Here is a 1,153,433-nt window from a genome sequence, read left to right as displayed (position 1 = left end):
TTCCGAGTGCTGTTGCCTAAGCCTAGATGAGAGACGCACTTAAAGGGACCCCCCGGACAACCATTTATCTGTGTCTGCTACATGCTTGCGTACCGCTCTAAGGGACAGCAAAGCTTTAGCAGTACACGCTCTGGTTGCCCTGTTTTTGGATGCCACAGCATTCTTCTTGCCAGGGAGCCAGAGCTGTCCCTAGGAATGCGATGGCTAAACACTGCCCTGCTGCACTTTCTGCAGCAGTGTGTGAAGGCTCCTTTCATGGCCCACCACAAGATTGACACCGAGCTCATTCTTGAGACCCTCTTCCTGTGTGTGGGAGCAAGACCCAACCAACCGCACACTACAGTAGAGAGATGCTTTTGGAGACTGGCCACCAATTCTGACTGGTGGGGCCGGCTGATTATGGAGTGATGGGACGACCAGAAGTGGTTCCAAAACTTCCACGTGCAAAAAGCCACCCCTGCCCTCCAACAATGCGACACCCACCTGCAGCCCGCCATCCCCTTTGAGAAGCGGGTTGCCATTGCCATCTAGAAGCTTGCCACCCCAGACAATTACCAGTTGGTGGGCAACCAGTGCAGAGTGGGGAAGTCCACCCTCAGGACCCTCCTCATGGATGTAAGGCACTCTCGGGCTGCAGTCCCTGCAGGTGTGGGGGGAGTCCTGGAAAGAGGGACCCTAGGGAAAGGGAGATGGGAGGGTGTGGGAGTGGGCTGAGGGCGAGGGTAAGCCCCGTCCCTGGGGGGTTGTGCGATCCTACCCTTACACAGCCCTGCTGGGGATTAGCGTCATAGGAGGTGGCTCCTGGGATGTTTGAGGGAGGGAGGGGAGGAGGACAGGCACTCCCAAGGGCTCAGGCACTCCCTCTCATTCTCTATTTTGTGTGTTTGTCTCCTTCTGCAGGTGGTGAGAGCCATCAACTCCATCCTGCTGAGCAGGGTCTGCCTGGGAGACCTAGACCCAATCGTTGCAGGATTTGCCACACTGGAGTTCCCTAACTGTGGTGGATTGATCAATGGAACACACATCCCAATCTGTGCACCAATTCATTGAGTGGCCCAATACATAAACCGCAAGGGCTATTTCTCCATGCTGCTGCAGGCCATGGTCGACCACCAAGGACAGTTTACTGACATTTTCATGGGGTGGTTGGGCAGGGTGCACAATGCCTATGTGTTTAGAAACTCAAGCCTCTACGGGAAGCTGGAGGCTGTCACATTCTCTCCAACTTTGGTGTTGGAGATGTGCAGATGCCACTGTCCATCATAGGGGACGCGGCCTACCCCCTCATGTCGTGGCTTATAAAGCCTTATAGTGGCCACCTGGACCCCAACAGGGACCAATTCAATGTCCACATAAGCCGGGCCTGAATCCAGGTGGAGTGCACCTTCGGGCTCCTCAAGGAGCGGTTCAGGAGCCTCCTGACCTGACTGGAAATGGGGGAGCACAACATCCCTGAGGTGGTGTCGGCACATTGAGTCCTCCACAATATTGTGGAGAGGAAAAGAAAGGCCTTTCTACTGGGCTGGGGGGCAGAAGCCGGCCGTGAAGAGAGGGCCTTCAAGCAGCCACAGACAGCTGCCATCTGCCATGCCCATCAGTGTGGGTGCACATTCAGGAGGCCCTGAGGGAAAGTTTATCTCAAGGACCTCAGTAACTCTCCCCAGGGCCTCCCTACTATGGGCCTATCCCTTTCCCACCACAACCTCTCCTTTGCCCCTTCCCTTCAGTCTCAATAAACATACCTGTTTTGCTTTGAACAAAACAAACTTTGTGTTTTTCTTTCAATAAAATAAACTGGGGAAGAGAGGGGCTGAGAACCTGAGGGAGGAGGGGGAGGGACTGAGAACCTGGAGTGGGGAGGAAGGAGGCAAGCTCAGGGCTGGAAGTGGCATGTGGGGCAGCTGGAAATACCACCTCAGGTCCGGGGACCTTGGTGAACTTGGCGTTGGGTGGGGCCTGGGAGAAAAGAGGTGTACTGGGCAGGTGGGAGGCTGCCAGGGGGTGGGAGCAGAGGCATCACTTGGGGGGTAGGGGCATAGTGGGGGGGGAAAGAGGGTGGGAGGCAGAAGCAGGGAAAGCAGCCAGATATGCCAATATTTCCCACATGGTGGCACGCATATTGTTGCCCTGCTGCACAAGCTGGTCCCATATGTAGCTCCACCACTCAGTATCCTCGCAGACCTTCTGCTCCAGGGTCTGTTGCATGTCACACAGGATGCCCACATGCTGCCTCAGAGGTCCTCCTGGACCCTCATGAGCTTTTGGGTCCCCCAGGTTGTGCAGCTGCCTCAGCTGGCATGGATCGTCCCTCAATGACGGTTGGTCTGGCTGTGGAGAACAAAGAGGGAGAGGTGGTCAGTCATCCATTCAGACACTGTCTTTGAGGCCATGCCCTCCTCTGTGACCAGCAAGCAACAGTCCACAGTCCAGACGATGAGGATGTCCTGGCAGCAAGGCCATGTGTGGTCTGCACAGCAGCTCCTGCCTCACAGGGAACCCAAGGTGCCCAGGGGACCATATTTCTTTCTTCCCTCTTGGCCCCTCCGATGGACAAGCAGGCAAGGGAAGTATCCAGTTACAGTGGGATCCCATTAGTGGGAGAGGGGCCTGGAGCAGCCTGGCCCTTAATGGGGCTCATACACACACCTTCGCTTGGGAGCACTGTCTGCAGGACTGAGTGGATCCTCGCATGGGCAGGCATGTTCGTGTGCTGTGTGAAGCACTCCTCAGTCAGTATGGGGTCGTGCGTGTGCCCTTGTACTCAGCCTGCTTTCAGTGGTGGCTGGTGGTGGGAGGGCATCCTTCCAGGGCATCCCTCCCAGGGGTCAGACGTGTGTGTGGCCTCCCCTGAGCTCATAAGCAGGGAGTGCTCCAGGGCTGCTTCCTGAGGCTGCATGATGCAGACTGGTGCTGCAAGTACTTCCATGTGCACAGACTGCAGCACGCTGTCCAGGCTAAGAAGGCCGAGCAATGATTGCACCTCATTCCCTCTGCACCCTGCTTTCCTGCTCTGTGTGTGTGGAAAACTGAGAGCACTCACTTGATGATCCCTCCCCACCATCAGAGGATGCCTGGGACACGTCCAGGCCCAGGGGTACTAGCTCGAGGGTCAGAGTCATGGAGCTGGCTGTATCCTTCTCCTCCTCCTTCCCTTGCTATCTCTTGTCCTTCTCCTCCTCCTCAGTGAGATCTGGGTGGGCAATGACAGCATCTCAAGCTCTGAGTCCACTACCGTTGGTGGGGAAAGAGCTTCCCCTCCCCTCAGGATCTGGTGGAAATCCTTGTAGGAGGGGCAGGTGTGGGGTCCTGCCTTGGAGCAGGAACTGTGCTCCCTCACCCTGGCATAGCCCTGGTGGAGCTCTTTAACCTTACTACAGACCTGTTCTAAGGTCCGGTGGCAGGGAGTCCCCTCTACCAGTACCTTTGCCATACGCCCATAAATGTTGGCATTTCTGCATTGGGAGTAGAGATCTTTCAGGGTCTCCTCCTCCCCACACAACTCAAGGAGGGACGGGAACTCTGCTCTGGACCAGGAGGGTGCACACCACTTGCTACCCCTGGCAGGGTCTGGGGAGTCGTGGTGTTGCTCCCTGAGAGGGCCAGGGGGAACTCAAGGGTCTTGTGGCCAGGCCATGGATGGCAATGCCTGTGCCAGGGAAAACCACACAGTTAGGTGCTGCTCCCAGAGATGGATTTCTGCCACAAGGCTTGTCCAGGGTGTCTGCAGATTTAAGAGCTGGCAGGAGACAAGAGCTATAAAGTTCTGTTTAGTTTGGATGGAGTGTCCATCAGGGCACCTGTGTTATTTCCTGAAGGCCTCTTCTTTTGAAAAAAAAAAGCCTCTTTTACATCCACATATGCCTTTTTCTGAAAGAGCTCTTTAGGAAAAAAGGCATCTTCCTCATAGAAGGAGGTTTACCGCTGTTGGAAAAACCTCTCCCTTCTTTTGACTTTCTGTTAAAAGGATGCAATAGCAGTGTGGACATAAGTGTAGTTGTTCTGGGAAAATGGCCATTTTTCCGGAAAAACCCTGTAATGTATACATACCTTCAGTTACAGATACTCCACATATGCCTTTTCAGTTTCTGCTGAGCATGAGGCTCCTTAGCTTCTCTGCATCCTTGGCCTGCTTCCTTCTTTTGCTGCTCATTTGCCATGTAGCTCCCCTAGTGGTTCTTCTGTTCCCATTTCCCAACTCACTGTCTGGCCTCTGCAGCAGCTCACCAGCACATCCTTCACTACTCTGCTTCTGGTTTGCTATGAAGTGCCCAAACCCATCCTGCTATAATGCTCCCTTCTGGAGAGAAAGGTCAGTTCCTGGATTACACTCTTTGGCTGTATCTAGACTACATTCTATTTTCGAAAGAGGATGTACAAATTCCTGCGGCTCTCACTTTCAGAAGTGGATCTTTCAAATGTGAAAGTAATCTGGACAGGTTTTTCTTCAGAAAAAAAAAATTTCAAAAAAACTGCTCTTCCTTTAAAAATGAGACTTAAGTGATTTTTTCCTGAAAAAAACGCATTGAGACTACTTTCACTTTTGAAAGCTCTGCTTTTGAAAGTGAGATTGGAAGAAGATATGCAAATTCCCACAGAATTTGCATATCCTCTTTTGAAAATAGAATGTAGTTTAGATGTACCTTTTCAAAGAGTTTCTGCTCCTCCCTCTATGGCCTTGAGGAAGGAGTGGGTTTTCTGTTCCACCCAGAGGGTACTGGTATGGCCCTCTCCTTGAAGGCTGCCTGAAGTTCTGATTGCCTCATGTGAAAAAAGTATATATTAGAACTTGAAAAGGTACAGAGAAGGCCAACAAAAATGATTAGGGTATGGAACAGTTTCCATAAAAGGAGACGTTAAAAAGACTGGGACTGTTGAGCTTAGAAAAGAAAAGACTGAGAGGATATCTGTTATAGGTCAATAAAATCATGTTTGTGCAGAAAAGTGAATGAAGATGTGTACTCCACCTCTTCAACATAACAAAGAACCAGGGGTGACCCAATGAAATTAATAGGTGACATATTTAAAACAAACAAAAGGAAGTATTTCTTCATATAACACAGAATAAATATATAGCCAGGGAATGTTGTGAAGGCCATAAGTATAAAAAGGTTTAAGAAAGAATTAGCTAAGTTCATGGATGTTAGATCCATCAATGGTTATTCGCTAAGATGGTCAGAGACGAAATCCAATTGGTTCTCCTGAACTTACAAATTTCAGAAGCTGGGACTGGATGAATTAAGCTTATAGTTATAGGAATTTGCTAGGTAACTCATAGATATAATGTAAAGTGATTGGAAGACAACAGATAAGGGCATATCTTCACTCGCCACCCTTGTAAAGACCAGTAAATCGAACACTGAGGGCAGCTCCGGCTGGCACCTGTACGCCTAATATGAAAAATATTTAGGCATTGTTGAATGTTTTAGATAAAGCCAGTTAATTATTTAAGTTCCACCTAATTTTTTTTTTATTTATTCATATATAATGATTCTAAAAAAGCTGAGCCAAGAACTAACCGTTTTCTGCACCCCATTATCTTAGGAACATTTCTTATTGCAGAAAATAACTGTTATGTCTTAGAATGGATTTAGAAGTGTCATTTGGAGAACATGACTAGAAGTGAGATTTCAGTGCTAGATATCACTAAGCATAACAGTATATTATGTAACATTTATAGCTCTCTTTTGTGCAATGGATTTCTATGCTGATTAACTGAAAAATTCTATCATTGTCATTTTGTGGCCCAGAGTGCAATGTGATGTTATTTAAAAAGATGTATAACCTTCTTGCCTGCCTATTCCTGTTGACACCATTAAATAGGACGTACATACATCATCATGACTGTAGCAATGGCTCTTGTTGATCTAGTTATAGTATTCAAAATATTTCATTAAATGACACAGTGACATTTTTTTAAAAGAGCAAGAAAAGGAGAGAGAGAGAGAAAGAGAGAGAAACATTTAGCCTTAGTTTCATATCTCTATTGCACAACCGTACAGTACATTTATAAGGTAATATGTAGGGAGGTCTAATCACCAATGGTAGTATTCTCAGATTAATTTGCAGTGAAAAAGTTCTCATGTTATGTCTCTTATTCTCTGCTCTATTGCTCATTTATAAAAACAAACATTAGCCATGAAGACATAACTGCCAATTTAGGCTAACGAAGACAAATGAGATAATGAGACCAGTGGCAGCTTCGAGTTGACAAATCCAGAACAATGTCCAGCTCTAGTTAGAAAGCTTTCTTTCCCTGCCAGCAGGGCTATATGCTAAAACTAACTAATTTGCCAACCTTGGCCCAGTATTGTTTGATAATGGCAGAGCATCCCAATTTATTACAGATGTGACATTAATTTGGATACAGACCATAGCTAGAGTTAATAATCTATGTAATTCTTCATCCAGAAACCAATCACAAACAAATGCAAGGGAAAGTTTACTTAACAACAAAAGATATTGAGAAAAATAAGATAGAAGCAGAAATAAATAACTATAAATAAAACCCACACCACCACTCAACTTTCACCTGCTCAGATCCTATTTACAGTCTCCTTTATTGCCCTTTCACTAGTGCCAAAAGACAACTCAGAGTGTTTGCTCAAAATCCATATCCCAGACAAAAAGAAAACATCAGACCTTTTGCTTTCTCAAAGATCTGTAATTCAGTGAAAAGCTTTAGATTTGCTTGAAATATTCATTTTAAACTTGGTTCTATCACAATTGTTGTAAAAGACATTTTAAAGAATGATAATTATTTTTTTCCTTTTCTAAAATTTCATAAATTAAATAATTAGAAATGTAGTTCTGTTTTCATAAATATTTTAATGGGAAAGATTGGATTAATATCAGTTTACTGCAGATACAACCCTTTAATAAGGATAGAAAATAGATATCAAGAGCATTAAAGGACAATAATTCAAATTTGTCCATTTATATGAATTCTAACAGTCTTTTAAGTGAGAGAACATTTTTCTTTACATTAAAAAAGTGTTAAGTAAGGTACAATCACACAGCGTTCTCTCAGGCAGACCTCCTATCGACTTCAACCAAAATTATACCAGAGTTAGGTCTGGAGCATTTGGACCTGTGAAAACTGCATTAGTCTTATGTCAGTGCATAAAGGATCTTATTTCATTAAAGTCAATAGAAGATCCTACTAACTTCAATGGCAGCTGGACAATGCATGGAATGATGCTTATGGACGTAACAAAGATATTTTAATATCTCTGTTTACTTGAGTAGAGGATGGTATTTTATGTGGCCTGGTATTCTCTGCAGATGAGAAACAAAACTCCAGATAACTTCAATAAGTGTAAGATTTGATCAAGCTCAAAACAAATTTTGTCCTACCTTTACACAGGTGTAAATTTCATGCAGAACAACAAGGATTACACTTGTTTAACTGAAGACAGAATTTAGATCCCACTATTAACTGATCCAGTCACATTTAAATGCTGCTGATATCCACAAAGGATTAAACAAAAGACAACTATTAAAATACTTTCAGAAGATGCACCTTCAAAATTAAAATTGGAGCATGAATGGAATTTTCCTAAAAATGTTGACTTCTACAGACAGTAATAAGAGAAATAAATTGTGTTAGTAGTTTCTGTGCTGAGTATGCATATGGGAAGTAGGTGTGATCTGGTAATAATTTTGTGACCTTTTGATTATGTAGTATGATGTGCCTGATATGTTAAGTGATGTTACAAGTTTGGTAAGGCAATATTTGATTGCAGTAGAACTGCTACTGATGTCAGTGGGAATTACATATAAGTTCATGGAAGAAGAGCAGCAAATGACCCTTACTTTAGGATATCTCACAGAAAAAATTGTTTATGCATTTGCTCACATTTTATCTAAAATTTGCCCATCCACTCACTCGTCATTCAAATAACAATAAATATAGAAATGTCACTTCCCTCGTATGATAATCTAGCTATGCTAACATTCACTTTTTGTATAGATCAGGAAAATTGATCATGTTCTGTAAGTAATGTATTTCAAAAGAGAATGTTTCAGACAGGAGTGCATTTTGACTTATTAAATGATATAAAAATAAAATAAGGCCTTCTTTTGTGAAGGCATTATGTTAATGTCAGGTAATTATATATATGACCAGTCAGTCAAAATAGACCTGTCATCTGTAGTGCACTTTAATTTTGCTTTAACTGTATTCTACTATATTTTAGACAATGTTTATTCTAGAAATTACTCCTGTGTTTGCTGTGAGTGCCATCCCTCACTGTGTTTGGTTCAACCTTTTAAAGAAGTTGTCCTTCTCTAGGTGCAGCAGCCCTCACATGTGCACTGAATTGGAACAACAGAGCTCATTAAACTCTTTGGGTGTGTCTAAATAGCAGGGCTTAACTCGAAATAAGCTCCACTAATTGAGCTACATCAATTGTGTAGCTTATTTTGGAATTGAAATTGGGAGCATCTACACAACACTTATTTAGAAGGAGAGCACTCTTCCTCCAACTTCCCTCACTCTTTGTACAATGAGGCTGTGTGTACACTCGCGCAATCTTGCGCAAAAGCAGCCGCTCTTGTGCAAAAACTTGCTGTCTGTCTACATTGGCTGCGTGTTCTTGTGCAAGTAAACTGACATTCTAAAGTATGAAATCAGGGCTACTTGCACCAGAACTCTGATGCTCCCACTCAGGAATAAGCCCTTTTGCACAACTGTTCTTGTGCAACAGGCCAGTGTAGACAGGCAACATGAATTTCTTGCGCAAGAAAGCCCTATGGTTAAAATGGCCATCAGAGCTTTCTTGCCCAAAGAGTGTCTACACTGGCATGGATGCTCTTGTGCAAAAGCACATCTCTTGCAGAAAAGCATATGCCAGTGTAGACGCTCTCTTCTGGAAGAGTTTTTGCAGAAGAACTCTTCCGCAAAAGAGTTTTTGTGTGAGAATGCGCCAGTGTAGACGTAACCCGAGGGCTACAGGAGTCAGAGTACAAAGTCCTCCAGCTTGCCAGTATTTCAACATTATTTCAAAATAACTGCCTGCTGTGTAGACACGGACTAAATTATTTCGAAATAATGCTAGTTATTTTGAAATAATGTTGCTGTGTAGATATATCCTTCCTGGCCAGGGTGTGAAAGGTTCCCATCACACATCCCATGCTCCTCTTCACTACTGGATGACTTCTGAAGGGAGTCCAGTGACATGTAACATTCAATATTTGACATCTATAGGAAATAATTTCTAGCCACCATGTCTAGCAATCTTAACCTGCTGAGTTGACTCACTGGCTCATTCTTATAACAACCATCTCTTTGCAATAAGCATCTTGTGTACAACCATCTTGTGTACACCTTGCAACAACCATTCTTACAACAACCAGCTCCTTGCAGAAGAAGTAACAATAGTTCAAATTAGGAGCTTTAATTTGAACCACCTAGCCCGTGCCACGTGTAGCCGCTGGCAGGGAGTTCAAACTACTGGGCATTTAAAAATGGCGACGCCGGGAACATGCAAATAAAGCCTGGGATATTTTAATCCTGGGCTTCATTTGCAAGTTCAAATGACTACATTAGCCACCCTAGTTCAAACTAGGGTGGCAGTGTAGATATACCCCTACAGAATAGTTATTCAGACACCAAAAACAGCCCTAAATTAAACAATCTCAATGGCTACAAAAACACAGATATATTGTGTGAGTTTAGAGATATGTTTCATCTTGAGAAATTGTGTTATTCATATTGATGTTATTCTTTTGAACTTTAAATGTAAGAAGCTTTCTAATTTCAAACTGCATTGTAATGTTTGATGTAACCCTATTCTGGGGTATAGGGAGAGATCAGCAAGCATCAAAGCTGTAGTTTCAATGTTAGCTTGAATTTGGGAGTGATTTGACCTTCCCTATATTAGTGATATGGCTGGAGTACAAACGTATCAGTTGGTATTGACACTGATATTGCTCTGTTACTTTGAGGCTTCTTCTAGTTTGTGGCTTCTATTGACTCAACCAATGAATTATATACTGGGTAACTGATGTAGCCACTCTATCATCATAGACACGAAGCACATTCATCAACTGCAAAGATGATAAAAAGGGTAGCCCAAAACCAGAAGGCTGGCTGCTTGCTCTTGAATTCTATTGGGGCTGAATGGGGAGCTCAAGACACTGCAAGTTAAACAGCCCTGGATAATAACATATTTTGGAAAAAAAGGGGGATATTTTAGGTTATAGGGTTATTCTGATGTGCATGACTGATGCATTGTCTTAAGAGGCTCAACTATTTCAACAAAGTGGTGTCTTGACATTAGCTGGTGTGCCTGAATGTGGCTTTAAGATGAATTTTTGAAGTAAGATGTGTGGATAGTTGACAGCACAGTAATGTGGCTAAGTCCCTATCTTCAGGCCTGATGACTTGGGGAGCCTTGTTAGCCCAGATTTGAAGGCTTTGGGGCTGATGACTAAGCAAATTGCTCCAGAGCCAGGGGGTCCATTGCAGATGGGGGGTGCTTCAGCCTGGATGGAGCAACTGCCACCGTTAGGGGGCCCGGCCCAGTGGGCAGGGACACTCCAGCCGGCTGGAGCAGCCCCTGTCCACAGCAGGCCTGGTCCAGTCGCACTGCAGGCAGAGGCACATCAGCCCAGATTATTAGATAAAATGTATAGGGAATTGGTTTATCTGATACTATTTAATCAATCTAATAATCTGATGTAGGATAAAAACTTCTGAGACAGGCTATGATATTCTGTTAAGAACCCTATTCTAAATTTCAATTCTGGAAGGGTATGTCTACACAGCAGTTATTTCGAAATAACTTTACTAGCGTCTATACAAGCCAACTGTTATTTCAAAATTAATTCAAAATAGCAGAGGGCTTATTTCAAAGTTGTTAAACCTCATTCCACGAGGAATAGCACCTATTTCGAAATTGCTATTTCGATAAAAGCGCTGTGTAGACGTTTATTTTGAAATAGAGGGCCTCCAACTCTTCTCAGGGTGCCCTGGTGGCCACTCTGGTCTCAACCAAAAAAACTTCTCTCCCTCCCCCTCTCCCCGGAGCCCTTAAAGGAGTAAAGTCTGGCCACAGTGCCTGTGCCAGCTCCAAGCCTGCCAGCCCAAAAAACAGTCTGTCCTGCCACTGACCCAGTGGCCCCAATATAAGCCAGCAAGCCACTGGCAGCCAGCCCTCCACTACTCCCCAGGAGTGATCTGCCAGCTCCCAGGAGCCTGCCAGCGGCTAGAAAAGGCAGGCACCTTCCTGGTCCAGTGTGGAAGTCATGGACCTTATTCAGGTTTGGGGGAAATCCTCCAACATCCGTGATCTCCACACTAGATGGAGGAATGCTGCTGTCTATGGCAGGATATCTGACAGCATGGCCAGCAAAGGCTACAACCTCACCCAGGAGCAGGTGCGGATGAAAATAAAAGAGCTTCAGCAGGCATATGCCAGGGCCACAGGGGGCAGCTCCCAACCAGAGGCACTCACACCATGCTGCCCCTATTTCAATGCCCTGGTCCGCATCCTGGGGGGCGGGTTTGTCCATACCCTCCTGGTAGTCGTCAACCCTGGGGAAAAGGGCCCTGACCAGGGCATTGAGGAGGAGGAGGAGGAGGAAGAGAGCCAGGAGGCTCAGCAGACCAGATGGAGTGTGCTGAGCAGCACGACCCCCGAGCTGCCCCAGTGGACTTGTTGCCGGTGTCATCCGAGGCCAGGGAGGCAACAACAGGTCAGTGCCATCATTGCCCCCTTATCCGGGGAGGGGGGACGGAAACCAGGGACTGCGCGTGTGGGACTTGCTGTCCATGGATCACGCAGCAATTTGTGCATGTGCAAGCATGTGCCATGCCACCCCTGTGCACGTGGCCCCAGCTGGCTGCCACACAGAGGCCTTACCCTGTTAGCCACATGCATGTGTGAAGAGACATGACATTCTCCTGACTCTGAGGTGGGACAGAGCAGGATGCCCTCCCTCCACAAGGCCACTCTATACAGAGGCAGGGGACATCTCTCCTCCACCCCACCCACACTACATACAGCATGGCTGTGTTCTTGGGGCAGCTTCCACTCCCAGGGATAGCAGGACATTCCAAACAGGGTCTCTGTGCAAGCACATCGGCTCTGATGGTGCAGGGACCGGTCATCCTCACGTTGCAGAGGGGGGCTGGGATTCACCCACTGTGTCCCCAGGGATAACTGACCACTTCTCTTGTTTCTCCACAGCCGCACCAGCTGTGCGTGCAGGGCTCACCACACCACCCAGGACATGCTCCCGCACCCGAGGGCTCTGCAGGACCACCCGTGCAGTGGAGGGGTACCAACAGCACCTGGGGGCACTGCGAGCCCTGCACTGCACCCTCCAACACTGGGTGCAAGAAGACCTGCAGCTCTGGCAGGAGCAGCTGTCCCAGGGCTGTGCCATCTGCCAACACTTGCAGATCCTGGTCCAGAGTGGGCTGCCTCCTGCCGCTCCAGCGTCTGCTGCCTCCCCAGCTACAGCTCCTCCTTCCACTCCTTCTCTCCCTCTCTCTTCTCCCTCCATACCCTTCCCACTCTCCATCCCCTCCCCATCCCCCTAGGGATGCCAAGGTCCCCGCACCAGCAGTGCTCGGAAAAAGTTGGCCCGATGAGACCTCCAACCCTGAGCCCTGAGCCCTGAGCTTCCCCTCCCCGTTTTTCCCCTTGCTTCCCCCTTCCAGCTCCCTCCTCCCAGGTTTCCCCCCCCCACTCTCTCTCCTCCCTTCTCCCACCTCCTTTCCCCAGTCTCACCAGAGTTTCATTCCCCCTCCCCAGTGCTGTTAAACAAAGAGAGTTTGTGTTCATGAAAATCTGTGTATTTTATTTCACATCAGGAAGGGGGAGACGTGAGAGAGGAATGAGGCACAAGCCCCAGTGGGGCAGACCAGGGAGACTGTTAGTGCTCCTCAGGGTGAAAGCTCTCTTGCAGGGCCTCCTGGATACTGACAGCCCCCCAATGGACCTTCCAGATGGCAGCCTGCAGAAAGTGCATCCAGGCTCACAGCAATGCGTCCAAGAGAAGCACCAGAGTACCCAGGGGCAGCTCTGGCTCCATGTTGCAGAGTGCTGTGGTGTCCCGAGTGAGGGCACGCAGAGACAAAAATGCTTTGCTGTCCCTCATCGAGGTGGGCAAGCAAGCAGAGAAACCTGAGAACTGTCTGTCTGGGGGAGGAGGGGCATCCCTTTAAGCACAGGCCTCAGATAACGTCAGTCAGCAGCCACACAAAGTAACTCCTGACCTGATGCCCTGCCTGAACTGGTTCCGACCGGCCTTAAATGCAATTCAGCATCCACTCAGTGTGGACACGCTATTTCAAAATAGCAAAATGCTATTTCAAAATGCCTTTTGTGGGTAGACACGTTATTTCAAAATATGTTATTTTGAATTAACTGTTTCAAAATTAGATATTTCGAAATAACGCTGTAGTGTAGACGTACCCAAACAGGCACACAAAACATTTATTTCTATGTCAAAGACACAGTACATGAAGGTTACCTCTCTCCCTCCCCCCGTTTAGCCCATCAGAGGAAGGTCATCATAGAGCTAACGACAACGGGTGAGAGAAAGGATATAACACATTCAATGGTGCTAGGAACAAATGCTTACTATCTCTGTTTTACTCTCCAGGTGCAACAGCAATGGATCACATCTGTGCAAAGATACCTTCCTGAAGTTAACAGACACATTGCCACTTAACACATAACTGATAATTAATATCTACTTGTTTAAATACTTGTTTAACTAGATATAAGGTATTCTGTAAGCTATGGGAGGAAAGCACTATGTAACCTTTAGATTATTGCTCTCCTTTTGCCTCAAGATTAGCATCTATCCAGGGGCTCGGATTCTCCCCCCATCCCCCGCATCACTTCATCCACCCATTAAGCATCCTATATAATTAGTTGTAACCTATCGTCTGGCAGTGTTCACCAAGCCTAACAGTGAAGTGACACTCCACCAGCGCTGTGTGTAATAAACTCTCATGCTAGCTTCATACACGGTGTCCAGATTCTGTTCAACATGTGATTACTTTGGTGATTTGATATTTGCCTACTTTAATTCAACTTATTTATATTTATTTCATTTTATGCTCATTGCATAGTTATTTAGTTAATAAATTACATGAGATAAATACCTTCTGCCAGGATATTTCTTCACTAAACATCAGGATAACACCCTTAAGCACCCTGGTAGTAGATAATAGATAATCATTTGACCTTTTTAGTGGTGGTCCAAAGAAGTGGTCCAATATTCCTCCCTCTATGTTGAACTTTAATGCATAAATGGCCTATGGGGTGACCAAAGTTACTGTCCCTCTGAGCCACAGATGACAATCTTCAGAAGTTTGAGAGATGGGGCCCATCTGCCAGGATCTGGGGATAAGGACTTCAGCCCCACTTCTGCTGAAGCCCCAAGCCCTCACAGCTGTGCCCTCAAGGTGAAACCTCAAGACCACCTTCCCTGCTGGGTAAAAGCCCTTGCACTCCATTGCAAGACAGAGGTTCTGTGGTCCCCCCACATGAGTCTGGTAGGTAGAGAACTGAATGTATGCGGGGGCTCCATGAGCTGCATTTTAATAGTAAAATAGCTGCATGTGACTTATGAGCCCTATGTAGTTTAATGGCTGATTGAGGTGGTCATGGAGCACAAATAGTGCCCTTTCTTGATAGCTGAATGATGCTGTTACTCCTGGGTAAAGCGATCAGTCTACCACTAATAATATCTACTTTAATACAGGGATAATTGGAGAGAAAGGATGGTCTTGTATTTAAGGCCCTGGAATAAGAATCAGGAGAACCGGTTTCAACCAATGACTCTTCCATGGGCTTTATGGCCTTGACCAAGTCATTTAAGTACTCAAGAAAATCCATAGAAGTCACTGGAATGAGTGCTCTGGGCTTTGAAGTAAGTTCTTTATCTCTCTTTGCCTCAGTTACCCACGAGTAAATTACTTTGTCTATCTTGTCTATTTAGATAGTAATGACTTAATGGCAAACACTGTCTCTTACATGTCTTTAAAGAGCCTAGCACAATGGGGCTTCAAACTCCGTTTTGGCCAATAGGTGCTACTGCAATGTACTCAAAACAGCATATAGATGGGAATTATTTCTTTTTTATCCTCCATGTCCACTATATCAAATGACAGTTTGCAAACTATTCAAAATTTCTGTATTTCTCAGGGAATTTGCATCTAATAAAACTGGGGTCAAGTATCAGAGAGGTATCCGTGTTAGTCTGAATCTGCAAAAGCGACGAGGAGTCCTGTGGCACCTTATAGACTAACTGAAGTATAGGAGCATAAGCTTTCGTGGGCAAAGACCCACTTCGTCAGATGCATGACTGATGAAGTGGGTCTTTGCCCACGAAAGCTTATGCTCCTACACTTCAGTTAGTCTATAAGGTGCCACAGGACTCCTCGTCACTTTTAATAAAACTGGGGTTGCTTTTGGCACAACATATAGTTCATAGATTTTTTTCAAAATATGTTAGCATGCTGTTCATTTAAATTCCAGGTATTAATGATATCCCTGTCTTCATCATCAACTCACAACAACTTTGTAAGTAGTTTTTATTCAAACTCACACTGAAAATCTTGTTGTAGCCATCAGTAGTTCAAGAGGAAGAGTGTAAGCACACTGATGAGTATTGCAAATAATTGTAGTGTATTCTGTAATAATATTGAGCTTTGAGCAATTGCGTCTAGACTTTTTACTAGATATATGCAGGAGTTAATAATTGAAATACCACTTTCACAAATAATAAATTTGACAATTGGTTGAAAAATATTGAGTTTTTGAGAAAATAAACAAACAATTGTGTTTAATAATACTTTCACAAAAGGGCTATCATTTTTTACCTTCTCTAAAAAAATATGACAGTAAAAAATGTGCTATCCAGCATGTTACCAACCAGAAACCCCCCATGGACTGACATTTCTGATGGTCAATAGTATTTGGATGGTAGGGGCAGGCAGGTTCCCTACCTGTCTCTGCATGGCTCCCCAGTAGCAAAGACAGTAGAGGAAAGGATACGAGGCTCTGTACACAGTCCCCTCCAAGCTTTAGCTTCACCCCACCTGCCCTGCCCCAAGCATTGGCTCTGCAGTTCTATTGATCAGGAACTGTGAACAGTGGGAGCTGCAGGTATGATGCCTGCAGACTGAGGCAGTGCAATGAGCTGCCTGACCACCCCTTCACCCAGGAGAAGCAGGGTCTCTGTCTACACTAGGGTTTAAACTTGTGTTAAAAAGATTATTGTTTTCCCTGTGAAGTCATGGCCCAGCTGGATTATCACTTTCCTACCATCTGTTTAGCAAATGCACAAGAGGAAGAAGAGACATTGCCTCTTCTATGGTCTACACTTAAAACTTGTATAGGCATAGCTATGTCAGGGGCATTAATATACTATACCCCCAGGCAACAGAGCTATGCTGACAAAATCCACATTGTAGATGCATCAATGCTGATAGAAGAGTACGTCTGTTGACATTGCTAATGTCATAGGGGGAGGTGATGCTTCTACACCAACAGAAAAAACATGTCTGTTGGCATATACTAGAGGGCTATGCTGGCTTATGTTCCGTAGTATAGACATAGCGAGTGACATGTTGCTGCTTTCAGGGAGCCACTTGAAGAGAGCACCACCTGAATTCAGCAACCTCCCCTGCCCTGAGTCTCTCCTGCTCCCAAACTTCCTACCTCTTAATTAACTATAATGTTTCACTTTCCAGCACCCAAGTCAGACTCCCAACATGCTGGATAACAACACTTTTACTGTACTATGTCTTCAGCATATTGTATCATTGACTAGTACAACTTCAGTAAACACTGCTGTAGTTCCTAAGAACACCGATCATGGATCAGGTCATCATTGTGCTAGGCACTGTACAAACACAGAACAAAAACCAGTCTGAGCTGAAAATATATACGGGGTACAAAGTATGCATGGGTTCAAGATATTTATTTAGGTAAGAATTTATACAGTGATTTTCCATGGTAATCATGCATAAGTACTTTAACCCAGTAGAGAGAAAAGAATTATCTATATCTATACTCTAAATATGTGCTTGAGCTAACCCCTCAAATATGTATCAGAGGCTAGGGGAAAATCTCTCTCTCTATGTATGTGTGTGGATATAGATATAGATATAGATATAGATATAGATATAGATATAGATAGGGATGGAGGGACCAAAAGAACATCTTCAGTGTCTGTGTCTAGCATAAATTTCTTTGAGATGGCAATAAAAAGTTGAAAAGTAACTCTGCCACTTTGTAGAGTTTTCAGTAATTTTCTGAGACGTTTGAAATATTACCCTAATATCCAACATTTGCTGTATATTTGGAGTCTCCTGGTTGCATTTGTCCTACTACATGGGAATTATCCTTCAGTCTATGTCTAGACTGCAAGCTTCTTTTGGAGGAAGCTTTTCTGGAAGAGATCTTCTGGAATAACTTTTTTTGAAAGAGAGCATCCACACAGCAAAAGCACAACAAAAAAGCGATGTGTTTTTTTGAAAGATGGCATCCACATTGATTGGACACTATCTCATATTTAATTGTTATTAGTATGGATGGAGTGGCCACCAGAGCCTCTTCTTTTGAAAGAACTCCCTCTTCTGCGTCCACACATGCCTTTTTCTGAAAAAGCTTTTTTTGGCAAAAGGCTTCTTTTTCATAGAAAGAGGTTTACCGGTGCCGGAAAGCCCCCTCCATTCTTTTGACTTTCTGTTGAAAGAATGTAATAGCAGTGTGGACGTAAGTATAGTTTTTCTAGAAAAATGACCGTTTTTCTGGAAAAACACTGCAGTGTAGATATATCCTCACTGCTCACAGAATGACCCATAATATTTATATTATATGTATTAGTATGACCTATATTATTTAGATAGGATAGGTGATAAAGAAATAAAACACAATTACAGTACTTCACCTTACTCTTTAGACACGCTGTTATAAATCTCCTTCCATGTCCCACATATATACATCTTATGACTGTTCTTGATTGTTCAGGAATGAAGTGTAACACGAATCTGTCTTGTGAAGATTCTATAAACTCATATACACACATATATATTTATGAGCATGAATAGCACTGATTATACATAAAATTGAAAATCAAGATTACCTCATTATGTGGATCAGGAACATAATGTTATGTTTATATGAATTCCCAATTCAGCAAAGCATTTAAACTCATACTTAAGCCCCATTTACTTCAGTGGGAGGCAAGCTTTACTGGATCAGAGCCATGAGGATGAATACAGTATTGGTGCAGTGACAATTTCTCAAACAGTGAAGTTTCTCTTCAACATATTCATCCTTTTTGTGTGCATGTGGCTTACTCAGTTTATAATTTTTCATACATTTTAAAGTCCATACCTTGCTTCTTCAATTTAAAAAAACAAAAAAGATCACCCGCTGCCCAATGTTATCTTAAAATTGGCCCAACATTTTAAGGGTTCAATTTAGGAAAGCATCTCGTTTCAGGAAGGATGCTTAAAATGTGTTTGTAGATCATTTCAAATGAAAGTCAGAATTGCCACATAATCAAATTACTTCAGGAGCTTGATTTTTAAAGTTACAATATGAAATGCTATGAACGTTTTGATAAACCATGGGTGTTAATAACTCTGTCAATATTTGCATAAAGTTAAGCAAGTGCTTAAAGGCTTTTCTGAACAGGAGTGTTGTGGGGCTGATATATCCTGTCTCCCTTTGGCGTAGGAAAGAGTCATGCCACTGATCTCAGAGCTATGCAGCTCAGGACTGTGTCCTTTAACATAGCCTTTAATAGTAGGGTGGTTACGGCTCAATCCCCCAACTTGCATCTCTGCATGTATATATGGGGGGCCAGCTAGCAGAATAAACTCTGTAAAACCAGTCTCTGGCACTCCCAGAGACAAGGTTATCTGGTTTCAGTCTCCCCGAGAGCCAAGAAAAAAAAATTCGCTGCCACCATCCAAATGTTCTTAAAAAGATATAAAATAACCCCCTTTCCAGGGAAGAGATCACTTGGGAATCCCCTCCCTGAGGCAAAGATTTCCTCCCACCCCTCTAACCTCCATTTTGCTTGGACTTGAGAAAACAAACAGAGGGACTCTGCAGAGAACAATGGACCCTGCCTGGGTAACTAGGCATGTAAACTTCAGGACACAACAATCAACCAATACCGGCTAATCAAAACAAAAGGGAAACTCGTATTATCAAAACAAAACAATTGTTACAACCATAGTAAAATGACTAGGTGGTAAATAGCCATGAAATTACATAGACTCAGGGAAAATTCCTGAGCTGTAATTTATAGTTACAAAACAGAAAAACAATTAGCCAGCTCAGACATGATTTCAAAAACCCTAAACAAGGAAAACAATAAATCCTGACGGACTATGTAAACTTTTCCCTACTTACACAATTCAAGAAGTCCGTTCTTAGAAACAGAACGTGTCCCGCATCTCCCTCAATACCTGGGAGAAACTACTTTGATCTCACACAAAGAAGAGAGAGAGAAAAAAAACCCTCTTTCCTGATTTGAAATTCCTATCTGCATTTTTATTGGCTGACTGCCCCAACCCCTTGGCCGACACTTTTGTTAGGTACCTGAGTTAACACCTTAGTGACCTGGTGCTGGTCAGCATGCCTCCTGTTCATGACAGGCCTAATGGCCAATATTATGGCCTTTTCTTCCCGGACAGTGTTCCCTAATGGCTAGAGTCAATTCTATAGTCTCTGCTGTCAGGAGGGCAATGAAGCCCAATGGCCAAAGTCAATCCAGCAGAAATATTGTAGTCCCTGCAGTCAGGGTAGTACAGCCCAATGGGCAGAATGAAGACAACATGCCTCTCCACCGAGTCTCAAGTGAGGGCCCTGTCAGTGGAGGCCTTAGCCACCACCAGCTCAATGGAGATCTGACTGAAACGCGCTGAACCCTCATTCAATCCTATCACCGTTTCCCTGTAAAGTTCTCTTGGGTCAGTTCCTATGTATGTTTCTGGAGTCTTTTGTTTCTGTGACTCTCCAGACTCTGCAGCATCTTCACATCTGTGTGTCGGTTTCGGTCCACCCAGTTGACCTCTGTGCCTCGAAGTGCAGGACTCCTCTCCAGGAGCTAATGAGGCACTTCCTTCCCCTCCATTTTTCAGCCCATATTGAGGTGCACTGCTACCTTTTATATTCTGGCTCAGCAGAGCTGGGGGGGAGGGGAGTGCCTCTTGTGCCTATGGAGGGCTGGATCCCTGTCACAAAGGGCATAAGTATGTAAAAAGAAAAGAAAAAGAAAAACAAGCTCTGGTTTTAGATCAGTGGAAATATTTGTAATGAAAACACTTTATTTTAAATAAGTGTAGTCCGTTGGGTGGGAAGTGACCTCTGGCAGGACGGTTGAGTGTGGCATGGCTCCACCCACCAAGGTTTAGTGAGATACTCCTCCGTCTGTGAGTGCCCAATCTCCATCACTGCAATAAGTAAACATTTCCTTGGAGTGGTGGAAATCCAGTCTGTGACATATTAAGAATCTGTTAAGTAAACCTCACTATAAACAAAATAAAACGGACATCATTAACATTCATTGGCTGGGTTGAAGGAAAGGTAGACGGTAAGGAAAGAAAATTAAAGTAAAAATAAACCTGGACTTTGATATTTATTTCAATGTTAATACCCTAAGATGTATTTGAAATTAAGGGAAAGAAATTCATTTGTTTTAAAATACTGTTTTGAAATTCATTTCTACTCTTTAATGGGGTATATCTCCAGTATGCAGTCTATTTTGTAGATGATAGAATTATTGTTTAAATTAAATGAGTGAATCCCATGCCCTCTTAAAGAGGGTTGAAGTCTGGGCAAGATATGTAAAGGCTCAACCAAAACATAAAGAGCAACAAGAAGACGTTCTACAAATATATTAGAAGCAAGAGGAAGACAAAAGACAGGTTAGGCCCATTACTCATTGAAGAGGAAGAAACAAAACAGGAAACCTGGAAATGGAAGAGGTACTTAATGACTTCTTTGTTTCATTTTTCACCAAGAATTTTGATGGTGATGTGATGCCTAACATAGTGAATGCTGGTGGAAACAGAGTAAGTTTAGAAGTTAAAATTTAAAAAATATCAAGATAAAAATTACTTAAAGTCATCAGGGCCTGAAGACTGGAAAGGGGCAAACATAGTGCCCATCTATAAAAAGGGAAATAAGAACAACCCAGGAAACTACAGACCAGTCAGTTTAACTTCTGTGCCAGGAAAAATAATGGAGCAGGTAATTAAGAAATTAAAATAAGGTCATAGGTAACAGCTAGCATGGATTTGTAAAGAACAAATCATGTCAAATCAATATGATAGCTTTCTTTGAGAGGATATCAAGCCTTGTGTATAAGGGAGAAGCGATGGATGAAGTATACCTAGACTTTAGTAAGACATTTGACACAGTCTCACATGACCTTCTTATCAATAAAGTAGGCAAATACAACCTAGATGGGGCTACTATAAGGTACATTCATAACTGGCTTCTCAGAGAGTAGTTATTAATGGTTCAAAATCATGCTGTAAGGGCATAATAAGTGGGGTTCCTCAGTGGTCTGTTTTGGGACCAGTTGTGTTCAATCTCTTCATCAATGATTTAGATGATGGAATAGCTGAGCGTCTTGAAAATGTGTGTATTTAGCAGCATGTTCAATGGATGTCAGACAAGGGTGATAACAAAAGATTTGAAGAGAAGGATAATGGCGTTTGAGAGGCATTGTTATAGAAAGATCCTGAGAATAGGATAAATGCAGAAGGTCATCAAAGAGGAATTATATAGGAAGATACGGAAGAAAGAGAACCTACCGCAGGGCTACGTCTACACTGGCCCCTTTTCCGGAAGGGGCATGTAAATTTCACCAGTCGTCATAGGGAAATCCACGGGGGATTTATATATCCCCCGCGGCATTTAAATAAAAATGTCCGCCGCTTTTTTCCGGCTTTTAAAAAAGCCGGAAAAGAGCGTCTACACTGGCCCCAATCCTCCGGAAAAAGCGCCCTTTTCCGGAGGGTCTTATTCCTACTTCAAAGTAGGAATAAGAGCCTCTGGAAAAGGGCGCTTTTTCCGGAGGATCGGGGCCAGTGTAGACGCTCTTTTCCGGCTTTTTTAAAAGCCGGAAAAAAGCGGCGGACATTTTTATTTAAATGCCGCGGGGGATATTTAAATCCCCCGCAGATTTCCCTACGACGACTGGTGAAATTTACATGCCCCTTCCGGAAAAGGGGCCAGTGTAGACGAGCCCCAGAAGATTATACAGCGGAAGTTATAGCTATTTGGGCATAGCTGCAGAATGAATGACGAGCTAAAAATTAAGACCGTGGTATTCAGCATAATGGATGGTCGGAATAGGAGAGGCAGACCCCACAGAGAATGGGTAGATGATATAGTAGATTGGTGCGGAGCTAGTCTACAGAAACTAAGCTACTCTGTACTGGACAGGGAAAGATGGAAGGAAATAGTGAGGGAGGCATCGGACACCAACAGGTGTTGAGCCCATGGTTGTTGATGATCATGATGATGATGGTGATGATAGAGAGTAAGATTATTAAGTTTGCAGATGATACCAAGCTGGGAGGGGTTGCAAGTGCTTTGGAGGATAGGGCCATAATTCAAATAATCTGGACAAACTGGAGAAATGGTCTGAGGTAAATAAGATGAAGTTCAATAAGGACAAATGCAAAGTAGTCCACTTAGGAAGGAACAACCACTTTCACACATACAGAATGGGAAGTGATTATCTAGGAAGGAGTCTTCTTCTTCTTGGACTGAACCGTCGATCAACAGATCTCATCTTCTATGATGCCTTTGGTGAACAGCTAAATGCCTTTGGTTTAGTTTACAGATAAAAAGCCACCAACTGCAGGCACTGTATGTTCTTTTTGGATCCTCCACATTTCCTGCAATGTTTGGATACACTGATTCTCAAAGCAATTAAAAGCCTGTACAATGATTTGTCACCAGGACAATCTGTCCTGAACTAGAGTTTCCAGATCATTGGGAGATATGCCTCATGACTTCATATTGGTCTTTAAGATGTTTTTATAGCACTTATATTGACCACCGATAGATCGCTTTCCATGAGCAAGCTGGACAAAGAAGACCATCTTTGGTATCCGTGTATCATCCATCCTCATAACATAACCAATCCAGCAAAACTGTTTGTTCATAAGCATTGCTTCCATGCCCATGACACCACACAGCTTAAAAACCTCCATATTAGGAATTTTGTCCCACCTGTTCACATGGGCAATCTTCCTCAGACAATGCATATGGAACTGATCGAGCGTCAAAACATGGTGATATATTGTCCATGACTCCGAGCCATACAGCAGCACATTCAGGACAACTGCCTGATAAACTGCTATCTTGTTATGGAGTTTAATACCATGATCATTCCATAGGCATTTGGTCAATTTTCCAAAGGCAGCACTGGCTTTGGCTAGTCGAGCAGATACTTCATGATCTACATTTATGCTAGAGGACAGAACTTAGCAGGTAGCAGAACTTGTCAACAGCCTTAAGAAGTGTACCAGCAGCAGTGCTGGAGTGCTGGGCTCTTTCTAGGCAGGCTGAGGCATAACTTCTGTCTTCTTGAGGCTCACTGTGAGTCCAAAACAGTGAGCAGAAGTAACAAAGCAATCAAACAGCTCCTGTGCATCCTTCACTGAATAAGCCAGCAATGCACAGTCATCAGAGTACTGCAGAAAGGAATATAGGGGTCATAGTGGTCAAGCTAAATATGAGTCAACAGTGTGGCACTGTTGCAAAAAAAAAAGAAGCGAACATGATTCTGGGATGCATTACCAGGACTGCTGTCAGCGAGACATGATAAATCATTCTTCCGCAAGGCGTACAGATAGTTCGGAATGGCTAGCTAGTTCGAACTATCTAGCCCATGCCACGTGTAGCCGCGCGGCACGGGGTTCGAACAAGCCGGCTTTTAAAAATGGCGGCGCCGGCTTTATGCTAATGAAGCCCGGGAAATTCAAATCCCGGGCTTCATTAGCAAGTTCGGTATGCATACATTACCCCGCTAGTTCGAACTAGCGGGGTAGTGTAGACATACCCTACGATGCTTGGTCCTGCCATGAGAGCAAGGGACTGGACTCGACGTCTCGAGGTGCCTTCTAGTTCTAGTGTTCCATTCTATGATTTTATAAATATGTAAGCAAAATGTAGCATTTTAGTGTTTAAATAAGAATATAAGAAGAATAATGAAGCTTATAAGCCCTATATAATCTTCCTTAGTGTACCCTGCCAGCCACGCTTCAAGATTAACAGGAAGAAACAATTGAATTCTTATGGTCATTTATTTTACCTTTGGAGAAAGTTTTATTACAGTGTTTACTAGATGGTCTTGCTTCTTGCCTGGATTACAAATTAAGTTTGTTTTTTGCCTACATTGAAAACTAAGTTGTGTTAGGTGGTTTTTTTTTATTTTATTTTTTGTAATCTTTTTAGTATCTGTATAGGCTTTTCTAAAATATAATCCAGTCTGAAATTCTCTGTAAAATTTGGTGTGATTAATAATGTGTGCAGAGTTAGGGATAAGTGTGAAATTCATCACACATATACAGATGGTCAAGAAGGAGAGAGAGACTTGGGGTACGTCTAGACTACTGCGTTTTGTCGACGGAAGTTTTGTCGACAGATACTGTCGACAAAACTTCCGTCGACAATTTGCGTCCAGACACATGGAGTTCTGTCGACAAAGCAAGCCGCTTTGTCGACAGAACTCCGTAGTCTGGACGCAGTGTTACAGGCAATAACACCTTCTGTCGACAGAGTTCTGTCGACAGAAAGTGTTATGCCTCGTAAAATGAGGTATACCAGCGTCGACAAAACCGCAGAGTTCTGTCGATGTTATGTCGACAGAACTCCGCGGTAGTGTAGACGCTGGTATTGTTTTGTCGACAAAAGTCCACTTTTGTCGACAAAACTAGGTAGTCTAGACACACCCTTGGACAGACTAGGAGACAATCAGAAAAGATTCCTTATTGTGCCTGCTGTTAAATAAGTAAGAAAAAACGACAACTTTGGACATGAGGATAATGATGGGAAAGCCCAACAATAACCATCAAATGCTAGTAACATTGGAAAAAATCCTTAGATTAATACTGCTAGATCCTTAGATTAACCAGATCCTCACTTGTGCTCAAGTTAACTAGACATTAGATTGAGTTGAGCCACTACAGACTGGTGACTATAAGATCATCGGCAGGACCTGTGTCTGTGTGTTAGTGTGTGAATGTGAATTGTATTTTTAATAAACACGGTATAATGCATTTTCTCTAAAATGATCCTATGTGAATCTTATAGGCACGATAAATATACAATACATACAATTTGTTAAATCTCAGTGATGAAAGTGATGACGAGTGGACTGCTGTCAACTGCAAACTGGAGTTCTAATTGATATTAATAAGAAATACCATTGCAATGAGAATGATTTTACTTTTAGAATTTAAATGATATTTCAGTTTGTCACAGAAAAAAGAAAAACATGGTGGTTTTCACTAATGAACATTATGTGTGCTTTGATTAACTAGTGACGTACTGGAGTATTCCACACGACAGCCTTCATTGTGCTGTGACTTTACAGTGAGATCTCTTTTTGATTAAGCAAAAAAAAAAAAAAAAAAAATCACACCATTTGCAGAATTTACACAACCTAATCTGAGTATTTTCAAACATCTTGAAGTGAGGGCATTTTTTGATTGGCTGTACATATTCTGAAAGTAAAAGTTAATTTCAGTAAATATCTTATCTAAAGAAATTTAAATTGCCATATCAGATTAATCCAAGTTATTTGCTTTAAATAATTTATCTATACAGTTAGCTATTTTTTTCGACTAGCAATTAATATCATAGGCTTGTTGTTAAGACTCCTTCCGCTCATATCCCTTATGAGTAGTTAGGTGTGCTATATTCATCAGGGATATATTAAACTGTGTAATGTCAAATTACCTTATACAACTGCCAAGGCTGGATCTGTGTTATATTATAAGTAATATTGGTCATTCTCTATTATAGCTTGGTTAATACTTAAATAGAAATGGAATTTGCTTCACCTGCATTTGCACCCAATTTGTGCTTGAATTCTGTAAATATATTGTCAGAGTGAGTTTAAATTTATATTAGATAATATGAATTTTGAAAGTAGAAACTTAAGTATTTGTTTGGATAATTATATACATCCAAATAAAAAATAAAATAATGCCATATGATTGTGGAAAAGAAAACAAAAAAAAAGCAAAAAAAAAAGTTGATCATTTTGTGTACAAACAGCATCTGGAGGGTGAAAGAATGTTCTGAAAGGATATGAATTATCAGAACAGAATCTCCATTTTCAGAGCAGTAGCAATGCACTAAAGGGAAGCTAGGGAAATGATGAAAAAATTCCTGAAAGTAGTATTGATATTTACTTGCAGTTATGCTACTGGGCCACTAGATGACTCTGGGGTGTATTGAAAGTTCCAGAAATGGCATGATCTCTGGTAAAGGAAACAGGGAAGGTATGAAACTACAAATAAATTGCTGGGAAATCTTATGTTACTACATGTATACGTTTTCTTTAATAAATTACTCAAGCTGAAGGATCATCATGGGTTGGGATATTATGAAAAAGTGCTAAACAGCAGGTTGCCATTTACACACTGAGAATAGTCATCAACATTGAGGCTACGTCAACACTGCGTCAGTTTGTTGAAAGAGGAAATGCAAATGGAGTGCTCATTTGGAAATCTCATGCTCTCATTTGCATCTTCTCTTCCGATCCTTTTTGTGGAAGAGATTTTTGTGATAAAAAGCCCTGTGTAGACAGAACTATTTGTTGGAAAAATCCTGTTTTGCACAAGATCCTATAAACCTCATTTTTTGAGGAATAAGGTATGTTGTGCAAAAGGGTTTTTCCCCAAAATGGCCCCATATACATAGGGCTTTTTAGCTCAAAAACCTCTTCTGCAAAAAGGATCAGAAAAGACTATGCAAATGAGAGCGCTCCATTTGCAAATGAGTGCTCCATTTGCATTTCCTTTTTTTACAAACTGCTGCAGTGTAGACCTAGTAAGAACAGAAGCAAGGAAACCCCAGGGTATCAGAAAAACAACTAAAAGCAACTTAGTAGAAAATAATTTGTACTTTAAATGATCACTAGCATTCAGATGAGACAGTGGACATTGGGTATGTTATTTGTCTGTGAATTACAAAACTAGGGAAAAGGAAATTATGTTAGTATTTGTTTTCTTTTATATTTTATAGCTTTGGGAATGTACATTTATTAAAGATTATATGCAGGTTACTGGTATCTAGTATTATGACTCTACAGACATATAGGAACTTAATATCCACTAGAAAGAACACAATATGGGTACATCTACACTTGCTCCCTAGTTCGAGCTAGGGATGCAAATGTAGGTGACTGAAATTGCTGCTGAAGCGGGGATTTAAATATCCCGCGCTTCATTAGCAAGATCTCGCCAGTGAGTTACTCCGCTCAACAGCTGATTCAAACCAGGAAGTGCGCACCGGGACGTGTTAGTTCGAACCAAACCCCTTGGTTCAAACTAACGTTACTCCTTATTTTGTAACATCCTGGCGCACGCTTCCTCGTTTAAATCAGCTGTTGAGCGGAGTAATGCGCTGGCAAGATCATGCTAATGAAGCGTGGGATATTTAAATCCCCGCTTTATTAGAAAATTTGGTCGCCGGCATTTGCACCCCTAGCTTGAACTAGGGAGCAAGTGTAGATGTACCCTATGTGACCACAGAAAGAAGAATAAAATATAACTCAGAAAGACCCATAATGTGGCTTAAGAACTATATCTGCATATTCCTACTAATTATTCCTGGAAGACATGAAGTAAAAAAGCTGCATATGACAGGCTTGAGAACTTTTGCTTAGATAAAAAGAGAACTTTTTTATATTTATGATTTCATCTACTTTTATTTCCACATTTGGAAGTTGTTTTTAGTAAATCCTTGTTTATGTTCTTCTGTCTTTGAGGAAAAGTCACTGACAAAGTTGTTGCAAGGAATATGGTAATCTCTGAAGTTCTTGGGCTTCCTTGACCATGTTCGAGAAGTTTATAAAACTGGATATATGGTAGAAACGTCACTGGTTACACTTTTCAATTAGCTCTTCCTGGTAAAGGACAAAGTTGAATATCTACCAAGATTTTTTAGATTTGTCAGTAGCATTTGATGCCACTCATGAGATTATGTTATCTCAGCTGTGAACCTTAGAAGGAAAAGATTGTGCTGCTTTTGAGTGGTTTCATTTGTTTCTTTTCAAAGACTAATTTTGCTAGTTACTGCTGATTCTTTTAAAGATCTTTTAAATTTTTCCATGATTTAGATTATATGCTCTTTAATGTAGGAATTGTGTGTGTGTCTATACATCCTGAACAGCACCAAATATAATATTGCAATTAAACAAATATTTTGGCCTATTTTCATGCAATACAAAAGGATGGGAATGGGAAGCAAAAAACGTTGTCTGTTTTTTGTACAAATAGAAATCTAGGATGGAGTTTGCAAAACACCATGAATTCCAATGGAAAAAAATGAAAAAATAGAATTTACTCGGTTGATTTTTGCCGTATGTAGATTTGTGTCTCCCAAATTTTGATTTCAGTTCCTGACTTCAGTTCCTGTATCAAAAGCAAGACTCAAAGTGAAGCAAGCAAGCTTTGTTATGCTCTATTCATAATACATATGTAAAGGTTTGTGAAGGCACTACTCTCTGAGCAGCTGCTACAGATTTTGGTATGAGGCAAATCATGAAACTTATTTCTGAAAAACATAGTGATGCTCATCTACAGAAAGGAGCAATGCTTTCATATTTAGCTCAGGGGTGGGGAACTGATGGCCCGCAGGCTGGATTTGGTCCCTGCTTTACTTCGAGTCATCCTGTGGTGAGGCTTTGGGCTCCCCCCTCTCAATGGAAAGAACCAGTGCTTGTGATCCAGCCCTGCAGCAAGTCTCTGAGCCTTAGCCCCTCCACTCCCTCAGGGCTGAAACATGGGTCCTGGATCACTCCACTGTGTGGGGAGTCTTGAGCTTTGGTGCCCCCTCCCCATTTTTATTTATTGCTTCTCACTTGTGTGTTGCACATGACCAAATTGTCTATGGGTCAGTGGCCACTCTGTTAGCTAAAAGGCTTAGTGTGCCCACACACTTTTTACACAAAATGTAGCTGGTTTTTCATTCCAAGTTCAAACCTCAAAAAAAATAAAATAAGGGCCCTATTCAGGTATGGGTGAGGGATGGGAGGTGCTGTCCTTTTCTAATCATCCTAGCATTCAGTAACTAAAGGGTTAAACCCATGTAGCTAGGAAATGTTGGCAGGGAGCCAGAAGAACCAATGGGTAGAAAGTGTTGAGATTTGAATTGAAAAGAAACCAGCTTGCTGCTTTTCTTTTGTGGGAGTTTTAAACCAGGAGCTATTGAAAAAATGATGAACTAAAACTGTCAGGGATACCCATGCCCGGAAAAGTAATACCTGTGCCTAGATGGACTGGACCTTGAAGATATGAAATGGAAGTGGTAAGGAATGTTTATTTAGCTGCAACCAGGTTTTTCTCTTTGTTATGTTGTTTGGTTAAACTCATCTGTGCTGAGTCCATGTGCCCCCCCCCCACTGTACTTAAAGCTGATATGAACTGATATGATGTGCAGATTTTTATTTTTGTATTGTATAAATGCTATTTTCAGTAAAATCTGTAATGGTAGCCATCATCTTAAATTAATGTACTTTGAAGGAGTAGAACAAAGGACAGTTGTTGCTGATTCTTTTGTAAAGAGGGTCTAGATGGACAGTTCTCCCCTGACAAATAGGAGGGAGGGGATGACACTTCCAGAGCAGACTGTATTTTCATGAATACAGCTACTCTGTTTAGATATCCAGCAGTCAGAACTGTGCTCCTCAAAATAACCAAATTTGACTGGTATTAGGTAACAAATAACTTTAGTATTGAATGCAGAGCTGGCCAAATGATGAGAGTTGCTCAACAAACAGCAAACTGGTGTCTAAATTGAATACAGAGATAGTGAAATGTTGTTACCAATTTTTTTTGGCATTATTGCCGGAATACAAGGAAGCAGGATTTTACTTAACTTGTCCGAAATGAGGAGATCACCCTCAGATGAAAGGATTTTGCTAAGCCAGGGGCCCTATGAAAGTAAAGAGTAGGGACAGGTGTCCCAGCTGTGAGGCTGTTTGCGCTCCCCTATGGTCATCCCTAGACTGCTTTAGCCTATTTCTCCCCAGTGTTCCAACGAACACTTATATAGGCTTCATTAGGAACTTCTTCCTTATTTTAAATGCTCAATCAGAGTTGAAATCAGTTGTGGTACAACTGCGTTTCTGTTCTGCCTGCTAACAACAAACAGCTAAGAGCTGAAATCCCTTGAGATGGAGCAGTACTTCTGCCCTGTCTGTAGAGGGATGAAAATTCCTAAGAGACTGATATGCAGAAATCATAGCAGAGGCAGGTGGCAGCAAAAGGTGACTGACAGTCTGCTTGAGAAAAAGTATCCTCAAAAACAGGTGCAATGAGTGGCCAGCAGAGAGGCATGATGATTAGGAAGCCAGCAGAAGTGGCTGATGGGTGGCCAGAAGGATAGCTAACAAAATGAGGCAGCTAGTGAGTGCTGGGCAGCGGAGCAAGGTAGGAAGTGAGCTATGTAGGTAAACCTCTGAACTCTGGGCTTCTATTGACCAAGGGTAGCAACTGAGAGAGGAGTGCAGAGAAGGTTGGAGTTTGAAGGGGAAAGGAACTTTTTAGCCTACTTTGTGGTCTTTTACTCATGGATTATGTTAATGGACCCCGTGTGTAGTATTTGTCCAAATTAATGCTGAGTTACGACCTTCCTTTTATTAAAGTTTTCTTTTCTACACTGAGGTTCTGCGCTTGTGACTAGGGAAGTATCACCTCTCAGAGGTGCCTAGCAGTAGTATGTTGTAGTTTTATGAGGACAGTAGCTGGGGGCTTGAGCCAGATCTTTGTTTTATCAATGAGAAGGAACCTCTAGATACTGAGGCTGGCCCTGCCTCCTGCTGGCTCCACTTGGCAGAAGTTACACTTTTATTCATGTTATGGTCATTTTAGGATAGGTTATGGCCTCTGTAGCCTGACTTGATTGTCCAGATGTGAATACACAGCTACAGCAACAATGACCTTCAATGATCATCCTAAATTAGCCAATAAGGTGCAGCTTTTGCTCAGAGTTTTGAGTACTTACGTTCCTTGATTCCCGTGGCAATGGGTACAGGGAAACAAGATAAAATGAGAAGTTCTATTAGACATATTTTGTAAAGAGATGCTTTGAATGGGCTCATTATTTTTTTCTTTTTATGTCTCAGGAAGATGAGAATATTGAATCAAGGTGTCGGTCTTCTCTTCTTGATGATTAATGTGAGGTTGGTGGTTTGTAAAGTATCAGACGTCCATGATTTAATTGAGGATGAACCCCTGGCTGCATACATGGCTAAAAATTCATTCTACATTGCAAGACTCATTTTGTCACAGTTGTCTCTGGCCAGGTATTTGATACATCATGAATTCATGGGCACTAATGAAGAAGTAGCAGGGCCATATTATTTGCATCAAACCTTATGTGCACATGCGTGCTGATTTTCAAGGATCCTGCAAAACCTGTCTATTTGTGTGCACATTTTGGGTTGGCTCCAGCATATGGACTATGGAATCTGTGTTTATTTTTGGAGTTTGGGGTTTGCTGTGATTTAAATGTTTTTGAGGGATTTTTTTGTTCTATCATTGATTGCTGGCTGTTTTGTAGTTGACTGAGCATGGACTGGCTTTGGTCATTAGTTGTTCTTTGTGAATTATGATTGTAATTCTCTTCCAAAGCACTTACAGCCTTTGATTAGTGTCTCTTTACGCTATGGTGCAGAAATGAAAACAAACAAAAAAAAGTACTACATTTAGCAAACAAGCTACATCTTTGGGATCTTTGGGATCCTTTAAACTCAGTTAGTTTAGGTATGTGTAACTTTGGCACATCTCCAGACCAAAACTCGCCTATGGTGGCATTAGGGGATTGGGATACCAGCCAAATGAAGCAGTCGGCAGCCTGGCTTGTGGTCATGCAACTGTGCAGTTAACAGTTCCACCTGGATGGTGAGGATTCAGCAAGATAGCAGATAGTCTATATATGAGGCCTCGAAGAAGAGTGAGGGCTGAGCACTTAAACCATCATCTGGCTGGAGTGAGCAATAATGGTCAATGGCTCAGGCCTAAAGTGAGGGCTGAGTACTTAAATGGTTTCAGGCTCCAGACACTTTGCTGAGTGCCAAGCAAACAAATCATATTTCCTGCTTAGCAGGCATTCATCAGTGTGCATGGGGCAGGGGATAGGGAAACCTAAGCCGATCCTGCTGCACCAGATACCAGCCTAAGGTCCAAGAAATGTTAAGTGATCCCATCATGGCTCCAGAGGGGAAATGCCTCACTCTTTAGTACACCAACAGGACCAAAGTTTTCCTGAGCTACTTCCTACCAGCTCCTGGTGGCACTGCTGCATTACCATTGAGATCTGTCTTTTAGTCTTGTAATCAGGCAGTCTTTCCTCCACTCTCTCTTTGCAGTCACCGGTGTCCTGGGGAAGTGGTTTGCCATTTTTTCCCAGCTGAAGGTCATGGGCATGGGAGAGAGTTCAGCTCCCTGGGAAGGACATTGGCCTCCTTCCCCAATCTAGCCCTGTCTGACCTAGAGGGATCTGCTCTTATATTTCTGCCCCTGCACATCTTGAGGAGGTGTTGGGGGGGGGGGGCTATCTGTGCCCAATAGGGGGATTTAACCCTCTCTACACTGCAGGGGCATCACTCTGCTTTTCTATAGTATGATGTGTTACTTCACCTTGGTAGTAAGCAGAGATGGGCCACCACGATAGACAGAAAGTTGAAAGAACAGAAGGGATTTTCTGACAGCGGTAAACCTCTTTCAATTAGGAAAAAGCCATTTTCCGAAAAAGCTTTTTCAGAAAAAGGCATGATTGGACGTGGAAGAGGATGTTTTTTCGAAAGAAGAGGCTTTCAGGAAATAACACAGGTGCCCTGGTGGACACTCCATCCACATTAATCAGAACCCTATCGTTCCTGTCTCCTGCCAGCTCTTAAAGCTGCAGACACCTTGGACAATCATTGTGGCAGGAAGCCGGCTCTGGGAGCTGTACCTCACTGTGCGGCTCTGACTGCCACCCACTTTTGTACCAATGGCCCAGCCTCAAGCCCCCTGAGAGCCTGCTGGCCCTCACAGGGAGCAACACCAGGTCTCCCAGGATCCAGCCAGGGGCACCAAATGACATGCGCCCTCCTGTTCCCTTCTCAAGTTGTGAGGGGAGAAGGACACCCTACCAGATCTCCGCTTCTGGTAAAGAAACACCAACATCTCTGGCTGGATGGCCAAGGCCAAGGCTCTGGCTGAGAGGGGACATTCCTACCCCCCCCCCCCCGGACACTTGAGCAAGTCAGAAGCAAAGTCAAAGAGCTCTGCCAGGGCCAGGGGGCACAGCTTTCATTCTGGGGCACAATCCCACTCCTGCCCCTACTTCAAGGAGCTCCACCAGATCCTTGGGCATGGGGAAGTGCTTTCCCCACCTGTGGTGGTGGACTTGGGGCTCGAGATGCCCATCGCTGCCATCCTTGAGCTTCCTGCTGAGGATGAGGAGAATGAACAGCAGCTGCAGGAGGAGGACACATCCAGAGAAGGACACAGCCAGCACGGTCACCCTCACCCTTGAACCAGTACCCCAGGCTCTGGAGATCTCCCAGGCATCCTCTGGGAGAGTGATCATCAGGTGAGTGCTCTCAGTTTGTCTCACACACAGAGCATAGGAGGTGGGCACAGAGGGGATGGGGTGTGATTGTTGCTCAGTCTGGACATCATGCTGCAGTCCAGGCGTATGGAACCACGTGCAGCACCAGTTTCCACCACGTGGCCTCAGGAGGCAGCCCCAGAGCACCCCTGGGATCCTGCTTACAGGTTGTGGGGAGGCCCCACAGCTGTCTGACCCATGGGGGGGTACCCCTGCCCTCCCATGGGATCCCTCCCATCACCTGCCAATGCATGTGTAACCACCACCAGGTGGATTTGAACTTGGGACCTCTGGAGATGAGTATAGGAGCTTCTACCTTCTGAGCTTAAAGCCAGCTGGCTCCCAGCCCATGCTGCTGACGTCTCTTGATCTTAGCTGTCGCTGTGGTCTAAGTGCCACTGCATGGTAACCACACTAGGTGGTTACCATGCTAACCACACATGCACGACCCCACACAGACCGAGGTGTGCCACACATGGGCAGAGAATCATAGAATTGTAGGGTTGGAAGAGACCTCAGGAGGTCATCAAGTCCAGCCCTCTGCCCAAAGTAAGACCAATTCCAACTAAATCAACCTAGCCAGGGCTTTATCAAGCTGAGACTTAAAAACCACTAGGGATGGAAATTCCACCACTTCTTTAGGTAACCCATTCCAGTACTTCACCACCCTCCTAGTGAAATAGTTTTCGCTAATATCCAACCTAGACCTCCCCCACTGTAACTTTAGACCATTGCTCCTTGTTTTGCCATCTGTAACTACTGAGAACAGCCTCTCTCCATCCTTTTTGGAACCTCCCTTCAGGAAATTGAAGGCTGCTATGAAATCCCCACCTCACTCTTCTCTTCTGAAGTCTATATAAGCGAAATCCCTCAGCCTCACCTCATAGGTCATGTGCTCCAGCCCTCTAATCATTTTGTTTGCCCTTTGCTGGACCCTTTCCAATGTGTCCACATCCTTTCTATAGTGGGGGGCCCAGAACTGTATGCAATACTCCGGATGTGGACTCACCAGAGCCGAATAAAGGGGAATAATCACTTATCTAAATCTGCTGGCAATGCTCCTCCTAATGCAACCTAATATTTCATTTGCCGTCTTGGCTATAAGGGCACACTGTTGACTCATATCTAGCTTCTCATCCACTGTAATCCCCAGGTCCTTTTCTACAGAACTGCTACTTAGCCTTTCAGTCCCCAGCCTGTAACAATGCTTGGGATTCTTCTGTCCCAAGTGCAGGTCTCTACACTTGGCTTTGTTGAGCCTCATCAGATTTCTTTTGGCCCAATCCTCTAATTTGTCCACGTCACCCTGGACCCTATCCCTGCCCTCCAATGTGTCTACCTCTCCCCCTAGCTTAGTGTCATCTGCAAATTTGCTGAGGGTGCAATCCATCCCCTCATCCAGGTCATTAATAAAGATGTTGAATAAAAGCAGCCATAGAACTGATCCTTGGGAAAGTCTGCTAGAAACCAACCAGAAACCTGACATTGAGCCGTTATTCACTACCCATTGGGCCCGATAGTCTAGCCAGCCTTCTATCCATCTTACAGTCTATTTATCCAAACTATGCTTCCTTAACTTGCTGAGAAGAATGTTGTGGGAGACCGTATCAAAAGCTTTGCTAAAGTCAGGGTATATCACATCCACTGACTTTTCCATATCCACAGAACCAGTTACCTCATCATAGAACCTAATGCCTACTTGTGCAAGGCACCACCCGCTCCTGCGGACAGCACTGCCAGGTGCAGGTGATTTTGTGGGCCCCATAGAAGGACCGGCTGCTCCAGGCCCCTCTACTGCCCTTGGGATCCCACTATGGCTGGACACTTCCCTTGCTTGCTTTTCTGTGGGACAGGGGCAGGGGAAAGTATCAAGTGTGTTCCCCTGGGCACCTCAGAGCCCCTGTGAAGCAGGGCCCATTGTGTAGGCTACACATGGTTTTGCTCCTGGGACCTTCCTGTCCTGCAGCCCGAGGACAGTTGGTCATAGCTCACAGAGGAGGCCAGGGCCTCAGGGACAGTGTTTTCATGGATGACTGACAGCCTCTCCTTCTTTATTCTCCACAGCTGGACCACCTGACCCTGGGGCATCTGCAAACACACGAGGATCCAGGAGGACTTGATGAGACAACACATGGGTGTCCTGTGCAACATGCAGCAAATCCTGGCCCAGAAGGTCCAGGAGGACGCCGAGTGGCGGAACTGCATGTGGGACCAGTGTGTGCAGCAGGCCAACATGTGTTCCATCGTGCAGGAAATAATGGCACGCCTGGCTGCTGCCCGTGCTCCTGCCTCCCATCCTCTGGCCCCCTTGCTACGCCCATTCCCCCAACACCTGCCCCCCCCTTAATGCCCATTCCCCACCCATTCCCCCCCAAGTGATGCCTATGTTTCCTCCCTATGCTATGCCTGTGTCCCCTTTCCCTGCCTCCCGTGCCATTCCTTAACTCTCTTCAGCCCCCCCTGCTGCCCACTTCCCTGTGTCCCAGGCCCCACCCAACACCAATTCACCAAGGTCACCAAACCCCAGGTGGCACTTCCAGCCGCACCACGTGCCATTCCCAGCCCTGAACCCCCCTGCTCCCTACCCCATCCAGGTTCTCAGCCCCTCTTCCTTCCTCCCCCATCCAGGTTGTCAGGCCCCCTTCTCCCTCCCCCATCCAGGTTCTCAGCCCTGTCCTCCCCAGTTTATTTTATTATGAAAAAAATATGGAGTTTGTTTTGTTCAAATAAAAACAGGTATGTTTATTCAGAGTTCAGGGAAGGGGAACGGAGGGGTTGTGGTGAGAAAGGGATAAAGGAGCAAGGCAGAGGCCCCTAGTGGGGAGGCCCTGGGGAGAGTTACTGGGGTCCTTGAGAGAAACTCTCCCTCACGACCTCCTGAATGTGCACCCCCACTGATGGGCCTGGGAGATGGCAGCTGTGCATGGCTGCTCAAAGGCCCTCTCTTCCTGGCCGGCCTCCTCCTGGCCTACCCTTTCCTCTCCACAATGTTGTGGAGGACACAACACACAGAGACCACCTCAGGGATGTTGTGCTCCCCCACATCAAGGCTGGTCAGGAGGCACCTGAAACTCACTTTCAGGCACCCAAAGGCACATTCCACCTGCATGCAGGCTCGGCTGAGGTAGGCATTGAATTGGTTCCTGCTGCGGTCCAGGTGGCCGATGTACAACTTCATCAGCCACAGCATGAAAGGATAGACCGCATCCCCCACAATGCACAGTGGCATCTGCATATCTCCAACTCTAAAGTCACGCTGGGGGAAGAATATGCCAGACTCAAACTTCTGGTAGAGGCTGGAATTTCTAAATATGCGGGCATCATGTGCCCTGTCCGACCACCTGACGAAAATGTCAGTAAACTGTCCATGGTATTACGTAGCCATTACCAGGGAAATAATCTCTTGAAATCAGATGTTATTTCTACACTTGAACCTTCTAAGAGTTTCATGAGATTTTCTGTGCTCCAGTAGGTGATGAAGATGCAGAGTTTAGGATCTTCCATTTAAAATTCTGTTTAGCCCTGTTAAAAAAAAACACTGTTGTGATATTGCTTTTATTCACTATTAATAAAACCCCAACATACTAATGGTTTGCTATTCATTTAAAGACTCTACCTAACCTATCCCTTATGTACTTTATATAGTCCTTGTAGCACCAAGGAGAGGAGAGAGGTGTTTCACAGATTAAGGGGAATAAGAACAATTAACAATTAGGCTACTTAGCTTTATAATTACATAAACTGTAGAAGTACCATGTCAAAAACTTGTTTCTGGTATCTGGGGCTATTGGGCAGCATGCAAAAATAATTGTTCCTCTGTTAAATGTTGCTTATGTAAAGTTAAATTGCAGACACAATTTTTGTGTATGCATCTCTTTTTCTAGTTAGTTTCTCATAACAAAATTCACCCAAAAGCCTGGCTACTTTGATCATGTGCTTTTGACAGGCAGCTTTTGTTTTCCTTTAGGCTAATATTATTCTGTGTGTGTCATTGCTGGTTGTGTCAATCATTCTGCTTCACAGTAAGGGATGCAAGAGTAGTGCAGAAAATGGTAATTTAAATGTTCAATTAATTTAAAACATATTCCATTATATCATAGCACCAAAATATATACTATGAGACCCATAATGGCTGGGATAAGGCCTATTGTCCATACTCATGAGCGTCTTCCCAAACTTAAATCACATTGGGTACATCTACACTTGCTCCCTATCTTGAGATAGTGTACCGAAATTACTAATGAAGTGCGGGATTTAAATATCTCTCACTTAATTAGCATAATCATGTCCGGGTGCCATTTTGAAATCATGTTATTGTGAAATAAAACGCCTCATGTAGCAGCGTTATTTCGAGAGAATAATGTATATGAGGAATAACAGTTCTTTTGAGAGAAGGGTTTTCTCTTGAAATAACGCTGCTACATGGGACATTTTATTTTGCAATAATGCCATTTCAAAATGGCGCCTGGACGCGATTATGCTAATTAAGTGGGGGATATTTAAATTCAATGCTTCATTAGCAATTTCTGTACACTATATTTGTATCCCTATCTTGAGATAGGGAGCAAGTGTAGACGTACCCATACATAGTGGTGGTTGAAATGACCTGAAGACGTAATCACTTTTACAAGGAGACTATCCCTTTGCAGGTCAGTTTTGAAATTACCATGAGGTACAGTTGAAGAATTCAAAAACTTTTCATTAATGCAGAGTGGAGAAAAGATGAAAAAGAGGAAGACAAGTACATAGGTGCCACTGTGAATAAATAATGTATTGAGTGGTTCACTGTCAAATTGCAGTGATACCCAAGAATTATGCTGAATAACATTAGCAGGATGAGGGGTGATGTGATGGTCCAGGATGGTAACATACATATGGCATCATTCAGACAGGTTTTTTTAAAGCTCCCTTCCGCTAATTCAGATAAACTGCTTGGCCATACCTTTTTGGAAGTGGTGAACTTTTATAAGTACCCAGAAACAACCTAATGTCGGAACTAGTAATGCATTAACTTGATGCAGAGCACTGTGAGGTAACAATAAACTTTTGAAGGGTCTCTGTGGTATATTTTCTTGCTTTTGGGTGAATGAAACACATACAGTGGTTGTTGCACTACATCAGTAGAATTAGTTTCTAGGGATTAGCATAATGTCATTCTATGAATTGTCCTTTCCATTTTACTGTTGCTGTGTGGATGTTTGTTCATAGAAAATCCTATCAATCATCTTGGTTCATTAAAGGACTGCTTAACCAGCATAGTTCTGTATAACATTTTAGCATCGTTTTTAAACTGTGCATGGAGAACTCGGGCCTGTGCAGTTTTTTATTCAGTAAAACTCCCTCCTTTGAGAGGTAGACTAGATTTACATGAAGACTGATTATGCTATAAAAACTTCTACACTTTTCATTAAAAAGGAACATTTTTATATGGAACAGTTGTATCTGAGGTAGCAAGGAAAATGTTTTGCCAGTGCTATACCAGTGGAATGATATCCAAGCATTGCCTAATAACCTATTTCAATATGAAGTTTTTGGAAAGCAATATGTCGGAGAAACTGGCTTTCATGAGTACAATCTTAACTAACAACTCCAGCCTGCCTCCAATAATAAAGCCAGTAAAAGCCAAGAAAAAATGCAGCTCTTCCCTCACAAGTAATATTAGCAATATGATCTGCATCCCTCTGGAATTCTGGACTCTCACTAAGTTATGCTGTGACTTCTTGTACTCAGAAGTAGCATGATGCCAGGGTTCATTCTCTGAAAGCTAAAAGAGTCTCTGAAAGCTTGTAACACATAGGTCATTTTTTCAGCACTTAAGTTAAAGTGTGAAAGTCTCATCATTGAGCTCTTAAGGAGAATATGCCAAATGCCTGCAAATGTGAAGATGAAGCCTAGCTCCACTGGAATCACTATTTAAATTCCCATATACTTCAAAGGAGCCAGAATTTCAGTCGCAGTGGATAAATGGTAGCTCAAGCTGTACCTATGCTTGCCACCTAAAGAATCGTGTCGTTAGCAACAGCTAAAATGCAGGGAGATGATTTTGGGTTAGCTTGCTTTTCTTTAGTTTTATTCCTCCTCCTCCAGTCTGTTTCCACAAATCGTCCTTCATTTATGTTTCCCTGGGTCCTTTTTTATATTGGTTTATGTTTCTAATTTTGATGGCTGGCTCTGTCATTTCAACTTGTTTTATGCACCTTAGAAACAAAGGCACTAAAAATCCATAGTATATTTTGAGTATCCAGTGCCTGTGGGGTTTATAGAAGTATATTGTATTTGGTATTTAATTGCTGTAACATTCTTTAATAAGATTTCATAGGCAAAGAAAATATTCAGATGTTTCCTCAGATAAAAACCGTTCTATAAAATGACCTTCCTGTATACAATGAGACTCTGATGAAGTTAGTTATAAAGGATGTGAGCTGAAAATGCATACACCTGACAATGGGAAGAGGCAGCTGGGCACTATATAAATGCAACTCTTTCCTTTCTCGGTCTTATTAGGTGATATGTGTGAGGGTATGTTTATACCAGCAAGTCCACCTTAGTAGTTGGAAAAAGTGACAGGACTAAACTTTGGTCGCTGTTAATGTTTCTTGTTCATTCATTCCTGCTTCCATATTGGGGGGAAGTGGGGAAGGGAATTAACAATTTTTATTCTGGGTTTAACAAAGCCCAGAATTTGAATATAAGGTTATATCTCATTTGTAGTGCATAGGGATTGTTGAGTTGTTTTTGTTTTGTTTTGGCTCAATTCCATTTAATCTGTAGATGGCAGTCAGTGCTACGTTTACAAAAAAGAATCATCCAGCATATTCAAAATGGACTTATTCCTTTCTATGACATATTTTCCAAAGTCTGAATTAATTTTTAATTTTTTTAGAAAAGGAACTTTATAGAAGGGTATTCACATTATTTAGTTTTAATCATTCTTGAATATTTGAGGTAGCATCTGGAAGGGAAAGGTTCCTTTTGAAGCAAAAAAGAGTTTCTGTTCTAAAGAGTTTGCAAATTAAGGGACAGTGCTGTCCAGTGAGTAGGGCACTGGACTGGATCACTCATTTGTGCCTCACTTTCCCTATTTCTGAAGTTTGATAATAAGACTTATTATCCTTTGTTAACATCCTTTGAAAGATGGCAAAGTATTATACAGTAAAACTCCATTGGTCCGGCATCCAATGCTCCGGCACTCCTGATGGTCCGGCACCATCAGGAACCCGGAAGTGCTCTGTCTGCAGGACAATTGGAGCTGCTCTGTGTCCGGCTTCCCCAATTCAGCCACTGCTGAAACCCCAGACCCCTCATAGCCCCCCCTTCTGATAGTCCGGCTCTGCCCCAGGCATCCCTGATTCAGCCACTGCTGGTCAGTTTCAGCAGCGGCTGAGTCTGGGACGACTGGGGCAGAGCAGCTGGGGTGCTGCTGGGTTGGTCCCATAGTGCTGCCCCTCGGGGTTGCGGAACCAACCCGGCAGCACCCCAGCTGCTCTGTCCCAGGCGTCCCCAAGAGCAGCTGGGGTGTTGCCGGGTTGGTTTCGCAGCGCCGAATGGTGGTGCTACCGGACCAACCCAGCAGCACCCCAGCTGTTTTGCCTCAGGTGTCCTGGATTCAGCCGCTGCTAAAACTGACCAGCAGCAGCTGAATCGGGGATGCCTTGGGCAGAGCCGGACTATCAGAAGGGGGGGCTATGAGGGGTCTAGGGTGGCATCCCCCCCCACTCCAGACCCCTCATAGCCCCCTCTTCCGATAGTCCGGCATATTTGATAATCCGGCACCCCCTGGGTCCTAAAGGTGCTGGATTATCGGAAGTTTACTGTACTGTGTACACTTGGAATTAGATATTCAGACTAAAATAGTGTCAAATAGGTCTGGGAAGCAAGAAAAATCCTACTGAATTGCTTTATTACTAGGCCTTAAGGCTAAAACTTGTTAGACGGCAAGGGTTTGATTAGGGTTAATGAGAGAATGTTGTAACAGAATGGAACACTAACTACACTGTCAAGTGTAAGTTTGTGCTAAGCAGATGCAGAATGAATAAGAGCTGTTAATAATAACTGCAGCTTTTTCCTCCCGAGAAGAAATAAAGAGAAACTCTTTACACTTACAAAAATATTGTTGGCATAGAAAATTTTGATTTTCATGTGGAATGAAATTGCCTTCAAAGCACATTTCATTTACCATAAATTCTTGCCTTCCTTTGCTTGGTTCATGCTCAAAAACTACAATTAACTGTGTCTGTGATCACAAAGCCAAAGCAGTCAAGGGTAATAATTTCCATTGCAGTGGCTTTTTGTGCTCTTACGAATTTAATATAGAGATAGTGGGAAATATATTAAAGGGTTAAATTGCTTAGTAATATTGCCCCCTGCTGGGCATATCTTTTATACAATTTTAATGGCAGATTTTTTGGGTGAGCTATGTACAGACTATATTATTGATGGATGTGAATAAAGCTGGCTGGTTGTTTTATGTGCTTTTTTGAGGGTAGATAATTTTTGTATGTTTTTGAAGGGTTAAAGAATAACTATAAGGGGAAATGGTAAATGAAAATAAAAGAAATGTTCTAAAACACCCAATTACTCATTTGATTCTTTTGTATTAATAGATGACTCATGGGAGATCATAGCAAATGTTTATTCTTATACTGACTTTTTCAGAGGTGTGTATGTAATGCTCCAAATTCATCCCTGCATTAGCATTCATTGTGCATGATTATTGTAGTATAACTATAAAGATTGACTGGGGATTCTGATTTCTTCTTCCCATCTCATTGATTATGAATAAAAATTCAAATGACTTTTATGTTGCCAGAAATCCTTATTGTTGACTATATTTTGTTAGCACAATAAACCATAAAAACTGCAAGCTGGACAATCCTGAACAAGTATTAAAGGCTATTGGACATGAAAGAGGAATGAAGTATGAACAATATCCTGCATTTCTACTTGAAGCGTATGCCCCCTGTGAAATTAGCAAAGCAAACAGCTGCACACTCAAAATCAAGGGTGACCAGTAGCCTCTGGAATGGCAAGGAGCCATGCCTAGAGATGCTCAGATAAACTATCTTGCAGCCTGTCAGTGGTTTACCCTATTGTCCAAGGCGCACAGAAAGATAGACAAGGGATATGGCTTAACTAGGCCTCCACTTTATTATCTCCTGCAAGGTAATTCATACAGTGTAGGTCATTGGTCATTCCTTAATAATTTCCACATAATGGATAGAGTCCATCAGCTCCACATTTAGTTTCCAGCCCATTGCTGGGATCTCTGCTCCCTTCCTTTACATAAGAGTTAAAGGGCTGGGACAAGGGGGTTGCCTCTGTGCTGTATCAGATTTTCCATCTTGGTTCCCCAACACCTGCAGAGGATACATTCCTCTAAATCTACTTCCAATTTTGGTTTATTAGGGTGTCAGGAGTCCCTGTGCAAGGATTTCCTGCACTAGACACCTGCCACAAGAAGGCACCAGCTGTTAGCATTGATGTTTGTCCTCAACCCTCCCAAACATAGGCCAACAATATATTCACTCTTCAACCTGAGATGTGTACCTCATTGTCAATGAATAAGTTAGGTACTCAAGCTGATATTTTTGGTGGGTAACTACCAATCCTCCCTGTTCCCAATGATTCTCACACCACAGGCCTGTCACCTGATGGCTTCATCCCCCCGTACTTTCCTCTGCAACATTATGACAATTTTAGAGTCATCCTTAGAAAAAATCCTGGATCTGCCCTAAAGCTCTTTGTGCCCTGATGCATTGAGTCATCCCCTTATGAAATCCCAATTCATTTTCATTCAGGTGTACAATAATTATTTAAAATGACTGCTTCCTGGGAGCCAAAGGGGGCACAAAGACATCAGCTAATCTCACAGCTTGCCCCTCCCAGTGCTTAATTTGTTTCAGGGATTGTAAGGACTGAGACTAGCACCTCTAGACATGGTCACTCATAGCCCTAGTGCTCTGGGCTTGCTTGCTGCATTAGTTGTGAATGTCAAATAATTAGATCTCTGCAGAGATACAAAATTGGCATCTGTATTTGCATCTGCAAAAATGATCCATGGATACCCACATCTGCAGTTATGGTTACCCATGGCTATAAAGAAGATATCCCCACATTTTCAGGGTTCTAAATAATTTTTTTAACTGTTTACACATTTGTAGCTACAAAAATGAGCCACAAATATCAGCATCCACATCCACAGATGCAAATTCAGAGCAGATATCTGCAGATCTACAGTGTTCTAAAAATGATTGCATGAACCCTGACACCTCTTTCATTACAAATCAAGTACTATTCGCTCCTACCATACCATCTCAATTCTCCTCACCACTGAGTCCTTTCTGGGCCCACACATCAAAACATTAGCTTGTAACAGGGCATCTGCCCCACATGGCCCATAAGGAGTCATAAGCTCTAGAGAGTCTGGCACAAGAAGCAGCCAATCACAGAAGAGCTCACAAGAGCAGCCAATCAGGGCTGGACAGGCCCATATAAGAAGAGTTGCAGTACAGAGTAGCTTGAGTGCCATATAAGAACAGCAGCAGAAGACATTTGGAGTATTTGGTAGGCCCAGTTCCTCCCACACCCATTCACTGCTGAGGAAGTGTCTAGACTTAACAGTCTGTAATACTATCCCTAGAAGGCCAGAACATGAACTGTGGCCCAGACAGAGGACTGTGCCCTGAAAAACAAGACCAAAGTCCTCAGAATGGCATGGGTGCCTGGAGCAGAAGTGACGGCAGCAAGGCTTCACCAGAAGAGGTTCCATTGGTGAACAGTGTTAATCCCCAGAGAAGCCAACAGGAGGTGATGCATTTGTGAGTCATACCTTGTCACACAACTCCTATGACCCTTCGTCTTGTTCCATGACATATGTCCATCCAACCATGCTAGCGCAGAACTGTTTTGCCTATGTAACCCAGCAGCAAACTTCCAGGGGGAACTGGCCATCTTCCTAAGAGTCAAATGCACAGTATTACGTCTCCACATACCATTACCAACTGCTGTGACACATTCATGTAGTTCTGAAGAAAGGGATGAAGAGAAAGATTTTAGCACACAGAAACCATTGAATTATCTTAGCTGACAGGAAGATCTCTTTGCCGGCATGCATTCAAATGCTACTATTCATAGGCAACCTTGTTGTGCTCCTATTCCAAGATGTGTGATGGATGTAATCCCTCTAATCCTGAAAAAAAGAGGGAGATTCTACTTCATTGCAGGATCCTATGGCACTGCTTAAGGGATTGCCCAGCAGTCTTAATTTGTCTCCAAGAAACTGGGGCTGATCATGATTGAGGAGGCAGCAGTTGTCAAGTGCAAAATACCTATCCCACTGGCACCACCTGTGGTGGGAAATTATAGATGGCCAATCATACATAGCAATCTTCTTGTATGACCCATTCCTCCAACCCATCTCTACAATCCTGCAAATTTATTAACAGGGAGTAGAATCGGCCTATCTCTCAGGTGTCTCCAGACTAGCCAGCTTAGTGAGAAAGATCTCTTTGTGTTTGATTTACTGGCAATACTTCACTGAAATAAGGAGGATTGTATCCTGCGCTGAGTCCATGCTGGTTTAAAATAAAAGTGTATCCAGATTTTTCATCACCTGCAAAGCTGATCTTACCCAAACAGTACTGCACTTCCTGGGGTCCAGTTACCAGTGTCAGGTAGAGAAGAAATTTAAGGCATGCCCTCTCTGAGGGTGAGGCTCTGACCTTGAGCTGTGTGCTTATGAGTAAACCATATCAGGTACTTCAGATAACTCTGTATTCCTTCCCCAGGAAGAGAATCCTCTCTTTTTATTTTACTCAGGGATGGCTGGTGAAGGAGAGTGGAGGGAGCGGGCATGTGACTTTCTGCCCTGAGACATCTCCATGTATCAATTCTCTGGACTATGAATTTAAAACTAAAAGGAGTATTTTGAACAATGGACTTCCAATCTTTTGGAAGTTACCAGAGAGAATAGTCAACAGGCTAGTCCATCACTGCTACACACCCAATCTAAGCACATTGCAATTATTTGAAAGTATATACATGTGATCTACTAATCATTTTAAGTTTATTATTTTCTTTTATTAATGAATATTTAGTATATTGGAAGAGGGATATATGTGTACAGCCTGTAAGATATATTGACCTGGGGGCAAAGTGACTGATCCTTTGGGATTGGTCAAACGTTATGTATGGTTTTCAGTAACCTCTAACTATATTAGATCTGTTTGTCTATATGGGTGCCAAGGGATGGAATTCCTAAAGGGAACTGTATTAGGCTTCTTTTTAGTCCGGTGGTGCTATAGAAGCTTCTTTGTTACTGGTTTGAGTAATCTAATTATGTGTGTGACTTGCGCAGTGACACCTACTCCAGGCACTTCTTCACACTGAGATTTCCAACTGTTGTTTTGTCCCTTTACCTCACAGCTCTGTGCTTCAGGGAGAGCCCAGTAAGCAGGGCTGGATTACCCAATAGGCAGACTAAGCACATGCTTAGGGCACCAGCAAAGCAGAGGCCCCCAAAAATGAGCTTTTACAGTACAGTATTGTTTTTATTTTGAATTACATATGTGTGTGTGGCGGGGGAGGGGGGACACCATAATCTTTTCAGTGCTTAGGGCCTCTTAAGGTCTTAATCCGGCCCTGCCAGTAAGTCACCTGCATAGTGGTTGCATCCCCTTCCTCAGCTTTTGAAGAGAAGGGGAAAGTACCCACACTCATCAACTTCTTGCTTCCCTCTTTTCTGCTGCACGTGCTCTTGCTTACAGTTTGGGAGAGATATTGGACTAGGTGTCAGTTCCTGCCCATCTCTCAGGGACCACTCACTCACCCTAGCTAAGGAAAAAACTACCATTGGGGGGAAGACACCAGTGTTTGCTAACTGCTGCATGCCTGTGCTGGCCACTGCTGCCCTGGCTCTGTCTGGTCTGACCCCGAGGTTATTTTCAGCCAGTCATCCCTGGGAATTCTTCATATGGGATAGAGCACAATTGCATGTATGGGTGGCCAGCTTCTAATGTGCTTCCCACTGTTTACCAGGCATGAAAGGGTCTTGTGCAGGATAAGATGGAGGTTATATACACTCTCTGCATTGTGCAGGAGACAATAGCATACCTGAGCTCCACCAGCCTACACACCTGCTCAAGTGGTGGCTTCCCTCCTCCCAATTATCTCCCTCTCCTAGCTCCAGAGGAAAGAAGACACTACTTTTCCCCTCCCCCCGCCAATCCAGAAAAAAAGCTTTCCAGTTGGCAGGGTTTCATTTTAATAGAACATTGCAGAACAATAAACCATCTTGGACTTTGATCTTTTTGTCATTTAAAAGTAACTGATGCAAGTTATAGTCAAAATAACCACTAGCTGTTTGAGTATTTCATTTACCAGAAAGTATCTAGTACAGGTGTAATAGGAGTTATGCATTTTCATCAAGGGGGAGAATATGTGCTAAATATTTTAGGTTCCATTTTGAGGGAAGGAGAACCCACCAACTACTGTATTACACATGACAAGTTTTCTGCAGAAGCCAAGCAGATTTCTGGTATTTACGTGCTGAAAATAAACTTTTGAAAGTTCTGTGTTGCACAAGAAAATGGCTAATTACACTCAGCTATCTTCCCTTTTAACTGATGTAATTTTTTAAAACTTGAAAGTAATTTATTAAGAACATATGTATTTCCACTATGGCAACAGACACTCCTTCCTCCAAATAATTAACAACTGCTATTTATGTGCTTTGGGAAAATAGAGGAGTCTGGAAAATAAATATTCTTATGGAATAAATCAGGCACTCTTGAAAATGACATCAATGTAATCTAAGTGAGTTATCTACAGACCAGTTTATACTGTAAGGGCTTTTAAGCTTCTGAGCTGAAGCTTTTGTTTTATGGCAAGTTATTATACAGTAAGTGCACAAGAGACAACATGATACGATTTCAAAGACTAATCTTGACAGATCTTCAGCATTCAGATTGCTTGTTCTGGATGCAGGAACAAGTATTTTACTTTGTTATATTTTTGTTTACAATAGTGATTTACCATTCATTGTTCTGAAAACATTCATAAATTTGCAAATAAATGCATATAGGAAATTGGGCTTTCTTGAATCATATGTGAATTGATGAATTATGACAATTTTTTGTTGATTCAGGCACATAGCAATAGCACCCTTATTTTACGGGGAACCCATCCCATAAAACAATCCCTCCAACCTCTTTCTCTATGTGTATAATATATATAGAAAGTGATGGTTTAAAGATGAATCGATCTTAAATGTATGCTATTATACCCCATATATGTTGTTGTGATTCCTACATCTTTGTGCTGTGTGTGTATGTGTGCATGTGTCTGTGAAAGAGTGAGAAAGAGAGAGGTGTGAGTGGGTATAAACCATATACATGTCAGTATTCAGTGGTATTTAATTGACAATTCACCACTCATGATATTGCAGCCATTCTAAGCTCATGCTATTTGCTAATGAAATCGTTCAAACATATCACATCATCAAGTACACATACTGGCTACGTCTAGACTGTAAGCTTCTTTGGAAAGAGGCTTTTTCGAAAGATGCTTTGGAAAAAGCCTCTTTTGAAAAAGAGCATCTAGACTACAACCAGTACTTTTGAAAAAGCAAGCTGCTTTTTCAAAAGAGAGCACCCATGCAGTCTGGATGCTTTTTTTGGAAAAAGCGCAGTTTGCATTCCATAGCGCCATTTTTCGAAAGAGCACTTTCGAAAAAAGGCATTATTCTTCATAAAACCTGGTTTTCCATGGTCGACAAAACCGCCACAGTCTTTCAATTTACTGTCATCAGAACACGGAGGCAGTCTAGATGCAGGTAAAGATTTTTTGAAAAAAGACCACTTTTTTCGAAAAATCCCTGTAGTCTAGACACACCCACTGTGTAAAAATACTGATCACCCCTCTTGAATGTAATATCAAGACACTCTTTTTGATCTGTGCATATTGTTGCTTTGTAGGTGAAAGAGTCTTTGATGTGAAAGCCACAGGTTACTCTTCCTATAGCAATGTTGCACTTAGTCCCTTCTCAGTGGCAACACGCTGAGTATGGCATCCCAGCTTCCTAAAGGAAAAAAATTTTGCTATCCATGGATGTTCCTGAGATATTAGACCTCAATGTTGTGGTTTTTGTATTGATAGAACAATTATTTTAGATAATGTTAGAGACATTTAAAAGAATTATCTAACATTTTAAAAGAGACTGCATTACATCAAAATTATAATACATCAACTATAATACATCAACAATAATACAATTATAATACAACTATAATGCAATTATAATACATCAACTATAAGACATCAAAATTATAATACATCAATTGATAAAGACAGCATTTCTATATTTCTGCCTCTAATGTAGACTAGTATTTGGCCAATCAAATCTCTAGTCATGGTGCTATATGGCATCCCCGCTATAAGTTGCCCCGGTATACAGCCGTTCTGCTCTAAAGTCATTGATGCTTGTAGGAAATGATGTATTATAAGTCCTCTCATTCCCCACTGTTAAGTGGTGCAAAAAAACCCCACCCTAATTTGCACAAATGGAAGTCAGCCACGGGAAAAAATTTCCCCACTTTAAGTTGTTTTGTTATGTTTTTGTAAAGTATCTTGCATTTATATTGAGGATGGCCTGTAGCAGGAAAAACATATTCAAAGCACTCCATAGCATATTTACATTCCATTAAAAAAATCACTGGGACTGATTCTCTACTGATTAACTAGGCTGATTATACCTGATGTACACGCTAATAAATTTTAAATTAATTGGTGGGTGATTCAAAAGTTAGGAAGTTTAGAATTTTATTACATTCAAAGACATTAGATTCTTCAACTAAGGCAATTGGCCTTTTCATAGGAACATGGTGAATAAGAAATTACAGGTCTTGCCATAAACTCAGAAAATAAATTTCTTAGTCTAATATATAACAGTAAATTTAGTGTAAAATTGCAAAATTTGCTCTTTCCTTCTTTCTCCTTCCCCTCTCCCTTAAATAAATCTTATTTTTCAAAATTTAGACCATAATCTGTAAGGATATGTTTACACTACAGCGTTAATTCGAGTTAATTAAGCTAATTTGAATTAACATGTCTACACACAAAATGCAGCTTGAATTAGCATTTTGCTAATTTGAAATACTGCATCCACACTGATTGGAGACAGAATCGGATTTAAGGCCAACCGGAACCAGGTCAGGCAGGGCATCAGGTCAGGAGTGTCTCTGTGTGGCTGCTGCCTGACGCCTGTGCTTAAAGAGACACCTTCCCCCGCCCCCTGGGCATCCGGTTCTCAGGTGTCCCTGCTTGCTTGCCTGCCTAGATGAAGGGCAGCAAAGCATTTGTTTCTCTTCGTGCTCTGGTTCCCCTCACTCAGGACACCACAGAACTCTGCAACATGGAACCAGAGCTGCCCTGGGGACTCTGGTGCGTCTTGTGGACATGTTGCTGTGAGCCTGGCTGCACTTTCTGCAGGCTGCCATCCCGGAGGTCCATCGGGGGGCTGTCAGTATCCAGGAGGCCCTGTGGGAGAGCTTCCACTCTGAGGAGTACTAAGAGCCTCCCTGGTCTGCCCCACTGGGGGCTTGTGCCTCATTCCTCCCTCCTTCCACTTACCCCGCCCTAACCCCCCTTCCTGATGTCAAATAAAAACACATTTCTTGCCAAAAACAAGCTCTCTTTATTGACTGAAACTGGGGTGGTAATGAGGGTGAGAAAGGGGAGGGAGAAACCTGGGAGGAGGGAGCTGGAAGCGGGAGGCAAGAGGAGGAAGTGGGAGGAGAAGCTCAGGGTTGGGGGTCTTGCCGGACCAACTTGATTTTAATGAAAAGCTGCGCCTGGGTTCGCATGTAGTCTTTGGTTGCCAGGCTGGCAGCTTTCCTGCCATAGATGGCTGCGTTCCTCTGTCTAGTATGGAGATCATGTACACTGGGGGCATACCCCCAAACCTGAGTACAGTCCACCCTGATCTCCACCCTGGACCAGGAAGGCACCCACCTTCTCTGGGCCCTGGCAGGCTCTTGGGAGCTGGCAGACTGCTCCTGGGGCACAGTGGAGGGATGGCTGCCAGTGGCTTGCTGGCTCATGTTTTGGGGCCACTGGATCAGGGAAGTGACTGCTGGCTCTGGGCTGGTAGGCTTGGAGGTGGCACAGGCATTGTGGCCAGAGTCTGCCCCTTTAAAGGCTCCAGAGCTGTGCGGGGAGGGAGAAGAGTTTTCCTGGTTTGGCCCAGAGTGGCCACCAGGGGAAACTGGGAATGCTGGAGGCCAGCTAATTCGGACTAAGCGCCTACACAGCACTTATTCTGAATTAGCTAACTCGAGTTTGGCATTACTTCTCATAGAATGAGGTTTACCAAACTCAAATTAAGCACCCCGCTCTTTCGAATTTAATTCAAAATAGCGGTTTGCTTGTGTAGACACTAGGGGTATGTCTACACTGCCACTCTAGTTCGAACTAGTGTGGCTAATGTAGTCATTCAAACTTGCAAATGAAGCCTGTGATTTAAATATCCTGGGCTTCATTTGCATGTTCCCGGGCACCGCCATTTTTAAATGCACCGTAGTTCAAACTACCTGCCCGCGGCTACACGGGGCAAATTAAAGCTCCTAATTCAAACTACTGTTAAACCTCCTGCAAGGAGGTTTAATTCGAACTAACTAGTCCGTGCCGTGTGTAGCCATGGGCAGGTAGTTTGAACTACGGGGCAGATTTAAATCCCGGGCTTCATTTGCAAGTTCGAATGCCTACATTAGCCACCCTAGTTCGAACTAGGGTGGCAGTGTAGACATACCCTAAGGGTAGTTCGAACTAGCGGGGTAATGTAGGCATACCGCAATTGCAAATGAAGCCCGGGATTTGAATTTCCCGGGCTTCATTTGCATAAGCGGGGTGCCACCATTTTTAAATCCCCGCTCGTTCGAACCCCGTGCCGTGCGGCTACACGCGGCACGAACTAGGTAGTTCGAACTAGGCTTCCTAGTTCGAACTACCATTACTCCTCGTGGAATGAGGAGTAACGGTAGTTCGGATTAGGAAGCCTAATCCGAACTAGCTACTCCATGCCACGTGTAGCGGCGCGGCACGGGTTTCGAACTAGCCGGGATTTAAAAATGGCGGCACCCGGCTTATGCAAATGAAGCCCGGGAAATTCAAATCCCGGGCTTCATTTGCAAGTGCGGTATGCCTACGTTACCCCGCTAGTTCGAACTAGCGGGGTCGTGTCGACATACCCTAAGGAAGTTAATTTGGAATAACAGCTGTTATTCTGAATTAACTTTGCAGTGTAGACATACCCTAAGCTTGCCTTTTGGGCCACATCACTAAAAGTTAAAAGTGATAGCCCTGATGGATAACTTCCTGCAATTATTTTTGAAATGTTATAACATCCTTGAAGACATTTATGTGTTTAACAAAGTTCAACAAATTCTCTTCTTCACACCTCCTTTTTGTCTCAAAATACCATGAGATGTAGACAATAAAAATGCTCGTTGTATAGGTAACATCATAGCAAATTTCCTACTCAACAATTCTTCCAAGTCTGGCAAAGTAATAAGAGGATTTTTTTCTGCATCCACCTTTAAGCCTATTACTTAGTAGGGAGCTCCTCTCAATCTTCCTTTATTGTATTTGATAATATTAGAGCTATTAAAATCTATTTTAATTTGATCTTATTTTTTTTAATTACAACAGACTGTTTTTCCCCATCTGTTCCACTGAAGTGTCTATGATCTGAATTTTAGGAAAAAGAATATCTCATTTGCCTTCTACTGTTTAAATAAGTTGATATAATGTATTTAATATAAAATCTTTCTCTTCATCTGCTGGTGAAGCCTGATCAAAAGGGAGACTAGGTAGGTATGCTGGTGGGGCAAAAGACTTTAGAGACAATGGAATTTTTGAATAAGTCAGTATCTTTTCTACTTCCTTTCATCCAGATAAGTTGATGCAAATGCTTATGTATAAATATGGAGAGAGTAATTTTTCAAACAATATTTGTGTATTTTAATTCCTTTTTAATCAATAAACAAGAAAACCCCTTGAAAGTTTAGCTTATTCATAATAAGCTAGATCAGTGGTTCTCAAACAAGGGTATCCTTATCCTTAGGACCACACAGAGATCTTCCAAAGAGTACATCAACTCATCTTGATATTTGCGTAGTTCTTTATTTATCAATATGTGTCCAGGAATGGAAGGGGTGGAGGGGTGGTATTTGAAGGGGCAAGCATGGCAATTGCCCAGGACCCCATGCCACAGAAGACCCCATGAAGCTAAGTTACATGCTTCAGTCCATTACAGCAAGACTTGGACTTTGGCTTGAATGAATGATAAGATCCAGGAAACATAGTTCTAGCTGAGTCTGGAAGCAAAAGCCAATGTAAGGTGATTAAGCAATAGGTAATCTTTTGTTTTGGCAAAGTACCTCCCAAGCTCAAATTTAAACAGGAGACTAAGCATATTTGTTCCTTTCTTATATGCATAGTTAGATTTTCACTGCTGTGGGTTTTTGAAAGAAACACATACAATCTTTCTCTCTATATAAAAATGTTTTTTCTGCCAGATGACACAATGTTCCTGCTGGACAACAGAATAACATCATCACATCATCAGCATCAACAGGCTCTCTCAGCAAAGTGAAAGCGACCAGAGAGAGGGTGGTAGGCGAACACAGCAAGCATAAGGCGCAGCCCCATACAGTTTGGATCTCCCTAGTCCGGCACCCTTAGGAACTGACTAGTTCCAGTTGAGGGATTTTGCCAGACCAGGGGAGGTCATTTTTGGACCTCCAGGCCTGGCTGCTGACCCCACTGCCCTGCCAACCCGCTGGACAGCCGTCGCTATCCTGGCTCTGCCAGGCAACCTGGCACTGGGGCTCCAGGCAGCTGCATGCACCGCACTGGGATTTCCTGAGCAGCCCACATGTCGCATGCTGGGGCTCCCTAGGCAGCGAGGTGCATGCTGTGTACTGGGGCTCCCAGACCTACTGGGCAGCCCCACTGGTGCGCACTGGGTGGCCCTGCCATCAGTTCCCTGTGGGAAGACCACTGTCCTGCTGGCCCTGCAGGGATCCTTACTGCTGACCCTCCACTGGGACGCTCTGGTTCTGCAATGTCCATACCGGACCATGGATGTTGCCGGAGCAGAGAATCCCGGTTAAGAGAGTTTCAACCTGCAGTATGTTTAAAAAATATTCTTCACTGAATTTATCTCCGAAGTCTATCCAACATATTTTATTTGATAATAAAATATTAGTGCCAAAAACTACTTGACTGCTTACGTTACAGATTCTTATACATCTTCTCAATTTTTGCACAATCTCCTGGGCATTTTAAGTTACTTTTGTAGTGCTGGTTGTCAGTATCATCTTCATTCCAAAGGGTTGATGACATGATATAGTGTTCCCTAGCTTCTCCTGTGGAGTTTTTCTAAATGTTAAGGGAGTGCTGTAGAAAGAAAGTCAAATCACAAGCCCCAGAAATAAGATATTGTGCTACCAAGTGAAGTATTGATCTAAAAGTGTGCTTTACATTATGTCAGCACCCTTTGTGAATGAAAGACCAACTCATGACATACTATTGTGGAATCCCTGGAACACTTGCACAATTGCATTTTCTAGTTCACTTAATTTATACTATTATACAGAAAGTCCTATGGTTCAGTAACCTGATTTGATTACTTATCAACTCTTATAGTAAAAATGCCTTTTCATGGGAAAATTCACTCCTCTAAGACTCTTAAGGTACATCTAGACTACAGGCTTTTGTTGACAGAGGCTTTGTCAACAGATAAGGTACGTCTAAACTACATGGCTCCGTCAACGTAGTCATTTAGATTTGTTTGTTCGGCAAAGGGAAATGAAGCCGCGATTTAAATAATCGCAACTTCATTTACATTTAAATGGCTGCCCCGCTCTGCCAATCAGCTGTTTGTCGGCAGATCGGGGCAGTCTGGACGCTCCCCTGCCGACATGAAAGCCTTTTATCAACCTCCCTGGTAAACCTCATCCTACGAGGCATAACGGGGAGGTCGATAAAGGGCTTTCAGGTCAGCGCGGGAGCATCGAGACTAGCATGCTGAGCCGACAAACAGCTGATCAGCCGTTTGTCGACTCAGCGCGGCAGCCATATAAATTTAAATGAAGCCGTGATTATTTAAATCGCGGCTTCATTTCCCTTTGCCGATCAGCCTAATCTACATGGCTCCATTAATGGAGCCATGTAGTTTAGACACACCCATACTGTTGACAAAGCTTCTGTCGACAAAGAGCGTCTAGACTACATCCAGTTCTATCGACAAAGAAAGCTGCTTTGTTGACATCAGAGTGTAGCCGCAAAGGACAGTGTAGATGCAAGAACTCTGTCAAAAAAAGGCATTATTCCTCGTAGAATGAGGTTTACCACCATCGACAAAACTGCCGAGTTCTGTCGACATTATGTCGATGGAACTCAGCGGTAGTGTAGATGCAGGTATAGTTTTGTCGTCAAAAGTCCACTTTTGTCGACAAAACACTGTAGTCTAGACACACCCTTAGTAAGCATTAATGAGTTAAGCCTCAAACATTCCTTGAAGGCAGGTCAGTGAGAAAGACATAGGAATTACTTGAAGAAAGAAAATGATGTGAAAAATGGCAGCTCTTTGAAGGGGCAAAGAAACCTAATTCAAAAGTGTGAGGAAAAATGCCTTATTCAAATGGCATTTTGGGGGAGGGGGTCTGCAGTGGAATGTAATTGCCTAAATGTAAATTTAGGTGTTACGGTGAGGAGAGTACCCCTAAACTTGTTTTATTTTGATCACAAATGGCTAGTACTTTGGGATTTACCTGGCTTCTGAAATAACACCACTGTAAAATCATTGTACACTGAGGAGCATTGACTCATGCTGAATCACGGGAAAAAATACAACTTACTACCTCACCAGTGCTATTTCTTGCATCATTCAACTTTTTTTTGAGGTTTTTCATTAGAATATTGACCTGACCTCCACCCTTTTTCAGTCTGTGAGATCAATCACTAACATAGTAAAAGATGGTACAGCTGCAGGGCTCCTGAGCATAAGAACTGCCATACTGAGTCAGATGAATGATCCATCTAGCTCAATATCCTGTCTTCAGGCAAAGGCCAGTACAAAATTCTTCAAGAGGAAATGAACAGAATGGGGGCATTTATTGCATGACCTAGCCCTTGTCATTCAGTTCCCTGCTGGCATTCACAGTCTTAGAGACACTCAAGATTATGGGGTTGTGTACCTGACCATCTTGGCTTAATAACCACTGAAAGAAATATCCTCCATGAACTTATATAAATTCTTATTGAACCCAGTTTTGCTTGTCTCTTTCCAACATTCCCTGACAACAAGATTCACAGGCTGACCATGTGATGAATTACTTCATTATGTTTGTTTTAAAACTGCTGCCTGATAATTCCATTGGGTGACTCCTGGTGATAATATGAAGAAGAACATAGATGTCCTTATTCACTTTCTCTGTGCCATTCATGATTGTACATAAAATCTTATAATATGGTATAGTATACTACCACTCAGCAAAAGTTTTCTCTCCTTAAAGTCTTTTCAGCTATTCAAAAACTTCTCTTCTGGCCTTCCACACTTTCACAACTTCTGGTGATCAACAGTGACATCCAAGCATATATCAGTTAATGTGGCTTGTGTGTTCACACCAAGATCCTATGAACTAAGCCTCTCCGCATCCTCATAGCATTAGAAACCCTTTCCAGGCTGTGGGCAGCTATTACTATGTACTTCATTGTAGAACTCCACAAACCAAAAGACTGTACAACAGTACTCACTGTACTGGGCCAACTAACCAATATGTGCCCAACTACCCTCAACCCAAGATGCACGTCTTTCTTCTCCATGAGCTATCTAATAATATGACATTGGCTTGAGGCCCATAATTTTTCTCATGTTTTTGGTGTTAGGTCCTCCAGCTGCTGAACATTTGTCATGTATCTTCAGATTAAGAATGGACTGAAAAGGTGAACCTGCTGCAAGAGCAGAATTGATTATGTGTTATTAAATGTTATGACGACAACTGTTCTGTTCACCTTGCCTATGCTTATTTCAACAATGATCATGTTACCAGTGGCAAAGCCCTTTCATTGGCAACAAATGGTTTCACCCCCATTTTAGTCTTGTTCTACCAATTACCTCCCAGAGTCCTATAGTTACCAATGCAGTTTGGCAGATGTGTTACATCCTGGAAGCTTGTTAATCTTGTCACCTTGTTAAGACTTAGTGCACAGTCAACCTGTGGAACTCCTTGCCAGAGGATGTCGTGAAGGCTAAGACTTTAACAGGGTTCAAAAAAGAGCTTGATAGATTCATAGAGGTTAGATCTATCAATGGATATTAGCCAGGATTGGTAGGAGTGGTGACCCTAGCCTCTGTTTGTCTGGAAACACAGCTGATTCGAACCAGGAAGTGTGCGCCGGGACGCGTTAGTTCGGACTAAAGCCCTTAGTCCAAACTAATGTTACTCCTCGAATCAGCTGTGATTCGAATTAGCGCGCCGGCGAGATCATGTTAATGGAGCACGGGATATTTAAATCCCCGCTTCATTAACTACTTCGGTTGTCTCCATTTGCATCCCTAGTTCGAACTAGGGATGCAGTGTAGACGTACCCTACGTCTTCTTCTTCTCCCTCTTGAAACTTGTTCTCAGGCCATACACAATCATCTCATCACTTATTCAGGACCAAGGCCTGTTGTTTTCAAAGTTTATAGCCCTGATGTACAGTCTTGGGATCATGCACATGTCTCTGATCTGGTGGAAGCCTGCGTCAAGAGCCCCCCAGACAACCTGGCCTTGCTATCCTCCAGGGTTACCCTTTATGGGACCACAAAGGTACAACATGCATCTAGTGGTTCCTGAGTGACCGCCACATATCACTATGGGTACGTCTAGACTACAGGGTTTTGTCGACGGAAGTTTTGTCGACAGATACTGTCGACAAAACTTCTGTCGACATAGAGCGTCTAGACACATTCAGTTCTGTCGACAAAGCAAGCTGCTTTGTCGACAAAACCCTGTAGTCTAGACACAACCCTACAAGCAATAACACCTTCTGTCAACAGAACTCTGTCGACAGACGGTGTTATGCCTCGTAAAATGAGGTTTACCAGCGTCGACAAAACTGCTGAGTTCTGTCGACGTTATGTCGACAGAACTCAGCGGTAGTGTAGACGCAGGTATAGTTTTGTCGACAAAAGTCCATTACTCAGTAGTGTAGACTTGCAAGTAGGAATAAGAGATCCTCCGGAAAAGGGCTTTATTCCGGAGGATCGCGCCAGTCTGGACGCTCTTTTCCGGCTTTTCCCCAAACTGGAAAAAAGCGGCGGCCATGTTTATTTAAATCCCGCGGGGGATATTTAAATCCCCCGCGGATTTCCCTATTCCAAAGTTAGAAATTAGCATGCCTCTTCCGAAGAAGGGGCCAGTCTAGACGTAGCTCCCATGTAACGTTTCTGACTTGGCTGTGATTGACGGGCCATGAATCTTGTGAACCATAGCATTATAGGATGTGTTGCCAACAAAGAGCCTGACTGAAAGTGTTTGTGAGATCCCTGATTGGTCCAGGAGCACTATTTATGTCTGGAAAAGACACCAGAAAGTTGTTTGAAGCTAGGAGGATCCTTGTCAGGCTACTCTTTCTCCTTGCTTTGGTTCCTGACTTACAACTCTGGCTCTGACTCTCATCTCTGGTTTCTGGACTCAGACTCTGGATAGACTCTTGGCTCTGGCTCTGAACTTTTGGCTTTAGCCTTGGGTGCTTGATTCCAGCTTTATACACTAGGCTTGAATGCTAGCACCCCAGCTGCAACAGTGAATTGCTGAAATTCACTCAAGAAGTCTGCAACATAATTGAACTCACATCCTTTGAATCCCAGTTCAATGACTTTACCATAAAATGCCCTTATTCTGAAATATTGACTTTTTAATAGAGACCTCTACCTAGAAACGAATAGAAAAAAACTGTTTTAAATATAAATCAGTTTTTGTTTCCTCTTCCACCTATCCTATCAACTTAACCAACAATAGAGCTGGTGGAAGCTATGTGGAAATATTTATATGGCTAATTAAACACATGAATATCATTCACTTTTTATCTCAGGGAGACATTTTGTAATACAATGAGGTGTTGATAGTGATTGGTTCTGGTACATAGTGTGATTCTGCTCATTTTGATAGGTTAATAACTATAATTTAATGTTTAAAATATTGAATCTTTTTGTTGCAATAGCTTAAATGAGACATTATTACTCATACATAATAGCTCTAAGCTTTTTAAAAACTTTGGAATACTGCTCGCAATGACACTAAGTTAGTCTATAAATTTTTAGAAGAAATCGTGTTACACTGTACTTTGAAAGGACATAAATATCCACAGCATTCCTCACTTTCCTTGACATTACACAGTTCATATGTCTTTTCACCAAGGCACAGAAGTATAAATAAACATATTGTAAATCTGAATGCACTTTGTCTCGAAATGCTGTTATTTTTAAATACAAATTTCAGATCTGTCACATTTCCAGCTTATATGTTTGACACTCCCTGTCACTGTGGAACTGATATACTGATCTAATAATAAAGTATGGGCAAAATTTATTGCAGAATGTTAAAAGGGACTAGAATTACATTTTAAAGTAGAGACAAAGAATGTCTTAGACTATACAGTGCTAGACTAAGAAACTGATATTTATTTGCCTGGTGGTGGAGTGTTGCCTACTGCAGTAGGGTTTACTTAAACATACAGTACAGGTTGGCTAACCTAACTTCTCTACTAGCCAACGATGGTGTGTATTCAGGGTCATAGCTCCTTCTCCTCACCTGTAACGTGCTGATTCAGGGAGTCGGTGCTTTAAAAACTATTTGCTTTAGTTAAAGTGTTGTAGAAAATAAACAGGAGTGGGCATAGTTATAGTCATCACATGGTTACTTCTATTCATCATATACGTGTGTATATAACTAAATCAGGGTTTAAGGGGAGTTGAAACAAATGAGTGTATTTACATACTAACCTGGATAAAAGAGTGTCTCTGTGGTTAATTTGTTGCTCACTCAAATGGTTTGGGGTTTGAGGAGGAACAAATATCTGCAGTAAAGAAGCTTGTCTACTCCATCTGCCTCTTGTCCTCCTGGTCTTTTCCAGCAATTGGCAACACAAACAGGATCCCAGGAGAGAATCATGCCTGGTCACCATATCTCATCATGGATGTAATGACTAAGTTGAATGGGCCCTTTACTACAACAGGTTGGTGGGGAAATGGAGGGATCCTTATGCAGGTCCCTCGAGGGGAAGTCAGGACTGCCAGGACATCAAGGGGTGAGTGGAAGCTTCCCTTAGGCCAAGGTATCCCCAGGAGAAGGTTATTTTATTGTGGGCTCTTTATGAGGATCTATCAGATTTATGGGATAAGGTTACAAATCTTAAACTAGGCATACATTGCTGTGGAACATCACACCTTAAATCATCACAGTATGCTGAGAGTCAGAATGGCTAAAAATTGTATGGATGATTGTAATCACCTTTAGTCAGAGAACCTGACCCAGAAGGGGCAAGTGGAAGCTTTTAAGCAAAATTCTTGTCCCTCTAGCCCTGTCTTTTCAAAGAGAGTATACAGACATAGGACATTTGAGAATATGTAAGAAAAAGAACCAGGAGATGGGAGTTGGTTGGGGATCCCACCCTCTTTACTAAAGTGGTTGTGGAACAATCCTGTATCTGTGGAAAGGAACAGTTCAACAAGAAATGCAAGATCAGGAATACTCTATTCATTCCCTTTGAAGCATCTGTCACTGGCCACTGTCAGAAGACAGGATTCTAGGCTAGAAGGACTATTGGTCTGACCTAGAATGGCCAAACATATGTACTCCCATTAAATCTGCAGAGAATAGAATTAGGTAAACAGAAGATGATACTTCTCCTAGGCTATGTCTAGACTGCAAGCCTCTTTTGAAAGAGACTTTTTCGAAAGATACTTTTGAAAAAGCCTCTTTCGAAAAAGAGCGTCTAGACTGCAAGCGGAACTTTCGAAAAAGCAAGCCGCTTTTTCAAAAGGCAGTCTGGATGCTCTCTTTTGAAAAACCCCTGTTTGCATTCAAGAACGCCTTTTTTCGAAAAAGCTCTTTCGAAAAAAGGCGTTCTTCCTCGTAAAATGAGGTTTACCACCGTCAAAAGGAAAGCCGCGTTCTTTCGATTTAATTTCGAAAGAACGCGGCTGCAGTCTAGACGCAGGTGAAGTTTTTTTGGAAAAAGGCTACTTTTTCGGAAAAAAACCCGAAGTCTGGACACAGCCCTATTAAAGCCAATGACAAAATCCCCATTAATTTTCATTGGTCAGGATCAATCCCATTGTGAGCATTTATGAAAATACTGTTCTATGAGTTGACAATCTGGAAGCCCTTATTACATCCACAGAGAGGATGTCTCAGATATACATATCCAAGTCTGTTGACATTGTTATGCTATATTCAATTTCTTACATCTGTTAGGAACATTCAGTTTTCTAGGGTAGAACAATTTTGTCTTGGTACTTACCTTCACTTCATTGTTTTCCTGAGGTAGTTCTGCTCTTACAAAGGAATTCTATATAGTCCCGTCCTGTGAAATGGTGAGTGCTTCCTCCTTTTCTGTTTCTCCTGCAGGGCCACATCTAAGAGCTGTGAAAATAATATTTTAATATTGGTTGCACATTGACAATGTACTTGGTCCTGGACAAAATGTAGAAGAAATTCTCTATCATTGGGCACAATAATAGAAATGAAAGTTATCTCAAAGCAATGGGAAAACTGCAATTTTCTCTTAAAATACTGAGACTTCTTTCAATAACAAATTTTCTTTTGTTGTAGGATTCTCACGGCTATTTCTTGAGAAATGCAGAAAGCCATTTGATTTGTACTTTGTGATTCACTCTTCCACAGTGGGATACAAGAATATCTCAGTTTTCATTTTCATCTAGTGAATTTTGAATCAGTTTTCTACAGAATTGAATGGCTAACTGAGCTGCTGATATTATTTAGCTTACCTGTGCTTACAGCTTTATTTTAAGGGATTTTTTGTCTAATCATATTGTGTTTATATTTCTCTAGATATCACATTATGGAGTGTTCAGATCATCTCCCTGATGATGGAGCTTTTATACATTTTTATGCATGATAGGCCTAACTACCCAGACATCTGTTGGAAAAGGAATGCAGCAAACACAAAATATCCAAGGAGTCCTTGGAACATATTGGGGGCAACATTTTGTTTCAGAAAGTGGACGAAACAATCTTCATAACAGCTGTCTTAACTGGGTTCTCACCAACAGGAAGGAATTGCTCGCAAATCTGTGGATGGAAGGCAATTTTGTTGAAAGAGATCATGAAATTATAGATTTCATGGTTTTAAGGAAATGAGGGAGTGAGAAGAAGCTGAATAAAAGGACTTCCTAAAACAAGCTTTTGCAGACACAGAGAACTAGTATGTAAGCTCCCATGGAAAGAAAATCTATAGGAAAAAGGAGGTCAGGGAAGCTGGCTGGTTCTCAAGGAGACCATATTAAAAGACTAACCGCAAACTATCCTGATGCAAAGGAACAATAGGAAGAATAGGAAAGGGTATATATGGGTATGTCTACACTACCCCGCTAGTTCGAACTAGCGGGGTAATGTATGCATACCGCACTTGCTAATGAAGCCCGGGATTTGAATTTCCCGGGCTTCATTAGCATAAGCGGGGAGCCGCCATTTTTAAATCCCCGCTGCTTCGAACCCCGTGTAGCGCGGCTACACGGGGCTCGAACTAGGTAGTTCGGACTAGGGTGCCTATTCCGAACTACCGGTACACCTCGTTTCACGAGGAGTACCGGTAGTTCGGAATAGGACCCTAGTCCGAACTACCTAGTTCGAGCCCCGTGTAGCCGCGCTACACGGGGTTCGAAGCAGCGGGGATTTAAAAATGGCGGCTCCCCGCTTATGCTAATGAAGCCCGGGAAATTCAAATCCCGGGCTTCATTAGCAAGTGCGGTATGCATACATTACCCCGCTAGTTCGAACTAGCGGGGTAGTGTAGACATACCCTATGATACTTTAATGACCTGAAGATCTAAAGAAACCCTACAAAAACTGGAAAATTGGACAAAATATTAAGGAGAAATACAAAGGAATAGTACAAGCATATTGGGACAAAATCAGAAAAGCTAAAGACACAAAATGAATTACTGTTATCAAAGAACATCAGAAGAAATAAGAAGATATTCTTTAAATGATTTAGGAGCAAGAGAAAGATGTAGGAAAGTGTGAGTCCATCATTTAGAGGGGAAGGAGAGCTAATAATGACCTCAAGAAGAGCCAGGAGTCAAATGAGTTTCTCCAGACCTCAGAAGGAGAAGAGAGTGGTGAGGGCTAGGAACAAGGACTAACATCTCTCCCAGCCTTCTCTTGAAGGAAAGATCTTGCCCTGCTGCTGCTGCACTATCTCCTGATTAAGAGGCCTGCCCCATTGGGACTAAGAACTTTCAGCTGCAGGTGTTGCCTGCAGCCATTCCCAGGGGCAGGCTGCCCCAAAGGGGTGAGCGAAAGGGGGCTGTCCTTTGGAGGAGCCTTTCGGGGCAGACCAAGGGCAAGGGTGTGTGTTGTGGTGGTGGCTTTGTGTGATATTGCATAATTTTTGAGTGTGAGTTTGTGTGTGCTGCACACTTGCTCGTTGTGTGGTGGCCTTTTCAGTCCCTGGCGAGAGCAGGGAGGGCAGGGGAGGGTTCTTGGTGAGAGGAAGTTCCCTTACCTACCTACACTGAAGATCAAAGAATGGTTGTGTTTTCTTTTTTCGTTATGTGCTTTGGCACAGATGGGATGGCTAATGGGAAGGGTTCTGATATCATTGTGGCAGCTGTGACCAGGGCCAGACGGAAGCATGGGCGAGCAGGGAAGCTGCCCAGGGTGCTGATGAGGGGCACCTGATGGCAGCTGTAAGGGGCGCGCGGAGTCCCTTACAGATGCCATCAAGAGCTGTGCGTCCAGCTCCTGCAGCGCCAGCCCCGTGGTGCCAGCCAGCAGCGTCCTTCCTCCCACAGCTGCGGGGCCCTGCACCGCCCAGTGCCTGCGCCAGCAGCGCAGGCCAGGCCAGGCTGAGCAGTGCAGTGCTGCACGCCAGTGTCCGTGACCGGCCTGCGCATGCTTCGAGCGTCCTGGGGATGGGCCCCAGGCTGTGCGCCAGTGGCTGTGGCTGGAACGTGCATGTGCCGTGTGTCCTGGGGGGGCAGGCCTGTTCACCCTGGGAGGGCGGGCCCATGCCCCACAGGCAGGCCCACACATGCGCCCTGCGCCTGGGGGCAGTGCTGCGCGCCCGGGCCCAGGGCACCAAAAGGGCTCGGGCCAGCCCTGGCTGTGACAGGTAGGAGAAGATATAGCAGTAGGATCGGACTGAACAGCTAAGGGGAATGTGATTTAGACAGTCAATGGTTGGGGAGGTGGGATGCGATTGTCTATCGAGATACCATTTCACTGGCTAGGGACTTAGTCCAACAAAGTGTTAGATTCAAGTGTTTGTACTTGATGTTGGGTGGCCAGGGTAGGTTGGGCATGCTGCTGTACAGTATACAGTCTGCTCAAGCTGGCCGAGGTAATCTTGGACGTGGCATGGAGGATCCAGAGGCTTTTGGTCTTGGGGGACATTAATATTCACACCCAGGCTGTCCTGTCTGGTCCATCCTGAGATTTTATGGATACCATGATGACCCTAGGTATATCCCAAGAAGTAAATGCCCCCGTGCATGTTGCAGGTCATACACTCGATCTAGTCTTTTGGACTAAGAGTGATAGAGTTCTAGGGATAAAGGATGTGTATACACTCCCTTTGTCATGGACTGATCACTACCTGGTCAAGTTTAGACTATCTGCTTACCCTCCCCTCCACAGAGGTGGGGGACCAATTAAGATGATCCACCTTCAGAGGCTGATGGATCTGGAGGGCTTCCTGAGGTCCCTGAGGGATTGCTCAGACATTATGGCAAATGCCTGTTGATGCCCTAGTCGATATATGGAACATCGAGGTAGCCCAGGCAGTTGATATGATTGCTCCTAAAAGCCTTCTTTGGGCTAATTGAGCCAAGTGTGCACCCTGGTTTTCTGAGGATTTGAAGGCAGCAAAATGGTCTGCGCAACGGCTGGAATGCCACTCGAGGAGAACTAGAGCTGAGTCCGATCGATTGAGGATTAGAGCCAAATTGCGAGCTTAATCTGTGGCAGTGCTGAAAGCGAAGAAAAGCTACTTTTCTACCTGTGTTGCATCCGTCCAATGCCGTCCAGCGGAACTGTTTCGGGTTGAGTGGGGCTTGTTACAGTCTGGAACTCATGAAGAAATGGAGGAGCTCTCAGCTCCCCGCTGTGATCTGTTCACAAAATATTTTGCAGATAAGGTTGCTTGCATTTGGTCTGATTTGGACTCTGGCCGCTTCGTAGGTGGAGCACAGAATGTGTTGAGCACACCACCCAGTTGTTTTTCTTTGGAACAGTTTCAGCTATTGCAGACTGAGGATGTGGACAAGGTGCTTGGAGGAATGCTACTGACCATGTGCTAACTCGACCCCTGCCCTTCATGGCTTATTAAATATAGCCAGGAAGGAATGACTGGCTGTGCCCAGGGGTTTATTAATGCCTCTATTAGATCTTGAATGGTTTCCGCTGCCTTGAAAGAGGCGGTGATAAAACTGCTACTTAAGCCTTCTCTGGACCCACATGATTTAAATAACTATTGCTTAGTTGCTAATATTCCCTTTTTGGGCAAAGTACTTGAGTGGGCGGTGGCATTGCAACTCCAAGCTTTTTTGGAAGAAACGGATTATTTAGATCCATTTCAGTCTGGCTTTAGGCCGGGTTTTGGAATTGAAACTGCCTTGGTCACCCTGGTAGATGACCTATGCCGGGAGATAGACAGGGAGAGTGTGTTCCTGTTAATTCTCTTGGACCTCTCAGTGGCTTTTAATACCATCAACCATGGTATCCTTCTGGAACTCCTGGCACAGTTGGGTATTGGAGGCATTGTCTTGCAGTGGTTCCCGTCTTACCTGTTGGGACACTTTCAGAAGGTGGAGTTAGGGGACTGCTATTTGACCTCATGGCAATTGTGTTACGGGGTCCCTCAAGGTTCCTTCTTGTCCCTTATGCTGTTTAACATCTACATGAAGCTGCTGGGAGAGGTCATAAGGAGTTTTGGAGGATGGTGCCATCAATATGCAGTTGACACCCAACTTTATTTCCCTGTGACATCAGAACCAGGTGTGGTGGTGAGTGATCTAAACTGGTGTCTGGAGGCGGTGATGGAAAGGATGAAGTCAAACAAGCTGAAGTTGAATCCAGATAAGACTGAGGTTTTGTGGATCAGGAGGCCATCTGTTCAGGAATGTGGCATAGTACCTGCTCTAGAAGGAGTTACTTTCCCCCTGAAAGAACAGGTACACGGCTTGGGAGTCCTTCTGGGCCCTTTTTTAACTTTTAAGAGCCAGATTTTTCAATGGCCAGGAGTGCTTTTGGGCAGCTTTCTCTGATCAGCCAGCTGCAACCCTTCCTGAACAAGCATGGGTTGGCCACAGTGATCCATGTTCTTTTTACATCCCGACTGGATTACTGTAATGATCTTTATGTGGGGTTGCCTCTAAAGAGCCTTCGGAAACTTCAACTGGTTCAGAATGTGGCTGCTCAAGTTTTAACTAATACTCGTTATATGGAGCACATTACACCAGTGCTCTAGCAGCTGCACAGGCTTCCGGTTTGTTTACAGGCACAATGTAAGGTCTTGGTTATGACCTATAAACCTTTAAATGGGTTGGGTGCAGGGTATCTGAAGGACCATCTTCTTCCATATGAACCTGTCCAGGATTGAGGTCAGCTGGGGAGGCTCTACTCACTGATTCCCCACTTATGGAGATATGATTAACATCTATGTGTAATAGGGCCTTCTTAGATTTTGCTCCCAGGCTGTGGAATTCTCTTCCTTGGGATATTTGCATGGTGCCAACATTAGCATTATTTTGGTATCAGGCTAAAAACACCCTTTTCACTCATGCTTGTATTGGTGTTTGAGTCTCTGTGTGTGTGTTCCTTCTCTCTCAATGCTTTTAGCAGGTTTTATGTCCTTCTGGGGCCTTGTATTTTAATTTTCTATATATTTGTATTGTGTTTTAAAACAATTTGTAAGGCGCCTTTAATATTTCAAATAGAGAGGCGGGATAAAAATATTTTAAATAAATAAATAAATACATAAGACACAGGTGTTTAATGCCTATTGTGCTTTTGTCTTCACTACACCAATTGATAGCAAACAGATATTCAATGGACTTAATAGTATCAATAAGGGAGAAGGAACACAATCCAAAATAGGACAAGAGAACAGGTTAGAAATAATGTAGGTAATTTAGATGTATTTAGGATGGCAGGGCCTCATGAAATTCATCCTAGGATACTTAAGGATTGCTGAAGCAATCTCAGAAAGTTTATCAATTATATTTAATAACTCATAGAGGATTGGTGAGGTCCCAGAGGACCAGGGCAAACAAGGTACCTATTTCTAAAAGGGGTAACAAGAAAAATACTGGAACAAATGATTAAATAAATTAATTTATAAGCAGAAGGAAGAGGCAAAACCAACCTTATTTCCCTCTTTGTGAAGGTTAGTGACATGTTGGATGAGGGAAATTAGTAGGCATGATATAGTCTGATTTTAGTAAGCCTTTTGATACAGTTCCACAATACATTCTCAAAAGGAAATTAGGGAAATGTGTTCTAGATGAAACTGCTATAAAGTGGGTGCACACAAGTGACTGAAAGAGTACTTACCAATTATTTGAGGTCAAACTGAGAAGGCATAACTAATGAGGTCTTGTGGGGGTCATTTATGGATATGGTAATAGTCAATATTTTCATAAATAACTTATAAAATGTTCAGATAAAAAGCCGGAAGGTGGTGCAAACGACTTTGGAGGACAGGATTAGAATTCAAAGTGATCTTGACAAATTGGATAACTAGTCTGAAATCAAAATGAAATTCAATAAAGCCAAGTGCCACGTACTATACTTACTAAGAAAAAATTAAATGCATAACTGCAAAATGGGGAACAAGTATAAATTCAGAGTATTTATTCAGAGTATAAATACTGCTGAATAGGGTCTCAGGATTATACTGGACTACAGATTGAATGACTCAGCACTGGATTGCAGCTACAAAAATGCTAATCTTTTTGGGTATTAGGAGTATTTTATATAAGAGATATAAGGTAATAGTTCTGTATGGCTAGGCACCGAATAGGCCTCAGCTGGACTACTATGTCTAGTTCTCTGTGCCACTTTTAGGAAAGATACAGATAAATTGGAGAGAATCTAGAGAAAAGAAATAATGACGATAAAAGCTTTAGAAAATTTAACTTGTTAAGAAAGATTAAACAAACTGTACATCTTTAGTCTTGAGAAAAGATTGATACGACAGGTTGAACCTCCCTTGTCAGGCACGCTCAGGACCTGACCGGTTCTGAATGAGGGAGTTTGCCAGACCAGGAAAGGTCAATTCTGGTTCCCCATTGCTCTTCCTAGTACTTCCAGCCTCCCAGCCATGCTCCTAGTGCCGGTCCTGGCTTTACTCCCCAACCATGCTTCCCTGTCACTAGAGGTACTCCTTGGCCCCAGCTGCAAGATGCTGGCCCTGGACCACCAGTCCTGGCCACACTCCTGCCCCTGCCATGCTCTCCAGTCCCAACCACTCCTAGCCCTACTGCTGGCCCTGGCCTCTGCCGGACTCCCATCCGGTCCCCGCTCCCAGATACTGGGACTCTTTGGTCCAGCAATATCCATGGTCCTCCCAGGTCACAGATATTGCTGGATCAAAGAGGTCCTACCTCTAATGCAATCCTTGGGCTAGTTTGGTAGCACACAACCTGTCTTCTGGAGGAGTAATTTCAGGCAAGTGCAAAAGTTATTTTCAACATTCATTCTCAGCTGGTGAGGGCTAAGAATCCATTTTTACAAAGGTAAAAGAAGGATTGGAAGAAGGATTTGCTAAGTGTGGTTAGTCAATTTGGGAAATTCACTAGACACATGTAACCAGAATTCAGCAACAGGCATTGCTTCATCGACACATTTCAGATTGATGTTCTTTCTTAGCTCAATAAGCTCATCCCCCTGTTTAGGAATCACTTTGAGTAATTCCATATTAGTGGATAAAAAGGGATTTGTAATTCACATAATTTCATTATTGTTTGCCATGTCATTGATATAGATTCTAAACTGGTAAAGAAGAAAATCTATGTACTCTATCATAATAGCACATGAGTTCATCAACGTTCAAAAATTGCTGAAGGAGCGGAAACATGTTCACGTTCCCTTTCAGCTCTCATTTCTACCATAGATCCAGTATCTTTAATGAATACAATTACTTTGTTTGACAGTGCACCAAGTATTGACTGGTGCCTTTGCATGCTAATATTAAGTGGATTCAGGTGATCAAAGATATCAGCAAGAGAAGCAAGCCAAGTACAACAGTTCTCTTCTAAGGATCTGCTTCTGATTTGTGCAGTTTGGCCTCCAAAAGCATCTTCAGAAACTCACAAATAATATGATTCACAACTCTTCCCTTAGAAAATCATCTTGTCTCAGTATACAAGGCTATGATGATACAATTCACCCATTTCTGCACATATTATGCACACAGACACCAAAGTACATTCAATGGGTGCACATAGATGAAGGCAACAATTTTGATGTGTCTTGTGAAGTACATCTTTAGGTCATGTGGCATCTTTCTTATGACTAGGTTCTCCCTGTGAAACATACAATGCATTACATTCACGGGTACTGCAACATTTTGCGTTTTTTGTTGTTGTTGAAATCCCATTACACTTCCTTGTCATGGCAGCTGGACTGTGTATGCACACACCATAACCAGGATAAGTAGAAATGGTATCCCTAACCTGTGTTTCTCTGAAGGTCGGTGACAAGGGAGGGATCATGTGAGGCTTGCCTGTTGTGATCCCTCCCTCTGGAGCATCTGTTAGTGGCCACTGTCAGCAGACAGGATACTGGGCTAGATGGACCTTTGGTCTGACCTAGTATGGCCATTTTTATGTTCTTATGTTCTTACACTGCCCTTAGTCTAGGTTGTTGCTTGTCATGAAATTATCCAGACACTTAAAAATCTCATCACTTGTTTTTGTCAGTAGTGATCTGCAAAACAGCTTCTATTTTCCCATCACAGATGTATTGCGCATAAATCAACAGCTGAACCTCATCCAAAGATTTGTCCAATAGTAAGCTGTATTTCCCACTTGTTTGAATCCTGTGTAACAACTGGCCTTTTGTGTCAGCTGCAACATCTGTAATTCCCCTTTTAATGATGCTGTTTGATTCTGTCACATTCTTCAGTTTATTAGCAGCTTCATCCCTAACATTTCACAGCATATATCAATTGTAGCTGGCATCAGTAAAGTTTCAGCAATTGTATGTTGCTTTCTGTTTTTAGCAATTCTAATTGCAACCTCGTTAAGATGCTTTGAGAGCCTTCTCTTCCAGAGATGACACAGTTTTTTTTGTTTTGTTTTAGTAAGCAGTTCCACTTCCTTTCAAAATACTCCACTGGCTTGTCAATGTTTTCAGCATGCAAAGACCTCAGATGTCTTATAAGTTTTGCCAGCTTAAGTGCTTCGTTAGAAAGTATTTCTCCACAAATTACACACTGAGGTCTTGATTCTCCACTGACACATATGTGCATAAAACCAAGTTTAATATATCTGTCATCACTTTTCCTCAGTTTTTGTTTATTAGAGGGGGGTTGAATTTTGCTTCTGTCTTATGTGAAATGTTTTCTGCTTCATGAACTACCAAAGTACACTGAGTGGTTTTACGAATAACAAACTTATCCATGATATATGAGTGGTGCCAAGTTGCTATCAAATGCCGACTAAAAATGTCAGCACATAGTATGTCCTATATTGTTGCTGACACATTCACTGACCCCCTTGATTATGCTGGTAGACTCCTAAAAGTCTTGAGACCTCAGATTAAACACCACTACTCTAGAGCCCATGGTTGTGAATCAGCATCACAAAGCCATATTTTTAAAGGGGGACCACAAGGGTTAGCTAGTGTAATCCCCTGCCAAGATGCAGGATTTATTGTATCTAAAGCATCCAAAACAAATGTCTGTCCAGCCTCTTTATTAAAGCTCCCAGTGAATAAGTTTTGTTGTCATTGGGAACTATATGAAGTACTACTCACAGCAGATAATAGTTTAATACATATCCTGTCCTCTGAGATGCTAGCAGATTTAAGTGTGAAGTCTGACCCTTTGTGCGCCTCTCATTTTTGAAAAAGGATTGCAGATGCCCAGTTAAATGCCATGTGATTTCTTGGAGTGGATTGTAATGTGGGAAAAGTGGGCCTCTTCTCTATATTTGTTGATTTGCATATGAGGAGCTAACATAGCCAGGTCTGGTCAGCACATGATATCTAGTTCTGTGTTGTCTTATTGGTGTGATGACAGATTGGCTTTTGTGTGCTAGCTCTAAGACAACAACCCAAACTGATGGGGAAATGACTCCTTTGTTTGTACACCATGTTGCGCCTATCCAACCAATATACTTCTTCTGTTCTAATTCCTCCTTGCTTCCTCATTTCACTGACATCCATTGCCCCATACATAAGGAAATAGTAAGACTCTGGTTATATAATATAACTGACATAATATTAAAGGCATATTTTCACTATGGGCTGGTTTGATGGTCAGCGATAATTCCAGTGAGGACCGATTTATCATGTCTAGTACAGATGCGATAAATTGACTACCAAGCACTCTTCTGTCGACTCTGGTACACCATCAAAACGAGAAGTGGAGTCAACAGGGGAGTGTCAGCTGTTGACTTACCGTGGTGAAGACAACACAGTAAGCAGAACTAAGTATGTTCACTTCAGCTACATTGTTCATGTAGCTGAAGTTGTGTAACTTAGGTAAACAGCCCATGGAAGTATAGACAAGGCCTAACATTTTGTATAGATGACTAACTCCTTAGCTTCACAGAATAGCAAACCAACAGTGCTATAGGCAAGTGGCTTTCCTTCTTCTTCTTCCATACTGTGATGGGCTAGCCCCGTCCCCCTTACCGCTCATGGTCAGACTGACCGCCTGTGCCGAGAACGGGGAGCCGGGCAATCTCCACCAACACTGCTGCGCATGCATGGACTGCCGGCGGCCGCATTTAAATGTGGCGCCCGCTCACCTGAAGGTGGGGAGCGTCCGCGCCGCAGAGGCAGGAGTGGAGGATGCCGAGGCAAGGGCGGGGGCAGCCACGTCCCAAGGGGGGAAGAGTGGGGAGGCTGGAGACACCGGCATCAGGGCTGAACCAGCCAGAGCCAGAGGCACCCTGGCCGGCTCAGAAGAAGACGTCGGTCAGGTGACAGAGGGTGACGCCAACCCCGGGACAGAACCAGAGAGGGCCAAGCACATAGAAGACCAAGCAGTGGCAGCCCGGAGAGGGGGGACCAGCCCGGAAACTGTCAGAGGCCACTGAGGTCCTGGGAGACCCGAATGCACAGCAGACCGGCCTAATCCTCCACCCAGACCGTGGAACTGGGATGCAATGCTGACCAGACCGACGCCACTTCGGGGACCACAACCCCGCAGACACAGCCTCTAGTGGAGGTAGGAAGGAGACCCAGGATGGGGTGCGCTGGCGGGAGCAGCCAACAATAATTCCTCGAGAGGGGTGATGAAGAGCCGATGACGTGATCCTCACCATTCGGGTAAGGGCCAGACATCCTACCCTTAGAGTCCTCGGGACGGGGCTCGGGAGCGCGGGAGGGACCGAGCACCCCTACGCCACTCCGGTGGGCTCGAACCACTATCCAGCTCCCGGTAGCATTGGAGGACACCTGCCCGTGGGAGGACTGTCTGCCTGGCAGGAGATAGACTGAGTTTATCCTCAAAGTCTGTGCAGGGGCCCTGGGAGAAAGGGGGGGGGGGTTCGGGCCTTAACGGGATTCACCCTGGTACGTAGGAACCCTACCCCGACCGGAAGGCCTAGAGTAAACTGTCAGCAGGCAGAGTGGGGCCCCTCCGGGAAGTCAACGTGGGTCCGCCACCACCCCACAATCCTTTGGGACTGAGGGAGGGGGGCAACCCCTTGACACATACTTTAAACTGTTGATTTTCTTTTTCTAGAATATGAGTACATACTTGCCCTTCCAAGTGGTAGTGCTTATTAGAGGAAAGATTGCCAAACCTACTGGAAAAAATAAGTAGGGGAAATCTAATTTTGCACGAGGCCAATGAAACCTGATTAACAAAGTTGCAAAGCTGACACTAGCAATCCAAAAGACAAAAGTTCTAGTGAATTTGATTTAGTGCCAATATGCCTACCTGCTGCTGACTGTGCTAGACTATGGTCTTGTCATTGACTTTTATGCCATAATTTAACAAATAAGGGTTCATTCTTTCTGGATGGTGCCATCCTTGGAGCAATATACTAATAGATCATCAGCTGCTGATGATCACTAATGATGAAGCACACTAATATATCATTAACTCTGTCACACAGGTGGCTTCACAAATTAATTTCATCAGAGCAATGACCTGTGATGATGATGCATTACCCAGAGGATGGTGTTTTTCAGGAAGAATGGGCTTTGGTCATCTTTTTCTAATCAAATTTCTATTTAGATTTTCTGTGGCTTCATTCACATACCTTGGGATAATACACACTGACTAATCAAGGTAAACATGTGCACAGCAAATCCAAGAAGATCTGGCCTATACTAAAATGAGATCTCTTCAAACTTAAAAAATACTACAACAAAAATAGAAATATGAATAAATATCACAGGTTTCTTCTGGCATACTATCAGCACCATCTTGTTGTGGAGGAAAATGTTAAACTATGCCTAATGAAAATATAAAATAAAAAACATAATAATATTTACCTTTCACAAGTTAAAAGAAACAGTAAATAATTTATTAAAATAATCTGAAAAACTAAGTGAATAGGAATATTGCCTGAATTCATATAGTAGACTGTGCTTAAGTCTTCTGTCTCCTTTTCTTCATGATGAAACTATAGAAAGACAACTACTCAGCTATGGCTTCAGGCAGGGTTCTTAAGGAAAAAACAGATCTTCCCACTCTGAGTATGGTGTATCTTACAATATACCACTATATTGTAGAATAGCCTCTCATGAGGAACCTACCTTCCATACTTTCATTAACAGGCAACTCTGTTATCCTGAGTTATTCTCCATTCCCAGTTTGGTATCCTGCCTCCTCCAGAAACCTGCTTATTTCTCCCCACTTTTCATATCATATCATGAATAGGGTCCTACCAAAGTTACAATCCATTATGGTCAATTTTATGGCCATTGGATTTGAAAGTTGGTAAATTTCATGTTTTCAGATGTTTAAACCTGTAGTTTCACAGTTTTGTACCCATGGAGGTCCCAATGCAAAAGGGGTTGGGGGAGGAGCAAACCTGTTGTATGAGGATCATGGGATTGTCACCCTCAATTTTTGCTACCTTCAGAGTTGGACTTTCCCTCCTCTGTCCAGCCAGAGCTAGGAACCACCTTTTTTCTGAGTGCTCCCAGCAGCACAAGAAAGATCAGACACAACTCCACAAGTTTCTTACAGCTCCAGGAATCTCTGGGGTTGCTGCTCAGGCCCAGAGTGCATCCTCTAGGAGCGGGAAGCACCCAGAGGTGAGTCAGGTCTCCCCCACACTTCTGAAAGCAGCTGTGCAGGCGATGGGCAAGTCTTGTCCTTTCCCAGCCTTGTTAGAACTAGGTGTCCCCTTTGCCAGGAGTACTCCTAGAAACCAGGGGACATTGAATTTTATGGGAAAGGGTTTATTTCATGGTCCATTTGGTAGGGCCCTAATTATTGTGCACCAGAGCACTTGTCCTCAGAGATCAATTTTTCTACTCCCTAGGAGTCAAACAGCAAGTATCTGGAATCAGTGCTTAGATTCTGTCCTTGTTCTCCCTGCTGGAGATCAGAGCACTAATTGTCTGGAATTAGAACTTACCTTCTGTTTGTGATTCATCAATATTTCTACATCCCTCCTCCCAACTACAAAGAGCATTTTTCATTGGTGCAATTCTTTCTGTGCCATGTGGCACACTTGTCAGAAAGTGGGGATGTGGATAATACTGCTTGGGCAAGGGAGGAGAAATCCAAGGACATGAAAACACCATCTTATGCAAGAACTGAGTCAGTCCACCTTCATGCATACTATTGAAATGAAAATTAATCATTGATGTTGTACTGTAAGTATGTGAGCATAATATGTGGGATTGTAATTTCTCTCTGAGAGTGAGTCATCTCTTTGCAAGGACATGCCACTTAGGTGAGCACTGGATCTAAATCTTCTTAAAATTTAAAAGTAAAATATGTATTCCACAGAGAATGGAAGTGAATTTGTGAAACAATGAATTCTGTATGGATTGTTGAAATGGGAGAGAAAAGTTCTATTATAGTAAAAAATGACTGCAAAATGGTATCATGGGGCTCCATTTTATTGTCTGTCAAAGCCTGCAGATCAAACATGTTCCGTTTCCAAATCAAAAGACGTCTTTTCTTCTAACTGCTAGCACTGCAAACAAAGCCTGAGTTCTGAGAATTGAGGGGGTTTCTTTTTCTACTTGTGCAGACAAGGGCTGGAGGAGGAGAAGGAGAGTGGGGATTAGGGAGGAATTTCCCTTAGGGTATGTCTACATTACAAAGTTTTATCATAAAAATGGCCGCTTTTCAGACAAAATTTGAGTAATGTCCACACTGTAATCGTGTTCTTTCGAAAGTAAATAGAAAGAACAGAAGGTTTTTTCCGACGGAGGGACTCCTCTTTCTACGAGGAAGAAGCCTTTTTCTGAAAGAGCTCTTTCAAAAGAAGAGGCCTCCAGGAAATAACACAGGTGCCCTGGTGGATACTATCCACCCATACTAATCACAACTCTATAATTCCTGTCTCCTGACAGCTCTTAAAGCTGCAGGCACCTTGAACAAGCCTTGTGGCAGGAAGCTGGCCTGAGAGCAGCACCCTGAACGTGCAGCTTTCCCTGCCACAGGCCTTGCTACCCATGGCGGAGCCACAAGTCCCCTGTGACTCCCTTGGCCCTTGAAGGGAGCAGCCTCAGGGTACCAGGACCCACCGAGGAGGACCAAGAGGTGGGCACCCTCCTAGTGAGAGCATAGATCCTATCCCTCTTTGAGCTGTGGGGTGAGGAGGAGACATTGCAGGATCTCTCCTCCAAGCACTGCAATGCCAAAATCTTCAGCCACATAGCAGAGTCACTGGCAGAGCACGGACACCTACCCTGGACCTTAGAACAGGTTCAGAATAAGGTGAAAGAGCTCTGTTAGGGATACGTGAGGGCCAGAGAGCGCAGTTCACACTCAGGCTCAGGACCTCACACCTGCGCCCATTACTAGCAGCTGCACCAATGCCTAGGGGGTGGGGAAACATCTTCCCCACTTGCAGTTGTGGGTTGCGGCCTCGAGACCCCTGTTGTTGCTCAGCTGGAGGTCATGATGGAGGAGGAGGAAGAGAAGGAGAAGATGGAGACTAAAACCCTGTCCCTGGAGCCGGTGCCTGTCAGCCAGGACATCTCCCAGGCCTCCTCTGATGCCTAAGAGGGATCTTCAGTTTGTCACACACAAAGAGTGGAGGAGGCGGGCGCACAGGGGGCACACAGGAGAGCGTCACTCCAACTGCTCAGGCTGGACATTGTGCTGCGGTCTGTGCATGTGGAACCACGTGCAGCATTAGTGTGTGGGATGCGGACTCATTAGGTAGCCCCTGAGCATGGATGGGATCCTGCTGCCAGGCTCAGGGGAGGCCACACACACATCTGGCTCCAGCAGGGGGCTCTCCCAGCAATTGCTATGGCAGGAAGCAGGCTAGCCACAAGGGCACAGGCATGACCCCAGACATGCGGAGGAGTGCCATACACAGCATGCAAGCATACATGTATATGCAATGTACCACCTGCTCCTGTGGGCAGTGCTGTGAGCTGCAGGTGTGTGTGCGGACACCAGGGAGGGCTTCCGGCTCCTCTGCCACCCATGGGATCATACTGTGGCTGTACACTTCCCTTGCCTGCTTGTCTGTGGGCCGGGGAGGGGGGAAGGGAGGGGTGAAGTGGGCAGCATGGTCCCCGGGCACCATGGGGCCCCTGTGAGGCATGGCTTGCTGTGAGGCCACACATGGTCTTGCTCCTGGTATATCCCCCTCCTCTGCCCCGAGGACTGTTGGTCACTGCTCTCAGAGGAGGACACAGCCTCAGTCAGGAATGACTGACCTTCCTCTCTCTTTTTGTGTTCTTCACAGCCGGACCAGTCAGGTCTGAGGGGCAAGCTACACCACCCATGCCAGCTGCCACAGCCCAGGGGACCCAAAAGCATGACAGGGTCAAGGAAGACCTCATGTACCAGCATGTCTGCATCCTGTGCGATATGCAGCAGACCCTGGCACAGAAGATATGTGAGGATGCTTAGTGGCAGAACTGTGGCTGAGAACAGTTCATGCAGCGGTGTGATAGCATGTGTGCAGTTATGAGAAATGATGGCACAGACACCTGTTGTCACTCCTCCTCCTTACCACCCTCCTGCTCCCCCTGCTATGCCCATTCTCCCTCCCCCTGCCTCTCATGCAATGCCTCTGCTCCTTACCCAAGCAATGCCCATGCCTCCTCCCCAAGTAATGCCTATGCCCCCTCTCCTTGCCCCCTACCATATCTGACCCCGCTCCAGCCCCCCCTCCCACCCAACCCGCTGTGGTTCCCGGACCTACCCAACCCAAATTCCAACAAGGTCCCCACATCCGAGGTGGCATATCTAGCTGTCCCCCTTGCCACTCCGAGCCCCCTTCCTCCTCCAGGTTATGAGCCCTCTTTCCCCCCCCACACACACCGCTCTCCTTGCCCTCCTTTTTTAAATGAAAGATAAATACAGACTTCATTTTTTTTAAACCAAACAGGTATTTTTATTGAGAGGTCAGGGAAGGGGTAAAGGAAGGGGATATGTTTGGAAAGGGATGGGCAGCAAGCCAGAAGCCCCTGTTGGGAGGCCCTGGGGAGACTTACTGGGCTCCTTGAGAGAACCTCTCCTTCAGGACATTGGCATCCCAGCCTGATGGGCCTGGCGGATGGCAGTTGTCTGCAGCTGCTTGAAGGCTTGCCCCTTGTGGCCAGTGTCTGCCCCCACTCCAGGAGGAAGGTTTCCCCCTTCCTCTCCACAATGTTGTGGAGGATACAACATGCTGTGACCACCTCGGGGATGTTGTGCTCCCCCACGTCCAAGTGGGTCAGCAGGCACCTGACCAGCACCTGAGGTGGCCGAAGGTGCACTCGGCCTGGATCTTGGCCCGGTTCAGGCGGGCATTAAATTGGTTCTTTTTGAGGTCCAGGTGTCCAGTATAAGACTTCATAAGCCATGGCATCAGGGGGTAAGCCGATGGCATCTGCACATCCCCAACTGCTAGTTCATGGTGGGGAAAGAATGTGCCCGCCTTCAGCTTCCCATACAGGCTAGAGTTCCGAAACATGAGGGCATTGTGTGCCCTGCCCAATCACCAAAAAAATATCTGTGAGGTGTCCATGGTGATTGACCAGAGCCTGCAGCACTATGGAGAAATAGCCCTTCCTATTAATATACTGGGCCGCTCGATGATCCTGTGCATGGATCGGTACGTGGTTCCTATCTATGGCTCTAGCGCAGTTTAGGAAACCCAGGGCAGCAAATCTGGCCAAGATTGGGTCCAGATGTTCCAGGCAGATGACCTTCCTCAGCAGACCCTCACCACCTGCAGAAGTAGACAAACAAAAACACAAAACAGAGAATGAGATAGGAGTGCCTGAAACCCTTGAGAGGTGCCTGCCCCCCCCCTGATCCCCTTACCTCCCCCAAATACCCCAGGAACCACTCCCAATGAGTGGGTGAGGGCTGTGGGGGGGGGGCAGGATGGCACAGCCTCCACCCCAACTCCCAGTGCCACTCCACCCCCTCCAACCCTCCTTTCCCGAGGGTCCCCCTTTTCCAGGACTACCCGTCACAGGGACTGCAGCCCAAGAGTGCATTAAGTCCATGAGAAGGGCCCCAATGGTGAACTTCCCCACACCAAACTGGTTGCCCACTGACCGGTAGCTGTCTGGGGTGGTGAGCTTCCACATGGCAATGACAACTCCCTTATCCAGCTTTTAAGTGTTGATGTGCTCTTTCAAAATATGTTCTTTCGAAAGAAGCTTTCAATCTAGATGTAGCCTTAGTCAGTATGATCCAACTGTTTACAGAGTACAACCCATACACACTGTCTTCAATTTCTTTGCAAAGGTAACAGGAACATAATAAAAAATACAGTCAATGATGCACAAGAAGGAATAGAATTCACCTTATTGTAACACAGCTATGCTGGCTCTTTGGTACTAAGATAAATAAAAAGTAGTACATAGTTTTCTCACTGATCTCAGCAGCTGGGATTATGAATACTCCCAAGGAGCTCTTTTGAGAGGGGAGGTGCTCTTTTTACCCAGCCAGTTTTCCAAGTACAACTGTACTCAAAGAAAGAAGTCCACAGAGGCAGGCAAGCGATAGATTTGAAACTGTAAGGTCTGACTGTAATTATTTTACACTATAAGGGGGGGGGGGCTGTGTTTGTGGGAATGTGTGTTAAGCTTTAGCTGTATATTGCTGGATATAATGTGTAGCATGCTGTTTATTTCATTTTAATAATACACTGTGCGATCATTTTCTCTTACGTTGTTTCTCCCAGATTGTTTTATCCTTTTGCTTGTTATGCTAAGTAGAAAGTCTGTTGTTTTTCATTTCATAGAACTCCCAGACAACTGTTGCAATTGTCTCTAATAAACTGATCATAAAACTGATTGGAAAATTAACCATCTTCATCTCTGTATGATCTTCACAGGTCCAAATCAATCTGTTTCCAAAAGTGTCTGTCACTCGGTGCATCTGGCGGGGGAAAATCTTCATGAATGATCTCTGGTTTCTGATCCCTGGTGCTGTGAATGATAAAGGCCAGACCTGGGGGAGAGAGACCAGGAGAGAGAGAGGTACTGTTGATACCTGATTCCTGAAAGTAAAAATGAAGAGAACTAATTCTTTTCTGGGTATCAACTGATACATGAAAATGAGAAGGACTAATTCTTGTCTGAGAATGCACTAAAATGGCAATGGTACAAGGAAAAAGCATATATACTGACCTGCTGGATCCATGCATCAAGAATATTGACAAAGGGAATGGCCCATTGCAGCAAATGTCTGATAAGCAGCACAAGACATAACTAGAGTCTCTTTTCTTCCATTCGAATTTGCTGAATAAATAGTGCTGCTTGAATTTATGTTCTGATAGCCCCCATTGAAATTTCATCTGAAAATTTGTCATTTCAGTCCTTTATTAATATTAGTCAGCAGTGTGATGCTGTTGCAAAAAAAAGCAAACATGATTCTGGGCTGCATTAACAGGCGTGTTGTGAGCAAGACATGAGAAGTCATTCTTTCGCTCTACTCTGTGCTGGTTAGGCCTCAGTTGGAGTATTGTGTCCAGTTCTGGGCACCGCATTTCAAGAAAGATGTGCAGAAAGTGGAGAGGGTCCAGAGAAGAACAACAAGAATGATTAAAGGTCTAGAGAACATGACCTATGAAGGAAGGCCGAAAGAACTGGGTTTGTTTAGTTTAGAAAAGAGAAGATTGAGGGGGGAAATGATAGCAGTTTTCAGGTTTCTAAAAGGGTGTCATAAGGTGGAGGGAGAAAACTTGTTCATCTTGGCCTCTGAGGATAGAACAAGAAGCAATGGGCTTAAACTGCAGCAAGGGAGGTTTAGGTTGGACATTAGGAAAAAGTTCCTAACTGTCAGGTTGGTCAAACACTGGAATAAATTGCCCAGGGAGGTTGTGGTATCCCCATCTCTGGAGATATTTAAGAGTAGGTTAGATAAATGTCTATCAGGAATGGTCTAGACAATATTTGGTCCTGGCATGAGGGCAGGGGACTGGACTTGATGACCTCTCGAGGTCCCTTCCAGTCCTCGTATTCTATGATTCTATTCTATGACTCTATGATTAACCTTTCCATTATTTACATTGTGATGAATCTAATAAACAGCAGACTGCCACACCCATCAACCTCTCTTCATTACATATCCTTTTTTCTTTTCACAAGATAATAGTAGGAGGCTGAAAACTCCATGAGCCAGAAGTGAGTGACTGCTTTTGGAAAACAGCCGCTGAATGCTAGGTAGGAACTTCAGGGAAGACAGATACAGGGAGAAATCTAGAGGGAACTGCACACCAACTAGGTTTCAGCAGATGGCAGGGAACTTATATGGGGCAAGGTTTGAGAAATTATATACTGGTCCAGGTCTGTGTGGAACCTATGGTGAACAGCAGCAACTGCACAGGAGGCTGGTGTAGACGGGCCCTAATGAGAGAGATACCACTAATTGATCTAATATACCTCTAATGTATCTAAGTCATGGCACAAGCTACTAGGCTTGCTTCCTGGCAAGCTACTAGGACCCGAGAGGTGCACTATAGCACAAAGCAGCTATGATGATTTTATCCTTCCTTTTCTGCTGACTCTGTATGCCAATGCATATCTTGTTCAAGGGTGAAAAGGGTACAAACTGAACAACAAACTCTGCCAGAAGCATATTCATACCAAGCTGTAATGAAACTCTCATTGAAGAGTTAATTGCCTGAGAAGAGTCAATTAAATTGGGCTTAAATTAAATTAAAACAAAACAAAAGTCTTGTTCAAGTTGTGCTTGCAGCTCTGCATACCTACTCAGTGAGAATACAAGAGCAGTGGTCATAAGAGCAGGTAAGGACGAGGATCAATAGCTAAGTGCTGTATGACTTAAGCTGGATTTTATTAGGATGGATCATCAGGAAAAAAAATCAGGAGCTACTGTCCAAAATGTGTGAACCCTTAAAATCTTTTTTTTTTAATCAGAACTTGACTTTGAGTAAATTAAATCCATAAAACATTGCCAGAAAAATTAGCTTGAGCATCCTTTGTTTCTTTTTTGTTCTAGAAAGAGTGGCAGCAGCAGCCAGAAGTCTCAGGCCATTCTGAATTGCCAGGCGCTGGTGCAGCTGCCCACTTGTTCCCTACCCCCCACCCAAACAGTGGTTCTGAATACCATAATCCAACACTGGGTGAGAATGACCTTCATTACTAAGAATATCTTGCTGTAATGCTGTCATCTGGTTTCTTGATTTGATCTGTAATAGCAACTGTGTGTTGCTAACTGATATTAACCCTTAATGTATTCATAGATGTGTGCGGATTCTGTCCGCCATCGAAATCCTGCTGCAATCTGTCTAGCCTACAGAACAGAAATCTGATCCTCTTTTTGAGGTCCAAATTTGTTTAGGTTTTCATCAAGAAGATTGATGGTGAAAGGATACCTAAAATAGTGAATGCTAGTGGAAATGGGTTAGGTTTAGAAGTTAAAATAATAATAAAAAAGAACAAGTTAAAAATTATTTTAAAATGTTAGATGTCTGCAAGTCACTAGGGCTTGAAGAAAAGCATCCTAGAATACTCAAGGAGCTGATAGAAGAGATATCTGAGCCTTTAGTTATCATTTTTGAAAAATCATGGAAGTTGGGAGAGATTCTAGAAGACTGGAAAAGGGCAAATACAGTGTCCATCTATTAAAAAGGGAAATAAGAACAACCCAGGAAACTATAGACCAGTCAGTTTAAATTCTGTGCCAAGGAAGATAATGGAGCAAGTAATTAAGGAATTAATCTGGAAGATAATAAGGTGATGGGTAACAGCCAGCTTGGCTTTGTAAAGAACAAATCATGTCAAACCAATCTCTTAGCTTTCTTTCATAAGATAACAAGTCTTGTAGATAAGGGAGATACAGCGGACAGGGTATACCTAGACTTTAGTAAAGCATTTGATATGGTTTCTCATGAGACTCTTATCAATAAACAAGGGAAATACAACACAGGTGGGGCTACTATAAGGTGGGTGCATACCTGGCTGGATAACCATTCTCAGAGAGTAGTTTTTAATGGTTCAGAGTCATACTGGAAGGGCATAACAATAGGGCTTGCAAACAGGGGCTGTTAACAGGCAGTTTGGAGAGGGAGTTGGGAAGGGGGTGAGATACACTCACCATTCTTTAAAATCTTTTCACTGCACTCCTGCCCTTCAAGGACACATTTAATAACAACTGAGGATCTCTCAGAAGGGAGCCAGATATGGATGGTGATAGGTCTGCTGCTGTTACCTGCACAGCATGTGCCATGTTTGTCTTCTTCCCAGAATACAGAAGGGATTTCATCTGTACTAAGTGCATGCTAGTCACCATTTTGGAAGAAAAAATTAGAGGACTTGAAGGCCAAGTATCGACCCTACGTTCTATCAAAGAGGATGAAGACTTCCTTGATAAAAGACAGCGTTTAATCCTGCAGGCACAGCAGGCTGAAGAGCCAGTCAGGGCAATACAGGATAAGGAAGAGAAGTGGCAGCATGTTACCTCTAGAAGGAGAAGAAGGCCAACTCAGGTATCCCCCATTCCTGTAGAGGTAAGTAACCACTATCAGGCTCTATCCACAGGCAGAGAGGTGGAGAATTCTTTGGCAGGGACCTCTCAGGGAAGAAATCAGAAGGGAACATCATCTACTGGAAGGCCTGGAATGCATAGTCCTAGGGATGGGGGTTCCACAACCACCACCACCAAAAGAAGAAGATGGGTAGTGGTGGTCAGGGACTCCCTCATAGGAGGAACTGAGTAATCCATCTGCCGTCCAGACCTGCAATCTCAAGAAGTGTGCTGCTCACCAAGAGCTCGCATACAGGATGTGACTGAGAGTCTTCTGAAAGTGATTAAAACTTTGGATGACTATCCCTTCCTGCTTCTCCATGTAGGAACTAACAATACGGCCAAGAATGACCTTTTGAGCAGGTCACAGCAGATTATGTAGTGCTGGGAAGAAGGATCAAGGAATTTGAAGCACAAGTGGTGTTCTCGTCCATCCTTCCGATTGAAGCAAAAGGTCCGGGTAGGCATCGTCAAATTGAGGAAGTAAATGCGTGGTTACGCATGCGGTGTCAGAGAGAGGGCTTTGATTTCTTTGACCATGGGACTCTGTTCCAGGCACAAGGATTGTTAGAAAGAGATGGGATCCACCTAATCAAGAGAGGAAAGAGTATCTTCGCAGGCAGGCTTGCAAACCTAATTAGGAGGGCTTTAAACTAGGATCACTGGGGGACGGTGACCAAAGCCCTGAGGAAAGTGAGGAAATTGGACACTGGGAAGAATCACAAGGAGGAATGAGCAACAAAAGAGAACCCCAATTTGGATGGAGAAGGTAGGGCGATCAACTGGTTATCTAAGGTGTTTGTACACAAATGCAAGAAGCCTGGGAAACAAACAGGAAGAATTAGAAGCTCTGGCCCAGTCAAAGAACTATGCTTTGATTGGAATAATGGAGACTTGGTGGGATAACTTGCATGATTGGAGCATTTTCATGGAAGGATATAAACTGTTCAGGAAGAACAGGCGGGGGGAAAAAGGAGGCGAAGTTTCATTGTATGTAAGAGAGCAATATGATTGCTTGGAGCTCCAGTATTTAGAGGGAGAAAAGACTGTAGAGAGTCTATGGGTTACGTTTAGAGGTGGAAGTAACAGGGGTGATGTTGTGGTTGGGTTCTGCTATAGACCACCGGATCACGTGGATGAGGTAGATGAGGCTTTCTTTGGACAACTGAGAGAAGCTTCCAGATCACAGGCCCTGGTTCTTATGGGCGACTTTAATCATCCTGATATCTGTTAGGAGACCAATACAGCAGTACACAGACAATCCAGGAAGTTTTTGGAGAATGTTGGGGATAACTTCTTGGTACAAGTGCTGAAGGAACTGACCAGGGGTCACGTGCAGCTTGACCTGCTGCTCACAAACAGGGAGAAACTAGTAGGGGAAGTAGCGGTGGGTGACAAACTTGGGAAGCAGTGATCATGAAATGGTAGATTTCAGGATCCTGACCAAAGGAAGAAAGGAGAGTAGCAAAATATACACCCTGGACTTCAGAAGAGCAGATTTTGACTCCCTCAGAGAACTGATGGGCAGGATTCCCTGGCATGCTTACATGAAGGGGAAAGGAGTCCAGGAGAGCTGGCAGTATTTTAAATAAGCTTTATTGAAGGCACAGGAAGAAACCATCCCAATGCGGAGCAAGAAAAGCAAATATATTAGGGAACAGATTGGCTTACCAGGGACATCATTGGTGATCTTAAACACAAAAAGGAAGCTTACAAGAAGTGGAAACTTGGACAGATGACTAGGGAGGATTATACTGCTCGAGAATTCAGGGGAGTTATCAGGAAGGCGAAAGCGCAATTGGAATTGCAGCTAGCAAGGGATGTGAAGGGTAACAAGAAAGGTTTCTACAGGCATTTTAGCAATGAGAGGGTGATCAGAGAGGGTGTGGGGCCCTTATTGCATGAGGGAGGTAACCTAGTGACAGATGATGTGGGAATAGCTGAAGTACTCAATACTTTCTTTGCCTACGTATTCACGGACAAGGTCAGCTCCCAGACAAATGCACTAGGCAACACAGCATGGGAAGGAGGTGGACAGCTTTTGAGGGGAAAGAACTAGTTAGGAACTATTTAGAAAAACTAAACATACACAAATCCATGGGCCCGAATTTAATGCATCCAAGGGTACTGAGGGAGTTGGCAGAAGTCATTGCAGAGCCTTTGGCTATTATCTTTGAAAAAGGGAAGAAGGACAATCCAGGGAACTATAGACCAGTCAGCCTTACCTCAGACCCCAGAAAAATCATGGAGGGGATCCTCAAGGAATCCATTCTGGAGCACTTTGAAGAGGGGAAAGTGTTCAGGAATAGTCAACATGGATTCACGAAGAGCACTTCGTACCTGACCAATCTGATTAACTTCTATGATGAGGTAACTGGCTCTGTAGATATAGGAAAGTCAGTAGATGTGATATACCTTGACTTTAGCAAAGCTTTTGATATGGTCTCCCACAATATTCTTGCCAGCAAGTTAAGGGAATATGGATTGGATAAATGGACTATAAGATGGATAGAAAGCTCGCTAGACTGTCGGGCCCAACAGGTAGTAATCAACGGCTCGGTGTCAAGTTGGTGGTCGGTTTCTAACAGAGTTCCCCAAGGATCTGTTCTTGGACTGGTTTTGTTCAACATCTTTATTAATGACCTGGATGTGTGGATGGATTGCACCCTCAACAAGTTCGCAGATTACACTAAGCTAGGGGAGAGGTGGATACTCTGGAGGGCAGGGATAGGGTGCAGAGTGACCTGGACAGATTAGAGGATTGGGCCAAAAGAAATCTGATGAGGTTCAACAAGGACAAGTGTAGAGTCCTGCACTTGGGACAGAAGAATCCCAAGCATTGTTACAGGCTGGGAACCGAATGGCTAAGTAGCAGTTCTGTAGAAAGGGACCTGGGGATTACAGTGCATGAGAAGCTAAATATGAGTCAATAGTGTGCCCTTGTAGCCAAGAAGGCTAATGGCATATTGGGGTGCATTAGGAGGAGCATTGCCAGCAGATCCAGAGTAGTGATTATTCCCCTTTATTCGGCTCTGGTGAGGCCACATCTAGAATATTGTGGCCAGTGCCCACTATAGAGAGGATGTGGATGCATTGGAGAGGAGGGCAATCAAAATGATTAGGGGGCTGAAGCGCATGACCTATGAGGAGAGACTGAAGTATCTGGGTTTGTTTAGTCTTCAGAAGAGAAGAGTGAGGGGGAATTTGATAGAAGCCTTCGACTTCCTTTAGGGAGGTTCCAAAGAGGATGGAGAGAGGCTGTTCTCAGTAGTGACGGATGGCAGAACAAGGAGCAATGGTCTCAAGTTACAGTGGGAAAGGTCTAGGTTGGATATTGGAAAAAACTATTTCACTAGGATGGTGAAGCACTGGAATGGGTTACCTAGGAAGGTGGTAGAATCTCTATCCCTAGAGGTTTTTAAGTCTCAGCTTGACAAAGCCCTGGCTAGGTTGATTTAGTTGGGACTGGTCCTGCTTTGGGCAGGTGGCTGGACTTGATGACCTCCTGAGGTCTCTTCCAGCTCTATGATTCTATGATTCTCCAGGGGTCTTGTTTTGGACTGGTTCTGTTCAATATCTTCAATCATTTAAATTTAATTCTCATTATGCATAAAGAGTATGCTTATTAAGTTTGCAGATGTTACCAAGCTACAAGGGGTTGCAAATGCTTTGGAGAATAGGGTCATAATTCAAAATGATCTGGATAAACTGGAGAAATAGTCTGAAGTAAATTGGATGAAGTTTAATTAGGACAAATGTAAAATACTCCACTTAGGAAGGAACAACCCATTTCACACATACAGAATGTGAAGTGATTGTCTATTTAGCCCAAGGTCCAGTGTGTTTCAGAAGTAACCCTGGAACTACAAGTTGTGGACTACAAACTGCGACATGTTGGGAGAACTTCCTGGTTCCTGCCAAGAAGTTCCCACTGCCCCCAACAGGGTCTCAACAAGGACTGTGCTAGAAGCAGCATACAGGTTGCATGCTGAGAGAAGGGGTTGCTGAACTGTTTTCCTGTTCTATGTTTTTCAGAATAAATCCTGTTCCTGGTGATTTGTCTGAGTGGGTTGGGTCTGAGGTTCACTCACACATACGCAATACAGAACGCAAAGCACACCAAGCAGCCTCAGGCCTAGCCTCCAACAGTGGTGTAAGAAGTCACAAGGCTTCCCCTATGCTGAATAACCTCACACTGAGCTAGACAACAGGAGGGGTTACATCTAGAAATGAGAACTGCAGAAAGGGATTTAGGGGTCATAGTGGATCATAAGCTAAATATGAGTCAACAGTGTGAGGCATTAACAGCAGTGTTGTGAGCAAGACATGAGAAGTTATTCTTCTGCTCTTCTCTCTGCTGATTAGGCCTCAGTTGTAGTATTGTGTCCAGTTCTGGGAACCACATTTCAAGAAAGATGTGGAGAAATTGGAGAAGGTCTAGAGAAGAGCAACAGGAATGATTAAAGGTCCAGAGAACTTGACCTATGAGGGAAGATTAAAAGAATTGGACTCGTTTAGTTTAGAAAAGAGAATACTGGGAGGGGACATGATAGCTGTTTTCAAGTATGTAATGGTGTTACAAGGAGAAGGGGAAAAAATTGTTCTCCTTGGCCTCTGATGATAGGACATGAAGCAATGGGCTTAAATTGCAGCAAGGGAGATTTAGGTTGGACATTAGGAAAAAGTTCCTAACTGTCAGAGTGGTTGAACATGGGAATAAATTGCCGAGGGAGGTCATGGAATTTTCATTACTGGAGATATTCAAGAGAAGGTTAAATAGGCATCTGTCAGGAAAGATTGAGTAGGTGCTTGGTCCTTCCATGGGAGCAGGACTTGACTCGATGATCTCTCAAGGTCCCTTCAAGTTCTAGTATTCTAGCATTCTATGATACTATGAAAGGAATACCCTACGCAAGGAAGCTATCTATAGCGACAGGGACTAAATTAAACAACTTTCTCTTTAAATATTAATGAGCAATATTGCCTCATCTGAAGTTATAAAATGTATTGTAACAGTTTAAATCACTTGAAACAAATCATCCTTTAACACATAAATGCTGTTTAATGAATGGGGCTAATTGCTCTAATTTAACCCAACATGAAATATTTTACAGAATGAAATTTCTGCCTGTACTGGGGTTAGACTCTGTGGGATTCCACTGTCATTGTGACAATGTTGATTTTTTTTTAAATATTGATTAAAAAGATGATGAAAGATATTTTCAGTGAAGGAAAATGAAAAGAGCATAGGCATTAGATTCTTCATAAATCAAGATTAACCATGCAGTGCATTTCAATTAAAAATACAACAGCTTTCCCAAGTTTTCAGTTTCAGTGCTCAGCATGGGGATGCCTGGGTTCTAGACTTGTGTTTTCCCTTTTGAATTAATTGCAATGGAGTACTGTAGTTCTTCTGAATGAGTTTGTAATGTGAATATATTTTTCCTTGATGCTTATTAAATTGAACAATGGGAATGCCTCAGTGCAATATTTTAATTTTCTTCTCTGATTATTTGTATCAATGGCAAGATGGCATTCAGATAGAATTACAAGTATTAGATATTGTTGAAGTGACTTTAGTTTTATATTTTTGGAGCAACCTGACACTTAGCTTTTATAGCCACTGTGACTGCAACACTAAAGCACAACGGAATAATTGTTAACTGTCATGAACACAATGTATTTCTAATCATATTCCATCAGTGACATGTGTTTACCATTGTTAAATCATTTTGGCTGAAAAACAGAGGCTAGGCATAGAATATAAAAAGGCCATTTCTTCTATTTCTTTGCATTATTCATAAATGCAGTACCTTGTCAGCACTTAGAGTGTAATCAAAACATAAATGATGTATGAATATTTTGTGTTTAAACTGCATGTATGATATTCCTAAGTTATACAATATAATGCATTAGCATTTTTCCCCTTTTTGAATCAGTATAAAATTTAACTATGAATATCATAATTTCTGCTAAGGTAAGAAATTAAATTGTTTCCTTTGTTTTATGACTGAAAACAATCTGTCAAAAATAACAAAATAAAAACCTTTTTTTACCAGTTTCAATCACTTTTCATTAATAAAATTAAATCTTCAAATCATTTATATTGGTAGCACTTCTGAACTAAGACTGTTGAAAACTATTTTAAGGCATTCTGGGTGTGTCTAGACTACAGGGATTTTTTCCAAAAAAAGTGGCCTTTTTTTAAAAAATCTTTACCTGCATCTAGACTGTTGCCGCATTCTTTTGAAAGTAAATCTAAAGAACACGGCAGTTTTTTCAACCGTGGAAAACCTTGTTTTATGAGAAAGAATGCCTTTTTTCGAAAGTGCACTTTCGAAAAAAGGCGCTATGTAATGCAAACTGTGCTTTTTCAAAATAGAGCATCCAGACTGTAATGCAGCTTGCTTTTTCGAAAGAGGCTTGGAGTCTAGATGTAGCCTAAGAGATTAAATAACAAATAATTATTTGACACCTTTTTTTGTATAAAGAATGGAATGACCATAAACATGATTTCTGGAATTTAGCTCCTTAAAATATTTGCCTATACATCGCAATCTGAGATAATAGAACTCCAAATCCAGGAAAAATTGGAGAGGTACACAGGTGAAATAAGATTGCATATGATATAATTCTATTAAAGTGGAAGAGTAGAAGCAATGAATGGTGTTGAGAACCAACTTCCCAGAATCAACATACCACTTTTATGGGGAGGTAACAGAAAAAAAAATATTATTCCTGGCATGCAAACTGATTTCCTGCCAAGTTTTTGAAAAGTGACATCTAATTAAACACTCTTCGGAAAGTTTAATTTTATATAGGTTGAACCTTCCAAATCTGGGACTCTCTGGTCCAGCAACATCTGTGATCTAGAATGGCCATGGATGTTGCTGGTCAAAAGAGCCCCAAGAGCAGGAACCAGCCTGGAGAATTTAGGATTGGTGGAATCCTGGCTGAGCCAGCAGCGGTTGGGCTGGGAAACCTCAGCGTCAGCGGGGCCAGGTGACATTGGGGAGCCTTTGCCCAATTGAGGAATCATGGAATAATAGAACACTAGCACTGGAAGGGACCTTGAGAGGTCATCGAGTCCAGTCTCCTGCCCTCATGGCAGGACACAGAACCTTCTAGACCATCCCTGATAGATGTCTATCTAATCTGCTGTTTAATATCTTCAGAGATGGAGATTCCAAAATCTCCCTAGGCAATTTATTCCAGTCTTTAACCACCTTGACAGTTAGGAAGTTTATCCTAAGGTCCAGCCTAAACCTCCCTTGCTGAGGTTTAAGCCCATTGCTTCTTGTCCTAACCTCAGAGGCCAAGGAGAACAATTTTTCTTCCTCCTCCTTGTGACACCCTTTTAGATTCCTGAAAACTGCCACCCCTCTCATATCCCCCCTTAGTCTTCTCCTTTCCAAACTAAACAAGCCCTATTCTTTTCGGGTATGTCTACACTACCCCGCTAGTTCGAACTAGCATGAGGAAGCCTAATCCGAATTAGCTACTCCATGCTGCGTGTAGCCGCACGGCACGGGGTTCGAACTAGCTGGGATTTAAAAATGGCGGCGCCCGGCTTATGCAAATGAAGCCCGGGAAATTCAAATCCTGGGCTTCATTTGCAAGTGTGGTATGCCTACATTACTCTCCTAGTTCGAATTAGGAGGGTAGTGTAGACATACCCTTCGTCTTCTTTTGAAAGCTCATCGCCTAATAAACCATCTTGTTAGTCTTTAAAGTGCTACATGACTACTTTTTTTGTTTTATCATGATCAGACTAACACAGCTTCTTCTCTGTTACTCTAGATCTTTAATCGTTCTTGTTGTGCTTCTCTGGACCTTCTCCAGTTTCTCCATATCTTTCTTGAAATATGGTGCCCAGAACTGGACACAGTACTCCAATTGAGGCCTAATCAGTGCAGAGTAGAGCAGAAGAATGACTTCTCGTGTCTTGCTCACAACAGTCTTGTTAGTGTATCCCAGAGTCATATTTGCTTTTTTTGCAACAGTGTCACATTGTTGACTCATAGCTAGCTTGTGGTCCACTATGAGCCCTAGATCCCTTTCTGCAGCACTGCTTCCCAGACAGTTACTTCCCATACTATGTGTGTGAAATGTATTGTTCCTTCCTAAGTGTAGTCCTTTCATTTGTCCTTATTAAACTTCATCCTATTTACCTCAGACAGTTTCTCAAGTTTGTCTATATCTCAAAATATACAAAGATTTCTAAATATAATCAAGAAATCCCCATGCTGCTTGGCATAGAGAAACTCAGAGCTGTTTATTATTGAAGCTGATATTATTTTTAAATCTAAGAATATCTCATTTGTGTGAGGATGTTTCCCATTTCAACCTTGTAAATAAATCTCTTATTTCTTTTCTTAGTTAATAAATCTTCAGTTAGTTCATTACAAGACTGCCTATATGCATTGTTTTTGGTTTAAGATCTGAGTACAAATATCCTGGAATCAGTGACTGGTCCTTTGGGACTGGGAATACCTGAATATAGTTGTGATTTTTGGTGTAAAGTGATTATATGTCATAGAGTCCAGGTTGCCTGGGTGGTAACATAGATTTTAATACCAAATGGGATTGTAACTTCATGGCAAGATGGCTATAGTGTTTTATGAGTGCATGCTTCTCAATGGTTTTGTGAAATTTGATAATAGAGTATACAATCAGTTTGGGATTTCTGACCTGCTTTTTAATCATCTGCCATAGATGACACTCCCAGTCTTCAGTCAATTCAGTCACTATGACAGGGACTGCTTAGATGCATAAATATTTTCAAGTTTTCTTAGAGCTTCCATCCAAGGTGAAATCCTGTCTTACTGAAATCATTGAGAGTTTTGACCTTGATTTCAAGAAGTTGGAATTTGAAACATGAGTGGCAAGTTGGCCTTTTTCTGGCCCTCTTCAGGGGGGAAAATTAATGCTCCCAGACATTCATGGGAGTAGGGCTCTGAGGATTCTTATACTAGATGTACACAAATAACCAGGGTCCAAAATATCTGTAAATCAATATGCCAATAAAATTAGAATTTTGCATCTCTTCTTCCCAAACTGGGAATGTTTAAAAGAAAATTTAACCCACTGCCTATTTGGAGTTCTAGATTCAGATGTAAACCAGCTCCTCATTCTCTCAAAACAAACTTGACCAATCAAAAAATCTGCAAGTCAGAATTCACAGTACAGGGTCAGGTCACCAGTTGTTGCTGGTATTAAAATGCTGATTCTTGGGTTAGTGAGTAGTTCCATATCTTCTTCTTCTTCTTCTTCTTCTTCTTCTTCTTCTTCTTCTTCTTCTTCTTCTTCTTCTATTAATATGCATTACCATTATACTGAGGAGTCATAGTCTTGGACTATACCCCTTTGTGTTAGATGATGTACAAACAGAGAATAAAATGCTGGTCCCTGCTCCCAAAGAGCTTACAAATTAAATATAAATGAAGAGACAACTAATGGAGACAGGCAAAAGGATGGGGAAGTATGAGGAAACAATGAGAAAATACTGATTGGGTGATAGGCAGTACTGTTAGCACACCAACAGTCTAATGACTGTCAAGTGTTTGGTAGGTTCTGTGTCAAAGAAGAATATTAAGAACGGATTTGAAGGAGGTGGATGAGTCAATGTTTTTTATGTTTACTGAACACTCCTCCCAAAACAGGAGAGGCAGCATGGGAGAAAGCACAATGATGCTTGTTAGAATAGGCAGTGGAGGCAGACATCACTGACTGATTGGGACCAATAATTTATAACTCAGTAATACAGGAAAGATGTTAAATAGAACAGGGTAGACAGTCAAGGGTTTCTCAAGAAAACGCAAGCACCTTATGTTTGATGTGACAGAGAATGGAGTCCCTCTGGAGGGATGCACAGAAAGAGATCATGGGGTCAAAGCCACAGATTAGGAAAATAATCTTTATAGCAGCTTTCTGAGCTCATGTGAGCTCAGAACTGGATCAGGAAGACAGTTTTAGCTGTAAGGATGGATAAGAGAGACCATATCTTGACCGTGGTCTACACTAGGGCATTATTTCAAAATAACCCCCCTTAGGATGAATTAATAAGTAAAGCATCCACACTACCAAGCTTGTTATTTTGAAATAACGGGCTGCTTATTTTGAAGTCTGTACTCCGCTTTCCTCTGGGAATAATGCTAATTTCAAAATAGTTATTTCCAAAATAGGGGTAGTATGGACGTCTGGTGATTCTATTTTGAAATAACTACTCCCGAGAGTAATTCAAAATAATTACTCCCCAGTGCTTCTTAGGGCTCTAAGTCAAGGTAGTGCATGCACATAAATGGAGCCTGTCTTGGACTTTTTGAGTTTTCCGTGTGGTGGGGACATGCTATTTTGATTTTGTAAAATCAGGAGTTATTAAGTCGAATTTCGTTATTTTGAAATAATTTCCTAGTGTAGACATGACCTTGGTGATGTTATACAGAAAGAATCTTCAAGTTTTAGATGTAGCCTGGCTTTGCGGTTCTAGAGAGAGGGCTTAATTGGAGATAATGCCTGGATTTTGGATCTCTGTGACAGGCAGGATGGTCGTGTTGTCCACAATGTATAAGAAAGGAGAGGAGAAGATGTTGCTGAGTGGGTAGGTGAAGAGGTCTTTTTTTGCTTTTGTGTGTTTCTGTCTTGCACACTAAACCCAACCACACTTATCTATACATCATCTCTATAAACTACTAATAGGAGTTCTGGAATATTTTGGTGTATTCTCTTTCCATTGTTCGAGACCTGCACAACAGAACTGTGGCAGCTTCTCAAGCCCTTGCAGCTTCCATTCTATGGAGGAATGAGAAGGATTTGGCTTCTAATGTATGTGTATGTATAAACATGCATACATAGTGACAAATTCATATTTTTATTTAATAGGGTTGGTTTATTTAAAAAATCAATTTCAAAATGTTTTTATCCATATTTCTAATTTTATTGAAAAAAATGAAAGATTTTGTGAAAAAAATACTTTCTATTTCAACCAGCTCTACTTTTTACCAGCAAAAATATAATAAAGCTGGTATAATGGGAATAATAATTAACAGTGTACTGAAACAGAATGGGAAATTGAAATCAACCCTTTATGGTGCACAATGTTCTTAGTTCAACACAGGAGATGGATTAAGACAGTTTCTATGCAACCCCTTTACCTTAGAAATCTAGCATAAAATAAGGGTTAGAGGCAGTCTTATGCAATCCAAAGTGGGTCTGAAAAAAAAAAAGTAGTTCAGTTAATTGAAGGGGAGAAAATGATTGACCTAGATATTTTATAGAAAGCTTTATATATATATAAAGCAGTCCCTGACTTACGTCGGATCCGCACTTACGAACGGGGCTTTCTCGCCCCGGAGGTCGAGGTGGCGGATTGCTACCTGCGAGCTCCGGGGCGAGAAAGCCCCATTCGTAAGCTGCTCCGGTGCCCCTGGTCTGCTGGAGACCGTCTCCAGCAGACCAGGGGCACCGGGCGGGTTCCCGCGCTTCTGAGGCTTTGCCAGAGCAAAGCCTCAGAAGCGCAGGAACCCACCGCTGCTGCCGCTTCAGTCCCGGTGCCTGTGGTCTGCTGGGGACGGTCCCCAAAAGACCACAGGCACCGGGACTGAAGCCGCAGCCGCGGCGGGTTCCCGCACCTCTGAGGCTTTGCTCTGTTAAAGCCTCAGAGGCGCGGGACCCCGCCGCCACTGCGGCTTCAGTCCCGGTGCCTGTGGTCTGCTGGGGACCGTCCCCAGCAGACCACAGGCACCGGGACTGAAGCCGCAGCAGCGGCGGGGTCCCGCGCCTCTGAGACTTTGCTAGAGCAAAGCCTCAGAGGCGCGGCACCCCGCTGCGGCTCTGCTCCCGTGTCCCTGGTCTGCTGGAGGGAGGGGGTGCAGCTAGTGTGTCCCCCCCCAGCAGACCAGGCTTTTGTTTTGGACCCTGGGGGTATGTCTACACTACCCCGCTAGTTCGAACTAGCGGGGTAATGTATGCATACCGCACTTGCTAATGAAGCCCGGGATTTGAATTTCCCGGGCTTCATTAGCATAAGCGGGGAGCCGCCATTTTTAAATCCCCGCTGCTTCGAACCCCGTGTAGCGCGGCTACACGGGGCTCGAACTAGGTAGTTCGGACTAGGGTCCTATTCCGAACTACCGGTACTCCTCGTGAAACGAGGTGTACCGGTAGTTCGGAATAGGCACCCTAGTCCGAACTACCTAGTTCGAGCCCCGTGTAGCCGCGCTACACGGGGTTCGAAGCAGCGGGGATTTAAAAATGGCGGCTCCCCGCTTATGCTAATGAAGCCCGGGAAATTCAAATCCCGGGCTTCATTAGCAAGTGCGGTATGCATACATTACCCCGCTAGTTCGAACTAGCGGGGTAGTGTAGACATACCCTGGGGCAGAGCAGCTGGGGCGCTGCCGATTGGTCCTGCAGCGCCGCTCTGGGCACTTACTGGACGAACCCGGCAGCACCTCAGCTGCTCTGCCCCAAGTCCTGATTCAGCCGCTGTTGGTCAGTTTCAGCAGTGGCTGAATCAGGACGCTTGGGGCAGAGCAGCTGGGGTGCTGCTGAGTTGGTCCAGTAGCGCCGAGGAGCGGTGCTACTGGAGCAACCCAGCAGCACCCCAGCTGCTCTGCCCCAGGCTTCCTGGAATCAGCCGCTGATCAGTTTCAGCAGCAGCTGACTTGGGAAGCTTGGGGTTCTTAAGTTGATTCTGTATGTAAGTCAGAACTGGCGGTCAGTTTCAGCAGCGGCTGAATCTGGATGCCAGTTCCGACTTACATACAGATTCAACTTAAGAACAAACCTACAGTCCCTATCTTGTACGTAACCCGGGGACTGCCTGTATATATATATATATATATATATATATATATATATATATATATATATATATATATATATATATATATATATATATATATATAAATTACCCCTATCTAATTACATGCAATTAAAAGACCCTTATTTCAAACCCTCAAGAAATGGTGGTCTTCCAGAGACCACTTACAGAGATCGAAAATGTGATAATGAATTCTAGGAGGTTCCAAGGACATCATTTTAAAACAATGTAGTTAATGTATTAAATTTGACATGGAAGATAAATGTAATTGCTTAGGGAAAGGGAAAATTGGGATGTTTCTCTTTCAGCAGTGGTCCTTCATTTGGCATAGGGGAGCTTCCACTTCTATATGTGTGAATAGAGAAGAAAATCCTTATACACTGCTAAATTCAATGGTAACAGACACTCTGTGATTTAAAGAAAATCTACAAAGATGTATTTGGAGGCTGCTGTAGAGAGTGCACGGGCATGAATGATACTTTTATCCATATTTTGTGGGAAGTCCCAAAGCACAGGAATCAATTATTTTAAATCATATAATAGATAGAAAGAATTTGAAATTTAACAATGGGCCTATTGGTCCAGACTTGGAACTTAAAAGATTAAAAAAACCCATCCACTGCAAAATACAGACTTTCTCTTACAACCTCAGATAACATCAGGAAAGAATTTTGGAAAACGAGCGAACCCAAAGATAAAGTGTCATTGTAATGAGAGCAGAGGATATTTTTATGGAAAAGTGCGCTGATGAGCTGAGAAAGGCAAAAGCAGATTTTTCACACATCCAACTACCATTTCTAGAATATAATAAACGAAGAGTAGAGCAATAAGGAGATCTTGAAAAGTAGACATTTTGTTTTCCTGTAAAACAAGTTAACCTTTAGCCTCTGTTCTAATAATATATATATTATTATTTATAATAATAATTGCTGTATCTTAAACTTCTGCTTCTGTACTGCCTCTTACTTAAAATTTTGTCAGTGTTTAACAGAGTTTGAAATTTGTTTCTCTCGTATCTGCTCAGGCTACGTCTAGACTGCAGGCTTCTTGCACAAAAAACTTTTATCGGAAGAGATCTTCCGCAAAAACTTCTTGCACAAGATCACGTCCACACTGCAAAAGCATATCGAAAAAGAGATTTGGCTTTTGCAAAAGAGAGCATCCAAACTGCATGGACGCTCTCTCGAAAGTAAGCTCTGAATGGTATGCACAGAATGGCCATCAGGGCACGTGTGCTTTTTCCTCTTTCCTCTTTTTGCACAAATCCCTCTCTTCCCTGTCCATACATGCCTTTTTGCGAAAGAGCTCTTTCGCAAAAAGGCTTCTTCCTTGTAGAAAGAGGAATACCAATAGCACAAAACCCCCTCTGTTCTTTCAATATACTGGATAATGCAATATACTTTCCTCTTGATGTCTTGTGCTATAATACAGCTCCTATAAGTGTTCATGGCATAACACTTTTGACTGATTACAGGCAGTCCCCGGGTTACGTACAAGATAGGGACTGTAGGTTTGTTCTTAAGTTGAATTTGTATGTAAGTCGGAACTGGTACATATTGTAGGGGAAACTCTAGCCAAACATTTCTCCAGAGCTCAGTTTTATTCTCCCACACCTCATTTCCCTCAGTCCTTTATTCTCAAATTGAGGTGTCTGCTGAGAAAAGCCACTCCGCGTCTCCCTGGTCTGCTGGGGTGGGGGGAAGTGCTAGCTTCGCGTCTCCCTGGTCTGCTGGGGGGAAGCAGCTAGTGCGGGGTTGCCTCACCCCATTTGTAAGTAGGGATCCGATGTAAGTCAGATCCATGTAACCCGGGGACTGCCTGTATTGTGTGAACTGTGAATCTGCTTTATGTGACTAATTTGTGTGCAATGTGATTAAAAATATTCCCTCAAGTGCACTAATTTGGTTCCATTATTGAATAATTAAGGTATTTGTAAATAAAAATCTATCAGCCAAGTTTATTCATTAGTATCAATTGTTATGTGCATATTATATATAAATACTTGTATAAACAATGTGGGTTCGTCTACACTGGCCCCTTTTCCGAAAGGGGCATGTTAATTTCACAGGTCGTAATAGGGAAATCCGCCGGGGATTTAAATATCCCCCGCGGCATTTAAATAAAAATGTCCGCCGCTTTTTTCCGGCTTTTAGAAAAGCCGGAAAAGAGCGTCTACACTGGCCCCGATCCTCTGGAAAAAAAGCCCTTTTCCGGAGGATCTTATTCCTACTTTGAATAAGTATGGAATGAAGTAGGAATAAGATCCTCTGGAAAAGGGCTTTTTTCCGGAGGATCGGGGCCAGTGTAGACGCTCTTTTCCGGCTTTTCTAAAAGCCGGAAAAAAGCGGCGGACATTTTTATTTAAATGCCGCGGGGGATATTTAAATCCCCGGCGGATTTCCCTATTACGACCTGTGAAATTAACATGCCCCTTTCGGAAAAGGGGCCAGTGTAGACGTAGCCTTCATGTATAGGTGTGGACTTGCACAAATAGAATGATATGTGGTGTTTAAAATATTGTAATCCATTACAACATTATATAATCCAAAGACAAATATTGATTTCTTAACTTTTAATGAGAGATGGCAGAGGGAAGAGGAGAGGCAACGGTTGCTTGCCCTTAAATAATCTTTGTGCCTTTTTAATCTGAACCTTCTTAGGTGACTGGAGAAGCCTCCAGAGTGACAGTCCTTAATGACAGGCCTATCTAAGTTAGACAACCCTCCCACACTGCCTGGAATCTCTCCCATGAAGCATTGTGCTGCCCTGCTCCAGACACCGTTCTCCCATCCTTAGCATGCATCCTGTGGCATAATTTGTGAGTGGGCAGGAGGGTCTACAGGTTCACTGAACTCCTGGGCAAGATGGGTATGGACCTGGCTTTGTACCCCAGGAATGCGTGGGGCCTTGGGCAGAAGTGCTGTCCAGAGTGCCCTGTACCTCCATCAGACAGCCTTTCAGCACCACCTGGAGTGCTCTGCTTGGAGCTTTGGCATTGATTTAAACGGTGTGGGGCTCTGTCTGCCACCTCTTCTTCAGTAGCAGTGTCATTAGCAGCCAGGAGCTCTGGGCCTTTTTGAAGTGCCAGGCTTCAGGGCAGTTACCCCCCTGTTGCCTACTCCTGTTGGCAGACATGGTGAGGGGAGTCACAATAGGGTGCCTTCATAGACAAAATCTTTCCTCAGCTAGCATACCTATATGTTAATCTGGTCTGTACATGGGCCAGAGCAAGTGAAGGTATGGATGAAACCTCTCTTGAGTTACGGCTGCAAACCAGTATTGCTTCAGTGGTTCCTTGCACTTCACCATCTGTGGCTACGTCTAGATTGGCATAATTTTCCGCAAATGCTTTTAATGGAAAAGTTTTCTGTTCAAATCATTTGCAGAAAAGAGCATCTAGATTGGCATGGATGCTTTTCCGCAAAAGCACTTTTTGCGGAAATGCGTCTTTGCCAATCTAGACGCGCTTTTGCACAAAAAAGCCCCGATCGCCATTTTTGCGATCGGGGCTTTTTTGCGCAAAACAAATCTGAGCTGTCTACAATAGCCCTTTTGCACAAAAGTTTTGCACAAAAGGACTTTTGCCCGAACGGGAGCAGCATAGTACTTCCGCAAGAAGCACTGATTTCTTACAGTAGGAAGTCAGTGCTTTTGTGGAAATTCAAGCAGCCAGTGTAGACAGCTGGCTAGTTTTTCCGGAAAGCTGCTGATTTTCTGGAAAAACTGGCCAGTCTAGACACAGCCTGTCTGTATACATTTGGGCTGCGTCTAGACTGGCATGATTTTGCGGAAATACTTTTAACGGAAAAGTTTTTCCGTTAAAAGCATTTGCAGAAAAGCATGTCTAGATTGGCACAGGCGCTTTTGCACAAAAGCACTTTTTGTGGAAAAGCCTCCGTGCCAATCTAGATGAAGTTTTGCGCAAGAAAGCCCCGATTGCCATTTTCACCTTTGGGGCTTTTTTGCGCAAAACACTTTTTAGCTGTCTACACTGGTCCTCTTGCGCAAATACATTTGCACGAGAGGGCTTTTTCCTGAACAGGAGCAGCATAGTATTTGCACAAGAACACTGACAATCTTACATTGCCTTGTTGTTTCTTGTCCTTGTCTTAGATTGGGTCTGTGCACATACAGCAGCTAAACTCTGCGGAACTCATCTATAAATGGAACTTCTAGGTACTATGAAATAATTATTAAATAATAATGTCATTACACATATTTTATAGCCCATTTTAATTTTGGACAGCAAAATTTCTTTAGCTTGAAATTGTCTATCTGGCTACTGAACATACATGGAGGATACCAATTTGGTTTACAAACTGGCATCCTCTGTACAGTGTGACCTTCTATGTGCCATGCATACAAAATCATGCTTTAGCATACACGTGTGAAATGCATGCCTTACTAAACATGTCATTGCATGTTATTGCTTGGCGGGTACTTTTTTAAGACAGCCTCTATTTTGTTTCCTTGCTTTTCCACTGGAGAGTTTCCTGTTCCCATGCCACATGGTGAGCTTCTGGGAAGAACAGTGTTCATAGTCAATGGCCCTGCCACTGGAATCTCCATTGGTTCAGTGTGGATACAGCCATTCACTGTTGATGGTCCTTGCTGGGTCTGAAACAGCTTTCCAGATATAGCTTTTTCACTAGATGTCCAATTTCTGCTACATAACAAATGCTCAAAGCTGCACTAAAGAGTACATTTAAAATATGGAATTCATAAATTGACACTGACCTATCCCACAAGCTGTCCCACCAACCACATTTTCATAATACTTTTCCCTCCTCTGTGACTGTGTCACAAACAAAACACCAACTAGTGGAATATATGGGGGAGAAACTGAGGCTGGCTACAGAGCATAAAGAGCTGATGTGGCACAAAATAAATATACTGAGGAAATACGGGTCCCCCCACACTCATTTTTAATGACTTTAAGCTCCTGTAGTGAAAACAGCATAGCTGGGCCAAGGATTTGGAACTTTGGAAAATTAAAAAAAAAATCATTTTTGAATGTTTAATTGTTATTTAAAGCTAGACATGTTTTCTATTCAGAATGCATAGAAATCTCACCTTTTAAAGATTTGGGCCATAGTGCTGCAACGTGTTGAAATCAGATGTACTGCTCCAGCTATATGGAGTACATCTGACCTTAATCATACCCTTCTTGGTGGCAGTAGTTTGACCAGAATAAGAAGGCAAATGAATGACTAAAACATGGGAGAGGGTTGACAGCAAGGTGCAACTTTATTAATTATACCTTGGAGAGTGGCACTTTATTGCCAGCTCCAGCTCTCATGTAAAAGGTATTAAATTGGTTCCAGTATGAGTTACAGGCCATTTATCACAAACCTTCCAATAATTTGGGGTAGACCCTTGAAGTCTATGCCAAAGACTCAGTTCAGTTGTGAAATCTTTTTGCCTTCTCTCCCCACATTGCTAGCATGAAGACTGCATGAGAGGAACCAAAGCAATGCAGCAAATTCAATGGGCGAGGAGATGAAGAGCAGCCCACTTTCCCTACCATGCATATGTTCTTCTGTGATCTCCCTGCTATACTGTAAAGGATGCTCCCATCTAAAGCAGGCATTATCTACAAGAAAGGAGGGGACTGTGACCGTACTTTCATTTGAGAGATGGTTCTTGATTTGATTGTCAGCTCCTATGTACAACTGTCAACTAATAAAATGTTGCAGCTGTGACTTTTAATTATTTTTATACTCTGCTTTAATGGTTGTTTTATATTTGAAGTATATGGTACCTTGAACACCTCAGTGGCTATATTATGAACATAGATACACCTACTCCTTCATTTACTGGCTGGCTGACACATTCCAAAAGCGAAATCCTGGCATTATTGAACTTAGTGGCAATGAAGCCCTTCAAGGGCCAGTATTGCATTCTAGATTGTCAAGGTTTCTGTAGGATGCTGTTTTAATTCAATAGCTGTATACATAAGTGCAATACATCCACTCACTTGTCAGTTTCCAAACACTATACTATCTGTTCCACTTCCCATATATATATCCAGAAATTCCATAGTCCCAATTGGGGCTAAGCACAAACCAACAGATATAGCTATCAGAGTTGCTAATGAGCCAGAAACCCCATCCTCTGTGAGATAGTCAGCCACATACTTTTATACTTGCACTCTGATGTGAAAACATATGTTAATATTAATATTTTATTCAGAATGAAATGAACACAGGGAAATACGACAAAAGCAAATAGAAAACCTTGAACAGCAGCTATTAGAGCTGCTGCTAGAAACCAGAAAATAAGGTCAATATCACTGCCAAGGGCTGGGTAAGCAGTGGAGTCATTAAGAATGACAAATTACCCTCCATATAATATTTTATTGAGAATTTGACACCCTCTAAGAACCTCCTGCTCTGCCATATGCAAAATGAAAATGATATAATTATATTGTTCCCTCTTGTGTTGCAAACCCTATTTAATCATCTTCAGCTGAATTTCACCCCCATCAATGCTTTTAGTAAAGTCCTCACCTCCTCCATCATCTCATAATTGTGAAGCCTGCTTTCTACTGTGAGGAGACACTGAGAAAAGCTGCTGGAAGCCATGGGCCAAAGTCTGTATTTGTGGTATGAATGTGGCATTAAATGAGTTGAGGACAAGGGTGAAAATCCAGGTTGTGATTCTTGTTAAAATAAATAGAGCTGTCAGTCTGGGGCTGAGTATTGTGATTTTGAAAGCAATTGTATACCTCTGTCCAGCTTGGAGATGCCAGTTAGAAGGGTTCCTCTGGCCTGACACATATTACATGTTCCAGACAGGCAGATTAAACAGACAGGATCCAAGGACCTTTCACAGTTTTTCAGTTCTGTGGGTAAAAAGGACCCAAAGGTGGATGTGTAGATAGACCCTCAGGATACATGTGCGTAACTAGGTTGGGTATATTGGAGACATCTCTTATGGAGCTAATGGACTTTATAGGGCAAGAAAGCCACTTTACGTTATCTAGTTGCCTTTAGCTTTTTAAAATTTCCATAGGTCTGGTTTAGTAGCACTTTCCATCTCAAAATTCTTCATTTTTGTTTGTTATATGGCTTCCTGATCCTCTTCAGAGCCAGATCCAAAGTTGGGATAAATCAGCATAGTTCTGATGGAGGAGCTTCATCAGCGTAGTTATGCTAATTTATTCCTCCGGAGTATGTGGCCTGATATATGTAAGTTGAGTAACTTTCATTTTGCAAACTCACAGAATGCCAAATAAATGCAAATGAAGCTACTTTACCATGTATATATTTTTTCTTGGCAAATTAAATCTTGTGAGTAAGTCACACAGAATATTGCCCATTGAATATGTCATAGGTATATATTGATATATAACATTGAAAAAATGTAGCAAAAGATGATATTGCTTTACTCTAGTCAAATATACTGGTCAAATATACTGTTTCTTATATAGTGTATGCAGCCTATAAAGCTGCAGCCTATAAAACTTTACACTTTACATTTCAATGCCAATCTATATCTGAATCACAAAAAAGTAAACTGAAATAATATTAAAGGCTACTTCTGCTCTCTATAAAGTTACTCCAGGTATTTTTTTAATTTAAATCTGGAGCTGACATGACATGTATAGTAGCATATGTCCCCTGGTACCTACTCACAACATATACACTGCTAAGTGCTTTTATGGAGCTTCTCTCAACAGACATTACTGGCATTAGAGCTGATTTCAATAAAGGAACTCTTGATTTATAACAGTGTAAATGAGATAAAAATCTGGGACTTCAGGTTTACTTGGAGTTTTCTTCCATTAGAAGGATTTGTGGTTACTACAGACACAGTACATCTCCTAAATCCACACAAATGATAACTTGGCAGTGTCCACTTGAACATAATTGAGCAATATCTTGAATATACTTTTTCAAATAAACCTAAACCAATTTTATTAAGGTGTTATAACATCTACTTTCAGGTTGAAACTTATGACTGTTGATGGTACTTGGAAAGAGGAATTGCAGAAAGATGAAGCCTTTCAAATACAAAATGTTGACATAAACATAACTGTGGCAGCCTCAATATAACACTGTATTATCCTATGATATTAAGAATTTATATGAAACTGAAAATGATCAGTTTTGATACAATTTTTTTCAATGAAGACAAGCAGTACAGTCATGGATATTTTTTTCATATTTGTTTTTACTTGTCCAAATCATAGTCTTGGTCACCCCAAGAACCTCTATTACTGTTAGCCTACTTTAATGGAGTAATACCAGATGTAAAAAGGGCAGAATTGTTGCCAGGGTCTAACAGCTATTTTAACTGCAAAGATAGGAACAGATCCTCAACTAGTGTGAAGTGGCATTATTTCCACTGAAGCAAAATGAACGTGGCTGATTTACATCATCTGAAGATCTCACCCATAACAATTATGAGTGTTGCAGAATTTTGTACAGTATGGATTAGTTTGTGAAGTTCACTACAGCAATACAGATTTTTTTTCGCATGAACATGCAAGTAGATTATCACAAGTGCATATTTTTCAGCCGTCATCAGGTGTGTGCTCCTACCTGCTTGACTAAAAGAGGAAATCAATTAAATGAGGTCAGCTGGAAAACCTGCAGATACAGTGCATTATTGCAAACTCTCAGGTGAGTTTGTAGATGTTTCCTGTGAGAAGGATTTTATATAGCTCATTAATACTAAATATTAATACCAAATAATAAAAATAAAAATCCTTTTTTTATCTACCTGTCTAAGAAGCTGAAACTTCTAGATAACCAAAAGCCATACCTAAACATTTTTCAGACTCTTGCCCCAGGTCACATACAAAAATGGACTTGGGCTCTGAAGTCACATACAACTTCTGATAATGTTACTCACGTAAAACGTGAAGGGCAGTAGAAAACTAGTCCCTGATACTTTGTCTATTTACATTTTAAATGGTTTTTTTACTTTTAAAATTTAAATAATTTTATTTGAGGAGACCATTTAAATAAATATTCATTTTCAAAGCTGGCTTGATTTAGAAACTGTCTTGCCCTGGTCTGATTCCCTTTGCTTGGTCTCTAGAATAACTTTTATTCTCCCAAGTTTGGAACATGCCCCACTGGCTTAATTTTCTCCCTTTTCATTTCTTTAGTGAAGGATTGTGAATAGCATGTTACAAACCCATTTTGTACAAAGATGGCGAATGCTGTAATGGATACTCACAAAAGAGGCAGTTACGTGCGGGATAAAGATAATTGTCTTAGCTTGAATACTGGTGCCACCCGCTTTATAAATCTCTAGTTTACAATGTTTGTATTGAATATAAAATGAAATTATACACAGTGATAGGAAACTATGTCTTGCATTAGTTGGCCATTTGTTTTTGCAAATTATTTTAAAATTCAATTTACTTTTAAGACAAATTATTCATATATACATTTGTTAGATATGCGCGTTCTCCTGACTTTTTTTCTTAAAATAGTTGTTCCATCAGTAAATTTTACTTTATCTCTATTTGTGTGATTCAGTCCTCTTTTCTCTCTCAGAAGAAGTGGGCATAGCAAGATGACTGTGACAAATCTTCCTGAATGCCACTCCCCAACCAGCGCTGTCACCTCTGCATGCAAGAGAATTGTTCATTTCCCAAGCCTACTCATTTCTTGGACTCTACACTTTGGGTGTGCCTACACAGCAAAGTTTTTTTGGAATAATGACTGTTATTCCAAAATAAATATGTGAGAATCTACACTGCAATTCCATTATTTTGAAATAATTTTTAAATAACAGACGGCTAATTCTGACTTTTGTAAACCTCAGTCTATGAAGAATAACGCTCATTCCAGAATAGTTATTTCAGAATAGGGTCTGTGTAGACATTCCATTTCTGCTATTCCAAAGTAGCCCCTCAACAGGACCATTCTAAGTTATTCCTCCTGGGGCTCTAAATTGAGATAGCATGTCTATATTTGGGAAGGTTGTCTCAGATTAATTTTGAGGATTCCCTGCAGTGCAGATGTACTATTTCGAAATAACTATTCCAGAATAGCTTGTTCTGATATAACTGTACAGTGTAGATGTAGCCTCTGAGTGCTAAAAAGAAGTGACAATCTGTTACCCTTACTCATGTAGTGTGTGGTGTATTTCTTCACAAGTAGTCCTGTTCACTTAAATGAGACAACTCACATAGGTATTACTCTGAATGTGGATATCAGAATATAGATCAAATTTCCATTTATACTGGCATCTTTTGCATTTTCCAATAGAAAATGAAGAGGCACCATTGAACACAAATCCACAGTTTGGTGGAAGTAGTAGGTTATTTGACCTAGAAATCCTCAGATTTCATCATTCATCAAAGACAAAATTGTTCAACCTTACCTACCTTCCTGCTCTCATTGTCTTCATTAGAATAATCATTAATATTAACACATATCATATTCTTTGGAGTTTTTTTAATTGTACATCATAGGTTGGATGCTCAGTATTTTTCCACTGACTGCAATGGAAGTCCACCACGCTGTTCTGGATATGGCCGAGATGGTCAGTGGTCACTGGAAGTATAGCTCAATGGTTAGTGGACTATGTCATCCTCAATGTGGAGAGAGATTGACTAGTAGGGTAGCCCAGGTGTTCTCACACCATCAGTTTCTGACTCAGATCCCTGCAAAGGTAAGCAAAGATTAAGCATCCAGGGGCACCTGAAGTCTGTCATACTGGGCCACTTCCTACCACCTCCTCTATGTCCAAATGTTACAGTCTGTTGTGAACAGATAACAGAGAAAGGTACTAACTGCACCTTCCATGTAGGCCCAGCAGTTAGCTCCTCTCATCGGGTATGTCTACACTACCCCGCTAGTTCGAACTAGCGGGGTAATGTAGGCATACCGCAATTGCAAATGAAGCCCGGGATTTGAATTTCCCGGGCTTCATTTGCATAAGCGGGGCGCCGCCATTTTTAAATCCCCGCTGGTTCGAACCCCGTGCCGCGTGGCTACACGCGGCACGAACTAGGTAGTTCGAACTAGCGGGGTAGTGTAGACATACCCACCTAGATGAAGACCCTTGTAATGCTCTTCTCAGGATTCCCCATCAGGTCGGTCTCTCTGCCTGGTCAGTTCCTGTCTGAGGTCTCTGGTTTCCTTTTAAGTTCCTACCTCTACCAGCAGCATGCTCTGCAGGTGTGGCTGGGCAGAGTTGCTTGGACCCAAAGGTGCTCTTAAACATCTTGGCTACATCTAGACTGGCATGATTTTCCGGAAATGCTTTTAACGGAAAAATTTTCCGTTAAAAGCATTTTCGGAACAGAGCATCTAGATTGGCATGGACACTTTTCCGCAAAAGCACTTTTTGCGGAAACGCGTCAGTGGCCAATCTAGATGCGCTTTTCCGGAAAAAAGCCCCGATCGCCATTTTTGCGATCGGGGCTTTTTTGCGGAAAACAAATCAGAGCTGTCTACACTGGCCCTTTTGTGCAAAAGTTTTGCACAAAAGGACTTTTGCCCGAATGGGAGCAGCATAGTATTTCCGCAAGAACACTGACAATCTTACATGAGATCGTCAGTGCTTTTGCGGAAATTCAAGCGGCCAGTGTAGACAGCTGGCAAGTTTTTCCGGAAAAGTGGCTGATTTTCTGGAAAAACTGGCTAGTCTAGATACAGCCCTTTAGTTCCAGTGATGGGTTTATACATGCCATCACACTGGCTCATACTATTTTTTTTCTTACAGAATCCAAAACAATTACAAATGTCTAGACCAGTTATTCTAAGTGAGATGCAGTTTAGGTCTTGTTAAATGGATAAGATAAGAAAAGAAAGGCAAAGTTGGGGAGAACGTGATATGTCAGGGCACACCTGGACTAAGAAAACAAGTTGTATATTAACATCTGTTAGCTCTCATGTGTAAACTGACATATTCTGAAACATCACTTAATGCCAGTTGTGGAGAAAGTCAGGGTGATATTTGAAAATGTGTTTAAAAATGTAGGGTCCTACACAAGCAGTGAGCATGTTTTTAAACATCACTGCCTTTGGCTACAGTAAGTGTTAAGTATTTTAAAACACAACTTAAAATCCAAGTCTAGACAAGCCCAGAGAATAGAAAATTCTTGGCTTGGCCTTGAACTGCTGTTTGCCTGCTGCCATGCCCTGAACCAGGGTTCAGCTCTAAACTGTTTGTTTGTCTGTTAACTTCCGCAATGCCTGCTGCGCTCTTCTGTTCAAGAACATAAGAACATACATTTCAGAGGGGTAGCCGAGTTAGTCTATAACAGGAAAAACTAAAAAACAACAAATTGTCTGGTTGCACTTTAAAGACTAACAAAACATGTAGATGGTATCATGAGCTTTCATGGGCACAGCCCACTTCTTCAGAAGATGGGAGAGTTGAAAGTCCAGAACCAAGAAATATAAGAACAGCCATACTTGGTCAGACCAAAGGTCCATCTAGCCCAGTATCCTGTCTGCCAACAGTGGCCAATACCAGATGCCCCAGAGGGAGGGAACACAACAAGTAATCATCATGTGATCCCTCTCCTGTCATCCATTACCAGACAAACAGAGGTTAGGAACACCATTCCTACCCATCCCGGCCATCAGCCATTGATGGACCTCCATGAATTTATCTAGCTCTTTTTTGAACCCTATTAAACTTCTAGTCTTCACCACATCCTCTGGCAAGGAATTCCATGGGTTGATTGTGTGTAGCGTGCAGAAAAACTTCCTTTTGTTTGTTTTAAATGTGCTACCTATTAATTTCATTTGGTGACCTAGTCCTTATATTATGGGAACAAGTAAATAACTGTTCCTTATGTACTTTTTTCACATCAGCCATGATTTTATAAACTTCTGCTTTAGTCTCCTCTATCATCTTCCCTCTTAGTCTCCCCTTTTCTAAGCTGAAAAGACCAGGAAAGTTCATGAAAGGACCATCCCTCTTAATCTATGACTACTTACTCTTCTGAAGAGCCTTTGGTGAGGGATCTTGTCAAAGGCTTTCTGGAAATCTAAATTCACTGTGTCCATTGGATCCCCCTTATCCACATGCTAGCTGACCCCCTCAAAGAACTCTAGTAGATTAGTAAAACATGAGTTCCCTTTACAGAAACCATGTTGACTTTTCTCCAACAAATTATGTTCATTTATGTGTCTGACAATTTTATCCTTTACTATAGTTTCATCTAATTTGCTTAGTACTGACATTAGACTCACCAGTCTGTAATTGCCAGGATCACCTCTAGATCCCTTTTTAAATATTGAGGTCACATTAGCTATCTTCCAGTCACTAGCTTCAGAAGCTGATTTAAAGGATAGTTACAAATCACAGTCAGGGACGGCTCGAGCCATTCCTGTGCCCCGGGCAGCGGGACGGCTCTGTCCCCGGGCACAGGGTGCATGCGCAGCCCTGTCCCCCGCCATGCTGCATACCTTACAGCTGCTATCAGGTGTGATGTGCCTGATGACAGCTTTAAGGGGTACCATGCAGCTCCCGGCCCTGGGCGCATGGCGCCCCTTACAGCTGCCATCAGGTGCCCCCCCATAGGTTGGCGCCCCGGGAAGCTGTCCGGCCAGCCCCCCCATTAATCTGTCTCTGATCACAGTTAATAGTTCTGCAATTTCACATTTGTGTTCTTTCAGAGCTCTTGGGTGAATGCCATCTGGTCCCCGTGACTTGTTACTATTAAGTTAATCAATTTGTTCCAAAACCTCTTCTAATGACTCCTCAGTCTGGGACAATTCCTCAGATTTGTCATCTTAAAAACATGACTTGAGTCTGGAAATTTCCTTAGCATCCTCAGCCATGAAGACTGAAGCAAAAAATTAATTTTGTTTCTCTGCAATGATTTTATCATCTTTGAGTGCTCCGTTAGAATCTTGATTATCCAAGGCTTTCTGTTTCTGATGTACTAAAAGATATTTTGCTATTACTTTTTGAGTTTTTGGCTAGCTATTCTTCAAACTCCTTTTTGGCTTTATGTTTTAATAATATATATTTTTATTATATTTTTGCACTTAATTTCACAAAGTTTATGGTCCTTTCTATTTTCCTCACTAGGATTTGACTTCCACTTTTTAAAAGATATCTTTTTATCTGTCACTGCTTCTTTTACCTGGTTGTTAAGCCACAATGTCACTTTTTTAGTTTTCTTACTGTGTTTTTTAATTTGGAGTATGCATTTAAGTTGGACCTCTATTATGGTGTCCCTGAAAAGTTTCCATGCAGCTTGTAGGGATTTTATTTTTGTCACTGTACCTTTTAATTTCTGTATAACTAACCTCCTCATTTTTGTGTAGTACCCCTTTCTGAAATTAAATGCCACAGTATTGGTCTGCTGAAGTGTTTTTCCCACCACAGGAGAGCTTCTTTGACCATTGCTCTAAGTCTTGAAGCACTGACGGCACTAATTCCAGGGAGGGAACATTGCAAGCATAGTAAAAGTGACTTGTGAGGAAAAGATCTCACACAGAAATATGGAGAGTTGTACCAATCTTGACAATTTCCCTTCACATGTTGTAAATCTCAATGATAGCATGATCTAGTGAAAGTTTTGATCTCTTAAGTAATCCATTAATTCTCCGGTGCCTTTGAAAATTCATTGCATAAAACATTGATGTATTTACATACTTTCCCATAGTCTACTGTCACCAAATTTGGCTCTGAATCAGTGCTCAGTGATACCAGTGTTATGTTGGTATGATGTCATTCAGTGAAAGGTGTCACTCTGGCATAAATTTGATGTAAACAGTAGTGAATTAATCCCTTGATAAGATTCTTAACTTTAAATTACAGTTGCTTTTTTCTCTGAGGAAAGTTCTTTTATTGCATATATGCTACATAATATTTAATTTAATTTAAAATTTGAGATAATGATATATATCAGCTAGGTTGTCTATAGTTCAAATCCATGCTATCATGCCTAAAGTAATATGTCTGATTTTTTTATTTGGTCTGCTCTGTTTCAGTAAACCAAAAGATACTGAGTTGTGATTTTGACCTTGGTCTCACACAGGAATTGAATTTTCTCCCCACCATGGAGTTTTATTAGTATAGTGCAAACCACATTTATTTACAACAAATACTGTGCAAGGTGAGGTGGAAAGAATGAAATTGCTTCCATAAAGATTTTTAGATATCAGGATGCTCCTGACAATGTGGTTAAAGTTCAATTCCTGGCAAGGTACAGTAGGAAGGAATTTAATTCTAGCATTTTATAAATGATGTCAGCACGTTTTTGACATTACTATAATGTTGTAAAAATGAGCCTGGATCTCTTACAAAATATAGGAGGTAAACTGAATTCCTACCAGGGGACAAGAAACAAGAGTGCCTATTACAAACCTGCTCGGTCACTGCTATCTGTCAAGAGTGAAACCCTGACAATAATTTAAAGTTCACAGCTTCCTATCATATGTCTAGGCTCCTGGGAATTCAGTGCTGTTGAGCAACAGTACACTAAGTGCTGGACTGATTGTTCACAGCATTGTCTTTTACAAGACAACCTAGATTGACTATATCCTTCTCACCTACTCATACACCCATTCTCCTCTATCCTCCCCCTCAAAATGGTAGGAAATACTAGGGGTACATCTACACAGCAGAGTTATTTTGGAATAACGTTCATCGTTCTGAAATAATGTGATGCACTACCTATGCAAGAAGCCTGTTATTTTGAAATAATTTTGAAATAACAGGCTTCTTACTCTGACTTCCTGTAAACCTTGTTGTATGAGGATTAAGGAAGTCAGCAGAATAGCTATTTATTTCAAAATAAGTGCTGTGTAGACAGCACAAATTGCCTAGCTTATTTTGAGTTACACACTACTTTGTAGACATAGTTCAGTAAAAAAAGTGGACCTGTTACTCCTTGTAACAGGGTTCACTCACCACTGGGATGCCTGCTCCTAGAGATGATGTCAGTGGTTACTTTCATCTCCGTGTCTGCAGAGTTGCCTATGGGTGTCTTGAGGGATAAAGGCTTCTATATCCATTAAAAATATGACAAATCTGGGCAGATGGAGAAACCCATATAGAGTAGTCAAGTTTAATGTTTTATATTATATTGTTTTAATTAATACAATATTCTCCTACACTGTGAATAATGTACACGGCATTTTGCAGACCCATAAAACACAGTGTAATTTCCTTAAGCAGCTTACAGTCCAAAACTTACTTTCCAAAGGGTCCTTCTTACACAGACCTTCATAGTCTTTTAGATGGAGTCCATCCAAAGTTCATGCAGTCAGATCCTTTTGCAGGAGGACAATATTTCATATTATCTAACAGATGTACACCTTGCCCTGCATAGACACTAAATATCCTTGAATATATTTTAAGAATAGTAAGTCAGTTCCTATGTCCTTGGTCTGCATTTTCTCTTCCAGAATCCGGCATTGTATTGAATTGTCCATTACTAGCTGATGCCATCCACTCTGCGTTTAACTGTGTTTCAATGGTATTGGGCTATATTGTTTGGGTAGGTGGTTTGAAATCTTTCAGAACGAAAATTAGTGGAAAATATCATTGTGGTGTCTTTCCCATACTGCAGTGAGAAGAATGAAAAGAAACGCTTTCTGTCTGTCCTCTGCATTGTTCAGCTATTGCTTTGATTGTTAATGTATGAACACCAATAGTATCTCAGCTGAAACTTTGCTTTTTGTCACTCATATATGCATTATGAGGCTATGTAAATACAAAACTGTTTTGTATTCGGTAGACAGGATACTGGGGTAGATGGATCTTTGGTCTGACCCAGTATGGCCATTCTTACGTTCTTATGTTCTTAAAAGAAGTGTTGTGAGCTGTAATTCCTGAAGGGTATATCTACACAGCAAAGTTATTTCGAAATAACAGCCGTTATTTTGAAATAATTTTACTAGCGTCTATAAAGCCAAACCGCTATTTCGAAATTAATTCGAAATAGAGGAGCGCTTATTTCAAATTTGTTAAACCTTATTCCATGAGAAATAACGCAAAATTCAAATAGCTATTTTGAAATAAGTGCTGTGTAGACACTTATTTCTAAATAGGGGGCCTCCAGCCTTCACAGGGTGCCCTGCTGGCCACTCCAGCCTCAACCAAGAACACTCCTCTCCCTCCTCCCTCCCTGGGGCCCTTAAAGGGGTTGACTCTGGCCACAGTGCCTGTGCCAGCTCCAAGCCTGCCAGCCCAGAGCCAGCAGTCACTGCCCCTCACCCAGTGGTCCCAAAACATGAGCCAGCAAGCCACTGGCAGCCAGCCCATCACCACTCCCCAGGAGTAGTCTGCCAGCTCCCAGGAGCCTGCTGGGGCCTGAAGAAGGTGGGTGCCTTCTTGGTCCAGGGTGGACATCATCGACCTTATTCAGGTTTGGGGGGATGCCCCCAACATCCATGATCTCTGCACTAGATGGAGGAACGCGGCCATCTATGGCAGGATAGCTGCCAGCCTGGCCACCAAAGACCACATGCGAACCCAGGAGCAGGTTTGCATGAAAATCAAGTTGAGACCCCCAACCCTGAGTCCTGAGCTTCCCCTCCCCCTTCTTCCCCTTGCTTCCCCCTTTCAGCTCCCTCCTCCCAGGTTTCCCCTTCCCCTCTCCAACCCTCTGTTCTCCCCTCTCCCACCTCCTTTCCGCAGTCACACCAGAGTTTCATTTCACACACACACACACACACACACACACACACACACACACACACACACACCAGTGTTGTTAAATAAAGAGCGTTTGTGTTCATGAACATCCGTGTATTTTATTTGACATCAGGAAAGAGGGTTAGGGAGGGATAAGTGGAGGGACATGAGGGAGGAATGAGGCACAAGCCCCCAGTGGAGCAGACCAGGGAGACTGTTAGTGCTCCTCAGGGTGGAAGCTGTCCTGCTTGGCCTCCTGGATACTGACAGCCCCCGATGGACATTCTGGATGGCAGCCAGAAGAAAGTGTAGCCAGGCTCACAGTAATGCGTCCAAGAGAAGCACCAGAGTGCCCAGGTGCAGCTCTGGCTCCATGTTGCAGAGTGCTGTGATGTCCTGAGTGAGGGCAACCAGAGCATGCAGAGACAAATATGCTTTGCTGTCCCTCATCGAGGTGGGCAAGCAAGCAGAGAAACCTGAGAATGGGCTGTCCGGGGGGCAGAGGTGGTCCCGGTAAGCACAGGTCTCAGATAACCTCAGGCAGCAGCCACACAAATTAACTCCTGACCTGATGCCCTGCCTAAGCTGGTTCTGACCAGCCTTAAATGCGATTCAGCGTCCACTCAGTGTGGACACGCTATTTTAAAATAGTAAAACGATATTTCAAAATGCATTTTGTGTGTAGAAGTGTTATTTCAAAATAACTTATTTCGATTTAACTATTTGAAATAAGATATTTCAAAATAATGCTGTAGTGTAGACATACCCTCAGGGAATTCCCATTAGTGATGATGTGGAGGGGGGGAGGAGGAGGAAATGGTTCATGTTAAAGAGAAACCTATCTGCATTCTGCATTCCAGATTAAATTTTGATCCAAATTCAAACCTTTGAGTAAGTTCTTGGTGATATTCTCTTGTATCTTTGAAATCAGTATATGGCAAAACTTCCACTGAATTAAACGGGGGTCTGGATTTCACCTATCGATGTGAAAAGGAATTTAGTCACATGTCCTTTAGAAAAGAGGTTTGAAAATTCAGATAACAGATAACTCTGGAATTGTAAAGAGAAAAAAAATCACAAGGACATATGTACCAAGTAAGACTTTCATCCTCTATCCTTTTATAAACTGTATTAAATACATTTACAAGTTGTTATTGCTGCCTTATAATGTCTGAAAAAACCCTGAAAGACACACAAACTTCATGTATAAAAATGTTCACACTTTTTCATAGTAAACACTTTTAAAATTGGATATAAATGTTTCACATCTGATGAGAATAGACATTTTAAAATGGCTTTGAAGTGTTCCTGAATCAGAGCAATCCCAATCGATAGATATTTGAAACCTATTAACTATATTACATAAAAAATATCCCAATAGATATTTGAAACCTATTAACTATATTACATAAAATTAGCTCATGCCACATGTCCCAGTCAGGATGACATTCCCAATAAAGTGGTGTTGTCACTAGGGGTGTGTCTAGACTACATGGCTCCATCGATGGAGCCATGTAGATGAGTTTACTAGACATAGCAAAATGAAGTGGCGATTTAAATAATCGCCGCTTCATTTACATCAAAATGGCCACCGCACTGTGCCGATCAGCTGTTTGTCAGCACAGCCCAATAGTCTAGACAGGGATCAACGGAGCCCAGATCCCTTTGTCATCAGATCCCTTATGCCTCGTGAAACGAGGCTTACAGGATCTGATAACAAAGGGATCTGGGGTCGGTTGATCCCTGTCTAGACTACCACGCTGTGCCGACAAACAGCTGATCGGCACAGTGCGGTGGCCATTTTGATGTAAATGAAGCGGCGATTATTTAAATCGCCACTTCATTTTGCTATGTCTAGTAAAGTCATCTACATGGCTTCGTCAATGGAGCCATGTAGTCTAGACACACCCTAGTAGAACTTCGGATAAACCAGAAATTGTTACCCCTGTAGGAATTGATTCTCTGATGCTAAATCACAAGCAGCAATGCTCACTGATTAAAATTTAAAAACAAAATAAAAGATCTGCACTTCTTTAGGAATAAAATATAGCACTTAAATCACTTGCTGTCTACTAGTGCATTTTATTTAGAATTTTTTTGATCGAATGTCTCATTTTAAAGTAAAGACTCATGGATTTAAATAGAACTGACTTGCATCATCCTTGCCCTTTCTTTGTTCCCTCATATTCTGAAATCCACATGTCCTTTGTTTATTAATTTTCCATGTAGGTGCCATTAAGTGAGCTGGGTAGGTGAAACTTGACATTTGCACACACTGTGCCATAGTTTGAATAATGTTGCTCATGAAGACACAAGGAAGAAATACCACTGCTTCCTGCTAGCATTTAGCAGATTAATAAATAAGCAGCCCTTTAGTATGCAGCAATCAAAAAGTGGCTAAAGGGTTAGGAGGATATTAAGGCACCTTAGATTTTGCTAATACATTCGCAGACATGATCCATTTCTGCTGAATTTCAACCCTCGACAAATTATGTAAGGTGATTAAGACATCACAGCTTTTCCAGTATGACTGCTAGCTGCAAATGAAGGTTGCAGAAGATTTATTACACTCTTTAGTAATCATCATGCATAAAACCTGCACTCCATCTAAGCCCTCCACTAGAGTGCTGTACCATGGCAAGAAACCAGCAAGTTATGATAGCTGCATGATATTAATTAATAATTTAGCCTTTACAATAGTGCTGGCCTTTATCCTGGAAGAGCTTGAGAGCCATGGCAGTTTATTAGAAGATGTCCTACAGGCAATTAGAAGATGTCATCTTCCTATGAGCGTGTTGCCCACAAACCTACGGTATTCAATCAAGCATTTTCACTGTGTGTACTTCACTTAGGTTGAAATAGGTACAACATATTTGCAACAAAAGTAAGATATAAGCTAATCATAATACTTCTATTGTGAGACAAACCATGTGAAATGAAGTTACCTTCTAATTAGTGAGGGCTCTAAAAATGAGGGAAGAGTTTGGCTCATGAGTCAAATTCTTTTCCACAAATCATTAAGATTAAAGAGAGTGAAACCTGGGAGTGATAAATTTGCTCATCACTTGTAGGGATACCAATTTAAAATGCTTTTAAATGAAATAGTTTTAATGGCCTCAGACTTGAATGACTGGTATTACAGATGTGCAATATGGACACAAAATAGAGTCACACTTTATTTAAGAGTACATTTAAAATAAATTATAAAAGATTTACATAAGATTGGAAGATGTTTTAATTAATGGGTAATTGATTGCTATAGGTTCCAAGCCTGGTGTATAAACATATCTAACACCTTCTATTGATGTGTGAAAATTTGACACATACTGCTCAACTGTAGAACACGTTTGGAACAGCCTTTAATCATGTTATCCTTTATACACGAGTTATAAATGTAGCCTTAAAATACAATATAAGCCCTCAAACCCACATAAGCCAAGGAAAAGATTCCCATTGATTTTGGGAGATTCAAGAGATCAGCCCTCTTCTGAGCATAGTTGAATGAGTTGTTGTCATTATCCCTTTTTATTTAACTTTTGACCAGCATACGTAGCTGGGCTAGGCAGGTGGTAGTGATGGTGCTGAGCCGACTCATATTCCTCCTGCAAGTTTGAGTGTAACCCACATGCCTTCTGGGTGTGGTGTACTGTCCCATCTAGTAGCACCGACACCACAGAGAGAAAAATGAGACTGCTCTACAGCCTTAGCTAATAACTGGCTTTAAGATCATGTGATAGAGACTGATTAAGCTCCAGACATCTGTGGTTCAATTCTACCTGCATATGACAGGGGTCTGTTTGGTGTTATGAAAAGGGGCTCGTTTAAGATTTCAACTGGGTAATCTCTGAAGCTTGTGATGAGCATCCTCAGCTAAGGAAAGTATGCAATGCATATATTTTCTGGTTTTAGTTTACTGTGCCATATAGTGGCACTGAGACCACTTACAGAGAGAATAATTAGTCTTCTCTACAACCTTAGCTAATAGCTATGGGTATGTCTACACTACCCCGCTAGTTCGAACTAGCGGGGTAATGTATGCATACCGCACTTGCTAATGAAACCCGGGATTTGAATTTCCCGGGCTTCATTAGCATAAGCGGGGAGCCGCCATTTTTAAATCCCCGCTGCTTCGAACCCCGTGTAGCGCGGCTACACGGGGCTCGAGCTAGGTAGTTCGGACTAGGTTCCTATTCCGAACTACCGTTACTCCTCGTGAAACGAGGTGTACCGGTAGTTCGGAATAGGCACCCTAGTCCGAACTACCTAGTTCGAGCCCCGTGTAGCCGCGCTACACGGGGTTCGAAGCAGCGGGGATTTAAAAATGGCGGCTCCCCGCTTATGCTAATGAAGCCCGGGAAATTCAAATCCCGGGCTTCATTAGCAAGTGCGGTATGCATACATTACCCTCCTAGTTCGAACTAGGAGGGTAGTGTAGACATACCCTATCTGGCTTTTAGCTCATGTGGCAGAGCAGGGAGGGAGCCTCTTGCATGCTGGCTGCACGTGGTTCATCAGAGTTAGCTGCTGTTTTGTTAACCTGGATGTGACAGACCCCATGCTTTATTAAATTGATTTATGTATACAAATATGCATATCTCGAAGATGCTTTGGACAAAACACTTCGTGTAGCCTATCATTATTAATGTCACAATCTGCTGGATCTGTATATCTTATTTTGGTGTATGTATCACTCTTGTATGTAAAGTTAGAAATATGGAATATGGAATGGTTTATGATTTTAAATGTGCAAATGAAAGCCCTCATGGGTGTTTCCCTCAATGTCCCTCAATGTCTGGGTGGTTCTTAGCAGTGGTTGGTCTTAGGAAGTCATGTGCTTTCCATAACTGGTAAGGGCTGACCAGGTAATTTTCCATGGAAGGAGAGAATGTAAAACAGAGAATTTTCACCTGTAAGGTTTTTCAGTTCTTTGCCTTTGGCTAGCATGTCATCCCCTAGCGCTTGGAGGTTTAGCTGAAATAAGAACCGTTTTAGGATGAGTTTGTAATAAGCTTGAGTGTGTTTTAGAACTACCTATGCATTTCTTGTTATTTTAAATTTGTAATTCACTTTGCTCTGCCTGCTTTCACTTGCAACCACTTAATTCCTATTGCTTGTACTTAATAAAATCACTTTTATTTACTATCAAGCACATTGTAAATAATTGTTAGTTGGGGGAACAATCAGTGTGTACTTCCTCTTTTCATTGTTAAAGGGGGCTCACCTAAACAATACATTTGGGGTTCTGATCCCATTTGGGAAGTGGTTTCCCTGGAAGCTGGGCCCAAACCTGCATTATTCTTAGACCTACGGTGATTCAGTATCTGTTTTGCTCTTTAGGGTGGGGAGTGGAAGTGATTTCAGCTCTCTTCTTTGGCTGGGGGAGACCAGAAGATCTGGCCCAGCAGGACAGGGTGGAGAGAAGCCTCAGGGAGCAAAGAGGCGAGTGTCATTGGCTTTGTCAGCACTCCAGGAAGGACCACTAAGAAGTCTTCTGTGACTGCACCCTCTCACACGGGGAGCATCTGTAGGCATGGAACCCCATAGCTCCTAGTTGCCACAATTCACTGCTCCTGGCCAATGGGAACCGCGGGAAGTGGTGGCTTGGCCTGCACCATTTTCTGTAGCTCTCTTTGGCTGGAAATGGTGAACTGGAATGCTTGGAGCTACGGGGCTCCATGTCTGCCAACACTCAGGTAAACAAAACATCCTGCCATTAGCTAACCATTAAGAACTGTGCAGCTCATAAGCACGAGGTTCCTCACCTCCTGCAGCCAAGGCTTCTTCATTAAACTCCAGAGTTTCCAGGTCTGATTTTTGCATGCAGGCATCTGGGGTCTGTTGGAATTACAGGACATTCCTGGGTTGATACATATATTTCCAGAAATATGCCCAGTGGTAAGGTGGTTTCTTGTGAATTTCCATGGCTGTTTCTAGACTGCATTTTTCATTGTCCTATTGGTCTTCCTTTGTGGAGAGCATTTTGAAAATCTTGTGGACACAAACATGAACTTCACACGCAGGCTTCTGCGGAGTTCACAACACATTAACTATCTTGCCTGTCCACGGTGGCTATAGCAGCATTTTCTGGCAGGCAACACTTCTGATTTGCAAACACGTTTGATTCCGTTGGTTTCTTTTTGAAGATAGTGGGGATTAGGGTACCCACAAGCTCTGTACCTGCAATGCTATGACTGTGGCCTCTTTTCACCACTTTACAAAATGAAGATTTGGAGGGGGAAATCTGCTTTTGTTGATGTCTTATGCCTCTTATATTATGTTACTGATAGCACCAATAAAGAAAAGAAGATATATATATGATATGCAATGCTGTGTCTATGGCTTGGGAGGCTAAACAGCAAATACTTCAAAACAAGTACAGGTTAGAACAAATTTGTACAGGAAGTAGTGTTCAAAAGGAGAAGGAAAACTACAGTTCTCTGTAGGCCACAGATAGCTCTCCAAAGCTATGAACAAAATATAAACTAGAAGCTATTACAAACAATGGGTGCCTATACCATACTTCCATGTCTTTGATGAGCGTAGTCTAAAACATTCCATAGTAATGGGTGAAAATGCTAGAACGATGTCACAGTGAGTGGCAATATTACAATCATTGGCAGTGGTGCTGGGGATTAGGAGTGGGATATGGAGGAGAAAATTGTGGGTAATGAAGCTTGGGAAGGGATTGGTAAGTAATATGAGCTAATGAATGGTAAAATGACAAAGGAAAAAGTTGTAGTAGAGAGAAAATGTTGCAGGAAAGAGAGGGTGCAAGAATGGGAGACACTAACGGTATGTCTACACTGCAAAGTCAATTTGGAATAACAACTATTATTCCAAATTAACTTCTGTAGCGTCTACACAAGCAAATTCGAAATAGCAGGGCACTTAATTTGAGTTTGGAAAACCTCATTCTATGAGGAATAATGCCAAACTCGAAGTAGCTAATTCGGAATGAGTACTGTGTAGATGCTTAGTCTGAATTAGCTGGCCTCCAGCCTTCCAGTTTCCCCTGGTGGCCACTGTGGGCCAAACCAGGAAAACTCTTCTCCCTCCCTGCAGCCCCGGAGCCCTTAAAGGGCAGACTCTGGCCACAATGACAGTGCCAGCTCCAAGTCCACCTGCCCAGAGCCAGCAGTCACTTCCCTGATCCAGTGGCCCCAAAACATGAGCCAGCAAGCCACTGGCAGCCAGCCCTCCACTGCACACCAGGAACAGTCTGCTAGCTCCCAGGAGTCTGCCAGGGCCCGGAGAAGGAGGACACCTTCCTGGTCCATGATAGAGATCAGGGTGGACCATACTCAGGTTTGGAGGGATGACCCCAGTGTCCATGATCGCCTCACTAAAAAGAGGAATGTAGCTGTCTATGGCAGGAAAGCAGCCAGCCTGGCCACCAAAGGCCACATGCAAACCCAGGAGCAGGTTTGCATGAAAATCAAGTTGGTCTGGCAAGACTCCCAACCCTGAGCTTCTCTTCCCCCTTCCTCCCATTGCCTCCCCCTTCTAGCTCCCTCTTCCCAGGTTTCTCCCTCCCCTCTCCCAACCTCATTACCACCCCAGTTTTTGTCAATAAAGGGAGTTTGTTTTTGGCAAGAAATGTGTTTTTATTTGACATCAGAAAGGGGGGTTAGGGAGGAGTAAGTGGAAGGAGGGAGGAATGAGGCAAAAGCCCCCAGTGGGGCGGGCACACCAGGGAGGCTCTTAGGGTATGTCTACACTACCCTGCTAGTTCAAACTAGCGGGGGTAATGTAGTCATCCGCACTTGCAAATGAAGCCCGGGATTTGAATTTCCCGGGCTTCATTTGCACGAAGCTGGCTGGCGCCATTTTTAAATTCCAGCTAGTTCGGACTCCGTGCCGCGCGGCTACACGTGGCACGGACTAGCTAGTTCGGATTAGGCATCTAATCCGAACTAGCTGTACACCTGTAGTGGTCTTCAGAGTGGAAGCTGTCCCGCAGGGCCTCCTGGATACTGACAGCCCCCCGATGTTCCTCCAGGATGGCAGCCTGCAGAAAGTGCAGCCAGGCTAACTGCAACACATCCACGAGAAGCACCAGAGTGCCAAGGGGCAGTTCCGGCTCCGTGTTGCAGAGTGCCATAGTGTCCCGATTGAAGGCAATCAGAGCACGCAGAGATACAAATGCTTTGCTGTCTCTCATCCAGATAGGCAAGCAAGCAAGCAGGGAAACCTGAGAATCAGCTGCCTGGGGGGTGAGGTGATGTCCCTTTAAGCACAGGAAGCAGCCACACACAGCCACTCCTGACCTGATGCCCGGCCTGACTTGGTTCTGGCTGGCCTTAAATCCGATCTGTGTCCAGTCAGTGTGGATGCAGTATTTTGAATTAGCAAAATGCTAATTCAAACTGCATTTTGTGTGTAGACTCATTAATTTGAATTAGCTAAATTCGAATTAACTATTGCAAATTAAGATAACTCGAATTAACGCTGTAGTGTAGACATACCCTTAGAGAAAAAAGGAAATTGAAGGAAATTGAGGTGAGAAGGGGGAAAAACTACAAAATCACTAAAGAAAAAAAATCTTGGGGAAAAAGAGAAACGGGAAAAAGTCAAGCACTGAGAAGTTCAGAAATACCAGAATTAAGGTTGGCTGTGAAACTTTAATTTGCCTCCCCTTGTGTTCATTTATTATGCTACATTCATACATTAATATATTAATGCAGATTTTTGTTTTTAATAAATATTATTTATTTCTGAATATGTGTGCTTATGTGCTCTAATAGACAGTAAAGAGGAGAAATATAAATCATTTGTCTCCTTAGTGACTAGGGATAGATAAAGCCTATCTTTCAATCTCTGAACATGGAAAATAACATGTACAACACTGACTGCAGTAAACTTAGCAGCAACTATAATGACAAAAATATTAATCACTTCCATTAGGGTGAAGTAAAGTTAGTGGACTCACCAAATATTGGATTAACACAACTCCAAAAGAGTAAAAATATTTATCAGGATATCATTTGGGAAACTGAAAAATATTCATTAGGTACTGACTATGTTGCATCACTCAAAAAATAAGGTTCAAAAGGCAGTATTTTGAATTAGTATCAGTCTTCCTACTATTATTTTAAATTTGTCAGTTTTTTCTTCAATATTTTTCTGAACATTCTGTTTTTATTTTGAAGTAGGGGAGACATTCAACATCAGCTAGCAGGACACTTGTTCATTTCTTGCTGGCTATAACATTACTGAAAGCATGTTTTGTCCTTCCACATTCATAGATACTTTCAGATAACACAAAGATATCTTAGTGAACACTAACCAGAATTTTGATATTTCTGTCTACAAGGTGATGAAGTTATCACTCTGATCTGCAGATTCAGATAGATGGCTGTCTGCAAAGATAGATAAAGGCTCATCAGGCTGTTGGGCAGAAAAATAATTTGAGTAAGGTATCTGACTTCATCATCAGGAAAATACTGCCAAGGAAGAAGAAAAGGAAAAATAAGAAATAAAATAGAAAAATACAAGAAATGTATTGAATATTTTTCGATTATAGAATGTGCAACATTTAGATGAGATATTGTTAGCTGTCTCTGCCCAGTTCTAACATAGATTCCAAGGCAAGAAGTGTCTGTTATAATAGCGTGACCTGTAAAATACAGATCATAGAACAACCCAAAATAATTCCTAGAATATATATGTTGAAAAAAAATCCAAACACAATTTAAAAATAATCAGTGATAGAGAATCCACCAGGACACTTTGTAAGTTGTTCAATGTTAAATTACCCACCATGTTAAAAATGTACTTATTTCCAGTCTGAATTTATCTAGTTTCAGTTTCCAGTATACCAGTAGCCTCCTAACCAGAATGTAACACATAGAAAAATAACTTCTCTACTTCTAGTCAAGAGCTGCATTTAGCCCTTCTTCCCACAGCATTGCTTTGGGAGGTTGTTTTCAGATGAATATTTCCCATGACCTCCAACTTTACCTCAGTCACTGCTTCCCAGGTTAGAGTTCCCCATACTGTGAATATAGCTTACATTCTTGTTCCTAGATGTATACGTTTCCATTTAGCCCTATTAAAATACATATTATTGTTTGCACTCAACATTCCAAGCAATCCCCATATTGCTCTGTATTAGTGACCTCTTCTTTCTTGATCATGCTCCCAATGTTTATGTTTTCTGCAAACTTTATCAGTGATGATTTTATGTTTCTTCCAGTACAGTAATAGAAATGCTAAATAACATGGGCCAAGAACCAATCCCTGAAAATTCCACTAGAAAAACACCTGGTCAGTGTTGATTCCCCATTTACAATTTCCTTAAGAGACGTCATAGCTATTTTTTAATCTGTTTATTGTGTACCATGTTTATATCATTCTACTTTTTGGTCAAAAAGTTATGTGGAACCAAGTCAAACACTTTACAGAAGTTTTAATATATTATAGCAACACTGTTCTCAACCAAACTTGAAGAAATACCAAGTTAGTTTGACAGGATCTATTATATATAAACACATGCTGATTGCATTATTTATATTGCCAGACTTTCATTCTTTACTGAGTTCTATATCAGCCACTCCATTTTCAATCAATGAGAAAATAGCCTAAATGAAAATGTGTGTATAGTTTCACAGTTGTGCTGATACCATATGGAAGTTGTAAGATGGAGTTCAAGATTAGTTAACAAATGTAACCATATACAGTGTTCCTAAACTGAAGTGTTACTATGTATCAATTGTTGATGGAATCATAATAAAGTTGAAACAATTCCTTCTTAGACTTGAAAGTTATGGGGTGATACCCTGACTCCACTTAAGTCAATGACAACATTTCCATTCCAGGATTTCACACATGGAGGACTTTTTGTCTTATTGGTTCCTCCTCATGCCTACATGGCAGTCACAAGCAATTGTTCAATACAGCACAGCTCAGCTATTACCTGACATTGCCAAATCTCCCACGCAGCACCAAAATGCTAGGTTTCTTCCTTTGGAGTGTCTTGTGTTTTGTTTAGAAAACAATATATGGGCAAAGTAATATGTTAAGTACATATGATATATTAAAAGAAAAACATGATAACTATTAGAGGGGTAGCCATGTTAGTCTGAATCTGACAAAGCGGCGAGGAGTCCTGTGGCACCTTATAGACTAACCGAAGTGTTGGAGCATAAGCTTTCATGGGCAAAGACCCACTTTGTCAGATGCAGCATCTGACTACGTGCATCTTTGCCCACAAAAGGTTATGCTCCAACACTTCGGTTAGTCTATAAGGTGCCACAGGACTTCTTGCCGCTTTTGCATGATAACTATTATTGCCCATTAATTTTCCTAGTTAAATTTGGTTCTCATTCTGTTCCCCTCTTGACACATTTTTTTCTTGGTGAAGAGAGATGGCTGTTCCTTGGAAGATAAAACAGGCAAAATTCCTTCTGGGGAAATGCAAAGGGAGACTTGAGTTGCTTCCAAGTCAAACTGAGAGATATGTAATCTCACACTTGCACTGTGAAAACAAATAGCACTAATTCTTGCCTTCTAATAGACCTTTGAATGAGCCTTAGGTGGATGAAGCACCTGCTATTAATTTTTGCAGGGACAGACAATATAATAAGTTTGGTGAATTTTCATCAAAAAGTTCTTCAATTAAATACCTAATTTCTGGCAGAGATGTTACAAAACACACTGAAGGAATTGAAGAAGGATTTTAGATATGTGGCTATTTGTACAATTAAGCACAACGTTTTATCTTTGGTGGAGCACTGAACAAGGAACATTCATTAGGATCAGAATGACTTATATCACCTGATAGAGCTTTGTGATTGCACAGGGATAGATAACTGATGATTTCATGCTTTCCCATCTGCCTTCTTTTTAATATTAATAGCAACAATGATGCATTCTGGACAGAATATATGGTCTGGGGACACCCAAGGTATTTAAAAAAATGGAAGGTACCATTTGCCTAAGCTAATGAGGTGAAAACTATTTCTTAAAACCAATACTTGGCTGTCCTTTTGGACAGATATAAGAAAAATAAATTACTTTTTCCCCCTTTACAGCAAAGGAAAAGGCATATACCAACCAGTTTCAGCTTTATAATTTACCCATGTTACTCCTCAATTTTAACTATACAGCCGAACTATAAAAGCTAATGATACATTAGATAACATGACGCTCTCCATTAAGGGATGATGGTCAACTAAATGCTTGTGATTCTAGAAACAAAGGAATCAGTGTGGTATCCCTACTTTAGAGGTAAATGCTGTATTATGATCTTACTAATTGTCCTCATCCCAATAGAAAATTGATGTTCCACATTTTGATCTCCATACATACATTTAATGGAAATATGGTATCCAGAGGAAATGGTAAATCCTATTAAATTAAACAATTTTTTTGGAGGAAATATCCAGCTAGTGGAGGTTATTGTTAGTCAGAGCTGGGATTAATCTGTGATAAAGAGAGCTACATGGACAGAGGACCTAAGATTTATGGCAATAATGACAAAAAAGCTACCACAAGACGTACATTAAAGCACATCTTTTAAGCACGCTTTATGAGGTTCATACCAACACAGAAAGAAATAGATTGAAACAGATTGTTGCCTGCAGAACAGGTTAACTGAAAGACTTATCATGTTTGTGTTTTATGCACCATGGCTAAGGCTGAAGAGTAGAAAGAGTAAAGCAGGCTGTCTGTCTCTAAATGCTTTTTGTGGAAATGATGAATGAGCTGTGTATCTAATGCTTTGGGTTGGATAGAAAATTCATTTTAGGCCATTCTTATTTACACTGTAGGCACCTGGAGCCTAGGTCAAAGCAAAGTCATCCCCTAACCATCCTAGAGGAAGTACTGTGCCTGTCCTTTCAGATTCTGAATACAAGCCCGAATTATCTTAAACCAGGGGCGGGGAACTTCCAGGGCACCAGCTGCATGTGGTTAATTAGGATTAGATGCTGATGGCTGCCTGATGATTTGTTTAATTGAGCATCCACAGATCTGGAGCCCCACAATCCCCAGTGGTCCCGATTCACAGTTCCTGGCCAATAAAAGCTACAAAATGTGCTGCAGGATGGGCCACTACTTCTTGCAGCTCCCATTGGCCCAGAAGAGTGAATGCAGCCACTGGGTGGAATGGGGCTCCATACCTGCTGATGCTTAGGGAAATTTTTGGTTGCCTGCCAGTGGCTTGCCCTCATGAACTAGTTGTAGCCTATGGCCTGGAGATTCCTCACCACTGCCTTAAACCTTGGCCTATGTGGTTCACTGACATAGGTCTAAACACTTCTAAAAATGTAACCTAGAAATAAAAGCAACTAAAATCTCATTCCTTTCTATTTCAGTCCTAGACACATAGTCCAAGAAGAGCTACTTTTTCAAGATAGCCATTCTGCAAATGATCCCATGACTTTTCCTTCTACCTTGTGGCCTACCCAACCTGTAGACACCCCTTACTGTTTTTTCTCCATCTGGATGCTTAGTAACAGCTGACTTTATGATTTACTCCCAGGGCATAAATAATTGCCAATATTTTGCAACTATCAGGAGAATCATGCAAAGTCAAAGAACACAGTTTAAGAAAACAGCACTAAGAGAATATCAAAGGTCAGCCACAGGGGGGAAAGTAAGGAAAAAATGGCAGATGCAATCTTCTCCATAGAAAGTTTTCAAGTTTGTTCATCATTAGGTTTAACCTCAGGTAATGTATCTCATAAAGAGAAAGCTGAATGTAAGTGTATGTGTCATTAATGCTAATTGTAATGCTTCATATGTGTGAATGTTTCTATTACATCTTTTAAATAATCATTGTTATTTCTGTGAAACAAAACATATGACACAGATTTAATATAAAAAAACCTTGATAAAATACCATTATTACATCATGGTTCCATTATATTTCCCTTCCTACTAACTTCATTCATTCCATCACTCTCTACAACTTGAGTAGAACAGCCAGACTATGTTTGTGGATCATCCCATCCTTTACGGATCAGAATTAGAGGGACATACATAACTAACACTATGGGTATGTCTACACTACCCCGCTAGTTCGAACTAGCGGGGTAATGTATGCATACCGAACTTGCTAATGAAGCCCGGGATTTGAATTTCCCGGGCTTCATTAGCATAAAGCCGGCGCCGCCATTTTTAAAAGACGGCTAGTGCGAACCCCGTGCCGCGCGGCTACACGCGGCACGGGCTAGATAGTTCGAACTAGCTAGCTATTCCGAACTATCTGTACGCCTCGTAGAACGAGGCGTACAGATAGTTCGGAATGGCTACATAGTTCGAACTATCTAGCCCGTGCCGCGTGTAGCCGCGCGGCACGGGGTTCGCACTAGCCGTCTTTTAAAAATGGCGGCGCCGGCTTTATGCTAATGAAGCCCGGGAAATTCAAATCACGGGCTTCATTAGCAAGTTCGGTATGCATACATTACCCCGCTAGTTCGAACTAGCGAGGTAGTGTAGACATACCCTGACTGAATATAAACTTCATAGTGTCTCTAATAAGTTTTATCCAATGGCCTATTAGCCCAGGAGCCGTTACAGCAGCTGGGGATCACTCAGTATAGCTGTATCTCAGCATTTTCTTTCAGAAATAACCCCTATGCCAAAGCCAGAGGTAGTGGCATAGGGCATCTATGCTGGCTCTTTCCTAATTAGAAAAACCCTTCATGAAGGAGGAATCCTAGGAATCTAATTAAGCTCATTTGACAGTCCCTTTATGATTGCAGAATGGCACAAAACTGTGGCAAGAGAGCCACAAATTTGGCCCTTTACTGAATTATTCTTTCAATGAGAAGTCTAGGATATATGGTTCTTTGCAAATTAACCTGTCGTGTGGCTCTTCAATGAGAACACTGAGGAAAGAATGAATGTTACCGTTAACATAGCTTTCAGTGCTTTAATATTTCAGTGAAGTCATTTCAGAGATACCATTTTGTTACTATGTTTAAGTTGACCTAAGAGACCAGTTCTGTCATTTTAGGAGATCAGGTTACAAATTTACTTCATAAAAGCATAATGATCTCTAAAATTACTAAACCAAAAATAGTCTAAGATTTTGAAGCAGTACAGACTGAATAAAGATGTCTATATAGTACTGAAGAAATTAGCAAAATGATGAAATGTTATGTTCTATAAATGTTTTACAAAGTCATATCTGTGCTTCTGCTTCAGATGTGAGATAGCTCCATAAATCTAGTGGAACATACAGTTCTGCATTACCCATTGTTATTAAGTTTTGGACATTTTATATAAAGTCAGATAATGTGCAATGAACCCACAGTTCTCCTTAATTTAAGTGATTAGGATTTACATTATAATTTAAGCAAGTAAACTTCCCCCTGGTGTAAATCCTCCCGTGAAGGCAATTTTTGTTAAAATGTAGAAACCATCGAGAAGCACAGTGTTGCATGTCTGACTTAATGACTCAAGACTATTGAAACAACAGGCTCAATTGAGATTATTTAATCTACGAGAATTAATCAGAGATTAGTACACTGCTATAAAGAATGAAGAAATAAATACATACATTACCTATCTTTATTTTTAGACTAAGAGATGGCTATGTGTCTTTCCTGCATCTGGAAGGAATGTGCATTCTTCATTCCCCCAACTAAGTTTTCATATCACTATCATTGCAGATGATTTCAGACAAAAGAATATTATCCCAGAAACACGTGTTGTGATGTCATTTCTATATAGTCTCAGTTTACCTGACACGTGTGAGAAGGCATGATTATTTACAGATGAGAGGAATAACAATTTTTCAAGGTAATATCACTCAGTGCATCTTTCTTACCCTGCTGTTATTCTTCCATGTTGATTTCCCCAAACAGAAAACATCTGCTATAGCAATGGTTTACACACATGCTAAAGAGATGGTTTCCAAGAATAGCTGGAGTTCTATAGACCTGAAGGCTCTCTAGAGTTATTGAATACCACATCATAAATTAATTCCTGAACAGGGTTTTTTGTTAGTCAAGAACAGTATTTTAGCCCTTAGAATTCAAATATCTCATTTATTGAAAATAAATATTCCAAAAAATAGTTAATATATATAAATGAATCAAATATACAGAAAGAAAGGACTGAAGGTATTACTATTTATTAACAGCTACTAGCAACAGATGTAATCTATTAGTATATATAAATGTAAATTAAAAGGATAGGGAGTAAATGGATACCCAGCTTCACTGCTTTCCTTTCAAACATGTTTTTAGACCCTAATCACTGGAACTGGTTTGGTCTGAACTAGACTCTTCTATTATTATTTACCCGGGTTATCCTACTATATTGCTAATTCTATAATATTATCAAAAATGTCTGTTACATTTCAGAATAGGGATAGAAATATAGCCGTGTTAGTCTGGGGTAGCTGAAGCAAAATGCAGGACAATGTAGCACTTTAAAGACTAACAAGATGGTTTATTAGATGATGAGCTTTCGTGGGCCAGACCCACTTCCTCAGATCAAATAGTGGAAGAAAGTAGTCACAACCATATATACCAAAGGATACAATTAAAAAAAATGAACAAATATGAAAAGGACTTTTTCATATTTGTTCATTTTTTTTAATTGTATCCTTTGGTATATATGGTTGTGACTACTTTCTTCCACTATTTGATCTGAGGAAGTGGGTCTGGCCCACGAAAGCTCATCATCTAATAAACCATCTTGTTAGTCTTTAAAGTGCTACATTGTCCTGCATTTTGTCACATTTCAGTGATGATTAGGTGTAAGTCCATATTAGTTAATGAATTTCTCTGTATCATTAACACCCAAGATCACACTATATAGCCGCTTGTTTTCCTCAGAGGATGATACTGAATTTGTTTAAACTGCCTTAGCTGAAAGGAGACAGAATACCCAGGTAAAAATATCCAGTTTTCATTAGTTTTCTGTAAATTAACAATGGTACATTTTTATTTCTATTTTAATATTTTTAATCTCTAAGGGTACGTCTACACTACAATGTTAATTCGAACTAACTTAGTTAGAATTAGTTAATTCGAACTAAGCTAATTCGAACTAACGGATCTAGACTAAAAAACTAGTTCGAATTAGCGTTTTGCTAATTCGAACTAGCATGTCCACATTAAGTGGACCCTGAACCAGGCTTAAGGATGGCCGGAAGCAGTGCCGGCAGGGCATCAGAGGAGGACTTAGAGCGTGGAGATGCTGTCTCAGGCTAGCCGAGGGCTGTGCTTAAAGGGTCCCGACCCCCACCCCGGACAGACAGTTCTCAGGGGTGCCCCGCTTGCAAAGCAGTCCTGGCTTGGAGTGCCTGGAGTACCCACACTGGGCACATCACAGCACTCGGCCATCAGACCAGCTGCACTTGCCGCAGGCTGCCATCTGAGGAGAGGGGGCAATCGGAGGGCTGCAGGAGAGGTTCCACCCCAAAAGCCCACAGTGCCGGCCTAGTCCTCCCCATCGGGGGTGTGTACCCCATTCCTCCCTCACCTCCTTCCACTTACCCTTCCCTAGCCCCTTTTCTTGATGTACAAAATAAAGGACAATTGTGTTCAAAAATGGAATCTGTCTTTATTGAACAAAACTGGGGGAGACTGGGAAAAGGAGGTGGGAGAGGGGAAGAGAGAGGCTGGGAGAGGGGAGGGCAACTAAAATGATCAGGGGTTGGGAACAGGTCCCATATGAAGAGATGCTAAAGAGACTGGGACTTCTCAGCTTAGAAAAGAGGAGACGGCGGGGGCACAGGATAGAGGTCTCTAAAAGCATGAGTGGGGTGGAGAGGGTGCATACAGAAAAGTTCTTCATTAGTTCCCATAAAGAAGGACTAGAGGACACCAAAGGAAAGGAATGGTTAACAGGCTTCAAACTAGTAACAGAAAGTTGTTCTTCACAAAGCACAGAGTCAACCTGTGGAACTCCTTGCTGCAGGAGGCTATGAAGGCTAGAACTAGAACAGAGTTTAAAGAGAAGTGAGATCAAGTGATGGAGGTTGGGTCCATGGAGTGGTAGTAGCCAGGGGGTAGGAGTGGTGTACCTGCCCAAGGTTTGTGGAAGGCTGGAGAGGGATGGCACGAGACAAATGGCTTGGTCACTGTCTTCGGTCCATCCCCTCCAGGGTCCCTAGTGTTGGCCGCTGTCGGCAGACAGGCTACTGGGCTAGATGGACCTTTGGTCTGACCCAGGATGGCCATTGTAAGCTCAGGGCTCAGGGTCGAGGGTCTCAGTGGACCCCCTTGATTTTCATGCACTCCTGCTCCTGGGTGGCCAGGCTGGCAGCTCTCCTGCCCTAGACGGCCACGTTCCTGTGTCTAGTGTGGAGATCGTGGACAAGGTCCACAATGTCCGCACTAGCCCAGGCGGGTGCCCGCCTCTTGCGGTCCCGGGCAAGCTCCCGGGAGCCGCCAGCCTGGTCCCAGGAAGAGGGGGAGGGCTGGGGGACATCGGGTGGGTGGCTCGATCCGTGCCAGGTGCAGGGTCTGCTGGCTGGGTGCTGGCAGGCTTGCACCTGGCACGGGCACCATAGCCAGCCCGTGCCCCTTTAAGGGGTCCGGGGCCGGGAGGGGGGCATACGAGTTTTCCTGGTGTTGGCCAGAGTGGCCACCAGGGAAACCTGGGGAGGGCTAGCCTCCCACTAGTTCGAATTAAGGGGCTACACAGCCCTTAATTCGAACTAGTAAATTCCAACTAGGCTTAATCCTCGTGGAATGAGGATTACCTAGTTCGAACTAAGCGCTCCATTAGTTCGAATTAAATTCGAACTAATGGAGCGCTAGTGTAGAGCCTATGAAAGTTAGTTCGAACTAACGTCCGTTAGTTCAAACTAACTTTGTAGTGTAGACATACCCTGAATGGTATTTCTGATCATGAGGCTTTTTGGAGACATTTTGGTCCTCATAGATATGCAAAGTTCAGATCACTTCTTAAAACTCACACTTAATCAAATGAGTCTTAGTTTATTATGTCTTTACTTGTAAGCCTAATCTTTTTTAGATTTCACCTATCTGGTAAATTAAGAGACCAGGTATTCCGGAACACATGAAGCCAATGAATTTTCACCATAATACAGCATAATACCTTTTCAAAAAATAGATCTAGAAGTAATCCTAGCAATTACAGACTGGTAAATTTATCTTCAGTCCTGGACAAATTGATTGAAACTACAATAAAGAACAAAATTATCAGACACATGGATGAACATAATTTGTTGGAGAAAAGTCATCATGGTTTCTGTAAAGAGAAATCATGCCTCATTAATCTACTATAATTCTCTGAGGGGGTCAACGAGTATGTGGACAAGGGGGATCCAGTGGATATAGTGTACTTATATTTCCAGAAAGCCTTTGACAAGATCCCTCACCAAAGGCTCTTACGCAAAGTAAGCTGTCATGGGATAAGAGGAAAGGTTCTTTCATTGACTGATAACTGCTTAAAAGATAGGAAGCAGAGGGCAGGAATAAATGTTCAGTTTTCAGAATGGAGAGAAGGAGCTAGTAGTGTCCCACGGAGGTCTATACTGGAACCAATCCTGTTTAACATATTCATAAATGATGGGATAAAAAGAGTTGGCAAAATTAGCAGATTGCACTAAACTGTTCAAGATAGGTAAATCCAAAGTAGACTATGAAGAGTTTCAAAAGTATTTTGTGAGATCTTGGAGTCTTTGTGGATAGTTCTCTGAAAATATACACTCAATGTGCAGTAGCAGTCAAAAAGCAAACAGAATGTTAGGAATCATTTTAAAAGGATAGAGAATAAGACAGAGATTTTATTTCAGAGGTGGTCACTTCATCTCAAAAAAGATATCTTAGTATTGGAAAAAGTTCAGAAAAGGCCAACAATAATGATTAGGGGTTTGGAACTGTTGTCATATTAGGAGAGATTGCAAAGAGTAGGACTTTTCATATTAGAAAACAGGAGACTAAGGGAACAGGAGGAATGATAGAAGTCTATAAAATTATTTACTTGCTTCCACAACACAGAACTAAGGGTCACCAAGTGAAATTAAGAGGTAGCAGATTTAAAACAAACAAAAGGAGGTTTTCTTCACACAATACACAGTCAACAGAGGATGTTGTGAAGACCAGGACTTAAACAGGCTTCAAAGAAGAACTAGAAAATTTCATGGAGGATTAGGTCCATCAGTGGATATTACCCAGGATGTGTAGGAATGTACCCGTAGCCTCCGTTTGTCAGGGACTGGAAATGGATAACAGGGGAAGGATCACGTGTTCTGTTCATTCCCACTGGGGCACCTGATACTGGCCACTGTTGGATACTAATCTACATGGACCTTTGGTCTTACCCAGTATGGCCATTCTTATGCTTTTATGTTCTAAAGCACTGCTCTTTACTACTTCCTGATGACTCAGGCTCAGACTTTTTTTCGTACTATGTGTAATTTTATGTGTTCATATACTATATATGCTACATAAAGTTGTTTATCAAAGGGTCATTTGTTTATACTTTAATTTTTTTAATGGAAACATGCTTCTTATCCTACATAAACCCCTTATGACATTTGTATATTATTTCTATTAAATGATGATTTAATAGACAATTCATTCATGGGTGGACATTTGAGTTAATTAATTAAGCCTTTGGTTGAGTTAATTAATTTGCCTTGGTGTAATTTATATATTATTGAATTATTTATAGTGAATAGGTTTTCTATCTGTACCTTGATTTAGCATCTTTATAGATAAACAAACACAGAAATACATTAATTATCTTCTCATTTTAAATATATGGTCCCTCCAGGTATGGTTTGAGTTGTATTGGCAATGTAGTGCATACCGAGGTGGATGTACTACAGCTGCCAAGACTGTGGTCATTCAGAAATTAAATGCAAAGCTCCATTTAATTCAGCACTTTCTCTGAGTATCAACTGCATGGCAATATTTTGAACTGTACCTCTAGCTCTCTTTAAACAAAATGCTAGTGAGAATAGAACAAAGAACAAGCTTAATCTTTGCTGAAAAAAGATGGAAGAAAACAACTGTGCTGGGATTGGTAGGAAGCAAGTAAAGAATAAAGCAAGAAGATCAAGAAGAAATATTAACTGGGGGAACTGCATGGGTCTCTCTTATTGTTATTGTTGCAGCATTTTGAATATAACTTCTTTCACATCATTTGTATTACAATAGTATCTTGAGGGCCCAGCAAAGATTTGGAGCCCATATAGTAGGCACCGTACAAACACATACTAATAGAGAATCCCTGCTCCAAAGAGTTTTCAATCTAAACAGACAAAAGGGAGAGAAGTGGTAAAGCTATTTTGTTCTCATTTTACAGGTGGGCAGCTGAAGTATCGAGATTGAGTTGTCCAAGATCACACACAAATTTTGGGGAAGAGCTAAAACCAGAATCCTGGTCTCATACATTCGAAACCAGTGAATTAATCCTAAGTTTTTCTTTTCTCTCAACAGCAGTCAAATTCATGTTTCAAGTTTTACAAACTATCTTAATTACCAGAATTGCTTATGCAAACATAAGAGTATAAAGAACATTTTGATTATTGCATGCAACATCTGCAGTTAATTTTGATATTCCTTTCCAGGTCATCACGTTTTGCAAGATCTGCTGATACCAAATAACTTGCCCATACTCTGCTCAAACAAATAGACCAGTCAAAATGCCACCATTCACTGTTTATGCTTGAGTGATGTTAGAAGCATTACAAAGTCATTACTGTCTACCTGACACTATGTGTTTAATATTCATAAAAATGAACAAACACCTTTTCTTTTCTGCCTATGTCTTGGAGTACAGTCTGTATTAAACTCTTGTTACAGGTGCTTCCATGCAAAAAAAAAATCACAATTTGGATGAAATATGGATATATTTGAGACAGAATCGGTTTTGGATAATGTTGTATATAGGTGCAATTCAAATTAACAGAGGCAATGAAACATATGGCCAAACTTCCACTTAAATTTTGGTTTAACAACAGACTGCATGTTCAGGCTTAAATTCAAAAGAAGTCATCACATATCACTTCAGTGGAATTGCATATCTCCCTTGAGCCCTGTCCATTAACCTCTCTTCATCCCTTCCTCTTCTGTAACTGCATTACCATCCCCTTTCTGATGGAGATTTTGTCTCCCTTTTACCACTCCAGACCAGTGGTACAAGTCCCCTTATTCTTTTTTGTATTCATGGTAGCTACTTGCTAAATACCAAAATTTAGCTATTTGGCATTCTGTGAATAGTACCTTTTGGGATTTAATACATCCCTAATGTATTAGATAATCACTGCACTAGGTGTTTTAAGATATGGGCTCTCTTGCAAATGGGTAATTTGATAACAATATTCCATCAGAAGCTTAATTTCATTGTTTTACCTGAGTTTAGACTAGAGACCGGGACCGTACAATAACTCCTGTTCCATGAACATGTAGTCCCAGAAAAATACAAGGCACCAGTCTCAGCTAATCTGGGCTGTATGTCTTTCATACAGGCACCTATCTGAACATGCACATAATATTCTTTTGTGGTTTAGTAAGCAATGACGTTTGCTTTTGATAACCTCTATTAGGAGAACACATTTTGGCACAATTTATGATTTTTTTTTTGCTTGAGACACAATGGAATTGCTTGTTTACCCATTCAATGAGACACTCTCACTAAGCCCCCTAGCACAGCAGCATTTTCTGTGACTTTTTCTGCTTCGTGACATCAAATGCAGCAGACAACATCTCACTGATCACTTAGTGCAATTGGCATTCTGCCACAATTACCGAATCCAGATAAAGATTGCTAGCTCTGGGGAGCTCTGAGGATAAAATGAGGCTTTTAAAAACTGTAAGTAATTAGTTGAAATGTTTATGAGAGACAAAAGTACGTGTGCTAAACTTTTTTTAACTGAAGTATTTACATTTTCTGACTGACACAGCTCTTTAATCCAGTTGTGTGTGGGTGCCCCAGCTGTTTCAGAAAAGGGAAGTGATACTAAAGCTATTCCATGGTTGTTAATTGTTATAATAATACACCCTAGAAAGAAATGTTACTTTATCCAACCATTTACCAGTCTGTCATGAACCGTGATTTTGTACATGTTTGTAAAACATAGTGTGCTATGAACTGCACACCTACAAATATTCGTATTTATTAAAATCCAAAACATTTAGTCATTTTACCTCATTAAAAGAACAAATTAAACCAGATTAGATGCATTGAAATAACCCCTATTCAGAATATAGTGCTAGTTTGTGACCTTGGACCTTAAAAGGCAATAGATTGCACTTCTGCCAGTACATTGGTTTTGTTCCGTAGCCCTGTATGAAATGCAGTAGGGTCATGAGTGTCTCTTATTTCCCTCCCTCATTCATCTGTATCTTTTCAGAGTAGGAGTGACCAGATCAGGTACTCTCCAAACATGAAGGGTATGTCTACACTACCACCCTAGTTTGAACTAGGGTGGTAATGTAGTCAACCGGAGTTGCAAATGAAGCCCAGGATTTGAATTTCCCGGGCTTCATTTGCATGTTGCCAGGCGCCGCCATTTTTAAATGTCCGCTAGTTCGGACTTCGTGCCCCGCAGCTACACGCGGCACAAACTAGGTAGTTCAGATTAGGCTTCCTATTCCGAACTACCGTTACTCCTCGTGGAACGGAATAGGAAGGCTAGTCCGAACTACCTAGTTCGTGCCGCGTGTAGCCGCGGGGCACGGAGTCCGAACTAGCGGACATTTAAAAATGGCGGCGCCCGGCAACATGCAAATGAAGCCCGGGAAATTCAAATCCCAGGCTTCATTTGCAACTCTGGTTGACTACATTACCACCCTAGTTTGAACTAGGGTGGTAGTGTAGACATACCCCAAGATTGTATTATTTATAAAGCAATAATACCTAACACTGGATCAGAGACCTCATGATTCCTGTCACAAAGATCTTACCACCCGATATTGTGAGTGCTCCCTATAAAGCAAAAGTGAAGCTGGCAGCCTAGAAAGTAACACATCATTGATGACATAAGCTATACAGCATCCTAAATTGAAAAAAACATGGCAATTTTCATGTATATCAGATTTCTCTAAGTCTTTGTTTCACGTATTTTGAATTAAGAAGATAAGTGTAATAGTGATGAATTTCAATGTGTATTGGTAGTTTCAATCCCTAAACAAAGTGATTTGGAGATTAAAGAACTCAAGGGCACTCACCCCCATTATCTTTTTGTCAATAAATGTCCAGTTCTTAAAATGGAAAATGTAACAAAATCAAGGTCCCAGAAAGTTCTTGGGAGGCAAGTTTTTATGCAATAGACGCAGTGGAAGGACTGATATTATCATGAGAAATGCTATAGAGTCTTGTATTGGGGACAGAGGGGGAGGGCAGAGTGTGAATGAAGGAATGCAGAAGAGTGAAAAAGAAAGTTGTCTTCCTTCATTTCAAACCCCTTGCACAGGACAAACACAATTCCAGTGCATGGACCTGATACAAGATTATGACAGGTTTAAAAAAGGATCTAGGTAAATTCCTGGAGGAGAGGTCAATCAATAGATATTTGCCAGAATGGGCAGGGTGATGTTCAGAAGCTAGGAATGGGTGATAGGGGTTGGGTCACTGATAATTCAAGTTCTAGTGAGTTCTATTCACTCCCTATCAGGCAACTGGTACTGACCACTGTCAGAAGACAGGATGCTGGGCATGGTGGACCCTTGGTCTCACTCGGTATGGCCATTTTTATGTTCTTATCATCCAAACACCAGTGAAGTTGTGAACACCACTTTCCAGCAACATTTTGATGTCAGTGGTCTTTGGATCCGGCCTCACAGGCTGTCTGAGATTAAAGGCTTCGCCCAAGAACCCATAGCTTCCTTAAAATGGCAGGAGGGAAAAGAATGAAATATGATTATGGTCCTTGAACCCAACATAATTAGACAATGAAACTGACTCCATGTGTATCGCAGCAGTGCATTCTCTCTCTGCTCTCAGGTACATAGCAATGCATAGATATGTCTCCAGAACCTGGTGCTTGGATACTGCTTATGTTCTCCATAACAATCTTAAGTGTTGTGAGTCAATGCCTCTGGCTCAGATCTTCAGCTCTGAGCAAACTGTTATCAGTAAATGACCCCCAAAAAAGTGAGCTGTGATGGCTTAAATTCTGCTCTGTTCTTCCCTGATCCTTTGGTTAGCAAGGGGCCAAGCTGTCTTCAAATATAAATAAAATCATTCACAGAGTCATTGTAACTTATTCTGATTTGTCTTAACCCTCTGGGGAGCACTTTGCTTGTTCAGGATTGCTAAAGGACTTCATTCCTGACATTCGCCTTACATTTGGGGGGCATGTTACATCTTGAATACTGTTCACAGTTCTGGTTGTCCCATCTCAAAAATAAATATTAGAATTTGAAAAGAACAAGGAAAAAGCAAGGAAAATGTTTAAAGATATGAGACAGATTTCATATGAAAAGAGATTGAAAAGATTGGGTCTGGTTCAAGTTGGAAAAGAGATGTCTAAGGAAGGAGATGGTCAAGGTCTATAAAATCATGGAGAAAGTGAATATGGAGGTGTTATTTATGTGTTGAGCGAATGGAAGAACCAGGGGCCATCCAATGAAATTAATAGGCAGCAGATTTAAAACATAAGAAATTATTTCTTCATTCTAAACACTAAAAGCCTGTGCAACTTGTTCCAGGAGATGTGAAGGCCAAAACTATAAAAGGATAAATAAACAAACTAGATAAGTTCATGTTTGATACATCTATCAATGGATATTAGCCAAGATGGCAAAGGATGCAATGCCATGCTCTTGGTGTTCCTAGTTTCTGATTGCCAGAAGCTGGGAGTGGACAATGGGTATAGGTCTCATGATGATATCCCGTTCTGTTCATTTCCTCTGACACTCCTAGCACTGGCTACTGTCAGAAGACAGGGTAATGGGCTAGATGGATCTGTAGTCTGACCAAATACAGCTGTCTAAGGTTTTTATTGTGAAGGAAGGATGATGATAGAATACAAATTATTGTATTGTAATTCCAATAATACAAAATAAATAAACTTTGATTTTAGTTCTTAAGATTAGAAGTTCATGCCTTTGCTCTCTTCTGACATTTGGAGTTCATATGAAATGCTCATAAATATGACGATGTCACCTGAGATATTTAATGATGGGTAAGTGGACTAGAATTATTAGATTTTTTTAAAAGTGTTTGCAGCAAATAGGCAACGGGACCCCTGTGACATAGCTGCCAAGGATACCTTTCATTCCTCCAGACTCTGGGAAGAGGAAGACTGTTTTAGGAAGGGATTTAGCTTCTTCTATCCTGCAGGGAGAAATGGTCTGCTTTCTATTCTTAAGTTGCATTGTGGTTGAAAGGAGCCATCTTTTCTACCTGAGCTCAATGTCCTAGTAATATTTAGATCAGGACACTGGTCCCTGCTAGTGAGAGAGTGAGTGTAGCCAGACAGGAACCCCCCTGTAACATCCATTTTTGCTTGCCTGGAGCATATAGGGCACACAGAGCAGTAAAAGTCTTGAACAGAAAGCCCGGATATGCCAGCTGTGACCCTGAATGGCTGTAAACAGAGATATTCCAATTGCTGACCAAGAGGCTGCCGAGGAGTGCCCTTGATTGAAACCTATATTGATATGAACACACAGCTGTCCGCAGGGGGAGGAATCTCTCGCCCAGTAAAAAAATGTCTAGTACTCATAATTTAGTTATCTCTCTTGCAAGTGTAAATTAAGTTGAAACTTGCTTGTAAGAACTGGCGCCACAAAAACGGACCAGTACAATTTGGCATCTTAGATAAGAAAGAGGATACGGGCCCCAATGAGGATAAAGATGGGTCCAGCAGCACATTTACACTGAATGTCAATCTACCCTCTATCTGCTGGTCGGGTTCGGTGTTTGACCTCCCGAGGGTCCACGGGGACACCCACCTCGTATTTGTATTTCCTAGGAATTGAGGGACTGGCCCTGGCCTGACACGCTGGAGTCGAGAGGCCCAGAAGGGGGTAAAAATTGTACCTGGATGTGGTCCTTTGTCTTAAGTGTACACATAGACTTAGAGCGCTTTAAAGATTAAGCTGTCACTTGGTACCATTATTTCTATTTTCTATCTTTATTTTCTTTGTAACCATTTTTAAGATCTATATTTGCTAGCAGTTAAGAAAGAGAGCAATAGCCATTGTAACCATATGCTTTATAAGCATTTTTAATAAACCTGTAACTGTTTAAGTTTTAACCTGACTCCTTCAGTTGCTGTAACAGAACCAAGCACAATTTAAAAGAACTTCAGCCAGTCATAAGGGACAAGTATAAGAAGAGCTTGGGCATTTTGGATCATGTCACTCCCAGAGGACAGATCCGTTGGGGCATCTCTCAGTCTTCCCTAGACTGCCCACTGCGAAGGGATCCTGTATCCTAGCAGTTGAAATCTGAGATGTAATAAGCTCTCCCTATAAACTCTGGGGCATCTGTCAGCCTGTTGGCTGCCCTCCATGATGGGACCCCAGTCCTAGCGGTAAAGACACTGACGTTAAACCTTTTCTCGGTAACACACACACACACACACACACACACACACACTGCCTTGACCATCGGCTGACAGTGGGCTTGGCAACAACATGAGGCTTTGGGTTTAGCTACCCCAGAAAGGCATATAATCACCTTTTTTCATCATGCAGGCTATGTCTAGACTACAAGCCTCTTTCGAAAGAGGCTTTTTTGAAAGTTACTTTTCAAAAAACCTCTTTCGAAAAAGAGCATCTAAACTACAAGCAGATTTTTCAAAAAAGCAAGCCGCTGTTTCGAAAGAGAGTCTAGATGCTCTCTTTCAAAAAAGCACAGTTTAAATTCAGGCTACGTCTAAACTACAAGCCTCTTTTGAAAGAAGCTTTTTCGAAAGAATCTTTTGAAAAAGCCTCTTTCGAAAGACAGCATCTAGACTACAAGCAGATTTTTCGAAAAAAATGAACTGCTTTTCCGAAAGAGCGCCTAGACTCTCTCTTTCAAAAATGCACATTTTGCATTCAATAGCACCTTCTTTTGAAAGAGTACTTTTGAAAAAAGGTGTTATTCCTCGTAAAATGAGGTTTACTGTGATTGAAGAACCTGCCGCGTTTTGTCGATTTACTTTCAAAAGAACGAGGCTGCAGTCTAGACGCAGGTGAACCCTGTGGTCTAGACACATCCTCAGTGTATAGTATTCAAGAAAGGCAAATATTTCAAGCCTGATTCTGGTCACTTCCCTTTTACATTGGCATAACTTGACTGATTTATACCACAGAATACCATACTCTGAAACACATCACAGCTCTACTTTTATTATAATTCTCAGTAAATGTATGCTCTGTTGAATAAAAGATTGTGATCACATAATCACGCCTTCTTTACAGGATCTTATTCCCCATTTTAACTCTATTACCTCATGATCAATTTAAACCCTAGAACATTCAAATACCTATTTAAAAGAGCATAAAATGTGGAGTCCCCTCAATCAGCCAATACACTAAACTTGAAGGACAGTTGAACTAAGCATAAGTTAATGGGAGGCAAAATGAAACAGAAAGGAAGTAAGCAAAATACATCCATTTGAACATTTTTTGGAAAATTATTTCTAAGACAAGCATTATGGTACTGAGCAAAGGGAGAGGAAAAGGATAAAAACTTGTTGGGAAACTTTAGTTAGAATTTTTAAATTAAAATCTTTGGCAGCACTTGGAGTATATAATGAAATGAGAGGTGGTGCTCCATTTAACTCAGCAAATAATCAATTTACCGCTTTGGTAGAGGTTAACATGCTTAGTCTTCAGATTCATACAGTAAATCATTTACAAAGTAACTTGATTATTGATAAGGAAAATGGAGCACACTTCCTGTTAGCCTTTAATTAAATTAATGACACCATAGTGATGGGTGTAGGAAAAAAACCATAGAGACAGATCCTTAGCTTGTGTAGTTTAATAAAACTTTGTTGACTTTCATTCCTTTTGTAGAGCTACTCCAATACACTCTGATTAGTAAGTACCAAAATTATTTTGATCATAATGTAGGAATTTTTATAATTGTTGTGGGCCAAATTTGGCCTGGCTTTTACATGGTGCCCAATGTGAAGGTGAAGGTAGGAAAGACAAAACAGAATTGCAGTCAAGTGAGCACAAGGACTTCTCTACCCCTACTTCCTTAGTGGCATGGAATGGTTCAAGCTGGTCTATCCAGGAAATAGCTCCTCCAGCCCTGGAGCATCCTCCGTTGGCCGATGTCTCGCCCTCAGTTACCTCTTCTCTTTTTTTACCACTTCAGGCACCATGTCCCTCCCAACCCATGGTGCTATTTCCCTTGCTGTACTGCTCCATGTCAGTGCACACCTTGGGGTCTGCCCTTCCCAGGGAACTGCAACTCCCAATAAACACTTTACCTCAGTGACCCACTGCCAGATATCATATAGCCCCTGCCTCAGGGCAAACTGCAGTGAGAAATGTCTGCTCATCATTGGCAATGAGGTATGGACCTGCTGTCTTCTCCTGCCCTGGCTGCTCTTCCGCAGCCCTAGTACCTTGATAGGTCCCTGTCACTGGGCTTTAGCCTGGGATTTATTCAGGCCTAAACTCCCCTGACTCACCATGACTTCCCCAGCATTGCTTTGTGTACTCTACCTTCCCTAACAGGTAGCTAAGCCCATCTTCCTCCAGAGCTGGAACAAGGATGAGCTCCTCCTGGCTGGCCATATTTTTATACAGCTCTGATGGACTCTGACTGACTGCCAATTGCCTCTGAACCTCAGTGCTCTCCCCAGGGCTGTATTAACTTTTACATTCTTAGATGGAGCTATTATAAGGTGGGTGCATAACTGGCTGGATAACCATTCCCAGAGAGTAGTTATTAATGGTTCACAATCCTGCTGGAAAGGTATAACAAGTGGGGTTCCACAGAGGTTTGATTTGGGTCTGGTTCTGTTCAATATCTTCATCAACAATTTAGATATTGGCATAGAGAGTACACTTATTAAGTTTGCAGATGATACCAAGCTGGGAGGGGTTACAACTGCTTTGGAGGATAGGGTCATAATTCAAAATGATCTGGACAAATTGGAGAAATGGTCTGAGGTAAACAGGATGAAGTTTAATACGGACAAATGCAAAGTGCTCCACTTAGGAAGGAACAATCAGTTTCACACATACAGACTGGGAAGCGACTGTCTAGGAAGGTGTACAGCAGAAAGGAATCTAGGAGTTATAGTGGACCTCAAACTAAATATGAGTCAATAGTGACACTGTTGCAAAAAAAGCAAACATGATTCTACTCTACTCTGCTCTGATTAGGCCTCTGTTGGGGTATTGTGTCCAGTTCTGGGCACCACATTTCAAGAAAGATGTGGAGAAATTGGAGAAGGTCCAGAAAAGAGCAACAAGAATTATTAAAGGTCTAGAGAACGTAACCTATGAAGGAAGACTGAAAGAATTGACCTTGATTATTATGGAAAAGAGAAGATTGAGAGAGGACATGATAGCAGTTTTCAGGTATCTAAAAGGGTGTCAAAAGGAGGAGGGAGAAAAATTGTTCTCCTTGGCCTCTGAGGTTAGGACAAGAAGCAATGGGCTCAAACTGCAGCAAGGGAGGTTTAGGTTGGACACTAGGAAAAAGTTCCTAACTGTCAGGATGGTTAAACACTGGAATAAATTATCTAGGGAGGTTGTGGAATCTCCATCTCTGGAGATATGTAAGTGTAGGTTAGATAGACATCTATGAGGGATGGTCTAGATGGTACTGGGTCCTGCCATGAGGGCAGGGTACTGGACTCGATGACCTCTCGAGGTCCCTTCCAGTCCTAGTTTTCTATGATTCTATTATTCCAGTGCTGAGTAACTGCCCTGTCACAGGGCATGTTGCAGCCTGAGAGAGGGCACAGAGGGCAAGGGCCATACCTCTTGGTCTTTGGAATTTATAATTCTGAGATTATCATATAAAGAAAACACTTACAATATCTTAATTTTCTTTAGATGGGGCGGCATCAGAGATTTCAAGGAAATCCAATTTTCAGAGTACCATCTTTAAGATTTTGAAAATAACATGGCTAATTCTACTGAGAATGGTGCCTCTAATATTTATCACAGCTGCAAACTCTTTCTGAGAGATTTGGGGGTTAACTGCAAATCCTTAGGGAAAGGTGTAGCCAATATATGGAAGTTCCTTTGAAGTAATACAAGGGAAAAACATTGAAGCCCAACTAGCAAAAAATGTGAAACCAAAGAGAATTTTTAATATATCAGAAGCAGTATGCATACCAATCAATCACTAGGCCAAAGGATGATCAGGATGCACTCAAGGAAGGCAAGGCTACTGAAAAGAAGTGTACTGAATTATTTGCAGAACTGAAAAGAATGTGAGGGAGATTCCCACATCAGAACCATTCTTTTAAGGTGACAGATATGAAGAACCATCCCTGATTGAGGTTTTGATAGAGGAGGTTTTGGAACAAATTGTTAAAGTAATGAACTTAAATCAGTCTTTGTACCAGGGAACTGCAAGATAACTAATGGAACACTGACTATTAACTCCAGCAGTGATCCTGGCAATTACAGACTGGTAAGTTTAGTTTCAGTAATAGGCTAATTGGTTGGAAATATACAAAGAACAGAACTATCAAACACATAGATGAAATCAATATTTTGGAGAAAGTTAACATGGGCCTTTCAAAGGGAAATTATACTTCATAGATCAATTAGAATTCTATGAGAGTGTTAACAAGCATGTGGACAAAGATCATCTTTTTGATATTGCATATTTGGACGGTGAGAATGCCTTTGAGAAGGTCTCTCACAAAAGACTACTAAAGAAAGCAAGAAGTCATAGGGTGAAAGCACGGTCCTCACATGGTTCAAGTAATTGGTTAAAATATATAGGAAACAACGGGTGGAAACAAATGATCACTTTTCAAAAATTGAGAGAGGCAAATAACAAAGTACCCGATAACCTGTTCTAAGACATGTGCTTTTCAACATAGTCATAATTGATCAGGAGAACAAGTAACTAGTGAAGTGGCAAACTTTTCAGATGATACATCTTTACTCGAGAGACTTGGAGGAGTAGCCGTTTTACTTTATATCTGTAAAAACAATGAACAGTTCTGTGACACATTAATGGGCACATCTAAACTACATTCCTCTTTCGAAAGAGGAATGTAAATGAGGCAAATCAAAAGTGCAAATGAAACATGGATTTAAATAGCCTGTGCCTCATTTACCTATTCACATATGAGCTCTTTTTCGAAAAACAGTTTTTAGAAAGTGAAAGTGCATTCTAGACAGAATTCTTTTAGGAAAAAAAAACCCTTTTTCGAAAGAAACTGTATTTCTCATTTTTTCAGGAGTATGGGTTCTTTGGAAAAAGTTTTTTTTTTTTTAAAGAACCCCGTTTACACTGTGCTTTCCCTTTCAAAAAACCCTTTTTCGAAAAAGCACTTGGACGCAAATATGCAAATGAAGCATGGGATATTTAAATCCACTCTTCATTTGCACTTTCAATTTGCCTCATTCACATTCCTCTTTCTAAAGACGAATGTAGTGAAGACATAGCCTTAGAAACTAACAAATTCATTAGGTCATGAAATTTAGTTATAAGCTGGGGGCACATCAGTTGGAAGTAACAGAAGAGGAGAAAGACCTCGGAGTCCTGGTTGATTATAGGATGACTTTGAGCCACCATTGTGACATGGCCGTGAAAAAGGCTAATACGGTCTTGGGATGTATTAGGCGAGGTGTTTCCAGTGGGGATAAGGAGGTGTTAGTGCCATTATACAAGGCATTGGTGAGACCCCATTTGGAATACTGTGTGCAGTTCTGGTCTCCCATGTTTAAGAAGGATGAATTCAAACTGGAACAGGTACAAAGAAGGGCCACTAGGATGATCCAAGGAATGGAAAATCTGTCTTATGAAAGGAGACTCAAGGAGCTTGGTTTGTTTACCTTAATCAAAAGAAGGCTGAGGGGGGACATGATTGCACTCTTTAAATATGTTAGAGGGATAAATACCAGGGAGGGAGAGGAATTATTTAAGCTTAATACCAATGTGGACACAAGAAAAAATGGATATAAACTGGCTAGTAGGAAGTTTAGACTTGAGATTAGACAAAGGTTTCTAACCATTAGAGGAGTGAGGTTCTGGAACTGCCTTCCAAGGGAAGTAGTGGGGGCAAAAGATCTATCTGGCTTCAAGACTAGATGGCTTTATGAAGGGGATGGTTTGATGAGATACCATGATCTTGGTAACTAATTGACCATTCATTATCAGTGGTAAATAGGTCAATGGAGGGATGATAGGAGTTACTATAGAGAACTTTCTGGGTGTCTGGCTGGTGAATCTTGCCCACATGCTCAGGGTTTAGCTGATCACCATATTTGGAGTCAGGAAGGAATTTTCCTCCAGGGTAGAGTGCCAGAGGTTTTTCGCCTTCCTCTGTAGCATTGGGTACAGATCACAGCTGGAGGATTCTCTGCATCTTGGGGTCTTCAAACTATTTGAAGGCATCAATATCTGAGATATAGGTGAGAGGATTATTCTAGGAGGGGGTGGGTGAGATTCTGTGGCCTGCATTGTGCAGGGGGTCAGAATAGATGATCATAATGGTCCCTTCTGACCTTAAAGTCTATGAGTCTATGAGCTTTTGAGGGTAAAATCCACTTCATCAGATGAGTTGGAGTGGAAATTACAGAATACAGGGTATAACAGCAAAAAAAGTCCTACCTGTCAACTGTAGAACCAAAGTTAATGAAAATTAAGTCATGGTGATGTGTCTCATTCACAATATTTGTTGTGGAGATGCAAATATCAAGGGTGGGGAAATTGCCTTTGAAATGTGTTAACTTGTTAAGTTCTTTATTCAAGCCTAAGTTCACAGTATTAAACTTGTAAATGAACTCTAAGTCAGTTGTCTCCCTCTGTAATCAGGTGATATTTTTTTGTTGTTGTTGAAAGATGGCTACTTTTAAGCCCATTATTAAATATCCAGGAAGTTAAAATGCTTCTCTACAGGTTTATGTCTGCTACCATTCCTGATGTCCAGTTTGTGTCCATTTATCCTTTGGTTTGCCCAATGTACATGACAGAGGGACAATGCTGGCTCTAGATGGCATATATCATATTAGTGGATGTGCAGGTGTCCCTGATGTGGACAGAATGGTTTGGTCCTGTGATGATGTTGCGTGTATAGATATGTGGACAGAGCTGGCAACAGGGTTTGTCGCAGGGCTAGGTTCCTGGTTGAGATTTTCTTCGGTGTGGTGTGTGGCTGCTGGTAAGTATTTGCTTCAGGTTGAGGGACTGTCTGCAGGTGAGAACTGACTTGCCTCCCAAGGTCTGTGAGAGTGAGGGATCATTTTCCAGGATAGATTGTAGATTGTCAATGATGTTCTGGAAGGGCTTAAGCTGGTGGCTGTAGGTGATGACCAATGATGTTTTGTTATTTCCCTTGTTGGACCTGTCTTGAAGTAGGTGATTTGTGGGTATTCGTCTTGCTCTGTCAGTCTGTTTCCTCACTTTCCCAAGTGGGCATTTAAGTTTTAAAATTGCTTGATAAAGATCATGTAGTTGTTTGTCTCTCTTTGTGGGATTGGAGCAAATCCACTTGTATTTTGGGTCTTGGCTGTAGATAATGGATATTATAAATGTGTCCTGGATGGATGCTAGAGGCATGTAGATAAGAATGGGGATCAGTAGGTTTCTAGTTTAGGTTGGTGTTTCTATTTACATCATTTATTGATACTGAAATGTCTAAGAAGTGGATCTCTTGTGTGGACTGGTCCAGGCTGATTGATTGATTGATAGTGGGGTGGAAACTGCTGAAATCCCTGTGGGATTCTCCTTCCCATGGGTCCATATGATGAAGATGTCATCAATGTAGTGTAAGTAGAGGGAAGTGTTAGGGGATGGGAGCTGATGGAGAGCTATGTCCAAAGTTGAACTGAAAAAATTATAAATAAAAACTGGCAATAAAATAACAGATGAAATACAATATTAAAATATTAAATATGTTGATAAACACATTGGAAAATATAATGCCAGCTATCCATAGAAAAGTATAAGTTCTAAAATAGTTGTAACCTCTCAAAAAAAAAGATTTTGGAATCACTATGCATAATACTATGAACATATTTGTTCTATATGCAGTGACAGTGAAAAAAAAATCTTATACCCATTAGAAATGGGATAGATTCTAAAACAGTAAATAATGTAACTCCATTACTGAATCCATGGGCATGCCCACATCTTGAATATTGTGTGCAGTCCTGGTTGCCCCATCTAAAAATGATATGTTGGAATTTGAAAAAAAAAAGTATAGAGAAAGGCAACAAATATGTTTTGGTGCATGGAATAGCTTCTGTCTGAGGAGAGATTAAAAAGATTGAAAACCATATGTCTTAAAAAAGAGATGAGATAAGAGGGGATATGACAGAGATTCATACAATCATGAATACTATGGAGCAAATGAATAAGGAACTGTTTTTCACCCCTTCACATAACACAAGAACCAGAGTTAACTCAATGAAATTAATATGCACAAGGTTTAAAATAAATATAAGAAAATATTTCTTCACATAATGCAGTCAACCTGTGAAACTTGTTGCCAGGAAATGGTTTGAAGACCAAAAGTATAACTCAGTTAAAAAACTGAATTAGGTAAGTTCATGTAGGAGAGGTCTATCTACAGCTACTAGCCAAGAGGATGAGAGATACTATAGCTGTTTTTAAACCTCTGATTGCCCGAAGCTTAGACTGGATGATAGGGGATTGATCACTTGATAATTGCCCTGTCCTGTTCATTCCCTCTGATGAATCTGGTACTGGCCATTGTTAGAATATACAATACTGGGCTAGATGAACAAGAGTTCTGACTGTGTATGGCCATTTTTGTGTTCTTAACGAATCCAAAGCTGCTCCCTTGACCATTGTATACATGTTTTAGCTGAAACTGGAAATTCCAAGTTTGGGCATGGGTGTTTTTAGCGGAAGGGGGAAAATCTATCCTTCACCATATCCAGACTAGAAACATAAACAATGTTTTCTGAGAGAATGGAAAATCTGCCATGGTTCCCTTGCCCTGTATCAGAAATATAATACCTTTGGGCCCTTCCAATATCACTCATAAGAGCTCACCCTTGATTTAACATTCCTTAGGGGAAGAAAGAAATCAACCCCTTTGATTTAGTCTGCCAAAGCACTGAGGTTATTTACTCCTTCAATTCAGTTACTATTAATACTTTGCAATGATGTGACAGCTGATTTCTTAGTTGTTAATGCTCATCTTTCTGAACAGAAAGGTTTGGACTCGAATCCTATTAGATGATACCCAGTGATGACTATAGTGCCGTAGTGAGAGGACGTGGTCACACCTCAGAAAAGTGTATACTTTAGAATATAGTGTTACATCAGGAATTTTATTTGCATATTTTTGGTGATTGTTTGGAGTTTTTTTGATAGTTGTTAAAAATTCTATAACATTTTGGGATTTGGCCAACATTCCTTATCTTACCATCACAGAATAATTAACATCAGTATATTCACAGCTGTTTTTATGATGGTCCTGAATGCATAATGTTGTGTGCATAAACTGTTACATTACAGGCATGCAACTTTTTTGCCATGTAAAACTGGGATACAAAACACAAATGTAAAACAAAGGTAAACAATCAATATTTGCTTATACTACTGTTATTAAGATGAGCAAAATATTTATATAATCTATATTAATAGTGAGATATTAAAAGTACACAGAAGAAAGTATCATTTATGTATGATTTGTTAATCCACACCAAATTCACAGTGGTACCTTGGTTCAATTATCGATTGACATTGGGCCTTCATTGTAGGATACTTTTCTTCAAATAAAACTGATCCATCTGTCTGTGCAATATCCACCTAAGACAAAAGGCTTCTAGATGTTCCGTATATACTCTGGAATTTTGTTTGTGTGGAACTTAATGGATTTCTCCGTAGGAAAATAAAACCACAAGAAGAACTATTGCCTAATCTACAGTCACATTTTTATAGCAATTCATGGCTTTAAAGTTACCATTCCTGTTTTCTCCATTTCTAAATATGCAAAAATTATATTTCACCTGGGAAACACAAGCTTTAAACTTGTGTATCTAAATATTAGAGCTGTCAAATTGCAGTTAATTCATGTGATTAACTAAAAAATGAATAGTGATTAATAGCAGCTTTAATACCACTGTGAAATAATACAATACTAAAGGAAATATATTCAATATCTTGTGAGATTTTCAAAGATAGGTTTTCAAAGACAGATTTTCAAAGCTGTCAACTAAAATCTAAGGTCCAAAATTTGAGAGGGACAAAGTGATGGAGCATGCTTTCAGAAGTCTTGGAAGATCAACACTCTGATGTGGCAACTATAGAACATAAACCACCAAAAAAGAAATTCAGTGTTCTGGTAATGCCATCTGGTTCAGATGATGTAAATGAACATGTATTGGTCTTCTCTTTGGTTAAATCACTATCAAACAGAATCAGTCATCAGCTTGGAAACATGTCTGCTGGAATGGTGGTTGAATCATGAAGAAATATATGAATATTTAGCATATCTGACACACAAATATTTTGTGACTCATAAGAACATAAGAACATAAGAACAGCCGTACTGGGTCAGACCAAAGGTCCATCTAGCCCAGTGTCCTGTCTGCCGACAGTAGCCAGCACCAGATGCCCCAGAGAGGGAGGACCGAAGACAATGATCAAGCGATTTGTCTCCTGCCATCCCTCTCCAGCCTCTGACAAACAGAGGCCAAGGACACAATTTATCCCCTGGCTAATAGCCTTTTGGACCTAACCTCCATGAAATTATCTAGCTTCTCCTTAAACTCTATTATAGTCCTAGCCTTCACAGCCTCCTCTGGCAAGGAGTTCCACAGGTTGACTACACGCTGTGTGAAGAAGAACTTTCTTTTATTAGTTTTAAAACTACTATCCATTAATTTCATTTGATGTCCTCCAGTTCTTCTATTTAGGGTACTAATAAATAACTTTTCTTTATCAGCCCTCTCCACACCACTCATGATTATATATACCTCTATCATATCCCCCCTCAGTCTCCTCTTTTCTAAACTGAAAAGTCCCAGTCACTTTAACCTCTCCTCATATGGGACCCGTTCCAACCCCCTAATCATTTTAGTTGCCCTTTTCTGAACCCTTTCCAAGGCCAAAATATCTTTTTTGAGGTGAGGAGACCACATCTGTACACAGTATTCAAGATGTGGGTGTACCATAGTTTTATACAGGGACAGTAAGATATTCTGGGTCTTATTTTCTATCCCTTTCCTAATAATTCCTAGCATCCTATTTGCCTTTTTGACCGCCGCTGCACACTGTATGGAAGGCGCCAACTATAACAGTGCTGGATGACTGCCTGTTCTCACTTTCAGGTGACATTGTAAACAAAAAGTAAGCAGTATTACTTCCTGAAAATGTAAACAAACTTGTCTGTGTAAGTGACTGCCTGAATAAGAATTAAGACTGAATGGACTTGTAGTAGCTAAAATGTATGCTGTTTTATTGTTGTTTGCAGTTGTTTTTGTATAAAATTTTACATTTGTAAGTTCAACTTTCATAATAAAGAGACTGAATGACAATATTTATATGAGGTGAACTAAAAAAATAGCATTTTGTTCCTTTTTAAAGTGTACATATATTTGTAATAAAAATAAACATAAAGGAAGCATTGTACAATTTGAATTCTGTGTTGTAATGTAAATCAATCTATTGGAAAATGTAGGAAAAAAAACCAAAATTTCAAAATATGATATTCTGTTTAACATTATTGTCTTCTAGCAAGGTGCTTGCCTATCATGCTAATAATGTTATTGTATATTAATCGGTAGATTTAGTTTAGAGATAGTATTTAAGAGATGTAATGCAAGAAATCTTCTAAAGGCTTTAACAGGCCATTTTCAAGTTCAGCAGAAGCTAAGGTTAGCAGATTTCTGTGGTTGAGACACGGGTCTCACCCAAACTTGGGTCATAGTTTATTTATAGCTTCCCTGGACTGAAAAGGGGAATTTATGTCTGGGACCTATCACACAAATAGGTGGTAGGGAAAATTCCTTCTGACTCAGCAGATACATCATTATGTAAAAAGTCCCAAAATAACCGGTTCAGGCTGAGCTGAGTAATCAGGACACAGCATGTGAGAGATAAACCACAAAGGCCCATAGTAATGAATTGACACATCTTTTTTTATAAATATTTCTGAAAGTTTGTTTGTCTGTCTGTCTGTTTGTTTGTTTGTCCTGAAAGATCTCCGAAACGGTCAGAGCTAGAAACACCAAATTTTGCACAGATACTACTGATTTCCTAACTTCAATAACTGGATTGGTTATATCTAAAAATCAGTTCCCCTGGTTCCCACAGAGCCCCAATTGGGCCCACTGATAATTAGCTTTTAGTAGCTCCTGATCATAGAAACAATATTTTCCACGGATACTCCTGATTTCCTAAATTAAACCACTGGATTAGTTATATCTTGAAATCGGTTCTCCCAGAGCCCCAACTGGGCCCACTGATAATTAGCTTTTAGTAGTGTTTGATCATAGGCATTTGCTGGACTCTTCTGTTAAGCATGTCACCTAAACTTCAACTATGAGAACCTAGAGGATAAAGCATGTGGGCACCAGCAGCACCATCAAGGGAAAGCCCATGGGGGAGAGGCTGCAGTGGGCCAGAGAATCAGAAATCTCCCCTAGACTAGGGCACCAGCAGGTCTCCAGGACAGACCAAAATGTGGCTGATGCTGGTTGAGGTCTAGACTTTCAACATCTTCACACAGCCAGGCTCTGACTGAACCCCTTCAGGAAATTAAAGTTGCTTCCCTCCCCCCACACCCAAACGAGCCATCCCACCACTTGCCCTCCTTTGGGCTGCGTGCGTTCTCCTGACAGGACTGTGTGTGTTATCAGCAAAGGGCCATGGGCATTAGCGTTCTCCTGACAGGACTGTGTGTGTTATCAGCAAGTGCCATGGGCATTAGGATTCAGCTCACAGTACAAAGAGGAGGTGGGTAGGAGGACAAGATTTTAAGCACCGTTGAGCCTGAGGAGTACACGCTACATTCAGAACAGCCTATTCTCATAAGAACGGGTACGTTCAGGTGCTGCGTGTTCTCCTCATCATCTAGATATCACTCATCACCCTGGTCTGAAGGTCTTTCGCTTTGTCTGATCAATGCAACCAGTCCAGCTGCCGCTAGGAAGTCCATTCAGGTGGCCCCATGGAGTGTGCACTGAAAGCACTCGGGGAGTGGCTACTTGGGGAGCAGTGATTTGCTGCTGCTGAAGAGCCCAGGAGGCATCCCTCCATTTCTCAGGGCTTCTTGCAAGAAGGCTGCAGGCATTGGTTTGCATAGAGTCTTTACGTGAAGATGGGCCTTCCTGATGTGTGGGAAATGAGAAAAAAGACCCTATGGGATTTGTCGTTTTGTAAGCACATCACTAGCTATGTTAATTTCTTAAAGTAATATATGAGAGAAAAGAATTTCCAATAAAACATGCTATGTTACTATCATTGATGTAGTTCATTCATCACACCTTTTACTATATTTTCCCCGGGTGATGCTGGGTACTTCTGCTAGTATAATAACAAATTAAGATCAATGATACATTGACATACAGGAAAAGTACACTTCAAACTTAGAAACTTCCCCCACTAAATATACACCAAATATGTCAGTGTCAGCATCACATATTATAACATTGGGACCCCAGCCTCGGGGTGATAGAGAAAAGATGTAGTCCTTGGAAGGGCCAGAATGATGGCCCATGGTGATGATGGGGAAGGTGAAAGTAATGAAAAAGATGATGGGCTCGCACCTAAGATTGTTCTAGAAGGAATGATGTAAGTATATAGTATGGAAATATGGATGTACATTCCCTATCTATCTTATGAATCTGGGGTGTTTGTGACTGTGCTAACTGCATCGATAAACTATATTTGTAAATATACAAGAGTTTCTATAGTGTGAGTTTTGCAACTATACACATCAGGGTTCTCAACCACAGAAAAACTGAATACTGGGCCTGATCCTGGGACAAAGAGCCTGTCAACCCTAAAGGTGGTAATTAGAAACTAACATTTAATCTTAGATCAAATTAATAGCATAATTATTTGTGGTCAATGGTTAATCGCTTGACACCTCTAGTAAATAAGGAAAATTTTCAAGGTAGGATTAAAAATAAAATGCACGCATGCAAAATATTAAAATAATATTATTAAAGTTATGCCTTTAAAATTAGGAACTGTCAGGATTAATATTTTTGTGATACCTTATTTTGTCCCCCTTTTAAGTGTGCATTATAATGCAGTCATTAATTACATGATGTCATATCATTTTTTACACTGCACCTCTGCCTCATTAATTACACAGGATGGACCTACTATGGGAGAAAATAGAGCTGTGTAGTGGAGAAGACACTTGTCTATGGGACCCCTGCCTCATTAGTTTAAGAAGTTGTATGATACACACTGAATGAGGCAGAGAACTAAAGGAAGAGCAAGGATGATCTGATGTCTCAGCCTTCTGAATGCTGCCCCAAGATATTGTACAATTAATATGCAATGCTAATCAAGTCATTTAAATTAAACTTTAACCAGATGGAGTGTGACACTGGCTAAGCAGGCACCATCTTATGCAAGAATAGCTAGGACTCACTAACCAGCAACAAATGTATAGCTAGAAATCAGTCTGATTCACGTGTCTCTTAGTATTGTTGAAATAAGATTTAGATTTTTAGAAATGTGTTTAATGTTTAAACATTGTGAAATGATTGCAGGATTAATGCATGTATTGCTCTTGGATACAGAACCTGTACCCCATGGTATGTCAGTTTTGTCGACAGAAGTTTTGTCGACAGATACTGTCGACAAAGCTTGTGTCGACAAAGCTTGTGTCAACAAAGAGCGTCTAGACTACATCCGGTTCTGTCGACAAAGCAAGCCGCTTTGTCGACATGACAGTGTAGACGCAAAGGGCAGTGTAGATGCAATAACGCCGTCTGTCGACAGAACTCTGTCAACAAAAGGCCTTGCTCCTCGTAGCATGAATTTTACAGCTGTTGACAAAACTGCTGAGTTCTGTCGATGTTATGTCGACAAAACTCAGCGGTATTGTAGTTGCAGGTATAGTTTTGTCGACAAAAGTCCACTTTTGTCAACAAAACACTGTAGTCTAGACACACCCTTGGTGTGAATCATCTTTCACAAAAGCAAGATTGCCCAGGTGGCAAGTTAGACTGGAGCACCTAAGAGGATTGTCTGTGACTCCATGTTAAGGCTGTCGCAGTGCTTGAGGAGTTCACAGCTGGTAAAATCTAAGTTTAGAACACACAACAAGTTTGGTACTCTGCTTCTTAATAGTCTTCTCTAAGGCTGCTACCCATTCTCCTGAACTGCTCCAGAGAGCTTGACAATGTTGTCCTCAATGTATCCTCATAACAGAGACAGCAGTGGCAAAGCAATACACTTACCCATCTTGCCTCCTTATGCCTTAACCCTAACCTAGATGGTCCATCACTACTATGGGTGGGATAGTACAGTTTATGCTCATTGCCTGTCAGCTCAGATTGCCAACAAAGATGCTGGGGATGATTGTGGTGGTTGCTTTTGTTATGTTGACATTTATCTATGACAAAAAGCCACCAGAGAGCAAAAATATCTAATCACTACCAACCTCAGTCCTCCCTGAGTTTCTGGTGAAATCTTGGCTTCCTTGACGCTAATGAGAGTTTTAACATTGGCTTCCAGGGAGCTAGAATTTCATCATAAAAGCTTAATATCCCAAATCAATACATTTCTCTCTTATCTCAATTTCATAAGAATTATCTGTTCATTGTTTATCATTCCCAGTTTTGATACAAAAGTTAATATTTTTTCTATTAATATTCAAGGAGATCTAGGGCTAGCAATCAATTTCTGAGACCTAGTTTTATATAGTTTTCCACTAAATACTTATTAATGTGAATTCTCGCACTGGAATATCTAGAATCCCTTGGAACAAATGTGAAGTAACATGTTAATTATTTTACCTTCAGAAGATAAATTATAGTTTGAAACTATATCACTTTTTATTTCTTGAATAAACCCACTTCAAACAGTATGAAGCTATTGGATATTTATTAAAATTGATAGCAACAAAAATGTAAGAAAAATTTAAAAGTTTGAATTGCACATTGACCTTGGAATCCTTTTAACTAGATGGCATCAACATAACTAACTGGTGTTTATACATTTTAATGTGTGTATAGTAAAGTTATCTACAAGTGTAAATATTCATAGAAAAAGACTCCCAGGAAATCTGCCATAAGCTGGCACATAAGCAAAAGTTTTCATTTCTACTAATATCTTCATGCTTAAGTTTGATAACATTATCAGTGATATCCATAATTTGAAATGAGTCTGCATAAGCTTTGAAATGTTTGCTTCAGATTATATTTTAAGATGCTTTGAGAAAGCTCTTATTTCCCATTGATAATAGCCCACATTGAGTTTCTTAAAAAATCAGTGCTCAATTAGAAGTTCCAAAATTGAGCCTGGAAATTCTCCTTTTCAGTCAAGCAGTGAAACCCAAAACAATATGAAAAAGGAAGAAAGTTACAAAGTAGTCTATATTTTGGATATAGCCTTTGGGAATAATTACATTAACTTTGTATGTGACTTTCAAGGAGAGAGTCAACTATATTTCAATACAATATTTTAGCTGGAATAGTGTTCCATTGAGTCCCACCAAAGCAATACTAATTCTTAGCAAATCCCTCCATTGCCTCAGGTTTATCATCATATGAGGTATTAGATTATACATTTGGGGGTTGAGGAAAGAACAAATCCATCAAAATAGCCAAACATTGAAAATGCAAATGAGATTTTCCTCACCATAGGAAAGAGGAAAAAATCACTTATATTACATTGTGTGTCTCTTGAAAAGATGGTGTCTTAAGTAATGCATTAGCAAGAAAATGAGATGAAGTAAACATGAGCAATGGGCATTAAAATTACGTAACTGACTCGGGGTAAGGACAACACACTTTCAGGATTTTTCAGAGTATGCAATAATTTCATGCTAAATCTTCCTGCCTTGCACAAAATCTGTAATGAAAACCTGAATAATACAGAATATGAATATTTTGCTTTTGACTTTACAAGGTGTATCAAACTTAAAGATAAGTTGTGTCTTTATTCTTTGTTTGGCTTAAAATACTGTTTCTTAGAGTCCATATTACTAGTGAATTAAGAACATAACATAACATAAGAACATAAGAACGGCCGTACTGGGTCAGACCAAAGGTCCATCTAGCCCAGTATCCTGTCTACCGACAGTGGCCAGCACCAGGTGCCCCAGAGAGAGTGGACCGAAGACAATGATCAAGCGATTTGTCTCCTGCCATCCCTCTCCAGCCTCTGACAAACAGAGGCCAAGGACACCAATTGTTTCTCGAGTCTCAAAAGAACATAAAATAAGATTGTCCATAATGGGTCAGACCAACTGTCCATCTAGCCCAGTACCCTGTCTTCCCACAGTGGCCAATGTTAGATGCCCCAAAGGGAGTGAACAGAGCAGGCAATCATCAAGGGCATGTCTACACCAGGAAATAGTTTTGAAATTAATAAATTAGATGCAATAACCCCTGATTTAGCAAAATTGAAATAGCGTGTCTCTACTACGGGGAAGCATCAAAATTAGTTAGTAAAATTCCGAAATAGCATGTTCACATTCATTGGAGCCTGCTTTGGACTTAGAGCCCTTGAAAGCACTCTGGGAGGGCAGCAGGAGTGCAGATACTTCCTGTGGATGCTTGGTCAGGCAAGCTGCGATGCATGCTCTCAGGGGTTCCTCGCTACAGCTGTGTCTCACAAGCCACTGCCTCCTCCTTCGTGTGACTAAAAAGGGACATGGTGGACATGTGCTTTCTTATGTTCTGGTTACCCTTGTGAACACCATAGACCTCACAGCATGGACCCAGAACTGCTGCACCACAGCGCTAGGCTTATGGTCAGGCTGTCTCATGGTGCAGTACTTCCAGATTACCCACATGTTGCTCCAGCAGAATCAGTACTAGGAACAGTTCCTGCAGGATGAACCCCAGCTTGGGCTGCAGGCTCGGCTGACCCAGGTCCTGGCATTTCTGCTGCTGCACATGTCCCTCGATACCCTGGACACCACAAAATGCCACTTTTGGCAGTGGGAAATGAACTTGGACTGGTGGGACCGCATCATCCTGCAGCTATGGGATGACCAACAGTGGCTGCAAAACTTCCATATGCATAAGGCCACCTTCCTCGAGCTCTGCAAGTGGCGCACCCCTGCCCTCTGGTGACAAGACATCCACATGCGACCCACCATCCCTGTGCAGAAGCGTGTGGACATTGCCCTGTGGAAGCCCACCATGCTGGACTGCTACCACTCCATTGGGAACCATTTCAGCACAGGGAAATCCACAGTCAGGGCTGTGCTCACACAAGTAGCAAAGGCCAGGTGCTGATACAGAGAGTTGTCACTCTCAGGAATGTTGATAGCATCGTGGATGGCTTTGCCGCTATGGGCTTCTCCAGCTTCAGCAGGGGAGGCATAGATAGCATGCACTTCCTCATCCTGGTCCCAACCACTGTGCCTTGGACTTTATCAACAGAAAGGGATTTAGCAGCCATTAACTACCTGAAGGGAGGTTCCAAAGAGGATGGAGAGAGGCTGTTCTTTGTACTGACAGATGACAGAATGAGTAGCAATGGTCTCAAGCTACAGTGGAGGAGATCTAGGTTGGATATTAGGAAAAACTATTTCACTAGGAGGGTGGTGAAGCACTGGAATGGGTTACCTAGAGAGGTGATAGAATCTCCATCTCTAGAGGTTTTTAAGTCCTGGTTTGAAAAGTGCTGGCTGGGATGATTTAATTAAGGTTGGTCCAGTTTTTGGCAGGGTGTTGGACTTGGTGACCTCCTGAGGTCTGTTCCAGCCCTAGGATTTTATGATTCTATGATACTTCTCTATGGTGCTGCAGGCCCTCATGGATCACAAGGGTTGCTTCACCAACATCAATGTTGGATGGTCAGGAAAGGCACACAAGGCCTGCATCCTCCAGAACTCCTGCCTGTTCTGAAAGATTCATGCCGGCACTTTTTTCCCTGACCACATCATCAGAGTTGGGGAAGTGGATATGTCCATCATCATGCTGGGTGACGCAGCCTACCTCTTGCTCCCCTGGCTCATGAAGCCCTACATGGGCCACTTAGATCCCGGCAAGGAACACTTCAATGCCAGGCTGAGCAGGTGCTGCATGGCTATCAAATGTGTGTTCAGCCATTTAAAAGGGAGGTTCGGGAGTCCCCTCACCTGTCCGGACCTCACCAAGCACAACATCTTGTTTGTGATGGTTGCATGTTGTGTGCTCCACAACCTATGTGAAAGTAAGGGAGACTTTTTCTGACAGGATGGGATGTTGAGGCTGAACAGCTGGCTAGAGAATTTGAGCAGCCAGACATCAGGGCTATTTGGAGGACATATCAAGGGCCTGTGCTCATCAGAGAGGCCTTGAGGGAGAGTTTCAGCCAAGCCAAGCTGTGAGACTCTCCTCTGGGCCTATCCACTAGGGGTCCCTTCATTGCCTCTGTTTGCCTTTCCCTCCAAACCCTCACTTTCCCTACCCTCCCTTTCCACCATCCCCCTCCTCTGCAGAGCAAATAATAAAGACATGTTTGTTGCAAAAACAGGGCTGTTTATTGGGGGTACATAGAACGGATGTGGGAGTAGGCAAAGAATGGGGAATGGGTACAGGGGGAAGAGGCTCAGGAATGGGGCTGTGAGTGGTGCCTGCCTTTGGTGTTCAAGAGGTTTTGGCTGCCTGAGAGATCCCACTGTCCACTGTTCTGGGGCCGTTGGCAAGGTTAGGAGAGGAAGCCTTGCGGGGGGCAGGGAGGTGGCTGGTGGTCTGCTCCATTCATGATGCCATGTGCTCCATCACCTAGGTGAGGGAGGAGCACATGCCCATGTGCTGGCACTCCAACTGCCTTCCTTTGCTCCCGGTTAGCCCAGCTCTCCTCCCAGTCAGCCTGGTGCTCCTCCTGGTTGAGGAACTGTAGGCAGGCCATCTGATTAAGCATCAGGTCCTCCTGGGTGTGTTTCTCCTGCAGATCCTGCAGAGTCTGGCTGATGGTGAGGGATGCACCAAGCTTGCAGATAGCCCAGCTGTGATGAACAGTTACAAGGGCAGTCATCCCTGGAGACACCATGTATGAAGCCTACTCCTAATCTCTGAGCTAACACCAAAGGTTTGGGTTCAGATGCTGGTGATGTGCTTCAAATAGGACCATGTGTTGCCTAGACAGTGTTCACTTTCCTGCAGGGGCTCAGACAACCCAGGGGAGCATCATAACACTCACAGTCCAGGGACAAGCAGACATGGGAAGGTGCTGTCCAGGCCAGGAGCCTGCAAGCAGGAAGGGGGGACAAGGCAACTCGGCTTCCTACTGTGTCCTGCACATACCATGTCCAGCATTGGTGGCATCCCACGGAAAGCAAACTTCTATCCCTGCCTGCTGGCATGGGGGTGGTGGGGTGTTGGAGGAGTTGTGTGTGAGCGGCAGATACCACTTGCTGGAAAGAGACACCTACCCCCGCAGGTTCCTATGTAAGGGATCAGTCTCCTCTGCATTGCCATGCTTGACAGGTGTGTGGGCATGATTCTGTGCTATTTACAGCACTGCTGTGTGTTTCCATGACCCCAGCCTCCTTAATGGTGGCTTGTGGGAAGGTGTTCCACCATGGAGGATGAATAAGACAGGCCTCTCCAGGACCCTTGTGAAAAGAACCATGGGGCTAAGTGCTCCAGACTGGTGCTCCATGTGAATCCACATGCTGAGTAGGCTGAGAAAGGGATGCACAGCCTCTCACAGCCTGTCATCGACCCCCATGTGTAGATAGGGAAAGATATAGAACTCACCTAACATGCCTTCCCTGAATTAATCTGAAGCCTGGCTTATCCTGGGAGGGGAGACCACCTCCAGGGTGAGGAGAAAGTCCTGGCTAACAGGCATGATCACCTGGCTGCCCTCCTCTTCATTTTCCTCCTCCTTCGCCACCCCACCCTCCTGGAGGCTGATGCCAGGTGTGTCCTGGCTGGATTCGATGACAATGGCAGGGGACGTGATCAGATCCCTCCCATGGACTGTCTGCTCTGCTCCCTGGATTTCTGGTATGCCTGCCGAGTTCTTTTATTATCATCCCTCATTGATCAAGTGTCTGGGTGTGCCCTGTGTTGCTCAGGCTGGCAGCAATCTGGCTATAGACTTCAGCACTGCTTTTTGCGGAGATCCTGGAGATTGATATCCTCCCCCCAGACTTCAGTGAGGTCCAGGATCTCCACACCACTCCAGGCTGGAATTCTCCTGCATCCCTAACCAGTGGCAGCCAAGGGAGCAGCAGGAGTGTTGGCAGCCATGGAAAGCTCTGACGGAGCATTGGGGTTGCTCATACTTGCCACAGTTCCTCTTTCTCCCACAGGGCTTGCACACCTCTCCATGATAGTCAAGCCGTTCCCCTGCTGACGGGACTTTTAAGTTTCACAGGAGGAGGGAAGCAGTGGTGATGCCAGGTTTGGCCAGAGCAGTCAGAACTGCAGCTGCGAAAGGCCTCTGGATGCCAATTGTTTCAAATTAGCAGCACTGCAGCATCCACAGTAATACTATTTCGAAATAGCTATTTCAAAATAAGGGTATGTCTACACTACAAACAACTGTTATTTCGAATTAACTTTAATAGCGTCTACACATGCAAACCATTATTTTGAAATAAATTTGAAATAGTGGAGCCCTTATTTTGAATTTGGTAAACCTCATTCTACGAGGAATAACACCAAATTTGAAATAGCTAATTCGAAATAAGTGCTGTGTAGACACTTATTTCGAATTAGGGGGCCTCTAGCCCTTCCCAGGGATCCCTGGTGGCCACTCTGGGCACAACCAGGAAAACTTGTCTGTTCCCTCCCCCAGCCCCGGAGCCTTTAAGGGGCAGACTATGGAAAAGGTGCCTGTGCCAGTTGCCAGCCTGCAAGCACACAGGCAGCAGACCGTGCACCTAGCACAGCATGAGCCAGCCACCCACTGCCACACAGCCCTCCACTGCTCCCCAGGACCAGGCTGGAGGCTCTCAGGAGCCTGCCAGGGGCCGCAAAAGGTAGGCGCCTTCCTGGTCTAGTGTGGAGATCGTGGGCCTCATTTAGGTTTGGGGGGAGGCCTCCAATGCCCATCATTTCCACATTAGGCGCAGGAATGCAGCTGTCTACAGCCGCATGGCTGCCAGCCAGGCCACCAGAGGCCACATGCGCAGCCAGGAGCAGGTGCGTAGCAAAATTAAAGAACTGCAGCAGGCCTATGCCAGGGCCTTTCAACCAAGGACTGACCCAGAGGCCTGCCCGCATTATGAGGCCCTGGACTGCATCCTGGGGGGTCAGACAATCATCGACCCTGGGACAGAGGGCCCTGCCCCTGACACAGGGGAAGAGGAGGAAGAGGAGGACGACGGCAGCTAGGAGCCTGCGGGGTGCATGCCCTGTACCCAGGACCCCCGAGCCGAACTGGAGAGCCCGTCAGCATCCTCATCCGAGGCCAGGGAGGCCTCCACATGTGAGTGCCATCAAGGTCCCCTTATGCGGGGCGGGGGAGGAGAGGAGGGGCAGCCAAGGTACCGTTCGCATTGGCCTTGACAACCTGTGCATCTGCCGTGCCATCCAGGACATGTGGCCCCAGCTGGGTGCCATTCAGGGGCCCTGACCTGTTCCCCACACGCATCTACGTGTGAAGGCATATGACAGGTTCCTGACCCCAGGAAGAGGCACTGCACACTGTCCTCCCTCCAGACGCCCCCGCTACACAGAGGCAAAACGCTATTTCAAATTAGTTTTTGTGTCTAAATGCGTTATTTTGAATTAGCTTATTTCAAATTAATTAATTCAAAATAAGTTAAGTCGAAATAGCGCTGTAGTGTAGACATACCCATAGTGTTATTCTCTGAGGAAAGCAGGGGCACCGATTTCGAAATAAGCACCCCTTATTTAAAACAACGGGCTTGGAAGTGTGGGTGCTCTGCTTATAATGTGCTAGTATAGACCAGGGCCAAGTGATCCCTCTCCTGTCATCCATTTCCAGCCTTTGACAAACAGAGGCTAAGGACACCATTCCTACCCATCCTCGCTAATAAATATTGATGGACCCAAACCTCCATGAATTTATCTAGTTCTTTTTTGAACATTGTTAAAGTCCTGGTCTTTACAGCATCTTCTGATAAGGAGTTCCACAGGTTGACTGTGTTGCATGAAGAAATACTGCCTTTTGCTTGTTTAAATTCTACTACCTATTGATTTCATTCGGTGACCGGTTTGGTGACTCTTTCTATACTTATCTAACACATTATATCAAGACCTCAGCTTACAAATCTTATTCATGAACTTTTCAAATGACAAGTTACCTTTGAAAATTCAACTTCATATAAAAATCTGGAAAAAGAATTGGAGGAATGATTAAAGACATATCCAGGTAGTTACGTTTTATATGATGCTTTTTATACTGAAATATGCCAAAAACTCCCTCTCTCTCTCTCTCTCTCTCTCTCTCTCTCTTTCATATTTATTTCTGGTAAAGCTTCAGGATACTTCACAATGGAAATCCCAGTATAATTAATGCTACATTTACACTACCCCCTACCACCATTGAGGTTTGTAGGGCACATGTAGCTGCCCATCACACTGAAGAGAAAGCTGTGGTAGGGAATGTACTTGAGTACATACTCACATTGTTTAGACTTGTCTTTGCTTCACTCACTTAAACCATGCCTCACAATCACAATGCTATTTACATCTGTATTATGGGAATGGGTGGTGAATGAACTGCTAGCTGGACTGCCTCTTTGCAAGGACCCACTCACCCTCTTCCCTGTGGTTGACAACCCCCCTTCCCAGGCTTGGAGAGCTGGATGGCTAAGTGGGTCGCATATAACCTCCCTAGTGTCTGAGTGCAGGGCAGGCAGGTATTACATGTCTGCCCACCAGCCCCTGTGCTTCCAATCCCCCAAAGCATTGGCAAAGCAGCCTCAGCATCTCCAGCTCCCCCTCCCTAAGTGCTGGGCATTGTGACCCCAGCAGCCACCCCCCCCAGCACAGGGTGGCCCCTTCCACCTCAAACCCCAGGTGCCTTACCCCTAACCCCAGCAGAAGAGGAGCATAGGTAGGGCCATACCCGCCTATTTAAGAAGTCACAGCCTTCCCCTGCCTATGTGATGTGCCACCCATGATTATTGGATTGATACATATATGTACACAACATGCCACCAAAATAAATATGCAGTATGGATACACCCTATCTGAACTTTCTCTTATGTATAAATTAAGGTTGCAGTCAATTTTTAAATGCTTGACTTTGTACCCTTAATATTGTTTAACGTACATTTTTGGATGTTTTGTGTATGTATATACACACACACATTAAAAGAAGATTAAGCTTGCAAAGTCAAGCACTCAACCATTGAGTACAACCTTAATTTGGCTCCCTTATGCACGTATATCATTATGAAGTTTTTAATTACACAATCACATACTATTATTTCCACAGGACCCCTACCTCATTAAGTGCACAGTGAACTGGAATAAAACCAAATTAATATATCCTGTATCACCTCCACAAACACGGGTAACAGTGGACCTACAATAAATTGACAATAAGTTGCTTATTTTGGGATATAAATCCTCACAATTAGAAAAGTTATCATAACTTACAATCGTATTATTAAAAAATAATTAACCACTCACGATCCAGGCCTCTTACGCACTTTCATTTGTTGGATAGGTTAACATCTTTACTAAGGTCAATTTAGGGAAAATGCCCAATCTTTTTAAAAGTAGTCCTTTAGGGTATGTCTACACTACCACACTAGTTCAAACTATGGTGGTTAATGTAGGCAACCGGAATTGCAAATGAAGCCTGGGATTTGAATTTCCCGGGCTTCATTTGCATCTTGCCGGGCGTCGCCATTTTTAAATGTCTGCTAGTGCGGACTCCGTGCCCGCGGCTACACGCGGCACAAACTAGATAGTTCGGACTAGGCTTCCTATTCTGAACTATCTGTACGCCTCGTGGAAGGGGTTTTCCTTGTGGCTGTGCTCTGCCCCCACCCTGGGAGGAAGGCCTCCCCTTCCTCGCCACAATGTTGTAGAGGATACAACATGCCAAGTAGACCTCATGGATGTTATGCTCCCCCACATTAAGGCAGGTCAGGAGGCACCTGAAATGTGCCTAAAGGCACCCTAAGGTGCACTCCACCTGAATTCTCACCCAGCTGAGGTGAGAGTTAAATTGGTCCCTGCTGGGGTCCTGGTGGCCAGTGTAGGTTTTCATAAGTTTGCACAATGGTAGGTTTGCACAATGGCATCTGCACGTCCCCAACTGCAAAGTCATGGCGGGGGAAGAATGTGCCCGTCTCCAACTTCCCATAGAGGCTGGAGTTTCTGAAGATGCAAGCATCATGTGTCCTGCCCAACCACTCGACAAAATTGTCTGTGAACTGTCCATGGTGGTCAACCAGGGCCTGAAGCACCATTGAGAAGTTACCTTTGTGGTTGATATACAGAGCCACTCAATGTTGAGGTTCACGGATCAGGATGTGGGTCCCATCAATCACTCCCCCACAGTTTGGAAACCCCAGGGGAGCAAATCCAGCCACAATGGGGTTGAGGTCTCCCAGGTGGATGAACCTCTGCAGCAGGACGGAGTTGATGGCCCTGACAACCTGCAGAAGGAGAAAAACAAACACACAAAACAGAGAATGAGAGAGGGAGTGCCTGAGCCGTTGGGAGTTGCCCACCCCTCTCTCCTATCCTCTTCTCTCCTCTCCTCTCCTCCCCTCCCTCAAACACCCCAGGAGCCACCCCCTATTAGGCCACTCCCCCCCAGCAGCGGGGCTGTTGAGGGTGGGATGGCACAACCCCCCAGGGATGGGTCTTTCCCCCACCCCCACTCCACCCCCACATGCCCCCAACCCTCTTTTCGAAAGGTCTCCCTTTTCCAGGACTCCCCATCCCACCCATGCAGGGACTGCATTCCATGAGTGCCTTACCTCCATGAGGAGGGCCCCAACGATGGACTTCCCCACGCCAAACTGGTTGCCCACCAACCAGTAACTGTCTGGGGTGGCAAGCTTCCAGAGGGCAATTGTGACCCACTTCTCCAAGTGGATGGCAGACCGCAGCTAGGTGTTGCATCATCAGAAGATATGGGTGAGCCAGGCACACAGCTCCAAACAGGTGGCCTTCCGCATGCGGAAGTTTTGGAGCCACTGCTGGTCATCCCACCACTCCATGACCAGCCGATCCCATCAGTGAGAACTGGTGTCCAGCCTCCAGAAACAGCTCTCCACTATGGATTGCAGATGCAGGGGTCTTGCTCCCACACACAGGGAGAGGGTCCGAGGAATGAGCTTGGTGTCGAGCTTGTGCAGGACCAGGAAGGCAACAAGCACAAAATGCTGCAGAAACTACAGCCTGGCAGTGTGAGGCCATCGCATGCCCAGAGGCAGCTCCGGCTCCATGGCACCAAGAGAAAAACTGTGGCATCCAAAAAAGCTGGGCAACCACAGCACACACTGCAAGAGTTTTGCTGTCCCTCAAAGAGGTAGCAAGCATGCAGCAGAAGCAGAGAAATGGCTCTCCGGGGTTTAAGTACGTGTCTCAGCTAGGCTCTGGCACCAGCACTCGGAAGTTACTAGTGACCTAAAGCCCTGCCTGAACTGGTTCCAGGTGACTGTTTATGTGAGATAGCATCCAATCAGTCTGGACGCTCTCTTAAAAAAAATATTTTGCTTTTTTGATGCACTTGGCTAGTGTGGACGCTTTCTTTTGGAAGAACTTTTTTCGGAAGATCTCTTCCAGAAAAGATTCTTCCGAAAGAAGCCTGAAGTCTAGACATAGCCACAGATATAACTAATAGCAAAATGTATAGACAAATGCAGACACCTGGTTGGAAGTGTAATGTTCTAATTTTTTTTTTCCTCACAGTAATTCTACTGTAACAAACCCTGGTTTGGTAGCACTTTATAGACTAACAAAACATATAGATGGTATCATGAGCTTTCATGGGCACAGCCCATATGTTTTGTTAGTCTATGAAATACTACCAGACCAGTTTTTGTTTTTTAAGTTCATCCTGTACAGACTAACTCAGCTACCCCCTGAAGCTTCTAATGTTACAGTTTAACATCATTAGACACATGATCCAGAAACCCTAGCAATTGCTTAAACCTTTAGGACTGAACCATGCTCTAAAGAAGCAGAGAAACATTGAGAAATGGGAGGGAGAAGGAGAGTTTATCCTAATATCAGTACTTATCTCATTAGACATTAGGCCTAAAGGTGGTGTTCAAGGTAGTCCCAGCTCTACCAGTAACTTTAGCTGTGCTCCTTTCAGTCCAGACTTCACGTGTAACTCCAGTGCCTAAGTAAGAAAAGAGATATGTTATGCTGCTACCTTCCTTCTACACACTCTAGTAGCTGTTATGTGCTGCTTGCAGTAATATTTGGCTTGCACCTTTTGCTGCAGATGGCTGAGAACCAAATTATGGCTGCTTCCAAAATTAATCAGAAACATAGGGTTCCCTTCCCCCTCTTCACCTTCCAGGGAAGCTTCAGACAGGCTTTTATATACTTAGCCATTGAATAAATTTTAGTGTTTTTTTCTATAAATGTTTTTGAGAGACATTTGGATGGCTATTATGTAAATGGGAGTTACTCTAGATATTAGAATGCCACATTATGAACTTGTTTTTACAGGTTAATAACAAGGGCATTACTGAAAGAAACTTGGGATGTTTTAATTCTTTATTAGAATTCTATTAGGGTTATCAGCCAGAACTTAATGCCATATTTTGCTAGTCACTGAAGAAAGAAGTAAAACAGTCTGTGCCCAAGAGGTAACAATCAAAGGTTATGGAGCAACAAGAAGGAAACCACTGGAAGAATCTGCTCAATATCTTTAGATGTCCCTAAAACTAATGGAAAGAATTTGGGGGGAGAACTGGCAGTACTAGTACCTAAGCTAAATTTGACTTAATTGGTAACACTGAGAATTGGTGGAATAAATCTTCAAACTCATATATTGGTATAGAAGGGTGTAGTTTGTTATGAAAGGGCAGGCAGGGAGAAAAGGGACATGGAGTTTTATTATACATGATGAATGTACACACCTGTTCTAAAATCCAGAAGGAGGTGAAAGGTATATTATTTGAAGACTCTGACTGAAGATAAAAAGGGAAAAGATAGGGGTGATGCCATAGAAGGGATCTGCTATAGACATGAGAAGGGGGATGAAGCATTTCTAAAATAAATAGAAGTATCTAAATCATTAGAACTTTAATAATGTGCAGGGGGGGCAAAGAGAGTTCCTCCATGCACACCCTGTCTGGGGGGCCCATACAGGCTGGCAGCACCCCTGCTAAAGGGGTAACAACCTGTCTATCTGGTAACATTCTCCTTATTCTGCTCAGCTCCCTTCTTCCTGTCCTTAGAATAAAGAAATCTATCTTGTCATGATCCCTTTCACCCAAACTGCCTTCCACATTAAGATTCTCAACCAATTACTCCCTGTTAATTTAAGACATAATTCTGAAATGGCACAAGCATGAAATTACATGGAAATCTGACTCACACTTCATATATTTAAACAGTGAATTTCAGTTGCACTGAAACTTATTATGGGGACATGTGGCATTCTAGTGCAGTTTTCATGCAAAGTTTCCCATTAGAGCCATTTTTCTATTATCACATACAATACGGAATATTTTGTTGATGTTCCAGATTGCTACTGTTGGGATTGTTTTATTGCTACCTGCCTGTTTTCTCCTTTCCTTACACAAGCTTTCAAGTACTCGTGCATTTACTTTTAAACACTGAGCAAAAACTCCCCAGACAGAAATTTGACTTGTAACACTACTGACATTCTGCCTGAAGTGACTGCTGGCCATGAGTATCTACATCAGGGCAGAAAACAGAGCAGACATCCCAAACTAGTGGGCTGCGTCTAGACTGGTAAGTTTTTCCGCAAAAGCAGCTGCTTTTGCAGAAAAACTTGCCAGCTGTCTACACTGGGCGCTTGAATTTCCGCAAGAACACTGACGATCGTGTGTATGATTGTCAGTGTTCTTGCGGAAATACTATGCTGCTCCCGTTCGGGCAAAAGCCCTCTTGCACAAATGCTTTTGCGCAAGAGGGCCAGTGTAGACAACACGGTATTGTTTTGTGCAAAAAAGCCCCGATCATGAAAATGGCGATCGGGGCTTTCTTGCACAAAACCGTGTCTCAATTGGCACGGACGCTTTTCCGCAAAAAGTGCTTTTGCGGGAAAATATCCTGCCAATCTAGACGTGCTTTTCTGCAAATGCTTTTAACGGAAAAACGTTTCCGTTAAAAGCATTTTCAGAAAATCATGCCAGTCTAGATGTAGCCGTGGTGTGCACCAGCATTCCCTCTAAGCAGCTAAGCTGAGGGGCAGCACAACGTCACAGGTGATTAATCAGCCCCACCCCAGTCAGGGGCTTAGGACTCTGTGGAAGGAGCTGACTGACTAGGCAAGGCTGATTAATCACCTGTGAAGCTGTGCTGCCCTGCAGTTTAGAAGGAACAGTGGTGTGTACTATAATTTGATTTCTCCAAGCCAGTAACAAATGTAAATGAGCATAAAAGGCTTACCATTGAGTCACACCCAATGCCCTTAGAATTTTTAATTTTGATGCAGAATACTCCCAGGAGTAAAGAAAGGAGGGAGAGCTCCCTTCCTTTTCAGCTTCATTTCTTTGCTTTTATTTGAGCTCTTGATTTTCTCTAATCACCTTAACTTTTGTTATCCCTAACATTTTTCCTTTCTCTTTCCAGAAACCAGAAGGGTATACAGAGCTTTCCCAAGCACTTGCTTCTAGCAGCTGAATATAAATGTGATGTAATCCCTTCCTCCACACCTTCCTTGACAGAGAACATGGGGCATTCTCCATATCTTACACATAAAGGTCCCCTGACTTTCGTTGCATGCTAAGATGAGACCTTCAGTAAATTGGAAAATAGGCTGCAATCTGAAATGTGTGAGGAAATAGTATAACAGAATCCTAGAATATTAGAACTGGAAGGGACTTTGAGAGATCAACAAATAAAGTCCCCTAAGCAGCTTTTATACTGGTATATCTTAAAATGAAAAAAATAAAAGCATATATAGTACTACTGAATATAATACATTTTAAAACTTGTTTTCCAAATTATAGTCTGTCAATTTAATGCTGCCATAGAATTTCCAGTATGCCTTGGAATTCAGTATCATCATGCCACTTAAATCAGAGACTGTACTACTGAAGTTAGGTCCTATCTGTTGCAACGTATATAGGGTCTGCCTAAGTGTATATTTTCCCTAAAAACCCCTCCCATACATTTAATGAATTGCTATGATTGCTTAATCAGGTATTCAAAAATTAGGAAACAGCAACATTTAGAATAATAGAGTCATGGGAGTTTTGTCTGTGATGTCAGTGGAAATTAGGATTCCAGTTAAGATTTTTATCACTGGAAGGGACCATAATGAGCATTTAGTGGTTAGTCCTGCATAACACACAAGCCATCCTAACTGATGTCTCTATCAAGCCTATAATTTTTATCTGAGCTAATGCAATATTTTAGAAAGACATCTAGTCTTGAAGACTTCAACTGATAGAGGCTAGACCATTTCCATTAATAAATTGTTCAAATGTCTTTTTACCATTATTATTCAAAAGATGTGCGTGCCTTATTTCTAGTCTAAATTCTTCTAGCTTCAGCTTCCAGTCATTGGATCTCATTACGGTTGCCTGGTGATTAATGATCATACACATAGACCAAAAAATCAAATCAAATAGACAGATAACTAAATAAACTGTGTGCCTTGGAACCAACCCCACTCTCAATTCTCTAGTTAGGTCTAGCCACTTCTAAAACTCTTCTAACCCCATCTTTCCACAAAGCAGTTATCCTCATCAATTCTGCAGAAACCTGGCACAAAATTCATTGTTTCAGAATGGATAGTTTTGGTTCACATTATTGTAATAGTGTGTTGTATTTTTCCCAAAAGGTAACACTCACATTGGTTAAGACATCTACCCTACACTAATGAGCTCTAACAAGGATAAGACATATTTCTTTTTACTCATTGTTTTGCTTTAGGTTGTAGTATTTATGTGACAAGCACAAATGCTTTTTGTTAATCAGTATGAAGGGTTAGTTTCATTAGAACATGGACACCCACTTATCACATGACTTTTGGATGAAATAGCCATCTGTGCATATCTGAAAAATAGAGACACTATGCCTTGTGAGAAGCAGAACTTCTAATGCATATACTGACAATAGCCTATTTTTACCCCTTTCCTTTGGATAATACCCCCAATGATAGGCAACACTATATCAATGAACTTATTGCTTCACACTATAGAAAATGTTCTGTTTTATGGGAAGGATAGCCCTTTGAATTTCAGTCCACAAGTCATTAGTGTTACAGTTGGTAAACTACATAATTTCACACTTTAAAATTTTCTATCTTAAAGAATTGCTGGTGAAGCCAAAACTGTATTTCACTAGAGTCCTGAGGAAGAAGGGTACATCTACACTTGCTCCCATCCCATAAAATGGAGGAGTAACAGTTATTTCGAGAGAAGGGTTTTCACTCAAAATAACGCCGCTACACTGGGCATTTTATTTCTCAATAACGCAATTTCAAAATGGTGCCTGGATGCAATTATGCTAATTAAGCACAGGATATTTAAATCCCACACTTCATTAGCAATTTTGGTGCACTACATTTACATCCTTATCTCGAGATAGGGAGCAAGTGTAGATGTACCCGAAGGAAAAAAAAATTACTAATTGTTGGCTTCCCCTGTAGTTCTAGGCTTGAATTTGTTTTTCAACCAAATTATGCAGGTGAATCAATTAAGAAATCCTTTTGTAACCCCCCCAATAGGCAGAACTGAACCTGGGACCTCTGGACCTTAGTACATGAGCTTCTACGGCTTGAGCTAAAAACTAGCTAGCTCTCAGCTAAGGCTGTAGCGCAAACTCTGTGAATCGTCTAAGTACCACTACATGGGACAATACACCATACCTAGAAGGTGTGTGGGTTACACTTTGAAGAGATAAAACATGATGAACAATATGTAGCATTCATTAATGAAGAATGGATCATGTCATGCAAACCCACATGTAAACATTAATGAATATAGACCTCTAGTAGGCAAAGAGAGATGCCATAGATTTACTGTATCTTACATTTAATAAAACTGATGGTATCTTGATGTGTGAGATTCTATTAGGGTATTGATGAACCAGAGGTTCGAGGATTGTCTATGGGTGTTTTTTTGTGGCAAGATCTGCGGCTGCGAAGGAGGAAAGCCCAAGACTTAAATGCACGTAACCAATTACAAACTTTATTAACTATAATTTGATTATATTAAATCATTGTCTCTGATGGCCAGTGGTGTTCTGTTGGTAAACCATCACCTACAGTCCTCAGCTAAAACCTCTCCAACGCATGATTAGTGATCTATAACCCATCCTGGACAATGATCCCTCACTTTCACAGGCCTTGGGAGGCAGGCCAGTCCTTGCCCACAGACAGCCCGCCAACCTGAAGCATATTCTCACCAGCAACTACACACCGCACCATAATAACTCTAACTCAGGAACCAATCCATGCAACAAACCTCGGTGCCAACTCTGCCCACATATATACACCAGCAACACCAGCACAGGACCTAACCAGATCAGCCATACTGTCACTGCTTCATTCTCCTGCACATCTACTAACGTAATATATGACATCATGTGCCAGCAATGCCCCACTGCTATATACATCGGCCAAACTGGACAGTCCCTACGTAAAAGAATCAATGGACACAAATCAGATATTAGGAATGTCAACATACAAAAACCTGTAGGGGAACACTTCAATCTCCCTGGACACACAATTGCAGATCCAAAGGCAGCCATCCTGCAGCAAAAAAACTTCAGGAACAGACTTCAAAGAGAAACTGCTGAGCTACAGTTCATCTTCAAGTTTGATACAATCAGCTCTGGATTAAACAAAGACTGTGAATGGCTCACTCACTACAAAAGCAGCTTCTCCTCTCTTGGAATTCACACCTCCAGATCAGCTGCTAGAAGTGGGCCTCATCCTCCTTGATTGGATCCACCTCTTCATCTCCAGCCTGATCCTGGCCGGCATATTTATACCTGCCTCTGGAAATTTCCACTACATGCATCTGACAAAGTGGGTCTTTGCCCACGAAAGCTTATGCTCCAACACTTCAGTTTGTCTATAAGGTGCCACAGGCCTCCTCGCCGCTTTTGAAGATTCAAACTAACACGGCTACCCATCTGATACTTGGATCTCAGCTGTGATTGTGCTCAGTTACAGAAAACAATTTTCTATTTAATTGTTTCATAAAATAGCATACAAAAGTCTCAGGCCTACCAAACTATGATCTAGCACTAACTTCACTGGAGCCCTTCTACTTCACTACATTCCAAAACATGTAACTATTTTCATTCACTCAAGGAGTTGGAAATTATATAGCTTCACTCCAAATTAATGTTCTATGTTTTTTAATTAATTGGATGAGACTTGAATGATTTCAAGACTAATACAACTCACTAGGTGAAAAGAAATATTCCACTATGATCAATTCCATCCCTTCAGGGAGGAATGGATCTATTGATGATACATTGATGAAATAAACTGTAAAATGCAGAAAATATGTGGCTATATGACACCTTTTCAAGGTCAACATAACTTTAATATTTGGAACCTTTGTCATACGTCTCCCTGTGACAAACCTTAAGGGACATATACCTGTAATAAGCAGATTTAAATACAATGGTTCTGCTTGATAACATTATGATTCATCTCACCGTGTTATTGATACCCACACAAAGTGGCTGTCAAGTGACACCAAATCAGAATTCTCCACTCACTTACAGGTGTGGGTAGCTTTGCATCATTTGTGCACAAGTATGTATAACAGAAGGTTCCAGACAAAAGTGATTCAAGCCCATAGTAAATTAGAGAAAGGAACTGAATAAAGTTTTATGTCTCTTTGGAGACTGTTCCAACCAGAGATCATCTGAGATATTATGAGGTGGGACTTCCCTCTACTTCTGCTATTGAAGATGTTTCACTTTGGATAAAAAATTATAGGGTGATCGGAGCAAGAGAACTGTCCCCTGTGTCTTCCACATTTCAGAGGGGTAATTAACTATTGAAATAAAGAGTCATGCTCACATTCACACTTTCACTCTGTCCCATCCACTGACTATTTATGTATGTGCAATAGCTTCAAATACTATACTTGTGGAGTCATTGGACCAGAGAACAGGCAAGAGAGAATTGCTGATTAGATTACCCACAGATATGATGTAGGGGTTAGACTTCCTGCTCCAATCACACTTTATTAATCTAATTGGGAAGAACGTCTATAGGAGAGATTCAGGGAACCCCACATCAGAATATTCCATAGCTCCCTGGAGACAGAGCCCTGCTGAGATGTAGGAAACACCTGTTCAAGTCCTTTCTCCCTGTGAAACAGAGTGGGGGAACTGAACACAAGTCTCCCACATCTGATGCGTGTACTCAAAGCACTGGACTAAAAGCTTTATGGTAGACATTACCACCATCATCTCTTCCTCTAAAAGCCAGATTCTGCATGGGACCTGATCTGCTAGGCAGCCTCTGAGCATGCCTACTAGATCAGGCTCCTCACACACATTAGGTGGCTGAATGCCTGTCTTCCCCAGTTTTCAATCTCTTTGGGGCTTAGGCAAGAGGCACAGAGTGAGGCAGCACTGTTCATGCCCAAAAGCAGAAACTTAGATGCTGAATGAGGGTTGGTTCTGAGTTTGTGAGGTGCAGTGGACTCTAATACTGGAATTTAGACTCCTCAGATGAAAATAGGTAGGTAGGTTTGGGTTTTGGTCATCTTTCAGAAGCCTTGCACCCAAGACTAAAGGGTGAGTTTAGACAGTGGTGCTATTTTGGGATACTTCCAGTTTCCCGAAATAGCGTAGTCCACATCTTGACAGTGCTCCTGTTATTTGAAAATAGCTTTCATAATAATGGGCATGCTATTCATAATGGGCATGCTATTTCGACATCCCTGTAAAACTCGTTCCATGAGGATTTAGGGATGTTTTGGAATAGAGGTTTATTTCAAAATGTGGTGCTCTGTAGACATTGCCTAATTACAAAATAATCTATTTAGAAATTAACTTGAAATAATCAATGTGTAGCTCAAATTGTTTAGCTTGTTTTGAGATAAGAGTGCAGTGTAGATGCACACTAATTGTCCCAATATCACACATCTCAGGTTCCTTATTCTTCATTTGCTTTACAACTTACTCTTTGCCACAAGCAAAGTATCCAAGCACCAAATAGTTTGCACCTTTTATTAAATATATATATATATGATCATTGTGAGGAGTACACAGATATTATAAATTGTCCATTATAAATAATCACATTGTTGTGGAAAATAAAATCTTTCCTGTCCTTTAATTTCTGACCTTTCATACACCAATGCAGTTTCCACTGACTTCAACAGGAGATGTAGCTATATAGGTGATGGCAGAAATAATCTCTACATATTTATTTAAGTTCTGAATTTTTGCCAATAAATTTAATTTGAAAATGTTTGACCAAGAAAACCCATTTCTTCCCACCTGGTTTCATGAGTAGAGAATGCAGGCAGGCATGAGAGAAGTAAATAGGCCTTTTCTGTCACACATCTCCAAATGGAAATTGTGTTTGTCTTTTACAAATAAAAAAAATGTGTAGTAATTGGAAGGCCACTGTCTCTTTCTGATATAAAGATCACTGAACAGAATCAAGTAGGCAAAAATCAGTTTAACTACCTAATTTAACTGATGACTTGGTATTGATAGAGTGATGCAGAGTACCTAGACCAAATGAATGATTTTCACTCATGTTTTTGCAAGTTCCCGTCATATACAGTACACTTTGCATAAAATCCTGTTTCCACTGTCCTATCCATTGTCTTACCTTCAATATCACCTATGATAAGGAAACATCAATCTGCTTTTCCCCATCCTTTTCCTGTTCCAAACAGCATACAGCTTCATCATGTGGTAAGGTGACAGGTTCCTTAGCTTCCTTTTGGGAATGCTCTGAAAAGAAATTAGGTTTTGTATTCTGGATAAATTACTGCACAATGTGCCTGGAGAATAAAAGCAAAAGTTTTTGTTTTTAACCGTATTTTAACATGTATTGTACATTCATTGGTTTCCCCTCATCCTTTCTCTGTCTCTCTTCAAACTCTTCATCTTCAACACCAAATAAAAAGGCCCTTTAATGACAGTGAAAATGTGTTTCTTCTTCAAGTTTCTGTATTGCAGCAAATGATCAAAGTATTAATAGAAACTTACTGGAAAGCCAAAAAGAAGCATGAAACTTGGTCATGATGCAGATAATAATAAATACTTGCCCACCTTTCTTCACACTTCTGATGTGAAACTAAACCAGGCCTGAGTTCTCATCTCTGTACAACAGTCTTGCATTGACCTAACTCCACTCACTTCAGTGAATTATTTCTGCTTTTCATTGTTGTAGTAAGCCCATGGAGTTTTCAAAAAGAGCCCTAGATTCAGCTAAAGTATTACTGGTGTGTATAGTGAATAGGAAGTTGAAGGAACAACAACTTCACTCTACTCATGTGAAGAACATGGTGGCAGGAGATAATTTGGAGCTTAAAGCACCTTGATAAAAGGATTCTTTCTGCCCATACCAGTTAAAGCACCTCTGCTAATTGTCTTACATTTGGACACTGTTAGTCAAGAATGGAAGTGAGGGCAGCATCTTAACTGTAAGGATGCAAATGGAGCTAGACAATCAGGAATTCTACATTAGGAACTTGTCAAATCACCTAAAAATTATTCTACCGTATTTCAAGAGCTCTCCTAAATAATTTGAGAACAGAGATGACATTTAAAAGCAGAGGAGAAGGTGGGCAGGAAGATCAGAGTAGAAAAGATGTATTTCTTGTGCGGCAATATAACACCATCATTTTTCTTAATTATTCTTGACATTTCACCTATTATTCTGAGAGCTCCCTCAGAGAATAGAGGAGGAAAAAGGTAAGTTGCTTTTTTTCAGAATAGGTGTTTTTTATTGTTGGCTTTTATGGCTAGATCCTGCCCTTCAATGTGCAGGGCTGCAGTGCCACCTATCATGTACAAGTAGCTATTGCAATTGGAGAGGCTTACATAGTAGCGGGATTGTGTAATTGTGCTTTGTGTATCAGAGAACAGGAGTCAATCCTCAGTCTAATAAGATAATTTTATATCCATATTAGAGGAGGAATATTGGAAGCATGCTGAAGATGGGCACTGCATAGCTGAAGTATTGATCCTTTAAACACAGAGAAAGCACATTAATTCCTATATATAGGCTTTTAAGCTCGAATTAATGTATACATATTGTGTGTCTCTTCAGTCTTTTAATTTAAGACCTTCCTTTAATTAAGACCCAGATTGCTGGAAAGTATTATGCTTTTATATTTAACTTTTAAAATTCAATGGAAATAGCATTTGTTAATTTCTACAGACACTCTGGGGTGCTGCTATGAGACAAACTAAGAACAAAGATTAAGAAACTGTTCAGTGAGCCAGTGTGAAGGAGAAATGCAAGGCTATGCAAAAGCACCTACAGTTTTCACAGGAAGGTAAATAAAAAACCCACCAGTGGTATGAAAATATTATCTTCTTAATAAGGATGCCTTCACTCCACTGCTTTTTGTATTTCTATACTTCAGTGACTCATGAATTATATGCAAGAAATAAATTGCTAGCCAACAAAGTTACACTACAAGGGATAATCACTTTTTCCTAATAAAAAAATCAGTCTGCTGTCTAATAAGGATTAAACAATTTTAAAATTATATGTAGTCAGGAACTAACAAACTCACAAAAGACATAGCAGCTAATCTCACAATGTATGCCAGATTTCACAGTTCACCTCTGTCAGAAGTCATAATGCATGTTTGTACTAATATTTGTTATTTATGGCAACATTATCCCTTCCATCATATGGGGAGGAGAAGGATAGTGGAATCTAGCACATCCACATTAGATGGCATAATTCCCAACACCATGGGGATCTGAATCCACGTGAAGGTTGGCAGCTCTTCCCTGAATCATCCTCCTGTGTTCCAAGACCAAAGAAGATATGATAAGGCCTAGATCATCTCCTCCATAGAAAACCTTAGGAAGAAGACTCCATGGAAGGAAATCTCTATGTGGAACCATTCATAGAAATGTCTCTTTTTACCCCTTGTGTGAGGGAATAAGGCCTTTGCATTAGCTTCTCACTGCTACCATGAATTCCTCTCCCTCCTAGGGACTCCCTCTATCCACAGGAATCTGAGACATGGATGTGAGGAAGGATGCAGGACTTTGTGGGAAAAGATAGCACAGCCTTTAGTTATCATTTCCAAATAAACTGCAGCATTTCCCACCTAGTAAACCTGTTTCTGCTCCCTCTCTCTTACTGCATCTAACACACAAAACTCCTGGATTGGGAGAAGGGACAGTGATGCTATATAGGTGGCAGAGAACACATTCTGCCCAGAAGGGGATGACTCATACATGGATCTAAGGGCTGTACACTAATCATTTTATTTCAAGTCTTTATATGTAAAGGCTATGCATATTTTTAAGTTTTTATGTGTAAAGGCTAACATACATTTTTTACAATTCTGTTTCATGTAATGTCCTCATTAATATCTATCTATCTATCTATCTATCTATCTATCTATCTATCTATCTATCTATCTATCTATCTATCTATCTATCTAACCTTACAATAGCTATCTATGTGTTTTACATATATATTATTGAAGGGTTATATTACAATACATTTGATTTACTCAACCATCTACACTGGTTCCTCTAATCTCAGGCCAATTTAAGACATCTCAAGCTATTATAACTACTGTAAAAAGAATTAACAAAACATTTACAGAAATACTGTGACCAGTTCTGTTTTCAACACTTTATGAAAGATGTTAACCAGCGGATAAGATTCAGAAAACAGCAAAAAAGGATCATATCTGGTCCTGAGAGCCTGCCTTACACAAAGAGAACAGAGAAACTCAATATACTTCATTTACCTAAAATAAGATTAAAAGAGAGCTTTACCATGTTCTATGTTAAGTACTAAGTTTCTAATATTTGACCGTTCTTTAATATAGCAGAAAAGATCAAACAGTTTACAGGTGAATCTAAACAACCTCAAGCTAGAAATAAGATGCACATTTTTAACAATAGCCATGGGAACAACTCACCAAGCATTGTAGTGGATTTTCCATCACTGGAAGTCTTTAAATTAAAATTGGATGTCTTCCTAAAATATGGGATCTAGATCAACCAGACGTTATGGTCATGATTCAGGGATCACTTGGAGAAATTCTGTTCCTTGAGGGTATGTTTACACAGCACAGTTATTTCTAAATAACAGCCGTTATTTCAAAATAACATTCCTAGCATCTACACAGCCAAACCGCTATTTTGAAATTAAATCGAAATAGCGGAGTGCTTATTTCGAATTTGGTAAACCTCATTCCACGAGAAATAACGCTAAATTTGAAATAGCTAAATTGAAATAAGCGCTGTGTAGACGCTTATTTCAAAATAGGGGTCCTTCAGCCCTTCCCAGGGTGCCCTGGTGGCCACTCTGGGCACAACCAGGAAAACTCTTCTGCTCCCCTTCCAGCCCGGAGCCCTTAAAGGGGAAGACTCTGGCCACAGTGCCTGTGCCAGCTGCAAGCCTGCCAGCCCAGAGCCAACAGTCTGTGCCCCTGGCCCACCATAATCCAGCAACCCAGTGGCACCCAGCTCTCCACCACTCCCCAGGAGCAGGCTGGCAGCTCCCAGGAGCCTGCCAGGGGCCACAAAAGGTGGGCATCTTCCTGTTGTAGTGAGGATATCATGGACCTCATTGAGGTTTGGGGGGAGGCCTCCAGTGTCCACGATCTCCACACTAAATGCAGGAACGTGGCTGTCTACAGGCGGATGGCTGACAGCCTGGCTACCAAAGGCCACATGCACACCCAGGAGCAGATGTGTATGAAAATAAAAGAGCTATGGCAGGCGTATGCTAGGGCCTCCATGGGCAGCTCCCAACCAGGACCACCACCTCTATTACGATGCTCTGGACCACATCCTGGGGGGTCAGACGGTCCATGCCTCCCAGGGGGTCATCCACCCTGGGGCAGCAGGCACTGCCCGTGACACCGAGGAGGAGGAGGAGGAAGATGGTCAGGAGCTACAGGATCCTGGAGGGAGCATGCCCCACACAAAGGACCCCTAAGTCATCTGAGCAAGCCTGACACAGGTGTCATCCGAGGCCAGGGAGGCCTCAACATGTGAGTGCCATCACTGTCCCCTTATGCAGGGTGGGGGCAGCGGAGAGGGAGACCAGGTACCACACCTGTGGGCCTTGCTGCCCAGGGAGCATGCAGCAACCTGTGCATGTGCCATGCCACCCTGGACATGTGGCCCTGGCTGGCTGCCACACAGGGGCCCTGGCCTGTTACCCATATGCATGTATGTATGAAGGCACATGACATGCTCCTGACCCCGGGAGGGACACTGCAAGCTGCCCTCCATCCACAAGCCCCCTCTACGCAGAGGCAGGGCACATCTCCCCTTCCCCCCACACCCACACTATATACAGCACGGGGGCCAGCTCACACTCTGGGGATAGAAGGACATGATGGTGTGGAGACCTGCTGTCCTTGCCTTGCAGAGGGGGGCTGGGCTTCACCCACTGTGTCCCCCCAGAGAAGTGACCACTTCTTGTGTTTCTCCACAGCTTCAGCAGCACCACCCTGTCTAGGACATCCTCCCATACCTGGGCCCTCAGCAAGCTGACCTGGAACCAGGAGGAGTACCAGCAGCAGCACCTGGAGCTCCTGTGAAGGCAGATCCACTGCCAGGAGCACTGGGTTCAGGAAGACCTGCAGCTGTGGCAGGAGAGCTTGCAGAAGCTGCTTGACCAGGGGCATGTCTTCCACGACCACCTGCAGACCCTGGTGCACAGTTTGCTGCCTGCTGCCGCTCCAGCCTCTGTGACTGCCCCAGATATCACTCTTCCTCCCACTCCTGCTCCCCGTCTTGCTTCTTCCTCCCCCCCCACCTGCCTCACCCTCCATACCCGCTCCCCCCCAGGGATGCCAAGGCCCCCGCACCCACAGTGCTGGGAGACAGGTGGACCAGCAAGACCCCCAACCATGAGCTTCTCCTCCCCCTTCCTCCCCTTGCCTCCCCCTTCCAGCTCCCTCCTCCAAGGTTTCCCACTTTCCTCTCCCACTCTCTCGCCTCCTCTCTCCTGCCCTCATTTCCCCCTCCTCCCCAGTTATGGTCAATAAAGAGAGTTTGTTTTTGGCAACAGATTTATTTTTATTGTACATCAGGAAGGGGGCTTAGAGAGGGGAAAGTGGAAGGACATGAAGGTGGAATAAGGCACAAGGCCCCAATGGGGCATGCTAGGAAGACTTCAGTCCTAGTCTGGGTGGAAGCTCTCCTGCAGGGACTCCCGGATACGGACAGCGCACCCCCTCCCCGATGGGCCTCCCAGATGGAAGCCGTGAGGGGCTGCACGTAGAGGCCAGCCAAGTGGTTGGCCTCTGCCATCCAGGCTGGCAGGAAAGCCTCCCCCTTCCTCTTGCACAAATTAGGCAGCACACAACACGCTGACACCACGTGCGGAATATTCCACTTGGAGAGGTCCAGGCAGGTGAGGAGGTATCTAAAATGGGCCTTCAACTAGCTGAACGCCCCCTCCACCATGATGCAGGCCCTGCCGAGCTTGGCATTAAAGGCCTGTTGGGAGGGGTTGATTCATAGACTCATAGACTTTAAGGTTAGAAGGGACCATTATGATCATCTAGTCTGACCCCCTGCACAGTGCAGGCCACAGAATCTCACCCACCCCTCCTAGAATAATCCTCTCGCCTATATCTCAGACATTGAAGCCTTCGAATACTTTGAAGACCCCAAGATGCAGAGAATCCTCCAGCTGTGATCTGTACCCCATGCTACAGAGGAAGGTGAAAAACCTCCAGGGTCTCCGGGGTTGAGGTGTCCCGTGTAGGGTTTCATGAGCCAGGGTTGTAGCGAGTAGGTCAGGGAAGAAAGTCCAAGCGTGTAGCCTCTGGCACATGGAGGAGTTGTGGTACACCTTGCCATCGTGTGCTTTGCCAGACCAGCCCACATTGATGTACATGAACTGGCTCCGGTGGTCAGACACAGCCTGCAGGATGACCGAGAAGTTCTCGTTCTGGTTGATGTAGAGGGAGACTTGGTGGTCCGGGGCATGGATGGTGATGTTCATCCCATCGATTGCCCCTCCGCAGTTGGGAAAGCCCAGGCCACCAAACCCCTCAATCACCGCATCCAAATCTGTAAGGTGGATGAGTCTGCAGAGCAGCACTCTATTGATGGCCTTGACCACTTGCAGAGGGACACACAAAACCACCAAGAGTCACTGGGGTGCCAGGGTGGCTGAGAGTGCTCCTTCCTCGCCATTGCCCTGCGCCCCCCACTCCCAGGAGCAACCCCCCTGTAATCCTGGCCACTGCGGGCAGTCCATAGTGCGGCTGTGACAGACCAAACCCTCCTGGGGAGGGGACTTTCACCACCTCCCCCCCATTTCCCTAGGGCAGCCCATCTCCTCCTTGCACCCCCCCCTCCTGGCACAGTGGCTGGATATTGCCTTACCTGCATGAGCACTATAATGAAGGTGATCTCCCCACACCAAACTGGTTTGCCATGGATCAGTAGCTATCCAGTGTGGAGAACTTCCAGAGGGCTATGGCTACACGCTTGTGGAGGGGAATGGCGGAACTCATGTGTGTGTCCCGTCACCTCAGAGCAGGGACAAGCCACTCACAGAGCTCAAGGAAGGTGTCCTTCTTCATTCTGAAGTTCTGGGTCCATTGTTGGTCTCCCCAGGGCTCCAGGATGAAGTGGTCCCACCAGATGCGGCAGGGCATGTTAGTGTCTGGGAGCTACTGCTGCTCCTCCTGGGGCCCCAGGGTGGTCAGGAAGAGGGCCTGGAGGTCGGGCTGCAGTAGATGCTGCCAGGCAGTCTCCAGCAATTGCAGCCAGACTTGCAGCAACGCATCCAAAATGAGCACCAGAGTGCCCATGGGCAGCTCTGGCTCCATGGTGCCAAGTGCTGTAGTGTTCCGAGTCAGGGCAACCAAAGCAGACAGAGAGAAAAATGCTTTGCTATCCCTCAGTTAGGTAGAGAAGCAAGCAGGGAAAGCTGAGAACCGGCTGTCCAGGAGGGTCCCTTAAAGCACAAGCCTCAGATAGCTTCAGGCAGCAGCCACACAAAGCAACTATTCATCTGATGCCCTGCTGAAACCGGTTTCAAGTGCCCTTATATGCGATTCAGTGTCCAATCAGTATGGACACACTATTTTGAAATAGCAAGACGCTGTTTCAAAATGCATTTTGTATATAAACACGTTATTTCGAAATAACTGATTTCAATGTAACTATTTCGAAATAAGATATTTCGAAATAATGCTGTAGTATAGACATACCCTGAGTTATTCGGGAGGCCAGACTAGATGATCAAAATAGTGCTTAAAGGCATCAATAAAATTTTTTAATCTAATGAATGATTTATAGAGCAATCTTTAATCAGACGATAGTAGTCACTAGATCAATGTGACCTGTAGGCTGCACACATTTCACCAGGATTAGCTGCTGGAGGGCTGCCAGGCACTTTGTTTACCTGAGTGTCTACAGGCATAGAGTCCCACAGCTCCCAGTGGTCACCTGAGGTTCCAGACCATATTAGGGTCTGATCCTGCAAAGATTTATAATGTGCCTAATTTTTCATTCTGTGAATAGTCTTAGTGGATTCAGGGGAACTCCTCACAAAGTCCATACACAGGACAGAAAATGGTATGAAATTACTCTGACTGTTCACCTTAGAAAGGAGATAAATAAAAGGGGACATGAGAAAAGTATATAAACTAATATACTGCATAGATGATGAAGATACAGAGAATCTTTTTTTCCCTGTCTCAGAAAACAAGAAGTGCAAGGGAACATTCAATGAAACTGAAAGGTAGTAAAGTCAAACTGATAAAAGTAAATATTTTTTCATAAGTTATGTGATTAAACTGTGGAACTCTCTGCCAAAGGATGATGTGGAAGTCAAGACCTTACCAGAATTCAAAAAGGGAATGAGTATTTATATAGATTACAAGAATATCCATAGTTATAACAGTTAATGATTAGATAAATTATACTTCAGATCTTAAATCAATCTCTGACTATTGGTGATTTAGAATTCACCTTCTGGGAGGCAAATTCTCCTTTAACTGCCTATTATGGTATTCCTACATTACGGGAAGAGGAGCTAGAAACTGTTCATGATGATTAGCCATTGGCAGGTTCCGTACACTCTGTTTACCTGAGCAGCCATAGGCATGTCTACTTGCAGATCCCAGTGGCTGTAGTTTGCTGTTCCCAAACAATGGGAGCTGCAAGAAGTGGTGATCTGGCCTGCACTGCTTTCTGATGCTGCTATTGGCTTGGCCACTGGGAGATGAGGGGTTCCATGCCTGCTCAGGTAAATAAAGCACTTAGTAGCCTGATAGAAGCTAACTTTGACAAACTGCGAGTAGATGTTGTACCAGATATATATATATATAAAGATATATTGGCATTGGAAAAGGTTCAGAAAAGGACAACAGAAATGATTAGGGGTTTGGAATGGGTCCCATATAAAGAGAGATTAAAAAGACTTGGATTTTTCAGTTTAGAAAAGAGGAGACTAAGGAGGGATATGATATCAGTCTATAAAATCATGACTGGTATGGAAAAAGTGAATAAGGAAACATTATTTACTTATTCCCACAATATAAGAACTAGGGGTCACCAAATTAAATTAATAGTAGCAGGTTTAAAACAAACAAAAGGAAGTTTTTCTTCACTCAGCGCACAGTCAGCCTGTGGAACTTCTTGTCAGATAATGCGGTGAAGACTAGAACTTTAACAGGGTTAAAAAAAAGAGCTCGATTCATGGAGGTTAGATACATTAATGGCTATTAGCCAGGATGGGTAGGAATGGTGTCCCCAGCCTCTTTTTCTCTGGAGGTGGGTGACAGGGGAGGGATCACATGAGGATTACTTGTTGTGATCCCTTCCTCAGGGGCATCTGGTAGTGGCCACTGTCAACAGACAGGATACTGAGCTAGATGGACCTTTGGTCTGACACAGTGTGGCCGTTTTTATGTTCTTATGTTCTCATCATGCTGGTCACAGTAGGAGCTGGAATATTAGGTTCGATGGACCATGGGTCGGATCCACACTCATTATTCCTAATTGTTTGCATGCGTTCCATTCAACTCTTCAACTGACTCATTTTGAGAACCTGGGCAAGTCACAAGCACTTTGTACCTCGCTACATACAAAAAATTTAGGAATGGTGCCCTGTCTCATTGACGAACGTGAAGCTTATTCCATGATTGGAAAGGTCTTTGAAATGCTTGGTGAAAAGTTTTATTATTTAAAATCATCCTCAAACACCATAAAATAAGCATAAATATGATGTGAGAAAATGCACTTTTTGTAAAATATGACACTGTCCTAAATGGCAAAACAACTTTTGGCTCTCAAATAACCAGTTCCATGGGATTTTTAATGAAGATTTTTTAAAATAAGGATAATAGAATTTTGACATTTGAAAAAAAAAACCCTGTCTATCTATTGGCTTTGTTATTTTCCAATGTGATTAGACCTCTAAGGCTACCGACCAGATAAATATAAGGCCAGTGGCTGCTATAGGTAAAAAGTATCAGCTACCATACTGTCAAATAAGTAGAAGATACTTTTGGTCTTCAATTCACTTAGAATAAAGAGAAAAATAAACTTGAACTACATTTATGTATCATCTTCAAATCAATTTGGTATGCTCATCTCCTCCCTTGAATTGAGCCATTTCATGTTGAGATCTGACTTTTTAATATACCAGCTTTTGTATATGTTTGATAAAGGGGCTTGATATTACTTTAAATTCAGGAGCACTTAGAGCTATTTATCTTGTAAAAAGCAATGTGTGCTCTTGTGCACACTATGTTTAGGCTCACAGGTCAGAGATCAAACTAAAATACAAAATTGGTAATTGCCTGCAAAGTTAAACAAGCTGTAATAAATGTAATAAAAAGAGTATCATGGAATGTATATACATGCTTTGTATGTGCTAAAAAATTAGGTGGCTACCACCGTTTGCCCTTTGTGTCCTCCAAAAGAAAATATTTTAATATCTATATTTTTTTAAAAGTGGTACAGAAGATTCATGATCTATATGCAATACTTGAATTTATATTTGTATTAATTTTTAAAGTATTGGATTCCTATTCTTTTTGGCAGTAAAGCCTCATAAGTTGAGGGTTTTTCACCTCAGACAACATACTTATGTTAGATTTATCTTCCACACCAATCTTGCTTTTAACAATATGAACTTTTTTTCAGAGAAGTGAAAATCTGTGTTTGACCCCACAGGGAAAAAAGTTTTCTTTTTATGGAATTTGTACAAAGTACATAATAAGTTACATCTCTCAGAGCTTTAGTGTATATTATATCTTCATTGACTATAGTTAAATTTCTGAGTCCCCAGATGCCAACATTTTAATAAAAACAAGACATTTTCAACAAAATGTCAGTAGCAAAGTGATCAAAGTGCTATGGGAGCAGTTTGGCAACATTTTGAGCTTTGAATTTCCTAGTCACTTTCCAAAACATTCACTTAAAAAGCATTTATTGAAGCTGAACTGCCTTTATCAGCCTGATCAGAGCTCCATAAAGAGCATGCATGATTCAACTGCCTTTCCAAGCATTAAAAAAATATAACTTTGATATATGCTTCACAAGTGCAGCACAATAGTTTTCATGCTCACGTTTGTTAAGATTTAGTGCAGCCATTAAAGAACAGAAGGGCTCTTTGGTGGCAATCCTCAGACATACCAAATATCCCAAAGCACAACCTTCTACAAATCAGAGATTACGGTACTGACAAAAATTTCCACTTGATTGCAGTTTTTCCTCTTAAACCTTATATCAGGAGTGACTATCTTTTAGATCAAATCTCTCAGGGAGGAGAATAGCTAGGGTATTTTTCCTCTTGGAGAAAAATATCAACTGAAAGATAAAAAGTGACATTTTATGTGCCTTGTCCAGGTGCCAGTCGATTTATTTAAAAAAAAAAAACACCCTCTTTGTGTGCCTGACCTATACATGATGTTTGTGGCATGTCTCTTGTCAAGTATTGATCAGTTAAGACTTTGCTGTTTGTCTACCACAATGTAGCTAATAATCTCTTTTTATTTAGTTTTGTGACTTTGAATTCTTATCATGGCCTGGCTGATTTCTCTGGGACCTATTAGATCTTGCTTTTGCTGTGTAAACGGGCTATGGAAATTAAGCCTGCTGAAGCACATTTCCTGGGCAAACAGCCTTTGTTTTCCATCAGCTCGTGTGTCAAGTGGTTTGCATGCAGATAGGGTACATTTGGAAGCAGCAGATGCCATCAATCTTCATGACTTTCCGATACATGCCATTTCACCCCTAGCTGTTTCAGTGGGAGAATGTTTGGGATGGTTGAGCAATCAAGCCATTCCCCTTTACTGACACAAAACCTTCTCATCCAGCTCACCTCAGCACTCTGGATCACTGTGGGGTACATAGTAAGAAAGGGGGTTTCAATAGAAAAGACCTGCTCTCTTCAGTGTGCTTTCCGGCTCATCACATCATCTGCTAACGAAATACCTTTGTAACAACAGAATGCTTTTTACTGCTTTTCAGACCAGGATAAAAAGGCTGATTCTATTTTATTTACTTCGTTTCTTAAGGCAATTTTTGAACATATGTGAAATGTTAACACAACCATTATTCCTTCTTCTGCCTGGGGTAATTGACTAATCTCTTGTGGAACTAAGAAAAGCCAGTCAAGTGAAAAAACAAACCATATTTATGAAGCCAATTATACCTAACTCACCAGCACCGTAGGATGACCTGCACAAAAGGAATTAGATTTCTGCCTTTTTCAGTAAGAAGAAAAATACCTGCTGTATGCTTAATTAGTAGATTCAGCTTTATAGTAACTTCCCACCCCCCAAGCAATATGCCCTCCGCTGATTCATTGTACATAGGTTGTATGATATTTCAAGACTAATGAATTGAACAATAGTGCACAAGATCCCCATTTGGCTTCATTTATACACATGTGACTGCACAGCTTGCGGGTCCATTCTCTTCACACCAAACAATTTCAGTTAACTCTTGGAATCTACAGGTGCCTCTCAGAAAATGTATTGAGTGAGGCTGAATGATGCAGAGAATCAACCAGATATGTAGCTCTCCATACCATGAACGTTTCCACTATGGAAGCCCCTAGATAGACACTAAGGGTATGTCTACACTACAGCGCTAATTAAAACTAACTTAGTTCGAATTAGTTAATTCGAACTAAGCTAATTTGAATTAGCGCATCTAGACCTAAAAACTAGTTCGAATTAGCGTTTTGCTAATTCGAACTAGCATGTCCACATTGAGTGGACCCTGAACAGAGGTTAAGGATGGCCGGAAGCAGTGCCGGCAGGGCATCAGAGTAGGATTTAGAGCGTGGAGCTGCTGTCTCAGGCTAGCCGAGGGCTGTGCTTAACGGGACCCGACTCCCACCCCGGATAGACAGTTCTCAGGGGTGCCCCGCTTGCAAAGCAGTCCTGGCTTGGAGTGCCCTGAGTGCCACCACTGGGCACATCACAGCACTCGGCCATCAGCCCGGCTGCACTCCAGGGGGAGGGGACAATCGGGGGCTGCAGGAGAACTTCCATCCCGAGCAGCCCGCAGAGCCAGCCCAGTCTTCCCCATCGGGGGCTCGTACCCCATTCCTCTCTCACCTCCTTCCACTTACCCTTCCCTAGCCCCTTTTCTTGATGTACAAAATAAAGGACATGTGTGTTCAAAAATAGAATCTCTCTTTATTGAACAAAACTGGGGGAGACTGGGAAAACGAGGTGGGAGAGGGGAAGAGAGGCTGGGAGAGGGGAGGGCAACTAAAATGATCAGGGGTTGGGAACAGGTCCCATATGAAGAGAGGCTAAAGAGACTGGGACTTTTCAGCTTAGAGAAGAGGAGACGGACGGGGGATATGATAGAGGTCTATAAAAGTATGAGTGGTGTGGAGAGGGTGCATAAAGAAAAGTTCTCCATTAGTTCCCATAATAGAAGGACTAGAGGACACCAAAAGAAAGGAATGGGTAGCAGGCTTCAAACGAGTAACAGAAAGTTCTTCTTCACAAAGCAAATAGTCAACCTGTGGAACTCCTTGCTGCAGGAAGCTGTGAAGGCTAGAACTAGAACAGTGTTTAAAGAGAAGTTAGATCAATTCATGGAGGTTGGGTCCATGGAGTGCTATTAGTCAGGGGGTAGGAATGGTGTTCCTGCCCAAAGTCTGTGGAAGGCTGGAGAGGGATGGCACGAGACAAATGGCTTGGTCACTGTCTTTGGTCCATCCCCTCCAGGGTACCTAGGGTTGGCTGCTGTCGGCAGACAGGCTACTGGAGTAGATGGACCTTTGGTCTGACCCAGTACGGCCGTTCTAAGCTCAGGGCTCAGGGTCGGGGGTCTCAGTGGACCACCTTGATTTTCATGCAAACCTGCTCCTGGGTGGCCAGGCTGGCAGCTCTCCTGCCCTAGACGGCCACTTTCCTGTGCCTAGTGTGGAGGTCGTGGATGAGGTCCACGATGTCTGCACTAGACCAGGCGGGTGCCCGCCTCTTGTGGTCCTGGGCAGGCTCCTGAGAGCCGCCAGCCTGGTCCCGGGAAGAGGCGGAGGGTTGGGGGGCATCGGGTGGCTGGCTCGAGCTGTGCCAGGTGCAGGGTCTGCTGGCTGGGTGCTGGCAGGCTTGCACCTGGCACGGGCACCGTAGCCAGCCCGTGCCCCTTTAAGGGGTCCGGGGCCGGGAGGGGGGGCATACGAGTTTCCCTGGTGGTGCCCAGAGTGGCCACCATGGAAAGCTGGGGAGGGCTAGCCTCCCACTAGTTCGAATTAAGGGGCTACACAGCCCTTAATTCAAACTAGTAAGTTCGAACTAGGCTTAGTCCTCGTGGAATGAGGTTTACCTAGTTCGAACTATGCGTTCCGCTAGTTCAAATTAAGTTCGAACTAGCAGAGCGCTAGTGTAGCGCCTATCAAAGTTAATTCGAACTAACATTTGTTAGTTCGAATTAACTTTGTAGTGTAGACATGCCCTAACTGAGTTTGATGGCACTTTGTCCTAGACACTATATAGACACATAATAAGAAACAGCTCCTTGCCCCTAGAGGCTAACTATCTAAATGGGTGAATAAGACAAAAGAAGTGTTATTTTTCGTTTTACAGCTGGAGACCTGAGGTAACTGATTCAGGGAATTGCCTGGTAGAAGTCTGTGGTAGAGTCACAAACTGAATACAGATATCAAATTCCAGTCCATTGCCTTATCCACAAAACCATCCAAATAATAATTTCTACTTTCAGGAGCCAATTAAATGTTCTGAAACCTGATGAGGGCAAGTAGGGGACTGCTGCAAGGAATAAAACAAAATAAATAATAAGAAAAGCTTAGAGTATACATTAATTAATGCACCAAATAAATAATCTGTATAAATTAAACAGAACATACTTTTATAATATCCTCATCAGGTAGCTATGAGGTATACATGTATCAAAGGTAATCAAGAATGTTTTTTTTTAAGATTAACTTTTTTCTGTCTTCTAATCTGTAAAGCCTGCTCCTTGATGTTTGACACCCAACTACTGCTTCCTCTGTGCTTAACTTGTAATTTTGTTCTGTCTTTTAGTGAACTCCGGATGTTTGAAGCTTCATCTCCTGATACCTGAGTAACTGATGAAGGGTGTGATTTTTTCCTGTGAAGTTCCCTACCAGGAAAAAATCATACCCTTCATCAGGTGTGACTGAAAAGATTTGAGTTTCCTTCAGTTAGAAGGAAAAAGCAACAAATTAAAATGATAGCTGATGTCCTGCTTGTGGAGCATATGTACCTGATGAGTGTATTACAAATAGGGATTCATAGGTCATAGTCATAGGATTTTTTTAAAAAACCCGTAAATGTCCTGATTCCAGCTATTTAAATCTGAAATTTTATGTTGTTATAATGTAGGGGTCCTGACCCGCCCCCCCCCCCCCCAAGAAGTTGTGAAGGTTGGCAAGGCTTGTGGGAGGCAGGGGGAGGAAGACGGTTGTGATACTGCTACCCAACTTCTGCTCTGCTGCATGGTATTGCCATCCTTACTTAGGTGCTGCAGTCTGCAGCCACCACTTCCCCAGACACCCAGCTCTGAAGGCAGCACAGAATTAAGGGTGGCAATATCATGACCTCCCCCTCCCCACAATAAGCTTGTGAACAACCTGCAACTCCCTATTGGGTCTGGACCCAAAAGGGTCTCCCCGTGACACTTGTGAAACTGGTCTCCCGATGACACATGTTATTATTTGGTAAAAGCGCACACAGATGACCAGATTTCATGGTCCAAGATGCATTTTTCATGGCCATGAATTTTGTAGGTCCCTATTTATCTGCAATAATATTATGGGTTGCTTATTTCCTGCATTAACTAGTATACAAGGTACTTTACGAACATAAAATTAAATAGAGCTGTTTTTATACAGACACATTACATACAGCATCAGAATTAAAGTAGGAGGAGATCAAAAGTGGGTGACTGAGCAAAAAAAGTTCTCTCTATTAATACTTAGAGATACTGTAGTGGAGCCTGAACTGAAATCAGGGGCCCTGTAGGGCAAGGTACTATACATGTACATAGTATGTGACAAAGAATGCTGTAAATACTTACTATCTAGAAAAATAATTGACATAAAGGCTAGGGGAAAAAATATCATTCTAAAGGTATGATGCAAAGAGCAATTATGTGATCTGTCCAAAATCTCAAAAAGAGACTATCACACCTGAGACCTGAACAGAGATCCCCTAAGCAAGAGTGTAGTTCCCTCACCATGAGATCACTCCTCTTACTGGGTTTTACAGAAAAGCATAAAGAGATGAGGGAGTTTGATAACTGGGGGGGAAGAGGAATGTTGTTTACACTTAAGAACAGTACTACAAAAAGAATCAAAGTGAGAGTGGGAAAAGAGAACAAAGAAAACATTCAAGGCAGATAACTGAAAAGAGAGTAAGACCTGGGTATAGAAAGAAACTAGAGCAAAAATACAAGCAGAGGCAGTGTTGTGAAGACTTTAAAGAAGAGGATGGTGCACACGAATTTGGGAATGAAAGTACTGAAGGGCCTGGAAGAGAGGGGTTTCTAGGAGATGAGAGTGATTTTAGCCAGAACATTTTGACTAGACTAGAAAAAGAAAAGGTGGAAAGGCTGGAGACAAAGAAGCTAAAATAATTAAGATAAGTACAACTAAGATACGGTCTAGGCTTTTAGCAGTATGAACATAAAATGAGGGCCAGATTTTCAGACTTACCGTGGAAGAAACAACTAAACAACTTTGCAAGACCTCACTTTAAGTATTATATGCCTTGAAATGCCCATTATCAGAGTGCAAATACATCGGACTGATATCCATGTGTTTGTCTTGAAATTAAGGCTTCCCTATATAGTAGAGTTGTCAATCAGTTCTGTCTTCTCACTTGTGTATGTCTCTCTTCACTAAACAAATGCACAATTCAAATTTTAAAAGGATACTGTTAGATTAAAAATAACTCTCACTCTCTCTGTATCTCTGTAGCACACATGGTACTAATCAAAACTAAAATACATTTAGATTCAATTTTACTTTTAGCTATTTCTGATAGTTGACCACTTGGGCAATAACCAAAAATAAATCAACAAGTGATCCTGTAGCACTTTATCCCTGGTCTATATCTTATTTTGAAATAACAAGCGGAGCATCCACACTACCAAGCTCATTGTTCTGAAATAAGGGGCTGCTTATTTTGAAAGAATAATTCCTGCTTTCCATGAGGGAGTAATGCAAAGTAATTATTCCCCAGTGCTTCCTGGGGCTCTAAATCAAGGTAGCATGCCCACATTCAGGGAGCCTACCTTGTATTCATTTTGTGGCTTCCCTGTAGTGTGGACACACTATTTTGAAATAGTGTAGACATGCCCTTAGAAACTAGCAAAATTTGTTTTATATACTGGTTGAACCTCCTGGTCCAGCACCCTCAGGACCTGACTGGTCCTGGATAAGGGATTTTTTCGACCCAGGGGAAATCATTTCAGTCCTCTGGCTTCTTGGTTCGTCTCCACGGCCCAGCTGAGCTGCATGATGGCTCACAACCCATCCCCAGCCTGGCTGAGTCACACAACTGTTCCCCAACTTGCAGCCCAGATGAGCCGTGCAGCTCCGGCCCCCTGTCGAAGCTCTACTGAGCCTTATACCAGCTCACGGCCTTTCCCCAGCTCAGCTCCCTCTCTCCCTTTCTCCCTGCAGCCCAACTGAGCTGTGTGCTGCCACCTGCAGCCCTGCTGAGCTGTGTGCTGGCTACCTATCCACCTCCGCCTCCCTTCCACAGCCCAGATGAGCTGTGCGGCTCTGTCCCCCCTCAAAGTCCAACTGAGCCATGTGCCAGCTCCTGGCTCCCTCCTCTCAGCCCAAGTGAGTTGTATGCAGGCTCCTGGGCCCCAACTGCCCTGCAGCGGGCCAGTCCAGGACTCTCTGATCCTGGAACATCCAGGACCATGTCAGATCATGGATGTTGCCAGACCAGAGAATCATGGATTTTAGAGGGTCAACCTGTAGCATCATGAGTTTTTGTGGGCACAATCCACTTTATGAAGAAGTGGGTTTTGCCCATGACACTATATATATATATATATATTTGTTAGTCTGTAAGGTGATACAGGACCACTCATTTTTTTTAAGTTACAGACTAACACGGCTACCCCTTTGAGACTTTTGAAGATCCACTTTAGTTTCCAGAGAGTTTTCAGTGAATTTCACCTTAAATTTATCATATACCAGAACAATATACAAGTCCTAGGTTTTAAAAAGAAAATTCCTTTTTTTAAAAAGTGTTTTATTAGAATTTAAAAACTCATCTATTGCCTTTACATTTTGTTAAAATATGTGAATTTTAGAGCAATATTGATCAGACATATAATTGTTTATAATTTTATCAAGTGTCCCTTTTTGTCTTGTTTGAACCAACTTCGTATTCTACAGTTGGAAAAATTATTATTTAGTACTTGTATTCGGGCAGGGCTGCCAACAGGGAGAGGCAAAGGGGGTAGTTTGCATTGTAGTTGCACTGAAGAAAGAATGTAATGTAGAACTGACCTCATTGTCTATGTTTGAGGTGGAGGATGAGGGGGATTCTAGGCAGATGGAAATAGAGAAATATTGTAGTCAAAGATCCATCCTTATTCCATTAGTACAGTCCTTCTGGACTTGTATTCCACAGCAGTGAAAGGATTTGCAAAGGGAAATACAGAACAAAAAATCTGCAGCCAAGAAGGAGAGAAATTGTTGTTTACTGAATCAACATTAGGCTCTGTGGGTGCTGAATTGAAATAAAATTTCTGTTAAATAGGGCCCCAAGAAATCAATTGTAACTGGCAGTTTATGACCAGTTCTCTAATAGCTTGAGGCAAAGCCAAGGGCAGTTAAAATTCCAACAAATTAGTTGTTAACTGTGCTAATGACTGATTTTGTGGGGATTATTGCTATTACAAAGAGTAATCAATCCAAGTTACCATTGTGTCTCAAAAAACTTTTCAACAGAAACATTGTATGCCTGTGGCTCTGCACTTCAGATTCTAGTTAATACAATAATCTGAATACCTTACCATGCTCCTTCCCAACTAAATACAGGTATACCAATGACACATACAAAACAACAGCCATAACTGCACAATACAACATGGTTGTGTGAGTTAACAAGTCCCTAAGCTGAGACATCAGCCAACAGGTTGTCATGATTTACAGTAAATGCATATGAATAAAAAGGAGCAATATATGAGCTAGATTCATGGGTTCTGTATGCCTATCTTGTGCCCTAGCTGTAAACCTGGTTTGACTGGTTGGCTAAACTAGATTGATAGCTGCTCCATAGCAGGTAACTATAAACCAGACCAAGTATGCTGTCACTGTCCCGAACACCTTAATACATGAGTAGTCCTTATTTACATACCCATGAGTTACGTATTCTATATAGCACCTGGTCTCAGAGCTTGCCAGGATGCATGGGAAATGCACTAGCAGCTACATCCCAACAATAGGAGTAGAAACTGTCAATGTTGTGGTTAAATCTGCTGCAAAGGAGGTTATGAAAAGGGAGCTAGCCCTAACTCCTCCCTAGTCCCATTGGTATAATGTACAATCTGGCCCTGAAATAAAGGTGACCCCTATGATTATTGGTTGGTAGCACCCAGATCCATGTGTATGGCACTTTTTTTTCTGTTCTGAGTAAAACAATGCCAAGGATTTTAGAAATACTGTATAAAATGGATCAGAATCTGGAATCAGTGGGCACCAGTTAAGTTATTCTGGATTTACTCTGACACCACAATCTAGGTTTGCACTGGTTTCATATTTAGCAGATCATATGTCTGCCTTTGATTAAAATAGCTTATATGAGTTCAAATGGAAATGTTAAGAATAAACATTCTTAACATCCACAGGTTGACATGAAGTCAACCCGTGGAACTCCTTGCCAGAGGATGCGGTGAAGGCTAGAACTTTAACAGCGTTCAAAAAAGAGCTATATAGATTCATGGAGGTTAGGTCCATCAATGGCTATTAGCCAGGAGAGGTAGGAATGGTATCCCTCGCCTCTGTTTCTCTGGAGGTGGGTGACAGGAGAGGGATCATGTGAGGATTCCTGTTGTGATCCCTCCCTATGGGGCATCTGGTATTGGTCATTATTGGCAGATAGGATACTAAGCTAGATGGACCTTTGGTCTGACCCAGAATGGCCATTCTTATGTTCTTAAATGGAAAACAATTGTCATTATATAGAGAAACATGTGATGCCTTCCTCTAATTGTATTTTTAATATATATATATATATATATATATATATATATATATATATATATATAAAACCAAAATGATCAGCCTGGCACTTAAAATCTCTTACATTTAAAATATGTTGTGAATTAAAGGGCACACAAGCTGTTGCAAACCAATATTAATTTTGTAAATACAAACTGACTATTCATGTCAAACAAAACAAAAACCTAAGTGAGCCAAAATAACAAAGCCCTATTTATACTGTGCATGTATAAATGAGGTTATATAATTTGGTGGCAGATGGTGGTTTATTTTATTTTATTTTATTTTAAACCTGGTATAAACGTGCATAAACGTGTACCCCCCGGTCAGTCCTTTCCGGCCCCCGGCTCTGTGCTCTTCCCATCACCCTCGGTGTTCTCTCACCCTGAGGGCTACCCACAGAGAGAGGGGGGTCCGGGCCCACCCGTCTCATGGAACCCAGCCCAGGGCCCTAAGGACACAGACTCGGTTGCCATCCGGTCCAGCTGGCGGGGCATCCCACTGTAACGTGCCAGCCCACAGGTTCCCTTCACCCACCCTGGGCTACTTCCTCTCTCCGTAGCCGACATACTCGCCGAGGTCCCCCCTCGGGGAGGTGACTCTCCCCTGGCTCCTCACCTCCTTTCCTTGGGTTCCATCCGCTGCTGGCTCCGCTCCGGGAGTCTCTCCACTCTCCCCTTCTGTCGCGTTGCCACGGGCTTAAATTGTCCCGCTGGCTTCCTCTTGCTGGGGCCCCACCCCCTTTCACCAGCCTCCCTTCTGGGTTGCCAGCATCCGCCACCACTCAATGTTTCCCCGCCTCCATGACGCTCCAGCTCCAGGGGAGTGTGTGCCCATGCGGCGGCGTGCAAAGAGCTGCCGCATCGCTGGTATCCCGCTGTTGGCGGGGCCAGAATGCGGGGCTTTTCTGCCTCGTCATACCTGGATGAATGTGGATTATGCTCATGACTTGCAAAGTGGGGAGATTTTACATTCCTGTATTAGGAAATGAATACTGCTGAGGTGATAAATGGTTTAGAATGAAGTAAAGAACATGGGCCTAACAGGACATGCCCCAGACATCACTCTGATTACTTCTCTGACTACTGCTCTTGTATGTTGCATCCTTCCCCTCCCCTAAACCATTAATCTATTTGCATGTAAGATTCTGACCATGAAATGAGCTTCTTACCAACAAGGAAGTATATGGAGGTACATTTGATGGACATTTAATGACATACATTTCATGTAATGTTAGTTAAGTTTCCCCTTATCAATTAATTAAATCATAAAACAATAGGAAATTTGAAGTAAAGGATTTAAAAGGATTAAAAGGTTTGAAAGTCAAGCACTCTCATGTTAGGAAATACCAGAATGATGTTTGCCAGTGAAATCTTATTTTGGCCTCTTTGTTCATATATATGATGATACTACCTTTATCCTGTAAGGTAACTTTGGAAGTGCTGGAGGCCACAGTGATACTCATAGCATAGGTCGAGGGCTGTAACTTAAATGTGGTTGCACATACATTCAAATATATATGCAAATATATGCAAATAGGTTTTTTCACACTGATGGGCATGAATAAAAGCACTTCCCACAATGCCCTGGCGCTCCCGACACCACCTTCCTGGGGGTTAGAAATGCCAACACCCTGTACCTGTCTGCAGTGCAGGAACAAGCCATTAGCGCGCCCCGGGCTCCGGGAGCATGGCGCCGCCCCGGAATTGTGGGCGCCCGGCGCATGCGTAGCCCCATCCCAGGTGCATGGAGCATGTGTGGTGCCACCCCCGCCCGGCGCGGCAGCCCCACACGGTGCCCCCTACAATGGGGTGCCCTGGGCGGTAGCCCGCCTCACCCATACCTTGGGCCGGCCTTGCCTGTCTGTTCCAGCCATCCCATCCATTTGCTTCTTTCTATACTCACTCTGCCTAGGAGATGCCTCACCATTGTGGAGTGTATTCCCAGAGGAGGACATGTTCAAAAGATCCCACCTATGTTGAGCCCTGCAAAAACCCAAACTGCACCATGGGCCACTAACAAACAGGCCATGGGCTGTATGTGGCCCACAGGTCGCATGTTGAGTAGCCCTGCTGTAAGGTATTGTACCTCTGGTTGACATGGATTCCAGACAGTTAGGCTGTGTCTACACTGGCATGAATTTCCGGAAATGCTTAAAACAGAATAGTTTTCGTTATAAGTATTTCCGGAAAAGAGCGTCTACATTGGCCACAGATGCTTTTCCGGAAAATCCCTTTTTCCAGAAAAGCATCTGTGGCCAATGTAGATGCGCTTTTCCAGAAAAGAGCCCTGATCCTCATTTTCGCGATCGGGGCTTTTTTCCGGAAAAGACTACTGGGTTGTCTATACTGGCCCTTTTCCGGAACAGTGTTCCGAAATAAGGACTTATGCCCGAGCGGGAGCAGCATAGCTTTTCCGGAATAGGGGCTGATTTTGTACAGTAGAGCGTCGTTGCTTTTCCGGAAATTCAAGAGCCAGTGTAGACAGCTCGCAGCTTATTCCGGAAAAGCGGCTGATTTTCCAGAATAAGTGGCCCAGTGTAGACACAGCCTTAAAGTAAATACACTATGTCCCTCTATCTGAAATACTAGCTTTGTTTTGCTTATAAAATATCTGTCATTATGTATATTTGGAAGAGTATAAGAATACTTTAATGTGCAAACTCTGTCTGTAGATATTCCTGTACATTGTCTGTTAACAAAAAGGTGACGTTAGTGCATATGTGCTAGGGCAGAATTTGCCTCCAGAATTCTTAATTCTTCACCTTTAAATAGCAGATCACATACAATTCTTGGAAGCACTCCCAGCTGCTGGTGACTCTACTACTGGGGCTTTCTGGGCCAGGGGCTCTCTGGTCCAATAACATCCGTGGTCCTGCCAGACCACAGATGTTGCTGGACCAGACAGTTTTGGACTAGAGAGATTCAACCTGTATTAATATTAATACAGGTTGGCTAAATTCTCCTCTAGCTACATCAGCATAAATGCAAAATAAGCCCACTGGGTAAATATTTTTCCAGATTTACCCCTGTTATATTGAAAGCAGAATTTCACTTAATACACTGTAAAAATGCAAAGTATATGGCAAGGCCATTTTAATAAATATGAAAAGGAGGTTTTATTTGTGACTATGAAATGTTATTAAAGAAAAAGTGCCTTGAAAGCTGAATTTTTCTATTAATAATATAATATAATATAATATAATATAATATAATATAATATAATATAATATAATATAATATAATCAGAGTTAACCAATAACCTCTACCCTAACCTAAGGGAAGTGGAAAGACTGATGCCACATGGTATCAGAGTCATACACCTCTGTTAATCAAAGGATTTCTGTTTTGAAATTATTAGCAGTGGTTTTGTGATATTGTGATATGGCCAATAAATAATATATAATATATATAAATTGCATCACTACTTACATAATTACACAGAAATATGTTCAAACGTTTCATGATACCTGGATATATTTTCAGTGATTGATTGATGTATATTTACTTAGAAGCCTGAAAATTTGTTCTTTCTCTCTCTCTCTCTCTCTCTCTCTCTCTTTCTCTCTCTCTCTCTCTCTGTTTTAACAAGGTCTGAGCTTGTTACGTTAATTTTAGGGTATCAGTTTTCAGAGCTGATCCGATACACCTACTCTATTTCCCTGTGCTTGGATTTCATCCAACATAGTGTATGCAGTACTAATTCAAGTATCCAATATGTTAAAATAATCCCAACTTTGGAGATGATCCACATAATTACCTGCTGTGCTCTCATTCTAACGGGAGACACCAGCTTCAAATGTCTACTACAATGGCTTATCTTTAGGTATTAAGAGTTTGGATGTCCCTTTCAAATTATAATTCTATGCCTGTGTTGTACTGAAACTTTGAAGTACTTGTTCTGTTTTCTTTTTCAAGTGAAGATATTTAGGCAAAATATAAGTGATCAAAATGTAGCCATTTCCAGTAGAACTGGCTAGAAAATGAAAAAAATTATGACAAAATTAAATTTTTAACATTTGTTTTCCTTCCACATCAGAATGAAGTAGATTTTTTTTCAAAGCAGGAGTCTACTCTTCCTGACTGGGTGAGTGCCCTGCCACCAGAATATAGAGCCAGGCTCTCAGTCTTTCCTTCTGTGTATAAGGGTTTCCAGACTGAGCCTGTTACCTGCATAGGGGAGATCAAGGGCTTGAATGTAGTTTCTTTATACCCCTGATATATTGCTTAAGCCCCACCCCTATTGTCCCAGAAATTGCGTCCTAGACAGAAGAAACATTCCAGGTGAAAGTTTTGTCAAAACTGTTGAAGCTCAATGAAAAGTTTCAGTTTTGATGTTTTAGAATTTTCAGATGAAAAACCGTTTTATTGCAAATTCCTAATCAGCTCCGTTTTTGGCACATTTCATAATGTTCAGTCTTGTTAAACAACCTAAAATAATTTAAAAGGCTTTTTTCCGGAGAAGGCTGAAGGCAGGAGAACATTAAGAGTAAGTTTCTTGGATGTGCTCTCTGATCCAATAAGAGGGGGCATGGAAAGTGCTGAACATAGCGGGAGCAGAAGAGGGAGTTGCCTACTGGCTAAGTAGGAAAGCCAAAGCCCAGGGCAAGAAAAGGCTGAAGGGAGGGAGCATCAGAAGAGCTGACCCACTGATGACTCCAAGGTCAGAGTGATAAACCCAAAGGAACAATGAAGAGAGCCAGAATGGCTGAGGGATGCCCCTCAGACAAAGATGACCCACATAGAGAGGCCTTGGGGGTTTTTACTGGGAAGAGCATGTTTGTTTTCCAGTTGAAAGGGCTGGCCTGGTTATCCTGTTATAAGGACAGGAGACCACTGACAGATCATCCAACCATGGTTGAAAAGTGCTGATGCATGCTATATGGAACATCATGAAATGAGAATTCATGTGCTTTGATGACTGCTTAGGCTGGTGTGAGAAATAGATTGCCTTTTTGGGATTTATGTAATGGCCTGTGTTTGGTCCATATTGAAATAAACCATCTTCAAGGAAGTATATTTTTGAGACAATAAAGCCTGAAGTGAAGTTACTGGTTCAGATGTCAGGGGATACTGAGGCAGCATGTCTTTCATGTAGTGACTTGCTACTCTCCAGGTAGAGCTACACTTTGGTAATAGGAAACTGTGAATTAGGTTGAAACTTTCAAAACCACCTTTTAAATTTATTCTGAAAAATCAGCTAATTAGATATTGAAATCCAGTTTGGATAAACTTCTACCCAGTCTGAGCCAAACACAACTCTTGAATCCCACTCAATGCCCAGCCAGACAAATTGTTTTATTTGCACAAATAATCTTGAATATGTGGGAACCAACAAGTACATTCCATGGGCTTAGATATCAATAGAAGCAGGACTCTGTACTGGTGGGGAAAACTCTAATAGGCTGTAGTACTCGGCTACCAACTATGAGGAAAACAGTAGGTCACATCTAAATCAGTTCATAGACTTTGCCTAAGGCCTGGACTTTTTGTTTAATACGATGAAGGAAGACAGTGTATTGATCTTGTCTCATGAATTATTTTAACTTGCCATAAGTAGAATGACATGACTGGTGCACAATAATGACAGGATTGTAACTATAATTATAATGGGACAGGTAGAGAACGTACATTACTGGGATTCTGAGTTTTGCTATGTTTAAAAACTTGTTTTCTTGGCATGAGGACTTGTGGAAATAGTCATGCTTAAGACTAAATTTCAATCAGAAGTTTGTAGGCCTGAGAATTTAAGAATTTTGTGAGGCATAAGGATCTTGCACAAAAGGGGGGGTTTTTTTGCGCAAAACGGACCCGTCTACACTGCTTGTTTTTGCACAAAAAACCTTTTGCACAAAAAGCATCGGCAGAGAATATGCAAATGACAGAATGGCAAATGCTAATGAGTGCTTCATTAGCATACTCTCTGCCGGCAAAAGCCTGCAATGTAGACATAGCCTCAGTACGAGAAGTTAAACGAGGAACCACACAAAATTCTGCAAGAAGGGAGTTTTGGGGAAGGTTTGTATCAATCTCATTAGTAGGCAATGACTAGATAGTTGTACACAATAAATATAGGAATTGTTAAGAAATAAATGACATAGGCTAGAAACATTAATAAAATTAAGCATATGAATGGATTCCTGGAATGCCACATAAGGGTAATAGGTAAATATTAATTTTGGTACGGTCACAAAAATTGATCAAATATAATTATGTATCAGTGAAGTTAAATAAAGGAGGGGTACAAAAGATACTTTTCAGTTCTCCATTTTTGGATGCTTTTCAACTAGATCCATGTCCTGACGTGCTCCACAAATTTGTATTCGTCTCTTTACTCCTTCTCAGCATTGCAAATATGTTATGATATGTTTTCGGCATAAAGCTTTTGCTGAGTATGTATTTTGGTGTGGCTGTTCTATATAAATAAGTAGAATTATATGTTTTTTTCCTGTAAGAGTATAGTTGATTATATACATAAAATCACAAATCATTCCAAACCTGTAGTGCAAGCAAAACATTTGTAAGGGAAGTGTGTGATTATCAATGCACATTATTAGTGTGGAAATTTTACAGTTTTATTATTCATGGGGCCACAATGGAATGATACTATAAGGTAAGATACTATAAGCCCCATTCCCAATGAATTTTGGACTCCCTGGCTTCTGGCAGCAAGTCAGAGTCTCCACACAGCCTAGGAATATTTGCAAAACCTCCTGACCCCTTGATGTTCTGTTCTGTTTTGCAACCTGGACTGCAGTTACAGCACAGTGTTCTTCCAGACTTCCCTGGTCCCATAGAGCTGGGGTCCCCATCTCTATAATGAAGTTGATTGTTCTTACAAGCAACCTGACGTTGCCCTGCTGGATAAGATGATTCCCAGCGACTGCCTTTTGAGTTCCCTGTGTAACAGGGCTGGGTTTTCCCCAAACCCACTGTCATCTAAAAGGGGCAGATTGATCCATTACAAAAACATATTCGGAGCTGTTATTATATGCTGTGTACAATGGAAGCATATAATTTTTGATAGATTTAGGGACTTGCATGCCAGCCTAGGTATAAGGCAGATGTCTATTGGGTTATGCATGTAGTTCCACAAATTTCAACTGGTCGTCTTATATGACTAAAAACGGATGGAATAGGCCTATGTTGGGCTTTCCTCTGCAACCAGAAGGGCTAGAAATATTAAAGCTAGAAAATGTAGTGTCTTGAAGATAATTTTTATGGAACCATCAGATGCTGAGAACAGCTAATGTAGAGTACAAACTGTGCAGAGGAAAGAATTTTCCATGCTGCAGGCTGAATGAGATTGAGAATGAAATTTTGTTGGGAATACAATGATTATTATAATTATTTATTGTTCTTTTTCTGTATGCTTTATTTTGTTCTATGACATGTGACAGGAGACACAAAACCATAATTGTCAGAATTGTATAAATCTAGTTACTGCACGGTACATTTCAAAGAAAGCTGCACGCATAATAATTCTGACACATGTCTAGGTTCAAATGATAAATTGAGTATGAAAGCAAAGATGTGAATTCAGTGAGCTGTGAAGACGTGTGTCTGTCTATAAATTTATTATGTATACCATTAAGCAGATAGTAGTTTGAGCAATGATTAATGTACTTGTAAATCAGATAACTGGATTATCTGTCTTCACAAAAGAAATTTGGAATACTGTGCCAAAACACCACATTCTTTCACCCATGCCCTATTTCAGTCCAAAAGTTTTAATGTGAGAAGAAAATAAATCATTCTATATACAAAATAATGATTGCATGCATGTGTGTCCTACATTGTGCACCAGGAAACTGCTTGTTTTGCATTGAAAGGTATTTGTTTTCACCCACACATACACATTTTGCACAATCAGCCATTTGTGCAACTGAGATTTTGTTAAACATTTAATCTAGAGCCCTACCAGAATGTTTCTGAGTATCTCTTGTCATCTGCTGTATATTTTCAATTCCCAGTGATGCCATTGCTACTCAGCAGCTCTCAAGGATCCTCGCTGTCTCACAGGATCAGTCCCAAGCGGTGTAAAAATATTTGAGCCTATATGGCTTAATCCTACATCTGTTGAAATCAATCAGGGTCTGTTGCTATTGACCGTACTGGGTGAATGAAGAGATTCCACCTGAGGGTATGTCTACACTACAGAGTTAGTTCGAACTAACTTTCACAGGCGCTATACTAGCGCTCCGCTAGTTCGAACTTAATTCGAACCAGCGGAGCGCTTAGTTCAAACTAGGTAATCCTCATTTTACGAGGATTAAGCCTAGTTCAAACTAGCTAGCTCGAATTAAGGGGTGTGTAGCCCCTTAATTCGAACTAGTGGGAGGCTAGCCATCCCCAGGTTTCCATGGTGGCCACTCTGGCCAACACCAGGGAAACTCGTCTGCCCCCCTCCTAGCCCCAGACCCCTTAAAGGGGCACGGGCTGGCTACGGTGCCCGTGCCAGGTGCAAGCCTGCCAGCACCCAGCCAGCAGACCCTGCACCTGGCACGGATCGAGCCAGCCACCCGATGCCCCCCAGCCCTCCCCCTCTTCCCGGGACCAGGCTGGCGGCTCCCGGGAGCTTGCCCGGGACCGCAAAAGGCGGGCACCCGCCTGGGCTAGTGCGGACATCGTGGACTTCGTCCACGATCTCCGCACTAGGCACAGGAAAGTGGCCGGCTAGGGCAGGAGAGCTGCCAGCCTGGCCACCCAGGAGCAGATGTGCATGAAAATCAAGGGGGTCCACTGAGACCCCCGACCCTGAGCCCTCAGCTTAGAACGGCCGTACTGGGTCAGACCAAAGGTCCATCTAGCCCAGTAGCCTGTCTGCCGACAGTGGCCAACCCTAGGTACCCTGGAGGGGATGGACCAAAGACAGTGACCAAGCCATTTGTCTCATGCCATCCCTCTCCAGCCTTCCACAAACCTTGGGCAGGGACACCACTCCTACCCCCTGGCTAATAGCACTCCATGGACCCAACCTCCATGACTTGATCTCACGTCCCTTTAAACTCTGTTCTAGTTCTAGCCTTCACAGGCTCCTGCAGCAAGGAGTTCCACGGGTTGACTCTGTGCTTTGTGAAGAACAACTTTCTATTATTAATTTGAAGCCTGCTACCCATTCCTTTCCTTTGGTGTCCTCTAGTCCTTCTATTATGGGAACTAATGAAGAACTTTTCTGTATGCACCCTCTCCACCCAACTCCTGCTTTTAGAGACCTCTATCCTGTCCCCCCTCCGTCTCCTCTTTTCTAAGCTGAAAAGTCCCAGTCTCTTTAGCCTCTCTTCATATGGGTCCTGTTCCCAACCGCTGATCATTGTAGTTGCCCTCTCCTCTCCCACCCTCTCTCTTCCCCTCTCCCACCTCCTTTTCCCAGTCTCCCCCAATTTTGTTCAATAAAGACAGATTCCATTTTTGAACACAATTGTCCTTTATTTTGTACATCAAGAAAAGGGGCTAGGAAAGGGTAAGTGGAAGGAGGTGAGGGAGGAATGGGGTACGAGCCCCCAATGGGAAGGACTGGGCTGGCTCTGCGGGCTTCTGGGGGTGGAAGCTCTCCTGCAGCCCCCCAATTGCCCCCTCTCCCCAGATGGCAGCCTGCGGCAAGTGCAGCCAGGCTGATGGCTGAGTGCTGTGATGTGCCCAGTGTGGGTACTCCGGGCACTCCAAGACAGGGCTGCTTTGCAAGCGGGGCACCCCTGAGAACTGTCTGTCCGGGGTGGGGGTCGGGTCCCTTTAAGCACAGCCCTCGGCTAGCCTGAGACAGCATCTCCACGCTCTAAGTCCTCCTCTGATGCCCTGTCGGCACTGCTTCCAGCCATCCTTAAGCCCGGTTCAGGGTCCACTTAATGTGGACTTGCTAGTTCGAATTAGCAAAACGCTAATTCGAACTAGTTTTTAGTTCTAGACGAGTTAGTTTGAATTAGCTAAATTCGAATTAACTAATTCGAACTAAGTTAGTTCGAATTAGCGCTGTAGCGTAGACATACCCTCAGTGTTTTACAAGGCTCCCAGCATTAGTAATAATTATAGCATTTCTCAGTAGAGGAAAAGTTTGATGGAACTCAACATATAATAAATTTGAAGAAATGGAAAAACAATAACAAAAACATGGTAGGTAGCAGCATGTCAAAGTTGCTCTTTTTTTTATACACAACAAAACCTAAGTAGGCCACATTTCTCCATGGCATCTTGATGGAATAAGTTGCTACTCATACTTTGATCTGAAAGGTGCTAGGCCAGGAGAAGTGACTCCTAAGTAACTCTGGGTATGTCTACACTACCCTGCTAGTTTGAACTAGCGGGGTAATGTAGGCATACCGCAATTAGATAAATGGACTGTAAGGTGGATAGAAAGCTGGTTAGATTGTTGGGCCCAATGGGGAATGATCAATGTCTTGATGTCTGGTTGGCAGTTATTTCAAGCGGAGTGCCCCAAGGATTGGTTCTAGGGACAGTTTTATTCAACATCTTTACTAAAAACCTGGATGAGGGGATGGATTGCTCCTCAGCAAGTTTGCAGATGACACTAAGCAAGGGGGAGAGGTAGATATGTTGGAGGGCAGGGATAGAGTACTGAGTGACCTAAATAAATTGGAAGATTGGGCAAAAAGAAATCTGATGAGGTTCAACAAGGACAAGTACAGAGTCCTGCACTTAGGACAGAAGAATCTCAAGCAATGTTACAGGCTGGGGATCAACTTGCTAAGTAGTAGCTCAGCAGAAAAGGACCTGGGGATTACAGTGGATGAGAAGCTGGATATGAGTCAATAGTGTGCCCTTGTAGCCAAGTAAGCTAATGGCATATTAGGGTGCATTAGGAGGAGCATTTCCAGCAGACATTATTATTCCCCTTTATTTGGCACTGGTGAGGCCATATCCAGAGTATTGCATCCAGTTCTGGGCCCCCCACTACAGAAGGATGTGGATGCATTGGAGAGGGACCAGAAGAGGGCAAACAAAATGATTAGGGGGCTGGAGCACTTGACCTATGAAGAGAGGCTGAGGGATCTGGGCTAATTTAGTCTGAAGAAGAGAAGAGTGAGGGGGGATTTGATAGCAGCCTTCAATTTCCTGAAGGGAGGTTCCAAAGAGGGGGGAGAGAGGCTGTTCTCAGTAGTGAGGGATGTCAGAACAAAGAGCAATGGTCTAAAGTTACAGTGAGGGATGTCTAGGTTGGACGTTAGGAAAAACTATTTCACTAGAATGGTGGTGAAGCAGTGGAATGGGTTACCTAGAGAGGTGGTGGAATCTCCTCCCCTAGAGGTTTTTAAGTCCTGGCTTGACAAAGTCCTGGCTGTGAAGATTTAGTTAGGATTGGTCCTGCTTTGGGAAGTAGGTTGTACTCGATGACCTCCTGAGGTCTCTTCCAGCCATAGGATTCCATGATACTATGTTTTTTCTCAGTGGGTGTACCATATCAATTGCCCTGTTCATCCCTCAATTGGTAATCTCTTCTTACTGGTTTAGAAGGATGTGGGATCAAAGACTCATTCTCACTTTTCTCCTTTGGGGAAACTTGTACCAATGGCACTGTCAGCATGCTGCAGTGAATTTGTTCTCCAGCTATATTGTGGTGAGTCCCTGGCCAAGAGATGGAGCAGAGCTCTTGGGTGGATGTACCTGGGGATAGAAATTAGGATACATAATCAGGCTGCTAATAGTTTCATGCTTGTCTTTTTAAGCTAACTTATTAAACTTTTGTTGTGTGTCACCTGTAAGTATAGTAAATGCAACAGTATTTACACCAGTTGCAGATGTGGATCACTCAATTTAGCAAGTGTAAAAAACTTACATATATAATTATATTTAATTTCTTTGATTTAACTTCAATGAGTGTCTGCTACCTGGAAATGTCATGTTCAGTACAGGAGGAAAATCCCAGCTGATGATTAGCTGACAGTATTGCTGTGATGAGCTGCTTATCCTTAATATCCTTAGATTTTGCAACAGATTGAATCTACATCCTGATCAGCTGGAAATGACATCAGTTAAGGCTATTGCTCACCACCGATAAGTGAAATAACATAAGGAACTGTTGGCTTAATTTATGGGCTGATCAATAGTTTGCATTTGCTTCTGCTCAGGCTCATCAAAGTATCTTGCACAGCACATGCCTGAAGATCTCTGTAAGAAGAAATCCTATTGTAGGATTGGGGATATCTGTTGTGATATCTGCTATTATTTCTTCTAACCCTTGCTGCACTAAGAACTTTCACTATGGGCTGTGATTAATCCTTAGAGTGTATGCAATTAAGATCAGCTGCACAGACATTATTTCAGTGAAGATTAAGAAATATTTTGCTACAAGGTAAATAAATCAATATTTTCCTCTGAGGATAAAAAAACCAAATCTGGTTGTTCATCTCAGTATAGTTTAATATCTATGAACTGATATTGTACAAGTGATTTTGTCTGAATTTACTTCATTCTGGACCAAATTCTTGCAGTCCTTAAGCTATGTCCACACTACAGACCTTACAATAGCAAATCTGTACCACTGCAGATGTGCTGTTATAAAATCTCCCATGTAGCCATTCAATGCCAACATGAAAGAGCTCTCCTGTTGGCATAATTAAACCACACCCTGTGAGTGACAGTACCTATGTTCCTGGGAGAGGATTACTCACCTACATAGTGCTGTATACACTGGCCCTTTTGTTGGTGAAACATGAGGGATGTGTCTAGACTGGCCAGTTTTTCCAGAAAATCAGCCGCTTTTCCGGAAAAACTTGCCAGCTGTCTACACTGGTCGCTTGAATTTCTGCAAAAGCACTGACTTCCTACTGTAAGAAATCAGTGCTTCTTGCGGAAATACTATTCTGCTCCCGTTCAGGCAAAAGTCCCTTTTGCTCAAAGCTTTTGCACAAAAGGGCCAGTGTAGACAGCTGAGATTTGTTTTCCGCAAAAAAGCTCCGATCGTGAAAATGCCGATCTGGCCTAGTTTGTGGAAAAGTGCATCTAGATTGGCACGAACGCTTTTCCGCAAAAAGTGCTTTTGCAGAAAAGCGTCCGTGCCAATCTAGACACTCTGTTCCAAAAATGCTTTTAACGGAAAACTTTTCAATTAAAAGCATTTCTGGAAAATCATGCCAATCTAGACGCAGCCATGGTGGATAGGGATGAGTTTTTCGTACCCCTGACCAACAAAAGTTTTACCAAATAAAGTGCTAGTGTTGACAGAGTCTTACTCTCACACAACTCCCTAGTGTAGACCAGGGCCTAATGTCAAAAGACACCCATTTATTTTGAAATAATAAGTGGAGCGTCCATACTACCAAGCCCATTATTTTGAAATAAGAGGGCTTATTTTGAAATAACTGCCTAGGTCAGACCAGGTTATTTTGAAATCTGTACTCCTGCTTTCCTTGGGGAATAATGCGTACTTCAGAATAGTTATTTCAAAACAGCATTAGTGTGGACATACCACTGTTGCTATTTTGAAATAGCTCCTCCCCAGAGGCATTCAAAGTAATTACTCCCCATTTCTTCCTGGGCCTCTAAGTCAAGGTAGCGCATCCACATTAATGGAGCCTGCAACAGACTAATTTTAGGGCTCCCCTGCAGTGGGGACACACTATTTCCATTTTGTTGTTTCAGGGAATTATTTCAAATTTAATTATTTTGAAATAATTTCCTTGTAGACAAGTGTAGACAAGTCCTTGAAGACTAGTGTAATTAATCTAAAAGGGGTGCAAAACTGGGCCCTCTCTGCATCAGTTGTGAGAGCTGTAGAAGGAATCTTGTCAGTTCCAAGGAATAGCTAGTGGAGAAGTTGTCTTATTACCTTCAGGTATCCTTATTTAAAGTTTTCAGTTGGATGCTTAAGTTAGTCACTTCAACTCTTACTTTGGTCCACCCCCTCTCCCCCCCCAAAAAAAAAAAAAGTTGTCTGGTTTTTCAAAGGTTATAGGAATACTCCTCTTACATAAACAGAAGTGGGAGGCTATGGATATTCAGCATCTTTTATAATCAAGCCATTTTTAATTAGGTGCCAAAAGGAAAGACTCAAGTGCTTACAGTTACGCACCGAAAGTTGAAGATTCGGGCCTTAAAAGGATATTTTCAAAATGTAGTCTTTGCCCATTACAGAGTTGTCTCACATCAGGAAGCTGGACTTCATGACCCAGGAGTTCCATGTTCCTATGATTGTTTTTAGATTTAGGGCAGCTTCTTGCTTAAGGGACTGGCATAACTCCATTGGCTTCAGTGCAGTCATATCAATTTACACCAGCTCGGGATCTATTCCCAAAGCTATCGTTTATACATACAATCTATGTATATAAACAGAGAACATACACACACAATATGTGTAATGACCATCATCTTTCTCATCCTGTGCAGATCAGAGAATTATAATGTAAACAAGGTGTAGAAAAAGAAATTAGTGTAAGGAAAAAACCCCACAAAACACAAATGGTGAATAGACCCTTCCATTGCTTCACTATCTGATCTAATGATGGATGCTATCATGTACTTGAAAACATTGGGTGGGAATTTAAAGAAAAGAAGCTATCATCATAGAAACACAAAGAGTTCATGCTTTTTTGCTGTTTCTTCAAAAATGTCTTCATATCACAGTGAAAAACTAGAAACCTTTTCAGCATTTTAGAAATTCTGTGTTTTAATTTACTACATGAATTTTGGAATGATATTTCTGGTAAGCCCAATAAAGATGATATCAGAAATCATTCTTGCTGTTCAACTGAGCTGATTAAACAAGGAAAATACTGTTAACCTATAACCTCAGCAACCTCAAAACACTCCACCAAGAGTAAAAATCCTCCTTTGAATATTAGTCTTAATTTATTGTTTTATCATTATGTAAGAAAACAATAGAAGATAACACTTTATAAAAAGTATGCTCTTCTTCAGATAAAATATACATCGTGCTAGTCTTCTGTGCTGTAAGCTGATTTATCTCTAGTCTCTCATTAAGCATCTCTCCTGTAATTAAGTAGCTTCCCCAAACTGCTTGAAAATTAATAAATCATTTCTCAAATTATTTGCACCTAGAATCTATGAGATTCCAATCAATTTCAGAAAAATAAAATGGTCACTTCCTAGAAAAATATGGCTTAATAGAGGAATAGGGCTGATATTGTATCACATATTGTGTAGCAATTTCATGAGGGCAAGGATAGGATTGGGAACCCAGGTAGCAAATTAGATTGATGTGTTGTCCTCAGTATAATGGCATTTTCATTTCTGAAGCCTACCAAGTCCAAAACAAAACCATTTTTTATAGTTGTTCAAAATCCCAAGAGAAATGAGTTCAGGTGGTCTCAGCCCAGTTTCTCATGTACAAGAGGACACATCAAAAAGCTGTCCTGGGTTGATAGTAATTTATCACTCTCAGCTGTGAAAAGCCATGGGATTATGAGCATGGGGAAAAAAAAGTATTACTAACAGCATTTTTTCCACCAGGTGAGTCTTGCTAGCTATGTTACATGAATATATGAGCAGATCTAACTAGAGAGGAAATGAAGACCAACTCTCTGTGAATATCAGGCACTGTTTTTAATTGACCTTCGTTCCTATATTCCTTGCCTGTGACAGAACCTCAATATAATGAGACAAAGATCTCAAAAGAACTGTTGAAACTGGAAAGCAAAAACATAAGCAATAGAATCTATAATACTGAAAAAATATCCCTCATTGAAGAACACAGATGAAATGTTTAAAACATAATCAAGAAGCATGTTCCTATGTACTTTTAAAGTTCTTTCTATTTCTTAAAACAGCCTCAGGAAAATTAGGGCCCTTGAGAATGTTGCATCCGCAGTCAGCCTTTCCCCTCTGGTTTATCTAGGAAGACAGAAAGGAGATTATTGATTTGATTATGTTCAAGTAAAAAGATTTCTCTGAGGAACATCTATATTAAGAACAGTGTTCAGTTTTCAGCAGCGTCAGTAATACACTTCTGGAGATGCGGCAATGTCACACCAAGATGTGCAAAAGTGTTTGCAGTGGCTGTTTTTTTTATCCCTGCTGTTCCCTCAGTCCTCTAGGAGTAAGCACATTTCCTGTAGCTCTGCTGGAAGGAGTGGGTTTCATCAGCATGGTGACCAGAGCAAGAAAGCACTGCACCTGTTAAGATTTTTGGGCCATGACAGGGCAAAACCAAACTTAATAAAAGCCTTCATTAAAATGATTGCTGTGGGCTTTTGTAATGGAGTGCCTGCTTATCAGGAGAGATTTGTGAGCAACATCTTTGTAATCAGGCAAACTCTCCACCACAGTGCCTGCTGTGGATTGTCCTGGGGATTAACTCACCAACACTGCTCCTTCTTCTAGTGGCCTCTTGCCAATGTCACTTTTGCTGTCTTCTCTGTCCGGACTTGCATTCCTCCCAGACCACAGCTCACTGTCTCCCCTCTTCTGAGGGACAGGCAGTCTTCAATCCCACCTCTTGTCTCAGTGGCCAACTGCAATCTCTAATATTTCAAGGGGAAACTTCAGACTTGATTTAAGCCACTCTCACCATTGACAACCAAGGTTAAGGAGGGAGGACCCAGACCTGCCCACTACTCTGGGCCCTGGTTCAAGGGCCCCATAGCTGGCATCAACTCACTGTGCCTTCTCCTATTCTCACTGCCTATTTTCCCTGAACCATTTCCCCCACAGCTCAAGTACCTTCCCTTCTCTTGCCTTATAGCCTCAGTCTGGCCATGGTCAGCCAAGAGCTGCCTTATGGCTCTGTTACCCTGCCTAGCATTGAAGTATCTCAGGTGCTCCACAGCAGCTAATCCTTCCCCCTCATCTTTCAGAAAGGGACTGACTTCTGAGCAGCCCTTTATATAGGGCTTAACATTCCTCCTCCTTATTGGCTGCCTTCTTCCAAACAGTTGGGATTCTGAGCAGCCCCTCTGAGGGCTGCCTTAACTCCCCTGTCACATGTGTGGGGGCAGCTACCCCAGCAATATCCTATTGATATTATTTCACCTGGTAACTTTTAACTTACAGCACTGTAGCAGATTCCCTTCATTTTGGGCCTACAAGATAGAAGCATAGGTGTGAGAATCCTACAGAGACAAGGTAGCATAGGGAGGAGATGAGAAAAGAAAGAATGCCCCAGATCCTTAAAGGACTTTAGCGTCTAACTCCCATAGAAGTTACTTGCCAAAGTATCTTTGAGGCTCTGGTCCAAAGTCCTTTTAATCAAGAATATGCATTCCATTCAACTGACAATGTCATAATCAATGCAGGGAGTATAACAATGATTTCTCATTAACTAATGCAGAGATGATTTTAACAGCAATTCATTATGGTATCTGCCTGAGAAGAATGAACTCAACTAATAGTTAAACAATAAATGTTAGTTTCAGAGACAGAGCACTGCAGACAACCCTTGAAAGTTCTTATTCTGACAGAGTATGATGTTTAGAAACACCACAATATAATCTTTTAAAGTATTTGAATATGTGTTAAATGAAGTAATTAATATCCGGTTCACTAAACATATTTTCAATAACCAGGACTCAGGCAGTCTCTCATATTAGAATTAAAAATTCATGGTTGCTCAGTAGCTTATCAGTAAATAGGCAATTTCCCTAGTAGATAGGAAAAAAATTCTCTGACTTATTTTGCAAATATATCTTGAGAGAAAAATCATTTTCACCCACAAACACATAAGTTGGGGTATGCAGTAATTCTCAGTATCAGGTATATCTATATCATAGCAATATTCATCAAGAGAAAGCCTGCAGATGCCAGTGTCTCACTGTCTGAAATGGTTCAGGACTGTGCATGCCTATCTCAGGCAGACTGTTAAAAGAGGGCAAGTATCCCAAACTGTGGTTTGTTCTGTAATAAGATTTCACCAGTCCCATAACAAATGTGATTTCCTGGGTCACTGTAATAGTCTTACCATGTAGTCACAATAGGTACATCTACAATGCACCCATAGCTCAAAATAAGCTATGCAATTTGAGCTATGCAAATTGTATAGCTTATTTCAAGTTAATTTTGAAAGTTTATTTTGAAACTTGGCTCTGTCTACACAGCACTTATTTAAAAAAAATCACTAGTCTGAAATGCCCCTCGCTCCTTGTGGAATAAGGTTTACAGGGATATCTAAATAGCAAGCCAGTTATATTTCAAAATAATGAAAGCGCTCAAAAGACTTCTTTCTTGTCTGATGGGTTACTTAGTTACAAAGTTACATACAATTCAAATGTTTTCTGATACATTATAAGTTGAGGTACAGTTAAGTGAGAATAATAAATGCTGCACTCAAGAAGCATTTAATAAAAAAAAACACTAAGCACATTCTTATCAACTCGACATCTAATCTTTATTTCACTAATGCTAACACATAGGTAAGAAAGGCTAGTTTCTAGCTTCGTACTTGTAAGTGTTCAGTGAGCCCTGGCGCCTTGGCATAACACGGCAAATGGTCAACTCATTTCACAAGCTGTTTCCCAGTGGATTGGCTATACTGAGTCAATGTGATCCAAAGAACAAGGCCCTGGCTTTTTTACAATACAAGCATTTGACAATGTCTGTTTGTGTTACTATGATGATATGTTACATATTTTTTTTAATCCTTTTGGAGTTTAGGGTTTTTTTGTTTTGTTTTTGTATTTTTGATAGTTAACAACTCCCAATCAGATCTTCTTTCTTTCTTTCTTTCTTTCTTTCTTTCTTTCTTTCTTTCTTTCTTTCTTTCTTTCTTTCTTTCTTTCTTTCTTTCTTATCAAATGATATTTACTACTATTATCACTAATGCAAAGGGACTGAAAATGATGGGAATTTTTCATAAAAATTTATTTGAAATTTCAAAATTTCAACCAACTGTGAAGAAAAGGTTTTGTGTGCTCAGACATGTGTCCACACGTACAAGAACACAAAGTATGACTTTTTTTAAAATGTCACTCTGTTCTAGATATTAGCCCTTATCCCGTTACATAGTTTCCTTTTTTTAACGTCAGCTGTACAGACATTGTCCTTTGAACTCCAGTGACACAGCCTCCCTTGTTCTCTGATCCACCCCTTCACACTTCAAACACTCCTTCCATATAGGCATGTGTCCAAGGGATGAAAGCAAGCTACCAAATTCAGGATAGTTTATCCAGATGGCAATTCACAATTTAGGTACTGGCAGAACATAAAAATGGCCATATGAGCTACACAAATGGTCCATTTAGCCTAGGTCCATCTATCTTGTGATAGTAGCTGGTGCTAGAAGCTTCACAGGGAGTGAACATAACAAGACAATTTATCCAGTGATCCATCCCTTTTTGTCCATTCCCAACTTCAAGTTGGCAGAGGTTTAAGGAGACCCAGAGTATGGAGTTGTGTCCTTGGCTATTTTGGTTAATAACAATTGATGGATCTATTCTCCAAGAACATTTAAACTTAATTACATGTGTGGTCTTCACAATATCCCTTGTCCCCTATGCAAATGGCTAGTTGCTGCTACTTAGCTGGGTGTGCGTCTCTCTATCCAAACTCACGGGATTTTCAACCGTCACTTCCACAGAAGTCACAAAGGGCTGTCTTCTGCTCACATTGGAACCGAGGGTATGTCTACACTACCCCACTAGTTCGAACTTGCTGGGTAATGTAGGCATACCGCACTTGCAAATGAAGCCCGGGATTTGAATTTCCCGGGCTTCATTTGCATAAGCGGGGAGCCGCCATTTTTAAAACCCCACTGGTTCGAACCCCGTGCAGTGCGGCTACACGGGGCTCGAACTAGGTAGTTCGGACTAGGCTTCCTATTCCGAACTACCGGTACACCGCTACGAGGTGTACCGGTAGTTCGGAATAGGAAGCTTAGTCCGAACTACCTAGTTCGAGCCCCGTGTAGCTGCGCTGCACGGGGTTCGAACCAGCGGGGTTTTAAAAATGGCGACTCCCCGCTTATGAAATGTTATGTTATGTCCATTTCCAATTTTCTTTTCTCCAACTAAATACATGCCTTTTTCTCAGTGTTTGCGCATAAGTCATCTTTTGTAGACATTTATTTATTTTTATTACTGTTCTTTGACTTATCCACGTTTGTGCATATCTTTCCTGAAATATAGCATCCAGAACTTGACAAAAGTATCTACTTGAGGCCTTTTTAGGGCTGAGTAGAGTGGAAGACTTCTTGTGTCTTGCTTATAACACTGCCATCTCAGAATGATGTTCTCTCTTTTTTTTTTACAAAAATATTATATTGTTGACCTATATTTAGATTGTGATATAGGTAACTATATCCCACAATAACCCACTGATCCTTCTCTGCGGTACACCTTCATTAGTCATTATGTACCATTCTGCATTAAAGGAACTGTTTGTTTCTTCGTAAGAGTAGTACTTTGCATTTGACTTTATACAATTTTATCTTTTATAATTCAGTCCATTTTTCCCATTTTTCAGGATCATTTTTATTCTAATCTTGTCCTTCAAAGCACTTACAGTCCCTCCCAGATTGGTATTGTCAGCAAAATTGCTTAAAGGTCAATTGTGAACCATTGACTATTACTCTCTGAGTATCCTTTTCCAGATAGTTATGTGCCCACCTGAAAGTGAGTACATCTGGACTATACTTCTCTTGGGATACGTCTACACTAGCCCCCTAGTTTGAACTAGGGAGGCTAATGAGGATGACCAAAATTGCAACTTGAATTCCACGAGGAGTAACAACTAATTTGAGTTAGGGGTTTACTTCAAACTCCTGTTTCACTGCTGCGTGTAGACGTGGGCAGTTATTCCAGGCTAGTCAGTTTCCAAAATGGCGACCGCCTGGGAAAAAGCTAATGAAGCGTGCGATATTTAAATCCCGTGCTTCATTTGCAATTTCGGTCACCCTCATTAGCCTCCCTAGTTCAAACTAGGGGACTAGTGTAGACATACCCTGTTTACATATAAGAATCTCATATCACACAGTATCAAAAGCCTTAATAAATTTGAGATGTATAAAGATGTATAACATTTACCACTTCGCTCCTATCCACAAGTCTTGTTACCTTGTTAAAGAAAGATATTAAGCTGCCTTGACATAATTTGTTTTTGACAAATCCATGTCAATTCTTACTGGTTACCTTATTTTCTTTTAGGTGCTTACACATTCCATTTTTGATTATTTGCTCCATTATCCTTCTAGGCACTGATGTTAAATTGACAGATTTATAATTACCTGAGTTTTTATAGATAGCAACAATGTTTGCCCTTTTCCCACTTTTCTGGAATATCTTCTGTCATCCACGAGTTCTCAATGATCATTGCTAATGTCTGAGATCTCTTCAATCTGTTCCTAAACTCTCCTAGATGTATTTCAACAGGGTCAATACTTCTAACTTGTCCTTAATTTATTTGTTTGTACTTTAGCCTCTGATTCTACAGCACTTACATTCATGTTCACTATGTTAATTATCCAATCTCTGCTAACTTTTTTGGTGAAAACCAAAACAATAAAGACACTTAACACTTCAGCCATTGATTCATTATCTGTTATTATCTTTCCCGCCTACTGCAGTAATTGAACAACCCTGTCCTTGATCTTCCTCTTGCTTCTAATGTATTTGTAAAATTATTTCTTGTTACCTTTTATATATCCATAGCATATTTAACCTCTTTTTGTCCCTTGGTCTTTCTAATTTTAAAATAAACATTGATACAGATATAGATATGAGTTTCAGGTAATTGAAGATCTCCTATCTTTCTTATACAATGACACATTATACAATGCTCTTAGGTCATTCATGTCTCTCTAAAAAATCTGTCAACTCTCCTGTACTGTTTTTCCCTTAGAAGACCCTCCCTTGGATCTTAACCTATACATTCTCTGAGTCTGCTGAAGCTTGCCTTCTTGGGAGTCCGTTGTATTTATTCTGGTCTTTTCTCGCTGATTATTTTTTGAATCATCAACTCATGCTCACTCTCATAGACTATATCTACTTTCAGATTCTCAGTTAGTTCCTCCCTGTTCACCAGTATGAAATCCAGAATGGCCTTTCTCTACTTTCTGTAATAAGGGATTGTATGCAATGCATTCCACCAGCATGTTGGACAATACGTGCCCTGTTATATTATTTTCCCAACAGATGTCTTAAAGTCCCTTATCACCACCAAATCCTGGGTTTTAGGTGATTTTCTTGGTTGTTTTAAAAAAGTCTCTTCTTCCCAGCTAGGTAGTCAACAATAGACCCCCCACACACACACAATGACATTACCCATGTTTTTTACTCCTTTTATTCCTACCAAGAGACTTTTCAAAGGTCTTCCTCCAACTTCTATCTGAATCTCAGTTCAGGTGTAATTTTTAACTTTTTATTGCTCAATTGAAACAGTGTCACAGTCTAAATTTCTGTTTTTTTTTCATTACTCTGTATTTCAGAGGTAGAGGCTGATGTGTTAGATATGGATTTGCTAGTGTTAGTGGTAGCATGAGTGTCACTGATTGTGTGAAACTGTCAATGGAATGAAGTATCAGAGGGGTAGCCGTGTTAGTCTGAATCTGCAAAAGCGAAGAAGAGTCCTGTGGCACCTTATAGACTAACTGAAGTGTAGGAGCATAAGCTTTCGTGGGCAAAGACCCACTTCGTCAGATGCATGTAGTGGAAATTTCCAGAGGCAGGAATAAATATGCAGGCCAGGATCAGGCTGGAGATGACCAGGTGGATCCAATCAAGGAGGATGAGGCCCACTTCTAGCAGCTGATCTGGAGGTGTGAATTCCAAGAGAATAGAAGCTGCTTTTGTAGTTAGCAAGCCATTCACAGTCTTTGTTTAATCCAGAGTTGATTGTGTCAAACTTAAAGATGAACTTTAGCTCAGCAGTTTCTCTTTGAAGTCTGGTCCTGAAGTTTTTTTGCTGCAGGATGGCTACTTTTAGATCTGCAATTGTGTGTCCAGGAAGATTGAAGTGTTCCCCTACAGGTTTTTGTATGTTGCCATTCCTAATATCAGATTTGTGTCCATTGATTCTTTTACGTAGGGACTGTCCTGTTTGGCCGATGTATATAGCAGTGGGGCATTGTTGGCACATGATGGCATATATTACGTTGGTGGATGTGCAGGAGAATGTACCAGTGACAGTATGGCTGATCTGGTTAGGTCCTGTGATGGTGTTGCTGGTGTATATATGTGGGCAGAGTTGGCACCGAGGTTTGTTGCAAGGATTGGTTCCTGAGTTCGAGTTATTATGGTGCGGTGTGTAGTTGCTGGTGAGAATATGCTTCAGGTTGGCGGGTTGTCTGTGGGCAAGGACCGGCCTACCTCCCAAGGCCTGTGAGAGCGAGGGATCATTGTCCAGGATGGGCTGAAGATCACTAATGATGCGTTGGAGAGGTTTTAGCTGGGGACTATAGGTGATGGCCAGTGGTGTTCTGTTGGTTTCTTTCTTGGGCTTGTCCCGTAGCAGGAGGCTTCTGGGTACACGTCTGGCTCTGTCAATCTGTCTCCTCACTTCCTCGTGTGGGTATCGCAGTTTACAGAATGCTTGTTGAAGGTCTTGTAGGTGTAGGTCTCTGTCTGAGGGGTTGGAGCATATGCGGTTGTACCTCAGTGCTTGGCTGTAAACAATGGATCGTGTGGTGTGTCCGGGATGGAAACTGGAGGCATGCAGGTAAGTATAGCGGTCGGTAGGTTTTCTGTATAGGGTGGTATTGATATGACCATCACTTATTTGTATCGTGGTGTCCAGGAAATGGACCTCCCATGTAGATTGGTCCATGCTGAGGTTGATGGTGGGGTGGAAGCTGTTGAAATCATGGTGAAATTCTTCCAGAGTCTCCTTCCCATGGGTCCAGATGATGAAGATGTCATCGATGTAGCGTAGGTAGAGAAGGGGTGTAAGTGGACGAGAGCTGAGGAAGCGTTGTTCCAGGTCAGCCATAAAAATGTTGGCGTATTGTGGGGCCATGCGGGTGCCCATAGCAGTGCCACTGGTCTGGAGGTATATGTTGTCACCAAATCTGAAATAGTTGTGTGTGAGGATAAATTCACAGAGTTCAGCCACCAGTTGTGCTGTGGCATCATCAGGAATACTGTTCCTGACAGCTTGTACTCCATCTGCATGTGGGATGTTTGTGTAGAGAGCCTCTACATCCATGGTGGCTAGGATGGTGTTTTCTGGAAGATCACCTATGCATTGTAGTTTTCTCAGGAAATCCGTAGTGTCACGAAGGTAACTGGGAGTGCTGGTGGCGTAGGGTCTGAGCAGAGAGTCCACATAGCCAGACAGTCCTTCAGTAAGAGTGCCAATGCCCGAGATGATGGGGCGTCCGGGATTTCCAGGTTTGTGGATCTTGGGTAATAGATAGAACAACCCTGGTCGGGGCTCTAAAGGTGTGTCGATTTGTTCCTGTGTTTGTTTGGGGAGTGTCCTGAGCAGATGGTGCAGTTTCTTAGTATATTCCTTAGTGGGATCTGAGGAAAGTGGCCTGTAGAATTTGGTATTGGAGAGTTGTCTGGCAGCCTCCTTTAGGTAGTCAGGCCTGTTCATGATGACAACAGCACCTCCTTTGTCAGCCTCTTTGATTATAATGTCAGAGTTGTTCCGGAGGCTGTGGATGGCATTGCGTTCTGCACGACTGAGGTTACCAGGCAAGCGATGCTGTTTTTCCACAATTTCTGCCTGTGCACGTCGGCGGAAGCATTCTATGTAGAGGTCCAGACTGCCATTTCGGCCCTCAGGAGGAGTCCATGTGGAGTTCTTCTTCTTGTGCTGTTGGTGGGAAGGTATCTGTGTGTCAGTGCACTGTTCAGTGTCGTGTTGGAAGTATTCCTTGAGACGGAGACGGCGAAAGTAGGCTTCCAGATCACCGCAGAACTGTATCATGTTAGTGGGAGTGGCGGGGCAAAAAGAGAGTCCCCGAGATAGAACAGATTCTTCTGCCGAGCTGAGTGTGTAGTTGGAGAGATTGACGATATTGCTGGGTGAGTTAGGGGTACCATTGTTGTGGCCCCATGTGGCAGGTAGGATTTTAGACAGCTTACAGTCCTTTTTCCTCTGTAGAGAAGTGAAGTGTGTAATGTAGATCTCCTGTCTTGTTTTAGTAAAGTCCATTTGTGCAGAAGGTTGGTGTTTTATGAGAGACTCCAGATTGGAGAGCTCTTTTTTGATGTTTTCCTGTTTGCTGTACAGGATGCTGATCAGGTGGTTCCTCAGTTTTTTGGATAGTATATGGCATAATCTCTCACTGTAGTCTGTGCAGTATGTAGATAGCAATGGATTTTTCACCTTCAGTCCATTTGGTATAATGTCCATCCGTTTGCATTTGGAGAGAAAGATGATATCTGTTTGTACTTGTGCAAGTTTCTTCATGAGGTTGATAGATTTCCACTCCATACGGCTAAATGCAGTGCCTTGCATGGTGTCAAGTATCAGAGGGGTAGCCGTGTTAGTCTGAATCTGCAAAAGCGAAGAAGAGTCCTGTGGCACCTTATAGACTAACTGAAGTGTAGGAGCATAAGCTTTCGTGGGCAAAGACCCACTTCGTCAGATGCATGTAGTGGAAATTTCCAGAGGCAGGAATAAATATGCAGGCCAGGATCACGCTGGAGATGACCAGGTGGATCCAATCAAGGAGGATGAAGCCCACTTCTAGCAGCTGATCTGGAGGTGTGAATTCCAAGAGAATAGAAGCTGCTTTTGTAGTTAGCAAGCCATTCACAGTCTTTGTTTAATCTGCAATGCAGATCTAAAAGTAGCCATCCTGCAGCAAAAAAACTTCAGGACCAGACTTCAAAGAGAAACTGCTGAGCTACAGTTCATCTTTAAGTTTGACACAATCAACTCTGGATTAAACAAAGACTGTGAATGGCTTGCTAACTACAAAAGCAGCTTCTATTCTCTTGGAATTCACACCTCCAGATCAGCTGCTAGAAGTGGGCCTCATCCTCCTTGATTGGATCCACCTGGTCATCTCCAGCCTGATCCTGGCCTGCATATTTATTCCTGCCTCTGGAAATTTCCACTACATGCATCTGACGAAGTGGGTCTTTGCCCACGAAAGCTTATGCTCCTACACTTCAGTTAGTCTAGAAGGTGCCACAGGACTCTTCTTCGCTTTTGTCAATGGAATGGACACTTGGGCCTGGTCTACACTACATCAGAAGGTCAAACTAAGATACACAACTCCACTTATGTTAATTACATAGCTGGAGCTGATGTATCTTAAATCACGTTTCTGCACTGTCCACAAAGCAGGAGGCCGATGGGAGCAAATGCTCCTGTCAGATTCCCTTACTCCTCACAAATGGAGGAATACCAGATGCCGACCAGAGCCGCCCTCAGCATTTGATGTACTGGTATATAGTACAGTGAACAACTCTGTACTATAGTTTGAGACAGTTACCCCAAGAAAATTCCCATGGAGACCACCTAGGGTTCCACTAGTATGATTTATTTCCACTGAAGGTATAAACTAAAGAAGATAGAGCTGACACCAAAGGTTTAAACTAAAGAGGGAACAAGCTATCTCTCTCACACACACATAAGCAAACAAGCACACACACACACCTCTATTCATTCACTCATTCACACATATTCATTCCTGCCCTTTGGCACTCACACACTTATACAGGCATATGGGTTGCAGAAGGAGCCAAGACATGTAGCTCCTGGAGGGTCTGTTTGCTCATCATGGCTTGGGAGGAAAAGACATGGCTGTAGAGAAGAGTTTCTCAGGAACTAGGGAAGAAAGAGAGAGTCTCGCATGTGCTCCCTCTCCTTTTATATTGTGTCTGTATGGCTCCTGTGACTCGTACACCTCGTCACCAGGAAGCATGCCCAGACTTCCCTTTATCCAGCAAAGCAGCAGTCTCTGATGACTCATAACGATGTGCTTCAGCCTCAGAATTCAAACACACACACACCCACACACACACCGTTCTCTTCATTCACTCAGGGGAGGATGCAGTTTAAAGCAAGTTACAAGCAAGGTAGCTGAAAGTCACAAAGAATACAAAGTTTTACAAAGATTACAGCAAGTTGCAAAGTTTGACAAATGTTACATGAGTTGCAGTCCAAAATCCCAAACCTTACAGTTAGTGTATTTTCAGAAAATGCATGTGAAAAATCAAATAAGCTCAGTGGAGGCTTTTCATGCAACAGAGACTATGTGGACTATGTCTTTCAAACCATCGCTGAAAGCCAGACAGATAGGGAGTTTCTAAGTTGAAGGTTTTCATAGAAAGAGAAAGAGGGAGAGGGAAGCTTTTGAGATAGTACTGATTTTCTCGTTCTAATAAAGTTCCGTGTTCAATATTACAAGAATGTGATCATTCTTTATCCTTTAATAGACTTTTTTAACCTCTACTTTCCATGGCAACCTGAAGTGATGTCAGAAGCTGACATTTTAAACCAGCAGAACTAAGAAAAGAAAATGCCAAACTTCAATCCTCAACCAGGCTTGCAGTTTGGTAATCCTGCTGTTTGGTCTGAGTGGAAGGAGGACTTCAGAAGCTTCTGAACTGCAGCAAAACTAATACACATGATGACAGAGACTCATTAGATATAAATTCACACTACAATCATCAATCCTTTTCTCAGCCCGTAATAGCTAAGCAACAGAACCCCAACCCCTATGCCCTAATGCAACACATACAGCTCAGTCCTGTTACAAATGTACCTCATTACACCAACTCACTGTCATTGGCTCTGGCTGTAACTTATAGAAAAAGACTCACATATTCATTAAACACATTAAAATATAGATCTCTGCTCCCAAGGGTACCCACGCTGTTGTAATGATACTGGCATTACTGCTAGAGCTCAGACTGTCAATAATTGCTTAGTCTAATAGGGTATGTCTACATTACAAAGTTAATTCGAACTAACAGCTGTTAGTTCGAATTAACTTTCATAGGCACTACACATGCAAACCGCTAGTTCAAACTTAATTCAAACTAGCGGAGCGCTTAATTTGAACTAGGTAAACCTCATTCTATGAGGACTAACACCTAGTTTGAATTAAGTAGTTCGAATTAAGGGCTGTGTAGCCACTTAATTCGAATTAGTGGGAGGCTAGCCCTTCCCAGATTGCCCTGGTGGCCACTCTGGGCACAAGCAGGGAAATACTTCTACCCCCCCTCCCAGCCCCGGAGCCCTTAAAGGGGCATGGTCTGGCTAGGGTGCCCGTGCCAGTTGCAAGCCTGCCAGCATCCAGCCAGCAGACCCTGCACCTGGAACAGCATGAGCCAGCCACCCACTGCCACCCAGCCCTTCCCCTCTTCCCAGGACCAGGCTGGTGACTCCCAGGAGCCTGCCCAGGGCCGCAAGAGGCAGGCGCCCGCCTGGTCTAGTGCAGAGATTGTGGACCTCATCCAGAGATTGTGGACCTCATCCAGGTCCAATGTCCATGACCTCCGCACTGGGCACAGGAAAGTGGCCGTCTAGGGCAGGATAGCTGCCAGCCTGGCCACCAAAGGCCACATGCGAACCCAGGAGCAGGTTTGCGTGAAAATCAAGGTGGTCCACTGAGACCCCCCAACCCTGAGCCCTGAGCTTATAACATAACATAAGAATGGCCTTTCTGGGTCAGACCAAAGGTCCAGCTAGCCCAGTAGCCTGTCTGCCAACAGCGGCCAACACCAGCTAGCCCGGAGGGGATGGACTGAAGACAATGATCAAGCCATTTGTCTCATGCCATCCATCTCCAGCCTTCCACAAACAGAGGCCAGGGACACCGTTCCTACCCCCTGGCTAATAGCACACCATGAACCCAACCTCCATGACTTTATCTAACTTCTCCTTAAACTCTGTTATAGTTCTAGCCTTCACAATCTCCTGTGGCAAGGAGTTCCACAGGTCGACTATTTGCTTTCTGAAGAAGAACTTTCTGTTATTAGTTTGAAGCCTGCTACCCATTCATTTCATTTGGTGTCCTCTAGTATTTCTATTATGGGAACTAATGAAGAACTTTTCTTCATGCACCCTCTCCACACCACTCCTGACTTTATAGACCTATATCATATCCCCCCTCAGTCTCCTCTTTTCCAAACTGAAAAGTCCCAGTCACTTTAGCCTCTCCTCATATGGGACCTGTTCCAAACCCCTGATTATATTAGTTGCCCTTTTCGGAACCCTTTCCAAGGCCAAAATATCTTTTCTGGGGTGAGGAGATCACATCTGTACACAGTACTGAAGATGTGGGCGTACCATAGTTTTATACTTCCCCTCCTCCTTCTTCCGCTGGCTTCCCCCTTCAAGCTCCCTCCTCCCAGGTTTCTCCCTCCCCTCTCCCACCCTCTCTCTTCCCCTCTCCCGCCTCCTTTTCCCAGTCTCCCCAGAGGTTAATCCCTCTCCCACCCCCAGTTTTGTTAAATAAAGAGAGTTTCTATTTTTGAACACACGTGTCCTTTATTTTTTACATCAGGAAGGGGGGCTAGGTAGGGGTAAGTGGAAGGAGGTGAGGAAGGAATGGGGTACGAGCCCCGATGGGGAGGACTGGAGTGGCTCTGCGGGCTCCTCGGGGTGGAAGCTCTCCTGCAGGGTCTCCTGGATCCTGACAGCCCTCCGACTAACCCCCCGGTTGGCAGCCTGTATCAAGTGCAGCTGGGCTGATGGCCGAGTGCTGTGTTGTGCCAAGTGTGGGCACTCAGGGCACTCCAAGACAGGACTGCTTTGCTGTCCCTCATCGAGGTAGGCAAGCAAGCGGGGAACCCTGAGAACTGTCTGTCCAGGTTGGGGGTCCGGTCCCTTTAAGCACAGCCCTCGGCTAGCCTGAGACAGCATCTCCACACTCTAAGTCTTAACCTGATGCCCTGCTGGCACTGCTTCCGGCCAGCCTTAACTTCAGTTCAGGGTCCACTCAATGTGGACATGCTAAGTTCGAATTAGCAAAACGCTAATTCGAACTAGTTTTTAACTCTAGATACGCAAATTCAAATTAGCTTAGTTCGAATTAGTGCTGTAGTGTAGATATACCCATATTGTTTTAAAACAATCACCAGTACATTGGAGAGTGAGGGGTGGAAAATTAATCATCGCAGAGTTAGGACATTCAGTCTGGGACCTAGCATCTTAATGGAAATGGAATTTTTACACTTTATTGGAAGAGTTTTATGCACTTTGGAGGTTGCTTTCAATAAAGTAGACAAGAATTATAACTTGTCCTCTTTAGCAGTTATCCCTGCCATTCTGTTGCTCCATTCTTTCAGGTCCTGGCACCCCTGCGAATTATCTGCCACCTTCACTACAGACTCCCAAGTAACACGCCCTCAAAAGTCTTTCAGTAAATCAGCTCTCTTTTATTGGCTTCACCCCCAGAGTTGTTTTCTGGATCAATACAGTCTGTTCTCTCCTACAAAGAAAATGTGTCACCATATCCACTCTCCGGAAATTTCTTTGAAAAAAGAAATGCTGCTTTGTTTTTTGTTTGTGTAATTTGTTCTCTGCAATTCCTGCTCTGTTTCCATATTTCTGATGTCCCCTTCTTCTCGAGGTTGTGCCTAACTCAACCCTGAATCTTAGCTTATTCCTACTGAGCAGTGTCAGCTGCTAAGATGCATAGAGTGTGTCTAAACTGCATCTGTTTCTCGAAATAAGCTGCAAATTGCCTACCTGATTCTGAATATATTTAAAATATATCTTATTTTGAAATGTGGCGCTGTCTGCACAGCTATTCCAAAACTTCCCTTAATCCTCATGGAATGAGGTTTACAAGGATGTTGGAATAGCCAGCCCGTTATTTTGAAAGCTATTTTAAAATAACGGGCTTATTTTAAAGATGAGGAATAGCTATTTCGGGATATCAGAGGAATCCTGAAATAGTGACGCGGTGTATATGTACCCATAGAGTACAAATATGCACCAGAGTGCTAAATTGTACCGATGCTATCGGCAGTACACTTCACACTCTGGGGTCAAGATTCATTCCAGGAGAAACAGATTGCTGATAAAACAGATTGATACGCAGGTAAACATACAAATTAGAGCACACAATAAAAGTGGAGGCTAAACATATGAATCACCAAAAACAGACATTGGGTTAAACACATTATTTTGCAGGCGACTGGCCATTATTTTGCAGGGGACTGGGATCTATATTAATGTTGAACAAGTAATTACAAAGCTAACACTAAAAAAAGTAAAAATCTCTAAGGGCTCTGTGCTCTCCTCCACACAGCAAAAGGAAGCAGAAAAAGTGAAACTAATCAGGGGATTGTACATAAGATATTCCATGTTAACACTGATTAGGGGTTTTGGGGGTTTTGGGTGAGGAACAGAGCCAGAGATGCATTACTTTATACTCCACTTTGATCAGAAACCCTTTGAGCTTTTTAGCATGATAAGGCTAATGCCAACATGAGGTCTACTCTGTGTGAGGTGGGGGAGTTATGCTACAGAAGTGACTGTATAATGAATGGTGTAGGTCAAATTAATATACTAAACAATATTAGCAAATGTATCACTGATTTTAAATCAACAAAATAAAGGGTACAAGAAACAGTTTAAGCTTAATATGGAGTGGATCTTGTCATCCAGTGTTGCCATGGATATTTGGGATCCATGAGCTTAGGGATCTTTCCCTCACCTTATAAAGGGTGTCTCTACACAGCACCCTACACTTGAAATAAGATACACAATTTGTAATATGCAAATTGGGTATCTTATTTCGAGTCTACTTTCTGAAATATCTCTGCTGTGTAAATGTAACCATAGGGAGCATTTAGTGGAAACTTTATGTTACTAACCTTTCTGAGACTTTGGAGTCCATTTCTTCTCTCTAGACTAGTTTTACTATAGAAATTGTGGATTTTCCTCAAACCTTATTCAGAGAGTCTTTTTTTATCTATTCAGTGGCTAAACTCCCTTTGGACCCAATGGGCCTAGCACAGGCTAATACTTAGCCTTTTACAATAGTTTATAAGATCTATTAGCGTTCCAAGGTTCTTTTTCCCCTCCCAAATTGCTCATTTTGATTGCACACACACACACACACACACATGCAAATATATATATATATATATATATATATATATATATGAAACAATAAAAAGATTTTTGCATCTGTATGTGTGTCTGTTGATGCAGAACTCCAGACCTTAGGTAAAACAGCTTTAGGGTTGTATAAATCGTGAAATCTGGTTTGTATCTCTTGCTTTGCTTTGTGTAAATTGCAGGGTAAAACAGTGTCATGAAGGAATTGTTAATATTAGGTCCCCCCAAGACAAGATATCAAGCAAAAGCCCAAGGCCACAAAAACAGAACAGTTAAATCAATAAAACTGAAAGGGGCTCAGGGGATTAGTAGTCAAAAACCTATGATAAAAATGTACAGATAAACATCAGTTTTAGTAGGATAAGCAAAAATATCTTAGTTTGGGTTAGTTATTGTGATTTATGCATAAAATGTGTAGTCAGGGATTTAGCATGGATATGTACATATACAAGGTAACTTAATAACTGAGTCTATATAAAGTTACAGAACAGGATATAATATATAGTGATTGACAAGAGAGTGCAGAAACACAGGGGGAGAACCAGTAGTTAGTGAATAGTCACTGGGCCAATGAGTGCACCGGTAGGTTGGACCACATTTTAACCTACCTGGACACTCATTAATGGATTTAAATATAGCCATTCTTCTGCAAAGGAATTTCAGAAACCAACTATAGAGAGAGACTGAGAAACAGGTCTTCATATGCCTCATGGTTTAAAGGAAGACATGAATTGGATGGACCATTATATTCAATATCCAAATAACATCAAAAGCTAAGCATGGGATAATCACAGCCCAATCAATTAGCCTCATTAGCACCAGAACTGAAACTGACAGGTATATTTTTTTTCTCATTCTCCCTTCTTTTTAAATTGGGAGGATCCCCTTTTTTTTCTCCACTCTCTTCTGAGGAAGTGAATTTTACTCATGATACAATATATATATATGTATATATATATATTTGTTAGTCTGTAAAGTGCTACAGGACTACTAATTTTTTAAAGCTTACAGTCAATTCACTATAGTGCAGTGAGCTAATTTAGAGAATACATGGCACATCTGCTCCGTCCTGTTAGCATGTATGTTTCTGCAATCTGCACTAGCTGTAAGTGGCATAGAAGCCATACTGAGAACACTGTTAAGAGTCAATTGCAATAACTGTATTGTTTTTGTGCAGGATAAATAAGTAGACAGTCTGTCTGATCAAACTGCACAGCTGGAAAAAGAAAAACAAAAAACAAAAACCATTGCCAGATTGTGTATAAACCATGGCTTTTGAAGTAACGCTTCTTCTTTACCCTTGTTCCCAGAGCCATGTAGTCTGCAAAGTTATCCAAGGTAGTATCCTGGGTAACCACATAGGGAAGTGGGAAGTAGTAGAGATTTGATGGCTTGATCAGTCTTGGAGGATTCTCTGGGCAGTTCTGAAGAGTGAGCTACTCAAACAATTATCACTCAGCAGAAATCTGCTAATTTTCCACTGTCATTAGATTTCTACTAGTGTACTGGTTATCAATGCTTCAGATGAGTAAATAATTGCTGAAAACTTTCATGCTCTCTATACTGCTTCCAGTAACATTTTTCAGTAACTTTTTTATATTTACATAGTTCCCATGTTGTTATAATTAATACAGCTGAATGAATTATATCTAGAATGTCATTTGTGGTTCTTCTACCACACTAATTGGATTCCATGAGTCTCCACTGGTCAATTACTTTTTCCTTATGTCAACTTCCAAAAGCCTAAGACAAGTGATTCCCTATATCTGTATCCCCTATTGTCCAATCAGTGAAGTGGAGCCTCTGAGATGCCATAATAGTGAAAAAGTACTCTTGAATTTAAGACAGAAAGATGGCCTAACATATTTTATAAAATATCACATGTTATTCCTTTCCTCTGATTCCTTTCCGAGAATCAGAAGAAAAACTAGTGGAACAAATTATTCAGTCAGCATAAGATGCTAGGTTCATTTCAGATACAATCAAAAGAACACAAGAACGGCCATACTGGGTAAGACTAATGCTCCATCTAGCCCAGTATCCTGTCTGCCAACAGCGGCCAATACCAGATGCCCCAGAGGGAGGAAACACAACAGGTAATCCTCACGTTATCCCTTCCCTGTCACTCACCTCTAGAGAAACAGAGGCTAGGGGCACCATTCCTACCCATCCTGGTTGATAGCCATTGATGGACCCAACCTCCGTGAATCTATCTAGCTGTTTCTTGAACCCTGTTAATGTCCTAGCCTTCACCACATCTTCTGGCAAGGAATTCCACAGGTTGACCGTGTGCTTAATGAAGAAAAACTTCCTTTTGTTTTAAACCTTCTGCTTATTAATATCTGTTGGTGACCCCCAGTTCTTATATTGTGAGAATAAGTAAATACTCTTTCCTTATTCACTTTTTCCATACCAGTCATGATTTTATAGACCTCTATCATATTCCCCACGAGTCTCCTCTTTTCTAAGCTAAAGGTGAAAAGTCCAAGTCTTTTTAATCTCTCTTCATATGGGACTCATTCCAAAACCCTAATCATTTTTGTTGCCCTTTTCTGAACCTTTTCTAATGCCAATATATATTTTTGAGATGAGATGACCACATCTGTACGCAGTATTCAAGATGTGGGTCTCTCATTGTTTTATATAGAGTCAATACTTATTTTCTGTCTTATTCTCTATTCCTTTTTTAACGATTCCTAATATTCTATTTGATTTTGACTGTCACTGCACACTGAGAGGACGCTTTCAGAGAACTATCCACAATGTCTCCAAGATCTCTCTCTTGAGTAGTTGTAGTTGAATTAGTCCCCATCATATTGTATGTATAGTTGGGATTATTTTTTCCAATATGCATCACTTTATATTTATCAATATTAAATTTAATATGCCATTTTGTTGTTAGGTCTATCAATGGCTATTAGCCAGCAAGGGTAGGAATGATGTCCCTAGCTTAGGTTTCTCTGGAGATGGGTGACAGGAGAGGGATCACATGAGGATTACCTGCTGTGTTCCCTCCCTCTGGGGCATCTGGTATTGGCCATTGTAGGCAGACAGGATACTGAGCTGGATGGATCTTTGGTTTTACCCAGTATGACCATTTTTATGTTCTTATGCCAACTGCAATACTTGTGCACTTACGACACTAGTCAATCTCTAAGGTCTACATTTTCACTCAAAAGCAGATGCAAGACTGGATGAGCTCCTGGTTTTACATTGAAAAGTTGTATTTAAAACCCATTGTACCTTTAAAAGTAACCTCATCAGCATATATACTAGAGAATGTCCCCATGGTCTGATGCTTTAGGGGGACCATCAGAAGAGCACAATTCTTTTGGGAAATGATGGTATTAAAGGACCACTGATTCCTAATTATCTTCCTATCCAGCAGTTATTTGGCATAGGGTGGATAATTAGTTTTGTAGGATTGTTTCCAGAATAGCGTAAGTTCTGTGAGCATGCCAGGCCTCATCACATTAAAGGGAAAATAAAGAGCAATGAAAGGATGAAAATTTAAATTACACAGGACAGTCATGTCATGTCACCTGCTTTATAAGTGCCATAACCATAATGAGTAATATCAGGAGCTTTACAAGTTTCTATTACTCTTCTGCCTTCTTTGCCAGTGATACTAGTTTATACTAATTATCAGTTTCATGTCAGACTTTTTGTTAGATCTCTTCCCCTTTATTTCCCCTCTCTTAATGGATTTCTGAAAGAAAATAAATTTAAAAACTATTTTTTTTCATATTCTTTTATATCTGATGAGAGTGTGAATTTTTGTACATTATATATTCAAAAGCAAGGCAGCAACTAGAAACCTAACAAAGATTCTTTCTTCCCAATGTTGTTGCTTATTAAAATTAACTTCCCAAAATGCACTGACTGGGGAGAGATGCTGATGACAGAAGAATTTTATATTTAGAATACCTACAGATGTATTGTCTTTTCTGCCTCTTCCTTATGTTACAGAGAGAGGGGAATGTAATGATTTTTTTCATGCATATTCTTACCAAAACCCAACACACTGAATTGAATATATTTCTGGAAGCTGTAATTGGTATTTTGGGGAAACGTGCAGCATGAATTCAGATGGTTTCAATCTGAGATTTGCAGTCCTTTTGCTTTCCATGGTGGATAGGTAGTAATAAGAACTGTGCAGCTTTTTGTGAAAACCCTCACTGGCATCTATGTATACCAGCTGGATAGGATTGTTTTTCTCTGACTCCCAGTGAAGTGCTGGATGGGTGTGTAGGGCCTCTGTTCCTTCTGGATCTTATGATTTCTGGACTATATCAGGGTGGTAGTCTGAGTAAACATATTTTGTTTTTGTTTTTAATCCATGTAGCTTTAAAACAGGTTTTCCCTGGGCTTTGTGCTTGAAAAAAAAACAAAATCTGAAAGTGAAAATCCTGTAAAACACTGGATTTTACCAAGTTTCATGTTAAAACCATCTGAAATATTTAATTGTTCATGCAATGTGTTAGAATGTCAAGTAGAAGGAAAACACAAAACAAGTAGTTTTCATGTGGTTTGGGGTTTGAGGTTTTACTTCAGGCATTTTGAACAACTTTGCAAATAATTTATTAATTATGTATTTCTATCCATAGATATCTCTGACTTTGTTCCTATTCCAACTATGCTGTGCAGAGAAAGCACTTCTAAATGTACCACCTCCTACTGTTATTATGGGAATGAAATGCTAAATATGACCTTTTCCAACTGATGGGATAAAATTAAGAGTAAATACAACATATGCTTAGCTAAGAGCATTAGAAGACCACGGACCTCTAAATAAGACTCTGATCTGCTTGAATTCTTTCCATTGTCTATGTGGTATCCAGTTATATTGTATGTATATATAGACTAACATTGGTCATATAAGCTGAGCAACAGCCTCTGTTTAATAAATAAGGGTATGTCTACACTGCCACCCTAGTTCAAACTAGGGTGGCTAATGAAGGCATTCCAACTTGCAAATGAAGCCCGGAATTTAAATATCCCTGGCTTCATTTGCAAGTTCAAATGCCTACATTAGCCACCCTAGTTCGAACTAGGGTGGCAGTGTAGACATACCTGGATGCACCCTGAACAAAAAGTTCCAGGTTCTTTCTTCTTACTTCAAAATTCCAGTCTACTCCACTCTTCACATGCATTCTGGTATATGTCCCAGGTTCTTCTATGCCACCCCATCACCTTAGTATGTGAGTGACTCATGATCATTAATGAATTTATCTTCACAAAACACGTGTTAGAGAGGGAAATGCTACTATAGCATTTTATAGACTGGAAACTTAAGATACAGGATAAGGGGCATTCCACAAAGGTATTTGACATGCCTAGCCACCATTTAAGCACCACTGATATTTTTAAAAAATGGTCCTTAGCTGCTGCCTTTGAGGAAAATCTTCAGCTAGACCAGGGCTGCTCACTCAGTTAGGACTCAACCCTCCAGTAGAGCCTGCATTGACTCATCCTTCAAGCAGAGCCTGCCATGACTTTTATTTCAGGCATACTGCAGCAGCACATCCCTGAGAAGCACCTGAGTCATATGATCTCACGGGTATTTCATCCTTATAACCAGAGATGCAAGATGCAAATTTGTGCAACAGCACCACTTGGCTAGGAACCCCTTGCTGTTACAGATTCCCTGGGCTATTAGCCTGTCCTTGATCCTGCTGATGTTCCTACCCAAGTCCTGTCCTAATCCTGTTTCTGTCTTGCTCCATCCCTGCATCCCGCTCCTGCCCCCTTGGTTCTTAGATTGACTCCTAACCAGCTTAGACCTTTGGCCTGATTCTGGACTCTGACTAGGATCCTGATTTGGCTCGTCTAAGGACTCTAACTTCAGTTCTGACCCACAATCTGTCTCAGAGCTGCCCTTGGCTCTGATCCTGAGTCTATATCTGGCTTCAAAACTTGTGGTCTATTGTCAACCAATACTCTAATAACCAGCCCTGATACTTTTCAAGGACAAGCCCACTGCTAGAACCCAGAGTCTGATAGTTTGCACAGAGTACCACACCAAAACCCAGGGCCCAGGTGGAGCACCTGGGTGCTATAGCCCCAGATATGGCATCCCTGGCAACTTGTCCAGCTGGGGAAAAAAAGAATGCTTCCCTTCAAGCATATGTTGAGACTCCTGGAGACCCTTAGGCCTACTAATAGTGGCAGTCCTGGAGCGTGGGCCAAAATTCATCCTGCCAGAGCAGTTCATTGGCAAGTGCCACAAGTTTTGAGGGTTTCTGACATGTCTATCCTTGTAAACAGTCAGGCAAAGATGGGACTTGCTATCAGTGTTTTGTCCAGAGGAGCTCTACATTTGGTATCACTCCTCCTGGAATGGAGAATGTTTGGCTTCTCTGAAGATTTTTTTTTTCACTCCTTCTTAATATTCAATTATACCAGCCAAGTCTGAATTACCAAAGTGGTTCTATAGTTCCTAATGTAGGATCTCTGATCTTTCTTTGTCATTTCAGCCCAGTTCAAGCATCTGGCCACTGATATGATGTTGGACAAGGTATTTTCATCGGGGACTGAATAATGAGATAAACAATTATCTGACTTGGACCAATCATCCTTTTGATTTACCTTCCTACAGGAAGCTGTGTATAAGAATCAATAGCTGTCTGCTCAATCATCACCTGGGAAAGAAAGAAACTTCCACCCATCCCCAGCTTAGTAATGATGGCACTCTAAATCAGGGCCTATCCAGTTTGATACCACCAGGAGATGACTTATAGACAAAAAGAAGAAATATCTGTGATAAACTGGCATCTGGCTATACTACAGAAATGGTAGTCACTTCACTTCAAGGTGGCCCACAAACCCAGACCCACTACGTTACTGGGAAACTAAGCCATCCAGAACAAATAGAGGTGTTACAATGGAGACAACCCAGAAAGAATGTTCTCCAGATGGATCTCCACATGTAGCCCTGTACCAGTGGACTCCTACCAACCTCATCTGCAGAGATCTCTGCAGTTTCGGGTCCTAGCCATACTTGAAGTTGATTGTAGCCACACTTGAAGTTGAAAACTAGCTAAGCATTTTTGTGGCTCCACAGCTAATGAGTGGTTTGGAGTCCTCACTGAAGGAGAGCATCTAGAATCCTGAAGCAGGATTCTGCAACTTGGTGGTCTCCACCTATGTGGTCAATAAGACCTAATCCCATAGAATTGTTCAGTGCATGACTGCTACTTGATACCTGCACAGAAGACAGATGGGAGAAGTAGGTTGGGAATCTTTTAGGGTATGTATCTCCTACTGGCTAGTGTATGAACCTGGCAGGTAGGAGACTCAAATCTGAATCTTTGCTTTGCCTTAGCCACTTGAAACCAGTGCCTCTATAATGGGATGTTAATTAGACCAGAGCATGAAATACCAACTCCTCATTGCAGGAGGAGTAACGGTAGTCCAAATTAGGGGCTTTAGTTTGAACTACCTAGCTCGTGCCGCATGTAGCCACGGGCAGGGAGTCCGAACTACTGGGAATTTAAAAATGGCGGCACCCGGGAACATGCAAATAAAGCCCGGGATATTTTAATCCCGGGCTTCATTTGCAAGTTCAAATGACTACATTAGCCACCCTAGTTCGAACTAGGGTGGCTAGTGTAGACATATCCCTGGAGACCTAATCAGGGATTAGGATTCCACTAAGGTAGTTTTACTCAAAGTGGGCAATGGGCCCACTTTGGAAACAACACTAATGGGTCAGCACCACTTTATTTTCCCACTTTGAGAAACACTGAATTAAGGGTTGGTACTGAAACTTTCATTGTGGATCTGGCCCTAAGTGACTCGGCTGAAGTAACACAAGAAATTTGTAATGGTATAAGATTTTGATGCTGTAGAAATTCCTCTCTCCACTAGGCCCAACTTCATTTTTGTTGTATAGTCTCTCCCTGTGTGAAAACACTCCAAACTTTCAGGAGGTGAGTCTGTTAAATCTCTACTTCTTCTCTTTTGGGAGACTGGACTTTGTTCACAAGAAGTCAAAGAGGGTAGGCAGGACTTGCTAAGGAATAAGAAAATTATTGATATGTATGGTAACGTTAGGATTGTGATGGCCAATAGAATTATATTCTGCCTGCTAATTCAAGCAAAGATAGCCAATAAATACCTGGAGAATAAAATGATTCACCTGCAAATGAACATTATTCTAACCACGCTATATGTCAGAAGTTTATCTATTTTTAATTAACATTTATCCACATTTAAGGGGGTTCTTGTAGAGATGATATATGTTAAGTCATAGGAAATGAAAAACAAACCAGCTGTCTAGGGAAGCATATTTCCATTCAATATTGAATAAAAGGGACATCAAATGACAGAGGGAGAAAAGGTCTCTGTGTTTCATCTGTGACCTCTACTTGACTAGAAGTCATCAGGTAATAAGAGGATGGTCGGACTTAAAAAATCAAAGAGACCTGTCAGAATGATGGAAAGAGTTTCCTTACAAAAAATGCAGGGTCTCTCCCTCAAAGGATCTGTAATGCAAACACAAATATGGAGATAATTAGTTAGGCTAGGACACAATGTTTTACAGACCTTAGAATGAGTCGAATGTGATATCAATTACATATCTTTAGGTCAGTTTCTCTTGATATTCTGACAAACACTGCTTTCCTCTAAGAGGCTTTTGGGCTGAGAGTAATAGTGGAGTTTCATGTGCAAACCATTTTCAGGTACAAAGAAAACGAACTTTTGAGCTCTGATGAGAGGCAGAATGCTGACCTTTGTTCAAGAGGCAACTGACCTAGGGCACTTGGTCAAAGGCCTGCACCAGAATACTATGTATTCTCCTAAGGTACTACCAATAAGCGGATCACACAGAGACAGCCTAGAGTTATGAGGAATGGCAGCAGTAGGTCATTGTCTTTCTCAGATGTTTTGACACTTTGATTCATGCCTGCAAGGAGTTTCCCACTGACTTAACTGAATGCAGGAACTCTAGTTATAATCAAAACACAGAAGACAGGGTCTAACATGTTATGTCTCTTTTTGTAATTTTTCCACCATCCAAAAGGCAATCAGGACAATCAGGACATTAGCAGAGCCAAAAAAATCTGTAAGGATTATGTTCTAAGTGCTGTGGGAATTATGCATAGGCTTTCTTGTGCTCCCTTAGCTATTGTGAACGTGCTCTATTCTTATATATATAAGAAGGAAAACTGTATAATTCAGACTCCATAGAATGAAATGATCAATGGAAACAACAAAGTTTTGAGAAAACAAATGAGATAAGCAGATGGACATGATCAGAAAAGCAACCAACCAGCTGGTGAAAGCAACAAGAAGAAAACTAAAGAACAAGCCAGAACAAGGACTAAGCTTAAAATCAGGAATAAGGAATCTTCCGGAAAAGGCTTTATTTTCCGAAAGATCCCGTCTAGACTGGCGATTTTCTCTGGCAAAGCCCTGAGCCGGAAAAAAGTGGCAGCCATGTTCATGCAAATGCTGTGGGGGATATTTAAATCCCCCGCGGCATTTGCAATTCCGACTTGTCTCATTAGCATCCCTTTTCCGGAAAAGGGTGCCAATGTAGACACAGCCTAACTGTAAAGTCGGCTTAACTCCAGCTACAAAAAATGCTCCCATTGGCTTCCCTTAGTCCTCTTGACTGCAATGAGAATTGGCTCTGACCGGAACCGCCCTAAGTGGTCAATTTAGCAGGTCTTAACTAGACTCACTAAATCGAACACTGGAAGATCAATCTCTGGTGAAGAAGTGCAGACAAGGCCAAAAGGTAGTGGACATACAATAGTTCTTGATAACCTGAGTTGGGATTCCCTAAAACATTTCAACCAAAGCCACAATATTTTATGTAAAATACAGAACAGATGTATTAGCTACCGAAAGATAGATTTTAAGTGATTAGAAGTATCAGTTATAGAGATTAAACTTGGTTTCATAAAAAATAAAAAATAAATGTGCAGTCTGAATTTTAGAAACTAAACAGGCTTTTAATCAAGTACAGTAGTTTCTTCCCCACTAGATGTTACAGGGAGGTTGCCATTCTTAATATATAGGTTAGATTCCTTTCCCGGCCTTGGAAAAATCTTCCCAGTTTCAAGTTTTTATCTTTCAGATGATCTTTTAGATGTTGGGATAGGAAAGTAGAGAGGCCAAGCAATAAAGTCATTGTTCCTCTTTTATATATTTTTCCAGTTGCTAGAAAACCCTTGCTGTGCTGTAGGGGTTAGGCAATCCTCATTGTGTATGTGCCTTCTGAGGAGTCTCTGGGAGAGTGGATTTTCTTTATGGACCATTCACTTCTGCCTGACCAGTGACAATTGTTCCTTTGCTGCTTCTGATAGGCCAGCTGTGAGTGTCTCCCAACCTCACAATATATTCCAGTAACACATACAGCAATATTTTGTAACTTCCCATTCAATGATAGTACACATAATCCCACAGGCTACTAATGTTCAGCAAATCAAGACTTCTAAAATAATACCTCACAAGACAGACTTTGTACAAAACATATAATCATATCACACTGGTTGAGACATGCAGTGTCACAGAGATTACATTTCCATTTGTGCATTTCTAAACCATCCATCTACATAATATACAGAATGTCAAATAGTTTGTATTTCCTCCTCTGAGAATCTGGTTTTAGTGTACAGGATGAAACACGGCTGGCTACACTGACCCGACTGTAGAGCTATGGTAAGGCAGTTATAATCTCCCCCACAAATCAAACGGAATTATGAGGCTTCTCTGTCTAAAATTTGTTTAGAAATAAAGCAAGACTTTACCATTTTTAACATCGCTATGCTGCTTTGCACTCCAGTGAGACTCTTTCAAGTTAAGGTTCTTTTCAAAGAAAAACCAGAAGTCAGCAAGACATGATTAGCAGGCCAAGACTGGGACAGTGTAATCCATAGTTACCAAGAGCAGTATTATACAGCAAGAGGCCAAGGACAGTAAATACTGCCACTTTGAGGACTATATGCAGTTGTAATCACTAAGGATTGTTTTTTTCTGTCAAATATGGCACTGGCATCTGTAGCCTTTTACAAAAAAAGGAGCTGGTTCTGGCAAATGTCTAACCCTCTGCATGGTGACATCGTACAGCAGTTACAGTTCCTAAACAGAGTAAGGGATATAATATAGTGCCCCAGAGTAATCTATCTTTTTTGCAGAGATTGGCAGGCAGCCAGTTAGTTACTCCATAGAGTTTTTCATTGATCCTTTATATGGTTTCTGCAATACATACACGCTGAGTCTGAAGCAGTCTAATTCTGTTGCTATAGATGTGTATCCCAAGTATGCTGTAATAAAATATGAACCTTAGATTTTTTTTTGAAAAAAAATCACTAAATATTTTTCAAAGTTCAGATTGCAGAAGCAGAGCCATTATTATATAGATGAATATACAGCTTGTTCTAAGATTTCCACCAGAATAGTTTTCTGTCAAAATATGCTTTATTTTCAAACTAATGATGTTTCACGGGAACATTTTGATTTTGACAAAATGTTTCAATGGAGACAGTGATGGTGTCTGTTATACTCTCTCTTACTTTGCTCAGTGCTTTCCTTCCTAACACAAGCCCAGTGTTTCCCTCCCCCACTACTCCTCCCATCATCTGCCAGGAGATTTTCTCCCATTCCCACCTCTCTCCTTCCAACCCAGGGCTTTCTCAAGGTGGAAGGAGCAACTCTGGGAAAGATAGGGGCTCGGAACATGTGGTGAGTATGGAAATGGTACATTCCAAAATTGGAATATGTGCTTTTGCAGGAAATTACAGGGTTCAATGATTCATTCAAATTCAGAATAAAACAAAATCTCCCAGGGGATGGAAATCTTTTTTTCCAGCCTACACTATAAGTCACAATACATTTTCCTTAATGAAGAAACTTGCCTCACAACAAAGAAATCAGTCACATTCCTTGTTTTCAATCATCTTCTTTTGCCTTCCATATTAAAAGATGCCAAAGTCATCTAATTTACATCTACTTTCTAATTTTTGTATTTTGAAAATAAAAGTGCAACTCATAGATATTGAATAACTGTCTGGGACCTATTTCATCACTGAGCCACTTTAGTTTTGCACAACTGTAACTCCATTCATTTTAATAGAGTTCCACCAGCATAAAACTGGGTAAACCAGACATAATCCAGGCTCCTAGGAATGGAGTGCTTTGTTTTCTAATTGCTACAGGACAATTGCTGTGGGAAAATTCTGCTTTTCAGTCTAGGAAAAGTTAAGTATTTCATTTGTAGGATTTCTATGGTTTCCATAGAACAATGGACCCAGATTTTCATGTCAAGGTGTTTATTCCCTACTTCTGTTTCACACACATAAATCATTGTCTCAGTACCTGCTGTCATCCTGCTCTCCAGAACATTATTAGTGCTTCTGCCTCTCAGTTCTGCCATAGGCTCTGGACACAGGATTTCATTATATATCCCCATTCATCATGCAGTAGGGCTGTTCCCATCACAACCAACATTTAGATACTGCCTATGGGATGAAGGGATTCCCTAGTGGAAACCACTGGTTTTATTCCTCTGTGGATGGAAGGATTCATACCATTTTATCTCTCCTGAGTGAGAGTATTGAGCAGACAGTATTTGTTCTAGGAAGCCATTTTTTCTGAGTTTTCCACCATCTCAGTTTCCAACTTACCTTGCTCTTTTGGTACTCTATCATGGAGTGGTGAGTTGATTTATTAGGCATAACCTTCTGGACACACACACACCAAAAGAGTTTTCTTCTTTTTATGGAAAAATATCTGTCCCCCAAAATACAGTTCTCCAAAACACCCTCCCCCAGGCTAGCTAGTTCCTATCCTAGGGTATGTCTACACTAGCTCGTTAGTTCGAGCTAGGTAGGCAAATGAGGGCAACTGGAGTTTAAATATTTAAATTTAAATATCCCGGGCTTCATTTGCATGTTCCCGGGCACCGCCATTTTTAAATCCCCCTTAGTCCGAACTCCGTGCCTGCAGCTACATGCGGCACAGAGTAGGTAGTTCGAATTAGAGATCCTAATTCGAACTACAGTTACTCCTTGTGGAATGAGGAGTAACGGTATTTCGAATTAGGATCTCTAATTCGAACTACCTACTCCGTGCCGCGTGTAGCTGCGGGCACAGAGTTCGGACTAAGGGGGATTTAAAAATGGCGGCACCCAGGAATGTGCAAATGAAGCCTGGGATTTAAATATCCCAGGCTTCATTTGCAACTCCGGTTGCCCTCATTTGCCTACCTAACTCGAACTAACGAGCTAGAGTAGACATACCCTTATTGTGAAAGGTCTAAAACAGAACTTCCCTCCTCCTCCCATCTTCCCTTATTAAATTCCCCAGCCTGAGTTCCAAATAATAAATAGCATGGTCACTGGGACTTCAGCCCAGAGGTATAGCCAGAAGGGAACATTTGTGTAGGCCCTGACTTCAGATGGGTGGGCAATGATAGAGGTGGAAGTAGATGAGGTGGGCAGGAAAGATTGTGCTGCCTCCTGCCAACCAGCCTTAGAGAGGATGGGATGGAATAGGAAAAGGGATCATAGAGTGGGGTCCTGTCCCAGTGTGCCTGCTTGGTGCTGCTGCTAGAAGCAGGTTGGGGCTTATAAGCCCTTTAAACCAATGTTTTGACAAACGTTCTAGATGGAAGGAAAGGACAAGTCTCCAACCACACAATGAAGCTGGAGCACAGGACAGATAGAATGGGGTAAGTCCTGTGCCCCGACCCCAGACCTCTGCAGGAGTACCAGGTGGGTGGAGCTGGTCAAAGGCAAAACTGAGATGGAGGGTGGGTGGGCTTGGATGATAAGTGGGTAGGTCATGCCAATCAGGCCCATGCATATCTCTGTCACTGCTCCAGCCAACAACCATTATAATATCAAGGCTCTTCCTTCTCTAAGTCTAGCTGCCATATCACTTTTCAGGGGTTCCTTATTGGACAGACTCACCAGCAACTTCTGCTTCTGGAAGGACTCTCAGTTTTGGGGCTGCAGTCAACTCTTCATATATACACAAGGATGTCTCTCAGTCTGCATGTAATCCCTGACTACATTTCCCATTAAGCCTTCACTTTAAGATTAATACATTCCCTAATTTTGTTCTTCTTAAAGGAAAAGGAAAGAAACTTTAAAAAATTGAAAGGAGAAAACTTTTGTGGGGTATGGCCAGAAGGTTATATCTAAAGGTATGTCTACACTAGTCCCCTAGTTCGAACTAGGGAGGCTAATGTAGGCATTCGAAGTTGCAAATCAAGCCCGGGATTTAAATATCCCACACTTGATTTGCATCTTCCCGGCAGGTCGCCATTTTTGAAATTTACAAGTCCGGACTAACTGCCCGCGTCTACAAGCGGCAGGGACCCGGTAGTTCATAATAAATCCCTAGTTCGAACTACCTGTTATTCCTCCTGGAATGAGGTTTAGCAGGTAGTATGAACTAGGGCTTTATTTCAAACTCCTGGGTATCTGCTGCATGTAGACCTGGGCAGTTAGTCCAGACTTGTAAATTTCAAAAAATGGCAACCGGCTGGTAAGATGCAAATCAAGCGCGGAATATTTAAATCCCGGGCTTAATTTGCAACTTCGAATGCCTACATTAGCCTCCCTAGTTCAAACTAAGGGGCTAGTGTAGACATACCCTAACAAATTTCCTTAACAGGAGAACTGGGATGTTCACATGCATTCTCAGAATGGAGGCCCTGTTACAATATCACAGTGATATAGATCTTGGTCGTATTTTGTTATTGTGTATGCATTTTAAGTGTACTCTGAACTTTAATAAATACTTTAATGCTTTCAGTCTTTTTTTTTAACTAAATATTGCTCATTAGAGTGCAGTCAGGGCTGATTATACGGGCAGACAAGCAAAGAGGTTGCTGGTTGCTCATGGTTGGTGAGGAGGGCACCCAAAAAGTTCTCCACATTGGCCAAGGCTGCTCCTGAATACAGTTTAATCTTATTCTGGGTTTTTTTTGTCTAATAGCATTAAAATACATTACAGGTACTGTTATTTCTTTATTTCATTAGCAGGTTTTTCCTGGGCTAAATTAAGAAAAGTGGTTCCTGTTGTACATAAAACAACTGGAGAAATGACATCACCAATATATGCAAACAGTAAAATACCATCTAACCAAGCCATTAGATTGAAAGATTCCTGAAGATAAATCTAATTTTGTTTTGTTTTATGCTTGCAATAGTCATTAATAGTTCCCTTTTATAAGCTTCATAGACACCTAACTAGTTAACTGGGTTCAGGAAATTTGATGACTGGAGAAGGCTCCCTACATACACTAACTGGCCCCTTTCTTCCATGCAGGAATCAGCAGATCTTTTGTGTCAGGTTTGTGTAATGACAGAAAAGAAATACAAGTTGAGAACACTGTTTCAGATAATAAAAAAAATGAGTAGAGAATTTAAATAGATAATATATAAATCTATATTTATCATTTTATCTAGATTGATGGCTTAGCAGTTTATTTTTATACAACACACAAATGCATATTCTGTATATGTGTCTGTGTGTCTTCATATGTGTATTTAAAGACTGAGACTATAAATTAATGTATTCAGTATTAAAATACGTCATAGAAAAAACAGAATGAATCCTGCTAACTCTAATATTGCCCTAAAATGGACTAAAGAGAGATAAATCATAAATAAGATGCTCACAAAAATGTACATGTACATTTGACTTGCCATTTGTCTTCACACAGTATATATCATACACAGTCACCTTTTCTAAAAGTGCATATTTAAAATCTGCTTAGGAAAAATAGCGGTGTCTCATGCTCATTAAACACATTTTTTCCAATCTGCAATAAAATGAAGCTTAGCAGGGAACAAAATATTAACAATAATTCATAATGAAAGAGCCTCAGATTTCAATGCCATTGATTTTTTATCTAAGATTGTATTGCTTGGTCTACATTAGGGAAGATGTATATTTTTTCTCTAGAATGCTATGCAGCAGTGCTGTAACATTTCCAAACCTCAGACATAATACAGCCTTTATAGTGAAATGAGGTGAAAGTTATGATAAGAATATGACATAAAGCCGATTTAGGTGATGACTCCTCTGGAACTTTGAAGCTACACAGTTAAATGGAACTCTGAAAGCTTTAGCTATCTGTAAATGTGCATTAATTTTTTTTCGGAAGAAAAGATTCTATCATTGGAAGGAAAATATTACAAGGATCATCTTGCACCAAGCTTTCACAAGAAACCTCTACTTGAAGATTGCAACTGTTATGATTATTTTCCAGAATTTCCACCATTTGTTGAAACATAGTATTATCTCTGATTTTGGTTATAGGACTTTTCCCCACTTATTACAACTCAACCAACTAAAGTTCTGTAATATGCCGGATAGATTGGTAAAGATATGTAGACAATTATATCTTCTGAATAAAATAGTTGAGATGGTTACCAGAGAAGCCATTAATGGTTATTGCAGATACACTCACTGATAGGTAAATAGAAAAACAGCCAACAACTACTACTGAGTTGTTAGCATTTGACACTCAAGTCCTTGTGTTCACTGAACTCAAATAACTAAACCGTGACCCAGGCTTTTCACAACTTTCTTGAGGAGCTGTTGGCACTGATAATATTAACAGAGTGGAAAAACATGAACTGTGAAGAGGCCAGGATAATTCTGGAGGTGGGCAGTTTAGTGATGTCACACAATGACATACAATACACCAGGCCAAAGCTTTTTAGGGATGATGGAGTCCTTCTGTCAGGTGCAGGAGTCTGACATTTGTCTCTGTAACCTTAAAAAATAAATCAGGCAGGAAATAGATACTGTACAGTATGTTTGGGGGTTCAAATTTATTAATTGTGGGTGCCTCTTGTGGTCAGTGAGGTTAAGGTAAAAATGGTATAGTTCTCAAAAGTGAATGAGGCCCTGGTGTATGCTGATCATAATTTTTTGTCAACGGGAAAAGGAAGAGCATAAGTCTTCATGGACTGAGATCCTCCCTTCTGAACTTTTGCCTTCCACTCTCATCCCCTCTTGTGTGAAGATGGTGAGGATTCAGAAAGGAACTGAGTACTAGGGTGAGCCCAGACAGGTCTACTCTGACTTATTTATTATATTATGTGAGTCTTGAATATTGAACTGGACCCTCTTAAATATCTGTGAGGAGACAGGGAAGGCAAGTTGCATAATGATGCTCCCAGTACAGATTAGATTAAGTTATGGCCTGCCATTTAAAGCCATCCCAATTGGCTTTCATTCACATACTGATTAATTATCTATGGATTGTCGATATAGAGTTTAGTCCTAAGATCCTTAGTTGCCAGACTTTGAAAATAGTGAAATGTCTCCAAGTTTAGTCGTTTTTAGGTCACCGGGGCTATGTCTATACTACAACGGTATTCTGGGAGACCAGAGTTTCCTGAAATAGCTATCCCATGTCTTCACAGCAAGCCCATTATTTCAAAATATAATGGGCTCACTATTCCAACGTCCCTGTAAACCTCATTACACAAAGAGTAAGGGACATTTTCAAATAGCAGGTTATTTTGAAATTTGGCACTGGGTAGACTGGAGAATTGTCAAATAGCTCAAATTGTGTATCTCATTTAGAGCTATGGTGCAGTGTAGAGGCACCCTGGGTGAGTTAACCATACCTGAATTACATCATGTTCCTATTGTGTCTTCCTTAGAAAAAAAGAAAAAATGGTACAATTGTTTCACCAGTCAGAGTAATTAACCATTGGAACAATTTAACAAAGGAAACATCCATGGAAATTTTAAAATCAGGACTGGATCTTTTTCCCATAGCAACTGAGCAACTCCCAGACAGCAATGAATTGTTAATGTAGCTGAATTGTTTTATCCCCTGTTAGACTTTGATACTGCCTTACTTCCCCCACTTTGGTCAACTGTTGTTATTCCCTCGGAAGTTCATTTTTCCCCGATTAATTGTTTTAAAGCTATCTTATCCCAGTACCTTTTGCAAAATTTATATCCACATGTCTTTATGTTGTATCTGTCAAGAGTTTAAAAAACCTCCATTTCTGATGTGCTTGAATGTTACTTCCACAATAGGTATATCTACATAAACTACCATCCTTGTATAAAATACATTGAATGACACATTGTGAATGTAATAGAAAAAAAAATAAGTCTTATTCCATGACTAGCTGTGTATTTTTCTCTTAGTATATTTTTGTGCTTCTTTGCAGTGCCTAGGCATGCTAAGGGAGAAGTCTCCAGTAGCCCCAAGGTCACTTTCAGAGTTCTGTTGCTCTTGTTCAATTGAATTCATTCCGTGCTTGACTTTATGAATTTTGAACCCAGTATGCATTACTTTATATTTGTCAACATTAAATTTCATTCTCCTTGTCAGCCCATTTACAGAGCAAATTCAAACCCTTTTCAATTTCATTTACTGCTTGCTTTGTGTTCACTTGCCTCCCTTTCCCTAACACAATTCTCTGTTATCACATCAGCAATTTAATTACAGTACTTTACAAATGGATTTTTGTGTGGTTAGGTAATTAGATTAGAAAAATAAGTCTAAATAATGACCCTTGGATTTGGAACCCTTTTTAATATACCTCAGGAGTTGGACAGAGCTCCTCTTACTCATGGTACCTGAACTTTTTTTTAAAAAAAAACCTTGCATTCATTTAGAAAGTAGAGATTCCTTTGTCCTTTCTGAATCAATTCCACAGTTTATCATTCAAATGGGTGGCAAGAAAGTACATATTTTCAAAATACATGCACTTAAGCAGAAAATTTGATTGTGTATTAACATTTGTGGCAATTATACACAAAAAGTCATTTACTGCCACAGCAGTATATCTAGGAATGAACAAGTCAGGCAAAACACTTGCCCATGTTATGTACAAAAAAAATACATACTTTTTTTAAAAGCTACAAAATAACACTCTATATTAATATCATGCTTTTTAAAAAATAATCTGAAGAAGGAAATTTAAAAATTAAGAAGGTGTTCTGATTTCTAAATTAACAGTGTGCTAGCTATCTCTTAATGAATTGTTAGAACATGTACAAATATTGACTCTGGTTATGACAGTGTCAAACAATTAGTGCTACAGTTTCTTTAGAGAAGCTAGTTGAATTATGTCCCCATTTCATGTACTGAAATTTGACACACTTACTCTCAGAAGAAAGATTTTGAAAGTTTGCTAAATTTTTGTTTGCCTAGAGTGTTATAAAAAAGTGATATTTTGAGAGTTACTTTAGAATTTGTTTCTGAAAATAAGGTCCATCATTGTCAAATTTGCCAAGGAAAATTTACCACGTAACATATACTTCAGGCAAAACTTCTAGAAAGTGAAAATATTGTCTAAGTAAGAACTGCAGGAGTCTAAATAAAAAAGTGCACTAAATAAAAAAGTCTAAATAAAAAAGACACTACAGAGCCTTAGTGTCTAAATAAAATGTACTGTTCAGATGTTGAGCATTTAGCATGTTTGAAGAAATTTAGTTTAGAAGCAGTACAATTATAGGCTGTATGATATCTGTGCAGTATAAAAAATAAATTATAAGTATAATAAATAAATTATTACAAGCTGTTCTAGGTGTTGATTTAATGACAGTGGTTAACACTAATGGATGGAGCAATGCCCTAATGATCTGTCTTAAATTTGACAGTTCCAAACACTCACCTCCCACAACCTCTGTCTTCCCCTTCTACACTCATAAAGTCTCTGATCAGTAATGTCCCTCCTGGCTCTCACTGTCAATGAATATGTGTAAATTCATTTCAAATGTCAGAAATTTGAGGGGGTTGAAAACTCAAAATGTTATTGAAAACACCAATATTTGGCATAAATCCCATGTAAATGTGACTGTGCCGAATGTAAGAGGAAGGAACACAACTTTCAGGGATAGATGCAGGCCTCCCATAGTCCTCGTATGCACAACCTGTCACAAACCAGTCTTAATCCTGGCACAGCTCATGATTGGGGCCATTGCCTTTCTAAAAATAAATCCTACCCTTTGCCTCAAATGTAAAATAAATACATTTCTTTGTTTTGTTATTTGTTTGAACGTGTAATACAAAGCATCATAAATTCAATAGAATTTCCCTAAGGGCCAAATGCTAATACCCTTATGAGTATTGAAAGTTATCTTGCTTTACAAAGAGTTCTCTTAATTTCATTTCTGGAGAAAAGGGGCTCTACCAAATCGGTAAGAGTATCAGCATTTGGCCCTATACTCAGAAGATCAGTTGGAAACCACATTAAATAAGTGGAAGATTAAAGAACTATATCTTTTATATGTCACTAGGGGTATGTCTACACTACAGCAGTAATTCGAACTAACTTAATTCGAATTAGTTAATTCGAACTAAGCTAATTCGAATTAGTGCATCTAGACCTAAAAACTAGTTTGAATTAGCATTTTGCTAATTCGAACTAGCATGTCCACATTGAGTGGATCCTGAACCGAGGCTAAGGATGGCCGGAAGCAGTGCTGGCAGGGCATCAGGTTAGGACTTAGAGCGTGGAGCTGCTGTCTCAGGCTAGCCGAGGGCTGTGCTTAAAGGGACTCGACCCCCACCCCGGACAGACAGTTCTCAGGGGTTCTCCGCTTGCAAAGCAGTCCTGGCTTGGAGTGCCCTGAGTGCCCACACTCGGCACATCACGCCACTCGGCCATCAGACCGGCTGCACTTGCCGCAGGCTGCCATCCGGAGGGGGGATCAATCATGGGGCTTCAGGAGAGCTTTCACCCCGAGAAGCCCACAGATCCACCCAAGTCCTCCCCATCGGGGGCTCATACCCCATTCCTCCCTCACCTCCTTCCACTTACCCCTCCCTAGCCCCCCTTCCTGATGTACAAAATAAAGGACACGTGTGTTCAAAAATAGAAACTCTCTTTATTGAACAAAACTCAGAGAAACTGGGGAAAGGAGGTGGGGGGTGGGAGAGGGGAGGGCAACTAAAATGATCAGGGGTTGGGAACAGGTCCCATATGAAGAGAGGCTAAAGAGACTGGGCCTTCTCAGCTTAGAAAAGAGGAGACTGAGGGGGGAAATGATAGAGGTCTATAGAAGCATGAGTGGTGTGGTGCATACAGAAAAGTTCTTCATTAGTTCCCATAATAGAAGGACTAGAGGACACCAAATGAAATGAATGGGTAGCAGGCTTCAAACTAATAACAGAAAGTTCTTCTTCACAAAGAAAATAGTCAACCTGTGGAACTCCTTGCTGCAGGAGGCTGTGAAGGCTAGAACTAGAACAGAGTTTAAAGAGAAGTTAGATAAAGTCATGGAGGTTGGGTCCATGGAGTGGTATTAGCCAGGGGGTAGAAATGGTGTCCCTGGCCTCTATTTGTGGAAGGCTGGAGATGGATGGCACGAGACAAACGGCTTGGTCATTGTTTCGGTCCATCCCTTCCAGGGTCCCTAGTGTTGGCCACTGTCGGCCGACAAGCTACTGGGCTAGATGGACCTTTGGTCTGACCCAGTATGGACATTCTAAGCTCAGGGCTCAGGGTCGGGGGTCTCACTGGACCACCTTGATTTTCATGCAAACCTGCTCCCGGGTGGTCAGGCTAGCAGCTATCCTGCCCTAGACGGCCACTTTCCTGTTCCTAGTGCGGAGGTCGTGGATGAGGTCCACGATCTCCGCACTAGACCAGGCGGGCGCCCACCTCTTGCGGACCTGGGCACACTCCTGGGAGCCGCCAGCTGGGTCCCAGGAAGAGGCAGAGGGCTGGGTGGCAGTGGGTAGCTGGTTCGTGCTGTGCCAGGTGCAGGGTCTGCTGGCTGGGTGTTGGCAGGCTTGCACCTGGCACAGGCACCGTAACCAGCCCGTGCCCATTTAAGGGCTCCGGGGCCGGGAGGGGGGCAGACGAGTTTCCCTGGTGGTATCCTGAGTGGCCACCAGGGAAAGCTGGGGAGGGCTAGCCTCCCACTAGTTCGAATTAAGTGGCTACACAGCCCTTAATTCGAACTAGGCATTAGTCCTCGTAGAATGAGGTTTACCTAGTTTGAATTAAGCGCACCGCTAGTTCGAATTAAGTTCGAACTAGCGGTTTGTATGTGTAGCGCCTATCAAAGTTAATTCAAACTAACATCTGTTAGTTCGTATTAACTTTGTAGTGTAGACATACCCTAGCAGATATACCTGGCATTGCTCTGGTCCTTAACTCAACTAAGGGTAGTTGTTTTTTTTAATAAAGAAAAATGTACAGGTCCTCCCAAAATTGGAACTCTCCGGTTCAGCAACATCTGTTGTCCAGAAGGAGCATGGATGTCCCTGGATCAGTGAGATCTGGTAGCCTAGTGACAGGAGCACAATCCAGGAGCCGGGCGGGGCTGAAGCAGTGGGATGTGGCACAGGCTGGTGCTGGTAGCACCAGTGGCCACTAGCAACTTGCAGCACTGGGGTGGAGCCAGCAGCAGCCCTACGCAGCCTGCAGCACTGGGACAGGATCCGGGGTAGCCCTGACAGTGGAGGACCAGGACTGTGACAGCATTTGGTAGTTTGGAAGTGGTGCCAGAGCCTGCGGGCTGCCATTGGGCAGGAGTCCAAGCCCCCGGCAGCCTGCATTAGAGGGACCAGGACCAGGGCTGATGGTAGCCTCCAGCAGCCCTTGGCAGTTTTGTTCTGGTGTCTTGGGCAGTCCATGGAAGTGGAGGCAGAGCCAGTGTACTGCTGCGGAGCTGGGACCAAAGCCTGAGCCCTTGGAAGCCCCCAGCAGCTCCCAGTAGCCCAACCAGGCTACAGCCAGCTCCTGGAAACCTGTAGCAGTGGGACCGGGGGTTGGACCTGTAGCAATGCGGGGCCAGAGCAGGAGTCAGGGCAGTCTGCTGCAGTGCAGGCTGCTGGGGCCCAGCATGCAGCCTGACAGACAGGCTGGCCAGGCCAGCGGCAGCGGGGCCAGTAACTCAGCAAGAAACCCAGCTAGGGCTGATGGTAGTGGTCCCTCTTCATCTCTGCCTCCCACCAGCTGGCAGCACTTGGAACCAGCAGCTGGGGACTGTGTCAAGGAAGCTTTTCTGGTGAGGAAAATTTCTTGGTTCGGGGCCGGTCAGGTCCTTAGGGTGCCAGACCAGAGAGGTCTAACCTGTACATGCTTTACTGAAAGGATAATATTTTTCAAAAACAGTGTTATTTTTAGGAAGTTAATTTTTATTTCACATTTCTTAAAAGGTGATTGTTGAAATTTGTCTGTATAGCATTTTTAGTACATTTTTTAAATGGGAATTCCATAAAATGTATTTTTTCTTGATTCCAATAAAGTCTTGTTATTGCTATGTTTTTTAAAAAAATGCCATAGTCAATTTGGTTTCCAATAGCACTGACCTCTAGTTTTCAAATCCTACGCATTGATTTAGCTCTGTCAAAACAGAGCACTACTCCAAATTTCTTCCTATTATCTCAGTTCTGTAAGGTTTATTGAGACACAGTCCTATTCCAGTTTGATTCTATTTTTCAGGCTCATCTTGATTCACTCTCTTTCAACATTTGTTCAGTTATGTCAGTTTTGATGATTGTACTTGATTTGATAATTCTGCCTCTCTTCTGTTTGATTTTATGAGAAGCAATCCTATTCTGGGCACATCCCAATTTCCTGGTACAACCAAAGCCTTACGTTTGTTTAAAATATGATAAGAGGAAGCTGAATACCTAATTTGGTGGTCCTAGCTATTACTGTTTAAACAGACAAACAGACTAACTCTCTTAACATATAGATTACACAGACACACAAAATAAAATTATATATCACATATATTCAACAACAATAGAACCCATAACACTAGCTTTTACAGAATCCATTTGAAAAGAAGATTACACAATAATATTAGAGAGAAAAAAAGTTTATTCAAAAATCTGGAAAATAAGAAATTTTGAAGTACCTTTTTCCATATAATTCAAAATCTGTTGCCACTTTCATCTGTTCACCATAGGGTGTTGAGATCTTAACCTCTAAAAATATTTTGGCCTCAAAGTAAATAAAAGTAAATAAACATATGTCCCTTGAAAATAGCCTGGAACTTCTGAAAGTAAAATATGGATGCTCAATATTCAAAGATGTCCTTGCAGCTTTGTGATAAGTATCTCACTTAAATGCACCAGCTTTTTCTTTGCTTATGAAGCCCACTGAACACAGTCTTTATCAGACACAATGAAAAGGGAAATGAAGGAGTGACTGACAATGAGATAAATCAGAGATTTGTTTTCTTTCCTGTCCACCCTGATTTTTTTCCACTCCGATTTATGGATCAGATTATTCACTAAAAATTTATCCAAAAATTTCTGGGGCCTTAAATAGTAACTGTACTTTTTAATCTCTCTTCTCTTTAATCAAAGACCCAAAGGCTGATTTTAAAATGTCAAATTCAGTTTTCATAGTTTCTTGATCTTTAGTAACAAATTATAATTCACTTTGAAATTGTTCAACACATCCTTCAGTTTTTACAGCTTTTTTGTTAAAAGCCTTCAATTGTCCCTCATCTTTTATGACATTTAATATAAGCTCAGAAGACACATTGAACATCATTCCTCTTCAAACACATTCTCCAATCACAGTAATCCAGTGTTTGGGGAAAGAAACTAACACCTCCTTCCCTCATTCTACTCATTACTGACTCGGAATACTGATCTAGAAAGTTCTGCTGGAACTTTCTATCTACACTTTCCTGAGAATGTGTTCATACACTGCTAGCACATGTACTCTGTACGCACAATGAAAGTCCACTTACACTGAGCTGGGCATAGGCACACACTGTGCACAAATATATCCATGCCCATACTATAGCCCCTTTTGGTATGCAAGAATAATTCTACCATTTCAGGTATAGTACTCCAGAGCATGTCTATTAATTAATTAATGGAGATTGCCTATCTCCTAGAACTGGAAGGGACCTTGAAAGGTCATCAAGTCCAGTCCCCTGCCTTTACAGCAGGACCAAGTGCCATCCCTGATGAATTTTTGCCCCAAATCCCTAAATGGCCTCCACCAGGATTGAACTCACAACCCTGGGTTTAGCAGGCCAATGCTCAAAACACTGAGCTGTCCCTCCCCACCAGGAAATTGTTTCAAATGAACTAAATTCAAAATAATAACTCCCAAAATAACTATTTCAAAATAAGCTTATTCCACAAGGAAAGCAGGAGTACAGATTTCGAAATAATCAGGTAGTTATTTCTAAATAATGGGCTTGTTAATGTAGACATGCCGCTTATTATTTTGAAATAAAGGTGGTTATTTCGAAATAACTCCCTAATGTAGACTAAGACCCAGAGTCCTATGCATCACAGGAGATGCTCTAGGCATTCCTTGTTGTGTGTTGCTGGTACTATACTCTACCATCACATGTTGGCAATTCGTGGTCATCTGCCAAACTGTGTTGAATACATGGAGGAAATGTATGATGATGGGGTTCTGCTCCCAATACAGATTGCTGTACAAAGATTCTTCATGAATATGGTCCAGAAAAATTTGACCATATCCAGCAAAAATGGCTGACTCAGAGGAGGGAATGAAAATACGTTGTGGTCCAAAAGAACAAATTAATTGAGTGCTGGCATTGCATTTATGCCCATGGATGGGTTTGCAGCAGTGGACCTCTTCTTCTGGTCCCAGAGAAGCAGCATAATCTGGTAGGACCACACTGTACCCTTGCAGTCCTCCCTCAATTTTACATCCACAATTGGTTGAGGCTGTTTAAAATACCTCAGTAAAGATTATAGAATCAAATTAACGTTTAGGTGTTTATATTCAAAGCCCTCCATAGGTTTGGCTCAAGTTACTGCAGTAACACTTGGCCTTTCTGTGACAGTAATGACTGCTCATGTTCTACTCAAACAATGGAAGCATCATCCACCAGATGGGGGTGTCTTGGCAGCTGGGACATGGCCATAAAACACATTCCTTTATTACAATAGAAAGACCATGAATTTCAACAGATTCAAAGCAAAATGCATATCATACTTATTTAAGAATGCTCACAATAAATAAATACTCTATTCATGCAGTACATGTATAAGACTTATACTTGTAAAACACAATTAAAGTTATAAATTGAACAGGTACCATGATGATGAGTGCAACATGAAACTTAGATAAAATAAATCTTCAGTCAGATAAGAAGTAAGGTTGTTGTATGGAGACTAAAGATATGAAAGGATATATAGTGCTGGGAATCTGAACAGTTTTGCTATGTCTATGCTACAGGCTTCTTGTGCAAGAAGCTTTTTCCAGAAGAGATCTTCCTCAAAATCTTCATGTGCAAGAGTGCGTCCACACTGCAAAAGCACATCAGAAAAACGATGCACTTTTGCACCATAGAGCATCTAGACTACATTGAAAGGAGACTCTGATTGATATTTACAGACTGGCCACCATGGCACCTGTACTTTTTTTTTTTTTTACTCTTTTTGCTCAAAAAACCCTTCTTCCCCATCTACACACACCTTTTTGTGCAAGAGATCTTGTGCAAAAAGGAGTTATTCTTTGTAGAAGGAGGAATATCTACACCAGAAAAATGTCTGTTATTTCGCTTTACTTGTGCAAAAATGCGCTTGAAGTGTGGACTCTCCACAAGTTTTTGCGGAAAAACGGCCGTTTTTGTACAAAAACTCTGTAGTATAGACTTAGCCTATATGATCAGTTCAAGTATACACATGAACTCTTTGATACTTATCTGAGTCATACCAACCCTCTAACTTTTTCTGTTACAAATTCCCAGTCATTCAAATTTATCTTACTCATTTGATGTTTCATTGAACTATTTCATTGTCAGCATTTGATGATTTTGTATAAACAATGCTAAAAAATGTCAGAGGTGATTCATTTAAATTTCTCTGACTTTTATACTCATGGGTTTGTGGTAGTTCCTGTTCTTCCAGGTGAAGCGCAGATATGTAAAACAAACCCTGGTAAAAATATCTGGGAATGACATTGGTATTGCAAGTGCCAAATGACCACACAAAGCTTTGATTTTAGGTAGAGGAAAGTGATCTTCAGAGTGTTTCATTGGTGACTGACTGAATTTTATTAAAATGTCAGATTAGAAGTGGTTTCAGGACAGGAAACAAGAAGTTTCATTTGGTGCTTGAAGGATACCTCTCGTGGAGAAAATGCATAGAGATTTTGCTTACCTGGCCAATAAATACTTCCCAGTACATAGATATAAAACATTACCAGAGCAAAATCATACTTAAAGACTTTGATTTTAATGGAACTTTGTATTTTATTGTTAGATTTTTAGCCACTAAAGTGCAGAAGAGTATATAACGTACCAATGTTGGTAACATAATGTATGTTGACAGGGCATTATCAAATGCTAAATGCCACACAGTGCATCCACTTGTTTTGGGTTGCAACTGCTTTCAAAATCAGTCAATGTGATTGACTCATGTACCTATTAGCAATATGTTTTATGCATGCTTTTATTTCATTTCATTAATGACTTTGATAATGGCATAGGGAGTCTGTATATAAAATTTGCCAATGATACGAAGAGGGGTAGAGTTGCAAGCACTTTGGAGGACAGAGTTCCAATTAAAAACAACTTTGATGAATTGGAGAATCGGTGTGACTTGAAAGGCTAAAATTCAATAAAGTGCAAAATACTAAATTTTTCTCAACTGTATACATTGTCAACTTATATTGAATATGGGTCAACAATGTATACAGCTAAGAAAAAAAGGTTAATATCACTTTGGGGTGTAGTAACAGAGGTGTTGGCTATAAGATATGGGGAGTAATTGTTCCACTTTTCTTGGTAATAGTGAGGCTTCAATTGGAGTACTGTATCCAGTTCTTGCTGCCTCATTTGAAAAAATATGGAGATAAGTTGGAGAGAGCCTAGAGGAAAACAATGATAAATGGGCATGTTTAGCCCTGAGAAAAGAAGACTGATGAGGGACATGATGATAGTCTTCAAATATGTAAAGGGCCTTTCTAGAGGGAATGTTGATCATTTGTTTTCCATGTCCAAGCAAGGTAGGACAAGAAATAACAGTCTTAATCTGCAGCAAGGGAGATTTAGTTTAGATAGTAGGAAAGCTTTCTTACTAACAGCTGGGGCCCAAGCCCAAACATCTATATCACCATTCAACTACCCCTTAGTCCAAACCCTGCAAGCCCAAGTCAACTGACATGGGCCAGCCACAGCTTTTAATAGCAGTGTACACATACTCCAAGTGGCTAAGTAAATTCTGGAATATATTTCTAAGGGAGGCTGTGGAATCCCCATGATTGGAGATTTTTTTAAAGTCTACGCAACCACCAAGCATGGATGATCTATATATGATTTCTCCTGCTTCACTGAAAGTTGGACAAGATGACTTCTCAAGGTGTTTTGCAGTTATACATTTCTATGATTCTATAATGCATCTCATTAAAGCAACACAGGAGAAGATCTAATTCATGTGAGTTGCAAAAATCTTTTAGATATGGGATCAATTTTGGTTCTCTTATGTCAGTTATACTTGACCTGTGTGTGCTTTGCTCATTTTGACTGTGGTTCATTCTTCCATAGATTTGTCATTGGGAGATTGTAATGCTGCTGCAAAGACTGAGAAACAAAATAACTTGGTCAAGCCCTGGAAGTTCATGTGAGCCATTCTTTTTGCTTAGATGTTAGTAATACAAATATATCACCTGTGCCTGGCAGCCAACTTCACCTTAAGTATGACATTCTAATTTATGGAATAACTTGCTGTTCTGTGAAGAAAAAGTATAATTATTATATCTGTAAATGGAATCTGAAAGTAACAACAGGTATTATTTCAAAATATATTTAATGCTTAATTAAACTTTTTTTCTTGCTTACATAAAATATATTCTATAAACAATGCATCAATATTTTATAAAATACAATTATACTTACAACTGAACACTGTGCATCGTTAAGTAGTAAACATCTATCTACAATACAAAATTCATTATAAAATGAAATTTATGCATAATATATTTACAAAATGGAACATGGAAATATTAATATGAAATGCACATAATATAATTAAAATAATATTTATGCTATTTCTTCTCACCAATATCCCTGAGCCTAGAGATCTCTACATTTTCAAAGAGTTTTTTGAAAGTTTATATGTAGGCAATAAATAAGAGTATAACCACTTTCCTCCAAGAAGCTAAATCACTGTACAGATAGGTACTCATTGACTGAGCCTCACAACTAAACTTCTGAGGTAGGTAAGTGTTTCGCTGTCTGTTTTACATGTTTACCAAAGATGTAAAATATATTTTCAATCCTCCTTCACAAGCTATATTGTTGCAGGAAAATAACCCCTCTAGTTCAATACTACATCATTTCCACTACTTGGCAAAAAAAAAAAAAAAAGACGCTGACAAAATATTAATCTTTAATTTTAGTTAATTTTAATTAGGAATATTTCTAAAATATTACAAGAAGGTTTGGTACCCATAGACAACACACACAGATTCACAGATGTTAAGATCAGAAGATACCATCTAGTTTGGCTTCCTTCACAATACAAGTAATAGAATTTCACCCAGTAATTCTGGGAAGCAAGCCCCTAACTTCCAGATGAGCTAAAGCGTATCTTTTAGAGGAACATTCAGTCAAGTTAACGAGTTAAATCAATAGACAATATACCAATTCCTTTGATAAGCCATTCACTTATTAATTATCCTCACTATTTAAAATATGCTGTATTATATAGTTGGTAGTACTGCTCTTACTGTAAGAGGCTCAGTATTCTTGGATAATGGTCCACAGTGTACGTTCTTAGAATTTGCGGGCAATAAATAGGATCAACACATAAATCAACAATTACTCCAGAAGTAGAGCATTAAGGAAACCCTTAAACAACCCAGATGCTATTTCTCTGTTCCCTCCCTCCAAAGCACATTGGAGGAGCCAGACGCCAATGTTCCCTCTCCCCAGAGTCCAGGTGCAGGGCTGCTCCCAGTCTTGACACTTGTATGCACCCCTTTCCTACCAGAGCCCAGCTGCTGGGCCCCACAGCACGGACACTCATACCCCCTACTCACAGAGCCAAGCTACGATCCCTCCCCAGCCCACACACTAGTACCCCTTCTCCTTCAACCCTAGTTACACTCCCCCCCCCACAGGGCTGGACTTACCATGTGGCGAACTGAGGCTCCGCCTCAAGTTCCAGACTGGGGGGGAGGGGTCGCCAATAGGACCCAGAGTGCAGAAAATTGTGTCTGTTGCTGGTGCATATGTATTCTCTCTGCTCTAGATTCACAGAGATGGTGGAGTGCTGTGCTGTAGGAAGGAGGGCATAAGAGACATAACAGGCAGGCAGGAGAAAAGGTGGCATGGGGGTGTCATTTGAGCTCCCTGCCTCAGGTGCCAAAATGTTGTGGGCCGGTCCTGCCCACACACAACTCAGACACTCACAGTTTCTTCCAACCAGAGCTCAGTGATCCAAATGGTGACATAGCCTCAATGACTTCTGTGACCACTGCGACATAATCTCAGCCTTAGTAATGAGTTCCCTCAATAGTATAATAGATAGTCATACACATTATTCTTCTTGTTTGCTGTGGGCAAGGTAGCATCAAGACTGGCTCTGCATGTGAGTGGTATGGCAACTTCTCCCCAGGAAAACCTAAAGAGGCCACAATACAATTAGTATACAATATCTATGTAATGTATATCTGCTTCTTACTTTTTGTACAGTCACTAAGCACAATGACACCACATTTTTGGTTGGGTTTTAGGCATTATTATTTATAATAAACATGTTAAATAGTTAAAATAATGTATTAGATGTTTCAAAAAAGCTTTTCTGCATATAAATTCCATGATTCTATGAAAACAGCTTGCTGACCATATACTAACCCTCATATTTTACTAAGGAAGAGTTCATAGATGACTAAAGCGATAATTATACAGCAACTTAACTTTGTAAGAAGAATCACACAGACCAGAGAAAAACTAATACACAAACCATTTTCATCTTAACCTTTGTGAATGCACTGCACCGTGCTAATTTTAATGTTGTACTTCAGTGAAAAATGTTAAACACCACTCGAATAGTAATGGCAGATAATTACTTCATTAAGATTGGTCAAATGATTGCAACATTATAAAGCAGTGGGTAGGTAAAAATCAAACGGCTGTGAGAAATGACTGTGTCATGTAAGAAACAGCTTTTTGACTAATTATACTTCTGGCCTTTTATTATAATCATGTAAGCAGGAATCATTGATGCAGTCAGAGAAAAAAATGCCCTCTTTGCTCATGCTGAATCAAATTCAGATGCATTTTTGGGTGCCTAATTCTCCTGCCAGAACTTAACAAATAGAAACAATCCACTAGCTTTTGGTCTTATCTCTTCAAACTCATGTATTCTTTATGCATGGAAAAGAAATGTACTGGTTTTTGTTTGTTGCATAAATGTGGGTCATTGAGAAATATGTTTACAATTCTGGAAATGTGGAAACTCCTGTAAGTGACATAGTTAATCCCAATATGTATTTTTTGGGTTAATTAAATAAAACAAGCAAGCAAAAACAGCAACAAAGAGACTCAAACAAAATTAGAATTCATGCAATTTAGAAAGCTTCCTTCAGTATAACTGGAAGCAAAGATATTATTTATTTCTTCAAAGTGATCCAGACTAATACATCATGGTAAAACCATTAGGACGTGTCTACACTAGGAAATAATTCCGAAATAAGTAAAATCAGAATAATAAATCCCAAAATAACAAAATTTAAATAGTGCATCCATACTTCAGGGGAGCATGAAAATAGCTCAGAATTATTTCAAAATAGTGCGTCCACATTAATTAGAGCTGCCTCAGATTTAGAGCCCCCGGAAGCACTCTGGGGAGGGCATCAGGAAGGTAGATGCTTCCTGTGGCTCCTTGGTCAAGCAAGCTATGATGTGTGATTTAGGGGCTCCTATATACAGCTGCATCATGCCCTGGGCTGAGCCACTCTCCCAGAGGGGAAGGGACTCTCTCCACCATGCACCATGTATACCACCTGGGTCAATGCAAACCTTTTCGTGGACTACCAGTGGTAATGGAAACTCACAGTTAATTACATAATTACACCCAAGCCATTTGGCTAGTCCTGCAGTAGGGGAGAATGGTTTAATTTAAATTATTAAACAACTCACTCTTCTGGCACTCCAGCCCCCTTGGGTGAGGAGAGGGGACAGAGACGACTGAAGTTCACGATTTCCCTTAGGCCAGATTTACTTTTCTGGGGTTCCAGAGTTAGTGGATTTTGTGGATCCTCTTAGGCTTTGGGGTGGGAACAAAAATGAGGGGTTCAATATGTGGGACAGGGCTTCCAGCAAGTGAGATAGGGATGCAGAATCAGGATGGCAGTTGGGATGCAGGATGGGGTGAGGAGGGCAGGGTCTATAAGGGAGTTTGGTGGCAGGAGAAGGCGTGGAGTCGGGTTGCTAGAGGGAGTTTGAGGGCAAAAGGGTTGAGGGAATAATACAGAAAAGGTGGTAGGGTGAGAATGCAGCGAAATAGAGAGCTGGGGAGGGAGGCAAAGAGGTAGGGAGTAAAGGAAAGTGCAGTTTCTGCAAAGTAAAATGTTATCACCTCCCTCACATCTTTCCTCTGCTTCCGTGTCACTCACCTTAGTCCCATGATCCCTGCAGCCTGATCCCCTGAATTGTCCCATACCCCTCACTGCAATCTCTTCCCTCTCCCATCCTACCCCGACATCCTCCTTCACCCCCTCCTACTCTCACATCCCCGTGCCCCCAGCACACTCACCAGCAGGACAGCAGCACTAGGACTCACAGCCCCCCGAAAGCAGAGCTGTGTGCTCCACAACCTATGCAATAGCAAGGGGTGGACTTTTCTTCCAGGGTGAGGGGCAGAAGCTGAACAGCTGACCAGGACTTACAAGCAACCAGAAGGCAGTGCTCATCTGAGAGGCCTTGAGGGTGGGTTTTAGACAAGGCCAGCTTCTCCACAAGGGGTCCCTGCATTGCCCCTTGTGCCTTTCCTGCCCTACCCCTCCTTTCCACTAAGCTCCGTTCCCACCTTCTCCTCTCCGCTGCAGAGAAAATAATGAAGTCTATTTTTTGTTAACAAACAAGTCTCTTTATTTGGGGGATAAAAAACAGGGGAGTGACTAGGGAAAGAACCTGGAATCAGAGATGGGAAAAGAGGGGGTTTCAAGGATTTGGCTGGGACTGGTACCTGCTTTGGTTAACTCTGGAGATTTTGGCTGCCTTCAAGGTCCCATCACCCCATGTTTGGGGATCCCATTGGCTCCTGAAGGGCTAGGAGGGGAAGCCACTATGTGGGGCATGGGGATGTGGCTGGTGGCCTGCTCCATGCACAAGGCCATGTGCTCCATCACCGAGGTAAGGGAAGAGCAACATGACCTCAACAGCTGGTTCCAGGTGGCCTTCCACTGTTCCCAATTAGACAGGTGCTCCTCCCAGTAAGGGGCCCACTCCTAGCACTTGTCATCGAGTCCCCAGATGAGGGACTGGAGGCAGGCCATCTGTTCCCACAGCAGGTCTGCCTGGGTGTGTTTCCTCCAGAGGAATCTGCAGTGTCAGGAGGATGGCGTGGGAGGTGGTGGATACACAATGCTCGTAGCTAGCCTCAATGTGAAATAAAGATCCAAGGGCAGTCATCCCAGAAGACACTGTGTATGAAGCCTACTCCTAATCTCTGAGCTAACACTGAAGGTCTTGGTTCATCCAATGGCAATGCGCTTAAAGCAAGGCCATCTGTAGCCTAGACAGTGGACACTTTCCTGCAGGGTCACAGACATCCCAGGGGAGCATCGCTACGCCCCCAGCCTTGGGACAAGCAAGCATGGGAAGTGGAACGAGGTGTACCAGTAGTTCGGAATAGGAAGTCCGGGCACGGAGTCCGAACTAGCGGACATTTAAAAATGGCGGCCCCTGGCAATATGCAAATGAAGCCCGGGAAATTCAAATCCCAGGCTTCATTTGCAACTCCGGTTGACTACATTAACCACCCTAGTTCGAACTAGGATGGTAGTGTAGACATACCCTGAGTGAGGAGCATGAAGCCCTTCACGTAAATAAGTAATAGAACTCACCTGAAGTGCCTTACCTGGGTTTGTCCGACAGCGCGGGGACATCCTGAGAAGGGGGGAATCAGATCCAGGGTGAGGAACATCTCCTGGTTTGCAGGCATGGTTGTTTGGCTGGCCTCCTCCTCCTTTTTCTCCTCCTCCTTGTCCTTCACTACCCTGTGCTTGTAAAGGCTGACAGCAGGCATGCCCTGGACAGTCTCGACGACTACAGGGGAAGAGGGAGGTGACTGGTCTCCCTCCCATGATGTCATTGAGCTGTTTGTAGTAGTACCACATGTGCAGTGCCAACAAGAACATTCGCTTTGCTCCCAGGTCTTATTGCATGTGTGCTGGAGTGCCTTTATTTTCATGCGGGCCTGGTCAAGAGTCCTCATGTGTCCCTTGTTGTCTGGGCTGGCAGCCATATGTCTGTAGACATCAGTGTTGCATCTTCTGGCTGCAAAGATCCTGGAGGTTGGTCTCCTCTCCGCAGACCTCAATGAGGCTACATCTAGACTGCAGGCTTGTTTTGGAAGAAGCTTTTTTCAGAAGAGATCTTTCAGAAAAACGTCTTCCAGAAGAGAGCATTCACACTGCAAAAGTGCATTGAAAAAGCAATCTGCTTTTTTAAAAGAGAGTGTCCAGACTGAATGGACGCTCTCTCACATGAAAGCTATGCTTGCTATGGATGGAATGGCCACCAGCGCACCTGTGCTTTTTCCTCTTTCCTCTTCTTCTGAAAGAACTCCCTCTTCCCCAAGCATGCCTTTTTCTGAAAAAGCTCTTTCGCATAAAAGGTTTCTTCCTCGTAGAATGAGGATTACCAATACCACGAAACCCCCTCTGTTCTTTTAATTTACTGTCAAAAGAATGTGCTTACAGTGTGGACGTAAGTTTTTGTTGGAAAAATGGCCGTTTTTCTGGCAAAACTCTGTAGTGTAGATATATCCTGAGTTCCAGGATCGCTATGCCGGTACAAGCCAGTGCTCACTTGTGTCCTTGTCTGGGGGCAGCCAAAGGTGCTTGCTGGAGTGCTGACAGCTGTGGAGACCTCAGAGGAAGTGGTGGGGTCTGCCATGGATCCTTGGATGGTGCTGTGTGGCACGGACTGGCAAGATTGTCCTCATGCCATAAGTCCTTTTACTTCTGCATGCTGCTTTAAAAGATCCATAGGAGAAGGAGAGCAGTGGAGCTGGCAAGTGTGGCCAGAGAGGCCACAAGTGTAGCTGTGAAGTATCAGAGGGGTAGCCGTGTTAGTCTGATTCTGCAAAAGCGACGAAGTGTAGCTGTGAGAGGCCTCTGGAGGCCAATTATTTCAAAATAGCTTCAGCTGAGTATCCACACTAGTGCTATATCGAAATAACAATTTTAAAATAAACCAGAAGTCCTGTGGCATCTTATAGACTAACAGAGTTATTGGAGCATAAGCTTTCGTAAGCAAAGACCCACTTTGTCAGATGCATCTGAAATTTAAAATAAGCATTATTCCTCATGGAAAGCAGGAGTATAGGTTTCAAAATAACCAGCCTGTTATGTTTAAATAATGGGCTTGGTAGTCTGGATGCTCCGCTTGTTATTTCAAAATAAGGGGAGTTGTTTTGAAATAATTCCCTAGTGTAGACCAGGGTGTAGAGAAAGACTTTGGGTAGATTAATTGTCTGATACTACAAATAATATTGCCAAAAACTGAAATAAAGCCTGAACTCTTTTCATTTCTTACCTCAGTTATACAAGACCTTTCATATTCTATGGGACACATTTCTGCCCTTGGAATCTGAGAGTTTATGTCATCAGTTTTTTAAAGGAGACAGCATTAAAATCAATATGTTTCCCTAAACGTTGCTGGCCTGCTTTGACCCTGTGTTTAAAGCTGTGCTTGCAGCAATCAACTTTGATAATGAATGACTTTGAAAGGTAGGTAACATCATCTCAAGATTTTGCTGACAAGGATTTCTTTCCAGCCATTCTGTGTTCTGTGTCCCATTGCTGGTTATTTGCCCTGTTGCTCCTTTCCATGTTCCCCACAAGGGAAGATCCCCACAATGCAGTAGGCTCTGTGGACCAGGTAATACTAATTATCTTTTCAATGTAAACTCTGCAGATCTGGTGGGAAGAAAATGGGAGTTCGCCGTTCTGTTTCACCCATAGTCCTCTCATGTGGAGGCATGCTGCCTCAGAGGTGAATAACCTTTCATTTGATGCAGAAGGGCTGAGGCCTCTCCATCTAGTGTTGGGAGACAGGAAGTGCAGGTTTATCTTACATCCATAATGCTAAAATATGAACCCAACTCAGATCCACAGTTTGAACACATTTCAGAAATGTGAGATGTGTTGGAATTTTGAGGCTTTTGGAATTTATTTGAAAATAAGTGCAACTCTTTTTCTTCTTGGCTAAATACAACCCTGTAATGTGAAAAAATCCCCTCATGTAGCCAATTTATGCCTTAAAAAAACCTAATTGTCCAAGGACACATAAAACCCTCACAGTTTATAGAGAACTACTTCGACAGATAAGATTGCTTGAGCCAAGGCAGTTAATCCTTCATCTACAAATGCTTCAAATTAAGCTGAAGTCAGCTAAGTTGCATCACACTTAATTTTTGTTTTTTTGACAAGAGATTTGCATTGTGAAGAAACATCACAATGCTGGCACTTAAAGGATGGTGATAAGTCAATGCAATAAAACTCAAGATATAGCTTCATTATTTTGTACAACTAATAAAACTCTTTAGTTGTTTATTAAGTCTTTCAGCTTCCCAGATGCTTGGCACCAATCATTGCTACTTCACAGCTGTTTAAACTTTATTGTGAAGGACTGTGGTGGCATTTAATTTTACTTAAAAAAACCCTCTGATTTTCTAAAAAAAAATCCTAATGAATAAAAGATAAAAATGTAAAGAAATTGACTTCAGTCAATCTTCATGTATTATTCAATACTCTTCTCTGTGTATGCAGTATCTAGATACTATTTAATTAGCTACCTTGGGCGGAAAAGTCCTGGTTTAGAGTTTTGAAAATAATAGGTTTCAGAGAGCAATTAAAGGTAAATATGGAATTAGGTTGCCTAGTGCAAAGTGACAAGCACCTGGCAACATTTTAGTTATAGTCATATACATTATTTAATTGCAAATGGAAAATAGTCAATAACCCAGTATTGAACTGAATACTGGGAAACTCACTTTTTATTCACTAGCTGATTTTTTTAAAAAAAAACAACAACTTTTATTCTGCTGGTTGTTTAATGAACAATATGTTTTTTATTAAATCAGCATTTATTTATGTATCAGAGGTTTACTGTCTGTGAATGACCAGAAAGTATTTTGTTGCTCACAGGAACAACCGCTTTCCAGATTGCTATAAAATACGTTGGTGGTCTGCAAATTGACAGCTGTTTTCTGTTCAATTTGGTTGTTCCTTGTTTTCCATCCACTCGCCCCTCCAAAAAAAAAGGGATATTTCCTATCTTGTATGTTTCTGGGATGAGAGTAACATTACAGCAGAATCATAATTAGTTTACTTATTTTAGGTACATTTGTCTGTATATTTGCACACATCACAGACAATAGGCCACATTCTCAGCTAGTGTAAATCAGCATAACTCTGTGGCCTGCAAGAAAGTTATATGGAGCACAGATGGATTTATTTTAATAGCGTATGTTTCCTTTAAAAATATATGTGCAGATTAAAGAACTCTACATAACGGAGACAGATATTCCCTTGGGCCATATTCATACTTATGGGTTCAGGGATTAGTAAATTACATCTCTCTGGTGCTTCACCGTACCCTAGAGATCTTCATCTAAGGCAGGGCAAGTGGTCATACGGTTGCCTTCCATCTTCCAAGGTTTCTCATAGGAGCTCCAATGGAACAGCCTGCTGAAGGATGATACTGAATAAATGGTATCCATAGCTGTTCCAGGAATATTCACACTTCTGGCCAGTGTAGCTACTCAATTCTTGAGCTATGCTCGCCTCATAGGAGGTCCCCAAACAGATATTTTGTTATCCTTGTACTTGAATCTGAGCTCACAATTTCCATAGTCTTCTTATTGAATTCCAGTTCTTTTAAAAATACAGAACTATTAGGGGGTTGTGCCCGCTTTTCACTATGCTCACCAACCCTCCCCTTCTCCCCCCCCCCCCCCTCCCAGGAGGCTTTCATGGACAGAGAGTGTGAGAATGTGATAATGTAATTCTGTTGCCCAGCAGGAAAAACAGAGAGATAATGAAAATCAGATTTTCCTTAATAAAGGTTTGATACCTTTAAGCGTTTTGATTCTTCTAGCCAGCCATACTCTGAATATAGAATCTTCACCAAGAAGAATTTCATGCATTTTTTCACATTTGTATTTTAAATAATTGTAATGCATGAAATGTACAGATATTACAAGTATAGAAAACTGGATAAACAAGTAAACCACAGGAGTTGTAACAACTTCAGTAACTCAAGTCGTTAGTTTATTACTTAAGAAAGATCTAGCACAACAGTTTGTTACCTTATTTCTAGAACCATAAGGTTACTGGTCAGGAAGATTATATGGTCATTGAAATATTCCTGATCATGGAAATATATGGGGTATCAAAATAAATCATTTTTACATTTTAAAATTATATAAGCCATTGATCCTCTCCTTGGATATAAAATGTTTTAAGAATATCTCATAAAGGTTTGGTCTTTACATCTCTAGGCACATATATTTCTTCTACTACTGTAGTACATAATTGCAACAGGAAGCAGGATTTCAACTCCTGTGGCCGTATTAGGGAATAAGAAATGTATTTCTATACATCTAAATAACACTATAATTACTTATTGTGGCTATAAAATGTGGTTCTTGCTAATGGCAAAATTTGTAGCTTTTGGTTCTTCTGCTTCTCTCATTTCTTGCAAACTATAGTTCACTGATGACCAAAACCATAATTCTGTTTTTAATTATGCTAATACGAAAGCCTGTTTTGTTTTTCATAGGGAAAATAAAGAAGATTGCACCGTGAATCTGGCTTAGAGTTCTGATATTGATCCAGTAGATTTTTTTATTAAAGTTATGAGATGACCTATTTAATGGTTATTCTCATGCTATTATGAAAAATGATAATTACTGTATAAAATTGATACTATGATATGATTTGTGGGTAACATGTTTTTGAAGATGGGTCTTTCTAGCTAAAACAATGCTATGAACTGTTAATATTCACTTTTGTAATCTTATTCTGGAATGATTGTTATGAATTAATATTGTAATTATAATGAAATGATAATTTGGAAACAAATGATATAACAACTATTTAAGTGCCACTGGGTGAGCTGAAAGGTATAATGTTACATACACATAAAAATAGGTCAGTAATGCATATTGCACTGCCAACACCAAAACTGCAGAAAATCTCATTGAATTTTACTTTCCTCCCTGAAACCGAACAGCTTAGAGATAGGAAGTATGAATATTAAAGTGTGTCCTGAAATTAGTCATAATCTATCTTGTGAAAGAAAGACAATGTTTTTCTTCTTTATTATGTACCGAGGAAAGAATCAGTGTTTGTGAAGTCTGTGTCAGATGTGTGATGATACAGCACTGTGGTGCCTTTCATGTGCATCCTGGAGACAATTTTGGTGATCCTACTCAAACTTGTCACACATTGATCTTGTCAGAGTGCTCCAGTAGGTCCTGTTCTGAGCCATTTGCTCAAGTTCTTTGAGATTGATACCAGCCCACTGGAGATTGCTCTTCATATTATCTTTAAAGTACATATATGCATAACCCTTATTTCTTTTGTCCTGAATTAGCACCCTATGCAATATCAAGAGATGGTTGGCTTCCATTCTGGTGACCTGTCTGGTCCATCTAAGTAATGTTCTCATTCGCATTTACTCTATTCTGCTCGTGTTTGCTCTCTCAAAAATCATAAAAATGGTCACTCTGTCATAACAGCAAATGCTCATTATTGAGTGGAGGGAGCACATGTGGAATTGCTTAAGGGCCTGGTCTACACTAGACCAGCAAGGTCAACTTAAGGTATGCAACTTCAGCTATGCAAAATGCATAGCTGGATTTGGCTTACCTTAAGCCGAGCCTTGGCAGAGTGTACACTGAGGGAGGCTAAGAGCAAACACTTCCATCAGCTTCCCTTACTCCTCAAAAAAGGAGTACAGATACTGGTGGGGGCTGCCTTCAGCATTCAATTTATGGATCTATACTAGATCTGCTAAATAGAACACCAGAAGATTGAGTTCTGGAGCACTGATCTTCCAGTAAGTATAGACATGCACAAGCTGTTTAATTTGACCTCTATAAAGTACTCAGATTCATACAGGAGAGATGTTAGAACCACTGCAAAGTAGATATTCATTTTAATGAACAGATAGATGTTGTGTTGATCAAGAACTTTTGTTCAAAGTCAGTCAAGGGCCTGGCTGGCTTTAATAATTCGTGAAGAAAATTCCGTATCAAAGGTACTGCCCAAATACTTGAACTAATCCACATTTTTCAGCTGTGTGCCTTGGATGGAGATGGCTGCAACTGGAGCATCGGAATGAGATGCTTATTGGAACAAGGCCTCTGTCTTCCTGAGACTGATGGTGAGGCCAAAGAGATGGGCTGCTTCAGAAAATCTATTAAGGATGACCTGAAGGTCTTCTTGTCTATGATCCATCAAGACAGTCATCTGCAAAAAGTACCTTGATGAGAAGTTTGTGTCTAAAACTGTTTCTTTGTGGCTTGTCTGGTTCCTATGGCATTCCATGTGCTGGGTGTAATCCACTCTTCTCTTTTCTTCTTCCCGTAGCCTAGACGGGCTTCAATGCTGTTTATGAATTTCTGTTATTTTGTCTCACACCTTACTGATTTCCTCATCTGCATTCCCTTCCTATTCATCAGGGTCTGCAAGTGTGTGAAACCCATTCCTTAATTGCAGAAAGAAGGCTTTCTTTGCTTCAGGGAATTTTAGCCTGTCAATGTCATAGGCTATGTCTAGATTGCATCCCTTTTTCGGAAAAGGGATGCAAATTAGACGTATCGTAATTGCTAATGAAGCAGGGATTTAAATCTCCCCCGCTTCATTAGCATAAAAATGGCTGCAGCTTTTTTTTGGCACAGAGCTTTGCCGGAAAAAAGCACCAGTCTAGACGCGGATCTTTCAGAAAATAAAGCCTTTTCCGAAAGATCCCTTATCCCTTATTTTAAGAGGGATGAGGGATCTTTCAGAAAAGGCTTTGTTTTCCGAAAGATCCACGTCTAGACTGGCGCTTTTTTCCAGCAAAGCTCCGTGCCGAATAAAAGCGGCAGCCATTTTTATGCTAATGAAGCAGGGGGGAGATTTAAATCCCTGCTTCAATAGCAATTGCGATATGTCTAATTTGCATCCCTTTTCCGAAAAAGAGATGCAATCTAGACGTAGCCATAATGTCTATGTCCATTTTTTGGTTGACCCAGACTTCTCAGGTTTAGCTTGATGGAAGCTATCAAAACATAATGGTCACTGCCAATGTCTGCACTCTTCCTTCCTTTCATATACATCAGTGAGCATCACCATTTGTCATTGATCATCACATAGTCTATCTGATTTCTCCTTTCCCTTTGGAGAATGCTGTATAAGCTTGTGAATTTCAAAATGTTGAAAAAGGATCCTGATGATGATAGCTAGATCATTCATATTGCAAAAATCAACAAGCCTCTCTCCATTTTGATTCCTGGTGCCATAGCTATGTCTTCCTATTGCCCTGTCATTTTTGTGTCATCCTTTCTGATCTTGGCATTCAGGTCTATCATGATGACATTTAGGTTGTGGCATGATACTCTAACTTCAGCATGATATTCTACTCTAATGTAAAGTAGAATTTGTCCTTTAATTCTTCATTGCTGTCATTTGTTGGAGCAAAGCACTGAATCAGGGTTATATGATTGCCTTTCCTTTTCAGGTTGGCTCTCATAAGAATGCTGATGATGAGCTCCCAATCAATTGAACAATGCTACACTTCCTTTTTCAAAGAGATGGTGTTGTTCATTATCCCATCCACAGTTCATGTCCTCCAAAGTTGCTGTTTATTTCTCTGATCCCACCCATCTGCTCTCGCTGACAGCTAGAATGTATAACCTATATTACCTCATCTCTGCTATGACCTGAGCTGGCTTCCCTGTTTTCTACATTGTCTGTAAATTCCAAAAAAAAAAAAAAAGGTTTTCATGCCAGTGGCTTTCTTTTGGCTTTCACCACTGGCAGACATTGTCTACCGAAGCAGTAATATTTGATTTCCCCCATCACAGTTTCTGTAACATATTTTGTTTTTCATGAGACAGGATTGTTAGCCCTGTTCTTAACTCTCAGTCTAGAGGACCAGGCTATCTGTTCTATCTGATCCCGCTGCCACAGACAAATCCAGAATAGCTGAGCCTGTACTAACAGGAGAAAAACATCCTCACCAACACAGTTTCTGGAGATCATTAAATTAAAGTACTCAAGCTGTCCTGCCACAACAAGGCTTGATGGGTATGAAAAAAAAAGCTTGTTATCAAGTGACTGCTGAAACCACAAGTAATAATTGAAGTGCTTGAGCTTTGTTATGTTGAAAGAAGTTTGGGATGCTTGGGACTATCTGCAGGGTCAGGACTGCTCTTACCAATCTGTCTGGCATTCTTCACCGCACATGGCTCTGCTAATTCTGACATGAGGGAACTTCCATTGGTAGATGCTAACAAAGTTGAACAGGTGTCATTGTTTGGATGGTGGATCCATGTCATTTTGTACTTACCATTTTGCTTAAAGATGGTGTTAGCGATGAGCAAACTGTTTTCTTAACATTTACATAAGAGGAGGAGTCTATTGCTGTTCATATTTCCCATTCCATACCACCCTATCACACCTGCTATCTTTCCAATGCTTGCTTGTCATGTGCAGAGATTGATCTGATGATGGCTTTCCAGTCTGAGAAGAATGATTCCTTGCCTTCTTCTGTGCTGGTCAGTCTAGGTCCATTGGTACTGATGATAATGACATAATGTAGAGGATTCTGAAGAAATTTAAGCTTCATGAGCTGTTCATTCAGGAAAATAGGGAGGTAAGGAAGTTGTTTCAGGAATGGCATTATTATGGCAAATCCAACTTCATGGATTCTGTCTCCTTCCTCTGCTTTTCGTTTCCCAAAGTGAGTGTGATTGCCTCCTAGCTCTTACCTTCTGCAGCCAGTCTAGTCTCACTCAGTGCTGCAATATCAATATTATAGCCGGTAAGTTCTCAGGAGACAAGAGCCATTCTTTCCTCCTTCATGCATCTCCTCCATCCATAGGGATGAAGACATTCCATGAGTATTTTCTTCTTCATTCTTTATTGACTGCAGCAGGATGAGCTATAGGTACATGACAATATTTGACAAAGCTTGATAAATGCATTTCTGAAAAAAAAGATATGTTTATGTACATATTGTTAATAAAATACATTCAAAATTCAGAATTAAATCTGGGAGAGTAGGCTTGCCGAGATTCTTTGTGCCTGAATGAATACTGCCATACAGAGGCATAACCTTAGTGAAGTCAGATTACTTGAATAAAGCTTGAGTAAAAAGTGAGTGAATTTCTCAGGATCTTGCACTGAAAGACTATTTGTTCTCCATATTAAAGGGCCAAATATTTAATGGCATGATAAAAGAGGATTATGTCTCATTTTAAAAATCTAATAATCACAATAACCTCTGTACTGTTTGTATGTATAAAATGTCATGGAGTAGCAGACTTGGGGCATGTCTACACTGCATTAAAATCCTGTAGCTGGCCTGTGCCAGCTGACTTAGACTCACCGAGTCTTCCGGGATGTTTTATTTCCGTGTAGTTGTTTGGGTTTAGCTGAAGCCCAAACTCTGGGATCCTGAAAGGGGAAAGTGAGTCTGAGCCGAAATGTTTATACAGGCAGTCCCCGGGTTACGTACAAGATAGGGACTGTAGGTTTGTTCTTAAGTTGAATCTGTATGTAAGTCGGAACTGGCGTCCAGATTCAGCCACTGCTGAAACTGACCGCCAGTTCTGACTTACATACAGATTCAACTTAAGAACCTCAAGCTTCCCCAAGTCAGCTGCTGCTGAAACTGATCAGCGGCTGATTCCAGGAAGCCTGGGGCAGAGCAACTCTGCCTCGGGCTTCCTGTAGTCAGCGCTGGTCAGTTTCAGCAGCGGCTGACTTGGGGACGCCTGGGGCAGAACAGCTCGGGTGCTGCTGGGTTGCTCCAGTAACACCGCTCCTCGGCGCTACTGGACCAACCCAGCAGCACCCCAGCTGCTCTGCCCCAGGTGTCCTGATTCAGCCACTGCTGAAACTGACCAGCAGCGGATGAATCAGGACCTGGGGCAGAACAGCTGGGGTGCTGCCGGGTTGGTCCAGTAGTGCCCAGAGCGGCGCTGCAGGACCAATCGGCTGCGCCCCAGCTGCTCTGCCCCAGGGTCCAAAACAAAAGCCTGGTCTGCTGGGGGGGGGGCACACTAGCTGCGTCCCCCCCCAGCAGACCAGGGACACGGGAGCAGAGCTGCAGCGGCAGCGGGGTGCCGCGCCTCTGAGGCTTTGCTCTAGCAAAGCCTCAGAGGCGCGGGACCCCGCCGCCGCTGCGGCTTCAGTCCCGGTGCCTGTGGTCTGCTGGGGACGGTCCCCAGCAGACCACAGGCACCGGGACTGAAGCCGCAGCAGCGGTGGGGTCCCGCGCCTCTGAGACTTTGCTCTGGCAAAGCCTCAGAAGCGCGGGAACCCGCCCGGTGCCCCTGGTCTGCTGGAGACGGTCTCCAGCAGACCAGGGGCACCGGAGCAGCTTACGAACGGGGCTTTTCGCCCCGGAGCTCGCAGGTGGCAATCCGCCACCTCGACCTCCAGGGCGAGAAAGCCCCGTTCGTAAGTGCGGATCCAATGTAAGTCAGATCCGCGTAAGTCGGGGACTGCCTGTACCTCAATTAAACATCTCTGTGTGTCTAAGTCCTGTGATCGTAAGTCATCTGGAATTGCCCAGGCGTGGATGCTTAATAGCAGTTTAGACATACCAATTCAAAGTCAAATGAGGTCAATGTGATTATGTAGATTCAACTTCTGTATAACACAAGACATTAAAACTCCCCTAGAAATTTCTACATGAAGCCAAATAAATGTATTTGAACTAGATGATATCTTTTAGAAAGAGCAATCTACTCACTAAATTAGGAATAAACATTGTTTTGAGGCTGGGGACAGGAGAAATACAGATTTGTTAATGTTTCTAAAGTTGGCATTTCCTAACAATCTATAACAATAACTGAAGTTATTGAAAGAAACAGAACACAAACAATAAGCTTCTATTTCTTTAAATTTCAGGCAGAAACAAAAACCTTTCTAAACTTTAATTTAAATCTTGTAGAGATGCGCATGTAATTAAATCTCTAAATATCTATACTGGCCTTTCAAAGGCATCCACATGTACATTATCTGCATAGGACTGCATTCTTAGGATTGCTTGATTGACATAACACATCAGGATTTATGCTGTCTGCATCCTGAATTCCCAGAAATGAAAACTTGCAAATTATGTGCTTCGGTGTTTATGGAGTAAGAGCAACATAACTTCAATCAGAGATATTCCACACACTTGGGCATTTTCTGCTGACATGATCACATGGTTGTATCCCTAACATCTGATCTCTGATTAACTATTATATTTGCAGGCTAAAGGAAACAGTTTGAGAATGTTGAAAAGAAAATCAACTCTATACTTGTACTGTATTCTAAAACTGGCAATTCACTTATTATCTTTTTTTGTTTACAGTAGTCATAGTGTGTCACAGCAGTATTTCAGTGCTACTTAGCGAATGCAATTATTTCATTCCATAATGAAATAATAATTATTTAATTTGTATTCAGTCTGTTACAGCAGGAGTGAAATGCAATTTTTTTTAAACAATTGAAAAAATATATGGGAAATTATGTGTGCTTTAGAAAAGAAACAGAGAGAAATGTCATCTTTATTGTCAGCGGGGTACAGAAACATGACAGATATTCTATTGCCAATATACAGGTACAGGTGGCAAAGCCTGCCGATCTCTGTAATTCAAATTCATGATAATAATCCTGTAGATTAACATGGTGTAATTCATTGCAGAATATTAAATGGAATAGAAGTTACATGGGGTGTAAATAAAACTGTGTGATGCTGATAATTTGCGTAGTGAAATGAGTTCTGTTATCAATATGTGTCTTTTCATAGGTATATTTTCCTGTTTGTCTTGTCTTGTTGACCAGAATCAACAATCTTCTTTGTCTTTTTGTGAATGTGTATTTAGTATTTGAAGTTCCATAAATCTGTAGTGGAAGATATTGTAAAATTGTGCAATGAACTTTATAACAATGTCATTTTATATTTGGTTTTGTCTGTAAGAAATTTGCTTTGAAATAAACAAGTATAATCTTTTTCCTGAATAGATTTCATAACTAAACACAGCACAAACAAAATGAAGTGCTCACAGGGAACCCTCTTTTATTCCTTTCTCCAATTCTGATTGAAGAAAAGACAGACCATCAAGTGAAAAGCATAGCCTTAGAGAGGTGTAGAAAATTAGAGCCAAAAGTGCAAGAGCAAGATCAAACATGTATGCAGGATAAATACTATTGTTTTGAGGGAGTAGTGGGGAAGTCACAATGAAATATTTAGGTTGCTCAATGGATAAAATATTTTAACATCAGGATCACGGCTGAAGTTCATATTATGGTCCAAAGATTGATGGTCTTGGTTCATATCATTTATATAGTCTCTTCTGATCCATTTTGTGGAAGAGGTTTTTGCACAAAAAAACCCACAGTAGAGACAGGGCAAAAAACCCTTTTGTGCAAGATCCTGTATATCTACTTTTTTGAGAAATAAGGGTTCTTGTGCAAAAGTGTTTTTTTGTGCAAAATGGCCCCATCTACACTGCTAGTTTTTTTGCACAAAAACCTCTTCTGCAAAATGGATTGGAAGAGACTATGCAAATGAGAGTGCAAGAAATGCTATTGAGCGCTTCATTTGCATTGTCTCTGCTGACAAAGGCTTCAGTGTACACGTAGCCCAGGAGACATAAGAACATAACATAAGAATGGCCGTACTGGGTCAGACCAAAGGTCCATCTAGCCCAGTATCCTGTCTACCAACAGTGGCCAGCACCAGGTGCCCCAGAGAGGGTGGACCAAAGACAATGATCAAGCGATTTGTCTCCTGCCATCCTTCTCCAGCCTCTGACAAACAGAGGCCAAGGACACCATTTTATCCCCTGGCTAATAGCCTTTTATGGACCTAACCTCCATGAAATTATCTAGCTTCTCTTTAAACTCTATTATAGTCCTAGCCTTCACAGCCTCCTCTGGCAAGGAGTTCCACAGGTTGACTACACGCTGTGTGAAAAATTGTGAAGCATGTAGAAGAACATAATTTATTGGACAAAAGTCAACATGGTTTCTGTAAAGGGAAATCCTGTCTTACTAATCTGTTAGAGTTCTTTGAAGGGGTTAAAAAACATGTGGACAAGGGCGATCCAGTAGACATAGTATACTTGGATTTTCTGAAAGCCTTTGACAAGGTCCCTCACCAAAGGCTCTTGTGTAAATTACATGGCCATGGGATAAGAGGGAAGGTCCTTTCTTGGGTTGAGAACTGGTTAAAAGACAGGAAACAAAGGGTAGGAATAAATGGTAAATTTTCAGATTGGAGAGGGGTAACTAGTGGTGTCCCCAAGGGTCAGTCCTAGGACCAATCCTTTTCAACTTATTCATAAATGATCTGGAGAAAGGGGTAAGCAGTGAGGTAGTAAAGTTTGCAGATGATACAAAACTGTTTAGGATAGTCAAGACAGAAGCAGACTGTGAGGGACTCCAAGAAGATCTCACCAAACTGAGTGATTGGGCAACAAAATGGCAAATAAAATTTAATGTGGCTAAGTGTAAAGTAATGCACATCGGGAAATATAACCCCAATTATACGTACAGTATGATGGGGGCTAATTTGGTTACGACAAATCAGGAAAGAGATCTTGGAGTTATCGTGGACAGTTCTCTGAAAACTTCCACGCAGTGTTCAGTGGCGGTCAAAAAGGCAAATAGGATGCTAGGAATTATTAGGAAAGGGATAGAAAATAAGACCCAGAATATCTTACTGCCCCTGTATAAAACTATTGTACGCCCACATCTTGAATACTGTGTACAGATGTGGTCTCCTCACCTCAAAATAGATATTTTGGCCTTGGAAAGGGTTCAGAAAAGGGCAACTAAAATGATTAGGGGTTTGGAACGGGTCCCATATGAGGAGGCTAAAGCGACTGGGACTTTTCAGTTTAGAAAAGAGGAGACTGAGGGGTGATACGATAGAGGTCTATAAAATCATGAGTGGTGTGGAGAGGGCCGATAAAGAAAAGTTATTTATTAGTTCCCTAAATAGAAGAACTAGAGGACACCAAATGAAATTAATGGGTAGCAGGTTTAAAACTAATAAAAGTTCTTTTATTAGTCTAATTCAGGAACAAAATTCTCTCATACCCATCAACTGAAAACGTAAGCCACCATCTTGCAATTTGCTCCTAACCTGCTTAGGTGCTTTTGAAAATGAGGCCAAGCATCTCTTGAGGTCCCTATATAGCTTTGGAAATCTGACCATTAAAGAATAGCATCAACTGAAATGTGAGGCCTCAATCTCACAAACTGATGTGCTATGTAACCACAGCTTTGAATAGAGTTCTTTGAAGTTGGTGGATTCATGTGCATGCTAGTCTTTGCACTGTGGCCTTACATTTAATTATTGCTAGTCTTTAACTCTTCAGCAGACCAGCAGTTCAGCCATGGATCCATAAAAGAAAATGAAAAAGCTACAATAACGATCAGTAAGCATTTAATTATTTTATTGGTAAGACTGATAGTTTAGGGAAACAATTTATTAATTTTAGTAGATATTGAACAAGTAACAATATTCTACCTATTTACAAAAATAACACGTTATTTGAAGAATTTGTTTCCTAATAAATGATTGTCTTTATCTCTATATTTGTATATTTTCAAATATAATTTATTTAGAGTATTTCATTTTTTCAGATGTCTTTTGCTATCCAAAATGAGGTTTTATCCTCCAATTTGGAAAGGCTGAGAAGCATGTCAGTTTTATCAAATAGTAGAGGCTGTTGGAGGAAAAGGTCAACTTTTTTTTCTAATTTGTTTTTCCTGTTAGCATTTGTAACATAGTGAACCAAAGTATATTTCACACTATTCCATTTCAGTTTGTAACATACCAGTCCACAGGAAGCTTTAGAACATAAAAGTGAGAAAACAACAACGACCTTCTAACCACTTCCATCAAACAGAAAGGGTATAACTAGAAAAAGGTATAAAAAAAACTAGGGACAGATTCTCAGATTGTAGAAATCAGCAATCTTTCATTGATATAAGTGAGAACTAGTTTGATGATAAAAATTTGTACTAAGGTTCAGTACTACTGACTCCCGAGTGGAAAAAAAATTATAAATGTGGCAGCATACAGTCATGCAGCAGTTTGCAAGTTAACCTTGGGAAAACGTAAACGTTTTTCTCATCATATCTTGTTTCATGGACAGGGACTTTAAATAAAATATTGATAAGCTACATTAGACCAAAGTCATTTTATTGTCATACAAATGAGATGGGTCATTTTATAATCAATATGTTGTTTAGCCAGCAATCTGGCAAAGATTGCACAAGGGGTGAAATATGTTTGGATTGTCCCCTTTTCAAGAGAATCTTGGCAGCAACCTTCTGCACCAGCTGGAGCTTATGTAGCATCCTACTGGGCAAGCAGCCAGTAGGGAATTGCAATAATCTAATCTTGAAATAACAAAAGCGTGAATGACCATTTCAAGGTCTGTCTGTGAAAGCCATTGCTGCAACATAGCAAAATTTCTTCAAGTGGTAGGATGCTAACATATCCCAACCTTTAGAGGTTTCAGAAGATCTAAGAACATGAGGGCATCTGAAATAACTTCCCAGATCTTTATTATGAAGGCAAAAATAAAATTTCAAACAGGATATACAATTTGTTTTGGTTAGGGCTGAAAACTACAAATAAGCTTGAGACATTTTTCAGATATTCATTCATGGATCTATGGGTGTGTCTAGACTACTGAGTTTTGTCGACAAAAGTGGACTTTTGTCGACAAAACTATACCAGCGTCTACACTACCGCTGAGTTCTGTCGACATAATGTCGACACAACTCAGCAGTTTTGTCGATGCTGGTAAACCTCATTTTACGAGGCATAACACCTTCTGTCGACAGAAGGTGTCTTGCTTGTAGTGTTGCGTCTAGACTACCAGGTTCTGTTGACAAAGCAGCTTGCTTTGTTGACAGAACTCAATGTGTCTGGACGCTCTTTGTCGACAGAAGTTTTGCCGACAGGTACTGTCGACAAAACTTCTGTCGACAAAACCTGGTAGTCTAGACGTACCCTATAGCAAGAAGGTTGAAAATAAAGACAAAAGGCTTAAACTACAACAGTTAAAGTATAACAAAAAGTATAGCAACACTTTATCTGTACATAATCATCATGATATTGGTCCCTGGTCTAGAACTCTCTGGTCCAGAAATATTCATCTCCAGAATGATTTTAGTTAGCCAAATGTCCACTTTTCATGGATGTTGCCAAGTTTCCCATGATCCCATAAAATTTGTTTATAGCTACCAGCTCTCAGTGTTCTGTGCTGTTATTTAGCTCGAATTCACCCCTAATTGTCCTCTAACAATTCAGCAAGCAGCGGAAGGGTTGGTAATACTGTTACCCATAGTGTCTAGCTTCACTCAACTAATAGCTACGTGTGGCGACTGGCTGCAGTTAGACAATATTGACCTCTTGTGATCCAGAAAATTCTCTGCTTCAGAACCAGTCAGGTCCCAATGGTGTCAGACTAGAGAGTTTCAGCCTGTACCAGCCAATAATGCTACACATGCTAGCTAAAATAAATAGAGATTGATTTATGGCAACTCTTTAAAGTCCTTTTGTTGAGTTTACTTCCATTGCCCATGTGTCCCTGAAGAGATGAACAATAAACCCAGAGTACTCAAAAAGTCACAAAAATATGATGCTCTGGAAAAGGATGTGTTTATGTTACTGGTGAACATGGGGGCTCAGCTTAGGTCAAGGGTGGGCAATAATTTTCGCAGGGGGCCACTTAATAAATTTTGGTACTTGGTCACGGGCTGTCTCCACCCCTGGAAGGGGTGGGTCCTGTGACTAACCTCCGCCCAGAGTTGTCTGGGGCTAGAAACTTTGAAGTAAAACACAGCAAAGAGCTCCCATCTTCTGGTCCTGCTACTACCGTGTAATCTGGCAGCCACCCAGGGTTGCTGTGGCTATTTAAAAGGCTCATGGCTTTGGCCCCTGCTGGGTAGTGCTGCGACCAGGAGCCATTTCAATAGAATCTTGCTGCCAGAACCACCTCCTGAAAATTTGATGGCACAGGCAGTGGGTTATAAATAGAAATCAGCCAGATGCAGTCTGGAGGCTGGATCAAAGTTTTAGAAGGGCCAGACCCAGCCCCTAGGCCACATCTTGCCCAACCCTGGCTTAAGTACCAAGAGCCAGGGAGCTGGGATATAAGGTCTATTTCTATGAATAGGTAACAGACAAGAGAATCTGTGCTCAAGGAATGTGTCAGGGAGGCCAAAGAATGAGACAGTGCTGCAGCCTGAAATCAAGAGGAGAGCAGAATCCTACTGTGGTGGGATGCAAACACAGCAGCCTGATGGCTGTCCAGCAGAGGGCACTTTACCACAGTTGTTTGACATGTAGAAAACTGAAAGATGCTATAAATTCCAAACTAATACCTATTTAAAATGTCACAAACAGTGAAATTTGTCTCCCTCCATGACATCTTGTCTTGTGTATACTTTTAACCCTAGTCTACAGTTTTTACAGGAAACACCAGCATTTCTCTATTTGGGGATGGAGTTGTAGGGGAAGAGGGTTGCAAATTTATTTTAAGGGTGTAGTGGTATTCTCACCCTTACTTCTGCACTGCCTTCAGAGCTGGGAGGTTGGAGAGGGGCAGCTACAGACTGAGGGCCCAGGTCTTCAGACAGCCGTGCTGAAGTAAGGATTGTAACACCATGCAATGTCACCCTGACTTCTGCACTTCTGCTGATAGCAGCTCTGCCTTCAGAGCTGGGCTTCTGGCCAGCAGCAGCTGCTGCTTTCCAGCTGTCCAGCTCTGAAGTCAATACTGACACCAACAGTAGCACAGAAGTAAGAGTAGCAATACCACATCCCTTTCCCCAATAAACTTGTGACCTCCACACTTCTTTTGTGGGGTCAGGATCACTCCAATGACAACTCTGTGAAATTTCAAATTTATTAGCTGAAATCATGAAATTTAAAAAACTGTGAAACTGACCAAATTGGCTGTGAATTTCATAGGACCCTAACTATGAATATGCATGTAAAGATCTAGATGGTAGGTTAATAGTTGTAAAATAACTAGCATTTGACCATATAATTAAAAATGTGTCATGCATACGATGGGTAGAGCTCGGCTAGGTATATAAAAGTTATATCTGTGGATGCAGATATCTGCGGATAGAACTTCTGGGCTCTACTCTCAGGACCTGCAGTGACTGAAGGAGAAGAACATGGTATTACTGCTATCATGAGTCAGAGCTCTCATGCTGGCAGCTCCTCCTGGCCACGCAGCTTTAGTGCCTGGGCTTTTCCATGTAGCATCACATTATTCTCTATTGGCTGCTGCAGTTCCTTGGAGTAGAGTCCTGGGATTCAGAAGATAAAAATTTCTGTCCACAGGTATTCATCTCTGCACATAGAAATTTATATCTGTGTAGACCTCTAATGATGGAGGTGGGGAAAGGGCGACTCTGTTTCTGGCTTGTGTGAGCTTAATTTTTCTATATATTGGTCTAGTTATTTGGCTGTCTTCACCATAGTATCTGGTCATTTTATGAATCTACTTTTTCCTGTGGAAATTCTCAGGTGTTATTAAGACAAGGAGACAAATAGAAAAAAGGCCTTCACTTTTCAGGATTTGAAGATATTCTGGTTTGCAAAATGCGCAAATAATGCATATAAATGTTATATCCTGGAACTATTTGGCAAGGCAGCACTTGGCAAAGTACACTGTGTCCTTTGTACATTAAAAAGACCACAATGGAGTATGGTGCAAGTGGCCTTGTACATGGGGGTGGAATACCCTCTAGTAATCAGCAAGATTTCCTCCTTACAAGTAAGACAGAGAGAGAGAGAGAGAAAAAAATAACCTTCTCCTGAACACCTGAGGTACCCTGCAATAAAGAAAGAAAGTACACTGCATACTGTACAAGTCTCCAGTACCCTTCCTCAGATCCTTCATACTTTAAAGGATCAGCATTTTCTTCACTCAGCTATCTCCCCTGATACACTGGAGTGCCTTTGACTGGACAACACAGTGTAGCTAAGTTAGCTGTGCACCTGTTCATCACATCCCCCCTTTATTATGCATGTAAGCATTTAGAGATAAAAATCTGCTGTTCATGTTCAGTTGGGCCCAATCAACTTACAGTGTAGTCTGTGTTAACTTCAGTGAGCTTTGGATTAGGCTTTATATGTTTTTAAAAGGTGTGTTAGTTAGTCAGTTCTAAATCAATTAACAACAGTGGAGGCTGCTATATACACTATCATCTTAGGAACAACAGTGGAGGCTGCTATATACACTATCATCTTAGGCCATGCTCTGTTAATTGACAATGATGAGGACAGGATAGGAAATAATACTGTTGATCACAACAAAAGAAAAGGACTTGTGGGGTGGGGTGGGGGGGGGGGGCGGAGAAGTATACCAACAAAGCACAATAACTAAAAAATAACTAGAAATAACTGGAGAAGACAGTAAAGAGGTACTTACAATCAGTGGAGACAAGTGCTACAGCTAGATCAAGGAAACTCTAAATCATCAGAGGACAAAAGTCAGCAAGGAGGAATAACTCATTACAAGGCTTATTAAGCACAGTGTTGGTGCAATGATCAAGCTCTGGAATTTTTCAAATAACTAGATATGGCAGTGGCAGGACAACAGCTGTCCACTAATGATCCTTTTTAGACTCTTTGCCAGAAAAGGAAGGTTTGCTATAAAATGTTAATTGGAATATTCTTTTATGGGTTATTATTTTTATTTAAATAATGGGGTTATCACTGCAGTACTGCATGAAACCACAACTATCTGAGACCTCCAGGAGACATTAGAAATCGTGTTGCCATGGGAATGTTATGATAAAAAAAATAAGCCAGTGCTAAGAAAAGGATAAATTGTTAGATGCATTCTACTTATTGCCTTTTGACATCTGGTTATCTCTCAGCAGACTGTTCCTGCACCCAGAAATCAGCAACTTTAACTTTTCTGGATTGAACTTTTCCTTCATATTCAATCTGCCTAGAACCATCCCCTCTAAAATTATAGCCTTAAAGGCACTCTTACAACATATCATAGAACTGGCCTCTTCTTCATGGTTAGATTATTGGATACTATGAAGAGTAATGGCTTTCACTCCTCTGCACATTTCACTGTGAGACCTTGGTGTGTTTTTCTAGCATGAGTTAATTAAGCTTCACAACACCTCTAAGAAACAAATGCTACATTTCCTATTTATGAGGCAGAGAGAGGATAAATGACTTCTCCATAATTACACAATTTGGTGCCAGAGTTAGAAACAGCACCCAGAGACAAGATCCTCAACTGATGTAGATTGTCATGGCACCTCTGACTTTCCATTCAGTTACCCCCAATTAACTGCAGCTAAGGACATGGCCCCAAGAGTCCCAATCCTCTAATCCTCTTTGTACCTGCCAGATGCCATTACCTTCCTTTATGATCTGATACAAGTGCTTACATTATGAAAGTTCTACACACTTTGGTATGATTTGACACCGTTAGCAAGATATGCTCATGTCATTTTATATCTATGCTGTATGATATGGTCAGTTTAGAGGGCTACAGGAGAGTGGTAGAATGGAAGTATACTAGCCCTAGATAAATAGGTTCCTGTTCCCAGGGTAAACGAACATGGACTAATCGAGAACCAGCAGGAACTGGCCAGAATCAATCAGGACAATGAAAGCACCAGGAGACAATTAGGAGTCTTCAAGAAACAAGGGAGTCAGACTAAACAGGACATGTGGAGCCAAAGAAGAACCCAGTTGTTTAAAAAGGGGCTCCCCTTTTGTTAACTCTCTGTGTGTGAGGAGCTGGGGAGAGGATGTTCTGTGGAAGGTCTGGGAAGAGTAATCACAAGCAGGAGGAAGAGCTAGCAGTAATGAAAGTGATGGGGAGGACCATGAGGAAGTGTCCCAGGGAATCATAGCTGCCACACAGCTGATATTGGAGATATTTGCAGGCAGCTGCTATCACAGGGTCCTTGAGGTGGAACCCTGAGTAGAGTGTGTGCCCGGATTCCTCCCTCCCCCAAATCCTTATTCAGCAAAGGAAAAGGACTAATTTTAGTAGCTGGGTCTGTTCTGCTCCAACTCATTTGGGGAGGCCACAGAGATTATGCAGTTTGGTCTTCTCTCTTTTTCTTATGCTGGTTAATGATGAGGGTTGCTCAATAAATGACAAGCTGAGACCCTATAGAAAGTGTCTAAATTGAGGGCTGCTGTGAGATGCTGAGGTGAGCATTGCACCAGAAAGTATAAAACCCACCAAAGCAAAGAAAGAGATTTGTCAAACCTGGAACTGGGAAGTAAGAAATGACGTTACTTGATAAAGTTTTAAAGGGAAGCTTTCACAGCTTCGTTTAATGGTCTTGATCTTACTGGACTACTCTTAATGCTTGATCTTGCCCCTATTAATGTCAACAGGCGTCTTATCACAATCTGCATAGGGAAGAGGATTTGTCCATTGGCCAATTTTATCTGCCTGTCAGAGGATTCTTTCCTGTCCCCCCCCCCCTTTTTTTTTACCAGAGATTATTGTGGTAAAATGTAAAGGCTGAGAAGGAAATAGAAATCCATTTTAGATGGCTGGATGGATCTTTGCAATTCAACTCTGTTTATTCCAGCTAAATGAGACAGGTATGTAACTTGTGACATTTAATAGTCGCTGCATACAATCTATGTAATCCTAGTGCTCTATGTTTTATTCAGTTCTCTGAATTCAATAAAAATTGTGGAAAATAAATACTGTGAATAGAATTGCTCAGATGAGCAGATGCTCGTATGTGGCTTGATGTGAACATAAATATTTTAGAGGAACAATGGATAGACAGCTGGGAATGACTGGCATTGATTTTAGTTTTGAAAAATAAATCTGCAAAGTGCTGATATAATGTTACCAACTTATTGGATAAATTCACTATTATTGTAAATATTTAAGATGGTGTTCTTACTTATTTAATCATAAAAGATAAGATGGCTCAATGCTTTCCCACTCTCCCTCTCCTAACAACCTAATATCATAGAATCATAGAACACTAGGACAGGAAGGGACCTCGAGAGGTCATTGAGTCCAGTCCCCTGCCCTCATGGCAGGACCAAATACTGTCTAGACCATCCCTGATAGACATTTATCTAACCTACTCTTATATATCTCCAGAGATGGGGATTTCACAACCTCCCTGGGCAATTTATTCCAGTGATTGACTACCCTGAGAACTTTTTCCTGATGTCCAACCCAAACCTCCCTTGCTGCAGTTTAAGCCCATTGCTTCTTGTTCTATCCTCAGAGGTCAAGATAAACAAGTTTTCTCCCACCTCCTTATGATACCCTTTTAGATATCTGAAAATGGCTATCATGTCCCCCCTCAGTCTTCTCTTTTCTGTACTAAACAAGCCCAGTTCTTTCAGCTTTCCTTCATAGGTCATGTTCTCTAGACCTTTAAACATTCTTGTTGCCCTTCTCTGGACCCTCTCCAATTTCTCCACATCTTTCTTGAAATGCAGTGCTCAGAAATGGACACAATACTCCAAATGAGGCCTACCTAGCGCAGAGTACAGCAGAAGAATGACTTCTCATGTCTTGCTCTCAACACACCTGTTAATGCATCCCAGAATCATGTTTGATTTTTTTGCAACAGCATCAGACTGCTGACTCATATTCAGCTTGTGGTTCCCTATAACCCCAAGATCCCTTTCTGCCGTACTCCTTCGTAGACAGTCGCTTCCCATTCTGTATGTGTAAAACTGATTGTTCCTTCCTAAGTGGAGCACTTTGCATTTGTCTTTATTAAATTTCATCCTGTTTACCTCAGACCATTTCTCCATTTTGTCCAGTACATTTTGAATTATGACCCTATCCTCCAGAACAGTCGCAACCCCTCCCAGCTTGGTATCATCTGCAAACTTAATAAGCATACTTTCTGTGCCAATCTCTAAATCACTGATGAAGATATGGAACAGAGCCGGTCCCAAAACAGACCCCTGTGCAACCCCACTTGTTATACCTTTCCAGTAGGATTGAGAACCATTAGTAACTACTCTCTGAGTATGGTTATCCAGCCAGTTATGTACCCACCTTATAGTAGACCCATCTAAGTTGTATTTGCCTAGTTTATTGATAAGAATATCATGCAAGACCATATCAAATTCCTTACTAAAGTCTAGGTATACCACATCCACTGCTTCTTCCTTATCCACAAGACTCCTTATCCTATCAAAGAAAGCTATCAGATTGCTTTGACATGATTTGTTCTTTACAAATCCATGCTGGCTGTTCCCTATCACCTTGCCACCTTCCAAGTATTTACAGATGATTTCCTTAATTACTTGCTCCAATATCATCTCTGACACAGAAGTTAAACTAACTGGTCTATAGTTTCCTGGGCTGTTCTAATTTCCCTTTTTATAAATGGGAACTATTTTTGCCCTTTTCCAGTCTTCTGGAATCTCTCCTGTCTCCCATGATTTTCCAAAGATGATAGCTAGAGGCTCAGATACCTCCTCTATCAGTTCCTTGAATATTCTAGGATGCATTTCATCAGGCCCTGGTGACTTAATATGCAAGGTGGGTCCTTCCCTAGATGTGGTAAACAACAGAAAACATTTCATTATCTTTTTATCTAAGGCAGGCTTTCCTTGGCCAAGTGTTAAGTTGGAATTGCCATCTGGGCAGAGAAGAGTGATGTCCTCTGGAAGCATATTCTGCAGCAAAATCGTAGCTATCACCACAAACCAATAATAGATGGAAAAGGTTTAGAATCACCACTAAACCTGTGATGAAGCTAGCTACTGGTTGAGAAGTCCCATAGTGGTGACAGATCACTGATGGAAAGGGGATGAAGGTGACATTTGCTAAACACAGCCACTTGAGAAGTATGAAAAACTTGCAGAGAGTTAGACTTCTCCCCATATATGGGAGTAGAACTTGACAGGGGCTACATGGGCCCACGAGAGAGAAAAGATGGATATCTCACAGGAAGTTGTAAGCAGAAGGGAACCCATCTGCATGATTTCTCCTTCTCTCCTTATTACTTTTCTGTATGAGACTCTAGGGTGGTCCCTTGTGGAGCAGACCATCTGGATTATCTATCTTACTATAGAGCAAGTATTCACATGCTACTGGGCATTGTATCAGAAAACTGATGGCCTGCTGGGTCTGGTCACACATTTTTGGAGATGAGGGATGTCAGTTCAGAGCTCCACAATAATAATAATAATAAAACCTATTGGATAAAAGAATGTATTGTGATATTGACCATAAGATGTTGACATCTGATGCTGGTAGCGTTAATAATATATTTTTTAAAATGTTAATTTATTTATTCAGATTTGTTCACTGGGCCTATTCCAGGCTCTCACTACATTGCAAAATGTTTATAAAACAATTAAAAATTAATGAACACAGGGTATTCAAATAGGCCTATAAATTATACACCCTTTTCCTATGTATCTCCTGCAATAGCTCCCTAGCCATAGCAAGAAGTCCAAACACCTCTCAACACAGTCCTGTCAATCAAACCTCTTGCTTTCCAGGGAAAGTCTCAGTGAACATAAGATGCTCACAGCATGTCTTTAGATTCACAAGCCTGAGCTGCAGTGCTACATGGTGGGAAGTGAAGGTGCCTCTTGAAAAAAAAAATTGAAAAAAACAAGTGCCTCAGGTCATCTTCATTGTCCTGATAATACAGAAAAGGGGAGATACTTTCAGGGAGGAGAAGAGAAATAATTTAATAAATTGGTGACTGGTGCTACAGCTCTCATGGAGTCATGAGGAGCTTCAAGTGCCCCACGAGCATTGGCCAACAGTATCTAAAAAAACAACATTTTTTATTAAAAAACTATTTTTTTGCCACTGGAGCATAAAGACATAAAGCTGAAATCCAGGCCTGTAGGTTGTTTGAGTGAGGTGAAAAATATGTAGCTATCTAGTTTCTGCCATCATGGTGGTCTGACATTCTGAGGGATTAACCCCTCAGACCAAGTTCCAAAGGCCAGGGAAAACCAATCACTGGAGAAATCCCTTAGACTAGCATAGCATGATCTTAGGTATACCAAACAGTACGCTAACAAACACTTGTTTCCCCCTTGTGTTTCTCTTGTGCTGTGACTTGTATAGATTAACTATAGTCTATTTTCTAAAACTGCACACTACTCAGACTGTATACAGAAACCTAAAAGGTCATGCCTCTCTCTGTCATAGTACCATATGCTGGTACATGAGCATGTCGTATATTGCTAGGACATGAGCATATGCTGATTGCTGCTGCATACCTCAGATTCCCATACGAGGGAAAAGGTATGTTGGTGTTGTTTCCTGACTGTCTTCAGAGATCCTCCCTCCTCCTATCTTCCCTGTGCCCTGTTATATTAACTTAGATAGGCCCAGACAGCTAAAGGGCCCCCTGAAACAAACTGTTAGGCAAACAATTAAGGTAATCCTACTAAGCCCCAATTATTACAACACTCTTTTCCCTCACCCACCTCAAAAGAGTACGATGGCTACTTTCAAATAACCAACAGAGTATTGCATATAATATTTCTGTAGAATAGTAAAGTAACATATTGTTCTACCCAAACATTCTCAACTTCCTCCCAAAAATAAATCAAGCACATATTTCAGAAGTTATAAGATGTATATCAAAGAAATTCATTTGCACTTTTAAGGATAATGGATACACTTTATATAGTAATTAACAACTCTTTCTCTTTGCAACGAGCATCAAGTTCCTTGCAACTATCAACTGTTGGAAGGCTTATTTGAGAAATACTTGAGACTGTGAAAATTCTTTTAAAATATATTCATGAGTACAGCTTGCAAGGTAGGATGTTAATCAGGGGCACTGGATGTAAAACGATAATTAGAGACGTTTAAGGTTAGATTGGCTTTGTGATCTGACCTAAAAATATCTAGCTGTTTTTGTGTGTATGTTATTTTGGACCATGCCCTTACAAATGATTTTGACCTTCTTGAAAATAACCAAAAGACTCAGGAAATAAACTTTTACAAAGGAGGCTGAGAATCACCTCAAGCTGGTCCTTTGCACTGGTTTTGGCAGAGTTTAGATGTACATTTACTGAACATTTATAATGTTCTATATGTCAACTGCATGTTATGTGTAACATAATTTCATTTATTGCAGAGGAGCAATTCAGACTTTGAGGATTGTTTCTAAAATGAGTGTAGCTGCTTGGGAAATGCTGCTTTTCCCTGGAAGCATGTACTGGGAGCCTCCTTCCTTACCTATCATACATGTGAAGGGATCAGGCAGCAACATGACAGCATAATATTTTCTACTTATGTGCTCATACCCGAGCATAAGGGAAGTCAGGCAATGTACACAGTAGTTCTCCTTATTCCCAGAGGAACATAAGCAATTGGGCTAAGATGTGTGGACAAAGAGTTACATGTTCCCACCTCGTCTCAGGAACTTGCCTTCATATTTCATCAGCAGCTATGTACTCCTCAGAAAGGATTCCATTTCAACAAGACACTTAAATGCATGCCTATTGTTAAACATATTATTATTCCCACTAATTTTAATGGAACTACCCATGCTTTAAGATAGGCATGTACTTAAATATCTTTCTTAATCAGATCTAGGACTCCCTCTGGCCTTTTGACTGTGTTTGACCAGTACAAGCAGAATGTTTTAAAGTACCTCCACTCTTGCAATGCCACAAACCCTCTAATTATTCTATCGTGGAAGAAAGGTCACATATTTGCTCCTTAAAGTTCGTACATGCTGGTGTAGTATTCATGCTGCTGTGGTTCGTTTAAGCGCAGTGATATCCAATATTAGTTACTCCAAAGCATTTGGATCTGATTTAAGCTGTAGATTTCTGGGAACAAAAGATACTCAGCTGATTCATACTTCCATTACTATGACAGTTTAAACCAGATGAAGATCTGCCCCTGAGGTGTTTTTCCCCCCAGTAAATTCATCTTTTAATTTGACCTCCGCTCATGTACTTGAATTGTCCTCAACAAGGTTAGCGGAAAACACCCACCCCCCCCACACACACATCCCTGAGTGATGCTTTCACTATTATTGTGTCTTTTTTATATTTGTCTTAGTCTACAACTCACCCCACCCCCATATCCCCTGAGCACTTCATTTGTGACTCCAGCATGGAACCACATTCAGATTTAAAACAGGTATTTAGATTTTAAGTGTTTAGGACAGACACCGTCTTTTACTATGTGCATGAATACTCACTAACAGGATGGGGACTTGATCTTGGTTGGATCAGTACAGAAAGCCTACTGGAATATGAGATGAGTTACAGTTAGGGTAGCCAGGTGACCAACCCTGTCTGAAAGGGATCTTGGTGGCTCTTCTCAACACCACTGATGAGATGGGTAAAAGTCTAGTTGATGTGAGGCAGGCAGGCTCTCTATTCAGCTCCCTGTGACTCCCAGGAACCAACATTTCCCTTTGGATCCTAGGCTGAGGGATGCCAGGAGGGCTCCACCTGTCACCCCAGCCCTGAGTGCAAGCTCAGCATCTCCCATTGGTTGAGAAACATGGCCAATGGGAACTGCAGGGAGTATCGCCTGCGGGTGGAAGAGTGCACCTGGTCCCTCCACCTGGAAACCAAGAGACATGTTGCCACTTCTGGGGAGCCCTCCTAGGTAAGCACTCCTTGGAGCCCAGTTCTTGCACCCTTTCCCATTCCTGACCACCTGCCCCAACCTGTGGTCCCCTTCCTCATCTAAACTCCCTTCTGAAGCCTACAACCCTTTGCCCCAGACCAGACTCCCCTCCCTATATTCATTTCTGGCCCCACCCTGGAACCTGTATTCCATGCAGGAACCTCATCCCTTCCTACAGCCCAATGTCCACCTTAACCTGGGAGCCTCCTCCTACAATCTGAACCTAGTGGCTCTGCCCTCCAGCTCAGAGTGCCCAACAGTCTGTACTTCAGACCCCTCATCCCCTGCCCCAGCTTGCATCCCAACCCCCATCGCAGCCCAAAGCCTCCTCAAGCACCCTGAACCCTATAGTCCTGCCACTACTACAGAGATCTCACCCAATGCCAGAGTCTATCCTCTCCCTCACCTCAATCCACTGCCTGCACCCAGTAAAAATGAGGATATATCTACACTTGCTCCCTAGTCTGAACTAGGGATGCAAATGTAGCATACCGAAGTTGCTAATGAAGCGTGGGATTTAAATATCCCGTGCTTGATTAGCATATTCTCATCCGATCACATTACTTGCACGAGGAGTAACAGTTAATCCAAGGGCAGGGGTATCTTTTGGAATTCCACTTCTACACGCGGCAAGTTAAATCAGACTAGTGGATTTTTAAAATGGCAACTGGATATAAATATTCTAATCAAGCGCAGGATATTTAAATCACGCCCTTCATTAGCAACTTCGGCATGCTATGTTTGCGTCCCTAGTTTGGACTAGGGAGCAAGTGTAGACATACCCTGAGTGAGTTAGTGAAGGTGGCGGAAAATGTATGACAGAGGGTGGAGTGAACAGGGCAAGAGTGTGGTCTCAGAGAAGGGGTCAAGCAGGGGCATGGTCTGATGGCAGGGGCAGAACAAGGGTGTTTGGTTCTATGCAGTTAGGAAGCTGGCAAGCATAGTAATGGGAAATGTATACAACGGCCCTGATAGGGGATTTAGCTGCCAGTTCCAGAACAGTAGTTAATGCAGTTTCTCATGATTGAGCACAGTTAAGAGGCCAGACTAAGAAAGGATGATGGCACTGCTTTCTAAATATGCATCAACTATAAAGAAGTTTAACAAAGGCAGATCCAATGTTCCCTGTTGCTTGTAGAACAATATTTAGGAGAATATTGAGTCATTTCCTATTCTGATTGCAGATTTTATTTGTCAGGTAGAATGAAGATTATTTATCAGGTGGTCTTATGCCTATAAAAAGAGCAAAAAAGTCAGAGGAACTTTGTCTGTGAGAAAACACAGAGTGAGAGGCAGGCGGGGGAGAAGAGAGAGAGAGAGAGACGGAGACAGAGGCAGGAGGCGGACGAGAGCTGAGAGAGAGAGAGAGGGAGAAGTAGGAGTAGGAGAAGAGAGAGAGAGGCTGTTTGCGCTGCTTGCTCCTGCGCGGCGGCCCGGCTAAGCAGCGTAGAAGTCAGCCGAGTACCACGGTGAGAGGCGAAGGGGGGCGGGGCGTTGACGTACACACCCAGGGGCTGGGCCTGGATGAGGGTGCATCCCCGACGGAGACAGAGGAGAGCGAAGAGAGAGTGAGAGGCAGGAGCAGGAGGAGAAGAGAAAGGGAGAGTGAGAGGGAGGAGGAGGAGGAGAAGAGAAAGAGGCAGAAGGCGGAGGAGAGCTGAGAGAGAAAGGGAGAGGCAGTAGGAGGAGGAGAGAGAGAGAGAAGGAGCGAGAGACCAGAGGCTCAGGAGAGAAGACCGACGTGGAGGAGAGACCTGAAAATCCTGTCTTATGACGGGCTAATTGGTTAGTATATATATAGTTAAATGATTCAGTTATCATAAAACCAAATAAGCAGAGACATTTAGGTTTAAGTAAAAATAATATGGTGCAAAATGTGATAGTTGTGTATGTATAGTAGTATATCTAACTAATACATTTATGCAGAGATGAATCATGTAAGGCTAATGTTTTTTTCTCTTCTGTTGAAAAAACACTTCTGTGCATTTTGATATTTGATGGAGTCAGTAGAACATTTGCGGTTTTGTGCTATCTGATTTTGAAAATGAGTGTGGATATATGCTTCCATCTCCACATATTATCTAAACTTGGGTAGTACAGATTCCTGATCCAGCATACTAAGGACCCGAGTGGTCCTGAAGGAGGGATTTTGCCAGACCATGGGAGGTCATTTCTGGCCCCCCTGCCATCAGCCCCCAGCCCAGCTCCACTCCTGGCCTGGTCTCCCATCTGGCTCTCCACCTACTACCAGCCCCACTACCCTGCCACAGCAGCCCACAGTCCTGCCACTGGGGCTCCCAGCTCCACCACAGCAAACTATTGCCCTTCCACTGGCACTTCCTGCCCCACTAGCCCTGCTGTGGCAGCACTGGTCCCACCAGCCTGCAACCCCACCCCTGGGACTCCTCCCCTACTCTCCTACCCCCAGCAGACTGCTGCTCAGCTACTATGGCTCCCAACCACCCTACCAGAGCTGCATCAACCCTCCTGCCAGGGCTCCTGGTCCCGCCACAATACGCCACTGCCCTACTGGAGCCTGGCTGATTTCCCGGCCCCCACAGGACTCTTGCCTCTGGCCCTCCACCAGGTCTCTCTAGTCCAGAAATATCTATGGTCTGCTTGCAGGACCAGAGAATTCCAGTTGAGAGAGATTCAATCTGTATTTAATACTTACACACTTTATGCCCACTTATGGATCTCTAACTCACTGTACTATATTACTCTCATGTAGCCAAAAAGATGTCAGTGCAATAGCAAAGAGACAGCTGGGAGCAGAACTTGGTCTTTTCCCCCTTTGTTATGTTTGAAATAAGGAGTGCAAAGACAAAGTAGCAAAGCAAATATTTTATTAAGAATCTCAGTCTAATGACACAACCTGAGAGATGCAGTGTTTTTTTTAAATAGGCAAAATAAGTTTATTTTAATACATTAATCCAGTTACTTTTACCTCTTCATCCATCCAAAATCAAGCTGATTTTTGTCAAGCCGAGACTTAAAAACCTCTAGGGATGAAGATCCTACCACCTCCCTAGGTAACCCATTCCAGTGCTTCACCACGCTCCTAGTGAAATAGTTTTTCCTAATAACCAACCTAGACCTCCACCACTGTAACTTGAGACCATTGCTCCTTGTTCTGCTATCCATCACTACTGAGAATAGCCTCTCTCCATCCTCTTTGGAGCCTCCCTTCAGGAAGTTGAAGGCTGCTATCAAATCCCCCCTCACTCTTCTCTTCTGCAGACTAAATAAGCCCAGATCCCTCAGCCTCTCTTCGTAGGACAAGGGCTCCAGCCCCCTAATCATTTTGGTTGCCCTCTGCTGGACCCTTTCCAATGCGTCCACATCCTTTCTATAGTGGGGGGTCCAGAATTAGATGCAATATTCCAGATGTGCTGAATAAAGGGGAATAATCACTTCTTAAGATCTGTTGGCAATGCTTCTCCTAATGCACCCTAATATGCCATCAGCCTTCTTGGCTACAAGGGCAGACTGTTGACTCATATCCAGCTTCTCATTCACTGTAATCCCCAGGTCCTTTTCTGCAGAACTGCTACCTAGCCAGTCGGCCCCCAGCCTGTAACAATGCTTGGGATTTTTCCATCCCAACTGCAGGACTCTGCACTTCTCCTTGTTGAACCTCATCAGATTTTCATTGGCTCAATCCTCGAATCTGTCTTGGTCACTCTGTACTCTATCCCTGATCTCCAATGTATCCATCTCTCTACCTAGCTTAGTGTTATCCACAAAGTTGCTGAAGGTACAATCCATCCCCTCATCCAGGTTATTAAAGAAGATATTGAATAAAACCAGCCCTAGAACCGATCCTTGTTGTACTCCGCTTGAAACTGACCACCAATTAGACATTGAGCCATTGATCACTACTCATTGGGCCTAACAATCTAGCTAGCTTTCTATCCACCCTTCAGTCCATTTATCCAATCCATATTTCCTTAACTTGCTGGCAAGATTATTGTGAGAGACTGTATCAAAAACTTTGCTAAAGTCAAGGTATATTGCATCCACTGTCTTCCCCATGTACACAGAGCCTCATCATAGAAGCTAGTCAGATTGGTAAGGTATGACTTGCCCTTGGTGAATACATATTGACTATTCCTGATCACATTCTCCTCTTCCAAGTGCTTCAAAATGGATTTCTTGAGGATCCCCTCCATGATTTTTCCAGGGACCAGTCTGTAGTTCCCTGGATTGTCCTTCCGTTTTTTAAAGGTGGGTACTATATTTGCATTTTTCCAGTCATCCAGGATCTCTACCAGTCTCCACGAGTTTTCAAAGATAATGACCAAAGGCTCTGTAATGACATGTGCAAACTCCCTCAGTCCTCTGGATGCATTAAATCTGGACCCATGGATTTGTTTATGTCTAGCTTTTCTAAATAGTTCTTAACCTGTTCTTTCTCCACCAAGGGCTGCCCACCTCCTTCCCATACAGTGTTGCCTAGTGCAGTAGTCTGGGAACTAACATTGTCTGTGAAGACAGAGAGGAAAAACGCATTGAGTACTTCAGTTTTTCTCACATCATCTGTCACTAGGTACCCCCTTCATCTAGTAAGGGCCTTGCTTTCCTGATCACCATCTTATTGTTAACATGCCTGTAGAAATCTTTCTTTTTACCCATCACATACCTTGTTAGCTGCTATTCCAGTTGTGCTTTCACCTACCTGATTACTCTACTGCATTTATATTCCTCTGTCCAAGTCTCCACTTCTTGTAAGCTTCCTTTTTGTGTTTAAGCTCACCACAGATTTCCCTGGTAAGACACTGGTAACCTACCATATTTGCTTTTCTTATTGAGCATCGGGATGGTTTGTTCCTGTGTCTTCAATAAGGCTTATTTAAAATACTGCCAGCTCTCCTGGACTCCTTTCCCCTTTATGTAAGTATCCCAGGGAATCCTGCCCATCAGTTCTCTGAGGGAATCAAAGTCTGATCTTCTGAAGTCCAGGGTGTGTATTTTGCTGTTCTCCTTTCTTCCTTTGGTCAGGATCCTGAAATCTATCATCTCATGATCACTGCTTCTCAGGTTGCCACCCACATCTACTACCACTACTAGTTTCTCCCTGTCTGTGAGCAACAGGTCAAAGCTGCACATGGCCCTTGGTTGGTTCCTTCAGCACTTGTACCAGGAAGTTATTCCAAAAATTCTCAAAAAACTTCCTGGATTGTCTGTGTACTGCTGTATTGGTCTCCCAACAGATGTCAGGGTGAGTAAAATCCCCCATGAGAACCGGGGCCTATGATCTGGAAGCATCTGTTAGTTGTCTAAAGAAAGTCTCATCTACTTCATCCACCAGATCTGGTGGTCTATATCAGACACCAACCACAACATCACCCCTGTTGCTCTCGCCTCTAAACTTAATCCATGGACTCATAACAGGCTTTTCTTCCTCCATATACTGGAGATCTGTGCAATCATACTGCTCTCTTACATACAGTGCAACTTCTCCTCCTTTTCTCCCCATCTGTTCTTCCTGAACAGTTTATACTCTTCCATGACTGTGCTCCAGTCATGTGAGTCATCCCAACAAGTCTCTATTATTCCAATCAAATCATTGTTCTTTGACCAGAGTTTCTAATTCTTCCTTTTTGTTTCCCAGACTTCTTGCATTCGTGTACAAACACCTTAGATAACTAGTTGATTGCCCTATCTTCTCCATTCAAATCAGGGGTCATCCTTTGTTGTCCCTTCCTCCTTGTGTTTCTTCCTGATATCCCACTTCCCCACTTACCTCAGGGTTTAGGTCACCATCTCCCAATGAAACTAGTCTAAACCCTCCTCACTAAGGGTATGTCTACACTACAAACATAGTGCTACACTAGCGCTCCATTAGTTCGAATTTAATTCGAACTAACGGAGCGCTTAGTTCGAACTAGGTAATCCTCATTCCATGAGGATTAAGCCTAGTTCGAACTAGCTAGTTCGAATTAAGGGGTGTGTAGCCCCTTAATTCGAACTAGTGGGAGGCTAGCCCTCCCTAGGTTTCCCTGTTGGCCACTCCTTAAAGGGGCACGAGCTGGCTACGGTGCCCGTGCCAGGTGCAAGCCTGCCAGCACCCAGCCAGCAGACCCTGGCACGGATCGAGCCACCCACCCCTCAGTCCTCCCCCTCTTCCCAGGACCAGGCTGGCGGCTCCCGGGAGCTTGCCCGGGACCGCAAGAGGCGGGCACCCACCTGGGCTAGTGCAGACATTGTGGACCTCATCCACGATCTCCGCACAAGGCACAGGAAAGTGGCCGGCTTTGGCAGGATAGCTGCCAGCCTAGGAGCAGGTATGCAAGAGAATCAAGGGGGTCCACTGAGACCCCTGACCCTGAGCTTATAATGGCCGTACTGGGTCACACCAAAGGTCCATCTAGCCCAGTAGCCTGTCTGCCGACAGCGGCCAACCCTAGGGACCCTGGAGGGGATGGACCAAAGACCGTGACCAAGCCATTTGTCTCATGCCATCCCTCTCCATCCTTCCACAAACCTTGGGCAGGGACACCACTCCTACCCCCTGGCTAATACCACTCCATGGACCCAACCTCCATGACTTGATCTCACGTCCCTTTAAACTCTGTTCCAGTTCTAGCCTTTACAGCCTCCTGCAGCAAGGAGTTCCACAGGTTGACTCTTTGCTTTGTGAAGAAGAACTTTCTGTTACTAGTCTGAAGCCTGCTACCCATTCCTTTCCTTTGGTGTCCTCTAGTCCTTCTTTATGGGAACTAATGAAGAACTTTTCTGTATGCACCCTCTCCACCCAACTCCTGCTTTTAGAGACCTCTATCCTGTCCTCCCTCCGTCTCCTCTTTTCTAAGCTGAAAAGTCCCAGTATCTTTAGCCTCTCTTCATATGGGACCTGTTCCCAACCCCTGATCATTTTAGTTGCCCTCCCCTCTCCCAGCCTCTCTCTTCCCCTCTCCCACTTCCTTTTCCCAGTCTCCCCCAGTTTTGTTCAATAAAGACAGATTCCATTTTGGAAGACACATTATCTTTATTTTGTACATCAAGAAGAGGGGCTAGGAAAGGGTAAGTGGAAGGAGGTGAGGGAGGAATGGGGCACGAGCCCCCGATGGGGAGGACTGGGCTGGCTCTGTGGGCTTCTGGGGGTGGAAGCTCTCCTGCAGCCCCCCAATTGCCCCCTCTCCCTAGATGGCAGCCTGCGGCAAGTGCAGCCGGGCTGATGGCCGAGTGGTGTGATGTGCCCAGTGTGGGTAGTCCGGGCACTCCAAGCCAGGACTGCTTTGCAAGCGGGGCACCCCTGAGAACTGTCTTTCTGGGATGGGGGTCGGGACCATTTAAGCACAGCCCTCGGGTAGCTGGAGACAGCATCTCCACGCTCTAAGTCCTCCTCTGATGCCCTGCCGGCACTGCTTCCGGCAATCCTTAACCCCGCTTCAGGGTCCACTTAATGTGGACGCGCTAGTTCAAATTAGCAAAACGCTAATTCAAACTAGTTTTTAGTTCTAGATGCGTTAGTTCGAATTAGCTTAGTTCGAATTAACTAATTCGAATTAAGTTAGTTTGAATTATCGCTGTAGTGTAGACATACCCTAAGCTTGCAAACCTGCCCACAAAGATGCTTTTTCCTCTCTTGGTTAGGTGGATCCCATCTTTTCCTAGCATTCCTTGTGCACGGAACAGAGTCCAATGGTCAAAGAAACCAAAGCCCTCTCTCCAACAGCACCTGCAGAACTATACATTCACTTCCACAATTTGATGATCCTTATCTGGACCTTTTCCTTCTACAGGGAGGAAGGATGAGATCATGACTTGCACTTCAAATTCCTCAAGCCTTCTTCCCAGTGCTACATAATCTACAGTGACCAACTTAAGGTCATTTTTGGCTGTAACATTAGCTCCTACATGGAGAAGCAAGAAGGGGTAGTGATCTGAAGGTTTGATCAGTTCCGGAAGACTCTCAGTCACATCCTGAATTCTAGCTCCTGGTAAGCTGCACACTTCTCAAGATTCCAAGTCTGGTTGTCAGATGGTGGATGTATCTGTACCTCTTGGGAGGTACAGACCACCACCACCCATTTTCTTCTCTTGGGGGTGGTATGGAACCCCCATCCTTAGGACTATGCATCCCAGGCCTTCCAGACATGGGTTCTCCTTTTGATCTCTTCCCTGAGAGGTCCCTTGCAAATCATTCTCCACAGTAGTGTCCGTGAAGAGAGCCTGAAAGTGGTTACTTACCTCTACCAGAATTGAGGATACCTGAGTTGGCTTCCTTCTCCTGGAGGTTACATGCTGCTAGTTTTCTTCCTTGTTCTATACTGCCCTCACTGCTTCTTCAGACTGCTGTGCCGCATTTACAAAATATTAATCAGAAGATATGCAGTGTATTTATATCAATACTCTTCTTCTTTTCCAACCCTTCCCCATTTCCTTTCCAGCACATCTCATCACTCCTGAGAGTAGCTTTTCAGCATAAGATGAAGCTCCCCTTCCATGACACTTCTGAATCAAAAAGGTAGGAAGAGGTGCCATCAAATCCTCAATAGTATTATTTATTATCAAAACTGTTCCATAGCCAATCTAGTTTATTCACTGTGGAGTAAATTATCTCTAGTACATACCTGTTTAGCTCTCACTTGGTTCATGACCCACAGAAGGAAGATTTGCATTAGGAGAGTTTTAGAGAACCTGAGCATTTCTTACCACTCAAATGGCAGCTTTTTGAATGACAGCTTTTCACTCATACTTCTGCATGGTTCCCCCCCACCACCATTCCAGTTTTCCATTCAAGAGTATACAGCCACTATTCTGACTGACAGGATGATAAGCACACTGTTAGTGATACAGTACAGAAGCATAATTAAGGATGTAATTCTATATCGTCCATTCTGTTTTGTAGGTTTGGGGAGACTGATCTTCAGGCTGGAGGGCACCTCTTCTTCCTTTTTTAATTTGGAAGTCCCAGTGACTTTAATGGAGTTCCCTAAGGGCACAGCAATACATCCACGCACAATTAACTGCAGGACTGAACCTTATACGTGGTGATCTTTCACGCTATCTTTAAGTCTGCTGCAGATGCTTTACAGTCCCCCAACAAACAGGATTAATAACACAAGCACTGACATTAAGCATGCATGAAGATGCTTCAGAATTTTAAATATTATAATGTTCCCTAAGACTGTTGTGTTGTTTGCAAGAATTATTATAATTGTACAGTAAATAGGAAAAACACACTTGGAAATAAAAAATTCAAATTGCTGGAATTTGTTGGTTGAAATGTGATTAAAAATACAGTGGATGAAAATCTGCATTTTGGGACTCAGAGATGGGAATAATTATTCTTATTTGTGAATATTTCTGTAGCATAAACAAACGTGTTTTGATTTCCATTTTTTTTCCCCAAATGCATCATGGAAAATAACTGCAAGAGAGGAGCAGAGCCTAATCCTGATACATGCCGAGTTCCCTTGGTGGAGCTCCCTTGTCAGCTCAGCTAACGTGTTTGACTGTTTATGCTCCAAGCTTCATAGGTTTGCTCCTACAGGGTCTTTCTCTCTCTGATGTCAGTGACAGAACTCCCATTCACTGCAAAAAGGAAAGAATCAGGTCCTTAGTGGGAAATGCTCAGACGTAGGCAGAGGTGCCAAAACTCATGACTCAATGGCAAGTCTTGAAAGGTGAGCATCTTTTTTTTCTGTTTTTTTTAAAGGCAATGTTAGATACAGGTTGCATTTAATTATTTATTTATTTGCAAGAGGTAGGCACTTTACCACTTTACAATTTACTTTTAAAACGTTAGAGCTGTTCAGCTTTTCTGAGCATGACATGAATTTGGTTTTTTTTTGTGGCACTTTCTACTGCTCTAAGTTGCACTGTCTGGAAGGTCTGCAGGTATTTAAAAATACATCAGATGCAAATCATCTCTGCGTGAAATATATTTTAAAGTATATAATGGTATAACTGACATTGAAATAATGGTCTTTATTTTCAGAATAGCAGCTGTTGAGGATTGGCAGCTGATCTAGGCAATAATGCTGCTAAGACCAACTAGAACAAACTAAACATGAACAAGTGCAAGCAAAAGTTGTATAAACAGATGGAATCAATTTTATTAATGAGAAAAATGAAGGCAACAGAATACATTGATAATTGGGAACAAAATCTGTATCCTGTGCAGGTTCCCTGTTCCCAAAACATTCAGTGTGACATATACATCCAATACAAGAAGATAGATTTTGGCTGGATCTATAGAATAATATTGTATTCAGGAGGTTCTGGATTAGGAGTCAGGTAAGATTGGTCTCCATGTTTCCTAATGACAGACAAAACAATAAAGTCTAGGACAGGTCCACCAGCTATTCTTTGAACAGTATAACCATTAAATAAGTTTCCAGCTTTTGCTACCTATACTTATCAGCTCCTCCAATTCTCACACAGAGATTCTCTATCAGATTAGCATTGCAGTGTCTGCCATGGATCATTTACAACAGATATTAAATCAACATCATTTTATTATAACAATCAAATTCAGGATTTGCTTGAGTTCTCTCCTTCCCATACTGTTATACAGCTGCAAAACATGGACACTATGACATGCAACCTGGTAGGTTTTCCACACTAAATGTCAATGTTGTATACTGGCCACAAAGTGGAATGACTTTATTTGATATGTGTATGTTTGTTGTCATTTGAGTCCACAAACTACTGGGGTCATTATCTGCAGGTGGTGCCTTATGTTTTTTGGACATGTTGCAGGGATGCCACAAGACATTCCAGAGATCTCCATTCTTCAAGTGCTTTGTAACATCTGGCATAAAATTCCACTGGCCAAGAGGTAGTCCCTTTATTACTTGGTGTCAGGGCTGTTCCCCACTCTGGCACTCTGAGTGCAGAAGGTGGGGAACCTCAAGAGACCTTAAAATACCTTGGCTCTATGGGCTCTGCTTACAAAAACTTCCCAGAGTCAGCTGCTAGAGATTGCAGTTTATTTTCTGTCTTCTTTTTCAAGCTCTCTTGTGGTAAAAGAGCTTAGGGTACACCTCCACAAGAAGTTCAAGTGATTCTTCCTGGGTTGTAAAAGGAGTTGGAGACCAGATGGTGGCACTGGGAGATAGGCTGCAAAACAAACTGCAGTCTCTAGTAGCTCTCAGACTATGCAGGCACTCATACAGTCCTGTTACCTTGCAGAATACAAGAATCAAATAATCACCTTCAAAAAGGTGATTTTATTAACAAAAATATACTTGATAAAGCATATGTGGTTGCTAGATGTTACAGAGCTACTGAGAAAAGAGCAGATTAAAACACAGAGAAAAAATGGTATCTCTGGCACAATTTAGGTATAGTGAATGTGGGGGAGGAAGGCACATGGATTTCACACAGAGAAGTTTAACCAAACATCAAAATAAAAAAAATACCCTGATCGTGACATTTCTCTATCTACTCACGAACCTTAATTATCCATCCTTCAGGGTCCATTCCATTTCCATTCCCAATACCTGTAGTCATGGTAATTCCGTATGATTACTTCATCTTGCTTTCTCCAGCTCCTAACTTAGAACTTACACAAAGAAAGCAGGCAGCAGATATATATTTAAAATTTAAATTTTAGCACTGTATCCAATTGGTTCTTCTGGCTCCTTGCCCACACCCTTAGCTACCTGAAATTAGCTATTTCGTCACTATGTGCTGGCCAGCACTCCTCCTATCCATCACACATGGGTTCATCAAGTCTGTTCCAATGTTGGATTCTTAGGCTGTTAAATCTTTGCATTTGTAGATAAATAGACCAAATGGCAAATAATCTCTAAAACTAACTTCCTGGCTAAGCACTGAAGAAGAAGAAAAAGGTTCTGGGTATTCTCATTATCAGCAAAATAAATTGAACTTAAAGCTCACAAATGAAATGCCAAATCTTTTATGAGGAAATGCAGAAAACTGAAAAAAATCAACCTTCCCCATATCAGTAGATTATTATGTTAATGTTTGTACCAAGAGCAAATAGATTATCATCATATTGTAATGTCTGCCTTTCCAAAACACAGGACAAATAGTTGCCAGACCCTGGAAACCTCACTTTAAAATATCCCAAATAATTGTAAAATATATAATTGCATATAGTCCTGTATCTCCATATATCAGAATGGTATGATAAATTCAAAATTGGAAAAATATCACAAGTTTGGAGCATGTAAGAGAGAACAAAAATGTGTGCTTACATAGCACCTTTCATCCTAGGGTCACAAAGCACTTTATAAACAGTAATCACTTGGTTAAGCCTCCTGGAGAGCTTGAGAAATATATAGTTACCATAAGGATTATTATCTCAACTTTACAAATGCTGAACTAAGCCACGGAGCGGCTGTGAATTACGCAAGGTCACACAGAAAATTAGCCAGAGTCAGGATAAAAGAACCACAGAGGGACTTTTCAGGTCCAGCTCTAATCACTAGGCCACTTTGCTTGCAAGTATTATAAATCTTGAACATCACATACTGCAATATCACATAACCAGCTACAGTTCAGTGATGCTACATGCTGGCTATGAATACTCTTTGTTTCCTTGTTGTCTGGAATTTTGAGCTCCACTGCCAGCTGGGTTAAACAAGTGTTTAGGTATTTGTTAGCAGACTATACCTTCTTTATTCCTATATCTTATATAAAGTGTGTGTTCAGAAAAGAATTTAGTGCAGACAATATGGCATAAAGACATTACGTTCACTCACACCATGCATGAATTTTTTCAGCATCTCTGTATTTCATGGTTTTTTTTTTTTCATCTCTCTTCTCCCGGGTGACTCCTGTATTCCCTCAGGAACTCAGCCACAAAAGAAAGTTGTGAATTTTTTGGTTAGTGCTCACCTTTTTCTGCCTAATTACCATTCACACTGTTCTGTGACCTTTGCCCTCCCATTTCCTATTGGTGGTACTGCTACACAGCACTTCTCTTGGCCAGAAGCAAAGAGTGATGCCTTGGAGAAACCTTTACGGTTGGGACTAGTGCTCTAAAGATGGCAGCAGCAATAGGCCTGGCTTTAAGAGACACCACAACACTGAAGAGGATGGGCAATTGAATTGGCTGATTCAGGAGCTAGTATACAGACAGAAAGTAAGAGGAGTGTGTCTGGAAGGTAGAATTAAACAAGGTGTTAGCTGTCTGTGTGAAACTAATGGAGAAAACCTGGTTGGGGTTAGGGAGATTTGTTACAGGGAGCCTGGGGCTGAGAGAAAGGAATAAAAAGAGGGGAAGAGGAGAAGGAAAAGAGATGGGAGAGAAAGATCAAGAGCCAGAAAGACAGGAGGAAATAAAGATATAGCAATGAGTATAAGAGAAGGAAAGAGGGAAGAAACAAGGTATTAAACAGAAAAATAAAGGATGTCAATAGGAAAACTTATAGATAACATAGGTCACGTCTAAACTACATCCCTATGTCAGAAGAGGGATGTAAATTAGACATATTGAAAGTGCAAATGAAGCCGGGATTTAAATATACTGTGCTTCATTGCATAACGGTGGCTGCCTCTTTTTTTCGAAATGGGGCTGTTAAAAAAAACCCTGTAGGTTAGACGGGGCATTCTCGACAGAATGTCAAAATGAGGAGTATAGGAACTTTTGAAATGGGGCATTTCTGTCGAAAATGCCCCATCTAACCTACTGTTTTTTTTCAAAAAGCCCCATTTTGAAAAAAAGCAGCAGTCACCATTATGTAAATGAAGTGTGGGATATTTAAATCCCAGCTTCATTTGCACTTTCAATACGTCTAATTTACATCCCTCTTCCAATATAGGGGTATAGTTTAAACACCCCCATCATGTGCAGTAGCAAAGGGGAAAGTACATTGGTGGGAACAGAAAAAGAAAATTAGAAGAAAGTAGACGGCATTACAGGAGGAAAAAAAATAGAAAAGAAGAAAGGATGATGGTGTTAGTCAAAAATTTTTAAAAAATCAAAAGGACAGATAGGAGAACAAAAATAAGATTCCTTGTGATTCTTAAAATATGTATATTATATTGAAGTTAATTTATGAGTTAATTTTAATTAATACAATTTTCAAAATGATGTGGATTTTTATGAGTATAACAAAAGTAATTTCACAAATATTGATTTTTTTTCATATTGTGTAATGTAAGGGCTGGTTTGCACATTGAGAGATATGCTTATCATTTGACAAAGTATGGGAAAATTAAGTGAAAGGCAGAGCTATACATGAATGGTTGGACAGGTTGGAGCTGGAATGGTCTTTTTTATTTTAACAGATACAGACACAACAAAGATTTTATTATTTTATATTTGAAATTTGTGTAAAATAAACCAGAGTAATAAAAATAAAAATTCTGAAAGCAAGAAATACTAAATATGACACTTTCAAGACCATTTTAATCAAAATCACTTTAGTGACTCTTTAATAATAATACTGTTCTTTACATAATCTACTCATGAGTTAATCCCCTGCTAACACCAACATTCAATTATAACCTAGATAGGGAAAATAGATCAAATGTTCTATGGATCATCAGTAAGCACTTTGTAGCTAAGGGTGACAATTATCTTTTTTTTAATGCTGGTGTGCAAGGATTCTAGTATTCCACCAGACTAGTAGCCAGTTTATAGTAAACTGATAAAAAAAACCATACTTTTAAATTCAAACAAAATTAGATAGTGGAACTCACTGCCACATGATTTACTGAACCCCCAAAAAATACAATTCAAAGAGAATTAGACCTTTATGTGGATATCTAAACTGTCCAGAGTTATATAGAATAGTGATAGAGATTCAGCCATGTTTGTCTGGTCTAGCTAAAACAAAAGACAGAACTATGTAGCACTTTAAAGAATAACAAGTTGGGTCTCAACAAAGATGTTAATTATCTCACCCATTACAAAGATAGCTTCCCCATTATCACCCCTAATGTCATTATCTCACAGACACTAACCTTCCCCTCTCACCCCCACTCAGTTCTAAAATTTGATTTGTCAATTTTATATGTGTTCACTTTATTTGATTGTATCACTTTGGTATATATGGTTGTGCCAATTTTCTTCCACAAATTGATCTGAGGAATTGGGTCTGGCCCACGAAAGACCTAATAAACCATCTTTAAAGTGCCACCTAGTTCTGTCTTTTGTTTCAGAGTTATATAGTTATTGGAAACAAAGAGTTTTGGAATGTTTAAAAATCTTAAACCCGACTGTTTTAGCTGTTAAGGATTAGAATTAGATATTAATATGGGATAGACTATCACACAGTTGTCTACTGGTAGGTTCATTGTTAGCAAAATAGCTGGTTCTGGTCACTGTTGGAGACAGAATACCTGACTAGATGCACAAAGGGTTGGAGGTAGTATGATAATTCCTGTATTTGTATTTTTCTATAAGTAGGACAGGTGAGAGAGCTAGTAGCATTACAGCAAAATCAGCAGTACTCTATTCAGTTCCATTGCTTTATAATAGTATTGTGACCAGCCTCTATCAACCTTAGTATCTAATTATTTACACTCTGCTGCTGTTTCAGAATCTAATTCCCACCAGAGAAATAGAGTTGTAAGGACAGGAGGGAGTCATCTTCTCTCATTGAACTCGTATTACACTGGCCAGGCAAAAGCTGAGGATGGATTTTTTTCACATGGTTCTGGAGCTACAGCAGAGGGAGACTCTCAAGACTGGTGTCAGCTTCACTTTATTAGGGTAGGGTCATAACTTGAGTATAGTGCAAAGAGGACCCAAAAAAAGAAAAGGGAATAGGAGAGAAGGAAGAAACAGAAATTCTCTTGTTCTCTGTGTCAAAGAGCAGAATAGATGGGAGAATAAAAATTTCACACATGTACAGGATCCAGATTAGAGTTACAGAACCACTATCCAAAATCAGCTGCTATCTGAGTTGTCTACACGGCAACATTATTTCAAAATAACTAGCAATATTTTGAAATAACTTAGTGTGCCTCTACACAACAGGCAGTTATTTTGAAATAATGTTAAAGTACTATCAAGCTGGAGGACTTCTTACTCCAATTCCAGTAACCATCATTGCACAAGAAGTGAGGGAAGTTGGAGGAAGAGTTCTCTATTTTGAAATAAGTGCTGTGTAGACTCTCCCAATTTCAAAATAAGTTATTTCAAAATCAGCTATGTAATTGATGTAGCTCAATTTGAATAGCTTATTTTGAGTTAAGCCCTGCTGTGTGGACGCACTGAATGACACGCTGTGAGTTTCTTAGAAAATTAATGTACAGGCAACCTGCTACAGGTTGTGGTGAAAGTTTCTTTCATATTGCCCTCTAGCAAAAAGATTTAGCCTTGTGATCTGTAAAAATACAGTTTTAGATTATTGTAATTTAGAGACGCTATCTCATAAGAGAAAAGCATTATGAACATAGGAATTTGGAGACTGCCCTGAAGGCGAGGTTTGGGAACCCTACATGGCTGTGTTCAGCAGCTCACTACAGAATCTTTCCAGTCAGATTTTTTAAAGTTTTAGTCCTTTCTCATAGAGTGGTTTGTTATTTAATGAACCCCAAGATAATTATAAAACAAATGGATATCTGGTGCACAAATACTGAGCTATTTTGCATCTCTCACAGTCAGGGTCAGTGAGAAGCATGTGCAGTCAATTCCTTCACACATGGCCCCATGCTTTATTATTGCTCCAGGCTTTATTCTCATAAATTTAGACAGTTTATGTTATTACATATTAAAACAATAATGTGTAAAAGTTCAAATTATATTAAAATATCTATGTATATATATTTATTTTATAAATATTCTGCTCTATTCTGCTCTTTGACACAGAAAGTTATATGTTCCTTTTGACATATGCAAGTAAGATCAAAATATGTACATCCATTTTAAACCAAGTGCCATAATGAAGCCCATAATGCCTGTGCTGCAGTGTAATTATTATTTTTTTCATTTTTTGCACCACTAGATAGATAGATAGATAGATAGATAGATAGATAGATAGATAGATAGATAGATAGATAGATAGATAGGCCCTGCTCCTACACCATATATTCAAACTAGGTACCACAAATAATCAATCACACCATTCCTACTCAGGGTGATTTGCTTTGTTTTGCAATTAAACACAGGAAAGATTCAGTAAGCTTTTGGCAAATAAGCAGAGGTATGTGCAAATAGGGGGAAAGTCCCCCCCCCCAGTAATCTCTGCTACAATCCACAGCTTCTGCCCTAACCTCTGACCCAGAAATCCCTCCTCCAAGCCTCTCCTCCCTTCTTGCTGCTAGGGTAGAAGGTGTGCAAAGAGTATGCCTGGGAAAGGCACTTCAGCTAGTACTCCTGCTGAGACCCAGTAGATGGCACCCAGAGCAGGGAAGCTGGGCTGGCAGTGGAGATTTGCAAGTGGGGGCCAGAAAGCCAGCTGAGCCCTCTTTCTCCCACAAGTTCCAAGAAGTGTATGGAACCTGGGTAGCCTTGCCCTGCCCATTGCCCTGCCCACTTCAGAGGCCCTGTCCCTGCTCACTACATACCGCTCCTTCTGTTGTTTACTGACTTGCTCATTTTCACAGGTCTGGCTCAGGGGGCCGAGGAGCAGCATATGGTGAGGGCTTAGACTGGGGGTGCGGGCTCCAGGTTGAGGCCAAAAATGAGGAGTTCAAAGGTCTAGAGGTTGAGACAGTGATTTGGGATTAGAGAGGAAGTGAAAGCTCTAGCAGGGATCGTGGGATGTGGAGGCATGGTTTCAGGTGCTGGGGGTGTTCCTAGCTGGGTTTGGAAGGCAGGAGGGAGATGAGGGCTGGGCCAAGTGGTTGGCATCCACAGGGGACTGAGAGTACTGGCTCTGGCTGGTGCTTACCTCAAGTAGCTCCCAGAAGCATCAGCAAGTCCCCATCAAGCTTCTATACAGGGTATGGCTGAGTGGCTCTGTTCCCTGCTCTGTATGAAGGTGCCACCCTGCAGCTCCCATTGGTTATGGTTCCCAGTAATGGGTGCAGTGGGGTAATGCTTGCAGCCTGGGCAGCATCTGGAGTTCCTGGCTGCCCCTAAGCATAGGAACTGGAGTGGGGTCATCCTGGCTGCTTCCCAGAGTCATGCATTGCAAAGGCTAGCAAGGAGCTTGCCATCCTTCCTGCATGGCACTGCCAAATGGACAGTCAACAGCCTGGAGAGCAGTGATGACTGAAGCTGCCAGTATCCCATTTTGTCCAAGTCTTCTAGTAAAAAAACAGACACCCTAAGCCTGAGACAATGTTGAGGGAGGCAGTGGAGTTCTGAGGGGATGGGTGGGGAGACCAGGGAAGCAATAGGAACCAGTGTGATAGGGGAGTCAGCAGGGTCAGGAGCCTTTTGGGGGAGGGAGTGTCTCTGTTTAAAGTTCTCCCCAAAAAGTAATAGAAATGTAGCCGTGTTAGTCTGGTGTAGCTGAAACCAAATACAGGACTATGTAGCACTTTAAAGACTAACAAGATGGTTTATTAGATGATGAGCTTTCGTGGGCCAGACCCACTTCCTCAGATTAAATAGTGGAAGAAAATAGTCACAACCATATATACCCCAAAAAGCAGTCACGCTTAAATCCCTGCACTCACCCCTGCAAATAAACCATAGAATGGCAATAGGAACATAAGGAAGACTGAGCTCCATGCCCATTTCTGGCACACTAATTGCCTTATGTTAGGGAGAGTGTTTCTGGGTGGGACAAATAGAAAATATTTTCTGTTTGATTTTCCTCTGGTATTGTTCAGTGAAAGTCTGAATGTGTTGAAGGAGTTTTGAGCTACATTGTGCATTAGATCCATACTTTTGGTTGGGGTATAGGACAAATGCCATTCTCATCTGTTGCATACAGTAATGCAAACTGGTTTTAGGAATGTGGATGGCCCAATGAAGACTTTTAAATATTTATTTATTTAGTGACTGGCCCCATCTTCTCAAATCTTCTTTGTTTCCTCTATGATTTCCTTAAATCTCACATCCTGTCACAAATCACTGGGGTCCTTCCTCACTATTTTTTCTGTCTATGATTGTGAACAGACAGAATGATTCTATATCTATGTGTGCAGGAAGCTCTCAACTTCAGGGCCTTGAAATAAAATTGGGAATATCATGTATGTTTGCTGTTGTGTGTTATTTGAGAAATATAGATATAGATAAAGCCAGAAGCTCAAGAACTCAGGTGGACGTTCTCCACGCTCCCATGCACATGGATAAATTAAATTAGTATCCATTGACTTATCTTGTGACATACGTTGCCATAAGGGTGACATATGTTGCCATAAGGATCAGAAGGAGATAGATTTTGAGGGGAAAGCAAGCAAGCAGGCAGGATTGTGGATGCCAGGTAGGTCTCCTGAGCCATGCTTCACTTCTATGCCAGTATTTCTGAAATCCTACACCTCTCATGACACTTGGAGATCTCTTTGAGCTCCTTATCACTCTGCCTGTAGGCTCTTATGCTTGCTGTTCTCCTTACTCTCTTGAACTTTTAGAATTGCAGCAGGTGCAGGAAAACCCTGAGCTTCCCTGAGAATGCAGAGAAACACAACAAGTGGGAAAAGTAACCTGATTGTTGAGTGCCAAGCTAATGAGCAGGAAGATGGCAGAAAATGGTAATGTCTGATCAATAAATCTCCCTACGTTTAAATGTTAGACAGTCTGTATCTCCTTAAAAATGTTGTATATATTTCAGTAGTCTCAGTCAAAGATGTGTTTAAATCCGAGTTTGCTTTTAAAATTTCATTTTTAAACATGTATCAATAAATCTGCATTCATTGATAGTTTTTTCCCTTGTTTGACATCATCTGTGACCCTTCAGTTAGTCATCTGCATCTATGCAGCAAATGGAAGTACTATGTGTGTTGTTGAATATCAATTTCACGTTGTTTAAGTTGGTGAGGTGTAAAATGTATTTTCCCTATAATGTGTTCCAGTAGTCACATTATACGACGGTGAAATCTGAATATGAATAGGCCCTTAAAAAGAAGACAGTACAGAAAATTACTTGTGGGTGTTTGTGCACTTGTATAATACACTGAAAGTATTTAAGAAGTTGACATGAAATGAGAAAGTTTTACTGAGAACAGTATAGCGGCAAGATCATTTCTGCTGTTTAATTCCATATTACTTTTTTTCCTTTCAACTTCGAAGAGAAAAAGAAATTGAAAGCCAATGGGGATTTTGTAAACTCAGTAGCAAGCGTGTAAGAGAACTCCCTTCCATCCTCCACCCACTCCTTTGGTAAGTCCCTCCTTGACAGATGGTTCTTAAAAACATAGTCCTCCTGCCACAAAATATAATGGAATTGACATGGCAACTTCACACCACAGTCACTACTTCCTGCTTCTCCTCATGCCACCTGTCCTATCTCTTCTGATTGCAAATGGTCTATTTAAGGTTAGATACTACAGCCTGAAATCAATGGGAATAATAGTTACATGCATAAGTATTTATATCAATATCAAGGTGACTGATTATATGGATAAGTGCTACTCATAGTGATTTAAAGGAAGCCCAGTCTGCTGGCTAGATTGTATGTACTTTGAAGTGGGCCCCTTGTCCTCATATTTATCTGCAAATTGCCCAGCCATATAATTCACTAATTATAATAATACCCAGCTTGTAACTTTTAAGCTGTGTAGCCTTTTCTTCTCCAGCTTGAGTAGGAAACACACGATGGAAAAACTGACTACATATAATAACATTTAGGGACAGACAAATATCATCCATTAAATTTGTATTTGCACTGGCATCCACAGTATGTGAAATCTCTGGCTTTGATGTTTCCACTCATGCTGTAACCTTTATTTAGTTGTTTTGATGTATGTTATCATTGCTACTTCATAATACATTTGTTTATATTTTAAATCTCTTTAATCCTTTTACAGTTCTTTGTGACTCTGAGATTGAAGTGGCTCTTGGCACACTACTGCTCTGAAGTGTTCTTTGAATGCCTTTTATTTCAAATGTATTTCCATGGTTAGTAATGTTTTCATTTCTACTACATAGTTGACATTAAAGCAATAAATACAGTGTGGCAACTCCCCAAAATTCCTATTGTCTTCATTTATATGTAGTTGCGGTTCCTTATAAAATGGAGGTCATGATGTAAGAAACCAGAAGGAAATTATACCACTGCTGGAAATGAGAAAAGAGCAGCCTTATCTGCTGCCGTGTACTGTATTGCAAGGGGGGGAAATGCCACTACAGGAAAGATGATAGCCACATATGGGATGGGTGATTTAGTTGGGATTGATACTGCTTTGGGCAGGGGGCTGAACTCAATTACCTCCTGAGGTCTCTTCCAGCCCTATGATTCTGATTCTATAAGGTCATTCAAAGTGAATCCATTATCACCTGCAGATGATTTCCACACTGACCTGTTCTAAAAACGTACCAAAAGGAAGGGCATTAACTGTGTCTCTTTCCTGCATTTGATTGTGTTCACTGGATCTCAAGACAGTTCCATATCACCATACTGTGTCTTATGCATTTCATAACTATCCTCAATAGGATGGATTGCTTATGAGTGAGATTGGTTGTTACATATATCCAACACATTTTGTATTGATTACAAGAATTCAGAAGTCCTTTTGAAACATTCTCAACTCCTTTTACTGTACTGTAGTGTTAATGGAAGAAGCATGTAATCTTTCTGGTTTATTAACTGTGCACTTCCAACACACATTCATCTATATCTAGAAATAAAGATGGGTTTTTAAAGCAATTTCTGCATGAACTTCTTTTTATCAAATGACAAGGCACACTCACTGACAGTTTACCTTGGAGTGATGACAGACACTCCAAGAGGTAAGCCTGCTTTTTGAAGGCCTCATGCCATTACTTTGCTGTTTAAGGAAGGCATTGTGGAGACTATTGACCATAGAGGATTGATAAGGTTACATGGATTTCAAAGAATGTTCATGCCTGATATTTGCAAAACGTCTGTGATTTGTCTTTGATAGATGTCAGGTGCCAGAAGGCACACATGGATCCTTAGAAATTCAGTATATGCTATAAGCAACAGAATCAAGACATGCTTCCTTCTAATCTGTTGAATCTGCCTTTTGTTCAGGAGAAGAAGGAGAGAGAATGAAGGGTTAATGGAGAACAGACACAACAACAACCTAACAGCAATGAAAGGTGACTAATGGATGTGAATTCAGATATTTCAGTGCTACAGAAGATGCTAACGTTGGAAGATAACAAGAAAATTCCATTAGTGTTGTATTTTTATTTCAGAAGGTTCACGTCTCCAAAAATCAGACATTTTCCATTCTCAAAGCATTGACAAGTTATGGTAAATGATATCATGCCACATATAAGGAAAGGATTAAAGAAAAAAAAAGAAAGTATTCAAGGAGCAGGAAGGAAACATCAGAACCTGCTTGGAACCCCAAGAATATCCTGTTGTGGGCTCATTATCAGAGACCAGTATGTTCATGAAGTTGCAAAGTTGTAACAGCATTACAAACAATGTAAAGAGAAGCACATTTACAGTGGTTGCATGGTTTTTTCAGTTGAAAGTAAAGCTTTAGATCCTAGAACCCACTGAGTTTCTTCAGAAGATCTGAACAATAACCACAAATTACTTAGAAAACCTAACTTCATATGTTACAAAGTGGGATGCCAGGAGAGCTGCCTATGTGCCACATTTTAATGTCCTGTCATAAAAGTATCATCATCATCATTTGTATTTGTAACAGGACAGTCATTTTCCTAAATGGTCAAGGGGGCCAAAAACAGACAGCCCTGTTTTAGAAAGAAGTCTAGGTGGCAGGTGCTGGGGATGATCTGACTTCGCTGGACAGCATTTAGTGACTGGAGCTGATGATTTGCAGCCAAGGCATACAAAGTAGATGAGATCCTAGGTGGGGGCTGGGACTGTTCTATCCCATAGTTGCAGCCTTCTGCCAACCCCTTGAAGCTCTAGGGAATGTTTAGTTAATTAAGCTATCAACGAGCACACTGTTCCACGATCTCTTTTGAAGAACAGGACTATGGCTTTTTTCATGTTCCAGTTTACAAATTTTGGAAACAAACAAAGAAACAAAGAAACAAACAACCCCAAGCACAGCCTCAAAGAAAAGGCTAGCAACTGAACTAAGCATGTCTAATTGTGCCAGGTTAGTGATTAAGTCTACCAATCTAAAGTATTTCTCTAACATATTTGGGGAGACCTGCTTCATTCAAATCAATGAACAAATTCCCATTGACTTCAAAGGGAGTTAAAATGGGTTTTACATTTCCAACTGCAATTTATTCACAGAATTTTGTATTATAGTTTATTTATAGCCTAAATTGTAGCATGGAGGTGGTAAGTAGTTAAAAAGACAGCAGCAGAAATATCAAACACATAAGTAAAGAAAGGATCAATGCATTAAAAAATGCGGTACTCTACCCATTCATATGGTATTTTCAAATATGACAGAGTCTTGTTAATTTGCACTAATGACTGAGAGATCCATTGTGAGTTACTGAATGTTGTGATGTAAGCAGATTAAAGAGTATGATAATCTAACACGTATAAGGCAAGTGAACATATTCTTTGTTCATTTACTTCATATTATGTGGTTTAGTTTTAATCAATTGTTATAACACTTCACAGTGCATGAGTAAAAGTGCTGTAATAATTTCTGTAAAAATAATGAAATCTTATTAATAAAAGCCCTACTACATCATCTGCTATTAATTCTTGGCTGTGATATGGAGAGAGCACAATGTGCACTTTGTATGGGAAGATTTTAATTGAATACATAGTATGGGGGAAGAAAAGGTAGTGGTTCTCTTTGAAGCTCTACCTACTGTCTAAACAGACCTTCCTACATGTAGATGCCTCCACAGAACTCCCATACCCATAAACATACACACGATACACATTCCCATCAAAATTACTTATCACTCTTTCACCAGGAGTAGCCAGAAACAAGGGTTGGGTTCAACAACTAGGGGCTTCTCTTAACAACATAAACCAGAAGTGGCTCGGACTCCACCCACTAAGCACCATTCTGGCTGCCTATTAGAAGTAATACTTCTCCACTTGCACACATTGAATTTATGTACCACACAAGACAAATGGTATTAAAAGAGAATGGAAACCAAGCATTAATTAGGGAAAACACTATAACCACATTCAAAATACGTGACCATCAAAAACTTGACCTCACAGTACATTGGACATGTCCTTTGCCTGAGCTTCAGATCTTGCAATGGAAAAGGTCTACAAAAATATCACTTTCTTCAACATATTCTTCTTCTTTCTGTCTGTTGCACCACATTCACATTTGTGTATTTGGCTAACAACCCTCCAGAGTTCAGAGGTGTGTTCACAGGGGTTACCTCCTATTCTGGGTGGGGGTGATAAGTGATGCTTCTGCTGCTGTCTCTGCGACTGGTTCACAGCTGCTGCAATTTACTACTGCTAGTTCTCTTTCACCACTGCCAATTGTCTCTTTGCTATTGCTAGCCTGTTGCTTCCTGCTTTCACAATGCCATGTTTTGAAGTTTCATTACTTAACACAGCTCTTTCAGCAGGGAATGGGGAAGCTCACAGCCAGTGTAATCTTTGTATTCACTGCACCATATCTATCACAGAATACTAGACGTGGAAGGGACCTCAAAAGGTCATCAAGTCCAGTCCCTTGACTTGACAGAAGCACCAAGCAACATTCTAGACCATCCCTGGCAGATGTCTGTCTAACCTGCTCTTAAATATTTCCAGTGATAGTTTCTACAACTTTCCCAGTCAATTTATTCCACATTCCAACTGGTAGGAGGTTTTTCCTAATGTCCAAACTAAATCTTCCTTGCTGCAATTAAGTCCATTACTTCTTGTCCTATTGTCAGAGCTGAAGGGGAATAATATTTCCCTCCTAGTCTTCTCTTTTCCAGATTAAACAAACCCACTCTTTCAGTCTTCACTCATGTATCATGTTTCCTAGACCTTTAAACAGTCTGTCTCTAATTAGCATGTTATCTTTCTCTATGGGCTCCAAGAGCAAGCCATAACCATCTGAGTACTCTGTGTGTTGCAGTTTTAGCATGAATCCCTGCAATTGCTTGGAATCTGCATTACACAACCACCATGTATCACCACAAGTTAAGGGTCAATCCAAACAAGGAAATCAAATGTTGGAACACTTGTGTTGCTGTGTGAATTTCTACCAGAACAACTGGTTGAGACTTGTACCTCAGACAGAATTTTCTATAGCAATGCCAAGCATGTCCCATTGGGCAGAGTTGTTCTATGCAAATAGTGTCTCCCGCCCTGTCCCAACCTGGCCATAGCCATCAACTCCATCAATCCTGTGGCTGTTGATGAGATGCAACAGATCGATGAAGTTCAAGAAGAACTCAAGAACCATTTGACAATACCAAGGAGAACTATACCTGATACATAGTACACAAAAACCAAGAAGAACCAGCATTTATCATCTGGTAAAATGTGTGGTTCTCAACCCAAAAACTCTGCACTAACCAGCTGTGTCATAAATTGGACTTATAGAATTGTCCGTATTCCATCAGCCAGGTAATTAATGCAGTGACCATGAAGATTCACAGCTTGTTACACAGCTCCTACAAAATATACCCAGTGTTTCATGTATTCTTCATAAAATCCTACATTGACAATCATTTGTTCACTGGGCTGATGCACAGTTCCCTTCAGTGTTAGTTCCCAAGATACTGGATTCCAAATTCAGAGATGACTCCTTCTTACACCTCATAAACTAGCAGGTCAAAGGCCAGAAAAAAAAAAGATCTTAGGAATTTGAATCCCAAGACCATGCCTCCAACCAAATTGGAATCCTGCCATATGGTCCATACCAACAAACAAGGGCCAACAGATTTCACCCTAGAAGGCAGCCATGCACTAGAATTCAGGCCTACATACAGCTGGCATCCTAATAGCAGCTATGGCCAGCTTGAGCTCCACTGCCCATCACTTGCTGTGGACACAAACCATTGGAGGTCCCCACCCAAGGGATTAACAGTCAGCAGCCTTATGGTTCCTGATTATCTCCCTGCCCTATATACATGAAAAAGGGCATTCCTCGAGGAGTCCATACAACAGCATGAATGTTCCATAGCAGCTATCACCTTATCTTCTCCCTGCTCTCAGTATCCTGGCTTTGACCTCTGTCTTATTTGGGTGTGGCCTCCTGATCCATATGCAGAAACCTGATCCATATGCTGAGTTAGACTGTGACCCTTGATGTCACCTGGGGCCTGGAAGCTGATTCTGATCTGCTGTGCTGCTCCCATCCTCTGGTTCCCACACTGAGAGCTTGATCCTGACTGTCCTTGTTAGAATCTTGACACTGGGTAGGGAGTGATGGCTAAGAGGAGGAGCTGCTCCTAAGCCAACCCTGAGTTAACACACTACAATCTTATGCTTTCGAGGAGGAAGTACTAGCTGCTGCACATTCTAAGGAACCCTGGCATTCTCTCAGGCTATGGAGCAGCTCTGATTCATCAGTGGCATTGATACAGAAGAGAAAAAGGCAGGACAACATAGTGTGTGTTTGGTGGGGAGTGGAGGGGACTCAGAGATGTGTAGCATATGGATGTAAAACCAGCTGTGTTCAATCCCTGATGGTCATCACCTAACAAGAAGCTTGACTCACAAACACAGAATCAATAGTGATGCAATGACGTGTAAAGAAGTTATTGCCATGGTTATCACATGCTTGCATTAAATATTGATTTGAAAGAAGTCTTCAAAGGAATGCTTTCAAAAGAATGGAAGTGTGGAGTGTTACGTATGTGTATTATGCTGTCCATCTTAAACTTTAAATGGAAAGAAATGTGGTATTTTATACAAGAATTCTTTACATTGTGTTGTACTGTCACCTATTCCTTTATAGTGTACTTCATAAAACTGAGAATTCCTGCAAATAGTGACTGTCATATGACATATAACCTAGAGATAATTCAGGGCTACCATTTAAATTGCATCCTGGATACAAGTTTTCACAAATTTTAGACATGTTCTGATCCACTCTTTTCTGATTCAGTTCTCTTCTCCCAAATATAAAGGGTGATCAGTATAATGGTGATCAGGGGATTTTCCTTGGGATTATCCTGGGGTCATCTCTCCGCCCAGTAAAGATCACACAAAACAGGCACATATCACATGTTAAGTTCTAGGTGAAGAGAACATGTTTTCAATCCTGGTGTTTCACCCTCTTTGATCAGGCTTAAAATGTTTGACCCAAAGACAACTGAAATTAAAGGAAAGATTTTCATTGAATCCAATGGACTTTGGATTATACCCAAAGTGATCAATTTCCATTGTGTGCCACATATGAACTTAGTGTACCTTTGTATTTACCCATTTCTCTCACCAACTTCAACTGGTCTCTTACTGTAATTTCCCTTATGCTGGTAATGTGTTGTGATATTATTTGCTAATGCTAATTTGGCTTGGACTTAGCTGTAGCATAACACTTATAGATAAATCAGCAGGAAGTGAATAACCAGCCTCAAGGAAAAGCACAGATAATATAATAGTGTTAACATATCTTTCTTTGGAAAAAGCATCTACTGTTTAAGAGCTGTCAACAAAAGGTATTTTGTAGAACCTCACAAATTTGAAGCTGCCTAATCCTCACACCCCATAATTCATGCCAAAATACACAAGTGTTTTCTCAATTATCAATAAAGGTTTAATGACAAAATGTTGTAGTACATTTTTATGTTATTAAGGCTCCATTACTTTTACAAATTATACCACAGAACATTTGCATGTTATTATGAATTATCATCAAGCAATAAAACAGATTTATACATGCCCAAGTAATGTAATGAATTGTTCTTCCATACCAGTTCTCAAAATTCAGCACTTCACATTAAATTGGCATGTTGTTAGAAAACATGATGAGGGTACATCTAAACTGCACCCTTAGCTCAAAATAAGTTACACAATTTGAGCAATGCAAAATGCATAACTTATTTTGAATTAATTCTGAAATAGCTTAAAATAGAGCGCTATTCTGGAACATCCCTTAATCCTCATGGAATGAGGTTTACAGGGACTTTGGAATAGCGAGCTCGTGATTTCGAAAGCTATTTCAAAACAGTGGGCATGCGAAAGCTATTTCAAAACAGTGGGCGGAAAATGCTATTTGGGGATACCGGAAATATCCTGAAATAGTGCTGATGTCAAGACGCAACCTTAGAAAACATTTAATATAATAGGTATTTCTTATGGTTCTAAGTGATGCCTGGTATACTTCATGGGCCACATACTCAGTTAGTGTCAGTGAAGTCAATGGATCCACGGAGGATTATAGCAGATTGAGATTTGGTTTCTTATATTTATGATGAGATTTTCAAAGAGCTCATTGTTGGCCAAACAGTGTTTTCATTGTAGTCAAAGGAGATTTTACACATGATTATCTAAATACTACTAAACAATAAGGCATATTCATGTAATGCATCCGTTTTCTTTTAAAGTTTAGAGCACTAAAAGGTGTCTTGTACAGAGACATTATATAACATGGGCCATTGCATTGAGAAGATTAGAAGGATGCTTCCTTTCCCTTCATTCCCCTAATGTAAGGACTAGTCATGATTGCAATCTAGGGAGCATAACTATAAAACAGCTATCAAATCCATAAAAAGGGGTGCAACAGTTCTGCACATTATTCACTTTATGCAATGGGAACTCCAGGAATCATGTGTCTCCCTGGATATCTGCAGCTCCACACTTGTCTACTCAGGACTAAAAGAGATAGGCTACTGTAAGTTTGTATCCCCCGATGAGGAGGCTGGCAGAGACTTTATTAACTATGGCTTGTCTTAGGAATGTCACTTCTACCTGACTACAAATGTAGGAGTCTGATTTTTTTCTATATATTAAAACAAACAAAATGAAGGAAAATATTAACTCAATAGCGTGTAGCTAAAGAGAGGAGAGGAAGGTAGGGAGATTGGAGGGTTTGTGATCATTCATATGTATCCATATGAACATTACATTAAATACATTCAGCACTGACAGGCCTAGTTCTGAATTATTTGAAGAAATGTTTCACTCTTGGAAAGCTGTCGCATCATCTCTTAGTATTGCACTTTGATAGTTAAAAGAGTTAAAGTAAAGCCAGGATCTCACTATAAATAATTCCGAGAGAAAGAAAAGTGACTAACAAAACCAAACCAAACCAAACCAAACCACACCAATAACCCTGTATTTTACAAATACGTTTCTGATACACTTAGTATTTTCAAATAATAGTAGCTATTAATTTACCATGGCCAGTGAAACATTCTTAAATTATACCCAGCTTAGAAAATACAGAATGAGTATTTCCTTTAGGGTATGTCTTTACTACAGAGAAGATTGACTCTCTAGAGGCCGATCTTCTGGCATTTGATTTAGAGGGTCCAGTGTAGACCCCCAAATCAAACACTGAGGTCAGCCTCTGCCAGCATCCTGTACTCGTCATTCTTCAAGGAATAAGGGAAGCTGATGGGAGCATGTGCTCCTCTTGGCCTCCTGCAGTGTAGATGCTGTGGCATCTCAGCTTAAAGAAAGCCAAATCCAGCTACGCATTTTGCATAGCTGGATAGCATTCCTTAAGCCAACCAGTCTGTTGTAGTGTATACCAAGCCTAAGTAACTGTTGATTCTGGAGCAATACCAATACATCATGTCCCTCATGGCTAACATGAAAGGGACTGATTGCAGCTGGCCTTCCTGAAATTCACACAACAGTGACATAGCCAACTTATATTTGAGCAAAGCACACAGGCACAGTAAGCTGGACTAATGGTGGAAACACTGAATAAAGAGCTGGGAAGCGGGAAAAAAGAAGGTGTCCTCTCTCCTTGTGTACTGTCCAGCATAGCTGATCCAAGGTAGTGGGCCCCCAATCTGACATCTATGCTTCCAGAGCTCTAAAAGAAATTCTGGCTAGCGAAGACATCAGCAGCTTGTCCACACTTGTTTTCTAATAAGACCTGTTCTTTGACTTCCTATTGCACATGAGACCTTGTCTGTTCACTATATTAGTCATACATTTATTGGACTCTCTTAATTATTGATAATTTAGATTTTCCATTTTGAGATATCATGTGCAATTACACAATGATTGTCTGGATTGTCAAATAATCCCTGTCTTTAAAAAGCATTATATACAGACATATAAATATATGCCATCAAGATAAGCTATTCATTAATAAGAAGCACTAAGTGGACACGCTAACATTAACTTGTTCTTCATATGGTAACAACTGATATTTCTGATTTTAGTAACCATAGTGATGAAAAAGGTTTATTTCACACCCACTGTGAGATTTTCAGACTACTGCAAAGCCATTTAAAGCACTGAAAATCAACTCCAGATGAAATGTACTCTTTTATAATATTGATGTTTACAAAATGTTGCACAGTGCCACACTGAGTCACATGGGCTAATCTTTTTTCATATTTATTCTTTGTGAAAATCATCTTCAGGTTTACATTTGTCCTTGCACTTCCAAGTGAGAACCTCAGAAAGAAACTTTGGCAAAGAAGCTTGACAGACATTTTGGATTCCTGTATTCAACTTCATGAGACTTGTAACTTTGACAGATGGAAGCTAGCTCTGGCTTCGACTTAGTTAATTGTACCATATGGCTGCTGGAGAGTGAGTACAATGCCTGTGTGACTTCTCTTATGGCATTAAGAACTTTAGGTCTCTTTCTTCTGAAAAATTAATAGTGAATAGAAGCTATGGGAATTAAAAACTTTTGATACTACAAAATTCATTCAGGAATGAAATAATGATTTTGATGTCTAATTTCAGTATTGCTAAGCTGCAAAGGACATTTTGGAGAGACATGGGGGGAACCCATCTTGAATTATTTGCATTGCATACTATTTTGTATTGTCACATGTCATAAATGCATGAAAACTCTTCATATCATCAAAGGTATTCTTACTTTACAGATAACAGACTAATGGAACGAACCCCCATTTTGCATTTGTTAATATTATTCAGCTATGTTTTTACAGAGGAAAAAATCTAGACATAATAACATAGAGTTTTTACATATCACTGTGGAACATGAACACTAAAACATCACTATTCTTATTATTACCCATATTCTAGAATTTTAAAAATATAGTGTAGTTTCCTTCAAAGGCAGAGATGAAGTTGTCAGGTTTTCACTATGGAATGCTGGTGCAATTGTGAGAACTTCATATTTTGACATGTCTGCACTTCCATTTTATTTCAGCTGATTTGCCAGAAAAAAACAACACATTATATTATTCTTTTTCTGGCTAATGCAAGGGCAGATGGTTTACTGGGAATGAAAATCCACAGCTTAAAAGGTATAGATTTAAAATCTATGCAACAGCAGATTCACTGTTTTCTGTTTTTGTTGTGAGCTTAATATCATATAATATAGTACAATAAGTGTATTAAAGTTTTTCTCCTGCTCTGCTAAATTAGGGCTCAGTTGTGAGCATTAAATTCTGAATCACACACTTATGCGGGCCTTCTAGTAGAGCATTTAATGATGTGACTTACTGTCTGTCATCCTCTTCCCACTGAGGAGTCCTGTGGCACCTTATAACTAACAGAAGTTAGTTATAGAAATATAAGGTGCCACAGGACTCTTCGCCACTTTTGCAGATTCAGACTAACAGTGATTTATTTTGGTAGGGCTTAATTTTGTTCTTTTAGCCCTGGTCTACACTAGGACTTTATTTAAAAATAAACTGCCTTGGGTAGAATTTAAAAGCGGAGCATTCACAGTGCCAAGGCCGTTATTTTGAAATAAGGGGCTGCTTATTTTAAAAAAATCTGTACTCCTGCTTTTGGGGGGGAATAACACTAATTTCTAAATAGTTTTTTCAAAGTAGAGTTAGTGTGGATGCTCTGGCACCACTATTTCAAAATAACTATTCCGTAGAGCAATTCAAACTAATTACTCCCCAATGCTTCCTGGGACTCAATGGAGCCTGCCTCAGGCTAATTTTGAGGCTTCCCCATAGGGGGGAACACAATATTTTGATTTTGTAAAATCGGAAGTTATTAATTCTAATGTAGTTATTTTGAAATAGTCTCCTAGTGGAGACCTGGCCTTCGTATGTTTGAATTAGAGATTGCAACGTTAAAAACAGTTCATTGAACCAGCCACAAATGTTGGTGATATTTCTGATGGCCCTTAGTTATTGAAAGAGTTCATTGCTGGGTTCTGCCATAGTCAGTAAGCTTTCAGGACTACAGCTGTGTCAGAAAATGTGGATTCATCAAAATCTATAGCTGCGTCTAGACTGGCATGATTTTGCGGAAATACTTTTAATGGAAAAGTTTTTCCGTTAAAAGTATTTCCGCAAAAGCACGTCTAGATTGGCACGGATGTTACCACAGGAGACAGGGCAGACAGCCTTATTCCTCTCGGGGGAGAGGACTCACAGGCCCCTGAATCCCCCTGTCCTGAACTTAGTTTGCCCCCCTCATGCTGCCCCCAGCCAAGACTACCCAGCTCCCAGGCCCTATCTCCCCAGCCAGGTAGCTGTCCCCACCTCTCTTCCTTTGTCTCTTTCTGCTTTCTTATCTGCTCAGGCTGCGACTAGATGTCTGGGCCAATACTCATGTGGAGTGGATCATCAGGAATCAAACAACACAGCCAGGAAAGAGCACTGGGTTACAAGACAGACAGCACCCTCACTTTATCACACTCATATATTGTTTGTTGTTGGTAAGCAATGGATATTGCATTAGCAGCATCAATTACAGTTCAAGTAGCTTTGCACTGCCTTTGTTAAGCCTATACCTAGGTAATAATCTGGTGCAATGGATGGGTAGTAGTGGCTGGTACTCAGTTTTTCTCATCTCCTCTGCAGTGTCCCTGGACAGATCCTATTGATAGGTGGTGGGAAAGGTGAAACACTGCAATGAATTGAGGAAAAGTTGTCTGATTCAGTAATGACTCATATAAGTCACATCTGCGGAACCTCTTTAGGCATCATAAACTGGCTGATGCCTGGAAATGAAATGAGCTGGAACAGTCTATTGCCATAATACTAGGACAAGTGCTCCTTATTGTCACAACAACCTTCACATTTCTCCTTCATGGGCTTGTACAAAATTCTATCACAAATTTACCAAAGCCCAAAATATTTCATCCCAAACCCAGAATGTTTTAATGTGGAAATGGTATCACGGTGCCACATGGGAGACATAGTTCAGATGTCTCATGTTTCTATTCTTCTCAGTAAGCCAGGCTCTCTGATCAACTACATGTCCCATAATGCACTACTTTGTTCCTTCTTGGAGACAGAAGGTGGCTTATCATGGATGTTTCTGACTATGGTGTATTCTGGACAATATAGTAGATCTAGGGATCCTTGCCAATAGAAGAAAATGAGGACGTGAGCCACTCAAACCACATTTCCAGTGATAAACGAGGAATGCCTACCAAGCTGAAATATTTCAGTTTTCAGGCATTTGATAAAAATAAGTTTTGTTGATAAAAATAAGTTTTTAGAAAGCAGGATATTTTTTAACAAAACATCATGTTGAATTGATTAAATCACTAGTTAGAATCATAAGATCTTCTGAAAATCTATTTAATTTTGAGGGAGCCTAAATACAATGAAAGTGTGGCTGAGGGCTTTTTTCTCATAAGAGAGGTAGCCTCAGTCCTGATGATGGTTCCCCTGCTGAAAGGAGAAGCTGGGAGAGGATAAAAATCCCAATTTCAAATCTTCAGAAGAGAACAGTATCCCTTTCTCTGTTGCTACATCCCCAGCTGTGTGTGTGGGGGGGGGAGGGGGGTTTACCAGAGGTATAGAGATTTGGCCCCTCTATTGGTACTCAGGCTCTTCTGTTCCTTGCAGTAGGACTTATGGCATGGGTTGGTGAGATGCTCACAGCTATTGCTGATGCTGTGTCCCTGCCTGAAGGTGAGAATGTTATCTTTGGAGTTTGGAACTATGCAATGATCACTGCACCTACAATTTGTAGAGCTGTATTCATTGAGGTCCCCAGATAGCCCACCATTAAATTGTGCATATACTTAATAAATTATTCTATATTTGATGTTAAAAATACTTAAATATATGACTAATACAAAGTGCTGCTTAGATTTTGGATTCAATGCATTATGGACACAGAACTATCATCACATCCTCTATAATTATATTTTCCCCTGCTTTTCAGTAGGTTGAATGCTTACACTTTCATAACAATTTACAAATGCTGCCTACATTCATAACAAGCTTTATATTCCTCCTTCATGAGCTTAAGAATAGCATTTTACCCTTCTCTTTCTACAGAGGTCAGCAGGAATGAGTTGACTAACAATGTGTGGTTTGATCTGGAGCAGATGGGTCAAATGCACCAGCATTTGAACTTTGCAGTGGCATAGTAGAATGTTTTCCCTCTGTAACATGCCACATGGACTATTAGCAGCTGGAATTGTTACAAAAACTATAAAAATAAAAGAATGATATGCGTGCTTTTAAAAACCCTTATGTATTGTTTTATAATTTTTAAAAATCATTTGTTGTTACCTATGCCTGTTCTGTGTCCTCAGAAGCTATGGGGCCTTGGGCGAAAGGGGCAAGTGATCGAAAAGACCCAGGACTCTGACTGCTGCTGTGGACACAGTAGCAGCAGTAGCATTTGGGAGCTCCAGGTGCTTTTGTGTTGTCAGTCCCCTTAGGCTGAGGATTATATTACTCTTCTCTTGTCCTCCTCCCTTTCACTGGTTATCTGGTTTATCCACCTGTTACAATCTATCATTAATCAAAACGGTAAGATCTTTTTTCATGACAAATGCTTGTTCATACACTACCTCAAACAAAAGAGCCCCAATGACTTAAAAAGCTTCCTGAGTAATAATTAGACACACACACACACACACACACACAAAACAACTATATATATATATATATATATATATATATATATATATATATATATATATATATATATAAATACAACTTGATTCCATCAGTTAAAAAGTAATTGCAGTGGTGCAAACTGAAATATTTGCACTTCCTCACATCCCAGGAGTTACCAGTATAACCCATATACAACCTATAAATCTTGCAGTGGTTTGGTGACCTCCACTGTCTTCAATAAAATGAAAACAGAAGGGTTCTATTTCTAGCCTGATAGCTTCTTTTAAGTCTTGGGTCACAGAAAAGAATTTAAAAAAGCCTGTCTGTAATATGAAGCTCACTCTTGTAGTCTAATGAGTTCATACTTTTCAGTGATAGTTTTTCTTCCTACTTTCCCTAAAGTAGTTAATTGCATGTGTGTTTCCAGTGAACACACAGTGGTATATTGATAAGTATAATGACTTTGTCAAACATAATGATCTTAATCAAAATTAGAGAACATAACCTGAAATGCTGTACATATGCATTATGCATATGTATATAAAGCCATTGAGCCCAATTCTTAAGATTTTTGGGGTCTCTCCCACAGGATTTCACTTCAAATTCTGCCTGTGGAATAATTTATTAGTAGATGTGGATTCCTGTTTGCTGTGTGAGTAACCCCAGGTGGTACAAGCACAGTGTAGTGAATCTGTGGCACTTCTTTTTTTTGTGTTTCCAGCATCCCTATGTAATTCCCAACTACCAGAACAACATTTCAGGGGGTAGGCCCTTGTCTAGCCATAGCCTGTAAGTTCCTGCAATTTACTTTGGGGCTCAGAATAGCTTTGGTTGACCCTAGGGAGGGAGAATGCAGACTTTTCCTCTCTTCCCACCTTAGCGGCATGAAGAATATTTTTGTTGTAACTACTGAGGCCCCAGTCCATTATCTGGAAATTGTTACAGTGTCTCCTAACCAATTGCTTACTTTATGGCTTGAACTTTAGCCATATGAAAAATAAATTACATTTTAAAGTGGTAAACAGAAACACGGGTAATGCAAAATTCTACCAACCCACTAGCCTTAGTTATGACACAACTCAAATTTATTGTACAGAAAAGTCACATTTTTTATCCTGTATATAGTGCCTTCTATATTTGGCTGCATAAGAGGTCTCCTCTAAAATGACAGAATAAAAAATGGGAAAACAAACTATTACACTTGAGGTATGTTGGGAACATTCATTGTGTGTGACAGTGAATCTTAATCTCTTCTGGTGCTATATATACTTCACAGATGGAAAACCACTCTGAAATTCATTGGGGTTTTATTTTGGTATCCAGGAGATGTCACTGCCCAAACATATGCATTAAATTCATCATTCAGTTGTTTATTTTTGGAAAACACACTGCTAACCACTATTCTGAATGTTACTCACATAGTCAGGCAATGCTGCATCTTTAAATCTATGTTTACTTCTTCCTGGACAGTGATTTATTAATTGGCACAGATGCCTCTTTATTTACAGAATTATATGATAGTCTTTGTGAACAAAAAGAGAAATTTAGGCTATTTCATTCAGAATTTCCTTAAGCCATTATATGAACAAGAATTATATTACAATGTACTAGGCCATGGGTTTATGAGTTTACCAGAGTTCATGAACAAATATGGAGTATTGGTGGTGAGTTCACATTTTTGACTGACTTGAATTACCTGGTATTCCTCCTGCAATGAGGTTTACCAGCTAATTAGAATTAGGGGCTTTAAATCGGAATCCTGTTTCACTGTCGTGTGTAGACGCGGGCAGTTACTTTGGGTTAGTCAATTTCTAAAATGGCGACCGGCCGGGAACATGCAAATCAAGCGCTGGATATTTAAATCCTGGGCTTGATTTTCAATTCCGGTCGCCCTCATTAGCCTCCCTAGATCGATGTAGGGGGCTAGTGTAGACATACCCTTAGAGATGTAATATGAAGATTTTAATAATCATTAAAACAGTAAATTGCTATTTATTAATACCTAGAGGTGATAGAACAGAGCTCAGAAAAGGCTAACATAGAAGTGGACCTGTTGGAAGGTTAATTTTTAAATGATTTTGAATAAGAAATGAGTGTTTATCATCAGGAATTTAGCAAATGTTTTACAATTTTTAATAAGGTGTCTATTGCACCAAAAAACTTAAAATGTATACATCAGACTATGGCTGGTAGATCAGAGGCGTTTTCTATCATTCTTGCATAATCCTCATAAATGTGGCCAAAATTAAAGTTCTTGCATTCAGGGGGAATCCAGGGACTGTTCCTTCTCTGTACTCCTGGATGAAATCCATCCCAGAAGGATGGAGAATTTATGACTTCACCTTACTTTAGTAAATTGCCAAGCCTCTTGATCACATTGGAGCTGGTGCTTATTGCATTGTGCATTGAGGAAGTCTGGGAGGAATTCTGTTTCCATCAGTCCTATCCTCCAAACAGAGGGAACCTCCACTCCACCCCATAGTGAGAGCTGTATGCAATATGCTAGCTAAGAGAATGAAGATGATAAGTTAATATGCTGTGAATTATTGCCAAATTTGCATGACTAGAGTCACAACTGTTCCTAAAGCGTTCTAAGGATATTTTAAATACCGGTCACCAGTCAAGCTATGCATCTTGAAAGAAAATAACCACAGCTGATATAGTTGATAGAGGACTGGAATATTTGTCTTTCACCAACACCAACTAGTGTAAAGCCACCAATAACTATGGCTTTAGTTAAACGCCAATCACAACAATGAATGTTCAGGAACTTTTTCTGGAATAATAATAAATAACTTTATATGCACTAAGGAGCAGATTCATTCCAGTTATTTCTAAAAGGAGTTCTATTCTACATTATGGGCTATATCAGTGTTTCCCAAACTATGGGCCGCGGCCTGGTACTGGGCCATGGGAAAAAAATATCGGGCCTCAGCGTGGCTGCCAGGGTGTTCCGGGTTCCCGGACTGTCCGTGCAGTGTTGGGTTCCCTAAGCCCTCAGCCGGGCTGGGCGGAAACAGCCGTATGTTTCAGGCTCCCAGCAGAGGCATAGTGAGGGTTACCAGGTAAGCACTTATTGCTGGTCATGGAGGGGGGAGGAGGGGTTGGATATGGGCCACAGGGAAGCAGCATCGGGGCAGTGGAGGTGCCTGGGGGACATAGGGAGGGAAACCGGCCGGCGGAAGCAGGGTTGGTCAGGGGAGATTGCGGGGGTGGGAACTGGCTGGCGGGGGCAGTGAAGCTGGGTGGGGGAGATCACGGGGCATGGCTGGCTGTGGGGGAGGGGGCGGGCAGTTGGGCTGGCCAGGGGAGATCGCGGGGGACAGGGGACTGGCTGGCAGAAGCAGGGCTGGCCTGCGGGTGAGAGCGGTGGGGCTGGCCAGGGGAGATCCAGGGGTGGGAACCGGCTGGCAGGGGCAGTGAGACTGGCTGGGGCAGACCGCGGGGTTGGCTGGGGAGCTGGCCGGCGGAAGCAGGGCTGGTGGGAGGAAGGGGGGGCAGTAGGGCCTGGCCAGGGGAGATCACGGGGGGTGGGAGGAGAACCGGCTGGCAGAAGCAGGGCTGGCTGGGGGTCGGGAGCAGTGGGGCTGGGCATGGGGAGATGAGGGGGGGAACCAGCTTGTGGGGGCAGCAGGGCTTGCCAGGAGAGATCGGGAGAGAATCGGCTGGTGGGGACAGCGGGGCTGGCGGGGGGGAGGGCAGAAGAATCAGCCAGCGGTGAGCGGGACAGTTCAGGGCGCACGCAGATCCTAAATAAAAATGTAAAAGCAGTGCCTTTTAAATATCCCCACTGCTGACTGAGGTTTAAAGGCACTACAATCTGTCAGAATGGAGAGAACCCGGTGCATTCACCATCCGGAATGAGACTATGGATAAAAAATTCCAGAGATGGTGTCAGCTTTCTGAAAATAAATGAGCCCCTTTTCAATAGATGATGTGGTGGTGCAGGGTTTTATTGGATTACAGTCCATTTTTTCAATTCATATTCCCTTAACTTCCTGGTAAGAATATTGTGGTGGCCATATCAAAAGCTTTGCTAAAGCTGGCTCTGGGGGCTTTGGGAGGACCAAAACCACCATATTTGCATATTCGTAATTTGCTTAATGAATATGCAAATGAATGTTACCGGTCCTCCGAAAGCTCGTGAATGGATTTACTGGTCCTCGTGTCAAAAAGTTTGGGAACCCTTGGGCTATATGTTTTCTAATCTGGCTTTAGCCTTATTGAAATCGATAGCAAAATTGCCATTAAGTTCAAAGGTGTAGTGTTAACATAAGAACATAAGAACATAAAAACGTCCATACTGGGTCAGACCAACAGTCGATCCAGCCCAGTATCCTTTCTGCCAATAGTAGCCAATACCAGATGCCCCAGAGGGAGGGATCACAACAGATAATCATCACGTCATCCCTTCACTGTCACCCACCTCCAGAGAAAAAGAGGATAGGGACACCATTCCGACCCATCCTGGCTAATACCTTTTGAGTGACCTAACCTCTATGAATCTATCTAGATCTTTTTTTAACCCTGTTAAAGTTCTAACCTTCACCACAACTTCTGGCAGGCAGTCCTACAGGTTGACTGTGCACTGAGTGAAAAAAATCATTTTGTTTGTTTTAAAACTGCTTCTTATTAATTTCATTTGGTGACCCTAGTACTTATATTGTGGGAATAAGTAAATAACTTTGCCTTATTCACTTTTTCCATACCAGTCATGATTTTATAGACCTCTATTATATCTCCCCTTAGTTTCTTCTTTTCTAAGCTGAAAAGTCTCTTTTTAATCTCTCTTCATATGGGACCTCTTTGAAACCCCTAATTATTTTTGTTGCCCTTTTCTGAACTTTTGCCAATGCCAATATATCTTTTTTGAGATGAGGCGACCATATCTGTACTCAGTATTCAAGATATGGGCGTATCATGGTTTTATATTGAGGCATTTTCTGTCTTATTCTCTATCCCTTTTTAACTTATTCCTAACATTCTACAGTGAAACCTTTGTTATCCAGCATTCTGTTAACCAGAAAACTTTGTTAACCGGCATTGCCCCAAGCCACAATACTCTCACATCTTCTGGCGCACAGGCCTAGCTTGGTTTACCATGATTGGCTTAACATTTTTTTATTTAAGAAGTACTAATCATCTGTAACTCAAAATAGATATGTGAGACCAATTGCCTCACACTACAAAACTACCAATATTAAAAATTTGAGTTTTACTATTATTGTCCATTGGTTCTTCCTAGGTTGATGGAACCCTCAGATAACCAGAATTTTTAGATAACTAGAATGCCCTAATCCCCGAGCATGCTGGATAACAGGTTTTACTGTATTTTCTTTTTTAACTGCCACTGCACACTGAGTGGATGTTTTCAGAGAACTATCCACAATGACTCCAAGATCTTTCTCTTGAGTAGTTGTAGCTGAATTAGTCCCCATTATATTGTACGTTTAGTTGGGATTATTTTTTCCAATGTGCATTACTTTACATTTATCAACATTAAATTTCATTTGCCATTTTGTTGCCCAATCACTTAGTTTGGTGAGATCTTTTTGAAGGTCTTCACAGTCTGCCTTGGTCTTAACTATCTTAGGGTATGTCTACACTACCCCGCTAGTTCGAACTAGCGGGGTAATGTAGGCATACCGCATTTGCAAATGAAGCCCGGGATTTGAATTTCCCGGGCTTCATTTGCATAAGCGGGGAGCCGCCATTTTTAAAACCCCGCTGGTTCGAACCCCGTGCAGCGCGGCTACACGGGGCCAAACTAGGTAGTTCGGACTAGGATTCCTGTGGAACGAGGTGTACCGGTAGTTCGGAATAGGAATCCTAGTCCGAACTACCTAGTTCGAGCCCCGTGTAGCCGCACTGCATGGGGTTCGAACCAGCGGGGTTTTAAAAATGGCGGCTCCCCGCTTATGCAAATGAAGCCCGGGAAATTCAAATCCCGGGCTTCATTTGCAAATGCGGTATGCCTACATTACCCCGCTAGTTCGAACTAGCGGGGTAGTGTAGACATACCCTAAGATAGTTAAGACCAAGGCATGCAAATCCCGGGCTTCATTTGCAAGTTCGGTATGACTACATTACCCTCCTAGTTCGAACTAGGAGGGTAGTGTAGACATACCCTTAAGCAGTTTGGTATCATCTGCAAATTTTGCCACCTCACAGTTTACCCCTTTCTCTAGATAATTTATAAATACATTTAATAGGATTGGTTCCAGGATTGGTTCTTGAGGGACCTCACTAGTTACCTCTCTCCATTCAGAAACTTTATTCCTAACCTTTGTTTCCTGTCTTTTAACCAGTTATCAGTCCATGAAAGGACCTTCCCTCTTATCCCATGATAAATTACTTCGCTTAAGAGCCTTTGGTGAGGGACCTTGTCAAAGGCTTTCTGGAAATCTAAGTACACTATATCCACTGAATCCTCCTTGTACATATGTTTTGTTGACCCCCTCAAAGAACTCTAGTAGATTAGTAAGGCATGATTTCCCTTTACAGAAACCATTTTGACTTCCCCCCAACAAATTATGTTCATCTATATGTCTCACAATTTTATTCTTTACTATGGTAAAGAAGGGAAAGGCTGGATGAATGGAATAGATATAATGTGTATTTTAAAGGAGCAGGAGGTTATCACCCAGTTTGCCATCTTTTTGTTTTGCTTATTTTAACCCTCTTCCCACTTTCTTTGTAACATAGTGTGTAATTCTTTCATTCTTAAGGAACAAATCTAAATGTTTGGAACTCAGTTACCCTTCTTTTCCCCCACTTCCTTTACAGTAAATTATTTCTTATTTTTAGCTTATGACTGAACATTTTTTCACTTAAATACCCAATTTATTCCTGTTGTCTGAGTTTTAGATTATGTCCTGTGGTTTACAGCTTTTTGTTCTACAGCTTAACTTCATAAGCTTCAACAATTTCCCCTTCCTAATTATTACAGATGGAGCTCAAAGCAAACCTCTGATCTCTTCTCAATAAAACTTTGAGATGTTAATTTCATCTTAATTTCTCACTTAACCCCTATTTCCATAGTAGACCAAACCAGAGCCCACAACCAGAACTTGGAGAAAATTTAGACTCGGATCAATCTTTGGGTTTGGGTCTAGCTATAATGACTTCTCTGAGGTCAGTTCAAAGTACCTTCTTTTCCAATCAGAATAATGCCAACCCTTAGCATTTCTTCACAGCTTAAATTTTTGTGACCTGATAGCTCAGCTGTGTACTTCGTCCTTTCCAGTGCAATTATATCCTTCCTATTCTCTGCTCCAAACATTCAAGATAAGAAAGCAGGTTAATTATACACATCTTTGGAGTAATTTATGCTTTAACCTTGGACTTGACATTTATTCTGCCATCCCCTCCTCTGCTCTCACCAATTTATTCAAACTTGTGGCCTCAGAACAAAATAAAAATGATAAATCTACCTTTTGGTCATTACTTAAATCTCAGTTTTCAATTCATTAATGAAGTACTAGGCAGTGGAGATTGTTATATGCATATGCATCATTTGAGGATTACACATTTAATAATGACTATGAGATGACTACTTAGCAATAAATTAATAACTACTTATGAACAAAAATGATTATGCCAAATTTATGTTTAAAAGTCTTTTTAACTGAAAGGGAATTGACTTAATTTTCTAGAGATTTAAAGGTGGTAAATGGATAAATTCAAGTATCTCAAATACCTTGTTAGAATAAACTGACATTCATTCACTCTTAATAGTCCCTTTCATTTCAATGATTTTTTTTTTCCTGTGGGATGATCAGAGGACTGAAACATGCATGGCTTTCAAATAGAAAGGGAAAAAAAAGAATTTCTCCTGAAAAATCTAATCACTTGGCTGCAATTTAAAAAGTTGCCTTTGGAATTCTTGTACAGTATTAACAGTTTGACACCCAGTTACACAGGGGCAGAAAAAAGTGTCCAAAGGAATTAATCAATAGGACCTTGCTTCTTAGAATATGTTACGAAAAAATAGCCATTTCATGAGGGCAATATTTGTATAATTTAGCCAAGAAAATAAACCATTCTTATCCTTTAGCTATAAATACTTATTATTGTTTCACAGGAGAGAATGCCAAGGGACACATTCTGATATGCTGATTCCCGACTGAATTTTAGGCCAGATTCTGCCATCCTCTTAAAAGTGAAGTATAAAAATCATTAATCAATGAGCTATATTCTGATAATGTTACTGCCCTTGTGCTTTCTTGTCTCCATCAGTAATCACTCTGAAACCAGGGTTCTGGTAAGTGTTTGGGCATTTGTCAGAGGTGGACGAACTATTTCCTGGAAACAACTGACATCAGGGGAACTACTCAGAGTGAGGTACTTCTCCAAGGATCAGAAACTGGCCCACTGGAATAAATACGTGTGACCCTGTGCCTCAAAAAGGCCAATGTGAGGCTCCCAGGGCTGCTTAAATTACAGCTCCCTGGTCCAGACAATCTATGTACAGCAATGACACCCAGAAAGCCCATTGTATTAACTGCTGTAACGCCACCTCCACCACGTTCTTCTCACATGAGGCCCCGTGTGATACACAAACACTATGCCCGGGCTTGAACATATGAACCTGATGAGGAATTATAATCTTGTACCAGAGAAAATTCTTGTTTGACTGGGTCTTGGTATTTGATTATCCTTTTGCAAGCTTACTGGCAGACAGGAGAATCTCTGTCAAAGGGACTATCTGCTGCTAAGTAAGGTGCTGCTTAATATAAATATAAAGTGATTAAGATCTGTTCTAATTATAATTGCACATCATGAAAAACTATTTCTTACGCACTCATATCAGAGACAACTGCATATAAACAAAGTATTTGACTTTCTCCCTGGCTTTCTTTCTCTTTCGACTGCAAGGCTCTCCTTTTACAGCATCTCCAGAATTTGCCTCTTCCTCCATCTCCACTGCTAACACTCTAGTTCATATCTAGTTTCTCTGGCCTTGCCATTCAAAAAATAATCTTTTGGTTTTTTTGTTGAACATCGACATTTCAATTATATGCTGGGCTTACTCACAAACTCTTCTTCATAACTATAACAGCTAGAAACTGAGCTTTTAACAATGAAAGATGAGATTCTCCCATAAAAATGACAAAATTTTAGGAAGTTGAATTTTAAGAAAAGGTAACTCCTGGCAAAATTGGAAGCAATGGCAACCCAGATTCTCTCATTTGGTAACTGAGCTTGATCCATTGAAGTAAAGAAGTGGAACTGCCACATTCATAGGCTAAAATTAGCTTGTAAAGATTAGGATGAATTATCCTATGGTTTGAATATGTCTTAAATTATTTGAACTAATTCATTGATCCATAGAGATCTTTCCTCCAGAGAAATGATTGCCTGCAGAGATTTAGTATCCACTAGGCCTGGAGAAACATGTGCCAGAGGTCATAAAAGTTTATTTGGTTATATTACACCCTATTCTTGATATTGAGAACATTTGATTTTTTGCATTATCCTAGTGGAAAACATACTTTGTTAGCATTATTTTTACAGAATAATAGCATTTATTCTACCATCTGTTCTTACTCTTCACCTGAATGGCAGCATCAAAATAAAAAAAGAATGGGAAAACAAAATTTTCCCTTTTTAAAAATTAATTCTCTTGCTTTGCTCAATTAATTTCAAGATTATCAGCATGCATACTTCAGAAGGCTGATTTTGGCCTTAAACCCTAAGACTGTGTCTAGACTGCATCCCTTTTCTGTAAAAGGGATGCAAATTAGACATATCACAATTGCAAATGAAACGGGGATTTAAATCCCCCCTGCTTCATTAGCATAAAAATGGCTGCCGCTTTTTTCTGGCTCGGAGCTTTGCCGGAAAAAAGCGCCAGTCTAGATGTGGATCTTTCAGAAAATAAAGCCTTTTCCGAAAGATCCCTTATCCCTCTTAAGATTTAAATCCCCGCTTCATTTGCAATTGCGATATGTCTAATTTGCATCCCTTTTACGGAAAAGGGATGCAGTCTAGACACAGCCTAACATTTACAGTATGCCTTACTGCAAGAATAGAGAAATTGAAGATGAGGATATATTTATTTACTGGACATCCCAGTCCCATCTCCAGTAAAATCATGTTAGAGTAATAACTTTCCAGTACTGGCAAATTGTTTCTAATGATCAGCCACAAAGCTGAGATCAATGACCTTAAACTTAATAGAGACCATATAAATACCAACACTACCTGTTACTTGGGAATGTCTACTACTTTTTTTTAAACTAGGAAAATGCATCTAATATCAAATGAAGTTGCACTGGGGAGATTAGAAAAATACTATTAATATTCCAACCTAATGAGGTAACCAAACTCTATGGTGTGATGTGTGAAAAATTGCAGCCATGGGCTCTTCTTATTATTATAGATTGATGGACCTTGAAGCCTGATAACATTATGTTCACGTTATAACTGCTAGTCTTTTATTAGACAGGCTTTTTCCTTCATTTTTGAAGATATTCAACCTTGGATCATGCAAGGATCCCAAATGGAAATGTATTAAAATATAAAGTAAATACATAATTTAATCGTGTTTCTCTTTGAAGAAAAGTATGTAATGCATAAATGACCCCAAGGAAGTAATATTTTAGATGATTTTTTGAGTTCAGTATTTTCCGGTAGATTGGATTTATTCCTTATTTGATTTGCATATGAGCCCTACGCTATATAAAAATGTATACTTTGAAAGCTACAAAACTAATGATGCTTCCAGTCCTTTTTTTATCCCTATGAATTAAAGATACATCACTTACTTTTTATGTTGGAAAAACATGTAAAAATGAATCAAACTATTTAGTTTAAGTTAAATTGAAAGACATCTGTCAAACATACCTGGTGTTGCCTAAATTTTCAACTTGAAATTTTTTTCTCCAAAAGATATTTCATGAATTAGAGAGGAATGACTAGCTCCACTAATCTTGCCCTTTCTCTTGGCTCTGTGTCCCACCTCCTTGATCTACTGAATATGAAATAATTCCCAGTTAGCATTCTGTGGGTTGGCAGAGTTCTACCTTGTGATCAGACCCAGAATTTTAAAATATATTATGAATGTGCTTGAAGGAGTCAGTTGCATTTACCAATGGCATTGGTGTTTGCTGCAAATTTGATAAATGATTTTCAAGTTTCTGATGAAAACCTGAAATATTTGGAGGAAAATGCAATTTTTTAATTTTTGTTAAACTATAGTAGGAAAAAAATTATTTGTTGCTCTAGTGGAGACTCAGACCCAAAGATCTGTTGTGCTAGACATGACACATGGTTAAAGAAATGATGATCCATGTATTTATCATTTAAATATATGAGATATATGAAACATACAAAATATATGAAACAACATTTTGATATGACAAGCAGGTAGGGGGCAGATATAAGATTACAAGGAAACAATATGATTAGAAAAAGAAGCACTAGGCAGAAGTTCTGGTACTACATCTTTCTGGAATTATTGTTATAGTGTTTGGGACAAGACACTGTACTTCAGGGGGATTTAAATATGGTCAGATGCTTAGATGGTATAAATAGGCTGGACTTCATTGCTGACTGCCCTAGTGTATGTTAAAGGCTTAAACCACCAAATATGCATCATCACAGAAAGTTGCTAAATGATGTAGAAATTAGATTTATTATCTAAAAAGTAGAGATTCTAACCAAAGAAGGAACCATCCTTGAACTACTTCTTACAGAAAGTCAAGAACTGAGTGATGACAGAAAAATAGTAGAGAGAGCAACATCCAGTGATCATGAACAACTTGATTTAAGCATAATAAGGAATATGAGAGTTCCCAGACTTCAACATTAAGAGAATTAAGGCTGGAGTCTCATCCACCCTAAGGAAAATGTACACTCATCTAGTAGAGACTTCAGAAGGAGACTTCAGAGTGTGTAAATATAATTTACTGTCATTTATTCCCATTATGAGGCCTCTAAATACTTCCAGACTGTAAAATCACCTTAATGTAAATGTGATAGAAATGTAGCCGTGTTAGTCTGGTGTAGCTGAAACAAAATACAGGACTATGTAGCACTTTAAAGACTAACAAGCTGGTTTATTAGATGATGAGCTTTCGTGGGCCAGACCCACTTCCTCAGATCAAATAGTGGAAGAAAATAGTCACAACCATATATATCAAAGGATACAATTTAAAAAAATGAACACATATGAAAAGGACAAATCACATTTCAGAACAGAAGAGGGATGCGGGGGGGGGGAGAAGGAAGGTAAATGCTTGTGAGTTATCAAACACAAGGGCTATGTCTACATTGGCCCCTTTTCCGGAAGGGGCATGTTAATTTCACAGGTCGTAATAGGGAAATCCGCGGGGGATTTAAATATCCCCCGCGGCATTTAAATAAAAATGTCCTCCGCTTTTTTCCGGCTTTTAGAAAAGCCGGAAAAGAGCGTCTACACTGGCCCCGATCCTCCGGAAAAAAAGCCCTTTTCCGGAGGATCTTATTCCTACTTTGTGATTTGTACAATAAGAGAAGAGAAAAAATGATTAGTTATTTGAAATGATTATACAATCACAAAAAAATTAGCACTGTCTGACTCAGCGGCAGGTGTACTGCCTAAACCAAGTTTGGAATCATCTTAAAATGGAGTAGATATGCAGTTAGCAATGCCCCTTTAAGATCCTCCAGTTTGAAAGGAGGCTGGGGAATCCTCAGAAACAACACAATTAAGGTGTAAGAGACTGTCATTCCTTTCAGTGAGGAGAATGTTAACCTTATGAGCAAAATGTGGCCAGTGGGTTTTGTAGAATATGTTCAAAGATCTGCTGTTAGAAGAAACACAAACACACACATGCCTGTATTTTATGGGTCTGACTCTGAGTGTATTGAAATTTCATATAAAAGCTCCCATTGGATTTAATGGTTTGGCTCACAACATACATACAAGAGGGAGTCAGCAAATAAGAGCACACCAACTTAGTTATGATTCACAAGAAAACAGGAAGGACAGCTAAAGAGTAAAATGAGTTGTGGGGAGTAAGAAAGGTTTTTATGAATGTATCAGAAGAAAAGGTATTATAGGTTGGACCTCCCTGGTCTGGCACCTTTGGGACCTGACTAGTCCCAGATGAGGAATTTTTCCAGATCAGGGGAGGTCATTTCAGGCCCCATGCTGTTGGTCCCCCACTGTGCCACCCCCCCACACATCTCAGCAGAGCTGCACACTGACTTCCGGTCCCCCCTCACAGCCCAACTGAGCCGTGTACCAGCTCCTGGCTCTCCCCTCACAGCACAAGTGAGCAGCATGCCAGGACTCTCTGATCCTGGAATATCTATGGTCATTTTAGAGGTGCAACCTGCAGAGAGAAGGTAAAAACACAGTGACTAAAAATGGATGAGACACTGCAATTGAAGAAGCAAAATAAAGATAAAGGGTTATGTTAACCCAACTGGATTCAGAAGGTACAACATACAACCTCCTGCACTCACAGTGACAGCTTCACCAAAGGGTTGATTCACCCTATCTATCTATCTATCTATCTATTTCTGTATATAGGAACCTCAGCCATGGACTAGGCTCTCATAGTGCTAGGCCTTGCACAAACACAAAGGAAAAAGGCAGTCCCTTGCTCATCCATCGGTATAGGATAGAAACTTTAAAATCTGGCTACAGTTTTAGCAGAAGCCCTCAGCTCTGGCTGTCTTGGAGCAGTGCTGAACCTGCTCATTTTGGGGCTGTACCAGTCAACTACATCCTCTCTGAACTCTCTTCTTGCCAACACTCTTGCCAGCATTCTGCTACCAAAGATAGAAAGTAGAAGTAATGAAAAAAAACCTCAAGACAGTACAGAGATTCAAAGTGGGTGGTGCTATGGTCAAAGTAGCTGAAAACAGAAAAAAAATGCTAATAGCAAATTTGTGCGTGGACTGAGGAAAGGGAGAAAAGAGAATAATGTAACCAAGACTTCATAAAAAAAGGAACATTTGGATTATAAATGAAAACCTGCTGCCTTTTCATGTAGTCAGTTGATGAGAAGCCAGTGTAAGGAGTCATAATCTCCAGTGGAAAATGCAGGCTGCTGTTTTAGGTGTTTAGTCATATCTTTGTCATCTTCACATTCTGATACAGCTACACTGGTGAAGATGATGCAATAGAAGTTTCTTTGATTGCTAAAAATAACTCAATCAAACTATTATTCTGTGGAACCTGGCTGGCTGCCACGTATCTAACCTGGTTGTCTGCCAATTGTCATGCCCACACTCCCACATGAAAATGTTTGATAATTTAATCTACCAAGGATTTAATTTAAACTGGTAATGAATGGAAAATGAGATTTAAAGGTAGCCAAGGGGTAAATTCAATGACTTCAAACAAATACCCCCACATAGAAGAAATTACTGCAGTTCATAAATAATTTGACAAAGTATTTTCCCTAAGGACAACATTTCATTTATCAGGTTTTTATTTTTCTATTTAAAGTGCCTTTATTACTATATTATAAACAGTTCAGGTCTCTAGGGACTATGGAAGGTACAATATGCAATATATCCCATATAAGGGGAAAAATGATCTCTTCACATAAACCATTTTCTCATCCTTCAAGGTGGCTTCCAAACTTATGACCACAGAGACAAGATATTTTTTATGTGCGTGTGAGAGAGAAATGGAGCATCTTTTGCAGCAGTCTGACTACACTTCTGAGGAAGGTGACATGTTGCAAAGCCAGAAATATTTTATGGGACCTGTGGAACTCAATGCACCAATACAATATTTGGGATAAATAAAGTGTTATGGACCAAGTTTCATTCTAAATTATATGCGTAAACATGTTGGCTGTAGTGGTCTCACACTAATGCAACTGTATCCAGAATCTGGTCATTCTTTGTAAAGCATAATGTGCATTTTAATGTATTAATTTCTGGCTTTCATGGAGACATTTATAAAAAGCTTAGGAAAATTCTTGCCATTTCTCCTACATTTCCAGTCTTGTTTTTCCCCTTTATAGTTACCCTGTCTATGTTCAGCACACTACTTTGCATCAGCTCTGCAGAAGCCCTCAGGCACAAGTATATAAACCTTAAGGAAGAAATCATAATCTTTGTGTCAATTCCAGGAGCTCCCAAAATATTTAACTCTACAAGACTTGTGTCTCAGGGTAAAAAAGTGTCCTGGATCTCAATGATACACATATAAATACAAGAGGAAATATTGTGGTGTATTTATTTTAGGTGGAACAGCAATGCAACTTTGGCATTCATAAAGGCAACAGGTTCCTCAAAGACTAGTATAAAGTGACAACAAAACACTTTCTGTTTCAGAGGCCTTTGTTTTGTACCCTTAAAACATGTTTTCATTAAGTAAAGCTCTGACATTTTTATTTCTGTAGTGATTTTTTTCTTTCACTGGTACATCACTAACAACAAAATAAAATCATAAAATACTATTTTTGCAATTCACCCAGTTTTTTGTCTCCTCAGCTCCGCTGTCTCTGGGCATGTGCTGTTACATTTAGGCTTGAAATACATTTAGGCTTGAAATTTTAAATAAAAACTTATAAGGTTAACATTATCCTCTCTGAACAAACTAGATCTCTCTTATGCTGGTACTACATTTAGGGTATGTCTATACTACGTTTTTCTTTCGAAAGAAGATATGGAAATTCGATGGTAATTTGCATATCTTCTTCCGATCGCTTTTTCAAAAGAATATTTTTCAAAAAAGCAAGCAGTTCAGATGCGGTTTACAGGTTCTTTCAAAAAAAGTGATGAGGAGTCTTGAGGCACCTTATAGACTAACAGATTGATTGGAGCATAAGCTTTCATGGGCAAAGACCGACTTCGTCAGATGCATGTAGTGGAAATTCCAGAAGCAGGTATAAAAATACAGGCATAAGAAAAGAGTACCAATCAAGAGTAAGGCTAGAGATAAGGAGGTCAGTTCAGTAAGGGAAGATGAGGCCCACTTCTAGTGGAGGTGTTAAACAAAGACTGTGAATGTCTAGCCAACTACAAAAGCAGTTTCTCCTCTCTCGGTTTTCACACATCCACATCAGCTGCTAGAAGTGGGCCGCATGTGTTTAGCCAAATGGAGTGGAAATCCCTCAACCTCATGCAGATTAAACAAAGACTGTGAATGGCTAGCCAACTACAAAAGCAGTTTCTCCTCTCTTGGTTTTCACACCTCCACATCAGCTGCTAGAAGTGGGCTTCATCCTCCCTGACTGAACTGACCCCGTTATCTCTAGCCTTACTCTTGATTGGTACCCTTTTCTTATGCCTGTATATTTATACCTGCCTCTGGAATTTCCACTACATGCATCTGATGAAGCTTCTACAACTCCCCTAGGCAACCCCCTTCAGAAAGCCCTCCTAACTGAAAGTTCTATTATTTTTCTGAGTAAAACTGAGTCTGTAGAAATGTCGTCCTTTCTTAAAAATTAGTCTACAGTTATAAAACAAAAATTAAAGTATGTCTGGCCCCTATCCTAAATGTAATTTGTGTTATTTGTGATGAATATTATTAACAGAATACATTACAATAACAATAACAGAAAAAGTTAAATGGAAAAAGAAGAAAAGATAGGAAAGAGTAAAGTGAATTTCTCGCAGTCAATATTTGTCTCATGTTTTTTTCTGGTAGCTAAACATTTCAATAAGTTAAATATCTGATAAGCTGCCACTTCAACTTTGTCAGAGGAAAAGATGCTTTAGACTGACTGAATAGAGAGAATTATAGTCTGCAAGAAATTTCTTTCTCAGCAGAACACCAAAATAAAACAATTGTTTTCTACAGCTGTGACACCATGGAATTTAAATCCCTTTCAGAATGATAAAAATGGAGCACAAGTGACTCACACATCAATATACATCCTATAAATTAAGAACAGCATATAGTCATAAATATTTATATAACAACTTACCAATTTGGGTCACTGACCCTTTTGTGTAATCCCTTGAAAAATAAGTTCTGTAGTTTCTTATTTTAAACTTATCAGTATAAAAATCAAAATTATGCAAATTTAGGCCAAATTGAAATTTCAAAGTCCCTCAGGCTTTAGCCCAGTCCCTTATTCTGCTACCAAAAACAATCTCAAGGTACTAGAGTTGCACAGTGCATGGTCATAGGAAAGATTGTAACTAAAATTGTGAAGATTCCTGGTTTTCATTTGTTACATATTCGTCTCAACTTACACTTGCGAATTCATTGCCAATATTGGTTTTGTTTTGCACAAAGGTTCCCAAACAGTGACCTATGGAATGTTTTCTGGTTGATTGTAGAGATTTGGCTGATCACAGAGTACGGGCTTATTTCCAGATGAGTGGGAGACATAAAATATAATAACTGATAAGGAAGTAATATAAAGGGCAAATTCTATTCATCCAGGGGGCCATTACATTTCTTCCAATGACATTTGCATCTAACAAAGAAATCTGGACCTAAGTATAGAGAATTTGAGTATGAGTGGGTTAATCATGGTTGTTTTCCAGGATTATATTTTTTTTAATTCCTGAATCCTATTCAGATGTCACCAGACCTCTACTGCCATGTTTACTTCTGTAAAGTAGGTCAATGTTTATGTCCAACCATAATAAATACAGGTTTTTCTAAAAGAGAGAAAGATTCTGCAGTCTTTGGCTGCTGAAGCTACCTTTATATCCCCAGAAACCCTCTGTTACAATTTCCATGTAATACAGTGACACTTCTGATTAATTGCCAGCTGCTCCCCTGCTGAACTCAGCCAGCAAGACACTTATGATTCCAGCAGATGTTTCTGCACTTTAGGCAAATTACAAAGTTTTTTGTATTCTTCCCACCTCCTTCAGCTATGACAAAGACTTTTACTAAAGTCACTATCACACAGAAAACAACAAGGTTCTGGCTGATCAATACTGGTGCTGGATTGAGCCCAGACCCCCATCATAGGGTAACCTACTTGCCCATGGTGCCATTCAAGAAAAGCAATGCTTTAGAAAGGAAGTCTTATATTCATCAGCGTTGTAATTGAATGGGAACGTTGCACTCAGGCTATGTCTACACTGCAGTCTTTGTCGGCAGAGACAATGCAAATGAAGTTCTCATTAGCATTTCTCGTGCTCTCATTTGCATAGTCTGAAAGTGCTGGGAGGGAGGGGGAAGAGTAGGAAGTGTGGGGCTCCAGGGCCCCAGTGCACAAAAAGGACATGGGGGAGGGGCTCAGACAGAGGATACGCGGGCTACAGGTGGAAACCCAGTGGGCCGCAGATGGCCCACCACTGGTTTAGAAATGTAAAAGCCTAATGGAATTTTCAAACTAAAATACCTCATTAGCATAGTGTTAAGGCTGAACATATGTAACATTCGGTTCCTGGCGAATGCCTTACAGAATGTTGCAGCTTAATGGTGGGGAAAAAGCAGAACTTTGGAAACCTGGTAGATACAGTTATCCCTTTAATAAACAGCATCAGTCACAGATTGGGAGCTTTGGAAATGTCTGTTTAACAACATTCAAACTAGCTTAATCCAGTCACTTTAACACTACCAATCTTCAGGGGTGCTGGAAATATTTGTATAATGGGGATGCTGAGAGCCATTGAATCAAATAGCTAACCCCATATATAATGGAAATCACTTCAAACTAGAGGGTGTACTAGTACGAGGGATGTAATACCCTGTTCAATTAGTTAACTGGTTAAACATTATGTTTAAATGGTTAACCGATTAAGCTGGGGGCAGGCAGAGGGGGTGGACTCCCATGCCAGCCATGGCTGGTCTGAAGCAGCCTCCCCTGCCATGGGCCGGAGTTGCTCCAACCTGGCTGCTTCTGGTCCTGTTTCAGGTTGCCAGCTCCCAGACCATGTGGAGCCAGAAGCAGCAGCCACATGTGGGGCCATCAGAGCCAGCAGTCAGCTACAGCTCTGTGCAGAAGTGCCTCCTGGGAGTCGCCTTTGTGCGGGACTACTGCTTCTGACCCTTGCATGGGGCTGCTGGTGCCAGCCAAGGACTGGAGAAGCCCTCTGTCCACAGTTGGTGGGAAGCTCTTACCCGGATACTGGTTAACCGTTACAGGGTTAGCATCACCATTTACCTTTTAACAACCCTAGCTAGAACCCTTACTTCCAGGACCTATGAAGCTTCCCGACCCACCAACAGGTAAGGAGAGAGAAAAGGGCACTATTGCCCGGTGGCTCAGGCCATTTCAAAGGGTTTGGAGGGACCCTTCTGCCGAGAGATATTCACCTGCCTTCAAGCTGAGAGGCAGTACATGTTCCTCCCTCCAATGCTGATCCATTCTGCTGCAGCTCAATTATTTTGGACCCTCCTGCTAGCTGTGTAGCAGAGGGAAGGTGCTGATTTCAGAGTGACCTGCCTTGTACTCCATGTTTTCAGCGCATGGAACAGGAGAAATAGGAGGCTCTGGATTATGAGGTCTCCATTGGTCAGAGCTGCTGGATTCTACTTTGACTACTTTGAATCACTGTGGATGTGTCTAGACGACAGGGTTTTTTTTAAAAAAGTAGCCTTTTTTCAAAAAAACTTCACCTGCATCTAGACTGTAGCTGCATTCTTTCAAAAGTAAATTGAAAGAATGCGGCAGTTTTTTCGATCGTGGTAAACCTCATTTTACGAGGAATAACGCCTTTTTTTGAAAGCACTCTTTTGAAAAAAGACGCTATTGAATGCAAAGCGTGCATTTTCAAAAGAGCGTCCAGACTCTCTTTCGAAAAAGTATCTCACTTTTTCGAAAACTCTGCTTATAGTCTAGATGCTCTCTTTCGAAAGAGGCTTATAGTCTAGACGTAGCCTGTGTGTTTGAGACTTTGTGACTTTCTTAAAGAGGCAGGGCACTGATTCTCATATTTTCCCATCCGTTACCTTACACAAAATCTCTCTCTCTCTCTCTCTCTTTCTCTCTCTCTCTATGTGTACACTACAGAGTTTTGTCAGAAAAATGACAATATTTTTTCCAAAACCTGCATTACGTCCACACTGCAATTGTGTTCTTCCGAAAGAAAATCGAAAAAACCGAGGGGTTTTTCCAACAGCAGTACTCCTCTTTCTATGAGGAAGAATGCCTTTTCTGAAAGCAAAATGCAGGACAATGTAGCACTTTCAGAAAAAGGCATGTGCGCACATGAAGGAGGGTGTTTTTTTTTTCGAAAGACGAGGCCTCCAGGAAATAGCACAGGTGCCTTGGTGGACACTCCATCCAAATTAATCAGGACTCTACAGTTCCTGTCTCCTGGCCCCTCTTAAAGCTGCAGGTTCTTTGGACAAGCCTTGTGGTAGGAAACTGGCCTGAGAGCAGTACCTCATCACACTGCTGTCCCAGTTACAGGCCTTGCAACTCATGGTGAGCCTCAAGCCCCCCACAACCAACTTGGCCCTCACAGGGAGCATCCCTAGGGGTCCCAGGATCCACTCCAGAGATCCTGTCCCTCCTCGAGTTGTGGGGCAAAGAGGACACCTTACAGGATCTCCATTCCAAGAGGCACAATGCTGACATCTATGAGCACATGGCCAAGTCCCTGGAGGAGCGTGGACACCCATCCCGGAATTTGGAACAGATTCAGAGTAAGGTCAAGGAGCTCTACGAATGATATGTCTGAGCCAGAGAGCATAGTTCACGCTCAGGGGCAGGATCCCACTTCGACTGCCCCTACTTCGACGAGTTGCACCAGATCCTGGAGGACTCCGACCCCCAGGCTTCTATCAACACCCGGTTAGAGGTCATGGTGGAGGAGGAGCAGGAGGACCAGGGCCAGCCAGAGGAGGAGAAGGTGGAGATGGAGACCCTGACCCTGTCCCTGGAGCCAGTGCCTGTGAGCCAGCACATCTCCCAGGTCTCGTTGGATGCTGGGACGGAATCTTCAAGAGAGTGGTCTTCGTTTGTCACACTCACAGAGAAGAGGAAGCTGGTGCACAGGGGGCAAGGGGCCAAGTGTCACTGGGGCTGCTTAGGTTGGACATCCTGCTGTAGTCCATGAATGTGGAACCATGTGCAGTGTTAGTTCGTGGCACACGGACTCAGCAGGCAGGCCCTGAGCAGGAGTGGAATCCAGCTGCCAGGCTCAGAGGAGGCTACACACATCCTGCCATGGGGGGGGGGGGGGGGGGAGGGAGGAGAGGGCCTGAAGTAGTAGAATTTATTTCAAAATAAATTCAAAATAACGGATGGCTTATTCCAAGTTCTGTAAACCTCATACCACGAGTAATAATGCCTATTCTGAAATAGCAATTTCAAAATAAGGCATGCGTAGACGCTCCACTGCTGCTCTTTCAAAATAGCCCGTTACCAGGGCCATTCTAAGTTATTCCTCTCCAGTGTCTCCTGGAGTTCTAAATTGAGACAGCACGTCTACATTACAGAAGCCTGCCTTGGACTAATTTTGAGGCTTCCCTGCAATGTAGACATGCTATTTTGAATATCTATCCTGGAATAGCTTCTTTTGAAATAGCTGTGCAGTGTAGATGTACCCTTTGAGCACGTCTAAACTACATTCCTCTTTTGAGAGAGGCATGTAAATGAGGCAAATTGAAAGTGCAAATGAAGCACGGTTTTAAATATCCCATGCTTCATTTGCATATTTGAATCCAAGAGCTTTTTCGAAAAAGGGTTTTTCAAAAGTGAAAGCACAGTCTAGACAGAGTTCTTTAAAAAAAACAAACCCTTTTTCGAAAGAACTCGTACTCCTGAAAAAATGAGGATTACGGGTTCTTTCGAAAAAGGTGGGTTTTTTTTTGAAAGAACCCCGTCTAGACTGCTCTTTCACTTTCAAAAAACCCTTTTTCAAAAAAGCGCTTGGATGTGAATATGCGAATGAAGTGTGGGATGTTTAAATCCATGCTTCATTTGCACTTTGATTTACCTCATTTACAGTCCTCTTTCAAAAAAGGAATGTAATCTAGACATAGCCTCACACACAATACACAGTGTCTCATTTGGGTCACACTATCTCACACATATATTGTGAGAGACACAGACCGCTGTCCCTCTCTCTCTCTCTCTTACACACACACTTACATTATCCTGTCCCTGTGCCACACTCACCTCTCAGCAAACATTGATGTTATTATTGTTGTTACTAGTTGGTATTTCCTGCATTGGCCAGATATTATCTGTAATTCTATTCTTTCAAAGTGTGCTATTTTAGTATTTTGATTAGTCTATGCATTTTGGAAATTTTTATGTCTTATATTTAAATTTAATTCTTTGGGTAGAGAGTTCTAAATGCATATAAAATGCCTAACAAGTTCTGGTTTGGAGTAATTATCCCTATGGTAATTTAAAAATATGTATTAGATCTAGATTTTTGTTACTACAGACTGTGCACATTTGCACATGCCTCAATGCACATAAGAAAATGTATTGCTGACATGGATGAAAAATGTAAGAGGAAGAATGCCAGCAGTACACCCAAATGTCAGGAAGACCGTATTGTAAGGGGGTCCATTGTTTAGTCTGTCCTAGGGTCCAGAATTCTTATCAGTGGACGTGGAACCTCCTATTCATTCTTTCTTTCTTTTCATACTATTTAACACAGTGCTATCTGTTTACTTTAAGGAATTTTCCCAAATGAGCGTTTTTAAATGTATTTTTCTAAGCACTTTAAGATGTCTTTATTTATGGACAACTTACATTTGGGAAGAATATTGCTTCTATGCTTTGCACATGGAACATAGAAAATAGAGATTAAAGTGTTTACTTGTACGGATACAAGGTAATTTTTCAATGCTAAGTTTGATTCTTTGCCACCACATTACCTTTTGATCTAATTCTTTACATTTCAGAATGTAGGGATCTGAATGGTTTGGCATCATGATAGCATTATGTGTTTGAGACCACTTATGCAATGTTGTCAGTGCAAAAAGAAACTTGTTCTTACTTTGTTTGACATTATTCCTTGCCAATATTGCTACAAAAATACTGCCAATGTTATTCCTGGCATATTTTACAGGCACTGGCCATTTTGCTTGTTACTGCTGTTTTCAATGACAGCAAAACTGTCTTAGTAAATGTCTATTTTATTGGTGCAAATTGCATTCACTATAAACATATTTCACTTTTAGCAGTACATATCTAGAATATGTAGAATATCTAGAAGATAATAACTCCTTTAAGTCTCAGACCTGGTCTACACTAGGGAGTTATTTCAAAATAACCCCCCTTATTTCGAAATAATAAGTCGTATGTCCACACTTACAAGCCCATTATTTCAAAATAACGGGCTGGTTGTTTTGAAATCTGCATTCCTGATTTCCTTGAGGAATAAACTTATTTCAAAATAGTTATTTTGGGACTTATTATTTCAAACTTAGTTATTTTGAAATAATTTCCTAGTGTAGGCATGCCCTCAGAGGCATTTATATATTTCACATTGCTTAGCAAAATTATTTTCCTCTTGTATGATGTTTTCATCCTTTTTCTATAGCTTTCCATCTGTTATGGCACAAGATCTGTTACCTGAGCTATTCGGCTCTGTAGAATGTCAGGATTTCTGGTCCATTCAATAAAAATTTCTCTTTCTCCTTAACACACTTCTATGATACAATTAACATAATGCTTATTATAGCACATTTCAATGTGACACAGCAACACAGAACATTATCCCCTTTCCTCTGTTTGCTTTCTCTGTATCACATTTATCAATGAACACAATGGCATTGCATTAGTAGGTAACCTGGAAAATAAAAGAAAGAGGTTGGTAAATCAATTACTGGGAATATAAGAAAACCACAAAGAAACTAAAGCCAGTAATGATGTTTTAACTCTGAGGACATCATCAGGCTATGGAAGAAGTGGAGAAAGGTTAGGTGGATAACAAATAACTAGGGAGTAAAATGTACACTTATACATGTCTGAATCTATAGATATAAAAGGGAAAGATAAAGAGGGTGAAGGAGAAAATGAGAGGAAATGAGCTAAAATGTAAAAGGTTGAGTAATTAGAAAAGTGGTTTACACACATAAGTGGTGTATACAGATTTAAGGGTGAAAAGAAAATCAAAGGGTAGGTGAAAAATACTTAAATGAAGAGGCAGGAACAATATGAGCATGTGAACAGACATGGAGAAAATAGAATACAATGGAATACAATAAAATTTAAATATTTTGCAGATTCAAAGAAAAAGATATAGGAGAAAAAAATGGGAAATTGTAAAATAACCAATAGCAAAACAAAAATAAAGATGAAAAATAAGCAGAAACCATGAAGAAAAAGACACAAGTCAAAAAAGGATGAAACATAGTGTGAAAAGGGGAAGAAAATCACAAAGGACTAGCATAATAAAAGCTTTCTTAGGCAGGATTTTGACTCCTATAAGATTAGGCTTTTCTTCTACTTACTTCTACATAGTTTTATGCTGTAATATTTTTCTTCTCGTTTTTGCTTTGTTTTATTGCCCTTCTGAATATCTTATCAAGATTTTACAATCTATCTTTTTTCATTCTGTATTGCTCATTTACTTGGCATATAACAGGGTGGCCTGTTCCCTGCAATTGCATTGAGGCCTAAAGATCAGCCAAGTCCTGTTCCATGGTATAGCCCTGAAAGGCTTTACAGGGTTTTAAGAGTTTTTGCTAACACATAAGGGCTGTGTCTACACTGCACCCCTTTTCCGGAAAAGGGATGCAGATTAGACACTTCGGAATTGCAAATCCACGGGGGATTTAAATATCCCCCGCGGCATTTGCATTTACATGGCTGACGCTTTTTTCCGGCTTGGGGATAAGCTGGAGAAAAGCGCCAGTCTAGACGCGATTCTCCGGAAAATAAGCCCTTTTCCGGAGGATTTCTTATTCCTACTTTCAAAGTAGGAAATAAGAAAGTAGGAATAAGAAATCCTCCGGAAAAAAGCTTATTTTCCGGAGAATCGCGTCTAGACTGGTGCTTTTCTCTGGCTTATCCCCAAGCCGGAAAAAAGCGGCAGCCATGTAAATGCAAATGCCGCAGGGGATATTTAAATCCCCCGCGGATTTGCAATCCCGAAGTGTCTAATCTGCATCCCTTTTCCGGAAAAGGGGTGCAGTGTAGACACAGCCAGGGTGTGTATAAACTACATGGCTCCATTAATGGAGCCGTGTAGATTAGGCTGATCGGCAAAAGGAAATGAAGCCGCGATTTAAATAATCACGGCTTCATTTAAGTTTAAATGGCTGCCGCGCTAAGCCGACAAACAGCTGATCAGACAGCTGAGCAGACAAACAGCCCTTTATTGACCTCCCTGTTATGCCTAGGATGAAGTTTACCGGGAAGGTCGATAAAGGGCTTTCAGGTTGGTGCGGGAGCGTCCAGACTAGCGCGCTGAGCCGACAAACAGCTGATCAGCTGTTTGTCGGCTCAGCGTGGCAGTCATTTAAATTTAAATGAAGCTGCTATTATTTAAGTCGTGGCTTCATTTCCCTTTGCCAAACAAACAAATCTACATGGCTCTGCCGATGGAGCCATGTAGTTTAGACATACCCCTAGTGAAGGAAGTTGCTGGACAGGAAGTTAACTTAGGTGATAATTAGTGGAGGAAGAGGGAAAAACTTACATTAATGTTCCTGGAAAGGTAGTAGTATGGGGTAGGTGGGAGGCAAGACTCCCCTATTTTATAGCCAGACACAATGAACCCTTTTAAGAAAGTAGCATGTCTGAGGGTATGTTTACTCTGCAGAGTTTTTCAGAAAAACGGCATTTTTTTCTGAAAAAATTTCACTTATGTCCACACTGCAATCGCGTTCTCTCTGAAAAAAAATCAAAAGAACAGAGGGTTTTTTCTGAAATTGGTAAACCTTTTTTTATGAGGAAGAAGCCTTTTTCCAAAACAGCTCTTTTGGAAAAAGGTGTGTGTTTTAGCATGAGAGGGAGTACTTTCAAAAGAAGAGGAAAGAAGAAAAAGCACAGGTGCCCTAGTGGCTACTCTGTCCATAGTAATCACAGCTTAAGTACAAGATAGTGTCCATTCAGTGCGGACGCTATCTTTCAAAAAAGCAGATTGCTTTTTCAATGCTCTTTGGCAGTGTGGACACTCTCTTATGGAAGAAGTTTTTTTCAGAAGATCTCTTCTGGAAAAGCTTCTTCCAAAAGAAGCCTGCAGTCTAGACATAGCCTGAAGCCTTCTTTCTCACAACAGAGATGGTAGTGGTTTACTGCTGACCTCTGGTTAGCCTAGTGAAGAAAGGTCTGATGTGAAACCTGGCTTTCAAGCTATGGAGGAAGACTGTGTCCCAGCTGACATGCTTGTTTTTGCCTTTTGTTTTTCTGAAAGAATTTGCTGCCAGTATCAGAAGAATGTAGTGAGAGCAGTTCAAAAGGACTATAGGGCATCCCCACTGTACATCTAAGATATGTTCCTTTCCAAAAACTGTATATGTATAGGAAAATGACATAAAGCGGGGAAGTTTTTTTTCCATTTGCACAATTTTTTTTGGTTTTCCACATCATAAGATTGGGGAACGGGAGACCTTATAAGATATCAGTTCCTACAAGTATCAACGATTTTAGTGAGGAGCCGATGTATACCGGGGCAACTTATAGTGGGGATGCCCTGTAGTGGGAGAAGCTGGCCTGGAACAGAGCACAGCCCCATAAAAAAGTCTGTGGAGTTCTCTTGACCAGGGAAAGGTGGTTTGACCCAAAAGACCAACGGAAACCATTTGTAGACACTAAACAAATTAGTTTCTATGATTACTTATCTAATTGTAGAAATCACTGAACAGCTTTGAATAGCTGCCCTTAAATTAAAAAAATATATCATGCCAGAGATTTTTTTCCTTTTCCTTTTCCCTCCAAATATGGATTTTTTTTCTTTCAGTCACACTATTGCAGTTAAAGGTCCAGGGAAGACAAGATTCAACTGTGCATCAGGGATGGCTTTTCTAGATGTAAAAATGAGAGAAGGTATGTCACAAGGTTTAGAAACAGGAGCTTTCTCCTTTTGGAAAAAGAAAGATACCAGACACTCACTTCTAACCCTGGAAAGTCAACAGATAACAAACTTTAAAGTGGTGATATTTTGAAATACCAGTTCTACTCACTATGCAGTGAATTGCAAAATGGGTGCTATATCATCAAGCCCTAAATGTCACGAAATTTCTCCTTGTGTTTTACTTCTTCAACTACAGATGTTACATATTTTTGTCAAAGAATATAATTCTGAACATATTTTAAATACTCGTGCAGTCCATTTTGCATGTTTGCCCCCAACAATCCCACGTTTGCTGGTTGTCACATTCTCACTGATATTGCCAATATATTAACTAATTAGTCCACAGGATCCCCAGGAAATGGAAATGTAAGATATTGAAATGGCTTGCCCATAGTTTTATTCTATTCTACACATATTCTTACTCAGATTCTATCATCATAGCATCTGAGCTCTTTCCAATGATGATTTAGCAATGTGACCAACAGGGACATGTGGTTTGTCTAACCTAATCTTATGCTTCACTATGAAGTCCCATAAAGGGTTATTTGATAATGTGGTTTAAAACCTGGAACTCCTTACTCCTTGCTCCATCCTTAATTTAGTAGATGGCCAGTCATCCTGTTTCTATCCAGAACCCAAAAAGAGGAAGTAAAAAATCTCCTAGAATGCACTAAATAAACAAATATTCATGAATATATTTAAGATAAAAAAAGTCTAAGTAGAAAATATGCACAAAACTTCTTGCTTTTATTGGAAAGGACAATGATACACAAAACATAGAATAGCTTCGAGCATGTGAGTGTTGCTAATAAATATCAAACCAAAAGCAGAGCAGCTATCTCTTTTTCATACCTCCTTGTTCTGATTTTCTGTCATCTTGTTTCTAGGTCAGATTTGTCCCTTTTTGCCAGTCTTACTACCTGTCCATGGTGCTTTTTAATCTTTCATCCTGGGTAGTAAGAACTGTGCTCTAACTAAGAGCTATCACTTTACGACTACATCTACACTGGTACTTACCATGCATGGGTACTTATAATCAGGACTTGCCGAACCACGGTGAGCCCTGCTCGCCAGCTGCGCTGTCCGGAGATCTGTGCATGCGCAGATCATCCTGCTCATTCGCAGACCTCCAGAACCCGTCTCTTCCGGGTTACAATCTACTCGCCATGGGTGAGTAGATTGTATTATCTGTCGAGCCCTGCTTATAATGAATGTACTCATGCCTATGCCTCATACCCATGCTGAGTATCTGCATACACTGTGCTGGACATGAGTATAAGGGGTTTACCCACATACTCCTTTGTCCATACTGCCACTTTGGCTGAACATTTGAATGCATAGTGCCATATTGGTGCTGGAGGAGGTGCGACTATTGCCCTCTGGAAGCTAACAATTCTAGACAATCACTATTTAGCTGAAGTCTGTTTTGGGGTGGAGAAATCCAGTGTCAGCCCCATGGTGATAGTTTTAGGAAGCTATCAATACCTTCATTTACTCATGGGTGCTTACCATTATCAAAATTCCTGGAATTAGATCTGAGTTCCAGAGAATTTGGTGTATGAACAGCAAAGAGGTAATTGATGACACCCAGGGTATGTCTACAGTACAAAGTTAATTCGAACTAACGGACATTAGTTCGAATTAACTTTGATAGGCGCTACACTAGCGCTCCGCTAGTTCGAACTTAATTCAAACTAGCGGAGCACATAGTTCAAATTAGGTAAACCTCATTCTACGAGGACTAAGCCTAGTTCGAACTTACTAGTTCGAATTAAGGGGTGTGTAGCCCCTTAATTCGAACCAGTGGGAGGCTAGCCATCCCCAGGTTTCCATGGTGGCCACTCTGGCCAACACCAGGGAAACTCGTATGCCTCCCTCCCAGCCCCGGGCCCCTTAAAGGGGCACGGGCTGGATACAATGCCCGTGACAGGTGCAAGCCTGCCAGCACCCAGCTAGCAGACCCTGCACCTGGCATGGCTCAAGCCAGGCACCCGCTGCCCCCCAGCCCTCCCCCTCTTCCCGGGACCAGGCTGTCAGCTCCCAGGAGCTTGCCCGGGACCGCAAGAGGCGGGCACCCGCCTGGTCTAGTGCGGACATCGTGGACCTCATCCACGACCTCCGCACTAGGCACAGGAAAGTGGCCGTCTAGGGCAGGAGAGCTGCCAGCCTGGTCACCCAGGAGCAGATGTGCATGAAAATCAAGGTGGTCCACTGAGAACCCTGACCCTGAGCCCTGAGCTTACAATGGCCGTACTGGGTCAGACCAAAGGTCCATTTAGCCCAGTAGCCTGTCTGCCGACAGTGGCCAACCCTAGGGATCCTGGAGGGGATGGACCAAAGACAGTGACCAATCCATTTGTCTCGTGCCATCCATCTCCAGCCTTCCACAAATTTTGGCCAGGGACACCACTCCTACCCCCTGGCTAATACCACTCCATGGACACAACCCCCATGACTTTATCTCACTTCTCTTTAAACTCTGTTCTAGTTCTAGCCTTCACAGCCTCCTGCAGCAAGGAGTTCCACAGGCTGACTCTTTGCTTTGTGAAGAAGAACTTTCTGTTACTAGTTTGAAGCCTGCTACCCATTCCTTTCCTTTGGTGTCCTCTAGTCCTTCTATTATGGGAACTAATGGAGAACTTTTCTTTCCTCTCTACCCCACTCATGCTTTTCATAGAATCATAGAATCATAGAATAATAGGACTGGAAGGGACCTCAAGAGGTCATCGAGTCCAGCCCCCCGCCCTCAAGGCAGGACCAAGCTCTGTCTACACCATCCCTGACAGATGTCTATCTAATCTGTTCTTAAATATCTCCAGAGAGGGAGATTCCACCACCTCCCTTGGCAATTTATTCCAATATTTGACCACCCTGACAGTTAGGAATTTTTTCCTAATGTCCAATCTAAACCTCCCTGCTGCACTTTAAGCCCATTACTCCTTGTCCTGTCCTCAGAAACCAAGAGGAACAAATTTTCTCCTTCCTCCTTGTGACACCCTTTTAGATATTTGAAAACCGCTATCATGTCCCCCCTTAATCTTATTTTTTCCAAACTAAACAAGCCCAGTTCATGAAGCCTGGCTTCATAGGTCATGTTCTCTAAACCTTTAATCATTCTTGTCGCTCTTCTCTGTACCCTTTCCAATTTCTCCACATCTTTCTTGAAATGTGGCGCCCAGAACTGGACACAGTATTCCAGCTGAGGCCTAACTAGTGCAGAGTAGAGCGGCAGAATGACTTCACGAGTTTTGCTTACAACACACCTGTTGATACAACCTAGAATCATATTTGCTTTTTTTGCAACAGCATCACACTGTTGACTCATATTCAACTTGTGGTCCACTATGACCCCTAGATCCCTTTCCGCCATGCTCCTTCCTAGACAGTCGCTTCCCATCTTGTATGTATGGAACTGATTGTTCCTTCCTAAGTGGAGCACTTTGCATTTCTCTTTATTAAACCTCATCCTGTTTACCTCTGACCATTTCTCTAACTTGCTAAGGTCATTTTGAATTATGTCCCTATCCTCCAAAGAAGTTGCAACCCCACCCAGTTTGGTATCATCTGCAAACTTAATAAGCGTACTCTCTATCCCAATATCTACATCATTGATGAAGATATTGAACAGTACGGGTCCCAAAACAGACCCTTGAGGAACTCCACTTGTTATCCCTTTCCAGCAGGATTTAGAACCGTTAACAACAACTCTCTGACTACGGTTATCCAGCCAATTATGCACCCACCTTATCGTGGCCCTATCTAAGTTATATTTGCCTAGTTTATCAATAAGAATATCATGCGAGACTGTATCAAATGCCTTACTAAAGTCTAGGTATATGACATCCACCGCTTCTCCCTTATCCACAAGGCTCGTTATCTTATCAAAGAAAGCTATCAGATTAGTTTGGCATGACTTGTTCTTCACAAACCCATGCTGGCTATTCCCTATCACTTTATTACCTTCCAAGTGTTTGCATATGATTTCCTTAATTACCTGCTCCATTATCTTCCCTGGGACAGACGTTAAACTGACCGGTCTGTAGTTTCCTGGGTTGTTCTTATTCCCCTTTTTATAGATGGGCACAATATTTGCCCTTTTCCAGTCTTCTGGAATCTCCCCTGTCTGCCATGATTTTTCAAAGATCATAGCTAAAGGCTCAGATACCTCCTCTATCAGCTCCTTGAGTATCCTGGGATGCATTTAATCAGGACCTGGTGACTTGCTGACATCTAACTTTCCTAAGTGATTTTTGACTTGTTCTTTGTGTATCCTATCTTCTAAACTTACCCTCTCTCTGCTTGTATTCACTATGTTAGGCACACCTCCAGACTTCTCGGTGAAGACCGAAACAAAGAAGTCATTGAGCATTTCCGCCATTTCCAAGTTCCCTGTTACTGCTTCTCCCTCCTCACTAAGCAGTGGGCCTACCCTGGTCTTCCTCTTGCTTTTAATGTATTTATAAAAGGTCTTCTTGTTTCCCTTTATGCCTGTAGCTAGTTTGATCTCATTTTGTGCCTTTGCCTTTCTAATCTTGCCCCTGCATTCCCGTGTTGCTTGCCTATATTCATCCTTTGTTAGTTGTCCTAGTTTCCATTTTTTATATGACTCCTTTTTTATTTTGAGATCGTGCAAGATCTCCTTGTTAAGCCAAGCTGGTCTTTTGCCATATTTTCTATCTTTCCTACACAGCGGAATTGTTTGCTTTTGGGCCCTTAACAAAGTCCCTTTGAAATACTTCCAACTCTCCTCAGTTGTTTTTCCCTTCAGTCTCGCTTCCCATGGGACCTTACCTACAAGTTCTCTGAGCTTATCAAAATCTGCCTTCCTGAAATCCATTACCTCAATTGTGCAGGTCTCCCTTCTACCTTTCCTTAAGATCATGAACTCTATTATTTCGTGATCACTGTCCCCTATACTGTCTTCCACTTTCAAGTTCTCAACTAGTTCCTCCCTATTTGTTAAAACCAAATCCAGAACAGCTTCTCCGCTGGTAGCTTTTTCAACCTTCTGAAACAGAAAGTTGTCTCCAATGCAGTCCAGAAACTTATTGGATAGCCTGTGCCTCGCTGTGTTAGTTTCCCAACATATGTCTGGATAGTTGAAGTCCCCCATCACCACCAAATCTTGGGCTTTGGATAGTTTTGTTAATTGTTTAAAAAAGGCCTCATCCACCTCTTCCACCTGGCTAGGTGGCCTGTAGTAGACTCCTAGCATGATATCACCCTCATTTTTTACCCCTTTTAGCTTAACCCAGAGACTCTCTACACAGCTATCTCCTACATTCATCTCCACTTCAGTCCAAGTGTGTACATTTTTAATATACAAGGCAACCCCTCCTCCCTTTTTTCCCTCTGTCCTTCCTGAGCAAGCCGTACCCTTCCATACCAACATTCCAATCATGCGTCCCATCCCACCAGGTTTCTGTAATACCAATGATATCATAGTTGTATTTATTGGTTAGCAATTCCAGTTCTTCCTGCTTATTACCCATACTTCTCGCATTTGTATATAGGCATCTAAGATACTGATTTGATCTTGCCTCCCTGTTGTGCCCTGACCCTCCTTTCTCCTTGCCATTATAGGCCGTAGCCCCCCCCATTTCCAACCCATCTCCTAGTCCCGCACATGCAGCACTTACCTGTGGGCTTTGCTCACCTGCCCCCGACAAACCTAGTTTAAAGCCCTCCTCACAAGGTTAGCCAGTCTGTGTCCAAACAAGGCCTTCCTGCTCCTGGAAAGGTGAACTCCATCTCCGCCAAGCAGTCCTTCCTGGAAGAGCACCCCGTGATCAAGGAAGCCGAATCCCTCCTGGTGACACCATCGTTGCAGCCAGGCATTCACCTCCAGGATGCACCTCTCTCTGCCCGGGCCCCTACCTTTGACAGGAAGGATAGAAGAGAATACCACCTGCACTCCAAACTCCTTCACCAGTACTCCCAAGGCCCTGTAGTCACACTTGATCCGCTCAGTGTCACACCTGGCAGTATCATTTGTGCCCACGTGGATGAGTAGCATGGGGTAGTAGTCAGTATAGACCTCTATCCTATCCCCCCTCAGTCTCCTCTTTTCTAAACTGAAAAGTCCCAGTCTCTTTAGCCTCTCTTCATATGGGACCCATTCCAAACCTCTGATCATTTTAGTTGCCCTCCCCTCTCCCACCCTCTCTCTTCCCCTCTCCCACCTCTTTTTCCCAGTCTCCCCAAGTTTTGTTCAATAAAGAGAGATTCTATTTTTGACCACACATTTTCTTTATTTTGTACATCAGGAAGGGGGGCTAGGGAAGGGTAAGTGGAATGTGGTGGGGGAGGAATGGGGTACGAGCCCCCGATGGGGAGGACTGGGCTGGCTCTGTGGGCTTCTGGGGGTGGAAGCTCTCCTGCAGCCCCCCAGTTACCCCCTCTCCCCAGATGGCAGCCTGCGGCAAGTGCAGCCGGTCTGATGGCCGAGTGCTGTGATGTGCCCAGTGTGGGTACTCCGGGCAATCCCAGCCAGGACTGCTTTGCAAGCAGGGCACCCCTGAGAACTGTCTGTCCGGAGTGGGGGTCGGGTCCCTTTAAGCACAGCCCTTGGCTAGCCTGAGGCAGCAGCTCCACGCTCTAAGTCCTCATCTGATGCCCTGCCGGCACTGCTTCTGGCCATCCTTAACCCCGGTTCAGGGTCCACTCTGTGTGGACATGCTAGTTCGAATTAGCAAAACGCTAATTCGAACTAGTTTTTTAGTCTGAATGTGTTAGTTCGAATTAGCTTAGTTCGAATTAACTAATTTGAACTAAGTTAGTTCGAATTAGTGCTGTAGTGTAGACATACCCCCACTTCCCTATATTTTACCCAACAAAAAAAGTAATCAATTGAGTGAAAAAGTTTACTGTTTACTATTACTATTACTAGTTTAGTATTCACTCATTCCTCATGGCTTAGTAGGTCACAAAGACAGATTAATGAATACAAACATCAGATACACAGGAATCATTCATGATGCCAGGGTGCAAAGCTGGTTGTGACAGTACTTGAAGACAGAAGAAGGGATTTTATTTCCCAGAAAAAGAGTGATTTTCTATGGTGTCTCCATGACTATGTTTATTCTGGAGATCCCTGCATACTAGCTCCTCCTCTGGCTCATGATACCCTACCCAATAGTAAGAAGGAAATATTATTAGCTCATTAACATCCCTAAGCCACTGACCATGGCTGGAATATCTTTTGTTATGCTAATTGATGAAAGCAGCTAAAGGGAGGCATTCTGAAACCTGAGCACAACTAACAGACCAGGCAGGGAGGGGTAAGTGAGTGACAATTAGAAGGAAATATCTCTGTGGCCTCCTGACTGAGCTTTTCCCAAAGCATATGATTTTGCAAGAAGGCAAAATTAGCAATTGTTAACTAGTGCTTTGTGAAATACATTTGGTTAACTGATGGAAAATTCCCTTCCGTGTGTGTGTATGTGTGTGTGATAAACAAGCTATGTAATATTAATAAATTGGATATAAAAAGATGAATAAATCTGGGCTTAATGGACACTTGAACACTTGGACACATCTTAAATTCCCTGGTAGATAGAAAACTGGCCACCAGACATCTGTACAAATCCATTCAAGACCTCTTTAAGGCATTGGGTAAATATGAATCTGGGAGTAATTTGTGATGCACTACGAACCTGTTGTGGACCTGTGTAAGTACTGCAGATGGAAAAAAATGTTCCTCCCATTCAACAACCCATTCCGCTCTTTCCCTCATAAAGTCATACTACTCCTCTATCCTGTTGATATGAATAAACAAATCCTCAAGCATCCTCTGTCTGCCCCTATAGGTAAGGGGAGAAGTCAACTAAGTGCAAATGCCATTCTGTCTCCAAGCAAGAGCCTGAAATAAGCAGGAAAAATATGGGAAAAGAGTCACATAAGAACAGTAGATCTTGCTTTAGCAATAGTTCTAGCACAATTAGATCAAGTCTATTGTCTGGGCATTTCACCGTGAAGCTATGTGCATCAAATTTAAAGGTCATCCTTTTCTATGATACACATGTTACATGTTCAGACTTTACATCTAAATGTATTTCTAACTTTTTGTGTATACACATATTCTCAGGGTTCCACATTTTTTCAATTCCTCTTGGGAGAGTGTAGAGAGAAACACACATACTCATGCATGCGTGCGCACACACATACACACACAACGCACACATAGACAGCTTTTTACTATGTGAAGAATGTCTTAGTTTTCATCATTGCACATCTCAAGAATGATTGAAATGATGTTTCACAGAATAAAAATAAAAATCTCCATATAGGAAAGGCCAAATATGGAAACTTTTAAATTGAGTAATTTGGAGAGTTGTGTTTATAAACATGGAAATTGTTTTGAAATCTTAACACAATTTTAACTGTAGAGATCACCACTGGCAAGGGATAAAACATACCTATTTCTATGCTAGGACTTCCCTACTGTGTAATTGTTTAATCTTTTTAACTTATATTCCAGTATGTGTTCGATCACTCCATCTTTTCCCATTGGATTTACTGCCTTAAACACTCAGTTATTTTTTACTGTATGGTACCTCTGAACCTACCAGTGTCTGACTATAAGAGTCAACTCTACTGAATTCAGTGGTAGTCTTTCCATTCACACCAGCGGGAGTTAAATCTGGCACTCCCATGTGGAGACATGCTATGTTATGAAAATCCATACGAGGCACATACTGATAATAGGTGTAGGAATGTTTGACGCTATATTTTTAGGAGCAGATTTTTAAAAGGAATCAACATCCACAAGTGCAGATGATTTTCAAAAAGCATTCAACTCCCACTTTGATGTGGAAGGAACATGGGCAGATTTTCAAATGTGTTCAGTGGTTCCCCATTGAAGATAATGGGCCAAGTTTCTTTAAAAATCTGTCTCCCATCATTTTGGTGACTAAATTAGAGCCTTGCCCTTAAAATTTGACTTTATTTAGCTACCATATAGACTTTTGAAAATCTGATCCTTACTTGATGCCATTAAAGCAAGAATTCCCATAGTCCTGTTTTCATGATGTAGTAAAACTGTTGTAAATAATTTACATTAATAAATATGAGAACATCAGGGCTCTGTGGGATGGCTTTAGATATGGGTCTAAAGTGAGGGCTGTTTTTTTCTAATGAGGGGCAATTGAGGGGAACCGTATGCTCATAATTTCCAAATTAGTATTTCCATCTGTTAAACAAGTTGTAATTTTCATTATTTGTATTCATTTAATTTGCTCTTGCATAATTCAACTTAATTAGTAAGCAGTGATCCCTCGTTTTGAGTTATTTGCCTAGAATTTTACAAGGTTTTAACTCAACAGGTGTTGACAAAGATATAGATCTCCTTGAATAGAGTAAAGATCATAAACTTCCCTCCCTAGCGGCTCAGCTCATTAGCTGTTATCTATGGTCTTTCACATCACAGAAGCTGTGGAAACCTGCAGATCCTGGCTCAGCTAGAAGCAATCCTATTCAGATATTTATTATGTCTGAATCCCATTAAAAAAAACCACACATTTTTTTCTTTAGCAAAGAATGGAGGGGTTGAGTGAGAGGTGGAGACTGATGAATTCTCTCTACTGTTCATGGTTAATGATGCTAAACTCCTGTAAACTTATTGTTCTTTGTATGTAAAATGAGTTTTAATGGACTTACAAGGACTGGAAAACTAATGGTAAATAATATCACAGAACAAGCTGATTAGTAACCGTACCAAATTTTGTCATTTTGGTAAAGATAATGTTCTTCTGCAGTTATTTCATGAGTGCAGGGCAATAATTTAGTAACATAAGTAACAGTTAATAAGGTTTGTGTTTGAGAATATAAGGATTAATACACCCACCCCTCCTGCCCTATGTGAGCCCACTCATTATGATAGTGCTGAAGAGTTAAATATGCTAGGAAATGTATGGAGGAAGTAAGGAGTGGATAAGCAGGAATTGCTGTATAAAACTCCCTAACTTGGAAGCAGCTTGCCCAGTCAGTAATTTACCTAGTACGGACCCATCTAACCTCCTCTTTTTTAATGTGCTTATTTTCAAAAGGAGAGAAGTTTGTATAGTGGTGTGACAGGGCGCTTGCCCTGCACTGGCCCTTTAAGGGCAAAACCCCAGCTTGGAGGAGGGGCTAGGAGCAAAGCCCCAGCTGATGCAGTTCTAGTTGATGAGGGCCCAGCTGGGAGTGATACAAGGGGGAACTGACAGCTGCTCTGGAGAAAGAACAGTGAGGGCCTGACTGCCAGGGAAGCAGGAGGCTCCCAGGAGCTAGAGCAGTGCTGGGGAGGCAAGGCAGTGCTAGGGGAGCTCTGGCCAGACAAGCTCCTAGGCTTTAGCTCCTAAGGAGGAGATCAGGGTGCTCTGAGAAAGAGAGGACTTTGGGATGTGAGCAGAGGGAACAACAACCTCCCCCAGAAGGGGGGTTTGGACACAGGTGTGGGCACTACCGGAGGGCAATGTCTGGAAGAGGATGCCATGACATGAGGAGAAACAGAGGGTGACACCACCTAGAGAAAGGCACCTAGCAGGGCTGGAAGAGCTAATTCCCAGGACAGCTCGCTGGTGGCATTGTGGCAGTGAGCTGGCCCCTCACAAGTGGTTTATGTCTTTCCACTCTTGTAGACAGAATAAGACAACCACAAGTGTGACCAGCTCACTAAGACTATGTTGACTCTACCACTTTTGCCATCATAATTTCTGTAGGGTCGGGGTGCAATGATTCCACCTCCTGACACAAGTTACACTGGCATAAGTAATATTACGCGTAGTGTTATTTCGGTGGCAGTGCTTCTCTCCACCCCCCAACACAGCAACCACCACTCATTGGAGGTGGATTAAGTGTGTCAATGGGAGAGATTTCGCCCATTGGCATAGAGGGACTACATGTGATATCCTACAGTAGTGCAGCTGCACCAGTTTAAACTCTCTAGTGTTGACATTAGCCTAACTCTGTCCCACCCTTCATTCAGCTTAATTCAGTGTCTCCAGTTCTTTTTTTTAAGAGAAGCCAAGAATCACTGACCAGAATTTCAAACCTAAAATCCTAGAACTTCCCCTCACAGAAAGACATTTACATCACCTGGTACCTATTGCTACATTACAGGAAAATGGGGATAAGCTGTCCTTTTGTAGCTCACATGTACCTCTTAAGTACTAATTAAAGGCCCAATAAAGTCCTTTCCCCTTGGTCAAAACATCAAGATGTTAAGATGAAGAGACTACTTGGCCACATGACCTTGAAGTGTCATCTGATTTATTATTATAGTTGGTATTTGTCTCATTGAAATCTTCATTTCCACATTTGGTAAATTTAGTATAATATTATTATTCTGTCTCTCACAGTAAGTGAAATTGTCCCTGAACTTTGCCTTGTTGGCCTTCTCTAGCAGCGGATCCTACTGCCTTTCCTAACCTCCCCATCAGAGAGGTTGTACCTACCTATATATTAAAATGATTTTCAGTCTTCTTTCTCATCCTCTGCTCTCTGTACAAAGCATTTTTTTCTAAGACGGTTGCTGGTGAATTTTCACTTTTGCTTAAACTTTCAGGCAAGTGGTTTGTTTTCATATGAACCAACAGGAAAATTATTACATATTTCTGTAAAATATCACAGAAAAGCAACCTTTTGCCTGTGTGAAATTACCCAAAATACAATAGAGGTCCTTCTTTTTTCATAACTGTAATAACTACATTTTCATTCCATGATCATCTAAGTTATATCACTCAACATCAAGGGCCTGATTCCCCACTGCACTGCACCATGTGTAGTCATTTCTACATTGTGCAAAGTAAATCAAAGCTGTGGCAGTCCCAGCCACTTTCAACACAGTGGTCAAGGGAAATAGGCCCCAAATCTCAATATTGCTGCTGCTGTAGATCCCAGGAATATTGGACATAACATCAGTGACTGGGCAAATGATGGCTGGGGTTGCCACTGCTCATATTTATGACTTCAGCTACCTGGCTGGAATCCTGAATTATTTTAATAAATAACAAGGAGAATGTATTTATATGACTGAATTTGTTTTCATGGCAATGTCATTAAAGGAGGGTGTTAGACTAATTTTTTTCCATTTATTTAAACTGTGTCCAGCTTGTCCACTCGTGCCACTAATTATTCCAATGGAGTCCACACTGTTTAATGCTGAGTGAGCAAAGTTCCATTTTTAAAAACCAATTCCAATCAGTTGCTTCTTGATTCTCTCTGGAAAAAACATGACCACCAAACACCTTTACTGTCTGAGCTAGGATTTTTTCAGCAGTGTAACAGGGATTATTTTGGTTGCTTTCTAGCATTCTTGCTGATATAAAGATTAAATCATATGTCTACACTGCACACTTATTTCAAAATAAACTATTCCGGAATAGTTATTCCAAAATAGCTTATTTCAAAACAGCACGGCTACACTGCAGGGAAACCTCAAAATTAGTCTGAGGCAGGCTTCCCTAATGTAGACATAATAGCTCGATTTAGAGCCTCAGGAGGCACAGGGAGGAATAAATTAGAATGACCCTTTTGAGGGGCTATTTCAAAATAGCAGCAGTGGAGCGTCTACACATGCCTTATTTCAAAAGAACTATTTCAGAATAGGCTATTTCAGAATTATTCCTCATAGAATGAAGTTTACAGATTTCGGAATAAGCCACCCATTATTTTGAAATCATTTCAAAATAACGGAATGGCTGTGTAGACGCTCGCATTGTTATTTTGAAATAACGATGCAGTGTAGATGCACCCATAGTGACATATTTGAGAGGAGAACAAGATGCAAATGAAGCAAAGAATATGGTTGAGCTATGCAGCATGGATTTCCTACACAGCATTTCCTCCCCTTTAAAAGTACATTTTGGGTTGTGAGTACGTTTATTCTCCATTCCAGATGTCATGAAAACACAGCCTCATTCTATATGTCACATATTTGCTTTGATGTTAGCTCTCCATTTATACAATACTTCGAGAGAAAAATAAAATAGAAAGGCTACATTAGTTCTTCCTTGCTGCCAGAAAAGTGTTTCTTGCAGCCATTGATTGGTTGTGAGACTTTTCAAGGACATTCTCTCTGTGCTATTTAGCATTGCGGTGAAGGGTACAGGAACATATATGTCAGAGCCAGGAACTCTTGTGTGAAAGAGCAGTTGGGAATGCTTAATATGGTGTACTACATTCGATGAAAAACAGGGCATTCTCCCTTTCCCTCAGTTTCCCTTAAAGAACAAAAATTAACATCTAAGGTTGCTAAGTCTGGCAGGCTTATGCAATCTTATGTGGGCTAGTAACTGTGGAAGTTATTTTTGTTTTAACAAGCCAAAAGTATTTGGAAAGTTCAATGTGTAGTAATGCTCTTCTATATATGAAAACTAATGTGATGTTCTTCTTCAGAGTAGTGACTAGGTGGGGCTTCTATGCTGCAATTGACACAGTTGCACTTATTTTTCTACTGAAGTTTCAGGGGAAATATCCATTTTCGTCTCTGCTGGTGGGAGCAGGAGATGTGTGTCAGGTAATTCTCTCTTGGTTATAAACTCTTTCTTTTGTTTCATTAACTGATTTCTCTCTTTGATTTGTAACTATATTTAACTCACAACATTTTTGGATTCATTAGCAAAAAAAAATATTCAAAATAACAACAAAAACATATGTTAATGCAAACAGTGAAGATGCTTTGATTGTTTTCTTCATGAGGTCAAATCACAGAGAAATGTGTAAAAAATGAGGTTATAATCCTTGTTAAAATACAAGCACTTGAAACATAAAAGGTATCCTTCTCTTTGATCTGTAAAATCAAAAAGGGGAGAAAGGTTTATCAGTTTCTGTGGATTTTACTTTTGCTATGGAGAACTTAACATAGCTTTAGATTTGTTTCACTTGAATAGCATGTCTTAAAGTGCATGGATTCAGACATGAAGGGTTCTTTTCACAAATTTAGTAAGCAAAAAAGGAAGAAAAAGGTTTAAGGTTTCTTAGCATCTCCTCAAGGGAGATGTTGTGATATAATTCCTGTGGAAGAAGCATAAACTGTATTTTCAGATATACTTTTCAGAGCTTAATACTACTCTGAACTCTATTTATATTTAATTACCATCATACTTGTTGTAAGGTGACAAAAATGCAGTGGAAACCTGATTAAAATGGAGTAAAACACTGCTAACTGAGTGTTTTACACTCTGTTATTAATGTGGGAGCCAGATCTTCAATTCATGTCCATCATGAAACATCCTGTGACTTCCACTGAGCTATGTTGATTCATATCAGCTGAGGTTCTGCTCCCACATTAATAACTGGCTATAAAGTTATGTCTACACTATTAGCTAGGGTGTGATTCCTTTGCTTCTGTACACATATTCTCACTAGCTCCCATTGAGTTAGCTGAGCATCAGTAGCAGTATAATCATGGTGGCATACAGTAATAGCAGTAGAGGCACAGCTTAGCCATGCCAGGTACAAAGCTATCTGATAGCCTTTCTGAGCAAAGTTATGAATGTGCTTTACGTGCAGGTTAATGACCAGAAATTAAATAATTCATATCAATGACAGATCTAAACAGCTGCAGATAGAGCAACATGTCTTCATCTTCTGTCATGCTTTTCCTCCCTTGTTAAACAACCAGGCTCCCTTCATCAATGAAAGTGGCAACTGAGGGAGAAAAACAACACAAAAAACCCCTACAACACTGTGGATATCAGTCCAATAGCACTAGAAAGAAATGTCTGAGACCTTGTCTTGTACAATACTACTTATATAGTGCCTAGCCAACTGGGACCTGATTCTAGTGTAATTAATAAATCCCATTACAATCCATGTTCAAATAATTTTATTAAAGTTGCAAGGATTCAAAGTTAGGAAACGTGACACAGTTTTTTGTGCTTTAGGTACATGAGGGTATTCATTATGGGTAATACCCAAAATTAATTGCTCCAGCACTAGCTGCTGGGGCGCTGTCACATAGTTGCTCTAACATCACTCTGTTCAATATGAACACACTAATCTGTTGCCCCAGTAAGTTGTGTGTATTTGCTGAATAACTGGGCATGTGTACAAATGAATAAGTGCATATTCATGTCCTAGCTGAAAAGTACATGTACAGCAGGAGTATGAGCCAGGAAAGTCCCCCCATTAAACCTTCAGCAGATGGATTCTTACTCACCAGGTTTGTCATACAGGGACACTAAGTTTTAGAATAACATCAGCAGTGCTGCTGCTGTTGCTGCCAAGTGATGTATTAATTTCCTAAAGAAGTGGATGTTTCTCTGTGAAACATGATACACAATGTATCTCTTTGTACTGATAGTTGGCTTTCAAGTGCTCCAAATTCAGATGAAATTTTCTCTTAATAGCCATTGCCAGAGAAAGCATGAAAGATGGGAGACTCTAGAGCCTCCCCCCTCTTCCCTTCCCCCCCAGCCACTTTTTCATTATTTATCCAGAGTGTAGAAACTTCAAAAGGAGAAACTGGGGAAGCCCCACGTCAGGTGGGAGGCCCCTATCCAAATGTTTACTCCCTTTCTGAAAGACATTGGGTTCTCCAATGCTAACCAATGGGATAAATATTGGAAGGTAAGTTTCACAATTGCTTCTTTTTCAGTTTTCTGTGGATCAAGGCAGACAACTAATTCATTCCCTGATTAAAAAAAGCAGTCTAGGCATTTAGGCCATCTGTACCCAGGTGGCAGGTTCTCAGTTTCCAATTGTGCTAAAATGACATGGACATCTGCCTGCAGCCTGAACATAGGCCCCTACCTATGAAGCAGAGGCAGGGTTTAGCTCAGACCCCTCTTGTCAGAATCTGACATTGATATGCCAGGACAAATCTCCACTTAAAATATCCAATGTGTGGAACACGTTGTTCCTGTGGTTTTTTCTAGGCACCTAAAAGTTAAACATCATAAAGTCCCATGTTCCAATTTCTAAGCGCCATAAGATCTTCTGTGGCTCCCATGTTAGGTGATTGCTAACTGCATTTATTTTAAGTAAATCATCCTTCACAAACATAGAGTAAGGTGGTATTACTGGGTCCATGAAGGCATGATCCAAAGGCGTTCTGAAGCTATTTTCTATGCTCTTCAATACAACAGAGGAGAGAGTTTAGAAGGTGAAGCAAACTGCTACTGAAATAGATTTGGTATTTGTTTTCTTACAGAACTGCATGAAACTAGAATTGTGACTCCCATTTAGCTTTACTTATGGGAGCCCTCCATGTCCTGTTGACAATAGAGACATTTGGTCCAGATCCATATGTAGGCTTAGGTGTTTCAGCTCTCAGCACTGTGCAGCCTTACTTTCACCTTACTAGGAACAATGCTGTGATATACAAAGTCTGAGCTGGGCACCTAGCCTCTCTATACAATGAATGAGGAAAGATAGGTGCTTAGGAATGTGGTCTACAAAAACAAGCACATGAGTTTGGGAGCTACTTAAGCTAGGCTATGAAAAATATCAGTAAGAGGAGTTTTCCATGAAGTTAGGTACCTCTCTTCAGCTTGTATTTAGATATCTATTTGCAATCCATAACCAGGAATCTCAATTCTAGAATCAGAAAGCATAGGCATCTAAAACATTTCCTGTGAGAAAGAATTAAGTGCCTGTTTCACTCCACACAGACGAGGAGGAAGAGATGGTCGCTCCCGTCTTATAACTTTTAGGCCAATAGTTAGATCAGTCACCTGGGATATGGGAGACCTACGTTCATCTGAAGAGAGAGAATTTGAATGGGGTTCACCCACACCTTTCAGGAGGGCTCCAATCACTGGGCTATGGGATATCCTGACCTGGGGAGCCTTCAGTCTGTCCTCTTAGAGCTTTTGGATTGTTCTTGCAACAGGAAGACTGGACACTGGGACTCCTAACCACCAAATTATAGAGTCAGTCTTCCAGTGTTCCAGTCCAACACATGCAACTGCAGAGACTGAGGACCCTTGTACTTTGTACATCTGGCATATACCAGAGAGGGGGAGATCCCATTCAAATCCTTTCCCTCCCGCCCTCAGGCAGAGAGGAAATTGACCCTAGGTCTCCCACTGTTCGGTTAAGTGTTCTAACCACTTAGCTAAAAACTGTAGAGTGGGTGGCACTGCTGCCAGCTGCATTTTAAATGCAAGTCTGATCTCTTAGTATATTCTGAGCATGCCTAAAGGACTGGGCCCTTTACAGAAGATAGGTGTCTTCCATGGTTAATGAATTGCTCTGGGGCTTCAGCAAGAGACATGCATCTGGATGTCTAGAGGAAGGCAGCAGTGCACATGCCCAGAGGCAGAAATATAGGAAACTAGAAACTAGGGAACTTTTTGTATCGAAGGCTTAGGCTCTGAGGGAGTTTAGGCACTTACCATGTCAGGAGGCACCCTAGCAGGTATTTTGTGAACAACATTAAAACTGTGTCTCAGGGACCTAAATACAGCATTAGATGCCTCAGTAACTATGCAGATCTGGGCCATTCCATTTATATTCAGTGTCAAAGTTTCAACGGGACAGATTGAGAGAGCTGTCACGTGAGAATATCCCACAGTCAAATTGTTAGAGCCCCCTCGGGAGAGGCATGATGTGAATAGGAGTCCCCCACCTCTTAGAAGAACACTAATGGCTGAAATAAAAGTTATAAAGTTAACACCACTGTTTCTGCCCCACATGACCCTCTGCCTCCCTCTGGCCTGATTTTGAAAGAAATCCAATTCCACAGGCAACTTCTGAGCACATCTATCAGATCAGGCCCCACTCCTGGCTTAGGCAGCCAAATTATGAATCACTCTAGATCAGGGGTGTCCAAACTTTTTTCAAAGAGGGCCAGATTTGAAGAAGTGAACATGCGTGAGGGCAGACCATTTTGCCTGACATTCTTTGAACCATTAAAATTAAATGCAAATTAACTATTTTATGCAAAGTTTATTGCAAACGGCATACTTTTCATTTCGTCACATGGATGACAAATCTAAACAGGTGTTAAATCACTCTGCCTTTCATATCTGAAGGCCAGATAAAAAAAAAATACAGGAAGCTGAAATATATGTCAGGAACATTGTAAAGTACATTACATATTATCAACTTTTAAGTTAAAAAATATGAACAGGAACATAACACCAAGTATACATGTTGTGTCCAAATATATTTATAACTGATTTAGACCAACTGACATTAACTGAGATTTTACAATGTATTCATCTCAATTAAAAAAAAAACTTGCCTAAACTAATGTGAAGGGTGAAACTGAGATCTGGACTGCAGCACAGGAGAGCGCAGGGCACGCTGGCCTCACGGCGGCATGGGGGCAGGGCGAACCCGCAGCCAAGCGGGGGAGCGGGGCTGCGGATGTGCCCTACACGGCAGGCTTTAGGACCGCAGCGGCCCCCATGGACGGCGGCGGCGCGGCCGGAAGCGGCGCGGCCGGAAGCGGCGCGCTGCGCACGCCAGTTCAGAAGAGCACCGGGGAGCCAGGAGAAGGGGAGGAAGCGGGGGCTGTCCCCGCACTCTCAGCCCCAAAGCGGAGGGCCCGCGGGGTCGGAGAGCGCAGGGCACACTGGCCTCACGGCGGCCCGGGGGCAGGGCGAACCCACAGCCAAGCGGGGGAGCGGGGCTGCGGACGTGCCCTACAGGGCAGGGTCTAGGACCACGGCGGCGGCAGCAGTGCGGCCCGAAGCGGCGCGCTGCACTGCGCGCGCCAGTTAAAAGGAGCACTGGGGAGCCGGGAGAAGCGGGGGCCGTATTAAATCTGACCGCGGGCCGCAATTGGCCCACGGGCGGGACTTTGGACATGCCTGCTCTAGATGCTTAAAAGAAGGCAGCAGTGCACAAGCACAGAGGCAGGAATTTGGTTGCCTGTTGAACTTCCTCTGAAAACCTTGGTGCAGAATAAGATGTTAGGCAGATAGTCTGATGGATTTCAGTGATGTTAAACCCGGGATGTACACAGCTAAATTCAATACATACGTGCCTGAGTACCTTCATAGATCCCATCCCTAGTGCCCCATAGTATAGGCCATTGCCAAATGACAGCAGGTCCATTCTCCAAAGGCGTGTTGACTAAAGAAGCATGTATAGATAAGCACTACAGGAAAGGCTGTAACATACAGTGCAAAGTGAAATGGCAATGATGCCTTCCATTTTAGAATAACAAATTAATTCTGAAAAGACTCTCAGCATGGAAAAGATGAATGTAATCCTATTGAAGCTATTGCCAAATAAATAACACTATCTTACAATACAGGGAAAAGGGGAGAAACAGGAGTAATTTTTATATGTCGCTTTTAAATTTGTATATATACATTTAAATAGAGTATACCTTGATATTCTATTTTAAACCTACCAAGTCATACTATATTCTAAATACACAATTAAGGTTTCTTACTCTATTCTTAAGTCATGCTGCTATGCCTAGCTGTTGTGTCACATGTGCTGCGTAACTTGATGCGCAGTTATTAGCCACCTGCTATGACTTATGAATGGAATCAGATGTTTTTGTTCTAAATTTGTTGGTTTTCATGGGTTCAATCAGGTCTCTTATCATTATTTTAGAAGATGCTTTATTTCTTTTTTTCATTTCCATTTAAGATTGACAAATAGTTTACAAATAGGGTGAAATGCTCTGGAATAATTCTGAACATGCTATCTAGAGCACAAAAATAGTCAATATTTTATAAAAGCAGCATTCAAATGTAGCCAATATTTTGATATAAACCAATCAAACCTTGAAATCCAAGGGTGAAACTGCCAGTCTCAGCCAGTTTATCTCAGAGAGAAAGCTGCTGGTGAGTAATACAAACAAGCCAACCCCAAAACACCAAAAATGATAGTCCTTGTCATATTTAGATAGTACATGAAGAAGAGAAGAATAGGAGATCCACAACAATTGTCCCTCCTATCTCCAAATGTATGTAGAAATATCACCTATAGTTTGGGGGCTTTTATGTTCTGATAGGTAGTCTGAGAGGGAGAAGAGACAGGATTTTAAAAAACCACACATGATTATGAAGAATATTCCATCCCTGGAAAGACTTGTATAACATAAGAAGGGTACCTTTGGTCCAGTAGCAATGTGAGGTAGCATATTGCTATTAAAATTAAGTGGGCTGTGCCCACAAAAGCTCATGATACCATCTATATGTTTTGTTAGTCTGTAAAGTGCTACCAGACCATTTGTTGTTTTTTTAAGTTTGTTGTAAATCTGTAGGTTAACACTAAAGTGGTAGACATTTTTCAAAATTCCAAATGTTGCAAACAGCCCCGACACATTCCCTTGTTATAGAACAGGACCTAAATTAATGATCCCAGCAGTGGAAAGTCTCTGGGTGTGTCTAGACTGGCAAGATTTTGCACAAAAGCGGCCGCTTTTGCTCAAAAACTTGCCAGCTGTCTACACTGGCCGCTTGAATTTGCGCAAGAGCACTGACTTTGTAATGTACAAAATCAGTGCTTCTTGCACAAATACTTTAACGCTCCCACTCGGGAAAAAGCCCTCTTGCACAAGAATACTTGCTCAAGAGGGCCAGTGTAGACAGGGAAGAACTGCTTTGCACAAAAAAGTGCCGATGGCTAAAATGGCGATTGGGGCTTTCTTGCGCAAAATCGCGTCTAGACTGGCCACGGATGCTTTTGCGCAAAAGCACTTTTTGTGCAAAAGCATCCGTGTCAATCTAGACGCGCTTTTGCAGAAATACTTTTAACAGAAAAACATGAGGCGTCTACATGTGACAGTGAAACGGGAGTTCGAATTAAAGCCCTAACTCGAATTATCTGTTATTCTTCCTGGAATGAGGTTTAACAACTAATTCAAATTAAGGGCTTTACTTCAAACTCCCCCTTCACTGCCGCGTGTAGACGTGGGCATTTATTCCAAGCTAGTCAATTTCCAAAATGGTGACCGCCCAGGAACATGCTAATGAAGCGCAGGATATTTAAATACCGGGCTTCATTTGCAATTTTGGTTGCCCTCATTAGCCTCCTTAGTTCGAACTAGGGGGCTAGTGTAGACATACCCTTAGTGAAGTTCTCAGGAAAAAAAATAACCCTCTGTGGGAAAACAGTTCACGTGACGGCAGTCATGTCATTTACTACTGCATGACATATTTGCATACTACTGCTTCACAGTGCTTCTTGCATTATATTTCTCAGGGTGATAAGTGAAATACATGTTCAGAGGCACTAACTAAATAATTAGTTCTTAAATATATTTGTGCATTTCTGTGTGCCCTATTGGCTTCTAGTTACAGGACTCAGTTTGGGAATAGGAATCAATTTGCAAACTGTTTCATTTTGATGCATAGGACTTCATATTAAGAAATCAAATACATACAGTACACAAATGATTTATTGCCTCTACCTAAGAATTTCAGAAAGAGTAAAGATAAACCCAGCAGAGATTATATTAACTGGCTGTAAATGCTGATAGCATCCCTATTGACTTAGGACAACTATTGCAGATAACAGTTTTCTTCTAGCTATGTCACTTTCTTGTGTTTTAACATTCCTAGATTAGATTCAAGTCCAATTCTATCAGTAGAGATGATAGCCTTGCTGGGCAATGTGGTGGTAGTAGTGGAGCAGCTCCTTGTATCCTGAAGGGGCAGGGCCTTGAGCAAAAGGGGTGGGGCTAAAGCCCTGGTCCACACTAGGGAGTTATTTCAAAATAACTCCCCTTATTTTGAAATAACAAGCAGTGCATCCACACTAACAAGACTTATTTCTAAATAAAGGGCTGGTTATTTCAAAATCTGCACTCCTACTTTCCACGAGGAATTATGCTTATTTCAAAATTGTTATTTTGAAATAGTGTTAGCGTGGATGCTCAGATGTTGCTATATCAAAATAATTGGCCTTCAGAGGCCTCTCACAGATGCACTTGTAGCCAATTTAGCCACACCCGCCCACTCCACTGCTCTCACTCTCTTGTGGAGCTTTTGAAGCAGCAGGCTGCAGGTGAAGGGCTTGTGGCATGAGGACAGCCTTGCCAGCCCCATGCCACACCGCAAAATCACAGAAACCATGGATGATCCCACCACTCCCTCTGAGCCCCCCACAGCTGTCAGCACTCCTGCCACGAGCCACCTCCCCACCCTTTCACCCACCCCCACATTTGTACCCACCTTGTGGTTTCTCTTCTGAACCCATAGGGGCCACTGGAGCCCCTGAACATGAGGCAAGTGGTTCCTTGAGAGAAGCTGAAACCTCCAGAGCTGGCCCAGGCAGGTGCCACTCTCAGCCCCATCCCTGAACCACCCTCTCTCCTTCTCCTCCCTCCCACATTCCAGGTTCCTTCCCCAGTCACTCCCCTGTTTTATATTCCCCCAAATAAAGAGACTTTGTTTTTAAAAAAAGGGCTTTTTATTTGCTCTGCAGGGGAAGAGAGAAGGTGGAAAAGGAGGACAGGGGAAGGGAAAGGTAGGGGAAGAAAGGCAAACAGGGGTAAAGCTGGGACCCTGTTTAGAGAGACCTGGGGGAGAATCTCACGGGTGGTCTTAGCAGAAACTCTCCCTCAAGGCCTTCCAGATGAGCACTGCCCCTTGGTGTGCTTGTCAAATTGCATTCATGTCCAGCTGCTCACAAGCCTTGGCCAGCTGTTCAGCCTCTGTAGCCCACCCTGGCAAGAAAGGTTGTGAAGCACACAGCAGGCCACCACCATGAAGAGTATTTTTCACTCACTGAGGTCCAGACAGGTGAGAACACTCCTGAACCTCCCCTTCAAGTGACTGAACATGACTGCAGTGACTGCAGCACCTGCTCAGGCTGGCATTGAAGTTCTTCTTGGTGGGGTCCAGACTGCCCGTGTAGGGCCTCCTGAGCCAGGGGAGCTGAGATCCTGAAGTAGGCTGAGATCCTGATAGTGTGGTTGGGGAAAATGTGCCAGCATACATCTTCTGGAACAGGCGTGAGTTCCAGAAGATGTGGGCATCATGTGCCTTCCCCGACCAGCCAATGTTGATGTCCATGAATTGGCCCTTGTGGTTCACCAGGGCCTGTATCATCATCAAGAAGAACCCCTTCCTGTTGATTTAGTTCATATTTGAGGGCCAGGATGGGTGGATGAATGCCATCTATTGCCCCCCCCCTCGCAGTTGAGGAAGCCCATGGCATCAAAGCCATTGACAAAAGTGTTGATATTCCCCACAGTGATGACCGTCCATAGCAGCATGTGGTTGATGGCTTGGGCTACCTGCAGGACCATGGTCCAAATTGGATTTCCCCATGCTGAACTGGTTCCCAATGGAGCGGTAGCTGTTTGGCTTGACAAGCTTCCACCCTAAGGTGACGTGCTTCTGCAAGAGGGTGGTGAGTCACACTCGAGTGTCCTGTAATTTGAGGGCAGGGGCGAGCCATTCACAGAACTCCAGGAAGGTGCCCTTCAACATGCAGACGTTCTAGAGCCACTGCTGGTTGTCCCATCCCTGCAGGACGATGAAGTCTCACCAGATGGAACTGGTCTCCCTCCACCAGATGTAGTGTTCCTCTGTGTCCAGAGGGTTTAGGGGCATTTGGGCAGGGGGCTGGACTTGATGACCTCCTGAGGTCTATTCCAGCCCTAGGATTCTAGGAGTCTATGATTTGCAGTAGCAGGAGCACCAGGACTTGAGTGAAGGAGTCCTCTCGTTCAGGCTGGTCTTCGTCCTGCTGGAGCCGCATGGGGTAGTCTGGACAAAGTGTGCCATAAGGCACTCCCATGAGACTGGCACTGCTTTGTAGCAGCTCTGGCTCCATGATGTCAGTGCTGTGGTGTCTGTCAGTGCTGTTTGGTGTCCCACAAAGGGAAAGGCAGTGAAGGAATGATGTATGAGACATGGCTATAGAGAGGATCCCCAACCAAACAGTCACAGGAAGGTTCTTCCCTCCTGGTGCCGTCCCTGGATTTCTTCCAGAGGCTTTAAGTCTGAGGTAGGCTCCAATCAGGCTATGTCTAGACTAGACGCCTTTTCCGAAAGAGACTTTTTCAAAAGATACTTTCAAAAAAAACTCTTTTGAAAAGAGCATCTAGACTACAACCAGTACTTTCGAAAAAGCAAGCCACTTTTTTGAAAGAGAGCACCCAGGCAATCTTGATGCTCTTTCAAAAAAGCACAGTTTGCATTACATAGCGCCTTTTTTTGAAAGAGCACTTTCAAAAAAAGGCATTATTCCTCGTAAAACGAGGTTTTCTGTGGTTGACAAAACCACTGTGTTCCTTTGATTTACTATCAACAGAACGCGACGGCAGTCTCAACGCAGGTAAAGATTTTTCGAAAAAGGCCACTTTTTTCAAAAAATCCCTGTAGTCTAGATACACCCTCAGTGTGGACTTGCTTTTTTGAAATAATTCTGAGCTATTCCACTGCTCCACCATAGTGTGGCTGCACTGTTTCAATGTTGTTATTTTGGAAGTTATTATTTTGATTTTACTTATTTTGAAATTATTCCTTAGCATAGATATGCCCTGAGTGTAGATCCTCATTGAGATAAGATTAATTGGGTTCTCCAAAATGGCCAAGACTTACTAAGTTTAAGAGTGCTCTGCTCTGAAATGAATGATACGGCTTTGCTGACAAATCTTAGTGTACGTCTAGACTACAGGGTTTTGTCGACAGAAGTTTTGTCGACAGATACTGTCGACAAGGCTTCTGTCGACAAAAAGCATCTAGACTACATTCAGTTCTGTTGACAAAGCAAGCTGCTTTGTCGACAAAACCCTGTAGTCTAGACACAACCCTACATGCAATAACACCTTCTGTCAACAGAACTTTGTCGACAGAAGGCGTTATGCCTCGTAAAATGAGGTTTACCAGTGTCGACAAAACTGCTGAGTTCTGTCGAAGTTATGTTGACAGAACTCAGCGGTAGTGTAGACGCAGGTATAGTTCTGTCGACAAAAGTCCACTTTTGTCGACAAAACTCTGTAGTCTAGACACACCCTTATTCTTGTGGGCATTAGTCATTAGATTTACTGACTTTAACCAAACAGTGGGAGCCAACACTACTAAACCTGCAAAAGTTTTGGACTTTGTTTATCATTCAACTAAGTGCATCATCAACAACTGCTCATAGTCAGCTACACTGGAGAAAAACTCTTAAAATGACATGGGTGCAACCCCATTGCTCTGAGGGCACAATGTGAAGATCAAAAGGATATACAGATGTAAGAGAAACATTTTTAGTACCAGTGACGTGAAAGATAGGGAGTACATATCCTCACTCCCAAATGAGATTGCAGAGCCAGCAATAGGAAACCTCCCTCAAATCTTGCAAATGGAGCCCATCTGATATAGCAATTATCCAGACATGTTAAATATGGAACCCCACAAAGGCATTTTTCCTGAATAACTTTTCCACTTTTTAAGCATGTAAGCAGAAAGAAACACACACACATACAGTCATGTGGTGATAGCAATGATATTGATAGAATGTGACTTTCTGAAACTAGAGACAGAGTATGAATGCCAGATCACTATGGAGCCCCAAATATGATGATCATTTTACGATATTTTGATGGCTGTGTTAGCTATTATTAGATTCTAAACTTGAAGGGTGCATCTCTGAAAACACCCCAAATATGCTGAAGTTCTTTGCAGTTTTCTCTAACTCCACTCCCTTAGCCAATAAACGTAGTGTTGCGTGCTTTGACTTGTTAATGCTGAAGGAGAATAGTATTTTTGCAGTTTATTAAACAAGTGAGTGGTTAAAAATCATTGTCTTTCACACATATAAAATGTGTGCGTGTGCATGTGTACTATGTGTTTTGCAAATCAAATCCTTTAAATAAAAAGTGCTATTTGCTGATGTGCAAAATCTCGCAGTTCAAAAGCTGTTACTGTAAATTTGTCAAAATTCCAAGCTTTGCGAATGTCATGAAGGAATGTGAAAAGGAACCATTTTACTGTTCTTGTTTCCTTTAGCTTTTATGTCATAAGCTGTTTTAATTTATATGAGATAAACGGAAATGTTCTATGAATAGATCTTTCATGAAGCAACTGCAAATATAAACCAAATATATTTTCAGGCATATTCAATATTCATTTACCTTTCTTCTGGCATTACCTTATGAATGAAAAGAACTAGTGAGAGGATGATTATTTCTTATTTTTAAAACTGGCAATAATTACTTTATAATGTCTAGGTTACTGGATTGAACATAAAGCCCTCAGGGTATGTCTACACTACCCCGCTAGTTCGAACTAGCGGGGTAATGTATGCATACCGCACTTGCTAATGAAGCCCGGGATTTGAATTTCCCGGGCTTCATTAGCATAAGCGGGGAGCCGCCATTTTTAAATCCCCGCTGCTTCGAACCCCGTGTAGCGCGGCTACACGGGGCTCGAACTAGGTAGTTCGGACTAGGGTCCTATTCCGAACTACCGGTACTCCTCGTGAAACGAGGTGTACCGGTAGTTCGGAATAGGCACCCTAGTCCGAACTACCTAGTTCGAGCCCCGTGTAGCCGCGCTACACGGGGTTCGAAGCAGCGGGGATTTAAAAATGGCGGCTCCCCGCTTATGCTAATGAAGCCCGGGAAATTCAAATCCCGGGCTTCATTAGCAAGTGCGGTATGCATACATTACCCTCCTAGTTCGAACTAGGAGGGTAGTGTAGACATACCCTCTGTTATTAATCCAATTAATAGGCTTGAAGGGAAAACAGAAAAGATTGGTTTTGGAGTTAACTTTTGACTGTAAATCAGCAAGCCAATGGAGACTGAAATTGTCTGGGCGGCAAAACATATGGGCTGTGTCTACATTGGTGCGATCTTGTGCCAAAGCGGCTGCTTTTGTGCAAAAACATGCTGCCTGTCTACACTGGCGGGGAGTTCTTGCACAAGAACACTGACGTTCTAATGTGTGACATCAGTGCTTCTTGCGCAAGAACTATGATGCTCCCACTCAGGAATAAGCCCTCTTGCGCAATTGTTCTTGACCAAGAGGCCAGTGTAGACAGGCAACATGAATTTCTTGCGCAAGAAAGCCCGATGGTTAAAATGGCCATCAGAGCTTTCTTGCGCAAGAGAGCATCTACACTGGCACGGATGCTTTTGTGTAAAAGCACATCTCTTGTGCAAAGGCACATGCCAGGGTAGATGCTCTCTTGTGCAAATACTTTAGTGCAAGAACTCTTGCATTTATGAGTATTTGCGCAAGATCATGCCAGTGTAGACATAGCCATGATCTTTAGAGGGAAAGTAAAAGATACAACAGATAGCTAAGAATTGTTATGGTCTTGGTTGGGGATGACCATATTTTATCAAAGAAGACCATTAGAAGCATCAATAGCCCCTATTACCATAATATCTGGGAATCCTATGATCTATAACATGTTTATCATCATTTTACAGTTGTGAAATGGAGGCCCAGATCCTCAAAGGTAATTATGTGCTTAACTCCCATTGCAATCAGAGAGACTAAAGTATTTACATAGATATTTAGGATCATAAAGATGTAGATAAGTATTGAAATATTGAGAGGTATTTGAAAAGTACCTAAACAAAAGTTCGGATGCTTACGAAAATCCCACCAGACATCTATTTGCATCATTGGGCTCTTAAATATAATTCTCCCTTATCCACAAGGCTTGATATCCTATCAAATAAAGCTATCAGGTTGGTTTGAAATGATTTGTTCCTCACTGGGTGTTACCTATCACCTTATTTTCTTCCAGATGTTTGCAGATGAATTCCCTAGTTACTTTCTCCATTATATTCCCTGGCACAGAAGTTAAACTGACCGGTCTGTAGTTTCCTGGGTTGTTCTTATGATATGTACTAGATTTGCCCTTTTCCAGTCTTCTGGTATCTCTCCTGACTTCCATGACGTTTGAAAGTGGTGGTTAAAGCCTCAGATACCTCCTCTATCACTCCTTGTGTTTTCTAGGAAGCATTTCACTGGTGACTCGAAGACACCTAACTTTTCTAAGTAATGTTTAACTTTTTTTAAGTTCTAAGCCTACCGCATTTCCACTAGCATTCACTATGTTAGGCATCTTGTCACCATCAATCTTCTTGACAAAACAAAACAAAACAAAGAAGCCATTAAGGACTTCTGCCTAATGGGTTGGAGGAGACCTCAGGAGGTCATCTAGTTCAACTTCCTGCTCAATGCAGGACCAACCCCAGCTAAATCATCCCAGCCAGAGCTTTGTCAAATCTGGAATAACCTGTTGAAGGAAGTGGTGGAATCTCCATCCTTAACCTCTAAGGATGGAGATTCCACCACCTCCGTAGGCAACCTATACCAGTGTTTCAGTATCCTCCCAGTGAAGTAATATTTTCAAATATCCAATGTAGACCTCCCACAATTCAACTTGAGATCACTGCTTCTTATTTTCTCACATGCCACCACTAAGAATAAACAAGCTCCATCCTCCTTGGAAACTTGCTTCAGGTAGTTGAAGACTGCTATTTAAATCCCTCCTCCCCCACACTTCTCTTTTGCAGACTAAATAAGCCCAATTCCCTCAGCATCTCCTCATAAATCATGTGCCCCAACACTGTAATCATTTCCATTGCCCTCGGCTGGATTCTCTCCAATTTGTCCTCATGCATTATGGGAAATAATCACTTCTTTAATCTTCTGATAATGTTCCTACTAATGCAGCCCAATATATTGTTAGCCCTCTTGACAACAAGGATACACTGTTGACTCATCTCTGCCTTCTCATACACTGTAGTTCCCAGGTCCTTTTCTTCAGAACTGCCACTTATCCAGTTGGTCCCCAGCATGTAGCAGTGCATGGGATTCCTTCATCCTAATTGCAAAACATTGCTTGTGATTTTGTTGAACCTCATCAGATTTCTTTTGGTCCAATCCTCTAAATTGTCTAGGTCACTCTGGACCCTACCCATACCCTCCAGCATATCCACCTCTGTCCCCATCTTAGTGTCACTCCCTTGTTGCTATTTGGCTTATTCTACATGCTTTCTGAATTTATATTTATTGTATTAAAGAGTGGAAAGAGGATATGAAAATATCTCCTTGCTGTTCATTTCACTCCTCTTTAGTAATAATAGCAATATTACCTATCTCTTACATAGTGCTTTAAATCAGTAAATCTCAAAGCACTTTAGAAATGAAAGGAAGCATCATTGCCTCTTATTATACATTCAGATTGCAAATGGACATCTTAATAGCAATTGGTTCCCATAGAACCTCAAATGGGTAGAGCTATCTATTAGAGCTGATGGAAAAATATTTATTTATTCCACTGAAAATGTTGATGGAAATGGGGAAAAAAATTAATGAAAATGTATGTGAAAAGACTTGACTTTTGGTTGCAAAATCAAAAGCCAGAAGCTATTGATTTAAAACAAAACATTTTTATTGGGTAATACCACCACGAAACTTCTCAGGAATCAGTTTGCATGCCTCATGTTTCCATTCTTCTTCATGGCCTGCTCTCCTTGAACAAACTGCATCTACTAGGAAGGACCACACTTTCTCCTATTGTTGAGCTGTTGCAATGAATCCTGGAAGTGCTTGGCCATGTGTATACTTCATTGGATAAGTTGGAGTCGACATTACAGAATCTAAAATATAACAGCAAAATCAGTTACCTGTCAATTGTATGACCAATGTTAATGACACTAATTGAGTCAGGTTGGATGTATCCCATTCATAGCTTTTGATGTGCAAATGTGAATATCAAAGGTGGGAAAAATTTCCTTGTAGTGAGTTAATCAGTTAATATCTATTCAAGCCCAAGTAGAAAGTGTCAAACTTGTAAATGAATTCCACTTCAGCTTTCTCAGTCTATAATTGGGTGATAAAATTCCTTTGCAGAAGAATGGCTACTTCTAAAACCATTATTGAATGTCTGGGGAGGTTAAATTGTTCCCCCAACAGGTTTATGTATGTTACTATTCCAGATCTCTGATTTGTGCCCATTAACCCTTTGTTACAGAGACTGTTCTCTTTGGCCAATACACATGGCAGAGGGGGTTACTGGCGCTTGATGGCATATATCACATTAAAGGATGTGCAGTTGTATGAGCCCCTGGTGTTCTGACTTACGTGGTTAGATTTTATTATGATGTCGCTTGTACAGATATGTGAAAAAGTTACCCTGAATTCATTGATAGGAATTAAAAAGAGTTAAAAACCATAGGCTTAAATAACATCTCTCCAGAAGAAAATAAATTCTTTATTAAAGAGAAAACACACTTAAGAGTACTGCTTGAATACCATCTCTTTCTAAAGCAACAGTAGTTGACTCATGAGAATAGAAATAATGCTAAGTGTATAGGAAAGAAATTCCAAAACTGGGTGACTAATATTGCTCTTCTAAATCCTCAGACATTTCAAATGAAGTATGAATAGACAGTTTTGTAAAAGTTAAAGTTTAATGAAGTTTAGCTGTTTGAAAATCACTGCTTCTATTTAGGCATCTATATATACATTTAGGCACCAAACTTTGCGATTAAGGGGCTTATTACTTGAATGATTTATAGTTTGTTTCTCTGTAAAGAACAGTCATGATCTTTCAGAGGAAGGTATTTCTCTCAGTCTATCTCAGTCACCTTCCTTTACTACTCCCTAACTACTATCCATACCTTTCTGTATTACTACACCTTTCAATATACTCAGCACCTTCTACTATCTTGTCCCTTGCTTTTCCTTAATTCCTTTTCTTGTTACCTACTATTAGGCCTTACCCGGCCTTCTCACTGTGGCCTCGCTTGCCCCTTCCATTTCATTTCCAGTCCCTTGTGTATTATCAGCGTCTCCTATGGTCCAACCTTTCCAATTATTCCCTGTTCTCTCATTTAGATATATCCAGTAGTATAAAGATTTTCCCTTTAACACCATGTAAGTACCACATTAAAACGCTATTACTAGTAATGGAGTTAATGTAAAACTGCAGATTACCTATAATTTATGACAAAGTAATTCTGTGTCTTAGACACTGTAATGAATCACAATTTTAATTTAAGTATATTGGACACACAGCAAACTTCCAAAGTGACACTGTGCATCTTGTTTAAAAGAATGTTCAATCAGTGTAAAAGCCATGACCACTGGAGTCCTAACAATCCTGTCCCAGAACAATTTTAGAACAATAGTTATTGCAGAAGCTAGTGTCTGGCCTGTCTGGTAACCCAGAGGAGGGCAGAGGTATGTCATCTGATTTCAGCTATTGAATCAGCCTCCAGTTCTTCTGTGGTTACAGCTGTCAATGGGCTTTTCACTGTGGAGTCACAAGTTTTGGCATGGGTTAAGGAGTCCATTTCCTAATCATGTTGATTACAATCTATAGTGCACACACTTTAGCCCAAATTCATCCTGAGTATAAATCTGTTTTTTTTTTTTCTAGAAAGATATATTAGGAAGAATTTTTGACCAGCATTTTTAAAGAAAATGTATTATGCACAGATCAATCATACAGTCCTGAGAGGTACTAAGTTTATACTGAAGTGCTGAGTGATCTGAACTTCAATTCAGTTCAGTGGCAGTTAAATGGGTTTAGCATTCACCTCACAGCATCCAGAATCGAAATGATCTGAAATGAAAGGAAATTACACAGGGACCACATAGAAACATGGGAAAATCTGGAATTGGCCAGAGGAAGATTACTCATATGTTTTTTCCCCATGTAAAAGAACACCATAATCATTACCAATACCTGAAGAATAGCTTGGCTCTTTCACCAACTGTAGCTGGTCAAATAAAAGACATTACTTTACCAATAACAGAGCAGCCAGACAAGACATCAGTGTTTAAATGCACCCAATTTGTGCTGAAGTCAGTTTATTGCTTTGTATCCCAAGCAAGATTTTGGACATTTTATGTCATTGCTGACTCAATAATTTTATATTTGAAATTACTCTGATGTGTTCTAACACATGCAGCTAATAAATCTAAGCATAGGAACTGCACAACCTCATGGAGGTGAAATCACCCCACCAATGCAATTTTCCTCTTTCATTCTCTTTTTTTTTTCTGGATTCAATTCTAAAACATTGTTAACTGAAGTCAGGATATAAATTGTTAATATTAGAATTAATAGAGATCTGTTGCCAAGGGAGAAACAGAATAAAATGGTTTATATTGTGCACTTAGAAGTTTTTCGCCACCGCCTCTATCTTATTTTTTTTTTAAGTTTCTTCCCTTATCCATGTATATGTCACCCAATCAATTGGGGGAGGGGGAATTGGAACAACTTGGTTCTTTTCCTGATGGAAGGTAGAACTTGGTAATAAATTCTGCTAAAGTTTTATGTTTTCATAACTATTACACTCAATAAGTATGCATTACGTGCTATTAGCCTTAGCTAGGTATTCTAATCTAATAGTTCTGCACCATGTTCACATTAATATGCAAATGGAATGAGAATACAAAATTAAATGGAAATGAAAGTTGGAAGTTAATTGACATTTTTGTCACAGGAGCTCAGAGAAACACTATTTATGGTTTAATGGCAAAAAGCTAATGTGTCATCCTAGGGAGGGCCACATCAATCTAAGCTAAGGCGACTTTACTGAGCTACCGTGCAAAGTGCTGTTTGTGCATGCAGGTTGCCAACTCCCCCTATGCAGGTGGTCCCATCACTGTAAACCTGCACTAAATTGCTGCCATCCATTATACACAGTGGTTGCCTGGATGGCTGCCTAGCACAGACTTACATAGGCCATCTATTCCTGTCAGAAATCTGATATGTCACTGACAAAAGCTTAATTACACCATTAATTAATAGGACAATTTTCAAAATGCTTTGCAATGCAGCTTGGCATTCATTAGTGCCATTTATGAATAATTTCACCCAGGGTATAGTACTCTATAAAGTGCAATTTAAAAGGGAATACATGCTTAAAACCTACCTATCTGTGAACCCAAAATAAATTTTGTTGAATTAGGTTAGGGATTTTCATCAACGGTGGCTATCAGCTGAATGCTTGTAAAGGTATTATTTTTATATATATTGAAACATCTATGACGTGCAATAAATGGCAAGTTTTATTTTAGATTGAATTCATTTGGAAGTCAGGCAATTGGATCCTGGGGTCCAATCCTGTAAGGTGCTTATCAACCTCCATTCTTATTAAAGATGATGGGCATCGAAAGTGCTCTGCAAATCAGGCTGTTAATCACTTTCTGTCCATCTAGGGCTAAACTGTAGCTTTTTCCCATTCTGTGATAGCATAAAGTGTACTAGAAACAGGTAAGGAGCCTTCACCCTTTCCATATGCCATGCAAAGTAGCTCCACATTTGGGGGCCATCTGACTGGGGGAAAATAAGGACTACCATCAAATCTCTCCATTTAAAACAATTAGTAAGATAGGGGTAGGTGTGGGGGGAAGACATAGGCAAAAGTTTACAACCCCTATGTGCTGGCCAGCTATACTAGGGGGAGTATGAGGCACCCCTACAAGAGAAGGAGTGTCTACTTTCCTTCTGCCATTGCAGTCAGAAATTTCCCTGAGGTTTGTCATCTCAAGGCACAATGCCTTCTTCTGATTTATCGGGAATGGGGCATTAGCATTCTTTTCTGAAGACTCTGTGTTGTTAGCAGTGTCCAGAACATGATCCTTATTCAGCATCAGGTTGAAAAATGAATCCATACACCCAGCAAAGGCCCTGATTAGTGAAAAAAGCAGAATCCTCACCCTTCACCACCATGGACTGTGCGAAGTATCATCTCAGTGCTGTGCTCTTGTCAATTTTGGTTTCTCAGGGATTAAAGAATAAAATTCAGGTTTTGTGTCCTGATATTTAAAATCTTCAGTAAGGCAAGTCTCTAGGGGTATGTCTACACTACCCCGCTAGTTCGAACTAGTGGGGTAATGTAGGCATACCGCAGTTGCAAATGAAGCCCGGGATTTGAGCCGCCATTTTTAAAACCCCGCTGGTTCGAACCCCGTGCAGCGCGGCTACACGGGGATCAAACTAGGTAGTTCGAACTAGGCTTCCTATTCCGAACTACTGGTACACCGAATGACGGCTCCCCGCTTATGCAAATAAAGCCCGGGAAATTCAAATCCCGGGCTTCATTTGCAAGTGCGGTATGCCTACATTACCCTCCTATTTCGAACTAGGAGGGTAGTGTAGACATACCCTAGGAGACAAAGTTGCCTGCTAAAGATGGGTATGTGTTATACAGCTGAAGAGTAAGATTTTAAGTAAGGCTGCCTGAAAATAGACCCAAACAAAAAATTTCAAAAGTCACCTGTGATTTTTGTGAAGTCTATATTTGGTTGCCTGGCACAAGACTTTTAAAAGGAGCTTGATTCCCAGAAATTTGTGAGCAGTCACTCTCATAAAATCTGATGCCACATATTTTAAATTTGGCACCCAATGTCAGTAATCAGCCAGATAAAATTATACTAATGCTTAAGGAACTGAAGTAACCTGACCTTGAAGAGGAGTGAGAATCCAGGGGCTTCCATGCATTTCAGTAGGAGGAGACCAGTTTTTCCACTCCCGGAACACTTGCTTGGCTTTAAGCGCATGAGTAGTCAATTGATGTCAATAGTATCTAAGCCATTGATATCAATAGTAGCTATACTCAGGGAAATGGTCAATAATAAAAAAGATAAAACAGAAGCTGCTTCATCACTATTTTCTCATTTATGGGAAGAAATAATGATTCATCAGTGTAGGGAAATTGAAAAGCTAATTGAGGCTTTAATCAAGTTGGTTTAAATTTAAGTTTTCCTCTATGAGGAACTGAATATTTGTAGAACAGATTTATTTTTCTAAAATCTAGTTGTTAAAATTAAATAATTGCTTTCAACACTACATGAGCTCTAACATTCAAATACAGTGTAAAATACATTCTAGTTATATAATAACTTTCTTCATATTCAAAGATAGAGATTTTTTTTCTTCGTGTCAAACATAAAGCTTTGTTGTACTTGACAGAAATGGTGACTGTGGTTACATACTGTTCTTCCCATAGCTCAGATATTTGAAAGCCTGTGTCTTTTTTAACTTCATAAAAACCTAGAGGAGGTATTTACATGCTAAGTGGTACCAAGAGCATATTTACAGCATTATTTTTCTCTCAAATTCCTGGCAGTGTTCTTGCTTCTATTTCCTGTGGAATTTGTTTGGGTGAGACCATGTTACTATTTTCCAGGAATTCATGATAGCCAGCTATGTGTGCTATGACAGAAAATACAAAAGGGATCTCTGAGTGGTACTCAGGGATGGATTCTTTTCTGCCCTGGCATGAGTTGTTCAGAGTTCAGATTGCTTTAACATATTAGTTGTCTCTTTTTAAAAGCTCCACTCCCAGCCAGAATCTGTGTATCAGATTGAGTGGATTAGCACGTTAATGAGCTCTCCAATTCTTATGCCCCATTTCCTTTCCTCCCTATATATCCAAAGGGCTACAGAAAATCTGGGAGTTATTACTGTTGTGGTTTTTGTGCCCCATAGGTGACAGGAAGATAATATAGGGATGCTGGTGGTGACTTTTCCTGTTGTTTTTTGTTTTGTTTTGTTTTGTTGACAGCATACCTAATCACGCCAGTATTGGGTGCTATATTACAATACATGGAGACACAACAATATATGGAGATGATTCTTGCTACTCATTCAGGGCAAGGGCCTCTGCCTTTGAAACATTGTAATGCAGAAGGGACTTACCAGATAACTTAAACCAAGGTAAGGGTTTGGTTGTGCCAGGAAAATGGGATGTGTCTAGAATGAGATTGTGTCCCTTTTCTGTACTTTTTGATAAGCAATCACCAGGCAGGTGAAAGGAGTTGGCTGTAGGTGATCCCCATTCTGAGACTGCCCCAACCCAAGCCTTCCCCTTCTCCCCCCCCCCCCCCCCAGCTCTTTTTAGGGAGGACGGGGTTGCTGAACCACCCCTCCCCCAAAGTCATACAGGGACATTGATGGTGGTCTCCCTTTGTCAGGGAGTGAAGGGAAAGTGCACAGTAAACTTCATTCCTCACTCTGCCTGGGGAACACATGCACCCTCCCTCATCTGTGTCTGCTGCAGCTGCAGTGACCATGGAGAGGTGCTTCTCGCCTGGTCCCAAGCTATTGTAGTGAGAGAGGACTGGGGTTGTCCTCTCTCCCCAGGGTAGCCTCCATACTGATCCGCTCATCCCCAGCTCCACCCCAGAGCAATGATTTAAATGAAGCATATGCATTTTCATACTATTTTCCAAAAAGCAAAAATTAATAGTGTTAAGAACCCAAGCAATGCCGGGTAAATCCTCTGGTATATTTATAAAGAAGAAAACCCAACAAAGATTTAAGTTTGTTTCTACTGGTGGAGTTGGCGTAGATAAATTTTTGTGTATGTTGTTTATTTGTTTTCAGTCCATGGAGATTGGCAAGCTCAATATAGCCTATATACAGGTTGGTTTAGGACCTAACCTCACTTCTGCTTAATGGGGAAATTACTTTTAGTTTAATACTCTTAGTTTAATACTCGTTTTGGAATTGTTAACACTTGTTTAACACAGGGTTGTTAAGTGCAATCACACTTGAAAGTGATATATGTTTAAAGTCAGCCCACTTGTGATGACAGATGAGTTCATTTAGCACAGACACTTGCATTGGCTTTTATTTTAAAATGTGAACCTAATAATGAAAGTGGGAGACTGGTTTGGGTATATTTATTGCTATTAGAGTAATTTGGAAAATGAAGTTTGCTGTAGATACTTAATCACATTTTTTAAAAAAATAACTGTATAATAACTGAAGAGATAATATTGGTGCATATCAAAATGGCATTAGAAAGATCATCAGCATATCATCTGTTTTTATCAGAAAGTACACATTCTGATGAGAGTTGTCTGTGAATTTTCTGAAAATCCTATCCTCTTTTAATGATAAAAGAATTTTTCGACCTATATGATATGAAGAAGGCAATGATTAATCACCAAGTTCACCAAATGTTCTGATGAGTGTTCAGTATTGTAACCCACAAAATCCTTGTGCATTCAGAGTTTAAGAATTTCGTACTAAATAACATTTCATAGTAGGTTTTCATATTTTATAAACATGTACTTGTTATTAGTTTATTAAACCCAGTATAATCATTACAAACAAGGAAATATAATCATTGCAAGAAAACACTCTTATAAAAACATATATTACAGAATTAATTATAAATTAACAGCAACTTTTTAAAAACAAAACTGCTATTTGGTTAACTGGAGACCTAGACCCACATTTCTTCTGCAGACAAACTGTTGAATTAAGTGGTCCTTTTTCTTGTCCTAGGACTACATATTGTGGCCCTGAAATATGTTATGGAATCCCTTCTGGAAGAGACTATACTGCTGGTTTGGTTTGTCTTGGAAACTTTTCAGTAGTACTATAAGTGTAATCCTCAGTGATAAAGCTAAATATTCTCAGTTGAATATTCCCAGAAAAAAGAAACTAGCCCTTTAGAACAGTTATTAATTTTACATTAAGTTAACACCTCTGGCAACTAAAGAGTTGTTGAAATAAACAACCATCCTCACCAGATAAAAGATTTGCACTTGATTTGGCAAATTCCATAGGTGTTTGGAGATGATTCTCTCTAGTTCCAGTGTCCTTGAAAAGATTTGGGTTGGATCATTTTCCTGGTTAAGCAGTTTCTTTATTTCTTGCTGCCCATGCTGATTTATAAATTGATTGAAAAAAATCTGCTCAGAGCTGTGGGAGAGATGAAATCTTGGCTCCATTAGCTCCAGAGGCCAACATTCTGAGACTGTTTCATGAGGTAATGCTTGAACAAATCTGCATAGATGATGTTCTGTCTGACCCATTTCCTATCACTAATGATAGGGATGCATAATTTATCCACTCTTGTTTAATCTCTTCTATGCAGTAATGCTTGATGATGCTACAAGAGACCTGCATGCTAGTATCAGGATACATTTCCAGTCCTCTGGAAAATTATTTAATCTTAATAGTCTGCAATCTTCCATGAAGGTCTTCGAGGCAATTATTTATGAGCTACTGTATACCAATGACTGTGCTCTAGAAGTACATATTCTAGAAGAGATACAACTGATTACAAACAGATTTGCAGAATCTGCAGAAATGTACGGGATGAAAGTCAATCTAAAAAAAATGACAGGGGCATGCATGAGGAAAAATCTATATGAATCTAAAAGATACCAGTGGCAAGCAACACACAGCTGAAGACTGTTACAGACTTCAGCTATCTGGGTAATATATTGTCAAATGACATGACTTTAGACAAGTAGTTGACAAGTCATATCAACAAAGGAAGTTCATTATTTGGCAGACTGTCAGGCCGAGTCTGCCAGTAACATAGTATTAACCTTCGTACCAAGTTAAAAGTTTATAAAGTGGTTGTGTGTTCAACTTGAATGGATTTTGAGATCCACCATCTGCTAGTTTTCCTCAGCATATGACAGAATAAAGATACCAATAATGAGGATCTGGAACAAAGTCAATCTACAGCCTAAGTGTTGACTCCATGGTACTCTGGGATTAGTGCACTCCTGGGAAAAACATGGTAGGTGCTCAATACATACCAGTTACAGTTGTTTAGTTGTGTCCCAGGTCAGCTGATTGGAGGCTGCACCAAATATCTCATCAGAGAACAGAAGAACAGAAGAAAGAACATACTAGATATGACCCAAGATACATCTAGCTCAGTATTCTGTCTTCCAAAGGTCACCAATGTCAGGTGCCCCAGAGGGAAAGAACAGAAAAAGTAATCCTCTGTTGCTCATTCCCAGCTCAGGTTAAAGGAAGAACTTGGGGATGGGTAGAGAGCAGTGAATGGGCAGAGTGAATATGTGAAGATGGGAAGAGCGGAGGGGATGGAGCAGAGACAGCTTGAGGAAGTGAGGGAGCCCTAGGGTGGAATGGGGATGGAACATCCCCTAGGAAAAGTAAAACTCAGCACCTATGCTCTACGGGGATACAAGCCATGGCTATTATATCACAGATATGCTGGACTGTTCATGTACTGAAGATGAAAGATGCTAGAACAACAAAGCAGCTTCTGTACAAGCTGAAATTTGCGCAACCACATATGAGGCAACCAGAAGTTATGTTTCAAGGTCACTACAAAGCAGGAATGAGCAACCACCTCAACGGGGCACAGCAGCCCATGGCCCACTGGAGTTCCACTGTTTCCCCATGGCCCCTCAGTTGGCCACCCCAATGCCATGCTCCTCTCATACACTGTGGCACTGGAGCACCATACTTCCTTCTCCTCCTCCTCCCTTACCGGCACTTTCTGAGTGCATGAATCAACTGAATCACACTCATTCCCATTTCTTCCCCTCCTTTCCAGAGCTGGAACACTGCAAACAGCTGATTCATAGCATTTCAGCTCTGGGAAGGAAGGAGGAAGGGGGAGAAGAGGGGACAAAGCACAAAAGTTCTGGAAGGGAAGAGGAGACAGAAAGTACGGGTCTCTGTGAGGCACATGTGGAAAGGGGACAGCCAGTGGATCTGCGGGCAGCATGTGTTTTACAGGCTGGAGGTTGCCCATCTCTGCTCTGAAGCATAACTTGAAATGGGACAGTATTGATTTTAACATCTGGGTGTCATCAGCAACAGAGAGATCATGCTGGTGAGCAGTAGTAAATGATGGGTTCAAAATTAACCATGTATGGATCACACTTAAATAAACTGTGGCTGACTCAGCAGGAAGAGATTACTAATATCTTCCTCAATAATGAGCTACCTATGTACTTTATGGCGTAATGACTCCCACTTATGCATCAGTCATTTTAGCTTGGAATTGTACTCACAAAATGTAATACAGGAAACTATTCCCATTTATGGTGGATGCATTTCTGGAACATTGTGAATGGCAAAATTAACAAATACTGGGGGTTCCCAGCCCCCATGGTGAGTCCTTGTGGCTCCCAAATTCCCTATGGGGGGCCAGGAGTCAGGGAGAACTCACCATAGCTGCAGGGAGCTGTGGTGAGTTCTCCATAGTTCCCAGCCCCTGCAAGACACCTGAACTCTCTCTGGCTCTCACCCTTTACTGGGAATTCAGCGTGGAGGTGAACTCACCACTGCTGCCATGAGTTGTGGTGAGTTCAAGAGCCAAAGGAAACTCATCCTGAGGACTGGGAGGTACGAGAAGTGCACTGCAAGGGCCAGAAGCCACGGGGAGTTCCATGCGGCTCACGGTCTCCCGCCCCCAAACTTCCTGGGCCAGGATAGGACACTCATGATTCTGTAAATTCTGAGGGTCCCCTGTACCTTCATCAGCAATGTCCTTGGTCAGTAAGCACAACAAATTCAAGTGTTTGGGAAAAATATTCAGATTGCATTGCTTTCAGAATTTAGTTTACTCATGATGATTTATTTAAAAAAAAAAAGTTATGTTAAAAAAATTTCTAGGAGCAGTGGGAAACACAGAAACTTGGCTCCATTATCTCCTGGTTCACCTGGTAGTAATTACTGTGAATCATGCCCATCATCTCTTAATTGTCCAAAAGAACTGATGTTATTGATGCAGTATAAGTAGGCTAGCTGTTCTTTTTGGGGGGGTCGAAGGGAGAGGAGAATGGGGTGCGCATGTAAAATCTAAATTATGGCTAAAACATTTCAAATGGCTGGAAATGTCCCAAAAGAAAAATCAAAGGTCCTTCCATCAAGGAACCTGGGCTGTAAATTCCTAAATAATTAAAAAGAAAACAAATTTCTGTATAAAGCAATGCATTAAAATATTAGTAAGAATTCTGTTTTATGTTCCCAAATGGCAATAATTTAGGAAATAAGAAATGAAGGCAATCATTTTGCTATTTAATAGGGAATGTGATGGGTAATGAAGCAAGATTACAATTAAATTCTAGCATGCTGTGTCCTACAGGAAATATCACCTCTAATGTTTCCAACCTTTATCAATTGGAAGAACTCAGTTGTGAATCTCTTAAGCAGTTATCTATTTTGTCTGCATGACACTGACCAGTGTAGAAGATGTAAGACGCTAAAATAATGCATATTCTTGTTACTTTAAATATGTAACAACTGCCTGTTGTTCATAGAATACTGTTGCAGGAATACTCTGGTGTATAGTTTTAAATGGTCAACAAATAATGACCAAGAACTTCCAAACACTTATTGCAACATACTGGGGTACAATCCAGATCAACGAGTAGCTGTGTTACCCCTGCTCTGTAACCTCAGGTGTCCTTTACAGTGCCTTGCTGCTGTAGTCTCCAACCTGGACTACTCACAAACAGCCTCCAGCATATGTCACTCCCAACACTGCGTGTGTGTGTGCTGCAGTCAGTCAGCCACATTTTGTCTCTTAGCAGCCTTAAGGACCACCACTCTTTCGAAAGAAAGAAATAATTTGACCCAGCAATTTCATAGTTTTAGTCCCCCTCAAAATAATGTTTCCAGCTGGGAGCTAGATAACCAACTATGTGAAAGGAAACTCCATCTTGGTTTTTTTGTAAGATGTAGATTTTTGTATCTTCCTTCTTACTGCCAAAGAATGGCCACTTAGCAGGCCCATCAGGCTTGTTTACACCTGACTGAAATATCAACTTACCTTTTGTCTTTCAGGAACTACTCCCCAATCTTATTTGGAAAACATATTTTCAGTCATGATTTCAGCTTGTGTTCACAACTTCACATATAATGCTTCTCTGTGTGTTTTGTTGTGATATTGTTGATCAGTAAATTATGAGTTTCTAGATAATACCTTATACAAACATTATTACAGTAGTGCGTAGGGTATGAACACAAGCATATACTCTGTCACAGTTATGCCAAACAACATAGGCATCTGAATACATACTCAGGGATCCAATTGAATGGTCTGATTTTCTTCCAGAAATGCTGACCACATGCACCTTGTGAAGTTAATGGGAACTACAAATGCACAGTAGCTCTGAAAAATTTCTTCTATGTACTTAGCTTTAGTCATCCACATTTTTAAAAAAATCATTGGCTTTGTTGAATTTTTTTTAAGGATATACTCCAACATAGTGGTGATTCAAATTTCCCAGACTTGTCTACATTTGTAAGCCCTGCTCTATCTTTTAATACCCACCCATCCTCTATCTACCTTCCCAGTTTACAATACTGAACACCTTCCCTGTGAATACTTATATGTACAAATGCTTTATTTTCTTGCATATCACAGTATTCTCCTTTTTTTCTTCTTAAACATCCACTCAATGCACAGCATTGAGTTTAGTTATGAGCTCATTAGTAGTTCTTCCTAACATCATTGTGCCCACCTTGCTGAGTTATTCATGCTTCATGCTCATCACTCTGCTCTACACAATGAAACGACGATTAACATGCAGACCTGGAAAAGGGAGACCAGAGCAATGGCAACATAAATAAAAAGAGGATCTCTTCTTACTGTTTTGAAAAAAAATTGAGGCTATTGCTCTGTTTGTCATCCTCTTCTACTTATCTTCTCAGACTCTTTATATTAGAAAGGGATCCCAGCAACATCAGTTCATTTCGTCAATACTCCCTATGTTTTCTCTTGTCTGTTAGTATGAAGAAAGCTCCTGTGATTACTGTTCTGTTTACTCTGGTTGAGCCCAAGCAAGTAAGAAGCATGCTGATCAAAGCCAAAAATTGCACGAGAGACCTGCAGAACTCTGACTAGCCACAGGTTGTGTTACATCCTCAGGTCTAACCTCAATGCAGCCGTACATTAATTTCTCTTTTGCAGCCTCCACTCCACTACTATTTGTGAATAGTCTGGCTGGGCCAGTTCTACTTGTCTGTGAGGTTTGCTGATTAGAGAATGGGTCCTGGCTAGCCATTGGAAGTGAAAGAAATACTACCCCTGACTTCTTGCTGCCAGAGTCCTTTTCCCTTTGGAAGAGGAAAAACAACACTCTACTGTGGGAATTGAGCCCAGCCAAAATGGAAACAGAAAGTCCCTTGCAGGCTAGCTATTTGGTTTTGAATCAGTGAATTGTAGCGGGGTGCAAGACTAGGAGGCAATTAATACACTGAAGCCAGGGCACTTTACTCTGTAGTTCCTGGAGGTAGTAGGCCCAATTAGTTTGTGGACTAGGGGCAAAGAAATCACTCTAAGGAGCAAATTAGAGACTGTAATTCTACCAGTCAAAGCATGCCCTATATCCTGCTACCAACAGTCACACTGCCCCCACACAATGCCCAGAAGAGCCAGTTGGAAAGGCTCTATTTGTCTTTTAATAGCTGTGAGCACCATGGGAAGGGGAGAGATGCTTCTCACATTGCTTCCACACCAGCATCATCTTTTAGTTCCCATCAGACAATTTCTGAGCAATGGGAGTAGCCTGTTTGAAGAACAGGTAGCACATGAAGTATCCCTCCAACTCTTTCCCTCAGGTTTGCTGATGTTAACACACATGACCCTGCAGCTGGTGCAGAAGCATGGAAAGCCTGACAAACCTGCTGGGCTGCTGGCCAGAACTCACCCAGGTAAGCATCTCCCAGTTAGAGCCTGCCTCTGACACCCTAACCCTAACCTGACTCCTGGATCCCTACTCATACAGCCTTAACCCTCTGCCCTCCCTCCTGAATGCATACTCCCCTCCTACACCCAAATCCCCTGCTGCGGGTCACAACCCCCTCCTACTCTTGGTCACAACCAAAACCTCTGCACTTCCTCCTGCACCCTAGTTCCCAGCCCATGCTCACAACACTCCTTCACCCAAACTCCATCCCAGATCCCACACCCCCTTCTGCACCCCAAGCCCTTACCTAAGCTCCTTTCGGTATCCAGTCTCCATCCCAGACCCCGCACCTCCTCCATTAACATCATGGAAGACTGCAGCCCTTGAACATTTACCAAAGTCCCTCCCCCATCAAAAAGAATTGCTCACCCCTGGTACGGCATGTAAAGAACTATCTAGAGTCACCCTGACAGAAGAAAACCATAGAACTGCCTAAACCACTTGAAAGCTGGATGATCCTAGATCAATAAAGGAGTGTCAGTAACAACAGAGAGGCATTGCTGAAATGAAAGGGCTACTTAACCTAATTCACAACACTTATCTGAACAAATCCATACTTACAAATTAAATTAATATATATATGTCTTTGTGTCCTTGGGAAGATGGCTGCTGACAAAACCCAGTCAGACAAAAATAATATGTAGACATAGGAATACACACAAGATGGAAACAAACATATATTTTTTGACAGCTGGGTTCTGCAACTGCAAAATTCCAGAAAGTGAACATGTTGCTTATTACCTAACCAAAAACTTAGTTTGTTCAAATTTATTCTCACATCCATTGTAATATCATGGTTCATTCCATAGAAAGCATAACTAATCAAAATTACATTTTATAACAATGTTTTCTTTCCAAAACTAAATGTCACAGCAATTGAATTTGTAACCTTTTCGCTTTATTCCATAGAGCAGTGTTCTGTATCATTACAGTAGTGTAAAATTATTGTTGCTTATGTTAATATACATTTTGTCTTAACATTCAGTAATTGTGCTTTGCAGCTCAAACCAGTAGTTAGATTATATCTTGTATTTTATAAAACTTTTATCATAATATCAAAGAAGTTAGAGATCCAAAGGACACATTGGCTATGTCTACACTCGCAGCTTCTTGCGCAAGTACAGCCGTTCTTGTGCAAGAAACCGCAGCACATCCACACTGCCTGCCTGCTCTTGTGCAAGGAAATTTACAGTATGACGTGGTAAGAGAGGGCTTCTGGTACAAGAGCTATGCTCTTTCCTAACAGGTGTAAGCTCTCTTGCACAGGAGCTCTTTCTCAAGAGGGCAGTGTACACACTCGGCAGGGATTTCTTGCACAAGAAAGCTCTATGGATAAAATGGCCATCAGAGCTTTCTTGCGCAAGAGAGTGTGCACACTGCCATGGATGCTCTTGCACAAAAGCACAGCTCGCACATGGCAGTGTGGACGTGTTCCTGTGCAAGACTTCTTGCACAGGAACCCTTGCACAATATGTTCTTGCGCAAGAAACCACCAGTGTAGGCATAGCCATTGGGTCATCTTGTGCTTCTAAGGGTATGTCTACACTACCCTCCTAGTTCGAACTAGGAGGGTAATGTAGGCATACCGCACTTGCAAATGAAGCCCGGGATTTGAATTTCCCGGGCTTCATTTGCATAAACTGGGCGCCGCCATTTTTAAATCCCTGCTCGTTTGAACCCCGTGCCGCGTGGCTACACGTGGCACGAACTAGGTAGTTCGAACTAGGCTTCCTAGTTCAAACTACTGTTACTCCTCGTGGAATGAGGAGTAACGGTAGTTCAAACTAGGAAGCCTAGTTCGAACTACCTAGTTCGTGCTGCGTGGCTACACGCGGCGCAGGGTTCGAACGAGCAGGGATTTAAAAATGGCGGCGCCCAGTTTATGCAAATGAAGCCCGGGAAATTCAAATCCCGGGCTTCATTTGCAAGTGCGGTATGCCTACATTACCCTCCTAGTTCGAACTAGGAGGGTAGTGTAGACATAACCTGAGGGAATATTTTTCTCTACAGTGTATTTTCTATTGTGTCCACTATTTCTATTTTAATATCCCAGGTAAGGGGGTATTATGTCTCTTCTCATATGACTCTATTCCACTGCTTACTAAATTTCATTCTCAGGACATTTTTCCTACTATTCAGACTACATTTTTCCCTCCCAATTTCTCAGTTATTGCTAGCTAGATGCACTGGTCCTAAGTAATCCTTTACCATCCTGGATGTTTGCATTCTTAACATATTACTGTAGTATGGTCATAACTTCCTTTTTCCTGTCCTATGTAATAATTTAGATGATAAATGGATATATATCACCTTTGTGGGGCATTGTGATTTTCTGTCCTCCAACTTTGGTTTGAAAGAACCTATAAATCTGTCTTCAGGGCAGGCTGTTACTTAACAATTTTCATAGGCTTTTGAGGAGGTGAAAGCAGTAGAGGGCTAGATGGGTACTTTTGATAGACTAGCTGAACTGTTCCTCCCCCCCCCCCCAACTGAATATTTGTTGTTTATATCTTCCATAGGGTATGTCTACACTACAAAGTTAATTCGAACTAATGGAAGTTAGTTTGAATTAACTTTGATAGGTGCTACACCAGTGCTTCGCTAGTTCGAACTTAATTCGAACTAGCGGAGCGCTTAGTTCAAACTAGGTAAACCTCATTGTACGAGGACTAAGCCTAGTTCGAACGTACTAGTTCGAATTAAGGGGTGTGTAGCCCCTTAATTCTAACTAGTGGGAGGCTAGCCCTCCCCAGCTTTCCGTGGTGGCCACTCTGGCCAACACCAGGGAAACTCTATTGCCCCCCTCCCAGCCCCGGACCCCTTAAAGGGGCACGGGCTGGCTAGGGTGCCTGTGCCAGGTGAAAGCCTGCCAGCACCCAGCTAGCAAACCCTGCACCTGGCACGGCTCGAGCCAGCCACCCGATGCCCCCCAGACCTCCCCCCCCTTCCCGGAACCAGGCTGGCGGCTCCCGGGAGCTTGCCCAGGCCCGCAAGAGGCGGGCACCCGCCTGGTCTAGTGCTGACATCGTGGACCTCGTTCACAACCTCCGCACTAGGCACAGGAAAGTGTCCGTCTAGAGCAGGAGAGCTGCCAGCCTGGCCACCCAGGAGCAGGTGTGCATGAAAATCAAGGTGGTCCACTGAGACCCCCAACCCTGAGCCCTGAGCTTATAAAGGCCGTACTGGGTCAGACCAAAGGTCCATCTAGCCCAGTAGCCTGTCTGCCGACAGCAGCCAATCCTAGGGACCCTGGAGGGGATGGACCGAAGAGAGTGACCAAGCCATTTGTCTCGTGCCATCCCTCTCCAGCCTTCCACCAGCTTTGGGCAGGGACACCACTCCTACCCCCTGGCTAATAGCACTCCATGGACCCTCTCCACCCCACTCATGCTTTTATAGACCTCTATCCTATCCCCCCTATTTCTAACTAAGCTAATTCGAACTAACGCATCTAGAACTAAAAACTAGTTCGAATTAGCGTTTTGCTAATTTGAACTAGCGCGTCCACATTAAGTGGACCCTGAACCAGGCTTACGGATGGCCAGAAGCAGTGCCGGCAGGGCATCAGAGGAGGACTTAGAGCGTGGAGATGCTGTCTCAGGCTAGCCGAGGGCTGTGCTTAAAGGGTCCCGACCCCCACCCCAGACAGACAGTTCTCAGGCGTGCCCCGCTTGCAAAGCAGTCCTGTCTTGGAGTGCCCTGAGTGCCCACACTGGGCACATCACAACACTCGGCCATCAGCCCTGCTTCACTTGCCGCAAGCTGCCATCTGGGGAGAGGGGGCAATTGGGGGGCTGCAGGAGAGCTTCCACCCCCTGAAGCCTGCAGAGCCAGCCCAGTCCTCCCCATAGGGGGCTCGTGCCTCATTCCTCCCTCACCTCCTTCCACTTACCTTTCCCTAGCCCCTCTTCTTGATGTACGAAATAAAGATAACGTGTCTTCCAAAATGGAATCTGTCTTTATTGAACAAAACTGGGGGAGACTGGGAAAAGGAGGTGGGAGAGGGGAAGAGAGAGGCTGGGAGAGGAGAAGTCAATTAAAATGATCAGGGGTTGGGAACAGGTCCCATATGAAGAGAGGCTAAAGAGACTGGGACTTTTCAGCTTAGAAAAGAGGAGACTGAGGGGGGACAGGATAGAGGTCTCTAAAAGCAGGAGTTGGGTGGAGACGATGCATACAGAAAAGTTCTTCATTAGTTTCCATAAAGAAGGACTAGAGGACACCAAAGGAAGGGAATGGGTAGCAGGCTTCAGACTAGTAACAGAACGTTGTTCTTCACAAAGCAAAGAGTCAACCTGTGGAACTCCTTGCTGCAGGAGGCTATGAAGGCTAGAACTGGAACAGAGTTTAAAGGGAAGTGAGTTCAAGTCATGGAGGTTGGGTCCATGGTGTGCTATTAGCCAGGGGTAGGAGTGGTGTCCCTGCCCAAGGTTTGTGGAAGGCTGGAGAGGGATGAGACAAATGGCTTGGTCACTGTCTTCAGTCCATCCCCTCCAGGGTCCCTAGGGTTGGCCGCTGTCGGCAGACAGGCTACTGGGCTAGATAGACCTTTGGTCTGACCCAGGACGGCCATTGTAAGCTCAGGGCTCAGGGTCGGGGGTCTCAGTGGACCCCCTTGATTCTCTTGCACACCTGCTCCTGGGTGGCCAGGCTGGCAGCTCTCCTGCCCAAGCCGGCCACTTTCCTGTGCCTAGTGCAGAGATCGTGGACGAGGTGCATGATGTCCACACTAGCCCAGGCGGGTGCCCGCCTCTTGTAGGCCTGGGCAAGATCCCAGGAGCCGCCAGCCTGGTCCCGGGAAGAGGGGGAGGGCTGGGGGGCATCGGGTGCCTGGCTCGAGCCGTGCGAGGTGCAGGGTCTGCTGGCTGGGTGCTGGCAGGCTTGCACCTGGCACGGGCACCGTAGCCAGCCCGTGCCCCTTTAAGGAGTCCGGGGCCGGGAGGGGGGTAGTAGAGTTTCCCTGGTGTTGGCCAGAGCGGCCACCAGGGAAACCTGGGGAGGGCTAGCCTCCCACTAGTTAGAATTAAGGGGCTACACACCCCTTAATTCAAACTAGCTAGTTCAAACTAGGCTTAATCCTCGTGGAATGAGGATTACCTAGTTCGAACTAAGCGCTCCGTTAGTTTGAATTAAATTCGAACTAATGGAGCGCTAGTGTAGCGCCTATGAAAGTTAGTTCGAACTAACGTCTGTTAGTTCGAACTAACTTTGTAGTGTAGACATACCCTAAGTTAGTTCGAATTAGCGCTGTAGTGCAGACATACCCATAGGTACTTAGTCACTCTATAGCTGACCACTTCATATATGTCAATTATTTGATTTTCACAACATTTCTGTGGAAATAATTATTTCTACCTTTTACAGATGAGGAAAATATGTGTAAAGAAATGTTTCTGATAATCCAGGGAAGCTTTTACGTGTGTGTTACTCTCATTGATTTCAATAAGTTACTCACTTAAATTAAGTATTCGTAATCAGAAGTAAAGATTGCACTATGGAGCCCTAAATATTCATATCCCGCTCTTTTTATACATTGATGTTATGTGGAGAACTCCTAAAGATTTCTTTTGAATTGTTATTTATGTTCACTGAAAAATGGCTTGATACAAATGCACACAATTCAGTTTTAATGGTGAGTTTTAGCTGTTTACTCCAGGCTTTATCTTAACAGCCTCATGGTACCAGTAGATATAACCTCAAAGAAGCCAGCTGGTTCAAATGATTCTCATTTTATTTCCTTGCATTTAATAATATAAACCACAATGCAGTGATGTTATTTGATTCATTTTCCAAGGTAGTAGTTGGATCATTTAATGCAATTTTATGTTTTATGTGCATTGAGGTATTATGAACCACTGAAAGCTGAGGCAACCGACGGTCTTATTATAGCACAAAACAATAGCATGGCCTCACAATTATAGGAAAGCATTCTGGTTAACGGCTTCTCTCCACCAGTACATATAAACAACAATGACAAACAGCAGTACTTACCTTATTAATACTTCACTGCTAATCCATCAGCTTTAACTAAGTCTCCGGTGACCTAAAACTCTCAAGATTTTAGCAAGGCCTCTGTCTTAACTTGCACGCTTCAACAGTTTTATTATGTTAGCTTTCTTTCTACATATATAATGCACAGATAAACTGATCCATTGGGGGAACTGCCTTGTCTTCTGTATTCAGAAGATTAAATGAAGTCTTCTTATTCTTGAGCAAAATGTAAAAGGATGTAACAACAATAAACTTGTATACAACATGAAGGAAACAATATTGCACCTCACAAAATAACCAAAAAGAGGTCCCCAGTATTTGTTAACTTCCTCAAGGCTTAAATGATATTGATGAATCTTTTATAAAGGGCACAAATGTCTTCCCAATTGGAAAGCAAATTCAATTTAATTCCTTACCTAGCTGCTCGGGGTGAAAACACTTGCTGCTTTCTTTTTTTTCAGTAATTCAACTTAATGTCAGGTTTGAAGTGAGCAAGAATAGAACTGTACTCACTAAGCAATTGTAAGGGAACAAATATGAACTCATTGGAAGGCTTCCAATGACATCAGTGGGAGCTGTTTGGGCAAGCAAGGACTAAACTCAGGATCCTGCACACATCCCAGCAAACAGGCTCAAGAGAGTTTTGTCAGACCCCAACAGGTAGGAATCCGCAGCTCCAAGACTGAATGTAGCTGCTAAGAACAGATCAATTACTTAACTCTCTTCATCAGATTCTGATCTCAGTTACAGTCCTGCAGCCCTGATGAGGTCAATGTAGGAGGTCTAAGTCAGGGTAGAATGTGACTGTTTGCCAAATGAAGTCAGTAGAAGGATCTGATGTGCCTCATCTTTGAAAATCAGGTCACTTATTTAGATGGCCAAACATAAATTTAGAAGACCAACGTTAGGCACTAATTGTCGACTATCAAGGCAGATTATATTTCATGTGTTCAATACAACCTTAGACAGTGTGAGAACTTTTCTTTCCTCAGCCATAATGTTGAATACTCTGAATTATCTTGAGGTAAAAATAAAGAGAAGACAAAACATTTTGAGGTCTCTTCCTCTGTAGTTAAGATTTAAGTATACCATTAGTATTTTATTTTCCCTCCTGCAGTTCCCTTTTTCACTGCAACCCCTCAATGGTTCTATTATAAACCTCTCCAATCAGTGATTTCTTATACAGAGAGTGTTCACAAGATGAAACTTAAACACTGCTACATATGAATATGAGGTTGAAGGAAAATAATTGGACTGCACTATTATTTGAGAGATAATGTAATCATGTAAAGATGGAATTTGAATGCATACGCCCAAGAGGATTGAGTTATTCAGCATTAATGTATTTCCTTACACTTTGGTACTTGGCTGTGCAAACGTAACATTGAATCAACTTAGTTTTTGCCTTTTAATATTGCATTTATATCTTCCTTTTGCAATGAATAGTACAGAGTGACAAAACATCTCCTTTCATAGAATCGCAGAATACTAGAACTGGAAGGGGCCTGAGATATCAAGTCCAGTCCCCTGCCCTCACAACACAACCAAGCACGGTCTATATCATCCCTGATAGATGTCTGTCTAACCTGCTCTTAAATATCTCCAGTGTTTAACTACCCTGACAGCTAGGAAGGTTTTCCTTCTGTCCAACCTAAACCTCCCTTGCTGCAATTTAAGCCCATTGCTTCTTGTCCTATCCTCAGAGGCCAAGGAGAACATTTTTTTCTCTCTCCTCATTGTGACACCCTTTTAGGGTATGTCTACACTACCCCGCTAGTTCGAACTAGCGGGGTAATGTAGGCATACCGCAATTGCAAATGAAGCCCGGGATTTGAATTTCCCGGGCTTCATTTGCATAAGCGGGGCGCCGCCATTTTTAAATGCCCACTCGTTCGAACCCCGTGCCACGTGGCTACACGCGGCACAAACTAGGTAGTTCGAACTAGGCTTCCTAGTTCGAACTACCGTTACTCCTCGTGGAATGAGGAGTAACGGTAGTTCGTGCCACGTGTAGCACGGGGTTCGAACGAGCGGGGATTTAAAAATGGCGGCGTCCCGCTTATGTAAATGAAGTCCGGGAAATTCAAATCCCGGGCTTCATTTGCAATTGCGGTATGCCTACATTACCCCGCTAGTTCGAACTAGCGGGGTAGTGTAGACATACCCAAAGATACTTGAAAACTGCTATCATGTCCCCTCTCAGTTTTCTCCTTTCCAAACTAAACAAGCTCATTTCTTTCTGTCTTCCCTCATTGCTCATATTCTCTAGAACTTTAATCATTCTTGTTGCTCTTCTCTGGAACGTCTCCAATTCCACATCTTTCTTGAAATGTGGTGCCCTGAACTGGGTACAATACTCCAAATGAGGCCTAATCAGTGCAGAGTAGAGCAGAAGAATGACTTCTTATGTCTTGCTCACAGCACTCCTGCTAATGCATCCTAGAATCCTTTTGTAACCTTGAGGCAAAATATTCATTTTATATAAATGCTTTCAAGGTTAAGTACGTAAAAAGGAGATGAATAGCCTTAATAGCATAATGCTGTTTTTTAAATACATGATTACACTCTTGAGCTGAAGTGTCATGCTCTTGCAGTCAAAATATTGTGTGAAGTGGTGGATTTTTTAAATTTCTGTCACTGATATCCTTTCTTCACTTTGTAATAAAGAGTAGTTTGAACGTATAATCATCCATTAAAAAAAGATAACAATTGTCACCTATACCCTGCAGAAAGACAAAGGGAAAAGATTACTTTTATCATTAACGTAAGGTTGCCACCTCTTTTAATGTTAAAAAAATGGAAAATGAGGGATCTACCTGTGGAAGGATGTTGTACTTATGGTGGCAAGACTGTCATATCAATTGCCTTTTGTTTCATGCTTCTGTAGTTGTACTGTAATTTCTTTACAGTTGTTCCATAGCATAATTTTGTAGCTTATGTGTGTGGAGGAGGATGTGCTGAAATTCACCAATAGAAGAATCCAAGGTAGAGGAACTCACCAACTTACAAATATCTGACTTACGAACATCTGCACATACAAAATAAAAAGCTCACCTTCAGCCTCAATAATGGATATCCTTAGGATTTTTGGGGCCCTAAACAGTGCTTTTGACCTGAGGCCCAAAATCCAAATGGCACCCCACTTGATGCCATTGTAGAGACCATGATTGGAGGGGGGAGGCAGCTGGATGATGCCCAGAAGTCCCCTTTAGAACCTCCACTACCTCCTCACTCTTCTCTAATTAAATTGAGAGTCTCCGGGTTAGGCTAAAAGGGATTAAAAACAAAGGTGATGTCATGCTAGGAGTCTACTACAGGCCACTTACCAAGGTAGAAGCAGTGGATGAGGCTTTTTTTAAACAACTAACAAAATCATCCAAATCCCAAGATTTGGTGGTGATAGAGAACTTCAACAATCCAGATATACGTTGGGAAAATGGCACAGCGGGGCACAGACTATCCAATAAGTTCTTGGACTGCATTGGAGACAACTTTTTATTTCAGAAGGTTGAAAAAGCTACTGAGGGGAAGCTGTTCTAGATTTGATCCTAACAAATAGAGAGGAACTGGTTGAGAATTTTAAAGTGGAAGGCAGCTTGAGTGAAAGTGATCATGAAATCATTGAGTTCATAATTCTAAGGAAGGGTAGAAGAGAGAACAGCAAAATAGAGACAATGGATTTCGGGAAGGTAGATTTTGGTAAGCTCAGAGAGCTGATAGGTAAGGTCCCAAGGGAATCGAGACTGAGGGGAAAAACAACTGAGGAGAGTTGGCAGTTTTTCAAAGGGACATTGTTAAGGGCCCAAAAGAAAGCTATTCCGATGTGTCAGAAAGATAGAAACTATGGCAAAAGACTGCCTTGGCTTAACCACGAGATCTTGCATGATCTAAAAATAAAAAAGGAATCCTATAAAAAATGGAAAGAAGGACAAATTACAAAGGTTGAATATAGGCAAACAGCACAGGAATGCAGGGGCAAGATTAGAAAGGCAAATGCACAGAATGAGCTCAAACTAGCTACGGGAATAAAGGGAAACAAGAAGACTTTTTATAAATACATTAGAAGCTAGAGGAAGACCAAGGAGAGGGTAGGCCCACTGGTCAGTGCGGAGGGAGAAACAGTTACAGGAATCTTAGAGATGCTCAATGACTTCTTTGTTTAGGTCTTTACCGAGAAGTCTGTAGGAATGCCTAACATTTTGAATGCTAGTGGGAAGGGGGAAGTTTTAGAAGGTAAAATAAAAAAAGAACAAGTTAAAAATCACCTAGAAAAGTTAGATGCCTGCAAGTCACCAGGGCCTGATGAAATGCATCCTAGAATACTCAAGGAGCTGATAGAGGAGGTATCTGAGCCCCTAGCTATCATCTTTGGAAACTCATGGGAGACAGGAGAGATTCCATAGGACTGAAAAAGGGCAAATATAGTGCCCATCTATAAAAAGGGAGGTAAGAACAACCCAAGAAACCACAGACCAGTTAGTTTAACTTCTGTGCCAGGGAAAATAATGGAGCAAGTAATTAAGGAAATCATCTGTAAATACCTGGAAAGCGGCAAGGTGATAGGGAACAGCCACCATGGATTTGTAAAGAACAAATCATGTCAAACCAATCTGATAGCTTTCTTTGATAGGATAACGAGTCTTGTGGATAAGGGAGAAGCAGTGGACGTGGTATACCTAGACTTTAGTAAGGCGTTTGATACGGTCTCACATGATATTCTTATCAATAAACTAGGTAAATACAACTTAGATGGGGCTACTATAAGGTGGATGCATAACTGGCTGGATAACCATACTCAGAGAGTAGTTATCAATGGTTCACAATCCTGCTGGAAAGGCATAACAAGTGGGGTTCCACAGGGGTCCTTTTTGAGACCGGCTATGTTTAATATCTACATCAATGATTTAGATATTGGTATAGAAAGTACGCTTATTAAGTTTGCAGATGATACCAAGCTGGCAGGGGGTTGAGACTAATCTGGAGGATAGGGTCATAATTCAAAATGACCTGGACAAATTGGAGAAATGTTCTGAGGTAAATAGGATGAAGTTTAATAAAGGCAAATGTAAAGTGCTCCACTTAGGAAGGAACGATCAGTTTCATACATACAGAATGGGAAGTGACTGTCTGGAAAGGAGTACGGAAGAAAGAGATCTAGGGGTTATAGTGGTCCACAAGTTGAATATGAGTCAGCAGTGTGATGCTGTTGCTAAGAAATCAAACATGATTCTGGGATGCGTTAACAAATGTGTTGAGAGCAAGACACAAGAAGTCATTCTTCCCCTCTACTCTGTGCTGGTTAGGCCTCAGTTGGAGTATTGTGTTCCGTTCTGGGCACCGCATTTCAAGAAAGCTGTGGAGAAATTGGAGAGAGTCCAGAGAAGAGCAACAAGAATGATTAAAATCTAGAGAACATAGCTATGAGAGAAGGCTGAAGGAATTAGGTTTGTTTAGTTTAGAAAAGAGAAGATTGAGGGGGGACATAACAGCCATTTTCATATATCTAAAAGGGTGTCATAAGAAGGAGGGAGAAAACTTGTTCATCTTGGCCTCTGGGGATAGAACAAGAAGCAATGGGCTTAAACTGCAGCAAGGGAGGTTTAGGTTGGACATTAGGAAAAAGTTCTTAACTGTCAGGGTAGTCAAATACTAGAATAAATTGCCCAGAGCGGTTGTGGAATCTCCATCTTCAGAGATATTTAAGAGCAGGTTAGATAACTGTCTATCAGGGATGGTCTAGACAGTATTTGGTCCTGCCATGTATTCTATGATTCTATGATTAAACTTGACTTTCCTCAAGCACCAGCATTCAAGGTTAAGTAAGAAAGTATTTCTACTATTTCTCATTGCCAATATGCAGCATTTCAGCTACATTATGGGTTAACTAGTCTTTTGTGGGCTAGCCTGGGAACCCAGACGCCATTTATAACATTGTTTCTATGGGAAAGGCATTCCAAGCTCCAAACAACTGACTTACAAAGGAACTTTTGGAACACAATTCATTCATAAATTGGGGACTTTCTGAAATGTATTGTAAAAGGAATATTTACGTACCCAAACATGTATTCCAGTTCAAAACTGGACAGTAGGTTAGCCCACAGTGATCTTCTTTGTTGTTTTTGGAATAAAGTTAACTTTAATAGCCAAATATTTATTACACCCTGGAGCTCCCTTTTGCAAATACATAAATGAATGATCTGGTATATCTAGGCTGATAGGTCTTTCAGCTTTATACAATTAGAGAAATTATAGATGATGTCAAGATAAGGAATTACTGTATTTCATTAAGCCAATTTCCTTGCTATTGTAGGATAGTTTCAACAATATATTTTAAGCATAAGAATTAGCATGCCAGGTCACAGCAGTGTTCCATCTAGTCCACAGTCATTTTTTTTCTAACAGCAATGAGTGCCTGATGCTTAGGGGGAAGATATAATACATTTCTTGTTCCATAATTAAGGAATAAGCCACCTAAATGTGAAAGTTACTCTTTATCACCATCAGTTAGTTGTGCCCTGACACATAAAGGTTTATATAATTTAGTTAAAGGTAAAACAAAAAAACATTAAGACTATCTAACTTTAGTGTCGGTGTTCTCATTATTCATGTCCATAACTTGTGGTCATGAGTTCCAAAGGTTCATTATGCATCGCATAAACATAATTTCTCTTTTATCAGTTTTAAATTAAAGGTAATTAAATGCCTCATTGCTCTTGTGTTGTTTTTACAGATCTGTAGTTTCTGAATTCTTCCTTTCTCACTGTCTTTTCACATGCCAGTATTGCATCTCCCCTATTGCCCACCCAGGCAAAGCTGAGCACAATCCAGGCTTTAATATTACTAAAATTTTTATATTGGTTATTTTCTGTTTATTCTCTGTTTCTGCATTGTGATTTTCTTTCTTCTTGCTAAGTAAGTGTTGATCAGTGTGACTCCAGTTTTCTATTAACCTCTCCTTGGATCTTGTAAGAAGGCACCTGTACAGTTCACACTTCTCACACATCCTTCACATCATTTGTTCCTCTGCTGCTTAGCAAAGCTATTAAATATATTTTAGATGCTGCTGACAATCAAGATCATTAGGAACAAATTCAATCTGTCTTGCTTTTAGACAGAATCCATATCATCTGGGGCCTTTTATTCTGTCACTAATTGGCACACTGATGTATACAATTGATAAGATATCATCTCTTACTGAACTGCATGAAGTTGACTTGACAGAACACGGAGTTAAACTCACTGTCTATCAATACTCTACATGAAATTTCCAGCACCGATTTCAGAGTCCTGTGAATAAGCCATCTGATAGGACATTGTGAGTAGTGTAGTCAAAATGTCTTGTAGCCTTTGAAAATTGCATTTGTTCTGTTGACCTGTTTCAAAGTACAGGTAGAGAAAAAGTTGCAGTTTGCAGACAGAGGACTTTGTTTCAATGGGGAATGATTCCTCTGACGTCCTCCTGCTAGGATTCTGGTGTTCTCCAGTCTCTCTCAGAAATAAACTCTGGGGCTACATCTAGACTGGCATGATTTTGCGGAAATACTTTTAACGGAAAAGTTTTGCCGTTAAAAGTATTTCCACAAAAGAGTGTCTAGATTGGCATGGATGCTTTTGTGCAAAAAGTGCTTTTGCGCAAAAGCATCCATGCCCAGTCTAGATGCGCTTTTGTGCAAGAAAGCTCCGATGGCCTTAAAATTAAGGTGCCTGTCTACACTGGCCCTCTTGCACAAGTATTCTTGCGCAAGAGGGCTTATCCCTGAGCGGGATCGTCAAAGTATTTGCGCAAGAAGCACTGATTTTGTACATTACAAAGTCAGTGCTCTTGTGCAAATTCAAGTGGTCAGTGTAGACAGCTGGCAAGTTTTTGCACAAAAGCAGCTGCTTTTGTGCAAAATCTTGCCAGTCTAGATGCACCCTGGTGGTTTAACTCCTTTACCTAGTTGTGTTTGCAAGTAATATTTTTTAACTGGATGGTTTTGCACCCAGCCTAGTGTCATGACTCCCAGAGTCTCAAAGCAGGATGTGTAAGTTTGCAGGTAACTCATATCTCCATTTGTTTGCTCAGCAGTTCACTGCCACATACTGGGAAAATATGTTTAATCAGGAATGTTCCCATGGCCCCCAATTGCCTGGGAACTCTGGTTGGTTAGGGCTTCATATTTGAACCCAAAGAAAGGCACAGGGAGTTGTTGGCCCAACTTGATGAATTCCAAGCTTGATGCGGCATTGGTGCCTGCCTTCTCACCTGACTCTTGATACTTGCTTTCCTAACTTGCTCCTGACCCCTGCCTTACTGTCTTGCTGCTCTGTTTGTTTTCCAGGAGGCTATTTCTTTTGCTCTTGCAGCTCAGCTCAGCTGTTCCTCTGCCGCTTCTCCGTTGTCCTCATCTTCAAATTGTGATGAGTCCTTCCCTCCCTTTTGTTTCTTTGATTTGGTTGTTGCTTTCCTTTCACTTTCTGTGGTTGATTAGTTGTTTTTCTTTGTCGCCACCCTCATTCATTTGCTTCTGCTTTCGTCCTTCCTCTCTCAGTTAGGCAGACAGGATTCTTTCTGTTTCCTTTCTCCAGCAGGACTCTTTCAGCCTTATCAGCCTCTAGCCAAGGATTCCCCTTCCCTTTCTCCCTCACTGGTTTCATTCTACCTTCCAAGGGATTTTTTTTTTTTTTTTTTTTTTTTTTAAGTTTGGTCTCTGACTTCTCAGTCCTCCTCCAGAGTGTGTCTAGACCACAGGTTTTTTTTGAAAAAAAGTGGCCTTTTGCGAAAAAACTACATCTGTTTCTAGACTACCGCCATGTTCTGTTGACAGTAAATCGACAGAACGCAGCAGTTTTGTTGACAACGGTAAACCCTGTTTTACAAGGAAGAACACCTTTGTCGACAGAGATCTGTCAACGAAAGGTGTGCGTGGACACAGGGAGAGAGTTCTGTCAAAAAAAAAAAGGCCTCCAGGAAGAAGCCCTGGTGGACAGTCTAGCCTTTACATGTAGAGCACCTCTGTGGTTCCTATCCGCATCCTCTTCAAGACACAGGCACCCAGACAGGCCTTGCTGTCCTGCAGCTAGCCAGAGTACGTGCCTGCTGTGCTAGCCATGTCCCAGCCTCAAGGTCCCCCCTGGCCCTTCTTGGGACAGAGAGGAGGACCCACCCAGGGGCACCAAAAAGTGGGCACCAGCCTGGTCAGGGCCAGAAATAAAAAACCTACTGAAGCTCTGGTCCCAGGAAGAAGCCCTGCAGGCCCTGCAGACACACCACAGGAATGTGGACATCTATGAGCACCTGGCCCAGGGACTGGGCTTCATGAGCCACGGCATCAGAGGATATGTAGGCTGTACCAGCCATTATGCACACCGGTATCTGCATGTCCCCAAGCGTGAGGTGCCGGAGTTGAGGAATATGCGAGATCATGTGCCCGGCCCAACCACCCAACACAAATATCTACAAAATATCCCCGGTGGTCAACGAGGACCTGCAGCACCATGGAATAGTAATCCTTCCTGTTTATAAACTGGACTGCTTGATGGGTCGGTGAGTGGATTGCAATGTTTGTCCCATCAAGGACTCCACAGTTCGGGAAGCCAAGGGCAGCAAACCTGGCAATGATGTTGTCCAAGTCCCCGAGATGGACAAACCTCTTCAGCAGCTCTGCATTGATGGCCCTCACCACCTGCAGCACGAGACAAATAGACAGACAGAAACCAGGGAGTTAGAAAGTTTACCTAAGCGCTTGGGAGGAGAACCCTCCCCCCACCCAATGCACCCCTCCACTTGTCAGGATGCCCTCCTCCCCCGCATCAGTGCAGAGGTAGGCGAGGAGCAGCCTCTAAATGACACTCCATCCCCCACTCCTTTTTGCCCTTGCCTGGAAGTCCCCTTTTCTCAACCCCCCCATTCAGCAGCACCTGTCCCCCAAAAGTGACTTACTTCCATCAAGACAGACTAGACAGTAGACCTCCCCATGCCAAACTGGCATCCCACAGAGTTCCACAGGGCGATTGCTACCCACTTCTGCAGGGGGATGTCAGGCCACAGGTGGGTGTCCTGGTGTTCCGAGACATTCACACAGCTCCAGAAATGCAGCCTTCCGCATCTGGAAGTTGCGGAGCCAGTGGTCATTGTCCCAGAGCTGCATGAAGAGTCGGTCCTACCAGTCCGAACTCATCTCATGCCTCCAAATCTGCCTGTCCCCAAAAAAGTTTGGGGGCGAGGACAGAGCTCCTGCATCCTGGAGGAGGGTCTCCTCAGTGCGGTCCAGATCCATATGGGGCAAGAGATTCATGACAGAGTCATGCAGATGCAGCAGAAACTGCAGGATGGTAGCGTGAGGCCATTGCCTGCCCAGGGGCAGCTCAGGCTCCATGGCCAAAAAGACAGTGAAAATCAGAAAAAAAAAACCAGGAAATAAACTGCTGTGGTGTCCGAGGAAGCAGGGCAACCAGAGCAAGCACTACAGCAGCTTTGCTTTCCCTCTAGGAGGTAGGCAAGCCAGAAGCAGGAGCAGAGCAACGGCTGTCCTGGGGGATTCCTTTAAGCACACGTCTCTGCAAAGGCCCTGGAGGTTTATCGCCTTCCTCTGTAGCATGGGGTACAGATCACAGCTAGAGGATTCTCTGCATCTTGGGATCTTCAAAGTATTTGAGGGCTTCAATATCTGAGATATAGGTGAGAGGATTATTCTGGGAGGGGTGGGTGAGATTCTGTGGCTTGCACTGTGCAGGGGGTCAGACTAGATGATCAAAATGGTCCCTTCTGACCTTAAAGTCTATGAGTCTATGAGCAGTACCTGGAAATAAAGTCTGCTCCCATGCCCTGCCAGAAGCCCTTCCAGGTGCCTTCTTTTTTCAATAGAGTGTCCAGCAGTCTGGATGCTCTTTTCTGAAAAAGCGGATCAATTTTTTAATCTGCATAATGTAATCTAGACACTCTTTTTTGACAGAGGCTTTTTCAAAAGATACTGTCGACAGAGCCTCTGTCGAAAAAGGTGTGCAGTCTAGACATTGCCCCAGTATGCAGCCAAGGGCTTTTTCCCATTGTGGGGGGTCGGAGTTGGTCTCTTTTCTCCCTTTTGGGTTTGGTTCCTGCTGACAATGGGTTCCCCTGCCCATTTTTCCATTGCTGCCATGGCAGGTCCTTTGTCCCTACTTCATGAGGCTTCTTGTTCTGCCCTATATGGTAATGGAGCTGGGGAGGAAACGAAGGGGGCAGATGTTGAGTTCTGCCCCAGCTGGGTGCTGGGTTCTTCCCCAGCTAGTATTGTCTCATCTTTAGATACTCACCTCAATAGGGCCCCACCAGTAGTTATCACATTTCAGGGCAAAGGCAAGGACACTGCTAAGAAGAAGGCTGCTTGTGGTATCTTCATCTTTCCTTCACCTGGTAGTACTTCAACCATTCCTGGAACCCTACTCCCCAGGGAACCCAGGTAAATGCTGTGGCCTCCCCTAATTTCACACATCACAAACGGGGTTTCTTCCCCACCCTCACCAGAAGGCACCGTGTTTGTTTCTCCACATGGTAGTGTATGTCTGGACATTGGAGGGAGGGTGTGTAGTTTTTCAGATGCAGCATCAGTCCTCCACATTGGTCACTGTGTAGGAGAGTTGTCCCTCCCAGGAAGTTAAAGCAGGAGCAATGTTGGGTGCCTAGCTAAGGATGGCTATGAGTCTGTGGACTCTGTTGATCCCAAGGATTTCTGGGCCCCCACTTTGTCACTGAATATTGCAGATTTCTCACAACTCAAGGAGAAAGGTGCAGCTCCCTTTCAGTTGGAAAGGAGGGATTTTCATCTTATCTTCAACTCAATGAAGGCTTTTCTAAGGAAGGCAAAGGGGCCAAGTAGTGGTCGACTAGTGAGTACTGGAAGGACACTGACCTCCCTAGAGCTCTGCTTAATTATAGGGTAGAGCATGTGCTGCGGCTCTCCTTCCCAGTCAATTATACCATCTTTGCCACCTAAAATATTCATGGCTGCATGGTAGATCTCTGCAGGTGCCATTATCCTTTCTTATCTTTGGGAAGTGGCTGTGTGTGTGTGTGTGTGTTCTCTGCAGAAGGCTTGCACCAATGCAGCCACTGAAGCCAGCTGAGGAAAGGGGTATATTTTGTCATCTCATGATATTATTAGCTGTCGTGGCAAACCTGTTCTCTCTGGGCCTATGGCACAAACTCTTGGGGGTTGTTGCAGTGGTGCCAGGTTCTTCCATGGCTGTAGGTTCATATGGAGAGGCTGCTTTTAAACCCTGATAACATTTGTGCACTGATATTGGGCACATCTATCTGTATATATCTATTGGCAGGCATCTGCCTTCCTTGGCCCATTGGAGCCTTATGAGTGCTTGGTCCTGGGCAGGGATTTTAATGCATTTCTTAAGTGCCAGACTGCTTTCAGAATTTGTGGTGCTGGGCTGCAACTAGGGGGATTCTAGAAGGAATCTTATATGTCACTCTCTGAGGCTACGTCTTCACTATACAGATCGCTGCTGCCACGGTAGATTTTCTGGGGTTTTATTTAGTGAAGACTTGCTAAATAAAACTCAGAGAGTGCCCTCATCTATTCTGGTTCTCTTGCTCCTCATGAGGAGTAAGGGAAGCCAATGGGAGCAAATGCTCCCGTCGGTCTCCCGTTGTGTGAACAACATGGAAATGAAATGTAAGATATGTCAGCTCTAGCTATGTAATTAACATACAATACGCTGTAGTGTAGACCAGGCCTGATGGATGTTTGACAGAACCAGAACTCAGGTGATGCCACTTCCTTTAAAGTTTTCTTTATCCAGGTGGCTCAATCATACAACTCCCAATTATATAGAACCCACATTTTCACTTTTCAGGGACCCACTCCTGACATTTGGCTCACCTCTTTCTCAGACCACAGTGTAGTCCTTTTGAAATCTCCTTCACAGCTTGGGCCATCCTATTGACTTATTAATAAAGGCCTGTTAAATGATATCGGCTTTGTGGAGTCCTTCTGGCAGTTTTGCCTGGCCTAACAATGGCAGAGGCATGTCTCTTCCTTGACACACATATGGTGAGATGTGCACCCAGCTTCTTCAGCTCTCATCTTTATCTATGTCTTGGAGATAAGAAAAGATGCCAAAATCACATCACCTGGCACATCACCACAGCACCCTTCTTTTGAATTCAAAGCAGATGGGAGAAAGGGTGTGATAATAATAATAGATCACACTCAAGCTCACTCCAGAGCCCTACATCTCACTGAGCACTGACAAATGCATAGATGGAAACCCATCTGTCTCACATGTATGTCAATATTGTTAATATAAGTATTAGAGATGTAAGAATGTGTTTGGTGTTTAGATTTTATAAATAGCTTATAGGATGCTTTTTTGTACTAGTCTCATTATCTGTATCCCTTATTATAAAGCAATAGCATATGTTTGCATTGGAAACCACTAACTGAATAACTCATCAAACAGGAATGAAGCCTCCTTCAAATCAATTGCTGACTTCCTAAAGAAGAAGTTAGGTTCTGTCCAGTGAGAAGGACATTGGAACCAAAGAAGCCATTGGGAGACATCAAAAGAAAAAAAAAAAGACTGTTAGTTTCACTCCTCACTCCCTCCCAGAACAGAAGACCTGCTCACCCTGGGCACTGGGGAGAAGAGGATAAAAATCCTTTCTATGCTGATCTTTTATTTTGGGATCCAACTGACTATGACCTACAGGGTTGGAGGTACAGAGGGCAACTGCCCGAGGGCCCAGCAATACAAAAGGGCCTTGAGGTTCCAGCTGCCACCACTGATACTGTAGCCCAGGCCCTACAAATCACTGACCGAGAACCATGTGTACTGGTGGGGGATGTATAGTACTCTCCAGGTGGCACTGACAGCCGCTTAGCCCCAGCCTCACTCCTTCTGTCTGAGGCCCTGTCCTTTCTGGGAGCACATCCAGTGGTCTGGTGAGGTTGTAGGCTCTCCTGGTGACACATGCAAGGCCTATAGAATGAATTCTTGATGTGTGCAGGCAACTAGGACTGTCTGGAACTTCCTGTCAGTTTGTTAGAGTTCTCCAAAGCTATCCATCTTTTGTCCAATAATACATCTCTGGCATCAGGGCAAATATTGTGCCCATCTATAAAAGGGGGGAATAAGAACAACCCAGGAAACTACAGACCGGTCAGTTTAACGTCTGTCCCAGGGAAGATAATGGAGCAGGTAATTAAGGAAATCATATGCAAACACTTGGAAGGTAATAAAGTGATAGGGAATAGCCAGCATGGGTTTGTGAAGAACAAGTCATGCCAAACTAATCTGATAGCTTTCTTCGATAAGATAACGAGCCTTGTGGATAAGGGAGAAGCGGTGGATGTCATATACCTAGACGTTAGTAAGGCATTTGATACGGTCTCGCATGATATTCTTATTGATAAACTAGGCAAATATAACTTAGATAGGGCCACGATAAGGTGGGTGCATAACTGGCTGGATAACCGTAGTCAGAGAGTTGTTGTTAACGGTTCTAAATCCTGCTGGAAAGGGATATCAAGTGGAGTTCCGCAAGGGTCTGTTTTGGGACCCGTACTGTTAATATCTTCATCAATGACTTAGATATTGGGATAGAGAGTACGCTTATTAAGTTTGCAGATGATACCAAACTGGGTGGGGTTGCAACTTCTTTGGAGGATAGGGACAAAATTCAAAATGACCTTAGCAAGTTAGAGAAATGGTCAGAGGTAAACAGGATGAGGTTTAATAAAGAGAAATGCAAAGTGCTCCACTTAGGAAGGAACAATCAGTTCCATACATACAAGATGGGAAGCGACTGTCTAGGAAGGAGCATGGCGGAAAGGGATCTAGGGGTCATAGTGGACCACAAGTTGAATATGAGTCAACAGTGTGATGCTGTTGCAAAAAAAGCAAATATGATTCTAGGTTGTATCAACAGGTGTGTTGTAAGCAAAACTCGTGAAGTCATTCTGCCGCTCTACTCTGCACTAGTTAGGCCTCAGCTGGAGTACTGTGTCCAGTTCTGGGCGCCACATTTCAAGAAAGATGTGGAGAAATTGGAAAGGGTGCAGAGAAGAGCGACAAGAATGATTAAAGGTTTAGAGAACATGACCTATGAAGCCAGGCTTCATGAACTGGGCTTGTTTAGTTTGGAAAAAAGAAGATTAAGGAGGGACATGATAGCGGTTTTCAAATATCTAAAAGGGTGTCACAAGGAGGAAGGAGAAAATTTGTTCCTCTTGGTTTCTGAGGACAGGACAAGGAGTAATGGGCTTAAAGTGCAGCAGGGGAGATTTAGATTGGACATTAGGAAAAAATTCCTAACTGTCAGGGTGGTCAAATATTGGAATAAATTGCCAAGGGAGGTGGTGGATTCTCCCTCTCTGGAGATATTTAAGAACAGGTTAGATAGACATCTGTCAGGGATGGTGTAGACGGAGCTTGGTCCTGCCTTGAGGGCGGGGGGCTGGACTCGATGACCTCTTGAGGTCCCTTCCAGTCCTATGATTCTATTATTCTATGATTCTATGATCAATGGGCTGAACATGGGGTTCTAACCCTGAGATGTTTTCAGCCTGAACTTTGCTGGTGTCTGGTCATGACACCCCATTCCTTCCTGTGAAATCAGTTAGATGCACTTAACATTTATTTAGTGGATTGGTCTTTCATTTATTCCTGGAATCAAAACTGCAACCTACTCATCCTCTCACCAAAAAGCAAAAACAAACTAAACAAACTAAAACAACCCCTCACCCATTTTCTTCAGCAGTTCACAATGTGTTCTATATGATACTCCCAGTGAAAAGGATAGAATTACTAAAGCAGTAAAATATTGCCATTTTATTCCCAATGTTAATAATAAAACAAAGCATGACAAGGTGGACTCATTCTTTCCAGCAGTAAGAAAAGCCTTAAAACCAAAATCAATTTTTCCTGTCATTAATGGCGATTAGACAAAAGTAGAGCAATTTTCTTTCCAGATTAAATTGTAGGGTTTTTTTTAAATTTATTTGTTTGTTTTCCCCATGGCCACAATCATTGTTTTTCCATTATGCTTATCACATGGGCCATATGTAGTGTAATGAGCTGTCCCATTCTGATTCCATAATCCCATGTACCCAACAAGAAAAACAAAGGTTGGACCTTGACTCTTCTTGGGCAAAAAATAAGCCTGTGGAACACCTCTAGGAAACATACAACCCCTTGTATGCTGGAATAGAAGATATCCCAAATAAAATCTGAGACACCATTGCTTGATTCCCTTCCAATAGAGCTGATCTTAATTTCCATGATCCATGAAATTGTAATATGGACATGTGTCTGCAGCTTCAAATTGGGATAGAATGTCAAAAATAGCAAAACTATAAAATATTCAGAAAAAAAGATTAATTCAGAAATAATGAGCATATTTCATTGTGACATTTATGATCAAAACTGTTTTGACATTACAGAATTGAAACAGTTAATACTGAGTCAGTTGAACATTAATTTCTGTACTGTAGGATTGGGTCTGTCTTGCTCTTTCTCCTGACTGTTTTCTAACTATCTCCCGGTCTTTCAGCATGGTAAGTTGCTGTCATTCAGAATGCCATTAGACACCTAAACAGCTCAGCCAAAGATTGACTGCAAGGTTTGGGTAGACAATCCAAAATGAAATATTTAGTTTCAATTTCCCAAATATCTTTCAGCAACAATTTCATTATTTTCCACTCAAAATTTGTGAATTAGTTGAAACACCATTTTCCACAAAGTAAATATTTCTTTCAAAAAGTTTTGTTCAACCTTAAACATTGCTTAATATAGCAAATGTTTGTGCTAACTTTACTGTCATTGACTTTACTACCTTATAAATAATTATAAGCCTTTTCACGCTATAATTTCATACCCACCAGTAAAGTCATTGACCTATACAATTAAACATTCTCTTTTTCAAGTTATGTAGCTCAGGCTTGATTCTACAGGGATATATAAAATAATATTACCTCAATCTATTTCTAACCTTCCTTCCGAAGTCCAGATACACTCTTTCATTTATCTGTGACTTCAGCGCCTTCTAATCTCACTGTTGAAATTTTAAATATAAAGACTACAGCAGGTGAGTATGCTGCAAAGAATTTCTATTTCACTGTATTGCATTTGAGATGCTTCTGTTTTTCAGTATAATACATGTGACTCAAAGAAAACCATGTCAAGGGAATGTTAATGCAACATGTTGCTCTCTATTACTTCACCATGATATGCAATTGCAAATATGTAGTTTCTGAAGTGCTTCTTCTAGGTTTTCATGCCCATTGAGTTTCTGAGAAACCAGGTACACTACTTTTACCTTTTCACAGACTATAAAAAGCATAAAAAATAGTCCTAAGCCACTCATCGTGTTTCTGTTTATCACTTCTTTAAATTGCAGAGGTATAGTAATTAACTTCATAGGCAAAAGTTTTAACTGCACAATTCACCTTTACTTTAATGGCTGTAGTCAGCAAATCCCAGCACCCCCAAACCACTGAACTGAGGCATTCATCAGCATTGTCATTAAAATATCATGTATAATACACACCACCATGGGGCAGATTCTGGCTCCCTTACTCCTTTTTGAACAGCAGTTTACTCCTTGAAAAACCTAATTAAAGCCAGGAATTTCTTGATGTGGTAGAAATTGGTCTTTAGTCTCTAGAAAATCTGGTCTTAAATATCCTGTAAAATGCATTTGACACATTCGAGCAATTAGAGCTAGACACTGGCAAACTACGCTGTGTAATTTCTTTGCTTTATTCTGTCTGCTTGTTTTGTACAACTTCAGCTTGACAGTAATGGAGTAGCTACAACTACATTGTATCTAGAATGATGTCTACAGCAGGAATCATAAGCCAACATACTTCCAGTTGAGTACGAGAAACTATCAAAGATGGTGGCCTGCTCTGAAATTTTAATCATAGAATCATAGAGCTGGAAGAGACCTCAGAAGGTCATCAAGTCTAGCCCCCTGCTCTAGGCAGGACCAATCCCAACTAAATCAACCCGGCTAGGGCTCTGTCAAGCCGAGACTTAAATACCTCTAGGGATGGAGACTCCACTACTTCCCTAGGTAACCTCTTCCAGTGCTTCACTACCCTCCTAGTGAAATAGTTTTTCCTAATATCCAACCTGGACCTCTCCCACCACAACTTGAGACCATTGCTCCTTGTTCTGCCATCTGTCACTACTGAGAACATCCTTTCTCCATCCTCTTTGGAACCTCCCTTCAGGAAGTTGAAGGCTACTATCAAATCCCCCCTCACTCTCGCTTCTGCAGACTAAACAGACCCAACACCCTCAGCCTCTCCTCATAGGTCATATGCTCCAGCCCCCTAATCATTTTGGTTGCCCTCCACTAGACCCTCTCCAATGTGTCCACATCCTTTTTGTAGTGGGGAGCCCAGAACTGGATACAATACTCCAGATGTGGCCTCACCAGAGCTGAATAAAGTGGAATAATGACATCTCTGGATCTGCTGGCAATGTTCCTCTTAATTCAATCTAATATGCCATTAGGCTTCTTGGCTACAAGGGCACACTGTTGACTCATATCCAGCTTCTCATCCACTGTAACCCCCAGGTCCTTTTCTGCAGAACTACTACTTTGCTGGTTGGTCCCCAGACTGTAACAATGCTTGGGATTCTTCCATCCCTAGTGCAGGACTCTGTACTTGTCCTTGTTGAACCTCATCAGATTTCTTGTGGCCCAATTCTCCAGTTTGTCTAAGTCACTCTGGACCCTCAAGTGTATCTACCTCTCCCCTTAGCTTAGTGTCATCTGCAAACTTGCTGAGGGTGCAATCCATCCCCTCATCCAGGTCATTAATAAAGATATTGAACAAAACCGGTCCTAGAACCGAACGTTGGGGCACTCCGCTAGAAACCGACCGCCATCCTGACATCGAGCCATTGATCACTACCCACTGGGCCTGGCCTTCTAGATATCTTTCTATCCATCTTACTGTCCATTTATCCAATCCACATTCCCTTAACATGCTGGCAAGAATATTGTGGGAGACTGTTATCAAAAGCCTTGCTAAAGTCAAGGTATATCACATCCACTGACTTTCCCACGTACACAGAGCCAGTTACCTCATCATAGAAGCTAATCAGATTGTTCAGGCATGACTTTCCCTTTGTGAATCCAAGCTGACTATTCCTAATCACTTTCCTCTCTTCCAAGTGCCTCAAAATTGATTCCGTAATGTAATATTTAATATAATATCTTTGCCATTATATTACCAAAGCCTAGATCTAGAGAGAACTGCAAAGGGTCAGACTTATTTCTTTAAAATCTAGTAACCTTTGTTGCCCACTGCAGGCATGTGTATGTGAGGTCCACACAGGAGTGGCTCGAGGCAGGTTGCGGCAGCTGGCACCACAGGCAGAATGTGCGATCAGCTCTCCCGCCTGCATGGCCGTCAATGGAGTGACATCATCAACAGGTGCCCCGTAACATCATCATTGGGCACCCCGGGCGCCCCGTTGAAGGCGCCATAGGCAATGGCCGAGTTGGCCTATAGTCACAGGCTGCCCTTGGATCCACACTACTCTGCCTGTGCATGGCTGCAACTTATACCGTTTATTCACCCAACATCTGTGCAGAGCTGTCAAAGGATGTTTTTCTTCTTCAGTGTTTTCAACACTATTTTAGACAGCAGTTTCCAAAAGTTCACATACCTCTAATGGCAGCCTGTTGCCTACTGTACAATCTGTGACTGAAAACAGTTTCCTACACCTCCACGTTTGTCTTGCTGAAAACACAATTCAGAGTCTTGGGACACAGTTCGGCAGGCTCTGATCTCTTCTGTGAGATACTTTGCCATTCTCAATTCATACTGACTGCAATGAGAGCTATGGGCACTCAGCAGTTTATGAGTGTTCTTAGCACATTTCAGGGGAGGGATTGGAATGCCGAGACAAGAAGATTCTCTGTTATTTCTCTTTTTGGGGAATGTATGAAGTTGCTGTACACTTTCAGTTGCTTATGGCCCAATTATGATTTTTCCCTTAGGTACTTCACATTACTTGATCCTATAAATCAATGATTTCTTTTTTTACTTTCCCTTTCTGTGCTTTTCTCCTCCCCCGTTTTATACAGTCTGAAATCAGTTTATAAAAAAACTCTGCACCACATTCATATGCAAGGCCCTTGATATTAAATAGAGATATCATATAAGTCTGTTGGACACAGACTTCTTTATAAATCTTCTTGATAAATCATAGATGATTTGAGCAATCTCTGTAATGCCAAAACAATTGGGAATTTTAAAGTTACTGCTACGCAAGGTTCTTCACAGTAACAAAATCACTGATTTGCTCTAAAGCAACACAAAAAATGTCATTATTTTCACATCATAAGGTGCAATCAAAAGAGATCTTTAAAAAAAAATTCTCCAAAAATTAGAGTTAAAAAATGCAGAATAAATTAAAGCCCTGAAATTTCAAGATGATCATCAGGCCCTGAGGATGTTAAGTGTGGAGTAACATAATCTTTTACCAAACCTGTAATAAAATACAAGTTGTTGGTTTTATTTTTCTGATAATGTCAGAGGAAGTGTTGCACAGCATCGAAACTGCTGCAACTCTTTAATGTGGAGATGTACATTTTACAGAAGTGTCTCAGGTAAGCCAAAAGTTAGTTTTGTTTGAATGCTCATTTTTGTTTCTAAACCCTGAATCCTTTTATGTGTCTCCCATTCTTTCTGGACAGAATTTTCTCAGCGTAATTAGTTGTGGATGCAAATGATGAACTGTAAAATGAAATGAATTTTGTGAATCATGAATTAAATATGTCATGTTGATCCAAGGTTGTTAGAGAGACTAGATGAGAGAGAGAGATCATATATTCATTCAACTTCTTGATGAAATGGGGTGTAATCCCCTTGCTAGCCCTATAAGAACTGAATTAGGTCAGATGCACCCAATCAGCCAGTTAGGTTGCAAATAGGGCAGCTATAGACCGAAGGAGGCTATTTAGAGAGAAACTCATTTCTGAGGGACAGGGTAAGCATCTACAAAAGACAGGAAATTGAAAGTAGAAGTTTAGTGACAAGGAAAAATCTGAATTTACTTCTGGAGTTTTGTGTGTGAGCCTCTACAGCTTGAGTTAAACTCAGGTAGCTCTCAGCTAAGACTTCAGAGCAAACTCATTCTTCTTCTTTCTCTAAATCAGGGGTTCCCAAACTTTTTGACACGGGGACCAGTAAATCCATTCACAAGCTTTCGGAGGACTGGTAACACATATTTGCATATTCATTAAGCAAATGACGAATATGCAAATACAATGTGTTTGGGCCTCCCAAAGCCCCCAGGGCCAGCTTTAGCAAAGCTTTTGATACGGCCACCCACAACATTCTTACCAGCAAGTTAAGGGAATATGGATTGGAAAAATGGACTGTAATCCAATAAAACCTTGCACCACCACATCGTGTATTGAAAAGGGGCTCATTTATTTTCAGAAAGCTGACACCATCTTTGGAATTTTTTATCCATATTCTCATTCTGGATGGTGAATGCACCGGGTTCTCTCCATTCTTACACATTATAATGCCTTTAAACCTCACTGTCAGCAGTGGGGATATTTAAAAGGCACTGCTTTTACATTTTTATTCAGGATCTGCATGCGCCCTGAACTGCCCCGCTCCCCGCTGGCCGATTCTCTCTCTTCACCCCTTCCGCTCCCCCCCCCCCCCCGCTCTGGGCCACCTCTGCTGTCCCTGTCAGCCAATTCTCTCCTGATCTCTCCTGGCAAGCCCTGCTGCCCCCGCCAGCCCTGCTTCCGCTGGCCAGTTCCCCTCCCTATTTCCCCCCGGCAGCTCCACTGCCCCAACCCTGGTTCCCCCCACCTCTCCACAGCCAGCAATTAGAGCTCACCTGGTAACCCTCACTATGCCTCTGCCTGAAACATATGGCTGCATCCGCTTAGCCCGGCTGAGGGCTTGGGGAACCCGGCACTTCATGGGTAGTCCGGGAGCCCGGAACACCCTGGCAGCCACGCTCAGGCCCGGTATTTTTTTCCCATGGCACAGTACCTGGTTGTGGCCCATAGTTTGGGAAACACTGCTCTAAGTGATCTCAGTGCCACTACATGGGATAATGAACCACACCCAGAAAGGATATGGGTTACAGATGTAAAGCAAGAGGGAGTGAAGAGACTGGCAAACCAAGAGGATTTAGGAGAGCCATGAGGTCTGAACATGGTTTGGAGAAAGACAGCAAGTTATAGTGCAGGGCTACTCAACACGGCTCATGACCCATTTGTTTGTGGCCTGCAGTGCCATTTGGGTTTATGCAGGGCTCAACACATGGTCCATGGGTGGGATCCTTTGAACATGGCCTCCACTGGGAACATGCTCCACAAAGGTGAGGCATCTCCTAGACGGGGTGAGCATTGAAAGACGCAAGCAGATGGGCTGGCTGGAATAAACGGGTACAGGGTGTCGGCGTAGGGGGGTCCCAGTGCCAAAATCTAGAGTAGAGGGTTGGTCCAGGTTTCCCTGTTTGCAACTGTGAGTCAGTGAAGCAGGAAGCTTCTGGAGAGCAGGAACATCGATACGCTTCCCCACCTCCCCCTCAAAGGGAAAACATTAAATGAACCAGGCTGACGGTCTGAGCTATGAAGAGGACCTGTGGTTCTTGGAGTGAGGGAGAACATACGAACAACATAAGAACATAAGAATGGCTGTACTGGGTCAGACCAAAGGTCCATCTAGCCCAGTAGCCTGTCTGCTGACACTGGCCAGCACCAGGTGCCACAGAGGGGGTGCACCGAAAACAATGATCAAGTGATTTGTCTCCTGCCATCCTTCTCTAGTCTCTAACAAACAGAGGCCAGGGACACCATTTCTATCCCCTTGTTAATAGCCTTTTATGGACCTAACCTCCATGAAATTATCTAGCTTCTCTAACACTTTCACACTATGTCCACACTGGAGTATCCCAAAATAGCTATCCCGGATATTCTGAAGTCCCTGTAAACCTCATTCCATGAGGAGTAAAGAACATTTAGGAATAGCGGGTTATTTCAAAACTTGGTGCTGTGTAGCCCATGCCAAATTGCAAAATAAGCTATTTCAAAATAAGATTCAAATAAGACACGCAATTTGTGTAGTTCAAATTGGGTATCTTATTTCAAGCTACGGTGCAGTGTAGATGCACCCTTATAGTGTAATCACTGGAAGGAGTGTTGGCCCATCTGTTCTAATCCCAAGAACCACCATGAGATGGTGCTGCCGAGTAGAACAACCCCATCACAGGCCAATAAAACATTAACTCATCCACCTTGTCTCTCCAATGAGTTAAATATGCTTCTAAACTTATGCCACCACACAGGAAACAACTAAATCAAAAAATATGATTGAGACCAAGAGGTATCAAGGCCGCTATCTAACAAAATGCCAGCAGCATACTTTGATGCAGTAGGGCATGCAGTGTATTAACTGCTTAGTGACATACTCAGTGTCTCTAATCTCACCAGCCTCAGTTAGAAAAAGATGTACTGCTATGCTATGCGTAGTGTATAAAAATTAATTCTCTGTTTGACCTTTTTTGTCTAAGGCTGCAGAAATTATGGCTAAGGCTTTTTCATTTGAGCAATAGTTTAGGATCATGCAAGTACAGGCAAGCATACAGGAAAATGTATTTAGATGGGAAATGGTTAATGCAATGACCATTTCCTTATTGAGCTCAGACTCTAGATCCTTCATAAGTGAGAGGAAGCTGGTAGCTTAATCCTGGTTCCTATTGATTCACATAAACCATCACAAATCTTGTCATAGTTGTTTATGCCTGGCACTCTTTCCTGGAGAAAGACCCAGGAAAACAGCAAAGAATTGCAAGAAACTTGCAAACTTAGAGGAGTTAGGAGGCCCAGGAGGTATGGAAATGGTTCAGAGAAACTAGCAAGTTATAGGGAATTGTCCTTGGCTGTTGTATAGGGGGCCCCTGTGTCAGAATCAAGAACACAGGTTTGGCCCAGGTTCCCCTGTTTGCCACTATGAACCAAAGAAGCAGGAGTCTTCTGGAAAATAGGAATCTTGGTATACTTCCTCCCTTCCCCCTTGAAGGGGAAACCATGATGTGAGCCATACTGGAAGGCTGAGCTGTGAATGGTTAGTGCTCAGGCGTTTGTTTAAATTACTGGACAATCTGCTTACACAATGCCAGTTTCAAGCCAATGTGTGATCCCCTTTTCAGTGAACAACAAATGTAGTTTAATACTATTTTTTAAATAAATTTTAGCTAAAGATCAGCAACCACATACATTTAGAAATGCTAATATGAAGTCTAATACAAATAAGTTGTTTGCTAGATATTATGAACATAAATTAAATCTGTAATTATTTCTACCTTATATGGGCTGATATGGAAATCAGTGGGGAATAGGTCATCAGACAGAACACAAGACCTGATCTTTCCTTCACTAGATAAGAAAGCTATCCTCATCCCCATGAAACTAGTTTTTTTTATTTATTTCCTGTACAGTATATTGATCCTACTGTAATTGTGTATGAGTGGTAGCAATTATTTTATATCTCAGATATCCACCTGTTCTTGTTAGATTTACTCTTTTATGTTTCAGGGGGTTTTGTTAACTTGTAGGCATTTACATGTATTTATTATGTTCATGGTATGTTACTTATTAAATTATAATCATTTAATGCAAAATACAAAGCTGGCAGGGGTGATGCAACATAGGCTGGTTACAAATCAAGAAAGTAAGCAAATGGGACAAGATTATCTATTAAAGTATGTGGTATCCTAGAAATAAAACTGGCATTTCAAAACAGAATATACATTAAAGAAAATCAGAATCACAGGTAACATGCTTTCTCCCTTGTAGTGCATAGTTGAACAAAAACTATTTCACTTCCACTGCCATAAGTCTAATACTATAACATATCCTCCACCACTAATCTCATTGATTTGTCTACACAGTGAGGGAAAGGTGTAAATACATGTGATTGCAGAGACAGATAATGAACAGGAGGAACATATCTAGGCCAGTATAAATGCAAAGATAACAGACTCACAGAAACCTCCTTCATAAACTTGGTGGATCTTAGAAGAATTTTTTCCTGTAGGAAATTCTTAATTGTGAATTAATTCTCATAGTGTTATTTAATAGACAATTATTTCTAATCAACCTTTGGAAAAAGTTAATATATTTCTGAAAGACCACATAAGAGTCTACGAATACATTATGCTTCAATTGTCTTACACTTCAGAATTCATTGATTTGGATTGTCATCCCAAAGAAAGTCTGTATTAGTTATCAGCAGACCTTTGCTCAGCTGTCAGCTTTTAGCTTAGTTATGGTTCTTAGCAGGAAAACACAAGTGAAGTGAAGGATGGACATTATCTTTTACTGCTGTGGTAGCAGGCAAACCAAACTTCTAGAAAATAAAGACAGTTATTGTTGCCTATCCAAGCTAGGAACTTGATGGTACAAGAGAATTCCCAGATAGCCAGCCCAAGACCTCAGCAATCTACTTTGCAGGTGTCTTTGGCTTTTAGAAGTGATGTGCTAAATGGGACCATTTTATCCTATTTCTGCTGGGTGGTTCAACTTTTTTCTTCTTGGTTTGAACAAGCATATCCAAACAGATTGTGACCTATGTAAAAAGGTGAGCAGAGATACAAGAGTGAGACTATCAACCTCAGGGCAGACTATTAGGAAACAGGGCACAAACTGCAGATGGGCAGCTAGTTCTATACTTAGATTTTATAAAACCATTATGAAGTGTAAACTCCTCAGGCCATGTTTTAACTTAACGTGACGATGTCATGATCGATCATCTGGAGATTGATTTAGTGGGTCTAGTTAAGACCTGCAAAATAAAACTCAGAAGGTGAGGAGTAAAGGAAGCTGATGGGAGCATTTGCTTCTGTCAGCCTCCTACTATGGTGATGGCAAGGAAACTCGATCAAGGAATGTCGATTCCGGCTATGGAATTAATTTAGCTGGAATTCAGTATCTTAATTTGACCTTCTCCTTTAGTGTAGACCTAGCTTCAAATACTGCAGAGAACCAACAGACGCTTTAGTACTTCGATGTATTTCACTTTCCAGGTGAGTGCACTTGTGTGACTGCTGGTTCTTTAAACAAAGAATGACAACAAAATCCAGATTATCTCCACTCCCAAAGGACCAACTGGTTATCCCACATTACATCAAGGAGAAGGCTTACAATTAATCCTCTAATAAACTATATAAAGAATTTTTAAGTAGAAAAAAGAAACAAGAGTTGCTTATATGTTTAATAATATAAATTTGTACACAGAATAAGTAAGTAATAGGAGCTTCTGTAATAAATAGGGCTGTCAAGTGATTAAAAATTCATTGTGATTAAAAATCACATTTAATCATATGATTAATTGTACTGTTAATAACATGATACCATTTATTTGAATATTTTTATGTATACAATTTCAAATGTATTTGATTTGCATTACATGACAGAATACAAAATATATAGTGCTCACTTCCTACTTATATTGATTACAAATATTTACAGTGTAAAAAACAAAACTTATCAATTCTCCCATGTTAAGTACTATAGTGCAATCTCTTTATCATTAAATTGAACTTACAAATTTTGAATTATGTACAAAACATAACTGCATTCAAAAAAAAAAAAAAAAAAACCAATGCATAGCTTTAGAACCTAAAGTCTACTCAGTGCTACTTCTTGTTCACCCAACTGGTCAGTCAATTTTTTTTTATATTTGCAGGAGATAATGCTCCCCACTTCTTGTTTATAATATCACCAGAAAGTGAGAACTGGGATTTGCATGACATTGTTGTAGCCAGTGTAGCAAGATATGTACAGGTTGGACTTCCTTGGTCCGGTACCCTCAGGACCAGACTGGTCCTGGATGAGGGAATTTTCTAGACAACAAGAGCCTGCTGCCCCTCCTTGCTGAAGATTCCTTTGGTCTGGCTAGGCTGCCTGCTGGCCAGCCACAGACCCGGCACTGCTACATGCTGGGTGGTACGTGGCTGACTGTGTTGCTTCTGTCAGGCTGCTATAGCCATGGCAGGTTTCTCCTCCTGGGCTATTGTGTCTGCAGGCCCAGCCCAAAAGCCAGGTGGCACAGGTCTGTGCTGCTTCTTTTAGGCTTCTGTGTTCAGTCATCTTGGGACATACCTTGAGCACCAGTTGGCTTGCAACAAACATCCACAAAACATTTTCTGTTGACCCTTTCTATGGTACCTCCCATGGCCAAATTTGAAGTTATGCTTGGTTAAGATGAGGTTTTTCCACCAAAACACTGCTAGATGCTGAAATATCATCCCATTTCAAATTCATATAATTTATACAAAGTCCCTCCCTTATGTCTGATTATCTTAAACTTGTTTTAACAGTCCATTATACAATGCAAAGTCACTCCAGGAATTGTGCTTCCAGCAGACTGGAAGCAGAGATTGTGGTTCTTCTCACTGGTCTGCTGTATAAATCTTCCTTTTTCTGTTACCCTTGTTTTAACCATGGTGAGTCCTTGGTATTTGTGGCTGAGTTGAGTTTGTGCATTATTAACCAAAGAGTTGCATTTCCGATTGTTCCTCTTTGGGATCAAGTGTCTTTATAAATACACTATTCAGTTTCAGTTCCCTTTATTTACTGCCTCTTTCTTGGTGTATTTCACTAACTTGATAGCCTCAGCATTCTTGATTGCAAACATTAGCCCTGTTTCTTCACTTTATCACTTAAACTAAAATAAATCACTATGAATACAACCTCTTTCTTTCCTAACAGTCTTGTTTATTAAATAAACCCTGAAATTAAAGTATACAATATTTTGCCCAACGCTGTATCACTTATAGTTGATTTCTCATTTATATACATCTTAATCAAAATATTAGATGTCATCAAGTTGCAGATTTTACTACTGTGCCTGACACATCATATAATATCTTAACATTTAAAATTAATTTCATTTTTAATCTACTCATTCACAACTTAGTAAAAGTGGAAGTGTCTTTAATTATGCTAGCAGTACACTCTTGTGAAAGGTTACAGCAATCTGACTTTGCTCAGACTATGGAAGACATTTGTATAGTAGATTTTGGGTTGCTGTTCTCTTTAGCCCTATGTTCTCTCTTTTATCTGTGATGCCAGAGCAATTCTGAAGAAGTAAAAACTCAGAACTTTGAGGCCTTAATTACTACAGGCTTTCCTGAATGAATTCCTACTTCAAGTCCAAAACCTGTGGTTGAACTAGAGCATAGCTTTTGGAAAAAATATCTAGTCTTGATTTTAAAATTTCCAGTGCTGGAAAATCCACCATGGCCCTTGGTAAATTGATTCAATGTTTAAATAATAGCACTGTTAAAATTTTTCACCTTATTTGCAGGCTAGTCTTAATTTAATATCCATTGATTGGAATCTTAATCACGATCTTGTTTACACTTACAGATGTATTGGAGCATAAGCTTTTGTGAGCAAAGACCTGCTTTGTCAGATGCAAAGTGGGACTTACAGATGCAAAGTGGGTCTTTGCCCATGAAAGCTTATGCTCCAATACATCTGTTAGCCTATAAGGTGCCACAGGACTCCTTGTCGCTTTTGCAGATCCAGAATAACACTGCTACACCTCTGATACTTGTTTAACTTTGTTAGCTAGATTGAAGAATCCTCCATTATCACATTGTTCATGATGTAGGTATTAATACATTAATCAAATTTCCCTTTAATCTTCCCTTTGGTAAACTTTATAGATCAAGTGCTCTAGTTTCTCACAATAAGGCATGTTTTGAAATCCTTCAGTTATTCCTACAGCTCTTCTCTGAACCCTCTCCAAAATATCAACATCCTTCTTGACATTTGATAAAATCTATTTTCCATAAAACATATTGATAAACATTAATTACATTGCCTTCTTTAATATTTTCTTAATTAACTGAATTGTATACTCACCATATCACTATTTTGCCTGGGATTAGATAAAACCATAAAACAAGTTCATTAACTATGGAAAGTTAGATTTTAAGTCATTACAAGTAGATTAAACAAAAATATCTGGTATTGTTACAAGAAAATAAAAATTAAAATGCAACTACTATGTAGTGTAATAAGCTAAAAGAATTCAAAATAAAGGTATCTCTCACCATATTTTTCAACAGTCTCACTGACTCAACTCCTGTCAAGATTCCTCCATCAGTGGAATGTTTTCCTTCCCCTCAAATGCTGTTGATGCCATGAATAGAGAGAAATGGAGAAAGATTTTGTTTGTGTTCCCTGCGCTCACTTCTTATGGCTATTTTTCTTTTTGAAAGTTGGTCCAGCTGAGGTTCATGAGATAAAATCTATATGGACTGGAACCAGCCCCTGTTCTTTTGCCAAGATGTAAGTTTTTTGCTCATGCCCTTTTTCCTGCCAAAGAATCGCTGCTTAACCCAGTGATAGTACATTTGACTTCTTTGACAGGCGGCTGAGGTGTCAGTTCACTTTTTGTTTCCGAGGAACTGGTTTGTGAAGGTTTGCAATATATCTCAGTAACATCATGCAATAGAATATTTGCCTTTTGTGTTGGCACAGATTTTACCAGGACAATGGTGATATCAGCAAATTATGAGTATTCAAATGACACCTCACAAGGCATACTTTGTACAAAATTTATCATAGTCTTCTAAAAGGGGTAAGCATAAGGATATGGACTGTCACAAATAGATGTGATAAATCTCAGTAGGTGTGACCCAGTTAAGTAACAGCCTTGTCCTTTTTTATGCAGGGCCAAACCACATTTATTATGCTATGTCCATATCTCTCTGGGCCCACAGGAAAGGTGTAGCCAGACAGAATCCCTGCCCCCCTCCCGTTCTCCCTATGAAACTCTGTCTTCAAAGACACCAGGGCCTCCAGAGATGCTGAAATAACTATGGCCCTAGATGCTAGACAGGAACGAGATAACAATGGCAATTGGGCCAGCAGACGATCGGGGCCTCGGGCTGCCCTTGGCTGGTACCAGTAATTGATACACCTACACACTGTCCCAGAAGAGGAATCTGCTGCCCCATCAGAAAAGAATGTCCTGCCCTAATGATTTAGTTACCTCCACCTCACTGGTGCAAATTAAGCTTTGGACCCCCTGTGGAAATGGGCATCACAAATACGTTCCAACTTAATTGGCATTTTAATGACAAGAGAAGCGTCTACGTGACCATAGGGGTATAAAGTGGGGCCCTGTGCCCCACTCTAATTGGAGATCCAACCATATACCTTCTGGTGAGGCGGTCTTGGACCCCCGAGAGTTTAGGGACGCCTTCGTCTCATACTGACTACTTCCCATTGGGATTGAGAGGAACACTGGCTTCGCCAGAGTAAGGCTCGCAGGGGTGAAAATATACCTGCTAGGTGTCTATTTTGTGCACATTTCAATAAGAGCTCAGAGAACCAAAAGGGTTCCATGGTACCTTTAAGTAACTTTTATTGTATTTTTCTGTCTTGTCTTTGTAGTGGCTGTGTTCTGTAACACAGCAGTAACATTTAACAGCTAAGCTTGCCTTGTAACAATAAAGTCGTAACTGTTTAAGCTTTAACCTGACTCCTCCTGTTGTTGTTACAGAACCAAACACAATCAAAAAGAACCACAGCCGGTTTGGCTATCTTGCCACTGTCAGGGGTAAACGCAGTAAGAGCTAAGCGTTGAGTTGTGCTGCCTCCATGGGGCAGACTTTTGGGACACCCGTCAGCCTCCCTGGCTGCCCGCTGCGAAGGGACTTTGTCCTAACAGTTAAAGACTCGGGTGTGATAGGGCTTACAGACCACTCATTACCCCAGCCACCGGCTAAAAAAAGGGGATAAAGTTTGTCACAGAAAGCTTACTGTTAAATTTTTATTTCAGATCTAGTGTTCTACAGGGAAGATATCTTGTGGTGATTAATCAATGTTTAAATTTGTTTCCAATTTTTAAAACTATTTAAAAATGCTATCTTCCAAGTCTTTAATAGTATTTCCTCTTATTTCATTTCCCATATATAATCTCTCTAGTTCTCTAGCCTGTCAGGGAGCTGTGTGATAGCTCTGTGATAGGGAAAGAATGCCTTAAAACAGTTCTCATCACTTTTTTTGAAATGGAAGCCACTATGACAAAAAAAAACCCCCAAAAAAAACAAAAAAAAAACCACATCAACTACGAAATTAACAAACTGCTTGCTACTCTCTAAGGATGTGATGTTACAGAGCCACTCTTGTAATTTAAACAAGTCTACTTGTAAAATAAAACATTACTTTTACAAAATAGTAACCAGGAACAAATATGGAATTGCAAAGGTACCTATGCAAGTCAAATTTTTAAGAAAAGAATAAGGCAAAAATTATTTTAAAAACTAGATGAGTGAAAGTGTTTCTATTCCTCTCTGAGGGCTCATCTAGACTGTGTGAAAGATTTGAAAGAGGATATGCAAATTCCGCAGGAGTTTCAAAAGTGAAAGTAGTCAAGATGTGTTTTTTTGACAACCCCGCCCCTTTTTTGAAAGCCGCTTTTCATCCAAAAATGAGGTTTATGCGGCTTTTTGAAAAAGGGGGAGGGTTGCTGAAAAAAACGCGTCTTGACTGCATTCACTTTTGAAAGCTCTGCTTTTGAAAGTGAGATCAGAAGAAGACATGCAAATTCCTGCAGAATACGCATATCCTCTTTCAAATCTTCCATGTAGTCTAGATGAGCCCTGAATGTGTTCATTCAATGTTTATAATCTGTCATCACATCCTCAGTAAGTTTGTCCAAATGTTTGTTCAATTTGCTCCTCTGCTTTTTTTCCCACAAAATTTATTGTTGAAAATGTAGATTCATAGCTATATTGACCCTTCCGCCTGCAGCTATCATAGAGCTTGGGGGAAGGGACCCTTTGTCATCCTTGCCAGAAAGCAGCATTGAGTTCTGCGACAGGGGGCTCTATCTCCCCTTCAGTAGCAGGGGGCTCTGGAAACAGGGGACATATGTTCCCGCTTCATGGACCTTTAGAGCTGTTGCATAGCATAGTGGCAACTGGAGCCAAATCTAGGATTGATGGGAGTTCCACTGTCTCACAGGACATAGTGTTCATAGTCTAAAGTTATTGTAACAGAGAGAAAGAAATCTTTCTTAAAACAATCTTTCTTAAAAATCAGGAGCCAGTTTTTCATTTGGTTCTATGAGGAGTAACGATAGTTTGAATTAGAGATCCTAATTCAAACTACCTACTCTGTGCCGCGTGTAGCCGGGGCACAGACTTCGAACTAAGGGGGATTTAAAAATGGCGGCACCTGGGAACATGCAAATGAAGCCCGGGATATTTAAATCCCGGGCTTCATTTGCAACTCCGGTTTCCCTCATTTGCCGACCTAGCTCGAACTACCGAGCTAGTGTAAACATACCCAAAGGCTACGTCTAGATTGCATCCCTTTTTTGTAAAAAGGATGCAAACTAGATGTATTGCAATTGCTAATGAAGCGGGGATTTAAATCTCCCCCGCTTCATTAGCATAAAAATGGCTGCCGCTTTTTTTCAACACGGAGCTTTGCTGGAAAAAAGCGCAAGTCTAGATGCAGATCTTTCGGAAAATAAAGCCTTTTCCGAAAGATCCCTTATCCCTTATTTTAAGAGGGATCCTGGTGTGGTTTTGCAGGGATTGTGGATTGCAATTCCCACTTATTGATATCCAGGCTGGGGAGATCATCCAATGCGAAAGGTGCCTGCTGGTGGAATCTCTCAGGCATCAGGTGGCAGAGCTACAGGAGGAGGTGGCTAGGTTGAGGAGCACCTGCATCCATGAGAAATTCCTGGACCATGTTCATGAGGAGATAGTTGAGGTAGTTCTCCCGGTACACAGGACTGTGGACACACCACTGGTGGATGAAGAGACGGCTCAGGGTGGACAGTGGCAGCTGGTTACTTCTGGCAGCAGGCACTGCTCCACCCCTGCTCTGAACACTCCCTCCTTGGTACTAGGAAACCGTTATGCTCTTCTTTATAAAGGGGATAAGCAATCACCCCCTACACTGGAGGAGGAGAAGCCCTATACCCCCAAGGTTGGGAGGTCTGCTGCCACCACTGCGAATAGGAAACGTAGGGTAGTGGTGGTCGGAGACTCTCTTCTGAGAGGGATGGAGGCACCCATATGTCGCCCTAACATTTCATTTTGGGAGGTATGCTGTCTGCCGGGGGCTTGTATCTGAGATGTTACGGAGGCATTGTCGAGGATTATCCGGCCCTCTGACTACTACCCCATGCTACTCATCCATGTGGATACTAATGATACTGTGAGGTGCGACACTGAGGGGATCAAGAATGACTACAGGGCTCTGGGAGTAGGAGTGAAGCAGTTTGGAGTGCAGGTGGTATTCTCTTAAATCCTTCCTGTCTAAGGTAGGGGCCCAGGCACAGACAGGTGGATCCTGGAAGTGAATGCCAGGCTGCGAAGATGGTGTCGCCAGGAGGGCTTTGGCTTCCTCGACCATGGGATGCTATTCCAGGAAGGACTGCTAAGCAGGGATGGCGTTCACCTTTCAAGGAGTGAGAAGACCCTATTTGGACACAGAATGGTTAACCTAGTGAGGAGGGCTTTAAACTAAGTTCAATGGGGACAGGTGAGCAAAGCCCACAGGTAAGTGGAGAATATGGAGACCTGGGAGATGGATCGGAAGTGGGAGGGAGCATGGGCTACAATGGCAGAGAGAAAGGAGGGTCAGGGCAAAACTGGGAGGCAAGGTCAAATCAGGATCTTAGATGTCTATATACAAATGCGAGAAGTATGGAAAATAAGCAGAAAGAACTGGAAGTGCTAATAAACAAGTACAATTATGACATTGTTGGCATCACAGAAACTTGGTGGGATAATACACATGATTGGAATGTTTGTATAGAAGGGTACAGCTTGCTCAGGAAGGACAAACAGGGAAAAAAGGGAGGAAGTGTTGCCTTATACATTAAAAATGAACACATCTGGTGTGAGGTGGAGATGGACATAGGAGATGGAAGTGTTGAGAGTTTCTGGGTTAGGCTAAAAGGGATTCAAAACAATGGTGATGTCATGCTAGGAATCTACTACAGGCCGCCTACCCAGGTGGAAGAAGTGGATGCGTTTTTTTTAAACTAACAACATCATCCAAAGCCCAAGTTTTGGTGGTGATGGGGGACTTCAACTATCCAGAAATACATTGGGAAAATAACACTGCGGGGCATAGACCATCTAATAAGTTCTTGGACTGCATTGGAGACAACTTTGTATTTCAGAAGGTTGAAAAAGCTACCAGGGGGGAAGCTGTTCTAGATTTGATCCTAACAAATAGGGAGGAACTGGTTGAGAATTTGAAAGTGGAAGGCAGCTTTAGTGAAAGTGATCATGAAATCATAGAGTTCACAATTCTAAGGAAGGATAGAAGGGAGAACAGCAAAATAGAGACAATGGATTTCGGGAAGGCGGATTTTGGTAAGCTCATAGAGCTGATAGGTAAGGTCCCATGGGAATCGAGACTGAGGGGAAAAACAACTGAGGAAAGTTGGCAGTTTTTCAAAGGGACATTGTTAAGGGCACAAAAGAAAGCTATTCCGATGTGTCGGAAAGATAGAAAATATGGCAAAAAAGCCTCTTGGCTTAACCACAAGATCTTGCATGATCTAAAAATAAAAAAGGAATCCTATAAAAAATGGAAAGTAGGACAAATTACAAAGGATGAATATAGGCAAACAGCACAGGAATTCAGGGGCAAGATTAGAAAGGCAAATGCACAGAATGAGCTCAAACTAGCTATGGGAATAAAGGGAAACAAGAAGACTTTTTATAAATACATAAGAAGCAAGAGGAAGACCAAGGAAAGCGTAGGCCCACTGGTCAGTAAGGAGGGAGAAACAGTTACAGGAAGCTTGGAAATGGCAGGGATGCTCAATGACTTATTTGTTTCGGTCTTCACCAAGAAGTCTGTAGGAAAGTCTAACATAGTGAATGCTAGTGGGAAGGAGGTAGTTTTAGAAGATAAAATAAAAAAGAACAAGTTAAAAATAACCTAGAAAAGTTAAATGACTGCAAGTCACCAGGGCCTGATGAAATGCATCCTAGAATACTCAAGGAGCTGATAGAGGAGGTATCTGAGCCTCTAGCTATCATCTCTGGAAAATCATGGGAGACAGGAAAGATTCCAGAGGACTGGAAAAGGGCAAATATAATGCCCATCTATAAAAAGGGAAATAAGAACAACCCAGGAAACTATAGACCAGTTCGTTTAACTTCTGTGCCAGGGAAGATAATGGAGCAAGTAATTAAGGAAATCATCTGTAAACACTTGGAAGGTGTCAAGGTGATAAGGAACAGCCAGCATGGATTTGTAAAGAACAAATCATGTCAAACCAATCTGATAGCTCTCTTTGATTGGATAACGAGTCTTGTGGATAAGGGAGAAGCAGTGGATGTGGTATACCTGGACTTTAGTAAGGCGTTTGATACGGTCTCACATGATATTCTTATCAATAAACTAGGTAAATACACCTTAGATGGGGTTACTATAAGGTGGATGCATAACTGGCTGGATAACCATACTCACAAAGTAGTTATCAATGGTTCACAATCCTGCTGGAAAGGCATAACAAGTGGGGTTCCCCAGGGGTCTTTTTTGGGACCTGCCCTATTCAATATCTTCATCAACGATTTAGATATTGGTATAAAAAGTATGCTTATTAAGTTTGCAGATGGTACCAAGCTGAGAGGGGTTGTGACTAATTTGGAGGATAGGGTCATAATTCAAAATGACCTGGACAAATTGGAGAAGTGTTCTGCGATAAATAGGATAAAGTTTAATAAAGACAAATGCAAAGTGCTCCACTTAGGAAGGAACAATCAGTTTTATACATACAGAATGGGAAGCGACTGTCTGGGTAGGAGTACAGAAGAAAGGGATCTAAGGGTTATAGTGGTCCACAAGTTGACTATGAGTCAGCAGTGTGATGCTGTTGCTAAGAAATCAAACATGACCTGTGAGGGAAGGCTGAAGGAATTGGGATTGTTTAGTTTAGAAAAGAGAAGATTGAGGGGGGACTTGATAGCAGTTTTCAGATATCTTAAAGGGTGTCATAAGGAGGAGGGAGAAAACTTGTTCATCTTGGCCTCTGAGGATAGAACAAGAAGCAATGGGCTTAAACTGCAGCAAGGGAGGTTTAGGTTGGACATTAGGAAAAAGTTACTAACTGTCAGGGTGGTCAAACACTGGAATAAATTGCCCAGGGAGGTTGTGGAATCCCCATGTCTGGAGATATTTAAGAGTAGGTTAGATAAATGTCTATCAGGGATGGTCAAGACAGTATTTGGTCCTGCCATGAGGGCAGGGGACTGGACTCGATGACCTCTCGAGGTTCCTTCCAGTCCTAGTATTCTATGATTCTATGATTCTAGTATTCTATGATTTTATGATTTTCTTAAATATCCAACATTGTGTTAAACCGGGATAGTGGGGTGCTTAAAACCTGGAGAGGGGAAGGGGACTTGAAACCTGGAAGGGGGAAGGGGATCAAGTTGGTGCTGCCTGCTCGCAGGCTCCTGCTGCCTCGCGTTCAGGGTCCACCATGGTCTCGGGATCGGGTGGGGCAATTGACTGTTGGCTAGGCAAGAGAGGGTAGGTGCACTTGGGTCTGGGAGGCCTTGGGGAGAAGAGGGCCAGGGAGATGGGGAGGCTGAAGGACTGGGGAAGTCTGGATCAGAGGGGGGGCTGGGGAAGAGGTAGGTACAGGGCGGGAGGGGATGGTGATGTGGAAGGAGGGTTTGGTGAGTCAGGGCCATGGTGTGCTGGAGGAACAGGACTAGGCACAGGAGCAGGCAAGCCACAGACCTCCCTGAGAGTGGCACACAGGGATATGCACTGCTGGACAAGCTCCTCCAGCAGCCGATCATGCCATCAAGCCTCTGCCTCCGTCCTCTCTTGCAGGATGGTGTTGAGCTCCTGCAGGGCCACCACATGCTTCCTCAGGATGTCTGCATAGACATGCCTGTGTCTGCGGCTCCCATGTCCCTCGGATGGAGGTGGGGCTGGGGTGCTGTGACCCTCTTGCACAGCTGGTCTGGCTGTGCAGGAAAAGAGGAAAACACAATCAGTCATGTGTGCAACAGCTGTCCACAAGGGCATGCCCTCTTCTTCAGACAGGGGACTCAGACGTTCTGAAGGTAACACTATGTGTGACCTGGGCATCAGCCTGAGCATCACAAGGGTCCCGAAGTGTGAATGGGACCTCGCGCTGACAACCCACCTGCGTGTGTTCTGGACATGGTTTATGCCACCACGTGGCACACTCCCATGTGTCACACTCTACCGCTGAACATGTTGGCACATGAACAGCCAGTTGCATGATGTCCAGGGTGAGCATTACAGGTTTCCTTTGTGCATCACCCACTGTGCACCCACCTCCCCCTCTCTGTGTGTTGCACGACCTCACTGCACTCACCTGCTGCTTCATCTCTGGCTTCAGATGACACCTGGGAGGCCTCTGGAGTCTGGGTGACTGGCTCCAGAGTGAGGGTCACCATCTCCTCGCTGTCCTCCTCCTTCAGCACCATCTCCCTGGACTGCTCTAGGTCCTGCCAAAGCCTCTGCCATGCGGCCAAAAATTTCCGCATTTCGCCGCCTTATGTTCAGGGCTTGTAAGGCCTCCTCCTCTGACCAGAGCTCAAAAAGGGTCTTGAGCTCTGGCCCAGACAATGCTGGTACCCGGCGTTTGGAGCCCCTGGTTGGGTACCCAGAAGACTGTCTGGAAGGGCCAGGAGGGTCTTGGGGTGGGACATGGCTGCACTGGAAAAGCCGTGTGTTCTGGCTGCTTTGCTGCCACAACTGACTCTGAGGGTGACTGTCCCTTTAAAAGATGGCTGCAGACAGAAACCAGAAAGATGCAAGGCATGCCCCGGACTGTCCACCAGGGCTTCTTTCTGGAGTCCCTTTTTTTCATAAAAACTGGCTCCCCGCGTCCACACACACTTTTTTTCGACGGATCTCCGTTGGAAAAGGCGTTCTTCCTCGTTAAATGAGGAGTACCGCTGTCGAAAGAAAAGCCGCATTCTTTTGATTTAATTTCGAAAGACCGTGACTGCAGTCTAGACGCAGGTGAAGTTTTTTTGAAAAAAGGTTACTTTTTCTGAAAAAACCCTGCTGTCTAGACACAGACCTAGACTACATGCTTCTTTCGAAAAAAGTTTTTTCAAAAGACTTTTGAAAAAGCTCCTTTAGAAAGATATTGTCTAGACTCTAGACAGGAACAACTTTTTTCGAAAAAGCAATCTGCTTTTTCAGAAGAGAGCACCCAGGCAATCTGGATGCTCTGTTTCGAAAAAGCCCTGTTTGCATTCAAGAATCCCTTTTTACAATAGAGCTCTTTTGAAAAAAGGCATTCTTCTTCGTAAAATGAGCTTTACTGCTGTTGAAAAAAAGTCACGTTCTTTCAATTTAATTTTGAAAGAACGCGGTGGCAGTCTAGATGAAGGTGAAGTTTTCTTGAAAAAAACCCTGTAGTCTAGACATAGCCCAAGAAGCACCATGGATCCATGGCTCTAGAGGGGGGAATGCCTGGTTAGTTCCATGGGCATGCTCACAGGTGCAAAAACCCTCCTGCCTGATGCAAGTCCAAACATGCAGAAGTGAATGAGCTATTTTTTTCTGAGGCACAAGACCTTTTAGAAGTGCCCGTGAGACAGAGCAGTGCCCTACCTCCCATAACACCAGTCTGTGCAAATAGCAACAATGTGGCTCCAAGTGATTAGGCTGTGAAATTTAGCACATCTTGTTAGTTCCACAATGTTTGTTTAGTTCATTCTTTGTTTGAGTTTTCTAACATCTATCTTCCTCATGCTTCATTGTGAGAAGGCTAAGGTTTATAGAACCAGTTTTCCCATTCCTAGTTTGTTGCATAAAAAAGATGAATCATATGTGCTTCAATTGGACACTTCTTTGAGATAAAGGTCAAAATTTGCGCTATAGAAAAGGAACTTTCTACTTCCCTGAAATTCGGTTTCTTAAACTTGGTGACCATGAAAGACTGATTTATATTGCTATGGTAGAGTGGTTTATGTTATGCCTGAAATTGAACAAAAAATAAAAAAGGAACATGTTTGCAGTGTGTAGCAGAACTAATTCAAAAAATATTTGAAACCTTGAAGTTGGGATGAAAATAGTTAGCCCTGAAAAAGCCCCTGGTTCTAGCAAAAGAAAGTCATCTGTAGCTCAATGGAAAATAATACAGTATAGCCTACTTTAAGTGACATACGGCTATGCTGTTTGTCTGACTGAAAGAGGAGAAAAATATTTTGTTAAGTAAGACTAGCTTCTAAATTACTAATCGTCATGTTGCAGCCATTCAGCTGTACTTTCAGTGACTTTGGAAATAGTCTTCCTTTTACACAACAGAAAATAGGGACAAGAATTTTCTGAGCAAAGAAGAGAAGTTATATATAGAGAGAACAATTTAACCATTTTATAGTGCTGCTTTCTGAGAACAATTTCTGTGTCTATCCATTGAAAAAGAAATGCTGTAAAAACTATGTGTGGACTGATGTACTCTTAAAAATCTCTATAGATTAGACTTGTGTTAAACTTTTGCAACAAAGCCCAAAACGTCCACAACAAAACTCATCTTGTATTGGACCTGCTGGTGAAAGAAAGAGAAGTTCTTAGGAAATGTGATCTCAATCTGCTAAGGTGCAAATCACTCTGAATGAGGGGCTGAATGCCCTGAGGAGGATCTCTCCCTTAATGAAGAGTGAAAAATAATTGCTTTCAGTAAGTAAAATTCTTTTTATGTCATACTAGGTATGAAGTAAAGAAGACCTACAAAGCAGCAACATCTGTATATGATTTAAGATTAAAGTATTATGGGGTTTTTGTTGGGGGGGGGGGTTGTGTGTGGTTTTGGGTGTTTTTTTGTTGTTGTTGGGTTTTTTGAGCTGCTAAAATAAAACTGCTTGCTCTGTTGGGGTAAGGCAATGCTAATCTATAGGTTTTTTCCAAGTGTTAGCATAAGATCAGAGATTGAGTGCCTGGCTTTTTTCCTGCACTAATTACATGAGTACTATGATGGTTTTTGTGCATTTTACAAGAGTAGCAGTGAGGGAGGTTGGTCCCTGATATACAGCCAAAACAACTATGAGCAATTAACAGGGAATTAACAGTAAATTAATAGTGGCTTTTACATGATTTTATTCAACAGCCTGTCCATCTGTATTTTTATACATTACCTCTTTTGTATTTTTTTTTTTTGCAAGGGCAGTGAATATTTAAAATCTACATTCATGTGACAAATAGTTTGTATTTTGGGGATATGATTTATAAATATGAGTGTAGAAATTTTGAAGGGGACAACTTGCCTTGCTTAATTCTGAATCTATTCTAACATCATTTGTTTAAAAATTTGACTCAGCCATTATTAGGTTTGCTCATTGCAAAGAAGAGTCTGTGATTATAGAATTAGAAGGAGGAGGGGAGAAAAAATTGCTATAGAAAGTATTAGATAAAAATAGAGCAAAGAGTGGGCTGAGTGAAAAAAAGATACTGGGAGACTGAAAATGGGATCAGAGAGACATAGAAAGAGAATTGTAATGGAAAATATATACAGCATATAGGGCCTCATCATATACAGTACCTTTGATTTCAGCAATTCAAGCTTAGGGTAGGTCTACACAGCAAGGGGTGGGAGTGGGGTTCTGCCCCGAAGCATGAGCTGCACTTCCTCACCCTGGCATAGGCCTGCTAGAGCTCTTTGACCTTTCTCTGGACCTGCTTCAGGTTCCTCTGTGGCCAGGCTGTTGGCCATCTGGCTATAGATGTTGGCCTTGTGCCATCTGGAGCGGAGATCCTGGAAGTTCTTCTTGTTAACCCACACCTCTAGGAGGGCCAGGATCTCTGCCCCAGAACAGAATGGCACATGCCTCTTGTGGCCCCTGGAAGGCTCCTGGGAGCCCTATGAGTGCTCCCGGAGATGGGCAGAGGTCTCCTGGGGGGCTTGGGGCTGCAACATGCTGGCCAGATGTGTGGCACTGTGATCTGCACTGTGGCTGGAGTTTGTGAGGGCCTGCTTCTTGCCACAAGCCTTGTCCCCTGAATCTGCAGCTTTAAGAGTTCCAGAGGGAACAGGAACTATAGAGTTCTGAAGAGTGTGGATGGAGGGGCCAGCAGGGCACTTGTGGGATTTCCTGGAGGCCTCTTTTTTCTAAATAAAGTCCCTATTTTGCATCCACACACACCCTCTTCCAAAAAAGCTTTCCTGAAAGAGGTCTTATTCCTCATGGAATGTGGTTTACCAGCATCGGGAATAGCTGTCCGTTATTTCAATTTTCTTTCAAAATAACACAATTGATGTGTAAGTGCTAGTATTGTTTTTTCTGGAATATTGGCCGTTATTCTGGAAAAACAGTGCAGTGTAAATGTATCCTTAGTGGCAGACATAAGCCAAATACTGGGCCAAATTCTAATGGTAGGATTTTTAGTATCTAATACTTAAAAAGTAAAATAAAAAATAATCAACCCTCTTGCTGCAGGAGCGGTATGTAGGGAGAGAGTATGATTTGTGAACCTAGATTTGTTATGAAAACTCAAAATATACTGTAATTTGTCGTCCATAAGCCCTCATGCTGAGAACTTTCTGCTCCTGAATTCAAAGCACAAGTTTAAGTAATATGTTGATTGAGAATTGATTAAATGAAGTTTAGAAAAAGTTTTGGGTCATTACATATACATTTTTAGGAATACCAAACATCACGAGTGCGTCTACATACCACCCTTACCTCAAAGTAAGCTATGCAATTTGCACTATGCAAATCATATAGCTTATTTTGAGGTTATTTTGAAACAGTTTATTTTGAAATTTGGTGCTGTCTACAATTTGGTGCCAAATGTTGAAATAAAGCGCTATTCTGACAAGTCCCTTAATCCTTGTGGTATGAGGAATAGCGCACCCATTATTTTGAAATTTATTTCAAAATAAAGGACGTGTTTAAAGATGTGGAATTGCTATTTTGGGATAATTCCTATATCCCAAAATAGTCCCATTTTCTAGACGTAGCCAATATTATCAGAACCATCCCAAGGTATGGCACTTTATCTTATATAGGACCCTATTACAGAAGTTCTCTCTGCCCATCCTGATTTTTCACTTTTGCTATGTGGTCACCCTAACATATATAGATATATAGATAGATAGTTATCTAGTTTAGTTTTTTAGTGATTGTAACATACTTACAATATATATTAGATATTAGTAGTGTGTGTGTTATATGGATGGTTATTTTCTATTCCCTGGTCTAACTAGGGAGTTATTTCAAAATAACTCCCCTTATTTCAAAATAATAAGTGGAGCGCCCACACGACCAAGCCCGTTATTTCAAAATAATGGGCTGTTTTTTTCAAAATCTCTTCTCCTGCTTTCCTTGGGGAATATGCCCTACTATGGTGTTAAGTAAGCAGCTGGACCTGAACAATCTAACAACTAATTTTAACTGGTCATTAAAAGTCTATTAATTGTGTATTCTACCTTTTTATAAACTTTTGTCATTATTATTTATATGCCGTTCGAAATAAGACTTTAATATAAAGGTTCAAGTTTTATATACATGAGTTTATAATGCGATCTGAAAAACAATATGTGGCAAAAAATAACATGGCAAAGTAAAAGTCACCCCCTCTCATTCTGCATTCTGCAGTATATAAAAATAATGAGGGTGAGCCTGCAAAACTGCTTTTGGATGGGGAAGACTGCCTGAAAAAAGACTAAAACCTAAGCTTAGTCAGAGGTCCTGGGGGCTAACATAACCCACAATAAGTCATAGCTTCCTCTTTGTATACTCTTAGTAATGGACAATTGGTATACAGCTGCTTCCACTCAACATTACTAAGAATAATTGAATCTCGCATTTCAGATTTCCTGTTTCAGTTCACAGGCTCATAGACTTTAAGGCCATAAGAAACCCTCCTAGTTATCTAGTCTGATCTCCTGCACATCACAAGCCAAAGAATCTCTCACATTGACTCCTACAATAGACCCACAGCCTTTGGCTGAGTTACTGAAATCCTCAGATCATGATTTAAAGACTCAAGTTATAGAGAATCTACCATTTACTCTAGTTCAAACCAACAAGGGACTCCATATTGTGGAGGAAACAGAACAAAACAAAAAAGCCAGAGTCTCTGATAATCTGACCTGAAGGAAAATTATTTCCCAACTCCAAATATGGCTACAAATTAGACACAGAGCATATGGACAAGACCAAACCCGGCATACATCTGGGAAAGAATTCTCTGTAATAACAAAGCTATCTTATCTGATGTCTGTTATTTTTCTTTATTATTGTGGTTTGTTTTGAATTGTCCTATGTGAATCTATTCCTCTTCTCCTCCATTTTAAGGATTGTTCCTAGAGATTTTCTCTGTGTTTTAATTTGTTTTCCTTAGTTGCTCTGTAACACCTTGCAATCAAGTATGCTTTATCAAGTATATCTTTTGCTTTGTAATAAGAAACACTTTTTTAAGGTGATGATTTGATTCTTGTGTCTTGAAAGCTGACAGCAGGCCTGTCTGTTTCTGAGTGCATGCCTCAGACTAAGGCTATGTCTAGACTGCAAGCCTCTTTCGAAAGAGGCTTTTTCGAAAAAAAGCATCTAGAGTACAACCAGTACTTTCGAAAAAGCAAGCTGCTTTTTTGAAAGAGAGCACCCAGGCAGTCTGGATGCTCTTTTTTGAAAAAGCACAGTTTGTATTACATAGCCCCCTTTTTCAAAAGAGCACTTTTGAAAAAAGGCGTTCTTCCTCGTAAAACGAGGTTTTCCTCGGTCAAAAAAACTGCCACGTTATTTCGATTTACTTTCAAAAGAACACAGCAGCAATTTAGATGCAGGGGAAGTTTTTTCGTAAAAAGGCCAATTTTTTCGAAAACAACCCTGTAGTCTAGACACACAGGTCAGCTGCCAGAGACTACAGTTTGTTTTCTCTTCTCCTACTTTTCAAGCTCTCTTGTGGTAAAAGAGCTTGGGGTACTCCTCGGGGAGAATTCAAGTATTCCCCTCTGTTTTTAGGGATAAATCACTTAATGGTGGCAGCTACCCCCCCCCCCCTCCAAAATCAGTATCTGTGACTCTAGAGAGTTTTTGCAAGCAGAGCCTGTAGAGGCAAGGTATTTTTTGTGGGCCCCCACCTTCTGTACTCAGAGTGCCAGAGTGGGGATCATTCCTGACAGTTGGCCACAGTGGGAGGGAGGGAGACTGAGAACTGATGACACCCCTGGAAGGGACCATAGTAGTAGGCACTGCTGGAGGGTTGTGTCCTGAAGAGGATGCTGCAGACCTCAGAGTGACGCAGGTCCAAGAACCAGCAGAGCAACAAGTGAGACACTGGTCAGAAGAGGGCACCCTGCTGAGCGTCAGAGGCACTGCAGCATTGAGTCAAACCCCACAGTAGGGAATTCTTTTCACTGGGGACATGGGAGGTCAGGGCCAGGTGTGTGCATAAGCTCCCTCCTCTGGTTACACTTGGTTGAGTTGTGAGGGAGCACTGTGGTCAGTGTTGCTTCTGCTATATTAACTCACAACTAATGTTTCACCAATGTCTAAGCAGAACATAAAACTCAAGAGCCCAACCTTCGTTTCTAATGTTGAACCCATGTTGACTAAGGCTACAGCTACACTGCGGGGGGTTTCAGGATACTGGAGATATCCCGAAAAAACTCTGCCACATTCAGGGAATGCGTTTGGTCTTTTGCTTTTTTTTTTTTGCAGAAGAGCAAACGCGCTCTTTCAGAAGCCCCTGTATTCCTTTTTCCACAAAGAAGAATGGGGCTTTCAAAAGCGAGGGTTTTTCCAAAATCTGGCCCAATCTAGATGGGCCACATTTTGGAAAAACCTCTTCTGACAAAAGTACCAGAGCACATTTTTTGTATCTTTTTCCGATAGATCCTCACAGTCTAAACATACCCTATATCAGTATAAAATTAGGCAAACCACCACACCCTTTTGAAATGCCAACCTCAATGTGTTGGAGCATATAGGTGGTGAACATAACAAAGTCAAGGCATTTGGAAGGGAAAAGAGAAACTTCGGGTGAAATTAAGCAATGATAAATGAACGTATCCATCATTTACTTAGCTAAATGTTCAGTTTGACCATCAAAAAAACCCCAAACACTAAGTTAAAAAAATGTAACTAATAGTTTAACACTAGATTATAGAATTCCATTTGGATCAATTTTTGAACAAGATAATGAATAATTTACATTTATATACACATTTATGTATATATTTCATCCAGAAAACACAATAAGCTTCATACTGTAGCAAGACCAAATTCTAACATCCTGTCCCATTACAGCAGGAAATAAATTTCCTTGGACTGAAACCTTCATGTCTAGTGACACCTCAGAAGTGTTATGATAGTTTCCAAAGTATTCCATGAAAATCCATTCATCTTTTTGAGTTCTGCATGTATTTAATTAAATTGACTCTTCCTATATATATTCCAAGCACAAATATTGTGCATACAGAACTAAACAAGGATTGTTTTGGAGATATTTATGAGATCTAAGAAGCTTGATGAAAACTAGTTTGCAGTTACTGAAGTTATAAACCCTGAATAATTTTTTTTATGCATGGACAATAGGACTTATAAAGAAAGTGCCAGGAAGCATTGACCTAGAATCACATTTACAAAGTTTGAAAGTTCAGGAAAACAACAATGTCATTAGGGAGTCTGGAAGAAAGTGCCTTCAATGTACTATCATCACTAGAAGTGATTACTGGCCTGGGAAGTAGATATTCTGGATTCTTTTTGCTATTTTCCCCAGTGATTAACTCAAATTCTTAATACTTTGAAAAAAATGAGTATCTGCAGCTCCTGTTGTTGTCATTTGGAGCAGTGGGTGTTCAACACTTCTGGAAAGTTGGATGCTTAATTTTAATTTCTCGGCCTCTATTTTAATTTCTCATCCTCTATTTTCCCTCTGGAAAATGAGAATGATTATTCTCTTGAGGATTTAACATTTACAAAGTGATTTTAGATCTTTGGATAACCAATGTCATAGGAATGCAATTTTTATGGGATTATATTAAGCTTTTTTTCATATAAGTTTAACATTGCCTTTCCACATGATTTTTTCTTACACTAGCTTGAAGTGAACTTTTCTACTGGTACCATATAGACACTGTAATATTGTGATTTGTATTGGAAATTCTGACAACCCTTTAGCTATAGTAGCACTAACAGGTATAACTCTAATAATTGAACAATATCAATAATTCCACACAAAATCTCCTCTGGAGGCAAGTTGAAAATTTAGCAATTATGTCTCCCGAGGTTGCATTTGAGATCTAAAATTATTTTTTCTCTGACACGTAAATAACCAGTTTCCTGTAATTAGACTAGATTATGGCAAATGAAAGAGTTACTAAAAACAGCAATGGAGTGGAATGTTGTCTTCCATCAAGAACTGTATCATGTAAATGTCTTAAGCTGTCTAGTTACCATGATAAATAGGTTGTGGTACATGCACAGTTTAATTACTAACACTGAAATCTGCTGAAATTGAAGTATTGCACATAGTAAGAGCTATTAATGCTGAAATGACCCATTTAATAGTGACCTGTGGTATCAAAGTATGGATTTAAATTGGTAATTAATAAAAGTCCATTTCTGAAAATGCTAACACAAGAGCTCAATAAAAATGCTAACTAGGTCTCAAATACCACAGGCACTTTATTGACATTTTAATACGTATTACTTATGCTAAATACTTTTGTAGACTTGGAACTAAGGATGAGGGGATAACAATGGGCATGTTTCTCTGGTAGCAGTTAGCAGATCAGTGGTAAATTTAGTGGACTAGTTCACTTTTGTATGTTTTAATCCCTCTTATAATGGAGAAACTCAGTGTGATTTCTTTTTGAAGCTGCATTATACAAAATGAACTCTTTTATCTCAGACTGCAGATGACAAGAATTCTGATTTTCTTAAAAAAAAAGCCCTAAGTCATGAGTATATGAACAAAATTAACTCTGCATTGAATGATTTAATGGTGTTATGGGATGCTGCTGGTGGAAAGAGATCAGGAATGTTGTCATCTGCCAGTCTTGTCATCTGCCTAGTACATTCCTGAAAACTATCTCCCATCCATGACCAGACCCCCACACTGTTCTCTTGCAGCCCACTCCAGCATATTGAGCCCTTCATTTTTGGCCTCACTCTGAAGTGTAGGGGGACCTATAACATCTATTAGTATGGGCCCCAGAAGAATTAATTTGCCCCTGATTATATTACATGTAATTACTGAAGAGTATAAGCCTTTCCAAATAAGCACCTAACACTCCCTATAAAGCAGGTCTAATAAACACATTTCACACTGTCAAAGTCAGACACCGGACTCACAAATTTGTCAGACTTCTCTGTTTATTAGCAAAGCCACTCTGCTAATACATCCAGAAAATGTGAGTACATACAAGACTCAAACCCCTTGATGTATACAGACAAAAGAAAGCAAAATTAGCAAGATTACAAAAGGGCAAAACTCACATGATTCCCATGAGACTAGTCACATATCTCCTGTCCACATCTCCCTGGTTATCTCAATTACTTTCTGCCTAACACCTAATGTTCCTTTTCCTGTTATGCCAGACACACCTGGCTCCACTCCATTCTGCATACCTACAAACAACATTAACATAATCTTCTCTTTCCTGATCAGGGACAAACATTATTCCTTGAATTTATTCTATCACCACAGTATAATTCAACTTTCTCTTACAATATAATTCTCTCTACTTTCACAATACTTACACTCTAAGGGCACAGCTACATAGCAGGACTACAGCCGAAATCAGCTATGCAACTTGAGCTACGTCAATTGCATAGCTTAAGTTGAAATAGCTTATTTCAGCTTTTGTGCTGTCTACGTAGCAGGAAGTCCGCGAAAGAGCACTCTTCCTCCAGCTTCCCTTCCTCTTTGTACAATCAGGGTTACAGGAGCTGGAGTAAGAAGTCCTCCAGCTCAACATTATTTTGGCATTATGTCGAAATAACTGCTTGTAGTGCAGAAGCAGACTTTGTTATTTCAGAATAATGTCAGTAGACATAGCCTAACAGAGGAGAAGGAAAAAAACAGGGATGAAGAATCAGATAGGGAGCACCTCAGAAGGTCACAGATCTCATTGGCACCAGTTCTAAAGTCTGAGGGAACATATGAAAAGAGAACTAGGAGTGCTTTTTTTACTCCAACTTTATGCATGTGTATCCATATTCGCACATATTTATAATTTACCTCAATCATCATAAGGTCAGTTATTGCCCCCATTCCTTATGAAGCATTCTGGACATCGATAATTAAGCAGAGTCATTAATATTAACAATTTGTTTCAATCATTTCTTAATAACTTCAATGCATCAATGTTGTGTAACTACCTAACTCGTGCAATGCAATCTCTCCCCCTCAAATTTCTCTTTTAAAGAATCTTGAAGTGTACCATATTCTTTTTGCTCATTTGTTCCTCTCTCAAAAATGAAAGAGCAAAATTATGACCTCATGCTTTCCCTTCAAGTCTACACTAAAACCCAGCTGGTAGTGTAATTACTGCCAACAGGTCTTCTATTAATATCACATACCCTTGACATAACAAGCATGATAACGTAGTTACATCTATTCACTTATTGCCTCCATGCATGTTTTCCACTGAATAAAACATCAATGCCAGTCATACACCCCAAATGCCATCACTACATTTCTTACAAACAGCAAATGCAGTGGAAGGATCATAGGTCAGGAAGCAATATACACAGCACCTAGCACAATAGTTCCTCGATAATACGAAGCCCAAGTTCCAGTGTGCTTCAGCAGCAGTCCTAGAATCTACAAGTTGTGTACTGCAAACTGTGGCATTTTGGAAGAACTTCCTGGTTCCTGCCAGGATGTACCCTTTTCCCCCAATAGGGTCTCAGCAGGAATTGAGCTGAAAGCGGCACATAGGCTGCACGCAGAGGTGGGGCTGCTGAACTGTGACCTTGTTTTGTGTTTTTTACAGAATAAAGCCTGTTCCTGGTGGTTTGTGTGCATGGGGTCTGGTCTGAGGTGCACACACTAATACACAACGCAGAACACACCAAGGAGCCTTAGGCCTTGCCTCCCACAGTTGTGTAAGAAGTCACAAGGCTTCCCCTATGCTAAATAATCTCATACTGGGCTAGTGAACAGGAGAAGTTACAAATAGATTGCAATCCCAATATTATCTCATTGTGGAATCACTTAAAATACTGTGGCTTAGCATGACATTCCTTGTAATTTTCAATGTGTTTATACTAATTTGTACTGAGCTATTTGCCTACTCTTTTTTTTCACTTCCTCTTTACCATCTGAGAGTGAAAAGTGGTCAGAAACATCTATACAAATATGTACTATGTACCATCCATTATTTAATAAGCTTTCCTATCAAGAGCTGCTGCTTACAGGCATGGAATGACTAATAAAAACTTAAACACTGGTTTGATATTTTATCAGCTAGAACAATAGTTTATTAGGGTTAATTTGAACAAATATATATATAAATAGCACAATCCTCGAATAACATTTTCTTTTGAATCCCTTATGAACCTCTAAACAACTGTTTAGTTTCATTCAGATTTCCTTGACATCATCACAGTGACAGTCACCATAAAATATATGTAAATATTTCAGAGTTCAAAAGAAGGTAATGTAAGGGATACATTTAGGGTTAATTTTAATTTACCAGGGCTAGTTTTTCAACACTTATATACCTCAAGTAGAGCTCTATTTAATTCAATGAGATGATTTACAAAAGTAAAGTGCTCAAGGAGATTACAGCTTGCAAAATGTGGTCCTTTAATTTAAGGTTGCATAATTTTGATTTTCCCCCTCTCCTGGATCAACCATTTACAGTATGGCTACTTCTACATTACAGGCTTTTTGTGCAAGAACAACTGTTCTTGCACAAAAATTTGTGGAATGTCTACACTGCATGCATGTTCTTGCGCAAATAAATTTTCAGTAAAGCATTGGAAAAGAGGGCTTCTTGCACTAGAGTTATTCCTTTCCCTACGAGGAATAAGCCCTCTTGCGCAAGAGCTCTTGCTCAAGAAGGCAGTGTGGACGCAAGAAACTCCTATGGCTAAAATGGCCATCAGAGCTTTCTTATGTAAGAGAGCATCCATGCTGCCATGGATGCTCTTGCGCAAAAGCACACCGCAGTGTGGACGCACTCTTGTACAAGACCTTTTGCGCAATAACTCTTGTGCAAAACAGTTCTTGCTCAAGAAGCCTGCAGTGTAGATTACTTATTGGAAGATCTCTTAGTAATAGAGAATTAGATCACTTCAAACTCTTTTCTTTGGTAAAATCAGTTTCTGTATCCTTGTCTTTTTTCAAAAGAAGAATAATTGCCAATAGCCATTCAAAGAAAAAGTATAGAAGATTTAGCCTCAAACCAGTATCTTGTATGAATGTGTCTTCTTCTGATTGCTATTCTATCCTCATGTTGATACAGGTAAATATCTAGTTTGTCTTTTTAAATGCTGATGGTTTCAGGGATTTTTTCCACATCCTCTCAAAATCCTCTTGTTGGACAGGCTGCGTTAGGACTTTCATTTAATAAACGGTCTCTTCTTTGCCTTATACCCAGGTTTACTACAGTACATTCTTTAAAATGGGTTATCTATTTGTTGGCCCAGTCATCTAAAAGATCAATGTCTCCTTGTCTGGTTTCATTCTTACTATTTGCTGCTTTAGGGCTTCTATGAGGGTTTGGTAAGAAATTTCGATATTTTAGATTATTCCCCACCTCCCAATACTAGCAATTATAAGTGTATTACTCAGACACACAAACAGAACTGCACAAACCTTACTAGTGTGGCAAAAGCACTCATCTGGTAATTGATCTCCCGTGTGTGTGTGTGTGTGTGTGTGTGTGTATGATGGTAGTCTTTAATTACTAGATTACATACTATATTTTCCACAGGACCCCTGCCTTCTTTGGGTGTTAACCTTATACACGGTGCTATGATTTCTTTAATTACACTAATATAGGAGCAGTAGCATGGATTTGCATTTAAAGATACCTTTGTTGCTGCTCTGAAGTGTCTAAGGCATGGGGCTAGTAAAGAATAAGGTGTGTTCTTAATCTTACACACTGAAGGTGAAAATGCTCAGCCTTTTCTCTGTTCCTTTTTGAGTGAGTGGTACTTCTCACAGAGTATAAATCAAGTATGTGTATAGGGAATTTGGACCTACATTTAATATCATTCCTGCAAATAAGCCCTCTGGAAACCAATTAAGAACATACTTTATTCTTAGCCATATTGTGACTCTAAATACCGCAAACCCATATCCTGGCACTTCCACGTTCAGCACTGGCATATGATTATTATATGCCTTGTGCGGTATCGTTTTAAAAGTCTTGATCTGTTGAATGTTAATCCAGTTGTATGGGAAGTTATGAAGGTTTGTTGCTGAAATATGCTGTGAACCTCCAAAGCTAGCCTTTCAGGTATAACAATGGAGATGCCAGGCAGCATGGATGGTCCCTAAGAAGAATCCACACTACCAAGGACTGTCACATGATTTGCATATAAAAAGGCTTCTCCCAGGGAACACCTAGATAATGGTCAGTATTTGACTCAAATACTAATATAAGATCTTTCCAGCAAGCTGGAGGAACCTATAAAGAAAAGGAAATAGAAACATCAGTTGTCTTCTCCTCACAATTCAACATGTGAGAAATATTCCTACAAAAAAAAAAAACCCCTTAAATGGGGGACTTGGTCCCAGGCTGAAAAGGAGAAACCCAGCTTGTGTAGGGGGACCATAACATAGGGAAGAAACTGCTTGATTCAAATCCTGACTAGCATACATTTGCTTAACCCAGGACAAAAATGCTTAAAGATACAGGGAAGAAAGATAGAAAATGAATGACTTCACTACGCACAGTGGAAAAGTCAGAAACTCGAGTTTATTAACTAATCTACATCATATTGTGAAGTATCAATATCTTCTTAGTAACTGACATTTATGGATCTTCCATCCAGTATAAAATACAGCTTCCCATTCATGTCAAGGAACCTTTCCAATTTCTACTATTGGAAGGGATGCTTTTTATAATGGATAGAAAGACAACACTTGTTTGAGGGGAAAAAGAAAATAATTGTAAGGACTGTATTGAATTTCACACTCTGTGACTTATGGCAGTGAAACAGATCAGACTGTCAACTTTGATGTTGTTCCAGCCATTCCTCTCCTAAAAAAAATGTTGCTAAAGAAAGCTAGGCCCATGAAGGAGGAGTGATGTTTCTTCTGCTTCATTGCTACACTATCATAAAATAAGGCTTCTTATTCTCATTTGAATTGTCTTAAATCTTAAACCACATAATAAAGTCCTACTAGCTAGTCACTTTCTCCTTGAAACAGATCTTAATGTTATCAAATATATACAGCTTTTATTTATACAGATGTGATACACATAAGGATAGATAATTTTCCTCCGGAAACATTGAGCAATAATAAAGTCTTCCAAATGAGATTCTTCAGAATTCTGTAAAGGCACTGTAAAATATTCAACTGGATTGTCTCTCATGTTACAGATTTATCATTCGCAGTTAAAACATTATTTCCTGAAGCATTCCTACCCTCTTGAGAGTGAATAGTTTCAAGTACAATATTGCTTGTAAAGTGAATGAGTATAGGTTATTAATGGATTACGTATATCCCTTTATCCAAAGGAGAGAGATCATTTTTAAAAGTGAAATATATACTAAAGCACAAGGAAGCAAGTTGTCAGAGAACTAGTTATATATATTAAAAGTTAGCGATCTCTGAGGGCTACGTCTACCAGAGGTAGCCCAGAAAAACTCTGCCATGTCCAGGGAACGTGTCTGCTCTTCCAAAAAAATTTTCAGAAGACAAAAGTGCTCTTTCAGAAGCCCTGTAAACTTCATTCCATGAGGAAGAAGGGCTCTTTCAAAAGAGGAGGTTTTTCCGAAATTTGGCCCAGTGTAGATGGGCCAAATTTCGGAAAAGCCTCTTCCGAAAAAGGAATCAAAAGGTACTCAAATTATGGAGTGCAATATGTGTACCTTTTTTCTGATAAAAGTCCGTAGTCTAGACATAGCCTGAGAAAGAAGTGTGATTGTTATGGTAATTTTTCTTCCTTTATCATTATAATTACTAGCCTTTCCTGTCCTGTTGTGATGGTAAATGTACATTCAGGCTGGCTTGGAGTGGGGAGCAAAAGCAGACCTGGCTTTCATCTTGTCCATGAAGGAACCGCTACGGCCATGGGCATATATCCCCACTGCTCTGCCTCACATTGTACCCACCACAGAATGCCATGGGGCTGCTGGAGTCTGTCATCAAGGTGCTGGTGGGCTGGATCCTGGACAGCCTGCTCAGACCCACCAGCTGGATGCCCTGAGGTCATGGTGAGGTGCAGCCTCCATTCCATACTCAGCCCATGGGCTGCTAATATATTCCATTTGGAGCAACATCTGGCTGACACGTGGGAGTGACTGTATCAATAAGTAAACCTTGTTACAAACACTGGAGCTGGGGTTCAGAGGTCCCTGCTCTGAAGGAAGAGCTCTGCCCTAGTGGGATCAACCCGGGAGGGCTGGGCTCCTCTCCTGTTCCTCCTGGCCTGGCCAGGGGACTGGCCAAACCTGAGCCAACATTGTCCCCAGATGCAGGGGAGGTGTGGCTGGGAGCCTCGGAGCTGCCGTGCACAGGGAGCTGTCCTGGCTGGGGAGAGCGGGGAGCTGGGGGTAGGTAGGCACTGTCCTGCAGGCAAGGCACTAAAGCAGGGAGTGCCACACCTCTACCAATCATCTAAAACAACCACCATCTTATTTTTAACCAAGTCTAAAAATGGGTTTTATTATTGGAAACATTTCCAACAGATGGAACTATTAAAAAGTAAATAATTTATCCTGAATTAAAACCAATTTATGTAACTACAGGCTAGTGGATGGTGTACAATATTTCTTCTCTCTCTTCCCATGATTTTTTCAGATCAGATCTGCTCAAATTCTCCTATGTTGGCTTTATAGGTCTGAATTTTCTATCTATTATACATGCTCATATATATCCAATCATGAAGGAAAATTCTGTCTAACCCAATGTGTGGTGGGTTGTTTTAATTTTATGATCCTAAAAATGGAACAGAAACTTTGGAAAAAATCTCAAACCTGAAATCAACAATGCAAAAGTAATGCCGAAAGAATCTCTTTTCTCAAGTGTCTGCAAAGTTCAGTTAATGCATAAATCTGCAAAAGAACAGGATAAGATTGTAGTCTGTGGTTTCCATATTGTGTTACTGCATTAGGCTTCCCACAGCTCCCATTGGCCTGGAATGATGACTCGTGGTCATTGGGAGCTGTGCAGCTCCATGTCTGTGGATGCTCAGGTAAACAAAGCATCTGGCAACCTGACAGTGGCTAACCCTGATGTACCATGTATGGCTGGTGGATGGGCTGGATGATCCTCACCCCTGGTTTAGATGTACTAAACTGCATATTTCTAGCATACACCCAGTTTACTAAACAAATAAGATAAATGTACCCATGCCTTGTACTCTTCATTATCTACCACTTCCTCAACTTTTGATGTTACCTGTGAACTTCATCAGTGATCCTTTATGTTTTTTAGGGATCATTGATATAGCATTAAATAATGTAAGGACAGAACTCATCCCTGAGGCAACCAAGTAGCAGCACAGCCACTCAATAATGAATATCCATTTACAATAATATTTTGACACCTTTTCATCATTTAGCTATCTTTTCATCCATTGAATGTGTGCCATGTTGATTCTAGATCTTTATAGTTTTTTCTTTATCAACATTTCATGTGGTACCAAATCAAATTCAATACAGGAGTCTAAATATATTATATCAACACTATTAGTTTTATCCACCAAACTCATAATCTCTTCAAGTTAGCTTGGCAGGAGCTACTTTCCATAAACCCATGTTGATTGGCATTAATTATATTACCCTACTTTAATTCTTTGTTCATCAAGCCCTTTATCAGTTGCTCTATTATCTTGCCTGGGACTAATGTCAGACTGACGGATATATAATTATTCAGGTCAACACACTTATTATTGTTAAATATTGCCACGCTAATTTTCTTCTAGTCTTTTGGAACTTCCCCAGTTTACAAGACTTATTGAAAATCAACATTAATGGTTCAGCAAGCACATTAGCCAGCACTTTCAAAATTCTTGGATACAAGTAATCCAGACTTTCTGATCTAAAAAATGTGTAACTGCTTAAAATCCTCTTGAGGTATTCCTGAAATGAAAAGAATGTTATCATATGATATGACTGCATCATCTGTCTTTCCCCCTCAAAAATAACAACAACAACAACAACAAAACAAAACAAAACAAAACCAGGAATATTTGTTGAAAACTTTTGTATTTTTTTGTATTATTAACTCTACCATTTCCATGTAGTAATAGACCAATGTTATTATTAAGATTCTTGTTTTCTTAATACATTGTCATTAAATCTGCTACAAGTTAAAAAACAACAAATAGTCTAGTAGCACTTTAAAGACTAACACAATATGTAGATGATATCATGAGCTTTCATGGGCACAGCCCACTTCTTCAGATGACAGGAGTATTAGAAGTCCAGATCCAAGAATAAATAAGGGAAGGTCATCTGAAGAAGTGGGTTGTACCCACAAAAGCTCATGATACCATCTACCTGTTTTGTTAGTCTTTAAGGTGATATTAGACTGTGTTGTTTTTTAAGTTTTTCCTGTTACAGACTAACTCAGCTACTCCTCTAAAGCTATTAAATCAGCTATCTGTACATTTCTCCTTGTGCCTGTTGTTTCCCTTATCAATTTTCTATAATTTCTAGCTTCTGATTTGTATTCACTGCTGTCAGCCTCAAATTTGTTATATATGAATTTTATTTTTTATAGCTGCTTTTTTCTTTCCCTGTACTCCAGGTCATTTAATCAAAAAAGATCTTTTTTCTCATCTGTGGAATTCTGTTTTTTGGGGCCAACTAATAAAATGTTCTTTAAAATATTCAATGATTATTCACATTGTTCTGCTTAAATACTTCTTCCTAGCTGACTTGCTCATAATTTTTTTTAATCTTTGTGAAATTGGATGTTGAAGAGACAACATAAAGTTAAATTACTGGTCTAGACTTACTCTGTTTACACATCTACCGCCATCTACTTTGACCATGTTTTCTCAAATTTGGAAGGATATGCCCTTTGTGTTGACAATCAGCACTCAAGCATCACTGCCCAGAGGGATACCCATGAAAGAGGGAGCTTTCCAAATGAAAGAAAATTCAAATTGATTGTACTCCAAAGCCTTACTTCTGAAATACCAAACACATCTGGCAAATGGTGATCCAAAAAAGTACTCCACTCTCATCTGAATGTATCTGTCTCCATCACTAATGATGATGAAAATAATTTAAAAAAATAAGGAACTAAGGGTATGTCTACATTACCCCGCTAGCTCGAACTAGCGGGGTACTGTAGACATACCCAAATTTATTTTCTATAAGTCTTTAAAATTTTGACAATCACATCTTTCAAAAGCTGAGGACCAGCTTTTATTTAACTCTTTTTGTTTGTTTGTTTTAACTTTTCAAGGGGCAAATGATTAATCCTATGAGTAGAAAAAATATGTCTTTCTTTTTTGACACCATAGGAATTTACAGCTCAGTAAAATATGTTTTCTGCCTACTGCTACAATATAAGGGTTCCAAAACTGACTGTGAATCACAAATATTTTTTTCAGCATAAAGTACCAAACTAAATTTATTCAAATGTATCTTGGAAGACTCTTCCATATTTCTATTGATCACACAGGGCTAGTCTGCGTTACTATGAACTGTTCCATAAAGGCACACAGGATGGAGACAGATCGGCCCAGAGAGAGGGTAAGGAGCCAGAATGCCTTCCACTGCTCCTCAGTAGTACTGCAGAAGGAGAATAATTTTCTATTGCCTTTTAAGGGGAAGAGCCAATGGTTACAATAGATTGAAACATAGTGGGGAATTCTTATCTCATCACTTCAGGAGAAGAAGAATCTGTGAGACACTTCTTGCCCAAACTGGGGACAGGGGCAGCAGAGTTCCTAGAACTTGGGTGCTGCTGAACATCTTGGTTTGAAGTAATAATAACAACCCAAATATATGGTTTCTGCCTTTTGCACCCTAACTATAAAAATTGTTCCAACAGCACTGCAGGACAGAAAATCCCGCTGCTTCTAAAAGCAGAGAGAGAGGAACTGTGTCCCTTTCAGTATACACCCTACAATGTGACTATTCAGTTGTCCTGGCTGACATATAACAATGACACATCTATGAGGAACTGAGAAGCAAACTCATTACACTTTGAAAAATTGATATCTGGTGGTCCAAGAAAAGCTGACTAGAGACCTGGATAGATGCCATCACTGGTAGTTCCTGGTTCCAGCCTCTAGGTGCCCACAACAAGAGGAGACTTCTGTTAGCACTGATTCTCTCTTTTTCTACCATGTCTATCTCCCTTCTTTGCAGGCCAAAAAGCAAAATTTATCACTGTGGAATTCAGCCTATTGGAGTCCTATTATTTTAAATGACCTATTTGCTAAGAAATGGTACTGCTCAAAGTGAGTAAATGTGGCAAATCTCAGCCCATAGGATTGTATTATTTATTACAGCTGAATGGTTACCTGAGAATGGAGATTTATTACAGATGAATGGAGTTATTAAAGGTCCAATTTCTAAATAAATAGGGGATGGGAAGAGAAAGGAAAGGAGGTTAAAAAAAGAAAAAAGAAAAAAGGGGAAGGAATAGTTTATTAGTGTCCATGCTACATGAAGCTGATAGAGAAGGCACTAATTGTTCTTAAGTATCCATTGTTCAGTTTTTTATGTCATTAGGGTGTGGAATGTAGCGGGCCATCCAGCCATGGTCTTTATTCATACCTCTGTGATAGGAATCAAACTTGTAAATGAATTTAAATTCTAAAGCTTCCCTGTGGAAATGGCTTGTGGAATTGGTCTGAAACAATATGGTGACTTTGAGATCCATTAATGAGTGCCTGGGCAAGTTAAAATGTTCCCCAATCAGGTGTGTTGCTTTTTCAGATTTCAGATTTGTGACCATTAATTCTTTCTCATAGAGACTGTCCAGTTTGGCCAATAAACATGGCAGAGAGGCATTGCTGGCATTTGATGTCATAGATCATATTAGTGGATATGTAGTTAAATGAGCCTCTGATTTGGTGTTTTAAGTGGTTAGGTCCTATAATGATATCGCTTGTATAGATGCATGGACAAAGTTGACACCAGAGCTAATTGCAGGAGTGGGTTCCTGGATGAGTATGATGGAGGTGGGCTGCATGGTTACTGGAAAGAATTTGTTTGAGGTTAGGGGGTTGACTATAGACAAGGATTGGCCTATCCCCCAAGGCCTGTGAATGTGAAGGATCATTTTTCATGATAGGTTGTAGGTTGCTGATAATACATTGGAGGGCTGTAGGTGGGCTGTAGGTGATGACAAGGGGTGTCCTCTTGCTTTGTTTTCTTGGCCTGTCTGGAAGTAGCTGATATCTGGGTACTCTTCTGGCTCTTTCGATCTGTATACCAATGAACAACACACTGAACTTGCAGCTCCCCTCCACCCGCCAATCCCACAAGATGAAGTCATCTATGTGGGTCCCTCCTGACATTCATAAGGAGAATCTTGACTTCTACATCAATTGCTTTTGCAAACATGCATGGGCTGACATTGTCAGCAAACAACAATATATAACATATAACCTCAGTCATGCAGAACGCAATGCTATACACAGCCTCAGAAACAATTCTAACATCATAATCAAAGAGGCTGACAAAAGGAGCTCTGCAGTCATCATGAACAGAACAGATTATGAACAGGAGGCTGCCAGACAACTCACCAACACTGATTCCACTAAAGAATACCATAAAATCCCCTAAAACAACTGCTCATGAAACTCCCTGATACTACTCAGGACCAAATCTAGACAAACACACCCTTGAATACCTGTCCAGGAATTTTCTATCTTCTGCACAAGTCACACAAACCTGGAAATCCCAGACAACCCATCATCTCAAGCATTGACACATTTACAACAGGATTATCTGTCTGTATGGACTCTCTCCTCAGACCCTATGCTGCCAGCACACTTAGCTATCTTTGAGACACTATTGACGTCCTGAGAAAACTACAGAAGCTCAGTAATCTTCCTGAAAATCCCATCCTGGCCACTATGGACGTAGAAGCTCTTTATACCAACATTACACATGACGATGGATTACAGGATATAAGGGACACCATCCCTGATGACACTAAGTGCACACCAGCTTATAGAGCTCTGTGATTTTGTCCTCATCCACAACTATTTCCGATTTGGGGACAATTTATATCTTCAAGTCAGTGGCACAGCTATGGGCAGCCACATGGCTCCACAATATGCCAGCATCTTTAAGGCTGACCTTGAACAATGTTTCCTCAGCTCTTTCCCCCTAGCACCTTTACTTTACTTACCCTACATTGATGATATCATCATATGGACCTATGGGAAAGATACCCTTGAAGAATTTTACAGGAATTTCAACAACTTCCACCCCACCATCAGCCACAGCCTGGACCAGTCCACACAAGAGATCCCCTTCCTTGGCACTGCAGTACAATTACATGACGGACATGTTTCTACTACCGTGTACTGGAAACCTACCAACCATTACACTTACCTTCATGTCTCTAGCTTCCATCCAAGACACATTTCGCAATCTATTGTTTACAGCCAAGCCCTAAAATACAACCGGATGTGTTCCAATCCCACAAACACCTACAGGTTCTATACAGAGTATTCTTAAAACTGAAATACTCACCAGGAGAAGTGAAAAACAGATCAACAGAGCCAGAGGAGTACCCAGATATCAGCTATTTCCACGCAGGCCAAGTAAAGAAAACAGGACACCAATTAGAGAAAAAGTGGATTGTGCACATGAAAATTCATGATACCATCTACATGTTTTGTTAGCCTCTAAGGCGCTGCAAGACTATTCGTTGTTTTTTAAGTTTTTCCAGTTACAGAATAACTCAGCTACCCCTCTGAAGCTTTTATACAGCTGAATGGTGACATACCATTGAGGCTTGATTCCATGCCCTGCTAGGATCCTTCAAATGTGAAAAGGTCACTATTCTGTAGTAATCAAGAGATTTTTTTTCTAATTAATTGCTACTTGGTCTTAAAACTTCTATTTGCAAGATAGGTCTTATTTGTCTTATTTTAATTTTATGTTCCATTTAACATGCTAGAACGGGGAGCATCCTGTTATCTCCCCTGGTGTGTGTGTGTGTATGTGTGTGTGTTTAAATAGAGAGGCAGCAAGTTGAAAGGATGAGCATTAATCCTGTGTGAGTTTTGGCTTAGATCAGAATAACAGACTGGGTTTTTAGAATGCCCTTCTTCACCTTGTTATAAATCTAAAAAGTCAATTTATAGCAACACACACAATTTTAAAAGTTGTTTCAGTAATAGTCAGCAGTCAAACTATTATAATTTAAACCGACTACGATGCCCTAGAGAGTACATTTTACAAGACAGCTGAAAATTATTGGAAAACAATGTGAGTTAAGGTCTTTCTGCCATTGTGTTGATGTTTCTGAAAAAAACCCCAACATTGGCAATAATACCTAATAAGGTTGCATGCTGTTGTAAGATTTCAATCAAAAAGTTAAACTGATAGATAAAGACAAGGTCATGGTAATGGTACTTTTCTGTGTGCATGACTATAATCCATCTTTAACAAAATTTCATCCTCTTGTTTAGGCATGTTCATTTGATGGAAAGCAAGGATCCCTCTGTTGAATTTCAGTAGCAATGATAAGGTTCATCAATTTACTGAGATTTCTCTAAACCTGACATCATGCGAGTTTTCTAAAACAATAAGTGCTAATTTAATTTATTCATCTGACTGCCGTATTAGCTAGAATAGTGCAGGAACATATTTTGGTTTTGTTCTCTGTGGAATTGCATGGATGCTCTTAACAATGTCTCTTTTTCATTTTAGTATTGCTATGTGGCCATATCAGGTAAAATTAAGGATCACTAAATCAGAGCCATATAAGAGAGCACAAAGGCTTACATATGAAAGAAGACACAGTCACAGCTAGAAGCTATCACTAGCAGCCTTTTTTAAAAAAACTAGTCTAAAAAATAAAGATGAGGAAGTTTTCTTTCAGTCCCCTAAAGGTACGTCTACACAGCAGAGCTAACGTCAAATTATACTACTCAATTTCAGCTATGTCAATTGCATAGCTGAAGTTAAAATAGCTTAACTTGGCTATTGGCACTGTCTACACAGCAGGAAGTAGAAGGAAGAACGCTTTTCCTTTAATTCCCTTATTCCTCACAAAATGAGTGTTGCCATGAGTTGGAGTAAGAAGTCCTCCATCTCAACATTATTTCTAAATAAGGGCTTGGAGTGTAGACGTGGTCTATGTTATTTCAGAATAACCTGTTATTCCAAAATAATGCTACTGTGTAGACGTACCCTAAGTTAGTGGAGGAGAATAGAACAAGAACATCGGGACTTCACTAGTGGTGCATCTACATAGCAGGGCTTAATTCGAAATAAGCTATGCAAATTGAGCTATGTCAATTGCGTAGCTTTATTTCAAAATAGCTTATTTCAAAATTGGAAACATTTACTCAGCACTTATTCTGAAATAGAGCACTCTTCCTCTGACTTTCCTTACTCCTCATACAATGAGGGTTACAAAAGTCCTTCAGCTTCACAGTATTTTGACATTTCAAAATAACTGCTTGCTGTGTAAATGCAGATTAAGTTATTTCGAAATAATGTTGCTATGTAGACATAGCCCAGGTGACCTTATCCAAGTATTTATATATTGGTACCTCTTTGTCTTAACTATTAAAAAAATAGGGCACAAAATTCAGGAAGTAGGAATAAGGGATATAAATAAAAAAAGGATAGAAATGAAATATTCCCAATAGCAGAATGTCTTATTCCTATTTCTCATGATGAGTATATTTAACCACACATGTGAAGCCCTCTTTTAGTACAGTTCTCTTTAAAGAGCTTTATGAATATGATTTTCACCTGTTTGAATATCTCCAAGAAAACAAAATAACTAACATTGTACATCTTAAATATGTATCAGCAGTCGATGTCTATGTTCACGCTGAAATTATAGATCTATGGTCATCTAGCCAACATTCTTAACCTCGTTTTCTAATCTACTTAAATTGTTCATACGGTCATGAAATGAGTGAAGTTCACATTGGTTTTAAGATTTCATGATCTGTTGCTGCAAAATGGATACAGTGGCAGTGGCTATTTTTCAGCATGAGTGCAATGTTGTTAATGGAACAGTGAATTCCATTCACACTTGCACTTCTGGTTTGTTGGCAGGAGATTTGTTTGCAGTGTGAGGGGACTCATATGTTTAAAAGAGGGGCAAATTGGTGGCTTTGAGGTTTTCACAAGATTCTAGCTCTTCTGGTGGTTAAGACAACCTTCCCTCTGTATATCAACACATTGTATACAGTGTTACCTGTCTATCGAACAGAACAAGGAAGGTCAAAGGTGTTTAAAGACACTTCCCAAAGAGTTAGTTTAATAACCCGACCAATCTGCAAGAGAATGGTACTTCAGGTTGGGACCCCCTTTCCGTATCTAATCACCAGCAGAGTGTCAGCGCTTAGATTAATAAAGCGCGTAAATAAAAACTGGAGACTTGAATTATACTGACAACCACAAGACTATATTATTAAAAAGGAGGATAAATTTATCAAACAATACCTCAAATCAACATACAAGGGGGCAGTCCCCTTTACACTACATGGACCAGGAGGGGAAGTCCCTCAAGGTCCCTATACCTACTACAGAGTCTGCGGCGACGGAGACGATTGATGAGTTGCCAGTGACCTTCCACCCTCGGGCTAATTGGAAAGCCTTTGGGGAGGAACAACCGGGTGTCCCCCGCTGGCTGATCCCGATGCTTGGCGACCTACAACCTTCAGGCTAATTGGAAGCCATCAGGGAGGAGCAACCAAGGTGATCCCTCGAAGCGTGAGTAAAGAGCGATGACGGTAGATTCGTCTTCCACGAAGTCTCCTGGTCCCCGCAATCCCTTCTCCGCGCTTTGGTGTGGCAGGATCAGGCGATGGATGCTAGACTCTTTACCTTAGCTACCCTAATCCTAATCTAAAGTGAAAACCTTATCTAAACCTGACATGCCCGATGTACAGACTCGATGACGGCCGACATGCATTGACCGATGCGACCTGACATACAGACTCCACGACGGAAACTAACCTATCTAGATACTATACTACCTAAACTACCTAATATAGAGAAGGTCTGACCTTCCGTCAACCTATCTCAGTAAGGGTGTGTCTAGACTACAGGGTTTTGTCGACAAAAGTGGACTTTTGTCGACAAAACTAAACCTGCATCTACACTACTGCTGAGTTCTGTTGACATAACATTGACAGAACTCAGCAGTTTTGTTGACACTGGTAAACCTCATTTTACGAGGAATAACTCCTTTTGTCGACAGAGTTCTGTCGACAGAAGACATTATTGCATCTAAACTGTCCTTTGCGTCCACACTGTTATGTCGACAAAGCAGCTTGCTTTGTCGACAGAACTGAATGTAGTCTAGACGCTCTTTGTCGACAGAAGTTTGTCGACAGTATCTGTCGACAAACTTCTGTCGACAAAACCCTGTAGTCTAGACGTACCCTTAAAGACTAAAATAGAATAAATTGAGAATGCATGACCTTCCGTCAGCATCTCTAAAAGAATACTTTACAAGACCTCACTCATTCTAAAACCTAGGACAAGGGTTTCTAGAACCTTGCACTCTCTCTCTCTCTCTCTCTCCTAACCTACCTAAACCCGACGCAGACAGGTGCCCCAACGCAACAGGTAACTGCTGCGTAGCAGAAGCTTTTATACTCAGGGCTCATGAATATTCATGACTGTCCTACTTTTAAAATGATTGGTCAATAGAAATGCTATCATAGCGTGGTTTAAATTGATTGGTTGATGGAAGATGCTAATGAATATTCATAAGTTATTCTAATTCTAACAGGCAGGTGAGTTGCTGGTTTTAAACTCTAACTGCTACCTGTGGACGTGACAGCATGCATTACTCAAATGGATGCTACCAGAAAAGTTCTAAACTCAAAATGGAGTTTCAGACTCCATTTTGGGACATTGTAAAACTTTACATATTGTCAAGGTTACAAACCTTACAAATGAGTGGATTGGTCTATATATATCTATCAGTAACATCAGTCCTATAACACTGTACAAGGTGACACACATTGGGTTTACATCAAACATTTTGCATTTGCATTTAATTATTTGCATATTACATAGGCATAACCATTTCTGCCTTACAACAGCCCAAGGCTGCTGCTTTTGAAATCAAGTGGCAAAACTCCAAGCGACTTTTTGAGTCCCTAATTTGTTAAACGATGGATAGATAAATCATCGTGTGAGACCAGAGCTGGCCCACAACATTTTGGCACCTGAGGCGGGGAGCCCAAATGACACCCCTTTGCCTCCTCGCTTGGGCCAAAACTTTGAAAGGTTTCAATTCTGCCTTCTTTGAAAGGTCTCAATTCTGCAGTGTTCTACTCCTCTCATGGTACTGCTCTGCTACCTACAGATACACCAGCAGCAGACACAATTTTCTACACTCTGGGTCCTAGTGGTGCCCTCCCACAGTCTGGCACCTGAGGTGGCCACCTCAGTTCGCCTCATGGTAGGGCCAGCCCTGTGTGAGACAAGATTTGTGCGGTAATATCTTTTATTGGGAGCAACAGGCTTTCAAGTTTACACAGAGTTCTGTGTAAACTTGAAAGCTTGTTTCTCACCAACAGAAGCTGATCCAATAGAAGATACTACCTTACCGAACTTGCCTTTCTAATAACCTAGGACCAATATGGTTATAACAACACTGTGCACATTACAGTATGAAGAGAGGAGGAAAGCTCTGGAATAATCTTAACAGGGTTTTATCTGTGATTTTGTTATTTTAATTGCTAAATCTTTAATCCAGTTTGACAAAAATACAAACACCCAGCTCAGTTATGGTAGCTTAATTGTGAAATATAGTATCTCAGTCTTATGGAAAATTTTTCTGCAATATTGAAGTACTCTGCAAAGATTGTGTATCTAGTAAGTAAATAACCCCCTATATCAGGGTTCTCAGCCTTTAACACTTCAGGAGAATCACTTTTTCTCTTCAGTGTTTGATTTAATAACAATGTGAGATGTCAGAATAACAGAATCAAATGCAATTATTTCATCAAATATTATTATTCCATGATTACTACAGCATTATACAGAATACCAAAAAGAAAACATATTTTATCACCCTATGTAATTGGAGAAACAAGATCCCTTTCTCTGCAGTTCTTAGAATACTAGCAGTGCTCAGTCCTCACACTTCTAGAACTTCCTTCTTTTTATTGGTTAGAGACAGATACATTCTTATATAAGGCAGGAAAACTCCTTTCTTACAGTTAAGTTCTCTGTCCTCTGTTTTTGATATCACATTTTCCCTAATTACTTAAGGAATTCCTTTTATGGATTCTTAGTTTATCTGAATGATATGCTAAATGAATTTATAACCCAATTAGTACTATTAAAAACTTCTATTGCAATAAACATTTGCAAATGAATTAAATATTTTGATGGGGTATTTAATAAATCAATGAAAACTTCAGTGATAACAAATATTCATTATCAATTACTGCACATAAGTGTATTATAAGCATTCATTATTAATTCCCAGTCTTGTTTATGATAACATATCTCTGTAAACATTTTTCAATAATCCTTTTCTTGGACAGCTGAACTTTCACATATTCAGAGGTACAGAGAATGATTAGATACATCTGAATATCTAATTACATTGTATCTGAGAAAGACTGAGGGTATGTCTACACTACCCCGCTAGTTCGAACTAGCGGGGTAATGTATGCATACCGCACTTGCTAATGAAGCCCGGGATTTGAATTTCCCGGGCTTCATTAGCATAAGCGGGGAGCCGCCATTTTTAAATCCCCGCTGCTTCGAACCCCGTGTAGCGCGGCTACACGGGGCTCGAACTAGGTAGTTCGGACTAGGGTCCTATTCCGAACTACCGGTACTCCTCGTGAAACGAGGTGTACCGGTAGTTCGGAATAGGCACCCTAGTCCGAACTACCTAGTTCGAGCCCCGTGTAGCCGCGCTACACGGGGTTCGAAGCAGCGGGGATTTAAAAATGGCGGCTCCCCGCTTATGCTAATGAAGCCCGGGAAATTCAAATCCCGGGCTTCATTAGCAAGTGCGGTATGCATACATTACCCTCCTAGTTCGAACTAGGAGGGTAGTGTAGACATACCCTGAGATACTAAGTTCAGTACAAGGACAAAATGTTTTAACTTCATATATACAGGGAGCCAATTGTATAGACATGCAACATACAAAAAGGTTTTGGTCAGCATATAAAATTTAGAGTTTAATATACAAATACGTAATATGTGCTAACACAGCTAATGAATCATAGAAGGTCCTCAATATTATACTGAAACATTTGCCTCAAGTCCTTGCATCAGTATGTGATGACATTGCACCATGTCAAAACTCTGTATCATTTCATTCTGATGTAGAAAGATAACAAATTATCATCGTCTCAGCTCTTTTCCCCATATTGGCTGCTCAAACTGTCTTGCTTTATTATATTTTGTTTTAATCTTTATTGCTGTATTATCTAAGATATCCTTTCTGCTACAATTTCAGGATCTGTTTATGAGTTAGCACTGTGTGCAGTCGATGATACATGTATTAAGCAACTTCGGTGGTGCTTTTGTGATTGGTGCTCTGTTTAACCTCTCTGGGACCTAAGCAGAGAAAGAAAATTCTCATCTGAGCAACCACATGCTTAATCCTATGGTGAGGGTTGTAGGAGATGATATCTCTAGCTAAAGTTGGGCATAGTGTGAGCCTGTCATATATAAACTTTTCATAGCTGTGCCAAAATGTACTTTATTATTGATCTACATAGCCATGTTGTTCCAGTTTTAGAACTTTCTAAAGGTGAGGGGAGGTAGTAGACTAGGCTCCAGTGTGGCATAGGGAATGGGGCATTCACCAGAGGAGAATAAGGTGATGGGTTCAAGGTCTGCCTATCCAGACAGTGGTAGGATGAAGGTTGCTCTGAATATGTGATGGGTCCCAGCATAGTCAAACGGATAGGGGGTCCTGCCTGTGGTATGGTGTTTTTTTTAAAAAACAGATATTAATTAAAATTATTCAAATTGACACAACTCTGTATTATAACTTACATTTATAGTGCTTTTCATCCACACATCTCAAAGTTAATTATATAGGAGTGTAAGGATCATCTGCACTATTATGCACATTTTTTTCAGAGCGGAAATTAATCCCTAATTAGATAAATGTCCAAGGACACAAAGCAGGTTAAATTAGATCTGTGTTTAGACCAGAAGAAAGGAACCTTCAGACGGTGGATCATATATGGTTTGTCAAGGTTAGCCACTGGTATGCTGCCAGAAGTTTTGTTTACCTGCATGTCCACACATATGGAACCCCACAGCTCCCAAGGGCCATGGTTTGTCATTCCTGGGCAGTGGAAGCTGCAGGAATGGTGAACTGTAACCATTGGGAGCGGTAGGGCTCCATGCCTGTGGATGTTCATGTAAACAAACCATCTGGCAGTCTGCCAGTTGCTAACTCTGTTGAACCACATTAATCAGCATTCTAGAAATTCCCCACAGCTGGTATAGGCAGACCATAAGTCTGAAGACTCCAAGATCCACCCCAAGACCAGAAGAATTTTAGCAATTATGTAATCACTTAATTAGTAATAGTAGTCACATTTTTTATTCTGAAACGAAATGGAGAGCACAACAGAGAACAATCCTTTGGAATCTTTCAGCTTTTCATTTTCTCTCAATAAAAAGAAAATGAGAAGAATGATAAAATTCCAATGAGATCTGGAATCTCATTTCTAGAAGCCAAATTAAAGTATACGATTTCACCTTGAAAAAAGTGGAATTTGACTTTTTCTTTCTGAGTAAGTCATTGTCCTTGGCAATGATGATTTTCTAACAGATAGCCAGTCAAAAGATTAATAGAATTAAAATCTGTGCAGAATAAGCCTGTTCTTGCTGACAGCTAACTTGTTTTTCTCTCTCTCTCTCTCTCTTCCTTTTGGAAGACAGTAAACAGAAACAAAGCCTGCAGCAATACAAAGGATGCAAGCACATTAAAAGAGGGATTAGCTTCAGGAGGCTATGACAGATGTAAAGTGCTTTGCACACATTGCTATGTGATGTTCAACATATGTTGTCAATTAAAAATTGCTTAAGAAATATTTAACAAGGCAAATCTAACATACCCCTAGTTTGTAAGAATATATTGAGTTGATGCATCACTGCATCTCATTTTTACTTTTCCTGTTTTACTGTAAGCTAAAGAAAGCACCCTTTATAGCATAATTCCTAAACTAATTTGCTGGCTAAATCTGTGTTATTAAGATTTATCTTGGAAACCTTCATTCATCTACCTTTTCAATCAGATGTTGATTGAATAACTTACCATAAAAGGCTCTGATCCTGCATTCCATTACACCAAGTACAACAAGGGTATGGGAGTAAAGACTCATTTCCTATATTTGGAAAAGGGACTCACAACCATCAAGATTTCATGTTATTTGGTACATTCTTGACAAAAAATCTAATGGTTTTTATTTGGGAAATTGCCACAATAATCCCATCAGTATATATTGTGCAAGCTCCAGGACCAAATTATTCACTTTCCTGTTCCAGCCATTGCTTGTCAACTATGTTTAATCCTTTAGTCTATTTATATCCTCACCCCTTCCTAGCTCCTACCTCACTACCTATTGTTCTACAGACACACTCAACCACATTCTCTCCCCATGCCCTCTGCCAACTACCAAACTCCTCCAGCACAAAAATCTCACTGATGCCCTGATCCTATCGTCTCTGAAGATAATAGTAAACTTTTTGCTAATTTCTGTGCTTCAGGAGCTCTCGCTAAAGCATGGACTGCGGGTGTTGGTGAAGTAATGAAGGTGGATCCCTGGTGCTGCTCCTACAACTACTCCTAAAGACATCTTTGTGCCAATGAGACCAAGCCTCTTTCTAATCTATTCCACTGGGAATTAATGGTAGCTACTTCTCCTTGTGATGGTGCTTAGGGAGGAGAGATTGCTCATGAGGTTGCACATGAGAAGTGGTGGAAGCTGATAGAGGTTCCACTGTGGATTACTCGTGTCTGCCTCCTGCAAATGATCATGCAATAAATGAGCCTTTTTATTTCAATTTTATGGCATCACCCAGAACAGCCTTGAAGCTCCTGTGAGGGAGTTTTGTTTCCAATATGAAAAGGAGAGTGCTTAGAAAATAAAACATTCAGCAGTTTCCTCCAAGAATTGTTGTACTCCTTAAACACATAGTGCAGATGGCTGCATGCATCATCTTCTGATCAAATGTCAGCCTAAATCCTGAATTCACTGTAAATATGATAAAAAAGTACATTGAGAGGTATTCAGATAACTGTGAACTTCTTGTGCCCTTAAAATGTGTTGTTGATATGGGAGCTCATAGCGAAGTGTGGTGATGATGGATGTTAAAGTATAAGTTGAACTATTAACCAAGGAAAATGAAACACACTCAAGCATTATGATATATTTTAATTTAAGAGATCAGTATAGAGCAAATTAGATTTCTTCTCCAGAGAGAAGTATAGGCTAAAGTAAAGAAACTGATTTATATATAGACAATTCTTCTTTATATATAGCTGCTGAAAATAATTTCTATATTTTCTGTCATTATTTTTCTGCTTGTTCCCTCTGGAATAAGTAATTAGCTATTATAAAAAAAACTTTGATACATGATTATGGTGCTGATCAGAAGATATGGTAACTGTGTTTTGAGTCCAACAAATAATTCACATAGAAAAATTCATTCCACAGATTTAGTCCCTGGTTTCCTTTTAAAAATTCATGAGCAAATGTATTCAATATACATTTTAGCAAGTTTTTTTAATCTATGTATTGATCTCTGAAACTATACAATACTAAATATTCAAAATTGGAAATATGTTAGCAAGTTGCATTGCTCAGATAAATCACATAGAACTATTTGTGTGTCCTGATTGGCTAAGCATGACTTGTATAATCAACAGAAGAATTTAAAGCCACAGGGGGCTTTGAAACTCTTAGTGAAAGGCAGTGGGATATGGAATAGATAAAAAGGATTAGGGAATTGTCTTCAGTATTTTAAATCTTTTTTTTTCTTCCTCTGGACCACATAGGCCTTGCCGAAGGCATTATTTCTAGAAAAAAAATTATCTTACTCTGAGAATATTGGCTGTTGGCTGGTTGAAGAGTTGAAAGTGACATTCACACAAAAACAAAAAATTCCAAGTTGGTGTAAGTGGAAGGATAAAGTCAGATCTATGTCTGAGTCATTTAAACTATTTTAAAAAAATTCAATTGCAAAGGGGATGGGTTGGAGTTGTTTACTTTGATTAATACTAGATTCTCAATGTTAAACAACTGGAATGCCTGATGGTCTTCAACACTGCTTTTGTTTTGAGGTTTTTTTAAAACTTCATAAGATTCTCAGGTTTAACAAGATTAATTTCCAAAGTAGCAAATATCCAGTGAGTATTTAGGAATGCAAGCCCTTTTGAGGAATATATAAAATTAATTCTTTAGTATGAGGTCTCTGTGTCTTATGATTATCTACCTTCTATTTCCAGTGTCATTTTATGAAACTAAATAGTCAAATTCATCAATGTCAGTGAAGCTGTGCCCATTTACTCCAAGACCAATGATTTGATATTTTCTAAAAATGAATCAAAAAGCCTTTTTTGCATCCCTTGCTGCTCTCCATATCTTTCTTTTCTTTTTTTCTTTATATTAAATACTGATATGAATAAACCTAGTATAATAGGCAAAATGATTATTTTTGCAATATGTTCAGGTACATTAGCCCTACCCTCTTAGTCACCATTTTTACTACTGTGCTTTTCTTGTCAACTCAGTCCTGTCTCATTACTCTTATCATGCAGAAGCAAAAGTGGCTTCAACAGTTACGTTATATTCCTATCTTAGCTAGAGAGTCCTTGCTGGAGAGATTGTGTAATGTTGGTATTTCTGGTATCATGAGCTTTTGTAGGATACCATCTACATGTTTTGTTAATCTTTAAGGTGCTACAAGTGGGTCTGACCCACGAAAGCTCATCACCTAATAAACCATCTTGTTAGTCTTTAAAGTGCTACATAGTTCTGTTTTTTATTTCAGCTAGACTAATTGTTGTTTTTTAAGTTTTTCCTGTTACAGTCTAACTCCTCTACCCCTCTGAATCTGTTGGTATTTTTGTTATGCTTATTGCCACCTGGTAGTCTATTTGAGAATAGCTATTTACTTTTAGAAGACCTAAGGCACTGAGAATGCTTCAGTGAATTTATGGAGAAGGTAGGGTGAGGGAATGGAAAAGTGTTCCAAGAGAGAGGCTGATTAGCTTTCAATGGGAATCTGTGATGCAATAAAAGATCTCCCTTTTCATTTCTTATACATTTTGGATCTATATATACTACATAGTTGCACCTATTTGTAAAGTTGCACCTCCTTATCTGAACATGGTAGAGGAGTCTTCCACCACCATCATCTCTAATAGAACTAAGGAATCATAAATAGCTTCTGCAGAAAAAATATGTTGCCTCAGGATCAGGTACTGATATACTCTTTGGCTACGTCTACACTGGCCCCTTTTCCGGAAGGGGCATGTAAATTTCATGAGTCGTCATAGGGAAATGCGCGGGGGATTTAAATATCCCCCGCGGCATTTAAATAAAAATGTCCGCCGCTTTTTTCCGGCTTTTAGAAAAGCCGGAAAAGAGCGTCTACACTGGCCCCGATCCTCCGGAAAAAGCGCCCTTTTCCGGAGGATCTTATTCCTGACTTTGAAGTAGGAATAAGATCCTCCGGAAAAGGGCGCTTTTCCGGAGGATCGGGGCCAGTGTAGACGCTCTTTTCCGGCTTTTTTAAAAGCCGGAAAAAAGCGGTGGACATTTTTATTTAAATGCCGCGGGGGATATTTAAATCCCCCGCGCATTTCCCTACTACGATGGCTGAAATTAACATGCCCCTTCCGGAAAAGGGGCCAATGTAGACGAGCCCTTTGAGTATTCCAAGGCTTGCTTTTGATGCTTACCTTGGTGGATGATTTTTCTACCTCTTTTCTGACAGCCACATACTAAGCTGAATTTAAGGAACAACTCAGAGCAGCTAGCAATTCAAGCTAAGAACTGAGGATGGGCTTGTACTTCCTATGCTGAATCCTATGTTGTAATGTCTTTCTATTATTACCTGTGCTGTCTGGATTCAACCTAAACCAGGTAGACTACCCTATACACAGTTTTTGCTTCTGTAGCTATGTTCTCCTCTGACTGCTAATGAAAGTGCTAAGTTATGTCACCAGCAAATGGAGAACTCAGGCTAAGCTACAGCTCATCTACCATATATTTGGCAGAGTTTGTCTCCTTGTCTGTGAATCCGTTTGATCAAGAACTCCCCCTAAATGGTAAGAGCTAGCACCACCAAATGTAGTATGCAGCTTCCTCTTATCATAGCTTAAGGAAGGTCAGGGTTTGGTTGTGCCAGAAAAATGGGATGTGCGTGGAATGGGATTGCTTCACAGAAAAGAGACAGAATCACCACATCAAGGACAGTCCTCAAAATTGGCATAACACAATGAATGTTGAAAGAGAGTGAACCAGCGGTGAAATAAGCCAATGTGCCTGTAGGGGTTCGGTCCGCCCCCACAGCATCGCTCATCACCAACTTTGGGGGAATTGGCTCTGCTGGTGGCGATACTATCCGGTTCAGGCCACTGCCCTCCGACAGTGCCCACACAGCCTGGGCTTTCCCCCTTCGGGGAATGGGAAATAAGGAATAATTCGTCCTTCCTCAGTTATGCCGGGGGGGGTTCAGGGTAGGGAGGAGAGAGGGGGGCCTGGGCCCACCCTCACTCCCGGGCCCCAGCCCAGGGCCCTAAAGAACCCGGACCCGCTTCGGTCCGGGTCCGGTTGACAGGGGCGTCCTCCCCAAACCTGTCCAAGTGAGGGGCCCTTATATGGCCCTCCCCTGGGCTACTTCCTCTCCGGAAGACCTCCCAGACCCCGTTGCTCCACGGCGGTCTGCGAAGTCCTGCCCTCCGCAGCCAAGAGGGGTCTTTCCCCCCCCCTCTGTCCGGGGCGGCCTTTAAACCTCCCGCCGTGCCCAGCGCCGGAGGGTGACATACTCCTGACGTCACCAGTTGACTCCACCCCTCCCGCAGCGTCGGTGCCGCCGCCGCCCCTGAGGCAGTCAGCTGTTCCGTGGCGCGAGTACAGCCGGCACAATGCCGGTGCACGCTCCCCCGCCGCCCGAATAGGGCTTTTGCCGTGGGGGTTTTAGTGCGGGGTTATGGGGCCTCGTCACAGTGCCCCATTGTGCTGCTCCGATAAGAAGCTGGGACTTCCAGTCTAAGTCCAGGCCTCTGTGACAAGCTGCTGCACTAAATGACAGGCAGCCAGGCAGGTGAAAGGGGCTGCTGGTGGCACCACCCCCATGTGGGGCTATCCTAGTCCTGGGCCTCCTACTCCCAAGTGCCCTTTAGAGAGGCCGCAGGGTGTGGAGGCTGAAGCTTCCCCCCCCCCCCCACACACACACACCAGGTTTTTATGGGGATAGGGCTTGCTGTTTCCCTTCTTCACTTTCATGGAGCAAGGTGAAAGTGCACAGTTTGTTACATTTCACATTTTGATGGGGGAGGCCAGAGGGCAGAAAAATACATACTCCTGCACCCCCCTCCTCCACACTCCTTGTCCCCTGCCCTGAGCCCCTCCTCACACCTTCTCCCACAGTTATGCTATAAGAAGCACACTGAATACTTTTAGTGAGAAAGGCAATATGCCACATATATTAAAAATACAATAGTAAAGTAGTTACCATATGCTCATATTGTTGTACCAAATAAAAGCAAGCAGGATCTTATGAGGGGGATAAGGCAAAAAGCCACATTTATTGTAAAGATAATAATAAAAACAAAGAAAAGATAGAAGCAAACAACGTTGTTTAACTACTTATTCCTAACACTACTTAACCCTTATACACTTGTATGTATATTATATATATATATATAACCATTAATTCATACATCCATTCATTCAAGTTCTGTGTATAGTTACCAGCCTGGAAGTTGCTTGTGACAGAATACTGGCCAGGTATTCTGTACACAAGTGATGGTAGTGGGGAGCGAAGTCCTGATCAGATGCGCATCTGAAGCTCCTGGTAGGCTGGCAGCAGAACCTTGGACTCTGATTCCATAGTTTTTTAGTCCAGTTCTTATAGGAATTTCTTCCTATGCCAGTCTATGGAAATTGCTGTATCATGCTGATGTCTCCAGGGTGGCTGCCAGGTGCTCATCAGTGATCTCATCGGGTGGACCTCCAGTTTCTCCACTTGACACCTTTTGGTTGCACTGGCACCTGACGCCTTCTTCAGCCCTTTGTTGCTGTATTCTCAGGCTGGCACCTCTCAGAGCCATTCATTCATCATCCAAGCACTCTCTCATACATTCATACAGTATTTTGTATAATAATAAAAGTTGTAGTTACAGAAAGTTTCTGGGTGGTATTGCTTAAAACATTCTCTGAGTGCTGAATAAAGTTACAATGTTTTAAAGAGAACAGGCCTCAATTAAGTAACAATGCCCTTAAGTCAATTACAGGGCTTGGCTCCCATAGCAGAGTTAGTGGCTTGACAATGCATTGTTACAATGTATCTCTGCAATGTCAATTTCAAGCAGCCCCTTGCACAAGCTTGAGCATGCCCTGGAGCACGGGGGGGGGGGCTGTTTCTGGTTACATAGGATTATATTTTTAACAGTTCTAAGTTACATTACCTAATACATTATATTCTAAAGGGGCAATAATAATCATCAATCTAAACATTTAACAATCTTAACAAATAATAATAAGAAGAAGAAGAATCCTAATAAATCTAAACACTTTAAGTTGTGGGGAACAAATTATGGGGAGTCACTTCCATTTGGGGGAATCACATTTTTAATACATTAATATGTTATCCCTACAATATAAACATACAGTCTTGTCAGGCAGGACCAAAGAAACCCTGGCAAAGCAACCTCTTTTCATAGTACTTTTCCTTCACTGGGATCAGTAAGGGTGTGTCTACACAGCTGGGCTAAAGCCACAATAAGCTATGCAACTTGAGTACATCAATTGCATAGCTTAAGTCAGAATAGCTTATTTTGACTTTTGGTGCTGTCCACACAGCAGGAAGTTTGAAAAGAGCACTCTTCCTCCAACTTCCCTTACTCCTCATAAAATGAGGGTTACAGGAGGCAGAATAAGAAGTCCTCCAGCTTGACATTATTTTGACATTATGTTAAAATAACTGCTTTCTGCATGGACGCAGACTATGTTATTTCGGAATAATGTTATTTCGGAATGCTGCTGTGTAGACATAGCCTAAGTTTCACATGATCATGCTGTAATCAATTGCCATTTGACAAGTGCTTGTTTTCTTAAATTGTTCATTTTCATATCAAAGTTGTCTTGTCCCAGTTGATAGATGCTTGCCTTATCTTAGAGTTGTCAATCTGCCCTTCATCTGCATCACAATAGGGGTATACAGCAAGCCTCTAGTGCCTTTATTTCTGTCTTTGGCTTTTCTCTAGAATATGGTCTGATGATAGCCTTCACACTTATTTTCTAACACACAATTTGCATCCATACACACAAAATGGTTGATTTCTTTGTTACACAGTCACAATATGAATATTTAAGCAGGAACATCAAATTACAATTTCAAGAAAACAATCATCATACCCTTTTTTTTTTATTTCACAAGACTAATTCCTGCTTTGGAATCAGCTTCAGACACAAAATTCTGGTTGATGCACCTTTATGAATAGTACACATAGGACATTCTTTTCTGCTTTCTGAAAGGGTACTTGGCAGGGTACAACAAATCATAATCCTAAAACACATCAAAGTAGTTAATACCTACTAAAAAATAAATTATTATTTTTTCTTATTCTAATGTACGCATAAACTAAAATCTCTGCCCAGTAAAATTTCTTTACTACATCCCCAAACACTTGCCCAAACTCCAGGCTGCTCTTTGCTCCCCACTCCCTCCGCACTCCACCCCACTCTACATTTCTTATGGTTACAATTCTTCATAACCTTGTGCCCTGATGTCCGCTCCCCACAGGCAGTGTTGCAATAGAAGAATTCCTGTAAGAAATTTCAGTTATTTTCACCCATGGACTGAACCAACAGGAGCCAGAAAAATGGGATATCCCTGGAATAAGCTTGCTTCTCAATAAAACTTACCAAAAAGAGATAAAACAGAGAAATTTGGAGTAGTACTCTAAGCTAAATCAATGCTTATGGTTTGAGACAAAGAAGAAAATGTCATTGAAAACCAAGTTGACTGTAGTCCTTTTTTGTTGTTGTTAAAACATAGCTAATGATAAGAGTTTATAGGGACAAAGAAAAAAATACACTTGATGGAATTCCCATTTAATAAAGTACTAAAATAATTTAAAAAAACATTTTAATAATGCCTTTTTAAGAAATGTGAAATAAAAATTAACTTTGTAAAAATATCACTGTATTTTTGAAAAATACAAATATTTAAATAAATAATGTACATTGTCCTAAAAGAAAACCCTTAATTGAGTTAAGGACCAAAGCAGGGTCAAGCAAATCTGCTAGTTTTGTTATAAGTGAATGTCTTCTCCATGATAACTTTTGGTTACTGCCTACTCTCAATTTGCATAATTGAAAATGAAATGGTCACATCTCCTTCTTTTAATCAAAACAGTCAGTTTCACGTATATGGTGTACCTTGTGCGTAGCAGAAAACCCTTGGGGGTGGCAGAAGTGAGGGAATCTGAACTGACAAGGGATTTTTCTTCTGCCTTTTTCATTATGTGCACAACTTTCTGCACACAGCTCTCAGAGTAGAGGCTGTCATCTGGAACTAAACTGGTTGTACTGTGCTTTGAACTTTCATTATTTTATTGAAAAATCTAAATCAGAAGCTTTGTTTCATCTGCCAGTATAGATATCTAATAGAGAGTGAAAGTTTACAGAGACATAGAAGTTGCTGAGCAGGTAGTGACAGCTGAGCTTGCACTGAATATTTTCCTTGTTCAGGATTTGGAACTGTCAGAACTTTCTGTCTAAACCTGGGTGATGAGTGCACCATTTTTAACCCTTTGACAAGTCTTCCTCTAGTTTTCTCATTGTCTTTAATCATATCTCAGGTATACTGCAGTAGCCTTGGAAAAACTCAAAATGGTATTTGGCAATGGCCCAGAAGGGCAAAAAAACACGCACTAGAAGAAAAGCATGCATCAAGTTTCTGAAAACACAGTTCCAGAATCTGAGGGAGCAGAAAAAAATCTTAAAGAAAAAGTTTCTAAATTGGAAGTGAGAAAATTAGGGCCTTAACTTTATTTACCCTGTTTTACTTTTCGCTTTTGCTTTTGCTTTTGCTTTTCTTTTAGTGAATTTCCTTTTTGCATTTCATTTTGCAGTACTTAAAAATTATTTCCTACAGGCAGATCCTGCATATTTTAGTCATGAGTTTCCTACATTCCACATATTTTTTTTTAGTTTTGCTAATTACTGTCTAGTCATCCACAAGCAGATATTGTGTTATCCAAGGAGGAGGAAATTAATTAAAAATTTGGAATTGAAGCAATCTTTCATTTTCAGTTTTTATGTATAAAAATAGGTTTTTCCTAATTTGTCTTTGTTTTTAATTTTGTGGGTTTTGTTTTATGTTTCTGAATCACCTTCAGAACTCCCTTCCTAACAATTGCAAAAAAACAAAAAACAAAACAAAACAAAACAAAAAAACCCAACACATTGGAGAAGATAGCTCTAGTCCTGCTAAAACTCAGACCAGTTCACAAAAACATAGGCCTTAATTTTGCTAATTTACAATATGGGTTGCATGGATGCAAGGAAGTTAATGGTGTTCTGTAGAGGAGAAATATCAGCACATACCTGGCAAATTTCAAATTCATATGCCCGTTATGTCATGAAGAAGAGAGCCAGTGGGCAGAAGGATACATTTCATCATCCAAATTCAGCATAATTCATCTTTAGAAAGTCCAAGGGCACGTATTTGATATAAATGAAGTTTTAATTTTGCCCTTTCTGAACTGAGAGACCTGAAGCCAGGGAATGTGGTTTAAAACTTTTTTTTCATGACATACTCCACAATGTTGTTTTATATATTTTGGTGAGACTAAAATCTTTGGGTGTGTCTACACTACAACCTTTACTAGCAACTATACATGCAAACCGCTATTTCGAATTTAATTTGAAATAGCGGAGCGCTTAATTTGAACTATGAAAACCTCATTCTACAAGGAGTAACGCCTAGTTCGAATTAAGTAGTTCAAATTAAAGGCTGTGTAGCCACTGAATTCAAACTAGCTGGAGGCTAACCCTTCCCAGGTTGCCCTGGTGGCTACTCTGGACCAAACCAAGGAAACTCTTCTGCCCCCGTCCCGGCCCTGGAGCCCTTAAAGGGCCACGGTCTGGCTACGGTGCCCGTGCCAGTTGCAAGCCTGCCAGCACCCAGCCAGCAGACCCTGCACCTGGCACAGCATGAGCCAGCCACCCACTGCCACCCAGCCCTCCACCTTTTCCCAGGACCAGGCTGACGGCTCACAGGAGCCTACCCGGGGCTGCAAGAGGCAGGCACCCGCCTGGTCTAGTGCAGAGATAGTGGACCTCATTAAGGTTTGGGGGGAGGCCTCCAACATCCAGGATCTCTGAACTAGGCACAGGAACGTGGCCGTCTACAGCCGCATGGCTGCCAGACTGGTTACCAGAGGTCACATGCGGACCCAGGAGCAGGTCCACTACAAAATTAAGGACCTGCAGCAGGCCTACTCCAGGGCCTCCCAATCAGGGGCCAACCCAGAGGCATGCCCTCACTTTGAGGCCCTGGACCACATACTGGGAGCTCACACAGTCCATGCCCCCGGATGGTGATCGACCCAGGGGCAGAGGGCCCCGTCCCTGACATGGAGGAGGACTCCGAGAGCCAGGAGCCTGCCCAGGACCCAAGACCCCAAGGCATCCCACAGAGCACATCTGTTGTGTCATCTGGGGCCAGGGAGGGCTCCACATGTGAGTGCCATCATGCTCCCCTTATATGTATGGGGGAGGTGAAGATGGAGCCCAGGAACCGTGTGCCTGGGCCTTGCCCATCATGGAGCAGCAGCTGGGTGTCATGCAGGGGCCCTGGACCATTCTCCACACTCCAACCTCACCTTGCAGAGGAGGGCTGGGTTTCACCCACTGTGTCCCCAGAAAGAACTGACCACTGCTCTTGTTTCACCACAGCTGCAGCACCTGGGACTGCAGGGCGCACCACCCCGCCTGCAACAGTCAGCAGGAGCACCAGGAACCTGGAGGACTACCAGCGGCGGCACCTGTGCCTACTGGAGCAGCAGCTCCACACCCAGGACCACTGAGTCCAGGAGGATCTGCGGCTGTGGCAACGGAGTTTGGAGACACTGGAGGAGCAGGGCCGTGACCTCAGAGGTCACCTCCAGACCTTGGTGGACAGGTTCCTGCCTCCTCCTGCTCCAGCCCCTGCAGCTGCCCCAGCTCTTGCTCCTCCTCCCACCCCTGCTCCGCCTCCCACTTCCTCTGCACCCTCCATCTGTCCTGTTCCACCCTCCACACCCACTCCCCTCCGATGCCCCCACTCCCACAGTGCTGTGAGACGGGAGAGCCAGCAGGACCCCGAGCCCTGAGCTGTCCCTTCCCTTCCTCCCCTTCCTCCCCCTTCCAGCTCTCACTACCCAGGTTTCCCCCTCCCCTCTCTCACACTCATTCCTCCCTCCTCCCACCCCAGTTATGTAAAATAAAAAGAGATTTTTGTTGGCAAAACAGGTGTCTTTATTTGACGTTAGGAAGGGGGGTTAGGGAGGGGAAAGGGGAAGGAGGGGCGGGTGGAAGAAAGCCCCAGTGGGGTATGCGGGGAGAGTTCAGTCCTCCGCCACATGAAAGCTCTCCCGCAGGACTTCTTGGATCTGGACTGCCCTCCTGCTGGGCCTCGCGGTGGTGTGGGGCTGCGCGTACTGGCCAGCCATGTGGTCAGCATCAGCCATCCAGGCCGACAGGAAAGCCTCCCCCTTCCGCTCACATACATTGTGCAGCACACAACATGCTGCCACCACAGGAGGGATATTGTACTCAGTGAGGTTGAGGCGGGTAAGGAGGCACCTAAACTGTGCTTTCAGGCATCCGAAGGCCCCCTCCACCATGATGTGGTCCCTGGTGAGCCTGGCATTGAAGGCCTGCCAGGAGGGGTTGAGGTGTCTCGTGTAGGGCTTCATGAGCCAGGGCTGTAGAGGGTAGGCCGCATCCCCCACCAGGCACACAGGCATGTCCACGTCCCCAACCCTGATGTGGTGGTTGGGGAAGAAGGTCCCTGTGTGCAGCCTCTGGCACACAGAGGAGTTCCAGAACAACCTGGCATCGTGTGCCTTGCCAGACCAGCCCACGTTAATGTCTGTGAACTGGCCTCGGTGGTCAGACACAGCCTTCAGGAGCACGGAGAAGTACCCCTTGTGGTTGCCTCCTCCCCCTCTCATTTTCCCTGGGGTGGCCCATCCCCTCCTTGCAGCCCCCCTGCCTCCCGGCTCCGACAGTGGATTTCCCCATGCTAAACTGGTTCCTGATGGATGAGTAGCTGTCCGGCGTGGAGAGCTTCCACAGGGTGATGGCCACACGCTTCTGGATGGGGATGGCAGGCCTCATGCGAGTGTTCCATCGCTGCAGAGCAGGGGCGAAGCACTCGCAGAGCTCCAGGAAGGTGTCCTTCTTCATCCTGAAGTTCTGGGTCCACTGTTGGTCTCCCCAGCACTCCAGGATGATGCAGTCCCACCAGTAGCTGCTGGTGTCCATATGCCAGATGCGGCAGGGCACGCTGGCATCCGGGCACTGCTGCGGCTCCTCCACGGCCCCAAGGGAGGCCAGGGGGAGAGGCAGGGGGCTGACGTGCACCAGATGGTGTCAAGGAGCCTCCAGCCATTGCTGGCAGGCTTGCAGCAGCAAGTCCAAAAACTGAAGCAGAATGCCCAGGGCGAGCTATGGCTCCATGGTGCCAAATGTGGTGGTGTCCCCAATTGGAACCACCGACATAGGCAGACAGAGAGGGAAACGCTTTGCTGTCCCTCGGCGAGGTAGGCAAGCAAGTGAAAAAGCTGAGTACCGACTGTCCATGAGGATCCCTTTAAGCATGAGACTCAGATAGCCTCAGACATTAGCCATAGAAAGCAACTACTGACCTGATGCCCTACTGGAACCAGTTTCAGCTGCCCTTAAATGCGAGCCAGCGTCCAATCAGTGTGGACACGCTATTTAGAATTAGCAAAACACTAATTCAAATTAGTTTTTGGGTCTAGATGCGTTATTTCGAATTAGCTTATTTCAAATTAACTAATTCGAAATAAGTTAGTTCAAATTAACACTGTAGTGTAGACATACCCTTTCATATTTGTTAAATTTTAGAAAAAAAATTACAGTAAAACTATTTCTCTTGAAAACATTGGCATTTCTGTTCAAACTTAAATATATTTAAGAGCTAAATATTTGCAAAAAATAGGGCATGTTTTAAATTTGAATATTTCAACAAATTGGATGACAGGAGAAGAATCATGGCCATACTCAGTCAGACCAAAGGTCCATCTAGCCCAGTATCCTGTCTGTTGACAGTGACCAATACCAGATGTCCCAGAGGGAGGGATCGCAATTGATACTCCTCATGCAATCCCTCCCCTGTCACCCACATCCAGAGAAACAGAGGCTAGTAATTCCTTCCCATTCTGGCTAATAGCCATTGATGGACATAACCTCCTTGAATCTATCTAGCTCTTTTTTGAATCCTGTTAAAGTTCTAGCCTTCACTGCATCCTCTGACAAGGAATCCCACAGGTTGACTGTGCGCTGAGTGAAGAAAAACTTCCTTTTGTTTGTTTTAAATCTACTTCCTCTTAATGTCATTTGGTGACCCCTAGTTCTTATATTGTGGGAATAAGTAAATTACTTTTCCTTATTCACTTTTTCCATACCAGTCATGATTTCTAGATCTCTATCATATTCACCCCTTAGTCTCCTCTTTTCTAAGCTGAAAATTCCAAGTCTTTTTAATCTCTTTTGATATGGGATCCATTCCAAACTCCTAATCATTTTTATTGGAAAGACCCTCTTTCTTGGCTTTCACAGGCTTTGGAGTACTACAAATTTAGTTAATTTGTGTATTTCATTTCTTTATTTTTCATTACTAGTTTGTTAGCATCAATGGATTGCCTGGCAATAATTAAAGGGAGACTTTGCCCCCTTAGTATTGCCTCCTACTTCAAGCTCCTCCCTCCTCTTCCAGTATTTCCTTTTCTTATTTTCACTTCTTTCTGGGTCTTTCCTCTTTTATTTTCCTTTAAAAAATGAGCTATTTCTTCCCCCCATACAGTCCCATTCCCTCACTTTCCCATTCTGGCTATGTCTGGATTACGCGGTATCCCAGAAAAACTCTGCTGCGTCCAGGGAATGTATCTGCCCTTCCGCTTTTTTCTTTTTTGCGGAAGAGCAGATGTGTTCTTTTGGAAGCTCTGTCTTCCTCCTCCCAAGAGGAAGAAGGTCTCTTCCAAAAGAGAGGGTTTTTTTGGAAATATGGCCGAGTGTAGATGGGCCAAATTTTGGAAAAGCCTCTTCCGAAAAAATTATCAGAAAAAGGTACACAAATTGCACAGCTTTTTCCGATAAATCCCCATAGTGTGGACATAGCCTCTATTATCACTCCTCAGCTTTTCATTAATTTTGGCTCTTATCTTTTTGCTACTCCTCCCCACAATGAAGTTATGGAATGTTCAGAAATTTTACGGTCAAAAACCATTACAAATTGGGAGGCAATGGGTTCCAACTAAGGGATTACTAATTTAAAGGAGAAGCAAGAAGTTATTTTTAGAAAGAGAATATTAGATACTCCTAAATACTAATTTACAGAGTTAGTATACTTTTCATAAATGGGAAAACGATAGGAGCTACTTATTGCATTAGATGTTTAGCACTAAGGCTTTGTATCTCTTATTCAGTGATCAGAGAAGAGACAGGAAACCAAATTAAATTGAATGTGAGTAAGATTTTGCAAGTAAGTCTTCAGTTCAACACGTCAGAGATGGAAGTGTCCAAAAATAAGAATAATGAGAAAATTTCAGATTGCTGTTGGTTTAAAACAGGCAGTATCTGTTTCTTTGCAATGATTTATCTTAATATGTGACACAAATGTTAAGCCATAAATTTAATCAGCAAGTGAGAAACATAATAAAATGCTTAATTAGGCCACCATGAAATAAATAAAAGCAAATTCATGTTAATTATTGATTTTTAGCAACATTTCATTTAAAGGCTGTGACTTTAGATACAGATCCAGCAAAATTTTAAAATATCAGAAATTTCTGCATTTCATTTTAAAAATTTATTAACTGTTTTAAACTATTCTTATTTAATCTGGGCAGGTAATTAGAAAAAGAGAGAAAGCATTTTATGTAGCAACTACAATACTATGCCACGTAAAATAATTTAATAGGTGACATTTATCCGTAAACATTCAACAAGATTTATAGAATAACATAAACAATAATTTCATTTCCCACTTTTGTTGTTAGAGATTTTAAACTGAGTCCCAGTTATTTCCTGAAATGAAAACATTAACTTCATTTGTCAAGAACAGCAACAAGATATAAAAAAACAGCTGGCTTTCTGCTTTTAATGTAATGACAACTACCATTAAAATTTCATTTTAATTAAAATATAAAATACTTTATTTAAAAGCAGCTCCTTTCTTTTGCAACTTGAAAACTGGTTTAGATGGTAGTCAGCAAATATGTTAATAATCAAATTCATGTATTTGATGGCAATCTGTCTTAGCATTCTAGGCCCTGTGCAGATATACATCAAAGCAGTATATCTGGTTTTAAAATAAAACATGTTATTTAAGTTAAAGATCACCAGTACAGATCAAATTACATGGTCTTTTACAAGTTTAGGGCCAAAATTTTTTCCTCCTCTCTGTCCTATGCTTAGGCCACATGCCTCCATTGTATTCATCTCAATTTTTTACATCATCTAAAGAGTGTTAACCAGAGAGTAGGTGCTCTGATATAATGTTGGGAACTAATCTTGGTAAAAATGCTGAGCTAGAAAGAATCATATTTAGTCCATATTTGCAGGAGAAGATCTCCAAAAAATAGCGGACCCATCATCAGCTGTGCTGCATCTCAAACATTTCCAACTCCCAGAATTTGACCCCTTAAGGACCTTATGGCAGTGCAGCTTCTGAAGCTGTTTGGCAATAGCTTTAAGTGCCTTGAGACAGGAGCCAGTTCTGACAATGACAGAGCCATTACCGACACTCTGGAGTTTCTCCATTTCCTCCAGAGGAGGAGTTCTGGCCCAAGTGAGAATTAGACCCACTGAGTTGTATTTTAAAAGTTGTCTGGGAATCAGTGAGGGGTATTAGGGCACTTTTTTCCTCAGCTGCCTTTTGTGCAAGTTAGGGGTGCTCTGAAGGTACATATACTCTGTGATAAAAACTCCATAGCATGGCTGCAGCTCAGCCTAGTCAAGTGATCAGACAGCAAGTGTGAAAAATTGGGCTGGGGTAGGCTGGGAGGTAAGAGGCACTTATATAAGACAAAGTCCAAAATATTGGGACCATCCCTACAAAATCGTGACATCTGGTCACCCTAGCTGACTTGAGTTTTCGGAGATCAGGGTATAGGGTTAAAAATTTCAGTGTTAGATACCCTGAGAATGCTGATCACAAGGGAATGCCTTCTTAATGGATCCCACCAGAGCTTCAGTGCCAAGAAGCCCAGAGCAGCAGAATTTTTCAGCATACCCACTATTAGAAATATAGATGCCCACAGAGTGAGGTGGAAGGTGACCAGGGGTTTTAAGGATCTAAATTTTGGACTTCAGGCATTAAAGGGGCCTTTAGCACGTAACATTCAGTGGCTCTTATCCAGATTGTCCTACTCAAGAGCTCAGTCTCATTTCCTTATGCTAGGGTTCCATAGGCAAATGCTTAGCATGTGGAATTTTGGTGGGCAGAAAGTTGGGTCGCCTTCTGATTTCAGGGTGACCTGGTGTTTAAGCAGTAGTTTCCAGACTGTAGTTGGAAGAAAAGTTAGGGTTGATGTGGTAAGTGGTAAGCTTAACTTGAAGTTCTTAGTTTAACTCATGCAATGTTTTTGTTTTTATACTATAATAGTCCAATAACCTTTTTTAATGTTACATACATTCTCAGCCCTAACAATCTCATGCACTGAAGTATTTTGTGTGGGAATTATTCTACTGTTAAAAAATACAACAGGTAATAAATGTTCTCCTAAAGTTTTATTGGCATGGCATCTGCAACAACTGTCCCTGGTAGAGATTGAATTGAAGAATCCTCCAAAGTGGAATTCTTCTGTAATGCACAGTTAATGAAATGATTGATAGGCATATAATCACTTAACTTTCCTCCTACTTCCTGCACTGGTAAGAATTTGTTACTAAAGCAATATCCTTGTTGCTAAATTAATACTGAAAAACTCACTACTCATGCATCTATTTTAAGTAGTTCTATACACCTGAAGAAAGTATTGAAATATCAACATAATTTGACTCTGACTTATAAAAAGTAGTATGTCCAATATGGAGTTGTTGTCACATTGTTGTTAGACATTTTTGTTTACGATTATAATAGATGAGTACAAAAGAAGGCAAAGAAGGATTGCAAAAAGGGAAGATAAGTTCCACAATGAACAAGACAGAGATTTGTAGCTCTTGTATACAAACTCCTCAGAACTCATCAGCATGTGTTAACAGTGTCACAGTATTTCTTCCATCATCTTACTCAAGGAAACTGACTGCTGCCTTATTGCTGAATGCAAGCGAATTGCATTTTGAATTTATTTGTTGAGGAATATATTCTGTTTTTATAAAGGCACTTCTGACTTTGATCTTGCTTCTTCTGGTATTTTTAAAGCCAGATTTCAGATGCATAGGTGCTAGGAAGCCGTGGCAAATTTAAATGTTTTCTTTTTCCTAACCATTACATTAGCAAAAAAACAAAAGTTTTGAGTGCATATGTTTGGGTAATAAAATAAATCAGAGACCTTGGAAATTACAGAACTAACCTTCTCAGCAGTGGGAAGATCCTGTGGTTTTGGGTCAAGCACTTTAAAAAAAAAATCAGCTATTATTCGATTAATAGTGCATTTTTCAGTTTACTTTAACCTATGAGTTTTCTTTCCATGTGCTGTTCAAATAGATAGATAGAGAGATAGATATCAAGCACCAACTAACATGCTGACTTTGAATTTGAAGTGATTATAGACTAAGAAATTGCAATGATTGAATTGCCCCAGTAGGTTAAAAAAAACAAAAAGCTGTGATGACAGAAAATGGGCTGTGGGTTTATTAGTCCTCAGGAACAATTGGGACAAAACATTCCCATGACAAAGGAGTTCAAAGAACATGATAATGCAAAAACAAAACTTTGGTAAGCTTCTGTCTCACTTTGATTTACCTTTCTGTTGTGGAGGAACTAGGTATGTTACCTGTACAAGAAAATGAAAGTTGGATGCAAGCCAGACTGGCTACTGAAGGAGTAATGCCACAGGCACATACATTGAACCTGGCTTTAACAATATCCATTTAATTTTCTTCTTCCTTCCTTTCAGTTTGAAAGGGGTTGTATAAAGGAGTCAGCACAATACTTTTTTAAAAATAGAAAAATAAGGAGCACACTGACTGCTATAAAATGGATTGTGAGTTAAACTATAGACCTGTACAAAGACTTAAAAGAGTGTAGATATGCAGGAATTAGTAAGGCTATAAAGTCACTTTCTTCCCTCTTGGGGCACATGGGTGGGAAGGGGACTGTCTAAATTCCTATTATCTAGCTATCATGGCTGAGCTATCAATCACAAGAGCGCAAGGAGTGGTAAGTTTACTGCTAATATAGGTCAGCTGTAAATTTCTACAGCCACCCACCCACCCAGTCAGCCAGCCAGCCAGCCTCCCCCCCACCACACACACACACAGAGGAAAGGAGAAGAAAGCAACACCATAGCTCACAGAGATGCTTCTGAATCACAAGGCCACTTTACATGGTCCAAATGGCTCACAGTCCCTTCCTCATGGCTGTTCTAATGTCACCACTTAACCCCAACCTTACACCTTTGAATATTACAGGGTTAAAAAAAGAGCTAGATAAATTCATGGAAGATAGGGCCATCAATGGCTCTTAGCCAGGATGGATAGGAATATTGTCATGTAGCCTCTGTTTGTCAGAAGATGGTAATGTGCAATGTGGGATGGATCATTCAATATTTGCCTATTATGTTCATTCCCTCTGGGGCACCTGGCATTGGCCACTGTGAGAAGACAGGATACTAAGCTAGATGGAATTTTGGTCTGATACAGTATGGACATTCTTATGTTCTTATGGATACTGATAATCATCTCATAAACTTCCTAACTTTTTGTGTGTACATTTTTTCCCCTCTGCAGTCATGGCTTCTGCACCAATTACAATATTAATTTAAAGACATTTCTTGATAAGATCACACTAGGATATCAGGAAAATTAAAGCTGTCAAAAACATACACAATTAAAATTTGTAAAATTAATGGGCTGCAAAATAGTAGAAGGTTTGCAGTAGGCAGTCCAGATGATCAGGTCAACAGGAGACACTATTAAAGTGATCATGATAAATGGTGACAGGTAGTCATTTACATACTGAAAAAATGCATTTTTTGGGAAACTAAGTGGAATAATGGAACATCTTTGTAGCTGAGATATTGATATGTTTCTATGCCAGTTTATCACCAGCAATAGTGTGAAAGTCCATTACTTGTGTGTAGTGAATGGCCGGGGAAAGTTATTGTTAATTGAAATGATCAGATATAATACCTGGTAGACCCTAATGTACCCTCTAACAGCTGGGACTTTTTCAAACACTGAATGAGAAGTCCTCAAAGGATCTGTGATCTATTCCTAGCATTTTTGTGAATTTTTTAAAGGAAAACAATGTTTTCTTAAATTAGTTTTTTACTTTTCTTTTGTATATGGAATTGAGGCTTGAGAACTCTATTTTTCGTTTATTTATTCATTCATTCATTCCATTCATCAATATGTACAGATTTTCATTTATTATTGCATGACAAATAAGCCAAGTTTTAACTCTTTCCTTGCCACCATGTAAAAAGGCAAAAATTAATCATTATGTTGTAAAAGAAAATAACCGGACTGCAAAGATGTTCGTTAATAAAACAGTGTTGATAAAAGTATATTGTAAAATTCCACAAAGGAAAAACAACTTTTGAGGAAAAGCCATAATGCCCAAGCAGAGGCCAACTATATATGCAGTGCCACATGCACTGCACTTGAATATTACTTCTTATACAATGAAAATGTGTTGACTATAGGCCAGAAGAAGAAACAGGTGACTTTTTTACATGAAGAGATGACCTTTGGTTGTTGCCACAGGGTCCAGTAGTTTTTGTGACATTTTGAACTCAAATGCTAATCTCACCTTTTATGTTACTTTTTCAACTTCTACTATATTTGAACAAGTACAGAAAAAAAAGCCTGCAAAAATCCCATTGCAAATTCCCATTGAATTTGTTCATATCTTTCTCCATATCTGCTAGAAAATACGGTTATGGGCTAGAATGTCTTCAGAAATAAATGAATATTATGGAAAGCATACTTTGGAATATTAAATGAAAATATATGCACTAGAAACCTGGTCATACTCATTAGGGGGAAAGATCAATACTGTCTGATCTAATGTGTCTTATCAAAGTAAATCAACACAGCTCAGGCTGTGTCTACACTACACAGTTCTTCTGGAAAAAGATATGCAAATTGCAAACCACAATTTGCATAGCTTTTTCAGCTTATTTTTTTCACAAGAGGCTTTTCTGACATTTGGCCCATCTATACTGGGCCAAATGTGGGAAAATCCCCTTTTTTGGAACATCCCTTCTTCCTCCTAAAACAAGGTTTACAGGGATGCTGAAAAAATGTGTCTGTTCTTCCAAACAAAAAATCGGAAGACCAGATGTGTTCCTTGGACACGGCAGAATTTTTCCGGGATACTAGAGGTATTCTGGAAAAACTCTGCAGTCTAGATGTACCCTCAATCAAATATCTAACACTGTGTATTTGCAATGAACTGTTCTTACATGATATAGCAAGACTATATCCTAATTGCTAGGATGCAGGGATGTCTATTTGGTAGCCCTGAGCTGGGCTTCCAAAGACCTGGATCAATATATGATCTTCTACCACTAGCCTGTTAGCTGAGCTGGGGCAAGTCATTTTTCCTTCTGTCTTTCAGATTTTCCCACCTATACAATGGAGAGGAAGAGATCAACCTTCCTTGTAAAGTGCTTTTAGGAATCTGCTGATGAAAAGTGCTATAGAAAAGCTAGGTGATGTTATTCAGAAAAAAAATTAAAAAAAAAAAAACACAACCCAACCCAGATACACTTGAAAGGAAAATCCTTAAGCAGCTTATGACCAACTGTTAAACAGAAATGCAAGCTGATTGTGTCAGATAATTTACTTGCTGGGAATTATTCTCTCAGTTTCTGTTTTCAGTAAAGGTAACCTTCAAAATACCACTGAGAACTAGGCTGAAAGCTTGTTACCTTTTTATAATCAGGAATCCTCCCTTCATGGTTAGCCTATGGGACCCATAAAGCCCAAGGCTACTGATTCCCAGATTTCTTGAGAGTGAGATGAGGGGGCCAAAAACATTTTGTTCACTGTAGCTGAAGGGAATGGAGTACTGAGACTGCCAGTTCTTGTATGCCCCTGGAAGATGAAAACAGTTTTTTTTAAAGTCTGAAATCCCTCTTCTCTCTCTGTAGACAGTAACTATGGAGATTGTTTATTAAAAAAAAATCTTGTTTAGAGCTGAAACAAAGAACAGGACTATGTAGCACTTTAAAGACTAACAAGATGGTTTATTAGGTGATGAGCTTTCGTGGGCCAGACCCTCTTCCTCACATCAAATAGTGGAAGAAAATTGACATGACCATATATACCAAAGGATACAATCAAAAAAATGAACACACGTGAAAAGGACAAAACAAATTTCAGAACAGCAGGGGGATCAGAGGAGGAGGTAAATGTCTGTAAGCTAATGATATTAGAGGTGATGATTGAGGGAGCTATATTTGTAATGGGTAAGGTAATTAATGTATTTGTTTAGACTTAGGTGTAAAGTGTCAAATTTAAGCATGAATGACAGTTCAGAGGATTCTCTTTCAAGTCTGGTGTTAAAAGGTCTTTGAAGCAGGATGCAGGTAATCAAGTCGTTGAGACAATGCCCTTTCTGGTTGAAATGGCAAGAAACTGTTTTTTCTTTGTTTGAGCTGAGGAAGTGTGTCTGGCCCATGAAAGCTCATCACCTAATAAGCCATCTTGTTAGTCTTTAAAGTGCTACATAGTCCTGTTTTTTGTTTCAGCTACACCATACTAACATGGCTACTTTTCTACTTGTTTAGAGCTGTTATCCACTGAAAATACAATGTAGAAGGGCTGAAATAATGCTTTCCACATAAGCAATGCAATTTAACTTATTTATACAGCCCTGAATAAAGACATGCTTAACTTCATGCATATAAAATAAGTAGTCCAGATGAACTCAGTAGAACGACTCCTGTGTACAAAGGGCAGCACATGCCTGCCTCTTTTCATGATTAAAGAATCTTAGCACTTTAACACCTTGAGGTTGTCTGCCACAGAAATGTTGTTGCCCCTCCCTCATTATATCCATCAATCTTTTCTGTAACTCCATATCTCTGACTGGGTTACTTGTGTCTCTCCACTTTCAGGATGAAAGGAGTCTGGCCTCACCCAAAGATATACCAGCCCCCTTTGTAGGTCTTTGCTCAAGAGTACTAGGAGTTTGGGCTTTCCTCTCTGGGTCGTTTCTAACTCTATTTAGTGCTATCCCCTTTACAGGTGTCTCCCCTTCTTTCTTCAACAAGGCAGATATAAAATATGTTCCAGCAGGGACACACAGGAGAACTCTATAGTCCTGTTATTGTTACCACTTTGGTCAGACTTCTCAGCAGTTTTTACCCCCATCTATGCAATCCATCCCTTTCCTCTACATTCCAGCCCAAGTGTAAGCGGGGGAATGGTCCCGCTATTGTGGGGAACTTTCCTGGCTTCTAGACCACCCTGGTGAAATGGACAGCGAAAGGATCTGAGTCCCCACTCCCACTTCCTTTACCCCATGGCCTCCCTGATCCTGAGGGCTCCCCCTCAACTCCCCTGAGTAGCAGAGTCCTCGAAACCCCAACAAGGCTGGGCCCAGGTTTCCTGGGCTTAATCCCCGACCTTCCAGTTACTAGGGGCAGGAGTTAGGGTGTCCCCACTCCGAGGTGCTTTCTTTACACTGCATGCTTTCTTGGCCCAGTGATCATTTCATAAGGTTCAAAGCAAATACAATGTATTAAACATCAAGGCTGTGTCTACACTGGCATGAATTTCCGGAACTGCTTAAAATGGAATACTATTCCGTTTTCAGTTTTTCCGGAAAAGGAGTGTCTACATTGGCAGGCTGCTTTTCCGGAAAAGCCCTTTTTCCGGAAAAGCGTCTGTGGCCAATGTAGACGCGCTTTTCCGGAAAAGAGCCCCAATCGCCATTTTCGCGATCGGGGCTTTTTTCCGGAAAAGACTACTGTCTACACTGGCCCTTTTCTGGAACAGTGTTCTGGAATAAGGACTTATGCCCGAGCAGGAGCAGAATAGTTTTTCCGGAATAGCGGCTGATTTTGTACAGTAGAGCATCGTTGCTTTTCCGGAAATTCAAGGATCAGTGTAGCTAGCTCGCAGCTTATTCTGGAAAAGCGGCTGATTTTCCGGAATAAGTGGCCCAGTGTAGACACAGCCCAACTGATTAAAGAGAAAAGAATAAGAAAAAAATGAGAATGGTTAAATGAGAACACACAGTCCTGCTCTGTAGCACAGGGACATCAAAACAGCAGTCTACAGAGTGTAAGGACAGTTCACAGTCTCTTCCTTATAGGCCCCTTAGAGGCCCTGGATGTGCTGCAGGGGGGCTGCAGGCTGCACACGCTTGCTCTGGCAGTGACCACACAGCCTCAAGCTCTAAGTGGCCAGACCCCTCTCCCAGTCTGGCCTGCTGGGCCTCTTGGCTGGTGATATCTCCCTGTCCAGAGCCACTCCCCACACTTTGCTGGTCCCAGCTGTTCACCACACCCAGCTGTAGGCTGTGCTGCCTTGTCAGTCTCCAGCTCCTTGTGTTGCTTCTCTGTCCCTTTTGGCTTCTCTGAGCACTGCCAGTCTGCTGCTCAACACAGGGACTGTGCTCCTTGAGGTGTGTGTGCCTGGCTCTGCGGCTGCAAAACTGCCTCTCGACACAGCTTGCACCCCTTGGGTTGTGTGTGTCTGGCTCTGTTGCTGCAGGTCTACTTCTGCACACAGCTTGCACTGCTCTTAGCTGTCTCTCAGCTCTCTCCTTGCTCAGAGAGAGCCAGAACAATCCCAGCTCATAGGGAGGACAGGGCCTGGCCTCTCACTTTCCTCACTGGCCTGTCCAACCTGTCAATCAGGCTGAGCTGGAGTGTTGGCTGCTTTCCATTGTCTCTGGGGTCTGTCAGTCTCATGGACCCTTCCCCTTTTGATACTGTGAGCTGGCAAACCAAAAACTCTCACAGAGTTTTAGTAAGTGGCTAACAGTCCCCTTACACAAGGATCCCTTCTGGGAAAGTCTCTCTACCTCGATGACAGCCACCTGGTTTTAGCTTGGAGTCAGCCTTTTATCCCTGAGGTGGTTAGACTGCCTATTGCCTGTAGCTGTGGAAGGTGATTATTCTCTTTTTTAATACTGTTCACCCCAACATGGGCTGATGTTACAAATCAAAATGCAATCTACTCTTAAGTCTCTTTACACAGAAGATAGCTACGTGTGAGCTTTTCCCAAAGGGTGTTGTGTATCTCTAGCTTGGTAACTATGAATACTATGACACCTAATAGTCCCTGAAGTTTCAAAATTCTATTTTGTTTCAGTGTTCTTTTTGACTTGCTGATGGTTCAGATCACGTAAAGTTATTTGTCCCATCACCAGAGATTAAACATTCGAATTTTCTCAGTACTTTTCACCACAGAGTACTTTAGAAACAGACATACTCAGGATGAATGCAGTTTGGATATATTCTTAAAGAATCCTGTGCAATGCTACATGCTGGCATTGACCTGGGGTTGACAGTGGATGAGAAGCTGGATATCTATCAACAATGTGCTCTTCTTGTCAAGAAGGTTAATGGCCTGTTGAGGTGTATGAGTAGGAACATTTCTAGCAGATTGAGGAAAATGATTATTTCTCTTTATTCAGCACCGGTGAGACAATATCTGAAGTCTTGTGTCCAGTTTTGAGGTCCCCGCTACAGAAACAATGTAGCCTAATTGGAGAGAGTCCAGCAGAAGGCATTAAAAATTATTAGGGGGCCAGGGAATATGACTTATGAGGAGAGGCTGGGGAAACCAGATCTGGAAAAGAAAAAAGTCAGGGAGGATTTGATAGCAGCCTTCAATTACATTAATAGGGGTTTCCAAAGAGGATAGAACAAGGCTATTCTCAGTGCTGACAGAACAAGATGCAATGGTATCAAGCTGCAATGGAAGGAGATCTGGGTTAGATATTAGGAAAACCAATTTCACTAGGAGAGTGGTGAAGCACTGGAATAGGTTAACTAAGGAAGTGATGGAATCTCCATCCTTAGGGTACATCTAGACTATGTTTTATTTTCGAAGGGAGATATGTGAATTTGGCACTAATTTGCATAACTTCTTCCGATTGTTTTTTCAAAAGCAGGTTTTTAGAAAGTTAAAGTAGTCTGGATGCAGGGTTGTTTGGAAAAAAAAACCCTTTTTCAAAAAACCGCTTAAACCTTTTTTTAGGAAGAGGTTTTCTTTTTTCGAAAATGGGTTTTTTTTCAGAAAAAAACGCATCCAAACTACTTTCACTTTCAAAAAACCCACTTTTGAAAAAGCAATCTGAAGAAGGCTAGACTGAGCCATGGCTGAGATGACTATGTTGAGGTTGATTCTCCTTTGAACAGTAGGTTGGACTAGATGACCTCCAGAAGTCTCTTCGAACCCTTATCTTCTATGATTCTATGATTCCAGGATATTGAAAGGTAATATCTTTTACTGGATAAACTTCTGTTCATGAGAGCTCTTTGTGGTTCAAATCTTCTCTCTTACCCACAGAAGTTGTTTTAATGAAAGATAGTTCCTCGTTCACCTTGTCTCTCTACTATACATGATGCGTTAGATTATGTCTCTCTTCTTGTGTTAATGCAGTGTATCCAGAAGATGCATTCTTGGTCCCTGCATTCCTTTGCATATTATCTGGGAATCGAGGGTATTTCACAGCTCACAAGCTCATGTCCTAAATTTGTAGACTTAAAGGTAACAACTATGTTTCCATTTCCAAAACTAAATTATTTTCCAGTTGTTCTTCCACATGATGAAAGTTTGCAGATTATGTTTATGCATGTGTAACTTCTAAATAACCTTGAAATCTCATACAATGCAGGCAGTTGTATTGGTTTTCATCAAACTACCTCAGGGGAAACCACAAGATAAATATATTTATTATTGTATTTGTTTTTATATCACTACAAATTCTCCATCTTCATCAAGTGCAACAGAGGAAGAGTAAGTGGGGAAAGGGAACACCCAGGGTGTGCTTAACATAGCTCCACATATTGCAAATCCATATTCATAACTCTTTTTGCCTAACAGATTGTTTGGAGTGGATATTTCCTTTGAGACATCTCTTCTGCCCTTGTTTTTCCTCATGCTGTACTATGATACAGCACTATGTCAGCACCTGATGGTTAGGCCCATCACAGTGGTCCCCATAAATAGCAATATACCCATTTCACTTTTCATTTGCTTTAATCCCTGATGTACATGATATATCAGCCATCACAATGAAACTTTCACTAAAATAATTTCTGTACCTGGACGTGAACACATGTTAGAACACAAAATATCGAAACTGGCAAAAATAAAGTCACTGATAAATGCATCTTGCCAGAGGTCTAGAATCAGCAAGATATACAATAAATAGTCTGTTCTTTTTCTAGCGTAAATCTTCCAGACCATAGCTCTAAATGAAATAATGTTAGCTGCAAATTTGACAAATTAGCTTGTGTCTATGATTCATTTATCTTTTATGACTGGAGACCTGCTTTGGCAGAAAAGTCCCACCAGGGGCTACACACTAAAGCAACAAATTTACCTTAAAATTAGGAGTTATTTCCCAATTAGTGCATGCCAGCTGCCCAAAGCCACTACAATCTTTTAACAGGAAGGGCCTTTAGGTATGTATGATTGCCTACATTTTATATAATTTCAATATATGCATATTTGATTTGCCTGGATTATCTTCTGAAAATTTAATTCATTCATAATATATAATTATTTGCTTTGGCAAAAATTGAAGCAACTTCTAATAAGCAAGTGAATTATGCTATTTTCCAGTATTTATGACTAATTGTTAGAGAAATTATGGGAACAGAGTATTTTTGGATACCATTTCTTATTCTTTGTCCCTCTTAAATTCTCTAGCCCTCTGTGCACCTCGACTTCCCTAGCTGTAGGGTAGAGATAAATAATGTACTATTATTTGCATTAACTATATCACACATTGGAAATATATAAGTGAATTGATGGGTCCATGGGTCTACCAGGAAGCAAAGGGTGCAACTGAGGACACTAAGGCCAAAACCCACAAAGGTACTTGAGATGCCTACAGAGATCAGTGGCAGTAAAATAAGCATTGATGGGATAAGAGGAAAGGTCTTTGCATGATTCAGTAATTAATTAAAAGATAAGAAACAAAGGATGGGAATAAATGGTTAATTTTCACAAAGGAGAGAGATGAATAGTTGTGTCCCCCAGGGGTCTGCACTGGAACCAGTGCTCATTCAACATAATCATAAATGATCTAGAAAAAAGGCTAAAATGTGAAGTGGCAAAAATTGTAAACAATATAAGGGTATGTCTACACTACAGCACTAATTCGAACTAACTTAATTCAAATTAGTTAATTTGAACTAAGCTAATTCGAATTAGTGCATCTAGACCTAAAAACTAATTCGAATTAGCGATTTGCTAATTCGAAATAGCATGTCCACATTGAGTGGACCCTGAACCAAAGTTAAGGCTGGCCGGAACCAGTGCCATCAGGGCATCAGGTTAGGACTTGGAGTGTGGAGCTGCTGCCTCAGGCTAGCTGAGGGCTGTGCTTAAAGGGACCTGACCCCCACCCCGGACAGACAGTTCTCAGGGTTCCCCGCTTTCTTGTCTAACTTGATGAGGGGCAGAAAAGCAGTCCTGACTTGGAGTGCCCTGAGTGCCCTCACTTGGCAAATCACAGCACTCGGCCATCAGCCCGGCTACACTTGCCGCAGGCTGCCATCCAGGGGGGGTGGTCAATCGGGGGACTGTCAGGATCCAGGAGGCCCTGCAGGAGAGCTTCCACGCCGAGGAGCCCACAGAGTCACCCCAGTCCTCCCCATTGGGGGCTCGTGCCCCATTCCTCCCTCACCTTCTTCCACTTACCCTTCCCTAGCCCCCCTTCCTGATGTAAAAAATAAAGGACATGTGTGTTCAAAAATAGAAACTCTCATTATTTAACAAAACTGGGGGGGGGAGGGATTAACCTCTGGGGAGACTGGGAAAAGGAGGTGGGAGAGGGGAAGAGAGAGTGTGGAAGACGGGAGGTGCAAACCTAGGAGGAGGGAGCTGGAAGGGGGAAGCCAGGGGAAGAAGGAGGAGGGGAAGTATAAAACTATGGTACACCATATCTTCAGTACTGTGTACAGATGTGGTCTTCTCACCGCAAAAGAGATGTTATGGCCTTGAAAAGGGTTCAGAAAAGGACAACTAAAATTATTAGTGTTTTGGAACAGGTCCCATATGAAGAGAGGCTAAAAAGACTGGAGGTATGTCTACACTACCACCCTAGTTTGAACTAGGGTGGTTAATGTAGTCAGTCGAAGTTGCAAATGAAGCCCGGGATTTAAATATCCTGGGCTTCATTTGCATCTTGCCGGGCGCCGCCATTTTTAAATCCCCATTAGTACGGACTCCATGCCTGTGGCTACACGTGGCACAGAGTAGGTAGTTCGAATTAGGCTTTCTAATTCGAACTATTGGTACACCTCGTTCCACGAGGAGTAACGGTAGTTCGAATTAGAAAGCCTAATTCGAACTACCTACTCCGTGCCGCGTGTAGCCGCGGGCACTGAGTCCGCACTAACGGGAATTTAAAAATGGCGGCGCCCGGCAAGATGTAAATGAAGCCTGGGATATTTAAATCCCGGGCTTCATTTTCAACTTCGTGTAGACATAACCTGGGACTTTTAAGCATAGAAAAGAGGAGACCGAGGGGGGGATATGATAGAGGTCTATAAAATCATGAGTGGTGTGAAGAGGGTGCATAAAGAAAAGTTCTTCATTAGTTCCCATAATAGAAGGACTAGAGGACACCAAATGAAAGGAATGGGTAGCAGGCTTCAAACTAATAAAAGAAAGTTCTTCTTCACAAAGCAAATAGTCAACCTGTGGAACTCCTTGCCACAGGAGGCTGTGAAGGCTAGAACTATAACGAGTTTAAAGAGAAGTTAGATAAAGGCATGGAGGTTGGGTCCATGGAGTGCTATGGTGTCCCTGGCCTCTGTTTATGGAAGGCTGGAGATGGATGGCACGAGACAAATAGCTTGGTCATTGTCTTCGGTCTATCCCTTCAGGGGTAGCTGGTGTTGGCCGCTGTTGACAGACAGGCTACTGGGCTACATGGATCTTTGGTCTGACCCAGTACGGCCGTTCTTATGTTCTTATGTTCTAAGCTCAGGGCTCAGGGTCGGGGGTCTCACTGGACCACCTTGATTTTCATGCAAACCTGCTCCTGGGTTTGCATGTGGCCTTTGGTGGCCTGGCTGGCAGCTATCCTTCCCTAGACGGCCACTTTCCTGTGCCTAGTGCGGAGGTCGTGGACGTTGGAAACCTCCCCGCCAAACCTGGATAAGGTCTACAATCTCCACACTAGACCAGGTGGGCGCCCACCTCTTGCAGCTCTGGGCAGGCTCCTGGGAGCCGCCAGCCTGGTCCTGGGAAGAGGCGGAGGGCTGGGTGGCAGCGGGTGGCTGGCTCATGCTGTGCCAGGTGCAGGGTCTGCTGGCTGGGTGCTGGCAGGCTTGCATCTGGCATGGGCACTGTAGCCAGACTGTGCCCCTTTAAGAGCTCCAGGGCCGGGAGGTGGGCAGAAGAATTTCCCTGGTTGTGCCCAGAGTGGCCACCAGGGTAACCTGGGAAGGGTTAGCTTCCAGCTAGTTCGAATTAAGTGGCTACACAGCCTTTAATTCGAACTACTTAATTCGAACTAGGCGTTAGTCTTCGTAGAATGAGGTTTACCTAGTTCGAATTAAGTGCTCCACTAGTTCGAATTAAGTTTGAACTAGCGGTTTGTATGTGTAGGTTTGTATGAACTAACGGCTGTTAGTTCGAATTAACTTTGTAGTGTAGACATACCCTAAATTTGCTCAAAATAGCTAAATTCGAAGCTGATTGAAGAGTTACAAAGGGCTCCCACAAAATTGGATGACTGGGCAAGAAAACAACAGATGAAAATAAATGTTGGAAAATGCTAAATAATGCACATTGAAAAATAGAATTTCAACATATTAAATGAAGGGATATAATTTAGATGATATAAGTCAGAAAAGAGCACTTGAACTCACTGTGGATAGTTCTCTGAAAATATCCACTCAATGTGCTAACAATATTAGGAGCCATTAGTAAAAAGATTGATAACAAGACAAAACATATCATAATCCCTCTATGAAAATCTATGGTATGTCTACATTGTCACAGGATTCACTCACATTAGCAGCACCTCCAGTTGGCCATACTGGGAATTATCTCTGACAGACTTGCATGTTCTTCTCCATCTTGCCTTACTTTGTGGTGCCACTCACTATGGGTCTGGCATCTTCAATGTCCTCTCCACTTCCCAATGGCTGGTCACTCAGGCCTCCATCCACTCTGGTTTCTAGCCCAGGGATCCTATCAATACACAGCCAAGATCTCTGCAAGATATGACCCCTCGGTGCTATTTTCCTGTGTTTCTTCATATTAATTTGGCTTCTCCCATGCTCTGGGTTTGCCAGCCCTCAAAATCCCTTCATTCTGGGAATAAGTTTGCAGCCTACTTCCCTGCTTTCCTGCTGCCTTTCTCAGCAGCTCCAGGTGTTCCTAAACCTCTGATTGCTAAAAGTTGGAACTGAATGGGGAGCAAGGGGAGTGAGGTCACTTGATACATGTCCCTGTTCTGTTCCTTTTCTCTGAAGCATCTGGCACCAGCTACTGTCAGGGAACAGATTACTGGGTAAAATGATGTGACTCAGTAAGGCCAGTCTTATGTTTTTGAGGTTTTTTTTTTATCAGGTATCACCACATATGACACATACCCATTCTAGGTCAAGTATAACCATCAGAGTGGTAGGGGCCAAACAAAGGCAATCCTACAGCAAACTGAAAAAAATAAATAAATCAAGAGACATCAACAGGATTAGAAGTAGCTAAATACATTTTGTAATCTGTCATGGAAATGAGCTATTGTCCTAGTGCAGGGGTGGGCATACCTTTTGGCCCTAAGGCCACATCAAGATATGAAAATTGTATGTAGGGGTGTGAATTCTCACAAAATGGGGGGTGGAGTGTGAGAGGGATTGAGAGCTCTAGGTGGGGGTGTAAATCCTGGAGCAAAGCCAGAAATGAGGAGTTCAGAGTGCACGGAGTTGGAGTGAGGACCCTGGGTGGAGATGCAGGGTCTGCAGTAGGGCTAGGGATGAGGGGCTTGGGATGCAGGAGAGGGCTCTACGTTGAGAATGAGAGTTTTAGAATATTAGAGAGAGCTCTAGGCTAGGGAAAGAGTGGGGTGCATGGTGGGTGAGGACTCCAGCTGGGGATTCAGGGACTCAGGGCTGGTGCAGAGGGTTGTGGCATGGATGGGGACTCATAGATGCAGGCTCTGAGCTATGCTTACCTCCTCAAGCAGTGGAGGTGCAGCCAGGTAGCTCTGTGCTGTGCCCCTGCAGCTCTCATTGGCTGTAGTGCCTTGCAAAGACGAGCTGCAGGGTGGTGTCTGGGGTAACGGTAGTGCCTCTGGTTGTACCTATGTGTAGGAATCGGCTGAAAGTGGGACATGTCACTGCTCCCAGGAACCACACAGAACCATAGCGAAAGTGGGTCAGGGCAAGCATCAGACCTTGCTCCTCAATGGGACCTCAAGGATCAGATTAAAATGGCTCAGGGTCTGGATGTGGCTCATGGGCCACAGTTTGCTTCCCTATGTATTAGGGTGCTGGGATGATCCACAGAATTACAGACCAGTGAATCTTATTTCAAGAACAGGAAAAGTGGGTGAAGTAGTAAATAGAAAATTAAAGAACATGGGTGAAGAACACAAAGTCATTGACAAAGCCCTTCACTAGAGGATATTACAAGAATTAATTAGTCATGGCATGAATGGTAGATATAGGCATAGATCAGAATCTTTTTGAAGATAGAAAGCAAAAGAGAAGAATAAATTGTAATGTTTCAACTTGGTCAAACAGCCAGCAGTGGATTAGCAAAAGATTTTATGTGAAGGTCTATATCAGGGGTGTCCAAACTTTTTTCAAAGAGGGCCAGATTTGATGAAGTGAACATGCGTGAGCGCCGACCATTTTGCCTGACATTCTTTGAACCATTAAAATTAAATGCAAATTAACTATTTTATGCAAAGTTTATTGCAAACGGCATACTTTTCATTTCGTCACATGGATGACAAATCTAAACAGGTGTTAAATCACTCTGCCTTTCATATCTGAAGGCCAGATGAAAAAAAAATCCAGGAAACTGAAATATATGTCAGGAACATTGTAAAGTACATTACATATTATTGGTAATAAAGGTTGTCTGTCAACTTTTAAGTTAAAAAAATATGAACATGAACATAACACCAAGTATATATGTTGTGTCCAAATATATTTATAACTGATTTAGACCAACTGACATTAACTGAGATTTTACAATGTATTCATCTCAATACATATGGATTCGTTGGGGGCCATAAAAGATAGATATTGCCAAATTACCTGTGGGGCCGTATTAAACCGGAACACGGGCCGCAATTGGCCCGCGGGCCGGACTTTGGACATGCCTGGTCTATATGATCTAATGTACCTTTTTTACTTGCATGAAGACCCATTGGCATCAGTCTAAGATTTAGATTAAATATGATAAGTTTCTGACTTTGGTGGGCTTCTGTAGGAAGATACATACATGCAGTCTGTTGTTGGATCAAAAGCTTTTTTAGATTAATTATTATTAGAAACTTGCAGCCTAATTCGAACTAGGGCTGCAAATGTAGGCATTCGGAATTGCAAATCAAGCCCGGGTTTTAAATATCCCACACTTGATTTGCATTTTCCTGGCCGGGCGCCATTTTTGAAATTTACAAGCCCAAAGTAACTGCCCACGTTTACACGCGGCAGTGAAACCTCATTGCAGGAGGAATAACAGGTAGTTCGAAATAGGGCTTTATTTTGAACGCCCATTTCACTGCTGTGTGTAGACGTGGGCAGTTACTTCAGGCTTGTAAATTTCAAAAAATGGTGCCTGTCAGAGAAGATGCAAATCAAGCAAGGGATATTTAAAACCCGGGCTTGATTTGCAATTCCGAATGCCTACATTTGCAGCCCTAGTTCGAATTAGGCTGCAAGTGTAGACATACCCTTAGAGAGTGGGCTCTCTTCAGCAGGAACTGTTTTTAAGTTACTAATTAACACTGTTATGCAATATCTGTTGAACAAAATGAAATGGAACAAAAATACCCCATGATTCTGATTATTAGCAGAGCTGGTCAGAAAATGGAACTTCTGTGCCATGGGAAATTGACATTTCAAAATTAAGTTTTATTTCAAATTAAAACAAAATGCTGCAAAATTCACAAAAACGTATGCCTTAATAAACTGGTTATTCTTTAATGTGCCACTGGCCTTTGTGGTTTTTTGATCATGTGGAAACATGATGTTATCAAATATAAAAGCACTGTGGAAGACTCTGTAAAAAGAAAGTTCAAACAAAACGATTCAGAAGATTGAATTCAGCATTCTTTCTTTGAAAATATTGTTGAAATCAATGTTTCCTGCAAAATATTTAATTTCAGTAAAATTGCATTTTCCAATAGAAAATTATTCTGTTGATTTTTTTTAGGAGCTCTCATAATTACATTTGTAAAGGTTTTTAGGTTGGCTGGCTGATATCCACCCATGTCCTCAAAAGACCTGGAATTACATATTTGAACAAAGCAGTATGTTAGTATAATTTTAAAACAATTTATGAATATACTTAAAAATGAAAATAAAGAAAACATATCCTATCTAAGCTAATATTAATAATACAAAAATAAAGCCATATAGCTATCAAATCAACAAGTTAGACTCAATCTAGGATTGGAATTAAACCATGCAATTAGCTAATTATGAAATTAATATTACAAACTAAAATTAAAAATCAATCTTTATGCATTCTAAAGAGGATTCTGAGAAGTTGAAAGCCCATTAGGTGTAAATCACAACTAAAGAATTTTATTAGCTTTAATTATATCTATTTTACAGAAATTGAAGAGCTTAATACTAAAACCAAATTATCTGGTTTTAAACTACAACCACAGACAATTAAGTTTCTTTTAAGTTATGGCTAAACCTTTTCCTTCTCCCCTTGCATGTCCCAGAAGAGATAATAAAGACTTAAAAAGCCCCTCGCTTTTAATAAGCATAAGTTGACAACTGTTATTAAGTGGAAATTACAGACAATGTTTGGTCTCTCGAGAATCTTAAGTATAGAAGCTTCCCTAGAAGATCTTTGAATCAGGTGTGAGTCCTAACTTTGACACATGTAACTTGAACCAATTAGATTTGAATAAGTCATCTTTACTTGGTGCCTATTTTAGAAAAAATCCTACATAAATAAAAATGAGGAGTCCAGTGAAATCCTTAAAACTAACAGATTTATTAGGGTACAAGTTTTTATGGGTAAAAGCACTTCATCAAATTATTTTTGCAGAAACAGACTAATACGGCTACTCCTCTGAGACCTGCATAAATAATCAATTTTAATGATATTTAGTATTCTGTGTACTATGGAGACTTATGTTTGTGACCCTGCCCCACTCACTAAAAAATCCAATAAGACCAATTTGGAGGAAGCTGAAAAGTTCTTACGAGGTACAAAAGGATGTGAGATGACATTATGTTGTTATCTTATGGAAAGTTCAACAGAAAACTTCTGTAAAAATAGCCAATTGAAAAGAGAACTCTAGCAACAACCAGTCACTTGATATTCATTCTCAAACAAAATTAAAAATAAGTTCACACTTTGTAGTCTTCTTACAAATGAGTAATTTACATCAAATCCTATATTTTGAAACTACACCATAAGTCAGATACTCTTTTTTCTTTTTAAACCTTCATTTTACTAGAGGAAAGTCACTTTAAGCTCATGAAGATGATACTCACTTGAACATACAATTTTAAATGTTATGTATACTCATAAGCTATTCTTCTCATTGATTAGCTAAGCTGAAAAAATAGATGCAACACATACTTATGAAATCTGATTTGCAGTGATTCTGAAGATATCTGTTATATATTTGAGAGCGTTTTTCTCTCGGTCTGTCTGTTTGTTGAACAATTCTTCCTAAACAGTAAGTACTAGGACCACGAAATTTTGTATGTACTTTTCTTTTATCACACCTTAAAAAGCAAGGTCAGGGTTTGGTTTTGCCAAGAACTTGGGATGTGGCCAGAATGGGATAAAGAAACCATTCAGGAAAGAGAAAGAATCACCAGGCAGGTTGTGAGGAAGTGGGGAGTTTTAGGGGCGTAAAGGGGGTGTTGCATATGGGGGGCACTCAGCGTTCAGACATTACTGGTGTAATGTGACAAAGGTGGGGAGTTTGTTGTTTCAGAGAACAGCCCAGAATCGGAGCCATGGTGTTTGGTACCCTGGTGACTCCGGCCCTGCTCAGAGGACATAGCCATTTCTGGCCAGATGACAGACAATGGGCTGCAGAGAGGGATCCTGGCAACCGGCTCAGCTGACCCCAGCAAGGGGAGAACATTGGATGGAGGAGAGGAGGCAGAGAAGAGAGAGGCCCAGGTGACCCTCTTACCTGGGGAGAAGACAATGAACTAGGGAGGGGCTGTTGCTGGGGATATTGGAGGCTCTGCTGAGAGACTGGGGGCTATTTTTTGGGGACTGAGAGCAGAGCAGGCAGAACTCAGCTAGCTACAGGAGAGACTGACGTGCAGGGCTGAGGGCCCAGGCTACTGGCCTGAGAGACCCTTTACTGTGTTCAAAGCTCAATAAACCCTTCTGTTTTGTGCTGGCTGATAGTTGCTCTGGTCTGGAGAACAGGATGACACTATTCCTTCTGGGAGTGGAGGCCTTGGGGATCCAGAAGGAGTGGACCCCCCCGAAAGGGCTCATGGTGGAGGCAGGTATGCTAAAGACCCTGAGAGGCACCATCCTAAAGGCAGAGGGCCGGACCCCCCCCAGGTGAGAGTGGGCACCCCAAGAGAGGGTTGCCGCACTAGATTGGACTCCCTGAGCATACCTAGACTATGCCAAATGATCGACACAGGATATGCAAATTCTGCGGGAATTTGCATATCTTCTTCTGATTGCACTTTTGAAAGCAGAGCTTTCAAAAGTGAAAGTAATTAAGATGCGGCTTTTTTGGTGACCCCCCTCCCTTGTCAAAAAGCCATGTAAACCTCCTCTTTTAAGGAAGAGAGGCTTATTAACGAAGGGGGCGGCTCGCCAAAAAATCTGCGTCTTAATTACTTTCACTTTTGAAAGCTCCGCTTCCTGAGGAATTTGCATATCCTCTTTCGACCGTTTGGCGTCATCTAGATACACCTCCTGAGAAAGGGCTGTCTCTCTGCTGCTGGAGTGGAGTGGGTTCCCCCAGAAGGGGATGCCGCACTGGAGAGGGGGGTTCCACCCGGGAGCCGAGGGGCCAAGTGTGGGCACGACCTGTGAGCTGTGACAAAGGTGAAAGAGGCTGGCTGGGGTCCCCCCCAACTGGAATAGCTCCAGCCCCGAGCCTCCTTTCTGCCTGGTACCCTTTCAGAGAGGGGTGAAGCTCCCTCACAATTCAAAAGGAACATTGCTATCTGATCCCCCTTATCAGGGAGTGAGGGGAAAGTGCACAGTTTGATGCATTCTTTACTCTGGCTGGGAGGCACAGGGAGCAGATGAACCTTGACCCGCCCTAGCCAGGGGACACATACCCTGTCCTTGGTTATACCCCCTGGATCTGTAGCAGCCATGGACACGTGCTTCTCACCTGGCCCCAAGCTGCTGCACTGACAGAAGGCTGGGGTAGTCCTCTCTCCCCAGGACAGCCTGAATAATGAAGCCCTCATCTCCAGCACCACCCCATACCAATGATTTAAAAGGAACATGTACTTTTTCATTTTATTTTCCAACTCCTCCCCACCTAAAAAAACCCACAAAAATTAATTGACTTAAGGACCCAAGAAATGTCAGGTAAATCTTCTACTTTTAAATAAGTGAAAAATAGGAGTCTTAACTAACTGCTATTAAATTTAATATATACTGAGAGACAGGATCACATCTAAGATATGTGTATATGTATATATTTATGTGTTGCAAAGGGTCAAATGAAAGCAATGGTTAAGATAAAAGTAGAATAGTAATCATATCTATGTTATTATTTTAATAGATGTGTACATTTTCACATTCCAATAATCCGGTTACCTCCAGGAGTTTTATTCTCTTGTGCATTTATAGTACTAAATGTGTGAATTAGAAACATAGGAAACTTAAATGCTACTACATTCTTGGGAATAGTGGGATCCTCTATGCTGTAAGATATAAATTATATATTTAAAAATACACTAAAAGGGTGACTTTTGAACTTAAAATATGTGTTCTGGCATGAAGTTCTTTGCTTTTAGGTACTATACTTTTCAGGGATGGTACTTGATCCTGTCATGAGGGCAGGGACTGGATTTCATGACCTCTCAAGGTCCCTTCTAGTTCTATAAGATAGGTATATCTCCATAAAGTGAATTATTACTGTATAAATTAGGGTATGTCTACACTACCCCCCTAGTTCGAACTATGGGGGGTAATGTAGTCATACAGAGTTGCAAATGAAGCCCGGGATTTGAATTTCCTGGGCTTCATTTGCATAAAGCCGGCCGGCGCCATTTTTAAATGCTGGCTAGTTCGGATTAGGCTTCCGATTAGGAAGCCTAATCCGAACTAGCTATACGCCTCGTTAAAAATGGTTCCGGCCAGCTTTATGCAAAAATGGCGTTCCACGAGGCATACAGCTAGTTCAGATTAGGAAGCCTAATCCAAACTAGCTAGTCCTTGCCGCGTGTAGCCGCGCGGCACGGGGTCCGAACTAGCCGGCCTTTAAAAATGGCGCCAGCCGGCTTTATGCAAATGAAGCCCGGGAAATTCAAATCCCGGGCTTCATTTGCAACTCTGTATGACTACATTACCCCCCCTAGTTCGAACTAGGGGGGTAGTGTAGACATACCCTTAGAGATGTTTGTTCTGTCCCATTTTATAGTCGTACAACAGCCCTTGTCATTTGCTTCTTTTTAAATTATTAACATTATTTGGATTTTGGCAGCGCTATTCAGGATTGGGCTTCCCTTGTTTTCAATCAGTTTTTAATGATAGTCAGACAGATGGACAGACAGTCGCATTAAGGGACCCTGCCTTGGACTAATTTTGAGGCTTCCCATAGTATAGTCATGCTATTTTGATTTTCTTGGTCTCTAAGGTGCCAAAGGACTAATAATTGTTTTTAAGTAACAGACTAACATGGCTACCTCTCTGAGACTGACTAAAAAGATTCAAGAGAAGAATTTTTATTGGGAATTTCCATCAAGATTCCTTTACTTATATATTCAGTGGTGCAGTTTACCATCATTCTCTTTCACTGTTACAGTTCCGGCCTCTGGAAAACCTCCAATCTTTCTATGGCTACTACCAGCTTGGTTCCACAGGACCCCTGAAGCCAAGAACATTGCATGGCCCTTCAACATAAATGTATCCTAGTCCGTGACTGAAGGTTTTGCAAAATATTTAATATGCCCTGAGGTAATATGCCCTGAAGTTATATTCACTTTTCCAGAGACCTCCTGAGGGGCCAGAGAAGGGATGATGGGAATCCCCCCAACCATGATCCCTTTCCCAGCCTGTTCCAAATTCATCACTGATCCATGCATAACAATATCTCTGTAAAGTTCATGGAATGGCAGGATCAACATTGTGGAATCCAATGTCTCTCTTAAACACAGAGTAGGGAGATCTCTGCACAGACCCATGTTTGGTATATGGGATGAAGGACAGAATCTGATTTGGGCTGTAGAGAAAGTGAAAGCATCTTACAACACCTTTATGAGACTATTGCCATCTCTCTTGGCCTCCTCTTACCGAAATCACCAAGGGTATGTCTATACTACCACCCTAGTTCGAACTAGGGTGGTAATATAGGCAACCGGAGTTGCAAATGAAGCCCGGGATTTGAATTTCCCGGGCTTCATTTGGATAAAGCCGGGCGCCGTCATTTTTAAATGTCCGCTAGTGCGGACTCCATGCCACGCGGCTACACGCGGCACAGACTAGGTAGTTCGGACTAGGCTTCCTCATTTCAGAAGGAATAACGGTAGTTCGGACTAGGAAGCCTAGTCCAAACTACCTGGTCCATGCCGCGTGTAGCCACGCGGTACGGAGTCCGCACTAGCGGACATTTAAAAATGGCGGCACCCGGCTTTATGCAAATGAAGCCCAGGAAATTCAAATCCCGGGCTTCATTTGCAACTCCGGTTGCCTACATTACCACCCTAGTTTGAACTAGGGTGGTAGTGTAGACATACTCCAAGAGATTAAGGAAGTAGAAGGGAACTTCCAAAGACCATTTTTAAATATTTTTCTTTTCAAGTAATCAATGCTGAAAGGGATAGAAACTCTTACTTAGTTAAATCAAACAGTTTATTTCACAGTGTCTACTGATTGTAGTTTTCTACTTGAATTTGAGCTAATCATATTATACCTTAAGTTTATAAAAGTATAAATTCAATCATTGTAATTAAATAGACTAGACAATAACAGACATCAAAAATATGAAGAATATTCCTCACAGTTGTTATTTAACCTAGGTCAAATGTATTATCTTATGAAAGGATCTCCGTTGGTTTTAAGCAGTGTGTTACAATATATAAACTTGTATAGATTGAAACTCTCTAGTTTGGTACTCTCTGGGCTAGCAAAATCCATCGTCTTGCATTATTTTAGTTAGCCAGATATCCATTTATCATGAGTGTGGCCAAGTTTCCTGTGGTCCTATAAAACTTGTCCTGGCTCTTAACGTTCTGTGCTGTTATTAAGTTCTAATTTACCCCTAAATGTCTACTTAGAGTCTAGTAAACAGTGGAAGTGTTGGTAATGCTGCTAGACAATCGTGACCTCCTGTGGTTCAGCAAATTGTCTGGCTTGGCACCAGTCAAGTCTGAGGGTTCCAGAATAGAGAGGTTCAACCTGTAGCAGAAAAATGATTTTCAAAATGCACAAGGTCATGAATAAAATCTTTCACAATTTAATCCCAGATAGTTACATTTTCACATAATCCATGCATTTGAAAGATAGTAAATACTTTGGGGAAGTATTTGGACTGCTCTTTGTGTTTGCATAATACCAAGAATATCATAATACTATTGGAATGTACTCTATAATACTAATTGGCTGTTAGTCTTGTGAAGAGGTCTTGTGTAGCTATTTCAGCAAGTTAACATTGGATGCAATCACTGCTGTCAATGGCAAAATATAAGAAGCTATAGGCAATTTGTTAATATGTGGTGACACTGTGCCCTTTGGGTATCACCCATGTAGAGAGCCACAGGAAGTCGTCACAACTCAGAAAATGACTTAGAAAATTAAAACAGGTGTACTAGCTGAAACATGAATGCTAAGCTCATAATGATGTATAGAGCCTGTGACTCCTAGCAGTGAGTCCCAGAGAGCAGTCACGGTGCCGTGTTTTAGGAAAATGCAACAGGGACTCTCACAGGCTATGGATCTGCAGTTGTGGCACTCTTTGGCAATAGTAATTACATTACTGTCAGGTCCTGCAATGTGTTGCAGGCAGAACTCTAAAAATAAGAGTAAGCACAGCAGGAGAAGAGCAGGAAGACAGGCATATTCCTTTATTAATGCATTAAGAGAAAAAATGCTAGAAATCCCTGAACTTTTCCCATTTATTATTATCTATAATAAAAATTTCCTCTCTATACTGCACACTACCAGTTTTTTCAGTCTCTTTTCATATGGACGTGTCTTCAGCCCTCTAATAGTTGTCAGTGCTCTTCTTTTAACTTCTGCTTTATATTTATATTTAAATGAGATTGGATGTCTGGACATAAACTGTATTCCAGGTGAGGGCCTATAATTTATTTTGTATACAGTTCATTTAGAACTCCAATAAGCAGTTCACACTATTCCTTCCAGCATTCATTATGTTCCCTTTTCAGCATGCAATTTCATCCACTTTCATCCTGCCCATCCACCAAGTCCTTTTGGAATTTCTTCCCACACATAGTTCAGTATTGGCTTCTGTTAATTGAACCACCTCAACATTCTACCACGCTGTTCCAGAACTTTAGTAAATGTCTCCAATGACATGTACTGTCCTAAGATAAAACGTTGGCTCAAATCATGTTTGCCATGTTGAAAACCATCTATTCCTAGTCTTTAGACAAAATCCTGGACCCATTGGATTTCACCAGGTTTTCACCCTTTAATTTGTGTTTGGGTTTGTCAAATCTGAAGATTAAGCCCATTGCCATAGATCTAAATCTCTGTATATATTTCAGAATATGCTTGTCTCTGTGTCTGTCTGCAAGTCTGTTAGAATCAAAGACATAAAATCATCAGGTTGGAAGAGACCTCAGGAGGTCATCGAGTCCAGCCCCCTGCCCAAAACAGGACCAACCCTAACTAGTCATCCCTGCCAGGGCTTTGTCAATCTGGGACTTAAAAATCTCTAGGGATGGAGATTTCACCACCTCCCTATCTAATTTATTCCAGTACTTCACCACCCTTCTAGTGAAATAGTTTTCCCTAATATCCAACCTAGACCTCCTCCATTACAACTTGAGACCATTGCCCCTCATTCTGCCATCTGTCACTACTGAAAACAGTTTCTCTCCATCTTCTTTGGAACCTCCCTTCAGGTAGTTAAAGGCTGCTATCAAATCCCCAGCCTCTCCTCATAGGGCATGTGCTCCAGCCTCCTAATCATTTTGATGCCCTCCTCTGAATCCTCTCCAATGCGTTCACATCCTTTCTGTAGTGTGGGGCCCAGAACTGGATGCAATACGTCAAATATGGCCTCACCAGTGCTGAATAAAGGAGAATAATCACTTCTCTAGATCTGCTTGCAATGCACCTCCTATTGCACCCGAATATGTCATTAACCTTCTTGGGGTATGTCTACACTACCCTGCTAGTCATCCGCAATTGCAAATGAAGCCCGGGATTTGAATTTCCCGGGCTTCATTTGCATGAAGCCGGCCGGCGCCATTTTTAAATGCCGGCTAGTTCGATCCCCGTGCCATGTGGCTACACGTGGCACGGACTAGCTAGTTCGGATTCGGCTTCTAATCCGAACTAGCTGTACTCCTCGTGGAATGAGGAGTACAGCTAGTTCAGATTAGGAAGGCTAATCCGAACTAGCTACTCCGTGCCGCGTGTAGCCGTGCGGCATGGGGTTCAAACTAGCCGGCATTTAAAAATGGCACCGGCTGGCTTCATGCAAATGAAGCCCGGGAAATTTAAATCCCAGGCTTCATTTGCAATTGCGGATGACTACATTACCCCCGCTAGTTCGAACTAGGGGGAGAGGGGTAGTGTAGGCATACCCTTGGCTACCAGGACACACTGTTGACTCATATGCAGCTTCTCATCCATTGTAATCCCCAGGACTTTTCCACCAAGCTGCTCTTAGCCAGTTGGTCCCCAGCCTATAACAGTTCTTGGGATTCTTCTGTCCCAAATGCAGGATTCTTCACTTGTTGAACCTCATTAGATTTCTTTTGGCCCAATCCTCCAATGTGTCCAGGTCACTCTGGACTCTATTCCTGCCCTCCAACGTATCTACTTCTCCCCAAGCTTAGTGTTATCTGCAAACTTGCTGAGTGTGCAAAACATACCTTCAACCAGGTCATTAAGAAAGATATTGAACAGAACCAGTCCTAGCACCTAACCTTGGGGTAATCTGCTTAAAATCTACCACAAACCAGACCTGTTGAGCCCGACAATCTAGCCAGCTTTCTATCCATCTAACAGTCCATTTATCCAATCCATACTTCCTTAACTTGCTGGCAAGAATTATGTGGGAGACAATCTCAAAAGCTTTGCTAAAGTCAAGGTATATCACATCCAATGACTTCCTCATGTCCACAGACCCAGTTTCCTCATCATAGAAGGCAAAGAAGGCTGAGGGGAGAAAAAAGGTCCCCGTTGGCTGGGGCACAGATGGGGGAGGGAAAAAAGGCCTGTGGTGGCTAGGGGAAGTGCTGAGCAGTGTTCCCTCTAAGCCAGTGGTTCCCAACATGGTGCCTGCGGGTGTCATGGCACCCGCCAGGGCATTTATGTGCAGCAGCCTACTGGCCAGGGCCAGTCCGAGCCATTCTTGCACCCCAACCCCGGGTGCAGTGCATGCACGGCCTCCGCCCCGGGCATACTGTGCATGCGCGGTGTCAACCCCGGGCGTGTGGCGCATGTGCAGCCCCGCCCCTGGGCACCTGGCAGCCCCAAAAGGTTCTTGCAGCTGCACAGCCACCAGCCTCCACCCTCGGGCGGGGGAGCACTCACCCCACCTGGTTCCCACGCAGCTGCACAACCTCCAGGTGGGGGAATGAGAGTGCTCCCCCGCTCCAGCCTCTGGGTGGGAGAGCGCTCATCACCCCACTTCCTGCGCAGCCGTGCAGGAACTGAGAGATGAGCGCTCCCCCGCCCAGAGGCTGGCGGCTGGTGGCTGTGTAGTGGGGGAAGGGGCTGGGGAGCGCTTACCACCAGGTGAGTAAAGAAATATATATACCTCGCACCCGAGTATACCCCACAGGGGGGTGCAGGGTTTGTAAAAATGAATATAACCCACGGGTTATATTTGCTAAATTACAGTAATCAGCCCGACACAATCAGAGGCTCAGAGCTCTGTACAAGGAGCTGACTGAGTGGGCAGGGCTGATTAATCACCTGTCACCCTGTTCTGTGGTGCAGTTTAGAGGGAACACTGCAGCTGGGGAAAAAAAATTCCCCTGATGGCCAGGGAGTCTGGGGGGAGAGAAAAGGCCAGTTGACACCTCTGCCCTGAGCCCTTCCTCGCTACCCACAACCATCACTCTAGCATTCCCCTTGTCTCATGCACTCCTCCTCCCATATTTCCAAAGCCCTGCCCTTAGTCCTTCACCTCCTCATACACCACCAGGCCCTTGCCTTGAAGGACCTGGAAAATGCTGAGTACGTCTGCTAGTATATATTATTGCAGTGGTTCTCAATTTTTTTTTCCCACAGACCACTTGAAAACTGCTGAGGGTCTCAGCGGACCACTTAATGATCGCTCCAAGTGTTGTTTGTACCATTAAAAAATTATTTTAAGGGGCTATGCATAGAAGAGCTATATGTATATAAAAAACCCCTTAATAATAATAAACGTTTTTCTGTTCTACCAATAAAGGCACACAACTGATTTTAATATCAGGACTCAAAAATCCCACAGTGGACTCATTGAGTTTTTATAAGCCCTGGAATACTTTAACACATGCCATGGTGGCATGTTTGCAGACACATCCCTGTTTCAAAGAGCTTGCAAATAAAGTCTTTCTCCCACAAAACAACAGAAGCACCCCCAACCAACCTTGTGCTCCTAGTGCTGCTCAAGAGTCAATGGGAGCACTCTGAAAAGCTAGAACTACATCAGATAATGAAGATCTGATATTAATGGCTTCTATGCCACTCCCCAGACATAAAGGAAATCACAGGTCTAGACAAGTGACTTCCATTAAATTTAAGCAGTGGTTTGGGGACAGCTGTCTCTTCCCCGCCGCAGCAGCCACTGAGCTGGGGCTGGGAAGGATGGTGGGTATTTCTCAACCATTGTGGCAGCCGCCACTTCATCTCAGCAGCAAAGGAGCTGAGCTGGGAAGAAGGGGGTCTCTCTGGGTTTGTCTACACTGCACCTGTAGTTCGAAATAAGCTACGTAGTTTGAGCTAAGCAAATTGCACAGCTTATTTTGAGTACATTTCAAAATTGCTTATTTCAAAATTTGGCACTGTCTACACAGCACTTATTTCAAAATAAATCACTCTTCTGAAACTTCCCTCACTCCTTGTGGAATGAGGTTTGTAGGGATGTCGGAATAGCGAGCCCGTTGTATTTTGAAAAAATGGATGTGTTCAAAAGACACAGAATAGCTAATTCGGGATACTTCTGGCATCCCAAAATAGCACTGCAGAATAGACATAGTCTCTCTCTCTCCTCTGCCATGGAAGCCCCCAAGCTAAGGCTGGGAAGAAGAGGTGTGGGGTCTCTCTCTCTCTTTCTTTCCTCTGCCATGGCAATCCTCAAGCTGGGGCTGGAAAGGAGGAGGTCTCTTCTCCCACCACAGCAGCTACAGAGTTGAAGATGGGAAGGAGCTCTGGAACTGGGAAAAGTCACTTCTTTCTGAGGCCCACCCAGCCCTGCATGTCCCAAGTTCCCCCACCCTTCTTCTCACTCCAGTGCTCCCCACACCTATCCCCTATTGCTCCTAAGACCACCACCACACCTTAAATATGAGTCTTCTGCAGGGGCCAGACACCTAATTAGGGGAGCCATACAGGCATGGTGGACAGCCCTTAATTCTCTTGTGTGCAGCCACTCAAGTGTGCGCCTTAGAGGAAACTCTCAGTTCATCACCTGAATGGAGCTCTGGTCCACTGACCACCATTTGGGAACCTCTGTATTATTGCATGTGAGAGAGAAAAACAGAAGCAAGAGAATAACATGTGTTAGCTGATGAATTTTCAGCATGGAAGGGGAAGCAAGGGGGAGAATCTACTTACTAGACGTAAGAGGGAGGCATGACCATCAACTAAGAAAGGAGAAGAGAGGGAAGAAAAGTGAATAAAATCATTCAAATGTCTATCAAATGTACTCCAGCATTTTTGAGCAGCCAAAGGGTTTTTAGGAGGAAACATGAAGAAGAAAAAATGGAGAAATATCTATATGAAACAGCAGGATGTGGAATAACATACAGATGCATTTTAAGAGTGGGAGTGATAAGAGATTCATGTGAATTAGCAAATTAGCAGTAAAGATCAGCTCCATTCCTGGTTGTCTTGGTGATCATTATTTCTAAACTACATTGTATTTTAGCCAACACTCTGTACTATCAGAAGTAAAAGTTAAAAATAATTACTTTTGTTCAGTCATGAAAAATCATTCATTTTATTTCACAACAAGCAAACATCAGCACCAGTAAAGATAATGGATGAGCTGGATATGGACAATAATATGAACATGGAAGTACAAACATTCTTGGGCAATGATTTAACCTTACAGTGAGGTGATGGATAACCCTTAATAAAATAGGGTTGAGTGGAGTGCTTGGCATAGAATATAGTCTAAATTAACCTTTTAAAAATGTTTTTTGGATCTTCTGACAGGCTTCCACTCACTGCAAAGTCTCGGAAGGCAGAATGCTGTCTCTAGCATTTTTATTTTTATATTGCTATTTTGTAACTTTGGATATAACAAAATATAACAATAATACCACCTCAGGCACTTCAGTGATCAAGATCTGGCTGGCAGCATGTTAAAGTTATATCAAAGAATTTAAAACAATAATATTAAAAAGTCACACTTTTCAAATTGGCGTAATATTCAGTTTGTTCCAATGTTGTTTCTTGTAGTTCTGATGTCTATGCGTGATTCATCATGAGATATGGTGTGATCAGAGACAGCTAGTGAAACTTTCTGGGACCTAAGAAGAATGATTACATAGAATAATTTCCGTCTGATTCCTTTTTTAACTTTCTTGTTTGGGGCCTTCTGCCTATAACTATAGGGTTAGCTCATTTTTGACATGAACCAATAATTTTGCAATTTACCTTCAAGGCTATTTTTGGAAATTCCCTTACATGTTAGTTCTTTCGATTACATTTTCCTGAAAAACTGTAGTTCAATCCAATAATTTTTTTGACTTATAGCTTACAGCCAGATCTGCTGGGTGGACTAATAATAATTAGATTTTTTTTCAATACAAGGAGAGAGAAGTCCAGTGATTTTTTCCTAAATAAGACAGGAATTTGACCTTACCACAGAAAAGACATGTTCCATAAGTTATCACCCAATTAGAAGTAAATGACAAAAACTTCTTCCTTCATCTGATTCAGCTGACTGGCTGGGAGAGACTTGCTCTGTCCTCAGCTGGGAGCTGCTAGTGTTGCTGAGGGAGAAGTGTCTTTACCCCTGCCAGGCAGCTGGGTGTGTGAGTCCTGAGTCCCTCATTAAGCAGCTGTAAAGCTGTGTTGCCACGCAGCTTAGAGGGAAACTTGCTTCCAGCATGACCATGGATCATTGATAACCACCCTCTGGCAACCATTTTCCAATCAATTTTGCAACCATCACATAGTAGCTCCATCTAGATTGCATTTCCCTCATTTGTTCATGAGAAGGTCATGCGAGATGGTATCAAAAGCTCTACCGAACTTAAGATATATGAGGTCTACCATTCCTCTCTCTACAAGGCTGTTGTCCTGTCATAGAAAGGTAGCTTTGACATGATTTGTTCTTGAAAAATTCATTCACAACACTGATATCAGATATTTCTAAATGCATCCCTTTTCAATCAAAAATCCCACAAAGAAACAAAAAACAAAATAAAAATATGTAACAAACAAATGAAAATATCTCAGACAGTGTTTTCAGTACAATAGGGAGGAAGAAGCCCTAAAATCTCCATTAAGTCCACTAAAGACATTGATGTTTCTGTTGATATTATATGAAAGATATTCAGTTACTATGGTGATGAGCTTCAGTATAAAACTCTAAGTTGGATCTATGTACCAGTTGAAGGAGATAGTTTATCCATCTGTTTAATTTTATATTTCTTTTTGAGCTTTCATTCCTTCAGCCCTTGACTAGTACTTACTTTTTACTCATGAAAACTCATTGGCAGTGCTAAAAAAAATTAGAAAGAAAAATTTCTATTGAAAGATACATTATTGTAAATGTTTGGTCATTTTCCAGGAATGTGTGAATTACTATATTTCATCAAAGTTTTGTTTTTTCTTACTTTTTGTTTTATTTCAATAAGGCAGAAGTCATTTTGGCTTTATTTTCTTGATTCATTTTGTTTGGGCTTTTACATTATATCAGAATATTATGTTTAATATTACATTATAACTCTGTAATACACAAACATATGTAATATACCATATTTAAGATTAAAACCAACATAAAATGAATTGAAATAAACTATTTCAACATTATCAAAATGAAACATTTCAACAATATCCAAAAATGTTTAGTTGGATACAAATAATTTTTGTTTAATTTTCATTCCACTGGAAATTCATTCATTTTGGCTTTTTTGTTCCAATTTGGAATAAAAAAAAGAAACTTCAGAACTGTCATGAGAACGGAAATTCCAGCTTCTAAACAACTATCTTAACAATAAATGTCCATTGCGGTGGATTATACCAGCCAAAATTTTGAAAGTCCGTGCAAATGAACATATTGTTCCTCTTCAGTATAATATTCTCAACACAGCGGAGCGACTATCTCATACAGTCCAGAAGGAATAGGAATGTGAACTTTGATAGCATTATAACATTTAAAAACATGTATTGCACTCTTTTCAATTTGACTACAATAGAATTAATTTGTAAATTTACTCCCAAGTGTGCTTGATCTTTGACTTTCCATGAACATTCATTTTTCCTAGTGATATTTTTATTTTCTATGTTATGGTTGGTTCAATTCTTCAGCTGAATTCAGTTGGCGAGGAAGAGACTCCATTGACTTCAAGGGAGCTATACTGATTTACAGCAGGCCCGTTGGTGATTATTTCCTATGTGCCCCAGAATCCCTGCTGTAATTTTGTGAAGTGTTTATAGTATTTCAAAAATAAAATATTTTCTGCCTCCTCATTCACAATAAGCTGTGCATTACTTTGGAAATTGTTCCATTGCAATCAGTGAAACTATTCACGGAATAAGGTACTATTCATTACAGGGGCAGCAAAATGTGGCACTAATTATTTAATCAAAACCACTTGTACTAATTCAGGCTAAATTTGAAACATAAGTTAGTAAAAGAAAATAAGTTCAGAGTTAAGTCTCTTCTGGCAGCATTAGCATGCTGTATCTCCTATACATATCTCCTTGTAATTGGTCTCAGAGGGGTAGACCAATTAGACCCTACCCACAAAAATAATGAGTCTTTTGGCACCTTAAAGACTGAGGTTATGTCTACACATGTACACTAGTTCGAACTAGGGATGCAAATGCAAGCATTTGAAATAATAAGTGAAGTGGGAATTTAAATATCCTGCGCTTCATTAGCATGATCTAGCCGGCACGCTAGTTCGAATCACAGCTGATTTGAACCAAGAAGTGCACGCCGGGACGCGGTAGTTTGAACCAAACCCCTTGCTTCAAACTAATATTACTCCTCATTTTTTGAGTAACATTAGTTCGAACCAAGGGGTTTGGTTCGAACTACTACGTCCCGGCGCGCACTTCCTGGTTCAAATCAGGTGTGATTCGAACTAGAGTGCCAGCGAGATCATGCTAATGAAGTGCAGGATATTTAAATCCCCGCTTCATTGACTATTTTCAATGCCTGCATTTGCATCCCTAGTTCGAACTAGGGTGCAAGTGTAGACATACCCTGACAGACTTATTTGGGCATAAGCTTTTGTGGGTAAAAACCACTTTGCCAGATGCATGGAGTCATCTGACAAAGTGGTTTTTACTTATGAAAGCTTATGCCCAAGTAAAATTGTTAGTCTTTAAGTTGCTATATGATTCCTCATTGTCTTTGTGCTTAAACAGATTGTAAAAAAAAACAATTCATTTGAAATCAAATTGTTATGTTATCCAGTGTAATGACAAAGCCCATTATACAGACGCAAACACTACAGATAATCTGTCATTGACTCAGATTGTCAGCTGCTCTAGGACTTGACAATTCAAAGGGGTTTGGGGCTCCCAGATGCCATTGCTGCTAATGCAGTAGCAGCAGTGACTGGAGCTCTGAGCCCTTTAAATTCTGGGCCCTTTTGTCAAACACCAGGCCATGTGCTCCTGGAAACTCTAAGGGCTGTGGGGGTCTGGTGTGGTACACTCTGGGTGGCACAGAGGGATGGCTGCCCCAGTTCCACCCCTTCTGCCCAAGGACCCATACTTTCTGGGAGCGAGGAGATGCACCCCCCCCTTGCCTAGGGGCCTGTGTTTGCTGTTAGTGCCCCTAACTGGATGACTGGGGATGATTATTCAGTAATTGCCCTGTTCTGTTCATTCACTCTTAAGCCTCTGACAGTGGACAATGTCCGAATACAGATACTGGGCTAGATGGACCATTGGTCTCACCTTCTATGTATCTTTTTATATACTTATCAGGAATAGGATTTGGCTAGGAAGATTGGGGGGGAGGGTGTCCTTAAAGGACAAATGGAGTTGTTGTGGATGTAGCTAGTCAGGAAACAATTTTTCAAATGAAAAAATTCAGTGAAAAATATTTTGCTCCATATTTTTTTATATTATTCTTCCTTTTTTTTTCTGTTTTCATTGACAACTCAATAATGTTTGACAATAACATTTTTTTGTTCTTGAAACAAACATTTTCTGCCAAAAAGAAAAGATTTTTATGAAAAATTTTGACCAGAAGTGGGGAGGGGAAGGGGGAGTGGAGTCTTAAGGTCAGCATCCATTTCAGGAAAGCATACTGTGAATGGTGAGGATATAGCTGGTAAGCACAACACTCCCTTGTCTTCTCCAGCCAACAGAGACCCAGTATGATCATACCTAGTTGACCCAGTATGATCACAAAAAAACGTTGGTGATAAGTCAGCTTTTCAAATTGGGGTGACTTTATTGTGACCTCCACAACAATTAGAGCAATTTTCATCCAATTTTCCAGAAAAGTTCTTTTTTTCCTTTCTCATAAGAACATCTGTTTTCAATTTAAACCAAGTTTGTTACTGGAAGTTACAAGTGGGGCATATTAAAAACAGGATCTCAAAGATTAGCACGGCTTACCCAAAATGTTTTTTAAAAGTACAATATACAGTGTATGTATTGTATGTGAAAGCTGGTTGGGAATGTTTCAGTCACTCAGCAGCACTCTAAACTATGGAGAGATTATTATAGCACCATCCTTTCTGGTGTTTCTATACTGCTGTTTTGTGTATAATACAATTATCTTAGGAAATAGCACTTTGATTGTCCTGCAGAGAGAGGTCAGACTTTTCTGTGTGGATTTCTTTAATAAATATCTTGTTCAGCTTTAGAATGCACTCTGTCAAGAAGTTCTGTTTGGTTTCTTTAGAATTTTTCTAGTGTTTCAATCATATTCTCCAGCAATATGACTCCTATTTTATGCTATTTTAATTCCCCCCTCCCATTTTGTGGGCTGTTGCCCTTGGAAAGTCTAGTTAAACAAAGAGGTCTGATCATACTTCAGTACTGTACTATATGTACTGCACTACATGCACCATTCCATGAACATACAGCTAGCACTGTAGTTCTAGCAGAGTGAGTGATACTCTCAATTAAAAAATATCCCATCTTTATTACTCTAATCCTTGGTCTACACCACAGGCAGTCCCTGGGTTACGTACAAGATAGGGACTGTAGGTTTGTTCTTAAGTTGAATCTGTATGTAAGTCGGAATTGGCGTCCAGATTCAGCCGCTGCTGAAACTGACCAGCGGCTGACTACAGGAAGCCTGAGGCAGAGTTGCTCTGCCACGGAGTTCCTGGAATCAGCCGCTGATCAGTTTCAACAGCGGCTGAATCTGGATGCTAGTTCCGACTTACATACAGATTCAACTTAAGAACCCCAGGCGTCCCCAAGTCAGCTGCTGCTGAAACTGATCAGCGGCTGATTCCAGGAAGCCCGGGGCAGAGCAGCTTGGGTGCTGCCGGGTTGGTCCAGTAGCGCCGAGGAGCGGCGGTACTGGAGCAACCCAGCAGCACCCGAGCTGCTCTGCCCCAGGCGTCCCCAAGTCAGCCGCTGCTGAAATTGACCAGCAGCGGCTGAATCAGGACACCTGGGGCAAAGCAGCTGGGGTGCTGCCGGGTTGGTCCAGTAGCACCGAGAGCGGCGCTGCAGGACCAACGGGCAGCGCCCCAGCTGCTCTGCCACAGGCGTCCCAAGAAAAGCCTGGTCTGCTGGGGGGGGGGGCGCACTAGCTGCGCCCCCCCCATCAGACCAGGGAGACACGGGCTGCGGGACTGAGACGCGCCGTGGTCCCACCACCCAGGTCCTCCCCATCTCCCTGGTCTGCTAGGGCCCCCCCCAGCAGAGTAGGGAGACGTGGAGCAAAACCGCGGAAAACCTGGGCGGGGGACTGCCCAGACGCGCCGTGGTCCCGCCGCCCGGGTCCTCCGTAGCTTTGCTCCGCGTCTCCCTGGTCTGCTGGGGGGGGCAGCAGACCAGGGAGACGCGGAGCAAAGCAGAGGAGGACCTGGGCGGCGGGACTGCCGAAACGTGCCGTAGTCCCGCCGCCCGGGTCCTCCGCGGCTTTGCTCCGCGTCTCCCTGGTCTGCTGGGGGAGGGGGGCAGCAGACCAGGGAGACGCGGAGCAAAGCAGAGGTGGAAGGAGGTGAGGCACGGAATGAGGAATGAGGCACAAGCCCCCGATGGGGAGGACTGGGCTGGCTCTGCGGGCTTCTGGGGGTGGAAGCTCTCCTGCAGCCCCCCAATTGTCCCCTCTCCGCAGATGGCAGCCTGCGGCAAGTGCAGCCGGGCTGATGGCCGAGTGCTGTGATGTGCCCAGTGTGGGTACTCCGGGCAATCCAAGCCAGGACTGCTTTGCAAGCGGGGCACCCCTGAGAACGGTCTTTCCGGGGTAGAGGTTGGGACCCTTTAAGCACAGCCCTCGGGTAGCCGGAGACAGCATCTCTACGCTCTAAGTCCTCCTCTGATGCCCTGCCGGCACTGCTTCCGGCCATCCTTAACCCCGCTTCAGGGTCCACTTAATGTGGACGCACTAGTTCGAATTAGCAAAACGCTAATTCGAACTAGTTTTTTAGTCTGGATCCGTTAGTTCGAATTAGCTTAGTTCGAATTAACTAATTTGAACTAAGTTAGTTCGAATTAACGTTGTAGTGTAGACATACCCTTACATACCGAAATCATAGATCTGAAATAAAATTGAAGACAATCAACATAAGAGCAGTTTAGACACTGGACTGAGACCGTGGTTTTTTTTTAGACAATGAGGGTTTCTGAAAAATATTGGGTTACACTTCGGTTAGGTTAGATTATTGTGTTTACCTGGCCACATTAGGAATATATAAAATTTATAAGCTTAATTCTTCAAAAGAAGTTTTAAGGGAAAAACTAACTCATGCTGATCCATGTACAGGCAGACCCTGGGTTACGTACAAGATAGGGACTATAGGTTTGTTCTTAAGTTGAATTTGTATGTAAGTCGGAACTGGCTCCAGATTCAGCTGCTGCCACTGAAACTGACCAGGGGCTGACTACAGGAAGCTGGAGGCAGAGTTGCTCTTCCCCCAGCTTCCTGGAATCAGCCTGATCAGTTTCAACAGCTGCTGAATCTGAAGCCTGGGACAGAACAGCTGGGGCGCTGCCCGGTAGGTTTCCACAGGACCAACCCGGTAGCACCCTAGCTGCTGTACCCGAGGCGTCCTGCAACAAAAGCCTGGTCTGCTGGGGGGGGCACACTAACTGCGCCCCCTCCCCTCCCAGCAGACCAGGGAGACCCGAGCAAAGCCGCACAGGCGGAGGGACCCCGCTGCCCGTGCAGCTTTGCTCCTGTCTCCCTGGGGTGCTGGAGGGAGTCCCCCCAGCAGACCAGGGAGACCCGAGCAAAGCCGCACAGGCGGAGGGACCCCGCCACCCGTGTGGCTTTGCTCCTTTGCCCCCGAGCAAAGCCGCACAGGCGGCGGGATGCTGCCTGTGCAGCTTTGCTCCTGTCTCCCTGGTCTGCTGGGGGGGGGGGGTCCAGTGGCTTTGCTGGACCCCCCCAGCAGACCAGGGGGACAGGAGCAAAGCCGCCCAGGTGGCGGGGGTCCCACTGCCTGGGCGGCTTTGCTCCCGGGCAAACGAGCAAAGCTGCCCAGGCGGCGGCTTTGCTCGGGTGTTTCTGGTCCGCTGGGGGGGTCCAGCGGCTTTGCTGGACCCCCCCAGCAGACCAGGGAGACCGGGAGAAGCTTTTCTCGCCCCGGAGGACATGGGTGGCGACCCGCTGCCCATGAGCTCCGGGGCGAGAAAAGCCCCGTTTGTAAGTGCGGATCCGACATAAGTCGGAGCCGCGTAAGTCGGGGACTGCCTATATATCAGCAGGTGTCCATTTTGCAAACTGATTTACAAAGGTAGGCCTTCTCCTTTTCTGAAGCATCCAGTTGAAGTAAATGGGATTCTTTGCTGACACAGGAATTGGACTGAATTTATCAGCTTTCAGGACTGGCACCATAATCATATAGTAAAATGACAGACCTGATTTTTAGAACTGGACAAAGCATGAAGGATGATTGTGCACTGTTTTAGCACCAGCATCTTCTCCAATCAAGGTGTCTCATTCAGTCTCTATAAGTATCTTTCTAGCAGTTTGTAGATAGACTTTTATTGCAATGCTTAATCATATTTTGAAAACATAAACCTTAAACTCTTAAACCCTCACATGAAGATATTTTTCTATATCATTTCAGAATTACAGCACAGATGACACTATAAAGCCTAAAACAGACATGCATGTGAATTTGTCATATTATATAGTTGAATGTTTTATGTAAATAAGCACCATGAAAAATGCTCTTAGCCATGCCAAGTAGAAATACAAAATTTTTTTTTGAAATCAATAGGTATTTGCTAAATTGAAAGTAGCTATTTATCTGACATACTATTTACACCACTCCTTATTCTGAGACTTTATTAAGGTTCTTAATGATAAAAAGATTTTTTTTTGCCTAAGAAAAAAAAGCAGTACTTAAAGGCTATTGCTATTTATACACTTCCATTAAGAAGGAAATGAGTGGAAATGCTTTCAATTGAAATGCTAATAGGAAGAAAAAATAACTTAATTTTCCATGAAGGAAAAGTCATTTCTGCTTATTTTAAGTATCTGTGTGAAATGGTATTCTTCACATAAAGAGATTTTTTTAAAAAAAATAATAAATCCATATTTGCTTCTCTTATTAATCAATATGCTTTCATAGATAGTGTCAGCACTCATGGCTACTTGTTATGTCTTTGCATTTCTTCAATAAAATCATGTATGTATGGTACATAATTTATACTGGCTGGAATTGAGGTTACCAATAATAGTGAAAAACTGTTTTCTTATGCACCGAAAAACTGACTGAAATGTAAGATATTGCCTAAACAAATATTGGGGTGATAGAATTATGGCTTGATCCAATGTTCATTTACATCATTGGGGAGACTAAGCTGTGTGTGCCCCAAGTAAAGAAAAGGAGGGACTAAGATGCACCAGTTCTTAAGGTCCCTGTAATGGCAGAGAATTAATTACATGGGATATGATGTAATTTATTCCATCTAGTGGTGGACCAAGGCACTGAATAGGACTCTGAAGTTTGGTTTTACATCTGTATTGCTCACCATCACCTACAGATTTTTTTTCTAATTGCACCCTTTCATACTAAAAGCGTTTGAGGGCCTGACATTTTTGGCAATTCAGACCATTTGCAGCCCTTAGCTGATGGACAAAGTGACTGTATAAATGTGGCAACTGGTAGTATTCAGCTTCACAGTAGCTCGTATTACTGAGAAAAGTAAGTTTGACTGCTTTATACTCCCATTACCCCAGCAGAGTTTGCACATCACAGAAAGAATGCAGTGAATTGTGGTCATTATTATATTTCAACAGAATTCTTTAGCTTATATGAAATAAAAAATGTTACTCACATGTATGTAAATCACTTGAAAGCTGTGGATTAAGGGCTGAATTTGATCTGCAGAACCTTGATTACTGGGGCTGATACATGAAAAATAATAATTTTGGTGAACTCTAAGAGTGATGTTATTGAACTGGTGGTTGGGAAAAACAAAAAGAGTCTGCTTGTAAACTGAGAGAATTTCATAAGGAAACCATTCAACAACAATAAACATAGAACTTTACAGTACAATTCTACAGAATCACATTGTGGAATATAACCGCATTTTGCATCAATCCATCCCTCTTGCCATATACAAAGGAAGACAACATATCTGTGATGAAGAAAAAAGAATATTTTATGGAGTTTTCTCAAAACTCTTAATGGCATGGCAGCAGGCACAGAGGAAGATGATACAGTTGAATATGGGGTCTGGCAAGAGTAAGTGGAGAAGGGTAAGGAAGGTGGAAAGTATTGAGTTGCAAATGAAAACTATATAAACCATGTAGGTTAGGGAACTAAGGCAGACCAGGAGGTGTTGAGAGTCATAGAGATAATGAATATTAGAGGACAGGGATTAGAGTTGCAGCAGAAAGGAGAAATTCAATTAGTGTAATTAGAGTAAGAGGAATGCTCAGGAAGGACAGGGTGAGAGATGAATAGGACGCTCTACATGATCAGTATTAGAATTTCAATTTTCTGACTTGATCTCTCCCACAGGAAATTTTAGCACTGACCACGGTCTGAAGACACTGGCCATTCATCTGACCCAATATGACTAGTCTTATGAAAGTTATTATCGTTCAATTTCTTTTTCAAACTGAGATGAGAAGTAAAAAATGTAAATGTTTTTTGCTGAAATTCTGAAAATAAATGTATTTGGAAATATCAAAAGAAACTTATCAAAACATTTTATCTGATGTGTCAAAACATGATATTATATAAATAAAATGAATCACATTGATTGATAGGTCCTTCAGCCCTCATGTTAATTGTACTAATTGTACTAATCACAACTCAGGTTTTAGCTGAAAATTTATCAAGAAGCTCAAATTTAATCTGATTTAGCTGATGAAAAAAGGCAAGTGGCATAATGAGGAAATGTCCTGGAAAATTACATCTGGGATTTACCAATGGGCTGAGGGGACTTAAGTACACAATTTCTCCTGCCCCAGAATTTCAACAGGAGGTTGTAAATCCCTTATGCCCGTTTAAAAACCTCAGCCCAAATCTTCTTCTATCCAGAATTCCTGGTCTGCCAGAGAAATTCCATTGAATGACTTTGATTTCCACACATTTATCTGTGTTGCATATCTGATGTGATGAGAAGGAAAGCTGATGTATATTTATTTGGAAAGACAGAAATAGGAAGCAGATAAATTACTACTATTCAATTTTTGTTCGCGTTTTTAGAAGACTATTATTCTTGGCAACGTGTGATTCATTTTTGATGGTGAATGTCATAATTGAGGGCTTTTTGTATAAGTTGATTTATTTTTTGTAATAGATCCAAGGTAACATTCTTTCAAAACAGCATAAGGAATGGACTAGTAATCATTTTACCATCAAATTATTGGTTTAAATCTGACAAACTGTTGTCTGTGACAAAAGTTCTTAGAAGTAACATAGGAAATAATTTAGAAATTACAAAAAATATTAATTTTCTGTGGCTCAGTAACCTATTTGAAATTATATGAAGCACTCAGTCCAGAAACTATGCACATCACAAATCCATCACAACTTCTGGCATAAACTTTTACCCTCATCGGGCACCTGCTTCAGAAAGTACAAGGAGTAGATATGCAGGCCTGGAAAATGAACTGTTTTCTCATTCATGATGACTGAAAGGAAACTACAATTCCTACAAATCCTTCTCTACCTGCTATGTGCACAAACAGAACACATCATTGTCCAAGGCAGTCAGGCTTCTATATTTCATAAAGAATTAAATTTACCTTTAATATTCTATTTAATGAATAAGGAGTGAAATGGGAGTAATCTCTGTAGGACTACACTATATATCACATGAATTGGAGGTTAAATACCATAGGAGGTTTTTCTGTGAGTTCCTACTAAATATTATCTCATACACTGAATGTACAAATTTTTAATTATTTTGGTCAATTAGGATGCTTGAATGTAATATCAAATGTCCCTGGGTGAAGTCTCAAATTATGGGAGATTTAGGCCTTGTCTGTGCTAATATTTTTGTCACCTGCATTGATCAAAACCACTAATTTAGATATGACTTACACCTGCACAACTTAAATCATGGTAACTGTACTAGTGCAAATCATGTGGTCCCAATGAAAAATGAATCTGTGCTAAGGGTGAAAGCCTGTATGTATTGAAGTCAATAGAAATTTTGTTATTGACTTAAGTGAGCTAGGATTTCACCCCATAACAAGATTTAAATTGGTTATGCTAAAAATGGTACAGTGTATGTGAGGTTTAGACTTAACTCAATACACCATTAGTTAGAAGCTGATTGACTTTTTCAATTTCTGATTTTTAAATAGCAAGAGCCTAATGATTTGATTAGCTTTAAATAGTAAAACAAAATTAATTCTAAAATAATTGCTTTTATAACAATAGAACATTACAGAACACTAGCATGTGAGATAAGGATTACATGTTCAGCCACTTAGGCCTGCTTTACAGTAGAGCTAGTTTGATGTACATCTACTGCGTCAACCTAGCTGTGCATGAGTATACAGTAAAATGTGTCTTTTGCCACCACAAGCACCCTATGGATACAATAACCCCAGTGAGAAATAGTCATGGATGACCTACTTAGGTCAACATAGTGTGAATGTAGACACTGCATTAGTAGTGTCCATCCTAGCAGACCTTCACTGAGTAATGACATGTCCTGATTTTATAAGGATAGTTCAAATTTTGGGGGCTTTTTGTTATATAAGCTCCTATTATTTCTGTACCTCTGCCTTGATTTTTCACACTTGCTATCTGATCACCCTAGTTCTCCAGCAGCTTTCCATAATGTACCTATCCCTGCAACAGTGACAGCTCCTGTCGCAATTTTAAACTGCATTTCCTGAGGTTCATGGCGTTTGGGATCCTGCATTCTCTTTTTTTAAAACATTTCTGCATGTTTATGGAATGCCTTTTCATGATTGCCTACCTTGGCAAGCACACCCAGCTACTGACTTTGTTTGTACTTGACCGTGCCAGCTCCACACACAAGCTACTAGATGTGCTCCTCCCTGAAGCATGCAAGAAGTTGCAGATCTTTACACAGTGTTAGGAGAAAAGGTTGTGCTAACACACCTATGAAACTATTGTAGAAACTATAGTGACATCCCTGTGGAAATTTCACAGGGAATGCTGCAATGGGAGCATGACAACAGCAGTACCATGTGAAATCAAAAAAGCAGTGACAGGCAAAGCAGGAAAGTACAACAAGAAATCCAGTGCTCCCCTGCCGACTTTTAGCTTTTATTATAAACTGCAGGCCATTCTTTGCAGTGACCCCACCAGTACTCCAGAGAGGACTGTAGATACCTCAGAGAAGCCTGAGGTGGAGACCTCATCATGAGAATTGTGAGGGGTGGAGGGAAAATGCTGTGTGTGATTCAAACCTTGCCTCAAACCAGGAACTGCTTGAAACTCTGTTGAGTCAAGCCTGTCTGAACAGGCAAGAGCACATGAGCCCACTGATTAAGATGAATGGGGTTTGGGTAAGTGTGCAGATGCCTTAATTCCTACTGTACCACATTACATCACCCCCAATTAAAAATGGAACCCATCCCATCTACAAAGGCATCAACTTTTTCATTCTTTGGCTTGAAGGGCTAGGTGTGGGGAGGGAGTACATTGTCTATCTGAATTGGGATGACCCTTTTATCTTCTTGAGGAATCTCAGTGGAACTTTCATGGAGATACTCTGCAATATTTTCCAGAAGGTTTCTAAGGGTGGTGATCTTGTTTCCTCCACTGAGAGGAAATTTCCCCATGCTGCAATGCATCAAATTCAGCTGGCACCATTGCAGCAAATAGGCTAGCAGCATATGGACCTGTCTAACTTCAGAATGCCAATAACAGCAGGAGCAGCTAGGTCCTCTGTGCTTTTGTCACCCTCAGGAGTGAGACAACATCCAAAACCACCACTGTCAATGAATTCAGTGCCCATATTCACTGCATTCTCCCTAGACCCATACTCAGGAGGGGCAGCTAACATTTATATCTTCCGTGCAATGGAACACCCTGTATCCTTTCTGCTAGGTTGTACTCAGCACACTTTTTTTTCTGCAGTGCATTACTTGCACTGAAGTGTTCTACATGTAAAGTTCACAGAAGCATTTATTGGTAAAAACATTTATGAAGGAGTTTTGACACTTATTTTTTCCCCTTTCTGTTATGAGAGTATGTCTAATGGTGTACCTTTCACCAGCATCTGCTTTGGCAGTCTTGAAGGGTGCCCCATCCATGCCTGCTGAATGCTTGACCTTGATCATAGGGAGACTATGTTCCATGAGATCCTCCAATCCTATATGGTCTTAGACTATAAAACAAAGGAATTGGAGGAGGTATCTCAATGTGACCATGAAGAAAGTGATTGCTGGAGGAGAGGCAAAAGAACTGAGAGTTGTACTGGGAAATTCACTAGGACAGCCTTGGTTTGGTTAGAGAATAATCTCAAATACTACAGTTAAATAGAATAATAGAATCATAGCACTGGAAGGGACCTTACGAGATCATGAAGTCTAGTCCCCTGCCGTCACGTCAAGACCAAGCACTGTTTAGATCATCCCTGATAGATGTCTATCCAACCTGCTCTTCAATATCTCCAGTGATAAAGATTCCGCAAGTTCCCAGTGTTTAACCAGCCTGACAGTTAGGATTTTTTTCCCTAATGAAATCGGGCAGGTTGGGCTTGTTAGCCTTGGTTGGCATCCAGCCTAAGAGAAGGAAAACTCTGATTTCAAACCTGGGCAGATGGAGCTCATTAGCCCTGTCAAGCCACTCATCTAGGAGAAGGACACTCCGACATAACACCTATGACCCGGGGACCTCGCTGTCATTGTCCCTGCTTGCTAGGCCATGGCAGATGAACCCCAGGTGTAAAGGGTGGGACCAGTACTGCGCACACTGCACTCCAGCTAAAAACTCCATTGCACAGGTTCGAAGGGCACACCCATGTCTACAAGTGACAACACCACCATCCTCAAGCCCTGCAGTGATGGGAAAGGGGCGAAACGGCAGGTGGAAGATGACACTGGAAGCCGCAGTTCCGATCTTGCATGCAGGCGGTTCAGGTAAAAGGGTCGTCTGATGTTGACCCCGGAAATGACAACATCATTTGGCAGTATCCTGAACGACCAATCAGCCTTCTCTAGGGATAGCACTGCTTTCTCCAGATGGAGAGGGACCTAGAAAAGGTGGTCCAACCAAAAATCATTTCCATTTCTCCCAGTTGGCTAGCTGCGGTCAACGGGCATCTTCAAAAGCGGTCAAACTACAAAGAGAAAGATAAGGTACACATCTTCCTCACAAGGTGTGACAGGACTAAAGCTTGCTTGCTGGAACATTAGAACCATGATTGATACAGCAGATAGTGATCGCTCAGAACAGCGCTCCGCTCTAGTTGCCCACAAACTTTCAAGACTGAATGTCGACATCGCTGCTCTTAGTGAAGTCCGCCTCTCCGAGGAAGGCAGCCTTCAAGAACATGGTGCAGGTTACACCCTCTACTGGTCAGGAAAGCCAGAGACTGATAAACGCCTTTCTGGCATTGGCTTGATGATCAGGAACTCCATTGTATCCAAACTTGCAAACTTGCCAACGGGCCACTCAGATCGCATTGTCTCCATGCGCCTCCCACTTAGAAACAAGCAGCATGCCACACTGTTCAGCGTGTCTGCCCCAAATCTTCAAACGGATCCAGCAGAAAAGGACAAGTTCTATAGTGATCTGTGCAACCTCATCCAGAACGCTTCCGTAGACGACAAGGTCATTGTCCTTGGTGACTTCAATGCCCGAGTAGGTAAAGATTCAAAAGCCTGGAAAGGAGTGCTTGGAAAGCATGGTGTCGGAAACTGTAATGACAATGGGCGCCTCCTGTTAGAATTCTGAGCGGAGCAGCAACTTGTCATCACCAACACTATGTTCCAACAGAAAGATAGCCTGAAGACATCCTGGATGCACCCTCGGTCTAAGTGTTGGCATCTCATAGGCTATATCTTGGTGCGCCAGAGAGATCTACGAGATGTTTTACTCACCTGAGTAATGCCCAGCGGAGTGTCATACGGGCCATCACCTTGTGTGCTGTAAACTCCGTCTCCATTTCAAAGCCAAGCCAAAGAGGGGAAGTGCCCCAAGGAAGAAGTTCCATATTGGCAAACTCCAATTAATTGAAGTGAAAGCTAACTTCCAGGCGAATCTTCAGTCAAGGCTTGAGGATCCCAGCTGTCCCACAAACCCCTCTTCAGAAGCTCTTTGGAAACTCCTCAAAACCACCATCTTGCAGACGTTTGAAGATGTCCTAGGGTTTTCCTCTAAGAAGAGCAAAGATTGGTTTGATGGAAACAATCAGGAAATTCAAGAATTGCTGACGAGGAAGAGATCTGCCCATCAAGAGCATCTTGCTCAGCCGTCCTGTCCTGATAAGAAGGCAGCCTTCCACCTTGTATGCAGCAATCTCCAGTGCAAGCTTCAAGAGATTCCAAATGAATGGTGGATCAAACTTGCAGAGAGAACTCAGCTTTGCGCGGATACCGGTGACTACAGAGAGTTTTATGAAGCCCTGAAGGCAGTGTATGGCCCTTCGCATTACATCAAAAGTCCCTTGCACTCTGCAGATGGCCAAGTGCTCTTCACAGACACGGTGTCTGTCCTGAACCGATGGTAGGAACATTTCCAGACTCTCTTTAGTGCCAACCGCATGGTCCAAGACTCAGCAATCCATTGTATTCCACAACTGCCAGAGAAAATAGACCTGGATGAGATTCCTACTCTAGAGGAGACTGTCAAGGCCATTAAACACCTGAAAAATGGCAAGGCAGCAGGAGTCGATGGAATTCCACCAGAGGTTGGGAAGCATGGGAGCCCAGCGCGGCACTCCAAACTTGCTGGGAACAAGGCAAACTACCACAGAACCTCCATGACTCAGTCATCATCACTCTGTACAAAAACAAGGGAGATAAGTCAGACTGTTCCAACTACCGGGGGATAACTCTGCTCTCTGGGCAGGAAAACTTCTTGCAAGAGTACTTCTCAACAGATTGGTGCCCACCATTGTCGAAGAACTTCCAGAGAGCCAGTGTGGCTTCAGAACTAATAGGTATTCGTTCTTAGACAGCTACAAGAGAAATGTAGGGAACAGAACAAGAGATTGTATGTGACTTTTGTCGACCTTACCAAAGCGTTCGACACTGTGAGCAGAAAAAGTCTGTGGCTAATCATGGAGCGACTAGGGTGTCCCCCAAAGTTCCTCAACATGATCATCCAGCTACATGAAGACCAGCGTGGCCAAGTCAGACATGGCACTGACCTCTCAGAGCCCTTCTCAATACACAACGGTGTAAAGCAAGGCTGCGTCCTCGCGCCGACTCTCTTCACGATCTTCTTCAGTATGATGCTCCAAAGAGCCACAGTAGAACTTGATGATGAAGACGGTGTCTATATCTGATACCGTACTGATGGCAGTCTATTCAATCTGAGACGACTAAAGGCTCATACGAAGACAGTGCGACAACTCATCCGAGAATTACTCTTCGTTGAAGATGCTGCCCTTGTTTCTCACATGGTGACAGCACTGCAGCGCATAACACCCTGCTTTGCAGAGGCTGCCGAACTCTTCAGACTAGAAGTCAGCTTGAAGAAAATGGAAGTTCTCTATCAGCCCGCACCTTGGGAAGATTACCGCCCTCCCTGCATCACCATTAGCGAGTCAGAGCTGAAGACAGTTCATCAGTTCAGCTGCTTGGTGTGTATCATCTCCTCGGACACCGAGGTCGATAAAGAGATTGATAACGGACTGGCAAAGGCAAACTGTGCATTCGGTAGGCTGTATAAAAGAGTCTGGAACAACAAGCATCTGAAGAAAGGCACGAAGATTGGTGTGTACAGAGCTGTTGTACTGAGTATCCTCTTGTACAGTTCCGAGTCGTGGGTCACCTACCGGCATCATCTGCGTCTCCTTGAGCACTTCCATCAACGCTGCCTCCGCACCATCCTTAACATCCACTGGAATGACTTCATCACCAACATTGAAGTCCTTGAACAGGCGGAGGTTACCAGCATCCAGGCCATCCTATTGAAGACACAGCTGCGTTGAGCAGGGCACATCTCCAGGATGGAGGATCATCACCTGCCCAAGATTGTGCTGTATGGCGATCTCGCCGCTGGTCACCACGACAGAGGAGCTCCGAAGAAGAGGTAGAAGGACTCTGAAGAAATCCCTTGGTGTCTGTCATATTGACCACCGCCATTGGTCTGCTTTAGCCTCGGAACGAGAGGCCTGGAGATGCACCATTCACCAGGCTGTCTCCTCCTTCGAGAATACACGTAGGGCTGGTCTTGAGGACAAAAGGACATGGAGAAAGAATCGTGACACCGCAGCACTAAACTCAGAACAGAATTTCCCTTGCTGCCACTGCGGCCGAATCTGCCTGTCCTGCATTGGACTCATCAGTCACCAGCGAGCTTGCATCAGACGTGGACAAACCCCTTCCTAAATCTTCGTTCACTAAGTCAAGCCATGACCTGCTCAAAGACATCAGACTCAGCAGACATCCCCATCTTTGAAGAATAGGATAGTGGCTGCTATCTATACTACTCAACTTACAAGGCGGCAGCATAATAAGCATCCTTACCCCTACAACTCCGTTCCAGACAACATAAAGTACAATAGTTACCTGTGAAAAACAAAGGTTTATTTATATGTAACCACAGCCTACTGAACTGTGGCAGCTTTTACATCAAAGGTGGAGAGCCTCCTGTGCACTGGAGACATTCAATTTGTCAGGGTTAACCTCTTGCAGGCAGTAAGACTGTTTCTTTACCTGCTGGCTCTTCCTGGCCAATGGGAGCTTCAGGGAGTGATTAGGGTTGGGCCTCCACTTACTGCAGTTCCCCTTGACCAGGGATGGTAAACCTTGGCCACTGGGAACTGAGAGGCTCTGTGGCTGTGGATGCTCAGGTAAGCAAACTGTTTTGAGGCCTGCCAGAGTTTAACCCTGACAAACCATGTAGGGTCCACAGGCTGGAAGTTCCTCATCCCGATTTAGATACATGGATGTAAATGTATCTAAATCAAGATTTTAAATTATAGCTTAATTTATGACAGTGTCAATAAAAGGCAAATGTAGTGCCCATCTTCAAAAAAAGGGAAGAAGGATGATCCAGGGAACTATAGGCCAGTCAGTCTTACCTTGGTTCCTGGAAAAAATCATGGAAGGGATCCTTAAGGAATCCATTTTAAAGCACTTGGAAGAGAGGAAAGTGATCAGGAATAGTCAGCATGGATTCACAAAGGGGAAGTCGTGCCTGACCATTCTGATTAGCTTCTATGATGAGGTAACTGACTCTGTGGACATGGAAAAGTCAGTGGATGCAATATACCTTGACTTTAGCAAGGCTTTTGATACGGTCTCCCACAATATTCTTGCCAGCATGTTAAGGGAATGTGGATTGGATAAATGGCTGGTAAGATGGATAGAAAACTGGCTAGAAGGCCAGGCCCAGCGGGTAGTGATCAACGGGTAGATGTCAGGATAGCGGTCGGTTTCTAGCGGAGTGCCCCAAGGTTCGGTTCTAGAACTGGTTTTGTTCAATACCTTTATTAATGACCTGGATGAGGGGATGGATTGCACCCTCAGCAAGTTTGTAGATGACACTAAGCTAGGGGGAGAGGTAGATATGCTTGAGGGCAGAGATAGGATCCAGAGTAACTTAGACACATTGGAGGATTGGGCCAAAAGAAATGGGTTACCTAGGAAAATAGTGGAGTCTCCATCTCTAGAGGTGTTTAAATCTTGGCTTGATAAAGCCCTGGCTGGATTGATTTAGTTGGGATGGGTCCTGCTTAGGACAGGGGGCTGGACTTGATGACCTTGTGAGATTTCTTCCAGAGCTATGGTTCTATGATTTTATGAAAACATTTTTAACTGGCTGTATTTGTCTGCATTTTTATTTTCTTGCCAGTTTCTTTGCACACAATGAAGGTCTTTTTTGGGAAGGGAACTCAGAGTAATACATGGTTTTATGATCCAGGGGAGCAAGGAGTAGGCTGGGTCCTCTAAGATCACTACTGACATTACACAATACAAGTGATAACGTGATGCAGGTTTTTCTTAATTAAAGATGCTACTGCTATATACCTTTCCTGACCAGTGGTTGTGATTGATTTGTGATGTGTTTAGTCCCTCATAAATTTCAAAGAAGTTAGGGTATGTCTACACTACAGCGCTAATTCGAACTAATTAGTTAATTTGAACTAAGCTAATTCGAATAAGCGCAGCTAGACTTAAAAACTAGTTCGAATTAGCGTTTTGCTAATTCGAACTAGCATGTCCACATTGAGTGGACCCTGAACAGAGGTTAAGGATGGCTGGAAGCAGTGCTGGCAGGACATCAGAGTAGGACTTAGAGCGTCGAGCTGCTGTCTCAGGCTAGCCGAGGACTGTGCTTAAAGGGACCCGACCCCCACCCCGGACAGACAGTTCTCAGGTGTGCCCCGCTTGCAAAGCAGTCCTGGCTTGGATTGCCCGGAGTACCCACACTGGGCACATCACAGCACTCGGCCATCAGACCGGCTGCACTTGCCATAGGCTGCCATCTGGGGCGAGGGGGCAATTGGGGGGCTGCAGGAGAGCTTCCACCCCCAGAAGCCCGCAGAGCCAGCCCAGTCCTCCCCATCGGGGGCTCGTGCCCCATTCCTCCCTCACCTCCTTCCACTTACCCTTCCCTAGCCCCTCTTCTTGATGTACAAAATAAAGATAATGTGTCCTCCAAAATGGAATCTGTCTTTATTGAACAAAACTGGGGGAGACTGGGAAAAGGAGGTGGGAGAGGGGAAGAGAGAGGGTGGGAGAGGGGAGGGCAACTACAATGATGAGGGGTTTGGAACAGGTCCCATATGAAGAGACTGGGACTGTTCAGCTTAGAAAAGAGGAGATGGAGAGGGGATATGATAGAGGTCTATAAAAGCATGAGTGGTGTGAAGAGGGTGCATAAAGAAAAGTTCTTCATTAGTTCCCATAATAGAAGGACTAGAGGACACCAAAGGAAAGGAATGGGTAGCAGGCTTCAAACTAATAACAGAAAGTTCTTCTTCACAAAGCAAAGAGTCAACCTGTGGAACTCCTTGCTGCAGGAGGCTGTGAAGGCTAGAACTAGAACAGAGTTTAAAGAGAAGTGAGATCAATTCATGGAGGTTGGGTCCATGGAGTGGTATTAGCCAGGCGGTGGAGTGGTGTCCCTGCCCGAAGTTTGTGGAAGGCTGGAGAGGGAAGGCACAAGACAAAAGGCTTGGTCACTGTCTTTGGTCCATCCCCTCCAGGGTCCCTAGGGCTGGTTGCTGTTGGCCGACAGGCTACTGGGCTAGATGGACCTTTGGTCTGACCCGGGACGGCCATTGTAAGCTCAGGGCTCAGGATCGGGGGTCTCAGTGGACCACCTTGATTTTCATGCAAACCTGCTCCTGGGTGGCAAGGCTGGCAGCTCTCCTGCCCTAGACGGCCTCTTTCCTGTGCCTAATGCAGAGGTCATGGACAAGGTCCACGATGTCTGCACTGGACCAGGCGAGTGCCCGCCTCTTGAGGTCCTGGGCAAGCTCCCAGGAGCCGCCAGCCTGGTCCGGGAAGAGGGGGAGAGCTGGGGGGCATCGGGTGGCTGGCTCGAGCCATGCCAGGTGCAGGGTCTGCTGGCTGGGTGCTGGCAGGCTTGAATTGGCACGGGCATCGTAGCCAGCCCGTGCCCCTATAAGAGGTCTGGAGTCGGGAGGGGGGCAATAGAGTTTCCCTGGTGTTGGCCAGAGTGGTCACCAGGGAAAGCTAAGGAGGGCTAGCCTTCCACTAGTTCGAATTAAGGGGCTACACACCCCTTACTTCGAACTAATAAGTTCGAACTAGGCTTAATGCTCGTACAATGAGGCTTACCTAGTTCGAACTAAGCGCTCCGCTAGTTCCAATTAAGTTCGAACTAGCGGAGCGCTAGTGTAGCGCCTATCAAAGTTAATTCGAACTAACGTCCGTTAATTTGAATTAACTTTGTAGTGTAGACATACCCTAACTGAGCAACAGAAAAGTAGTTGCCAAAGACTTACCTGAGCCTTTTTTTGGAGTTGGGATAATTAGAATGTGTGTAATTTTTTTGATTTTTTTAATATATTTTCATTATAATGCTTTCATTTTAATATATGTGCTAGTTTTGTGTGGTAACTTATACCTGTAGCAGTTATGCAGGTATAACTGCATAGCCTCTCAAGAAAAAGCAAAAGGGGCTTGCTTAGGCAATCTGAGTTGCTGGGGAACTTACAGCGAACATAGGAAACTCTGTGGCCTAAAAATGCCCTTATTGGGAGGTAGAGAAAAGCAACAAAGTTACAGCTGGGGAGCTGTGAGCCTTAGAGTGGGTGCCCGTGAGGGAACACAGAGGAGGAATACAGGTGGACTTGCCCTGAACTGTGATGTATATAATGCAAGAAGGGATTAAGAATGGGTTAAGAAAATCAGTAGTGGATCCATTATTACTTGTAGATTCAGGGTATGTCTACACTACAGAGTTTTGTTCGAAAAACAGCCAACAAAACTTGAGGAACGTCCACACTGCAGTTGCATTGTTCTGCAAGAAAATCAAAAGAACAGAGGAGTTTTTTCTGGCATTGGCAATCCTCATTCTATGAGGAAGAAGCCTTTTTGCGAAAGCGTTCTTTCACAAAAAAGACATGTGTGGATGAGGAAGAGGGAGTTCTGTCGGAAGAAAAGGAAAGAAGAAAAAGCACAGGTGTCCTAGTAGCCAGTCTGTCCATAGCAATCACAGCTTACATGTGACAGAGCGTCCATTCAGTCTGGAGGCTCTTTTTTGAAAAAGCAGATTGCTTTTTTGATGCACTTTTGCAGTGTGGGCACCCTTTTGGAAGAAGTTTTTTTGGAAGATCTCTTCCAAAAAAAGCTTCTTCCAAAAGAAGCCTGTAGTCAGGAGCGGCCTGAGGTGGGCTGCGGCAGCTGGCCCCCCCAGGCAGAACGTGCGATTGGCACCCCAGCCTGCAGGGCTCTCAATGGACTGACGTTATCATTAGGCGCCACAGGCTCCCCGTTGAAAGTGGCACCCAAGGCGGCAGCTGAGTCCGCTGTCTACAGTCACGGGCCACCCCTGCCTGTAGTCTAAACATAGCCTCAGCAACCAGCCCCTCACATTTGCCCTACCATGCCCCACATGATATACATCCAGAGTCAAATGGTTCAGAGAGGGAGAGTTCCATTTGACTTAAGCCACTCAGAGCATCTTTAAGAGGGCTATGTGAATGGATGAAGTAGTTTCCCCTAAGGGAAGAGGGTTTTCCTCATGCATTTCCTCCCCATTCCTGTGCCATAATGTCCTGCTAGATGATTTACTTTTATAAGCTAAGAGCTATCAGCCAGATCTGTCTTTCCATTGTTATAGACTTTTCCCATTTTAATTCCACATCTGTAAATATTAACAAAAAGATTGAAGAGGATGTGTCACAGTCAAACTGTGCTTCATTTTTTGAAGCTTAAGAGGAAGGCCATGGCAAGTAACACAGAATATGCCCTAGAGGTAGCATTTCTCCAAGAGCACTAGCTTTTGTCATTTAGCCTGACTGAGTTAAAGTGTGGAAAAATGAACAGCTGTCATTATATTTCCACTTTGTTGATGGAAAGGGGCTATGCAATTTTATGTGTGGTTAATAAAGTGTATTTTTAGCTTTATTAGCAAATCTTCCTCCCAATCTAGACCTTAAAATACCAAGTGCATCTTTAAAATGGTAAAAATATACAAGCCTTTTCTAATTAAAATATATTTAAATGTTTATCATATTTATTATAATATTCTCTGTTATTATAAATAATAGTGTGTCGTTTATATATTATTTTCCCCAGAAGAATTCAACCTGACCAGTTAGGCTGGTTTCTATTAATAATACATAGATCATGTGTAGAACTTTTTTTCCAAATGAGAGATGTCAAAATGCTTTACAAATGAGGATGGATGTATCAGTTTCTTCATTTTTATAGATGGGGAAACTGAGGCACAGAACACTGACCTTTCTTCCCTAAGTTTACACACAGCAGTCAGCTCTTTAACTGGTGGCAAATTGTCCATTTACTTAAACAGAGCCAGGACAGCTTTCATCAGCTTTCACTACCTCCTCTATCCCTAGACCGTAGGACCATGCTGACCCATTAATTTCATATGATTAAACCATTTCAGTTTCTGGCTGTATTGAGTTTCAAGCTTGGCACTTCTTTTAAGCATATATACTATGGATGTTAACAGGAAACCAGGGTTTTAGAAAATATGTCACTGAAATGAGTCTTTCCCATTTAGAAAGTATGATCATGACTTATATGGTTGAACAGTTTTACTTCTAGACCTAAGAGTATACCCCTTGACCAAACACATTGTTGAGAGCTATAATTAATTATAATTCAGTCTCTTGAGAGGAGTATGTAAATTATGACTTTAAATTTGCTCTGATGCCCTAGAAAAGGCAGCTGTTCCACATGAAATAAGTTAGGGTAAGTATAAGGGACTGCCGCTGATCTATGTTTGATATTCTAGGAGACAATGACAAGTTAAATAATAATTGGAAGAGATTTGCATATTCAATTGACATTATTAATCAACTGGTTTCATTCCTAAAACTCCACTTCATGATATTGTCCATTTTGGTATTGTTGGCATTGATAAAACGATCCATATGCATAAAAAATTTCAACTCTAAAACCAATTATTCCTAATGATGTTTCAGGATGCCGGAGCACTTGGTGCAAAAGTACTGACAACTGTGCAATTGCTCTGCCCAAATCTTTACATGGTTTGTGATATTGGCCCATAACCACATATGGATTTAAATGCCTAAATCACAGATTTAGGGACCCCTGAAATCCAACCCCCCCCCCACTCAATTCCCGCCTAATGCTCTAGGTGCTCAAAACTCAACTGAATCAACATCTGTGTTTCCACTGTAAAAGTTCATTGTGTAATTTACTGTCTCTGGGTATGCATATTGCTATTTCAGGAAGGCAGCTGGACACCTGCTTCATGTCCCAGAGTGAGCCTTTAGTCAGTTAGAGATAGGTAAGAGAACACCTGCATTGTCTGCAGGGCCCAGTCTGGTTTGTGTTCTCAAAGCATGCTTAATTCTGCACATAACTGTCAGGGCTAGACGACCTCACCTATTACCCAGGTTCCAATAAGGAATAATTGGTTGTACACATACAAAATGGGAAATTACTTCCTAAGAAGGAGCACTTAGAAAGGGATTTAAGGTGATAGTGGACAACAAGTAAAATATGAATCAACAGAGTGATACTTTAAAAAATATGTATCATTCTGGGATTTCTTAACACGAGTGTGGTAAAAGCAAGACATGAGAAGTTATACTTCCACTGTACTCCATACTGATTAGGCCTCAGCTGGAGTACTGTGTCCAGTTTTGAGCACCATATTTCAGAAAAGATGTGGACAAACTGGAGAAGGTCTAGAGAAGAGCAACAAAAATTAAAAGAAAGCATGACGTGTGAAGGAAGATTGAAATAACTGAGATTATTTAGTCCAGAAAATAGAAGACCTAGAGGAGACATGATAACAGCTTTCAAGTATCTAAAAGGTTGTTACAAGGAGGAGGATGGGAATTTATTTTCCTTAACCTCTGATGATAGGACAAGAAGCAATGGGCTTAAATTGCAGCAAAGGAGACTTAGGTTGTAAATCAGGAAAATAATCCTAAATGTCAGGTTGGGTAAGCAATGGAATCAATTACTTAGGGAGGTTGGGAAACTCCATCACTGGGGATTTTAAAGAGCAGTTTAGATAAACACCTGCAGGGATGGTCTAGATGGTGTTTGGTTCTGCCATGAATGCAGGGGACTGGACTTGAACCTCTCAACGTTTCATCCATTTCTATGATTCTATGATTATGGTATTCACCTGGGATGGCAGAGTTACCAGTAAATTTCCAGTTCAGCCTCAAAAGGAGAAGGGACTTAATGAGGTATTTCTCGCCTCTCAAGTGATTGTCCTCGCAGCTGTACCATGGCATATTTCAAGGTGGACTTATGAATGAACTTATTCCTACATGTTCTATAGAAACTTTGGATTTGTCTCTACAAATCAATGAAAAATAAATGAAAGATAATTGAACCCAACCTTTGCTCTTGACTTCAGTTGGAACAGAATCAGTCTGCTTTTCCCCACCAAGAAATGTAGGAAATTGGGTTGGATGAAATTCACCAAAAAGTGTGCAAAGTAAATTTAAGGTTAAGGTAAGGCCAAAAATGTGTATTGGTTGTTTTTCTATATTTATTTGAAACCTGTGTTCAAATACTACCTTTATACATGTGTTTTTTTTACTTGTTTTCCAATTACAGGAACCAAAGGAGTTTATTAAGCTGAACAGGGTAATGCCACCCAGCTTCTGGGTAACTATAAATCTAATATTGTGCGAATTCTCAGGGAACTGTTTTGTGAGAAGTGGGATGGGTCTGAGCTATGTTTCTTTTTGCCTTTGCAAAAAAACCAATCCTATGGGATTTTCTGATGGATTAAAAGAATTGCTAGATGACTGTAAAATAATCCTATAAACCTCAATCGCATGCAACATTGTCCTAAAGGATTTATGAGGGACTAAAATGTTATACTATAAAATCTGCAATGCTTCTTCTAGAAGCTATAAAATGATAGAATGCTGACCCTCTAGATATTGATATCAATATCTGTCACAAGACTCTTGGGAGAATCTATAAATAATTGCACTAGTGTAATTCTCCAGAATCGTATGCTAACACTAGGGCTATTTACCTTGGTTTAAAGGGCACTGTCAATCTATTTAAACTTCAAACTGAACTTTTTGAAAGAAAGGCAATTCTTCTGGATAATCACTAGAAGATAGTTATACTTTTAAACTAACGTTTTGTAGAATGCACCATTGTTTTGGTATGCAATCCAAACAAACTTTTTAAAAATATATTTGATAAAATATCTATGATATATTAATACTAGCAGGCTGAGCCCTGTGCTCACTACACTCACCCCCCCCCCCCCCCAGCTGCTTTTGCTTTCATGGCCAGAGAGCCTGATGTCATCATTTTGTCACACAGAAGGAAATACTTTTATATATATAGACAGACAATGAAATGTAAAACATCCAGATTAATAGAATTATACAATAATGGACTCCTTCACTGATCCTAGAATTACAGCCCTGCTGGAGATAAGAAGGGGGAGGAGCATGTACCCCATTTGAGAGGCAAAATCTGCAGACATCATATCTGTGGGGTCTGAAAGATGATGTAATGGGGAAAGCATGAATTTAGTTATTGTCTTATATTGGAATACATTCTAGGTACTTCAAAACAAGAGAAGGACATGAGAGTTCATCAGTGGCTCATTGAAATCAATAGGAATTTTCCACTGAGTTTCATTTATTTGAATCAGTCTTGCAGTGCCTGCTTGGTAGCCATGAATGACATAAGACACTGAAAGATTCTGGAAAGGAGTACAGTATACAGGAAAAGGATTAGACTCTGACATCTATGCTCACTACTGTGAACAACACATTGCTCTGCACAGGTGGTCGTCAGGAGAAATTTGTCCAGTCATCTCAAAAGGTGCTACGTCAACCCCTAGATGAGGAGACTAGGTTTGTGGATTAATTTAGGAAGAATGTCTCATTCACGCCAATGTCCCAGAATACATATTTGGAAAAGCTATTGTGATGTGTTGGCATATGCCTATATCTGCAGGCTCCATTCTGTTTTATGAATACCATTTTGACTGTAATTTGTACTAAAGCTTTCATTCTTGCCCTGAAGCTTCCTTCTTGCACTGAGACACTGTCAGGAATAAAGCCCTGCAGCTGAATCTACTCAGTCTCCTGACAACATAATGAGCACAGCTGGGGTCCATCAATTACACCACCTGACAGAATGCCCCCACCTGATCAGCTGAGAAAACTAGCAGGCTTGCTCTTAAGTCCAGAAGAAGTACAATGGTTGTTTAGTACATATGCCTGTACCTGTGTTTTCCTGGCTATGCTCTTGGTTTTTCCCCAGGCATACCTCACTCTGAGTTACCTAGTTCTAATGCCTGTCTCCAGCTTTAGACACTAGACATGGCTGCCCATGTCCCAGTCCTGGACAGACAGCAAAGAATTACCGGAGCAAACTTAACACCTAGAAGAAGAATGACTAACTATATGTAAGTAGGGGAATGGTCCCACTTTTCTGGGGAACTTTCCTGGCTTTTATACTACCCCGGTGAAATGGACCAATGAAAGGATCTGAGTCCCCGCTCCCACTTCTTTTACCCAAAGGCCTCCCTGACCCTGATGGCTCCCCTTCCACTCTGCTGAGTAGCAGAGTCCTCAAAATCCCAACAAGGCTGGGCCCAGTTTTTCTGGGGCTTAATCCCCGACTTTGTAGTCACTTAGGGCAGGGGCTATGGTGTCCCCACTTCGGGGTGCTCTCTTCACACTGGATGCTTTCCTGACCCACTGATCATTACATACAGTTCAAAGCTAATACAATTTATTAAACAGCAACTGATTAAAAAGAACAGAATAAGGAAAAAATGAGAGGTAAAATGAGAACACATAGCCCCGCTCCATAGCATGGGGACATCACAAACACCAGTCTGTGGAGTGTAAGGACAGTTCACAGTCTGTTCCTCATATGTCCCAGAGCTCTTTCTCAGGCCCTGGCTGTGCTGCAGGGGGCTGCAGGTTGGACACGCTTGCTCTGGCAGTGACCACACAAATTCAGGCTCTAAGTAGCAGGACCCTTCTACCAGTTGGAGTTACAATCCCTCTTCAAGTCTGGCCTGCAAGGCCTTTTGGCTAGTGGCGACTCCCTGCCCACAGCCTCTTCCCTCCCTTTTTGCTGGTCCCAGCTACTTACCATATCCAGCTGCAGGCTATGCTGCTTTGCCAGCCTCCAGCTCCTTGCATTGCTTTTCTGACCCCTTTGGCTCTGGTCACTGCAGGTCTGCTTCTTAACACAGGATCTGCGTTCTTTGAGCTGTGTGGGTTTCTGGCTCTGTCACCGCAGGTCTGCTTCTCAACACAGCTTGAACCCCTTGCTGCTCTTCTTAGCTCTCTCCCCTTTTTCTCAGAGACCCAAAAAATCCCAGCTCACATGGAGGATGGGACCTGGCTTCCTAATTCCCTCATTGGCCTGTCAGACCTGTCAATCAGGCTGACCTGGAGTGTTGTCCTCTTCCCATTGTCCCTGGGGACTGTCAGTCTCAGGGCCCTGATTTCTCATGGACCCTTTCCCTTTTGATACTTGGAGCTAGCCAACCAAAAACCCTCACTGAGTTTTAGAAAGGGGTTATCAGTCCCCTTACATATGGGAAGGGCATCAAGAATCCTCAGTTTAGATCAGAGTGTGGAACCTCTGGCCTGTGGCCACACACAACTTGTCTGGGTTAGTCACTGGTGGTCCACAAGACATTTTACCTGAAAATCTGCAAGTATGGAGCCCTGCAGATCCCAGTGTCTGTGATTCTCCATTATCAGCTAAGGAGAGCTGTGGGAAGTGATACAGGCCAGACCCAGAGAAATAGCTTTCTCAGTTTGGATGCCGGGAACAGGAATTAATTTTGAAACAGGTCGAGGAAGGTGACAGAGAGGTCCAGAACTCTAAGGTCTGTCCCTTCTCAAGACTGTTCTTTCTCCCTCTGACCAGTCAGACATCAGTTGACATCAGAAACACTGAGCAGGAATAGTAATGTACTATGCAAAATCTAAGAGGTTCTCAGAGAGGTGAGATTACTGGAGAGAGTAGATTTAAGGACAGTGTTAGTTTTGTTTAGATCTGTAACTCCTGTGCCTTTTCTGTGAGTAAAGTGAGTATGATTTTAGAAGTTCTTTTGAAAACTAGGCATGTTCCTTGGTTTTACTGCCATGTAATCTCCAAAGAGTTAACCTGTTAGCCACAGTGCCCATGATAATGGGATTCTGGCAAGGATGTATTAAAGCTACTGGGGACACCTGGGCAGTATGTGCAGTGTCCCACATCCCAAGAAAAGTACTAGATGTGCCCTCCTCACTTAAGCATGCCAGGGAAGCTGGAGATAGAAAGACTGTATAGACACTGGTCAGACCCAATAAACTAAGAAGCATCTGGAATCAAAGAGTTGGGCCTCATACAGAAGGCCAAAGTTGAACAAAGGGAGGGAGCTCAGACATGACTGTAAGGCATATGTCTATGTTTTCCCTTACATAATCCTCTAACTGAAAGTTAGTGTGTTAGGCTGTTTCTACACAGCAAAGTTATTTCTGAACAACGACTGTTATTCCAAAATAACTATGTGAGCACCTACACAGTAATTCCATTATTTTGAAATAATTTCAAAATAATGGATGTCTTATTTCAACTTCTGTAAACCTCTTTCCACAAAGAATAATGCCTATTCTGAAATAGTAATTTTGGAATATGGGCAGTGTAGATGATCTTCTTCCACTATTTTGAAATAGCCCCTCACCAGAGCCATTCTAAGTTATTCCTCCTGGGCTCTAAATCAAGACACCACATCTATATTAGGGAAGCTTGTCTCTGATTAATTTTGAGGATTCCCTGCAGTGTAGACATGCTATTTCGAAATAACTATTCCAGAATAGCTTATTCCAAAATAATTATGCAGTGTAGACATAGAGACCTATCCCCCTGTAAAATCAGTCTTTATAGAAACATAGAAATGCAGGGCTCGGAAGAAACTTATGAGGTCATCCAATCCAACCACCATGCTGAGGCAGGACCACATATATCCAGAGAAATGGTGAGCAACTTGTGGCCTGCAGACCACATATGGCCCATGAAGGTAATTCATTCTCTCAAAAAAGGGAAGTAGATTGGTTTGGCATCATTTTTTCTTGAGAAATCTATGTTGTCTACTACTTATCACTCTATTGTGCCTTAGGGGAGCTTAGATATTGAATATGTAATTATCTGTTAATTTTCCAGGTTCTTTTTGTTCCCCTTTTGAAAAATAGATACCATGTCTGCCCTTCTCCATTCCTTTGCTCTTCTCACCTGTCCTTTGTGAATTCTGAAATATTCTAAAAAATAATCACAACTAGTTCAGAGATTGCTTTGTCTTCCTTCAGGACTCTAAGGTGAATTTAATCAGGTCTTGTTGACTCGAATACATATAAATTATCTAAATACCATTTAACTTGATTTCCTATTCTGGATTAGTGATAGAAATGGAGCTGTATTAGTCTGGTGTAGCTGAAACAAAAATCAGGACTATGTAGCACTTTAAAGACTAACTAGATGGTTTATTAGGTGATGAGCTTTCGCGGGCCAGACCCACTTCCTCAGATCAAATAGTGGAAGAAAATTGGCATGACCATATATATCAAAGGATACAATCAAAAAAATGAACACATATGAAAAGGACTAATCAAATTTCAGAACAGAAGGGGGATGAGGAGGAGAGGTAAATGTCTGTGAGCTAATGATATTAGAGGTGATATTAGAGGTGATTTGTCTGTTTGACAAATGGTAAGAGCTAGGACCACCAAATTTGGTATGCAGCATCCTCTTATCATAAGTTAAAGATATGTAAGTGTTTGGTTGTGCCAGGAAAATGGGATATCCCTTGTAATGGGATTGCTTCCCATAAATCCAAACAGAAAAGAGACAGAATCACCAAATCAAGTACAGTCCTCAAAACTGACATAACCGAGTGAATGTTGAAAGAGACAGAACCAATATGTGTAAGAAAAATAGCATGTACCTGGAATAGAACTGCTTCTCAATAAACCTTACTACACTGAATTTTGCAAAATATAGCTATTTAAATAAAACATGTACATTTTCATTTTATTTTCGAAAAAGAAAAAGCTTAATGGAGTTAAGGACCCAAGCAACACCAAGGAAATCTGCTAGCAATATATAATTACCTTGTTTAGGTACATCCAGATGATAATTCTCCCACTTGCACCTTTTGTAGTCTTTTTATACTTCAGCAAAAATAATGTCTTACACACCTACTTTACATAAGTATAGGTAACTACAAAAATCAACAAGGCAGTGCAGAATCAGGTCAACTATTTTCTGAGCTGGCAGATGTGTAGTTATATTCCCCTTAATACCCCCACTATAAGAAAAAGAACAATTTTGACAAATTTGCATGATTTTTGGCAGTGCTACTTATAATGCTATGCGTGGTGTCTGCAATCTTTTATGGTATTCTTGTCCTATGTTTATCTGAATTTTTTTAAACTATGACAGATGAATTGAAGCACAGTGAACTCAGTCAACAGTACTTGACAGTAGTGTGGGAGAAGAGCCAAATGCATGAACAGCAGACTTTCCTACCTGGGCTACCAGTCTGCCCACCAGATGAAGAGTAGAGCACATTCTTCTTCCTGGCTAACCTGTGGGCCTCAGCGTGGGCCCTCTAATGGCTCTCCATTATGACTGCATCAGTTTTGGCTCAGCTTTTCGAGACAGTAGTTTTTGGCAGGGTTCTGTCATTTGTCAATGGAAATGATGAATGGCTTGAGACCTGGCTTGAACTTGTTGCTATATCAGTCCTTTGCCCTTCCTCTTTGGTCTTTACACATATGCTCCATGTGTCCTAGTCAGCAAAGCCTGTGAACATTCAACATAGACTACAGGCCAGTTTTCTCAAGGATCTCATTCTTAGTGATCTGTTGGTCCCAAGTGACTTCAAGGATTTTTCTGAGATAGTGAAGGTGGAAGCTGTTCAGTCTCTGCTCCTGCTTGAGGTATATGACTCATATTTCACAACTCTAAAGGAGGATATTGAAGACACAAACCTGATAAATGGACACCTTTGCATTCAGGATTAGCAGACATGTGAAGTAAGTTTGTGAAAGGTGGCAGAGAATTTGCTGATTTTCATATCAAGTTCCTTGTCAAGGTTAAGAGAATTTGATAAGCTGGTTAAGAGAACTGGATAAAGTTGTGACAAGACAGCAGAAATGATCCACTTTGTCCAGAGATTCATTATTGATGTAGATTTTAGGTGGGATGTTGGTACAACTGATTTCTTGATACTGATTGTTCTGCTGAACTTGATGCATACATCAGAGAACTTCTTCATCATTATCTACAATTCACCAGGTTAGTTAGAGATGACTGGAGAATCATCTGTGAAGAGCATAGTGAACTGGATGACGTGACTTTTGCTTTAAATCATCTTATGTTGGACAAGCTGCCATCCATCCTCAATTCAATTAGTAAGCAGTTTGATTATTTTCAAAAGTGTCTGTAAGAAAAATGAGAGGAAAAAGTCTAAGCTGCTGGCAATGTCTTAGCAACTTTCTAAATGCCAGTAGCTCTGCTAAACACAGAAAATATTTCATTTTCATACAGGATAGTTGTCTTCATTTCCTTATGGAACACATTGTGGGCAACCAATTTGCAACAGGATCTAATATATGCCATTCCTGCTAACGGGGTCAAAGGCCTTTTTTTCGGTTATTGAATGTAACAGTGATAGGTGCCTGTTGTTTGTAGCTCTTTTATTTCTTCCAACAAGTGCAATGTGTAGAATTCTTTGTAATGCTCAATCCATCAGTCTACTTGTTTCTACCTGTCAGTCAAGATAGTACCATCTGCTACTTTCAGATGTACAAATTGGACAGTGACTCTTTAATTCTATCTTACATACTGTGAAGTTCCCCTTTTTAAAAGCAGATCTAAAGCTTTTTTTCACAGATCGTGCCAATTCTTTGGGTGGCGTTCTGGACTGCAGTCTTAACTTTCTTGAAATTAAGAGCTTTGAACATAGTTGCTGAAGTAAAGTTAGGTGAACTCATTTTTCCTTTTCTGTAAGTGGGAGCAGCAGATGTTTAGATACTGTGGGTACGTCTATACTGCAAGCTTTTTTCAAAAGAAGCTTTTTTGGAAGAGATCTTCCAAAAAAACTTCCTCCAAAAGAGAGCGTCTACACTTCAAAAGTGCATAGAAAAAATGATCTACTTTTTTGAAAGAGAGCATCCACACTCATTGGACACTCTCGCATGTAAGCTGTAATTACTGTGGACAAAGTGGCCACCTGGGCACCTGTGCTTTTTCCTCTTTCCTCTTCTTTTGAAAGAACTCCCTCTTCTGCATCCACACATGCCTTTGTTCAAAAGAACTCTTTTGGAAAAGGCATTCTTCCTCGTGGAATGAGGTTTACTAATGTTAGAAAAAAACCTGTGTTCTTTCAATTTTCTTTTGAAAAAATTCAATAACAGTGTGGACATAAATGAAGGTTTTTTTGGAAAAATGGCTGTTTTCCCCCCAAAAAAACCCTGTAGTCTAGATGTACCCTGTGAACAGTCAGGTTGTTTTTATTTTGTTCCTCCAAAGATATCTTTGGCAGTAGCCAGTGTCATCGTCTTAACATTTTCCCATGAGGTATCGTAATCACAGGAGTTAACTGATAATTTTCATAAACACAAATAAGGGCACACTGAAACAATTCACAAGTGCCAGTCTTTCATGTGAGTAATGTTGAACTGAATTTTGCCTTTGGCTTCACATAATGGAACTTTTTTTAAAAAATGTAATTGGAGTTTGGTCTTGAACAGGGTATAATGGTGAATATTGCAGTCAGGACTGTGTATTGATTGAGAATGCAGTACACTGTGTAAATGTGCATAATGGATCAGGATGAGGTTATGCTGATGCCAGCATCTTGAGTGCAGGTGTCTTGTTGCCACTGCTGATAGAAAAATAGTCATTCAAGACTATCAGTTCATAAAATGCACAAAGCTCAAGGACATGCTGGTCATTTTCATTGAGGCTACTTGTACTGTGTTGGCCAAGTATGTGGTCCCAATTTGCCTAGTCCTGACCCATAGGGGCACTGACATCACCAAGAACAGTGAATCTGTTCTTTATGGGGACATTCTGATTTGTTCCTGTTGAGAATAGAACTCACTTTTTTTTCTATTTGGGATAATCTAGTGTTGTTCTGTAGATGGACACAAGATTCAGGGTTCCTGAGTTCATATTTACATTCAGTTGCATGATCCTCTCACTCAAAAACATTAGAGGAGTATCTGCACTGAAGACAAACTTCTTGACAGCAAATCTTATGCTTTATAACCACAGTTCATTTGAAGGTTTCCAAAACAAGCAGAAATAGTAGATCACTTCATCTAGCGATCCCATTTCCAAAAGTATCATCTCACTGACAGCTTCAATATTGACATCTACATATTGTAGTTCTCTGCCAGTTATGTTTGTTCTCCAAAGTACATGGTATTCCAGTTCAAGCCTGGCCAATATAGTGCAAACATTCCAACAAGCAATGATTAGTTTGGAGCCAGGAAAAAAGATGAAAGAAAGTTTTTCAGCCCACCTTTTTTAGGACCTTTCCTCAGTTGTGGGCAAGCAGGCCATACCTAAATAGGGCTGCTTATTTAAGCAGACCTCTGAGCTGATCCCTGGATCCTTGACCACCAGGACAAGTGACCATCAGATATAGACATTTAACATTTAAAAATGTTAGGCGAAACAAAGAAAGAAGAGGTTATTGCAGGGACCATAGAACTCCAATGGCTAGATGAAAGTCGAGATGGTTAATATAGGCCTGCTGCAGCTTTTAGTTAGAACACCACTTTAACTTGAAGCAAGCACCCATCTTATCATGTCTGCAGCTACACCTTTTCTAAATGGGTGCTCTCCCTGTAATGAAGATACATTTATATCTGCCGTAGAGCAGTTTTTAAACTAAGAGATGGGGGAAAGCCGATTGGTGCGGAGATGCACGTAAATCGGAAGGAGACTTCTCTTAGAGGAGAATCTATTTATAGAGATTCTCTAAGCTGTAGTCAGAAAGAGAGGAGGGGAGAGGACAAACCATGGGCCAGAGCAGACAAACAACCGCATTCTAAGGAATCCAATGCATCAGGGAAGGGCAGACAAATAAGGAGTGGCAAATTTTTAAAGTGCTTCTACACAAATGCTAGGAGTCTGACTAATAAGATGGGTGAACTGGAGTACCTCGTATTAAATGAGGAGATTGACATAATAGGCATCACTGAAACCTGGTGGAATGAGGAAAATCTGTGGGACACAATCATACCGGGATATAAAATATATAGAAAGGATAGAGCAGGCCGGGTGGGTGGCGGAGTGGCACTGTATGTGAAAGATAATGTAGAATCAAATGAAATAAAAATATTAAATGAATCAACACATTCCATAGAATCACTATGGATAGTAATTCCATGCTCCAATAATAAGAAATTAGCAGTAGGGATATATTACCGACCACGTGACCGGGACAACGATACTGACATTGAAATGCTGAGGGAGATTAGAGAGGCTACCAAAATAGAGAACTCTATAATAATGGGGGATTTTAATTACCCCCATATTGACTGGATATATGTCACCTCAGGAAGAGAAGTGGAGATAAAATTTCTCAATGGCTTAAATGACTGCTTCTTGGAGTAGCTGGTACAGGAACCTACAATGGGAGAGGCAATTCTCAATTTAGTCCTGAGTGGAGTGCAGGATCAGGTCCAGGAAATAACCGTTACAGGATCGCTTGGGAATTGTGATCATAATATAATAACATTCAACATTCCTGTGGTGGGAAGAACACCTCAGCAGTCCAGCACCCTGGCATTTAATTTCAAAAAGGGGAATTACACAAAAATGAGGAGGTTAGTTAAACAGAAATTAAAAGGCACAGTGACTAGAGCCAAATCCCTGAAAGCTGCATGGAAACTTTTTAAAGACACCATAATAGAGGCCCAACTTAAATGTATACCCCAAATTAAAAAACATAGCAAGAGACCTAAAACAGTGTCACCGTGCCTCAACCGCCATGTAAAAGAAGCAGTGAGGGACAAAAAGGTATCTTTTAAGAATTGGAAGTCCAATCCTAGTGAGATAAATAGAAAGGAACATAAACACTGTCAAATCAAGTGTAAAAATGTAATAAGAAAAGCAAAAAAAGATTTTGAAGAACAGCTAGCCAAAAACTCAAAAAGAAATAACAAAATGTTTTTTAAGTACATTAGAAGCAGGAAGCCTGCTAAAAAACCTGTGGGTCCCCTAGATGATCGAGCTATAAAAGGAGCAATCAAGGACAATAAAGCCATTGCGGAGAAACTATATGATTTCTTTGCTTCAGTCTTCACGGCTGAGGATGTTGGGGAGATTCCCGAATCTTCACCGTCCTTTGTGGGTGATGAATCTGAGGAACTGTCCCGGATTGAAGTGTCATTAGAGGAGGTTTTGGAACAAATAGAAAAACTTAATGTTAACAAATCTCCGGGACCGGATGGCATTCATCCAAGGGTTCTAAAAGAACTCAAATGGGAAAGTGCTGAGCTATTATCTGTGGTTTGTAACCTATCCTGTAAATCGGCTTCCATACCTAATGACTGGAAGGTAGCCAACATGACACCAATATTTAAAAAGGGCTCTAGAGGTGATCCTGGCAATTACAGGCCATTAAGTCTAACTTCAGTACCAGGCAAATTAGTCGAAACAATAGTAAAGAATAAAATTGTGAAGCATGTAGAAGAACATAATTTATTGGACAAAAGTCAACATGGTTTCTGTAAAGGGAAATCCTGTCTTACTAATGTATTAGAGTTCTTCGAAGGAGATAACAAGCATGCGGACAAGGGGGATCCAGTAGATATAGTATACTTGGATTTTCAGAAAGCCTTTGAAAGGTCCCTCACCAAAGGCTCTTGTGTAAATTACATGGCCATGGGATAAGAGGGAAGGTCCTTTCTTGGATTGCGAACTGGTTAAAAGACAGGAAACAAAGGGTAGGAATAAATGGTAAATTTTCAGATTGGAGAGCGGTAACTAGTGGTGTACCCCAAGGGTCAGTCCTGGGACCAATTCTTTTCAACTTATTCATAAATGATCTGGAGAAAGGGGTAAGCAGTGAGGTAGTAAAGTTTGCGGATGATACCAAACTGTTTAGGATAGTCAAGACAGAAGCAGACTGTGAGGGACTCCAAAAAAATCTCACCAAACTCAGTGATTGGGCAGCAAAATGGCAAATGAAATTTAATGTGGATAAGTGTAAAGTAACGCACATTGGGAAAAATAACCCCAACTATATGTACAGTATGATGGGGGCTAATTTGGCTACGACAAATCAGGAAAGGGATCTTGGAGTTATCATGGACAGTTCTCTGAAAACTTCCATGCAGTGTTCAGCGGCGGTCAAAAAGGCAAATCGGATGCTAGGAATTATTAGGAAAGGGATAGAAAATAAGACACAGAATATCTTACTGCCCCCTGTATAAAACAATGCTACGCCCACATCTCGAATACTGTGTACAGATGTGGTCTCCTCTCCTCAAAAAAGATATTTTGGCCTTGGAAAGGGTTCAGAAAAGGGCAACTAAAATGATTAGGGGTTTGGAACGGGTCCCATATGAGGAGAGGTTAAAGCGACTGGGACTTTTCAGTTTAGAAAAGAGGAGACTGACGGGGGATATGATAGAGGTTTATAAAATCATGAGTGGTGTGGAGAGGGCCGATAAAGAAAAGTTCTTCATTAGTTCCCTAAATAGAAGAAGTAGAGGACACCAAATGAAATTAATGGGTAGCAGGTTTAAAACTAATAAAAGAAAGTTCTTCTTCACACAGCGTGTAGTCCACCTGTGGAACTCCTTGCCAGAGGAGGCTGTGAAGGCTAGGACTATAATAGAGTTTAAAGAGAAGCTAAATAATTTCATAGAGGTTAGGTCCATACAAGGCTATTAGCCAGGGGATAAAATGGTGTCATTGGCCTCTGTTTTTCAGAGGCTGGAGAGAGATGGCAGGAGACAAATCGCTTGATCATTGTCTTCGATCCACCCTCTCTGGGGCACCTGGTGCTGGCCACTGTTGGTAGACAGGATACTGGGCTAGAAGGACCTTTGGTCTGACCCAGTACGGCCGTTCTTATGTTCTTATGTTGTAAATGGGATTCTGGCTCAGAGTTTTATAATGTTTTATATAATGTACTTAATGGGTAGTGTAAGAATAAATGTTAAACCACTATGACTCTGCTGGCCACCCTTCTCTGTCTTGCAGGAAGGAATGGTCTTTCAGACCATTGGTAGATATGCCTCAAGCAGACTGTGTTTGTATCTAATGCCAAGGCAGAAAGATATCAGAAGAATCCCTGTGATTCCGTATGATCGCACTGTTGCTCCTAGAGTATGTCTACACTTGCCCCCTACTTCGAAGAAGGGAGGCAAATGAAGCATACGGAAGTTGCAAATCAAGGATTTAAATATCCAGCGCTTGATTTGCATGTTCCCGACTGCTTGCCATTTTAGAAATTTACTAACCCAGAGTAACTGCCCACGTCTACATACGGCAGTGAAACAGGAGTCTGATTTAAAGCCCCTAATTCGAATTAGCTGGTAAACCTCATTGCAGGAAAAATACCAGCTAATTCGAGTTAGGGCTTTAAATTGGACTACCATTTCACTGCCGCGTGTAGACGCGGGCAGTTACTCTGAGCTAGTGAATTTCTAAAATGGCAAGCGGTCGGGAACATGCAAATCAAGCGCAGGATATTTAAATCCCGGGCTTGATTTGCAACTTCCGTATGCTTCATTTGCCTCACTACTTGGAAGTAGGGGGCAAGAGTAGACATACCCCTATGGATAACTAGAGTAAAGGTTGTGGTGTAAAAGTGATATAATAAATAACTGAAGTTTTATACTAAGAAGAGTTGATATTAGAATTAGATTGTATATCTTACAAAGACAATTATATCCTTCTGCCTATGTGAAGCAATTATGTAGTCTTTGGGGAGGGGGTATAGTGAAAGAGTGAATGGGAAAGAAATGTGTTTGGAGATAGAGAAATAAAACTTAAAGGTTACCTCAGTGTCCAGATGGCCAAAGGGAGAGTTAAGACTCAGGAGCACCAAGACACTATCTAATGGGCCCTGAAAGAGATTGGTGTCTGACAGATAGATAGCCTTGGAGTTAAAGACAAGCACCCTTAACTGAAACAGATAACACAACATGCTGAGAATGAAAAACAACTTCCAAATAAACAGATGTTACACAGACTGATTATGACTGATTAGAAGCTGGTAGTGCACAACTGAATGTAAGAAAAGTTCTATGAAAGATAGGGTGTCTTGCACGGGTCTTAGGGCCTCATCTTGTCAAGTTTGGAGCATCTGTCTGGACTGGCAGAAGCCCTGCTCCCCATTTCCTCGTATCAAATCACCTGGTCAGTGACTAGATGTAAACAATAGACTGGTAACTATAACATCGACAAGGTGGTTTGGGTGTGTGCATGTGTATGTCTGAGTATGTGAGTATAAGTGCACTATATGCATATGATAGAATAATGGTACATTATCAATAAATGTGGCATTTTGCCATATCCCTCTAAAAAGGATCCTGTGTGATTATTTAAAGTATAAAAATATGCAGAGACCTGCATATTTGCAGATGCCCACTTTATCTGCAGGAATCTTTATCTACATATGTGGGTATATATAGATCATTTTTGCAGATGTGCATGTGGATACCAATTTAATATACATGCACGGATTTACTCATCTGCTTTTCTGGGGACATTTCATTCACCCAGGGTATTCCACCATATCACCCTGGAACACCACTGGGGCTTCCCAAGAGGAGACAGGTTTATTGAATAGCACCTGTCATTTGCCATTGTGTTGCTGGTTACACTATCTACACATCCAGTGGTAAATTGTGGAGGGACGGAGGGACTGGCCAGAGAGTCACTCCCAACTACTACCTATTAATCAATCTTAGCGTGTGTGTGTGTGTGTGTGTGTGTGTGTTTAAGAAAACCTAAAATGTCACACTTGAAAAAGTGATATAAGCTACTGTTTTTTTAAAGAAGCTAAATATCAACCTTTTAAAGATCAAACAGAAACCACAAATTGGATGTTAATTGCTGTAAAGACAGAGGCAGAGAGATACATTCAGGATGCATGTTTTTTCTTAAAATGGTGGAGGTAGCTTTAATTATTTATTATTTTAAATGTTGAACAGTGAAAATGTTCTTAATGTTGTACATAAAGGAAGATATAATCCATGGCCCTGAGAATTTTGCTCTGTGTTCTAAGGAGAGCATCAACAGCAAGAGAATAAAACAAGCTATACAGAACATGACTTAAAATAGTCTAAACCCCCTGCTTTAAATGAAGGGTTTACATCTCAAAACTCTCAAAACATACTGTGTTTCTTTTAATAAGTAGTGCAATTCTCCTTCCTCCATTATATAACTGACTCATCCTGGATATTTAACAAAGGATAAGCAGAATAGCCATGAAAATACTTTTATCTCCTTGTCCTGGTTTCTTAACTTTTTTGTGAAGAGTAAAGATATTTTAACTTGGAGCTTCTTCTAACTGCAGTCAAGAGCCTTTAACCAAAGCTTCCTACCTTCTTTATAACTGAAAGTGAAATATTTTAGGGTACATCTGTACTTGCACCCTAGTTCGAACTAGGGATGCAAATGTAGGCAACTGAAATTGCTAATGAAACAGGGATTTAAATATCCTGAGCTTCATTAGCATAATCTCGCCCGGGTGCTATTCCGATCGCCAGCTGATTCGAACCAGGAAGTGTGCTCCAGGTCACATTAGTTTGAATTAAAGTAAACTGTCAGGGTGAGATTATGCTAATGAAGTGGGGGATATTTAAATCCCTGCTTCATTAGCAATTTCAGTCACCTGCATTTGCATCCCTAGTTCGAACTAGGCTGCAAGTGTAGACGTACCCCTACAGAGCAGAGGGTTTATGTGGAATTTATGTGGCACCGTAAATGGAATATATTTCACCCATAAAAAAATAATAGTGAACAGATTTTAAGTCTAACTTTTCATACATGGACAATATAGTTCACATATGTGTAGTATCCTATTCATTTTTTGTGAGCAAGCCTGTCTCACTATCCTTGAATTAGCTAACTGCAGTTGTTATAGATTATGTGCATCACTGAATTGATAAAAGCATTTGAACACTATTGTTACAAATACTTAAGTGTTAAGTTAAAAATTCACCTGAGACAATTATTACCACATCAATATCGATTATTTACCTGTTCTTGAACTATATTTTCATATTATAGTTAGGGATTATTGTGATGCTTATAGTGCCATAGCCAAACTTTACAGAATGAAGAGTGCATTCAAAAAATGCAGTGGTAAATCTCCCTTTCACTATATATATAGACCTTCATATGACCTGAAACAACAGATGTAGAGGAAAATATCTGGAATTTTACAAATCCCACACTATATCAGAGAGAACATCCCATAGAAAAATCTTGAATGGCTGTGCAGGGAACAGAAGAAAACTCTGTTAGGTCTGAAAATGAATATAGCCACAACGGAGGAGTCCTCCAATAGGAAGATGAGAGGAGATATGAAGTGTAAAGTTCTGGACTGAGCCTAAGGCTATCAGACTCTCTAGGCTGTCAGGAGTACCATTGGCTTTCAGTCTAGTTCATAGGCAACCCAGCAAGCACAGCTAGGCTAAGGCGTCTCCAGATTGGGCAAGAATGGCAGTGGCCTACTACCTGAGCCATTTTAGCCATCGGGCTTTCTTGCGCAAGAAATTAACATGGCTTTCTACACTGGCCTTCTTGCGCAACAATACTTGCACAAGACGGCTTATCCCTGTACATTAAAAAGTCAGTGTTCTTGCGCAAATACTCACGGCCAGTGTAGAAAGGCGGCAAGATTTTGCGCAAAAGCACCTGCTTTTGCGCAAAATCGTGCCAGTCTAGACGCACCCAACATACACACACACATACACATCCTGCTGATGGAATAGTTACCAGTGTGTTGCTCAGCCCAACCTATTGGCCAGATAGATCAGGTGTGAGGAAGGAGCCAGGTTCACGTCAGTCCAGACTGATGTTCCTCATGGTCTTGCTTAGCAGGACAGAACCCAGAGAACCATACAAGACACCCCAGCTTTTATAGGATTTTCCTTCTATGCAAGTCTATGAATTTTGCCTTGTCAGGCTATAATTGGTCATTCAGCATCACAATCAGTCTTCCTACAACATATGATTATTGGAAGAAAGTTGTTCTCACAGTCATCTGATATCAATATGCTGACGACTCCTCAGGGGCATTGTCTTTCCGGCAAAAGTTGTGATTGGTTCCCTATCAAGGGATGCTTGCCTCTAGCTTCAGGCTTCAACAGTCTGCCCAGGTAGTCTGTGTCTTCAGTGTGCTTTGATTATTATTTGGTGCTTCTGAGTCTCCAGCCCCTCCTCTGACCATTTGAGCATGCAGTGGCCTTCATACTTATCTCTCCTAAAACATTCTCTCTTTCATTCACACAAACAATACATTTAGGGGCTCGTCTAGATTACACTGAAGTTTCGAAAGAGGATATGCAAATTCTGTGGGAATTTGCATATCTTCTTCCAATCTCACTTTTGAAAGTGGAGTAATCAGGACGCGATTTTTTCAGCAACCTCCCCCTTTTTCAAAAAGCTACATAAACCTCATTTTTTGAGGAAGAGCAACTTTTCAAAAAAAGAGAGGGGCTGCTGAAAAAACTGCGTCCCGACTACTTTCATTTTCGAAAGCTCTGAGATCCAAAGAAGATAAGCACATTCCCACAGAATCTTCATATCCTCTTTCGAAACTGCAGCATAGTCTATACATAGACTTACAGAATTGCAGCATGGAACAAAGAGGTATTTCTAGTCACTTTAACAAAGTTACAAAATCTTTCAACATTAAACTTCTTTTTTTCTACTACAAGGCCTTATCTAACTCTAACATCACTATGTATTATAATATTCCATCCCTTCACTTTAACATGCTAATATCAAACAGAAGTGGAGCTAAGATAACAAAGCTGCCTTGCCCTGTGTGAGGCCTACATCTTGTAATGCAATCCTTTTGCTATAACATACATTTATTACAACTGACTTCTTAGTTACAAAATTCCATTCCAGTGCTACAATGTGTGATGTACTTAAAGCAGAATTTTTGTTTGTACTCCTAATTATAAATCAGTACTTCTGGGGTCAATTATCACACATACTTTTTCAAGGATATAAAGTATTCATCTTGCTGAGAGTTTAATATCTCAGGGTATGTCTACACTACCCCGCTAGTTTGAGGCGTACAGATAGTTCGGAATGGCTTGCTAGTTCGAACTATCTAGCCCGTGCCGCGTGTAGCCGCGCGGCACGGGGTTCGAACAAGCCGGCATTTAAAAATGGTGCCGGCCGGGTTATGCAAATAAAGCCCGGGAAATTCAAATCCCGGGCTTCATTTGCACGTTCGGTATGCATACATTACCCCGCTAGTTCGAACTAGCAGGGTAATGTAGACATACCCTCACTTAATACAACACTGAAGCATTTGGAGAAGCAGAATCCTTTTTCTCGAACTTCAAATCCCATGAATTTTCCACTAATGTGCACCTCATAGAACACAATCCCTTTAATAGAATGCACAGTTCTGAAATTCAAGACACAAATAACAATTTTGGTGCCAATTCCACCACCTGTAATCTTCGAGAATAGTTCTCTCCTTTATGAATGGACCTACTGATTTCTTATGGAGTGAGGGACAGATTTTTTAATATATATAAGGCACCATGATATCCTTAATTGTCTGACTCTAAGGCCATATCATCATTAAATGGAAAATGGACCCTGCTGTGATTGATCTTCTGGAGTTTGATTTAGTGAATCTGGTTGAGATTCTCTAAATCAAACTCAGAGGGTGCTCCTGTCAGCATCTGGTACTCCTGCATCTGCAAGGAGCAAGGGACATTGACGGGATTATTTGTAATTAACATAGCTGGATTTGTGTATCTTGAGTCAACATTCCCTTTTAGTGTAGACCTAGCCTAAGATGGTGCTCAGAATGAGACAGAGTGATAAGCTGGGCCGATTAGTAACTTCATGTGAAATCATTTACGTGGAAGTGATACTGAGTGGTTGGCCCATATGTTTGCTTAACTTTGGTAATGTCAAGTCGATGATCTGTAACTGTGGCAACTCAAGTCTCGTAACAATAATGCATAATAAAAATACCCATTCTTTTGTATTTTACAGAAAGTTGCAGTGGAGAGAGGATAAGTAAATCACCTGGGCTTACTGCAGATATTTGTGATAAGGATATAAAGTTCATACTGTAAGCTACAAAATCAGAAGTCTGATCCCTTAGGAAATGAATGCTGAACCAGTTAAAAGAGAGCTCTGTTGCCTTGGTAGCTATGCTATTTCCACCATAGATATGCAAATGTATCAATTCTCAGTGCTTTGAGTGAAGATAGTTATAATAAAATAAGGGATAATCAGACAATCTACTTACACCTGCTTAAGTTTTAGTGCCTTAATACTGAGACTTTTATGTTTTCTTTGTATATTGCATATCCTGTGAACAGCCTCACTTTATAGTCAATTTAAAATGTATTAAATTTCAGTAGATTCTTAATGAAAAGGAGTGTTTTTTTCTGAAAATAATACTAGACAATTGCCTGCATTTAAAATTTAAATAGTTTTCAAGGTAAGAGTGATTTTCTTCTATTAGAATCTGTAAAATTACAAAAATGCAGGATTGCTATAACAATTTTGCTACAAAAGAAGTCAGTAGATCAGCATTCAGTATCTTTGTGAAATGCTTGGAAAGAAACTTAGGGATTTAGCTAAGTTAGACTGATTTAACAAGGCTCTATAATTGTTCATAGCTCATCTTAAATAGTCTCATGCTATAATGTGACAATGTTAAACTTTTAATGGGAGCACATTAGACAATTATTAAGGAAAGTTGGGGAAAAAATTCAGGCTGATGTGCAATCATACAATTTTTCTGGTTGAGAGCAAATCAACCCCTCCCACTCACAAATACTTAGGGATATGTGAACTAGTCTGAGGAAACAATAAGCACATTTCCTCCTCTGTATTTTTCACAGCCAGTTCTCCCTTCCTCCACACTATTTTTCATTCCAGTCAACCTCTTCACTAGTAGTCCCCAGCTGTACTGGGAACCAGAACTGGAGAAAGGCGATAAGGGCTGTCCTCCAAGCATCTATAATAATACCAAAAGTATCTTCTTACAAGTTTACCAACTAAATCTTGCACATTCCAGAGCTCTAAATAATGTAAATAAGCAGTGGACAAACAGCTGAACAGGTTTTGATGATAGCCCCTCCTTACTATAATCAGAAGGACCCTGAGGACATGCCATCTCAATGGTTGAGATTATATTGGGAAGTCTCTGAATATCAATGTAAGGGGGCAAGGTGACAAATGTTCTCAGAAGTGGGCTATCAAATCTGCAGCTAATAATCTCTGCTTCTGTGACAGAACCAGTCTATTAATTTTCAGGGCACGGATCCAGGTCTATATCTGTACTCCATTTTTTGCCTTGAGGGGTTTGTTAAATAAAACTATTTTGTTCTTGTTGAGTAAATATTGGTGGTTAGTAGAGGGATGTGTTTGTAGGTTGCTACTGTTACATTCATATTACTGTTTTAATATGTATATTTGTGGTATCAGCTTGAGGTCCTGATCAGCACTCCAGTGTGGTAGGTGGCCTATAGATCCATATTGTCACTTCTGTGATTCACATTTGTTCTGGATTACTAATCAATCCTTCAGAACTCTATCATTAAAGCATACATCAAGTTTTTCAAGTCCCCCTCTGCACCAGCTTTTTAAAAATAATCAGAAACCAGTATATCATTAACTCACAGACACTTACCATCCTTCCCCCCTCCTGCATTCCCCTTCTGTTCTGAAATGTGACTTGTCCTTTTCATATGTGTTCATTTTTTTAAATTGTATCCTTTGGTATATATGGTTGTGACTATTTTCTTCCACTATTTGATCTGAGGAAGTGGGTCTGGCCCACGAAAGCTCATAATCTAATAACCATCTTGCTAGTCTTTAAAGTGCTACATAGTCCTGAATTTTGCTTCAGTATATCACCAGTCTAAGAATAGGGAAAACCTCTTGGGTTTTTTTTTTTTTAACGAGGAACACCACTTGCAGATGTTTTTTATAAGATAGCAATAATAATAGGTATGTGAAAAAGAGCTCCTTTCTTTTACCTGAGATTGGTGGGCATACTGTTTGACACTGTTTTCTTATAAATATGTAGAGAAGGGAGGACACAGAGGCTGTGTCTAGACTACATGGCTCCGTCGATGGAGCCATGTAGATTAGGATTATAGGCAAAGGCAAATGAAGCCGCGATTTAAATGATCGCGGCTTCATTTACATTTACATGGCTGCTGCGCTGAGCCGACAAACAGCTGATCAGCTGTTTGTCGGCTCAGTGCGCTAGTCTGAACGCTCCCCTGCCGACATCAAAGCCCTTTGTCGGGAGCCCCGTTATTCTTCGTGGGATGATGTTTACCGGGGCTGCTGACAAAGGGCTTTGATGTCGGCAGGGGAGCGTTCAGACTAGCGCACTGAGCGGACAAACAGCTGATCAGCTGTTTGTCGGCTCAGTGCGGCAGCCATGTAAATGTAAATGAAGCCGCGATCATTTAAATCACGGCTTCATTTGCCTTTGCCAAAACAACAAATCTACATGACTCCGTCGACAGAGCCATGTAGTTTAGACGTACCCAGAGTGACTAGCAGTAGATTGCCCTCTCAGGAAGTGATTTTGGAAAGAGGACTAGCCTTTTGAGTAAATAACTTTCTGTTTTGCGTGGTCTCAGGGCAAATTAGTAAAGAGAAGGAAAAAAGAAGGAAAAAGCTATTTCAAGCATTCAGTTATCCAGCAGACTATTTTGGTTTTGTACTGATAAATTTATTGGCTTGAATAGGTTATACATCAGATGTATATGCACTCAATACAAATCATGAGATACTCTATTTTCCCCCAGGCTTGTGTCTCCAGATTTAGGGCATGGATCAAGGCCTATATCTGTGCTCTATTTTTGGCCTTCATGGGCAACTTGGAGGAGGTATATAGGCATAGTGGGTCAATAAGCAAAAAAGATACTTTCTCTTTACAAGATGACTTTCTGAAGAAAGGGAAAGTGGAAAAAGTTTTACATGCCTCAGGAATGTGGATTAGAGATCAACCCTTCAGGCTATGTCTACCCTGCGGAAGGGGATATGCAAATGGTGTGATCATTTGCATATCTTGAATGCTTATTTGCATTTCTTCTTCGGATTCTTTTTGTGGAAGAGATATTGCTGTTAAAAAGTTCTGTGTAGATGGGGACATTTATCAGAAAAACACCCTTTTGCGCAAGATCCTATAAAGCTCGATTTTTGAGGACTAAGGGATCTTGTGCAAAAGGGTTTTTTCTGAACAAATGGCCCTGTCTACACGGGGCTCTTTAACGGCAAAACCTCTTCCACAAAAAGGATGGGAAGAATATATGCAAATGAGCATGCAAGATATGCAAATGAGAACACCATTTGCATATCCTCTTCTGCAAAAAAACTCGCAGCATAGCTGTAGCCTCAGGCAGGGAACCTGTAGAAATGGAGGAAAAGATTATATTAAGAGAGACGTATGTAAAACTTTCCATTATAGGGAGACATGAGTACATCACTCTGACTTGGGGAGCTTGCTCTAAACTAAGGGAGAGATAAGGAACTCAGTGACAGATACAAACAAGGATAGTGATATGTGGGATAGAGGTAACTTCATTTTAAATGTTGCAACTTATTTTTATGACCCATAAATAGTGCTATTGCTGCAGTTTTGTCATGCACAAATAGGACTATATGCTATTTTAAACTATTATCCTCTTACTCTTAAATAAACAAAATTCTAGTTGGCCTTTTATTATAATTTGGATTTAGCCATTAGTATTGGTGAACATATGTGTTAATTGTATGCCCTGGGAGATGATGGAAATTCTATGTTCATAGGAGGAAAAAGTCAGGAGGTGGCATCCCACAGCTTTGCCAATATCCTATAGAGACTTTGAAGAAGTTGCCAATCCAGACCTAAGAGACACATGACATAGGCTTTCTTTCCTTGCATGAAGGATTCTGCCTAATAATACAGACTGTGGCACTCCAGTACTCTCAACACTCTGTGGATAGAACATGTCTATTCACTCTATAAGCCAAATGTTGGCACATAAGTAGTAAACAAATTGTTAGTACTAACAAAGGAAAAAAATGCTCATGTTTATTTAATATAGAGAGAAAGCAAATTCCTACACAATAACTTTATAAAAGTATGTCTTGGACTACAGAATGTCTTGAACTATCATAATGGTAATGTTACTGAAAATAATGTTCATTCACATCATCTCCTCCTCTTCCCCATGATGTGTAGAGAGAATCTTCAGAAAAGATTATACAGCCTTAAAACTGCAGCTTGACATTAAAAAATGCAAAAGATAAACACTGAATTGCTGATTCAACGGATACAGACAAACCTCAAGAGAGGGACCAGTCATCCTGTATTCTTCAGGGGAGGAATTCTTTATTAGAAATGAACTTATCTTCATTCTTTATCAAATTTTGTTTCCTTACAGATTGAAATCAATATTTTTTTTACTAACCAAGAATAATTTAAGTGGCTTATATGGCCAAATAAAAATAATAAAAACAAAAACAGACATCCCTTAACATGTTGCATTTAGATACAAATCAAAAAGTATTACTTTTCTCAACACAAAGATTATTTTTAGTCAACCCACTAGGAGTATTTAACAACACTGCAAAGATCAGAATTACAGTCTCTGTTCTTTTGTGTTTATATTTTGGAGGACACTGTAAAGTCTTGGTCCATAAGGAAGATTCCTATGTGACATGGTAATCCAAATAATAATTAATAAGGTCCTATCTTATTCTAAGCACAGTTTAAATGGTTCACAGTAAATGAAACGGGTCAATAGTTAAATTGCTAATGCAATTTTTATGGTAATGTGTAAAACATTAATATATTATTATCTTTAGCATTCATTTATGAATATATATTTACATATATATGATATATATTTACATATACTTTAGTAAGATATACTTAAAATAAGTGTAACTGTCTACAGAAAAGCAAACTATTTATTGTTGGTAGATAGCGTTTCATGTTCAATGCTACTTTTTTCTTCTATTCTAATTAGTTGCAGAAAAATGAATATTGCATATCTTTCTGTTTCATTATTCATTGTCTAACATGTGCAATGAATGAGGTAAGGGATCTGCCAAAACCAAAGGTTCTGGTCAGGAAACTGAAGTGTATACACATGTATAAAGACAACAAGAGTAGGTTGTATACCTATCTTTAACTTCGGGCATTTCTTGGTTTTTGGGAGCTTAACTATGTATTCTTATTGTTTTCTTAATGTACTTCTATAGAATAAAGTATTTACACAACAATTTTAATGGATTAAATGAAACTAATGATCAGTACAAAACCAGGATCTTATGAAATAAGGATTTTGACTTATAACTGCCATTTAGAAACCTTTTCATTACAATATATAGAGTCAAGAGCTGTATATTCACTCACTGAATAGCTAATGGACAGCAACCAGAGAGACTATAATTTTGTACTTCTGTTATACTCATTGTTTCTGTCCTCAGAAATGAATTTTCTTCATGAAAGGGATAATCACAAACATACAATGGGGCTACGTCTACACTGGCATGTTCTAGCGCAAGTACCATTTTGCACAAGAGTTATTGCATTAAAGTACTTGCGCAAGAGAGCGTCTACATTGGCGGGATGCTCTTGCGCAAAAGCGTGAGCCTGGAACTACTTTGCAGAGGGCAGAAGGGCACCAGGACTTTCCGGGGGCAGGGGCTGAAACTCCTTTGAGATGCGTACTTTAAGGTTTCTCTCTGGACAGCCACTTCTCTCCTGTTGTGAGCGTTAGGACCTCTTATAGGGACTGACAGCCATAGCTGTTTCCAGATGTGGTTGCCCTCTGCCTTATTGGACACTACAGCTTTGAGCCCTAGTTCCTTTGGTTCATTTTGCCTTCACCTTGCTGTGCCATGGAGCCAGGGGTTGCCTTGTGCCTGCTCTGGTCCCTTCCAGCCATCTTGGAGTGCCTGCAGCTGCTTCTCCATACTGCTGCACTCCTCCTCCAGGACCTCAAGATGGAGGTCGTTCTGGACTCCCTCCTCAAGGATGTGGTGGCGTCCCTGGGACATCCCCACCCCACCATGGAGAGGCCTGTTTGGAGACTGGACACCAGTACTGACTGGTGGGACTGGCTTGTCCTGGGGCAATGGGATGACCAGAAATGGCTCTAGAACTTTCACATATGAAAGCAGACGTTCCTGGAGCTATGTGCCTGGCTCGCTCCTGCGCTCCAGAGATGCACCACCCGGCTGCGGGCCCCCATCCCCGTGGACAAGAGGGTCGCCATCGCACTCTGGAAGCTGGCCACCCCGAACAGCTACCGCTCGATTACACACCAGATCGGGGTGGGCAGGTCCACCATCGGTGCTGTTGTGATGCAGGTAAGTCCTGGGCGGGGGGAGATGTTGCACTCTCTGCCTGGGGGAAGCGAACACTCATGGCTGGGAGGGTGGGGAGAGTGGGGGACACCCTGTAACCCAGGGGTTTGTGCCATCCATCCCTTACACAGACCTGCTGGTATGGGGGGGGGCTGTGGGTTGAGGGGGCCCTGATGTGTTTGGGGACAGAGGGCATCAGAGGGCATCACAGGGGATCAGGCACCCCCTAAGCGATCATGTACTCACCCTGCCTCATTTGGTGCATTCCCTGTGTTTCTGTGCACCCTTTTGCAGGTTGTCCACGTGATCAATGACATCCTGCTCCAGAAAGTCATCCGCCTTCATGATGTGGACACAACTGCGGGGGATCCCTGGATGCGACCCACATCCCCTTCCATGCCCCGGAACACCGAGCGACCCAGTTTATTAACTGGAAGGGGTACTTCTCCATCATGCTCCAGGCCCTCGTGGACTATTGCGGCTGCTTTACTGACATTTATATGGGGTGGTCCGGCAGGGCACATGACGCCCACACCTTAAGAAACTCTGGCCTATTTCGCAGGCTGGAGGCGGGCACTTTCTTCCCCAGCAGGACTTTAATGTTGGGGACGTGCCCATGCTCATTTGTGTTGTGGGGGATGCAGCCTATCCCCTGATGCCTGGTTGATGCGGCTGTACACAGGATGGACAGACCCCGTCCGGGCGCGGTTCAACGACTGCCTCAATTGGGCCCGCAATCAAGTGGAGTGCGTCTTCGGCCGTCTGAAGGCACAGTTTTGTTGTCTGCTTGTTTGTCACAAGATGGGTGAGCAGAACATTTCTGAAGTAGTGGCCACGTGTTGTGTGCTCCACAACATTGTGGAGCGGAAGGGGGAGGCCTTCCTGCCGACATGGATGGCAGCAGAGGGCCAGGCATTAGAATAGCCCCGCACAGCTACCATCCGCCAAGCACACCTTGATGGAGTGCACATCCGGGAGGCCCTGAAGGACATGTTCACCTAGGCCCCACAGTAGGTTGCTTCTGTCTTCCAGTTACATTTGCCTCCCATCCCCAACGCTTCCCTCGCCCACTCCCCTCACCTCCCAATAAACAAAACAGTTTTTTTTAAAACAACCATAAAACTTTTATTTTTATTTACAATGGGGGAGAAGGCTGAGCAGTGGGAGGGGGCTCTGAACTGGGAGGGAGAGGGAAGAGGGGATTTTGAACTGGGAGGAGGAGCTACTGGTGGGAGGAGTGGCTCCCACCAGTGCCTCTGCGGGGACGGAGGACTGGATGGCCTTCAGGCTGCATAGGGGCAGGTATCACGGGGATGTGGGAAGGATGGGGTGCAGCAGGTGGGGGCATGGCGGCAGCAGGAAGGGTGGCTGGAGGGGCAACAGGAGGGGGCAAGGGCATGGGCATGGCAGGGAGGGCAGGGGTATGTGGCAATGCCATGCTATGATGGACGGCGTGCCCGATGTGCGCTGTCAGTGTCGTGATGGCATCACACATGCGGTCACAGCATTCGAGGAACTGCCCCCATGGCTTCTGGTGTCACTCCAGGTCAGCATCAATTTTTCAAGTGATGGCCATCTCGATGCATTCGACGGCCTGGACATGGCTGCCTGACCCGCCGGGCTGGTGCCTGCATACTTTTGGGGGTGCTGCCACCGCCGCAGAGCTGGAGGGTCCCCTGCTCCTAGATGGTCCAGCTGCAGGGAACAGAGGAAATGGTGGGTCAGTCAGGCAGCCCTGCCCACAGTGTCCCTGCGCCCCATGCCCTCCGCACTGAGCCCAGGTGACACCACAGTACTGTGGCTTGGGCCTCTGCCCCCTGGCCCTCAGTGGCCCGTATGTAGCCGAGGCCCAGCTCCTTGACCTTTGCTTGGACCTGTTCCAGGGTCTGGGCTGGATGTCCCTGGTCAGAAAGTGCCTGGGCCATGTGGCGGAAGATATCGGCATTCCGCTGACAGGCACAGGGGTCATGCTGGGCCTCCTCTTCAGTCCACAAGTCAAGCAGGTCCTCTACCTCCACTGGGGACCAAGACAGGGCACTCCTCTTGGTGCCCCTCGGGGCGTCCTGTAACCCCTGGGCTGGTTGCTGGGAGAATGGTGCTGGTTCCTGGTGCCCCTTCCCCCCGAGCAGACATTGTGGTGGGCCATTTGTTTGCAGCAGGGCAGAGCCACGCAGGAGAGCTGGGTGGCAGAGGTGCTGCTGACGCATGGCCTCTGCAGAATGTGTGTGCCTTTAAGGGGCCTCCGGTTACCAGGAAGTCTGTGAGTGCAGGTACAGAGCATCCAAGCAGTCACTACACTGTTCTTCTATTTGGCCGGTTCTTGTGTCAGAGTTCTCATGCAAGAAGCCCTGATTTCAGATGCTCTACTGTAGATTTACTTGCGCAAGATCGCATGGCCAGTGTAGATAGGCGGCAAGTTCTCGCGCAAGAACATGCCAGTGTACACATAGCCTGGTATTGAGGAGAATACCCATTAGTCACTGACAGGACATGGAGAGGAGGTGGAATCAGCAAAGGGCACTGAGGAGGTTGCATGCTGCATACGGTTAGCTGGACAGTTCCACTCTATGGGTATGTCTACACTACAGCGCTAATTCGAACTAAGCTAATTCGAACTAGAGCATCTCGACTTAAAAACTAGTTTGAATTAGCATTTTGCTAATTAGAACTAGCGCGTCCACACTAATTGGACACAGGGGCGCATTTAAGGGTGGCTGAAACTGGTTCTGGCAGGGCATCGGGTCAGTAGTTGCTTTGTGTGGCTGCTGTCTGAGGCTATCTGAGGCTCGTGCTTAAAGGGACCCCCCTGGACAGCCGGTTCTCAGCTTTTCCGCTTGCTTGCCTACCTCGCCGAGGGACAGCAAAGTGTTTTTCTCTGCACCTGTCTGTGTCGGTGCTTCCCTTTGGGGACGCTGCCGCAGGTGGCAACATAGTGCAGGGCGAGTTCTGGCTCTTTCTGGTGCAGTTTATGGACTTGCTGCTGTAAGCCTGCCAGCAATGGCTGGAGGCTGCCTGGTTCCACCTGGTGCACATCAGCCCCCTGCCTCTCCGCCTGGCCACCCTGGGGGCCATAGCGCAGCTGCGGCGGTGCCCGGGTGCCGGCGTGCCCCGCTGCATCTGGCATCTGGACACCAGCAGCGACTGGTGGGACCGCATCGTCCTGGAGCACTGCGGAGACCAACATTGGACCCAGAACTTCAGGATGAAGAGGGACACCTTCCTGGAGCTCTGTGAGTGGCTCGCCCCTGCTCTGCGCAGAAGGGACACTCACATGAGGCCCGCCATCCCCCTCCAGGAGCATGTGGCCATCGCCCTCTGGAAGCTCTCCACGCTGGACAGCTACCGATCCGTCGGGAACCAGTTCGGCGTGGGGTGATCCACTGTCGGAGCGGTGCTCATGCAGGTACGGCACTCGCCGGCCACTGGACCGGGGGTGAGGGGGGCTGCAAGGAGGGCATGGGCCGCCCCAGGGAAAATGGGGTGATGGGGGGGAGGAGGCAAAAGGGAGCTGGAAGGGGGTGGAAGGGGAGGAAGGGAAGGGAAAGCTCAGGCTTGGGGGTCCGGCTGGCTCTCCCATCTCACAACACTGCAGGTGCGGGGGCCTCGGGGGGGAGCAGGTGTGGAGGGTGGGGCAGGAGGGACGGGGGGTGCGGAGGAAGTGGGAGAGGGAGCAGGGGCAGAAGAGGGAGCAGGGGCAGCAGGGGTGGGAGGAGGAGCGAGAGCTGGGGCAACCGCAGGAGCCGGAGCAGGAGAGGCAGGAACCGGTCCACCAGGGTCTGGAAGTGGCCTCTGAGGCCATGGCCCTGCTCCTCCAGTGCATCCATACTCCGCTGGCGCGGCCGAAGGTCCTCCCGGACCCAGTGCTCCTGGTTGCAGAGCAGCTGCTCCATGAACGGGAGGTGCCATCGCTGGTAGTCCTCCTCATTCCTGGCACGCCTGCTGGCCCAGGCGAGGGTGGCTGTTGCAGGAGTGGTGATGCGCCCTGCAGTCCCAGGTGCTGCGGCTGTGGTGAAACAAGAACAGCAGTCAGTTCTCCCTGGGGGCAAGGTGGGTGAAACCCAGCCCCCCTCTGCAAGGCCAAGGCCCCTGCATGACACTCAGCTGCTGCTCCATGGTGGACAAGGCCCAGGCGCACGGTCCCTGGGCTCCCTCTCCCCCCTGCCCCCCGTACACATAAGGGGAGCATGATGGTACTCACAGGTGGAAGCCTCTCCGGCCTCGGACGACACAGGAGATGTGGTCTGTGGGGTTCCTTGGGGGTCCTGGGTCCTGGGCAGGCTTCCGGCAGGCTCCTGGCTCATGGCGTCCTCCATCTCCTCCTCCTTGGTGTCCAGGATGGGTCCCTCTGCCCCGGGGTCGATGACCACCTGGGGGGCATGGACGGCGTGAGCCCCCAGGATGCGGTCCAGGGCCTGAAAGTGGGGGCAGGCCTCCGGGTCAGCCCCTGGCAGGCAGGCCCGGGAATAGGACTGCCGCAGATCATTTATTTTACAGCGGACCTGCTCCCAGGTCCTCTGGTGGCCTCTGGCAGCCAGGCTATCAGCCATGCGGCCATAGACAGCCGCATTACTGTGGCTAGTGCGGAGATCGTGGACATTGGAGGCTTCCCTCCAAACCTCGATGAGGTCCACGATCTCCGCACTAGACCAAGCGGGCGCCCGCCTCTTGCGGCCCCGAGCAGGCTCCTGGGAGGGTGAGGGCTGGGAGGCATCTGGTGGCTGGCTAATGGCGTGCCAGGTGCAGGGTCTGCTGGCTGGGTGCTGGCAGGCTTGCAACTGGCATAAATTGTGTAGCCAGCCAGTGGCCCTTTAAGGGCTCCGGGGCCGGGAGGGGGGCAGACAAGTTTCCCTGGTGTTGGTCAGAGTGGCCACCAGGGTAAGCTTGGAAGGGTTAACCTCCCACTAGTTCAAATTAAGTGGCTACACAGCCCATAATTCGAACTAGCTAATTCGAACTAGGCGTTAGTCCTTGTAGAATGAGGTTTACCTAGTTCGAATTAAGAGCTCCACTAGTACGAATTAAGTTCGAACTAGTGGAGAGCTAGTGTAGCGCCTATCAAAGTTAATTCGAACTAACGTCTGTTAGTTTGAATTAACTTTGTAGTGTAGACATACCCTATGGCTACGTCTACATTGGCCCCTTTTCCGAAAGGGGCATGCTAATTTGACAGGTCGTAATAGGGAAATCTGCGGGCGATTTAAATATCCCCCGCGGCATTTAAATAAAAATGTCCGCCGCTTTTTTCCGGCTTTTAGAAAAGCCGGAAAAGAGCGTCTACACTGGCCCCGATCCTCCGGAAAAAAGCCCTTTTCCGGAGGATCTCTTATTCCTACTTTGAAGTGATGGGGGTGAAGTAGGAATAAGAGATCCTTTGAAGTAGGAATAAGAGATCCTCCGGAAAAGGGCTTTTTTCCGGAGGATCGGGGCCAGTGTAGACGCTCTTTTCCAGCTTTTCTAAAAGCCGGAAAAAAGCGGCAGACATTTTTATTTAAATGACGCGGGGGATATTTAAATCCCCCGCGGATTTCCCTATTACGATCTGTCAAATTAGCATGCCCCTTTCGGAAAAGGGGCCAGTGTAGACGTAGCCAATGAGTGCCAAGAAGTTCAGCTGAATGTGGTAGTGTCTTTGCAGCTGGGAGGGCTAATTGGCTTGGGAAAAGAAGGCAAAAGGGCTAAGCACTAGCTCCAGCATGTCCTAGCCAGACCAACGTCCACCCACCTAACAAGGCTCCCTTCCTCCCATGAAACCCCTGAATCCTTGTCTCCTACAAGCTCCCAAACCAAAACTCTGCCCTGAAGACCCAGCAGGAGCTCCTGCCTCCCAGCCAGATCCAAGACTCCAGAGACACTGAGCCCAGTTCCTCATTTTCTAGAGAGAACTGGCCTTAAGCTCAATCATCTACTAATTCCCAAGGTACAGGTGCTAGCCTTTTCCCTAAACAGCATCTGACCATCTACTCCACCACTTAAAGACATCCCTGGGCTCAATCAACTGCAGCAAAAACCAACACTATCTGACACTCCAGGATGCAACAATAATATCCTTCTCATATGTCAGCATCTATATGCTGCAGAATCCACCCAGGAAACCCAGATACCAGCCAGCACGCTGTCCAAACACAGAGTTACCCCAGACACTTTGAGTAAGTCTGCTACTCCACATCTACACAAGTCACCCGGTATTTTGAAGTATTTTTCTAAATAATGGGCACTCTATTTCGGCATCCCAATAAACCTCATTCCACAAGCGCTAAGGGATATCTTGAAATAGCACCATATTTCGAAATTTGACACTGTGTGTATGTGCCAAATTTCAAAATAAACTATTTTGAAATAGATTTGAAATTAGATACACAATTTGCATAATGTAAATTGTGTATCTTATTTCAAGTTTAGGGTGCTGTGTAGACACACCCACATTTGTTACCTCCCTATCTATCCCTACCTCGTTTCTTCTGAGTTTTGTCCAACCATAAAATGTAGTGAATGGACATGTGTAAATTACTTGAAAATGTTCAGATTAGAGGTTGGTGTTCTAGAGGCCAATTTGTGAACTTCTTACTCCCCTGATAGGTTCTATTGGCTTCAGTGGGATTTCTCCTATGGCTAATTGCCAGAGGTGCAAAGGAGTTCTAATGTACAACAAAGAGTGTGTCTACACAACACCCTAAACTTGAAATAAGATACACAATTTACACTATGCAAATCTATTTTGAAATAGCAGCTTGTGTAGACACAGGGTAGCTATTCCAGAATACCTTCAGTATCTTGAAATATCCATGTAGTGTAGAAGTATCCAAAATGTGGTCCAAGATGTAGGAAGCCACAGCAGTACAAAAGATCTATTGGAGGCAGGGATAAAGACTGTAAATCTGATGCAGGAGACGCTTTTAGGCTAATGCAGGAATTCACAACATAGTTGGTGAGGAAGAATACCTTCGCTGCATGTTATATGGCTTGCAGATTGTGTTTTGAGAGTCTTCAAGACCAAACAGAAGTATAGTTTGGGCAAGAGATAAGTTTCTAGTAATTTTAAAAAGAATTCAAGTAGTGTAAACTTACCATTTCCTTCAAGTTTATCCCTATGTTAAAATGTCTTAATGGAGCTCCAGTCTGTCTTATGGAGCATATTTACACATGACTATTTGTTTTCTAAAGATACTGTTTTCTCTGCAGTTATACTGAGAAAAATTTTGCTTAGGTAACATGAACTTTCATATGAAGGAAAAGTGATATTTCTTGCAAATAGATCTAAAGACACATGACAAAAAAAACCTCCACCTTTTTTAAATGATTTTTACTCATAGAGGAACTAATGAATGGAGTTTTTCAGCAACATGATAATAGAAATTAGAATAAAAATCATGAGCTACTGGATGTATTATCCTGATAGAACAATAAAAAATACCAAAATTTGAGATGGAAAAGACCTAGTCATCCAGTTCATCTCTAATTTCAATGATTGCAGAATATTAGCTCGCTTTGTTCTTTCAGGATATGCGGAGACTGCTTGAATGAAAATATTTTGTGTCAACATAGATAAGATGAACAATTGTAAATGAAAAAGCCCTTCCTTATAAGCTCTATTCATTACACATTCCATTTTAAAGAGGGAGGGGAAACCAAATGCTGATGTAAAAGTTCATGTTGCATTCTTTTTCTTAAGGAAGCATTAGTGAGTGTTAATCTGTAGTGACCTACTCTGAAAATTTAAAAGCATTTTTTTACCATTTTTTCATGTAAATGCGGGTTATTTACTCCTGGCTTAACATTCAGTAATTAGCTGTAAAACATTTCCATTCTGTGACACATTTATGGAAATCATCACATCATTGTTACACATGTAATGGCAGCTTCTGTGGTACATCTTTGCTTATTAGGTGTGAGCCTAGTTGACCTTTGAGTCCTCTAGCTTGATATGGGAACTGAAATGGATTAAATCTGCCATGTACACTCATAAAATTAGAAGCGGTTAGAGATATGAGAAAATGTTAATTTACGGAATGCAAAACATAATTGTTTTAATTGTTATCAAATATTTGGTTTAATCAAAATTATACCTAGTGGGGCCCAGAAAAAAATAAAAGGTCAGTGTAACTATCAAAACACCATAACCTTCACAGCAAATAAGCTAACTTGTAGTAAAACAATTTAACATTATTTACATTAGTGATTCAGAGATGCCAAAGGTGGCATCTCCTGCAAGAGATTGGTTTGATCCCAAAGTGATGGTACTCATTGTCTTTTCCTAATGAAAATATCTATGTTCATCTCATATTGTACTTGACTTCCTTTCCTGTGAACAAAGTATTCATTGATATTCATTATCCAGCATATACTAATAAGGGTGCTTGTTCATGAATATTCATGAGCATAGATAATGTCACTATAAATATGCATTATTCAACCATGCAAGTTCAATGTTAAGATGCTGTAGATACTACTGTTTCAAGGAACACAAAACAACCGCATATTCTTAAACATTACTCAGATGGAGTGAAATGTGAAATGTTTTTTAAAAGTTGGATACTAGCTATTTCCAGTGTTAGTGAAAGTGTGACCCAGAAAGAACATGTATTTTACATTCTGCCTGTGTGTCACTTGCGTTGCACAGTAATGGAACCCTTGAAGTGAATGGAAGTTTATCTTTTCAATTCGGTGGGAATAGGATCATATTTCCAGGCCATACTCAGGTAAAACTCCCATTGATTTAAAGATTTAGGATAAAATCCTGAAACCACAGAGATTAAAGGCAAAACTTCCAATAATTTATTTGAAACTCCCCTCCCCCCCCCAATAATATTTAGATCTTGGAACCAGATTAATTAATTTTGCATGTTTAATTTGAGGGTAACCACAAATGGAATGCAGATTTATGTTGGTTTAACTCAGATCAGATTCTTTTCAATAGAGCCAAGATTCAAGAAACTATACTCATTTAAGAAAACATTGAAGCAACTACTTAAATCGTACTGAAAGCAAGAACAAACTTAAGTCCTTTCATGAATAGAGACAAAATTTATGCACATGATAACGTGCTAATTTGAATTGGAGCCTACTGTCTGATTCTCGTATTATACTCTGTTAAACTGCATATCAACCTGATGCTCCGCTATGACACCACAAATTTCTAAAAGGGTATCTGTTGACTTTGAAGAAAGATTAAAAATGTTAACTCAAAATGAACAATTTTACATTTATTTGTTAAACTGGAAGACTTGCCTGGTATTACCCAGATCCAGCACAGAGAAAGGGGGAGACCATGCAGGCCTCCGGCTAGCTCTCCCTGGGACTGAGAGAGGAGGACTGTGTAAACTAGCACGGGTGGTGTTCCCCAAGCCTGGGCCAGGGGAGGGGGAATGGAGAACTGCACAGACCAGCCCCAGCAGCACTCCCTGGGCTGGCTCAGGGAATGTGTGTGGGGGCTGCCCAGGTCTGGTGGTATGACCATGCTGGGTGGCCTAGCAGTGTTGTTGGGGGCAACCTGGCCCTGGTGATCCTCTGGGAGGGAGGCGCTCTGGTGGAGCATATCCTTCTCTGGTCCCGTGTGGGGAAGAGGGCTAGTGGGATGTCATGTTATTGGATTGTTCAGTGAATAGCTGGGCTAACTAGCTTCCTTCCCAACGCTCTGTCTCTAGCAAGGATGCATCTGGAATCAGTAGCGAGATTGAAGACCAGATGGAGATGGCCTCATGGGATTTTTATATTCCTGGTATCTCCCAAACTGAATCTGGTCACATGATTAAGTGACCTATCTGTGTTTCACATGCCGGTAGCCATGAGGCATTGGGTAGTTTGCAGACTTCCAGACACATTCCTAAGGGGTATTTTGGCCACTCCTGAGAGCTATTGTCCCTGGAGCAGTGCTAGTTAGCCCAGCTATTCACTGAACAATCCTTCCTCACAATATGCAGTTCAGGCCTATTGCTCCCTCCCAGAGAGAGAACATTTACAGTACAAGTACAGAACCCATATTTATAACTTCACATACAAACATCATACAAGTACATGAGTATCATATATAGAATCAGTATAGCATAAGCTTTCATTTGACACCTCTCTTGGCCCATTATGTACAGAATTTGGGGCAAACACCAGCCGTGGGTGCAACAGTGATCACTTTAAAATCCAATAACGTGACAGGGGGAAGGGTTTGGGGCTGGAGGACTACTTACCTGAGTCAGTGACCGGCAAGATAATGAGCCCCATCCCCAGCTGGTCACTCCCTTCTTGGTGTAGCTGCCCCCAATGGTTGCTCTGCCTGAGTGGTCATTGTGCAGTATTGCATCAGTCCGATCAGCATCTTCCCTTTCCATGTTGTGGAAAACAATCTAATTCCAGGCACATCCCATCTTCCCGCCACATCCTAACCTTTACCTTGCTTTAAGTTTGGATAAGAAGAAGCTGCATAACAAATTTGGTGGTCCTAGCTGTTACCATTTCGGAGGAGTTCTTCAACAAACAGACTTGCAGACTGACTAAGAGCCTCATAGTTAGACAGATGCTGTTTAATAATACTATAATACTACCCAATAGCATTTGTGAGCTGTATCTTTCTGTATCTATAGTGTCATGTTCTACTAATGATCTTATACAATCATTTCTGTTTCTGCTTGTTCTTTGCTGCTTGGGTATGGGTAGTTCGGAAATAATCGCAGTATGTTATGTTAGTGATTTGTTAGTTATTAGTAGTGATCAGTGAGATTTAGTAATGAAAGTGTAAGATAAATATTTTGAAATTTTATCCAATGTTACAGGTGTGCTAAACTTGTTTATATGAAGTAACTTGCATAAGAATTTATTTAAAAATATATATTTGAATGAAATTCCAACAGGGTGATTGTGGTTCACAAATACTATTTCAGTAATCTAGCTTTTGATCTACAATTTTACATTATCTGTGGTTAATTTAAGTCTAATTCAAGTAATTTATTCTCATTAACAATGTTACTTTCATACTACTATTAGCATTTTCATTGTAACATAGTGCTTAACATTATTAGGCTTTCAATTTCTGTCATGATTTTTCCTATAATATAACTTCTCTTCTAAATGGGAATCATTTTGCAGTAGCAACTAGGATAAAAACCCTTAAGGTCCGTTTCATTAAATACCCATTTATGGTCATGCATAATTAAAATTACTCGCTATCTTTTTGCATTTCATGTCTGATACATGCACATTCACCAATTCAGTTCCCCAGGTTTCTGATTGGTCACCTTCTTTAAAATCCAGTTTGAATATAAATATATTTAAAAAAACCAACACCCCCACTCTTAGGAAAAGATATGTGAGGGGATTTAAAAGGTGTTTAAAATGGCAAAGATCTCCCAAATTATATTTGCTTTCCTGTATTCAAAACTAGTGGGGACTTTAGACAGAACTGAACAAGTTACTAACCTGGGCCACAATATTTTAAGGAGTTACTTGTTTTCTGCAAAGGTAAAATTGGGCCAAGGGAATTTGTAAAGAGAAAAGTGAATTATGGCAGCTCTTGTGAGAGAACCCTTGCAGGATGGTAGAGGAAGAAAAGAGCAAGTAAAACACTAAAAGGCAAAAAATGGGAAAAAGGTGCAGGAGGAAGAGGAAGACAAAGGTGCATCTACATAGCAGAGCTTAACTCGACATAAGCTACACAAATTGAACTATATCAATTGCCAGAGGACAAAAAATTATGGAAAACCCTACTTGCCAGACAAAAAGGGGACTTGCCACCTTTCCCCACAAAAAGTGTTTTTAATGGCATAAATTCCTAATAAGAATAAGAACAGTAATTACTAATATGTTATTAATAAATATCACCCAAGTAATTAATAAATATCTTATAAACCTCTACCTTTTCTCTCTGCTGCCATGTCTCCTCCCCTTGCTCCATCAGCTCCCCTGGTGCCTGCTGCCCCCTCAACCCCTCACCCTCCTCTGCTGTCCTGACTCTTGCCCTTCTCACTGCCCTCAGCCTTCCTGAGACCTGCCCCCTTCTCCAGCCCTTCTCTGCCCCCTGTGCCCACTCCAGTAGCCCCACTTTGATCATGTGAGCTACCCCTCCTCATCCCCTCTCCTAACACCTCCCTCTACACACCTGCCCTGCCTCTCTCCTCTGGTGCTGGTCCTTCCCCTGCAGCTGTCTGCCCTTCTGCTTCACCCCCAGAATCCCTTGGCACCTGCATCCTACTGATGCCTCCCCCTTCCCTCACTGGCCCTTCACCCTTTGCCCTCTTTTTCCCTGATACCCACCCCTCACCACCTTCTGCCCCCATTCCCCTCATGCCCCCGTGCCCTCACAGATGCCTTGCTCCATCCCCGCCTTCCTTATGCCCATCCCTTCTTTCAAGCCTTCTCCCAGCACGTCCCCCTCCCCCCTCTAGCCTCCAGTGCCCTTACCCTCTCCTCTCCCAGCATCACCCTGTCCCCCTTCCCACTGACACCTCCCCTCCTGCCCTTTTCCTCATTATCTGCACTTGGCCCCTTGGCATTTGTTTCTCCTGCACCCTGTCCCGTGGTGCCTTCCCCTTTCTTCTGCTTCTTCTCCTGAGCTCCTCCCCCATATTTTCCCCTCCCCTCCCCTCCCCACAGCCCAGTCCAGCCCCTTCCCCTCCCCCAGGGCCAGCTCTAGGTTTTTTGCTGCCCCAAGCAAAACATTTTTGGCTGCCCCCCCCTTTTTGTTGTCTTTTACATGTTTGCATTTTGCAATGGTTTTTTTTTGTTTGTTTTCGTTTTTGTCCTGGCATTTTAGCCCTATAAATAGCAAATAGTGTTTTCATTCTTTTTTTCCATAAAAGCAAAGACGCTTCAAGGGAAATCCCTCTTTCACTCCTTGCTGGGTCACAGCAGCTTTTTCCCTGCCCTGTCCAGTCCTTCCCTATGGACAAGCACCCCTCACTCCTGACCACAGAGCCAGAGGGGTGCAGGGAACAATGGGGTGATGTGGGGAACAGGAGGCACAGAGCCAGAGGGACACAGGGATCGGGGGGAGCAGGGTGTGGTGGAGGGATAGGTAATGGGATGTGGGGAACAGGAGGGGCAGAGGGATCGGGATCTAGGAGCAGTGCAGGGAATGGGCAGCACAGAGCTGAGGGGGAGCAGGGATCAGGGGGAGCAGGGAGCAGGGTGCAAGGGCAGCACAGAGTCAAAGGGTCACAGGGAAGAGGGAGAGCAGGAGGTCTGGGGAGCAGGGTCAGCATGGGGAACGAGTGGCATGGAGACAAAGGGGGGCTGGGGCCATGGCAGGACTGGAGCCGGTGGTGTGGGCCCTGGATGCACCACGTGCCGCAGCCGGCAGCCAGAGCCAAACTGCTGCAGCCCTTTAAAATCAGCGGGGCCATGTCACGCCAGCGTCTTGGTGTCCCGCCCTGCCTACTCACGCCAGAGCTGCACGCAGGCAGCCCGGTGGGAAGAATTGCCGCACTTCCCCCTTCCCAGCGTCTCTCTGCTCCTCCACCGGCCGGCAGATCAGATGGGGCCTCACCTCCCGTAGTGCGGGCTTCTGCCAGCCCTTTACAACGGCCCACCGGGACAGTCCGCTCCTGCACTCACCAGCTGGTAAAATCTACTCGCCACAGATGAGCGGGCGAGTGTATTTGTCGAGCCCTTACAATTGCATAGCTTATTTCAAAATAGTTTATTTCAAAATAAGGAGCATCTACACAGTACTTACCTCGAAATAGAGCACTCTTCCTCTGACTTCAGGCTGTGTCTACACTGCACCCCTTTTCCGGAAAAGGGATGCAGATGAGACAAGTCGGAATTGCAAATGCAGCGGGGGATTTAAATATCCCTCTCTGCATTTGCATGAACATGGCTGCCGCTTTTTTCCGGCTCGGGGTTTTGCTGGAGAAAAGCGTCAGTCAAGAATGGGATCTTTGGGAAAATAAAGCCTTTTCCGAAAGATCCCTTATTCCTGATTTTAAGAGGAATAAGGGTTCTTTCGGAAAAGGCTTCATTTTCCAAAAGATCCCGTCTAGACTGGCGCTTTTCTCCGGCAAAGCCCCGAGCCGGAAAAAAGCGGCAGCCATGTTTATACAAATGAAGCGGGGGATATTTAAATCCCCTGTTGCATTTGCAATTCCGACTTGTCTAATCTGCATCCCTTTTCTGGAAAAAGGGTGCAGTGTAGACACAGCCTGAGTGTTACAGGAGTCAGAGTAACAAGTTCTCCAGCTTGACAGTATTTCCGCATTATTTCAAAATAACTGACTGTAGTGTAGACATGCACTAAGCTATTTCAAAATAACGCTAGTTATTTCAAAATAATATTGCTGTGTAGACATACCCAAAGAGTAGAAATAAAATAAATGACTGAAATTCAGAGAAGAGGGACAAAGCCAAATAAAGAAGAAGAAGAACAAAAAAGCCAGGGAAGGCTTAACATCATTAAGGTAAAACAATATTAATTTTGATTAGTGTTGGTCTCTAAGCACACAGTCTATTCTTGAAGTTTCTATCAATCTCTCATGCTGTTTCTTAACCAGGAAAGCTTTACTCTTTTTTTTTATGACTAGCTTTACTCTTTTTTTTATGACTAGTACACCAAAACAAATTAATGTGTCACCTTTTTTACATGCTGCATGCCTTAAACATCAACATGGTTACTTCCCTGTCATAGTAGTCTATACATCAACAGAGAAATATTTTGATTCAGTTAAAGATCATCTCTATGACCAGCTGGAACATCTAGTTTGCATAGTGCTTCCACATGACAATCTTGTGACCCTGGACGATCCTGGATCCTTGTGAACTGGGTTTGAACATTATAAGTCAGGCATACTGCTTGCTTACAGTTGGTGCCTCCCAAAGTCTTTGCATTCTTGGGTCATTTTCCAAGCAGCAATGCAAACTCCAGATGTCATGGATCTCTCATATTGGTATCACTCAGAAAGAATTCAACGTCATTACATGCAATAGGCATCTGTTTGCCTCTTGTAGAGCACATCATGGTGTGAAATGAATGGTGAACACAGATAACCATCTAGTGGTTACCCTTTTGGTGTTGATGCTCCAACAAGCAGGTAAGCCTTCTGCAAGGATGACAAAGTTTGACAGTAACACACTCTGTGAGCTATGTTTATGCAAGAAGTTTTGTATTGACATCATCAACAGATTCTTGGCTCTAGTTAATCTGCCAGACATCATGGAAGTTGCCTGGTCCCTGTTCACTTCTCCCTTCAAAAAGCCTACTGAAAGGACAATTAGCTATAGGTATCCAGCATGCCAACAATAGATATCAGAGAAGGCCTTTGAGATAAGTTGGGGGACTGCAGCCCACCAGCACAGTGATAATCACACTCATAAGCAGCTGATGTAAAAATTCAATACCGTGGCATTCCGTAATTGTAAGGTATATTATAGGTAGGTGGTATATGATGTCAAATTTGGCTTAGCCAGGAGTTACTTGATGTCAACATTCCACACCATTCACAACCTCAATGGTCAAGACTTAGTCACTACAAATAGCATCCTGAACCACAGCCATGGCTGTCTACATAAATCAGATACCATTCTCTCATGCTGGGTGGCACATTATCAGAGTGTCCTGAACCATTCTCCAGTTGCCATTTGTTCAGAGCTGGAAGATCTCACAGTCCCTGTGGTTCTAGATCCAGACATTTGTTGTGATATACCATTACTGGATGAAATGAGGCACTTCATCATGTGAAGGAGTAGTCAGCAAAGATTGGTCTCTATGTCTCATGGTCACATTAAAAATTGCAATGTTAGGACCAGGTCCACCTGCCACTCCGGTCTCTTGGAACAATGGAACTGTTAGATCAGTTTCCAGCTTTTGCTATATGGGTTCTACACTTACCAGCTCCTCCAATTCTCTCACAAGGGTTCTCCATTGGATTGGCATTGCAACATCGGCCATGGATATGAAATCAATATAATCTTAGTATGACAATTAATCCAGAATATATTCAATCTGTATCTTTCCCATAACTGCTCTACAGCTGCAAAACATGGACAATAGACAGTGCAAATTGGGCAAAGCTAGAGTCAACAAAGTGTCAACATCATACACTGGATATGAAGTGGAATGACTCAGTCTATAATGCAGATGTATATGGTCATTTGTGCCTACAAACTAGTGGAGCCATTGTTTACTAGTGGTGCCTTATGCTTTTCAGGTATATTGCAGGAGTGCCACAAGAAATTCCAGCAAACTCCATTCCCACAGTATTAGATTTATATAGATGTGTTTAGTGTTTAGAATATACGAAGCGCTCTTAAGTTGCTACATGTATTAACCTCATTCATAATATCTGTTTCTTATCTTATAAAGTAATATTTAAGTGTTTTGATCTGAAATTGTAAACCACTAGTCTGGAGGGAAGCATTACCATGTGTGAAATACCAGTTTGCCACAGGATGTGTTATCTCTTGCCCAACTAAAGAAGTCCCGAGACACCAGATAAATCAGTGGGGAATATCAGAGGGAAAAAGACTGTTGATTACTCCCCCACATATCCATACAGAGGAGACATGCCAGTGGAATTGTCCCATCAGCTTGAACCCTGAGGAAGAGAATAAAAATCCCTAAACAGGAAAAAGTATATCTTTCTGCTTCTTGGGCTCTGTGAGGCAAGGATTACTAAGAACAAACTAAAATTCCCCAAGGACTGAATTAGTCCTCAATGACATACAGATCTTGCTTATTATAGAAGCTTCTGCCTAGTTTTTGAACCTACAGTAAAGCTCATTTGTGTGCTTATGTTTATTGACTTATTTCTGTTTTCCTGGTTAATAAAAATGTAGTTAGTTATTATAGGATTGGCTACAAGCACTGTTGGCTCAATTACCTGATCCTTTGGGATTGGTAGTAACCTGAATATCATTGTGATTTTTGGTTAAAGGGACAGTCTATCACAAAGGAACATTTGACTATGTGGAAAGATAGTACCTCAGGATAGCCTGTGCCTATCTGGTTAGTCTGTATGGTGCTGGAGGATAGAACTCACAGACTGTTTGGGTTTGGTCCCTGCTTCTTAAGTTTTTCCTGGGGTTGACACTCATGCTTTTGAGCCTCTCCAGACAGCATGACAAGATAAATCTTAACTGCCTCTTTACCGCAGCATTTAATTATTGGAGGGGTTTAGCATAAATGTGGATCGAGTCCTCAAGCATAAGGAATCCAGTCTCCCTTGACAGAAAAACAGTGGCAGCATAATGAAGCCATTTAGGAAGTGATATATATATAGCGTATACATTTACAAAATTGAAATTATAGATGTCCTGAACATCATACAGTTTCCAAGTTGATTTTCTTTGGTCTCTACTATTAGACAGGCAAAATAAGAGTCATGACATTATGTTTGATATAGAAAATAGCGGTGAAGAGAGTAATTTTAAACCAGCTGATTCTGTCAGAGAATGCACAGGAAAGATGTGTGCAGCTAAATCCTATTTGCAGTTGTCGACTAGATAAAATATTGTATTTGCTGAGTATATGATAAGCCAAATAATGTCCCAAAATAATCCAAATTCCAGATGTCATTGAGAGAAACTCAGATATTCTCCAGAAAATAGTAATATCACACTTTCAATCCATGCAATCTCTGGAGCAAACAGGATTGATCTCCTGCTCGTGTCCCTCTTCATAATGGACAAGAAAGCTGGATGAACATTCAGTGGACTGGGCTTTCCTGGGAGTAGTAGTTGGCTAATGTCTAAAGCATATATTAGTGTCTCTCGAGTCTTCTAGACCATTCTGACATGTAAGATATCGCGGCATACAGTCCCACCTGTGAGGGATTATATGTGTACATATACATTATTAGGAGTCCCGGGATGGAATAGCTAATGGAACACTGTAGTCAATAGGAAACTACAGACAGTATAGATGATTCAGGAATGTCAAACACCTAGTTTCAGATCAGTGTGTATGACAGCAGTGAGGCACAAAACTGATGCAAAAAACGTCCTAACGGAATCTGAACTAAAGGGCAACTGGGGCCTACTCCTGCAAGTGCCTTGAACTACTAAGTACAAAAAAAAGGCATGCAATGTCAACCCTTACAACATATAAACAGTTGACCAGTGAGGCTTTGCTAAGAAACTCAAAGTAAAGAGGATTTTCAGAATGATTGGTATTTCTCCCTTCCCATTCTCTTAGGCTATGTCTACACTATGTCTACATATATATTTCATTCTCCCACCTCTTCCCCCCCCTCCGAAATAATTAAGAATGAATCAGGGGAAGTGAAATTTAAGTGAAACCTACATAGATAAAAGGCTAGTTTCCTTACAATGCTTTACCATGCTTTGCAGTGCTCTACAAACATTCTGTATCTCAAATTTCAAGAGAGCTATAATTGCGTATAGAAAAGGAATTCATACACAGTCTTTAGTTTTACAAAAGCCACTATTTATAGTATAATATGCTTAAAGAATGGAAAAAACACTGAGGAAATAATCATTGTAACCCTTTAAAAAATGTAGTTTTCATTTTCAGAAGGAACAATATAATTTCTTCATCTTTCCTTTTTGATTTTAAAGCAGTCCTCTTCCGTTCCTTTATCTTTTTATTTAAATATTTTATTTCACCTGGTTTGTTTTTCTTTGTAGATTCTGTCAAATATCCATAATCAATTACAGTATAAGTTGGATCTTGATAGTTTTCCTTTCCTTTGTGGTGTACAATTCCAAACTATTTCCATTAACTTCCATTTTTATTTCTGAATGTTCTCCCTCATTAGTAGTTGCTAAAACAACTAACATGAAGGCTATGTCTAGCCTAGCACTTTTATCAGTCAGGAGTTTGAAAAAACTCCCCTCTGACTGACATAGGTTTCACCAGCAAAAGTGTTGATTTAGATAGTGCTATGTCTGCAGAAAATGCTCTCCCACCAACATAGCTACTGTCCATCTTTGTGGGTGGCTTAATTATGCTTTCAGGTTAGCTCTATCCCATTGGCTGCAGAGGAGATTTACAGTGTCATGAGCATGGCCTAAGATTGAAATAAAATGGCCTTGATTGATTTAGTAAATTTGACAGAGTGGGATTTATCCAGGGCAAACTGTGGATTTCAGTTTGATACCATTTGGATTAAGGACATCTACTTTGTGTTATCTGCGGATCTCATCATTAAACTTGCCCAAGACTATCTCATTAAATTGCATTCCAAATGGCCACCCTCCCCTGACAGGAGTTTAACATCTTGTAGAAGGATGATATCAGAAAAGGCATCAGTCAAGGGACTAGTGACTCAATTGTCTTTCAACTATCAGCCCATCCTCATGAAGTAATGAACTCTTCTACAAGAGAGTACTGAGGCGGGATGGAACATGCATACTTGTGGAGTACATGACCAAAAATAAAAAGACAGACTATATTTAAGGTAAAGGAAAATGCTTCTCTGTGCGGGGAACTGTCTACTACCACCAGTTAGATTAGAAAAACCGGCTGGAGGACAGGTATGGAGGGACTCTGCCTCTCCCGACATGCTGAAGACCTTGTATTAACAAAAGTGGTGAGGTCAGACTAGATGATGATTCTCAGGACTCTTGTTATTTTGCCACGGTTTATAACGTAATTATTGTGCTTACAAGTAAAGTTTTTGTGGTTAAAACATGTCTTGACTAAGCCTATGTTCCTTGCTTCGCTGCTACATTGTACCCAAAGAGGGTTAAACTAGAAGTCAGAGGGCCATGGGGTAGGTGGAACTCTAAAGGAATATTCATATGGTGGCAAGGGTGGGGATATGTGTTTGCTTGGGGAAGTCTGAAGCACTTCTTCGGTGGGAGGACTGTGGAATTTGATGTCCCAAGCAAGGGTTCTGCTGAGGTGTCTAAGTCTGTAAATGTGTTCTTGAGAGTTAGGAACATGACAAGACTTGTCCCAGACACCGGTGATTTGGAAGTTTAGAAGCAAACCTAACTATTGTGTCCCACAACAGACTTGTGTCTATCTATACATTATGATACAACTATGAAACACACACATAGTCATCATTCCAGAATATGCTACATAAACATGAATAATATATGTAACATGGCACAGAAGATATTTTTCCTCTCTCTTCTTTCTTTTCTTAAGCTATTGACAAAAATAAAACACAAGCTGAGAACACTCTGTAATTTCCATTAAAAAGTTACCTTTACATACAACATCCAAACCATACAGAAGGTTGTAAGGTCAGATCAATATGTTGTTTTCCTTTTTAAATTGCACAATGCTGTTTGAAGCTTCTGTGGTAATGACTACAGAACGTTAACCTTAGATACAAAATATCCTAAGAAAAATAATTCTTTACACAGCTATCAGGATAGGGCTGTTTTTTAAATGAACACGTGAGCTCAAAGGCCTAACCTGCATATATAGCGAGTCAATAAATCAATCTGTCTTGTTCTGGGCTCTGACTATTAAATTAATATCTTTGCTGATTTTCTTCTGCCAGGAATTCTTTGATTTTTCTTTGGACAACCATTATTTAGAGAGGCCACAGCAGCAAATAATTTCTTTTAATTGACCAGAAAAAAATCCATTCAAGTAATTTGACAATTGGATTTCTCCTCTCTTGCCAGATGGACTTATGTCCTTTTCATTCCAGGTAAGCATCACTTGCTTATTTGTGAGCATCCATTTATAATGCTTACAAAATGAGCTCCTGTCAGCCTGTATCAAAAGATATTACTTTTTTCCCCCCAAATGTAGGCCTGTACACAAAGCACAGGACATTTGATAAATGACATTTGTCACTGCAAAAGCTTGAGCATTCTTTTAATAAAGCATACAGATGAACAGTGTTAATGATAGTAAGTTATTTTGCTCAGATAAATGGTGAAAAGAACAGACAATGCATTTAAAAGGGCATATGTGCCATTATGGCCCAGAAAAAATACCTTTGATATAAACACACAGAAAGAAATTCTATTATTTTAGAGAACAGGAACCCTAAGTTTCAGTTAATGCATCTCAGCTTTAAGCAGGAAGGCACTTAAAGATCCTATTCTTTCTTTCTTGAAGAAATGGGTTCAGTGTGCTAGTTAGACAGAGGAGAACACAAAGTCACATATTTATCAAGAGGTCAGACTATGTGGTCACTATGTTCTCTTCTGACCTTAAAATCTGTGAATTTAGAAATGCAGAGGATGCTATAATGTGACTCACTGGAATTTGGATTCTTTGACCCGTAAGGTGCATGGTGAAAAAAAGAGGCTGCAAGTCTGAGGGGAAACTGCCTGCTGTCTGTGAATGCTGCTTCTTATTTTAAAAGCTTCAGAGGGGTAGCTGAGTTAGTCTGGGGGGGTATGTCTACACTACCCCGCTAGTTCGAACTAGCGGGGTAATGTATGCATACCGCACTTGCTAATGAAGCCCGGGATTTGAATTTCCCGGGCTTCATTAGCATAAGCGGGGAGCCGCCATTTTTAAATCCCCGCTGCTTCGAACCCCGTGTAGCGCGGCTACACGGGGCTCGAACTAGGTAGTTCGGACTAGGGTCCTATTCCGAACTACCGTTACTCCTCGTGAAACGAGGAGTACCGGTAGTTCGGAATAGGCACCCTAGTCCGAACTACCTAGTTCGAGCCCCGTGTAGCCGCGCTACACGGGGTTCGAAGCAGCGGGGATTTAAAAATGGCGGCTCCCCGCTTATGCTAATGAAGCCCGGGAAATTCAAATCCCGGGCTTCATTAGCAAGTGCGGTATGCATACATTACCCTCCTAGTTCGAACTAGGAGGGTAGTGTAGACATACCCTACCTGAAAAAACTTAAAAAACAATGACTAGCAAAACATGCAGATGGTATCATGACCTTTCATGAGCACAACCCACTTCTTCAGATGAATGGAGCATTACAATTCCAGATCCAGGGAAGGATGGGGGGGAGGGGAGAGAGGGGGGAAAAACGTGAATTAGAGTGTTCAAGTTAAAAAAAGCTAATAAGAACAATTTGCACCTTCTCTAAGTGCCCATTGTTTAGTTGGTTAAGTCATTAGGATGTGGAAGGTCCTGTGCTAGCCAGCTAATGTGTTTAACTCTTGGCTCACTATTGAACCTCTTATGAGAGAGGAGGGCCTTTGTTCAAACTCAGGGCAGGAAGGCAATTTAAGTCAATACGAAAATGTGGTGGGAGCACTGCTGAGCAAAATGACTCTATGAATAAAGAACATAGAAACTAGAGGATTTGATGACAGATTGGAAACACCGTTGGGTTTAAAGGCCTTTACTGGATGCTTCTTAGTGGGGGTCTTCCCAGAAAAGGACATACAGCAAAACTCAGTTGGGCAGGTTCACTTTACAGGGATGGAGGTGAGACAGCTTGAACCTCCACTAGGCAGGATCATCCAAGAACCAGTGCAGTCCCCCAAGTTGCATGTTTGCTCCAGTGATTATGGTGGGGTACAGAATCACTGAAGAGGATAGCTGCCCTTATGGCACTCTTTCCTCGCTACAAAGGGACACTCAGACAATGATAAAATGATGCCAATAAGTTTAAGTTAAGTGTCTTCTGAGAATCCTCTCTAGTATCCTTTTCTGCTCAGGATTTTTCTGCCAAAAGGCCTAATACTTGTTTCAACACACATACTGCAATTTGTGCATTGTTCCTGCCTCTACAGTCAAAATGGGCTCACATTTAGTTCCAAACCACAAAACACATATATAAGTATACCTGCTCCTTCTCTGTGCTCTTGTGGTATACTTTGTTTGCCCCAGATGAAGCTGATGGCTAAACACAAACAACCTCAGAGTATTAATTAACAGTACAAAAAGCATGTCACTTAAAGGGCACACATCATGTACATCTCATCCCATTTTCTTTGTTACAGAAAGTGTTGTCAGATCAAGTGGAGGAAATATATAGTGTCACCTGTACAAAGAGTCAAACCACAACAATGTGAAGTTAAATTAATTATGTGGCAATTCTTGTAATGATATAGCTCATCTGTGAGAGACAAGGTGGGTGAGATATTTTTTATTGAACCAACTTCTGTTAGTGAGAGAAAAGCTATTGAGTTTACACAAAAATCTTGTCTCTCTCACCAACAGAAGTTGGTCCAATACAAATATTACCTAGTCTACCTTGTCTCTCTAGTATCCTGGGACAGACATGGCTACCACATGTAGTCCATCTGTAACAATTAAAAAGGAGAGACTAATATCACTCTAAAAATAAAAAAGTCTTAATCTGGTTCCATTTGTTTATTTTTACTTTTCCTCCTTTGGACGGTGACCAAAACCCTGAGGGGAGTGGGAAAGTCAGATACCGGGAAAAAATGCATAGAGCAAGGAGCGAGAAAGGAGGACCCCAGTTTCGAATGGAGAAGATAGTGCAATCAACTGGTTACCTGAAGTGTTTGTACACTAATGCGAGAAGCCTGGGCAACAAGCAGGAAGAACTGGAGGCCCTGGCCCAGACCAAGAAATATGATTTAATTGGGATAACAGAGACTTGGCGGGATGACTCGCATGACTGGAGCGCTGTCATGGAAGGGTATAGATTGTTCAGGAAGAATAGGTAGGAGGAGGAGTTGCACTATATGTAAGAGAGCACTATGATTGCTCTGAACTCCAGTATAAAGAGGGAGAAAAACTTGTTGAAAGTCTATGGGTCAGGTTTAAAGGAGCAAACAGCAGTGATGTTGTGGTTGGTATCTGCTACAGGCCACCGAACCAGGTGGATGAGGTAGATGAGGCTTTCTTCGGACAACTGAGCGAAGCTTCCAGATCGCAGGCCCTGGTTCTCATGGGGGACTTTAATCACCCTGACATCTGTTGGGAAACCAATACGGCAGTACACAGGCAATCCAGGAAGTTTTTGGAGAATGTTGGGGATAACTTCTTGGTACAAGTGCTGAAGGATCCGACCAGGGGCCGTGCACAGCTTGACCTTCTCCTCACAAACAGGGAGGAACTAATAGGGGGCGTAGAGGTGGGTGACAACCTGGGAAGCAGTAATCATGAGATGGTAGATTTCAGGATCCTGACCAAAGGAAGGAAAGAGAGTAGTAAAATACACACCTTGGACTTCAAAAAAGCAGATTTTGACTCCCTCAGAGATCTGATGGAAAGAATCCCCTGGGATGTTAACATGAAGGGGAAAGGAGTCCAGGACAGCTGGCAGTATTTTAAAGAAGCCTTATTGAAGGCACAGAAAGAAACCATCCCGACGCATAGCAAGAGAGGCAAACCTGGTAGGAGACCGGATTGGCTTACAGGGGAAATCCTTGGTGAACTTAAGCACAAAAAGGAAGCTTACAGAAAGTGGAAACTTGGACAAATGACTAGGGAGGAGTTTAAATGTATAGTTCGAGAATGCCGGGGGGTTATCAGGAAGGCGAAAGCGCAAATGGAGTTACGACTGGCTAAGGATGTGAAGGATAACAAGAAAGGTTTCTACAGGCATGTCAACAAGAAGAAGGTGATCAGAGAGGGTGTGCAGTCCCTAATGGATGAAGGAGGTAACCTAGTGACAGAGGATGTGGGGAAAGCTGAAATACTCAATGCTTTCTTTGCCTCTGTATTCACGGACAAGGTCGGCTCCTGGACTTCTGTGCTAAGTGACGCAAGATGGGAAGAAGATGGACAGCCCTTGGTGGGTAAAGAACAGGTTAGGAACTATTTAGAAAAGCTAAACGTACACAAATCCATGGGTCCGGACTTAATGCACCCAAGGGTACGGAGGGTATGTCTACACTGAAAAGTTAGTTCGAACTAACGGACGTTAGTTCGAACTAACGGACGTTAGTTCGAACTAACTTTCCTAGGCGCTACACTAGCGCTCCGCTAGTTCGAATTTGAATCGAACTAGCGGAGCGCTTAGTTCGAACTAGGAAAACCTCATTTTACGAGGACTAACGCCTAGTTCGAACTAGCTAGCTAAAGGGGCACGGGCTGGCTACGGTGCCCGTGCCAGGTGCAAGCCTGCCAGCACCCAGCTAGCAGACCCTGCACCTGGCACGGCACAGAGCCACCCACCCGATGCCCCCCAGCCCACCCCCTCTTGCCGGGACCAGGCTGGCGGCTCCCGGGAGCTTGCCCTGGACCGCAAGACGCGGGCACCTTCCTGGGCTAGTGCGGAGATCGTGGACCTTGCACAGGAAAGTGGCCGGCTAGGGCAGGAGAGCTGCCAGCCTGGCCACCCAGGAGCAGGTGTGCATGAAAATCAAGGGGGTCCACTGAGACCCCCGACCCTGAGCCCTGAGCTTACAATAGCCATCCTGGGTCAGACCAAAGGTCCATCTAGCCCAGTAGCCTGTCTGCCGACAGCTGCCAACCCTAGGGACCCTGGAGGGGATGGACCGAAGACAGTGACCAAGCCATTTGTCTCGTGCCATCCCTCTCCAGCCTTCTACAAACCTTGGGCAGGGACACCACTCCTACCCCCTGGCTAAGACTACTCCATGGACCCAACCTCCATGACTTGATCTCACTTCCCTTTAAACTCTGTTCCAGTTCTAGCCTTCACAGCCTCCTGCAGCAAGGAGTTCCACAGGTTAACTATTTGCTTTAGGAAGAAGAACAACTTTCTCTTACTAGTTTGAAGCCTGCTACCTATTCCTTTCCTTTGGTGTCCTCTAGTCCTTCTTTATGGGAACTCAGGAAGAACTTTTCTGAATGCACCCTCTCCACCCAACCCCTGCTTTTAGAGACCTCTATCCTTTCCCCCCTCCATCTCCTCTTTTCTAAGCTGAACAGTCCCAGTCTCTGTAGCCTCTCTTCATCTGGGACCTGTTCTCAACCCCTGATCATGTTAATTGCCCTCCCTTCTCCCAGCCTTTCTCTTCCCCTCTCCCACCTCCTTTTCCCAGTCTCCCCCAGTTTTGTTCAATAAAGACAGAGTCAATGTTGGAAGAAATGTTATCTTTATTTTGTACATCAATAAGAAGGGGGGCTAGGGAAGGGTAAGTGGAAGGAGGTGAGGGAGGAATGGGGTACGAGCCCCCGATGGGGAGGACTGGGCTGGCTCTGCGGGCTTCTGGGGGTGGAAGCTCTCCTGCAGCCCCCCGATTGCCCCCTCTCCCCCGATGGCAGCCTGCGGCAAGTGCAGCCGGGCTGATGGCTGAGTGGTGTGATGTGCCCAGTGTGGGTACTCCGGGCACTCCAAGCCAGAACTTCTTTGCAAGCGGGGCACCCCTGAGAACTGTCTGTCCGGGGTGGGGGTCGGGTCCCTTTAAGCGCAGCCCGCGGCTAGCCTGAGACAGCATCTCCATGCTCTAAGTCCTCCTTTTATGCCCTGCCGGCACTGCTTCCGGCCATCCTTAAGCCCTGTTCAGAGTCCACTCAATGTGGACTTGCTAGTTCGAATTAGCAAAACGCTAATTCGAACTAGTTTTTAGTTCTAGACGCGTTAGTTCGAATTAGCTTAGTTCGAATTAACTAATTCGAACTAAGTTAGTTCGAACTAGTGCTGTAGTGTAGACGTACCCTGAGGCAGTTGTTAAATGTCATTGAGGAGCCTTTGGCCATTATCTTTGAAAAGTCGTGGAGATCGGGAGAAATCCCGGATTATTGGAAAAAGGCAAATGTAGTGCCCATCTTCAAAAAAGGGAAGAAGGACGATCCAGGGAACTATAGGCCGGTCAGTCTTACCTCGGTTCCCGAAAAAATCATGGAAGGGATCCTAAAGGAATCCATTTTGAGACACTTGGATGAGAGGAAAGTGATCAGGAATAGTCAGCATGGATTCACAAAGGGCAAGTCGTGCCTGACCAATCTGATTAGCTTCTATGATGAGGTAACTGGCTCGGTGGACACGGGAAAGTCAGTGGATGTTATATACCTTGACTTTAGCAAGGCTTTTGATACGGTCTCCCACAATATTCTTGCCAGCAAGTTAAGGGAATGTGGATTGGATAAATGGACGGTAAGATGGATAGAAAGATGGCTAGAAGGCCAGGCCCAGTGGGTAGTGATCAACGGTTCGATGTCAGGATGGCGGTTAGTTTCTAGTGGAGTGCCCCAAGGTTCGGTTCTAGGACCGGTTTTGTTCAATATCTTTATTAATGACCTGGATGAGGGGATAGATTGCACCCTCAGAAAGTTTGCAGATGACACTAAGCTGGGGGGAGAGGTAGATACGCTTAAGGGCAGAGATAGGATCCAGAGTGACTTAGACAAATTGGAGGATTGGGCCACTAGAAATCTCATGAGATTCAACAAAGACAAGTGTAGAGTCCTGCACTTGGGACGGAAGAATCCCAAGCATAGTTACAGGCTGGGGACCAACCGGTTAAGTAGTAGTTCTGCAGAAAAGGACCTGAGGGTTACAGTGGATGAGAAGCTAGATATGAGTCAACAGTGTGCCCTTGTAGCCAAGAAGGCTAATGGCATATTAGGATGCATTAAGAGGAGCATTGCCAGCAGATCCAGAGATGTCATTATTCCCCTTTATTCGGCTTTGGTGAGGCCACATCTGGAGTATTGTGTCCAGTTCTGGCCCCCCCACTACAAAAAGGATGCGGAAGCATTGGAGAGGGTCCAGCGGAGGGCAACCAAAATGATTAGGGGGCTGGAGCATATGACCTACGAGGAGAGGCTAAGGGACTTGGGTCTGTTTAGTCTGCAGAAGCGAAGAGTGAGGGGGGATTTGATAGCAGCCTTCAACTTCCTGAAGGGAGGTTCCAAAGAGGATGGAGAGAGGTTGTTCTCAGTAGTGACAGATGGCAGAACAAGGAGCAATGGTCTCAAGTTGTGGTGGGAGAGGTCCAGATTGGATATTAGGAAAAACTATTTTACTAGAAGGGTAGTGAAGCATTGGAATGGGTTACCTAGGGAAGTAGTGGAGTCTCCATCCCTAGAGGTATTTAAGTCTCGGCTTGACAAAGCCCTGGCCGGGTTGATTTAGATGGGATTGGTCCTGCCTAGAGCGGGGGGCTGGACTTGACAACCTTCTGGGGTCTCTTCCAGTTCTATGATTCTATGATAAGGGGATGGTTGGATGAAATAACATGATCTTGGTAACTAATTGACCATTCATTATCAGTTGGAAATAGTTCAATGGAGGGATGATAGGAGTTGCTATAGGGAACTTTCTGGGTGTCTGGCTGGTGAGTCTTGCCCACATGCTCAGGGTTTAGCTGATCACCATATTTGGGGTCGGGAAGGAATTTTCCTCCAGGGTAGATTGGCAGAGGCCCTGGAGGTTTTTCGCCTTCCTCTGTAGCATGGGGCACAGATCACAGCTGAAGGACTCTCTGCATGTTGGGTCCTTCAAAGTATTTGAATGCTTCAATATCTTTGATATAGGTGAGAGGATTATTCTAAGAGGGGTGGTTGAGATTCTGTGGCCTGCACTGTGCAGGGGGTCAGACTAGATGATCATAATGGTCCCTTCTGACCTTAAAGTCTATGAATCTTAGGGAAGAAATAGGAGCTATGGTCCCAGAGCCACAAAAAGATTCATAATTTTTTTGATGATCAGGATATCTATGCTGCAAGTACTACCATAGCAAAACTGTAGCATTACATCTATGCAGCTGTAGTGTTGATACTTGCTATAGCAAAGGAAGGGGGTTTTCTGGGCATCCTAGAGGGTTACTGCACATTTAAATATTCACATGGGAATCAGGTGGCTTTCTACTTGCAGCTGCTAGCTACCTACTCCGCTGCTGCCATAGTACTGGCCTGTGAGTTCAGATGACTGCTAGCATGAGTTTGTGTATGGGAGCTGGTAATCACATCCCTGGCTTGTAGAGGCAGCTGAGCACCTGTCTTTCATCTGGTTTGTGGCTCATTCTGCAGCTTAGGTAGACTATGGTGTTCAGAATATTAAAATAGGGCAACAGTGTACATATTCAGGGTCAGTAACATAGACATCTAGGGAAAGTTTATTGCACCCACCTAGGTGCAAGCAAGTCCAGTCTACATAAAGTTTAGGCAGCAGCAGAACTGGTGTTCTGCAGGTTGTGGTGGTGTCTAAAATTGGGTCAAAGGTGCCTAAGTAACTCTGTGGCTCTCACGCATTCTTTCTCCTGCTGGATTGAAAGAAGGAGAGACAGAAAGAGAGAGAGACAGAGAGAGAGAGAGAGAGAGAGAGAGAGAGTTTATTAGACACTTCCAAATAACTAGCTGAAGGCTAGCTTTTTTAGTCAAAATTTGGTGCTGGATTTATAGAAATCGAAGAATACCTCAAGACTGTCATCTTCAGAGACTCTAAATTATTAATTTAGCTTCCTAAAGTGGAAGTTAAAAGCCTAAATCCTTTTGTGGATCCAGCTCTTTATTCATTTGTGGGTAAATATAATTTTTAAGACTGTGGCTTTTACATGTACTTTATTGGATTTCTGTCTTGGATACAAAATGGGCATCAATTGACCCAAAGGTCAACACAAATATTTTTAAACCTTTTAACACTAATGCGGAAAAAGCTGAGGAGAAAAAAAACTTTCTTTTACCTCTATATAAAATGCTATTTTCCATGTGTTTAGTAACTTTTACCATGTTACTGTGGTGATTCAGTGTAAGCTTAAGCCTTGACACCTATGTTCTTCCACTTTCTTAGGATATAAATTATACATTCTTCTTTTTAACCCTAGCTCCCTGAGCCACAGAATCAGTACTGTTCTGTAGTACAGACAGTAAGTTGAAGAGATCTTTAACCCATGTCCACTGTGAATTACCTATATGGACAGGATTTTGACAAGTGTTTCTGTGGTTATATGGATCCATGAGTCAAATCACATATATAGAGCTTGCAGAAGCCACTTTCATTGGTGGTTGGTTACTGCAGTACTAAGTGGCCTTGGGAGGCACTATAGGTATGTCTACGTTGAAGGTAAAAACCCACAGCTGGGCTGGACCAGCTGACTCAGGCTCATCGGGTTTGGGCTAAGGGATGATTTAACTGCAGTATAGAAGTTTGTATTCAGCTTTAATGTTGGGCTCTAGCACTATTTGAAGTGGGAGGGGCCCAGAGTCTGAGCTCAAATGTCTGTACCACAATTAAACAGACCCTTAGCTTGAGCCCCAGAAGCTCGAGTCAGTTGAGTTTGCAACTGCAGTTTAGACATGTCATAGGTCACTCATCAGGGAAGATTTTTTTCGACCAACATTATTTCTCAGGAACCTCTCCAGTGGATCTGTAACCTCATGATTTTTAAGCAAATCTTATGATTTGCTGGGGCCTTGTTTATGACATTTAAACAGTTGGGATTGACATGATTAAACTTTCAGATAAGATGAAAAGCCATTCAAATAAGATACAGGCAGTCCCCGGGTTACGTACAAGATAGGGACTGTAGGTTTGTTCTTAAGTTGAATCTGTATGTAAGTCGGAACTGGCATCCAGATTCAGCTGCTGCTGAAACTGATCAGTTTCAACAGCGGCTGAATCTGGACGCCAGTTCTGACTTACATACAGATTCAACTTAAGAACCCCAGGCATCCCCAAGTCGGCTGCTGCAGAAACTGATCAGCGGCTGATTCCAGGAAGCCCGGGGCAGGGGCTTCCTGTAGTCAGCCACTGGTCAGTTTCAGCAGCGGCTGACTTGGGGACGCCTGGGGCAGAGCAGCTGGGGTGCTGCTGGGTTGGTCCAGTAGCGCCGCCGCTCCTCGGCGCTACTGGACCAACCCAGCAGCACCCAAGCTGCTCTGCCCCAGGCGTCCTGATTCAGCCGCTGCTGAATCTGACCAGCAGTGGATGAATCAGGACGCCTGGGGCAGAACAGCTGGGGTGCTACCCGGTTGGTCCAGTAGCGCCCAGAGCGGCACTACGGGACCAACTGGCAGCGCCCCAGCTGCTGTACCACAGGTGTCCAGAGCAAAGCCATGGAGCACGGGGGCAGCGGGACAGCCCAGACGCGCCGTGGCTGTCCTGCTGCCCTTGGGATCTGTGGCTTTGCTCTGCTTTGCCCCCTCCCCGTCCCCCTGGTCTGAAGACCAGGGGGATGGGGGGGGGCAAAGCAGAGCCAAGCCGCGGAGGACGCGGCCAGCTGACAGCTGTCAGCTGACCGCGCGCTCCGCGGCTTGGCTCTGCTTTGCCCCCCCCCTCCTCCCCCCGTCCCCCTGGTCTGCAGACCAGGGGGAGGGGAGGGCAAAGCAGAGCCAAGCCGCGGAGCGTGCTGCCAGCTGACAGCCCAGACGCGTCTGGGCTGTCAGCTGGCCGGGCGCTCCGCGGCTTGGCTCTGCCTTGCCTCCCCCCCCCCCCGTTCCCCTGGTCTGCAGACTGGGGGGGGGGGCAAAGCAGAGCCAAGCAGAGCCAAGCCGCGGAGCGCGCGATCAGCTGACAGCCCAGATGTGTCTGGGCTGTCAGCTGGCCGGGCGCTCTGCGGCTTGGCTCTGCCTTGCCTCCCCCCCCCCCGTTCCCCTGGTCTGCAGACCAGGGGGACGGGGGGGGGGCAAAGCCGAGCCAAGCCTTGGAGCGCGTGGGCAGCGGACAGCCCTGTCCGCTGCCCACGTGTTCCGCCGCTTTGCTTCCTCTCCCTGGTCTGCTGGAGACCAGGGAGAGGAACGCCCCGTTCGTAACTGCGGATCCGACATAAGTCGGATCCGCGTAACTCGGGGACTGCCTGTACAAAGAAATGCCACATTTTGTACATAGCTCGAACAATGTCAAGCTGCACCAGTTTGAAGATTGAAAACAATGTGGTTAACTTCTTTCATTCAAACCAAAACATCTTAGCAGTTCTATGGCCTTAGTACCTGAGGCTAGAAGCAGGAGCAATATGATATCATGATAAAAGATATTTTTGTTATACTTTCAGCTACTTTCTTCTAAAATAGGCAATAAGATTTCCAATCCAAGTATGGAGAACTACACAGGTGCAAGAAGATTCATATAATCATGCACTTTCTTTTTTGTAGCAACCTGTTGTGATTCGTTTATCATAATTGCAAGCCTTCATGGTCAGAATAATTTAAGGAGACTGTAATATTCACATTTATAATCTGAGGCATATGCCTATTGATATCCAAATTATGTTTCGGACTTATATTATCCTCAGTAATTTATTACAATAGCACATTGTTCTTCCTCAAATTCCAGCAAGGAGCCCTTTCTCTCTGAGAACACAGTACTGAAGTTAAACTCTGAATGATTTTATCCACTCAGTGGTGTTTGCTTCAATCTCTAAGGGTATGTCTACACTACAAAGTTAGTTCGAACTAACAGACGTTAGTTCGAACTAACTTTCATAGGTGCTACACTAGTGCTCCGCTAGTTCGAATTTAAATCGAACTAGCGGAGCGCTTAGTTCGAACTAGGAAAACCTCATTTTACGAGGATTAAGCCTAGTTCGAACTAGCTAGTTCGAATTAAGGGGTGAGTAGCCCCTTAATTCGAACTAGTGGGAGGCTAGCTCTCCCCAGGTTTCCCTGGTGGCCACTCTGACCAACACCAGGGAAACTCGTCTGCCCCCCTCCCGGCCCCAGACCCCTTAAAGGGGCACGGGCTGGCTACGGTGCCCGTGCCAGGTGCAAGCCTGCCAGCACCCAGCCAGCAGACCCTGCACCTGGCACGGATCGAGCCACCCACCCGATGCCCCCCAGCCCTCCCCCTCTTCCCGGGGGCAGCTCCCGGGAGCTTGCCCGGGACCGCAAGAGGCGGTCACCCGCCTGAGCTAGTGCAGACATCATGGACCTCGTCCACGATCTCCGCACTAGGCACAGGAAAATGGCCGTCTAGGGCAGGAGAGCTGCCAGCCTGGCCACCCAGGAGCAGGTGTGCAAGAGAATCAAGGGGGTCCACTGAGACCCCCGACCCTGAGCCCTGAGCTTACAATGGCCGTCCTGGATTAGACCAACGGTCCATCTAGCCCAGTAGCCTGTCTGCCGACAGCGGCCAACCCTAGGGACCCTGGAGGGGATGGACCGAAGACAGTGACCAAGCCATTTGTCTCGTGCCATCCCTCTCCAGCCTTCCACAAACCTTGGGCAGGGACATCACTCCTACCCCCTGGCTAATAGCACTCCATGGACCCAACCTCCATGACTTGATCTCACTTCCCTTTAAACTCTGTTCCAGTTCTAGCCTTCATAGCCTCCTGCAGCAAGGAGTTCCACAGGTTGACTCTTTGCTTTGTGAAGAACAACTTTCTGTTACTAGTTTGAAGCCTGCTACCCATTCCTTTCCTTTGGTGTCCTCTAGTCCTTCTTTATGGGAACTAATGAAGAACTTTTCTGTATGCACCCTCTCCACCCCACTCATGCTTTTATAGACCTCTATCCTTTCCCCCCTCCGTCTCCTCTTTTCTAAGCTGAAAAGTCCCAGTCTCTTTAGCCTCTCTTCATATGGGACCTGTTCCCAACCCCTGATCATTTTAGTTGCCCTCCCCTCTCCCAGCCTCTCTCTTCCCCTCTCCCACCTCCTTTTCCCAGTCTCCCCCAGTTTTGTTCAATAAAGACAGATTCCATTTTGGAAGACACGTTATCTTTATTTTGTACATCAGGAAGGGGGGCTAGGGAACAGTAAGTGGAAGGAGGTGAGGGAGGAATGGGGCACGAACCCCCGATGGGGAGGACTGGGCTGGCTCTGCGGGCTTCTGGGGGTGGAAGCTCTCCTGCAGCCCCTCAATTGCCCCCTCTCCCGAGATGGCAGCATGTGGCAAGTGCAGCCAGTCTGATGGCCGAGTGCTGTGATGTGCCCAGTGTGGGCACACCAAGCCAGGACTGCTTTTCAAGCGGGGCACCCTGAGAACTGTCTGTCCGGGTTGGGGGTCAGGACCCTTTAAGCACAGACCTCGGCTAGCCTGAGACAGCAGCTCCACGCTCTAAGCCCTCCTCGGCTGCCCTGCTGGCACTGCTTCTGGACATCCTTAACCTTAATTAGCAAAACGCTAATTCGAACTAGTTTTTTAGTCTGGATCCGTTAGTTTGAATTAGCTTAGTTCGAATTAACGTTGTAGTATAGACATACCCTCAGTAAATCCATATTCCCTAGAGGTGGAGTCACACACAATAATGGATCCACATCTGGATTCTGAATACAGTAAACTTCTGATAATACGGCACCTTTAGGACCCAGGGGTGCCGGATTATCAGATATGATGGACTATCAGAAAGGGGGGCTATGAAGGGGTCTGTGGTGGGGGATGCCACCCTAGAACCCTCATAGCCCCCCCTTCTGATAATCCGGCTCTGCCCCGGGTGTCCCCGATTCAGTCGTTGCTGGTCAGCTTCAGCAGCGGCTGAATTGGGGATGCCTGCGGCACAGCAGCTGGGGTGCTGCTGGGTTGGTCCAGTAGCGCTGCCCCTCGGCGCTGCGAGACCAACCCGGCAGCGCCCCAGCTTCTCTGCCCCCGGCTTCCCCGATTCAGCTGCTGGTCAGTTTCAGAAGCGGCTGAATCAGGGAAGCCAGGCGCAGAGCAGCTCCAATTGTCTGGCTGCCCCGAGCACTTCCAGGTTCCCGATGGTGCCGGACCATCAGGAGTGCCGGAGCATTGGATGCCGGACCAATGGAGTTTTACTGTACTCCAAAATTCACAGATGTTTGGATTTCAGGTTGTGATTGAATTTGATCTCTATCCTTTACATCATCACATCCTTTATTCTTCCTGCAGATTATTGTCATGATGTCTGACGTGGTACCTCAGGCCAGACTGTCAATAAAGCAGAGCAGACAACCCAAACTGGTTGAACATTCTATAATTAAATTTCACCAAAGCAGGGACATGTGTGAACTCCCAAAGCACTATAACATTCTTACCAGGAAACCACAGATGCCATTCCAGTCTATCTTGCACCCAGGCATGTTGGACTTAATAACAGTTGATTGCTATTCACCAAAGATCACAAAAGATTCAGGTTTCTTCCTAGCCTAAGAAAGAGGTCATTTATCTCAAGTCAATTTTACCTTATTTCTTATACCAAAGCTATGGTAAACTAATAACAAAGGGTATGTCTACACTACCCCGCTAGTTCGAACTAGCGGGGTAATGTATGCATACCGCACTTGCTAATGAAGCCCGGGATTTGAATTTCCCGGGCTTCATTAGCATAAGCGGGGAGCCGCCATTTTTAAATCCCCGCTGCTTCGAACCCCGTGCAGCGCTGCTACACGGGGCTCGAACTAGGTAGTTCGGACTAGGGTGCCTATTCCGAACTACCGGTACACCTCGTTTCACGAGGAGTAACGGTAGTTCGGAATAGGCACCTAGTCCGAACTACCTAGTTCGAGCCCCGTGTAGCAGCGCTGCACGGGGTTCGAAGCAGCGGGGATTTAAAAATGGCGGCTCCCCGCTTATGCTAATGAAGCCCGGGAAATTCAAATCCCGGGCTTCATTAGCAAGTGCGGTATGCATACATTACCCCGCTAGTTCGAACTAGCGGGGTAGTGTAGACATACCCAAATGTATTAACTAGGAAAACAAAATGAGTTATTTACAGGTTAAACCAGGAAAAGCTATAGACACAAATGAGTTACAGGATGTGAATCCAAGAGGTGTCTGTTAAGGCTAATCCAGATTAACACTGGGGGGTTTTTGCTTCTGATTCATTGTTCCAGCCCTGTGAGAGTCCAAACAGTCAAAAAAGATGATTTTTCTTGTCACTGTCTTTATATCCTTTCCCCCTAATTTAAGCTAATGCAGTGAGCCTTTTTGAATGTAGCCTGCTCATGGATGTGAAGGGAAATTAGCAAAGATTTGGTATTATGATATCCCACAGTGGCTCAGTTAGTCTTCATAGGCCTTTTTAATTAATGAAAGATGATCCCTTATAACTGGATTCACAGATTCAGAGCAAACATTTTTATAGCCTTAAAGCAAAAAGATATTATAAGTGAGACTAAGTCATGCAGCAACTTACAGATAGAGCCCAGCATGGATACAAACGTCTACCCATGAATGAAGTTATCCATGGACAGTCATCGGTATCTGCTGTTTCACAGACCTCTAATCCCAGGAGATTCTGCGGCCAAAGTAGACGAGCATGGTGCTACAGTTCTTGGGAGCCAGTAACCATGCTGGCAGCTCCTCCCAGCTGTGCAGCTGAACTGCAGCACCCAGACACATCTGTCTGGGGTGGAACAGCCTTGCTGGTGGAAGGGTTGGGGATAGTACAGCCGCATGGGTAGGAGGAACTGTTAGCGTGGGTGGGAGAACTGTTAGCTGGCTCCTAGGAGTGGCAGCACCACACTTGTCTCCTTAGGCAGCAGCATTTCTTGGGAGTACAGTCCTTCAGATCAGCAGATAGCAATATCTATCCTCAGATATCCACGACCCTGGGTAGACATTTTTATGTGCTCAGGGCTCTAATTACAAGCATTTAATAAAGCCTAAACACTGAATGAATTGTTATAGACTGAATATAACACCACTACCATCCATCCAATCCCAATATCTCTAAAATACAGTAAAAGGAGAAGATCCAACAGCCTACTGCAGCCTAGACAGAATTCCACAAACTCCTGCAATCCACTCAAAGACTATTGATGTAATTACTGTTATTTTTCTGACTATCATCACCATCCATATATCAAAGAGCTTAATTACAGTAAATATGGCTTTTGAGGTAAACCCAGAAACTACTTAAAAGACATCATTAGGATGTGTTACTATATTGTATATCAACAGTACAATGCTTTGTAAATTAATGACTCATGTCTTATAAAAATATGTGATTACATGCAAAGCCAAAAATGAGCACATGCAATAAACAATTTTGAAATTCTAGTGACTCTCTCATAACATATGTATTTGTTCCTGGCAAATGCAGAAGCTGAATTCTACTGCTAATGTATCCAAAAATATCAAAAGGAATCTAATGAGGACAGAAGGAAAAACAAGATAGTGATGTGTCACCAAGAGGGTTTTAATTCTAAAGTTGTCTGTATTCGTCAGCAAGGCAAATGCTTTCTGATGGTATCTTAGGTAACTGGTTGGAGAACTGGTCCTAAAGTGGCAGGTCTCCATTCATTGCTTTAGGGAGGAGGTGCAGGACTCCAGGTTCATTCCAAATACTAGTTCTTCAAGCTCTCAACAAAAGCAAGGTAAACAGGGGCAAAAGTGAGCTATTACAATTGTAGGACTTCCATTCAGTGCAGCAACTCCATTTTATCTCCTCCCCTTTCTCCTCATGCAGTGTTAGAATTACCGGGCTGAGGCAATCCTCGGGGAGAACTCAATGCTACATACTAAAAGGTGGCAATAGTGAAAGATACAGTTGGGGAGTTTCCTTTGTAGCAGTAGTTGTAGCCAGATCATTGGTAAGTGCAGGGTACAACAGCTCTCTGAGTGAGCAGCACCTGGCTCAGTTCTAGACTCACAGAGGGCTAAACATTTTAAAAATAGAAAATGGCCTGATGGGATCAATATTTAGCTTCTGTACCTTATTGTAACCTATTTGTGAGTGCCATGGTCTGACCACTATGGGGAGAGCTGACTTGAAAATTCTTAACATAAATTCTACACTACCTTGACTCACTTTACGTAATAAATGTGTGTGTGTCTGTATGAGACATTTAGGGTGTGTCTAGACTACAGGGTTTTGTCGACAAAAGTGGACTTTTGTTGACAAAACTATACCTGCGTCCACACTGCCTTTGAGTTATGTCGACATAACGTCGACAAAACTCAGCAGTTTTGTCAACGTATGTAAACCTCATTCTATGAGGAATAACGCCTTTTGTTGACAGAGTTCTGTTGATAGAAGGCATTATTGCATCTACACTGTCCTTTGCGTCCACACTGTTATGTCGACAAAGCGGCTTGCTTTGTCGACAGAACTGGATGTAGTCTAGATGCTCTTTGTCGACAGAAGCTTTGTCGACAGATAACTTCTGTCGACAAAACCCTATAGTCTAGACATACCCTTAGTGTCCTTCCCCAGGCCCCTGCCGTAGAAGTGGAGTCCAGCTGCTTGCTCCTTTCCACCCCCAAGACTGGTTAAAACTCTTAAGTCTTATCATCACAAGAAAATGTACTACATATTTCCCTTAAATATTAATATTGAGATCCTTCATGAAGTGCAAGGGCTGTCTGTATTACCAAAGGGCTCACATTAATCCCCCCGCCCTCAAGTCATCTGCAGGAAAAAGTTTTCTAGTATAGTTTTCAAAATTAAGATTCCTTATTATATTATTTGCAGTTACTTTAAATGCATTAGTCATTCTGTATAGGTTCACCTACTGCAGTGTTATTTGAGCACATCCACTCACATACAGCCACATAAAATTAAGAGAACCCAAATCATTCCAATATTCAGGGGATAGAGGTGTAATACAAGGTGGCCCATGTTAGAATAAAATATGGCAGGTGGATCTTTCACCAGTTGGATCCAGCTGTCATTAAGCACGCTATAGAGAAGGCTTACAGGATCTGCAGAGGCTTACTGTATCCCTGACATAGCAAAAGATGGGGAACTCCTGTCCAAAACTCATTTACTCATTCTGTGTGCAGATAACAGGATTTGGGCCTTTCAATGCTAATACTCCTCCACCCAGATGTAAACAATACATAGACATGCTTTAAAAAATACTGCACCTAATTATAAATGTGTTTATTCCCTGTGGGCCATATTGACTGCAAGACCCTTACTCTCACTGATGTGTGGTTACTCACATAACTAGTTCCATTGAATTCAATGGGACCATTTAGCTGAGAAACTGCACATCAATATGAATTAGGGGCTCATAATCTGGCTTTATGGTTGCAAAACCAAATAACCACTCTACGAAATGAGGTTGCCAAGAATAAAAGAATCAAGATAAATGACCTGATTCCTGCATTAGCTTAACAGCTGAACAATTTAAGGAAGTATGGATAAAAATAGGATGAACTGATAAAAAGCCATTGATATAATATTTATAACTAACATTGTGTATACTTTCTACATCTCATAATACATGTCATTTAACTCTGTTATATTCCCTATCTTTAATAATTGATACCCTTCCTTTTATAGAAAATGCATTGTAATGTCAACAATTCCATTTATCTTCAATGAAAACTTAGTAATTACAATGTTAATGTCTTCAGGTAACATGAAGACTTATATGTTCCATTTGTTAGCTCATTTTCCCTCCATCTCAATGTATCTCATGTGCATATATATATTCTTCATCTCATCTCCCCCATATATGATCCCTCCTTGATACAAAGAAGCCATATTGTCCCTGCCCTTGCCGAAAGATGCCCCAAAAGACCCCCTCTGAGCCTTCCTATTGCTGCCACCACTCCCTGTCACCCAATCCTGAACCAACCTGTCACACTGCTCTGATATTCTGTAACCACCCATTCCCATGGTCTGACAGAGTTGTGTTCTCCCCAGTCTCAGTATGATTTCCCAAGCTGGCTTCATACTAAATTGGAAAGTCTGGGTCAAGAACCAACAACCACTGCTAAATATGGGCCATCCAGTTGTTCACCAAGAAAAGCCAGAGAAAGGTGTCATTGAGAGATGGTGGGTTGTCCCTTACTCTTTCTTTCACAATGAAACACCTTCCCCCACAGCACCCAAGCCTTGGAAGCCAAACCCACTCTTCTTATACAGAAAATTGTAACAAAAACTAAATTGATCACATTTCCTTCTGATCTCCAAAATGTGTCTGTTAGCCTACATCCCTTTTTTCTGTAAATTCCCACTCCTCCATTTTGTATTGCAGTTAAAGTTTGCTGCATGCAAATTCTGGAGGTTGCCATCTTTTCTCTCTAATAACCATTAAAGCCAGTGGGTAACTGTTATGGCCCACTTCCTTAACAAGCTGGTCATGATTAAGTTGACCTCTTTCCTGTAGGGATGGTTGCCTCTGTGCACAGGCCCTTGAGTTATGTCAGCACCAGCCCTCGTAGGCAGTCATTGACCATGGTTCTTCTGACTTCACTGATTTTTTAAATGCAAGACGGCAGTTGTTATTGTCAACGACCTCCTCTTCCTTTTCTGTCTGTCTGTAGGGAAAACTATTCCACTCTGAATTGCAATTTCATGTGACGTGCAGCAGGCCAGGAATATCTAATGCGCAGTGTTGGTGCTGTACTGAAGTGTATCAGTGGAGACATGGCGAGACCTTTGTCACTGCTTTAGGATGTCAAAGGCTCTCTCAGTAACTTACCAGGTCTGGCTTTATGGGCACAGCTATACCACTCTGTTTGATTAATGGTGTTGATGGGTGTGATAAGCCAGGTGCTAGGCACAAGCATATGGCTGGTAAGATATCTGTCGTCATTGAAGGTTTGGCTGTGGTGGGTGGGCAGTGAGCAATGGTGGCCAGGCTTGTGTATGACTTGGTCACTAGCAAGTGGGGGTCTGAGCAAGAGCAAGAGGGAGGGAGTTGTCTGCCTTCTACTTATCAATAAGTCTCTTCCAAATGCACAGTTCATTTTGATCAATTTCATGGCTATGGTTATAAAATTAGTCAGTTTCACTATTTCAGACATTTATATCTGAAAGTTCATGGTGGTCCAACTACAGGATCCTGATCCCAAAGGGGATTGTAGGAGGGCTGCAGAATTACCATGCTCATTTCTGTGCCGCCTGCAGAGCTCAGCTCCAAAGGCAGTAACTCCAAAGTTCCTGCAGCTGGGGAAGGATTCCAGAGGTGGAAGTAGGTGCAATCTCCCAAACACGAGCTCCTAAGTGTTAGTCATACTCATGCCAAGTGGTGGATTAATGCATGGGCCCAGGAAGGAACAGACACCCCAAGTGCCCAGAGCCACGGAAGGAACTGCAGGGAAGAGGAGAGAGTAGCAGCGGCAGCAATCCCAGAGCTGGAGTCCTGAGCCAAGTCAGGAGCCATGAGGTGAGGGAAGCCCCTATCTGGGCAGAAGCTGCAGGGGCTGTAGTTGAGAGGGGGGAGGGAAGCAGTTCCATGCTCTGGCTGTAGCCTGGCATCCCCCAGCCCCTGCTGGAGCTACAGGCGGAAGCAGCAGCCTGGAGTCACAGCAGAACCTGCAGATGGCAGCAGCAGCTACCAGGTGCCCTGAGCCAGTGCAGGAGCCTGAAGCCCAGCTCTCACGTTTGTGCTGCCTGACTGAGGCCAGGTTTCCACCCCCTCTTCCACTTCCACCTTCAGACGGGTCTGATCTCCTTCCAATAACAGCAGAGCAGGGGAAGAAGAAGCCCAGCTTATTTCTGGGAGATCAGATTTCATGGGTCAGGGTTATTTTCATGGTCCATGACATCATGTTTTTCATGCCCAAGAAATTGAAGGAGCCCTACCTATCAGTCACCATGGGGAAACTGGCCCCAATCTAGCATTTTGTTCCCTGAACTCACATATCTATGTGGTATGATCATGGGTCCTTGCCCACAACCTTTGTGATGAGCATCTTTGCACTATAGGTGGCCATCTTGTTCGTGGCATCGGTTGCACTATAGCAGACATTTACCCTGTTTTGTCTCTAGTTGGCTTGGTCAGAAAGGAACTGGATGTATTTGACAGCATATCAGAGGGCTGCTGTAGTATACCTGAGGCCTGGGGATTCCATTTGTTTGGTAGTGGCACTAGGAAAGACCTGTGGACAATATGGCCAGGGATATGCTGATTCATGTGAGGATGGAGTATACATGGCTCATGCATGTGTGATAGAGCACACTGCATCAGCTGTGTGTGTCTAAGTCTAGGCATTAGTCCTCCATACATGCCCAACATGAAAGGCCCATGAAGTTATGGTGGGGCCATTAGGTTAGAGGATTCACTCTCTGCCCTTGGCTGGGGTGCCTCTTCTTCCATTCATCCTCTGGGGGTAGCTCACAGAACACGTTCTTCTGGCAAGATGAATGTGTGGACACCTATCCTCAGGTGGAGTGACAGATAGAAATCCTTATACACAGAGTGAAGCAGCAATGTGCATGCCCAAAGACAAAAATGCAGGTACTTGGAGACATTTACATGGTCACTTAGGGAACATCTACCCTACAAATTTAGGTGCCGGCTGAGAAACTAGGGACTTTTATGCATTTCAGTAATGCCAAAACCAGGATGGTGCCTAAAATAGGTATCTAATTCCTTTATGTGCTTTTAGGCCATTAAACTCAGGAGGTCAGAGTTAAACATGTAGAAGCAGTAACTACAGAAAATTTGAGAAAACTGCTATCCTCATTTTACTCTTGTATGATCAACAATCTTTTTTCCAAATGCAGCTTTTTATTATTTTAGAAAAACATTAAAAAGAAGAGCAAAAGAAGAGACTCTGGGGAGAGAGAGAAATGAGGAGGACAGGTGTTTTAGAGTTGCCATTATAGCTGTGTTTTTCAGACTGCCAGTGTGTGTCTTTTGATATATCCCAAGAATGTTTGCTCTCATTTTTTTATTTGGTGACAATATTACACAGCTTCATAACCTGTACTCCTTCAATTCCTGGTACATTGTTTGTTGTAAGCATCAAAGAGAAGACTCTCATCTCTTTGGGTAGGCAGGGGGAGCAAAAAACAGGCATCCAACAATGTGTTAAGAGTTGGTGTAGGTGGTTGGCTAACAAACATAGAGGTTAGAAATCAGAAGGAACATGGTGACTCATGTTTCTCTTGGAATTTAAAAGGCAGCTCCTAGTTCTTAATTTTTTGAAATTGTTTTGTTTATGTGATCTTATCATTTTTGAGGGCTAATTTCTGTAACTCATCAAAATAGTTTCTTGACTTGGGTGCAGTGTGTTGGTTATTTTGTTTTGCACCAATTTAGCTCTCATTTTGTATGCCACATGTTATGTTTCACTTTGAGTAAACCTTTTGCCCTCGTTTTTGTTAACATTTGTTTCTCATACACAAACAACTTCCTTGTTATGTCCATGCTCCTACCACTAAACAATGTATCCTGAAAACAACAAACAAACAACAAAAACAAACCCCTTGAATCTGAAGTTCTACTTTATTTAGGTTAAACTTTGCTGTATTTTCCATAGTTTGTGAGGCAACAATTATAAATTAATATGTATGGTTATTTTTTTGCCTACATAACACTCACACTTCAGTGAATTCATATCTATTTCTGTTATTCTTTTTGCAGTTTATGAAAGTTAAACATGATCCCATAGAGATCATCATAATTGTATCTAACTAATATTAAAGCTTTAGTTAATTTTCTGTGTTTTGTTTGTTTTTTAACAAAGCTAGAAATGGGGTCACTGATGTCTGACATTCATCGTTTCTTCAAATGTAGGAAGTATTGTACACTGGGATCCAGCCAATTGTTCAGATTTTGTTTGAATTACCCAACCTTTGAGTTGTTCCCGACCTTTGCATATTTGGTGAGAGCAGGTCCCATTGATCTGGAGCTCTGTTTTGCCAAATTGTACTGAATATAGGGAGGGAGTCAATAATGATGTACCGGAGCAGCTCATGCAATCCAGGATCAGATACTTGATTGAATGGATCCAGAAAAAAATGAGACACTGAAGATGGATGACCAAGTGAATGACAATCCACTGGGGGTTTATGGGACTGATGTTTTGAATGACAGGATCATCATGGTACATTCAGAGGTGGACTGCTGCCTTTGGCCCTGAAGAACCACATGGTGTGGTGGAACTGTATCGTCTTGGAAACATAGGCTGATGACCAAATGAAGAAGCAGACTTTCATCAGGTTGTCAAATGGCTTACACCAACACTCAAGCACAACTCATTTTTGGAAACTTGTACCAGTACAAAAATAACTGATAACACCTGACAACTTACCACTCAATGGCAAACCAATTTAAGGATGGAAAGTCAATTGCTGGAGTGGTGACTGTACAGCTATCAATTCTGTCATCTACTCCAGGTGGTTGCCATAACTGAAGTTCCTTAGATTTCAGGGGATGGGGAGTTGAAACTGTGCAGACACCATCAACAGAACACATATCCTAAAAGGATCCTCTGACTCCAGGAACCAAAAGCATTACTCTTCACCTGTTTGCCAGTGCTCAGTAGACCACAGAGGTTGGGTCGTGAACACAAACTTTGGACACATAGAAAGGTCCATGATGTTAGGATATACAGGTCAGGATTTTACTGGGTGGGGTGGAGGAAGAGGGCACTTTATCTTTCAGGAATGAAATGGGACTCTACAGTGTTTCTGTTCCCACAGTTATTTTGTGGGATCATGCATCTCTACTTCTATTATGGCTCATGAAGCTGTACTCTGATATTCCCAACCCAATATCAAATTAAACTTTAGATTGAAAGGCAGTGGAGTCAACCTTTGAGTGTGTGAAAGCTTATCAGAGATGCTAGTGAATAAGATCTGGATGTCAATGTAGCCAACACAGTTCATGGTACCATGGTGTGCTCTGCTTCCCCTAACATATATGAAACTAGTGAGGAATACTTCCATAGTGAGTGGGAAAAGAAAATAAATTTGTTTTTCAAGCCTGTACCAGCAGCCAGATCCCATCAATGAGCTTTCTGTTTCTGATTCCTGGAGGTGATAGGAAATTCGGGATGTGATTTCCTCATACATTGTAGATATGTGTGAAGCCAGCAGATTATTTGGAATTGTGCTCAAGGATGCTATTGTGATGCTATGGTGCTTCTGGAAAAGTTCAATTGAGCATTGATAAATATTTGTATTGCAATATACCTCAATAGTTTTCAGTCCTCTGCAGCAGATGTTAATGTACAAAACTGAAAGCAGATAGTTGGGTGAGGGCCCTCATAGATATCACCTTTGGTGCTGGTTTTGTACTTTAGAGAGAGTATACACATTTTATAATGCCACCATTCAGCAATGCTTTTGTTATGAGTTAACAACTCTGTTTCAGGGTTCCTTTTAAAGGGAACACTTAAGCATTGTTATATTAATTTAAAAACAGTCTTGTAAGGTTTTGGTGGAGGTGTCAGACAGGCCTTCACAATGCTTCTGCCACTGTTGCTCGCAGGACTATTCCAATGGTTGCAAGTGGAGAAAGTTTAGCATGAGAGAGATGGAGGAATTGTTAAGGAATCATTCAATGTCAGGTATCTTTATTGCTGGTTTATTTATATTTCCTTGTCTCTATTGTCAATTACATTGTTAATAAAGCCACAAAGATACTCCAGTTAACTTTTCTTCTGTGTGTTTTTATTATTATTATGGTGCTTTGGACAGCCACAGTTATTTCCTAGCTTAATTCCTTCTCATGAACATTTTTTTTAACGGTAGGAAATTTGCAGTTGTGGGACAGAATTAATTGCAGAAATCACATTTATGAGCTGCGAATCCTGCTGGTCCTTCACAAACAGAAAAACTATATTGATCATACTTCAAAAGGTGCACATACAAATAAAATGAGCAGCAACTTATTTACAGGCACATATACAACATAGAGTTAACATGGTTTGTAACAGGGACAAATTAACAACAACAACAAAAATCCAGTACATTTCCCTGAAAAGTGGGCATATGTTGCTATTTGTGGCCACATCTCCTTGCTATTTTTCTCTGGCCCACCTTGACAAAGCAGGAAATGTCTGTGGAATATTGTGTGTGGGAAAAATGGGGCTGACTCCTGGGTGGAATTTGGGGGCAAACACGGGCAGGGTTAAATGGCTGGAATGCCAACTTTTCCCCTCTGGTATGTTCCTGGGAAACCTTGTGAGGGGTTTCAGGTGCCATTCGGAATGTTGTGCTGGAAATCCAGAAAGAGTAAAGGAGAGATTCAAAGCCTTCAGCAGCAGCCTGGCAGGAAGCTGGTGAATGAGGGTTGAGAATAAGGTTGCCTGTTCCTGGAAAGAAGCTACAGCTTTGGTGGCTGACCAGACCCCAAAACATTCAACCACCAATTGTACCAGTGACTTTCAGGGAGTATAGCCTCATTTCATCTGGTGCTACTCCCACTTCCTGATCCAGTTCATTAGTGCCACTTTCTTCCCCTAGCACAACTCTCTCTTTCCCTAACCTACTCAAACTGCTTCTGATTCCTTTTGTCAATGCTAATGAACAGGTTTATTCTGAGTCCTTCTTAGTCTGGTCCTGTTATCTCTACAGTGCTGCTTCTGCCCTAGCAGTGGATTGGTTTGTCTGCCAGCACTGGCAAGTCAAAGACAAGACTAGAATTAATATTTTTCTAAATACATTTCTCCTTTGTTGGAACCTAAGAAATCCTCCCTGCTCCTGGCCCTTAATGTTAATGTGAAGCTGAAGAATATTAATTCTTTTTAGGATTCCAGGAAGTCTACTGTTACAGACTCCTTCCTTTAGACTACTTTGGCAGCCCCTAGGAACAAGTTTAGGACTAAAATGATAACATAACTACAGTGTTGTTCTTACAATGTTGCACTGTTTATAGTGCATCAAGGGGCTGGTTTGGACAGGGTTTTATTCCTTTCAGGAATTACATTACTAGTCATCTATTTCTTCTTCTTCAAGTGCTAGCCATTGTTTGGAGAACACAGTAATGTCCAACGTACCAGAATGAAGTGTGGATTAGCATATTTCAGCACTTCATTTGCGTAATTAATTAGGAGCCATTTTTGTGCAAGAGGTTTTTGTGCAAAAAAACCCTCTTGTGCAAAAGCCATTCTTCCTGAAAAAATGATTAAGAACAATTGTTGTGCAAGAGGGGGGTTTTGTGCAAAAAGGCGCTGTGTAGACGCTCCTTTTTGCACAAAAACCTCTTGCGCAAAAAAGGCTCCTAATTAATTATGCAAATGAAGCATGGCAATATACTAATCCGTGCTTCATTTGCATAGGATTTTGTGCAAGAAGAAAGCAGTGTAGATGTAGAGTGCTGGAGATTGGGAATAGTTGTAGAGTGTAGGGAGATGAGGAATTGGTTTATGAACTAATGTTGAGTACTTACTAGATAACTTTAACCCTTTTCTGTCACAGATATTATTTTCTTCTCCCAATAAAGTCTTCCTTTCTTATACATTTGGATGGTTTATTTCTTTAATAGGGTTTTAGCTCAGGCATACAGATTCCCTCTTCAGTGGAAGGGGAGACAAAGCTCCTAACACTGGGATTAATAAAACCTGCACACTAAGCAGACAGCCTACCCTGATCTCCAAAGAGAAATGCTGCAGAACCCGAGACTCAACCCTAAAAGGGAATTAAACATCTAAGAGGAGGCAGGTTCCTCCCTTTAGACTTCACAATCCTCCTTTGGCATCTAAGCCAAGGCAGTTGTTTCTCATGGGAAAAATATCTGAGAAGGAGTCATCCTCACTCCCCTTTTATTCAGTAGTCAGGCAGTTAAAGCATTCATCCAAGAAGCAGAATACCTAGGTTTAACGCCCCCACACTCTGCCTTATTTTGGGTGAAGCCTTGAATGCAACTATCTACCCTAACAACTGGGCTATAGTGTATTGTAAGGTGGATTTTTCTCGATCTGTTGTTGAAGATGATCCATTTGTCAAATAGACATATGTAGCCCAAGGTCCAGTGTGTTTCAGCAGCAGTCCTGGGAACTACAAGTTGTGGACTACAAACTGCGGCATGTTGGGAGAACTCCCTGGTTCCTGCCAGGATGTGCCCTCTGCCCCCAGCAGGGTCTCAGCAAGGACTGTGCTAGAAGCAGCACACTGGCTGCATGCTGAGAGAAGGGGCTGCTGAACTGTTTCCTGTTCTATGTTGATTTCTGCTGTTGGGAACCCACCCAGGGAATGAGCATAACACATGTATCACAGTGTCTGATCTTTTTAGAAATACATTGGCAAACAGAACTGTTTCTGCCATGCAATACATTCCCATCCAAATATGTCTAAAGAGTCTGCCTACTAACAGAATAGAGCTGTAGTTGGTGGTTGTTTTATTTGTAACCCGAAAGACTATCACAAGTGTGTCTGTTGGTGTGGATATTCACTGAAGTTTCCTATGTTGTGAACAGGCATGCAGCCTTTGTTTCATTTATGGGAGGGTACTGTATTACATAAGGATTATTTATTCTTGACTTGTTAAAAAGAGAAGAATATGTATTATACCATATCTGTAGACCACGCTAGTATGATTTTCATCATTTGAAACTTTTGCTTTTCACTTATTGAAAATAGAAGTGATAGCCAAAATCCTACATTGACATAACTGTAAAAATACAGTTTTAGCTGTGGAAACAAATAGTTTTATATTTATGACATTGTGTATGACACATTTTTGCTCTTTGAAAAACAGTAAGATTTATTAGATCATTTTTCCTCTGCTGACAATGCTTTATATATGGTTAAAACACAGATAAAAGAAGCTGTGCATACAAATGTAAAGCAAAATCCAATAAATAAAACAAAAGCTCCACCAAGAGTATGATTGAAGCAGTATAGAGATTCAAAAAGAGTCGATAACAATAGCAGATTGATTAAGTTTCATTAAAGGCATGTCATATGATAATAAGTCATGGAACACTGACAAGAGCACAGGTAAAGAGAAGATAGATATAAATTGCAGCAAACACTGTAGTTCAATATAAAAAGCACCTTTTGAAGCAAATGAGGTGGCAAATAACATGCAAAATAATGAATATGAAACAGCACTAAACAAAAACAATTTACAGCAAGCTAAAGGTATATGCACTCCTGATAAGCTTAATGTCATGTAATCCAGGATTTATAAGCTAACTTCATGAGGTACAGCCAAAATACATATAAATATAATCTTAAAAAAAAAAAAAAAAAAGTTGAGCTGTGTGTATTTTACCAGAAGAAATTACCCCACAATGAATATCAGGTTAAGTATATCACTATAGCTAAGTAATGAAAAAAAGGGGTGGGGTACTGCACAAAGCAGAGGAAGAGGAGAAAAAGCAAAAGCAAAAGCAAAAAATAAATGAATTAAGGCCTTGCTAGATCTGCCTCAGAAAGAGTGTTATGTCTGTGAGTCAGTTTCATAAGCATAGACATGGTCCAGAATCTTAAATCTATACTTGGCTTCCTGTCAGCAGGCTTGCAGGTGCAGATGCTGAGGATCCAGGAACCTAAGAACCCAGAGAGCCTTTGACATACAACAGTCTGTCCAAGTAGGAGAGTCAGGAAGCCTGGAAGTCTACTTGCTAGTTCATCGGCTGGCAGGCAAGTTGACTAGCCAGCCTGCCTGCCTCTTTTGCCTCCAAAATGTTGATGCAACTGATGCATTTCCGCTGTATACTTTGATTCCATCAAATCAGCCATTTCTGACGAAACTGTTCTGCAAAGACCACAGATAAGTCACCAAAGGAAGTGGGGGGGGGGGGGGGGAATAGGGGCAAGGCAGAAAATCTTGAAGGGAAAACTTTAGAATCTTCCAGACTGGGAAGAGGCTGAAGTTTATATATATCATTCTTAATCTGAGAACAAAGGAAAACTCCAGGATGGGAGGGATGAGTTTTGTGTAGGTACAGGATGTGTCTGTGTGTGGCTGCACTGTGCTGAAAGCAGGAACTCCGCTTGCTCAATTGGTGTTTTTGAAAATTTAGCCCACAGTTCACACGACTAACATAAGCTCTAAGGCTACATGACATAGAGCAGAGAAGGCTCAGGCTATACACCAGGGGGCTCTGATGACATCATGATAACCATGACAACAGTAACTTTGAGAACCTTACAAGGTATGTGCTGTGTTTTTCACTTTTTTTTCCAGTGTGACAATTACTATATTAGTTAGCTAGCACAGAATTTGTTTTTATTTTTTGTTTACACGGTACTAAGTACTTCTTCCTCTTGAAGAGTCTCTTTTTCAAAAGGTCTTTTCTTTTCTTTTCTTTTCTTTTCTTTTCTTTTCTTTTCTTTTCTTTTCTTTTCTTAATAAAATGGGATGATAAAAGAAATACATTTTGGATTATTTACCATTTGATTTCAGGATACGTTAAGATATGATTTATCTCTGAGTATGTCAGTGAGATTGAGATATAATAGAAAAAAGATAATATGTAAATATCACAAAACTGATTTTCATTTATATTCTCTTTGCCTATATTGTGTAATAGTTTGGGTTTTACTGCGCAATTCAAAATGACTTATGTGGCAAATTTGCAGAAGTGATGTGAACTAAAAACTTTTATCAGACACAGTTTGCATCCGCATTATTTTTGTTTGAAAAATGACTGTTAAATACTTGCTTCTCAAAAAGCTTATTTTCATTTGCCATCATGTAGTTTGGAGACCAATTCTGCACAATTCAAGCCAATGGGAATAGAATTGGGGACTAAATATGCAAACATTGAGATATGCAGCTGCAATTTAAAGTTTGTTCTTCTTCCTCTTTCTTTAACTCTATCTCCCTGTTGTATATTTTGTGCTATTCCTTTCTTTCTTCTGTTTCCCTCTGAAACATTTTTGTAAGTTGTATATTTGTTCATTCTTTTCTTCTGCCCCTCTATTATAATGCTTCTGTTTAGCTACGTTTCATTCATATTGCACATCACATTGATATGTAAATGGACCATTCTTCTCCCTTATTTCTGTGTTATATGCTGCTTACATCTCAGTCCTCCCCTTCAGTTGTCCCTCTTGTATCTTTCTTAGCCCTCCGTTTCCTTTCACTGTTCCCCAGTCATCCCGTCACCTAATCTCAGTGCCCGCCCACACAGAATCGACTGTTCAAACTTTTTTTGTTCTCTTTCCTCTATGTGCACACTGCCTCCTCTCCTTTTGCAGACACACCTTTACCTTATATAGACATACACTACACATTGAATTAATTTCAATCTTAAAGTATTGGAATGACAAAGCTTACAGGTGTTCCCAGTTGTGAAAATGACAGAACTCCTCAGGTTTCTGACACAGTCATTACACATCTCCTCATGATAGTGTTTGAAGTTTTATGGTTCTGTCCACTTTTTATTCGCGCCCATTGCTGATTTTACACCAGTTTTTACCAGATGCATGGCAGTCTTTTTCTCTTTAAACAGGGTTATGTATAGTTTTCCCTACACAGTTTTGTGAAGGGAAATTTTTGATCATTTCTGATAAAGATGAGAAAATTCCTTTATATTTCGGATCCAGCGGTAAGAAAGCTCTATTTTAATGCCTGCTCCGGGACACTGGCCTCCAAACATTTTTCTCTCAGTTAGATTGAGCTTTTGCATCTACCAGTTTTCATCTCCACTTTATGTTCACTGATTTTGTATTTGGCTAACTGCTTGGGAGCAGAGGAGGGAAAAATGTGATGAAGCACAAGGAAGCTCGACATAAGAAAGAGAGAGTGAGCTACAGCTGGGAGAGGGTTTGGGAAATTAATTTTATTTTTTGCCTTGGTCTCTCTCCTTTGTTACAACTCAGTCAGTCTTAGTGCCCTAGGCATCAAGGGCTAGCCCTGTAGAATGAATATTGTCTGTATTTCTAGTACATATTATATTCCTGCTTAGCCTTATAATCAGTGTTCTCAACTTCTTTGCCTATTCCTCTGTCTCTGCTTGTTTCATTCTACATCTCCTCTGAGGCTAGGCAGCTCTTGGATGTATGTCAGCTTGCAGTTTTTGCATACTCAAATTTTTCAGATGCCAACAAATTTTTCAGATGCCAATGCACAAGTATTGCAGAATTAGGTTCTGTGTCATATAGCTAGTCCATCTGCCTTGTTCTTTCAAGCTGAACTCTCTACTAGGAAAAGCCTTCTAAATTACCTCCCAGCACCTTCCATTGCTTCCCTTCAATTTCTTTCTAAAGCCTCACCATCTTACTCTGTGTTGGTCTTGTCAAACTTGAAAAATCTATAACCTTCTATCTGTACTATTATTTACAGATTTTTGGCTCTTTGCAGAACACACCCTCTTTACATCTCCAGTTGCCCTCTAAATACAGGTTGTACCTCCCTTAACTGGGATTCCCTGGTCCGGCAACATCCATGGTTCAGCAGGACCACAGATGTTCCTGGACCTCAGAGTCCAGGTAAAGAGAGGTCTGGCCATGAGGCAGAAGTGTGGTGGAGGGGGGAGAGACTCACCTGGGACTCCCGTTGGAGGGGAAGGAGGGCGCCGCAGTGAGGAGAGCTGGCCCCAACAACTGGGCAGCACCAGGGACCTAGCAACAGCCGCAAAGCTACGGCCCTGGCTGCAGCCAGGGAACTCCGACCCCGGCTATGCAGCTCTGACCCTGGCAGCGGCAGGACCAGCGAGAGCAGGAAAGCTCCGGCCCAGGGAGCAATGGCTGGCCAGGCAGCAGCGAGGCAGGTGGGATCAGGGAGGCAGCAATTTTGCATGGACTACTAGGGGAGGAACCTCCCCTGGTCTGTCAAATCCCCTTGTTCAGGATCAGTCAAGTCCTCATGGTGCCGGACCAGAGAGGTCCAACCTGTAATGATCAAAATCTGAGTTTCAGCTTTGTTCCCTTCGAAATCTCCTCAGCAGCAACAGTCTTTGTAAAACAGTGAACTGCATTACTTGATCCTCCAAAAGTCTGAGTGTTTCACAAAGGTTCAGAGGCTCCACCAGAACGATAGTAAATAAATGATGATATTTTCTGTAATCAGGACCAGTGTGCTATGTGGCAAACTGGATTTAATTCTGTTTTATGTGTCTTAGATTTTGCAGCTCTCTGCTGCTGCAGACAGGGAATTCAACAGAACCTTCACATATATTTTTAAAAGGAGCTATGTGCTGAATGAATTACAATCATGACTAAAATAACACGCCCATTTATCCCTTTGTTTGACTGAGTTTCATAAAATCAATGTATTTTATGCTGGCCTTATATTTTCAATTACGGGTGTTCCATCCATGTTTTTGTCGACAATACACAGCTGTTTCATTGAAAGCGGCAAGAGGAAAAACCTGAAGATCTTAGTAACTAGGTAAAGGGCAGTTGTTTGTTGTTTCTACTTTAAATTATGACTCTAACTGGATTTTAATTAAAGTTAAAGAAACAACTGTTCTAACATTTTCATCATAACAGTTAGGTTTCAGAATCAACTCTCAGAGATGACATTTCTCACCTCACAGAGATACTGTTTCAGCCTCTCTGCAGACTCAGCAAGATGGTAATATTTATGGTCACTATATTTTAAACAAAGTTTTCTTCAGAAAATGTAAGGACCACAAATATATTACTTTCTTGAGAATGAAAGTTTTGCTTCTGGAGCACAATTCCACCATACAATCACAGAATACATGTGGTCCTATATACAGTATACCATCATGAATAACTTAAAGGAATCCTATAAAATTAGAAGCAAAGAGAATAGAAACAAAATTCCTAAGGAAAATACCCTTTGAAAACTTCAGCTAGAACAGAATGTTTGCTAACATAACAGATCTTCACTTACAGAGCATATGCCTGTATTTTAGGTACTTTAAGTTCCTGATTTTCTACTGCCTTACACCTTGTATCATCATTTACACCTGGGCAAAGTGAGCATAAATTGCTATCAAATCAGAATGCCTTAATTTTATGCCAGGTTAACAGAGTTATACTTGGCAATAAAAGGTGGGATGTAATGTAGGGTTGATCTACCAAGCCCTGTGTAACCTGAGTATCTAAAGACTCCCCTCCCCCACTTTTCTATAATTTACCCTAGGACTTGAGATTTATTGGACTGCTTGAGCTAACAGTCCTTGATATATACATTAGAGAAGACTGGAATTGTCAATGGAGTGCCTTCAGTTCTGGAAATCACTTCCCTACTTTCCCAGTACAGCCCAAGTTTGCTGACCGCCAGGTAACACTGTAGGTTCTTTTATTTATCCAGGCATTTTAGAGGACATCTAGAGGAGGTTTCAGTTTATTGGTTGTGTTTTATTTTGTTTATGTAGTGGTTGTGATTTGGAAGAGATTTTAATGATTTCCCTCCTTCCCCATCTAATAGCATTTTTTATAGCCTGAGTATCCTCTGCCTTGCACCTTTTATTGCCAAGTATACCTCTGCTAACCTGGCATAAAATAATGGCATTCTGATTTGATAGCAATTTATGCTCACTTTGCCCAGGTGTAAATGATGATACAAGACGTAAGACAGTGGAAAATCAGGAACTTAATGTTTACAATATGCCTAGCAATTGTGGTTAGCACTTACATAGATTGGAAAAGTCAACATGAATGAAAAGAAACCTTGAAAATGATAACATTAGAGTTTTTAATTCATATAAACTGAATCTATGGAGAAAATTGGACTAAATTGTCAGGATTGAGAGACTGCTACAAATAAAGGAGTTAAATGTGACATCAACATTCCAAATGGTAATAAAGTTCAAAACCTACATGGGTATAGTATCTTAAGGTAGGGAAAGGACAGGGCATTAAGGGCGTGTGGGAAAGATTATTTAGGCAGAAAGTAATTAATGTGTGGAATGGACTACAAACATAAATAGAATTACCTACTGTGAGCATATTTATAAGAGCCTTAGACAAGCCCTTTCAGGAAAGAAAAATACAAGTTACAAATATTAGACAGACTTAGATGAGATGCACTGCCGCCTTTCATTCTGACATGTTATTGTAGCAAAGGGAAATATTTTTCTACTGCAATCAAATTAAGCCAGCAGGACATAATTTATTCACAAGCAAGATTTTCAAAAGTAAAACTACTTAATGCTCAATGAACTATAGTTTTTACAGTAAATAAAAGAGCCAAATTATCTTTACTTCTTTTCCCCAACATCAACTATATCACCCATATGTCTCACACTTATAACCTTGCTCAAAACTCTCACAATCAGTCTGACAACACAGTTTAAAAAAATTCCATTCTACAACCATTTCCTAGGTAACCAACTACAGAAACCAACTCTACAGAATGGAGGAAGAAGTGAAAAGATCTGCACCATTTCCACATTTCTAGTACTTTCCTAGGCTAGATACAGTGAAAGTTCTTGTATCCCGCACTCAATTAAGTACAGAGATTAATTAACCGGTTTCTGATATTTTCCAATACAAATCTTCACTCTAGTAGCCTAGACTAGAATATTATACAACAGCATATTCTGCAATCTATTTTTGTGCAAAAAGGGCAAAAGACAAGTATGTAGGCTGAAATCAGGGATTTATTCAAAAAAGGAACTTCCAGTGTGTGTCATAAGACCTTTACAGATTCAGTGCAGTCTCTTATACCTTTGACATATAAAATGATAACTGATGTTGATAATGAAAACCCTGAGGAACTGGAAGATCCTGAAGAGCCTTTTCAGTCACCAAAGAAAGGATAAATCATGCTCAATATTGTGTTAATTATACGTATATTTTTAGTGATCTGGGTGTACACCAGGCACTGCTCATAGTGACAGGCAATGTCATAAGATAACCTACTTTAGTTATATACACTTAAGTGATTCAAAAATACATCCACTATGCAGTGCAACACTATTACTGGACTGGTGAGTATCTGTAGACTATTTTATACTTTTTTTTAATTTCATTGTGTAAGCAGCGGCTGAATTACTGCTTGCCATCAGCCAGATAAAAGGAGAGAGCTGCCCTGGGGGTGGGTATGCTCACTCCGATTGTTTAGCACTGCAAGGTAATTAACTGTTAACTGTTGATGTGTAAATACAGATCATGCCAGGAGGGGGAAGGAATCCAAGGTGTAGTTATGTAAATCCAATTCAGCCAGGGCTGATGGAGGATCAGTGTTGGAAACGAATGTGATGTATTGTAACTATTTTGGGACTGTCGTGGGGGTCACAAATCATGCTACCCCTAAATGTGGGAACAGTAAAATATGACACGGGTACTTGCAAGAGAGAAACCATCATTGTAAGAGGTCTCAGAGGAACAAGCCTCTCCCTTCCAGAGTTGATTGAACTGAGTTGGGGGGCGGGAGGGAAGGGCTAAAGGACTTAAGTCAGCCTGCTTCATGCCTGCCAGGTGTGAGCTGTAAGACTGGCTCAACCTGCCTCTTTCCCCCTTGTTTTAAGGATAGACCTAAAGCAGACTCCATGAGAAGTCTTTTTGCTAGTCCAGTGGAATCTGGAATATTTTGCCAGCCTAGGTGGTGCCTAAAGAGTTGAAATCACTAAGAGCTGAAGTCACTGGTTTGGCCTGGAGCCAGACCCATTGCAACCAGTGGAGTGGCTGGTGGGATCGACTGGCGGGCGGCCAGTAGGAGCAGAGGCAGGCAGCCAGTAAAGCAGCTGGCGGGATCGACTGGCAGGAGACCAGTAGGAGCGGCAGCAGGTGGCCAGGGGAGTGACTGGTGGGATCGACTAGTGGGAGGCTGGTAGGAGCGGTGGCAGGCGACCAGTGGAGCAGCTGCTAGAAATGACCGGCAGGTAGCAGGGGCAGCACACAGGTGGCATCACATCAGGCTCTATGAAAGAAGTCATCAGGGTGATGTATCTGGGTCAGCACTGACTGGAGAGAGCTGTAAGTGGGGCATTTGAAGTAGGGTATGGGGAAAGTTTGAGTAAGTGAATGGAACCTTTACCTTGTTGGACTAGTGAACCTAAGAGGCCAAGGACATTGCTCAATCCATTTCAGCTGGGATGATTACTCGTGTGGAGTTATAAACTCTATGCATGGTATTTTCCCAAGTTAATGCCATGTCACTTCTCTCTCTCTCTCTTTCATTAAAAGTTTCTTTTCTACACTCAGACTCTGTGCTTGCGAGTGCAGAAGCATTGCCTCTCAGAGGCGCCTAGGGGCATATGAATTTCCCAGGCTACTGGGTAGGGGCTCGAGCCAGTTCTGTGTGAGATGGACCCCTAGATATTGAACCCGGTCCTGGTTGCTGCAAGCCCTATCTGGCAGAAGGGTTACAATTGTATCTTAATTCTTTGAAAATTGGTGTTCCATTGGCAAGAAATAACTCTCAGTTAACCAGAATATTCAATTATCTGATATTCCCCATCCCCCAATATACCGGATAATAGAGCTTTTACAACATTGCCATTTTTACTTAGTCTGAATAGCTGCTAACCCTGTGAGGTTAGTCAGGGTTTGTCTACACTTGTACCCTAGTTTGAACTAGGGATGCAAATGCAGGCATTCGAAATAGTCATTGAAGCGGGGATTTAAATATCCTGCACTTCATTAGCATGATCTCACCGGCGCGTTACTCCAAATGCCAGCTGTTTCGAAAGTGAAAGTGCGTGCCAGGATGCGTTAGTTTGAACCAAACCCCTTGGTTCGAATTAATGTTACTCCTAATTTTTTTGCCACCTGTTTTTTACCACCCATTTTTTGAGGAGTAACATTAGTTTGAACCGGGGGTTTGGTTTGAACTAACACATCCCGGCGCACACTTTCACTTTCAAAAAAGCTGGCATTCAGAGTAATGAGCCGGCGAGATAATGTTAATGAAGTGCGGGATATTTAAATCTCCACTTCATTGACTATTTCGAATGTCTACATTTGCATCCCTAGTTTGAACTAGGGTGCAAGTGTAGACAAACCCTGACTGGTCCCAATAATGGGTGGCAAAATCTGGCTTTTAGATTCTAAAGCCTTTGGGTATAGTGACCGTGTCATTCTTTGTGCAAGTGGAGAATGTAATAGGCACAGAGCAACACTCAGATCCGGGACTTCTCAGTGCAATAAACACAGAAACAGTATTACTAACGTCTTAATCGGAGGGGGAAATGCCAAGGTATAAACACAGATAATACATGGAATTAGAACACAACTTTTGTTTTCCTTGACTCACTGCTGAGGAGACAGAGTGACTTGCACATCATCCTTGGTGAATTTATGGTGTACAGTGTTAGACAAGGTTGTGTTTCTAGTTATATTCCATTTGACTTTGGATTAGTACCTATGTAACCCCTCTGCCAGGTAGCACTGGCAGCAGCCAGAGATGGGTTCAATATCTGGGGGTTCCTTTTCATCCATCCCACACAGAACTGGCTCGAGTCCTCATCCAGTAGCCTGGGAAATTCACACACCCCTGGGCACCTCTGGGAGGAAATGCTTCCTCACTCACAAGCACTGAGTCTGAGTGTAGAAAAAAGGAACATTTAATGAAAGAGGGAAAGAAGTAACATGGCATTAGTTTAGGAAAACACCACAAACAGAGTTCATAACCAAACCATGAGTAATCGTCCCAGCTCAGGTAGGTTGGGCAATGTCCTTTGCCTCTCAGGCTCACAAGTCCAGAAATGTAAGTGTCCCATTCACATGCCCAACCTTTCTCTGCACTCCACTCATAGTTGTTGCCCTTGGTCAGGGCAGATCAGAGCTCAGAGAGGTGATTTGCAGAGCTCACCTCCCATCCTGGGTGGGAGAGGGTAGGTCACTCACAATTCACATGCTTCCTGCTCTTTGGTGCCACTTTGCTGGCCGTCTGCTGGCCGCTCCCCCTGGCTACCTGTTGGCCACTTGCCTCTGCTCCTGTCAGCCTCCAGGCCAGCCACCTGGTGGTCGCTGGCTCCTGATATCACCCCACTGGTCACCTGCCCCTGCTCCTGCTGGCCCCCTACTGGCTGCTTGCTCCTGCCACCTGACCACCTGCTGCCAGTGGCCTTATGATGGGTTTTATCTGGACCAAACCTAGTGATTTCAGGTTTCTCTGATTCTAACTTCTCAGTGATTTCAGCTCTTGACCCAAAGCGCAGGCCAGCAGAAAATAAAGAGACTTTTTATGGAGTCTGTTTTAGTTCTATCATTAAAACGGGGGTGGAGAGGTAGGGGGAGAGAAAAACAGGTTGAACCACTCTTGAGGTATGTCTAGACTACATGCGTCTGGAGACAGAGGCATGTAGATTAGGTTACCCAGCATAGGCAAAGAAGCGGGGATTTAAATAATCCCCACTTCATTAAAATAAACATGGCCACCACACTGTGCCAATGATCAGCTGATCCGGCACAGTGTGGTAGTCTAGACACGGATCAGTCGGCTGGGGAAGCCTTTGCCGACCGATCCCTTATGCCTCGTGAAACGAAGCAGAGGCATGTAGTCTAGACATACCTTACAGCTCATTCCTGGAGGACAGATAGCCTGCTGGTTCAGAGCTCTGCTTTCTCCCGAATTCACTTCGCTTGAGTCTAGAAGGGAAAGGCTTGTCCATCCGAGATTCTTTACAGTGACAGTATCTCTCCTGAAAGCACTGCTGGTAATATTTTATAATTCTTACATTTAGGAGTAACATGGTGGTCTGTGACCCCACAACAGCCAAATTAGTTCCAATAGGCAAAATATCATTCTAACAATTGACCTTCCATCAGGCCTATAGCACTGACTGAACTGGATTTACATAAGCACACCCAGGATTTCTTTCCCATTCCAGCATGAACTGTATTTACATAACAACAGTTGAATACCTTGAAGTGCTAAATCACTGAGTGAGCATAACCACACCCAAGATTCCTTTCCCCTTCCACCTGGCTGGAAGCATTGATTCAGACCCTGCTTACATCTACAATCATACTCTTGCAGTGTATTAATGATTGGACTGTGCAAAAGATTTACATGAAATCCTGAACACCCATTGGGATCCATATGTTTGTCAGATCTGGGCTGTTGATCTTTGCACATATCAGTCCTCTCTCTATCATGTCCACACTTATTTTTAGCAGCCCTACTTCTGTCTTCCATTCATATCTAAAGGGATTTTGTTTTCCTGCTTCCTTTTTTATCTTAGTCTTCAGGCGGTGTCCAGTGACCATTATCCTAACATCTGGATTTTTAACTAGTCTTTTAAGTATGGACCCCAGTCCCACAATCCAACATGGCCTCCCATCTTGACTATCTTCCCCTTCTGCACAATGAGAAGCAGGAGTACAGAAACACTCCTGCCTCCTCTGTCAATGATTAAACCTGTGGCTGAAGAGTCATAGATGCCCTTTGCATGGTACATACAACCACTGATCCATGTACCTGGGGAACAGGCAGGGAATATCTAATGATTCCCCAGCTTGTGTGGCCTGTATGCACTTCTTTCAGTTCAGAGCAGGAACTCTTATCAAAGATCTAGCTGTGGGGATGGTGGTCACTTGGTAATTGGGGAAAGGGCTCTTGGAGATAAGAAGCAGTAGGCCTTCACAACAACAAAGTTGGGGTAAGTAGTGTGTATGTGTAGAGAGAAAAATCGGGCTAGAGGGTATGGAGTGCACACATATGTACACCATTTTTATATCCAGTCCTACGTTTTGGTAGGGGATCAGAACAAAGACACACATTATCTGCCCTGCTAAACATTTAGACTGTGTCTAAACTGGCAAGTTTTTCTGCAAAATCATCTGCTTTTGCAGAAAAACTTGCCAGCTGTCTACACTGGCCGCATGAATTTCTGCAAGAACACTGACGATCTCATGTAAGATCGTCAGTGTTCTTGCAGAAATACTGTGCTGCTCCCGTTCGGGCAAAAGCCCTCTTGAGCAAATCATTTGCGCAAGAGGGCCAGTGTAGACAGCACAGTACTGTTTTGCGCAAAAAAGCCCTGATGGCTAAAATGGCGATCGGGGCTTTTTTTGCGCAAAAGCGCGTCTAGATTGGCACGGACGCTTTTCTGCAAAAAGTGCTTTTGCGGAAAAGCGTCCATGCCAATCTAGATGCTCTCTTCCGAAAATGCTTTTAACGGAAAACTTTTCCGTTAAAAGCATTTCCGGAAAAGCATGCCAGTGTAGACGTAGCCTTACCAAGTGGGTTTTGTACCATTTTTAAGATGGCCATGTCTAAGCTATAATTTAAATTCACCTACTTCAGAAATAAAAAAAACCCTATATTTTTCCTTGCTTTGTGTTTGTGATTCTCTTTTTCCAAGTGCTAGAAATGTTCAGTATCTAATTCTGATGGGTTTAAAATATACTAATTATCCACACAAATTCAAATGTATTTCTTAAGTGAATCACTCACTCAACAAAAATAGCCCTGGTATTGTCACAAAGAAATAGTACAGTATGTTGGCAGAAAACATTTACAAATCATTAGTTTGCTGGGTATTTGGCCAAATACTCTTCTGCTATTTTTAATCTAATTAATCTTAGTGCTTTTGATTCAGCAGAATCAATTGTTCCAGAGTGCTTAGAAATTTTATTGGAGAGTTTATGTATGGTTTGAAGCTTCTGACTTGTGCTTAGTGTCTATTTTATGTATAGGTTTTTGCATATCCTTTGTATGTGTATTTTATGTATTTGATATTTCTGAAATACAAACGATAAATGTGGAATTAAGATTGTAAAATGTTCTCCAAGTCTGATTTTGTTTAGCATCTTAATGTAGAAATGTTTTATACTGTAGCAAGTTGCTAATGCTTGCTCACTAACTCTCAATTGCATTATTGTGGTAAGCAGATTTCTGACAGCCATCTGCTTAGACCTTACTACTTTATCCTAATCAGCCCATTTGAAATTAAAATAACGATAAAAGCAAGGGAGTTAAGATGAGAATTGTTAAGCATGTGAAGCTATAATTCTGTTGTATGCTTTGTGAGTTGTTGCTGTGTTTGCTGATACTGCAGGAAGACATCATATTACATTGCAGAACTGCTGCAAAGTGCTATATCAAACAGGATACTTATAGGGACCTTTATGTATTCCCTTGTAATTAGTGCGCACATATTTGCAATTCTTTATATCTCTTAAAAAATAATAGTGAATGTAGTTTCTGTAGAAGCAGAGTATATATTCAGCTGTAAGTAGAATATATTTTTTTACCAAATAAGTTATTCTATCAAATCCTATGGATTTAAGTAAAATATGGTTTAAATATCTTTGAGCAATTGATCTCCCAAGACCCTGCAATGTTTTTGAAATTATAACTTTTTTTTGCGACACAACACACAAAAAAGCTAATTTTTACTAAATGGAAATATGTAGAGATTAAATTGTCTTAGGCTGTTGGAGTGTAGACTGCTGGATGCTTAGTGACCCATAACTACACAGTGCATTTTCTTTTATGTGATTCCCTGAACTCCGCCTGGTTGTGGGTGACTGATTTGTATAATCACTGTGTGTTTAATTCTCTGTGTGCTTCAATGCCATGTGACCAGAAACAAGCATTATGAGGGCAGAAGGAGGATGCATCCATTACACCTCCATAAATATTTGAATTATACATCACTTAGTTGTAGCTTTGTTTGTCTGCGCACTCTTTCTAGACACCAATCATGACTGCTTAATGGAGCAATTTGTCCTGAAACTCACAAGGGAAGAAGACATTCTAGATTTAATCCTAAATGGTGTGCAGGTTCTAGTCCATCAGGTGAATACAGCTGAACTACTCAGCAATAGCAACCATAATGTAAATAAATTTAGCATTGGTGTACAAGGAAAATACCAAAGAAATGGAGTACAGTAGCATATAACTTCAGAAAGGGGATACTGCAAAAGTGAGCAAGCTAAATGAAAACAGTTAAATGGAAATCAAAAGGAACAAGACTGAAATGCCTGCAAACTTCATGGTCACCTTTAAAAAACATCTTCATAGAGGGTCAAACTAAATATGTTCCCCAAATTAAAATACTTATGATAAAGAAAGTAAGAGAATGCAAACAATGTTGCCATAGCAAAACAAAAAAGTGAAAGTGGAAGCTAGAGACCAAAAGACATCCTTTAAACACTGGAACCCAAATCCTAGTGATGAAAATAGAAAGGAGCATAAACTCTGGTAAACCAAGTATAATTAGGCTGTCCAAAAATAATTTGAACAGCAGTAACAACAATATTATAAAGTACATCAGAAGCAAAAGGTCTGACAAAAAAAATCAATGTGATTACTGCATGATCAAGGCACTAAAACAATGGGGGTCAGCCTGTGGTCTTCATATAGTCCATCAAGGTAATCCAGTTACAGGCTCTGAGACATTTTGCTGACGTTGACCATCCACAGGTACCACCCTGCAGCTCCCATTGGCTGTAGTTCTTTGTTTCTAGCCAATGGGAGCAGTGGGAAGCGGTGCCACATAACACAAGAATCAAGGATCACCAAACGACATTAATAGGCACCAGGTTTAAAACAAACAAAAGCAAGTACTTCACACAATGCACAAATGGGACTCCTTGCCAAGTTGACTGTTTAAGAAACATCTTAAAATGGTACTTTGGTGGGTCTCATCCATTCAAACTGCTCCAGTTTTACAAAATAAGCCACAGACCCCAGATGAGTGGATTTATAGCCTGGTAAATAGGATACTCACCTAGGAGACCCAGATTCCTTTCCTACCTCCCACGTGTAACCCCTCCTGTTGGCTAGCCCAGTGGGAGGTTATTCAGCATAGGGGAAGCTTGTGACTTCTTACACCACTGAGGGGGGAGGGCTAGGCCTGAGGCTTCTTGGTGTGCTCTGCGTTGTGTATGTGTGAGTGCACCTCAGACCAGACCCACTCCGACAAATCACCAGGAACAGGCTTTATTCTGTAAAAAACATAGAACAGGAAAACAGTTCAGCAGCCCCTTCTCTCAGCATGCAGCCTGTGTGCTGCTTCTAGCACAGTCCTTGCTGAGACCCTGCTGGGGGCAGAGGGCACATCCTGGAAGGAACCAGGGAGTTCTCCCAACATGCCACAGTTTGTAGTCCACAACTTGTAGTTCCCAGGGCTGCTGCTGAAACACACTGGACCTTGGGCTACATATGTCTATTTGACAAATGGATCATCTTCAACAACAGATCGAGAAAAATCCACCTTACAATACACTATAGCCCAGTTGTTAGGGTAGATAGTTGCATTCAAGGCTTCACCCAAAATAAGGCAGAATGTGGGGGAGTTAAACGTAGGTATTCTGCTTCTTGGATGAATGCTTTAACTGCCTGACTACTGAATAAAAGGGGAGTGAGGATGACTCCTTCTCAGATATTTTTCCCATGAGAAACAACTGCCTTGGCTTAGATGCCAAAGGAGGATTGTGAAGTCTAAAGGGAGGAACCTGCCTCCTCTTAGATGTTTAATTCCCTTTTAGGGTTGAGTCTCGGGTTCCGCAGCATTTCTCTTTGGAGATCAGGGTAGGCTGTCTGCTTAGTGTGCAGGTTTTATTAATCCCAGTTTTAGGAGCTTTTTCTCCCCTTCCACTGAAGAGGGAATCTGTATGCTTTGCTCTTCATGCATTCCACAGGGCATCAGATCACCTCAAAGTGAGACACTGCAACACTGACTCTGACTTGCCTTTGTAGATGTAATGCTCAGATGGCTTTTGAAACTTTTGTCCAGAGCCCTCGTTTTGTTAAACCAACAGCATCTTCACAGAACCAATTGTGAGGTGATTATCATTGTGATCTCATCATTCTAATTTTATGAATCTCAGCATGCACTGAGTAGCTAAAGGAAAAGGACACCTAAGTAGTCAGAATCCTATTTCCGTGGATTTATCTCAAGTCATAAAACTCATAAAACTCACATGAGAAGTACAGAAAATATAGGCTTTGTCAACAGAACACTCTGTAAATATGAAGTTTCTTTTCCCCAACCATGCTCACATTCACGAATTTTGAGGTACTATAGTAGATCTGACACAGTCTGCTCCAGCATGAGGCAGTAATGGTGCTGCTGACAAGAGTAAGTCTCAGGTCCGGCATTGGGTTCTCTAAGTACAAAAACACGTTGCACAAGTATCTGTCAAACACAAGCAGTTTATTTCCTGACAGTTCTCAGCTGTACCCCTTAACTAAAAGAACAACATGATAGGGAAAGTGGTGTCTTACATTCCTTCTGCAAGCTCAGAGGCCTAGACAACCCCCACTTGTCTGCAGCTGAAACGGGGTTCTAAGGGTACGTCTAGACTACAGGGTTTTGTCGACAGAAGTTTTGTCAACAGATACTGTTGACAAAACTTCTGTCGACATAGAGCATCTAGACACATTCAGTTCTGTCGACAAAGCAAGCTGCTTTGTCGACAAAACCCTGTAGTCTAGACGCAACCCTACAGGCAATAACACCTTCTGTCGACAGAACTCTGTCGACAGAAGGTGTTATGCCTCGTAAAATGAGGTTTACCAGCGTCGACAAAACTGCTGAGTTCTGTCGATGTTATGTCGACAGAACTCAGCGGTAGTGTAGATGCAGGTATAGTTTTGTCGACAAAAGTCCACTTTTGTCGACAAAAGTCAGTAGTCTAGACACACCCAAAGGCATCAGTACCAGAGTCCATTGGTGAGGTTCAAATTTCTGTGCTGTGGTGCAGCTTTAAATACAGTGTCTCTACCTTGTTTTGCAGCTTGGAAATTTCCAAGGGCTACTCATTACTTGCTGATGTATGGCTTAGCTGTTAACTATCTATCTGGTACTGATCTGGTACTACTTGTTCTTTGAACTTGTTTGCATGATCAGTACATCTGGGTAAACAAGATTGTTATGCATGCCAACCCTTATGTATAACATGTTTTTGCTACACTTGCACCACTGATTATCTTAAATGGTGTATGTTCCTAGAGGCTTGCTTCTGGCTCATCAGATATAGGGGAAGAGGGGAATGCATGCCTCACCACCCCTATACTTGCACATACAAAGTACTTCCTCAATTAACCCCTACAAATGGCCAGTTTGTTAGGCTGGTCTATAAAACAAGGAAACCTACCACAGGCCACTGGAAATAGTAGAGTGGAACTCCATATCCATGACATTGCAACTAGCCATTTTGGTGCAATTTATGCAGTGGACAGGAAGGGAAATGTAAAACCATTTTTAATTCATAATCAATTGAAATGAAATGGGCTTACTGCTGATCTGCAGCAGTTCATAATATGTTAATTTAGGTTTTTAACTCCACTGAAAAGCATCCCGAGCACTGATAATATGTCCTTCTAGAGCCACATAGAAAACATACAGAAAGCAAAACCAGCCAAATATGCATATTTTGTATTTTGCTGTTATATGCTGTGCATCATGCTGTTATATTCTGCAACTCAGCAAGAAAAGGTATCACATTCTAGGAGTGAAAAATAAAAAAAATCTATAAAATAGTGTTCAAGCACTGGAGACACAAAAGAGAATTTTGTTATAATCAATATATATTACTGTGAGGAGCAAAGCTGGAAGAGAAAGAAGCAGGAAATTAACACAGGATTCTGAATAAAATCTAGGACCCGGAATAAGTTCTGTAATAACTTGCAAGTTATGCTAGAAATGTCTGTACTTTAGGAATATATAATACTTAAAAAGCTCAATCTAGTGTTCTCTTTCTTGTTTTAAATTATTATTGGCTAAAATTGTCATATGTTTTTAAAGAAAAGGAGAGAAGCAAATCTATTCTGGCAGATACAAGGTTTCAGATCACATTTCAGAAAATACTACATAATTCCTAATACTAAATAGTCTGTCAAGATCAAATAAAAAAATAAAATGAATAACTAAATAAAAAGAGGCTCTGGTAGGAGAAATTATATGAAAAGGCAATTCTCTATCATAAATATATCAGTCTATCATACTGGATAGGAGTTATCCCACTAAAACACTCTTGACTGCCCTTAAATTACTAATTTTGTTATTAATAGTTACAAACAGGATATCATAGATCTGAGCAGCAATATACAAAACAAATAAAGATAGAAGTTACAGGCAAAATTTCTAATTTTTCTGCTGTGAGAGAAGAATCAAATCCTAAATTCAGAGCAGGGCAAGAAAGGATCAGTAGAATTTGCCTTCTCTTTTTAACCTATTTTGATCAAAACAATGTTAAGGATTAACATTGCATATCTTAAAGTTTATTTCATCTTGGAGAATTAATATGGAAAACAATATTTTGCCGCCTTTTTTGTCTGGATACGTGTGTCCAAAATGTCAGTATTGATACCAACACTCCTAGAATAGCATGTGAGGGTTTTTTTTCCAATTCTGTAGAGCTTCTTAAAGTTACTTTGAAAGGCATTCATTTAAATGTGGTGTGTCTACAGCAGTCTTTCTAGCATGAGCTGGTATAGTCTACCCTAACTCTTTGAGCAGTATTCCCTTTGATGTTAGTTATCAGTGTTTGTGGCTCACAAAAGGTATAGGCATGTCAAAGCAAGCAAAAGGGTCAGAATAAGGATAAAATAAATTATTTTGTTAATATAATTAAATCACATTAGTGTTTAGGCTGACATTGTATGCCTTAGTCCCCTACCACAGACACATTAAGGTATATTCCTTCCATATGGCCACATAAAAGCTACTCATGGTATCACTCTCAGTAACTGACAAGGCAAAGAATAATGAGACAAATTACAACTATTCCTCAGAATATGCAGATTTGTGGCAGAATCTCACAAGGGCAGTTCATAAAGTCAATAAACTTTATGATTCATGGTTGAAAGGCTGAAATGATTTTCCCCCCTCTAAGAGTCCAGTGTTCCTTATCATATGTGATATGTGATTTCCAGGTGACAGTTCATAACTGATGACTGGTAATCATTTCTATTATTATATGTATTAATGGATTTGAGCTAATAAAACATCTTTGGCTATGAAGTGTCATGATAGATTTAGTAGAAGAGAAAACAATGCTGGTGATAATGCCTAAATATTAAAATTGGACAGAGAGTGATTTTCCCATCACACAAAAATTTTGTGAAGTTCTAGAAAAATCAGTTCAATAAGTCAAAATCTCAAAAGTTTTCATGAAAAAAATCAGATTAGATCACTTAAAATGTATTAATTTCAGAATGCTTCATTTTGACCTCTTTTTTTTTTTTTTTTTTTTTTTTTTTTTACATTTTAACTATAATGTAACTGGGATTTTTATACAAAAATGGTTTTGACCCAGAAATAGAACTTTTTGTTTCAAAATTGAAACTTTCTGAATGTTTTTCAAACTAAGAAATTCATCAAAACCACCTCCTCCCAAGAACAGTTTTAGTTACGTTGAATCACATTTTTTTATTGAAAAAATGTTTTTGTCAGAAAACTGTGACCAACTCTACTCAACACACAAACAATAAATCAAGACCTCAGTGTGAAAGGAGGGAGCTAGGAAATGTGAACAGATTTATAGTCTACAATACCAACTTCGTAAAAAACAAAACTAAGAGAAAATATAACTCTCTGGTAAATCTGGGTATGTCAACATAGCAGGACTAAAGTCGAATTAAGTTATGCAACTTGAGCTACATCAATTGTGTAGCTTAAGTCAAAATAGCTTAATTCGGCTTTTGATGCTGTCTACACAGCAGGAAGTTAAAGGAAGAGTAAGGGCCGTCCCGAGGTATTCTGGCACCCCGGGCACGGGTGCGTGGCGCCGCCCCCAGGTGCACAGTGCATGCACGGCCCAGCTACAGCCACTGGTAGGCAGCCCAGGGCCCGCACCTAGGACGCACAGTGCAAGCGTGGCCCAGTCTGGCCCGGCGCGTGCGTGTAGGTCCCTGTGGCTGTGGGGGAAAGGGTGTTGCTGGCCAGTGCTGCGGGGATGCGGGTGGAATGGCGCTGCGGGAGCCGGGTGCGCAGCGCCTGATGGCAGCTGTAAGGGATGCCGCTTGTCTCTTACAGCTGCCATCAGGAGCCCTGCATCAGTTGGTGCCGTAGGCAGCTGCCCAGCTCACCCAAGCCTCCATCCAGCCCTGGGAAGATACCTCTTCTTTCAATTTCCCTCACTCCTCGTGAAATGAGGGTTACAGAAGCTGGAGTAAGAAGTCCTCCAGCTCACCATTATTTTGAAATGATGGCTTGCAGTGTAGACATGCCTTTTGTTATTTCAGAATAATGTCAGTTATTCTGAAATTATGCTACTGTTTAGATGTACCCTGTGTGTTTTAGTTTCCAGCTATGGAGAACTTAGCTTTTTATGTATCTGTACAGACTTGTTTATTCAGCTCTGGAGAAAACCTGAACATAAATCTTTGGTTCACCAAAAAAGTTTTTTAAAATATCTTGAGTTACTCCCTTTCATTTTTTCAGTTGGCCATCAAAGTGAAAAGTAACTTATTAACAAAAGCTCTAGCAAGTAGTATGCAAAATAATTTGCGAGCATGTTGATCAGGTCTAAACAGAATTTTGCTTCAGGTGTATCCATGGCCCTTTTTGTCCACTTTTTTCAATATTCATGCAAATATTTGCTTATGTGTTAGTGTTCACAGAGCATAAATTGTGGCCCATGTCTAAGAGTTACATCATCACAAAGGTAAACAATTTTAAAACTGCCAGAATGACTTGACTTAAATGAAATTTTCACTAGATTTTTAAAAGCACTTGATTTCAATAATAATTTGGCACCCAGTGATATTGTCAAGATATTTATGCTCCTATCACACCCTTTAAGATCCCAAATGCCTTTTAAAATCTAGCTATTAGAAAGCAGGATGAGTCCACAAAAAATAATTAAGCTCTGTAATATTCCAAATTGCAATATCTAATCCCTGACCACCCCAGCATCTCAGGAATTGTCAGCCCTACATTAGGTGCACAGATTCCCCATACAATGCATGGGGAGACATGGGAACCTAAGGAACAAATCTGCAAAAACCATCAACATTAATTCAATAATTAAATATTAATTAAACTAGGCAGATGCAATCTTTAAAGCCCAGAGGTTAGTGAATTCATCTGGAATGTGGGAGAATTTTGTTTCCAATGCATTAAGTGGTTATGTACTTATATATACAAAGTGGAAAAGATCCAACAGAAGATCTTAAGAGACTCACTCCAGAACAATGTAATAACCATTTTCTAGAAATGTGCTGGGACAGGAGAGATGTGAGTTCAAGCCTCTGCTTTACATAACACAGAGTAGGGCTTTAAATGAGTGTGTCCCTCATCCCAGATGAGTTCTCAGCTGCTGTGATGAGGCTGTACTATGCATGCAATGAGGAGTAACAGTTAATTCGAGGAAAGGTTTTGGATTGGACTACCGTGACTACACGTGGCAAGTTAATTTGAGCTACCGGCTTTTTAAAATGGCAACCGGACGCGAATATGCTAATCAAGCGTGGGATGTTTAAATCCCGCACTTCATTAGCAACTTTGGTATGCTTCATTTGCCTCTCTAGTTCTAACTAGGGGGCAAGTATAGACATACCCTCCGATATTTCATGAGAAAGGAATGTCCTGACTTAGGCATCAAACACCAGAAGTGCACACAACTATGGATCCTGAGTGGAGGGATACAGCTCCTTTAAAGCCATCAGTCAAGAGTCTATGGCTCAGATCAATGAGAATTAGAGACTTAAATCCTCTCAAGGATCTGGGCTGCTTTTCTCTGTATTTTCAGTTGTTTAATTCGGGTAGCTCCAAACTCAGATTACAGTTTTCTTGAGATACCCTTCCTTAAGCACTTACATTTTCTCCTGAATAAATGGCACATGAGTCAGAAAGGAGAGTTCCACCAGGCAACAAGTACCATAGGATAAAGGTTGTGTACAATTACTGCCTAGAGTACCTTGGGAACCTGCCTCTAAGTGCATCACTTTAGAAAACAGAAGGTAGGTTCCCAAATTGCACTGGTGCTTTTGAAAATGCTACCCCAAGTAAATTTTATTCTGATCTGAATGAACATAATTGATAAAGATTAAGGAAGAGAAGCAACTAGCAGAGCCATGTTAATAGAAAACCTCACATCAAACAGTTAACTAGAAATCCACAAGCTGACACTTGTTCACATTAAGCAATCCAACAACTTTATATCCTGAACAACTTTGTAAAACTCATATTTGGGAGGAGGGAAGGTGGACAATTTGTGAATATCAAAATGGGTTAAATTTGCAAAGCTCAGTGTATGTTGTTAATTGTTAGCTTTTGCCTCATTTAGAAGATAATACCGACTTTGAACTGTAGCACTAAACAGAAGTTAGTGACTGAAACAAGTATTATTGTAACCAATCCACTAAAAAGGCTAAAGTTGGTGGCTAAACTGGCCTCTTGCACAAACAACCAAATTCTGTAGGCAATCAAATTATCTTTGGACACATTTTGAAAATTATCTCAGTGTGTGCCAGTTATAGAATATTATAGAGAAATGGAATTGCTTCACCCAATCAGAGTAACAAAAAGATGTACAGCTATTGATGCATAACCATATATGTTTCCCTTAGCTAGGCAATTCTCTGCACACTGGTTGGTTGTGGTTATCTGATTTGCATAATCACTGTACAGTTATTTCTCAATAGTTCAAGCTGTTCAAGCTGTTTACCAGCAACAAAGATGCAGTTTCAGCTTCTCATTCTCTTCAATTGCTATAGATATACTCTAAAACGTAGAGGAAAGAGAATAACAAAATATTAAAAACAAACACACACAACCCCAAAGAAAATGGAGCTGACACCAGAAAAGCAGCTAAAATCCCTGGACTTAATCACATCTCCACAAACATACAAAAAAAATCCCTCCCCCTCCATCTTCTCCATGCCCATACATATCAACAAGGCTGTTTTCCCCACAACAGCTATCAGATTTCTCTTTCCACTTCTCTTTGTACATTGAGAGAGTTCCAGCCCTCCCCCGCCCCCTCCTCAGTTCACTGACAAGACATAATGGAAACAACTCAGTTATTCTATAGAGGAGAAAAAGGTCTTGCTGAGGCATGGGGAGGTGAAAGGATGGCTAAGGAGGAGGTGGGGAGAATGAATCAGATGAGGATTTGGAAGCATTCAAATGATTGAAGAAGGTGGGCAGCGAGGTCCAGAAAGCTTAGTCACCTGTTGTATTTGGAAACAATAATACAATGTTTATCCACTACCATCAATTAGCTCAGAGTGCATCTTAATCCAGGAGATTCCTTTAGCTTTCAGGTCTCTCCAACTTCCCTGATCGGTAAGGACTTACGTATTTTAATGACCCTTTGTTTGCCTGTGTGATTCTATTGTTTTGATTAAGGTCTTCCCTCAGTTTTGGAAAAATAGGCCTAGATTTTGACTTTCCCTGTAGGGATGCACAACAGAGAAAGGAAAGGCCCTGTGTGTTCATTTCCCCCATTCGCAGACTGGCACAGGAGCCAGTTAGAATGTTAGTCCTTACAATAGCAGACTCAAAGCAAGAAAGTGCTACAAGCTAAAGATGAAGTTGAGCCCTGTGAGGTTAAGAAGCCAATGCTTGTGGGAAGTGCCCAATTCACCATTAGTAAGAAAGCATAAAAACGCTTACTGAGCAAATTCTTCATCAGTGCCACTGGAGACATTATGTTAGCTCTAACAATCCATATGCAGAATCCCTGTACTATTGATGCTCAGACTTTGCACATCCACATTTTTCAAGCCTTTGTATTTTTATGTCTGCAAACCCTCAAACAGACCCCCTTATCGGTAACAGAGTATAATGAACTTTCATTTTGTGATTGATTATTATATCTTGGGAGGCACCCATATACTATGGTGAGTGATTCTGACTTGAGAATGACTATTAGCTGATCATGTAAAAACACTTTTTGAATTTCTCATCTACACTGTATTTCTATTGGGGTATGTCTACACTACCACCCTAGTTTGAACTAGGGTGGTTAATGTAGGCAACTGGAGTTGCAAATGAAGCCCGGGATTTGAATTTCCCGGGCTTCATTTGCATATTGTCGGGCGCCGCCATTTTTAAATGTCCGCTAGTTCGGACTCTGTGCCCGCGGCTACACGCGGCACGAACTAGGTAGTTCGGACTAGGCTTCCTATTCCGAACTTCCGTTACTCCTCATGGAACCAGGTGTGCCGTTAGTTCGGAATAGGAAGCCTAATCCAAACTACCTAGTTCGTGCCGCGTGTAGCCGCGGGCACGGAGTCCGAACTAGCGGACATTTAAAAATGGCGGCGCCCGGCAATATGCAAATGAAGCCCGGGAAATTCAAATCCCGGGCTTCATTTGCAACTCTGGTTGCCTACATTAACCACCCTAGTTCGAACTAGGGTGGTAGTGTAGACATACCCTTTCTTCTTTATCCTTTTCCCCCTTTACCCAAATATTAAGAGTTGTTCTGATCCAGACATATAGCTAAACTCCATAAAATTGAGTCCATAAAATCAATAGAAAAGGTGATTTTGGAAACACAATTTATTTTGCAAACAAGTGTGGGTGAACATCTTTCAAACAAAACAAAACAAAACAAACCTGCACTTGCAAGCATGGACACTGTTTTAAAAGTTGCCTTGCCATGGCCTCTCAACTGAATATTAACTCATCCTTCTTTGATGCAACAGGTATTCACTGTCATGTTGATTTTCTGTATATGCTGGCTTTCTTTCATTCACTTCTCAGCCCTTCAACAATACACAATATCTAATGCCTTTTAAAATTAAATTGTTATTTTGATCTACAAAATAATACATTGCAGAATACTTTAGAGGAGATACTGAACATATTTTCAAATACACTTCTGAGTAGCTCTTTCTTCTTTCATTTTTCTTTTCCCTGTCAATTACTTAATATCTTTGTCCTGTATCACAGTTTTAATGCCTTTAATCTTTCTTCTTGCTGTTTTAGGGTATGTCAAGACTGCATCCCTCTGTCAGCAGAGGGATGCAGATTAGGCAGGTTGACATTTCAAATGAAGCAGGGATTTAAATAACCTGTGCCTAATTTGCATAAAAATGGCCATTGTGTTTTGCTGACTCAGCACTTTGTCCGCAAAAAGTGACAGTCTAGAGGGAGACCTGTCGAGAAAGAAAGCCTTTTTCGACAGATCCTGTAAACCTCCTTGCAGGAGGGGAAAAAAAGATAGTATAGAGAATGTGTGACCTGTAGCAGGTACCTTTTCACAGATGCATGGGATATTCAGCCTAAATTTCCCCACATTTACAGTACCTGTACTCCTGTTGTATTTTCCATCTCTAATATCTAAGATTTTATTTGTTATTATTAAACAGTTATACTCCCGATACCCCCACAGAGCATAATCAGTGATGAAGTTCCATTTTGTGAGGCTTTGTACATCAACGTACGTACATAAATTCCTGCCTGATAAGACCCTACAAACTAAGATTTTATTCTATTTATGATATCAAAACCTTTTTCCATTTCTCTGCTTGTCTTCAGCATGGAGGTGGTGAGGAACATCTAAAAGTGAGTAATAATAGCTGACACGAATGAATACTCAGAACCAGTTTATAGAAACAAATAAGGAGCATATTGTATCAATCAATATATGGTGAGCAAATCTTATGCTATCTATTCTCATAAGATTCCATGCATCAATTTTTTATTATTTGCTCTTTCTGAGAACTTTTTTTCTGGTTTCCTCATCTTACCCACTTTTTGCTAGTTTTGCATATTACTTCTTTTATTTTTTCTTCTTTAATATCGGTGCTTGTTTAATTCACACATTTGATTTGCTTATGGTTCTCTAACTCATAATCATGTTTGTTTTTCTTTTCAAGATCCATGCTAATGATTTCCTCTCTTATGAATTTTTGCTACTCTATTTTAATGCTCCAACTGATTTGTGTCTTTTAACTTCTTATGGTCACTTCTAATATTTACACTTCTAATATTAGAACTTAGACACATACTATAAGCTATCCATTTATATTTATTTTATTCTCCATTACATTTTGAGGTCTTCTTGTCATTTAACTCCCTGGTTTTTTTTAATGAAGATTTTTTTTGTTTTAACAAATTCCAAAACTTATCTTTTCTATCACACTATTGGTACTCTGTAATTAATTGTTCAATCAAAGTTTTAATGTTTTGCCATTTCTAATCAGATGCTAAAAATATTTTTCTTTTGTTTATAATTCAATCTAGACTTCTATGCAAAATGCGGCTTTATTTTTACTAGGTAATTCATAGTTGAAGAATAAATTTGGATGATTTTTGCTATATAAAAGTAATCTGGGTTAAATTAATCAATTATTTACTGTATTGATATATGTCCTGCTTTGAAATACATTAGTGTAGCTTTCCAGTGGCTTGCAACATTTCTATTCCTACCTTTGGATAGCCTATGCTTATATTAGAACCAGTTGTCTAAAGTGATACAGCAGTGTATATGCATAGAATCAGAAATGTAGGCATCTAGGGAACTTCTACTGCAAAATATAAGATAATAGGTATTTAGGCACCTACCACATTCAGCAGCAGTAGCAGAAAGCGAAGGAAGGAATTATGAATGCTAGTAGGTCCTAATGTTAGTATTTAGGCATGGTAAGTCACAGTTAGGTGCCTATGTCTTTTGTGAATCTAGCTCTAAGCATCTCCAGACATATAATCTTTAATTTTTCTAGTTAATTAATCCCTCCACTTCATGACCTTGGCTTCTTTATGTAGTTTACTAGTTATTATTTATTAGTGTTAATTTAACCCTTTTTCTCAATTGCTGTTCAGCTCTCTAGGGATTCCTTCTGCAACCAATCCCTAGCTGGAGTGCAAATATAAAAAAATGGCAGAAGTATAAATACCTCTGACAACCTTCAGAGGAAATACTTTTCCATCTGCAAGCACTGAATCCAGGGATTTAAAACAAAGAAAACTTTCTTGGGGGTGATGTGGTATTAAGAGAGGACAATTTAATGAGCTTGAGAAAGCCAGACGTTAATAAATTGACAATATTTGATAAGTCACACCTCCTTCCAAGGTTTTAGAAACAGTCCCAATGTTAGCACTCCTTTGCATTTGTGACTAGCTAATGCATTCTAACCACTTTCTCTCTCTCCAGCTCCCCCATTCATATCTGCTACCTCCTAAGGTGATTTCAGCTTCTATTGTTCAGTACGAGGCTCCACACCAGAATCCCTTGAGAAGACTGCTGCTCCCCACAGTTTCAAGTAGAGACTCCAGTAATGTAGCTGAGGGTAAACAAAGGGCAACTTCTCATTTGGGGATTACGGAGTTTTCTTTATGTTAGCTTATTCCCCTTTTAAAACTCTACAGCTCTGCTAGACACCTCTGTGCCATCTCTGTACTGTGTACTGCCTCAGCTCAGCTCTGTCCACCACTTCAGATCCATTCATCTACTTGAATCCATCTACCATCTTGGAAATTCCTCAGCTCTGAGTCTTCAGAGGGGGACCAATTGACTATAGGACTCCTGACATAGTTCTTGCCAATAGAGAGGAAGTGCCAATGGAAGGCAGAAATCAGTCTTTCTGCTCTGTACTTACTGATGCTTGTTCAGGTACCCCTATTTGACAGTGCCTGAATGCAGTCTCAGGGTGACCTCTAGCACCAGAAACATTTGTTAGAGTTCTTTTGCTTTGCGTTTCTCAACAGAGATAACATTTTATTATCCCAAGCTAAAAACATAACTGTATTTTAAGCAAAATCTTCAAACTATCACATACTTCAGCTGTAAATGAGACCTGGCCCAATAGTTATTTCCCCTTGCTCACCACCAGATACCAGCAAACTTCCTGCTATGGAGTCTCTGTCGACCTGAAGTTCTCAAGCAGTTATTTTTCCTGTTCATCAGCTATGACCAAGGTGCATGAATAGACCACTCTGAGGGCATGTCTACACTTGGAAATTATTTCAAAATAGTAACTAAATTTGACTTAAATCCCAATTTTACAAAATCAAAACAGTGTGTCCCCACTACAGGGAAGACTCAAAATTAGTCTAAAGCAGGGTCTGTTAATGAAGACGCACTACCATGACTTAGGCTATGTCTAGACTGCAGGCTTCTTTCAAAAGATGCTCTTTCGAAAGCATCTTTCGAAAGAGCATCTTTCGAAAGATCGCGTCTAGACAGCAGGCGGATCTTTCGATAGAGGAAATCCGCTTTTTCGAAAGAGAGCACCCAGCGACTCTGGGTGCTCTCTTTCGAAGACGGCCTCTTTACATTGAAGAACGCCTTCCTTCGAAAGAGGAACTTTCGAAGGAAGGCGTTCTTCCTTGTGAAACGAGGTTTACCGCCATCGAAAGAAAAGCCGCGTTCTTTCGAAATAATTTCGAAAGAACGCGGCTTGAGTCTGGATGCAGGGGAAGTTCTTTCGAAAAAAGGGTACTTTTTTCGAAAGAACCCCTGAGTGTGGACACGGCCTTAGAGTCCCAGGAAGCACTGGGGAATAATTAGTTTAAATTATTCTAAAGAGTAGTTATTTCAAAATGGCAGTACTGGAGCATCCACACTAACACTATTTCAAAATAACTATTTCAAAATTAGCATTATTGCTCCAAGAAAAGCAGGATTACAGATTTTGAAATACGCAGTTCCTTATTTCAAAGGGGGAGGGATATTTCAAAATATGAAGGAGGCATAAGGGATCTGTTGAAAAAGGCTTTTTTCTTGATAGATCCCCCTTTTGACTGTGGTTTTTTGCTGACAAAGTGCTAGGTCAGCAAAAATGGCAGCCATTTTAATACAAATTAAGCACGGGATATTTAAATCCCCACTTCATTTGCAATGTCGACCTGCCTAATCTGCATCCCTCTGCCAACAGAGGGATGCTGTATAGACATACCCTATAGGCCTCATTCTACTCCAGCCTTCAATATAGTTAAGAGAATGGGAATCTCTGTGGAATGGTAGAATATTATTTTGAATCTCTTATGCTCTTTATAAGAGACAAAAAGATCTGTTTATTAAAACCTGTTCATTCTGACATGATAATCATAACATGGTTAAATCTGTCAGAATTCAGGGTTTTTTCCCCCCAGTTTTTTAACCAATGTTTGCTAAAGCCTCCCTTCTAGTCCCTTCCCCTCCCCAAACAAACGCCCAATCAAACAGGGTTATTTGAGTTTGCTTATGTGCAAGCCAAAGAAAGCTAGGATATCTGAAAATATTTTTTAACATGAAAGTAAATATTAATTTTTCACATCCAGTTACTCTTTAAAGTAAAGATAGGAGCAAATCTATTGCATTCTCTGGTCCAGTACCTCACTAAGCTTTCTTAGCCTCAAAAGAAGAAAGCCCAATGCAAAAGGCAACTAAGCTTCACATGACTTAAAAATAAAACACATCTCTCCTTAAAAAATTCAGTGGAATCTAAATACCCACATTAAGCATTATTCTTCACACTCTTCAGGCTTTGCAACCACATTGTTACAAAACTGGGTCATGTTGCTTAAAAGGTAAAATTATATATTGCAACGGGAAGAGATGTAGAAAATTACAGCCAGAAAATATATAAGCTAGCAGAGAGAAAGTAGGACAATTATACTTAGTTTCTACTCCTGAGCAAAATGCTTATAAACTGTACAAGTTAACTATAACTTATTAGAAGGCATATAAATCTTTGGAGCACTTCCCTGTCTAAGGCATGTGCTGAATAAAGAATTTCAAAGCCTCTAAAAATTAGTATCTGTCTTTGCTAGATATAAAAGAACAATTCCTTTCAAATCTTTCAGCATTTTTTTAGAACTTTAAAATACTTATTTATTCATAGATCTGGAGGTGTCTCTCTCAACAACAAAATCCTCATGAAGAAAGTCATCCCCAAATTGCGTTGAACAATGATGGTGTTTCTAAATGCAGTTAGAATCTAATTTTTGTTGTCAATATTACAAATAGATACTTTGTGATCATGTTTTCAAAATTATGCAGTTGCATATTTTCTAACTAACCAATAGTTCAAGCAGTTTGAATAGAGCATAGTCCAAGCTAACTTATGCTCTCTTTTGCCCCTCGCCCCACGTACATCACAATTTCATAATCTGATTTATAATGAAGGCCTTACTAAATTCATAGCCATGAAACATGCATCACAGAGTATCAAATCTGGTCTTCCCTCAGGAATCTAGTCTTTTGTGTGCCTTTACTCTATACTGTGCAGATTTCACTGGGGAGACCAGTATTTCATAGATTGGGGGATCTTTGGGGGATATGATCCTTGGTATTGCCAGCCTTATTTCTGGACTGCTGCCTTAAGAGCTGTGTGTCTGGCAAGTGGCGGCTGCTGACTGAGGGCCCAGCTCTGCAGGAAGCAGTGCAGAAGTAAGAATGGAAATACCATGTTGTACTACACTTACTTCTGAGTTCCTGAAGCCAGCCAGAAACCACCATTCTTCAGCTGCCTGGCTCTGAAGGTAACACCACCATTAGCAGCACAGAAGTGAGGGTAGCATCCCTACAATTACAAGACCATGACATTTCAGGTTATCTGAATAGCTAAAATCATGAACTTTATAATTTTTAAAATGTTATGACCATGAAATTGACCAAAACATACCATGAATTTGATAGAGTCCTATTTAAAATATTTGGCTATAACTTTCCTATGACTCATTCTAAATTATAGGTCACTGGTACAAATTTCAGGAGCAAGGCAAATCTCTTATTGATGGTTTCTTAGCTAAAATCTCTACATACACTTAAAGAGGGAGGAGAAGTGAGAAAAAAGGTATAATTCAATGAGTGCACAAATTTCATCCATTATGTATATTATAGTAGAGTAAATGGCAATTCTCATTTTTAATATATTCCGCATAAGGGTGAGGTGAGGATTAGTTATATTTATTTCTCTCTCAGTTTACACATTAGCACCCAGTATAGAAGCTGAGTATTTGATCGCATTGCTTGCTTATAATTTCTATTCTTTTGGTGGTTGAACATATAAAAAAAATCACTGGATGAAAAATAAATCATTACATGATAAAATCAAAGGGACAAAAATTAACAGATACAGAGATAATAGAAAAAAAGGAAATTATCATTAGCAAATATGACACAGATAATCTGGTGTTTTCTTTTAATATAGCACAACAATTTTGTAAATTAAAAACTAATATTTAAAGAAGTTCTGTACTTAAATAAAACTTCTGTCTGAAAATGATCTACTTTTGCTAATGGTGGTGTTGCCGGAAGTCTCAGTCTGCAGAAACAAAATGATTAGTTTAAGTACGTTAGTAGTCCCAGTGAATTTTTTCTTCTATTTTTATATGTGCAATTCCCCTATTTTTATATGTGCAATAGTCAGGTCTTCTGCTCATGTACATTGACATAGTTTCACTGCACATGATCAAACACTTTTTTACAAAAGAAATATAATTAAGAAATCTATCTGTTTTCCCACAGATCTGTAATCCTTCATTCATTCACCCTCAATTTGGATGATTTATACCACCCACCACATATTAACTTTCCCCACTTCTGTTTAATTTAAAACTTACTGCTAAATAATCATTGTGTTTGAAAAACTTTTAGCCAATCAGTAATCAAGAAAGTAACAAAGCACGTGTCTGATTTTGCTTCAAAAGGCTTAGCAATATTAAGCTTTTAAAAGGTCTAAAATTATGAAGACTAAGGGTGCATCTAGACAGCACCCTTCTGTTGGAATAAGCTACACAATTTGCACTATGCAAATTGTATAGCTTATTCTGAGTCTAAGTCGAAAGAGCTTGTTTTGAAGTTTGGCGCTGTCTACACAGCGCCAAATTTCAAAATAAGGCACTATTCCCACAAATCCCTTAACCCGTTACTGGGACACCGGAGTAGCATGCCTACTGTGTTGGAAAAGTACTTTTAAAGATGTGGCATTGCTATTTCAGGATAATTCTGGTATCCCGAAAGAGCAACTCAGTCTAAATATATGCTAAGTGGTCAAGATCATTTGTTTTTTAAATATCAATGTTAATAAAAAAGCACGGTTGAAGTGCAAGAAATTCTTACAGCTGCTTAAAAAATAAACTCAGATACCAGAGATATGAATGTCCTAAAATTGTCTATATAGTAAGATTTATCTTTTAGTATGCCATTATTGACCACAAATATGTATTCTGTTAATGTTCTTTAATATGTCACACGTGTTTTGCCAAATAATTTTGAGTCATAGAAAGAGAGCAAATGTGAATACAGTTCAAGGATGTAAATATTGTGAGCACCATAGATGAAAAGATTACTCATTTAGATATTTAAATACTTTTTGTTATATAGATTTAAATGGACTTCTAAAGGAAAATTAGAGCAAAATTAATTATTTTTCCAGTATTTAAATGGGAGAACTAAAATATATATGTATGTCTCTTACAAACCTACTGATTTTTACATAACTTCTCATAATGCCTCATTTCTTAACATGTGCCCTGAACCTATAATACAGATGAACAAGTTGCTTTGGAGTACTCCTAACCCTGCCTTAACACTTTTTTTTAATATCTGAAAAGTTAGTTTAAATAAGAAATAAATGATGGAATATTAGATGTAGGGTATCTGAATAATGATTCAATCATACATAGAATCTCCATTTTATAACTTTGTGGATTGGTTGAATAACAATTCTGTGCATAGCAAATCTTGTGGGAAGAGGTACTTATACTTTAATTTTAAAAATATCATTGTCAAGCACCACAGCTCTATTGGGAAATTGAAATATTTGCAAAGGAAAATCCCAGTAGCACAGGTCTGGTCCAAGCAAATTGAATTAATTTCTATTATACAAATAGCACAGATGAATTAGGAAATCTGTATCTGGGTGAAAACTGCAGAGTCAGCCCCAGAACACTTATAATGAAAAAGAGGATAAGAGATTTTTTACAAAATAATGCTGCACCAAATAATGATTGGGTGATGCATCCATGCTTCAGTAACACCATTAAAATGGCTTATCAAACTCCAGAAAAGAGAGGGAGTTTTTACTTCTCCCTCTTTTTCATGTCTAACCCTCACTGGGTTGTAGAAAATTCGTACTTGGTATGTAAGAAACAAGTTTCAACACCTGCCTTCATGAAATGTATAACTCCATTTCACAACATATTATGAACGCCTAAAACAGTGAAAGAAAGAATTAAAAATAATAGGAGGAGAGAATGTAAAATGCAGCACGGCAGGTGACTGAGGACATTGTTGTCTCTGGGGAATTTCCTGAGACAGAGCAGTCATTGGTTATTAGGAGTTGAGAACATTTAGCTCTTGGACCCACATACTATTAAACTAATATGACTATAAAGAACAGCTGTTGGCATAACACAATATTTTTTCTTAACACTGAAATCAACAGTATTATCTGAGGATCAAATTTAAACAGCCCTGCATCTTACTCCATGAGTGGGCATGTTTATTTAAATGAAAATACTGGCAATGCAAGGTACCACTCAAAGTGATCAAAATCTTCTCATGTAAGTTATCACTAAGATTGTCTTATTTAGGGTCTTCTCTTCATTAGGAGATTGGTGGTGAAACTTTGCTTTCCTTGACTACCTTTTCAGTAAGTATTGAAATGGCACGGTAACTTTATGAGCACCAGAGTATGGTCAGAAATAGATAAATGATAAATAGGTCTCAGTATGCCTTACACCACTATGTTTCTTGCCTGCAATGCTTGGGATAACTTTCAGTGCCAAAACATTAAAGAATGAGGAAAAAGAATTATGTTACCATAAAACCTTTCTTATTAAAGACCGAACAACTTACTGATATACAGAAACCGAAGAAATTGCTAAAAATTCCCCTGGGGAATACATCAAAGGCTACGTCTAGACTGCGTCCCTCTGTCGACAGAGAGATGCAAATCAAGCACATCGAAATTGCAAATGAAGCAGGGATTTAAATACCCTGTGCTTCATTAGCAGGGCTTGACGAACCGCAGCAAAAGCCGCTCGCCAGCCCCGCACGGTGCATGCGCAAGAGCTGCATTGCACATGCACGTGCCGCCGGTAAACAATCAATAGATTGTCAAGCCCTGCTCATTAGCATAAACATGGTCGCCTCTTTTTTCCAATATGGAGCTTTTTTTAAAAAAAGGCAGTCTAGATGCAGATCTGTCGAAAATAAAGCCTTTTTCTACTAAGGATGCTAGAAAAATGGAAAGGTAGATAAATGAGCTAGTCCAAATGACATGCATTCTGTGAGAATTAATGAAATTAACAAATGAACTTGCTGTTACAGTGACAACTTTCATTTTATTTTACCATCTTGAAAACTGGAGAGGCACCAAAGGCAGAAAAAAAATATCTAGACCTCAAAAGTCAACAGGTAGAAGCAACCCACATGCTTCATAGTGTTTTCCCAGAATAATATAAGAGCAGTTCTCCAACAGCAAACCCTGTTATCATTGCTAGTTTGTAAGTATTTCAAAATGGTACTTTGGGATCTGGGTATCATTTACTATTACAATTTGAGTCAGCATGCTGAAAACAAAGTAACATGGTTTCTCAATGTTTCATGAGACACTGCTGATCCATTAGAGTCATACTTTAAACTAGTGATATTCAGACTGAGGACCATGGGCCACAAGTGGCTCTTTAATGTTGGTCCTCTGGCTCTTTGCAGCATATGATGTACAACACTGTGGCTGTGTCTACACTGGCCCCTTCTTCGGAATAGCCACGCTAATTTAGAACTTTGGAATAGGGAAATGCACGGGGGATTTAAATATCCCCTGCGGGATTTAAATAAACATGGCCGCCGCTTTTTTTCCGGCCCTATTCCGAAGGATCTCTTATTCCTACTAGGATACATAACTGAATTTGGTCCATCAACTGAATCAGTAGCTTCCTAACGGGGAGTGCAACATAAATGAGTGAACTAAAATACAATCTCTGCCGTGCAACCTCTGAGTCCGATTCTGTAGCACATCCCTTAATAGAAAAACAATTAAACATATTTGCGTACCTTGAAATCAACGTGTTCATGGCATATTCATAAATTTAAGAATGTTTAACTGTTTTCCTGAGTAAGAGCTTCTGTGCACTCATTAAAAAAATATTCAAAGACCAATGGGAGATAAGTTATCGCTTTCCACCTGATATTGAAGACTGAAAGTGCTAATGTATTAAACATACTATGGAAGACATATATTTCACCCCAAAAAATCATTATACAAAATGTTTCATGAATCCCCTAGGGATTATGCTTATTATGTTACACATAATGAATATTCTGTCTCATTTATCTGTAACAGTTTCATGGAAATTTACTTGGTGAGATCCTGAAATTCCTGTACGAAATTTTAAAAGGAAGCTCAATGCTAAATTTTTCAACAATTGTGTTTTTGTCTTTTGCATCATATCCTTCATATCCATATTTCCCATTTGAAGAGAAGAAGGGAAGAATTCTGTGACAGGTGGATATGAAAATCAATATTTGCTATTGGGATCTGCTCAAACTCGGGGATATCACTGGGTTGATTTGAGTCTGCATGCTAAATGTTGACACTTAACTTCCTGTTTGAGCACAGGTTAGAGAAGTCTTAAGGTAGGGTTAAGAAACAATGTAGACACCCAAGCCAGGGTTTTATAACATGGGTTTGCTGATTAACATACCCATTAATACTGGGTTTCAATCTAGTATAGGCATACTATAGAGATTGAATAATATGCCTAGAAAATTTGTACGAGGACCTTAAACCTCCTATATTTCAGTCCAGTGCTACAACCACAAGAACTTACTGTTATTTTTTCTTTTTAAAAGTGCTTTTATTATTTATTGATCAGTTCATAGTGATTTAAGGTACGATTGATTCATCTATAATTTGTCTGTGGTCTTTGACCCATTCATTCCTGAAACAACTGTGCACTTGAAGCATTCCTGCTTAATGAGTGACCCTTCAGTATGTATATCTCTGACTCTTTTGAGTCTGAAACAAGTATAACCTGAGTGTATTTGAAGGGATATTATGTCCCTGCATGAAACTGATTATTTCCTTGCCTTTGTGGTTTTATTGTACAACCATATGAATAGTATTTGATTCATGCCTTATTTTCTCGAAAAATATTCTTACAAGTATTTTGTATTCTGCTCATTCATTATTTATCAGTGACTAAAAGTTAAGAGCTGTCAATAAGCCTCTAAAATTGCTAAAACCTAAATCCACAGCCTGAAAAATAGGGAGACCCTAACAGAAGGGTCATCAAACTCTTCTTCCTCATTCAACAGAACTATTTAACTATAATGCGGCAATGGCTCACCAAAGCTGTGGAGAAGGCTGAATTTGTCCTATAATGTACTCCTGAGACTTTTGTTTCCACTATTTTCTAGAAGTGGAAGCCACTGAAATGTTCCAAAGTGACACAGTAAATCAAAGTCATGAATGAGACAATCAATGTTTCTGAACTACTGATAGATATGGAAGACATTGCAGTATAAAGCAGATTTTCAATGACCCGGACTGTCAGGCACTGTTTCCTATTTACAAGAATTTTAATCACATGACCTGCTGAGTCTGCCAACAGATCTAATTTAATGTTAAACCACCTGACTGCCTTTTCGTTAAGAAACATTTTCCCACTGTTATTGTCACTGACCTAGCAAAGGTTAGCCATAAATCTCTTTCTGATCAAGGGTGCTGATCATTGAAGAGCTTCACTGATATGCAATAGTACATTTCCAAGCCCATAACCAAAACAGTCTGAGCAATGGTATCTTTCTCAATGATATTTAGATAGGATTATGAAGTCCAACAGGATAGTGTATGAATCTACACAATTTTTGTATATCTGTATCTGCTGGAATACATTTTTTTGTTTTATTGACTGAATGTCCATCTGTATTACCTGCTGATAATCATTAGCTACCTGTTATTGCTTACCTGTACATTAAGGATCCTAGAACTACTTGTACTTAGCATTAAGACCATACCTATTTTAATGCAACAGCCCTCAGATTTTTGCGATGAGAAGGATAACACTTTTCTTGGTTTATCAGAGAATCTGAAAAATATTTCCTGGGATGCAATCTTAAAGAAAAGAAAAGAAAAGAAAAGAAAAGAAAAGAAAAGAAAAGAAAAGAAAAGAAAGTCCAGGATTTAATATCAAGAGCCAAAATTTTCTCACTTGAGCCAAGAAATTTTAACAGTCACAAATACAGGCCCCTTGAATAGAATCATAAAATGTATTCCCCACTTGAGACACGTGCACTCCATACAATTATTGCCTTCAGAAACCCAGTATCTGAGCTACCGCCTAGGTGTCATTGCTATTTCTGACTGATTTATACAAGCTCAGTCACACAGCATCTGATGAAAGACAGCACTGGAAATTCCAAAAAGAAGGTCTCAACAGTGAAGTTTCATACTCTCAAAGAAAAATCAATCCTCATATATTTTTAAAATGTAGGGTTTTTTGATTGCTTACCATGTCATGATAGGAATAATGTTAATGGAAGTGGACTGTGTTTAAAATAAATGTCTTTTGTGGTTATCAAAGGTCACATATTCTCTTCTACTTCAATAGTCAGGAATAAGGCACTGATGAGGTAGGAGGGGAAGCTGCCACAGGCCCTTTAAATTGCCACTGCGGTCCTGGTACTGCAAAGTCAAGCACTGCTGAAAGAGTGGCTGGGTCAAGCTAGACTCCAGACCCACTCTTTCTGTCTGAGACCCTGCACCTTCCAGAGGCCAGGAACTGGGCCTCTCCCTCCTTACCTAAGGCTCTGACAATTCTGTTGGCAGACCTGTACAAGAGCAGTAACCCTCAAAACCCACAATCAAAGTAATATAAAAATGAAAATGCACACTCTTCTGATCAGGGAATGGCCATATGTATCTCCCAAAGGTGCAGCATATTATTGTAATTAAAAGCAAAACAAAACAATACAGAGCCATAAACTGCTTTCCATTATATGGATTATATGAATGCATTGCTCCAGAAATCTCAGGGATTTCAATGAAGATATTCCTGATTAACTATAATTAAAAACAAGTTTTGGCCACATTTGTAGTTTAATTATACCATCTTCAATCACACTGCATAGCACCTTACTGAACAAATATTCACATTGAAAGTATTTCTTTCAATAGGACTGCTTGTGAGGGAAAATAATATTAAGTACAGGCAGTCCCCGGGTTACGTACAAGATAGGGACTGTAGGTTTGTTCTTAAGTTGAATCTGTATGTAAGTTGGAACTGGCGTCCAGATTCAGCCGTTGCTGAAACTGATCAGTTTCAACAGCGTCTGAATCTGGACGCCAGTTCTGACTTACATACAGATTCAACTTAAGAACCCCAGGCATCCCCAAGTCAGCTGCTGCTGAAATTGATCAGCGGCTGATTCCAGGAAGCCCGGGGCAGGGGCTTCCTGTAGTCAGCCACTGGTCAGTTTCAGCAGTGGCTGACTTGGGGACGCCTGGGGCAGAGCAGCTGGGGTGCTGCTGGGTTGGTCCAGTAGCGCCGCCGCTCTTCAGCGCTACTGGACCAACCCAGCAGCACCCCGGTTGCTCTGCCCCAGGTGTCCTGAGTCAGCCGCTGCTGAAACTGATCAGCAGCAGCTGAATCAGGACTCCTGGGGCAGAGCAGCTGGGGTGCTGCCGGGTTGGTCCAGTAGCGCCAAGGAGCGGTGCTGCGGGACCAACCGGCAACGCCCCATCTGCTCTACCACAGGCCCGGGGCTTTGCTCCACATCTCCCTGGTCTGCTGGGGGGGGCCACTAGCTGCGCCCCCCCCCCAGCAGACCAGGGACACGGGGAGCAAAGCCGCAGCGGCGGCAGGATGCCGCGCTGCCTCCCGGCTTTGCTCCAGGTGTCCCTGGTCTGCTGGGGACCGTCTCCAGCAGACATGGGACACCGGGAGCAAAGCCACAGCGGCAGTGGAGTCCCGCGCCTCTGAGGCTTTGCCAGAGCAGAGCCTCAGAGGCGCGGGACCCCTCCGCCTCCCCGGCTTTGCTCCAGGTGTCCCTGGTCTGCTGGAGACGGTCCCCAGCAGACCAGGGGCACCCGGAGCAGCTTTTCTCGTCCCAGAGGTCGAGGTGGCGGTACCGCTGCGCTCTGTGCGGTCCCGCTGCCTGCGAGCTCCGGGGCGAGAAAGCCCCGTTCGTAAATGCGGATCCGACATAGGTCGGATCCTCGTAACTTGGGGACTGCCTGTATAAGGAGACAGAATCTGATTTTATATAGCCTCATCTTCATTGGGTTAAAAAGGTATGCTTTTAGATATGTATTACATATCACATATTAACTCTTGAAGGTTTACTTCAGCCAGTTAATATGTTAAACCTACAGCTTCCTTGTCTATACTAGGATTTTAATATGTTAGATAACATATTAAAAATACACATTTCTTTCATGTACATATGGTTGTATGTGTTTCTTTAACCACACAATATAGATGCATGTTTTGGACATCTCTCAACCAAATTCTTAAATGGGGTAAAAATGTTAAAAATGTGTTTAGATTTATTTAGCTTTATTTGGTTTCATTTGTATTCACTGTTTCCTTAGTTTGTGCGGCATGAACTAATTCTATATACATGTGTATATCAAATAATAATTTTGAAATAACAAAGAATGTCATTCAGGTTTAATGTGTTTTTTACTACTTTTTGTTCCAACATTAACAGCTCACCACAGAATGAGGCATTGGGTTTATTCACCAAAACTTATTTTCGGTTTTACTGTATTTTCAGGGTCTGTCACATAGGGGTGCGAAAATTCCAGTAGAAGAATTAAACTTCAGACAAATGCCAAACCACTTTGTTGCCGCAAAGGAAAGCAGTACCAAGAAGGCTGAAATTTCAGGATCCTAATGGATTGTGACATCTTCAGGAACTTTTGGAAAACTAGCTTTGCAGTACTGAACTTTATCCATGGAATAGAAAAAAATATTTCAAATTATCTTGCTGCTGGCTGGTATGCATGTTCCCATACTGATGGAAACTGCGGTCAGATTCCCTGGAATGGAATAAGGTGCTTTCAGATAATTATTACTTTACTAACACCTGTTTTCCTTTCACAAAATGGTGATTATTTTAAAGCACCATCTCCCATACTCAATACTCTGTTTCTATGGGAACAGAGATAGAATAGCAACAGAGTTATAATTTTTCATAAGTTGCAACTTCCTACATTTGAAGAACTAAGTGAAAGAAAAAGAAACAGAGAATAGGGATAAAAAATGAGAGTATTACATCAGAGCTAATTCAATCAGGGTGGAGTTGGATAAGAAGGTGTGAATACCTAAAGTGGAAGTATGAATGTGAAAGTTTGAAGGTGTGAATACCCTGATTGAATTAGCTCTGATGTGACATTTCCTTTTCTTTATCCCTATTCTCTGTTTCTTTTACTTTCAGTTCACGCATATGAAGAAGTGAGTTACAACTCATGAAAGTGAAACAAAAAACAGGACTATGTAGCACTTTAAAGACTAACAAGATGGTTTATTAGGTGATGAGCTTTCGTGGGCCAGACCCACTTCCTCAGATCAAATAGTGGAAGAAAATTGTCACAACCATGTATACCAAAGGATACAATTAAAAAAATGAAAAAATGTATCCTTTGGTATGTATGGTTGTGACAATTTTCTTCCATTATTTGATCTGAGGAAGTAGATCTGGCCCACGAAAGCTCATCACCTAATAAACCATCTTGTTAGTCTTTAAAGTGCTACATAGTCCTGTTTTTTGTTTCAGCTACACCAGACTAACACAGCTACATTTCTATCACAACTCAGGAAAGTGTATGCCATAATATAATTATTAGTGTTTAAGATGCCACCAAACTCCTTGTTGGTTTTGTTGAAACAGACTAACATGACTACTTCTCTGAAAAAGAGTTATAGGAACTCCTGTTAATTTCAGTGACTCATATGGAAGGAACTCCATTACGAGTAGAAAGAGAAGTGCAATCTGAATTTTACCAGTAATGCCTTCATTCAAGGATTATGCCAAAGGATGACGAAATATGACAGTTGCATAACTATTCATATGGGTTTCTGTTTCTAGCCAAATCAACAGATGTAAAAAAGGGACAAGCTGGAACCCTTATTGTTAATGGTAACGTTTTGTTCGGGCCACAATTTTCATTTACACTGATAAAAAACACAACTTTTATGAGGGCAATGGAATTACTCCTGATTTACACAAACATCGCTGAAGGACAATGCAGATCACTGGCTCCAGTGATGTAAATAGGAGTTGAGAGTGTTCAGCACTCTAAAGGATCAAGCCCTAAGTTTTCTTTTAATTTTATGGGCACAGAGTGATATCACCATCAGATTTAAAACAGGAAGAACAAATTAAATGAGCCGTCTATAAATTTCCCCACAAAGTTACAAAGTTATTGTAATTGTTTTTCAAATGGCCTCCCAGGCCTGTCACAAGAGAAGCTACAGGTGTGAAATTCAGGGCCCATTTGAAAGGATTGCCAACACTCCTAGAGGCCAGAATTTTACCCCAGAATAATAAATAGGGATGAACATATATGGATGGACTTTCAATATTAATCTGGAACTGTACCTGAACTTCCCAGTTTACTGGTTGTTTTGACCACCTAGAAGCCCTTCAACTTTCTTTTCCACCTGGTTTTAGGATTATCACAGCCTGGTCCTTACTTCCTTTTGGATGAACTCTAAGTTTGCTGTGACTTTGTCTAAACACTGACTCCCATGTGATTCTAAATCCACTGATTCAGGGTAGTGACTGGTGATTATTCCTAGCTTTTGGTCTCTCAGGTCTACTCCCAGGTGCAGACCACATGCCTAATACCCTTCTGAGGCATTGGGACACCCATTGTCCAGCTGTGTGGGCTGGGATCCAATGTCACATCCCTCCCAAACTCCACATTTTCCCAGAGCGCACCTGGTTGTGGAAATCAGGTTTCCAGATAAAGCTTTCAGAGAGAATGTGGCAGAAAAGTAGGAAACACAGACATAGCAGAGACATTTCATACACACTTTTTTTTTTAATGAAGAAGTATCCCTCGTGTTTTGAAAATGGTTTGTTGATGTGGAGGAGGGGTGCTAAATTAGCACATCCTTGATTGGTTGCACTTCAGAATGAAATGAAAGCAAGTAGTTGGTGTGAAAACCTCAGATCATAACATGCCTTCAGAACAAGTTCTCAGAATATAAAAATACTCCTGACCCTGGAAAGGAGGAGTCAATGACAACTAGGGGATAGAGAAGATGTGGACAACATAGAGAAAGAAAGAAGTTAGACAAGTACTTCACCAATTATGCCAAATAAGTAATGAAGACCACTAGAAGAGAGTCTTATTCCATTATGAAGTTGTTGAAGAAGAACAGATTTTCTTACTTTCAAGAGATAAAGCTTTGACACAGTTGATTAGAAGTTTAAAGAAGAAGAGTGTGTGACTTAGATCATTATAAGAAACGAGAAGAGAAGAGTGCCATGTGCAAGACAAAGTTGCCCCACAATTCTTAGCATCTCATAGGCTAGGGCTGGGCAAGAGGCTATCAGTGATCCAGATCCGACCAGACTAGCACTTTGATCATGCCTGCAGCAGTTCCCAGCTCTACTGGGAGCTGCTGGGGAGGCATGAGCCCTTTCATTTATTACTATTTAAAGGGCTCACGCAGCTTCCAGGCAACATGGTAGCAGTTTCCCAGCAGGTGCAAGCCCATTAAATTGCTGCTATTTAAAGGGCTTGCATCTTCTGGAGCTAGAGCCAGGAGCCTTTTAAATAGCAGCAATTGAAAGGGCTCCTGGCCTACAGCTGCCCAGCCGCTTACACAACCCAGGCCAATCAAGACCTGGGGACGGGAGAGCATGCAAAATCTCCTCCCCACTTCAGGGGCACACAGCACCAGAGGGAACCATCAGCTATTCAGAAAAACTGGCATTTGTCTGTAGATGTTGCGCATTCCTGGCAGGGTGGGGGCAGGGGCGGGGACAAGGGAGGCTAAGACTTCATATGTGCCCCCACCCCAAGGCCAAACAGTGTCTGTGGGCAGGGAATTCTCCTGGCCCCGTCCCTTCTGCATGAGGCTCCAGGGTGATCCACGACCATTTCAGAAGTTCGCAAAGTGGCCCCCTTTCAAAAATTATTGCCTACATCTGTGATAGGCCCTGAAAAGAAAAAGTTATATATTATAACCCATTACCTCTATATTAAAAGAATTGACTGGGTACATGGGAGTTTCAACAGCTAAAATGGACCAAGACGTAAAGATGAGTTAATCTTCCAGGTAACTCCAGGGAAATGTTTTTTTGAGACAACAGGAAGATGAGGGCTACATTTTCAAATGGCTGATTTTTAAGCATTAGATCTAGACAAATTTGGCAAAATTATGTTTCAACTAAACATCTGCTTACTTGTATTTTATTTGTGCTTCTTTTCATTTACATTTATAAACATTTAGTCAAACTTGGCTGATCTTCTTTCAGGTTGAACCTCCTAAATACAGAACTCTCTGGTATGGCAACATCTGTTGTCCAAAGTCCAAAGAGCCCTGGAGGAGGGAGCAATGCAGGGGCTAGGAAGTCCTGGCTGGGCTAGATGGCAACTTGGGAGCCCCCGTCCTGGCCAGAGAATCTCCTGGCATCAATGGGGCCAGCTGGTGGCCAGGGAGTCCCAGCCCTAGCCAGGGAACCCCTGGTGTTAGTGGGGATGCTGTCAGCCAGGTGGTCCCAGCAAGGAACTCCAGGGAACCCCCGGTGGTAGCAGGGTCAAGGTGGCCGGGAAGCCTTTGCCAAGGAAACCCTGTGGCTGAAGCAAGGCTGGTGGAAGCAGGTGGCAAGAATCCCCAGTGGCAGCAGGGTTGGTCCTAGTAGCGGGATGGGGTAGCTGGGCAGCTCTGGCTAGGGAACCCCCAGTAACAGCAGAGCCAACAGCATCCAATCCCAGCTGGGAATCCCAATGAACACCCTGGGCAGTGAGGCCAGCAATGTCCCCACCAGAGCTCCAGGAGAATCTGGGGCAGCTGGCATGCAATGGATGGGGTGGAGGGAGAGGGTGTAGGGAGCTGCTCTGGGCTAGCGTCATGGCAGGGAGCACCAAGCAGAAGAGCCTAGGAGTGGGGCAGCCAGAAGGAAAGGACTGACATCCTCTTGTCCGGCAGACTCCCTGGTCTTGGAGAGTTCAGGTCCCGAGGGTGCTGGACCTGGGAGGTCCAACCAGTATCTGTGTTCTTATGTGAAAATGAATCTTAGAGTATGAATGAAAGCATATAAAAGAGGCAAGGTACGTAAGATAATCTTTTACTTGACCAACTTCTGCTGGTGAGAGAGACAAGTATTCGCTTTTCAAATATATGCTATACTATTACTTTTTCAGACATTTCAAAAGCTTCACTCAGACTGTGAAGGAGGAGAAAAAATATCTTATGATACAGGTGACCCCTCATGCCATGAAGAATTAAGAATGAACTTTAATTTTGACTGTTCACTAACAATCAATTGACAAAAATGTGTTCACATAAAAGGCCTATTGAACAATTAAAACAAATGAATTCTTATATAGCAAAGCCCCTTCAAAGTCAATTTATTGACAGAAAAAAAGCTACTGTCATTAGATAAATTATTTGCTATGAATACTTTTTCAGGCTCTACATATTTCCGCATAGACCATATTATAGCACGAGCTACTGTTCACTACAAAAACAGTCCCCTCTTCTGTTTCAGTATTTTTTAAAAAATCTATAAATATCCTTTGCGTGCTTATTTGGGATGGGAACATTTTTTGATATCTTGAAAATATTTAACGGATGGAAAGCCTGTTTCCTGCGCCATTATACTCCATACTTAGTAAATCTAACTCATAGGAGCTTAAATCTTTTTGAAATTCAGTAGGATTTAGACTGCTTGACCTTATAAATGTTTAAAACCTTTATGTTCAAAAGAAATGTAGTAAATGCACAGTCACATATACATTTATACATAGTAACTCTCGTTTATATGTCTAAATTTATAAATCCATATGTTTAGCCATATGTAATTTTATTATAAGTATTTTCAGACTCTCCCCAAAAATTGGGAAAGATTTCGGCATCGAAATCCAATTCACTCATGTGGTCCTTCCAGTGTTAAGAGGGTGTCAGTCCAGGTGACATAGTAGTCTAATAAAGATCTGCATTTTTAGTATCTCTCTCAGGGCATGCATAGGCACCCTCGCATGTTCACAAAGCTGGATGCCCACCTTCTGGTAAATATGAATGAAATACATTGATCCTGATAAACTCAGCTATTGAGAAGACAAGACTGGGAAGTCCAAGAAGAGTGAGGCACCTGTTTCTCAAAGTAGCATACAAACTTACATGTATTTTGCTTCATCAGAAAAATGACAACTTTTCATTTTCATGAGTTTGCACAAGTTTCACAACTTCTGCATCTAATTTTATGTCATGATAACATAAGAATGGCCATTTTAAGTCAGACCAAAGGCCCATCTAACTCAGAATCCAGCTTTGTGACAGTAGCCAATGCCAGGTGCCCCATAGGGAATGAACAGAATAAATAGTAAGTGAGCCATGCCTGGTTGCCCATTCTCAGCTTTGGCAAACAAAGGCAAGGAACATCATCCCTGCCTATCCTGACTAATAACTATCCTCCATGAATTTATCTTGCTCTTTTTTGAATCCTGTTATAATCTTGGACTTCACAACATCTTCTGACAAGAAATTTTACAGGTGGACCATGTGTTGTGTGAATAAATATTTATTTTTCTTGTTTTAAAGTTGCTGCCTATTCATTGTATTTGTGGACCCTAGCTCTTGAGTTATAAGGAGTAAATAAGACACAAGGAGAAAGTAAAGAAAGAAGTGTTATGATTTTCTAGACTCTATCATATCCTCCCTTGATCATCTCTTTTCCAAGCTGAAAAATCCCAGTCCTATTAATATTTCCTTTTTTGGCACCTGGTTAATACCCCTAATCTTTTTTGTTGCATTTTTCTAAATCTTTACCATTTCCAATATATCTTTTTGTGAGTTAGGGAATCAACATCTGCACACACTGTTCAAGATGTGGGCATACCAGGGATTTATAGAGAGGCAATATGACATTTTCTAACTTATTACCTTTTGCTTTCTTAATGATTCCCAACATTCTTTTTGCTTTTTTGACTGCTGCCGCACATTGAGAGGATGTTTTCATATAACTATACACAATGATTCCAATATCTCTTTCTTGTGTTCTGACAACTAATTTAGACCTCATGATTTCATATGTATAAATGGAATTGTGATTTTCAGTGTGCATTATTTTGCATTTATCAACACTGCATTTCATTTGCCATTTTGTTGCCAGTCACCCAGGCTACAACTAGACTGCAGGCTTCTTTCAGAAGAAAAGATCTTCCGAAAAAACTTCTGCCGAAAGCGCACATCCACACACAAGAGCCATGGAAAAAGCAATGCACTTTTTTGAAAGAGAGTGGCCAGACTGATTGGACACTCTTTTGCATAACAGCCCATCTGGAACCACTTCAGCCAGGGCTTTAGGTCACCAGTTGCTTCCCAGTGCTGGTGTCGGAGTCTTGCGAGACACGTGCTTAAAGGGACCCTTTGAACAGCCATTTCTCTGCTTCTACTGCATGCTTGCTACCTCTTCGAAAGACATCAAAGCTTTCCCAGTGCCTGATGTGGTTGCTGTTTTGTTTTTGGACACCACAGCTTCGTTTTTTGAGCCATAGAGCCAGAGTTGCCCCTGGGCATGCGATGGCCCCACATGGTCATGCTGCAATTTTTGCAGCACTTTGTTTCAGCTGCCTTCAGGGTCCTGACTGAACTCGAACCCAAGCTCATTCTGGGGACCCTCTCCCTGGGTGTGGGAACTACATTCTGGTAACCGCACCCCACAGTAGAGAGGCATTTTTTGAGGCTCGACATCAGTTCGGACTGGTGTGACTGGCTGGTCATGGAGCAGTAGGATGTCCAGCAGTGGCTCCAAAACTTCCGCATTTGGAAGACCACCTTTCAGAAAAAGTCTTCTTCCTCATAGAATGAGGATTACCAGTGTTGGAAAACCCCCTCTGTTCTTTCAATTTAGTTTTGAAAGAACATGATTGCAGTGTGGACGTTTCTCAAGTTTTGTCAGAAAAACAGCCATTTTTTCAACAAAACTCTGTAGTTTTGTGAGATCTTTTTGTAGTTCTTCAAAGTCTAAGGACAACAAAGCTTTAAAATGCATAAATGGAAGTCTGTCTTTTTTTTAACCTGTGCCCAAACTAAGATATTTTGCTGTTATCAACCTCTTTAGTAATAATAAATGCTCTGGTTTTACTCCTTCAAGCAGTATGCACAACTATAGAGAACCACCATACTTATTTCACACTGAACTAACTTGTTTTAAAAAGTATACACATTTTTATAACCAACTAAATCACAATATCACCTCTAATCTATTTTGATTGAAAAGTCTTTACCTTGTCAAGATAGATAATAGATGATGATGATGATGGTTTTTTCCAGAATAGCATACATCTACTTTGATTTCAGATTACTTGTATCCTACTCAAGGCTTATCATACAACATGATGTACGCCCTTTAATTTATATGTACTTTCCACAAATTTAGGACAAGCAAAAATAATGATAGAAAAAAATCTGACATTCAAATACCTGGTACTTTAAAAACTTAGAAATCTTAGGAGCATAAGCTGCTTTAGCCTTTAAAAGCAGGAGGCTTAAAACTCCAAATCAGTTTGAATTCTTTGAGCCAATCTTTGTTACAAAAAAAAAAAAAAAAAAGAACAGAGGCACAAACTAGATAACAGCCTTTTATGGGGTAAAGAAATTAAAGTAAGGGAATTACCTTTCAAAGAGATCCCCTGGGCTTTAATGTAAAAATAGCTATTATTTTATTAGACAAGGCTCTAATCCACAGTCCGCTCAGTTGTACTCCAGTATTCTAAAAGATAATCAATGTCTCCACTAGAGAGTAGCTTGATAGAAAAACACTATATTTGGAGAAGCTGGAGAGCCATCTTGTGGTATTTGCATTGAATCCTCCAAAAGGGGTGCTTATTTTTAGATGAAATTGTTTCATTATCAGATCACCTACAGAGTAATTATTCTATCCCTTGATCATTCACGATGAACTGCAATCTTTGCTGGTAATATACCTGAATGTATTTATAGCCTTAAGATTGTAATAGCAGGGAGGTGAGTGACCCAGAGAGTGGCTAAAGCCATTCCATGTGGTAATTCTTCTGACTTTGCCAGTGAGCTGTTCTGAATGATTTTTCATATACATTCTTTTTTTGGCAATAAGTTAAATTTAACTAATAGAGAGATAGTAAAGCACTTCCTGGTGGTTGATTTGTACTACTACTGATTTCATAATGTACATCCTAGCGTGTTCTTTCCTTTCTCATGGAGATTTTCTATAAAGACATGAAGCCCTGTTCTCTTTCATTGGAGGAGCTTTCATCAGTTCAGCTCAGAGGGGGAAGGCTGGGGTTATATTTAAAGTTAGAGTTGCTGAGGAGGAACTAGTGGGTTAGAGTTAGGAGATCTGGATGCCTATATAGAAGTTTTATCCTTCATCCTTATGAAAGAACAATATTACAAATCCCAGGAAACAACTGGGACTAAGGGAACGAATATATCTGTGCACTAGTTGAGAGACCAAATCTGTCTGAGGTAAAAACAAATGAATAATATTTTTACCCATTGCTGGAGAAATCCTACAAAGTGATAACCAGATCTTACTTGCCTTGGTAAGCATCAAGCATCTTCATGAATCATTCCTAGAGGTTAGTACTTTGACTATGAGGCGCACACTCTCTCAATTATCTGTATTTTTAAAGTTCCCTGAGGAAGTTGTTTCTCCTATAGAGCATTTCTTATAGTCTAGTTATTACTGCAGCACATCAAAGGCAAAGAATGAAGGTACTCAGGTATCAGTAAGACACTTGTTTAAGTTATGCCATAGAAAACATATCAAATCACCTTTCCATGTCTATTATACAACAGGTCAACTGCATTCCAAGAAACAATAAGTATCTGTTAGCATATCATTTTATTCTCAGTTTAGGGCCCAATTTACAATTCTTAATTTTGTTCTATTTAAACTAAATGGGTTTATTAGATATACTAACATGTCAATCTGCTGAGCATTGTACATATTGTTAGCAAAGCATTCTACGCAACTCCGTATAGCTGAACTTCACAGCACACAGAAACTTCCTGTTCATGGCTGATTCAGACAGTGAAACCAAGTCTGGGGCATCATGGATCTTAGGGCAGATTGAAATTCTAGTGTTAGGTTTCCTACCCCTGCTATGGTGGTACACCATGTTATGGGCAAACTGGCTAGTGGCTAATAAGGATGCCTCTCCCTTTCATCACAGACCTGTCTAAAGCCCAATTTTCTCCCATCCTCCTTTTATACTAGAAAAACTCCTTCCCCTATTGGCCTTTACAAACACACTAAATCTGTATACATTCTATATTCCTCATCACCCTGCAATGAAGAGGAATATACATGAAGACACAACTCCATAGATAGCTGAGCAAAAGACTTAGGAACAGATGGAATAGTACAGGTCACAGAATGAATCCTTTGCCTTACCGTCAGCAGGCTCAGTTTAAAGAATTTGAACTCACATATATTCTTGAATCAGTACTGTGCCTGTTATTTGGCTCTTCTACTTAAACCCATACTCAGGTTCGGGAAATCATCAGATTTCATAGAGCAACTGTGTTTGGGGTTTTATTATCCCTCTGCTGCTCACATGTATCAAACATTACACTAAACTGGAAAATATTCACATTATGTGTTTTTCATTATGATTTCTCATAAGCTGCAGGTAAAAATCCTTTCAATAAGAATTCTGCTTATTGGTTTGGCAAAACTGTATTAAGAAGGAAACATCTGAATGAGACAATTTTTTATATTCTAAAGACACCATGATATTTCCAGGAGTACTTTACTAGATGTTTTCCATTAGGAAGAACAAAACACGAAGGAAGGAAAATGAAGAGCCTGAAAGATGAAAGGAAGTAGAAATAGAGGGAGGTGAGAGCAAGAGGGAAAACAAGGATATAGAAAACAAAGACTGGTAAAGAACATGAGAGAACAATGGAGAAAAGAAAAGCAGAAGGGACTAAACTACACAGGCAAGACAGAGAGGAAGAAGATAGAGTTGTCAAAGGGCACAGTAGATAAGCACAGAGACAAGGGAAAAGAGAGAGGCACAGAGCCATGAAGAGGAAATGAATCACAAATGTACAGTGCAAAAAAGAGATACTTAGAAGCAAATATAAAAACTACAATTAAACAGTTCATATAAAGATGGACATAACTTATATTAGGTGACACTTAGAAAGAAACAGGCTTTGGGAAACAATTATCAGAAGCTAGCACACTAGAAAATAATACACACAAAATAAACAGGCTGTGGAGACTAAGTGAGACACTAATACATTTTGTTAATTTATCTTTTTTAACAGGGTTATAGTGAATATTATTTTGACAACTTATTGTGCTAAATTGTCTAAAGTTACAAAGCCAGTTATATTTTGGGTTAATTCTTATAACCAATTTTATATTTATAAATCCCTACTCTCTATTTAGAACCTCAATTCTCTTAAAATACCCTTCATCCTTAGGATTTGGTTTCCAATTCGTTTCTCTTATTGCTATGTTATGCTTATAATTATACAGTCCCTGGGGGAAGAAAAGTGCACATTACAAATCAACAACACAATCTGTCATAATTTGGCATGGTTGTCAATCTTTGCTTAAGGGAAGTGCAGGAATGGAAAAGCAGGGGTGTTGCAGGTTAAGATAGAGGTGAATTGTGGAAACGTGCGGATAACTTCTTCCAGTATGTTTGATTCTAGCTAATGCTGCAACACTGTCTAATTCTATCGAATACTCTTAAAACAGTCATTCACTTTTATTAGCACTAATCTCATCCCCATTTTTTAAAAAATTGCCTTCATTAATGAAGCTCCATATATACCTTATATGGTGGGTACATTATACTGCAATTCAGATAAACTTTTCAGCTAATTTCGGTGACAGGCTTCTTATATTAGAAAATCCATCTCCATATGTATTTCATTTACATGAATCATTTGTTTTAATTTATAAAAGTCTATAGGCAACCCTCCTGCAGTCTAGGCAGCCATTACAAAAACATATACAATTAACAGTTATATAGTCAAGAAGTAGCACATATCCAGCAAACATAATAATACAATAAATTCATAATAAGAAATCCCTGCAGTTTTCAGCTCATCTGACTGGCCAAGAAACCTAGGAATAAATATGGACTTTACAGAATGAAGTCTAGGATCTGTCCAACCATGTCGTCACTAGAATACTGATGGCTTTACATCCACATGCCATGTGGATATTCAAGATTACCAAAATAGAGAAGGAAAATTATTTTCAATTTTAATTTTGTATAAGATTTAAAAACTTTTCTATCATTTGCAATGTAGGCACTAATAAAGATACTAGCATTCATTTCAACATTTGGGAGATATAATTGATTACACACACACACACACACACACACACACACACACACACACCCCATTATCTGAGATCTATTTACATTATCCAAAATTGTAACTGGCTTGCTAAGGGCATATTTAGTAAGCCGTACCCTTTTCATTAGGAGTCATTTCCATTTGACTAATTTACTTAGTAACAGATGGGCCCAGTTCCAGTTCCAGTTCCAATAATACATTTATAGAACTAGTTGCAAAAACACTAAATAGCTTCATGACATATATATATATGAACATTTTGAAATATACCACATATATAGTATTGACCTTTTCTTGTTTGTTCAGCTATAGAACTCAAAATATTTGAGAAAAAATCAACAATTTGAAACACATCATAATTGATAAACTACGTATATCGTATACTATCAGCTATGGTATATTTCAAATTGTTGATTTTTTTCTCAAATAAGATATTTTGAGTTCTATAGCTGAACAAACAAGAAAAAGGTAATACTTATTTGTTCCTCATCAGCCCTCTCCTCTGTGGGAGGCAAAGGGTGATTCATCAACATTTAAAAAAAAATTAAAACTTTTTGAAAACCTGAAATTTGAAAAAAATCTAATTCTGATAATTACCTTTATGAAAATGTTCATGACAGTTCTCCATGAGTAGTCTTAACTAATGCAGGGTGAAGCCTAGCCATCTGATTCCAGTTCTTATTAACAAAGCTAAACTTATGCAAATGTATGCTCAGAGAGCTGTGTGGCATGATTTTCAAAAGCACTACAAATCCAATAGCTTCAACTAACCTCAGTGGGAAGTAGTAGGTGTCCATTAGCATGACTTAAAATAAACAAACAAACAAAAGAGCCTGTAGGTTTTTTTGTTAAAAAACAGTAACTATCACATTTAAGGTCGTGAGAAACTAGTTAGAATTGAGAAGAAGGTATTAAGAAGATAGATCAACATTACATTTCACTTCTACGATTTCTCCTTGAGAAGCCTGCACCAAATTTACATAAAATAAAATAATATAAATGAAAATGACAACAGTATTTAGGTTTTGGTATTCAGTATTAACTTTCAGAATTGGCCCAAACTGCTCTGAAATTCTTCCTCATTATGACTACTTTCTTTCTATGCATCTTATTGAGAAATAAAATTGCAAGCAATAGTTCCTGAAATGTAAGGATCAAGAGAGTATTTTCCCTTCTATATTTTCTTTCCATGTCAGAATGAAGGCTGCAGAGAACTTCAGCAGGAATGATAGATGAAAGGCTATGATTCAATGTGGAGAGCAGCTTGCCTCTCAGGTTAGATTGTTTGCAAGTGACAGGTGTAGGTAAAGAAGTCAGCTTTGTTAGCAACAAGAGCAGCCAATTCATTAAATATGAAGTAATTAACTTGGAGTGTGTTAGCCCTAATAGTGCTGGACAGAAATATTTATTATTTCAGTACTCTGCTCTTTGAAAAATGAAAAGGAAGCAAAAACACTGTATAAATTTCACTATTACAATTAAAGTCTTTCATAGGGATAATACAGATAGATGATTCACATATCAGATCACAGACAATATTGTCTGTGCCTTTATGGGAACCTGCGTCTTATTAGAAGTAACTCATTTCTGCTACTTTATATCCATTAAACAAAGAGTGCAATGTGAAGTTTAAAAATAGAAAGGGACAATGTCATGTAAACAATTTCTAAGCAGAGTACATGCCAAACCATTTTTCTTCCTGCAGGTAAAGTCTAGATCAGTGACTCTCAGTCTTCCCAGACTATTCTGCCCTTTTCAGGAATATGTTTTATCTTTCATATCCCCAAGTTTCACTTCACTTTAAAATTACTTGCTTACAAAATAGACAGAAATATACAAGTATCAGAGTAGAGCATTACTGTAAAAATAAGAACGCAAGAACTTTTCCACATAATAATTATAAAATAAATCAATTAGAATATAAATATTTTATTTACATTTCAGCATATAGCGTATTTAGCAGTATAAACTATTGTTGTCGATATAACATTTTAGTTTGTGCTGACTTTGCTAGTGTTTGTTTGTTTGTTTGTTTGTTTGTTTGTTTGTTTGTTGTAGCCTATTATAACACTTTAAGCAAATATCTAGATCTACCACCTGGAAGATCTCTGTGCATACCCTCACAAAGGTACATATACCCCTGTTGAGGACCTCTAGTTTAGATTACCAGTAGCTGCTACTACATGAAATTAAAGCAAAAATTCAGAAGAAGAGCTCTGTTTAAGCTATATAACTTGTCTCAACAAGAGACAATGGTCCAGTAAATGCTACTAACTCACCCACCTTCTCTCTCTAAGACCATAGATGGGATTTTTCCACATAGCAAGTTTACATTGGCTTTTGCCGCCTTCTTCTTCTTCATACAAAATAAACTTTCTCTCTGTACCCATCAAATTGTGCATTGTACACTTCAAGAACATTGCTGGCATATTTGGACAGTCTACTGGTTGGATCACAGGACTAAGGAATTAGGACTCGGCTCAAAACACTGAAGGTATATCTTCACAGCAACTAGACCACCACGGCTGGCCCATGCCAGTTTGTGGGGTTGGGCTAAAGGGCTGTGTCATTGTTGTGCAGACATCTGGGCTTGGGCAGAAGCCTTGGCTCTGAGACCCTTTGAGATGTGAGGATGTCTAGTTGCTCTGAAAACATACCCTGAGAATCCATTGTTCTCTGAAACTGAGCACCTACTTTAAAAATATGAGTACTGATTACTTAAAACATAACAAGAAGCCAGAGAATAAGGGTCTGCAGAAAATTCTAGGCAGGCATTCTTCAATAAAGCAGTTATTGTGGGTTATTGTGTAGCTGTAGGGATGTTGATATTCTAATTAAACATTATTGTTTAATGTTATAATAAGGCAATAGGGTAATTTTTTTTGGAATTCTTAACAATGATCACATGATAGCCACAGCTCTCACTGACTTCAGATCCACGCTGTCAAAATTAGGGCATGCAAAATGTGAGATGCTTAAAATTTAGTCTTAGATGTTGATGTACATCTGTTTGTGCCTCTAAAATAGTGGGTGTACTGAAATAAGGTATCCTCTAGTGACTGGTTAATAAAAGATAACTATCAACCTCTACTACTAGATGTAATAATTAAGTTTTATTTTTTTATTTGACTGATAATCACTTGTGCTTAAATGCTGAGGATCCAGGGTCCTGATGATGTGCTGAGGTGCAAGATTATTACTGTAGCATATTTGGTTTTTCTTCAATATAAATGCTACGAATTTGCATGAAAAATAAAAACCAAATATTTTAAATTTAGAAGTCAAGCATCCAAGAGTTATGAAAAATGTTAGAATAAAAATTGCTCATGTACATCAAATGAGAAGCATAAGAGATATAGCTATGGTTCTCTGAGTCCAGTATCCTGTCTCTGACAGTATTGGTACTAAACATTTCACATAGAAGTGCAATAAATCCTCAAAAAGACAATTATGGAAAAAGTTTCCTATCAGTACAATCTTCCCAGCCCACCTCAAATACGGTTTACTTATGCCCTGAAGGGTTGACATTAGAGCTGGAAAAAATGTCAATTATTGAATAATATATTTGGCATAAGTTTTGAATTGCGGTAAAACAAACTGACTGAAAAAATACAAAAAGGATTTTGGTTGGTGTTTTCTGTGAATAATAAAGCAAACCATAAAAAATATCGCTTTCACACCAGGTCTACGTCATATTCCACATATACTCTTTTTAAAAAGAAATTTCATGTAACTATCCATGTTATCATTACACATATAATGTCTTTTTTGACTATTACTAAATTCTTAGTCCCAGTATCAATGAAATCAGCATATTAATTGTATATCCTATTAAAAAAGTATTTCCTTTAATCAATTTTAAACATCTCTTTTCATGTATGTCCTTTTATTCTTGTATTGTGAAAAAAGATATATAGGAATGTATGAATTACCTTGTGTATATCATTCACACAATTTGTCAGAGTATCTCATATCCATATCATCTCTAAATCAAACAATCTATCTCTTTACTTTTTCTTCATATAAAAGTCATTCGATGCAGTGATTTTTCACTTACTTCTGAGATGTATTTTTCTTGAAATAAACATAGTATTCCAGGTGAGATTATATAATTGTTTTATGTAATGCATGACAACATTTTCAGTTATATTTTCCATGCAATTCTTTATTCATGCTAACAGTTTGCTTTTTTTTCCCAACTGTTATTGTACATAGAGTCAGAGTTTACATGGGGCTGCCATAATAATGGGTTGTTTCCCTAAATTGTTACAATTAATTGGGACCTAGTGGGGTGTACAAGATGTTTGAATTATTCTTTCCAATATGCATTATCTACTTTTAGTAACAATTAATTTCATCTGCTATTATACTAGCTCTCTGGGCTTCGGAAACCTTACTCAAGTTGTTGAGCAAAAGCTCACAAAAAATGGATCTGCTTCTATGAATTCTTTAGACTGATCCAGAGGCTAAAGAGATTTAACAAAGAGAAGGACTGAAGAATTTACTCATGCAAGCAAACCTATTGACTTCAATGGGACTATTTGTGTGAGCTAGCTTCCATCAACTTCAGTAAGGTTTCAAAAATCTAGCCCAAAGCCCATACCCAAATGATGTAGTCAGTAGCTTATTTCATGAAAAGTCTCTTGAAATTTGTGATAGTATTTCAGAAACAACATATTCCTCAACGTGAATAAGGGTGACAAAATCTAGCCTTAAATCATTTTGTGCCTCCTTTAAATGTTCAACTCCATTGCTTTGCACTGTATTCTCTCTCTCTCTCTCTTCTCAGATCATTATTAAATATATTTTGAACAAATAAAGATATCTTCAGAATGAAAAACTGAGTATTGATTACTAAAGTATAACTTTAGTTTACTCAGTGACTGATTCCTCAGGGGGTCTCTAACAAAATGCAAACTATTTTGTGTCTTATTGTTCCTTTCTTTGCTTGCCTACTACTTAACCAATTACAATCAGACGAGTCCAGGTGGTAATCAGTTCAGTATGAAATTATTTTCACACTATAATTTTGATAGCTGTTACATGGTAATTACCACTGTAACATCAGAATTAAGAGCCAAGATAATTGACTGCACTCACTAGCCCCAGAGCAAGATGACCCTGTGTATTACTTTCTTGAGCAAGCAAAATGGTTCTTCCCTGGCTTGATATTCGTGCACATTTGACGTACTGAACACGTTAAATTAGGGAAACAATTAAATTCCTACCAAATGTATCAGACATGACTAAATATTAAACGAAAGCCTGTTTTAAAATCCGAGATTACATGAATTTGAACAGATAAAAAATGCTAACCTCTTGTTTACAGAAACAGAGTAGTTAGCAGAAATATTTTCCTCGTAAAACAATGGACTATTAACTTTAGAGTAGACCAACATTTCAATTAAAATCGTAAATCCAAAACCTGATCAACAGTTGTGAAGTATTCAGAACAGATTAAGAGAAAATGGATGTGAATGTGTCATTGTGACATCTTTGTGCTACCCCGGTTCTGATAGTACTAGCCCTGTTACTGGGCTAATCCCTGCCATGCAGCTGCCCTAATGCTTTCAAGCTGCTAATCACCTCCATGGGCCTCCAGTAGTTAGGAACTACCAAAACATAAAAATAATCTGGTTATGTCTCCTTTCCCCTGGCCAAGTCTCCTGAGCCAGTAACTGAGAAGATGACTGACACAGGAAGACTTCAATCCCTCTCAGGCCCCAGTCCTGCTTGTTTGATCAGTTTTCAATTTAAATTCAGCGTTCATTAATTCCAGGGCTGAATGTAGGTCCCTATAGTTTTGCAGCATGTCTTAAAAAAGCAGTAGCAGATTAAACAAAGGTTAATAAAGATTTGTGCAGTTAAACGTTACAAGGAATATTTTAATTTATCATAGTGTGCAAGGCTCTGCTTGTGAGAAATTCATTCATTATTATATGGGGTTTAACATGCAAACATCCACCAAACTGCAAGTGCTGCTTTTGTCATTCATTTCCATTAAAGTCTCTATCCTAAGTTCATAAAAAACAGGACTATGTAGCACTTTAAAGACTAACAAGATGGTTTATTAGGTGATGAGCTTTCATGGGCCAGACCCACTTCCTCAGATCAAATAGTGGAAGATTATTTGAGAGCTTGAAAACAGCCTATCTTGAGGTCACACATAATTCACAGAAAAGGCAGTTTATTTCATTTTGAAGGTTTAACTAAACAAGGTCACTTACCTCTCCTGTGAGCCAGATGTTACCATGTAGCCAATGATGAAAATGTTTGATAATAAGCTGCTTAATATTATTCATCTCTGACTTTATCAGAAAAATATCTAATTCTTTATTTATAAGCCACCTGACTTTGTTAATTCTAGGGCATTTTTCACTTGTACTGTTTATCCAGTTACTATTCTTACTAATGTCATGGGATGCAATTTTCTTTTTGTGCATGTTTTAGCCTTTGTTCTTCTGCTTAGAAAGTGCCCATTTTTGGTCACTGAACTTATTCTTCCTGACTGAATTAGCAGAAAGTCTGCGTTGAATAAAGAATCAATCTTTAAACTTTCCCTTTCCATCCTTGAGCTTTCCAAAAGAGAATGAGTTCTCACATTCCTTTCAAGTCTGGACAGATGATCCTTAAGAATTGGAAAAGATATTTGGTTGCTGATTGGTATGTGATTCTAGCTAGAAAATCCAAGAGCCATTTGTTATCACCACAAAGTGCTCTCATCTATATTTAATTAAGAGTCACATTGTGCTTGATCTTTCTTTGGGAGAACTGCGGGACGGGCAGCAGGAATCTTGGCCCAAATCTACAATGTGATTTAAACATTGCAATACCTTATATTCAGGTGCCTAGAAAGTAACCAAAACAAAAACCCACAAACCCTGAGTTAGGCACCGGGGTTCCCAACACAGTTCATGGGGAGAAACAGGTTCCTTAGAAGAGAACCAACATAAGCCAACATGCTAGGTCAGGCCTGCACTGCTCGGAAAGTGGTGAGGGCCACATTACTCCAAAGAAAACAGCTGTGGCCTGCAAGGATAGGTTGGGGGGGGGGAGGGGAGGAAGAGGGTGACACTTTATTAAAAGAATTTTTCAGTTAAGTCAGGGCTGAACAACATATGGCTCCCAATGCCCTTACCCGCTTCTCTCCCAGCATCAACCTGTCCCCCCTCCCACTGACACCTCCTCTCCTGCCCTTTTCCTCATTGTCTCCACTTGGCCCCCTGGCATTTGTCTCTCCTGCACCCTGCCCCTTGGTGCCCTTCCCTTTTCTCCTGACCTGTCCCCCTCCCCTCAGCACAAGCCCCTTCTCCTCCCCTACCTGGCTTCCACCTTCCAGTTTGCAGGGCTGCCAGAGCCTTTTTGAATCTTGCGGTCACCTGCTGTGACGTCACGATGTCACGTCACGCCAACGTCCTGGCATCTGCCAGCGTCCCGTCCTCTGGCTCGTGCCCTGCCTCCTTGTACCGAAGCTGCACGCAGGCAGCCTGGTGGCGAGATTTGCCACACTTCCTCCTCCCCGGCAGCGCTCCACTCCTCCACCCGGCAGGCAGATTGGATGGGGTTGCAACGCCCGTAGTCATCACAGGACGCACAGTGAGCCCCTGTGGGCAGTATGTTGTGCCAGCCTGTGCTAGGTGTCTGTCATGCCTGCGGGATATGATCTGCTAGGCATGCTGTGAGCACATTTAATTTCATATACAACTAAGAATGACCATCCATCTCTACTCTAAAACCTTTACCCCAGGGTTTTGGGTATAAAGGCCATAGCAAGGGCAGTGTAAGTGGGGCAGCTGCCCAGGATGCAGAGCCAGCAAGATGCAAAAATAGGCCAGAGTGAAGGATCAGACTCCTCAGTGTGAACCTCCCCTCCTCCCAATTTGGCCAGTGGCCTCAACCCCTCTACAGGATCAGGCCCCAAAGCATTGGCCAGCTACTGGGATGTTCAGTCCCCTCCATCCACAAAGGATCATAAGCTCATTGACCTTGGCCAGAGCTGGCTTTTCCTACCACACTAGCAATGCAGTGGGAATGGCAGAGTGCTAAGCATGAACTGGGCATGCTGTGAAACATCTACTAATGTTGCTGCTCTCAGAATTAAAATTTGCTTTTTTTTCACACAGGTTAAAAGGGGATAATTTAGACAGGAGAACGGGCAGAGTCTAATCAGGGATCAGAAACTGTCTGTGGCAGGTAAAACAGTTGGCGGTAGGAAAAGGGTTGAGGGGCAAAATTAGGGATGGGGGATAGCAGCCAAGTTTAAACAGAGGAGTAAGTGACTTTCAGAGGGAGACCCAAAAGGGCTATCTGTTACCCCAATAGGATGGGATACTGCTGTACTTACAAAAATAGAGCTGGAAGGAGAGGGACTTACATGGGCAAAATCCACTGCTTCAGATGAGCACTCTACTCAAGCTCATCTGAAGAAGAGGGTTTTGCTCATGAAGGCTCATGATACTACCATATTTTCTGGCGTATAAGGTGACTGGGCGTATAAGACGACCCCCTAATTTTCCAGGTAAAACATACTCCCCTGTGCTGATACTGTATGTACCGCGCTGAGCCAATCCCGGCAAGCGGTGTATTCTATTAATGCATACAAAGCCTGATCGGATTGGCAAAGGTTGTAATAGCCCGCCTCCCCCTTCCCCACCCCCCAAACCCGTGTGGGGACAGGTCCTCGCGTTGACTGCACGGAGGCCCCACTCCCTAGCTCTGCTCTAGGCTTGCTTGCAAAGGGGGGTTTAGGTTGCGGTCTACGCCCATTTATCTGGGAGAGACCAACCTACCGCCCAACAAGCCGTCTGCTTCCCCGGTTGGGGGAGAGTCCCCGTAATCTGGGATGGGGAGGACTCGGCGTCCATCAGGGGGGCTACTCATGGCCCCTCTGGGTCTGTTGGAAGTGTCGCTCCAAGGGCCAGCGTCTCGGGCTGCCTCGCCTCCGGGTACAGTGCACGTCCAGGGGTCTGGAACTCTCTTCCCCTCGCGTCACCGTCCTCCGCCACCTCGTGACCTCTCGGGCCACCTCTGCCACCTTGGCACCCCGGGTCACCCTGCCGCGGTGCCTGCCTCTCGTGCCAGCTCCGTGCTCCCCGCTTGCCCCCGCCGCCGCTGCCCAAGGTTTCTGCCGGCCTCCTCCCTCGGCCGGCGTCCGCAGTCGTCCCCGGAGGCCCCCTGGCTGCCTCCCTGCTCTCAGCCATGCCCGCCGCGATCCTCCTCCGGCCAGCGTCTGCGGTCGCTCCCTGGGACGCCCCGGACGGCTCCACGCTCTCCGCCGCTTCCGCCCCTGACCAGCTGGTCCAGCCGCCTTTTAAACGCGGCGGGCAGACTCGGGCACATGCACCGCACCGCCGGGGGAGCGAGCCGGCTCCTGCTTTCCTCCCCCCGCTGCCGGGGTCGTCCGCGGGTGCACCCAGGGACGGGGGCACCCCGTCACAGTAGCCGAAGCTACAGTATGTTTATACCCGGCGTATAAGACGACCCCCGATTTTTGGGGGATTTTTTTAGTATAAAAAGTCATCTTATACGCCGGAAAATATGGTATATATATATATATATATATATATATATATATATATATATATTATATATAGGGTACATCTACAAAACAGTGTTATTCCAAAATAACACAGTCCACATCTACACTACAAACAGTTATTTCAAAATACTGTCAAGCTGGAGGACTTCTCACTCTGACTCCTGTAACCCTCATTGTACAACGAGTTCCTGGATCGAGCTCCTGTAACCCTCATTGTACGAGGAGTAAGGGAAATCAGAGGAAGAGCAATCTATCTATATCTCATAATGAACTGAGGTGCTAAAGGAGACTTTATTGATTAAAATATTTTACATAGGCCTCACAATAACTGTATGTCACATATTTTGAGTGTTTAAAAGTATCTCTTATCAATTTATGTCTGCTTAGTCCCATAGCAGTTCACAAATTTGTCTCATCTGCTGCTGAATTGACTTCCTTCCCTGTAATCCATTTTAAACATAGTTTTGCTCATAATTGTTTACTTTTAAAAATGTTATTTACATTACTCTCTACACATCATCGTTTAACTTTGTCAACATTGTGCAGATGGATGCCACTCTAATTTATATTTTAATAGCAAATAATGCTTGAAAATATTTATAAATAATAGCTACTTGTAGCTTTAGCATTGACATCTGTGTTTCTAATATAGCACTTACTATGTTTTTACAGTGATTTTTAAATTCTGATTTTTTAATTTTTATTTTTATAGCATGTGTATTGTCTTGAATCATGTGACTTCCTCTCTGATTTCCTAGCCTGGTGTTAACACTTCTTCATTTTTCGTTATATACCCACATCTTGAACACTTCAAGCAGTTGTGATCACTCCATCTCAGTATATTGGAATAGGAAAAGGTACAGACAAGAGCAAAACATGATTAGTGGCCTACAGAAAGTTCTGTGTGAGGAGAGATTAAAAACACTGGGACTGTTCAGGTTAGAAAACAGATGGATTAGCATAGAAGTCTATAAAAATCATGAATGCTGTAGAGATAGTGACTAAGGAAATGTTATTTACCTCTTCACATAGCAGGAGAATCAATGATCGCCCATACAAATTATTGGTCAGAAGGTTTAAAACAAACATAAGGAAGTACGACTTCGCACAATGCTCAGTCCACCTGTGGAACTTTTTGCCACAGGGTTATTGCAAAGACCCAGATAAATCAACAAGTTCCTGGATCAGTGTGGACAACCTTCAGCCCATGGGCTGCACGTGGCTTACCAGTGTAACTGCTGGCGGGCCACCAAATAGGTTGTTTACCTTGCATCCACCAGTATGTCTGCCTGCAGCTTGTGTTGGCTGTGGTTCTCTGTTCCAGGCCAATGGGAGCTGCAATGGCTTACCCTCACAATCTACATGAAGCTTGCATGCCATATGTTTTCCACCATTGTCTTGAATGATAGGTCCATCAATGGACATTAGACAAGATAGTGAATGATGCAGTCCCATGCTCTGGGTTTACTTAACTTACTTCTGACTGCCAGAGGTGGGACTGGATGATAGGGAAAAGATGGATTGCTGAATAATTGCCCTGTTCATCCCAGCTGGGCTAAATAGATGCTGGGCTAGATGGAACAGTGGTTAGACACCAGATGGCTTTTCTTATTTTCCTTGGTCCCAAATAACAAAATGTGTGTCTACACTGCAAACCGTTATTCCAAAATAATGTTGAGCTGGAGGACTTTTTACTGTGTCTCATGGAACCCTCATTTCATGAGAAGTAAGGGAAGTCAAAGGAAGCTGTTTTTCCTTCAACTTCCTGCAGTGTAGACCTCGTCAAAAGCTGAATTAAGTTAGTTCGACTTAAGCTAAGCAACTGACATAGCTGAAGTTGTGTGGCTTAATTCAACTTTAGTCCTGCTGTGTAGATGTACCCTAAGTGACAGAGTAAATCCCTAAGGAAACAACAAAAGAAGGCTAGTTAAGGGGATGTTACTGATATTTTCAGAAATGCAGTTTTATATTTAAAAACGTTATCATTTTTCTGCATGATAACAAGTGATTTTAGTCTGAGAGTTAAAGCCAAGCAGTCATCATAGGGCCGGAAATTGAGAAAAAAGATCTGTGGTGAATGCGTTTTTTCCTACAGGAATATAACTTTAATGTACAAAGCCCTCCAAGAACATCTTCCTTGTCTATCAGATTTGGAAATACCTGGAGCTCAAAAGATGATTCCTTAAACAAATTCGCTCCCCACTGATCTGATTATCAGAAAGGATAGCTGTTATTGTTACATGAAGCATCTTATATTAATTTTAAAAGATCTACCTTTTGCTCATAAAAATTATCTGAACATGATAATTAAATTTCTTACTATGTTTTCAGATTTGTATTTATTTGTTCTGTTAAAACAATTTTGTTTCTTTTGCCATTTATACAACCATAATAATATGAAGGAATCACATCGGCATGGGTGGGTCCAAATAACCATGTTTACTAAATATATACTAATGAAAGGGCCACTTATATATACATGCTACTACTTTGGCAAATTTAATAGGGGATGTTAGACTGCTCAGTAGATTACAGATTTTAACCCTATTGCTGTGTCTAGACTATACCTCTCTGTTGGCAGAGAGATATAGATTAGGCACGTCGAAATTGCTAATAAAGCAGGGATTTAAATATCCCGCACTTTATTAGCATAAATATGGCTGCCACTTTTTTTTAAATGGAGCTTTTTTGAAAAAAACCCGGTTGACTAGATGTGGATCTGTCGAAAATAAACCCTTTTTCAACAGATCCTGTAAACCTCATTTTTTGAGGAATAAAGATCTGTTGAAAAAGGCTTTATTTTTGACAGATCTACATGTAGACTGCCGGGTTTTTTTGAAAAAGCTCCGTTTTGAAAAAAGCGGCCATGTTTATGTTAATGAAGCATGGGATATTTAAATCCCCGCTTCATTAGCAATTTCAACGTGCCTAATCTACATCTCTCTGTTAACAGAGAGGTGCAGTATAGACACAGCCTATCAGACTGAATAAAACAGCTACCTTTCTCTCATCTTTTAGTCTAACACCGATTTTATATTGTCCCAGTATGTTGATGCAAGCGGGGTAGTCTTTTATTGAGCTACTTGACAGGAGAATTGTATCCCCTAAACCAGACATTTTATCCCTTATCTTTTTAAATGAGCAGTTTACTCACAATTAAAGCTCGTCAGAATCTTCTCCCAAAAATGCAACTTTGGGGCACTGAAATTATTTCCTGAATTTGAATCAAATCCAATCAATAGCTTTTATTAAAAAACATGACAAGAATGTAAATGTTTTTAATTTCAAATTTGGCAAATTTCATCCTCCTCCTTAAACCAGAAATTGTCAAATGAAAATTGAAAAACCTGAAAAAGGTGACTGTGTTGGCCAAAATATTTTGTATAATTTAAACTGAATTTTAAAAACTAATAAAAATTGCATGTATTAAGATTTTTTTTTCTTCCCAATGTTTAGTTTCAGAGCTTGGAAGTTCATTATCTGCTCATAATCCCAATGGTTGAGAACTGCACTTTCCTTTTGTTTGATTTTTACTGGGCCTCTGCAGTCACTGAGTGCAAAGCTGACATGGCACACATTAAATTGATTAAAAACTGACTAAGCAATAGGTCTCAGTGTTACAGTAAACAAAGAATTATCACAGAACTGATGTATTTCCAGTGTGGTTCAGTTCTTTGCCCTATGCTATTTAATATTTTTATCAATGATCTGGCAGGGCACATAAAATCATGACTAATAAAGTTTTCAGATTACACAATATCTTGTCTACACTTGAAGTTGAAGGTGTCACTCCCAGCCTAAGGAGCTAGTTTAGCAGCATGATAACTAACTGCTTTTGTACTTCCAGCTCCAGGCTTTGGGATCTATTTCATTGTTTTATCAGATTAGTACCCCATCCTTGTCACCAATGATTGTGTTTTTTATTTGACCTCCAATTAATTTGTTGCACAGATCTCATGATTAGAAGCATCTCCCTGGCATCATTAGGAACTGTCTCCTTTGATTCAGCACTTGTTAGTCTGTACGGGTATGTCTACACTACCCCCCTAGTTCAAACTAGGGGGGGTAATGTAGTCATACGGAGTTGCAAATGAAGCCCGGGATTTGAATTTCCCGGGCTTCATTTGCATAAAGCCGGCCGGCGCCATTTTTAAATGCCAGCTAGGTCGGACCCCGTGCCACGCGGACTACATTAACCAGTTCGAACTAGGGTGGTAGTGTAGACATGCTCTGAGAATGGTTGTCCAGTCAGTTATGTACCTACCTTATAGTAGCCCCATCTAGATTGTATTTCCCTAGTTTATTGATAAGAAGGTCATGTGAAATCGTATCAAATGCTTTACTAAAGTCTAGATATATTATGTCCACTGTTTCTCTCTTATCCACATCCACTGCTTCTCTCTTATTCACGAGGCTTGATATCCTATCGAAGAAAGCTATCAGATTGGTTTGACATGCTTTATTCTATACAAATCCATGCTGGCTGTTACCTATCACCTTCTTATCTTCCAGATAATATTGTTGTTGAGTCTTTTGTGTAAGCATTTGTTAACATGTCAGTACCAAACACTACTAGTAAACAGGTCATCCTAGAAGTATCACCTTTGCCACCATTCCATTGCAGCTGATTAGGTCTCATAATTCCTTCATGAATGCTGGTCTTCTGTAGCCAGACAGGAACCCCCCTGTAACATCCATTTTTGCTTGCTTGGAGCACACAGGGCACACAGAGCAGTAAAATCAGCATAGTCTTTGAAAGCCTTGACAGGAGTGCCCTTGACTGAAACCCATATTGATACGAACACACAGCCGTCTGTGGGGGGGAGGAATCTCCTGCCTAGTAAAGAATGTCCAGTACTCACAATTAGTTATCTCTCTTGCAAGTGTAAATTAAGTTGAAAATTGCTTGTAAGAACTGGCGCCACAAAGACGGACCAACGCAATTTGGCATCTTAGATAAGGAAGAGGATACGGGCCCCATGGTATAAAGATGGGTCCAGCAGCACACTTACTCTGAGCATCAATCTACCATCTATCTGCTGGTCGGGTTAGGTGATTGGCATCCCGAGATTCCACGGGGACACCCACCTCGTATTCATCTTTCCTAGGAATTGAGGGACCGGCCCTGCCCTGATATGCTGGAGTCGAGAGGCACAGAAGGGGGTAAAAATTGTACCTGGATGTGTCCTTTGTCTGAAGTGTACACGTAGACTTAGAGCTCTTTAAAGATTAAGTTGTCACTTGGTACCATTATTTCTATTTTCTATCTTTATTTTCTTTGTAACCATTTTTAAGATCTGTTTAAGCTTTAACCTGACTCCTTCAGTTGCTGTAACAGAACCAAGTACAATTTAAAAGAACTTCAGCCAGTCATAAGGGACAGGTATAAGAAGAGCTTGGGCATTTGGACCATGTCGCTTCCGGAGGACAGATCCGTAGGGGCATCTCTCAGTCTTCCCTAGGCTTCCCGCTGCGAAGAGATCCTGTATCCTAGCAGTTACAATCTGAGATGTAATAAGCTCGTCCTATAAACTCTGGAGCGTCTGTCAGCCTGTTGGCTGCCCTCCACGAAGGGATCCTGATCCTAGCAGACTAAGACATGGATATTAAATTCCTTGGGGCACCCGTCAGTCTCTCCTAGACTGCCCACTGCGACGGGGCCTTGTGTCCCAGCAGTTGAAGACTCGGGTGTAACACATACACAAACACTGCCCTGACCATCGGCTGACATCTTCACACCAGTCTCACAATGAGGAGCCCCTTGGCACCTTAAAGACTAAGGGTATATCTACACTACAAAGATAATTCGAACTAACAGACATTAGTTCGAATTAACTTTAATAGGCGCTACACATGCAAACCGCTAGTTTGAACTTAATTCAAACTAGCGGTGCGCTTAATTCGAACTAGGTAAACCTCATTCTATGAGGACTAACGCCTAGTTCGAATTAACTAGTTCGACTTAAGGGCTGTGTAGTCACTTAATTCGAACTAGTGGGAGGCTAGCCCTCCCCAGCTTTCCCTGGTAGCCACTCCGGCCAACACCAGGGAAACTCTTCTGCCCCCCTCCTGGCCCCGGAGCCCTTAAAGGGGAATGGGCTGTCTACGGTGCCCGTGCCAGTTGCAAGCCTGCCAGCACCCAGCCAGCAGACCCTGCACCTGGCATGGCTCGAGCCGGCCACCCGCTGCCACCCAGCCCTCCACCTCCCGGGAGCCTGCCCAGGTCCGCAAGAGGTGGGCGCCTGCCTGGTCTAGTGCAGACATCATGGACCTCATCCATGACCTGCGCACTAGGCACAGGAAAGGTACCGTCTAGGGCAGGATAGCTGCCAGCCTGGCCACCCAGGAGCAGGTTGGCATGAAAATCAAGGTGGTCCACTGAGACCCCCGACCCTGAGCCCTGAGCTTAGAACGGCCGTACTGGGTCAGACCAAAGGTCCATCTAGCCCAGTAGCCTGTCTGCTGATAGCGGCCAACACTAGGTACCCTGGAGGGGATGCTCTGAAAACAATGACCAAGCCATTTGTCTCGTGCCATCCATCTCCAGCCTTCCACAAACAGAGGCCAGGGACACCATTCCTACCCCCTGGCTAATAGCACTCCATGGACCCAATGTCCATTACTTTATCTCACTTCTCTTTAAACTCTTTTATAGTTCTAGCCTTCACAGCCTCCTGCAGCAAGGAGTTCCACAGGTTGACTATTTGCTTTGTAAAGAAGAATTTTCCGTTATTAGTTTGAAGCCTGCTACCCAATCATTTCATTTGGTGACCTTTAGTCCTTCTATTATGGGAACTAATGAAGAACTTTTCTTTATGCACCGCCTCCACCCCACTCATGCTTTTATAGACCTCTATCATATCCCCCCTCAGTCTCCTCTTTTCTAAGCTAAGAAGTACCAGTCTGTTTAGCCTCTCTTCATATGGGACCTGTTCCAAACCCCTGATCATTTTAGTTGCCCTCCCCTCTCCCACCCTCTCTCTTCCCCTCTCCCACCTTCTTTTCCCAGTCTCCCCGAGTTTTGTTCAATAAAGGGAGTTTCTATTTTTGAACACACGTGTCCTTCATTTTGTACATCAGGAAGGGGGGCTAGGGAGGGGTAAATGGAAGGACGTGAGGGAGGAATGGGGTATGAGCCCCCGATTGGGAGAACTGGGGTTGCTCTGCGGGCTCCTCGGGGTGGAAGCTCTCCTGAAGCCCCTTGATTGACACCCCCGCCCCCCGGATGGCAGCCTTTGGCAAGTGTAGCTGGGCTGATGGCCGAGTGCTGTGATGTGCCGAGTGTGGGCACTCAGGGCACTCCAAGCCAGGACTGCTTTGCAAGCGGGGAACCCCTGAGAACTGTCTGTCCGGGGTGGGGGTCAGGTCCCTTTAAGCACAGCCCTCGGCTAGCCTGAGGCAGCAGCTCCACATTCTAAGTCCTAATCTGATGCCCTGCTGGCACTGCTTCCGGCCATCCTTAACCTCAGTTCAGGGTCCACTCAGTGTGGACATGCTAGTTCGAATTAGCAAAACGCTAATTCAAACTAGTTTTTAAGTCTAGATGCACTAATTCGAATTAGCTTAGTTCGAATTAACTAATTCGAACTAAGTTAGTTCGAATTAGTGCTGTAGTGTAGACATACCCTAAGAGATTTATTTGGGTGTAAGCTTTCATGGGTAAAACCCACTTCACCAGGTGCATTGGAGTAGAAATACTTCTGGTTTGTATTATCATTGTTAGCATAGAGTTGAGGTAATAAAAAAAGCCATCTCCTCAAACCCTCCCTTGTGGTCTGGAATGACTCAGCAGTGCCCAGTTTTCTCCTCTTGGGCTCCTTAGCTTCTCCTTTTGGGCTCCTTAAAAGCTCCACCACATGTTCTATTGGGACCAGTAATATCCAGTTTATTATTTTACATAGTGCACATTTTTTCTTGAAATCCCAAAACAAAATCCGCATAATACACATACTATGTAAAAGACCCAAACCATAGTCCAACACCACACCTCATACCACACTTTTAGCATCTTCTGTCATAGTTGGGGCTTCCTTCAGTTCTTTTATCAAAGAACTGTTCTTTTTACCCGTTCTTTTATCAAAACAGCCATCCCAGCCCTTTCTTTTTAGAGTTCTTCTCAGACTTCTTCCTGGCTCAGAAAAGTGAGCAGATTCATCCCTCTGCTGATTGATTATCCCTTGGCACTTTTCAGCATCCTGGCCCCACCACTTTGGCTCAGGAAAATCAGTAGGCTACTCTTGCCCTAATTTCTTAGGTTTCCTACAGAAGCCTTCCCACTCTCTAAAGATATGCCTTCTGCCCTTTGCCTCGGGACAGCTGCAACTTCACAGGCTTCTGTTCTGCTCAGCTTTCCTACTCTAACTCCCCTCTTGAGGGACTACTGTTGGATTGTGTCCTTTCCTACAGCTGCTTTCCCCAGTCATCTCCCTTTTCAAAGGTCTGATTGATTCACATGACCCAATTTCCCCACTGGAGGAAGCAAGTTAAAACTTGGACAAGTCAACTAAGGCCCATCTCCCTTTTAGAGATCAGCTACCCTATGATAATTGAACACTTGCTTCTACCTTATTCTTGCTTTCTTTTCATTGATAGTGTTCTTTTGCTCCAGTGTCACTCATATGTTTTTTGTTTGTTTGTTTAACTTTTCTACACCAGGTTGTCTCTCTGGTAGCTTTCTAAGCCCTACTAGTCAGGCCCTGTCTATCTGGCTATCCTGGCTTTCTGCTGTTACTTTTACAGCTTCATCTCCACTGTTATCCTGCATCTGTAGCTTCTTCATTGAATGCTACTTTGTGTTTCTCCAATAGAGAGGAAGATATTTGCAAACAGAAGCATGTGTTTTTGAAAGGTACCCTTTTGTTTTTAGTTGTCATTTCTCTGCCAACCTGAACAATGAAGGGAGGGAGAAAAGTCCTTTCAATCATGAGGGAACTTCACAAACAAAAGGCAGAAGACATCAAAGAACACATTAGGAACCACAGTGGGTGTAAAGTAAGAAAAAACCCCAGAGATGAACAAAAGCATTATCAAAAAAACACTGAAAAGATAAGAAAGATCTGCAAGGACTGAGAAGAGATAAGAAATTCAAAACATCAAGACATACAAAAAAAGACTCAATAAACAAAATAATTAAAAATTCACAAAAAAGTGTACTATAACTTAATATCAATTGTCAGGAAACTTACAATACTTTTGCGCAGAGATTATAAAGGGCTGTCAGTGAGACAGGTTATATTTTCAGGCTTGCTTAAGAGATGAAGTGTAGGAATAAATATAGTCATTACTATGATCATGAAGAAAAATATTAATATGAAAAATAAAGATGTTGTAGACACCATTCCAAGTATTATCTCAGTATGTGTCCAGCAAAAAACTCAACACAATAGTTATGTGAAACACTTGTGAATTGTAGTTCTTTAAATAAAGGCAAGGTACGTTACCATAGATACATAAAAGGTGTTTTGAAGATTTCTTCTGAGTTTTAACTTAAAATATTTAAGAACATAGGCAATGCTCTTTCTTTTTGTGCTTCATGCTTTTGCTCATCACAGAATTATTGAACCTGAAGACTGTGAAATAATTTGTAAATCACATTATTTACCATTTACATTCCAGGAGTGCTAAGGGACCTCACTCACAGTTAGCCCTTTGCTTTTTCAGTCAAGGATATGTACCACATAGAACTGTAAGAAGATGAAGGAAAACAGAGGAAAATGTGTATGAAATTTGTTTTCTTTGGAAAACTGTGCTCTGACTTTTTGGTGATAAAATGGAAAATTTCAACTGAAAACCAAAACATTAAAAATATTTAAAATAGCTATTGAGGTACCTTATGGGACATGTAATTTTGGGGCTTATGCCTTTTTTTGACATTTTAAGTGCTCTGGTAGATTACATTTTTCATTATGATATTTTCTTACCTTCCCTTCCCTCTCCATTCCATTTCCTGTAATATCAAATACAGTAGAGAGAAGATGCTCTAGCAAGCTGGGCTCTGAGTCTCAGCTAAGGATACAAATCTAGATACACAAGTGAACTTGGCTACCTAATTTAAACATTTAGGCACCACTAAGATCCTCAAAAACCCTGCTAAGCTTCTGTCTAATCCTTTAGGTGCCTGAGATTCTATAGATAAAGTTCCCAAGGTACCCAAATTTTCAATAGTGGACATGCCTAAACCTGGCTAAATCTGATACTGTTGAGTTATGTGACTCCCAAGCCCAAGGGAAATTCACATGTTTCAGGTTTCCCTTCCAGTCTCATCTGATCCAGAAAGCATTCCTCAGATTAGACCTCATCTGCACAAAAGAGAAGGCATTGGTGATATCTTGGGAACCAGAATGCAAATGTGCATGTCTTCATAGCATGGTGGCACAGGCCTCTCCTGGAAGACTCTTGCTCCAATCCTTCCACTAATAGGGTACACTAGCCACCTTGGTTCAGTCTTGGGTTGTTAATGTAGTCATTCGAACTTGCAAATGAAGCCCGGGATTTAAATATCCCGAGCTTCATGTGCATGTTCTCGGGCACCGCCATTTTTAAATGCCCGGTAGTTCGAACTACCTGCCCACGGCTACACGCGGTATGGGCTAGGTAGTTCAACTAAAGATCCTAATTCAAACTACCGTTACTCCTCATTGCAGGAGGAACACTTGAGTTTCAGCTCCTCTTCCCCCCCCCCCCCCTCCACATGGTGAATCTTGGATTTGGGCTTTTTAATTTTTTTTTTAATAATGTGGAATTGCTTCAAGAACAGAGAATGAGAGAGATGCACCTCTGAATTCCACATTCATAGTTTTTCAAGAGAGGGAAAAGATGTGGATTCAAGTACCTACATCAAATCAGGAAGTCAAACCCACAACTCCTACATTAGAAGTGAATGGCTTGTTGGGGAGGGGAGGGGGAAAATTGAGAAGCATGTTTTAAGGGAGGTGAGTAGTATACTACTGATATGACTCCCTCTTTCCTGGACTTAGATATATAACTGCTTCCTAGACATTGACATTTCCCACTTGAGAGTGTAGACTGTCATCTTACTGGTTTCTATGAATCCCATTCTTAAGGTATGTCTGCACAGCATTTTGGAGCAAGTCTTTCAGCCTGGGTAGACCAATCTGCATTAGTGGTGTTTGTACTTATTCTCTAAAAGTAGCGAGCACTTTGAAATTGTGGCTCCGGTTGGATTGTGTGCTATAAAGCCTGAGGTAGGCATCAGGATTCAAGCCCAAATACTAACTTCAAAGTGCTGTCTATCCAACTATTTCTTAATTGCTAGAGAAAACCCTGTTATGCTGAGTCTGTCACCCCAGACTGGGATATTGCACCAAAATGTTTTTAGTCGAATCCTTAGCTACCTCACTCTCCCATTGCATTGTGTAGGAAATTTGGGTATCTAACTCGAAGGCTGTGGATTTCATTAGATGTCAGGATGTTTAAAAGCTAGGGTTAGCCCAGAATTGCAACAGCTACATCCCTTTGTGAATCTAGATCATAGGCCTCACTCTTTTCCCAAGACTACTCTATCTCTTAGCTGTTGGAAGCACATGTTGATTTAAGCACATTTTAAGTTCTACTAATTTTTTGGTTTGAAAATAGCAGCAGGAATGAAAGTGTTTCTACTATTCATGGGGCAAATAGTTTAATTTTAAAATATGCTTTTCCTTTCATTAATGAAAGTATGCTGCATCAAACCATGAGGCAGGGTGAGATACTACACAACTTAATGCAAGACATTCTCACAAAATTTGTCAGATTTCTGCTGCAGATTTCATGCATTCTTATAGCAATTACTATACAGTCAGACTCTGTAAATAAGAAAGTAGAACTATTTGCTGACTCAATTCTAATAAAAATATTAGCCAACATCTTATCATATGAAGCCTTATCCAAAAGTAATAATTTACTTTGCTGAATGTTCAAATAAAATTTGACTCTATCTATGGAAATACTGCTTTAGTCTATAGAAAATACAGAACATGCTGACACCTTAAGAAAATGAAACCCTTTAACTCTTTTATCTCTGAACTTGTTGTTAACATCAGCCTACTTTGAATGTAGCAGCACTTACAGGTTAATTATATAGAATCACATTTTCCACTTCAAAAAAAGGTGAGAAATTCAAGTTTCAACAGACTGACCTTCCTTGTCGTCCGTCATTTGGCTAGAGTGTGGCCCCCTGAAGAAGAAAATCAGAGATTTCAGAGAGCTCCTTTTAGACAAATAATTTCCAAGTAGAGACCTTTTGGTTCCCAATTGCTTCCCAGCCTCATTGGCCCTTGGATACCATGGGTCCTGCAGGAGTCATGACATCAAAGAAGTCCATGAACTGTGGCCATCCCTGGAGCCATACTCTTGAATGGAAAAGTGATACTATTTACTGATGACTCAGTCAGCAATAATTTTAAAAGGGGTAAGTTTGTAAAAGTTGGTGCAATTCCACTTTCCTGTAAAGAAGTGGTGAAGCTTTCAATGAGTTTGCTCTGTCCAAGGGAACCTCAAGTCAGGCAAGATAGGATATTTCTGGGGTAGCAACCTGGAAAGCTAGGGAGAATTGTTTGGAGCTCCCTATTGAGGGTTCAGGAGTGACTGGGAGATCATCCATGTCACTCAGTTGGGTGTGTTGTTTCCTACAGAGGGCTGTGCAAGTGCAGTGCATGTCAGAGGAGTATAGCGTGATATCAGCATCACAGTGTGAGCATCAGACCAGGTTGTTAGGTTTGGAGGGCCCAGTGGTCCCATAACCCAGTTGCACCCCGGAGACTCCTTTACACCCTCCTCTTCTCGGGTATTAGGATAACATTATTTCTGTGTGAGGATCATTTCTGGGACTTCCCCCTCCCTCACCCAACACTGACGGTCAAATACACCTGATCCAATAAAGATACTTTCATGGTTGAACTCTCCCTTGGACACACCTCAGGCTGGGATCCAAAAATGCAATGAGTCTGTTTAGATTTTATGTGGTCATCATAGTGTATCAGCACTTCTCACATACATTAATTAAGCTATCCTCACAACACCTTATGAGTAACAGCAGAATTATTATCATCTCAATTTTCCAGGTGAGGAACTGAGATAAAGAGAGATGATTCATTCACTTCACAAGTACTTAAGCATATGGGTATGGGCACTGATGAACTGGGGCTTAAGCAGAGCTGGTCATAAAAATTCCATGAAAAAATTGTGACTATGTAAAGAGCAAACCATTTTGAAGAGATGGTTGAAATTCACTGAACTTCTGACAGAATCTAGACCGAGCTCATTACTGATTTGTTCCACAAAGTAAATAAGGGAAAATAGGAAAAAAGATTGTTTTGTCTTTAAATATATTACTACTCCAGGAAGCTGCCTGGACAATCACATGGACTTCTGGGTTGCTGTAACTCCCTGCCTTGCCTCATGATCACCTGTCACTGATCCTGACTTGCTTCTTACATTGATTCTTGCCTCCTGACTCCAGCTTGGTAACTACTCTTGATCTTCATTCTCTGACCTTGGATTAACTGTGATCCAGGCTTGAGCAATGATTGTCATCAATGTCTCTGTCTACGGGTTCATGGCCTCCCTTGACTCTGCAACACCCAGCCCAGCAGTGATTAATAAGCAAGTATCTTAGGATGTGGTATTCCTCAAAGTCCCTCCAATACTTGTTTCAGAGCACAAAGAGAGGAAAGCCTTGGGTACAGCCCAAGAGGTCTGATGATCAAACATTTTCTGGTCTCAAGGCATGGAGCACAAGTGTATCCACAGTGGAAAACAAACTGGGACAACCAGGGCCGGACTGAGGCATGGGCGTGCTGGGCAGCTGCCCGGGGCGCCAACCGATGGGGGGGGGCGCTTGATGGCAGCTGCAAGGGGTGTACGGTGTCCCTTACAGCTGCCATCAGGCGCCACATGCCCGGCTCCCACAGTGCCGGCCCCGTGGCACCGGCCAGCAGTGCTCTCCCCCCCACGGCCGCAGGGCCCTGCATGAGCCAGCGCGCGCGCCAGCAGCGCTGGCCAGGCCGGGCTGGGCAGCGCATTCGCTGTGTGTCCTGGGGGCGGGCCCCGGGCTGCGCACCAACGGCTGTGACCGGCCCACGCATGCGCCGTGTACCCGGGAGCGGTGCTGCGCACCCAGATCCAGGGCACAAAAAGGGCTCAGACTGGCCCTGGGGACAACACTTCTCAAAACCTGCAATTCCTTTACAGAGTAAGTGGCCTTCCTTTATAGTTAAAACAATGCTGCTGACCTTGTTTTCAGTTGCTTAAAACTTTACCCAACAGTAAGTGGCCAGCCAGGCTGAAGTGTCTCGTGCCATTTTCCTGCTGCAGAGGGAAATTCGGTTAGGGAATGTTCAACAAAAACTGTTTAGACATTTCCAGGAATGAGTCTGGAGGGAAAATATAATTCCTTCCCAATGCTAACAAAATACTCATAGCAATATTTTATCAATGAACTCTACTATAATAATCGTATTTTGAAGGAGGGACTTGAAATTAGCTGAGCAGTTAGATGGGAGTCAGAGGTGACTTCTGGACCTCTCATGAAAATCCACCCAAAGTCAGCCAAAATATAGAATTTGGAAACAGTTGGTTGCCATTCATAGAAAAGGTGTGTTAGAGCCAGGTGGAAAAAATTCTCTAAACAATCCAACTGCATCGTCTCCCTGCCAGAGCTCCATGACAAACACTCTGGGCTTATTCCATCCCTACAGTGTTCAACTGACTATGTGTCAGCCTATGGTTGAACGTGATTTTTCTGACAACTTCCTTCTCCAGCTGCTGAGCTCCTCTGTGGCAGGCTCAGAAGGGAGATGGGGGCACAGGGGATTAAAATATTGGGGATAGAAACAGAAAAGGACATACCGGGGTAGAGCTACAGACAGAAGGAGTTAGGCTGAGGGATTTAGAAGCAGAAAGGCCTATAATCAATAGAGCATATTCTCCTCCAGAACAATAATTATAATTATAATCGTATCCAAAACTTCTTGTCTCAACACCCCTTTTACTGTCAGCAAATGTCTGAAAAAAACATGAGCAAAATGTGTGTCTCATCCCCTCTAAAGGTACGTCTACACAGCAGTGTTATTTTGGAATAACTAACGTTATTCCAAAATAACATAGTCCAGGTCTACACAGCAAGCCATCATTTCAAAATAATGTTGAAATTATGGTGAGCTGGAGGACTTCTTACTCCAGCTCCTGTAACCCTCATTGTATGAGGAGTAAGGGAAGTCAGAGGAAGAGTGCTCTACTTCAGACTTCCTGCTGTGTAGACAGCGCCAAAAGCCAAAATAAGCTATTTTGACTTAAGCTGTTTTAGCTTATTTCAGCTTTAGCCCTTAGAGTCTTGGCCCACAGAAAATAATGGCCAATTACTGTTACCAGCTGTACTATTAGTTTATTTGGTGGATTCCAACTCCACTGATGACCCATATGAGGGACAATATGGTTCTATGTAATGGAATTTCATTTTTGTTGTTTTCAATTCATTTTTATTTGCATTAAAAAATAAAGCACAAAATCATGTAACTAAAATGGTAAAAGAATATTGTTTCCCAAGTTCAGAAATGCTACAATTAAGGTTGAGTGTGTGACCTTAATATCAACCTTTGGGCATTATGATATGGTATGTGTTATAATATGGTATTTTATTACATTATCACATAATACTGTTTCCATGGGATACCAGCCACATTCACTGTACAAGGTAGATAAGTCGGCCACAGAATATATATCAGCTTCAAGTAAGATACTGAGTATCTCATATTGGTATCTGTTGATCTGTGTTCAGTATGGCATCAGTCCTCCTCTCTCACTGCATACAATGAACCAAAATGTTAGCATAATATAGCTTTCTAAAGCACTGCTAGCATTTCATATTTTTCCATGTGGAGTGGGTATTTTTTTCAGCTGCATGTAAAATTGAAGTATGCAACATCTAAGAACAAATTATTTCAGTAGTTATGACAACTACTGTAGAAAACCAGAAACTGCATAAATTGTATGAACTGTATCATTATATCAGAAAAGACTAAAACTGTGTCCTAATCCCTAATCCTAGACAAATTGAGTTGCTGACTTACTGAATGTCAATCTGATTTTTGTTACCATTTTTTTACATAGTGTTATGTGATGACATCATCTTGAATTACTGAAGAATTGGGAGGAGGAATAAATATGATTTTAATTTCTCTCTCATTTTGTAATATGTTACAAAAGGATTATTTAGGGCATGTGACCTGCTGATTTCAAAATCTTAAAACAGAAGAAATCCATGTGCTCTATAAATTGACAATGGCAATTATAATATAATGTGGAAATCAAGTGATCCTGTTACTAGTAATAATCAAAGCAAGGACTAAAGAAATTAAAAAAATCTCACTGTATTTAAGAGATGAAAATACTGGCTATTAGCAATGGCACCAAGAATTTCAGCCATTTAAAAGATTGATGATTCAGATATGTAACAGGTATCAGGAAAACATCTAGTTAGAATTTGTCCATGGATATACCATATGTGGCAGACCAAATGCAGCAGGCTACTGGAGTTTGGTGGAGGATAGGCACACCAGGGCTATGTCTACACTTGCAGCTTCTTACACAAGAACATCTCGCGCAAGGGTTCTTGTGCAAGAAGTCTTGCACAAGAAAACATCCACACTGCCATGTGTGTGCTGTGCTTTTGCACAAGAGCTCCCATGGCAGTGTGGATGCTCTCTTGCACAAGAAAGCTCCGATGGCCATTTTAGCCATAGGGCTTTCTTGAGCAAGAAATCCCTGCCCAGTGCCCACACTGCCTTCTTGCGCAAGAGCTCCTGCACAAGAGGGCTTACACCTGTTAAAAAAAAGAGTAGTTCTTGTACAAGAAGCCCTCTCTTACCATGCCGTACTGTAAGTTTCCTTGTGCAAGAGTGGGTGGGCAGTGTAGACACTCTGCGGATTCTTGCGCAAGAACAGCCATACTTGCGCAAGAAGCTGCGAGTGTAGACATAGCCCAGGAGTTGGATGAGTTGGTTCCTGTTCCCTGGATAGGCTCCTGTTCCCTGGATAGACTGCTGCTCAGCAATCAAGACAGGCAGGCATCTGAGACTCATTAAGAGCTGGCCTGCAGTAATAGGCTAATGAGACACCTGCAACCAGTGAAGGCCTGCTGTTTCACTCTAAAAGGCTTCCCCTCAGGTAAGGGAGAGGAGAGGAGAGGAGAAAGTGCAGAGTGAAGAAGAACTGAAGGTTACAAGTGGGAGAGATTTCACTTAGGTGCCAGGGAGAAGATACTGTGGGAGGAGTTGGGGAAGCAGCTGCTATTCTGTGGGGATAAGGGCAAAAGTCCCATAAGTGGCTGCTTCCTAAGGTCCTGGACCAGAATCCAGAGTAAATGGGTGGCACCTAGTTCCCCCAAACTCTCCTCATTCATGGTGGGTCCCCACTGGGAAAAAAGGAGAGTTTAAGACCAGGAAGGGGTTCTTCCCCCAAGCTAGTGACTTGCCTGTGATGAGAATGGCTTGTTAAGGGGGAGCTTCAGGGGGTAGCCAAGTTAGTCTGTTACAGAAAAAAACAACAAATGGTCTGCTAGCAGTTTATAGACTAACAAAACATGTGGATGGTATAATGAGCTTTTGTGGGAACAGCCCACTTCTTCAGATGACCGGAGTTATGAGTAGGGGATTTGAAAACTTGAAAACTACCAGACCATTTGTTGTTTGTTAAGTGGGGACTCTTGCCTCTGGGAGAGACAAGAGGCAGTGGGAGGGTCACCGTGAGCCTCAGAGGTATACTAAAAATCCACCAGGAAATGAAGGACCCAGAAGGTATGAGCAGAGCTCCACCATACATATTGATAGTATAGAAAATGCAGGAAGGGAATATAAGTCTAGAAAGTCATGCTTCTGTAAATCTAATTCATCCTTCACTACTTCCGTGTCTCCTCTTGACCTTGTGTGGAACACTCAAAAAAGGACCCAAGTCTTAAGCAAATGCCGATATGTTATACAAACAGGTCAGCTCCACTCCTGCTGTTCTCACACACTAGAAAAGAAAAAAAAATCACGTAGGGCTCAAAGCTATTTTTGCAATAGTTAGGAAGAAGTTATCACGCAAAGAGAGCTGAAGCCACTTTTCCCTCCCTCACTGTCAGTTTAGAAGGGAAGTGCATCTTTGTTGATGACAGTGGTGGTCAGCTTATAGAGGGAAAATGACAACAAGACAGGCAGCCAGTAAAACACAAGAGATTCTCCATTGGCTGCCTAGTCAAGATGAGTAGAAGGATTCTATTGCTGAATCATACAGTTTGGAATCCTCAATGGGGTAGATTGATTGGGGGTGTTGGATTTTCTGGGTTTAGTGCTGGAGGATGCACAGTGCCAGCCACAATATTGTATGGAGATCCATCATTGTTCAGTAGAGTGAGTTTTATTGCACATATTAAAACATGACCTACTTCACATCCTATAAACAGAATGCAAAATTTGCGCATTTTCTGGGAAGGAGGAGATATAAGAGGGAAATCTGCCTGATCTTCTTTTTGTCATTGCCTCACACTAAGGTCTGTTGAGATAATAAGTTAATAGCATCCCTTTTCCTAGGGGGATTTCTGAAGAGGGAAATATTGTGCACAAAATATTTTTTAGTCAGTTGAATGGAACTATTTTTCCTTTGATAAATGGAGATTTACATATCACCTGTAACGCTTCTTAGTGCAAATGGAAGTTACTGTTGTAAATCCTTGAATATTTAAAGGACAGTGGCTTTCTAAGCCTTTGAGTCTCCTTTTATTTATTTCTTAATTTTAAAAATGTGTTGCTTATTTATAAGCTTTAGTTCATGTATTTCCTAGTTACACTGCACAAATAGTCTGCCGTAGTTCATCAGTTCTTGAAGGATAATGTATAATATGACCATTAAAACACAATCATTTTTGTTGCAACTATTATAAACATTGTTTCAACTCACAGTTTTCCATGTTCCATCACGTATTTTTTAAACTTAGGGCTTGATTACCCATTTCATTATTCAAATTCTGAACTAGTACATAACTGCATTGAATTCACTGGTGTTACAATTGGTGTAAAATTAAAAGATATTGGTCTATTAGGCTCCTAGTATAGTCAACCATAACTGTGTTGAAGCTATGTTAGGTAAAGTAATTCAAGATTAGAGCTAGATGAAATTCTATGTGTGTATAGGGATGGTTGGTTTTTTTGCCCCCCGAAAAAAACACACTTTCAGTCTAACTGAAACTCTTTGCAAATTTCAATCAAATTGTTTCAGCAATGAATCTAACTACTGAGAGTTATGTATGGTTAGGTCTCTCATGGGATGTGAAAAACCCAAGTTTGAATCCGCCTCTGGAACAACGATGTAAACTGATATCTTCCCCCCGCTACATAAAGGCCCCAATCACCAGGCTCTACATTATTTGGTTCTTTTCAATCTATTCCATTTTGTTTCAATACATAAAAAACTGGAAAAAGAAGAGCATGAGAATGACTCTGTAACTTGGCAATTGAGGTATTTTCCTGGGAGGTAGCCATATGGATTCAAAGTCATCTTCCGAATCAGGCAGAGAGAATATTTAACTCTATATCAGAGAAGGGATTTAAACCAGGGGCTCTACATCACAGCCATCTGTCATAAGGGAACACATCCCACACCTTTTGCTTTCTGAAGGTAGCCTAGAATAACTGTGTCTGGTTTGCTAACAAATTCCAAATATCTTATAAATCTGCAATCATTTCCCTGAATTTGTTTGGTGGCTGAACTGAAAAAAACTACTATTCACTCAGTGAAGCCATGGCTGGCACGGTGGTGGCGGGGCCCCAGAAATGACTTTCCCTGGTCTGGCAAAATTCCTCATCTAGGATCAGCCAGGGTGACAGACCAAAAAAGGTCCAACCTGTATTTCTTCAAATTTGGTTCCACTCAAATAAAAATGGAGCCTAAAGAATGGCTCTTCATGTCCATTCAATTTTTGGCTTTTCTGTTTACATTGGTAAAAAGGATCCCATTAGTGTTATTTGAAATTTAATGATGTAGATCTCTGTCTTCTAGAAAATAGACTATTTATCATTTAATCATTTTTAGATGCTACCAGGAATACCATGATAACTTTTGGTCACATTTTAGCTGATGGAGAGGACTATTTGTGGACATCAGTGCTGAATAATCTGCAACTGTTCATGAACATTCATGATTATTTAAAGTAACAGTCATAAGCAGAACATATATTCCTGGAAGTAAGTTCTCACCCATACTGACTTTCTCCACTCTGTTGAAAACTCAAGCTCCTCTCACTCTGAGGAAATCTCTTTATTTTGCTATCACACCATTTTCCAGGACAAACTTTGTTCCATTCATGCAGACAAAAATTTCCTTTGTATAATTTAAACAGATTATATAGATTTGTACCACATATTCGAGAACATTAAAATGGCATGTTGTTCCTTCCAAATAGTTATGTATCTCTGAGACATTAGCTGGCATTCAAGGAAGAAGAAATTCAAATCCTGCAGGAAAGTGTGGTATAAATGACCAGAGAAACTTTAAGATGTAAATAATTAATTTTTGTATGTGGTATAACACACATGTACACCTAGGCTGTGTCTACACTGGCCGCTTGCTTTTCCGGAAAAGCAATGACGATCTACTGTAAAATCGTCATTGTTTTTCTGGAAAAACTATGCTGCTCCCGTTCGGGCAAAAGTCCTTTTCTGGAAAAACTGTTCCGGAAAAGGACCAGTGTAGACAGCACAGTAGTCTTTTCCGCAAAAAAGCTCCGATCGCGAAAATGACGATCGGGGCTTTTTTGCGGAAAAGCGAGTCTACATTGGCCATGGACGCTTTTCCAGAAAAAGTGCTTTTCCGGAAAAACAACCTGCCAATGTAGACACGCTTTTTCCGGAAATACTTATAATGGAAAACTTTTCCGTTTTAAGCATTTCCGGAAAAGGGTACCAGTGTAGACGTAGCCATAGAGTATAGAAAGAAGCACCAGACATGCCAATCTAAAACAGGGCAGAATGAAGCATCATTTCTCCTTCCTTCTGATCCTACAGAAAATTGTCTTTTGCTTCAACTCTAAAGAAACAAAAATATTGCAGGTTAAGGGAGAGCTTTGGCAAGGAGGGGAGAATTTGCAGTCACAAACCTGACTTGGTCTCCTTCCCCACTACCAACATCCATGAGGATTTAACCATGTAAGATAAGGTTGAGTTATCAGAATGATCTTTAGTGGGCATTCTGAGTGCTTTGACTCTCTTTGTCCTCCTGGGTTTGGAGAATAAGAGCAAAAGCTCTAGGGAAGAGGCATATTTGCTGAGCCGAATTACATATAGCCTACCAATAAGTGATATCGCATTAATCCATAACAAGAAAAGTGTTTGTCAATGTTCAAGATCAACCATCTAGAGCAGTGTTTCCCAATTTTATTTGGCCATGGAATCCTTTTAAACTTGAAAGAATTTTGAGGAATCCCTAACAACAGTCTAATATATGTAGCTAAAAAAGTAGACCGCAAATAAGTAAGGATAATAATAAACAAATGCTAAACAAGGTCATGAGATCAACATTTAGTTTAATTGCACATATTAAAAAACAAAAATCACATCATATTAATTATTATTTTTTAAAAAATTATAAAACGTTATTGTAATGGAATTTTCTCACAGAACCCTTATTTTCACTTTGCGGAACCCATGGAACATCATTTGGGAAACACTGATCTAGAGATTAGAACTAATTTCTTGGAATTACTGTGTTCTTTCTATCCCTGATTGGCCATGTTACAACGGGCAAGTTAGGCAGGCCTATATTTTCAAGAATGTTTACTTCAGTTTGGTGCCAGCAATATGAAACTCTTGGCCCTTGATTTTTAAATGTAATGAATAGTTCCTGTTCCAATTAGCATGAATGGGATTTGTGGATGCTCAGTACCTCTGAAAATCTGGACAAAGATGCCTCAATTTGGAGATAAAAAACAGTGGGGCTACGTCTACACCGGCCCCTTCTTCGGAAAAGGCATGCTAATGTCTAACTTTGGAATAGGGAAATCCACGGGGGATTTAAATATCCCCCGCGGGATTTAAATAAACATGGCTGCCGCTTTTTTTTCCGGCTTGGGGAAAAGCCGGAAAAAAGCATCCAGACAGGCGCGATCCTCCGGAATAAAGCCCTTTTCCGGAGGATCTCTTATTCCTACCTGAAGTAGGAAGAAGGGGCCAGTGTAGAAGTAGCCCCACTGTTTTTTATCTCCAAGTTGAGGCATCTTTGTCCAGATTCCTACCTGAAGTAGGAATAAGAGATCCTCCGGGAAAGGGCTTTATTCCGGAGGATCGCGCCAGTCTGGACGCTCTTTTCCGGCTTTTCCCCAAGCCGGAAAAAAAGCGGCAGCCATGTTTATTTAAATCCCGTGGGGGATATTTAAATCACCCGCGGATTTCCCTATTCCAAAGTTAGAAATTAGCAAGCCTCTTCAGAAGAAGGGGCCAGTGTAGACACAGCCTGGTGCTATAAAGTTAGTACACACTTTTTAAAAGACAGGCTCTGATATCTCAGTGCTTCACTTTCCTGATCTGTGTATATTTACCTGCCTATGTGGAGCAATTTTAGACCCTCAGATTAAGTGCAATGCAAGAGTAAGTGTGATAATGATAAGAGAACATGAGAATTAAAAAGAGTAAGTCAGTGTGAGCCAATAATAAATAGGTATATTTTTCATTAAGACTGTAATTGCATTCAAAAGAATGAAAATCGGAATGTTATTAAATTAGTTTGGTAATAGGAACAATCATGAAAAAATGTGTAGGAGCAATAGGTAGGCATCTTTCCTCTCAAATGTATTTAATTATACATAAAGCAAATGGCAGAGAAAGCTTAATAATATGAATATCATGTGGACTTTCTTTATTTTGTTAACTGTTCATACTTATGGGGACCCTGAGTCCCAGTCATGATTGTGAGACTGAGAACACTAATGCTACATTATGTAGAAATTTCAAGCTGCAGAACACTCCAGGGTACTATCTACAAAGTATCAAGCACTAATTCGTAGCAAAAGAAATTGTGTGCATGAGAGACTGACCCAATGTATAGCAAATCACAACACTGTGACTCTTCTCAGTCTTTGGCTGTGGAACCACCATCAGGCTGAGGCTCCTATAAGAATCAAAACACTCTGCTTCTCCGGAAATAAGTGCTGAGCCTCCATTCACCTCCCCTAGAGTCCCTCCCACAGTCTTTCTGTACAAAAGACAATTTAACAATTGTAATTTTCACACATAGCAGCCTGTAAAAAACAGCAGAGTTTTCCTAACATAGAAGTGGCATCAACAAACTTTCCTATATGGTAAGCTAGAGCAAAAGGAAATGGCTTTTTCAGTCTTGAGTGTTTACCATCCACAGCAGAACCTAGCACCAAGAGTTGCAAAGAACCATCTTCCTACTTCATGGAAAAGATCCCACCTGTTGAGGAATGCTGATTCAGTCTGGCTAACCAACAACCTGCATTGATTCCCTGAGTTCAGCCAAGAGGTATTCGGCATTCTCATACAGTTTTGATTCAAGACCTATCCACCTAGTACTGCTGGATGATCTTTTTTCAACCAATGAAGGCTAGATACCCGTTCTCATTGCCCCAGACAATTGCTGCAGCATTTAATACCTTCAGCTATTAGTTATAAAGAAAGAAGCTGCAGGTAACTGGAGATAATATTCTCAGGTATAGAAGAGTTATTTTGAATTCTGGGATGCTATCCAAGTTAGTCCTACTAGGGTGTTTAGTAAAGAAACTAGGGCCTTTCTAGGTGTTGGAACAAGAGGTCTGGGAGACTTAGTATTCTGGGGATAGGTATTTCCATTCTGATTTATCCCACCAATCAAAGTGGAATAGGACAAAATAGTAATTTAAGAGCCATGGAGGGGTAGATATGTTAGAATATAACTTTAAGAAAACTAGTTGTCCTGTAGCACCTTAGAGACCAACAAAAATATATAGTATCATGAGCTTTCATGGGCAAAACCCACTTCCTCATCTTTGCCCACAAAAAAAATCTCATGATACTGTGTGGCTGTGTCTAAACTGCACCCCTTTTCCGGAAAAGGGATGCAGATTAGACACTTTGGAATAGCAAAATCCACGGGGGATTTAAATATCCCCCGTAGTATTTGCATTAATATGGCTGCCGCTTTTTTCCGGCTTGGGGATGAGCCGGAGAAAAGCGCCAGTCTAGACGTGATTCTCTGGAAAATAAACCCTTTTCCGGAGGATCTTTTATTTCTACTTTTATTCCTACTTTTATTCAAGTAGGAATAAAAGATCCTCCGGAAAAGGGTTTATTTTCCGGAGAATCACGTCTAGACTGGCGCTTTTCTCCGGCTTATCCCCAAGCCAGAAAAAAGCGGCAGCCATGTTAATGCAAATACCGCGGTGGATATTTAAATCCCCCGTGGATTTTGCTATTCCAAAGTGTCTAATCTGCATCCCTTTTCCGGAAAAGGGGTGCAGTGTAGACACAGCCTGTGTGTGTGTGTATGTGCGTGTTTGTCTCTAAGGGTGTGTCTACACTGCAGGGCTTAACTCGAAATAAGCTACACAATTTGAGCAATGTCAATTGCATATCTTATTTCAAAATACCTTATTTCGAAATAGGGAGTATCTACACAGCACTTATTTCAAAATAGAGCACTCTTCCTCTGAATTCCCTTATACCTCCTACAATGAGAATTAGATGAGTTAAAGTAAGAAGTCCTCCAACTTGACAGTATTTTGATACTATTTTGAAATAACTGCCTGCTGTGTAGATGCGGACTAAGTTATTTTGGAATAGCGCTAGTTATTTGGAAATAGTGTTGCAGTCTAGACGTACCCTAAGGTGCTACGGTACTACCCATTTTCTTTAAGCAATGGGTGAGAGATGGGTGTGAAGTGAGGACCAATAAATGAAGCAGTCAAGGAATGCAATTGTCCTGACTGCTTTCCTTCTGCACTCCCATATATTGCTTATATTTTGCTAACTTGGCTTGTTAAAACAGCATCGGAGAAGCATCTAAAAAAAATGACTATATATTTAGATCTGGTTGAGCACCACAGAGATTACTTTTGTTGTAAGACAGATTCAGGAAAAATGTATTCAACAAGACAGAACTGTAGGCTGTCTTGATTTATCTAAAAGCAAGGACTATACAAAGAACAGAAATAGCCACCGGAAGATTCTTTAAAAAAAAAAAAAGTTTGTCTGCCCCCAACACATTCTTTAACTTCATAGTCAATTTAACATGACTGAGCAAGTATTCTAAGATGGTGGCTTCTCAAAACCATTGCTCATTTTTAATGGAGAACAAGGCCTTATTGCAGGTACCGGCCCTCGTTGATCTCTTCTTCATAGTGTGGCAATGACCCCTCTTTCCCTGACTAGCATCTGGGCTGGCAGCCTTTCCCCCTTTGCCCAGAGTTGGGGCTTGAAACTGATTTCTGGGGTAGGTAGCTCAGCTGCTCTTTCTGCAACACCCTCCCCACTGCCCCTTACTCTGTTAACACATTCTTCATTCATTCATCTGTCTCTTTCCACCCCCATCCTCTAATTGGGATGCTTTTAAAAGCCTCCAGAAGGCCTGAAGTGGAGTCAGCTGGACCCAATCTTCCTGAGGCAGCTCCCTGCCATCTGCTGCTCCTAACTGTCCTGCAGCCATCCACCTCTAATTAGCAGGCCTTTTACCCTTTTTGGGCTGCCTTTTCCCCACTTTGTAGCAGCCTCCTGATCTGGCATTGTTACAACAGTCATTCTGAATTACACAAGTAACCACCATAAAAAGATGATCTTTATAAGGTAAAAATGTGATGGGAAAACTCTTCATTGACTGAAGACTTATTGCAAAGACAAAAAGCCCTTGAGAAACTCATATGTGAAGCCGTTGTAGCAGATGAATTTGCTCTACTTGGTCATAGTGAAAATGACTCACAATTTATCCTTGATAAATTCTCAGGGGCAACTAAACATTTTGGATCACCATCAGCCTGGAAAAAACTAAAGTCCTCTCCCAACTAGACCCATCAACCACTTCCACTGAGCCAAATATCACCATCAACCACCATATGCTGTCTTCACTCCATTCTAAATGCCATTGACTAGACAAAGTACCAAATATGGACATCCTTGAAAGAACATAATCTCATACTATGTCTGAAATAGCACAATATCAGATTCTATTTTTACTATGCAGGGGTTCACCCACTGCAAGCTTCGAATCTAATGTTGTAGCATGCTTTTATTTCTAAACCCTAAATATTCAGATAACTATATATCACATAACTATATTATAAAAACATATTTAAACATGATAAATACGACATATAACATTGTGTAATTCTGATAATCATAAGACAGTTACGTACGATTTAAAATATTAGCAGTTAATGATTATATCATTATCAGTGATGATACAGTAAAACTGTTACTGTAAATAAACATTAAATGGGATTTTCCAAAGTATGCCCAGATAGTTTAACACTGTTCCCATTGAAATCATCAGGGGTTTTACTCTTCCCTTCAGGGGGAAGAGTTAAGTCAGTGCTAAGTGCTTTCAAAAATCCCATGACAAATATTTAATCAAGTTAAATATCTACCCCAAACAAATAAATATCCCTCCATTTGTATAACTGCTCATGTAAAAAAATAAAGTTCTCTAATTGCTTTTACTTATACATTTAGAAGTCAATAACTCTGAAATAATTATTGTATCTGATTAAGTCTATTTAGAACTTCTTATATGAAATCAGACACTTTCACATTACATTTAAAAAGTATATTCAGCAACTAATGAAAAATAATGTGAGAACTTTCATCAGAGAATTTGATGATAGATCATATGAGAAATAGAACCTAGCTAAAATTTGACATAAAACATCTTAGTGAAACAAACAAATCATAAATATTTCCTTTTTAAAACCCTATAATTGCATTTGTCTTGCCTACAGCTTTTCAGATACAAGAATAATTTACTCCTTGGGATATTATTTTTTCTTGAGTGCTGACACCTGTCCTCAACCCTGCACAGAACAAAATAGACACCCAGATCTCAAGGAGAAAACAATTAGAGGGTTCAGTGATGTATGTGCTGTGTACTTTCTGCAAGTGCTGTGCACTCATAATCCCATCAAGTTTTAAGGGAGTTGGGAAAGCTTAAAACCTTGTCAGGACCATGCCTTTAGCAAACAAGCCAAATACAGGGACTAACAGTACAGTACACATTCCACACATATGTCATTTTAGTGAATAGTTCTATATAACTCAGAGTCACAACACTGTCCCCAACTTGCTCCAGGGAAAATAATCTGCTATTATCAAATTTCCTCCACCCTCTCACCAGCTCAGCAGTAGAAACAGCACATATGGAGAGCAGTAAAAGGGGGTGGAAACTTGGCTCTTCCATTGACCAGCCCTCTCCAGCTACCTCTTTGGTGGGCAGAGGAGGCAGCAGCCCATGAAGTCTGTTGTCTCTCTAGAACGCAGAGCACCTATAAGGAAAATCCATGCAGCAGAATAACCAATAGTGTGGTTGAGGGGAGCCCAATATGCTAGTTTACTCCATTATATGTTGTCATATGGAAATGTCACTGTCCTTTCCATAGTTAATAATAATAAAAAAGAGATTATATACATTATGCTGTATTGTATGTGGGAAAACATGGGTGAAAAAATCTATCTGTGACTAAGGTCACACATTAACTTTCATCAACCGTATGGGTTATATTGCTTCAGAATCCATTCTCCGTTGTGCTGCACTCCACCCTCAGAATCCAGTTCATGATGCCAATTTGAAGTATTACATGCTTGTCCAAGCCCACATTGTATCAAGGATGGATTCACTGCTTCTAGTCAGCCTATTTTCCATGTCCTATTAGCCTTGTGGTTTAGACACGTACTTGGATATCCAAATATAGATATAGATTCTTTCCCTGCTGACTGATCATCTCACTTCTTGATGAACTTTTAAAGGGGATGGATAGTTTAAAAAATCTGTTTGGATTATCTCTGTTGCTGAGCTAGTTAGGAAGGAGAGAGGGAACTCACTGGGTTAAAGATACTCCATTCTTGCAACAGAATGGTGATACAGCATTGGGAAGCCATCCACATCAATAAGGTTGGCATCTTTTACCAAAGACTTGTTTATGGAAATGGATGAAAAAAAGTTCTTTCCCATGCAGCACTCATAGTGTAAAGTAGAATGGGGTGATTTTTTTTCTGATAATTTATTCAGGGAAAACTGCGGTTTCCATCAACTTTAAATATTCTTTAATTTATCCCAAATTGACCAGGTACAAACTGGCTGGAGGAGGAATTAGTGGTGCTATGCTTCTCCTTATAACCTTTTATCTCATCACCTAGGGCAGTGGTAGGCAATAATTTTAAAGGGGAGCCACTTCACAAGTTTCTGAAGTGGCCCCAGGCTGACCCAGAAGGAGCAGGGCCCCAAGTGGAAGGAGCAGGGCCAGGATACTGGGGTGGGGGAGCATGTGACATCTTTGCCCTTCCTCCTCCACCCCCTGGTGCCTAAAGAGAATTGCCAGCTGTTTTAAAACCTCACACAAAGTCTCCCTCCCTCTCAACCTCAGCATGCTCTGCCATGGGCACGCAGTTGCTAGAGACAACTGCCAGTTAAGAACCAGTGTTTCTCTCTAGCCACCATGCACCCTTGGTGGGGGGAGAGGGGACTACATGATTGACCTGGAGTTGGGGGAGCAGCAGGATGGCTGTAAGCTGGATCCACCAGCTTGGTGGGCCAGATCATCTGCAGAGTAAGATGCCCACCCCTTGGCTAGGGCACTCACTCAGCATATAGGAAACCCAGATTCAGAGTCTTGCTCTGGAACAAATGCAAAGCAGCTTTTCAATTAACCACAAAAATTGAAATTTTTCAGATTTGTTTTGACACTATTTTTTTTTCTTTCGTGGTTTTGGAATTGTCACCAAATTACGAAGTCAGTTATTCATCCATGTCAAGTAAAGAATACCTTAATTATCATCATTATTTATTATTAACTAGATAAAAGGCTCAAACTGAACATACATCAAATACCTTCTGAGATATGAAACTTACAAAAAATGCTGTCTGTGGGGACAGGGGGGGACAGTTGGATCGTGCTCACCCAGATGTTGGTATATTTCTAGCTAAATTCTTCCCAGAAACTTGAGGCCAGAAACCATGGACCTAAAACAATGGTGTAAGGCTCCAAGAACTCTTACATGCTTATACTAGCTGGACTTACTCGGCGTTGCCCGGGAAACTGGAGGAACAAAATTTAGAAAAACAGAATCTGGTCCTGACAGCCTCCAGCCACACCGCAGCTGCCAGTGCCTGACATCTGGCCATTATGGCAGACCCCCATGCTTTTCTACTGCTGCATAAAGCAAAATCTCTGACTCAAAAAAAGAGACATTGCAATGTTGAGAATCAGAGCTATTTGACTTGGCAAACAAAAGTCACAATAGAAACTATGTCTCTGTTTTCTTCCCATGTCATGAATCTTGGAGCCATTAAAAGCACAGTGGAAGGGAGAGCCCCCAAATCACCATGGCTTGTTTCCCCATCATTGCTGGAAGCATATGGAGGCCCCTCTTCAATAGTGCAATGGTTTGCTTCCTATCACATAGTATTTTTGCTAATTATCCTTGTAGAAGCTAATGTTCTTTCGGTAGGGAAATAGGGGATAGGCATGCTGGGTCTTCAAGAGCTGAGTGTAGGGATGCCTCAATCAATGGGCTGGCCCTACTGAATCTGAGAGATTTCAAGGTGACACCTCAAATTCTTCTCCCATCTTTTTGGTGAAACTATGACTCAACTACCTGAACCTGCTGGCACCTCTATAGTCCCTCCTCCAGCACCACCCCCTTGACCAGCTGTTCCTTCCACAGACTGCATCTCTCACCCCACCCCCCCAGGATCATCCAGTATCAAACCCAGGACCAGTGCCCAGATTTGAGGGATCCCCCCCCTTGGATTAATTTCTCACCCATCCAGCATCATCCAGTGCAGCCCCTTGGGCCAGTGCCCCTCAAAAGAGAACCCCCCCCCCCCGATGGGCTTCATTTCTCACTCACTCCCTGCAGGATTGTCCAGCCCCACTTCCTTCATCCACCTAAAATCCTGCCCTCCCCCCAGTCACTCCAAATGGTTCAGCCCCACCTCCCTCCAATCCTGCCCTCCTCCCACTCACTTCCAATGGTCCAGCCCCCTGCAGACCAGCCCACCCTCCAACGGTCCAGCCCCCCCATCCTGCCCTCCCCCCACTTGCTCCCAATGGTCCAGCCCCCCCCGACCAGTTCCCCCCATTCATTCATTCCCGGCTCTCACCTCCGGGTCCCTGATGCACTTCCTTCCGGACATTTTTTCAAAGTGGCAGCTGAGCGGTAACACCAGCCCTGCTCCCTCCACCTAGAATGAGCCCCGGTAGCAACCCATCTGCCCATTGGTTGGCTGCCGGGCCCCAAGTCAATCGCAGTATTGAATAGGGGCCTCCATATGCTTCCAGTGATGACAGGGAAGCTACTTCTCCCCACACTGCCAAGCTCTGTGCAGCCCTGGAGAGGTGTCAGTCTCTCATCTCTTCCCTCCCACAGTACCTTAAAACCTTCTTCTGGAGGAAAGGTTATCCCATGGAAAGTTTGGTTGCAGTAGGTCTTATAGTGTCCAAGTTATTAGAGCACAAACATACAAACATTCTCCTTTATATATTAGATTTGCATTTTAATAATACTTAGAGGCTGGAGCTGAGATAAATAGACAAGGACTCTTCCCAAAGAGCATAGCAATGAAATAGAAAAAAGAAGGTTCATAAAGGAGTGATAGCTGAATACAAGTGCACTATTAAAAAATAGACACACCTTTTCCTTACTAAAAGGCTATGTCTAGACTGCATTGATTTTCCGGGATACCAGAGGTATCCCGGAAAAGCAATGTTGCATCCAACATTTCTTTTTCAAAAAATTTTGAAAAAGCGGAAGTGCTCTTTCATCATCCCTGTAAACTTCATTCTATAAAGCATAAGGGATGTATCAAAAGAGCACTTTTTTCCAAAATTTGGTACCATGTAGATACACTAAATTTCAGAAAAGCTTCTTTCAAAAGTAAATCAGAAAAAGATACGCAATTTGCGTACCGCAAATTGTGTATCTTTTTCCGAAGTAACTCTGCAGTCTAGACATAGCTGAAGTGACGTGGGAATGTATGTTACTAGTATGATAATATCTAGATGATATTTCTTTTTAGTAACATGGCTGACAAAATCATGCTGAGAAATGTCAATTATAACATAAATTTGTATTTTCCAATACATTTCCCAGTTTATTTATGCTGAGCAACACTTTCTGACTTTTAGATTGCTGGCTAAGCAAAATGAATACTGATTTTTTTTAGCTGTTTATTTGTAAATCTCCTATGAGTATTAAACACGCTCATAAAGGCAGAGATGAGAACAAACACAAACCTCATCCTGAAATATCAGCTAAGCTGTATTTAAGGAAAACAACTTCTCTGACTGATACTGTTTCCCCCCCATAGGCACTGAAATATAGAGGATTAGAAAAAAGATTTGTGCTAAAAGTAGAGATTCACATTTATGATGAAATGTGAATAATATTCTTAGCCCCTTTAATTTTTCTTACCTTTCAGAAATGTGTTTGGCATATTATCACTAGACTATTTACCTGGCATTGCTTGGGTCTTTCAGAGCAAGGAGAAGTGGATGTAGTCATTCTGGGGTATACTTGCCACTGATATCACAGCCCTCCCTTTCAGTTTGATGAGAAACAATCACTTTCCAGGCACATCCTATTGTCCTGGCACAATGAAACCTTGATCTTAAGTTATAATAATAGGAAGCTGCATATCAAATTTGGGGGGCCTAGCTCTTATCATTTAGTAGTTCTTGAAAAAACAGACTCACAGACACAGACAGATGCACAGATGGAGACACAGACAGAAGCACAAACGCTCTCATGGGGTATGTCTACACTACCCCGCTAGTTCGAACTAGCGGGGTAATGTATGCATACCGCACTTGCTAATGAAGCCCGGGATTTGAATTTCCCGGGCTTCATTAGCATAAGCGGGGAGCCGCCATTTTTAAATCCCCGCTGCTTCGAACCCCGTGCAGCGCGGCTACCCGGGGCTCGAACTAGGTAGTTCGGAGTAGGGTGCCTATTCCGAACTACTGGTACACCTCATTTCATGAGGAGTAACGGTAGTTCAGAATAGGAACCTAGTCCGAACTACCTAGTTCGAGCCCCGTGTAGCCGCGCTGCACGGGGTTCGAAGCAGTGGGGATTTAAAAATGGCGGCTCCCCGCTTATGCTAATGAAGCCCGGGAAATTCAAATCCCGGGCTTCATTAGCAAGTGCGGTATGCATACATTACCCCGCTAGTTCGAACTAGCGGGGTAGTGTAGACATACCCATGTAAATTAATAAAACAGAAGGTGGGCTATTTTGCTTCCTTAAAGCAATACTATTAAGTTACTTTACATCAAAATTTGGTCTGTATTATTACAATCTGGTGTCTAAAAATCAGAGTCTAAAAATCATTATTCTGTTTGTTAAAATGTATCACTCAGGCTCAGACATTAAAGTAAAAACTAAAGCTGCTTATCGTGTATGGTGCAATTGCTTCAGGGCTAGCAGAGTGAAAAATCACATTTAAACCATGGGCCCAAACCTTTAGTCAGTGGACTAAGGACTGTGGAATATACCTCTATTTCTGAAGGTTGCTAACGTAATTGATTGTACTAGTACAGTCAGAAGGAAAATAATGCTCACTTGTGAACAAGGAACTACAAACAGGAGTTTGAGACAGGAAGAAAGAGCTCTCCATGCTGAATGAACAAGGTGTGAGTACTAAACTTGGGATGAGTAAGTTTGTTTGGCTGTTTGTAATGTCCTCTTTCTTTCAGGGTATGTCTACACTACACAGTTAATTCGAACTAACGGATGTTAGTTCGAATTAACTTTGATAGGCACTACACTAGCGCTCCGCTAGTTCGAACTTAACTCAAACTAGCGGAGCGCTTAGTTCGAACTAGGTAAACCTCATTCTGCAAGGACTAAGCCTAGTTCAAACTTACTAGTTCGAATTAAGGGGTGTGTAGCCCCTTAATTCGAACTAGTGGGAGGCTAGCCCTCCCCAGGTTTCCCTGGGGGCCACTCTGGCCAACACCAGGGAAACTCTACTGCCCCCCTCCCGGCCCCGGATCCCTTAAAGGGGCACGGGCTGGCTACGATGCCCGTGCCAGGTGCAAACCTGCCAGCACCCAGCTAGCAGACCCTGCACCTGGCACGGCTCGAGCCAGCCACCCGCTGCCCCCCAGCCCTCCCCCTCTTCCCGGGACCAGGCTGTCAGCTCCCGGGAGTTTGCCCGGGACCACAAGAGGCGGGCACCCGTCTGGTCTAGTGCGGACATGGTGGACCTCGTCCATGACCTCCGCACTAGGCACAGGAAAGGGGCCGTCTAGAGCAGGATAGCTGCCAGCCTGGCCACCCAGGAGCAGGTGTGCATGAAAATCAAGGTGGTCCACTGAGACACCCGACCCTGAGCCCTGAGCTTACAATGGCCGTACTGGGTCAGACCACAGGTCCATCTAGCCCAGTAGCCTGTCTCCTGACAGCGGCCAACACTGGGGACCCTGGAGGGGATGGACCGAAGACAGTGACCAAGCCATTTGTCTTGTGCCATCCCTCTCCAGCCTTCCACAAACTTTGGGCAGGGACACCACTCCTACCCCCTAGCTAATGTCCTCCAGTCCTTCTATTATGGGAACTAATGAAGAACTTTTCTTGATGCACCCTCTCCACCCAACTCATGCTTTTATAGACCTCTATCCTATCCCCGCTCAGTCTCCTCTTTTCTAAGCTGAAAAGTCCCAGTCTCTTTAGCCTCTCTTCATATGGGACCTGTTCCCAACCCCTGATCATTTTAGTTGCCCTCCCCTCTCCCAGCCTCTCTCTTCCCCTCTCCCAACTCCTTTTCCCAGTCTCCCCGAGTTTTGTTCAATAAAGAGAGATTCTATTTTTGACCACACATTTTCTTTATTTTGTACATCAGGAAGGGGGCCTAGGGAAGAGTAAGTGGAAGGAGGTGAGCGAGGAATGGGGTATGAGCCCCCGATGGGGAGGACTGGGCTGGCTCTGTGGGCTTCTGGGGGTGGAAGCTCTCCTGCAGCCCCCCAATTGCTCCTTCTCCCCAGATGGCAGCCTGCGGCAAGTGCAGCCGGTCTGATGGCTGAGTGCTGTGATGTGCCGAGTGTGGGCACTCAGGGCACTCCAAGCCAGGACTGCTTTGCAAGTGGGGCACCCCTGAGAACTGTCTGTCCAGGGTGGGGGTCGGGTCCCTTTAAGCACAGCCCTCGGCTAGCCTGAGGCAGCAGCTCCACGCTCTAAGTCCTCATCTGATGCCCTGCCGGCACTGCTTCCGGCCATCCTTACCCCCGGTTCAGGGTCCACTTAATGTGGACATGCTAGTTCGAATTAGCAATTGCTAATTCGAACTAGTTTTTTAGTCTGGATGCATTAGTTCGAATTAGCTTAGTTCGAACTAGGCTTAATCCTCGTAAAATGAGGTTTACCTAGTTTGAACTAAGCGCTCCACTAGTTCGAATTAAGTTCGAACTAGCGGAGCGCTAGTGTAGCGCCTATCAAAGTTAGTTCGAACTAACGTCCGTTAGTTCGAACTAACTCTGTAGTGTATACATACCCTTATTCCTGCTTTCCTTGAAAGTAGGAATAAGGGATCTTCCGGAAAAGGGCTTATTTTCTGCAAGAACCCGTCTAGACTGGCGCTTTTCTCTGGCAAATCCCCGAGCCATAAAAAAGCGGCAGCCATGTTCATGCAAATGCCACAGGGGATATGTAAATTTTTGCAATTCCGACTGGTCTCATTAGCATCGCTTTTCCGGAAAGGGGTGCCAATGTAGACACAGCCATAAAGTCTAAGGATGATACTGAAGTAGGTTTACCATGGGGCAGCAGCAGTAGTAGTGCTCCCAACACTTTCTACAGGAGCAGGAGCTGCAGGGAAAGCAGAGCACACTCAAGAAATGCAAGGAAGTGGAGTACCACTACGGGGAGTACAGCTGCTGCCCTACCCCCAGGCCACCAGGCCACCAGGACTCCTGTGAGTTTGAGACTCCTGCTCTTCCTCAACAGTTGGCCTATTATACCATAGGGATGCGACTAGATTGGCACAATTTTCTGAAAATGCTTTTAATGGAAAAGTTTTCCGTTAAAAGCATTTTCTGAACAGGGCATCTAGATTGGCATGGATGCTTTTCCGCAAAAGCACTTTTTGCAGAAAAGCATCCGTGCCAATCTAGACGCGCTTTTTCGCAAAAAGCCCCGATCGCCATTTTCGCGATCGGGGCTTTTTTGTGGAAAACAAATGTGAGCTGTCTACACTGGCCCTTTTGTGCAAAAGCTTTGCGCAAAAGGGACTTTTGCCTGAATGGGAGCAGAATAGTATTTCCACAAGAAGCACTGATTTCTTACAGTAGGAAGTCAGTGCTTTTGCGGAAATTCAAGCGGAGAGTGTAGACCGCTGGCAAGTTTTTCCGGAAAAGAGGCTGATTTTCCGGAAAAACTGGCCAGTCTAGACACAGCCTAAAAGAATAAGAAAAGCTCTTGTCTATCAGAGCCATGCTGCTGCTAAACTCATTTTTTGGAGGATATGCCTCAGATGATGTTGACCACACTTTGCAGAGACAAGGTGCCCCAGTCTTCAGAAGTTTACCCATACTGTTGATGCATTAGACAAATTGGTTGGGTTTAATCATTGAGACCAATGGAAAAATAATCCATACCCATTATTTCTTCTTTTGTTATTTTTCCAGCCAGATGCTATATTTTGTTCTCCTACTACTTCAGATGCTTTTTATCTGATTTCAGAAGTACAGATAAACATACAGGAGTCTCCAGACTCCCACCTTGTCCCTATAGGTGTCTTATTCCAATAGTAGAAGGAACAAATCCATAATAGTCAAGTTAATCTGTAGCTTGCACTTCATGCACAGGAAGTTTCTATTTGCAGGCAGGCAGCAGCACCTCTGGCACATCCCTTGCAGATGCCAACGACAGATCCATCACTGGTCATTATAGTAGCTTATGTACAGCTGTCTCTGAAGAAAAAGCTTCTACCTTCCCTAGTAACTGCCTTTTCACTTTGCCCAGAATTCCTCAGTCCAAAACGTTCAGCCAGATCTTATCATGAGACTGAGGTTATGAGATTGGTAAATCAGAATAATGACTCTTACCTCATTTCCAAATGTCTCCTCTCTTCTTTTTACTGCTCCACTCCGGGATCAAAGCTGCTCCCTTTGAAGTCAGCAAGAGTTTATATCTCTCATTCTGAGACAGAGTCACGTGTCTGAACAGCCAAATTTCAACATTTATGTTTTGGCTGGTTCAGAGCTATGATCAATATTCTTTGACATGTTTTCATGGTACATAATCACCAAATGTTATTCATTCTAATGACTACAATTTCAAGGCATTGCCTCTGAAAGGGTCAGTGGCTGAAAAGTAGTTATTTGTAGCAGTCCTAGGTACTCATTTATGATTTCTATTTCTCAAATGTGGAGCGTGCTTTCCATCTCAACAGCCTTTTACAAATGCATTTTATTGCCAAATAAGTTTTTAACTATTTTCTCTATGGATGTATTTTCTTATTTGTGCACAATTTTGACTGTGTCACTGACAAGTTTTTCTCTTGCTGATAGAATGACATTTCTTGTAAAATTTTCATGATAATTTGCTGGGCTATGTTTCACTGCAGATGTCCTTTATTCCCATTCAGGGAACTACACAATATACCTTGTAATTCTTCAGTGACTTCATGTTTCTCACAGTTTATCAAAAGCTTCTTTAGAATATTCAAGGTCATTTCCTGACTTCCAAGTTTCAGATTTTTAGAATCCTTATATTGGTGAGCACTTACTCATACTAGTAATTCCTCTCTTGAGGTTATTCAAATTGATACATATTTGACATGAGGAGTAAGGCTAAAAAAATCTGGCTCTTTATATATAATATCAGATAATGAATAATTATATCTATGTTTCTTGATATTCAAAATTGTTTATCACCATGCGCTCTGAGTGCATCTTGATTACATTAAGGTAGACAGTATATCTGTGTTTGTTCTTCATAAAGAAATGGAAATTCTGACATTTTCATGGGAAAAAGTGATGAGCTTTCTTTTCCTTTGGATTGCTACCTACTATATGTGAAGGGATTTATTTCTATTTTGAAACAAGACAAACAAAAATAACATAAAATGGCTATATTGTGTCAAATCAATGGTCTATTTAGCCCAGCTTCCTCTCTTCCAACGGTGGTCAATACCAAAATGCTTCATAGGGAATGAACAGAGCAGGTAATCACTGTGTGATCCATCCCTTGTCATCCACTCCTAACTCCTGGCAGTTAGAGGCTAAGGATACACAAAACCTGAGGTTGCATCCTTGACCATATTGGCTAACAGCCATTGATGGACCTATCCTCCATGAATTTACCTACTTTTTAAATCTTGTTATACTTCTGGCCTTCATAACATCCCATGAAAATGAGTTCCACCAGTTGACTGTGTGAAGAAATACTTACTTTTTTGTTTGTTTTAACCATGTGGAAAATTAATTTAATTAGATGACCCATGGTTCTTGTGTATTGTGAAGGCTTCCAGGCTCTCAGATCCCTATCAGGCCACCCCAAGGGGTGGGTACAAAGTAGCCAGGAGTAAATGAGAGCATGGGCTGCTAAAATCCCCCCCTTTGGAAGCCCAGGGTCCTCAAAAGGGTCCCTTCAGCACTTTGTCTCCAGGCATTTTTTATTTTGACAAACTGGCAAAATCCACAAAAGAAAATTTTCATCTGATTAGCTCTGCTGTTGATCTCAGCAATGTCATGTATCTGTGAGTTCCACAGGTCAATTTCCTTCTTCTTCTTTACAATAAATAATAATTTGATATTTATTTTATTATAAATCTCTTTATCTTGTATTATCAATGCTTGAGTGACCTTCCCCATACCATTCACTATTTTGAATATAACTATCAACTCTCTTTTTATGGGTCTTTGAATGTCCTGTATTCTGTTGTCTCTCAGTATATCAAAGTCCTTCTGTATCTTTAATCATTTTGTAATCTATCTCTGACACCTTTTCTCAACTTTCTTTTTTATTAGGTAAGATGTCCACAATGAAAAACAGTTAACTAGGAAAATGGATCAATAATTTTCATAATGGTATTTTAATATTTGACTAGCATTACATGTTAAGATTTCATACATCCTAACATTTTGTCAGCTCTTGTGACTACATCTTTGCACTTAGTACACATTTCTGGACAGCTGTCTACACTGAAACCCATGTCTACTTCCTGACAGATGATTTTAAAACCAGCAATGCCTATGAGTAGTTCAAATTAATCCTTTCAATTTGCATTGTATTTCATTTGCCCTTGTGTTGAGCATTGTGTATCTTTATTATTGAGTCCCTCTGTAGTGCATTTTTAATTTAATCTTTGACCTCATTGTTGTTTCATTCATTCCTCACCTCATTTCCTAGACTACCAGTCCTCTGTGTTATGGATCCCATTAGTATTATTTTGTGTTACTAATCTCAAATGACCTAGGTGCCCCCTATTGACTAGATACTATAATAGTCCTTTAGGCCTCCTATGGGGCCTGATCAGGCCTGTTGGGGGCATGGCAGCATGAAGGGGGGAACCACTGACCCAGGGCCCAGTGAGTCAAAAAGGCTGCCTGAACACCACATGGCACACTCTGGGTAGCTCTGAGGGAGGGAGCACATGGTGCAGTGTGGCATCGAGGGCTGGCTGCCCCAGCCCTGCCTCTTCTGGGAACACAGAGCTGCCCCCCTTTCCCAGGGGGGTGGCAATTCTGTTGGTCTTCCTGGGCCTGATCAAAATACCATTAAATCAGAAAGTTGGATAGTGATAAATATTGTGATACAACCCTTCACTCTAGCCAAATCAACAAATAGGTATGGGAAGCTGGCAGGTGATGCTACCTCAATGCTCACTACCCTTTGGCTCTTCTGGAGCTTTTGCCTCACCTTGCAACTGATTCCTGAGTAAATGGAAAGTCCTCTAAGCAGTGTCTCTATCTCAGAGATGGTCTGCAGTGGATTGGGAACTGTATATATCATAGGCTTTTCCCTATATTCTCAAAGGACATCAGAAATCAATAGGGTTTCATTTAAAAAATAATGAGTCATCAAGATAGATAACATAGAGAAACCACTGGGGGAACACTTTAACTTCTCTGAGCACAAGTTTGCATTCTCAGGAAAAAAAAAAATCCTCCAAAATCAGACTGCAGTGTGAAATTGCTGAGCTGGAATTCATATGCAAATTTGACATAATCAGAATGGGTCTGAATGGGGACATGAAATGGCTCTCTCATAACAATAAACAATTTCCCCTTTGTTACTCTCACCTTCTCATTAGTGTTGGAGGTGAGCCAAATCCACCCTGATTTAATTAGCACTGATGTTACCCTCCCATCTCTGTTTCCCTGCTTTACTTTTACTTCAAGCATCCGAGGAAGTGAGTTGTGTCTCATAAAAGCTTATGCCCTAATAAATGTATTTGTCTGTAAGGTTTCACCAGACTCCTAGCTTCTACAAGATTACTCCCCCAGAATATCTAACTCACTCTTGCTATGGATGGATTAAGGACAGAGCCACCTACCTCCTCCCTAAAACCATTTCACATAGATCATTTGAGAACACAAAATTATACTAATGGGATCCACTTTATCAGAACAGATAGGTCTGCTGTTGTGTCTGTTGAGCTTGTTCATGTTCCTTAAGAGAGAGTCTGAAAAAGACAGAAAGAAAAATAATTAGGTTTGTATTTAAGCGACAAATTTATAATTACAATGATAAAAAAGACCAAGCAAGTGCAAAAAGTACAAGCCTTACACAAAAAAATGGGGGGGGGGGACTCAGCTATTAGCACACAGCCAGCCAAGTTCTTAGTGATGAGGCATCACTTAATCAAATAAGTTATTTCAAAAAATTAAACAGACCAGAACAAAGCTTAAAAGCTAACACTGACAGAGCACCAATCAAAGTTATCAGCAAACATAAAATTGCTTTCAAAAACAAAATCCACTTAAAACTTCAGTATATAGAAAAGGACTACTATCCTATAGGATTGTGAGATGCAGGTATCTGTGTAGAAAAGAAAGTGACTCTCCCTGCCCAGACCATTTTAAAAGTACAAATTTTTTTTCCACCAGATGTTTGTTCTAGACATTCTGTGCAAAGTTAAGCCATTGAAAATCACAGCATAACAAGCAGAAGTGTTAAGATTAAGAGGCCATCCTATACGTACATAATTGACAGAAATGTGAGAAGGTGATTATTGAATGATTTAACTTCTAGCTTACTGCTATCTTTACAATGTATATCTATTTATCTTTGTTAGGGAATTTGCTTTTTTTTGGTGTGGTTTGGCAGAATATAGTGGCTTGGTATGCTCTCGGGCTGTGTCTAGACTACACCTCTCTCTCAACAGGGAGATGTAAATTAGGCACGTTGAAATTGCTAATGAAGCAGGGATTTAAATATCCCACGCTTCATTAGCATAAACATGGCCACCGTTTTTTTTCTAAATGGAGCTTTTTCGATAAAAAAAAGCAGTCTAGGCGCGGATCTATCAAAAAATAAACCCTTTTTCAAAAGATCCTGTATTCCTCAAAAAATGAGGTTTACAGGATCGGTTGAAAAAGTATTTATTTTTTGACAGATCCACGTCTAGACTGTCATTTTTTTAAATAAAAGCTCCATTTCAAAAAAAAGCAGCGGCCATGTTTATGTTAATGAAGCATGGGATATTTAAATCCCTGCTTTATTAGCATTTTTTTACATGCCTAATATACATCTCTTTGTTGACAGAGAGATGTAGTCCAGACGTACCCTCGGTCAGGAGTACAAATTAAACTCAACAGCATAATAGTCCAATATTTGGGCTGACACCTAAATAAACTATCATCTCAGATTGTTAATTCTCATGGGAATTGTTTGATTACTTGATTAGACCAACGTCAAGTCATCCAACAAATCTACATATCAACTCATTTCAGTGTTAATTGCTAGCTTATTTCCTTTCTTCTTCATTTTACCTTTTTCCTTGTTCAATTTAATAAATTATCTAAAATAGGGAAACTCTGTGGATGAATATTCCCCTAGTCCTATGAGAACCAATTGTAGATATAAACCCATCCACCTAGGTGGTCTATAGAACTATCTTTCTAGCTAGTACTTTTTACAACATTTATGGGATGTTGCCATGACCACAACAATATGAAGTCATGTAATAGGGCAGCTCAGGCCATTGATTTATTAGAGGGTATCCCTTTACTTCCCTGATTTGACATTACCTAACATCACCAGTGGTAGATTAGCTTAGAAAACTAATGCAAGATCTGGGTTTTATACATACTCACTTCCAGGATTTGTTATTGCCAGCACTTCTGGCATCACATTGTCTTGAAAGTAGCTAGCTCTGTTCTTATCTTATGTTTATGCTTTGTTTTTACATTATTCAAATCCCACAGATTCCTCCTTGCAGCATTAAGGTAACACAACAAACACAGAGTAGTAAAAATAAATCTAAGTAAATTATTTATTTAATCATTTACTTCTCTTGGAGTCTGAGAAATAAAGTCCCTCAGGGACTGGCTGGTAAGGGTTAAGTTTCCTTGCAATTTCCTTTATTTCTTTGGTAACACACCTGTAGTGTAACAGTAGTAAAGAAGCTAGGAAAAATAATTTCCAAAGTCCTAAGTTCCTTGTTCAGTATGAAGGGAAAGCATCTTCCTCCTATAGTCTTTTCTTCTCCACAGAACCTTTCCCAACCCCCTGAAGATTGTCTTTTCACCATGGATTCAAAGAAACCATATGTATGTTTTTAAATTCCCAGAAATCAAGGCATTTGAAAGTCAAGACAAATAAGAAACAATATTCCTAACATTATCCAAGACCCAGGGGAAATTCTTTTTTTTATTTTTTTATTATTTCTCTGCACTGTGAATTTCTGTGTATATGTGTCTGTGCATGTGAGAGCCAATGTAATAGGAATGATCTATGAAAGGTATTTAAACTACTGCTGTTTTTCCCCCTCCACTGCTACAGAATGCTGGCTTTCCAGTTTGTAATCATCCCAGAATCAGAACCTTATTTACTACCATATTTAAGGGATTAATTAAGTCATACAGTGTGTCAGCATCTTAGTTAAAGTTGGAAGAAAAACTAGCATCTCCTACTGAAAAAGAAATCAGTAGTTTAATTTGTTTTTCTTCCAAGCTCATGCCTATAGAAGCCCCTAGCTATGAAGTAGAAGGCAGAATAGCATCTTTTCCCTCTCCAACTTGATCCAGAAGGAAAGACTGAATCTGTCAGCTACTTTTCTGACAATTGGTTGCTATTAGGCTCCATCCAGCCCAGCTGTGACTAATTTGAAGGGTCACAGGTGCAACAATAATCAGTCAGCAGGAACAGAGGCAGCATGGGTATTCTACTATTTAATGCACTGCAGCAGAAGCTTTGGATTTATTTCAACCAAGAACTCCAAAGGAGTGGGATGATAGAAATTAGGATCCAGTAGAAATCTTAGGAGCTGAAGTTATGAGGTTGGAAATGCTTAAATATTTGGGAAACTTCAGTCCACGTTTATGCTTTTTTTTTTAATCATATATAACTGTATCCATTTTTTTCAACTTCTCATTTTGCAAACCTATTGCCCCTCTCTATTACTGGAGCAATGGAAAATCAGTATGGCCCAATGGAGAGTGTACAGGACTCTGGAGACATAGGTTCTTTTCCTGCCTATGCTTTGTCTACCTGACTGACTTTCGTGTGGAGAAGTGACCTCTGTATCACATTTTCCCAATCTGCATAGTGTGAGAAGAGATGCTTGCCTCCATTTTAAAGTATATTGAGCTCTACAAAAGAAAGATATTGTATAAGGGCTAGATGCTACTAATGAAGTATTTGTTTCTCATAACACTTGTGTGTTCTCTTCATAAATATGCTTCATGAATACAAAGGAATGAAAAACAGAAGCACGGAGGATCAAAATCCATATAATAAATAAATAAATAAATAAATAATGACTTGTGAAAAGGGGAATAACACCCTCTTCATCATTGTAAATAAGCTACAAAAAGCACATTACTGTAAAAGGCTCAGGGAGGAGCCCTGATCCCCTTGAAAATCCTGACAACTAATGAAGATCATAAACTTTAGATCTGGTCTAACAAGTAGTGGTGGATATAAAGATGGTGTTATACAGTCCACACACACTTCTTTCTAGTAGATGTCCTTACCTGTACTTTCTCTTAGGTGGTTGCCTCCCCTCCTCCCCCGCCTCCCCCGCCCCCCCCCACACACACCCTAAGCTTTATGCTTAGGCAACTATTGTTGGGACCTACTGCCTCCTCCCAGTATACATCATTGAAATACTACCAGAGGGAAGGGAGAAGGTTGGAGTGTATTATCATGGGATTATGGAGGAAAAGAATATTGCTTGTACCGGGCCTCTAAATGTCATCAATCTGTCTCCTCACTCTCTTCTCACACGTCTCCCCACAAAAACCCTCACAAGACTGGTTTAAAAATCATGAGCTTTTAAATTATGTGAGGATGGGTTTTATTTTTCTTCTGCTTCATAAGCCCTTAGGATACATTCTGGCATGTGTTCAGGCCTTTTTGTTGCTGCTGTGAAGCTAGAAATTTATAGGACTGAAAAAGAGAAACTGAACTGAGATTTTCATGTAATCCCATGACACCAGGAGCTAAAGCTTTCTAGTAAAGAGACGTGATAAAACTACAAGGATAGTACACATGTGAAAAGGCTGAGTGTGGAAGTGATATCCCAATGACAGAGACAAGCCCTTTTCATTTGTGTATGTTCATGTCATTACTTCACAATGGGCAGAGTATTGTCTTGCAGAGAAGAGTGCTTTCCCACTGTTGTCTCATTGTTTCCTTGAACTCCCCTCCATTTGCCTATATCAATCTGTTGTCTTATGTTCAGATTGTAGAATCCTTGGGGCAGGACTGTCCATTTAGCTTCATATTTATGTAGCACCTAGAACAGTTGGGTCAGGAAGTGGGATTAACCTCTGACTTTACACACACACACACACACACACACACACACACACACACACACACACAAAAGCCGTGTACCTGTGTAGGGAAAACTAAAGCACATTTTATTGGTTAATTTGAAATCCCAGGTTTGCAAGGGCCTTTATATTCTCTTCATGTAATCAACTCTGAATGAATAAAATCTGGATTATGAAGTAAATATCTCATTTGTGCAAATTGCAATTAGATTCCCTCATGTTAGAAAGTAAACACACTAACATGTGATATTCTCTGCAGTTAATTGGCACCTATAAGAAAATGTGGCATTGAAATCTTGGAATGTCTCACGTTCGTGGTATTATAATAGTGATCATTGCCTACTTTAAGAGTGTAAAAGTAAACTGGGTAAAACTCCAATTTCTACTTTAAAAGTTGTTTCAACTGTTTTTCTCTATTTTGGGCTCCATTTATATTATGGTCTGTGCTGCCACAGTAACAGATAATATAATGCAGTACCAAAACCAACCAAAATATAAAAACTAAAAAAAAAACCCCACCCACAACAAAACCAACATAAATCCAGACAAGAACAAACAGAAAAAAATAAACATACCCCCTTCATAAACACACACATGTATGTAAACTGAGTCCTTTTATCTAGTGGTGCAGCATGGCTATCGCTTCACTCAGTTCTCGATGCCCAGGAATGGTGAACCACAACCATTAGGAGCAGTGATAGGCCAGGCCTGTGGATGCTCAGTTAAACAAAGCATCTGGTGCCCCACACCAGCAGCTAATCATAATTAAATCATATGAGGCCAATGTGCCGGAGGTTCCCCACCTCTGATATATATGCTAAGTATTATTACGCCAAATATGCAAAGACATCTGGAACAATATTTGCTTATTTTCTTTGGCTTACATACACAGCTCTGATTCCTGCACACACACATGCCAAAAATGCACTCAATGTATCCTTCTCCTGGTCATTTTTCCCCCCATTATTTGAGACCCATAAAATGAAAAAGGCAAATTCTTAAACTTCATGAGCTTAGTGAACTCTCCTTTACTTATAATAACAACAGAATATGGAATCACAGAATACTAGGACTGGAAGGGACCTTGAGAGGTCATCGAGTCCAGTCCCCTGCCCTCATGGCAGGACCAAATACTGTCTAGACCATCCCTGATAGACATTTATCTAACCTACTCTTAAATATCTCCACAGATGGAGATTTCACAATCTCCCTGGGCAATTTATTCCAGTGTTTGACTACCCTGACAGTTAGGAACTTTTTCCTAATGTCCAACCTAAACCTCCCTTGCTTCACTTTAAGCCCATTGCTTCTTGTTCTATCCTCAGAGGCCAAGATGAACAAGTTTTCTCCCTCCTCCTTATCACACCCTTTTAAATGCCTGAAAACTGCTATCATGTCCCCCCTCAGTCTTCTCTTTTCTAAACTAAACAAACCCAATTCTTTCAGCTTTCCTTCATAGGTCATGTTCTCTAGACCTTTAATCATTCTTGTTGCTCTTCTCTGGATCCTCTCCAATTTCTCCACATCTTTCTTGAAATGTCATAATTGTACTTATTTATTAGCACTTCCAGTTCTAATACTTCTCGCATTTTTATATAGACATCTAAGATCCTGATTTGACCTTGCCTCCCAGTTTTGCCCTGACCCTCCTTTTTCTCTGCCATTGTATCCCTCGCTCCCTCCCATTTCCGACCCATCTCCCAGGTCTCCATGTTCTCCACTTACCTGTGGCCTTTGCTCACCTGTCCCCGTCGAACCTAGTTTAAAGCCCTCCTCACTAGGGAAGCCATTCTGTATCCAAATAGGGTCTTCCCCCTCCTTGGAAGGTGAACACCATCCCTGCTTAGTAGTCCTTCCTGGAATAGCATCCCATGGTCGAGGAAGCCAAAGCCCCCCTGGCGACACCATCTTCTCAGCCTGGCATTCACCTCAAGGATGCACCTGTCTCTGCCTGGTCAGAAAGGATCAAAGAGAATACTACCTGCGCTCCAAACTCCTTCACCCCCTACTTCCAGAGCCGTGTATCCACTCTTAATCTGCTGAGTGTCACACCTCACAATATCATTAGTGCCCACATGGATGAGTAGCATGGGGTAATAGTCAGAGGACCGGATAATCCTCGACAATGCCTCCGTAACATCTTGGATACAGGCCCCCAGCAGACAGCATACCTCCCGAGATGAAATGTCAGGGTGACATATGGGCGCCTTTGTCCCCCTCAGAAGAGAATCTCCAACTACCACTATCCTACATTTCCTATTCGCAGTGGTGGTAGCAGACCTCCCAGCCTTGGGGGTACGGGGCTTCTCCTCCTCTAGTGTAGGGGGTGATTGCTTATCTCCTGTATAAAGAAGAGCATAACGGTTTCCTAGTACCATGGAGGGAGGGTTCAGAGCAGGGGTGGAGCAGTGCCTGCCGCCAGAAGTAAGTAGCTGCCACTGTCCACCCTGAGCCGTCTCCTCCTCCACCAGTGGCGTGTCCACAGTCCTGTGTACCGGGACAGCTACCACAGCTGTCTCCTCATGAACACGGTCCAGGAAATTCTCATGGACGCGGGCGCTCCTCAACTTAGCCACATCTTCCTGTAGCTCTGCCACCTGCTGCCTGAGAGATTCCACCAGCAGGCACCTTTCGCATTGGATGATCTCCCCAGAATATCTATATATTCCTTAAATCATTCCAGCATTAAGACTATATGCCACTTTATCTTTTTGTGTTTGGGCACAGTAATCCATCCATGGCATTAGACTGCAATCTGTAAAGTGATGGGCTGATCCTTGTTCAATATATTTGATCTACTGCAAAGTGGTATGAAAAATTTTAAAATTTCAGATAATTACTAACTACTAAAAATACATGTAAATAGTCTATTTTATATGTATAAAATAATCTTGCTCCTACTTCTTACACATTATTAGACCTTAAGGCTAGAAAGAGCAATCCTGATCATCCAGTCCACGGCACTTTGCCCACTGAACCCTGAGACAGATCTCTAACCTCTAGCTGAGTTAATGAAGTCTTCAAATCATAATTTAAAGATTTCATGTTAAAGAGACCCCACCATTATCTCTAATTATACCTGCAATTGACCTGTCCGTCATGCTGCAGAGGAAGGCAAACCTCCTCCCCTCCCACCTCAGGGTCTCTGCCAATGTGACTAAGGGGAAAATTAGTTCCTGACTACAATTATGGCAGTAGGTTGGTTGTTTAGTATTTCAGCAAGACCCATCTGTCAAACACCTGGAAAGAATTCTCCATAGTAACTTAGTACCCTCTCCCATTTTGTATCTTATCACCAGTCACTGGAGATATTTGCTATTAGAAATTGAAGATCAGCTGTACACATTTCTAGGCAGTGCATCATACCATCACTTCTGTAAACTTTATCAAATTCAGCCTTGAAGTCAGTTGCCTTAACTGCTCCCCTTTGGAGGCTGTTCCAGAACTTCACTACTGTGAACCTTCATCTAATTTTAAATTTAAACTTGTTGGTGGCCAGTTTGCTGTTGTGTCAACAAAGGCACTTAACCTGAATAACTCTTCTCCCAGAGTTTTATCCCTCTGATGTATTTATAGCTAACAATCATCTCTCTCCAGAGCCTTTGTTTAGTTAGGATAAACAACCTAAGCTCTTTCAATCTCCTCTCATAAAGTAGGTTTTCCATTCCTCAGATCATGTTAGTAGCCTTGCTCTGAACCTGTTCTAATTTGAATTTATCTTTCTTAAACTTTGGAAACCAGATCTGTACACAAGATTCCAGATGTGGTCTCGCCAGTGCTCTGCATATTAGTACAAACAGTTCCCTGTCTCTACTGGAAATATCTCACCTCATGCACCCTAAAACCATATTAGCCTTTTTAATGGTCACACTATACTGACGGCTCAGTCAACCTGTGATCAACCAATGCGCCAAAGTCTTTGTCCTTCTCTATCACTTCTAATTTATAAATTCCTAGCTTAAAGCAAAAATTCTTGTTATTAATTCCTCAGTACATGACCTTGCATTTTGCAAATTTCATCCCATTTCTATTGCTCTAGTTTCCAACGTCACCCAGATCTTCTTATTTGATATTCCAATCTTTTCCATATTGGCAGTACTTCCCAACTTTGAGTCATTCACAAATATCATTAGCACATATCTACTTTTTGCGCCAAGGTCATTAATAAAAATATTGAATAAGATTGGTCCCAAGATCAATCCCTAAGGAAGTCCTCTGGTAAATTCCCTCCAGCCTGAGGAGGTCATCTTTAAATATGACCTGTTGTAGACTCCCCTTTAGTCAGTTCTTTATCCACCTTTATGTTTTCATATTAATACCCATCTTCTCCTATTTAAATAATAATGTCCCACATGGAACTATATGAAATGTCTTACTAAAATGCAGATAGATTAAATCTAATGTATTTCTTTTGACTAAAAGAAATCAGTTATCTTCTCAGTCAAAGTGATCAGGTTGGTCTGGTACGATCTATCTTTTGTAAAATCATATTCTATTTTATCCCAATTACATTTTATGACCATGTCTTCAACTACTTTTTCTTTAAAAGCTTGCATATAACCCCTCCTGTTAGCTAGTCCAGTGTGAGATTATTCAGAATAGGGGAAGCCTTGTAACTTCTTTACCACTATGGGAGGCTAAGCCTGAGGCTGCTTGGTGTGCTCTGCGTTGTGTATTGTATATGTGTGAGTGCATCTCAGACCAGACCCACTCAGACAAATCACCAGGAACAGGCTTTATTCTGTAAAAAACATATGTGGAGAGGCGCGGCGGTGACGCAGCCCTCCCCGAGGGCCACGCAGGGTCCTCTGCCCTCCCCTCCGGTTTCCCTCACCCGAGGTCTCGTCCTCTTGGTGCTCCCCTATCACCCAGGAGCCCTGCCCCGAGTCTGGCAGGGTTGGTCCCTGTTCGATCAACTGTGAGTGACGTCCGTGTTGGCACAGGAGGGGTAGGGGGGCTCTGGCCCGCCCTCACTCTGAGCCCCGCCCCAGGGCCCTAAGGTCTGGGGGAATACGCCAATCCCCTCAGTCCTGGTTGGTAGGGGACAGAACGCCCGAAACACACCAACCCCCCAGGTTCCAACACCCTGCCCTGGGTCACTTCCTACCTCCCCCGCTGGGCTGCCGTGACGACTGGCTCCCAAGGGTCTGCGCAAACGGGGTCCGAGGTGTCTCTGTCCGCACTTTCTCCTCCCAGATGCGTGCCATCCTCCCCCTTGCTCTGGTGGCGGCGCTTCTTTTAAGCATCCCGCCACACTAACGTCCTCCGTAGCGGGGTGGACACACCCCCTCCGCTAGGGGCGGCTGCTCTGCCAGGGCGCCTGCGCGGATCGGCGCCCTGGGGCAGTGTCAGCGCCCCAGCATCCTGGCATGGCCGTGGAAGTGGCTGGGCAGCCGGGTGCTGCTGATCGGCTCCGCTGCTCGGCCCTGCCCATGGCAGAACATGCCGCGCAGGGTAGGAGGCGGCATGGAGCTGCCGCTTCTCCCCAGCAAGCCGTGGCCGGCGCCTGATTAGTGCGGAGTGCGGGGGCTGCCCCGTCACACATAGAATAGGAAAACAGTTCAGCAGCCCCTTCTCTCAGCATGCAGCCTGCGTGCTGCTTCTAGCACAGTCTTTGCTGAGACCTGTTGGGGGCAGAGGTTACAGCACACAACACAACCCCCTTACAACATGTTCCAGCTCCCACTGTAACTAAATCCCATATAACCAAGTCCAAAGGTTCTCCCTTTGTGTCACTTAAACTCTTCTCATGGTGCACTATAGCCCTTTCTGGTCCTATCTGTAAAAAACATAGAACAGGAAAACAGTTCAGCAGCCCCTTCTTTCAGCATGCAGCCAGTGTGCTGCTTCTAGCACAGTCCTTGCTGAGACCCTGCTGGGGGCAGAGGGCACATCCTGGAAGGAACCAGGAAGTTCTCCCAACATGCCCAGTTTATAGTCTACAACTTGTAGTTCCCAGGGCTGCTGCTGAAACACACTGGACCTTGGGCTACACATAAAATTGAGTTAACCAAGATGCATGTCATTTCCCAGATTACTTTTTCCCCTTTAAAAATAGATTCTGAATTAGTAATCCTCCATTCTTTCAAGATGATCCCCAAGTTTTCAGATTCATTACAAATTCTTGACATTGGACTTGTACATTCACGTGCCGGTTCCATTAATATTCTTTTATGGAGATTATCGGGTCCCCTGATTCAGTCTCATTAAGCTGTTTCAGTTTGACTTCTACTTCGCATGCGGTAATTTCTACTTCCAAATCCCCATTTCCATTAGCCACCTTATCACAAACCCAAAGCTTTTCATTATCATTGCTAAAAACTGATGCAAAATATTTGTTTAGGGGTTGGGAAACACCTTGATTATCCTCCCTGTCCACCACATACTCAGTGTTTAGCTAGTTCACTTCTTTCTCTGTTTTCTCTTTATTTATATGGCTATAGAACCTTTGCTAATCATTTTAATTGCCTTTGCAATATCCATCCCTTTTTGTTTCTGGAAGTTCTCACTTTTGGCTATTAGAGCCATTTCTCTACATATCCTGATGTCCAAGAGGTATCATTCCTTGCTAATCCTTCCCCTTTTCTATTCATTTTAAGATTTCTACTATCTCTTAATCACGTTTGCTTATCCAGCTTGGTCTGCAACCCTTACCTATGATTTATTTTCTCTTTGCTTGGGGTACAGTCTTGAGTTCTTTTCTTCAAATTTGACTTAAAGTAATTCCAATCTTTCCACATTCAGATCAGTGAATTCTTCAGCCCAGTACACTTCCCTAATTTACTTCATTTTTTAAAATTAGCATTTTTGCTAAAGAATTGGGTTTGTTTAGTTTATAAAAGAGAAGACGGAGGGGAGACATGATAGCCATTTTCAGGGTGCCATAAGGAGGAGAGAGAAAACTTGTTCATCTTGGCCTCTGAGGATAGAACAAGAAGCAATGGGATTAAACTGCAGCAAGGGAGGTTTAGGTTGGACATTAGGAAAAAGTTCCTAACTGTTAGGGTAGTTAAACACTGGAATAAATTGCCCAGGGAGGTTGTGGAATCCCCATCTCTGGAGATATTTAAGAGTAGGTTAGATAAATGTCTATCAGGCATGGTCTAGACAGTATTTGGTTCTGCCATGGGTGCAGGGGACTGGACTCAATGACTTCTCGAGGTCCCTTCCAATCCTAGTATTCTATGATTCTATGATTCAATAGCAAAATTCATAAGCTCTTTAAGGAAAAAGTTCAAGAAACTTCTAATGCAGCAAATTAGAACGCAAGGACAAACCATTATCCTTGGCTGTCTAATATCTACTGGACAAAATAAGCATTAGTGATTTATGATAAGAGGAATAATGACTTTATTAAAAGGTTCATTCAAGCTCATTTTTCAAAATATATATATATTTCATGTGATCATTTTCAGTTATTGTTGATTTTTTATGTTTCAAATGTGCCATGCAACACACATCATTTGCTTATCTCATTAAAATTCCCTCCACAGTTAGAAAACATTAGGTCATCAACCTAAGATCACAAATTCCATAAGCCAAATGAGCAAAAATAAAATTAAGCGGATGAGAAATAAATATCCAATTAGATAAGTTCTGTGACTGGGTGTCTAGAATATTTTTTAAATGGTCAACTGTTTAAATACACTTGTTAATGAAAACTTGTTTATGATGGCTCTGACCATATCCATCTAATTGTCAAACCTGGATGCTGAACGCATTTATTTTAATTGCTTAATGGTTTAAACCTTCCTTTCCTTCTCAGATAAAACTCCTAGTAAGGCCAAATTTATTAATTATCATACTTAAATTGACTTTGAGACCCTGATCTTGCAAACACTCACATGTTTAACTTTGTCCAAATAGCCCCAATGATCTCAAATAATTTACAGGTAATAATCATTAATTGCCATTTAAATGACTACATTCACTATTTGAAACCAGTTAGTGTTACCACACCATGAGAGGCTGCCAGTCTTAGCACTGCAAAAGTTTGTATGTTTCCTTTTCTTCATCTCCCCTTCCTAGTTTGGCCAGTTCTTTGATACTGGAAAAGCACCCTGATTCCAACAGAAGATAATTCAGCATTATTCGAAGTGAGCAAAAGATTTTGTACGAGTAATTTATTTGTCAAAAAATGCAGTTTTAGGGCAACTAAATCTATTCATGAATGTGGGTTGTATTTAGTGAAGAGTTTCAGCCAAATACAAAAATGAAATTCTTTTTCTGAAAATGTTAAAAGAGTTAATTTCAACATTTTCTAAAGAAAACTTAATGACATTTCTTCAGACGACGTTTTCTTTCCAAATCTAGCTCATATTATTTCATTAATTTTTTAAACTAATAAAACACCAGATCCTATTACAATATGAAACAAAAGCAGACACACAAAGTGTTTTAACTCAAACTTGATGTTTTGTTTAACCTGAAACAAAATTTTCTTCTGTTTTATACTCCATTCCGCTCCCCCCCACCCCCACACACACTTTATTGAATGTAACCTAAAACACAGCTTTTGGGGCGAGAGGAGGAGGGGATTTTTCAGTCTGGCCACCAAACCAGAAAAAATTATTACTTGCCCAACTCTATTAATCATGACTCTTTAGGCCATGATCACATTTGTACAGGGAGATTCTTGGACTCACACAGAAGTGAGTGAGGCACTACCAAGCTCACTTTAAGGTCTGAGCCTTAAACATTGAACCTCAAATATTAACCAGTGCACTAAGTTCACCTTTCATCACGATATCTCTAGCAAGACAAACCTGACAGAATTGACCTGGTCACTTATATGTCAGCTGTGCTCCTACCCCAAAGACCATGTCAGTGATAGGCTGAGGGCATGTCCCAATGGACAAAGGGAGGGTGTGGCACAGCCAAACTCCACTACTGGCTAGGAACTTGTTTTTGGAGCTAGCACCAGAATGTGTCTTAACTGTATTTAGTAAAGCATCATGTACAAATATGATGTAGGATAAATGTTTCAAGACGATCCTATAGTTCAATATGATTCCATTAATGTTGATAATGTAGTGTTATGGTCACAATCCATAGGGAATTGCACTTAATTTGTCAATTGTCTGGTTAGCCATAATGCTAATAATGAATCTTGAGAAAAGAAAATATCAGAGATGCTTTGGACCTCCTGCTTTGAAAAGAAAAAAAAAAACACGTTCAGTCATGAATGAAGGACTGCTTTCTCTCCAGAGTTGCCATTATGGCCCTCAACACCATAGTGACTGCACTGTGTTAGTAGTTGGGACCTGGCTTCAGCAAAGCATTTGAGTGCTTTGCTGAATTAGGACTTGAGTGCCCCATCAGTGTACACTTTAAAGCATTTTCAGTCTTTCCAGTATAATACAGGTCAACTTAAATCCAGCCACCCCTACATGTCATGTGTTTTTATTGACTCATTCATTGGTCATTTGAAGCAGCTTTTACTGTAAATAAAAATAAAACAGAGAGAGAGAGAGAGAAATAGAGAACAACATTCACTGAACCACACAGTTACATCCAAATCCTGAATTGTCCTGAAAGCAGCTTTCTCCTTCAACATTAAGACATTAAAATCTATACAACATACTATCCAAAGCAGTTCAAATTGTGCACCACTTTCCAAAGTAATGAAGCAATAAGCCTTAATGAAACAATATCTTCACAGTACACAGCCAGCTTCCTTGCCAGTCCTATTTCTTTCCATTATTGAAGCCTAGAAAGCACAAATGAGAAAACCCTTGGAATCACAATAGTTCTCTAGTTACTACTGAAAGGGATAATGTATAGGAGTTGTTTTTATTTATCCTGACTGACAAAATAGAATATGTGGCCTGCTGCAAATAGGACTCTCACTAATTTTGCATTCAAAGGAACACATTTTAGAGCTTTATAGGAGTAGACTGGTCTAAAAATTCTTTGCAAAAGAAGAAGGAAAAAAAGGCTGTACACAAATCAATAGTTAAATATTTTCAAAACAATTTAAAAGCTTGTAAATAGTGGGTGAAAAGTTGTTTTTAAATAGGTATTCAGTGCAACAAATGGAAAATATTGTATGCTTTTTTGAAATGCTATGAGTGTAGTTTGATTTTGTGGAGTAGAAGAAGAATTGGAAGGAAGAGTTGATGTTCATGTTTAGCTAGTCCATTGAATTGCTTCATGCACAAAGCAACGAGTTAACAAAATCATGCACAATTGAGAAGCAATAGTTCTAACACAGAAGGAAAGATAGACAGAAGCGCAGAGAGTGTTGTGTTGTTGTTGATTAGCATGTCATATAATCATAAATAATACCTAGCCTTTATATTTTATATCCATAATTTGTTCTGTGAGTTTGCTCCGGTCCAAGTTTTGGTGGTCATTCAACATTCACCTTCAGTTATTTGTAAGTGCAGTGTAAATTTTGCATGTGGTTGGGAAGAGAGCAGAGAGAATGTCTTAGAACAATGTCTATATCAAGATGTAACACTGTGTCAAGAACTAGGATATATTTCAACCAGTCTGTCCCTCTGTTGTGTTAATTAAGGACTGTCCTGGTTGCAGTGGCCTTTACTGCACATTAATGCTAGTAATGAAGAGGAGAGGTTGCAATGGAAAGAGAAGCTTCTCCCAGAAAGGAGTGTCTACACTTCAATGAAACACCTATGGCTAGCCCAGGCCCGCTCACTCAGACTTCTGGGGCTCAGACTAGAATACAGGCAGTCCCCGGGTTACATGGATCCGACTTACATCGGATCCCTACTCACAAACGGGGTGAGGCAACCCGCACTAGCTGCTTCCCCCCAGAAGACCAGGGAGACATGATGCTAGCGTCCCCCAACCTCCCCCCCCCCCAGCAGACCAGGGAGACACAGAGCAGCTTTTCTCAGCAGACACCTCAGCTTGAGAATAAAGGACTGAGGTGTGGGAGAATAAAACTGAGCTCTGGAGAAATGTTTGACTAGAGTTTCCCCTACAATATGTACCAGTTCCGACTTACATACAAATTCAACTTAAGAACAAACCTACAGTCCCTATCTTGTACGTAACCTGGGGACTGCCTGTACTATAAAATTACTATGTAGATATTTGGGCTTGGGCTTGAACTCTGGAATCTTTCCCCCTGCAATGGGTGCCCAAGTCTTGAACCCCGACATCTACACTGCAATTGTATTCCACTGCAGTCTAAGCACAGAAAGTCCATGTCAGCTGAGACAGGCCAACTACAGATGTTTTACTGCCGTGTAGACATACTAATGTAGGTGTAGTGTTTAAGCCAGGAGTCAGTACTAAAACGGGTGCTATGAGATAGCTAACTTGCTGAAAAAAATAGTTTAGTGACGCCTGAAATATTTGCAAATTTAGGTCAAATTCAGCCAATAAGTTTTGACTAAAAATGTTTTAGAAATGTCTAAATAGATTATATAGACACAATCAAAATGAAACAGTTTGAAAATGTTAATCCAAATCAACATGCCAAACATGAAGATTTGGCCAATACTATGAGGTTATTTTTTCCTTTCAGTTTTTCATTTTCTGAGAAAAAAAAACAAATAGAGAAACAACAAAAAAACACTTTCATTTGGAAATAAACTGGATTTTTTAGTTTGGTCACTGACCTGAAAAATCAATTATTCACTCAGCTCTAGTCACAATATGACATTTTTCCTAAGCAGATGATGGCAACCTATTGCAAAGGCACGGTCGTGGTTTAGGGGCAAAGCGACCAATTAAAGCAGAACGTGCTCTATGTCTGCTGCTGGTCAAAATGGTCATTTTGACACAAAAATTAATTTCAGCTACAGACCCAAACTTGCAAGAATATTCACACCAGTTAATGCCAAAGCGGTGTGAAAAACATAATGCATGTCTATGCTTCTTGATTCACATGGAAGTATAGGTACATGTGTCTGTGAACCAGGACTAATTTATGAACAGAGGTGAGTGCAGGCATTTTAGCAAACTTTGAATTCCATATCTTATATATTATAACAGCTCTGAACAGTTTCAGAAATGAGTGGCTTTCATTGACAGGATGACACTCAAATGTGTTTGGGTATTGGGTTGTTTGAATTGTTTTGGATATTTGAGTCTTCATCTCCCTACTGTGAATGAAATTTTTGTTTATAGTCTTAATAATTCTAAAAATGTTGTTCTTTTCTGTGCTCTCCTTGATTTACAGAGCTGAATGAGCACAACATCTTCAAAATATCCTCAAAAGAAAACAATGCAATAAATCTACTATTTTATTTCAGACAAAAGCCTAGACAGCCCAAGAATTTAATTGCTCAGACACCTGATTGCTTTATTAATGGTTGCACAGTGTGCTTGTTTTCCATAGGAAGCACTTTTCTACCTTCAAGCTCATTGTTTATCCATTAACTAAGATGGTTCTAGTGCTTTTTGCCTTAAATGAAGTCTGTATGTTAAGAGAAGTCTAGGCTCTTAAGGCAATGTTTGACCGTTGGAAATATACACTGAAAACAACTGAGTCCACAACCACTTTCTTGAACTAGAGCACAAATACAGATCATGAAGTTCACAGAAGAGGCCCTAGGAGAGGAATCATGAATCGTTGCACCATTTTTCAATTGAGCAAATACAGGGCTCTTTAAACCTGTTTTATACTTACAGTGAGGCAATCATTTTTACCAATTCTAATGTTAGGGCTCTCACATTGCTAGGAGCATAAGAAATACAGCACTGAGTCCAAAACCCAACTGAAAGCCAAATGTTTTAAGTCATCATGTGTGCCAAGAATACATACAGCACAGACTGGCTGTACAATGTCCTCACACACTATTCCTCATGCTCCAAACCCTGTTCTCAAGGAGCCATCTCAAATGTTGTATTCATTTTAATTCAGTTCTTAACCTCTCTAGTCTCTAATGAAACCATCAATAAGTGTGGTAATTAATACCAACACTGATGGCAGTTTCTGTAATGCAGATACATTTTTGTAATGTATTCTACCAACTGAAATGAGACCACCAGTTCATTAAACATAGACCTTCCTATAATACTACTGCAATGAAAATGTTCATGTGCCCCTCTGCATAGCAACTACTTCACAGTATAGTAATCATAACTAATTCCATTTATTTCTGTTGTAGAATATAAGATTCAAGAGAGATGTTAAAACAGCAGATGAAAACGAAAGGAATAGAGGATTGTTTGTGTTTTTATTTATTTTTGAACCAAAGATTTTAGAATGTGAGGAAACAATACAGGAAAATTAATAGTTATAGCAATTGTCTAAATTTACATAAAATAAGTAACCTTTAAGATCACTGACCTTCCAAATATTAATCAGAGACCACTGTAATTTACGTGTCAAAAAGGTTGACTCAAGTCTGCAAAAATACAAAATAAAAATTGAGAAGCAACTGATAGGAAAAAACTGATCAAAGGGTTCAAAGTTTTCTTTGGGAAAAGAAGCACAAGGAAGATGTCCCAGAATTAAATACATCCATATGTGAAGAGTGAACAATGCACATGGAACTGAGATTTGTGCAGTGAGGATTAATGTGTCATTGAGCACTACACAAAAGTGTTATCCTGCAACTACAGCATATTAAAACTGAAATTATTTATTCTATTTAGTCTCACCTGGCTCAGAATTATTTTTTTAATATTTATTTTCAATATTCTAATTTTTGGTTAAATGCTTTCTTGTCTGATACAAATAGTGTTTATCTTTGGCTTAATAGCTTATAAAAATATCTCCTATATCCTTATTTGTTCTTCCTGAATCCTTCTCAGAGAAATAAACAAACAGCAGAAGGAATTTGATTAAGAAAAAAACTATTTAACTAGGAGATAACTTTTTGCAGGAGATGTAATTTTTAAAATGCTCCTATATGGTATATTTCTTTGTACAAGATGTTATCTTTTAGGTGCCTTCTTCTGAACCTTTATAGATATTTTTAATCGCTATTAAATAAACTAGCCCCAGACCCATTACTGGAAATCAGTATGTGTTAAATTCTCCCATCCAGGGTTGATCACTGCACAAGAGATAGCTACACTGTGTTTTCCAGCATGTCTCCCCTCAAGTCACTCCATTTATAGGAATAGGGAGGTATTCCCCTCTACTTGTAGTATGACAGGTCTTCAGCCTCCTAAAAATCTATGCACTGAACCGAGACACCATGATAGTCTGGGACAATCTATGTGTAACAGGGTCTGTGACCATGGCGTTACAAGTATGATTCCCAGAGCACTTGCTATGGTCTTGGGCTGTTTAAAACTGGGAAAGTGTCTGAAGGGCACATGACTAGGCACAAACATGGTGTGTAGGGTGTTTTCCTTTTTAGGCAGGGACTGCAGTTGGGAAAGAACCATGGTCAGGGAAGCCTTGGTTTTGGTCACTCCATTCTATCCAGAAATACCAAAGGCAGAGTGTGTCCTCTCTTCCTCCATCTGGGAATAAGCTTTGAACCTTCAGATGCCTAACACCCTGTATGCTCTGTATGGTCTGCCACTCTCAAAGAAAAGACCTGTCATTCCACAGGGCCAGGGCACTACAGATTTGCTTCAACACAGTGCCGATTAGGGATAATGTACTTTATTAAGCTCACTACTCCACTGCTACTACACTTCACAGGGTACACTCTAGCAAGCAAAAACAATGGTTAAAGGAGTAAAAGGCTCCTTGGAATGCTCACGTCCCTTTAGGTCTGTGGGGAGTCCTATTCCGGTTATTTCGCACCTGGCCACAGTGGACATGGCTCCAGCATGGGGGGAATCCCTGTGAGCCCTCAAGGTTGGGGCCCCAGTTGAGACTCAGCTATGGGTGGGACTTTCTACACTAATTATACTACAGTTGTTTACCGGGTGTGCGCATACCTGGCTCAGTGCCATTCTTATCACTCTTATGGGCTGAGACCAAGGTCAAACTTATTGACCATTGAGCAGTTTCCAAGCTCAAGACGTGTTAATGCTGATCAAGCCCACAGCTGCTGCTTGGGCTTGCAGCGTCCCACACTATGCTAAGGTGCATACAGTGACAATGGAAACTTCCATCCTAGGCCTGCTAAGCTGCAGAACCACACATATGACTTTTATGTGATAAGGCCCCAGACTAGATGACCATTGGGAGCTTTGTTTCACCTTCTTGTGTCTCAAATGAGTTTGCACCATGTTAAGCTCCAGGTCTTCAGTGCTGCTTCACAGGCCCCTCAGTCCTAAGGGATTAACGTTTCTGCTCTACCACCCAGTGTCTTCCACCAGCTGCTATCCCCAAATCTGTTTCTTCATGGGCAGAAAAGTGCAATAAGCAGTGTAGAGAAGCAGGGATGAGGCTACATAGAACAAATTCTCTTCTTGCTCTTTCCCCCATTTGTTAGGATGGGTCTTATTTTAGTCATTTGTTGTTGTAGACAGTTCTGTGAACCCAGAAGAGATGGCTGACCTTCTTGTTCCTCTTTCAGCTCTAGCTGAGTCTCTGGCAAGAAGCTGCCTGCAGCACACTTGTATGCTAGCTTTGTGTACCTCAGTAAAGTGCAGACAGTATTGCTTTTTAAGTCTTCCTATGTGGGCTGCTCTTATACCCTGCTCAAGGGCTCAAGACAGAACATAACACTATTCATACTGCCCTGACAGATAACCTTAAGTTCAAGGGGAAGAATATGGGGGACCTGCTGTGGAGCTAGCTCTCACCCTTCAGTCCAAATACACTTGATCAGGGTCCCCACTGCTCATGAAAAGAGAAGGGATGCTTGGGACAAAGCATTTTCACATAGCTCACTCCCAGTCTGCTGTTTTGCATCTAGTCTGTGTCAGCCTGTATCAAAACTAAAAACTTTCTACAGCATCTGAAAGTTTACATCACAGCTAGGATAGCTTTGATGCTGTTGGTCCCAGAGAAGCTCTCAGGAATGAGATTTTTCAACCCTCTTAGCATTTTTCATGAGCGTATCAGAGCAAATAGATTTGAGAGACAAAAGCTGGTCAGGGAGCTTGGCACTACTGTAAAGCAATGTTTATTTTACATAAAATTGTCAGATTGGTTTTTCTCCTTTTTTTAAGGTAAATACACTGGAGCCATCAGAGGTAGCTGTGGCTAGAACTCAGGGAGGAGTGGGAAATGAAAAGGAATACATGTGGAGTTCCTGTATTTGTGTCAAGATTTTATCTCTTTGATGTTTCAGCTAAATTTAGGCATATACGGCTGTGGACCGCAGTGCATATAAGATCGGAAGGCAAAAAATAAATAAGGCCCTTTCCTTTCCCACTTCACTACCACACAAGGTAGGAGGGACAACTTTGAGGAAGCACTTTAGAGGGCCTTTCTCAAGTCATCTCTATGCTACAGGAGTTATCTCTCGAAGGTACAGAGCCTGAGTTCTTGAAAGAACTGATGAAATCAAAGGGGCCTTGCCAGGGGTCCACTCATTGTGCTGATGCACTGATTATTTAAATGTGGCACTCAGCAACTTATAACTATGACAGCCCATAGATAGGGATAGCAGGGGTTCAAGCCTCACCAGATATGAAGATTCCCTTCTTCCCAAAGCTCACCCATTTGTTTTGGTTTTGCTCGAGTGATATGAATGTCAAAACTAATCACCTAATGGTGACTTTGGACCAGGACTTCACTGGTTTAAATAGATTATTTGAAGTCAAAGAAGTATGTCAATTTACATCTCAGGGGTCTGGTTCTTTGAATGTATACTGTTATAAGTCTCTAAACAACCACATGTGAATATCATTGAACAGGCAGCTATACACCTGACTTTACAAACTTACATCATTTTATAAAAAGGTCATTAAAAGTTTTAGCTTGTGATCATGTGCCCAAGTCCATTTAATATAGACTATAACAATTCAGAAGGGAGCTGAAAATCAGAACTATGAACTAAAAAGTTTTTTTTTTCATGGTAGGTTAAAAATTCACTGCTATGAAAATGCTTACATAGGAATTTACTCAACAAACTGTAATGACTCATGAAGAGTTGCTATAGTCTACTGGTTAAGTAATATGCATTTTCAAAAACCAGGGATCTATTCTCCCATCAGATCAGTGGAGATTGATGTGCCAAACTGCCATTAGCAGTAATGGGACTTATACAAGCAAATTCTCCGTGTGCTGCTGGGAGAATTATATGGTTTAATAGGCAACATATTTCTGCATCCTTTTAAAATAATAAAGAAATAATAAACTTTTTAAAATCCTTTGGTCCAATTCAATCAGAAACATATTTCCATAAATTGTGTGTTCCCTTTTTTATGTAACAAATATGTCACCTGACATATTTCCTTTATCGTAAAGGTACATGATAAAAGCATATTCTTGAATGCCATGTGCTTATTTTTTTCATTACTGTTTTGCAAAGACATGGGTTAAAAAAAAGAACATCAGGCTTAAATTTTCATTATTTTAAAGTCAATTTGGGTCTCAAACTTTTATTTATTTATTTATTTATTGTAACCAGTTATTTTTCTTTTCACCATGAGTGCAGAAAAAAAATCTATTGCACTGAGAGCTATGTTGCTATGTTAAGGCTGCAGAAAACAGATATGTAGCAGTTCTCCACTTAAACTTGGATGCTCTAACACATCACAGTCTTATTTAAGTGTTCCCTGTAAGGAAAGCTGATGTCAATTTTCATAGATTGTTAAATATGAAAAAGAAAGAGCAATAAAAAGTGCCGATGAAAAGAAAAGAGGAGTAGGTCTAGAAATGATCTTCAGTGTTTGAGACATGACCTGTCACCTGTCAGAGATTATCACTGAACAGCAGCTGAATTCTGACTTTGAGATAAGGTTCCCACCTATTCAAGACACCTAGTGATGACACGTATAAAGAAGGAACATTATTGTTTTATTCTTTGCTGTTACCAACCCTATCACATAATGTGGCTGTATTCTTTCTATCTCCTCTGCCCATGCCAGATCAATCAGCTTAGAGCTCACTTTGGTTTGAATGAAACCTCATATAATGTCTTGTCAGAGTGGTTGCTTTAATTCTACTTTCCTGAAAACTTTTTCTTTAGTATTCTTAACTTCTTTACTTTACCAATGTCTCTTATACTGATGCAGCAGGTTGGAAAACAGTGATTATAGAGTGTCAGTGGGGGTGAAATCAGGACCCTGTTAACAAATGATCAATACAGCTGTCACCTTATATTACAAAGGGACCACCATATCAGCACTGATTGCAGTCCATTACTTTTCCTTCATATAACTGGAGGTGTCATGCTAGGGCTTCTAGTTGATGGCTATAGCATAAAAATTATATTTCTGAGCATATCGATAAAATGAAGAAAATCCAAAGAATATAGCTGGAAACTAGTAATATTACAGTTATGTCATTTCATCCCGTTTTTCTCTTTGTCCAGACACTCTGTTTTTGTAGCATTAAAAGGATGTATCATTTTGTCCTCTGTTAAGAGATTGTATTAGGATTAAACAACAAAAACTAAAGACTGTGTCCTGCAGTATTTACTCAGATAAAACTCTCAGGCCATGTCTAACTAGGAAACTACTTTAAAACAACTACATTTGACTTAAGAACTCCCAATTTTACAAAATTGAAATAGGACATCGCCACCATGGGAAGCCTTGAAATTGGTCCGAGGCAGGCTCCATTAATGTGGATGCACTACCTCAACTTAGAGCTGCAGGAAGCACTGGAGTGTCCACACTAGTGATATTTTGAAATAACTATTTTGAAATTAGTGTTATTCCCCAAGAAGAGCAGGAATACAGATTTAAAAATAAGCAGCCCCTTATTTTGAAATAATGGGCTTTGTAGTGTGGACGTTCTGCTTATAAATTCAAACGGGGGAGGGGAGTTATTTCAGAATAAAGCCCTAGTGTAGACCAGGACTCACTGGAAAGCAAGAATTGCTAGATCACAAACTAAAGAACTATAATAAATATGTACATAGGCCAACAGTTTCAAAGTTCTGTGACCAAAGTTAGGGACCCAGTTAAATGAGTTCTGATTTTCAAAGGTACAAAAGCATCTACAATGGTTACTGACTTTAATCACCAAAGATTTCAAGTTTAGCAAATCTTTTTATTTACCAACAATGAAGAAAATAGCTATAATAATAAATAACAATGAAAAAATTAGCATGGTCAACTTTATGGGAAGCTTGCCAAAAGTGTCCCACAATCTCTATCACCACGTATTTCTTGTTTTCAGCAGTTCCCACAGGCTATGTCTAGATTGCATTGCTTTTCCGGGATACCAGAGGTATCCCGGAAAAGCAATGCCCTGCTTTTCCGGGATACCAGAGGTATCCCGGAAAAGCAATGCCCTGTCCAAGGAATATGTCCACTTTTCTGAACATTTTTTCAAAAAAGCGGGCATGCTCTTTCTCCATCACTGTAAACCTCATTCTACGTAGCATAAGGGATGTGTCAAAAGAGCACTTTTTTTTCTGAAATTTGGCACCGTGTAGATGTACCAAATTCTGGAAAAGCCTCTTTCAAAAATAAATTGGAAAAAGATACACAATTTGTATCAGCAGTCTAGACATAGGCACAATGTCCTGGGTACATTCAAAAATCAAAAGATGTTTTTTCCAATCTGAGACCCCTATCCTGCAAACTGCAACATGTGGATACCTCTTTGTGCTTACATGCAGTTCTGCTAGGGTCAGTGAGGCTCTGTGTAGGTGCAGGGATCCATTTACCTGCACAACAGAACTTATAGGTGAAGCTGATGGTCACCTGCACCTGATAACGCTGTGACTGTGAATTTGTGCCAATATTTCTTCCTTTACTCTTGCCTTGTTCTTTCATTTTCTCTCATTATCCACCTGCTCTGTGAGCTGATGCATCAACTTATGATCCCACAAAATGGAATTGGTCAGGCAGCTTTCAGTCACTTGTGGTCCCATCTTTCTGGTACATGATTAGGAGAGTCTGAACAAAACAAAACCACCAGTAACAAAACACACAGCTCTACAACTTACACTCTCCATACATAGACCTGTGGGCAGTTGTCCAGCTCATAATAAGCTGTTCCTCCCAAGCAGCTGTTTATATTTTCCCTGGTCCATCTAATATGTCAAGATTCACTGATTGATTCCTTAACCCTTTAGGATCTGGACTAGGCATAAATCCCAGATTGCAAAGACTCAGGGGAAAGAACAGTCTTTATGGTACTTATTTGTATAATGACTCATATAATTAAGCTCTGTTCTTATGTGGTGCTAACACTTCTATCAATAGTATTAATCTACTACATATTTGAGAGAGTCTGTCTGTTTGTTCAAAAACCTTCTTGAATGGTAAGAGCTAGGAGCACCAGATTTGAATTATAGGTTTCCTTTATCATAACTTAAAGCAAGGTAAGGGTTTGGTTGTACCAGGAAAAAAGGATGTGTCTGGAATGGGATTACTTCTCATAAAACCATACGAAAACAGTCAGAGTCACTAGGCAGATGAAAGGGGCTGCTCCAACCCCAATGCTCCCACCTCCAGGTGCCCTTTAGGGAGGGTGGCAGGGCAGATGAAGCCCATCTCCCAGTTCATACAGATACATTGTTTGCTGTCCCTCTTTATCAGAGAAAAAGGGGAAAGTGTCGTTTGCTGCATTCCTTATTCTGGCTGAAGAGTGCAAGGGATAGACAAACCTGGACCTGCCCCAGAAAGGTGACATGCATCCTCCCCCACAGTGCTCGCTGGAGCTGCAGTGGCCTTGGAGAGGGGCTTCCCACATGGCCCCAAGCTAGTGAAATGAGAGAGGACCTCTCTATTGTCAGCCCTCATACTGAACTCATCCTCAGCCCCATCCTAGAGCAATGATTTAAATGAAATATGCACATTTTCATTTTATTTTCCAAAAAAATCAAAAATTAATTGAGTTAAAGACCCAAGCAATGCTAGGTAAATCTTCTAGTAGTGATATAAATGACAAATAATAGAACCACTTTAAATGATCTTAGTAATACAATTTTGGAGGGGGCGGTGCTTGGAAAAATAAAACATATCTCATAGGAAAAACTTAAACTATATGCTTAGTGATCAAGGTGCCTGGCCAAAACTCTGTATGTGATCCTGCTCTGCACTTCAGATCTTGAAGAGGAGAATGTGCGGAGTAATAGCTGCAAACCTCCTTAAGTTCCTCCTACAAATACAGTCTGACAGAGCTTCTCCCCATTGCTCACTGGGAGTTTCTGGATAGTGATTACAGAAGGGGTGCTGACTCCAGATGAGAGGCAACTATGGAGACAATGGGAGTGTTGTGCACCTTCTCTTCCAAGCATGAAAGTCAGCTGACTACTCAGAACTGGGATTTTCAGCTAGAAATAACAGAGATCCACCAGACCAAAAAATACCCTTGCCCCCAGAAATAGTTATAAACAGCTTGAAGTCTACTAGTCCTAGGCCTCACATGATAAACCTTCCTATTTACCCAGAAGCACCCTTTTGTCGTTTTGATATGGAGGGGAATTCCAATGGAACCTTCCAATTCCAGTTCCTTTGCTTTCCAACCCCATCAGAGATGTCATGAAGGTTGAGGTCTGTGACTGTCCCTCTGGTCTTTTAGCAGGGAAGACCAAGAGGCCAAAATCTGTGGATGCCATTGGAGCAGATGAAGGGATGACTTCCTATGTGCTATGGATCTTCAGTTTTCTTTCAGCTCCTTGAGAGATTTATTTAATGCACAACAGCTCCCCAATTTAGGGAGAGCAACGAGGAGATTTCTGATAGGTGCTATGTATAATCTGTTTGGGTTTATTGTTTTAGAAGTATGGAACTATGTCAATACATGATGATATTATTGTGACCCTAAAAGGCTCTGTATGTCAGAAACAATGGTCAAAGTTTGTTTCAGTTAACAAACTGAACAGCTCAGTAGAGTACAATTCTCTATCATCATAATCTGTATTTAAAAGCGATAATGAAATATTTTATAGGAAAAACATACACTCACTGATCATTCATATTCTTGAATGAGGTATGTAAAGTCAATTAAAAAGGATGAGATAAATATGCTGGAATGGTAACTAAAATGTATTTAAACCATATGGATGTCAGGGAGAGGTGATAACTACTTAAGGTTTTTTTTTTTCTCAAAGGAATATGGTTCTACCTTCCATATAAATTGAACAAAGTGTGACCAAAGACAAAGAAAATCATATTTGCATGCTAGCTAAACAAATCCAACAGAAAAAGCAAGTAGGGGGAAAAGTAATCATTTACCAAACACACCACAGGTTGGAGACTGGACTCCAGGAAGTGATTTTAACTCTAGTTACGATAAAACAATCCTGCGTCTGTCTAATTTAACAAATTCTGTGAGTGTTCTAGGAGAGAGCGGGATACTAGAGGAAGACAATTTTAGAGAAATTCAGGACTGAGCAGGGATATTGGCAATGGAGTCCAGGGTGTGAACTGCATGTGTGTTGGCTGGCTGTTGGCATCCAAGTTATTAGTCACAGCAGCATAGCATTTAAGGCATCCAGGATTTCAGGGCTGATGGTGACATAACCTCTTATTGATCTGGATTGAACCCCTCCAAATGTCAAAATTATTTTACTTTTTATTGTAATTATCCTTTTATTTTGACTATATTTAAAAGTCCACCAAAAGCAGAACTAACCAACTTGGTCTGTAAATTTGTAGTTCTCTGAGTGGTCCAACGTTACAGTTTTGTCCTATGTCATTATAATCACAGGCCAATGTAATCTCAATTGTTTGAACCTAGCAATTCAGTGAATAAAAAATATAGTAAATCTCAGGTACAGTCCTCTAAGTGCTCCATCCCTCACTGCCTTCAGTGGGAGTTCTTTAGGTCGGGCATTATGATGCAATTTCTGCAAAAGACTGTAGTAATGCTGCCCTCATTACAGGGCTGGAATTTATATCAACAAAGTCCTCAAAGGTGCAGTTGTTATCATTTTTGTGTTATTTTGCCTCATATTCAACTAGAGCAGCAACTATCCATTTTTTTTCTTTTTTTCTGATATCTTTATGTAGATATGAAATATCTGCTTCATTTGAAGAGGTCATTTTTCCTGTTTACTAAACCTTCCACATTCAAGAGAATTGTAGCTGAGGAAGTTGTGGAATCCCCTCTATTTACAAGCTGCATCAGTCATATGAAAAGGTATATTTTCAATACTTTGAGTAAAATCAGAGCAGAATGCAATCTGCAGGCCTTTGTTTCTTAACTGTAAATAGAAGAAAATTGAATTCTGTGTAGAAAGAAATATGTTGATTATACGGAGTGGCAAGAATAAGGGAAAGTGTTTAGCTGTGCGAGGCACCTGATAATGCTGCAGTATTTTTTCCCTTTTGTTTTTGATTGCAGCTCTGTAGCTGGCCAATTTAAGTAAAAACGGTCAACAATAACTATTGCTCATTTGGTTTTCATTTAATATCTGACCAGGGGAAATCTGTTCTCTGCATGTGTGTAAAAAGAGAAGTAATTTGGATTTGCAAAGAAAATTTCTAAGTGCCCCAAGCCAAAGATAAACAGCAAAATGACAACTTTTCAGTGTGACTCAATGTCATTTATGCCTTGGCTGCAGCATCACATTAAAAGTCAGAGAAATTATTGTCCAGTTTTAGTTCAGTGGTTGGAAATAAATGACTTGTACATCTCTTGTGAATTAAGTTATCATGATGTATGCATATAAATCAAACAGAAAGAAGAAAATTATCCCCCAATTGCTCACAGACACATACTCTTCATTCAGAATAACACACATTTCATCTACAGAAATGTAATAGTGTAGTATAGATAATATGTTCAGAGATGACTTTACAAAAATTAGGATTATTAACTATACAAAATCCAAACTACAATTCGAGACTGATAGTTTCTCTGAAATATTCCAAAGCTATGTGCTTGATCAATTTAATACAGACAGAAGAACTATTTTTGTCCCTAATAAGTTTTAGCAAATATCTGTTTTAACAGACATGCCCTCTCGCCACCTCCTTTTGATGACAAGCTCATATATGACAGAAAACAAACAAGTAGCTCCCTGTAGGAAAAAAGTATCTCTGACAGTGTTCAGTTCAGTACAGGTTCAGTGTAGCCTTTATCAGTTTTAAATTATAGCACTGGTTTAAGTGTTACTGAGAGGAGCACTTTCACAGAGAGAAAGAGAGGGAGAGTCTGAGAACTTCTACTTTCACCCTAAAATTCAGGATATTAAAGATTTTTTTTTAAATAAAGAAACTTCTGGCTGTGCCCTTATATGGTTTTTTTAATCTGGATTTCCATAATAAGACTGGAATCCTCCAGAGGTTCATGATATTTTAATGGGCTTTAGGCAGAACTATACTTATATAGTTTCTCTGGATAAATGTTTCATTTGTAATACCGTCAGGGGAAGACACCAGCATCTTACGCTATTCCTAGACTACAAACATAAATCGGAAAAGGAAATACAATGTGCAGTATGCAAATTGCATATCTTTTTCTGATTTACTTCCAAAAGAGGTTTTTCTGAAATTTGGCCCATCTACATGGGGCCAAATTTCAGAAAAAAACCCTCCTTCGGAACATCCTGTCTTCCTCATAAAACGAGGTTTACATGGATGCCAAAAAAAATGTCCTTGGATACGGCAGAGCTTTTCTGGAGTACCTCTGGTGTCCTGGAAAAGCTCTGCAGTCTAGACATACCCTCAGTGTCTTTGTGTGTGTGTGTGTGTGTGTGTGTGTGTGTGTGAGAGAGAGAGAGAGAGAGAGAGAGAGAGAGAGAGAGAGAGAGAGAGAGAGAGAAAATGTTTTGGAATTAACTATTCAGAATAACGCATGTCTGGGGCCTGGTCCAAGAGGAATTCTATGTCCTATCCAAAATCACTTTCACTGAGTTCAGTGTGCTTCGATCTGGTTCTTAGTCCTGCAGTATATTATTAAAACAACTTGAATATACTTTCTGTATGTGAGATAATAATCATATCCTATAGCTGATAGACTTCCTGGCCCAAGCGTTCATAACAAATAAATTCTGAGATGGAAAGCCAAAGATAGAAAATAGACTGGAATAATGTTACTATCAATTAAAAGGAAAAACCTGCTTGTTAATATTATTAATTTTGCAGACGTGTTACAATAAATATTGAAATGTTAAATGAAAGAAGAACAAACCCTTTAAAAGCAGCTGTGACAGTGATGGAAATTAATTGTTATAACAAGTCACTAACGAAGGGATGTGACAGAGTCTCCATTTATTTTTCAAATCAAGAGGGGTGGAGTAGCTCGTTACCCCCCACTCCATGCCTTTATGCCAGGTAAAAGTGCTCCAACTACAGAATTGCCCCACTGCAGGAACTGTGGAAGACAGCTATAAGGCCATCCTCCAACTATGAACCCTGGCATAGGAGTGAATGGAGGGCCATATGTGATGCAGGGTTGCAGCACACAAGCTTCAGAGCAATGTTGAAGCTCTTAAGGGGTGCTTGGGGAGGCTGCTGTAATTTAAGGTATGACTACGCTGCAGTCAGATACATGACTTCAGTGCATGTAGATCTTCAGGAGCTTGTTTGATCTAGCTATTTCAAATTACCTTAGCAATAAAGTCAGAGACCCACTGGCTGTACAACCACACCTGGGACTCTGAGTACGTATTTGAGTGGCCAACCTGTGCTGCTGTGACTTCATTACTATTGTCATTAAAATTGGCTAGATCTAAAACTACTTCGGGTGGGTCTGCAGATACACCTTGGGCTGCAGTGTAATGAGACCTTCAGACATGTCCCCAAGATTTTTTAAGTGACTTTGGAGGCCTCTCTAGCCTGTGATGCAGCCCAGGATAAGGTGGGTGCAAAAGAAACTTAGAATTCCTTAGTCCCTCGTCCCCCTGGGCTGCATGTTCTCTGCTACACCATTTAAAGACATAGCACAAGGCTGAGATTTTTTTTAAGATATGTTCTAGCTCAAACAGAGTTTAAGGCTGCATGTAGGAATTAATGAATGAGATTCTGTGGCCTGTGTTATGCAGGAGATCACACTAAGGGTTTGTTTACACTGCACGGCTATTCCCAAAATAGCTAGTCTTAATGAGCAGCCCGTTATTTTGAAATATTTTTTTTGAAATAATGGGCATAGCGTGGTAAACCTCGTTCCATGAGGGTTAAGGGATGTTTCAAAATAGAGTGTTATTTTGACATTTGGCAGTGTGTAGATGCGCCAAATTACAAAATAGCCTATTTTGAAATTAAATCGAAATAAGATATACAATTTGCGTAGCGCAAATTGCGTAGCGCAAATTGCGTATCTAATTTCAAGTTTAGGGTGCTGTGTAGATGCACCGTTAGTGACCAGAATGATCCCTTCTGTTTTAAAATCTATGGCCTGACACTGCACCATTAAAGTCAATGGAAGCATTGTCAATGACTTCCATTGGTGCCAGATCAGTCGCTGTGAATCAACCACACATATTAAAAAAAAATTAAAAACCTCTTTGGGGGCATTACTTCTCCCTATCATTTCCCTTCCTTGCCTCATTGTTTTCTGCCTTCTTATTCCTTTCTCCCTTCTTAGCCTCCTGGGCCCTTGGCAGTTCAATAAGGTTCTTCTCTTACACAAAAAAATAAAATACAGGACTATGTAGCACTTTAAAGACTAACAAGATGGTTTATTAGATGATGAGCTTTCGTGGGCCAGACCCACTTCCTCAGATCAAATCACGAAAGCTCATCATCTAATAAACCATCTTGTTAGTCTTTAAAGTGCTACATAGTCCTGTATTTTGTTTTGGCTACACCAGACTAACACGGCTACATTTCTATCACTATTCTACAAAAAAATAAAATCTTTCTGTCAGATGTTGACATTTTGAAGGGGAGAAATGTTGAGTTTCTAATGGTAAAAGGTAGGAAAGGAGCTGGAGAGAGAAGAATAGGTAAATGGGGGCAAGCAAAGGAACCAAAATGTTTTGATAGAGAATTTGCCTTTTCACAGCTTTTCTGCACTATGGTTAGTTCCTAGCTGTCTCCTTGAAGTTTTGGAGTTCTGTTTGAGATGAAGGAAGTGACAAATAAAATTGTCCTTGTTGCTGGCAAACTGCTTGAAACTTCTTTCCACAGGAACCAGTAAAAGATTATGGGGTTATATTAACCAATCAGAATGAGGCTTTTTGCATATTCACAATTTATCTGGATTGTTAAAATGCAACCATCCAGTGCTCTTGACAACTGTGCAGTGACTATCAGGCAAATCAGTGTGTCAGGATGTGTATAAAGCAGAGTCCTTGATAACTAATGGCACAGTGATTGCAAATCAGATTTTCATACTAATTTGGAAAGGAGGAAACAGAATAAATGAAAAAAATGTTCCATTTGTTCTGGACTTTTTTTCCTCCTGTAAGTATAAGTATTTAAGCTAATTACTTAACAGTTGTTTTATAGAATCTTTGCATCTTGATTGATTTGAAATAATTCCATCTTAGTATACTGTACAATAATTTGATGAAAAATATTCTTGAGAAATAGCAAAATGTTTGCTTATGTGACTTTAATGTAATCATGATTGAATGTTAGTGATATTCACTACTTCACTATATATAATTTTTCTATGTAAAATCCTAGTGAAATGTATAAGTGCCTTGTGTTATAGATTTCACTCTGATTTCTCTATAGTGCAAATAAAATCTCAAAGGTTTGCCTTCTGTTTAGTAATTAGTAATAAGTTTGTCTTTATGATTCTACTTCTCCACCATAGACTTCCTATGTTATTTTGGGCTAGGTCCAGATCCACAAAAGGGCTTAGGAGTTCCAGTGCTCAGAGTTACAGGACCTAGCTTTTTGGGAACATAGAAAATCATTGGAACAACAATGGGATTGACAAAGACTGAGTTATTCTCTGTACTTCTGTCCCATCCAGTGGTTACATTTTTATTTTAAAGATAGTCTTACTTAGGAGAAACTGATATAATATGTTGAATGAGGGTGCATCTACACAGTGCCCTGAACTCGAAATAAGATATGCAATTTGTGCTATGCAAATTGCACATCTTATTTCAAATCTATTTCACTTCTACACAGCACCAAATTTTGAATAATATAATATTCTGAGCCATGCCTTACCAGGTTTACCAGGATGGTGAAATAGCATGTCCGTTATTTTGAAATATTTTTCGGAATAACTGGTGTCTTGTGTAGGCCAGCGGTATCCCGAAATAGCTGTGCAGTGTAGACGTACCTTAAGAGTTACAATAACAACAAGAATATGAACCTTTGAATCATATTTTGTCTGCCATGATAAGACTAGAGAGGAGAGGATAAAGGAAAATTGTTTGCCTTTAAGTAACCTCTGTTGATCATGTTATTCCTTTGATAGCTAGTTCCTAGAGGATATAAAACTGTATAACTACTGACAGCTAAAGACACCTATTTTAGCTAAATATATAAAGGCTTATGGGTATCCAGGTAAAGTAACAGAGTTTCAGTCCCATCACCCAAGGCTGGGCAACTGAAATTAATCTAGTAAAGGTACTTGTTGTCTGCAGGACATGGATTAGTTAAAAGGGAGTCTATCCAAAACTATGTAGACTTTTCTCCTGTAGAAAAATCATGGGAGCTGCTGGCAACTTTATGTTCTTCCATGATGAGATTACTGCTTTAGACTGATGCTTCCTTGAATGAGTCTCACAAAACTGATGGTGACCTAACTGTGATGTGCTCTGCATTTCAAAATTTTAGTGAATGTTTTTAAAGCATTCAACAGATTTCAACAGAAGCCATTTAAAATATATGTTTGCAGGGCAAGAAGACAGTCTGAGCTCTTTGAAAACTGCAATTCTTACCTGCAGTACAGCTGCTGTACAATAAAATCTAAAATAATATCTATCTCATAAAATATACATGTCTAAAACATAGTACTTGGCCTCATAACCAGTCTTTTGACAAATCCAAGTCAGGGTAATTCTATATCTGATCTTAAATGTGTGATGTTAGCTATCTGTGCATTACTGATGAAAAATAGAAATTATTTTTTTCTGGACAATGATAGACAAAGATGTGCAAAACTGAAAATTAAATCATGATAAACAAAGCTGGTTGCATACTGCAAAACAGGAAAAAACATGCAGTGTATATGTCCTTGATTTTTTAATCAGATTCACTATTAGGTGTCTTCACCTTCTGTCATACTTGCATTTGTCCTCCTGACATGTACAGAACCTCTCCCTTCTTCATCAAGATGACCTCTTCATGGACTTTCACCCATGAAACCAGTTGGAGTTTTACACTTGCTTTTCTCTGGAGCAGGAGCAGGCCATATCAGCAAAAAACAATCAGGCAAAATGAAGAGCGAACATGGCAACAAAGTGAATTGATTCACATACAATGAAACCTCAGATTTACGAACACCTGAATTACTAACTGATCAGGCAAGTAAGCAATCAGTCAGCAGCAGAGATGTCCTTTCTCTCCTCCCCTCTCGCAAGAAAATCAAAAACAAAAAGCAAACAAACATACAAAAATCCAGTATAGTGTTTAAAGTGAAAAAAAATAAAGGGAGAAGCTTAATTTAAAGTTTAGTTTAAAGTAAAAAAAGATTTGATAGGGTAGTGAAACTGTTTCTGTACTTATTTTATTTAAATTATGATGATTAAAATACCGTTTTTCTTCTGCATAGTAAAATTTCAAAGCTATATTAAAACAATGGTCATTTGTCAACTTTTGAAAGAACAATCCTGATGTTTTGTTTAGCATGACAAACATTTCAGAGTTACGGACAATCTTCATTCCCAACATGTTCATAATTCTACGTCTGCAATCTAATTTCACCTCCTGCTGCATACCCACAGCCATACATGGCTCTTCTATTCCACTCTCTAAAACTTATATTTTTGCTTAGTGTGAGATGGAATTAGGGGAAAAAAATTCTAATTTCATGTCATGTGAAAAGCATTTTACACAGCTCTACAGTTTATCTCCCCTTACTCTTACCCCCACCTTTCTTCTTCCCCAGGTTCAAATTTCCCTGCATTACTTGCCCCCTCACCTCAAATATACACTGATCTGTTCATGGTTCCTACAGTAAAATCGGAGAGGAGTTTAAAGGCATTTAAGCTGCTTTATGTTGGTACCTGTCAATAAGACATCCTCAATGTGAAAAAAGAATAATTATTTTAGCAGTAACCTTAGGACTTTTTGAGTTCTTTATAAGTTTAACTTATTCAGTAAAAACTCATTTTATAAGTTCATAGGTTCCAAGGCCAGAAGGGGCCATTATGATCATAAATCTGAACTCCTGCCTAACACAGAAGACATAAACATTTCCCAAAATATTTCCAAGAGAATAGTTCTTAGAAATGTATCCAATCTTGATTTTTAAAATTTCCAGTGATGGAGAAGCCACAACAAACCATAATAAGTTGTTCCAGTGTCTAATTACCCTCACTTAAAAAAGTCAGCCTTTTTCCAGTCAAAATTTGTCAATTTCAATTTCTAGGCAGTGGATCATGTTACACGTTTCTCTGTCAACTGGAGAACCCATTGTTAAATATTTGTTCTCCAGCTAGATAAGTATACAAGTCCCCCCTTAACCTTCTCTTTCTTAATGTAGATAAACGAACTCTATAGTTATGAAGCATGTTTTCTACTCTTGAATCATTTTCCTGGCTCTTCTTTGAATGCTCTCGAATTTATCGGCATTCTTTTTGAATAATGGACACCAGAACTGGGCACAGGATTCCAGCAGTGGTTGCATCAGTGCCAAATACAGCATAAGGCTGTGTCTAGCCTACATCCCTCTTTCGACAGAGGGATGTAAATTAGACATGTCGAAATTGCAAATGAAGCGGGGATTTAAATATCCCTTGCTTCGTTTACATAATTGCATCATGGCACTCTTTCAAAAAAGCAGCGTTTTGAAAATAAAACTGCAATCTAGATGCAGTTCTTTTGAAAACGGCAGGCTTTTTCAAAAGATACTGTAAACCTCATTTTTTGAGGAGTACAGGATCTTTTGAAAAAGTCTGCCATTTTTGAAAGAACCTCATTTAGAACACAGTTTTACTTTTGAAATGGTGCTTTTTCGAATGAGCATCATGATGTGATTATGCAAATGAAGCATGGGATATTTAAATCCCTGCTTCATTTGCAATTTTGATGTGTCTAATTTACATCCCTATGACAAAAGAGGGATTTAGTCTAGACACAGCCTAAAAGTACTCTTTCTTTTCCTCTCAACATCTCTGGGTTTATGGATATGATTATTTCATTAACACTTTTGGCCAAAGTGTTACTTTCAAGGAATAAGAGATCCTCCGGAAAAGGGCTTATTTTCCGGAGAATCACGTCTAGACTGGCGCTTTTCTCCGGCTTATCCCCAAGCCGGAAAAAAGCGGCAGCCATGTTAATGCAAATTCTGCGGGGGATATTTAAATCCCCCGCGGATTTTGCCATTCTGAAGTGTCTAATCTGCATCCCTTTTCCGGAAAAGGGGTGCAGTGTAGACACAGCCATATTCTTCTGATATTTGCTGGACTATATTAAGGAAAGAAAGGTTTGGCTTTGAATGTAAGCCTTTGTCCTTTGAGGCAGCTGGGATGAATCTGAAAATGTGAGCATATCCTCACTTCTCCATGCACCTGTACCTGAAATGGAGCATGCTAGAGAAGGAATAATGTTGCAGAATCCGGCATACTGTGATAACCTTCATGGAATTTGAAAGGAAAACTGTGTGGGTTGTTTGTTTTTTATATGTTTAATTCAGGGGTAGGCAAGAAGCAGGAGATGATTTTCCACAGTTAGCCCCTGGTGGGCTGTCAGCAGTTTATTTACCTTCATGTCCAAAGGTACAGATGCTCGCAGCTCCTATTGGCTGTGGATCACCTTTCCTGACCAATCGAAGATGCTGGAAGTGATATCCTGGCCTGCTATGCCTCCCACAACTCCCATTGGCCAGAAATGGTGATCCATGGCCAAAGGGAGCTGCAAGTGGCTGTACCTGAGGATGTGTGGGTAAATTAAATTCTGGTGGTCTGCCAAGGGCTAACCCTGGCAAGCTGTGTGCAGCCCACTGGCTGCTTATTGCCCACTCCTGGCTTAGTTAGTTTGCTAGAAGGGATTTCAAGAAAATAATTCACTTGGGAAGAGCTGCAGCACAACTTTTCAGCTCCCAAACTGTACTCTTGAAAGGTACTTGCTAGTTTTCCCTTTGTGCCTTTTCAACCAGGCAGTCAGGGAAGCACTCAGGTCTCAAGCCCACTCCTTCTTTGAGTCTAAAGAGGTGGGGGAAATAGGCTTTAAGGCCAGACAAGTCTATTCTCATCATCTAGGATGATCTAATTTTATTGCCTTTGGGGTTTAGGTACCAGGCATTTTTTCCTTAAGCCAGTAAGTCAGAACTCAACTACTTTCAGAGCAACTGGCGTCTGTGGCACACAGAAGAGAGAACACTTTTTTTTCAGAAATTCTACAATAAATGCCCCCTTTTTAAAAATAATTCCTAATGTCAGAGTGTCCAGACAGCACTCACATTCCCAACTGGGTGCCCAAATAGCCCTCTTTAAAATCACTTTTCAGTTCCTTAATGGTGTCTGGCTGAGTTCCAATCACAGCTAAATAGTAGCTTGTCCTTAAGCAGTTGTGCTTCAGATAACGTTAGCAGAACACCAACTGTCAGCTTTCACCTTTTAAACTCAGCATGACATTATCTTGTTGGTTCATCAGTGGGTTAAACGAGCCTTTTGCACCTAGTTCAGTTTTTCCCATCTACTCTGCCTAGTTATTCCTAAGTCCCTGAAATACAACACCATAAGAATACCAATACGTGCCACCAAAATTAAATTCAGGGCTCCTTCCCACATGAGTTGAAGAAGTAAAGGCAGAAAGAAATATAAATAATAATAATATTTTCATTAATTTATTTCTTTAATTCTCTTTGGAAAAAAAATCTCTATGCCATTTAATGATGATGGGAAGCAACCAAGTAACCAACCAACATAAAGTCAATACACCTTCTAACTTTACCTATTGTAATAACTACTTTGATTGTCTCCAGACAAATCTAAACTTAACCCCCTTAGCCCACTCTTTTCCTGGACTCTATTAAGGGCCAAATCTCTCCATTTTCTGTCAGCAGGATGTCAGTTTGCAGCCTTCAATAGCTAGTTTGGTTACATCCTTCCACTCTATAGAACTGATTCTAGGTATATATTCGTTATGTACTACATCAATGCATATTGCTCCATATCTATAGATAATATACACATTACTCATTACATTTTTTGCTGCTGAACCTGTCACCAACTGGAGTATGACTGGTCAGATATAGGTCAGACCTCGGAGGTCAGAGCAGAAGTTGGGAAGGATCTAGTGGTTTGACCCAGAGTTCAGCAATGGCAGTGAGAGTCAGAGGGTATGTCTACACTACAATGTTAGTTCGAACTAACGGACGTTAGTTCGAACTAACATTCATAGCCGCTACACTAGCGCTCCGCTAGTTCGAATTTAAATCGAACTAGCGGAGCGCTTAGTTTGAACTAGGAAAACCTCATTTTACGAGGATTAAGCCTAGTTCTAACTTACTAGTTACAATTAAGGGCTGTTTCCAACACCAGGGAAACTCTATTGCCCCCCTCCTGGCCCCGGACCCCTTAAAGGGGCACGGGCTGGCTACGGTGCCTGTGCCAGGTGCAAGCCTGCCAGCACCCATCCAGCAGACCCTGCACCTGGCACGGCACAGAGCCACCCACCCAATGTCCCCCAGCCCACCCCCTCTTCCCGGGACCAGGCTGGCGGCTCCCAGGAGCTTGCCTGGGACCGCAAGAGGCGGGCACATTCCTGGGCTAGTGCGGACATCGTGGACCTCGTCCACGATCTCCGCACTAGACACAGGAAAGTGGCCATCTAGGGCAGGAGAGCTGCCAGCCTGGCCACCCAGGAGCAGGTTGGCATGAAAATCAAGGGGGTCCACTGAGACCCCCGACCCTGAGCCCTCAGCTTACAATGGCCGTCCTGGATCAGACCAAAGGTCCATCTAGCTCAGTAGCCTGTCTGCCGACAGTGGCCAACCCTAGGGACCCTGGAGGGGAAGGACCGAAGACAGTGACCAAGCCATTTGTCTCATGCCATCCCTCTCCACAAACTTGGGCAAGGACACCACTCCTACCCCCCGGCTAAGACTACTCCATGGACCCAACCTCCATGACTTGATCTCACTTCCCTTTAAACTCTGTTCTAGTTGTAGCCTTCACAGCCTCCTGCAGCAAGGAGTTCCACAGGTTGACTCTTTGCTTTGTGAAGAACAACTTTCTCTTACTAGTTTGAAGCCTGCTACCCATTCCTTTCCTTTGGTGTCCTCTAGTCCTTCTTTATGGGAACTCATGAAGAACTTTTCTGAATGCTCCGTCTCCACCCAACCCCTGCTTTTAGAGACCTCTATCCTGTCCCCGCTCCATATCCTCTTTTCTAAGCTGAACAGTCCCAGTCTCTGTAGCCTCTCTTCATCTGGGACCTGTTCCCAACCCCTGATCATGTTAGTTGCCCTCCCCTCTCCCAGCCTTTCTCTTCCCCTCTCCCACCTCCTTTTCCCAGTCTCCCCCAGTTTTGTTCAATAAAGACAGAGTCAATGTTGGAAGAAACGTTATCTTTATTTTGTACATCAGGAAGGGGGGCTAGGGAAGGGTAAGTGGAAGGAGGTGAGGGAGGAATGGGGTACGAGTCCCCGATGGGGAGGACTGGGCTGGCTCTGCGGGCTTTTGGGTGTGGAAGCTCTCCTGCAGCCCCCCAATTGCCCCCTCTCCCCAGATGGCAGCCTGCGGCAAGTGCAGCCGGTCTGATGGCCGAGTGCTGTGATGTGCCCAATGTGGGCACTCTGGGCACTCCAAGCCAGGACTGCTTTGCAAGCGGGGCACCCCTGAGAACTGTCTGTCTGGGGTGGGAGTCGGGTCCCTTTAAGCGCAGCCCTCGGCTAGCCTGAGACACCATCTCCACGCTCTAAGTCCTCCTCTGATGCCCTGCCGGCACTGCTTCCGGCCATCCTTAAGCCCTGTTCAGGGTCCACTTAATGTGGACATGCTAGTTCGAATTAGCAAAACGCTAATTCGAACTAGTTTTTAGTTCTAGACGCGTTAGTTCGAATTAGCTTAGTTCGAATTAACTAATTCGAACTAAGTTAATTCGAACTAACTCTGTAGTGTAGACATACCCAGAGTTAGGAACAAGAAGTTGGGAACCTAGAAGAGTTGTAATATTTCTGAAACAATGCAGGCACAGGAATGATAACAGCAGAGGATATAAGTCTTTAATAGCCAATGGGCTAGTGTTGTTTCCCCCGGGTAAAGCCTGTCATTCAATCAAAAGGGTCTGATCAATCAGGGTATTCTGCTGTAAAATCATGGGACTAGGATTGTCTGCACATCCTGATGCCTGCCAGTACCTTCTCTTCTAAATGATGTTCTGTACTTTCTACTTTTCAACTTACATAATTCTGTAACTTCAGAGTTACCTTTCCCAGGGATAAATAGTTCCCTTTAAAAAAAAAAGTCTCACAACAGATGAGATGTTTTTCAGGATACTCATACCTAGTTAGGTTGGAGAAATTACTTTTTTTCAAATCTGTTATTATGATTTGTCATTCTACCAAAATTTCATAATTCACTATAGAGGTTTAGTAGTTGTTAATCATCTACAAAGTTGTAGCTGAACATTTGCCAGGAATTACAGCATGCTTTTTACAGAATTATTTCTTTGGGTTTTGCAAGTGCTATCATATATTCTTGGTGCAATTCTCTTCTCAGTTTACATCAGTGTTACTCATTTGACTTCAGCAAACTTCAACTGTGTCTGAGACTGTGATCTGGATAACAATTTAAAATGAACTTTTTATGAACATATTTTTTAAAACGCACATGCATACAATACATTACTTACACCATCTCTACACATTTTAAAAGAGCCGCTACTAAACAAATGAACAAAATGATAACATAAAATATGCTCTATGGCAAAAAACTATGTTAATACATTGGACTCTAAAGAGATTTGCATTGCATTTGATAAAGTTTTTCAAGGATATTGGAGGAAACTTCCATAACTGTCATAATTACTAACTGTTAACATAGAAGGATGCAAACAGGTTTATGTTTCCTTGGGATGTAAACTATAAAAACCTCATTGATGATGGAAAATATAAGGTGCATATTAATTTATCAGAGAATATACACTGATTTAAAACTATTACTTGGTCCTAAAGTAGAATGGGATTCATTTTAGAAAGAAATCGTTTTAAAAGATGATTGTGGCTGTAGCAGGCAGCATTAGGAAATCAGCCAAAACATGGAAAGCACAATATTTTCTGTGATCTTTTTAATGATATAACTGGGGTTCATAGTTCTGCAATAAACTTTTCAATGGAGAAAGTCAAATTGAATCTTATGAGATTATTAAACATCTTTTAAGGCCATCATCTGTTGCCTTTATTAGTTCCTTGTATTAACTGTCTCCAATGAGTTTTTAATTACAGAGTCTTCCTTGTTTCCTGTAAACCCTCTGCTCATTGAGGTCTGGCCATTCAATATGTGATATTATGGTCTAACTCAGGGGTCTCCAAACTACGGCCCGGGGGCCGGATGCGGCCCGCGAGGCCCTCTCATCCGGCCCGTGGAGACCTTTTTGGATTCAAAGGCAGAAGAAGTGAGATTGTTTCAAAACCCATTTGAAGCAGATGTGGCCAGTTGCCCAGATGAACTGCAGCTGGAAGTCATTGAGTTGCAAGCAAATGACCTCCTTAGGGACAAGTTCAAAATAGGACTGGTGGGTTTTTACCAGTTTTTGCCCAAGGAAGACTTTCCTAATGTCAAAACTTTTGCATCAAGGTACCTTTCAATCTTTGGAGCAACATACCTGTGTGAACAAACATTTTCAAGAATGAAATATGTGAAGAACAATTTGAGAACAAACTTGTCCGATGATAATCTCAGGTCACTGTTGATGTTAGGGACAACAAATCTAAAGCCAGAAATGTCTGCTATTTTGGCATCCAGGAAACAATTTCACCATTCACACTAATACAGGTGTTCATGTGTAGTGTATGAATGTGTTATTAAATAATAACTGAATAAAATAATATTAAATACATAATTAAAAACAACATCCATGTTTTGATTGTTTTTTATTTGGACCTCAAGTGTGTAGTCGGCCCCCGAACTGCTGTTTGATAGTTAATGCGGCCCTCGGGCTGAAAAGTTTGGAGACCCCTGGTCTAACTGGTCAATCTGATGGAATATGAAGTAATCAGCATTTTACAAACTACCGCAGACCCTGAATTCAAGAAGTCAGAATATGTCTAGATTCCAGACGACCACAATATTGCTGAGGTTCTTTGAGGACCTATAGAGATTGCTTCAGAACTACAGAGACTTTGAGCTACCAAAAAGAGTAATGGAGAGGAAAACCATACCACAAAAACTCACAGTGGAATACCAGTGTTGCAAAGGAAAAGGGTACTTGAAATTTCATGTTCTCTAGCTTTTGAAGATTTCCCAGTGTCCTGCAAAACATGGAGTACCACGTTTTAAGAATTATGCTGTTGACTAATCAGCTGTCACTATTCTTAAGAAGTCCTTTAGCACAGAATGAAGAGGAAACATCTAGAAGAACAAAGAGACTCTAAAGTGGTTCTCAGGGAGCTAGCAAAGAAAAATGACCAAGTACCATCCTGACAGGAGGTGAAACCAGCAGCTAGAGTTAGAAAGGGTAACACCAGGTGCTTACAGAAGGAGGGCAACGTTCCAAAAGAATAAGCAGTACAAGAGCACAGAAGCTGAGTAGAATGAAGGGAGAAGAATGCAGTATGTGACTGAGATACCTCAGTGAGGCAAACTATACCAGATGGCAAGTATAAATTTATTTCCAGTTTCACTGACTCACACTTTTCCCCTGCTGCCTTAGGCTTCTTAGCAGATTGATTAGCAGACACTTGTTTTTATTTTGATCTTAAGTAAATGTAGAGAAATTAAAATAATGGGCACAATTATTGTGTGTTTCATTTTAATTATTTTGTAATTATATTTTATTTTCTGTGTATCAGTTTGATGTTTTCTCCCTTGCTGTTAATTTTAAAATGAACTAAATACCAGCAGAACTGTGGGTATTTTTAGAATGGCACTGCCTGTAGCTGATGTTTGAATGATGTAATCCTTTGTGCTTTGCAGAGAATATCAGTCTGTGTAGTGTGTTTCCTCTGTTACACTTGGAAAATTTATGTTTGTTGTGATACATTTTGCTATATTTTGAGTTTAGTAAAAAATGTTAGTAAAATCGTTGGCAAATGTTTACCTAGCAGAGCCAATAAAATATTTCATGCATTTATTTTGTGGTTCTTACACTTCAAAATTTCATGAGTGAAATTTCAGGCTGAAAATTAGGAACAAAAAACTTCCTTTCTGTTAAATTAACGAGAGTATGAAACAGTCTTATAACGGAACTTATGTAAGCTGTAGGGAAGACTCCTGCATTGTCAGGGAAAAGAAAAGGATGATATAATAGGTCTTTTCCATGTTTAATTTCTGTGATTCTCTATTACAGAAGGCAGTGCATGACATCTGTGCTCTGAAAATAGGAAATCATAGGAATGAAAAGGGTCAAATCAATGCTTAATCAAATCATAGTCTCTGCTGGAAGCAACATCAGATACATTGCCTTTTTGCAAATACTATTACTACAACCATTTTAGGGAACAAAGTAGTTTTTCCACAATAGATTATGAGCTCAACTTTCCTCTAAACTGGTTTTACACTAGTGTAAGTCCATTGATATCAATAAGGTTACCCCTTAATGAAAAGTCCAATAGAATTTAAATCCCTGCTACAGGATTATTCAAAGTGTATGAATAAATGTTATAGGCTTTTGGGATAATTTCCATTGACCCTTGTTGATTTTATACCTCTTGAATTCAATAAGAGTTTTCTATAGACCACTAATTTCACATTTTCAGAGCTTTTTTCACAACATAAATGCTAGTCACAATGAATTTTTTTAAATAAAAACTTATTTTGTTCAGAAAATTTTGTGGGCAGCAAAGGACACTTGGTAAATTATTCCAGCTAATTCCCCTTCATGCATTTGGAGAAAATGGGAGAAACAAGTATTGACATCAACACCCTTCCCTTCTTCTTCCATTTTATGGAATGCATGCATAAGGACACATCAGAATTTTTCTATCAATACCATTTTTATTTGGAAAACTGGATTTCTGAGGAAACTAATCCTTTACAAAACCATGTCTGCTTTCCCCAGAAAATTTTGAATTTGTTAAATATTAAATTAAAATTTTTTAAAATAAAAACACAAATGCAAAAATGGAAATGATTTTGCATTTTGGACAAAAATGAAAAAAAAATGGTTTTCAGCTAAAAAAAATCAGAGTTTGTTTTTTAAATAAAAATCTTTTTTTTTCAGAAAATGGTGAAAATCACGTTTTTCACTTTCATCTAGTTTTGACAGATTTCTTCCCTCCTCCCCCCCACCTTCTACTTCACCCACCAACTCCAGTACGCACACTTGTAGTGGGAAAGCACAAAGCAGAAATCTTGCAAGCTCCTCCTACAAAGTTAAACATACTTGGAGTATAAGCCCCTTGGGGCAAAAAGCAGCATGCAATTGTTTGTGTGTTTATTCAGTGCCTTCAACAATGGGGAAAGGACCTATAGGTATTACTGAAATAAACATAATGAATGGGCTGACCTCTTGTTGCTTCTTTGGTCATTGCTTTTGGTTTTGAATTTCACAGCAATACTTTCCTGTTTCTCCACCATCTCAGTAAGAGACCCTAGCTCTGTGGCATGACCCTCACTTACAGTGCCCTCTCCCTCCCCTGAACATAGGTTAAAAACATTAGAATTATTCTCTGTAAGAACCTAGAGCAACGATTCTCAAACTGTGGGACATGACACCACAGTATGTTGCGACCCCATTTTAATGAGGTTCCCAGGGCTGGCATTAGATGTACTGTTTATTTATTAAATGTATTATTAAATAGTCATTGGTCCAGAGAGATAGTGATAATAACTCTACCATTTTTTAACCTACCTCTGAGGAGGGAGAGGTGCATTCCTGTTCCAGCTTCAAGAATTATATGATTATTAATACACACTGGACAGCTTAAACAGTAGAGACTGAGGAAAACCGACTTCACAGTAGCCCATAGTTCAGTCACTCTCCAGAAATGGTGTCACTCTCCAGAAATGTAGGAGACCCATGCCCAAATACTTTCTCCACATTAAGCATAAGAGGCAGTTGAACCTATGTCTCCCCTGGCCCATTTGAGTGCCTCTCCACTGGGCTAAAAGCTTATAAGGGAATTATAACCTCCTGTAGGCCTTTTGTGAACCGACTCTTTTAAAAACACCTGGAAAAAAGATATTTCAAGTCAAATTAAATATTTTGTTCAACCCAAACCAGACTTTTCAATTCACTGATTTAAAAAAAAAATTATATTGTGTTCTAACCTGAACCAGCTGTTTTTCAGAACTGCAATGAACCAAAGAAATCAGTTAGTAACCCAGCTCTAATTATTAACAATCCACAACAAGTTATGTTACAATGCAGCTAAGACTGAGATTATGTATCACTAATTTAAGCATAAAAACATTAAAGGGATGTTACAATTATGCACAAACCAAGCATTGGAAATTCAAAGTTGAGAGTATATTGAAAAGAAATAAAAATATATTAAGGTAAGAAATTCACAATTAAGATGCTTACAAACAATCTCTGCTTTGGACTGGGCAGACTCCATGCAATAACCATGAGCTTAAGACAAAGGCATTTTAGTGTTTGTGGTGGCAGATTAGAATAAATGGATTTTAATAGGGTTTTTTCAAATCTTTTCCCTCCTCATATACTCCACGTTAACCATGTTGTCTGCTTGTTAATATAAACAAGAAATCTAAAAAGAGAATGCCTCCAGCAATCAGTTGTAAAGATCAGAAGATATGAAGTATCAACCTTACTTACTTAAATAATAATAATAATAATAATAATAACAACAACAATAATAACAATAATAATAATTAATGCATTTTAAGGGAACATTTGACAATACCTCAGAGCAGCACAAATCTGTGGAGTACGCTGGCAGTACAAAATAGCTAATGTGCACTGGCAAGTCTGTCCCCTTAATTTGCAATTGACTTACAGGGCAATGTTAATTAAATCAAGGTTATGTGAAGATCATTTATAGAAAGATACAGAATTTTAGTCTGCCTGTCCTTTAAAGGCTTCACCTGTACTCCTGCCAGAGAGCCAACAGTAACCTCATCTCAGGGCACAGCAAAGCTGAGGCAGCTGTGTCAAAGTGAACTTTTCCACACTGAAACTCAAGTGATCATGCAGCACACAGATAATATGAAGGAGTTTTTAAAGAATAGTGAAGTCCTGTCAAGTAATCTGTCAATGAAAATTCTTGACTCAGAAGTCCAGTTTCGATTAAAATCATGGCATCATTACAATCAACAGAATTGTTTTATTCAAATTAGCTGTAGAGGAAGGATGGCCTTTGTTTGAAGTACCTGAACTGTAAAAATACCTCCACTTAAAAGCTTACTTGGTTTTCTCAGTAGCCTATATAATAGCTATTTGGTACATTGTGTTTAATAAATGGAAATTTTTGAAGAGTCTAGGTTATTTAATGATTAAGATAATTCTGGACAAAGAAGAAAATGTCATAGATGCTAAATGTCTTAAAGAACAGAGTTTTTAATTATTCATAATTCAAATTATAATTAATTTAAATAGATTTTCTTGTAAATTCTCAAAAGTTGTAGTGTGCTCAAAGAGTAAATGTTAAGGAGGCCAGATTGGTCATAGTAAAAATGAGAGTGAATCCCTGCTTTAAGGGCAAAACAGAACTGAACCTTAACTCTGAAAGCATGTCCAGCATCTCTGCACTGAAAGAGAGAAACAGTGGCATATAAGGGGAAGCAAAATGGACACAGAGAGGAGAATTCGAGGCTCAAAGTGTGCAGTGGTTATAAATTGCTTTGCTGGATCATCCTAAAATGCTCATTCTGGTAATTATTTAAATAGGCAGAAAAGACTGGGAGTACATCTGTTCATGGACACTATGTTTCTTGTTTTGGTAAAAAAAAAAAAAAAGTTTATATGAACATCCAAGTACAGAACAGGAACATAAATGTATCAGTCCTGTTTAAAATTATGATATGATCATTTTATAGGTCTATAATTTTTTTTAACAAAACACATTATAAATGCAACTTTCTTGTTGGTGCTCTATGTTTCCTTAATAACAATAATGATGACACATTAAAGTAGTAATTTTTAATGGTCATGAGTTTCATCCTAATAGTTTCCAGTAGAATGTAAATAAATAAGTGCGTGTAAGAGATTCAAGACACATTCAAATAATTAACATATTCCATCTTGAATAAGCCAAATGAAAATTATTAAAATTATTTCCTTTACTATGTTTTTTGCATGCAGTTCAACTTCCAAGATACTTTTTATTCATATTAATTATATAGGATAAGATGGAATATGGTAATCCACCCCACCGCTGACACATGCACATACACACTTTATACTTTCATTTTTTAATTATTAATGATAAATGTAGGAAATTCAGCTAAGACTAATGTGATCTTCTATTAGTAAAGGATATCAACTGTTCATAAAAGGGTTGGTTTTCTGCAGAATTTTTAACAGTATTATGTGACTGTCATAGTCAATATAAATATTTAACATTAACTGACTTAAACAGTGAAGAACTCATTATCAAAACAACTTTTTTATTATTTACCCCTTTCTACAATTATGACCTAGTACATACTTACTGCTCCCACTGTATTTTTTGAGAGACATACAGACAAATTCTCCACTGAATTACATCAGTGTAAATCAGGATTAGATCAGTTCATGTCAAAGGAACTGTGACAGTATAAAACTGACTAGATCCTGCAGCCTTTATTCCAGAAAAAAAATGTTCTTTTTCAAGAGAGTTTTACATGAGTAAGTGAAAAAACTAACATCCTGTCTGGGTCTTTAGCATGGGACCTTCAGAACTGACCCCATCTGATCTCTACTGCTTCAGCCAAAGAAATGACTCCATTCTCTGGTAGCCTGAGTAGGCTGTTATCCTTTAGAAGAACAACCACTAGAGTGGAACACAACACACACTTTGCTAGTGAACTATATAAGCAGTGAGTGCAGATTCTTTTTTTTTCCATAGAGAAACAAAATTGTATGTTTCTATAGTAGAAACACAGCGATAAAACACATAGCACTATCTTATTGACTCCTGTTTTCCCTACGTACACATTTGGACTTCAGTAGAATTTCTGCACAAAAAGAAATTTCAGAAGTGGGGCTCTTGTTTGAAGTCCTCTCACACACATTTTTCAAGATTATATTTGTTTAGAGAGATAAAGAAAATTATAATAAACACGCTTTTTTCTGTACAAATACTGGGTTTTTAAAGCTACTACGTGGGGATTCTAAAAGTGCAGTTTGAATTGGATCTGTCACTAAGCCATAAAAAGAAATAACATGCATTTTCACTTGAATTTGAAGATGAACAGAACATTGCTATCTGGAGATAATAATTCTCACAAATTATTTGCAGATGAGTCACATGCTTTTTGATTATTTTTTACCTTCTCTCCGTAGCACATTAATTTCTAAGTTCTGTCTTTGGCAAGAAATCCTTAATAAGTTCCTTATGCTCTACTGTCACCTTCCTATGTGGATGCACAGCCCTGCTGAGCAATTGATTCAGGTCAAAAAAGCACTTCTGCATTTCTTATGGTTGATCTTTCTAAATTTTCTTCCATGTAAACATCCTTTGCAGGAGAAAAAGAAATAGAACAGTTATAATTAGGAAATGAAGCAACAGACAAAACAAACAAAGACCAGGTTTTAGAAAAAGACATTTAAACAAATACATTATACTGAGTGCTTTCTGCACTTTATTTCATGATATTTATTCAATTTACATTTGTTATTTTATTTTAATGAAATACTTTGCAAATACTTAAGACTAGATTCTGATCTGAATGACAACAGTATAAATCTAGACTTACTCTATAGCTATAAGTGGAATTAATCCAGATTCACACTGGTCTGAGATCAGAATTTGGCTAATTTGTTGACAGCATATTTATCTTCTCTGCATAGAAATATTGCAAGCTATGATGCATCACAGAAATGTTGACACATCTAGGACAGATTCTATTAAATTGTAAGTCTGTATATCCTGAATAACTCCAGTTAAATTAATGAAATGACTCCATATTCTCACCATATAACTGAAAGAACAATAGGCCTCTGCACTCTTAACTGATGTAACTGTTGCATCCAGTTATATTTCTGAAGTGCACACAAATGGCCCAATCTCACAATCCTCAACCTTCTTCCTCCTATAGAAGCACTGAGGTTTTACAATTCAGAAGGTTTTGTTTTGTCTTATATTGTTATGCTATTTTTATTGTAAATGCTTTATATGTCTGTGCTTTACTTAAGTGATCAAATAATGTAGACTTCATTTCCTTGGCACTACATTCTATTAGAATGTCAGATGAATATAACAGATATTTCAAAAATGTGATTTCTAGAATCAACATGTATATCAATCAATACTAGAGCTGTTTATATTTGTAACCCTTCACTTACTCTGTACCTTATAGAAGTAAATTTAATTTGTCAAGACTGAATGCTGAAAATTGGGCTCCTAAATCTATAGGAAGATAAGTTTGATACTGATTTTCAAAGGTGCTGAGTACCAGTCACTTCTAATAATTTCAGTGAAACTGAGAACAATGCTTTGGAAGACAGACCTAAACATAGGTTTAGAGCCCTACCTTCAGACATTTGGACATTTTGATCACAATATATTTACAGAGATAAAGTCCCACAGAGATACATCTATGAATTTAATCGTCATCTATTCATTATTATATACTTTACTATTAAACAGATAATCTCTAAAGCAAATCTATTGGAAAAGTAGACCAAGAGCCAGAAAATTTTCCTGACAGTGAAAAAGACGTTTCTAGGCTGGAAAGTTCTTCTCTAACCTCAGAACATATTAGCAGTACGAGAGAAGGTACAACTGCCACTTTTTTCATTGAAGTTTTACCTATTAAACTTGCAGACCTTATATATGGATTTTCACTCTGGAATTTCCTTACTTCTCCCTTTGCTAACTTTTAGTTACGGGGCCTAGTTCCTCTCTCATGTGTCCTCCTTTGATAGAAACAACTCCATTGATTTCAACTGATTTATTCCTCGAGTAATTTTGAGTCATCTCTAAACTTTACCATCACATTGTTCATCCCATTTTTCAAGGCATTTATGACAATGATGAGCTGACTGGTCCTAGTACCTACTATTAAGGACCCTGATATGTATTTCTTTCCACTAACCATTTATTCCTATCATTTTTTCTATATTTTGACTAGCTTCTGATCCATGAGACAAACTTTCTTCTTAGCTCATGATTCCTTACTTTGCTTAAATGTGTTTGGTGACGCAGCATGTCATAGGCTTTCTGAAAGTCCACATACAATGTACTGACTAGGTGATCCGTCCCACTTATTTGTTGGCCCCCTCAAATAATTATATTAGCTTGGGAAACATAATTTTCCTTTACCAAATCTGTGTTGACTCTCTCCCAAGAAGTCATGTTCATCTATGTTCTATTAATTCTGATCAGACTATTTTCAAGATACTATAGTTAGGTTTACAAGGCTGTGATTGCCAGAATCACATGTAGAGCTCTTATATCAAATCATTTATATTAGCTTCAATGTCCCTGTTTTTCTCCTTTAGCAACTCAATTGCCCAGTAGCCACCCTGATTGTTGGGTAGGCTTCCTTCTTCTGAAGCATTTATAAAATTGCTAGTAGTTTGTGTGTCTTTTGTTAGTTGCTATTCAAATTCTTTTTTGGCCTGTCGAATTACACTTTTATACTTCACTTGGCAGAGTTTATGTTCCTTTCTCTATTCTTCAGTATTACTTTTCTGTTCCAAATAACAGGGGTTCTCTCTCCTGGGAGGAATTCACAATGCTAGAGGATATCCTGACATCACCAGCTGTAGGATGTTTTCTCTTTCCCACCTTGATATTCTTCTTCCCTGAGGGTTCATTCACATCAACAGCTCAGAGACAGTCAAATTAGGAATGATTAAGTTGACCCATGTCAGCCATAGTCATGGTGTAGGACTTTTATCCCTGTGTAGTTATATACGATGAGCCCACAGGGCCTAATGCCTGTTGCCCATATTTTACTCTTTTGTGACTATTCTCCTGTAAACATACTGAGGAAATGGAGGAAAAGTCCAAGTTTTGCCAAGCCCAGAAAGGGGTTTGTTTTCAGCATTTAATCATTGGCAATTTTGCGTACTGTAGAATTACCTTAACCAGTAGTACTCTTCTGCTAAATTTTTAGCATTATACATAGACCTAGAGGTATCCTTTTTTCTTTGCTTGACTAAATTTAATGAAACACTCAGTTTCAGTCAATCTCAATGACACTAAGTCACTGAGACTTACTGGACACTGCCCTTATTATGCATTATTATTTTAAATTAAGCAGAGCCCTAATTTAAGTAAAGTGTTTTAGAGAGAAAGTTTTTATTCATCTCTGTTTATCTTTGAGACACAAAGAAATCTTCATTAGATGGTGATAGTAATCCTGTCTTCATGTGCCTTTTAATGGTTACATACCCTTTGAAAGGAACTTAAAATAATTGGAAGAGTGATTTGTCATACTCTAAAAACATCTTTAGCATTTTCCAGTATTACTTAAATATCTATATCAGTCTTTAAACAGCCCAAACACAGCGTAAGCTGGAATAAAACTATCATGGAAGTTTAAGGTTTCTTTTTCCTTTGTTTCCTGTCTATACAATCCTCCCCAATCTTTTTTGTGGGGCCCAGAAAAAATGGAAAACAGACACATCTATATATAGAAAGAAGCTGTGAAACTATGGCAGGACATAGAATACTTACCTCATCTCCTATAGCCCAGACCAATTTAGATTTCCTTGAACATGCATAGATTAGGTATATCTAAATTAGTCTAGCTAGTTAAATTAATAGTCTAATTTAGAGTAGAGGTTATTTAACTTACATAACCTTAACTTCAGAATAATGACCAACAGCTATAATTATCATGGTGTGAAAGTAGACTGAATGTAAATGCCTATGTTTGTTGAGAGCCTAAAATAATACCTCAGAGATGTGAAGTGCTACCATTTAGATTAAAATGGTAATAAATTTTGAATCCCATTTATGACAATTTCAATATTCATAGTCACTATTTAGCTGTTGATCATTTTAGTAGAAACCTAAATCTAATCATGCTTAATTAGATAAATGTCTATCAGAGATGGTCTAGACAGTATTTGGTCCTGCCATGAGGGCAGGGGACTGGACTCGATGACCTCTCGAGGTCCCTTCCAGTCCTAGTATTCTATGATTCTATGCTTCACCATCATTTTGTCATCATATAGAGAGATTGTGATAGACCGGGCCAGTCTGGGCACAGCTGAGGTTGTCCACTGAGGTTGAATTGCTCAAATTTGGGGCTCCTTACAGCCCCCAGACTGGTGACCTTTCCAAACAGGCCACAAACCAGTCCCACAGAGCACTTCAGCTGCCTGCCTGAAGCCTCACGAGCAAAACCCCTCCAACACCCCAGCAATATCCATGCCCCGGATGGCTCCGGCCTCATACATAGGTGGGGGGTCTTAGAACCCAATCCCACCTACCCCAAACAAGTTCTGAACGGTTCCACGAAACCAGCCACAGATCCCTGGCCAATTTACCCTCTGGATCTTCCCCACAAATCACTCTGAGCCAATCCTTTAGCATCTAACATCTAAAGGTTTATTACTACAATAAAGAAAAGCATGAGAGTAAGATTGCTAAAGGATAGTACATTACATGCATCAAATCTCCCAGTTCTCGATGCAAGCTCTAGCAGAGATGTTACAGCTGCTGGCTTAAAAGTCCTTGTTGCGCATCCTAGGATCAGAATGGGTCCACAGTTCTTTCCGGCTCTTCGATCCCTGTACTGCTGCCTCTGGGATGAAGTGCTGAGCTGAGTACCAAGATGGAGTCTGTCACATGGCCTCTTTATACATCCTTCCTGGTCTCTTCTTAGCTTCAGTAGGTCACCTGGCCAGCGGCCTATCCCTGTGTTCCTTGCTGGCAGCCCTTAGGTGTCAGCCCTCATTCTTTAGTTGTGTCCTTGGCCCATTGAGTGCCATTGTCCCACAGGGCCTCGCTAATTAGCATTTCCATAGGCCGGGTTCTGCCCAATGCTCAACCACTTGCAGAGAAATATTCAGAATCCACACAGATTACAGATTCCTAACTACACACACCGACATTATACAATTACATGACCAGCGTACATAGGATTAGCAGACAGTAAGCTTCTATTCAACACCCCCACATGGCCCCCTTTTATACCATTTTTGGAGCCAACACCCCCACCTATGGGTGCAGCAGTGATCTGGCTGCTTCTCTCAAATTCAGAGATACAGATGTGTGGTTTAGCAGAGCAAGTCCTTACTGATGAGGATAGCTGAGGAGTGAAGTGAGGACATGAACACTTGCCACACACCCAATTTTTTACCAATAAACAAACACTAAATCTTACACCTCCTGGATACAAGAGCCTTGAGTGATGTGTATCCTGCTATGAGAATCTTCCACAGATCAACTACACATTGTGATATAAAAATCTGACACACAATGAAACAGTGGAGCCCCATAAAAACATTGAATTGAATATAAGAATAACTTATTTGATACTACACTGATCGTGCTACTCTAGGCAGATAAATTACAGGTGGGGGTTTGTGCTTAGGTGGGCAGAGCCAATTAATTCAGGCATTCCTGAATGATAATACAGGATCTCTGTCAAATATTTTTGGTTTAATGTGTGTTTTTAGGATACATATTACACAGAAAACCATTATTACTGCATAAACATTATTCACTATTGAATACATTATTCACTATTGAAAACATTATTCACATAAACACTATTCCGGAATAGTTATTCTGAAATAATTTATTTTGAAATAGCAGGGAAACCTCAAAATTAGTCCAAGGAAGGCTTCCCTAATGTAGATATGCTATCTCTATTTAGAGCCGTAGGAGGAATAACTTAGAATGGTCCTGGTGAGGGGCTATTTCAAAATAGCAGAAGTGGAGCATCTGCATATGCCTTATTTCAAAATAGCTATTTTGGAATAGGCATTATTCTTCATAGAATGAGGTTTATAGAAATTGGAATAAGCTGTCCATTATTTTAAAATTATTTTGAAATAATGGAATCGCTGTGTAGACGCTCGTATAGTTATTTTGGAATAACAGCCCTTATTCCAAAATAACTTTGCTGTGTAGACACACCCAAACTGTTGGTATTTATTTTTCAATAAAAATTCTCACTTAGTTTAAGAAAAGCTATTCATTTTAGAGCATTTGATTCTTTTACTTCCCTTCAATATTTCAGAAGTATTGACTCAATATATGTGAACATTACATTGGTCCCTTCACCCATCTATCTTAATGACCTATCATCCGTAAGAGACAAATCCATTCCCAGTGATTTCATTTTAGCCTCATGACATTTCCCTTAACTTGATGAACCAGATCCAGATTGCTGCATTATATGTAGGGATACAGCTTGATTATATGTGTCATTGGACAGATTTCCCAGTTGGGGTTGTTTATGTGTTAATAGCAGGATGACACAGCAGACGACTGAAATATTTCCAACCCCTCCATAGGAGAGTGTGTTTCTTTTCCTATAGAAAGATCTTGAAAGTAACCCACCTCTCTACTTCATCTCAAAATTGTATTCATGAATTTGAATTGGGTTGGGGATTACATAGCATAGCATATAGGGGTACAGGAAAAAGTCCAGGATATAACAGAATACATACACTGAATATGCTGATATATTCCATTTTTGTACATTCAGTGATATTTTTTTGAAAATAATAAAACCATTTACATGAATAAAATCCTGCATACTAAATGCTGAAGCAAATCATCTTGTTAACTAGATCTTCTGTGCACCTATTTATGCCAAGGATTTAGAATGCAGCCAGTAAATCCCTCTTGAAGAAATACTGCACATGTTAAATGCATAAATATACAGAGAATTAAACTTATTGTACCCCAAAGTTAGATATTTAAGAGAACCTGAAACTTGTCTCAGAGGTTTTAAGGTTGCTTTATTGTTCAAATTGGCCTATGTAATTGCTTCTGCTCCAAAATGAATGCAAGACCAATAGTGTGGATTTTCTCCAGATATATGTCATAGGTTGATTTTGTTTTCCAGCTGAAATGGAAATGTACTGTCAAAATTATTACTGTTGGCATTCAAAGTCCTGTTAAAGCGAGACTGCTGTGAACATTTTATTATGCATTTACACAAAATGTACATTTGATCTCAGCCAAAAGGCTGAAAAAATGATGCACAGAGAGTACATTGATAGTTTACACCCAGCATTAATTTTCCAGAAAGAACTTTAGGCTTTAACACTTTGTGGCGTTTTCTAAAGGAATTAAAAAATAGGACCAGATTGTATCATATTTGTTCATCATTTATTCCATAACTGCTGTGAGAAATTCCATATGAATAATGGCAAAAATATGATATAATCTGCAGCTGAAAGATGGAAGCAATAGGCAGAATTTCTGTTCACCCCTTTTCATAATACACGAAGAAGGAAACATTATAAGAAATGTAAGAGACACCACATTTAAAACTCATAAAGGGAAATACTTGTACACTGTACAGGATTAGTCTATGAAACTCAGAAACAAGATATTGAGGTCAAGAGGCTAGCAAGACTGAAGAAAAAGCCATGCATATGGATAACAAAATAATAATGAGGATTTGAAAAAGGCAAAATACCCCGAAGATTTTTGGAATAAGTTAAAAAATCTTTTAACATTTCTGGTTAAAAGTAAACATGCATGTCATCAGTGTTTTCACCACCTCCTCCTTCAGTTTCTATGAAGTTCTAGATACACATCATGCTTCTGAACTTCAGACAGACTTCAGTTAATGGTGGCTGAATGGGAATTTTTTCGGATGGCAGATTGTTCATAACTGCAAGCTGCAGGGTTTTCTTCACCTGTGTCTTGAATTATCTCATAATATCAGAGCCAGGATACTGATCTAAAGGGTCTAATGATCCAGTATGATAATTCTGATATTTCAATGGTCACAAAAATGTAGTTAATTACCCATGCCAACCAATATCTCTAGCACTTTGTGGCCCAAAATATCAGTCCTTTCTCAGACAAAGACAAAGCTCCTGTCGTCATTTATATATATATATATTATCTGAACAGGAAGGCAGGACTTGCTCTTCAAGTATATGTGAATTTCACTGAACCACAAATATCCTCCTCTAAGAACAACCTAAATATTTTACAGAAGCATCAAGATCTCCACATATTACAATAAACATGTTCAATGCATTATGAATAATACTACTTGTTGGTGTATTGATATAACATATCATGTTTTTTAAAAAACAACCAACCCATAAAAATAAAAAAGGAGTCACATAAAGAAAGGAAACTAGGTCAAATTTCAAAGGATAGATATAAGCAAATAACCCAGGTATGCAAGGGCAAAATTAGAAAGGCGAAGGCACAAATGAGCTCAATCTAGCTAGAAATATAAAGTGTAACAAAAAACATTCTATAAATATATTTGAAGCAAGAGAAAGACTGAGGACTTGGTAGGCCCATTGTTCAGTGAAGAGGAAGAAACAATAACAGAAAACTTGGAAATGACAGAAGGTGCTTAACTACCTCTTTGTTTCTCTTTCACTAAGAGGTTTGGTGGTGTCCAGATGCCTAATATAGTTAGTGCTAGTGGAGCTATCTAGAAGTTAAAATAGGAAAAGAAATAGTTAAAGAAGTGAGATGTCTTCAGGTCTCCAGGGCCTGATGAACAACATCCTAAATTGCTTAAGGAGCTGATAAAGGAGGTATCCGAGCCATTAGCTATCATCTTTGAAAAGCCATGGAAATCGGGAGAGATTCAGAAGTCTGGAAAAGGGCAAATATAGTGCCTGTGTATAAAAAGGGAAATAAGAACAACTTAGGAATCTACAGACCAGTCAGTTTAAATTCCATGCAAGGAAAGCTAATGGAGCAAATAATTAAATAATTCATCTGTAAACATCTGGAAGATAATAAGGTGATAGGTAACAGCTAGCATGGATTTGTAAAGAACAAATCATGTGAAACCAATCTCACAGTTTTCTTTTATAGGATAACAAGCCTTATGGATAAGGGAGAAGCAGTGGATATGGTTTACCTAGACTTTAGTAAAGCATTTGATATGGTCTCACATGACCTTCTTATCAATAAAATAGGGAAATACAGCTTAGATGGGGTACTATAAGATGGGTGAACAATGGGCTGGATAACTGTTTTCAGAGAGTATTTATTAATGACTCACAGTCATGCTGGGGGAGCATAACAAGTGGTGTTCCACAGGGGTCAATTTTGGGACTGGTCCTGTTCAATATCTTCATCAACAATATAGATATTGACATAGAGAGTATGCTTATTACCTTTGCAGATGATATCAATCTGGGAGGGATTGCAAGGGCTTTGGGGGATAATCTGGACAAACTGGAGAAATAGTCTGAGGTAAATAGGATGAAGTGACAGTCAAGAAAGGAGTATTGCAGATAGAGATAAGGGCTGTGTCTACACTGGGCCACTTATTCCGGAAAATCAGCCGCTTTTCCGGAATAAGCTGCGAGCTGTCTACACTGGCCCTTGAATTTCTGGAAAAGCAACGACGTTTTACTGTACAAAATCAGCCGCTATTCCGGAAAAACTATTCTGCTCCCGCTCGGGCATAAGTCCTTATTCCGGAACACTGTTCCAGAAAAGGGCCAGTGTAGATAGCCCAGTAGTCTTTTCCGGAAAAAAGCCCCAATCGCGAAAATGGCGATCGGGGCTCTTTTCTGGAAAAGCGCGTCTACATTGCCCACAGACGCTTTTCCGGAAAAAGGGCTTTTCCGGAAAAGCAGCCTGCCAATGTAGACGCTCCTTTTCTGGAAAAACTGAAAACGGAATAGTATTCCGTTTTAAGCAGTTCCGGAAATTCATGCCAGTGTAGATACAGCCCTAGGGCTTATAGTGGAACAAGCTAAATATTAATAGGAGTGTTGTAAGCAAGACACAAAAAGTAATTATTTCACTTTACTTTGATCTGATTGGGCCTCAATTGGAGTACTGCGTCCAGTTGTGGGCATCGCATTTCAGGAAAGATGTGCTGAAATTGGAGACGGTCCAGAGAGGAGCAACAAAAATGATTAAAGCTCTAGAAAATATGACCTACGAGGGAAGACTGATAGAACTGGGTTTGTTTAGATTGGAAAAGAGAACACTGAGAGGGGACATGATAGCAGTTTTCAAGTTTTGCCCACCCCCTGACAATGATTGGTCTGTGGTTAAGGGAGTGCCTTTGCCCCCACACCATGTTTCCCCAAGGTGCCCATTCCCCTGGCATGGGAGGAGACTTCCCTCACTGCCCTGCCCCTAGGCCAATTAAGGCAAAGCCTCCTCCACTCTTCCCCCTTCCCTGCAAGCAGAGCATGGTGCTTCAAATCACGACGTGCTCCTAGCATGGTAGGAAGAGGCTTCATGTGCTTCCCCACCCCCAGGTCAATTAGGGCCTGGAGGCAAGGGAGCGTGCGAAACCTTCTCCACTATGCCTCCACCCTGTGAACAGTGCACAGCACATGCCTGGTAAGGCAAGAGGAGGCTTCACGCACTCTGCCGCCCTAGGGCCAATTAGGGCCTGGGGGTGGGGAAGCAAATGAAGCCTCCTCCCAACCTGCCTGGAGTATACGATGCTTTGAAGCGCTGCATGCTGCTTGCAGGGCAGGGGCAGAATAGAGAAGGTCCTCTTGGTGGGCCAGATCCAGCCTGCGGATGCCCTTTTGCCCACCCCTGATCTAGACAATGCTTGGTTGTACCATGAGGGCAGGGGATTGATCTTGATGACCTCTTGAGATCCCTTCCAGTTCTAGTATTCTATAATTCTATGGTTCCATAATCAATCATTCATTTATTCAACCAAAAAAGTGGTCAATGACATAAATTATAAAATGACAAAATAGCTAATAATTAAGAAGCCCAATAAGGGTTTTTCTATCTTCTCTTAGGGGAAACCAATAGAAATAGCAATCATTCCTTCTGTCTTCCCTACTTGCACCCAGCTTCTTAATAAGTGCCTAAGCTCCAGAAATAATTTTTATCTATACTTAGGGATTTATATGACAAGTGCTTTAGTCATACTATGTTTACACTCATTGCATTGAGTTTCCCCTTTATTCCGGTTTTTGCCTTTTCTGACTGTACTCAGCGGGGGTTGTAAGAATCTTCTCTCAGCTATTTTCTAAGACCTTTTCTCCATTCAGACAAGCAACAACTTTGGGGCATAAGCATTCTGACTCAAATAGGTAAATTCTCAGCTGCAGAGATAGCACAAGGATTAAATATTTTTAATAGTGAGTGTTAGAAATATTAAATGTTCTACTGCATGTTATATGTTATGTTTTCTGTAACCTGCTGACCACACTTTTTGACTAGCAGAAAGGAATGACCTTCAAGTCTTTGGTGAAGATGCATTACGCAGGCTGTTCAGACATATCAGTGATGTCACAGTTGGAACAAACAAGAATGGTGTTAGTGACTAATTTATGGTAGCCAAAAATTAACAGCATTTGTTGATGTAGATGATAGATTTTAGAAGTATATCAAGGCACAAAGAAGTGCAGTTAACCAGTTACAAACTCTAGCTACGTCTACACTGGCCCCTTTTCCGGAAGGGGCATGTTAATTTCACCTATCGTAGTAGGGAAATCCGCGGGGGATTTAAATATCCCCCGCGGCATTTAAATAAAAATGTCCGCCGCTTTTTTCCGGCTTTTAAAAAAGCCGGAAAAGAGCGTCTAGACTGGCCCCGATCCTCCGGAAAAAGCACCCTTTTCCGGAGGCTCTTATTCCTACTTCAAAGCCGGAAAAAAGCGGCGGACATTTTTATTTAAATGCGCGGGGGATATTTAAATCCCCCGCGGATTTCCCTACGACGACTAGTGAAATTTACATGCCCCTTCCGGAAAAGGGGCCAGTGTAGACGTAGCCCCTATGTTTATAAGGTTGTTATATGAGATGTTATCATAGTAGTTGTGCTATTCATTGTCATTAGAATACAATATTTTTAAAAACTGTTGTAAATGTAGCTATTGTGTATAGTTACATTTTGCTTTTCCAAAATATATGTCAACATTCATTTTATTAAAAAGAAATTCAACTTTTAATTAATGAGAGTTATAACATCACCAAGCTTGATAAAATGACTCCTCTCCTGAACAGCTTTTTTGAAATTAGCCTTTTATATTAAAAAATAGAGAAAGGGATGTGTGTACCTTTGGGAATCAAAACAAGACTTTGTCCATACAATTGCTGATAAAAAAAAAGTAAGCACAAAAATCTTACAAAATCTGGATAAGAACAAATTAGCAATTCCAGTTGACATTCATCCAATGAGTCTAAGGGGAATTAACTAATGAGTCTACTGAATTATTGGGAGTTAATTTAGAAAAATCAGTGAGATCTAGGATCAGCCAAACAACTGGGAGATGGGAATCAGTAACAAATAGAATCATGGCAATTACTTTCTAACTTTGATCTATAATTAAACATATATAGAGATAATAGGCTAGTTTCACCAGTACCTTCTGATGATAGAAATTAAACCTAAACCCAGATTTAAAATGACCACAGTCACTCACAGGTATGAATTTGCCTGAAATACCTAGTGCTACTTCATTATATGAGTCAGTTCCTTGACAAAAGGCTAGTGGCAAGAATTCTGATCACACAAATGAAGATATCTGTGTGCTAGGCAGTGCTTTTTTTGTTTAAAAAAAAAAAGGTGCCGGTACTCTTTAAGACCGAGCTGACTGTCGGCCATTTTCATTACAGAGGTACTCTCTGTTCTTTCCAGGTAAGCTCTGACTGGAGGTGTCCCGGTACTGTGTATTGAGCAGTACCATCTCAAAAAAGCACTGGTGCTAGGGAAAAAATAAACGTGTCACAAGATATTTCACCAAGACCAAGAAGAAATCTGGATGTGAACATTCCTATTCAGTTGTTATGGTGGATTTTTTGTTTTTTTGTTTTGTTTTTGGTTTCTATCATTTGCACCACTTTGACAGTTCTGTCTAACAACCCTGCAGTCCTTTTGCTGTCTTTCAATAGTCAAATTATCCACTTAATCATCAGTGATTATTACCAGTAATTGAACCTGGGGTTGATTAATACATTCCCATGTTAATTAGGAAGGCTTTATAAGCTCAATAACTGAATTAACATTTCTGGAAGAGAAATATGGCGATTAAGAATCAGTGGCTGTTTAAGGGTTAAATACAAATGATAAAACATAAGGTTACAGTTACAGCATACAACAGTACTCACATAATGGAAATTCTAATTGCTAGTAACTAACAGGATACAGATGTAGGCACTGGAACTTTCTGGAGAAGCAAGACATGATTGGGAAAAGAGAGAATGAATTTCACAGATCTAGCTTTCTATTAACATCAAATAAGGCTGATTCAAGCTCATTACACAACATCTAAGATCACATTGCTCAAATACTATATACTTGAATGTGCTTGGATTTTAATAGCACTTCGATGTCCTAAAATCAGCTATATAATCAATTATGAAATATGAAATGTAGATTTGTATTTTACCTTAGTAAACTGAGAAATATTGTAGCTTTCTTTTTGTCATTTGTGTTTCAGCACTCAGTTTTTCAGTATATATCATTAATTCTCTACTCCTTTCTGTTTTTTGTCCTGCTGGCTTTATGTTGGTCATATTAGATACTATTTACTAATTTCTAATTAGTAATTAGAAACAAATATGATGCTAATATCAACTACTGACACAGATACCATCTTCAGCATTTTCTGAAGATAACAGTTGTTGCTGAGTACTTTTTCTATTGTTTGTAGAGAACAATGGCATGTGGTTTCCACAGTCCAGCACAACATGTCACAACAAAATGGGCACCATATTGAAGTGGCTGAATAGATAACACATGTCAACAGTGGAGAGTATAGTGATTTACTCTAATGGAAACATTTGAAGTTGCTCAGAGTCACTTATCAGAGCCTAGCAGCTTATTTCATTAGCATTTTCATTTTTTCTCATGTTGTTTAATTTAATCTGAGCAAACACAAAATGTTCTCGTGTAATTTTCCTATTGCATTTCATGAGAGTTATTTTACAAAAAATTCCCGCATCTTGACTTACATAAAATGTAGAATAAAATGCTGTGTGAGTCATTTTAACTATATTATGGTGGTATACTTTAAAATGATAGCCTGCTACATTCATAAGACATCTGAGTAAGATGCAATATGGCTGAACTTGGTCTGTATTTTGAAGGACACATCAAATTCAATGCAGAGTCAGGGCAGGATAAAAACTTAGAGAGTTAGGTCTTTCATTCTGTGTATTTCCAGTATTCTCACAGACGCCAGTACTAGTTAGATATCAGAGATAACAAGAAAATACAGCCTCACCACACAAATCCCTCAAGTTCTGAGTTACTTAAGAGGAGCTACATGCACTTGGATATGTGGCAATGGTTAAGGAAAAGACTGCACTGAGTTGCATTCCAGTCAGTACTGACAGTTTGTATTGTATGATTTTTGCTTTTTTGTTTTCAATATTTGAATTCTTAATAGGAAGAGAATTGTTCAATATGGTTTGCATTCAGTACAAATAGAATGTCGTACCATATTTCCGATGTCTGTTCTGTCAGATACAAAAAAATAAAAACCCTTCACATGCACAGAACAGAGTAAGCAATGAAAGGAAAATTTAACCCATCACAGGAAGATGTAACATAAGTAAATACATCCACTCCTCATAATTTGAAAGGCCTTATTCCTCCAGGATAGTTGGGGATGAGATGCTTTGTGCTGTAGGGATTCTTATGTTTGAATATCAGGTACAATCAGCACTCCCTAGCACAACCATAGGAACGTGGATTAGAGGCCTTGATCTGATCAAATGTTTTAGATCACTAGCAGCAAAATAAGTAATCCTCCCTAAACTGTGTGAGAGCCAAAGGGAGGCAGGGGGAGAAACTTTCTGCCTTTTCTATTCCAGCTGTTCATAAATGAGACCTTCTCAATGTGGGACTTCCTCCCTCTCCCCATCCACTGGAGTCAGGCCTCTTGACATCACTTGGAGAAGTGTTTCTTCTCTGGGCAGATGTGAAACTACTGCAGCCCTTCTCTGGAGTAACACAGATTTCCACTGTGATCTGAAGTGCCTACCACAAGTCCATCAGCTGGGTCTCCCAATGCTTGGCACTCACAACTCTTCCTTGTCTCTCTAATCACAATCTGTTCTGCCTTGTATTTAACGGTGACACTGAGTACATTTCCCAGACCTGAAAACCAAAAGCTTGTCTCTCCCACCAACAGAAGTTGGTCCAGTTCCCTGCACTTGCAATTTGGTGTTTGTGGAAAAGGAAATGGATTTTTCTCATCTTAACAAGTGAAGATTTAGAATATGCCACTTCATTTACATCAAAATGGCTGCCGCGCTGTGCTAATCAGCTGTTTGGTGGCACAGCGGGGCAGTCTGGATGCGCCGCGGTCGAGAAGAGAAGCCTTTGTCGACCGCTCCAGTATGCCTCGTGAAATGACGACAGAGCCATGTAGTCTAAACATACTCTTAGTGTGCACTTGCATCAATAGCACATCATATGGGGACAGCAGAACTGACACTATCAAGACAAAAGCGTCAAGATATGGGATACATTAGATCTCCCATATTGCATGTGCTACACACTGCTTCTAAATTGTTTCTAATTATGAACAGAAAACAGCTATAGGTTGAAATTCTAAAATCCAGTACTCTCTGGTCTGGCAATATCTGTGGTCTGGTAGGCTCCTGGGTACTGCTGAACCAGAGACCCTGACTGGCGGTGGGGGTGGGAGCCCCAGCTGGTGGCAGCAGGGCCAGAGGCCAGCAGCACATCTGAGGCTAGTAGTGGGGAGTGCAACCCAGGTTTCGCTGGTGGCAGTGGACCTGAAGCACATATGAGGCTAGTAGTGGGGCTGAAGGCAGCAGGTTCTGCCGGCGGGGAGCATAGCCTGACCAGGGCCAGGAGTGGAGCCCAGTGGCCAGGATGGGTGCCCAGCAGCAGGGCTGATGGCTGGGAGGAGAGCCTTGATCACCCCGGTCTAGAAAACTCCCTGATTTGGGACCACTGAGGTCCTGAAGGTTCCAGACCAGGGAGGTCCAATCTATATTCTATGCAGTAGACAGAAAAATGAATCATTAAATGAAATGTTTTCTTGTGCTGCTTTCCAAATAAGGGTATGTCTACACTAGCCTCCTAGTTTGAACTTGCATCTTCCTATCTGGGCGCCATTTTTAAATCCCCCTAGTCCGAACTAACTGCCTGTGGCTAAACGAGGTGTAATAGTTAACTCAAACTAAGGACTTAGTTCAAGTTAATGTTTGACTGCCACGGGTAGCTGCGGGCAGTTAGTTCGGACTAGGGGGATTTAAAAATGGCACCCAGATGGGAAGATGCAAATAAAGCCCGGGATATTTAAATCCCGGGCTTCATTTGCAACTTCGAATGCCTACATTAGCCTCCTTTGTTCGAACTAGGGGGCTAATGTAGACATACCCTAATATATTTAGTCCCACCTTCACTTCAGTTCCAGTATCTAGTCTCATCTTTTCGGGGTACATTAACTTTCAGATATTTCCAATGAGCATTTGATAAAACTTGTGGAATTTGCATAAAAGTGAATATATAATACATAAATAAACAATTAATTAATCCACCTCCTAATGTCTGAATCAAGAACTTAGGTATGAATAAAGAACATATTGAATATCACTGCCTAGTGCTAAAGAAACTGCAGCACAGAATCTTTGCTGTTCATAGATTTATTATAGTACAGTACAATAATCTATTATAAAGAAATAATTAAATATTGTAATTAATATAGAATAATAAACAATTTGGGTATTCATTATTATTTGCTTGCTTTATCTATTACCACTAGATAAAACTTAATATATGTTAGAAAAAGTCTATGCTAAAGCTTTCCTTAAATACATCTCCCTTGTGATTTTCTTTTCCTACTGTCATTCTCTGAGGGTGAAATGTTATGTTCATTGAAGAGCAAATCCTTTTGTGCTATTACATGCACCAAATATAAAATCCAGATCCGTGTATTGCAATAATTTCCCCTCCCACAAAATGCGTTCACTGATGCAATGGGAAATAAAAAGAAGAGAGAATAGGAAATGTCCGGCTGTTACAAAAAAGTCTGTGTTGCACCTCAGCAATGCCTCTGTCAGATGCTAGCGAAGATTGAGACAATTATTTTTTGTTGTTTTCCAAACCTGAAAACAAATCAAACAATGATGATATCATCAGTAACATCAAAGGTTTAAGGGAAAACACAGTAAACAAGACTTAATTATTGCACTCTCCCCATAGGAGGTGCACTCTAGGAAACTAGACTACAAGGCAGATTAATTTTGCCTCTTTTTATATTTGTGTCCCTGTAGCGATCTCTATAGCAACCCAACTAAATTGTATGTGATGTCAACATATACAATTCTAAAGAGAAACAGCTGCCAATCTGGACTTCCATTTTGTATGATGGAATAAAAAAAGAAGCATTCCAAGGTGAGCTATAAAGCATGTTGAAATAGGAATACTAGAAATGCATGGGGGGATAGTTTAATGTGCATGAAACCTGCCTGATATTCTATCTTTTTAGAATCATTCTTCTGACCATTCAAGTTTTATACAAATATTGTCTGCAAATAATTCACTTTTAAAATAATGTACTGTATCATCCTCTATGAAAACCTATGTACATTTGGCATAGTTAGTTATTTTTGTGCTTTTTGTCCAAAGGTGATGCTTCTGCTATGATCAGCCAATGTGCCCACTGACACTGAAATGTAGCTATGGAGACAAAACCTATTTACTGCACTCTGACCTATGTCGTTTGACATTTTATAATAACTCTGCATATAAATCCCATGAAAATGGTAAAATCAAACAGGCCCAAGATGAAGCTTTTTTAAGGATTTATTTGGGGTGGAATTCACAAGTGTAGAGAAATGTTGTGATCCCCAAACAATTTACATTGTGTGGTGATTTCTTTGACAAGAAAGTGAGGAGAATAGCTTCATAAAGGTCTCTACAACCCCTTTGCACTATAGAATTTGGACTTGATTGTAAACCTGGGCCTTTAGAGCCTTTAGAGCTGGGCCTCTTTGAAAACTTGTTTTCTACCTGACTGATCCTTCCCTTCTGGTGGTACAAATTCTGTTTCACCTCAGTCTACCTGCTCATCATTCTGAGACTGCCATTTTGGTTTTCACAGATCTGACTGCTTGCATCTGCCAATTTATTTTCCTTGATCGTGGTAACTTAATACTATCTTCATTAACTATTTAAATATTTATAATTTCCAAACAAATTACACATTTATAGGCATAATATCATTGTGTTTCACTTGACACCACTTCAATTTCACTAATTTACATAAACCCAAATCTCCATCTTTCTTTCCTTCAGTAAAAGGTGACAGATCAGGACTATTGATGCTGGACAGTACCTGGTGCTGAACAGCATCTTCAGAAAACAGCAGCTGAAAGATCAGTCAGATTATCAAATAATGCAGATTAGACTGCATTATTTGAGTAAAGATTTAGCTGCTCAATACACATTGCTTCCTAATGCATGATCTGTTCTAAGAAAATAGTTTGATCATGACAGAATATCCCAGTTGTAGCTCTGGAAGGTCTTCAGCTTGTCAGTCATAGTAGCTTTGGCTTTTCTCTTTTCCCTTTGTTCACTATTCCTTCCATCACCGCTGGTTGTAGATAAATTGGACCTTTCAACCAAAGTAAGCATTTGCCTTGACATAGATTGTTTTATGGAGCTGAAGTTAATGTATTCTGTGAAAATGTTTCTACATTCATGAATGACTCCCGGTGTATTTTCTTCAGTTTTTCAGCATTTTTAATGGAGTGCTTTAGTTCTGCTTTGCAGTTGGATTGGCTGTGGTATGGTGGTTGCATGGTTTGGCACTGATTTCCCATTCTTAGGTAAGTTGAACAAATTTACTGCAAATAAAGGAGGATCTATATCTGAAAGTATTCTCTTTGGGATACCATGCCTGTATAAAATGCTGCATTGCTTTCCCTATGATAATCACTACAGTAGTGTTAGACAGTTCATTTAATTATTGGAGCCCCAAATAGTAGTCTACAATAATGAGGTAATTTTTGTTGTTTGTGATAAAAAAGTTCAGTCCTACTTTGCTCCAAGATCTGTTGGAAATGTTGTGTACTTTCATTATATCTCTTTGCTTCCTGGCCTGCATTTCTCCACATTTATCATAACTGCTCACCTGGTTTTGGATATCCTGGGTCTCGTTGGACAGTATACATTTGTCTGGCTTTCCAGAGACACAGATCTGTTCCAGAATAGCTCTGATATATTCTTGTGACAATTTCTATTCACAGTTATCTGTGTATTATGATTTACATAACTTTATGTATGAATCTTAACTCGCAGTCATAATACGTTTGATAGTACCCATATTCTTGACAGGCAGGCGGAGCTTTTTCCTTGTCATCTGGTCATCCTGACAGAAAGATAGTTATGAGCACTTATAATTGCCCTGACTTAAAAGTGGCACATAACTGGCTTGCTATTTATGCCTTTCTCTGTTTTTTGTTTTTCGTATTTCTGTCAGATTGAGGGTCTTGTGTTCTTGCTAAGTTGTCATATGTTCATGCTGCAGGGCTTCTCTGTATAAAGTGTCAGTTACATACATCTCCATCTCTTTCTTGTGGGTTACACATAAGCTGTGGTGTTGTGTGCACGGAAGGCATCTGGGTATCTCTAGTAGTGGCTTTTTTAAAAAATGCTCTCTCATGGTTTATAGTAATTTTCTACCCAAATGATTTTCCATCCTGGGCATATTGTTCAAATGTGGACGTTATTTACAAGATATTCCTTTTCAATTTGGGCATATCTTTGTTCCACTAGGCTTCGTCTACACTGCAGGGTTTTTGCACAAGAAGCTTTTTGCGGAAGAGGTCTTCTGCAAAAGCTTCTTGAGCAAAAGCGTATCCATACCTCAAAAGCACATTGCAAAAGCAATGTGTTTTTGTGCAAGAGAGTGTCCACACTGCATGGATGCTCTTGCACAAGAAAGCTCTGTTGGCCATTCACAGAATGGCCATCAGAGCACCTGTGCTTTTTCTGATAGGCTCTTTTTGCGCAAGAAACCCCTGCGGAACATCCACAAGTGCCTTTTTTGTCCAAGAGCTGTAGCGTGAAAAGGAGTTATTCCTCGTGAGGAGAGGAATAACTCTACCTGCAAAAGCCCTCTATCTCATTGACTTACTGTATTTTTTTTGCACAAAAATGCACTTGAGATGCGGACGCTTTGCCAATTTTTGTGCAAAAACTGCCTTTTTTGCGCAAAAACCTTGTAGTATAGACATAGCCAGTGTGTCTCTGTCCACATCACAAAGTGAGGAAGACCTTTGACAATGGAGCATCTTGAGCCTTCCTAGTCTCTTTCCTGGACCCAGCTGTAATACTTTGGTATAATATTTGTTGTAGAGTTTTGTATGTGACTGTTGAGTGGTATTGATGGCAAGTGATATACAAGAGGTCAGACTAGATAATCTGCTGGTCTCTTCTTGCCTGAAACTATGACCTTAATGTGAAAGCTATGAACTATCCTTTCTGCAGTAGTAATGGCCCAAGAACCATCTCACTGGCATCACATTATACGATTGTATCTTCTTTTGCATTCTTTTGCATTGTAAGATTATTGATCAGCATATTTTGATGCATGTGGTGGCTGAATCATATTGAGGTAACTATGCCCATGTTGAATCTTTGTCCAGTTGTTGCCTCAGGGGCTCTCACACATCTTACAGACCTGGAAAAAAATGTCACATGGTTGACAAATGATAACAATCTCTGAACTGATTTAATGTCTTTAGGCATGAAAATCTGTTGCTTGATTTTAACTTGAAGGGATCTAGTTATAGGCCTCGGAGGGAAGGGAGATCATCAGGTGTCTGAAAGTACAGTACAGTAGTCAATGGAAATTTCAGCTTATTTTTAATTAATTTTAGATTTATTTTGCTGGCACTTTCTAGCTCACAGAATAGGTTCTCGTTGTGATCTGCAATAGCTTCTATCATGCTGTCTCTGCATCTGTAAGCCAAGTCCTGTTATTATATGTTGTTGGAGATGTTACTATTCCTCCACTGTGGATTTGATCCCAAATGGCATTATCAACCATCTGTAATACCTGCTGGTGCCTAATATGTAGAAATGTAGTTACTTTCCTTATCCAATGCCACTTGAAAACACAGTATCTCTTTTTTTGGAATCAAGTATAGAGAAAAGTTTTTTCTTTTGTCAAATCAGGTAATATTTCTACAATTGTAGGCATATGGTAGTGACCTGTTTTTTGTGCTTTGTTTATGTTTTGTTGTTCTATACAAATGTTCAGCTTGCTTGGCTTCTCAAAGTCTACAATGTTGCTTATCCAACTAATGGGATCTGTGATTTTAGTAATGATATCTTTTTTCTTCGTATTGTTTTTTCACTCTCATTCCCCCACGCACTTTCCCAAAGCAATTGATACTCTGCAGATGGAATCACATTATCTTATTTATTTCCAGGTGTTATATTCCTGAAAGATATCCTCATCCTTCAGAAACATCATGGTATTAGCAGCTTTGCTGCAAGGAAGCCAGTGTGTTCTTTGCACAGGAGATGGGCATTTTGCTTGTATATTTTTATGAGAGTAGTTTGTACCAAGTGCAGTGTCACTAGGTTCATTAATTCATTTGTTTCAGATGAAAGCAGTGGTATTTGTGTTGTCTCTGCTATCTGAAATTTCAGCTTTTTAAACTTTTCTTGCTGTTCCACTTACAGTTTATATTGTCATGGTAATATAATTTTGCCAAAATTTTGGTATTCTAGTCATAGTAGTATTATAATTGTGCTATTTCTATTTGGCTTTGCTTGGTTGCAACTGCACTTTCTTCTCTTACGTAATGCTGAAGTCTTTGTTGCCTAGCATATTTAGTGATAGCCCACTGTCTATTTGGCATTCAATTTCATGTTTATTTGTGTGTTGCTGCCTTGTCTTTACATCCCTGGCTAGGCTAAGTTTTACGAACCATTTGTTATTTCTCTTTTACTCCAAATACCATACATACAAAATATCATCTTCAGGATCATTGCTTCCTCAATATGGGGCATTTTTTGAGTGTTCTTGTTGTCAGTCTTTATCATAATTATTTAATTTGTGATGTGTATTGCATATGACCCATACTAAGAATATATTCCATTCTATTTTTTTGGTTCATAATACCCACAGTTCTTCTTTTGAATGCTGTTTATCTCCTCTGCTTTGTATCTGTACATAATTTTTTCTCCTCTGCTTTGTATATGTACATAATCTGTACATAAAAACATAATTATGCTTTTACATAATTTTTGATGGATTTATTTCTGTGCTACTTGGTGAGTGATCTCTGATTCTGTTCTCCTTATGCTCTACATTTAGGCTACATCTACACTGCAGGCTTCTTGCACAAGAACTTTTGCGGAAGAGATCTTCCGCTAAAAGTTCTTGCACAAGAGCTCATCCACACTGCCATGTGCTTTTGCGCAAGAGAGCATCCACATTGCCATGGATGCTCTTATGCAAGAAAGCTCTGATCACTGTTCACAGAATGGCCATCGGAGCACTTGTGCTTTTTTCCGTCCACACATGCCTTTTTGCGCAAGAGCTCTTGCACAAAAAGGCTTATTCTTCTTAGAAAGAGGAATAAATCTTGCCCAAAAAGCCCTGTCTTCTGACAATCTACTATACTTTTTCTTGCATAAAAACGCGCTTGTAGTATGGATCCTCCGTGAATTTTTGCGCAAAAACTCTGCACTGTAGACTTAGCCTTAGATATGAGCTTGTTCAGTACTTGCTACATGTTTGTGTATCTCTCAGTAGAGTTAGCATTGGCTGTGCAAACATTCTTTTTGAAGCTCCTTCATCTTGCTTCCCAATTGCCAATCTACCATAAATTAGTTCACCTTTAAAAATTTTATAGTCATGATTCAGCCATTTTGCTCAATTGTTTTTCCATATTCATCATTACACTTGCTGAAATGGTACATTTCATATATGACATTTTTGTGGATTTAAGATGCCTTTGGAGTACTTCTAAGGTTTTATGTGTCCTTCTCAGTTTTCTACTGACATAGCCAGATGCTGTTGGAGCATCTAGTGGTATTTACCCATTACAGTTCATATGTTATTTTCCTTTGAATTAAGTTTCACTTCTGTATTTCTCCCATTTTGATCTAAAGAATGTCCAGTTAAACTCTTCCTCATTCTTATCCATCTATTCAAGAACATAATTATTCTCTCTCTCTCTCTCTCTCTTTGTGCAGATGGCTTGGTTTGTCTTCCTTCACCCCCAAATATTCTTAATTTCTGTTTTAATGTAACTGTAGGGATTGACACAAAATAAGTGCTCAAGCAAATAGGGAGACAAGTCAGTACAACTTTCAAGCATTATTCATTGCTTCAAATGCGCCTTCTATTCTCAAGCATTTCCTAAAAGTAGAGTTTTCTAAATTCCTACACATTCACATTATAAAAACAGCCTCTTTTGGGAAGAAAAGTTGAACAGCTGATATGGATCTCAATCAATAAATAATTAAAAGAGGGTAACTAACATGAATCAACTTGGTATTCATGGCAAATTTAAAATGTCAAACAAATCTGATATATTTTATGGCATTGAAAGTTTGATAAAACTAATAGTGTTGATATGATATAATTAGAGGTGATGAGTTATACAGGCCATGCTACCTAGGAATATTCTTGGCCCAGGGGCCCAGTTCCAGAGAAGGTTAGGGCTGTGTCTCTTTCTCAGCTCTACCTCTCTCCCTGTGTGACTCCATTGGCTCTGCCTGCTGTCCATGGGTGATTTAAAATTACCCAGGGGGACTGGCCTCTACAACCAGCAGTACAGCAGGGCTAGAGCAGATTCCAGCCTATTCTTGCTCTATATGCAGCTGCAGTTCCATCCCCTCCTTGGGTGAGTATAAGTCCATACACTGACCCCTCCTTGAGCACCTTGCAGCCAATGGGAGCTGAGAGCAGCAGCATGCAGAGAACCCACGGAGCTTCTCTCACAAGATAGGTGTCCAGTAGAGTTTGAAATGTAATCCCCTGTTTTTCAATTTGACCTCTCTATAGTGTAAGTGTATCTGATATAGAAGCTGATAACACTGAGATCCAAACTAGTGATGTCAACATGTAGACGACTGTATGATTAACCGATAAGCCTGGGCTTATTGGTTATTCTTGTTGATACAGAGGCATCAAGGGGAGGAGGGAGCGGGAGCCAGTGCCCGTGAGGAGGTGGCTTAAAAGCTGGCTCCGCACAAACACCAGTTCTGCCTGCTTCCTCACCTCTCTGTCTGCAAGTAATGTAGCTCAAGTTGCCTAGTTTATTTCTAGTTTAGCCTTGCTGTGTAGGTGTGTCCTATGAGGTAGCAGTGCACAAGGGAGGAGGGAGGAGGAAAGGAGGCTACCATGAAGCAACCTCTGTCCATGGGGAGCTTGGCCCCACCTTGAACACGGGCTGTGGCCACCCAGTGCTGCTGCCTCTGTAACAGAGACAGCAGCACGGGACAGCAGGTGAGAGCCAGTCTGCACGGGAACCCGGCTTTTAAATGGGTTGCACTCGCAGACCAGCTCCCATCTGCCACCTGTGCTGTTATTTCTGATAGACAGCAGCATGGGTGGAAGGGGTCTCCCCAGGAGTGAGATTGGAGCACACTGGCTGCTAGCCCAAGTCCGGGGGACTATTGAATAGTCATTTTAACAGCTAAAATTGAATGTGATTACATGACTATTCTATTACACACTAACATCCCCAATCTAAATCACTCTGCAGATCACACTTACATATATGTCAGCTAGAGTGCACTTCTATTTATGGACTTCTACCAGGATCCTTAACGGCAAAGCATATTGCAGCTTTCACATTTAGTTAATTAAATAATAAAATCATTGTGGATTTTGATATAAATGATGCTGCTGTCGAATTTTCAACTCCATGCTCAAATGCTAAGTAATCCTAGAATTTCTCCATAAAACTTAGTTCTAGTGTTCTGGGGAATACATGGGAATGGGCCTAACCCCGGTCAGTACATTGTTAAAGAACAAAACTGGGGAAATACATTTTAAAAAAATAATGGTTGAGCAAATTATTAGAAAAATATTTCAAATTCTGCCTGTACATTATTCATGAATACATTGATTGACTTGTTGTGGAAGAAAACAAACCTTCACTCTGCATTGTGTTTAAGCAACAAGTAGCCAGAGGCAGTTTTATTACGAGCTGCAGCAAGGGAAAAACTGGTTTGGACGGGGGGGGAGCCCCCCCCCCTTCCGAGGCAGATCTTCGAATACAAGCAATTATGAAGCAGTTTATATACTGTCTATTAGATATAATAACAATAACAATTAGTCTCCTTCCCATTACAAACACCAATGGCTAACAGTTATTTAGTTCCACCCAGATGCTTCTTATCTCAAGGTCCCTGCCAGAGTCAGCATTCTATCCTTATCTCCGTATGGAGGCGAGAGGCAAAGGCAGCGTCTAATTACGGATCTCACATTGTCAGGCCACAGACTTAGCCTGACTCTTGCTGTCTTGTTAACAAGACCAAGATGGCTGCACACAAATTCCCTTATTCCCTTTTCCTGCCTCCACATTGTCAACCTTGCTCCATAGTTGAAGTATTTTAATATGATCTACTTATTTTTATTTTTAAATCATAACATTGTAAATTATTTGAATGAATGCTATTAACTCTGTTATATTCAAAAATTGCTAAAATATCAGAACCATCTTTTCCATTTCTCTTGTCCATCTTTTCAGTGGATGAAGTGATGAGAGAATTTTCCTTTATTTCTGTTCAGCTAACGATCTGAATCTGTGGCTTGAAATTGGTCATTGCATGTGAAGAGCTCTGAAGAGAAGAGGGGCAAAATGAATTCTAAGGCTACTTGTTATAATTTAAGGTAGTCATGCATATTTTTAGTTTACCTGTACAATATTAGGTAACGTGAATATTCTTTTAGATATGTCTTAAGGTGTTATTTCTTGGTAACAGATTTTTTGAATTATCTAGCTGAACTATATCCTCCCATGTGGTTATTTAAAACTTAAAATTTAATGGAATAAAGAAATGTTCACTTGAGGTATTTCAGTTAGATTATTGTAGTACTATAGCCCTTGACTAAAAAAAGAGTAAGTAATACACAAGGGGTATGTTTGTCATAATAAAATCATATCCCCACAGCAGTAAAAATATGAGATTTAGCGAAGTACTTGTAATTCCCAAGGGGTGTGATTATCTTCTGACAACTATCCACTAGATTTGCCTTGGTGCTATTATAAAAAGTCTGCATTGTGTGAGATATTGCAGTTTAATTTCCTAGAAGATATAGTCAGTTTGACAGTAGTTTCAGTGTGCTTCACATGAAATAATCTAACATTTTAAAATGTTACATTTAGAATGTTTTCCAGTGAATGCTTCCCCAATTGACTCGGCCAGTAAAACAGTGAAGATGAAGAAAATAATATGACCAATAGACTATAGATATTTGAAAGGTATAAATGTAATAGAAAGAACATTTTTGAGAATTCATTTCTTGTGAAAAATTGTGAAGAACGTTTGTGCTTGGGCAAAATATTATTCACAGTATCTCTTATGGACAGCTTTCTTTACACAGGATAAATTGAAAATGTACAGTCTAACTTTGATTATGGGCAAATCACATGATCTTGTTTGTCTTAGTTTATTCACCTGTAAAACAGGTATAGTAGTGCTCTACTTTTACCTAACCTTTTACTAGATAAAAATAGAATACTGGCACTTGAAATAAAAGTTGGTGTCTATACTGAAGTGAAAAATACATGGCCTATAAGCACAAGTTTTAACACTGCACATTGTCAGAGAAAATAGACTTGGTCAACCAGATTCAGAAACTATTGCCATAGCCATCATAAGGGAAATGGAGAGAATAAAGGAAAAGGATGGAGACTGGTGATTTGTAACCAGCAAGGGAAAAATAACCATGAGGAGTTCAATCCACCTAAAAGTACTTAATAATTATGAGACACTTGGCATGGAATCAGTCTCTGGAGGGAAAGGACAGACAACCACAGGATGTTAGGATGGTGCCATATTGGTGTTATAGTATCGAATAAATGATGTGAATGTAACTTGACATGACTTAAACATGGATGAATAACAGGATTCTGGGAACAGGTCCTCTCTAAGAAGAAGTGAACTGAATTATACTTCGTAAGTCAAATTGGCAAGGATTGAAGCCTCGACTGCATGCATAATCAATATTGGACTTATTGGTTTGTAAATATGGGCCTATGAAAAAATAAATATCATATGAGGAAAGTTCCAGCCTGGAGCACAAACTGACTTTGTCATCATAATCTAACAACAGAAGGCCACACAAAAGCCAGTCAATGATTGATAAGTGAGTAAAAGGTGCATAGTTTTGAGTACTACCCCTCTTAGTCCCTTCTAAATATTAATTCAGTAAAAATCAGAAACTCTAGATTTTTAAGACCTGTGACTCCATTGGGGAAAAAGGTATACGAATCAAGCAAAGTAATTTACTCATGCTAAATTCAGGCGCTTAATTAGAGCACCTGAAAAAAGCCAAGTATCAGAGGGGTAGCCGTGTTAGTCTGAATCTGCAAAAGCGACGAGGAGTCCTGTGGCACCTTATAGACTAACTGAAGTGTAGGAGCATAAGCTTTCCTGGGCAAAGACTTGACACCATGCAAGGCACTGCATTTAGCCGTATGGAGTGGAAATCTATCAACCTCATGAACTTGACACCATGCAAGGCACTGCATTTAGCCGTATGGAGTGGAAATCTATCAACCTCATGAAGACATGCATCTGACGAAGTGGGTCTTTGCCCACGAAAGCTTATGCTCCTACACTTCAGTTAGTCTATAAGGTGCCACAGGACTCCTCGTCGCTTTTGAAAAAAGCCAGTGATGCTCTGCTGTGTGGACTATGGGACTATGAACTAGAGTACTTTCAAGACAACCAAGGCCTTGCTTCAGGGGATCAGACCACAATAGTGAGAAGAATGAACTAGAAGAAAAAGAAGCCATTTATATACTGGTAACCATCTTCCTTGTTTACCAGGCAGGCAAAGGAGCTGTCTGTGTATATAAAAGAAAGGCTTGTTTAAAGTAACATATAGTTTCTTACGTATTGCTATGTCTAACATAGGAATTATGTATTGATGTACCCCTTTTACTGCTGGTATAATTCTTTCTCAATAAACTTGCCAGGCAGGCTTAAGTTAAATTCTCTGCTTTGATCTTTTTTACTGACAGCAAACTAGAGGGCTGAGGGGGAAGGGGATACAGAAAGGAGGGTGTTAAGCTACAAACCCCTGACTGTCCAACACTGGAGACCTACCTAATGGGCATCCTATGAAGGGAACAGCTACCAAGAGAAATTTTCAGTAGTACAAAGGAGGAAAATAATCATCATTCACAGCTGCAAATTAAGAAGAGCGGACAGAGAATCTAGTAAGGAATATAAGGCCATCAGTATGGTGTGCTATCTCCCTGGAGTGAAAATATGAAATGTAACTGCAAGAGTAAATGGATTTGAAGTTGTTTGACAAGTCTCCATTGTGATGATACATTTTGGACCGATGATATGGCATCATGTGGAACTATACAGATTATGGAACACTTCAAATATATTGGAAAGGAGTTTAAGAAGATAGAAATACAACAATTTTTAAACGAATGTTAGAAAATAAGGCAGGGTATAGTAAACAGCCTCAAAATTGACTCAAGGGCTAGAGAAAATGTCTTAAAATGAAAGATTTAAAGATCTCAATTTGTTTATCTTAACATTAAAAAAAATGTAGCAGTTATTTGGTTATAGTATATAACTTTGATAAGGAGAAAATAGCAGGTACTAAAGGGCTCCTTAATCTATCACACAAAGGCCTATCAAGAAGTAATATGGCTGAAAAATGAAGCCATACAAATTCAAATTAGAAATTGGATGATTATCCATTGGAACAAATTACCAAGGAAGTGGTGGATTTTCTGTCTTGTAATGTGTTCAAATCATGATGGGAAGCCTTTCTGAAATATGATCTTTATCCAGACATAAATTATTGGGCATGATACAGGAGTAACTAGGTGAAATTTAATGGTCTGTGATATACTAAAGGTCACATAAGATAATCTAATGATCCTTCTATACTTAAAACTCTATAAGGGGGTTATTTGCTGTGTGCTGAGCTTGTGTTTGTCTGTTTGGTTTGTTTATTTGAAGGAGCTTCTAAAAGGTTTGAAATCTAGAAGTCTCTGTTAATTGGCTGAGCCTCAGTCATAGGGAGGGGCTACCAGGGCTTTATAAGCCTGTGAGTCAGCAACCAGGGAGCTTGCAAACAGGAGCAGCTAACAGGGAGTTTGGAGAGGGAAGTTAGAGGGCACTAGTGACTTCTGACCTTCTTTAAACATAACTTTTATAATAATCTATATTTCAGACATTCAATAAGCCCAGTTTATACTTAAACTTATTCATAAGAAAAATGGAGACAGAAGCCCAGCAGCAGAGTGGGGGCTATCCTGTTTATTGCGTTGAGTGTAACATGTATGATTACCTGCCCTGTGGGTGGGTGGCGTATGTGTGCATCCATTGCAAGGAGCTCCTGACCCTCAGAGACCGAGTTCGGGCTTTGGAGGCCAGGGTGGCTGAACTGGAGGAGCTAAGGGTGGGAGAGATATGTTGATGAGACTTTCCGGGACACTGTAGTTCTATCCCACCTCTAGTCTGAGAGTGCCAGTGCTCTTAAAGAGGATGAAAGTCTCAAGGGAACAGAGCATTCCATGGGAACAGTTGGGACCCTCCTTCCAGAGGATGTTGCAGTATCCTCTCACACTGAGGATACCTCTGAGGGGGAGGGAATGCCAGTTGTTAGAAAGAAGTAGGTGTTAGTAGTGGGTGATTCGATCGTTAGAAACATAGATAGTTGGGTTTGTGATGACCGGGAGAACCGTATGGTCACTTGCCTGCCTGGTGCAAAGGTTGCGGATCTCTCGAGGTTTCTAGATAGACTTATGTGTAGTGTTGGGGAGGAGCCAGTGGTCGTGGTACATGTAGGCACCAATGACGTAGGGAAGGCTAGGAGAGATGTCCTGGAGGCCAAATTTAGGTTGCTAGGAAAGAGACTGAAATCCAGGACCTCTATGGTGGCATTCTCGGAAATGCTTCCAGTTCCACGTATAGGACCAGGTAGGCAGGCAGAGCTTCAGAGTCTCAATGTGTGGATGAGACGATGGTGTAGGGAAGAGGGGTTTGGATTTATTAGGAACTGGGGACATTTTTGGAAGAGGGGGAGCCTATACAGGAAGGATGGGCTCCACCTAACCAAAGTAGAACCAGACTGCTGACACTAAACATTAAAAAGGCCGTAGAGCAGTTTTTAAACTAAGAGATGGGGGAAAGCCGATGGTGTGGAGATGCACGTAAATCAGATGGAGACTTCTCTTAGAGGAGAATCCATTGATAGAGATTCTCTAAGCTGTAGTCAGAAAGAGAGGAGGGGAGAGGACAAACCATGGGCCAGAGCAGACAAACCACCGCACATAAAGGAATCCAATGCATCAGGAAAGGGCAGACAAATAAGCAGTGGCAATTTTTTAAAATACTTCTACACAAATGCGAGGAGTCTGACTAATAAGATGGGTGAACTAGAGTACCTCATATTAAAGGAGGAGATTGACATTATAGGCATCACTGAAACCTGGTGGAATGAGGAAAATCTGTGGGACACAATCGTACTGGGATATAAAATATATTGAAAGGATAGAGCAGGCAGGGTGGGTGGTGGAGTGGCACTGTATGTGAAAGATAATGTAGAATCAAATGAAATAAAAATATTAAATGAATCAACATGTCCCATAGAATCGCTATGGTAGTAATTCCATGCTCCCATAGTAAGAAATTAGCAGTAGGGATATATTACCGACCACCTGACCAGGACAGCGATACTGACATTGAAACACTGAGGCAGATTAGAGAGGCTACCAAAATAAAGAACTCTATAATAATGGGGGATTTTAATTATCTCCATATTGACTGGATACATGTCATCTCAGGAAGAGAAGCAGAGATAAAATTTCTCAATGGCTTAAATGACTGCTTCTTGGAGCAGCTGGTACAGGAACCCACAAGGTGAGAGGCAATTCTCGATTTAGTCCTGAGTGGAGTGCAGGATCTGGTCCAGGAGATAACCGTTACAGGACTGCTTGGGAATAGTGATCATAATATAATAATGTTTAACATTCCTGTGGTGGTAAGAACACCTGAGCAGTCCAGCACTCTGGTATTTAATTTAAAAAAAGGGAATTACACAAAAATGAGGAGTTTAGTTAAACAGAAATTAAAAGGCACAATGACTAGAGCCAAATCCCTGCAAGCTGCATGGAAACTTTTTAAAGACACCATGATAGAGGCCCAAATTAAATGTATACCCCAAATTAAAAAATATAGCAAGAGACCTAACAAAGAGTCACCGTGGCTTTTCCACCATGTAAAAGAAGCAGCGAGGGACAAAAAGGCATCTTTTAAGAAGTGAAAGTCCAATCCTAGTGAGATAAATAGAAAAGAACATAAACACTGTCAAATCAAGTGTAAAAATGTAATAAGAAAAGCAAAAAAAGATTTTGAAGAACAGCTAGCCAAAAACTCAATAAGAAATAACAAAATGTTTTTTAAGTACATTAGAAGCAGGAAGCCTGCTAAAAAACCTGTGGGTCCCCTAGACGATCGAGCTATAAAAGGAGCAATCAAGGACGATAAAGCCATTGTGGATAAACTAAATGATTTGTTTGCTTCAGTCTTCACGTCTGAGGACGTTAGGGAGATTCCCAAATCTGCACCGTCCTTTGTGGGTGATGAGTGTGAGGAACTGTCCTGGATTGAAGTGTCATCAGAGGAGGTTTTGGAACAAATAGAAAAACGTAATGTTAACAAATCTCCGGGACCAGATGGCATTCATCCAAGGGTTCTAAAAGAACTCAAATGGGAAATTGCTGAACTATTATCTGTGGTTTGTAACCTATCCTTTAAATCGGCTTCCGTACCTAAAGACTGGAAGGTAGCCAACGTGACACCAATATTTAAGAAGGGCTCTAGAGGCAATCCTGGCAATTACAGACCGATAAGTCTAACTTCAGTACCGGGCAAATTAGTCAAAACAATAGTAAAGAATAAAATTGTGAGACATGTAGAAGAACATAATTTGTTGGACAAAAGTCAACATGGTTTCTGTAAAGGGAAATCCTGTCTTACTAATCTATTAGAGTTCTTTGAAGGGGTTAACAAAAATGCAGACAAGGGGGATCCAGTAGATATAGTATACTTAGATTTTCAGAAAGCCTTTGACAAGGTCCCTCACCAAAGGCTCTTGTGTAAATTACATTGCCATGGGATAAGAGGGAAGGTCCTTTCTTGGATTGAGAACTGGTTTAAAGACAGGAAACAAAGGGTAGGAATAAATGGTAAATTTTCAGAATATCTTACTGCCCCTGTATAAAACTATGGTACGCTCACATCTTGAATACTGTGTACAGATGTGGTCTCCTCACCTCAAAAAAGATATTTTGGCCTTGGAAAGGGTTCAGAAAAGGGCAACTAAAATGATTAGGGGTTTGGAATGGGTCCCATATGAAGAGAGGTTAAAGCAACTGGGACTTTGCAGTTTAGAAAAGAGGAGACTGAGGGGGGATATGATAAAGGTATATAAAATCATGAGTGGTGTGGAGAGGGTGGATAAAGAAAAGTTATTTATTAGTTCCCATAATAGAAGAACTAGAGGACACCAAATGAAATTAATGGGTAGCAGGTTTAAAACTAATAAAAGAAAGTTCTTCACACAGCGTGTAGTCAATCTGTGGAACTCCTTGCCAGAGGAGGCTGTGAAGAGAAGAGTTTAAAGAGAAGCTAGATAATTTCATGGAGGTTAGGTCCATAAAAGGCTATTAGCCAGGGTATAGAAATGGTGTCCCTGGACTCTGTTTGTCAGAGGCTGGAGAAGAATGGCAGGAGACAAATCACACCCTCTCTGGGGCACCTGGTGCTGGCCACTGTCAGCAGACAGGCTACTGGGCTAGATGAAACTTTGGTCTGACCCAGTGTGGCCATTCTTATGTTCTTATGGATCTGTACTGCAAACAGGGGCTTCTGTTAAAAAAAACATTTAGCAGAATACAATATTTGTGACATCATAGGGTTTTTGTATATGTAGTATAAGAAATATCTATGCTATCTTGGATATCCTCAAGTGCTAATTGATACCACACTGATACAGTTTAATGGGACTATTTTAAGTGTTGAAAACAAGTTGCATAATTCAAACCAGTGGACTTATATTAAAAAAGGCACAGTTTTTTTCCTCAAATCTGAGGAATTCTAATACTCATTACATTAAAATGACAAAGAATGGGTTACCTCTCCATCAGTTTGGCACTTGTAATTGAAGCCATGTGTGAAAAACTGAAGAGTAATACAAAAATAAATACCTAAAGGGCTTGCTGATGTCAGAGGTGAAGTTTTGTCTTTTCCCATAAAATTCGTTGGATTTTCAGTGGCAATCAGAAAGTGGCTAAGGGCTTTAGAGAGGTAATAAATTAAATAAAGCTGTGCATCAAAATCACTAATAGGCCTCTCAGAATAACATAAAAGAATTGTGAACATTTTCATTTTTAAATTAACTTGCCTCAGCCAAGTCCTTCATTGTGTTGTGTTTACTTTCATAGATATTCACAACAATTGTGATTTACTTGCTTAAACGATTAGAGAAACTGAATTTCAAAGTAACATGTGGAACTAGAATTGCTGGAAGTTAGGGAACAAAGCCCCCTCCACAATATAACTTGTTTGACCAATCATAGCTAATCAATGTGGTGAATGAGGTAAAGAGCATTTTAGAATATTTTTTGAGCCAATGAACTTGAAAAATAATCATGATGTCCTTGCCCCTCCCCAAAAAACAGACTCAATTTATTTATTTAAAATGTATTTGTGGCCAATTATTCATTCAGCCCTATGTCCAAAAAATTAAAGATTTTCCCAGAAAAGAAATTAGGCCTGATGGTCATTCTTGTAAAGTGCGTCAAGAAGTCCCATGAGTTTAACAAACGGACACAATTCCAGAGAGTACAGTTAGTAAACCAGTTAATAAAGATAGAAAAACTCTGGGATAAGTTGAAAGGAAAATAGTGAAGGAAAGTGAAAGGGCTAAGAATTTGGGGATAGATCTATAGCCCACTATGGAAAGACACCAGTAGATTTCAATTGACTTTCGATACAAATCTTGAGGCTAATTTAGAGTGCTTTATGGTCGAAAAGTAAAACTTCTAATGCAAATGCAGCTGCAATGTACACAGACAGAAATTTTTCATTCTCAGTAGAGTTGAGCCGGGTCAGGTTTGGGCCTAAAGTTGGTAAGGAACTGTTTCAATTAACACTATAATAAGCTTTAATTTGCTGAAGTTAAAGTTTTGTTAAAGATATCAACCCAAGTTGGATCAACTGTAACTGATTTTAATTCAGTTGCTCATAATTTGCCAACTCTCTTTAGTCCCTACAGTATCACAGCTAATTAGTGAAGCATTTACTTTATGTCTTTCCTCTCTGAGTCTTTGGCTAAAGATAGTTCCCTCTGGCACTCTTTGACAGTGTACTTCGTATTAAGTTATTTTCCCCAAACAATTTTTCTTCTTATAACAACAATTATTTTATTGTATATTTTCACATAGCAGATTTTCACATGCAGATTACCAGTTCAAACTTCCAAAATCTTATGCTCCGCCCCGGTCAGTAAGACGCATGGAGCATCAGTTTGAGACCAAGAGAGCGTAGAGACACTACCAAAGGCAAGGTTGGTAATTGAGAACTTAATGAAAGAAATGTGCTTTATGGAGGGATTTAAAAGAGGTAGGATTGGGCACCTGCTATACATGAAGTGTGAGGATTGCTATTGATTTAAGAAATTATATACAGGTTGAAACTCTCTAGTCTGGCACTCTCTGCTCCAGCAACATCCATGGTCTTGCATGATTTTAATTTGCTGGATGTCCACTTATCATGGGTGTAGCCAATTTCCTGTGGTCCCATAAGGTTGGTTGGAGCCAAAAGTCCTGGCTCTCAGTGGTCTATGCTGTCATTTAGCTTTAATTTATCCCTAAGGCTGTGTCTAGACTGGCCACTTTTTCCGGAAGAGCATCCGCTTTTCTGGAAAAACTTGCCAGCTGTCTACACTGGCCGCTTGAATTTCCGCAAAAGCACTGACGATCTCATGTAAGATTGTCAGTGCTTTTGTGGAAACACTATGCTGCTCCCGTTCGGGCAAAAATCTTTTTCTGAAAAACTTTTGCTCAAAAGAGCCAGTGTAGACAGCAGAGATTTGTTTTCCGCAAAAAAGCCCCGATCGCGAAAATGGCGATTGGGGCTTTTTTGCGGAAAAGCGCGTCTAGATTGGCCACGGACGCTTTTCTGCAAAAAGTGCTTTTGCGGAAAAGCGTCCTGCCAATCTAGATACGCTTTACCGAAAATGCTTTTAACAGAAAACTTTTCCGTTAAAAGCATTTCCAGAAAATCATGCCAGTGTAGACGTAGCCTAAATGTCTTCTAAGGACCCACTAAGCAGTGAAAGTGTTGGTAATACTCTAGACAATCTTGACTTCCCATGGTTTGGCAATTTTTTTGGCAGTTCGTAACTGTTTAGGTCTCAAGGGTGCTGGACTAAAGAGGTTCAAACTGTATTTTGATTACAATTAACATTATTTCATACTTCACAATCTACACTTTCTGTTCTAGGAGACTAAATATTCTTTAAAATCATTTCTGTATCAAAAACTATTAAGTTTAACAAGACACAACAAGAATTGTTTTACCAAGAAGGATTTTTTTCCAGCATTTATTTTTAAAAATTAGACAAAAATGGAATTTAGTGATAGAGAGAAATAATAAGGGCTTGAAACCTTTGTTTTGTCACCTGTGTGCCTTGACAATATTTTGCTACAATTCCCTATTATAAATGTCATGTAATTTGATCAATTTGGTGTATCCTGTCTGATGGATAGATGTTTACTCAGCTTTGAATTTCAGATTTTGCAACAATTCACAAATAGGGAATAAATGATAATGTGTATATATATCAACTGCAAATCAGAAATAATCTTTGTCACATTTTATGGAACAATAAAAATTGAAAAGATGATTTTCTAGTAAAATTAGAATCCAAGTGAAACTCCAGCAGAGTACAATGGATTAATCGTTATAGAATCTGAATTATCAAGATATAAGTCCTAGATCTTGGCAGGGAGAGATAGTGTTTGAAAATGTGAGAATTGGAAAGTTGACAGGGAAAAGAATAGCAAAAAAAAGCCTAGGACAGTGAAGGAGAGATTATCATCAGGGCTTCTTTCCTTACAGGAAGCTTCAATACTGATACAGTTACTCTGTGAAAAAACAGTTTACACACATTGCTAATGCTCTGAGACATTCTTCAGTCTAAATAACACGCATATCTAAGTTTCAAGGACATATTTCTTTGTCCTTCTATTCCTTAGTTATTGATATTAAATTCAGAATATTTGTTTTAAGCCATTTATCCAGAACAAGTTATGGAAAGATACAGGCTGAAATTCAAATCCAATGTATAGTCAACATGCTATACAGTTGCACTTTTTAGTCCTGGTATGAATTTGACCTCTAAAGGTGATATTGACTTTATACTCTTTCTAACATTTTACTAAAATAGGAGGGAGTAAGCAGTTAAAAGGGGTTTTTTTTTTTGGAGGGGGGAGAAGGAAGGAAAGAGGGGAGCTGAAATTGAAGGAATTTTGAGAAATTAAGAAAATACAGTAGAGAATTTTTTAGAATATGCTTAGACTAAATTCAGGGAGGAAGGATGGTCTTATGTTTTCAAAACATGTGTGACATGGGAAAACTGAGTTATATCCTGGCTCTGCAACAGATGTCCCACCTGATCTGAGGGTTTGCGTATGATTCTCAGTGAACTTGTTTCCCAGTCTCAACAATGGAGGAAAAATACTTAGGGTATGTCTACACTACCCTCCTAATTTGAACTAGGAGGGTAATGTAGGCATACCGCACTTGCAAATGAAGCCCGGGATTTGAATTTCCCGGGCTTCATTTGCATGAAGCCGGCCGGCGCCATTTTTAAATGCCGGCAGTTCCAACCCCGTGCCGCGCGGCTACACGCGGCACGGAGTAGCTAGTTCAGATTAGACTTCCTAATCCGAACTAGCTGTACTCCTCATTCCACGATTAGTTCAGATTAGTGTAGCCGCGCGGCACGGGGTTCGAACTGCTAGCATTTAAAAATGGCGCCAGCCGGCTTCATGCAAATGAAGCCCAGGAAATTCAAATCCCGGGCTTCATTTGCAAGTGCGGTATGCCTACATTACCATCCTAGTTCGAATTAGGAGGGTAGTGAAGACATACCCTTAGATACTGCACAAGAGTGTTATGAGTCCAAATTAATTGTGTTGTAAAGTGCACTGTAATCCTACAGGTGTTTGATGCTAAACACGAAATGCAAATTATTATAAATTGAAGTCTAAAGAGAATGAGAGTGAAAGGCGCTGGGAGGAATTGTCCTTGGTGACTTTTATTCATGGAACTTGAAACTTTGAGCAATGCAGTAAGACCTAGTTCATTCTGAACTCCTAACCACTAGATTGCATGGATCAGTTCATGAATCATTAAAGAACTAATCCCTTACAGCCTCAGAAACCTTAGTTACCCCTATAGGGATTTGGGAAATCACAGTTTCGATACTGTGCCTTTCTGAATGACACACGAAAGACTTTTGCTGTTACCAAACATATTAAATGAACATACCATTTTTATTCCCTGCTTTAATTTTTAAAAATCTATTGGTATCTGTTGGGGCATCATGAATACATGATGCCGCAAGTTGCTCAATCCTTTGACACAGGTGACAAGTGTCAGGCAATGGATAGTTGAATAGGTTTTCTGAATAATACTGAAGAAAACTTCCAAAAGTCCATCTTCTGTCACAGTCTTGAATCATTTGCCCCACATGCCTGCTTTATTGCACTCATCAGTATTACTTGGCAAAATAAAAATTCCCACAGCACAAAGAAAAGGAAGTCAGGAAGTTAACAAGTGATCTGGCAACAGTGAGAAATGTTGTGTAAATGCATGAATTTCTGAAATCCCTGAAAACTGCCTCAATTTCAGAAAAGTTTGTGAAGATTTATATGAAAAAAATTGCCTACCATATAATATAAACCTATTACAAATATATTGGTGTTTTTGTGAAGAAAGAAACAACAGAAATGGCTAATAAGGAATAAACTAAAATACTAAGTAAATCTGATACATGGCTAAAACATTATTGGGTAACTACTTCGGGAAGTGTCAGTAGGATTGGCAGCAGTGCTTTTTATGGAACAAACGCAAAAAAAGTAAAGATTTGGGGAGGGAATTCATAATCAAATATATTGTTCTTTATGCAGAAGACAGGTTAGGGAGAACACAAGACACATAGCTCATAGATCTTATGCCTAAATCTTGTATGTAGGAACAAACCATTCTGGAAAAATCTTAAAATATATCAGACGATTCTGAAGAAATGCACACTTTCATGAGGCAAGCAGGTTTTAAAAGCCAAAGGCAGATCGACCAGGGAGCGAAAGCGGACAGGGGGCTGCAGACAGAAGAGTTTGAGAGGGAGTTTGACCGAGGGAGGCCTACAATGGTCAGGAAGACCCGCAACACCTGTGCTAGCACTGCTTTTGTCTCCTCCACCTGCGCCTGTAGCCAGACAGAGCATCTGAGCATGGATGCCTCTACCCAGATCCTGGTGTGGTTTTGCAGGGACTGTGGATTGCAATTCCCACTTATTAATATCCAGGCTGGGGAGATCATTCAATGCAAAAGGTGCCTGCTAGTGGAATCTCTCAGGCAGCAGGTGGCAGAGCTACAGGAGGAGGTGGCTAGGTTGAGGAGCACCCACATGCATGAGAAATTCCTGGACCATGTTCATGAAGAGACAGCCGAGGTAGCTGTCCTGGTACACAGGACTGTGGACACACCACTGGTGGAGGAGGAGACGGCTCAAGGTGGACAGTGGCAGCTGCTTACTTCTGGCAGAAGGCACTGCTCCACCCCTGCTCCGAACCCTCCCTCCATGGTCCTAGGAAACCGTTATGCTCTTCTTTATACAGGAGATAAGCAATCACCCCCTACACTGGAGGAGAAGAAGCCCCGTACCCCCAAGGCAAGGAGGTCTGCTGCCACCACTGCGAATAGGAAACGTAGGGTAGTAGTGGTTGGAGACTCTCTTCTGAGAGGGAGGGAGGAGCCCATATGCGAGAAGTATGGGTAATAAGCAGGAAGAACTGGAAGTGCTAATAAATAAGTACAGTTATGACATTGTTGGCATCAGAGAAACTTGGTGGGATAATACACATGAGTGGAATATTTGTATAGAAGGGTACAGCTTGCTCAGGAAGGATAGACGGGGAAAAAAGGGAGGATGTGTTGCCTTATGCATTAAAAATGAACACACTTGGAGTGATGTGGAGATGGACATAGGAGATGGAAGTATTGATAGTCTTTGGGTTAGGCTAAAGGGGATTAAAAACAAAGGCGATGTCATGCTAGAAGTCTACTACAGGCCACCTACCCAGGTGGAAGAAGTGGATGAGACTTTTTTTAAACAACTAACAAAATCATCCAAGCCCAAGATTTGGTGGTGATGGGGGACTTCAACTATCCAGATATATGTTAAGAAAATAACACTGCGGGGCACAGGTTATCCAGTAAGTTCTTGGACTGCATTGGAGACAACTTTTTATTTCAGAAGGTTGAAAAAGCTACCGGGGGAAGCTGTCCTAGATTTGATCCTAACAAATAGGGAGGAACTGGTTGAGAATTTTAAAGTGGAAGGCAGCTTGGGTGAAAGTGATCATGAAATCATAGAGTTCACAATTCTTAGGAAGGGTAGAAGGGAGAACAGCAAAACAGAGACAATGGATTTCAGCAAGACGGATTTTGGTAAGCTCAGAGAGCTGATAGGTAAGTTCCCATGGGAATCGAGACTGAGGGGAAAAACAACTGTGGAGAGCTGGCAGTTTTTCAAAGGGACATTGTTAAGGGCCCAAAAGCAAGCTATTCCGCTGCGTTGGAAAGATAGAAAATATGGCAAAAGACCGCCTTGGCTTAACCATGAGATATTGCATGATCTAAAAATAAAAAAGGAGACATATAAAAAATGGAAAGTAGGACAAATTACAAAGGTTGAATATAGGCAAACAGCACAGGAATGCAGGGGTAAGATTAGAAAGGCAAATGCACAGAATGAGCTCAAAATAGCTACGGGAATAAAGGGAAACAAGAAGACTTTTTATAAATACATTAGAAGCAAGAAGGAGACCAAAGAGAGGGTAGGCCCACTGGTCTGTGACGAGGGAGAAACAGTAACAGGAAACTTGGAAATGGCAGAGATGCTCAGTGACTTCTTTGTTTCAGTCTTCACCGAGAAGTCTGTAGGAATGCCTAACATAGTGAATGCTAGTGGGAAGGGGGTAGTTTTAGAAGCTAAAATAAAAAAAGAAAAAGTTAAAAATCACCTAGAAAAGTTAGATGTCTACAAGTCACCAGGGCCTGATTAAATGCATCCTAGAATACTCAAGGAGATGATAGAGGAGGTATCTGAGCTTCTAGCTATCATCTTTGGAAAGTCATGAGAGACAGGAGAGATTCCAGAGGACTGGAAAAGGGCAAATATAGTGCCCATCTATAAAAAGGGAAATAAGAACAACCCAGGAAACTACAGACCAGTTAGTTTAACTTCTATGCCAGGGAAGATAATGGAGCAAGTAATTAAGGAAACCATCTGTAAACACTTGGAAAGTGGCAAAGTGATATGGAACAGCCAGCATGGATTTGTAAAGAACAAATCATGTCAAACCAATCTGATAGCTTTCTTTAATAGGATAACGAGTTTTGTGGATAAGGGAGAAGCAGTGGATGTGGCATACCTGGCGTTTGATACAGTCTCGCATGATATTCTTATCAATAAACTAGGTAAATACAACTTAGGTGGGGCTACTATAGGGTGGGTGCAAAACTGGCTGCATAACCGTACTCATGGAATGAAAAGTAACGATAGTTCAAATTAGGATCTCTAATTCGTGTAGCCGCAGGCATGGAGTTTGGACTAAGGGGGATTTAAAAATGGCAGCGCCCGGGAACATGCAAATGAAGCCCGGGATATTTAAATCCCGGGCTTCATTTGCAACTCTGGTCACCCTAATTACCCTACCTAGCTCGAACTAATGAGTTAGTGTAGACATACCCCAAGAGAGTAGTTATTAATGGTTCACAATCCTTCTGGAAACGCATAACAAGTGAGGTTCCGCAGGGATCTGTTTTGGTACCGGCTCTGTTCAATATCTTTATCAACAATTTAGCTATTGGTATAGAAAGTACGCTTATTAAGTTTGCAGATGATACCAAGCTGGAAGGAGTTGCAACTAATCTGGAGGATAGGGTCATAATTCAAAATGATCTGGGCAAATTGGAGAAATGGTCTGAGGTAAACAGGATCAAGTTTAATAAAGACAAATGCAAAGTGCTCCACTTAGGAAGAAACAATCAGTTTCATACATACAGAATGGGAAGTGACTGTCTGGGAAGGAGTACGGCAGGAGTACGGAAGTACAAGTTGATTCTGTGATGTATTAACAGGTGTGTTCTGAACAAGACATGAGAAGTCATACTTCCGCTTTACTCTGCACTGGTTAGGCCTCAATTGGAGTACTGGGCACCGCATTTCAAGAAAGATGTGGAGAAATTGGAGAGGGTCCAGAGAAGAGCAACGAGAAAGATTAAAGTTCTAGAGAACATGACCTATGATGGAAGGCTCAAGGAATTGGGTTTGGTTAGTTTAGAAAAGAGAAGATTGAGGGGGGACATGATAGCAGTTTTCAGTTATCTAAAAGGGTGTCAAAATAAGGAGGGAGACAACTTGTTCATTTTGGCCTCTGGGGATAGAACAAAAAGTAATTTGCTTAAACTGCTGCAAGGGAGGTTTAGGTTGGACATTAGGAAAAAGTTCCTAACTGTCAGGGTAGTCAAACACTGGAATAAATTGCCCAGGGAGGTTGTGGAATCTCCCTCTGTGAAGATATTTAAGAGTAGGTTAGATAAATGTCTATCAGGGATGGTCTAGACAGTATCTGGTCCTGCCATGAGGGCAGAGGACTGGACTCTATGACCTCTTGAGGTCCCTTTCAGTCCTAGTATTCTATGATTCTATGAGAACAACAGAAACATTCTTAAGCCCTGCAGAAAGAAGGACTTAGAAAGCTATTTTTAGCAAATATCATTTTCTTTTCTTTTCTTTTACTGATATTTTGCTTTTTTCATATTTCTTGGTGCAAGTAGAAAGAGAAAGGGACATGCACAAATGAGTTGTGAGCCAAAACCATTTAAATATAGGGAAGATCTCCAAATTCAGTAGTAGCAGAGTTAATTTATACTATCTTCTTTGGAAATATTCTGTGCTACAGACAGGCCTATTTAACCTGAAATGCGAAAAGCCCCTTCCCCACATACACAATAGAGTACTTTAGAAGAAGACCTTCTCTTCTCCTGTGGATGTATGAACATTAAGAAAAAATAATCAGGATCATCCCTGTCCCATTTTGTCAAATTATGGGGTATTGACATGCATCTATTTGGGATGATTTTTACATTATAGAAAATCAGGTATGAAATATCCAGTTCTGAATCAAAATGTGCCATGGCTAAAACATATTTTATCTGGAAACAGAGTAAAATCTCAGATCCCCTTGCCTACTCATAAATATACTTCCCTATCTATCTTATCCTTTTTTCCTTTTATTCCTCTAAAACCTAGGTCTAATTTTCCTTTGTGCGGGTTTCTCCCACACGGGGAAATGGAAACTCAAATCAGTTTCATCTCACAGATTTCTCTTGTAATTGTTTGAGTAGTTTGCCAATGCCATGGAAGAAGTCAGATGGCTCAAACCATCTTTTGGATGCTATGAAATTCACATGGATTTCAGGTAAATTGATTCAGGAACTGGAACCAACTGTTACCAGAAGTTCCCCACATTGCAACTACCTTGAGAAGGTTTCCAAAATAATGAGTGTCATCCTGACTTCTGTAGTTCTTCATTTAGTTAGTTTAGTCATTATTTTCCAGAGTGTCCATTTTCATATGGCTGACTCCATTTGTGGAGGTGGAATCTTACTAAGTCTCTGTGGTAGGTCTCAGTGGTTTGGGGAGAGGCAGAGAGATCAGATCTCCTCTGTTCTATGCTTAATCACCATGGCTAGGTCTAGATTGCATCCCTTTTCCGTAAAAGGGATGCAAATTAGACGTATCACAATTGCTAATGAAGCGGGGATTTAAATCTCCCCCGCTTCATTAGCATAAAAATGGCTGCCACTTTTTTTTGTCACGGAGCTTTGCCGGAAAAAAGCGCCAGTCTAGATGCGGATCTTTCGGAAAATAAAGCCTTTTCTGAAAGACCCCATAACCCTTATTTTAAGAGGGATAAGGGATCTTTTGGAAAATACTTTATTTTCCGAAAGATCCGTGTCTAGACTGGCGCTTTTTTCCAGTGAAGCTCCGTGATGAAAAAAAGCGGCAGCCATTTTTATGCTAATGAAGTGGGGGAGATTTAAATCCCCGCTTCATTAGCAATTGCGATATGTCTAATTTGCATTCCTTTTACGGAAAAGGGATGCAATCTAGACATAGCCAATGGTGAATCTAGACTGGCAAGATTTTGCGCAAAAGCAGCTGCCACCTGTCTACACTAGCCACGAGAATTTGCGCAAGAACACTGACTTTGTAATGTACGATATCAGTGCTTCTTGCGCAAATACTTTGATGCTTCCGCTCGGTCATAAGCCCTCTTGAGCAAGAATACTTGCGCAAGAGGGCCAGTGTAGACAGGCAAGTTAATTTCTTGAGCAAGAAAGCCCGATGGCTAAAATTACTCAGAAGCATCCGTGCCAGTGTAGACGTTCTCTTGCACAAATACTTTTAATGGAAAAACTTTTCCATTAAAAGTATTTGCTCGAAATCATGCTAGTCTAGAGACAGCCCATCTGTGCAGGGACCATCAGGAAAGACATGGTTCACTATTAATAGACTTCTCTCCATGCTTTGACTATATACTCCATATAGGTCCATTTCCTTCTATCCCTTCTTTTGCCCCTATTTATTCTCCCTGTTTTACTCCCCACCTCCCATTGCCCTGTATGTTTTGTCCCACCACAATATTTACTTATCATGTCTTAACTCTTATTGTGTACATTTAAGGTTTTTGATATTTCCCTAATTAGTGAAGAATTATATTATGATATCATCCTGGTATCTAACTTGTTTCTATAATTTCTTGCTATCAAAGATCTGTACAAAACAATATGTCATCTGAGAGGATAGAGGTAAGGAGAATAATTAATTCAGACTGTCTATCAGAGTGACCTAATTTTACATACTAATGTTTCAGAATTAATTTTAAAAAGCATGCTTGTTTTAGTGTCACACAATAACTCTTTCCTTGCTTAGCAATGCATCATACCCTTTAAATATGTTCTTCCAACATAGAATCTAAGTTTTCCAAACCATTAGTCTATACTGTATTCATGTGCGTAACCCAGTTGCTACAGGGGGGGTATTTGGAAGATTAGGCCCTATGGACAGAGCAATTAGGAAAATCCTGTCTTGTCTATATCTGATCAAATGTCACCATATCAGTAACACAATTAAATGGGGATTTATTTGTGTTTTTTCATGTCTGCATGTGACTGTGGAAGAAACTGGGAATGAAAAGTGTTCTTATTCTATAAGTATTTCAAACAGCTGGGGAACTGCATATGCTTTTTTACACACTGTGCCCAAAATATGCCAAGTAGCATATGTCAATGTAGGTGCTAAAGGCTTGATTCTGCTCCAGGTGAAATCAAAGGTAATGGGCACTGCTTTCAAAGAGAGCTGAATTAAACCCATGAACTGGTTAAAAAATAAAAGAATAAAACAAGTTCTCCTGAAATGTCTGAAAGCAGTTCACTTGGAGTGACCCTGAAAAGCTCATAGCAGTTACAAAAACAGTTACGTAATTAGATACCAAATTAATCCACCTGGACCAATTAGCCCAGAAAAGGCACAAGGGCTTAGTAATGCAATGTCAACAGAACTAAAATCAGAAAGGAGAAAATGGTTGAAGTGAAGAGAACTTTTCACGCAAATCAAAATAGAATTGGGTTGATTATAGAAAAGGCTGGGATCAAAGAACTCTCACAGGCAAACTTACATGAGAATGTGGGATAATGATACCAAACACAAATTAAATTCTTCTCATTCACTGGTGCAACAGAAAATAGATGATAAATTACTGTAGTTCTTTGTCATGTGAAAAATATTTGCTACATGTTTCTGTCCACATATTTTCATATGGTTGGCTTTATTTGGAAGGAATGGGTGGTTTCTGCCAGATTTCCTGAATTTTTAATTGTCGGTGTCTTAACCAAATTGAGATATAGACAGCATCTATAAGGGATTTCAATATTCCTAGTTTTTAACTCCAATGGGGATAAAGTTGATTATGATAAGAATAAGAAATAGCACATTCTTGAATGTATGTGCCATGGTGATGTTAATGAAGCACTATGTACTTCTTTAAGGGCTTAGATAACAGGCTGATGAACCTGGTGTAAATGTGCAGAGATGGAGTAGGCCCTCAAATGTATGTTCCTGAAAGAAAGCTAACTTCTTTGCAAATAACCCACCGGGTGTCATTGGTGTGTTTTAAAAATAATATTCTAAGTAGCTTATAAAGTACATATTTTACATGAATTCAAGTGACACAACCATAGTGAAAGCTCCTGTTCCCACTGGTGTGCAGTATGCAGTACTGTGTAAAATATGTATCAGCTAATAATGACAGGTTAATTCTGCAAAATATTACACCTAGAAATACTCTGAAAGGTACCTCCAGTATCCCAAAATAACTTTGCTGTGTAGACATGATCAGAGTGCAAGCCTACCTATTCACCACCCTGTCTAGCCCTCAGTAAAACCAGTCACCTGCAGAAAGCTCAGTACATATCTCAGTCTTTTGCTAGATCAACTCTTTAAAGTGCAATGGTTTAGATACTGAAAATAAAATACACTAAAATAAAAGGGTAAGTTTAAAAAAATATAACTAAGGAAACTTGAAAAAGAAGTAAAAGAAGAAAAGATATTTTGGCATTTAATTTAATAGGAACTTTTTATTGGATTTTAACAGTTTCCTTATCAGTGCATCCTGTATAACCATTCAAGTGTTTGGGGGTGTCTAAGGAAATCTTATAATATGAGTCCCATGATATCCCCTTTAATGGAAAAGACATATAGCACCATTCATCTAGCTCAGATAGTGAAGACATTAAAAAGATAATAGATGATTAAATAGAAGGGAAATAAGAAAACAATTAGTGCAAGAGGAGATGTGTTGGAGGTGAGCTATATTTTTCCACAGGTCAGTAGCTCTGATTTTAATTTCTGCAGTAAATGTGGATGCATCAAAGATGTAGGTTTCGATGAGGAAACCAACACGTAAATTTTCTTCTCATAGAGATAAATCATGATTCATTCTAATGGTCCTAGAAATATCCTTTACACTGAACTTCTATGTGTGATACTTGAGTACTGGATTTTATTTATTTATTTTGGTATAATGGTGAAATGAGACTTTGGCAGATGTTTCAGGCATGATCCCATCATTGCCCAAAAGTTTAAATTAATATGAAAGAGAATTCTTGCTTATTTTTGACTAGAACTAAAAGCAGATGTTCTAAAATGTTAGAAGAAAACATGTCCTCTAAAACTCTGCATTTCTATGCAGTGTCACTTTTAAGTTTGGGCTATAATTATCATCAGAAATACTCCAAGCAGAAAAAAAAATCAGATCTGTTATGTCATAACCTTTTGTATCCCTCACTCCATCCCTAGACTGCCCAAATTCCAAAGAAAATCCTTTCTGACCTATAGTGCTGAGCTGCTTTCCTAGATCTGCCAACATTCCAGAAGTGTTCATTGATATCCTTAGCCATGCTTCAGTGGATGTACAACTTTATCCACCTTGTATTCTTTTTCTTTCTCTAGATCTATGAAGTTGTCACCAAATCCTTTCTGGCTTTGAATTGTTGAATCTCCCATTCAGTCATCAGATGTGTTCCAACTTCCACTGTTGCCTGCAGGCCACCGGCCTAACCTCTAATCCTGATTGGCCCAGTGTGTCCAGGATGCACAACATTATCTAGTCTTCTCCCAAGTTCATTAGAGATTTTGTTTTAATTGAGTCCTCGTCTCATGGGCCTAGAGAGCATATTGGACCCATAGCTCCTTCCAAAATAAGAAGAAATCTTTGAATGAACTGAAATTGGATCGTTAAGCTAAATCGTAAAAAACAACTGATTTTACAGTAAACACACCAGGGGCACATTTTTAAACAGAGCCATCTGAGATACACAGAAGCCTAATTCATAGATGCTAATTTGAAAGGTACAACTTGGGTACAAATGTTTGTAAATATGGCCCTATATATTTAAAAAAGGGTGACTAATCTATTTGGAAAAGTCTTGAGCAAAATGCTAGAATTATAAGAAGCAGGACTAAAATAACTTGTGGAGTAACAACAGTTCCAAGGACAGTGCAAAAAAGCAATAATATATACTGTGTCAAGAGAAAAGTGCTAATGTAATAGAACAATAATAATCCATTTCACATATACAGAATGGGAAGTGACTATCTAGGAAGGAGTACTGCTAAAAAGTTAACGGCAAGCTAAATATGAGCAAACAGTGTGACACTGTTGCAGAAAAAGCAAACATGATTCTGAGATGCAGCGACAGGAATGTTGTGAGCAAGACATGAGAAGTCATTCTTCTGCTCTGCTCTGCACTGATTATACCTCAATTGCAGTACTGTGTCCAGTTGTGGGCACACATATCAAGAAAGATGTGGAGAAATTAAAGAAGGTCCAGAGAGGAGCAATGAATATGATTAAAGATCTAAAAAATATGGGCTGTGGGGGAAGGCTTAAGGAACTGTGCTTGTTTAGTCTGGAAAAGAGAAAACTAAGAGGGGACATGATAGCGGTTTTCAGGTATTGAAAAGGGTGTCACAGGGAGGAGGGGAAGAAATTGTTCTCCTTGGCCTGTGGGGATAGGACAAGACACAATGGGCTTAAACTGCAGCAAGGGAGATTTAGGTTGGATATTAGGAAAAACTTCCTAACTGTCAAGGTGGTTAAACACTGGAATAAATCTCCTGGGAAGCTGTGGAATCTCCATCTCTGGAGATATTTAAGAGCAGATTAGACAGGCATCTATCAGGGATGATCTAGATGGTACCAGGTCCTGCTGTGAGGGCAGTGGACTGGAAGTGATAATTTCTCGAAGTCCCTTCCACTTTTGGTATTCTATGATTCTATGATTCTTCATTGTTACCAAATTTTGTGTTTTGACCTTGTGACAGGGTGCTACCGCCCCACACTTTAAACTCCCCCACGCTGGCCATGTATAGGGTATGGCGAACCAGGGTCAGTGCATGTGCAGCGTGCTTGCACACCACCAGACAGCTGTCCAGGGTGGCACCTAGGGAAACAGCAAAGGAGGGTGGCGGGACAGTGATGTGGCTGAGAGAGCGGGGTCTGATGGAGGATAGAAGAGGGTGGCATCCACCAGGGACAAGAGGACGCTGAGCCAGAGCACGGGTAATTTAAAAGGGAGGTAGGAGAAGGGAGCACAGAGGAAAAGAAACAAGAGAGTCAGGTAAGGAGAGAGGAAGCAGACCAGGGCAGGGCATTTGCATATCGTGTTTTGGCAGGAAGCCCCGCCAGCTGGACAGAAGCACGTCAGGTCTGAGTCCTTTGGGCCCTAGGCTGGGTGAGGGCAGGCCCAGACTCCCTTTCCCTGCTGCCCAAAGCGGTATTATTAGACTACGTCCCATCCTAATTTAAATTAGCTCAAATCATGATTGAGAAAGACTAGTACTGGACAGACACAGCACGGGTCAAACTTCGGGACTCACAAAATGGGTGGTGGTTATGATGGATAAATGGAAACACCGGGTGACAAACTTTACAGACCTTTTCTGTTATTAGAATGCCTCCTCTATCTCCTCTATCTTTTCCTTATTTAGTGTTATATAGTAGACGGTTACCATGATATCACCTCGCTTTTTCCTCTTTTATTTTTACCCAGAGAGTTTAGAGCGATCTTGCTCTAACCTCCTTCTGTGCCATAGAAGTGCATATATTCTGAATGTATAATACCATATCTCCTTTGTTTCCACACCTGTTCTCCCTAAACAAGCCATAACCCAGGGGTTGGGAAAACTCCTGCATACTGGCTGCCTGTGGTTGGTCAGCATTATCCACTCATGGGCCACCAGACTCTTTATTTATTTGCACATCCACGAGTGACTGCTCACAGTTCCCAATGACCATATTTTGCTATTCCTAGCTAATGGGAATTGTGAGAAGTTGTGTATGCTGAGCCATCATTCCCTACAGTTCCCATTGGCTGGGAACAACAAATTGTGGCCACTGTGAGCAGCAGGGCTTCTAGCCTATGGAAGCTCAGGTAAACAAAGTACCTTGTGGCCTTCCAGTGGCTAATCCTGATGAACCATGTTGTATATTGGGTTGTAGATATAGATCTTGTTGTTATAGTAACTGAGTTAGGTCACTGGGGTCAGCCCAGTTAGTCTGGGCTTGTGCTAGTTAGTTCTGTGCTATGCAATAAAATGGACACTTGCAACTACTCAAGCTCTCTGCATTTCCACTGATTTCTTCCTATACTGTGAAACTCCCCACGACATAACAAACCACATATGGCCCACAGGCTGCCAGATGTCCATCAATGTTTTATACAAATAATCCCATCATGTAATTTATCCCACCAAGTCTCTGTGATGCCATTTAAGTCCGAATTTAGCTTATGTACTAATACTTCTAGTTCTTCCGGTTTAATCCCCATATATATCCCCTGCAATTGTATAGACATCTAGGTTGCTGAGCATTCCTCCACTGATTTCCCTCTTGTTGCTCCTATGCCTTTATTCTGATTTTCAGTGTCTCTCTCTAATTCTTCCTCCTGCCTCCAAATATCTCGTCCTCTGTTAAGGTAGCCTTTTAAAATTCTTACCTGTGTTTTTTCCCCTCTCACGTATACCCTTTGAATTTAGTTTTAAAGCCCTACTTACTAGATTGGTGAGTCAGTGTGTGCAGTTGTTTCTTCCCCACCCCCTTCTTGGTTGGGTAGACCCTGTATTTTCCCAGCAATCCTTTTTCCTAGTATACCATTCCATGACCGGGGAAGCCAACATCTTCCTATTGACACCATCTGCATAGCCATTCATTCATCTTCAGTTATGGTTATATTATATAACATGTTTTTTACTTCAGGTTGACTTGTTTTAAAATATTTTTAAAAGGAAAAAATTAACTTTAAAAGGAAAAATAATAATACATTCATTCATCTTCAGTTATGGTTATATTATATAATGTTTTTTTTACTTCAGACTGACTTGTTTTAAAATATTTTTTAAAGGAAAAAATAATATTTAAAGGGAAAAAATAAATTTTCACGATTACTCAATAATAATCTAATCCCATTAATCATAATGACTGTTATTCATTTAAAAAAATTACATATCATTTTAAACTATTCAATCAGTTCTAATAATAAATATAGATTTACAGATAACATTTAAATAGAGACTCTTTGGGTTTTTTATAGACAGAGCTCTGTTTCTTTATAAGTGTCACATTTATTTGAAATTTCAGTAACATTTGAGATAATCAAGATAGATTTCTTTGTAAAGTTATAAATGGGACTTTTGATCTGAAAATAACATTTTGATTTCAATACTTTTCAGGAACTTCTTGACTTAGCTTTGTGACAGTTTACATTTTAATACACACTTCTCTGTAAAACTGTTTGATCACTTGATTATTTATGGATTAAAGAACAATACCATTTCTGTACAACATAATTCTGCTCTAATTGTTTGAAATTTGCATACTTGTTACTTTGATGATTCTTTGTTTTTCAGTTTGTTGGATTGTTTTGATGTCTGGGGGATATGGAAAAAAATCTGTGCTTATACACTGTTCTAATCTGTCTTGATAGGGAGAGCTAGTAATTATTTTTTGCTTCTGAAAATAAAGTCACAGTGTCACCCCCTCAGAGTTTTCCAACACTGTGACATCATTCCTAAATTATTCATAATTTGGTAAGAATCGATCATCTACTTGCACAGATATCAAAATAATAAGGATAAAATTCTTGGGTCATTGAAGTCAGGGGTAAAATTCCAGACTTCACATGGACTTTGGAAGCTTCTTGGTTTCCTTTAGCTAGTTAGTTATATCAGACAAATCACAGAACACATTTTTGTAACTAGTATCAGAGGGGTAGCCGTGTTAGTCTGAATCTGCAAAAGCGACGAGGAGTCCTGTGGCACCTTATAGACTAACTGAAGTGTAGGAGCATAAGCTTTCGTGGGCAAAGACCCACTTCGTGGGCAAAGACCCATGCATCTGACGAAGTGGGTCTTTGCCCATGAAAGCTTATGCTCCTACACTTCAGTTAGTCTATAAGGTGCCACAGGACTCCTCGTCATTTTTGTAACTGTTAACTTACCTGTAAGGAATCTGGAGTCTACTTCCTTTGGAACAGCAATTACCTCAGAAAGGAACTGAACTTTTATTAAAAGTGAAGAACTTCTCTACAGGATGTACTGAGTGTGAAATTTTCCAAAATGCCTAAGGAACTTAAAAGGTGATGTCCCACTGACTTACATGGAGACTTATACTGCCATAGACTAGATTCAGGAAAGGGGCGTAAGTGTTGCAACACTGCATATTGTAATATCTAACTTTTAAATGATCTACTACCCAATGGGATTCAAAATACCCCTTTGGTACTCAGGCTATCTGCACAATGTTTGAGGAGAGTTAGGGTACATCTAGACTACAGGCTTTTGTCGACAGAAGTTTTGTCGACAAAGAGCGTCTAGACTACATTCAGTTCTGTCGACAAAGCAAGCTGCTTTGTCGACATGGCAGTGTAGACGCAAAGGACAGTTTAGATGCAATAGCACCTTCTGTCAACAGAACTCTGTCGACAAAAGGCGTTATTCCTCGTAAAATGAGGTTTACCAGTGTCGACGAAACTGCTGAGGGGTTTTATCTAGGGGTTCCTCTCTATCCATCCATCCATCGCAGAACTGGCTCAAACCCCCATCTAGTAACTTGGAAAAAACACCCCTGAGTGCCTCTGGGAAGTAATGCTTCCCCACTTTCTACACAGAGTTTGAGTGTAGAAAAGAAACCTTTAATAAAAGGGGTGGGAAGTAAAGTAGTATTAATTTGGGAAAACACCACAGACAGAGTTCTTAATCAAAACTACAGGTAAATGTCCCAGCTCAAGTAGGTTGGGCAGTGTCCTTTTCCTCTCAGGCTCTCAAGTCCAGCGATGTCGATGTCCCCTTCACATGCCCAACCCTTCTCTGCACCCCAGTCAGTCGCTGCTTTTGGTCAAGGCAGAGGTTCATCTGCAGAGTTCAGCTCCTGTCCTGAGATGGAGGCAGGGAAGGTAGAAGACAGCTCATCCACCCTGCTCGTCATTTGCCATCCACCTACTTGCTGCTCTTGGACTCGCTGCTCTTGGGTGCCACTCTGCTAGGCATTCGTCACCCCTAGCAACTGAATATCGAGTATGTTTAAGCAACTTGAGTGAAGTGTATTTACATAACCACACCGAAGATTTCTTTCCCAGTCTAGCATGAGCTGTATTTACCTAACAACTGTTGAATAGCTAGCAGGTCTAAGCAAAACTGAGTGAACATAACCACACTCAGGATTCCTTTCCCATTCCAGCTGGCTGTAATTGAAGTATTGATTCAGACCTTCCTTACATCTATATCATGCACTTGAAGCAACTAGAACATTTTCACATGCATTCTGTCACATCTGTAACCTCAAGTGATTGCACAGGATACCAGCTATTGAAATCCTGGACTAGTGCTGCATGATTAGCATTGAATCCCTCAGCATAGCTTCACTAGACTTGTTGCCTTGTTCAAATTAATGATTTGTGACACCTCAAAGCAATATTTTAGGGACAGTTGAAACCAGGACTACCAACAAAAATTATATAAGAATGCTCTCAAAGCTCACCTGAAAAGCTAGAAAAACTTAAAAAACAACCAATAGTCTAGTAGAACCTTAAGGTATGTCTATACAAGCTCCCTAGTCCAAACTAGGGATGCAAATGTAGCATACCGAAGTTGCTAATGAAGCACGGGATTTAAATATCCCGCACTTGATTAGCATATTCGCGTCTGGTCGCCATTTTAAAAATCCACTAATCTGAATTAACTCGCCGCCTGTAGATGCGGTGTTCCAAAAGAAACCCCTTCCCTCGGATTAACTGTTACTCCTCATTGCATGTAGACATATCCTTAAAGACTAACAAAATATGTAGATGGTATCATTAGCTTTTGTGGGCATAATGCACTTCTTCAGATGACTGGAGTATTAAAATCCAGATCCATGAACAAATAAAGGAAGGGGGAAGGAGGAAAAAAGGAGATAAAAGACAGTGAATAGATTGTTTAAATAGGCTATGTCTAGACTGCAAGCCTCTTCTGAAAGAGGCTTTTTCGAAAGATACTTTCAAAAAAGCCTCTTTCGAAAGAGAGCGTCTAGACTGCACGGGAACTTTCGAAAAAGCAAGCCGATTTTTCAAAAGAAAGCAGCAAGTGAGTCTGGTTGCTCTCTTTCTAAAAAGCCCTGTTTGCTTTCAAGAACGCCTTTTTTCGAAAGAGCACTTTCGAAAAAAGGCGTTCTTCCTCCTGGAATTAGGTTTACTACCGTCGAAAGAAAAGCCGCGTTCTTTCGATTTAATTTTGAAAGAACGCAGCTGCAGTCTAGACGCAGGTGAAGTTTTTTCGAAAAAAGGCTACTTTTTTCGAAAAAAACCCTGAGTCTGGACACAGCCCCAATTACAAGATGCTGATAAGGATAAGTAGCACCTCCATTGTTTGGTTGGTTGGTTAAGTCATTAGGATGTGGAATGCAGTGTACAAGCTAGCTGATATCTCTGTTCATTCCATTCTGATAAAATTAAACTTGTAAATGAGGTTAAGTTCTAACCCTTTCCTGTGTATTTGGCTTGTGGAATTGGCCTGAAACAACACAGTGACTTGGAGATCCATTAATGAGTGCCTATGCCGGTTAAAGTGTTCTCCAACAGGTGTCTCTGTGTTACCTTTTCGGATATATGATTTGTGTCCATTAATTCTTTCCTGTAGAGACTGTCCAGTTTGTCCAATATACATGGCAGTGGGGCATTGCTGGCATTTGATGGCATAGATCACATTAGTGGATGTGCAGTAAAATGAGCCCTGATGTAGTGGCTGATGTTGTTGGGTCCAGTGATAAAATCACTTATGTAAGTCAACTCAGACACGTGGAAAACTGTAGTTGCCATTGTATCAGAAATGCGATAACACTGTTGGTCTATGGTTAAAGCTATCAAGAACACAGATTAGAAAAAGTTGAAGAGATGCCAAAGTGAGGAGAGCAGACTATGATTAGAAATGTGTGGTCATGCCTGCTTAACATGCACAAGCATCTGTGAATCTCTCATCAATTTATGTTCACACAAGAAGATGTACTGAAACAAACACACTCCCATATGCCTACTGCAATGGGGCTCTCCAACAACTCTGTGTATAAATATTGAAATAGTCATTGGGCCAGAGAAATTATGAGAATGACATTATTGCCTGCTAGTTACCATGCTCACCTAGGAGACCTGGGTTCTAACATCTCTTCCTCCTCCTCTTGTGTTTTGTGTGGGACAACATTGGTAGGCAGCCTCTGAGCATCGCAACTAGATTTGGCCTAGAGACACAGGGGAATACCGGGCTTGGGAATGCTGCCAAAGCTTAATAATGACTTAGGGGTCAAGCTGCTTGGCAGTATCAGTCTTAAGTAGTTTTCTGCATGCGTTGCAGCAGAAATTTAGGGGACATGGAGCACCTCCAGCATTACAAAACAGATGAGTGGTGATTTCTGAATGCCATTAGTGCCTAAATGTTGGTATTGGGGACCTAAAGTGGCAGTTAAGAAACCACATCCCTCTTGTGAATATATTGGAAGTGCCACTTCTGAAAATGAGACATAGGCATTGAACTCGTTTAGATTCTTTTGGGGGAAAAGAAACCCCTTCCAAAACTACTCTAAAATTCTAAAAAGTAGTGTGGTTTCCATGATTAGTATCTATCTCAAACACAACCAAAAAGATAAAATATTTTTCATTATATGTTTCTTATTGTCCTTGTTTCTTTACTTATTTTAAATACCAACCGGAGCATCTTTAGGGAATATCTACACTTGGAAAATATTTCAAAATATCTTATTGTAAAATAATATCTCCCAAAATAACTATTTCAAAATAGCATTGCCCCACTACAGGAAAGCCTTGAAATTAGTCTGAGACAGGGTCCCTGAAGGTACATTGACACAGCAGCATTATTTCAGAATAACTGATGTTATTTCAAAATAACAAAGTGCATATCTGCACAGCAAGCCATTATTTCAAAATAATTTTGAGCTGGATGACTTCTTACTCTGACTCCTGCAACCCTCATTTCATGAGGAGTAAGGGAAGTTGAAAGAAGAGTGTTCTTCCTTTGACTTTCTGCTGTGTAGACAGTATCAAAAACCGAATTAAGCTATTTCCACGTCAGCTACATAATTGACGTAGCTGATGTTACATATCATAATGTGACTTTTGCCCTGCAGTGCTGATGTGCCCTTAATGTGGACATGTTACCTCAACTTAGAACCCCAGGAAGCACTGGGGAGTAATTACTTTGAGTGACTCTGGGGTGAAGTTATTTTGAACTAGCATCAATGGAGCATCCAAATTACTGCTATTTTGAAATAACTATTTTGAAATAAGCATTATTCCTCATGGAAAGCAGGCATTATTATTTCAAAATAACCAGCCCCTTTTTTTGAAAAAAACAGACATGGTAGTGTGGATACTCCTCATGTTATTTCTAAATAAGACGAGTTATTTTGAAATAACTCCCTAGTATAGATCAGGGGTTTAACTGCTTCCGTTCGCCATATCTCATTACTGATTTTTAATATTATTAATTTGTGTAAATGTTTTTCATGTTCAGGATAGATACCTTTATTCACTTTTTCAGTTCTTTGAATTTCTGTATAACTTCAAGTCACTCAGACCAAAATTGTCTAGATTTCATGAAAGAAATTAGGTACTCACATTCACAGATATTCACCAAACAAATAGTCATTGTTGGCACTGGAGGTGGCCGCTGGAAATGTATATTAATTTGGTTATAAATATTAGCACCAGTGAAAATCAGGTCACTTTTATTTAGGTTTGCACTAGAAGATTTTTAGAGTTGCTTGGATCTGTAACTCAATAAATTTTTTTTTCATTTATAGCATTGCTCTGGTATAGGGCTCAAGGGTTCAGTATGCAGGCTGCCCCAGTCATGGAGGACAATCCAACCCTAGCTCAAAAGGTAGCTTGGGGCCAAGTGAGATGCACCTATCCATGGCCACTGAAGCTATAACGGGCACAGCCAGGGGAGGGGTGCACATCCCCTGGCTAAGGGAATCTCTCTCTCACACACACACACACACACACACACTGAAATACATAGTATCTAGACATCCTTTTCTCCACTCTCCCGGTCCATATCTGTGGCTTCATGCTCCCCCCCTGTCGTGTACCCATGTAGTTAAAATATAGCTTTATATAATGTAATATGCCTCAGTGTACTTTAGCAGCTATGCTTTCTCACTTGTAGAAAGAAACAGCCTAGTGCTGTTGCTAAAGATGCAATAAGCAGGTTGTGTTTATGTTTGTTATATTGTGTTTGTTAAAGCAGGAATCTACCAAAAAAGTGTATTTGTCATTTTTGTCATCTTTTTACCATTAGGACTATTTTCTTCTTTAATTAAAGTGTATAATAATGTTTCATTTTGTATTAGATCTGTTTTTATGGAAGCAGCTACATAATTTTTGTTTGTGTGAGTGCAAAATCAGGAATGTGCGTTAGAAGATCAGTGTGAAGGCCATTATCAGACCAGATGTTCTTGGGAGGAGCTGAGGACGGATGTAAAGGTGCCAGGAGATTGCTGTATATACCTATTAAAATGCAGATGAAGGGCAGACTGACAACTCTAAAAGATAAGCCAAAAATCTATCAATTGAAACAAGATATAAGAAGAATAACCTAAGAAAAAAAGCACTCATCAAATGGCAATTGATTACAACATGATGATGTGAAACACTAATAACAGTGAATGAAAACTACTATAAAAAGGGGCTGCTTTGCCACAGGTTTTGGGTACATCTTGCCAAGATTTTGGAGCATTGGTCCAGACCAATAGAGCCCCACTCCTCCATAATCATGATCAATCTGATTGGCCACAAGAGGAATCTGGATCTTGGACTAGTAACTATAACATCCATTGGTGAAACTGTGTGTGTGTGTGTGTGTAAGTATGTGAGCATATGCTAGCTGCTTTACTATTATACTTTTAATACTTTTAATAAACATGGCATATTGCCTTTTCTCCTAAAAAGATCCCCTGTGCTTCCTATAAGCATAATGATAGTCATTCTGCAGTATTACTGACCCTCCTGCCAGCAGGAGTGGCCCGAGGCTGGCTGCAGCAGCTGGTGCTCTAGGCAGGGCGGCGCAATCGGTGCCCCTGCCTGCACAGCCTCAATGGCCATGATGTCATCACAGGGTGCCCCGGTGCCCTGTGATGTCATCATCGGGCACCCAGGCCAGTGGCGCTCTAGGAAGCTGCCTAGCTTGCCTAGGCTCACGGGCTGCCCCTGCCTGCCAGACCCTTTCCATTTTATGAGAAACAATCAAATTCCAGGCACATCCCATTGCCCTGGCAAAACCAAACCCTTAATTTTACTTTAAATTATATATAAGGAAGCTGCATACCAAATTCTGCATCCTAGCTCTTACTGTTTATGGGGGGAGCTCTTGAACAAAGAAATTACAGATGGATGGACAGACAGATATTCAGACAGGTGCACATTTGTAAAATATATAGTAAGATATATGGATTTAGGGACCATTGGAGTTGATGGAGCAATAAACTATAGTAAGATGAAACATAAGCCCAGGTATCACAGGCTTGGTGTAAGGCCTGAGACCCAGACAGCAATGGCCAAGACTTTGCTAATATAAAGTGAAGCTGTGAGCAAGAGGCAAGCCCCTGTTCACAGAAGTTGGCAGGAACAGGACTGATATTATAGAAATACTCATATCTAAGGGTATGTTTAGAGTACATGCCTCTGCCGACGGAGGCATGTAAAATAGGCTACCCGACAGTCAATGAAGCGGGGATTTAAATATCCCCGGCTTCATTAAAATAAAATGGCTGCCGTGCTATGCCAGCTCAACTGATCATCAGTACAGCGCGCGAGTCAAGACGCAGATCGGTCGACAAGGGAAGCTTTTGTCAACCACTTCCTTATGCCTCGTGAAAGAGTGGTGGACATTTTTATTTTAATGAAGCTGGGGATATATGTACATCTTCTAAAGATGTGGATCTACATATATATAACCTCAAACCCCTCAGTTGGGAAAACTCTGAATTTAGCCTTTTTGTTTTCTAATTTTCCCAATCTGTAAAATAGGGATATTAATATTTGCGCACTTTGTAAAGTGCTTTTGGTTTCTAGGATGAATGTCTCTATAGAAATGAAAAGTATTATTGCATTCCACGTGTATGAAAGATGTTTACAACCAGATAGTGTGACAGATCTTCAGCCAGCCTAAATTAGCTGAATCCTGCTGAAGTCAGTGTAACATAGTACATGTTCAGGCCTGGCATCTCAGCTTGTAAGTCAAGAAACTGCAAAGAGATGGACACAGGAATAAGGGAGAAAGGAGCTTGAAGAAGAAGAATATTCTAACATATTCACTCAGACTGCTGACCAAAATTCTTTTAACATTCCAAAAAGAGAAAAAACAAGATGTGAAATAAAGAATAACATTCTTAATTATTCAACCAAATTGTAACCTATCACATTAAATGAAAAATGTCTAGAAAATATTACATAAAACAACAAGAGTGAAGGCTAATTATTGGTGTCACACACATTAATGTGTTTATTCTGACAGATGTGCCTATGAAGATTCTTGGCAGGGGTTTTGCCCCAAGGGAATAAACAAAACACTGGAGAGCTCTCAGACAAAATAAAACAAAGAAACAATAAACCCATTAGAACTACAGAATATGTTTAGGGGGCATTGAAGAGGCTCAAAAGAATGGAAAAATACTTCAATGAGAACAGTGAGTCAATTGCAAAGGACCATTCTTTCAGTGTACTCTCTGAGGAGAGTTTGTGACTGTGATCTAGTTCTGTTGACACTGATTATCCATTATGTGGACCAAAAATTTTGGGGTACTTTGGAACACCCAATCCTGTGGTAGTTACTATTCTATTAAAGGAAAAAAAGAAATAGGATTGTTTATACAGTTTTATTTATAGTTTGATATTAATATTTCCTCTGTAGTAAACTGAATTTTTAGGAGTTAGTGTAAGGAGTTGTGTAACTTGTGAAATCATCCATGCTGCTCAGAAAGGAAACCTTCTAATGTAGAGTGAACTCTGAATGAGACAGCTTTCTGGAATTGGTATTGTATTGGTCTTTCTTCCTGTACTATAATATTGTCTTTTAGGTATAAACTGGACTGATAATGGTTAATTGGACTTTTAAGCATTTTTCATTCCAAACCAAACTGAAAAGTGTATAAATGTATAGCACCATGATATTACAAGCACTTTACAGTAGTCCCCAGAACCCCAGTTTCAAAACTACCCAAAATTTCAGGGATACACTGGAGGGAACGGGAAAGTGCAATTAGTGTCAAGTGTTTCAACACCACAGAAGTCTGACACACACAAAGAAGTCAATGAATGTCTTTATGCTTCAATTCAGATGCAGAAAAATGATACATGGTTCTAGTTAGAAAAAAAGTCAGTGACAGCATCTGCCACTACACTGTTCCTATGTTCTCTTTAAAACCTTAATCATTTTCAAATACTATAGAAGTTGATGCTCTATAACAGCTGCTAACCACAGTTAGCAGGGCTGACAAGGAAAGAACAGGCTTTAAAAAAATAGCTGCAGATCCTGTCCCCTGCCTTAAAAAAATAGTTGCATATCCTACACATTGTCATACCTCCAAAAATGCTGGTAAATGAAGTGCCAGTGGCTTGTCAGGTGAACTGCAGCCAGGCCACTGGCTGCTTATTGCCCACCCCTGGATTAGAGGAATTATCTGGTAACTGAGAGACCCTGGTTCAGACCCCCAGCCTTCCTCAGTAGGACGATATGGGTTCAGATCCCTGCTTATTTTCCAGCAAATGTCCTAACCACTGATCTATTGGGCTTCTGGCATGGGTCTCTCTCATTCTCTCCTGTTGAAGTTCTGCTACTACATAGTCATTGAGCCTGAGAGAGCCATTTTCAAAAGTGAGTTAGATACCTCAGGGGTAGAGAAAATCAACAGAGAAGTGAAAGGGGCAGAAGAGTTAGGCAGAACATTCTTTGAAGTAGGAGACTGAATGAGAAGGTGGAGAGGAAGGGTGTGGAGTAAACTGGAATGGCAGAGAAATTAGATGTTAATATCCCTCCCATACTGCAATGATTTGTGATGAAGAAATGGAGTGTGGGTTTGTGAAATATGGAGGTGAGGGGAACAGAGTGTGAGAAAACAGGACACATATAAATGGGGAATGGATTTGGTGAGAGGAGAGAAAATGAGGACAGAAGAGACAATGATGCGGATAAAGAGGTATGCTGAGGAAAACACGTTAGAGCACTAGTCACTCACATTGAAAATGCACCTGGCTTGAAAAGACAAGAAACTCTCAGAAGACTAAGGAGCTGTTTTCTGAGTCTTGTGAGAGGAGGGTTGAGAATGATTGGGGGGACACAGAAAAGATCCTTTGAAATGTGGAACTAGGGAATGCCTTGGAACTTTCAGTTTTAGGATTCGGTTTGTGAGAACCAAAGCTCTGTGACATAATGGACAGGTTTGTTCAAAATATCAGCAGTAACTCTGGGAATAAATCAGATGTTACAAAATGTGTGATAATGAAGTTCTTCATGAGTAATGTCAGGCATGAAAAAGATTTAGTGTTGTGCTTTATTGTAGTGGTCTTCATCCTTTCTCATTCAAGGTCTGTTGCCAGATTTCTGGATTGGCTCCAGAGCATCTGGAGCTGAATTCTGGCTGCTTCCAAGCACTTGCATATTTAACTGTGAAACGTTAATGTGCTAAGGAATAAAAGAATTCAGAATCCTTGTAGAAATGAGCCTTCAGTTTGATTTGCAGGAAGTATTCATAAACAACATTTATTTTGGGTTTATTACAGTATTTGAAGTACCTCCCTCCTTTGTCCCACAATCACCTTTTTAGCCATATAGCATCAGGAAGCACCATTGTGTGCAACATTTGTAGGCACTATTATCAGACTGTGCCCCACAGCAGAGGCAACTTGGTTTTATTCATGGACTTTTAACCATTTCTGCACCACAAGTCGAAGCAGAATTTATTGGTATGTTCCTTCAGACCACTATGTGAGCAGTTAACTTCTTATGCCATTTGTGCATGGCATTAACATGACATTTACAGACTTGCAGCATTGTTGCTTTTAAATACAGTAATTTGACTTAATTTGTAATGAGCCTACAAAGATATCAGAGGCTTTTAAAATATATCATAATTAACTTGGGAAGAAACTGAAAATATGGCAGTTGCCCACATAGGTAAAAAGGATATTAAATGATTGAGTCAATTGCCAGCAAGTCTACCCTTAAAGGAGAAACACCTTGAAAACAGTGTTGTATAATCATTATGGTCCCTCTATTAGGCTGTGTCTACATTGGCACCCTTTTCCGGAAAGGGGATGCTAATGAGACAAGTCAGAATTGCAAATGCCAGGGGGGATATTAAAATCAGGAATAAGGGATCTTCCGGAAAAGGCTTTATTTTCCGAAAGATCCCGTCTAGACTGGCGCTTTTCTCCGGCAAAACCCCAAGCCGGAAAAAAGCGGCAGCCATGTTCATGCAAATGCCACGGGGGATATTTAAAACCCCCATGGCATTTGTAATTCTGACTTGTCTCATTAGCATCCCTTTTCCGGAAAAGGGTGCCAATGTAGATACAGCCTATTGTCCAGGGAAAAAGCTTAATGGTCCTCTTTGTCAATGCCACATAGAATCATGTGTAACATATTTAACAGAAGGGACTAAAACTCCAACATTCTCCGTTAGGAGCCTTCAGCTGGGGAACAAGCATCTGCCCTTTATCTGAAATACTCAGGGATTATCGACCTTTAAAGTGTATCTTTTTTACCCAGGTGGCAAAAGCTTCCTAGAGTAGCAGTCAGGGCTTTATTCCATGTTATAAATCTTAATAAATACGTATTTATTCTATTTTGTTAGACAGGAAAGGGAAAAGAAGTTTGACTCTGCCAAGATATTCCATATACAGATTTCTTGCTTTTTGCCATTCAGTATAAAGCGTGCTCACAACCAAGTTCTAATATCACATATATATATTTAGTTATCCCTGCAGCTCTGCCACACATCTGGTCTTCTCTGGGTTGTATACCCTGTGCATGGTGTCAGCACACTATTGAGCAGTGCCTGATGGAACTATGAAAACTGAACACCACCTATTACACACTATAGCTGATGAATGCCTTGCATAAGTTCCACAGTCACTGAGGTTTAATATAGTCAGGGATGCATATGGCAGTCATAGGATTAGAGAACTGCATATAGGCCACCAGAACAACTTGACCAGCATTTACTCTACGGCAGGTGACTATGAAGAACTGGCCTATGGATCATTTCATCTGGTACTCACTTATGAAAATAAAAATAAATAAGAATGCAAGAAAAAATGACATACAGCCCTGAAAAATTAAATAGAAAGTTCTGGAATCTCTGTTTCCCATTTATATAAAAGAAATAAGTCTTTCCCTATTTTGATTGTTTTGTTATACCTTTTTTGCCAGCTCACAGTACTAATAGAAATGTTACCAGAACATACAGATGACAGGAATTTTGACACCTAGCACTATCGTATTTTGTGAAGGGACTGGACCCTCTGTAGAGCTCTTCTGGAGTGTTTTGTGATCATGGGCCCTCACACAGGATCCAGTCACTCAGGTTGGAGTGATTAGCATCACTGTCCTCAAGACAAAAACTGTACCCTCCAGCTGAATTTTTTGGGGATTCTTCACCTCTGAGGTACTCAGAAAACAAAAAACAGAAAAGAAATGGAAAGATGGAAGAAGGCTCTATCTTCAGTCAGGCATCTTTCCAGGACTTGGAAGAGTAGGGATCTGTCCTCCTTCTAGAACTGCCCACTATTGATCTGAGCTTCTACCCATTTGAATCTTCCTGTAGACCTGACATGTTTTGCAGGTGTGGTGAGTTGGAGCCATATGAATCTATAACAACTTGTTAACCTCTTTCCTGTCTGGTGTAGGCTTTGTACACAGTATTACATGTCTGACTAAATCTCATTGCAGAGGCCTCTGTCCAGGAAGTCACTTAAGCATGTCTTTGTACTTCTAAATCGAAGCAGGTGTTTAAAAACCCATCCCAGACAGGGCAGCTTTTCTGAGTCAGTGGCTTAAATAACTAACTTTTTTTGGACTATGTGCAAAGAGTAGCTGCAATATTAGCCCAAATAATGAGTGGTTCAGAGTAATGAAAAGGAAGCCAAAGTAGCAAGGATTAACGATTTCTGAATGAGAAGGCAAAAAGCTTCCTATTCTTTCTGAAGAAATCAGATATATATGTGGCTACGCATAGACTTAATAAGGAGAGGAAGAGTGAACCCATAATTCCAAAGTCACGTGCTCTGTCATATAGAAAACAAATTAAAATATTAGTCTTAACAACGGCCTAGTTACAAAGAAAAATATTTTAGATTTTTTTCCCCATCTTCAACAATTGAAGAATGGGTTTTATTTTGAAGCAGTGTTTAGTCACAGGTGCATGTCTTTCTTTGATAGTTTCATTTGCTGCACAATCAAAAGGGACATTCAGTTCTATAGTGGAATCACCAGGCTTACAATAAAAATCAGAAATTGAGGGTAGATTCATTATTCCCTTCAAGACATGACATGATACATATTTATATAAAAAGTAATCAGCGGAGAGTTTTAATTACAAGCAAAATAAGCTACTAGCAATATTAGTGCAAGTGTAATTTCTAAAAGGTTAGGTTAAATCGTAAACCTCTTTGAAGGACAGCAATTGATTTCAGTCCATCATAAATATTATCATTTCACTTTAAATGGCGAGAGTGAATGACTGGCATATCTGATCCAGCTTGACCTGGTCTCCAGTGAGAGAACAATAAAAAAAGCCCACAGTGGAAATGTCATGATTCACTGCACACTGATATAACCATCTGCTAAGACATACGATGGCTGAGTTGCACTCTGGATGCGCACCAACACTCCACCTGGGACTTCTTCTGAATGATTAGTTTACAGAGGTCGGGGAAAAACTGATCTCCTGCTGATGGCCTCTTAAAAGAGATTTATCCTACAGTGACAACAAGAGACAGTAATAGGCAAATGGGGGGAGAGGAAAGAATTGATTGTCATCCCAATCTCAGAATTATGGGTAAATGAAACAAGCAATAACACTTTTTTTTAATTATAATATTGTATATTATAGTATTCATCCTGTCATTAACTAAATCATACAGATTCTTCCCTCTAAGAAAAACACTCTCTGCCAATAGAGTTGTGCAGCTGAATGAACAATCAAACCCATGAATGTATTTCATCTCACTAAAGACAGTAGAGTCACTATGCCAGCCTTTATGACAACTGGCTCTGATACTCTTTCTTTAGTTGATCATATGTATTAGGGTTTCAGTCTTCCTCAATGACAAAAGGATCCATAAATACGGATTTACTTGCAGGATTTGGACTAAACTGATAAGTGGATAATGTGCAATGTATTACTAAATCTAATAATATAATATAATATAATATAATATAATATAATATAATATAATATAATATAATATAATATAAATCACAGCAATGTTTTTGTACTTTTGGATGAACACAAGTCATTTCTTTATCCCATATACAATTTATGATATTATAAGAAAACTTTTTTACCACAGCTACAGCTGGTCAAAAGTTTTCCAGTGCACCATTTTTCTGTCAAAAATACCTGTAAAAAATGAACTCTTTCATGACCATATTGATTTTATTAAAATTTCATCTTGCAAAACAAAATCATATGAACTGTTGTAATATATTTACACAAACATGCACACACACTTACACACATACACACACACTGTTATCCAGCACTCATTTAACCAGAAAACTCAATTAACCACAGCAGACCGACAGGGGAACCAGGGCCAGGGCTGCAACAGCCTGCCACCAGTGTGAACCAAGCTACAGTGCTGAGAACTGTGCTCTTAGCACTGTTAGCTACTCCTCTCATGGAGGTGGTTCACATAGCACACTAGGAGATCTCTGTACCAGTGCTCATGTTGTGGACACGCTTTCAATTTAAAGCGCTGACATGACTGAGCTTTAAATTGTAAGTGTAGACAGACTTCCTATCAGAAGTACATGCTACACCTTCCACTTCAGTACATTTGTTGGTCTCTCTCAACTTGGGAACTCCTTAAATGTGTGTCTTGTATGGTGATATTTGAATAGAAAATAGTTTTAACTTGTACTGCCAAAGAAGTGAGTAGGAGACACCAATTGATCTATGGATTTTTCAGTTACAGGAACTGAATCAACTAACTAAACACACAAAAATATTGTGCTAGTTCAACTTAATATATTTATCAATGGAGTAGCTCCACTGAATTCAAAGGGAGTTGAATTCATATATGCCTAAAGTTCAGCAAGTGCATAAGTGAAACAGTGAAAAATATAACAGATGAAATACAGTAAAAACAGTTATGATACATGGAATATCTCTTCTGGAAAGAAAGAAAGAAAGAAAGAAAGAAAGAAAGAAAGAAAGAAAGAAAGAAAGAAAGAAAGAAAGAAAGAAAGAGAATTTGTACAAGAAGAAGGAAGCGAAGCATAAGTTGACATTATAACAGCTACCACTTGTTTTTCAATTCAGCAACAAAGAAAGAGACACCAGCCTTCTTTGACAGTGTGCTTCATATCTGTCATTGTGCTTGAATATCAGTCTCCCTTTAATGCTATTAAGACTACTAAAATTTTGTACTGCATCAATCTTTTCCCCCTCCTTACCTTGCCACATTTGTGTTCAGCGGAAACCAGCTCAAGCATGTGATTTCCTCGTCATCTAAGCCCAGACGATGGGAGAAGAGACAAGTGAGAGAAGGAAGCTATTATCTTATGTGAAAATATGAAACAAAGCTGGACCCACCACTTCTGCAAATCCCTTTAGTGTGATCAGAGATCATGAGGTATTAAAACCACCAGACACTGAGCCCTGGTCTATAGTAGAGAGTTATTTAGAAATAACTCCCCTTATTTTGAAATAAGTGGAGTGACCACACTCCCAAACCAATTTTTTTTGTTAAATAACAGATTTTTTTATTTTGAAATCTGTATTTCTGCTTTCTTGGGGCATATCTATACTGGGGAGTTATTTAGAAATAGCTCCCCTTATTTCAAAATTACAAGGCGAGCGTCCACACTACTAAGACTGTTATGTCAAAATAATGGGCTTGTTATTTTGAAATAATAATTCCTGTTTGTGAAGAGGAATAAGCTTATTTCAAAATAGTTATTTCAGGAATTATTATTTCAAAATAAGTTATTTCAAAATAATTTTGTAGTGTAGAAATTACTTGACTCTTTGAGATGGTCAATCAGGTATACCAACATTCAGTAAAAGCCAAGTATCCAGACCCACAGTCATTTTGGTAGCAAGGCAAACTTGCTTCTATGCATTAGGATACCTCAGGACTGGTTTAGGTCATAGGGGCTAAAGCTTCTTTCCCAGGGCTCAAGTTCCAGGAATCACATGATTAAAAGCGAATCTTAACTTCAATTTAAAACCACAAATGTAAAGTCCCCACGACTGCAAAGAAAAGTTTGAAAATGTTACTATGTGTGGCAACAGTGAAGTTTCATTTATTGTGGCCCACCCATGCCAGGTGCAGTGTAGATGCTGAGGGAGCTTCCTGCTGCAATGCCTTCTGTTCCTTAGTAAGGGTATGCTGCTATTCCAGGCTAAGGGGCAATAAAGGCATATCCCTTTCTCCATGGGATAGCATCCTCTCCCATTGTCATTTCATTTGTGTGGGCAGGGCCAGAGCAGCATGATTTCATCATGTGCCTTAATGTGGTACTGGGTACATTTAGCAGTGAGAGTTCACTCTACGGTAGAAAATTCCTATAGGTTAGACAGATATAAGGATTGTTTAACACAGTGGTTCTCAGCCAGGGGAACAGACTTCATCAGGTCCATCAAGCTGGGCCAGGCTTATTCTTTCTGGCTACGTCTACACTGCAATGCTATTTCAGCATACTGGAGTATCCCAAAATAGCTTTCCTGCATCTTCACAGCAAGCTCATTATTTTGAAATATAATGGGCTCGCTATTCCGACATCTCTGTAAACCTCATTTCACGAGGAGTAAGGGATGTTTCAGAATAGCGAGTTATTTTGAAATTTGTTGCTATATAGACAGTGCCAAATGACAAAATAAGCTATTTTGAAATAAGATTGAGATAAGATACACCGTTTGCGTAGCTCAAATTGCATGTCTTATTTCAAGCTACGGTGCAGCATAGATGTGCCCTGTGTAGCCCAGGATAGAAAGCTGGAGTTCAACTGAATGGGGCATTGGTCTCCAGGTCATTGCCCTGCTTGCTACCCCCTAATGCTGATCCTGGCTTTTGAATGCCAAAAAACAGTTATTGTGGCATAGGTGTGCCATGGAGTTTTTAATATCATATTCAGGAAGAAAATGTTTGAGAACCCCTGATTTAGAATACACTGGTGACTCTGTATGCAATCCAAGGGGGAGGGAGCATGATATAGTTTAATATTACAGATATCACTATTTATTTATATTCTTCCTTCAGTATGAGCTCTCATAGGGTGTGTCTAGACTACCTAGTTTTGTCGACAAAAGTGGACTTTTGTCGACAAAACAGTACCAGCATCTACACTACCGCGGAGTTCTGTCGACATAACGTCGACAGAACTCCGCGGTTTTGTCGACGCTGGTATACCTCATTTTACGAGGCAAAACACCTTCTGTCGACAGAGTTCTGTCGACAGAAGGTGTTATTGCCTGTAACGTTGCGTCCAGACTACGGAGTTCTGTCGACAAAGCGGCTTGCTTTGTAGACAGAACTCCATGTGTCTGGACGCAAATTGTCGACGGAAGTTTTGTCGACAGTATCTGTCGACAAAACTTCCATCGACAAAACGCGGTAGTCTAGACGTACCCATACAAAGTGGGAAGAGAACAAAGAGTGCCAGTATAAGAGTAGCAGCCCTTTTAATCCCTGATGCTCTGAAGATGGAAACAATCAGTAAAATAGGTGATTAATATATGACTCTTTGAAAACTAATGATCATCAGTATGTAACAAAACCATTTTTTATTATGATTCAGTGAGGGTCACTGTTTGGAAGATTCCAACCTTTTGGAAACACAGTGTGTAGGTGAAGGTGCTTGAGGATATAAGTGCTAATTATTTCATTTGAATACTGGTTTTCCTGAATCCTAGCTTCTGAGTGAATTGTCATCTGGTTGGGCTCTAAGTTTTCCTTTGATTTGTATTAAAGCAATTTTAAAATTCATAGACTACATAGATATCAGAATTTTTCTTTTGTCCTAATTACATATCCGATATTCTATTTTTCTATTTCTGACTGTTATGTATACAATAAGCTTATTATATATTAATCACTTTCTTTTCTACTGAAGAACTGCAAATGTACTGCTTCTCACTATGCTGAGCACTTACTGATCCATGTTACCTATATGATACATGATTGCATTGTTTTACATTATCCCCTACCCACTTACAAGCTAGAGCCTGTTAGTGCGGAGTTAAATTAAACCTCCTCTAGGAAAGTGCTACATGTTCTGCCCCTGTAGAGTTGTTTTATGAAGAGGTCTTAGGAGGGCAAATGTTTTCAGTTATGTCTCCCCAAGATCATTAACTGAGACACTGCATACACTGGTACAGTAAAGCTGATATTAAGCATATAGCAAAAAGTGAGCTTGTTTATGAAATTATCTGAATGTGAATTGTGTGCTAGTATTTCTATGTGCTTGACATTCTTAGTGCCCTGGCCCGATCCCTGGAGGGTAACTGACATTTAGTGTAATGAATTACTCTTATTTCTTGTATTAATCAAACAAAATGTTAACTATTTCAAATTAATTACTGCAATGCAAATAAAATGATGGGAAGGAGTTCACATAGAAAAAGATTTAGAAATAAATTTTAGCATAGCAGAACTGGCAAATGTACAAATGACTGGAATGGAAAAAAAACTTCTGTTTTTTCTGTAAATGCAAAACAGATATTTTTATTTGTTTATTCATCTTTGCTACATTCAAAGCTACTAGAGTGCTGCAGTATGATATAAAAACTCTTTTTCTGCTCTGTGTTGCTGCAATGGGAAACGTGCGGAAGCAAACTGAAATATGCCCTTTAAAACATAGGTTTCATCTACGGTAGCATTTTTGTCAGCAAAACTTTTGTCACTTGGAAGATGAAGAAAGCACATCCTTGAGTGACATAATTTCATTGTGAAAAATATAGTTGAGGACAGTGCTATGTCCTGCCGACATAGCTACTGCTGCTTTTTGGTGGTGATTTAATAATTCTAGTAGGAGAGCTCTCCCACATCAGCGTAGAGTGGATACACAGGGGACCTTACAGGGCATATTGTAGTGGTGCAGCTGTGCCATCATATGGTCTATCGCATATACATAGTCTTTAAGCTGCTAATGCATAATCTTTAAGCTGCTAAACCTACCTATGTCTAAAAATCTTTCTGCTGTAACCCTAAGAATGTTCTACCTTGAGTTACCTTGGTATTCATTAGTGCCATTAAAATGTAAAAGATTTTTCGATGGGCTTATTATGGAACTTGAACCTTAATTGGAACCTAATCTCCATAATTATGCATAATTACCCATGTTTATTACGCTTATGATGAACACACATTTTTCTTTAGTTATAAGGCAAAATGAGCTAAAGCCTTCTAGAAGCAGGAGCTAATATGATTGTATGCACTTCAGTGGCTTCATTAAGCTATATAGTTTTAAATTCAATTAGAAAAAAACCCTTGTATATTCAGTGCTTGGCCTTTGACTTTGCTAAAGCATATGAATGGAGTAGACTACAGCAGCCTGATGACAGATGACAACTTTAACTTCTTTAATTCTTTGAACTGTGTACAAAAAAATGAGGTAGTGACGTTCTCTGGGTGACTCCTTTCCATTTTGAAATATTTAGATGATCCAGTGTGTGAACAGTGGGGAAAAAGAGGCCATATTTAATCTAATTTTATTACTTTTCCACTGCAAATATGATTAAATGAGACTTACTTAGCTTCCATCTCTGTTTGGGTCTACATAAACTACTCGTCATACTGGTTGTCACCTCAGGACGTAGACTTGTGATAATTCATTATACTTTTTTTTCTAAATGTATTGATACCCGCTAATGCAGTTTGCTTGCATGAGTATGGCCATTTTTAAATAAACCTATTATATATGCCCTTATAGCTGGTTGTACAGATTGCTTCTCTGTGTGGCCCTATGGATCTGGGATCACTGTAATAGTAGGAATGGAATTCTCAGTGCCTGGTTCTTCATGGACCCTCAAATTGTAACACCATTTACATGGGTAGTTGGTGAAGCTTCCACTTGGGGAGGCAGTAGCTTCCCAACCTAGACCTCTCCCTTCCCAGCCCAGGCCTCACCCCTTTTCCTGTCCAGACCCCACCCTCTTCCCACTGTCTCCCTCCTTACTTCCCTGCACATCCTGTGTCCTTGATCTCTGTGTGATTGTCCCCTTATCCAGTCAAATCCCTGAACCCAAGCAAATTATTTTTGAAAAAACTCTCCACTTTTCTGCAATTTCTTTCGCAACAAATTGGAACATGTTTTGTCCCATGTGCCAGATATGCAGAAGGTACCTAATTAACAGAACTAAATTTGGGAAAAATAAAATGTCAGTTACAGGTTTATTATATACCCTTATACTGACATGCAGGCAGCTTGCAAATGCCCCCAAACTCCTTTTATTGATCCTGAGGAACACAGAATGGCAAGCACCAGTTAAAGCTAATTAAGAAATCTCTGTCCTTTCTTCACAAAAGGTGTCAGGCCTCACTCTCAGCTGTCATTTGCCCAATGAGAGGAAGAAAATGACTAGAATCAGACTGCAAAAGTTGTCACCTCATTTTCACTTCTTTGAACAACAAGTGGAGGGCTTCTTATGTTGATTGTTTCAACATCAGTAAGCACCTCAGACAATGAAGAAGAATTTCCAGAGGACATGCCAGTAAAATACAGGCCAGCTGCTGCTTGAACAACAGCATCCATTCAACTCACAGAACTCAGAAAGTAAAATGTCCCACTGAGGGTAGCAAGATGGTGACAGCTTTATGTATTAAATTGATAGACCCAATATCCCCAGGGGTGAAGGAACCAAATCCCCAGCCCTGTTCTCACCAGGGAAACATAATCTCCCAACCACTGAAAAGAGTTGAAACTGAAAAGTGTTAAGACCTATCCTACCATTAACTTCTCTCTTTCTTGCCACCATATCCCTATTCCCCCTGTATCCTCCCCCCCCCCGCCATTTCTTCCCTCCACATCCCTTTCTCCTCAGACTCCCATCACGCAAGATCACTGCCCTCCCCAACCAAGTGTCCCTGACCATCTCAGAATTTCAACAAGTTAAACCTTCCCCTCTAAAACAAACAAACAAAATAAATTGCCCTGGCTCAGGTAACTGCTTAATTGTGGGAAAGCTCTGAAGGACTCTTCTGGCTTCTGGCCCAGATGGAAGGGAATCCATTCCTCCTGGCCATTTATTGTTCTGCTTAGTCCCACTTAGCTGGCCAGCACAGGGTACCTCCAGCCCTCCCTGCAGCACACACACAGCATAAAACTGGCTGATGTACCTGCATCTTTGACTAGCCCTTTGAAAAGTAATGATGGGGGAGGCCTGCTGGAGCTCTGCTCTCACTATCCCTGCTTCTTCTGGCAAATTCCTCCAGCATCACACAATGGGAGGAGGAGTCATCTCATAAAATCCCAAATTGAAATTCTCCTGTAATCCAGGAGCAGTGGCTACTGCATGAATAATGCAGAAAGATTTTGAAATTGTAAAAAATACTTTGCAAAATTGCACTTCACAGCACTTTCCTTTTGATGACATCAAAACACCTAACTAAAACCAATGAATTTACAGAAATTCTTGTGAAGCAGGCAAGTATTATTATTATCCCCTTTTGTGGATGGAGAAACTGAGGCATGGGATAATTAAGTTTCTTATCCACTGTTTTTTTTAAATCAGTGGAAAAATTCCCCTTGAGTCAAGCCTTAAATGATGGCTCCAATGTCATACTGGCATACTCACTGTGAGATCTGGATGCACAAGAGCACTAGGGCTTTTTGTGGGGTTCTAGTGTCAGATCAATGGGACTCTGGTTGAGCTCACTGGAGGAGTTGGGAGGAGGTGGGGCTTGGTGTGGGGTCCTGGTGCTGGAGAAATGTGACTTCATAGGATGGGGGTCCAGGTGTAGCTTGCCGGGGCTGAGTGGGGTGGAGAATTGGGGTGTGGGGAAGTTTGTTAGATTAGTACCGGTTTAGGGGAGCAGGGCTTGTCACGATGAGGGTTAGATGGGCCTGCTTAACCATGGAGCCCCAGCTGCTGCTGAGGAGACACTGCATGGCGGACTTCTGCTCTCCTCCCCTGATTTTTCATCCCCTTTTCTTCTCCATTCCCCTGACTCCCCATTCCTTCCCCACTGATTCTTTCCCTGTCCTCCTCACCTCCTTTCATTCCCCCTAGCCTCCCACCCAACACCACTGCAGGGCACAAAAACAGGAAGCATGGGGGGAGAGGACAAGAAGGGGAGGGTATTGGGCAGCTATCTCTGCAGGGTTTGTTGGGCTAGGTAACTTCCTACCACCACCACTCCACACACTAGCAAGGGGAAAAGGGACTATGGGGAGCATGTGTGGGGGAAGAGCAAGGGGAAAAGAGCCCTCAGCTGCAGGCTCAGTGGGCTCAGCATAGGGGCTGAGAAAAGGAAATCAAACCCACTACTACTCCACACACTAGCAAAGGTTGGGGGGAGAGGGGGAGAGAGGCAAACCAAGCAGGGAAGTGCAAAGGAGGAAAAGGGGGGCACCAAGGGGGAAGCCCACTTTTCCCACCCTTGGCCAAGGTGCAAGGTGGGAGCCTGGGTGGGCTGAGGGGATGAGCAGGAGAAGAAACCGGCAAGCAATCAGCAACAGCAGGAGCACAGCAAGCAGGGTGGGGTGGTCTCTGCAGAGCAGGGCTAGCAATCCTCCTGGAGCAGGTGAGATGAATGGAAGTGCAGGCTGCTGCAGCAGTGGAGAGAGACTATGTGACTGTAATTTGAGCCTTGTATCTGTTCCATGCAGGTTCAAGGGCAAGCTACTTAGGGGGCTCCCTGCTTCTCTGCTTTCCCAGCTGCCCTGGAACCTGCCTGAACCATACTAGACAACCCCACATGACAGTTGGAGGAAGGGAGAGGTGAGGTCAGCACGGCTCCAGCTTTGGGTAGGCTGAGCCTCTCTTTGCCTCACAGACCAGACACCCATGATCATTTATATTTATCTAGCTATTTACTTACATTGCTATCACCAGTTTTGTAGCTGAAGTCCTCACAAACTTTATCCTCATAACTTTCATAGTGAGCAGAATGGACTACTTACCTATCTGGAGGTAATTCACTTCACACAGACACTGCCTTTCCAGTTAACTGATGCAAAATTGAACTAGAAATGGCCCCTAACATATTCCCCCATCCAAAATATTTTTTACTGATAAGAATTGTGTGGCATCTCAGAAGTATTGGGTGATAATACTTACAACCTTGGGACGTTAATGTAGGTTTCATTTACACTCTTTTACTGAATTTGCTAACAATAGTTTGTATAATAAATTCCAGTCTCATCTTGTATATTGTTACGTATCAGGAGTTCAGAAATTTGACTGTAGAAATATTGGGTCTTTTGATTCCATTTCATTTTCTTTGTTAATATTGTTATATTGATCATCTGCACTTTAGATGTCTTATGCTGTTATTGACTAGGCTAGGACATTAACATGATGGCACTATAGGGGATTCCAATGATGTTTCAAGTCTTACTCGTAATCATGTACCAAAGATACTAGTGTGCCATCTTACAGTGTCAACATTTCAGGTAAGAGAGTAGTATATACCATTAATGGAAATGTATATTTAAAGATATTTCAGGATTCTTCATACCAATGACAGCACTGAATTCCCTATAATTTTGTCAGAGCATGCTTTGGTATTTGTTTTTGGTGACTATTCAAGTGATCACATTTTTATTTTAACAAATGCTCTTGAAGAGTAATTTTAAGCTTGCACATATGTATATTCACAGTCAAAATCGTATATTTTTATGGGCTGGGATGCTGCTTGTCCAAACTGAATTACAGAATCCCGCAATTTCTTGTCAGACCCCTGGCATAGACAAGTTGAAAAGTCCCAAAAGTGGTTTGACCAAAGCCTTCATGGTAGTTTATGAATATGCACATGCATTGTGATAATAACTGCAGTGGTCACAGGAAATTATAAGTCAGTAAATTCATTTAGAAGAAGTGCACTACATTTCGGAGACTATATGCTATGTCATTATTAGGGGCATTATTCAGAGTAGTGCTGAAGAAAATCTCAGTCAATCACTTTTCACAATGACAAAGAGAAACCTAGGTAAAGGTGAATGAAATGTAGATTGCATAGCAGAGAAAACAAAGGCAACAAGGTTTCTGAGCTATATATTTTGCCAGGATTGGAAAAAGCCAGCTGGAATGCATAACAGATTACTCAAAATCTGTGCATTTAAGACTTTAAATTCTTAAGTTCTTTCTATTTTGTATATTGTAGTAATTCCCCTTCATCCATCTCTGGTAATCTCTCCCTGAACTGAATTTTCTACATCCCTAATCATATAGAGTCTGGAGTTTCACTTTTTAGTATGGATTGATTGCATGATTCAGTTTTCTGGTAGTGGGGGAAGTTAGACTAACTTTTTTATTAACTTGGAATTCTTAGACAGTATTAGACTTTCTTGGCAAGGCAAGATATTTCTTTCTTAACCTCCATTTCTTCATATGCAAAATAAGTGTACACTTTTCATAAAGGTATTGTGAATCATAACTGAATTAAGATTACAAGCTATGATATAAAGGAAAGTGTAATTAAAAAATTTATGAAGGTGGGTATGGAACTCAGGAGTTTGTGCATTTCTCCACTGCATCTGGGCTGTGTGGTGACAGTGGAGATAGAGATGGTGATTGCTAATGCTGTAGGAATTTTCAAATGAATCCTCTTTCCTGAAACTTTGCACAATTTTCTTTCTAAGAATCCGCCCCTCAATATTTTTCCAATTGCACTAACAAATTTTAATGAATCCAATTGCAGCATGTGTTTGCAATACAAAAAGCTCATTCCCAGCTTTTGCCACCCTTACTCACCTTCAGTAGTATTCTACCACATAAATAGTCCCATTGAAGTTAATGGAGTAAGTGTATCAAAATCTTGCCAGAGACTAGGCTATTATCATCTATGAGTTTATGTAAGAATATATGATATGTTCATGACACCAGAGACAATTTTGTTGAGTGTCAGAATACACAGAACAATGACCTAAAGCAAGGATTGCCACATTATTTGCATAGAGTTGTAGTTTATTCCTAACTACCATCAAATTGTGATCAACTTGTTCCCTTACATCAGAAAATGAAATCCTAATTCCTTTGCGTTCATAGCAAAACTCCCATTGAATCCAATTGAACCAGGATTTTACTCTGAGAATTATTTTGTAATTGGAGCAGTCCAGGTTTTGAAGGGACACTTTAATGGAGACTATAAGAATTCCGAAAGAGAATTTAATGTAAGTGTACCAGTGTTTATTAAGTCTGACTCAATGCAGTTTAAAAGGTAATATCAGAACATTAGCAGAAGTAAATATTGATATGTTGAAAAGTATACTGTAGGATGTGTAGTCAAATGAAATAACAAGTGAAGGATAGCAATACAATCTATTCCCAGCAACACTGATAATACAAAGAAGGGGAGATACAGAATGTACTAGTATGTATTGAATTCTGCTGATTGTACTATTAAAATGATTGCTTATTCAAGTGAAGGGTAATGAACTGAGGAATGAATAAGGAGTTTTAAGCTTTTTTGCAATGTGCAGTGAATTGAGATTTTATCCTCAGCCACTTAGCCTACAAATTGAGAAAGATCACGATGGCCTACATATGCTTATCATGGCAAGGCCAAAGAGCTGAGTAACTTGAATAGATTCAGTGATCTACACAGTAATTTATTAAGTGAAATCTACTTTGGACAATTGTATTGAATGCAGTAAATGGGAAAATATCCTATGATCACATTTACATATGCATTGAGATCCCCATCCCCTAGAGATGAGGCGAAACTTCTCAAGAGGTAGAAAGATTTTTTCATATTGTCTGATGATTAGAGTGCATCTTTTCTTCTCTAGTGAAGATGCTTGTAGCCTTGTAATTGTGTAAGTGTTAAGTTAGTTAGTTAGTTATAATGAATGTATGTTATAGCAAAAGATTTGGCTTAAACTTAAACACAAGATGTAGGCCTCAGACAAGCCAGACAGCTTTGTTAACTTAGCTCCTGCTCTGTTTGATGTTAGCATGTTCTGATGTTAGAGTGAAGGGATGGAATATTGTAATGCATAGTGATGTTAGTATTAGGTAAAGCCTTGTAATAGATAGAAGTTTAATGTTGAAAGACTCTGAAACTTTGTTAAAGTGACTAGAAGTACCCCTTTGTTCTTTGCTGCAATTGTGTAAATGTATTGTTTGTGTGTACGAGAGAGAGAATGTTTTAGGAGAGATAAGTGTGACGGACACTGCATGCTCAATTGGTCAGAGGAGGGGCCAGAGACTCAGAAGTACCAAATAATTATCAACTAAGTGAAAGCACACTGAAGATGCAAACTACTGAGGCAGATTGAAGAACCCTGAAGTTAGTACCAAGCACCCCTTGATAGGGAACAGATAACAACTTTAGCCAGAAAGACAACACCCCTAAGGGGTCGTCAGCATTTGGATATCAAATGACTGTGAGAACAACTTCTTCCCAATAAGCATATGTCATAGGAAGATTGATTGTGATGCTGCGTGACTGATTAAGGCCTGAAAATGCAAAATGCTTATACTTTCATGGAAGGAAAATCCAATAAAGGATGGGGTGTCTTGTATGGTTCCTTGGGTTCCCAACCTGTTAAGACTGTGGAGCATCAGTCCAAACTGACAAGAACCTGGCTCCTTCCTCGCACCTGACCTATCTGGCCAATAGGTTGGACCGAGCAACAGACTGGTAACTATTCCATCAGCAGGGCATGCGCGTGTGTGTGTGTATGTTTGTGTGTGTAAATGCATGTGCTGCTTTGTTATATTATCAGTAAATGCAGCCTGTTGCCTTATCCCCCTGAAACAGATCCCGTGTGCTTCTTTTAAGCATAACATGCAGATATAGGTTTCCAGGTTTTGTCACTTCAAGGTTAAACTGATGAAATGTGCTCCTCATCAAGATATACACAGACAAAACTTGATTTCTGCAACTTAACTGGAATTTCATGCCCACAATCTCTGCCACCTTTTCATCGTCTTTGACTCTCTCTTCAGAGTAGTGGTTCTTAACCTGTTACCCAAACCAGAAGCTGAGAACACAACACCCTTCCCCCCACTTCTCTGGAACTCTCTACAGTCCCCTAAAACCAGTGCCCCCACCCAGACAGGGGCCAGGAGAAGAACACTGAGCTAGACATCCAGAACCTAAGCCCCCACATGGGACTAGGCAGCTGGACCCTGGACCCCGCAGTGGGGCCAGGCACCTGGACCCCAGACCCTGAAGCAGAGCCAATGCTAGACCACAGCCCATCCTAACACATGTGTCAGGGCAGCTGGACTTCAGGACTCTGGGACTCTGGAGTGTGGACCTAAGCAGCTGGACCATGGGATCCCACTATGTAGGATCAAGCACAAGGTCTCGGGACCCTGCCACACGGGTCTGGGCAGCTGGCAGCTTTATCCTGAGATACCACTATGTGAGGACAGATGGAAAGACCCCAGGACCCTGCTACATGGGGACAACTAGCCAGACTCCAGGACTAAGCAGCCAGCACTGAACCCAATCCCAAACCCTACAGAGTGGGGAAAGGCAGCCAACGTCTAGACTCAACCCAGAAACATGGGGGTGCTGCAGCACCTGTCAAAACTTTAGCTCCTAGTACACTCAACTCCCTCACTACCCAGAGTCCTCTCCCCAAACCTACCCACAGAACCACTCTCCCATGCCTTCCTCACGAATGGCACTCACCAGCCCCATGCTGGCAAGAACACTCATGCAAGTGGCAAGATGCTGCCTCTTCTTAGCCAGCCATGCCCAATGCCAGAACAAAGAGGAAAATGTTGAATTTCCTTTTATCACATAGCCGGGCCAGCTCAGTGTGCTAATAGGACTGCATGAGATCTGCAGAATGCAGGTTGAGTACAGAGTTTTAGGATAAGATAGTCAGATTTGGAACTCCTGAGTTCTGTTCTGGCTCAATCATAGTGACCTTGAACAAGCTTGTTTCTTTCTGAACCTGTACCTTATATTCATCAGCATACCCAGCTATAAAAGTTTCTCACATTGGTGCCCTATGGATTGGTTAACTCTCTAAATTTCAGTACATCTCTGATTAAAGGTTTTCTGAGAGTGGACAGCATTACTTGATTATACAACTCTTCACAACAACTACATTTTCTGGTGACAAATTTTAATTTTAATTTTAACATATTTGGCCAGACCAGAGTATCAGGAATTCTTTCCTGACCCAAAGCCTAGGTGATTTGTATGTAATGAGAGGGAGTAAAGGTTATCAGAGATTGGCTAGCTTCTAGTTTGACAGTAGCATTTTTACTTTATTAATTTTACACGAACTGTGCTAATGAAAAATAATTTATTTCTATGCTCCAGAAATAAGTTTTATTAAAAATAATTCTTTGTTTAATGTAAAACTGAACAAACATCCTCTGGCAGATACATCTCTCCAACCTTAGTTTTGTTTTGCTTTTTTGTTTGTTTGTTTGTTTGTTTGTTTCTAAAATATACGCTATGTCTAGACTGCAGGCTTCTTTTGAAAGAAGCTCTTTCAGAAGAGATCTTCTGAAAAAACTTCTTCCAAAAGATAGTCTACACATTAAAAGTGCATCAAAAAAGCAATCTGCTTTTTCGAAAGATAATGTCCACACTGAATGGACGCTATCTCGCATGTAAACTGTGATTACCAAGAAATTTCAAACACATTGTTCTATCTCAATTTGATGTATAGGTTACCTGTCACTAGCACATACATGAGCAACAGAACCAAAAAAGATGTGCTTTCTTTTGAGAAGGGGCTGGTATCACAAAGCACAATGTTGGATCAAAAAAATTCCCATTTATGTAATTTGTGTCACTTCACTATGAATTATCTGTGAATGATGGTTTCTTCATGGCTATGTCCAGACTTCAGGCTTCTTTCAGAAGAAGCTTTTCTGGAAGAGACCTTCTGATAAAAACGTCTTCTGAAAGAGAGCATCTACACAGCAAAAGCGCATCGAAAAAGCAATCTGCTTTTTCTAAAGATAGCATCCACACTGAATGGACGCTATCTTTTATTTAAGCTGTGATTACTATGGACGGAGTGGCCACCAGGGAACCTGTGCTTTTTCCACTTTCCTCTTCTTTTGAAAGAACTCCCTTTCCCCGTCCACACATGCCTTTTTCTGAAAAGAGCTCTTTCGGAAAAAGACTTCTTCCTCAGAAAGAAAGAGGTTTACCAGTTTGGAAGAAACACTCTTTTCTCTCAATTTTTTTTTTGAAAGAACACGATTGCAGTGTGAACTTAAGTGAAATTTTTTTGGAAAAACAGCCACTTTTCTGAAAAAACTCTTCATTGTTGACATACCCATACAGAAAGAAAATGAGCTTAAAGTATTGACTATCTTAATTCATAAACATAAAAGAAAAAAACCCATGACATTTAAATTTAAAAATGCTGAGTCAACAAGAAGCGATATATAACAATGTTATTTTAATTTCTAGTTAAATTCATAGTGCACTAAAATTAATGTATACAAAGTAGTGGAAGTTTAAGAGGAGTACAGACCATGAAATTACATTCATACACTTAATTAACACACACGTAACAGATACCATTTTACAATTGCCCCTTTCAATACCTTGTGAAATGTTATTGAGTGTGAAATATATGGTCCCTGGGGTGATGGGAAAGTTCTATCTTAACTTTGCCAATACTGAAAACTTTTCCCATGGGAGTATATCAGACTTGGAGAAGTACCATACTGGCTGCATCTAGACTAGCTGTCTACACTGGCTGCTTGAATTTCCACAAGAACACTGACTTCCTACTGTCTGAAATCAGTGCTTCTTGCGGAAATACTATGTACTCCCGTTTGGGCAAAAGTCCTTTTGCGCAAAAGGGCCAGTATAGACAGCTCAGATTTGTTTTGTGCAAAAAAGCCCCGATCGTGAAAATGGCGATCGGGGCTTTTTTGTGGAAAAGCGCATCTAGATTGGCACAGAAAAGCGTCTGTGCCAATCTAGACGCTCTTTTCCTCAAATGCTTTTAACGGAAAACTTTTCCGTTAAAAGCATTTGCGGAAAATCATGCCAGTCTAGACATAGCCATTGTGTTTTATGAGTGGTGGGGCTATCCAGCCCCTCAGAATCAGTTGTCTGTTCATTAACTGTTCATCAGAGAACACGTGTCAAATTCTTCTTGCGTACACTACTGTAAAATCATGTTTTCAGTAACACTCTACCATAGGCCAATGGCTTGAGAGTTGGCAAATGTGGAAGCACTTCCTACATCTATAAAATAAAAAGAGCAGGATGTATTTTCCCTGCATTGGTCTCTGAATTCCAGCAGAGACTAAAGGAATTGGGCACCTGATAGCTATTGGGGGACACAGAACACCGCCCAAGTAGCAGAACAATTCCCATATCGTGCTTAGTACACTCTGCCTTCTGCATACACTCTGTTTTTCCTCCCTAGTGTGGCCATGAGCAGGTAGCCACAATTAAGGCCAGAGATCCAAAGTACACTGAAGTCATTGATTTCAGTGGGTTTTGGATGAGGCCCCAAAGCCAGTAAAAATCAGTCTCCTTTGTTTCCCTGCATTCATATGACTATTGTCATGTTAATGAATATGAACACTGCATGATATGGAGGACTGCAGGAAGCAGAAACTCCCTGCTGAAAGACTAAAGAAAATATATTTTGCCTTAACAGATGCTGGAGGTGATTAATTAGCCTCTTTCAATACTTGTCAGGTTATGCAGTTTGACTCTGTGACACATGACTTTGAACCTATTCACATGAGTATATATTCACAGCACTGCTGTTCACCTGATGAATTCCTCTCAGTTTCATTCTTGTGAAGACTTGAAATGAATATTTTCATCAAGCTAATGGTTACTGTTCCTGGCTGGCTTGTTAAGGCTGCACAACGATGCCAACATTCCAACAAAGCTAAAAGCAAATAAAGTTGGTTAGTCCTTCAGTATATTGTAGTCTTATAGAAAAGTATCCAAATGATATTACGGATCTGATAATTTCATTGATGATGGTTTAAGTGACAAGACAATCTTTCCTCTTTTCCCCTAAATTCCTTGAGAACTATTCTTTCTGTGTACTTTAAAACAGCCATTTCTTTAGGGGAGACATGTATTGGTTACAGAGACTCAGTTAAAAGACCTCCTGAGAGTCAAACATAAAGAAAGGTAGAAATATAAGACGTCTGAGGTAGATAGGGAATGAAGATTAATGAGAAATGGTGCACAAAATGAGTCAAAACAGATACTGCCTTGCTGTTTAATATATGCCTGTATGTGCAGTATATCCTATGTAAAATAACCAATTAACATTGTATATAGGAAAGGCAAAGGCTTTGAACAGAAATGAGATACAACCAGCAGAGCTATGTGAAGAAACACATTCTAACTATAATTACCTATAATTATTTGTAGCTAATAATTTACTTAATGAATTTTGCCTTCTTTTCTCTCTGTGAATTTGTAAAACAGATTTTTATTTTAACAAATTAATGGAAATTATTCAGTGACTGTCTCATACACTTAAACAGGTGTTTCTATGAAAGGATCACCAGTGTTCTGATCCTTTCTGTCAGTTATCAACCAGTCCCTGTTGCACTTCAATCACTGTCACAAATAAATTAGTAATTTGAACCACACACCTGAAATGGTTCAAAATTCAGAAGTATGTTCAAAATGGCTTATGGTGTGGAGGGGACACTAAAAAACCAGCACCTACAAAATCAGCAAGAGAGAGAAAGCCTTAGTGGGATTCTTCACATCTCTCATTTGGTTTTCTTTTATCTACATGGATGGATATCTGTTCAATATTATTCCAGTGCCTGAAGGTTTTCACTGAACTGACATTTCAGTAGGGGTCTTGCCAAGTTCTCTTTCAAGGATTCATAATTAGATCTGTAAATAATTTAAAAAGTACTTTTTTAAACAAAAAAATGCTATTTTGGTTGACCAGAAATTATTCACAACACTTAACCAAATTATGTAGAAAGCCACAGAGAAAAAAACGGAGACTTAGACGTAGTTCTCTCAAGGCAACTTCATTTAAAAAAATAAACTCTTTGTCCCGAGCATTCAATTGGTTTTCCAAAGATTGTTCCATTCGTAAGAAGACTTGCCTATTCAGACTTGCCTATCCTTTCCTATTCTGAAAGGAATTCTGTAACATCTCCATTCAAAATTTGGCCCACCTTAACTTGAAGTATAATCTGGGAATACAGCTCCTCACCATAAAGCACACAGTATCCCTATGTCTACACTGCAGAATTTTTCCGGAAAAACTACACTTATGTCCACACTGAAAGGCTATGTCTACACTGTAGGCTTCTTGCGCAAGAACAACTGTTCTTGCGTGAAAACTTGCAGAGCGTCCACACTACAAGCCCGTTCTTGCACAATAAAGTTTATAGGAGATCATCAGAAGAGAAAGGCTTTTTGTGCAGGAGTTATTCCTCTCCCCATGAGGAATAAGCAGTTTTGCGCAAGAGCTCTTGTGCAAAGAGGCTAGTGTGGATGGGAACAGGGGTTTCTTGCACAAGAAACACTTATGGCTAAAATAGCCATCAGAGCTTTCTTGCTCAAGAGAGCATCCACACTGCCATGTACACTCTTACACAAAAGCACATCTATTGTGCAAAAGCACATGGCAGTGTGGACGCACTCTTGTGCAAGATCTTTTGCGCAAGAACTCTTGCCTAAAAAGTTCTTGCGTAAGAAGACTGCAGTGTAGACATAGCCTTTAAATTGTATTATTTAGACAGAAAGTCAAAAGAACTCAGGGGTTTTTTTCTGACAGTGGTAAACCTCTTTCTACAAGGAAGAAACCTTTTTCCAGAAGAGCTCTTTCAGAAAAAGGCATGTGTGGATAGGGAAGAGGGAGTTCTTTAAAAAGAAGAAGAAAGAGGAAAAAGCACAGGTGCCCTGGTGGCCTCTCATCCATAGCAATCACAGCTTAAATTCAGTGTGGATGCTATCTTTCAAAAAAGCAGATTGGTTTTTCGATGCGCTTTGGCAGTTTGGACTTTCTCTTTCGGAAGAAGTTTTCCTGTTAGATCTCTTCCAGAAAGACTTCTTCTGAAAGAAGCCTGCAGTCTTGACATAGCCCATATTTGAAATCCTTTTCAAGTTCTCTCAGATATCACTCTACATTTCTTGCTATTGCGATTATTTTACCAGTGTCATTGTATCACATTTGATATTCAATTATTTTTCCTTCTTCGTCTCCAGTTTCAGAGCTCACACAACACTCTCTGGTGGTCACTGATTTCTCTAGGGTAAGTGATTTCATAACACATCTCTTAGACATTTGGTTGGTTTGACAGGCACTTCTCCTGCAGAGTTCCTTGTGGTGCAAAGATGGATTTATTTTACATGTATTTTCTGTTTAAATAGTTGCACCATAATGTATTGGAGAGCAACATGAATAAGAGTTCTTTCTTATTTCCACAGAATTTAAGAAAATTAGTCCAAGAAGTGCAATATACATAATACTAGTCTACAGTCTATGAAAAAGTCTTTCTGAGACCTATCTTTCAGCAGTAGCTAATTTAAAATGAGGCTGAATAGTCCATGTACCTTAATGAACATTTTATGGAAAAAAAGCCCTTTGGCAATATTCTGTTGATTAAAAACCCTGTTGATTTTATTTAATTTATTTATTTATTTAGGTAAATAAGCCAACAAAGAATCACCTAATCCAGCCAAGGTTTTTTTAAAAAAAATCTTTGCTCGTGTTGAAAGAATGCATTCTTGCCTAAATCCAGATTCTGATTGGCCTTTACATAAGTGCATAGCAGGTCAGAAATGGGAAAGACCTTTCCCCTGTACACAATTTACGTAAGGGCCAGGCAAAACTACAGCAGTCTCTGCTTCTCAAGGAGTGTAGGAATTGGACGGTCCTGTTGTTTGGAGACACCTAGATCCCTGAAGTGGGAAAAGAAATCTCACAGCTGTGTATTTTCCTGGAGTGGAACAGGTATACAAGAGGAGCAAGCTGCACCCCATCAAGGGTGCAGTATTGGGTGTCTGCTTTTTCTGTGTGATGAGAAGCTCTAGGACAGGGGTCTCCAACCTTTTTGAGCATGAGATCACTTTCTGAATTTAAGTACAATCCAAGATCTACCTCAAATAGAAATACCCTTGCTGCACCTCCTTCCCACCCCTTCTCCAAGGCCTCCCTCCTGCTCACTCCATCCTCCCTCTTTTGCCCATCCTTACTCACTTTCATCAGGCAGGAGCAGAGGGTTGGGATTCAGGCTCTGGTCTTAGATTAAGGGATCTGGAGTTTGAGAGGGGCTCTGAGCTGCTCTTGGGGCAGGCAGTTGGGATGTAGGAGAGGGTTCTAGGTGCAGACTGTGGGATGGCATTTGAATGTGGGGGTGCTCAGGGCTAGAACAAGGGCTGGGGGTGGAGGATGTGGTCCATGACTGAGGTAGGAGTTTGGATGTGGGCCCCAGCAGGGCACTGCTGGTGGCTCCTGGTTGGTGATGCTGTGGGGCTAAGGCAGGCTCTCCCCTGCCCTGGCCCTGGACCACTCCCTAAAGAAACCAGCACTCTCCCTCCCAAGTCCTGTTGTGCCCCCTCTCTGCTCTGTGGAGATAGGATACAGAGTGGGAAAGGAGGCACCCTGATGACAGCACCCTCCTCTCCCTCCCCTGCATCGGGCAGAAAGTAGGAGGCTTCCAGGGGAAGGGGCATCTCTAAGGAAAAGGGAAGCTGTGCAGTAGTAGAGGAAGGGCAGCTGAAGTTCTGGCACTTGATAGCCTCTTGGCCAGACCAGTCAGGATCACCTGTCAGAGGCTCCAAGATCTACCAGTAGATCCTGATCTACTGGTTGGTGACCACTGCTCTAGGAGGTAGAATGATTCCCAAAATTACTCTGCATCTTCCCCTTTTGTCTCTGGGCTGTTAAGCACTTCTCTATTGGACTCAATCAGGCTGCTTAGATGAATAAAGGATGACTTGTGCGAATGAATGTTTCAGCATCAGGTGTCTGCTTCAGATGACATTTTTTTTAGCATCAAGTATATGCAAATCATGCAATATGTTTTGTATGATCTTTGGTCTGAAACAGAGAGCAGAAAGAGATAGCAGATTTATGCAAATAAATGTGACGTTTCTAGCCATCAACAAACAAATAAATAAATAAATAAATAAAATATTTTTAATCTAAACTCCCTCAAACTGGATTTCAGAATATCCAGTTGATTTTCTAAACCTCATTATTTTTCTTCTCATAAGCATTAAACAACTTCACATATAAGATTACTGAAGCTGTGCAAATTTACATGCAAATCTACTTCAACCTTGCACTCAGTAATATCAGCTTCAAAGCTGTAAAAGAAGATATACAATGTATCTAATTTCATGATATTTAATGCAGATATTTCCACAATGCTGATTGGTTGGGTATGTGTCATTAGAATGAAAAGATATGCATGAAGAGTCTTTATTGCTCTCATTACTGATGTTAAGTTCAAGCAGCTGATGTTAAAAGAATTTTCTACTGCTGTGGTGTATACTGTATATTTACATACACAGAACACATTTCTGTGATATTAACTCTTTATCATAAACCAACAAAAGCAAAGGAAACACAAAGCCAAGACTGACTCTCCATTCTTAACTCATTGCATCTGTCTATATGTAGCAAAATACTACACACCAAACATCTCTGCAGGTTTTTAACTTTTCTTTCATATATTTATAATACAGTATTAACCAACACAGAAGATTAATATTTTGCAACATTTTTTTAAATTAAGTCATTCTAAATAAAATATGTGAAAAGCATCAACAAATTACAATTTTGTTGGGTTTATGTAACTGGATACTGAATAGAGTTTGCACATAAGTAATTCTTATCCTATTTGTCAATTTATTTCCATTTCTGATTGCTTAATAAGTGCCAGTTTAATAAAATGTTTTAAATAATTTCCTTGTGGCTGTAACTTTCTAAAATTAAGCTAGGACAGAATTTTAAAAGATGAAATATATGCATAAATATGTATTTTGGATTGTAAGAAGAGAATGAGTTTTAAATACACACGTTATTTAGTTAATTTTATGTAATAGTTAATAGATAAATGATCTAGGTTCTTAACACTCTATAGGGTCACAATGAAAGAAAAAAGCAAGGCCCAGGAATTCATTAGTAATTCATATACATTTCTTTATGTGCACTCTGAGAGCAGCCAAAAGACCCTTTCAGAGTAAGATCCACAACGTAGTCCAAAGATTATGATAAAAAATAGGGGAAGATCCTATCTTTGTCTTAATTCTGATTTTAGCTGTGGCGTTGACTTGCTTTGTAGCTTTGCCAAACCACTCATTTCTTCCCTGTCTTGCAGTCAGATCATCCCATAAACGCATACCACCTACCTATGGATGAGAAAATACCTTAAATTTCTACAAGCTAAGTATCCAAATGGCTCCATTAGCTACTGTAGCCACTGTCATCTGGATCTGTGAATGTCTAGAGAACTGAGTAGATTTTGAGAGACAGAAGAGTACAGTTCCATCTATATATATCTTTATATGTATCTCCCCAGTGCATTAGGGCTCCTAACTATGCCTACATATTGCCCCTCAGCTGTTATTGTTGTTTCCATTGAGAAGCTTTTTGATTCTCATTTGGTTATGCCAAATGGAAGTAATCAAGTAACCAGAAACTAATTTGTACTAATCCACTGGGTCAATATAATGCTTCTAGTATCTTCCTTTGGAAAGGGATCATTATAGGCAACAATGAGCATAATTTTCTGCCTTTCTTCTCTACATCTCCAGAAAGTGTAAATATCCTATAGTACTTTGCATTAAGTTATAGTGACCATCCCTAATATGCAGGTCTTTGGGACTATATGTAAAATTATACTAATATTATGGTTTAGGATGAGATAGTCTCAAGGTTTTTCCCACCAAATAGCTCAGACTTTAGCTATCTCCTTGTTGGTGAGAGCAAAACCATTAAGTACATTCCAATCAAATAAAATTACAGGTAAAAAGGGCAACTATAGCATATCTTCACTCTAAGCTTTCTTGGTGAACAGGACAGGAGCTGCTAAAAATCTCACTGTAGTCTGCTAAGGAATTTGAGTTTGTAAGAAATATTAGGATTTGGGTTCTCATGAGTTCAGAACAATATTGCCTATTATATTCACACGAAAAAGGAATTACCATAAGAAATGCCATGCTTGTAAAAGAAAGATTTAGCAGTATGAAGGAGATTTGCTAAAATAATTGCATTCTGGAACTAGAATGAGTTAACCTATCAACCAGCTCTCAAAGGCATTTGCTATTTTGAGTGATAAGGCTGATATTACCTTTTAATCCCATTCTAGATACTCAGCTTTTTCATGATCTTAAAGGATTGGTTCAGCAACTTCACTCCAGATGGTGCCCAGCATTCATTTTTTTAAGAATATCATTGCAGTGTCTAACCACCAGAAGAAGGCATTTACAATCAATAAATGGGCAAGTTAAAACCCCATTACAAGGTTTTTGTTTCTGTTGGTTGGTTTGAGGGGGTTTTAGCCATTCTTAGAAGAAAGCAATGCATGCCTAATTAAATTTTGTAAAGAAATATCCTTGTATCATCAAGGGTAATATATTTAGCAAGTAATTTAGATAAAATGATTATGTATATTGTATTGACTTCCACTGCATGGAAAGATAAAAAAGCTTCTATCTCTCCATATCACTTTTGTACAGTCACTTTGTTTTTCTAAGGAGAGGGAAAAAATTACTAGTAATTATATCTTTCAAGAATAGTTATTTTCCATGAAATTCCTTTTGAAACATCCATTAAAAACTTCGAAGGAAACTGATCCGAAAGAATTCAGAATAAATGTTTCCTTGTACATACTATTATTTTACCAGAGCTCCTTTTTCCTGTAGAAATATTCTATTAATGATATTTTGTAATTATTTAGATAGAAATTACATAGATTTTCATGCTTCATTATGGACCCTTATAGATAATATCAAGTAAAATGATTATATTGCATCATCCCCTTGCTAGATCAACTAAAACTGAAAAAATTCTATAGGTTTATAGATCATAGCTAAACATATAAGGTGAAATCCTGGCCCCAGAGGTCATGGCAAAACTCTCATCAGCCTCAGTTGGGTCAAAATTTAACTCATGGACTTTAAAGGCATCTTCAGATGTTGTATACAGAGATGATTTGTAAACCAGGGCCTTACATTATGACATAAGAGATTCAACTAAAAGCTTTTGTGACAAGTCTCAGAGAGGTAGCCGTGTTAATTTATATCCACAAAAACAATGAGAATCCTTTGGCACCTTAAAAGACTAACAGCTTTATTTGGGCATAAGCTTTCGGGGGGGGGGGGGGGGGACCCTTTCTCAGATGCATGACTCCATGCATTTGCTGAAGTGGGTTTTACCCATGAAAATGTATGCCAAATTAAATCTGTTAATCCTTAAGGTGCCAGAGGACACCTCGTTGTTTTAACAAAAAAGCGTAAAACCCTGTCTTGAGAGCAAGGTAGTGCATTGGATGACTTCTTGAGGTCCTGAGTTCCAGTCCTACTCCTTGAAGTCAGTGAGGGCAAAAGTCAAGAATGTGATGAAGTCTTTGCAAAATTTAGAGACGAAACCAAGAATTTTAATTCAAATAAAATAGTAGCCAGGATTAATGGTGCCCAGTGCAAAGAAGATGCCTTGTGGAGATGGAGTAGAGAAATCTCAGAAGAAAGTACCTGAGATTGTGTTCTGCATAATCCATCTGCCTTCCTTGAAACCTGTCTCATTGCTTGCATGTTCATATTAAACAGCAACTGGAGTTGATAACCATTTAAAGTTAGCTGTATGTTTCTATTCATCATTTCTCTGATGAACAAGGAAAACATTTTCTTTATTTTTATTTTAGATATCTACTTCTAGCTCTCAGGATAGTTTCAGTTGGAGAAGGTTTTAAATTTATTTATTTTTATTCCTCCAGCATTCAACAGATGTTTGATCTGTACCAGTAGTGGGCCAAGCAATTCCAGTAAATAAGTTTGTAAACTTCATGGGATTCTTTCCAGTGAAAGATACCATATAAATGTAAGTAATTATCAGCATCATGCAAGTGCTGACACTGTAACACAATGAAAGACAGTAACAGTAGGATATAGCATAATGAGAAAATATTTTGCTTGGCTGAAGCAAAATAGTTTTACAGAAATAACTTCATAATTTGATACCATGTATGATATAACAATGCCTTCCTTGTTCTATTTTTTCAGAAGCATAGTTAAACCCTATCTTTGTAAATCAAGAAGATTAAATTCAAAACATATTTTCAGAGTTTTGCTGAACATCCTTTCTGAATCATGGTTCTTTAAAATGAAGCAAAAATGAATACTGTGAATGATTAGATACCGAGAGAAATCATCCTCTCACTGAATTGTTAATACTTAAAGAGAGGCATTTTTATATGAAAAAGTACAGAAATTCTAAGAACAGTTTTGCAATACCGCTCCATGAGATACTTCTGTTTAAAAGATCTATTAAAATGAAATTCAGACTAATGAAATAAACATGCTGAATTAAATTGTTCCTGGATCCCAATGCAAAAAGCAGTCAAAATCAGATTCCCCTGAGCACAGTTATGTACTCTCTTGATCAGACACAAGGAAAAGCGTGATCCTGTACCATTTTGGGATGAAGTATAATCCCTCCTAGGTCATCGCATTATTGCTTCACCTGCATCGTGAACCAGGATTTTTGAGACAGCATATGGATTGAAAAATATGTATAATCATGGTCTGCAGTGGTATGAATTTGGGAATAAAAACATTATCTATGAATGAAGAAGTCATTACATAGTTGTACTAATGGTCCCAAAGGTGTGCTGAGAAATTCTTTATGTCATATCACACTTCCATGTTTTCACTGCATACATAGAGTGGATACAGAGAATCATAAAATACTAGAACTAGAAAAGATTTCAAGAAGTCATTGAGTCCAGTCCTCTGCCCTCATGGCAGGACTAAGCACCATCTAGATCATCCCTCACAGATGTTTATCTAACCTGTTCTTAAATAACTCCAGTGATGGAGATTCCACAACTACCCAAGACAATTTATTCCAGTGGTTAACCACCCTGACAATTAGGAAGTTTTTCCCTAATGTCCAATTTAAACCTCCCTTGCTGCAATTTAAGCCCATTACTTTTTGTCCTCTCATCAGAGGTGAAAGAGAACAATTTTTCTCCCTCCTCCTTGTAACACCTTTTTAGATACTTGAAAACTGCTATCGTGTTCCCCCTCAGTCTTTTCTTTTCTAAACTAATCAAACTCAATTCTTTTAGTCTTCCTTCATAGCTTATGTTTTCTAGATCTTTTATTATTTTTGTTGCTTTTCTCTGGACCTTCTCCAATTTCTCCACATCTTTCTTGAAATGTGGTGCCCAGAACTGGACACAATACTCCATCTGTGGCCTAATCTGTGCAGGATTTTCAATGCAGTAGAGTTCTCAAATATTCTATTAGGACAATTCTTTGTCAGTAAAGCTAGGTGCGTTAGTTATTATGGACCAGATTGTGTCCCCCTCTTGCTCATGGTGAATAGTATGTTAATCCAGAATTTCAAAGGGCTTGTAGAGTGTAATATTCTTTATCAGAAGTAAAGGTGTTAAAATCTGTGCTTTTGTTTCCAAGGGTGCATCTAGACTGGCAAGATTTTGCGCAAAAGGGGCCGCTTTTGCGCAAAAACTTGCCAGCTGTCTACACTGTCCTCTTGAATTTGTGCAAGAGCACTGACGTTCTAATGTAAGAATTCAGTGCTTCTTGCGCAAATACTTTGACGCTCCCGCTTAGGGATAAGCCCTCTTGTGCAAGAATACTTAACATGATTAATTAAAAGTTTCTATTCCATCTGTATGTATTTCCAGAAGGTAGTGATTAGGAACAAATTACCATACAGCTGACGTGCATTTGTTTAAATAATGCACCTTTACTAAAGAAAACAAGTAGTATACATGACAGACTGTACCGCTGTATTTGCACTCTACAAAGGCTCGCTGACGGGGGAGATCAAAGGGGGCAACTGGGATGAGGGCTCTATAAATCATCACCAGAGTCCCAATCAGCACTGAAGAGCTGGTGTGGGCGGCTAGCTCCAATCCCGCCCTTTCTGCCTGAGATTCTGCCCATTCTGGGAGTTCAGAGCCCCACTCCCTAGTAATTCTGTGAATCCCCTGACCCTACACATCATTGGCTGGCAAGCTACAGTTACACAGAGACACTTAGAGTATAACTTGCATCCTAGAAAGTTGCTTCTGAGAAGTCCAGGTGGGACTACTACCAACAAGGTATTGTAAGACATCCAAGGTTGCAGGGCAGGGGTAACACAGCTTCTCACTGGTCTGTGTTGCATCTCAGTACATCAGAGCAGAGGTAAAGAGATTAGATAGGGCATTTTAATAAGATCATCAGGATTACTTAGAAAAGGCTAGAAAGTTAATTAATCAGAACAAACATAGCAATGGAAAGCATCAAAGAAAATCAATTAAGATTAGAAAAGAGACAGGATGGATCCATAAACACTTTAAAAAGTCAGGAGCATGAGATACATAAAAAGGACAATTGGAACTAAATTTTGCTTTTATTTACATTGCAAAACTCACTGAAACAATCATTCGAAACAGAAGGGCAAACTTTCAAGTGATATAAACCAGCATTGTTCCACTGAACTAGGCATAGCTACATAGACTTACACCGGTTGAGGATGTGACCCAGAATGAGCAGAGATTAAATCATTGTTGAAGACTAAATTTTACCATTTCTTCTGTGATTAGACTTGAAGCTGTCATGTGACAGCGATAAAGAATCACAAAAAGAGTTCTTAAACAGTGAGGATTTATTAAACAAAGAAAACACCATTGTCCCTAAAGTTGGTCCCTCTCCCTCTTGCTCTCACTCTGTATCCTTGTCTCTTCTGGGAGGGTACATCTACACTGCACAGCTATTTCAGGATACCTGAAGTTTCCTAAAATGCTACCACGTGTCTACAGAAGCCACCTGATACTTTGAAATGTTTTTTGAAATAACAAGCACGCTGTTTTAGCATGTTGGTAACCCTCGTTCCACAAGAGTGAAGATATGTCTCAAAATAGCACATTATTTTGAAATTTGGCACTGTGTAGATGAGCCAGATTTCAAAACAAGTTATTTCGAAATAGATTTGAAATAAGATAGGCACTTTGAGTATTTAGGATTTGGTGTAGATGCACCCCAACATTTCTGCTTTGAACTTTCCCAAACCCTCCTGCTTGGCTTATTACTGCAGATTATAGAAACAATACATATATGTTCTTTCCTCTCCCCTTCCTTCTTTATAAAGCTATTATAGACCTGGTAAATCATTTTCTCTGTTCCATTATTTATCTAGTTTTGGTCCTCACCTACTCTTGAGGATGGTTTTGCACAGCTGGTTCACTTGGGTTATCATATCACCAAAAATAGTTTCCTAATTCAATATGTTTAGGACTTTAGGCAACAGTACAAGCTTCTTGAGGTTCGAGGCAGAACATTTAAATCAAGCTCCAAAAATCTGTGAGGGTATGTCTACACTACCCCGCTAGTTCGAACTAGCGGGGTAATGTATGCATACCGCACTTGCTAATGAAGCCCGGGATTTGAATTTCCCGGGCTTCATTAGCATAAGTGGGGATCCGCCATTTTTAAATCCCCGCTGCTTCGAACCCCGTGCAGCGCGGCTACATGGGGCTTGAACTAGGTAGTTCGGACTAGGTTCCTATTCCGAACTACCGTTACTCCTCGTGAAACGAGGTGTACCGGTAGTTCGGAATAGGCACCCTAGTCCGAACTACCTAGTTCAAGCCCCGTGTAGCCGCGCTGCACGGGGTTCGAAGCAGCGGGGATTTAAAAATGGCGGCTCCCCGCTTATGCTAATGAAGCCCGGGAAATTCAAATCCCGGGCTTCATTAGCAAGTGTGGTATGCATACATTACCCTCCTAGTTCGAACTAGGAGGGTAGTGTAGACATACCCTAAGAGACCTTCAGGTTAGGTAGTTTTGTTCATCAGCTCAAAGAAGTTTCATCTATGGTGGTGATGGAGGGGTTTCAATTTTTTTTTCATGGGTTGAGAGTATTATTATTTGATTCTTTATTTAATATTAGATTAAACAATGAACCTGTAAGTTTTGTATTCAAATTTTGATAATGTAAGTACTTTCTATAAACTGAAATAAATACATGGTAATAAAATATTTTGACTGCATCATGTAACTAATGCAACATGATTCTCAACATTTTGAATTTTCTAGCTAGGAAGAAGCTCATTTTTGTAATTGATTCCATAATGGAAAGATAACAATCCATTTTCAAATTTACTATCAAACTCTCAGGTGAAATTATCAAAGAAATATAACAATTTTAAGGTAATTAAGTGGCTTCTTATTGCTGGACAGCAGTGTAGAGTTTGTCTCCTAAAGCTGTGTGTATTGCTGTCATGAGTTCACCTCAGACACAAATATTAAATTCTGTCTCTAAATAATACCCAGCTATATGACTATGCACAAGAGAAATGATAAATATTCTGGTCAAATAATTACAGGACTTGGAAATTCAAAGGTGAACAAGAAAAAGCTTGTCTTGCTTCAGATAATCCTGAAAGAATTGGACAACCCAAAGCTATCTCAAAACTGAATCTCACAATGAATAATGTTAGAATCTTGGACAGGAGGATCAGCTTCTGTTTTACAACATTTTGCATTCCATTCCAAGAAATCCAGTTTATCCTTTGATGGTATCCCTGTCTTCATAGTGTTAAAGTATTTGGGTGGCACCATTACACAGCACGGAGTAAATATATCTCAACTCCATATGAAGTCTACTTAGTGACACTTCTTTCTTTATTTGTTTCCTCTTAATTTCAATGGAATTTTCTGCAACAAAAGAAGCCAAACCCCCACACTGATTTTCTACATTTTCTGTGACAGTGTATTTCTGATCACCCCAGCATACTGATAACTTTCTAGCCAACCAAGCTGATCTATAGTTATTAATTTTTGTTTAGACTCTCCTAGTAGAAATGTTCCATTGCCCGCTGGCTGAAAAATTAACCAAGTGAACCACTTCCTATTTGTCTCTCAGTAGGTTAATGAGAAAATGGATCTGACATCCTTACATTTTGTTCCTTGCTGGTTGGGACTGACAGTGAAGGGATAATAAAACATATCCCCCATGAAGTCTTTATCAGCAACCAGCCCCTTTAACTCAACACGTTTCTTCAATTTGAATATAGGAGCATGTCAAAATATGGCAGATGTTACTTCTAATTATATAAATATTTCTTCTGGTCAAACTGAGTGCTCTAGTTCTAGCAGAAGGCATGGAAATTGGTTGAAAACTCACACTCTGACAGTACAGAAAACAGCCAGTCTCACCATAAAATAGTACTTATCTTTGCATCGCTCTATTGGCTCCCCCTTCTCCTTCCCATCAAACACAAACTACATGTCTTTATTTCACAGCCATCTGTGGCCAAACCCCAGCCTACTAATGATCTCTCCTGCAATACCAAACATTCACTTTGACCTCCACTCTCTCTTTATTACTCACTAAGTTTTCAAATGAACACTGTCATTCTTTCTCTCATATTGTCCCTAACACATGTGAGAACTTCCCATGAACATACACACATACACATTCTTTTACCAGAATGTCCACAAAATAATTGGCAATAGCTAAGACCACAGCCTAGCACATTGTCCAATATTGTCTTATTTTTTGCTTATGCAACCCTGCTATCTTTCATATCTGTGTGTTCTGTCTCATACTGCCACATACCAGGGTGCAGTCAAGACCAGTGAGGGTGCCTCACAATGCTTTGCAGTTATAGCACCCTGGTCCACTTGCAGACAGTCTACCAGCATGCTGGTTCACACTTTGAGTATCTTTGAATAGCTACAGCCCTTGTCTAATAATTCTGACACCATCAGTCTGTCAGCATAAGAACATAAGAATGGCCATATTGAGTCAGACCAAAGGTCCACCTAGCGCAGTATCCAGGTTTCCAACAATTGCCAATGCCAGGTGCCTCAGAGGGAATGAACTGGTAATAATCAAGTGATCCTTCCCCTGTCACCTATTCCCTACTACTGACAAACAGAGCCTAAATACACCACTCCTACCCATCCTTGGTAATAGCCATTGATGGGCCTATCTTCCATAAATTTATCTGTTTTCTTTCTGAACCCTGTTAAAGTCCTGGTCTGCAGAACACCCTCTGGCAAGGAGTCCCACAGGTTGATTACACACTGTATGAAGAAATGTTTCCTTTTGTTTGTTTTAAATCTGCTACCTATTAATTTCATTTAGTGATCCCTAGTTCTTGTGTTATGGGAGCAAGTAAATAATTTTTCCTTGTCTACTTTTTCTACACTAGTCATAATTTTATAGACCTCTATCATATCGCCCCTTAATTTCCTCTTCTCTAAAATGAAAAATCCCAATTTATTAATCTTTCATCATGCAGCAGCTGTTCCAAATCCCTAATAATTGTTGTTGCTCTTTTCTGAACTTTTTCCAATGCCAAGATACCTTTTTTTTTTTAGATGAGGAAAGCATATCTGCATGTAGTGTTCAAGATGTGGCTGTGCCATAGATTTATGTAGAGGCAATAAGATATTCTCTGTCTTAGTCTCTATCCCCTTTTAAAAATTATTCTTAACATTCTGTTTGCTTTTTTGACTGCTGCTCCACATTGAGTGATGTTTTCAGAGAACTATCCACATTGACTCAAAGATCTCTCTCTTTGGTAGTAACAGTCTCCTAATTAAGTCCCCATGATTTTATACATATAGTTGGGATTATGTTTTCCAACACACCAACCACTCTTGTTTCCAGCAGCCTTGCTTACTACCTGGAAGATGACCCAAAACAGTCATAGTCCTGAATTTTCCCCAAAATATGTCTTCTGCACTGTCCAGACCTCTTCTGGATAGGTTAGATAATAAGGGTCCATTGCCCCTGTTTAGAGTCAATATTCAGCAGTTTGCTACTTTAACTGGAGTTACCAAACAATTCAGATTAAACAGAACCTGGATTAATTTTGATGTCAAATAAAGTAAATGTATTTAATTACAAAGAGGTAGATTTTAAGTGAACACAAGTATAAGATATTCTAGTCAGAAATTGTTACAAGAGAATAAAAGTTAAACTCTTTACTAAAATTTAACAGACTAGATTTAGTTCAAGGGAAAATTCTCACCGCATGTTTCTACTTTGTATTGTGTTTCTCCAGCAACATTACTGACTAAATTCTCCTATGTGGTTCCCTCCTTTTGTCACCTGCCCCACTATCCATAGTCAGAAGTCTGGATTTTTTTGTCTCCTTAGGTGAAAGAGAGGAAGGCAGAGAAACGGAAGACTTAGTGTGTTTTTCTTCCTCATTCTAATAGTCCAGCCTTCCTTTCAAGTGGATTCTTCTGAGGATTATCCCTCAAAAGAAAATTTATCCAAACAGTAAAGAAAACATGGAGTCTGAAGATGAAGGTGAAGGATATTTTGTCCTATACGTGCTGAAAAGCAGACTTGCCTTGTCTTCTGTCATTTCCCTCTTGCTATCTTAAGAACCCTGTTTTTACTTATATGTAAATTGAGGTAAACATACACTTCCTTTTTGGAGCAGAGCAGTTTAATACATTTTGTCTAGTCAGGGCTGTGTAGATTTGAACATGTGCTAGCAACATCATACAGAGGGAATTCATAACTTTACATAAAATTTTATTACTTACCTTTCACCATGATGTTATTGACCAGGAAGGTCTTAGTTTGCAAATAACATTGTACAGGCATATTTTGTACAAATATTATTATAATAATGTGTCAGGTGTGAACACAAGATACACATACACAAATTACAGGATATTTGGTGTAAAAATCGCTTATTCTGAGTTTGTACATTTGAGCCCTGATCTAGGACTGGGGATATTAGGTGCCACTGCAATACAAATAAAAAATAAATAATAAAAATATAGACAAATTGTGTGTGTGTGTATGTGTGTGTATGTATGTATATATATATTGTATATATAATTTAAGTCTATATTTTAATATGGATATATATATATATGTTAAAAAATTGTAAACTAAATAATTTAGCATCCCATAATATGTAATGTAAATATTAACCATCTGATACTTCTTCTAATTAGGAGTGAAATCTGTTGTATCTAGTCACATCTCTACAGCCAAGCTAAAGAGACACGGAGAGTAAAATGAGCCATAATGTTAAATTCAGGGAAAGTCATTCAAGTTCCTCCATTCTGTGTTGTGGAATTGAAAGTGAATATGGATGATTATATAACTGTATTTCTATCAAAGACAGAAATAAGTTACCTACATATATAACAACAAACTTATGCTAGAGTCGGTGTGGTCACTTGAAAAGAACAGATGGCACAGAACTAAGAAAACTTAAGTTTTCTGGTGTTACTGAAATAGTTTCAGAGATTTTTATATTGTTGTTTAGTGAAAGGTGAGATGTTCTATAGTTTCTTCTGGCCATAATATCTATTAATTAAAATAAACTATTAAAGCAAAACATCATCCAGAATGAGTAACACAAAACATTAGTCATTCTAGAACATCCTGCAATAATTATCATCAAATACCGGAGAAGAAGCCATTCAGAAAAAGTCAAGATTACACCATGATTAAGTGAATAGTGACCTCCAAAATAAAATCATTTAGAGAGATAAGATTAAATGATTTTTTGAAAGAATTTTTTCAAATGTTCTTTTAATTTCAACATTGGGTCAATTCTGTGTCTGTAAATTATTCCCGTCAGATTTCCTTTAAAATGTTACTGCTTATTGACCTGTTTTCAATTGCTTTTTACATTTCTGCATTATTTCATTATCTACAATTAACTAGTAGTTTCTTCATTCTTTTTGTTACTCCCTGAGAGCTAATATTTGTCTCTAGAAATGCTAGGTTCTCTAAAGGTGACTTAGTACAGAGATTTTATGTTATTTTTCTAAAGTCAATAAAGAAGATTTTTGCATTACCCCGAAAACTAGCACTGAGAGAGTCATTACAGCATTATAAAATAGCTCTCCAAAATAATAAATGCTTACATATTAACTATATTATTTATATGAAAACATTACAATTTTATTTTAAGCATACACTGGCCCTGTAAAATCTGCACACCAACAAACCTAGTAATTATAATTTGTAATACACAGACTCTGTTTTTAAGTATCATACATACTCCACATTGATCAGGACACAAAGGCTACCTCCAGACTGTATCCCTCTGTCGGCAGAGGGATGCAAATCGAGCACTTCGAAAGTGCAAATGAGCCCGGGATTTAAATATTCTGGGCTTCATTTGCATACTCACGTTCGCGCGCTGTGCCAATTACACGCCCTTTCGAAAGTGAGGACAAAGTAAAGGAATGTGCAGTTGTAGATCTCAAAAATATAAGGCAGATATCTCTGCCTCACCCAGTCTGGAATGGGTGCCCTATTAGTAGTTTTAGGTTTATAAATCCTGCTTACAGCATTTTCCCTAATTAATGTCCTTTCATTAAAAGTTGCTTTTCTACACTCAGATTCTGTGATTGCAAGTGGGGAAGTAGTGCAACTTAGAGGTGCTTGTGGGGTTTTTAATTGTCCTAGGTTACTGTGTGGAGGTTGGAGCCAGTTTAGTATTGTATTGTTGAAAATGAACCCCTAGGTACTGAATCTTGCCCTAGTTGCTGCTGATTACACATGGCAGGAGGGTTACACTAAGAACTGAAGAACCCCAGAACTTTAGCTTATTCTCTTGTTTCAGCAACACTCAGAATGACCCCACAACATCATACTGACCATATTGCATTTACTTAGCAAAACAGTCACAGGGGTCTGCAGGAAGAGAAAATTACACACAAAAAAGAAAAAGATAATAACAGACCAGAAATAGCCACTTATTTGGAGTCAAGAAATTGTTGAACATCATAGAGAAGACTCAATGTGTAAACAAACTATCTAGTGAATAGTTTTATGTGTTATGTCATGAACACCGAAGCTAGTGTAAAATTGACCTGATTGTCAGGGTAAATATCATGAAGAGATGATGAGCGAATAATATATAGGGTTCACTTTTCACATAAGTAAAGACTTCATCTTGCATAACTCTGAGACAAAGCAGAGTTTGAATGATGCATTTTATTCTTCCATTAGCAATATTAAGAAAGAAGAGGTTCCATTGACCTTTAGTCTCCTTAAAATATATCTGATATTAAGAAACAGGGATTGAATTGCACTGGTATTTATAAACAACAAGTAGTCCTGTGGTATCTACACTGCAGCATTATTTTGGAATAACTGATGTTATTTTGAAATAACAAAGTGTGTGTCTACACAGGAAGCTGTTATTTTGAAATCATGTCAAGCTAGAGGACTTACTCCAACTCCTGTAACCCTCATTTTATGAGGAGTAAGGGAAGTCAAAGGAAGAGTGTTCTTCCTTAGGCTTCCTGCCTGTGTAGACAGTGGCAAAAGACAAATTAAGCCATTTTGCCTTCAGCTACGCAATTGACATAGCTAAAGTTGTCTATCTTAATTAGACTTTTGCCCTGATGTGTAGACATGCCCTTAGAGTCTAACAAAAATATATAGTATCATGAGCTTTCATGGGTCAAACCCACTTCATCAGATAAGTATCCTAATACAGGCAGTCCCCGGGTTACGCGGATCCGTACTTACGAACGGGGATTTTCTCGCCCCGGAGGACGCGGGTGGCGGGACCACCCAGACGCGCCGTGGTCCCGCCGCCACGTCCTCCGGGGTGAGAAAAGCTGCTCCGCGTCTCCCTGGTTTGCTGGGGCCCCCCCAGCAGACCAGGGAGACGCGGAGGACTCGGGCAGCGGGACCGCGGTGTGTCTCAGTCCTGCCGCCCGTGTCTACCTGGTCTGCTGGGCGGGGGAGGCAGCTAGTACACCCCCCTAGCAGACCAGGATTTCCTCGGGATGCCTGTGGTAGAGCCGCTGGGGCGCTGCTGGTTGGTCCCGCAGCGCCGCTCTCGGCGCTACTGGACCAACCCGGCAGCACCCCAGCTGCTCTGCCCCAGGCATCACCAAGTCAGCCGCTGCTGAAACTGACCAGCAGCTGACTACAGGAAGCCCGAGGCAAAGTTGATTTGCCCCGGGCTTCCTGGAATCAGCCGCTGATCAGTTTCAGCAGCAGCTGACTTGGGGATGCCTGGGGTAGAGCAGTTGGGATGCTGCTGGGTTGGTCCCCGCAGCGCCGAGGTGCGGCACTGCGGAGACCTACCCGGCATGCCCCAGCTACTCTGTCCCAGGCGTCCAGATTCAGCCGCTGTTGTAACTGATCAGCGGCTGATTCCAGGAAGCCTGGGGCAGAGCAACTCTGCCTCGGGCTTCCTGTAGTCAGCCACTGGTCAGTTTCAGCAGCGGCTGAATCTGGACGCCAGTTCCGACTTACATACAGATTCAACTTAAGAACAAACCTACAGTCCCTATCTTGTACGTAACCCGGGGACTGCCTGTACAAAGTCAGAATGTCAGTATATTGCTCTGCAGGAGATACATTGCTTTAAAAATATACCTTAGAATATATGAGGGAGACAGGGGGCTACAATATGTGGATCTGACTAATGAAATGAGAGATTAAGGCTATGGCAATGAAGGCTTTTCTTCTCTCATAGCCCCTAATCAGGTTTAATGATGTCTGCCTTCTTATGCAAGCTAAAAAATGTTTGTTTTCTTCTCAGCAGAATTAGATACACATGTATCAACAAGGGTGAAACCTCTGAAAATATTTTTTCTCATAAAATGAGACCGGATCACTTTTTCTCCTCCAGTTTGCAACACTGGAGCAAATGTGTTAAGCTTCTTTTTTAACAAAGCATCAAACTGCTACACCTCTACTCTCACATCATGATTATTCTTTGGTCAAGAAACTGAAAATTGATACAGAAACAAACAAAGATTTGCCTTAGCCTGGCAGGCCCTTTTTATACCCAGTTTCAGTTTCTAACCTAGTTAATATTTAAGTGGCTATTCTGATGACTTGGCTGTTAATATAATGCTCTGCTGTGGTTGATTCAGGACTGGTAGGGACTAGGAGATTGAATGTGACACAGGGAAAGAAGATACAGCGAAAGATACTATTGCTCATCTTCTGGCATTTCATTATGGATAAGCTTGGAAGGACTAGATTTTTTTCAGTAAATGCTGAGATCTGAGTAAACACAAATGAATAACAAATATTTCCATTGATAATAGAAATTTACAGGTAGGCAAAATAAAATAACACGCTACTTGGAAACCTATTAGATTTGACTCAAAGATATTTACTTTCTCATGTGATATGGACAGTTTGTTTTAACCGATACAAAGTTTTATTTTTTATTCTCAACATCCATTGTCTTTAAATAATTATTGTCAGACTCCCCACCCCAATTTCCCATAACTGTGAACGGTGAATAGAGACAATTAAAATGTTTAAATCCATAATTGTGCACTACAGTGAGAATATAAAATGATAAAATCATAATAATAAAAACCTTAACAATAAACATTGATATTATCAGTCAAAATTAGTTTGGAAAAATAAATTCTACCAAGCCTAACTTAGGGTATGTCTACACTACCCCCCTAGTTCAAACTAGGGGGGTAATGTATGCATACCGAACTTGCTAATGAAGCCCGGGATTAGAATTTCCCGGGCTTCATTAGCATAAAGCCGGCGCCGCCATTTTTAAAAGCCGGCTAGTGCGAACCCCGTGCCGCGTGTAGCCGCGCGGCACGGGGTTCGCACTAGCCGGCTTTTAAAAATTAGGCTTCCTAATCCGAACTATCTAGTCCGTGCCGCGTGTAACTGCACGGCACGGGGTTCGCACTAGCCGGCTTTTAAAAATGGCGGCGCCGGCTTTATGCTAATGAAGCCCGGGAAATTCAAATCCCGAGCTTCATTAGCAAGTTCGGTATGCATACATTACCCCCCTAGTTCGAACTAGGGGGGTAGTGTAGACATACCCTTACATAATAGCACTGATATTTTAGAGAAAGTTGCTTAAAGGTGGTTCCTAGCTACAGACAGATTAAAACGTACATGGATAGGAGACAGTCATAATATGTAGGAATTTTAGCTGGAAGTTTTGGGACTATATGTAGAAAATTGAAAGGTAAGAATATAAAGAACGGTGATAGTACACTGTGCATTTTAGAACTGACCAAATCAGAAGATCAAAGACACTGTTTCCATCAATAGAATGCATTCTAGACATGTTCAGTGTCAGCCAAGAAACATTCCATGCACAGATATCTCTTTTTTATTATCACAATGATCAAAATGTGAAAAGATGTAGGCAACTTTTTACCTTTTTTTACCTCTACATGGAAACCGATCTTTGAATTTGTGTGTAAACTAGGATAAGTACTTTAAAAACTGTAAGATGCTGAGATACTAGGGCAGTAAGAACCATGCAAACATCTAAGGTTAATAGGAAAAGAGCCTAGTCATTTATTCTTCATGAAGTTGCTTATACAGACCTGCATAGATTCAATTGTCAGGTCAGTGTCTAACCTTGTGTCCCCAACTTCGTATGGAGACATAGAAATATATAAATCATGTTAACTAAAGCTTTGTAAGCATTTGAAAACTGAAATGTTACTTGTGACTATTACAGTAATACGGATGCAGGATTAGGTCTGTAGTAGATTATTCATTAATGTTTTGTTAAAAAATACATTTATAAATTATCTGACACAACCCCACCATCTTACCACCACCAATGGTGGATCCTATTTGGTTGGACATGTTATTTTAAACAATGAATAAACAGCAAATTGGTATGGCCTCTCTTCAGTTGATAACAACAACAATATAACAACAATATAAATGTCACGAGACAGCATTCAGCCTTTCCAGAAACATGTTCTTTCATCTAACTGATTGAGTACTGATATAATAGTACTGCTTCCAAAAGCACACAAACGAACAAACAAAAAACCCCCACAATTTTGCCTAATTTTTCTCCTTATTAATAGACTTTTATATAGTACTCGTAAGCATAGTATGTAAGCATATCACTTAAAATGATGTACAGTATGGGTACACCCATTTCAAAATATTTTTTTAAATGGGTGCGCTATTTTGCCATCCCAGTAAACCTTGTTGCACGCGGGATAAGAGACCTTTAAAATCACACGTTAATTCAAAATTTGGCACTGTGTAGATGCACAAAATTTCAAAATAAGCTATTTTGAAATAGTTTAAAAATAAGATATGCAATTTGCATAGCACAAATTGCCGACCTTATTTTGAGTTTAGTGTACTGTATAGATGCACCCCATGTCAATAGTATTCTCATTTCACAGCTAAGGAATAGAAAGACAAAAAATATGTATAGCTGGCTTTTCAGACTTCCTGTACATTCATACTTTGTAATGAGTGGCAGCTGCAAGGGCTCAACACCTCAAAAACAGGCCCGAAAGAATTTGCCCAGGGTCACTCAGGAAATATGTGGCATAGCTGGATATATAATTCACATTTTCCAAATTCAGTGTGTTAATCACAGGACCTATCTAACTTTTACTGAAGTTCTGTAGCAATTCTACTGCAGCTTGCTCTTTTGCACTCATGCCTCCAAATAATGTGTTGCCACCAAGAGCAAAACAACTTTTTAAACAAGTAAAGGAGAGGTTTGGGATTCTATGTCTATACTGCAGGCTTCCTTAAGAAGAAGCTTTTCTGGAAGAGATCTTCTGGAAAAACTTCTTCTGAAATGAGAGTGTCCACATTACCAAAGCGCATTGAAAAAACGATCTGCTTTTTCGAAAGATAGCATCCACACTGAATAGATGCTATCTTGCATTTCAGCTGTCTTTACAATACACAGAGTGGCCACCACTACAGTGCATTTTCCTCTTCCCTCTTCTTTCAAAAGAATTCCCTCTTCCCCATGCACACATGCCTTTTTCCGAAAGAGCTCTTTCAGAAAAAGGCTTCTTCCTCAGAATGAGCATTACTAATGTTGCAAAAACCCCTCTGTTCTTTCAATTTTCTTTCAGAAGAACGTGATTGCAGTGTGGATGTAACTGAATGGTTTTTCCGAAAAAACTTTGTAGTGTAGACATACCCTATGTTGAGCAGTCAAAATGCACCTCATGCTGTCAGATATATGTAACAGAAACTCATTTCCTGCACAATCATTTTTCAGTATGAGGAAGCATATTCAGGACAAAGAAACAGTGGTGTGTTTGGTGATTGTTTGTGAGCTGTTCAGGAAAAAAAATGGATAAAATATTTTTTTCATCAGAATTCATTAAAATGTTCCAAGGGATCATGTTGATTATGGCAAAATTCTGCCAGAAACCAGGCACGTTTCCCATGGAGCCCTGTTTTCTGTGCAGGTCTTGAAACCTGCCTGGTTTACTGCTAGCTCACTAATCTGTCTCCTTGGCAATCTGCCCAGTGGGTTGATAGAGAGGCAAGAGACTAGAAGCCCAGGGAGCCCCAGCTCCAAAGCTTGCAGTATCTTGGCAATCTAGGTTTCCTGTGCTTCCAGGGTTCCCAGCACTGGGGCAGCCCATCAGATGGACTGTTTTGGAGCTACAGTTCCCAGCAGAGATGAATGAACTACAATAATCTCATTTTGTGGAGAATTTCAAACTTTTTTGTTGTTGTTTCAAGATGGAATAAATCGAACATTTCAAAATCCTCACACAAAATGTCATTACATTTCTCTACCCAGCTCTCTATTTTTTAACAGATGTGTTAGCAGACACCTTTGATTATAATCTGAATAATACCCCATCCAGTTTTTCAGAACTAGATGACTCATAAATAGCCTTGCTTATTATTAGCCCTGGAAATGAATCTGTTTTTGCAAAAGAGGTTATAAAAATGGTCTATTTGAAAATTTCCAAGAAGAAAGCTTTGCTGAGCTGGAGATAAGGCTGTAAATACATCACAGCAATTTAAAAGGACAACCACTTACAAGTATGCTACAATTTCACACCCTCTTGGCCTGGGTTTAAATCAAGTAACTGGAGAGCCAAACCAATCACACCTTGAAATTTGTGGTTAATAGTTTAAGTTAATTTTCATGGTCCTTTTCAGAGGGATAAGTAAATAGGTCCTTGAATCTTGAAATGATATATTCCTTCCTTCTGGCAATTCTTTGTTCAGACTACATCAAGGAAAGATGCAGCCACTTCCTTACATATTGTTAAAAAAAATCAGCAAAATGAATATGCACTCCTGCTAATCAAAAAAAAAAAAAAAAAGATTGTCCTTATCAGGAAACCAAACTCTCTTGCTATATTTCCCCTACTGAAAGGTGATTAGAAGGGACTTGGCTGTTTTCCGATACCTGTGTTAGAGAGAAATGAGGCTGAGGATCAAAATAAATTTTAGAACTAAAGGAACATGGAGAACGTTAAGTAAGGAGCATGATGGCATTTCGGCACATCAGTCTTTGATCAGCAATATATTTTTATTTGTCTAAGAAATCAGGGATTGAGCCACTGAATCACATGCAGAGCTCAGTGGAAGTTTCATACAAATATAGAACAGACTTATAGGCCAGCTTCCTTTGTTCTGGACATAAGATTTGAAAGGTTTAATAAATGTTGGGAAAGCAGCCAACAAACCAAAGAGGAATAGGAAAATGCATCGCAGCTAGCGATGGATGAGTTGAATTCATGTTCTTTTTCTGGTCTAGTTAATCTCAGTCTTACAGAACACATTTCCTGCCCCTGCTAATTCTCTGGCCCATGGAAAGGCTAAGCTGGTAGAATTGGAATACTCCTACAGCAAAGGCTAAACACAGAGGATATGTCTCCACCACAATTAGACACTAACAGATGGCCCATGCCAGCTAATGTGACCCCATAGGACCTGGGCTAAGGTGTTGTTTAATTGCACTATGGACATTCATGGTCAGTTTGGGGCGTGGGCTCTAATACCTTTTGAAGTGGTAGAGTCTCAGATCTCAGGCTGGAGCCATAGTCCAAACAGCTACTCTACAATTACTCAGCACCTTAACCTGAGCCCCCTGGACAGACATCAGCTGGCACAGGCCAGCCATGGTTGCCTTATTACAGTATAGATATACCCAGAGAGGTCCTGAAGAAGTACTCTACACTCCCCAGATGTTGCAGAGAATTAATCAATGCTGTTATTTTCTATGGAAGAATGGGGAGGACCAGTCAAGGAGCATAGGTATAACAACCTTATCCTAAGGTATATTGTTCCAAATATATGGGTGTGGGCTGTCCTGTCCCTGGTTTAATTCCAGTCCACAAAGTACCCATTTGGTTCTGTGTTCTGAGAATGCCCAATAAAACTGATAGGTGTATACATGTAGATACATAGTTAATTGATAAGGTATCAGTAGATGCTCAATATACAGGATTGTGCATAGATTTCGTAGGCTCAATCATTATGCACTGTATTATGAAGTTCTTAAAGCTATGCACAAAGTCTGTTTATTCAGGCCTTAATTATGGAGCCACAATCCAGCTCTTGGAAATCTATAGTCTTATTGTGATGGGGTGAGGTCACAGAAGACGCCTTGGGGATGCTTCCCGGATTGCTGACAAAGCCACTGACACTCTCTAGGGCTTCTCATTGCCCAGCCAAGACACAGAGCTGAGTCTGGATATACCCTTCAGGTCTAAGGAAAATGAAGTTTTGGGCCCAGCTTCCTGGGATACCACTCCCCAAATGGGATCAGAACCCAAAATGATTTATTTAGGCAAGCTGCCTTTAACAATAAAAGGAGGATGTACACATTGATTGCTTCCCAACAATTTATACTGGGCTTGATAGTAAATAAAAATATTTTTTTAAATACAAGCAGTAGGATATAAGTGGTTAGGAGATAAGGGAGAACAAGAAGAGCAAAGTTGATTACAAATTTAAAATAAAAGAAAATGCTTAGCTAATTTTAACACTAAAAACTCAGTGCAAACTTATTACAAACTCATCCTAAAACTGTTTTTTTTTTTTCAGCCACACCTTCAAAACCAGGGAAGTCTCCTTTCCTGGGGCCTCTGGTGTACTTTCTTTGGGCGTAGCATGCTAGCCAAATATAAAGACACTCCTACACTTCCCAGTGTTTTATAAATTACATTTTTACATGGGAAATTACCTGGACAGTCCCTACTACTTAGGGAGGTCACATGACTTCCTAGGCCAACCACTGCTAAGACTTAAAGGCTGTTTACATATGAAGTGTTCTAGCATTGGAAACACTCTTGATGGCTTTCATTTGTATATTTAAAAACCAGAAACCATTTCATACTCCATGTATCTAACCTTACACACAAGAATGATACATACATCAGAATAAAATATACAGAACCGGCAGATTAAGAGATTAAGACTGATGGGTTACATGAGGCAATTTGTCCCAAGCATCTTTGAGTTATGCATATTTGTGTCCATGAGTCCATTTCATAAAGCATGAGGGTAACACTTACGATGGGGTATAATCCAAAAACACATAGTTAATATTTTTAGTTTACTTGCACTTGCTTGACAAAACATTTGCCATTCACAAGGTGCTTAAGCTCCGATCGTCTGTGAAAAACAGTTTTACCATGCCACGCACATGTGTAGACATTAATGTATAGATGTTTTGTTGGGTTAGAAGTATTTTGTCAGCAAAAGTGCTGACAAACAGCATTCAAACATGCTGACTCTTTGTGACTGGGCTGTATTGACATAGCCTTGTCACTAAAAGCTGTGTTGTATACACAGAACCTAGGATAACTGGAATTAATATTTCTGAATACTCAGATAGGGAAGAACTATGTTAAGATATTTTGCCTGATGCCATTACCATGAAACCAGAACTAAATAGCTGCGACTGAGGGTGAAGCACCTGTCATAATATCCAGCACCCTACTCAATTGTATTGCCTAGAAAAAATCACTTTACACCCAATATTGAAATCTCTTGAGTGCACATAATTTTGAGTAACTTTCTTGAGAAATGTGGGGTTTCAGCAGCTCCCAGGATCTTAGTTTCTTCCAACTCACAACCACAGTGGCCAATTTAGGCTCCACCTCTAGCTATAAAGAAGTTATTGATACAGTATTTTAAAAAACTAGAAAGCTGCATTGAAATGGGTCTTAACCAGCTGACAGTTATAATAAGATACTTCATATTCATCTGTATGTTTATGATTGTTTTAGTAGCAACCTAACACCCACATGTACCATCCATATGCATTTTTATACATGTTATTCTGAGAACTGAAGATTAGGCATTTTCTTCTCATTTAAACAGAGATTGAAGAGCTATCTTTCAGAAATAATGAGGGTGATATGCTTTCCCACATTGTCTGAGGTTTCTGCATCCAGTCATTGGATAAACAAGTGGACTGGGTCCATTGAGCCTTTTTTGGCACGTCTACAATGGCAGTCTTAAAGGGACTTGGGGTGGAAAAGTATTCTACCATGATCCATTGGACAGAACAGAATAAAATATCCTCCCTGTAGTTACCACATGTTCAATCAAGTTCATTGCTAGCTAAAGTTCATATTTTATCCAGAAACAAAATCATGAAAGTGCTTGGCTTTTATAAAGCATTTTCAGTCTTAGATCTCAAAGAACATTCAAAAACAAACAAACAAACAAAAAAAGGATCAGTAAGTATTTTGTAGATGGGAAACTTACCTGGAGAGGTGACATGAATTAAACAAGGTCACACACCAGGTGAGTAGCAAAGCCAGGAATTAAAAACAAGTTTTCTGATACCCAGTTCAGCTGTTTATTCAGCAGACAATGCTCCTTCCTCCTAAACTTGCATACTGTGCATAAGAAAGAACCAAAGAAATACAAAGTGGGTCACCCGTAATTAAAGAGATTTTTATATTTGCAGTGTGGAAGTTAAGTTAAAAGTACGCTATGCTCTAGTTAAAAAACATTAAAAGGCAGCTCCCTTCATTTATAATTAAAGCAAAAATAATAATTTGCTATTTGATTTGGATAACCTCATATTGTTCCATTTGGGGTAAAGCTGCATAATTGGATAATTTACACTAAGGGGTATTCAATTTTCTTTGCTTTTGTAATTAAAACTATGAATTAATATAGTATTCATGAAAGATACTTGAGTCACAGAATAACGCAAGAGGGCACTTGTAAAATTAACATAAAGCTGTGCCAAAGACTCTCTATAAATGTTAAATTCTACAACATATATTTACAACAGAGACATGTTAACTTCAATGTAAACAAAAAAACAGCAACGAAAAATCCTTTAGGTTTATATTTAAACCTATTCAATAGAATTCAAATCAAATTTTAAAAACGCACTCCCCCTAACAAAACAAAACAACCTAATAATCTTCCTTGTGTATGTGTTTGCATTAATTTCCCATAAACATATACAGCTGAAGGGAATTCGACTTAAACATGTAGTGGGAAAAATGTAAAGAGATTGGAAGTTGCAGCTGAATACACCTGCCAAAATGTGGGTATTTATCAAAATAATTCAAACTGGAGCTCAGTTTATCATAACAGCTAAACAACAATTAGGAGTTAGTATTTTAATATACAGACACCACCAACCCCTGTGAAAGATAGGACAAATGGGACCATATATGAATCCTCTTCAGTCTTACCTGAGAATCTCACATTAAACTGGCAACCCCCAATGGGCATTTTCAATGTGAGAACAATGACTTTTTTGTGGTGTTAGTTGTTCAAACACTCTTTCTTACAGACCACATCTCCTGTAGAATTCAAAAGAGTTTCTGAACACAGATAGCCCCAAGTGATGGGCAAGTGCTTTTTCTGAAATAACGGTGCAGTAAAAAGTCTTCTTTATACTGCTATTATTCTGTACTAAGTAACAGCCCACCTGCTGTAATTATTATTATTTGCCTCCTATTCATTTGTTTGTTTCATTCATACATTACATCTTCTCTTTAAGGTGGTCAGAGATCTTTTAAGGACAGAGACTATCTCTTTATTGAATGGTTCTATAATACCCAGCACAACGGAGCCCTCATCCTTAATGGTGGCCTTAAGCAGTATTGTAATAGACATAATAAAAATAATAACCCTGTTACAGTTGAAAGGAACACACATTTGGCTAGTCCAAGTTAAATGACCCCTGGGGTTCTCCTTACATTCATGTCCATTCATTCACTCAGAAAGATAGTCTCCTCTTGATGCACGCAATTTGCACCAGCCACGCTTTTGTTCTTGCATCTGACTACTTTCACTTATGATTAGATAACTGGATGCAAAAATTGAAATTAAAATCAGGGCCTATAAATGTTGAATTCTCTCTCTCTCTCGCTCTCTCTCTGTGTATTAACATGTGTCTATCTTTCTGTGTGTATGTCTCTCTGGCAGTCCATTTGTTCAAGAACTCCTCCTAAATGGTAATAGCTAGAGCCACCAAATTTGGTATGCAGCTTCCTCTTCTTCTCACCTAATGCAAGGTCAGGTTTTGGTTGTGCCAGGATAACCACAGTCCCAGGAAAAAGACAAGTTCTATGACATGCAAAGGGAGTGGCTGCTGTTCAGAGGATTATAATATGAGAGTGGTCACTGGAGGCAGTGAGCCCACAGGTGAGAGCTATATTGCAGAGTGTCCACTGGGGGCAGCTGCACCACCAAGGGAGTGGCTAGCAGGTCTAGGGTTCTGCATTTTTCCTGCCAGCAGACTGGTAAGTAGCCCACCTTGCCCCCAAACCTTGACCCCCATCTGGCCTTTGGCTGCAGCACCAGAACAGGAAGAAAAATGGTCCCTGGCAGCTTGGGGGTGCCTAGAAGGAGAAAAAAGTATGCTGGTGACGGCGAGAGCTGAGGGGAGTGGGGAGAGATAACAGACCTCTGGCAGAAGCAGGGGCTAGGAAGGGATATTACAGACCACTGATGGCTGCAGGGCATGGGAGAGAGAGAAAAGGTCCCTGGCCCTCACCTTCCTGCATCCCTTCCCCATCTCCAAGGCCCTTCCCTGAAGGACTCAGGCAACACTGGGTAAGTCTGCTAGTAAAGCACCAAGTGAATTGCTGGCACTTGGGAAATAATAATCACTAACAATAAATTGTACAATCGCTGCCTGCCTTGAATATCTACAAGACAATAGAAAACACACAAATATCTGCCCCAAATAGACTTCCAAAATATCCATATCATTCTCACCAATAACAACTACATATTCAACCACAGTTTGTCTAACCCACAGGTACTGGGAAGGCTCTTCAGGATGCTATCTTCTTAATAGCTCATCTCAAGGAAGAATTTCTGAAAAAAATGCACCACAAAAACAATGATGATAGTCCTCTAGAGTTAGACAAGCAAACATAAACTCTCCCATCTATTTTCACCACAACTTCAACAACCCCCATCACCCATGTGAGACTCTCTGGAATTCTCACATACCAGCATCAACTTCTTGATCACCACAATCAGGTGCAATAACAGAACCCTACAGACAACTACATACAAGAAACTGATCACAGTTACCTTCACTGGTCCAGCAACCGCAAATACAACAAGCCATCTATTATCTATAGCTAGGTACTCAGACACCAGAATATGCTCTAATGAGGTTACACATCTTAACACTTTTTTATCATCTTCACCAAATGAGCACATTCCACTGAACAAGTACTTCACATAACGGAACAGGACACACAAAGACCCACAAGTAAACCTGATTCAATATGAAATCTCCCCAACACTGGTGGCACATCACTATTTGTCACCTAATACTCGTGGAGACTGCTGGGGAGGGGCACAACATGACCACCTCCCATAGAAGTCTTTCCTGTACCACCCTTTATCTGGGGGAGGGCTATCCCTTCAAGGGTTAGGAGCCCAGAACAAAATCTTATCCACCATAGGACCCACCTTTACATCAAAGGCATCTGATGTAAAGGTGGCTTCCAGACCGCAAAGCTTATGTTAATTTTTTTAAAAGTCTTTAAGGTGCCATGGGACTCCTTGTTGTTTTTGTTGAAGCAGGCTAACATGTCTACCCCTCTGAAACTCGTCAGTATGTTGCAGTGGCAGATGACCATTTCACGTGGCCCAGGGCAGCATAATATCACGGGGCCCCGCCTTTGCCATGGTGCATGCACGGTGGCGCCACGGCGCATGCGCAGGGCTTCTTGAAGCGCGGGGTGCGGGGCGGTCACCCCACTCGCCCTTCCCTATATCCACCCATGGTATGTTGGAATAGAGAGACAATCACTACACTCTCAAATGAACTCACAGAGGAAAATGATAGAAGACAAAACCCGCATATCACCCATTAGCAAACACTTTTCACGAAACAATCACTCAATATTTGACCTCTCAGACCTCCACCTCTAAGAAAACCTTTTCAAAGGAAAAGCCTGCTAGTTTGAATTCATAACATTGCTAGACACTAAAAACCATGGACTTGGTAAAGACACAGGATGTATGGCTTATTCCTATAACCCACTAACCTTCCTTTGTTCTATGACTGGCGAGGTCTGAACTGCCCTCTTCACCTTGAATGGCATCATACAACAAGTAAATTCCTCGTGTTCCACTTTGTATTTAGTGGTGCCATTCTGAGGACCTTTCTGAAACCTGAAGAGGAGCTCTGGGTGTTTTTTTTTAAAGCTTGTCTCTTTCACCAACAGAAGCTGGTTAAATTAAATATATTAACTCCACCACCTAGTCTCTATAATAACCTGGGACCAGCACAGTAACACATTAAATAAAGCATTATGAGAATTTGTATCACTGGGCCAGGTAGTCAGTTGGTGTAAATCAGTATAGTTCAAGTAGCAGTATATTGATATACTAGCCATTTAGCCCATCATAAGATGGGATTTTCAGGTCTCTCCTCCACTTTGGTCTTCTCTCCTGAGCCTCCGGTCTCTCGCTCCGTCTCTCTCTCCCTCTCCTACTACCTCTCCCTCTCTCTCAGCTCTCCTCCGCCTACTGCCTCTCTCTCTGTCTCTCTCTTTCTCTTCTTCTCCCCCTCCTGCCTCTCACTTGGGGGTCCACAGAGCCCAAACGGTTGCTTGCGCTACTTGCTCCCACATGGCGGCCTGGCTGAGCAGCACAGAAGTCAGCCGAGCGTCAAGGCGGGAGGCGAAGGGGGGCGGGGCGGTGACGTTCACAGCCAGAAGCCGGGGCCTTGAGCTGCTGTCATGCCACACGTCACCGCCCCGCCCCCCTTTGCGTCCTGCTGTGGTGCTCGGCTGACAGCATTTCAGGCAACAGTGCCACCCAGAGGGAACAGCATTACAGACTCACAGACATTGGGCTACTATATATATGATACAAGGATCTGGCCAAGTGCTTCCATCTTATTGTCCTTTTCCTTCAGGCACGCTTCATGATCAAGTGTTATGATTCATGTGGAAACATTCTCAAACTCCACTGATTTCTGCAGTAAGGGTACGTCTACACTTGCTCCCTAGTTTGAGCTAGGGATGCAAATGTAGGTGACCAAAATTGCTAATGAAGCGGGGATTTAAATATCCCACACTTCATTAGCATGATCTCGCCGACGCGTTACTCCAAATGCGTCCCAGCACACTCTTCCTGGTTTGAATCAGCTGTTAAGTGGAGTAACGCGCCGGCGAGATCATGCTAATGAAACGTGGGATATTGAAATCCCCGCTTCATTAGCAATTTCGGTCACCTACATTTGCATCCCTAGCTCAAACATCCCTAACTGACTGAGATGAAGCACCTCAATGAAAATTATTGTGTCTTCACAGACAACATGATCAGTTCCCATCCAAATTGTCATTGGCTTTCTGGCTGCCCCAAGCTATCCTGCTCTGGGAATGTTGTGCTATGATTGGAGGAGTTACCAGCCACTCAACTTTAACATATCTTGGGGATATTTGGTCCAGCTCATGGGGAATAATGTTATGTACAATGGCTACTCCTGACTTCACATCCTGTCCATCCCCAAATCCCTGTTCACTCCCCTGCATAGTCCACATTTCTGGTGTGTGGTATTGCAAGATTATCTGAGAACTTTTGATAGACTTGAGGAGGTAGTTTGCAATGGAGACTTATTTCCCCCCCTGCCCTTTTCCCTACTCTGCCACTTCCATGGGGTTTTGTTCTTTTTTCTATGAGCAGGCAGTGTAGAATAACTAGTCAGCGGTTACCAAAATACCAAGATCTAGAAGTTTAAGATGCAAAAGTTTTTCAGTGAGGCTTCATATCTGGACAGTGAATAGAGTAGTTGAAAAGCTCCGGCCTTCAGCATTAATCTCAAGGGAACAGCTTCTTTCAGCTCTATTTATAATATCAAGTTACTACTGCTTGTTGATAAATATAAAATCTGCAGGAAATAATATTTTTTTAAAAAATTATTAATCTAATTTTTCATGCAGCAGCTTCAAAGATCAAGTGAATGTAAATAGTACATGTTTTGGTGTCTTGGGTTTTGTATGAATGCAGTAATGGGAAATACATATTCATGCAAACACAATTTTGAGACAATTTGCTGCAGAACGAATCCAACTTACAGCAAAGAAATATCTTGTTTTATAATGTCAGAATTTGCACCCAAAGGTCATGTCATAAATTACAGCCAAAATTAGTCCAGCAGGGTCCTATTATCTTCCACAGCTGGAAACCTTAATAATATGACTTGGACTGACCTTTTTTCACTATTGTTCCAGGATACCTTGTTAATATTCTTCTTTTGCATTTCAACTTACACTCTCCATTGGATACTTTTTAACCCACATTATGTTATAGTTCCAGCTGTACCTTATTCACTATACCATCTGTTGAACATTTGGATTTAGCTGTAAATGCTGGCATCTTTACCCTACTGAGTCTTTCTGCCAAATGACCATTTATTCCTCTATTGTCTCTCAAAGACTGCATTCTTGTGTGGGTGGTCTAACTTCATGGAGTGTGTGTTATTTACTTTATTTCTGCAAATAATGCTTAGTGTAAACAAATATCTTAGGAAACTGAAGATTTATTAAACCTTGTCATGCAGATAAGTGCATGTCAAAACTAATGCCATTGGAAAGATTGTTTCCTGCCTAGCCTCACATAAATCAGAATTGCAGATGCTTCAGAGGAACAATATTAATAAAACTCTCTCGCGCTCAAAAAATCAGTGTGTATGAGATGCAGCTGGTTTTAAAGACCTGTTTACATGGAGAGAACAGTGACCTTCATTTTCTGCCCTCAAAAGTGAACCTCAGCTCTGTTTTTCTTGTCCACATTTCCTCCCTCATTTCCCCCCTGCTAATGTTATATATTATCAGAGAAAAAGAAAAATATTGTTAGGTTAAGTTATCAATTTTTGTTCACTCTAAGGCATACTAGCAAGTCGGCACATTTGTTTACCAGGAGATCATAAGATGGTTTTGTTTTTCATTTTTAGTACTGAAAATATATTTATATGATGTTTTATCTCAAAGTACATGAAGCTACAGTGTTTTAGGAATTATCACTATGCGGTACAGCACTGTACAACATAATGTAGGGTAATCAACACAGTGTAGTTAATGTGGATGTTATCATTTGTCACCAATCTACTTATGGAAAAATGTTCAGAGCTCCTAAAATGACTGGGACTCAGCTGTCTCAGAGATAACATTTTCCCCATTACTCATTGCAGTACTTGTAATCAGCTGTGTTGCCGTAAGTGCTAAACTCTGGGGGCAGCTGGTGGAAAAGTCTCACTAGTGTGTGTTTTGGATTTTGGTTCATAGAAGATGAAATGGCCAAATCTGCTGAACTTTCAGACTCAGGGTAAAAAAAAATTGTTCAAAATGACTTTGTGGCCGTATAATTTTGACTGTTAACCCTTATGTATAACATAGAAATACTTTTTCATTTTTCTTCCTCATTTCTCCTCACATTGGGATAGATTCTCAGCCAATCTGGATAATTTAAAGAGGATGGATGTCTTTATGGAGTGGGTTTGGTTTAATTCCCAGCTATGTCACAGACTTCCTTTGTGAACTTGGGTAAATCAATTATTTTTTTCTGTTCCTCATCTGTAAAATGGGCATGATAATACCTGCAAGATTTGGGGGAGAGGAACTGGTTTTGTTTATGTACAGCACCTAGCATAACGGAGCCTGTGTCTGAGATGGGGCACCCAGCATACACATCCTCTCCTTGGGGCTCCCAAGGCTGGGACTCTCACTTTCTTGCCCTCACACTGCTGCCAGAGTTCCCCAGGATTACAGCCGGCCTGGCTGCTATCAGCGCCAGTGTCACTGGAGGGTCTCCAGAGCTCCCCAGCCAAGGCTCCCCTGCCTTGCCTGGCCTCGCTTTTGCCACTTGCCCCCACTGATGCCAGGGGTTCCCTAGCTGGGGCCAAGATCTCCAGCTGCTGTTGGCCCAGCCAGGGCTCTCCAGCCCTGCATTTTCTTGGCTGGCTCTTGCTCCTGGACTCCAGTGCTCTTTGGTCAAGCAACATCTGGGGCCTGCCAGACCATGGATGTTGTCAGACCAGAGAGTCCCAGATTTGGGAGGATCAACCTGTTTTTTAAGTATCAAAGTGTTAGTCTGTAATTTTTAAAATAATAAGCAGTCCTGTGTCACTTTAGAGACTAACACATATATTATATCATGGGCACTTGTGGGTAAAACCTTCTTCATCACATGAATTGGAGCAGAAATTACAGAATCCAGAGTATATATAACAGCAAAAGCAGTTATCTGTCAATTGTAAGACTGGAGCTAATGATGCTAATTGAGTCAGGCTGGATGAGTCCCATTTATAGTTTTAGATGTGTAAGTGAGGATATCAAAGGTTGGGGGAACTGTCTTTGTAGTGTGCTAAACCAGTTATTATCTTTATTCAAGCTAAAGCTGATGGTGTCAAACTTGTAAAAGAATTCTAGTTCAGCAGTCTCAGTTTGTAATTGGGTGATAAAATTCCTTTGTAGAAGAATGGATACTTTTCCATCCATTATTGAATGTCTAGGGAAGTTAAAATGTTCAAAGTAGAAATTGGTGATAGATTAATTTTTGTTTGATGTAGTTTTATTTAGTTATAAAAAATCTACAAGGTTCAGTGTCTCTGAATGCAGAAGGAATCAGGAACAAAAGGAGGAGTTCCTCTTTAGCAACACCTGCTCCAAAAAGCTCTCTAGCTTTTTCCAAAGTCACATAATGTACTTATAGGCTTCTGTTTGGATTTAATTGTTTCTTTTCTTTTTTTCTCTCTCTTTTTCTCCTTGTCTGTGATTTTAGAATCTATGTGTTCTCTCACACTCACATGTACTCAAAACAATACACTGTCTGAAAGATTTACACATACACCTTTTGCCTTTTCTATTTCTTTGCCTATGAATCAGGTTCATTAAATAAGATGAGTCCAGTGGTACAGTGCCATGGACTAAAATGAAAATATTGAGTAGGATCTTCAAAAGAATCTAAGAAATTTGGGTGTCCAATTCCTTGAGAACAATTCAATTTGGGACTGAAATTTCCTATTTGGAAAAGAGAAAGTAACAGTTTTATGACTAATGGATTTTCTTTTTTAAAAAATCAGTTATCTGAAGTTTCTCAGGAGCTTCTAATGTTGGAAATATCCTCTGGGGAGATGGATTAGCAAGTGGAGGGCAGATGATGCAGTCACAAATGCATTGTAAATTAATTTATCACATGACATTGAAATTTGTTATATAGTGTGATGAATATATTTGACCTAGGTGAAATTCTTAGTGACCCATAAAATATTACCATTAAAACTGAAAAGCACTTTGAGTATATGTAATACATAATACTATATAATTTGTGCGTGTTTTTAATATATTGTAATTTGTGCATGCTTTTAATAGATTTTAGGGACAATGGTATAATTTTGGAAATCAATCAATAGACTCTTTAGGCCCACAAATCAACATTTAAAAAAAAATTGACCATTGATATAGAGTGAGCTATGATTTCCATTGTGCTTTCCACAATATTGCACAAGTCTTTTCCTAAACTGTTTTGACTGACTTAGGACCCAGTAAAGTGACTGAGTAGCTGCCATGCTGCTAGTTTACATCCCTCAGAAGTTCCCAATATGCTTCAGTCTGGACTAATCTAAATATTTTTCCATAATCAGCAAATTTTGCCACCTAACAGCTTACCCATTTTCCAGATCATTAAATATATTAAGGAACATGAGTCCTAGTACAGAAAGTTGAGGCAGATGACTGTTAACCTTTGTCATGTTGGAAACTGATCATTTACTCAAAGACTTTGTTTCTTTTCTCAGCCTATTTCTGATCCCTAGCAGTACACTGCTTTTTCTCTCCATGATTACTTTCCATCCTTAATAGCATCTACCAGAGACAAAAGGTTAATAAGTATTTGTGAAATCAGTTGGCTGATTTAATACTTTCTTACCTAATAACAATTTAAAAAATTATTACAAATCATTAATATTTTTAATCTGATTTTAGCTCTATTTTCTTAACTAGCCTTATGACAGTCTCCTCCAACACATTGATCATTCCTTGCTCATTATTATGTATTTTAATCTAATGACGATATTAGAGGAATAAAACAAAACAATGCAACAACAAGCAGAAGACTATTTCTCAGCTCACTGTTTACAAAATTATTCTTCCTATGAAGTGTTTTAGAAATTGGGCATACTGATATGTGCTTGTGAGAACCATTGTAGTTTTGACCGGATTTATTAATATGCAAGACAGTAAAATACAATAAAACAGTATTGACACTGCTGAAGTACATATATGGGTGTCACATAAAAATCATATGTGGGTCCTGCAGCTTAGCAGGCCTGGGATGAAAGTTTCCATCCCTGCTGTACCCAGATTAGCATAGCCTGAGGCCCTTCAAGCCCAAACAGCAGCTGGGCTTTATCAGCTTTAAGCCATGCCTTCAGCTGGGAAAGTACTGAGCAGTAAACAAGTTTGACCTTGGTCTCAGCTCATGAAAGTGATAAGAATGGCATTGAGACAAGTATGTGCACACCCGGTAAACAACTGTAGTATACAATCACTGGGAGTCCCGCCCCTCTGTGAGTCTCAACAGGGACCTAGATCTCAAAGGATGCCCTGGGTCCCTCTGCTGGAGCCACATCCACTATGGCCTGGCGAGAGGTGACAGGAACGGGACTCCCCACAGAACTGAAGGGTCGTAAGCATTTCCAAGTGCCTGTTACTCATTTATGCATTGCTCTGTCTATGCTTGTTGGTGTATTACTTTGCAGTAGCCGTGTAGCCATCTGGCAGTATTAAGCCTGTAATAGCAGTGATGTAGTAAGATTAATAAAAGCAACTATCTATCTCTAATCGACACTGTCTTGAAGCAAATCCACAACTCTGTTGGGCCCTGCCCGTGTGAGCTGACAATGGGATAATCCGCAAACAGTGCTAGGCTGTGTCTAGACTGCAGGGTTTTTTCGAAAAAAGGCTACTTTTTTCGAAAAAACTTCACCTGCGTCTAGACTACAGCTGCGTTCTTTCGAAATTAAATCAAAAGAACATGGCTTTTCTTTCAACGGCGGTACTCCTCATTTCATGAGGAAGAACGCCTTTTTTCAAAAGTGCTCTTTCGAAAAAAGGCGTACTTGAATGCAAACAGGGCTTTTTCGAAAGAGCATCCAGACTGCCTGGGTGCTCTCTTTTGAAAAAGCGGCTCAATTTTTCAAAAGAAGAGATTGCAGTCTAGATGCTCTTTTTCGAAAAAAGCTTTTTCAAAAGCATCTTTCGAAAAAGCCTCTTTCGAAAGAGGCTTGCAGTCTAGACGTAGCCCTAGATGGAAATTTGGACATGGAAAACTCTGATAACAAAGCAAATAGCACACAAACCCCTCAAAATAATATTTTAAATACATGTGACCCATTAAGATGATGGAGCTTCACGATAGCCACAGGAGCCATTCATCCCTTTGCAGTAGTCTTCCCATTAACAAGATTTCTAAAATCCTTCTGCTATTGACTTTAGGGTGCACAGGTTTCTCTTTCACTCCCCTCCTGCCATCTTCTGGAAGTATACCCATTCCCTATTCTCCCATTATGTGCTCCACCCCATAACCAGCCTCATTTCTTCCTCTCCCAAACATAGCCTCTCACTCATTTCCAGGTTTATTTTTATATGTACCTTTGGACTCAAGTTCTGAATGTCCTCAGGGCTTCAATCCCCACATATGTCTAGCTACATGATTTGTCCTTCTTTTGCCTGCCTTTCCTTCTTGATATTTTCAGATGTCTTCTTTCCAAATGCCAATTAAACTATTCATGAAACCCTCAGTATAAAACAATTCCCTCCACTTTATCCAATTCCAGAAAAATATTCTGCAATTTCTTAGCTGGGAGCAGAAGGCTTGTGGGCAATCCACTGATTATCTGAGCCCCAAAGAGTTCCTGGGAACCCTTTCTGAAATGTCAAAAGCACTTTTGAAGATCTCTTAGGCCCCTGCAATATAAGCGGATGAAACAATCAGGGTATGTCTACACTACAGAGTTAATTTGAAATAACAGATGTTATTTCGAATTAACTTTAATAGCTGTCTACACAGCACTTACACCACCTCCCCCTGTTTTCCCTGGGGCAGCCCACGTCTTCCTTGCAGACCCCTGTCCTGGCCCAGTGGCCAGTGAGTGCCGTACCTGCATGAGCTCCGCTCCGACGGTGGATCTCCCCATGCTGAACTGGTTCCCGATGGATTGGTAGCTATCCGGCGTGGAGAACTTCCAGAGGGCAATGGCCACCCACTTGTGGAGCAGAATGACAGGCCTTATGCGTGTGTCCCATCACTGCAGAGCAGGGGCGAATCACTCTCAGAGCTCCAGGAAGGTGTCCTTCATCCTGAAGTTCTGGGTTCACTGTTGGTCTCCCCAGTGCTCCAGGATGATGTGGTCCCACCAGTCTCTGCTGGTGTCCAGTTGCCAGATGCGGCGGGGCACGCTGGCGTCTGGGCGCTGCACTCCAGGGCCCCCAGGAGGGTCGGGGGAAGGCCAGGGGGCTGGCCTGCAGAGCAAGGTGCCAGGCAGCCTCCAGCAATTGCTTCCAGGCTTGCAGCAAGACGTTTAACATGAGCACCAGAGTGCCCAGGGGTGGGTCTGGCTCCATGGTGCCAAGTGCTGCGGTATCCCAAAGGAGAGCGGCTGAAACAAGTGGAGAGGAAAATGCTTTGCTGTCCCTCAGTGAGGTAGGCAAGCAAGCGGGTAAGCTAAGAACCGGCTGTCCAGGGGGGTCCCTTTAAGCAAGAGCCTCAGATAGGATCAGACAGCAGCCATACAAAGCAACTACTAACCTGATGCCCTGCTGGAACTGGTTTCAGCTGCCCTTAAATGTGATGCAGCGTCCAATCAGTTTGGGTGAGCTATTTCGAAATAGCAAAATGCTATTTCGAATTAGTTTTTGTGTCTAGATGTGTTATTTCGAATTAGCTTATTTCGAATTAACTAATTTGAAATAAATTAATTCAAAACAGCGCTGTAGTGTAGACATACCCTGAGTTTCATACTCTTGTTGGTGTGATAGGAACTGAGGGTAGAAGATGCCTAGATGAGGCATTGCCCCTGTGGGGCCCTTGTAAGGCTTTCAGGCTGCTGCACAAAGTGTAACACCCCTGAGTCTCCTGTTGAAAGGAGAGCCTCTGCCAGCCACAGCATGCCCTCAGGGACAATGGGGGTGCACACAGACATTGATTATCTCCTCTTCTTTTCCTCCACAGCCAGACTTTCTACCCAGCAGGGGAGCACCACACCCGCCCCACCACCATCCCAGACCCGTGGCACCCGCAGGCACTGGCCTGTCTACATAGACCTGCTGAAGGAGCACATAGTGGCCCTGCAGGACCTCAAGAGAACCCTTCAGCAGAGGATGGAGGCAGAGGCCGAGTGGCACACTAGGCTGCTGGATGAGCTGGTCCAGCACCGCACTTCCATTTGTGCCACTATGCGGGAGATCCTAGCCTTGCCTGCCCCTATCACGGGCACCACTCCTCCTGCATGCCATGCCCCTGCTCTCCCAGCCCCTCCAGCCCCCATCTTGTCTCCCAGCTCCTGCAGCCCCTCCTCCTCCCTCACGCCCTTCAGCCTTCCCTTCTCCCCCAGCTCCTCCAGCCCCCCCAGCCCCTCCTCCTCCTGAGCCCTCACAGGCCCAACAGCTGCCTCCCTCCTGCCCGGGCCAGGACTGGCTCTTGCTCCACCTGAGCCCAAAGCCGTGGTGGTGCCAGGATGAAGGAAGGTGGCAGGATCCTGTGATCAGGGAAGCAGCAGCCTACTTAAGCCCCCTCTCGACTCCCAGTGTTCACTCCACCTCCCCCCTCCCAGTGTTCAGCCCCCTACTACCCCAGTGAAAGGACATTTCAGTTATGGAACAAATTCTTTATTTTGGAGTGACAGATTTATTTTGTTTATAAACAGTTATCACATTTTCTGTACTGCTACTGTTTCTAATAAAAAACAATTTCTGTTTCCAAAGAAAACTGGGTGTGTACGTATTTATGGGAAGAGAGTTAGGGTTGCGGAGGGAAAGGTAGAGGTGGGCCAGGCCCTGGGGAAGCCCTGGGGAGAGTCAGTGGGCTCCTTCTGAGAATCTCTCCCTCAGGGCCTCACGGATTCGGACACCAGACTGGTGATCCTCGAGGATGGCAGCCGTCCAGGGCTGCTCAAATGGCCTGTCCTTGCCATCAGCACCTGTTCCCATGCCGGGAGGAAGGCCTCCTCTTTTCTCTCCACCAGGTTCTGGAGGGTGCAACATGCAGCCACCACATCAGGGTTGTTGCATTCACCCATCTCCAGGAGTGTGAGGAGGCAACGCAACCGTCCTTTCAGACGGCTGAAAGCGCATTCCACCTGGATGCAAACCTGGCCAAGATGCATATTGAAAAGCTCCTTGCTTGCATCCAGATGGCCAGTGTAGGGCTTCGTGAGCCACGGCATCAGTGGGTAGGCTGCGTCGGCCGCTATGCATACCAACGGCTGCATGTCCCCAAGTGCAAGGTGCCGCTAAGGGAAAAATGTTCCTGCCTGCAACCTGCAGTACAGAAAGGAGTTGCGGATATGTGGGCATCATGTGCCTGCCCCGACCACTTGACACAAATGTCCATAAAATGTCCCCAGTGGTCGACCAGGGACTGTAGCACCATGGAATAGTAGCCCTTCCTGTTTATAAATTGGGCTGCTCGATGGGGCAGTGCACGTATTGGGCAGTGCACGTATCGGGCAGTGCACGTGTGTCCCTTAGAGGGCTCGTCCACAGTTCAGGAAGCCAAGGGCAGCAAACCCAGCAAGGATGTTGTCCAGGTCCCCCAGATGGATGAGCCTCTTCAGCAGCTCCCCATTGATGGCCCTTGCCACCTGCAGCATGAGATAAATAGACAGACAGAAACCAGGGAGTTAGACAGGTCACCTAAGCACTTGGGAGGAGAACCCTCCCCCCCCCCCCCACTGTTCCCCTTTTCCCCTCCCCCACATCAGTAAAGGGATGGCCAAGAAGCGGCCTCCAAGTGCCACTCCATCCCTCATTCCTTCTTGCCCTTGCCTGGCAACCACCCATTCAGTAGGGCCTGTCCTCCAAAAGTGACTTACCTCCATCAAAATGGCCCCAACGGTAGACCTCCCCATGCCAAACTGGTGTCCCAGGAAGTGGTAGTTGTTGGGGGTGGCCAACTTCCACAGGGTGATTGCAACTTGCTTCTGCAGGGGGATGTTGGGCCACAGGTGGGTGTCCTGGTGTTCCAGATCAGGGACGAGCCAGGCACACAGTTCCAGGAATGTGGCCTTCCACATCCAGAAGTTGCGGAGCCAGTGGTCATCATCCCAGAGCTGCATGACGAGCCAGGCCCACCAGTCCGAACTCATCTCATGCCTCCAAATCTACCTGTTTGGGGACAAGGACAGAGCTCCTGCATCTCGGGGGAGGGTCTCCTTGGTGCGGTATGGGTCCATATGGGGCAGGAGAGTCATGACAGAGTCATGAAGATGCAGCAGAAGCTGCAGTATGGCAGTGTGGGGCCATCGCCTGCCCAAGGGCAGCTCAGGCTCCATGGCCAAAAACAGTGAAAAGCAGAAAAAAATACCCTGCAAATAAACTGCTGTGGTGTCCAAGAGAGCAGGGCAACCAGAGCAATCACTGCAGCAGCTTTGCTTTCCCTCTAGGAGGTAGGCAAGCCAGAAGCAGGAGCAGAGCAATGTCTGTCCTGGGGGATCCCTTTAAGCACGCGTCTCTGCAAAGGGCATGCAGCAGCACCTGGAAATAAAGTCTGCCCCCCACGTCCTTCCAGAAGCATTCCGGGTGCCTTTATTTTTGAATGAGCATCCGGCAGTCTGGACGCTCTTTTTCGAAAAAGCTGATCAATTTTTCGATCCGCGTAATGCAGTCTAGACGCTTTTTTTCACAGAGGCTTTTTCGAAAGATACTTTTTGAAAAAGTCTCTGTTTAAAAAGGTGTGCAGTCTAGTCATAGCCTAGGCTGCACCCTATGGGCAGCAAGGGGGAGATAGAGCCCTCAAATATATAGTAGACTGCATGAGGAAACGTATTTCTATTGTTAAGATGGAGCCATGTAATGGTAATACTAATAAAAAAAATAGACATAGTATCCACACAATTTTTGGATGCCTAAAAAGCAATTGTCCTTACATCCTGTTTGGGTACAATTATGCAGATAAGTGAAAGATGGGATGCCTATTTGGAGAACATTAGATTTATAGATAATGTGTAGAATAATTTTGGGAGAGGAATATGTTAATCACAATGCTAAGTCTAGAGATTGAAATATTAAATAATACGAGACACAAAGGTTTCATGATAGCTATCTAGCTAGATATTAAAAAAGACATATCACATGTACTGAGAAATGGTGTCTTGTACAATGTAAGTGCAAAGCATGAAAGAATGTATGAGACAACTTTGGAGTTCTTTTGAGGGAACTTTGAGAGAACTTTGGAGGTCAGTTGCAGAACTTTTGAGTTTAGATTTGGGAATGTTATATCAAATATTTACAATATTATAAATGGCACACCATAGGGAAGTGTTATGAGCCCCTTATTTAATATTATGACTAATGTGCTCTCAATATACATATGTGCTGGAAAGATGTCTTTCTTTTCACAGAGGACTATGCTCTTTGGGTTTGGAGCAGGAATACGAAAATGGCAGAAAAGAGAATCAGCAAAGCATTTTCAGAGACCTGTGAATGGGGAAATGCATAAGGCTAAAACCAAAGGACTGATCTTTCAAAATGGAAGGTACAATGGAAGGTACAATGTGCCTGCATAGGAGGGGTGGGCAAGAGGTTGCCAGCGGGCTGTTTCAGCCCACCTAGCCACCAGATCTGGCCCACAGCTTCCTCGCTGGGACCCTTAAGCATAGCACAGCAGCAGCCACTTTAAATATGGCTGCCATATTCTAGGAGAGAAAAGGGAAGCTTTGTGCTCTGCCCCACCCCTCAGCAAAATCTTTCAGTTCCCATTGGCTAGATTCCAACCAACAGCAGCTGAGATATTTTTGATGGTCACAGAGGCAGCCAATGAAGCCTCCTCCCTTCCTTCCCCACCCCTCCCAGAGCAGAGCCTTGTGGAAGAGCTTGCAACTTCAGCCTTCAGGTTCCTGCAGGGTTGCTGACTGGAAGCTGCCTAGATAAGTGTCTCCCAATCACAGCCTGCCTCTGGCACCCCCACTTTCTTCCCTCCCCTCAACTACCTGCCCCAAGCCACCACCCAAATCCTCTGTACCCCCTTCATCCAGGTCACAATTCCCTCCCAGAACCTAAACCTCCTCACAAATCCCCTTCTCCAGGCCAGAATCATCTCTTGCACCCATTCCCCCTCCCTGGCCCCCTTACCCTTGCCCCAAGCCATCACCCAAACCCTCTGCACCTCCTTCACTCAGGTCACAACTCCCTCCCACACCCTGCATCTCTTCCTAGAGCCCCTCCCTCAGGCCAGAGTCTTCTCCTGCACCCATACTCCCTCCTGGACTCTGCACCCCAACTCTCTGGCCATGATCACAATCCCCTCCTTCACCCAAACTCCCCCTCACACTCCACACCCCAGTCTCCTACCCCAAGCTTCCTTCTTTACCCAACCTCTGTCGCAGACTCCAAATCACCTCAGTAGAAGTGTGGCCCTCATTGCAGGAGGAGTAACGGTAGTTTGAATTAAGAGTGTTAATTCGAACTACCTAGCCCGTGCCACGTGTAGCTGCAGGCAGGTAGTTCGAGCTACCAGGCATTTAAAAATGGCGGCACCCGGGAACATGCAAATGAAGCCCGGGAAATTCAAATCCCGGGCTTCATTTGCAACTCCGTATGACTACATTAACCACCCTAGTTCGAACTAGGGGGGTAGTGTAGACATACCCATAGTGAGAAGCTAGGCCAAGTCACTTGTGGATTAGTAGTGATCAAAGTGATTGATTGTTAATTGTATAAGAGTTTATTTGGGATTTAAACTTCCTGAAAACTAATGGGATACGACACACATTGTTCTCTAGCAGCAAACTTTTAATTGTCCATACCCTGTAACTAAATAATCCATCAAATGAAAAAAAAAGCTTTGTATAATGCAAATGAAGAACATTAACAGGAAAGTGCTAATTTCAAAGAAAGTGGTCATTGTGTGTTATGATTAGAGATCAAAGATTCTAAGTGCATTTCTCACTGTTCCTCATCAAAAGACTCTGTGTGGCAGAACCTGCCCATACGGCCACACCCTATACCCTGCCTATTGTCATAGTCTTTATACAAAGTATAACTGGTAAGGTGTCATTTGAAAACTTAAGATTTGCTAGTCAATAATGTCTTGATAAAATCTGTGTGGCAATACCATGTGTGAAAATGTAAAATTCCACTGTATGGCGCTATTAACATATGTTCCAAAATGAGGTTGGCAAACAAGTGTTCCTCAAACAAAGGCATATGTGTTCTGTTTAATTTACACTTAGGCATTAAACAATCATCAAACAGGAAGGGGGCAAAAAGGATGATCCAATAGGTGCCACTTCAGATCAGAGGGCAGTGGTCACACAGTTACTCATTTGCATGGATTGTAACCTGACGTATCTCACCTTGCCAGTTTGTTTTCTGTGAGGTGAAAATGTAAGCATGGGCACATGGAAAAATTCTTCATCTCTGGACTCGGAGAATTCTAACAGGGTAGAATAAATGAGTGGGAAGATGGAGAGTTATTCGGGATAGCAGTGAGAAGTTTTTGGAAAACTGGCAGATCACTACATCGCTGATGCCATTTTGGATTTTAGACATTGATTCACTTGGACATGCATTTTTTACTATTTTATCCTCTTAAAACTCTTCTCTCTTTTTCCTAACCAGTAAAGTTTTGTTAGTTTACTGTTGGTTATCAGTGTTGTCTTTGTTGAGAGATTGAGTATTCAAATTGATCGAGGTCACTTTGTAATGAGTGTAACCTGAAATATATTGTGATTTTTGTTGTAAGTGACTATCATATAGTCGAACTGAGTTAGGTGACAAGATAGTCTGGAGTGTCTAAAATGAGTGTCTGTGACTCCATTAAAAGAATATTTATGCACTTTGGGAGTTCACACTTTTTACTGGGTTTCTGAAATATAATTATAGATCATACCACCAGTTTGGGGCATCTCACCTGTTTTTGACAGTTTGTCTTTCAGTAGGCATTCCAGGCAGCATGGCAGCTAACAAGCTTTTTGGCTAGTAGAACTTCTAAAAAATTATATTTAATACCACCCTAGATATTACTAATTGCAAGCAGTGCATTTATTACAACACCTATATGAACCCATACCTGCTAGTGATAATCCAGTTACACTATGTATGAAACTACTACACCTATATGTGTGGACCAAAGTTAATAGGAACCAGGTGATTTAAGTATAAAACACATATTTGAGGATTGTTAGGAACTCAATAGCACATAATGATAGTACTCCACGACATTTGAGGTAAATGGTGGATGTAGGAGTGAAAGACAAATGCTGAATGAAATAAAAACTTTTAGTTACAGGAAAATTAGTTATGGGTATTAAGTCACATGTCCAAGCACAGATTTAGATGTATTTTAGATTTATTTTACAAACTTAAGGACAAAAAGAGACAGTAGATATTAAAAAATAAGTACACTCATACATAGATGAAAAGTGGAGTTGTTTTTGTCAAATATATGGAGATGAGTCCAAGTATACAGAAATGAGTTCAAAAAACAAAATATATAGAGAGGAAAAGTACAGATGACATATTGTAAACCAAAATTTGGAATTTAAACATCCAGGAGAATATTTGATTATGTTGCTGTTATAACAGTCAAACTAGTAGCAAAAATGCTAGCATTAAATTGGATCTGGGATGTATGCCCAGAAACAGCAGTCATTTTTTTCAGACTCAGTCTCAGGGCTTATGGGGATTAAAAAAAGGTGTCTCAATATGTAGATTTGATTTAATCAATCAATCAGATGTTGTTTCTAATAACCGAGTTAGTACAGATGGGATGCTTGTAACATTTTGTATTGGCAAAAAAACCAGACATAATTCTGGGATGCATTAACAGGAGTGCTGCAAGCAAGACATGAGAAGCAATTCTTGTGCTATACTCTGTGCTGATTAGCCCTCAGCTGGAATATTGTGTCCAGTTCAGGGCACTACATTTCAAGAAAGATGTGGAGAAACTGAAGAAGTTCCAGAGAAGAGTAACAAAAATGATTAAAGGTTTAGAAAACATGACCCATTAGCGAAGACTGAAAAATTGAGTTTGTTTAGTTTGGAAAAGTGAAGACTTAGAGGGGACATGATGATCGCTTTCAAGTCACTAAAATGGTGTTACAAGGAGAAGGGAGAAAATATATTCTCCTTGACATCTGAGGAAAGGACAAGAAGCAATGGGCTTAAATTGCAGCAAGGGAGATTTAGATTGGACATTAGGATCAAATTCCTAACAGTGGTTAAGCACTGGAATAAATTGCCTAAGGAGGTGGTGGAATCTCCATCACAGGGAGGTATTTAAGAGCAGATTACATAAAAATCTATTAGGACTGATCTAGATGGTGTTTTGTCCTGTTGGCAGTGCAGAAGACTGGACTTGATGACCTCTTGAGGTCCCTTCCAGTTCTAGTTTCCTATGGCTACATGGTTCTACAATTAGTTGGATTCTATCACATATTGCATAGGTTCCCAAACTGGGGGACATGAACAAATTCCAGGGGGGGGAGGGCATGAGGCAACCCAGCCTCTCTCCCCGCCAAGTTTTGCTGCCCCGGTGAGGACCCTTTTTTTTTTTCAACAACTTTTGCTGGTATTTTTGGGGGGTGGGCGTGAGGGTTATTCAAAAATCAAGAAGGGGGCTGAAAAGTTTGGGAACCACTGACATATTGGGATAACAAGGAATGAAATGACAAAGTATCTAAAAATACTGTAAGAAATAAGGATGTTAAGTATCGGGTAATTGACTAATCGAATAGTCAATGCATTTTTGCATCGACTATTTGATTAGTCGCTAGGATGCCTGCACCTTTGAAGTGTAGCAACAGCCCTAGGGGACCCCAGCTGATCCTGCGCTCCATGTGATACTGCCACTTTGAAATGCCACGAGGAGTCTGACGCTGAGCTTCCCACAGCATTCAATGCGACAGCGCCGCACGGAGCAGCTGACCCCGGGCTCCGTGCATGCTGCCACTTTGAAGTACCCCTCTCTTCCCGCTCTTGCTGCTTCTATCTGATAGAGGCAGCAAGGGAGAGGGGGAGTGACTAGTTGACTTTCCTGTTGACTATCCTTTAGCATTTGCTTATTAGATAGTCGACTGGTCAACTAGTCCTTCACATCCTTAGTTTAATATGATTTGTTCTTGGTAAGTCCATACTGACTATTTCTTATGACCTTATTATCCTCTAAATATATGCATTTGGTCCATTATGTGATCTGATACAGAAGTTAAGCCGATTGGTTTAAGCAAAATGCAGGACAATGTAGCACTTTAAAGACTAACAAGATGGTTTATTAGATGATGAGCTTTCGTGGGCCAGACCCACTTCCTCAGATCAAATAGTAGAAGAAAGTAGTCACAACCATATATACCAAAGGATACAATTAAAAAAAATGAACAAATATGAAAAGGACAAATCACATTGCAGAACAGAAGGGGGATGTGGGGGGGTGGGAAGGGGGAGGAAGGAAGGTAAGTGTCTGTGAATTGCTGATATTAAAGGTAGGGAGAGTGGGATGTTTGTGAGTTAATGGTATTACAGGTGATAATTGGGGAAACTGTCTTGGTAATGGGTGAGAAAGTTCAAAGTCTTGTTAAGTCCTTGGTGATAAGTGTCGAATTTTAACATGAATGACAGTTCAGAGGATTCCCTTTCAAGTGCAGATGTAAAAGGTCTTTGTAGCAGAATGCAGGTGGCTAAGTCATTTAGAGAGTGTCCTTTCTGGTTAAAGTGGCAAGAAACTGTTTTCTCTTTGTGATCTTGTCTGATATCTGTTTTGTGGGCATTAATCCTTTGGCGAAGTGTCTGAGATGTTTGTCCAATGTACATAGCAGACGGACACTTTCGGCACATGATAGCATAGATTATATTTCTGGATGCGCAGGAATATGTGTTCTTGATCTTATAACTTACTTGGTTAGGTCCAATAATGGTATCAGCAGAATGAATATGTGGACAAAGCTGGCAATGGGGTTTGTTGCAAGGGAAGGTACCAGGGTTGGTATTAGTGTGGTATGTCCTGTGGTGGTTGGTAAGAATCATCTTGAGGTTAGGTGGTTGTCTATAGGAGACTATGGGTCTGTCTCCCAGAGCCTCTTTGAGTATGGTATCCTGTTCCAATATAGGCTGTACTTTATTAATAATGTGTTGGACAGGTTTTAGTTGGGGGTTGTAGGTGATGACAAGTGGTGTTCTATTGTTGGTTTTCTTGGGTCTGTCTTGAAGTAGATGGTTTCTAGGTATTCGTCTGGCTCTTTCAATTTGCTTTTTTATTTCTCTGGGTGGGTAGTTGAGATTTATAAATGCTTGGTAGAGATCCTGAAGCTTCTGGTCTCTGTCAGTGGGGTTAGAGCAGATGCGGTTGTATCGAAGGGCTTGGCTATAGACGATGGATCGTGTGGTGTGTTCTGGATGGGAGCTGGATGCATGTAGGTAACTGTATGAGTCGGTGGGTTTTCTGTAGAGAGTGGTGTCTAATTTTCCATTGTTGATTTGTACGGTGGTGTCCAGGAAGTGGATCTCTCGTGTAGAATGGTCCAGGCTGAGGTTGATGGTGGGGTGTAGGTTGTTGAAATCTCTGTGGAATATCTCCAGTGTTTCTTGGCCATGTGTCCAGATCATAAAGATGTCATCGATGTACCGTAGGTAGAGGAGGGGTGAAAGGGGACGGGAGTTGAGGAAACGTTGTTCTAGGTCAGCCATAAAGATGTTAGCATACTGTGGGGCCATGCGTGTACCCATGGCTGTGCCGCTGATCTGGAGGTATAAGTTGCCGATTGGTTTGTCATTCTCAAGATTGTCATTCGTCCCCTTTTTATATATGGACACCATATTTGCCCTCTTATAGTCTTCTGGAACCTCTTCTGTCTTCCATGAATTTTCAAACATAATAGCTAATGGCTTAGATATATCCTCTGTCAGGTTTTTGGGTATTCTAGAATAGATTTCATGAAGAGCTTTTCAAACACTCTCTATTGTGGTTTGTACATTACTCCTCTTCTGGCTGCTAATCTGGTTCACACATGAATTTCACATTATAAATTCCTTTTGTGTAAACACTAAATTGTGTTTATATAAGTGTAAACTCTTGCAGTTTCACCCTTATTGCCACTACCTGTCATTCTTATTCTTTTTAGTGTACAGCCAAGCCAACACACAGATAGTCACAGGAATGAAGACAAATTACTTCAAGCTTCATACATATCAAAGCTATGTAGCAGTGGCAGCAGATAAGGGCAGTATAGACATGATTTAAGAAAGATGACTTGGACTTAGGGCCTGATTTTCCCCTTGGGTAAATCAGCAGTAATTACAGAGTGTAAGGCAGAGAAGACTATGACAATAGCAAAGATATTATGTACATAGTATCATATGGGTAGGCTATGCTAAAAGCAGGTGGAGTGTATGGGTATGTCTACAATAGCCCCCTAGTTCTAACTAGGGAGGCTAATGTAGGCATTCAAAGTTGCAAATGAAGCCCGGGATTTAAATATCCCGGGCTTCATTTGCATCTTCCTGGGCGCCGCCATTTTTAAATGTCCCTTAGTCCGAACTCCGTGCTCGCGGCTACATGCGGCACAGAGTAGGTAGTTCAAATTAGGACCTCTAATTAGAACTACCTACTCTGTGCCACATGGAACGAGGAGTAACGGTAGTTCAAATTAGAGATCCTAATTCGAACTACCTACTCCATGCCACGTGTAGCCGTGTGCACGGAGTTCGGACTAAGGGACATTTAAAAATGGCGGCGCCCGGGAAGATGCAAATGAAGCCCGGGATATTTAAATCCCGGGCTTCATTTGCAACTTCGAATGCCTACATTAGCCTCCCTAGTTATAACTAGGGGGCTAGTGTAGACATACCCTTAGGTACTAGTCAGTGATTCTTAGGAGAGTGCATATTCTGAATAAAAAGAATGATAGTGAAGAAACTGACATAAAATAAAAATATCTTATTTTGGCAAAAGAGACAATAAACATAGATTAGTCATTCCCAGTTGTAAAATGTAGGCATAAATATACACTCACCCTTCTGTACTGTACCATACAGCGGTGTTTCTCAACCAGTGGTACGAGTACCATTAGGGGTACTTGAGAGAAGTCTGTGGGTTACATCAACCCAACTGAAATTTGGAGAAAACTGAATTTTTGTTTTAAGTTTTACAGCGTTTTATCATTTTTGTACTTTTTATACCCAAAAATGTTATCACCCGCCTGGCTATGATTAAGTTGTTTAAACAAATGTGTTGCAACGGTAGAAAAAATATTGTGTCTGAAAACTGTAAGTACTTATATTATAGAACAGTGTTCTTTTTATGCTAAAGGACTAGCTTGCAGCCTTCTTAAACTGTATTGGGATATATCAGGGACTGATGTCAGTCCACAGACCGATTGTTGAGAGACACTGCTGTTTCTGAATTCTGTTACAGGACCATCTAAATGCAGCAGCACCTGGTATCACCTGGAAACATTTGGTGATTTTTTTTCCTGGACATAGATGCCTGTATTCCTAAGCCCTGATTGTATCTAAAAAGATTCATCATTGAGATGTTTTTCATTCCTTCTGCTAGCAGTGGTAGCTAATTAACTGACACTTCAGAAAAGGCACTCATAAGAAATTAGGTATTCCTGATTTGTACATGGTGAAGGAGGCTTGTATGTTCTCTTTGTGGCCATTTTTCAGCATGGCCAATATTGCAGAAGAACCAGTTAGTTTCAGAGTTTGTCTTCACTTTAAGTAGGGAGATGTGATTTGCAGAGGAGACATGATTCCACTAGCTCTATCAGAGCTAGTGAGCTATGGCTACGTCTAAACTACACCCCTCTGTAAGCAGAGGAATGTAACTGAAGCACTTCAAAAGTGCAAATGAAGCAGGGATTTAAATATCCAGCATTTCATTTGCATAATTGTGTCATGGTGCTGTTTCGAACAAAGGCCATTTTGAAAGTGAAACCTCATTTTAGATGTGTTTTTTTCAACAACAGGGCGATTTTTTGAAAGATCCTGTACTCCTCAGAAAATGAGGTGTACAGGATCTTTTGAAAAAATTGCCCCATTGTCAAAAAAACATGTCTAAACTGTGGTTTCACTTTCAAAAACAGCACCATGATGCGATTATGCAAATGAAGCGCTGGATATTTAAATCCCGGTTCATTTGCACTTTCAAAGTGCTTCATTTACATCCCTCTGCTGACAAAAAGGTGTAGTCTAGACACAGCCATGAGGACTGTAGCTATAGCAGCATAAGCACTGGTAGATGTTAATCTCCTCAAGTACATGTAGATGGTTTCTGATGTGCATACTCGGAGTGGTTAATCTGTCCTACTGCCTGAGATGCCACAGTTGCTCTCTCTTTCTAATGGGCTAGCTTAATGAGAGCTAGGTAAGTCTTCTATTGCTAGCAATGACAACCAGAGCTCAAAGTGCAGACATACCTTTGGAATGGCCTTCTAAGTTCAGGAGTCCATGAAAGCAGGAAGAGCTTAGGACTAAAATGTGGATATGTTGAGTCAAATCAGTGTTGAGACAAATCCGAACCTTGCTATCTGTGGTAGGAGGAAATAAACTGAGGACAGAAGACACCTCCTCCAAATTAAAAAAAAATGATTGGCATAATTATATTGCTCAGGGATAGGAAAATCCATGCCCCTGAGAGATATAGTTAAGATGATCTAACTCCCCATGTAGATGTCTCTAGGTTAACAGTTCTTCCCTCCCATAAGCATAGGTAGTGTCTGAAGTATTACAGCAGCAAAACGTGCCACTGTTGCTTTTTAAGTGCAGACAAGCCCTGAGGCTGCAGCCCTTATATAACTTCTCTTTCAATGTTCAGATCTTCAAGATAGCAGAATACGGCTGCAATGCTCACTGTTTCCCAGAAAGTGTAGAACACAAGTAAGATGCTGGTGAGAATCATTACGAAGTTAGAAATTCCAGTTTACCACAAGAGGTGTTATTTCCTACTGAACAAAACAAGGCCTATAATTATGAGAAAAACCATGGTGAAACATCATGGACAAAAGACTTGTTGATTGATCCTTCCACATCCATGAATAGGGGATGTACACAAACCTTCATCCCATCACAATTTTGAACTATGAAGGAAAGGAATCAAAATTCTGGATCAACAGGATCTGTAGAACTGTGATGCTTGGAATTTGGAGAGGGTAATATTTCTAAACATAAGCAAGGGATCCCCAACACATTTAGCTCTAGAGGCCATATAGAGTCTGCACATTACAGCAGCTTCTATTATTTTTTTTGAAACCTAAGATTGTAACTTATTATGCATGTGTATGTTTGTTGGCTTTAACTTTCCAAATCACTCTCATTTCTTTTTGTCATCTTCTTATAAATATTTCTGAAAGTTAGTTTCTTTGTTCGTTTGTCCTGAAAGATCTCAGAAACGGTAAGAGCTAGAAACACCAAATTTTGCACAGATACTCCTGATTTCCTAACTTAAATCACTGGATTTGTTATATCTCAGAATCAGTTCCCCCAGTTTCCTCAGCGGCCCAATTGATAATTCCAAAAGATCTCTGAAACAGTAAGAGCTAAAACCACAAATTTTGCATGGATGCTCCTGACTTCCTAACTTAAATCACTGGATTGGTTATGTCTCAAAATCGGTTCCTCCCAGAGCCCCAACTGGGCCCACTGATAATTAGCTTTTAGTAGCGCCTAATCATAGGCATTTACTGAACTCTTCTGTTAAGCATGTCACATAAACTGCAACTAAGAGATCCTAGAGGATAAAGAATGTGGGCACCTGCAGCACCATAAATGGAAAGCCCATGGGGGAGAGGCTGCAGTAGGGCAGAGAATCATCAACCTCCCCTATAGGAAGGCACCAGCAGGACTCCAGGACAGACCGAAATGTGGCTGATGCTGCTAGAGTCTGGCCTTGCTAATTGTGGCTGGGAGAAGCCTCCAGCTATCACAGCCTCTCAACATATTCATGCAGCCAGGCTCCGACTGAACCCCCTCTGGAAATTAAAGTTCCTTTCCTCCCCCCGCACCCAAACGAGCCATCCCACCACTCACCCTCCTTTGGGCTGCGTGCATTCTCTTGGCAGGGCTGTGTGCATTATCAGCAAGTGGCACAGGCATTATGCACTTTGCAGGATTCAGCTCACAGTACAAAGAGGAGGTGGGTAGGAGGACAAGGTGTTGAGCACTGTGGAGCCTGAGTGTACAGACCACGGTACACTCAGAAAAGCCTATTCTCATTAGAACTGGTATGTTCAGGTGCTGCATGTTCTGATCATCTCGATATCACTAACTGCACCTGGTCTGAAGGTCTTTCGCTTTGTCTGATCAATGCAACCGGTTCAGCTGCCGATAGGAAGTCCATTCAGGTTGCCCCATGGAGCATGCACTGAAGGCACTCAGGGAGTGGCTACTTGGGGAGCAGTGATTTGCTGCTGCTGCAGAGCCCAGGAAACATCCCCTCCATTTCTCAGGGCTTCTGGCAAGGAGGTTGCAGGCATTGGTTTGCATACAATCTTTAAGGGAAGATGGGCCTTCCTGATTTGTGGGGATTGAGAAAAGAGACCCTATGGGATTTGTCATTTTGTAAGCACATGACTGGCTATGTTAATTTCTTAAAGTAATATACCTGAGAAAAGTATTTCCAATAAAATATGTTATGTTAATGTAATTGACATAGTTCATTCATCACACCTTTTACTATATTTTTCCCAGGCGAAGCTGGGTATTTCGGCTTGTAGTTAATAAACCTTTAGTTAAGTTATTATAAAATTCAACACAAGAATTCTAATTGGTGAGAGATTTAAGAGAAAATTGACCCAGGATAAGTATCTGGTCATTTTGGGACTGGGTGTACCCTGAATATTGTTGTGATTTTTGTTGCAGGGGGCCATCTAGGAAAAAGTCAAGCTTGTCTGAGTAGCAAGATAAACGTATGCCTATAGGCAGGGCTCAACAAATTAATTAATCTACTTGCCCAGGGCGAGTAGATTTTAAGCCGGCACGGTGCTGCAGCGCGATCACCACAGGTGCAGCATGGTCTGCACATGGGCATTGTGCCAAACCGTGCGGCTGGCGAGTGGGGCTTGCCGCCACTTGTCAAGCCCTGCCTATAGGGACTATCTATGACTCCCTGTTAAAGCTGGTATAATGCTGGAGGAATTCACACTTGGTGTAATATAATTATAAAATACACATCTAGCTTGGAGTTTGTGCCTTGAATTGCCTAACATAGTGAATGCTAGTGGGAAGGGGGTAGGTTTAGAAGATAAAATAAAAAAAGAACAAGTTAAAAATCACCTAGAAAAGTTAGATTCCTGCAAATCACTGATGAAATGCATCCTAGAATACTAAAGGAGCTGAAAGAGGAGGTATCTGAGCCTCTAGCTCTCATCTTTGGAAAAAAACTTGGGAGACAGGAGAGATTCCAAAAGACTGGAAAAGGGCAAATATAGTGCCCATTTATAAAAAAGGAAATAATAACAACCTAGGAAACTACAGACCAGTTAGTTTAACTTCTCTGCTAGGGAAGATAATGGAGCAAGTAATTAAGGAAATCATCTGTAAATACTTGGAAGGTGGCAAGGTGATAGGGAACAGCCAGCATGGATTTGTAAAGAACAAATCATATCAAACCAATCTGATAGCTTTCTTTGATAGGATAACGAGTCTTGTGGATAAGGGAGAAGTGGTGGATCTGGTATACCTAGATTTTAGTAAGGCATTTGATACGGTCTCGCATGATATACTTATCAATAAACTAGGCAAATACAACTTAGATGGGGCTACTATAAGGTGGGTGCATAACTGGTTGGATAACCGTACTCAGAGAGTGGTTATTAATGGTTCACAATCCTGCTGGAAAGGTATAACAAGTGGGGTTCCGCAGGGGTCTGTTTTGGGACCGGCTCTGTTCAATATCTTCATCAATTATTTAGATATAGCCAAAGAAAGTAAGCTTATTAAGTTTGCAGATGATACTAAGCTGGGAGGGGTTGCGACTGCTCTGGAGGATAGGGTCATAATCCAAAATGATCTGGACAAATTGGAGAAATGGTCTGAGGTAAACAGGATGAAGTTTAATAAAGACAAATGTAAAGTGCTCCACTTAGAAAGGAATAATCAGTTTCACATATACAGAATGGGAAGCGACATTTTAGGAAGGAGTACGGCAGAAAGGGATCTAGGGGTAATAGTGGACCACAAGCTGAATATGAGTCAGCAGTGTGATGCTGTTGCAAAAAAAGGAAACATGATTCTGGGATGCATTAACAGGTGTGTTGTGAGCAAGACACAAGAAGTCATTCTTCTTCTCTACTCTGTGCTGGTTAGGCTTCATTTGGAATATTGTGTCCAGTTCTGGGCACCGCATTTCAAGAAAGATGTGGAGAAATTGGAGAGGATCCAGAGAAGAGCAACAACAATGATTAAAGGTCTAGAGAACATGACCTATGAAGGAAGGCTGAAATAATTGTGTTTGTTTAGTTTAGAAAAGAGAAGATTGAGGGGGGACATGATAGCAGTTTTCAGGTATCTAAAAGGGTGTGATAAGGAGGAGAGAGAAAACTTGTTCATCTTGGCCTCTGAGGATAGAACAAGAAGCAATGGGCTTAAACTGCAGCAAGGGAGGTTTAGGTTGGACATTAGGAAAAAGTTCCTAACTGTCAGGGTAGTCAAACATTGGAATAAATTGCCCAGGAAGGTTTTTGAATCCCCATCTCTGGAGATATTTAAGAATAGGTTAGATAAATGTCTATCAGGGATGGTCTAGGCAGTATTTGGTCCTGCCATGAGGGCAGGGGACTGGACTCAATGACCTCTTGAGGTCCCTTCCAGTACTAGTATTCTATGATTTTATGAACTGTATCAATCTGCCCTAAGACTGGCATTCCATTCATGAGCCATTGCAGACAGTGTGGGTATATCTCCAATAAAAGTTGTATCTCACGGATATTAGAATTAGGAGAGATAATTCTCAATGCAGAGTAAAAACTTTAGCAAATGTAAATGTTCATACTTAACCATCATAAATGAAACATATAACATATGCACACTATTGTACTAGTTAGTACTTGCAATCTATAACTTAGCAAATGTTATATATAAGTAATTTCACAGAACAGATGAATCCTTAGTATCTGAAAGTTCCAATTTCCAAGATAATGAAAGAGATGTGCACATTTACCTGAATTTCAAGTAAGAGAAAAGCAGAATGACTTTGACCCTGAGCCTAACCACAGGTACAATGCCAGACAAGTTAAGATAATTCAACAGCAAAGGCTTTCTGTTCTTTAGCCATAGTTTGAAAAGCATGACAGCAAAGCTACACAGTCATTAGAGAATACTTAGTTCAAGCCACATATAAAATAAATATCTTACATGAGTGTTAAGACCTTTTATAAAATGATTTTTACAAAATAGACAGAAGTTATAGTTTGAAATCTTTGGCCAGAATGAAGTATTCCAGGGAGAATGGGCACAAATCACTATAAAAAGAAAAAAAATGTGATTAGAACTAAGCCAAAATCCCATATCCTCAATGCCTTCACTGTCTCCCAGCTTTTGAAAGTTTGATTTGAATTTATTTATTCAATAGTTTTTGTTCATTATTTAATTATAATTGAAGCATCTAGATCAGTGTTCATAACACCATAATGATCCATCTTCTAGCCTAGTCTTGGAGTTCTATCATCCTACTTGGTGATGGATTTGGAAAGAATCTGGGGGGTCATAGTGGACCACAAGCTAAATATGGATAATCAATGTGACACAGTTGCACAGAAAAGCAAATACAATTCTGGATGCATTAGCAGGAGTGTTGTAAATAAGAGAGCAGAATTCTTCTACTCCACTTTGTGCCGATTAGGCCTCAACCATAGTATTGTGTCTGGTTCTGGGTGCCATATTTCAGGAAATATGTGCACAACTTGGAGAAGGTCCAGAGAAGATAAAAAATGAGTACACATCTAGAAAAAATGGCTATGATGAAAGGTTGAAAAAATTGGGTTTGTTTAGTCTGGAATAGAGACGACTGAGAGGGGCCATAAAAACAACTTTCAAGTACCTAAAAGAATGTTACAAGGAAGAAAGAAAAAATAATCTCCTTAACCTCCAATGACAGAACATGGTTTAAATTTCAGCAAATGTTGTTTAGTTTGGATGTTAGAAAAGTTTTCCAACTGTCATGGTGCTTAAGCACTGGAATAAATTGTGTACGGAAGTTGTAGAATCTCCATTACCAGAGATTTTTAAGGTTAGACAAACACCTGGTAAGCATGCAGTAGATGGTGCTTGGTCTTGACATTATTGCAGGGGACTGAAATTTGGGTGTGTTTAGACTGTACTCGTAACTCAAAATAAGCTAAGCAATTTGAGCTATGCAAATTGTGTAGCTTATTTTGAGCCAATTTTGCAATAAATTGCTATTCCAAAACATCCCTTAATTCTTGTGGAACAAGATTTACAGGGATGTCAGAATAGAGAGCACGTTATATTTCAAAATAATGGGCTTGCTAAAAAGACATGGAATAGCTATTTTGGGATGCGCAAAGTATCCCAAAATCGCACCGCAGTATAGATTTACCCTTAATTACCTCTTGAAATCCCTTCCAGTCCTTTGATTCTATGTAAGGCCAGATCTTCACTCTTTCTTAAAGGGTTCTGCTAAAAGCTGATGAAGAGAGAACAAACCCTGCTCATTGCAGATCCCATTTCTCTTAGGGAATGTCTACACTAGCCCACTAGATCGATCTAGGGAGGCTAATGAGGGCAACCGAAATTGCAAATGAAGCACGGGATTTAAATATCCCGCACTTGATTTGCATTTTCCCGGCCGGTCGCCATTTTAGAAATTGACTAGCCCGAAGTAACTGCCCGTGTCTACGTGTGACAGTGAAACGGGATTCTGAAATAAAGCTCTATCTTGAATTAGCTGGTATTCCTCTTGCAATGAGATTTACCAGCTAATTCAAGTTAGGGCTTTATTTCAGAATCGCATTTCACTGCTGCGTGTAGACGCAGACAGTTACTTCGGGCTAGTTAATTTCTAAAATGGCGACCAGCCAGGAACATGCAAATCAAGTGCGGGATATTTAAATCCCATGCTTCATTTATAATTTTGATCACCCTCATTAGCCTCCCTGGATCAATCTAGGGGGCTAGTGTAGACAGGCCCTTTGGGATTCCTAACATGTCCGTGGGCAGCAACTTTCAGGGGAAAGAATGGGTCGAGCTAGGTGATATCCATGTCCACACATGTCAAGGTAGTGGCACAGAGCAGTAAGGGATGCAAAGCCTACTCCAGCCCAGATTCTGCACTAGTCTCTGTAAGTAGCTCTGCTCTTCAGGTAGAAGCAGGAGAAAAGGAGAAGGTATATGAACCCCAGTACCTCCATGGAGTACCTAGAGAAATTATGTCCTAGGTCAGGATCTGAGGAATAATCCTTTCTCTCAAATTGCTTCTCTATTCTAGTAAAGTCATAGTTATAAGTATATACTCTGCCATCTCAAGTGACTTTAAATTTCTCCAAGCTTCCAGAGTAACTTTCATTTTAAAGGTTTTTCCTCATACACTTTGCATAATGTCCAATAGTTGTTGTATCTTTATATTTCTAGACTTAATCCCTGATCATTCGATATAATTTACAGTGTATTTGCTACTCAACCTACAGTACATTTTTCAAATGGGGAAAGTTGGTAGCTTAAATTTCAGCTCTGAATGATCTATCTAGGTATTTAAGATGTGTTTCTGTAATTTGTAGCACTGGATAATTGATGCTGTAAGTTCATGGCTGCCTCTGTACTTGTAGTTTCTAAGGATTCACTTAAAGATAAAACATCATCAGTGAGAGTAATTCTAGGCTTGTTAGCTGAGCCTAGTTTAATTCACCTTTTTATAAAGTATACTTTTTTCCTCCTCAATTTATGAATATACAGATTGATCCTCCTAAAGCCATGATTCTCTGGTCCAGCAACATCTGTAATTCAGCAGGACCATGGATGTTGCTGGATGAGAAATCCCCAGCGCCCAGGAGTGCAAATCAGTCGGGAGTCCATCAGGACCAGTGAGCCTTGTCCCAAGAAGTCCCACCCAGGTGTGGCATAGCAGGGTAGCCACGGAGCACCAACCCCGGGGAGTCCTGGACCCAGGGAGTGCTGGCCAGGTGTGGCACAGTGCAGCAGCCATGGAGCCCTGTCCCTGGGAAGCTGTGGCCAGGTGGAACAGAAGTGGGGACATGGTGGTTGGGGAGATCTGTCCCTAGAGAGCCCCAGTTGGCTGGCAGCAGTGGGCTGGAGCCAAGCCCAAGGCCTATGGCAGCAGGCAGGAGCAGAGCAGAGGACCTTCCCTGATCTGACAAATTCCCTTATTCAGGATGGGTCAGGTCCCGAGGGTGCCAGACCAGGGAGATCCAACCTATATTTTCAGGTGTTCCAGCCCAATGAAGAACATCTTGGGGTCCTACTGTGGGTGCTGAAAAGCTATAATTCTTATGCTGTGTCAAAGACCCCAAGTCCAGTTTAGCCAAGCAAAATGAAGACAAATAGTTTGGAGAACAGTAGCTATTCTCCTAATTAAAAAATAACATGAGCTAACGAGTTATAATTTGCACACTCTGTAGCTGCATGAAGTGAACTGGAAAATATTAATTATTTTACATAATGACTAGCTGACTAAGCCATGATAGTTTCTTGTTTATAGAACTCAGAGCCATGTTCACTACACACACAGACATACGCACACACACATTAGTGATTGCAACCTTTCTCCGTTATTAATAAAGACTATTAAAGACTGTACACTATCTGTCACACTGCAAGGAAAAAAATATAAAACTCCTATTTTTGAAGAAAGAGCTAGTCTGATATTTTGGCTGACCCTATGACCACAACATTCTCTTTCTCCAAACTGATCATGGGTCCTATTATGTTTTAGAATATTATAGGGAGTTTTTTCCACTATTGTCTTAACATCATTGCTACTCCACTGGTACTAAAAGCAATAGTGCTTGCTGTTATAAAGCATGTGCAGGTGATTTTATCAATGTAATCATTTAATCCAGCTCATAATAGGTATAGGTCACATTGTGTTCAAAATGCCTGAGTACATTAACAATCCTATGCTATCTTAATGGCAGTGGAGCTACACTAGTGATAAAACAATTGTGAGAGAAGTCACTAAAATCCTCAGAGGACAAGACCAAGTAGGTTACTTCATACCATTCTTTCTTTTTCTCTTTCTTTTTTTTTTTCCTCTCTTTTTTTTAAGCACACTGAGAACTATAGGGCAATAGATGTCACAGAGATGAAACATTATAAATGCCTAAATTAAATTATACTCTCTACTCACAGAGGGTATGTCTACACTAGCCCCCAGTTCAAACTAGGGTGGCTAATGTAGACATTCGAACTTGCAAATGAAGCCCGGGATTTAAATATCCCGGGCTTCATTTGCATGTTCGTGGGCAGGCGCCATTTTTAAATCCCCTTAGTTTGAACTGACTGCTCGTGGCTACATGCGGCAGTCAGAAGTTAATCCAAACTAAGTCCTTAGTTTGGATTAATTGTTACTCCTCCTGCAAGTTCAAATGCCTACATTAGCCACCCTAGTTCGAACTGGGGCGAGTGTAGACATACCCAGATAAAGTAAATTATACTCTCGACTCATCACCACCTTAATAATGAGGTGACATTCTAAAATTTTATGAAAAGTGCTTTGTTTATATTTTGTTAATTGCCTAAAACCTGGGATGGGCATAATGTACACATTTGAATGAATGAATTGATGGCTAAAATAAACTATAATTCCTTTCAGTTTTAATAAGATTCAGAAAGAACAATTTCTCATCCGGGTTTTAACTGATTTATTTATCCACATTCAGAATACCAAGAGCCCATTAAAATGTTCACTGTTTGAAATGCCAATATATGCCATGACTGAAACACTGTCTTATCTCAGTCCTGAAATCCTGCTCCACCCTGGCATCTTTCTCCAATGAGACTACCAGTAGCAATAAGCCCATATGGAAAATTGCTGGGGTTGGGATCCAATAGTAGGCCTGTTGTGCAGGACATGGGGTAAAGTTTGAATCTTGTCACTTGTTTTCTTTTGTAGATAGATAGATAGATAGATAGATAGATAGATAGATAGATAGATAGATAGATAGATAGATAGATAGATAGATAGATAGATAGATAGATAGATAGATAGATAGATCAAAGATTTTTGGATATCTATAAAGAACAAGTCTTCCATACATTTTCTTTTCCTTCTATGGTATCTCAAAACCCAAACTTGGTCCATCTGGTTTTGTTGTTGTTAGTAGTCTCACCGGGGAATGATGTCAGGGTGAAGCAGGATTTCAGGATTAAGATAAGCTGTTTCAGTCAGGACGTACATTGGCTTTTAAAACATAAAATGGTTTCCAATCATGCTGGAATGGCATAAAAAGTGGGGTTCTATAGGGGTCTGTTTTGGGATCGGTTTTGTTCAATATCTTCATCAATGATTTAGATGATGGCATAGATAGTTATTAAGTTTGCAGATGATACCAAGCTGGGAGGAGTTGTAAGTGCTTTGGAGGATAGGGTCAAACTTCAAAATGACCTGGACAAACAAGAGAAATGGTCTGAGGTAAACAGGATAAATTTAATAAGGACAAATACAAAGTACCCCACTTAGGAAGGAACAATCAGTTTCACACGTAGGGTATGTCTACACTACAGCACTAATTCGAACTAACTTAATTCGAAATAGTTAATTCGAACTAAGTTAATTCAAACTAGTGCATCTAGACTTAAAAACTAGTTTGAATTAGCATTTTGCTAATTTGAACTAGCATGTCCACATTGAGTGGACCCTGAACCGAGGTTAATGATGGCCGGAAGCAGTGCCGACAGGGCATCAGATTAGGACTTAGATCATGGAGATGCTGTCTCAGGCTAGCCGAGCACTGTGCTTAAAGGGACCCGACCCCCACCCCAGACAGACAGTTCTCAGGGGTTCCCTGCTTGCAAGGCAGTCCTGTCTTGGAGTGCCCTGAGTGCCCACACTTGGCACATCAGAGCACTCGGCCATCAGCCCGGCTACACTTGCCGCAGGCTGCCATCAGTAGGGGGGGGGGGCTGCAGGAGAGCTTCCACCCCGAGGAGCCCGAAGAGCCAGCCCAGACCTCCCCATCGGGGGCTCGTCCCCCATTCCTCCCTCACCTCCTTCCACTTCCCCCTCCCTAGTCCCCCTTCTTGATGTACAAAATAAAGGACACGTGTGATCAAAAATAGAACTCTCTTTATTTCACAAAACTCAGGGAGACTGGGAAAAGGAGGTGGGAGAGGGGAAGAGAGAGGATGGGAGAGGGGAGGGCAACTAAAATGATCAGGGGTTTGGAACAGGTCCCATATGAAGAGAGGCTAAAGAGACTGGGACTTTTCAGCTTAGAAAAGAGGAGACGGAGGGGGGATATGATAGAGGTCTATAAAAGCATGAGTGCTGTGGAGAGGGTGCAGAAAGAAACGTTCTTCATTAGTTCCCATAATAAAAGGACTAGAGGACACCAAATGAAATGAATAGGTAGCAGGCTTCAAACTAACAACAGAAAGTTCTTCTTCACAAAGCAAATAGTCAACCTGTGGAGCTCCTTGCTGCAGGAGGCTGTTAAGTCTAGAACTATAACAGAGCTTAAAGAGAAGTGAGATCAATTCATGGAGGTTGGGTCCATGGAGTGGTATTAGCCAGGGGGTAGAAATGGTGTCCCTGGCCTCTGTTTGTGGAAGGCTGGAGATGGATGGCACAAGACAAATGGCTTGGTCATTGTCTTCGGTCCATTCCCTCCAGGGTCCCTAGGGTTGGCCGCTGTCGGCAGACAGGCTACTGGGCTAGATGGACCTTTGGTCTGACCCAGTTCGGCCGTTCTAAGCTCAGGGCTCAGAGTCGGGGGTCTCAGTGGACCACCTCGATTTTCATGCAAACCTGCTCCTGTGTGGCCAGGCTGGCAGCTATCCTGCCCTAGACAGCCACTTTCCTGTGCCTAGTGTGGAGGTCGTGGATGAGGTCCATGATGTCCGCACTAGACCAGGCGGGCGCCCGCCTCTTGCGGACCCAGGCAGGCTCCCGGGATCCTCCAGCCTGGTCCCGGGTAGAGGGGGAGGGCTGGGGGCCAGCGGGTGGCTGGCTCGAGCCGTGCCAGGTGCAGGGTCTGCTGGCTGGGTGCTGGCAGGCTTGCACCTGGCACGGGCACCGTAGCCAGCCCGTGCTCCTTTAAGGGCTCCGGGGCTGGGAGGGGGGCAGAAGAGTTTCCCTGGTGGTGCCCAGAGTGGCCACCAGGGAAAGCTGGGGAGCGCTAGCCTCCCACTAGTTCGAATTAAGTGGCTACACAACCCTTAATTCGAACTACTTAATTTGAACTAGGCATTAGTCCTCGTGAATGAGGTTTACCTAGTTCGAATTAAGCGCTCTGCTAGTTCGAATTAAGTTTGAACTAGCGGTTCGCATGTGTAGCGCCTATCAAAGTTAATTCGAACTAACAACTGTTAGTTCGAATTAACTTTGTAGTGTAGACATACCCATACAGACTGGGAAGTGATTGTCTAGGAAGGAGTACTGCTAAAAGGGCTTTAGGGATCATAGTAGACGATAAGTTAAACATGAGTCAACAGTGTGACACTGTTGCAAAAAAAGCGAATATGATTCTGAGATGCAGTAACAGGAGTATTGTGATCAAGACACAAGAAGTCATTCCTCTGCTCTACTCTGCGCTTATTAGCCTTCAGTTGGAGTATTGTTTCCAGTTCTGGAGACCACATTTCAAGAAAGATGTGAAAAAATTGGAGAAGGTCCGGAAAAGAGCAACAAAAATGATAAAAGGTCTAGAAAACATGACCTATGATGGAAAACTGAAAGAATTGGTCTTGTTTAGTTTAGAAAAGAGAAGACTGAGAGGGGATATGATAGAGGTTTTCAAGAATCTAAAATGGTGTTATTGTAATGAAGAGGGAGAAAAATTGTTCTCCTTAGCCTCTAAGGATAGGAGAAGAAGAAATGGGCTTAAATTGCAGCAAGGGAGACTAGGAAAAACTTCCTGACAGGGTGGTTAAGCATGGGAATAAATTGCCTAGGGGTGTTGTGGAATCTCCATCACTGGAGATATTTAAGAGCAGGTTAGACAGATACCTGTCAGGGATGATCTAGATAGTGCTTGGTCCTGCTATGAGGGCAGGGGACTGGATTCAATGACCTCTCGATGTCTCTTCCAGTTCTGTGATTCTATAGAACATATACTGCAATTGGTCTATAAAGTCACAATTTCTTACATATAGACATTTGGTCTGGCTGACAAAGCAACAGGAAAGGTTTGAGAAAGTAAGCAAATGCTGATTCCCTGGAAGTTTACTAAAGCTGACTAAAGCAACAGTTGTAAATTGTTACGCATTTAGTACTTCATACTCAGGCATATGAAGCATCATGATGGCTCATACAGATGACTAGAGACACCATTAGCCCACGAAGGACTTTTTTTTTCATTAGGTAGACCTAAGAAATAGGAGCATAAGCAAAAACCCTACAATAGTTCTCTTCCATTTTTTCTTTATACCAAGATCTAGAGAGCTTCTTATATGAGCCCAGAAGTTTCATAGTTGTGAGAAATGGGTTTATGGGAATGGGCCATTTCTGCATGGAGAGAGTAGTTAGAGTTTTGTTGTTGTTATTGTTGTTATTTATTACTGTGCAACATTATGGAGCATTTCAGCAACTTTTACTGCATTTTCCTAATATAGAGAAAATGGATTTTCTTCTCTCTCTTTTTGAATGGTACGCACAAGCAGTTTTCACTAACCTCTATCTGCTAATATAGGTTAATCCTCATTCATATTGCTCCTATCTTAATTTGTGTTGACTGAAGTTCCAAAGATCCTGAAAGACTGATATATTAGAATCACCTTTGTTGTAAGGGTTAAGTTTGGTTTGATTTTCTTTTTATTTGCCAAACTGAACGCAGTCATTCAATAAAGAATGAGTGGGTTCTCTACATGTTTACAGTAGTAGTCCAAAGCTACCCCGAAGAGCTGAGGAGAACATTTCCATGCACCCCTTCCAGGACTGAAGGATGAGAGGTTCAAGGGTAAACCTTTTTTTCTAAACTCTAGTGGGGAAAATTAAAGTTTCATTCTGGCAGAGTGTAGGTCTGCAGTTGTCAAACACAAATTGAATGATTATATTGTATTTGGAGGGAAGATTGTGGTAACACTGAGCTGCTATTTGAAATTGCTATTAAATTCCCAAGAGCCACAGCCACAGCTTGAGGTCTCAGCAAAGGCCTCACAAACTGAACGGGAATTGAGATTGAAAATACCTCTTACCTCAAGAAGTGGTCGCTCTGCTGTGTTTCTGAGGCACATGGATGGGGCAGGCCACTGCTGTATGTATTCAATGGACAAAGAGAGGCCTTTCATGTTAAGAGCTCCTACAAGCTTTCAAGGCCAATAACATTTCCTTAAAGGTAATCTAAAAAGTTGTTGAGTGAACTGACTTTCAAAGGGACGTTGTTAAGGGCCCAAAAGCAAACAATTCCGCTGTGTAGGAAAGATAGAAAATATGGCAAAAGACCAGCTTGGCTTAACAAGGAGATCTTGCATGATCTCAAAATAAAAAAGGAGTCATATAAAAAATGGAAACTAGGACAACTAACAAAGGATGAATATAAGCAAGCAACATGGGAATGCAGGGGCAAGATTAGAAAGGCAAAGACACAAAATGAGATCAAACTAGCTACAGGCATAAAGGGAAACAAGAAGACCTTTTATAAATACATTAAAAGTAAGAGGAAGACCAAGGACAGGGTAGGCCCACTGCTTAGTGAGGAGGGAGAAGCAGTAACAGGAAACTTGGAAATGGCGGAGATGCTCAATGACTTCTTTGTTTCGGTCTTCACCGAGAAGTCTGGAAGAGTGCCTAACGTAGTGAATACAAGCAGAGAGAGGGTAAGTTTAGAAGATAGGATACACAAAGAACAAGTTAAAAATCACTTAGGAAAGTTAGATGTCAGCAAGTCACCAGGTCCTGATGAAATGCATCCCAGGATACTCAAGGAGCTGATAGAGGAGGTATCTGAGCCTTTAGCTATGATCTTTGAAAAATCATGGCAGACAGGGGAGATTCCAGAAGACTGGAAAAGGGCAAATATTGTACCCATCTATAAAAAGGGGAATAAGAACAACCCAGGAAACTACAGACCGGTCAGTTTAACGTCTGTCCCAGGGAAGATAATGGAGCAGGTAATTAAGGAAATCATATGCAAACACTTGGAAGGTAATAAAGTGATAGGGAATAGCCAGCATGGGTTTATGAAGAACAAGTCATGCCAAACTAATCTGATAGCTTTCTTTGATAAGATAACGAGCCTTGTGGATAAGGGAGAAGCGGTGGATGTCATATGCCTAGACTTTAGTAAGGCATTTGATACGGTCTCGCATGATATTCTTATTGATAAACTAGGCAAATATAACTTAGATAGGGCCACGATAAGGTGGGTGCATAATTGGTTGGATAACCATAGTCAGAGAGTTGTTGTTAACGGTTCTAAATCCTGCTGGAAAGGGATAGCAAGTGGAGTTCCTCAAGGGTCTGTTTTGGGACCCGTACTGTTCAATATCTTCATCAATGATGTAGATATTGGGATAGAGAGTACGCTTATTAAGTTTGCAGATGATACCAAACTGGGTGGGGTTGCAACTTCTTTGGAGGATAGGGACATAATTCAAAATGACCTTAGCAAGTTAGAGAAATGGTCAGAGGTAAACAGGATGAGGTTTAATAAAGAGAAATGCAAAGTGCTCCACTTAGGAAGGAACAATCAGTTCCATACATAAAAGATGGGAAGCGACTGTCTAGGAAGGAGCATGGCAGAAAGGGATCTAGGGGTCATAATGGACCACAAGTTGAATATGAGTCAACAGTGTGATGCTGTTGCAAAAAAAGCAAATATGATTTTAGGTTGTATCAACAGGTGTGTTGTAAGCAAAACTCGTGAAGTCATTCTGCCGCTCTACTCTGCACTAGTTAGGCCTCAGCTGGAGTACTGTGTCCAGTTCTGGGCGCCACATTTCAAGAAAGATGTGGAGAAATTGGAAAGGGTACAGAGAAGAGCGACAAGAATGATTAAAGGTTTAGAGAACATGACCTATGAAGCCAGGCTTCATGAACTGGGCTTGTTTAGTTTGGAAAAAAGAAGATTAAGGGGGGACATGATAGCGGTTTTCAAATATCTAAAAGGGTGTCACAAGGAGGAAGGAGAAAATTTGTTCCTCTTGGTTTCTGAGGACAGGACAAGGAGTAATGGGCTTAAAGTGCAGCAGGGGAGGTTTAGATTGGACATTAGGAAAAAATTCCTTACTGTCAGGGTGGTCAAATATTGGAATAAATTGCCAAGGGAGGTGGTGGAATCTCCCTCTCTGGAGATATTTAAGAACAGGTTAGATAGACATCTGTCAGGGATGGTGTAGACGGAGCTTGATCCTGCCTTGAGGGCGGGGGGCTGGACTCGATGACCTCTCGAGGTCCCTTCCAGTCCTATTATTCTATGATTCTATGATTCTATGATTCTGGACACTGACTTATTCAGATACATTGTTCCTAGAAACTTACTTCTGCATCTTGTGTTTTTCTCTATCACCTTTTCACTAAAATGGGACGCTAAGAAGAGATTGCATAAACTTCAGTGGGCTTAAGCTGTACTCTCTCTTCTGATATCAGAACTGTAGTGGTGACACTTAAAAAGTTTAATTGCAGCTGAAGACTAGTTCCAGAAATGTCCCGTATTTTACATATCAGGGATATTGCTAGTACCATTAATCTCTTTAAAACAGGAACTAATGTTAAAGTGCACCCATTTGTGTATGCCAAATGGATATTTAGGAGAAGGAAAAAGGAGGCACGTGCTGAACTAGGAACAGTGAGGAATATAAGCAACATCAGCAAAACTTCTAAAGGAACCAACACTGCCTAAAGTTCCTGGCATTTTAATCAGAACAGGCACTTTTAGATATCCTTGAGTCAAGAAAACCATATCAGTTTAAATTAGTATGAAGTAGATGAACCACAGCTTGGGATTTGAACACTTAACATGTGATTAAATAGTGTTGTAGGGAAAAGGGGAAAACAGATTAGTAAATTAATAGACCTACTTTGCTCTGTTGCTACTTGTGAGATCATATTATGTATTATTCTTCCCAATGTGTTGGACAGCTACTGGTTATTCATTAAAACATTTGCAAGTCCTTCAAGTTTTACTAATCTTACCATGTATATTTATCTGAAAATTACTGCTAGAAATGAGTTATTCATTCACACATTACTCTCCTATTTAAAAAGTTTCACCCATTGAATAATGGAGCAGAAAAAATATTATTTGACTTATATGACCAACAAATAGCTAAAACCAACAATTTTCTAATAACTAGAGACAGAATTTTGAGTACTCCAGCAATCTGGTAAATAATTAATCAGTTTTTAAAAATATAAAAAATAATCTATTTATGCTAGTTAGGATTGTTTCACAAACAGCTTAAATGGTTTAAGTTTGAAAGAAGCATTGTTTACTATTGCAAAAAAATCTATCAACTCTAGATTGTATTATTTAACTGAGATTGTTATCTTAAAATATTATAATAATCAACTCACAAGATGCAAAATTCGATATGGGCATAAACCCTCATATTGCAGGGCACAAATGAGTCATGGATTGAAAGGTTTAAGAATTAAGTTTCTTTTTGCTTATAGTATTCATAGTTGACCATTATGTTACTTTCCTCTGAAACATCTAGTTGCAGCTATTGTCCGAACAGGATATTGGACTAACTGAACAATGGGTCTGGGCTAATGTAGCAATATCTATGTCCCTATGAGTGGGCAGGCTCTTTTGGGGGGTAAGAGGGAGGGCAAGGAACAATAGCAGTCATTACCTCTTCGCATCAGATAGTTTTGCTGGATATTGACATTTCTGAAAAGAAAGATTTTCAACCTGTGCTGATCCTGTACTGTCCTTTATTCCAGATTATGTGGAGATGGTATGGAGACCTTTTCAATAGCATTTTGGGAACCTGAAAAAATTCCCCTGCGTGGCTTCTCAAGAAGCAGACACTCAGTGAAGCTCTTTTATGAAAGGTGAAGTTGTGTTATGGGCCAGTATTCCATGAGTGAAGTTTACAATAATGGACTGGATTTTTGGATTTTTTTGGGGGTGGGGTGGGGTTATTTAATTTAATTTTGTATGTATGTATTCTGGGGCTTTTATGTTGATCTGGTCAAGAATGGTTTGGCTTCATAAAACTTGTCCCAAACTGTGAGATGAATATGATTAAAAATATCCTCTAAGGATGCAATTTCATAGTTAAACATTTTAAGATAAACCTTTATCCTCAGCTGAAGAGTCATTTTTTTTTGTTTCCTATGTACTTGTGCAAACAGCTGTCACTATTCCCCTCCGCATTTTATCATTAACCTAAAGATTAAAAATCAGCATATCATGACTGGTCTAAGTTATTATATAGTCCTGTTTTAAATACAGAGAACTGGACTAGAAGACCTCTCAAGGACTTTTGCAGACCTACACTTTTATGATTTATGGTTTTTTACCCTTACAGCAATAAATATTAGCAGCAAAACTCTTCCTAGAAGAAGTTCTGATTGATTGTCACTAAAAAACAATTTTATGTTTCATTGTAGTCCTCAGAAAAAAAGCTTTATCCTTTTACTCGTTTATATAGGCTGTTACTTTTATTGCATTCAGTTTTCTTAACTTTCTAAGTATTGCCTGAAACATCTCTTTACAGGTTCACATTTTAATGTGGAAAGATTTTTTGGTTTTATATACATGACTTTCCTCAGATAGCCACATGGTAAGATGTAATGAGATATTAGAGGAGGCTTATGATTTCATAAGTTCAAGGTAATACTTTTCATTTTTGTGTGTTCATGACACAAATGCCCATGTACACAAGATGACATTCTGTTCAGAAGATAGACAGGGATGAACTTTTTTTCAAATGCCAACCAGTGCAGATATAGCGAAGATATATTAATTCCATGAAAATACCCATTAACCAGTCAGTCTTTGTTGTTAACCCTTCAATACTCTACTAAATAGCGTCCTCAAAATATTGCATATTCATAAAATAATTATTTCAAATAACTTTCCAAGGCAATAATATAGTTATATTTTAAACATCTACATTTTGTACAGTATATTGCATGCATTTTTAATAGAATGACAATGTTTAATTGTATATTCTGATACTATAAAATTATTATGAGAGAAGTGAGCAAAATCAAATATTTCTGAGCTTTTCTTTATTTTGGTTGACTTTCCCACCTTTATATTTTATCAACTTCACCAAGAGTTTTTTAAGGATTTGTCTCCACTGCACCATAACATGAAAAAAGATACGCAATTTGAGCTACACAAATTGCATATCTTATTTCGATGCTCTTTCAAAATATCTTATTTTGTCATTTGGTGCTGTCTACAAAGCATCAAATTTCAAATAAAGTGCTATTCCAAAACATCCCTTACTCCTCGTAGAATGAGGTTAACAGGCGTGTTGGAATAGCAAGCCCGAAATAATGGACTTGCTGTGAAGATGAGGGATAGCTATTTCAGGATAGTCTGGTATACTGAAATAGTGCTGCAGCGTAGATGTAACCTAAAACTATTAGTTGCTTATGGAAAAGTTAACTAAATATTACTAGAAATGTTATTTTTTCAGTGAGAAAGTGAGAAATCAAAATGTGTTATTTTTCCAGGAAGCTAGAATTACAGAAGGAGGTGTGGTCAGAAATTTTTTACTTTAACATTGATAAAAATGTGAATTTTAATGAAAATTTTTGCAGAATTTTTTTTAAAACAAAAACTTTCCTTTCAGGATATTTTGATTTTTTTCCCCTATTTTACATGATTTTATTACACATCCTTAGTAACAATACATAATGACAGTTACTCACACTTTCATTGCAACACAAATAGGAGACACTGTGATCTAGAAAAGATGTTTCAATCCTCATTATACATAGCAGGAATGATACCCCATCAAGACTTGTCCCCATTGGGTGAATATTAATACTCTGAATTCTTTTTGGTCTGTAGATTTCTTTTAAATTCTTAATTTTCTAAATATTCCTTTTTACCTATCTACAACATGAAAAAAAAAGAACTAAATTCATCCTTCATCCTTATGTCAATGAAGTTAAACCACCTTTGAAATTGATTGAATGAGCGTCTGATCTAATAAACACTGCAGTCGGTGAACACTTCTCTAGATCTTTCCAGGCCTGTCTGTCTGGCCAATCCTGTAAACTTAAAAAAAAATGAAAAAAGTAAGATACCCCCAATATTTTGAATGATCATAGACAGTGACTATTATGTATAGATGCAAACTGACTCCAAAAGAAGAATCTATGGACACAAAAAAACCTCTTCTACTACAGTTGCTGTCATGTGATCATTTCCACTGGCATTTCTGTGAATACCATCTCATGAAGGTTTACAGCAATTAACTTTTCTGTACGAATAAGTAAAGATCAAAAATCTTGGCCCTGCTGGTTGGTAAAACATTGATTGGAGTCCATGGAGCTACGATTTCACTTATTGCTATCAATTGATAGATAAAATATAGCACTGTCAATTGTCAATCACCAAAGAATAAAAAGCATAATAATCTTGTACTTCTGCATTACTCTAGGAGGAAAAATTAAGAATACACAGTGAAAATAATTCACTATTATTCTCTCTCTTATACAGTTAGGAATGTCATGCTGGTATTAGGCTAGGAGAGTGAAATTATCTGGGCCTCAAATGGTAATGAGATCCAAATAGTCACAACTCCTATGCAGGGTCCCATTGACATCAGCGTGGCTCCACATGGACAACAAAGGTTAGACCATGTAGATCAGAATGATGGATCAGAGACCAATGTAAGAAATCCTATATATATATATATAATTTGATAGATGCTTCCATTATTTGTGTATTCAGAGAGAGAAGGCTGATAGGGAGAGGAACAAAGCCTTTCAGAATGTAATTATATGGGGGAAAAAATTGTGAGATGTTACTCAGATACCCAGAATAGTAAAATACTGCATGAGCTGCATCTTAACCATAAATACTGTATAGGAAAAAGGAGTTTTGCATGTTCAAGGAATGCCAAGTCTGATCTTTGTTGGGTAAATGTTATCTACAGGGATGCTGGCTTTCTGATCAAGCTGTTTCTGAATAGTTAATTGAGACTCCTCCTCTTGTGAGTCTGCTAACTAATATTCTCTGGCAGTAACATTTACCCAACAAAGATTAGACTTGGCATACTTTAAACATGCAAAACTCCTCTTTCCTATAAAATATCTGTGATTAAGATACAAACATGCAGTATATTATCTTTAACAAAATGTCATTGTCTCTTTCAATAATTTTAAAATAGGAATTGGGGGGTAAGGAGTAAAAGAACTAACCCCCAAAACACTTCACAGCAAATGAAATTCACCTCTGATGTTAGATTTTTTATCTGCTGTGTTATACAAATTTCTTACCCAATAGAAGAAATAGAGCATTTCCCTTATGGGTGATGAAAGGTTTTATTTTACCTTTGTTGACAGAATTTTCACAGTTCTAATGCTAAGACACTGGTTTTTACTTGAAATGTAAAAAGATATTAAAGCAAATGAATATCTTATGTGTAAAAATTTATCTGTCCAAATGATGTGGTCATTAAATTCAGAGAGGCTGCATAGGTATAAAAGAAGGTAGAATATGCCAAAAGGTAAAGTAGGGAGGAAACATTTATCTTACAAAATTATTCACAACTATTTCCTTGATGAAAATAAATTGATATCTCTTTGACTCCAATTAATTATATACAGGTGCCACAGACATGTAGTAAATTTCAAGACTGGGGTCTTTATCTATGTCTGTGCTCCTTTTGTGGACCCTTTCCTGGAAAATTCTAATGAGGAAATGTAGTGAAGAAGTTTGAGCCAACAGTGAAAACTGCAACCAGTTCTCGTGCCCACAATTCAAGAAGGAGGTTAATAAATTGGGAAGGCTTAAAGAAGAGCACCATGAATGAGTAAGGGCTTGGAAAGCCTACCGTGCTGTAACGGGCTGAAAGAGTTGAATTATTTAGTCTATCAAAAAGTAGGATAAGAGGCTTCTGTAATAAGAATAGGCATAAAAAGATGCAATGGCTGGAAGTGTAAGCTAGACAAGTTTGAACTGGAAATCAGATAACTGATGAGGTGACTGGCTCTGTGGATATGGGAAAGTCAGTGGATGTTTATATACCTTGACTTTAGCAAGGCTTTTGATACGGTCTCCCACAATATTCTTGCCAGCAAGTTAAGGGAATGTGGATTGGATAAATGGACAGTAAGATGGATAGAAAGATGGCTAGAAGGCCAGGCCCAGTGGGTAGTGATCAACGGCTTGATGTCAGGATGGAGGTTGGTTTCTAGCGGAGTGCCCCAAAGTTCGTTTCTAGGACCGGTTTTGGTCCTAGATTGCACCCTCAGAAAGTTTGCAGATGACACTAAGCTACAGGGCGAAGTAGATATGCTTGAGGGCAGAGATAGGGTCCAGAGTGATTTAGACAAATTGGAAGATTGGGCCACAAGAAATCTGATGAGGTTCAACAAGGACAAGTGCAGAGTCCTGCACTTGGGACGGAAGAATCCCAAGCATTGTTACAGGCTGGGGACCAATCAGCTAAGTAGTAGTTCTGCAGAAAAGGACCTGGGGGTTACAGTGGATGAGAAGCTGGATATGAGTCAACAGTGTGCCCTTGTAGCCAAGAAGGTTAATGGCATATTAGATTGCATTGAGAGGAGCATTGCCAGCAGATCCAGAGATGTCATTATTCCCCTTTATTCAGCACTGGTGAGGCCACATCTGGAGTATTGTGTCCAGTTCTGGGCCCCTCACTACAAAAAGGATGTGGACACATTGGAGAGGGTCCAGCAGAGGGCAACCAAAATGATTAGGGGGCTCGAGCATATGACCTATGAGGAGAGGCTGAGGGAGTTGGATCTGTTTAGTCTGGCGAAGTGAAGAGTGAGGGGGGATTTGATAGCAGCCTTCAACTTCCTGAAGGGAGGTTCCAAAGAGGATGGAAAAAGGCTATTCTCAGTAGTGACAGATGGCAGAACAAGGAGCAATGGACTCAAGTTGTGGTGGGAAAGGTCCAGGTTGGATATTAGGAAAAACTATTTCACTAGGAGGGTAGTGAAGCACTGGAATGGGTTACGTAGGGATGTAGTGGAATCTCCATCCCTAAAGGTGTTTAAGTCTTGGCTTGACAAAGCTCTGGATGGGTTGATTTATTTGGAATTGGTCCTGCCTAGAGCAGGGGGATGGACTTCATGACCTTCTGAGGTCTCTTCCAGCTCTATGGTTCTATGATTCTATGAAAGTTTTAACAGTGAGAGTAATTAACCATTGGGACCATTGACCAAGAGTTGTGGAGTATTTTCCATTACTGGTGAATTTTTAAATCAAGATTGTATGTAATATGCTCTGTTTCAAATAGGAATTGAATCAGGGAAGCCCTGTGGCCTGTGTTTTATAGGATGTCAGATTAAGTGATCATTCAGTTTAAAAATTATAATATATCAAGTAAGAGAATATTAGGAAATATTTGCATAAAGTGAATGAAGAATTAAAAAATACACAAAATCATGGAAATGCCGGTCTGGAAGGGACCTCAAGAGGAGATGTATTCTCACTGGAAGCTTGATTGAGCTATACTGATCTACACTCCAACAATTTTTAGAAAATCATAAAGTACTCACAAACAATTTGCAACCAGAGAAAGAGGATACAGTCACCCTTTAAATTATTCACTTAAAATTATTTGCTCAGCTCTATTGGTGAGCCATGTTTACTATGAGTAACATTTCTGAGCGCTCTAGGAAAATTATAAATTACTTGAGCTCTATATAAAATGCATGACTTCATTCTCTTTTTCTTCTCCTCCCCATCAAAACTCATTTTCATTCATTGACAGGAGACTTTTGATTTAGACAATTAAAAACTAACATAAAACTCACAAAAAGATATACTTATGTGGTCATATATATGCATTATTTCTGTGATGTGTCTCTTTTACTGTCCTGCATATTATTTTAAAAGTAAGTTTTTTAAATAATATGCAGGAGTGCAAAAGAGACAGAGTTGATAATTTAAAAAAATAGAAGAAGAATATCCCAAAGTTCATATTCTTTTTTTATTCTTTCTGGAATGATTATACTCTAGAAAGATCACTGTTAAATTTAAGACTGAATGAGCTGGCTTGGCTTAAATATGAATAAGAGGCCAGATCCTCACTTGGGGTGTGTCTAGACTACATGCCTCCTTCGACGGGGGCATGTAGATTAGCCAGATCGGAAGAGGGAAATGAAGCCGCGATTAAAATAATCGCGGCTTCATTTAAATTTAAATGGCTGCCCCGATCTGCCGATCAGCTGTTTGTCGGCAGATCGGGGGAGTCTGGACGCGATGCCCCGACAAAGAAGCCTTTCTTCATCGACACAGGTAAGCCTCGTGAAACCAGGCTTACCTGTGTCGATGAAGAAAGGCTTCTTTGTCGGGGCATCGCGTCCAGACTCCCCCGATCTGCCGACAAACAGCTGATCGGCAGATCGGGGCAGCCATTTAAATTTAAATGAAGCCGCGATTATTTTAATCGCGGCTTCATTTCCCTCTTCCGATCTGGCTAATCTACATGCCTCCGTCGAAGGAGGCATGTAGTCTAGACACACCCTTGGTGTTAGTTGATATAGCACAGCAGTTCCCAACCTTTTCCAGATGGGGACCCATTTTGACAATTCAGGGAGACTTGGTGACCCAAGGCAATTCAAAAACGAAAGGAAGAGAGGGGACAGAGCCACCTGGGGAGACACTTGGCGACCCTTTTGAAATGTAATGGTGACCCATATTTGGGTCCTGACCCATAGGTTGGGAAACGCTGATTATAGCAGAATAGAGGTCAATAGAACTATATTGACCTATGGGACTTGAGAATCTGGCCTCATAACTGTTTTAATAGGCTTTTTGTTTCCATTTCGCTGTACCTTTGCTACTTGTCTCTTGCCAAAAAGGAAGCTGAAGTGAAAAAAGGAGAAGGAAAAAGTACTAGTAACATCATAAAATGTGAATGCAGAAATGTGATTTGGTTCATATAAGCAATCACAACGTTATGAACCTTTTTGAGACTCACTAATCACTGATGATGTGGGTTCCCCAAACTGGATATTATTTAGTCACTTGCTTAAAGAGAGAGGGTATGTCTACACTACAGCACTAATTCGAACTAGCTTAATTCAACTTAGTTAATTCGAACTAGGCTAATTCGAATTAGTGCATCTAGACTTAGGGTATGTCTACACTACAGCACAAATTCGAACTAACTTAGTTCGAATTAGTTAATTCGAACTAAGCTAATTCGAACTAACGCGTCTACAACTAAAAACTAGTTTTGCCTATTCGAACTAGCATGTCCACATTAAGTGGACCCTGAACCGTGGGTTAAGGATGGCCAGAAGCAGTGCCGGCAGGGCATCAGATTAGGATTTAGAGTGTGGAGCTGCTGTCTCAGGCTAGCCGAGGGCTGTGCTTAAAGGGACCCAACCCCACCCCGGACAGACAGTTCTCAGGGGTGCCCCGCTTGCAAAGCAGTCCTGGCTTGGAATACCCGGAGTACCCACACTGGGCACATCACAGCACTCGGCCATCAGACCGGCTGCACTTGCCGCAGGCTGCCATCTGGGCAGAGGGGGCAATTGCGGGGCTGCAGGAGAGGTTCCACCCCCAGAAGACCGCAGAGCCAGCCCAGTCTTCCCCATCGGAGGCTCGTACCCCATTCTTCCCTCACCTCCTTCCACTTACCCTTCCCTAACCCCCCTTCCTGATGTACAAAATAAAGAAAACGTGTTCAAAAATAGAATCTCTCTTTATTGAACAAAACTCGGGGAGACTGGGAAAAGGAGGTGGAAGAGGGGAAGAGAGAGGGTGGGAGAGGGGAGGGCAACTACAATGATGAGGGGTTTGGAACAGGTCCCATATGAAGAGAGGCTAAAGAGACTGTGACTTTTGAGCTTAGAAAAGAGGAGATGGAGGGGGGGATATGATAGAGGTCTATAAAAGCATGAGTGGGGTGGAGAGGGTGCAGAAAGAAAAGTTCTTCATTAGTTCCCATAATAGAAGGACTAGAGGACACCAAAGGAAAGGAATGGGTAGCAGGCTTCAAACTAATAACAGACAGTTCTTCTTCACAAACCAAATAGTCAACCTGTGGAACTCCTTGCTGCAGGAGGCTGTGAAGGCTGGAACTATAACAGAGTTTAAAGAGAAGTGAGATCAATTCATGGAGGTTGGGTCCATGGAGTGGTATTAGCCAGGGGGTAGGAGTGGTGTCCCTGCCCGAAGTTTGTGGAAGGCTGGAGAGGGATGCCACGAGACAAATGGCTTGGTCACTGTCTTTGGTCCATCCCCTTCAGGGTCGCTAGTGTTGGCCGCTGTCGGCAGACAGGCTACTGGGCTAGATGGACCTTTGGTCTGACCCAGTACGGCCGTTCTAAGGCCCTCAGAGCTCAGGGTTGGGGGTCTCAGTGAACCACCTTGATTTTCATGCACACCTGCTCCAGGGTGGCCAGGCTGGCAGCTCTCCTGCCCTAGACGGCCGCTATCCTGTGCCTAATGTGGAGGTCGTGGATGAGGTCCACGATGTCTGCACTGGACCAGGCGGGTGCCCGCCTCTTGCGGTCCCGGGCAAGCTCCTGGGAGCCGCCAGCCTGGTCCCGGGAAGAGGGGGAGGGCTGGGGGGCATCGGGTGGCTGGCTCGAGCCGTGCCAGGTGCAGGGTCTGCTGGCTGGGTGCTGGCAGGCTTGCACCTGGCACGGGCACCATAGCCAGCCCGTGCCCCTTTAAGGGGTCCAGGGCCGGGAGTGGGGCAATAGAGTTTCCCTGGTGTTGGCCAAAGTGGCCACCAGGGAAAGCTGGGGAGGGCTAGCCTCCCACTAGTTCGAATTAAGGGACTACACACCCCTTAATTCGAATTAGTAAGTTCGAACTAGGTTTAGTCCTCGTACAATGAGGTTTACCTAGTTCGAACTAAGCACTCCACTAGTTCGAATTAAGTTCGAACTAGCGGAGTGCTAGTGTAGTGTCTATCAAAGTTAATTCGAACTAACGTCCCTTAATTCGAATTAACGTTGTAGTGTAGACATACCCTTAAAAACTAGTTCAAATTAGCATTTTGCTGATTCGAACTAGCATGTCCACACTGAGTGAACCCTGAACCTAGGTTAAGGATGGCCGGAAGCAGTGCCGGCAGGGCATCAGGTTAGGACTTAAAGCATGGAGCTGCTGTCTCAGGCTAACTGAGGGCTGTGCTTAAAGGGACCCGACCCGCACCCCGGACAGACGGTTCTCAGGGGTTTCCCGCTTGCAAAGCAGTCCTGGCTTGGCGTGCCCTGAGTGCCCACACTCGGCACATCACAGCACTCGGCCATCAGCCCGGCTGCACTTGCCGCAGGCTGCCATCCGGAGGGGGGGGGCAATTGAGGGGCTTCAGGAGAGCTTCCTCCCTGAGGAGCCCACAGAGCCAACCCAGTCCTCCCCATCAGGGGCTCGTACCCCATTCCTCCCTCACCCTCTTCCACTTTCCCCTCCCTAGCCCCCCTTCCTGATGTAAAAAATAAAGGGCACGTATTCAAAAATAGAAACTCTCTTTGGGTATGTCTACACTAGCCGCTAGTTCGAACTAGCGGGGTAATGTAGGCATACCGCACTTGCAAATGAAGCCCGGGATTTGAATTTCCTGGGCTTCATTTGCATAAGCGGGGAGCCGCCATTTTTAAATCCCCGCTTGTTCGAACCCCGTGTAGTGCGGCTACACGGGGCTCGAACTAGGTAGTTCGGACTAGGATTCCTATTCCGAACTACCGGTACACCTCGTTCCATAAGAAGCTCCCTGCTTATGCAAATGAAGCCCGGGAAATTCAAATCCCGGGCTTCCTTTGCAAGTGCGGTATGCCTACATTACCCTCCTAGTTCGAACTAGGAGGGTAGTGTAGACATACCCTTTATTTCACAAAACTGGGAGGGGGGAATAAAACTGTGGGAAGACGGGGGAGAGGAGGTGGGAAAGGGCAGGAGAGAGTGTGGGAGAGGGGAGGGGAAAACTGGGAGGAGGGATCTGGAAGGGGGAGGCAAGGGAAAAGAGGGGGAGGGGAAACTCAGGGATTGGGGTGGGGGTCTCGCCGGGCCAACCGCCTCCCAGCACGGCGAGAGAGGGGGCCTCGGCGTCCCTGGGGAGATGGGGTGGAGGGTGCGGAGGTTGAGGTGGGGGGTGTGGAAATTGAGGAAGAGGGTGTGGGGGTTGAGGAGGAAGAGGTGGGAGGGGGGCAGGAGTGGGAGGAGGGACAGTAGTTGGGGGGGGGTAGCAGGCGCTGGACCAGCCCGGGGCACCATACTCTGCAGCAGGGCCTGCAGGTTTGAGTTCAGCCCTCGGACCTCAGCCAGCTGCTCCTGGCGGAGCTGGAGTTCTGCCCGCATCCAAGCCTCCACTGTGCGGTGCACGGCTCGCAAGGATCCCAGGTGTTGGTCCCAGTACTCCTGCTCCGTGGTGGTGGTCCGGAGCAGGCTGCAGGTGTGGGAGCATGTCCCGGGCGGGATGGTGCACCCCGCACGAGCAGCTGGTGCAGCTGTAGAGAAAGAAGAGAAGTGGTCAGTTCTCCCTGGGGACGCAGCGGATGATGCCCAGCCCTCTTCCCCTCCCCCCCCCCACGACATGAGGGTGACCATGCCCTGCACCGTCAGAGCCGCTGTGCTTGTACTGAGGCCATGGTCAGGATGTCTGGCTCTCCCCGGGACTGAGAGCTGCCCCAAGACTGCACCCATGTCCCTGTGCCATGTATAGTGTGGCCGGGGTGGCGGCGGGGTGGGGGGGGAAGATGTCCCCTGCCTCCGTGTAGAGGGGACATGTGAAGGGAAAGCATCCTGCTGGGTCCTGCCCCGGGGTCGGAAGCATATTAGGTCTCTTCACACATGCATTTGACTATTGGGCCATGGCCCCTGGGTGTCACGCAGCTGGAGCCACCTGCCCAAGGGTGGCATGGCACGTGCTCGCACGTGCACAGGTGTCTGCATGATCCGTGGAAGGCATGGCCCACATGCGTGGTCTCTGGTCTCCCTCCCGCTTCCCCGCCCCCCCCCGCCCCGAACTACTTAATTCAAACTACTTACCCGGTATGGTCTCCCTGGACGACCCTGCCGACTCTGGTGCTGGAACTGCTTGTGGTGGTCCCTCCGGTGTGCCCGGATCAGGGCCCTCCGGTCCCAGATCCCTGTCCCCCAGGCTGGCACGGACCGCCCCGCCCCCCAAGAGTCGGTCGAGGGTGGGGAAGTATGGGCAGGGCCACCAGGAGGTCACTGCTCCTGGTGGCCCTGGCGTATGCCTGCCGCAGCTGCTTTACTTTCAGGTGCACCTGCTACTGGGTGCACCTGTGTCCCTTTCAGGCCATGGCGGCCGCTATGCGCCCGTAGACAGCCGCATTCCTCCTCCTTGTGCGGACATCATGGACGTTGGGGGCCTGCCCTCAAACCTCAATGAGGTCCATGACCTCCACACTAGTCCAGGAGGGCGCGCGCTGTCTACGGCCCCTGGATGGCCCCTGGGTGCTGGGGGACTGGGCAGGGGATGGCTCGCTGGCACTGGCTCCCTGGCTCATCCTGGGGCCACTGGTTCGGGGCACAGACTGCTGGCAGGGCTGGCTTTGTCAAGTGCCGTCTGGCCACAGTCTACCCCTTTAAGGGCCCGGGGCTGGGGGAGAGGAGAGGAGTTTTCCTGGTTGTGCCCAGAGTGGCCACCAGGGGAACCTGGAAAGGGCTAGCCTCCCACTAGTTCAAATTAAGTGGCTACACAGCCCTTAATTCGAACTAGTTAATTCGAACTAGGTGTTAGTCCTCGTAGAATGAGGTTTACCTAGTTCGAATTAAGCGCTCCACTAGTTCGAATTAAGTTCGAACTAGCGGATCGCGTGTGTAGCACCTATCAAAGTTAATTCGAACTAATGGCCGTTAGTTCGAATTAACTTTGTAGTGTAAACATACCCAGACTGTTTTGTTTTTCCACTCACATCTCATTCATAATTTTCCAGACTAACTCACCTTGCACTATTGCCCTATATGGTAACTGCAGAAATTACGTATATGAAAAGTGGATATTAAAAATGTTTTATTTTGATGGGATTGTTCAGCAGTGTGAGATATCACTTAACAACTGTGGGCCTGAGTCTTTTGTCCCTTATACCAGTTTTATATCAGTTTGTCTGGTTTCTCTTCATGCACACCAGAACAAGTAAGAGGAGGATCAGGCCCAGGATTTTTTAATTCAACTAACTGTTGATTTTTATTTCATCTTTCTATTTCAGGGGAAGTGCTCCCCATGGTTTGCAGTGTGCTATTGGCAATTTTATATGGAATATCTTAGGCCAGGTCTATACCATGGGATAAGTTTGAATTAAGACACATGATTCCGTGCACAATTTAAGGTCTTGGTTATGACCAATAAAGCTCTAAAAGGGTTGGGTCTGGGGTATCTAAAGGACCTTCTTCTCCAATATGAACTTGCCCGGGGATTGAGGTTATCTGGGGAGTCTGTGCTCAGTGTTTCCCTACTTATGGAGATAAGATTAACATCTGCATAGAACAGGGCCTTCTCAGCTTTTGCTCCCAGGCTGTGGAATTCTCTTCCTCGCGATATTTGCATGGCGCCAACATTAGCATTGTTTTGACGTCAGGCTAAAGCTGCCCTTTTTACACGTGCTTTTATTGGTGTTTAAGTCTGTGTGTGTGTGTGTTCCTCCTCTCGAGACACTTTTAGCAGGTTTTATGTCACTCAGGGGTCTCGTATTTTAATTTTTTATATGTATTTGTATTGTGGTTTTTTTTAATTGTGAGCCACCTCAAATATTTTAAATAGACAGGCGGGGTTAAAATATTTTAAATAAGTAAATAAAATCTATCTACATTAATTGCATAGCTACAGTGGAAGTACCTTAATTCAAACTTAGGTGCCATCGCCACAATGGGAAGCAATGGAAGAAAGGCTCCCATTGGCTTCCCTTACTCCTTGTGAGGAGAAGGATTACTGTAATTGCTGGGGGTGCCCTCAATTTACTAGACCCACTAAATCAAATACCAGATCACTCTGTGGAGCGTCAATCTGTGGGTAAGTATAGATGTGGACTTACATAAAAGTTATTGTTATATCCTCTCTTAGTTTTACATTCCTAAAGGCAGAAATACAGGTAAATGATAACTCCCTGTATACAATGAAGTTCTATTTACCACAGCTGTATTCTGGGCATGTGCCATTCAAGAAGGTATAAGCCTGTAAATGCACTTGAGACTCTTGACTGGCTTATGCTGGGTTATATGGATATCTGTCACTCACATAGTGTATGATACTGTGCTCACTTTCATTTCTTTTTGCAGATATCACTCCTAAGAGATTTCATTGTATGGGTCATATTAAAATAAATGAATGAGCTCTATTACAATTAAAATTACTTCTCATAAATCAGATCTTAAAAAAAATCCTGTTACAAAGAAACAGTTCCAGTGATTTCTTCCAAATCTTGCTTTAATAGAAGTAATGGACATATTACTGGTTATTTCATCTGTCAAATTAAAAAAAATGAAACTGAGAATATGATGGAAAAAACACAGATGTGGAATAAATATTGAACAAAGTAATTCAATTGAATACAACTTTAAAGAAAATGAAAATGAAGAACTTTACTTTTGGAGAACCAGAACCTCACTTTTTTAGTTCAAAATAATCCTCTGGAAATCTCTGGCCTTTATCCAGTTTTAAATTATTATGTATGTAATATTGCTTTTTTTAATACAACTTTTTTTCTAAAGAATTTCTAACTGATGGACTCATATAGTGAAAGAGAAGAATTTTTAAATGTTTTTACAGTCTTCTATAAATCTTCCATGGTTTTCTTTAAAGGTAACAGGGATCATGGTCTGATGCTATTATTTCATTCTCTCTGCTAAAGATATATTTTTCAGACATGCAAGTATTTAAATGAGAGAAAAATTTGGAAACTAGACTCTTTCTGAATTGGGGGGGAGAGGAAGAATAACACCTTGTTTTTCATCAAAAATATGTAGTGGTCTGATCCAGCCAACATTAAAGTCATGGAAATACTCTCATTGGATTCATTGGGTGAATGATTGGACTCTAGGGGCATATCTACACTGGGGAGTTATTTTATGTATGTCTACACTGCACAGCGATTTCAGGATACCCAAGATATCCCAAAATAGCTACCCTGCATCTACGCAAGTCACCCTATATTTTGAAATATTTTTTAAAATATTTGAAATAACAGACAACTTATTCTGATTTCTGTAAACCTCATTCCATGAAGAATAATGCCTATTCCAAAATAGCTGTTCTGGAATAGCAGTAGTGTAGACGCTCCACTGCTGCTATTTCAAAATACCTCTCCCCAGGGCCATTCAAAGTAATTACTCCCCAGTGCCTTCTGGGGCTGTAAATTGAGGTAGCACATCCATATTAGGGGAGTCTGCCTCGGACTAATTTTGAGGCTTCCGTGTAGTGAAGACATGGCATTTCGAAATAAGCTATTTTGAAGTATTTCTTCTGAAATAGCTTATTTCAAAATAAGCGTGCAGTGTAGACATACCCCTAGTTACCGACTGCCCGAGCTACTAAGTTTGTGCTCCAGGAAGTGATCATCAGAGAGACAGAAGCATCTCCACAATCAGAGAAACATCTAATCAGCAATGTTGTGGCCCCAATAGAGGTGGAAATGATAAAGTTAATTGAAAACAATGTTTAAAGTATGTTTAAAGTAGCAAAACAAAATGTGTCAGTGTGTTCTACCCAAAGTACAAGTTAAGGTTCAAGTAAAGTCAGGAGAAATGTTTGTTCCACAATGAGTATAATAGAAAGTTAAGATAGACTAAATGGGAATTGATTTAACAAGTGAAACTCTTGCAGGTCTATTGGGGGAATGAGATGTATTTCCTTGTCCCACCTTTTTGCCATGGCCAGCCCACAATGGAGATGTACCAGGAACAGCAACTGGGGAAACATGTATGGGGAGATGTCTACTGTAAGCATACTATTAGGACCTAACTCTACCTTCTTTATTCAGGGTTCATCCAATAATTTCATTTATAGACAGAGTAATTAGTGCTGTCTTCATTTATAAAAGTTCATAAAATTGTCAAGATGTAGGGCTGGATAGGGTTTCAGGAGATATCATGTCCAACCCCCTATGCTGAAGCAGAACTGATTACACTTAGATCATTCTTAACAGAATTTTGACCAACCTATTCTTAAAAACCTCCAAAGATGAGAATTTTACAACCTTCATTGGAAGCCAAGTCCACTGTTTACTTTCCTTGTAGTTTGAAAAGTTTTCCTAACATCTTACTTAATTCCTCCCTTGCTGCAAGCGAAATGGTTCACTTCTTGTCCTACCTTCAATGGATGTGGAGAAAAACTGTTCACCATTCCCTTAGATACAGTACTCCTGTCAATACATCCCAGCATGATATTGGCCATTCTCACAACTGCACCATATTGTTGACTCATATACAGTTCAGGATATACAATAAATCCCAGATCCTTTCTCAGTAGTCTACCACTTAGCTAGCTGTTCCCCATTTTGTAGCTGTGCATTTGATTTTCCTTTCCAAATAAAGTACTTTGCATTTGTCTTTACAGAATTTTGAATTCTTTTCAGGCCAATTCTCCCATTTGTCAATGCCTTTTGAATCATAGAAACATAGAATCATAGAGTTAGAAAGGACCACAGGGGACATTTAGTCTACCTCCTTTGCAATGATGTAGTATTTGCTGTGTGGAAACCATCTCAGACAAGAGGTCTATTCACTCTCTGTTTGAAAACCTCTAGCACTCTAAGGGTATGTCTACACTACCACCCTAGTTCGAACTAGGGTGGTTAATATAGTCATATGAACTTGCAAATGAAGCCCGGGATTTGAATTTCCTGGGCTTCATTTGCATGTTGCCGGGCGCCGCCATTTTTAAATGTCTGCTAGTGCGGACTCCGTGCCCACGGCTACACGCGGCATGAACTAGATAGTTTGGATTAGGCTTCCTATTCCAAACTATCTGTACACCTTGTTCCATGATGGTTCCATTATTCCTCATTTTTTCAGGAAGAACAGCTCTTGCACAAGAGGGGGATTAATTATGCAAATGAAGCATGGTGATATTCTACTCTTTGTTTCATTTGCATAAGCTTTTGTGGAAGAAGGCTGCAGTATGGACACAGCCTTTGTGATTGCACAATCCAGCTTGGGACTCCCAGGAAGCTGGGGGGCACTCAGTAACTGGTCCCAAATCTCCACCCCTTCTCACCCTCATCCCACACTCTGCCCCCATGTTACCCTGTCCCCAGAGGACATGACTTTGGGGATCATTGGTGGGACCTGATACTGTGCCACAGTAGCAGTCACTGCCCACACACACTCATTGTACTGGCATGACCCACAGAGAAGCATGGCTCCTGCTGCCATGGGGAGTGCAGGGAAGCACAACCACTGCTGTAGCACAGCACAAGGTTCCCCAGTGATCCCTAAAGCCATGCCCTTTGGGAACAGGGTGTACTTGGGGGGGTGGGGGAAGGGGAGCAATAACAGGAAGAGGCAGGGCTTGGGGTCTGGTAATGGACCACCCCTTCTCTCCAGACTGCTGGGAGTCCTGGGCTGGATTTTGCAATTGCTCCATTTGTGGCTGATCCATGGGATGGGAGTTCGAGACCCCTGGTGCAGACTGAGCCTTTACATTTTATAACTGATGCCTTTTGCAGACACTGTGAAAAATACAATTCCCCCATCTTCCTTCCTTTGCCAAAGGTACCAATAATCACAATTAACAAACAACAGTAACATAATACAGAATGTCAGACACTTCATTTTATTCGGTTAGTCAGTTCATTCTAACAATGGAGCTTCAGGGGGTAGCCGAGTTAGTCTGATAGGGTATGTCTACACTACCACCCTAGTTCGAACTAGAGTGGTTAATGTAGTCATTCGAAGTTGCAAATGAAACCTGGGATTTAAATATCCCAGGCTTCATTTGCATCTTGTCAGGTGCCGCCATTTTTAAATCCCCGTTAGTTCGGACTCCGTAGGTAGTTCGAATTAGTGGAATGAGGTGTAACGGTAGTTTGAATTAGAAAGCCTAATTTAAACTACCTACTCCGTGCCATGTGTAGCCGTGGGCACGGAGTCTGCAGTAACGGGGATTTAAAAATGGCAGCGCCTGGCAAGATATTTAAATCCCGGGCTTCATTTGCAACTTCAAATGACTACATTAACCACCCTAGTTCGAACTAGGGTGGTAGTGTAGACATATCCTTACAGAAAAAAACAACAAATGGTCTGGTAGCACTTTATAGACTAACAAAACATGCGGATAGTACCATGAGCTTTCATGGGCACAGCCCACTTCTTGAGATGACCGGTCATCTGAAGAAGTGGGCTGTGCCCATGAAAGCTCATGATACCATCTACATGTTTCGTTAGTCTATAAAGTTCTACCAGACCATTTGTTGTTTCATTCTAACAATGTTCAGTTAGCATCTGTGGTTCCCTATGCAATTGTGGGATATTGCATTTCTTAGATATAGGCACCATTGTTGTCTGTCACAGGAAAGTCTGACAGTTCTGGTTGTGTTGTATAATGATGGTCACCTGCCTCAGCCTACTGGGGTTGTTGCTTATCTGAAACTATCTTGGGCAAGACAGCTGACTCAATGCTTCTGTTCTCTCTGCCTTATGAGATTTGGAGAACATGTTGCCATTTTTTCCACAATATGTGTCCATCACAAGACTATGGGGGTCCTCTTATGACACCACTGAAATTTGTGACCATCGCTTCCCATTGTAGGTGTAGAAATCATTCTTATGAAGTGCTGGTAGATCCCATGACCCCAAAGCATACTTATTTTTTTCTCTCTCTCTTTTTGGCCAGTCGCCATTTTTTGAAATTTACAAGTCCGGACTAATTGCCCACGTCTACACGCAGCAGGGACCCGGTAGTTGGAATTAAAGCCCCTACTTTGAACTACCTGTTAAACCTCCTTGCAGGAGGAATAACAGGTAGTTCAAACTAGGGGCTTTAATTTGAACTACCGGGTCCCTTCTGCATGTAGACTCCAGCAGTTAGTCTGGACTTGTAAATTTAAAAAATGGTGACCGGCCAGGAAGATGCAAATCAAACGCGGGATATTTAAATCCCAGGCTTGATTTGCAACTTCGAATGCCTACATTAGCCTCCCTAATTCGAACTAGGGGGCTAGTGTAGACATACCCCAAGGGCTCTGATGGCACCTTCTAACAGTGCAAGCATTCTTTCTTACATTTTTCTGTTGAACAAAGTTTCAGTATGTGAAAATCCCTGTTGGTGCAGTTCTGTAATATTACAGATTAGAGTCTGATTTCCCAACCTTTTTCACTTTCCGCTCTATTATTTTGACACCTTTTTTCACTAACCCCTGGGACTTAAAATGATAGAAACTATCCCTGTTCTTCACTGCAGGCTGTTTAAATTCATACCCACTAAACAGTGGCCTGTTGTCAGACATTAGTATGTCAGGTATACCATGTCTAGCAAAAATAGATTGAAATGCCCATTTAGCTGGCATGTCTTCTTGCAAGACTATCTCAGAGAATTAAGAATAATAGTAGAGGATAAGTACTTTATTTCTTTTTAGCCAATGAAAACAAACATAGTCCTACTTTGCTTCAATGGACCAATTTTTTAATTTTTTTTAAAATTTTTGTGTCACCAAATTAGGCTCTTTTTCCTGAATTGTCCTGTTTCTCAGACATGTGACAAACCTTGACAGTTACTCCACTGTTGATATTTCTGTTCATTGGGGCCAGTATAAAATGTTTCTGGACAATATATTATATTTTTTTCCATCCTTATGTGGATTTAATGTATCCTTTCTTACATTTTTTTCTGTAAAACCTTGGGAATCAACATCCAGATACCTTCATACAACTCCAACTTAGTAAAAGGGGCTAGGAATATTCTGTCCTTACCTTCATGTAATTATTTTCCATGAGGTATCATTCTGTGCAGTTGCTTTGGCGATCACAGTCCACATTTCCAGAAATTTTCAACTCTAGTAGTACTGTTAAATTGCTCCATTCTTCCATGTGGAACTTTTCTTTCAGCCCATATATACAAAGGAATTTCAGCTCCTAACCACATAACAGGAAGTTAGGAACCTAAATATCTAGGCCTTGGTCCTTTTCACTACTGATACCATATGATGTTCAGCAATCACTCTGAGTCACTGACTCTGACAGGAGATTACTTTGTTCAGTGTCTGACTTCTAGGTGATCATTGTGTAACCTGGGCTGAAGCATAGTGTAACCACCAGCTCCAATTAGCTCTTACCAGTGTCTATGAAAGATAGAATACCCAATGCCCAACACCAGGCCTGACAGCGAGGATCCCATCTTTTCTGTGCTGTCATTGCCCCTGCTTCAGGTACCCAGTAGCTAGGAAGCAGATTGACTGAAATACAGATGTGTTGAGCTGGGGTGAGTAAATGGAGGGAACAGATTGTCACACGGACCCTCCAGCAGGGGGCAAGACCAGGATTCTGAGAGGAGCTAGCCAGGAGCCTGGAAGATGGAAGGGGCAGGGTATGAAGAAGACAGCTCAATTAAGAAGCTGATGAGCAGAAGAAAGGATTGAGAATGACAGGGATAAGGGTATGGGAAAGGATCCTGTGGAAACTTAATCTGGCCCCTTGTGTATATGCATTAGTCTTTAGTTATATTCTCATAAAGGATTTTTGCCATTCAAGATTGCCTCACTCAGCACACAGAATGAACAGTCCCAGAGAACTGGCATCTATGAAATATTTTGTTTTATTCTACTTGCATGCGTGTTCCCATATGTCCTATATGCTCTACTCAAACCTTGCTTTGAATGCAAAATTATTAATTTCCACGTGGGCTTATTCCAATCTTCACACCAATTGATTCATCCTTTAGCTCTATTCAGTCCTTGTCTGTTAACTTAAATACACTTAGTGATTTACTGTTTTCCTAAACTTTCCCCCTCAAATCAATTTCCCCACCCTACTAAATAGCTGTATAGCATTTAGAGCTGTGACTCCTGAGTCTCTAAAGGAGTGAACCTTTTTATTTTATTAATATTTACTAATGGATTTATTAGCACTCAGTAGGCATTTCATTTTGTTGGTGTATTTTTTTTTCTTTTGAGAATGCACACTCTGTTCCTGTGAATTGTATTATATTTTGCATAGGTTGGTGGGTACAGAAATGCATTTGTACTGTGCCATTACTGCCACCTGTCTCGTCAGGCCTCTCTTGAAGATGAAACTGTGTCACAATAACTTTGCCCTCGGTTAAATAAATAAACTATAACTGTAGCTGCGTAACATCATTATCGAAGTATGAGCCTGAAGGTCTGCTTAGGATTTATTAGTGCTATACTGCCATTACCATTGCTGCTCAAGCTTTATTGCACTCACCTAGATGCATAACAGCATCTGTGCTACTCTTCTGTGGCTGTGGAAGGGGTCTTCAACTTCTCTGGCTTCATTTAAAGATTTTTTTTTGTCCTTCAGCTTTTCTTGCTTTTATTTTCTTTTTTCTTTTTTAGATTATGTTGTGTTGAGGTCACCCTCAGATTCTTTCTCTTCCCTGGTCAAGCTCCCTGCAGCTCATTACTTTCCAAGAAGGTATCAATGAAAGATGTCAGAAGTTTTCAGTTTTCAGTAACCATGTGGATGATACTACTGAAATTAGAAATCTCTCTTCCCTACTTCTGTAATCATTAGCCAGGCATGTATTTAAGAAGGAAGATCCTCAGCACATGTAAATTGTCACAACTCCTTTGTAAACAAGGAATCCATGACAATTTACACCAGGTGAGGGAGCTAATGTGCTAATATTTTAAAAGAATCAGTGGAATGACTTGAGTAATTATTGCACTGAGCAATATAATGGAGTAAGTGATATGGGACTAGATTAATACAGAATTGAAGGAGTATAACATAATTAATGCTAAAGGAACTTAGTATCTTTTATTGATGAGACTACAAGTTGGGTTGAGAATGATGATAGTGCTGATGTAATGGACATCTGTTAGGCATTTGACTTGGCATTGCACAATGTTTTGTGCAGGAAAACTAGAATGATATAAAGTTCATATGGCATACATTAAATGGATTAAAAACTGGCTAACTGGTAGGTGCAAAATGTAGTTGTAATAAGGGAAGCATTATGTACATGGTTTGTACATGTCCTGGAACAATTTTTAGGGCAGAGGTGCTATGTTTTGCCCCTTCCCTTACACCTATTTTATACTCTGCCAAAGTTTGCCAACTCTCCTGAACTGGACTAACTTGAAGACATCTGTGGCAATGACGTTCTATCTGTACAGTTCGGGAGTGGCATCCCTAGTCCCTCACCACCCTCAGCTGAAGCCACAACTGGGAGCAACTGCTAAGCCCTGGGCCTGAGGCAGGACCCTGTGCAGCAGCAGAGCCTCCAGAGCCAGTGGGCTGCAGAGTGCATGGGTACAGGGGTGGTAGGTAATGGGACCCTGAGGAGTGGAGTTTGCAAGGCCAGCAGGTGGTGGCAGAGCCAGTAAGGCCAGAGGGATGACAGAGTCCCAGTCCGAAGCCAATGGCAGATTGACAGCGAAGCTGGCTGCTGATCATGGGGAGGCTGGACATGCTGCAGCAGCCACGGCATTCCTATTTCCCTCATCCATGGGTTTCTGATAAAGTCGGTCCTGGCAGATATAAGAGTGTGGTGGCGGGCAGATATATCAGTCCTAGAATGGTGAAGGTCCTTTTCTCTGTGAAGTGAAAAAGGGCTACTTCACATTAACTAGAAACATCTGGGGCAATTTAACAGTTGCCAGTGACTGTTAGAAAACCCTCTTCTCATGAGAAATGGGAAGGAATGGAAGTGAAATAAGCTGTAGCAGGGGAAATATCTTCTCCTCAGTGGATGGTGGCTCTCTCTCCTATGAGGGAAGCAACCATATTAACAAACTATTTGGAGAAGGATTGGCACCCAGAGGCCAATATAAAAAGACAATACTCCACAGTGGGGGCAGGAAAAGGTATTCTCTTTCTTGTGTTATAAACTTTTTTCTTGTTATGTTTGGCTGAAACATAGGTGTGGGAAGTAGGTGTCTGGGGGTGCTTCAGCACCCTCAGGTATTGGACATGTCAGTTCCACGCCCCTGCTGTCCAGGTCCTGGCCACTGTCTCCCTGCTCCTGCAGCCTGGGAATTCTGCTACTGGCTCCTCACACTGCATTCAGTTCTGCTGCAAGACCCCGCATCCCTCGCTCAGACCCAACTCGAACCCTAGCTCAGACCTGCTGCTAATCACTAGTCCCCTGCTCACCCCTGTTCTTATGGCCCCTTGCTCAGCCCTGCTTCCAGCTCTTCACTCAGCCCCATCACTGGATCCCTGTACCTTGTTAGGTTGGAAGCTCCCCCATGCCTGCTCAGTCATGTGGTCCTAGCCAGCTATCAATCCTGTGTCCATAGGCTCCACCTCCAGGCCCAACATGTGGGGTCCTGGCTGCTTGTCCCAGCTGTAGGGTGGTGAAGGATGCAGACAGGGGTAAGGAGCATGTGTGTGCTGCTCAGCACTCCCCTCTTCAAAAACTGTCTTAGCCCCACTGGGCTGACAAATATCCTTAGTCCTACCCTGAAGACCGCCTTGCAAACTTGGAGGAATAAAATCAAAATGAGGGATTGTAACGTGGGAGCCCCGTCCTATTCCCCATTGTCTCAGGTTCCCCGGTGAGCCACCGGGTGTCGGTCCCTCGCTGCGGCGGTGCTCGTCCGAAGCACCCCAGCCCCTCACCCCCTCGTGCTACCCTCGCCCCCTTTTTGTGTGGTGTCCCTCCCTCGTCCTCCTTTGCTCTTTCCTCCGTCTCGTCCTCTCACGCCCTGTTCCTCTTCGTTCTCCTCCCGTTCTCCCCCCGTCCTCCCCTCCTTGCTTCCCCGGGCCTGTTTTTAAAAGCCGCGCCGACGTCCGGCCCTGATGACGTCAGGCGCCGCGTTGGTAGGCTCCTCCCCCGCCGTGCGTCGTCGCCCTGACGTCAGCCCCACCCCCGCTATGCCGCCCGTTATCTGGGCGGCGGCGGAGGAGCAGGCCCTACAATTCTGCCCTGCTCCCCGGGTGGTGCCCAGGAGGGTCAGGGCAACCGCGGGTTTAGTGCGGGGCGGGCCGACGTGAGGAGGACAGGGGCGGCGCGTCCCGTCACAGGGATAAAAATCTCTCTGGTGTGGCACTGGATTACCCCGACTCTTATCACAAGAAGGTGAAATGTTTCACCTGGGTGAAGTGAAGGAGGCTCCCTGTCTCAATTTCTATGAGGTCCCACAGAGATCAGTTCTTGGCCCTAAGCTGTGTAACTTTGTTTCAGTGACCTGGAAGAAAACATAAAATTGTTACCTTATACATTTGCAAATGACACAAAAATTAGATGAATGGCTAACAATGAAAGAGAAGGGTCACTGGATCAACGTGATCTGAATCAGTTGATATTCTGAGTAGAAGCAACCAATATATGTTTTAATAGGGCAACGTGTGCATGTGTACATCTAGGACTAAAGATATAGGCCATATTTACAGGATGAAAAATTCTATCCTAAGACAATGGGATTCTGGAAAAGGCTTGAGGATTATATGGAACATTAGCATGAACTCTAAGTGCGATGCTGTGGCCAGAAGATTTAATATGGTCTTTGTATGCATAAACAGAGAATTCTGGAGTAGAAGCAGAGAAGCCATTTCACCTCTGTATTTGGTACTCAAGCAACTGCTTCTGAATGCTCTGTATTTCTCTGATGTCCACAATTCAATAAGGATGTTGACATATTAGAGAGGTTTCATCAAAGAGCCACTATAATGTTGGAAGGATTGGAAAACATGCCTGAAAATGATAGACTCAAGCAGTTCAAGCTACTGAACTTAACAAAGAGAAAGTTATATGATGACTTAATCACAGTCCCTAAATAGGAAACACATATTATATAATAGGCTCTTCAGTCTAGCAGAGAAAGGTGTAACATGAGCCAATGCCTGGAAGTTGAAACTAAGTAATTTCAGACTGGAAATTAAATCATAATTTTTTGACCGTGGGGATTGAAACAATTTACAATGGGTCATAGTAGATACTCCTACACTGATAACTTTTAAAAGAAAAATAGTATGCTCAAATGATATGTTGGTTTATAAGCAATTATTTTGGAGAATCCCTACGGCCTGTATTGTACAGGTAGTCAGACTACATGGTCATAATGGAACATTCTGGCCTCACAACCTATGTTTTTTTTTAAAGCTGCACCTACCATTTAAAAAGACCAGGAAACTTTATTTAAATTTTCTTAAGTTCAATTGTATAACTCAAAATGTGCAAAAGAGAGATAGAAATGCCCCGTATCTTTTATTTTACTTATATATAAATGTACACTGTATTTTAAAATAAAGATGAAGTCATATTCCCTACCCTGCAGGCTTTATGTTGTAAAGATGTAATCATGCAAAAACATTTGCTCACGAACTTTCTCTTGGACCCTAAGTTAAAATGAAATTCACTGACAAAAAAAAATTGTTAATACAATTAAGCTTACATTTAAGTGGAGTATTATACCCTTGTGAAAGAGCTGTTCTGCTGCTTATTTTCAGGCAGAACAGCTCATTTGCATATGTTCTTACGCGAGTCTGGCCAGTGTACACGTAGCCCCCCAGAACATTGTATTCAGTGAAACCCAAATACCTGAAAACCAGGGAATACAGGGCTACAGTATGTGCTAATGGAACTGATGTATATCGGGGTGACTTATTGTGAGGACCCCTTGTATTTAGGCCTCTAGCTGAAGGGCAGGGCCCCCAGATCAATATCATAACAACAGCTTGACAATCCTATCTAGCTAATTCCATCACCATTCAATTTAGCTACACAAAGCACAATGACTGAAGCTGGACTGCACGCAGATATTTGCAAGTAACGTTTGCCAACTCTAAAGAGAGGAAGCGTTAATGTTGCATTGACATGGTACTTTTTGACTCTTTATGTCCTGGTTTGCAGATGCTGGAGTTTGAATGACCTTAATTATTTAATACTTGCTTTTTTGGAGGTTTAAGTTCTGCTTAACTCAACATATGAGACATAAAAGGGAACCAGCCATCTTTCTGGATAACCGTCCCTTTCCTGTTCCATTTAGCCACTAGGGCTATGTCTGGACTGGCCAGTTTTTCTGGAAAATCAGCCACTTTTCTGGAAAAACTTGCCAGCTGTCTACACTGGCCGCTTGAATTTCCGCAAAAGCACTGACTTCCTACTGTAAGAAATCAGTGCTTCTTGCGGAAATACTATTCTGTTCCCGTTCAGGTAAAAGTCCCTTTTGTGCAAAGCTTTTGCACAAAAGGGCCAGTGTAGACAGCTCAGATTTGTTTTCTGCAAAAAAGCCCTGATCGCGAAAATGGCGATCGGGGCTTTTTTGCAGAAAAGCACGTCTAGATTGGCACGGATGCTTTTCCGCAAAAAGTGCAATCTAGACGCTCTGTTCCGAAAATGCTTTTAACGGAAAACTTTTCCATTAAAATCATTTCCGGAAAATCATGCCAATATAGATGCAGCCTAGCACTATAAATATATAATCATTAGCATGTAAAAATTGCTTCGTGATGCCTTCTGCTGCTGCATACACATATCACAGCTCACAACTTTGTGGAAGCTTACATACTTAATTAGTTATGTAGGGGAAGTATATACAGAGTTGGTCTCCATGATGTAACTGTCTCCCACTCCCAGCCCCACTCCAGCTAAGCATTCTCAGCCTTGTCCTTGACCCACCCAGTCCCGTCTAGACAGCCTCTCTCCCCATAAACAGGTGGTGTGTACTTTCATTTTGTATTTTGTGATTTTCAGAGATTTACATTTGTGTTACATTCAGGTCCTGTGTTACATTCAGAAAGAGGACTTCCAGAAAAGCTTATTTTGAAAGAGAGCGTCCACACAGCAAAAGAGCAATGAAAAAGCGATGTGCTTTTTTGGAAGATAGCATCCACATTGATTGGACACTATCTCACATTTAAGTTGTGATTAATATGGATGGAGTGGCCACAAAGTTAGTTAATGCCTATTACATCCACTGGTGTGTAGGGCGGCAACGAAGGTTCTCCATTTTGTGTTATTTCCTGGAGGCCTCTTCTTTTGCAAGAACTCTGTCTTCTTCATCCACACATGCCTTTTTCCAAAAAAGCTTTTTCAGAAAAAGTCTTCTTCCTCGTAGAAAGAGGTTTCCCATTGTTGGAGAAACCCCTCTGTTCTTTCGGCTTTCTGTCGAAAGAACGCAAGAGCAGTGTGGATGTGAGTATATTTTTTTCCAGAAAAATGGCTGTTTTTTCCAGAAAAACACTGCAATGTAGGCATACTCTGAGCTTGGCTACTTTAGGGAGGAAGGAGAGAGGCTTAGATTAGCTAGAAGGGCAGGACTTCCCCAGATGTCTGATCACATGGGAAAGCCCACACTCTGGTATACAGAGAGGGCTTCCCAAACCTAACAAATTATAGGACAGGGAAAGAAGAGAGACTCAGACTTCCCCAAGGGTCACAATATCCCCAAATCCTGGTTTCCCTATTGGGGGCAAGGTGAGCTGCTCATATAGCAACATTCTCAGCAGTAATTCTCACATATTTGAATAGAATCTGTGCAATTTATTATCTTTCAGAAAATACTTGGAGCCTCTTCTAAATTGGCTGTACAAGTTAGCAGGGTAAATTTTCCAACCTAAAATTATAACCCAAACTGTGGGTGGCTAGTAGCAGCACACCTACAGGTCATTTTGAGATCACTGCAAAGAGAAATGTTTGATTTTACAGTGTATGGTCACTTTCACAGAATGCCCCCTTGAACTTCTAAATTACTATGACAACAGGCTGTCTAGAAACCCTCTTACTTAATTCAGCAGCACATGCACATTTTAATATCTCTGGCATGCAAGTATCATTTAATATCATTCTGAATATCGACTCTTCTTTTAATAAGCCCTTATCCCAAGCACCAACCGCCCTGCCCAAACCCTGAAACTCTCTCAAATCCAGTGCACCCCAAACACTTCATCCCTGGACCCACTCCAGAGCCTGTATCCCCAGAACAACCCCAGCTACCCCTTGAATCCCACTTTCCTATCATACCCTAAAGCTTACTACCACACCACAAAAAACTCTCCCCCCACCCTGGAACTTCCTTCTGCACCCCACATCCTTCATCTCCGGACCCATGCCAGAGCCCACACTCTAGTGAAAAGATGTGTTGGGTTGAGGGCATCAACAATTTTCTTTAAGTAGGTTGTGAGAAAAAAACTTAAAACCCATTGATATATAGTGTCTTAAACCTTTGATCTTAAGGCTAACTGACCATAGTCATATACCTATTATATACCTATTATGTTAAAAGGAGTTTAGTATCTAAAATCTAATTTAGTTACATTCTTAAACTTCTGACACCATGGGTGTGTCTAGACTACAGGGTTTTTTTCGACAAAAGTTGGCTTTTGTCGAAAAAAACTATACCTGTGTCTACACTACCTGAGCGGCAGTAAGTTGACAAAATGCGGCAGTTTTGTTGACAGCAGTAAACCTGGTTTTACAAGGAAGAACGCCAGTGTAGACAGCTGAGATTTGTTTTCCGCAAAAAAGCCCCGATCGCGAAAATGGCGATCGGGGCTTTTTTGCGCAAAACCACGTCTAGATTGGCCAGGGACGCTTTTCCACAAAAAGTGCTTTTGCGGAAAAGCATCCGTGCCAATCTAGACACTCTTTTCCGAAAATGCTTTTAACGGAAAACTTTTCCGTTAAAAGCATTTCCAGAAAATCATGCCAGTCTAGACGTAGCCCCTGTGCACCTCTGTGGTTCCTGGCCTCAGCCTCTTAGGGTACATCTAGACTACATGCCTCCGTCGACGGAGGCATGTAGATTAGCCAGATCGGCAGAGGGAAATGAAGTCGCGATTAAAATAATCGCGGCTTCATTTAAATTTAAATGGCTGCCCCGCTCTGCCGATCAGCTGTTTGTCGGCAGATCGGGGCAGTCTGGACACGACGCGCCGACAAAGAAGCCTTTCTTGATCGGCACAGGTATGCCTCGTGAAACCAGGTTTACCTGTGCCGATCAAGAAAGGCTTCTTTGTCGGCGCGTCGCGTCCAGACTGCCCCGATCTGCCGACAAACAGCTGATCGGCAGAGCGGGGCAGCCATTTAAATTTAAATGAAGCCGCGATTATTTTAATCGCGGCTTCATTTCCCTCTGCCGATCTGGCTAATCTACATGCCTCCGTCGACGGAGGCATGTAGTTTAGACGTACCCTTAAAGTCAGAGGCACCCAGACAGACCTTGCAGTCTGACAGCTAGCCAGAGTACCTGTGCCTGTCGTGCTAGCCATGTCCCAGCCTCAAGGCCCCCTGGCCCTTCTCAGGACAGAGGAGGACCCACCCAGGGGCACCGAAAGGTGGTCACCAGCTTGGTCAGGACCAGAAATAAAAAAACTGCTGGAGCTTTGTTCCCAGGAAGAAGCCCTGCAGGGCCTGTAGACACACCACAGGAATGAGGACATCTACGAGTGCCTGGCACAGGGACTGGCCACCAAAGGGCATCACCCCCGCACCATGGCACAAGTGAGGGCCAAGGTCAAAGAGCTGCGGCAGGGATATGCCAAGGCCCTGGATCAGAGCTCCCACTCTGGGGTAGCCTCAGAGAGCTGCCCTTACTACCAGGAGTTGAAGCAGATCATGAGCGGTGGGGAAGCCCAGACTCCACTGCATGTGGTAGAGTCTGGGTTACCCCAGCACATCGTGGACCGACCCCCGAGGGAGGAAGACAAGGCAGGAGAGGCTGGAGAGCTGCACCAGGAGGAGGAGGAGAAGGAAAAGGAAAAAGCAGGGACCCTTTCGCTAGGAGCCAGTTCTCCAAACCCCGGAGGCCTCCCAGGCATCCGTGGACATCAGGGAGGGAACATCAGGTGAGTGCTTTGAGGGGTCCCCGCACACAGGTGGGTTGGAAGTGTGTGGGGGCCATCTAGTCCCATTGCCACTGTGGAGACCATGTAAGGCTTTCAGGCCACCGCCCAACTCACTCACGGTGTCACATGTAACACTCGTTAGTCTCCTGTCCAAAGAAGAGCCCCTGACAGCCACGGCATGCCCTCGGGGACAGAAGGGGTGCACACAGACAGTGATTGTCTCCTCTTCTTTTACTCCACAGCCAGACCCTCTACCCAACAGGGGAGAACCACACCTGCCCCACCACCATCCCGGACCCATGGTACCCGCAGGCACTGGCATGTCTACACGGACCTGCTGAGGGAGCACGTAGTGGCCCTGCAGGACCTGAATAGCACCCTGCAGCAGAGGCCGGAGGAAGAGGCCGAGTGGCGCACCAGGCTTCTGGATGAGCTGGTCCTGCAGCTCACTTCCATCTGTTCCACAATGCAGGAGGTCCTCGGCTTGCCTGCTCCTGTCACGGGCACTGCTCCTCCTGCACGCCAAGTCCCTGCTCTCCCTGCTCCTCCAGCCCCTCCTGCTCCTCCAGCTCCCCCAGCTCCCCCTTCCAGCCCCCGTTCCTCCCAGACCTTTCTGCTCCTGAGCCCTCACAGGCCCAACAACTGCCCCACCCCCTCCTGCCCAGGCCAGGACTGGCTCTCACTCCACCCAATCCCAAGGCCATGGTGGTACCAGGATGCAGGAAGGTGGCAGGACCCTGAAATCAGGGAAGCAGCAGCCTACTTGAACCCTATCCCCCCTCCAGGTTTTCAGCCCTCTCCAGGTTTCCAGCCCCCCTCCGCCCTCCAGGTTTCCAGTCTCCTACCATCCCAGTTAAAGGGCATTACAAAATGTTTATTTTTGACTGACAGATTTATGTTGTTTATAAACAGTTCAAAAGTAAAAAGAGAAAGTTTTGTTAAACAGTTCACACATTTTCTTTACTGCTAGTGTGTCTAATAAAACAAATTTCTGTTTACAAAGAAAACTCGGTCTTATATGTCTTCATAATGGAAAGAGAGTGAGGGTTGTGGAGGAAAAGGTAGGGTTGGGACAGGCCCCCTTTGGGGGAGGTCCTGGGGAGAGTCAGTGGGATCCTTCTGAGACAGTCTCCCTCAGAGCCTCACAGATTCAGACACAAGACTGGTAAGCCTGATGGATGGCAGCCATCCGGGGTTGCTCAAATGATCTGTTCTTGCAATCAGTACATATCTCCCACCCCAGGAGGAAGGCCTCCCCTTTGTTCTTCCCCAGGCTATGGAGGGCGCAACATGCAGCCACCACCTCTGGGATGTTGCGTTTGCCCATCTCCAGCTGTGTGAGGAAGCACTGGAACCTCCCTTTCAGCTGGCCAAAGGCACATTCCACCTGGATGCGAGCCTGGCTAAGATGCATGTTGAAAAGCTCCTTGCTTGCATCCAGATGGCTGGTGTAGGTCTTCATGAACCACGGCATCAGTGGGTAGGCCACATTGGTCACTATGCACAGCGGCATCTGCACATCCCCAAGCGTGAGGTGCCGCTGGGGGAAAAATGTTCCTGCCTGCAACCTGAGGTACAGGTAGGAGTTGCAGAATATGTGGGCATCATGTGCCTGCCCCAACCACCCGGCGCAAATGTCCATAAAATGTCCCCTGTGGTCAACCAGGGACTGCAGCACCATGGAATAGTAGTCCTTCCGGTTTATAAATTGGGCTGCTGGATGGGGTGGTGCACAGATTGGGATGTATGTCCCTTAGGGTGTGTCTAGACTACATGCCTCCTTCGACGGAGGCATGTAGATTAGCCAGATCGGAAGAGGGAAATGAAGCCGCGATTAAAATAATCGCGGCTTCATTTAAATTTAAATGGCTGCCCCGATCTGCCGATCAGCTGTTTGTCGGCAGATCGGGGGAGTCTGGACGCGATGCCCCGACAAAGAAGCCTTTCTTAATCGACACAGGTAAGCCTCGTGAAACCAGGCTTACCTGTGTCGATGAAGAAAGGCTTCTTTGTCGGGGCATCGCGTCCAGACTCCCCCGATCTGCCGACAAACAGCTGATCGGCAGATCGGGGCAGCCATTTAAATTTAAATGAAGCCGCGATTATTTTAATCGCGGCTTCATTTCCCTCTTCCGATCTGGCTAATCTACATGCCTCCGTCGAAGGAGGCATGTAGTCTAGACACACCCTTAGAGGGCTCCTCCTCAGTTTGGGAAGCCAAGGGTGACAAACCCAGCAATGATGTCCAGATCCCTGAGATGGAGGAGCCTCTTCAGCAGCTCTGCATTGATGGCCCTTGCCACTTGTAGCACGAGACAAATAGACAGACAGAAACCAGGGAGTTAGGTTACCAAAGCACTTGTGGGGGGACCCTTCCCCCCCTCCCAACCCACCCTTCACCTTGTCAGGACGCTCCCCCTCCTCCTCATCAGTGCAGGAGTGGCCAAGGAGCAGCCTCCAAGTGCCACTCCATCCCCTACTCCCTCTTGCCCTTGCCTGGCAGTCCCCCTTTTTGAACCCCCTCACTCAGCAGGTCTTGTCCCTGAAATGACTTACCTCCATCAAAACAGCCCTGATAGTACATCTCTCCACTCCAAACTGGTATCCCACAGAGCGGTAGCTGTCGGGGGTGGCCAGCTTCCACAGGGCGATTGAGACCTGCTTCTGCAAGGGGATGTTGGGCCACAGGTGGATGTTCTGGTGTTCCAGAGCAGGGGCGAGCCAGGCACACAGCACCAAGACTGTGGCCTTCCACATCTGGAAGTTGTGGAGCAATTGGTCATCATCCCAGAGCTGCATGACGAGCCAGGCCCACCAGTCTGAACTCGTCTCGTGCCTCCAAATCTGCCTGTCCCCAAAAAAGTTTAGGGGCAAGGACAGAGCTCCTGAATCCTGGAGGAGGATCTCCTTGGTGTGGTTCAGGTCCATATGGGTCAGGAGATTCATGACAGATGCAGCAGAAGCTGCAGTATGGCATCGTGGGGGCCATTGCCTGCCCAGGGGTAGCTTAGGCTCCATGGCCAAAAACAGTGAAAAGCAGCAAAAAAAACTGCAAATAAACTGCTGTGGTGTCCGAGGAAGCAGGGCAACCAGAGCAAGCACTGCAGCAGTTTTGCTTTCCCTCTCGAAGGTAGGCAAGCCAGAAGCAGGAGCAGAGCAACGGCTGTCCAGGAGATCCCTTTAAGCACGCGTCTCTGCAAAGGGCATGCAGAAACACCTGGAAATAAAGGCTGCTCCTAGGTCCTGCCAGAAGCACTTCCGGGTGCCTTCTTTTTTCGACAGAGCATCCGGCAGTCTGGATGCTCTTTTCTGAAAAAGCAGATCGATTTTTCGATCCTCATAATGTAATCTAGATGCTCTTTTTCGACAGAGGCTCTGTTGACAGTATCTGTAGACAAAGCCACTGTCAAAAAAGGCATGCAGTCTAGACGTAGCCTAAGTAGGTAAGTATAGACAAACAAATTTAGCAAATTGTCTTTGATCTTCATCAATACAAAATAAAGGGGTTGGGATTGCTCAGCTAATATAGTTATCTGGTTTTCCAGACCACCACACCGAGAAAGGGTGACTGTTTAGAAAGAACAGAAGAAAGAATATCTGCACATGGATCTGAAGCATAAAAGCCCTGCATGTCATGAAATGTCCCACTCAACTCAATGAGAAGTTCTCAGCTGAATGAATACTGCGTGAACAAGAACTCTGAGATATATCCACTATTCCATTCATCTCTATGGATGGTCTCCCATATTACCTCTATTTTTTCCCATCCATAGGCACAACATATGTGTGGTTGTGCAATACCAGTAGAAACACTCTGCTAATCATCTAGGTGGTACCTGAATCTCTCCTGAGTGTCTGCCCAAATGCTCAACTCACAGGAAACACTGATGCTCCCCTCCTTCTTCATCAGTGTCGATGCTTTTGAGCCTGTGATATGCATCAAGTGTGCTCATTTTCAACTTCTAATCCCAGTGGTAGCTTGAGTACGTATATACACTCTAGCTCTCAATGAGTTATCAGTCTGAAAACAGAAGTAAAGCTGCAGTAGCATCAGCACCAGCAAGTGGAAGCATGCACTAGACACCTTGGCTGCGTCTAGACTGGCTACGGAAAAACTTGCCAGCTGTCTACACTGGCTGCTTGAATTTCTGCAAGAACACTGATGATCTCATGTAAGATTGTCAGTGTTCTTGCAGAAATGCTATGCTGCTCCTGTTCGGGCAAAAGCCCTCTTGCACAAATGCTTTTGCGCAAGAGGGCCAGTGTAGACAACGCAGTATTGTTTTGCGCAAAAAAGCCCCGATCGCCAAAATGGTGATTGGAGCTTTCTTGCGCAAAGCCATGTCTAGATTGGCACGGACACTTTTCCGCAAAAAGTGCTTTTGCGGTAAAGCGTCCGTGCCAATCTAGACACTCTTTTCTGCAAATGCTTTTAACGGAAAACTTTTCCATTAAAAGCATTTGCATAAAATCATGCCAGTCTAGACGTAGCCCTTTAGTACTTACACATGGTCCAGGAGAGGTTGTACTTGGGACAACTAGACCATCCTGCCAATTACAAATGCTATTGCAGCTACTTTACTATTTTTAGCATGCTATAGGTTACATAAGAAGACAAGAATGGCCATACTGAGTCAGACTAAAGGTCCATCTAGCCCTGTATCCTGTCTTCCAACAGTGGCCAATGTTAGATGCACCAGAGGGAGTAAATAGAATAGGTAATCATCAAGTGATGCCTCCCCTGTCATCTATTTTCAGCCTCTGACAAACAGAAGCTAGGGACACCAATCCTACTCATTCTGGCTAATAGCCATTGATGGACCTATCCTCCATGAATCTATCTAGCCCTTTTTTGAACCCCATTAATGTCCAGGCATTCACAACATCCTCTAGCAAGAAGATCCGCAGACTGACTGTGTGCTGCATGAAGAAAATTTGCCTTTTGTTTGTTTTAAACATGCTACCTATTAATTTGATTTGGTACCCTCTACTTCTGATATTATGAGAACAAGTAAATAACTTTTCCTTATTCACTTTTTCAACACCAGTTATGATTTTACAGACCTTGATCATATCTTCCCCTTAGTCTCCTCTTTTCTAAACTGAAAAGTCCCAGTCTTTTTAATCTCTCATCATATGAAATCTGTTCCAAATCCCTAATCATTTGTGTTGCCCTTTTCTGAAACTTTTCCAATGCATATAAAAAATTTGGGATTCTCTGGTCCGGCAACATCAGTGGCCCAGCATGACCATAGATATTCCAGGATCAGAGTCCCATTACACTGCAAGGGGGTGGAGGGCCAGGAGTTGATGCACAGCTCAGCTGGGCTTGGGAGGGGCAGGGAGCCGGCACACAGATCAGCTTGGCTGTGAGAACCAGCATGTGACTCAGCTGGGTTGGGGGGGGGGGTGGAAGAGACAGAAAGCCAAGTGGAGGTGCAGCAGGGGGGCTGAAATGATTTCCTTGGTCTGAAAAAATCCATCATCTGGGACCAGTCAGGTCCTGAGGGTACCAGACCAAGGAGAGCCAACCTATAGCTCAATGAGAGCTAGCTCAAGTATGTTTATTCAACAAGGGAATCATACCCATGGCTCCAAGCATAGACTTTGCTTTGGGCTATGGAAATAGTGGAGCTGAGCCAGTGCTAACAATGGTGTGTAATATTTTAAAAGATATATTGTTACTATAGACAAAATCCAATAAGAAGCGTGATAAGAACAAGTCTCCAGAGGGGATATTTGCCTGGATCAAAAGAATTACAAGGTACTGTAATTTTTGTTAGGCTCTTTGAAAGAGTTTTCTTCTTGCAAGGGAAGTAAAGGAAAGGTAGAAGATTATTTTTTCATAGTTAAAGCAAAAAGAGTAGGCATGTTGGCTTAAAAAAGAGAAAAGCTCAATGTTATATATATATACAGGCAGTCCCCGGGTTACATGGATCCGACTTACATCGGATCCCTACTTACAAACGGGGTAAGACAACCCTGCACTAGCTGCTTCCCCCCAGCAGACCAGGGAGATGCGAATCTAGCGCCCCCCACAGCAGACCAGGGAGACGCGGAGCAGCTTTTCTCAGCAAACACCTCAGCTTGAGAATAAAGGACTGAGGGAAGTGAGGTGTGGGAGAATAGAACTGAGCTCTGGAGAAATGTTTGTCTAGAGTTTCCCCTACAATATGTACCAGTTCCGACTTACATACAAATTCAACTTAAGAACAAACCTACAGTCCCTATCTTGTACGTAACCCGGGGACTGCCTGTATATATATATACCGTATATTCCGGCGTACAAAAAACATCCCCCAAAAATCGGGGGTCGTCTTGTACGCCGGATGCCCCGCCGCCGGAGCCCCTCCGCGGCTTTGAAAGCCTCGGGGGAAGCCGGAGGCGGGGCATCCCAGGCGCGCATGGGCTGCCCCCCCTCCGGAGCCCCTCCGCGGCTTTGAAAGCCTCGGGGGAAGCCGGCGGCGGGGCATCCCAGGCGCGCATGGGCTGCCCCCCCTCCGGAGCCCCTCCGCGGCTTTGAAAGCCTCGGGGGAAGCCGGCGGGGGGCATCCCAGGCGCGCATGGGCTGCCCCGCCGCCGGCTTCCCCCGAGGCTTTCAAAGCCGCGGAGGGGCTCCGGAGGGGGGGCAGCCCATGCGCGCCTGGGATGCCCCCCCGCCGGCTTCCCCCGAGGCTTTCAAAGCCGCGGAGGGGCTCCGGCGGGGGGGAGCCCAGGCGCTCCTGGCGGCTTTGCTCCCGGTGCCTCTGGTCTGCTGGGGACCATCTCCAGCAGACCAGGGACACCGGGAGCAAAGGAGGCGGAAGGGCGCTGGGGTATAAGATGAAACCCTATCTTTTAATTAAAAAGATAGGGGGTCGTCTTATACGCCCAGTCGCCCTATATGCCGGAAAATACGGTATATATATATATATATATATATATATATATATATATATATATATATATATATATATATATATATATATATAATGAAAGTGGCTGATAACTCCACAGCTAGGGACTTAAATAAAAGTGTCCTTGTGTTCAGAAATGCTGAGTACCTCCAAATCCTCCTATTGAAGTCAATAGGAGCTACTAAGTAATTTTGAAAAAAAAATCAGGTTATATGTATATGCAAAACCTATGGATTTAGGAACCAAAATGTTAGCACCAAGGTGTGAAAATTTTGACACTAAAAATATGCATTATCCCCTTATGAAGAAAAAGAGTAGGCAAAATAATGTCACTATTTCTAACAAATGCAGCTAATTAAGTGTTCTTAAAATCATTAAAAATCAAAACTAACCTTTAATTTTCCATTGTGGGCTAATATCTCAATTTCTTGCAGCCCTTTCACTATTGTTAGGATTCTCTTTGGTAACTACACATACAACAGAAGCATTTTTAGTACAAGAAACACCCTGAGACTCTCTTTTTATGTCTTAAAATATGTGATGACCTAGTACTGCAGGGACTCCTTGAACACATGCTGTCCATATGCCAAAAAATTATTCCATAGATAACTTATACTGAGTGACTAACCAAAGAAAGAAATACTCCAGAGACTCTCATAATCATAACAGTGATCTGATATGGTTCATTTATTGTCATATAATTGCAAAGTATGTTTATTCATTCTTGCCCTCATATTTAACACAATCCTCTGTGTTAAACAGGGTCACAGATGGGGTAGAACTGTGATTTTAGAATATTTGTCAAAGAGTGTGTAAACAAATGCCTTTCAGAAAATGAAACCGTTTAGTGATAAAGGTTAAGTTGGTGCAAGGATGTTGAGGCTAAAGAACAAGCTGTGCTTTGGACCCCTTTTGGTCACTTGAATGTACCTCTTGAGAGACAGGTATCACTATCTCCACCCATGTCTCAGTAGAACTGCACATTACTGCGACCTTAGTTTGGATTGCTGGGGGAAAGCTTCCCTCCCTCCTCCCCCATTTACCAGCCAGACCCACTGGGCTTAATAATTGCCATCCTTTTCCTCCAAGGGACTGTTACACTGGATGATTCAAGGGACTCAGACCTTAGACTCCATTTCTATAAATAAAGCATTATTTATTCATCCTAAGATACCTAGAACACAAAGCAAAGGCTATTAACAATACAAGCCAATATATTACCTAGAACTTCATCTTTCTTTATGGGCTTTGGTAAGGCATTCAGAAAAGTTATTTCTATCTCAGGATAGCCAGACACTGCTGCCAACCCATTCAACCTCTGTTCCTTTTTTCCAAATCCGGCTATGGTAATAGTTCACTATCCACTTGAATTCTAGGCTCAAGACTAGGGGTACATGTAGACTACAACAAATTTTCAGAAAAGCAGACGCATTTTATCAGCATCTCTGTAAACCTCGTTTTATGAGGAAGAAGGGATGTTCCAAAAGAGGGCTTTTCTTCTGATATTTGTCCCCGTGTAGATGGACCAAATGTCAGAAAAGCCTCTTTTGGAAGAAAAACGGGAAAAGATACGCATATTATGGTTCACAATTTGTGTATCTTTTCTCGACTTTTCTTTGTAGTGTAGACACAGACCTCAAAAAGTAAACATTCCTAGCCTGAATGAAATCAGGGTCATTTCCTAATTGACAGCTCTTCCCATTGTGCCCTATAGAAAACTGGCATCTAGAATTGTTTTGTTTCTTGCTTCCTCTCAACAATCACTTTTCATTTAGCTCTATGCAGTCAAAGAGCATAATATCAAATCCTATAAACTGTGGTGTATAATATATTTAAAAAAATAACACACATAGGCTGTGTCTACACTGGCATCCCTTCCGGAAAAGGGATGCTAATGTAGCACTTTGGAATAGGCAAATCCACGGGAGATTTAAATATCCCCCGCGGTATTTGCATTAACATGGCTGCCGCTTTTTTCTGGCTTGGAGATAAGCCGGAGAAAAGCGCCAGTCTAGATGTGATTCTCCGGAAAATAAACCCTTTTCTGGAGGATCTTTTATTCCTACTTGAAAGTAGATCCTCTGGAAAAGGCTTTATTTTCCGGAGAATCACGTCTAGACTGGCGCTTTTCTCTGGCTTATCTCCAAGCCGGAAAAAAGCGGCAGCCATGATAATGCAAATACCGCGGGGGATATTTAAATCCCCCGCGGATTTGCCTATTCCAAAGTGCTACATTAGCATCCCTTTTCCGGAAGGGGATGCCAGTGTAGACACAGCCATAGAGAGACTCATAGATTCATAGAACTGGAAGAAAACTTGTGAGGTCACCAAATCCAGGGCCTTGCACTCATGACGGAACCAAGCACCATCTAAAATATCCCTAATAGATGTTTTTTTCTAAATTGCTCTTAAAATCTCCAGTGATGAAGATTCTGCAACCTCCCTCAGTAATGTATTCCTGTGTTTAACCACAGTAACAATTAGAAAGATTTTTTTCTAATGTCCAACCTAAACCTCCCTTGCTATAACTTTAGCCCATTGCTTCTTGTCCTATCATCAGAAGTTAAGGATAATATTTGTTTCTCTTTTGTCATTGTAACAACCCTTTAGATACTTAAAAACTGCTATCTTGTTCCCATTCAGTCTTCTTTTTTCCAGATTAAATAAACCTATTTTTTTCAATCTTTTGTCATAGGTAATGTTTTCTAGGTATTTAATCATCTGTGTTGCTCTTCTCTAGACTTTCTTCAATTTGTCCACATATTTCCCGAAATGTGATGCACAGAACTGGATACAATACATCGGTTAAAGCCTAATCAGTTCAGAGTAGAGGGGAATAATTACTTCTACTGTCTTCCTTACAATACTCCTATTAATATATCCCAGAATGATGTTTGCTTTTTTGCTACAGTGTCATGCTGCTGACTCATATTTAGCTTGTGGTCCACTATGAGCCCTACATCCCTTCCTGCAGTACTCCCTCGTAGACAATTACAGCTTATGATTACATTACTCCATATCGGGTTTCATAGCTTAAGTCTAAGGAAGATTATATTATATCATATAGGATATTGCCAATATGTAGTATAAAATGGTAGTACGTGTGTTATCTTTTAGATATAAATGCAATTTTATTTAGCATGGTTTGTGAGCACTAGTTTGTGTTGTCTGTAAGTATTCTATACTTTACACATTTTAGCATTCAGATTCCTCTCTATAACTCTATAGTTCAGAGTTGTTTGTCGCTGTGGTAACTCTCTCCTAAGGAGGAGGTAATTACAGCTGGCTGGAAACTTTCCAATGAAATATAATTTTGTTGTAAAATGCTGTTTTGTTATAGTGAAAAGTTTTGCTGAATTTATTAGATTCAACAAAAAACTTTTGATAAAAGAGAGGCAGGTTTCCAGTGGGAAATTGCCAGCTTATCAGGGTCCACAGTTACCATTAAAAACCTGCCAGCCTCTGCCCAGATCAGTACAGGGCTCTGGGAGCTGATAGGCTCTCAACTCGGCAGCAGCAGCAGCAGGCCTAGGAACCTCAGCTGGAGCCAGACCCTTGAGGTTAGCAAGATCCAAACTCTGTAGATCTTTAGAGCCCTGCCTAGAGCTGGGATGATTCTTGGGGCCTCAATGTTTCCTGTTTTCCAGGAGGCAACCTGGAACCAGCTAGAGTGAAGAAGTAACAGACTAGGAGCCCCAGCTCTAGTTGGGATTCCCAGGGTTGACAAGCTCCCTTGCATGCAAGAGCTAAGTGTAATTGATAGTCTCACTGTTTCTCATCTGTGAAATTGACAAGAATGTCAATTTCCAAGTTAAATTCTGGAACACGGTATCTCTGGTTTACCAAGAAATTTTAGTAAATATACTTTTGTTTAAAATAGTAATGAAAGCAAATTTGAAAACTCCCATACCACATTTCCTGAGTTACAGCCAGCAATACTGCTTTGGTGCATCTAGACTGGCAAGATTTTGCGCAATAGCATGTGCTTTTGCGCAAAAACTTGACAGCTGTCTACACTGGCCGCTTGAATTTGCGCAAGAGCACTGACGTTCTAATATAAGAATTCAGTGCTTCTTGCACAAATACTTTGTCGCTCCTGCTCAGGGATAAGCCCTCTTGTGCAAGAATACATATGCAAGAGGGCCAGTGTAGACAGGCACCTTAATTTTTTGTGCAAGAAAGCCTGATGGCTAGTATGGCCATCGGAGCTTTCTTGCGCAAAAGCGAGTCTATACTGGGCACGGATGCTTTTGCGCAAAAGCACTTTTTGCGCAAAAGCATCCGTGCCAATCTAGAAGCTCTTTTGCGGAAATACTTTTAACAGAAAAACTTTTCCTTTAAAAGTATTTCCACAAAATCATCCCAGTCTAGACTCAGCCCTTGTGTATAGGTCTGGTTATTCAATGGTAATGTGAATCATCAGTTTATTTTTCAGTTTGCTGAGGTGCGTTTGTGAATATATTTCATCTGAGATAGCTGCAGCGGAACAGGAGCCAGCAAACAGAGCTGTAAACAGGGCAGTTTGAGTGGGAGTTTGTAAGGGGAGTTTGGATATTGGGACTTATTGGGCTGGGTTCAGTATCTTGGGGTCTATCTCACATAAAACCGGCTCGAGCCCCCACCCAGTAATCTGGGAAATTCACGCACCACTGGATGCCTCTGAGAGGCAATGCTTCCCCGCTCACAAGCACTGAGTCTGAGTGTAGCAAAGAAACATCTAATGAAACAGAGAGAGAAGTCATACAGCATTAACTTGGGGAAAACACCACAAACAGAGTTCATAAGCCAAACATGAGCCAAGTCCACCCCCAGCCAAGAATTGCCCGAAGTCCAAAGAGTCCGACACCCCAAAAGTCTCTGTCCCTAGTCCGTGCCATCCAGAGACCCAAAGTTCATCTGCAGGGTTTCACCTCCCAACCTGGGTAGAAATGGGGGTGGGGGAATAGATAGGGGGAACCTTATATGAAAATCCGCCACGCTCCACCAGCTGTCTCGTCCCACACCACTGGACACTCCACTGGGTGCCTGCCGCCGCTCCTCGTCACCTGCCGCCGCTCCACGCCACACCGCTGGTGGCTGCTCCTCGCCTGCTGCCGCTCCACGCCATGCTGCCGGTCGCCCCACTTCACTGGCTGAAATAGGCCTGGCTCTCAGCCAAACCAGTGATTTCAGCTCTCAGTGATTTCAACTCTCTAGCCACCAGCTGGACTGGCAAATGAATCCAGCTTTCACTGGACTAGCAAAATAAAAGTCTCCTCAGGAAGTCTGGTTTAGGTCTGTCCTTAAAACAAAGGGGGAAAGGTGCAGGCTGGATCAGTCTTATAGCTCACAACTGACAGGTGTGAAGCAGGCTGACTCAAGCCCTTTAACCCTTCCCCCCAGCTCAGTTCACTCAACTCTGGAAGGGGGGAGGCTTGTTCTTCCGAGACTTCTTACCATGATGGTGGTGTCTCTCCTGTAAGCACTGGTAGCATGTTTTACAGTTCCCACATTTACGGGTAACATGATTAGTGACCCTCACAACAGTCCCAAATTATATACAATTCTCCACATTCCATTCCAACACTGACTTTCCATCAGCCCTGGCTGAATGGGATTTACATAGCCACACCTCGGATTCTCTCCTGAGCTGCAGCGGTGGATTTAGGGCAGGGTGAGTGGGGCGGCTGCCCCAGGCCCCGTGCTTCCTGAGGCCCCGCGCATGCGCCTTGGTCCCCACGGAACTCTCATCCGCCCCTGCTGAGCTGTATTTACATATCAACGGTTAACAGTTAATTACCTTGCAGAGCTAAACAATTGGGCTGTGTCTAGACTGGCCAGTTTTTCCGGAAAATCAACCACGTTTACAGAAAACCTTGCCAGCTGTCTACACTGGCCGCTTGAATTTCTGCAAAAGCACTGACTTCCTACTGTAAGAAATCAATGCTTTTTGCGGAAATACTATGCTGCTCCCATTTGGGCAAAAGTCCCTTTTGCGCAAAAGGGCCAGTGTAGACAGCTGAGATTAGTTTTGCGCAAAAAAGCCCCAATCGTGAATATGGCAATCAGGGCTTTTTTGCACAAAAGCGCGTCTAGATTGGCCACGGATGCTTTTCCGCAAAAAGTGCTTTTGCGGAAAGGCATCCATGCCAATCTAGACACTCTTTTCCGAAAATGCTTTTAACGGAAAACTTTTCCGTTAAAAGCATTTCCAGAAAATCATGCCAGTCTAGACGTAGCCTTGTAGTGGGCACACCCACAGGTCCTTTTAGCTGGCTGATAGCAAGCAGCAGTTCAGCCTCTGCTTACAGATAAAACACAGAGGCAATAGTGGTCATGGCCCAAGTAGTAGAGAACGCAAGGAGGATGATTGGATGTGATAGCTGCAGTATGTATATGATTCTGGAGGGGTTACCTGAAAGGAGTTTTGTTTGCATGAAGTGCTGCCTGATAGAGCTGATGGAAGAAAAGATCCAAGGACTGGAGATGCAGGTGGAAACTCTGGTCAAGTTTAGAAGGGCGGTTGAATAGATGATGGAGAAAAGACATGATATGGATGAAGGGGAAAGTTTAGATATGCAGATGGAAGCAGGATCAAGGGCCTCAGAGGGGAGACTACTGGGTAAAGAAAATGGACAGTGGAAGCATGTGACTAAGAGAACCAGGCAGAGGAAAAGATGGGTCAGTGACGGAAAAATAGAGCTCAAGAACAGGTATGTGGAGCTGGAGAATGAAGAAGGGGTACAGCAGGTAGATAATGAAGATGGAAGGGTAAGGAAGAAGAGAAGAGTGGTTAGTCCCATAGATAAAGGGGAAGAGTTAATGGAAACAACACCAATAATGAGCATCAGGAGGATACAGGATGGGTTGAAGAGGATTACAAGGGAAAACAGGAATGGCAAGGAATGTTCTCTCAGGATGGACTTCACCTAAGTAGGGAGGGAAATAGACTTCTAGGATGGAGGTTGGCTCAACTGATTAAGAGAGCTTTAAACTAGGAATTTGGGGGGGACGGTTGGGAGATGTCCAGGTAATCTCTACGCCGGAATTTAACACTGAGAGGGAGGAAAACAAAGTAAGAAAGGATTTAGTTGGGGGTAGGAGAATGTAATGAGGAAGGGTAGGGTGGATACTAGTCTAATAGGTCATATTGGAGGTACAACGTCCGTGCCAAATTGGGTAAAGAATGTGAGTGGGACCAAACTGAAAAAATTAAGATGTTTGTTCACCAATGCGAGGAGCCTAGGTAACAAAATGGAGGAACTAGAGCTATTGGTCCAAGAAGTGAAACCAGATATTATAGGAATAACAGAAACATGGTGGAACACTAGGCATGACTAGAGTACAGGTATTGAAGGGTATGTGCTGTTTAGGAAAGACAGAAATATGGGTAAAGGTGGTGGAGTCGCATTGTATATCAAGATGAGGTAGATTGTAAATAAATAAAAAGTGATGGAATGGAGAAGACAGAGTCTGTTTGGGTAAAAATCACATTGAGGAAGAAAACTATCAGATCCTCCCCTGGGATAGTGCTTGGGGTGTGTTATAGACCACCAGGATTCAATTTGGATATGGATAGAGACCTCTTTAATGTTTTTAATGAAGTAAATACTCGTGGAAATCGCGTAATCATGGGAGATTTCAACTTTCCAGATATAGACTGGAGAACAAGTGCTAGTAATAATAATAGGGCTCAGATTTTCCTAGATGTGATAGCTGATCAATTCCTTCATCAAGTAGTTGCTGAACCAACAAGGGGGGATGCTATTTTAGATTTGATTTTGGTGAGTAGCAAGGACCTCATAGATGAAATGGTTGAAGGGGACAACCTTGACTCGAGTGATCATGAGCTAATTCAGTTCAAATTAAATGGAAGAATAAACAAAAATAAATCTGAGACTAGGGTTTTTTATTTCAAAAGCGCTAATTTTAGTAAATTAAGGAAATTAGTTAGAGAAGTTGATTGGACTAAAGAAATTATGAATCTTGAGGTGGAGGAGGCCTGGGATTATTTTAAGTTAATGTTGCAGAAGCTGTCAGAAGCCTGTATCCCAAGAAAAGGGGAAAAAATTATAGGTAGGTGTGTTAGACCAAGCTGGATGAGCAAGCATCTCAGAGGGTATGTCTAAACTACAAAGTTAGTTTGAACTAACAGACATTAGTTCGAACTAACTTTCATAGGCACTACACTAGCGCTCCATTACTTCGAATTTAATTCGAATTAACAGAGCGCTTAGTTCAAACTAGGTAATCCTCATTCCACGAGGATTAAGCCTAGTTCGAACTAGCTAGTTCGAATTGAGGGGTGCGTAGCCCCTTAATTCGAACTAGTGGGAGGCTAGCGCTCCCCAGGTTTCCCTGGTGGCCACTCTGGCCAACACCAGGGAAACTCTACTGCCCCCCTCCCGGCCCCGGACCTCTTAAAGGGCCACTTGCTGGCTACGGTGCCCGTGCCAGGTGCAAGCCTGCCAGCACCCAGCCAGCAGACCCTGCACCTGGCACAGATCGAGCCAGCCACCTGATGCCCCCAAGCCCTCCCCCTCTTCCCGGGACCAGGCTGGCGGCTCCTGGGAGCTTCCCCGGGACCGCAAGAGGCGGGCACCCACATGGGCTAGTGCGGACATCGTGGACCTCGTCCACGACCTCCGCACTAGGCACAAGAAAGTGGCCGTCTAGGGCAGGAGAGCTGCCAGCCTGGCCACCCAGGAGCAGGTGTGCAAGAGAATCAAGGGGGTCCACTGAGACCCCCGACCCTGAGCCCTGAGCTTACAATGGCCGTCCTGGGTCAGACCAAAGCTCCATCTAGCCCAGTAGCCTGTCTGCCAACAGCGGCCAACCCTAGGAACCCTGGAGGGGATGGACTGAAGATAGTGACCAAGCCATTTGTCTCGTGCCATCCCTCTCCAGACTTCCACAAACCTTGGGCAGGGACACCACTTCTACCCCCTGGCTAATACCACTCCATGGACCAACCTCCATGACTTGATCTCACTTCCCTTTAAACTCTGTTCCAGTTCTAGCCTTCACAGCCTCTTGCAGCAAGGAGTTCCACAGGTTGACTCTTTGCTTTGTGAAGAAGAACTTTCTGTTACTAGTTTGAAGCCTGCTACCCATTCCTTTCCTTTGGTGTCCTCTAGTCCTTCTTTATGGGAACTAATGAAGAACTTTTCTGTATGCACCGTCTCCACCCAACTCCTGCTTTTAGAGACCTCTATCCTGTCCCCCCTCCGTCTCCTCTTTTCTAAGCTGAAAAGTCCCAGTCTCTTTAGCCTCTCTTCATATGGGACCTGTTCCAAACCCCTGATCATTTTAGTTGCGCTCCCCTCTCCCACCTCTCTCTTCCCCTCTCCCACCTCCTTTTCCCAGTCTCCCCCAGTTTTGTTCAATAAAGACAGAGTCAATGTTGGAAGACACGTTATCTTTATTTTGTACATCAAGAAGAGGGGCTAGGGAAGGGTAAGTGGAAGGAGGTGAGGGAGGAATGGGGTACAAGCCTCTGATGGGGAGGACTGGGCTGGCTCTGTGGGCTTCTGGGGGTGGAAGCTCTCCTGCAGCCCCCCAATTGCTCCCTCTGCCCAGATGGCAGCCTGTGGCAAGTGCAGCCGGGCTGATGGCCGAGTGCTATGATGTTCCCAGTGTGGACACTCAGGGCACTCCAAGCCAGGACTGCTTTGTAAGCAGGGCACCCCTGAGAACTGTCTGTCTGGGGTGGGGGTCGGGACCCTTTAAGCACAGCCCTCGGCTAGCCTGAGGCAGCAGCTCCACGCTCTAAGTCCTCCTTAGAGGTTCAGGGTCTGCTAACTGGGTGCTGGCAGGCTTGCACCTGGCACGGGCACTGTAGCCAGCCCGTGCCCCTTTAAGGGGTCCGGGGCCGGGAAGGGGGCATACGAGTTTGCCTGGTGTTGGCCAGAGTGGCCACCAGGGAAACCTGGGGAGGGCTAGCCTCCCACTAGTTCTCATTAAGGTGCTACACACCCCTTAATTCGAACTAGTATGTTCGAAGTAGGCTTAGTCCTTGTAGAATGAGGTTTACCTAGTTTGAACTAAGCACTCCGCTAGTTCGAATTAAGTTCGAACTAGCGGAGCACTAGTGTAGCGCCTATCAATGTTAATTCAAACTAACATCCGTTAGTTCGAATTAACTTTGTAGTGTAGACATACCCTTAGAGGGATACATACCAGGGAGGGAGAGGAATTATTTATGCTTAATACCAATGTGGACACAAGAACAAATGTATATAAGGTAGCTAGTAGGAAGTTTAGACTTGAGATTAGACGAAGGTTTCTAACCATTAGAGGAGTGAGGTTCTGGAACGGTCTTCCAAGGAAAGTAGTGGGGGCCAAAGATCTATCTGGCTTCAAGATTAAACTAGATGGGTTACGAAGAGGATGGTTTGATGAGATTCCATAATCTTGGTAACTAAATGACCATTCATTATCTGGTAAATAGGTCAATGGAGGGATGATAGGAGTTACCATAGAGAACTTTCTGGGTGTCTGGCTGGTGAGTCTTGCCCACATGCTCAGGGTTTAGGTGATCGCCATATTTGGCGTCGGGAAGGAATTTTCCTCTAGGGTAGACTGGCAGAGGCCCTGGAGGTTTTTCGCCTTCCTCTGTAGCATGGGATACAGATCACAGCTGGAGGATTCTCTGCATCTTGTAGTCTTCAAACTATTTGAAGGCTTCAATATCTGAGATATAGGTGAGAGGATTATTCTAGGAGGGGGTGGATGAGATTCTGTGGCCTGCATTGTGCAGGGGGTCGGACTAGATGATCATAATCGTCCCTTCTTACCTTAAAGTCTATGAGTAAGATTTAAGTTTTTTCTGAGTCTGGTCATACACTACTGAATTCAGTGGAACTTTTGCTGTGCCGTGTAGGTAGCAGTAGGACAAACTTTCCCACACTGCTTCAGCAAACTGCCCTCCATCCTGCCCCTGAAGTGTCACCAATAGAACCAGGAGGGTAATTCCGTATCAATGCCCTTCAGTACTTGAGTTCTCCACTTACGTTGTCAACAGGTGCTAATCTGTGTCAGTTCAGTTCTGTTTTCTTTTTCTTTTGTGGATGCCAGTGCAGTAGAATTGGACTTCAGTTCGTTAGATTATTTTACATAGGATACTATACAGACATCAGAAGATAACAGCTTTCAGTCATTAGTAAGTAGGACTAACAAAGTAGAGGTCAGTGTCTCTGCATCTAAACAGTAGTTCCCTTAGCCAACTAGTTCTTTGGTTTACTTTTATTCTGCATCTTCTATTGTCATTATGATACATTTTTAAGAATGAACTATTCAGAAACAAAGAAGGTGCCCTTTTAACCAGGATCATCCATGGGAACGCACTATTCTCTCATGTCTTATATTTCTTGGAAGACAGCCAGCAACTGAATTTATTGTAGGCTCAGAGTATCACTAAGGAAAGACAAAAATTCACCTCCATTAAATAAGTTGATGTCTTGTGATTTATTCCTTGTGATAGATCTTGCACTGCATTTTGAGCAGCCTCCAGTTAATCTGATTTTGATTTTGTTATACACATTTCATGCTGGTTTTAGTGCGTATTCCATCTGAATATCTTACTGGTTTTCATTTTGTGATTGTGGGAATAATCACCACATGTGGAACTCTTCAGCTAGAAGCTTATTGCTAGTTTAAGCTACCTCCCATAGCTACCTGCCCAATAGTAATTCTCATTTGTTTGAATTGCACATTAAGAATTGTAATTGGGCATTGAAATCTGAATTCCTTGCCCACTATGAAAGGAAAAAAGACAAAAACAAAACAAAAAGCTGAGTGCTAGACCCAGACAGCAATTGCAAAAATAGTTATGAGTTAGAGTCTGTTGGAGTCAAATTATTTTACTCACCAACTCTATGGAGTGAATGATCTAAAACTTTAAACATTCTTTAACATTTATGAATTTATTTAATAATTGAAAATGTTTTGGGGAAAAAATCACACTATTATCCCAGTTTCTCAGGTTCTTGAATTGGATTATTCTATAGCTGGACCTTGCAATCTGAACTTCTTACTCAATAATAGGTTGTGACGAAAGACACAGGGGTAAAAGAGAGGTAGCATAAGAAAAACAAGATATACACTTTTTCCGTTTTCAGAAAAATGGAATGCAAGTGTCTATTTGAAACTAATTTAAATGAAATTTTTCATTTTGTTTCATTTTTTCCCGTTAAAAATATGAATGAAAATTAAATGTACTTTAAAAAAAAGATTTTGTCAAACTCCATTTTTCAGCAGGAAAAAAAATCTGTCAACAAAATTTAATGAACTGACTCTCCTCACCAATCCACTCTCTTAGCAAAAACACTGATTTATATGAGAAACTTTCTAGAACATGATTACTTAGGCTTGTTTGTTTCAGTTTGTATGCCTGACTTATCTGTACATGCAGTACATTTTCAGGTCGTATAATTATTTAAGGTTTTCCCTTTTCATATAGGAAGCTGCACAGGAGTGAACTATCTTATTCACAAGTGGTGCCTTCCATACTGTAAGGTTATGTGAAAAGATTCCTAATTTGTATAGAGAATTGTGTTGTTTATGACTCACCACACACTATTTCATTATGTTAATCTGCATTAACTTGGTGTCTTTCTGTTCAATCATACCAATAACATAATGGACCATAAATGTCCTCAGAGTGTAACTTGGAATAAAATAATTGCTTAGCAATTACGCAAATGGTGACATATACAGGCCAAGATGAAGAACTGAAGGATCTCAACACTCCTGAAAAATCAGGACATATTTTATTTAGGTGTCATTGTCTATACATAGAGTCACAATTTTAAGATAACCCCAACTTCAATATTTTTTAAATTTGCCCACAGCACAGGTCTTTCAAAGCAACATTTTTAAAAGTAGTTTTAAAATATCTTTAAAGGGAAAAAGATGGGCAAGGCAGACACAAGATGTTTTATTTCTATTTCACACTCTGCTCCTTCTTATGTGACTGAAGGTAAATTACATAATCTCTCTATGCCTCAGTAATCTGCTCTGAAAGATGTGTTGATATTACGTTGTCTCACAAAGGTGTTGATGGGCGTTTATTAACATTTATAAGATGCTCAAATACAACAATGATGAGGACTACAAAAATGCCTGGAAATACATCAAACAGTATCAAAGGATTATCTTGTATATTCAACTATTTAACAGGAATGTTGTGTGCAAGCTAGGAGAAGAAATTCTTCTGTTCTAATTGGTGCCGATTAGGTTTCAACTGGAGTATTGTGTCCAGTTCTGAGCACCACATTTCATGAAGAATGTGGAGAAATTGGAGAGAGTCCAGAGAAGAAAAACAAAAATGATTAAAGGTCTCTAGAAAATATGACCTCGTAGGGAAAACTGAAAGAATTGGGTTTGTTTAGTTTGGAAAAGAGAAACTAAGAAGGGACATGGTAGCAGCTTTGAAGTACCTAAAAGGGTGTTACAAGGAAGAGGGAGAAAAAATTATTCTCTTTCATTTCTGAGGATAGGACAAGAAGCAATGGACTTAAATTGCAGCAAGGGAGGCTTAGTTTAAACTTTGGAATAAATTGCCTAGGAAGGTGGTATCTCCATGATTTGGAGATATTTAAGAGCAGGTTAGATAAACATCTATCAGGAATGATCTAGATAGTGCTTGGTCCTGCCATGAGGACAGGGGACCGGACTTGATGACCTCTCAAGGTCCCTTCCCATTTTAGTATTCTATGATTCTATGGTTCTATGATTTGCCCGTGACTTAGCAGAATCTTTAAGGCATGTGATGTTCTTATTAAAGAAGCAGCAGAGAGTTCCTTTATTTGGACAGTAAAATAGTTGTCTGTATTACACAGACATAGGTTCTTTGAGTATGATTACTCTTCAAACTCTAAAGGCTAAAACATGCTAATTAAACACAACTATGTATTTACAGATTCACAATTCAAGGAGGAACTCTGGGTGGGGTATGTCTCCCTGAACTCATTCATGTGCAGAGACAGTATATCCACTATCATATGCATTTATTATGCAACCTAATCCTCTATTCATGCTACCTCTGCTCTTGTATACTAATGTTGTATTGGGCAATATCTTAAGGAATTGCATAAAGGTATGTTTGGGTATGTCTACACTAGCTCATTAATTCAAGCTAGGTAGGCAAATCAGACAACCAGAGTTACAAATGAAGCCCGGGATTTAAATATCCCAGGATTTATTTGCATGTTCCCGTCCGGCCACCATTTTTTAATCCCCTTTAGTTCAAACGAACTGCCCACAGCTACATGCAGCATTTTAAATTTAACAGTGAATCCTTAGTTCGGATTAACTGTTATTCCTCATGGAATGGACTTAGTTCGGATTAACTTTAAACTGCCGCGTGTAGCTGCGGGCAGTTCGTTCAAACTAAGAGGGATTTAAAAATGGAGGCCGGACGGGAACATGCAAATAAAGTCTGGGATATTTAAATCCCAGGCTTCATTTGCAACTCTGGTTGTCTGATTTGCCTACCTAGCTCGAATTAACAAGCTAGTGTAGACATACCCTCCCAGTCTAAGTGGAGTATAAGGTATGCTCAATATTGACAGCTAGGAAACCTGGATTCTGTTTCTTGTTACATTACAGACCAACTTTATGACTGCAGGCAAGTCAATTAATCTCTCTGAGCATCTTTTTCTCCTCCCTTTGTTTATCTGTCCTGTCAACTTTGACTGAAAGCTTTTCAGGGCAGTCACTTTTTCATAGTATGTTGGTAGAATACAGTTATAAGATGGATCTGACTGAACTATCCTCTGGAAGCTAGCGTGGAGGGGGAAGAAACTTCAGGACAAAACTGTATTTACATGAACACATTAGCTCTGCTTAGACATCCAGCAGATAGAGTGGTTTCCATCAAAGTGAAAAGCTTTAACTGGTATTGGGTTAAAAATCACTGTAATACTGAATGCAGGGGAAGTGAAATGCTATTATCAACATCGTTGTATTTATTGTATGAATAAGGGGTGTTTAACCTGTTCCAAGTGAGGAGGTTACCCGCAGCGGAAAGGACCTCATTAAGCCAGGGCCTCAAATTCCAGACCCTTGTGAATGTAAGAATGGATGGAACAAATATCCCATCGAGGAGGTGTGGACTCTGCCTAAGTGTCCCTGGGTTTGTTTAATCTGTTCTTATGCACTGTTCAAAGATAGATAACTGATGGTTGGCTCTGGGAGTGGTGAGCAGTCAGCTGGTAGGAGTAGACTGAGAGGCTGGCAGAGCATCCGGACAGAGCAAGTGGTGGAGAAATCAAGGTGCCTTTTTCTCCAAGGGGGAGGTGAAGTCACACAAATGTACCTCTTAACCTTAGGTCCTCACTGACCAAGGACAACCACTATCAGTGGAGTATGATAAGGGAGCAGAGGGAGACACGGTAAAGGGTCTTTTGGCTGTAGATCTCAAGAACATAGGGCGGAGGCTGGGGTGGAAGTCCTCATAGTTTTATGATTTTGACTCCTGCTTGTGGCATTTTCCCTAATTAATATTGGGTGAATTCCCTCTTTTTATTAATTGTTTCTTTGCTACACTCATACTCTGTGTTTGCAAATGGTAGAAGCATTGCCTCTTAGAGGAACCTGGGATACTGTGTAATTTCTTCAGGCTATTGGGTTGGGGCTTGTATGGTTGAATAGGAACTCCTAGTTATTGAACCTGGTTCTGGTTGCTGCTGGCTCCACCTGGCAAAATGTTACACCATGGGTGGAGAACCTCCAGCACACTGGCTACACAGGTTTGCTAGGATTAGCCGGTGACAGTCCACTAGATGGTTTGTTTACCTGAACATTCACATGCCTGGCCACTCACAACTCCCAGTGGCTGCATTTTGCCATTCCTGGCCAATATGACTTCTCATGGCTTTCATTGGCCGGGAAAAGTGGGCCATGGCCACTGGGAGCTGAAAGCAACCATGCCTGTAGTAAACAAACTATCTGTTGGCCCAGCAGCAGCTAATCCAAATGAACTTTGAGTGTTCTGTGGGCGAGACATTCCTGGGGTGTGTCTAGACTACAGGATTTTGTCAACAAAAGTGGACTTTGTCGACAAAACTATACCTGCGTCTACACTGCCACCGAGTTCTGTCGACATAACATCGGCAGAACTCGGCAGTTTTGTCGACAAGGAATAACACCTCATTCTACAAGGAATAACACCTTTTGTCAACAGAGTTCTGTCGACAGAAGGTGTTATTGCATCTACACCGTCCTTTGCGTCTACACTATCATGTCGACAAAGCAAGCTGCTTTGTCGACAGAACTGGATGTAGTCTAGATGCTCTTTGTTGACAGAAGCCTTGTCGATAGTATCTGTCAACAAAGCCTCTGTCAACAAAAGCCTGTAGTCTAGATGTACCCCTGGAGTACATAGCCATGCTGCAAACTTTGTTCAGGCATCTAGTAGCTGCTAAAATATTAATTATGCAAGGATTTCAGTTCTGCAGTCTCACTTGGGTCATATAAGAGAGGTAGAGTATCCTTGGGCTAGATTCACAGAGGAATTCTCCATGCCTAGCTTTTAGGATCCTAGGATTCATAAAGCCTGAGATTTTTTCCAAGGTTCCTTATACAATGAATATAGAGAGATACCACCACAGACTAGGATTCAGAAAAGTCACCATGCTTGGAAGTTCTCTGCTTAAACTAGTCAGCATGAGTTGCCAAAGTGAGAAGTATGTGCTAACCACCCCTCGGCTCTGGGAGAAGCATATTTAAGCCCAAGGTTAGGAGAAGGGCTTCCCTGTTTGTGAGTCTCAGCTGCCAACACACTTTTGGCGTTAGGCATGTATGCCATTTGAGGAAGAAGCTGGCGAGGGGAAAGAAGGAAGTCCCCCTTTGTAACTTTTAGCTCAGGGTTTAGGGAGACCCCAGATTAAAATCAGTCTACCTGAGGGGAGAAAGGAATTTAAACTGGTATCAGACACATCTCAGGGGAGTCCCCTATCTGCAAAAGTCGTAAGATATTTGAATGTGAAGCTCCCTCAGCTTTTCCTGTTGAAGCTAATTCACTGTGAATACATAATTAAAAATACACTGGAGCCTGGATTTGCCACTTTCCGTATATATTCTACACATGTCATGGTTATGCTTGCTTTCTCTCTCTGGTCCAATGATTTTTTTCATTATTTAATCCATACTGGAATATCTTCAACAGAGGAGTCCCGCATCAGAATATCCTAAAGCCTAAGAGGCCGCAGATCCCTTTTTAAAATCCCTTGTCCCTATGAGGTGGAAAGGGGATTTGAACAAGAAGTCTCCCACAGCCCAAGTGAATATCCTAACCACCGGGCTAAAAATTATGAGGGTGTTTGTCCTCTTCCCCACATTCTTCCCCTCCCTTGATCACTTTGTTTAAGCTTGTCAATAAGGGCCTGATCCTGCAGATCAGTTCCTGGATGAAGTCCCATAAGTGAGCTATGCAGAGCAATGCCTGTCATTCTTTGGTTCATGAATCGCTCTGGGACTTAAGCATCTGGAAGTCTGTCATAGGGCTGCAGTGCATATGTGTACAGGCAGAAACAGAGGTTCCCAAGGAACTTTTACCTCAAAAATTCATCCAGAGAGTAAGTGTAGTCATCTATAATTTTTGGGACAGCTAGACAAGGCCTTTGTGAATCCTGGTGCTAACTGATTCTGGGTTTTAGACCTCTAGTATGGCAGTTAGGTTCCTAAGCCCTTTTGTGAAATAACCTCTTGTGTCTTCTCCTCCACTGTATCCCCAAGTGCCATTCCAAGCAGACTGTAACTGTGCATACATACTAGGTTGTTAAGGAGCTCTGTGCTGCTCAAAGTACCACCTTTTCCACATAGAACTGAGAAAGAGGTGATTAGAGAGTCTTGGTCAGATTTTGTTAGAGTAATTCCCATTGTCCCTGCTCACTTCCAACTGGTGTAATTACATTCTGCTTACCTACATTTCCTGGGGTTTCAACTGGATATGGTATTCTTCACTTGCTGCTTTAAATTGTTGTATAATGTTCCTATGCGTTGTTGAACAGTTGCTGCATTTCAGTGGTGGGTGAAATGAACCTGATAATCACCTCCCACCCTCACAGGCTGCATTAGTAAGTGCCTGTAAAGCACTTTGAGAGCTGCTGATGAAAGATACTATAAAAGTGAACAATGTGGATTTGCAGCCCCAAGCTCATTTCTATGGAACATAAGTGCACAACTTTGTTTCTTGCACCTCAATTTGGCAGTAACAGGACACTGAAAATAAAGGTTAGTAAATTTAGAAACAATACAATGGAAATAATTATATAGCATAGATTTAACCTATGGAACTCACTCTAAGAGGGAGCTCATCAAGCCAAACACTGGCTGCGTTTAAGAATTAATAGCTGTATTACCACTAATAACAGCTGAAAGACAACACAACAATATAAAGTTAATTAACTTCCATGCTTTGTGAGAAAAGTCAATTTTCTTATGGTGTCAGGAAAGAATTTTTTCAGCATGTTTAGTCCTGTACAATTTGCTTGATTAGTCTTTCCTCTTTCTCAAAGGCATCAAGTATTTGCCACTAATGAAAACATGATACTGGAGTAGACAGACAGATTCTTAGATTCATAGAGATGAAGGCTAGAAGATACTGGTAGAGAATGTAGTTTGACTTCGTACATATCTCAGGCTATTATATTTCACATAGTCACTAGTGTATTGAGCCCTATAACTTGCTTGATTCTACATGCCTCTATTATATAACACTGCATCCTTAAAAACCTTGTCTCCTTTTACAGCATTGACTCTTTGCTATTATGGATTTTGACAGCATTCTTTGAAGTGCCATGTTTCTATTTGAATGGAGGTACCTTTTCCCCATCTGCCTAAGTGTGAGGCAGTATTGAAGGACTTGAAATCACTTAGACATCTAAAAAGAATGTTTTTCTGTAAAACCATTGCCAATTCAAATTTGTTCTTCTGTCTTTTGTGGGAAAGGCATCTTAACCCAATGTTCTTTTTCAAGAGATAACCACATTCTTTTGAACTCAAATAAGAAAAATAGTTACAATATGCTGGCTAATATGTTAGGTGTTTTTAAATATAAAGAACAGAGAATTACAATAGAGGAAAGAGAATCTCGTAACAGAAATAAATGTCTGTTTCCCTGAAAAGAAGAGTTTTCTTTTATCTCAATATTTCTAATTAGCCAGGAGATAATAAAACCTCCTATTACTGAAACTATGCAGAGAATTACAAACTGACTTGGTTTACTCTCTTTCCAGAGCTATCACTGGTTACAAAAGCTTCTGAGCCAAACAGTAAATTTGCAGTATAACATAAATATTTAGCTTAAATTTCATCACTGAAATAGCACTCAAAACAAGGAAAACAAATATTTAACTAACAGCACAAAATTGAATACATCTTATAAATTGACCATTTGATATCTATTTTTTCTTCTGTAAAAGGTGTGACTAGATCTCTTACCTCTTGCTGTGATACTTCCAGGTCAACCAGTCAAAGTGTTTCTAGACGGTTGCTGCATTCTTTCAAAAGTAAATTGAAAAAACGCAGCAGTTTTTTCGACCATGGAAAATCTCATTTTATGAGGAATAACGCCTTTTTTCGACAGTGCTCTTCTGAAAAAAAAGTGCTATGTAATGCAAACTTTGCTTTTTTGAAAGAGAGCATCCAGACTGCTTGGGTGCTCTCTTTCAAAAAAGTGGCTTGTTTTTTCGAAAGTATTGGTTGTAGTCTAGACACTCTTTTTCAAAAGAGGCTTTTTCGAAAGTATCTTTCAAAAAAGCCTCTTTCGAAAGAAGCTTGCAGTCTAGATGTAGCCTTACTGACTGGCTTTTTCCCTCCAACTACACCAAACACTCACACTTTTTGGTATAGCAAAACTATAATTGCCTCCCCCATATTTTCCAGTAGATCAGAGCCCTTCCTCTAGGCTGGGTCACTTCTCAGTTGTTTGGAATACAACTGCAACATCCTCAGCTAATTCCTCAGAATGAAATGTGAACATCCACCATTGCTACCCAAGGGATCAGGCTCTTAAAAATGAAATGGGTTTCATGTATGACCTTCATGTCTCCTATGCATTATTTTCTTTGCTCTTGTTTCTCAGTTCTCCTCTTGTGACTAGGCTAACTGATTTTCAGCATGAAACAAAACCACTTCCTCAGAGAAACATGCCAAGTCTCCTGAAAGACGATAACACGCACAACAAATTTAGGTTCAACTGAAGCAACTTCAGACTTTAGTATGAGAATGCAGCACAGCACCTAGAAAGTAAGGACCCAATCTCATTTAATTAAACAGAGATTGTCCAGCATTTTTTGAGTCTCAGAGAGGTAGCTGTGTTATTCTGCAACTTGAAACAAACATATGTCATTTGATCTGGGGTAAATTACTGGTCTCCTAGGACTGGGAACAATCTGAATGTGACACGATTCTTGGTATAAGTGAGCATCATCACTTCTACTAGTTGGTCTGTTCAGAGAGATAGACTGGCAAGTATAAGGGGATTGTCTGTGACTCCATGGCAAGGCTGGTAGAGCAATCCAGGAGTTCACAATTGTTATTCCTGTGGTGAAATCTAATTATAGAACACACAACCACTTTGGGGGGGTCTGTCTTGTTTTCTGAGAGTCTGCCCGGAGGTAATCACTTATGGTTGCAAGCCACTCCAGGCAGAGGGGAAACAGGAATTTTTGTAGCATTTCCCCTGCTTTCCCAGGCTTCCAGTACTCTTCTCAGGTCAGAAAATGGTTGAGGTGCTGCCTGGCTGCCTTCTGCCCTTTCATTGGCTGCTGGTGACTTCTGTTGTCTTCCTTCCTCCCATTGGCTTCAGAAGGAGAATTGCCAGAGTAACTGGGGGATCACATCTGCCATCCCTTCCCTTGTGCTGACCAGGGGAAGTCTGTGGTGCAGAATTTTGTTGTGGAATCCCCACGGGCCTCATAGATGTGTATCATCTCTTGGGGGCAATGCCCCCTTGCTAAGGGGATGGTTTGGCTTGATAAAGATTTTCTGTAAAGGTATATATTATCTTGTTAGATAGTAAAGCTGCTTTCCTAATTTCAATACTTTTAAGGAAAGATGATGGTTTCTAATTTTAATGCTTTTGAGGAACAAAGGATGTGGTTCTTAACCACATACTGCTATATTGTAGCTCAATGAGAGATAGATTTATCTCTGAAAGATTCACTCGGGGTTTCTCTTTCATCTCTTTCACTACAGATGGAATAGTATGAAAGCAAGTGCATAATGAGAATTCCATGTCTCTCTTCTCCATGTGTGAGGCCCAGTTAAGGTGCTGAGCATCTGGTCCTTCCATTATAATTAATAACAAAAGTCTCGCTGGCTTCAGTGAAGCAGGACTGGACCTTTCATGTGGAATGGACATGTGGATCCGTTCCATGTGAAGTTCAAGTTTATCACTCATTCTAAAACTAAAGCACCTTCAGCAGTCATAATCAAATTTTATTGCACTACTTATTTCCAGACAGAACCCCCAGGAACATCAAGCTCTCTAAAGCACTCCACAGTGTAAAATAAAGTAAGTCAGTTAGAAGAAGTTTGGATCTGAACTTTTTTAGATAATGAAAAGATCAGATGGCAAAAAGGCATAGAAATATTTTATTACTTGTTATTGTGGAAGGTTTACCACCCACTAATTCCTAGGATAGTTTAATTGTGTTAGGAGATGCTGCATTTTATTTTTAATTTGAAAATGATTGGGTGTAGGGAGCTATGTGTTTAATGTTGATAATTCTCCAATGTACTGCAATAAATATAATACCGTTTTAAGTTTATTTAAGTTAGCGAAATCAAATATGTTACCCTCTGGTAAGTATATTTCAGCCTCTCATGGAGGACTCCCTAGTGTCTCATAGTATACTCCCTAGTGATGGGACTTTATTTCAAGCTATAACAGCTTATGCTTTCAGCTCTGGGGGTCCCTAGTTCAACTCCCAGTTTATCAGCTAAATGGGGTGTCCATTGCAAACATGTTACATACACAAAATGGTAGGTGATAGCTTTTGTTGTTTCTTTTTATTGTATATATTTCTGTGTAAAGAATATGTAAGAATTGAAATCAGGCAGCAATACTTTTGTGACAGGAATAGCATTTAGGATGATTGGTCCCTATTGGCCTAAATGACTTTTTCAGCTGAGCATAAGTGAAGGCTGTGATGTCCTGTCCTTTTAAATGTTTGATCATTTCTTCCTCCCCAGTGCAAATCCTCACTTTCAAGTTTGTTTCAGTTTCTGCAGCAAGAACAATAAAGAGAGCACTGCAGACATATATCTCCTTTTCTAGGTCCAGAAATATAAAATTGATGACATGAGATTTCTAGCCCACCTACGTCCAGTCTTCCATTGCCTGAAGAAAAAGGGGGGAAAAGCAAATGATAATATTATACAGGTTGAACTTCCCTGGTCCAGCACAAAACAAGATAATTTGTCAGAACATGGGAAGTCTCCTTCCACTGGCTCCCAAGCCCATTGCCTGTACCTGGCAGGCTGCCCCAGCAGGCACCCTGCTCATGTCCCCCCCCCAAAAAACCTAACTGGGCTGCTTTCCCAGCTGCTGCTGGCTCCCTGGGCAGCACAGGCTTCAGTTCCTGCTGTGAGGCTCCAGTTCCATGCATCCAGGAGCAACCATAGAGCTCAGGCCCTAGCCCCACACTCCAGGGAACTCCAGCCCTAGCTCCCGGCTCCAGGGGGCTGTTGCAGGGCTCCTGCCCTGGCCTTGGGATCCAGGGAGATGCTGTGGGTCTCCAGCTCCACTCTCCTGAGGGCTGCTGACTCTGTTGACCCAGCCCCAGCTGATCCTCCTGCTATTAGGCTCCCAGGCTCTCTGGTCCAGGAACATCTGAGGTCATGCTGTATGATCGGTGTTGCTGAGCCAGAGAGTGCCAGTTTTTTGAGGTAAAACTGGTAGAAAGAAAGGGGACAAAGTCAACCAGGAGATTTAGGGTGACTTCCTGCTTGCTGGTTTTCTTCCAGCTAGCTATCAAGGGGGAAGAAGGTATTTTCAGAAAATGACCAGGTGTATGGTAAACACTTTATCTTCCAGCCAGATCACTGCACATTACTTTCAGTTCTTTAACAAAAATATGGAATTCCATCATAAGCTGTTCCTTTTACAAAATGAAAGGCATTGCTACTTTCATCTCACTTCTCAAGAATTCTATAAAGGGATTTACTATGGAAAAGCTGATGGGCTGTCACTTCCATCATGACTAAGCCCCTGTCAACCCCAAGAAATTTCAAACATATTGTTCTATCTCAATTTGATGTATAGGTTACTTGTCACTAGCACAGACATCAGTAACTGAACCAAAAAATATGTGCTTTCTTTTGAGAAAGGACTGGTAGCACAAAGCACAATGTTGGATCCAAAAAATCCCCATTTATGTAATTTGTGTCACTTCACCATGAATGATCTGTGAATGATGATTTCCTTCTGTGGGGAATGTGAGTAATCATTTTGAAATCACTTCAATCTCAAGCTTTGGAAACTCTTCACAAAGGCCATTTTGGCATTGTATAGGAGAATCAATGGAGTCATGTTTGGTGGCTCAGGATTGACAAAGGCACTGAGGGTAAGGCAAAGTGCCACACTATGTATCGGCAAACTCAGCATGATCCTGGCTCAGCTCTTCCACACCTTGCCCAGGGCCTAAAATGCCTTAGACACAATCACTAAGTCTTTGCTGGACTTTCAGATGATTATTTTTTTTCTGGTAGATGATACCCATTCAAAATGACTCAAAGTTTTCAAAATGAATTATACTCCACGCGTTTCCCAATTTTACTCGAAAATGAATTCTAAGATCATTCAACCCCTTCATACCTTATTTAGCCAATTTTCTTTGCCATTATAGTTGGTGAATGAGAATGGACCTCAGTTCTGTACTGAAGAATGTCAGAAGTTCATAGTTTCAAATTCAGTACATCCACTTAGCGCCTTACCATCCTGCTACAGACAGACAAGTGGAATACTCTTTACTGCCTCCTGCCTTAAAAGCTAACAAGTCTATTCTGAGACATCAGCAGAAGTTGTTGAGATTTGAAGTGGGTGCCTACAGAAATTGTTAAATGTATAGGGCCTGTTTTGCTTGTAGTAAACATATTCAGTGTTATTTTATGGAAATGACATATGGACCAGTTGTAGTCTCAATAGGTATTGGAGTCCAGGGATGTTCCAGTAGGAATTTCTGTTGCTTTTATTGAACTCCTAATTACAATGACTTGTTGACAGAAACTTTGACATTAGATCCAGTTGATTCTGCACTACCATCACCATACAACCTCAGAGAGTGCAAAACATGAGTTGTGTACTAAACCCTTGCAACTTAACAGTCTCCAGTAGTCCACCTCAACACTATATTACCCATTAGACATGTGATTGATAATGCATTTGTGTTTGGCAAGTTTTTTAAGGTAGCGTGAAGAAATATAATATCCTGTTCACTTAAATGTTTGGGCACTTTCTCCTCACTTAGGCAAAGCCTTGGTTTTGTATTAGTTTGTTTTTGCTGCTAGAACAATAAAGTGAGCACAGCAGACACCTGTGTTTCTATCAGCTCTCACTGTATTTGTGTCCATCTCCTTCTTTGTTGTGTCCAAATGCAACAGAGGCAGCTTTTTATCTGATGTGGAAAAGTACCCTTCATTTAGCCACAGTGGCTGCCCAAGATTCCTCTAATCTAACACTTGTATAATACCTGCTGTGTTTGAACCAAGGACCTCAAAATGATTTACTTGATTAAGGCTATGAGGTAGGCATATAAGGCTTTTTACTGGTGAGGAAACAGATTCTCACAGGCATTGATTTCAGTGGAAATTGATTTCAGGCCTAACGTGGTTAAAGACTTCATGCTAGAAAATCAATCAAATGAGTAAGAATTCATCACAAAAGTTAGTAGGATCCGGCCGTGGTCTGAAGTCACATAGCAAGTCAGATCTGAGATAAGAAACCAAGTCTCCTAGTGCCTAGCTAGCTGCATTAATTAGTAGACCAAGACCACACATCTGTCCTGATAATTGTAGGCTGAACTTGGAGGGTAGTCTGAAATGAGACACATCTCATTGCACAATTAGGGCACATTACTGTTCTCTCTGAAGTCCAAGGGAATTTTGCCACTAGTTTTGTTGTGGGCAGGATTGAGCTTTCCATTAAGCAATTGGGAGATTTTAAAAGAGCCTATTCCTCTCCTGACTGTCACTTGAGAAAAGTTAAAGTGTGCTGAATTACTTGATTTTCTTCTTTATTATAGAGATATTATTTATTTCACGTTGTGTTTGAGGGGCTACTTATACTCAGGTTTGTAATTTTTCTGTCAATTTTAGTTGTCACAGTTCAGGGGTCCAAGTACCAGGACACTCACTCTTGGCTCCCAGCTCCACAGTTATTACCTTTCTTGGACACTGCTCCATGTCTCTGTTCCTCCTGACATTTTTTTGTCATCTTGCACATTTCTTTGCCTACACTGTGATATCCCAAGCAAGCCAGACTGCCTTCCTTTCTGAGGGCTATGAACAGCTATAGGTGCCAGCAGTCATGTGTTACCACACAGCTCTTTCTAAGCAAGCCTATTTATCATTACATTGAAAGCATGACAGAGAAAACATAAAAAAGCAGAAATGCTTGACTGCATGCTAACAGTTTGGTTGAGTCTTTGGGCAGAAGATCCTGTTTGCCAGACTTAAACCCTGAGTCAGTTGAAACTCAGCTGTTTATCCAATGGTCCTTTGTTCGTTGGGCTACATGTTAGGTGTATGGGGAAAATGTTGAATAATTTATCTCTATGAAAAACTGGTTTACCAAACTCAATAAACTTTCCTCATCAGATTTCTTTTCACCCAATGCTCCAGTTTGTCTGGGTTTCCAGGTTAGCCCACAAAAGCCATTTATATCCATAATGAAAAACTAATATATTTTCAATGCAAAATAGTAGAAATAGATGTATTATTTTACCTTGAATTCTGATGCTTGAAGAAAGGCAGATTTAATTAAAGGACGATGAGAAGATAAGAGGAGATTCCAAAGGGGATTTGAGGCATCTCCCAGTCACCACCCCGCTGTGGGCTCTGAGCTGACTCCTGCAACCAGCCACATCCCTCAGTCACACCACCCTTCCCAAACTGCATCCAGCCCCCTGCTCACCAGTTGGTAACAAGCAGAGCAAGCATGACCTGGAGGACTTGGGAGGTGCTGGGGTAGCCTTGCGGTCTGCAACTGGAGAAAAGTGACAGTTTCCTCTTCAAAGTACCATTTCCCTCCAGCCTCTAGCTGTGCAAACATCCCCTGCTCTTCCCATTACCCGTGCCTCTTTCCTCATCCTCTGAGGCCAGGGCCATCCTTACCCATATGTAGAATATGCACCTGTATAGAGTATCTGAAAATTTGGGGCACTACTGGGTCTTAATGTCCACCACCTCCCTCTTCCTATTCCTGTTCTGTGGTTTTTCTTCCTCCTGGGAGAATCTAGTTAACTTAAAAGTGAAAAGGACTGCCATATCTATTAGCAAAACTCTGAACCTGTGAACTAGCTTTTCAAGTGGTAATGAAGCCATTTAACATGCATTTGCCAACCCCAGATTATATTGTCATTTCTGAATTGACTGTGTTAGTCTATAAAACCTTAGTTTAAAATTTGCTTTAAAAATATTTCATTAGTATGTTACTGAAAATTATAAAATCATGTCTCTAAAAAATCATCATTCCTCTCACTCCTCCAGAGTATATGAGCACCAGTTTAATAGCAATGCCTTGGGCCCTGTGAATCCTAAGGACATCCCTGCCTGAGGCTAGAGGTGAACTTTTGTTTGCATGTGTGGATGTCCATAAGTAGGATGTTTGTCTTCACTAAGAAATTATTTCAAAATAACTGAATTCGAAAAAATAACTCCCAAAATAATTATTTCAAAATAAGCTTATTCTCCAAGGAAAGCAGATTTCAAAATAACAGGCATGGTAATGTGAACGCTCTGCTTATTATTTCAAAATAGCAGGGGGAGTATTTTGAAATAAGTCCCTAGTGTAGATCAGAGCTCAGGCAGTGCCTGTACTGTTCAGGCCATATATACATTAATGTCTTACTGCCTAGAATATATAGATCTGGAAATTTGAATACAGATGTTAGTTCGAATTAACTTTCATAGGCGCTACACATACAAACCTCTAGTTCGAACTTAATTCGAACTAGCGGAGCGCTTAATTCGAACTAGTTAATCCTCATTCTACGAAGACTAACGCCTAGTTCGAATTAAGTAATTCGAATTAAGGGCTGTGTAGCCACTTAATTCGAACTAGTGGGAGGCTAGCCCTTCCCAGCTGCCCTGGTGGCCACTCTGGGCCAAACCAGGGAAACTCTTCTGCCCCCCTCCCGGCTCCGGAGCCCTTAAAGGGGCACGGTCCGGCTACGGTGCTCATGACAGGTGCAAGCCTGCCAGCACCCAGCCAGCAGACCCTGCACCTGGCACGGCATGAGCCGGCCACCCACTGCCACCCAACCCTCCGCCTCTTCCCAGGACCAGGCTGGCGGCTTCCAGCCTGCCCAGGGCCTCAAGAGGTGGGCGCCCGCCTGGTCTAGTGTGGAGATCGTGGACCTCATCCAGGTTAGGGGGGAGGCCTCCAACATCCACGACCTCTACGCTAGGCACAGGAAAGTGGTCGTCTAGGGCAGGATAGCTGCCAGCCTGGCCACCAAAGGCCACATGCGAACCCAGGAGAAGATTTGCATGAAAATCAAGGTGGTCCAATGAGACCCCCGACCCTGAGCCCTGATCTTAGAACATAAGAACATAAGAACGGCCATCTTGGGTCAGACCAAAGGTCCATCTAGCCCAGTAGCCTGTCTGCCGACAGCGGCCAACACCAGCTACCCTGGAGGGGATGGACCGAAGACAATGACCAAGCCATTTGTCTCATGCCATCCAACTCTAGCCTTCCACAAACAGAGGCCAGGGATACCATTCCTACCCCCTGCCTAATAGCACTCCATGGACCCAACCTCCATGAATTTATCTAACTTCTCTTTAAACTCTGTTCTAGTTCTAGCCTTCACAGCCTCCTGCAGCAAGGAGTTCCACAGGTTGACTCTTTGCTTTGTGAAGAACAACTTTCTGTTACTAGTTTGAAGCCTGCTACCCATTCCTTTCCTTTGGTGTCCTCTAGTCCTTCTACTATGGGAACTAATGAAGAACTTTTCTTTATGCACCCTCTCCACATCATACATGATTTTATAGACCTCTATCATATCCCCCCTCAGTCTCCTCTTTTCTAAGCTGAAATGTCCCAGTGTCTTTAGCCTCTCTTTATATGGGACCTGTTCCAAACCCCTAATCATTGTAGTTGCCCTTTTCTGAACCCTTTCCAAGGCCAAAACATCTCTTTTGAGATGAGAAGCCCACATCTGTACACAGTACTGAAGATATGGCGTACCATAGTTTGTACTTCCCCTCCTCCTTCTTCCCCGGCTTCCCCCTTCCAGCTCCCTCCTCCCAGGTTTCCCCCTCCCCTCTTCCCTCTCCCACCCTCTCTCTTCCCCTCTCCCACCTCCTTTTACCAGTCTCCCCAGAGGTTGATACCCCCCAGCCATCTTTTAAAGGGATAGGCACTCTGTTAGCCATTAGTGGCAGGAAACCAGCCACAGCACACAGCCATTACTGTCCCACAGGATCCAAGGCATGTCCCAGCTCCAAGACCATCCTGGCCATTCCAGGGACCCTTCTGAGGACCCACCCAAGGGCTCCAACACCGGGCACCAGCATGGTCTGGGACAGAAATAAAGAGCCTCCTCAAGGTGTGGTCCAAGGAGGAATCCTTACAAGCCCTCCACACACCTCACAGGAATGTGGAAATTTATAGCCACATGGCCCAGGGACTGGCCAGGAGAGGCACCATCCCCACACCCTGGAGCAAGTGCGGGCCAAAGTTAAAGAGTTGCGCCAGGGGTCTGCGAAAGGCCCGAGATGAGAGCTCCTGCTCTGGGGCAACCCCACACTACTGCCCATACTACGCAGAGCTGGCACACATTCTCGGCAGTGGGGAAGCCTGGACTCCGCTGCATCTCATGCAGTCTGGGTTTTCGGAGCCTAGGGTATATGAACCAGAGCAGGAGCACGAGCATTCCAGGGAATCTGGAGAGCAAGACCTGTTGCTGCAGGAGGAGATATGACAACACCGTGACCCTCACCCTGGAGCTGGTCACACAGACCCCAGAGGCCTCCCAGGTGTCTTTGGATGTCAGGGAAGAACCAGCAGGTGAGTGCTGTGAGGTTGTGCCATACATAGGGTGGGGGAGGTGGGTGCACAGAGGGTGATGCACCAGGGAAACATGTCATGCTCACCCTGGACATTGTGCAGCTGGCTGTGAATGTGCTAACATGTGCAGTGGTAGTGTGTGCCACGTGGATGTGCGCCACATGGTGCCAGGAGCCATTTCCACAACACACACGGGTGGGTTGGCAGTGTGAGGGGGCATATGGTACCATTGGCACTTTGGGGGGCCCTGTGATGCTCAGGCTGATGCCCAGCTCACCCATGATGTTACTTTCAAAACCTCTGAGTCCCCTGTCTGAAGGAGAGTCCATTACAGTGAGGGCATGCCTTCAGGGACAGCTGTTGTACGCATTACTGATTGTCTCTTCCTCTTATCCTCCACAGCCGGACCATCTGTGAAAGAGGGCCGCAGCACCCCCAGCCCCACCTTCATCTCAGGGACAAGGGAGCCTCAGGAACTGGCATGTTTATACAGAAGTTCTGAAGACGCATGTGGTGGCCCTTCAGGATCTCAACAAGACCCTAAAGGAGAGGACAGAGGCAGAGGCTCCGTGGTATGATTGCCTGCTGGAAGAGCTCGTGCCACAATCCGTGAGGTCTGTTGCTTGCCTGCTCCTGCCCCTAGTACCGCTCCTCTGGAACACCATGACCCTGCCCCACCAAACCCCCCCTCCCCACCACCACCCTCTTCTCCCCTAACCTCCCCCACACCCAGCCCTTCTCTTCCCCTGATCCTCCTCTCTCCCAGGCCTCCCAGACCTAAGTGTGCCTCCCCTCTCCTGTCCAGCACTCTGTCAGGGTATGTCTACACTACCCTCCTAATTTGAACTAGGAGGGTAATGTAGGCATACCGCACTTGTAAATGAAGCCCGGGATTTGAATTTCCTGGGCTTCATTTGCATGAAGCCGGCCGGCACCATTTTTAAATGCCGGCAGTTCGAACCCCGTGCTGCGCGGCTACACGCGGCACGGAGTAGCTAGCTCGGATTAGGCTTCCTAATCCGAACTAGCTGTACTCCTCATGGAATGAGGCCCACACCACCTGCAGAAAGAGACAAATAGATAGACAAGAAAAATGTTAGACGGGATGCCTGAGCTCTTGGGAGGAAAACATCCCCAACCTGCCCCTCCAACCACCCCCAAACACCCCGGGAATCCCGTCCTCAGGATCCACACCCCCACCACTCCAGAGCAGTGCAGGGTGAGCGGAAGAGCTCCTTCCAACTCTCATTCCACCCCATTCCCCACTTCTCTTTGCTCTTTCCTGACAGTCCCCCTTTTTCACCCCTCCCAGCAGTGACTGTCCACCTAGAATGACTTACCTTCATCAAGACGGCCCCAACAGTTGACCTGCCCATGCCAAACTGGTGTCTCATGAAGTGGTAGCTGTTGGGCATTGCGAGCTTCCAGAGGACAATAGCAACCCTCTTCTCCAGGGAGATGATGGGGCACAGATGCGTGTCCTGTCGTTGGAGAGCAGGGACGACATAGGCACACATCTCCTGGAACGCGGCCTTCCACATCTGGAAGTTGCAGAGCCACTGCTGATTGTCCCACAACTCCTTAACAAGCCGATCCCCCCACTTGGAGCTGGTGTCAAGCTTCAAAAAACACCTCTCCAGGAAGAAGTTTGGAGGCAAGGGCATTGGTCCTGCATCCTGGGCAAAGCTTTCAAATCTCTGGTTCAGGTCCAGATGGGGAAGGAACATCATGACTGTGTCATGCAGATGCAGCAGAACTTGCAGAATGATGGTGTGGGGCCATCGCCTGCCCAGGGACAGCTCTGGCTTCATGGCAAAAAAAGGGATAAAAATCAGAAAAACCTGCAAAAAAAACCCAAGCTGCTGTGGTGTCCCAGGAAGTAGGGCACTCACAGCAAGCACTGCAAAACCTTTACTGTCCCTCTAAGAGGTAAGGAAGGCAGCTGCAGGAGCAGAGCAACTGCTGTTCAGGGGGCTCCCTTTAAGCACGCGTCTCTGCAAAGGGCAGGCAGCAGCACCAGGAAGTAAATGCTGTCCCCATGCCCTACCAGAAGCGATTCCAGGTGCCTTCTTTTGTTGACAGAGCATCCGCCAGTCTGGACGCTCTTTGTCAACAAAGCGGATCGATTTTTCGATCCACTTAATGCAGTCTAGATGCTCTTTATCGACAGAGGCTTTGTCTAGACGTACTCTAATTACTTTTATGCACTTACAATGTAGAAACAAATAAGTTGGATGGAGTATGAAAACAAATAAAGTAGATAGGGAGATTTTTGAAGTTGTGTTAATACTTGAGCCATTTACATCAGTGCAACGGACATGAATGGCATGCTGCTTACTTTGAGGTCCTTTTGTTCTTATTTATTAATAAGGTATTTATGTATTGTAGTTTTCAAATGTTTTCTTTTATTACCTTTGTAACTCCAAGATATTATTTGAAAAACAAACACCTCCCTACCCCCCAAAAAACAAAACTGTTCAAATATTGTTGGATTTAAAAAAGGTCCCTTTAATAGTTTGATTGGTTTTTGAAAACAGTTCTTGTATTAGGACTATAACCGACTTTTAACACAGAGAGATAAATCAAGAAATGTTAATAATTCCTTGGGGTTTTACAGTGAATCACCAACGAAGGAGATAACAGTTTTATGGTTACTTATTTTCGCCTTCTTTTCAAGCGGTTCAGCAGAAAATAGATTTTGGACTTTTAATCTCTTGGTAAAGAGCTTCAGTATATTATTCCATTAATATAACTCCCAGATATCTTATTTTGACAAAGAAAACACTAGCCCTAATTCAAGATCCATTCACACCAGTGTAAATCTGAGGAAGCACCTTTGAAACCAGTAGGATGCTACAGATTTACAGTGGTGAATCTGGCTTCCTTTGTGCCTCTGTGTCACCTTAATATAACCTTGAGATGTCTGCAAAATTTCAAAATGACCAATTAAAAAATAATATATTGTAATTAGGAGTATGATGTCAAAATAAAAAAGCCTTTATACAATCAGGTGTTTTTTTTTAATTGTGGTTGGATCATATTAAATTACCATGATTCATGGTCCCTTAAACTGTGGAAAGTGTATCTGAAAAAGAGCATAGAAAAATAATGTATATAAATTGCTAGTTATGTATTAAAGGCATCAGTAAATATATTGATACATTAGGGTTACATCTGATCAGCTCTAAAAGTGGAAAATAAAGTGTTGGAAAAATTTGAGTTAATCTTTCACAGATAATAAACAAGTATCACATAGATCAAATCAATTTTATTACTATTGCTTTATGAAAGGCCTATTTTTTTGGTTACATGAGACTTTTCATCCTGGCCAAAAAGGCAAAAAAGTATCATTTTGATTGAAGTTATACAGATATAGTATATTCCACCTTGTCATGGGGCTGCCTTTTCGGACACCCTCGGAGGGCCTATAGAAAGTCACATTGACACAGCCCCCTGGCCCGAGTCTAGACACAGCCACCAGTTGGCCCTTTACGGTAGGGCTCACTGATACAAGTCCCCACACACTGTCACTGATCGTCCCTTTACAACAGGGCTGCAATGGCTGAGATGGCAGGTCACTGATGTAGTGAAGCTGCGGGTCCTGGGCCCACCCTACTCCACCAGATCTCAGGCCAGGGCACTGGGAGTGTCAGGACGTCCTACCACTCCCTCGGCAGGGGAATCCCACCGAAACACACCGAGGTTCCCGGGGTGGGAGAGGCTGCTCCTGCAACATCCATGGGCCACTTCCTAGTGGGTCTAACGGGGTCTCTTCCCACATATTTGCGGGATCCTCCACATTCCCGAGGGTGACTTCTCCTTTGTGGACGACCGCAAAGACATCCCAACTGGCTCCGGCATCTTCACTGGTTTCTCCTGGAGTCGCAGGCTGATGCTGGTCAGGAGCTCCCTTCCTGTGTTTTTCCCCTCTGGCCCCCAGCCCAGACTTAGCCTCTCCCCAGGCTTTTATAGCTGAGCTGCAGCCTGGGCATGCTCAGTAGGACTGAACCCTGAGAGTTCAGTAGTGGGCTGCTTTACCCTGTCATGCACTTTCATAAACTTTGAGGGCAGAGGGGACCATCATAATTATCTAATCTGATCTCCTATACACTGCAGGACTCACTCCTGTGACAGATCCCTAGCCTCTGGCTGACTTACTGAAGTCCTCAGTTCATAGTTTAAAGACTCCATGTTACAGAGAATTCACAATTTAAACCTGTAAGTGATCCATTTCCAATGCTGCAGACAAAGGTAAAAAGCCTCCAGGGTTTCTTGCAACTGACCCTGGGGGAAAGATCCAAATATAGCAGTCAGCAAGACCCTGAGCATCTGAGCAAGACTTAGCAGATAGACATCTGTGAAAGAATTCTCTGTAAAAACTCAAGAATCCTGGCCCGGGAGTGAGGGGTGCAAAGGATGCAAATGCACCCCTCCAAAATCTCCCATGGTTTCTCAAGTAAATGTGAGGGGCTAGTCAGCCTCTCCCCTACACTGGTGTAGCGACAATAGTAACCGCATCTCACATTCACTAGCTAGGGTGTATTGAGCATGCGCACTGGAACCGAGCATGCTCGGTAAGAGCTGATGTTGCTGCTGCCCTCACGTGGATTCAGATGCTGTTCCTGGCTCTTTACAAACATTAACAAGAGGTTCAGGGGGTAAATTGTAGAAGGGAGATGTGCAGGGCATGAGCAGAGGGCAGAAAGAACCAGCCTGGGGGGGTCAAGTAACTTTTATATGAGGCAGAAGAGGGGCTGGAAGGGAAAAATCATGGGGGGGTGATTGGAGTTAGGGTTTGACTTGGGGGGAGAGTCTCCTACTCCCTATGCGGGGGGGGGGGGCGGTTGCCCCCATTCAGAGCAGCAAGGGGGTAATAGTTACCCAGGGGGTGAACCACATTCCCAGTGTGCAAAGGTGAGGCTGGGGGAGGGGAACAAAAGGGGCAGAGAGGGGTTTTTATTTCCCCTCTCAGGGTAAAATATGGCAGCATGGGAGGCCGGGAGCACAGAGCAGCTTCCTGACTGTGCTCTAAAAGGTACAGCTGCCCTATTGCATTGGCTCTCCCTGCTAGTCCCACGGCACCTCTCTCTCTCTCTCTCTCTCTCTCTCTGCACTGCTGCAGTACAGAGGACAGAATGCTGTAAAACATGCCGCATGCAGCATGTGAGGGAGTGTGTAACACATTTTGAGGATTTCAAAGTCTCTTATCAGTTTATATGTCAACGTGAAGTCTCATAATAGTTCACAAATTTGTCTTATCGGCTGCTTTGATTCCCTGAATTGCACTCCCGTTCTTGTAACCCATTTTAATTATAGGTTTGCTCCTTTACAAATGTTATTTCAATTTCTCTTATTACTCTGAACCCTTCATAATTTCTCTGTATTCTTATGCAATGCATCACTTCATCATTTATCTGGACTATCATTGTGCAATGCATCTCATCATACTATTTGCTTTTATTTTAATAGCTAATGCTCAAAATCATTTAAGTATCTACTAGTTACCAGTTTTAGCAATTCCATCTGTGTTTCTATTGTAGCACTTGCTATGGCTTTTGTACTTTGCTCTGTACCTTTTTTTGGAGTTTATTTTACCTTTTTTTTCTTTAAGCATAAGTTTTATTCTGTTGGGTCTGTTTCTACCAGTTCTGTTCTTGGGGAATGAGGGTATGGTATCTAGCCTATTTGACCCATAAAAGACATCCCTCCACTTCCGTCTCTGCTTAAACCAATGTTGATCAGAATAAAGGCTTGGAAAAAGCAATGAAAAGGCAGGGGAAGTCATACAAAAACTCCTTTGAAAGCTCCCCTTGCCTCTCTCCATTGGTATACGTGGGCCCACCCACATGGGGGATGCGAAGGGTGCAAATACACCCCATGGTCCCCCAAGTAAGAGTGATCCAGCTGGCCAGCTGCCCGAGCCGCCCTCCCCCATGGACTGGCCAGCTCGGGGAAGGCAGGGGCTGATTTCCCTTCTCCTTCTCCCCCATTTTCCAAGAGTGGGAACTGTGATCTGCGGCCAATGGGAGCTGTGATTCCCCGTACCTGTGTGGGTGCATGCAAATATGGCGGTGTATGGCCAGCCAGTGGCTATCCCTAGAAGACCAGATCCAGCCCATAGGTGAGAAAATACAGGCCTCTGCCTAAGTATAAACTTCCTCTCACATGATAGAATTTATATCCACTTCACTGAAGAATTCAGGGGATCTTGGCTTTATAGAGAGTAATGAGCTTGGATGGAGAATGAGGCACATCAGAATATATTTACCTGAACAGTGTTTGGCTACTATGGTAATAGCAGTGTTGTCCTGAATTTGAGGGGTGTGTATACCGCAGAGTGTGATCAAGTTAATTGTGACTATTATGTGCATGCAGCCACCCTAAATGAATAAAATAGAGCACCACATAGCTAAGGGTTAATTTGGAGACAGGCTTGCACAAGCAAGGACAAAATTAGCTACAGTTTCTGCTTATTAGAATGAGGAAGGGACAGACCAGGAAACAACTGAGACTAAAAACCTTGGCGATTGGAAACCCTTGAGTAAGGATACCTCTAATAATAGAAAGTTTATTAAAAGTTAGGAAAAGTGATGATCCAGTAGAGGCCATTAAGTTTTGTAAAAGTGAGTTATTTAAGATTAGCAAATAGAGTGTACTTTGGTGCAGCAGTCTTGAGAGACATGCATCCTGATACCAGTTCTCTATGATGGGTAAGCAACTGGCCACTGTGAATCTGCTACTTATTCAAAACAATTTTACATGTTAGGTACCTTTCTGGGATGTTCTAACCTAATTTTTATGTCTGTGTGATCTTAAATCTAATAAATTGCAGTTTCAGATTGAACGCACTTACTTGCATAAAATGTATCTTATAGAATTGCTGCGTTCCTATTGATTTATTCCTTACATCACCTGGAATGAAATAGTTACATTGCCCCTGCTGTGGGTTCTGAAAAACCCAGGTAACAACAAGTGCTATGGAAAAACAGCACAAAGGCAGGCAGGCAAGCAGACTAGAGACCTCATGCAGCTGGCAGGAGCAGAACCAGATGCTGTGCTTAGACAGCTGGGCTTTGAAAGCTCTAAGGGGCCCTGGCAGTGACCAGCAAAGATAGGGCTAGAGCAGAATGAGCAAAGAAATAGAATAGCATCCAACTTTTAGTTAGAACTAGTTGGGAATTTGTCAATAAAACTTTTTTCTTCTTCAGGAAAATGCCAATTTTTTGAAACTGATACTTTTTTTTTAAAATTTTTGGAAATGCATGTTTTGGCAAACCTTAGTTGGGAAGGGTTTTGGAGTCAAGAGAGGACTCTTTCCTGGAGACAGAGACACACATTTACATCTTAGGTGTGTGCCTTTACTACTGAGCTATTGGGCATTCTGGATTGTCTCTCTCTCTTTGTCTCTGACTTGCTCACTGTTCTCTGAAAATTGTTGACATGTTCCAATGTCAAAACCTGAAAACATTTTTCAAAACAGAATTCTGGCTTTCCAGCAATCCTTAGAGGTTAGAAACCACAACTGGGAGAATACTACAAGTACGACTGTTGAAATCTATATTTCAATTCCTTATTGCATAGTATTTGAATGCATTTGAATTTCTATTGTGCTGTTTTCTCTTGTGTTACAATGCATACACCACTAAATTGTTTACTGACAGACTAGTTTGCTGAAACAGCGTCAGTTAAGCAAATGCTATAGAATATTTGTAGAAAGTGAATTTCAAATTGTAATCCCGAGTATTTGTACATCCAGTCAGAAAAGAGGCCATGCTATGTATCTAACTTATGCATCTAACCTAAAAAGCCCCAATTCTGAATAATCTATGGAACTCGGAGAATAATTTTGAAGAGAGAGAGAGAGAGAGAGAGAGAGCATAGAACCAGCCTAGCATGCTTTGCTGAAAGCTTTCCGATAGAAAAAAAATCTAACCTCTTTGTATAGTTCACTATTCCCAAGTTACTTATTAAGTGAAGATGGAGGGCATTTTAGAAACAAAAGAGGGAAATCAAATCTCAGCTAGACATCTAGGAACCAGCTTATGTATGGCTTTCAATATCAAAACCAACATCTTTTACTAAATGCAAGGAGGTAGCCAGCAAAAAGATTGCTCCGGAAGATAAACAGAGTCCTATCAACCTAATACTGACAATAATGATGCTGTATTACTTGCCATAACTACAGATGAGCATTTAGTCTTTGTGGCTATCCATATTAGGGATTGTTGTAAAAATCTAAACTGACATCTGTAGCCCAGTCCACTAGTTTGCCATTATTATTTATTCATGGATTTGCATTATATTCTGCTTTGCTTTATATTCAGCAGTAACACAAGAAACCTACAGGCCTGCACGCTATAAGGCATTAAGTTCAGCAATTTAGCATAAAGCCTGAGTCCTGTGAACACTGAACAGATATCTTTGCAGATAAACAGACCAACAGAAACCCCCAGGTATTTGGGGAACTGAAAATAGAGTTTTAGAGGAAGCTCTGATCACTGGTACATGATTCTGCCACAAAAGTATCCTGAGAACAAACAGATGTTCATTATACATACATGAGAGACAGCTAAGGCTAGCCTATTTTCTTGCTTGCCTATATATCCTTTCTTAGAAGTTTCTTATGGGTTTGATTATTTGTTTTATTGTAATAGGTCTATAGTTTATATTAGAGTATATATTTGACAAGGGACCTACATGCCATATCCTCTGTATTTAACTGGGGCAGCTAACATACCTATGTTTTGGACCTTTGACCTAGATAGATGGTAATGAGCTAAAGAACTTTAACACAGCATATGTGTTGAAGGAGGTTGGCATGGCATTGGTGGCTTCCTAAGTTCATACCCTTTTAAACTTAACCACAATGTGGCAAGAACAAAACCAGTTAGGACAGAAATAACTAATGTGATACCTAACCACAAAAGGGCCATGGTAAGGGATTTGACATATATGATGAGTTGAGGTCATTGAAATGCTAACCTATAAAAAAAGAGGCTGTAAAATTAACTAGATAATGAAATACAAATAAGGAAAAGGGGAATAATCCTTGACTGAATACTGTCTTATAAAAGAGGCATCCCAGTCTGGGGGCAATAAGAAAGAGAGAGATGTAGCCCTTTGGAGGCACCAAAATAATGGTCACCAATGATGATGGGAAAGGTGATGGCAATGAGGAACTTGATGGCTACAGTTTCAGGTTGTTCTACAGGACATGATGTGAGCATATGGATGTGCAGATGTATCTGGGGATATGGCTAGACTGTGTGTGTGTGTGGGGGGGGGGGGGTTGGGATACCTCTGGCATCCTGAAAAAAATCTGCCACATCTAGGGAACCTGTTTGTTCTTCTGCTTTTTTTTTTCAGAAGAGCAAACATGCTCTTTCAGAAGCCCCTATATTCCTCAGTCTACAAGGAAGAAGGGGGCTTTCAAATGAGGTTTTTTTCCCAACATTTGGCCCAGTCTTGATGGGCCAAATGTTGGAAAAGCCTCTTCTGACAAAAGAATTGGAAAAAGGTACGCAAAATGCAAAATTATGACAAAATTCTGACAAAAACTTGTAGTCTAGCTGTACCCTCTATTAATTTTACTGCATTGGGTTGTTTATGAGTGTGCTGAATATAGTAATAAACTATATTTTAAAATATAAAAATGTTCCTATAGTGTAAGTATTGTAACTATATATATATATTGAGGTTGCCAACTATATGATAATTTGAATAATATTGGGTCTGAGCTTGGGTAAAAACCTGTCAACCCTCAAAATGATATCTGGCAATTCTTAAGTAATCAGTATAATTAATACATCACCTAAAGATTGTGCAAAACGTTCCATATCAGCCTAGAAACCATGAACATTTAAGCCAAAGCCCATAGTCATGGCAGGATCAGATTGCTATATGGATCATACACTACTAACCTGTTTAGCTGGTGCCTGACTTTATTTTTTGAGCTTTGATGTTTCAGCTCATCTTCATTTGCTACCTCAAGACTGTTCCCATTTTGATAAACTTGTGCAGCAGTACAATAGACTAGCTGATGTCAAGCTGGGAGAGCTTTTAATTACACACAGTTCAATTAGGCTCTCTTTTGCCTGGAAAAAATAATAATTAAAAAAAGGTATGAGGATGGAAGATGCATTCAGCTTTGGCTTCAGAGCAATACATGCTGAGGTAATTTTCCCCCTAAAATTAATTATAGCCTACATTGTGAAACCTGGAGATACAAAATAATCACAATAGTTTATAACACTGGTGAAAAATGAAGCAAGAGAAAAGGGAACTTTTTTTTCTTTTAATCTTGAATTAGGGGTTATCATGTTTCAAGTTTTTGGGACAACTAGTTTTGCAATTTAATCTTCATTTTGTTGCTTTATACAAAAGTTGTTCTGGCAGAAGTAAATGTTACAAGTGAATAATTTTTGAATCCCCAAATATGATAGCATTAAAGATTTGAAATCTTTCTATTGTGCATTTAACCCCAAAATATAGTATAAAACTTTCATCTTGTTCAGAGTATGTTGGCTTGCCATCCTCAACAAATTTAGGAATGCACATCAGAAAAAAAATAGTTTGTGGTCATTTGAAATGCCTTCAATTATTTGAAAGTGGGCAAGAAGTTCTAGAATAAAAGAGTTAAATGTATAGAAAATACACTTCTCCCCTCTTTAAGAGTGTCTATATAAATAAGCGGGGCAATTTAAATGTTGTCCATGCCTCATTTACAGTCCATGGGATGTATTAGAAGGAGGAGGGCTTTTTCTCATTAATATCGCATAGCCCTAAGAGACTTCAGTAGCAAACCTGTCAGGCCATATCACACAGATTTTCTTGCACATAACATTACATTCAATCACACTACTCCTAGGGGAAGAAATTGACTTTTAAAGGGAAAAAATCATTATTCCTAGTTTAAAGAAAGAAAATATTTAGTTGTTAGTGTTTTCCATCCACCGAACACAAGCGCTCAATAAAGGAGATTCAGTTCCATTATCCCCATTTTACATGGAAAAAAGGAGTCCTGGGGAAGAGAAGAGACTTGGCCAATATCACATAGCAAATTATCTCACAATGGAATGACTCCCAGTCAGTTGTCCTGTCCACTAAGACATCCATTTGGAAACATGGTCATATCTTTTAACAAAAGTATTGTTTCTTTGTTTTATGTAAATTAAACTATATTACACAGGTACACAAAATATACCTTTTTATTGTGATTTAAATTCAGCTATCTAGTGGGTTGTGCCCATGGAAGCTTATGGTAATATATATATTTAGTCTCTAAGGTGCTACAGTACTACTTGTTGTTCTGTCAATGACAGTCTCTATTATGGCTCACTTCAATAATTTCTCCACTAATACCTAATCCCATGATTTAGAGATGGATGTATCACTTTACTGTTCTATGTATAGTAGCCCTCATGCCTGGACAGCACTCAGCTCACTTTACCTAGCTTTCAGGGAGAGCAAATAGAATGGCAGTTGCAGCACTTCTTGGTTGCTCCAGGGAACTCAAAAGAAATAAAATAGCAGTTTGGGAGGCAAAGTCTTTCACAGTTTAAGGCAAGATAAGCTCCTCCCCCACATACACACACATAGGTAAGAGAAAACTCTTCACTCCTATTTGGAGGAAGGAAATGGGATGTGTTTTGTCTTTCCTGTTGATTTATTGAGAGAAACAAAACTGAAGACCATCCTTCATTTTGTCAGCCAGAAGGTAGATGAAAGTGGGCACAATTAATGATCTGCATAATCAGGTTTTGTGCTATTGTGTTAGATCACAGTGACACACTACAATCATGTTCTGATGCAAGACCATGATGCCAAGTTATCAAATCATTGTGATACAATTACTTGGTGAAAAAGTGGTTTAGTTTTAAGATGTTAAAGGATGAGCAATATGAAGTTAGACATTTGGCCAGTTAGACACTCTGGACCAGAACTTCAGTTGGTATTATTGATGTGGTTTGATTGAAATCAATGTCAATTTATTTCAACTGAGGATCTGCTCCAATAATTGTAAGAGGAATGATAAATGGAAATAAAATCGACACTAGTCTTATTAAGTAGAGGGCGCTCTGTTAAATGCATTTCTCTGATCATTTCTCTGAGGGTTTTTCATAACCTTCTCCATACTTAAATAAATAAATGTAACCAATCACTTTAAGGCTGTTACCCTGACTCCAGAATGGGCTGCATTCAAATGCTTCAGAAAGACCATTAAAGAAATTAAACACAAAACAATTAATCTATATTTCATAGGATGTCATTTGTGGAAATATCTTCCTGACCCCAGCATTTGATAAATGTATGAAATGAAGCATAAGGATTAATTGACTTTTTTCCACATTTTTTCTATAGTAAGGGAAGGAAAAAGTAAAAATGCAAGATGAGCTTATATATTTGTTCAGGAAGTTTTGGGAAAGAAGGAATTTAGTTGTAGGTTAATTAGCAGTGAGAGATAGTAGTCTCTATAATGGACATGGTGAAATAAATGATCTGTCATGAAAAAACAAATTAATCCCCTTTTTTGATGGGGTTACAGGATGAGCAGATAGGAAAAAAACTAAATCTTGAGTAAATCTTTATAAATCTTGAGTTTAGTAAGACTTTTGACACAGTCCCATGTGACGTTCTCATACAAACTAGAGAAATATAATCTAGATGAAATTACTATAAAATGGGCATCAAGTAGCTGAAGTATAATATTCAGTCATTATCAGTGGTTCACTCTCAAACTGCAAAGGCATATAAACTGGAGTCCCCAAGAATCAGTCCACAACCCAATGCCAATTTATATTTTCATCAATGACTTGGATAATGGACTAAAGAGTATACTTATAAAATAATGAAAAATACCATTCTAGAATGGCTTGAAGCTACTTTGGAGGACAACATAAAATTCAAAATGAGTTTGACAAATTAGAGAATTGGTCTGAATTCCACAAGATGAAATTTAATGAAGGAAAATGCAAAGCACTATGCTTAGGAAGGGAACAAAATCAAATCTATTGCTACAAAATGGAGGATAACTGCACATATTTAAGGTTGAGAAAAGATGACTGAGGAGGGCTTGATAATAGTCTTCAAAAATATGTAGGGATCTTATAAAGAGGATGGTGATCAATTGCTTTTCATGTTCTCTACATGTAGTATAAGAAATAATGGCCTTGATCTTCAGCAAGGAAGATTTAGTCTAAATATTAGGGAAAAAATTCTAACTAGAAGAGTGTTTAAATTCTCAAATAGAGGTCCAAGGGAAGCTGAGGAATCCACATTGTAGTAGCTCAGGACAGCAATGTGATAAATTCAGGATTTACTATCTAGACTGTAAGAAGGAAATAGTGGCGAGTATAGTGAAAGCAAGAATGAGTTTGAAGGCAATGGATAAGAGCTGGAAAAGTAAAGGAATTAACTTAGGAATGAAGCTGAGCATCTTGAAAATTTGCATATTTAGCAGCATGTTATATGGAGGTGATAATGAAAGATTTGAAGAGAAGGATATTGGCGTTCGAGAGGAGTTGTTATAGAAAGATCCTGAGAATAGGATGGATGCAGAAGGTCACCAATGAGGAATTATATAGGAAGATACAGATGAAAGAGAACCTACTGCATAAGGTTATACAATGGAAATTACAGCTATTCAGGCATATCTGCAGAATGAATGACAAGAGAAAAATTAAGACCTTGGTATTTGGCATAATGGATGGTCCGAATAGGAGAAGCAGACCCCACAGAGAATGGTTAGATGATATAGTAGATTGATGTGGAGCTAGTCTACAGAAACTAAGCCACTCCGCACTGAACAGGGAAAGATGGAAGGAAATAGTGAGGGAACCATTGGACAGCAACAGGCATTGAGCCCATGATTGTTGTTGATGATGATGATGATATCCTGACAGGTCGTCTGCTCCATCAGTGATGATAAACTTTCGGCTGTGTGCTTTTTTGTATGCTCCCTCAGTATATCATACCAGCTCTGCACAAGTAGCTAGCATAATAGACTTCATGAGAGCCCCCAAAGACCACAGACTCAGATATGATAGGAAGGCACCTGAGTCAAGGTTACTGTTGAACGAAGTACATTAATAGTCATTGTTACACAGATGGCCTCTGAGCTCCTATGCATTTGTACGTGTAACAATGGATTCAGCTCAATCAATAGTATGGATTTTACTATTGCCCACTAAGCCAGGCCAAAGATTTAAGTCGTGGTACCCCAACATTTATAGACAGAGATAAACAATCTATGATACACACCTTTACGTATTATTTTATGAATTAATGAAAGTACCTCCCCTTATGCTCTCCTCCAAAGCGTTCCTAGTCAATACCATTGTTATGTTTTCACTCTTGTTGTTTCAAACTATTTTATTCTGTACTCACCTGGGTGTCTTTGTACTGTCATGGTGGAATGCATATTTCATGTGCTTTTAACAGTGCTAGCAGTTCTAGTGCCAATAGACACTGACTTGCAGGCAAACATCTGCTTTTGGCAAGGCCTGTCTGTTACTCATAGTATAATTTTTGCTTACTTTGGTTCAAGCACCAGTCCCATTCTTCAGGTTCTTTTCTTCCCCATAACTGGAGATTTTAAAGAAAAATCTGTCAGAGATGGTCCAGGTGTAGTTAGACCTGACTCATCGCAGGGGGTTGGAATTGATGTCCTCTGAAATATTCTTCTGTTCCTAAATGTCTATGATTAGCTAAGATACTCTTAAATATGACCTATGTTCACAGTCTGGATGTGGCTTCAGCCTACACACAGTCTGAAGCATAAGGAATTTTTATTCTCAGCAATTATTGTGGATGAATTACGATGTCCCTTATGCATCTCATCAACAATTTTAGCTCAATTCTGTGGAAAGTATGATTCTGCTTGCTCCTTACTCCTAATGGACTAAGGAGGAAGCAGAATCATCCTGTCCCCCAAAATTGAGGAAAAATGGTTGATGAAATGCACGTGGGAAAGCATGTTTCATCCTTCTAAGGTGCTCGAGGAGGAATAGTCTGTCCATCATTAAGATCTCCAAAGTCAGGACGTAACAAACTTTTGTGTTTCAACCTGTACTACGTTACTTCATTCAGCTACCAAGAATTCTCTATTACAGTAGTGCAGTTTGGAGAGGGTCATAGGTGGTGTTCGTGACAGGAGGTACAGAAACTCCCTATGAAAAAAGAATCCTTTTTTCAGCTTTTGGATTTTCATTGCTAGAGTGGAAAAAAAGTGATTTTCAGGGTGAATTCAGGGGATGAAAAACTGCCACAGAAGTAGTCCCCTACATCTCTGAAATGACATTTCTGAGCTACAAACAGCTCTACTTATAAACACATGGCATAAATACTACTGATATATTTCTCAGAATCAGCAAAAGCAAAGAAGTATAAACTCTTTGCTAAAACACATTAATGTTTGGACTCTCAGAAGGTATTACTAAAACTGATGCAACTTCAAATTAAAGTGTCAGATTTTTGTACATTTGTACTGTAAACACCAGAAAACAAGAAACATAAATGCTCGCTTATTTTCTGGCATTTAAAATTATGTTTATACTTCTGTAACATTTAAAATATCTAGTCAATACATTCCTATCACTTAAGAAAATGAATATCCATAAAAGGAATGCTGAAGTCATCCATATGTAACATCAAAATATTTACTTCTATTTTTTTCTCTAGGAGGAATGCAGCATAGTCTGTTACATAGCTGTCTAGTAACAGGCTATATGAATAACACAAAAGAACCAAACAACATGATGATATGGTGTTATTGAGCCCATTGGCAAAGCCTGTACCATTCTCACAGATAAGTCGTTAAGAAAGACCCTCTCTACCTTTGTGGTTACAGTGAATCAAGTTGACGTTTATATCAATTGCCAATTGTTATTACCCTTCCTGTAACCTTTGTCTACTTCTATCTTTAGCTAGCTGAGGGCAGGAACTACTCTGAACATTTGGAAAGCACTTAGAACACGGTAGTTGCTGCCATATATAATGACAGAAAATGTTAATTTACAGAACATTTTCTAATTACATTTTACTGTTGCCTCAAATGGGCAGGGAAAGGGAGAGATATAGCCCCATTGCCCTTCCTTACCATTATATGGTAGAGCTCTGCTGCACAATAGGGAGCAGACTGCACCACTTTATAGCCTGTGTGCTCACAATGTATGCTGAGGAGTGGTTGTGTCTGAGGCTCTGGAATGATCGCATCCAAGAATATGCCTACTCTGGCTCATCAGAGAGCTGAAGTGCCCTATGGGAAATCATGAGGGAAAAGACTTCACTCTTCAGGACCCCATGCATGTTTTCTTTTTTCTGGGATTACAGCTGCTCTGCCTCTCTTTGTTCTTTGTGTTCGGCTCTCTCTCATGCACATGTGAGAGAGTGCACACACACACACTAAACAACACTTATCAAAACTCCAGCCGCTTAGACAAAAACATGTTGGCAGGTTCACAATCTCGTTTTGCCTTTGGTGTTAGGTGAGAAGGCAGGTGGTTTTCTTATCATGGCAGCTATATTAATTGAAGAATGTGTTCTCATCAAATCTCAAAGAGGTTTCTGATCCAAGTAGATGCTAGTGACTCTCACCATAGAATTGTATTATGCAGAGGCTAGAGCTGCTGACAGGTGAGGTGCAGGTACCCCCGGGGCCAGGTGACTTAAAAGGGAGTGGGCCCCTGGATGCTGCTGCCCTTATTGCAGAAGTAGCAGTGGGTGAAGACCTGGGCCTTTTAAATTGCTGCCAGAGTCCCAGGTGGTAAGTGCTGGGCAGTTCAGAAGGATTGGCTGGGGGAAGCTAGCTGCTAACCCTAACCCTTCCACCTGAGACTCCCCCCACCCCCCTCAAAGCTGCCCTCCCTTTGCTCATGGGGCCTGGGAGAGATTCACATTATTCATTGCTGATCAGTTAGAAGTCAGACACTGAATGAACAATGTACACCTCTGTTGGACTCCTTGGCTCAGACCTACATTCTTCCCCACATTCTTCTCTTCAGGGTTTGAAGAGCTGTAGAAGAATGACAAGAGGAGCAGAGAAAGGAAATTTCACTTCCTACTAGTCTCTCCGCAATGGCTAGGGTTGGGAATGGAACAGCTAAGCATAAAAAAAACCCAATCTGCATTGTAAATATTTTGTATAATGTTTTATATAATACAATTTTTGTTTTTAAATATTAGAAAATGTGTGTACTGTGACATAGACAAAGCATATAAAGTATAGTTATCGGTTTATGCAGTAGTAAGTGAAATATCTCCAATTCTGGTACATTCAGGTTACTTGTAGATTATTTCCTTTATGGAGCAGATGCCTGTCGGACAAATTACTTGACTCTTCTTGGACCTGTAAGCGGGAAACAAAAGGGAAAGTGAGATTTTCAGCAGCCAAGAGAAGAGGAAAACATGACAACTCAGGCTTTAGCGTGGGCATGATCCTGGAATCTGCTATGTCAGGTTCAGTAGCCTCTGTAGTCATGATTTCTTGAGTGCAGATTATCATAACAATAGCCATAACTCACAGTTGCTTCATCTCCTGAAGGATCTCACTACCTATCACCATGACAACTTAAGACATGTGACTCCAGAGGCTACTGAAGGAGCTCAAGCAGTTTAGAGTCATGCTTCTTCTGAGCCTGCATTGTCAAAGTGACAGTGACAGTCAGTCCTTTTTCTCTCTCTCTCTCTTTCTTTCTTTCTTTTTTTTTTTTTTTTTTTTTTTTTTTTTGACAGCTTTTACTACAGGTAGCTATTGCTGTGACAACCTGGGCTCAGAGAGACAGTTCACTTATAGCCCATGAACAACATTTCATTTAATAGAACACTTCTAGTACATCCTCCCCCAGCTCCTAAAAAAGATAATACAGCCACAGTAACTATAGACAACCACATATCTGGGTACAAAATGTGTTAATCACTAGATAGTGATACATCACTCTAGGATTTTATACCAAACTCATAATTATGTTATTGGAGAATATTTTCATGTCCACCATTTGCTGAATTCATTATTTTTTTGGCCTGATGCTTGTATTTGGACTTTGAACTGAAGTATGCCTCTATTTCTGTTCTAAATACATTTTTGAGAAAAATATATGGACAGCTTCAATGAAAATCACATCAGGTAAACAAACGGTGTGAACAGATTTGGTTATCCATAAGCACGCTTTCTAGACAATATAAAAATCATTAAAACTAGTCTACCTTCTCAATCTTTTTAAATTATTTTTATAAGGAAGCAGACATATTTAATGTCTAATATTGTTTTCTCTTTGCATTTGTTGCGCTTTGAATAAATATATTTAAATAAATAATAATGTTACTTTCATTTTAATTGCTACAGTTTCAAAAGAACTATTTAAATATTTTTAAATTAATTAGTATGTGCTTACCCTGCCATTTTTCAATCACTCCAGCAACATTACTGACAACACGTGTCATTCTGACTGTTTGCCTGTTAAGGAAAGATGCCCCTGATAAACAAGATGTAACTAATGCATTCACAGATTCTAAGGTGAGAATGGAACATTATAATCTTCTAGTCTGACCTTCTGTATACACAAACCATAGAATTTACTCCAAATATCTTGATTTAAAATTTTTCAGTCATTGACAATTCACAGATACCCTTCTTAAATTTTCTTAAAGATTACTTACTTTCACCTTTTAAAATTTACACCTTATTTCCAGGCTGAATTTGTCTATTTTCAACTTCCAACAATTGGATCAGATTATACTTTTCTCTGCTAACTCATTATTAAATATTTGTTCCCCATATAATCAAATAACCCCTTAATCTGAGAATCATAGGATCATAGAAGCATAGGGTTGGAAGAGACCTCAGGAGATCATTTAGTGCAATCCTAAAAGCAGGACCAATCCCAATTAAATCATCCCAATCAGCACTTTTGTCAAGCCAGTACTTAAGAACTTTTACGTATAGAAATTCCACCACCTCTCTAGGTAACGTATTACAGTACATCACCACACTCCTAGCTTTTAAATAGGTTAAATAGGTTTTTTTTTCTCTGCTGAACTACCGCTTAACCACTCTGGACCCTATCCATACCCTCCAGTGTATCTACTTCTCCCCCTAGTTTATTGTCATCTGCAAACTTGCTGAGGGTACAATCCATCCCCTTATGCAGATCATTAATAAAGATGTTAAACAAAACCAGCCCCGTCTACTCTTTGTTAACTAAATAGATCAAGTGCATTGTGTCTATCATTATACTGCATATTTTCTAACCCTTGAATCATTCTTTTGACTCTTCTCTGAACCCTCTCCAATTTACCAACAACCTCCATGAATTGTCGCAACTGGACATAGAATTCTGGCAAAGGTATTCAGCAATAGAATATAATCCAATCCTACTCAAGATTCTTCTGTTTATCCATTTCAGGATTGCACTAGCTCTATCGGCCACAGAGTCACACTGGAAGCTAATGTTTAGCTGATTATGCACCCCAACTTCCAAGTATTTTTCACAGTCACTGCTTCAGAATAGAGTTCCCCATCCTATAAGAACATACTACATTCTTTGTTGTTAGAGACATATACATTTTCAATTAGTTGTTAATGTAGCCCCCTTACTAAAGGTGCCTCTGCTTATTTTCTGGGAAGACCCTGTGTGCGGCAATCCAGCCTCACAGACTACAATTCCCATGAGCCCTTGGGAAAAACAGGAAGGAAGTGACTCTTGTGTGGGAGATCTGAGTCTCTCCAGTGCATGAGGAGAGAGGACTAGCAGTCTGGGACTCTGCCCTTGGATTTTGGAACAGAAGGGGAGCCAGGCTGCTGTGGAAGAGTTCAATCCAGTCCAGGGGCTGTTAGAGTGCAGCCACAGACTGGGACTAGATGCCTTTGGAACTGGGATCTAGCAGGCTACTTCTGATAGGCACAGAATGAGACTGTAAGTAATTGGGCATTTTTGGGAAAAGTATTGTCTGGGTCAGAGCTGCTGCCAAGCTTGGATCCCCACACACACTGCCAACAGAGAATCTCCATTACAGCTGTAATTCTTCAAGCATGCCCACGCAAGCAAGAGTCTGGGACTCTGAGTCCAGAGTGTGCACACTCTGGGGTGGGATGAATATTGGCAGTGCATATGCTAGATATGTAAGTTCCAATTATTGTTGTGCACTTTATTAATGTTATTCATTGTTAATCTGTTAAACCCTGTTTATTTAAGATAAGTAAAGATAGTTTATTTTAATGTAATCTATTAGATGTATATGATTTGTAGTTGTTGTTCTGAAATTAGATCCAGATTATTGCTGGAATGAGTTAATTCCTGGAGGCTCTCAAGGCACACCAGTAAGTGTGTACAAGGCCAGCCAGGTGGAGGCACTACCATTGTATGTTCTTTATGAGCAAGGGACAGCAGCAAGGAGATGGATAGGGTTTTCCCCAACTAAACAACATCACCACTGTGGTGCTCAAGATCTCCTTTTATGTTAAAAACTTCAGGCACCCAGGCACACCTGCTCCCGAGTAACCCAGGGAGGAAAAAGGGAGTTACATTTACAATGCATATTGTTAACTTGCACTTAGTTTATCAAGACAGCCAGATCATCTTAAATTAGTGACCTGTCCTCTTCATGGCACAAACCGACTACTATTATGCATTCTGCTGCAGAAAGTAGAGATGTAGCTTTCCATCCTTATCATAAATTAAGTGTCCTGAAGCCAGTATGTAACTTTTCTGAGTTGAATCAGTGGAACATAAACTCTTTAATTCTTAATCAGTGTTTTACCCTCAATATTAGTTTTGTATAATGTTCTGAGGTATAAAGTTTGCAGGCCCAAAGAGAAGAAGTAACAGAGTCAGACTAACCTTATCATAGACCTGGTGATTTCAGAACATAATCAGAAAGTTCTCTAAAATAATGTGATAACTATAATCTTCTGGCATAATTCACACTAGCTGAATAAAACAGCATAGAAAAAAATTAAATGGCATTGAAAAATGTTTAATGTAAAAATATATAAAACTTGTTCCTAAACAAAACATAAAATGCATATTAAATGCAACAATATATTTTGCATAATCTATACTATCAAAAAAACAACCTAGAAATGATAGGAGGTAATGAAATTTGAAACTTGGGTGACACTAAAAGGGTTAAACCAATTATACAGTTTTGTTTACGTCTTGTGTTACAAAGAAAACAAAGTAAAAGGAAGACAGAAAAAATAAAAATGCAGTATAATACATGTGAAATATTTTCAGTATGGATTCATGGCCCAAATACATGTAATTATAGTACTTCAGGTGTCGGTTTCCACTTAAAACAAATGAGAAATACTAAGCCAGGAAAAATTTATTTCTTCTGAAATTCACAGAGGCAGTATGAGTTTAATTTGTCACTTATTTCCAGCTGAAGAAAATATACATGCATGGATCACTCTGTCTTTGATCTCTTACCATGTTATACTAAAATGTTTCAAATAAAAAAAATACCCCAACGTACTTTTGGGGCACTTTTCAGTTGTGATTCTAAGAAATATAGGTCATACAACAGAACCGTTAATTAGACAGGAAACAAGAATGATTAAAGGTCTAGAGAACATGACCTAGGAAGGAAGACAGAAAGATTTGGGCTTGTTTAGTTTGGAAAGGAGAAGATTGAGAGGGGACATGATAGCAGTTTTCAGGTATCTAAAAGGGTGTCACAAGGAGGAGGGAGAAAAATTGTTCTCCTTGGCCTCTGGGTTTAGGACAAGAAGCAATGGGCTTAAACTGCAGCAAGGGAGGTTTAGGTTGGACACGAAGAAAAACTTCCTAGGTGTCAGGGTGATTAAACACTGGAATAAGTTGCCTAGAAAGGTTGTGGAATCTCCATCTCTGGAGATATTTAAGAGCAAGTTAGATAGACATCTATGAGGGATGGTCTAGATGGTACTGGGTCCTGCCATGAGGGCAGGGGACTGGACACGATGACCTCTCGAAGTCCCTTCCAGTTCTAGTGTTCTATGATTCATTTACATAACTGGGTCATACGTACTGTGCCATATGTGATACACTCACTCGATTACTCTTCATTTTTCTGAAATTCTAAAGCAATATCCAACATAACCTACATATAAACATTTTATATATTTTTATCATACCTTGTCTCAAGCAGGCAAGTTGCAGTTATCATAATCCTTTCACATACAACAAGGCTGTGGAATCTTTGGCTCACAAGCCATGCATGGTTCATCAGGGTTAGCTGATACCAGGTTGCCAGACACTTTGTTTACCTGAGTGCCCAAAAACAAGGCTGCTTGCAGCTCTCAGTGGTTGTAATTCACCATTCCTGGCCAATGGGACCTGTGGGAAATTTGCCATTTTGGCTTCAGTGAGAGCAGGAGTAGGGCCTTACGGAGAATACGTACCAGGCCCACTGGCAGCAATTCTGGGCCCAAGAACAGAACAGTCAATGGATTCCCATGCACACACAAGCTGAGGACATGGCCGCCTCACATTTGGGTGGTACTGTATGTGTGCTGGCAGTGACCAGTGAGCTGACAGGGCATACTCTACCAGCATGGACAGGGCTTCCACATGCTCAATCACTACTTTTGCCACTGCTGGTACAATCCGACATGTGCCTAAGGGCTTTCTGGGCAATTTAAAAAGGTCTGGGGGGGGGGCAAGATCCTTTAAATGACCCAGGGCTACTGCCTCCTTTGTCCCCATTTTGGCAGGCCTGATGTGTACTTCAGATTACATAGGGTTGGGGCTTTCAGTCCATTCCACTAAGGCCTTGCTCCACCTGATAGATCAGTACAGGTGTACATTTGGGCCCAAGTCTTTTCAAGTCAAAACTCCACACATATGCAAAGGTCAAAAGGGCTTTGCACCTATGCAGATCCACTTTTAGGATAGAGTCCTTAATTAGTACTTCTAGAATACTCTGCCTAGCTATTATCTGGGCTTAGCTAAAAGATTGTTGGCTATGCTATTATTTTTATGATTACAGTATGTTTGGGGAAAGTTTCATACCATATCTCCAGTCTTCCTGGATGTAGTTTCTTTCCTCTTTTATTTATAAACTATAATTTCTGAAATAGAGAGAGGTTTATACCTTGTCACACCTGCTTCTGTATTTCCACAGGCTAATATATTGCCTGCTTTCACTTGCCCTATCCGATACATACACTCCACTTAAGAACTGCAAATGTATCGAAAGCAAAGTAAGTGTGGGTTTGGGTTTTTCTTTTTCTTCCCCAATACTGGTTTTTCTGTGGAAATTCCTTCAATACCTTCTTCGTTCTCCTGGCTATCCTAGCAGCAGATCTCAGATGTATGAATATGTCAAGGGCACAGAAGCAATCCACTTATATTACTTCAGCTGATGACAATTTATGTGGCGTGGTCAGAATGGCCTTGTTAAAATATCTATCAGGTTTTTTCACTTTTTTCTCCTTTCATCCTCCTATCAAGTTAGTTCCCTATGTTGTTCATTTAGATAACACCTACCCATCAGTTCCTGCTATCAGTCACCTATTGAATGGAAAGTCATTTGGGACAAAGAGTAAGTTGGCAAATGAAAACAAAAAGTTATTTCACTTGTGGCTATATGTAGATTAATGTGATATGTTTTTGTTCAAGACAGTCATTTAGATTTGGAGCCAGCTGAGTTATGTCGGTGTTACACATAATGGAGATTCATGCACATCCTTTGATGTATTTAGAGAAGTATAGTGTGTGAACAGAAGAACAGCAAGCTAAGAAATCCTGCATACTACACCTTGGACAAATGATTTAGCTTCTATTCCTTTGTTTCTCCATAATGGCTGAAAATATCTGTCATATAGAAGTTCTATGAGGATATTTACAACACAGCTACTGATCATTAAAAAGCTATTTATTGTGTTAAACTGATATCATCAGATTCAGTCTCAATCTTACCCACTTCCTACACACTTGTGACATCTTTCCCACTCAATTCACCCTGATTTAATCAATTCCTCTCTATTATTTAACTTCTCTATGAGACAGCTAATCAGACATTCACTTCTCTATCATCCTTACAGCACCTCCCAGACTTCTCTATGCCCAAATGACCTGCAGAATGAAGAAAAGTTGGCTGGACCTGAACCCATACAAAGCTAAAATGATATTGCTAGGAAAAGAGAAATGTTTTGAAGAACATGTCTCTACTATAATTTCCCCCCAATTGAAGGTCTTTCACCTTAGATTGTTCTGAAGCCTAGAGGTCCATTAGTACAGTTTAGAGTTATGCAACACTTAACATATGGCAGGGGAAAAAGGCATGTCTATCTGTACCTGGACAAAAGATTGCAGCTCATCATGTCAGACTTAGACCTGGTCATAGACCCTTCATTACTTCACATGTATATGGGCAGAGAGAGAGAAAGAGAGTTTTCTCTGCATACGGTGAACTAATATTTATGGGAATCCAGTCATATTTTTTGCATTACATTTCACATCACTAATTCTAGATCAATTTCTTTAACTTGGCTTCTATACAATATATCACTTTTCATAATTTAAAATGTTACCTTTACATGGAGATTGACACCATTAACCTCCAGCTCTTTTAGATAAAAATACTAATTTTTGTTGTAGAAGACAGAGTTGGGCAAACCAGTTCTAATACATACAGAACTCTAACCCTGTGGTTTGCCCAGTGCTAGTACAGCATGCCAGAAGTCATACTTAGTCACAAGCTTTCAATACCCTCTTTCTCCTTTTATTCCAGGATGCCATTAAGTTATTGCACTAGGAGCAGGCTTTCTCATCTGATATGTGCAGATGTGATAACTGCAGTTTAGACAGGAAAAAAAATGTCACAGAGTCAGGGTAATTGCAACTGTATTCCCCATTGTACCCAATCCACCACAGGAGTTACCAGTCAGGTCTCAACTTTCCAGTCACCACTTATCACTGGGCAGGGATCCTTACTACACTCCCTTCTGACTGAAGGTGTTTTTATAGTTGCACAGCTGCCTCAATTACACTATGATATCCTCTGCAAACCAGAGTGCCTGAAAAGGCTGCACCTGAGCTTTGCTTTCTCTCTAAAGCAGCGCAGTTCCCAACCTTTTTCAGATGGGGACCCATTTTGACCATTCAGAAAGACTCGGTGACCCAGGGCAATTCAAAAAATGTGTGAATGGCTCCTTAAGAGCCACCTGGGGAGACACCTGGTGACCCTTTTGAAATGCAATGGTGACCCATATTTGGGTCTGGACCCATAGGTTGGGAAACCCTGCTCTAAAGACTATGAGGAGTGTATTGCCCACAGTTATCACCTTGCTATTTCTGAGGGTATATCTTCACTTAAAATGCTATAGCAGTACAGCTGAAGCTTGATAGTTATACCACCATAGGACATCGCTGTAGTTATCTTATGGTGCATATACACTACACCGTTATTTCGGGATAACTATCGTTATTTTGAAATAACAGTGCAAGCGTCTACACAGCCATTCCATTATTTCTAAATAATTTCAAAATGGACAGCTTATTCCAAAATCTTTAAACCTCATTCTACGAGGAATAACACCTATTCTGAAATAGCTATTTTGAAATAAGGCATGTGTAGACGCTTCACTGCTGCTATTTCAAAATAGCCCCTCACCAGGGCCATTCTAAGTTATTTCTCCTTGGGCTCTAAATTGAGAAAGCATGTCTACATTAGGGAAGCCTGTCTCAGATTAATTTTGAGGCTTCCCTGCAGTGTAGATGTGCTATTTCAAAATAAGGTATTTAGGAACAACTGTTCTGGAATAACTTATTTTGAAATAAGCATGCAGTGTAGATGTACCCTTATTGGCATAGGTAATCCACGTCCTTGAGTGGCAGTGGCTAGGTTGCTAGAAGAATTTTTCTGTTGTCCTACTGCTGCCTAACCAAGGACTTAGATTTTTCACATCCTTAATTGATGTAGTTAAACCAACCCAATTTCCTAGTGTAAATCAAGTCTGAGCAAACACATTTATTCTCAGAGTAAAAGTATTAGATACAGGGGAGCCGACAGCCATTCTGTGCCACTGGGCAAGGGGACAGAACTCTGCATACCCAAAAAGGGTGGAGCCTTGAGTGGAAGGGGTGGAGCTGGAGCAACGAGCCATCAGCACTGTCCACGTGTACCCTCCCAGCCCTTAGAGCCATCCAGAATGATCTGTGTGGTGCTCTGGAGGTGACTCAAAGGACCCACCCCTGCTACAATAGCTTAGCAGCTGGAAGCCCGGAGCAGTTGCCCCCTTTGCCGCCCCAGTGGCAAAGTTTCTAAATGCATGCTAAAAGTTTACCAGAAGGTCATCTGTTAGTCTTACTGGTAGGTCAGATCCTTCTAGCAGTTCTGGAAGAGTGGTGACCCCTCAAGTGTTGGTAATCTTCAAGTCAGCACCCACAATACTTAGCTCTTTCAAGCTCCAATGTAGCCCTCCCCCATGAAGAAGAGTGGACTCTAAATATACTGCATAGGTTTGTAATATCTGCCACATCTCCCTTAAAGGATATGCAATCTGAGTACACAACAACAAATACATTTAAAAGAATTGGGGTCTTTCAATTGGGGGACATTGGCATATCTGTCAGAGAAAATGATTAAAGTAGCTCAGCACTTCACAGTGTTTGGGTTTTACTCTTCTCATCTACTCATGCTCTATCAAAGGATAAAAGACAGCTCACTTATTCTAATAACATAATATGAAGTTATAGTCGTATTACAACATGTCAATAATGCTGTCTCTATCTTTATTGTTCATGGTAACATCTGTGCATAAATACAAAAAACAAACAAACACAAAACCTCATTTCAAATGACACTAGGAACTTTTTTACTCTCAGATGCTGTAGTGAAGTGAGAGACCTTACTTGGCATGTTAGGCAGACTCACAGAAAATAAAACTTTCAATTTTCACAAGAAAAAAAACAGAGCAGCAGTTTGCGCTCTACCCCAGCAATGCAACATTTTCTCTCATACACTATGATCTGTGACACCATTTTACTGGCTATTTTAGCTTTGCTCTGCAGCAGCACTGGTGAGCTGGTGCAGGAACTCTACATAAAACTTCCTAGATTGAAATAAAAAGAACACTCTTCAGTCTGTTCAGAAAGCATGATACCATTTTATATCTCATCTATTAAGTGAATGAAAGTCGCTTCTGTTAGCTTCCAGAATATTAGTGCAAACCAGAGAACTGCAGAGCCTCTTTTATAATGGAATGAGATCAGCTAATTATTTTGACATTTTCATGAATTTCACTTCTAATAATTATGGAACAAAGGTTGTAGCAAGAAAAAAGCGGACAGAGGTTCTGATCCAGTAGGAGACAATTTCTGAAGTGCTGGCCAATGGAAATGTCATAGATTTCTTTGAAGCTTTTGTCTATTCTTTAGAAAACCGTCTGATGGTACACTGCCAGCCAAGACAGATTATTAAGGGGGCCTAAATCTAAAATGATGAGCAACACTACAAACTCCTCAAGAAGCCTTTGTGAGGGATTATGTGAGCTGAAGATGGCATGTGCTCTTTCTCCTGAAACAGTGGTAATGAAGACCTTCCCATGAGTCCATGAATGGAGGGGGGGGAAGAGTTAGCTTTCCCCAAACACAGTGATGACCAGAGGCACAAAGGCATTTATTTCTAGGGCATTCCAGTCACAGGCTAGGACATCACACTAAATGCTTCTACAAAGCATCCCCTCCTTCACCAAAGTCATTCAGATTCATGGAGATAGAGAAGCATGTTCTTAGCTGAGAAAAACTGGGTGTGATTCAGTGCGCTAGTTCTGAAATCTGGTTCTAAGGCATGTATACCATTGTAACACCCCAAATATATTGTAGAAGGGTTTTTCTATGAGGTACTGCAAACATTGCCTTTTGTAATGAATTATGGTCAGTATATTTGTGACAACCGTTTTATATGATCGTATGAACAATAAACTGCTTACACTTTATTTCTCTGAACAAGAGAGCCTATTCAGTGGTTTTGGAGAGGGAATAATGCAGCATAACAAAGAAAGAAAACTGTTCAGTGGTCAGTCAGAATCACCAGCTGAGTCTTCCTGTATTTTAGTGTACAGCATCCTGCTTTGGGACTGCAGACCTCAGGAAATGGAAGATTTTGATCAATGACAGAGATACATCCTGCCATTGGTTATACTGCTGCAAAGCTGAAATAATTCAACTAACTTCAGTTTGCAAAGAGTAGAATTTGTCCCTGACTTTGTAAAGGGAACTGTAGGAACTATTAAGGACTTGAATGGTGTAAACTATATTGTACCCACCTCTAGATTTAGCTTCAGGGAATTAAGAGTTGCTGCTTTCCCAAGTCTCCTAGAATTGTTGGTGCTTATGTGTGTCAGCTAGGGAAATTTATAATTGCCTAAGGCTGGTGCACTCCAAGGCAAATTATCTATACTAGCAACTTGGGAATTTTTAACAGATCATTTCTACTTTCAATTCTTTTCCAGTCCTTAGAGTTCAAACTTAGGTGCAGCATTCATTTTATTCACAAAAGCCATGAGCATGCCACCAGAAAATCTTAAACCTACAAAAATAAGCTACACTATCAGTAGTCCAGTATAGCTCTTTCTTTTCTTATTCTTATCTTTGTTCCTTCTCCTGAGTTGGAAAGTGCCCTGTAATGCCTTCAGGCTGTATTCATCCTCTTCCCCATGACAGCACTGGTTTGTACAGTAAGGACCTGTGTTTTATGTGCTAATCATGCCATCTCTATCTCCCTCTAATTGTGATTCAGTTTCAGTCTCTGTTACCCACCATTTCTCCCTCTGTATTTTTCCCTACTCTCAGTCTGATCTATGAACCACTCTTTTGTTCTGTGGCAGTGTCACCAGATGCCAAGGTACTGTAATTAACACCTTCCTCTGCCCTCTGTACAATTTGCATTCAGCTTCACAGGGACAGAGTGGAGGCAACATGTGCCTTCCTTATGCCAGGGCCGTAAAGGGCCAGTTTAAGCCCCTCCCCATCCATACCTTGATCTGAGGAAGTGGGTCTGGCCCACGAAAGCTCATCATCTAATAAACCATCTTGTTAGTCTTTAAAGTGCTACATTGTCCTGCATTTTGCTTTCTACTTTCCCAAGTGCCAATGCACAGCATACCATTAAAAAGTGTTATAAATGATATATAAGAAAAAAAGTGTATTCCATCACATATATATAAAACAACAGGCCCTTCGCCCTTTTTGTGCAAAACCTGTTTTAAGACTGATATGCACACACACACACACACACACACACACACACACACACACACACACACAATTAAAGAATGGCACAACCCTCTCCTTCCAATAACTTTGAGAGTTCATTTTATTCCCTTCCACCTATGCCGCATTTCTCAATGAGAAGGATACACACAAGAACTTCCATACTGGGTCAGACCAAAGGTCCAGCAAGCCCAGTATCATGTGTTCTGACAGTGGCCAGTGCCAGATGCCCAGAAGGGAATGAACAGATCATCAAGTGACCCCATGCCTGTCATCCATTTCCAGCTTCTGTTAAACAGAGGCTAGGGACACCATTCCTACCCATCCTGGCTAATAGCCATTGATGGGCCTAACCTCCATGAATCAATCTAGCTCTTTTTTGAACCCTGAGTTTGAAGAGTTTATACTGAGGTTTCAGTGTAGAATTAGCCAAGTGTTTTTTGTGAGGGTTCTTTTGGGAACCTACTTTGCTCTGCCTGTTCTCACTTACTACTTAAATCCTACTGCTTCCACTTAATAAAATAATTTTTAATTTTTAATCAAACCCAGGGTAAATAATTGTTACCGGGGAAAGGAGCAACCAGTATGCACATTCCCCCTTTCATTGTTAAAGGGGGCTTACCTCATTCTTTGGGGTTTGATCCCATCTGGGGAGTGCTGTCTCAAGAGGCTGGGCCGTAAGCTGCACTCTCCTTAGACCTGAAGAGGTTTGGTGTCTGTACGGCTTCTCAGTGGGGGCAGGGACCTCAGCTTGGGGTCTTGGCTGCGGGAGACCAGCAGAGCTGGCCCAGCAGGACTGAGCGGTGAGGAGCCCCAGAGAGTGGGAAAGTGAGTGGCAGTGGTGCAACCCCGGGAAGCACCCCTGAGGGGTTGTCTGTGACCGCACCCATCACAATGCCTCAAAGAAAAACCCAGTGTTTGAGTTATTACCTCGTCATGGTCTCTAAGGATAAAAGACTAAAACCGTATGAAAGAAGTGCTCACAGATTCATGGGGGTTCTTGTTTGGAGCTAACAGCTGTTAAGAACTTGTAATCACAGAGAGACAACCATGAGAGGGATTTGTAGAAATTTTCACTTGCCAGAGCCTCTGTTCTGCCATGAATTGTTGGAATTGGGGTACTCTGATAATCTTATTAATGTGTGTAGGTTCTTTCATAATTTTTATGTTTCCCTGTAATTGTTTTAACTTAAAAATAAATCTGCTTGTTTAGAATAAGCTATGAGATAAACATGGGCAATTCTTCTGAATGCGTATGTCTACATTTTCTAAATAACTTTACTAGCGTCTTTACTAGCGTCTACACAAGCCAACTGCTAATTTTAAATTAAATCAAAATAGCGGAGGACTTATTTTGAACTTGGTTAACCTCATATCCATGAGGAATAGTGCCTATTTTGAAATTGCTATTTTGAAATAAGCGCTGTGTAGATGCAGAATAGGGGCTATTTTGAAATCGGGGGCCTGCAGCCCTTCCCAGGGTGCCCTGCTGACCACTCTGGCCCCAACCAGGAAACCTCCTCTCCTCCTCTTCCCTCCCCCCCACCCTCCAGAGCCCTTAAAGGGATAGAGTCTGGCCACAGTGCCTGTGCCAGCTCCAGGCCTGCCAAACCAGAGCCAGTACTTGCTGCCCCTGACCCAGTGGCCCCAACATGACCCAGCAAGCCACTGCCAGACAGCCCTACACCGCTCTCCAGGAGCAGTCTGCCAGCTCCCAGGGGCCAGCCAGGGGCCGGAAAAGGCGGGCACCTTCCTAGTCCAGTGCAGAGATCAGGGATCTCATTGAGGTTTGGGGGGATGCCTCCAACATCCATGATCTCTGCACTAGATGGAGGAACACGGCCGTCTACAGCCAGATGGCTGCCAGCCTGGCCACCAAAGGCCACATGAGAACCCAGAAGCTGATTCCGATGAAATTCAAGGAGCTGCTGCAGGTGTATGCCAAGGCCACGGGGGACAGCCCCCAAACAGGGGCAGACCCAGACCTGTGCTCCTGTTTTGATGCCTTGGACCACATCCTGGGGGGCAGGATGGTCTGTGCCCCCCAGGTGGTCATCGACCCTGGGGCAGAGGGCCCTGATTACAGCACGGAGGAGGAGAGGGCCAGGAGCTGCAGGAGCCCAGAGGGAGCGTGACATGCAGCTGGGACCCCCAAGCTATCCCAGCGAGCCTGTTGCTGGTGTTGTCCAAGGCCAGAGAGGCAACGTGTGAGTGTCATCACTGTCCTGTTATGAGGGGCCGGGAGGGAGGGAGACCAGGGACTGCGCATGTGGGCCTTGCTGACCACGGATCACGCAGCAACCTATGCATGTGCCGTGCCACCCCTCGGCACATTTCCTCAGATAGCTGCCACAAAGCCCCAGCTGGATGCCTTGGCCTTGGCCTGTTACACATACATGTGTATGTATGGAAGGCAGCATGATGTGCTCCTAAACCTGGGGTGGTACACAGCAGGATGCCCTCCCTCCACAAGCCCCCTCTACACAGAGACAGGGGACATCTCCCTCCCCCCCCAAACCCAAACCAAATACAGCACAGGGGCATGGGTGCAATTCCGGACCAGCTCCCACTCCCGGGGATAGCAGGACATCCCTAACATGGCCTCTGTGCTAGCACATTGGCTCTGATGGTGCGGAGACCTGTTGTCCTCGTCTCGCAGAGGGGGGCTGGGCTTCACCCACTGTGTCCCCAGGGATAACTAACCACTTCTCTTGTTTGTCCACAGCCGCACCAGCTGCGAGTGCAGGGTGCACCACCCTGCCCGGAACATCCTCCCGCACCCATGCACTCTGCAGGCTGACTCATGCCCAAGAGGATTACCAGCAGCAGCGGAAACCTGAGAACCAGCTGTCCAGGGGGGTCCCTTTAAGTACAAGCCTCAGATAGCCTCAGGCAGCAGCCACACACGGTAACTCCTGACCTGATGCCCTGCCAGAACCAGTTCCAGCCCGCCTTAAATGCGATTCAACTTCTAATCACTGTGGACGCACTATTTCGAAATGCATTTTGTGTGTAGACACATTATTTTGAAATAAAATATTTCAAAATAACTATTTCAAAATTAGATATTTCAAAATAACGCTGTAGTGTAGACAAACCTATAGCATCTGAAGATAAAACAAGCCTGCTTAGGCAGTCTGAATTTCTAGGGAATTCACTGTGTAGCCAAGAAATTGTTGCTCCCTCATGATTGGAGTATTTCCAGGCTGGACAAGTGGGTCTCCAACCAAAAGAGGTGAAAGCTGAGCAGTCAGGAGCCTAAAAATGGGTGCTTTTTTTTTTGCACCATGGAGGGGGAAATACAGGTTCAGTGTGGGTTCTTTGTCCACAATGCTCCAACATGTGACTCATGTCCACTGACTCCCAGCTTACACAAACTTAAAGCAGCCTCTCACCATCTACCTGATCCCTTGTACCTACCTTAAGTGCTGCCACCACATTTAATATCATATGATATTTCAGGGATTTCCAGCGGATGCTGCTTTGCTGCTGTCTACAGGCTGGAGGAGGTGATCTTGCTCTTGTGTCTCTTTGGGGCTCCATTCTCCTCTCACTTGCTGAGAACTCAGAGGGAGGCCTGAGGTAATAAGAGAAGCTGGCCAGAAATAAGCTGTAGATTTCAGGTAAGTGAGGGGCAGGAAAGAAAAGAGTAGTTCTGCTGGGCCAGCACACTGTTCACATGAGGAGTCTGGAGAAGGAGTGAGCAAAGCCCAACAGCTCCATTTGTCAGACTAACTGGTTCCTGCCTAACCTTAAATCAAGTGTCCACTTAGGATAAGCTCCCCAGTTGCACTTCCAGGACTCTCTCGACTCCCTGGTAGGAAAGGAGACAAAGGAGCAGGAAGCAAAGAAACAACTTGTCCCTGGTACAGAGGGAAAATAAAGTGCAGTGGGACAGTAGCTACCGGCTGGCTGCATTTTGAAGAATATGCAGGATGTGCTACACTGAAGAGTTCTGTGAATAAGTCAAGATAGAGCAGCTGTGGGCCACTGTAAAAGTTCGTAAACCTTAGAATAGTGATAGAAATGTAGCCGTGTTAGTCTGGGGTAGCTGAAGCAAAATGCAGGACAATGTAGCACTTTAAAGACTAACAAGATTGTTTATTAGATGATGAGCTTTCGTGGGCCAGACCCACTTCCTCAGATCAAATAGTGGAAGAAAATAGTCACAACCATATATACCAAAGGATACAATTTAAAAAAATGAACACATATGAAAAGGACAAATCACATTTCAGAACAGGAGGGGAATGCGGGGGGGGTGGTGGAGGGGAGGAAGAAAGGAAGGTAAGTGTCTGTGAATTGATGATATTAGAGGTGGGGAGAGTGGGATGTTTGTGAGCTAATGGTATTAGAGGTGATAATTGGGGAAGCTATCTTGGTAATGGGTAAGATAGTTTGAGTGTTTGTTCATTCCTTCTCGGAGAGTGTCGAATTTTAACATGAATGACAGTTCAGAGGATCACCTTTCAAGTGCAGATGTAAAAGGTCTTTGTAGCAGAATGCAGGTGGTTAAGTCATTGGGGGTATGTCTACACTACCCCGCTAGTTCGAACTAGCGGGGTAATGTATGCATACCGCACTTGCTAATGAAGCCCGGGATTTGAATTTCCCGGGCTTCATTAGCATAAGCGGGGAGCCGCCATTTTTAAATCCCCGCTGCTTCGAACCCCGTGTAGCGCGGCTACACGGGGCTCGAACTAGGTAGTTCGGACTAGGGTGCCTATTCCGAACTACCGTTACTCCTCGTTTCACGTTTCACGAGGAGTAACGGTAGTTCGGAATAGGACCCTAGTCCGAACTACCTAGTTCGAGCCCCGTGTAGCCGCGCTACACGGGGTTCGAAGCAGCGGGGATTTAAAAATGGCGGCTCCCAGCTTATGCTAATGAAGCCCGGGAAATTCAAATCCCGGGCTTCATTAGCAAGTGCGGTATGCATACATTACCCTCCTAGTTCGAACTAGGAGGGTAGTGTAGACATACCCTGAGAGAGTGTCCTTTCTGGTTAAAATGGCAAGAAACTGTTTTTTCTTTGTGATCTTGTCTGATATCTGTTTTGTGGGCATTAATCCTTTGGCGAAGGGTCTGAGATGTTTGTCCAATGTACACAGCAGACGGACACTTTCGGCACATGATAGCATAAATTATATTTCTGGATGCGCAGGAATATGTGTTCTTGATCTTATAACTCACTTGGTTAGGTCCAATAATGGTATCAGCAGAATGAATATGTGGACAAAGCTGGCAACAGGGTTTGTTGCAAGGGAAGGTACCAGGGTTGGTATTAGTGTGGTATGTCCTGTGGTTGTTGGTAAGAATCTTGAGGTTAGGTGGTTGTCTATAGGAGACTATGGGTCTGTCTCCCAGAGCCTCTTGGAGTATGGTATCCTGTTCCAGTATAGGCTGTAGTTTATTGATAATGTGTTGGACAGGTTTAAGTTGGGGGTTGTAGGTGATGACAAGTGGTGTTCTATTGTTGGTTTTCTTGGGTCTGTCTTGAAGTAGATGGTTTCTAGGTATTCGTCTGGCTCTTTCAATTTGCTTTTTTATTTCTCTGGGTGGGTAGTTGAGGTTTATAAATGCTTGGTAGAGATCCTGAAGCTTCTGGTCTCTGTCAGTGGGATTAGAGCAGATGCGGTTGTATCAAAGGGCTTGGCTATAGACGATGGATCGTGTGGTGTGTTCTGGATGGGAGCTGGAAGCATGTAGGTAACTGTATGAGTCGGTGGGTTTTCTGTAGAGAGTGGTGTCTATTTTTCCATTGTTGATTTGTACTGTGGTGTCCAGGAAGTGGATCTCTCGTGTAGAATGGTCCAGGCTGAGGTTGATGGTAGGGTGTAGGTTGTTGAAATCTCTGTGGAATATCTCCAGTGTTTCTTGGCCATGCGTCCAGATCATAAAGATGTCATCGATGTACCGTAGGTAGAGAAGGGGTGAAAGGGGATGGGAGTTGAGGAAACGTTGTTCTAGGTCAGCCATAAAGATGTTAGCATACTGTGGGGCCATGTGTGTACCCATGGCTGTGCCGCTGATCTGGAGGTATAAGTTGTTCTCAAACTGGAAATAATTGTGGGTGAGAACAAAGTTACATAGGTCTGCTATCAGGTTGGCAGTAGTGTCCTCTGGGATAGTGTTTCTAATTGCTTGTAATCCGTCTTCATGTGGGATGTTGGTATATAGAGCTTCTACATCCATGGTGGCAAGGATGGTGTTATTGGGGAGGTAATCGATGTTTTGTAGTTTCCTTAGGAAGTAAGTAGTGTCTTGGAGATAGCTGGGGGTGTTGGTTGCGAAGGGTTTGAGAAGAGAGTCTACATAGCTGGATAGACCAGTAGTGAGCGTGCCAATATCAGAGATGATGGGACGTCCGGGGGTGCCCAGGTTTATGGATCTTGGGAAGTAGATAGAACAATCCTGGTCGGGGGGTCAGAAGGTGTTTCTGTGTGGATTTGTTCCCGAGTAGCTGTGGGGAGGCTTTTAAGGAGACAGTGTAGTTTCTTTTGGTATTCCAAGGTGGGATCAGAGGGGAGAGGTTTGTAAAATGTGGTATTCGAGAGTTGTCTGGTTGCCTTCTGGTTGTCTGGTTGACAAAACTATACCTGCGTCTACATAACGTCGACAGAACTCAGCAGTTTTGTCGACGCTGGTAAACCTCATTTTATGAGGCATAACGCCTTCTGTCAACAGAGTTCTGTCGACAGAAGGTGTTATTGCATGTAAACTTTCCTTTGCATCTACACTACCATGTCGACAAAGCAGCTTGCTTGGTCGACAGAACTGAATGTAGTGTAGACGCACTTTGTCAACAGAAGCTTTGTCGACAGTATCTGTCAACAAAACTTCTGTCGACAAAAGCCTGTAGTCTAGACGTACCCGTAGGTATTGCTGGTATTCTGTATTGTCTGAGGACTGAAGAACATGACTAGATCCTGGTTTACAACTTTGCAATACCTGTTGCCCTTATAGCAACATGTACTACAGCAGGGCATTTAAACTTGCATTTTTAGAACTAGTGAAATTTAAAATCATTTGGTGTCCCTAATAAAATGCCAATGTTATTCACACTAGCCTCACTTACCTTAAAAGCCTTCACTATACAAACCATTAAACTAACAGTACAAACAACAAAGAATATAATATATTATACGCAATTAAACATTAAAGAATGTATTGGTGTGAGAAAGCTTTTAAATTCAAAGCACTTTTCTAAAGGAGACAAGGGGGAGAAAAACCTCTTTTAGAAGTAGCACAACAAGCTGATTCAACCACACAGCTACTGCTCTGGGACTGACATAATTTTGACCAATTATTTCCAGTTTCCTAACAATTGGCTGGGGGAAAAACAGTCACGAACCACAGTTAAGGACAATTCCTGTGTACATCTATTGTGTGATCCCATCTTCTCAGGAAATAGCCACTTCAGGTTTTGTCGTTGTTTGTTTGTTTGTTTTTTAAAGTACACTAGAAATCCTATGGGAATGTACTGGTTTAGCAATATTATTGAAGCACACTGTAAAGATCAATTCCTCCCTTTCCCCTGTCCTCCTCTTCCCCTATGTGAAGCATGATCTTCTTTAGGATTTTGATGGATGGATCTCTGTTGGAACACTTTTGAGTGCCTGTTTGAAATGTTTGAAATACACTTTATTTGAGCACATTATAGTATTTTTTCCAGGGCATAAGTACCTAGCACTCTGTGAAAAGTGAATACATCTTTCCAACTGCTATTTGGCTCAGATATGAAGAAATTACTGTCAAGGTTAATTATCCTATTCACAATCAGTTCTCACCTGAAGGCTTTCCAAAATGTTTTCAAAGTACCAAAGAGATTCATTTGCCAATGAAATTGTGTGGCATGAATAAAGATTTGTTAGAAAAGGGAAGGCAGAGTACTCTGGCCTCTTAGAGTTTGTTTTCAAAGTAAACATTTTAATGTATAGGTTTTGAGCATTTTTAAAAAACACATAGGCTACATCTAGACTTCAGGCTTCTTTCGGAAGAATCTTATCCGGAAGAGATCTTCTGAAAAAACGTTTTCCGAAAGAGAGCGTCCACACTGCAAAAGTGCATTGAAAGAGCGATCTGCTTTTTCCAAAGATAGCATCCAAAGATAGCTGAATGGATGCTATCACTCATTTAAGCTGTGATTACTATGGATGGAGTGGCTACCAGGGCACCTGTGCTTTTTCCTCTTTTTTCGAAAGAACTCCCTCTTCCCCATCCACACATGCCTTTTTCCAAAAGAGCTCTTTTGGAAAAAGGCTTCTTCCTCATAGAAGGTTTACCAATGTCAGAAAAAAACCTCTGTTCTTTTGATTTTTTTTTTCAAAAGAACACAATTGCAGTGTGGACGTTAAGTGAAGTTTTTTTGGAAAAATGGTTGTTTTTCTGAAAATTTTTTTTAATGTAGACATAGCCTAAAGGAATGAAATAGAGGCTCTGATAACTTAAGATCTCTCAAAAGCCTTTGCACCACACTAAAACTGAACGGTTTTGATCAGTTGTAAAAGTGCATCATTCTCATTTTTCATAGTCATTTGTCTTGTGTATGTTCTGGTTCCATCTAAATTTGGGTTGATTGTGTGAACCAAAGTGAACTATTTGAAGTTTCATTCATACCCACTGGGTAAGGCATTCTCGTGCACCACAACTTTCCCCCTATAGCTTTCTCTTAATTCACATGCCAAAATGGCGCTTTGAATCATCTTTATAAGTAGCAACCATATACTGTAAATATAAAATATATGCTCATTGTAATTCCCCTAAATTGACCTTAAATTCTTACTCATCACCAATCTGACCACAGAAATGTCACAGTCATTTATACTGAGGTTTTCTTGTGAAAAAATATATGTTAAAGTTCAACCTTCTGTAAAAGGCAATGCAATATAAATGTTTACACATAAAGATCTTAGACCCTCACTGCCTGGTCATCAAAGTGGAAATGAATTGGATTGTGCACAGTGTAAATATGTGGGTGCTGAGACATGTATACATATGCCAGAATAGTTCTAAATCACCCACAGTATTTAGACAAATAGGATGCTGAGTAGTATTAGCTCAGTTGTGCAGCCAGTTGTAAATTGTGAAGTTTTTTTGTGTGGCAGCCTGTGAGCTATAATGAGGAGTTGTATTTTCTGAAATACTAAAACCACTAAAGGGATAGGAAAGGAGAGGAGACTGTATAATTCACCCGGAGCAATGAAAACACTCATCACTTCTCCCAAGTTCTGCTACAGCAGACAGATTGGTACGGCTCTGTGAAACTCACTAAACACAGCAGTTATTGAGCAAGCTCATACAGTCCTTTAAATCACAATGATGGGATATATGTTTGGAGAAGGGATGACAATATTACACTTGTTTGATTTCACCTTGTCTTCAACTCTCTGTGAAGCTAGGGAATTCCACTGAAAGGACGGAAAATGTGCTGATTTTTATGTAAATATTCCCCAAGTATAGTTGAATTAAACAGAAATGTGATCACATTCTTACTGAATGCAGTCAAAACAGACGACTGAACAAAAATGAAACAAGGGAATAGAAGGAAGGGAGATGAAAAGACATTAAGCCTTTCAAATCTTTCATTGCTCAGTGACCTCCACACATCATGGTTATTCCCCCACCATATTCAATAATTAAGTTTGCATTGCCATTCCTTTCTAGGTCCTATTTTTACCTTCCTTCTAATTTTGAGAATAAAAATAATAAAAAATCCTTTTGAGCTAAGATTAAGCATGAGAATGTTAGACCAAATGTGTCTTTTTAAAGGGTTTGAACAAATTGGAATGAGCTTGTTTTATCAAGCTATGATGCTGTGAAGAATTTACAAGTTTAAAAAAGGAGGGATCTGAACTTTACCTGTTAGTAACAAATAAAAACACACATTGAACTTAACCATCACCAACACCAGAAGATAACAATCCTTGTTTGCTTTAGCCTGTCAGAACTCATTTAAGGACTGAGAGGACGTGTGTCATAATCAAGTTTGGAACATTTAGATTAGACTAAAGAATCACAAACATTTTACTAAGGGGGGACATGATAGCGGTTTTCAAATATCTAAAAGGGTGTCACAAGGAGGAAGGCGAAAATTTGTTCCTCTTGGTTTCTGAGGACAGGACAAGGAGTAATGGGCTTAAAGTGCAGCAGGGGAGGTTTAGATTGGACATTAGGAAAAAATTCCTAACTGTCAGGGTGGTCAAATATTGGAATAAATTGCCAAGGGAGGTGGTGGAATCTCCCTCTCTGGAGATATTTAAGAACAGGTTAGATAGACATCTGTCAGGGATGGTGTAGACGGAGCTTGATCCTGCCTTGAGGGCGGGGGGCTGGACTCGATGACCTCTCGAGGTCCCTTCCAGTCCTATTATTCTATGATTCTATGATTCTATGATTCATTACCCTTTTTAAATTTTAAGCTCTGCTCTTTGAAGACTTGCATTTTTTAATGCTGATGAATGCTTATAGATATGCAAGTCCTAATACGCACTTACCCTAATGTTCATGGATGTATATTATCCATTCTAATAGTGTGCCTGGTACTGAAGAGAACAAATATGTAATATGAACCCTGCACCTTAAAGGAGTTTATAATCAAGTGCTCCAATCAGGCAAGCATTTGCACATATATAATTTTATACACTTTGACCACCTGGGATTTCTCACATAATTGAGGCATCCAGATTTAGGGATCACTTTTGAAATTATTGTCCTAAATTTCAAATGAAGGGGCAATTTCTAATCTATTACATCTGTACAGGAACTTTGAATATTATGGGGTTGAACAGTTGCAGGAGATTGATTTGTAAGGGTGCTGAATACAGCAGGTTAAATATTGCAAACACTGCAAAATACTGCAGACATTAGTTCAAATCAAATTCCTAGTGGTTTAACTGTTTGCACATGCTCATGTCCCTTTTTATTTGCCATTTGCATGACCAGCTTTCTGTTCGCCCAGGTGTTTGGAGAATATTTACATTTGCATGTGAATAAGGACTTGCATGCAGAAACCTTTGGTACTTTTTATTTCCCAGTGTTTCAAAAAATTTTAATCATCCAATCAGGCATATGAAACTGCATGTATCTTAGGCAACTACATGCTGTGAATACCGAGTAATGAATAGCAAATAGTCAAAGTCAGTTTGCCAACAGCACATATGCTGAAAATTACTCAGTGAATACTTATGAACAACAAAGACAGTCACAGATATCAGCATCCACTTGAGAATGATTTGTGCACATAAAAGGAGGAGATAGAGTTTGAGATAATTTCTTTGCAACAAACCAATTGTACTTCTATGTGCCTTCAATTTCAACATAAATAAACTTGCAGGATCATGCCCTGAGGGCATAATTTGAAGATATGTGTAACTGAAGCTGGATTTTTTCCAGGAGAATCTTTTGCACTTGCATTGATAAACACAAGTGAAAGTATCATCTTGAATTTCAGGTCCCACAGGGGGGCAAGCTAGAAAGAAGTATCCTTTACTTGTAAGCTGAGGACATTTAAATCTAAAATTCATTAAACTTCAATAAATATAGAATACGATAAAAATCATGTCTGAGAACAAACACTTCTTAAAGAATCAGATACTAGAGAGACACATTAAAAACAAAAATTTTGTTCAGGTGAATCATAGCACGATAGCTGCCGAGGTCTTGTTGTGAAATAAATATGATCTCAAATTAACAAGTTTAAAAATCACAAAACAATAAGGAAATAAAAGGAAAGGACCCCAATTAAAAAAAAAACAGTAAAATACCCTGGTACTGACCCTCCAAAAGGAAAAAAAAAAAGTACATTCATCTGTAATTTTCACGCCCGCATGTGGCCAAAATGGAGTTTGCTCTGCAAGCAGCTCCAGTCAAGAAAAGACATGCAGGAATGCAGCAGGGAAAAGTCCCTTTCAGTCTAGAAAAACCTGTTCTAAAAACCCCACTCAAAAATACAAGCTATTGAATATGGGAAAGTGAAATACTTATTTACAGAGGAATAAAAAAGAAGATAAAAGGAGAAAAACAATAGGAGGAAATATAGGAGGATATATTCATTCAACAAAAAGCCCCTCGGGTCCAATAGTACCACAGTCTGAAAGAGCAGACATTAAGCAATGTATCTGCACACAGAGTTTAACAGATCTGGGCAATGTTCCAGTCCAGTGGTGACTCTTGGATGCTCTTGGTCATCTTTGGCACCACTGACCTTTCTCCAACAAACCCCTCCGGTATCTCATTCTGCCACACTCTGCAAAGCCACACAGAGCACAACCTCCCCATTTAACCAGCCTCCCTCCTTATTCCCAATGCAAAGTCACAAGCCCCAGGACTCACAGTCCCATACAGCTGTGGGCAGCAATATGTCCAGCTCTGGTTTGTCCTTTCAGGAGATTTCTCCCTGGCACAGTGCATCTCCTGACTCCTGTCCTAGGGTGCTCTGTCCCTTTCAGGTTTTAGACAAGCTCTTGGCTTCTTCAGGGGGTGAGGGCCTGCTTGCTGCAGGCCTCCCATCTGGGGCTACCCTCTCTCTCTCTTTTGCTTTCCTCTTCCTCCAAAAGCATTTCCTTTTTCTGGAACAATCAGCACCCCCCCAAGGAAAAATATTTAAAGGGCCATGATCTCTAAACCCCACAGAGGTTTTCATTCAAATCTTTATTTAAATGCCACTACAGAGACCTGTGGATACACAGACATATTGATGGCAGAGTTAAAATGAGTAGCTCCCATGAGATACATTACTGATTACAATTCAATTCCTTGTGGAAAAAAGTGTTAGTGGCAGAATGTAGCAGTAGATTTGAGATATTAGTGAGAATCCTTACTCAGAATCTCAGATTGAATTGTGTGGCCTCAAATCACCCATCTCATTTCTTACCTATGATAAATGTTCAGTTATAGAGGGTTGGAGGGGAGGGATCCCATTTAGGTAAGGTCATGATTTCCCCTTTTTCTTTAAAAACAATTTCTCTATTGAATTTGGTTTCTACAAAAAGATTTTCTTTCAAAATAACCATAGGTGGCCTATGCTAAATCAACACTCTGCTTTTAAAAAGAAAATAAAAGCTACAGAGAGCTTAGATAAAAGCTTGCATTCCATGATGAGTGACCACCACAAAAGTGGAGAACATAAAGATCAAATTACACATGTAGCTAACCTACAGGCAGATACTTAAGAAACAAGAAAAATGGATGAAACAAAGATACCATCTCTGACTGGGAGTGTATTATTGCATACTTATAAACAAGACCTTTTTCAGATTGGTAACAAACAAAGCATATAGCACAGACTACGGGAATTAGGAAGACAAGCAGGAGATCGCTTAGTATCTGAGATGCAGTAAGGAAAGAAATACATGTCTTTATAACAATTTTTAAAAACCCTCTTTTTAGTGGTAAAGAGAAAAAAGTAAGGAGACAGGAGGAAATGGAGATTTGTGGTCCAGCACAAATATAATAAATTATTATATTATACATGGATATAATGCAAAGTGTTGAGCACATATCATTCCCAAAAAGTCCAATACAGGGGTGGGCAATAATTTTTGGTGAGGAGCACTCCAAGATTTTGGAAAGTGATTATACTTTTCTATGGAGGAGATGCGGGGTTTAGGGTGGAGGTTGGGTGCAGAAGAGTGCACGGTGTAATGGACTGAGTGCAGGAGATGGTGTAAGATCTGAGAGGGAGTTTGGATGAAGGAGGGGGTTGTGACCTGGGTATGGGGATTAGGGTATAGGGTCAGGGAGGGAGTATGGGTGCAGAAGAAGATTCTAGCCTGGGGAAGGAGCTCTAGGAGAAGATGCAAATTCTGGGAGGGAATTGTGACCTGAAAGAAGGGGAAAAGGAGGTGAAGACTGCTGAGGGTTTGGGTGGTGACGTGGTACAGGGGATTGGGCTACGGGGTCTGGGAGGGTGCTTGCGTGCAGGAGAGGATTCTGGCCTTGTGGGAGGAGTGTAAGAGGGGGTTCAGGTTCTGAGAGGGAGTTTTGACCTGGGGCGAGGGGTACAGAGGGTTTGGATGGTGACCTAAGTAAGGAGTTGGGATGTGGGAGGGGCTGGGGTACAAGAGGCGGACTCTGACTGTGAGGTGCTTGCCTAAGCCAGCAGCTCTGCAGCTCCCACAAGGCAGGCTGGTTTCTTGCCTGCTGCAGCTCCAGATCACTTTCAATTGCAAGCATGTTTCCTCTATGAGGCTCTCAGCTCTAAGAAGGAAAGGAGGCTTGTGATGCCTCCATTTCCCAGATCAACTCTTGAGCTCCTGTTGGATGGGGTAAATTCCTGTTGGCTAGTTGTTTCTAAACTATAGGAGCTCAAGGTTGAGCTGGGGGCAGGGAGATCACACGAAGCCTCCTCCTCCTTGCAGAGCAGAAAACCACACGGACTATGCTTTAATCTGTGGCAGCTGCGTATCTGAGAATGCTAGCAGAGTGGTCCATGGCCAGATCTGGTAGCGTAGTAGGCCAGATCCGGCCACTGGGCCGTATTTTGCCCAGCCCTGGTCCAATACCTTTTAGGGTTGCTGTGTATCTGCAGTGGATATATGGCCAGTTCTTCAGAATACCACGTATGTTCCCATCTGTGCACATATATTAAGATACCATAAAAATATACCCACACTAAAAAGGGTCCAATCTTACTTGGAAACTCTATTATTTATTTATTTATTATTACAGAAACAGCTAGACTGCAAAGGCGTGTGTCACCAGATGCTGCTGCTACACAGTCTCCTAAATTCTTTTCTTAGATTTCATGCAGGTTTGACTCTTCGGAAGATATAATGTATTATACAGGATTAGCGCTATTAAGGAGTTTAGAGCTGTTGGAATTTGCATTTTCAAGAACCAGTTTATGGGAGAGGGAGCAGTGTCATCAGTGGAAACTTTTGACTCCAATTAATGTTTGAGGCAGAATTCACCCTCAGAAATGAAGCATTAGTGTTGGGTTGAGATTTCTTGAAGAAAAGATTGCTCGTATGTGTTTGATTGTCTTATTCCAAAACTACTGAATGTGTAAATAAAGCAAATTAGACTGAAACTAGTCCACAAACTTTTTTCTGTGATGCTCCTCTATGCCTTGTCTCCACTCACCATAAGCTGGGCCACAGCCAGAAGTGGACTGTAGTCAGAACTGGGAACCAGGGGCCATAGCTAGGATGGGGCTTTTGTCACATGAGGAATTGGGACCAGAGCTGCAGCTGAGAGTCGTTCCAAGACATAGTGGATGAGGTATGGGCTGAAGCTTCCACTGAGGGTGGATCAGATCTGAGGGCAGAGTGGAACTTGGAAGATGTATGGGGCAGTTTTTGTGGGAGTGAGTGCTGGGGGGGTGGGGGAGACTGTGATGGAGTTGGGAAGCCTCACTCACGCAGACCTAGCTGATCTCTACCTGCTCCCAATCAATCAGGTGCATATGCCCCTCTTTTCAGGTGTCCCTGAACCCCCATTTTTCAGGCACATATGCCCCTCTTTTCAAGTGTCCCTGATCCACATCCCTGCACCACCACTGAGTCATCTCATGGCTCCATGTGTCCTGAATCCTCATTCAGTCCTCACTTCAATCTGTCCCCACTCTAGCCTTTCTGAACTCCAGTCTATGTATTTCCTCAAAGCCCCATGTACACAACTCTGTCTGTCCCCCAACACATCCCATGCATATTCACCTCACCCTGCAACCTGGGTCCTGTGAGGAACACAGTGTCTACTCTGTCTCTATTTGCTGCTGATTGCTGCTATGGCCAGTGAGGTATGAGCCAGATGCTTTTGTTCTGGCACAACAGCAGCCCCAGGTGGGTGAAAGATCTAACAGCAGAACCTCTCCAGCAGAATGTATTTTTTTCATAGAAAAAAAATATTTGTGACACATATTCCACACATGCTTAGTGATGCACAACCCCCCCAGGCATAACCCCAGAATATTTACTTTTTTTACAGCTTCATAAAGTTGTTGATTCATGTTCTATTTGTTGTTTACTGTAATGAACAGATCTTTTTTTCACAGTGTTATCAGCTAGCCAGTTATCCCAAGTTTGTAGGTATGCATTTGAGTTTTCCTTTCCAATTGTGGCAATTTGTTCTTATCCTAACTGAATTTCATCTTGTTGATTTAAGATCAATTCTCCATTTTTTCAAGGTCATTTTGAATTCTATTTTTTCTTCCAAAATGCTTGGCATTTTTCCCAGCTTGGTGTCATCTGAAAACTTAATGAGCATACTATCCACTCCATCATGAACATCATTAATGAAAATATTAACTAGTAGCAGACTTAGGACAGACCCTTAAAGGTCCTAGATGCAACTTCCAAGTTTGACAGCAAATAATTGATAACCATTCTTTGAGTATGGCCTTTCAACCAGTTATGAATCCACGTTATAGTGTTTTCATAAACTTGGACAAGATGAAACCATCATGTAGACCAGGGCTACTTAACTTTGGAAGGCCAGGGCCATAATGATACTCACAGCAAGTACTGAGGACTGCCACTTAAGTGTGGTTGTATATGTACGCAAATATATATGCAAATATATACAAATAGCTTCTTTCACACACTGCCCCAGCTTCTTTCATACACTGCACCTCCTGTCTGGGGGCTAGAGACAATAACATTCTGTACCCATCTGTTCAGCCAGCCCCTCCACTTGCATCTTTCAATGTTTACCCTGCCTGGGAGATGCCTGCCACTGTGAATGTGTTCCCAGTGGAGGCCATGTTCAAAGGATCCCATCCGCGGGCCGCATGTTGAGCCCCATGTAAACTCAAACCACTCTGTGGACCACAAACAAATGGGTGTGTTGAGTAGTCCTGATGTAGACTATCAAAAGCCTTATTGTAATCAAGATACATCACATTTACTGTTTCCCCTATCCACTAGGCAAATAACCTTCTCAAAGAAGGAAATCAGGATGATTTGTTTCCAACAATTCGATTCTAGCTATCACTTATAATTTTATTGCCCTAGGTGCTTACAAACTCATTGTTTAATCATTTCTACCAATATCTTTGCAGGTATTGAAGTTAGGATGACCTCTCTAACTTCATGGATTCTTTCTTCCATGTTTTAAAGATAGGATTTATGTTTGCTGTCTTCCTGTCCCCTGGAACCTCTTTCATCCTTGATGAGTCCTCAAAGATAATTGCTAATGGTTCCAAGTTTGCTTTAGTTATGGCAGGGTGATTTTCCTCTGGTTTTGCCAACCTGAATATACCTAATTTATCTAAATATTCTTTAACCTGTTCTTTCCCTAGTTTGGATTCTTTCCCCCCTTGTTAATATTAAATTTAAAATGTACTAGCCACAATACAATTTGGACCCTGAAAAGAACATCTAAACAGAATTTAAAAACATCATTTTTTGAAACATAAAGGAAGATGAAAATGAAGGATGCAATTGTACTCAGGGAAGGAACACAAAAATAATTTTGATGGAGAAGAAAGGAGAGAAATTGTAACTTACTGAAAAAAAACCAGACAAGTTGAAGTGTTCATTTGTAAAAACGGAAGATGGACAGTTCAAGGAGAAACCAGTTTGAAAGAATAAATAAAGATACCAAAAATAAAGACAAAACAGTAAGTTAAAGGAAGGGACAGGGTGAACTTCAGATGAACTTAACACTTGCAATAACAGTGTTGTGCTGAAGCCAAGACACAACCAAAAGATGAAGACTGACTAGCACTTCTTGCTTCTGTTAAAAATTGAGTGCCAAGAGGAGATACTCCCCCCCCCCCCACACACACACACATCTTTCAAGAGGAGTGTGTCTTAGCCTATGAATAATAGAGGGTTAAGGCAGGGCATTACAGTTAGGAAGAAATAAGGAAAACAATATAGTTGAGTATTATAGTTCTTTTGTTTTTGTAAGGTTGAGAAGAAAAGATACGGTCAATTATTATTTTAAATGGAAATAAAATAAAAGCAGGGAAAAGTAATAAAGAAAGTGATAAAGATTTTAATTAGCAGGTGTACTTAAAACATACTTTAGGCTGTGTCTGGGAGGAACTTGATAATGAAGAAAAGAAGAGCTAATGAACATTAAATGTGAAGAGGAAGAGCTGAAGAGAAAGAAATTGGTTTTACATTTATCCAACAGAGGTGGCTTAGTTTAGATTTCTTGGAGCAGTGATAAAGAGCTGAATCAAATCTCATCACCACAGACTTAGCAATGTAATTGCAGTGGAATACAGGTATAGGGTTTTTGGTGATAAATTTGGGTTGGAGATACACCTGTATGGTTGGGGTGTTTTTTTAAACCGCAAACTCCATTTTTCTTTTGAGGAAATGAAATTTGTACATGGAACTAGGCATGATCAACTACTGATTTATAATCCTCCTGAAGATACTTGCTTTCTCTATGGCTCTGGATGATCATATTATTGTGAATGGAATCTCTGTGCATTTCAGAAGACAATAGGAATGCACATTTTTCCTGTCCCATTCTTCTCCATTGCCTTTTTCAAAAACACAAAATCAGTGCAATTTGACAACGTGAAAGGACACTACTCAGCTCAGTTTCTCATAGTAGTGCAGATGTCATCTTCACCTATTTCACTGAAAGCAGAATCTCAAACTAATGGCACAAGCCATCTGAGAATTATGAACTCAGATTAAAGCATACAATCTTTTAAACAGAGTGGCCTTAGGGTTGCCAATGTTTGGTTAAGAGCGTAAAGGAAAGGTGTGTGCCTTCTACTCTATGTGTGGCATCTGTTTTCGGAACAGGCTCATACTCCAAAAGGGCATCTGACAAGCTCCTTTTCAGATTTCCAGGTTTGCCTTTCACAACACATGCTCCTTGTGTGGGCAGCTGCTAGATACAAGCCCACATGTGATAGAGTGCAGTGGGATGCTATTTGTGCAATGGATTTTACTCAGGTTATCTTTCTTTTCTGCCTACGTAGGTGAATTAACAATTTGCCTTCTGTTTGTGCTGCACACATTACATGAGATGATCGAAGCCAGAGACTCCAGAACAAAGAATAAGGAGGAGAAATAACTGAAGGGAAGAATTAGGAAATAATACACATTATGGAGACTGATCAGGTCAAACATTGTTGATTACAGTAAAATATAATAAAAGAATATATCCAGAGCTTTATTCTAACTCTGATTTTAGAATGTGAATGGGATGTTTACTAATCACTCTGGCCTCATGGACTTAAAAGGAATCCCTTTTATTCAGTGGCATATTTCCCTGGCTAGTAGAAAATAAGCTACTGTAGTGCCTGCTCATTAAATACACGTCCCTGACTTTGTCTGGGGAACTGTACCAATTAAAGCTACAGGTTTCAATATCACAGAGGCAAATTATTTTCACATCTGCATTTCTTCATATTATGTTTTCACAAATATGAACAAGTGCAATAGTGAAATGACCAACCTGCTTCTGGTTGAACTAGAAGTACACTGAGGTATTAAAGAAGAGTGGAGTCATGCCATGTCTTTTTAGTGAGCAAAAATACATGCTGCTAACTTCTGCTGCAGTCACTTGTGTTTGTTATAACAATGTGGTTTTGTTGCTGCAGTTAAGGAAGGCAATTACAGATTTGTGCTTTAAAGTCCTTAGTTTACAGGGACAAGGTGAGGAATTAGCAACTGAATCTTTTCATGATTGTTCTTGTTCTTCAAGTTTGGTAAATTTCCCTTTGGCCATTTTTGAATTATAATGTAGAGGGAGGAAACATGGTGCAACTGAAGATTTGTTTTAATGTCTTTAAAAATTTATTTTGCAGTTGGAATTCAGGTCAACAGCAGGTTTTACCAGCACTGACTTTATGTTTCTGAAACAGTGCATATATTATCTTGTGAACCATTTAAAACTAAACTGTAAAACAAGCACTGAAGACTATATATTATAAGGATTAATCAGACCTCATTTTAATCACCAAACAAGTTAGGAATGTTTCTTTTTGTATCATCTCTGGGCCAGATTCTTCACTGCTGTAAATCTTGCACAGTCATTTACACTCGTCTTCAATTAGTTAATAAGCTTTGCTTGTACTTCTCTGTGTGTATGTTTGGGTGCCAAAAAAATAAATGGACATAAGCAATAATACGCCTGTGCAAAAGGAGTGTGAAATGCTACCATTCTGACATGGTAGCTTACATTTCTGAGAGATATACATTATTAGGCCAGGCAAAAGCCAAGGGGCAGGAGGGAGGGGAGAATCAAGACTTCTGCATCTGTTAGAAATATGGGACTTAAGCATTATGTAACTCTGTCAAGAGAAGTAAAAATATGGAAATCCTGAGGAGAAGACTTTCAGAAAAGAAACACAGCTAGACTATATAACCCCACTGTCATGCTCCCATCCCTGTTTTATTAAAATTGGCTTATGATATGAACTCGAAGATGCTTTAGACAAAATGTCTCATGTAAAATGTTAATTTTAAAGATACAATCTGCTGAATATGTATATCTTATTTTTGTGCATATATAATTCTTGTATGTATAGTTAGAAATATGAAGTATGGATCTGTTTATCATTCTAAATGTGCTAATGAGGGCCATTACTGATGCTTCAGAAACTTAATGGCTTAGTGATCAAAACAACAACCTGTGAATGATTTTATTTTTCCTGAAATCCCAAACTGTGGTTGGTCCTAGAAAGACATGTAATTAGGTCATCTGATGCAGAAACCCATTTTGGATCTTTCACTTTTCCACTTAAATGAGAATTCCCACCTTGGACAAAAAGGGTACAAGGAGGTTATCAAATCATAGGGGCAGTCTCCAGCTCTCAGGAGACCCCTCTCCCCCACATACCACCTAAGATGACTGCTGGAAAACATTTAAGACTGAACAAGGGGAAGGATCAGGCCCAAACTGAGAGATTGCTTAATTTGAAAGATATTTAGAACTACTGTTTAGGGTGAGAATTTGCATGTAACAGTTTTCTTAGTGGATTAGGATTAGCTGGCATGCTTTGTTTATTTTGGTTCAGTAACTTATTTTGATCTGTATGTTTTCACTTGCAATCATTTAAATACTACTTTTTATATTTAATAAAAACACTTTTGTTTACTAAAAACCCAAATTTAAATAATTGTTACCTGGAGGGAAGCAACCACTGTATATATCTCGCTTCCATTGATATAAAAAACCCCAGAGTTATAAATTTTCTCTCTGTAAATGGATATATTTGGGGTTTAGGTCTTTTGGGGTGGTTGGTTTCTTGAGTACTGGGGCCGCATAGCTGAGCCTTCCTGGAGCAGAGTTGGTTCACTAGCTGAGTTGCTTTTTCTAAAGACTTTTGCTTAGCCAGTCCATCCACAATCTGTAGTAGGATGGAAGAATCCCATGCTCCAAGAGCAGGTATGTTTTTACTTGCCCTTATTGAACCTCATCAGATTTCTGTTTGCCCCATCATCCAATTTGTCTAGGTCACTTTGGACCATATTCCTATCCTCTAGCCCTACTTAGTGTAATCTGCAACAGTACTGAGGTTACAGTCTATCCCTGCATACATATAATAAAGACGTTGAACAAACCTATCTCCAGGACTGACCCCATGGCATATATACTATTGCACTCCACTTGATTCTGGCAGCCAGCTACACATTGAGCTTTGATTGCTACCCATTGATCCTAATGATTTAGCCAGCTTTCTATCCATTTTATAATCCATTCATCCAAGCTGTACTTTAACTTTATTGTAAAAATACTGTGGGAGACCATATCAAAAGCTTGGCTAATGTAAATGTATATCACATCCACTGCTTTCCCCACATCCACAGAACCTGTTATCTTGTCAATGAAGCAATTAGGTTGGCCAGACATGACTTTGACTGATCACCTTCCTTGTTGCATAAAAGCCTCTGCCCGAGCTATTACTTGATTTTACATGTGTATTTCTGGAAATACACTGAACTGTAAAGTCCTATTAACACGTGACTTATAGATGACAAAAACCTCCTGCTGACTGCATTGCTGGGGGAGGAGGGGCAATTATCTCCTAAATCACTTCATTCCTGATTATTTGTAAATGATTCTGTGAAGGTTTGTAATTATTTCAGCTGCAATACCTTTTGAACTCTGCAATTTGTTGTAATCTTTGTTAATTCTTGCAATTCTGTAGAACCTTGCAATTTTGTAACTCTCAGCAACTTTGCTTTATAAATTTAGAAACAATGCAAGCTTGGTGATTGTTGAACCTTACAACTTTGTAATCTTTGTAACTCTCAGCCACCTTTCTTATAATTTGCTCTAAACTGCATTCTCCCCTGTGATTGTGATTGTGTGTGTGTGTGTAAATGGAGACTATTGTGTGTTTGGGATTAGAAACTCCAAGGCTGAGCATGTGAAGCCAGATGACGAGTCATCAGAACAATCAAGGCTGAGCAAACAAAGGAGATACTGCTGCTCTGCTGGGTCAAGGGAAGTTTGGTCATGCTCCCTGGTGAAGAATGTGGATGAGTCGCAGGGGGGCTGTGTCTACATTGGCGTGATCTTGTGCAAAAGCAACTGCTTTTGCGCCATATCTTGCTCCCTGTCTACACTGGCCGCGAGTTCTTGCGCAAGAACACTGACGTTCTAATGTATGAAATCGGAGTTTCTTGTGCAAGAACTATGATGATCCCACTCGGGAATAAGCCCTTTTGTGCAACTGTTCTTGCGCAAGAGGCCAGTGCAGACAGGCAACATGAATTTCTTGTACAAGAAAGCACTATGGTTAAAATGGCCATCAGAGCTTTCTTGCACGATAGAGCATCTACACTGGCATGGATGCTCTTACGCAAAAGCACATCTCTTGCGCAAAGGCACATGTCAGTGTAGACGCTCTTTTCTGGAAGAGTTTTTGCACAAGAACTCTTCCGCAAAAGAGTTCTTGCGCTAAATCATGCCAGTGTAGACGTAGCCTGGTTGTACAGAGGCAATAAAAGGAGAGAGCACAGGGCAGTAGTTCTCTTTCTGAGAAGTTCCTCTTTCTGCAGCCAGTTTCTTTCCTGATCAGCTCCCCAGCCATGATCAGCAGACAGACCCTCCAGGTACAACATGCCTTGTCTCCTTCTGCAATCTATATTCCTGTGTAAGTGTGTGAGTGCCTGAGGGTAGGAATGAATGTGTGTGATGAGTGAATGAATGAAGGTGTGTGTGTTTGTTCGTGCGAGAGGTAGCTGGTTCCTGTTTAGTATAAATCTTTAGTGGCAGTTCTATCCTCTTTAGCTTAACCAAGTAGTGAAGTGTTAATTCCTCACTCAAATCCATACTAGTGTAACCCTGGGTGGTCTCCATGGGAATAATTTTGGAAACATTCCTCAGCTTCATCCAGGGCTTCTTGGGGCTAGTTGATGTACAAACATAGGCAAAGACATGGGTGACTGAAGTGTTTGCAGTGTAAACTTGAGGTGAGATTGCGAGTCCAATTTCATTGCAGATGATACCAAACTGGGTGGGGTTGCGACTTCTTTGGAGGATAGGGACATAATTCAAAATGACCTTAGCAAGTTAGAGAAATGGTCAGAGGTAAACAGGATGAGGTTTAATAAAGAGAAATGCAAAGTGCTCCACTTAGGAAGGAACAATCAGTTCCATACATACAAGATGGGAAGCGACTGTCTAGGAAGGAGCATGGCGGAAAGGGATCTAGGGGTCATAGTGGACCACAAGTTGAATATGAGTCAACAGTGTGATGCTGTTGCAAAAAAAGCAAATATGATTCTAGGTTGTATCAACAGGTGTGTTGTAAGCAAAACTCGTGAAGTCATTCTGCCGCTCTACTCTGCACTAGTTAGGCCTCAGCTGGAGTACTGTGTCCAGTTCTGGGCGCCACATTTCAAGAAAGATGTGGAGAAATTGGAAAGGGTACAGAGAAGAGCGACAAGAATGATTAAAGGTCTAGAGAACATGACCTATGAAGCCAGGCTTCATGAACTGGGCTTGTTTAGTTTGGAAAAAAGAAGATTAAGGGGGGACATGATAGCGGTTTTCAAATATCTAAAAGGGTGTCACAAGGAGGAAGGAGAAAATTTGTTCCTCTTGGTTTCTGAGGACAGGACAAGGAGTAATGGGCTTAAAGTGCAGCAGGGGAGGTTTAGATTGGACATTAGGAAAAAATTCCTAACTGTCAGGGTGGTCAAATATTGGAATAAATTGCCAAGGGAGGTGGTGGAATCTCCCTCTCTGGAGATATTTAAGAACAGGTTAGATAGACATCTGTCAGGGATGGTGTAGGTGGAGCTTGGTCCTGCCTTGAGGGCGGGGGGCTGGACTCGATGACCTCTTGAGGTCCCTTCCAGTCCTATTATTCTATGATTCTATGATTATGGATCCACTAAATGCAGGTTTGTTCACAAGGCATGGAATGGAGTCAGCCTATGCATATTTGCTTGAAGTTTCAAGTCTGAGGGAAGGCCCTGGGCACCTGAAAGGATAATGTGACACATTAGGGTGAGGCTGGAGGGGGCAGAGTAATTTTCAAAACATAGTTGAGAAAACAACTTCAAATGACTACAACAAAAATTTTGAAGATCATAGACGAGGGAAAAATCTCAGCAGGGAATCAAATACAGTAAAAATCATAAATGACTGAAACTGTGTCATGAAAACTCTGTGGACAGAAATTTCATGCTTGAACAACAGTATAGCAGTAGGAATATGGTATTGAAAACCTTGCCAGAACAGAGGCAGCAATTTTGAAATGCTCAGGGAGATTAGCAAGACTACAGAGAGAGAACAATAATGGGAGATTTCAACTATCTTCATATTGTCTGGGTACATCATACCAGGACAGGGTAAAGAGATAATACATTGAACCAAAATTAACAACCCTATGCCAGAGATGAACCTGAGATTTTGATGTGCCTCTTGCAGGTTCCAGGACAATAGAGGAAGAAGTGTCTGGTAGTCAACCAGCCAAATTCCCAGCTCTCATATTTCTACCTTTGGAATAAATTTTTATTGCTAGTTTACTCAAAATAAACTGACAAAGTGTTCTGTTTTGATTGCATAGTATTTGATAAGAATGACAATGCACAGGACCCTTTCTTGAGCAATGCAAGCCTATTAATTGGTTTATCACTTCTTCCATGGAAAGTGGACATACACCTGCCTTTTTAACCTGAGAAGATTTTCCAAGTACTTCAGGCAGTCACTGGTAAATATAAACATTAGAATAAGTTCACTGATAACAAAAGATGGATATTCAGTGATAGGCAAAAAGTCAGAGTAGTCACTGAAAGGCAATAAAATAAACATGAAGTCTAAATTCTCAGGCTTGTTAATATAGACAATATGCAAGCAAGTAATTGCAGTATAGTATTACTACCCTAAATTACAGACATCAGTTAAAATAGCCCACAGTAGTGCTTCTAATTTAACAAAAGAATAACAGGGTTGTGACCCATCCTAAAGCAGTTTCCAGGGTGTTTCCAGGGGGCTCATCTCTGATCAGCAGACAGCTCCCCAGAACAAGCTAATCTTGCTAACTTCTGAAAGGACACCGGTACAACCATCCGCTCAATGAAGGACGCGCAAGCAGAAATTCTTCAAAAAATAAAAACAGAGTAATATTTAAAAGAACTAAGCAGTTATGATATATTTAATAAAGAAAGAAAAAACAATGAGGCATAGTAAAATAGAATTACATTTAGAAATCACGTAATAAAGTAAAGCAAAAGACAGACTGCATGGAATACATAACACACACAGAGCAGTTACAATGGCAGAAATGCACAGACCCCCCACAACCATATGCATACAAGCCCTGTTACAAAGGCTGTCATCTAATACAATGCAGAAGACAGGCCTTTATGCATATAATATGTTATTACACAAACATTACCATTTAATGTTACTATTCCAAGCGCATGGTGATCAGACAGCCACAGACTGGGGTCAGGTAAATCCCACTCAGAGGAAGGTATGCAGTTTTATTGACAAGAACAATCATTCATTTGATTAGAAACAAAAAAAATCATACTTATACTTTTCTTAAAGCCCTCTGATACCATCTATAAATGTCCTTCCTCTGTCACAAAAGAAAGGAGATGCTCTCAGGTTACAGTTGGGGCTGCAGAGATGGTTGGAACAGTTGCCACTATGTAGCACTAAGCCCTAGTTTCCACTGCCTATGAGGCTTCCACAGCTCGCTCTGGCTATGTCTACGCTGGTGAATTCTCACGCAAAAACTCTTCTGTGGAAGAGTTCTTGTGCAAAAACTCTTCCAGAAGAGAGCATCTACACTGGCATGTGCTTTTGTGCAAGAGATGTGCTTTTGCGCAAGAGCATCCATGCCAGTGTAGATGCTCTCTTGCGCAAGAAAGCTCTGATGGCCATTTTAACCATAGGGCTTTCTTGTGCAAGAAGTTCATGTTGCCTGTCTACACTGGCCTCTTGCACAAGAACAGTTGTGCAAAAGGGCTTATTCCTGAGCGGGACCGTCAGAGTTCTTGCACAAGAAGCTCTGATTTCATACATTAGAACATCAGTTTACTTGAGCAAGAACACACGGCCAGTGTAGACAAGCAGCACGTTTTTGCGCAAGAGTGCCTGCTTTTGCACAAGAACCGCCAGTGTAGACACAGCCTCTGTGTCTCACTCAAGCCTTGAAGCTGTAAACCTTATATACTGTTTGCTCTCTCAAGGTCTGCTAGTTAATGTAATTAGCCAGGGTCCACCAGCTTCCTGTAATTAAGGTATTTCTAGATTGTTCCTGCTGCATCATATCTATTTTTATGTAGCTAAGCTTCTACCTGTGAGTTGCTGGAACTTTCATAGAAGAGTTTACCTTTTTGGATTTCCTATGTTAAATTATCACTAATTATTATTTATCTAAACTGCTGTTTTATGCATTTTAAAGTGTCTTGATATTATCATTTTAATTATATCAATTGGGATAAGTGACATTTTTGCAATATTTAAACCCCTTTTTCTGTACCCATCTCTATCAAGGTGCTGCAAGATTTTTCAAAACAGCTGAAGCAAAATCTCATGATACCCCTTGCTGATGGAAGTTGTTGATAGTTGTTCACTCACCATGATGTTAGTTACCTGCCTTTTTGTTTTCTCTGTGGAGCTGCTGTCTAGGCAAATCCCAAACTCACAGCATATTTTAGTGAGAACCATATAAGTCTAAATTACGTATATTATTAGTGCATATGAAATTGAGATAGAACAAGGGGTTCTAATAGATCATAGCATTTCCCTCCATACCTTACATAGCATGCTTTACATTTAAAATCACAACTATATCCACAAATGATTAATATTTGTGTTTCAGAGCAATCCCCTGAGGTATAGTGTACCACAAGAACCCTGCACTTTAAAATACAATCTGAGGCAACTAAAATTACACAGGCAGATTGAAGTTGTCTCAAACCCCATTACTTAGTTCCTGGAGGAAGAGTAGTCTACATGCTGTTCTCAGGCTACTTCTGTTCATCTGAGATGATAGCAGGACTCCGCAGTGTCAAGTACCATACTCTTTGATAAAATACTTGGTGTAAGGAAAAAGGGAAGGATTGTGGTTTTCTACTAAAGGCCTTTGCAACACTAAGTCTTCATTTTACCAAGGCTGTTTAGTGGCTGTTATGAACTTTCCAGGTGCTTATAAATTAAGTCTGTATTTTAGCTTAATTATTTCTAAGCTCTAAAAAACCCTGAATTCCAACTGTACTTGAATTCAAGGCATGCAGCTAAAGAGAAAATTCAATAGAAACATAATACCATGGAGTTTATTCAAAGGGCATTTCCTAGGAAGAAACTTGGATTTAAGCATTTTTGAGAATTTCATCAACTCAGGAGCTCAAATAAGTTATCAAATGTGCTAGTAAAATAATAAATACAAATGCATGAAACTGGAATGGAGCTAAACAGATGCATCTTATCAGCAGCCCACACATGTACATTCCCCCAGAGGCTTTTTACTTTACCTGAAGCAAATGTTTGTCTATTCATGAATAGAGAGTTTATTTCCTATTCTAGTGAATCTACTACTTGTCTCACTGTGTCTCTACAGAGGAATAAGCAGTATGCTTACTGCTATCTGGGGGAATTATTCAGAGCACATGTTTGTCACAGATTGGTAAGGATCGCAGCAGGCTGGTTTTTTACTCTATCAATCAGTTGACATAGAGCAGATGTCTTTTTGTTTATTTTAATCACACACAAAAATCAGAGTACTACATATGAACACAAATACAGAACACTACCTGGACACTTCTGGAATGTTGTTGCAATCATTAATAGATGCATTTTATTTAAAGCAGAACTGAGGTTAATTAAACTATAGCTTCATTGTCACCAGGGAGGTCTGCTATCTCCCCCAACATAACTCCAAGCATGCAGTGCCACTCCCAATACTATTCAAGGAGTTAACTCTTCTATAACAAACAAACAAACAAACAGAAGGCAGTCTTAAATCATTATTTGGTCCCAGGATTCAGCCCCTTAGGGGTCTCTTGCTTTTCCAGCTCTTGGCAACTTCCTTGCCTCCTCCATCTTTGCTTCCCTTCTGGAGCCATAACTGCAGGTTTGTATCCTTGAGCCCTGACCTCCATACCCCAGGGACCTACCACAGGATATTGTTCCCCTCCACTATGAGCCCTGCTTAGTATGTCTAAGTCTTTCCTTCCCAAGTTGCCTGCTAGCAAACCTTTATAGGCACAGGTGTAGCTGGCCTCCCCCCCCCTTTAAACTGGCTGAATTAGGATCACCTACTCACCAGGCTAGTTTATCCACAGAAACCAACTACCCTGTGACCCATTATCTAGGGACTCTTCTCAAATAGTCATATCACCAAAGGCAATCATCATGATTTCTTTGAGACAATCACGTGGAAAGCCTTTGGTATTCAATGCATGTCAAAATACTAAAGTTTGATATACAGGCTGAAAATCTTACCTTTTTTTCTGGAGAAAAAGGAGTGTTTTCTACTGATTAGAGATAGAAAGGGGAGACTCAATTCTGTGCTCTGCCCCACATCCTTTGCATCATGGGAGATGTGCACAAGAGCCAGAGAACTGGTAAGTCTGTCCAGGTGAATATTCCATTGTTGAGGGTGATTCCTTCAATGTCACAGGGCTAGTGCAGTGAACTCCTACTTCATCTCCTTCCTGCCCCACCATAGATAGATGCTGAAAAGGGGCCATGACTGTTAGAGTGCCATAACCCTACAAACCTTAGCTGGTTGAATATGTCTGGGGAGACAGACTCAATAGGGCCTAATTTAGTGCAATCCTGAAATAGCTCTAGGATTGTGGAGCTGGAAATTGTCATCCTCCTGGTCATCTGAGTACAAATAATCCACCCTCCCCCTGTACTGCATATATTCCTGTCAGACATACCACAGCAGGGAGTGTAAATTCCTCTGACAAGTAATTTTTATGAGTAACACACTGAACTGAATAATGCATTTGTGCTATACATATTACAAACTGACCAAATGCCCAGTCAAAATCTTTTGCATTTGGAAAAATACCATAAAGAAATACAACTACAGTATTATCGAAGTCTCTTGCAAGGTGGCTGACTCCATGCCAGTGCACTCAAATCTACATTACTGCATTTCTGATAGCTTATTTGGGCTCTAAAGTTGATGAAATTTACAGAGATGTATTAATATTAGGCCAATTACTGTTAGAGTTCTCCCCTCTGATTTCTAGATGACAAAAAATATCATTGGTCTGGATCATCTTCTCCCAGAAGGTTTTCTTCTCCCAGAAGTTACTCCCAAATCATTCCATGGAGATAAGAGCAGTTTGGAATGAGCTATGGTTCCATACTCAGGACCAGAGGCCAGATACCCTAAGATACAGAACTCAGCAGTGTATGTCCAGACTACATGCCTCTGTCGCCAGAGGCATGTAGATTAGTTTACTAGACATACCCAAATGAAGCAGCGATTTAAATAATTGCCGCTTCATTTAAATTTAAATGGCTGCCATGCTGAGCTGATCAGCTGTTTGTCGGCTCAGCGCGGTAGTCATGATCGACATGAAAGGCATTTGTCAACCTCCCTGGTAAACCTCATCCCACGAGGCATACCGGGGAGGTCAAAAAATGCCTTTCATGTTGACCACGGAGCGTCCAGACTACCACGCTGAGCCAACAAACAGCTGATCGGCACAGCGCGGCAGCCATTTAAATTTAAATGTAGTGGCGATTATTTAAATTGTCACTTCATTTGGGTATGTCTAGTAAACTAATCTACATGCCTCTGGCGACAGAGGCATGTAGTCTGGACATACCCTTAGAAACTCAGCTCTCCACTTCCACATACACTGTGGCTATGTCTACAATGCAAGGTTTTTGCACAAAACAGCTGTTTCTGTGCAAAAACCTGTGGAGCGTCCACACCTCAAATGCACTTCTGTGCAAGGAATTCAAGAGTAAAAGAGCAGAACAGAGGGCTTTTTTCACAATAGGTAAACCTCCTTTTAAGAGGCATAACTCCCTTTTGCGCAAAAACGCAAGTGTGGACACTCCAGAGGGAAAAAGCACAGGAGCTCTGATAAATGGCCATCAGAGCTTTCTTACGCAAGAGCATCCATGCAGTATGGCCATGCTCTTGCACAATAAGTTTTTGCACAAAATCTCTTGTGCAAAAGGCTTCTTGCGCAAGAAGCATGTAGTGTAGACGTAGCCTCTGTGTTCATGTGGAAGAATTGCAATGACATTTGAAGCCCATCTCTTTGGTTGTGGACTTAGAACCTCCTTTAAAAAGGAGTAAAAAATAGTAAGAATGATTCCACAGTATGAATGGGGGCTCAGTAGAAATGGGCAGCACATTCTGGGTCTTACCTCTGGCCTAGCTACTCATACAAGTCTCCACACTGTGAAGCTCCTTCATGTACTTCTAAGATAGAAGAATCAGGTTGTGGTAGTGGCTACCTACCTCTGCCCTTAAATTCAATTTGGGCCTATATAATTTACTATATTGAAAATGTTTGAGAGCATCTGTTGCCTTGAAGGGAGCTGTACTATGTCTGAATCAAGGTTCTGAATTCATGTCTTATCTATGTACAACACAAACTTTAAGATCAGCTGGTTATCACTTACTTTCTCATTTCCCTCACAATTGCTATGATTTATTACCCCTAGGTTACAAGCTTTTGTCTGAATGTGAGTTATTTCAACTGACATTTTACTTTTTTTCCAGCTTACTGATTTCCATGTGTGAAGACCAGTCACCATGGACAAAGTCTTGTGACCTGGGAGGAATACATCTAAAGTCCACAAACCATGCACCTTCATTATACCAAGGTGTGTCTTTATTTAGCACAGCTGTGCAAATCTTGAGGAATATTATGGTGGTTAAATATAAAGGAAAATACAAATCTACCAAAAGGATATTTATGACTCTGGGGATGGGGTTAGGTATGAGCTCCCAACACCCATAAGGAGGCCAGCAGCTTTGATTACTAAATGAAGATAAGTATTGAGGAGTTAGGCTAGGGTGTCTGTACTAAAACTAGGGGTAATAAAGGAAAGTATAAAAAGTTTTTTTTTAAATAGACAGTTCAGAGCAGGTGGAGTTCTCCAGTCTGGGAGTCAGCTTATGTAGGAGAACAAAAACCCTGATTTCAAATGCCATCCCCTTCCCAATCCATGGCTTAAACGAAGCCTGGCGTTAGACTCTAGCAACATTAGTTCCACCTGCTGATGGTCCACCAGGACTATAGCAACAAGGAATAAAGATACTTCTAGTTGTACTGTCAAAAGGCCCTTTCATTGTGATGTATGTCAGGAATACCTACCAATACACTGTATATATTCTGGTGTAAGATGACTATGTTTGTGCAAGCAGTTTTCTTCATTTTACTAAGTTACCTAAGGGCAATGTTGGATTCCAGTTCTATGGAAAGTTGAGACTATCCTGTATGCGTCTCTGTCTGGGACTACAGATAATTCTAGGAGGTTATCCCAGCCCTATGATAAAAGTTTGCCTGACCCAAACTTGGCAACTTCAGGCCAATAGGATTTCTGGTGACTGGTATCTTGGGTTGTCTTCTAGAGGGGATCCAGTAGTTAGAGTAAAGAATCAAATGAAAAGCAGCAACCTGTACAGCTAAAGAAATCCCATATTATAAAAGTAGCAAACCTAAATGCATCCATCTTGACTGGTAAAGGTGTGAAAGTATCTGAGATGATGGTAAGGGGAGTATTGCTGTTCTGTGCCTGGCAAATGAAGGAATTGAGCTTAAATTATATACTCTTCTATGCATATTATACTCTTCTATGCATATTACAGAAGAAGGCATAAGGAGATAGGGTGGACATGAGAGGAAAGCTAAGGAAGATGGTGACTAAAGTTTTTAAATAGCTGTAAGAGTCCAACATAGAAAATATGTTAAGTTTGTGATATCAGCATATGCATCTCAACAAGGATGGGATCAAGACAAAAAGAAGAGCATGTATGCTAAGCCTTAGAATACATACCAGTGCTAGAAATATTACTGTTGATTGTGAATGATATGAATGCACACTCAGGCTACATCTAGACAGCTGGGCTATTTTGGGATACCAGAAATATCCCAAATTAGCAATTCTACATCTTAAAACATGCCGTTATTTTAAAATATTTGTTCCACAAGGGTTAAGGGACTTGTCAGAATAGCACTTTATTTCAAAATTTGGTGCTGTATAGATAGCATCAAATTTCAAAATAAGCTATTTCTAAATTACCCTCAAAATAAGCTATGCAATTTGCGTCACACAAATTGCATAGCTTATTTTGAGGTAAGGATGCAGTGTAGATGAACTCTCAGGGAAAAACGGAAGGGGTAATGACCTGCACTTTTAGTCTATGAATTATGAAGGGAGGAAAGGGAAAGTGTTTCTAAATATGTGTATTAAAAAAAAAAACAGGAGAAGAAGCCAATGCATAGTTCCAGTGAGGATGAATGATCATTTCGTTACATATCAATGGTGGAAATAAAAGCTGGATTCCCTCACCAACATCATATCAATGTCAGTGGAATCAATATATGGACTGCAAAGTGATACCTAACAGGACAGTTTTTTTTAAAAAAGCAGCACATTAGACATGGAGGCAACTGATTTAAAAGAATCCAAATTAAAATACAAGAAATTAAAGGGAAAGATAGTAGAGAAGCTTCTGCTAGTAGTATAGGATAGGCATCTGTAAACAATTTCAGCGTCTGCTGCGGTGAAGTAGAACCACCTCTGGAGAGTGTTGAATGTAGAGGCAGAAGAGGTTATTAGTGCATGACTCCAGAGTTTAGGTTCTATGGTCAATATACCTCACAAGTCACCTAAAACAATGAGTGTAGGTTCCATGCCTATAGTTGTTTGAGATGAAACGTTTTCATTCAATAAAACAATACACAAAGGTACAAATTGTCAAATGCAAACATTATGATGGAAGTCAAAGTTCAATGGTGCAGCTTTTAAATCCAGGAAGTGCAACACATGTGCAAATGATAAATGAAAAAAAGGGATTGGTGAAGACAGCATGGTGGAAGTGGAGGGAAAGACACCCCCAAGGAAAAGTGAGAAAGTTATGATGGGTCTTAGTGCCGCCTTGGACAGGTGAAGACAGCAGATATGTGCATGATGACTTCACCCCAGATGACAGGATAACTGAAAGTAGGAGGAACGAAAATACCAATCCTAATAAAAATTCCAAAGACATCTGTATTATGACATTCAAGAGTATCATGTCATAACCATATATTTTCTGTATTGTAATCATGCAGTTGAAATTGGGATAATAATACTTACTTTACTTTGCAAAGTGATTTGACCTTCATGTAATGGAAAGCACTAGCTACAAGTTAGGTATTTCTAAGTCAACATTAGCCAACTCATTTGGTTTTGCATTTCCTTTAGCAATTATGTTCATTTTTACTACTTCATTCTAGGCTGCTTGGGCTAAGATTAGTTCTTGTCTTATTATGTTGGTCTATATAATGCATCTCTAAACCAAAACTGGCTGTCTAATATTAGGCCTTTTTAATTTCCATTCATGCACTTGAATGAAAGTTTCCCAATTTTTAAAGGTGCTAAGAACTTTCAGCTACTTCTGGGTCCAATTCCTCATTCTGCTCTCAGGCATAAAGAGAATGTGTGAGAAAATGATCCCACAACAATAATCTGATCATAATGAACTGCCCTGGGCAATGCAGATCGGATAGAGCAGCCGTACAATAATCCATTTTTCATTTCCTGGCATAAGGACACCCAAGCTTAAGTTTTATGCATTGAGGTTTGAAAATGCTAGTTTTAATGTAATATATTTTTAAACAGCATTTTCCTTACTGTTTTTCAATAACAAAACTGTCCTGTAAAAATCATTATGAAAATTTGTGAACAACCAAAACTTCCAACTTTGACTGAAGTTGATGTTATGAAGCTAATCTGTATAATTGCTTACTAACAAATTGCTGATTACAGTTTAATGAACCTAAATATCAACATGTTGGATTTAAGCTTAAATGTTTCAACAGTACCTAAGCTTCCTAACTTGAGCCCCACACTTCCAATGCAGGTCCCAATAAAGGGACTGTTCAAATTAGGATGTAAATTGATGCTTACATGTTTAAAGTCACTCCACTGATTTTAAGAAGTGGGATCCTCTGATAGAATTACTCTTATTTCCCATACACAAAGAATATTTCTATAGGCAATTAATATTTTTTTTGTCTAAATGTATGTATAAAGGAAAAGTGAGGAAGAAAAGGAAAATAAAAATATCCTTGATTAAGTCGTGGGCTAAAAATGTTTAATCTAAGTGACACCCTGCATAATTTTTATTCACGTTGGAGAAAAATAAAGTTTTCATACAGAAGTATTCTTTACAACATGTTGCCTTTCTTACTTTATATTCTGATTCAAGGCCTGACCAATCTCCAATAAACAGTGTAAATCCACAGTGGCCTACGTAAGCATTGCACACAAGGACCTTAAAACATGATATAGAGTAAGTCATTAAAAGTAAGTACTTCCACTCCATGTTTCTGACCTTGTAATAGACTTCTTACAAGGATTAATCATTTAATATAGAAGTTTGGAGAGAAATAAGCTAGGAAAGAGTAGAAAAGACAAGTGTCAGAAATTAAGAAAAAACCCTGCCAGTGTTAAGACATTAAAAATTGGTTGTGATGATTCTATAGAATTAAAAGTACAATCCAGGTTTGATTTAGGTATTATCCATTCTTCCTTTTTATTAAGGATGGTAAATGGAACCAGTGGTGAATTGCTGGCTTTTAGCTACCTAGAGCTGCAATTATGTTTTTGGAATCAAAAGTTCCTTGTGAGGTATATTTTATGATGTTGAATATCTTTGGGGGCCATATTGTATTAAATGTTTTGAATTGCTTATTTATGACTGTACGCAGGAATTGTGAACAACTCCAGGGGAGGAGGGTTACTTAAGATCCTTCAGGAACCAGAAACAGTGAAGGGTGATCAGCAAAGTGCTCAGGTTGTAAATACCTCCAGCAAGATAACACTCTTGGGGAGGCTTTCGAAATGGTTCAAATATAATGGTTCAAAATGGGTTTTCAGAGAGCAACTTACAAAGAAAAGCCTTTTGGGTACATAAATACTAAGTTAAATCAGATACAGGGCCTTCTTTTGATTAAGCAAGAATACAAGACCATCTTTCCAAATGAAGGTTGGGGGTGGCACAGCCATTGCAGAAGGACTAAAAATCCTTTGGTTTCCTAGGACCGCATAAGACTGATGAGTGACCTATGGCAATCTTTTTCTCTTTGGCTGCGTCTAGACTGGCAAGTTTTTCCGCAAAAGCAATCACTTTTGCGCAAAATCTTGCCAGCTGTCTACACTGTCCGCTTGATTTTTCTCAAAAGCACTGATGTTCTACTGTCCAATATCAGTGCTTCTTGTGCAAATGCTTTGATGTTCCTGTTCGGGCAAAAGCCCTTTTCCAGAAATATTTTTGTGCAAGAGGGCCAGTGTAGACAGCTAAAAACTGTTTTGAGCAAAAAAGCCCCGATGGCGAAAATGGCAATTGGGGCTTTCTTGCGCAAAACCACGTGCCAATCTAGACGCTCTTGTCCGCAAATGCTTTTAACGGAAAAACTTTTCCATTAAAAGCATTTGCGGAAAATCATGCCAGTCTAGACATAGCCTTTGTGTATAAGAATATTTATTATATTATATTATTTCCTTTGCATGAAAAATAAACATACTTTTTTCTTTGTGAAGGCTTATTGGTAACTACTATAAACGACTGTAGCCCCTAGAGAAATGTTACCGATCAGTGCTGGCCTCTGGACAGAACTGCCAGGGAAATCACAGTGAGGTGCAGAGGTTCTACAAGCCTAAACACTCCTTCAGCAGGGAGAAAGATGTGGGATTTTTGTCTGAGAAGTGATGGCTGGCATTCTGAAAAATGAGTGGATGCTCTTAAACAAGACTGGAGGGGGTGGAGGTGGGGTTCTAAAATTCAGTTTAAACCTGCAATTGTAATATTCCCCACACTGCAACTACTTTTTCTGAATATTTAGAATTGGCCTCCAAAGTTCATAGAATCATAGGATACTAGGATTGGAAGGGACCTCGAGAGGTCATCGAGTCCAGTCCCCTGCCCCCATGGCAGGACCAAATACTGTCTAGAGCATCCCTGATAGACATTTATCTAACCTACTCTTAAATATCTCCAGAGATGGGGATTCCACAACCTCCCTGGGCAATTTATTCTAGTGTTTAACTACCCTGACAGTTAGGAACTTTTTCCACGAGGTGTACCGGTAGTTTGGAATAGGAACCTAGTCCAAACTACCTAGTTCGAGCCCCGTGTAGCCGCGCTACACGGGGTTCGAACCAGTGGGGATTTAAAAATGGCGGCTCCCCGCTTATGCAAATGAAGCCCGGGAAATTCAAATCCGGGCTTCATTTGCACGTTCGGTATGCATACATTAACCCGCTAGTTCGAACTAGCGGGGTAGTGTAGACATACCCTCAGAGAATGACAGAGGCCTGGGCCACTTTGTGTTTAGAGGCCCCAGCCTAGCCCCAGTCTCAGGCTCCTGACACATCTAACTTCTCATCCACAGGGTCATACTAAAACCAAAAGAATATATGAAAAAGAACACTTGAGACATTTATTTATTAACAACTGTGTCATTATACCAAGAAATAGCATGTGAATTAAAAATATAACTTTAATTGTGAGTTTCCACTGCAAGCAAAACTCTTCATTTTAAAGATGCTTTTCTGGTTTTGTTGTATGCAAACTCATTTTCAGCTGAAGAAAAATCTAATTTGCATGCAATATCACAGTTAATGTTAAGCATTGTGAGCCCATTCAAACACTCTTGTCCCATTATAAAATGATGATAGTTGTTTACTTGTTTTAACATGTTGAATGTGCATTCACCTGAAACCACTGATGCAGGGAGACTAACAAAAATACATAATGCAATTGTGATATTAGGAAATGCAGTAAACAGGCCAAGATTGAATATTTCTTGAAGCAGTTCTTTTGGCTTGCAATCCAATTTAAAGTTGGTGGAATGTATTCATTTCAGGAAGACAATCATGTCAAAGAGATTTCTTGACATTTCATTGTTACACCTTTATTGAAATTGTTCAGACACTTAGTTCTCTGAACTTCCAAAGGAATCCAAAAAGGGAACAAATTTGTCATGGTGACTGAAATATAGTGACTCGGATTTGATGGAATCAATAATAACAAAAAAAACCATGGACTTGATAGTGCCTTTCTGCATCAGCTTGAGATGTTAGCCTGCGATTGCTGGAAAACTCAGATGAAATGTCAATACCCTGCACTACTGATTTGGACTCAGAAAGGATTGTGTCCCTGTGACTGCGTTAGTCTAGTCTGTTTGTCATTCCCTTACTCCCAGGTTTCTGTGCTGCCCTCCACCTCACCCTGAGTCTTTGTGTGTCTAGATCTGTCCTTTTTGGCCAGTTTCAGGAGGTGATTGGTGTAGTCAGACCTGGCCTTGAGGCAGGCGTGATGACCCATGGCCCAGCCTCTAGACGATCCTCTGTGTGGGTCAGGGGAAACGTGAGCCCGGGCCCACCCCCTCACATGGGCCCCAGCCCAGAACCCTCAGGATGTGACTAGCCTGTAATCCAGTTCAAATGGCAGGGCTTTTTGCCATAACACACCAGTCCACGGGCTCCCTTTGCCTGCCCTAGGCCACTTCCTCTCCCCACTTCCGGTGTCCTGGCAGAAGTAATGTCCCCCCAACTCTGTCCCCTCTCACTCCTCGGGTTCGCATTCCATGGCTGCACTCCATCCGGGGCTCTCCTCTCCTCCTTCCACTGTGTTCCTTCCCCGACTTTAAACCTCCTTCCCTACGTCAATGTCAGCGTCGGGACTCCACCTCTAGCCCTCTTTGGTATGCTGATGTCAGGGATGTCAACTCACGGCCATTGGCCATTCATCCCTCCTCCCAGGCGGCCGCACCTTCTGGGCTATTAACCGCGGCAAGCCTGCTCGGCGGCGCTGAACAGCTGGTGCACCACCAATATCCCGCTGGCCAGGTCGCCACACAAGCAATGATCAGCAGGTTCATAGCGCAGAGTGGTTCTGCCCCGTCACAGTCCCATTGATCATGAATCTTTTGAATATCTTTAAGAAGTCATTCAGTGTTATCCCTCTCACGATCTTATGTAGCATTGTGTGCTTCAATTACAAGATTAGTTTCGTGGATCATTTTTAGCAGCTTCAACAACATGGTTGACATTAAAATGCATTCAGATTTGGATGTATTCTTCTGAATTGACTTGGGGTACATCTAGACAGTGCCGCTACTTTGGGATGTGTCTGATATCCCAAAATAGAGTTTTCCATGTCTTAGCAACAAGCCCATTATTTCCACAAGGATTAAGGGAGTTGTGGAATAGCAATCTATTTTGAAATTTTGCACTGTATAGGCAATGCCAAATTTTGAAATGGACTATCTCAAATTAAGCTATGCAATTTGTGTAGTTCGAATTGTGTAGCTTATTTTGAGCTACGCTGCGCTGTATAGACGTACATTTAAACTCAGTGTGAGCCTGTTCTGCGAGAGTAAGATAGTCGAGCTCACTTAAAGCCTTTCTCACAGGTTATGTCTAGACTACATCCCTCTGTTGCCAGAGGGACGTAAATTAGACATACCGACATTACAAATGAAGTAGGGATTTAAATCTCTCACACTTCATTTGAATAAAAATGACCGCCACGTTTTGACAAGTCAGCAGTTTATCTGTAAAAAGCAGCTGTCAAGATGGGGATTGGGCGACAAAGAAAGCCTTTGTTGGCCAATCCTGTAAACCTCATTTTATGAGGCATAAGGGATTGGCCGACAAAGGCTTTCTTTGTCGCCCAATCCCCGTCTTGCAGCTGCTTTTTGCTGACAAACTGCGGACTCGGCAAAATGCGACAGCCAATTTTATTCAAATGAAACACGGGAGATTTAAATTCCCGCTTCATTTGTAATGTTAGTATGTCTAATTTACATCCCTCTGGTGACAGAAGGATGTAGTCTACACATACCCACAGAATTGAAATGCTGTGTAGCTACTTTAATGCTGTCAATTCATGATGATCATCTCATTGTCGACATGCCATGAAGGGAAACAGGAAGATAAATACTTGCTAAGAAGCTGAACTATACCAAAAAAGTTTCCAATTTGTAGGGTCAGTGATACATTGTCTGGAACCCAACAAAGCCAATCCCCATTCAGAAAGAAAAACAATGACATTCAATATGTACTCACAAAGTTTTTTTCCAGTTATCAATTTCTGTGTTTATTTCACTCAGCAGTAAGTTTTCAATTGAACTGTCAGCTAGTGCTGCTCTACTAGCTGATTTCCACATAACATAGTAATCATTATGTGATACTGAAGTTTCATGTTCAGGTATTTGGTCTTCCTCCAACCTCTACTATGCCCCAACTGTATGGATCAGACAGTACTGATGCATTTGAAGTATTACTGTTAAAATGAACCAGGGTACACAGTATACAGCCTGCTTTTCCATGCTCCAGCAGAGCCAGTCTTTTCTGTAGATCTCTTAATTTGGAAGAGTTTTTGTCAGCAAACTAGTGGGAAAAGCATGATTTTCTGCATCTTTTGGTACATCACTTGGAATCTGAAAACAACAAACTTTGAGAAATAACTGCATTTTAGCAAGATTGTTCTTATCAAAAAGTCCAATATCAGGCTCTGCTGCCACTATCATTACACTGTGTCCTGTGCTGGTCATAAGTTCTTACTCTTGCTTCTCAGCATCTCTGAGGTCCTCATTTTCTGTCTTCACAATCTGTAAATTGAGCGCAAATTCTGCATTTATTGCTATTGGCATTTCTGTGTCTTGATTAATGACCTCCTCAGTTTGAGGCAGTAGCATTGAAATGTCATATGTGGGTACAAAGATTTCATCATCAGAACTGGAAATGTCACTGTTAGTATGGTCACAGTCTAATGGCCGTGGCGTCTATTCTATAAGAAATGATGCTATTGGCTTTAAACTCTTTGATGCTTGACTCTATAGCTTTCACTGTCTCTTTCTTGCACCACTTGCAAATCTTTTCTTCATTTTTATAAGGGGGTTCTTTTAAAACACAGTAACACAACAAATTAATTTGCTAAATGCTACTGTTTATACAAAATTGTAATTGTATATACTTAGCAATGAATATTATATAATAATGGTTTGAGGGTGTTATTTTACTATGGCCCTTATAGCCTTATTTCAAAGTCTTGAAATTTCATCTGCTAACATGTTCCCATTATTAAATTCCTCTAATAATTGGTGTGTTACTGTGTATATGAACATGTGTGATTTCCAGATTAGATATACATTTTATTAAACAATTAGAATTAAGAGTTTATTATCACAAAAAATACCTTAATAGGAGAATCTAAAACTGGACAAAGAGGTAGCTTACAACAGAGACTGATATAGTTATTGTATATGAAGACACATTAAAAAAAGAATATGAAAAGCTACAGTGCAGAGATAAACATCTAATTTAAAGGTTAAACTCACCCTCAGACCAAATAAAATCACTTTACAGTGATAGAATTAATTACGACTCTCAAAACCTCTAACCTATGCAAAGACTGTAATCGGTGTTTCAGAGTGTAGAATCACTAATCACAAAAGCTACTCTTGTCGCCAGTCGTGCAGATGAAAACTCAGATGTGACTGAAAAATTGGCAAAGGCCTGAGGTCCCACAATGATGTAAATCAATTTTTCCAGGTGTATATAGCTTCTTTTGTTGTCTCTGTTATAACTGCAATGTGTATAATAAATGGAAATGACACGGTAGAAAAACGTCAACATTTGAGGCCCCTTTGTCTCCTGAGGTCTGGCCAAATGGCCCTCCTGTCGCCCTTGATGGGACATGGATGTTTTCTGGGTTAACATTTTGTTCTACCTCCTCTCCTTTGCTCTTTCAGGTGAGAGTCAGTTAGTCACTGCCTCTCTATTATCTCTCTAAGCGGCAGGCATCCTTGCAATATCCCAGAGATATCATTTGAGGCCCTGACTTACTTTCCTGAATGATACATGAAATCTAAGAGAGTCTACTCCCTGCTTGAATTACAGATCGCAGAAGTCTTTGCAGGAATACCCATAGAATTACTATACGAAAAAATAAAATCAGAAAACACCCATTTGTCTGACCTCTTCTGCAAGGAGCTCACACCCTACATCATGAGAACTGATTATGTTTACCTCATCGAGCACTTACTAATATAATTTTCCATTCCTCTTATGAAAATAAACCCCAAATCTCAGTATGACCTCTGGTATATGGGTGACAGGAGAGGGATCACGTGAAGATCACCTATTGTGTTCCCTCCCTCTAGACGTCTGGTATTGGCCATTGTTGGCAGACAGGATACTGGGCTAGATGGACCTTTGGTCTGACCCAGTATGGCTGTTCTTATGTTTTTATAGGACTGGATTCCAATAGATGTGTAAAGAGCATTTTCCCTCATTTTTTAAATATTTTCCCCATTTATTTAAATAAATTGCCCCTTCCTATAGAATAATACCCAAAAGCATAATTATTTAGCCTCTATCCTACATTTTGTGATTTCATCATATACACAGAAAGTCTTCCTGTATTTCTAGGCATCTCCTTTTCCATTCATGAGACATATTCAGTCTCAGCTATCTGTTTCCTAACATGACCTGTTCCTTTAGTCTACCTGAAGATTTAAAGTGAGGAAGTTTCAGAGTAATTCTTACAAAAATTTCTGATTTGTACTCTGTTTGCTGGCTGATGAGGACTTTTTACTGGCTTCATTATATTGTCACTTCTTGTACTTCTGAGGGGAATATCTATTACAAGTAGTTGTCAGGGTATGTATTCTTTGGTAAGCTTCTGAGATAAGGGAATCTAAGGGTATAAAGTTTCAGGAGCAGATCAGTCATCAGTATCATAACTAAGATTAGTATCTCACTCTTCATCTTTCTAAAAATCATTTTATTGTACTGCAGGATAACTTATGTTGCCTACTGCTTCTTCCAAAATCTGAGGGTATGTCTACACTACCCCGCTAGTTCGAACTAGCGGGGGTAATGTAGTCATCCGCAATTGCAAATGAAGCCCGGGATTTGAATTTCCCGGGCTTCATATGCATGAAGCCGGCCAGCGCAATTTTTAAATGCCGACTCGTTCGAACCCCGTGCCGCGCGGCTACACGCGGCATGGAGTAGCTAGTTCGGATTAGGCTTCTAATCCGAAATAGCTGTACTCCTCGTGGAATGAGGAGTACAGCTAGTTCGGATTAGGAAGCCTAATCCGAACTAGCTACTTCGTGCCACGTGTAGCCGTGCGGCACGGGGTCCGACCTAGCCGGCATTTAAAAATGGCGCCGGCCGGCTTCATGCAAAGGAAGCCCAGGAAATTCAAATCCCGGGCTTCATTTGCAATTGCGGATGACTACATTACCCCTGCTAGTTCGAACTAGCGGGGTAGTGTAGACATACCCTGAGAGACTTAGAATCATAGAACCATAGAGCTAGAAGAGACCTCAGGAGGTCATCAAGACCAGCCCCCTGCCCAAGGCAGGACCAATCCCAACTAAATCAACCTAGCCAGGGCTTTGTCAAGCCAAGACTTAAAAACCTCTAGGGATGGAGATTCCACCACTTCCCTAGGTAACCCATTCCAGTGCTTCACCACCCTCCTAGTGAAATAGTTTTTCCTAATATCCAACCTAGACCTCTCCCACTGTAACTTAATTAATATACCATGGAGTATTGATGCTCGGTATTTACTGTGATGGTATGCACCATCAAAAGGGTGATATTCTGTCTTGCTTTGCACAGGTACACTATGGGGAGGATCTGGTAAGCATCTTCCCATCTATCTACAAATTTAGGCCCTCATCCAAAAGCCAGTTGAAATCAAGACTTTTTTTTTCCCATTCAGGTCATATACTGTATCCATTACTATGATATCTTAGACTCAAGTGTATTTATCCATGAACACCACTAGTCTCCAAATTAAAGAAGACGACAGCACACGAAGCAGTGAAACCGGTACAAAGAAAGGATACTGAGATGATCAGAGGAATGGAAACCTTCCTCAGGGGGAAACTCAAAGAACTTGCATGTTTAACTAAACACCAATGTTGCATCAGAACAAATAGGTATAAACTCGGCATCCTCTAACCTAATTTCGAGTCTTAATTTGTTGAAGATTTCTAACCATCGGAGGAATGAAATTGTGGAACAGCTTCCCAAAGGGACCAGTGAGACCAAAAGAAATCTAACTGGCTTCAACACTGAGCTTGATAAGTTAAAGGAGGGAATGGTATGATGAAACTGCCAACAATAACATGTAGCTGATCTGCAACTTTTAGCAGCAAATATCCTCATGGCGGGATATGGGACATTAGATGAGGAGGACTCTGAGGCTATGGCTACACTGCAATTTTTTTGCAGAAGATATGCAAATAGAACTTGTATTTGCATATCTTCTTCCAATTCTTTTTGCGGAAGATGTTTTGTCACTATTTGGACCCGTGTAGACAAGGCCAAATGTTGGAAAAAATCCCTCTTTTGCAAGACCCTGTAAACCTCAATTTATGAGAAATAAGGGGTCTTGTGAAAGAGGGTTTTTTTCTGACATTTGGCCCCATCCACACAGGGCTAAATAGTGGCAAAACCTCTTCCGCAAAAAGAATCGGAAGAAGATATGCAAATTGGAGCACAATTTGCATATCTTCTTCCGCAAAAAAATAGCCTGAGTTACTACAAGAATTCCTTACCAAATATCTATATGGTAGACATAATGCTCATAACTGCCATATTAGGGTAGGGGAATTTCCCCCCAGGTCAGATTTAAGAGATCCTGCAGTGCACGTGGGGAGAGTTTGTCTTCATCTTTAGCATGGAACTCACATCTTTCACAGGTTTAAAGGAGTGTAAATGGTGACGTCTCTGTAACTTGAAGTCCTTAAATCAGAGTTTGAGGACTCCATTAAACTCAGCCCAAAGTTATATGCATAATTACTGGAGTGAGTGAGTGAGTGAGGGCCAAAGGTCAGTTTAGATAGCCTTAATGGTCCCATCTGGTTTTAAAGTGTGAATCCATTACCTCAAGTGTGGGTGACTAGGTTGGTTGGATCCTAGGTGCCCCTTAGATGCCTACCAGCATTTTTTGGGGGAGGGCGCCACAAGTGCCAGGGAAGATCACAAGCTGAAGCATGTGCAATGGATACTACTGGACATTCTTCTTTAAATTTAAATCAGGTCTGTGTCTGTTTCACACACAATGAGTGAAAGTACCATTGTGTTCTATCATATTGCAAACATCTCTCACTTCACCAAATGTGCTCTCACTTATTTTTGTATGCACTAAAGTCATGATCCAAAGCTCAATGAATTCAGTGGAAGGGCTCCCATTGGCTTCAGAGCACTTTTTATTGGTCCCATATACTTTCTATATATTGAGAGAAAAAGCATATCAAAAGTCTGACAGAAAATTTCCTGCTTTCTAGCTGATTAAATATCCTCGATCAGGTTAGTTTTAATACTTAACACTAGCTCAGGTCTTTATATCTCCAAAAAACTGTACCACTTTGATTGAGAAAAATTAACTATGCAACTACTAATCCTCAGGAAACTAGACCTGACAAGAGATGACCCTGAAAACTGCAATGTAATTCCAAAAAGTATTGTTATTACAAAGTTTATTGAAAAGTAATTGTCACTCAGCCATAGTTTACTTGGAAACACACAGGCAAGATTTATATAATCAATTTCAGCCTGGCTTCCATTCAGTTCACAGCACCGAGACGTCTCCTATACAAGTTTGCATGACCTCATAGTGTCTGCTGACAGGGATGAATTTCTGATTTCCTCCCGCTGGACTAATCTGTGGCATTTGAAGGTCCTGACTGTGAAGTCTTGTTATTTTGCATGTCATTGAATTTGGTTTATCTCTCACTGTCCTTCATTTTAAAATTTGCTCCTACCCACATTCAGTGATGTATGACTCATACCCGTTGCCTGATGTTTGATTGTCTGCTGACATAGAAACTCAATGTCTTATAATTACCACCAGCTGAATATCAAAGATGTAGATGACATTTCTGAAAGCTTATATTTATTGATGTTCCTCAGTCAGAGACCTGGGAACCAGAACTGGATTTTGCCATAGAATAGAGGCTAAGTTTGTTACATGGGGGGTATTTACCTCATGAGTGACTCCTAGCAGCTGATGTGGCACTGCACTCTTATCCTCCATTCCTGATTCCCCTTGTAGGTTGCCAACATCACTAGGTGGATCTTCTGTGACTCAGCCCTCTGACCAAATCACACAGTCAAAATAAATTCCTACTAGGATAGCAAAAAATTAAGCAAATTCTCTGCTGTTATAAGAGTCCTCAGCTGCTTTTCTACACCCTTTCAATCCATCCCTTTGATGAGGCTTCTATAAGAACTTAGGGTATGTCTACACTACCTCCCTAGTTCGAACTGGGGGGGGGGGTAATGTAGTTATACGGAGTTGCAAATGAAGCTCGGGGTCCGACCTAGCCGGCATTTTAAAATGGCGCCGGCCGGCTTTATGCAAATGAAGCCCGGGAAATTCAAATCCCGGGCTTCATTTGCAAATCCGTATGACTACATTACCCCCCCTAGTTTGAACTAGGGGGGTAGTGTAGACATACCCTTAGTCCCCTGCTGAAGGCTTATGTCATTTTGCTAGTGGGGAAACCTGGGACCACCCTCTACTCTGGGTTCCAACCTAATCACCTGATAAACACATAGCTGCCTGTTATATTGCTGGGATCTCTTCCCAGCTAGCTTCTTTACTTCACTTTACATCTTAGGGAAGACCCTTGATTCTGCCCAGCATCTGACTCATTTGTTTGGGAACCACAAAATCCCAACAACTGCAAATGGCGAAATGGAGCCAATAGGAGCCATGAGGCTCCATGACCTCGGCACCAATAAGTAAACAAACCATCACGGCCAGTTAATAGGTTTCTCAAAATAGTTTTGTGGATCATTTTGAGAAACACTGTCTTAGGGTTAATGTTCTCAGGCCCTCTCCCTCTTGGGACTAATAAACGCAGCCAGTCAAGCTCTTTTGACTACAAGAAAGCACCCTAAGCCCATGCATCTCCTTTTATCTGTGTCTGCTGGGCTCTGATTGGCTGCTTGCAGGAGGCCTCACTAGACAGGCCTGCCAGAAACACTTTCACTGTTCCTTTATGGGGCAGAATGTAGTATCATTGCAGGAACACCAGCAGAGAGCTCTGAAAGGCCAGAGACACCTCATCACATGCTTCCCTCCATGTGAAGGATTTGTTCTGAGGTAACTTTCCTGCCTCTCTCTCCACTCTTTGTTCTTCTTTTTCAGAGTCTTCTCTCTTAGGCTTTTCTTACCGGAGAGCATAAGCAGTTTCTGCCGTGGTTGATCAGGGTCTTCATAGAATTATATACAATTAGAGTTGAGAGAGATCTCAGGTCATCTAGTTCAAACCCCTGTTCAAAGCAGGAGCAACCCAAACTATGTTCTTTTCCTGGAGAACTTGTCACATTACTTACCCTTCTTAGTCAGGGTTCTCTTTCCCCAGGGCACATATTTATTAAATATTCCATCTGGCCACAACCATAACATCTCCTTGGCAAGCTTCAGGTCTCAAGTGTATTGGATCCCTCTACAAAAAAGCAACTATTTTTTTCATCTATCTTCTAGGCTGTAGAATTCTTTTCCAATATCTAATATTTTATCCAATGGGTTAAATAAATTGTTTTCCAAAGAGGTTGGCTATCTTGGGCTGTTCTTTGAGCTAACTTGCCATCTTCCACATTCTTCTCTGTGTGTTCAGCTTCTTCTGATCTTGGAAACATGCCTGTACTATTATCTGGATCTGAGACCTATAAGCCGTCATCCTATTATCTAGTTTTCAGAAGAGAACCTTCATCTTATTCTGTAGTTTGCAGTGGTGCTCATCCAAGGTCCTGATTATCTACATTTCACTGAGCTTTCAGATGTTGGAAAATGAATTTCCCTCTTTCTCTAACATGTCTAGTCAGGAACCCCTCTTCCCCATTGGTTTCTTCTCCACTGCAGTCACTTTAGACCCTTGGCTCTGATGTAGTTTCTATAAAAAAAAGTATATTTCTCAAGTTCTTTTTTGATAGGGCTGAGACTAGATTCTGGGACTTGCTCTCAACAAAAATGGGGTTTAAAATTCCAGATTGACTTTTCACTTCTGAATTTAGGTTCTCATGATATTTTCTTGTCAAGTCCAAGTCTGTGTATCCTGGCTTCATGGCAGTAAGAGCCATGCTTTCCGGAGCTAAAGTTGTTTTCTCCCCAGTGCAACACCTTTATATGTATCACATTTCCCACAACCCAAAGAATTTGTCTCTGAGCTATCAATGTTCCATGCCCCATTCTGGGACCGCACCATACATTGTTCTGCCTGTAGAGTATCCTGGGCTTTACTGAATTCTCTGGTGCAAAGAAGACAGCCTTACAATCAGGTTTATATAAAAGCAAGCCCATCTTTCATACCACTTTTGTTCACAGTACCTGCCTCATCTTGATGGGCACATCTGACCCCTTTCCTTGCAGAGTTTGTGATAGACTTATTTGGCTGCTATTCTTATTTAGAAATTGGATCTTTAATAACTCTATTCATCAGAAGTGGGTTGTGCCCATGAAAGCTCATGACACCTACATGTTTTGTTAGTCTCTAAGGGTATGTCTACACTACAGCGCTAATTCGAACTAACAGATCCAGACTAAAAAACTAGTTCGAATTAGCGTTTTGCTAATTCGAACTAGCATGTCCACATTAAGTGGACCTTGAACCGGGGTTAAGGATGGCCGGAAGCAGTGCCGACAGGGCATCAGATGAGGACTTAGAGCGTGGAGCTGCTGCCTCAGGCTAGCCGAGGGCTGTGCTTAAAGGGACCCGACCCCTACCCCAGACAGACAGTTCTCAGGGGTGCACCGCTTGCAAACCAGTCCTGGCTTGGAGTGCCCGGAGTGCCCACACTGGGCACATCACAGCACTCGGCCATCAGCCCGGCTGCACTTGCCACAGGCTGCCATCTGGGGAGATGGGGCAATTGGGGGGCTGCAGGAGAGCTTCCACCCCCAGAAGCCCACAGAGCCACCCCAGTCCTCCCCATCGGGGCTCGTACCCCATTCCTCCCTCACCTCCTTCCACTTACCCTTCCTTAGCCCCCCTTCCTGATGTACAAAATAAAGAAAACGTGTGTTCAAAAATAAAATCTCTCTTTATTGAACAAAACTCGGGGAGACTGGGAAAAGGAGGTGGGAGAGGGGAAGAGAGAGGGTGGGAGAGCGGAGGGCAACTAAAATGATCAGAGGTTGGGAACAGGCCCCATATGAAGAGAGGCTAAAGAGACTGGGACTTTTCAGCTTAGAAAAGAGGAGACTGAGGGGGGATAAGATAGAGCCCTATAAAAGAAAAGTTCTTCATTAGTTCCCATAATAGAAGGACTAGAGGACACCAAAGGAAAGGAATGGGTAGCAGGCTTCAAACTAGTAACAGAAAGTTCTTCTTCACAAAGCACAGAGTCAACCTGTGGAACTCCTTGCTGCAGGAGGCTGTGAAGGCTAGAACTGGAACAGAGTTTAAAGAGAAGTGAGATCAATTCATGGAGGTTGGGTCCATGGAGTGGTATTAGCCAGGGGGTAGGAGTGGTGTCCCTGCCCAAAGTTTGTGGAAGGTTGGAGAGGGATGGCACGAGACAAATGGCTTGGTCAGTGTCTTCGGTCCATCCCCTCCAGGGTCCCTAGGGTTGGCCGCTGTCGGCAAACAAGCTACCGGGCTAGATGGACCTTTGGTCTGACCCAGTATGGCCATTGTAAGCTCAGGGCTCAGGGTCGGGGGTCTCAGTGGACCACCTTGATTTTCATGCACACCTGCTCCTGGGTGGCCAGGATGGCAGCTCTCCTGCCCTAGACGGCCACTTTCCTGTGCCTAGTGCGAAGGTCGTGGACGAGGTCCACGATCTCTGCACTAGACCAGGCCGGTGCCCGCCTCTTGCGGTCCCGGGCAAGCTCCCGGGAGCCGCCAGCCTGGTCCCGGGAAGAGGGGGAGGGCTGGGGGGCATCGGGTGGCTAGCTCGAGCCGTGCCAGGTGCAGGGTCTGCTGGCTGGGTGCTGGCAGGCTTGTACCTGGCACGGGCACTGTAGCCAGCTCGTGCCCCTTTAAGAGGTCCGGGGCCAGGAGGGGGGCAATAGAGTTTCCCTGTTGTTGGCCAGAGTGGCCACCAGGGAAAGCTGGGGAGGGATAGCCTCCCACTAGTTCGAATTAAGGGGCTACACACCCCTTAATTCGAACTAGTAAGTTCGAACTAGGCTTATTCCTCGTAGAATGAGGTTTACCTAGTTCGAACTAAGCTCTCCACTAGTTCGAATTAAGTTCGAACTAGCAGAGCGCTAGTGTAGCGCCTATCAAAGTTAATTCGAACTAACGTCCGTTAGTTCGAATTAACTTTGTAGTGTAGACATACCCTCAGGTACTACAAGGCTATTTATTGGGGGTTTTAAAAGTTTTTTTTCAGTTACAGACTAACTCGGTTATCCATCTGAAGCTTTTCAACATACAAGGCACTACATGCAGCCATATGGAGTGATCTATGCCATCAAATGCCAAGAATGCCTCTCTGCCATGTTCATTGGCCAAACTGGACAGGCTCTATGAGAAAGAATTAATGGACACAAATCTGATATCCAAAAAGGCAACACACAGAAACTTTCAGAAACACATAGAAACCTACAGAAACCTACAGAAACTTCAATTTGTCCGGGCGCTCATTAATGGATCTCGAAGTCACTGTATTGTTTCAGGCCAACTCCACAGAGAAGCCTTAGAACTTAACTTCATTTACAAGTCTGATTCCTACAACAGAGGTATGAATAAATACATTGGCTGGATAGCCCGCTATATTTCACATCTTAATGACCAGAAACCAAACAATGAGTACTTAAGAAAAATTTGCACCTTCTCTAGCAGGTTCATGTAGCATAACACTCTAAATGACTATTTCTTTCCCCTTTTTTTCTTTGTTCCTCTTATTTTTTGTTCTCTCCCCCACACCTTCTGTTTATTTAGAAACTGGACATTTAATAACTCCATTCATCTTAAGAAGTGGGATGTGTCCATGAAAGTTCGGAACACCATCTACATGTTTTGTTACTCTCTGTGCTACGAGACTATTAGTTGTTTTGGTTTTGCTTTTAAAGTTTTTCCAGTTTCACACTAACTCAGCTACACCTCTGAAACTTTTGTAAAGCCTGAGACAGGAACTCCTGGAGTCATTGTTATTGTTATCACTTAATCACCTCTATCAGTACAACCTTCTGTAGTTCAGTGGATAGCCTAGCCACCTTTCAGTCATCAGTTGCCAAGTTTCAGCAGAACTGTACTGCTGCTGGGCTAAAAGTTTTATCAGTTTCTCCAATGACCCCTTGAAGATCCCAATTCTCATACCAAGCTGAAATTAAGGGCACCTTTTGAGTGCCTCTAACGGCTGAGTGTGGTATTGCAATCTTTTTCCTCTCCAGGAACCCTCTTGTAGACTGCCAACCTTACTAGGTGGGTCTTCAGTAGTTTGGAGCTCTGACCAAAGTCACTCAGTCAAAACAGGATAGCAAGAAGTTCAATAAAATGCTAATTGGCTCTCACCAAAATTTTCAGTCCCATCTTTGGGAATTTTAAATCCATCCCTTTGTCTTAACTAACTGCTGCTGAATTCCTTGGGGCTTTCCCTACCTGATCCATTTACCTTTGAGTTACCATACTAAGATCCTCTCTTTTTCTGGCCAAATTCAGTCAGTCAAAACAAAGAACAGAACTATGTAGCACTTTAAAGACTAACAAGATGGTTTATTAGGTGATATTATGTGATGAGCTTTCGTGGGCCAGACCCACTTCCTCAGATCAATTTGTGGAAGAAAATTGGCACAACCATGTATGCCAATTTTCTTCCACAAATTGATCTGAGGAAGTGGGTCTGGCCCACAAAAGCTCATCACCTAATATCACCTAATAAACCAATTTGTTAGTCTTTAAAGTGCTACATAGTTCTGTCTTTTGTTTCAGCTAGACCAGACTAACACAGCTGCATCTCTATTACTATTCAGTCAGTCAAGTGAGCCTCTAGCCAGAGAAGAGCACCTGGTAAAAGACAAGAACTACCATGCTAAGGGCTGGCTGGAGAACTCATCTTCTCTGCTTCTTCCTGAGGCAGGGTATAATAGGACTATAGGAGAACCTCCTGCGAGGGTCTACTACACCCCATCACAAAGTTGTTTAGATCAGATCTGGAATTATATTTGGGGTCCTATTAGTAAAACTACTGTTATATATTTAAAACAGGATAAAGTTTAAAAATAATTTGAAGAAGCACTGTATAGGTTCCAGACTGGTTGCTTCATACCTTAATACTATACATACATACATCATCTCTCTTTGGCATTACAAAAGCAGGAAAATTACCAACTTTGTTGATCTTCCTGCTGCATCCTTGGGATATTTTCAACATATTCTAACTTTAGTCACTAGTTAATTACTACTATAAAGTATGATTGACTATATTGTTTCTATATTGAGAGAGCTCCATTAACTTTCAGCGAGACAACTGATCAATTTTAGGAGCCTGCTGCTTACATTCAAAGCCTTTCCTGCTGAGACTCAATTTATTTGCAGGACATTTTTGTTATTGTACTCACCAGGATATATTTTATGTTCCAGTTCCTCTTTATTTTTATATATATTTAATGTTATTACAAAAATATACATGTGGTGCATATAGAATGTCTGTATGGAAAAGCCATATGGAATTTCATAGAATATGGTATTTTTAAGATGATCCAATATAATATTAATGGCATATTCAGAGATATGAAGGCCAGATGGAACCATTAGCATCATGTAGTTTGATCTCCAGGATAAAACTGGGCATTGAATTTTGCCCCAAAGCCCTCAGAGCGCCTCTTTTAGAAACACATATAATCTTTATTTTAAAAATTCTCAGCTATGAAGAAGCTACCATAAAATTTAGTAAATTTTTCCAAGGGCTAACTATCATCACTGTCAAAAATGTATGCCTTATTTTCAGTCATTGGATCATTTTATACCTTTCCTTGATAGATTACAGAGCCCGCTATTCTTTATTTGTTTTCCATGCAGATGCTTCTAAACTGTAATAAAGTCACCTTTAACCTAATGTTTGTTGAGATAAATAGATTAAATTCTCTGGGTCTATTGCTATAAAGTATGTCCTCTAATGCTTTCAAAATTCCTATGATTTTTCTCTGAACTCTCTCCAGTTTATCAACAACTTTCTTAGACTGTGAACACAAATGGACACATTATTCCAGCAGGGGTTGTACAAGTGTCAAATACAGAAGCAAAGTGACCTCCCTACTCCTTCTCAAGATTCACCTGTTATGCCTAACAGCATTGCATTAGCTCTTTTGGCCACAGTGTTAAGGGCAGATTATTATCTGCCATACACCCCAAACCTTTTTCAGTGTGGGTATGGTATGTCTCCACTACAGGACAAGGTCGAATTAAGATATGCAACTTCAGCTATGTTAATTGCGTAGCTGAAGTCTAAGTAGCTTAACTCAATTTTTGGTGCTGAGCACACTGCAGGAAGTTGAAGGGAGAGAACTCTTCCTTCAACGTCCCTTACTACTTGTGAAATGAGGGTTACAGGAGTTGAAATAAGAAGTTCCCATTCTTGATATTATTTCAAAATAATGCTCCTGTATAGATATAGCCTGTGACTGCTTTCTGGGACACAGTCATCCAGCTTGTACCTGTGGTGTACATTCTTTCTTCCTAGATGTATGCATCTAAGTTTCTCTGACTGAAAAGTTATATTATTTGCTTGTTCCCAATTTACCAAACAATCCTGACTGGTCTGAAACAGTGATCTGTCCTCTTCATTATTTATTACTTCTTTAATATGCTGGGTCATCTGTGAACTTTATCAGTGATGATTTTATGTTTTTTATTCCAGGTAATTGATAAAAATGTTATATTGCATCACTGGATCTGAAAATCTACAGACAGGATACAATTATATCTTGAAATCTATGAGGTTCAGAGTGATTTTTATAGAGCCCTGTTGGTTTAATCCTTTAAGAGAAATAAAGAACATTATCATTGCACCTTAAGACAAGGTTTTTTTAAATGATCTGTTTTCTTGATGATATTTCATGTTTAATAGTGCAGAAACCCAAAGTGTACTACAACACAGCCCAGAATCAGGGCCTGGACCTCTGGGCTTACGGGAAATCTGGATCTAGATTTACATTATGTAGCTCCCTTTCATTCCACAAGGTTTGAATTGTCAGAATTAAAACAGAGCTGCCCAAATTCATCTCTGACTTTCAGGCTTGCCTGCTACACCAAAAAATATGATAAACGGCATAAAAAAGCAACATAAAAAACATTTGAAATGTTCATGGGCACGTGCAAAATAGATGAGAGTAAAAATGAAATTCTAGAGTGAATGTGAATGATAAAGATTGTAAAAACTATTGCAACAATTGCACTTATATTTATTCAAGATGCTTATTATCATTATTACTGCTTCCTCTCAGATTTCAACAGAGATGGTCAAAAGACCTTCGCAGAAGCTGCAGCACATTACGTGGTGGAAATATCCTAAATTGTACAAGAATATAAAATGCAGATATATGCTAAATGATTTTCCTTTTTTTTTTTTTTTACAGAATTGTTTTTCCTTCAGTTAAATGAGCTAACCACAGCGTTAAATTGCTTTTGCAATCCACAGCACAATATTTTTCTTTGTGATCTTTGGCCCCCCATTTCTGCAAGCTGTTCCACATTGCAGCATGTATGTAATCACTTATCTTCTAACAAATAACAAGTATACTTCTGTGCTGAGGTGGAGGAGAGGAAGGACTGAGATAAAATGAATGCTTCCAATGTGGCAATATCATTCATAATCTCATAGAAAATGAAATCCTTTGATTAGCCTTGTGTTTTTAAGATCCATTTTAGTATTCAATATTTGTATTATAATATTGTTATGATGCTGTTGTCAGGACTCCATTTTGCTATGTGTTGTACAAATACAGAACACAAAAGCACCTTCCCCAAACAGCTTTAAATCTAAGACAAAAAATAACAGATAAGTACAGACAAACAAATGATAGAACATAGGAAATAATGAGAAAATATTAGTCAGCATAATAGACAAAGGTACTAGCACATCAGTGGCCTAAATCTCATCAGGTATATTTGTGGGCATTCCAGCAAAAGAGAGTTTTAAGAAAGGGTTTCAAAGAGGATAAAAGCCAAAAAGGGACTTGTGTGAAAATATAATAAGTAGATCAGGGATGGCTGGCTCCAATTTGCCAGGATTAGCCCTCCGCAGGCTGCCACCACTGTTTATTTGTGCCTCCACATGTGCAGGTGATTGCAGCTCCCATTGGATGTGCATTGCTGTTCCCAGCCAATAGGAGTTGCAGGTATTAGCACAAGCTGGGCCATGTCTTCCCACAATCCCCATTGGCCAGGAACAGCAAATTGCAGCCACTGAGAACTATGAGAGGCCACGCCTATGGATACTCTGGTAAACGATCCATCTGGCAGCTCTGAACGCTAACCCTAGCTTGAGCAAACATTTAACAGGCAAATTAATGTCAGTGGACATTGGGTCAGTCCCACAGAGATAAACTATGTAACCTTTATAATAACATAATCCATGGGTTTATTTGCTTTTTATAAAAACTATTTGTAAATTTCCATGTAGAAATTGATTACTTGAGTACTGGCCACTTATTGTGCTTGATTCTATTTTACCGTGGATACAATTCTTTGATTATATGTTCCTAATGTATATTTATATTGATAGTTAAATGAGATTACTGGTAACAAGTAACTGTTCATTTCTGCTCTTGAAAGGAGGTATTTAAAGATACATCATGAAATAAGGTCTTCACAGCTTTTTTCTGATAAATTTAAAACAAACCCCATTGTCCCTGAAAAAAAAAAGGTAGAGAACATAAGCTGAATAATTATCATTTTTATCATTTAATAAACTGTGTTAATATAACTGCACTACTATGGGAACCCTAAGGAGCTCAGCATTTGATGTATTTGTTTTTCTGCCAGATCTTCACTTGTTAATTGATTTACTTGTCACTTAGTTTGTTATCCATGCTTTTAAATTAAGCAATCTGTCTGACATTCTCTTTATAACTATGAGTTTCATTAGTCTAGCTACTACACTTGAAACTTTTGGGTATGTCTAGACTACATGGCTCTGTCGCCAGAGCCATGTAGATTAGTTTACTAGACATACCCAAATGAAGCGGCGATTTAAATAATCACAGCTTCATTTAAATTAAAATGGCTGCCGCGCTGAGCCAATCAGCTGTTTGTCAGCTCAGCGCACTAGTCTGGATGCTCCACGGTCAACATCAAAGGCTTTTGTTGACCACCCCGGTAAACCTCATCCCACAAGGCATAACGGGGTGGTCGACAAATGCCTTTGATGTCTACCGCGGAGTGTTCAGACTAGCGTGCTAAGCCGACAAACAGCTGATTCGCTCAGCGGGGCAGCCATTTCAATTTAAATGAAGTGCAATTATTTAAATCACCGCTTCATTTGGGTATGTCTAGTAAACTAATCTACATGGCTTTGATGACAGAGTCATGTAGTCTAGACATACCCTTTGACTGATGTCCGAACATCTACAGGAGTTATAGAAAAGCACTTCTGAAATCAGAAATTGAAGCACATGCATCCATAAACTGGAATTTTTAAAAAATTCAAAATGAGGGAATTCACAACTTCATTCATATCTGCTAAAACACTATGTTTCATATTATTTTATTAACTTGCATCAGGTGAGGTGGCAAAATTACCCAATTTCATTTATAATTGGAAATATTTCCACTCCCAAAGATGTCATCAAGGGAAAGTATTGCCATTTCGTGTCATCAACAGTAAAATTCAAGTGCTTCTAGTTTAACTGATTACTCAAATGTAGTTAAAGGATTTAAAGGTAAACAGAACAAAATGGCAGCTCACTGGTTAAATTTATCTGCTTTAAATTTGGAACCAGTCAGTAAAAGTCAACAAATCCTGTGTGTCATATAATTAGGTTTTCATTCTGTCCTCTTCAAGTTAGAGCCATTAACAGCAATAGACTGTCTGTCTGCTGTCAGTGCCAATATTGTGAAAGATGTTTACCTTATAATGTTTCTATAGTGTTGGCCCAAAATAAAGTATGCTTTCATTTCTCTGAGTGCTTTTTGTGCCTTCAGTCTATTAATCTCTGGAGACTTTTTAGAAATGGTAAAGGGATGCTAATGTTTAAATATTTATACAATTTAAATATAACTGCTTTCTTCAGCTCCACAGCTGCCAGAGCTGTTTGTCAGATCGTCTTTCCATACCCTCTCTCATTTTCTTCAAAGATACACCCTTTTTTTTAGCAACAGTAATTTTATAACATTGACCAAATTTCATTATAAAAGGGAAACAATTATAATTGTGATCAATAGCCAAGCTGCAATATCTGCTCTCAGTGAATCAGAATCACACACTAATGGCCTGTCTACAGTTAGGTAGAAAAATAACTTTTCTACCCATCAATTTATTACATAGGTAGAGTAAAAACAACTGCTGACCTGAAATAAATCATTTTTTGTGCTTTAGCATGATGTTGAAGCTCTGAAAGGATATATCAGATACAAATTAGTGAAAAATGACTGGTGTCATTAAACAAGTTGGTAATATACCAGTAATCTTCTATAGTAAGTATCCTCTTAATCAGTATTCCTAATTAAAAATCAATCAGTAATCAAATAAAAAATAAACTTCCACAGAGCAGATGAAAAATGAGCTAAAAAGTTTTTTGTTTCCTCAGTGGAAGTCTATTATATGCAGACTCTATATTTATGTAGGCCCTAATTCAGCAAAGCCTGTATGCACATGCTTATATTCAAGCATATTAATAGTCCCATTGAATTCACTACTTTGTGAAAATGTACAATTGACTGCTCATAAGCTTAAAGTTAAACACAACCCTAAGTGTTTTATTGGATCAAGCCTTATATCTTATAATATGATGCTACTAGGATTGCCAGTCTTGGATGGACATATTCCTAGAGGTATAATTGCATGACATAATATTTAATTAAAGATTAATAATTATTTCCTGGAAACTCTAGGCCAATCTTCGAGGGTTGGCAACCCTAGATGCTACATGCAATAATAAAATCATGTTTATAGTAACGAATACACATGGGCTATGTCTAGACTGGCATGATATTGTGGAAATACTTTTAACGGAAAAGCTTTTCCGTTAAAAGTATTTCCACAAAAGAGCATCTGGATTGGCAAGGATGCTTTTGCACAAAAAGTGCTTTTGTGCAAAAGCATCCTTGGCCAGTCTAGATGCGATTTTGTGCAAGAAAGCCCCGATCGCCATTTTAGCCATTGGGGCTTTTTTGCGCAAAACAATTCTTCCCTGTCTACACTGGCCCTCTTGAGCAAGTATTCTTGCGCAAGAGAGCTTTTTCCTGAGCGGGAGCGTGAAAGTATTTGCGCAAGAAGCACTGATTTTTTACATTACAAAGTCAGTGCTCTTGCGCAAATTCAAGCGGCCAGTGTAGACAGCTGGCAAGTTTTTGCGCAAAAGCGGCTGCTTTTGTGCAAAATCTAGCCAGTCTAGATGCACCCATGATGTTTAATGCTATTGCAATATACGTTATAAATGATATATTATTCTGAAGAGAAATTTGTGATATGCATTCAATTTCTTCCTTAAAGCATTAATTATTAGGATCATATAAAATAAAAAGCCTCTGTTGTAATGCTCCAAAGTCTATGTTCTTTCAGTGGAACTACTTTTGTGCGTAAAGTGAACAAATGATAATATGGCTAACTCTCTTTGAAGACTGAGAAATTAATCGTCTGGCTCTCATCTCAGATGTTCTTCTGAAAAGCAATGACCTTTCACCTAATAAAATAATAGTGTTTATTTTACAGCTTTACATACAGCTTTACATGTTTTACAGCTTAACATGTATAGGTTATATCTTTTTAAAAATATAATCACAAACAATTGCATAAATGTAATTGCAGAGATAAACAGGATAGGCAATAAAATACACACTGTAAACTGTAAATAAGGTGGAAATTGATGTTTCCTCAGCAATCCAGCACCCTGGCATTTAATTTCAAAAAGGGGAATTACACAAAAATGAGGAGGTTTGTTAAACAGAAATTAAAAGGCACAGTGACTAGAGGCAAATCCCTGAAAGCTGCATGGAAACTTTTTAAAGACACCATAATAGAGGCCCAACTTAAATGTATACCCCAAATTAAAAAGCATAGCAAGAGACCTAAAAAAGAGTCATCGTGGCTGAACCACCATGTAAAAGAAGCAGTGAGGGACAAAAAGGTATCTTTTAAGAAGTGGAAGTCCAATCCTAGTGAGATAAATAGAAAAGAACATAAACACTGTCAAATCAAGTGTAAAAGTGTAATAAGAAAAGCAAAAAAAGATTTTGAGCAACAGCTAGCCAAAAACTCAAAAAGAAATAACAAAATGTTTTTTAAGTACATTAGAAGCAGGAAGCCTGCTAAAAAACCTGTGGGTCCCCTAGATGATCGAGCTATAAACGGAGCAATCAAGGACGATAAAGCCATTGCAGAGAAACTAAATGATTTCTTTGCTTCAGTCTTCACGGCTGAGGACGTTGGGGAGATTCCTGAATCTGCACCATCCTTTGTGGGTGATGAATCTGAGGAACTGTCCCGGATTGAAGTGTCATTAGCGGAGGTTTTGGAACAAATAGAAAAACTTAATGTTAACAAATCTCCGGGACTGGATGGCATTCATTCAAGGGTTCTAAAAGAACTCAAATGGGAAATTGCTGAGCTATTATCTGTGGTTTGTAAACTATCCTTTAAATCGGCTTCCGTACCTAAAGACTGGAAGGTAGCCAACGTGACACCAATATTTAAAAAGGGCTGTAGAGGCGATCCTGGCAATTACAGACCGGTAAGTCTAACTTCAGTACCGGGCAAATTAGTCAAAACAATAGTACAGAATAAAATTGTGAAGCATGTAGAAGAACATAATTTGTTGGACAAAAGTCAACATGGTTTCTGTAAAGGGAAATCCTGTTTTACTAATCTGTTAGAGTTCTTTGAAGTGGTTAACAAACGTGCGGGCAAGTGGAATCCAGTAGATATAGTATACTTAGATTTTCAGAAAGCCTTTGACAAGGTCCCTCACCAAAGGCTCTTGTGTAAATTACATGGCCATGGGATAAGAAGGAAGGTCCTTTCTTGAATTGAGAACTGGTTAAAAGACAGGAAACAAAGGGTAGGAATAAATGGTAAATTTTCAGAATGGAGAGGGGTAACTAGTGGTGTCCCCCAAGGGCCAGTCCTGGGATCAATCCTTTTCAACTTATTCATAAATGATCTGGAGAAAGGGGTAAGCAGTGAGGTAGTAAAGTTTGCAGATGATACAAAACTGTTTAGGATAGTCAAGACAGAAGCAGACTGTGAGGGACTCCAAGAAGATCTCACCAAACTGAGTGATTGGGCAACAAAATGGCAAATGAAATTTAATGTGGGTAAGTGTAAAGTAATGCACATCAGAAAAAATAACCCCAATTATATGTACAGTATGATGGGGCTAATTTGGCTACGACAAATCAGGAAAGAGATCTTGGAGTTATTGTGGACAGTTCTCTGAAATCTTCCACACAGTGTGCAGCGGCGGTCAAAAAGGCAAATAGGATGCTAGGAATTATTAGGAAAGGGATAGAAAATAAGACCCAGAATATCTTACTGCCCCCTGTATAAAACTATGGTATGCCCACATCTTGAATACTGTGTACAGATGTGGTCTCCTCACCTCAAAAAGATATTTTGGCCTGGAAAGGGTTCAGAAAAGGGCAACTAAAATGATTAGGGGTTTGGAACGGGTCCCATATGAGGAGAGGTTAAAGCGACTGGGACTTTTCAGTTTAGAAAAGAGGAGACTGAGGGGGGATATGATAGAGGTTTATAAAATCATGAGTGGTGTGGAGAGGGACGATAAAGAAAAGTTATTTATTAGTTCCCTAAATAGAAGAACTAGAGGACACCAAATGAAATTAATGGGGAGCAGGTTTAAAACTAATAAAAGAAAGTTCTTCTTCACACAGCGTGTAGTCAACCTGTGGAACTCCTTGCCAGAGGAGGCTGTGAAGGCTAGGACTATAATAGAGTTTAAAGAGAAGCTAGATAATTTCATGGAGGTTAGGTCCATAAAAGGCTATTAGCCAGGGGATAAAATGGTGTTCTTAGCCTCTGTCTGTCAGAGGCTGGAGAGGGATAGCAGGAGACAAATCGCTTGATCATTGTCTTCGATCCACCCTCTCTGGGGCACCTGGTGCTGGCCACTGTCGGTAGACAGGATACTGGGCTAGATGGACCTTTGGTCTGACCCAGTACGGCCGTTCTTATGTTCTTATGTTCTTATGTCTCAGATGTGAGACCTAGTCTTTGGGGAGGTGAGAAAAATAAAGTGGTGTGTTAAAAGATAGAAAATCAACATAAAATACAAGATCCTCTGTCAAACAACACCAGAGTACATAGTTTCATATGGTCAACTTCATAACCTTTACAAGAGACACACAAGCCCATATCAAAAAGTCTTTTTCTGGCTATGCAAAAAGAATAACAGGAAACACTTGATATGGTTTTAATCAGCTGCAACTGTATTATTATATGCCTGGGACTACCCAGGATATAAAAGTGTACAGTGCAGTCAACCCCATATTCATTCAATAGCTACCTGGAGGGGGGGGCTTCTGCCTAACCCACCTTCTTCTACAATCTCTGATATTCCCATAGAGGTCATCCAGCCAATGTTTTGCTGAAACCTTACCACCATTCCACTAGAACAAGGGTTTAAGTAGGGGGGATGGCTCCTCCCTCCCATTCCACTGCTTTCACCAACATTTCCTTTTTTGGTCTTTTATAAATCCATTTAAATGGTCACCGTATACCTTTCCTCAGGTCAACCTGTGCTTGCCATCTTCCCCACCCTTACATAATGGCTGTGTCTAGACTGCATCCCTTTTCCTTAAAAGGGCTGCAAATTAGACACATTGCAATTGCAAATGAAGCGGGGATTTAAATCTCCCCCACTTCATTTGCATGAACATGGGTGCTGCTTTTTTCCGGCTCGGAGCTTTGCCAGAAAAAAGCGCCAGTCTAGACGGGGATCTTTCGGAAAATAAAGCCTTTTCTGAAAGATCCCTTATTCCTCTTAAAAAAAGGAATAAGGGATCTTTCGTAAAAGGCCTTATTTTCCAAAAGATCCCCGTCTAGACTGGCGCTTTTTTCTGGCAAAGCTCCAAGCTGGAAAAAAGCAGCACCCATGTTCATGCAAATGAAGTGGGGGAGGTTTAAATCCCCGCTTCATTTGCAATTGTGATGTGTCTAATTTGCATCCCTTTTACGGAAAAGGGATGCAGTCTAGACACAGCCAATGAGTTGTGACGTATAGCCTAATTCTCCTCACTTCTCACCATAACAAAGCCCTGCTGTGGGGAAGTAAAAAAATTCAAGCTATTCCAATTAGGCCAATTTGGTGTCAAAGGAAAAAATTCTTCCAAGCCTGGCTACAAAGGAGCAGCTAGTCTGGCATCCACAGTAAATTCTAACTAAATCTACAAAGGGAAGGAGGTTGGTTGCTACCTCACCCGTTCCATGGAAAACGGCATCTTATGTCCTGGCTTGCCTTTTTTAACTCCTCCACCTTTCCAGTCCCAAGGAATCAGTCAATGTTGTCATACTGACCCACAATCCCCTTTGTAGCAGCTTCTGACTTTTTCTTCTTGCCCATGTAACACCGTTCCCTTTTCCATGGCAAGCCGCACAAGAGCCCTCCTGTTAAAAGTTCAGTGCTATAATATTTCCCCCCCCAAAATTGGTTAAATTGTGAGAATTTTATCACCAAATATTAACACTGAAAGAAAATATGAACCTATGCTTTGAAATCAATGGGACTACTCACAGTGCATATTTGCCTAAGTCTTTGCAAGATTAGTGATTTAGATTTTAAATTCTTAAGTTCATAAGTATGTCTTCCTAAATGCAAACATCTGGCAGGCACATTTTTGTAGGCTGGTAGCTAACCTTCAAACACATGTTTATAGTTATTTTATTTGTATTTAATTATTTATAATAAAGCACCTATGTTGAGCTCTAAGCATCTTATCCAAAATTAAGCCAGTCAATGCTCCTGAGCCTAAAGCCAGATAAAAAGATAAATTCTAATAAAATCAAGTCCAAGTTATGTCTCCTGGTTACATAGACTTCGGCTGTGAGTGTGCACCTTTCTCTCCAAAAGCCTAGAGAAATAAATGGGCCCTACATTTGTACCCTAAAGGCCTCTATATTCATACTGTTTCAGAGCAAATATGTCCCAAAGTGAGGGTCTCTTGCAAAGAACATCTTTAATCCTTGTAGGGACAGAGTTCCATATGCAGTTTTATCACAGAGAGGCAGTCTCTTAGGTAAGATAGATCCATACCATTTAGGTTTTATTAGGTTAAAAGCAGCAGGATCTTATACCTCACTAGGAAACCAATAAGCCACCCTTGAGATCACATTTTCACTCTACATTACAGTGCATACCTGTGGTGATGTAGTCTGCATGAGACTGAATTTGAAGACTGATTTAAGTAAATGTTCCCTATAGTAAGTGTTTCTGAAGTGTAATTGTGGAGAGACAAAAGCAGAAATCACAGTAACAAGGTTCAGATCCAATCATATCTGGAAAAAAACAGCAAGCAAATGGTCTGGTAGCCCTTTATAGACTAACAAAACATGTAGATGGTATCCTGAGCTTTTGTGGTCCTCTGAAGAAGTGGGCTGAGCCCACAAAAGCTCATGATACCAACTATATGTTTTCTTAGTCTATAAAGGGCTACCAAGCCATTTACTTGCTGTTTTTTTCTGTAACAGACTAACTTGGCTACCCCCTAAATCTCCTAATCATATCTGGATTATGCTTCAGCCAGCTACTTTCCATCCATGCCACAGAATTTGTCAAATGTTGCAGCAGATGTTTGATGGCAATAGTCAAGTGAGATGGAGCTCCACTCCTGGAACAAGAGGGGAGATAAGATGGATAGAAGCCCTGAGAGGATACAAAATTTGTATTCGCAATTGCCTCTGTATCTGCAAAAATGATCTGCGGATATCTGCACTGACATCTGCAGATGAAGATATCTGCATATAAAACAGATATTCACAAATTTGCAGGGTTCTAGACACAAAATTTGAATCTGCATCCACATCCATATCTTCAAAAAATGGGCTGAGGATATCTGCATCCATATCTGCAGATGCGGATACCCATGGATTTGCAGGGCTTTAAAGATGGAGGCCTAGAATGCCATCTGTTAAGGCCATTAGAGGTGAAGAGATCAAATTAATCCTACTCTCTGAGGGTACATCTACACTAGCCCCCTAGTTCGCCATTTTGGAAACTGACTAACCCGAAGTAACAGCCCACGTTTACACGCGGCAGAGAAGCGGGATTCCGAGATAAACCCCTTAGTCGAATTAACTGTTACTCCTCGTGGAATGAGAAGAGATAGTACTGATCAAAGCAGCCTCATCCCTGTCAGCTAATGTTTACAGACAAGTAAGCAGCCCCTCATGATCAGTGGTGCTGAAGGCAGATGATAGATCTAAAATATCATCATAGACACCTGGGTATCATCCATTGCCAGTGCAGTTTCTATCCTATACCTGAATGTCACACGGAAATCTGAGGCATCTAAATGCGTACATGCCTTGCTGACAGCTTCAAGACTTAAACAAAATTGTGTACATTCGAACCTCTGCAATCCATGTGTCCCTGATCTGGGAACACTTGTGATTCAGATCCTGGCAGGGGAAGGAGGAAGAGACTGCTTCTCTCTCCCAGCTGGGTGAACAGCAGTGCAGCAAAGTGCTAGGCTAGAGACTTTTCCCCCACCATTCCATAGCAGTGGAAGGCGGTGCCTGGGAGTAGCAGGGGGCACAGAGCCACATGTGCCTGTTAGAGTGCCCCTTACTTGTGCCCCACACCCATCCTCTTCATGCCCAGACCCCACGCCCTCACCAGTGGCAGCCCATCAATAAAGGCAACCTAGGCGGTCACCTAGGGTGCCAAGATAAACGGCTGTTGAGGGCTTTAGAGGTAGGAGGCCGATCGCGCGCTGATCGCGTGTTTCGCCTAGGGCACCGGTTGCCGGCAGCTTATCAGGGGCCACTCCTGCCCCTCACACATGGTCCCTCCTAGACCTGTGCCTCCACCCCTCTCCCAGTGCCATTCATTATGTTGAATACCCATGGTCCAGAAAATTCCATATTTCAGCATAGTCCATTTCCCAAGGTTGCCAGATTAAAAATGTTCATGTATATATTTAGGCAGATTGCAGCATCAAGTATTAGTTTCTTGAGAAAAGTGGCACAGCAAATTCTTTCTGAGAGTTTCCCCTCCTTTAAAAAGGAATTCACAAACCCCATCATCAAAGAGTGGATAACAGGATCTTTCCTCTTTATTTTGGAATTTCATGGGATGCTTGAAAAGCAGCGCTTGCAACCTGCTTGATTTTCACCACTCCCGTGGAAATTTCATTATTTTCCCATTTGATCATGAGATGCTAAAAACCCATCATATTCCACAGACTCCAACATGTCCCATTCCTTGCCATTATTGCTCTCAACTTTTAAGACATCTAATGCTAACACTGCTGCAGTTCTTGGTGCCTGCCAATGTGTAGAGCTGGCTTTCTTGCATGAGTATATTCTGCCTCCTTCCCTGTAAATTAAACAATAAGCTTAGCTATTCCCTGTGACTCTCCTCCCAAACCCAAAGAACAGCTTTGTATAGGTTGAAAGACTAAAACGATCACCTTGTTTCTTTAATATCCTGGGACTGACACAGCTACAACTACACTGCAAACAACCGCCAATACTGTAAATGAAATACAGGTTGAATCTCTGTGGTCCAGGACTCTCTGTTCTGGCAACATCCATGGTCTAAAAGGACCATGGATGTTGTGGGACAAGAGAGCCACAGCAGCACAGATTGCCGGCAGCTCAGAGCAAAACTGGCTAGTGGGGCCAGCGGGGCAGCAAAGCCCACAGGTCACCCCAGACCACAGCAGGCGGAGTAGGGAAACTGGTGGAGTAGGAAAGCTTATGGGGGAGTCTGGAGCTTGCAGAACAGTAGAGCTCATAGCCTGTGGAGCTTCTGGGAGCTCCAATGTGGTGGCAGGGCTGCTGTGAGGTCAGAGGGGCTGCCAGGATCTCTGGCGGAATGGCAGGGCTGCTGCGAAGCTGGTGGGGCTGCCAGCAACTCCCAGTAGGGCTATCATAGCTTGCAGGGCAAGGAGGCTGGGGAGAGGAATCCTGGTGGCTGAGGAGCCTAGAGAGAGGCTGGAACTAGACTTACTTTGATATGGAAAGCCCCCTGGTCCAGGTGCTGGACCTGGGAGGCCCAGGGAGGTCCATCCTGTAGAACTAGAACCGATTGTAATGTTGTCTCCTTTCTTTTCCCTCTCACTGTCTAAGGACCCTGTTTTTGCAGATTGAGACACCTGTATATCCCTTTGTTTAAGGCATGCTAGATCTATTTTGTCTAATTAGGTCTATGTGAGTTTGAATAAGTGCCTTTAAGATTACACAGGAGGAATTTCATAGCTTCGCACACAAAGTCATTATTACACTTCACCAAGCTATTATTGACCACTGAGTTATAATTTTCAAATGATACCTTGTAAGGTGTTTTTTTTAAAGATTATTACAATACTGCATAGAGTATTGTCATGGCTCCTTCATCACTCTGGCACAATAAATACAGAAGTGGGGACCAGCAAGTGTACCCCAAAACCTTATATATAAAGCTTTGGTATAAAACTTCCACCCAAAATCTTAAAACCTAGATTTTGGGAATAAAACTTCTGCTGCCACCACCCAAATTAATAAAGAAAACCAGGGGAGAGACCATTTGGCAAATTCTCACCCCGCAAGTAAAAAGCAGGATACCACCATTAACCAATGCCAGGTTAATAAAAAGAAAAGAGAAAACTTTTATTATTACCACAATATCCCTGTTGCAAGCATCTTGACTAGACAGAATACTAACAAAATATACTCATGGACAGAGCTTGACGAACGGCGGCAAAAACTGCTCGCCAGCCCTGTACTGTGCATACGCCAGAGCTGCAATGCGCATGCGCGCGCCGCGAATAAATGGGGCATGCGGCTGAAATCTACTCGTCACGGGCGAGTAGATTGTATTGTTTGTCGAGCCCTGCTCGTGGAGAAACTAGAACATAGTTACAAAGAAAAGCCAAAACATTTCCTAAATAGTGCACAGACAGCAGATCCCATACCCAAACCTTAAAACAAAACAACCTGAAGGATTTATTTAAACTTTACCCTACTTACAGAAAGTGAAGAATTGTTTCTTGGGGAGAGAGGCATGTCTGTCTGCCTCTCTCTGTAGCTGCAGAGGAACTCACAGACAGACAAAGGAGGGAAAAACACAAATTCCTTTGTCCCAGTTTGAAATTTCTACCTACATTCTTATTGGCCACTCCACCTGGCTAGGTGTAGTTAACCCCTTAATCCCCAGGCTACTGACTAACCCTCATAATCATGACAGGTGTGGATACAGGAATGCATTTGGTCATGGTCATGTTGCCAAATAGTTGCAGAGGAAACATATCATGAGGGTCTAAAACTGGGTCTTTACTCATTAAATGCTTTCCAGTTCCCATTTGAAATAGGTGTGTTTGTAAGGGTATGTCTACACTACAGCGTTATTTCAAAATATCTAATTTCGAAATAGTTATTTCAAAGTATCTTATTTTGAAATAATGTGTCTACACACAAAATGCATTTCAAAATAGCTTTTTGCTATTTTGAAATAACGCATCCACACTGATTGGACGCTGAATCACATTTAAGGCCAGGCGTCAGGTCAGAAGTTACCTTGTGGCCAGGGCAACCAGCAGGGCACGCTGGGAAGGGCTGGAGGCCCCCTCTTTTGAAATAAGCATCTACACAGTGCTTATTTCGAAATAGCAATTTCAAAATTGGCACTATTCCTCGTGGAAAGAGGTTTACCAAGTTCGAAATAAGCCTCTGCTATTTTGAATTAATTTAGAAATAGCAGTTGGCTTGTGTAGACCCTAGGAAAGTTATTTCAAAATAACGGCTGTTATTTTGAAATAACTTTGCTGTGTAGACAGACCCTCATTATTAAGTCTTCCCATTTGTTCTGTTAGTAATCTGGAATATTACAGAGTTCATTTAAAAATATTTTATTTCACCTTTAATGAAGCATGACAACTTGTCAAACCAGCCTTCCTGAACTCAGATGTCACTCTTGAAGACATATGATACAGACATAAATGAAGATCCCACATACACATACTTTATTTGTCTGCTCAATAAGGTCCAGAGACACTTTTCTAACTCTAAAGTGTCTTTATAAACTCTCCAATTCTAACAGCTTATTCAGTCATAAGGAATTCTAACAACTTATTTTTTTTGTATCATGATTATAATGTAGCACACTGAATCTGTCATTTACAATTATGTAAGCAAGGTCAATGTTCTACATTCTGACCAGTATACACCGCAAAAACATTTTTCATATTTGATAACCTTAAATGATTGCCACCAAAGTGATCTGTGCTGAAAAGCATCTTTAAGTTGCACTATCCCACTCATCCATCTGTTTAGCACACAAAGCTGCTGAACAACATGAGAAAAATATAGATCTCAGTGAGCCACCAATTTATGTAAGAATTGATGAGAATCAATTTTCTCAATGTTATGCATGGCTGCTGATTTCTTAAATTGAACTATTAACTTTCAGCTGTTGGGTTTTTTTTCTACCTAAGTGTATTTAATCTTCAAGGATTGACTACATTCAGGTACTTTAGTTACAGTAGTGCAAATTTTAAATAAAATACTACTACTCAGAGTAGGTCTACATGGCATTTTGACGTGTGACTATAACATGAATAGAAAGACCCACGCTAACATCACCTGCTCCAGTGCAGCTAAATATAAAAATGCAGATGTATGGGCTTCAATTTGGGCTCTATAAATGTGCTTGGGATCCTAGTATATTCTCATCTTGCTGCACCTAGGCTACTATTTTTAGCCATGCTAGTAGTTAAAGCTAGTGCAAGTATGTCTATTTATTCAGAAAAATACCTTAGACTACAGTGTAGACATGCACCTAAATAGTAACATTATACATTCACATTGTACATATATAATTAACTAGTCCAGAGCATTGGAGAATAAAGCCCTTTGATTAAAGAAAAAGTAAAACCACATCATCCTTCTTGAGGTGTGCTAGTCGTCAACTCATCTCTCATTAATGTTCACTGCTGCTCTCAACTTGCCACATCAAATGTGGCCACCTCAACTTGTCATTTTAACTGGATAATACAAGAAGAAGAGAATTTAATATATAAGTTGAATCTCTTTAGTTCAGCACCCTTGAGACTTGACTGGTGCCAAACCAGAGAGATTCCCAGACCATGGGAGGGCAGTATTTTCTAGCAGCATTACCAACACTTACACTGCTTATTGGGCTCTTAGAAGACATTTATGAGTAAATTAAAGCTAAAACAAGCACGGAACACTGAGAGCCAGGACCAGGGGCTGTAAAGAAACTTATGGGATCATGGGAAACTTGGCCACACATAAGTGGACATCCAGCTAACTAAAAGCATGCCAGACCACAGATGTTGGTGGACCAGAGAGTGTGGGACTAGAGAGGGTCAAGCTGTAAAGTCATTAGATTTTTCAGTATAACAACTTGAGCATGTTTCATGTTCATGAATAATTGTATCCTAACCTAATAAATAGCTCCACTTTCCATTTCAAACTTTATTATAGTTTAGTCCGATTAGAACCAAGCATCCTTATAATCTTTTAATTGCTTAAAATACCTAAATCCTTTTTAATCTCATTGCATTGTTCTTCATTTTTTTGTTCAGTCTCCAATTTTACCTTCACCTACATATCTGGAGATTTTGTTCCCAGTGGCAGCATCCAAATAATTTGCTGAAAATATATCTTATGAAAAGTAATTTTAAAGCTGATCCCTGCAATAACCTTCTTCCCTCTGTTTCCAAAATAATAAAAAAAGTTTGTATCCCTGTCTTCCATTTTGCCTCCTATTTCACGACCTTTAGGTTAGACATTAATCTCAGCTGTGTAGTAATTTATTAAGTTCTTTTTGCAAAATTAAATATACTACCACCCACTGAATTTTCCTCTTCTATCATGGTAGTGATATCTTTAAAGAACTCCAGCAGGTTAGTTAGGCATGATCTCTCCTGCCTGAATCTATGCTGGCTATCCTGAATCTGACTCTAATATTTTTGCTTTTACCAGCACATCACACACTTCACATGAAAGGTTCCATAATTTTCCATCCCCTCCCCCCCACACACACTCCCAGCTGATAAATTCATTGATCTAGTTCCCTGTTCTGTCTTTTGACAATGTGAAAAGAAGCAAGGAAGTGATTTTGACACTCTTCTTTTAGTCCTCAGGAATCTCTCCTGAATGCAGTGATTTTTAAAGATGTTAATGAAAAGTTGAGCAATTGCTCCACTTCCGTACTTGCTTTCTGTAATACTTTTTAAATCATACACTGAAACTAATCATGGAAACATTTATCGACTGTAAGAATACATTCATTGAGAATATTTTCCATTCATAGGTTACACATGGTCCCCAATTCTTAATCTATCCCATTCCAGCTGCTCCTAAAACCTGAGGCAGTGAAATGAAGTTGTAGAGATAAGCACTCAAAAGCAGGAAACTAAGTTAAGGCTGTATGTCCCTGATTCATCTGAAGTTGAAGAATGAAGAGACAATGGCTCTTCATCGTCTTCAATAGCCACAGAAACAGTCAAGGTTTCTTTATTAGGGTGGAAGAAAATAATCAAAACCTTGCTGAAAAAACCCATAAAGATATCAGGCATTAGTGACGATCAGAACAGTATCAGGCTATTGACACAAAATGCAGGACAATGTAGCACTTTAAAGACTAACAAGATGGTTTATTAGATGATGAGCTTTCGTGGGCCAGACCCACTTCCTCAGATGAAATAATGGAAGAAAGTAGTCACAACCATATATACCAAAGGATACAATTAAAAAAATGAACAAATATGAAAAGGACAAATCACATTGCAGAACAGGAGGGGGATGCAGGGGGGGGGAGGAAGGAAGGTAAGCGTCTGTGAATTGATGATATTAGAGGTAGGGAGAGTGGGATGTTTGTGAGTTAATGGTATTAGAGGTGATAATTGGGGAAACTATCTTGGTAATGGGTGAGATAGTTCAAATGTTTGTTAAGTCCTTGTTGGAAAGTGTCGAATTTTAACATGAATGACAGTTCAGAGGATTCCCTTTCAAGTGCAGATGTAAAAGGTCTTTGTAGCAGAATGCAGGTGGTTAAGTCATTGAGAGAGTGTCCTTTCTGGTTAAAATGGCAAGAAACTGTTAGTCTTTAAAGTGCTACATTGTCCTGCATTTTGCTTCAACTACCCCAGACTAACACGGCTACATTTCTATCACAGGCTATTGACAGACACTTTACTGGAGCCTGAAGATCCCTCATGAGTCGGTAAGACATTATTTTCTTTTTTGCTACACCAGAATATGATGTCATTTTTAGATGTTTTTCCTGAGTAATAAAATGTTTCAGAGGCAGGATATGTTATACTGTATTTTTGGGCTCTGGGACACTCAGATCCCTGCTAGAGCATAAGTCTACTAGCATGGTCTAGTACCACCAGCTATTCAATTTCTCTGATACATGGTTCATGAATGCCAAAGAGAGGATCTGCAGGGGAGACCAACATGAATTCTGCAACACAGTGGGAGGGGTGCCATTTTCTAAAGCTGCTTTTGAAGAATTATCATGTACTCATTCGAACTTTAAAACACATTTTGCTGGATTCTAGCTTTAATGCTTCAAGCTATTCATTAGCATTGAACTTGTTTGGTTTTGGTACAGGTAGTACATGTAGGATGACAGTAGGTGTCAGAAATGTGTGTTATTTTATCCCTGACCAAAAGAGGCATTGTCTGGATCTCATACATTTGGAAAAGCAGTGATGTTAAAGTGAAAATAACTAACGGGGATTCAGAGAAATATAATCATGGGATTCATTACAGGATCAATTGTGTCTGGCCCAAGCACTGATGTGCAAAAAGAGTGAGAAAGGATGCAAGGAATATAACATATAGCCAGGCATAATCATACTCCTGAACACAAATACTATTAGAATCTAACACTGTTGCTGGCATTACACCTGACAGAGTGGGAAGGAAGAGATGTTGTCCACCTCTGTTTGGCCAGGGCAAGATATACATGAGCACACCAACTCTTCCAGAATGGCATGACAGCCACTTTCTCAGGGGCTCCTGAGGGAATTGTACCTGATTTCTTGTAACTCATTACTACTATTCAGAACACGTTACTAAACTGTGCCCTCAGGCATAGGTCTGAGCAGAGGATGTATAGTATATTACTACAGGAACAGCTGTGGTGGGAATTATGACTCACAAAACCACAATTTTTTCTTGGCTCCTGTCTTGCTTAGAAAAGCTAAGTGGGAAAGTAACTTGTTGCATGCACAAAGAGAACTTGTTGCATGCAACTTACTTCTCTGTGCATTCCCAGCCATGTACTCAGAGGCTACGTCTAGACTACATCCCTTTTTTGTAAAAGGGATGTAAATTGGATGTATCGCAATTGCTAATGAAGCGGGGATTTAAATCTCCCCCACTTCATTAGCATAAAAATGGCTGCCGCTTTTTTTCGGCACGGAGCTCTGCCAGAGAAAAGCACCAGTCTAGATGCTGATCTTGTGGAAAATAAAGCCTTTTCCGAAAGATCCCTTATCCCTCTTAAAATTAGCAATTGCGATATGTCTAATTTACGTCCCTTTTACGAAAAAGGGATGTAGTCTAGACGTAGCCAGAGGGATATGGCTCAATGGCTCCCTCCTACCCATTTACTCTTTGTGTAGATTTTCCGGACATGTCTTCAGTGCTCCACAAAGTGTGTAAGCCCAATATCTGGATATTTTGAATGGCTGCAAAGAGGGTGTGTGAAGGACATTTTCCTCCTCAAACTTCAGTAGAGTAAAAATAACCTTGCTCTAGAAAATGAAGTAAATTAAATATTTTTTCTACTGTAGTGATTCTTAAACTTTTTTTCCACACACCACTTGAAAATTGCTGAGTGTTTCGTCACACCAATTAATGATCTTTTCAGATGTTTGTTCCCTTAGCCAGCTACAATGTGCAGTGGATAAAAGTGCTATATCTATAAAACCCCTTCATAATAATGATTTTTTTGTTCTACAAATAAAAGCACACAATTTGTATTTTAATATTAGCATTCTTACTTTTCTTATGTATAGCATGGAGTGGGGTAACTTGCGAAGAAAGTCTTTATCCAACAAAATCTTCACCCAACCTAGTGCTCCTAGAGCTACTTAAAAGTCAATGGAAAAACTTTGAAGAGACAGAACCATACCAGATAACAAACATCAGCCCTTAATGGTTTCCATGCCTCCTCCCAAATGTAATGGAAATCACTGGCCTGGACAAGTTATTTCTGTTCAGTTTTAGAGAGCTGTCTTAAAGGAAGTTGGGGTTGGGAAGGAGAAGGGGATGTCTCTCCTTCCTCCAACCCTGGCAGCCACTAGGTAGGTTGGGAATGAGGGGAGGGTGTCTCCCCTGCCATTACCTCACCGAGCTGGGCTGGGAAGGAGGGAGAATCTCTGCCTCTCTCTCCTGTCACAGCAGCCCTCCAGTAGCCACAGAGCTGAGGCTGGGAAGTCAGACCATCTCTCCTCAGGAGCCATAGACCTGGAACTGGGGAAAGTCAACTCTTTTTCTGGAAGATGCATACCAGATTCCCTGCATCTACTCTTCTCACTGTACTGCCCCCCATCTCCTACTTCCCTTGCCCTACCACACTGCCCCTTGCCTACGTCCTGTTCCCTACAAGGCCAACACCTCACCTTGAATGCGTGTCTTCTCCAGGATGCAGGCACCTAATTAACGGAGCTCTTCCTGTGTGGCTCCACTAATTAGGTGGGTGGTTCTTAATTCTCCTATGTGTGGCTGCATTTTAGGCGTGCACCTTAGAAGGAACTAAACACGGACAACCTGAAAGGAGCTTGCAGATGACTGTTTGAGAACCTCTGTTCTAGTTCACTATTTCATAGTCCTTAAAGCCAGGATTATAAAGCACATAATATAGTCTCTGAAAATGTCATGTGTTGTTATGTAATTCTGGGTGCTACTTGCACATCAGGTGTCCTGGTTGCCCTACTGTTATAAAGTCGATTCATTCCTAACAATGAAAAAGCACAGCTTGCACTCATCAGAAAAGTAATTAATCAAATAATTCTCTCTTAAATCTTGATCTTCTTGAAAAGAGAGTTTTAATTACACGTGGGAACCCATAGTAATGGAGTATCAAGAGTTCCCCCTAACCTTGAGAAAGGACAGAGAGGCTGAAATGTTGATTTTCTGTCCTTGCAGAGTAGCTAAAGATTTAAATGAAAATCAACTAGATTCCACACATGTATACAAGGGATAAATTTGACATAACTTATGGGTCACATTTGGCAATTCTTGCTCCTGTTGTGCTGTATCTTATCTATAGATAGTCCCATTGAATTCAGTGGTGATGATCCAGAGGTTCGAGGATTGTCTAGGGGTGGTTTTTTTGTGGCAAGGGACTGGGTCTGAGAAGGAGGAAAAGCCCAAGACTTAAATGCACTTAACCAATTACAAACTTTATTAACTACAATTTGATTATATTAAATCACTGTCTCTGATTCGTCTTAGACAGCCAGCATCAAAAAAAGAATATAACAAATAAAACCAATACAGCAATAATAAAAACTCCTCCTGTAGCCAATCCTTCTATGGTTATCTTTGAACAGCTGGTGGAGTTAGTCATTAATCTACATATACTTAACAACCTCTAAATATGAAATGGTTAATACAATATAGAAAGCAATACTCACAAGGCCAGAAACGATTACGATGCACAGACACAAAACAATGCGTAGAATGCTCCGGATTCATACACCCTTTCGTGATTTGGTGGGTGGGAGGCGGCCTTGGGTGATCAACCCCTCAGCCAGGCTGGACGATACGTGCCTTCTCATTGTTGATACGGAACCTCCCCAAGCTTAGGGATCAGGGTGCTTTATACTATAATTTTGAAATCCGGTGCCATATTAGGGTTCAGCTTTAGTTGATACTATGATTTGATATCCAGTACCATATTAGGGTTCCTTCCTGTTTGATATGACTGCCTCAAGGCATTGTGGTCAGTGTCTGATGCAGACATGACTGGCACACGTGAAAGCTAGCTATGTTTTTTTCTTTCCCTGTTCCAGGTGCTTGTTAACTGGTGTATTATGACAGCTCATTTCCCTTATTCCTATCTTGTCCTGTTTTTAGTGCTCGTTAACCTAACTTTTTTCCCTACTCTTATCTTCCTGGCCCAGGTGCTTGACAAGTTCAAGTTCCGTTTACTGGGGACTGCACTGGGTCTTGAAGGCCCCTGGCCCGGGTGCTTGCCAAGTCCAGTTCCATTTACTGAGAACTGTGCTGCACACCTGAGGGAATTCAAGCTCTGTCTCTGGATCTGCCTCAGTGGCCTGTGTTTCTTGTGAGGGGATTTTGTGTGGCAGTATGGGCAATATGCGCGAGGCCGTGGTCAAAAGGACCTGCTACACGACAAGTGGGTTTAGTCACAAATTAAGGTATTATCCAGCATGAGAAAGGGTGGCAAAATAAGGATGCTACTAGCATATCAGGTGTGTTATGTCTGTGCTAATTAAATCTGAGAATACTTTCCTTTTGCTAAATTGTTACATTTAGTCACAAATCAGAGCTGATGGTAGTGTAAAATGCAACCTCCCAAATGGAGTATTTGGGAGACATTTAGAATGCCACTGAAGAATACCTAATAGTATGAGAGGAGAGAATAGCTTGCCACTTCCCTTTGAGGGACACAGAATTCAGTGGCCAACAAAGCTGGACCATACATGTGGAGGGACTAGAGAGGGAAGGCAAGACATACACCATATCAAAGACATCATAATAGAGGCCCAACTTAAATGTATATCCCAAATTAAAAAACACAGTAAGTGCCACAGTGGCTTAAGAACCAAGTAAAAGAAGCAGAGAGAGATAAAAAGGCATCATTTAAAAAGTGGAAGTCAAATCCTAGTGAAGAAAATAGAAAGGAGCATAAACTCTGTGAAATTAAGTGTAAAAATATAATAAGAGAAGCCACACAGGAGTTTGAAGAATAGCTAGCCAAAAATGCTAAAAGGAATAGCAAAATGTTTTTTAAGTACATCAGAAGCAGGAAGTCAGCTAAACAACCAGTGGGGCCCTTGAACCATCGAGATGTTAAAGGAACACTCAAGGATGATATAGTCATCGGGGAGAAACTAAATGAATTCTTTGCTTCAGTTTTCATGGCTGAGGATATTGGGGAGATTCCCAATTCTTTTTAGGTGATAAATCTGAGGAATTGTCCCAGGTTGAGGTGTCATTAGAGGAGGGTTTGGAACAAATTGTTAAACTTAACAGTAACAAGTCACTGGGACCAAATAGCATTTAACAAGCATGTGGACAAGGGGATACAGTAATGTACTTGGATTTCCAGAGGAGTACCAGACATCAGCAGGGCTGCTCTCTGAGTTCAATATAGTGAGTCTTAACTATACTTGATAAATTGAATTCTAGAAAATTGATCGTGGTAGTGATGATCTTCCTTTTAGTATTGACAAAGACTTGATTTCTGTTATTTCCACGCCAATTCACCTGATGAAGTGGGTTTTGTCCATGAAAGCTCATGATTCTATATATTTTGGTTAGTTTCGAAGATGCCACAGGACGACTCATTGTTTTTAAAGTTACAGACTAGTATGGCTACCCCTCTGAGAGTTTTTATCTTACGTGGCTATAAGCTAGGGACACAATCTAGTCCTTTATGCTTGTCATTGTACATTACATAAATGTAAACATACAGTTTCTCTAAAGGGTAAAGACTTTAACTATCTACAGAGAAAAGAGTGCAAAATGTTGCAGGCTTACCTTCTGTTCAGTTGATTAGCAGCTCACTCTTTTTTCTAAGCAGCATTTTCTTTTGATGTGCAGTGATTTAAATACAAGGTCTGTAATATTAAATGTTCAATTTCTGGGAAAAGGAAAGCTGATAGTTTCCTGTGTATTTTAGAGGGAGCCAGAATTGTTAACAATACTTAATTAAAACTATGCTAACTGCAAAACATTTGAGTCACTTTAAAAAGAAAGTTGTCCCAAGAATAAATCAATGGAATTTATATAGTGAAATTGTAAATGATATATTCAGCATGGATACAGACAAGAAAAGAGGATATTTATTCCCATTTAATTTAAATAGATAAAGACTGTCTTAATTTACGTTTTGATTATCAGTGATTTCTCATAACATTCTTGCATTGCTCTTGATGCACTTATAATGAAACTTTCAAACTTTATCTTTGACAGTCATTTGACATTTAGCAGATTATTTGGGACTGCACTCTCTTGACATCCATGGAATTAGTTGCACAATAAGGCTTAGTCTACATTGGATGGGAAGGTCAACCTAAGTTACGCAAATCTAGCTATGTTAATTACATAGTTGGAATTGAAGTATCTTAAATCCCTGCCCACATAGTGGGAGGTCAACGGGAGCAAATGGTCCCATCAGCTTTGCTGACACCTCTCAAGGGTCAGGAGCACTGGTGACAAAGGAGCACCCTCTGAATTCAGTTTAGTGTGTCTTTACTAGATCCACTAAATCGAACCTTGGAAAATCCACTGCAGTAGCATCAATCTTCCCCGTAATTTAGACGTGCCCTAACATACTACTCAAGGAAAGTAAAGGGGTTAAAATGTAGTTCATAATTTGCAGTCATGTTCCTCTATTTCACTATTTAATTCTCTTTAATAATTAGAGTTAGCTCGCAATCCACAGATATGGCTTCTGTATTATCTTGTATACTTTTATATTCTTTTAGATCTTTGAAAGTGGCCATTCTACTTCCCCTCTGACATTCCTCTCCATGGACCACTCAGTAGAAAGCATGTCCAATGGATAGTGTGTTAGTCTGAATCAGGGGCAAGTTGCATTCAATTCCCTATTCTACCAGAGACTTCCAGCTAAATAGCAAATTGCTTATTCTGTGTGTCAGTTCCTCCATCAGCTAAAAAAAAAGATAATAGCCTTTCTTCCAAGGGAAGGTGTGAGGATAAATACATAATTATCTTGAGGTGCTCAGACATTTCCAGACTGGGGTTCCACTTATATAGATAGCAGGTCCCAGACCTGCAGGTACTGAGTGCATTCCAGAGTTGCTAAAGGCCCTGAGTTCGGCCTAAATTCTGAAACTATTGTTCACATTATGAACAATAGGAGTAGGAATAGGAAGAGTAGGAATGTAGCTGCTGCAAGAGAATAGAACTGCTCAGTGTGAGTAAGTGTGGCAGAATCTGCCCCTTGAAAGGCTTAACACCTCTCAAAAGCACTTAGTAGTTTGCAGGGTCAGGCCCAAAGAGAAAACTTAAGCCTGACAGGGACACACAAATGATAACTGAACATTTTTAGCAAGCGTACAAGTAAAACAATTCAGTATAAAATAAGCTTCATCAAACAACTGTGTAAAATGTAAGTGTTTTTAGAAAACGTTACTGCTAAGGGAGACAGACATGAAATACTTTTCCAGTAAATCATGAGGTAAATCAGAACAGTAGAGTTGAAAAAATGGTAAATCCTTGTAAATTAAAACACATTTATCTAGCTTTCTTAAATCCATTGCTAGTATGCCCCAAACTAGGTAATACATTGCCATTTTGGCTGACTGACAAATAATCACTTAGCTGGTGCCAGTCTCTCTTTGTTTCTTGCCTAAGAAAACAATACATTACTGGGTACATGAATCAGCATGAGTCTTGTAGGATTTATGTTCAACAGTATATTCAGCAGCAAAGTAAATGCAATTAAAGTGGTGAAAAACGATATCACAAATATGGCAAGAGTCTCAAAAAAGAGAGAGAAATAAGTAGGAATTCAACTCACAGAGAATTTTGTTAACAGGAAAGGTTGGGTTTCTTTATAATATGATTTTGCCATCCTCCATTTACACTTTGTGTACTTTGCCTACCTCCATTCTTATTTCTACCCCTTATGCCTGATACATCATCTCAGAAATAGTCCATAAATCTAATATCTTCTCATTCAAATTCTTACTTGACATCCTTTTCTACCCACCTCCCCCCAAAAAAATTCCAATATAAAATGCTTGGGTAGTAAAGTAGTTGTGCTGACCTATTTAAATAAGTGTTCTTACTGATTCCCTCAAATTCCTCCATTCTTTCTGATTGCTTGTTAAACCCACATTTGTTTTGTCTAGTCTTAAACCATAAACTCTTAAAGGCCAAGATTTTCTTTTTGCTTTTTGTTTGCCCAGTGTACAAAGAAGCTTTTTGCATTGTCACAATACAAAAAGTGAATAGACAACATTAACAAAAGTAGAGATATAAAATAGGAATTTTCTTCAGACACAAAGAGTGTTATGTGAATTATAATACGAGTCTATGTGCACAGTAAAAAGAGTGAAAAGAACAAAGTAGCCTAGATCAGCAAATGTCTGCACAAAGAAAGAGAGTGGTATAACTTTCACCATTAGAAGGTGGTAAGGTGATAGGGAACAGCCAGCATGGATTTGTAAAGAATAAATCATGTCAAACAAATCTGATAGCTTTCATTGATAGGATAACTAGTCTTCTGGATAAGGGAGAAGCGGTGGATGTGGTATACCTAGACTTTAGTAAGACTTTTGATACGGTCTCGCACGATATTCTTACCAATAAACTAGGCAAGTACAACTTAGATGGGGTTACTACAAGGTGGGTGCATAACTGGCTGGATAACCGTACTCAGAGAGTATTTATTAATGGTTCACAATCCTGCTGGAAAGGTATAACAAGTAGGATTCCACAAGGGTATTTTTTGGGACTGGCTCTGTTCAATATCTTCATCAACAATTTAGATATTGGCATAGAAAGTACTCCTATTAAGTTTGTAGATGATACCAAGCTGGGAGGGGTTGCGACTGCTCTGGAGGATAGGGTCATAATTCAAAATGATCTGGACAAATTGGAGAAATGGTCTGAGGTAAACAGGATGAAATTTAATAAAGACAAATGTAAAGTGCTCCACTTAGGAAGAAATAATCAGTTTCACACATACAGAATGGGAAGCAACTGTCTAGGAAGAAGTACAGCAGAAAGGAATCTAGGGGTTATAGTGGACCACAAGCTGAATATGAGTCAGCAGTGTGATGCTGTTACAAAAAAAGCAAACATGATTCTGGGATGCATTAACAGGTATGTTGTGAGCAAGACACGAGAGTCATTCTTCCGCTCTACTCTGCACTGGTTAGGCCTCAATTGGAGTATTGTGTCCATTTCGGGGCACCGCATTTCAAGAAAGATGTGGAGAAATTGGAGAGGGTCCAGAGAAGAGCAACACGAATGATTAAAGGTCTAGAGAACATGACCTATGAAGGAAGGCTGAAAGAATTAGGTTTGCTTAGTTTAGAAAAGAGAAGACTGAGAGGGGAAATGATAGCAGTTTTCAGGTTTCTAAAAGGGTGTCAGAAGGAGGAGGGAGAAAACTTGTTCATCATGGCCTCTGAGGATGGAACAAGAAGCAATGGGCTTAAACTGCAGCAAGGGAGGTTTAGGTTGGACATTAGTTTCTAACTGTCAGGGTAGTTAAACACTGGAATAAATTGCCCAGGGAGGTTGTGGAATCCCCATCTCTGGAGATATTTAAGAGTAGGTTAGATAAATGTCTATCAGGGATGGTCTAGACAGTATTTGGTCCTGCCATGAGGGCAGGGGACTGGACTTGATGACCTCTCAAAGTCCCTTCTAGTCCTAGTATTCTATGATTCTATGATTCATTACATAGAAGAGAGCCAACATCATGGATGGGCAACTAAAACTAAATACATATGCTATTATTGAGGTTGTCTGTTCTATATCTATCATTCCTTTAAATTGAAATCCTTAAAAGAAAAGGTAGTTAATGTGAGACAGGGCTCCGGACAAAATTTTTTTACATTTATGACCACATAGCTTACTTAACTAACACAATCCCAGTTTCTGGTGATGTTCCAGTGTCTTAAACTGGCTTAATTTAAAAAACCACCAAAATACCCCCAAAACAATAAGCACCTCTCTTTTTCTGACATGAGGGACTTACAGTTATTCTGGTATGCTCTCTTCAGAATGCTACTATTGCTTCTGGGCTTAGTAAGGGTTGGTACTGCTGTGCTATTGTTCCCCCAGCTCTTTAGCAACTTTCTAGGGTCTTCTTTCACATTAGATTTTCTCCCTGGATTGTCTCGCACAAGCACTGCACCCTAGGCTCTTTTCTTTAATAGTTCTCACTTTTTCCACTCTGAGATCCCCACCTTATTGGCTCCCCATCCCTTCCATCTAATCTCTTCACAGTGGCTGCAATTCCCCCTTTGCCTACTTATTCCCCTTCTAAGACAGCCTCCCCAGAACATCCCTTATTGAGATCACCATCATCTCTCATCCATCCATCCATCCACTCATCCCTTTCCTTCTCAAACAAGTAAATTCCCATTTGCCCGCACAACTGCCCTTCCTATAATCGCCCACAGCCAACCTGGAGTAGATTTTCAACTTTTTTGCCCCCTCCCCTCTGATGACTTCTCTAATTTCTCCCTCAAGCTCCTGCGTCTCCAGTGATTTTTCCTATATCAAGTCTTCAAGCTTAGATTCAACCAACTTCCAGATTTCTTCTCAAGCCTGTGGAGAATGAATGCTGATGGGAGGGGAATAAATGAATATCTATGTATTTTGGAGGAGTGAGAGGAGTATGTATCAGAGATTGACTGAATGGTTGGATTGGAGTCTGTGACTAAAATATAGTGAATGCTTGAATAAATAAGTGCAGCGATAGAATATGGGGGACTGATCAAAAGAGAATGATAGCCTAAATGGATAACTATATGAAAGAGGTAATGAGTGAGTGGATGAGTATGAATTAGAAAGAAGATACTCTGCTTAGGGTCTGAAACTCAGAGGCGGGGGCTTACACATGGCAGAGAATTGGCGGTATGTAAAATAATGTATTTTTCTTGGACCTTGACCTAATTTGCTGTTGATTATATTTTCCCATTTTTTGTATTGACCATTGAAATAATTACAAGTGCACATTCTCTCAGGAAATATTCAGGATTCAGATAATAAATCACATCTAAGAAGGTAAAGTATATCAAATCCCACTAGAAAAGTCCACAAAAACATTATAGAGACAGCTATGTTTAGAAAAATATTGAGCAACTTTTAACTAGCTTTTATCAAAGACTGCATAGTTTGGAATCTTGGCATTAAAAATTTAGAAGTATATTAATAACCTTACCATGCCAGTCATTCTTCTGCCAAATTAACTCATTTCACACTTATTTTAGAGACAGAAGACAAGTGAGGTATATGTGAGTGTCTGCTGTCTGGATGGTAAATAAAAAATTGTGTACATTTTAATGTGCTATTTTCCTCCAGCCAAGGCCTGAATTTTTTTTTTTTCCTGATTATTAGGTTCTCCTACACCTTCCAGGCTTCCCAGATTACATCATGTGATACAAATTTATAAATATATTTTAATATAACATACAATCTTGCCAGTCCCTTCATGAAACACACTAGCGCTATGTTGCCTAAATCCTGAAAATGTTCTTTGCTAATTAGCTCTTTAAATTTTGTCTCATCCACTGTCCTTTGAATGAAAAGTTTAAGAGCAGAGCTCCACAAAATATGTTCCTTTCACTTTAACAATTTATTTGCATCGTCTATGTACTGTCTCCTATTAAATATCAAAATAATGTTCTTTTGTATCTTTTACATGTGCTGTGTCCTTCAGTTAGAAATTTTAAATTACAGCATCAGTTACTTTGTATCATATCCTGCTGTGGCAAGAGATTTTTCCAAAAGCTCTTTTGTTTATGGTACTCCTTCAGAACTGAACCTACACTTCAAAATGTGGTGCCAACAATACGCATGATGAGTCTGTGTGTGAAGTGAGATGAGTTTGCCCTCAGGCAGAATCTATAGCCTATACATAAACATTCCTACTACTTTGAAGGAGATTACCATTTCAGCTGCATTTTTTAATTAGATGCATGGGGAATTCCATTGAAAATGGTGAAGATTTCAAAATAGTATGCATTGTTAAGAATGTCCACTGTACATGTTTGGGGTTGCAAACATTTCACAGCTGATAAACAAATTATCATTATTTAAAAATTAAGATGAAGGGATAACTCATTTAGTCTTACTGGATCCTTTATTGATACCTGTGACCATAACGAGAAAGAATAATCATGAATGTGCCACTCTATAATTAAAATAGATATAGGGCCTGAATTTGCTCCCTGTTTAAACTCCCATTTAACTTCATTTTGAGAAGACTAGATTTCACATAGCAGTTTGCATGTGTATATATGACAGAATGGGTGGTGATGGCTACAGTAAGAACTGCATTTATTATGCAAATTTGATTGCCTCATCTACACACTGCCCATGGATCCAACTGAGGCAAAACTACCTTCAATAATCACAATCCCCTGAGCAATTTCACACCTGACTTTTCTTTCTTTATATCGGGGTAGGGAACATCAGGCCCAGGGGCCGCATTCAGCCCCCAACTTTCAGGGATCCCCCACATTGGGAGGTCCACGCTAGTGCTCCTGCCCCCATCTGCTGACAGGGCAGGAGCACACAAAATCTACTAGCCTGGGCCTCTGAGGCTCTGGTGTGCAAGGGAAATGTGAGGAGTGTCTTTGTCCTTCTCAATCAGGGGTTTCTAACTTTGCTTTTCACTTATGTGCAGCCCCGAACTGATTTTTCTGGGGGTCAGTGCCCTCCACCCAAAAAAGGTTCCCCGCTACTGCTTTAAATCAACCTTCATTCCTTTCTCTTCTCACACATGCGGGCTATTTACAAATACTTCAACTGTTTAGCACCTTTTTTTTCTTTATATGACTTTAGGTGAGAAGCCTAAAAAGCATGTATCAGAACAGCAGGAAAATGTGTGATCCAATTTCGTACCAAGGAAACAATATTACATAGATAAGGTTATTGGCACATCTTCTGTTTACTTTACATTAAGAACAAGATTGAATCCTCCGTGAGGAATTTGCTTTAAATATCTACAAGTTGTTATAGAATATTTGCAGCAAAATATTTCCTCCTGGCTATACAATGTTAAGGCTTCTCTATTTAAACCTGGAATAGGCTGGATCCTAGACTCAGCTCTCACTGTTTTGAACTGCTACAGTGCAAAGAAAATTTAAAGCCAGCAGGCTCCAGGATTCTGAGAAATCTTGCTCTCTTGAAGAAATCTTTCAGAGGAGCATAGCTGTATTGAGTTTTTATGCCACCTCCTCCATGCCTTTGGCAAAAAGGATCTCTCTAGGAGAAGAATGCATGGCAGGGGCCATCCATGTTCTCTTCAACTCTGGGATTCCATTATGCTTTCTTGAGGTCACCGATACACAGAGCAGGTTCAGGCAGCCCAAAAACTGTCCTAAATTATACAAAGGACAAGATTAATCCCAACCAGTTCCAGGTTTAGGGGGCCATAAAATCACTTTTGTTTTCCTAATACCAATCTTCCATTGAACATACTTTTGCCAGACTTAAGGATCTAACCTATAATCCCATGATCTGCTCCATAATGGTTAAGTGTTCAGTAATTTTACCTTTGCAAATAATTAACTAATAAAAACATATGAGTAATAATCCAAAATATGGTACTATTGCTAACATCAAATATTTAATGTAGTGTTTTGGACTACTGCTATAAATTGGCATGACAGATTTTAATTTTGTATAATTTTGACAGATAATGTTGTTTGGTTTTAAACATTTTGTTCTTGTTTATATTAATTTAAATGTCCACAGATGTGGGAAATTACAGGCAGCATCAGACAATAATTATCTAATGACAGTAGATGTTGAAATTAAAATAAGAAGTTGAAACTTTATAACTATTAAATCATAAATTGTCATAACATGTCAAAATATACACATTAAATATTAGCGTTTGGTTTAAGTATTATTTCTCCAGTATTTTTCTTACTTCGCCTCTCTGTAAATTTCTGTTGTCAATTGAAATCCTCATTGATTGTGTATGGTGAAATCAACACTTACAATTCCCAACAGAGATTTAATCCTTCCAAGTCTAATTATTAATTGTCAGATCTACTCACATGGGATGACAAGTTAATTAAATGCTCCTCTTTTTACTGATCATCAAACTTTTAATTGATCTCTGATATGAATCTTGATTTTTGAATACCTAAAGTATTATCCTATCATATTCTACCAACTCCTGGAATCTGGCATCAAACAGATTGACTGTTCATGGGTTTAAAATATCTATGCCATTACTATATTTTTATGTATATAGTTTTTACTAAATTTCAAAGCTGTTTGTTTCATTCACTTTCCAGTGACATTCATTTTTTGTTCTATATATTTACCATGCTCAGTGATTAACCTTTGTTTCAAAGCATGATATTTATAGAATTATATATCTGAACAAAACTGTGGAATAAATATTTTGCTTCTTCCTTGAAAGATACCTTAATTTTCTTTTCTCCGCCTACTAGGCTTCATTTTATTGCCATATATAATATTTACTGTAATTTATTTTTAATTATTATTAACAGAAAGAGTAAACCAAGACTTGACAGAAGTTTGAAGAGAACAAATTATCAGAAAAAATATTGTGAAATAAGAGAAGATGTTGTCTATACATTGTTACACCCTTTCAGGTATGAAATATATTTGCGTCTTTTGACTCATGTTGTTATTTGATTCATTATTACTTGTCTAAAATCTGAAAATGTATTTAGCTAAATTGAATATTCACCTCCAACCTCTGTGTACATTAAAAGACTATTTTGACACATGTATCTATTTGCAAAATGAATGTTTCGAGAACAGCATGTTTCTCGTTAATTCGCCATATAAGCCAATAGTTTACTCATCACTCTGAAGTTACTCTTATTTCTAACGCTGGAATCCATTTTCCCCAGTATACAAGTTTCTTTGTGGTTATTTACAATGGATGATGACAAAAGAAGTAGATGCTTTTCTCTTGTCCATGTTTAAATGTATAGCTGAAAATACCTCCATAAAACCCTCTCAACTCCATACACTTCTTGGTATTCAGTCTCAATGGCACATACCATAGAAGACGCCCAGTAGTATCATTTCACCAAGAGATTGAATGGAATTGTAAAGTGACAGGAGGACAACTATTTCCCCTTTAACAGTGATGAAAGAATGTCCATAGCTCTGACTATGAGTAATGTCCTTAAAAGACCCTTATTCATCAAAGCATTTAATTTCATGCTTTACAGTAAGAAAGTAAGTGGTCCTATTTGCTTCTGTGGGAAAATCATGTGCCTTATTGGATCAGTACCACAAGTAGTAAATGGGTCAAACCTAAAAGCAAGAAATAAGGCCGAAGAAGTCAATGGAGAGACTCTCCTTGACTTAAGTGTCCTTTGAAGCAAACCATAAGTGAATATAAACTACATTGATTCTACACCCATTTGTAGTCTTCATTGTTTTAGTAATAATGGTGAGAGTAGGGTAAGTATAAAGTAGGAGCTGAATTTTGACCTTGCTGAGAACTGGTCTAAATATCTGGCATATTAAAGCGATATAATTTATATAAGTTTATAGAACTATAATTTTACATAATGTAAGTAACAAGAGACAGAAGAAATTTAATAAATGAAATGCAAACATCATAAATCATCAGCATTTTCCCCGTGATAGACAGCAATGTGGGAAAATTAATTTAATGTAATTGTCAACACTTAAATGCATGTCAATATTAATATATATAATCTTTAAAAATAATTATCTACACATAAATTTAATAAGCTTGCTACTGACAAAGTTCTGAAATTGGATATAAAAGACAGAAATCTCATATCAGAACAAACCTCACTGACTAATCTTTCATAAATTTAATATAGACTATCTGGCTCTGGTCTCATGCTGCTCTTCTATGCAAGCTTAGGAAATATTTAGTACTGAAACTTAAATATTTTGTTAGGCAGAAAATACCGAAAGAAAACCCTCGCTTATGTGTAACCACCACCAGGTGGATTTAAAATTGGGACCTCAGGAACTTAATGTAGGAGCCTCAACCCTTTGAGCTAAAAGCCAGGTGCTGCTCAGCCCATGCTGTAGAGGTCTCTTGGTCTTATCTGTTGCTGTGATCTAGGTGCCAATGCATGGGACAGTGAACCACACTAGGGGTATGGCTACACTGTGGGTTTTTTTCAGAAGTGCTCACATTTGCATACCTTCTTTTGTTCTTTTTCCCCTGGAAGGGGCTCTTCTGCCATTTGGCCCCATCTACATGGGGCCAAATGTCAGAACCCCCCCCCCCCTTTGAAAGCCCACTTCTTCCTCATAAAATGATGTTTACAGGGGCTTTTGAAAGATGGTACAGAGCCAAATGGTGCAAAATCCCCTTCCGGGAAAAAAAACGGATGAAGGTATGTGCAAATAAAAGTGCTATTTTCATGCCTCTTCTGAACTGCCTCCCCCCGCATTAGTGTAGCTGTACCCTAGGTGTATGGGTTACATATTTCTGCTAGCTGAGGAAGCACATCCCGAGTTCAGGCTATGTCTACACTGCAGGTTTTTGCCAGCAGAGAGTATGCTAATGAAGCACTTATTAGCATTTGTTGTACTGTCATTTGCATATTCTCTGCCAATCCTTTTTGCATAAGAGGTTTTAGAGCAAAAACAAGCAGTGTAGACAGGTCCACTTTGCGCAAAAAAATGTTTTGTATAAGATCCTTATGCCTCAAAAAAAGAGGCCAGCTGAGATCCAGGAGGTGCCCCCACTTGTAACCACCACCAGGCAGATTTGAACCTGCGATCTCTGGAGTTTAGCCTTTAAGCTAAAAGCCAGTTGCCTTCTAGGCCCATGCTATGGAGGTCTCTTGGTCTTATATGGGATAGTGAACCATACTAGGGCTATGTCTACACTGGTGTGATCTTGCGCCGGAGATATGCAAATGAGGCTAAGCGTGGAATATCGCCGGGCCTCATTTGCATATCTAATGAGCCGCCATTTTGCGGAGGAGGCTCTTGTGCCAGAAGAAGCCTCTTTTGCAAAAATGGCAGCTCATTAGATATGCAAATGAGGCTCGGCGATATTCCTCATTTGCATATCTCCAGTGCAAGATCGCTCCAGTGTAGACATAGGCTAGGTGTGTGGGTTACATATGCTCATGGTAGCTGAATGTATATTTTAATACCTGAACAGTAATTCATGTCTTGCTCCCACCTAACATTATTAAACACTCTGGGCAGTATAAGCTCTTCCTGCCTACCATATCAAATAAAATCACTACTCTAAAATCAACTAATTATAAAGAGAAGCATTACACACATAGCAAACAATTAAAAATCAAAACTTGTTACATGTATTAAAAGTGTGCAGGCAAAACAACAAAATAGCAAAAGATAGTGTTCTTAAAATTACAAATTGGGACTCAGAAAGCATAAAATTAACTCTTGTCTGTTTAACATTAGACAAGACTATAAATTTCATAAATTTAATTTGGGCTTCTTACAAAACTATCATCTTAAAATCATATCCATTAGACAAAATGAACATACCATTGTTAGAAAAGTTCAACATAAACATCCTCATTGCTTTTACAATCACCTTGTAATATGTATAATTAAAACAAAACATCTTTTAATGACAAGTGCATAGTCATATTTTGTGTAACACACTTGCCAGGTAAGTCATAATATTTAATTCCCCAAACATACTGAAAAAACTTCACCAGATATTTTTTTTTATCCTCTATAACTTGTTTTAAATTATTTTTCAAAGTATCAGGCTACTAATTAAATATATTCTTTTTGGAGGCAGATACAAAAGCAGATTATTTTTCCAGACAAATGTCCCCTTTTTCTTTACCCAAACCAATGAAACCAATGACCAACTGAGTTAGCAGACAGTTTAACAGGCAAATTCAGTGTTCCCAAAGATCTGTGCTGCATTATATGTTGAAATGACTTATTCCAAGGCCACTTAGATTTCTATTGTTAGAATGGTAATTTATTTCAGCACAGAATGACTACCAACTGTTGTATAGTCTATGAGCAATGGAGGAAATAATAGAGAAACATTCACACGGTCCATTTCCTGAATGAGGTTTCATAATGTCCATCTGATTATGTAAAAGTGGTTATTAGAGAAGGGTCTCAAACAACAGTCACAAGAGAGCTACAAATCCTCAAGCCATCTATTACCAAGTCATTTTATAGGAAATGTGGTTTTATGAGTATTGGACACTTCATTGGCATTGACTTCTAGACAATACTAAATGACAGTTTTACAAGCTAGCTAGAAACTCTGGAGTAGAAGTGCCAAACATGTCTGTATTTTTAACTGAGAAATATTAAAAGTAAACGGGAAAAATAGTTATTGATAACAGCCAACTCCCCTAGGGCACTGCAGAATAGAAATATAAAGCCTCTGCAGATTTCATGGGGTATTATAAAGTTCAGAAGACAGATATGTTTTCTTATAGGAACTGAGTGCAGTAATTTATCAGCATAAAGCTTTACATTTCTCTAGATCTGAGGCCTATAGCAAAGGAAAATGCCAAAAACAAAAAACAACAACAACCACAACAACAACAACAAAAAAGAGATATTTGTGTGAAGGGGAAATTTAGGAACAAGCAGTTTTTGTCAGACTAAGAACCAAAGACCTGAATTCTTTAAAACTTGTTTGTTTATTAATTCATTTCATTTCAAGATCTCTTATCTTTATTATGATCCACAGGCTATCGAAGATCAGAAAGTCCCAATGGTACAGAAAGAAACCCTCGGGTGTTGGAAAGGTTTTGAGGAAGTACCTCTTTTTGAGCAGCACTGTTAGTAGATATCAGAGGAAAAAGAGAAAGAGCAAGAAGGAGGGAGAGAAAGAGATGTCAGTGCTACTCATGGTCTTTGTTACTTTTAGGCTGTGTCTACATTGGCACTCTTTTCCGTAAAAGGGATGCTAATGAGACACTTCGGAATTGCAAATGCCACAGGGGGGTTAAATTTGCATGAACATGGCTGCCGCTTTTTTATGGCTCGGTGTTTTGCCGGAGAAAAGCGCCAGTCTAGATGGGATCTTGCGGAAAATAAACCCTTTTCCGGAAGATCCCTTATTCCTACTTGAAAGCGGCAGACATGTTCATGCAAATGCCGCAGGGGATATTTAAATCCCCCACGGCATTTGCAATTCCGACTGGTCTCATTAGCATCCCTTTTCCAGAAAGGCCTTACAGTGCCTTGCTTGCTCAAAATGACACACTGTGGACTACATTTTCAAAAATGTACCACAACGTTGTGTTTGGAAAGCAAACAAGCACAAGCACATTTTCAGATTCAAATAAAATTGAAAGTTGTGTGCAGAGTGGTCCATTTTGCATTGACAATTTGATCATGATTTTTAAAAATTAAAAAATTAGCTCCTGAAGTCACTTAATTAATTACATGCTTATAGTCAAATGCACGTCAGATTTCTAAACTGCCTTCTAGTGCTTTTTAATACTAAACAGTAGAGTTACACACTGGAAGTCATTGACCATCCCTGGTGTTAACAGGCTTTGTCTGCATGTGAAAATTTAAAGTGCTACCGTAGCTCTAGGAAAACTCCCAGAGCTAGCTCCCCACAAGGAGAGGTAGATTACAGCACTGGGAGTGTGACTCCCAATGTTGTAGCACTGTCTACACTGGTGCTTTACAGAGCTGCAATTTGCTGCGCTCAAGGAGGTAAAGTTAAAGATAAAGTGCAGTAACTTGCCAGTGCAGACAGGCCCTTACTTGAGAGAATTTGAACAACATCTACCAGAAGAGTTTCCTTAGTCAGGTATTGCTGAATGATTATTTCCCTATCCTTTAACAAGTAGCTTAAAACATGACATAGTTGGTGCATGTTACTGACAATTTGGAAAGTGTGACTACATAGAAATCATGAGAGATGAGAGCAGAAGGTGGTACATATTTTTGTACCTAAAAGATGATTGAGTTTCAGTTTAATCATGGATCAGCATTCCTGATCATTATAATACTAGAAGCCACTAGCTCAAAAATATTGAACAGTTATCCACTGGATCTACTTTGTACCTATTTTTGTAGCCTCACTTTACAATTTAAAAAATGAACAAAACAAAATGAACTCCAGTCTCTCTCAATACCTACATTCATGCTGCTTCAGAACAGGCTTGAAATCTTTAAATAATTGATTTTGTTTTTGTATTATAGCAACCATCATCGTTAAAGACATAAAAGCCTTGGCAATGATCAGTTAGATTATTGTGTCTGAAAGAAGTCTGTAAATCTTCTCTGAAAGGTGAAACATTAATACACAGCATCCTTTCATAGGCAAAGTGACTTAAAGTCATCTTTTCAATACTTTGAGTACATGAAATAAAGCTTAGTTCACTTATTTTTGTTAAAGTATTAAAATGTTGAGGGTGTAGTATAATTTTTAAACATATAGTGGTGCTGAATAGAGCTTCCCACACAAGTTCAATTAGCTAAACATGAGTAAGACATCATCTTCATAAATTGCCCATCATCACTCCCTCTCAATTTTTGGAAGAATGGTTACTGCCTGCCAGATCCCCTTGTTGTACCAATAAAAGCAAGCAAGATCTTATGAGGGGTATAAGGCAAAAAGCCACATTTATTGTAAAGATAATAATAAAAAAAAATAAAGAAAAGACAGAAGTAAACAATGTTGTTTAACTACTTATTCCTATCACTACTTAACCCTTATACATATAAACATTCATTCATCCATTCATTCAGGTTCTGTGTATAGTTACCAGCCTGGAAGTTGCTTGTGACAGAATACTGGCCAGGTACTCTGTACACAAGTGATGGTAGTGGGGAGTGAAGGCCTGATCAGATGCGCATCTGAAGCTCCTGGTGGGCTGGCAGCAGAACCTTGGACTCTGATTCCATAGTCTTTTAGTCAAGTTCTTATAGGAATTTCTTCCTATGCCAGTCTATGGAAAGTGCTGCATCATGCTGATGTCTTCAGGGTGGCTGCCAGGTGCTCGTCAGTGATCTAATCGGGTGGACCTCCAGTACTTGGTTTTCTCCACTTGACACCTTTTGGTTGCACTGGCACCTGACGCCTTCTTCAGCCCTTTGTTTCTGTATTCTCAGGCTGGCACCTCTCAGAACCATTCATTCATCGTCCAAGCTCTCTATCTCTTACATACATTCCCTAATTAATGTTTCCCATACAGTATTTTGTATAATAATAACTTTACATATATAAGAGTTGTAGTTACAAAAGTTTCTGGGTGGTATTGCTTAAAACATTCTCTGAGTGCTGAGTAAAGTTACAATGTTTTGAAGAGAACAGGCGTCAATTATGTAACAATGCCCTTAGTCAATTACAGGGCTTGGCTCCCAGAGCAGAGTTAGTGGCTTGACAATGCATTGTTACAATGTATCTCTGCAATGTCAATTTCAAGCAGCCCCATTGCACAAGCTTGAGCATGCCCTGGGACACAGAGGAGGGAGGGAAGCTATTTCTGGCTACATAGTCCTAATATTATATTCCTAACAAATTATATTCTAGAGGGTCAATAATTATAAATCTAAACATTTAACAATCTTAACAAGTAATAATAATAATAATAATAATAATAATAAATCTAAACACTTTAAGTTGTGGGGAACAAATTATGGGGAGTCACTTCCACTTGGGGGAATAATTTACAATACATTAATATGTTATCCCTACACCCTTGGAGGCAAAGAATGTCACTCCAGAATAAAGATAAGAGAAATGACCAGGGATCTGACTCCGTTTGGGAAGAAATGGTGTCATTCCAAAGCAATAATTTGGAATTGGCTACAGGCCTCTAGGCCTGTGGCAGTCAGCTAGCAGCTAGACAGAAGGGTTATCTAGGGAGATGGTGGAATCTCCATCCCTAGAAGTTTTAAAGTCCTGGCTTGACAAAGCCCTAGCTGGGATGATTTAGTTGGGATTGGTCCTGCTTTAAGCAGGGGGTTGGATTTGATGACCTTTTGAGGTCTCTTCCTCCCCTATGATTCTAAGCCCTAGATACAATAATATCTTATGTCTGGAAGGTGAAGATAGACATTCAGATTGGAATAAGAAGCAAATGTTTAGCACTGAAGGCAAGTAAACATTGGACAACCTACCAAGGACTGTGATGTAGTCTACATGACTGGTAATATTTAAATCAAAATTAGGTGCCTTTCTTAACTATATGTTCTAGTTCAGAAGTTCCCAAACTTTGCTATTCTGGTCCATGGGAGAACTTGAGTTTTGTCTAGGAACAGGCTATGTGGGAGAAGTGGTGTAATGGCGGATTTATTTGTTAATTATTTTTATTGCATTATTATAATAGGCTACACAGATGAACCTTTAAAACTCAGTGGAAATGTATTATATAAAATACAGTAGTTAACTTGCATCTGGAGGCACCGATGAGAACATAGACACTGCCATATGGAGCCTCCATTCCAATCATCATACAGCATGGATTCAGTTGCCAAGCAACTGTCCAGTCTAACTGAGCTCTGATCCTGAGGGTATTTTTGTCAGTTATCTATGTCACAATATAGCTATATCTGTATGTAACAGTGCAATATGGACAGATTGCTAAAGACAGATAGTGTTAAGAAGGACACAAAAAGTATCAGCCATAATGAGGAGAGTGGGATATTTGGGTAGATCTGGACGTGGGTGTGCAATAAGAAAAGTTTGGGAACCTCTGCTCTAGTTCAAACAGAAATGAATTCGGGGTAGCCCTCTGTTGTGCAAGAGGTCTGATTAGAAGTCATAATGGTCTCTTCTGGTCTTATCTATTAATCCAAATTACTGAAGGTACTGTGATGCAAGAGAAGGAGCAGAGAACAACATGGTTAGGAGCAGCAGCGGAGGTGTTTACCCAAAAGTTCAGAAAGTAACACACCTGGAGCTACTGCTGAGGTGTCATCGCAAGAAGACATGAGATGCAGCCAAGAAGCTGAGATCAACCCACCACCAAAATGACCTGAGCCAGCTTATTCATCAGGAAGAAAGATCAATCACCCTGAGCTCAGATCATTCCTCAGAAAAAGAGACCACAAAACAAAAGAGCAGCAAGTCACTTTGTACCTGGACTGAGGTAGTGGAGGTTAGGAAGTATGGACTCCTAGTTGGGTTAGAGCATATTAATCTTCTTATTCAGACATTGGGGATGGGCAAAATTGTACTAGTACTTAGGGAGGCATATGTGTAACTCCCATTGGGGTCTCCTCCTGTATTTACCCCAAATATTGATTAAGGTTGTCTTTACTTGGGCAAAGGTACTTATGGCTGAGAGCAGTGTCCATTCCTGAGGTTAACTCCTGCCTCTCCAAGGAAGGCTGGAGCTTAATGAAGGGAAAGAAATAGACTGGAATGTTAAACTGGCATTGCTTCCATAGCAGACCAGAGAGTCACAATTTCACTTTGCTATATGGGTACGAGAAGACAAAGGAGAGGTAAGGATGAATTACTTCTCCTCTTTAATGTGCCAGGTTTTACCCTTCCTTCCCACACCTCTCCTGTGTTCCCAGCAGACTACTCTCTGAATAAGAATGACAGTCAGGGATCCTTCAACTTCCTTCCCACTTACACCTCCAGGGACAATATTGGAAAGCAACCTTTGTTCCCTCCCTGTGGCCAGAATCTCAATATGGACAGGGCCTCAAAGCAGGACTGAGCAGAATATTAAGAGGCTTCTCCCCTGAAAAGACATAGTGACATAATCTAATCTGTAGGGATTTCTCTTTATCAAAGCACTTGGGGTGCTAGACAAACTTCAACAACACAATTCAATCACACACTTCCCCCTACCTCAACTCCCCCAATATCTGGTAATGGCTGCTTGTGGTTATATTGAAATCTTATGCAGAGGGTAAGCCTAAGAGTTCATCTCATAATAATACTAAAGATTTTGAGTTATAGTTATTAACCCTAATTTAATCTTCAAAATGGTTATATATGGTTCTAATTTATGTTATATATTCTACTGAAAAATAAGTTTGTCCTATATCCAACATTGAAAACTCCCATCAATTAACCTGACCAAAAGCCTTTGCAGCATCAAGTTATCAAGTTCCTTTTCTGCATTAAAAATCTTTCTAAAATTGTGAGCACTGATTCTATATGTGATCATACCTCTTTAACCTGCATTTATTAGTTTCTATGTTAATTATTCCAAACTTTTTGCTAGTTTTAGAAATAATATTTAAAAATGAATCATCAGCAGGATATTTGACTGCATTCAACAAAGTATGTTTCTTCTCTGCCTTACTTTGGGAGCACTGAATTTCATGCAGTGAGTAGATTTCAAAGTATAACAGAATAGCTTACATGGAAGTAAAGTTTTTTGAAAATTTCTGAATAATCTCTAAAGTGTTCCAAAGTTAAATGAAGTTTTAGTATTTCTGAATATTCAACAAGCAGTGGCATGTACAAAGAAAAAAACAAACAAGCCCTCTTTGTAATGAAGTTCCCTGCAAGCCAGTTTAAATACATATTATGCAACATATTGTAGGGTTGCAGGATATAAGAACATAGGAACAGACATATTGTTCATCTAGTCCTGTATCTTGTCTTCCAACAGTGGCCGATGATAGGTGGCCCAAGAAGGAATGAACAGAACAATCAACAAGTGATCCTACCCCTGTCACCCATTCCCAGCTTCTGACAAACAGAAGCTAAGAACACCATAGGGACACACCATAGGGCCACAGGGACAGGAGGCTAGAGACTACAATGATCCATAGGACATGATATACAGTTTTGAATAACCAGTATAGGAAGTTATTCCACTCACATTTTTAGAAAAAAAATATCACGGAATAGCTTACTATAGGACTCAGGAAAGAGACCAGAATCATGAGAGATGCTATATTTAAATTCCACGGATAGTTATATACCATTGTTCATAGCACAAACTGATACCTGTCTTCTAGAAGTGACTTGAACATTACACTTCCAGACATAACAGCTAGCATCCAATACAATTTGTCATTGTCAGCTGTAGGAAAAACTGCCTTGGTTTCCAGTGGTTCAGGACCACAAACTGACAATAAACAAAAAGAAAATGTTATTTAAGAAGAAGGATTTAGCCTAGTGTGGTACTCATCTGGATTGTAAACAATAGCCAAATGAAACTGAAATTCAATACTTCCTACCTTCTTAATTACATTCTGAAAAAGGGAAGGTCCTAGATAGGGGAGTAGTTAGAAAATATTCCAGAATCAAAATTTGATTTCTTGAAGAAGAGGCAGATTTCCTCAAATTTAAAAACACTCCGTAACTTCCCCTCACTAAGATATTGCTAGCAGAGCTTTTTTGACAAAAACAATTTGTCTAGAAATGCCGATTCATTGAAAATGATCATGTAGTGGGAAAGGGTCAGTTTTAATGAATTTCTCGTTTCCAAAAAATCTTTGGAAATAAATATTCCAACATTATTAAAATGGGGCAATTTGACAACCCCAAAATACAGTAAATCTCTTTTCCTTTTGAAGTTTCTTGTCATTTCAAAATTTAAGCTAATTCTACCTCTCTGCTAGATTGAAGAGAAAATTAAGTATTTTCTCCATGTAAAGCTAGTTCACAATCTAGTTATCCTTTAAGATTTCCTTTGTTACAAACAAAAAATTAAGTTTCTTAAGTCTATAAAACATGTTTTCTATTCCTTTAATCATTCTTGTGGCTCTTCTCTGAACTCTCTCAAATGTTTCAACATAATTTTTGAATTGAGGACAGAACTGGGCACAGTGTTTCAGAAGTGGTTGCACTAGTGCCAAGTAAAGAGATAAAATAACCTCTCTCTTCTACTAGAGATTCTCCTGTTTAAATGCCTAAGGATCATGATAATCTTTTGCCTATAATGTTGCTCTGGAGACACATTTTCAGCTGATTATCCCTTATGGCCCACAACTCTTTTTCAAAGTCTAGAAGATAAAATTCCTGGCTGTATAAGTACAAGCTATGTTCTTTGTTCTTCAGTGTCTACATTTAGCCATATTAAAATGCATATTGTTTATTTGCATCCTGTTTACAAATAATCCATATCTTTTTCTATCAGTGACTCATCATCTTCATTATATACCTCACTCCCAGTTTTTATTTCATCTTCAAACTATATCAGGGAAGATTTTATGTTTTTTTCTAGGCAAAGAATACAAATGTTAGAGAGCTGGATATAATAGGGTGAAAACTAGTGAGTGATTATGACCATTTGCCCTGACAGGTTACACCTATTAGCATAGGTTAGCTTCTTCCATGCAACTTGAAAAAGGAAATAATCCAGGTGTAATATCAGGCACATTTCATTTTAACTAATGCTTAGGGCAATAGTAGTAGCACATTTATTTGCTCTTCTCTATTAGATAGTTTTCATTTATAATGCAGGACAGAAAATAATGGGGGCATAGTTGAAGATTCTGTGAGTCCTCTGGGACTGGAGCACTCACAGGAAAAATATAGTGGGTGCTCAGCTCCCACCAGCAGCCCTGCACTTCAGTTCCCCCCATTCCCCGCAGATTGCCCTCCCACCTGCCACTAGACCTTCTGATCAATTTTTTTCCCCTCCCTCTCTCTGGGTATGTCTACACTACAAAGTGAATTAGAAATAACAGCAGTTATTTCGATTTAACTTTAATAGCATTTACACAGGCAAACCGCTAGTTCGAAATACATTTGAAATAGTGGAACTCTTATTTCAAATTTGGTAAACCTCATTCGACATGGAGTAATGCCAAATTCGAAATAGCTATTTTGAATTAAGTGCTGTGTATACACTTAATTCAAAATAGGGGGCCTCTAGCCCTTCCCAGGGAGCCCTGTTGACCACTCTGGGCACAACCAGGAAAGCTTACTCTCCTCTCTCCCAGCCCAGAGACATTAAAAGGGTAGACCCTGGCCACAGTGCCTGTGCCAGCTCGAAGCCTGCCAGCCCAGAGACAGCAGTGGGCAACGGGGCCCCTGACCCAGTGGCCCCAAAACATGAGCCAAGAAGCCACTGGCAGTCATCCCTCCACTGCTCCCCAGGAGCAGTCTGCCAGTTCCCAAGAGCCTGACAGGGGCTGGAGAAAGCGGGCACCTTCCTAGTCCAGGGTGGAGATAATGGACCTTAATCAGGTTTGGAGGGGATGCCCCTAACATCCATGATCTTCACACTAGACGGAGGAATGCGGCTGACTGTGGCAGGATAGCTGCCAGCCTGGCCACCAAAGGCCACATGCAAACCCAGGAGCAGGTTTGCATGAAAGTCGGGTTGGTCCAGCGAGACCCCCAACCCTGAGTGCTGAGCTTCCCCTCCCACTTCTTCCCCTTGCTTCCTGCTTACAGCTCCCTCTCCCCATTCCCCGGAACCCTTAAAGGGGTTGACTCTGGCCACAGTGCCTGTGCCAGCTCCAAACCTGCCAGCCCAGAGCCAGCAGTCACTACCTCTTACCCAGTGACCCCAAAACATAAGCCAGCAAGCCACTGGCAGCCAGCCCTGCACCACTCCCCAGGAGCAGTCTGCCAGCTCCCAGGAGCCTGCCAGGGCCCAGAGAAGGCAGATGCCTTCCTAATCCAGGGTGGAGATCATGGACCTTATTCAGGTTGGGGGGGGGGGATGCCCCCAACATCCATGAACTCCTCACTAGACAGAGGAATGCAGCTGTCTATGGCAGGATAGCTACCAGCCTGGCCACCAAAGGCCGCATGCGAACCCAGAAGCAGGTTTGCATGACAATCAAGTTGGTTCGGCGAGACCTCCAACCCTGAGCCCTGAGCTTCCCCCCCCCTTCTTTCCCTTGCTTCCTCCTTCCTTGTCCCTCCTCCCAGGTTTCCCCCTCCCCTCTTCCACCCTCTCTCTTCCCTCTCCCATATCCTTTTCCCAGTCTCCCCAGAGGTTCATCCCCCCCCCCAGTTTTGTTCAATAAACCCAGTTTCTATTTTTGAACATATGTGTCTTTTATTTGATGTCAGGAAGGGGGGGCTAGGAAGGGGTAAGTGGAAGGATGTGAGGGAATGGGGCATGAGCCCCCAATGGGGGGGACCAGGGAGGCTCTGAGGGCTTCTCAGGGTGGATGCTCTCCCTCAGGGCCTCCTGGATCCTGACAGCCCTCCGATGGACCCCCCCCCCCCCCCCGGATGGCAGCCTGAAGCAAGTGCAGCCAGGCTGATGGCAATGACCCCATGAGATGCACTGGCGTGCCCAGGGGCAGTTCTGGCTCCATGTGGCCGAATGCTGTGGTGTCCCGAGTGAGGGGGCTCAGGGCACTCCAAGACAGGACTGCTTCGCTGTCCCTCATCGAGGTAGACAAGCAAGTGGGGAACCCTGAGAACCGTCTGTCCGAGGTGGGGATAGTGTCCTTTTAAGCACGGAGCTCAGTTAGCCTCAGGAAGCAGCCCCACACACTAAGTCCTAACCTGATGCTCTGCCGGCACTGGTTCCGGCCAGTCTTAACTTCAGTTCAGGGTCCACTTGGTGTGGACATGCTATTTTGAAATAGCAAAATGCTATTTCGAAATAGTTTTTGTGTATAGATGAATTATTTTGAATTAGCTTAATTTGAATTAACTATTTCAAATTAAGTTAATTTGAAATAGCATTGTAGTGTAGACATGCCCCCTCTCTTCCTCCCTCAGTGCCTCCTACCAACCATGGTCAGCTATTCAATGGCATGAAGGAGGTGCTTGGGAGGGAGGAGGAGCAGGAAGTCAGGGGAAGTGGTGGAAGAGGGGCAGGAAGAGGTGGGGCAGGAATGAGGCAGACACAGAAAGACACAGGGTGGGAGTGAGGGTTTGGGAAAGGGTGGGACTGGGTGCAGGTCCTGGGTTTGAACAGGGATCCAAAACCCCCAGGGAAATCCCAAAGTCAGTGCCTCTAAATAGGGGTAAATGTTAAATGTCATGAAAATAAAATAAAGACAATTTTGGTATATCAAACTGAAAGATTTACTTATCCGCATTGTGACTAAAATTGCCTTTTTAAGTTTACTATTAAAGACCAGAAAATAAAATTGAAAAATAAAAAAAAAACCTTTCATCCTTCTAGAAATTCAGATTATTGTGTGCTGTTATGGCTAGAGTGCTGCTGTAAACTGTGATGAACACATGGGCTTCTGAGTTAAAGGAGTAAAACTGCAGAGGACACCAACTTTGGCTAAGATTTTCAAAAGCATCCTTCAGGGGCAGATACACTAATTATTAGGGAAAACACTGTAAGGTAACATTTAAATAACAATTGAATTAGAGAAGGGGACTCAAACCACAGGCAGTGAGAATGACAGGAATAGGTAGAAAGTGACACCACTTTTATCAAGTTGACTTTACCTTATTAAAAAAATCTGGTTACAATGACATATTGTTCCCTGTTTTGTCACATGTATGTGATATTATTACACCAACACTGGCTGAAGTCAAATTGGCCTTTTATGAGGTTCTGATTTATTTTTCTATCACCTGTCCCAAATGTAATTTTGGAGTTCTTATGTCCTTGACCAAAAGCCATGAAAAGACACGTTACACTACTAAATCTGCTCCATGCCACTATGTTCAGATGTCAGCAAAGAAATCTTGCATGCCGGGATGATGCAATAGGTATGATCTGCTAGAGAGGAAACCTCTTCACATATTCCAGTCACACGTAATTCTAACTCTACTGAGCACAAAATAAGCCTCCCTCATGTGCACACACACTTTGATCCAGGAAAAGCCATGACAGGCTGCTATCTTCTGTAAGCTTCCTGTTAACTCCAGGCTATTCCTCCTTAAAAAGTTTTCATCAGGCACTTTTCCCATTTAAATACCTCTTTGTCTCTGAGTAAAAGACAAAAAATGCAAACTGGTTAAATAGCAACAAGTACATTTTTATCTTTTGATATGTAGTCCTGCAGCATTCTGACCCTCATTTTGTGGAGTGACTGAAGCATGGGAGGTTTTGCAGGAATAATAGTGGGTTTTTTAAATTTGAACTCCAATATTTTCTCTGATCTCTCTGAGGTTGACTTCCTCAGAGACAGTTCAAAGCCAGTTCCAGGATGGTGTCTTGTTCCTGGGCACCAAGTTCCTACATATCTTCTGTCACATGTCAAATCTAAGGGTATGTCTACACTACCCTCCTAATTCGAACTAGGAGGGTAATGTAGGCATACCGCACTTGCAAATGAAGCCCGGGATTTGAATTTCCCGGGCTTCATTTGCATAAACCGGGTGCCGCCATTTTTAAATCCCAGCTAGTTCGAACCCCGTGCCGCGCGGCTACACGCGGCACGGAGTAGCTAGTTCGGATTAGGCTTCTAATCCGAACTAGCTGTACTTCTCATGGAATGAGGAGTACAGCTAGTTCGGATTAGAAGCCTAATCCGAACTAGCTACTTGTCAGCCGACGGTCAGGGCAGTTAGTGGTGCGTGTGTGTGTATACTATACACTCGAGACTTTAACTGCTGAGACCGGGGTCCCTTGCAGCGGGCAACCTGGAAGAGGTTGACGAGTGCCCCAGTTCTGCCAACCAATGGTCAGGGCAGTGAGTGGTGTGCGTGTGTATACTATACACTCGAGACTTTAACTGCTGAGACCGGGGTCCCTTGCAGTGGGCAACCTGGAGGAGGTTGACGAGTGCCCCAGTTCTGCCAACCAATGGTCAGGGCAGTGAGTGGTGTGCGTGTGTATACTATACACTCGAGACTTTAACTGCTGAGACCGGGGTCCCTTGCAGTGGGCAACCTGGAGGAGGTTGACGAGTGCCCCAGTTCTGCCAACCAATGGTCAGGACAGTGAGTGGTGTGCGTGTGTATACTATACACTCGAGACTTTAACTGCTGAGACCGGGGTCCCTTGCAGTGGGCAACCTGGAGGAGGTTGACGAGTGCCCCAGTTCTGCCAACCAATGGTCAGGGCAGTGAGTGGTGTGCGTGTGTATACTATACACTCGAGACTTTAACTGCTGAGACCGGGGTCCCTTGCAGTGGGCAACCTGGAGGAGGTTGACGAGTGCCCCAGTTCTGCCAACCAATGGTCAGGGCAGTGAGTGGTGTGCGTGTGTATACTATACACTCGAGACTTTAACTGCTGAGACCGGGGTCCCTTGCAGTGGGCAACCTGGAGGAGGTTGACGAGTGCCCCAATAAGTGTACAGGGAGAGCTTATTACGCTTCAGATTTCAGCTGCTAGAATTTCATAATTCCTTCGCAGCGGGCAGCCTCGGGGAGACTGAGAAGCGCCCCAACTGAATTTTGCCACCTGGGTGTGACACAAATCCAAACGCCCAAGCTCTCCCTATATCTGTCCCTTTATGACCGGCTGAAGTTCTTTTAAATTGTGCTTGGTTCTATTACAGCAACTGAAGGAGTCAGGTTAAAGCTTAAACAGTTACAGGTTTATTTGAAGAAGCTTATAAATCATGTGGTTGCAATGGCTATTGTTCTATTTCTTAACTGCTGGCAAATATATATATATATATATAGATAGATAGATAGATAGATCTTAAAAAAAAAATGGTTACAAGGAAAATAAAGATAGGAAATAGAAAATAATGGTACCAAATGACAGCTTAATCTTTAAAGAGCTCTATTCTATGCATGCACTAAAACAAAAGGACACATACAGGTACAATTTTTACCCCTTTCTGCGTCACTCGGTCCCAGCGTGTCAGGCCAGGATCGGTCCCTCAATTCCTCGGAAAGACGAAAATACGAGGTGGGCGTCCCCGTGGACCTCGGGAGGTCAAACACCTAACCCGACCAGCAGGTAAATGGTAGTTTGACACTCAAAGTGAGTGTGTGCTGGGCCCAACTTATATAATCAGTGGGTCACGTATTTTCTCTTTCTTATCTGTAATGCCAATTGATGCTGGTCTGTCTGCTGTGAGACCAGTTCTTACAAGGAAGTTGTGAACTTAATTTACACTTGTAAGAGAGAATTGAGATGATTAAATTTTGAAGTACTGGACATTGTTTTCTCAGTGGGAAATTCCTCTTCCTGGGACTGTGTGTTCGAATCAACATAGGTGCCAGCCGACACTTCTTGCAGCCTCGAGCTTAGCTTATTTCCTTAATCATTACTCAGAGTCAGAAGCTTGCATATCCTGGTCAAAGCAGATCAAAGCTTAATGGCTATGCTGATCTTCTTATTGTTCCTTCTCTGCTCTGTATACAGACAGATGTCTCAGAGGGCAAGCAAGATTGTTTGAGAAAGGGGTGGGCTGCCTGGCTGCATTCCACCCCCTGATACGACACACCACGTCCCAGGAATGCAAGATGGTGGCTTGCCAGTGCCTCTTGCCCACCTTGGAGGAATTTAAAAGTACCCAATGGCCTGATTAGAGGGTTCGGGGTCGAGGAATTGACTGGGATCCTTTCCCAGCGCTGTATATCGAATGTGCGCAGAGGAAACGGCTGTATTAACTAAACATTTTACAACACACAATATTACACAAAAGGCAATTATTACAATCAGAATAATCAGAATAGTGGTTATAATAAAATGCAGAAGGGGAGATAAAGAGAGTCCCAGCTGGTGGGCTAACCAGCTCAGCCATGAGAGTTCTCCATCTTTAGTTACAGCATGTAGCACTTTAACTGCATCTTTTATGGCAGACACATCTTGTTCTATCTGCCCTGAATGGTTTACATAAAAGCAGCAAGACTGATTGATTACAGCACAAACTCCTCCTTGTTGAGCCAAAATTGCGTCTAATGCAATCCTATTTTGCAGGGCAAAGCGTGCTACAGATTGAATCTGCTCGTTGAGTATGCCTAGAGCATCTGCAGTGTGGTTGAGGGCTATTTCCAGCTGTCCTGAAACATTTACTAAGGCTTGTTCGAGCTCAATTACTCCAAGCCAAGGCCAAAATGCACGGGCAAATGCGTGAAAACCTGAGGGGTGTTCTATGAGAGGGTTTAGGGTGAATTTCCTCCTGGATCTGTGTAGGAAGCTTCCGAGGTTGGTAATACCTGGAGCCGTGATGTGTGGGTGTACTGTTAGTCCTCCGGGCACAGCGTGTCCCAGGGAGCACCGTCCTGTCCAGCCTACTGGCAGGTATTTATAGGCCTTTTCCCCACAAATGAAAAATAGCCCAGGTTCCTTGTTAAGGATAGGGGAATATGGTCCCTTATACCATCCCTTCCCCAGGGGCTTTTCTTTGGGGGCATGATATGCAGCACAGTAGCTGTTGTTAGTGATGGAGCACTGGAGGGCAATTAATAGGTCCTGTAGGATCTGGTCTGGTCGAAAAAGATTTGCCTTAGCACACTGGCCAGGCAGCAGGCTATTGCTTTTCACCAGTGTAGGGTTATAAATGTATCCAGTGCTAGGGACTATGAAGAGGGAATTATTATGCCAGGTCTTACTTTCTGGGTATTGACTAAAGTTTAGGGGGATAATGGCGGCATTGCTAATGCCAAACAAGAGTCTGTGGCCAAGGGAGACATTGAGAATGTTCCCCCAGCAGTTTAGGGTGTCTTGGTGGGTGTGGCTATCCTGATGTGAATACATATCCCAGGCCCCTGATCCTTTATTAAAAGTTGCAATGTGGGTGCATTGGTGGTCCGCAAAACTACCTAGTTGAGGTCCACTGCCTTCCTTATTCTCGAAACAAATGGGGTACATGTCTGTGGAGATTCCAGTTACATATTCTATTGGCTTACCCCATACCGTCTGTTTCCACTTTCCTTGCCACCCCCCGAGTTCCCCCCGAGAGTCATTTTTAGGAGTGTGGTGGTCGCTGTCGTCAAACCATACCGGCCCCCATCGGAAAACATCACTCTTGTTCCACCAGTCATTCGGGCTGAGAGGGATGAACTCGATTCCTAGTCCAGTGGATGAATTGAGCAAGGTGCACATCCAACAGTTCGTGGCCCCAGCAGCGGAGGCGATGGCTTGAATGGCACCTTTGAGCGGATGTTCTGGTGTAGCAGCAACAGTTGAGATGAGGATGGAAACCATGGCAAGTCGGAGTACCACGTCTTGCTTCAGCTTAGGGTTTCTCACAAAGTTTAGTCTATGGCTAGCAACAGCAATTGCAAGCGTCACAGCAAGGAGTGATGTATATACAACAAGTTCATAGCAGCTTCCCGGATTCAAGTCAGCATTGGGAAGGGTCCATTCTGTTGGAGCACTGTCCGGGATCATTGCCTCAGTTTCCTGGAATAAAACATAAGGTCAGCCGGTCTTGGATACGATCCAAGCCTCAGTAATGGTTATTGGTGTTAGTTCAGCATCGGCAGTGGTCCAGACTCCTTTTCCCTTGTAGGAGTGTAGTACACGTGTTTGTGTACCCAAGCTGGGGTGCTTGATTACCACAGTGTCTCCGGGTGCATATTTAGGATCCTTGAGTGGTACAGTGGGGCTAGGAGGGGTTCTCCCTGTAGGGAAGAATCCCTTGTGGAGTGGACTGCCCGTAGGGGTCTGCCGGTTGTTTAATCTCTGCACCACAGTATCCAGTCTGTTTCCCCATTTGCCATCCGTAGGCCTCAGGTGGGATTTTAACAGTCCATTCCAGCGTTCGACTATGCCATTAGACTGGGGTCGATACGGGAGGTGGAAAGTCCACTGGACTCCATTGCGGAGGGCCCACTCATTTACCAGCTTGTTTTTAAAATGTGAGCCGTTGTCGGACTGGATTTCTTGGGGTGTTGGGACAAGGGCTATTAAGCGGTTTAGTCCCATGACTGTAGATAATCCTGTTGCCACTCGAGTTGGGTAAGCAAACCCAATTCCTGAGATAACTTCTACTCCAGTTAAAACATACTTCCACCCTTGCTTACTGGTGGGTAGTGGACCAATATAATCTACTTGCCAGGTTGCCCATAGTACCTTTCCATCTCTCAGTCTGGCAAACCGTTGTCCTTCTGTTATATGTTTCCTGAGCTCAGCACACAGGGTGCAAGCTTGGACCAAATCTCTGGCTTGTTTGTGGGTGATAGGCCACCCCCTGGCATGTGCCTGCCGTACTAGTTCATCGCTTCCTGTGTGTCCCAAGGTTTCATGTAGCCAAATGTACAGGCGGTTCCAATCCACCTGAATAGCAGAGATCTGTGCTACTGCATCTGCCAGGTTATTCAGCCGTGCAGTCGGGGTGTTATTCTTTTGGTGAGCTGCCACATGGCCTATGCTCAGTGCATGTTGGGTTGCATGCTGGTATATCCATTTCCAATATTCTACTCCCCAAACAGGCTTTCCTCCTATTTCCCAGTTATTATTTTTCCAGTTAGTTATCCACTGGGTGGCTCCAGCCCATACAGCGTAGGAGTCAGTATAGATGGTTCTAGCGCCTGCCGCACAAGCCAGTTTAATTGCTGCCAGCTCTGCAAGCTGGGCTGATCCCTCTATGTTTGTGGTCAGGGGTGTAGCAGATGTGTCTGCTGATACAGCAGCGGCCTTCCCTGTCCACTTTCCTTTCACTAGTTTGGCACTGCCATCTGTGAACCATACTCCCTCGGGTTGTGACGGGTTAAATGGGGCTGCATCCTTAATAGGAGATTGCTGTGGGGGCTGATGGTATTCCTCAGGCATTCCTACCCTCCACAGGGACTCCTTAATCATGGTGGGGTTTTGTGCAGTATCTGCCCCACCTACCCTGTGGTGCAAATAAAGTGCCCATCTCTGTACAGTCATTTTCTGGGCTACGCCTGGTGGCAACTCCTTTCCCTCTAGTATGGGCTTAATGATTGGAAGGGGAGTGTGTAGGGTTATGGTTTGAGCTTGGGTTAGCTCCTCTGTTTCCCTTAGGGCTGTGTAGGCTGCCAAAAGCACCTTTTCATAAGGCAAGTAATTTGACTGTGACCCCTGCCATGACTTTGAGCCAAACTGTATAGGACGACGGGGTACAGTTTCACCTTCCTGCCATAAGGCATGGGACATTCCTGTATTTCCCACGGTAAGGTACAAATGGAATGGGGCATTAGGGTGTATGGGGCCCATGGACTGATAAGTGTGTATTTCGTTTATGAGCTGTTTCATAGCTTCCTCGTGGTTAGGGCCCCACTCCCACTTAGCATGTTTTCTAAGCAAATTGTACAATGGTCGAGCTATAACTGCAAAGCCAGGTACATGTTTCCTCCAAAACCCCAAAATTCCTAGCAATTGTCTCAACTGTGTTTTATCCTCGGGGGATGGTGCTTGGCTAAGTTCCTGTACTGTCTCATTCGGGATCATCCTCCTGCCTCCCATCCAGACAGTACCTAGGAATTTTACCTCATGAGAGGGGCCTTGGCATTTGTCCGGCGGTAAATCTAAACCAAGACTTTCTAATGTTGTTCTTACTTGATTCATGGCCTCTTGGACCTCATCGGAGGAATCTCCTCCTATTAAGATGTCATCTATGTACTGCAATATTTGGACACTCGGTGGCAGGGTCAGACCGTCTAGGACCCTTGCCAGTGCCCCATGGCAGATTGTTGGGGAATGTTTATAGCCTTGGGGCATACGGGTAAAAGTATATTGAACCCCTTTCCAGGTAAAAGCAAATTTTTCCTGATCTGCAGGTTGCAGGGGAACCATGAAAAACATATCCTTCACATCTAGTACAGCCAACCACTGCTTGTTCCAAGTCTGTATACTGTTTACAATGTCGACCATGCTAGGAACTGCAGCCGTTAAAGGTCCCGTGCTGCTATTTAGTTTCCGATAGTCTATAGTGAGTCTCCATTTCCCATTTGGCTTCTTTACTGGCCATACTGGTGAGTTATATGGGGAGTAAGTGCGAATTAGGATTCCCCGTTTTTCCAAGTCTTTGATTAGTTCAGAGACTGGAGCTATAGCTTCGGCTGGGATACTGTACTGTTTCATTGTTGTTATTGTGGAAGGCGGGAGAGCGGGGGCTTGAGTCAGCAAACTAATCTTGTAGCGAGGGGTGTCTGTATCACCCAGGACAGTCACGTGTGACTTAAGGCCAGCTCCAAAAGCCCATCTTTCTCCATTAATCACTCCCTCCCTTCCTCTTAAGATATCCATGCCAAGTATGTTGGCATTTCCAAGGACTATTTCATGCTTTCGAGGCGGTCTGTGGGGTTCTAAGGGAATATCCAATTTTACTTTGACCAGGGGATAAGTTGTAACTGTGCCATTTACCCCGGTAACTAGTATTTGCTTTCGGCCAGAAGGTGGCAGACCATGAAAATCTTTCTGCCTAATCATGGATATTTGAGCTCCAGTATCCACCAGAAAAGATACTGTGTGTTTATCATTTACAATTATTTGGATCCGGGGGTCATTGCTGGGATTTTCCTCCCCTTTGAGCTCGTTTATGTGGAGGGGAGGCTGACCCCCACTATTTAGTTTCCCTGGTCACAGCTAACCGGGGAAAGTGGCAGCTCATGTAGTTGCTGTTGCAGCGTCGTATAAGGGGTGTCTGTAGCAGGAGGGGCACTAGGAGTTATGTTTGCCCCCTCTGAATCAGCTTTCTTAAAAGTGGCCAGGAGCTTTAATCTCCCAGTTGGTAGTCCGTGAATTACATCTCTGGGGTAGCCTAAGGCTAAGCACTGCTTCCAGAGTTTAGTTCGGAGCTCCTTTTCTTCCGGAGTTATCTCACGCCTGGGCTTGAAACCCTCTGGTTTACCTTTGGGGTTTCCTTTTAGCTCCCGCACCTTGGCTTTAGCCAGTGGTAGACCGCCTTCCCCAAATTCCCGGAAGTACTGTATCATCATTGTCAGTAACCCTTGATAGGTGGTGCCCGGCTCCGCTCGGACGGTGTCTCGGAGACTTAGGGACATAGCCTTATGGGCACTGGGTGCTCCCTTCAGAAGCGGTCTGAGTTCATCTAATCGGCCCTTTTGTTCCCAGGGGTTCCCTATCTCCCGCTCGGGATTGGATTTGATCCGATTCAACAGGCTGATAGTGGCTGCTATTTGCAGGGCCCGCTTAACTTCATCTACATTCGCCCACGGTGTAGTGGTAGGCTCGCCTCGGTCTGCCCAAAAGATTCCTGTGGCCCACCTACAGGCTAAGACCCAGAGAGTTTTTGGGCCTCGGTCGTCTGGGTGGCTGAGAAATACTCCAGCACCCAGATTAAGCCTACTGCACTCTGAGGAGGATAAATGCGTGTGTCCGGCTCCGCTGTCCCATATACGGACTAACCAATCTATGATTCCTTCCTCAGGTCTCTTAGTGAATTCTGCCTGTATTTCCCGTAATTCTGCGGGCTTGTAGGATCGTGTGGTCCTTTCTGTTCGGCTCCCTTTCTTCCTCTGACTGTCTGATCTACACCCATCAGAGTTTCTCTCCACCTCGCTGCCTGAGCTTCCTCCATCCTCCTCACCTGATATTTTAAAGGTGACAACTGGTCTCATCTGAACTGGGGCTGCTTTCCTTTCGTTAGGCGAATAGGAAACTGATTCTCCGTCAGAGGAATCCCAGATGTCTCCGTTCCAATCATCTGGATCTAACCACAGAGCAGTTTCTACTTTGGCTCTGTTAATGCTTCGTGGTTTGGCTTCCAATTTCTCTCTACGTGCAATCCCTTCCTTTTCTAACATTGGGAGGAGCCGCCCCTGTAGGTGCTCCATGTCCCTACTTAGTGTCCGCACCCGGGTATCTAAGTTCTGACATTGTTTCCGCAGTTCCTCCTTCTCATTTCTAACCTTTATCAGCTCAGTTTCTAAGTCCCAGTAGCTAGCACAGGCTGCCTGCCAGGCACCCTTTAACAGCCAGATGCAAGCGCCTTTCCCTTTTCCCTTTTTGATCTTACAAGCAGCTCGCCAGCTATGAAACTGTTCCCAGATCTCCTGGGATTTCCCCCAATCTTTCTGTAACATATCTTTATCCCATTTAGGGTTACCCCATCCCTCTCGGGCAAACCCTTTCTCTATACCACTAAAATCCATGTCTATCATGACAGGCTTCATGTTGCTGTATGTGAACCAGTAGCACAATCCTGCCGACTACGCCAATTCTGTCAGCCGACGGTCAGGGCAGTTAGTGGTGCGTGTGTGTGTATACTATACACTCGAGACTTTAACTGCTGAGACCGGGGTCCCTTGCAGCGGGCAACCTGGAAGAGGTTGACGAGTGCCCCAGTTCTGCCAACCAATGGTCAGGGCAGTGAGTGGTGTGCGTGTGTATACTATACACTCGAGACTTTAACTGCTGAGACCGGGGTCCCTTGCAGTGGGCAACCTGGAGGAGGTTGACGAGTGCCCCAGTTCTGCCAACCAATGGTCAGGGCAGTGAGTGGTGTGCGTGTGTATACTATACACTCGAGACTTTAACTGCTGAGACCGGGGTCCCTTGCAGTGGGCAACCTGGAGGAGGTTGACGAGTGCCCCAGTTCTGCCAACCAATGGTCAGGACAGTGAGTGGTGTGCGTGTGTATACTATACACTCGAGACTTTAACTGCTGAGACCGGGGTCCCTTGCAGTGGGCAACCTGGAGGAGGTTGACGAGTGCCCCAGTTCTGCCAACCAATGGTCAGGGCAGTGAGTGGTGTGCGTGTGTATACTATACACTCGAGACTTTAACTGCTGAGACCGGGGTCCCTTGCAGTGGGCAACCTGGAGGAGGTTGACGAGTGCCCCAGTTCTGCCAACCAATGGTCAGGGCAGTGAGTGGTGTGCGTGTGTATACTATACACTCGAGACTTTAACTGCTGAGACCGGGGTCCCTTGCAGTGGGCAACCTGGAGGAGGTTGACGAGTGCCCCAATAAGTGTACAGGGAGAGCTTATTACGCTTCAGATTTCAGCTGCTAGAATTTCATAATTCCTTCGCAGCGGGCAGCCTCGGGGAAACTGAGAAGCGCCCCAACTGAATTTTGCCACCTGGGTGTGACACAAATCCAAACGCCCAAGCTCTCCCTATATCTGTCCCTTTATGACCGGCTGAAGTTCTTTTAAATTGTGCTTGGTTCTATTACAGCAACTGAAGGAGTCAGGTTAAAGCTTAAACAGTTACAGGTTTATTTGAAGAAGCTTATAAATCATGTGGTTGCAATGGCTATTGTTCTATTTCTTAACTGCTGGCAAATATATATATATATATATAGATAGATAGATAGATAGATCTTAAAAAAAAATGGTTACAAGGAAAATAAAGATAGGAAATAGAAAATAATGGTACCAAATGACAGCTTAATCTTTAAAGAGCTCTATTCTATGCATGCACTAAAACAAAAGGACACATACAGGTACAATTTTTACCCCTTTCTGCGTCACTCGGTCCCAGCGTGTCAGGCCAGGATCGGTCCCTCAATTCCTCGGAAAGACGAAAATACGAGGTGGGCGTCCCCGTGGACCTCGGGAGGTCAAACACCTAACCCGACCAGCAGGTAAATGGTAGTTTGACACTCAAAGTGAGTGTGTGCTGGGCCCAACTTATATAATCAGTGGGTCACGTATTTTCTCTTTCTTATCTGTAATGCCAATTGATGCTGGTCTGTCTGCTGTGAGACCAGTTCTTACAAGGAAGTTGTGAACTTAATTTACACTTGTAAGAGAGAATTGAGATGATTAAATTTTGAAGTACTGGACATTGTTTTCTCAGTGGGAAATTCCTCTTCCTGGGACTGTGTGTTCGAATCAACATAGGTGCCAGCCGACACTTCTTGCAGCCTCGAGCTTAGCTTATTTCCTTAATCATTACTCAGAGTCAGAAGCTTGCATATCCTGGTCAAAGCAGATCAAAGCTTAATGGCTATGCTGATCTTCTTATTGTTCCTTCTCTGCTCTGTATACAGACAGATGTCTCAGAGGGCAAGCAAGATTGTTTGAGAAAGGGGTGGGCTGCCTGGCTGCACTACTCCGTGCCGCGTGTAGCCGCGCGGCACGGGGTTCGAACTAGCCGGGATTTAAAAATGGCGGCGCCCGGCTTATGCAAATGAAGCCCAGGAAATTCAAATCCCAGGCTTCATTTGCAAGTGCGGTATGCCTACATTACCCTCCTAGTTCGAATTAGGAGGGTAGTGTAGACATACCCTAAGAGCCTTAGTGTGGACTCGGTAGGAGAGAACCCTTCATCTTCAGGACAAAGATGGGAATATTTTTACAGATAGCCTTAAGCACCTCACTTTGGCTGTTTTCCCTTCCTCAGAGAAAAATTGAGTCATTGCTTGTGTTGAGTCATGTCCTGCCCAACTGTAGCCAGACAGGAACCCCCCTGTAACATCCATTTTTGCTTGCCTGGAGCATACAGGGCACACAGAGCAGAAGGCCCAGGCTGTGTGACCGTGAATGGCTGTAAACAGAGATATGCCAATTGCTGACCAAGAGGCTGCCAAGGAGTGTCCTTGACTTAACCCATATTGATACGAACACACAGCCGTCCGCAGGGGGAGGAATCTCTCACCCAGTAAAAAAATGTCTAGTACTCACAATTTAGTTATCTCTCTTGCAAGTGTAAATTAACTTGAAACTTGCTTGTAAGAACTGGCACCACAAAACGGACCAGTACAATTTGGCATCTTAAGATAAGAAAGAGGATACGGGCCCCCAGGGGTATAAAGATGGGTCCAGCAGCACATTTACTCTGAGTGTCAATCTACCATCTATCTGCTGGTCGGGTTAGGTGTTTGATCTCCCGAGGTTCCAGAGGGGACGCCCACCTCGTATTCGTCTTTCCTAGGAATTAAGAGACTGGCCCTGGCCTGACATGCTGGAGTCGAGAGGCACAGAAAGGGGTAAAAATTGTACCTGTATGTGTCCTTTGTCTTAAGTGTACACATAGACTTAGAGCTCTTTAAAGATTAAGCTGTCACTTGGTACCATTATTTCTATTTTCTATCTTTACCTTTTTCCTGTAACCATTTTTAAGATCTCTCTCTATATATTTGCTAGCATTTAAGAAATAGAGCAATAGCCATTGTAACCATATGATTTATAAGCTTCTTTAATAAACCTGTAACTGTTTAAGCTTTAACCTGACTCCTTCAGTTGCTGTAACAGAACCAAGCACAATTTAAAAGAACTTCAGCCGGTCATAAGGGACAGGTATAGCACACACCCTGCCCTGACCATTGGCTGACACCAACCAAAGAAATCTCAGAGCCTGCACCTCTTCTGAGATAAGTCTATAGATGTGTAAGAAAGTCTCTGTTAGATAGGACATGTATTTCCCTAAAAAGATGCAATGTTACAATACAAATTAATTCTAGCTTTGAAGTACTTGTCACTAGGAGCTTTTTGGAACAAGACAGATGAATATCATAGCCTTCCCTGCTGTGTGTGTGCCATAGCAGAAGAATGGATTCATTTGTGTCAGTTTCTACTTTAACATGAGGTTCAATAATCAATCACATCCCATCAATAGTTAACGCCCCACATTTATTGACATTTGCATATAAAATATGTGCTTTTAAGATTCACAATGAAACAATAAAACGTTATATCAGGTGTGTTTGTCCTGTTGAAATTCCAGCATAAACAGATCTGTCATATCTTACAACTCCTGACCCAAAATTGAGAAGGAAAAGCCACAAAATTATTTATAACAAAGTTATCACAATATAGAAAATAGCAGCCCCCTGTATCCATTAAGAAAAAGCAGACCTTTGCTTCACATTGAGCCCTAAAGCAGCAGTTGTAATAATACTAGTTATGTAATACTTTGTTGTATTTTGATTGGATCTCTGACCTTTGAGACTACTCCAGAGCATTTTGTGTCTGCTTTATTTTGAACCTCACATTTATATTGTTAATGTCCCATTTTTCCACGTATGTAACATTGGTCCTTTCTCTATCCTATTAACAGTCCTGATATTTGCTTAACAGTTGAAATGGAGAAAAAGAGGATAAGAGACAGTTGCATGTCCTACTCTAGCACATACTCACTTTGCTGTTAATCTTATAAACTTCCTGTTACCTTTTAAACTTCCTACAAATGCATTTTTGTCTAAGCAAACAATGAACTCCATACTGTAAATGTTATGCATTATTTTATGGAGCAAACAGTTATCAGTAAATTCCTCTCTTCCATATTGTTGACTAGATAGAAAAATACCGCAAGCAGCTATGAAAAGGTAATCAGTCACCTTTTCGAAATAAAACAAACAAACAATGAAACAATTTACCCAGGAGAGGCATTTCTTTTGTATTTAAATAGTGTTTTCTGTCATTTTCAACAGACATCATTGATTGAGCATTTGTCAAGCACTACCTTCCATCTCTTGCTGTTGTACCAGCCCATCTGACAACACTTCTGACATAACTTGCCCACTCCTCTGGTCCTAGCATGGAGCAGACGTAGTAGGACTGGGGAGAGGCACTCCTTCCCTCAGCACAGAACTGTCATGGCTGGGTGGTGGGAAACCCTCTCCATGGCTCCAGCCCAGAGTTGTCACAGCTGGGGGTGAGGCACCTCCCCACTGGCCCAGAACAGAGCCACATCCATCCTGAGCCCCTGTCCTCCTTGAACCTGTCATGAGCCTTCTTCAACATTCACTTAATGATGTCAATTTGAGGACTGTACTTGATTTGGTGATTCTGTCTCTCTTCTATTTGGTTTTATGTGAACCAATTGTCTTCAGCTCCAGCAGGCATAGCCAGGAGAGGGGTGCATGTCCCTTGGCTGGGGCAGGTCCAGGATTGTCTGCTCGCTGCACTCCCCAGGCAGACTGAGGAATGCAGCAAACTGTACTTTTCCCTGGCTCCCTGACAAAGGGGAATGCCAGCAAAGTCCCCATATGAATCAGCGACGGCAGTGAGATTCAGTTCCCCCATCCCCTCCCTAAAGGGTGCGTGGAGGTGGCAGGTTTGGGCTAGGGTAGTCCAGGACGTGGGAGGGATGTGCCCCCAGCCAGTCCCTTCCACCTCCCTAGTCAGTATGTCTCTTCTGTATGATTTTATGAGAAGAGTTCCATACTCCTGGTTCAACCAAGCCCTTACCATGGCTTAAGTCAGGGCTACTCAACTCAGCCCGTGGCCCATTTGTTTGCAGCCTGTGGTGCGGCTTGGGTTTACACAGGGCTTAGCATGCGGCTTGCGGGTGGGATCCTTTGAACATGGTCTCCACTGGGCTCCACAACAGCAAGACATCTCCCAGGCAGGGTGATCAATGAAAGACATAAGCAGACAGGCTGGCTGCAACAGATGGCTACAGAGTGTTGGCATTTCTAGCTCCCGGAAAGGAGGTGTCAGGAGCTCAGGGGCATTGTAGGATGTGTTTTGTATTCATGCCCATCAGTGTGAGAGAAGCTCTTTGCATATATATGCGACCACACTTAAGTAGCAGCCCTTGGCATGTGCTGTGAATATCATTGTGGCCCCTAGGGCTTCCAAAGTTGAGTAGCCCTGGTTTAAGTTATAATAAGAGGAAGTTGCATACTGAATGTGGTGGTCCTAGCACTTACCATTTAGGAGGAGTTCTTGAACAAATGGATAGACAGACAAAGAGATGCACAGACAGACAGGCTCACACACAGACACACAGACATACAAACTCTTTAAAATACATAGTATATTATTGGGTGAGCCAGCAGACCTAAAATGATTTCTTCATTCTGTTGCTATAGACTCCAATAAAGACAATCAGTTAATTAACAAATGATATGCCAAAATCTTGACACAAGCACTTATGCCCAGTGATTCTTCTGGATCAAGTGCACAATTCATATAAGTAACAAGAATACCTATAAAGCAAGAAGTAGCTTACTCCCAGCACTTTATTTATTGCTGCTGTGCTCTTACTGACGAGAAAGGCAATGGGCTGGTATTATGACATAACTGAGCATTCAATGGATCTCAAACCCAGTCTGGATAGTGACTCAGAATAGACATCTCAAATTTTTCATGCCTTTACTCACTTCTCTTGTCCTAAATTCATACTAACTAATAGGAAGCTCCTTTCATTCCTTACCTGCACTTTCAAAAAAAGTAACTAATTAGTAAGTTATAGCTTTAACGGAGCTGGTTCAATGGTATTCATCATATTCAAAATCCAATGCATGTTGTCATTTGTTTTTGTTTGTCTTTGCCAATGAGATGCTTCACAGATCTTTGCCAATGAGTCCAAGTTTTCACATCTCAATAAATCATGAGAATGTTTTCAGGTGGACAAATGACAAATTACTAGCCTATAGATTAGAATATAGTGTTTATCATCCAGAATTAGCCAGTAAGTCACACATGTTTTTTTTTCCTAGCGCAATTTACATGACCTATCTTTTAAAAAATAAGGAAGCATCCCATAAAAACAGCTTTTCTGGGGCTTTCATTCTCAGCAGGAGAGCATGGACTCAGTGGGAGGCAGCATTTGTATCCAAAACTGCCAGGAGATAAGCAAAACCCAAAGTAAGTGTCAATCAGGACAATTTCATTCATTACTGCTGTGCACAAGCAAAAAGCATATCTTTTTAGCTATGTATTGTATGTGAACTCCATAATTTCATATTTTTCCCTAACTATGGGATGGAGAGAAATAAATATTAATTCATGAATTCACCACTCAAATCATGACAGGGTTACTCCTCACACATTCCTTTTTCACCTGCAACTAGATTTTCATTCATATCCTTGTCTGTATGTCTAGGATGCCATCTCTAAGCATTACTAACACCTTCCTCATGTTACTCATATCTCCTTTTTTCAACCAAACTACTCCTGCTACACTGAAGCATTTCTGCACATAGAGAGGTAGAAATCATCACTTGTCCTAGAGTAAACTCTAGTAAGCACACTCTCATCAGCTGGCATTTTTTTCAAGTATTTAAATATTGAAACATTATTGTAGAGATCCGTTCTGACTGTCTCCTACCACAACAAAGGCAAAAAAAGCAAAATAATGTAAAAATCTAAAGGAGACAGTAAGCAATATAACCCTAGTTAATCTATTCCTTGTACTCTGGATAGCCATAGTATTGCATTGGAAAAAATGCTGATCATAAATGGCTATGTAACAGAGAAAATGGCATTTATTAACTTAGTGGAGCATTGCTTAAGTAGTTCAGTCTTTAAACAGATGGGCTATGTCTACACTGGCAGCTTTTTGCGCAAGAACAATTGTTCTTGCGCAAAAACTTGCCTGCTGTCTACATTGCACGAGTGTTCTTGCGCAAGTAAATTTACAGTATAGTGTTGTAAAACAGGGCTTCTTCCAGAAGAGTGATTCCTCTCCCCACAAGAAATAAGCCCTCTTTCACAAGAGCTCTTCCACAAGAGGCCAGTATAGACAGGCAACATGAATTTCTTGCGCAAGAAGCCCCTCTGGTTAAAATGGCCATCAGAGCTTTCTTCTGCAAGAGAGCGTCCACACTACCATGGATGCTCTTGCGCAAAAGCCCATCTCTTGTGCAAAACCACATGGCAGTGTGGACGTGCTCTTATGGAAGATTTTTTGCACAAGAACTCTTCCGCAAAAGAGTTCTTGCGCAAGAAGTCGCCAGTGTAAACGTAGCCACAGTGTTTAGCACTCAGGGTATGTCTACACTACAAAGTTAGTTCGAACTAACGGACGTTAGTTCCAACTAACTTTAATAGGTGCTACACTAGCGCTCCGCTAGTTCGAATTTGAATCGAACTAGCGGAGCACTTAGTTCGAACTAGGTAAACCTCATTTTACGAGGACTAACGCCTAGTTCGAACTAGCTAGTTCGAACTAAGGGCTGTGTAGCCCTTTAGTTCGAACTAGTGGGAGGCTAGCCCTCCCCAGGTTTCCCTGGTGGCCACTCTGGCCAACACCAGGGAAACTCTATGCCCCCCTCCCGGCCCCGGACCCTTAAAGGGGCACGGGCTGGCTACGGTGCCCGTGCCAGGTGCAAGCCTGCCAGCACCCAGCTAGCAGACCCTGCACCTGGCACGGCACAGAGCCACCCACCCGATGCCCCCCAGCCCACCCCCTCTTGCCGGGACCAGGCTGGCGGCTCCCGGGAGCTTGCCCTGGACCGCAAGAGGCGGGCACCTTCCTGGGCTAGTGCGGACATCGTGGACCTCGTCCACGATCTCCGCACTAGGCACAGGAAAGTGGCCGTCTAGGGCAGGAGAGCTGCCAGCCTGGCCACCCAGGAGCAGGTGTGCATGAAAATCAAGGGGGTCCACTGAGACCCCCGACCCTGAGCCCTGAGCTTACAATGGCCGTCCTGGGTCAGACCAAAGGTCCATCTAGCCCAGTAGCCTGTCTGCCAACAGCGGCCAACCCTAGGGACCCTGGAGGGGATGGACCGAAGACAATGACCAAGCCATTTGTCTCGTGCCATCCCTCTCCAGCCTTCCACAAACTTTGGGCAGGGACACCACTCCTACCCTCTGGCTAATAGGACTCCATGGACCCAACCTCCATCACTTTATCTCACTTCCCTTTCAACTCTGTTCTAGTTGTAGCCTTCACAGCCTCCTGCAGCAAGGAGTTCCGCAGGTTAACTATTTGCTTTGTCAAGAACAACTTTCTCTTACTAGTTTCAAGCCTGCTACCCATTCCTTTCCTTCGGTGTCCTCTAGTCCTTCTTTATGGGAACTAATTAAGAACTTTTCTGAATGCACCCTCTCCACCCAACCCCTGCTTTTAGAGATCTCTATCCTGTCCCCCCTCCGTCTCCTCTTTTCTAAGCTGAACAGTCCCAGTCTCTGTAGCCTTTCTTCATCTGGGACCTGTTCCCAACCCCTGATCATGTTAGTTGCCCTCCCCTCTCCCAGCCTTTCTCTTCCCCTCTCCCACCTCCTTTTCCCAGTCTCCCCCAGTTTTGTTCAATAAAGACAGAGTCAATGTTGGAAGAAACGTTATCTTTATTTTGTACATCAATAAGAAGGGGGGCTAGGGAAGGGTAAGTGGAAGGAGGTGAGGGAGGAATGGGGTACGAGCTCCCGATGGGGAGGACTGGGCTGGCTCTGCGGGCTTCTGGGGGTGGAAGCTCTCCTGCAGCCCCCCAATTACTCCCTCTCCCCAGATGGCAGCCTGCGGCAAGTGCAGCCGGGCTGATGGCCGAGTGGTGTGATGTGCCTAGTGTGGGCACTCAGGGCACTCCAAGCCAGAACTTCTTTGCAAGCGGGGCACTCCTTAGAACTGTGTGTCCGGGGTGGGGGTCGGGACCCTTTAAGCGCAGCCCTCGGCTAGCCTGAGACAGCATCTCCATGCTCTAAGTCCTCCTTTTATGCCCTGCCGGCACTGCTTCCAGCCATCCTTAAGCCCTGTTCAGAGTCCACTCAATGTGGACTTGCTAGTTCGAACTAGCAAAACGCTAGTTTGAACTAGTTTTTAGTTCTAGATGCGTTAGTTCGAACTAGCTTAGTTCGAATTAACTAATTCGAACTAAGTTAGTTCGAACTAGCGCTGTAGTGTAGACGTACCCTCAGATAGTTAACTTGCAGCCTCAAACGGTTATAACTTTTTACATAATAATTAAAAGTTAGTGAGGCTTTGACAGCCTTTGCAAAGTGATCCTTGTTCAACCAACTTTTGTTCTAGCCATTAGAACTATTATATGACACAAATCTTGAAAAGCTTCCCAGTAGCTCTCAAACACTAATTTAAAGAACAGCTGAAATCTATTGGATCAAGCCAGGTTCAAATTTCACACAGATTGTCAGCTGCACTATTTCTAGAGTAAGGTGATTTCACTGTCTTGCAAACTATTAAAGCTAAAGTGTAATGTAAAAAAAAAAATTAAGGCCCATGAAACCTATTATGCGTTGATTGTATAAAAGTTATTGTAGCATTACATAAAGAGATGCTATTATTAATTAGAACATGGCATGGACTTCCATAGAACTGTACACTCTAGCAAATTAGACTGCATCACCAACTGTGTGTGTCTTGTTTCATTTTATTAGGGTGAGTTTCATTCTATGTTAAAGGTTAATGTCTCTTATTACTGCCTTTACCACCTGAGTTTATTGAAAGCCTTAGGGCATGCGATTCAGCAAAAACTGGTTGTAGAGGAGAGAAGCTTCAACAATGTCAAATAGTAACAAAGAAAACACAGCCAGGACAAGTGGGCCTTTTCAGTAGCCAAATACTAGCACAAACACAGTCAACAGCCAGAGACTGCAATACCTGCACATCACCTCACATTTCCAAATAACCTCTACAACCCAGTGCTGTCAATTCTCTAAAGTCCTGTGCTAATTGGTATTTTTCTTAAAGCCCCAGCTTCTGAACGCAAGTGTGCATACTGAAATCTCAGGTTTAATATAAAAAATAGGTTTCTAACCCAGATAAATGCAGAAGAAACCATGTAATTGTGACCCAAGAGAACCCAAAGGCTCAGGAAGTGGAAGGCAAATAAAAAACACTTTTTAAAAACAAAAACTCGTGATTTATGGGATCCTGACTCATGACTATGTAACATGTGTGGTTAGGAGTAGTGCAAGCTGCCTGTCATGCACTTTGTATTGTTTGGCATGGGCTGATGTTTAGTCCATTGTTTCTCGAGATAGCCGTTGACCAAAAGAATCTGTTTTGTGTTAGAACTCCCTTGCCTCTTAAGGGGGAAGGAGTTGAATGGCATAGGAAAAGACAAAAGAATGATAGGATCCAATGTTTGGCAGGTGAAGCTAGACAAAAATCAGATTAGAGAAAGATTCAACTGAGAGAGTGGGTATGTCTACACCAGCCCCCTAGTTCGAACTAGGGAGGCTAATGAGGGCGACCAAAATTGCAAATGAAGCACGGGATTTAAATATCCCGTGCTTCATTAGCATGTTAGTAAAGCCCTAACTCGAATTAGCTGTTATTCCTCCTGGAATGAGGCTTAGCAGCTAATTCAAATTAAGGACTTTACTTCGAACTCCCATTTCACTGCCACGTGTAGACGCGGGCAGTTATTCCGGGCTAGTCAATTTCCAAAATGGCGACCCCCCCGGGAACATACTACTGAAGCGCGGGATATTTAAATCCCGCATTTCATTTGCAATTTCGGTCGCCCTCATGAGCCTCCCTAGTTCGAACTAGGGGGCTAGTGTAGACATAGCCTAATTAACCATTGAACTAACTTACCAAGGGATGTGATGGATTCCTTTTCACCTGAATGTTTTTAATGAAGTCTGGTTGTCCATCTAAAAGTTATGTTCCAGCTTAACTGAAAGTCCTGGGCTCTATGCCCAACATTAAATTCCATGAATTGTGTTATCCAGGTAGTCAGAGAAACTAGAATATCAGATTTTTTTTTCTTCTGGCCTAAAAATCTATAGATCCCAGCTATTTTCAAGGAGAGGAGTAAAATAGGAAGAATGGAAGTATAGAGCCTATACAGTTTTCACAGGAGGAAAGCTAGGATTAGTGCAGTGTCTCAACTGCTGCAATTTTTCCAGGTTGGGAAGGAGGAAAAGAGGGGTCACTCCTTTTCCCTGCCCTCTTATGAAATATGTAGCCGTTCTAGAGCTGGGGAAATAATTGATTTTTATCATTCACTGGAGGGGAGAGAGGGACATGAATTCTCACTACAAATTCTGAAATATTTCAGCAAATCAGAATAGTAAAAAAAAATAATTCTAGGCACATTTAAACATAAAAGGCGGGGGGGGAGAGAAATTATGTGCTAGATTGACTAAATGGCTCCAGGGAGAAGAGGTAGTCCTGGTGCTGCCTTCCTTATAACTCGGGCTAAGATTTTGTCATTAATATTTTTAGTAAATATCACAGACAGATCTGGGGCAGTAAAGAAAAATTCATAACTCCATGATGTATTGGTGACTTTTACTAAAAATATGCTTGACAAAATGGGGAGCTCAGCTTCAGGAGCCTTACATCCTATGTAGTGACTGTACAGTTGCAGAGCCCTGCTTGGACCTCTGCAGCCCCTGGGAACACCATGGTAATCCCCACAGCTCAGAGCTTGGGGGGGGACGACGACGACCAGAGGCTTAGTGTTACAGGTGGGTGGCAGAGTTCTCCAAAGCTCCTGGGAGCTGGGAGCAGCAGAGGGATCCAACCCTCCACAGGATGATATGGGGGAAGTCTATGGAAGTTACAGAGTCTGTAACTTCTGTGATCTCCTTGGTAAAATCACAGCCTTATTTATAAACCTTATTCAACTGTTAGGATGGGGGGGTGGGGATGGAACTTAGCCATAATTCTTTCCTCTGCCTGCTGTGGAAGAGACCTGTGTTTCCTACATAATAGAAACATGTCCCAGTCACAGAATTGGGTCTTGTGGTATGAGGCCCTCTCATTATCTCCTTTGTCCCTTTGTATATGAACTACTTGAATTACTGGGCCAAAGAGAGAGAATGAATGTATGGGTCAGGTGTGGGGAACCTTTGGCACCGCATATAGTTTGTCAGGGTTAGCTGATGGCATGCTGCCAGACAGTTTGTTGCCAGACAATGCCCTGCAGCTCCCAGTGGCCCTGGTTCACCTTTCCCAGACAATGGAAGCTGTGGGAAGCAGTGAGTTGGCCTGGGAATAGGAAACTGCCACCCCTGGGAGCTACTCGGGTTGTGCCTGAGGATGTTCAGGTAAACAAAGTGGCAGCCTGCCAGTGGCTAACCCTGATAAACCACGTGTGGCCCATAGACTGGAGGTTCCCCACCTTTGCTATAGATTGATGGATATGTCACTCTCCTGGATGCTGTGACAACTTTATCCTCCCCCTCCCCGCCCCGGCCAGGATATCCCATATTAAATAAACTAGTCACCAAAAAAAAATCACCCACTTCTAAACTATTCTACTTTGGTTCCTTTCCCCACCATCCCAAGTGGCTCTTGTGCCATTTAGGAACATTTATGATGAAGGGCAGTGGAAGAGAGTAGAAGCAAGAGGTCCAACTACAATTGTAAATTCAAGGTCTTGCTCAACAAGTAGGTGGTGGAAAGAGCATTAAAGCAACATGGCGAAGTTAAGCAGAAAGGGGGGAATATACTTCATCATCCTTCAAAATGGTGTATTTTCATGTTCCTTGTGTGGAGCAGGGGAAAGGAAAGGCAAGTCTTCCCATTGAAGATACTATCTAGCCAGAAAAATATTAGCACTAATTAGCAGAAGATTTATGAAATCTGGATTATCATTAGCCTCCAGAATAGCTGACCCTTTCCCTAGACTCTGTTCTGAACTTCTCATTATCCCAATTTTATGGTTTAAAGATAACTCTTCTGAGAGATCAGATTAGGCACAGAACAATAAAAAGTGATCCAATTAAAGTCACTAAACAAGACTTAATGATTTATATCAAATTGTCATTAATTAGAAAACAAGAAAAGAATTTAACTATGCAAGACTGACTAATGCAAAGACAACTTTAACAGATCAGTACTTCAGGAAATTAGCTTTTTAATAAACTACGTTAATAAAAATATAGCGGCTTATAATAGTTCTTAGCACAAAAAGTGTGATGTCTTCAGTCACTGATATCCCCTTGTGACTGTCACTTGATGTGCTGAAATACCACAGAGCAAACCTTCATACTTTTCTGGGAGCCCACTTTGTCTTGCTAGGCCCTCCAGCTTCTCCAGTATTAACACAGAGATGGGATCACAGCCCTGTAGTATAACACTGACACTGAGATTAGCTCAGCTCTGGGAAGACTCAGTTAAGTGTATACCCCAATGAGACCTATGTTACTCTGTATAAGGTTTTATACAGGGTAAACTCGTGTTTGCCCTCTTCCTTATATAAAGTGAGATGTGCTCAGCTACCTGCTCCCCCCAGGTAACAATTATTTACAGTGTGTTTACTAATAAACAATAATGATTTTATTCAGTATAAAAGGTCATATTTAAGTGGTTGTAAGTAATAGCACACAGAACAATATAAGTTACTAAACAAAACAAACAAAAATACCAGCTAGTTTAATATACTCAGAAACTTGTTATGTATAATACCTTACCTTAACAATAGTTCTAATCATCTTCTGTGAAGGAATGAACAGCCTCCTAAACGGAACTTAAGAACATAAGAACGGCCATGCTAAGTCAGATCAAAGGACCATCTAACCCTGTCTTCCAAGAGTGGCCGATGTTGGGTGCCCTCAGAGAGAATGAACAGAAGAGGTAATCATCAAGTCATCCCACCTCTGTCACCCATTCCCAGCTTCTGACAAACAGAGACTAGGGAAACCATTTCTACCCATTCTGAATAATAGCCATTGAGAAATCTGTCTTCCATGAATTTATCTAGCTCTTTTTTGAACCTTGTTAAAATCCTGGCCTTCACAACATCCCCTGGCAAGGAGTTCCACAGGTTGACTGTGTGTTGTGTGAAGAAGTACTTCCTTTTGTTTGGTTTAAACCCGCTACCTATTAATTCCATCACTTATGAAGCCATACATTGGGAGCCTTTACCTCAGCAAGTAGCAGATCAACCATAGACTGAGCAAGTGCTGAATAATTCTTGGGTGTGCTTTTGACCATTTAAAAGTCTGTTGGCAATGTCTGTACAGAAAGCTGGACCTGGCCGATGACACCATTCTTACATTCATAGCCATGTGCTGTACACACCATAATATTTCTGAAGAGGGGTGTGAAAGCTTCACTCAGCACCTGGAAGCTGATTTTGAACAGCTTGAGACAAAGGTTATTAGAGGAGCACAGCATGGGGCCATAAGGATCAGGATGCCCTGAGGCATCAATGTGATGCTGAAAGCCTATAATATTTGTTGCCAGGCATGGGAGTGAAATGACTGCCATGCTTGTGATTGGTCAGTACGATTCACTTACTAGAAAAGTGCCTTTCGCTTTGTTGTGGGTGTGCTTGCCTGCTTTCATGAAATGGAATAAAGATTGCTTTCAAACCCCAGAATTTCATTTATAAAATATAACAAACATAGGACATATATGCAGCATAACACACCAGAACTTTGTGGGAGATGGGGAGAAGCGAGGAGGTGAGACCCTGTGTCATAACCATGAGGGATGGGCAGAAGCCTGGGGACTTAGGGTATGTCTACACTACAAAGTTAGTTCGAACTAACGGATGTAAGTTCGAACTAACTTTCATAGGCGCTACACTAGCACTCCATTAGTTCGAATTTAATTCGAACTAACGGAGCGCTTAGTTCGAACTTGGTAATCCTCATTCCACGAGGATTAAGCCTAGTTCGAACTTGCTAGTTCGAATTAAGGACTGTGTAGACCCTTAATTCGAACTAGTGGGAGGCTAGCCCTTCCCAGCTTGCCCTGGTGGCCACTCTGGCCAACACCAGGGAAACTCTACTGCCCCCCTCCCGGCCCCGGAGCCCTTACAGGGCCACGGGCTGGCTACACAGTTTGTGCCAGTTGCAAGGCTGCCAGCACCCGTGCCAGCACACCCAGAAGCTGACACCCCATGAGCCAGCCACCCGATGACACCCAGCCCTCCTCCTCTTCCCCGGACCAGCCTGGTGGCTCCCAGGACCCTACCCGGGGCCGCAAGAGGTGGGCGCCTGCGTGGTCTAGTGCGGAGATCGTGGACCTCATCGAGGTTTGGGGGGAAGCCTCCAATGTCGATGATCTCCGCACTAGCCACAGAAACGCGGCCGTCTACGGCCGCATGGCTGCCAGCCTGGCCGCCAGGGGCCACCAGCGCAGCCAGGAGCAGGTGCGCTGCAAGGTCAAAGACCTGCGGCAGTCCTACTCCCGGGCCTGCCTTCCAGGGGCCGACCCGCAGGCCTGCCCCCACTTCCAGGCTCTGGACCGCCTCCTGGGGGCTCATGCCATCCCTGCCCCCCGGGACGTGATAGACCCCGGGGCAGAGGGACCACTCCCAGAGACGGAGGAGGAGGAGAAGGAGGAGGAGGAGGAGGAAGAGGGCTCTGAGAGCCAGGAGCCTGCCAGCAGCCTGCCCAGGACCCGGGACCCCCAAGGCACCCCACAGAGCCGCCTGTGTCATCTGAGGCCGGGGAGGCATCCACATGTGAGTACCATCGTGCTCCCCTTATGTGTACGGGGAGCTTGGGCGAGAGGGAGCCCCGGGACCGTGCGCTTGGGCCTTGCCCACCACGGCCTTGCAGAGGGGAGCTGGGTTTCACACACCTGGGCCCCTGGGGTAATTGACCGCTGTTCTTGTTTCACCACAGCCACAGCACCTGGGACTGCAGGGCGCACCACCCCGCCTGCAGCAGCCACCCGCGCCCGGACCAGCAGGAGAGCCAGGAACCAGGAGGAGTACCAGAGGTGGCACCTCCGGTTCCTGGAGCAACAGCTCTGGATCCAGGAGGACCTGAGGCTGCGCCAGAGGAGCTTGGAGGCACTGGAGGAGCAGGGCCGTGCCCTGCGAGGCCACCTCCAGAGCCTGCTCGACTGCTTCCCAATTCCACCTGCTCCCCCTGCTCCAGCTCCCCCTGCTCCCCCTCCTGCTCTCCCTGCTCCCCCTCCTGATCCTCCTGCTCCTGCTCCTGCTCCTGCTCCCGCTCCTGCTTCCTCCGTCCCTCCTGCCCCACCCTCCACAACCATTCCCCACCGACGCCCCCGGACCCGCAGTGTTGCGAGACAGGAGAGGCAGCCGGACCCCCACCCCTGAGCTTTCCTTTCCCTTCCTCCCTTCCCTCCCCTTCCAGCTCCCTCGTCCCAGGTTACCCCCTCCCCTCTCCCAGCCTCCTTCCTCCCTCCCCCCACCCCAGTTATGTTAAATAAAAAGACGTTTTTGTTTGAAAAACAGGTGTCTTTATTTGACAGTAGGTAGGGAGGGGAAAGCAGAAGGGGGTAGGGTGGAAAAAGGCCCCAGTGGGGCATGCAGGCAGAGGTCAGTCCTCCTCCTCCACCAGGAAGCTCTCCCGCAGGACTTCCTGGATCCGGACGGCCTCCCGCTGGGCTTCCCAGACGGCAACGGTGCGGGGTTGACCGTAGTGGCCAGCCATGCGGTCAGCCTCAGCCATCCAGGCTGGCAGGAAAGCCTCCCCCTTTCTCTCACATAAATTGTGGAGCACACAACATGCTGCCACCACGGGAGGGATGTTGTGCTCGGCCAGGTCCAGATGGGTGAGGAGGCATCAAAAGTGGGCTTTTCAGTCGCCCGAAGGCCTCCTCCACCACGATGTGGGCCCTGGTCAGCCTGGCATTGAAGGCCTGGCGGGAGGGATTGAGGTGTCCCGTGTAGGGATTCATCAGCCACGGCTGCAGTGGGTAGGTGGCATCCCCCACCAGGAACACGGGCATGTCCATGTCCCCGACCCTAATGTGGCGGTCGGGAAAGAAGGTCCCGTCCTGCAGCCGCTGGCACACAGAGAAGTTGCGGTACACCAGGGGCGTCATGTGCTTTGCCGGACCAGCCCACATTAATGTCCGTGAACTGTCCCCGGTGGTCACACACGGCCGTCGCAGTGGCCGACGAGTGCCGTACCTGCATGAGCACCGCTCCGACGGTGGATCTCCCCATGCCGAACTGGTTCCCGATGGATCAGTAGCTGTCCGGCGTGGAGAGCTTGCAGAGGGCGATGGCCACCCGCTTCTGGAGGGGGATGGCGGGCCTCATGCGAGTGTCCCTTCCGCGCAGAGCAGGGGCGAGCCACTCGCAGAGCTCCAGGAAGGTGTCCCTCCTCATCCTGAAGTTCTGGGTCCACTGTCGGTCTTCCCAGCGCTACAGGATGATTCGGTCCCACCAGTCGCTGCTGGTGTCCAGACGCTAGATGCGGCGGGGCACGCCGGTGCCGGGGCGCTGCCGCGGCTCCTCCATGGCCCCCAGGGCGGCCAGGTGGAGAGGCAGGGGGCTGACGTGCACCAGGAGGTGCCAGGCAGCCTCGAGCCATTGCTGGCAGGCTTGCAGCAGCAAGTCCAGAAAGTGCACCAGAAGGTGCAGGACGAGCTCTGGCTCCATGTTGCCACCTGCGGCGGCGGCCCCGAAGGGAAGCACCGACACACACGGGCGCAGAGACCAACGCTTTGCTGTCCCTCGGCGAGGTTGGCAAGCAAGCAGGAAAAGCCGAGAACCGGCTGTCCGGGGGGGTCACTTTAAGCACGAGCCTCAGATAGCCTCAGACAGCAGGCACACAAAGCAACTACTGACCTGATGCCCTGCCAGAACCGGTTTCAACCGCCCTTAAATGCGCCCCTGCATCCAATCAGTGTGGACGCGCTAGTTCGAATTAGCAAAACGCTAATTCGAACTAGTTTTTAGTTCTAGATGCGTTAGTTCGAATTAGCTTAGTTCGAATTAACTAATTCGAACTAAGTTAGTTCGAATTAGCGCTGTAGTGTAGACGTACCCTAAGGTGTTAACTGTACCTAGCCAGGTAGCAGTAAGACAATAGAAATGCAGATAGGGATTTGAAACTGAGACAAAGGAATTGTGGGGTTTTTCTCTCCTTTGTCTCTGAGACAGTTTTCTCTATAGATACTGAGGGAGACAGAAGACATGTCTCTCTCCAAGAAAAAGACTCTTCGAAATGTGTAAGTAGGGTAAACTTTAGATAAGTCTGTTAGGGTATGTCTATACTACCCCCCTAGTTCGAACTAGGGGGTAATGTATGCATACCGAACTTGCTAATGAAGCCCGGGATTTGAATTTCCCGGGCTTCATTAGCATAAAGCCGGCCGGCGCCATTTTTAAAAGCCGGCTTGTTCGAACCCCGTGCCTCGCGGCTACACGCGGCACAGGCTAGATAGTTCGAACTACGTAGTTATTCCGAACTATCTGTACGCCTCGTGGATCGAGGTGTACAGATAGATCGGAATGGCTACTTTGAAGTAGGAATAAGAGCCTCCGGAAAAGGGCGCTTTTTCCGGAGGATCGGGGCCAGTGTAGACGCTCTTTTCCGGCTTTTTTAAAAGCCGGAAAAAAGTGGCGGACATTTTTATTTAAATGCCGCGGGGGATATTTAAATCCCCCGCGGATTTCCCTACTACGATAGGTGAAATTAACATGCCCCTTCCGGAAAAGGGGCCAGTGTAGACGTAGCCCTGATGTCTGATGTGCTGTGCAATGGGCACTGCAGTTCAGCAGAGCTAATCTGCATGTGGGTTGAGTGGGTCCCAGTGGGAATCTGCAGGGCTGGACAGTGAAGGGGGAGGTGTGGAATGCAGTGGATGTCCACTGGAGACAGTATGGTAGCTCCATTTTCAGTACTAGTGGTGCGTGGAGCATGTCAGCTTGTGTTCCATAATGTTTAAGAGCCACTTCATTGCTTTGTTGTGGCACACGGCATTCTCCTTTCATTCCCTCCTCTCAGTGTCTCTCCACGCCTTCAGTTCTTCCTTTCAGCAGCAACCGGCAGCACGCCTCTTTACTTTTCTGAGGCTACTTCCTTGCCCTGCACAGCGGTTCACCTTGTGATAACTAGGAAGGCTGTGATCCCAAAGTAAAATCTGTGAAGCCAAAATCTAACATTTTAAAGAGAGATCACTGTTAACCTGAGATAGAGCACCAACACCTCACATGAACCATTTTAAACATAAGCGCAGTTCACATACCAGTCACTCACTGGTTGTCCCAGCGTGAGCATACATAAGACACATAACCCCCAAAATGGTGAGTTCATCACCGAGGCAGGGGAATTCATTGGTGCAGGCCCTCCCTGTAGTCTAGGCATATGTGGGAGACAATTCTTCAGGGGAGGCCTATAATCAATAATGCCCACACATTTTTCATGTCTGTGTTAATTCTGGAAGATATTTTGTTGCTGAGGGTGAGCAGGGAAGGAAGGGAGGGGCTTCTGCTTTCCTGGCTACAGCAATAGTCCCCCGTCCCTTACATCACAGTGACATGGAAATGCTACTCTTAATGGAAAAATCAAAGTAGCAGCAACTCTACCAAGGAACCTGCAGAGGTGGATTGCTCAGAATCTGCATGACACTTTCAATGAGATCTGGGAAGCCGATTACTGTGAATTGAGAGAATCCATCAACACCCTATTCTGCATCTGACTTCCTCTGTGCTGGTACTAGCACCACACAGATCCAGCCCTGCTTTTACAACCTTGCAACCCCCAATAACTTGCTTTAGTGCTTCCAAAAATCAAAGCCAATTATAGGGGCATCTTCTGATGGTTTTGCTTTCCCAATCTCTGACTGCTATGACTGGCTAGCTTCTTCCAGGGTAGAAAATAATTTTGTACTGCATGCATCTGTGGATGCTGAATCATCCTCTGGTTCAGGGTCCTCCTCCCCCTCAGCACTCTTGTCTACAATTTCTCCTCCTGGTTCAGTCCATTCTGGAATGGCCTCTGAGGCCCGGAAATATCCACAGAATGTTTGGAGTGAAGATGGGGGTCGCCTCCAGCTATGTTATCCAGTTCTTTCTAGAATCAATAGGTCATGGACACAGGACTAGAGTAGTGGTTTGCACCCTGTGCCTTGTGAGTAGGCATTTCATAGTTCCTTCACTGTGATTCTGCACCTCAGTGCATCTTAATCATCACTCCTTTTGGTCATGCATCTTAAGATCTGTCTATAGGTATCGTAATTTCTACTGCTGGAATATAGCTGGGACTGGACAGTCTCTTCTTGCCAAATGCTGATAAGGTCCAGCACCTCAGCATGGCTCCATATAAAGAATCTTCTGGTTCCTGCAGTAGGTTCACCTGGAAAGATTCACTGAGAGCACTCCACATGTTGCTGAGTTAACAGGAAGAGGACTTTCAAAATCTCCAACAAACATTTGGGTGTGGTCACCTGAGGGCAGAGCAATAGAGTTGAAACTTATAACCAAAGAGGTGAGAACAGGCGTTGTGGGACTGGTACTAGAAGCCAGTCAAAGCAATGTAGCACTTCAGGACATCCACACTGGCATCCTAGCATTGTAGCCACTGCACAGAAAGCTCTATGCCTCTCGTTGAGGTGGTTTACTTAGAGCACAACAATCGTGGATTTAGTGTGCATTAAGAGCCTTGCCAGTGTGAACACCATGGAAGTTACAGTACTGGAAGCTGATTTACTGTGCTGTTACTTGCCATTGTAGACAAAGCCTTAATTTTATGTGCTTTTTCCCAGAAATACCAAACAATAAAGATTGTAGCTCTTTCACTCTTCTTTGTTTCAAATTATTGCATGATCAGGGTTAAAGATGAACAATTATTTTCCTTTTTAGAATCATTGATGGAATTGTGCAGATGACAATTAAGGGTCAGATGGCAACTGGAGTCTGATCTTTCATTTGTGTGCCTAAAAATCAAATCACAGAGTATTACAGTGTCTCTAGCTCTCTCTGGCCTTTCAAATACAATGCTTTTCAAATACTTCTAGAGGCAATGCAAGCACTTTGGTTCTGCAGGTCTGACTCATACAGAGATGGAAAACACTGAGCAGCTAGGTCCCCACTCTGTAGCCATGTGTTTAAGTGACTTCCCTTTCATGTGTGTCTCTTCACTTAGATGTACTAAAGTAGCATATTTTGCATCTTTGAGGCTTTGAATGGGGGTGGAACTAATTGTGATGATTTTAGATGAGAATGATTAATAATACAGTGAGAGAGTGAAATGTTTATGTGCTAAGGAAAAGAAGCCGAAATTGAACAAAATGGGATGTGGGTCGTGTATCTGTTCCCAAGCCTTTCTGGAAATTGAGGTAAGTACATGTATTTTTCTCTACTGGATTAGATTTTTGTGTAATTGATATGCTGATTTAGTACAATTATTTTATTAACATTTCACTAAGATCTTACCTTTACATTTGGAATCCATGTGGCCAAATGATTTTAGTAGTCAGATTAAACAAGAAAGTATGTAGAGACTATAGACCCAAATTCTCTAGTGCAAAATGAGTGCAAGTGCCACTGTTGCTAATTGATAGGGTCTCACACCCACTTTGCACAGGTATAAGTGTTCAGAAAAGGTTTATGCAATGAAGATTTGCGCCCATCACAGTCTGAGATTGAAGTTTCTGTTACTACAACCTCAATTTTGACCACTGCCCCAGCTTTTGTCAATGAATGAATGACTGTACCTGCAGTTTCTCATATATCATTTTAGCTCACAGAAGAAATTTTCTGAAAATTGTGGGGCAAGTTAGGAAAAGCATTGGCAGATATGGCAGGCAAAATATAACTATGAGTTTTACTTTTGAAACTTTTTTTTGCCAACACATGGACTAGGAAAAGGTAGAGTGAAGGTAAGTCTACACTACAACGTTAATTCGAACTAACTTAGTTCGAATTAGTTATTTCGAACTAAGCTAATTCGAACTAACGCGTCTAGAACTAAAAACTATTTCGAATTAGCATTTTGCTAATTCGAACTAGCATGTCCACATTAAGTGGACCCTGAACCGGGCTTAAGGATGGCCAGAAGCAGTGCCGGCAGGGCATCAGAGGAGGACTTAGAGCGTGGAGATGCTGTCTCAGGATAGCCAAGGGCTGCACTTAAAGGGACCCGACCCCCACCCCGAACAGACAGTTCTCAGGGTGCCCCACTTGCAAACCAGTCCTGGCTTGGAGTGCCCGGAGTGCCCACACTGGGCACATCACACCACTCGGCCATCAGACCGGCTGCACTTGCCGCGGCTGCCATCTGGGGAGAGGGGCCAATTGGGGGGCTGCAGGAGAGCTTCCACCCCCAGAAGCCCGCAGAGCCAGCTCAGTCCTCCCCATCGGGGGCTCGTGCCACATTCATCCCTCACCTCCTTCCACTTACCCTTCCCTAGCCCCTTTTCTTGATGTACAAAATAAAGGACAAATGTGTTCAAAAATGGAATCTGTCTTTATTGAACAAAACTGGGGGAGACTGGGAAAAGGAGATGGGAGAGGGGAAGAGAGAGGCTGGGAGAGGGGAGGGCAACTACAATGATCAGGGGTTGGGAACAGGTCCCATATAAAGAGAGGCTAAAGAGACTGGGACTTTTCAGCTTAGAAAAGAGGAGACGGAGGGGGGACAGGATAGAGGTCTCTAAAAGCAGGAGTTGGGTGGAGAGGGTGCATACAGAAAAGTTCTTCATTAGTTCCCATAATAGAAGGACTAGAGGACACCAAAGGAAAGGAATGGGTAGCAGGCTTCAAACTAGTAACAGAAAGTTGTTCTTCACAAAGCAAAGAGTCAACCTGTGGAACTCCTTGCTGCAGGAGGCTGTGAAGGCTAGAACTAGAACAGAGTTTAATGGGACGTGAGATCAAGTCATGGAGGTTGGGTCCATGGAGTAGTCTTAGCCAGGGGGTAGGAGTGGTGTCCCTGCCCAAAGTTTGTGGAAGGCTGGAGAGGGATGGCACGAGACAAATGGCTTGGTCACTGTCTTCGGTCCATCCCCTCCAGGGTCCCTAGGGTTAGCCACTGTCGGCAGACAGGCTACTGGGCTAGATGGACCTTTGGTCTGACCCAGGACGGCCATTGTAAGCTCAGGGCTCAGGGTCGGGGGTCTCAATGGACCCCCTTGATTTTCATGCACACCTGCTCCTGGGTGGCCAGGCTGGCAGCTCTCCTGCCCTAACCGACCACTTTCCTGTGCCTAGTGCGGAGATCGTGGATGAGGTCCACAATGTCCGCACTAGCCCAGGCGGGTGCCCACCTCTTGCGGTCCCGGGCAAGCTCCTGGGAGCCGCCAGCCTGGTCCCAGGAAGAGGGGGAGGGTTGGGGGGCATCGGGTGGCTGGCTCGAGCCGTGGCAGGTGCAGGGTCTGCTGGATGGGTGCTGGCAGGCTTGCACCTGGCACGGGCACCGTAGCCAGCCCGTGCCCCTTTAAGGGGTCCGGGGCCGGGAGGGGGGCAATAGAGTTTCCCTGGTGTTGGCCAGAGTGGCCACCAGGGAAACCTGGGGAGGGCTAGCCTCCCACTAGTTTGAATTAAGGGGCTACACACCCCTTAATTTGAACTAGCTAGTTCGAACTAGGCTTAATCCTCGTAAAATGAGGTTTTCCTAGTTCAAACTAAGCGCTCCGCTAGTTCGAATTAAGTTCGAACTAGCGGAGCGCTAGTGTAGCGCCTATGAAAGTTAGTTCGAACTAACATCTGTTAGTTCGAACTAACTCTGTAGTGTAGACATACCCTAAGAGACCATTTTTCTTACTTTATGCCAGCTGAGAATGTCTCCTACCAGAGGAATTCTCTGCTATTCCACCCTATTCAGGCTCTTCGATCACATTCACCATTGCAGTATCTAAGCACCTTCCAAAAATGAGTGAGAATCAGTACTAGCATGGTTCGCTCTTTTGAGTTTGGCTTTTATACAGAACCTTTGCACCTCCTATACAGAGCGGACCAGAGGAACGAATCTGGCTCATCTTATTCTGTGACTAGCACCATTAAATTTAATGGAGTGTTCAGTAGGACTTTGAATATGGTTCTTACTTATTAAAAGCGGTTCCTAATATTAATACATTTACAAAGCCCTAAGGAGCATAAAGCTCACATTGCTACACTCTTACAAAGTCACGGCTTAAACTACAGACTTCACAGCTCTATTGAGACCACTGTCCATATATCTCTGCTGCAAATTTCCAATATGAGGGAAGCTGGGGTTAAGGAAAGAAATGAAGGCAAAGATATTGGTGCCTTGAAGTGAAACACCAGATACTCTGTCTGTGGGGCAATCCTGAGAACACCTATCTTCTCGGGGATCCATAGAAAATTTGAAAGCTTTTCTAGAAATTCATGGCATATTGTTTGATTGTTGGTTGATTTTGTGGTGTGTGTGTGTGTGTGTGTTTAACCACAAATTAATTTCCAGGGTAATGTTTAAGGTTCTTCACAGACACACACATCTACTTCCAAGATTGTTTGTTTGCTTTTTTAAAGTAAATTGTAGCTATTCATGAGGAAAGATGTAGGGCTTCAGAATGAAATCACCTTTTTAGTTAATTATATCTAACAACGTGACGTTATGTGATCTCATGAATTGCGGCCCAACTTTTATGAATGAGATTTTATAAATTAAACAGTGTTAACGACATTTGGATTAATTTGTTTGTAGCCTTTTAAGAACTGCCGTTGAATAATAGGTTATAGTAATTCCCTTTTCATATACTGTAACTAAAGTGACCCCATATTGTAACTGAACCCTAAACTGTTAATACATTTAGATAGAAATGTAGCTGTGTTAGTCTGGTGTAGCTGAAACAAAATAAAGGACTTAAAGTGCTACATAGTCCTATATTTTGTTTCTGTTAATACATTGTAACTAAAGCAGGAGTGGGCTATATTTTTTAATGGGGGGGGGCCACTCCAAGAATTTGGTAAGTGGTCAAGGACCTCACTCTTCCATGATATTAATGGAGTAGCTGTGGGGTCTGTGATGGAGGTTGGGTACACAAGGAAGTTGGGGTAAGAGACTGGGATACAGGAGGGGGTTTGGGATCTGGGAGGTAGTTTGATTGAAGGAGGGGGTTGTAACCTGGGGCAGGAGACTGGGATGCAAGATGAGGTGCTGTATCCGGGAGGGGTATGGGTGCAGGAGCAGGGGACAGAGGGTAGGGGTCACATGGGTTAAGGATGCAGAAGGATGGAAGAGGTTTGGGGGGAGGGAGGGTATGGAGTGTCATAGGCTTGCTCTGGCCTGGAGCCTCGGTAAGCATCTCCTTTCCAGCAGTGCAGCTGGTTTCTCAGCCAGGGTCCCCGCTTGACATGCTCCTGCACCAGCTGCATGTATGGCTCCAGACCACCTGGTCTGTGGACTATCATGAGCAACTGAGGTAGGTAATTATATCCCATCTGTAGAAATTTGTGTATGAGTACGTGCATGTGTGGTGGCTAATTTTAGTAGCTAGGGACAGTAAATGAATTCTGAAGTCACAATAAACATGGTATATTGCCTCACATCTGAACAACTTTCTGATACTTCAGAGGGGTAGCTGAGTTAGTCTGTAAAAGGAAAAACTTAAAAAACCAACAGTCTAGTAGCATCTTAAAGACTAATAAAACATGTACACCCCACTTCTACTGATGGCTGGACTGATAGTTCTATTTCTCTAAGTTCAATATAGCACCATTTTAATAGTGTTTTTTCCCTCTAAGTTTTGTTTTCGTGACATTTGTATTTAACTTAATATTATCGCCTTAGTGGAAGGGATTCTAGGTTATCTTTTTGACTGCTTGGTCAAATAGAAAACATGTTGTATTCCCAATTGTATCAATTTAAACAAATATATGTGTGTAGATAACATGTAATAAGAAAACTGACCTCTTTTTAATAATCTAAATAGACTAAAAATTATATAACTGTTCTGCCTGAGGCGCAAAAATAGTCTTGTATTAGTCTGAGTGTTACAGTGTCTTTTTCTTCCACAAGGGAAAAGGCAAATAGGGAGTTTGAATGATGAACATATGAATCAGATTTCAAGAAATAATTCATAGATTAAGAAATGAAAGGCAGCAAACTGTTTTCTAGATGCAAATATTCTGAAATACTATCATTATTAATGCTGACTCTACTATTTAATTATGTTCTCATCACTGAAAGAAGAGTGTGGATAACTATTCAACTCACTGGTTTAAATGTCAGACATTATCTTCCAGTTTGCAAACCAAAATTTAGACCTCAACTTACAAACCTCTACCACACATGAATCTACATAGCACAGTAGCTGAAACACTTGCCAGAATTTAGTTTTTGATATATTGCTGCTGACAATTTTTCTCAGACTGAAATGACAAAATTTTAATGTCTTTATAAGAATGGCTCACTAAAATCAACTTTTCCTGAGCCAAGAAATAATTTTCTTTTTAAAGCTTCATCTGATGGTTTCAGTATAAGTGGCAGGAATCTCAGGGCAGTTTGCGGTGTGCTCAGCAAGATGTCTTGTTTATCAGAGTTATAGGAGACATTTATTGCTTCATACACTGTGAGCCCTTGTGGGATTCATACTGAAATATATGCCATTAAATCACCTTCAGCCAATTGCTGCCTTCACAACTGTGGGGCATGTGCCAAAAGTGGAGACATAGGTAGAATGTAATTTCAAATCATTGTAGTTTTGACTCTGAATGTTTCTCACATTAAAAAACCCAAACTATATAATAAATTCTGATTTGTAAATTAGTCAGTTCCCTAGTAACCAGTGATTTTTTGAAATATGGAAACAGAACTCATTTCAAATATATACATAATAAAATGAAGATTTGTATATAATGTACACATTTTTATTACATTGCAAGCCAGGGAGAAAATATAGTCTTCATTCTAAAATATACATGTTCTAGGTCAAGGATCGGCAAACTTAGGCACACAATCCAACAGGATAATCCACTGGCAGGCTGCGAAGCATGTTGAATTGCAGCCCCTGGGTACTGCATGGTGCTGTGTCTGTGGGTGATCAATGTATGAAAATGTCTCATGGCCTGCCTGTGGATTACCCTAACGGGCTGCATACCAAAGGCTGCTGACCTCTGTTCTACACATAACTACATTTGGAGTGGAATAAACTCAGAGAGATATGTCTTCAGGCACGAATCATAGTAAGTGAAAGAGCAAAAAGCACATGGTGCCAGCAGAAGCACTGTTTCAGAATACCTCTTGGAGATCCAGGGACATTGTGATGAGGCACACTTGCCCCACACTAGTACTGCAAGGGTTAACAATACTCTATGGGTTAAGGAGGCCCTGCTGGGCATACTCCATACTAGATATAAAAGAGAGCAGCTCAGCTAATTCAAGGCTGGCCACTAGAGAGGAAGGATGTTGTGCAGAGGCCCAGATGAAGAGCCATTATAGCTTTAGCCTGCCAGAACTGGAGATCCTGAGAGCTGGGCAAAGAGATGCGGCTGACAGAGCTAGAGGCAATCATTCACATTGAGGAACATGAAAACTCTGATATTCAATGTTCTACAGCATCTGGAAGTACATAGGGAAGTGACTGAGGGAGAGTGTGTGAGGTGTACCGCCCAACTGAGTTAGATCAGCATATTTTTGCTGGAGTCCACACTGACCTGGTAGCAAGCCATTTTGCCAGTTAGGGACCTGGGTATAGGCCCAGTGGAGATGCTTCCCCCTCAAGATCTGAGTCTATCATCCTTATTCATGTTACTTATTTCCATTACATAGCTCCTAGAGATCCCAATCATGGTGAATAGAGCCTTCCTTTCTTTGGACGTAAAAAGAAGAAAAAGCTGCAATGTACTCATATGTGGTCTTCCTGTGCAGTACAAGAAATCATGGGATGGACACACCTCGGGCATGCTCAGTGAGTTAAATGTTAAATAAGCCATCTTGACAGTTAAATGTTGCTATTTTCCAAAAATAGAACAATAAAATATCATGGCTAGGAGTTTCTGATACAGACAAGGTTATAATAATCAAATTAACTTAGCCAAAATGTCACACATGACATCTAAAATGGTACAAACGATAATGCTAGGACTCTATTGGAACCCTGCTATTGGGGACTTGGAAAACTAATGCATTCAACTTCACTTTTTGTAAGAATAGCTCTCCAGAAAGGTTCAAGAGATTACAACAACAGATAGACAAAAAAGATAAGTTTGAAATGACAAGAAAACTATACAGTATAATTATAAGTTTGGACTGAATTAACCTGCAAAAATTGTGAATAGGTATACAAAAAGTAGCATTTATAGAGTCATTGAAGCAAAATACTTTGAAAACAGCTTCTATTACAACTGTTTTATACTAGCTTGGTAAAAAAATTCCAAGAGGAATTACAACTATCTACCCTACAGGTAGCTTTGAACACAAAGAAGGAAGAGGAATTATTTATGATGATACCAGAGTATAATTGGAATAATACAATGAAATTAAGACATATGCATACAAGTACCCAAAAGGGAACTGGAAAAGGTTAGGCCTCCTTTTGGGACTACACATACTCTGTCTCGATGTCCGAGGCTGTCTAGATTCCCAGAAAAGTTAAGCTACCGTAAGATTTCTGGGCTGAGTGCAGACTAGAGTTTATATTTAATTTTCTTTTGTCTAAGTCACACGCAGTAATTTCATGTAAGTGTGTGAGGTCCAATCTGTGAAGAGTGCAGTTAAATCCTTGTCTGGGTCATTTAGCTGCTCCAGATGCCATGGTTCAGGTGAGGAGATTTAAGGATTTGGTTCCCTTGTGGTGCCAAATAGAGTCCCATCACAAATAATGTCAGTTGGGGTAGTTTTTAAATATGAAAGTTTAAAAATCTCTGGCTTGGAGCATTTGTGCAATTCAATCTCAAATGTTAACAGGAAAAAAAAGGGGGCATGCACATAACAAATCAAATACAGATGTATCTGTCAAATTAAGTACAAACCCATAATAAGTAAAGACAAAAAGGAGTGTGAAGAACAGCTAGCCAAAAACTCAAAAAGTAACATAAAATGTTTTTAAGTGCATCAGAAGCAGAAAGCCAGCTAAACAACCAGTGGAGCCACTGGATGACTGAGATGCTAAAGGAGCATTCAAAGGTGATAAGGTCAATGAGGAGAAATTAAATGAATTCTTTGCTTCAGGCTTCACAGCTAAGGATGTTACGGAGATTCCCAAACCTGAGACATTCTTATTAGGTGACAAATCTGAGAAATTGTCCCAGATTGAGGTGTCATTAGAGGAGATTTTGGAACAAATTGATAAACAGTAACAAGTCACGGGGACCAGATGGCATTCACTCAAGAGTTCTGAAAGAACTCAAATGTGAAATTGCATGAATATTAACTGTGGTTTGTAACATAGCCTTTAAATCAGTTTCTGTACCTAATGACTGGAAAATAGCTAATGCGATGCCAATATTTTGAAAGGGCTCTAGAGGTGGTCCTGGCAATCACAGAGCAGTAAATCTAATGTCAGTACCGGACAAATCAGTTGAAACTAGAGTTAAGAATAGAATTGTCAAACACATAGATGAACATAATTTGTTAGGAAAAGGTCAACATGGATTCTCAAAAAGGAAATTATGCTTTACTAATCTACTCGAGTTCTTTGAGTGGGTCGACAAGCACATGGACAAGGGGGATACAATGGATATGGTGTACTTGGATTTACAGAGAGCCTTTAACCAAAGGCTCTTAAGTAAAATTAGTTGCCATGGGATAATAGGGAAGGTCCTCTCATGGATTGATAACTGGTTAAAAGACAGGAAACAAAGGGTAAGAATAAATGGTCAGTTTTCAGAATGGGGAGAGTTGCTGTTCCCTAAGAGTCCATTCTGGGACCATTCTTATTTAACCTATTTATAAATGATCTGGAGAAAGGGGTAAACTCTGAGGTGCCAAAATTTGCAAATGATACTAGACAGCTCGAGATAGTTAAGAGCAAAGCAGACTGTGAAGAGCTTCAAAAGGATCGCACAGAACTAGGTGATTGGGCAACAAAATGGCAAATGAAATTTAAGGAAGGTTGATAAATGTAAAATAATGCACATTGGAAAAAATAATCCCAAGTACACATAAAAATGATAAGGCCTAATTTAGCTATAGCCACTCAGGAGAGCGATCTTGGTGTCATTTTGGATAGTTCACTGAATATATCCAGTCACTGGACAGTGGCGGTCAAAAAAGCAAACAGAATAGAACATTAGGAATCATTTGAAAAGGGATAGAGAATAAAACAGTGAATATCTTATTGCCTCTATATAAATCCATGGTACGCCCACATCTTGAGTACTGCACAAAGATGTGGTTGCTTCATCTAAAAAAAGATATGTTGGCTTTGGAAAAGGTTCAGAAAAAGGTAAAAAAATGATTAGGGGTTTGGAACGTGTGTCATATGAAGAGAGATTAAAAAACTGGAACTTTTCAGCTTAGAAAAGAGGACACCAAGGGGGGGATATGATAGAGGACTATAAAATCATGACTGGTGTGGAAAAAGTTATCTACTTGTTCCCATAATTTAAGAACTAATGGTCACAAAATGAAATTAATAGATAGCAGGTTTAACACAAACAAAAGGAAGTTTTTCTTTATGCATCTCACAGTCAATCTGTGGAACTCCTTGTCAGAGGATGTTCTGAAGACCAAGACTTTAAAGGGGTTAAAAAAAGAACTAGATAAATTCATGGAAGTTATGTCCATCAGTACTTCTTAGCCAGAATGGGTAGGAATGGTATCTCTAGCCTGTTTGTCAGATGCTGGAAATGAATGATAGGAGAGGGATCACTCGAAGATTACCTGTTCTGTTTACTCCCTCTGGGTTATCTGGCATTGGTCACTGTTGGAAGACAGGATACTGGGCTAGATGGACCTTTGGTCTGACCCATTATAGCCATTCTTATGTTCTTGTATTCTGTTAGCAAGTCCTTGTTCAAAAAGCTTTGTGACATTCACTATGCTCTAATATACATTCTGTTCCAGTTATTTACTTCATTCCATGTTTCCATCTGTAAAAGATAGATGTTTACTTCATCACTATTTATCACTCTAATTCTAATGGAAGACAAAGATTTGCAAAGCCAATACTGCAGCTTCTTTAAAACTTACTTCTTTTGAAATGCTTACATATCTACTACCAGTCCACCAAAGCTAGGCAGCTGGCAGGCAGACATATAAGTTTGATGTATAATATCTGCTTTACTCTTAATCTTCCACTTATCCATTTGTTTGTCTTATCCACCTGTTGCATTTTTCTATAACCTAAATGGGGAGCATTTGAGCCAGGGTTTGTTTTTATGTGCCTTCACAGTACAATATGGCCTTGAACCTTGACTGGTGCTCTTAGGTACAACTGCAATACAAATAAATAATAATGAACCCAGTAGACCTCAAAAGCTTTGGATGATTTAGCTATGAACTTAATACTTGCCCATTTACCTGAAGCTAACCTAGGTGTCCACAAATTTGAGCTGGAAGTTTCATGAAAACTCTCTGGCTACGTCTAGACTTGAATGATTTTCTGCAAATGTTTTTAACGGAAAAGTTAGATTGGCACTTTTTGCGGAAAAGCGTCTGTGCCAATCTAGACATGCTTTTGCGCAAGAAAGCCCCGATTGCCATTTTAACCATCGAGGCTTTTTTGCGTAAAACGGTTCTCAGCTGTCTACATTGGCCTTCTTGCGCAAAAGCATTTGCGCAAGAGGGCTTTTTCCCAAATGGGAGAGTCATTGTATTTGTGGAAGAACACTGACAATCTTACATGAGATCATCAGTGTTCTTGCACAAATTCAAAGCGGCCAGTGTAGATAGCTGGCAAGTTTTTCCGCAAAAGCAGTTGATTTTGCGGAAAAACTTACCAGTCTAGACGCAGCCTCTGAGTTTTGTCATTTTTCACTTCTACTCCCAGCCCTGTACCCGAGGGTCTAAGACAGGCAAGAATGAAAAGAATGGAGAAAAGTTAAACTATTGCCAACTTCAACATCAAATCAAAAGACTGTATTCTGAGTTGGAGACAAGGGGTTGGGGGAGCATAAGGGAGATGGAATGTGTGTGTGTTCTTAATCTACACTGATATTTTTTCTCTCACAAACAGAAATTGGTCCAATAAAATATATTACTAACCCATCTTTTCTTTTTTGCAGCTCAAGAAGTCTGTTTTCTTTAAAATGAGAAACAGCTTCTGAAATATTTCTCAAGTTTAGAAAAAAAAGTCCTTTTTAAGCGATGGGGGAGTAGAATGCTAATTAACATTAAATTACATGATGGTTTGCACTTGATAGCTCAATTCTTTAATTTCAGTGATTATTTCTAGACCACACACAGCATTTGCTCAGCCATGTGACATCTTATTTCTTTTACAAAGTTAAAGTTACATTCTTTTTCACAAGGTCAAATTTCTAGGGAGCTGTACTGATCAAATTGGTTTGGCATCAAGCACAAGAAACTATCATGCTGTGTTAAGCTGCATTACCAGAATTCATACAACATTTGTAATGTAGCTGATGCACAGTGCAATGCAGTGGTTGAAGTTGTCCTTGATCATT

At 41.5% G+C, this 1,153,433-nt stretch overlaps 1 protein-coding gene across 1 annotated transcript; it reads right to left on the bottom strand.

Moving 5' to 3' along the window:
• Positions 1-1,112,362: 1,112,362 nt before the first annotated feature.
• On the bottom strand, positions 1,112,363-1,116,106 carry LOC149525742 (endogenous retroviral envelope protein HEMO-like). The gene has a single exon (XM_089775442.1). It carries the CDS (start codon positions 1,116,104-1,116,106, stop codon positions 1,114,274-1,114,276), a length of 1,833 nt encoding a protein of 610 aa, XP_089631568.1. The 3' UTR covers positions 1,112,363-1,114,273.
• Positions 1,116,107-1,153,433: the final 37,327 nt, after the last annotated feature.

This window comes from Pelodiscus sinensis, chromosome 1 (genome assembly GCF_052426305.1).
Source record: "Pelodiscus sinensis isolate ZL-2025 chromosome 1, ASM5242630v1, whole genome shotgun sequence".
Classification (NCBI taxonomy): domain Eukaryota; kingdom Metazoa; phylum Chordata; order Testudines; family Trionychidae; genus Pelodiscus; species Pelodiscus sinensis.
This window is presented reverse-complemented; position numbering and strand designations above follow the sequence as displayed.

What these genes read in the sequence shown, in the direction of transcription:
- LOC149525742 (XM_089775442.1), bottom strand. Translation starts at nt 1,116,106, where the DNA reads ATGATCCCGGACAGTGCTCCAACAGAATGGACCCTTCCCAATGCTGAC.